Consider the following 1,153,433-nt stretch of genomic DNA (forward strand, 5'->3'; position numbering starts at 1 on the left):
TGAAAGTTCTTTGTACGTCTCTGTACTTACCAGCTTCTCACTTCCACCCTTCTGTTATCTTTCTCTCCTTGTATTTCCAGAGTCATATTTTTCTGGTTCTCATAGATTTTCTTTTTTTTTTTTTCTGATTCTTCAAAACAAGACCATAAGAGACAGAGGTAAAAAGAAATACATGAAAAAGGTTTGCTGATTTTGGCCTTAGTCAATTGCCCTTGGGCATATCCTCTTTTAAGGTTTCTTTCTGAAGAAAACTTTTTAGATTTCAGATTCCTGATTGCGCTATATGTAAATATCAAAGAGACTGTTGACAAAGAGGACTGAGAAAACTTAATTTTTGTGAACAGAAAATTTGTGGATCAAATTGTCTTAAAAGCTTCTATTTTTGTTTACATTTACATTTCACTCAGAATAAATTTTAGAAATTAAAACTTATATTAAACCATTAAGAATTAAACTACAACTCTGAATGATTGTCATGGAAATTTATTTTCTTCATAATTACATTTGTTTCAGTAAGAGACACAAAAATAAAGGTTGAAAAAAAGCTTTCATTTGACAAAACAACACAGTTGCTGTGACTGCTGTAGGATAGTGGTCCTGACTGGTTAAATCTCTGGAATAGTGAGATAATTTCAAAAGTAAAATGCATATGCAAATTAGTTGATCAAATCAGTTCACTATTTTTCCTGGTGTTTGAAGTGAAAGAAGGAAAATGCAAGACAAACAACAGCAGGATGACATAATATATGTTATTTTTGTTAACATAGTGTCATAAATGTAAGAGACACAAGGAAAATGAAATCTCCAGCCCTCACGATGCTGTGGACAGCAGCAATTTCAGTGACAATCCAGTGAATAGCTGAGATTGCATCTGATGCACAAGCAGCTAGGGATGGCATTCATTCCATCTGACTTACATTATCTGCAGTGTTGTCATCTGGACTTCTACAGGCAACAGAGAGAAAATAGCTTGTACAGGACAACAGTGCTGGCTGCACATGGCAGGTTGGTCCTCACAACCCTCACTGGTTCTCAGTAGATTATTAGTAACTAGATTATTTCCAGCAACCTGGCAAATGTTAGGTGTTAATTATTATTTTTTTAGGCTTTCACACCTTTATATGTAATTTCCTGGAGGTTTTTCTGGATCTTACTATAAGGAAAACCTTCAATGAGCAGAAGGCCTATAGTCACATGGCATTTCTGTCTGCAATGAACAAGTCACTACTGAGAATAATTCCTGTTAGTTTTCATTTTGAAACAAATGCCTGCATTTTGTAGAAGAAAAAGCACATCTAGAGCCTAAAATTTGCTAAAATCAATAAATGTTTGACAATATACTAAGAAAATGAGATATTTGGTTTTATACTAGGTCAAAAAGGATGGCAGGTACTTATTGAAGTAGCTTTGGCTTGACTAGTATGTATGCTGAGGTATCTTATTGTGAAATTAAAATCGGTACTGGAGAGTGATCAATGGAGAACAATGAAAATGTCCATTTTGAGTAAGCCATGTTTGTTTGTTTGTTTGTTTTAATCTAGTGTCTGCTTTCCACACCAGAAGTGGAATATGGCAAGGGAATTTTTATCCTTTGTTTGAAGAGTTAACTAGCTACCAGGACATAATTAAATATAGTAACACTGTATTAATTAAAAAACCAGTAGACTTCCGGGTCTCCACACTGAAAAATGTAGTTGTTGCAATTTGCAATGACAGTCCTTCTGCTCCACTGTTTACTCAATGCATTGTATCAGCTGCTTAGAAAAAGCTCTTTGTAGTTGGATTTAAAATCTCTGGAAAGCGTTGAATCTGTATGGGATTCTATAAACAGGATAAGATAATTTCTCATGCTGTATACGTGCCAAACAAATTAGCATTACTGACCGAAACATTTTAACGGCAGAAAAGGATGAGGTTCAGTTCTCTCAAGAAAACCCAGGGAAGGAAGTGGCCATCAAGCCAGACTTCATCACAGAACGACTCTCATTAATTTTAAAAATCTGCTGACTTTTTGGAATGGTTACAGCAAATGACTTATGAAATGAAAAATCCTTTCCCAACCCAGTGAGCTTTTCAATCAATGTTCTCCATGATGTGCTGTTTGCTAGCTGTCTCAACTCAGCAGCCCTAAAAATATTTAGCAATATAAATGTACATTTTAATAGCTTGCTCTGATCTCTCTTTTGATATCTGGCTTTCATGATCTGCCTCCATTCATCCACAATCTCTGGTGCCATCAGCTGAAAAGTCACTTTCTCTCCAGGGTTCACCTGAAGGCATCAGCTCCCCCCAGCCCCCACCTCAGTACTACTCCATGTCCCCATCAGTTTCACCATTTTTTTTTTTCTCTCTCTCATGAAAAATATAATAACAGTTTCTTCCTGTGCATACTCCATGCCCTGAGGAGAAGATTAAATTAAATTAGAACTTAAAAGAGGCTTTACCGTTGGCTTAAATGTCTAGTTTAACTGCCTAAGCTACAAATAAGTTTTATGCAGGTTATTGTTCTTCACCTAAAGCACCATTACTGTAAGGCTTTGTAGCAGACAGACTAATCACTGCTGAGGAGTAGAGGTTTTATTTACTGACTGGCCACAATACTCTTTGCTGACCAACTTTTCCACCTTTGTTTGACTGTTTATCTTGTTTTTTTTTCTCAGTGGCCAAACAAGTAAGGTTTGGGAAGCCATCAAGCACTGTCACTGGTGAAGGAGGGCATTTTGCACCAGGAACGAAGCTATTTGAAACATATGCTTCACGCAGCTCACAGGAATCACCAGGATCAGGAAATGACGTTTCCTATGTGTTTGCTCTGTGTTTTAATTACAGTTGCTGTTGGAGAGGTGTTTGTCTCTCAGCCAAACAATACAGGTGTCTAAAACAGCCTAGTGTAAGCCCCAGCATCACAGCTGCTGGTCCAGAAGAGCAGCAGGGAAGACCAAAAGTCCGTGGAGATGCTTTGAACAAGTGTGTGCCGTGCTGTGCATGAGCTCTGTAGCAAAGGCAGCTGCTCCAGCAGGAATCTCTCTGCCCCCTGGATGGCACAGCTCCACATCCTGACAGCCCTGGTGCTGTTCGCTGAGAGAACACTCAGAGCAGAGGTGGGTACTTCAGATACAAAGGGATGTTAGTTAATTACTGCTTCGATTTCCTCTGGTATTCTCAATTGCTTTTTGAGTGTCTTGTGGGATAAGCTAAAGTTCCCCAAGGATGACGGTGTCAGAGCCAGTCCTGTTCAATGTCTTTGTTGATGATCTGGATGAAGGGATTGAGTTTACCCTTCAGTAAGTGGGAATGTTGATCTGCTGGAGAGTAGGATGGCCCTACAGAGGGATTTGGACATGCTGGATTGATGCACCAAGGCCAGTGGTATAAGGTTCAGCATGGCCAAATGCTGGGTCCTGCGCAAGGGTCACAACAACCCCAGGCAGCATTCCAGGCTTAGGGAAAAGTGGCTGGAAAACTGCCCAGCAGAAAAGGTCCTGGGATTGCTGGTTACAGTGGCTGAAGCTGAGCCAGCAGTGCCCAGGTGCCGAAGAAGGCCAATGGCACCTGGCCTGGATCAGCAGCGCTGTGGCAGCAGGACCAGGGCAGTGATTGTCCCCTGTGCTGGGCATTGGTGAGGGCAGACCTCAAATCCTGTGTTCACTTTTGGGCTCCTAAAGCATGTCCAGAGAAGGTAACAGAGCTGGGGAAGGGTGTGGAACACAAGTCTGGCAAGAAGCAGGTGAGGGAGCTGGAGGTGTTTAGCCTGGAGAAAAGGAGGATCAAGGAGAACCCTATTAGTCTCTACAACTCCCTGACAGAAGGGTGGAGCCAGGAGGGAGTCAGCCTCTTCTACCAGGTGATAAATGAAAGGATGGCCTCAAGCTGTGCTTGAGGAGGTTCAGGTCAGGCATCAGGAAAAAATTTCTACAAAGAAAGGGTTGAAAAGCACTGGAACAGGCTCTCTAAGGAGGTGGTAGAGTCACCATTTCTAAGGGTGTTCAAGAAATGATTGGATGTGGCACTCAGTGCCTTGGCCTGGTTGACAGTGTGGTGATAAGTCAAAGGTCAGACTCAATTATCTTGGAACTCTTTCCCAACAAAATGTTTCTGTGAAGGAAGACACTGGAGGATTATGTACCTTCAACACAGAAAAGGTGTGGGAACAAGTGATTTCTGTCTAACACAGACCAGTTTCTGGTGCTGAGTGTGTCTAAGAACTTTGCACTTGACTGCTGTGCACATGGATTTCTGTCAGTCACCTTGGCTCTGGATGGAATGGGAAGGCTACAGCCCTCCTTGTCTCACCAGCATCAAAGGTACTTCTACACTGATAAAATCGAAAGCACATAGAGTTATGTCCCTGTCCTGGTTTGGGACAAATTTGGGAGAAAACCCTTGTATAGGATCCCTCTAAGGAAGCAAACTCATGTGGCTCTTCCCTCTAACTGGTCTGGAAAACAAACTAAAACCTTCTTTGGAGAAAAGTGGAAAAAACTATTTTACTAAACAGATGAAGTGCATACAAGTATAAAGAATGAATAGTATGAAACAATAAAACCTCTCCTTCTGAAGTGAGATGGCAAACTGAGAAAGTCCTTGCCGTGGGTGTAGCTTGGCTCTCTCTCTCTCAGTCTCTCCTCAGTCCCAGTCCCTCCGGCGCTGCTGGAAAATGCCGAGGTCCAGGCCCCGGTGGGCCGCAGGTGCAGCCCCCAGTGCTCCCCTGGGTTTTCAGTCCAGAGCAGGTTTAAACAGTTCCAAGAAAAAGGAAAAAAAACAGTCTAGGGAAATTCTCTGCCCTAGCTAGCTGAAACTAACTAAAAGCAAAGAAAAAAAAAGATCTCTGTCCTGCAGTCTCTCCAAGCCTCCGCCGGACACGCTGTCTGCAGAAGAATGTGGAGGAGTCGGGCAGTTTTCTCAAAACAAACTCCGCGCTTCTCCTTGCTCTTAGAACCAGTCTTAAAGGCACAGGACTTAATATACAGCACAAACAGAACAGACGATTGGGGATACAGGCATCATAAAGTTACCCTAGGACATTCCACCCCTTGTATCCCCATATCGTCAATTTACTAAAACTAATATATATTCCAGCTCTACACACACATACATCTATATAAAAACAATATGCAATATACAGCTACATACAGTGGCAGTACCATTTAGCACACAGTGATAATTACACACAGTTCTCACCCAACAATCAAATCTCCCTGGGGTACACATCGTGTGGTTCCATCTTTCTGCATTACTCACCATGTGCAGCTTGGTCTCTGAGCAAAGACAATCCCACGGATGGGATCCTCTGTACTTGAAGCAGAATTGATCCAAACTCTCTTCCCTAACAAACCTCTTACATGTACTACTGGGACTTTCTCTCCATCTACTGTATGTAGGGACTTAGATTGGGCAGGGCCTGCTCTGTTGGTGGAACCTCGGGTGTTAACTAACCAGGTGGCCTTTGCTAGATGCTGCTCTCAGTTTTTGAATGATCCCCCACCCAGTGCTTTCAGGGTGGTTTTTAGCAGTCCATTATATCTTTCTATTTTCCCTGAAGCTGGTGCATGATAGGGGATATGGTACACCCACTCAATGCCATGTTCCCTAGCCCAGTTGTTGATGAGGCTGTTCTTGAAATGAGTTCCATTGTCTGACTCAATTCTCTCGGGGGTACCATGCCTCCAAAGAACTTGTTTTTCAAGGCCTAGAATGGTGTTACGGGCCGTAGCGTGAGGCACAGGGTAGGTCTCCAGCCATCCTGTGGTGGCTTCTACCATTGTGAGCACGTAGCGCTTGCCTTGGCGGGTTTGGGGAAGGGTGATGTAGTCAATCTGCCAGGCTTCCCCGTACTTATACTTGGACCATCGCCCGCCATACCACAGGGGCTTCACCCGCTTGGCCTGCTTGATGGCAGCACACGTCTCACAGTCATGGATAACTTGAGAAATACTGTCCATGGTTAGATCCACCCCTCGGTCTCGGGCCCACTTATAGGTGGCATCTCTGCCCTGATGGCCTGAGGCATCATGGGCCTATCGAGCTAGAAACAACTCTTCTTTGTGTTGCTAATCTAAGTCTATCTTTGACACCTTTATCTTAGCAGCCTGATCTACCTGCTCGTTGTTTCGGTGCTCCTCATTAGCCCGACTCTTGGGGACATGGGCATCGACATGACGGACTTTGACAGGTAGCTTCTCTACCCGAGTGGCAATGTCCTTCCACTCATCTGCAGCCCAGATTGGCTTTCCCCTACGCTGCCAGTTGGCCTTTTTCCACTTCTCCAGCTATCCCTACAGAGCATTGGCTACTATCCACGAATCAGTGTAGAGGTAGAGCTTTGGCCATTTCTCTCTTTCAGCAATGTCCAGAGCCAGTTGAACAGCTTTGAGCTCAGCAAGTTGGCTTGACCCACCTTCTCCTTTAGTGGCTTGTGCAACCTGTCTTGTGGGGCTCCATACAGCTGCTTTCTACTTCTGGTTCATCCCTACGATGCGGCAGGAACTGTCAGTGAAAAGAGCATAGCGTGTTTCTTCTGCTGGCAGTTGGTTGTAGGGTGGAGCTTCTTCAGCACGTGTCACTTGTTCTTGCTCTTCTTCATCCATGAGACTAAAGTTTTCACCTTCCGGCCAGTTTGTAATTATCTCCAAAATCCCAGGGCGATTTGGGTTTCTAATGCGGGCGCGCTGAGTGATGAGGGCAATCCATTTGCTCCATGTGGCATTGGTGGCATGGTGGGTAGAGGGAACTTCTGCTTTGAACATCTATCCCAGCACTGGTAGTCGAGGTGCCAGCAGGAGTTGTGTTTCAGTCCTTACTACTTCTGAGGCAGCTTGAACTCCTTCATAGGCAGCCAAGATTTCCTTCTCTGTTGGAGTGTAGTTGGCTTCGGACCTTTTGTAACTTCGGCTCTAGAATCCCAGTGGTCGGCCTCGAGTCTCCCCAGGCCCTTTCTGCCAAAGGCTCCAGGACAGGCCATTGTTCCCGGCTGCTGAGTAGAGCACGTTCTTCACATCTGGTCTCGTCCTCACTGGGCCAAGGGCTACTGCATGAGCAATCTCCTGCTTGATCTGGGCAAAGGCTTGTTGCTGTTCAGGGCCCCAGTGGAAATCGTTCTTCTTGCGGGTGACTAGGTAGAGAGGGCTCACAATCTGGCTGTACTCAGGAATGTGCATCCTCCAGAAACCTATGGCGCCTAGGAAAGCTTGTGTTTCCTTTTTGTTAGTTGGTGGGCACATTGCTGTGATCTTGTTGATGACTTCAGTGGGAATCTGACGCCTTCCATCGTGCCACTTTACTCTTAGAAACTGGATCTCTCGAGCAGGTCCCTTAACTTTGCTCTTCTTGATAGCAAAGCTAGCCTTCAGGAGAATCTGGATGATCTTCTCTCCTTTCTCAAACACTTCTGCTGCTGTGTTCCCCCACACAATGATGTCATCGATGTACTGTAGATGTTTCGGAGCCTCACCCTTTTCCAGTGCAGCCTGGATCAGTCCATGGCAGATGGTGGGGCTGTGTTTCCACCCCTGGGGCAGTCGGTTCCAGGTGTACTGCACGCCTCTCCAGGTGAAAGCAAACTGAGGCCTGCATTCTGCAGCCAGAGGAATGGAGAAAAATGCATTAGCAATGTCAATTGTGGCGTACCACTTTGCTGCCTTGGACTCCAGCTGGTACTGGAGTTCCAGCATGTCCGGCACAGCAGCGCTCAATGGTGGAGTCACTTCGTTCAAGGCACGGTAGTCCACAGTCAATCTCCATTCTCCGTCAGACTTGCGCACAGGCCAGATGGGGCTGTTGAAGGGTGAGTGGGTTTTGCTGACCACCCCTTGTGTTTCCAGCTCACGGATCATCTTGTGGATGGGGATCACAGCATTTCGAGTTGTTCTATACTGTCGGCGGTGCACTATTGAAGTGGCAATTGGCACTTGTTGCTCTTCCACCCTCAGAAGACCTACAGCAGATGGGTTCTCTGATAGTCCAGGCAAGGTATTCAACTGCTTAACACCCTCTGTCTCTACAGCTGCTATCCCAAATGCCCACCTAAATCCCTTTGGGTCTTTGAAATACCTATTTCGGAGGAAGTCTATGCCCAAAATGCATGGAGCTTCTGGGCCAGTCACAATAGGGTGTCTCTTCCACTCATTTCCAGTCAGGCTCACATCAGCCTCCACCAAAGTAAAATCTTGTGAACCCCTTGTCACCCCAGCAATGGAAACAGATTCTTCCCCTACATGTCTTGATGGAAGTAATGTGCACTGTGCACCAGTGTCAACTAAGGCCTCGTATTTTTGTGGTTCTGATGTGCCAGGCCAACGAATCCACACAGTCTAAAAAACACGGTTTTCCCTAGCCTCTACCTGGCTAGAGGCAGGGCCCCTCTAAGCCTGATTATCCTTATTTCCCTGGGTAACTGGAGCTGCTTCCTTCTTGCTGGAACTTCCTCTCATAGTCTTGCCATCCAACAATTCATGCAGCCGTTGTGTCATAGCATCAGTAGATTCTCCATCCTATCTTTTCATGTTTTCTCCACAATCACGCAGGAAGGACTACAGCTTAGCCCGTGGGATGCCTTTTCCCTCTCTATCTAGGGAACGTTTGCGTGTGGTGCCAGAGCCTCTAACTTGTACTGCAGAGATCTGGAGAATGTCTTGCTTGAGTTCTTTGTGATTCTCCTCTATCTTGTCTGCTAATCTCTGCACTTGTGTTTCCAGAGCTGCAATTCTTGCATGTGTTGGACCATGCACAGCATCTGCATATGTTCGTAGCTTCTTCGCCATATCAAGCACGGTCTCTTCTGTCTCATCCCGCTTCATTATTGCTAAAGCAGAGGAGTATTCTTGTGGCCCAAGTCGTACAAGTTTTCGCCACATCACAGGTGTACATGGTACCAAGTCGGGGTTCCTAGTGTTTATGTCCTCTGAGAAGACAATCTTCGCCACTGCCATTTCCCTCAAGCGCTGGATCCCTTGTTCAATGGTTTTCCACTGGGTTTGCTGCATATAGAGATCGTCGGCACACAGATATCTTTGTGCCACACTTCCCAGGACCCGTTCCCAGAGACTGCAAGGACTAGCCTCCCTCATCATTTCTTGGTCAATAACTGGATCATGTGACAGGGATCCCAGATGTCTCGCTTCAGTGCTATCTAGTATTGTAGCCTCGCCTGCAGCATCCTAAAGACGGACTAACTAACTAATTATAGATTCATCAGGTCGTCGAGTATAATCCTTTCTTAGGCCACGAAGATCTTTCAGGGAAAAGGACTTAATAGTATCTCCTGCTCTTGCAGCAGTTGGTCGGGCTCCTGCTCTTGCAGCAGTTGGTTGGGCTCCTGATGTTGTAGCAGCTGGTTGGGCTCCTGATCGTGTGCTAGTTGGTTGGACTCCCGATCTTGTGCTAGTTGATTTGGCTTCTGATTTTGTATCAGTTGGTTCGGCTTCTGACTGTGTATCATCAGTTGCTTCAGCTTCTGATTGTGTGTCAGGTGGTTTGACTCCTGACTGGGTGTCAGGAGGCATTGAGGATCCTTCACCTGAATCATCGTCTACTGGTCGATCGGTTTTGTCCGTGTGCTTCTTTCCCTTCTTTACTGCAGCAACTGCCGGTGTCTTAGCCTCACTGTCTGGTTTAGCTGCAGCCTGAATAGCTGTGGGGTTGGCTGCAGCCTGAGTGACTGATTTATCTCCTTGCTCCCTTGCCTCTATCTGCTGCCCTACAGTGTTTAGCAGTGCGTGACTCATTTTAGAAAAGCTATAAACCATATAGAGGAAAGTCACCAGGTGAAATACCAGGGAGGTGGGGTCTTTAACATTCAGGAGACGCTGAACCTTCTCCAAAAGTGATGTAACTGACTTAAAAGAGAAGAAGGAAAGAAGAGGCTGAAGAGCCTCATCCCCTACTCCTCCTCTAACAAACTGGGTGCAATTGTTGATAAATCCCTAAAACATGCTGCTGGAACTAGGACGCAGGGTAGGACGAAAAAACCATAAACTGAATATACCCAGAACAAACTCCAGTATCTTTATAAGCTTCTTGTAAACCATAATCACCGAACCCAGGAAAATAGCTATTCTAATTTGTGCATCCCTAATGTAAAAGCTGTATGTTAGGGACAATATTGGAGCTATTTCTGGGTAAGAAAACAAACTTAGGGACCAGAAAGGTATTAAAACTTCAAAAAAGCCTAGGGAACAGAAATGCAGAAAAGACTCCATTCTAAGAGACATTAGGAATTCAAGAAGCAACATGGCCACTGACTGTTTAATCTCCACCCAAAGGACAACCAAAAAAATGCAGTTAATAATAATCAATACAAGTTTTTTCCACTCTCTCGTGCCCCGCAGTGGGCGCCAGTTAGAAATATGTCCTGGTTTGGGACAAATTTGGGAGAAAACCCTTGTATAGGATCCCTCTAAGGAAGCAAACTCATGTGGCTCTTCCCTCTAACTGGTCTGGAAAACAAACTAAAACCTTCTTTAGAGAAAAGTGGAAAAAACTATTTTACTAAACAAACGAAGTGCATACAAGTATAAAGAATGAATAATATGAAACAATAAAACCTCTCCTTCTGAAGTGAGAGGGCAAATTGAGAAAGTCCTTGCCGTGGGTGGAGCTCAGCTCTCTCTCAGTCTCTCCTCAGTCCCAGTCCCTCCGGCGCTGCTGGAAAATGCCGAGGTCCAGGCCCCGGTGGGCCGCAGGTGCAGCCCCCAGTGCTCCCCTGGGTTTTCAGTCCAGAGCAGGTTTAAACAGTTCCAAGAAAAAGGAAAAAAAACAGTCTAGGGAAATTCTCTGCCCTAGCTAGCTGAAACTAACTAAAAGCAAAGAAAAAAAAAGATCTCTGTCCTGCAGTCTCTCCAAGCCTCCGCCGGACACGCTGTCTGCAGAAGAATGTGGAGGAGTCAGGCAGTTTTCTCAAAACAAACTCCGCGCTTCTCCTTGCTCTTAGAACCAGTCTTAAAGGCACAGGACTCAATGTACAGCACAAACAGAACAGACGATTGGGGATACAAGCATCATAAAGTTACCCTAGGACAGTCCCTAATGAATAATAGAAATGTGTTGCATTTGTGTATGTAATAAATATTACCTTTCTGTGCTAGGTAAATAACACTGATTTTCTTGCAAGGACTTATATCTTTTGTGTTCTTTCATAAAAGAACATGTTTCACTCTAATAAATATGAACTGAGAAAATCTGAAGCAATAGGGATTGCCAGATAACTTTCAACAAAGTGAGCAAGAAAGATGATTTTTAAAACCTGCCCTATTGTGTCAGCTATTTTGTGTATGAAAAATAAAATTTTGAACAATAGCTCCTTGATTGCATGTCCCTGTAAGACACATAGGATGGACAAAACAGCCACAGGAATCCAGTAATAAAAGAGCAGAGAGGTTTGCACCTTTACAATTTGTTGGCATGAAACTGAAGCGGCATCCTAAAAGTCTGCACTTGTTGGTCAGTGAGAAGAGTCTCTTTGGAAGTACAGCATGTGATAATATAATCCTTGCTATTAGTACAACATGAATGATATGGATTAAAGAGAGATGAGGAGAAACAGCAGGTTTCAGAGCTGCTGGCCATGGCACTATCAATTACCTGTCTTGCTTAGGTCCCAGGAGGTCTGGCATTTTCCCAGCTGTAATTCCTTTTAGGCAGCATCAGTGTTGGAGCTGAGAAGCATCACTGTTCTACCTGCCTGATGTGTGGCAAAGTCCTTGTGCAATAAGTTCAGATCAGTGTAAAATTATGTTGAAGACAGCAGGTGAGGCAGCACAAAATCATCTCAGTGAATTGGATTTTTTTTCTCTCTTTTTTTGACAGCAGTGGCTAGACATTTTATCAGCTAATAAAAAATGACAATCAATAGACTGAGCTAGAATTTAAGCCTCACAGAATGCTTTGAGATTAATTGATTCAAACAACCGGTCTTTTTTTCCTTTATCTTGTATATGAGCATATACAACTGCAAATACTAAATCCCCAGATTTGAACTGCAGGTTTAACCTTGTTGAAAAACAAGAGACTTGACCCTGGTTACCTTTCCCTTTTTTCACAAAGGTGTTCCCTTAAATAGGACACAACCCTAAAGTAAGAAAAAAGGATACCAGGTGTGGTTTGAAATGGCATCTTCACATTCTTCACAAAACTCTTTTGTTTTGAGGGATATCAAGTTCCAGGAAAAGAGGTGTAAATATTCCCCCTGATTTTAAATGGCAGATCACTTTCTGAGAAAAACATCAGAGTCTGTGCCAGAGTGATAGTTCTCTCCAGAAATGTCCACTTGGTGGCTTTTTTTTTTTTTTTTTCCCCTCTTCTTTAAGTATGGTGCTTCTTTTTTTTCTTTATTTTTTGTTTCCTTTCCTTTCTCTTTTATGAGCCCTGAACTCCATGTTTCAGTCCCGCCAGTCCTACATTATGCTTGCATATGTGCTGCAGTAAACACATGCACTGTTTTGTCCAAACTCTTCCAGATTCTTGCAGTCTCAGGAGAGGAACATGAAGATGGCCTCAGGAAAGGAATCATAAATAGGTGCATATATGCTCTTGTGACTGTATACTTTAATCTAATTGAGCATTCATGGAAAAAAAGTCTGCTTTATTACTTACCATAAATCCAAGATAATTCTATTTAATGTTCCTTTAACTGACAAAAAAAGGATAAACATAGCTAACTATAAACATGACATAAATAAAATCTGGCATTCCTCCCATTCCCCACCCATTGTCCCAGTTGGATATTTTATCATATCACTCATATAAAATTTAACAGTATGGTATATAAATGATCCCTTTTTAAAATCCTTTTGCATAATAATTGGGTGGTTTCCAGTAATAAAGAATAGTAAAGCTACAATTTATTCCAAATCATAAACATCTTTGTTTTATGCGGGCCTCTTTTCTTTCATTGTGGAGAAAACAATACAGCAGCCAACAGAGAGCTAGATCAGCAGAAAGCAATAGTTGTTTGAAAAGAACTAGAGCCACTTGAATTCTGTCTGAATTTAGCTGACTTGGCGTCTTACTCCGGCTCAGGGAAGTAGAGGAAATGCTAAAATAGTGACACAAATTGATGTTAATAAATTAGCACGCTCATAAAAGGAGACTCCCAATTTTAGTGCTAACAGCACACCATTATACGGAGCATAATGTAGTTTAAAAGGCACACTGATAAGTGGCTGTATTCAAATCCATTTCTGTGCCCTTTTGTGTTCTTATCTACCCTGGTCCAGCAGACAATCCAGCTTTTCACTAACCTTTGGCGCTCCACCATCAGCAGTAATCCGTGCTCTCCTTTATACCCCCGCAGCTCCCGTAATGAGCATCACCTGTGGTATGTGACATTTGGAGCTGCAGCAGCAGCAAGAGGAGCCTGCTCTGGTGCCTGCTGATGGAAGAGGCTCCAGCGCTCAGGGCCCGTGGGAACCTGTCTGTGTGCCCCAAAGCAATGCCAGGGAAATGGCTAAATACCGCTCATCTCCACCGAGCTGAGCCTCGGCCCCTAATCCTTGTAATTGCTGCTTGCTAAGAGGGAATCACCACACGGGGTCCTGAACTCACATAGGGTGCTTGGCCTGCCTCTAACAAAACTAGAGAATGCATTTGAGATAAATTCCTTATTTGAATCAAATAGATTACCATGGCAAAACCTCAGTTTTAAAGGAATTGATATCCTTTAAAATTAATTTTATGGGGTATTTTTTGCAATCATATGTATTTTTAACTTCCTCTTGTACATTTTTAAGCGTATTTATACTGAAATTTGAGGCTTTCTCCCTCTAGGAATTTATATATATTTCTCAACAAATATGAATATGAACATTCATACCTATGTAAACAACTTTGAATTGCAGCAGCTCTGTAAGAGAATAACTGGCCTAGTAATTTTTTTCAAAATAACAGCTGATAATGAACAGCACTTTGAAAAGAATAGGATTTCTAGAGCTATAAGACAAATACCACAACCTAAGAAAAAAATTAGCCAAATAAGAATGAGAAAGTAGAAGAATAGGAAGCTGAATAAGAAAATAAACAGAATACCAAAACCAGAAATACTTGCAGATATGTCATTCCAATAGTTTGAACAGCGTGCTTTTCAATCCTCTCAATTTTTGTTTGGTAGGTTGCTGCTTTGGTTGTGTTTTTTTGGTATTTGGTTGTTTTTTGTTTTGTTTTGTTTTGTTTTGTTTTGTTTTGTTTTGTTTTCCCAGGAGAAAAATCTAGCTGAGAATTTTAATAAATACATTTTCTTAAAGCAAAGATCAGTTTAGCACCAAGACTTACACTCAGTTGTAAACTTAGAGACATGTGGCAGGGTTTCCAATGTGGCAGCAAATATTCTTCCAAAACCAGGTATCTACCAAAATAAAAGGTTCTTGTTGCTGGACTGATATGTTGAAAGAACTAGAATTCAAGACAAGAAATGTCTGAGACTAAAAACAATTTCTCTAGTAGTAGAAATACGAGATTACCAACGCTATAGAACAAAACTATTCTGTCCCATAATACAATTTGCAATAAAGGAGGCAATATTATTTTCTCTTTCAGAAATTCACTGAGACAGACAACAAAGAAATAATGTATTTTGAACTGTCAGATATGCTTACCAGAGTTTAGCTTCTCATTTGTATATGTTTGATGTGATTTTGTTCTGGACTTCCCCAAAGAAATAGATGGATGGTCTCAAAATATTGCCTTTTAAAAAGAGAAAAATATGCAGTCATGTGACGAATCAGCAGGTAACACAGGCAGAATATTCTGACTCTTGAAATTGAGTGGCTGACTAGCAATACTCCATAAATTGTAACCCTGCTCTGCACATCCTTTATTTTTTTTATTGGGGGAAGTGCACAAGTAGTCATGTTAGAAGTATCACGTTAATTATTATCAATTTATTGGTTGTTTTTTTTGGCTTTAGGGGGGTTTTAAACCCATAGCAAGATATGTGTAGGGAGGTAAAAAAACATACCAGAAGGAACTCTGTGAACACAACAATCTAAAATCCTTTACTACCTGAAGGAACTTGCTACTCTAAAGCTCAGAGACCTGGACATTAGTCATCAGAGAACATAAACAATATAATACCAGGATTATAATGCCACCCACCAGTATTGGGGATTAGTATGGCAAAGGTTTGGTTCCCCCATACTGGTGCAAAATAATTCTGCCTAGCAGGAAAAAAACAGTCCTCTTCTAGCTAATGTGCTCATCTGCAAAACAATTTATATAATTTATGTGTCTTCAGACTTTGCCCCTGGCTTGTGAATACAGGAATTGGGGCTCCTAATTATTTTAGAGACATTAAAAAATAGGCTTTCAGTGAGATCACCTTGTTTTCTCATCTTTTACAACCACCTGACAGTTTTGAAAAGGTATAGGAGGGCTATAAAAACACCCATCAAATGCAGCTGTGCTGCATTTCAAGGCCAGCTATGTTGCTGCAGCACGGGGAGACATGCATATATCCCTTGAATCTCAGAAAAATTTCCTGAAACTGAGGAAAATGTGGGTTCTTAAGACAAGAAAGGTAACAACAAAGAGAATATGTAGAGACATGTCGAGAGTGTAATCCTGTTGTGAATTACTCTGGCTGTCCTGTGGTCAGCCAGATTCTTAGCCTGACCAAGTTTTTGACCAAAATTAGTGGAATACTTCAGATTTAGCTGATCAGAGGAATCAATCCAGATCACTATCAGTTGCTCATTCACTTCCACGTGAGCAAGTGCAGCCACAGAGAAGCCATGACGGGGTGAGAGTTGAAGCGAGATTCAGAGCCCCTTGACACTGGTTTCGATTTCTTGGTAAAAAATTCACGGTTACAGTTTTTGCATTAGCTCCTCTGTGCTTCAGAAAGAGGAGTGTTGGAGCTGCCCACACATACCAAGCATGCAGTCACAGTCAGTCACCAAATGGTGCCTGCAGGACACAAGCAGCAGGGCTGGGTGAAGCTGGATGACCTTGGAGCTCCCTGGAGAAGGAGACAACTGAGGTGGCTGTGAGAGCTTTGAGACATGGTCAGGAGGCTGATTCATAAGTTGCTACTGGAGCTTTCTTCTCTTGTTGGTAAACTGAACAGAAATTTGTTCCTTCACAAAGGTCTGCTTTCTTGGATCTTACGGAGTCATTAGGAGCCTCCTTCTTACGCATCTTTTGTGGAAGAAGAGGACAAGAGTAGAAGGAATGGGAAATTGTTGTGCAAGCTGGGGTTGTGCAGAAATTGCAGGGTTCCAGTGCTGTTGTTACTTTAATTATTCAAATAAACAAGAGACATAAATTATCTTGACAGTGCCTGCTGGCCACCTGCCTAACCAAATGTTGGAGAAAAATATGTATGATATTCAAAGAGTAAATACAGTTGAAAATGGCGTTGTACTCTTCCAGTAAGCTTTATCTGCTATTAGTGTTTAATTAGTAACTGTAAAGAGATTTCTTCCTTCATTATTGAGTGAGATTTTTCAATAGTGACTATACTAGGGGAGGATAATTAAGGGACTATTCTGAATATAATCTCAGCCTTAGTAAAGGTAGTGGGAATGTTTCTTTTTTTTCCCTCACTTGTGCTGAAAGAAACAAAATAAACAAAAAATCCTCAATGAGGATTTATTGGAAATACTTTTATCCTCAATAAATAAAATAATTTCACTAGTGAAACAAAGCTGTTCAGTCAAAAACTGAGCAATAGTCTTACATTAATAATTTTGTTATTGTTACATATTTAGATCTTTTCACCACTTCACTGTATATGTTGCCTCAAGATACTGAGGGGCTTCGTTAATTCCAGGAAGCCCCTACCCTCTGAACTCTTCTTTCTTGCTTACATCAACCTTTTAGGCTCACTGATGCCTTCATCCAGTATCCTTCAACAGACCAGGGAACAGGTCCCTTCTTGAAGTGCTGCTTCCTGCTTTCTGGTCCTGTCTCAGCTCACAAAGCTGGCTGCTCGTGCTGGAAAAAAAGGAGGATTTCTGTGGTGCAGCTGAAACAAAAGCCATACACAGTAAAACAATAACATGACCTGCAGCGGCAGTAGGCTTCTGTTGAGTTGAATAGCCTGACACACCGTGATGGTTTTCGGCCAAATTAGTAGTGGCATGTCTTCTGGAAAGGGAGAAATCCTGTATTTTTATGATGAATATCAATAAAGGACTTCTGCTTATCTTAACAATATTGCAATAATAATAAGAAGAAGGCCAGGGTGGAGTAGAGGAGAGAAGCTTTAAGCAGAAACACTTGAGAGGCTTAAATTATTTTCATATTCACTAAAAAGCAAAGATTTATAGAGTTCACTGTGAGCATATATTTGCTTATTAGAGATGCATGGGAACAAAAGGAAGCTGAGGTGGTTTTAGGATAAGCTGCCCAGAAGTAAATAGCTTTTGAATCTTCTTTTTAAATATTAAAACTCCTCTCAGTTGTATTTGAAGTGTTTAATGAGAGAGAGAAAAAATTGTAGCCTATTCCAATCTTTTCCCCAGCTGAGTTACAAATTTGCTTACAAACTTATTGTTATCGTGGAGTTAATAACCACAGCGACAGCAGAGAACAGTTGGAGTGTGTGAGGCTTCAGTTTCTGCTGGGTTCAGACTGCTGCTAATGACTCCGATTCGCTCTTCCCTTCCCTCCTCTTCTGGAGCCGTGTCAGGCGCCCACCACCTCGCAGAGCCCTTCAAGCCTAATGTGGGACTCGAGAGCTTGCAGAGTGCTGCCCAATGTCAGAGCTCTCTGGCAGAGGAGCTGCTGGAATTAAAATCACAATTAACTCTTTGGTGGAATTAAAATAAAAGAGGAAGAGCCTGACAGATTTCTTCTGGAGGGCTTTGCCAGCCGGTGTCTGCTCACAGCCGCTAGTCACGGCCGGTGCCTGATAGCAAGGGGAGCAGGAGAGAGCAGCAGTCTGGACTTCTGACTCTGAGATGTCTCTGATCACACTTGGTTCCACAACACATGGCCAAAACTATATCGTGGAAACCCATAAAGTGGAAAGGTAAAAAAAAAGCAGTCTGGAGCCAAGTTGACCTCCTTCAATCACCTAGCAAAATAGACATGACTTGTGTTCAAAAAGTTTCAGTCAAGCCTGTAGCTGCTAGACATTTCATATCACAAGAAAAGTGAGATGTTTTGGCCATGGAGAAAAATCTATGGCCTGTCATGTATGAAACAGAAATACTACATATTGAAATTAAAAAAAAAAACCAAAACAAAAACAACCATTCAACAAATAAAAACAACCCAAGGTGTTCATGAATAGAACAGATCTTTTCCTCAGGGAGAATTTTGTTGTAACATTCAAGTGAATGCATGCTTTGTCTCATTCAGGAGCCAGCTCAGCTGATAACATATTAAAATTAAAACATTTTTCCAGGATTATGACATAGTAAATATAAGAGTTCGGAGCAGACTAAAGGTGCTTCCAAACCAGTATCTGGCCTCTGACAGGGTCAAATTATGAGATCTTTGAGATCTTAAGAAAAGGAAAACATGGGATTTTTTTTCCTCCATTATAGTCTTCAAATTCTGTAATTTCTCATTCATTTGCAAGTAAACTGTTTGTGATTTGATGAACTAGAAGTTGTTACATCACTGTGTTTCACAGATATTCATGGAGATTCCTTCATTTTATTTCATTTCTTCTTTACTCATTTATATTCTAAGCAGATTCAAAAATGCTACTACCATGAGTAACATCATCTAATTATAGCATGAGTAATATTTTCTTTCACTGACTTCCCTCTCAGTCTTACGTTACAAATATGAATATTTTCTTCTTTACTTTCTAGAAGCCATTCATGATTTTGTGGCAGTTGTTTGATTATATTTCATTATTGTATCAGAGTTGTTTTTGTTTATATTATATTTTATTATCTCATGCAGGTTCTTTCATTTACCTCATTTTTAAACTGTGGAGTTCTAGCTGACCTCAGCTCCCCTGTAGAAAAGAAAGCACGACAGCCTCCCAGTGCCTTGCCTCCCACTCAAATGTAAACTCTAGAATGGCACGACCAGGTTTGCAGGCAGTCAGAACATGGCCAGTCTTTGCTAGAAGAGAGGTAATTTTACAGGGAGTCCAGTCTATTGCAGAGAATATATTCTCAATTATTCTGATTTGACTATGACAAATAAATTACAGAAGGAGGGGATGAAGCATCAGCTGAAGACAAATCCTTCAATTTTTTTGTTAAGATTGCTTGATTTTACAACCTTTGTAATAATATTCTAACGTCTACTTTCATACTTACCAGAAGGGGTTGTGACTTTTTCAAAATGTGATAATTCACCAGAAGGGTAATAAGTGGCTTAATGATCAGATTTTAAAAGCACTATTTCAGATCAAATCAACAAAAGCAAATATTCTGATTTAGAGGTTCAAAAAAATGCAAGATGAGTAGGCTCCAACTGGAAGACAATTTTCAGTTCTGCAGAACTTTAATTTGGAATTCTGATTATTCATGTTGAATATGAATGTTTATCTTGAATACATGCAAAACCAGAAAAACCTTGTCAGATCCACTATTCAGAAGGCAGGAAATGTAAAAGCCAAGATTGTGACTTGCTCCCTCTGCTATGTATTTGGTACTATACTAATCTGTAATTACATTAACATGTCGATTATGTCCATAGGATCCTTGCTTTATTCAGTGTGCAAAATTAACAGCATTCCCTTATGGATTCAATATTTTGTTTCATCTTCCATGGTCAATACAAGGCCATAGGCTTTACTTAACTGCAGTCCATTAAAAACTCTGCTCCAAGGCAAAAAATATTAATTCCTGATGAGCTTTTCTCTCCTATCACCATTTTAATGTCTTAGTGTTTTAGAGACATTAATGAATGTATCTTGCCTGTGCAGTCTCTGAGGGTTGTTGGGAGCTGGCTCACAGAGATAAAAGTTTAAAGTGTACACTCACTTTGGGGTTCAACTTCACACTTATGACTGGCTTTTCAGAGTACTAATGTTGTTTTGGATGTTAAAGCAAGAAAAACATTGCTCCCGTTGCAACTGTAGGTCTCAGACATTTTTCTCAGCTGGTTCCATCTCCAAGAAGAAACATCCTGCTGATCCTGGTCAACTGCTTGCCCAGAGCACGCAGGGAGTGGGAGGCATGTGCAGGCAGGGGATGCACATCTTGGACAGGGCATTCCTCTACACCCTGAACAGGAAATTCCCTCTGTCTCCCTTGAAAAGGGTTTATAGAGAAGTTGTTCATGCATTCTCAGAACAGGAATTGTCCTCTGAGAGCTTTTGTCTGCTCTGCAAGGCTCAGCTTTCAAGGCATTTTAGTTAACTGAAGTCACGCTTGCATTTAGAAGTTATTTATTTGTGTAAATTACTGTTGAATTGCAGAAGAAAAACAAAAAAGAAATCCAGTAAAAAGAGAAATCCAGTGATCAGTAGACCCCATTCCAGCTGTCATAAAATTGCTCTAAAAAACTGCGGATATCATTGCTGTTTAAAGAATGTTCACAGAGTACTTCAGGTGGGTGAAACATTATCTATCTTGCTGTAGAATGGTAGAGGTTCCTTCTATGAGAATTCAACTAGAATGGGAAAAAAACTCAATTTCATTGCTTAAAGTTCAGCAAAATTACATGCTAGTCTATAGGTTTTACCATGGAAGATGAGAGAAAGCTTGAGCAGTGAGCAGTATTAACATGCTCAGCAATGAAAAATCATTAGAGTTCCATAAGAGTTTCTCTGGATGATGAACTTGACTTCTTGTAACAAGTGTAAAAATGTCTTATTGTAGCATTTAATTCAAACAAAGAGCTTCAGTTATTTTCTACCCCCTCCAGGCATTAGAAAGTGTCCTTGAATTTTTGTGTTGTGTATTATGTAAATTTATTTGTTTATGGTTATATTTATCTCCTTATATTCTGTCTGAATCATCTAAATTACAAGCTGTAATTAATTCGCTATTACTGCATTATGTGCTGAAAACATACATAAATAATGAATATATTTTGGATGTGTCTTGTCGTTTTAAGCATTTCACCTAAGCCTTCAGAATTTCCTCAGGCCTTCACTTGTGCTTTTGCTTCTTGCCAAAAAGATGTAGTATTTAATAGTAGGATTCCTTTTCTGACTACATTTGTTGCTGAGTTTTATGTTAGGAACTATGATAGCTTTAGCACAGCAATTGTTGATTTATTAGATTTGAGTTTGAACACTGACTTACATGAAAATACAAATGCTTCAGTCAATTGCTCTAGAATTTCACAGGTAAATTTCAGAGTCACCTAACTTTCACAGAGATTAACCGTGAACGGACCCAACTCACTTTCAAATATTTTAAATTAAAAACATTGGCAGGAATTAGTCTTTGGCACAACTACTGTAGCCTTTACTTCCATAAAAACACTGGAACTCAAGGAGAGCAGATCTTCCCCCCCTGCAGTTGTTGGTCACCCCTCTTAATCAGGTTTCAACAAGCATGGCCACGAGGAGTGCAAACCCCCCATGCTGTGTTTTACGCTCTCCAGTGTAGGGCTGGCTGTTTTTCCACCAGCAGAGAATTCCCCTGGCTTTCCTGCCCACCACATTGTCCTGCGGCTTTGTTCGCTCTATTGTTTTTTCCTGCAGAGTGATGCATTGCTGTATCTTCTCTTGCTGCAGCTGAAGTAGAGCCATCCATCATCCCAATCACTGGAACTAAGGACCTTATGGACTGGGAGTAAATTATGTAGCTTTGGGGAGGGCGAGAGGAAAAGAGCAAGAGGTTTTTTGTGTGTTTGGGTTGTGTGTTTTGTTTATTTTCTCTCCCTGAACCTGCTTTTTTTTATTAGTGTTTCCTTTTGCATAATAATTCTGCCTTGTTTAGGATCATGATAAGGTAAATGCAGCAGAAGTAGCTTCATTATTTCCAGAATGTAAATTTAATCAATACAAATGCAGTTAGCAGCTCCATAGCTGACTCGACTGTTGCTTGGGTCTGAATTTGAGTTTCATTTGTATCTTTCCTTTCAACTTTAATGTAATGCAGATGCAGACTTCATTGAAATAAATAACCAGTAAACCATAAAACAATGCTGTATAGGTGTTGAGTCCAATTTAGTGTTACCGGCAAGATCTTCTTCCCATTCAGATAAAACAAAATCCAAGAGAGGCTCCTGCTTTTAATTTTAAAGACTACAAATTATTAAAACCTGAAATTTTGCCCTCAGTCTAGGTCATATCTTGGCACTTAAAATTAAGTCTTAAATTTAACTCATAAACTAAACCGGAGCCCAAAATCTCAGCAGTGACTAACTAGGACCACTAAAAACAAAGGAGATGATTAGACCTAATTTTCACTCCTGTTCCTGAGTATTCCCAAGTGTCTCTTCCTTCTGGAACCTTATAATATCTCTGGACTTTCACTCCAAACTTCTCGCTTCTCACACCTCTCTCTGCCTTGTCATCTCCCTGACAGGAGAAGTGAAAAATACTTCTTACCCTTCAAAATTTTTCAATGCCTTAAAGGGATTTTTTTTAATTTGAACTAAGCTTCAAGTTTATACCAATTAAATTGCCTATAAGGATCCAAGGGACAGAGCTACAAAGAACATTGTAAGGTTTTGGGTATTAAGGTGAGGATTTTTACTTCTAGCAAGGCCACACTAGGTTTGATATCCCAGATACTCTGCCGATTGTCTCTTGATGTTCAGTGCATGTCTGAAATAACAGAACAAAGGAAAAATGAAACTGCAGTTTAATGACAGAAACACCTTGTTTTTCATAGCCTTGTCATGGAAATTATATAAAAATAAATTTGGGCAAGCTTTATTGGTATAGTTAATGAAACAAGCAAAGATGTTCCTATGATCTCTTTCGTAATTACCAATGAGTCTTAATGTCACCACTGATTCAGAAGACAATTAAATATCCTTTTTATAGTTTACAATTAAAAATAATTTGCTCTGCATTTGGTAATCTTAGTTAGAATATCCGTTTCATAGTATGCTCAGAGAACTGTATAGTAATTCCATCAGCTTTCAGCTAACCTATTTGGGAGAGACAGTGCAAGGAGCTTCCCTCTGTCACAGGTGATTTAACCTTAGATCCATCTGGCAACACCTTGACCAAAATTCACTTTCTCTGTGTCTTATGGTCTACTTTGCTGGAGGATGAGGCTGAGGAACTGGACCCTGGTGGGCCACGAGTCAATCACACCCCTACACTGAAGCTTTATCATAAAGCGTGAGGAAACATCTGTGCATCTGGTTGCACACAAATACCGGCATAATTACCTGAGAATTTACCTTCTTTTTGTGGAAAGAAGTACAGTTCTCTGGGGGGTTGTACAACTTATAAAATGAACAGTACCATGAAATTTGCATTAGTTTCTTCTTTGCTAGATTATGAGTAAAAACTATGTGTACGATGTAGAGGGTTTTTAAAAATTCTACTATAAGACTAAGACTAAAATTCTACTATAAGACTACCACCTATAGGTGGGTAAAACCTTTTTTTTTTCCAGCTGCCATACTTCACACCTTTACTCAAATCCACCCTGGTTGATAGAACAAAATAAGCCATTTTTGCTCCAGCCAAGGAATGTTACAGATATACTCAAACCCGCAGAATGTGACCTGGTACCTCTCTGAAGTTTATAGCTCCAGGTCATGTATAAGGATAGAGTATTGCCACACTGAATAAAAACTAGTACATCTACTTTTGTGATGAGTGTCATGCCTGTTGCTGATCACTGAAAGAAGCTAGTATAATGAGATGGTGCCTCTCACTATGTGTGTAAGTTCTTGGCTAGATGCTTTGTGATGCCTACCATTGGAGAGATGGCAGGTATCTGTGGGGTTATAATGCAAGATGATGGAGAATTTCACACACTGGCCACCAATGTATGTTAATTATCCACCTGTGTATGGTAGACCAAATTATAGGCCATCAATTAATTTCTTATATTGAGAAAAAAATATTTACTCTAAACCAAATTATTTAGAGCTTCTTTTTGTTAAGGTGAATTCATGGGTGCAATTTCCAGACAGAAATCCCTGAAGTCATTTTACACCCCCCACTGAACAGTCTTCACACTGTTTTGCTGATATTTTGGGCTGGATTTGCTGGTATAAGGTGCCATGAAACACAGTTCATGTCACTCATTGTATTCACTAGTCATCACATTTCCCTTGTTGGCTTCTTCGGTTTGGTTTTTGGTTGTTTGTTTTTGTTGTTGTTTTTTCCTGACAATGTGTTTGTTTTGAATATTCATTTCTTTGCAGGATCTTGTAAATATACTTTTTACTGAAAACAGAATAATTACATCTATTTCTGTTCCAGTTCTGCTGTTCTTGGACTCATTCTGTTGCTGAATTGACCTGACATATTCATTAGCTATGTAAGGAATGTTATTAGCAATTCTAATGTGCTTCATTTGAAATCCACATGAAGAAGGAAAAAGTTTTACAAATATAAGAAAGAGTAAGATACTGATCTCTACAGGATAATCAGTTTCAAAACAGAGGGAACATCATTGTAGTTAGTAGTTTTCTTCTGGAAATCATTTTGCTTTGGAGAACAAAAGGATTGGGAGAAACAAGAGCTATTTAGCTTTATTTCTTTGTTTTTATACAGATTTCCCTCAATGTTCCAGTTCCATAATCAGTACTCAATTATTGTTCTTTCCAGATTGGATTTATGGTCTCTATGTTCTTACGTGCTTTACCGTAAGTTGTCCTGTGACACTCATTTTCCTTTTGAAGTGAAGGGTCCCTAGGGTCAGGTTAATGTTTAAAACATGCAAAACAGTTTTTTGCTTCCTTTTCCTTATTTTTTTTCCTCTTTTCTTTTTAAAGCAATTTTACCAGATCTCCCAGGTTGTTCTGAAAATCTTTAAAATTGTGAAGTTTCGTTCTCCCAAGACTAGAACTCAATGTTTTCAGATTTTAAGACCTAAACCATAATTTGGGGAGGTATGTATACCTTAAAATTTTTAAAACCTGGCATTTCTCTGTATGTGTCCTTTGCCCATGAATGGCTGAACAGTAGAAGTTGTCACCATCACCTTCAGTATCCAAATAAAGGGGTTATTATGCCACTTCTGATTGCAAGTGTAAACACAGAGGAGGGCTGGGGAACTTGAGGTACCCTCTTGAGTGAAGTTCTGTTGTCTTAGCTGGAAGTTCCTGCGAAAATTCAGGAAAATAATGTTTTTACCCACATCTAAAAAGACATTTTTAGGGTGTGAGTAACTACGTTGTCTTCAAACATCCTGTCTGGAATTTGGGCCAATGTGATGCCAAGTGAAGGGACAATCTTGCCTGTGTGCAGAAAAAGAAAAAAAAAAAAAAAAAGAGAGGAATATGTTTTATAAATTTTAAATATTTTTTATTATTATTTTAGATCTGCCACTGGTTCAAATGTTCATATTTTGCTTAGATGAAATTCTGACAAGACACTTTGTGACAGAAGTATTTAGGTATTGACTAGAATTTCTTGTTTGCATCTATTTTTCTGAATACAGAATAAAATTAACATTTTTAAGCCATAAATAGAAGGAAAGCACTCTGATGATGCTCAGCTAGAAGAAGTGAGGGAGTAGAACTGTTTTTATGAAAAAGTGTTCAGATAAATGAACACGTTGTGCTTCTCTGCTGTATTTAATGTCCAGAGAGCGAGAACATGACACTAGGTGTCTTTTATGGTTTTTTGTTTGTTTGTTTTTTCGCCTCTCCTAAAACATATAGGTTTATTTAGATCATGCAGATCTTTTTTTAATCTCTGTTGCCTACAGAAACCCCACTGATATAGTTTCTGGTTCCATCTTCAATGTCTTCATTTAATTTCCCCTTCCCTAAGCAAGACGGCGCTTATTTAGCCATTTTAAATATGGGGAGCTGAAGTTAGATTTTAACACCCTTGATTCCCAGAAACAAAAAGAACAGCCTTGAGGGAAGAATCCCAGCTTACATTATTTTTTCTTAAATACAAACAGAAGAAATTAATGGTATGGCACCTTTGGTCTGCCTCTTTCCATCCAGCAACTGTCTTCAATATGAGGAGCAACAATTTCAGCACTAGTTTACAGCTCCCAAAAATTCCCAAGAGTGAACACAAACTGACTTTTCTTGTAAGTCAAAGATAGGCACTGGGCTGCTGGACAAAAGTCCAGGGAAAGCTGATCTGGAATGAAAAGAGGAACATGGAGGGAGGAGAGGGGGCTCAGACACTGAGTCTTGCTGCTGTGTCACTGCTGTGGGACTAGGGGAGAGCCCTAGTGATCCAGTGCTCCAGCTGCTTTAGGGGGCTGCCTACCTGGAAGCACGGATTCTCTGTCCTCCAGCTGCTCTGGGTGACGGGGCAGTGCACATTGCACTTTTCCAGAGTAGTTACACTGGACTAAGCATTGCCTGTTTTGCCTTTCACACAGCTGGCTTGAACAGTTTAGTAGGGAAATTGTTTAGTGGATGCATCAGGATCACATGGAACAATTCCCATATTCACACAGCATCTCTGGGACAACTCCAGCCATTGTTTCAAGGCAGCTTCATATTAGGAGCTGCTTAATGTCTTTTAGCTCTTTTTAATGCGATTTGGCATGAGAACACAACTCAGATGGGGTGCCATCAGCCAATTCACTGCATGCCCGGGTTTGGAAATCTTGGCTATGTGCACCCTTTGTTTCACACACCCAGCTCCCAGCTTTGGTGAGCTCTGCCTGACCTGGCTCCTCTCACCCTCTGGACCATGCCACAGCTCCTACTTCCCGAGCTGACGTGGGCAATGGCGCTCCGGTGTATTGGCTGGTGGCCCTGGGACCCCTCGGGGCTGCAGCTGAGCTCAGACCATGCCTTTCCAGCTTTCCAGGCCCATGCCTCATTGTCCTCACTGGGACAGGGTAAGCATTCAATTGGCTCGGGTAGTTGCAGCGTGTTGTGCAGTCTACAGACTGCAATTTCTGTCTCTTTGTGCCTGGTGTGATGTCCAGCTCTGTCTAGCTGTTACTTTGCCTGCAATGACAGATCTAAAGAGGGCTCAAGAGCCGGGTGCTCAGCTGGGATAGATCAGCGTTGATGCGTTTTCATCAGTGAAATGTTACTGTTTTAACATAGCTGCAGCATTTCGCTTCCTCTAGGTAGTACCCGTGTGGGTGATGGCAGCATAGCTGCGCCTTGTTACTGACACAGGGTCTTGCTTGCATTTATTACAGCTTTTCCACGTCCCACACCCTGCTCCTGCTGCTTGGCTGTGCTTGTTTATACAGCTCGGGAAAGTTTTTCAACAAAACTTGTCTTTCCCAAACATTCATTTAGGCTTGCCTGAATTTTATGAGACTGACTTGGAAATGCTGAATAAAATTCTGACTTGCAATGCTGTCTGGACCTCTGCTAAACCTCCAGGGCAATGTGGATGAGAAGTGACAGCTTTTAAGATGAACTTTTTCTAAAGAAGGTGTTTAATCCTCCTAAGAAAGCCCTTATGAATCCGAAATGGTAATATATTTCCTTAAACGGTTTGAACTATAAGCTTTTCTGGGTTCTTGTTCTCTGCAGGAAAGGTTTTGCCTCACATGTATTTACATTTTCAATTTTTTGCTCACGTTTCCTTGAATTTTTCACAGTAATGCCTTTGAAATGTGTGAAGATAACTAACTGATCAGAGGTTTCAGGGACTTAAGTACATGTCATTTAAAAGTCTGCTTGTTTGTTGGAGAAGAGTGTTTTTATCTGACTTAATTAATTCTTTCAAGTAGCTGTGCAGGCAGGGTAGGAAGGCCTTTCCCTGACTGCACTGCAGTTTAGGCTTTTTAGTAATTTCAGCATGAGAGTACATGAGGTATAATTACCTCATTGGTTTGACTGCTCTGTCTGCTGTTTTATACCCAAAATAAGTTATCCAAAGTGTTTTTTCCCCCCTGAAAATTATGAATAGGCTGACCTGCAACACCCTGTCCTGTAAAAGGTGCAATGAGATGAGCTCACAACCAAGAGAAACTGCTAGTTCCAGCAAGGTAGTGCGCATCAGCTCAAGCTGGCCTGCTCTGCAGTGCCTGGGGTATTTCTGTGGGGGTCTCTGCTCGCCTTGATGAGAGGCAGAGACTCCCCAGGAGAAGCAGCAGGTTTCTGATGTTCAAAACAAAGCAGTGGTGGAATGGCATGGTGCTGCACAAAGGGCACCCACCTGAGCAGTGAAGAATGCTGTGATGATTTGCAGCTGCTGGGGGGGTGAGGCAGCTCCACAGTTGCTCTATATCAGCAACAATTTTACTATCACTGTATTATAGCCCTTCTCAGCTTTCCTTCTGAACCTGATAGGAAAAACCCCACTTCTTTATTCCCACCTCTCCCCCCAGATGAAATGTTTCTTTTCAAGCTTCCAGGAGCCCCTATGTTTTGAAGCAATACCCCGCTATGCCCAGGTTGCCCACCCTGTGTACACGCAGTAGAGGTTTCAGCTGGCAGAAATCTGTCAGGATTGCTTTTCCACTACACTTCCTTGAGATCCTCCCAGCTCATACATTTTCCAGACAGAAATAAATGCACATAAGAAGTGCACATGCATTGGGAATCTGAAGTTCTCAGGACGTGTCAGGACTTCTACACATGCTACATGGGTGACAAAAGCACGTGTAGCAAGGCATGGATGTTCTGGATAGACTGAATTTCCTGTGGATACACAAATTGTCTCCACAGCACACAGGAACTAGATGATCTGCCGCAGATGAGCCATTGTCACTACACTTGCACTGCTGTGTTGAGGTCTGGCTGGCTGTCAGCTCCCTCCGAGCTCGTGCTTCTGGGAACTGCTGGCCAGAATGGATGGATGGAGAGAGCTGCCACAGCAGCAGAGGCTCAGAGCATGGGCTCAGAGGACTCCCAGAGCCATAATAGGGACTAACACAAAAACTCTCAGCTTCCTGAATCCTGATTAAATAGCTTACCCACTGGATTGTCTTGTGGAGATACATGATTTCACAGCCTTTTGTTGAGTGTTCTAAAATATTCAGCGCAAAAGTTAATTATTTTGTACTGGGGAAAATACCACATGCTAAAGGCGTCATAAGAGAAATCAAGAGTCCTCAGCTCCCGTGATCTGTGGGATAGGGGTGATTAACCAGAGCAGATGCCTTCCTGAATCCTGCAAGGAACTATTATCACGCTGGGGAAAAAAAAAAAAAAAAAAAAAAAAAAAAAAAAAAAAAAAAAAAAAAAAAAAAAAAAAAGGGGGAAAGAGCTGAGAACCAGGTATACTTTTTAAAGAAAAAATTTTTATGCCTTTTTCTTTTGATACTATCAGGAAAGTCAATAAAGAATGACTATAATCAGCTATTTATGATATCCCTTCAGATATCACATCCCTACAGATGCAGACACTAAAAGGACTCACCCTGCTGCTGTAGGGCGAAATATCTAGGTTCTTCTCTGCATTTTGTGTATGCTCCACCATTCTATGGGTGGCACTGTGATGACTCTGTAAGTCTGTGTGTCTGTTTTTGGGGCCTCTGCTCCTTCTTGGTCAGTCACTTACAACTGAGGGATACTCCTTTGGGTAAATTGTACAATGAAAAGCCATCTGTCCAGAATTCACCAGTTTTTCAGAAAGGAGATTATCAACTCTGCACGTCAATACAAACAACAGAAATTGATATAGCAACCTCTGTTTAAATTACTTTTAAAACAGAAGTGTTGAGGGTATAAGGTGTAGATGGAAATAGGCCCCTGCCTCACAAACAGCCAACCCATCAGAATGCAGAATACTGAAAAGGTCATCCTGAAATGGCATAGGACTGTATTTTATAAAATATAGGCATTACATTTCTGGAACTTCATTTGTGTGACAAAAACTGTGACAAGAACAGAGGTTGGCACAAAATCAATATACTCTGGCAAGGATGTAATAAATAATAAAAGTGAAGAACAGCATAAATTTTAACCAGTTTTCATTACAAGTTAAAGCTGGTCTGATTTCCTATGTGATCTCTTGGAGCTACATAATTTCCAAAGAAACATCAGCAAAGGTATATTATTCATTTTGGATGAAAGGTGCTAAGACAAATATCAGAGAGAGAGAGGGATGTTTATTACCTTTACTTGCAACTTGAGTGTTACCAGCAGGACTGGAGGTGTGGAGGAAGGGGTAGGAGACAGGTGGGGGCTACCAAACCCCTTCACAATCACAGTCCTCAGGGTAACAAGGAACTTGGGCTATTTTGGTGTTCTTCAGCCCCAAGTAGTTTGTTTTACATAAGGCTGAGAAATTACTCACCCATGAGTGGCCGTGCCATAGCAAAAGCCCCAATTTCAGCCATCTCTTTACAGAGACAGCTCAGCATCTGCATCCTGATGCCTTCATTTTCCAGTCAAATGTACCAGAAATATCAATTAAGAAGCATAATCCTCTTGCGATAATCTGTTGCTATCCTCTAAAATTTCAGCACTGCTGCTGCTGCTGTGAAAGGATAAACACATTAGCTGCAATTGTGTCAGCCCAAACGGACAGGACAGGACAGCTCCTCCACTTGGCTCAGCCAAGGAGCCAATTGTCTCACTGAGTCCTCCTTGGGCAGAAGTGAGTCAGCTCCCGTGGTGTCCCTCCCTGGGGAAGGCTGGAAAAGCCAAGCCTGGTCCCTCCACAGTATGTCTCCATTTGGATTGACAACTTCCCCTGACTGCGGGTTAACCTTGTTATGACGGCACAGCTGCAGTTGCCATCTCTCCCCACTGCACAGGAGAGCTCAGCCTTCCCCGGGCAATAGCAGCTCTCAGAATCATGGATTACAGAGGGTGTTACATCTCTGGTGCTGTTAGTTAGCCCCAAATCACTCTGGCATCAGTTTCTGATGGGGCAGACGTGCTTTTCTCTGATTTCTCTTGAGCAAGTGGTTTAGCAGGGGACAGATCCTGTTATACTGGCTCTGTTTTGTTACTTTCTAGTGAAAAATATAAGCTAGTGTCCAATTCCATATGTCTATTCGACAGGTGCTTTGTTACTTGAACACCATTTCTACCTTGGCATCAATAGTAATAGTAATAGTAATAGTAATAGTAATAGTAATAGTAATTAATAGTAATAGTAATAAACAATGCTCAGTGTCATCTGTACATCACCATATATTACGTCTATTTCTGCCTGGAAAAATTGCATCCTTAATGCAAATTCTGTTTCAAAATTTTGTTTTTACTTGTCTTTCACAGTTTTAATGTGGGTTTTTTTAAGTAAAAAGTGGGTTTGTTTATATTTTTCATAGACAGATGATATGGCAGAAAGACTACTGGTACTGTGGACAGTGTAGTTTTTTCTTGTCAAAATATTTCAGATAGAGAGCATGTTTAATTATAATCCTCATTTTCAAAATTTCTCTTTAATGTTTTCCTTCCATCACATTACAACTCTTGTCAAACACAAGTCAGCTTTGCAAGATTTGATCTCTGACCATTGATCATTTTTTACAAATGTTAACAGACCCCTGTGTTCTCTCTTTACCTTCTGGACATGTCCCTAGATAAATTCACTTTCTGGATAAACATCACTCTACCTTCTGAGCAACTGCTGCATGATGTTCGTAACTGGCCAAATGTCTGTACAATGATTTTATGTGTAAAAAAATCTGATAATAACTGTGTGCCTTAGGACTGACTAATATTGGACAGAAATAACTTTTGTGAGTGGGTATTTTTAGTGTTGACAAATGTAGAGTGCAGCATTATTGAATTTGCTCAGTTGCCCTCTGTGTCTCAGGAATGTGCCAGACCCAGTATAGCTTTTAATTGCTTCACTCTCTGCACAGTAATTTTCCTTCTGTTACAAGTCCAGGCTGTTCAGCCATCACTTGGAGCCGAGACATTTGTAGGACATTTCCTTTGTGTAGCATCTGTGTCCTGCCTCTCAACACTCTGTAACGCAGTTCTGCACATGCATTTCTGCTCTACACCATAACTGGGTCCAACTGGCATTTCCAAGAACTTGGGGAAAACAGTTTGCTCCATGGAACAGGTCTTCTAGATGTAACTGAGCCATGTTTCTTAGATGAGTGTGCAGGAAGTGCTGAAAAGGTTTGGGAGATCTGCTAAAACACTGCAGACATATGGTGTTCAATCACATGGGGAGGGAAGAAAGCAGGAAGGGGAATAACACTGCCCTAGGCTGGAGTATCCTGGCCTGTAAAGTCCTATTCATTGTATAGGTCTATCTATCTATCTATCTATCTATCTGTCTATCTATCTGTCTATCTATCTGTCTCATGCAAACTTGTAATCTTTATAGCTATATTAAATGCAGAGGGGCATAAAATTCATCCAAATAAGGGCATATAATGAACTAGAATATTTTTATACAATATATCTTGGTTTCATCAAATTTCAGATGCAGTTTAATTATTGGAAGTTGCAAATATGTACAAGTCTCCTGACATAAACCCCTGTTGGAACATCATGATTAAGGCTGATTTGCAACAATATCCAAGCAATGGATGCAAGTGGTTGGGCCAAATAAAGTTTTTATTGTAAAAATCAATGTTAGAAAAAATGTGTCTACATACCAAGGGGTACTGACTTACCTGACAGTTATTGTTGTCATTGTTCTGGAGCTGGTATTGAATTCAGAGTGTGACAGCCTTTGAGTTGTGGTAAATTATTTTAGTAGAGGATGGACAATAGGCTGTGGAAGGACACAGTTTTGTGTCTCTGAAAAGCTGCCTCATATTGGGGGGGAGGAAACATTGGTTTCTTTCCTTGAGGCAACCAACACAAGTCAAAATGTAAATAAGAGAGCTTAGGCATTTTGGAGAGGTCCTTCAGAAATGCATATCATGATAGCAATGTCTTCTCTAATTGATTATGCAGTCTGAATCCTTGACATTAAGTGCTTGACAAAAGTATTACACTCTAGCTCTCCCTACTGGATTATTATCACACAATTTCTGTGTGTAATGGGTGCAGTGTACTGCTGTGTTAAACAATTAAACAGATAATACAAATATCTCACCACACCATATAGATGTTTCATATTTCACATGCATTTCAAGAAATACGGCTATGTCTTGTAACTTTACTTTGCTAATTTTTTTTTTTTTTTTTTTTTTTTTTTTTTTTTTTTTTTTTTTTTAAATACATCAGAGAGAATATGCTGGTGTCTCCTGCTGCACTTTATGAAAAATCATAAGAGAAGATGAGAATATTTCTTTTGGTTGTAGTTTTCAAAATTGCTCTGTGATTTTTAGGAACTTAAGGTAATTTTTAAAAAATATTTTAGGCTCTTAGAAGCCTGAACTTCAATGGCTTTCACTGAAGCTAAGTTGTCTGTCTGAAAAATCCTTTAGTTATGTTTAACTGTTCTATTTCAACTGATTTTTGAAAGTTAATAGAGAGACTAGTCTATGCAGATTTCATGTTTCTGCTATGTGCAGTTGTGGCTATCTACACTTTCCAAGGGAAAAAAACAAGCAGAAGCATTTTAAGGAAGTTAAAATATGCATAGGTCATATTTTACCTTTCTCTCCCAGTATGACATTTGACGTAGGACTAAGCTAAGGAAAGGTAAATTCTTCACTGATAAATATTTGATTGCAATATGTTTGCACACATACTGCAATAAATTGGTCTTTACTGGCAGCAAGACCTCTTTGACACTATATGCCAAAGAAAAAGTGTATATATACTTTTATCCATATGTTGAAATAACAATGGGCTTATAACATTAAGTTTTGTTGGGGTTTTTTGAGACATCACACCCACTGAAAAGGTTTACAAATAATGTAGTCATACTCTGTGGTTGCAAATGCAAAAAAATTGCTTTATAAAATAATTAAAGAGAAAAAAATTATTGCTGCTTCACTACAAAAATCTGTACAACAAAATAAAGCAGATTTTTTTTGGTGTGTGTAGCTATGGTCCATAGTAAATATCACTTGAAAAACTGAAGCCATTTTATTATCACTGTAAAATCCATAGGCATGAATTCACACAGACTAAATCAAATAAAACTAACTTGCTAAATTTTTGAAAAGGACCGGAGTACAAGCCCTATGTCTGAAAGTAACAGTCTAAAGTAATAAAGAATATGGTAGATGTGATCTGGGCAATTTGTTAGTGAGGGTTAAATCAAACTAAGGGAGTAAGAAAATTATGAAGCATGGGGAGATCAGGATACAAGTGTTCAGGTTTGCTCTTTAATCCTTTTTGGGTTTTTCAGGTGTGGTTTTACTTTTTGGTGCAGGGGTAGGAAAGCAACTGTTGTTTTACTTTGGTTCTGATTTGACACTGGGGTCTTTCTGTTACTGTTTGAGGGGTTTTGGTTTTGATTCAGTTTTAAAGCACGGTAGATATTCCAACATTCAATGTAGGCATGGACCTTTTACCCGAGAGAGACATGGTCCATCCTGTGTAAGATGGTCTCTCTGTGAATTTTGCAGTGGAGTGACTGCTTCCATGAGACAAGTTTAGCCACAGGAGATGCCAGGTACAAACTCTTATTTTAGGTGGGCTGAATTTCTGAGCAGTGTGTTTCTCCATGAACAGAACAAGGGCCCTCCTAGATAAGGTGCTTTAGTTTGCTACTGGGAGATACTGAATTTCCTGAATTTGAACTAGCGTGAAATTCAACTCATACACTAAAATTTCATTAACATTTTACCTGATATAACTGAGTTTTTACCTCAAAATATTTTAGCAGTAACGTTACTGAAAAATATCAGGACCTGCAAATAACTAGGTTTGTACAGATATTCTGGTCCATTCTCTCTTTTTTAAATTTGCCTGGCCACTTTAAATGTCTGTTGCATGTATTAACATTTTACTTATAGAGGAAGTTTATACAAAATAAATCAGTGTATTAGATAAATTTAAAAGATTTTATTTCAACTCAATATTTTTGAGAATTATTTGATAGTGATAAATGTTGGAGGACTGAGTTTTACCTTTGAAGAATTATTAACTTGGTTATCTACCATAGGTTTGTTGCACAAGGGCAAGGTATTATAAAGCTAGAGAAGACACAGAGAAAGGAGAGAAAATAAGCACTGAGAAAAAAAGAGAGAGACATCATAGAACACAACTTTTATTTGTGGGAAAGGAGTTTGAGAGATTACTCTGATTATATTGATAGTCTCTTCCACTTATTGATAGTGGAAAAATGCCTAAGCTGCTCTGTAGGGTAAAATGGTAAAGAAAAAAGAGACATATGTGCAAGCTATAGTTGCATGGATTAACCTGAGAGTCAAAGAATTTTGATGCAAAAGTGGTTAATGTGTGTAATAAGTCACATGTGTAAGTGATACATTTTCCTGTTGTCTTTACATTGTCTTCATGAAAGAACTACTTGGCTTAGAGCTATTCACCTTAGCAGAGCTCTGCATTAACAGGGCTCTGCTACCTCTGGGACAGCTCGTTTCACTCTCTGTTGGGCAGTATAGAAATGGATCCAAACCAAAAATGAGACTAGTTTTGAGCCATAGTCATATGTTCTAGAGAGAATTCATCCTGAAGAGAAAATATATAAAGACAGGGAGCTGAATTTGAAATGGATGTGTATATTTCTTGCTGTTCCCAGACAACAGTCTTTAGCACCTTCCAGCTGATCACATCCTTATAATATCAGGTGCATGAAGAGGAAGTATAGATATAGGACTATCACAAAAAAAAAAAATCTTATCTAGTACATGATGATGAGGCTGTACGCTTTTTTTTTTTTTTTTTTTTTTTAAGAATTTAAGAGTTTCAAGCCTTTTTTGTTGTTGTTGATTTTGTTTTTTGTTTGTTTGTTTGTTTTGTTTTGTTTCTCAAGAATACTTTCCTCTCTGGCATTCACAGATTAATATAACATTTATTCTGACCCAATTAGGATAAAGAGACAGAAAGCAAATGGGGCACAAATGTTGCCACCCTAAGTAGGAATTGTGTGTGTGCTTCTGAGTCTGAGTTTCCTTTCCTTTCCTTTGAGGGATCAGGGTAAGGGCGACAGGTGACGGGAAGGGAAGGGAAGGGAAGGGAAGTGAGGGTAAGGCGAAGGCAAGTGGTAATTTACCTGTCCTTTACTGTCCGGTTCCGTTGCATGTAGGACATTTCCTTTCCTTTTCCTTTCCTTTCCTTTCCTTTCCTTTCCTTTCCTTTCCTTTCCTTTCCTTTCCTTTCCTTTCCTTTCCTTTCCTTTCCTTTCCCTTCCTTTCCTTTCTGTAAAAAAATTATGACTATGATCTTCTAGATGAATATGAAAACAAGAACTATGTTGAGCTGAAAACAGTGAAGGCACCCCATCTTACAGTAATATAAAGAACCCCCTACAAAATTTATGGCTTATTGAGTAGACCCTATAAGCTTGTATACATCTCCTCTGTCATGGAATTATAGTGTTTAAAATCAAAACTGTACACCTGCAAGAAATTGATGAGTGGAAAGACAGGTCCATGGAGCACTTTATCAACTGCCTGCCACTTTCACTACAGCAACCAGTAAAATGTCACTCACTCTGACAAAGAAAGAATAATTAAAAATATATACATCTGTTGGAGAAACTGGGGTGAAGATGGCCTGCTAATGGCATCATATATCACTGCATGGCGTGGTATGGAAGAAGAATGACCTGGTGAAAACACCCCTTTAAGAATATTTATAGAAGCTAAATGAACTTCATTATATCATCAGATATGTCATAAACACATCTTAAAAACACTTTAGATAACCTGTTTAAGGGAAATAGTATTTGTAATGGTGTAATCTAAGAGAAAACAGTTCATGTGGACCTGAATTGAAAAAATATTCTACAAAATAAGCCTCATGACAAGTGGACAGCCACCTTGCTGTCAAAATCTGCTGTCACATTTTTATGATTAATATATTCTGCTATTTAATTGAGCCCATTTTATGATCCTTATATCTATTTTATATAAAACCCACCTGCATGATGCTTACACTTATTTTGTGGAAAGTCTGGTAAAATTACAATTTTTTTGGTCTTCTGTGTGCAAGATTAGGAAATGAACTATCTGTTGCCTGCTGGCTGATCTTTGATCCATGATCCTCAGTTGTAGTGCAGATTTGGACTTCAGTAAACAGAAATAGCACTCTGTGTGGGCTGTGATTAAACTCATTTCAGCACATTTGGAGGGTGCTAAACAAGTCAGTCCTCATTTGCCGAGTTTCTGACTGGAATCAGGAAAAGTGAGACAATGAGAAACAGGAACAAAATGTCCCTAAAACATATGCATGAGGCAATTTTTTCCCCTTTCTCCCACAGCTTATTGACAGAAGGGACAAATCAAATGTATTTCAAGCTATGATTTATTACCAGTGGTCATCCCTGTAAGTTCAAACAATATGTTTTTCACACAATGAAAAAAGAAAGCACATAAATACGTGAGTATTTGTTCTGAGTATCGACACAGATATACAATGAATATATTAATCCAAACTCATCATCTTTGAGAAGGAAAATGTGCTGTCAGCCAAGAACCATGTTGTCTTGGGTTGCAATACAAGGTGTAAGCAAAAGTATGTATTCTATTGCCATCTGTTGAAACCAGTTGGAGAGATGCTTTCTTTATGTCTTGTAGAATCCATTCCTCATAACTCTGGGGGAGAGTGGACAGGTGCCTTCTGATAATGGGCCAGGTGATAAAACCAGGTGGAGCAGTGTTCTTTATCTCTTCCACGATCCATCCTCCCTCCAGGGGGGTACCTTCTGTTAATGGGCCATTAAGGATCATTGCATGACTGATAAAATTACATCATCCCATTGGGAGATGCTCTACCCAGTGGGAGGAGCCAAGCATTCCTACCTGGATAAAACCTGAGATTCAGAACAACAGGAAAACCTGTTTCCACTTCATTCACAGAGGAAGAGTAGACCCTTCTCACCACCACTGGACTCTTCTACAGGATAATCTCTGCTCCAACAGGACCACATCTGTCACTCCAGGAGGACTTAATTGGACTGCTGCCAGCACCCTGACCAACAAGGTGTCAGGTTGTATTCTGACTCTGTCAATGTTTGTTTGCTTTTTTGTACTACTACATTTTGATTTTTAATATTCCTAGTAAAGAGCTGTTATTCCTATTCCCATATCTTAGCCTGAAAGCCTCCATAATTTCAAAATCATAATAATTTGGATGAAGAGGGTTTACATTCTCCTTTCCAAGGGAGGCTCTGGCTTTCCCTGGCAGACACCTGTCTTTCCAAACCAGGGCACATGTGCATTTTAGAGAGTTGCTCACAGGAGGGATGCTTCTAACACACCAGTCCAAGAGAATGGGACTCATTTGGCCCATTTTAAGCTACATTTTTTTTAGATGTGCTTATTTTCTTTTTTTCTTGTCTCCCTTTTAGCACATTGAAGATTGACAACAGGAACCATAGTGCTGCTCACTCTGTTTTACCACAAGTTTTGTAACAGTTTTGTTTCTCTTAAAGTTCTAACTAGCTGAAGGACTATAATTGTGACAAAATATCAGCATTTATTTTATAGAGAAAAAAGTTTTTAAGTCCTGTATCTGCAGAAAATGCTTCAGAATAAAATCCTTCTGGCTATAGAATGAATGAGAATAAAATGAAGCTCAGAAATTATAAATTTACAGGTTTACATTGGTCAAATGAATCTTAGAGGGGAAAAGTAAATAAAGATAATTTGATTTATCATTTTTAAACACTGGTGTATTTTAAGTCAGCAGAAAAAGAAGAGCCAGAAGAAAGCAAATCTGAAAAGATGCTGAAGAGGTAAAGACAAAGAAAAAAATGGGTGGCAGCCAGGGACTGATAGTGAACACAGGGTACAGAAACTGTTTGTATTCATGTCCCAGTCCATTTCTCTGATCATATTTCTTGACTTTACCATCCTTGAAATAAAGCAGAAGACTTATTAATGTCCCCAATAAAGCCTTGAAAGAAATGGTGAAATAGAACAAGGTAAAGGATGAAATTATTGTTGAGAGGCTTTTTGTCAAGTATCTACTCTGGCACAGGAAAAAGAAAAAAAAAAAAAGCTTTTAAATTGTTCTGGGATGAAAAGCAAGGTACCTTAACTCTGTGTATTTTCCCCTATAGCAGAATAATAGAGGAAGCGTAGGTTAAGAAGAGGAATCACATTCTTATGCCACTCAGTGCAATATTAGACCAAGACAAACTTGTTGTGTTTTCCAGGCTTTCAAATGCCTTTCTTACTGATGTGCAGGCATAGGTCTGAGGAATGATACTTTCCAGATATTAATTTCTCCTTTGTGCATCCTGAAGTTTCAAGTCTTCCTTGGACAGGCAGAAAACTTCCTTTTAAAATCCACTGTCCAGAATATTGTTCTGATATTTTATAGGGAAAGAAAATTCATTTTTCATGAATGAGAAGAAGAAATTTCTGATTTTGATACATATTTTTATTTATCTATCTTTTAAGGTACACTAGTATTCGTGCATGAGGACTGGTCATATTGTGGAATATATAGCACAAAGAAATAGAAATTTCTGGCCTATGGCATATGAGGGAAGCAGTAAGGCAGTTCTTCTCACTGGCAGCCAAGTAATCAGAACACACCCATGATTTTCTTTGCCACTATTAAGTTTAGAGAAAGGATGTGAAAAACTGGCTTCCTGGCCGTGGTGCACCCTTTAAGACACAAAATGAAGTGTAGATTGGACACAGATAATTGACTTTCCTATTTTTTAGCCTGGGATGATAAAAAAAGAAGTTTGTTTTTGCATGCTGTCCTGTTTCTCTGCTTTCCTTCTGTTTTCCATTAGCATCTGAACCCATGGGTCAGTTTTAACTAAATGGAAACACAGAGCTTTTCCAAGATTATTTCAATTCTACAAGTTCATGATAACTGACAACTGTTGGGGGAGAGATACTCAAATAAGTACTTCTAACCCAGGAAAACTTTGAATTACTTTTCTGTCTGTCCATAGCTGTGTATGAGCAAGTAATCAACAATGTGCTGATCCATATTCGCCCAGTCCACCTTCACAAGAATATGGGAAAAAAACAGAGGGGCGAGGAAGAGAGGAAAAGCAACAAAAGCAATTTTCATGACAGTGTGCAGATCGAATGGGAATCAGTCTCCAACATGGCAGCAGCTTACCAGCATTTTTATTCAATTTTATAGTCCCTTTATTATGTATATAGAAATGAATCTGCTACAGAGATTAGGGGTCTTAGAGTTTTAGAAGAAGCTCCTCTTCTGAAGCCCAAGATCTTTGCCCTGTTGGTTCTGGAGAAAGACAAGGTTTCATATTTTTTATTAAAACAACAAGAACTTTAAAATATTAACCTTAAATCAGTTCATAGAAAAAAACATATGGGCACATAAATTCTATAAAAGGTCTCAGTAGTCTTTACATTGACAATGGTTGTAAATATTTCTTTTTATTTTAATAATACTATTTACAAAACAGGGTCATGCCATGTCAATTCTTATTTGTGTAGTGTGTGCTGTCATGACGAGATTAGGAATTCAGAGGACACCCTTTGCATCAGAATATTTTGTGAGGAAAATTGGGAGAGGTGGCACTGTGAGTTAATAACTCCTTTCAGCTCATGATGAGGATTATTAAAAATGAAGGGGAATGCAGAAATTTGGACTCAGTTTAAATTGAAGTATTGAGGGGGAAGGAAAAAGTGTTTACCACCTGTGGTTCAGGGTAGGGAAGCACACTCGGAGATGTCTGAGAGTGTTAGATTAGTGACTGCAGTGATATCTAGGGAATTTTAATTTGTATAATTTATTCAATCATTAATAAGTAGGACTAGAGTTTCATGTAGAACTCATTTTTATATCAGTATGTGTTACAGGCAACTCAGCAAGGATAAACTCCAGGCTGAATTTTATTAAGTAAAATGGATATGGTAAGTGCCATGATCATTAGGGATGGATTTTGGATATAAATACAGGTGTATTAACATGTAAATGTTCCAATTTAATACAATCAAAAATGTATTAAATAAAATAGATTGGTAGTATTTATGAGCAAAGAACTCTTGAGGAGAAAAAAAAAAAAAAAAAAGAAGAAGAAAAATTTGCAAAAGGATGGAGAGGAGACACTGCAAAGCCAACCCTGAAATATAAATTATTTAAAGCCTCTGTGGATGGGTGATAAGTTGTTAAGCTAATTACAAGTAACAACAGAGAAGTAAAAAACCTCACAGACTCAAGAACTTTGGTACAGCTAAATTGTTGTTAGAAGAAACAGAGGAAGTGTAGAAAAGAGCATTTGAAGCATGAGATGGAAAAATGACTTTCTCTTGCCTGCTCTGGAGGGATGACCAGAGGGTGAAATATCCCTGTGATACAGCTGCCTCTGGTTAGTGGAGGATGAGGCAAGAAAAATAAGTAAAATGTGTAATAAAATAGAAAATGCAAGATAAATATAACCTTTTCCATAACCTTGGTTACAACATTGCTTTTGAATCTCTGTCTTCCCTATAAAACCACAAACTACCTCAGGGAAGGACCGATTCCTTAAAGCATCACATCTCTACTGTGTCTGTCCCAGTCAGGGATCTGCACCTCTGGGCGACCCTTTGAACTGAGCTTCTTAGACACCTGGAGATGAAAAACGGAAAACAGTGTTTCATGTGATAAAGATAGCTTTCTCCCCCAAAAAGGGGAGGAGAAGTTGATCCAAATATTGCTGGGAACAAACACAAGATAGGAAACATTAGAGGTCTATGTATTTTCCAATATATTCTTAAAAAACCCAACCCCACTCAGTAGCTGGAATGCATTTAGGGAAATATTAAATATCAAGCTGCTGGAAGGACATTGAGCATAATCTCTAGTGCTTGACAGTTTTGCATGAGTCTTCTTTTCTTTTTCCTATGATTAAAAATAAGATGTTAAGCATCTATAAAAATGGATTTTCCAGAGAAGATGATAAATAAAATTGTCGAACTATAGCAGAGAACATAGGCTCTTCTCATTTCTTTGCCACATCTAAGTTGGTTTACTAGTGCTGGACACAAAGTGGAAAAGAACAGCAACATTTTCTGACAGTTTATTTTTTAATTTTTTTTTCCTCTCTTTTGAAGCAGCATGCAGGATACATCCAGAGGCAAAACGTGGGATGTGGAGGAATTGGTACAATTCCTATTTCTTTCCAAAATAGGGTTGAAGGGCATTCCTGACAGGAGCACAAGCTCTTCCTCCCTGCTCTCCAGCTTCTGTGACCTGGAGTGTGCTGCTTGGGAAGAATCTTGCTGTTATCTCTGCTTTTTTCTTAGCCAACTTCTTGGACAGCACCTTATGGTTACTGGAAATGAGGTATTAATTAATGAAACATGGTCTATGTTGAAAAGAAATAAATAATAAAAAATAGTAAATTGGAAGAGTGTGTACTACATTGGATAATTGTGCTAATATCTTGGCAGATGTCTTGCTAATGCTCAAATCAAGTCATACCTAGGAGGGATTTTCCTTTAATCTTAGGAAAAGCATTTCAGCTGCAGCCTTGTAAGAGAAGAGTGAGCTGTGTCTGTTCTGGCAGTAAGCATCCTCATATTTAATACAAAAGTATTAGGGGGAAAAAAGTATTTTTAGAAGGAAATAAGTAGGAAATATAGGCAATGTATAAGGTCTTTACAACTGGAAGGAAGGCGGGAGAGCCAGAGAAAGTTCTCATTTGAAAGGGGAGGGTGAGGGTGGTGTTTTAATCTGATATTCCAGATGAAAATTGTGAAAGCTCAATTTGCCTATTGTAAACTAAGTTTTAGCTGTGCAATACACCTTGGGATCGCTATGCTATGACCAAGAAATGAGGAAAATACCATATCCCTCTAATGTGAATTTTCCAAGGTTTTAGTATCCCAATGACAAGCCAGTGCTTTTCACAGAATTATTCAAGCCTCCCTCACAGCATCTTTTATCACATTTGTCTGCTTCACTGACGCTTTTGCTCACTCTGTCATTCAGCCCATGTGTGTGCTGCAGGTGATCAGCGGGCAGCGACCCGAGCCTGCCCCGGCTGCATCCTCCTCCCAGGCTGGAGCCTTCCCTGCAGCACAGCCAGCGGGGCCGTGGCCACGAGGGAGGCATGGTGACCTCCACCAGAGAGCTGGGAGCCCTTGTGTCCTCACAGGAGAGGTCTCCACAGCAGGCTGTGGCTTCACAGTCACCAGGAGGTGGATTCCTATGGGGAAAAATAATAGTGATGTGGCTTGCAGTGCCCCAAATAAATGGTTGTGACAGCCTTCCATGCTTCAGGCAGAAAATGGCAACTTGCTGCCGCTCTGGAATCGTGCTGTCAGCTAGGCACACTGCTCCCTTGGGCCCATTCATGCCTTGCAAAGGTGGCAGGAATCCTGGATAGCAGACAAGATCCTGACATAACTCAAACATAAAAGATGTGTGAGGCATGGAAGCAGGGGCAGGTGACCTGGGGTGAATATGGAGTCACTGCCCAGGTGTGCAGAGACAGGGCTGGGACAGCCAAAGCTCACCAGGAGTTTGACATGAAGGGGGATCTGAATGGTCACAGAAAGGATGTCTATAGACAATTCATCATGAAAAGAATGACCATGGAACATGTGGGTCTGTTGCAAAAATGGTGCAGGGGACCGGCTGACAAGACACATGGAAGATAGTCAGGTTCTCAGTGCCTTCTTCACCTTGGTCTTTATTGATAAGTTTTGCTTACTGGAATCCCAGGCCCCTGAGACCTGAGAAAAAGTTTGGAGCAAGGCAGACTTGCCCTTGTTGGAGTAGGAACAGGTAAAGGAATATCAAAATGACATAGACATACACAAATCCCTGGAACCTGTTAGGATACAGCCAGGAGGTGCTGAGGGTGCTGTCCCATGTCACTGTCAGTTCTCATTCTATTATTTGTGAAAGGCTGGGCTGATGAATAAGACTTCTGAGAACTGGAAGAAAGCAAATGTCACCTCTGTCTTCAAGAAGGAACATTCAGGGAACAAGAAGCCACTCAGCCTCGCTTCAGTCTTTCAGAAATCATTTCCAAACAAGGTGATTTGGAGTAGCCAGCAGGGATTCATGAAGGGGGAACCATATCTGACCAACCTGAGAACCTTTCATGATGAAGTGATGGGCTCAGTGAACCAGGGCGAGCAGTAGGTGTTGTTTATCTTGACTTCGGCAGGGGTTTTACCAATGTACGTTGCTTTAAATATATATATATATGTACATATATAATGTATGTAAATACCTGGTTGAGGAAGTGAAGAAGGAAGAGTCAGACTGTTCTCGGTGTCTCCTACTAACAGGTCGAGAGGCAACAGGCATCAACTGAAATACAGCAAATCACGTGTAGTCAGAAGAAAACACTTTATTTTGTGAGGGTGGTGGTTGAGCTGTGTCACAGGTTGCCCACAGAGGCTATGGAATCTCCATCCTTGGAGATATTAAGAAGCCAGCTTAATATCTGAGGACCAGACATGGTCCTCATCAACTTCTGTGGGTGGTTTTTTGCTGAGCAGGGCTTTGGAGGTGCCTTCCAATCCCGCAGAAATTCTGTGGTTCTCTAATATAACAAAGACATACACTCGTTCAAGTAACTTTTATTTCTACCTTTGGGAGGCTTATAAACTCTTAAAGGGCATGTATAAAAAATAGATGAATGAAACATTTTCATAATTGATTTTAATCATGGAAATATTGTTTGGTATAAATGGAATAAGCTGTCCACAGTCAAACAAAGCATGTATGTTTTTAAGAGCTGAAAATAAGACTGAAAATTCCTGTGTTTAAAAGTTTCCATGCTGTCATTGCAATAAATTAAGTTTCTAATTAAACACATGCTCACATAGACACTCTTGGATGAGAATGCAATGCTTGATCAATAGCCCCAGGCTACACAGTAGCAGGCAGAATTATAGCAAATGGAACTGGATGAATGGGTTTACTTAATGACCACAATATGATTTATTTCATTGGTGGGAAAGGGGGTAGGAAGACATCAAATTTCTAAAAATATTACCTGAGCAAATTAAGATATGATCTTACAGGAGATAGATTCCCCAGGGATGCCGTGTGAGTACAGTAGATCAGAGCTCAGATCACTGAAAAGAATCATACTTGATGAAAGTGTGCCAGCTAATCTGCATTCAGCTTGTTTGCCATTTAAAATTAAGAAGGCTTTTTTGTTATGTTTTAATGTAGATGGCTTAACCATGGACAATTGCTGACTTAATCTGCACATTTTCACAGTGTCATGATTTTAGCTGTCGGAGGAGTCTTGGTAAAAGAAACAAAATTAATGCAGAAAATTCCCCATACAGTCAGGCAGATGAAAAATACATCTTTGAACAAAGCTTCATGAAATATAATTTTTTGACCACAACCCCTTTTTATTTGGCACTGGCATTCAGAGTTGAAGCAACAGCCTGTGAAAGGTGTGTGAGTGCAGGAACGTGCTGGAAGCTTCTGGTGGTGAATCTGGGACTGGCAGCTACATTCTGGTCTTTGCCTCTGGGGATCTGGCCCCTCTGACCAGTTATTTGCCTTGCCAGTGAAGTGAATAAACCCAACCAGAGCTGAGACAGAGAGGGAGGCAAGGCAGTTTTCTGAGTTTTGACTTTGCTGTAAATAAAGGTTTGTGTCATATGGCTTATGACCTAAAGTGAGCCAAAATTGAAAGAGCTGACAAAACTAGCAGCAGAAGGGGTCTTCTTCAGTCCCCTAAAATACACTCACATAGATATAATAATTTTGGTTCTGGCTATTTTCAGATGTTCCTTCAGTTTTTCTTTCTCCCTTACTTATTTATCTGTGAGAAATGCAGAAACTGAATATATATCAGGTTTTGACTTTTTCTATAATTGTGCTTTTCAAAGGAGATAATTAAATTTCTGCCTCTTTGGGAAAAGGTCAGCATGTTGGGGTAACAAATATTCGTATCTCTAGGGCATTTGCCCTTATTAGCCATGAATCACTGTTTCATAAGCTTGGAGCCTTGGCCAGAATCCATCTAGCCTAAAATACTTTGAAAACCAATGAATTAACTGAGATCCACTTTAATAGTTCAACTTTATTACTAATTAACCTGTATATGCCCCTGTTTGTTATGCTGTAATTCAGAAACTAACACTATGGCTATTGTCTAGACATACATTAAATGTACGGTGCTGCTCCTCCATTTACTTTAAGGATTTGCTGCTGTGCTGATCACTGGTTTTGTACACAAGTTTAGGCTGTAGACAGTCTAAAGAGGTTAGTAAAGAAGCCTTTGAAAGGCTGATGTTTGACTTTATGTTGACCTCCAAATCAACTGGCTCATCTGCAGCCTGCATTTTTGGTGCTGGAGAGCTTAGTCACAAGCTGACAAACAGAGCAAGTGGGGGAAAACACAGGGATTGTGTCTTTTTTTATCTTATACAATTTTATTTTCTTTTTAATATTTGAGCTCATAATTCCAGTTCCTGTTAGATTTCCAGCATCTTTCAATCTTTTGGAATGCCAGAGTTGTGGGGTTTTTGGTTTTTTTTTTTGTCACCTGCAATTTCAGACTGAGGTATTGTGACTCATCTCTATGTTCTTGTGACTTCAACCAGATTCATAAAACCTCTCAGGCCTTCTGATGTCTGCTGAGATGGAGCTGGAGCTGAGACCAAACTGGGAATTACATAGCACATCCATGTTGTTGGAAAACAGCTGGCACTACCACACCCTGTGGGCAGTGTGAGCAGGCTGAGGCTGAGAGCCAAGAGCATTGTGCTGGCCCAGCTTGAAGCACGGTAACATAAGCATGGCTTTGGTCTTTGCCAGCAGGCTCTTGCTTACCTGTTGTGCTTAGACCTATTGTTACCTAAAGTAAAGTTTAGAGAGTCAAGTGACCCCGCTCAACTGCATCCTCAGCATCAAGAGGTCACTAGTTTTCACAGTTCTGCTAAAGGACTCTTGAGACTTGTAACTATCTGACTGCTTATCCAAATTTAGAGCCCAGTGGAACTGAGCCACTGAGTTGTCCTCACTCCTCTCACTGGTTGTGGCTCATCCTTAGAAGATACTTTTATATTGTGTTTGTGCAAAGCAGGGAAAAAAAATCTCCTCTTATTCTGACCCTCGTTTCCTCTGTGGATTAGCCATTAGTATATGCTTCCATTAGTAAGAGGTTTAGGTGTTTGAATCTTTCCTTCTTTCTTGTATATGTTGAATTAATTGCTCCATGTAAGACTTTAAACCTGGTCTTTATTGTACTTTGTATTGTCTTCATCCTTCCTGCTGAAACAGTCTCATGTGGTGTGAACAAGAGATGAAGGGCTGTAAGCACAGCTTGTGCCTTGTTATGAGAGCGTTTTCTAAGAAGTCGAGGTTCCTCTTGAAATGCCGGCACAAATTTAAGCATTTTAAGTTTGGATTTTAGCAGGAAGAGTAAGAAGATGTCTTTTTCTTTCTAGGCAAGTACCCTAAGAGCGAACATATTGGGCCATGTTTCTGTTCAGGTGCTGGTTCACCTCCTTCTGCTCTACTGAATACGGAATGTTAATATTATATTTAATATTAAAATGGAACAATCACAATAAGAGGGCATGAGAGCATCTGCTCTCACATAAGTCTGTCTTATACTGATTCAAACCTTCACCTGTAAGGCAAGAGAAGAGTTCATAGTCCTTCAGACGAAGGAATGGAAGCTGGAAGCTGGAAGCTTCTTACATGTGTGAGAGCTCTTTCATGCAGGGTTTCTGTATTAAATGTGACAGCAACACAGAGTTCATACAAAGAACCGAAAATGTTGGTAATAGAGAACAAATAGAAATGTGAGTGTGCCTAGTCATGCAAAGGAAGCAGATGTTAGCAATACATTAAATTACAACTCCAGCACAGGCATAGTCTGTCTTTTTTTTTTTTTTTTTTTTTTTTTTTTTTTTTAATTTGCTATCGATCTTCAGACCACAAAAAGCAAAAGCTTTCTCTTAGTAATTTAGTATTTTATCAAGTTCTGCCAAAGATCTGACAAAATGCAATGAGTCTCTGATAATAGGAAAGTGTGACTTTATCCAAACACTTAAAATTATCTGAATGTATAGCATTAAAGGTGCCATAGAACTTGCCTAAAATAATGCTCAAGGGGAGCAGAGGAGAATTTAAGTAAATTTAGGGGAAAATGTTGTGCGCATGACCTCATAGGAACAAAGCCTACATCAGCTGGTTTAGAAAAGACCAAAAGAAATCAAAAGTTGGGGCAAACCAGCAGGTTTATGGAACCTGATGCCCTGTATGGAAAAGTGTCCAGATGAAATTGCTTCAGAGAAGGGAGTAAAAAGTCTTGCAATAGGAAGCTGTATAGACACAAGGCTTAGTCACCTTTTCTAACCATACCAATAATTTCACTATTTCAATTCCATTTTCAGTAGCTGTGGCTTCTCTATGTAAGAAAAAGGTGAATAGAAGTCTTGATGTATACTCTACACAATTTACTATTTTGTTTGTTTTTATTACTTCTCCTATAATTCATCTTTGCTCAAAGATTAATGCTCTGCAGCCATCTTTCCCAGAAGGAAAATAGAAATGGATTTTTCAATTTAAAGAAGCAAACAAACCCAAATTTTCCTCTCTGAAGACAACATTGAAAGTATACATAACTGATGCCAAGTAAACGGAATTGAAGAAATAATCTCAGCTACACTTCTATGGCTGGAAGGTCTTCAGTATATATGAGCATCTATATGTGTTTATATTTATGTATTTTAAAGAGAAGTTGGAGGGGGAATTGTTCTGGTTTGCTTTGGTTTGGTTTGGTTTGGTTTGTTTGGAGTATAACCTGAAGATTTTTCATAAACCCATAAAAACTTTTTACATTCAAACATTGCATAGTGAAGCCAATAAAATGAAAGAATTCTTTCTAATGGAAGTCTTGCTATACAGATGAAAAAGGAAGGATCAGAAAAGTGTTTTTCTCTTTAAAGACGTCCCTAGCTGTCTTCCATGGTGCTAATTTAATATTTGGAATGCTCTGATACTCAACTGCTCTCATTCAAAGGTGTAGCAACTCACTGAACTTGATGTCATGTGATTTTTTCCTCATGCTCCCTTGTGATTGGACTCCCCCTTACACTGCTGGAAAAAGGGGGGAATAGTGCCACAGTATTTTGGAGGATTTAAGGAAATTAGGCAAGTAAAGACAACAGCCCATCAGAGTTTGAAGGAGGTGTTTTCAAATATTCCCATGGTCTTTGTATCTTTGTAGACCAAGGCAGACTCAGAAATGTGTGGCAAGTTAACGATCTGTTAGAAGAAAAGAAGAATAAACATCGACAGTCATTTGATGGTTTTTTTCCCCTACTTTTTTTTTTTTTTTTTTTTTTTTTTTTTTTTTTTTTTTTTTTTTTTTTTTTTTTTTTTTTTTCCTTACTATTTGGATGTTAATTCCTTGTGGGGAAAAAAAAAAAAAAAAAAAAAAAAAAAAAAAAAAAGCTACATTTTTTTGGCATTTAGGTGTGGGAAAACATTCTCTAACAGTGATGTTTTTCCACCCCAATTTTTTCATAATATTTTCTTTTAAAGACTTACATATATAATTTAAGTTTGGCTTTTATAACTTCCTCTGTCCACCCAACTCTGTTCCTATCAACACTAGAGGGGCTGAATCACTTCATAAAGTAGAAGCCATAATTTTCCATTTTGACTTTTCAAGTAGCTCTCTGATGGTTACCTTGATGAAATTATTCAATCTAGGATATTTTTCCAAACCCATGTCTGCTTTTTGGATTATCCTTCAGGGCTCCATTGTGCTGAAGTAGCTAGTGTTCTCTAACAGCTTTCTGTAACACCTCTAGGGAAATGAAATGGCTTTTTCATGTCTGAAAAAAAGTCCCAGTTCCTTGTCCTATTGCCCTTGCCATGAGACAGGGATTTGCAATGCCTGTCAAAGCAGCCTTCTCTATGATCAGAAATGTCAGTGCAAAAGCTGCCAATTTTTGATCCTGTTGGCTATAGGCATTTATATTACCTTGTGGGGGTGTATATTTTTTCAGTGTGTCCTTCATCTTAATGGAGTGTGATAGCTTTTGAAAGCCAGCTTGACATTCATTACCACACAGATTTTTTTTTCGTTTTGTCCACCAATAATATCTTTGTCATGGCAGCAGAAACTACTTGCATCAGAAAAGAATAGGAAAATATTCATGATTTTGTAGGTACTAAGGGCAGTAAGTCCTTTTATTCATTGGAAGCAGGCATGGCTCTGTAAAAGTTCATACTTCTGCCACGTTAGGCTAACAAACTAACAGTTCTTTTGTCCTGCATAATTCCGTCATTTAACTTGTATATGGCACAGGGCTGAAGCTTAAAAAGTGAAATGTTCATCAGTGGCCTACGTACTGAGTGTTTAAATCCAACCCTCTGGGATCAAACATGGGTAAAGAGATGGCTTCCCCTGTCAATCTAACGATAAAAACATTTGTTCTGAATTCAGGAAATACAGGAACACAGGTTTTTAACATCATCAAATGTGTATGTAACCTATTGGGCCATAAAACATTCCTTCAAGTGTTTGCTACTCTGTTTCAGTACACATTGGAGCACCAGTCTTGACTACTTCTTTACCATTCCTCTGCACTTTTCTAATGATCTCTTACTCTGTCTTGTGGGGATTCAATTATTTCATGCACGTTGTAACAATTTCTGCAGGGGAACTGCCTCACATGCGATCTCCAGAGCCAGGCCACATCAGAACAGGGCTTGTAAAATCTGACAGCCTTGTTACTTGAGGTTGCCAACAGGTTCAAGAGGAGCTCCTGGAGTGACTGGTTGTTGAGTGTGTTTATCCACATTTTTCTGATTTTTCCCCTTAGCTTTCAAAGACAATGCACAGGGCCTGGGTTTTATGTATTCTAAAATGGTGGGTCACTATAAAGGTAGTAATGGCATGCTGACACCTTTGTGTCACAGAGGAAAAACATATTTAAATGGTTTAAAAGTGTTCAAATAGGTGGGTGGAGAACACTTAATCCAAGTGTCCTAGATCATGGATAGATGCTCTGTTGCCATGTTGTTGGGCAAAAGCTTGCGCTGCCACACATCAGCAAGCCTTGCTATGGTGGGACACAAGCAGTCAATGCATTTTTTCTCTTAGTTGCTTTTCCACTACCAATACTTCAGGAATAGGGTTTAGGAGTTTTTGGAATCCTAGCTTTGAGCTTTGTAGCTTTCTTGGGGTTTTTTTCCCCCCAGACGCTGCTGTGGATTTAGGCTTTAGTGAACAACAGAAGTGAGCAACAGTCCCACTGAAGCAAGAGAGCTGAGCCTGTATTTAGGGGAACAATTCCTTGGCTTTGTTATCCCATTCTGTGTATCAGGGAAGCCAGTGTTTTTAAACTGATTTGTCAAAAGACCAAGGAACAGAATAGGGCTCAGAACCTGCTGCTTCAAATGTATCTCTCTCTGATACCTTCCTTAGACATTTTAATTAACATTCATAAATGCTTAAAGATAAATGAAAGTAATCATGTCCTTTTAAAGTAAATAAATAAATACAGTATGAGAATTTCCAATTCTTTCCATTAAGAGCAAGCAGCTGGCTCATTGCAACATTTTATTTTGTTATTTACAGAACAGCTAGCTTGTACTACAGTATCTCTTCATCTCCAGAATTCCTCTTCCAAGGTTATGTATAGGCTCTGTCTTACTAGTAATATTTTAATTCATCACCATATATTTAGCAAACTCTTCTTTTATCACTTGATGACAGAAGGGATTTTTTTTCTCTGACATTTATTGCTTTTTAAACTGTATTTCTGGTACAGTGCCAGGTTTCTCCCAAAATATTGTAAATAAATGTGAGTAATACAGATTTGGATTTATGAAGCATAATGGTTGGATGCTTTAGCTATGAAGAGATGCTTTATCATAGTCCACCAATGTGTGGGGAAACTTTTAAAACTTGCTTTCCTGTTTTATTTTACTACAGTCCTTATAGGTTTCAAACCAAGTCGCTCTGAGACTTGAATGCAATTACAGTAACCAATCTGACATACACACAATGTGAATAAAATGCTCAATTATATACAGGCATTTTAACACTGATACATTCTACACACATAAAATAAAGGCACCTTGAAATAAAACTCTTATCTACCTCACCTCACTTATCTACTAATTACATATAAACTCACACAATTAAAAAAAATAATATCCTGTATGTATATCATTAAGGAATATAAAAGAAAGGCCTGTTATCTTCCTTCAAGCTTATCTGTAAAGCTCAGTAATGTTCCTATCTGTTACAGTATATATTCTCTCTATATGTGTATGTTCGTATATAGCTTATATATACAAATATAGCTCCCTTCAGACTCTGAATGATTAATACACTGGCTGGGGAACCCTTCTGTAGTCACACTTTCTGCAATCAGAAATTCTTTAGATGGAAAGCCCCCATTTCTTCCTTTTGCAGGCACTACATTATGGAACCATGAAATCAATCCTGCCACCCTTTTGGTTAAGTTTGGATTCAAAATGAAAAATTGCCTCTCCTCTAATATCCTTATTCTATTTTAGTCATTATTTCACAACCTGGATCATTTATTTTTTATTGTATGGTGGATTAAATGTGCTGGTAACAAATTTTTTGAAAACATGGTGGCTAAGCAAAACCACCACTCCTTTGCATCACATGCCTTACATTTTTTGCATGATGATACATTGTGTGGTTTACCTTCAGGAACATGAAGAATCTTTAGTCCTGAAAAGAAAGCATGTGCCTGGGTAAAAAAAAAAAAAAAAAAAAAAAAAAGGAAATTTGTAATCTGTAGAAAATAAAGCCCCTGCCCAGAATAATGTGTGATATTCCTGTCCCTCTCATGATGTAGGGCTAGTTAACCTCTGAGCTCAGTGTGCTGCAGCTGAAGATGAATATTATCAGCTTGAGCTGTGGTGGGTTCTGATGGATCCAGTCCAGGAATCTGGATTTCCTGCAGGCACTCCAGCCCCAGGGGAGAATAAAGGGCCTCTCGTGCCTCTTGTGCCTCCTGCTGCAGCAGCAGGGGCTGGCATCACTTTTCAAGCACTTAGAGGCCACATGCCACACGTCAGACACGATGCAGGAATGCAGGCAGCACATCCCTTATCTGCTTTTCACTCTGATATTTAATGATTTCTCAGTGCATCCAAACGTTGCATAAGATTTCCAAGTAGAGGAATGACTCAGATCAGAGAGATACCACCCGAGAACATTTCCCAAGTGCCTGTTTCATGGGGATGGGAAAGGAAGCAGATGTTTTCCATCAACAACTAATGCTGAAGAGCTACTATTACTCCCTCCCTAACCACAAGCTCTGTGCCATAATCATCTCCTCCCTTCTTCTGCTTCTATAGTTGTAACAGCAGCATGTAATAATTCAAATTCTGTCTTGTTGACACAGCCTGCTTCAGCTGTACAGAAAGAAAGTTTTTTGTTCACCAAGTCTGTGGACACATCAGCACCTTGCAGAGAGCCTAAGAGGAGTTGCTGCTTTCTTGATGGTAATTGCCTGCCGTCGTCCGAGCCTCCCAGAAATCTGAGGCAGCACACTGGAATATCCGCACACAGTAGATTTCTGACAATGTGGCATGATTATTTTTGATAGACAGGATCACAATTTTCCCCTGAAATATTCCTTGGAATAGTACCTATTAAGAAAACCCCAACTTTTCTTTTCCTCTTAATTCAGGACGCTGATCTCAAATAATGCTTTTTATTTGCCTTGAGTAATTCTGCTGGTATGAATTTGTAGGGCAATTGTAGGAATTGCTTCAGTTGAGTCTGTGTTGCTGATGGGAAATGATCTGTCATACACATCTGACTTTGTAGAGAGTGAGAATAACAGGTATTCTGATGTACCAAGTTGGAAACTAACTGAATAAATAAATATGAGGCCTAACGGATTATATTGTACTTCAAATACAGGCATGGGTGCAAGAATGTTCCGTAGAGAATATTAAAACCCAATAAAGTGGGGAAAAAAAAGTTAGAGAGCATTAGTATAATCAAAAGGGACTAGCTCACCTGTTGAACCGAAAAAGGTGAGTTGAGGGACTAAACAATTTATGTTTGGATATAAACATGGTCAAGGTGTCTATTCTGTGAGGATGAGCACTTTAATATTCTGTTTGGACAATTTAGGTAATATGGTAGCTGTTACACATTTCCTTGCCTACTGCACAGCTGCAGATGTTCCAAACTAGAAAGCAAAATCCTTAAAACCTCTCCCTGTGCAAGCTCATAGAGACCTGCTATTCCCAGAATCATATGGAATCATGGACTCAAAGAAGAGCCCGGGGACCTTGGGTGTGACCTTGAAAGGTCCTCTTGTCCAATCTTTCCTAGGAAAGGGACCATAGATCAGATTATCAAGTCCTGTCCAACCACACCTCAAAGACCTCCAGTGATGGGTAGTCCATCTCTGGGGAGGTTGTGGCAGTGACTGATAATTCTCACTAAGAAAATTCTCCCTTACAACAAGACAACAAGAAGAAAACTTGGAAATGTTCCACAGTACAAAGTTTTACCTTTTTTTTTTTTTTTTTTTTTTTTTTTTAAAATTCCCTATCTAAAGGCTGCATGGACACAGCTATGGCCTAGGCTCTGTTTAAAGTCAGTGAGCCAAAGCTGACCCTAAATTCCTAGTCTACAGTGTAGGCAAGTAAGGACAATCCTGAGGTCACTTATAGAGGGTGACCCTATTCCTTCTGTAGTGTGAGTTCTGGAGAAGACTGAACTCAGTGTGAAAGCCACTATAAATATGAATAATGTGAGATGGAGGAATGCCATGGGCCTGCAAAACCTTCACAAAAATGGAGGATCCTCTTCACTACAACTGTATTATGTGTCTTGGATACCAATCTTGAAGGACAAGGAAGGAGGATTCATACTTTTACATTTTTAGAACAAATCTAAAACCCGCATTTCATAAAAGAGTGAAGCAAAAGATGTTGAGAAAGAAGGATAGGAGGGGAAGTTTTACCACAGATAAAAGGAAAAGAATACACAGATGCTCCCTGAAGCAAAGCAGATGGAGTGAAGAAGGCTAAGCCACCAGCTTCCTATGTTCATTTTAAAGGTCACTTTGAAAAGGTAGGAGTCAAGTATGGAGGACTTTTTTTTCCTCCCAAGACATACCATCAAGAAATCTTAGAAGACAGGAAGGAAAAGTGACTGATGATAGGGTTTGGGGATTTTTTTTTTTTTTTTTTTTTTTTGCACCTTTGTTTTTTTTTTAATATAAATATATTTTTCCCCTGTATTTAACCATTGCTTTGTCAGAATAAATCTTCTAAGTTTTAGCTTTATTCAGGGGCGACAAATCTATAAAGTTCTTTTCTCTTGGGGGTAAAACTCCACCGATGTTTTGCAGGAAACTCTTGTAGGAACAATGCTTATGGAGGAAGCTTCCCTCAAAACTATGAAGAACTGGGCATCTTTAGGATCCATTGCTAGGGCTCAGGATCAGTTCTCCCCGAGCACACACAACCCAGTACCTTCCTTGTAAAAGATAGGAAAGAGGAGGCAGCTTCGAGGCTGAATACTCCTAAATTGCTACAGCTGATCAGTGCAAATTTCCTTTGGTGGAAAGATATGACAAGTGACAAGAGGGAGTGGAATGTTGCTTTGTTATTCTGATTTTTCACTGACAAATGCAGATCAGCCACTGCGTGCAAGGAACCTCAGAGTCTATGAAACAAGAGAGAGCTCAAGATATGATGTATAGACTTTTTTCTGTGCTTCATGGGGCTGCTGGGATATGAAAATGCCATTTTGGGGAAAGCTAATTGCCTGTTCAGCAACTAAAAGCAAGATACCTTTGTTCAGTGAGTTACAATTCCCTGAAGTACACTGCAGTAGCAAAGCAGTAATTACAATGCAGCATGTCTTAAAAGAGCACCATTACACATTTCACGAAGAAAAGGGTAACTTAAGCATTGCTGCTCCCTGGTTAAAGGAAAAGATTTAAAACATCTTGAGCATGATCTTGTATGTTTTATGAATATAAATTTGTCTTCATACCTATTTCTAAGGTGAAGACTGTGCTTGAAGCTTACTTACCCTTTTCAGACTGCTACCAGGCCAGGTTATAAGCTGTTTTGTGCAGCTGGAAACAGTCCAATAATAAAAAACACATTTTTAATTTTCTTCCTTTACCGCGCCCCCCCACACACACACACCTTTTCATGTTGTTTTTTTGTGTGTGTGTTTCTTTTGTCTCCAGCAAAAAGATATTGTCTCACCAGAATGGAATGACTTGTGGCTAAGGCAGCCAGTATAAATTAAAGCGGGGTCTTTGGCTAAAGAAACACAATGAATGTTCAGAAAAGGATGGTGAAAAAGAGAAGTGTGAGCAGACAAAGGAAACCAGGCAAAAGAAAAAAAAAATAAAAAGAGAAGAATATGGGTTTAATATATTTTTGATATCCAAAACAGAATGAGCATGGTTGCAGAATTCTGGAAATCATAAACACCTTAGGGAGTTAAGACTACCTCATAAATGGGAATAGGTAATTTCTTGGGGATTATTTATAAATCAGACTGTAATTAAAATGTTAGGAGAAGAAGAACATATGTTTTAATAAATAGTTCATTACTAAATTTTAAATAATCACTTATTGATAACTACAAGCACATTATAGTTATTTATTAACCACTATTTATTTACTAACCTTTGACAAATGGAACACTTTCTATGCAGAATGAAATTGCCGAAAGAAGCTGGAAAGAAACAAGATATGAATTAGGATTTTGACAGAAATCAGTAAGGAAGGTAACTTGCACACCAATTTTGTTGCGTTACATTGTAGGTTCCATACTCTCTCCTAACAACTATGTAATTTTCTCACGTCTCCATGGCACATATTTTGTGATTTTTCATTTAAAAAGCCAACACAAACCCAATAATCTTTTGCCATATAATACATTATTAGTAGAATCATAAGGAGGGAGGATAAAGGAGCAAGTTTAATAAATGCTGCAAAGCATACTACTGCTCCTGAATGTTTGTGTTGGATTTCATATGATTTATTAGGAGCTGACATGTCCTATGGGGGCTAGTTTACATTTTTTTTTAATGAAAGGTTACAGTACTCTGGACCTCTAGTTTATTTAGTTTTGCACTAGAGATGTAAATATTTATTAAGGCTTTGACTCATTACATTTTGTGCAAACCTTGCACTCCAAATCTGTGTGATTCACAATATACTGAAAATAGAAATAATACCCCTAAATCACACCTGTCTGTGAAGAGAAAATCTGCCAGTTCTTTCACTCCCAACTCATCACCTTGCGACAGGCAAGGGAAAAAAAAAGCCAGAAAGAAAACTAGCTGCTACTTAGAAATGAATTCACTGGAAAAATGTTCCTTTGTTAAGAAGTGCTTGGCTGGGATGGCTGGGAAAATGCAGAGCTTAAAAAAGTCAGCGTGGTCTCAGCTCTTAGATCATCTATCCCCTTATTTTGAAAAATACATGTATCTCTCCATTTGTTTAACTATTTTATATTTATTTTGGGGGAGTTTTGGAGGCTTGCTTGTTTGCTTGTTTGTTTTGAGAGATGAGTTAAAATTCTTTTATGTTAGGGAGATGTAAAGCATGGCCTTATACCTTTTACTACATCCATCTTTTAAACCAGTGTGTCTTCCACTGTATTTTGTGATGAGCTTGACCCTGTCATAATCTAAAACTACTTTGATGAGCCTCTCCCTAAATAAAAAATTACAGCCTTTGTGGAGTTCAAGTGGTCTCAAGGTTATGCAGTGCTAATCAGTTTTGTGGTTCTTAATTCTGTTTTCAAATTGGTCATAGTAGTCTTTCAATTCACTTTTGTGGCACTTGATTGATTTTGTTATTAATGTTACAAGTCAGGGGATCAGATAGCAGTATGTTGAACAGACATGCACCAACACCGGTCTACTGAAACATATATTGATTTGCATCAGTATTTTTAGTCTAGGAAAGTGTTTACATTTTGGGGTTAAAATTGCTCTCTATGTATTTAACAAAGATGACGGTATTACAAATATTAATGTGACCAGAATAAGTAAAAATATGTATTGATATATCTTTCAGTTAAATTACATCTACTTATAGATCTGCACTGTTACCTTATGCCTCAAGATAAAACTGTAAGGCTGCTTTTCCCAAGTACAAGAAAATCCATCTTGAAACTTTAATTAAAGAATAATCTATCAATGACAAATTACCAGAGGATGGATATGTCACTCACAGTGTTGGCATGTCATTTCAAAGAACACAACAGAAATCACAGGAGAATAACAGATCTGGGTATTTGTTTGCACTTAACAGACAAGGGGAACATAACTGATATAAAGCAATTTCTAGAGAGTTTCTATATTAAGAAATTAGTCAGAATTTCCTTCACTCTAAAAGAAAAAGCAGCACTAGAGCAAATCTGCACCTTCTCTAAAGTCTGTAAAGCCTCTACTAAAATAAGTAATCCCTTGATATGTTTAAAACTATTAGTTTGGGTTTTTAAAATTGTGCTCATGAAGTCTCAACACTGGGTGAAACCCTGAGTATCTTTTATTTGACTTTCTAGAAACAGGTCTTGTAACCTTACTTTCCTTTTAAAACAGTGTGAGGAGAGGCAGCTGTGAGGGTGTGAGAATTAGGAGGTTTTTTCCTTCAGTTCTGTAATTTAATTAAATTAATCTTTATATCTTCTCCCTGGTCAGCTGCATGTGAATTTCTTCTCATCTAGCTATTTACAAAATAGAGGGTCTATGTAGAGTTCCTATGTAAATGATAGTAAAAGCTCTTTAAAAAACCCTAAGTGATTGCAATTACTCAATTTCCCATGAAACTGGGAGGGTTTTTGTCCATGAGTTGTTATTACTATAAGGCCTGGAACAAGATAGATTTCAAATGAGAGGTGTATGACCTCAGAATGAATAACCCTAATTTTAGCTTCTCCTGCTTAAGAGAAAACACTGGCATAGTAAAAATCACAGTGAACAATGTATTTCATGCCTTGCACACAAAGTACAGTTTTACCTTTATCTCATCCAGAAGAACCTTGTAAATCAGGTGGAACAATATTTCCATCACAATCATATGGGAATTTCATATAGCCTGAAAGCAACTTATGTCTTACCAAAGACATAAACCTATTATCTGAGGCTATCTACCAGTCCCTGATCACCTCATGCACAAGTATCCCTTGGCTATAATCCTAGATATTTTCTGGTCACCATTATCTATTTTTAACTTTCTGTTGGGTTGATTGGTTTCTCTTTTTGATTGTCAGATACAAACTTTTTGCTTATTTTTGACCCCTGAAACATATCCAACCCACTCTACCCTTGCAAGGATGTTAACTCTAAAATAAAAGCATAGAAATTCACATCTAAAGGTCAGAGCTGCAATTCTATCTTTAGATTCAGTTGGACTACATTTCTTTCAGGAACTACTTTGAAGTCTCAACCCAAAGGAATCCATTTAGTCTCTATCATGTCCTTTGGTAGTTGTATTATGTTTCTCCCATAATCTATTCATGTTTTCTACATGAAGTGGATATTGGAATAAAAAAACTGAAAGGTGATAAATCTGATGAATTTAGCTTTCTTAATTAACAGCACTGTTGATTAGATTGTTGATTTGACTATTATTGACCAGAACCTCCCAGTAAAAGCACTGACATTCCAGCCACTGCTTACACAACATTTCCATTTCCATTTCCATTTCCATCATTTTGGCCTCAAGCCCATTGTGGAATTCAAGTCACACCTTTTTTTTTTTTTTTTTTTTTTTTTTTTTTTTTTTTTTTGTGGGATCAAAAGCACTCCGCAAGTTAAACACTGGAGGTGGTCAGAGTTGGTATTATTCTGCTGATTGCGTCCCTTGTTAGGTATTTTATCACACATTTTGGTACTTCCTGTACTGCTTTAACTGAATGGTGCATAACTTCATGCTATTTTTCAAATAAGAATTGTTTCTTTCAGCAGAGGAAACCATAGGTATTGTTCTGGAAATATCAGTCCTTCAAACCTCTACTCTTCTAATGGTGGCCTCTTCCCTGCAGTTTTGAAGATCCTTTCCAATTTATGGCTTTCAATGCAGAGGATGTTTAACCCTTTGCAACAAATACCATGTTTCAGACACCTGAGAGGACAACAGCTTGGCTTTCTAAATCTTCTCTAACTGGAAATTGAATGGCTTATTTGCAAGAATTTGCATTTTTTTGTCTTGTTGATTCTTCTTAATTTCTTGATTACAGATTTCACTTCTGAAAGTAAATATATGTCTTTCCACACAAGACCTCATATTTCTCCATATATTTGGAGAAAATAGCCAAACCTGAGCAATTCTAAATGGACTTTTTGTTCCTGAATAATCTTTTATTTTCTAAATCCTCTTGAAAAATTTGTTTCAGTGTGAGAGTCACTTTTTAATTAAATTATTTTAATAGTAGTATCTTTATTTACTCATGGCAATATAAAACCTCTTCAATAACAATCCCATAGTGCTTAAATAAGTAATTAATTATATGGGAAAGAGCTTCCTAATGGTGACATTTTTCCCTTGTATGATGAACATAGCGGACCACAATTCTAGCAGACTGGGCAACTATTAACAGCAAGCTTTGCTATGATCACTGGCTTTTATTATTAGGAATTTTAATTTAACTATAAATAATAGTGTCAACACACTTATTGAGAAGGATAAAATTAGACTTTTACATGCATATAAAAAAATCTCAGAGCAGTTATATAGCATTGAGTATAAATGTTAAAGCAAGATTTGAACTGGTAACATTTTGCTTCCAGGACTAAAATGTCTTAGCAGGATATATCTGTTTCTGTTAAGGATATAGAAGAACTTTGTATGTGAAAATCAATACAAAACAAATAAGAAATACTGGTGGCCCTTCACTATGCAAAAAAGGCATCTATTTTCAGCTAAAAGCATTCTCACAGCTTATGATGTGACAGTACATAATATTATTTTTTCTTGGAATCAAGATGAGAGGCGGAGGCTCAGGAGTTTTCATAGATCTTTTGTTATGTGGGCAAAAAATTTTTAAGTTCACCCATGCATTCAGAGATGTTTGTCTTCATTAAAAATGCGGGGGTGATAAAGAGAGGGATAGAGATAATGGAAATCCCATATTGTGTTTAGTGGCACACGCTGTCCACCATGAACATGTAGCATACAGGGTCGCACCTGAATACATTTTGTTACCTCCCTCTGCAGGACAGGCTGACGCAGGCCCTAGGGCTGGCCAGCTTGCTTTCATGAAATATCTATCTTGAAGCTGACACAGTGGTATCTTTTAGATACCACTCATAGATTATCTTATCTAGTTGTCTCTGTGCAGCCCAAATTGCATGAAAACTCAGGGGCTGTTCCTTCTTTGGGGCCATTTTTTTCTCTAGATGGATGAACTGTTTTCTTTTCCTGGGAACTATTTCCAAAGAGTCGCTTACTTGTTACATGAAAACATTTCCTCTCAAGTCTGCCTGATTCCTTCTGGTGAACTGCCTGGTTCCTTCTGTGTTTGCCTGTTGAAGTGAAGAGTTTTGTAGGGTCTCAAGTCTGTCCATCTAAACAATGTTTTATCTTGGAGAAACATGAGCTGCTCTTTACACATTTGCCCAGTTCCCTTCTGCACAGTTCCCTTCTGTTGTCTGGGTTTTTTTTTTCTGTATGAAGGGAACAGAATCAGCATAAAATATGTATCTGGATTGTTTGAATCTGAGCAGAAGATTCTTTGGATACTCCCTGGGTGTCTTCCTGTATTGATCTCCAACAATTCATTTTTACAGCTAAGATGGTCAGTTACCAAATTTGAGTATTTATGGCATGATTATAAAATGTACAGGAGGTTTACTTTTCCCTCTAGCTTCCATGAGGAATAAAGAAGTTTTGGAAATTCCAGCTCTAGATTGCCTAAACTGGACAGATAAAATTAATGCGCGAGGGAGCTCTGTTTCTTTGTTTGGGTTTTATGGTGGGGTCTTCGCCACAAGTGGTTTGCCCAAAGTTAGGAAGGGAAATGATGTTTGAGTCAGTCAGTATTCAAAGATTGTCTTTAGAAAGATCTCAGAGTTTGAGATCCTGACATCTGGTCATCATTAAGCACCGCTGTTCACACATGATATTTTACTTAGACTGAACCAGGGGGCAGACAGTAATTTATACCCCGCAGCCAGTGGGAAAAAGTCTGGTAAAATGTATAAGTGATCATGAATAGAAGTCTCTAGAAGGTTCAGCTGTGGGTTAAGGTATGTGAGGAAACAGATTTAAAAAAGGAAGTCACACTTTGGTGATTTTCCTGGCTTAGAATAAGGAGGCTCCACCTTAGCTCATCAGATGAGAAGTGGTGTAAAGGTACCTTTCCCTCAGAATGTTGGGCTGTATGCAAAGAAATTTTGCAATACAAATGCTGACCTTCTTTGGAGTTGTGGGTTTTTTTGTGGTGTGGGGTTTTTTTTTGGTTTTTTTTTTTGTGGGTTTTTTTTTGGTTTTTTTTTAATGTTATAAAATTTTCTGGGGGAAAAAACTTATAGCATTATTTCATTCAATTTCAGTTGACATTGTGAAATGTTAGATTAATAGCTGTCAGGCAGTCAGTCAAATATCCCAAAAGTTTTCCTGCGTATTTCCTTAATTTTGCCAAAGATTAAAATGTCATCACAGCCACTAGGGACATTGGGCATGCTCTAATTTATTCTGTGGATTATGCATCTTAAAGTCTCAGCAGCTACCTATATTTCAAACATTCATTTCTTGTACTCAGTATTTCAAAACTTTGTGAATTTTCTTCCTGAACTCAGGTTAATAACTGATCAAAGACCACTAATTTCACAGATCTCCACTTCAGAAATCCTGTTTTAAACTTTAATTCCTTGTATCCATACCTTTATAGTTTTTCATACGTTTACAGTCTTCAAGAGCTTTCTAAATCTGTAGAAAGTTCAGGAAAGTCTCTGGTACTGAAGCAGACTTGGGGAGAAGGATTAAACAGTGAGACTTATAAAGTGATTTTTTGGGATCAAAGAAGAGGTGGATGACATTAAAACTGAAAATGTTTCAAAACAGGGAAAAGGGAAAAGGGAAAAGGGAAAAAGGAGAAGGGAAAAAGGAGAAGGGAAAAGGGAGAAGGGAAAAGGGAAAAGGGAGAAAGAAGAAGGGAGAAGGGAGAAAGGAGAAGGGAGAGGGGAGAAGGGAGAAGGGAGAAGGGAGAAGGGAGAAGGGAGAGGGGAGAAGGGAGAAGGGAGAAGGGAGAAGGGAGAAGGGGAGAAGGGAGAAGGAGAAGGGAGAAGGAGAAGGGAGAAGGGAGAAGGGAGAAGGGAGAAGGGAGAAGGGAGAAGGGAGAAGGGAGAAGGGAGAAGGGAGAAGGGAGAAGGAGAAGGGAGAGGGGAGAAGGGGAAGGGAGAAGGGAGAAGGGAGAAGGGAGAAGGGAAGGGAAGGGAAGGGAAGGGAAGGGAAGGGAAGGGAAGGGAAGGGAAGGGAAGGGAAGGGAAGGGAAGGGATCCTTCCCACTGTTATTTTTCATTATGAAGATAGATATGGAAGTATAACAAGTAGGATAATATGTCTTGGAGGTTGTGGACATAGGGACAGTCCTCCAGCTGTGACACATATATGAAGCAATTCTCTTTCCAGTGATCATTTCTGAGTGCACAGACACAGCTGATGCAGACAGCTACAACAGTTGTGGATCACTTGCAAAATAACCCAAGAAAATAAAGATCTTTCTGGACACTGCTACTGAAAATCTACCACTAAAGAACACCAAAAATACCCAACGTAACAAAGAAAAACAAACAAACAATGTAAGCTCTGGTGAGATTTCTGCATTGAAGAAAGACAGGGGCTTACTGTGTTTTTCCAAAATAATCTTAATTATTGTCATTAAAATTACATTCTAACAGGAACAGCAACAGCTAGAAGAACACCAAACATTGACAAACCGCTCATACGTAAACAACCAAAGGACATTCATATTATAGACCTTTTTATTTCTATGGTACTGGGCAATTTTATTTTTGTTTTAACTTTTTAGTTTATTCAGTGTTCAAAAGTAGCACATTTTGAGTTGAGGAAACCAATACACTTCATAACAAAAATGCTGTTAAGAAAACCACCTTAATAGTTAACAGTTGAAATTTTACTTGGAGCATAGGGTTGCTTCTGAAACTGAAATTATTAATGTGAGTTATTCAAAATAAAATCAAACTCTGATAAAAAATATTATGTAATTATGGATTTTTAAACTTTTGTTTTCATTTTGAAATAGTTTTCTTCTAATCTATATTCAAAATCACTACATGACTGTCAGAGCTCTTCATGTGTCTTCATCCTGTATATCCCTTCCTCATCTAAGCATGAATATTTACAAGGTTAATCTTCAGTACAAAGAACACGCAAAAATTTTCTTTTCAAGTATATGGTACTCCAGCAAAAACTATTAACTTTCAGCATCCTTAACACTGATTAGCTCTAAGGTAATTGAGATCAGTTAATGTCTCACTGGGACAAGAACCTTATTTTTTTCAAAGACTATCATCAAAACTTCTGTCTGCAGTGAGAACTCCAGGAACAGAATGGGATTCCATCTCACCTTCTGCATGCTGCTGAACATATTCCTTATAATTTTAAATGTAAACCTCTCTGGGATAGTTTCATTAAAATAGAGCATTTCATTGGCTGCGTGAGGGAGTAACAAAGCTGTTACCTCTTTCTGGTCAATTATATCGATTGCAATTCTGACATTTTCAAATGTATTTCTCCATTTACTTCAATTATACTAAGCAGATTGTTAAGAAGATTGTCTTGGACTTCGAAAGACCTGCAATGAGCCAGCTCACTTGTACTTGTGTCAAAGTTAATTAATTTTTCTAAATCTAAAATGACCAGGGATGCATTCTGCTTTCTGTTTTGAATTAAAATCACTTTTTCACTGCTGTGTTATTCAGAGTTTGTATTGATTTTAGGTTCAAAGAGCATTAACTTCAATTCTAAATTTTCTTTTAACCTGTAGAGAACATGGAGCATCAGAAGCTTTGCTTAGAAATTTCCCCAAGGGGCTCATCCAAAGCTTAACAAAATATTTTCAGTAACTTAATTTCACTTGATGTCTTTGAAGAACCTTCTCTTTCAACCATCAGGGTCAATTCTTTGGGAATGCTTTTATTCAAATGCAGAACATCCCACACTAAGAGTAGTCTTCTTTTAGCTGGAATTAGTTGAATATTTGTAAATGCCTCAAAGCAACAACAACAACAACAACAAACCCCAAAGTAGGTATTTTAGAGTACTTTCATTTAAAATAAAATAAATCTGTAGTGGGTTACCCTTGGCTGTCAGCCAGAGTCCCACCCAGCTGCTCAGCAAATCACCTCTCAGTGGGATGAGGGGAAGAAAATAGGAAAAAAAGAGTAAGTTCATATGTTCCAATAAGAACAGGGACATCAATTACCTTTGTGGAGAGACACAAACCATGGAATTTATTGTCAATTAAAGTAAGTATTTAATTGTCGATTCAGGTACTAGTAAACAAAAATAATATATATACAAACTTGAAAACAACATTTCCCTTCCTTTTCCCAGGGTCAGTTTCACATGCTCTCCCCAGACTCCACCACCTGAGCAGTGCAGGCAGGTCAGGGGGTCACAGTCCAAAATCAGCTGTTTCTCTCTGAGGTCTTCTCCTTCTCACATCTTTCCTGTGCTTCAGCTTGGGCTCTCCAGGGTGCCAGCTCCCATGGGAATGGCCATCTGCATGGGCTGAAGTGGGTGCCTTGTCTGGGGCCAGGCAGAACCTTCTCCTCTTCTTCCTCCTCCTGCCACTCCTCTGACCTCGCCTCTTCTGTTTCTGACCTTTTTTGTCCTCTGTCTCCATTTGGCACTTTCAACCCCTTCTCCCATATGTGGCTGCCAAACTGGGTCTGTTGGAGTTGTCTGGAATGAGCTGCGCTGGGCGTGGAGCAGCTCCAGCCAGTCCTCACTGAGACCCCTCCTCGACACCTGCACCCAGCACAAACTCGAAGGAAATATTTAAATCAAACCTTACCACTGGGCTGGTTCTCCAGGATTTGGCTCCTATGGTGTTTTTTAATTCCAGCCAAAGGGACCTGCAGCTGAAGGGATGGGGAGGAGCCAGGACAGTCAGCTTTTCCAACTTGCACCAGGAGCATGTCTTTTAGGGAGCAAATTTAAGGATCACCCTAATGTACTGGGCCATGGATCACACTGTGGTGCAGTCTCAGAGTACCCAGTCCTGGTAATCCTGGCCCAGAACAAGGCCAGGCACAGATCTGGAGCAGGGCTGAGCTGGTCTGAGCAGCTGCACGCACGAGCAGGGCACGGGCACAGCATGAGCATGGACACAGTCAGGGACATGGGCATGGGTATGGGCAGGCACAGGCACAGGATGTCTGTCCACACCAACTGCTTTGCTGCTGTGCTGCACCTCTGGCCATGCACAGATGTTTCTTACTCTTCTGAGAGCAAGAAACATGCCAGCATTTGATCTGGGATCTGTCAGCTCCCCAGAGAACTCTGGCCAGTGTGATAGGATGCCTGCTTGCTGGACAAGATGCAGCGAGCTCGACAGCATCAATCTAAAACCCAGTGAGGCAGAAGCCATGTAACCAAAAAAAGATCAAAAATACGAGTAGGTTTGACGCAGTAATTACCTCCGTGATAGCTCTTTCTAGGTAAGCTGAATTGATGATGACAATGTAGGGAAATTTGCCTTTCTAGTACTGTTTTCTGAAAAAAATTCACCACCACTGTCAATCAGGTCATTTTCCCCTCGCACTAAATTAGCACCATTTATTTTAACAGTGTTTTTTGTACGATGCTGAAAGGTGAGCTATATTTTAATTCAACCTTGAGAATATTTGGGTGTGTTAAAAGTTCTTATATTTGTGTAATCTTTATTTCTTAAAAAAAGGTGTTGGACATATGAGCTTTCTTTTCTCAACCTGATCCTGGTCTGAAGACGATAACCTAGCAAGTATTTTTTACTCTTTTTACTTTACAATTTTAAGTGAATTAAATTTTTCCTGGTCAAAGTTACACAGACTTCATTTTCATTTTTCTGTGTAGCTGTAAGATGCTGTCTGCTTCATATAGCACTTTCCATACTCGGATATTTTGTTTTATTAGAACAGCAAATGCCTTTTGAAATGACACTTATGTCTCTCTTGCACTGTCAGTAAAATGCTGTAAGACTGGCTGATTCATGGGACCTTGCATAGACTTGTTACCACTACAGGCAGTTTTGTAAAGAAGCTATGACAACATAAAGCTGGGTATTTCAAAGGTAGTTCTCAGGAAAATTACTTTTCTTCTCGAAATAGAAGCTACAGAATACAATGCACTAAACCAGGGTATGCTAGGAAGTGGTCACTGGGTTCAAGGATGATTTTAAAGTCCAATTCATCACGAAAATTTAAATATTTTCATGGAAAGAGTGAAAGCTTGGATTTTAATTCCTATTCCAAAGACTTATTTTATCTAATAATATTCATAGTTACTGCTTCAGGCAAAGACTGTACCCTGTGTTTCACCTTTCAGTGCCATGATCCCTTGGCTGAAGACTCATGCTCCCTAAAGAGCAAGGAGAAGCTTTTTCAGGAAGCATGCTGTGCCCACTGCTCTCCTCCTGCGTGTCCCACAGCCCATAAGCTGTGTTTGACACAAAATCACGAAAGCTGGCAAAGTTCCTGTGTCACAAGTGAGGCCCTCTCACCCTTGCCTATAACCTACCCTGGAGGATGCCCTGAAATGTATGTGGGGTCCAGACCTGGAGATGCAGCATAGGCTTCCTGACTCCTTCAGTTTAGAAAGGCACAGCTTTGGGAAAGTGAAAACAGAAAGTAAGCCCTTACATTACTAGGTTTATAATAGATTAATAGCCTTGAAATTTTTTTCTTTATTATTATTATTATTATTATTATTATTATTATTATTATTATTATTATTATTATTTTAAACACTTAAGGCTGTCTCAGGTCTGTTTGTTTGTTTGTTTGGTTGGTTGGTTTTTGTTTGTTTGTTTGTTTGTTTTTTTTGTTTTTTTTTTTTTGTTGTTGTTCTACTGATATCAGGTGATCAGGTCCCACGAAACAAACTCAGCCATTGTGGTGAGGTTTGGCACACAATATGTTTAACCAAGTTCTCAAGTCTTCTGTATCTGCCACATTCTTCCAGAGCCATCCAGATTCATAGATGATGGGTTTTATAAGCTTAAGAGCAAATCAAAGCCTGAGATTCCCTTGTCTTCATGCACAGATGAAGTCATCTGTGACTCACTGGAGCTGTGTGGTCAGCCCAGGCAGAATTCAGCAGTAACACTCTATTTCCTCCAGGTTCACACCTGGAGCCCGCTCAGCACGTCACAAAGTGGTTTGAATTCAGGGTTTGAAACGGTGATGGCGTCATCACTACCTGCTAGTGAAGGATAAAAAAGACACCCATAGGTCAAAAATGGTCTACAAGTTGCTCCATGTGGCCGCTGCCTTCTCTGAGACAGGAAGAAGAGCAGCTGCAGAGCTTTCCCTGTGCTCACTGCAGCTGCACACACAGGCAGGATCCATGCTGGGTGCAGCTGGGAAGCAGGAGCATCTGCTGGCACGGGGACAAGCAAATCAGATAGTAGCTGATGGAAGAGAGGGGTGAGGCAGCTTGCTACCATGGTGCAGGTGATGCCCTAAGGTCTAGCTTTCATGCTTTTCAGATTCTGTGCTGCCTAGGGGTGTAGTTCTGAGCCTCACATTCAGGGTCAGTCAGCTCTCTGCACAGACTAGGTAGACAAAACCAATCCTTTCCATGCTGAAGACCAAGGACAGCTTTCAGTCCAAAAGCACAAACAACTGTGGACTGAAGGGAGGAACAAGAAGGATGGGACCTCACAACCTTCTGAAGCTGTAACTGGACAATTAAACCCCAATATGCAAATGGACCAAAACTTATAAAAATGTAAGACCTCGTGACCGGCCCGCCATTTTTGTGACCATCCTAAATCTACCTTGGGTGTAGCCCTGGCCAGGCTCTCGTCCTGCCCAAGGTATACCCTTAAAGGCCTTTCAATAAATACCTACTTTATTCTCTAGCTCTGTCCAGTCTCTGTTTCAGGTCAGCCTTCCCAAGGCATCACAGGGACAGGGATCTCCTTCCGGGACAGATGTTTGAGGGTGTGCAGGGGGCCAGGAGGAGCAGCTGTTTGCCCCACATGGTCAAGTGAGTGTCTGTGTTTCTGTGAACAGGGGAAGGATCAGGCATCCTTGTGGGAATGAAGGGAAGAAAAGCCGCTGGTCGGGAGGTGAGGCAGGGGCTGCTCTGCAGGCAGCAATAGGAAGAAGTCCCATGGGCACACTTGGCACCAGCTGCAAGCTGGACCACCCAGGACCCTATAAACTGCTGGTTTACTGAACTGCACAGCCTCCATCCTCAAGGGTCTGAGCTCTTCACTGAACCTCAGCTTAACCACTCTGGCCTCATCTGAGCTTTACAGAACTGCTTGGAGACAGGCTTGTGTGATTAAAGAAATTTGGTGGAGTCTCAGAGGTATCAAATAAACCCGAAAGTATTTAAATTTGTAACTTAAGAAGGCTCTTCTTTCTGGTCTCTTGGTTGGAAAAAAATAATGTATAAAAAATTTCATTTGGTTGTTTATTTTTTTTCCTTTGTGAAGAGTCAGATTTCATTCCACACCACTTTATCCACCATTTAATGAAACCTTTCATCAGACATACAAATTGGATAATGTCAGACCTCCCTTTAAAAACTGAAATAAATGAGTGAGCCTTTGCTAGTGAGCAAACCTATTCAATCAGCTTCTGTATAGAAGCAGTTTTCAACATTAGGAACTGGATACCTCCCATTAACATGACTTAACGCAGCTGTGAAATGCTGCCAAACTTATGTAATGCAATTATTATGTGGCGGCATTGCATAAAATAAACCAGGGCTGCCACTGTGAGCTCTCATTTGTAACAATTCTAGATTTAAAAGCTGATGGTGAACATCAGGCGATTCTGTGGTAAAAGGTAGATCTGGGAAAGCTCAAAGAGTCCCATGAGGATAAATAAAAAATTGCAGTACAAGACATCTTATCAAATTTACAGCCTGCCGCATTTCTGTGTTGGTTCTTGCTTTCCTAGAGAAAAATGGCAAAACATTCTTTTCTCTGCAATTAAATAAACATGAATTCTCAATATCTGTGTGTCAGAAATCAGGCTACAGAAACTTACTGAAGTGACTTGACAGCTATTCTGATTAAAATATTGTACAAAAGCTTGTTGATTTAAATAAGGTAAACTTTCTATTAGTCTAATCCTCTGTGCAAGGAGGGAAAAACCAGAGAGGGTGTTTTTTCAAATTATGGTGGGGTTTTTGTACAAAACCCAGGAGTCCAGAGACTGCATGTGCAAACAGATGATTCAGAACTAACTCACCTGACTATGATTTTAAACAAACACATGTGAATCCAGCCAGGACTTCAGAAATTATGTTTTAGAATTTACGTGTTAATCCACAGGATCTTTACAATGCAGGTCATTCCAAAGTCATTGACTAAGCTATGCGATGTTAAAATTTAAAGATATTAATTTATTTCCCCCAACTATAAAGTAATAACAAAAGATACACTCCTTCCCCATCCATTAGCTCATTTAAGGCTTTATGCTTTGTGGTTAAATTTTGGAAACATTGCTTAGGGCCAACCCTTACTGCTAGAAACAAATTTTAATCTGTTTTTAGCAGCTTTGTTACTCCTTTCATTATTTTCTGAGTCTTTCCTTGTAGACATCGTGTCTATCACCATTCACTTAACTACCAAATGTCAGTTGAAAAGACAGATGAACTAATAAAAAAGTTCATTCAGTATGGTTTGAGACTGATAATTTGAAACTGATCAAGTCACATTTATATATATATATTTTCCTTTCTTCTTTTTTTGATCCCTGCTAAATAACACTGCTAGATTAAGAATGTATCAGTTCATGCTGTGATTTTATCACTCATTATTAAGGTATTTAGAGAATTCTTCTTTCAAGACAGCATCTTCTCTTACTGAAACTTTTCACTCCTTTTCTGGAGAAGTTCTTCACAGCACACTGTTTTCACTACCTTCATGCATTAAGAGCCAGAGATGTCAGTAAGAGTCATCTTGCACTGAAGTGTCACATCTTGGAACTTAATATTTCGCTCTTTTTCTACCCCCACTGTAGGATGAGCAGGATCATTTTGCTGTTAAACCTTGAAAATTCTTACATGACCCACTTAATTTTCAGGGCACAATACAGGGATCTCCAGGGGTCAAAACCTGGTTAGCTCCTTTGTTAGACGCAGATTGTTTCTGGAGCACTGCTGCATTCTTCCTAAAAGGACCACACAACTTTTAGCTGAAAAGCAAAGGTGCTGGCTGCGGAGCTCTTTCTGCAGTCAGTTTGTCAAAAAAGGCTCTTTGTGCAAACCCTTGTGATTGAGCAGATGGGATCTCACGGTTTGCTGCCAGGTCCTTTTCCACCACCCCCTGAGGCTGTACAGTCTTGCCAGTCAACTTTTGCCATTTACAGGCCACTGTGTGAGTCACTTTTACTCACTAAATAACTGGAACAGGATGCAGATTGATTTCTGCTGCATTATTGAGCTCCAACAAGGAATGAAGCACAGCAACCTGGGCAGGGGCAGGGATTATTCAAAGGATAAGTGAAAGACAGGAACTGGACTTGAAGCCAGCTCACATCAGCATGGGATCTTCCACAATTGTTTGTGAAAGAATTTAGGTGCTAATTTTCTCCTTGATCTGCTAAATAAATAAATAAATGAATGAAATCACAACCACCCCTCCAATAAAAAAAACAAACCCTAAAAAACACTTCACTATAAAAAAAAAAAAAAAAAAACCACAAAAAACCCCCAATATGACTAAAAGACCTAAAATGAGGATTTCGAGCTTCAATTATCTGTAAGGGCTCTTGAAGCACAAAGTCTGTTATGTGTTTGGACAGAATTTAGAATGAGATGCAGAAAAACGGAGTGTTATCGTGGAATTATATTTGCTGTTTCATCACCTGGTTGCACTTATTTTCCCATTTGAAGTCCATACTCTATGGGTTCTGTAAAGGTCAGTGGCTATGATAATTTCTCTATTTTAATTAGCTTTGGTTTACATATTTGCATTCTGGGGAAATTTTACTATAATTTTTTCCTGCAATCTGGCAACTTCTCACCACTCCAGCAGCACAGTTGCTGAAGAGTCAAACTTGACAGGAAACCTGCCAGTTAATTTTGTCTATAGGGTGTCCCAAGTTGCCATAGAAATGGTGAGAGTTCTGGCCCTTAATATTTCATGGAAAAATCCCCAGGATTATGCTCTGAGCACAAGGAAGTGTGTTGTTTCTATGATCCCTAAAAGCTGGGATACTCCCACAGGCCAAGGGCAGCCAGGTGCATCTTAGAATTTGTCAGGAAGCACCGGTAGAAGGTGTTGACTCAACAAGTTTTGATGGCCTCAGTTTCTGGTATTTGTAAGAGTGTTGAAAAGTCAGCTGGTCTTTAGACACTAGACGTTTCTAGCCATAGAGGAAACGTGGTGTAATTAAATCTCAGGAGAAACAAATTTTAGAAACCCTTTTAAAAACTGGAATAAACCTCTGAAATTATGAACTAGGGATGTTTAATTAGAAGATGCAGTAATTCGTACTCCTTCTTTAGAATACTTTTTTATTACTTTCCAAATTTTAATTCACAGAACACATTTCTGGTCATACATGTTGCTCTGCATTTGTGTTCATCAAAATAAAATAGTGCATATATGCTGCAGTTGAAGAAAAATCAAAAATTGTAACTGAATACTGAGAATTTGGACCCTCAGAACAACTATTCTGCAGAGTTTTGAAAAAAAGACCTTTATATAGTCTGTATATATTCTACTTACTATTTAGAGGTAAATTTGGCAACAGAAAATATATAATTTTAAATATTTTTCGGGGAAAATCTATGGTATTTATAATGTTACATTTGACTTAAATTTTGTTTTGGCACACAACATGGGAAATACCTCAGTTTTCAAACTGCTCTCCAAGGTGAACACATTTGGGACATTCTTTAGCCTAACAATCTCTTGGTTCACGTCCATGGACAAAACTTAATTTTAAAAATTTAGGTTAATGGTCTACCATATGGTCTGGCAGACCATACCAGACCAAGCTACTGCAGTGATGTTTCCATTTGCTCTTAGGCTGTTTGATTATCTAAGTGAACTTTAGAAATTACACCTGGTTTCTCCCATCTCCTTGTCTAGCACTTCTTAAATGGTGACTTCACACTTAGTCCTTGGGAGACCTTCTAGGCTCTAATGCTTTATAACAGCTGTGGACTCAACCTTGAGAAACTTGATGTTGAACTACAAGTTTGATGTAATGATCACACATGGGCAAATACAAACTATTGGCAGAAATCAATAGGCCAAACAATGTTTTTTCATGTAAGTCTTCCAGCTCAAAACACACACTTTGAAATCAATATATTTATTATGAATTTACTGCTTGTTCCATGGCTAGCCTGATGCGAAGATTTAGGACTGGGATTTCATAGGGTTTATATGTTGTACCGTTTGCCGCACAATAAAGTTTAGGCACCACTTCTTAAGCAGAGTAAAAAATCAGAACAGGTAGATCAAACCTTTAAATATTTAAAACTAAAGCTTATCTTTAAATACTCTAAGTAACTAGATTGAGAAGGAAACATTGGCATAACTACAGAAAGAATGGTATCCACAACCAATTCTTTCAATAACTGCAGAAAGAATGTTATTCACAGTTAATTCTTTAAAGCTCCTTTGCAATACATACTTTTATTATTATTATTATTATTGTTAGGATAATTTAAGAGAATAAAATAGATATTTATCTATTCAACAAAAGAAATATCAGACTTGAGACCTCATCCTTTTGTAATACATACTAAATTGCTTCTGCAAATGTTCTCATACAATACTATCAGAAACCAAATTAAGAAAAATTGAATTCTAGATCAATATAAATTGTATTTGAGAGATATTATTTAACAGATTAGAAATGCAGTTAAAACACGGTTACAGAACAATGATAAATCCAGGAGGACAAAACCCAGTCTCCATTAAATGCAAAATCGCTGCATGAGGTAGATAAAGATTTGGAAGTTAAAATCCTGTATCAATAAATGAACAGGCCTTGGACTTGTCAATGTTTGGGTAGAGGAGCTCTATGAAAAGCCCATTTGCTGCAGGAAATTTGAGTCACTGACCCTCTGAGACACCACTAGAACAAAGTCACACCACTGGGTTAGGGAGGATGCCATGGAGCTGTGATCTGTCAGCATTCACAGACGTTATTGAAAATACTATTGATTTGTGTGCTGGGTTCATTTTTTCTTCAGCAGCCAAGTGTGCTAATTCTGGTTTCCTGCAAAATTTCAAACAGCTAGTTACATTGAAGGCTATATAGAATAAAAGATGAGACTCATTTTATCCTGAGATAGACTTTTTTCTGCCTTATTTCAAAATAGATATTGTAAAGTCAAATCAAGTTAGGAAAACTGATCCTTTCACTCATTTAAGAAAACTTTTTCTTACCTTTTCTGCCCAAACTAAAGCTAAGATGTTCTAAAGCCAGCCAAGTTTTATTTTATAAAAAGAAAATAGATTATTTTAAAAAACTCTAGCATTCTCATAATTTGGAATTAGAAAGTAGATAGAAAGATAGAGAGGCCTTCATCAGAGATTTGCCTTACCTGTAAAAGTCTACTCAGACTCGATACATCTTTGGGAAATCACAGTGCATTCTTGGCAGGGACACTGGCTGTGCTCCTGCTGGGGATAAGAATGACTTTGGATTGTCCTCTAAGACACTTCAGTCACGCCCAGGGCAGCAGATGTCTGAAATCTGAGTCTGTTCTGTTGGTCTCAGTGACATCCTGGTAAGGACTCAAGGAAACCTCCCAGGCCGAAATGCAGGGAAGATAAAGTCTAGCAGTAGGATGAGAAGAAGGATCCCAGGGTCAAATAGGGAGAGACAGTGATGGCAATGGACATCCTGTGTGGAAAGAACTGTGATTTAAAGGGAGCAATGTGAGAAGATTATGGGCCTGCAAGGCTGCTGATGATGGAACAAAGCCTGAGACATGAGCACAGTGAGATGAGATAAAGGTCCCAAAGGGGAAGTCTGGGACTGGAGGCTGCAAAGAGCATGGGGAAGGGGAGCGCAAGAGAGAAAGTGAATGAGAAAGCAGAGATGGAAAGTGTGTATGTCTTATAAAACAAGCTTATTGTGTGACCTTGAGGTCAGGAAACCTCCACACACTGAATCAGTTCCTGCAGCTTTAATGAACTCAATACTGGAGGGGACACCATAAGCACCAAACCTAATCTTAGCCTCTTTGTTTCTGAGCCTGGCACTCTAATCCCATTGGGATATCTGCACCATCATTTAGACAGATCTGCCCTTTCCCTAAGACCTCCTCTCAGAGGTTGACGTACCTCTTTCCTGGCCTTGAATGATTCATCCTCCCCAGGATTTTTTCTACTTTTTGTCCATAAATCTCCTAGCAGACCTGGCTCCAAGTCAGATGTTCCATCTCACAACCTTTACGCTCATTCTCTTTATTAGTGAAAACACTGCTGGTGCTGGAACCGGCAACCCTTGGATACCCATACAACTCCTGGTGGCTTTATATTCAAATCAGTCTATTTTGCTGGGGACCAGAAAACTCTAAACACACAAAGATCTATCAAAAAATGACCACTAGCAAGTGCATCCAAACTCTCCTTCAAGGCAACACAAAAAACCCCCTTCCTTTAAAGGCAGAGGAAGTAACTATAGTCTACTCAAAACAACTTGCAGAATTTAAGCATACAATTACTACTTACTGTAAATTCTTACTCAAGTATCATATTCACTTCCAAAAGCCAGATAGATGGAACAAACTGATGACAATTTTCTTTTCTTTCTTTTTTTTTTTTTTTTTTTTTTTTTTTCCCTTTTCTTTTTTCATGCCTGAGGAGAAGGCAAAACACACAGAAAAAAAGGCAAAATCTCTAGACAGGTCGGTTAGGCAAGAAGTACGAATAATAAGACACAGAACAGGAATTCCATTCCTCAATTTTGAGCACAATTGTAAGAAAAACCACTGACTTCTCTACACTTTTTTCCTCCATCAACATTGCTCTTTCTTCCTTTATTTAGCTGTGTGGAAAGCAGAGGTGTACTTGGGGGATGTGTTGAGAGGCATTTGTAAGTAGATAACTTGCATATGACTGAAACAAAGCTCGCTCTCAGCCTGTGGTGCCAACCTCTCCCTGCTTGTATTGCCTGAGATTTGAGAAGGAATTCAGCAGCAAACTTTGAAAACATTTACAGCATCTACGTGGAAGTGAATAAAAAATCACTTCTGATAATCTTCCAGAAGAGGTGAGGACTGATGGCACGAAAAAAAAAAAAATTACTGCAGGAGCTACTTTACTTGGCAAATGGGTACCCTTCAATCAAAACGTGTTTCATTCTGTCTCACCAAATGTCAGATAACAGACTGAGAAGTACAAGTGAAGCCTAGAGAATGGAGCAGTGTGCCTTGGAAAACAGTGACTCTGAAAGGAATTTAGGGGTCACAGTGGATATATGACTCCAAAAGGCCTTTTGCAGAGTGTGGGAAAAGGGCTAATGCCATCCATGGGTGTATAAACACAGGAGGAGAGGGAGGTGAGCTTACCTCTGTGTGGTTGTTTTTGCAATGCTCTGTGCTGCTCTGGTCTCCATATTTTTAAAGGATGTTGGCGAGGGTGTTAAAAAGAGCCATAAAAAGTATTTAATGGCTGGAGATGTAATGACTTACAGTGAGAAATTTAAAGCTCTCATTTTGTTAAGCTTATAAAAAGAAAGATTGAAAGGTGATTTGATAATGGTTTATAACCATATGCATAGGAAAAAAAACACTAGGGAACAAAGGATTCTTTAATCTACTGGGGAAAAAAAAGAAATGTAGAAGGAATTCATGACTGAAAGCTGAAACTGAAAGTAAATAAAAAAAACCCTCTATATATTTTTAGCTGGAAAGGTAAAAATTAATGAAAATTAGCAGTGAAAATAAGGAGCATTCTACCTCCTGCTGATTTTATAACAAGACTGGAATCTCCTTCAGAAGATGACTGTAACTGAAGAAAATATTTTTAATTGTGGTATTGAAAAGAGAAAATAGAAAAAAGTAAGGTCTTCATCAACCGCCAGTTGTTTTTTTGTTGTTGGGTTTTTTGTTTTTTTTTTTTAAATCAGCTTAGTAGCTTGCTTGAGCCTCAGGATCATGTGAATAGACAATGCTGAGGGTTAACATCCAAATCAACTGGCTACAGACTGGAATTTAGCTCTGCAGAACAAACTGGGTGAGAAAATTATTTGTACAGAACAGAATAGCAGCAAATGTTTGTCACCACATTTATAAAACTTGTCGTAAGATATGCAGCAAATAACATCTCCCTCCCCAAAATTTAGCTGGAAAGAGTTTGACCCCAGCTGTCCAAAAAGCAAGAAGCAAAATTATATTTAGACTGAGCATTCCCTTATATGGCGTTCATTAAGTTAAAAGACACTAAACTAAAATATCAGGGGGGAATTTCATAAAAGAAAATTCCTTAATATTTGAAAATAATTCCACGGGCACTTTGGTCTGATTTTGAACTTTACTTGTTTTCACCTTTCCCCTTTGGATTCCTTTCTCCCCCATTTTCCTGGGTATTTCTCTATGTCCCAAGCAGGGAAACCAGGCTGAAATAGGTCCCTTACAGAACCTGCTCGTGTTACAGCTCCTGTTCCCCAGGCTGTCTGTGCTGGCTGACTGCATCTCACCTTGCTGTTGAGACTGGAGGAAAACCTTGGTGCTTGTTATTCCCCTTTAAGAGCAAGCAAACAATTCAGAATGAATTTCTGATTGGGTTAATTTCACTCCCTCCTCCCTTTTTGTGAGTTATTTATGACCCTCATAAATACACTCGTTGAATAGTTCCTATTAACTATCCTGGCCTCTATCTCGTTTCAGAGCAAGGCTTCGACGTGTGACATTTGAGCTGTGTTATCTGGTTTAAATAGGGATTTCTAGTATCCTTTTCCATCAGATGACTGAATTCCTGAGGCTCGCTTTCCTTAACAGCTCAGGATAGTCTGTCAAAGGAAAGCAAGACTCCTCCTGCCACATACACTGTGATCTCTGACAACTATTGTCACCTTCCCCTGTCCTAGGTGTAAATTGGAGACAACACTTTCCTACTCAACTTTCAAGCACATTTTTTTTGTTATAAAGAAATGTTCTGTTTATAAGCAGTGTGTTAAATGAAGCCTTTTTTGCTTCAGAAAATGACATCAGCATTTTATATTTTTTTTCATCCTGAACTCTTCCGTACATTCCTGGTGTTTCCTTGGATGTCCAGGTCCTTTTTCACCTGGCACCAGAGGAGGTGCTGCCGCCTTGCCTATTCCTTTACTGTAGTCACAATTGCTTTCCAGTGCCGGAAAACAGGCTCAGACTCTAACCAAATGACATGAAATTGTGCCCATAACACGTTCCTCCAACAAGGAACAGAATACCTCGGTGGTTTCTGAACCCTGGGCCAGTTTTTACCCTGAGGCTGACTGTGTAGTGCATTTATAGTGACCACAGTGTCACTGCTCATGTATCTCTGATACTCAGGGCACCTGAGAGCCCAAGGAACCAGAGCTGTGATACTTCCTCTGATGAAATTGGTGAATAGACCACCACCATTCTTCTTCCCTGTTCTTCAGCCTGCAAGGAAAATGTGGGCCTGGCAAAAAAAAAGTACAGGAAGAGGTTTTATTCTCATAGGTTTGTCCTTCAGATTCATTGCAGTAAAGACATGGTCCATTCTTACCACAATTTGTGCTTTGTATGATATCCTACATTTCCTTCTTTTATTCTTAAACATCACCTGCTAACTGTGGTGGTGGAGGGGAAGACAAATATGTGTCAGACTCAAGGTGATACATGGGGGTTGTACAGAGGTGGAAAAGAGCAAGGAAAATAATTACTTATTTATTGGCTTTAAACATCAAGGTAATAAGAACAAAGAACTGGAAATTCTCCTTGTAGAGAGGTGACCTGCTCTAATTTGCTATGCTGAAAGCCAGTGAGAAGGGTTGTATAGTTGTAATGGGAAAGAAACAAAAACAAACAAACAAACAATCAAACAAACTATATATATATATATATATATATATATATACACACACACACACACACACACACACTGTCCATGATGTTTTTAGGAAAGACAAGGCAGAGAGAATCTTCTTTGTTCGGAAACTAGTTCTCATTCAGAACTGGAGGGGCAGGAACACGCATAAATCAGTGCACAGTCTAGAAAGGTGAAGGGTGCCTGCTTGTTACAGATAAAAACTAAACTATCAAAAAAAAAAACAAACTAAAGATTCAGCAGTTGTACGAAGAGAACCAAGTGGTGTTACAAATTAAATGGCTGTAGGATGAACATGAATAATTATTTCAGATAATTTAAGATAGTTTCCTTTAATAAAACTACTACATTAAGATTAACTCTACTCCTGTTAATCATGACAACGGACAAAGGTGAATTGATCCTCACACTGAAATTACAGTAGTGGCCCCAAACCTGCCAAGTTCTACCCTGATAGCATTCAATAAACATGAAGAGAGGCCTTATTTTTTAACTTTCATACTTAATTTGACAACAGAATTATCCAAATTTTAAGAATGTCATATTGTAAGGGTTGGGAGGAAAAAGAAAGAAGAAAACCTCAGCAAATGAAAGAAAGGAATAAATATTTGCCAGTAGTTAGAAAGTAGCTTCTCTGCAAAGATATGGGCCTACACTAAAGAATGCTTGTATTTAAATGATAATTTAACCATTTGTTATTCTTCATATATTTATTAAAGTTACTGTTTGCAGAATAAGTAGTCAGTCATAAGTAAATTATAAGGACCTTCCTATTAAAGTCATTTAGTTATCATCACTTTTTATACCAACTTTTGTCTTTCAATAACTCAGATAATAATTTGCATACTATTATATTATATTGCTATTCTCCCTGGTTTTCTCTATTAATAAGTATTTTGAACCATGACAAATATTGCTGGGCTGTTTCCAGAGAACAGGAAATCTAATAAAAATAATAATCTCTCTAAATGTACTGTCTGAGCACATTCAGTAGAGTCACATGTGATTTTATCTGCTAAAGTATCCTAGGCCTAATATAAATAGGGTGAAATAACTTTTGGAGGATTCTCTCATTTGTTACCTCTCCCTCTTTGTTGATTGCAAGATTTGGCTTGCTCAAACTCACCTAAAACTCGGTGTCTGAAAGATGGTTTTGTCAATTCTCCCCCACCCCCCCCAATAAACAATTGCAATAAAAACAATTTTAACACATTATTAAGGTCTTCGTATGAAGTGTTTAAAGTTTAAAGTAATAATAGAAAGTTCTGCTGAAAATTTCTGGTATTCTGACATAAATTATTTGACACAGTCTAAATTGCATGGTCATATTTTCCTTTTTCCTCTATGAGTTCTGTGTGCTGCAGCATTCAAATAATGAGCAATTATTCAAGATCTCTTTTATCCTTAGTGTCCAATACCTGTCTCTAGGATTTATTTATTGTACTCTGACAAATCCTTTTTTGAAATCAGAAATGTTAATTTCCCCGTGTAGTTTTCCTGATCTGATCTTTAGCTTACCATCCAAGTGCTTTGTAAACCATACCACAACACGTCTTTGCAGCTGGGAATAGCATCAGAATTCAGGGATTAAGAACAAAAGTATTCTCTAATTTTAGAATAGACTAATTATACCCTATTCTGTGGGTGGTGTTGTGTTATCTACAACATCAGTTGTGGCACGCACAGATATGCCTGAGTCCTCTCAGTACTATCAGTGGTGCTTATATACCTCTGTTCTGTCACCTTCCAAGAGAAATCCCTCCGTATCAGATTCAGGTCAGTTTGATGCTACTGAGAAATACTTGCACTCTCACACTGCTAAGAAAATGAAGTTTTATGCAAATGAATGGGAACCAGATTGCAGTGAAAGCCTTCAGACAAAATTTATTAGTCTCTGGCGCATCAATCAATGACTGTGCATAAAAGATATGTATCAGACTGAACCTTTCATAAAGCATGAAATTTACAGTACCTATAACACCCTTGTGCATAAACTTAAATGTGAATTGTGAGTGTTTGCAATTATCTAGGAAATGGCCTGCTCTTACAATTATTAAAGCAAATGTATAAGCCCCACACGAGAGAAAACACGGTTTTACTGCTATTAACAGACAATTTAATGTACAAAATCACATCAGCATGCTCAAAAGATGGCTTTCAATCATTCACATGAACATTACAAGCCCTCTGTATGAAACTTCAGAAAGGGGATAGGTGATTTATCAGGGTAAGCCTTAATGAGTACATCACTTGCACATTGCAGGTAGAGCAGAACAGCTATCTGCTGTCCTGAGAAACTACCAACTGTACAAACTTCTGCCATATATCAAGGAGTGAAGCTACTTCTATAAAGCTGATGCAAAAAAATTTGTTTGACAAATAATGCCAATTTCCAAATCTCATTACTTCATTTTGCTCAGATGTTTCTCTCCCATTTAGGGAACTGGAAGTCTGGGAAGAATGGGAGGGGAAGGAGTTTTGTTCCTGGGGCCTCTCACACACTCTGCAACAGAATCAGAGGTGACTAGGACTCCCAGTTTCCTCTGCCTGGGAAAACTCAAACCAGTGGTCAGGGTGGTACCCAGACCACTGGATACTGGATACATGGAGGGAAGAGTGCAAACATATAGAGTACAGTCCTGTCTGGAAGTGTCGGGGTTTATGTGCCTGTATTTCTTCAGATGCCTCTACCACAACCACAGTCATTTTCCTTCAGTTTAATCAAGATGACTTCATCCTCTCTTTGGGGGTGTATACTTTGAATTTTTCTCACATTTCATCCGCAAAGAGAAGTTTAGAAAACTTCCCAGAGCTATTTCCTCTTTCCATGTGACCTCCGGCCATACAGCTCCATGACTATTCCAACTGGTACAATTGTTACGTTTTTTACCATAACACTAAGGCTGATACCTGCTTTTTGGCAATGTACTTCCAAGCCCAGAAATAGCAACAGCAGGAAAATCTACTTCCAGTAGCATAGATCTGATCCTGAATTTTGAGGATTAGCTGGCTGTTTGTGTATTTTCACTAGAATCTTGCTTCTGTAAAAGTGACACATTTTCTTGGTTCGAGAGAGCCTGCATCAAATTTATAGGAGGGTATCCAGAAGGTAAATGTGGAAAACCAGAGACCTCCTATAATTGAACATATTTCATATTGTCTTTTCTGTAAATACTTTGCCTTTTCATTATGGATTATTTAATGTCTGTCAAAAGTCAAGAGCCAGTTGTGCTGTAGCTGTATTTCTGACTGCCTGATAAATATGAAATCCAGTTTAATTTATGAGAAGACAGGTAAGTGCAAGACCTTCATATAGAAGATACATGAATGACCAAGGTCAAAACCAGTAATAGACTTTTGTGTTTAGAGCTTAAATAATAACTCATAATCAGTAGAGATAGGAGAGGAAATGGAGGTCAAATACTGGTAGAAAGACTGAAGCAGCAAGTGCAGATGTTATTCAAACTGACAAAGTAAATATTATTTCAGTGAATGGTATTCACCTTTTTTGTTCCCAGTTCCCATTTGTGATATGCAATAAAATGTTACCAGCCTGAACTAGAACTGCTTATCTGCTAAGAAAATTGAGGGAAAAGTGTTCATTTAAGACTCATACAGATACAACCTGAAAGGGAAAACTTATTTGTGTAGACAGGTTCCACCACTGGAAAATAACACCCAAGCTCAGTTTTCATAGTTGAATAAACATGGATAGATTTCAACTTCCATTTTATACTTGAATTATCATCTATATCTCCACCTATAAAAAAATTGAAATTATTTCCAAATCATTAAAAACAAATTCTGTCTTTCTGTGCTAGGGGACTTCCATACTTTCATATTCTCTAAACATTGATTAATAAGTCTCTATTTGAAAGATATTTTTTTTATTAGGAGCAAACCCCAGAGACTACATTCCTCTGAAATTTTCTAGTGGTGTGAGATGGTATAGTTTAGATTCAATTATGTTCATGAAAGAAGAGGTACATGTCTTACAAAAGAAAATAGAATTATTTGTTCAAATTGTTTTCTTGACCAATACATTGAATAAAGAAATTCAAATCTTTAGGAAGCCATTCTCAACCAGGAATTGATGTCTGTATCAAGCTGGACATTTATGATCCATGGCACAAGACAAGATCTCAGGAGAAAGACAAAACCTCAAACCAAAGTCTAAGTGTAATAGGCTATGAAAAGAGCAAGGTGGAGCAACATAGAGCAAGCTCTCTCTTTAGCCAGAAAAAAATATGGAAAGATGAAGGGTTTCTGAAGTCCTGGCTGAGCTGCATACAGATATGCACAAGGCTGAAGGGGTGCTTGAACTGGTGCTCTGTTACTTAAAGCAGGGTAGAGGCAAGAGAGGAGTATGAACAAAAGTAGAATTTATACACTCACCTGGACACATTCCATAGGGACTGCAAATATCGGAAGATCATTGAAAAATGTAGAACAAATACCCCAAGAAAATTACAAGAACAGAGAACAGAGCAATAGCACTCACTAACCATCCACATGTCATCTATATTCCCATACAGAATGTGCTCAAAAAAATGTTTATGAAGGGAGCTTGGTCATTTATGCTTAAATAGCATAGGAAGAGAGAAAGATTTCGAATGGATATAAGGTCAAAATGCTTTTTCCTCGTATATTGCCTTTTACTTTTTGCTCGAGATCTAGTACAAAAGTTAATTTCAAACACATAAATTGTATGTGGTAAGTTCCAACAACAGAAGGAAAAGTTGTGACGCCTGATGAATGGCAGCCTACTCTCTTCAGACACTTGGTCACACAATGCAAAGAAACCCAACCCAAATCAACACTTTACTGACCTGAATTACAATGAAAATAATCTCTTCACTATGCAACTCTATCTACATGAAACATAGTATCCCTTAACCGAAGATCAAAATAAGTCACTTAAATATTAATTGAGAAGGATGTGAATTATTTTGCCACCACTCAGTGCTTTAAAAGCAGATACAAACTGTATATCACCCATATGGAAGACTGATAGAATCGAATTTAGCATTCCTTCTCTTGTATCCAACAAGTTGACAAGGTAAGATAAAAATCTGACCCAAATCTATTCGAATTAATATCCTTACTTGAGCTTAGAATGTGGAGTGCATTGTGGACCAGTGTGACATCTGGGATCACTCTACTGCTGATGCTCTTTTAAATAAGGAAAATCAGAGAACACTAGAACTTGGACAAAAAGGAGCCCAGCTTGGCAAAGCACAGAACACCAATCCAACAAGCTGTGGCAGGACAGCTGACATCCAAAGGAAATGCTTTTCTTCATTTTGATGTCATCAGCTCTCCAAGCTGTCCTGGAGTTTGTAAAAAGCAGCTTGTATAATCAGTGAATTTATACTGATTAATAATGGATTAAAGTGTACAGAAATGTGCAGGGTACCAACTGTACCCATTAAAAATTAATGATAAGATATACAGAAGTGCACAAAATTATTTGAGTGATGACTTGTGTGGAGAAGGGAACCATGATGATGTTTGAAATGCATGTGTACTTTCTTTTGACTGTTTTCCAAAGCATCCAAAACATCTTCAGGATACTTGCCAGCAGAAAACTATTGTGCTATTTTTGACTGGCATATTTAAACAGTAAGTTTCTCTCCAAAATCACAGAAATTTAGAAGGTTAAGATATGATACAGAATGGAGGCAATCATCAATAGGAAGACCACAACCCCTACTCTCAGTGAAGTTAGATCAAAACAGAATAATCCAATAACACAGTCATATTCATAAGTCTTCAGGTCCTGCTCCACCACTTGAGGCAAAGTCATTTTCAATAAATAATTGATTACATTTTCAGAGATAAGATCTTCCTAAGACAACTCTGTGTTCAATGGTAGGAAAAAGAGAGTGAGAGTGCAAAACAGACAGGAGTCTCCTTTCTGTCAAAATACGGATTTTTTTCATTTATTCCCACCTGTCTCTAGAAGGTCTATTGCAAATTAGAGTTTAGTCACTTAATGGCTAAAAATAATCTTTATAAATACTTCCTCACATTCCTAACATATCAAGTATTTCAGAAAAATGTAATTTTCAAGCTATTCATTGTTCTCATTTAACAAAACCAAACAAAAATCCACAAAAACCCACAAAACCCCTTATTCTGAATTTTTTTTTTTTTGGTTTTTAATAAACTAATTTCATGACTAATTTCATGCCTCCAAGCTTCAAATTGAAGAATATTCTAATATTCAAGTGAAGGCAATTAAAGGAATTTTGTGGCCTTAATTCTTTGTGAGACTGAACTGCACGGAGGTTCCAAGTACCAGGAATTCCAGAGAAGATATGTCAAGTGGGGAAAACAAACTAGTATGGATATTATAGGCTAAGATGTTGATGACAGGTACAGTTAAATCATTTCCAGTGGGATTTATGGTAGTAGTAATCCAGAAGCTGTAAAAATTCTTACGGGATATTAATGGAAATCACACAGCTGGTTCCTTCCAAAGGGAGAAACTCAGAAAACATAACCCTAAGAGTGGATTCAATTACTGCTTTTAAGATATCTCTTATTGCTACGTATTTTTTCACATCTCTGGACAGCAATATTAATGTTGTTCCCCCTGAGCCACACTTAGTGGAGCACCATTAACCTTCTTGCATCCTGGGAATCCGATCCCTGGCTCGCTGGCAGAGAGCAGAGCACACATCCATGCACGTGTGCACACAGACACTGTTCACAGGCACACACACTCTTACAAGACTGTTCAAACAATGTGGGCAAAGTTTAAAATTTTTATCAGAGGCAGATATTGTGCTCAGATGGAAGCCAATAGATCTAATGCTGCCATCAAGTATGCAATGTGCATTTAATAAATCTTCGGTTTTCAAATTAATTTCAGGCTGTGCTGCACACTCTTGCATCTACTACTCTCATGTACCTGGGTTTTAATTGTTTCTTTCTTTGACATAATGAATGCCAGAAAGTAACCCTGAAGCACTCATTTTGCATCATAAATCACAGTATCTTTTTAAAAGGGAAAGATAATTACAATAAAATAACACTTCAAAACTTGGAATTTACTTCTTACCTTTGACAAATAGCAGAGAAAATAATTGCCTAAAGACAATGTCTAACATTGATTTAAATGACTTGTTATGCACACATAGTGCATTCTGTGAAAACAACCTTCTTTCCAAAGGAAAATACCAAAAGCAACAACAACAAAAAAACCCCCACCAAACATGAGAACTCTTCAAGCTCCTGACAAATTAATTTGTTGAGGGCACAACACTGTGCATTTGTTATTCCTTGTCTATTTCTTAAAAGCCTATGTGTCACATCTCTTCTACCCTCTGTATATATATATCTGTGCTGCAGTTTATTTTAAAGAATGCTTCATTTTTTTTTCAGCCTGCTTTCTTACTGCTGCTCTTATTTTTCATAAGACTTGTCTTTCCTTGGCTTTTTTCCTCTGTAGCTCTTATAGTTTTGATGAAAATGCAAGAAGATGCCATGGTTATATGAATCATTGTGTTCTGGTACTGTTTTGTTTGTTTATTCTCTTTCTGGTGTGGAATTTGTCTTTACAGATTCTGCTGCTTTTGCTGAAAGCTGTTTGAGGTCATGTAAAGTTAAACTCGAAGATACAATGACTTCTTACAATTGCTGTCCCAGACAATGCAGTATTATTTGAATCATATAATAGCCCTCGGATGGTACAAGATTTCCCACTATGAATAGCCAAGAAGTATTGTCTTGTTCTTTTTTAAAAGAAATGTGAGGGAAACAGAGGCAAAGTTATCACTTCCAAGATTTCTAGCTTGAAGATTGTTCAGGTTCGTTTCTGTAAGTTGCTGTTACTTTTGTAATTACTTCTGCTGTTAATTTTAGACAGCTATGAAGATATACCCTGAGTTATACAGACAACTTGTTTTGCCTTTTTTTCTACTGTTCTTCATCCCCAGCCCTTTCTTTCCACTTTTCAGATCCTATGTACAGTGTCTGAAGCCTGGTCCTCTAGGCTAGAAGCTCCATTAAAATCACCGAGGTTTGCACCTCCAAGGAGTCTGGGGAAACCCTCTGCAACTTCATCTGAAGGTCTCCAGATACTCCTGAAGTAGAAATTACATAAAGGATGGAAAGGGCATACACAAAATAGGTAAGAGGGTTCATCTGCTACTTCCCTGAAGAGGTATATGGTCTGAGGGATCTCTTTGCTTTTTTCCCCACCATAAACCTCTCCTTGAGCTCCTTCGTGGATTTGGTCCTTAGCTGCATCCAACCCCGTTCATGCACATACCAAGCTACCCACATCTTCTTCCTTTTCCACCCTTCAGAACAGTGAATTTCCCATGGCAGATCGACCATACTCAGGAAACCTTACTCAAGCTGCAAAATAAATAACATCCAGTGTTCTTTAGCATGTCGAGGTTTCACAAAATACTCTCAGCAGAGATTTAATTGTAGTATTTTTTCTTTTTTTTCATCAAGGAAAACTATACGTGCCAATTAATAAGACAAGAGGCAACGGGCAGAAAAGGATACACAGGAAATTCCACCTGAACATGAGGAAGAACCTCTTCACTGTGCAGTGACCAAACACTGGAACAGGTCACCCAAAGAGGGTTGGAGCCTCCTTCACTGGAGACATTCCAGAACTATCTGGACACAATCCTGTGCCTGGGGATGACCCTGCTTGAACGGGGAGGTGGGACCTGATGACCAATTGTGATCCCTTCCAACCTGACCCACTCTGTGATTCTGAGATATCTGAGCAACACAATAAAATACCTCTAAGAGCTACACTTAGGTTTATGACTTATTAACCTAGTAGATTTACTTAATGAATTTACGACTGGTCTATAAATTCAATAAACCACTGAGTAACTATTAATTTAACAGCGATTAAAAAATTGTCTCTTAAAATGTACACTGCTGTTCCTTTTAAACTTTACATGTGGTATTAAAAAATTATTGCCCCTTCCAATTGGGAAAAAAAGACATTTAGAATTTATTATCATAAGAGCTACCTGAAGTAAATTTTGATTATGCAAATACCTCTGGTTGGAGCAACAGAAGATCAGAAATATCAGATTCTGCTAAACAGTTTGGGCTTTGATGAAGAAAAGCATCAAGCTGGGCTTTATTTCCTGGACTGGAAATCACAGGGGCAGGAAGGTACTACCACAGGCATCAGTGAGAGAAGGAACTAATTTTTTTTTTTCTTTTGGGTTCATTGGACAAAAGGAAAAGGAAAAAAAAATAAAAATAAAGGGTACCCTTAGGCAAATAGACAAAATTGGGTAATTTACTGCTGGGGATGAGGATTGGTTTGAAGCCAAATGTTCACTGGAAGAGAATGCAGAGGGGAGGAAGACAAGTTGATTAACCACCTAGGGACAGTATTAAACAAAACAAATGTTGCAAAGAAAATCCAACTGACAATCTTTTTTTTGATAAAGTTTCATTAAATTATTTTGAATCTGTCCTGCCATAGTAATGCTCTCAACATCCTACTGTTCTGTCAATGCACAGAAATCCAGCTTCTGTTATTAAAAAAAAAAAAAAACCACCACCACCAACAACAACAAAAACCCCACAAAAATGGTTCATTGTCATTATGCTCACAAGAGAAGAACGTTTCACTTTTAATGAAACGCAGTTGAAATAAGGCCCATTTTAACGACTTTTTTTTTTTTTTTTTTTAACAAAACAGCAATAATCAAACAGAAGTGACAACAGTCGGAATACTGAAGTCACAATGGAAATGAGATCTTCCAAATAATCTGCAAATGTTGAAAGCAAAATTTATGTCCTTGGACATGGTACTACAAAATTCATCATTGTTGAGGCATCATTTTAGTAACATTTTGTACCACAGTTTTCATTAACAAAATGTTTCCTTTGCTTCGCTTACTTTTTAGCTGTGTGGTTTAGAAACAACTATTGTTAAAAAGTTCTCCAGAACAAAGTATCATACATTTTCTATCTTATTTATTTATTTATTTATTTATTTATTTATTTAGTATTAGAAACAAACATAAATGAGGGTCTTTCTCTTTAGCTGTGCATCTAACATTCAGAATAAGAAATTAACTGGCATATCAATGGCCTCTCTTGGACTGGATCCCAGGGAACCCCTCTTTAACATTTGCCAGTTTCTCAGACTAAAACTCAGCAACAAAATGACTTGCCTTAGACAAAGCTTACTCCAGCCTGTGTTCTGTGTTTTATGCCTGGAAGCACAGGAGGGTTTTATTTCCACCCCCCCCCAAAAAAAAAAAAAAAACCAAAACAAAACAAAAAAATCCAAACGAACCAAACCAATCAACCAAACAAAAAAGACAACGACAAAACAAATATACAATGCCACAAGATGCCTTTGTGACCACCCTCAAAAACACCATAAAATATCTAATTTTGTCTCACAAAGCTCTCTGGCCTTACTGTCATCACGACAACACATTTTGACTGACTCTTCAGTCAGTGTAAATGCATCACTCATCTAATAATTATGTTTGTAGAAACAATTTCCAGAAAACAAGTTAGGTGAAGTTAGGTGACATCAGAATTTTAAGTCAGTATGGTGAGAAATGGACACCAACCAAATTAAAAAAAGAAAAAAAAAAAAAAAAAGGATCCAAACATGTCTGAACTGTACATGGAGTTTAATTTCTGCACTTGAGTACAAATACTAACTCCACTTCTATAAATGACTGAAGAAGCATTCAAAGTGAATATTCTCAGACCTTGGAGTTCAAATTTGAAATACATGCATATAGGATTTAAACTGTGGCTCCTACAAGGTTAAGCGAACACACTTCAAGTGACTTTCAGGCAGGCACTACTTTATTGAACATTGCTGAAGTGATTTGAACATCAATAACAAAGAGAACATTCATGCTTCACCGAAAACATTTTAAGATTTACATGAATGATGTGCAAAAATGGTTGAATAGAGAAAAACACTTGAACCAAATATATCTAAATCCTGATCTGACAATAGACAGGCACCTTTGGCTTATACCGGAATGATATTGAAAGGAATATATTGTAGGATGTCCCCTCCTTTTCATATTGTAGAATGTTCTTTGGCATTCCAAAGTGTTACTGTTAACTTCTTGGTCTCAAGTAGGTTAGGAATGTGTTTTTAACATATTGTTTGCATTTGTTGTATTTTAACACATATACAAGAGTAGAATTATGTCAGTAGCCATGTTACATAAAATACAGGCCACCCCTTGGTACAAGTTTGGCTAAGTAGTTCTGACAGTGAACAAAGCAGCAGGAAAACCATCAGAAGTGGCAGAAAAAGTACAGCTTTCTAGAAGAGCAAATAGCAATATGAACTGTTCTTCAAACCATATATATATTTGTTTGCCTTATTTATCTTCACCTGAAGACCACCTGAAATACTTGGCTCTTGAGTTAATGCTGGTTGTTTCTACCTAGCAAACCATACCCATGCAAAACAAACAAAACATTTTGTTTCATCACGACTTTATGTACCATAGCAAACAAATGGCTGCCCAATTAATGCCACCTTTTTCCTCCTAAAAATGAAATGCAAAATATGGTTGTCATTCTCCCCCAAACTCTGCTAGCCTAAACCCCAAATTTACTATTCAAAGGATCCTTAACAAAACCACTTTTTCTTAATCAGTTGATTTCAAATCAGATTTCTCTATCACGTTCTAGACAACCCATTCTGACCCCAAATAAAATGCTCTGTTCCCAGAATTCAGCCAGTTCAGTCTGTCAGTTCTTCCAGCTCCCCATACGTCCTCACACAATTATATCCAAGGCCACCTGTTACCAAAAGAATCAGCATCCAAAACTCCCACCTATGAAAATTTCACTCATATAAGTAGTTCTATTCAGTGAGATAAAACTAGAATACCAGGCATCAAGAAGGAAGTGAAACTGAAACAAACTCTAAAAATACAAATACTCTCGAACTACATAAGATTTAAATAGCATTTAGCTTCTTAAAATCATGGCAAAATTAATCAGCTAGAAGAAACAGGTCTCTATTAACTACCAGGCAGTGTAAAAGAAACTTTTCAGACCTAGACATAAATGATAGAAAGGCTGCTATCTTGAAGGAAATAAAACCACAGACTCCCTACTGTTTAAGAACAAAGTATGACAATCATGAGCAGCAGAGAAAATGTCAGTGAAGTTCTATGTGGGAAAAGCCCTGAGTGTGTATCAATCAAGACAGCATCAGTGGGAAAATGGCTTCAAACCACTGGTGGCTAAAACTGACAAGGTATACTTAGAAACAAATGCTCACCTTGAAAATCTAATGCAGAAAGGGAAAAAAAAAAGGTTTAAATAATCAGCTTGCATGCTTAGTGATTCCCAGAAAGCTTTTCAGTCCATCCTGTGTGAAAGTGTATGCTGGGACATAGCTATGGCTCTTGCTGCCAGGGTGCATTCTCATGGAAATTTCCCACTGAATCACTCAGTGGGCACATTTACATGGCAAAAAGCTGTAGAAAAATCTCCCAAAGCCAGAGGAAAGTTATACTGCCAAAAGTGTTAAGCCCTAAGTGGGTTTCCAAATAAAATTCAGTTGCTCTATTGGGTACCATTTGAATGAGTCAACAATAAAATAAGACTCTAGTTAAGAAAAAGGCTTTTTAATATGGAAAAGTATCTTTCAGTTTCTGAAACAGCAATCCCCTTGGGAATAAACTGAAAGGTGAGACTTTTGAAAGGCTTTGTCCAGTTTCAGCCCAGTGCCTTTCTTATATTTAGAGATGCATTCTACTGTTGCTGCATATCAAGTTTGTGGCTTTAGTGTCTTTTTCATCAGTTGCACAGAGAAAAAGAAACATTTCTTTGGACTTTAGACAGCTTTTTAACATTTTCCGTATTGTGAGTAACCTTGTAGCATACAGGCCCATTCATGGGCCACATTCGCTCCCTCTCTTTTTTAACCTCATCTCACGCCTTTTCCCTCGAAGTTCGTGTGTTTGAGTACATGAAAAGTTTGCAGCAGGTAAGTTTAAAATTAACTTACTTCAGTGAAGAGTTGTTGTGGAGACTGCAATTAATTTCTTGCAGGAACAAGTCTTTGGAGGCTCACTGCTGTTTCATAATGATCTTCATCATTGGTTTTGATCTGTAAGACTTTATGTAAATAACGTTAAAAAGACCTTCTTTCTCCTAAGACTGGAACATCTGGGCCTCTGGTTGATATACTATTGATAGTAACTTTATTAAAAAAAAAAAAAAAAATCAAATCATGTGTGCACAACCTCGTTGCTTGCAATGAATGCTAGAACACATTGGAGTTCAAAATACTGGGCTAAATTATTTTTTAAAAATACCAGTAAAATGCCAGATATGAATCGCGAGTCTTAAGGAATACACTTTTGTGATCTCATCAAAATATTCCAGAATATGATTTCAACATTATTGAACAGTTGTTAAAGAATTGGCCTTCCTACCCTTACCTCTAATAAATATGCTATGTAAGAATATTTTCTCTTTGGTAATCTGAATAATAAGAGTATTTAATATCTTAACAAGAACTTCCAACAGCTGCAGCCTAACATGAACAACTCCCTTGGTCTGCTGACATTTGTCCTTAAGTACAGCAAACATAGACTTCCATGGAGAGTTCACCCATATGACTCTGTGCTTCTCTCTGATATTTCATGTGCACTGTGACATTATTTCAAATGTGTTAACCAGGTTGCCTACTTGTCATGTTTTACTAAGTTAGCAAAGCTGTAATCGGAGGGATGGCTCCTAAGAAATGCAAGATGTGGCCACATTTGAGGCCTAGTCTGGTGTTTGAGAAGAAGGCAATATTTGTGATGAATGCATGTTTCAACCTCCCACAACATGATAAGTGTTAAAATCTCTAATTGCCCTTTAAATGGAAAGGTTCATATGCAATATTACCCTATTTTATACTTAAATATATACGTATAGAAATATTTATTTACAACCTTTTCTTTCCATATAGGGAAGAATATTTTTCATCAGTTACAGTTGTGCAACTGCCCCAAAATTCTGCCTCATATTCCATTTGATTACAACTTGGTTCTTTATAATCCTTTGTTTTCTGTTTAAATGTTTTATTTCTATTTAAGTATTCCAATTACCAAACATAAAGTCTGGCTAACAACAGCAAGAATTAACATATATAAAAGATATGAATAGAGCTGTATATATCATCTTTTCAAGCACAAATAAAATCCACTGCCAAGTCTTCTTGACACTCACAGCAGTAGCTCAAAAAAACCCACCCATCTGCCATGAAAGGAATTTCTCATGTTGATTATTTCCCAGTCAAACGGGATAGATGGATAATACCACTGAAAACAGGGAGTGAAAAAGGGACCAAGTTTTAAATAGCATAAATGATAGCAGCAGAGAGACAAGGTAGCTTTAATCAGTCAGCCAGCACTAGGCAATTTTAAAACCTGGCAGCTTGCAGTGGTTTTCTTAGCTTGTGGTATTTGAAGGACATTGATGTACACATCAAACAGAATTTAGGACATGCATTGTGGAGGTGCCAGTTGAAGCTAAAGTTGGAATTCAATCCTTTTATCATACACAAGACATACAAACTATCTCCTATCAACTTTCCACTCATTTTGAATGAAGACCAATTTTTGTTGGAAGATTTACAGGTAAAAGTGTTCATTAAAATCTATTCTCTACACCAAAAATTGTTACATACCCTACACCAAAGATTTTGCATGGCTTAAATTACAGACCAAGCTTGCAATGCTTGTTGTTTCATTATTAATAAAATTTAGCATTAAAATAAAAAATGTTAAAGTGACCCTGCTAAAAACCCAACCCTTTTTCCAGAGGTGGAGGGCATGAACAAATAAAAATCCCTAAATCTTTTCTTCATTTTCCTTGTCTGGTTTAACCTTTCCATTGCTTTCTCCATGTTCCTTCCACTCTGCAGCACAGTGCATGTTTGTGCACACATATGCCCAAACGCTCTGCTTTTAGTGGTCACATTACCTCACTGGAAAATATTTCAACCCAAATTCTTCTGTCTTCCTGCAGTGTGACCCTTATTTGAAACAATAATTTTTTGCCATAATTTTTAATAGCTAAAAGTCAGTAGTGGTTGCATAATCTCTTCCCCAGGAGATTATCCCAAAGGCTGTCCCCCAGCAGTCTAAGGAAAACAACAAATTTTCCTGTCCTTCTAAAACAACCTCCAGAAAGCTAGTTGGTAACATCACTTGTATAGGTGAAAATGGAAGACAGCAACCATTTTGAAAGATATATCTTTGTGTACAATCTGTAAGACAGCATAAGTTTCCAAAAAAACCCTACAGTTTAGGGGATGACAGGGAAAGACGGAACACATGTGTTCAGGTGGCTTTGTTATCCCATTTTCACATGCTTGTGAAGAAATAGCATATTTTTCCTTGCATGGGAATTGAAGGATGCCTTCCTGAAGTGATAACACATTAATGAGAAACAAATGGAAATCCCTGAAAATGAAGAAAGGCTCCAGCCCAAGCACCTATTTACCCAATCTGCAAACTCCACTCTTAAATCGTCATATGCAGTATTTATAAAAAAGTTGTGGTGTACCAAAAAATTATAAGCTAAACCTAGTTGTTTCAGATTTTTTATATTTTGCATTTGAAATACCAGGATTTTTTAAAAAATTTGTTTTTAATGCTATCTGAGGGGAAAGAGTGGGTAAAAAATTGAATGGAACACACTTCAGGAAGAAAGGTAAGAATGATTTGGAAACAGGCAGAATGAATGTTTGAAAGATAAAAGATAACTATTTTCAGCAAAGTTCTGAATGCTTCACCTGCCATAAAATGGAACAATAAACCTCTGGCACATATGCTTGAGAAGATGTGACGAAGTGAAAGGGATTGCCTCTAGAAATAAATTTAGGATGTTGAAGCCCTTTGAAGATAAGAAATGCTATCATAGTTGCAGGTACAGTTGATCCCTGGGGGGGACTGGCAGCCCGGGATGTGGAGGGGGAACAGCGTCTCATGCCAAGGTGTGTAGAGAGGGTGGAGGTTGGTCCTGCTGGTACCAGGCTCTGGGATGGAATTCCCCTCCACAGGCAGAGACCAGCAACCACCTGCAAGGGCAACTGGCAGCCAACACCCACTTTTCCAGCACACTAAATCTCTTTTTTCTTCAGTAAGTTTAATGAGTCCTCCATGGTTGTTGCAAGCAGCCACAGGATTTCAGACAGGACTGGAGAGCTGTGGTTTCATATGCCCTGGGGACAGCTGCTGCCCTTGTGGTCAACAGGAGCCACAGGTACTTCAACAACAAACGCAAAACTCTAGTCTTTTGAAAAAAAGGTATAAATGCCTGAGTTTATTTCTGGCCTTTACATTAGGCAGCTGTTTCTCTAGATATTTCTACATGTTTCTATCATGCAGTATAAAACTAGTGAAAACTAAGGAATCATTTGGGTGGCCGGCATGATACAATTGTAAGAAATTGTTTCCTTTGTTCTCCAAATGTCACATAATCAATAACGGTAAAGCGTTTCTGTGAGAAATATTACTGCTTCTAAAAGATCGACACTGATGAAAGAGAATAGTCAAACAACAGCACAACTATTCTAAATATTTTTTAGCTTCCTGAGATCATGATTTTTAAACCTACACTAAGAATACATTTGCTTATATATATCAGCAGCACAGATTCGAAGAGAAGAGAAGAGAAGAGAAGAGAAGAGAAGAGAAGAGAAGAGAAGAGAAGAGAAGAGAAGAGAAGAGAAGAGATCAGTTCATTCCTTGTATCAAAACAAAACATTCTATACTGTCTGCAGTTCTTGGAAAACCAACGAGTGTTAAAATAAAAAATGAAATTTCCTGTTTAGTTCAAGACACTAGTTACTGTGCAGTAAACTAGACTAGCATAGCTGGTAAGCATTCACGATGTGTTAGCTACTCCATTAAAATTTCTCAAGTTTTCAGTTTGCAAATGTTTATCTTAAAAAAAAAAATCTGAGGAGTAAGTTACCTGACTTACTTGCTTTGCATAGTAACAGGCACACAGTTATTTCAAAGTCATTGAATCTGTAACTTGTTTTTCCTTGGTGGTGACTTGCTCAGCATAGTTTAGACTAGAACAGTTTTGCTGCTTTACCTGGTGGAGATCACTCAAAAAGGTCGATCTAAAGAAATTAAATACCTTTACTGTGGCTTTGATAAAGTATTAAGTATTCACTGTTAACTTAAATCATTCATTTTAACCGAGTTTCATTTAGTTCTGTTCACTTCCAAGATAAAATCAGATTTAAAGCTATATAGAAATTTTATTCACTAACATAAACCGAGACAAAGATCAGTTGAAGTAATACTTCTAAGACAGAACACTTTACAAGTATATAATTTTTTGTCTCTTTAATTCTCAGAAATCTTTAAGATTTCTCCTAAAGTATCCTTACCTTTAGAGAACTAGGACATTTATTTGACTACTATAACTAACAATAGTAAATAGTGCTGGATAAAATCTAACTGGACAATAACCCCCGTGCTTCTCCCATCCTTCAAAGGAATGACTTCTCTTTAGGAGAGTCAAAGTTAACATTCACCAACAACACAGTCAATATTTGAAAATTTACCATTTTTTAAAATATTAGATTTGCTTAAGACAAAGCAGAAACATCCAGAGTCTGCAGCAGAAATGTGTGTCTAGTCCTCTAGCCTTTAAACACTCTGTTTTGTTAACTACCTTAGGTCACTCAGTGATCATTTAATTGATTTTAGAAAGGTCTCACAAAAAAATCCTCATCATGACACATCTGAAATATTTGCTCCTAGAACCATTTTCTCTGCAAAATTCATAGGTTTAAGTTTCACTGAAGAAAATAAAGAATAAATAAAAATCAGATAAAGATTGACTTTGGAACACAGCAAAATAATACTGTGGTGGATAGGTGGCAAGACATTAGCAGAGGTTCTCAATGTGAGCTGCTGTTATCCAGCACAAGTAGCTGCAGGGACAGAGCCCAAGTTTTGGAAAACACAGAGAGATACATGCACAAACCCAGGCAGACATGCAGAGTCATAGACGAAAGCACACACACGTGCACACATGCATGACCAAAAATGCACAGAGACTCATGCACACAGATGCACAAACACTTATCCCACCCAAAAAGGCAGCAGATGTTCTGGATCTACCACAGAAGAATTCTGAACAATATCTAGTTGGCCTAAAATCTCAGAACAGTTGTTCTAAATATGATTTCTTTTGCCCCAAGAAATAAAACCAATGTTATAAAATAAGTAAGACACGTTTTTTTCCCCATTTTTATTCTATTTCTAGTGGCTGTCCCAAGAGAATTTTCTTTTTAGTGATCTCTGTGTATTTGTCAGCATATGCAATTCCTTCCCTTAGTATTCTTCATTTTAGTATGAAAAATAATTACTTGCTTTGCCTTTGGCTGTGGTTTCTCCTCTTGTTGCTAGAGGACACGAAAAGAATGATACTTACATAGTTAAGTTAGGGTAAAAAGAAGGGAAGTTTATTTTCTTGACTTTGCTCATATGGATTTTGGACAATGATCAGGGATTGGAGAATAAGGTTGATACTTTTCTACCCTACTGGTCACATTAGAAGTCTATCAATTGTCCTTTCTGAGAGAGGAAAGCAAAACCAATGACTTTGTTTATGTTCCAATCTGTGAGAAGACTCTACTACAAAAATGCAAACAATCAGAAGGCTAAAAGAATATGGCAGCAACACCTCCTCAGAAGAAAACTAAATCTCATACCAAATCTACTGGTCAACACACAGATCAGTAAAGGTGATTTGGCCAGTGACATCACCTTTGCAGGTGCAGATGGGGTTTGAGGAGCCCTTCTGCTGCGCTGCTGAGCCCAGGAGCCCAGCAAGAGCTGAAGCAGAAATGGCAGAAATGGGGAAACCATGGCAGAAACGGGGAAGCTCACAGAAATGGGAAAATATAACAGGACACAGTAGGCAGCACATGGTGAATTTCAGTGCTTGGGCAGATGTCACTGCTCTTCCAATCAATCCTGATCTTTCCTAGGGAAAAGGCAGAGCACCAGAATGAAGTGGCTCCTGGGTCTGATCCGTGACTATCTACCTTGACCTAGACCATCCAGCTTTCACAAAAACAGCAGACAAGATTAAACACTAGAGAAAATTAATAAAATCCCTAGTTTAATTGGCAGCTACTACTGTTATTAAATAGATCCTCTTAAAGAATAGTGTTTCTGAATCAGTAAGATTGAAATGTAATTGAGAATCTGCTTATGAGAAACATTTTTTGCAAAGCCTGTGAAACTGTGAGGATTAGGCTGAAGTATCCCATGTGATCAATATCTTGCAATCACGTTAAGGCCTCGGGCAACAGGGGCCTTCATTCCTTTCCTTTTCCGATATTCTGTTTTCTGTTCCTAGGCACCATCATGGGCAACCAGACACGAACAGAAAATACATTTGTTACAAGCTAGTAGCATTGTAAGTGGCTTTGATATAAGTGGAACAAGGGTCGGTAACTTCTAAGCCCCGGTAGCCTGATAAGAATATTAAGTCTAGCATTTATCCCCGATGAGTGCTTGATTATCCATACAGTGCTCTGCTGACAGAGTTCACTAAAGATACATTATGCTAATTACACCCAAGTGCCAGGAAAACTGGGGAAGCCCAAGACTCAGCATAAAGAATGAGTCGTTATGATATTTACCTGGCAGACACAGTTAGAGGCAAAAATGTGGGCAAAAGAATGACATATCAGTCCTGTTTGCAGAGGCACAAACAGAAATAGAGGTGACCTCCCAAAGAATATTAGGATTATAATAGAAAAAAAGAAATACCCTTGTCACCCTGGTTTTTCTGAGTTTTTTAAAGCCTTTTGATTGTTCATAAAATGGAGTCAGACCTTTTAGCTACTGTACAATATTAGGAGCAGTTTCTACCTTTTTCTCACACATGTAACATAAACAAATCCTTTGTTTTTCATTCTCTGTCCTTTGTTTGCATATTTCTAACCTGAAAACAATTGTAACTGACAGCTGGTCTGGCCATTCCTCTGGGAGGTGGTAACTCCAAAAGCCAATCTTCAGCCAGACCCACAAATGTATAAAAAGTAAGAAATAAACAAGCAGAGGGCTCTCCGCCTTGTTCTCCGCCTTGGCTCAACTTGAGCTGGCTCGGAGGAACCCTCTGCCCTGCGAAATCTCTCGTCTCTCGTGTGATTGCTTTGCATATCCCAGTCACATGCCTTGTATTGTATCTCATAATAAAGATGTTTAGTTTTTCAGAGCAGTCAGATGCAGATAAGTCACTTCTACATATTTATCTTTGTCTAAACTCTGTCATATTATGGCTCTTCAGTGGTGTATCTTTCTGCCTGGTTTAACACGGAGCGTGTTTCCTCCTTGCTGTGTGCTTGGACCACAGTCTGGGATTCCCACTGCACTGCCACAGCTTCCTCCTGTTCCCCAGCCTGCTGCCGCTGCCCCAGCACAGCGTTTGCTCTCTTCCCAGGGAAGAATTTGTAGGCTTTCCTCCTAAGCATCAGCTACAGGTGTCACACATCCCGGCAACAATCCAGTCTATACTGCAAATACAGAAGATGAGGGCATGGTTCAAATTAACTCACTGAATCTGCTTTTTGGAAGCGCGGAACACCCCCGTCCTCCTCCCGGTTCTCCTGCCCTCTGCCAGCCTGCAATTAGCTCCCTGCCTCGCAGGGCTCTGGGCTCCTCCACACAGCCACCCTGCAGCCAGCCTGGCTGCCAGCTCCTGCGCTGGCAAATTGGTGCACAGCGCTCGGCCATGACTCACAGCAAGGGCAAGCAATCATTTCACAGACATACAACTGAGAGCTTTGCAAAAAAGGGATCAAGCTTGGAAAGAAAGAAGGCGCGATTAATCTGGCCATTAGAGCTGGTCATTTCTTTTATTTTCCTCTACAAATCTCTTACTAGCCAAAAATACTTTTTAAGTCCAGCCAAAATTAAGTTGAATTTGCCATACAGTTTCGAAGAACAAAGAAGACTTCAAAAGACAGTAGAACATCTCCTCAATTTTAAAAATATTCAAATTTTTATGTATTTCGGAGGTGCTGTAACAACGTTTTTAAGAGTTGATAAAAGTTAAAACCAAAGAATTATCTTTAGAATGTGTAAAAAAAATATGCTTTGGTGTACCTGAAACGTACCTGAAACCTACCTTTATTGTTAGTGCTTCATTTGCCCAGAGAATGGAAGAACAAAAAACAGCTTGGGACTAAACCAACTTTGAGAAATGCTGATGGTGAGCCAAAACCCTCAGCTCCTCACAGTCAACTCTTACAAGCCACCAAACAGTTTAAATGCAAAAGTACTAAAGAGCTAAGTAATCTGATCTATCGTAGCTGCTTGTGCATGAAGCAGAAATGTGAGAAAGGTGCAGGCAATGGAGAAAAGCAGGCACTTCCACAACCATAATTTGTCTCCTGCTGATGTAAATGCCTTAAATAGGTCAGATGAATCATGCCTTAAAAATGCCCATTTCTCTTCACTGACTAGCAGGGAAAGAGGTGACTGGTGCTGGAGCTAGCCTTCTGCCTTCCCAGTGTCATCAGTGGGGTGAGATGAATTTCTGTATTTCAATAATTAAAAAAAAAACATTAAAATTTTGATGTGAAAGCCCTAAAACCTGGGTCCAGAAGCTGGAAAGATGGACCAGTGGAGAGGATATAAATTCTTTTTGCTTACTCTGGCATTCAACATTTCATGATCTACTTATTTTCCTGTGTTTGTCCTTGGGTTTTATCTTTTCTTTCATTTAATGCTCTTATCTCCTTGTTTTATCCATCCATCTTCTCTCTCTCTTCAAACCACACAGCTTTAGTATCTACTGCTGACAGTGTCCACCTGCTTCTGTCATCTGCTGGCTGTCTTTCATCACCATTGGAAAAGGAAAGGCAACACTTTAAAGACCATGAGCACTTATGCATAGTAGGATATGGGAATTCTCCCAAGCTGGCAAATTGTACCCTCAGTAGGAAATTGCATTGGATGTGGCTCCAAGCAAGGATTGCTGGTTTTTTCAGACTTTAACCCTGAAATTCTACTTTCATAATCCTCCAGTTTTGAATTTATTTTCTGGACCCAGACCTCCCTTTGAAGTATTGAAATCAAGTATTCCAGGAACCCTAACCTCATTTTATTTGTGTCTTGCCCTTCAAGGGCCTCCTCTGAGTTCCATACGCAATATTTTAAGTTTTAAATTCATCTAGCTTCCTTGCAAGCAAGATAACAAACTCCTTAATGGGGCCTTAGAATTATTTTAGTTGGTCCAAATCTGGCAAATGATTCCACCACTGGCTTTCATGTTAACTGGACAGTGAGCAAATTAGAAAAAAAAAAAAAAAAACAAAAAAACTGCTATAATTGAATGAAAATGAAATAAAATGAAGAGAATAGTGTGTAGAACTATTCACAATACTATAGTGTTCGTTCATTTTTTATGCATATGTATGTTTGCATTTAAATATGCAAACACTGCATCTCTATCTTAAATTTCACTTCACTTTTAGCTGAGGGTGCCAACTGTACCCTACAAAAATAAAGGATCATAGCAAAAAATTAAAGGTAATCTGTATTATTTCTAGTTGTAAATAATCATGTACAGCTCTGAGGAAAGAGAGAAAAGCCATAAATGCAGTTTACAGGCACCAGAAAACTAGAAAGAAAATATAATTCTGAAGGAACACCCTGTACTCCTGGACGACTGAACAGTTGATTGCTTTGTCTGGATGTATGAAAAGTTAAAGCAAGCTGAAAGTTTTCGATTTATAGTGAACACTGTACTTAAGCAGCAGAAAATTATATACTTACTGTTCCACTCCAGCTGTGTGTGATATGTAAAGTACAGTGAGCTCCAGTAAAAAAAGAAATGAAACCAGGTGGTAAATAATCAAACCATACTCTTCATTAGCCTTCGTATTTATTCCGTCATCTTGAAAACAATATGAAGCCACATCCAATATTAGTGCCTTTTATTTTCTACTTTCCTTTATTTTTTTCCATTTCTATTACTAATATCACTAATAATTACTTATGTTTTGCATACTGTTCCTTTTTTTTTTCCCCCTTCTGAGATTATTATGGCATTGTTATTCACCAAATTCACTTTCATGTTAAAGTTTGCTTTGGTTTATAAAGGTAATTATCCATCACTACAAGCATCACTACTACATCATTGTGAGTTCTATAGTGAATCATATGAAAGTCTATCCTGTTAACCAGACAGATTCTCAGTTATTTCCAGGAGTATAGAACAGGGCAGGAATTTTTGCTGAGCACATCTGAACCTGATTTTGGCAGTGGAAGGATCCTTTTGGCCACATGCAAACTACATATGAGACATAATAGTTGTGATCAGGTAAAATCCTGGCACAGATACCTCATAATTTCATCAGAGCGAATCTGCAGTGACTTCAGTAGGTACTGATGATGAATGAAATTAAAGACCCTGCAGGATGAGCTTTCATGATAGCAAACCAGCATGCTTCTTTCAGCTAAACGTGTAAAATGACTTTTATGAAAATTTGTGACTTTGGCCCCTTTTCTTGATTATTTAATTATTTAAAATCTCCTGTCATCTGTCTTTTTCATAATTCTGTGCTGTCCTCTTGGCAAAAGCAGTGAGCATGTTACACTCAGAAACCGTAATTAGTATCTGTTCGTACAAATGTTCCGGCCTGTTTTTTCTCATTACTCAAACTCCTTACACAAGACATGTTTAGAAGCATAAATTGTTTCCCTACTGCGCTTCTAATTAACACTTCCATTAAGACCTAGGCAGAGAGCATGGAACATACTGAAAGAAACTGCTGTTTACAGAAACGGTGATAAAATGTATACAAATATGTCCTGCAAAGTGCAATTGAGCCAGCTTGCGTGACATGTGGATGTGTTTCTCTGTATGTAGGCACAAACAGATGTGCCACACTCACATGCAAGACTAATTTGTTCATTAACATTAAAAAAAAAACCCTAGATGAATAACAGGCCATTAATTTTTATAATTACTTCTTGCATGCCCATATCATTGCTCAATTTAGTTTCTGAAGCCCTTGGTAGCTTCAGATTCACTTGGCATGATCACACTGGATACTTACTTCCACTGGTTAGTAGATTGGATTTACTTGGATTTTTACATATTTATACTTGATAATCCTCCATCCCTCTTATTCTATGAGAAATCTGAATAACCTTAAATTAAGATAAAAATGAATAATTTCGTTTTTGTCTTTATTTATTTTGAAAGGCCAAATAAATCTATCTAATGGCTTGCTAAGCATCATAAATAGTTCTGGGTTTCTAGAAGGTTTTCTTTAAGCCTTTGAATAGAAACATACATAATCTTTTCAATTTTGCATATGTTCAGTAGAAGACCAGGAGGAAAAAAAACCCTGGCAGCTGTAACTGAATTTCACCTGCAGAAATCCCATTGTGAGACTCAGGAGAGTCAATCCACAAGGAAATAGATTAAACAAATAGTCTTGTGACCTAAAGTGCAATAAGCTTTGCACTGTGAGAGTAAGTTGGAAAGCCTGACAATTAACTGCAACTCAAGGCTGGTGATAGGGAGATGTTGTTTTTGTTTTTAATTACATTTTATTGAACAACCAAGTGATAAACATCAAAAGACAAGATTGTCTTGGGTCATCAAAGATGGGGTGGGGGAGGTTGTTTGTTTTGTGAATTCAGGCAAGCTAAAATAGCTTTTTCTATGTTTACCTGGGTAATTAATGAAAGACCAAATTGCTTTTGAGCCAGCAGGCTGCAGTTAATTGGAGTTATGTGCATTCAGTGAACTTAGTGATTTGGCTTAAAAAGGATTTACAGTGTAGGTGACAACCCTTTTTAGGAAAATACAGCAGCAAAGGCTGAATATTAGAAGACAGCTTCCAGATGATGTGATTTATGTGGAGAGCTTTCTCTTTCAGCTAAACTTTGAAAGTGGAAAAAGTCCTGGTTTATATAAGCAAAATGCTTAGAAAATGTTTAATTGATAATAAATTTAAAAACTGGGATACAAACATTCAGGCTATTACTATAATTTTTTAACTGGCAAGATCAGTGAATCCAGAGAGGTTTGCCAAAATTATGTTTGTAGGAACAGACATGCTCTAATTTCTGAAGTTCTCTACCATGACTCTTTTTCTAATATATCTCACTAAGGACTAGAGACATACTGTGATGCTCTTTATCAGATGTAGCTGTGCCTAATTACCAAATCAGATCAGATGTAGCAGTACCACTATTACCAAATAATAAGGAGACAATTTACTTTTAAGTGTACCACTCAAAGTGTGAAGAACTATCAGCCTTTGTAATTCTGTCAGTTGTTTATTTTCTTTTCCAGACCTGGTGGAATGGGTTCCCTGAAGTGTTCTTAGATATACCTTTGGACAGGTGGTCACATACTGCCCAATGGATAATCCTGCTGGGCTAAAGGACGAAGAGAAAGGATGTTCCTTTTTATCCTCATGAATTCCGTTAAAAGAAAGTTCCTCTTGCTCTTTGCTTGCACTAGTAAACTAAAACGTGTTTTCTATTCTTTCTCTTAATCTAAGAATTTTTCACTTTATGCAAGAACAAATTTAAAGTAAAAAGGAGGAAGTGTTCTGCCCATCTCCCTGAAGAAGGGAACTTTAAGGAATATACACACTTTCTTGGATTCAGTTCTCATCAAAAAGCCAAAAGCTGATCAGACCTCAGTCTCAGTACTCCTCATGAATTTGTGCACTAAATATTTACATTATTAATCTGGATATCAAATTTAAGTTTTTCTCCTTCACTCCCTTCTTAACCGTCAAGTTTCAGAACAACCTGAGTTCTTTTGCCCAATAATTCCATTATATATTGTTGTAGGAGAAATAAATTCCCAGTTCTTATCCCAGTCTTATCCAGACTTCTTGGAGTTCAGGGTACTGCTAAATGGTGTCTCTTTCCATATAATTTTAATAATAAAAAATGTGAAATGTCATATTTTGTTCAATTTCAGATGACTTTAAATGGACTTTTTTGCTTTATATTTTATCCTTCCTAAATAAGAGAAAATAAAATATAGTCACTGCTCTCTGCTTTTAAAATTCATAATTTTCCTCAGTCTTCCAGCAATGATTTTTTAGAGGCAGTTTCAGAATTCTTTGTTCAAAGACAATAATTGTAGTTCTCCCTCCCTATCTCACTTCCTTCTCTGTCTTCCTTGTCCTTTCCCAGTAGAAATGTTGATGAGCTCTACCGGTATTTCCACACACTTTCAAGCACAAAGTGTAATCAAAACAACATGTGAAATCTCGTTGTCATCACTAGGTTGGGGATCAGGCCTGAATGCCTTTACTCTGAGCCCTGCTACTAAAATATCTGCAGCACTTTGTGGGAGGCACTAAGATATTTCAAGTTTTATTTTTAGACTCTCTGTTGGGACTAAAATTGTGCAGTGCATTAGAAATCTTCTCTCAGCCTCAACTGCTGTGGCTGTGTGCAGAGCCTGCACTGAAATCTGTGTTTAAGTTGGTATGGACTAGATTTCTGGTTGTTTCCTTTTTAATTTAGTAAACCTAAGAGGTCTGTTACATTTTAATGCACATTTCATGATTTAATAGAAAAACATGGCATTTTCATAGAATTGTAACTGTATCACTACTTTTATCATATAATTATGTCAGTTTTAGAGCCCACAATAATATTATTACAAAGAAAGTTCACAAATGACATTTTTTATACCAAGGAATTCAGAAGTAGTAGATACAGGTGAATACTGAATATTTAAGCACCCAGAAAAGCCAGACGTACTCTGAACAGCCAAATGGCTTTTGCAAGTCAGTGTTGTCACAGATGCAGGGAAAATAGGTTTCATTGAATAATTTATTGTAGGGTTTTTTTACACAGAACTAATATTTGATATTATTAATCCTGTGAATATATTATTTCCAACGTAACACTTCTGTAGAATCTATTGAACATGTGTTTCTGAACTCATTAAAAAAAAAAAAAAATACACAAAGGAATTTTGCACTTTTCATGATCCAAAATCAGTATAAAAAGCAGCAGTTTTCATTCCCTGTCATCTACAGACAAGAAATATCAGATACTTCCTCTCCTGAATCTATAATGGTATGTGAAATTAGCTGACAAAGTAAATTGTAACTTTAAGAAATTGTTATTTTGTTATTATTTTGTCATTATTTTGTCATGATAACATTAATTATATGTAATGATTGTGATCGGGATACGCAAAGCAACCACACGGAGATGAGAAATTTCACAGGGCAGAGTTCCTCTCAGAGAGCTCAGGGCTGAGCCAAGGCTGAGAGCCCCTCTGCCTGTTTATTTCTTGCTTTTTATACATTTGTGGGTCTGGCTGTGGATTGGCTCCTGGAGTTATCACCCCTTAGCCGAATGGCCAGACCAACTGTCAGTTACAATTGTTTTCAGGTTAGAAATATGTAAACAAAGGACAGAGAATGAAAAACAAAGGATTTGTTTATGTTACATATGTGGGAAAAGGTAGAAACTGCTCCTAATATTGTACAGTAGCTAAAAAGTCTGACTCCATTTTATGAACAATCAAAAGGCTTTAAAAAACTCAGAAAAACCTGGGTGACAAATGATTTTGCAATCATTATATTCTTCCCTCTTGTTCTACATAGAATTATATTTCCCATGCCACATGTTGAAGGTATCTACACAGGACAGCAAGGATGAATCCAAAGAAATGGAAACAGTTCAATTCAAAATGTGAACTGAGGGACCAAAATCCTAATTCTGACATCCTAGGATGATAAACCCACAGACCAAATGACCTGATAGGCAACTGGGCTCACCACAAACACATCCCAAAGGGGAAAGTAAGACTGCTAACCTTTACCCAATGGAACCTTCAGTGATTTGCAAGCCCATTCCTTGCCCATTCTGCTGCAAAACACAGGAATTGGGCTCTGGAGAGATGTCTTGGTGCTACAAGCTTCCTTGCGCAGAGGGGGGTGGGTGGATGGATGGATGGAGGGATGGATGGATGGATGGATGGATGGATGGATGGATGGATGGATGGATGGATGGAGGGATGGATGGATGGATGGATGGATGGATGGATGGATGGATGGATGGATGGATGGATGGATGGATGGATGGACCAAGGCATGCTTACATGTAAGTGCCCCCAGGTCTTCCTCCCTCCAATCACCTACAAACATGAGAGGAGAGGAGAGGAGAGGAGAGGAGAGGAGAGGAGAGGAGAGGAGAGGAGAGGAGAGGAGAGGAGAGGAGAGGAGAGGAGAGGAGAGGAGAGGAGAGGAGAGGAGAGGAGAGGAGAGGAGAGGAGAGGAGAGGAGAGGAGAGGAGAGGAGAGGAGAGGAGAGGAGAGGAGAGGAGAGGATGGAAGATTAAATTCAGGCACATAATCCATCGAGAAGGCTCATTTTCTTGCATGGCTTGTATAGGCCTGTGCAGATGATTTAGATATCATACTGCCAAGACACATAATAAATAAAGCCCCAATTATACTCATCACCTCATATTTTGGTCAATGCAACATTTGGTCTCATTCCATCCTATGGGATAATTTACATGTAAAACAGGCCAGAAAGGAGAAGCTGTTCCTAGGATCAAAGATATGCAGAGTCCCAGAATTCCTTTAAAGGCCTGACAATATGAGAAGCTACTCAAAGTGATTTGGGGTGAATATATTTGTGGCTGCCTGATTTGTAGTGTAGAAAGAAATAAGAGAAATGAGTTTCTCTCACACACACCTACAGATCACAGCACATAATTTTGCTCCATACCTTTGTAGGAAGCAAATGATGCTCCACAACTATATTTAGAATGGGAAAACACATGAAAAAGAACTTTTAAGTTCACCAAACAGTACAATTGTGAAGAATTCTGTAAATTTTCTGTACATTTAAAAAGGAACCAGGAAATACAATCCTTTTAAAGTTGTTCTGTCCTCCAAATAATGAAATATTGAGAGAGAAGGAGAAAATGCAAGAATGAAAGCTATATATTTATTAATGTTATGAATATATTTATAGCATTGTTGTCACAGTAGAATTCAAGTTTCTGCCCCATCAAAGATAGTTTTTATAAAATGTTCAAAGGGTTCAGCAAGACAAATTTCAAGAGCCTTGTATCAGAATATGCTGCAATATGGCGATCAGAAAACACCAACCAGTGTAAAAGAAAATGAGCTGAAGTAACTGCAACATAATTTAACAGGTAAGTTCTATAATCAGTGAACTGATGGCTGAAAGGATGAGACTATGCTCACCTCATCTTTGCTTTCTGCAGATTTGAAATTGTTTGGACACTGTTTACTGGATTAATTCCCCAAGTGGTCCACACAAAGAACCATCTACATTTGCAACTCTTGAGCTAGAAAGGGATCAGTCTTGCCCTCTGTTTCCTTTTACACTTGCAGGAATATGTCTCCAATATCCCGATGACAAAAGCTGTTTCTAAACCCTTCACTTTAAGACTATCCAATTTTTATTCTAATTTTTTTGTCCATATAAATGAGTTTCCTGAAATCTAATGGAATGTAAAGGAAGAAGCTGTTCTTTTTCAGAAGTAAATTCTCGAATAATTTTCAATGTGTTATTATAGCACTCTACATGCAAGCTTGTAACAAACCAAATATTTAAGAAGTCTTAAAATTAAATCAATGCCTTCAACTGAGGCTGTCAGGAGAGGAAAGCAGCCTGAAGCTTAAAGCTAGGAATCTACTAATTAAGATATGCAATAAAAATGTTAATCAAGTAAACTTAGGGAGGATGGGGGAAAGAGATTACATAATCCTCTTGGCACCGTGTAATGTCTCACTGCTCTCGCATAGGAAAATGATGAGTAGGTAAACAAGAGAGAAAAAAACAACAGGTCCTTTGACTGTGGGCCAAGGAAGAAACTGTTCCAAATGGCCTCTCTAACCAACATTAGCTGTTCAAGTAGAAAACATTCAGATCTAAGAGCTCTCTCTAGTGTGCCAGACTGCGGACGGCTGACAGAAACAAACAAAGGAGCCTGAGAAACTGGAGTATTTAAGATAATTCTTGGTAAGTGTGGCCAGAGCAATGTCTTTTGTTGTCCTATTTCTTTACAGCTGCATTCCACACTTCAGATCTGTAAGTAAACAGGACACTTGACTCTGTGCTCTGTGTTATGGACGTTTCCCTGCTAACCAACGAGTAGGCACTTCCTTCTGACTTGCATGGATCCTTGAAGTGAGGGCTTTGGGGTTAGGGCAGTCTGGACAACAACACAACTCAGCACCCATCAGGCTCTGGCTGGACTTCCTTTGGCCTAGCTGGAGCCGTGTTCAGTCTTGTTTAGCAGGAACAACAACGATGTAATAATACGGTCACTATTAGTAACTTAGTTTTAGTTTGCGAACAGCTGTATGGGGTAACAGCGAGAGCAGGTACTCGGAGGAGAATGAGCTGCTTATGACTTCTGAACAAAAACAAGAAAAAGAATACTGGCAGGGGGTGATTGCAGGGGTGGTGAAACTATGGGCACAGGATGACACCGGGGCCACAGGGCTATAAACATGCCACCAGTGGTCCGTTAACCCTAATTAAAGGAATGCAGCCATGGGAGCAGGGTAAAGAGAGCTTTAAGGATAACAAAGAGGATAATGATCACGTCTCCAACATAAAAGTTAAATGTACTACACACAGTAATGTGGAAATGTGAACCAGTGATGATTTAGCAGGACAAAGATCACATAAAACACATAAAGTTTCTCCAGCCAGACACAAATGTGAGGAGGAATGAAACCCTACATGGATACTCCTCCCAAAACCAGGATTGTGGTGTTGATTTTTCTCTCCTTAATCCTTCTCTTGCCATGAATCAATGCTTGAATCTTGGGACCCACAAACACAATGGAAGGATGACAGTAATTCCAGAGAAACATGGAGACTGTTTATGTATACCAGCCTTAACTGCAATTTGAACCATGAGTGTCAATGCAGTTGTATGTGGACTAATGACAGGTGTTTCAAAAAGATAAAAAGACACATCTCCACCAAGTTGCTGTGGCATTTTAGGAGATAAAAACAACATAAATTCCATACATAGAGAGAAAGCATCTTTCCAAATGACCCGAGAATCCCCTTCATTTGGAAGTAGGATAATAATGAAAAGCAAAGTTGAAAGTTGTCCATATTTCATTATAGATGTGCAACTGCTGCCATTGACATCTGCAGCTCAAAGCACAATGCTGGACTGAGAAGTGCTTAGCACCATCCATTTGTCTGTCACAAATTCATACACTCATAAAATGCTTACCAAATTGTACAAGCAGATATTTCAGAACACTTATAATTTTTAACATAATTTATTTTAGTGTTAGGAAGAAAAAACAGCTAATCACAGCAACAGGCTAATTTCTGGCAGAAAATAAACTCATTGGTACTAATTTTGATAAATTTCTCTTGTTATATTACTAATACTGTAGCTTTAAACCTCCTGACCTGTTTTGTTTTGTTTTTTTTTTTTTTTTTTTCATTATACTTACGCTGAATTCTTTTTTCCAATAGAAAGAACTTTATGAATTAGGCTTAAATATTACTCAGATTGGGTGTAAACCACTCTGTAAAGCTCACACAGTGTGTTAATTCATTACCTGGCTAAAGGTGCCTGCTGTTATGGATTCTGTATGCTGATTTCAGAGTGTTTTTGAATCATCCTAACAAACCTTCCAATTCTATTACTTATTTATCAAAATGGTAATAATGACTCGCAATGTGCAATTTTGATTGCATTGGTGAAACCAGTGAAACCAATAAACATAATTATTAGCATGTTACCTCTTACCTGGAAAACCCCCAAAAGTAGATGCAGTTTGACGAGATGAAACAAATTCGTGTGGGACCTGGTTTTTTTTGTTTTAAATTAGGAAACTATTCATATTTATATGAAAAGAATCCTTTTGGTAAAGTGTGGCAATATAGTATTAGAATAATGAACAAAGAATTATATGAATTAAACATGACTGTCTAATACCTATGTGGAGATCACTCCTCATCACTTTTTTTAATCAACATATTTAAAGAAAAATATTGAACTAGGGAAAGAAAAATTAAATCTACACACTACATATATTGTAAAAAGAGTAGGAAAGCCATGATTTATGTTTCTAGGATAGTGAAATATGTATCTCTTCTGCTAACATTTAAAGGGGTATGTCATGAAATCTACAGAAGTAGGGAAAATAAATAAATTAAAATATTTATCAAATTTTCCCTGGGTATTAAAGTTAACTATAGTTATTGGCATTTTATAAAGAAGGTACCCTAGGAAGAGAAGAGGCATCTGAATTACTTGTTTACAGGCTTTTGATGCCCATTCATCCTGGTGCACAAAAGCAGTTTGGAAAGACCATCTGAGACATTGCACAATCTTAGTTTTGATTTCAGTATCTTGGCCTTGTTTTTATTGGCAAAATGTAACGTTTTCTTTACACAGGGCATGTTTTTCATGCAGTCTTCAAGCAGATATGGATTTCAACCCAACGCAAAATTTTCCAAAGGTGAAATATAGCCCCCATAGCATGAGGCTGGAAACAAATCATGTGTATCAAGGAGAAGTCTAGAGAATTAGGCTATAAATACAAAGAAACAATGACAAACCTCTAACCCTTAACTGTGTAGCCCAATACAATAATTTATGATGTCAATAAAACTGGATGGAACATCAGCTAAAAATACTTGTAAGAAGGAAAAAATTCTCTTCCCAAAAATATCAATGACAAAGAAAAGGTTAAACTGCAATGAAATGCCTTTTTTTCCTTTTCAATCTGGAGTTCTGAAGAAAGAAAAAAAAAAATTTACTCCACTACCTAGTCAGTGGTGTATATAATTAAATAGAAAGGTTTTGGAGGATGTGATTTTATGGTTACCGTAGCAACTAGCACCTAGATGGTCCATATTCCTGTGCTCTTCTACCATGAAAAAAAAAGAAATCCATCTATGGCCTACTTGAAAACAAATAGGTTTGTACTGCTCAAAGCCCCATTGTTCTTTGCAGACATCTATTTTTCACTCAGAATCAGAGGTAATCATACTCTGGAAATATTCCAGTGGTTTTACCAAACAGTAATATGCATGTGGCTTGACCTATAGCCTCGCCATGGAAATCCTGTGCACGGTCACATGCAGCTCAGTTGGCCATGCATCTAATCCTGTATAAGGGAGAAAAAAGGAAGGATTTAAATGGATGATGAATTTCATAGCTTAAACTACTTATATTTAGAAAAAAAAAATTGTTTTGTCACCAGTGCACTCAACCACTTGATCCCATCCCTTTAAGAACAAGAAACCTTTGAATCCTTATTTATAGTGAGCAGAGGGAGAAGTTTTCCTCCAAGCTCATCTTGGTGTTCTAATATGAACTGAAGATGAACTAAAGCAGAAGTGCTGGTATTGCCAGAGAGAATTTTCTGACGTTCCTGTTGCAGAGAAAATCTCCCTGCTCTCATGTTGCACCTGAGAACTTAAGCAAAAAGGGTCAGCAGAGGTGTGGCAAAGTTATTCTCTGTTGTGGAGACTATTTGAGCTATTTGTGTAGGGCTTAGAAGGTCTCTAATTTCAAATCTTTCTCAAGTGAGTTTTTTAAAGGATGCAATATCATTCAAGCATAAGAACAGAAATTCAGCCCAACAAATTACCATTCTATTACTCTGACCGTCTTTTCTTCCAAAGGCCTCACAAGTGGTACTCTTAATTTTAAATTTTAAAATATCTTTGTCTCCCTCTTTTAAATAAGCATGTATTTCTGCAGTATCAGCAGCAGACCAAAAACCAACATAGAACACCTCTTTTAGCACAGGTTGGTTTTAGGTCTTCTAATAACTGATGATAGAACATATCCAAATGTTCTATCGTCATTGTTATTTATTTATCTATCGTCGATTGTTATTTATTTATTTATTTATTTATTTATTAGCTACTTATTTCTTGTTAGAATGACAGCCTTCCTTTTCACATTCCTTCACTGTTTTCCCTGTGGGTCTGCCAATTCTCACTTCTAGACATCTTAACTTTAAATCATAATAACTTCCACTCTGTGATAAGCATATAAATTTTCTGTACTGCCAAATAGGCATACAAGAAACTACCTTGTCCTCTTCAATCAGTTCATCCTTCATCCTTTTGGAATAGCAGTGCGAAAAGGACCAGTTTTATAAACAGGACTGGAGTGAGGTTTTACACAGTGAATATTCTGCAAACTTCACCATGAACCCTCATGTACTCCAAGCCTTCGTTGTACCTGCCAATCCGTATGCAGGAGACAGGTGTTCGTCTTTCCACTCTGTTAACTACCTTGTCACAACACATCACCATTTATGTATTATTTTGTGGAGGTTTGGTTTGCACAATTTAGTCTGCATTTCCACCTGTATTTGGGCAGGATTGGAGAAGGGCCTGTTAAAGCTACTGTATTACCTTATGTTTGCATAGCTGGTTTTAATCATTCATATTACATATCAAATCATTAATATTCATATTACATATCAAATATAAGCCTCTTCTGTTCTCACTGCAGGTAGCAAGTTTGCAGCTCTAAAACAAGGACCTGGCTGCTTGCAGGGTTTAGGCAATGTTTGCATTATATTTTCACTTGGGTAGACAACTGGGATGGGTTACCTGTAAGCATGGAAAGATAACCAAGCCACTGGCAGCTTTTTGGCCTCACTTGGCTGCACTCAGCTGTTCCATGCATATGCTCACCTGTGAATTTAAGGGAGACCACTGAGTCCCTGCACAGGCATTTGGAGAGACGTCATATGTTGAAAACTCTACACCAGGATCAGTGGGCAGCATTTGATCCAGAGTGCTAGCAAAGACAAAAACAAGTCCAGTGTAAAATATCACAGAATCATGGAATAATTTATGTTGGAGGTCCCACCTGCCATGGACAAGGACAGCTCCCACTAGGCCAGGTTGCTCAGAGCCACATCCAACCTGGCCTTGAACATTTCCAGGGATGGGGTAGCCACAATTTCTCTGGGCAGCTTGTGCCAGGGCCTCACCACCACCACAAATTTCTTCCTAGATATCCAATCTAGACCTGCTCTCTTTCAGTTTGAAGCCATTCTCCCATGTCCTGCCACTCCAGGCTCTTGTAAATAATCTCTCCATCTTTCTTGGATGGAGATCCAAGATCTTCTTCAGGTGGATCTCCTTCAGGTACTGAAAAGGTTGTTTTTTTTTTTTTTTTTTCCCCCTCAGGCTGATCAATCCCAGTTCTCTCAGCCTTTCCTCAGGGCAGAGCTGCTCCATCCCTCTGATCACCTTGGTGCCTCCTCTGGCCAGGCTCCAGCAGCTCCCTGTCCTTCCTGTGCTGGAGCCCAGAGCTGGATGCAGCCCTGCAGGTGGGGTCTCAGCAGGGCGGGGCAGAGGGGCAGAATCCCCTCCCTGCCCTGCTGCCCACGGGGCTTTGGATGAGCCCAGCACACGGGGGTTTCTGAGCTGCAAATGCAGTTTGCTGGCTCATGTCCAGCCTCTCAGCCATCAGCACCCCCAAGCCTGTCTCAGTGGCTGCTTTTGATCTGCTCATCATCAGCCTGTGTTGAGACTCCAGATAACTGAGTGAGGTGATATTGAGCACTCTTGTGATAGTGATCAGCACAACACATGAGAGCACAACACACGCACCGGCACCAGGCATCAACTGACCAGCTCCAGAACAAAAACTTTATGTTTTTCACATGCTCTACAGAACTCCTAAGCAGCGGTAGAAAGCTTTGGTCTCACTGTAATACAAATGTTATCGCTTTCCACTGTACCAAATAAAAATGCAAAACAAACAATTCACATGGTTAATAAACAAGGACAAATTTTCTAATACAGTCTGTTATTTGTCCTAGGCAAACTGCTTCTTATATTTGACAAATGTCCAGCACTACAGAAATGTGAAACACGCTCCACCTCCTGACTTGTGCCTCTATGACTGAAAGTGGAATTGGAATTATGTGAAGGGAGTTTAAGATGCTTCACCTCCATTAAAACATACCCTGCCCTTTTTCTTCTCAACATCATGTAGAACTGCAAATATCAGGCTATTCAGCCTATGGACTCATAAAACACAGGCATAAATCACAGATAGATGAAGAAATGACAGAATTTCTGAAGCATGTCAACACTCCCTAAAGTATTCCTAACATAACCCTGCGCACTGTCAGATTCCAACCAAAATAAGAAAGGGGAAGTTGGGAGGGCTGATGTTCACACGCCATCAGTCCAAAGTTATTTAACACAATTGTTTCTGTAACTGCAGCTCCCTGAAATGTTCAGTGTTCAATGGTCCTCAAAAATCAGACTTCCAATTGGCTGATGACGGGTTTTGTTAGATGCACATGCTGAGTTGGGAAATTCAGCTGCACATGTCAAGACCAGAGATTTTTCAGCAGTGTCACAGGTTTTGGGGTGAAGAGGGTCTTAACAGGACCAAAGGTATTTTTCTTCACACAAAGATACATATCTCTTTTACACTGGGGTGAGAGAAAAATTACAATGGCAATAGGAAATGCATTTTCTAAGAACAGTCTTAGGGAACCTAAAATTAGCCATTTATATACCATTAGCCTTGATGAGATAGTTAAGACTAACTGGATATCACAGACATTACAAAACTGGGGTTTTAGGGAAAAACTTTGCAGATAGTTTCTTTTTATTTTTAATCAGCAACATTTAAAAGTCATCCCTCAATTCCTAATCAAGTGAAAGTGAGTTGACTACAGGCTTTATCAACAAGAGTGGTGACATCCTCACAACTGAGGTACCAGAGAAACTTTAAAGCATTTTCTGCTGCAGGGATGTCAGAGTCCTTGCTTTGAGGGGGCAGGGGGGAGACAGTGTCTTGGGACTGTAGAAATGGAGAAGCACATATCCCTTTCCAGGACCACAGATTATCTCCATGTCTGATGCATGGAGAAATCTCAGCAGGGACAAAGGAAAAAGTAGCGGACTGGTTGCAAAGCTCCTTGGGGTTCTTCTGCATCCTGCAGCCCATTCTAAATACCTGAAGACACAAAAAAGACAAAGCAGGGTAGCAATTAAAGGTTATTTTCCAGAGGCTTCCTTTCTGCAGCAACATAAACTATTGCAGTCAATAACTTTGTTGCCTCAGGAAATATTGTGCTGGGTAAAATCATATCCTCGGGAGAACGAAACTCTGTGTTCAAACACTAGATCTTATTTATAAATGAGGCAGTTCTGTGGCAGCAAAGAAAATTACAGCCCCTGTGTAGGAGCTCTTTGAAAGAGCGTGTTATGAATCTCAGGCTGGGGCTGAGGAGCTCTGCTGACCCTGGCAAGCAGCCTGTTAGAGGTAACTGAGATCTCTGTGGGTTCAGAGCTTCTGCTTTTGGCTTGGTGATAATAGTCTGGAATGTCAACCCTGCAGGGTGAGGATGCTGATTCAACCTCCTTGTCAGGTGGAACAATGGCAGCCATAGGGGCCAAAGCATCTGCTCTGGGAACGAGATGCCCAGTGGTGCCAGTGCTGTGATCTGTCAGCAGACACAGCCTGGGAGAGGCAACACCAACACGTGCACTCTCCAACAAGAGAGTTCCAAAGAGGCCATGATGTGCACTTTGTTGGGCTAGTGCTCTAATAGCAGTTATTCTTCCCAAAACAGATCACATCTGTATGAGGTACATCACAGAGATGTACCAGAACAACAAACTGTCAGAAGGGGTCAAGCTCATAAGCGCTCCATAAACAATCTCTCCTGTTGCCTCCACAGTGAGACTGGCTGCTCTGGCAGATAATCACAACAGCCAGGATATCCTTTCCTATGTCCCATCAGTTAAAACCTTCAGTTGTAGTAAAAGCCATAGTAAAGACACCAGAAAATCTAATCCATTACTGATTGGTATATAAAGTTTAACCAAGGCAACTTTGCAAAGTAATGAGCTGTGCAAACAAAGCTTTGTCTATCACCACCCCTGCACGCTGCCTGTGTAATCTGCATATTTAACGAAGCTTCCTAGTATTCATGCCTGAAAGTACATACCGAGGGAGACTGGAGCCAGATGGTTAGATGTCACGGTGACTAAAAAACTGCTTTTAAACAGGTAGGCTTCCAATAATTAATAGTCCGGATCTTCAGATAATGTAAATCACTGAAGTGAATTACACAGTTCTGATTTACACTTCCACATAATATATTTGTGTGTATTCAACCTTTATTCTCAAAAACACTTGGCACAGATTGCTTGGATAATTCATTTTTGGGCTGGGGAGGGGGAAAGCAAACATCCATTTGCCAAAAGCCTTTAAGGATATGACATATTCAGAAGCACTCTAAAACACAACTGCATGATAATTAAAACTTCATATTTTTTAAATAATATAGCAGGGAAGAGGTGTAAATCCAGCTGGAATGAGCATCCCACTCCACAGTGCAGATAGGGCAGAGTTTCCAAAGGCACAGATGAGAACTGCTGACACCAGGTCAAGTCAGACATTCTGCACTCCCTCCATATACTAACGGAAAGATTTCAGAAAGCATCTGGAGACAAAATGACTGTCATGATTGTTTGCTGATCAAAAGAAAAATTTACAGTTTAAGTTTCAGCCTAATTCTTAGCACTCATGGAGTAGTTAAAAGATATTGTACTTCTTCCCACCTGCTGGGCTCTTGTGTTACACCATGCATGGCAGTAATGAAGACAGATTAATGCTATTTATTTGCTGACACTGACAAGAGTAGCATGTCTTTCTTTCCTGTATTTTATCATTAAAGTCTTGTTTTTCATCCTCAAATAGCCCCAAGACAATGCACTGTACTAATTAAGTAGGAACAACATAAAGAAAAAACAAAAAACCCAATCAAGAAAAGCCTAGCAAAAAATATTAATAGGCTGGATGAAATCAACAAAAGGCAACAAATTCTATTCAGTGTTGACAATCCAGCCTTAACATACTTCTGAGGTAGAGAACAATAGAAGAAGATGGGTCTGTTTTTTTATAAAGGTTTCACTCCTTTGAATTAATTTTCAGGCATCCCTGGACACCAAGCACTACAGGTAAATAAATAAATAAAATAAAGTAAATAAATAAATAAATACCCAACAGCAAAGCTGTGTGGGTCATGCAGCACAGGAGAACATTGCACAGGGAGGTTGTCAAATCTGCAAATTAGTTTTTCACAGCGCAGCTAGACTAAGACGGAGCTGACCTGATCCCACAGTGGCTACAGTCCCACTTTGTGCTGGGACTTTGACTAAAAAGCCTTAAATGCTTCCTTTCCAGTGGTGTTTTGGTGATTTGATGAGTCTATGAAAACAGCTGCAATACGCTGTCCTAACACAGGATGTATTTGGGCAGCCCAAACCTTGACAAGACAACAATGCCACTGTGCCTATTATCTATGTGCAGCCTGAGACTTTCCCTGACTGCCAGTGGTGGAATAACTCCTACTGAAACAGGCAGGCAAAACATCCCACAATGAAAATAGTCACACTTTTAAGTACAGTTTTAATTGCAATGACAAAAATCATTGATTTTCACACATGGAAATAAATTTACTCTGATGCTTGTGCTTACAAGATCCAGACCCTAAGTATGAAATTCTTGGCTTTGTTCTAAGTTCTTGAGCTGGTTGCTTTCATCTGTTTTATTTTTATTTTTTTTATTATTAAGAATTAATTAAAGCTATCAAGCTCATCTTTCTGACTAAAGTCAAGCTTATCTGCTTAGGTAAGTATCGGCAGTGCTGACAGCTGCAACAATATATAAGTCTATTTTAAGACTGGTTTTGATTTTAAAGAATCACTGCCAAAGTGATTAACATGAAATCTAAATGAGCTTTCAACACCCCTGCTTCAGTCTGATGCTGATTTAACCACTAAAATCTGGCCAGCAATACCAGTTTTAAACCCCAGCCTTTGAAGCCATGACATGGCAAAAGGCTTCTTGAAGTCCAAGGAGATTATGTCTGCTGTGGCACTCCTGTCAGCTGTCATTGTCCCTCCCTAGGAGAAGTTAATCAAATTTGTTCAGCCTGACCTCTGCTTCAGCCAGCCTGGACCTGTCTAAGGCTACACCTGCCCAGTGCTCCCCGTCGAGCTCCTGCTCACCGCTGCAGCCAGGCTTGGCTCCCTCCCAAACAGGGGTGCCAGGTCAGCTCCCCTCCCTGCCCAGCCTCTCATCTGCCTCCTCCAGCTGGCAGGGAGTCCAGCCTTCCTGCCTCTTCTGTCCCTCTCCCTCCTCATCTCACTTAGAGATGATGGGAATTTCTGCTCTATTCTTTCCTCTGTGTAACAGGGTGGATATGTATATCCTTCCCAAATGCAGTGTTTTCATGATTATCCACCACCACTAGCCAAAATGGGGCTGCAGGATCTATGGGGAGGGATGAAGACCTCCCCCAGCACTAGGTTGTAAAATCTTCCTTTTATTTCAAATGTTTATTCACCATTAACTTCATTTTCTTTCACTCAGATCAAGTGCATTTATCATATGGAGAGCTGGTAGTGATGTTTTTAATTAAGGTTGTCTAATAATTTCCTTCTTAGCATTTGGTTTCCAGTATAGTTTATAAGCCCAGGAATGTTAATCATTCTGGGCTATATTTTGCATGCTTTTTTTTTGCCTAAAGTGGAATTGAATATGAGATCATCAGTTACCCTGCTCCTGCATCCTATTTTTCTTCCCCAAAATATTCTGTTTTAATACAGTGCAATAGTCTGGGATCCAGATGATCATAAATTGCACTTTCATAATTTCTACTCCATAATGCTAATAATTCTGTGCAATTGTATCTCCAATCAAGCAAGGTGTTATGCATTTTTTGCATAGAAAGCAGAAAACCATCAGTCCATCAACTTAATCAGTGAAGCAGTAGAGGTTTTCAAAGACTGTGCAAGGTCACCAGCGCAAAACTGGGATTAAAACTTCATGGAAGAAATGTGATGTTGTCTGCCATACACAGTTAGCTATAGACTGCTTGCTTTTGCAAAAATATCAAGCAGAAGAAGCCAAGACATGAAAAGATCTTGTGTAGCCATCAGACTTTTACACTGACAGCAGAGGATGTTGTGCATCCCATATAACACATCAGAGGCTCCTAGTTGAGGTGGGGCCCCTGGGCCTTTCCTAGCAGTTGTGATAGCTAGCTGAAAGCCTACGAGCAACTCTGCCAGATCAGCATGGGGAGTAGCACATAATTTCTAAATGTTAAAATAGATTATTGTGGTTATTAAAAAAAAAAAAAAAAAATCTAAATTTACATTCTGTTGGAAATTTCAGCAATGCTGAGCTGAGCCTTGACAACATTTCCTTTTTCCCTTTCCATTCCCCTCCTCCCTTTGTCTCTTTCCTTTCTTTACAAGGCTAAGATTACAAGCAAAATGGAAATTCAGGATTTCATATAAATTCTCACTCTTTTTTTCTTCTTCACCATGCCCCTTTTGGGAAGAAGACTGCCCCCAAAAACTCTCCATAACCTGTAAGTTTGCCTGCACTCTGGAGCGGTGCAGCGCCTAGGGCTGCTCAGCACCAGTAATTTGGGTGTGAGCTCCAGCAAGAACTCTTCCATTCTCAGAACTCCAACAGTGAGGCTGCTCCCTTTTATTCTATTTACTTCTAATGTCTTCGGCAAATTGGCAGAAAGGCTTTCAAGCCTAGCCTATGCTCTCCCAGCACTCACCAGTTCAAAGCAGGTACCTCACACCTTTTCTCCTCCAGGATTTGGGTGCTCAGAGGTCTGAAGCTGCACGGGCAGTTCAGCTGATGCTGGACACTTCTGCCCTCCGTGGTCAGGCAGAAGCGTGTGCAGCTGTGGCCCAACCCCGTTTGCCTCAGCCGTGAGGCAGTTTCATTGAAGTTACTCTTAAAGCACACAGGCTTTGCCCATTGTGAGGAAAGCTGCCTTCTCACCTTTGGCACTGAATTCGAGATCACTCGCTCTGCTGCTTCTCCTGTAATACTGAGGTCCAACGGATAAGGGAGATAGCCTGACTTTAAAATTCTCCCCTTCTGTGGGGTTAACCTTCACTTTCATCCTCATACTTTCCATTCATTTTTGTGAGTGTGATTTCTTGAATATATCAGGTCACAATTTCTGGCAGCAGAAAGAGAGGGGATGAAAACCATTGTTAGCCGAGAATGCTAATTCTGAGAGTGAGCATCGAAAGGTTGAGTCAGCCTGTGCCACACTGTGAGCGTTCAGCAATGCTCCATCCATTTGTGTGACAAGCCTCATTATGTGGAAGTTTTTTAAAAGCAATTCACTCTGAGGAAGCTTTGGATACAGTTCCAAAAGCAGAAAATAAAACCTAGGAGAACAGGGGAAAGCAAAAAGAGCAGGCAGAAGAAACAGGCAGGAAGGCATACAAAAATCAGCTCTTTTGCAAGTTCATTTTTTCATTATGTTTGACATTCTCTGGGAGACAGAACTGCTCTGCACACTTGTGGCCTCAGGCAGCGAAACTGGAAGAAGATATTTCAAGAGCTGCGGAACACACACATAGCTGTGTAGCACAGAAAAGATATAAAACTGAATTGACAAGATCGTGACGCTAACTTGAGCCTGAATTACATCAGCCAATGTAGCCTGTTTTGAAGTAGAAAATTGCACATAGTTCTAGCTATTTTGCCACTTATTTGGACCTTTGGGTAGTGATGAAAAGATGTTGTATCTAAAGTTCAGCTGAAAAATAAAAGTCAAACCCAATATAAAGAGATCAGACAGATTTCCCGATGAAAACAAGCAGTACCTGCAAGTTGTGCGTGATTTTCTGGGAGATGAGCGATACCATCAGCAACAGTTCTGATCAGACAATTACAAAAATATATAACTTGATGAAGACCTATGGGTTCTAGCAACCTTTGTGACAGTCATTTTTAAGTTAATCTCACCATCACCAAGAAATTAAAAGGAAACAAAGTGTTTTGTGCTCCCTCTGCTGTTCTGGAGCAGCAGGTAGCTGATAAATGCTATATCCAGAGCTATGGTATTTGACAAAATTCAGTGCTGAAGAAGCAGAAATAACAAACTGACTTTCAGCACGGATTTTTATGTAGCTGGTTTCGGCGTTATTAAACAGGTGAACTAGAAAGGCAATATGTATCTTAGTTCCCTTTTGGAAGAAAAGTCCATTTCTCTTTTTTGAGATTGATAGAAAAATAATTTCTAATGATTGTTGAAGTACAGGGAACCTTGGAAAAATCCCCTCCCGGACAATACCTGGGGCAAGGCTGTGAGACTGAGTGGCAAATTGAATTGGCAAATTCTCTCCAAATAGAGATTTCGGTCTCAGTCTAAGCTAATGATTGATTGGCCCTCAGCAAGAATTATTAGCCAAATAGAACAGAGGATTTAACTCAGATGCTCAGGGAATGAAATATAAAATACTTCCTATTAAAAAGAATTTGAAAGATAAAAGAAATAAAATAGTGTTTCCATATGAAGGAAATTTGTACTCATTGGGTTTGCAGGAAAATACAAATAACTTTGTGGTAGGTTGAAGTGTTGAAGACGAGGTCAAATAGGGGCCTGAACAGCCTGGTTTAGTCCAGGGCAATGGGCTTGGAACTAAATGGTCTGTAAGGTCCCTGCCAACCCAAGTCATTCTATGATTCTCTGGTGTTCTGGCTTCGGTGCCAAAAAAGATTTTTCTGCCCTTCACCGCAACCACAGGTACTATATTGAGGGAAAATTCCTTTCACACAGCAATTGTATTTCTGCTGTAGGTCCTGCTGGAAGAGGAAAGAGTGATGTCGGAGTAGAGGGTGACCTCATTAGGCTTTTTGGTAAAAAATGAAAAGAGATCAGAAGTCCAAAGGGACTTCTGAGATGAGAAAGATTTGATTTATACAGAAGGAAGCATCTCTTAACTTTCAGAAGAACAGAAGCTAACCTTTCTCACATAAAAATTGTATCGGTAGATTTTTTATATCTGATTAAAAATGGGTTTTGGTTCCAGCAATAACTCAAGGGAAAACATGCATTGTAAATACAAAGAGGAATAAGGAAAGTACATGCATAAACATCAGTGACATCTATAACCCCAACTTCCTCACTGAGAACTTGTAATGTTCTAAAGCACCAAAGTAACAACAAGCTGGATGTTTGAATACATTCTTATGGTCCTAGAGCTATAAAATAATATTCCTCTTAAAAATAATATGCATACCAGAATATGCATAATTGTATTGCTTTTTCCTTTTTTTTCTACCTTGTTACTATTTCTGCTCTGGAACTGCATCCATGCAATCCTTCTACACGGGCCACAGCTGCAGATATCAGCTGGGGAGTTCTCCTTTGGTGGCACAACTGAAAACCAGCCTTGTCCCAAGGCAGACTCAAAGCCCCCAAGGAGAACAGGATCACATTAGCAGAGCACCTGTGTAAACAACTGGAGAACCAGGCCACCTTCTTGCTGCATCCCACAGCTCTGACCTTATCACGCTCTTCACCACTAATAGAATCGCTCTTAAAAGCAATTTCAGAGGGATATAAAAGATATTCCTTCAGCAAAGAAACTTTCATAAAAAGACATGAGAAAATTCCACTGGCTTTTTCATTAACTCCAAGGAGCAGAACTTGCTAACGTAATGAAGCATGACACAATCGTCAGAACATTGTATTTATCTGCAGGAGTGTCAAATAGCACAGTTTCATGAAGCATGAACAGTGTGCGTTAGAGAAATAGAAAAAGATTTAAATTTTATTTCAACCTCAGCTACCAACCTATCACCCCTAGGGTAGAGATACTTCCATATCCAAGATTGCATAGTTTAGAAAGCCACATAAAATATTATGGTAGGAATAACAATGAAAGCATCAAACCTAGACTTCTTGTTGTTGGAAATAATAGGTAAATTCCATCTTTTCTATGATAATAATTTTCTTTCTTTAAGGGTACCCTAAGAAAAAATAATTCTTCTTTTAAAATAAAATGGACAATGAATAACACAAAAATTTAACTACTTACATTATTAATTTGATTCCATTTTATAAGAGAAAGGTAGGTTCAGGGAAAAATTTCCTTGTGATTTGCTGAAAAATGTGTTTTTAATGGGAAGTATATGCTTAAGTGTTCTGAGAGTTCAGGGTGATGATGTACAGCTGCGTCCTATTTCCCTCTGTGAAAATTACAACATCTATGAATTATGTTTATAACATCCCAAAGCCGGAGAGAGAGATCAGATCTGGCAGCATTAGGTTCTAATTTTAGAATGCACCCAGTTGCCTGATAATCATTTACACCAGAGATACTACTATGCTTCCTTATGAACTGCAGCTTATTATTGGTAATATATTACAGAAAATAAACCCTGTCCTCATTTCTGCAGTGACTTTTGAATGGCTAGAGCTATGAGGAAGAAGCCTCATCTTCTGGAAAAACAGCTTTAATTCCAGGACTAAGATTCAGGTCAGGTCATAACCCAGGTGATGGAAGTCACCTCACAAACTCTGGGCCAGCTGCAAGCCTATTCTCCCCAAGAGATTGCAGAGGCTGTGACCTTCACGGCCACTTTTGGGCCATCCTCCCCTTCCTTCAGTACCACTTTCAGTCCGGTTTGGAAACCTGCTCATGGCTTTTTTTTTTTTCCTTCTATACAATGTCATATTTAAAAATTATCTGGTTCCACACTTGTCAGGTTTTTTTTTCCTAGTCCCTTTTGACTGATCAGACATCATCACTATTTCTGATGAAAATGTTCTTTGCTGTCTTAAAGACTAGACTCTGTATTTGGCCTCAGCACCACCCCAAAATTATGCAAAGATCTATTTTAATGAAAAAAGTCTCTTCCAAATAAGAAACAGAGCTGCTAATATCCCATCCTTAATATTGTCACAATATTTATCAGGGCTATGTAAAGGTTTGGAATTTATTATTTCAAAGAGGTTTTTCTTCTGGAATTTTAAGGTGTCTTCTTTGAGGTTTGAGTAAAATATTACCTAAATTTCATCTTCTTAGAAACAAAAATTGCACAACTGTAATAATAATAATAATAATAATAATAATAATAATAATAAACAGGAGGAAAAAACCCAAGCAACATAAACCAGAACTTTATACAGAGCACTAAGACTCTTTTTCTCCTGAAATAATCAGACCAATTTCATTCCTTTTGTACCTAATCTAAAACAAGTGGAAAGAAAACATAAACACCACCTGAAATGCTGCAGAAGAATTACGAGGGCAGTGATACTTGATCACGGTGCCCAGTTATTTTCTGAATATCAAATCCTGCACAGCCTGGTCTGCTTGAGAGGTGTGAAAGATCAACAGCTGTAAAAACAGAGCAATAGCTGCACTGAAGTTTCACACCTGCGTGCAGAGACTCCTTCATCAACTGCATGAACTTTGTCCTTTAACTATAAGGCAAAGGGTTTTTTTAAGTGTCATGCTGCTGTTTCCTCAGTAAACAATGGGCATAATTAAAGCTATTAAGTATCCTTCAGGAAAAAATGTACCAATATTAAGGTGGAAAAAATACGGCTAAACTGGCTGGATATGTAATTATTCTATTGGAGATGGTAAACCACTACCAAATATATATATATATATATTAAAAAAAAAAAAAAAAGCTACTGTAAATTTCTGTTATTGCATGGAAAATGGCTTACAATACGCAGCTATAAATGCAGTTTATAGTGAAATGTTATGAAAAAATAGGCTTTTGACAAGAAAAGTTTAGTTTAGTACAGCACAATGTTTCACTGGACTGCACTGCACTTAGTAAACAGAGCTACCTACAGACCTGAAATAGCGTAGCTGGAGAAAAGTATGTGAGTTAGCAGAAACACTTTGAAACTGTGACTTTAAAACTAAAACTCCATGATATAGTAATCACTTGCTGCTCTCAAAGGAGACTAAGAAGCAGAAGAAAAAGAAGTGTAATTTATCATTCTCTGAGCATTCCTTTTAGTAGAAAAATGATGCTGACTGGAAAAATTTAGTTTGGGTTTTTATTTTTTTTCCAAAGCCATCAGCTATGTAAATGATACAGACCATATTGATAAATGGTTAAAATGGAATGGAACAAACCCCAGAATAGGAATCTGTGACAACAGCTGTCCAAAACCGAATATCTTCATCTTTCATTTAGAAACCTCCAGCAGGTTGAGTGAGTTTTTCCAGGCTGCAGAAATGCCTCTGGGATGTGCTCCTACTGGCATCCTTGTACCACCTGCTTGGGAAGTACTGTGCCATGGGCCTTAGCATTTGCACAGACTTGCGCGAGAGGAAAATGTCAGCTTCCATCTGATATCTCAGTTTGCAGCTACAGAAGCCCTGCCTGCACAAGCCGTGCCCGGGTTTACAGAGGCAAGACGCACACACGCAGAGAGGGCTCTGTAGCTCTTATTTCAGGGAGGCTGGAATCTGCAGCATCCTGACTTTTCCACCTAACAAAGCCATGATGTGGTGAATGAAGAGTAGATTTCATGCATGCAAAATGAGACTTACTCTATGCTAGCTGCTAAATGGGGCTACAGAAACATTGGCCCCTCAACTTCAGGCTTAAGACTTTAAAAGTTTCCTATTAGGAACACTCCCCCCCTTCCCCCCCAAATCTATTCACTTATTTGTATGTCTTCCTTTTAAAAAATATTTCCCATGTCATGGCTGAAATTATTTATACGATGATAGACCTTATGTTCTCCCCCTGCACTTTTTATAAACAATATTTTTACATCTCAGGGGAAGTTGTCTGAAAAAAGTTTTATGTACAGTGGTAAGGCTGGGGAATGACTTGAGATAAGATATCTGGAGAATAAAACTAACTGCACCCTACAGGTCGTAAAATAACAAGAATATATTTAAAAGTAAACACTGAAAATTGGAGAAGCCAACAGAACTGAAATTGGAACTTAATTCTTTAGGTAGAAAAAATAAGTACAACAAACCTGTCTTATGAGGGAACCACACTAAACTCCTATGGTGAATACATTTCTTGGAAGCAGGTGGCTGGTGATGTAAATAGTTTTCCATTTTTGTTTTTGCATTCTCTTTGATCTTTAAAAAAATCACTTCTGTTTAACACAGAATATCTTGTAAGGATGGCCACCAAAGCTGGTATATACCAGTGTTTTACTGACATGGGACTGGTTCTTTCACCTCCAGAAATATTTTACCTATATAACAGTAACATTTGGCCTGCTTACTCTTTGATGCATCCGCACCTATTCTTATTCAGGGGAGCTACTGGTGTGTACCCCATGATATTGAGTGCTGTAGCCAATTGCATTTCTGTCACTAAACAAAAATTACTTCCTTCTCAGAACAGGACACAATAACAACTGAGAGTTTAAGAATCAGTATTTGAACTGAATCAGTATTTCAGAAATCTTACAATCTCCTTTGAGTACCCCTGACAGGATTCAAAGTTCAGTATTCAGGGAATCAGTCAGGCACTCCTCTGAAAAATTATTGTTTGCTGAGTATGGAATCACAGAATCATTTAGGTTGGGAAAGACCTGAAAGATCATCGAGTCTAGCTATAAGTGTAACAGTGTCAAGTCCAACACTAAACCATGTCCCCCAGTGCCACATCTACACTTCTTTTAGACACCTCCAGGGATGGTGACTCTACCACTTCCCTGGGCAGGCTCTTCCAATGCTTGACAACTCTTTTTATGAAGCAATTTTCCATAAAATCTGACTTAAATCTCCCCTGGCACAACCTGAGGTGATTCCCTCTTCTCTTATTGCTGGGAGAGGGGACCAATCCCCACCTAACTCTGTCACCGAGACACACAAAGAAATCACACGCAGACAGGAGATTTTTGCAGAGGTTCTTCTGATCCAGCTCCCAGCTGAAAGAGCGGAGAGAAGAGACCCCTTTGTTTATTCTTTTACTTTTTATACATTTCTGGGTCTAGCAGAAGATTGGCTTTTTGGGGTTTCCACCCTTCAGCCTCAGTGGCCAGACGAATTGTCAGTTACAATTGTTTTCAGGTTAGAAATATGCAAACAAAAGACAGAGAATGAAAAACAAAGGATTTGTTTATGTTACTTCTGTGGGAAAGGTAGAAAAACTGCTCTAATATTCTACAGTAACTAAAAGATCTGACTCCATTTATGAAAATCAAAAGGCTAATAAAGAAACTCAGAAAAACCAGGGTAACATAACTCCACGCTCCTTTCGGGAGATTGTAGAGAACAATAAGGTTCCCCTTGAGCCTCCTTTTCTCCAGGCTCAGCCCCACCAGTTCCCTCAAGTTGCCCCTCACAGGATTTGTGCTCCAGACCCTTCCACAGCTTCATTCCCCTCCTCTGGACCTTCAAGTCATCCCTCACTTCAAGGTTTTTCCTGTAGTGAGGAATCCAGAATAAAACAAAGGATTCAAGTTGCTGCCTCACCAGTGCCCAGTACAGGGGACAAATGAGCAAAGAATAAACGACACAAAGGGAGGCCTGAACATCTCTGAATACCCCAGACATTGAGAAACCCCAAACAACGAAACACAAGTCCTCCTAGGAAGACATAAGCTACTACAGTAAAAGATGTTTTCTATACTTGATACTTTATTGCAGAGAGAGCATGGGAGCAGATCCATCCTAGTAAGTAGTCATTTTTTATGTTTTCTTGCTGTTCATTCCAATGCATTTGAAACAACTCACTTAAACTACACTCACTCTGAAAAATTAAGCCCGGGTGCTGCATTTCAATATTAAGAATTTATTTCATTGCCAGATGTTAGAAGGAGACAGGAAATAAACACTTGAAAGTAGTCAGAAGCTGTTTGTGCCTGGCTTACTTTACAGCTCTAAGCTTTTCTTTTTGTACATACCATAAGCCTGCAAATCCCATATTCCAAGATTACTACAAATAATTTCCCAATACCTGAGTATTTTGCTAAGATTTTGTTTGCTTCTATGTAGCCAGCAGCTCTGGTTTACTGCATTTAAGAAATAAACAAAGCCATTTTAAACAACATCATTTTAAAGACAGATCACCTTTCTGAGTCTCCAAAGAAGCAATCTCAGTCAGACACAGGAAGATCTATTGTCCTCTCATCCCTAGGCACAACTTCCATTAAAGCAGATCAAGGAGGGAATACATTTTCTCTTATTTGGATTTTTAGAACTATCTCAGATAAGACCCATGCAGGCTGTTCTAATGGACAAAGCCATTAAAAAAGAAAGCAAAGCACATACATTTTATTGAGCAGCAACAGCAATATCTGGCACAGGGGTTGCTACACTGGCACAACCCCATTTTACTGGCTTCAGTGTGTCACCCTTGTCCAAGCACACTGAGGTGAAAAACAAAAATCAAGAAAAAGAAAAAAAAAATTAAAAAATCAGAGTGTGAGACTGGGGCCCACAGCAGAAGGCCAGCAGGGACTCATTGCAGGGTCTCTGCAGTTGACCAGAAAAATCATGGGATGAAAAAAGAGGCATAGAGATGTCAGGAGCAACGTCCCAGTCTCCTTGTAGATAACCTTCATCTAAATTCCACTAACCTGCTTCTGCCTCAGAATCCAGAAAACAGAATTTTTAACTTCAGTGGTACAGTAACCATGAATATTGAGCTAATATAGAAATTTTTCTCCTTCCACCATGGAAGCCACAGATGTTACTTTGTGTTTCTCTATGCAACAGCTTCACAATCAGTTTCAGACAGAATCTGAACAGGTGGGAACTTCAAAAATGTTTGACCACCAATTTCTACCCCAGGAAATGCTGATTTAATTTAGAAATGTACAGTGGAAAATAAGATAATGTCATGTTCTGCTTTTCTCACTTTTTAAAGTGCTCCTGGAACAATCAGCAGTGAATATACACAAAAGCCATACAAATATATCCTACATACCCTGTATAATCCCTCTGCACTATTTCTTCTAAGAGGTGAACAAAGACCATTCAGTACTCTAAGCCTGACAGATATTCTCAGCACCCCAGAGTAACTGCCCTCCATGTGCTCCGTTTGTTTTGGAGTGGAGCCAGATAAAACACTCAAAACTTAAGTTCATTTTTCCCCCCCCAAATGCTTCTGTATTCTTTAACACTGCTATAAAGAAGAAAACACATTGTGTAGTGTCCTATTAATACTATGGGTTCATTGTTCACAGACAGATTGAAAGCTGTCTGGGAATAAATCAAAATAAAGATTTTATACCCAGTCACAGAAATCTAAACATTTTTTTGTTGCAACTTTATACTTGACATATAGAGCATTTATTTTATATAATATCAGTGTTAAAGCTCTTTTATCCCTTCCTTCTGTTACCATGTTTGAGAAAGGGCAACAAAGCCCAATGTGTTCTAAGTTTTGACCAGCTTTCTTTGTGTTTATAGTGTTTCATGCCACACCTTTTGGGTCTGAATATGCTTTTCAGGAGGAAAATTTTGTTCCATCCTACTGATACTTCTGTCCTTTGGTTCATCCAGTTAAACATTATCTTCTGTGGTGGATGCACTCAGCTCCTTAACCAAACTAGGAGCAGCTTGGTACAAGTCCAAAGGAGGCAAAGGGTTGAGCTGTAACCAGACCAAGAACTTCTCCAGTTCCAATCTGTTGTCCGAAAACCCTCTCAGAAGCAGAGTGACGCGGGGAGCATCTATACAGATGAGCTTGGAACAGGATCACTCGATTAGCACATAAATAGTGGGTGGCTTTTCCCAGACTCATTGATACAAGGAGTTTCATGCATACCTTTTCCACCCCATGTAATCTGACTACAAGCCAAGCACTTTATCCCATAATTATGACAGTCTAAGCAAGCCGCCTTAGAGTTCTCCCTGCTAAGCAGCCTGGCTGCACCAGTGATCTCTCCGGGAGCTGGGACACCTCTCAAGGTTCTCCTTGAAGCAGTGTTGGGGTTTAGGTTTGGTTTTGTTGTTTTGGGGTTTTTTTCCTACAGAATTTTTCCCCCATAAATTGCTAAGAGACTAAATACTGATGCTTAGAGGGTGCTTGACCCACACAAAAGAAGTGGCTGAGGGAGGAGGAAGATCACATAAATTTGGGGGAGGGAAAAGGGAAGGGGGGGGCGGGGGGAGAGCTGAATGTTCTCTTCCTGCTCTGGGCACTGGAGAAGACAGTCAGACTGCTGCTTGCCATGGGAGGAATCACTGTCAACAGAAAGTCCAGTCCTGGGAATTCTACCATCGTCAACCATCATCCATCATCTGCTCATGTGCCCAGGAATTCGGAGCCCTCCTTTGCCTGCCCTGCTGGAGCTGGGCCAGCCCTGTCCAGCCATAGAGGCTTCTTCAGCACTGCTCACTTTGCTGGGACACCCCCACCCTGCCTGCCGGGACATTCCCCTGCCTGGTGGGGACCCTCGCCGTTCCATCCACCAGCCTGGGAGTTTCCACTGTTCCAGCTTGATGCTCTCAGGGTCCCGAGAGATCAGACTGCCCCAGGCTTTGTGAAACAAAGCCTCTCGAGGTTCCTGGTTCTGTTTATTATTATTGCTGTAGTTGTTGTTTGTTTGTTTGTCCTGATATACTTACTAGTAAAGAACTGTTATTCCTTTCCCCATAGCTCTGCCTGAAAAGCCCCTTTAATTTTCTAAATTATAATAACTTGGAGGGAAGGGGTGGGAATTCCTGACTCCTAGAGAGGCCTCGCCCCTCCCCAGCAGATACCTGTCTTTCAAACCAAGACAGGCAGAAAGACCTTTTACCAACACCAAAACTTTGGTAAGTGACCAAAACAATCAGTAACCTCGTACTGTAGCGCACTATGATTTTTTCTTTGTCTAATTTTGATTTTTGTCCTGTTCAAATGATTGTGCAATACAGTAATGGTTCATTGAACTTTGTTAAACCATGCTTTAATCACTTATTTCAATTTTAAAAAAAAGTTTGTGACTCTGTAACTTAACTGCTGAGAAGAATTACATACAAAGTATGTAAGTTTGTTATTTCTTAGGTGAAATGTTAGCCATTTAAAAAAGAAAATGCACAAAAATAATTATATATTTATTTATTTATAATAATTATTTCCCCAGAAAATAAATGGCAAGAAGGAAAACAATCAATTTCCAAGGCTGCTTCTTAGAAGCTTCTGTGTTAGAGAACAATCCTCTTTCTCCATCTACAGCAACAACAGTCTCTTTCATATGAGAATTTTCTTCTCTACAACCCACGACCCACAAACAGGGCAGATTTATCTCTCTGTCTTCTGACTCTCTACCTCTGTAATGTGATGTACAAAGTAAAGCAAAAAATTACTTAAGTTGATCAAAGCCATTCCTGTTTTGCTCCCAATTCAGCACAGCAGTGGGATTAGTAGCTATTCCCATGTTGCCACTCAAAAATGGTAGAGTATATATATAATGCCAATAGTGATTTTTTTGTCCAGTCTCTAGTCCAGTCAGTGGTTGGTATGTAGGAGTGTGTGTATTTGCTGTAGGCTCTGAAGTGCAAAGAACTTGTGATAACTTATTTTCAGAGCCTCACTGTGTCAATCTGATTTTGTAGTAACTCTGTGGAGTAAGTTGCTTCGGTAAAACTCTCCCCAAGGATAGAAAAATATGAGCAACTGTACCATTTGATACAATTCTTTATCTGAATCAGTCCTATTAACATATCATAAAATATTCCCCTACTTTATCACATGCATTATATTCTTCATTGCACCATTCAAGAAAAGAGTATCTACATATGAACAGCAAAATTATGGACCTAATGTTTGTTTAACTTTCTTTCTGGTAACTTCTGTGCATTTGTCTTTTTCTGTGCTGTTTGTCTTTTCTTTTTCTCCTAGGATATGGAGCAGAAAAGACAGGCAAGAAATTGAAATGAGAATGGATTGCAATAAGTAAAATATTACCCTCACATTTGGAGAGTACTGGCTTTTCTGCAGTGCTGGTGCCTTCTTCAGATAAAAACAGTAGAGTTTTAATACCAAATCATAAAGCTAAAAATATATTATTCATAAATATGCCTAAACTGCTTTGAAATTTAACATATATTTTAACATTTTGCCTCCTAAATAATTTAAGTGTTTTGAAAAACTTAATAGATATTTGGTATAAGGACAAATGCTGGTTAGGTGAAGTCTCCTCATTACTTAAGTCAGGCATCTACTGTTATAGATACCCAAACAGAACATTCTGCTGCTCTCACAACTCCTGTTGACAGCAACCAACTTCTCTTAACATTGTTTATAAGTTTCTCAAAAATGCCCCAGTGGCTTCAGCATGAAGGTTTTCACTGTTAGAGAAGCATTGTGAAGAAATGTGTGTTCAAGTGATCAAACCACAAACCTTTCTGTGTTAGACACATCCATAAGAAAACATTTTCATCACCCTTGGTCATACAGAAGAATACAAGACAGTTGGTGACACAGGAGTTGGTGCTCTTGCCTACTGCCGTTGAAAGAGTGGCTGTTTTGCTAATGTGCTAAAGATTTTGCCTTTGTGTTCCATGAGTTGCCTTTAATAGTAGTGGGATTTACAAAGTCCAAACACATACTGAAGGACTGTCCTTTTGCCCTGGATGGGGAAGGTCTTAGCTTCAGCAGTGACCCTGTTTCCAGTACAAGGGAGCAGAACCACTCTACCTTCACCAGAAGAAAGAAATTATAGATCACCTTGACTAGTACTGCTGCCTAATACAAATATCCAGAAACTCATTATTTAAACCACACTAACCATACATATTTTCCTCTCCTTTGCATTATACACACTGTGCTAAACTGAATCCATTTCTTTTTTCAGTGTGTAGTCACATTTTCTGACTTGAGTTCTCTGACCATTTTTTTCTTTGTTGCAGTATGATCCCTCCCAGTAAAGAAGGCTTCAGCCTTTTTTAAAGAAAGTGAAATGCTAGGTACTTTCATAAATAGAAATACTTCAATTATTCTTTTATACTTTTGCACCTATATAACATGCTGGAATTTCATTTTGAAGACCATCTCCACATAAAAACCTATCATTTGGCAACCTTGATGCAGACTTTTCTTCTGTTTATGTGAAATATGCAGCTATTTCACCTATGTATTTTAACCCAGACTACATTCTTTACCATCATTCTTTGGTTCACAAGCTTAAAAAAACCCCTCTTTAGATCTATTTCCCTGCTGTCATATTTTCCTTTAGATATATTCTGAAGAAAGCTTCTTTTTGTGAATTGAAAAATGTCATTGCATGCTTTGTACTGTCTAATTTTTTTATCTTATTAATACCAATAGTAAAATGTATTTGAACACTGCAATATTTTCATAAGATTCATTGGGGGTCTACCTTTTTCCAGCGCTACTCTAATGTTCAGACAATGAAGCGTGGGGGCTGAAATAGATAGCCTGCTGACCACCTGAACCCAGAAAGATTAAAATGTATGATTCAAAGCTGTTTGAGGGCTATACCTTCTGGAAGAAAGATTCCTGTAGTGCTCTATCATTAACATCTAGACACTCCGTACTGGAAAACTCTGATGAAAGCAGAAATTCAATTGCTTCACCTAGCCAAAAATACACATTCAGGCAAAATGCTAGGGGCAGGAATAAGGGTTATTGAGATACACTTATACTATCAATTAAGCTGTTTGAAGAAATTCCTTTTTCTTCTGTAAAGATTAAACATTTAGGTAGCTCAAAAATGAACAAGTAACTGAGCAAAATACTACCTCTGGTATTCTCGTAAAAGAAAATGGCAGAAAATGGCATCAACAAATATAAAACAGGAGAATGAATGCTATATGCTGATAATAACACTTCCTATGAAACTCTAACCTCCAGAAACTAAGTGTCAAGAAAAAGGAATAATTAATGAATTGGAATACAGGCAGTAGTAACATCAACTATAGTAAATACACTGTTATCAGAAATTATTTTTTGCAAACATACTGGTGGTTGGCAGGGAACTTCAGGGGATTTTCAGTATTTCAAATTGCAGGTTTTATGAGAGCTATGAAGTAGGTGGAAAGCACAAAAGATTCAACAACAGTAATTTTCATCAAAATTGGCTTTAATAATGAAAGCTGTCAAAAACCTTAAAAGAAAATTTCGTGCATGTCTAATTACTTTGAAATAGGTGTAGTCAATGAATTTAGAGGCAATACTTGGTCTTTGGTTTTTCAAGACTCTTAGAAGTTAAAGACTGTGTCCTGTATCATAGCCTAGGTATTTTCGGCAGACTACCGGAAGAGAACCCCTCTCTCTTCCAACACGCAAAGCCAAAAAACTCTTGTCTCCCTGTCAGACCACTTATCGGGTTCACTGAGGTTGAGGCTTTAGTGAATTTTCAAAATAAAATTTACAGACAGCTGAACAAGAGTATAACCTGTACTACTTTAAAGGACATTTGATTATCAAAACACAACAACATTAATAAATGCAATTTTATTCTGAATGTGACTGCCCTTTGTTATCTTAAATATGTTTTGTATCCCCTTGTCTTCTCACATCAAACACACATTGTGATTGTAAAGTGCAATCTTTCTGGCTTGCTTCCTCAATGCTACGTCCAGATGTATTGCACAAACTCTCTGATGAGGACCATTTATTGTACCTGGGAGCCCTGAGAATTTGCTTCTGTATGGAATACTGCTGCCAAGTCAGAGTCATCTGCACTTCAGAAGAATATAAAGTGGTAAAAATCAAATTCTGTTTGACACCTTGATCATGCCTCGAGGCTACAAATCTGATGGTTTTTGATTAGTGAAAAACATTGTGGTTGTGAGAACAGGTGGAATATGACAATTCAAGATGTTCCTAAAATGTAGTAAAAGATAAATAGACTTCAGTGTCTTTGACAGGTACTTCTAAGAGATTAACTACAACCACTTCAGTCTCGAAGGCTTTTTGGCCAGGAATGAAACTTTTGGTAATCCATAGGCATTGTGACAAATCATCAGCTCTCCTGACTTATTTTTAGGCACACTGGAGTTCAACCTACCCTCTCTGCTCTCCAGGCTATAGGGAGACTTCTCTGGCAGTTGCAAAGTTGGATGGGTTGCTATTTATCTTGCTGTGAAGTGGATTTTTCTCACATAGCAAATCATCTTACAAGGTGTTAACATTTCCCGTTCCCACTCATCAAAACACTTACCACGAAACAGATGCACCAAAGACGAATCAAGTTTGAACTCATAGTTTAGTTACCAGGCTTCCCTTTCAACAGATCTATGTAGATCTGTGTAGACACAATTCAGATAAGAAGGTAAAGCTGAGCAGACCAAGGAATAGCAATCTGCAGTCCTCTAAGTGCAGCTAAAGAAAAGTTTACTTCCTCTCATGTATACTGAAACTATATGGTATTTTGCCCTGGCCAATAAAAAGATGAGGATACCAAGATTTGCTCTATTTTTACTATCTGTTCATGGCCCCATGAGTTATTTCCTCCTACAGCATCACTGCAGAATTTAAATGTCCTGTATGTGGGAGGGTTTTCACTACTTCTCTGCCCTGCATCAGAGTAGGAACTCTCTGTTGCGTGCAGAACCACCAAATAAAGACTGTTCTAAAAGTTGCGGAGGAAGTGCAAACAGCACAAAAGCACACAGTTGGATAGGTTTTCAAGGCAAAAAATGTGCTTATGGATCAAAGAAAATCAAAACTAGCATTCAAGTTTGGTATCACCACCGAATATTTTCCTATTTGTAATAACTCATCTTAAAAGAGGAAAAAGTCTTTTGAAGCTTTTGTCCTGTTAATCCTCCTAAACTCTTAACAGTCCAAAATGATCATCATTGCCAGGTACATTAGTACATTATTACCAGGATGAAATCTTACAGTTGTGAGTCCTCCAGGAATTTTAGCAAAAAATGTTTGCCAAGGAAAGATCACAAGTTGAAGCACCTGCTTTCCACTAATAAATTCACTAAGAATGTCTTTCTTCAAAGCATAATGAGTAGTCATGAGCTTTCATCACTAGGAGACTAAAGAGAACTAATTTGACAGTTCTGCCTTCAGTCCTCTACACACTCATTTTGTATCAAAATAACTCATCTGACTTTGCTGAGATTGCTTCTGCTTTGTACCAGGTTTCGAAAAGAACCTTATCCAAATTGTTTTATTTCAACCATGTCCTCACTTACGCATTTTAGGAAATCCTGAAGGAACTGTAACTGGGACCACCCTTGGTTTGTGGGTGCTCCTTTGAATGGGAAAGCTAAGTTACACGCTGTGCAAACTCCCTCCATGGCTTGACAAGAAGGGTTACAATTTAGGGCTGCTTTGTGGAAGATGTCTCTCTAACTTGTTTAAGGCCTCTCATTGGTACTAAGTAATCCTTTAATCAGTTCCTTCTGTCCTCTCATATAAGAAAAACCTCATCCGAGGAGCTGGCTGAGGACAGATATGGTCAGATCTTGCCAGCTCTGCAGTTACATGCCTGCATAATTTCTCTGTTTTGCTGCTGTGTACATATGCACCTGAAGAGGAAAAAAAATGTACCCATAGGAGGTACTGCAGCCAGTGCCACACCCAAAATACACCCTGGCACCTCAAGTGCCAGCACAGAGAAAGAGAACTTTTTAGACTGTATTCAGGGCTGCATACAAGGGCTTGCTACCCACAGTCATGCTTGATTAGTACATGTATAGGGTACTATTGATATTGATCAAACTGTAACAGGGCTGGATATTAATGCCAAAGCATTTAATATAAAGAGAAAAGGCTTGCCTGGGAACTCTTTGTGCAAAAAAAAAACATGTCGAGAAACAGGCTGCAGTCCCTGCAGTCCCCATATTTGAGAGAGCACATGGATACCTCTGTGCCTGGCCATGACATGGGGGCTCCCAAAGGAGTTTTGCTGAGATCCCCTTGTGAATTCACGCAGGTGCTGCTGCAGACTTCCCTTGCTTAAAAAGAAGACTGTTTTGGTTTTTTTTAGGCAAATCCTCACTCTGTCTCTTCTTATTAAATTGTACCAAGCATTTGGGCCTAACACATAATACAGATGAAATTAGGAGAAAACCCCGTAATTTGCCTATCTTTTGTGGGGGCTGCTTACAATAATTTCATGCCTAACATAATTTGATAATTATTTTCTTTCCAATGCTTTATGAAAAGACTCTCAAACAAAGCAGAGCTGGTGAAATTTCTTGTCTACAATCATTTCAGATAAATCAAATAAATTACATGGCCAAAAGGTTACACAAATTATTTAAACATGTGAGTTAAATCTTATGGGACCTATAAACATTTCTCAATGATGAAACATAACAATAAGAGTTTTCTTTGTGGAGGTTATGCTGAGGTTCTCTTGGATTCTTTCTATATAAAACCATAAAAAGTGATTCCTGTGATATATATATTAAATGAGGTTCTCTCCACTCCTTACTCGTAGCTAATATTTCACTAAAATCTAATAGCATTATAGCTATAAACAATACAATATTCTCCATATAGGGATATGTTGAATGCTTACTAAAGCACTGAAAAAATAGTATCTGGTTATTTGACACAAACACACACACACAGAGACACAAAAAAAAAAAAAAAAAAAAAAAAAAAAAAAAAAAAAAAAAAAAAAAACCAAACAACAACAAACCTCCTACATATCATCATTTCTTTAAAATATTTTCTGTCTATTTTTCAGTGTCTGAGTAGTGTGCAACACAAAAGGATTGTTGAATGGTAAAATACAATGGGAAATTCAAAAATTGTGATTTAATCTGTTGCAGAACAGTTAATTTAAATTTTTATTCCTGTCTTAAAAAGATCCCAGTCCCTTATTCTGATTGCTATTTCAATGTTCCCAAGCATTGCATCACTTCTCTTTGTAAACGCAGTTTTCTCAGTAAGTACGAGCTAACACCCATCAAACATCATATGATGAACAAATAGATTTAAACCACCTTTCCCTTACTTCCAGGCTAAATACTTCTGTGGCTTATGAAATAAGATTAACAACACAAATACATTAAAAATGTTCTGCAACATCTGAATACTGGATTTGGATGTACAATAGGTATATGCAGAAATAGAGGTGAATGTTCAGATTATTACCTCCCAGAACCTGATGTTGCACATTTGAAGAAAATAAGACTTAAATCACCACAATTCTTGCAGAAAATGCCTGTCTTGTAAGGTCTTTATACAGGGTTAGTTGTTTTGTAGTCTTGTAAGGGGTGATGAGGTTTGTATCTGCAGCCACTGTCAACATATATATCCAGAGGTTTTTATTCCAAAACATAGAACTGCTCACTTGCTTAGGAAAACATTACTACAGATTCCAATATGTAAATGTTACACTATCAATTATTTATGGAAGGAAATATTGAGAATTAATAACAAAACACAAACAACCATGGAAAGACGTATGGAATGAACAACATCACTAGATGTTTTCTTGTTGTCTTCGTAACAAAAATTGCAAATAGAAAATAGTCACAAAATTATAGATTTAAAACCACTAAAATTCAAGCCCTCGTAAATGAAACTCCTTTTTCTTGTCACCCCTCAGGACCATAATGTTATTACATAAGGGAAACAGAGGAATAAGACATATTGTTTCTACAACTAATTCTCAGAAACTACTTATGTATTTTATAAAAAACAGATCACCTAGGGGTTGTTTTTCTCTGGATAGTATCGTTAAATTTATTCACTCTAAATATATGTTTCCAATATTTCTGCTTTGAAGAGAATACAACATCTCAGAAAAAAATGTTTGAATATCAGCTATTTTGAGTCCTCCTGTTAATAATTTGCCACTTTCACTGTTGCACTTTCACACACAAATCATTTCTATTGTTTATTTCTTGTCTAATGGCAAATAATCTTTTGTGAAAGAAAGAAAATTTTTTCAGCAGGGTAAAATCTAGCAGGAGCTATATTCTCACTAAATCATTCAGAAGTATTACATGCAAAGGTTATTTATTGACAGAATATGTGCGGTGCTGTATGAGAGTTTGAGTTGGTTTGTTTGTTTGTTCTTTTTTACTATTTTATTGTCTATAGGATTCTAAAAATGAGCTATTAGCTTCATCTAGCTCATTTAAAACCTTCAATGTTACTGTAGCTGATGCACACTCCCTTTCAGGTGGCCATGCCTTTACGTGCTCTGTTCATCATGCTAAAATCCACACATTGGATTCTCTTTCAGACAAGCAATTTGCTGAGCAGATACTAACATTAAATTTCTTTGAAAGAGCATTAAATAGAGAAAGCATAAAAATCCCCACACTTAGTATTTCAAATATAGAGATATTTTTAGTTCAAATCTAAAATGAAATCCTATTCCTCAAATCTTATTGCCAAAATCTGGAAATCTGGCTCAGAAGCATAATTTTTTTTTTTTTTTTTTTTTTTTTTTTTTTTTTTTTTGATCAGAGATATTTTGTGCCTGGTTCCTTAATGTGGCCATGACCCTACAGATCCTAATAACAAACTTTGCCTGATTTTTAGATCAGGGTGAACTCATTTCTAATTTCCCCATAGTTGTTAAGCAAGAATTTACATTGGTTTCTGCTCTCTGACTCCTTGAAGCCCTTCACGTCCTGAACCTACAACTGTCATCCTTCACATAGTTCTCATTTTTGGAACTGGCAATCTGTCAGTCGACAAGTCCCCACCCTGGGATCAGTGTAGGGATTCAGTGAGAGTTTTCTCCCATTCATCCAGGTGACAGCAATCCTGGCTTTATTTTACCCTACATCTTAAATTCTGACCATCCATGTATAACAATGCCTGGGAAAAAAAACCCAAACTGACACACCCACAGGTAGCTCTATCTGGTTTTTCTGAGGGGGGAGTTGCAGCAGGCAGTTGCAGTTGTTGCAGAGTTGTTTTGTTTGTCTGTCATTTATTTGTCATCATTTGGTTTTGTTTGTCCAGCCTTGATTCTAGCCAAGTGTTTTACATGAAGACAGGAATCTCACCCTTGTTTGATGGCAAGCACAGCTATTGCAAATATAACCAGTCTTAGCTTAAGCCTACCTGTAAATTTCCCTGTTAACATTATCAGATTTGTGTAAAGGATTTAACTGTAAATAGAAAAAGCTCAGCTCATTTACAACAAAATATGTGTCTAGTCAGTGGAGATGTAGGATTTCCAAGCAGATTTCTCTCTTTGCTTCTTGGGAGGGACTCACTCAACCTTTGTCCCATCTGCCTTTAGCTTTCCAACCGTGGCAGTAATTTTTCTGTCACTCCTACTCTTTGCAAACAATGCTGGGATGAACTGTTCCACTCATATTTGAACAACGAGAATGAAAAAGACTTTTTCTTTTAATAACAGCCAGTGAAAACCTCCAAAAATCTTAGATCCAGCTGCCAGTCTTACCAACTCTCTTGTCCTTAGGTCTGTTGATTCGTAGAGAAGAAGCATGTTGATGTTTTTCTGTAGCTAACGTCCCCACGTACAATGAAAGCTGATGAATTTACTATGTTGTCAAACAAAACTATTTTAATAAGTTGCATATAAGTGTTTTACTTAAACAAAATATTTACCAGGTTTTAGAGTTTTCGTGAATATTGAAAATGTGTACAATAAAAGGCAAGAACAAATAAACAAATCATGCAGGGGTTTTTCCAAAGAGGTCTCCTGAAACAGAACAAAGGAGCCACAGTCACCCTCAGGAGCTCACCTTTTATGGATACATGCCTTATGGTGCATGCATACCTTCCGTGGGAAACAAAAAAGCCTGGAAAAATTAATCTGGAGACCACCAATACAGTCATAGCCATCTTAGAATGGCTACGACTTTTGTTTCTTATTGTCAAAATGTTTGCTTCTCATTGTCAAAATGTTTATGATAGTGTATCTCTTAAGCTAAAAATAATCCTGTTGTTTCAGTAATGTTCTTAGGAGAAAAGCAGGACGAAAGCCAAGCATGCTGCTTCCTTGAAGAATTTGACCCCACCAAAGGATTTCCAGTTTCTTAAAAATTATTATTTTGGCTTGCCAGATTTAACATGGGATGCAACCTGACTACAAGTGTTACTACACTGGGTCAATACTTGGTATTCAGTATCTCGGTATGTTGTGAGAAAACTGTACCACGGTCACCCAAATAAGGGAAGCTTATAGCCCCAGCAAGAAGAAACTGTTCCAGTGCATCATTGCCTTGAGGTGATGATAATGGTTTTCCCATGGAATCAAGAACTCTCTGACAGCAGCATAAAGTGAAATGGGCTCAAAACACAAATTGTCCTGTGGTTCACTTGGTTTCCTGATGACACAGGCAGCCCTGTGCCACAAAAAAACCCCTGTCTGCACATACACTGCAAACTCTTCTATTTATTTAGCTATGGACAAATTATTTTCCTGTGGGCAGATTTTGAATATAATTTGAGGTCCAGATCCAGCATTCTTTGACATGAGTAATCGGCACTGAGGCCAGTTGTAGCTTCCTAGTAGGACTAAAACAGCAGTACACAACCAGCATCCTTAGCATCTGGGAGCTTTACCTTTACAAAGTAGAAATGAATAGTGACAAGCTGCCACAGCTTGAGGAGCACCACAAAGGAAAATGGGAGGTGAATGTCTCTGCGCTTCTCCTGAAGTCAGAGAGCCAATATCACTCTGCATACAATGATTATACTGCCTTCAAATCCATACTGTGCCTAACCCTACACTAGTACTGCCATCAATAGAAAAAAGAGTCCCTAGTGGATAGAACAGCAGCTTTATGGTCCTGTTTTGTACCTTTGTATGTGGGTAGAGAGAGCATGGCACAGGATCAAAGAATAGTTGGGGCTGGAAGGGACCTCTTGAAATCAGCTACTTCAAACCCTTGATAAAGCAAGGTCAGCTTGGGAATTTTCATTGTGTTAGGGATTTTTGTGTGCTTTTTTTTCTTTTTTTTTAAAAAAAAAAACAAGTAATGCAGGATACTTTCATGAGAAAAAAACTGAAATACCTAAGTGTAGATTCTGCAAGGTTGGTATTGGAAGCTTGAGGAGAGGATGAAACCTCATCTGTATTATCCAGTAAAGAAATGCTCAGGAAGAGTAACTTGTCACCAGAACAAACCTGGATTCCTTCAAGAGCCGTTCTGGAATGAACTGGTGTATCTGGAGCAGAAAACAGGGGCTTCAAATTCCAGGGGTGATGACAGAGCTCCATGATTTTACCCCACAGACCCGTGGGGGTGCATGACAGTGTCCTGCTAATGCACCAGCCCCCACTTCCCTCTGCAAAAAGGACTTTTCTCACTCTGACTGAGCTCTCTGAGAGCTTGATGCTTCCTGAGCATTTGTTACCCTCCGTGTGTGCTCACACAAGATGCCAGGGGCCTCAGTGCCAGAACAAGTGTCTTGCTTGTTCTTCTGTCACCACAGCTTTGCCTTCACACTCCTGACTGAAATAGCTGTGCTGGCAGAATTCAGGGTAGTTCTGTGCTTAGTTCCTGGAAACAAAGGAAAAGCACTTAAGGGAAAAGAATGTTTGAATAAATTTGAAATGTGCTGAAGACTGAAACACAGCATAAAATTTAGTTCTCTATTGTTGTTACATAGCTTGACATCTGAATTCTTGCTATTCAATTCAGGTGAAAATCCCCCACCTCACTGTGATCTCTGAGTGCTTGTTGGCACAGGTTGAGATTTTCAAAGGACTCTAAGGGAGGATGAATTTCAGTGGGATTTGGGCAGCTGATTCTCCCATGATACCTTGATAATGCCAGTACACAAAATAAATTTTTATTATGTATAAATTTTTATTATGTTTTAATTAACTCCTATTTTATTCCTTTTTTTTTTTTTTTTTTTTTTTTTTTTTTTTTTTTTTTTTTTTTTTTTAAGTAGTTAGAGTTCAAACACCAGAAATCAGTCCATGGCGTTGAGAAATTAATTGTTGATGTTAGATCCCTTTCTAAGATTAACAATTGCATCACCAAACACATGAGCACACACAGGACATACTGCTCTTATGAAAATCACAGTCCGTCTGAGTGTAAGGAGAGATAGTCTTAAATAAACAGAAAAGTCCACTTTGAACAATTTGTCCCCAGACTGAAATGGAGGACTAACTTTGAAAAAAAATAATATTGCAGATGGCAAGGCTCTGGCTAAAGAAAATCTAGTTATAGCAGAGGAGGAAAACATATGTTCCAGATACATCCTATAAATAGACTAGGTACTCTTATGGGATATATCAGCATTCAAAACAGCAGCAGTAGAAAAGGCCAGAATAAATGTGCAGATTTTGGGGGGTTTTGAGTCTCACTGGTCTCCTGAATGCATCTAGTGGCATTACAGAAGAGGGTTTTATTTCATCGTATGTTTTAAATTCTAGTGTTTTATTCAAAATAAAGCTAATTTGCATTGGCATAGTGACTTAACTCACTGGTGTATTATTACTGTGTAAGCAGGTGTACCAGCAACTGCAAATAAATGCTTGCTGATGGAATCCCAGCAGGGTTTCTGATGAGTTTTCATTTTGTTGAACCTCACCCAGGAAATTATTGTGTAAAAAGCTTTGCTCTTAGTTCTTTGCCTGAAACATTATTTAGCTACACCTGGCCAAATTTATGGCAATTATAGTAACTGCCCATAGAGGACACAGGAAAAATCCCATCCCTTTTTAAATCATTGTCTCAAAACCCACACATGAGCAGTGAAAATATCCCCCTCAGATTAATATGCACAATGAGACTTCTGATCCAAGTGCTCTTCATTCTATAACCTACATAGAGAAAGTTAAAATTAAAGATTTAAGGTGGAATCTGCACCACTGGAATATTCTAAGTGAAAGTATTTTAGAGTGAAATATGTCATTCAAAGCAAAAATATTTCTTATTATAATGGTTTTGGCAAGACATTTGATCACGTTGTTAGATAGAGTTCATTTTCATTTTATTATTTGGGCTAAGAGCCTCTGATTATTTTGAAAATTTGTTATTTTTATATTATTATTTGATTCAATTCAGAATACCTAAGAAATGCTGCAATGGGCACTGCATGTCCCACATTCTACAATCTCCCATGAAGGAGTTATTTAGGTCAGTCTTTCATACCTACAGAAAAAAGGAGAAAAAAAGTTTGCAGTAAAAAGCTGAAGAATAGCTATTGATGTTTTCATATAGAACCTCAAGGTTAAGCACCAAAAGAACATACAAAATCCACTGCTAATATTACATAAAGATTTGCATGTCACCTTCAAATATTACCAGGGTGATTATCTGAAAGCCAACAGACAAGATTAAAATAAATATTTCTCTTTCATACGCTAACAAGTGACCATTTACGAAAGAGGGGGAATTGAAATGAGTTTTCCTATTGATTGTCATGTATGTTTATGAATTCTTCTAAGTGACAACAATGAAAATTGCCATCCAATGTAAAAAAACAATTGAAAATGTTCCTTAAAAAAGGCTACTATGAAAGGTTCTATAGAGGAACTGCACCAATATTTGCAAAGAATACTGACCTACTTTTTAAAATCCCACTCTAAAAAAAAATCTATACACTTAAGGCAATATGATTTTTTTTCCAGCTTAAAGCTAAATTTACCTTCCTGCTTAATTCCAAAATGACATTCTATTGCACAAAATTATTTACCAGCGATGTAAATAATTTTACCAAAAATTTTAACTCTTACCATCACTGGGCAGAGCTCCTGCAGCATTAAGAAGGGACCAACCAAACCACTGCACCAGCACTAAGTGTCACCTGACAGCAGGTGATTTATAAAGGCACCATTCCAAGCTCCATTCAACTCAGCATATCAGATAAAACAAAAAAATGCAAAACATCCATCCTGTGAACAGTCTCTGCTTCACAGAACAGCTTTTAGTACTTCCAGCTTTCAATACTATGGCAAGATTTGCAGAACTGTCTCACCCTGTTGAGAAACCCTGATTTGGAAGGACAACCTACCTGAATCAGAGATCATCACAAATGTCAAGCTTCTGGATACCACTTCAAAATGCTTTTCAGCTGTGGAAATACTTAGGCATGGCCAAAGGAAGAGAGAGAGGATAGCACAGTCACTTCAATATCTGCATAGAGAGCTAAACTCCTTTTAAAGTCTGTATGGAACACTATGAGGATGTTCCTATGCGTATAAAAAAAGTCACCATTTAATTTGGAAATGTAAATCTCTCACACCACTTAACTCTTTTTTCATGGTCTATCATTAACTTGCCTTTCATTTTAAACAAGAGGCATTGCGTGTGAAGCAGAGTATAGAGCACAAAGTGTTTTTAGGAAGCCATGATGTGGGTACTGCCTTATCTAAGATGTGAATCAGGGTTTTTATTCACAGTGTCACCACTCATTTGGATAACAGTGCTACAGGTGCTTTGGATGGGCCTCTCCTGGGAGTCAGCTGTGATTGCAGTCTCTCATCTCTCTAAAAAGTACCTGCTTCTGTTTTTCAGCTCCTGATGGCCTCAGCACTCAGCTAAATGTCCTATTCCCTGCAGGGGCTAGAATCCTGTTTTCCCCACAAAAGTAGGCTCCTGATACCTTCTGACTGTTGACTTGGCTCTGTGGGAAGTTCTCTCCCGGCTCTGTGATCCCACTCGCCAACAAGCAGAGCAGGGGCAGGAACTGCTACCTCTCCTCCAAACATAATTTCCGTCTATTTTCAGAGCTGTGATTCACAAATCATGAGAATTCCAAATTCAGCAGAGCAAATAACAGAAAAACACAAGTCCTGCTCCTTCTTCCCACTTGGCCTCAGGTCTCAAGAGAAGCCCAAGCTTCAGCAGAAGCAAAAACCCACCAACCCACCAGAAGCCATGTGCAGACCGGGGAAACCTTGATTTAGAAGAAAATCTGATTGTTCGAGGGAGGTGTGGTTTTGCCTTTTTTTTTTTTTTAAATTTAATTAGTAAAGTAATGAGAAAGCAAGCATGTGAAACATACAGTTCATTTAGGAAGAAACGTGTAAACAGAATTTTTATCAGGCCATCCTGGAGCAGATATGATTGTTACCTGGACAAAAATGCTTTATCTCCCTTACTGAGATCTGCACGATAGACTGACTGGCAGAGCTGTTAATTGATTCTTTGTATTTCTGATCTCACTAGGGCCAGCAAGCATTCCTAATGGTTTCTAATTCCTCATCATGACATCCATTATGTTCACCTCTGAGATGTCTAAATGAATTCCGTGTATAATGGCAATGTTATGTAAAATGCAACATGACAGGAATACTTAGAATTGTTCAAAGCTGTGCTGTGGAAACCAACCTTATTTGTGCTAGCCTTCCAATATGGGAATTGCATGTTTTGGTTTTCTACAGGCACACTGAGAAACTCGTAAGGGTTTATGTAAGGGTTTAGACATTGCAGGTGGGATAGTGATATATCCCTTGTGGCTCCACAGAAAACCAAACACAAACTAAAATAATCTATACAGGAAGAACAGGCATGCTGACAGAGATTGTTTGACATTAGAAAGGCACAGCTACAGCTGCCTATTCTTTGTTAAAATGTCTACAGTAAATCTGGGCTAATGCTCACACGCAAAACAAAGAACTACCACAGGATGCTCAGATGGGAGAAATAGATTCTGAAAGGTGTCAATTTGAGTAATTTAACTATGGCAAAGGAAAAATAAAACAGTTCTCTAAAATCTGAGCCTTTCAATTACAGAAAGCAGCTGTGAGAAAATCTAGCCTTTCTTTGAAGCAGAAAGAAGAGACAATTGTATGATATAGGCAAGAAACTGTATTCCTAAAATATATTCTTTGCTTATATACTAAAGTGTCAATAAAAGAGTCAAATCTATTCTTCCTTATATTGAACTCTCAAGAGAGCAGGGTTGGACTAGATAATTTTAAAAGTCTCTTCCAGCCTAAGTCAAGGTTCCATGAATCTGTGTTGTAGTTTCCAGCATGGGAAAATGACCTGTGTTCATGGAAATGTGTACAACTCATTGCTTCACTGGTGTTATTTTTCATCTGGTGCCAAATGGGAGCTCCCTCATGGGGCTCACCCAGCCTGGGAAGGTAGAAGAACCACCCACCATGTGAGAAAACTAAAATCCAGAGAGCCTCTTCAGGTCATGGCTACGTAGGAAAATTGTCCAAACACTGTCTCAGGACTTGCAGGATGTGTAACTCAAAAGATGTGCAAAACAACACTGAAAGGAAACTTAATGTATTCTTCTCCACTGAGAGGAGGGAATCCAAGTTTCCCTTGGGTTTACCTAATGTCTGAGAACTGCTTGGGCTGAAAAATGCAATAGGAAGAACAATATGAACACAAAATGAGTAGCTGTGATGCAACTTTTTCCAACACATCTGAGAAAGAGACCCACAACATTGTTGACACTCCATTCACAAATAAACTACTAGGATATGAACATAGAGGTTGTAGTGGTTTCACGTTCACTAAATTCTGGTCTTAGTACTCACTCTTTTTCTGTGGGAGAGAGACTAGGAGAAAAACAAAGCAGGCTCAACCTTAAAAATTAGCAAATAATTTTATTAACACACACTAAAAGGAAATTAAGGGGTTTTATATGGTACTTCCTAAAGTTGTAGCCAACATTTTTCAGTGGTTAAAACAGAAGCCAATATTCCAACTAACCCTCTGATAGGTCCCTGTCCTTTCTACAGCAATTCCCAGGTCCTGACCCAGAAAATCATTCCACAATCTTCTATGACTAAAAAACTACAACTGTACCCCATGACAAGAAGCATTCCTTTTTTCTCTTTTTTTTGTCAGACTAACTGCTAGTAAAAGACTCCTTATAATGAAGAATTGAGAAAGAAATATTATATTAAACCTATGCATCTTTAAGAGCACCTAGATGATCAGTTCCTTCATACCATCAGAAAAACAATAGAACCTTTCCTAAAACATATCAAAGCAGAAATCTGTGAAGAAGGTCTGGGGGCCAGAACTGGCAAAATATAAGGTAAGAGCAGAAGGATTAAATGATTTTTTCTGCCTTTTTTTTTTTTTTTTTAATTATAAATTTTGGAATTTGGATCTCACTCTTTCTCAGCAGAAGCTCTGAATCAAATCAAAGTGCAGACAGAATAGGTTGTGGGACGAATACACTAAATGAACATCAGCAAATTGTCAGGGTCTTATTATGCTTACGCAGCATTTTAGATGGAACTTTAAGAATAAAATACCCTTGCTACTGATAGTATTGTAAAATTTCTTTGCATCCCCATTGGTTTATTGGGATGTGGCCAAATATCAGAAGGATTTGAGCATCTGACATCTATGAAACTTCAAACTGATAAACCTACCAGGAAAAGGAGTAGAAGCATTATCAAGGAACAGATGGACTGCTGCACAAACAGGAAAAGAAAAATTAAAACACCCTCTGAAGGGGAAGTCCAGACTCACAGATTTTTTTAAGGATTGAAAAGCATATGGATAAAAGAGGTCTTGTTAATATTAATCCTGATGGCTCCCAGAAAAGCTCTCACCATTGGCTCTAAAGGAAAATATACAATCACGAAATAGGAGAAAAAGATCTTCCATAGATAAATAATTGTTCAAAAGAAAGGAAAAATGTAAGAGTAAATGGGAAGTTTTCATAGCAAAGAAAAACACCACAGGGTTCTACTTTTTGTTTTCCAGCATATTCATCAGTGATCTGGGAAAAGACCATGACAAAATTTGCTGATGATACCAAATTATTAAAGATGGCCATATATATTAAGTTCTTAACTGAATACTTGCAGGTGTGTGGGGGAAAAAAAAGAAAAAAAAAAAAAAAAAGAAAAGAGAGCATAGTTGTATAAATCTGTAATACACACATCTTCAGAAATTATGTAAAGTTACGACCATCTGCAGCCTGGAAAGTGTAACATGAAAGAGAGAAAGATTCAAGAAGGAGTAAAAAGGGGTGCAAAAGGAATTTAATCATCTAGGACTGCTGAGTTTGAAATATTACACTTGATAGAAGATGCAACCAATAAAATCATGAGTGGCATTAATAAAATTCTGAAGAAACTATTATATCTCCTTGCGTAAGAACTAGGAAAGTAGGTTTTATGTGAAAAATGCAAACCAAGAAATCCTCTCCCCATTAAGGTGTGGGACTTACTGGAACAGGATAATGTGAATGTTGAAAATTCAGATGCCTCCTACATGTTAAATTCTTGAGAGAAAGAAATCCTCTCACCTTATATGAAAAGAAATAGCCTCTGACACAGGTAGTCCTTCAGCCACAAACTTTCAGAGTTTGAGAAGAGATTCTGTATATAATGTAATTATTATGCCCTTCAATTCACATATAATGGCCAGTGTCAAATGTTACCTCATTGAACTGAAATATTACACACTATGACTATTCTTATGTTCTTATCCTAAACATTTCTCAGGTAAATGAGGAAAATGCATCCAAGAAAAGGTAGCAAATTAACCAGACACTACAGAGTTGAAGTGAAACTTGGAAGATAAGTGTAAGAATATTTTAATGTACAAGACATACTTCCCAGTTCATTTGTACTGGATGTTTAATGACACTTGAATACTTCTATTTTCAATAGTTCTTAGCTGTCTGCAGGAAGAAGTTGAATCTGAAGGTGAAGATGCTAAGGAAGGTCAGGTAAAGATCACAATGAGAAACAGTAAAGAAGATTTCCAGAACAAAGAACAGCTAGCTTATTCTGAGTTTAAAATACTCACAAATGTGTGAAATGTAAAAAAGAAAAGAATAGCAGAATGGTACAAATGCACAGCAGAGATATATAAACAGAAAGGGTGAAGAATTGTAAAAAATAACCCTTTTTATCATTCTTCAGAATTGTGAATCTGACACTACTTACACAAGAAAGAACAGACTAAACCTCTTCTTGCTTTTACTCTTCTCTTAAAAGCTTCAAAAAGATGCCTACAAAATTACTTAGGTAAATGGTTTCAAGAGCTTTCAGAGAAATCAAATTAAACCCTCAAATTTTAGTGTATCCACTATTCCAACGTTTGAGAGAAAGAAACAAGTAAATCTGGCTTAGCAAAGCCAGGCTTTATTCTTCCTTCCAGCTACAACATTCTGTTTGTCAAAGACTTTTTAAAAATAGATTTCTGCAAGATTCTCTGCATAATCACATCACTGAAAATCCTGCTGGGAAGATGTTCAAGATAGTCACTTAAACTATCCTGCACAGGCACTGTGGGGTATGTGGCATTTTCTGCAGTAAATTCTTATAAAAATAATTTTTTATAGTCATTAAAGGTTTAATTGGTGACAACAAAAACATTTAGTTTCTACTAAGTGAAGAATTATTGCCTATGTAATTGTAAACACTAAAATCCTGTATATTTCATTAAAGCTGAAAAGGCAGAATGAGAAAAAGTACACTGGAAATGTAAGGCTTTGAATACAAAATTTTTATTTTTTTTTTCAAAATGCAAAGTCCTTGAAGTAGGGGGAAAAAAACAGGAGAAACTTCTCAGTTGTTACCTTGGCAAACTCCCTCTTACAGAATCAAAAAGAGATAAACCTACACAGAAGGAGGAAAATGGAAGACAATTGTCATAGCAACCAGTAAAGGACATATTTAACACAAGAAACAATCTCATTAATCTTTTTTAAAGAACCACAGGACATACAGAACCGCCCAATTAAGTAGCATGACTTTTTTTAAAATGATAGTATACTAAATCTCACTTTAAAATTTGTAGTTTAGTTGCAGAGTTTTTGATTTATTCACTGCTTATACAGCCTATGGGGCCATAAACAAAAATAAAAATAGCCACGTCTTCTGTTTTTTTAAAATTCCCTAGGTCATGATTAAGCCAAATAATTTTGTCAGGCGACAAAGAAAAGGTGATAATATTTTTAAAATCAGGAGTAGATATTTTGCACTGAAAATAAGGGTAATTATAAAATTAAACATGTCCAGGTGTAGAGACTAAAAATATAACCCAAATTTTCCTTTCCCACGTTCTTGCAAGCCAACCTACTATGCTTCAAAACTGTTGGTAGCTTGGAGTAATACCTCCAATTCATAAAACCATGCTTTTGTTTTAATATTGACACCGGCCATTCCCTTAGTTCCAGTCTCAGTTTTACCACGTGCATTAATCAAACACCGTTTGAGGTTTAAGATAAAACACAGACCCTTATTTGCCTTCCCTTTGGGTACAGTCTTGCTACAAGTAACACTTTATGGGCTGTGTTTCTGAAGGACGGGCTTTCAGTCACTACGCGTTGAAAGACCCATTAGCAGGTCTGGATGGAGAACGTTGTTGCTCATTAGTGAAGGTTTATTGCAGCCAGAAGAGCAGGAGACAGCAAACATATAATAAACTTTTCCACCCTTCTTAAAGAAAGCCAAAGTGTTTACTATTTATTATAGAGGAAGCCTGATCTTCTGAGAGAAAGCTAAAAGACTTGCAAAAAGGGGAACACTTTCTTCTGCTAGTAATTAGTTTTGATATTTTTCGTATGTTTTCAGCATGGGAGAATTTGCTCCAATAATAGACTCTTTGCTGTTCTTCATGTTTTCAAAAACAAACTGCATTTCCTACAAATCTTTTCCACTGTGTAGCTATTAATACCAAAAAAATCAAGCAAAAATACTGCATGAGCTAAATAAAAAGTGTGTTTGTTACATAATTGAAGGCTGCAATTACTTTCTAGTAAGTTAAATGCATCTATTTCAAATCCTTCAGGAAAAAAGCCTATTATTGCAACTATTAAACTCTGCATATTTCTGAAGCTTAAATTTTTACCCTTAGGACTTTCTTCTTCAGCTGCAAGAAATCAAAAATGCATAAACTTATTCCAGTAGAAAGGATGGGCTATAAATTTGATGTCACTCATTCATTTGCTTTAAAATGCATTAACAGATCCTAAATTTTAAACTCCATTCCCAAATTCAACTGCAGGGCAGAGCCAGAGTGTTTACTGAAGCAGGAGGTTACAGCCACTCATCTTCCCTCTCCTATACGAACCTCCGATTTCCTCTTTCTCCCCATCCCTTCTATACTTGTAATCATCTTCCACATCTTTGTTCTTGGCTGGCCCTGGAAGAAAATGAGCAACATTTTGGGAACTACCTAATGGTCAGTTTTGAACTGAACCTTACAGCTAACATGAAAAACTACTAGTGATGGCAGCAGCTGAAACATGCATTATAAAAAAGGAAAAGCTTTGCCTTCCACTCTTTCCTGATGTACTTCATCACGCTTTTCTGCAAGTGGGCAAGGTGCTGACCTAAAAGTAGCAGGGCAGGTCCGGGAGAATCCATGGAAAAATGCATGAGTGCATGTGCTGGGAGTGGAATGGCCATCTCCATGGCAAAGGAAGTCCTTAAGAAACCACTGTGAATTCCACCAAAAATCCTAGCAACCTCATTCCCCAAAAACACACAGAGAAAAGGGAACAGGTTTCTGGGCCTAGAGTTTGTCCATCACATGGTATGAATGTGAAGACTTAGAAAGATTCATGGCTCATATTCTAAACTGTCAGATGCATAAGACTCCTTCTGGTGTTTTATATTCCTGACCAGCATAGTTTTTACTTAATATGTTTAGCCTTTCATCTTGGAATAACTAATTCATAAGTCAAATGCTCACTTATTGGATTTCAGTTTCATTGTTTGTTGTTTCATGTCTTCTGAGGATTTCGTCAAAGCTCTTGATAAAAAGATCATGCTATTTTCCTTTTGATACTTAATTGCATTTAATGAAGTTGCAACAAAGAATGTGTTGAAAGAACACACATCTTCAGCTATTGTTGCTTTGTGTTTTCCTTACCTTTCACTTAGGATAAAATGCTATTTTTTATATTCTATATAAACACATTGATTTATTATAGCTTTATATTGTGCTTATACAAAATCAGGAATAGCTGAAAATACTAGCACAGAGGAAAGGAATTAAATAGTGCAAGTGACAAAATTTCAAATGTTTACTGGGGGAAAAAAAAAAAAAAAGCTTTAAAAAACCCCAAAAGTAATAATATTTTTCTGCTTATTTACCACAGTGGGAACTGTGTATTATATACCAACACATAAGTTTAGATGAATCTTCAACCTGGAAACTCACAGGAATTTGAACTTATTTTACAAAACCCTCAAAAGTATTTTTTTTAAAAACTTTTTAAATTCTGTTATTTTTTTAGACTACAATACAGTAACTATTCTCCTTATCTCTTGTTAGCCTCAAAATTATTGTAAACAAAAGCATCAGCAGAAATCTGTAATCAGCTCCAGAAGAATCCACATGAATTTATCTCCTGAAACTCTAAACAGAGGTTAATGAATGAACAATCCTTGAACCTACATTGTATCTGGAGCATACTTGCAAATGAGGGAGATCTGCAAAACAGCAGAACACAAGGAAACAACTTCCAAAGGGACTCAGAGAATTCCTGTGCCAAACCAACAATCCTTGGGACCAAAAGTTACACAAAGTCCAGCTGTAATGAGTGTGGCCTCTTTAAAGTGGTCACTAATGACAAACTTCTTCCTACAGAGATTTTTGTGGGGACTTGGAACACTTTGGGCCTATGATTTGAGCAATGAATGGGTTATGAACTTGTGCATTATCACAGCAATGATCACTTGTAAGAACAAATCAGACACTATTCACTGGCAAAACAATTTTTTGACAAAGCATGACTAACGAGATGACCGATGCAGAATTCTGCCTTTATAGCTAAAAACTAAGTTCCATGTATATGCCCTTTCCTTCAGTGCCATTATCTCAAATTTGTCCTTTATTTTTAAAATGGTTAGCCATTTATACTCTCAGAAATAACATAGAGATACAGTAAAAGAATCAATAAAAGGTGTTATCTTTTATCCCTCTGAGATTTCTATATATTCTACAACTTAGATCTTGTTAATATTTTTTTTTCACTGATAACATTGTAATCCATTAATTTAGCTTTCCGTAGCAATCTTCTCTCTAAACCAGATTTTTTTTAATTTTTTTTTTTTTTTTTTTTTTTTTTTTTTTTTTTTTTTTTTTTTTTTTTTTTTTTTTTTTTTAATGGCAAACTAACTTAATCATCACCAGAGCAGTGAAATTACAGTGTTATACAACTGGGAGAAATAACATTTGAAACAAAACAGACAATGGAAACTTACTATGTCATTATCTCTATGAGATAAGTAAGAATACATTATATGTTCAAATGAGCAGTGAAAGAATTCATATTACTTAAAAGAAATTACCAAAAAACTTGATTAAATGCTTATAATATGATATATGAAAACTTTCTTAACAGTGAACCAAAATGTAGCATAAGGAGATGATCTCAGTACTTGCTTTAAAATCACACTGCTGTTACAACCCCCCAAAAAGCCTAATGGAGATGAAACCTATTTAACCTATCTTGTACACAGCCCCTAGAGATATATGTTTTTACATATCTGTATATATATATGCAAGAACGCATCTAATAGCAACACATGACAAAATACTGGTTACCTTTAATATAAAAAAAGTAAATTATCACTCAAAATTCAGCACCAAAAGAGTTTCAAAGCCAGCCCATTTTTCTGTGTCATATAACCTTGCTCAGAGCAGGGTTTACTAATTGAGGTGAAGAGAGAGATAAAAATCAGTATATTATCATGAACAGTGGTAGTACATGCTACAAAATAGAATGAGATTATTTTTGAAAAGTCAGTAGGAACAGAACACAGTGGCACCATGGACTGAATATTTAAAAAAGACTGCTTTCTTACTGTACCTTGTAGTACAAGGATGGGAAGACAACAAAGGAACTTGGGAGATAACAGATTCAAAACAGTGAAAAGGGAGACGGTGCTCATATAACGTGGGAAAGCACTGCAGCATCTTTTTCCAGAGTGCTATGGGTGCTTAAGGTTCAGCTGAATTCAAAGGACAACTGAATAAATTATTAGATGACATAGTGGTTGATGGGGCATTAAATATAGAAAAAAAAAAAAAAAAAAGAAAAAAATCACTGGTTTTGGAAATCTCCACCCCATAATGGAAAAATTCTTTGCTGAAGTATCATTAAATGAAACCTCTGGGGATTTTCTACCTGGGGACCAAATCAACCTGCTTCAAGAGGGGTGTAGGAGACATAGCTCCAAATCCAACACAATATGACTTCAAATAATCTGGTTTAGAATAATACTGTAAGCAAGTCTCATTTCATAAGCATTTTTTAAAGTTTTAAAACAGAGGAGTGCACTGTTCCTCATTTCTTTTCAGTACAAATGAATGTGAAGTCACGTTTTCTGAGTTAAATCAAAACCAAAAGAACAAAAGCAGCTTATTTTGTTTGGAGGCTTTGGTTGCTTGGAAGCACTGGAAAGCTGAGATACTTGACTAAGTCAGACAGTACAATTCATGGTTTATTCTATCTCCTGTGTGCCACTGTGACAGCTCAGTCATATGTCTTCAAATCTGCAAGCAAGAAAAGTAAGTAGTTTTGTGAGTAGTAAAATTTAAAAAGCTCACCTTCCTGTGTCTTCTTGTTTTATTTCTAAATCTTCCCAATCTGACAGTTTGTTGGAGGGTTTTTTTCTTTTTTTCTTTTCTTTTCTTTTTTTTTTTCAGTGGGGCATTCACACTTCCAGTGTAGAATCTGGTGTCTGATAAGGCAGTTGAGCTGGTGTGATAGTCTTTATCAGAACATATGGGTTCACAAAACTGTTTCAGAAAGATCCTCCAGAATTTAAGGTGAAGGAAACAAACAGGTTTATACAGGAAAAATTCTGAGATTCAGTCTATTTATCTGTTGTGCTTTTTTGTGGGACTTTGATTGTTTGTTGGTTGGTTCGTTGGTTGGTTTGTTTGGGGTTTTTTATCCATGATAGCTGGTAGAAGATCCTGCGTCGCAGTGTCCCCCATGCCTAGCAGTTGTTGACCACAGGCTAGCTCAGTCCTGCACTGCGGCAAACGCGGATCGGTCGGGGTTACAGACAGGGAGAGTAACCTCCTCCCTGTGGGCCTTTGGTTCCCCACACCAGCAGCTGGACCTGATGGCGTCATGACTGCGGCGACGGACAAAGGGCCGACTCTCTTCTGAGCAGGGTAAAAGGTGGTTTGTTAAAGGGGAGTCTGGCAAGGAGCTCCGCCTCCGATCCTTGCTGCCCAGAGAGAGCCCAGATCAAAGCTGAGCAGAGACTCATAAACAGGGGAGGATCCAGGGGTGGCGACAACGGGTCAGCCAACCAGGGAACACAGGGATGTAACAGTGGGTGTTAACGTCTGAACAATGAACGAATCACAAGAGGGGAGAAGGGGATTCCCCAGGCACCAGCCTATCACTCAACACCTCTCCTGGATCTTTCCAGAAGCCAGGGAAGGGTCTCGAAGTGACAGACAGGGCGCCCAAAAGGAGAGAGAGGGGATTGACAGGGACAGGGTGGGGGAGAGGAATGATTGACATAAATCAACCGGTTATATAACCAACTCATGGGGGAAGAACTATTACAGAAAATGGGGGGCACACTGGAATGAACCATTACAAAAGACTTCTTATAAAACTTACAAAAATAACTTAATGAAACAACTCTTGCACCACCACAATCCTGGGTCTAATTTCCCAGGACTAGACACATGATGTCATCGGCCAAAACGAAAAGCTGTGATTAAGTTGTGCATAGGTCAGAGAACAGGGATAAAATCTGTGAGAAACAAAGGCTTTACTAAGGTCCAGGTAGACAATATCCACAGCCTTTCCACCATCCACTAAGTGGGTCACCCTGTTGTAGGAGGAAATCAGAGGGGAAAAGATTTTACACAGCTATATTTTTAATATATTCATATTTACAGACATATGAACATTATAGAATGAAGTCATACGAACCTTGCTTACCTAGAGTGAGAATACACACACATACATACCTTTAAATCAGGAGCTCCAAGACAAATTTCCGTTTATGGATAAGCTCATAGGCTGTATGTCCCATTACTGGTATGTAATGTCCTACCCCAGACTAACTAATCAATAGAAGCAGAAAAGTAAATAATAAAATCTCTGTGTGTGGGAGTGTTTGAAAATCATTCTGTATTTAGGCATGTTGGGGATACTGGGCACTGATTTGATTTCACAACACAAGACAGGCTGACAGCAGCGAACTCATTTATCCTTAACACTGAGCATAAAGTAAATATTCTGCCTCGTTGTTTGAATGTTCTGTCTGGACACACTGCTCACATACTACATCTGACTATAATGCTTTGACCAAGCTCAGCTACAACTACCAACAAACCTTTCTGATTTAAATTCCTCAGTCATTTTTCTCTTTATATCTTCCCCCATCCCCCTTGACATGGTGATGGTGGGGTCTGCAGCCCCCTGAAGTGAGGGGGATGAGGCTGGGGACGGGATCAGCTCCTCCTCCAGTCTCAATCCTGTGTGACGGCAGTGCTGCAGAGCAGTTTGTTCACACCTAGCTGGGGACACACCATGAAGCCACCATGAGCAGGCTCAGTTTGCTGAAGATTTAACAAGTTTTGTGGAAGGGCCTGAATACCCTGGCGTGGTTGGAACACCAGAGACTCCCTCAACCCTCTGGTCACCTCTGATTCTTTCATGTTGGCACAACTCTAGGTGGGACCCCCTGTAGTAGCCCCAGCTGGGCCTGGGATCTGCTGGTCCAGCAGGACTGCAGGCTCCCTCCTCCCTCCCTCCCAGCCTCCCCCCACAGACTGGTAATTAGTTTGAGTATAGGACTGTATTAATTGCAGCAATTGTCATGTTTAGATTCATGGGCTAATTGGTAATATCTGGTGTAACATTTTTCCCTCAGGGTATTTTTGATCACAGTAATTAACCTCCACCATCCTGGAGAGCAGATGCTCATAGCTTCGTGCTCCAGCAGCTCCCAGCAAGGGTCCTATGGGGCTCCCTCTCCATGAGTGCCATGGTGGGCTCTGTACTGCAGGTGAGGATGCCCTGTGGCATATCCCATTCGTAGATTTACCTGACATTTTCTCAGGAAGCTCAGAAAAGCAGCAGCCATGATCTCTTGTCCTTGATCCATCAGCTGTAAAGTCAGTGCCAGTGATGCACACTTTTAGGAAGAAGTTGGATTGTTATGACCCTGCTCTGCTTTTCTATTATTTCTTTCATGACAAATGGAAGTGGAGATGGGACCAGGAGCACTTTTGGCTTCCCTTCTTGCAGTATTGAAGGTAAATGATGATGAACGTCCTTCTCTGGCTGTAGCTGGGATTGGAAGGCAGGAGATGGGGGAAAAATCAGGTTTGAAAAGGTCAACTCAGTGTTCCAGCATGGCTTGCTGTCTACCCTGTGATGGGATTTGTAAAGAGAGATTTGCTCTTTTCACATTTCCAAACCTATTCCCTCTTCCCAGTGTGGGGTACATCTTTGTACAGCACATGCTCAGTGGCTGGAGAGCCAACTCTTCAGCCAGCAGATCTACCTGGGTGATCTTTCTATACTCCTAACAAGGATTTGGATTTTATTAAATTTCCTCCCACTGGGCACAACCCAGGAACTGTACTATGGCAGGAGAATGGATAAGCCAGGCTTACAGCCCTGGGAGTAAAACCATCCTTTGGCATTCCTTGTGTTTCTAACCTCAGTCTGGGTGGAAGGTTGAGGTTCTCAAAGGTGTTAAACAGGGACTACTGCAGGGCGTTATTGCTCTTCAGTTCCAATAGAATAAGGGAAGATATTTTGAAAGCCCCAACTCAATCTGAGAAAAGCACAGCTTGCTTCACTTTCTAACTGCAGCTTTATCCATTTTCTGTTGTAAATTGGGGGTGAAGTGAAAAATCAGAGGAGCAGCTGCAATGGTACGGGCTGGGTATCCATCAGTGGGAGCTACGGTTCACAAAATTCTAGAAAATTCCATCAAAATAGCCCCAAATGCCATCAGAATGGTCCCAAAATCCCATCAAAAATAGCCAAAAAAATCATCATAAATGCCACCAAATCCATGCAAATTCATACCAAAACATCCTAAAGTATCCCCAAATTCCTCAACATTCCATCAAACATAACAAAATTCCACCAAAATACCCAAAATTCACACCAAAATGCCCCTACATATACAAAAAAACACATCCAAAATGTCCCAGCATCCATGTCAATTCACATAAACTCTTGCAAAATATCCTAAATATACCAAGAATCCCATGAAATTCTTCCAAATTCCTCCCAAAATCCCATCAAATTCCCACCAAAATTCCCCTAAATCACCCCAAATGTACACAAAGTATCTGAAGAATAACACAAATTCCCACAAATCTATCTTAAATATCCCCATATTCACATAAAAAATCCCCAGTTCACTCCAAAATCCCACAAAATCCTGAATTCCATCAAAATCCACTCAAAATACCATCAAATCCATCTAAAATTAACAAAAGTAATGCAAAATTTACCCAGGTCTTCCAAAAATATCCCAAAATTCATTCAAAGTATTTGAAAATTCCAAAAAACTCCCTACAAGTTCACCTAAGATACCCCAAAATTCACAACAAATCTACACATAATTCCCCTAAATCATGAAAATTTCAACCAACTCCCCAAACACCACCCAAATATCTCAAAATCCCATGAAAAACCACCCAAATAACCTAAAGTCACTAAGATTTGCCCCAATACCCCCAAATTCACCCCATTTCCCCCCCACCCCCAAATAGGGGCTCTAAAAATCAGGACTTCAGCCTTTAAACTGATTTGATCCAGTTTGAAACAGATGAGTGAGTCAAATTCAGTTTGAACTGGCTGGAACTGGTTTGATCAGTTTAATCTGGTTTGATTGTGATTGGATTCCGTTTTAACCAGTTTGGAACCGGATGGGTGAAGCTTGAACCTGTTGGATTAGGTTTGTACTGGTGGGATCTGGTTATATGCTGTCTGATCCAGTTTGATACTGTTCAGACTGGTTTTATCTGGTTTGAGCCAGTGAGATCTGATTAGAACTGGATTGAGCTGGTTGGAATAGGTTGGAACCAGAAATAAAAATTAATGTGCCTGGAGCAAACAAAAAGCACTCTTAATAAGATTGAGCTATAAATGCATTTAAATGATTGATTTTCACTATGTGTTTACCATCTAATCATAGAGGCTGCTCATTAAAAAATGCTTGTCCCAAGAGTCCAGGTCTCCATCTGAAATGCCAACAAACACACCTTGGCACAAATGCCGAGTGACAAATAAAAAAAGAAATTAGCCATCTAAGCAGCATTTAATGATGTTTAAATGACAAAAAAGAAACAAAGTAGTAGTGGGAGAAGGTCAGGAAAAAAAGTTGGGTAAATCACCATCTGGCTTTAGTACACAAAAGAAAAATAACAGGTAAGCAGATATTCAGCAGTGAAAATTGGAGTATCAGTGAGTTGGAGGACAGAAGCTGGTTGGACAGCGGGAAATATCTGAGCTGTTTGTGTATGGTGTAAATGAAACAGAAAAAAAAAAAAAAATCCAGAAAAATTAATTACCATCATAAGATGGAAAAGTAGATACTAAAGAAACAGAATTATAATCAAGCTCTCTAGGATTTGGTCTTAATTGGTTAACATCAGGAAACATTGGATTTTTGCTGGGCTTGACTATTTCTGGGGATACGCTTTTCATTACTATAATTTCTGGACAATACCGCACTGAGTGTAGACTTCTAGAGAGAAAGTTCTGAGTCTCCAAAGCAGTCCAAGTAAAGAAAGGCTAAAATCACACAGAAACTACAGTCACCAATAAGCATCAGACATCAAAGCTTGGCTTACATATAATTCTAAAGAAAAAATACAAAATTTAATCCTGAATAGCATAATTATAACACAAATGCCAAAGCTTATGTGCACTTGAAAGTAAAATGTGTAAGTAACAGAAACAGAGCAGGTAGCACGGACTGACTAATTAATGCTAAGTACAATTATAAAGTGCAAGCATTTCAGGATGCAATAGTAAACAGACCACCAAATACCTCCTGAGTCAGCAAGAGACGATTCTGTGCTATTTTTAGATGAGGTTTTGATAAGTGGCAAGGATAGAAAAGGAAAGCTGATTTCACAAAATAACCTTGATCATGAGTGAATTCAGTTTAAATGGAGATGAATAAACTATGGTTTTCTATTTCAAAGAGATAATTTCGGATAGCAGAGTCATCTGGGCTGCACTGATGACTGAATGCAGGAAGTTCAGAATTCCTCTTAGGCAAAAGGTGAAAGAAAAAATGTGGGATTCATGCCCTAAGGACAAAGTAAAACTCCCAACACAAAGGGTCTTCTCTCATCTGCACTGATTTGAGTAGCGGCAAATTACATGAGGATCGAAGAGGTAATGTACCCACAACAGTTTTGTGTTTGCAGTGCTCTCTGTTAATTTGTGTTCATTCGTCTTAGAATGGCAAGATTTGTTCTCACAAAGCCCAAGATCTCTGTACTCTATAAATAGACTGTTCTTTTCTTAATATTAAAAAGTCTGATTTGGGCAGATGTGTTGATGAGGCAGAGTGCCAGTCTTTGAAGAACACTTGCTATTCATCATTACCCAGATTATTGTGTCCTTGCATAGTCACAAAGTAGTGGACGTCAAAAATACTCTCATGACTGACCACAAAGAAAGGTTTTTTCCACTTCAATATATGAGACAGAAACAAAATGTCTGGCTGCACAGATTTTCCCGTGTTCCAGCTGTTGCCATGAGACCTCTGGAATAACTGACCACATGCCAAAAATTCTCAAAACCCACTAATAGGCTAAAGATGAATGGAAAAACTTGCTCTAAACAAATACATTATTAGCAGATGGAACATCACAAATCAGTAACAGAAGAGGATGGTAACTTCTAAATGAACTCATTTATATTGTGTCAGTTTGCCCTGGGCTGTCAGGAGAAATTCTGTCATGTACCTGCCTGTCCTGTGAGGACCTAAATGTGTAAGAAATACCATTTGTGCCTACCTGGCACAAATGCATACACAGCTAAAAAGTGAAATTATAGTAAAGTCCTTGATTACTTTTTTTTTTTTTTTTTTTTTTAATCAGAGACTATAAAGGTAAAAAACCTAAATTACTGGACAATTACTAGGCTGAATTAAAGTAGAACAGAAAGCAGAAGAAAATATTTAGCCATTATCAGAGAAGTAGCAAAAAAACATTAGTTTGAAAAAACCATTAGTCTGAAACCAGGCACAAATTGATGTTATGATTTTTCAATAAATTCTCATTCATTGTTGCTGTTGTTTTGAGGAAGTACTCTTTTGGGTCATGAAATTCTTGTCATTACCAAAGAAAAGACAAGTGTGTTCATGTGAAGGTGGACAAACCGTGTGTCAAAAATGATATCCAAAACAAGGGAGTTTGTTTATCTGCACATAAAAAGAGGGACATTTCAGTACAGTTTTGTATTTTCTCCTAGATGACCAAAATGTTAAATTCTGTATAAAATTGTTAAAACATTTCAAAGCCCAGGTACCAGTTCAGAATCAAACAGAATGACTGTCCTCTGAAAATCTCAAAATTAAAACACAATTACTTTTTCTCTTATTACATTATGCTGATGTAACATCGATAAGAGTAAATGTGAAGCTAAATACATGAATACAGCTGATACATCTTACTGTTACATCAATAAGTGACTGTGTCTCAACTTCAATATATCAGATTCATCAAACATCAGTGACTAAACCATCACCGTAACCACCTTCTCTTGTAACTTCAAACCTGTATTTGAACTGAATCCTTCTCACAATTCACTGACATCTCCCAGCATTAAATATATATATTAAAACAAACAAACAAACAAACAAACAAAAGATAAAAGATAAATAAATAAATGCTACAGAGTTTCATACCATCTATTTAATTCCATACTAAGGTTGCATGCCAAGCAGCCTGGATTTTTGTTTTACTGTAGACATATTTACAGGTCTTGTTATATAGTTTACCATAATTTTAATAAATTATGCTAAAATATCATGTTACTTGCTTTCAAAATTGTCAGCTTTGATATTAGCAGTAATGGCACGATTCCCACAGATTTAATAGATAGCCCAAAGCTCAGTCCAATCTGTCATTAATTTTAACAGGTAGTATGTCAGACTTCTGGTGATGTAAACGCTATATATGAAAACATTTTATTTCATAACCTACAAATATAAAATAACTAAATAGGATCCTGTCTTTTTTTTTTTTTTTTTTAATTATTATTATTATTTTACTTTGATCTTGAAACAGGAGTCTTGTGTTTTCCTGTTTATGATCATCTTTTCAAGCTAAGGCACTGAACAAAGTCAGTACATGATCTTGTATTCTAAAAACCTTTTCCCCCATGTGTAGATAGGTACCAAACATGTATCATATGTGTCTTTCAGAAATAAATATGTAACAATGTTTCAAAACTACATCAATGTTACCTGGTTTTCATTTCTTTGCACTGCTTATTGCAATGTATTTAGGAGAATTACAGATGCAGGAGAGGAAGGCAAGCAGCTCTGAGAACATAAGGAAAGGAGTGAGAGAGTACTAAGCAGCCCTGAGAAAGAAGTAAATTAGTTTGGGAACTAATAAGGAGAAACAAGGTGATTTGTTTCCATATGCTGGGGTGATATCTTCTCTCATTTCGTACAAATCCATCGCAAGAGACTGCAAGCAGGACTAATCTTTCATTTTTGGCCGTCAATGAGAGGAGGGGGAACTGGTCTGGAAGATGTTCAAGTAGACGCCCATGGATAATAGCCCACAGGTCCCATTAATGGAGGATTATTATTTCCTAATGAAAATCAGAATTTTTCGTTTCTCGATGTGATTTTACACAGCCAGAAAGGGTCCCAACAGCAGTTTGTCCTTACTCATCAGCTCTCCTTGATAGGGAAGACGGAGGCCAGGAGGTCCTCAAGAGCGTGAAGAGGGAAAATACGCGCTCTGTTAGACAGGTGAATGCAGTGCTACAGAGCTAGCCATGGCCTGTGAGCCCAGCCCCTCTGCTGTAACCTCGTCAGCACTCTGAGACAGGGGATGAATTCCACCTGGGAAAAGCAGAGTGTGTCACAGAGGAGCCGTGCTTGGCTCCCCTGGGAATGCCTCTGCTGTCCCTGGCCAGTGGGAAACCTCCCAGGGAAAAAGAGGGAAGGAATTCCTGCTCCTTGCTGAGCACAGGGGTGGTAACTGCTCACACAGGTGGAAGAAATCCCTCCAGGCACTCTTTGCATTCTCTTTCCCTTCTGACATTTTGCATCAATAAAAAGTCTACAAAAAATGAGGCTCTTAAAAATGAAGCCGAGGATTTAAAATGAAGCAGTTACTATTACAGTCACGTTCCCACAGCTTCTGTCCTCACCCAGTAGCAGTTCTTTGGAAAAGAACTTTGTGATACCTTGCTTGTAAATTGTGTGATATAAAATTAAGTTCTTTGCCCTTCATTGGCAAAAGGAAATATAAAAATCACAACTATAAATACTGCATCCATAATTTTAAAAATGTATAGCTTTTAAGACTGTATCACACATGGTGAAAACAGATCAGGAAAACAGATTGAGGCTTTTTAAACCATTGGTTTTATCCTGCCAGCTGCACTTATTCCCACTGTCATTTACTATCAGCATTTTAGTGTTTAAAAAAAAAAAAAAAAAAAAAAAAAGTGTAAAGGCTCAAACATATTCTTGAAAAATAGTATAAGCTGCATGCTAATGAAGCTACTCTTCCTGAGGGTCTGTCTCCTGCTATTTGTCAATAAAGACATTTAAGTTTCTATAGTAAATAACGTCTGCTCCTGAGAACATATTGCAAAGCAGCAATAAGGAACCGGAGGATAACAAGTACCAGGCATTGTTACTTTGTTAAGAGAAATGCTAGTGACTCCCTCCATCAATCACCACCTCTGCCCCTCCCAATCCCCTGAAATTAGCATCCAATTAATTGATGCATCATTCCAAAACTTGAATTCCAGAATATGACAACACAAACATTATATAGAGGACAGATCATTAAAACAGCAGAAATATTTGTGAACTGTAAATAATGAAACAGAGAATAGGATTTTGCCATCATTCTCAGCAGCACATAGAGCAATTTTAAGAAGCTGAAGCTGACATCTGACTGACTCCTTAGCAAATATTACCCCTGGCTGCACTGGCAGATTCTACTGGAATATCTGAGACTGAAACACTAACTGACTGCTGCCAAGCCAGGATTCAGCCTTGGCTTTTATATTGCTGCTTACTTTGTTTTCTCCTGGTTTTGTTTGTTGCTAGGCTGTTTTTCTTTGAAACTTATTAATTTGTGAATGTATTTGCATTTCTGCTTTACATTATCTCAAAACATAGTAACTAAGAAAAAAAAAAAAAGTATGCAAATACTTTTGTGTGGCCTAAAGATTTATATACTCTTATCTCTCAGCATTGTTGTTCTGTGCAATAAAAGCCATGAGAAATATGTGAGGGTAGGAAGGAAGGGATAGCCAAGAGGATATGCAAGTAATTTAGTTTTTATCCCAAAAATAAACAGCGTCATTGCAGTGTGCATAGATAAGCACTGCTCCAGTTCCATCAGGGGGTTATGCTGCTCTCTATATGGCATGATATTTATCATTCATTCAATGACCTTCAACCATTTACTTTGCTACACTACCTGGGTTCCTTCCTAGAATAAAGGCCAAGTTTTACAGAATTAGAAAATATTAGGTTTATTCTATAGTAGCTTTACAGAAGTCTACATTTGCCCTGTAAAGCAGGGCAACACACTTTCACTGCGATGTATTCACATAGATCACCCAGCAAATTTTTCTTTAGTAATCACAAACCTAAATGCAATCTTTAAAGTAGATTGGAAATTTGTGTTACTCTGGGAAGGAGGCACACACTTCCAGGATGTTTGAGTTGTACAAGACTGGAAATAGCGAATATTCAGCCTGGTTCAAATGAATATATGGACATAGCCAAGTGCATTTTAAACCCTTGGACAGCATTTTCCTGCTGAAGATCTCTGGAACTGTCCCAGAAGGAGAAGTTGGCTTGCAGGAAGGTCCAGCCTCTCCTTGGGTAGCAGTAGGACATTTCTGTAAGTCGAGGACATCACCTGGCTGAAGGCAGGTCTGTGAGTCATTCCTATAGAAATGACTCGTGTCAGCTGGGCTTGTGTACGAAGGGAAAGATGAAGCAATACGTGCTGGGATTTGAACAGAAGAATGTGAGGTTACCCTCAGCAGACTGCGTGAAGGTGTTTTTCTGAGATTAAAAGGAAGGGGAAAGGAAGAATAGGCACACCAAACCACTTGGAACATATGAAGAAGTACAGCCTTTGCAGTCTCACTAGGTAGAATAACACTTATAAGGGCTATTAGCCTACATACTACAGATCAGCAGAAGAGGTCAGGGACATATTTCAGCAAAGGAGTATATCTCAGCTCAGCAGAAGGAAGCATTTTAATCTTCTTTGGGCTATTCACTGGGCTAAATCAAATGATATAAGCAATCATTACAGAGTTTAGGGAACGGGGCTGCACTTTAAGTCCCTGGATTTCTGCGGCTGCTGCCAGAAGTAAATCAAAATGAGGGGGCATCCCCAGTGCTATAGAGAACTTCCTTGAGAAAGACTGAGGGATCACTTAGGATATTGGAAGTCAAAGAAAGAAGTCTGATTCTGCAATAGTTGAACAGATCTGCACTGGGGCTGAAAAGACAAAGAAGTATTTAGAGAGGTTGCTTGCACACTTTTTTTAGTGATAGTGGTAAAATGATGGAAGAGCATTCTTGTCTGTTTTTATAAACATTAAATTTACAAACAAATATAAGACTCAGGGAAGAGTTAAAAACAGACAGTGAGGATATGTAAAGTATTTTGTATTCCTTTAACATTTCATTTAAGTTTTAAATTAAAAAATTGCAAGGTTCAAAGTCAAATGACTGGTTTCAACACAATCTATTTTTATGCAATTTAAATCATTATACGGCTGCAAATTCCAGCAGCCCTCTCCAAACCATAGGTGAGGGCAGGTAAGAGGGAAGGAAGATTTTAGGTAAGGAGGACAATCTAGCTAAACTATCCCACTGATTGGGTGGTGGTGGGGGAAGGGGAATATCCTCTCTGCAATGTCAGGAAAAGGCAGAAATCAAAATTACAATATTAAAAATAAATGTGACTCATACATTTTGAGCGGAATGATTTTGTCCTAGAGAAATGCAATAATATGAACTCCTGGTCAGTCTGGGATTTTTATAAAGGTGTCTGTGTTTTTGTTTTCCTTTATGCATACTCATTGCCTGTTAGGAACATTTATTCAATTTCACAATAAACATTTCATGCCTCTGTGTCCTGCAAGGTCATCTCAGCTTATGAAAACCAAGCTGCTGTCTGTCTCCCTTACCTCATCACTAAAATTCCCAGACAGAGCAGAAACTCCAAAACTCATCAAAACACTATCAGTTAGACTGGAGAGAATTAGAGCTGAATACTAATTTTAATGCCTCCATTATGTATGCACAAGATAACTATACTTGAGGTAGAAATAAGCAATACATCTTGAAGGACTCTTGTTTATTCACTTTTCCCCAAAAGAAAAAAAGGAGCGATTCCATCTAATGAAGTGAGAAGGTGAAGGTAGTTTTACTTTGCGAGTGAGACACTTAATGAGGCAATATCCTCTTGAATCTTTGAGATAAGCTCGAGGTCAAAAGTAGACAAATTAGCATAACATTCATATTAATATATTTCAGAATCAGATACAGAAACAACCTGCACTCTGAAACCTGCCTAATCACAGACAGCTAATTTTCAAAGGAGTTTTGGCACTCATTATGGTGATGGATGACAGAACTAAAAACATCAACATTTCCTTGAGATCTGCCATGCTTTGTAGACACTTCTCTTATGTACCTCATGAATTGTATTTTATATTTTTCATAATTTATTTAGATACTCAGAGAAGTAAAATGGGGTTCCTTGAGGAAGGTATTTTAGCATGATGCAACACTGCCACTGCGTACTTGCCTCACAGATAATTCAGTGTGGTACTGTTTCTAGTACCCAGAAATTGCATTGCTGATATTCTAAAGCTCCTATTATCTTACATACAGACATTTCTACAAACACACTCACATGTAAAATACTCTGTACAAGAAAGAAGCTGCTATTATTTATGAGATTTCTCATGCACACAAATGCAGATGCCCACATACAAGCACCCCTCTGTTCTCATAGATGTGTACACAGACTGTAGCCTCTAAATGTAAATTATTTAATTACATTCCTTTCTTCTAAAAGGAATTTAAACATTGGTATGCCCCAAAACATTGACAACTCCGGGTTAGCACCACTGATGCTGTCCAGTAAAAAGCAAAGAGGAGGGAAAGGATGTCTGGAAGATGCTATTAAGAAAATACCCAGATAATAAAATCCAGGAGTGAAAACAAAAGGCTCTTATAATTGTTTCCTTAAGTTTTCTTGAGGAATGAATTCTGTTGACGAGACTGCTTCAGGCTGCCTGCAGTTCTGTGGGGCTCATCTGGACTAGTCAACATAGTGATCTTGATTCTAGGACACCAGCGCATTCCTTACAGCCTCAACATTTGCTGCTGCTGGAGAAAATCAGTTTTAAAATATAGTATTAATCCTCAATAGAAGTAAAATGCAGCCCTTTGCACTGCGAGCTCTGGGTTTTGATGAAAATATATTCAGGGCTTCATCTTAGGAGAGTGTTAAACATCTTTGGAGTCAATGAACACGCTCAGCTTACAATGCCTACAAGGGAAACTGATGTCTTTTGGCATCTTCTGTGCTCGGGCTCTTTTTGATTACAGTGAAAAGGAACACAAAGGGCTCGTGCCTCAGGCAGCACAGATTAGCCAAAAGCACATATGCCTAAAAATAAGAGATGACTGGAGAGGGCAAGGCAACAGCAGGGACGATGGGAAGATTTATCCCGCAACTTACTGGAAGACAAGCTGGCCATGGGCCTACAAGCGGCAGAAGCCAAGCCAGGGAAAGGGAGCACGTCTTATCAGACATGAGAGCAGACAGCATGCTGGCAGCTGAGGACACAAATGTGACAGCCGTGAGTCAGGTCACAGCTTCCCCTCTCCTGCTCCAGGCCCTCAGCTCCGCATCTCACTGGGTGCCGCAGCGATGGGTTTTTGTTACAGCGGGCACCGCTGGAAATGGCATTAGCACCCCAGTGCTATTTCTGCACAGTTTCACAACATTGCTCCTCTTGCCTGACCTTAAAACTCCTTTTCTTGCTGGCTGTTTTCTGGACAAGTCCTAGCTGTGGTCATCACAACACAGTGGATGAGACATCTCTACGCCCCTTGGAGCACCAGTGAAACCACTGCACATTGCCAAGAGCTCACCTCTGCTGGTTCCTTCCTAATCTCTCATTGCTGTACTGGGTTTACAGGACAAGGCTGTGATAGTGGGGAAGCTACAGGGCAGGCCCACATTGGGGAAAAAAAAACAACTAACGAACCAAACCCCCAAAACCACCCCAACAACAAAAAAAGCATCGGCAAACCAGAAAAAATAAATACAAGAAATCCTCCCTCCTGCAAAATTTTTCTGTGGCTGAGAAAATTACTCATGAAAACCTTTTGTTCTCAGAATGTAAATATTCACCCTTAGTATAGGCAAACAGAAGTTTCCTATAGGTTATCTAGAAATCTTATAACACAACGAAAAGAAATACTCAGTTAATGGTTTAGGGGTGGGTGGTATCTTTTTCCTCACTGTCTTTACAGTGTGTTCCATCTTGTATCTTTAAGCATTATAGATTCACAAGCATTATGCAAAACATTATGAGGATAATCGGCGCAATGGGGGTTCACTATATAATGAAAGTAACTCTCTTGTTTTTAATTATAGCATTTAAGATCATCTTATTGTCAACTGAAATACAGCCTCGCCTTTTTGTGATTTGCCTAGGATTTAGGAACTATCCCACCACCTTCTTCTTTCACAATAAGGACCATCTCCCACATTATCAGGTAACTGTATATACATTACAGTTAAATACTTTGTTTGGGAGCTTTCCAAAGCCAGGACTGAAAAACAAAAAAATCAAAGGCCTTGTATGAACTTCCTACAGGAAAATGTTTTACTAAGTTCAAAATATTGTAAAATAAGCAGGGCAGAAGTTCAGTTTTAAGTATCTCACTCCAAGATGTTTTTAATTTCTGGAATACCTTATTCCTCACTTTTTGCAATTTCTTCCTCCTAAAAAGCAAATCCCATGAATAAAACAGCCCCAGTACTAGACTATTTGGAGCAGACATTTCAGCAGCAGGTAATTAGATTTCACACATTTTATATTTTCAATTATTTCATTTACACTATAATCAATGTTTTTCACATGTAAGGAACGGTATATTAGAGATTTCTATCTTGAAAGAAAAAACCAGCAAATAAAAGAACAAAAGCTATTATTAACAAAATGTTTCAAATCCTGTTTGCATAGAGATATGCACCATACCTCAGCACCAGAGGAAGGGAATTGTATCCAGACACGCACACGTTTCAAGACCAAAAAAGAAAGCCATAATTGCTGTGTTTAATGTTTGTATCTTTTGTGTACATTTTAACCATATTTGCAATTTGCAGAGCTATTTGCCTGATGGCATTATTATAAATCTATTAAATCCATCCTTTGAACAGATGGTGCTATAAAATACTATTGTATCTGGGAAGAGGTGTTTGAAGACTTAGTGTGTATGTGTAGGCATACATGTGATGACACCTAGAAGGCCAAAAAAGCTATTTAAAACAGGTAAGTACACTAACTGGGAGGGCCAGTTTCCCAGCATGGCTGATCACTGTGTCTTTTTCATAATATCAAATGCCATCTTTTCAGTGCTTGTAAAGTAATACCTATTGGGTTTTGGAATGAAGATCTCCACTGGTACCTCAGCAGTATCTTTTTCCTTGAAAGCTCTGTGTTCTCAATGGATTATCTATTCCACCAACAAAGAGATTAACAATGTGTCATGTTATTTAGTTTCTCAGTATTTTCAGGTGGATTTCCTGAAAGAAGAAAAGAAAAGAAAAGAAAAGAAAAGAAAAGAAAAGAAAAGAAAAGAAAAGAAAAGAAAAGAAAAGAAAAGAAAAGAAAAGAAAAGAAAAGAAAAGAAAAGAAAAGAAAAGAAAAGAAAAGAAAAGAAAAGAAAAGGAAAAAACTGTTATTGTTATAAAAACCCAGCAAAAGTTTAAGTATTTCTTTTCATCATACCAGTAGCAGTAACAATATTTATTCATTGTCTTTGACACTATTTTTTTTTGGTGCAAATATGTAACAGAAATAATAAAAAACCAATAGTATGTTATTTGATTTGATGTATATAGGAAGCTGGCTCCAAGTGCTGAAATTTGTACAACATGTTGGCATAGTTCAAGGAGAGCAAATTTGCAATGAATGATGATAATTTGCACTGAAAGAAATTAGTGCCTATTTTGATTAGGAATTAGCCTTCTGTTCAAATTTCAGCAGAGTAATGTATTCATTCCTGGTTAGAGCATTAGCTGGGTTGAAAGGGTGAGAAAAAAGCTTGTGGACAAAGGGAAAATTAGAAAGTAAAAAGATCAAAGAGCTATTTCTCTAGTGCAGTAATAAAGTGACTTATCTGGTTCAAAAAAATCCCTACTAGTGTGTAACACTGAAATGCACCATGGTACCCCATTTTTCTGAGGCAGGAAATACTATTGTTCAGTTTTTAGGATTATATTTTTCAGGTTTTGGGATTACATTGTTCAGTTTTTGGGATTACATTGTTCATCATGCATTGCACCTAATCCCACCCAAATTGCTCAGTTTGAGAGGGAGGTAGAAGAGCTGCCATAGGACAGCATGCAGTAGTTGAGGATGTGTTATACACTTCATGATTACATACATACAAAGACTGTACAGCTAAAATCCTTCTTCCTTCCCACTAGCCCTGGTATGGAAAAACAATTCATCAATCATCTTAAAGCAATACATGTTAAACCTACAGAAATATGCTTCAGAGCTGCTGAAAACTTCAGCTGCCTTGCTACTGTTCCAACCCAGGGAGCCATGCTGGACAGGGCTACATTTCTTTCAATTTCTCTGGGAAAAACACATTTCCAGACAGAATTGGCTATAAAATCAGCTTTATGCATTAAAAACGGAGCAGAGAACAAATGAATCCTGAGCAATCTCTCCTCAGCAAAAGTCAAAGTGTTGACTGTGATGAAGTGGAATCTGGAAGGGTCTGCCACTCAAGTGTGCAAACTCTTTGAGGAGTTAATCTATGAGAGAAGCATATAAAAACGCCAGCATTTCTGTTGTGGTGCCAGCTGTCAGGGCTCTGACAGTTTACCTCAGCACTGAATCTTCAGAACAAAGGAACTAGGTCATGAAACAGAAAATTTAAGTATATTCCCCATGAAACTCACTTTAAAAGATGAGCATTCAGGTTACTAAGTCAAGGACTGAAAAGTCAGAAAGTGACAAATTTACGGCTGCATGTTCAACTTTCACTCTTCTTCTTTGTATATCTGCACTGTTGAGCTACTAATTATATGACTGTAGAAATAATTGTATGTAAAGACCATACTTCAAAAGGACTATTGTTGTTTGATTTTAAATGATTAATCAAAATCAAGGGGTTTAAAACATCTCATTGAATACAGTGCTTGCGCGCTGGTGTTTGTGTATCCTCCCCCACAGCCCTGACAAGGCGCTACCACCCACAAGCTCCTTGCTGTAGTCACCTACCTGTCCTCTTTTACTGCCTCAGTTTCCCCACCGTCTCTGATCACAGTTCACCGCTTTGAACATCAAGACACTCTAACTCCAGCCTTCAGCAGCACCTCTAAACCTATGTGTTACTTTTTTATTCTCTGTCCTGCTCATTCTTCATCACTCCCACATACATAAGATAGAGGAAGGGGCAGCAGCAGAGGAAGGGGAGTGCTGCTTCTGGATGGAGCTGAGCTGATAGGCCTGCTTTCCGTTGTCTCCCTTGGAAAACAAGTTCAGGAAAACCAAGGCAAGGACTTTGTCAACAGGGAAACATCCTGGAGCTGATGAACCCTTTTCCAGAAGACAGAGTCATCAATTGCTCATAGCCAAAGGCTTTGACACATATCTCTTTCATTCACTGTGAGCCAACTTCATATTTCTTATGCAGATACTCTTCAATGGAGAGCTCCCAGTGTAATCAAGAAGTTTATAGCCAAGAAAGTACAAGTTTCTAAATGCTGATGCTCTCCACAAGAGTAGCAGTACTCCTGGTTTCCTTCTGTCATGCTCCAGATGGCAAAGGAAAGGCACAGTCTGTGTTTTGCCTTGTGTCCCAAAGTTAACACAATGCATTTGCCTTGTCCCACTTTCTACTCTGCCGCAAAATGCATGTACTTGGCAAACACGCCTAAGTTTTGCAAAGTTCTTTCTTCTTTGGGAAGAAATAAGACAATGCTCCAATAAATCAAACCTCATCCTTTAATGAATGGGCTATTTCAAAAGGACAGACAAAATCTTTCATGAGGATAACAAAGCTGGGGTAAAAAACCCAAACATGGAAGCCTTCAGGAGTATATTCTTCATACCACGGTTTCTCCAGGTCATGGATTTATGGGTCAAGTCTATTTAAAAATACCAGCAATGAGTGTATGGTACCACGTACAAGGCACATAGAAATAAGAAAGATTGCATCTACTGTGTATTTACAAAGCCATCACTCATAAACTGTTCAGAGAATAAATGTTTCCTAAAGCCATTTTAAGCTCACTGAAATATGGTCGCTGACAAACACATCCTTTACAACCTCTTCCAAGTCAGAAATGCTTTTCAATTTAAAAGTAGGAGGTACAGTTTTCTAAACCAGTACAGATGTGGTATATCCTTCTGCATAAAGTGCTTGCTTAGTGAAGATAATTGAGGATGGAATATACATTATTTTTCTGTTCTATCTACCATAGCAATTAAAAACAACAATTAATTGTGTCAAGGTGCAAAATGATGATTTTAATTACACTACCAGAGTAACATAAGAGGTTCACATGCAGTGACTACACCCTTGATTGGTCTACTACAGAGGAAAAGATAGGATTGCTTCCCTAGGACAATGTTCTCCACCTCATTCGTGTTGATTTTCTTCACAAATAACCTCAGTGACTTGTTTTATTGACCTCCCTAGTAGCAGGTTTTTGAAAGTAAAACCAAGATATTTTTTCTTTTAATGGAATTATTTTATTGTTGAATTCTATTTTTAAACATTACTGAGAAAAGTACATGTCATATAAAGCATCCTATTTTACAGTCTGTCATGTAATTTAAAATTGCTTATGAACGTAGCAGAAATAATTCTAAAAGAATGAAAAAGCTGATTTTCAACAACATTCACAGTACCATTCAGGGCTCACAAAATCCAGACATCTTGCTCCCACTGCTGTCACACTGGAGCACACTCAGAAAGCAGAACACCAAAAAGACCTTCCTTCCTTTAATTATGCCTTCACCTCTCCCGTCGTAGAAATAGCATGCCCTAAGGCAAAGCAGGAAGAAACAGCAAACTCTTTCCTGAAAAGTTCATAAAGCAAACATGATCCATATATCTAAGACTCTATTCCCCTTGTACCTTCAGGGAGAGAGGAATATTATTGAAATTATTAAGTTCATTTTACTGTCTAGTGCCTTTGAATAGTATTGTTAAATTGGAAAAAGAATATCACTGCACTGTTGAAGCCCGGGACTCTAATCCAGTGCTAGAGGCACAGGGACCTGTACTCACATGCTGCAGAAGATAGATATATTCAGATTTATATTAGACATTTCAAGCTGAAGAGGGCAGTTTCACGCTAATGCAATATCCTAGCTTAAATAGCTCTGTCAAAACAAGATTACTTCTGGTTTCTGACCTTTATTTGGTTGAACAAAAAAACATAAGTACAGAGACTGTCTTAATCCCTCTTGTTTTTATTCAAACACCTGTGCTGGGCCATATTCATAAAGATGTCTCGTATCCCATCACGCATCTTCCAGATGGTTTTTATTACAGATCTTCAGGAAGATTTTCCTCTAGCGCCCTTCCTTACTTCCTCAGAACAGTTAATTAAAATACTTCCATGGAGATGCACAACATGGACCCACTAACTAGTGTCAGTCATTGTGCAAAAAATGAGCCTATTTGTTGGGTAACTGGTTATTGCAACAATTTTTTTTTGTCACAGCAGCCTTTGTTCTTTTTGTGATTCAGCAGAACTACTGAGACACCAATTAGTGTGGTTTCTAAAAGCTTTTATAACTCATGTTTAAAATGCCAGCCTCAACCACAAAGCACAGTAGTCCCATGATCTACAAAATAAGATTTGGGGCTCAGTTTCCATTTACCTAAATTCTGCAATAATAAAAATGTGTCTGCTGAAGACATCTGTTAGAACCCCGTAACATCTAATTTTTATGGCAAATAATAGAGTTCAGATCCGTAAGATTAGGGGTTATAGGCTAGGCCTTTTGGCTGGCTTGGCATTCCTGTTGAAATGTTCTGCCAGCCAACCTAATATATGCATTAAAAAATCCCAATGACTTTCCTCCTCCTCCTAAGACTCAAAATAAAGCAATAGTTTTGTCTCTTAATGCTTTGCTCCATGGCATTGTTGAGCCTATGGCAGTGTCTGTTTGATGGGACTGACAATAATATTATTTCTTTTCACTAAAAATAAAGGCTTAATGAGGTGAAATTCAGAGTTAATTATATGTTGGAAACATACACTCTGCTGGAAAGGAGGTGGAGTTGCAAAAATCACTGTATTTCAGGCCAGCCCTGCTTGTATTCTGGATTTCAGGTATTGAACTTTGTCAACCCAAAGCTTGAGATTCAGTTTCTTTACAGATCAAATTCAAGTCTTCTAGCACATGTAAATTGCAGAATAGCGCACAGCTATTGTAGAGGATGTTTCTGGAAAACAAATATAACATTACCATTCATAACAACCAAACCACCTGTGACTTTTAACCAAAGTCTTGCATTCCCTTTTAATCCAAAACCCTGTGAGAGATACATATGATTCCCCTGGGCAATACATACTAGTAAAAAAATCAGATTTTAAATGTCTGTGAAAATCATGAGCAGAAAAATGACAGTCACTTCATCTAGCTTCTAGCAGAGAATTCAGTGAATCACTAAGCAGAACTGCTCGCTGGGACATGCTTGCACAAGGCTGCAGAGAGTCATTCACCAAAGACTCCAATACTACTAAATAGGTCTCTGAAAACCCAAAAGGATCTGGGAAGATTGTGCTATCAATATTAACATAACCTCTATGAAGGCTGAGTATCAGAAACATAAGACCGGAAAGAAAAATGGCCAGCCAGCCTACAGATGTACTGACAGCATTGCAGAGGTCTAAATGGCCTGCTGGGCGTATTGAAAGAGAGGAGAGCATGGGACAGGTCATGTTTTGGGTTTTACTACCCCTCTGTACTCACCTTTCACTCAGGGAATGAGCAATCCCTCCAACTATCCCTTTCCTATCTCAGCAGCTTTCACTCCTTCTCCCTCCTTTCTAGGATGACTTACTGCTCTGCTGTTTCTAAGACATTATGCCTGCACAGACAGTGCTAAGGGGTGGAAGAATTATCAAATCTGTCACTTGCATGATTCATGAGATTAAAAAATATTGCAATCTAGGAATGGGAGAGTGCCTGGAATAACTTCATAGGCCTACTCCCCATCTATTGCCATCCTGTCCTCAGCTATCACTCATTTTAATATGCTGTGGCCCTGGTCCTCATTTATCTCTTCTGGTACAGTCATATGCAGCTCTACAAATCAAGTGACAACTCAGTGGCAGGTATTTTTTATTTAATTTTAACAGTACTTTATGAACAAACCTATAATACACTGTTTGGAAGTAAGCAGACGAGTTTTGACCAAAACAGCCCAAAATGCCTTTTTTAAAAATTAGAATTTAAATCTGTAAAACAGTCACAGACCTCTCCAGAGTCTTTTGCTCCTTCCTGTCTTGTCCTCTGTATTAGGACAAGTGCTAGCCATGGGCACCCATGTCATCATGCCGACGCAAGTGACTGTGTGACCACAGGCACGAAAGAGGCCAGGGGACTGCAAGCAAGGAGGAAAGGATCCACAGCAGCAGCATTTAGAAGCTCTGTAGGTTTAGTTTCAGACCTATAACAGAACCAAATGAATGCTCACCTCCACAGAAAGGACTTTCACCACCCAGCCACGCTACATACCTGCTTTTACTAGATCTGACTTTCACCCAGTCTTGAGCTACAAGAGTTGTTGAGTATGCTCCTCTCTTTTAGGAAGAGTTACTGTACATTCACCCGAGTGCCAAACATGCTAAAGAGAAACAGCAGGAGCGTGAGCCTGTCAGGGAAGAGATGGACATGAGGAAGGGAGGGACCCCTTTCCAGAGAGCACAGCCAACTACATCAGCTTGTGCCATGTCACAAAAACACATCTCCAGAGCCGGGGGAATAATCCTGCAGATTTAGCTGAACAGTCAGGAGGATAAACAATACTTACCTGCTATTGCTTCTTCCCAGTGCATGGCTAGCAAGCAGAAGAGGAGGAAAAGACAAGTGGGAGAAGCTCTGGTAATCTCTCTCTCTAGTCCTTATCTAGAAGCTGAAAACAATGTTTACCAAATGGGCTAAAGCACTTGCTCAGCACGCCAGAGAGGGGAAGGCTAAGAGGATGTTGAAGTCACAGCCACGGTCCATTCTCTCCTCTGCCCAAGGGTTAATTACCTACCTTCCTCTTGTTTAGGATATGTTGTAAAACAACAGGCTAATTTTTTACAAGTGGAGGATTATTTTTACCATTGTGGCTTTTAAATGAACTAATATTAGAAATACTGTTGTTTTCTTAGTACTCCTCTGCTGTCTTTAATGAAAATCTCTGTGTGCTGGATACACCTGCAAAGCTCTTTAAGAACAGAGGATTGGTCATCATCAAGCAAATCTTTCCTCACCTCTCATGACTCTATTTATGATATACTGATTAATCAATCATCAGAGAGATTAAAGTTCATCTTTATAAAATAAATGGCTTATGGCTACAGCAAATAATGGCTTTGAAATTTATTGGAAAAGGCTGTAAATTGTCAGTCATATTATTACACAAATAAATCAGATAGTTACCACAAATTGATTAACTGATTCCAATTTTTTTAGGGACAAATTGTTGCTCAAACCTATTTTTCTCTCTTCTTGGACAAAATGATTGCTTTGTAGTCTGTGTGAATGATTGCCTGTGTGTCCAAGGCCACAGTTATTGCTTTAATTTGCTTCGCACACATTAATGTTCTTTTGAGTGTCGTTCACCACTATTTGTTTTCACATGAGCACCACTCTATATCTGAAAACAGTGAATGGTACAACGGCTCTTCAAGATGTCGAAAATAACACTGCAATAGCATAATCAGCATTATATTTGTACATGGAACAACCACACAATTAATATAGATAGACTTTTTCAAGTTTCACAGTGAAAGGAGAAGACCAAAGTTAATTTCCTACACTGAGAGAGAAATATTTAAGATTCTCTCACTATATATTGTTTGCTGTATCCGTGCTGTGGGGTAAGGAGGTGAAAGGGAAGCAGTGGAATATGTCAGTAATGGAAAACTAAGTTGTCTGAAATTCAGGACTTTCATTGCTGAGATTACAATGAATTTTGTTAGTGAAAATGATTACGTAGAGTTACATGAAATTAGAGATTAAGAGACAATCAAGCACATTTACCTTACTCTTATTCTCACTGCGTTTGTACCATCTTCATGTTGCTAATAAATCCCCTTGGATCATGTCAGTGGAATTTCCACTCTCAATTCAGATGACTGTTTTATTTCAGCGCCTTCTTGCTGTGACCAACCCCTCTGCATGCCTGCAGGATCCCTTCTGGGAAAAACAGGTAAATTCTTCTCATCAGATAAAACCCAGGCCTGTTTCCGTGTCTGGATCAGCGCAGGCATTGCTCAGACATACAGACAGGTCTGCACCAGGTTTTCCTCCTGCTGCAGAGAGCTGTCCTATGCCTCTAACAGGTCCTGTATCCTCACAAATTCTCTTGGCACATCCTGCTGCAGGCACAACCTGAATTGTCACCTTATCAGAACACAAATGCAAAAGGTTGCCATCTCTGGCTCGCTGCAAGAAGTATCAACTATTAAAATTTGTTAAAACAGATAAAACATCTCAAGATCAGAGAACGCTTTGCAGGGTTATGAGGTTTCTGCTTCAAAACAGCCCAGAACTGGGCAGGAGGAAGAGGCATTCATAAATGCAAGAGTGCTAATGGCTACTCAGGGGAGGATGTATCAGCTCAGCTTATTGCTGTAAATTTTAGAACAGTGCCACTGGAATATCAAAAACCATAGGGATCCCATTTGAAGGTACATCCTGAGAAGTAGCACGGAAAAAGGACAGAACAGACAAGTTTTCTACACAGATTCTATGACAGCCAGAGGAGCCCATGAGTGAGATACAGAAACTTGTGTCATAAGTGTGAGCCTGGGATCATTCCATGTGCCATCCTCCAGGATTAGCCAGGTCTCTCTAAAAGATTAATAAGGAGATACACTTGTGTCACATCTTCAATTAAATGGGCTTCATCTTCTTGAACGCATTCACTTTGCTGGTCATTGTGTATGTGATTGCAGTCATAAGGTTGGATTTCTCAGATTAACAATGAAAGATGCTATTCTTCTGTCAGGAAATGTTTTGACCATTTAAGACACAGGCTATCAGTGCCACTGGAACAGCATGTTTCTGAAACTTCGTGAGGGTACAGGGAGGTGTGCTGCCATTTCCTGCTCTCGGTGAGCACTGTTCTTTAAAACAGTGATAGAACGCAGACTTCAGCAAATAAAGATGAAGCAGTTAAAGGAGGAAGAGGACCTTGAACAAAAATGTGGGGGCGGAATTTTTTATGCTATCATGAAGCAGCAGCTCTGGCAATGTGGACAGCAGACCTGATTAGAAAGTCTGATTCGCCCCACAACCTCATTAGAGTCTTGCCTCTTTGCATATACAATAGCACAATAGCTCCTAAGCATCCACTCTGCCAACTTAAAAAAGCAGCTGAAAGGGAGATGTTGTTTGGTCTCCTGCATACTGGAGCTCCTGGTCTCTTGACAGCCTCAGCAGCTATGGGTTGTTGGTCATAAACCAGACAAGCATGAGGTTAAGTATTTTATGGCAAAGGTTTAACTGGCACCTGGCAGGTCCTGAAAGAAGAAGCAGAAACATAACAGAAATGTCACATTTCCCCTTCTGAGCCTGCACAATGCACAGTTCAGGCAAACCAGAGAACCTGGGCCAGACATTTAAAAAGTCTGGTCACCTCCAGCCTAGGAAGGAAGGCAAGGCAGGGTACCAGGCATGATGGTGTCACCAACAACTGTTCATCTGCTTAGAAACTCTTGTTTTCAAGGAGCCACAATGGGGAATTTGCTGCTGATTTTTCTGTCAACAAGATTATCTAAGGCCCAATTATTAATTATTAAATAATCTAAGGCCAATAATTATTAACTGTTGTTTATTATGCAGGGGCTCATATCTCTTAAGGGGGCTAAAAATGCCCCCCAAAATACTACATGCTTGTTAACATACTTAAAATCCAAGAGACCATAAGGCTATCCGTAATGTTGAAAAGATTAATCTGGTTAGGAGTTCATGCCATAAACACTAACGATTAAAAAAAGTAAGTCAAAATTTACTGGCCTAAAAGGGTCAATAATACCTAGCAATTACATTTAGGAATTTTTTAGGTCTCTTCTTCATGTGTACTGTCTCATATGCATCCTATATCCTTTACATGGATATTTATTAATATATTTACCTGTTGTAAATGAGTGTTATCACATGAAATCAAAAAAATCTGCCATTAGTTGGAACTAGGTTTGTGCTACCACGATGAACTCCTTCCTGCTGATGCCTGCAATACCAGACAGCCAGTTTAAGGTTAGTGAATTCAATGGAGCAAGGCTGATTATCACCAGCTGAAAGCCCAATCCTTCCTCTAAGTATGACCAGTTATTTTGAGTAATTTTTTTAAACTATATCCTGAATAATACCTTCACAAAATTTGACAAAAGTTTTTTGCTTTTTTCAACAGATTCTAAAGCATTAAAAATATCTATAAATGTTTTAATGATTTAACAAAGCCAAATGAAATAAAAAACAAAATCTCTGCAGGTTGATTTTTCCTATTCTGAAGTTCTCTGTGGGCACCTTGCTTCATAGGAACTCTTTTCCCAATGTAACTGAATATGCTTTTAATGCAGAAAGCTGTGTTGTTATTCTTAACTCTTAACTTAACCAAACCAATATTTGCTTTAGTTACATCGTAATGAAACCCTTTCTATAGAAGCCAGCGGAACAAAAAAGTCCCTATGGAACTGTGACAAACAGAACGTGCCACCTAGCTCACTATTTGAAAGATCACAGTTATTTTTTTCTGATAAATCTAGTATGATGCCAGTAATACACTTTCAAGCAGCACCAAACACAGCTGCCGAACTTTGCTTTTCAACTCTCTTCTTTTCTTTTCTTTTTCCTGTTTTGCCCTGAGGTCTCTGAACTTTGGCAAGTATATTAAAGTCCTCAGAATCCCCATGATTTTCTCTCTCTTTTTTTCTGTTACAGACCATTTTCTGGGTTACCACTAAAAAAAGCCACACAGTTGTAAGCCAGCTGTGCTCCACTGTCTCTTGACAATCAGTGACCCAAAGAGCTGAGCAAACAACTGCTACTGAGTTCCATTTAAGGTGTCCAAATAGGGAAACATCCCTCAAAAAAACCAGCAATAGAAAAATCACAATATTGTATTTAAAGAGAGGCTTCATTAAGTTATTGCTCTGAATATTTAAAGTATAGGGAATTTGCAAAACCACAATATATTGTCTTCCTTATATTGCTTAAGCAGCCCAGAGTCCAGTGGACCCATAAAACCCACCCACAGGTATGGACAGAGAAGGGGATCTTTGGATGCATTACCTGAAGTTAAAAATTCAAATAACATGTTGTACAGTTATGACGCTGTGATTTGATAATCCGAGTGAGAGATTCACGTGTTGCTCTGACACATTCCAGGTTGAAAACTAAGAGTGCAGAAATAAATCCTGAGGCTTTTGGAGCCAATGGAAAAAATTCCATTGTTTTCCAAAAGGATGAAGGATAAAGCTAACTAGGATCTAACACACTGCAGAAACAACTGTAGAGAAACATGTAACAAAAGCTACTTTTCATTTGGCTTCAGAGCACTGCACAATGACATCCCATTTTCGTATTCCTTTGTTTAGCAAATGCATATCCTATTATTTTAAAATAAGCTCCAGACTATCTTTAATATATCTCACTACTCCATGAAAGAGTTTGTCAGTTTAAAGAAAAATATTGTCCTTCTTTTGTACAATTGGTTTTAATACTGTGTTAAGCTGTTAAAAAAAAATTCATAATAGCCTTCCTTAGGGTCTCTTCTTGGTGGCATTGCCACCACTGAGTTATTATGTAAATTATTGCAATCTGGTTAGCTCCTTCCATCTCTTTTCTTAACAAAAGGGGTCTGCAAGTGCTAATCAAAATGTTGTAATTTACATATTAATGAAGTTTTCATAATGGCATTTGCTTCATATGTAATATGAATGGTATGGAGACTTTTCACTCTTCTTTTGAGCAACTACTACATTTTGATTTCCTGAAGTAGCTTATATACATATGAAAATAAACTGTAAGTGCATCACAGTATATCTCTTTTTTTATTATTTATTTATTTATTTATTTATTTATATTTATATTTTTATATATGAAAATAATTCTACATATCTTTGATATCAGAATGATACACTCCAGTGTCTGAATCTTAAATGTAGCTTCACTTGTGGCTGTGAACTATTATTTACTAGGATTTTTTTGAACACTTTTGTTGCAATCATTCTGAAAATGCTAAAGGCACATTTTTCTGCGGAGAATGTGGAGCCCAAATAAGTAGTGAATCATTTATTTTGTGGTTTAAAATAAGAGAATAAAGAGGAAGAGTGGGAGGGATGGATGGATGGATGGATGGATGGATGGATGGATGGATGGATGGATGGATGGATGGAGACAGAGAGAGATAAAGTTTTAAAGATACCACAACCTACTCCTATGGAAAGTTGAAAGGTAAAAAAAATTACCATGCTGTGAGAAATGTCATATTAAAAAACAGCTGGAAAGGGAAGAACACTGAGTTTCTGTTTTCCATTCTACTTTCTACTTTGCTGTTATTTTAAAATATGGCTTACACAAAAACTCTGTTTAGCATTATGTCTTTAAAACTTTCTAACTAAAGAGTGGGATCACATCTATCTGTGAATCAGTACAGAGAACTGTATCAATTTCTACTTTCACCTGAATAATGAGTGAGAACAGTCCCTTAAATTTAGGATGTAAATTATTAGGAAATCTCAAAAAATACGTGGTATTCCAAGTGGGAAAAAAAAAAAAAAAAAAAAAAAAAAAAAAAAAAAAAAAAAAAAGACATCCACAGTCAAATTCAATGTCCAGTTGGTTCTTGCTATAGCTTGCAATTATGGGACCTTTTCTTTAACAAATCCCATTGAAAAATGGAGATGAGGTAAAATGTCTACTTGCTAAACTAATGGATCATGTAGAATCTCGCAGAATGATCCATTTTATGTAGCTTTTTTTAAATTATTATTCTTAGTTGAACCTTTTCCAAAATCTAACTGTTTCCTTCAGGAGTGGACCGTAAACTTCATCATTCCAGAAATGTTTATTTTTGGTGAGACAACAATCATTATTGGCATCTGTTTCCCATGTTTCTGCTCTAAAACAATCCAATTTTTTGGTTATGATTTCATCTGGGAGTTCAATTTCATTGGCACAGAGAATAACTTAGCTTCCTGAATTTGCGGTTCTATGAGACTGTTTTTTAAAGGTGTTCTCAACACTCCAAGATAAAGAACTCTTTGTCATTATGAGGTGTGATATTGGATTAGTTCCATACTGGATGTAAAGTACTTCGAGCTTTAAATATTACTTAGATTTAAGCCTCCATCAAAACAGAGATTTACATGGTTTTTAATAAAGCAGTTTAGTGTAATTGATAGGTGTTCACAATTCTTAACCACCATCCCCAGTTGTAACTTTATTTGAGAATGCTGACACAGGAGCTTACAAGGAATTTCTGTCCAAATTTTCAGGGAAAAAAAAAAAAAAAAAAAAAAAAAAGAGGAATACATTTTTTTACAGAATTTGATTCATTGTTTCCACTCACTCAATCCACATTTTTTTTCTTTTAAGGTCCGATCCAAAGCAAACAGATCCAACATTAGGCATAGTCTAATGGAAGATCTGATTTAAATGGAAGATGTTTTCTATCATTAAGAAAGAGACCCTAGTAATGGTTGCATCTAAAGCTTCATGACAAACACTTCAAAAGCACATTAAAAACATGTGGGAGGTATGGAATGATATTTAAAAAAAGATAATTTACACTGAATCTCAGGAAAGCACTTGAGAATAAGATTGATTCAGTTACAGGGAATATTCCCAGGGGTGTTGATAAGTGTTTCATTGCTTTGAGTATTTAGAACTGGTGCTAGAGAAAAATTATATATTTTTTTTTTTCAAAGCATTTGAAATTAAGGTCATGTTCACTTTTATTGTTTGTTCCTCTTTTTTGAAACTGACATATGATCAATATTTTTAATTTACTGAAATAGCTCCTGTTTGAAAAATTATATATTTCAATAACTGTTGCAATCACATTTTCACTAAGCAGATTGGAGTTAATTCAGAAAGGGCACAGAAATTGCCCGTCAAAATTTAATAGTAAGATTTTAATTCCATAGTTTTAAAAGTTTATTTTTCAACCAGAAAACCCAACACATGAAAATGTAGAGCATCTGCATTTTGAATGAAGTTAAGCAATGCTTTGGAGATCATGCCTGGTCTTTACATCTCCTATTCTCTTCTCAATATTTTGTTCCCTGAAGAGAGAGGCAGGGACAATTTACAATGACAGTCACCATGTCCCTGTCTCATAATGTTGTGCAAGGAAAAGAGGGAATGTTTTCTGTGTACTTGTTCTCCTTAAAAAGAGATACAATTTATGACCCAGTCAGAGACAGGCACTCCTTTTAGCCATGTGAACCCCTTATTAAAAGCAACTAAAAACTCAAAAGCTGCAAGCTGGCCATCCTGATCTAACTCTGCAGGGAAAACCTAAACCTAAAGCAGGGAATAACTCAACCAGCATAATCTAGCACACATATTGCACAGAGTGTCTGACAACAGATAAGGACAAAAACACTGAAAATCCTGCTCTGAAACCTGTTTTTCTTTACTCCATAAACCTGGTTGAGATTCTTTCCAACCTTGTATAATTTCTATGAAGACTTTCGGCAAGATGTTAATGCATCCTCATGTTATGGTCAGTTTATTTTTCTTTAGATACAGAAAAATTACTAAATTCTCTCTTTTAATGAAGAAAATGCTCTCCCCTGTAAAGAGAGGAGTTCTGGTGTTTCAGTGATAGGTGAAGAACAGCATTGACTTTCTTTGCTATTCAGAACCAGAGGGTACACACACACACACACACACACACACACACACACACACATATATATATATATATATGTGGCGTCCATGCCTAGGAGCCCACCTGATCACAACCAGTTTACTAGCACAGATAAAAGCATGTAGATACCCAAGGAAGAGAAGGAAATTGGATGGTTTGTTTTCATAAAACCTAGTGGTGTTTGTTCCCTAGGATTTTTTTTATTTAGGATGGATATGCCATCTTTTTTCTAAGATTCACCCAAAGGGGACTTTGTGTGCTTTTACCTGTCTGCAATGTACTCTTGAATATGGGGGTCTTTTTATTTTTATTTACTTTAATTTTTTTCTCCTTTACTTTTTACACATTTGGTGGCTTTTTCAAACATAACCCAACCAGAACAAGGAGTTGCATGAATGTTGTAAAACAAATAATTAACCCGAGAAAGCAGATATCACTCTGAATCTATAAGAGTGGTGGTAGTATTCTTCTCAAAATGGAAAGGCTCAGTTTTAAGGAACATCAATAATTTTTTGCACTTGTTCTTTGTTCCAGAGCACAGGAAACATATTCTAAATTCTGGAAAACAAATTTAAAAGTCACCTTTTGCTGTGATTACAGGGAAACATCAAACACAACTGTGTATAGGTACCCAGAGAAACAAAACAGTGCTTTGAGAAAAGTTCTCAATCAAGCATTCCTAAAGGAAAAAAATTCACTGATCCATACAGTCTCTGTTACTTCTTATCCCAGATCAAATGGCCCACCAGAATTCTTTGTACAGATACTCAAAAAGACTTCACAGACAAAATGATTTTGAACCCAGCGGAACTGCCTTACAGAATTTTCTATTTTCGTACGGATATGTACTACATTCTGCCTCTCAGAAAACTCCAACAGAGTTCTTTCTGTAACATCAGCTATCTATCAGATTTGATCTGCTTAGAACAGATTTAGAAAGAAGTGTAGAGGGACAATGAAAGGTTTAAAAGCGTTCCCTGGGAAATACACTCTACAGGGCAGCAGCGTGAAATTACAGGGGAGGAAGGCAATGGGAGAGAAGCACATTTTTAGGAAGGTGTTGCCTCTATGACATGCATTGCTGAGGTGTGGGAGGGGACAACAAAGGTTCACACTGGCCAGTCTTTACCCAAGAAAGGCTCAAATAATTTAATCACTCCATTTGAGTGAGTACTGTAAAGATTAAAGGGTGTATGGTACAGAAGGGGTAGAAGTGGCAGGGAAGAGACAAAAGAGTGGGGCATGGTGGGGAACCTGGATCTGTAGTGGTGAGAGGAACCCAGCTGGTAAAAGCAAAAACCCTTGTTAGGAATTAATGAACCTCTCTGCACTTAGGAATTACAGGATATTAAGGTAAACGTAACTATTTCTGTGAAGATCTGCTAGGGGAGAGAACATAAACCTGGACCACCTGTGTTGACAATTTTTCTCACCATGGGAAATTTATTCCCCACAAAGTGTTGAAACATATCTAGTACCAAATCCACCTCTGAAATAGGAATTTAAAAGTTCCCAGTAAACATATTTCTCACTTCCCTTACCCACCCTTCACATTTCACAAAGATAAATAAGTGATTTGAAATTAGATGCCAGGGATTGGAAGTGAGTCCTACGTTCCTCTCCACTTTTACATGTAATGAAACACAACTCCATGTTTCAATAAAATTAAGTTTGGAGTCCAGCCAAAAACTTTTTCTGTGCTGTAATTTCATTTAATTTAAGAGAGAGGTGCTTCTAGTTATAGCTTTCCAGCTATGGCCAGGAACACAAGGAGGGAAGCGTATAGTTGACTGACACTTAAAACTGATGGATATCACAAGGACACACGCTTGAGCAGGAAGATTGGATCAGATGACCCACTGTGGTCACTTCCAAACCTGACCCATTCTGTGGTTCTGTGACTTGGGGTGAGCAGCAGTGGCGATCTGTTAATGCAGTCTCCTTGTAACTCAGCAGAATTTCTCGTGTTTTCACATTTTAAAAATTTGTGCGTCTAATTTGTGAGCAATGAGGACTTATGGAAGAAAATGTCAGTGAGCAAAAGGTGATATTTGGAATTTATGATAAAGATTTTGAGAAAGAGAATTTACCTGGAATTCTGAATGAATAGATTTCCTTTGAAGTGTTTGTCAATCCTCCAGGTCTAGCTGGGAAATGCAGCCCTCTGACTTGGCTATACATTCAAATATATAAGCAAACAGAAAAGCACTTCGGACCTGTGTGTTTGGAGATGAGTTGCTGTCCAAAACAACTACTTTCTCCCCTTTCTCTAATACTTCCCAAGTAAAGCTAAAAAGCCTGTTTCAAGTCACCTCCCACCAGCTAACAGAAATTTCTTGCCTTTCTAACCTATTTCTGTTGGAAACAATTGCCAAAATGTCCGGACTGTTGACTCACAGGGAAGTTGAGATTTAACCTTGGCATGAGGCCATGTGATTGACATTTCCATTGCCAGAGTTTGTCCAAGTGATTTTGAGAGCCAAGCAGATTTCATTTTGCCATATCTGTGGGTTATCATTCTTACAAGAATCGTCTCATTCCAGCAGGATCTTGATTTAAGGCTTTAAAAGTCAGCTAGGCTCAAACTGATTTTGCAAGGTCACAAACACTGCAGGTTCTCTCCATAATATGGAATTAGAAGATTGAGTGTCAGTCCTTTCAAGGTCCTAGCAACAGTTAGATGTGCCTCACAGTCTCATTCTCAATTACGGCAATTTTTAAGGGTGTCAGCAGCTCACAATTTTATCCCATGGTTCTCACCTCCATATTTTTTCCAGGTACACAGTCCTGACAAAAACTTACTTCCATATTCCAGCTCGTTGGAGTGCCTTCCTTTGTGTTTCATTTAGATATGTACATACTCCCAATTTTCATCTCATCAAATAAAATTTCCTCTTTCCAAAAAGTATCTGCTGCTATAATTGCCTCTCTCACCCACAGGGGCACAAAAGATGGAATGCCTTCTTTCACCACACTTGTTTATGAAGGATCAGCCATGTAAAATTGTTACCATGTTGGTTTTAATTGCCATTTGTTTTATTAATTGACAATAATTAGCTATTGTCAAATATATTGCTGCTTTTTACACCAAGACTTTCCCTAGGGAAACAAAATAAGCACTGAACTGTTGGTAAGTTATTGTGGGACATGGCTGTAATGAGCTTACTACGAAAACACTGTGAGTTAACATGTAGATACTGCTATTCAATGGCAAATGATTAGCCCCTTTGGCTAATAATTTTTTAATTAATTTCTTTGAAAAGATAGTCACTCACACTAGACCCTAGGCATCATACGTGTGAGAACTGGCTCTGAAATGGAGGAGTCCCACTGCGAGTCCAGCTCAGAGCTGATGCAGACTGCATGAATATGAGCCCTAGGTGTGATGAGGGGGTCCTGGACTGAACTTATTGCAGGCTAATGTGTCTCTGTTGCTGCAATTCTGTGGAGCAGGTACTGCATGGTTAATCTGTCCTGGACATGTTGAACATTGCTAATTGTCATGCTAGGCGAACACACTTCTCTGCTAGAAAACTGAGACAAAAATCAGAGAGTTTTTTACTCAATAGACTTATTTTTTTTTTTTTTTTTTTAAATTTCAAACATTGGATAACTCACTTTAGTTGGGCATTTCATGCTGACGTACAGGACTGTATGCATGAGATGTGTTATGTGAGGCAATGACATTTACAGGGATAGGGAAAAGCTCAATCTTATCAGATCTTAACTTTTGAGGTTAGCAGTTATTTGTAAATCCCTTTGTTTATATTTAACATTACTAATTTTTACTGCTTGATCTCTACCGTTTTAGTTGTCCTGCTAATTGGTACTTCCGGGATGCTCATTAAGACCAAAGGAGAAAAAAATGCAGGGAAATGGTTTATTAACATTGCTTCAGAACCTTGGAAGAACAAGGCAAATCTATATAACCTAAAGTACCAAAAAGATGCTTTTTAACCAAAGCAGTCAACAAGCTACATAAAGTTTTATTTTGGTAATGACCGTGAAACAGCACAATAATTACTACTACTTACTATTTGCATGGCAGTAAAAGCAACAACAGAAAGTTGTAAAACAACAACAGAAACAAATCCATACCCACAGAGCTTTGGTCCCAGTCCAGACATGCACTTAAATAAATATACAATTTCAGGTAAACCTACAGAATTCAAAATGCATCTCACAGGCTTCATGTTAAACATGTATTTAACGACTTTGCTCAGGAGCTTAAAACGTTATAAATCTTCTTTTGAGCTTAGCAATAATCAGCTATGAGTCTAATGAAGAATAAAAAATGAATCTTCATTTATATATTTCCTTCAGTCCTTTCCAGTAAGAGTAACTTCCATTTAGGTAAAAAATTGCTTCCTCCAAAAAAATACCCCACAAACATATATGTCAGGGACATCTACGGGATCATAAATATAACTATCCACAATACAGCCAGGCATAGTCTTGTTATTTATTATATACCATAAAGAACATCTTCTTCCCATCAGTTTGAATTATACTTGATGTCATGCTCTGTACTTTCAGCAGGGCACTAGTCTTTGCTAGAAAAAGTCACAGAAACCAAATACAGTGAGAAAACTGAAGCTTGGCCAGGAGCTTGTATTCCAAACAATACCATTCAATTCCAGTATTTCGATGGAGGTGCCTCTATAGTTCACTTATCTTTTCCAGTGCCATTACATGCAGTCAGAAATTCAAGGACTGTTAGACAGTAGAACTCCTTGTTTTGCCTCTTTTGTCTTCAGTTTCCTATAGCTGTTATTATTTGTCATCCATTTCCTCTCACACACAAGCAAGGACTTCAGCCTGCTTGGGGCAGCTTCAGAAACTGAGGGCAAAAGGTGCTATCAAGGGCAAATTCACCTTTTTTTTTTTAACTGAAGACAAAAATGTCGACAATTAAAAATAATATTTTTGGTGTTCTAACTCGATAGGTTAGACAATGTTTTCACCTGTTAGGACCAGTAACATGATATCTTTTGATCCTCTTGTCAACCATTCCTTAAAATTTGCTTTGTTTATGGATTTGTTACCAGCAGTAAACTGTGCTGGAATAACCAGCACTGGAACAGGCCAGTGTTCATCAGTCACATGGAAGAAGAGTTAGTCCATACTAGCAGTACCCAGAGGTGTTACTGGTTCAAGCTAGAGACACTGCATGGAAAAACTCCACCCCAGCCAAAACCTGCACATTATTCCCCGCCTTATTCCGTACCACTTACATCACACTCAGGTCTCACACTTTTCAATACAATCTCAATAACCATCCCCCCACTTCCCATCCTTTCGTATCACATATGTCATTCCCTTAGTTGATGGACTACACCTGCGGAGTGCCCATGAAGTATCCATAGGGTTCATTTAGTCCATGACTTTGGGCTCCCTTTGTTCTGGTGGTCACTCAGGAGAGATGGAATTACTGGGCACCAAAACTAGCTCAGGCTGGGTCACTGCTCACTTGCACTGTTTCAGGCTTGTTATCCATGGGTTAGAATTGTTCCTACTACAACAATTCCTGTAATGTTCAACTCAGATCATGAGTTAGAACAATTCAAAGGCTGATCCATTATAATCTCCACACCTTGTCCTTTTGGGCCAAGTGTTAGATATTGCAATGAATGTTTTCCCTTTTTCCCAGCCTGGCTTCCACAAAGGGTTCCTGCTGCAGCAGTTGCAGTCTCCAGTGTTAGTCCCCATGGACTGCGGGGGGACAGCCTGCTTCACCTCATGCATCTGGAAGCTTCACCTCATCAAATGAGAACATGCTCAGTCTTCAAAGGAGCAGGGTAAGAATATCTTTGCTTTCTTCACCAAGATAATTCCTGCGTGAAATTAATCACTGTCAAGGTGAAAATCGTATACATTAAAAAATATAATTGTGCCAGTTCTTTCTATATTGAATGCAGACAAAACTATGTAGTAAAAATAGTGGGGGAATGACAATTGAATTAAGCCATGTCAAACTCTTATAAATTTATGTTACTTGTCTCTAAAGAAATTAAGTACCACAGCATGCTCCATCACTGACCCCACACATTTTTGCTAATATTTTTCCATAATTGATGTCACAGACCTATCTCTGACTAATGACATTATGTTTGCAAGTTTCTAGTGCTGTGCTCTCATCAAGGAACTTGGAAAGTAATTTCTAAAAGACTTCATCTGTTTCTGTCTTCCTTTTCTTGAACTCTCATAACTATGAATTATTTGCATTCTAGTAATTCTCTTTCCTCAAGAGTTTTCCTTTTTGATCAGGTTTGAATTATGAGGACTACGATCCTGAACCACTTAAGAACACAAACTTTTTCTCAAAATCAAGAAGATGACTTGTCTTTTTGATGCTGCTAGAAAAATTCATTGGAAAAAATTTACAATTTTAACTGATAGATGTATTTTACAAACTGGAGCCTGTTTTTTTTTTTTTCTTTTGGACTGTACAAGTCAGCCAGGAGGAGCACAGAAAGGAGGGTGGAAGAACAGAAGGAAGGATGAATGGAGCCTGCTTGCAGCCCAGGCACACAGGTTGGGCTCTGTATGACATCAGCATGCACATTGCCTCTCCTCTAGTGAGTGTGACCAGGTTCACCTACTCAGATACCCCAAAATAATTCACATGTTCCTGGTTCCTGCAGGAACCCGAGATCCCCTCCCTTCAAGCTACTCCAGTTAGGTGGGAACTGCCCAATACGTCCCACGACTGAGGCTTTGAAAGCTGTCTGCCAGCGTGGAAAGAAATTTGCAAGAAATGGAGAATTACCCATTCAATGCTACTTTAAGTGTTCATAATTGCTTTAATTAGGAAATGTAATCCTGACTCTGAGCAGCTTGCCATCTCCTGTCTCTTCTCAAAACCTGTTATTTTTTTGTAATTTATTTTCGGTTCTCCAGTCTCCTTTTTAAGTAGATCACTTTCCCATTTTCTTTTTCATTTATTGTAAATACAACAGCAGAATTCTTTGCTTGTTGAAATACCCTTTACAATTTGATGTTCAGTACAGCTAATTATGTTCTTGACTTACTCTTATTTTTAGAGATTTCCCAATCCACCTCTCACTACTTTTTCTATATATTTTTAAAGAAACCTTCTGTTTATAATTATTTTTACATTGCCACTTAAACAAACTTGCATCTGTTGCGTTTTTTCCCTCTAGACTGATCCAGGATGGATTTTAATTGCATCACCAACTGTATCTAAAATACTTCCTAGAGTCTCCACTAGACTCCCTCTGCAAAATACAATCTTGACCAACAAAATAATAACCAAAACCTGTTGGGGCATTTCATGTTTTCTCAAAGTCAACTTTCTTGTGGGCCAGAATGTTCACCTTGCTTCTACCAGTTCCCAAGAATAATTTGAACCAATTATATTGCAATGTCTGGGTGTTTCCTTGCTTCAGTCCTATTAATCATACTTGGTATATATCCTAGGACTTGGTCCAAATTAGCCTCTAACCATCTGAATGCTTCAATAAGCTGTGGAAGAAAACAACCTTAAAATGCCTCTTTAAATGCGTTCCTCCTCTTCATTTTTTTAAATTGAGTGGCATCCAAGTCAACATCTGAGTAATTAAAATTCTGCCAATATCAAACATCCTGCCTTTTTATAGAAATCTCCAATGTATAAAAACATTTGCTGATCCTGTGTTATTTTATTTTAACTACCCTAGAGACGTAAACTCTCTCTGTAGCATCCTAGAATCAACTTACCATTTCATGGCTCTAATTCCTATACAGATTTCTATGTCAGCCATAATATTTCTTTTCACAAATCAATGTTCTGCCTAACCAGTTCACTTACCTACTGCTTTAATTTACTTAATCCTTTGGCAGGTTCTGTAGTCTTCATATTATATTTCTTTGTAGAAATATTTTAAAATGTATCCTACTTTTAAAAATGTACATAAAAATGTCTACAAAATATAAAAGCATAAGTGTATAGAAAAATATTGGCAAGATGCATACGGACAACAGAAAAGAATTTGAATAACAGCTTCAGAATTTAATTTGATGGCCATGCTTAAGTCTCCCTGACTTTCTTCGTTGAATTACAGGGTTTGTAGTTACAGACTTATGATTCTTCCTTGCTTTTGGTGGAGATGGATATCTGTTTACCCTTTCAAGTGGAAAATGGGTGTTGATAGATCAGACAGACAGAGAAACAGAGATCAGAAGACAGTTTAATTAGATTTTAGATCACAGAGTCACTGAAAAATGGGGGTGCATCTCTCAGGGTGCAACGCACCAGTGAGGGAGTCAGAGTATGGAGAGAGAAAAATATCCCAATCACTGAAGTAAAGCAGTAACTGAGAGATGTCTCAGGCCATGGAAGAGTACAAAGACAGCTGGAACTGGAAGGAAGTTACCTGTATGGGTAAGATAAAAAGCCTGCATAAAATCATGGGAGTTTTTACAGGATTCAACACAAAATGAAATAAATTTCATTATAAAAATGCTTGAAATTGTGAACCTTGTGACCCCTGATCATACTCATGATTCTTCATGATATGTTAATGCTATTTTCTTTGTTTTTTGCCTACCGTCAGCAAATAGGAATTTCTTAACTATTTCTATTTGCATATTTCCCATGTGCTGTTCATTTCAGGAGTCAAAAGGGGCTGCAGGTTCATCCTTCTCATTTCTTTCAACTCACTAATCAACCTTCTCATTATCTTCACTAGCATTTGGCCTGTGCTGAATAATCATTTTCCAATTAGGTTTATGTTTCTTAACTTGCTATTCAAGCACTAATCAGATAATTCTCTTCTGGCAGAACTTCCACATACCCATCTTGGCTTGTGACATAACCCTGTCCTTTTCTTCCTTCACTGCAAGCATCCCCTTCCTCTGAGTTACCTACAAATGGCTACAATCTCTTCAGCCACTCAGACAATTAAGCTTTTTACATCATTTTTCTAACCAGTGTCTCAGAAAACAGCAATAGAAATGGAATTGGAAAAAAAGCTTCAGATGAGTTCTGAATTTCAGAGAAATATCAGATAATTTTCATTCAGATCCAGATGTTCCAAAAGGATGGCACCACCTTGCATTTTAAAGCTTTGAAATTCCCACGTGTTTAATGGGATAAGAACAGCTTAGAAATACACTTGGAGAATTTCAGCTTTGGGAATCCTCTACTTGGGCCGGGTAACTTTTTTTTTTTTTTTTCCTGTTCTGGAGTTGATCATCCATACTCTACCACTGTTCTTCCATCGCACATTTTCATTCTGGTTTTACTAACCAGAATGCTGATAGTAGTTTCAAATACACTGAAAGAAAAAAGATCCTAATAAATATCTCAAATACAAACATTCTCCCTGGAGCTTCGTTCACTTCCTCCAAAAAAAAAGAAAAAAATAAACACCAAAAAACACCCCCAACCCCCCCCATACTGAAATAAAAGCATAAAAACCACTGAACTTTGCCTTTAATCTAATCTAGTTAAATCAACTACATTTACTAGGTGTTAAAACAAAGAAACAAACAAACAAAAAAAGCTAAGTGGCAAGAGTCATCAAAACTCTTTTTCTGTTTTTTGTCACTGGCCTTCGTTCATATCAGGGTCATGGTGTAGACATGACCATGGAGCTCTCAGTCTGCAGATGCCCTGAAAATGACATTAGTGGTCCACATTGTTAATTTATCTATGCTAGCACATTATCCGCATTGAGTAGATAAATAGTTATAAGACCAAACTTTTACTGCCTTTGAAACTCTTATTTTCATTGTGATTTTAATTCAGTGTATACACTGGGGTTAAGAATAAAGGGAAGGGGGTGGTGTTCTTCTTTGATATTAATTAAAACTACTGCATCTATTTTTCTGTTACTGTTCAGGCTACCTGACATTTACAACAGCTTTTACCTTGACTTTTTATTTTTTAATAATCCAGCAGGGAAAAAAAAACCCAAAAAGTCTATTTTGCCTTTTGACTCCGGTTTTTTTTTTTTTTTTGCCATATGTAGGGGAAAAAAAAAAAAAAAAAAAAAGGAGGAAAAACATTTCCCACATTTTGCCCCCTCTAATTGTTGTAGCTATATTATAGCAAAACACTTGTCTTCCTTTGATGAAAAAAAAGGAAGGAGTAAAAAGGGAAGAAAGACATCTGGATTACCTTCACATTTAACAGTATCATTGTTGGAAAGCCTTGTTATTTCAGCAAAGCTTATTTTAGCTAATTCTCTTTTTTTTTTTCCAGAACAGGACAACAGAGTCCAGAGAAGTGGCACAGATGCAGGAGGTCCCTCCTCATTTTCAGCACTCTTAGCGCAAGGGCTTAGCAAAGGTCTTTCTGAGATGATTAATGGCAGGTTTGACTCTGGGAGGTAATTATAGGTTTTGACAAGAAGTTTGAGACTTTGGGGATGAAAGTGTCTGTGAAGGTTTCACTGAGGAAACCAACCCCTGTCAGGCACAACATGCTCATTACAGAAATTTTGAAAAAGCACAGATACTATAAAATAAGCTAGATACAGAAGAACACATTTTTATTAACCCCACTGCTGCTGATGGCATATGCATCCTCCTTGTTGTTTGAGGACTAATATGATTTGTAACCCCAGCAACTGTAGTCTTTCGAAGATAGAGAGGTTAATTTGCTTATGAACTCCTTCTCATTCTCCCTCCCTCACCCTTTTTTCCTTTAAGGGTTAGGTGGGGGGAAGGAGGGAATATCAATAAATAGTGTCATGAAAAATAAATTATGAGTGCTCAGAAGGTTCTTCCCATAATTCTGCAAGTTTATTTGCTATACATTATTATTATTACTATTATTATTTTTAATTGTTTGGGTTTCAGCAGTTCCTTGAAAAAAAGAAAATATTGAAGTGACATACGCACTTCTGATTGTCAGAATATTAATTTTCAGTATTCTGAAATGTAATGTCTGTGACCTGGAGCAAAGCCTAATTAAAAGGGCTTCCTCCAAGAAAAAGGTCCTTAAAGATAGCAGGGCTTCTGGTAGGAGCTCTTAGTGTCTGTAAGTGGTTTAAACCCTTCAGAACAGCATCCCTCAGCTGCCTCAAGCTGCTGCAGGGACTGACCATCAAATTACACAACTCAAAAATACACTGACCAGGGTTTAACTACAGACTCTCTGACTTCCAACTCCTTCAGGGGAGGAGTGGGATCAGTCTGCATCACACAGCAGAGAGCAGAGCTCTGTGTCAATTCAGCACAGAACTTTTCCCCAGAGAAATGGCTCTTTTTAAACTCCAGTGAACATGAGCATCTAGCTCTAGGAAAGGGCCGTGAGAAGACTTATTGTCAAAACTAAATGTATTTACAATTCATACACTACTTTATACATCTTGCCACTATGAGCTACAGACCTCGTTTCAGTGGTACTGTCTGGCTCCTTTGTGCCTTTTTGTCAGCATAAAGCAGCTGTAAACCTGCCTGCTCTGGCCAATTAAGTTGTTTTGTATTTCTGGAGTGGCACAAAGGAAAGCTACCCCTCCTTCTCAGTGTGGCTTAATAAAACAGGATTATATGGGGCACGCAGGAATCACAAAAGTCAGAGTGGAGCAGGAGTCCTGGGCCAGATTCTCGAGCTGCAATAAAACAGTGGCAATCCAAGGGAGGGATGGCAAATTATGCTAGCTGGGAGTCTGCCTCTGAGAGTCCACAAATGCCTTCTGTCACAAAATAAAATTACATTACTAGGGTACTTGTTACCAACAATCCCAAAAATATGTCTTCTTAAACCATTTGTGGGAGTCTATGCAAAAGGGACATACCTCCAAATTAATTTTATGAGATCATTTTTATTACTTTGTACTAATTGTGAACAAATGCCCTCTGGCAGCAGGGGCATATCAAGAGAGCCTGGGAACCGTCAAGTACCAAGAGGATACTCCCTATATTAGGGAGTCAGCATGGGGTCATTTTAGGAGGTTTTGAGTTAAAAACAAATCAGAAATTTGGCCTGGACTTCAGACCAGGACTTTGTCTTACCTGCAAGTGCAATTAAAACTCTCATAAGCAGGAATGAGGTAAGTAGCAAAGCTGACCCAGTGAGGCAACATTAATTTTGCTTCTCCAGGCAGAGTTGGGTCCTTATTTTTATTACCCAAACTCACATATTTTGCATTAAAAAAAAAAAAAAAATCTGTAATATAAATTACCTTGCTGCATTTATTCACTTAACTTATATTCAGATATCAGCAATGTAGAAATTCCCCCTTGAGCTGTGATGCTTTGGGATAAAAAATATCATTGTCTAGAGATGCCTGATCTACTGGGTCTTCTACATTTCAGTTATAGAAATCCTGGATTTGGCCTCCTGGTCTTCACCTGTAATAAGCAATGAGAGCAAGCAAGGAGATCTAAAGAGTAACCCAGACTATTTGTGATCCAAATAGTTCCTGTGTGGTTCTCATCTCTCTCTGTACTGAAAAGGAAACAAAAATTTGTGGTTATCATGAAAAAAACATTTTGAGAGGGAGGCTTACCTCTTGAGGCTCACGAAAAATTCTCAGTTAGGTGTCTGGAATTGGGTGGAAGGCATCAGTACCTTTCTGTCCAGTAGGGATTCATGGACTATATTATTTGTACACGTTAATTTAATGATCTGTCTTTATAGAAAGCCCGTGAAGAACAAGAACAGTTGAAGTACTGCAGCAACTAATTGTTTTTTGTGGTTCACCTGAGACCTTTAGTTTCACCTTCACTCCAGAGTGAAAACAGCAGGTACTGGAAGATCATCATCTCAGGACTGGACTTGTGAACACGAGGAAAAGGCAGATCACGATATACAGAGTAGGGAAAATTATGCAAGCCATGAAGCCTGCATGGTGAACTAAGTTAAAAACCTGCAAGGAAAATATGTCTGAAATTTTTGAGAAAGTGATTTCATTCTGTATCTACAGTAGATTTTCACAGTTGACCAATATATTCTTTGGAAGCAGCTTCAAAGTTATGCAATTTAATGGCAGAAAGAGACTTTTATGCTTGCACGTAGAATGCTCACATAAGAATTGGTTATATTCTCATGCAGGCAGGGAACAAAGCACCATGGGATTCATGAGGCCAATTGCAGCTAATCAAGGATCAGATAAAAAGCATCCCATTTATTTCAGTGGAATTACAGTACATAGCTGCATTTTCAAATAGTCACTGTCAAGACATAAAATAAAAACTCAAAAAGACATCTGTCAAATAAAATTTTAATAACATATGAATCTGAATAAGTTGTGGCCTATTGTTTGAATATTCCAGCAGTAGAAAAGGAGGTTAAATTCAAATAAATTATTCATTGAGACTAGTTGCATATCCCTAGTATGCGTCTGTATAATTTAAACAAAAACAAAAGTGTGCCACAGAATAAAATGAGATTTTATAGAAATACTTCCTTGAATAGAGGTGATGCAATTCCCTATCTCATTCCAAAATAATTATTAAACATATGGAAAACTACTAATAGAGCATAAAGAATATATTCAATTGGCAGAAGACAAATGCATTATTTATTACTTCAAGTTATTGATGAGCTTTCATACCAACTCGTCATTCTGTTTTGCTCTGTCACTCATGAACTATAAGATCATCCGTACCTCATAATAAATAATTTATCCATAGCCAGTCTGTACCTTTGAGTAGCTGCCCTTATTTATCAGGATATGTGCACACGGATATGTCCTTTCTCACCAAGAGAAATGGTCAGCACATTAAACAACGCTGATTTGCAGAGGTTTCAAACTTACAAGAAGAGAATGCAAAAAAGGGATTGAGCTTATTAAAGGGATTTTTTGTCTGTGTGGGTTTTTTCATGTTAAGAATGCATTGCTGAATGGTATGCAAATGAGGAAGGTTATAAAGAATCTGTTTAAAGCATATGTATGGTAATTCAAAATCGTAATGAAACTCTATTTTAACAGATTTGATATAAGCAAAGGGGGTAAAATTATTACAGAGATTGGTGTGAGTATTGCACCACTGAGCTGTATACCTTCGAGTTTATGAATAATATTTGGTAAAGGTTAAGATGGAAAATAGATTCAAGACATTAAGTAATTCTTACAAAAATGACAATTACACACATTATTGAATTGAACAGATGATACTAGCAAGAATAGATGGATTCTGCAACAATAACATAATTTATAAGTAAATCTCTAGTACCTTTTCACTTATAGCACAAGTATTTTTGAACATTTGCTCTGAAACACTGACACAGAGTGATCACTGATGAAAATGCCCTTTGTTTTGACCTGCACAATATTTCAAAATTATATACAATGCAGTTATTAACTCTTTTCCCAACTAATGAAGTAAGAATTAGGTTGGATCCCGTCAACTATACAATAGTATTCAAAACGGGTAACCTGCTAAACTGAATCACAATTTGCATTTTCAAAAAGCAGCTGGAAGAGACATTTTCTACATGCTTTGTCTTTTGAGAAAAAAATTGCTGGGGCCGGGTGCTAGAGTCTCCAACTCTATATACTCTGTGCTGGATTACACATTTTTCTATTGTTCATCTACACTGTTTTATAACTTACTGTGCACAATCAGTGTTTCTAAATGACTGAGAAGAAAATGTGGGTATATTAGTTACACAAACTAGATGAATTGATTAAATGTATAAGTGGAATGACCATGAACCATTTCTTATTTTAAAAAGGCTAACATGATTGAATAACAATGTAAACCAAATATTTCCATAGGGAGAGGCAATAGTAAGCCTATTGTATAAGGTTTTGACAGCAATTTATGTGGAATATTGTAGAGATACTTTGCATAGTTCCAGTCATGTACATTCAAGGAAGACAGCTTCATACTGGAACAGAAAGAGGGATTTCTAGGCTTATAGAAAGGCTAAAAAAAATCTTATTTTGTTCTGTTTAGAGAACACAATTAGTGCTCATGTAAGTAGATATGTATATATTGCAAATGTGTGTGTGTGGGTGTGCATGTGTTAGGGGAAGAGAAGGATGAACATCTAAAAGAAAAGCTATTTACACCAAAGACAGTCTTTGGCGCATGAACAAAGAGGAGCAAAGCACGGTCAGGAATAAGCTTGCTCTGAAAATGAGGAGAATTCCAGAAGAGTGAAGTTTTAAAGCAAATTTCTAGCATAAGTAATAAGCAGCACAAGGAGTCTGACTGGAAAGGGAATTCAGCAAACCTGTGAATGTCATTAGATAGCACAAGGCAGGCTGTGTCTGCCCCTGACAGCCCCAGGAGCCTTTCCTGTGCTCTTACAGACCACCATATGGTTTCTCCTGAATAAAGGCTAACACAATTACATACAGAACCACAAGGTCTCACCTCTAAGCGGCCACAAGGAAAAAAAGAAAAGGAAATAATTAAGAGAATTGTCTAATAAAAACAAATCAACCAAACAAACTCAGCAAACCTCTCGGCTGTCAGCTGCTTTCTCCGTGCCCAGCACTGAGCCATATGGCTGGTGACTTATCTTAGCAAGGCACAAAGAGCTGCACTACCAATTTATTCTTTTTGTATAGCACCTTTCACCACAACTGAGAGGTGAGAGGCTGCTCAACGAGAAGAAACAAATACATATGGCTTTTGCATATTAACAGAGGTGCTTACGGAAACAACCGTGGCTCACACCCACTGAAGTCAGTCAGCATAGTAGCTGAATACACAGAAATAAAGACTGCCATGCCAAAACCCCTCAGTGCTTCCCACTGACTTCAAAGACTAGTGCTAGGAGAAGGTCCAAATTAATTTTGTACGTGTTATTAAAGTTTTCCATCATCCAGAGCAGAGATAGTTGAGGCCTCAGGGCTGCAGTGAGCTCTACGCAGAATGTGTTTGCAGACTTGCTGAAGCTGGGAGGGGTCTGAGCACCCCGATCCAGCCATTCCTGATGGAAGCCTTGGCTTGTAAAGGCTCAGGGGCCATGACACACTGGAAATCAGAAATCAGCCTGTGCTTTAGCAAAGAGGAGCAGCACAGCCCCCACGTACAGGCTCACCTCACACGGCGAGCATAAAGCAACCCATTACGGCAGCAAGGCAGCTAAGCGTCTACACTTCTTCTTCATAAGAATGAAACGAGCTACTTCAGTCCCCCACAGAATCTCATTCTTCTCCTTTTTAAATCTGACATCTGCTGTCATATCCAAAATTTTACACTAGAAAGCAGCAGCCTGGAATTTCTCAAATGTGTAAATTTTTCATCTTGCACTGAGACTGCAGCAGCCTTACCTAACCAGCTGGATCTATCTGTCAGCTGCCAAGCAGCACTTGCAATTTGTTTACAGTCAACTGCAAGGAGATATATAAACTCCCTCAGATGAGGAAGATGTTGAATTTCCAGAGACAAGTGACAAATGAGCTCAAAGTGAGAATGCATATAAGAATAGCCTACATTGTGCCATTATATCATGACATAAATATATGACAACTACTCCAATCAATGCCCACGGCAAATGTTTCTGAATGTTACTGCCACTAGAGTAATTTCTTTGTGTTTCAGGATTTTTTCCCTTTTTTCTTTTTTTTGCTTGAATGAGACATTCATTCTAAACTAATAACAAGTAAAAGAGGAATCTATTACAATGAAGAGATCATGCTGTACTGAATGGGGTTTGGGACTACAGTCTGATTAGTGCAATAGTTGCACCTCATTTCTCATGGGTCAGTGTCCAGATACCAGTAACAGGTTCCACCAGAAATACATATATACCCTGTGACATGTTATAAGAAGATATAAATTATAATCTCACTATCTCTATCATTACATCTAGGCTCAAGTTATAATGAACAGAATAGCCCATCTTAATACAAACCAAAGCTTTCAGCACACATGGACAGCAGTCTTTTGTGAAAGGAGTGGATTCTGCACAAGTGTTAGCACAGCATTCAGGCTTCCTTCTGGCAAGTGGCATTCACAGTTCTTTCGAGGCTTGAGAATCATGCCTCTGTAAAGAAACAAAACATAAATCCTCTGAGCAGAAGTGAAATCCTCCTGATCCCTCCGTATGAAGCTTACATTGCAGGAGAAGTTTCACAGACCTTGGGCTAATCGGCTGGAAGCGTAGAACCATCTTTGAACACAAGGGAAAAATGGCACCAACCATGGCAGCTTTACCAGTCTCTACAGTTTTTGGAGGTTAGACAGATTCTTGTTCCAACCTCTGACACATTTAAGAAGAGTCATTCTTCTTTAGAAGGGTAAAGTGTAACCAATAAAATCTCCTATCCAAGACACACCACAAAGGAGTTTCAAAGTAAGGGTCTTACGTTTTCTGATTGAAGCCCATCCTGGCATTGACTATTCATCCTCCTACCCTGTTCTACTGAGAACATAGACTTTAGCAGAAGGTGGTTGGAAAAGCAACAGACCTTTGTTCAGAACAAACATATAAACCAAATTTCTCTGCCAAAGAGAGCTCTAGCAGGAGTCACTGCCCAAATGCAGGCCAGCAAGTACTGGCTGAAATCTAATTAGTCATGAGTGAATGAGTTTGTTTGTTTTTGATGTCAGAAAAATCTTAAAACTCACATCAGGAAATGAAAAAGGCAGCAAGAAAATAATCTGTTTCTCAAAAACACAAGTGGTAAAACCTAAAGAGTGAGAGCTCTAGATTAGATACTTGTAGGAAATAATTGTAAGCAGGAGAACGAAACCTAGATTTGAATCCTAACGAATTCTGAATGTATTACAGAGAACATTGCTACTTTTGGTGTAAAAGAACTACTGTTTTCTTCCCTGTCAGTAGGCATGTCATTGATTTTTGATGTTTCATACAACTGTCTACTAAAGACAAAGGAATAAGAGACCTGGAATTGTCCCTGACAAGACACCTCTGTGCCAAACATATCACCACCTGCTGCTTGGTGTTTCTACTCATGCTACAGAAAAATAATCTGGGAAGGCAACTGGGAAGGTGACATGGCACATTTGGACCAAGTTCTTACTGTGGTTAGCCAGAGGGCTGGGGTTTTATATTCAGCCTTGTTGTTTATTTTCCGTCCAGTAAAGGTCTGACCGAGGTTTGAGACACATGCTATGCATTGTTGCTTGCTTGCACTAACAGCTATGGTCTAAACATGCAAATAAGGCAACAAAATCATCATTTCTGCACCCCCCACCCCCCAAAAAAAACCCTCAAAAAAACTAGAAGATGGACAAGAGTGTACTGAATTTACTCTGTTAAAAAATGGGAGTTGCACTGGGAAAGAATCTTCATCATGCCCGTTGACAAGTCATTGCATGGAGCAATTTTCAGCTCCAAGAAGAATATAACTTCCATTTAGCCCTTCATAGCCCAGAAGAGCTGTCCTGTCACCGAGACACACAAAGAAATCACACGCAGACAAGAGATTTTCACAGAGGTTCCTCTGATCCTGCTCCCAGCTGAAAGAGCGGAGAGAAGAGACCCCTTTGTTTATTCTTTTACTTTTTATACATTTGTGGGTCTAGCAGAAGATTGGCTTTTTGGGGTTTCCACCCCTCAGCCTCAGTGGCCAGACCAATTGTCAGTTACAATTGTTTTCAGGTTAGAAATATGCAAACAAAAGACAGAGAATGAAAAACAAAGGATTTATTTATATTACTTCTGTGGGAAATGTAGAAAAACTGTTCTAATATTCTACAGTAACTAAAAGATCAGACTCCATTTATGAAAATCAAAAGGCTAATAAAGAAACTCAGAAAAACCAGGGTAACACTGTCCCTGTCGCCAGGCAAAACCAGGGTGACTCAGGCACCCACTGTGCTATCTTAGATACCCTTGAGTAGCACCTCCAGCCTTGCCTCCAGCTGCCATGGACCTTCCCCAGTCCTATGCCACGTTCTCTGCCCTTGTGAAGGGGTCTCAGGTACATGAGGGCTTCTGTCTAAAATGGTCTACATACTTATGTCCAGTTACATTGTATTTTGTTGGAGTTGTATCCTGGCAGGAGAATCCCACCCATTATGTTTTCCCTGTTTTTATGCTGGGTCAGGAAACAAGAATATAGTCTATGCTTCTAGACAGCCCTGGGATGTGTTCTATACAAAAAAATAAACAGTTGCTAAACCGTTACAACTCCTCTGTGCAAAAAACATCATAAAGAGGTCATATCAGAGCTGAAAATTGGGCCAAAGAGAGTAAATTCTCCTCTGGATGCTATTCAGACTATTCCTCTGGATTCCTCTGAATAGCAACAGTTATAATTGCTATTATGTTTAGGGAATTGGTCTTGATCACTGAATGGAAAACACTTTGCAATTAAGAGGGTTGAAAGCATAACTAGATTTGAATAATTGATGTTAATTTCCATTTGCAGAGAAGACTATCACAATGTTGAATCCAAATGCCATGCAATCTTCTGGCCCATTCCCTCATTTCTTGTTTCCATAAAATGCAAGGTGATACTAACTGGAGGGCCTTGTACAGAATTGCTCTACGGATCACATCCCATTACACCTCTGAAATCAGCAAGAATCCATGCTTGCATCACTCATGCTCACAAAGCAAGTTCTTTCCTTATTTGGCCATACAATTAACTTGAATGAAACTGAATGTAATGCCTTGAAAACAATACTAAATTAAATGGTAATGCAGTAATCCATCAATTACAACACGGCAACTAATGGCTCGAAATAGCTTTGTACAAGAGTTTCTAGTTGGATTATTAATATAATTAATGCTATGTACTCACCATTAAAGTAGGAAATAAAATATTGTTTTAGTTAATCTCTTCTTGTCATTGATGGGGAAGTGCAATGTAACCAAAATTAATATTCATCATAATGTAGTGCCTAAGTGCGCCAATATCTATTAAAAATCCCCTCAAAACATCAAAATTTGAAAACTATTAAAACATAGTTCTTACTAGGATTGCTGTAAGTATCAGAAATGGTGAGCACATTTTTAATAACCTTTGTTTTTCCTGAATGCAATAATAGTCACAATAGCTTTGTAGAGGTTAGAGAGAGAAAGCAAGATCTGAATGAGGCTAAGGGCTTGTAACCTCAGCATTCAGTAGGTTCAAGTCTTTCAAGGACACTCCCAGAAGCACGGAAAGTGGAAAAAAGATAGATGCAAATTATCTGGCCAGCTGTAGTGAGAAGGAACAGAACAGAATCTATATTTGGAGGACTGGAGTGAAGCTCGCTCCTCTGCTTTCTGATGTTATACATGCAGATGATCTGTTACTTTAGATTTTTACACTTCCTACTGGCATCGAACAAAGCCTGAGAACTCTGAGAATCCAAAAGCACGTGTGAATGTTTAGAGCTCTTTCCATGAGATTCACAAAAAGGGATGCATGACAGGCATCACCCTTTCTCCTTTTCTCCATCAGAACTTGGATCTGGGTTATGCCCATCAGCCTCCTGGTTTATTTAACTTACCAAGCAATCTGTTCAGTGCTGGCAGATGTGAAACATCCACCAGTGCCACGGCACAGAGCAGAGTATCCAGAGTTACTCAGCAGATCCTGCAGCTTGACCTCCACTGCCATCAGCCAAAGGAGGGTCCTGGGAGTGGGAGGAGGGTCAGGAGTGTAGAGGGAGGATGAATACTCGCTCCTACCTGGATCCCACCACAGGGACATGCTTGCTGGCTTTCAGGGACGGGAGGGAGGATTTTTCTCCCTTTCCCTTGTCTCTCTTGCATTTTGTGCCACCATGCAGAGAGGCTGACTGATGGCCAAAGCCAAGGGTATAGGGCTGCACTCCAAGTGCTCCTGGCAGGGCACAGGGGAGGGGGCCAAAGCCAGAGGGGCAGCAGATGAGCCCACCCCATGATCTACTGCTAAAGCCATCCTGTTCAAGTGATCCACAGATGGCAGAACTCCTAATGTTCAGAGGGAAAGCCATTCTGAAGTGTGATGTGCATGTGCACACAGGGACTTTAATGCCTTGCAGCCCACTCCTTTGAATACCTTTAGATCACAAAGCTCTGCACATAAGGCTGTATTTCAACAGTTGTTTAACACTTCCTTTGCATCTAAAACATAGCAAGAAAAAGGAATTCAAAGCTCTGATCTTATGCTTTTTATGGAAAATTTACCCAAAACCTGTTAGTATATGATGTGAGCTGAGGGCTCGAAGGTTTAAATGCTATATCTATAAATAGAAGTAGGACCAAATATACATGCAGAGACATTACAATTCACCATTTTGTGTTTACAGTGGCCTTTGAAGCAGACATTAAAAATCTCCATTGCAATAGGAATTGCTCAGAGGCTCCCCAGGAGAAATTACTTGCTCCTATATGGGTTTGCATCGATGAACTGGAAAGCAAAGATAAGGGTACTGGCTCCTCCTTCTTTCACCTTTCCTTCTCTCAGGTTTTGTCTGGCCCAGTAGTTGAATAGAAACAGTTGTTTTAGGGCTATGTAAAAGCAAGGGAATGGCAGATCAGCTTTGCTTTCCTAATGGTTTCCCCCGACTGCAGCAAAACACCCTGCGGGCAAATATATTCAAATAGATGGTTAGCACATGCTACAGAGGTCACTTACAGAGTAAAAAGCTATCTTGTATTATTTACAAGAAGTATTAGATAACATTTTTGGCCACAGAGACACAAAGAAGCACCGTGATCTCATTAAAGCTCTAAAGTGCATGTAAAGCAGAAGGGTGTCTTTTTAAGAGGTTATCAAAGGATCCCACATGTGTATCAAGTCGACTCCAATGGAAGCAAAAAGAAATAAGCCTGTTAACATTAATGGGAACTGCAGAGTAAGGAGAAAGGCATTCAATCCTAGTGTCTCTGAAAGCCAGAGAATGAGTATTTCAGTAATGCTGAGAGTTTGTGATCTAAAGGAATCTATACATTTAAGACAGAAAGCATACCTATTAGACATCATGCCTAACAATTTGCAAGCATTTAACATATCCATACAGATAGACTGGTTTTGTTGTTTGCTATTTAGAAGGGGGAAGAGGGGTGAGAAAAATCAGCCTTTCTTGCTGTATTTATTTTATGCTTGTTAGGGAAGTGGAAGAAAACAACACAGGACACCATAAAACCCAAGGGGCCAGTAGGAAAAAAAGGTTAAAATAACTGTATGGGACAGAGTCTTCATTGACCCTGTGCATTCTGTCCTTTAAATGTAAACACTGCCTTTCAAATCAACAGTATTTTGTATTTTATTAATGCCTGAGGAAAAATAATAAAAATGCAGAAAGTGTAAAAATCAGGCGTCTGCAAGAGAGCTTGAATAAGCTAAAATTAAGAGCATAACCTAGCCAATTAAGGGTTTCTTTTGTTTCATAGTCATGCTTAAGCATTTTCAAATATTGGAGGAGATGATTATGGATATTTATGGCTATACTTCTGTGTCACTCACAAAGAAAATCTGCATGAGAAGCTTGGATTTGTGGGGGAATCAGCACAGAAAAGGAGGTGTAATGAAAGAAAAGTGGGGTGGTAAGTAGTAGGAGAAAATACTTCAAGAGGCAGAAATAAAGTAATTTTGAAGTCATTTGGGTTTGAGGAAGGATGAGGGAATTGCTTAAGGTTTCTTTTCTTTTTTTTTTTTTTTTTAATTGTCTGACTGCCTACAACAATCCTAGGTGTCTTAATGTCTGGAAAAGATTTGAATTATTAAGGCATGAATAACTAGCAAAACAAACCCTCATTAAATTATAAAGGAATATGTTTTTATGCGCCTTAGCAGAAATACACTCATTCTAGGAGAAATCTGTTCAAGTGTAGAAGAGTGCCACTCAGAAAACACCGTTCTCCCGCACTGCTTGAGATCTGTGGACAGTGGGATTCAGGGATGGGAAGCTGGGAACAGTCCTGTGTGACCAGCTTCTACTGTAATTTATTGAGTGCTGTCATGGCATGTGGTACTGTGCAAACACGGCCCTAGGGTGTTTATCCCCTAAATCAGACACAGATAATAGAAGTCAGACACAAAATACCAAGGGAGAGTCCAAACCAGATGGAGACAATCCATTTTACATCAGATGTGGCTGCGACTTTCTCTTGCGCTGATTACTTCCCCTTAGAAGAGCTCCTTGCTCAAGCATTTAATTGAAAAGTGGCCGTCGGTCCTGTCCAGACAGAGAGCTCCCTTGCAGGAGGGGCAGAGTGAGCCCAGCAAGGTAAATCAGGCACAGGGAGGCTGCTCAGGGACCAACCCCAGGGCCAAAGACAGGCTGTGGTTCTGGGTGCAGCAAGGCCACATCGCGCGGTGCCACCCTTGAGTAATTGCTGCATTACTGAGTGGCTGCTTTTCATCTGCACGGCGCAGAAAACATTCCACACCGACCTGCTGCCTTGCTCAGAGCCAGCTTTAGTTTCTGTGCCTGTTTTAACACTGCACAGGCTGTATTTTACTCAGGAGAGAAGAAGGAAACTGAGTTATACTAGCGCAGTATTTGCCTGCCTCAGCCATTTAGACTGCAAGCTCTTCATGGGTCTGACCATGTTTATGTATAGGAGGAGGGTGTCACAATCTGACATGTGCTGAATAATTCCAGACTATAAATTTTGGCAAACTTGCTGACACACCTTTAAAATAATCACAGTAAATGTCCCCCAAACAGAGACATCAGGCATCCAAGGTCTGACAAGTGCATCTCCCAGTGTGCCAAAAGCCTTCACCAAGACAGTAACACACTCAAATGAACTCCTGGGAAGATTATTAAGGTACAGAGAGCCCAAGTGACTCAAATGAGAGTATTTTCCACAGAGCAACCACTCTCTCAGTGAACTCCCAGCCATGATCTCAAGAGAAATGTGTAATACATTTCCAGACGTGAACTTGGAAACTAAAGTTTTGTGAATCTGTTGAAAATTTCATAACCCATACAGTTATAAGTCTAAAATTTTTTCCAGCCTCATGCTTACATGCACTTGTACAAATCTCTTTAAATTCTGGAGGGTATGAACAATCTTTTTATTTTTCCTTTACGTTATCATCCCTCCCCAGTAGTGACATACCCACCCTCTACTTCCAGCAGACCTAATTATTTTTTATCTCCTGTTCTAACTGAGAATCAGCTAGTTTAACTCATCTTTTATTTGAAGTTTTCTGTTTCTATTTTGAATCTGAAAGGTGTGCTAGAAAGCTCACCTCCTCTGATAACTGTATTATCAGTATTAGTCTACAGATGTTATCTGTCTCTGACTAAAAACTCACAGGGCAGAAAACTAAGCTCCTCAAGAATTTCTAGAGGGGAGACTTCCAATTTACCCAGTTTTTCCATATATAGACCTTCATTAAAAGCAAAATAAATACAATTTTAAATATTTTCACTCTAAAAATGATTCCTGTCACTGAACAAAGACAATACATTAAGTTGCATTTACCACATGAAGGAATTTCAACTCCAGCATCATAAGATCTCATCCTCTCTGATCAGCTCAGCTTTTTTTGCCAAATCACATATTTTCTGGCCTACAGCCCTTCTTATTCAAGAGCCCAGTGACTCCACAGAGGACTCACATCCAGCCATTATGAACTAGAGGAGAAGTCACCAAAACAAAATGTATTTATTTGCTTCAATAATTACTACAAACTGGATTCTTTGAATCCTCATTCACATTTGGCCTATTTTGCTCTGCAATTAGTTTCGCTGGGAAGAATGGGACACTTGAAATCTAATGCATGCCTCAGTGGGGGTAAGTATAGTGGAATCAGGCCACAATGATGGATAAAGTAAACACATTCTTTTGTTGCCATCCATCCTGTTCTTAAAAACCCTCTTTAAAACAGCCATCAGACAAAGAAGATGATGAAAAGACACAAAATGAGGCCATGAATAACAACATAATTCAGATTAAGAATCCTAACCCGAATGGCCTTCAGAATTAATAGGCTATTCAAGGAAACAGAATGCTCTCAATAAAAACAACTATTTGTGTGAAATCCTCCCTGTATACCTCTAATTTAGGCAGAGTTTTTCCTCCTGAGATTCTGTTTTACATGAATCAATGTGCTGCAGTTCACATCCCGAAGGAAGGACAAAATGTATGTTGTACATACTAGAAGATACAAAATGAGTAGGAAACATTGCTGCAAATACAGGATACTAAACCCCAGTTATTAAAATTGCCTGGTGCATTTTGATTAGTTGCATATTAATACCTGGATAATCACAATATTTAGAAAATACGGACATTTGTTTTGGAAGTCACTGGTAGCAAGTGTGAGTGTATGTTATGTACAAAGGAAACATTCAGGCATCTGTAAAGCGTCATTTTACTTTGTACTTACATATAGAAATCATTTCAATGCACTTTTTTCCCCTTTACAATGCAGGGTAATTATAAAGTTTGCAAAATTATGCCATAATACTCTGGAAAACTGTGTGACTCAGGCTTTGCTGCAGGGCAACTCTTGGTGGTGACATTTTCCTGGAAAAGACTTTCACCAGCTGCTCACAACTCTGTAATGATTGACAGTGTCCACTCCACAGACTCCTGAGCAACTGGCTACTAAAATATATTTTCTAAAAATTTGCTGTTTTATCCCCACAGTGTCTTATTCTTTATCTTTGAAAAGCTTCTCAACCCATATAAGTCTGTACAGCCTTGCTGTTAGCAGGATTTTGTTCAAGTTGCAGTCTTTTATCTGAGGAATGACTGATATTATTTCTGGTAACAGCTATGATTTTTCTGACATACTTGAATCTCCTTAAATTTTTCTAGTTAATACAGGCAAAAGGCACTAAACATGAAAATCACTTATTAAAAAACCCCTAAAAATAAATACTTTCTTAGTATAAAGAAAAATAAGTCTTGTTTTGACTTGGTTTACCCCACTATATTGTTTCTCTTGATTAAAAGCACTTGAATGTCTGAATATCTGAAAAACCATTGCAGAACTGGGAAAAAAATAGAGAAATGAGAAACCATACTGAACCTGTAACTACAATTTCATCCAAAGAAATGGCCCAACTTGACAAAGCAGGAAGTCTTTCTGAACGAATCAACCAGGAACAGCTGATAGAATGAGCTCAGAAATCAAATAATTCATTTAAAATGCTACAAGGTGAGGCATCTGATGAAAAGAGTCTCATATGCTGTACAAAAGTGGAGTCTGCAAAAGATTGCACATCCTGCTGCAAAAGGAACATGCCAAGTCAATACCCCTCGGTGAAAAGAAAAAGCTGCATAATTTTTTTCAACACAGCAGGAATTTGTTAAATATACCAAGGCCAGAGTTCATGACCATTAAAGCAGATTATGCATGGCATTCCTGAAAAGGAATAAGAAAAGATAAAACTCAGAATAATCTCAAAGGAGAAAACCCGTTTTTGTGGGTTAAGAACATGTCAGCCCTTGATCCACTAGAATTTGCAAGGTGTAATAAAGCCATTGGAGAAATTATCAGAAAGGCATAGAAATCATGTCAACAAATTGTTGAAGGGAATGTGAAAATCAATGGGCAAATTCCCCTTTTTCTTGAAGCTTCAAGAAACAGAAAATAAAGACAAGGATCAAGAGAATCAGTACCCTCCATGATCACTAAAATGTGGGGAATTAATAAAATAAAGTATAAAGTACATACATAAGAACTGGTTTATTATATATATTGATAAATATCCTAAATCATATAACTGAAGCAGATTTTTTCCCGACACCTTGAGTGTCAGGAAGCACAAAGGATGAGACCATGAAATATGAAATTAATTTGCTTGAAGAGGACAAGTCAGATGATCCTAAGGAGTTGGAACAAAAGATGTCGACAAGAAATTCTGAAGTCTATTTGGGACTGAAACAAATGCAAACCATGGGAAGGAGGCCACAAGGTTCTATGTTCATTTCAAATATTCAAAAGATATTTTACAGCCAAAAATGAATCTTGAATGTAGCTCTTTTTTTTTTTTTTTTTTTTAAGAAAAATAGAAGGTAGCGGTTGGTTTTATATTGACTGTGAGCATATGTCCTTGTCCAAGAGTACTTAGACTCACTTCTTTTAGTCAGCCTTACTAGGCAATACTTCAATTCAAGTTATTTTTGCTACCCACTATCCCTGAAATAGTGGGTATGACTATGCAATTTTCAGCAAATTACATGTTCTGACAGAAGCTACTGAAAATCTAAATACAAAACTTGGAAAACCACTCTAAAGCCAGACTTTTCTCCATATTTAGCAGCAGTAGATTAAAGTTTGGGACTGGCAAAATATAGGTTGCAAGCTGATAACATCTGGTTTCACAGAAACCATAAAATAAGAATGTCTGCAGTTATGTGAGAAGCACTAGAGACTTCTGGATGTACAAGACAAAACTCTCACTGTCGTTTAGAGGGGAGGAAGCTTTCGTTATTTCCCCAAAAAAAGACAGTGAGTATTTCTAAGGTCATGCACAGCAGTGACACTCGGGAATTAACACCAGAGGCCCATGGATTGCTGTTCCAGTCTCACAGCTACTCTTGCAAAAAGCGAATATCCCTTTCCACAGTGGGACACAGCGGGGAAGACCAGCAGAGTTGCTCCTGCCATTCTGTCAGGCACAACAGATAGACTCTGCTTGCCCTTGGAGAGACCAGGAAAATAACACCAGAAAAACAGCCAACACATGGACTCCAGTGAGTCCACGGAGAAACAGAAGTGCCTGTGGAGCAACATGTGGCACTTCAGAGGCTGCGAGAAGGTTCTTGGTTTATGGGGGGAACGTGTCTGTGCAATCCCAGCCTCCTTTTGGCTGTTGCCAGTGACTCTCACAGTGTTTGCCTGCAGAAAGCAGGAGTGGGAAGCTGCACCTGCAGAAAGCCATAGCTGGAGCTGAACCCCTGGAGCTATTACGCTGTTTGGAGCGTTGGATTCCACGGGAGGCAGCAGGCAGACTCTGCACAAAGCACAGGCATCCCCACCCCCTGATTCAGAGGGACTATTGGCCAGATGTGCCATTAGCCGGGGCTGCAGCTCCAGGGACAGCTTAGCTCATCCAAAGCATATTGCTCCCGTGAGGGGAAGGGCCCGTCCTGCCCTCGCTCCTCCCCTTCCCCAGGGAACCACCCGGGTTTTTGTGGGGATTGCTCACCATCCCTTACCCCCTTAAGAAAGATACGTGGCTGGGGGTTTCTGAGGAAACCACGGGGTTAATTCCCCAGACAAGTTAAGGAGAGGAACCCAGGCCCAGGGTTACCAGGGGGAATGGGAAAGGTGGGAATGAGGCCCCCCCCCCCTTTCAGTAGCAAGGAGCTATTAATTTGCCTCAGCCGTGTCTGGTGGAACAACAGCCTGCAATCAATCTCTGCTCGGCATTAACCGCAGCAGCCGAGCGTTTCTGACACACTAAACGCGCACAGCGAATGGCAGGGAGCGATAGCAGGCCCTTTTGCCGTACAGTTCTCCAACCTCCGAGCTCTGGAAATGGAAAAAACCAAGCGTTTGCCCCACCCTGTTTCTGGAAAAAGGCCTCACATTCCTCTGACAAATGCAAACCTACAGAACGCTGACATTTTTCTCTGGCCCAGAGGCAGCAGACAGTAATTATTGAGCATTACTGAGTAGGGTTGCTGGCTGAACACATCCCTTCAGCAGAGGACTTGCTGCATTTGTGTGTGGGAGGCAGACATTGCTCTGCCACGGGACTGAACCGAGTGTCGAGCAAGGCATGCTCTTGTTACAGCTTCTGAACAGATGTCATTTTGTCATAGCTGCTGACATAATTTTGAAGATAAGAAGATTTTGAGATTTAGCCCATGATGTTTTAAAGCTGGACACAGACAGGATTAAAGCTTTAAGTTTAAACATAAGCTAGATATGGCCTTGCAACACAGGGTTATATCAAACCTATCTCAAAACACATCTAGAAAAAAAAAAAAATCATCGTACAATTTTAAATTTATTATAATTTTGGTACTAATGTTACTTCAATTATTATTTTACCATCTCATGCATTATTAACCACTCTTTTCACAGAATAATGTAGCCAGAAAATCTGACCTCAGATTGCTGTTCTGGAAATAAAATAAAGTAGAACTAATGAGGTTTGGTTTCCTTGGATTAAGTTTTATCGACTTTCACGTCTAGGATGATGTAAACTCCAATGCAAGCTTTTCTCTGGGAGTGGAACTGCTTAAATGAACATCTCCTGTGTGGATTCTCTGGTGTCTGGTGGGGTATGAGCTCATGCTCTAGTTTGGTTTTTTTTTTTTTCAATCAAGGATATTATGGAGTTTCTCATTTCCACGCGCCCCAGATTTGTAATTCCAAACAGCTATGAAACATTAACAACTTTCAAATTTATGAATTGTGTTCAGTTTTGTCTGGGTTAGCCCAACAGGTCTGAATCTATTTGGTGTGAGAAAAGTGACACAGGCCCATACCTGAAGACAAAATGGTCACTGAAACAGTTTTGACTAGACAATTTTAGTGGGTTTATATTAAAAGGAGAAATACTATATAAGAAAAAGAGATGCAGTAGGAACTTTTTCAGAAATCTCCAACTCACCTTTAAGATAACCATCTTAGGTAAGATTATGGTTAGAGATAAAATGTGGAATTAATTGCACAGACCATGAAAACCAGAGGAAGGTTAGCCTGTTCTGCGCTCTGGCTTACTACAATTTGCATATTGGCATTCAGACCATTTTAGGCCCGTTCAAAGGTTAAGTGTATGTTCTTTTCCAAGTAAGCTGCACTGACACTTTTGACAACGGTAGAGTTTGTACACACAAACCTATATCCCATTGTAGTCTCAATATGTATCAGTATAAATGTAAGTAAAAAAAATTCAATAAAAAGAAATAATCTTCACTTCAGGGAAATGAGAATTTAAACTCATATTTTTAAATAGCTCTGTTTTGTGGTTCTCTGTCCAAGGAAAAGGAAATACTAAATGCAGTTGTGACAAGTTTTGAAACACTGTGTGAAAATTTTCTTTACTCATTAAATAAACTTAGCAGAGAACTCCAAGGCTGTCTAGTTATCTAGACCCTACAGCAGACCAGCATTAGCTTTCTATTGAGATCTGGTCATGCCCACATATGCTATGATAGATTTCAAATACATCAAACCATGCCCCAGACAAGAACTTCAGAACTAAATCAAAGTTTCACAATTGAAAGACTAAAAGAAGGAGTCCTATTGCTTTTGACAGTGTCTGAACAGGTCTTATGGGAGCTTTCAGATAATTTATTGATATCTACTCAAACCTCTTCTTTGAGACACAGAATCACTATTCAAAAAAATACTGCAAATTATTGTCAGTGTCCACTTTTGATTTCTTTAACAAGATTTTCAAACCAAGAACTCACACAATCACGCCAATGGCTCAAGCTGGTAAAAATAGTTTTACAAAACCTACAGTGAATAAGCTGAACCCTCTGATTATCCTGCTTGTCATTAGACATTTTAGTAACTTGACCACAATCTCCTGACTGCAGAGATCTTCATCGTTCATGATTATTTCTAAGGTGGAAAACATGTCCTTCATGTTGCTTCCTGTCTGCACCATTGCAACTGCAGTTCAGACAGTTTTACAACTTTCAGAAATACTAAGGGTAGACTTCTTAAGGTGTAAAAGGAATTTTCTTTGGGGAGCTTCCAGGCCCTGGGGTGAAGAGGAGAACATGCCATTCCTGTGAACTGCAAGGTGGAAGAAACAGTTATGTTGTCCTGCAGAACTATTAATCCCTCAGGTGACTATCACCTTCCTAAGTTCAATACACAAGTAAAGGCTTGTATGCTGAATCTTAATTCATGTACTTGTTCCTATCTATCGATTTCTTGCTATTGAATTTTCAGAAACGTGTGAATTAAAAGAAGCCTGCAGCTGTCGTTTTAGACTCAGGCAGCTAAATGGTTAAAAATGAAACCATGACATGGTGAAAACCTCATAATCTTCAGAAATGGTTGTAAACTAAAATGGCTTTGACCTTAATTTGATTTTTCAGGGTTTTCTATATCACTTTATACAGAGATGTTCCTTTCAGCAAAACAGATGAAGGTCTGAAAAAATAGGCTCTACAGTCTTGTTACCCTGCTTAAGATATGAAAAGTGTTTATTGGTATAAAAAGGATGAACCAGTGTTTCCAAATCTAAAATAAATCAGAACTTTTGCACTGGGGTTGTCACTCTCCTGTGTCCCAGCTGTAGCGGGAGAAGCATCAGTTTTATTTGCTGCAGGTACCTCCATGGGGGGGTAGAATGTGCCTGGCCAAAAGGCAGGTTGGGGTTATGTACACTGGTCCCTGGATGGATCCTCACCTGCGTGTGCCTGTGGCATCTGTGCAGCTCCAAGAATTCCTTTCTTCTCCAAGTGGGCTGGCAGGGAGGAGAAAGGATGTACATCCCCTGCAGGGATTTGGGGCAGAGACTGAGGAATTCAAGAAATGGCAACAGCAGGTGCACATCCAGACCTTTAAAAGACAGCAGAGAACCTCCCACAGAGGACCCAGATGTTAACCTCCCACATGGGGAGATTTTCTGTATGAAGAAGTCTAGAAAACCTTTCTGGACTGAGAACAAAGGTGGCCTTCTTAGCAAGTGTACAATGGGTGGGATCTTATCCTGCAGATCCCACATAAAATGCAAACCTTTTAGGTTGTCCTCCAGAAAAGCTTTGGTTTTTGGTTTTTGATCATTATCCCATGATATGAAAACATTTTTTTTCTTGATGACAGATTGACAAGCTTAGCTTGCATTTGGCTTTTAAATGTTGTCCATCTATAAAAGCAATGGAGACAAATCACTGGATTATTGGGTTTGGGGGTTTTATTTGTTTGTTTGTTTGCTTTTTGTTTTGTTTTCTTTCTGAATGGCTTATAATTTTTGTATTTTCCCCTTAATTTAGGAAATAGTACATACTTACTAATATTTTATGACCAAAAAAAGACCATTTCTTTGGAATCATGACCATTAGCATTGCATCACATACATTGTTGGACTCCAGTCCTTTTTAACAGACAAACATGATGCAAAATTATCTAAACTGCAAAGGTCAAAATATTCCTTGACAGAAAATCTTACAGGAAGCAACCTGCTGTTCTCATGAACCTCTCATAAAGGACAGACCTGGGTGAGGGCAGCAGACCACTGTCAGTGACAACATTGATTATACCAAGCATGGTAGTTTTGTTTCCAATGTTAGTTGTCTACTGGAAGTACTTAGCTTGGAAAGTGGATTCAAACATGCTGATGGCTGCAAGCTTTCTATCTTTGTTATCCTGTGGGATACTGAACAATTCCTTTTTTTTTTTTTTTTTTTTAAACCATAATTATTAAATAGGAATCCCACCCACAACAACGCAGTGAAAGAATTCTTTTTCTAGGAAAGGGACAGAGTGTTTTTAAAACAAAAATCTCTTAATAACCAATAAATGCGATCAAGTGCTTCCACAAATTGCAAAACTGAAAATATTGTGCTTTCCATAGAGAAAAACTTCTATGTTTTTTCATCATGTGCCTCTGAACCTTCCTGTCTACGCACACTGATTTACATGTGCCAATGTACTTAGCTCTGTACACATACACAGAGACCACATTTTCAAGACTCAGCACAACAGGCTCTTATTTCCCATGACTTCCTATTGCCCAAGAGCAGACTGAGTACAGGTGGCTTCATAATAGCAAGCATAAAAATGACAACCAATTTTTTATTGTAGAATAACACACTGTCAGATGTACCACCATCTGTGTTATTCAGGACTACTGCTCACTGCCTGCTGCCACCAGCACTGGCCCATTATTGAAAAAATTACAGGAGGAGATGCCTGGCTTTATGAGAGAGCTTGAAACTGATTCCAGAGTCAAGTGTGACATAAACCCCAAAGCTGGACTTGTGTGTGTATTCAAATTATGTGCCCCCTCTTACACAACCACAGGCACAGCCCAAGGGGATGCTCTCTGCTATTTCCTTGTCAGAGATCAATGAGTTAAAATAATCGAGGCCACAAAAAGATTTGCATGGCTGTGAGAGAGGAATGAAAGATCCCAGTGACTCGATCTTACTTTCAACATTTGTCTCTGCAGATGTCATCACTGCAAAACTGCAGAAAAACTCCTCACACCAAGCAAGAATCAGATGTCAAACTGCACCAGCTCCCACAGCACTGCCAGACTCCTTGGAAGTGGAGTGGTTATTATTGGGTGAATCCTCACAACACCAAAACCTTTGTCACAATTTGGGGACTGTCCTCTTCATTGTCCATTACCAAGTTGTTTTACAGTCATGCACTAATTAATGCTGGACAAGAACAATGTTAAAATAAACATACTCAGTGCATAATAATAACTAAGAGGATGTTTAGACCTTCTATTTCTGTGTTCAGCCCTTTGTTTTCTTCTCTTTTCCCCCACAGCTCCATTGCAAACAAAGAATGCTTTCGGAAATGACAAATACTGTGGGTACCAGTTTCATTTCTAGCAGACGAGTATCTGATTTTATTTTATTGCAGCAACTTCTGTTTTTAGAATGAAAAGGTTATACAACCCATTATAAATTTAAAACACTGCAAGACTGAGGGATATTTCCATAATCATAACATTTTAAATACCCAGGAAAATGATCTTTCCAAACAATTACCTTCAGAGAAAATACAGTGTAGTCAACAAATATTTTGTAAGCCTTTGTTTGGCCTCTTTGTACATATGTATCCGTAATTAAACCCATCTACTGCATAAAAAAAAAATAAAACCTGCCAGATGGACTAAAGATTTGAGGTAATAATTACAGATTGCACATGGACTAGGTATGGTCCCAGCTGTCCCATTCCACCTATGAAGGGCCTGACAAAACGTAAGCGTTGCTCCTACACAAACAGTGTTTCCAGGTTGTAAAAAAATTGTTCACAGCCATAATATTTTGACATGGTTTTATCAGTGAAGCCATAGCAAAAAACTCAGGAATTCTTTAGGAATGAGAGATACTATGAAATCTCCATGGACTATATAATTTACACATTGCTTCCAAACAGTGCTGTGGTATTAGTCTTCATCCATTCCCACATACTCCTCATCTGTGACAAGCTGTATACTTTTTCTTGTCATCCAGGTCTGAGTCCTCAAAAATTCTGAAATCAACTGGCCTATGATATCCATCCACCAGCAGTTTATCTAATGGGACTCTTCATGATTTATGATAATAATAATTTAATGCAATATGCTAATGCAGTTTGATGCATTCTTCATCTTTGCTCTGAGTGAAGGCTGAAGTTTGATTCCAAAGTTACATTGTTCAAAGCTGACTTCTCTCTTTTACTGTCTCCATCCAGCCTTGACATACCTCGATAAAGTAGGGTAGTGTAGCTGGAGAGTGCTGTTTATATTCTTCCTTACAAGTTGTAATAATCTGAAAATAATTACATCAGTTTCAGTGACCATTCTCATATTCAGAGCAAATTTTAATTTCTTCAGATTGCTATGAAATCTTCCATATATTTGACAGAATCACAATAATATATCAACACCTCTTAGAACTGGGAAAAAAAATAGAAATGAAAATAAAAGTCTGAGCATGCAGTAAGCACCATAAGCCATGTCTGAAATGACAAAACTGCAATCGATGTGGATAGTAACCCTAAAAGAAGGCCGAGTCAAGAACATAAGTAACCATAAAAAATCATGACTGTTCTGAAAATGTTTTCAATAGATATAAAATGTCCATTATTATATTGAAACATATATATTTGATTGCTTTGTCTTTCACTTTCTTGTTTCTACTGCTATAGATAAAAAAGAAATGGTTTTAAAAAGAGAAATCAAGAAAGCATAAAGCAGAAGATTAAATTACCCTTTTTTAGCTTAATCTTGCACGAAATACATAAAATTAAAAATATTAAAAGCTTTGTTAAATTTTCTTGGAAAAAGGTAAGTAACTTTTGGTTAAAAAAAAAAAAGGCTAGCTAAGTGAACTTAAACCCGGTATTTCTCACTGACATTTTAAAAGGAGAGTCCAGGAATTTGAACCCCCAAAACAGAGTTCCTTTAGGTTGTACATTGTTATGCTGTAGCTATTCCATTTCCTTTCCTTTGTTTAAAAGGTGCTTCTTCATCTATATTCCTATTAGTAGAAAAGCATATGCAAACAACTGTACTTCCACATTCTTAAAAATTAATGTATTTATTAAAAATGAAGTCCTAGTAAATCCGGAATATATTTAAAATTAATTTAGCTGTAAGAAAGGCAAAACAATACTAAGAACTTCACAGAGCATGAAAATTAACTATGTGATGTTAATTGAAGCTGGATTTCAAACAGAACACGGACTCTTGTGGAGCTTCAATTATGAAAATGGTACATTCAGTTCAGCATAATAACAGTGCTCAGTCTACCCCTCACTGAAGGGTCTTTGAACTCAAAAGTGAAGAATTGTCAAGAAATGTGAGCATCACATCACACACAGTGTCTGCTGAGTATGGGTGTTTTCCAAACACTGATAGGAGCAGGGTATTTTGTCAGTAGGAAGAGGCTCTGTGAGCACCTTGCCACAGGAATCCATCTATTGCAGACTGCAAACATTGCCACATTTAGAGCAAATATTTGTCAAGGTTACTTCTACCAGCAGGTGTCTTTCAGGGCTGGATTGACAGTTTGACTAAGTCCATAATTTTCACAGCTGGAGTTTCATGATTTGTCATGCAACGCTGGCCAGCCTGGCACAGTGGGAAAGCCCATGATCCTGCAAATGCCCCAGAGTATGTACCAGGATTTACCATGGATGTGTTGATCTGCTGGGACGAGGTCCAAGACACAAATCATTCTTTTCACAGGCAGGAGAATATTGCTGCTCAATAACGGTACAAGGATACCATTCTGATCTGGAGGCTTACTTCTTCTTGTGCTGCAGTTTTTCTGGTTTTTTTATATGTGTGCATATACAGATACGTGCTTGCATAACTTATTGTGAGGCAATGCAGGTACAGACTAGAAAACATTTAGCTCTGGAGTGAAAATATCTCTTTGCATGCTCTTTGGTATATAATCTCAGCTATTGTTAATTCTGTGGGCTTTTAAGCGACGCCATCTCTACCAAGATAAATAGGAGAATAGTGGTTGGCACCTGGCAGGTCTGGGATCGAAACGACTTGTAAAAGCTCAGTAGCTGCTTCTCAAATTCAGAATAATTTGTATGGAATATGATTTTATAGATGAAAAGGATTTACTGGGCTCATTATAAAAACAAAAAACTGGACTGTAATGAGGATTGGCAAGGAAAGTAAGGAGGAAGAGCATAGTATAATGGAAAATAAAATGGAAAAAGTGAAATATATAAAAGAGTAAGATTGGCAGAGGGAAAAAATAATTCCTGTTTCCTTTAAAAATGTCTTCTAGCAGGTCTTCCTTATGCCAGCTACAACATACTCATACAGCATCCCAAAAACCTTTGTCATAGCAACATCCAGTGAAAGTTGTTGTTAACAGTGTAGTGATGACTAAAAGTCCAACATTCTCTGGAGGCTGATTAGCTTCCCAGCCTTACAGCTATTATTTCATCTTTCATGGTTACTCTGCTCATTTATGTGTGCTTCTTTATTTTTCTTCTGGCAACATATTCCTCTGCTGTAGGTTCAGTTCAGTTCATGGGCCAAGGAATCCTACATCATCTCCTTAAGAGGAGTTCAGAGTAGTAGCTGAGACTACCAATTTACTTTTTTCAAAGAGATATTTTTGCTGGCCCACGAGCCAACTGGAGCAAATTGCAGTGCAAAGGGGAGAGAAAGCAGAGTGAAGACAAAAAGTCAGGGAAATAAATAGTTGATGAACAAGTGCAACCCAAAGGTGAAACGAGTCTGTGGGTAGCTGTTGCTCGATTAATGGAAGAAATAAAGTTAAAGTAACAGCTCCAAGACAGCTCACTGTCACAGTGTCAGAGCTCAGGAAAGGCTTTTTCCAGACAGAACATAAAATAACTTCCTCTTTCATAAGGGGGACATCTTTGCGAGCTTTGTGTTAAAAAGGAAATCTGTTCCTTTAGGAGAAGAACAACATGCTTTTGTGACACAAAGACAACACTGGAAGCTCTGGGGTAGGGAAAAGGCATGGTGACTCCAACACTCCTGACTTTTTATTTTCCCCAAACTGCATCTGACCAACTGCTCAGCATCCTACTCTGCCTATGGAGGAGCACTGCATTTTGGACTGAAAATTTGCTGAGAGCCAAACTTAGAGTTAACTACTGAAAACATTATTCTTTCTTTCATCTCTGCATTGCTTATTGAATATTTATGTGGCTCTGACTTTCTGCCACCAGCATAATTCCCCAGCCATATCCTGGCAACAAACATCTGCTTCAGGATTTTTAACCTCATTTCTGCTCTGACAATTTCCTGTTGTCTTTTTACCCAATACATCACTTCACCCTTTTTTTTTTTTTCTTTTTGTGGGAATGGGTTAAGTGCCCTCCTGTTCCATTATAGAGCTCCAGCATACTACTACTCTTCCATAATTAAATACCAGCAAAAGAAGTGGACAGGCACGATGATGGATGCAGTAGAGCAAGGAGTAGTGATGGTGGGGTGGGCACAAGCGAGCAGCCAGTAGCAGTGGGAGCAGCCTCATGTGGAAAAAACTGAGTGAGGAGAGATGCAGAAGTACTGTGGTTTGGCAGAAATGACTGCGCAGACATTATTCAGATGAGATCTCCCCAGCCAAACAGAGTGTTAGAAACTACATAGCTGTGAAATAAGTATACGGTTATGGGTCATTAAGCCAACAGTATCTCCGTTCTCTCCCTGATGGGGGCAATAACATCTGACTGATTTTTAGATTGTCTCTGGTCACAGGAAGGTTAGATTTCTATTTGTCAGATCAATTGTTTGTTAATTTCTTTCTTTGTTTTGGCTACGAAGACCAAAGTGTAAAATACTCCTGACCCAAAGATAGATAGCTGAAGTAGAGGTCAGAAGTTTTCTTCAGCATCAAATACTATTGTGTGTGTATGCTTTACTGAGGTTCATCTGAGAAAAGGTGGGACAACAGAACCCACCCGTTTCCTGCAGGTCAATAATGTATTATTGACTGCAACTTTTGTTCAAGTACTACCTCTACCAAAAAAAGTTGTTTCTTGATCTAAGCAAAACCTAGAGATGCTCATGGTTGGGAACTTCTAATGATAGTAACTTCTCAGGGTATGTCAGCTTTCTCTCTCTCCCTCTCTTTTTTTTTTTTTTTTTTTTTTTTAATTAGGTGTATCTAAATGTGATAGACTCTTCTTCATCACGATCTCACTTCTAAGTACTGCACAGCCAAATACATGATTTAGAGTATTAAAATGTAGATCCAAAGCACTTGCAAAGAGACAGAGATCTCTTCTGATGTCTTTATCACTTCAGAATCACAGTGCATATCTCATGCTGTAGTAGTTTAGTCTGTCAAGGTTTGTGCCCTCATGGCACTGTATCCTCATTACTTGCTGCAAATATGGCAAAGAGCACCCCACCCCTCCAGCTCTCTATTTGGGATTCAAAGTGTTAAGCTCATCAGTCTTGAAAACCCAAAGAGGCAAATCGCCTTAAAATTTCCATGGTACATAAATTTGCACTAAGCTTCCAGTTCTTATAGGGAAATTTTTAGCTTTACAAAGCATTAATTTCTTCTTTGGATAATGAGTCACACAAACATTTTCAACTCCCTTATCTTGTCTGCCCCTCAGAGGAAGGAAACCTCTTTCAGCTCTAGATGCAGGGCAGTACCACTAAGGGATTTCAATATTGTGATAGCTCCCCAAAGCCCACCCATCAGTGAAGCAATGAAACAAAAATCTTTGCATTATTAGTAATTCAAAATAACAATCAGCATGACCAGTTTAATGGCTCCTACAGCTCTCAATTGGAACTTTGCTTGCCATCCATTCCTGTCAATCAGCATGGAAAAGCTTCGCCTGAAAGCAGAACTGATTCTGCTCAGCATGGAGGCTGAAAAATTCAGCTACAAGGCAGTTAGTGGTAATATGCTTCTAGAAATGTCATTAAGACAGTGAAAAGTTCTGATAAATAAGAGTAAACAAATTAAAAGCCGTGACAAAAGCATGCTCATACATATACTTACAGTGGCTTAATAGACTGAGTAATGTGTGACTTTTGGAAACACAGGGAAAACTGGTCTGCTTTTAAAGACATACAGAAAAATGTTTCAAAGTAAAAAATCCTGGGCCCTTCTGCAAGCCTTGTTTCACAGTTTTCAGGCAGTTCAGTCCTCATTTGTTCCGTAAGATACACCTTAAAAAGCAATTTCCAGGATAAAGGATTGGATCTTTAATATAAACAAAGTCTTAAACAGATCTTTATTCCTATTTTCTTGTTCCTGTGCTTAATATCCACCAGCTCATCTCAGACTGCAGTGATTATCAATTAGTTACACCCTGCACTAGACTGCACATAAGAAGCAAAAGAAAACTCTTCCCCTCAAGAAAAGGAGCAGAAACCCTTTTTGTCCCACTCTTTGGAAGTAGCAAACACAGCTTCCCTCTTAGCTCAGGAGAAGAAGAAACAGTGAGAATTGCCCCTGCAATTTGCTGCTGCAGTACTGGGATTGTTTCATTCTTCCCTTCAGAGGACCTGAGGGAGCAGGGCTGGAGGGCAGGGAGGCCATGGAGGTGCACAAGGCGCAGCAACCCTTCGGGACATTTTCTGTAATTGCCTCTTAAATGAAGAATCCAGGAGTGACAGGGTCTCTGCTAACTGGGTTAGACCTTGCCTCCTCCAGTACATTGCAGTGATGTCTTTAAACCTTATGGATAGAAAAATTCATTCCTTTCCTTTGCTCTTGCTCCTTTGCTCACACTTTTTCTCTTTCCCTTCTGTCTTCCCTTCTCCCTTTCTCATCCTTTTTTTTTCCGCATCCAGATTCTCTTTCTGTTCCCTTCTCTTCTTTCAGCAGAGAAGAAGTCAACACCGTGAGTGCAAAGAGATTCTTTGATGTTGCTGCTAAGATGTTCAAGGGTGCAGAAATATTTTGCTAAGTTTGTATCAGCTCTTTCCCTAGAAGGAGTTAAAGGAACTGGGATGAAAAATGCACTGGAGATCCCTGCAGTTCATGCAGTGTTCTGGAAATTCACTTGTAGTGGCTTATCTCACATTTGTGTCTAAGTTGCAGGTAAGCTGGAAAAAGTAAGAAGATATGTGAACCTCCTCTGTCTCCCTCACTACCCACTAGACAAATGTTTATCCATCTATGGAAAACTTCCAGTTCATCTTCTTTTTTGCAGAAAAAATAAAACTATTAGTTTGTACAATACAGCAAACCTGTGCCTGGAACAAAATTTACAGCTGGGTTACTGCCTTGAAAGGCAGAATCCATAAAGAAAATTATGACAGTGCCATTATCCTGCTAATAGTGTAGTAATTTCAATGACTTAAAATAATACTGTGGCACAAAGAACCATAGAACTGCACCACCAGACAGCAAGAGTGAGCGAGCAGAAGTCGGGACAATCATATCATCAGACTCAATTGCTCGCTGTAGGGTAAATATTTGAAATAAAATAGAGGGGATTCAGCCACATGATGCTGACATTAATGGGACCCCACACAGCTAAATCCCCCCCATACATCTACCCCCCTATTTCTGATATGACAATTAAGCCATGGGTTGTGTGCTCTGCTGCCTTCATTTCTGCCTACCCTGTGCCCCTCAGAACAGAAGCCAAGGCCCCCCAGTACAGCCAGGCTTAGGGCACCAATACACAAACCTCGTGCTCCTGCACCCTACTTCTGTTGGAAAGGGAAAGCTGGAAACATCTACAGAGCTACCTGGGCACTGATCTTCTAGGCTGTGGCTGTACTCAGCTCCATTCTCTCCAGGCAAGTTCAGTGGCACGGGTGGAGCTGGTTGCTCATGGTTTGTAAGGCTTCCAGGCTCTCAGGTGACACAAGAGCTCATGAGCATTTTATAATTGTGCAACAGAGCATAAATAAAGCTTTCACCATAAATCTAATATGTACTGTTCCGATTTTCCTTACTTTATGCAGCTAACCATCCACCAACATTCCCACCTGGAATACTTTATTCAATACTACCTGAGATGAAAAATTTGGGTCAAATTCCCCAGACTTATAAAGATATATTTTACTTCAATTTTATTTCTGTGCTATTTGCTGTGTATTATTGAGGGTATCAGGCCTTCACAGAACAGCTAGAAATAATTCTGTATTTAAAAATGCCCAAATCTATTTGTTTTGAAACAATCTTTATTAATGTTATTAGATGCTATCTTAGCTTCAGAACAGTGTATAGGCTATAGAAGTTTCCCTGTGTTAATACAGAAGTGTCTTAAGCCTAGAAAGTAAAAGTAGCATAGGCATTCTTCAAGTACTCACTAGGGATGAAATATGTTTTTTTTCCATGATCACTAGATTAAAAAAAAAAAACAACAAAAAAAAAAACAGTCAAAAGGTCAAAATGTAACAGTAATCATCACCACCAGTAATTAGTGATAATCCACAGGAGCTCAAGTTCTGCTGAAACTAAGCAGAGGATTTTCTGCTAAGACTGCCTTGGTATCTCTGCTAGGTGACTCACACAAGTGAGAAAGTACACGGGATAACAGGTCTAATAGTTTAAAATCGTTTGGGAGGGAAACATTTTTCCTGAACTATGTGATAATGCTATTAGCTCCAGTAACTTGAGCCTCAGGGTGAACCCCCACCAAAGCAGATAGACCATATCTGAGCAGCAGAGTCTCTGACCCCCAAGAGATTTGCAGACAAGAGACAGACCTAGACAAGACCAAAAAAATTCTGAGATCAAAGAGGAGTAGAGAAGCTAGAAGCTTGTCCTGCTTGCATAGCTTGACATTAATACATAATATTTATTCATCACTCGGTACAAATCTGAATGATTCTCGGTAAGCTTAACAGCAAGAGATTACTTGTCATTTAGCCATGTATCTGACTCAAAAGGATTATTTTAATACTGATATCAATATTACTTGGTTTGCACAGGCTGAGTGTTTGCCACGCTGTGACTGGAATTGGGGACTACAGAGTGCATCTCGCTCTCCTAATGCCAGTTCTGTGGCTTGTTTCTGTCAAAGCGAAGTTGTCACTGCAAATCCTTGCTGTGATTGCAACGTGAGCCACTATTATGAAGGCATGAGGGCAGAAGAGCACTTCTGTGCACTACTTGGAATCCAAATTGAGATCTGTTCGGTGAGAACTATTCTACTGGTAAACAGGGTTTTTCCATTAGTTTTTATGGCCTGAACATAGGAAATTATTAAGATAAGATGCACACAACTAGGGAATGTCACCTAGTTACCAAACTGAGTTGTGATACAAGAATCATGGGGTAGAGTGAGAAACAGAAAATGTGAGCTTTCTACCCAGAGCAGAAAACACCAAAGCAACGTTCACTGTATGCTATAAAAGATAATAATGTCTGTACTTCTTAGAATGCATGCAAACAATAAATCAAATAACCAAAATGATCAGCAGGGACAATATCAATAAGAAAATAACCAACTTAGAAAGCAATTAAAGGTAGAAAAAAAATCAAATTCTTAAAACCAGAAAAGCCAAATATTTGTGAAATAAAGGTATAATAAATATCCAGGTAGCAAAGAGAACCTATTAAGTGCTGTCATATATATACATATCTCTCTCAAGATTTTTCTTCATTCTTTCTTGCTTGTGCAGCTTTCAGCCGCGGATATTTTGTCAATGCATTTAGCAGATATGCTTATGACAGGAAATGTCTTAAAAATAAATAAAGAAAACTGTAAAAGTGACTAATGAATGTCAGCAGATCTGTAAATATCACTGATTTTCTATTTTTTAGAAAATCCACACACCACAGCTAACAGATTAAATGCCTATGTGATACTGAAATACATTAACAAATATTTTGCTTTCCTATTGTCATGATGTCCAAAGTCATTTTGTGTTCAAGTGCTGTGACTCTCTATCAAAGACCTCTACTGGTAATTTGGAAGGAAATAATCTATGTTTTAGTTTTGACAAAGCATTAATTTTTACATTCAAGTAAAGGTCAGCTACCACAGCCAGATAGAGCTGCAATGAAAACGTGTTCTGCTGAACAATGAAATAGTTTTTCATATTCCATGTCAAACACCTCTTTAAATGAGCTGTGTTAAAACTGTACAGAAAAAAAAAAAAAAAAAAGAAACAAACAAACAAAAAAAAGGCAGCCACTTCAACTGTCAGGTATGATAAGGAATTAGTGAGATGTGAATTGCAGGGCTCAAACAGGAAAACAGCCCCAAAAAGAAAACACTTGAAAAGTCTGATTTGTAGTGAAGGTTGGGACTGCTTAAAAATAGCAAGGACTAAATTGCTATGGATAGCATTTTTTTAGGTTTATGTACCAGATTTATAGGTATTTATAGGGTTTATAGAATTTCAGCTGCCTTTTTAGAACAGAAGGGTAAAATATTATGAACAGTTTGGTAACAGTGAAGAATTGGGAGAAATCTGAGATTAAAATACCAGAGAATTTGCAATGTCCTGGATGTAAAGCGTGCTCTAATTTTTCTGTACGTTTGATGACCTCTTCATGAACTACCCTCACATAATCAGTTTGATGTGATACTAAGCATTGGGACCAAATTATTTATGAACATGATTCAAATTTAGTAACATTAGGATCTCATTTTCCAGCTCTAAGTGAAAACATATTCTGAGCACTTAAAAAACATTTAAAAAGTTATGGTCTAAGACACTAAGTGCTATCTATAATTGACAAATGTGTGACTTATAATTGCCAAGTTCATACCGACTTTTAACAAAGTCATACTTAAGTAGTTCCACAAGGAAATAAAAAATGTGTTAAAATTTGAACTCTTGCTTAAGAGACTAAAAAATTACCTGATATAGTGTTTTGCTTCCGAAATAAACCTACTGAATTTCTACAGATTTGCTGTTAGAAACGACTGTCTCTCTATTGTCCTTGATGCCTCATTGCAGATTATGATTCAGTTAAATTGGAAGGGTTGCCTAAAAGACAGAGATATGGATCCAAGCAGCCCTCACATCATTAGAGTCTGGGAGCTATGCAGACCTAGACTTTGAATGAAAACTCTGCTTAGAGGCCGCCAACCAAGATCATGATTTCAATTGTATTTGCATTTGTATAAAGCCAGAAGGGTTTGGCTGAAATTGTAGACTGTCCTAAGCCAGCATTTTTAAGCTTCAATGTCTCAAGAAATTCATAGCTAGACAAGAAATGGAATTATTTTGGGTTTGTTTTAGCTCCCTGTAAGAACCAAGGGTTAGTTCGCAATGTTTTTCCACTGACAGGATTTTAAAAAAACCTCTGTAATAACCCAGAGAGTGTTGAAATCTTTCAAACCAATAATGTTTTGTTTTTGCTATGTTAACATGTAGTGACAAACCAGAATTGATACAAATGAAAAATTCAAAAAAACTTATTTCAGCATTTTCAAAAAATAAAAAGGAAAAAAGAAGAAGAAACACAGCTCCATAAAACTTTCACCTTTCAGTAAATGAATGCCTCTGTTGTATTTCTTTAGAATAGCAATTCTTTTTATCCTAAGAAGAATGAAGGCAAAATGAGCAGCTCCAAAACAGAAAGTAAAATCAAAGTTCTTTCAAAGGAACTTCTCTAGGTGCTCAAATGGGAGTGTTTTGAAGAGCAATGGTAAAAAGAAAGTTTGTACCTTAACACTGGAGCTTTCTTTACTAAGTAAAGATGAGGAGAACGGAATGAACTACCTCCAGGTTCAGTCATCAGGAGTGCAGATCCTAAAATCTGAGCTGGTGCTCCTGGGCCCCTGGCATAGACCATCAGCCAAGAGGAAAACCCAGAGGCAGAGCATTGGTTTTCTGACTTGCTTTAGATGCGTATCTTAGGACGAAAAGGGTCACACCAGGAAGGGAACATTTTCTCTCCCGTACACGCAGCCAGAACCTGGTCCCTGTTCAGGTGCAGACTGCTGTGGTCATGCCAGAATACTCTGACCCATGAGGTATAGACTACAACAACAAGAAAAAAAGAGGCAGGTATCCTCCCTGTAAAGCATGGATTTAATCCTGACAACTAAAATAGAGAAAGATGAGTCATCCACACACGAATATGCCCAATTTACATGAGATTGTTGCCTCAACAGAGCAGCTGGAATGAAAAAATTCTTTTAGACAAGTTTGCCTTCTCCCTTGCTTTTTTCTGTCTCCTGAAGGACAACATAAGATGTAGCTCTGCAATTTAATTAAATGTGACATGTGTTGCTATAAGCCACATACTTGCAAGTACAGTATTTATGCCAAGTATGAGCAATCCTAGAGTAATTATGGTTTATGTTTTACAGAGGGCATGTCACTCAGCAGACAAGTTTCATGAAAGGACTGAGAAAAAGAAATGCCAAAAAAAGAAAAGGAAATTATGGGCCAGAGGGTTTAAAGCTCCCAGATGAATAAAGTGAAACTGGAAAGTCTCTTAATGACAGAGGACCAGATATGACAATAATGATAATAAAAAACTAGAGGTTAGAGTTTAAGGTCAGACTGCCAAACCAGACACTGTGCTCAGGCTGCTGAGAGGCAATTACTCCAAGACTTGCCAGGAGAAGTACTTTTTCCAAAGATCTGCTCCAGAGCCCTTGGGGTGTAATTCCTTTCAGTGCTACAAGCTGGATACGAAAGCCAATTTCAGGGGGTGGAGAAAGAGAAGCAGTGTCTGCCAGGGGGGTGCCTGCAAGTGTTCATAGGTAGACTTTTGTGTGCTGGTGTGCAACATCACTGGCCAAAGACAGTGAGGGATGGTGACAGTCAAGAAAATACATATAGATATTTTAGTAGCAAAAATTTTTTTCAAAAACACTTAAATGCAAACCACTTTTTTTTTTTTTTTTTTTTTTTTTTTTTTTAAATGATCACAGAATGGGTATTCAGTTTAAACTGGTTAGTAAAGTGTTTTATAAATTACTGTGGTTACAATTGCACAGGCATTTAATTATCATGACACTGTACAATACTCCAAAACGAATATAAACTATAAACTATTTTAAATCTTCCCCTTTCTATGTGACATTCAGCTATGCAGGTAGTGATATTGCTACACTAAAATATTTGGGGTGGAGATTGATTACACTGAGACAGTAAAAATTGCACAACCATTGTGTGAAGGGGCCTAAAACATGTGAATGCAGTAAAATGTGCTCAGGGGCTAAATCCTAGGCTTCTAAATAATTTAAGTATATTTGACAATTGGTTTTTTTCACACTTAACACCTCGGGTGAAAAAGATGTGCTCTCAGACACTGAATCACCTCAGCAGTCTCACAGAAAGAAATCAGAGCAACGCATAACCACACAAAAACACAACCAGAGAACCAGAGTACAAAACTGCAGGTGGAGCCCAGGTGTCTCGATTAACTACATTAAACTAACATGAGAGGGAACTTGTTTTCTGCTCTCCAGTTTGCGTATGGCAGTCACTTACATGATATTTATTCTCCCAGATTCCTGAGGGCTTCCATAATCTCAGAGTTGTCTTCTTTTTCCTTCTGGTCCATGCCATTGAGTGGGATTTTTTCAGCTTTACTTTTGGACGGCTCATTTTCTCCCTTCTCCTACTCTCATTTTTACTTACACTTTTTCTCTGAGCTATCTCAGACGTTCAGATGGTCCCAGCTGTCATCTTTGGAAACAGACTGAAATATCTCGAGTTTACATTCAATTTAGGGCAAAACATTCCACTTTGGATCCATCTCCAAAAGATCAGTTACAACAGGAATGAAGTTCATTATTTTCTATCTATCCATTTAATTGTCTGATAGTGAAACCAAGTGGACCACCATAGTTTATCTCAAGATATTGGTACTCTGCCATTTCTCTAAAACCACTAAGATAACTGTTCAGTTTTCTCTATCTTTAGATTAAGGTTTAGATGGAAAAGCCCAGCTGAAGTATTAACCTTAATGCCTCACTCAGAAAATGAATGTGATAATCACTTCAGCCAGTTTCAGAAGCAGAGTTTCAGAGTCAGGGGAAAAGTTGCATCCTGCGCTTCCCTGACTTTCCTGATGAGCCCAGCCATCAACAGATTGCTACTGAAGAGTGAGTTTTCACTGAAATTTTAGACCAATTACACAGAAACCAAAGAGAAATTATCCTGGATTTTTCACACATAAACACATCAAAGAGCTGTTTTTTCACGTATTTATAACAGCTCCTACTAAAAAGTTGCACCATGTTATGGATGAAAGTCACTCTACTACCATACCTCTGTTTACAAGGAACAGGTCTGATTATAGAGTGCAGATACTTGTAATTTTCTATCATTTCCCTGCAGCATCAGCTCCACAAACAACTAGATTTGGGCAAGACATCACATCTGTGTTTTTGTACATGCTAAGAAATTTCTCTCTACTGGAAATATATTTTATTGGATATCTCAGGTTTGCATTTATTTTGCTTTGTTTTTATTGGCATCATCTCACTGGGAGCATCTAGAATTTTCAGTCATCAACAAATTTAAGTCAGGCTTTTTCTTCCTCACTGTTGTTTACAACTGACGAATTTCCAGCATATAATGGACATTTGTATTAATCCCTAAGAGCATGACTTTGCATAGTGAACTGGTAATTTCATGGGGATTTTTTGATACTCCAGCCCTCAAGGTGACCCACTGCTCCTCCACAATGACAACTGCTCACAACTTCTGTGATCAGCACATTTCATTATCGGACTCCTGCTTTTGAGCTAAGTACTTTAATGAAAATATTAAATAAAACTGTCCCAAAATTGATCCTCAAGGGGCTCCACTGATAGTCTCAGAATATCATTAGGCCTTACATTTGAATACTAATTGTATTGTAGTATTTGCATCAGGGCAGCAATGCTCCTGCAGCACTGCTCCCATACGGACAGAGAGCCCCTGTCCAGAGCAGCCAACCACCCGAACTGGCCAGATAAATGAAGACAGGCTGGAAGCAGCGTTATGCTACTTTGAGAGGCCAGAATCTGTAATGCTGTAGCTGTAATGAAGACTATCTGGTAATATAAAATCGTTTCAAATTTTGATATCTGCCACTTGCACACTAAAAGAGGGAGAAAATATCCTGTCAGATCTTATTGAACTGCAAGAATGTTGATTGAAAGTTCATAGAAACATGAAGTTTCTAAGCAGCTGATTAGAAAAGAGAAAGGGATAAAGATACTTTGCTGCCCATTATACTTGAAGAAATATTCAGAGTATTTCTTGTATGTTCTTCACAAATCTGTCACACAAGGCTTCCTTGGATGTTTGGAATGAGATTCCTAATTAATCCTAATTCCTAGTAGAAATAGTTTTCAACATTATTCTCTATATTTCTGAGAAAAAATTAACATTCTGTCTTTCACCAACACAAAATTGGTTTGATGACAATAATCAGAGACCCATGAAGAACAGTTATCTTCTGACTGTTGGAGTACTGCAACCAGCATACACTTAAAGGAAAGTTCCATTTATATTTTTCAACTCAGTTTTTCTTTTATCCTTTCTATAAATTGATGTTAATACAGAGATTAATATATTTTAAAAATTGATGAATTGAATAATACATTTTGTTAAGAACTTTGTCTGTGTATCACTGATAGCAGCACAATTTTCCCATTGTTAGCTGGACTAACGTACTCCACAGTCTGCCATCAACAGGAAGTATAAAGCAACTGAAATTAGTACCTATGTGTTTTCCTGGCATTTGGAATCTGCATTTCCCCAGTGTGGGCATGATGTCAAAACAGTGACAGTGTGCATGCATCCAAGAAAGCAAGCCTACAAACAGTGAGCATGGAACAAAAATGGGAATCCACATAAAATCTATTTTTTGTTTTCTGCTGTTTTTTTTTTTTTTTTTTTTTTTTTTTTTTTTTTTTTTAAGTGTATATTTATTGTACTTCAGTGGACTGGTTAACTAACTCAATAAAAGCTCTCCAAAAGTTATTGAGAAAACAGCCTGATTGATTGCAAAGCAAAGCTGACAGAAGTGCTCCTACTACTTATGGCTTATACGGAAATGTTCATATTGAGAGTGCTTGACAGACATTAGATTAATCCCACTGTATCATAATCCAAATTGCCACAGGGATTCAGACTGTTCTGAGGCATATCTGCTGCGGAATTGTCTGTAGCACCCTCCTGGATGAAATATAGTTAAGCTCATTTGTTATTTCAGTGAGAATTTTGCTCCAATATTCCTTCCTTCTTTTCCTATATACATTTTAACGTGGGGCTCAGAGGTGCCCATTGGTATCCTGTCAGCACAGCCTTTTCAATCTGTTAGCTCTGTAAAAAATGGATGTGGCTGTAATGTCTCATTTGAGAATTTTATGATGGTTACTGTGGTAGCCAAAAATGGCAATCTCACCAGTTACTTGGTTTTTATGTTACTCCTGAGCATTCATACAAAATAAAGTAGGAACGTAACAGTCTTTACTTGATCTTCTTCCAGGGGAGAAAAATCCACCAAAACAAACCACAAAACACATGTAAGCTCAGTTTTAACCCCCATCTTCACCTCCTTCATTCAAATTCTAGATGTAGTACATGTAACATTTCTGACCAACTCCTTTCCAAGATCTTGGCACACTCAATCGGCTCATGGCAGGAGGATCAAACGTTTCTGGGTTTGACAACCTGATTTTCCTCATGGTTCAAGACTAATATACTGGAAATAAGTTTCTTCAGCCCCTGTCACCTTAAACTGAGCTTCATGTTGCTGCCCCACCTAACCTCCTCCTCCGAGCACAGTGGGCAAAGCCCCGTGACAGCCAGAGAATTACAAATGTACATATGGACGGAAGAAAGAACTGTACCAGGTGCTGCATTCCCAAAGCACCAGTGGACCGAGCTTGTATTTGTGGCATTTACTAATGTGGAAAAAAGGAAAACACCGCAGTCCTTCAGAAACTGACATCAGCCCCCTGCTAGCCTTCGTGATTTTGATAAATTCTCAGAGGAGCTGCCTAGGTGGGATAGGGTGTCTGTAGTGTGTGTTCTGGATTTACTGCCTGCCCTCATTTTAGCCAAAGTGAGCTCACAAGCATTAGGTTCTCAGTGAAGATGTGGTTTTGGTTTCCTAGTCGTATGAAGAGCTTTAATGGAAAAAATTAAAATATCCCCTGAAGAGAAGCATTTGCAAAATACTCACCAAAATGACAGCTGCTCAACAAACAGAAAGGGTTTTAGCAAACCAGACAGTCACAGCCTGTGACCTGGGTTTTGTAGGGAAAAAAAGTAAAGTGCGAGTAAAGAATGTCAAAATGCAAGCATAGAAGGGCAGAAAAATTTAGGTTGATGAACAAATATACAGTCTTTTCCTTTACACCCTCTGCACATAAAGCTGACAAAGGTTCTTGGAAAGTCCTGCCAAAGAATTCAACCTACAGCACCAGAAGCATAAAAATATACATGTCCCTTCTAAAGGAATCATGTAAAAATGAAATTAGCTCCAGGAATATACAGAAAATTCTATGCAGCCATTTGGCAATCATGAATTGTTTCCATGTGCCTAAATGGATTTTGTTTCCTATAAGACTGGAGTCCATTGGCACCTTGCATGGTTACACTATTTCAGGTAGCAGTATCCCAAAAATGCAGACTTTGGGATTATGATGGTTTGTAAATTTTAAGCTGCCTAAACCATCAAATGCTGCCACCTTTGTAGTGTGATTAACAAAGGCTATGGGAACTAATACTTTATTACTATTTTAATTAGTATGAGCAAGGTGAGTGATCAGGGGGTTAAAGACTTGGCATGCTGCTGACAACATTGTGGTCAGCTTCACTTTTTTCAGGCTTTTACTAGGTATGAGGAACTGCATAGCCCTGCACTCAGCTCAGAAGAATGCAATTTCTTGTACAAACATAATTTTCAGGAATATAATCAAGTCTTTGATACTGTGATAATTAACATAGCAGAAACAAAGGGTTTTGGCCATTATTTTCTTACTATCCAAACAACAATTAGAAGATAGAGATCAGAAATATCCTATTAGTTACCATTTACTGAAAGAAGGGGTGGAGGGTTTTTCTTTTATTTATTTATTTTGCTTTTGTCCTTCTATGGATCACAGCCCATGAGGTCTCCTTTACTATTATCCCTTGCTGCTGACTTTGAACCACATCTGTGCTTTAAGACTGGTGGGAAGCCACAGAACAGAAGTCGATACTAAGTAGTTTTATTCTACACTTCCTGATGCTGCTTTTGCTAAAAATATCTTAGGCTTGGGGGAAAAAAAAAAAAAAAATCAATCAATAAGCACCATTTTTATCCTCATGGCTTTGATTGTCATGCTCCAAGAAAAATCTGAAAAGCAATTGGCTCCACTTTATGGCAGATGCAGAGACTAGAACTGAGTAGGTCCCATTCTCATCATCTCATGCCACAAGGTGAAAACCATGGTGAATTAAAAACTCATTTTTTTCTTCTAGTAGCTTAAAATGAGGCCATTTGGTGTATATTTAACAAGGACTCCAAACAAAATAAGCATGCAGCAAGGATTTCGCTTTTCCTCCAGTGTTCATTGCACTGTGATGGTTGTTCTCTGCCATTCCATAAGTAGGTAATTCACTTCCAGAACAGTTTAATTCAACATTATTTTTGCCATTAGTGTCAATGAGACTTGAGTTCCTCAATGCCTCCTTTTTATTTCTTTTTTTTTTTCTTCTTCTTTTTTTTTTTTTTTTTTTTTTTTCTCTCTTATATCCCTTGACTCATCTCCTCCAGCCTGCCTTCCTGCTTTGTAGCTTTCATGGCGACTGGATTCCAGTTTCATCAGTTCCTCTTCCTTTTCTGAATAGGATGAAATTTTTTCACATTCTCAATTTGGACAGCAGATGTAAAATGATCCTCATTTCCACGGTGTCATCTCAAAATGCCTGAATGTTTCTGTGATCCAATATTCAGCAGCTTGCTAAAAAGAAAGCAGCAGTTAAAAAAATAATAATTCTAATCTTCAGATATTTCACTGGCACAGACAGAACTGGTTTTTATGAAGAATATATTTCTAGGCAACAGAAAAATCATCATAGAGAATCATCAAGGCAAAAAAAACCCTGAAGAAAATCAGATCTGGGTAAGCAGTTCACACTGAGATCCACAGTTGCCAGTTTTAAAGATTCATTGTGTGACCCAAATTCTCAAATTTTCACTCGGTCCAATACAAAATGTAGCTGTTGAAGGACATGTTCAGTGAGGATGATGTCCATGGCAACACTGGGAGTTACTCATGTGTGGGCAAACCTCAAACACCCATAAACAAGTTTGCCATTCATCTGAGTGTTTGGAATAGACTCTCATTTCCCAGCCTTAATCTCAGCAAATACAAAATTCCGTACACATGAAAATCTGCATTTGCAAATCACAGAATCTTCCTATGCACACACTAAACATATTATAATATACATAAGCAGTAAGATTTCAGTTTGCAAAGACTTTTCATCTGTAATATAAGCAAAAACAAGGTATAAAATAATTTTCTCCACCTGTAAGTAGATCTTTTAATTAATTTGTAAGCTTCACTTAGGGGATACAGCATTTTAAATTTTTAGTACAAGGTTCTGTTGCTGACAGAAAATCTTTTAGGAGTCATGAACACAGAAGTGGGATGTTAACTTTCAAAAAAGCATATTGCACAACAGATGCTATGTTGGGCAGATCCTCCAGTTTTCCCATGGAAGCTCTTCCTTCCTTAAGTTTACTGAAGGAAGATAATAGATTAAAGAAAAATAAAGCAGTGAATGTTAGAAGCAAAACATTGTGCAAAATTTACATGCTGACTAAAGCTATAGGTTAACCAGGTTGTTATTTGAAGAAATAGCTGATTCTGGAATACAAGTGAGGCAATAGATACTTTATATTTACAAGAGTTGAAGCAAATTCCATTGCTTAGGTTTCATGATCAGCTGCAACTAACCTACTTCCGTATAAGCTTTCCAAATACAGATCTAGGGAATATTTGCCCTATCCTAAAATAAAAGCACTTTTTCATTTATACATCAGAATAATTACTCATTGGAAAATAAACTCATTGGATAAAAAATGCTAAAATATATGCAAGGCATTTTATAAAATGTTATAAATATTATTTTAAACCTCTTTCATAGTATATTAGCAGGTATTATTTTACTTCAAGTAAAATCAGATTTAACAGGAACTCATACAGGATTTCACGGGAAACACTACAAGAGAAATATAAAATGTCTACATCCATTACGTTAACTCAGCGCACAAAAGTATGGATTTTCCAGTAGAGTATTTGCTTTCTCAGGTGTGCAGCATAATCAAAACCCCTGAACACTGCTTTGGTTGTGTCAGCTTTCCAATTACTTCATAATTCCTTAGGAAATGTAGCTTTATGTAAATTACCTCATTTTACTGTACCTCTTTGGCAAAGACTAAAGCAGGCGTGTCTCAACAACAGGAGTCATAATTTCAAGATCAACTTTGTGCATATTTTCTCTTAATGACACTGGTTTTGATAAAACCAGAGTGCAGCAAGAACCAAGTGTAGGTGCAAGAACCCTTGACAACTCTGTGACATGTTGCTCAAGACACTACCAGACACAGTGAATCCAATCACAAAACAATCAAAAAAACTTCTAAGGGAACACCATCAACAAATTTATAACAACTTAAAAAAACTCATAGGGCAACACTTCCCACCTACTGCTGGCTGAGGTCAGAACTTCCGCTGGAGCCTGACTTCCAGTGAACTACACAGATGGATATTGCTGGTTTCCAGTTTGTCACGGTGCCAGGAGAGAATGAAGGGAGTACCTGCTATTTTGGGCAAGCAGCACCAGTGCTTCTGGGCAGATACATCTTACAGAGGTCTGCACACCACAGCTGCAATTAGATCCCGGTTTTGAGATGCTACACAACACCTGTGGCAGTGGGTTAAGCTTTTGTGCTAAGGGGCTGACATGCTCAGGGACGCTTCTTTGAGCTCCCCTTGTTCCCTACACCCTGCTGTGGGAAGGGCTTCACCCCAAACCAAAAAGCTCTTTCTGGTGCCAGGAAAGCCTTCCAGCTGTGCCCGTGAAACCTCTCCTGCCCCCTCCAAAGGAAAGGTGAAGGCCTGATGGATATCTCCTGTGGCACATCCCGCGCTGTCTGAGGGCTCCTGCCGGGATAATGCTGGCTCTAACACATGCTGATCTGAGGCAGGAGGACTGAAGACATCCCCAAAAAAACAACACAGATAGGCTACACATCTAACTTAATTCAGCCTAATCTTTACATGTGCTTCAAATCTGCAGTTTTCAAAAAAAATAACTGCACCTGAGACTTGAGCCTGTTAAGGCTCTAGCAGCAGTCCATGGCAAGACAGTGGAGAAGTGTGTGAGTCAAAATCAGCAATTTTTAACTGGGATGAAGGGCAGAGAATAAGGAAAGGGTGATCAGTATGATTACTGCCTTATGAAAATACAAGAGTGGAAAAGGAGTTGTCACCTGCTCCACCATGATCCACAGCAGGGCTCTGCCAACCACAGAATGGCTACAACACAGGACAGCAGGCAGGTAAGGAAACCTGCATTTGTGCAGGTCCCAACAAACATCGACTCATAACACTCATTCTCTTCACTTACTTGGATCTTCCTTTGAGGCTAATGTGTCTGACCCCCGAGGTGAATGCTTTTGTTGGTACAGATTTTCTTCATCAGCTCACTCTGGAAATTGGCAAGCTGAAAGAAGTTTTCATTATCACAGTCCATGAAGCACCCAAAAATCAGATCTTTAAGGCAATCAACTGTAATTATGTAAAATCCTAGGCTGCATCCAGCTCTCCCTCTCCCACTCTGCTCACGCTACTGTAGCTGCATGATTTCATTGGAACTGATCCTGGCTCTTGCCAATAGAAATAAGATCAGAGTTGCCCCTAAAATTATGCTTCAGGGAACACAAGAAACTACGCAGGAAAGATAATGTATTTGAGAACATTTTTAATAAATAATGTGACAAAAATTACTTTTCTGATTATTGAATCCTCAGTATGCAAAATTATGGCTAAAATATGAGGTTTCTTACATGAACATAATGAAAACATTAATCACATGGATTTTTCCTTTAGTACTGCACACCCTTTCTATGGAACCTTTCTTTAAAAATTAGCTAAATGAAAATTTTCAGTCCTCGGTAAACACCAAAACTTTTTTTTTTTTTCTTTTTTTTTTTTTATTTTTTTTTTTTTTTCCATTGGGGCTAGTCCTGATAGCTGTCAATAAACAAACACACAATTTTCCATTAGCACCAATGACAGAGAAATTTTATAATTACAAAAAAGATCAGAAAATCTACAGACAGAGGACATCATTTGGCAAATTCAATGCAACTAATGCCTCTATTTCAGCTTTAATGATAATCCAATATTGAGAGAGGCCACAGAAAAATTGGTCATTTTCTGTAAGTCCAGGAAAAGTGAGAAGCGTTTTGATTACGGCCCACATTTACTTTTGTTACTTTACCATCTGTCATCATTCAAATATTCCAAATACAAACATAGAGCATTAACAAAAAGATGAAAAATATCCCAAACAAAGGCTTAACATTTTCAATAAGACAAAAAAAGGTTAATAGTTACAATGGTTTACAAACAAAGTTTAGTGATTGTGCTTTTAAAACCAAAAAAAAAAAAAAAAAAAAAGCAGTGCATTGCAAAAAAAATTCATTTCCAAGATCAAACAAAACTTCTTTAAGTGGCACTTCTTCTTTAAGGTGAATGGACACAAGTAGAGGTCTGAGATTTGGGCCAGTAGCAGTTGATGATATTATCTAATCATTATTAAAAATGTCCATTGATTTTCTTTGCATAAGCAGTGTTGAAGCTGAAAATTAGAAAAAAGTTTCAGATAAACTTGCTCATGCTACGATTAGGCAAATAGCAATCACATTGGCTTACCCCCTGCCTATCCCAAAGGACATTTTTAATAAGAATGTATTTAATGTAGTGATGAAAATGGAAAGACAAATCAAAGTACCACAGGGGTTTAAAATGAGTACATATTTACAATAAGAGCCATCTTATCCCAAATTAATTTTACTTTAATTTGTCAAACTGTATCATCTTGCAAAAGGTTAGCAGGAGACTGGCAGAACACAAGACACACAGTCTGTGTTAAAACTGCAAGGTACCATTTGCACTGGCTGCAGACCACAGTGAAACCCCGAGAACCCGAGAATGTTCTGCACCACGTTCACTTTGGGGACCTCTTTGACCACTTGAGGTGTTATTGACCGGCTCACTGGTGAACTGGCAGAACACTGAGCACCGCCTCGCTGGGGAGGAACCCGGGAATCCCAGGCCCTGGAATTCCCTTCTGTTCTAATCCTGGAGCAGCAGCTGGCCCAAGCACCTCCAAGAGCAGCTTCCCTGCCTCCTCGGGCAGCGAAGGCGATGCACTCAGCGTTACGGAATAGGCAAGGGCCGTTCCTAGTCAGGAGGGTTTACAAAGAAAGAGTAAAATAAAAACTAGTATTTTGATGGCATGAGGAAAAAGGAAAAATTGTACACTCTGATTGCACTGAACATTATTTCTGGCGTCAAACATCATCAGACTTGAGGCATCTTAAGTGATTTATTTTTTTTTCTGATTAGATTTTAAAAGCCTGTTACAGTACATGTCGTTGTCTTCAGCTTTCTGTTTCCTGTATTAAAAAAAAGAGGATATAAATTACTACATGTTAACCTCTATTATTTAAAATTTGTGTTACATACTTCTTTGAGATTTGCTACCTTTAATTGATAATTACTACTTTAAATTATGCACAGCAGTGCAACTGTATGTTGGCCACCCTTTCTATAATCAGTATTTAAATTGAATCAATATCAATTGGCAGAAAAAGTAAAGAAAAAAGTTTGTATCTTAATATCTAATAGAATCTAGAATGATAAACTGTCAAAAGATGTGAAAGGCAATGTCATGGTGTTCTTAGATACTCCAGTTCTTTATCTTCAGTTTTGTAAGAATCTGGGTAATGTAAAGTGCTCTTCAAAATATTGTATTTCTGCAAGTTCTGTTACATAAATTTTAGGGTGATGACAATTTCATTTTATTATATATGACTTGTTTTTTATGTTTTGACATATTCCTAGTTTGTTTACTTGGATTGGGCATAACATTAATGGACAGACAAATGCACTAATTTTCCTGAACAGAAATATTTCTAGTTCAATAGCGTTTTTTTTCCTGGCATCTGTCTAAAACCAAAAACAGCTTTATTGTAGTCATCTTCAGTATTACAACTGCAGTTACCTCCATCTCTTCTTCTTCCTCTTCTCCTTGTTCATAGGCTCCCAGTACTTGCATTTCTGCAACATTCCTTCGAGCTAGATTTGCTTGATCTGCCCTCTGTCTGCCTCCCGACCCTCTTGATGACATGGAGCTAGAGGAGCTGGGATCTCTAGGATTATTTGATGTTGGAAACGTTGGTCTGGAATATGGCAGGATGTCCTCTGTATAATTAAATGCATATGTTAGTATGTTTAAAAGCCCAGAGATAATGTGAACCTAAAATTTCTGCATGTAGTTGATTTACTTTTTATGATTCTCAGGAGGTTTAAAGTGATGCCTGACAAGAACATGAAATATGCTGCTTCTATTGCAGCATTATTGAATCTTTCTCAAGGAAATTTACAGTCTTTACGTGGCAATGTTCACTACAGCAAAACAAATTCACGATTAGTGTCCATTTCAATTTCAATTTAGGATCCTTGGTCTATGTTCTACAGGAAAATGAAGAACACCCTACCCCTTTTAGTACATATTCGATATGACAGAGTAGGAGGAAATGAGAATACACATACGATAGATACAAAGAACTCATTCCATCTAAATACTGGACCCTGAATTTCTCAGGCTGAATTTGAGACACAATCAGTGGCCAAGCTTTAATATTTCACCACCATCCTCTATGGCAGCATTCTAATAACTTTTCTCTACAGCAATCCACTGTAATCAAATTTTTATTCACGTGCCCACTAAATCAGCTTAATACCCAAACATCCCTGACATTATCCCTAAATACCTGTAGGCAGAAAGGACCAGGCATTTGTATCAGTCCGTGCTGTTGGTGAACTCTTGGCATGTTTCATTAATTAGTAAACTTACTACTTTCTGTATAGAAGAGATTTCTTCGATCAGGTCTGGTTCATATAATGCTATGTGATTTAGTATATATAATTAATCCACAACTACTAGGGCTTTCTTACCCTTGAAATGGGACCAGGTATCATTCTGGCCTTTTTGTGCTCTACAAATTGGCAAAATGGGCCAAATGCTGATCCTTTGGTTGGAAAGTTAAGTTTCTGATTTACAGATCTACTATCTGACTTCAATCAGTCTCCTTATAAACCAGATTATATTTAGCTGCATTAAATATAACTAGACTACAAGTGTATGGTATACATCCTTATAACTCTTAAAGAATATTTATTTTTGATTTCCTCAGCATTAGCTTTAATACACGACGGGTCTAAAGGCAACAAAACAGAAAAATAATGTTTTGTAAGCTTGTAATAAGCTTGTTTTACCCTAACAAGATCCTGCAGTGTGTCTCGGGTTGCTATATGTAACCAAAAGTATGTATTCTATTTGCCATCTGTTGAAACCGGTTGGAGAGGTGTTTTTCTTTATTTCTTGTATAACCCATTCCTCCTAACTCCATGGTGGATGGGGCGGGTGCCTTCTGATAATGGGGCAGCTGTTGAAACCAGGTGGGACAGTGTTCCTTATCTCTTCCAAAACCCATCCTCCCTTCAGGGGGGGATAACTTCTGTTAATGGGTCATTAAGGCTCACCACATGACTGATAAAATTGCATCATCCCATTGGGAGACGCTCCACCCAGCAGGAAGAGCCAAGCATTCCTACCTGGATAAAACCTGGGATTCAGAACACTGGGACAGCCTGGTCTCCACTGGATTCCCAGAGGAAGATTGGACCAATCTCGCCACCACTGGACCCTTCTATAGGATCATCTCTGCTTCAGCAGATCCACACTTGTCACTCCAGGAGGACTTATTTGGACTGCTACCAACACCCTGACCAAAAGGGTGTCAGGTTGTATCCCTGACTCTGTCAGTGTTTCTAGCGTTTTTTTGTTTGCTTGATGTATTTTTTTTTTGGTACTACATTTATTTTTTTTAATATTCCTAGTAAAGAACTGTTATTCCTGTTCCCATATCTTTGCCTGAAAGCCCTTTAATTGTAAAATTTTAATAATTTGGAGGGAGGGAGTGAGTTTACATTCTCCATTCCAAGAGAAGCTCCAGCTTTCCCTGGCAGACACCTCTCTTTCCAAACCAAGACACAGGTGCCCCATATCAACACTACAGTTATGATAAAAGGTGCCAATTTGGCAGCTCTAATTTAACATCACCAGCCTGCAGAGTTCCCAGTGCCCAACACCCAGCACTCCAGCAAGCCCCGAGCAGGCAGAATGACCTTGGAGAAGATGACTTTTTGCTGGTGCGCCGTCTCGTTTTGGTGCTTTGCTCGCTCGCGGTTTGCCATCGTTTTGCTGCTCCAGGGGCTCTCTGCGCTCCCCCGAGCCCGTCCGCACATCGGGATGCTGCCTGCCCTCCGCCCCGTCCCTGCCCTTGTAGCTCACGCCCTTCCTGTCTGCGGATCTGTCCGTCCTGGTGTCCATGGAGGCGAGTTTGGGCAGCATCACCGGCCGCACCTCCAGCTGTGACTTGGACTGTGCCGTCGGGGACTTAATGGCTGGAGGGGGCACAGGAGGGGGGGGCAGATCTGTGGGGTTGAGAGAGAAGAGTAATTACCATGACATCATGTGCTGGTGAAATGAAGAAATAATATTTGACTTGAACTGAAGAAACAGACACTCTTGTTTACCTTCCGCCCCCCCTCTGCCCTTCTCTCTCCACCCCAAAAAGTATTATCTTACTGTTAAAACGGCTGATGGGTATTTTTCCAAAAGCTTGAGCTTTAAAAACACAAAGGACGACCTCTCCCTGCCTTCTCAAATCACAATATTTTCTTAAAAACCATTGCCAAAAACAACAATAAACTTCAGGCACTTGGATATTATCACATCAATTAGGGATATCAACAAAGACTTAAGGATAATAACATATCCTTCCTGATATTTGTAATTGTTTGCTAAGTCCGTTCAAGAACAGAGCAGCTTGTGCTGCAATCGCTCAAGCTCTTCAGTGTAGTGAGCATTAAAGCAGACAGGCTGGGATGTAAGAACATAGATGCAGTGCTGACATACTATAAGAGAAACTATATGCATGATTGCAGTCTTCTTTTAAAACAGAAGGTTAAAATAACACATATATTCTTGATGTCTGATGGCTATGTCATGACATATTAAAAAAAAAAAGCACAATCAGTCAATGAAGTAATAAGTTATCAGAAAAAAAAAAACCACAATAAAAGAAGAAAAGACACACAAAGCCTTCTGAATTTGTCTCTTTAAATTAGCACAGCTTAAGGGGTTCTAAAATTCTGAGTATTTTAAAATAATATTTTTAAAGCACACACATAATTTACTTCATTTTATTTTTCTATTCTTGCATTAGGACATAAAACTTGAATCTGTAAAATGTTCATCAGGATACAACAGTGCTCTGTGGAATATAAATATGAGGAAAAAAATATAGGAGTCAACCAAGGAAGTAGCAATACAAAAGCAGTTCACCATAAAGCTATAGGCACAGTGAATATAATTCAGATGGATATAAGAGAACAACAGGTTAAAAAAGAAGTGAGATGAGGTTAATATTCTCAAGTGAAATTGCTAGGAAAAAACCCTGCACTATTAAAAATTGTAACTTCAGCATGCTGTAATAGTATGCATTTCTGGAGCAGCTGTGTTTTTCAAACACTATCACTATATATACCGCTAATTCTCAGAATGTTTCAACTGAAATTTACCTAAATTGTGGCAAAAATAAAGGTAGTACTCGTGAGTAAGAAAAGGTAGGTATCTAATATTTACATATAAGTTCAGATATGGCAGATGCCAGACATTTTTGAGAGGTTTTTCAGTGACACAAAACACAATTGACTTGATCCAGCCCTGTGGAAATATGAAGCAATGCAGAATTCAGTGGTTTGTGTAAACTTACTGGGAACCATCCACCACATTCACTTGGTGACATATCTTGGAATTTTTCTCAATCTGTCTAAAACAAGACTGCAAATTTTATCAATTGGCTGGACTGGAATGATGAGGAAGGAGAAAGATATCAAAAAGCATGGTTCATAAAGTCGGACATACTTCAGCAAATTATATCCTGTTGTAATAACTCCTGTTGTTGTTTTATTTGGGTTTATATTGTATTTCATTTTTATATTGGGTTTTGTAATGGTTTCTTCTGTACCCCCCTGTTCCCCTGGAAAATGTATCATCCTGAGGTTTGTCCCTGCCCCTTTTCCCTGCCCATTCTCCCACACTGGAACGTAATCCAACTCTGTTCCACTCCCACCTTATCCCTGATTGGTAGATTGTCCTCACCTCTAGCCCGTCCCCTGGATAAACGCCAGAAAAGCACATGGATCGCTCTCCTGGCTGGGGGACAGGGACCGGGCTCCTGACCCTGCAGGGGCAGAGCCACTGGAGAAAGAGTGAATAAAGCCCTGATTCCCCCCGGTTCAAGTGCAGACCCTTCCTTTGTCATCAGCGGGTGCCTGCTCTCTCCAAAGGAAAAAGTTCACAGCAGCTCTGGGATCTTTGGGTCCCTGAGGAGAAATCCTTGCAGCTGTGGTTTGTCTCTCAAGCTAGCCAAGGCAAAAATGGAGCCAGGGCTCTGAGAGAGAGACTGCCACAAACTCCACTGTCTTGGTGAAAAAAAAACCCCACAACAAACATACAAAGCAAACAAACAAAACATCACGTCAGGGTAGTTTGTTTGTTGAATTTTAGCAGTTTTGGAGAACAGCTGAAGGTAACCAATTGATTATTGAGACTTAATTTTGAGTATCTGCTTAACACTCACTGTTTACAGGTATCTTTTAAGAAAAAGGACTGTAATTTTCAAAGCCTAAAATGGCATAATGTAAGCTTGGATAAAGTAAGTGGCTGAATCAAAATGAAGAGGAGGTTTCGATTGGATATCAGGAAAAAGTTCTTTGCCCAGAGAGTGGCTGCACACTGGAACAGCCACGCAGGGAAGTGGTCACAGCACCAAGCCTTACAACATACTGGGCAAGAAAGCACAGAATCACTTATGTTGCATTAACATGGTTTAAAGAGGTAACCTCTGTTCAGTACTCAGCCTCAGCAGGGAAAGTCTGTAATTCCAGCCGTCAGAGTAGCACTCAGACTACCTCTTCTAAAAATGTTCCGTGAGGTCCTGCTACCAAAGAGCACACCAAACCACTTTCACAGGGCTGCCCAGCCCTGGAGATGCAAATTTGAATTTCTGGATCATGAAGATCCACAGCCATGTGATCATAAGAGTCAATACTTGCTGCAGAAAGTGCTATTCTGAAGAAGCATATAACCTCTTACAACTCAGTAATTGTGAAAATTATTGTGAAGTCTGCCTGAGACCTCAGAGTAGTGTGTAGTATGTTCCTTGAAAGCCCAATGCATAAGACCATGTCAATCCAGACTAAAGCTTATTAAGCACATGAACTCTTCTTCCAAAGGAAGGCTGAAGATGTACCCCATCCCTCACAGAACAGTTAGCAATTACAGATCTTGGACAAGGTTTAAAAAATAAGACAAACTCCAAATTAGCCTTTGGAGATTTCAACAATACTTTTCTTCTTGAGGAAAACTTCCCTTGGAAGAAGATACTGATTCAGAAGTGGATGAAAATACTCAAACTCAGAATTGTAGGCTTCTGGAGCCACAGATGCTTTTCTTTTAACACACTCTGGTTGGATTTGTCCTTATCTCAACCCTTTGGAGTGCGTTTTGAGCAACAAAAAGCACTCTCTCAACCTTCCACTTCTCTTCTCTCACCCCAGTGGAATAGGGAGGAGAATAAAAGTAAAACTTGTATGTTGAGCTAAGAACAGTTAAAAAATTGAAAATAAAAGTAAAATAATACTAGTAAAATACTAGTAAAAGTAAAATAATGGTAATAACAATAATAATAACATAATAATAATAATAATAATAATAATAATAATGGAAAAAACAAGTGATGCACAATGAGATTGCTCACCACTCACTGGTCAACTAATTTGGTCATCACCCACTGACCAATGCCAGACCCCCTTCCTGAACAGAGATGGGCCCTTTTGGGTAAATTCCCAGTTTATATACTGGACATGATGTTCCAAGGTGTGGCATGTCCCTTGGGTCAGTCTGGTCTCAGCTATGCTCCCTCCCAGTTTCTTCTGTGCACCTCCTCACTCAGCAGAGCATAAGACAAGAAAAAAAATGAAGTCTTTGACTTAGGATAAACACGACTTAGTAAAAAAACATCATCAACACCATTCTCATTCTGATCTGAAACAAAGAACTGTAACAGCTCCTGAGAAGAAAATAACTCTACCCAAGCTGAAACCAGGAGAATGCAATATTTTGTGCCTCACATGCTCCACTTACTTCCTCTATAATAAAGCACTGAATAGCTCTTTATTGAGCCTGCTGATGTAAAGGGAGTGTAGATATCCAACATCAGCCTTTTCAGCCCCCCTTGGAGCCAGTGTCCAGCAGATGTGGCATGGCAATGCACTGGCTGGCTGAATGAATACTGAAGGGAAGGAACATTCCTGTAGGCTATAAAATACAGTTTGGAACAAACTACTTTGTTCAAGAATCCTATTCAGCTACACAGAACAATGAACACAGTGATGTTGAATCTTGACTATGGAAAGGGAAGATGCATTGATTATAAAAGTTTCATAAACTGGCAGCAGCTCTATGGTACAGTAATAACTAAAGAGAAGTGATATTCACTTTCAAGAACATTTTTGCAACCTGCAGGGAAACTATAAAAATCTTCATTATAACACAGTACTTCTGACTGAGAAGAATCCTTAACAGAGGGGAAAAAAAAAAATCCCTTTCAGAGGTCAACACTATTACACCCCTGTGGTATTTATTTTAACAGCTCAGATCACAGAAAAAAATCCAGATTCAATCTGCCTCCTCGAGCACAAACTGGCACACTTCTTATTAAAAGCAAAATGGAAGCTTCCATTGTAAGGAATAAAAAATAAATCACAAAGCAACATCAAACCAATAGAAAGAACTCAGAAGTATTTGTTAAAGGTCAGCTGTGCTCACATGTTTCATTCATGTCTATATATTACTGTTACCCTGCTTCCCATGTAACTCAAACAATTAATGGATACCATTTCATAGCCCAGCCTATAGGAGAAAACTTCAATAGGTGTCTTTGGAAAGGAGAAATAATAATTTTCTAAATGAGAACACACAGAGGAACCACGGCATAAGCAAAGCAGTATTGAGGAAAAACAATCTCTGCTAAATCAGTTTAACACTACAGTGGAGAAACCACAAAAAAGAACAAAAAGATGAAATCTAAGTAGTGACCAATGAGGGAATTAGACATCATTAGGCAACTTTCTCTTTTAAACTATATCAAGCTACAGATTCTTCAGTCATACCCTGAAGAAAACAGCAGAGTTATAGATTTGATGCAATACTGAAGAAGACCCCTGGAAGTGTTCAAGGCAAGGCTGGATGGGGCTCTGAGCAACCTGGTCTAGTGCTCATGTCCCTGGCCATGGCAGGGGGGTTTGAACCAGGTAATCTTTGAGGTTCCTTCCAACCTAGGCCATTCCATCATTCTCTAAGATACAAAGTGAATTTTTAGTCTTTTGCACGTTCATGCTGGTATGCAAAACTCAAGATTGTTCCTGACTTGAAAAAAAAAACCTTAGACAGCATTTAAGATTTCCAGACACACCAAAATCTGAGCTAATATTAATGTACTGAAGTTGTTTTTAGGCTTTGTCTCTCAAGAAACATGGCTCACACTGTACACAATAATTGGATGGACAAATTAATACAGCAGTACCCAATGTGATGCATAAAAGCTGTGGCCTGTTGGTTTGTTTTTTTGGTTTTTTTTTTGTTTTGTTTATTTTCTCTTTGTTTTTATGTACATTTGCACAATTTTCAAAACAATTTTAACTCCACAAAACCTCCCTCAAGTAAAGAATTCAGTATTTACAAAATATCTCATAATGGACTCAGAAGTAAGGACTGAGAAGAGGGCAAGCATCTGAAAATTATTCTAATTCAATAGCAAGCTGATTTTTAGCAGAGTGAGAAATGCATTCCTGCTTATTTTGTACCTTGCTAAAATTTGCTTCATACAGAGTAGATTTTTTTGTGCTGCACAGGCAGAGGGAGACAAAATTACAAATGGCGTTGGCATGCATAAAGGCTTAACATTTCCAAGTGAAAATTCGAGGAATATTTGGCAGACGTTCAACTGCCTTTTGTGAGAAATTCAGCTGCCCTGACATCATGTCATTGGTAACACAGCTAAATAACTCAGTTACAGTCTCAGCCAGTTAGTTGCAAAACTGTTTAGTATTTTCTCTCAGAGATTTAAAGAAGAATCAGGATTTAAAATCTCATGTGAACTGTGACAGGCATAATTTCTACTTTAAGACCTACCAAATCAGAACAATGGCAAATTGCTTTTATCCTTTTTATCTAGATGCTTACAATTCTGGGGTTTATAACAACTGATAAATCAATTCAAGACAGTTCAGAAGAGAGTCTCCCACATATATTTTTAGAAAAGACAAACATACTCTTTTAAGGTTTAGTTTTTCTAAATTAAATATGTAAGTAGGTCAGTCAAGGTTGAGAAGGAGGGTGCATCTGCTAGTTGGTTCTTGTAATGCATTCTTAGTAAACTCTCCTAAAAGGCTAGATGAAGAGCAATTAAAAATTCATACATTTTAATCCTTACCACCTACTGAGCAGAGATTTTTAGCCACAAATATGAAGAACATTTCACTGCCTGGATGACTGTCAAAGAACAAAACAAGTGAGCTGAAATCCCATCCCACATCAAGCAGCAAGTGACTTAACTAATGCTCACAGAAAATACAAAATTTTTACTACTTGGACAATGCAGAGTAGATCAGAGAGCACTCTATTTAAAAATAGCAAATTTATTGCTACATTAGTGACAAACATACCTTCAGAAATACCAACCTGTTTCACAGATTTGTCTGTATGAAGAAAATAAAATAGAGATTTTTTTAAAGAGGTATATATTGCTGTTGATAACACTCCTGGCATTTTCAGCTATTCATGAAAATCTTTATTTATATATCCTTCCTGTCAACTAATCATTTAAATTCTTCATTACACTTGTACTTCATATGAGTATCAGCAAGTACTAATTCAATCTGGAAACAGTAGAAAATTCTTTATATACAATTCTTTAAAATTCCATTTTAGAGGCTGAAAAAGTAATGAAGGACTATCTTTTTCTCTTTTTAGTATTTATTGAATGCTTCTGCTTTTTATTCCTCTACTACTAAAACATATATATGTTCACTCATTATGAGGAAAAAAACCCACCAACTCTGTATCAGGCACTCCTTTATAAAAAAATATAAATAATAGTCATCAAGCCAGTATAAAAACCTAAGTATATCTTAGAAAGGTCAGTTGTGCTTAAATGTTTCATTCATGCATCCATAACACTTTTGTCCACCTAAGGAAAACAATTTCTATGTGTTATTTTATAGCTAATAATTCTAAAAGATCACAATATACTAGATGTGGCTATTAAAGTGAATAGTGTTAGAATCTACAGTAAGGTTCCAAATACGCTTATGCAAATAGACTGAGGGGAAAAAATAATAATTTAAAAAAATATCAAAACCAAACAAGTCCTTCAACCTTTGAACTGGATTTTATTAGATCTGTAGGATCTAAAGCCATAATTTGCTATTCCCTGAATGACCACACTGTATTGCCCTATGAAGAGGTTAGTGGAAATTCTTACCTAATTAGAAAATATGCTGAAGCAAGCAGGTGCTATATAACACAAAACAAATATTGATCATGATTGTCAAATCTATATTGCAATATGTGATGACAATGGCTCTATGATTTAACTGTGTATAACTGCTTTCACAAAAATCTGTCATCAAACACAGGCCCATCTCTTATTTATCCCCATGTTAGAAGCAAATAGCCACATAAAACACCTTTATTTATTTATTTTTGATGTCCTAGCTACTGTGTTTGTATTGTGGCTTGATGCTCTGCCAATTACTCAGTTAAGAACATTCTCTTCAAGAGAATAAAAGCTGATAAAATGTCAATAAAATCCTGTGAAACGGCATTACAAGAGTCTCATAAACGTTTCTGGTACAGTTTTGGGATTTACACCTTGTGTTGTCCTTTCACAGAAGCAAACATGCACAGAACCACTGTAATAACCTCTTGAAATCAGAAAATATTCCAACAGCTCAGTTTTGCTGACAGAAGAAGCCTGGGCACCAGCCAAGAGGCCCAGGTGCACTGTGTCATGCCAGCATTTAACGCAGCCTAATATCAGATAGATGCTACTGAGAGAAAATACTTGGAATAAAGTACAGATAATAGCACGGACAACCACTCATTGCTAAATTACTTCTGCTCATCGTGCTTTGAGCTTTGTATTAAATTTTTTCGTCAAGTGGCAGGAATCACAGGGAGAAGTGGTTCAAAACTCCCTTCTTGTAACCCTGGATAAGGATCTATAATATTAGCCTTTCATATGATAATGGAAAATGATGCCCCTCTTTGAAAAATTTCAGGCTGATAATGAAAGTCTTAATCAGATTGTTGTTGCAGAGAAGCAGGAGGTGGGGAGCTCTGCCCTTCTTTCCTTTTCCCTTCCCTTCCCTTCCCTCCCCTCCCCTTCCCCCACATCTCCCTCCTGTTAGCAAATTCAGCAAACTTGACAAGATGGGTTAAGTCTTGGGGAATTTATCTTACATGAATTTCCAACAAAGCCCATGGATTGTTTTATACAACTGGAAGGCAGTGCTTTAATAAAAGCTGCACCACCTGAGGCATTTTCATTAAAGGCTCTCTCTAGACAACATCACAATGTTTGCATTATCATCCTACACCCCCAAGAGAATACAAGCACTACCTTTTCAGCAAGAGTTGATATTGTGTGTGAAGGCACGAGAGAAGATGATTAGATTTTGCTTTCACTCACAAAGTAACCGCTTGCAACAATGCTGTGGTCAGGATTTGTGCTGTCCACCATTTGAATGGTGAATTGTTTTTTTGTTTTTGTTCTTTTTTTTCAGGAAAAGACAGATTCTGAAGGTTTGAACAGTCAGTCACGTGAACGAAGGTTTTAATCCTAACCACGCATTATTCTCAATGACTGTACTATTTAAGCTATCTGGGCTCTTAAATAATGACAGTAATTAGCCGATTAGGACACTATAGAAAACAGGTGCAAGGCTCGGGAGTGGAAGCATCGATGTACAGTATTAAGGAACTCTGGCATTTAAAATGATTAAGCTGTTCAGCGTATTTAGCAACAGGAAACACAAATCGCTGAATTCTGAAACACGGCATTATCTCTGCAGAAAAATTTCACGCACACGCACTGAATGCACATTTAGAAAGGTTCACTGAGGCTTTCACCCGTTTCAGTGGACTCACCATCTGTGTAGACTTCTCTGCGCAGATGTCCTGGCTGGTGCTTTTGCTTTTTGGCAGGTCGGACCTTCTGTATCACAACAGCGCTCATGTTGCTGTCGGTGGATACAGGGCTGGTGGGTCTGGGACAGTGTGATGCATGAAAATGTCTGCGGCCTGCAAATGGTTACAGAATAATAGCAATTATTTTTATTACCTAAAATGAGACTTTTCATACTTTCTATTTTCACATCAGAACGCTCTAGCTTTGCAAAACCTAAAAATACACTGTTGGAACAATAGTTAAGCTCATCCAGTTTTAGAACGAGCTGTAGCTAAATTGAAGCATTTGCTATCCTATCATTAGGCAAGGCTGGCTTGGTTGCACAGAAATTATCCAGCTGCTTGGTAGCTGGTAGCTCCTGCTCCAGGAGCGCGAAATCCATCAGCAGGCAAACACAAGCAGGATTCCCACCCAGCCAGTTTCTGGAAAGAGCAGAAAGTTTCCCTTTCAGGTTTCCCCTCCCCCAGCTTGGGCCACACGATGTTTATCCCTGCCATAAGCAGAGCAAGTGACCAGCAGGTCTCGGGTACAGAAGTCCCCTCTGCCACTTTGAGTAAATTTTCAGGAATGCATCAAGGCTGGATGGCTGGCATTTTATCACAGGCTATTTGCAGATAAGAAGTGTCATATTTTTATACCAATATATAAAAATCATTGCATAACATGAACCTAACTGTTGCAAAAATATTAGCAACTGGATGGAAAAAGACCTGTTCTAAATATATAAATCTCTACACATATTTATAGGAATTTATTTGTACAAAATGGATAAAATCCTGGCCCCGTGGGTACAAATGGGAGTTTTGCCACCTACTTCAATCGGTCAGGATTTCATCCAGAATTACTAAATTATCTCCCCTCTCATTCCTCATGATGAACAGCTGTGTTGAAATGAAACAAAGGACTGTTAACTGGGAGAGGATGTCAGAAGTGGGAGGAAGGTTGAAAATCTGTGGAGTCAGGGTGGACACAGTTATGACAGAGTACCTCTTCTCCAGGTCTGGCAGTTTAAGAGGACTGATTGTCAAAACATTCTTGGAACTGCCTGAAACCTGCATCCCTGAAACCGGCCTGCTGTATTCTTATTTTTAGATGAAATATAACAATATCTGTTTGGCCAAGTAAGGTTATTGATTACCTGTATACATCCAGTGCTACTAGTATCCAGTATGTTGTAAAAAATGAAATATTTCAAATATCATGTTTTATATGTTTGATGGTGTTCCAGGAGAAAGGGAAAGTGAAAACACAAACATATGCATAGGGCCCTGCTGCATATGCATGATCTATAATTTAAAATGCAACTCATAACAGCTATCAAAATATGAAACCAACACAGAGCCAGTTTATCCCAATAATATAACAGTAAAAGCCTGAACAGAATTCCTCCAAACAAAAAAAAACCAACAAAACAAAACAAAACAAAACAAAACAAAACAAAACAAAACAAAACAAAAAAAAAAAACCCACAACAAAAAAAACAAAAAAAAAATCCAGGGAAAATACGACTGTTAAGGTCTACTATTTATTTGGATATTTCAATAGAGAGGGATTAAATATTCTCTTGAAGAGTGACTGAAGAGACTGGGAGCCTTATACTGGGAAAAGACAGACTTTTATAATCTTTTTTTTCTCCCCTCTCCTTCAGTTCTGAGTGTAAATCCACTTGCAGGGTTGATGTCTGTCCATGATCAGTGAGACCAAGGAACTAGGAACCACTTCTGGACAAAACTGTAGAAAAGCAATTTATTTGGACTGTTTCTCCAAAATTCCTTTTCTGCCTCTTCCTGACTTCTAAACACCCCAAGAACAGGAGTTCAGACAGCGCCTGTGGACGGATTCATTTCACAGTGGCCACTTTTTTGTTTCTCCCACGGAGCAGAGGACAACTCACCTCCCGCTGCCTCGTGCATTTGCCGTCTGGCCACCTTGAGCCCGGCGTACTCCGCAGCTGCTGCGACAGCCTGTGCAAAATCGGCGTCGGTGAAAAACGATCCGTCAGAGGAGCTCACGCTGGAGCGCCCGCTGGAGATGTTGTCTTCTTCAGAGGCTGAGCCCCAGCCATTGATCATGGACCCTGTCACAGAGCTCTCCAAATCCCCAACGCTGGAGGCAGGGGTCTGCTCCAGGCCACGCAAAAGGAGCCTCCTGTTCTGCATCTTGGCAACCTCCATATCTGCCTCATCCTCCTCCTCTTCCGGGGCGTCAGTATCCATGTCAGAGACCAAGGGCCCTGAGATGTATCCGTAGGTGTGTGGTGGGGAGATGGGCCTTGGAGGGGGTGGAGGACTCACAGGTTGACGTCTGCGTAAAAACACAAGGGTGAGAAGAATTGAAATCACATAACGAAGTCAAGGGAAACAGCAGATTGATGAAAATAGTTTTTTTTATTTCCCAGCAAGCTTGGCCTGCCTTTTTAAATCAACCTAATTTATATCTGAAAGGCTCAGGTTTGTTTTTTTAGTTTATACTTTTCCTGTAAATCAGAACTGACAGCTACATAGCCTGAAATCTATCACAAAGAAATCTGATTTTTTTAATACGGTTCCTGTATCACTGAGTTTAATGATAAAGCTGTTCCTTTTCCCTAAATAACACACGTAGAGCTAAGCAAAGAGTTGGTTACAGATCATGTGGCTACTGAAAAAATTATTTGTGCACCCTTGAGAGTATAAGCAAAAGAAATAACTGTAAACATATAACTTAGAACTATCAATGCTAACAGATGCATCTATCCAAATAGATTGCTCCGTTAACGTTACCTTCCCTCCACCCACCCCGGTGATTCAGAAAGATATGAAAAGAGAGACTGCAATCTTATTATTTCTAAAATTGATCTAGGTGATGAAATAAAAGAATTTTCTACCATAATGTTAGTTCTAAGCCTTAGGGGTACCAAGATGTATAGGTTATTATATATATTATATATAAGATAATTTTGATCTTAATTTGTCAGTAATGGTATCTAAGGAGGCAAAGTATACAATCAATGTTCAAGATTAGTTAATACTTCACTCAGAAGTTCCAGGTAGCAACAGCTTTTCACGGGACCACAGACACGCTCAAACTGCCATTTGTCTGGCAGGAAAGCACACTCTCTGCAGTAATGGTTCTCCTGTTGGCTGTGCTCACCAGGAATTTCTACTGCAGTCTGCTTTGAAAAAATCTCAAAGTAATTTTCCTTTGTCAACTTTGCCCTCTTACTATCTCATTGAGAAATGATGACTCTCATGGTTAAATTGAGTCTTTTGTGTGAGTGATATGAAATTTTGGTTGCTTTTTTTTTTTTTTTTTCTTTTTTGCTTTTTTGCTGTTTTTTTTTATTTTCCCTGTTGTTTTTTATTTTATTTTAATAAATGGGAATAAATAAATACTTTAATTTTGGAAAGAAATCCTAGCAAGGAAAGACCTAATGCTCTATAGCAAGAGCAAATTGGATCCTCCTTGGACTACATCATCACTGTTTTTCACTTGCTGTGAATGAATGAAGAATGAATGAAGAATAGTTAGGGATAAATATCCAATAATCATTTTATGACAGCATGCCCAAATCCCAGAAGCTGTTGCTGCCTGGAGTCTGTACTTGCTTTGACCAGAGACCTTGCCCAATAAAGTCTTACTCCCTTCATTTAAAGCTCTTGTGACAAATGTCCCTGTGATATATTTGTCTATTCTCTAGGTTTTGGTATTAGAAGACAGGTAACTGATTACAAAATATGTTAGGGTTCTTGAAAACATAGTTTGGCTGCCAACCTTTAGGGATTTAGGCTAATTGAGAGCAGCTGGTTCACGGGCATACAGAATCAACAATACTTCTTTCCCTTTATCTGATACAGGTTCTCACTTTAACAGTGACATTGTCTCCTATCTCAGCTCTGGGTTTAACACTGAGATCACCTGCTGTCCCACTAAATCTTTAGTTTTTTTCTCTCCTTTTTGACTCTTCCAGAGCACAGGTTTTTATTTCAGTTTAGTGTATTTCCAGCAAGCTCACCAGACAGAGAAAAATTACAGTACACCATCACCACCAGAATCCTATTCTAGATGCCTGGTTCTCACCAGCAAACAAAATAATACTCAGCAGAATTATGAGTAAAGCTAACAAAAACTATGACAAAGAGCATTTCAGGCATTATTTTTACTATATACCCACCATTTACAAAACACCCCAAATCAATGTGGAAAGGCACCACTTGGAATGTATTCTTAGTTTGGAAGTGTTGCCACACCACATTTGAAACAGGACCCCGGGTTTCAGCTGTTGAGCACAGGACACCCAATTCCTCAACAGCAGCCCTGGGTCATACTGACACCAGAGGATGGAACAGGTACCCAGCCAAGCCTTACAAGTCAAATAAATAGAATTGTATGACTATTTTTAAACTGATGGGATGGATGCAGCAAAAAGAAAATAAACAACTTTTCTGAAAAAGTAAGATGGAAAATACGGAATTAGTAACAAATTCTAAGACTTTCAGCAAAGCTAGACATCACTATTGTAGGAGGGACAAAATATATATACATTTTATTTTTTCAGTCCACAAAAAGAGCAAGTTGTATGCCCTAGGAGCTTAAATTGGAGCATCCTTCCAGCTCCTTCTGCCACTATTTTTTGATGGCATTGATGGTGACCAGCCAGGAATCTTTGTGTTGAGCAAACTTTCTACTTTCCAGGCAGTTGCTGGCTGGTTTTGCATATTTGTATACATCTGTTTCTGTGTCTGCTCCATTCTGTATGCCAGAACACATGTCCCAATCTCCAGAAAACCAAAGAGATTCTGGAAAGTCACTCATGACGATTGGTCACGTCAAAGCTTTTCCCCTTTTCATCTGTGTCCACCTAGTTTTACCTCTGAAATAACCCAGAAAATGTAAGTGATTAAAATGAACACTTCTGTGGACCAGCACACCAGGGCCAATGGAAATTAGCCATCCATTAATGAAAAAAAAGTGATTTTAAACACACGGGAAGATAAGGAAGAGGAAAGGAAAAATGAGGAAAGGTGGAAAAGATACACAGTACAAGTGTTAATTAACATAAAGACTAAAGGAAACAAAACCAAGGCAGAAAAGGCAGGGGGGAAGCTAAAGTAAAAGAAGATATAGGTCCCTCTAAAAAAAGATGCATAACTATTGCCTGCTTTAAAAATGGGAAGCATAAGGATGACCTAACTTTTAAAAAACATTCTGGAAAATACATGTATAAATATCCAGTAAGTTATGTTGAAAAATCAAGGTTCTACAGTCTACTCAGAAAAATCATATAAATATCATTGTAAAAGGCTTGCATTTTGCTAAAGGTAGAAATTCTACACAGAATGCTGCAGGTAAGTTTATATATTTGTGGCAATAAACAATATGTGCAAACCACTGGAGGAAAAAGATAATAAAAGCCCATCATTTGGGATAGAAAAGCTAAGCCTTCTTAACAAAAGCCAAGAGATGTAAGCGTCATACATAAAAGGGTTCATTCAGAATTCACTGTTTTATGGCAGAGAAGCTGTGAGAGTTCATATGCAAAACAGTTGTAAAAGCAACTCAGAGAAGAAACAAAATTTCCCTGTAGCAAATATCTGTCTTTATTAATGTTGGTCATTCCTTTAAATAAGGTTAGATAGAAACGGTAAGAAAATGTTGCAAGCAGTAATTTCCTGTATTAGGATTTACGAGAGGAGGAAAATCTATAGGTTATATAAATTATATATTTATATATATTCATACATATTGGTGACAAGTTAATTGCACAGTTACTGTGAAATAATGCATGCTATTTTATGGTAATAATGCAGTAAATCTATTGGAAACAATGGAACTGTAATTATATGGTAAGCTGTGTTAACGATACCACTTTAATAACCTGATGACTGTGAATTTAACTTATGTCAGCATCGCACGTACCCTAAAGTGATATACTGCATTTCTTCCCACGGTACAATAATAAAGCAACTTAATTACCTATTTCTTAGGTTAAAATAGTTCTAGCATCCTGGATTAGAAGTTAAATAGCAACAGAATAATGGGGAAATTGTTGGCCTCACTAAATTCAACAGGAATTTTCAGCGGGGCTCGCTCGGATGACTGCTGTCACATCTCTCTCGCTACATTTGCATTCACACACCTCCGGTCAGGTTGGTGTTGTGTGTGTCCCAGATCCTCCTGACAGTCCTGTAACATGGGCTGGAGTTCTTCCTGGGGAGAGGGGGTGAGAGTGGCAGTTGACTGATGGCTATAGGAGACAGCGGCTGGAGAGGAAGCTGCTCCTCGGACAGGTGGAGTAGGACCTCGCTCATCTTCTTCCTCTTCCTCTAGCTCATCCTGCTGCAGATACATCCTTGCAGGTGGCACGGGACAAGGAATTTCTTGGTCATAGCTAAAATTAATTTTTTAAGAAAATAAGGACTTAAATTTGTACTGTGTAATTAGCATATCTGATACATGTATTAATAGCCCAGAAACAAACCATTGTTCTCCGTGCTCTCGAGAACAGCTCAGTAAGGATGTGCTGAGTGGATGCACAGCACCGACACTAAGTGCTCTCCAAATTGCCACGCTACAGCTCGAGGAGCAGCACCAGAACAGTGCTGGAGGAAGGTCTCACTGCCAGCTCGGAGGGCAAATCACACTTCAATTATCTAGTGATTAAAGCGGGAGGTGGACAATGTCTTCCTCTTTCTTACCTTTCATCCACTGAAAGACTGTAATCTTCGCTGTTGCTGTGGGGAGGTGGATGTGCTGGAGGGGGTGGGAGAAGATCTGCCCAGTTCATGCCAGCTTGCTTGGGAGCCTTTGGGGTCCGAGCACCCTTCTTGTGCCCTTGACTCCCTGGGAATAAAAAGCAGCACATATTTGTAATGCTTCGAAGTCTCTCCTTGGCACTAGCTATGAAAACCAAAACAATTATAGTCCCTTCCCTGATGATCTTGCATTCTTTGAGAATTTACTGTTTTGCTCAGTTTGGAGCAAATTGGCATTCCTCCTTTATACACTAGTTTGTGCTTATAGCTTCTTTGTAGAATTGATCTGCATTTTAAGTGACTGAATTTAAACAGAAAACAGCATAGGAAAAAAACACATGGGATTTAAATCTTTAATTTTTTTAATAAACAGTCAAAATGCGATAAAACCGTAAATGAATTTTACAAGCGATGTCATTAAGACTGAGCTTCCTACTTCTGTTAATTACATTAAAGATTATCATCTAAAACAAATGAGCTGTAGACATATTTTCTGAAGTGCCTTTATCCTATTTAATTGCCAGAACCTAAAATACAATATGATACAGATATGATCTATTAAAGTTCTACTGTTGCATTAAGTCACTGAATATAGGTAATTTGTACTTGTCCACGGAAACATTTTAGGCACAATGAAATTACTACTTTTAGTCTAAATGGCAGGTGCAGTTGAAAATAATTGCTGGAAGAACTAAAATAACAGAAAAAAAAATAAAGATCGATGAAGTACTTCACAAATGTTTTCAACTACTATTACTGGAAAATTACAGCTCATAACAAAGCAATGCAGCTTTAACTGTTCAAATAACTTTGAATAAGACCAATTATTTGGCTGGTCTAAAATTTCAAGTTTGGACATGGCTATGATGAGAACTTGCTCAACCATTGTTCCTTGGTATAGATACATTTTAATCCTTCTTTGCTATTGTTATGCCTTTATTATAGATAAACTCCTTTTATGTAAACAAAGTCACTGAAGTTTTGAGTATGTTTTAGAATCCTTCACATTTCTCTCTTCAACTGAGGCACAACTTTACATTATCACAGTAAAGCGTTATATACATAATTAAACATATTGTAGTGAGATTTAGGAAGGTTGTTTTTTTCGCTTCTGCTGTCTCAGATTTTCCACTCTTAGTGACAGTAGTTCTGATTATTATTGTCCCACGTTAGCTGCCAGATACACCTGTTTTTGCTATGTACAGCTGTTTCTGTGGTATCTCAGTATGTCAAGCAAGACACTAACTATCCCAAGGCGACCTGCATTCTGTATCTGAAGCACCATGATATATACATGGTTCAACACAACTAATTTATTACTTTGGTCACCTTTCTTCATTCCTGCTGGAGTCCTTGGCATAGGACTATAAATTTTTAGAGTTATGAATAAACTTAATAGGTATGGGCATGGAGAACACCACCCTCTCATTTTTAATTTGCATGGTTCATACCCCGGAGATGTTTCATGCTGAATGTCAAGTCTAAACATCACTGAGCACAGGCTCAGCACCACATCCTGATCTTTTAGACCTGGGAATGGGCAAAAGGCTGTCTCCCAGAATAACACTGTGGAGCAGCTGGGCGAATTGGGAGCTGTGCTTATCTCATCCCAGTCACTGAGAATTCAGGTCATCCAGAGGCACAGCAGGGCTCACCAACATATTTATGTCTCTGCTGCACCTCGGTCAGAACAAAGCACAGGCTGGGATTAAGGCAACTGGACAATCAAAGGCAACAGCAGAAGAGAATGGGAGAATTTTGCATCTTGATTAGTAGAAGTAAAATTCAGGGCATTCATGACTGTGACCATAACCTGGAATTGGTTTGATGTAAATAAACACAGCCTGATGGCATTGTTTATTACATTTATTATGCCCTTACAGTAAAGACCCAAACCAAGCCAATGTGTAGTTTCTGGTTTAACTCATATACCTCTACCAGAAATCAAACCTGGAAGTGAACAGGTTATACTACAATGACTTTTAAACATAACTTTTGAAATAAAACATATTCCGTAGTCCCGAAGTACAGAGTGAAAATTCAGTGCTCTGGTCAATACAAAAAGCTGTTTTGTTTCAAGATTTTTACAAAGGATTTTTAGACTGTTTTTACTGGAGATGCCAATGAGAATCAAAATTTAATTATCTACCATCTATATCTAAATCATGTACAAAAATAATTTTGACATATAGTGACTGAAACTGACAAAAATTTTATGTATGCCTGAATGTTTTTTACTCAATGAAATACAAGGGTTTAATTTACAAATGAAAAACTTTTTAAAGCAGCTCTGTTGGGTATCACTTAACGCTGTGGAATCTTGAGCTGGTTCATGAATTGGATAAGCAGACCCAAGAGATGAGAAAAAAAAAAGTCACTAAAGTACCGGAAAGGTAACACATAAATTAAAATCAGTTTTGGTTTTTTTTGTTTGGGGTTTTTTTTTTTTGTGACAGTTGGAAAGAAATTGCTATGACTTGCCCATCTGGAAAACATAACATTACCCAGAATGCCATTAGCATTAGGAAATCCAACCCCTATTCCAGTTCATGACTTTCACAATTTCAGAAAATCAGTTACTTAACTGACATTTAGATGACACTAAGCAATCATGAGAATGCAACAGAAATACCTACTGGGACAGTTTTTGTGCTGTTCAGTGCCTGCTGTTGGTGAATTCCCCCTCATCACTCCTCTAAGCTCAGTAAATACTACTAACCACAGCTGTAACATACAAACACCTCAAAGCATAGGGCCTGGAAAACACTGCAGGTACTCACCAGAGGTACTGCTGCCTCTGTCTGAGCTGTTGTAGGATCCACCTGTATTCTGGTCATATGACTGGTTGTAGGGAATAGTTGGAGCAATGTTGTCATTTACTCGGTAATCTGCAAGTTTAATGGTATGGTTAATGCTACCCTTCAGGAACACATCTACTTTTATATGCTTGCTGTATAACACAGAGTAAGATCTCCTGAAATTAGCAAACTAGAAACAAATTTGTCCCGTGGAAGAAAAATCATCCTGCAATCATGTTTTACTTTTATCTTGCCTCTTATTGTAGGCTGTGGGGAAATCATGGGAACTTAGTATCTGCACAGCTAAAATGGAATTCTATGTACAGGTTTTTCACAAAGCCTCTGCAATGACCAAGTCTTAATGAATCTATCTATCTATCTAATCACCTGTCTGAGAATTTCACATACAAATACTGTCACCTTGATTGATTTTCCATAGTACCTGCCTAATTTATGCCTGCAGGGCAACCAATGGACTGCCATAGCTACTTTTTGGTATTTCAAAGGTGACACACCCACTTATGAGTCAGATTTGTATGACAAAGGCTGAGTGATCTGCTGGAGCAACAATGCAGCTCCCATTGAATTTGGTTTACAACAGAAGAAGTCTTTGTTTCTGCTGGCTCCAAGAATATTTTTATTTACACTGGATCATGCAGATTCTACAGGCCTTTTATGCTAATAGCTGTTACCATAACTTTGCTCTCCAGTTCCAAAGCACTTGGTATACACTTATTACTTCTAAATCTAGATCTGGCAACCAGATCTGTAAAACTTCATCAGAAGTAAAATATTAATCTGGCAGAACAATACTCCTGTGCTAAAAAAAAATTACAATTTACAGAGAACAGAAAGGAGGTAGGTTACTCTTCATACAGCAAATAAAACTGTGTCATAAACAGAACCACTGGACATAAAGTAGTGACAATGAAGCACAGCATGTAACTCATCAAAGTAGTTACTTCCCGTCACAAAAGCTATAGGTATAATCAGCAGCAAGATGGCTTTGACTTAGGGAATGAGAAAACCAAGATCAGAATATTGACTCATAAAATAGCAAATCAAAACAAAAATAAACAAAACTAAGAATTCAGTCCCCATCTGCTGCAGAAATGTTTGCAATAATGTAAGCATGGGAAAAAGAGCAAAATGATAAATTCCACACCAGAGTGTATTCTGTAATAGTTTCTCAGCCTAGTTGCATTCCACAGACCACGCTGAAGCCCTACATACCGCATATGTTTACACAGAGGATAAACAGTAAATCAGCACTCTGAAATATGTATATATGACTGTCAGCAGACAATGCTTTAAGGGGGCCTTTCCACACTACAATATGCTAGAGAATATGCAGCTGCAATATACACAGTTTGAAAGATGCCGTATCTTCCAGCACATAAAAACCAAACATGTTTTAATTCCCGAAGAGGTACGTAATACACAGTTCGTGAAAGAGAACAATTACAAAAAAATACAGCTTTCACCCTCTAGTAAGGAGCCAAACCCCTTGAATTTTCTTTTGGCATGTTTATGTCAAGGGAAGGTGTGACATTTTATATTGCCCTTTGAACTCCTCTGTGAGTAGATGGGTCCGGTAGAGAAATCAACATTCCTGTAATGAAATGTTTCTTTTTTACTGGATCACTTATCACTATGCGATCACTTGAGTCACAACAATCCATGCAAAAAGTTCCAAGTTAGAATGGGTCCAGCTCCTAGGGATACTGTTTTGCAAATCAGGTTATTAAAAGAGGTTGCATGGTAGCCTGGAGGACTAGAAAGAAGAAATCACATACCTATTTCTTCCAGCTCCCACACAGTATATTAAAGGAATATGCCTGCAAGGCCTCCAAAGCACATTCTGATGCTTCCCGTTAACACTGAAATCAATTTATTTTTAGCTTCTGGATCCACAGACTTCAGTCAGGGTAACACAGGAATTTAGTTTCCAAAATTGTGTGCGGTAGCATTGCCTCTCAATATGAGAATTGAAGGCTTGCTAGGAACAAGTCTAAAATGAATTGGATCACTCCATTTGTGTCCCCAGTGTACAACACAATACAATTTTACAGAGTTTGATATGCAAAATTTCATTCTTTTACACGAATATGTAGATTTAATGAGTCTCCATCCACGACTGGGAAGAGTGGGTTGACCTATTTAAAATTTAAGGTACAGTATAATGTGACTACCATGCATCTGGCTCATGAATAAAATATCTGGCCTCTGTCCTAACCAATCCCTTAACTACTATTAAATTTAAATTAATCTCATATCCACAGGAAATGTATTTTATTTAACTCTTTTCTAAAGATACAGCTTGTTAGTTTTTACAATAAGTTCAACATCAGAAAAGTTATCATGGTGCTAATTAACTTTCTGACACTGCTAATGGTGCATTTCCGAATCTAAAGAGGCAGAAGTCTAAAAGCACCACAGAAGCCTGTAATTGCTGAACCTGAAAGCTTTAGACTCCCAGAACCAGAAGGTCAAAACTCCTCTGATGCCTAAAGAGGAGAAACAAGCTAAAAGCTCTTCACCTTTGTTTAATTTGTTTTGCTCCATAATGTTGTACTGTATGGGTGGAACCTCTTGCTTTTGCTGAACAGAGGGTTTCCAGTGTTTCTCATTCGTGTCCCCGCTGCCATTGTTAACATTATTGCTGATACTGGACTGGATGAGCTGAGTGGTGGCATAAGGAGTGGGCTGCCCAGGCTGGCTGACAAATCTTCCGTCCTTTAGATTTGGACTATTGAAGGTTTTCATCTCATTGATTTTGTTGCTGAGGTCCACGTCCCCATACACAGTTGACTCAGGCAACATCAGGTTTGTCTGCTTGTTGTCCAGCTGATTGTTGTAATTTGCTATACAATCGGCTAACCACAGAGGAGAGAAAAGAGAAAAGGTCATTCTGTTCGCTCACACCAGACTTTCCATGAAACCCCCTCTAACGTTTCCTTACTGCACAACTACATGGCTTGAACCCATGTCGAAGACACACTGAGGCAGAGACACTGCCCTTAACTATGGAATTTACAGAATATACCTTACACACTACCACTCCGAAAGTAGGGTTCACGATTCTGATTCACTGTAAATTCAGACCTGCTGAATTATATCTACAATGACTTACCTTGCTGGGCTTTTCCATAGCGGCCGTACAAACATCCTGGCTTTTAGACATTATTCTCATAGCAGTACATATATATTCAATTGGTAATTGTGATTAAAATCACTTGCATTGCAAGGAAAATTCAACCAAAACTGAATAGCGGGAGTAACTAAATAACACCGTCATCTCAGGCCACCTCAACAGTATCTAGACACCCCTGGATTTGTGATAAGAAATAGACATACAACGGGTTTTCATAAAACAGACTTTAAAATGATTACATGTAAGAGAATTAAAGAAAAACAGTACAATCTGTAAAAGGTAACTCAGTACCCAGTAGCAAGTCTTTATTTGAACATTGTTTGCTTGTACAATCTTGTATTTTAACTTGAAACAAAAAAAGGCAGAAAAGCAATCTGGAATTTTTTGATGGTTTTCAATTGCCTTGGATATTGCAAAACAGGAAATAGCACAGTAATACATTGTCCTGTATGCTAAAGATGTATCATATAGACAGCATGAATTCATTCTTCTGACATTTACTGCATCCTGAGACCACCACTTATTGCAGACAGTAAAGTGACATGTGCTGATGCTCTGGCCACTACTGCACAAAACAGCGTCCCTGCCTTGCCATGTTCTCTTGCCACTGCATGACAGGAAGCCCACACATTTTTTCCTCTCCACATCCAGTCCACTGGGAGAATACTGAATGAAGTGAAGTAGTCTGTGGGTCAGCAGTTAGAAGGCTTAGTGGAACTAGCATTCAATGATCCTTAAGCAAAAATTCTCATTTTCCAGTTGATTAATGCATCAATAATTACATAACGCTCACCAGGAATATAGTTTTCCTCTTTTAAAAGAAGTGGTATTTATGCTAATGAATTTGATTCAGAAGTCCATTACCTGTGTCCACAATGAATTTACTGGAGAGGATGCCAAGACAAACTACATACAGAATTCAAGATTTTACCATTACTCTAAATGAAATAACTAGCAAACATAGAGGATTTTCAATTTCAAAAACATTCCCTAACACATACATATTTTTAGAGATATATTACCCGAGAAAGGGGAATAAAATAATGCTTGTGTAAGAAAACCACCAATCCACATTTTCAGTGACTAAGGAACAGTATCAGAACATGCCACATAGAACTTATCACTACACATTTCATGCCCCCCAGCCTGCGGGTTTTTTTGAAGGTTTTACTGTTTGATATATTTTTCCTTCTTATGTGAGGTGTTATTTACTGCCTCTGTTATTTATTGCTTCACAACCTTCAACTTCTTGATTTCTAGAGTTGAAATGCTTTCATTTCTCTCACCTACTGAAACCATACTAGTCTTTCCTCCTTTCCAAGTCTATTTTACTGGGCAATTATATATACAGTATATTCCTCACCCCTGTTACCTCAGGCTTGGCTAAGATATCCTTGCAGAGTCACTTATATATTTTTACTTCCTTTCATTTGCAGCTCCATCTGATTTGTGTCTAAGGCAATATAATCAATACAGCATATGCAGTAAGTACATTTTTTACATAGACACATTAGAATTCCTCGTAACAAGTACTTAAAACTGGTTTACCTATATAACAGAAGATTTATCTAGCTAGATTTTTTATGGCATCTACTTTTGGAACAATTGGTTCCTGTTCTGTAGAATTGGAAGACAGTGCTTTATTTAAAAGCAATTAAAAATGCAGCTACTTTGCAAATTCACAACTACTGAGGGGATATCCATTGCCGCTGCTTCAGAGCATAAAGCAGCCCACGATGACAGAATTAAGAATATTTGGGAGAATTTCCAGGAAAGACAAGACCACTCTGAGCACACTGTCTGACCCAGAAGCTCCCAAGTTCTACTTGAAAGGAAGGAAACACTTAGTGACAGAACCAAGCCTAATACAAAAGCTAAAATGAGGGAGAATCCACTGCAGTTCAATGCAAGATATAACAGGTTGCAACCATCAAAAATGTGCCTTCTCTTCCTTTTTGAATTTGTCAATTACCAGAACTTGCTATGTTTGTCCTTGCCACAGTAAACTACCTCTGAATCACAAACCTTTTTATACAGGTACTGGAGGATGTGATACCCTCAGCCAGAGTGAGAGACAAGTCTCTAATGCCAAAATCTCTCACCTTGCCCTGAAGCAGCTGGCACTGGTCACTGTCAGACAGCATTACTGCTGGAGATGAATTGCCATTACCACCACTCATGAATTACCAGCCATTTTAGCTGGTTTCACGTTAATTACAGGAGGTAATGCTGCTTGGCACTTAAGCCACTTCACATACTCCCCCTGTGGATTGCAGGGACATGCTACTAGCCAAACCCAGCAAAATCCAGTAGAGATACGTGCAGTGGAGAAGACTTATTTCATTCCTCACCAGTGACACGAGGTTAAACCAAAAGGAACCCAAGGTCTGTTTAAAACAAAATGTGGAGCAATTAGCACTCTGAGATGTACTTCTTCAAATACATTCCACAGAACTCATGAAGTTTTCTCCCAGAGCTGAGTTATGCTCAAGCTTCCAGGAACTGCCTCTTAACCTAACATTTTGTGATTGCTTTAAGTGTGTGAAGTTAACTTATTTACTCACACACACTAAACAGAACTCCAGCTATTCAATCTTGTTCAGAAAGAAACTCAAAGTGAAGCTCTGAGTGTGCCAAAACAGACTGGCTTTGTAGCAACCACTGTAGCAATATTTAATTTCTTGCTTCCCATCACACCCAAACCAGAAGAAAAACCACATTAGCATCATTTTGGTATTTCTCCTTCTCCATCCGAGCACCAAGGATGTACAGAACAACCCAAAAATTACTTTATCTGCTCTATAGGCTTCAGAACCCTAAAGGTATAAGTTCAGTGTGAGTTTTGGCAGCATTGAACTTTGCAGGGACTCCTTAAGCCTGCTACAACTATCCAAAGAGGACCAAGAAAGGATCCAAAAAGGAAGCAAAAGCATAATCACAACACAGAGGAGACAGTACATTAAGCCTAAAAGCACTGGAAATAAAAACCCCAACAAACCTGTACGCTCTGTCAGGTATTAGAAGCACATAGTCTGTAAAGAAGATTCCTTAGCAAGGTAGAAACATATCTAACCTGGTCGACTGTACGTTGTAAGGTTGCTATCGCTGTTGCCATTGCCGGAGGTGCAGCAGTTGATGGAGCAGTCATTGTGATTGTTCCCTGTGTTAGGCCAGGTATCTGCTAACCATGGCTGAGTGGCCGGTTCACTGATGTTTAGGAGTCCAGGCCTTTAAAAACAAAGCTTGGTCATTTCAAAGATTAAACAAAAGTGTTTTCACATTGCAGTGACACTCTTCCCAAACGGTGAGATATTACAAAATAATACCATGTAACAAAAATTTTGAGCACCAAAAAACCCTTGATTCAATCATTTAGCATTTTCAAGTCTCCTGTCTAACCTGTTCCTTGCTAAATCACTCAGGAGTGAGCAGGCAAGGGCAGCAACAGTTCATTTTGCTGGACTACACTGCATGCTGGTGTGCAACAATTACCTGTCACACTGGTTTTCATCTTTTAATTTTTTATTTTTTTTTCTCATAGGAGGTTGCACTTTGGTTTTCCTGCCCCTTCACCCTTTCTTAAAGAAAGAAAGGTAGAAGAGAGGAAATTGGCAAGTCAGATAAACAAAAAATTCACACATGGAAGCGGGATGGATATGCATAAGTAAGAGCCAAATTTAAGTGTGAATATTCCCAAATTCTTGGTTATTTATGGAACAAGTTCTCCTCACCATCAGATAGTACTACTGTGGTGCATCCAAGGTAACAGCAGGTAACAAAAACCTCTGTGTCTTGGGAGCATTTGGCTCTCACTACCCACGCTGAATGGGTGACACACACTTGTTCATGAAAAAGCCACTCAGCTCCTAAGAGAGTTTGAGGTATTTGAGAATACTGACCACCTGCAAAACATCCAGATATGAATGCGGCATCCCAGCTGCATTTGGAATAAAGTGTACTCCTGTCATCAGCAGAAAGAAACAGCATTCCTTGTTTTCCAAGTTGCTGGATTTTTGTAGTGAGCGTGATGAATGTTCTGCAGAATCTTGGGTGGCTCTTCAGTCTCCACTCTAACAATGCAGTAGCATGTTTACAGCCTCACACAATTTAAAATTGCCTCTGATAAATAAGGTGCTTTAAAAAAATTGATAATTTTAGCTATTGTCACATATACACATGTGAACAAAGTCCCCTTCTCTTGGGATTTAACAGGCAACTTTCCATTTGAAATAGTGCAGGAACTATTTTCCATAATATTATATGTGATGATTTTCAAGAATAAAATATGCAAATCCTCTTAAACTGCAAGTTGAAAATACAAGCTGCATGCACTTATTTGTGGGGGATAGAGTCTGTCAGTGCTGCAGGCTTAAGTCATAGACTTAGAATGACATTTAAAAGAACCATACATATATGAGTACATATATATATATATATATATATATATATATATATATGTACTGCATATGTCATCTGACAATTTAACATAGGAGGTGATGAGGCTTGACTTGCAGTCAGGCTTACAGACCAGCCAATATGCATTCAGTAAAGAAGTATTTTTTTAAAAAAAATCTGAAATAAATATACAGCTGTGTAGGCCCATGAGCATGCCAGCTGATTTGATATTCCCTGCTTTTTTCCCCTACACTCTGCTCCTCAAGGAGGAGCACCTCAAGGCGTTTAGAGGAGACAAAGCACCTCAGAATGTTTCAGCACCTTAAAGATCTGTGTACTGGATTTTTGCACAGAGAATCAAAGACCCTTTTTTTCTAAAATTTACTTTGCATTCACACCTGCTGTCACGTAAGAAATGTGGTGTGATGTATATAAGCAGACGAGAATTCTCCTAATTGGAGCCATTTAGGCAGAACTGCAGGCAAGAGATGCTTGCATTACAGCTCCATAGCCTGGTGATGACTTGAGATTTCCAAAGATCTTTAACCTTGGCAACAAATTTCTTGACTCCCTGAATTATTGGATGAGGTCTGAGGCAGGGGTGGACAGAGCCAAGTGGCTGTGTGGGTGCTAGCTGGAGTCAATCCAGCACCATTACCATTACTCAAATCCTGTCTAGCAAAGGGATTGACACAGAAATGGGTATTTTTCAGCATCACACAAATAGGGATTACGTTGAAATATATCACTGTGACATTTCGAAATCTGAAAAATGCTTTAACGTGCTCACAAAACTGCACTTGGTAAAAATGCTAAACCTTTCCAAAACACTGCATGATATCAAGTAAGCAAAAGAAAACCTTAGGTTTGGATATCAGAGGACGGTTTAATATGCAAAAATATCTTTTTTTTTTTTCCCCACATTGCAGAACTATGTTTCATATTCTACCAAATAAGTTACATCACACATGCTGTCAATGCTGTATGTGCAAACGAACAAAACCAGCACAGATGTTTGCACCTTGAATCAATTACATTGTTAGATTCTGGCACTGCTGCTGAACACTAAGACAGTAAAATTGAAGTTGATTCTCTAGAAGCACCAAAATTACTGTGCACGATGTAGACACTTGTGGGTTCATTTCTGTCCTCTGTGTGAGAGTGCCTCACCTGGCCTGCGCTAAGGGAAGAGTGAGAAAGCATAGTGGGACAAAGAATACAAAGGACGTTAGCTGAGTATCTTTTTGAACAACTCTCAGGGAAAGAGAGGGCTCATCTCTCTCCTCGCCTATTTTCTCACTATCCTGGAGTCAGGGCAGCAACCAAGTGATTTACAGATTTTTCCATTCAAAAATCACATGGTAACTGTTCTAGAAGCTTCTCTCCACGCTCCTACGGCCAGGAGAACACAGCAGCACACAGTGCTGGGCAGAGGTATCTGCAATTCCTCATAATATGCCATGTCCAGCGGCAGCAGGAGCTGAATAGCCTTACCTCTGCACAGCACTCATGTAGACTGGGAATGCTTTATTTTATGCCTAATCTTAACAATTACCAAATTTTTGCATGGTCTTGCAAGTTAGGAATCACAAGATGCCACTTGTGAACGGGAATTGTTACAGGACTGTGTTGCCCAGCTGTTCTCTGAAATTTTAGCATTATTTCAGCATCATGCCAAATCTTTGAATTTGAAAAAAATTCGTGTGCTACTAAAGCACCACTGCTCTGACCTGCCTTTTTGCTAAAACCATTATTTTTCTGCCCGAAGAAAACTTCACCCCTACAGAGGAAATGTAAATTACAGTTTTCTCCATGGCCATTCATTAAGTAATAATGTAAACCCAGCGAACACGCCTTAGTTAAATCCTCAGTCTGGAATGGTTCTCAGAGTGGGTGGTTGGAAATTTACAACCTGCTTCCCTCTCCTTCAGTGGCCCATCTATTTTAAGCAATGCTTTAACTGTTTTGCATTCACAAAAAGATTTTTTTCTTAAAATGCCATCTTTTAAGCCATTTATGTCTCCAACAATTTTTTCCAATAAAAATTTTCTTTCTTTGCAGTATTTGTGAAGTAGCTATATTTCTTCATCTTCATAAAGGGCATGACTTAATTACTTTTACTCCCTTAATCAGGTGGTAAGCAAGGTCTTTATTTTGAAGTTAAAGCACTCCCTCTGCTGCTCATTTTTTGAGATGCAGTTCTCACAGGTTAACAAAGCTGAAAATATTTCAAATAATGTTTTGGACATCAACCTAAAAATTCAAACCATACACCCTCCTTCGAAACAGAAAATATATGGCCAAAATGTATACATTAATATAATGAACTAAAACATATCTCTGCAAGTGATTATTCCACCATCACTTTACAAGGACAACTGAACTTCCAGAATTCTTAAATTTATTTGTACACAATTTATGTCTATAAGAATAAAGCACATCATTACCTGCCTCCACTGCTTACGGCCTCTCCTCCTCTCTGATATGTTACTGAAATAGTTGAAGATAAAAAGAAGGAAAAAAAATTAAAAATCATACAAGACTCCTTCAATAACAGTATTTATTTCACCTTTGTTTCATTTTAGTGAAGACGATAATTGTGCCTTGTTTATACATTAATTCTGCAACTCGCTCTGCAAGCAACTCCCTCAAATCCAAGTTTAGACATAATACTTGTGTTGCTTGATAACTGCTAGTCCTAGCCCCAAGAGGGTTTTATATTTCAGTTCTGTTCTGAACACACTCACAGACACACACACACACACACACGTAGCGCTTAAGAAAGCAGGAAACCATACATCAGGTTGAACTTATTCTTAACATAACTCTGCTGACTTCAGTGGCGTTACTCTGTGGAAGAATTTAGGTCATATATTTATTTCATGAATGGCTGTATGTTAAAGCTTTGCTCTACCTTATTATTTTGGCAAGATTAAAGAGGTATCATGATTCTAAAACAGAGCGTACTTCCAATGTAAATAATGGCTCATTGAAGCTGAAGCTACTGCAAAAACAAATGCACTTTCTGAATGTTACTGCAATACACTCAGGGAACAAGCACACTCTAGAAGTCCACAGAAGCTCCACATTTTATAACATTTTACAACTGGATTTATAAATTACACTAAATAATCAAAAATTTTAAATATATAAATCCTGGTTTAAAAACAGTTTGGCAGGAAGAACACTTTCTAAATTAGAAGCAATAGTCCTTCTAGCATTTCAGAAGTATTCTCCATTAACAAAGTGGATGTCCACGTGCATTTGTTTGTTGGCGTGGAGTGCATACCCTTCACAGGAAGCAAGATGTTTGAGGAGTTAGCTTTTAGGATGCAAACATCCAAGAAGAAACAGTGCTATAAATCTTGCAGGTTTGCATTGGGTTTGGCAAAGGGTTAAGGAGACTGCCTCCCTGCAGATGCTGACAGACTCTACACTTTCCAGCTAGGAATGTGCTGAAAACAAGCAGCCAATTTCTGCTCTTTAGAAGAACTCCAAACTGGGAGTCTGCAAGAGAGAGATAAATGCTGGCAGTGATTACAGTAACGGGATTAAAATGTAAGATGCATTCCTACAGTTAAGTCTTTTACTGCAGGTAATGCTGCAGAGGGGAACCTGGTTCCATTCAAAGTCAAAGCATGACTGAGATTCTGGATTGGAAAACAAGGATTTTTTTCTTTTAAGTGTTTTACATGCCTTATGTTTTTCCCAATTTCTTCTTTAAAAATCTCAAGAGCTATTTATTTTCCAGCTCTGACATATCTTAAGAAACCCTGATATTTTCTTTTAATGTTAAGAATCCAACGGAGAGAAGATATGATAGCTTCCAACCTCTGCAGGATTTCAGTGGCGTGCTACCACGGAGATTACAAGAGAAGCTCTCTGTTTAGCCAATTCAAGTAACAGCAAAAACAATGAAGAGTTTGAATCATCCTCCACCGAGGCACTCAAAGGCCTACAGAAACATCGAGAGCCACTCTGGCTCATGCTGAACAGGAAGCAACTCCTCTGAGCAGAGCGGGCTGACTCTGAGAGCGGGCGCTCCTCAGCTGGATTCGAAGCACGTGGGTGCGACTCTAACCCAGCCCGGTGTGTGTGGATGAGCACAGGCACACGGGCTTTGCTTCCTCTGTGGTCCAGCTCCAAGGATGTAACTCAGCTGCTGCACAGAGGCCACCTTAGCAGAGTGCTGATTAGGAGCTAATATTCCCTGGGAAACTGCGCGTGCAGAGGAGGGGGTGAGTGGGTTTCACCCTGCCTGGATGTACACGTCCTACAAGTCTCATAGGTCTCTTGTGAAAAAGGAGGCTTTAGAACAAAGGAGGAAGAAACAACCTGTCTGTTCACTCAGGCTGTAGCTAAAAGGAAAGCAGACTACTGATGGGTACAGAATGCGTTGGATTTTATCTGCTGCAGAGGATGAGCTGCTCAGCTGCCAGACTGTAGGGGAAAGGCTCTCGTGGGCTTTGGTGGGCTATGGTTCAGATTATGTCATATTTTGCACATTTCGAAACAAAACCAAACAGAAGGTGAATTAAACTCTGACACCGATTTTGAAATGCACCTCTTTATAAGCTGAATGGGATAATTATTTCAAAATTTCATAGCAAAATACCATTTAAGGCAGCAAGCAGAGAAACCTAACTGCTGTAACACTTTGATTTTCTGTATCTTCCAAAGCAGACAACTCTGAGGTCACTGGATAAATGCAGATTCAGAGGAAAGAAAAGGAACAAATATTTCACCAACTATAATCTCACTGAATCTCTTTCAAGTCAGCATCCGGGCTCTGCTAAGTCATTCCTCCTCCATCAGAAGCACCTTTTGCTCTCACTAGATGTGGGAGGCCACACTACTCCCTTGGAATATGTGGGAAGAGAGCCCAGGTTGTACAAACTGATAGGATCATGCTACAAAATGGCATGCTGGTGTGGAATGGTGTGCTATGAGACAGTACACACAAACAGAAAATATTGTCAGCCACAAAGCAACTACTCAGAGAACAAATAATGATACCTGTCATTAATGACATTGTTTAAAAAAACCCTTCAGGACAGCTGGGCTGGTTGGTTATGTCAGAGAAAGAGAAATAGTACCACAAACACATGCTTAAGTAACAAAGAAGGGGGGAAAAGTGCAAATATATACCTGTTGGTGTGAAGGTAAAAGACGGGACTGAAAAATCAAAACAAAATACAAACTGGTTATTAAGCTGAAGAGAGAAAGGGAAACATACCACATTAGTATAAATCTAGTAGACAGCTGAACATAAAACAAATATATATATAACTAACCCACTAGTACAGTCACATTGATATAAAAATAAAACTAAAATTGAAATTTAGTAAGAAGATTGCCTCTGCAGGTACTATTCTGGGGGAAAAATAAACAAAAACAAACAAACAAACAAACTCCACCCCCCCCCCCCCCAAAAAAAAAACCAAAAACCAAAAAACAAACAAACAAAAACAGACAAAAAAGCAAAAAGCTTGACAGTCTATTGTGCTCCTGAGAGGATGGGACTGTGGTTTAGCCTTTCAAATCCCTTTCAGTTTGGTATTTTAAGTTTCTTTCTGGAAATGCGAGCACAAACAAAACCCCCACGCTGTTAATCATTCTAGAATGCAGAATGACAAATTCCTTAACAAAGCCTTATCAAGGTCCTATTGAATCTTATCTGCAGTTCAGTAAGTAAATGCTCATTACACTGAACTAATAGGCACACTTAAGTATTCAGTAAGGAAATAATAATCATAAAAAGGAACAAAGAGAACTGCTGTTTTACTGCCTCTGAATCAAGAATGGCACCAACCCTCACTGTAATAAAGGCACTAAAATCTACTGCAGCAATTAATTTTTGTTTTCAGAGATGAGACCGTGAAACAGAGTTATTATCTTGCTTTCTTAAATAATCACCACCACCACCAAAAAAATCCCCCTAGACATAACACCTTTCTACCTTCCAGCCCTTGGCTTTAAGAGGGAAAGGTTAACAACAGAACAATGACACTGCTTGACAATCTTCTCTCTCCCAGCTACTATAAATCCTCTTTGGATCAATAGGATCTCTAATCCAAATACAGAGCATCAGCATCTGCTCTTCCTATTAGCACATGCTCCCCCTCCTGTTGACAAGACAGTATGGTTTTCCTCTCACTGATGGCAGAACAAGGCTAACATTGCCCTTTCTGATCTAACGACAGCAAAAGCTAAGAGAAACAATCAAATATTCACCAAAACAGCCTGGAGACAGAAGGTGCCCAGCAAAGCCAGCACGGAAAGAAAAGGTTCTGGCTAAGAGAGCAATTTCTTAATCTTATTTTTCTTAAGAACTCTAAAGTTTGTGGGGAGTGCAGCGTGTCTTGTCATAATTTAGGATATGCTGTAGGTTTGCCCCCTTTTACCCCAAGCCAATTTGTTTCCAGGGATATGACACTAAGCAAAGAAAGAAAAATGGAGCATTTGCCCATTTCAGGCTGCATTGGCAGCAAAGTTCTTTATCCTGGGAATACCATTGTATTTGCTTTGAGCTAGCCTTTTCACATAGTCAAATTTAATTTAGTTACAGTCAAAATATAGAACCACAGTAACAAGCTTTCATTAAAATAGAACGGGCGTTTAAACCTGAGCTATTCCAAAGAAAATCAAGAATCGCAAAATTAATTTGCAATCACAGGGACATGAAAAATAATCTTAGGCTGCTGTCTCGTCGCTCTTCCGTGAGCTAAGTACTTAACCTAGTTTAGTTTCTTAAGAACTGAGGAGGTTCAGCTGAAAGAAATCTTATTGCTACCACATGAAAGAATGACTTAATTCTTAGAGCTTCTATTAATAAACTCTTCCGAGTGTGTAAGACTGCTAGTACAGTATGTATGTGTGGGAGTAGCGAAGTATTTTAACAGATGACAGGCCTGAAGCTAAATATAAAAATAAATAAATGCAAGACTGAAGAACGTTTGGGCTTGCAGTGATGACTTGATGAACTGCAGAATGGCAAACGACTTTGCAATTCATTTTTCACTAAAGATAGGTTTTATTCTTTGAAGAATGCTCGATACCAGAGACACATATCCTACTTTTCTGTACGCTTTCATTTTAACTCCCTCCAAGTTACACAAAAGATACTTCTACAGATATTGAAAAACACAGCTGTTTTGAACAATAGCTGATGTCACCGAAGTAACCATTTTTAAGGATAAATTGTATGTTTTTTGCTTAATCATAGGTACTGGTGAAAGCAGAGTGATGTTAGTGTGATAGAGCTGTAGAAAGGCAGTGTGGCAGCATGCTATTAGTAAAGCAAAACAGCACAGACCAGTGCAGCACTACGTGGGGGGCTGTCCTGCCTAAGAAAGCCCAGCAGAACACAGTCAAGGGTGCAATTCCTTCCCGATTCCCTTGGCTGCAGCTCCCCTACAACCACTGTGCCTGGAGTCCACAGTGAGCACTGGTACTTTAATAGCACGGAGGACATCTCACCTCTGCAACACTCCGGAGGTATTTCCGTGTTTCCACTCACTCATTTGCTATTTTTAGCACTGCTTCTTTTACATAGCAACGTCTTGCTGCTGTTTAAAACCATTTGTGTTTGACTTGCCTGTCTAGCCCATAACACATCCATTCTTGAGGACTAAAGAAAGTAATCTCTGATGACTCTTTCACACACGAAGATGTGTCCACCTTTTAAACCTAAGCCTGCCTTCTGATTGCCAAACGTCAAATATAATCTTTCTTCGAAAACAGGATCTCCCATTTTCTGTTTCATTCCAAAATTTATGGTTCTCACTCTATGTGTGCCTATGAGGTCCTGCTTTGAGATGTAATCAACTGTAACTCATTGAATTCGGCTTTAATTTCCAGGCTTAACCTGGAAATTATTTGATCTGGAGGAGTCAAGTTTTTATTCCAGAAGGTTTTCCAGGTACAGATTCTAGTTTTGTTTGTCAGAGAGTATACAGCAAAGCACTGCTTGACCACTGACAATGCGACATATAAGAAGTACCCATAACATGAAATAACATGAAAATGAGGAGTGCTTTAAGTTAGCCCCACTGCTGCCATTCTAACTAAACACAGATGCAGAACGGGAAAGCCCCAGAACTCAGTCCCAGCCCAGGGTCTCACAACAGCATTTACGGAAAGAGTCTTGGAAAGCAGACTGACCGCTGTGCTTTTGCAAACAGCCGCACGTCCCCAGAACAGGAGAAGTTCCAGTACCCGCACCCCAAGTGTTACTGCAATGTACACCACTGTTAGCACTCCCAGCAGCAGGCAAAGCACTGAACGGGGGGACAAGGAGCTACCACCCACTTCAGGAGGCTCCTCTTCAGATGAGACAGCGTCAGGGAGCAAGGGCAGATTGGAAGCTCCTGGCCTTAAACCCGTCTTTACGCTTCTCATTTGTAGGAGTGTCTTTATAAAAAGCTACACCTGGTTTTCAGCTCAAGACTTGTGCTCTAAAGCCAGACTTAGCACGTCATGTAAATAATTGCTGCTCTCTGCACTGGCTCCTGACCCACACGCTTCATGGAAGGAAGCTGCTAATTCCTTATTTGAGCCTGAGAAGAACAAGAGACTGATGACAAAATAAATAGGCAGCAAACAGGCATTCAGCAGCCAGCAGACTGAAATAGGTAATTTGGCACCTTTTCTGATACCAGCGTAAGTACTCGTGAGTCCGTTCCTCTTCTTCCTGTGGCGATACAACCAGATGCTGAAGACCATGAGGATGATCCAACAGGCTGCACCAATTCCAGCAATAAAGGCGGGCTGCTTTACTACGTCAGAAATCTGCTGGGCTAAACTGACTTGATCTTCTGAAGACACAGGGTTTCCATGAGAATCTGAAACAGAGACACCCGTAAAAGCCAATTAATTTGAATGAACAGCTGGAAAAGGCAGCATGAAAAGAGCTGACATGATTGCAGTCCACTTTCTCAAGACAAAATCCTTAAGACTGCTCTTCAAAATCTCACTCTTACAGGTCCAGACAGAGGTGATTTGTTTTCTGTACCAGACAGGTGCCTCCAATATCACTGACTTTTGTTTGCTTACGAAAGCTGCTAAAATCAGGCCACCAGGTATACAAATAGAAAGGCTCCTAAATTACAAACCTGTGGTCTGCTATTTTTTACTTTTCTTTCACTTTAAAAAAGCAACATCAGCTTCAGAAAATTATTCAGAAAATCAGCAAAAAACACACCAAGCGAAAAGAAGCTCTAGTATGAAACATGAGTAGCAATGTGAATGGGTACAAGTCAGGTCCCCAAACATCCACTGTCAGAACTACAGTTGCAGTTACCAATTAAAACTGCATTCGCATGAGGTTGGTACTGAGGGAGATATTTTAATCTAGCAGTTCTTGACAGATTACTTAAATCTTGTATTACACAGTCTAATGTACTGCTTGCAGTCTCTCAGTCTCTCACTTTGACCTCAATTTAAAAAAGACTGAATATTTAAAAGGATGTAGAAAAGTAAAACTACAAAATAACCAATCCTGCCCCCCTTAAATACGGATGAAAAAGCTAAAGGATAACTAAAAAATGATTTATAAATTGCTAAAAACAGCCAAAGAGTCTCATCAGTCATGAAAAAGCAGTGCTTTTCAAAACCAGTTTAGCCTTAAATAACCCACGTCAAAAAAAAGAACATGCATTTTTCCACAGATTGTTATTTTTTTTTATAGACAGCACCTTCAAGAATTGGTCATTTCTGCTCTTTCTGTACCGAACTTTTACAGGAACCTTCTAGAACAGCAGTAAGAAGACCCAGTTAGAGACAAAGCTTTCTGACTGCAGTGAAGCAACTCAAAGCCAAAATACTGCTTTCCCGATGTTTTACCACCACAGTGAGTGCTCACTGGAAATTTCATTACTGCACAGGGCGAGGGCAAGAATTCAAAGCCTTTACTCAGAGCGGATATTGCTTTACACATTCCACAGCTCGGTCTTTGAAATACCCAGTTTTACTCGTGTATAAATCCAAGAGATAGTTGCTTTATACTATTGGTAGTGACATCAAATTCACTCGACAAGAGATTAGTGTTTAAGGAGAAAGGTGCTGTTATTAATTCTATTTATATGAACTAAATAAGAAATGAAAACCTATTTGCTTAAAACCAGTATCTTTTCCCTATGAACTAAATAAGCAGTGAGTAGATCTTTTCTTTTTATGATGATCTTGCATTATGCCAAAATAAGGCTACATAAAATATAAGAAACTGCAATACAAGCAAGAGATAGAATGACAACAAATTGCTTCCTCTGGAAACGGATACCTTTTTTGAATGGAAAATGTTAAATTAATAACAGATTCTTCCAGTGAAGGATTCCAGATTCCAGTTTTTCTGACCTTGAAGTCAAATATCTATTTTGCTGAGAAATCACCCCTGCCTTTGACTGCTACCTTATTGGAAATTTTATTTCGTATTTCAGCTCTCTTTATCGTGTGTGATCCTAAGTGCACTGCCTTGCCTGAAAGTTCACCAGGCAGACTCATTCTTTTCTTACTAATACACTCTTTGTGTCTGCTGGGTTTATGGATTTCACGCCTATTTGTGCAAGGTTAAGATGGGTTGCTTCAGATTTTATGGAGACAGCCAAGTGAAGTTCCACACAAGTGGCCAGATGGGCTTAAATGTATAAAGTACACTGTGACCAATGGATTAAAGCTGTCATCTCATCCTTTGTCTCTCTGCAGCTGAGGCCATATTAAGATATGAAAACTTGCATCATCAGTCTCCTTTTCAAAATGAGTAATTTCTGTGTTTTTAAACAGCTACAGTCCCTTATACAACTTAATAGGACAGAATAAAACATTTATGGAGAGCCTCTGGTCCTGAATAAATAAGAGTAATAAATATTTTTTGTCTCATCTTTAAAATATATATTTTAAAACAATAAATCTAGGTAAAAAAAATAATCACAAACTCAAAATCCAAATAAGAATGTTTTCTAAATACGTCAACAATTCAGTCATAGAGAAAGACAGTACTTCTATACACAAACAGTTTGCGTTGCTCAGTCAACACGTGTCTGAATATTTTAAAATCCTGAAGAATCTTTACTGTCCTAATTTTTAATTAATTTCATGCTATTATTTTACCTGCCATTGCAAGGGTAAGAACAGCCTAATAAGAAACTTCCTTTTAAGAAATTAGGCTTCTGGCACATTGAATATGGGTGGACTGTTAGAGCCATTACAAAAGCTGGTATAGATCTATGCAGATGGGAGAGAGAAAAATGCATCTATGTGTTCACATAGAGTCAGATAAACAGCATAGGAGAAGAGGAGATGGAAGGGCTTTTAAGGGGTCACATTTGACTACATCCTACTCTTCTTACAATTCAAAAATAGAAAGCAAGCTAAATACAAAGAGAATGAAATTTAGTGACCTCCTCATCACTAAAAACTTCCAGGAACATAATCTAGGAAGCATTTCCTTGAGAAGGGCATCTTCCCTCTCCCTAATAGCCCTGTGAGATCCTCAATGATCAGTCTTGGAAATAACTCTCAAACGACAAAAAAAAAAGAAAATCTACTTTTTCTTCATCCCAGGAAATTTCTGGAGCTTTGACTGATATATGAAATGGTTCGTAATGAACATTCCTGTCCCTGCTTGCACTCTTCAGGGAGATGTGCCAAAACAAAAAGTGAGCATAAGCATTCTATGGCAAAGTGCATCCTGCTGCCAGAGCAGCAGCCACAGCATTTAATGTACTTGGAAACGCCTCAGAGATGTTGGAGCCGGCTGATCCCGCAGCTCCCTGAAACCAGCATGTTATCACAGTGACTCATCCCTTCTCCTACCCCAAGATAAGAGCTTTCTTTTTAATCACAGATAATGTTGCTATGGATTTTGCTCACAAGCTACTCGATTTGAATGTCTTGAAGCTCCAAGTTTCAAACTTCAATGGAAATGGAATTTGGATTGTAATTAGAATTTACATGGCGAAGAACTGGAACCTCTAATCCTCTAATGTTAAATATTCTTAATAATAATAATAATAATAATAATAATAATAATAATAATAATAATAATGTTGTAAAAGGTAACATTTAAGTTGCTAAATTATAAAGATTAATATCCATTTAAGACTGGAATGCCAAAGATTCAAAAAAGACAGGAAATTCCAGATTCACAGGTGTGCAAGCACCTTAACTTTGCCTTGGACACGCACAGTCTTTGGAATGGTACTTCCCCACATGTGTGTCTCATTCAGTATACAAAATGTACAGTGGGTAGGAATATCTAAATGGTGTTGACACTGATAATTCTGGCAATTAAAAACTTGTAAGACACCTGAAACCTGTAACATATTGTTTTAGTGTTTTCTCAAATATTTGTGCATGATGCAATATAAAAGTTATTTGGTGAAATATTACCAGGGTAAGAATATGCTACTTTGTCTCCTTTCCAGATGTATGTTTCCTAAACTGATAAAATATCAGTTGTGCACTTCAGTCTTATAACATACGCCTTGAGGTGACAGCACCAAACTCATTTGAAAAGGTTTGCTGTGAGGGGTGAAAATAAAGATTACTTTCTTAAGTTGTTTGCAGGCCAAAAAAAAAAAAAAAAAAAAAAAAATCAACAAAAAACCCTTTACAACTATCACACTCAAAGTACCTTAAGAGCTGAGTTATATCCTGGAGGCATGCTCGCTAGTTCACAAATCACATCTCCTAAATGAAGCAATTAGAATAATATTCAATGAGACTTTCTTGTGTTTTGTACACTTGAGACATCCACTGGTTGAGTAATACACTCAACACTTACAGTAATTGTGCAGACATCTCTTAATAAATAACAGCATACTATATATTCACACAAATTATGCATTTAAGAGTAACATTAACTGCAATTGTAGGGCTTCTCAGAGCTGGTACTAGAAATAAAATACATCACAACATGTTCCAAAGTCACTACTTATCTGTCAACAAGCATAGGTAATACTGCCAAGCTACCACAGCCTGTATCTCATCACTCTACAAAAGCTAGGCTAGAGATCAGCAAGAAATTGTTTGCTAATTCTCATCTTTCTGTACAGAGCATTTTTGTAAACAATGTCTTTAAGTAACACGTGACAAGAGAAAAAAAAAAAGGTTCTATTGAAATCCTGTGATTTTGTTTCTCCACAGCACATTGTTATAGGCATAATATAGTGAGCTGTGGCTAGATCTCATGATTTTTTTTTTTCCTTAACACCAAAGCTTTTGCAGTCTTTCTTTATGTAAAATCTCTATTGTTTTAAAACAGACAAATAAGTAAACGAACTTTTTTTCAGTCCTTGGAATTGCACAGAAAGCTTTAAAAGGTCATTCAAAAGCCAAGAGGCAAATTCAGAAGCTTCACGCAGAGTGTTTTAAGGAGACACCTAATTTTTCAGTTGATCTCATGATTTTATGAATAACAAGCAAGTTATTTCACTGGCTTGTCCCTGGTGGCATGGGGAGTCTGGGGGACCACAGCTCAGTGAGCCGCTTCATGTCAGCAGAGACGTGGAAAATGAAAGAGCCTCGAGATTACAATTTGTACCTGTCTTTGTAACAGGTTAAGTGTGTGCACAAGGTCATTTATCACAGCTCAGCTGATGCATGGGACTGCGATTGCACGCCTCAGCTCCCGGGGAATCCAATGCCTCCTGTCCTCCCCTCTCGCTCTGGAAGGCAGCTCCCGAACGGTGAAGCCTCTTCCTGTCACACACCGGGCTGAGACTCTGCCCAGGCATGTCCCAGAGTCACAAACCTGGGAGCATCCCACGCAGGCTCAAAGAGGAGACCCAGAGCCAGACACTGCCCAGCCTCACGTTTTTGTAGGAAAAACACATTATAATGACATAGGTGCTGGATTTTAATGACAAGTTCTTATTTAAAAAGTGAACCTCAGAGTCACACAGTATATTCTGTTTTCACAGGTGGAATTCCTATTTTTTGGTTTTTATTTTTTTTTTTTAGATGAAGGATTGCATTAATTCAGGTATCAGGAAAAGATTTCCTGAAGGAATAGTTGGGAGCAGTGGGAGAAATGTAGTCGCTTGAAGCTGTCACACAGTTCTTAGAGTATATACTGTTTCAAAACTTCTACAAGGAGCATCCTTGGTCCCCTTTCCTCCCCCTCCCTGGCCTCCCTTCCCTCTCTCTGTAACAATGTAATTTATCGCTGGTGAAAAGTGCCAATTGATGACATCAACGAATTAATTTCCTTTCTTCAGAAAGCTACCCAGAAAACTCTGCTCCACCCTCATGCTGGGAGCACTTCTAAGAACTAGGAATTCGACTCCTTGAGGGGGCTGGAGGACAACTTGCATCACAGTTGGATAACCTGTAGCCATTCTTCTACCTGGATGATTTAGGCTGATCTGTGCTACCGAAGAGCGCTATCCCTTAAATTTTCAGCAGCCCCCTGCAGTTGCTGAGAGGGTTGTGGCACCATGTAGATATTTCATCGTTCTGCTTCTTGTGGCATGGATCTCCACAAGACTCCTGTCTCACATCTTTGCCATATAACAACCAATCCATGGAATTTACTAGAGTACACCTAGACTTGGCCATGCCACTTAATTAGAGGCAAGAAGTGAAAGCAAACTCCAACCACGAGGAAATACATGTACTCTACCAGACTTGCACATCTGAAGGTGTGGGATCACTTCTTGTTTTCTTGTATAGTGCCAATAAAGGTCAGGAACCCAGAAGTGGGCCAAAATCTTACCCTGACAGTCTCATTTCTTTCTTTTTCCACTTAAAAAAAACTCAGAGTGATTAAGTTCCATTACAAAATTCACCTTCATTTAGAATTTGCTTATCATCAGATAAAAGGGAAAAAAAGAAGTGGTTATGGAGCCTTTGGCTTTGAATGTTTGAGGTTATCCTCATAAACCTCACTAATGCAGAATTTTCAAAACCTTAGCCACATAGAATGAGCGTGATTTCGACTGGCTGTAGAAAGCTGTGAATGGTAGCTGGCTGTGGGGAGGAACAATCCAACAAATAACTACAGGGTTTTCCTGTAATAATTCCATATTAATGGAATATCATACAAGCTGGGAGCAATTTTATTGTAAAATCTCCATCAATGTAATTTGGAACCATATACCTGTCTAATTTAAGTAAGCTAAACATGGCCTTCTTTTTAATACCTAAGTAAATGTACAAGTAATTTGCTATATTACTTTCTCTGTCTTGTTTTCACATGCTCCTAATTATAGATTTTTAAATACAAGTGAAATAAGAAGGTAGATCTACTAATGATACCAGACAGGACATAAAGTCCAAAGCAACATGCTGAGCTTGCTTTCATAATTATAGACTGTAATGATAAGGTATTTTGCTCCAGGCATACTATAAAGCATCATATAACTATCCTTAAAGCTATTTTAAATAATCTTCAGCTAACCAACAGCAAAGATGCATTTTTCCCAGCAACATCCAGGAGCAATGTCCCCAGTCAACATTTATGACAGCGATGTTTGGTGTAAATGAGATTAGAAGGTCAAATTACGGTAAATCATTTGTGTACATCTTTTTTCCTGCACTCAGATTATTTACTAGCTTTCTCACATAGTCGATATTTATTGTGCCTAATTTTAGGATGCTTGTTTCTTTGCTTGAATAATGATAAAATCTGGTCCAGACAAATTACATCCCTAAAGTGAATCAACACCTAGTGATTCATACTCCCCTACAAGTTTTATTACACCACTCTCAAGGGGGAAAATTCACTTTGAAAAGTCAACTATTAAAAAGCACTGCTGAACCGGGAGATAAAAAACCACAACACCCTGTGATGTTTAAATCCCACCTTCAGAATGCAAGTTTAAAACCAGAAATGCCAAATCCTGCTATTCCAGGGATCAAGTAACACTATCTATTTCACTCATCCTGAAAGTCTTCCTGGTGCCGTAAAAGGCGAAAGCAAACAAACAGAAATCACCCAAAGCAACAGGCAGGATCACCAGGAAGCTTACCTAACTGGATAAACTGGGGATCACTTTTCACGCCAGGTCCTGCCCCGGTGCTTGCAGCCACTTCCACACTGTATCGGATGCCGGGAACCAGGGAGGGGATGACTACGGAGAAGGTGGTTCCATCCACTGTCTTGTTTATGTGGTATCGGCTTTCATTGCCAAGGCACCAAACCTGCAGGGAGGCAAACGCACGGCACACGTAAGCGCTCAGAATTCAGCGCTGAAGGGTAAGAAGAAGGAAAGGTGACACATTCTTTTCTTCGGGATGAAGAAACTTAGATTTTGTCACTATTCTAACATCTGTGGTCGTGGATTGCTGTCCAAGGCCCTCTATGAATACTGAAAAGATACTTCTTGTTCCAAAGAGCTGCTCCAACTACTACCATTATTGATGAGCTTACCACAATTCATTTAGAGTTCAACACGTGCTAATGAAACTACAAGCACAGAAGAAATGAGGTAAGCCCCACAGCCGAGAACTGTTCACATAAACAACAAAGTAAGAGCATTCAGTTAAATGCATTTGCAATTCTCTTCTTCAGGAATTATGTGTCACTCAAGTGCATGATATCCTAAAAGAACTTATGTAATGCTGGGATCCAAAAGGTTTTGTGTCTTCTTTTTTCTCAGATGGTAGCAAGGGGCAAATAATGAGTGATATGCTGCCTTCTAATTGAGGCAACAGCGTGACATCAGATCTCATTTTTCGGTTGAGACCGAGATACAGCTCTAGTGACTTCAACTCACAACTTCACATATTACATCAGTGGCATTAAATGTCTGGAAGAAACAGTAGGATGAGATACCTTTATCTCTTTAGGCCTGTACAACTGATGTGCCAAACGCTTTTAGAAGGATGGTTGAACTCCCAACTGCTATTCAAGGTGAAGCAGCAGCTAATCCACATCTGCTAAAAAAATCATGAAGCTGTGCCTATTTCCTTTTTGTTCCCTTTTCACAAATGTATTGCTCTACAAAGAACATTTATCCAGAGAGCTGAATTAGTTAAATTCAATACTTTATCTGTAAAGAAGCAAACTTGGCTGAGAAAAGCAGCATATCAGAACCTGGGCTGATTGTACCTGGGAGGGAAGATTTTGCTTTCAACATATGGAGCTCCTAAAAGATTTAGTACCCAGATAGCTGCTTTAAATCCCTCGTGCAATTCTGCTGCTGGGGAGATTGCCAGGTGAGGGGGATAGACTTTCACTTGTAGAACAATTGGTACAGCCCCCTCTGCACAGCCCTTCCTGCCCGGACACTGGAAATTTTATCTCACCTTCAGGACATTGTAAAGACCCTTTTTCCATCTATGGATGCCATGGACTGAAACAAGGCTAGTGGGACACTGTGAGGATGTGAAATGCATTTTAAGTTCCTTTGAAATTGAATCCTAGCACAGGATATACATAAGTGCTGCTGCAGAGCAGGTCAGATCACATGAAGAGAATCTCCTTTTTGTATTCTGATACTACATAGAGACTGTTTCAATCAGTGCTGGGAGTAAAACTACTACTAATATTGCACTTGAATCCTAAGGAATGGTCACAAAAATACTCTTATATAAATAAGAACTCAATTAAGCAAGGAACAAAAGGCTGAATTCTACATTTTGACTTAGGTACTTTTCACAGAAATTATCACTGCTACCTGGTAAAATCGTGCATGTGCAATGATAAACTGAAACCCATTTATTGTGTACTTGTAGTCATTAACTGCTAATTCAGAAAAAAAAAAAGTTTTTGCTATTAGATGATCAATTATTTGGAGAAATGAATGAAACAAGAATGTCAGGTCAAACATCAAGTTGTTCAGTACTACATTCGACTGTATACATAAATAGGCAAGTGAAAATGAACTTTCAGAGTGTTATAAAAGAAGAATGAATTCACATTATAACAGAAATGTAAGTGAAGAGAGAATTAGTATAACAAGAGAATTTCCACCTCTGTGTTAGGGAAGGAGAAAATTACTCAAGGTGTGAATTTGAATTTCTGGGGTTTTGTGTGTCCTACTGACAAATCTTCAATTAAGATAGTATTCTTCTTCCTATTTTTTTTATCCTTTAATTAAAGTAGGTACACTCTTGCCTTTGATCTGAGTTGCTGAGAAAATGAACTGCCCCACATATGCATACCTTTTTTTTTTTTTTTTAATTTTCTGAGAGAAAACAGAAGATAGAAAAACAAAAGGGGAAGAAAAAAGAGAAAATTTCACAAGACTTCTATTGGATTTTTTTTCTTGTTATTAGTTCTCAAGCTAAAATCAGCAGTTTTGCATTTCTTTAGTTTTTTTGACAAAACCAGTAATTACATATAGCAACTTAAGTAGGAACGGCATATATATTTTCTTTTTTTTTTTTTTTTTTAATGTCTGTTTTCTGTCCATAAGGAAAATAATGGCATCGGTGCAACAAATACAGATGCAAAACATGCCACTGTGCCATCTACTGCTACATAAGCAGTACAGTGTGCTTGCTCTAGCACCTGATAGCCTGTCACCTCAAAATCCTGGGAGGTGGGGTAGGGATTATATCCACTCAGAAATGTGAATTTCCTGACTTTTATCGTTGTGTCATTGGTAACCTTAACATTCCTCCGATGCAGTTTCTTGTTGGAAATAATTCCATCTCTCCAGCTCAAGATCTGTCTTTAAATGAAATTACTTCACAAGTATTTTTTCCAATTACATTATATTATATATCTGAAACTAGGCCAGAAACATTTTTTTTTACCAGTTGACCAGGTTCTGAAAAGGGTTTTATTATTCTAAATTGACCATGAAGCTTAGCAATCTCTTCCCTTTCCCATTTTTACTAAGAGGAAAAAAAAAAAAATCAGAATGAGTTTTGATGGCTGGGAATATATGTTTATAGCACTGTGTTTAAATCTAAGAAACAGCCAAGACATTCTGATTTAAAAGATTTTCTCAATAATGTGCATTTGCAGGGGGCTAAACCCAAACTTCCTGCCCTTCCATGACTACAAAGCTTACTTGATATCTACATTTAAAACATCTCTAGCTTGCTTAGGAAAAAAATTAACTTTATTTGCTTTGCTATGTAAACTATCACCAAAAAATTCAAACTGCAAATACAGTCTGTGTTCACAAATGAATAACAAACAAACAATAAATATTTTTAATGTACTTTCAATTTGTTAAAAATTAAATAACATAATGAGAACTGTGTTTGGAGGAAAAGAAAAAAATTCTATGCACTAATAGAGTTATTATCATAGAAGCACAATCTTTCCTTGAAAGTTTTCCATTTGTTTTAAGTACCCAGTTATGCATAATTCACGCAGATCTTAACACTGTTAATTATTATCCCTGAGCTTTTCAACTCATTAAGCCTGTTTATATTTACCACCTTGGCCAGTGTCTTAGAGTCACAAAGCAGTTCTCAAACATGTTCGGTTCCCCCTCTCCTCGTGCGCGCATTTCCCGAGTCATAATGAAGGCAAGGCAGGAGCTGTTTTAATTAAGTGTTGACCCTTTGCTTTGATTTACGAAGGCTGTTTTAATTGCCTTCCACCACCTAGGCACAATCACTAAACACGGAGTTCGATGCCAAGCAGTGACTTTCTCTCTCATTTTCCCCGAGTACCAGGAGATGGAGCCAGGCATCCACGAACATCCCTTCCCTCACTGCTTGGCCGCGCTCCCCCTGCCACCGGACCAAGCCCTGCCGGCTGTACCTTGTATTCTTGAACCATCCCGTTCTGGTTGTCCTCAGGGGGGGGCTGCCAGGTGACCACGATTGCTGTCCCGTTCCCATCGTTCTTAGTGACTGAAACACTCTGAGGTGGAGCACTAGGAGCTGTTTGTTTGGAAAGAAGGATTGAACGGTTACGCTTGCCGAACCCACAAGCCAGTTTGTTTAAGTGGAAGATGGTTTCTGGGCTCTACAAATGCAATCTTTTGCGCCCCACCCTTCGCTGAGGGCAGTTTGTGTCCACAAGATGAAATGATACAGAAGGAAAATGCATAACCCAACAACCAGGCTCTGAGTTCTGCGTTAGTTTTGCTGCGCTGGCCGGGGAAAGTAGCACTCCAAATTGTACTCTCAGATATCCATTACCTGTCACAGTTCTGGGCACTGAGTTCCTCACCGGTCTCAAATCATCTCACCCAGGATCAACAGTTTTGAAATATAAATCCTATATGGTCCCCAGTCTAAATCTCCGTTCCTCTAATGTGCGAAAAATAATGAGTACACAAAACTTATCAAAATCATGACAGAATGTATTAGCATTAACACACTTATAGTAATAATTTGTGTTTTGAATTTGAAATAATCCTTCTAAGAAGTGGATGCTTAGCTGATGCTTAGGGTGAATGCAGCAATGCACACCTTTTAAACCATGTGCAGCAATAAACTGGAGCTACACAGCATTTCTGATGGAGCAGGAAGATGGAAAAGGAAAGGCTGCACATCCTAGCACAAGCACCAAAATCCCTACTTCAGAGGCACCGGCCACCTTGCATACTTATCATGCCTGTGCAGCAACAAAAGGAAGAGCTTTATGAACCTTGTCTTTTTAGTACGTGTATGAGATGGAAATACATAATTTAGTCCACTCTATCTGTTGCCCTCATTCATCTTTCTATTTTGTCTCACTGATTGATCCATATATAAAAGCCTTCTAAAAACCATGGTTTCCAAGTCCCCAGCTACACTGCTTTGATGATTTCTGTGGTGTCTGCTATCTACTCAAGATAGTGATTAGCAAGTGCTTGAATCTGACAGAAGTCACTTGTGACCAGCCCATGAACTCAGCAGGGAGGAGCGCACACACCGCAGGGAAGATAAAAAAGCGCATTTCGCATTGTGTGTTGGAGGGGATTTTTGCACATCGCTCCCTCTCTGTCTCTCATGCCTGGCTCAGAATATTTACTTCTGTGTCACCAAACAATTCACATAATGATCAGTCTCCTCTGCCGCAGAGATTGCTGCTCTCAAACAGCACGCACTTCAAACAAGATCAAATAATGAACATATCAGAGGAAAGCTGGCCAGGCTGCTACTTCAAAAAGGAAAAACGAAGACAGTCTAGCTCCTACTTGCCTTCTTCCAGGGTCTTTGCAAATTTCACTTCACTATCTGCCCCCTGAAACTCATTAAAGAAAGGGCGGGCCTTGATTTCGTAGTTTACACCTTTCTTCAGCTCCGGAATGATAACGCTGTTTTTGGTTGGAGTCCTCACTTCAAAGATTAACCACTCTGACTCTCCATAAGATGCTGGTGTAGGCCGGTACAGAATTTTATACCCTTGAATGTACTGGGATTGCTGGTCCACCTGGCAAGACAGCAGAACACAGAACACATCCATAAACAGACAGGAACCAGGGGTGATGCCCATGACGCGGCCCCTGGACTATCCCTCACGTTATTCAAAGTAAACGTCACTGCCAAAGCAGATAAAGCTTGCATTACAGCAAATTACAGGCCTGATTCACAAGTGCATTATTCTCTCTGATGCTGGTAGAACTGTGCTGGTTTCCCTGGATTTAGGAAGGCGTTAAAGGGGGACAACAAAGTTGTGTAATATGCCCCAGCTCTATGAAATGCAGTCTTTGCATCCGTGGAGCAAAAAGGCTTGGCATGGGTCAGACTGCTGCCCACCTGAATCTGCAGAGCAGGACTGGGCACGTGGGGAAAGGGAGATTTACAGTGCCACAGCTCAGGGTGATCAAAGAGAGAGCCTGTCAACTCTCCCGAGGTGTGGAAACTTCCCAAAACCCCTGAAATGAGCACCGCTTCCTGCCTGCTTCTTTTTGGAGAAAGCAAATTGAGAGGGTGGCCAGCTGGCACTGCCTCCATTGCTGTGGCTGGGCTCTGTCAGAGGGCAAATCTCTCCAAAGACTTCCCCCATGTCCACCCACTCAGTTGGGAGGCCCTCTGCGAGAAGGAAAGGGCCAGGTTCCAAGAGGGAACATAAAACTCAGTATGGTAACATGGATGAGAATCAGCTTGGAAAAGCAAATCAAGCTGATGCTCAACAGTCCTGAGTGCTTTTCAAGCTAAGACAATTTTATACCAAAAGTATGGAGAAAGAGATCTGAGTGTAACTGAGGGCAGATCCAATATGTTTGGCTATAGCTGAAACAGAAAGCCACCTTATACAACTGATCTGTTGTGGAGCATTCACTGTCTTTTTAACTACTGGTTTCAATTTCTGATGAATAAGGAAGTCCAGTAACAACTACACCACAACAAAATTTTTAAAGTGTATCAGATTTTCCTGTTTTCAAAAATCTCATACAGTGATATAATAAAACTATCTGCTTGCAATTTTACTCCGAAGAGCAACACATTTCATTTTTAATAATCACATAAAGAATGCATGTGTTAGCTGAAACTGAGGCAATGCTTATTTTTGCAATTGCAGAGAAGCCACAGGCCACCCAAGAGATTGACAAAAGCTGCCTTTCTGGAAAATGTTGTTCTGTAAATAAAGGTCAAACAAAATTTTCTAGGAACCTCAAAGAGGTTTAATGTATTAGTTAAAACAGGAGATTGCCTGCTGCAGGTGGCTGTACTGCAGGTGAGAGTACAATTACTGTGCAACACAGCAGGTATTATTGCAGCATCACGGAGCCCTGGGCGTCCATCAGGACTTCTTTAGGCTACAGCTCTTCTACAAAGTCAAAATGCCTTTAGTTCCTGTTCAAAATACTCTGCTATGGCATGGCAGGAGCTACAGCCCATGCTGTCCCACCCTATCCCTGCCAATATACTGGAATGTTCAGCTGGAACTCCTACAAAGACCTCAAAGCTCACTTCTTACGGTTTTATTTCTGTACATGGTATAATTATATCCCCAATTTTTTCTTAATTCTGCATTCCATTTTAAAACTGGTCTTTGAGCTACATTCCTCACTCTCTCAGTTCCTCTGCTATGTCCTCCACGTGCCAACTTCCCGCTTTCCTGCTGCCAGAGCAACATCAATACGACATTGCCTTTTTTACCTCTTCTCCCTGCACCGTGTGTACTCAGCACACCACAGTAAAGGACAGGTTCAGGCGAGGCTGCCTGATTTGGGTGTGTTTGTCAGTGTGTCTCTAGCGTGGAGGTAACACTTTCAAACAGAACTGTGCAGTATTTCTCTCTGCAGGTGATTGACAGACAGGGAATTGCCCACGTTATCTCATTAAGGGACCGATACAAGTCCTACTGAAAGCAGTGCAAAGGCTTCAAATTATATGGCTTAGGAGGGCTTTGATCAATCCTTTAGCTTCCAGAGGAGGACTCTGAAACCCTCACTCTATTGTAAACAGCACTCTCTATGAAGACAAAGATGGAGAAAACGGGTAAAATTTAATGAAGTAGAAAAGCAGAGCACAGGTAGAACTCTTCCCAGAGAAAAAAACATTTGCAAGTACACAAAGTACTCAGCTCCTTAAAATGTGACCCCAGTGCAGCTGAAGCAGGACATCTCAGCAGTACATGTAAGCACCAGCAGGGCACAGGTTTGTACTCACAGTCCAATGAACCTCAATGGAGGAGGAGGAAAGGATAGTAGGGTTGTGCAGATGTAGCACCACATCACCCAGCTCTCTCTGGACCTGCTTGTGATCCACACCTTGACTTGTTGGCGGAACATCTGCAATGATTTAAGATTTCATTCGCACAAGTACACATGACTGTTGAAATAAGTACATGTAAATACAAATGAATATGTCAGAAAGCATATGATGCTATCACTAGTGAAGTTGACCCTAAGTACTTCCTAACCATGTAAGAAAAAACTACATGAAGCATTTTATTGAGCAATCACCAACAGTTAGGCAGCACCAGCTCAAGACACTGCACTTCCTTTGACAGAAATATGAGGGTAATGCTGCACAAAAAGACACACCACACTCAAGGATGGCTTTTGTAAATGTCTACAGCAGCACCTCTTTATTCTTTTTTGATGGAAAGAGAAAACATTCTACCATTCACTGCCAATTCAAAGAGATCAGGAGTCCTATAAAGAATAGCAAAAGCAGAGGCTCTATCTTTAGATAAATTCATGACAAACTTGGTGTTACCACAAAATAATGTTAACAGCCAGAGAAAAGATAAAGTAGTCATTTGGCTGTAGCTTCTCTAAGAGGCTTCTGTAAACGGGAGGCAGAGCCCAGTTGAGGGCTGTCTGGATTGCCTGATATTTGGTCTATCCTATAGCTGGAAGAATTATTCATATGCATGAAGGGACAAATTCCTCTCAAAACACGCAACAGTACGATGAAACCACATATTTTTTGCATATTGAGGCCTTGGAAAGCACATTTAACTGAAATGGAATGACTGTCAGACGTGTAAAATTTACAGGGTAATCACTAAGAGGGTATGTAAAACATGTGCTATGGAAAGGAGAGTAACAGTTTCTGTTCTAGGTTCACATCTCACTCCTGATCACCTCATTTTAAACAAATACCATGCTGACTATGGGTAAAATGCTATGACTAGAAATTCATGAAAAGTACTTGCAGGGATTACTACTGAAATTAATGCGTAGTCAGTGAGTGACAAATCTGGATTCTTAGCAAGCAACATCGGTAATAACGAAAGAACAAAACCAAAAAAATCCTCCACGGAGTCACTGCTATATCCCCATGCAGTATGTACTGCAAACAGCCCATTATCACAGTATTTCCCTCCTCCCAAAGTCTGAAAGCATTAAAGATAAAAGCTTCTGTTTGGGAGCATTGCCTAAATATCACCCTGCTCAGAATGTAACAGGAAAACCAGTGGAATAATTAGTTCTAGCTCTGCTAGTCAAAAGAGATGAGTCATCCACAATATGGACCAAACTATTCACAGGCTCATCCATTCGCACATCTGTGCTATAAAATTTTGTGTGTGCTCTCTTGTTTCGGCTCTAAGCTTCCAAGACAGGGACTGTCAGCGAAAACACCCAAGAACGTGGTTGTTAATGTTTGTAAAGTGCAAAGATGAAGGTAGTACTGAAGAGATGAAGGAACTGAAGGTAGTAATCTACCTTCACCTTGGTTTGTGGACTGAACAAGCAGTTAGGAGCTGACTATACCACCCTCTAGACAAAAGCCAACTGGAAATTTTAGAACCTGCTTAGCTAGACCACAATTCTAACAAAAATGAAATTATATTGGAAGAAGAGCAGAACTGCTCTAAATTACTTGATGCTTGATTAAATTTCTTAAAAATTGAGAAAATTTTATGTGTTACTTGTTATTTTCACTGAGGTATTGTGTGGCTCTTGGGTTTTCAGCTCCATTAGGTGCCCAGAGAACAGTGAAGCTTTTCCATGTCACTCAACCATTCAGTTGAGTGAATAGAACATTTTCAGGATCAGGTCAGTAAGCAGTTAGTTTGGGACAAACACAATACCTCTTCTCATCTCCAGAAATGAAACTACACTACATGAAAAACAGGCTCGTGCAGCTCTATTCCCAGAAACCAGGAGTCACTAAAAATTTATTAGATCTCTTCTTGGTAACAGACTTGGGAACCTGTGCAATCCTGGTTTTCCATGGGGCTGTGACTCTGCTGTCCATACATATCCACTGAAATTGTCACCCATCAGGAGAAATGCTTAATACCAAAAGACAGCAATGTGAAACTGGTCACTCCCCAGGGGAGATGAGACAGACTTGCTTTCAGACCAGCTACACAAAGCATGAGAAGTCACCAAAAAACCCCCCTTTGTTTCCTTTAGAGAACTTCCTTTCAAAAACTAACATGTACTTACTTACGCAAACAAAGAAACAAACATACAACACAGACACTCTTAATAAACCAGTGGCTCAATTTCTCCAGTAAGTAGGAAGATCAGAAAAACAAACAAACAAAAAATACGATCTTTATCACTTTTTCTTTGAAAAAGAGTGTGTCTAGTTTTCCCCTTCTTAAGACGCTAAGCTTTTCTACTGGAAAAATGCAGGCTTCAGAGCTGCAATGCCTGTACACCATCCTCAGTGTCATTTATTGGCCACAGTGAACACAAAGATAGTTTTAATTTTACATAGCTGGACTTCAGTCACAGCTGGAGTCAGTGGATGACTCCTTCATTCACTTCTACCCAGACTTTTCCTCCACTTGGCTATGTGTAAGCACTGCTTTCTACCCTGTTTTACTTCCAACAGTTGTACTATGGAAACACTTGTAACATACTGCCAAAACCTCTTTGCTGGTTCATGATGCCAAATTCCTTCAAATTTTCAACTTTTCTCTTTCCTATTGAAGCAGAAATCAACTTAGCTTACATGCTGTTTCTCTCCCTGTCTCAGTCGTAAGCCTTATTTGATTCACTGGACATAGTAATAACATTTCCATGGAATTTGAGGATTTGTGTGGGAACTCAAAAAAACCCAGGGATTACTTTGCTTGCTATAGCAAGAGCTATTCTGCAAGTTGTAACTACCTTTGGATAAGAGATACTAGGGTTCCCTTAGGCAATGCAACATGCTGTCAGGGTCTGTGTTACAGAGAAATGCAAGTTAAATGCTGTATTTTACTGTACTGTATATTATACCCAGGATAGGTCGACAGTCCAAAGCTACCAGAATTCCTGCATCTGGTATTGCTTAGTCAACTCGTGACAGCTGCTGTGGACACCCAAAATGTTCAGTATCAAAAGCTTACCTTGAGTTTTCACTGGATCAGATATTTGGCTTGGGTCGCTCAGCCCATATGCATTAGCTGCTCTCACAAGGAAGAGATAAATTGCATTAGGTTTTAGCCCTTTAACTGCAAAACTCTCGGTTTTCACATTTTCAGCTACAGTTTGCCAGCTGCTCCCTGATGCATGGCTAAGGATAAAACAAACAACAGCAGGTTAGCAGGTGGCTCTTTAGCAACACTTTACACGTAAACATACAGACAGCAAGATCACACGAGGCTCACGTACCTGAAGGCCTCAATTATGTAAGAGGTTGGTGTTGCACCTGAATTCAAATTAGGTTGCCATGACAATGTTACTGTATTTCTGCCGACATCTGTAACCTCAGGCTTTGATGGAGCACTAGGAATCAAGTTTGGGTCAGTGGGTCTTGGTGGCTGCACTGGGACTCCAAACTCTGACAAAAGGAGAGAGAAACCCTCAGTATGGACAGGCAGCGGCTGAAAGCTAAGTGCTGCTCACATCTGCTCTGGCAATTTATGACAGAGTCAGATAACTTCTGCATTTCAGTTTCTGGTCTTCCTTCATGCAATTTCTCCACACAGAGGAGCCCTAATGGATTTACCTTGGACCTCTATGAACGCGCTCCACGTCGCTTCGCCGCTCGGGGTTGAGGCAATGCAGGTGTACCGCCCGGTGTCGCCCAGCTGAATGGCAGAAGAGAAGAATAAATATTTGAAACAATCAGGCACTCAGTGGGCTAGAAAAGGCATTGCAGCTCTCTACGTTCCCCCATGAATATGGATAAACGTGTTAGCCCGCAAAACCTTCGCACCAGAAACTCCTTCCATAAGAAGTTATGATTTTGACGAAACAAAAATGGGTATTTACTTCTGAGCAGTCACAAAATAATCTGAAATGCTGCAGATTCTAATTTAATGCTAACAAATCTGTAATAAGGAAACTGAAGGCCATTTCCTGTAGCATTTATTCCTCACTCTGCAGAGGTCCTAACAAATAAATTGAGAGGGAACTCAGATGACAAGACCCCATGCAACTGTCAACCTTCTACATAAATAATGCCCAGGGATTTATCAGGACTGGAGCACTGGTGAACATGTCATCCTTAAAGCGAAGCTTAAATATTGCACAGGGTACATATGGGGCTCCCTGTGTTAGTATAAATTTCACTCTACAGCAGACCCAAAAAAGAATCTCCATATGCTATCCTCATCCAGTCCTGAATGTTGGATTATTTGTCCATATGTGACTTAATCACATTTCAAAAGTGTTTCTTTTTTTTTTTTCCCCCCAAAAGAAATGCTATCCTCCTCAGATCCCAGCCTCAGCAGATGAACTGAACGGAAGTGATCGAAAATCAGAGATTCAAGCTCTAAGCCAGTCTAACTTGCAATTGGCAGCAGGGCAACTCTAGGGAATATGGTAAAGTGATGTATTCAGACTAATCTAAAAAAAAAAAAAAAAAATTTACTCAATTTCAAACAACAGAAAAGATAGCAGAGAACATTCAGTATGCTACAACTTCACATTTTAGAACATTTTAAAGTGTGCAATGCATGATCTGCAGCAATACTGGCCAGGTACTATAACTCCCTGAGGAAGCCAGGTATTTGACAGGTGGTAAACCATTTCAAGCTATGTTATGCTGATGAGTGAGCACGTTTAAACATTAACAACTCTTTTGAAGAAGCTGTGTACATGGCTCTATTACTGAATATGCTAAACAAAATTTTTCTTTATAAATATTCGAATTAGCTAGATCATTTTAATCTATTAGTGCTAAAGCCCAAATAATTTAATGATTTGTCTTACTGAAATACATTCCCCTTCATGTTTTAAGTACCAAATAATTCCCTTAATTAATACCTCTTTACAGCATTTTTCATTATGAAATCTGAAATAATGTGCCCTAGGCTGGTGTTAAGCATAAAAAAATGTACTATCTGAAAACATGAAGTATCAAATATTTTAGTACATTTATGTAACCTTTCATTAATTCTAAACAGAGGGTTTACTGCATCAAAAATGCCTGGAGCTGAAAGCACAAAAGGAAACAGAACAAGAAAACCTATTTGCCAGTTCAGGCTACCTTGGCGTATCTGATCTGCAGCGCTCCTGTCTCCAGCTGCTTGATGCGAGAGTCTTGGGTGGAAATGAGGATCCCATCCTTTTTCCAGAGGATAGTGGGCATTAAAGTGCCTGTGGCCACACAGTTCAGTACCAAAGTACCATCCACAGCTACAGTCTGATTCACAGGACCCTGCCGAATGACAGGGGGAGGCCGGTCTGCAATCACTGCCAGGAGAAACAACAGGAAAGACATTTCTGCAACTGGAAGCAATTTTCTAATCATCTATGCAACAGCACTTGCTTGAGGCTTTGAAACAAACTAAAAATAATTAAACAAGTAATTAAAGTTGGAGGCATGCATTATTCAGGGCAGGGTGCATTATAATGAGACGTACAGCTATGGATGCTTAAAATGATACACAAAGCAGTATTTTCAGAACAGAGAAGGTATTGCATATTACACACTGCTATCCTCGCAGGCATTCTCCAAGTCCAATATCTTTATGAAGTGATAATGGAAAAAGAAAGGACTTCCCAGATTCTTTGGCAAGGCACAGATTTCACCTTTTCCATCTTTCACCACTGCCAGGCACGTGTAACAGAGCTCATACTTCCAGCATTGAAAGACTGAGAAAGAGGAGGTAGGCAATCAAGGGACAACCTCACAAATACCTACTGCTTAAATAACCATTTTTCATGTGCCACCAACTCATCTTGGTGCTGTGTCCTAATTGTTAGATGCCCAGCAGTAGGGTAAAGCAAACGTAAATGGATAGAACCATTTTGGAAAGATTTCTCCTATGAAGTATTTTTCCAGTAGTTTCTGATTTTATGATGAATTCAGAACCACAAAGAAAATCCCACAATCTCATTGTCTATGTAAAATTTAATGCATCTTCCACACAATGGAAATTAAATGCTACTGAAGGGTTATTTAATTATAGTACACAGAAAAATATGAATCAGTCTCAGTATTCACAGAAAAAAGAATGGATAGTCTTCCATTATACAAAAAAGAGGTAGAAGTTATCTTGCTGTGTTTCGGGGATTTACTTCACCTGCACCATCCAAGATGACACGGACTGATGATGTGAAAATAGCCATAATTTTAAATGTCATAAATCTGTTCAGCAGTGGTATGGGGCTCACCTAACTTAAAAACTGGTTTTGTAGCTGAAATATAAACCTGAAGTTCTGATAATTTGTGAACAGCTGATATTTCTAAATTACTTTTCATAACAACAGACAGGATGTTAGCACTGTTTTTTTTGGCTAAATTCCAACTCCCATAATTTCATTTGCATGTTCAAATGACACTCTGTTTTCAACTGCATTATTTATCCTTTGGTTCTTGTCCCGTCTTGTTGCTACACACTTTAAGACCATTACAGTCATTCTTTGCAGAGACAGACAAAATAAGCCCACTTATAATTTGACTTTGACAAGTTTGTAAAGAACTTTGCAGCCGACAGAGGTAAGGAGTTGACTGATCTGTGCTTTATAGGAGAGATCTAATGACACTGAAATTCATGGCTGATTTAAATCCACTGAAGTTGACGGCAACTCCTCCTGCCTTTAGGAAAACCATTCATGAAGGTACTCTAATACCTTCACAAATACTCAGCATATTCTGCCTTCACTTTTATGAAAGTACCAAAAAATGTCCCAAGATATTACAAAAAAACATCTACCCATCAGATCAATCCAGAGAATATAGTAAAGAAAATGCATTTAAATTGATTATTTCCAAGTTCAGACGGCATAGGTCATTAGCAGAAGACTGTTGTAAATTTATTTCTCACCCGGCCATGGCCTTCTCCCCAGTGAAAAATATGGAAAAAAGAGGATTAGGAAATGTGGGTTACAATTTGTGAGGAACCAGAAGGGATGTAGTCCTATTCCTTCTATGTCAATCCAGGGGGATGGGGAGATAAAGAAACAATTTTATCCTACAGGTTCACTGCATGTTTCTAGTACTTTATTATTTCTGTGTTTTCTATACAGCAAAGGGCTATTTTATGGAAACTTCTCAGACAACAGCTTCCCTCTGCTCAAATTCTCTCACCTATCCTTTTCCTCTGCAAATGCTAAGATTAGTATTTTCCCCGTGTATCTCTGCTGTTAAAAGTAAGTATTTCTGAGAATTGGCAAACTGGCCTCACACCAGCATGCATTACTGCTTGTAGTCATGCTCCCGTTTTCATCTTGTATTTTTTCCTAACTACTCCTAAAAAGGGATGTATAATTTCTATGCTAATCTGCTGATCTCCATACAGGCTGATATTCTTTTTCCTTGCTAAAACACAATATTAAGAAATAGGTTAAAAAACAGGTAAATGGAAGTGCTAAGCAAATGGCCACAGAATAAAAGAGATAAAGAACCAGGCAGCAAGCAATCTGAAAGTAAATTAGATCCAGTGGCGGAAGCTAAAAAGGAGTCAGATAAAAATTAATAGATCTGACAAATATCCGTACACTGAATATACTTACCAAATACAAAATGGAAATATAGTGTTACACATCATTCAGAATTGTAAGCCCCTCACAGAGATGGCCAAAACAGGAATTTTATGTTCAAAGAAACATGCAATCCACATTTATGCAAAACAGATTTCAAAGTAGTGTCACATCACCGCACTGCTGTCTTCAAATAAAAAAAAAGCCAAAAAACCCACTTGGAAATGATAAAATGAATCTATGATTACCATCTGTAACTTCCAAGTAGGCTTTTGTTATGATACTTCCTGCAACATTTAAAGTCTGGCAGATGTAGTATCCAACATCAGATCTCTGCACATTGGTGATGGTGAGGTCTCCTGTCTGGGACACTGAAAATCGGCTAGATGACTGAGGGGGCTGGTATGAGAAAAGCAGATTCTAAAAGATGTACAGGAAAGAAAGTGGGGGAAAAGTAGGTTAAATAAATTCAAACATCAGTAAGCATAACTTTAATATAGCTAAACAAATTAATCTTTTCATATTACATAGAAAACACTCAGCTCTTCATGTCTTAAGCATGTCTGTATCACAGCATGAATAGCTTCTGTAGGATTTCTTAAATGATGAAATAGGCGCAGATATGCACATAGAATTGTATAAGGCTTTCAGGATTGCTCTAACACTCTCTAGGATCAATACTGGACTTCGCACCAAGAGTAACAGAGTCTAGAGAAGATGTGAAATGCACAGATACCGCAACGGTGCAAGCAACTGTGGTGAACCTCAGTAATTTGCTTTAATGTTCTTTTTTAGAACTTGCTCCAGGGCATTTGTTTGCTTTCATTTAAATGCAGAAGGTGGTTTACTTATCTGTATTGCCTTCCTACAAATGGAGCAGTTTTAAAAAAAGAGATGCTATGTAGGTCTCTCTGAACAGAGTGTTAGCATTTTATAAAAAGTCTTATAACATTGAATTAAATCCTATAGCTGTTGAGATAGTTTGGGTATGAAATACATAGTATTTACCAAAAATCAGTTGGGGGTTGAATTTCTACCTCTGGTTGAACAACTTGTAAATAAGAATATTTTAGGATCACAGAGGGTTTATTTACCTATTTTTCTTGGCTAACTGCATTTTGCATTTCCAAAAATTGTCCAAAGGAATGGGACGCTATGTTCTCCAGCACTAGAAAACCCTATTTTTTGACATCCTCTTTAACTTCTCTCCATCATCACAAGTGTCACCACTCAGCAGAGTCAAGTGAGGGAGAAAAATGTACTAGACAATATGCGGCTAAATAAATAAATAAAAGTGTAATTATACTGCCATATATATACCGCTGAAGATTATCATCTAAATTTGGTCAGCAGCCTAGCAGTACTTAGGTATTCAGACAGAAATGTTGCAAATGGAGTAAAGAAGCCCATCTCCAAGTGTTCTCAATTTCTCTGCCCTATTGTTTTGTAACACAAAGAACCCTGTCATATACTCTTGCACCATTCATTCATTCATTCACAGGAAAACCAGAATCCCATATTCCTTCTTTCCTTCCAATAAAGAATACTTTGTGTCACATCCCTCCTTCAAAAGATGACTCTGAAAGGAAACTGCAATTCTCTTGCTGTGCTATATTGTGTTTCACCCACTGGCTTTCAAGATCCTTTACAAAGAAGATGAAATAATTTTCCCTCCCATTCAAATAAGGAACTTGGGAGAAAAAGTGACCTATTCAGGTATGGTCTGTCACTCAACTGATGGAGTGGGAAAGCAGTTCTCCTCAGCCCAGAACTAGAGTTCTACCCAGGCAGTGATGCAGATCAATGCAGCAAGTAGTTTCATCTGCCAGAAACTCAAAAACACATGGCAAACCAACAGCTGCACCATAAACCCAGAGTCAAACTTTCTGAAAATCTGGGAGTGTTTGGGGGTTCGACCAAATTTCAGTATAAGTCATCTCTCCATCTCTTAGAAATTCTCCCTGTTAGGTGAAATAGATTATCAGAGTAGTGAAACATGGAATGTTTCTTGCTGATTTATTGTTACATTCATGGAGAAAACAGGAGACAGAAAAACACAGATCTGTTCTAGTAAGACTGACATCACTTAGCATGCACATGCCTTAGAAGTAAAGAGTAAGGATACAGCATCTCCAAGCTCTAAAACTCTTTCCCACGTCTTTAAAACAACAATTGAAATACTTTTCTCTCATGTGAAATCATTTCTTGAAGAAACTGCCAGTAAGGGGGACAGAAAGGCTGTTTCACCTGACTCCCTTCTCTCCTCCAGAAGATGGCTGGCTGAGGGTTTCCAGTTGCTTCGCACTGGAAAGTCACCGTTCTCCCCAGTGCAGCCACCTGGTCTCGAGGCTTTACAACAAACTGTGGAGGCTCTGAAAGGAAAACACCAAAAATAAGTAAATCACGCTGCCATAAGCTGATTTGAAAGAACAATTTGCCAGCTGAGTTTTAATGGCATAAACCAGAGCAGTTAAGTGTCTTTAATAAGGAGAGGCAGCACAAAGACAGCTTCAGCATCATTCAGATCGTCTTTTCTGCGTCTGGACCTCCCAATTAAAACTCTCACTGTGCTTTTAGTGCTGACCCAGTGCACAAGGAAATAAGTCCCACCAGCTTGATGAGACAACTTGCAGAGCAACAGTCACCAACACAAACAAATCTGCTACAATTTGGTTTTTAAAGGAGGATCAGGGCTGCAAGCCAGAATGGAGAAATCTTTGAGGGACAGCTGGCCCAGAGGTCACACTTTGTTAAGGGCTGCAAGACACACTGCTGAGTAACTATGAGTTCAGGCTTACACACACAAAACTCATCATCGCTGACTTAGGAAAGCTGAGGATAGAAAAAGCCCTTAAGTGCTTGTATAAGACACTTCTGATGTAGCTCGGATCTTAAAAAATCTAGAAGTCAAAAGCCCAAGAAACACTACGCAAATTATATCCACTTAAAATCTCCAGTTCAAACTGAGAAGGAATGAATTTAAAGGAACAGCAGAGCTAAGTGTCTTCCTCATTTACATATGCAAGAGCATGTTCAAACAAAATATATATGCAAATGAAGGCAAATTTGAAACATCTGCTCAGCCTAACATTATAAATACTGCCAGCATTGTTTGATTTATACTGACTTCAACAACCCCTTCATCCAGTGGTAAGTAGAATGTCAAAAAATCATGACAGTCACATTAAAAAAAAAAAAAAAGCAGAGATGGCATTAGATATCTTGGTGATGCACAGAAAAAAAATCTGACATGTTCTATAGGCTGTTAGCTCTTGCTTCTTGAAAAATGTGCATTAAATCAAAGCCCATTTATTTATTAGTTTCCAATTCTTTCTGATCATCTGCCTTAAACTAATTATGTGCTCCCTCTTTTTTGGATTGAGAATAAAGGGGATATTTTGTACCTGACTTTAAGAAATCAAATTATTTTAATATTTGTTTTTTCCCTTGTGAACACTGATGTTTCCACAAGATTTTCCTTTAAAACCAGTGTAAAATATGTAGTGCAAAGATGTGTTCTCTAAACATCAAGTAGTAGCGGCTTTATCTAGAATAAATTCAGCAACACTTAAGTCCTTTTTTTAAAAAAACCAATTGCTTTGAGTGTTCCTGTGGGCCAATCCTTGCAGTTATCAGCTCCCCATGCCTTGTGTCTGGTATGGTGAGCTCATACCAGAATATATTCTTCCTACACCCCTCCTGCTTTGAGAGGAATTTTTGGAGCATAACACTATTGTCTATATTTGGATGCAAATGCTACCTTTCCAGCATTTCCTTAGATAAGAAACTACTTCAAAGCAAAGCAAAGACTGGCCTACTGTAATTAGCAGACTTCAAAACATGTAGCTCTGAAACGTTCAGCCAGTACCTTGGAGGATGTGGGAAGACTCTGACATGACAGCACGTTTCATTTGGAAGGGAGGGAGAACTGGCTGGGGGTTTGCCATGGGGTTGTGAGGGGACATGGCGGGGGAAATGGAGAAAATGGGAAAATGGAGATGAGGGTGAAGCACCTCTGTTATGCTGCTAGATTCCAGTAACAAGAATAAATTTAGCATAGAGTTAAATTTGGGGCTTGGCTGGTTCTGTATTAGCCTGTGACACAATGCCACAGTATGGAACTGAGGGTTTTTAAACCCTGTGCTAGTGCAGAGGATTTATGAGGTTTCAGATTTCGAGGACAGGTACAACTATAAAGAAAATAAAATGGTTCTGACCACTGGAGGAATAGCTGGATGGTTGTGATTACAGTATCTCAAGATGACCATTCAGGGACTACTTAACACAAAAAGGAAGGGGGAATTTAGCCTTATAGGCAGCCATTGGAGAATTTATAAAATATAAATAGGTACATATTTCTCTAGGTATTATTCTAAATACACATTTCATATGGATACTACTCTGAAGATGTATGCATATTGCCCATATGTCTGTCTATTGTTCTAAATCTATTGCCATTAAGGTAAACAATAAAAATCTTATTAGCTTCAATGTTAGATGACTTAAACAGGCTTAAGTGAAACTATTATTAAATTCCATTCCATGTTAATTGTACTGGAAGCTTTCTTCACTGCCCTTTTTTAAATATCAGTTTGATTCCACACCTTGTGGAATCACACCATACATGTGATAGGTAATGCTGAGACTGTAAAAGACGGCAAAATAATAAATCCCCACGAGAAAAACATAACTTTTATCCTAGAAACATTTTAACCAGACATGATTTTTTTTAGTACACTTTCAAGTTCAACCCATGCAGTCAGTGAAGAAAGGAGACATTAGGATTTAACTCACTACATCATATAAAAACAGACAGAAAATTTGCAACCCATTACCTTTCTCTTTGCCATTAAGTTACCCATACTTCATGCAGAATTTATTCTGTTCGATGTGTCTTGCCAATAACAAGTGAAAGATGGGAGCTGAGTGGTTGGTGGACATGGAAGGGGATGGATGGGAAGGGGAGGAGAAGTTCCCGTCACAGTGATACGATGACTAGAAGATGGCCAATAAAATTTCAACTTACCAGACACAACTAAAAACAAAAACAAAACAAAAAAAGAAAACATGGAATAAATAAAATTGAACACACATGAAACAAAGCAAAGAATAAAGCAAAATGAAAAAAAAAAAAAAAAAAAAAAAAGAAAAATAAAGGATCCTTGGTAAGGTCCATAGAAATCAAACACATATTCTGATATATGAAAAATAGGTTTATAATGTTGAACAACATTGTTTTATTTTGAATTTTAGGCAGCAGTCTCTATCAAATACTGAAAGTAGGTGATAGAGAAAAACAGGTAACAGACTGAAACACTGGCCAGGTACTCTGGTTCTACTCCAAGCCTTTCTAATGAACTGATGTGCACATTGAGTAAATTATTTTTTTTTTTCACATTATCATTATTCATCTGCATCAAGATCTTTCCATGGTAAAATCAACTTAAAATCTCCAGTGAATATCAATCTGCAACACTGCTAAAATGAACAGTAACATCTACAGCTTTTTTAAAGCATCCAAACATTTACAAATGAAATATATTTTTCTGAACCTAATATGTATTAAAAAAGAAAGTTTATTTAAAAAAAAAAATAATATGCTAAGTTATTTAGGCCACACACAAATCTCTTTAGTCTAGGATTGCTGTGTCAAGGTCATAAGGCTCACTATTAAACTGTAAATGCAAAGTAAACCACAATTAAAAATAGTTTGAAAATATGCTTAACCCTTTTCTTTGTCCCCCAAACCTGGATTTCATTAAAATACTCAAAACCAAGCAGTTATTACAAAACATGAGATTTTTCAACAGAAATGATCACTGGTAAATTATCGATTATTAAATTATCCTTAATTTTAATAAACTTTGAAATGGCTCAGATCCTGGCAAGGCAACTTTGCTTATAAAAGAAAGGCATGTTAGAAAGTAGTCCAACCTCGTATCAGTGATGGAAAGAACAGACTGAAAATAAAACCCAGAAGTAATGCATTTAGAAAATATACACAGATACTGACCAAAAAAAAAAAAAAGATAAAAAAGGTAATTAAAAAAAAGGTTAATTGGTAATAATTACAGTAAAGGTCCAAAAATATGTAATTTTTTTAATGCATGCTACACTTTGGTCTTATCACTTTATGTTGAGAGTAAATCAGCCCTTGTTTAGCATGGACACGTTTTCATATTGAGTATCTAAGCACTCTTAATTCACCATCCTCTGATGAACACACGCAGGAAACCAACAATACCCACTTTGCCAACATTCATTAGGCATGAGAAATCCTGGCCTTGTGTTCTAATAAATACTGGAGGACTCCAGGTGTATTACGAAAACTAAGCAGAAAGAGAATCAGATAGAATATCGGAATTTGGAACGTGTTGAAGACAAGAAGATGCAACTGCATATGCCAAACCCAGATCAACCAGATTTGAGTTTTGTAAGAGACTTTTTTTTTTAAGGAAATAATCTCAAAGAGAGGAAGTTTAAATTACCATTTTTCAAAGATATGAATTTTAAATAATTACTCTGGATGTGCACTAGCCTTCTTTAACTGGTGTTCCTCAAAAAGAAAATCAGTGTGAATTATTCTGCTCAGATTATCTGTAAATCTGCAGCTCCTAAGAGAAGTGGCCAAGAAATGCTATATACGAATTCCTGAGAGAAATCTGCTCTTCCCCAAGATTCAGCTCCCAGGTACTCCTGTTCATGAGAAACTCTGTATTTCCCAGTAACCGTTGCTTTTTAACTGCAAACCCCTTTACTAAACTTGCAATTGCAATCTGACGTGCTCTGGAATTAAAAGTTATTCTCCACAAAACACAACTCAGTGTACACGAAACAGCCTGATAAGAGACTTAATGGAATGCAATTCTAATTTTTTTTTTTTTTTTTTCATTTGTTGAGTAGTGCCAAGAAGAGGAAAGTTCAACTTCCTCAGTAGCAATGCACAGCTGCTCAAGTCCTCTACTGTAGACTCACTGGAAAACCCCTAACAGATAGAAACCTTACTTGGGTGCTCAAGTATATTTCTGCAAATTAAATTAACTTCTAAGTGCTGAATTTCCCCTTTTCTTTTTATTAGAAATTTCTAACTGTAGGTCAAAAATAACCCTGTCAAGCAAATATGGTTTTTTGCCCACCTGTGAAAACAGAGGGGATACTGATACATGAAAATAAATCCCTGTAGAAACAGGGCATCACATTGGTGCAAATCTGTGGAAAGGGCAAAGGGTGAAGTTTCATAGAAAAATTTGAACAATTCTGTCAGAGGGATATCATGTGGTCTAAAAGAACAACAATAATAGCAACATCTACAACAAAGACCACATTCTCAGTCTGATTTGCAGGCTATTGATATCTAAGGTTACTAAAACTGAGAAGCAAATAGTTTTTCCTCTATTATTGCACATTTTACTTGACACCACTTTCAATTAAAAAGTAAAATAATTTTCCCCATGTTAATCATGGCTTTTCACATGGCAATTAAGTGGAATAACCCGTTTGTAAAGACAGGAAGTTAGCATGCAAAACCGCAACTACCAAAGGAATAATATTTTTGCCTTTCATATAATTTCCTTGACATGCAAGGCTTTTCAGGGAAGATGTGTCCAATCACTGAACAAAAACCAAAAGAAAAGTGTTTTCCAGTCTAGTGACGTGATCTTTTAATGCCTTATTCTTTCCAGCAATCCTATCAACCTCACTGGGACTATTGGTATTATTAAATCCACTCAGAGGAGTAGGAATTTGCAGTTTTAGGACTTAAACTACAGCCTAGTACAGTTGCCAGATGTTAATGGAGCAACTATTACATTTGACAGATGTAATTTTGTAGGTTCACACGATAATCAGGTTGGAAGCAACCTCAGAGGTCTCCATTCCAACCTCCTGCTCAAGAGGGTCAGGTACAGGGTCAGTCAGGGATTGATCCAGTCAGGGCCTGAAAAATTTCAGGGAATAACAATGCACAGTCTCTGGCAGCCCACTCTGCTGCTTGGCTGTCCAGCCAGTGAAGGAATGCCTTCTGATATCCAGCCTAAATCTGCCTTGTTTCAACTTAAATCCATTATCTCTTGTGCTCCCTCCATGCACTGCTGGGATGAGCCTGGGTCTGCCTCACCCTGGGCTCTCATATGAGACCTTCAACACGCTGTGTACAATGCCTACATCTCAAAAAGACACATTCTGTAGCTCTCCTCACAGAGGTGAATGCAAATGTTGATCTAATGTTTCTCTAGAACCCACTGGTGTCCTCATATTTAGAGTAAAATATCACAGCGTTGCATCCATTTCTTAGTCTGCCATTAGACAAATTAGAAGCTTCAAGTTTCCCATTCTTGATAGCTTGGTAGTAATTATCTATTTCAGAAGGAGTAAAATTATAGAAATTTTCATTTATGCATAGTAATAAGATGCTTTCGAAATCTTGAACTCCAAGGTAGTACTTAACTACTAAAGAGTATTTTTTTCAGCCTGTTTAATACTCATAATTATTGTTCTCACTATTACTATTTACAAATATCTTCCAGGTGTTTGGAAGATATCCTGTTATTTAACTGACACAAGTTGAATACTTTTGATTGAAGTCCAATGTGTTTCACTTTTGGTTATTAAAAAAAAAAAAAATCATGTCTTCAAGGACTGCTGGACACTAAGAGAGGTAATTATAAAAGAAGCAAGAAAGTGTAACTCTACACAGGAGAAATTAATCAATCCCAGTTTTCAGGACAATAATAACACACAACAATCAAGCTCCTATCCAAACTTTAGTCTTCTGTATACTTCGCCATTATGACCAATCTAGAAAATGGCAGCCACAATGAAATTCGGATTCCTTTCAACCATTAATCCCAGTCACGTTAACTACAATTAATCCCAGTTCAAGTGAAATAGATCTGAGATTACATGTGCCTGTAGAAATGAGGTGGTAGGAGACAGGACAGGAGTATGAGCAGATGTGCTAGAGTAGACAGTGGAGTGAGAAGGCGGAATTTCCATTGGGATTGGCCGGGTACAGACTAGACAGTGAGAGGGGAGAAACTGCAGAGCTAGCAACGGAGATAGCACAGAGATTGCTGTGTTATTTATCTGTCAGGGAGCTGACACTCAGCTGTTTGGCATCTTCATATGAAGTGAATGGGTGAGAAACCCACAGTTTATGACCTCCATCTGAAACACGTGGGTACAGAAAATTTGGGTACTACAGTCACATGCAGAGGAAATGTAAGAGTCTGATTATGTTTAGCAAACTGGTGAAACTCTGACTTTTCATGCCTTAAAAACAAACGAACAAGAAACCCTGAAGAATTCCAAACAAAAACTCTGCAAAAAGCTGCCAACATCTTTTATTCAAAAATGTGTTTAATTTCTAATCCTGCTAAACTCTGAAATCTAATGAAATACTTTTAATGTTCAAATATCTGAATGAATATCTCCCTGCAACCTGACTACCAAATATTTATGTTGGTGTTTTGCAAAAGCTATTATTAACAGAGATAGTTTAAGACAATGTGCCATGTTCCATTTCCTATCTGGTGATTTGTAGGCTATTTGTTCTTATCAAAGCAATCTGAAACTCTCAATATCCTTGATATGCACATCTCTCTGCAGTCATTTGTGGGAAGTATCACTTTCCACAGAGAAAAAACCAAAAGCCTGAATCTCTTGTCCTGAAAAAAATACAAATGCTGCCATTCAGCTGCCTCCTGGCTTCAGCCTGTGAAAAATACGAGAAAATAACACCAGGTACAGTATAAAAGAACCGGGGTATATCACTTTTCATCCTCCCTGGACTCTCTATCTTCAGCTGTCACTTCTTGAGGTCTAAACACATATACACACAACTCACATTTTCCCGGATTTTCTGCTAAAGTTCACATTCATGTGAGACCAGCCTGGGCCACCCTTACTCACCATGAATGCTTTCACAGTTTGTGGTCCCAGAGCACCAAGTTTGACACAGTGCAGCACAAACGTCCGAGGAAAGGTCTCACAGTCTGGCGCCAAGCACGCCGCAGCCACAGAGCTGAGGTAAAATGTTTACATGATATTTTTGATGTCTCAAATCAGAAGTGATGACTTGTAACTCCAAACCCCCAGCAAGGGAGTGACTGTGGTTTACTGTATTTATGATCAGTGGAAAAATTCTGTTTCAGATTGCTGCTGATTTGTCAGATAAGCACTTCTTAAGTTTAAAAGAACAAGTGACTACAGTACCTTCAAATTTACCTAACCCAAGAAAATAAAAATCTGATTGGAAAAAAAAAAAAAAAGAGATTCATTATTTTCTCTAATTGTAACGTGAAGAATGAAATTAAGACAGAAACAGATTACTTACTCGTTGGAAAAATAGTTATGATATTAAGATCACCTTTAGAATTAGTAAAACACATAAAAATGTTTCAGGTTCACAGACAGAAAAGTTAACACAGGGAAAACCTCAGTATCAATTAGATGCTGCTTTCCTCATCATACTTTCAAACAGATAGTTTTGTCAATTTTTAAAATTTGCATTTATTTATTTTTGTTTACAACTGATTCACATTCCTTTTCTGTCTGAACACTGAAAACCAGTCAGGTTGTCCTGGTTTCGGCAGAGATAAAGTTAATTTTTCTTCTTAGTAGCTGGCGCAGTGCTGAGTTTTGGATGCAGAATGAGAACAATGTTGATAAGACACTGATGTTTTGGTTGTTGCTGAGCAGTGCTTATCCCAAGTCAAGGACTTCCCATGCTGTGCCAAGTGAGGAGGGATACAAGGAGCTGGGAGGGAGCATGGCTGGGATAGCTGACCCGAACTGGCCAAAGGGATGTTGTATGCCATGGAACATGATGCTCTGTATTTAAACTGGTGATAACTGGGTGGGAGCCGCTGATCACTCTTCAGGGGGAAGTTTGTCATCCTTCAGCAGCTGGTGAGCAATGGTACTGTGCATCGATTGTTTCCCTTGGATTTTATTTTCTTCTCTCTCTTCATTACCATTACCGCTTTTCTCATCATTAGTATTATTAGCATATTTTACTTTGTTTCAATTATTAAAGTGTTCTTATCTCAACCCACAAATTTCTGGGTTTTGTTTGTTTGCTTACTTGCTATTTTCTTCTGATTCCTCTCATCCCACTGGGTGGACAGGCACTGAGGGACTGTGTAATACTTAGTTATCAGCTGGGGTCAAACCACAACACGCTGGGCAGTAACACAGAAACAGACTGGCTGGGGTTTATGCCCTGCACAAAAAGTGCCACTCTCAGGGTACCAAGGGGCTGCCACCTGCACTTGTCACTGTGCACTTCCTCCAGAAGCCTCAAGAGAGCTGCAGTCTGGAAACTTGGAAGTCACATCATCCTGACATCGCCCCGACCGTGCAGGGCAGGAGCCGTGCTTTCACTCTCAGCACATGGCACGTGCCCGGCAGGCTGGATTTAGCCCGCGCCTCTGGAGTTGAAACCCAAAGGAAAAGGGCCGGCGCCTGTGTGCGCTCAGGAGAGCTGATGTGCTCCAGGGGAAAGTGGTCTGAGCAGGAAAAAAGGCATGTGTCGCTCCTGGGTGCTGACAGGACGGACAAAGCCTTGAGAAATATAAGTGCTTCTGGAGCTGCTGCACATACCAGGGGGAAAGACAGGCCAGGGAAAGGCTTTGGAACACCACCTAAACATGGATGTCATAACACATGCAGCCTGGCAGCTCAACATCACCAACTCCAGAAACAATTTTAGAGATGAGCTTCAAGCACCATGGATTCAAAGATCAGTGATTCTCCTTCCTGCAGCAAGCAGGGATGTGCCTTCTCCCAGCTCTGCAGTGGGAGCAACAAGCAATTTGTTTCAAGAGCTTCTTGTTTCCCCTATTGGCATTAAAATGTGTCAAGGCTTCTTTCTCTCCTTAGTGGTTTAAACTCCACCCTCTGCTGATAAACACAAGATCTGTACATTAACCAAACCTCCTGCTTGGCTCCTATTCTCATTCCAAGAGCAATCAAATGGCATTGCCTCCTTATGGATTTCTGGCCATTCTGAGATTTAGTTTAGGCTGAAAGGTATTTCCTTCCTCAACTGATTCAAGAGACTGGACAGCAAAATCTGGCTCTGTTTCAGCTGTGTCTCAGTCATGTATTATTTTTCACTACATTATTTTAAAGTCTGTCAGGAGGTAATGATTTTTCCCTCCAAAAAATGAAGATGGAAAGAGTTACACAAGTGTGCATGTTTGTCTGTATGTGTGAGGAACCCACCACAAAAATTTGTGGGAAGATAACAGTGTGTGAAATGTACTAATGTGACTTTTTCTTTGCAACTGATACTAGTGAAAAATTGAGATAGACCATAATCTGTCCTGCAGGATTCAATGAAGATTTCTACAACATAAAACCAAAAATGTGGGAAAAGGCTTTAAAGGTAGCACTTCTCAGGTTAATACACGTAGTAGTACACAGCTTAAAATGTGTATAGATCCTGTAGTCACTGCTTTGAGGTGATAAAGAGAAATCTGAAATATGGAGGGTAGAAGACAGAGAAGGAGAGAGGGGGATTTAAGATTTTCCAGAAGTTCCTCTCCTAGTCTACCTTCCCCTTTCCTTGCTCTGGATGCTCCTAAACCACTCTATAAACCAAAGGTAATTTAGAGAGCACTCTTATGACGAGTCTAACTCCATCTATTTAAAAGCTAGAGTAATGTGGCACACAGTGAAGTCCTGTTTCCCAGGCTTCTCTTTTCAGAGAAGAGCTGTCTTCCCCCGCGTCTTAAATGAACTGAGGTAATTTTAGGCACTGCTGCAATCTAAGTAGTTGTGGACACAAATATTTATACTAAAGCCTTTTAAAAGACTGAGAAAAGATGAATTTTAAATAAACTGTGCAGAAGTACAGAAAGATTATGATCGATAGATACCATTTGAGGAATTCTTAGGAGCTTCCTACTGCATTTTTTTGCCTTGTAGTTGAAGATAGTAGAGCTGAAAAGGAAACCGAGTGGGATTTTTTTCCTCAGCTGTTTATGATAGCACAGAGTACTTCTTGGAAAGGAGAACTTGAAATCCATAGCAACCTTCTTATAACAAGTTAAAGCTATTTGTGAAAAGTGGCCAAGGCCCATGATCGACGGATACCAACACACACTAAAAATGGAAGGACAATAAATCTCTACAGTGCACTGACTTGTGATCATTAAAAAACGTTGGTTTGGGCATGCAGTACTCAGCAAGGAATACTCTCAACAGAAACATATTATTTCACAGGAATCCTGGATTTCTTCTCATGGGGATGCCATACCTCCCACATAGAGACAACCCAAGTCTACACTAGCACCCCAACTTACTTTTCAATAATGTTAACAGGAAGCTAACTGTGACATATTAACAAAATTTAATTATAGGTAGAAAATTCATTTAATTATAGATAGGAAAAAAACAAAAACAAACTACATGTAAGAATTCTATGCAAGCCAGACCATCCACCATGCAACCAAGAATTTTTACTGTCATGGAGGCAGAAATGGGAACAAGATGTTTTAGGAAATAAGGATGATGTGCAAAAGTAAAATAAAACTAAAGAATTCCGGGACACTTAGCCTGGTTTTCATACAGTTCTCTGTCAAAAGATGACAACGCTATCACAAAAGTTGCTGGTAGAATGAAAGGGCCATCAGACCTTGCTGGTGGATGACTGGACAAAACCAGAACTCTCAGGTGACCGTACTGAGACCCAATGTGTGACCTTAACTATGTCAAAAGAGAGAGCAGCTGTCCAATATGAGAAGGTGCAAGTCCTAAGTGGGCTCACAAAAGCCAGAGGGAAGACAAAAAGAGAACAGAATCCCCCTGATCTGTTCAGTGAGCATGGAGCATTTATGAGAACAAAACAAGAAATCTGGTCCATCCAGACAGCTGTTTTTATTTCTCTGTCCTGTCATCCTACTTCATACTTGAAGGGATAAATAAAGTCATCCCAAACTTTGGGAATTAGTGTGTGGTCACAGGGACAAGAGGAGAACGCAAATACCTCCTGCAGAAAATGGAAATTTATATATAACAAGTCAGCCTGAACAAGGGATTTTTTTTCTTACACTGGAAGATTCTGATATTGAGCCTACAATGCCATCAAGTCCAAATATAAAAACAGCAAAAATCTTTATTACCAGTTCTTGAGTGTTATTCAGCACCTAGCAACAAAGCATTTCAGTGTTTAAAAAATCCTCATCGTAATAAATGGTATTTAAAACAGCTTATCAAAATAATGTTTTTCATTCAAACTGTTATACAGCATTTTTAAATTCTTTGTCTTGAGACCAATTCAGAGACTACTGATGCAAGGAAACTAATAGAAGTAAAGAACTGTACGGCAACCACTGTATTACAGGCTATGAACTAGGCAAAAATAAATTACCTTTATTACAAATGTTTAGCATCATTTAACAAAGCCGATGTTTATTTCAGAATGAATGCATAGTAGAAGTACTGTTTGCTGAACAACCGATTAAAATTATTATTCCTTGCACTCCAATTTTATTCATACACCCAAAAATCTTCACACTCAACAGCTTGTAGTAAAATTCTACTTCTTCTATTCCAAAGAAAGAATTATTGAAATGTTACCTTTAGAACAGCAGTCACAGTAAGTCTGCAGCAGTGAAACCTGATACAAAAACAATTGCTTTTTTCCACAGCAATGGGATTTAGGAAATTTCAGGCACTAGAAAAGAGCCTCCAGATTTTCTTTGCAACTTTTTTTTTTTAATTGAATGCTGAAGTATGCTACACAAACCTACTTGCTTCAATCCTCTGCACCGAGTGATTAAAATGCACAATTTTTGAGAACTATACAGTAAATAAACCCCTTCCAGCAGTAAAAGACTCTAGCTTCAACTTATTTTTGTAATAACATTTCTCCAAATTATTTGGATGCCTGTTCTGCACAATAAAAACACCTCTCTCAAGTCCTTGTTTCAAAGTACCAAACTGGAGGACAGAATCTCAAAAGTTTTTATGTGTTATTTTCCTGTAAAATAATGTTGTCACTGTTGCGACATTCTATGTAAAAAAACAAACCAAAACAAGCCAACACCCATTTAGCACTTGAAAATCATGGAAGCAGTTATTTATTAAAATACTTACAGATTCCTTTTATCCATATTTTAGAAATGCTTCAGGAATCTTAGTGTTCATCACTTGCATCAGTAAGACAAGAACCTTCAGGGCTCTAATCTCATCTTCAAACAGTTTTCTCATTTCCTGCTGATTAACTTTTAAGATTTCTATTCTTCCACCAGAAATTGGTGGCAGTCAAACTCCTCAGAACCTTGATAGAAATCTGATGTGCTATCAGAGTTTACTGCAGTCATTAAAGGGGAAATGGGCTCTTTAAGCTATAGAAATCACAGGAGATGGTCTCCTTCATCCATCCTCCCAGAAGTTTACTAATTAAAAAAATCCTGAAGTTCATTGGACAATCATTATTCTTCATTCCTTTTTCAAGGGACTGAAGAAAGAATATGGCATCAAATCAGTTCTTTCAAAGCAAGAAACACTGATTTAAAGAGCGAAAATGAAGACAAGTTCAGACTTAAATCCTAATCCTTGTTTTAAAATTCCAGTGGTTAATTTCACCCCTGAGACTGTGAAGGGTTCACTGCAATGCATAATTGCTGCACACCTCGACAGCATTTCTGTAATCCCATAAAATTCTGAATTTTGTCTTTGTTGTTTTAATGCTTAATGCAGTTACATTTACAGCCAACTTATAATGTGCACCAGCAGCCTGACACAGTGGAAACGTTTATATGGTATCAAACAGATGAAAGAGCAAATCCTATTCCTTTATATTCCAGGTGGTATTCTCAGCCCTTCCCAGAAGCCTTATCAAGTAGATGTCTTTAACTGTGTGCCTTGAAGCTACTTTGCACAAAGAGAAGGTGGTAGGAGGAGGAAATTCCAGACCTGAAGCATGTGCCACTTTTTCAGATAAAAATTCCTTGTCAGTTGACTTGTACAGCAAAATCACAGCCAGGAGTCACTTATCTGGAGTTCCTCTCTTTATCTACCTTGCAGACAAGCTCTGTTAACCCTAAAATTAAAGACACCATAATCTAAAAGAAGGCTTGGCATCGGAGATTGCCACTGTAAAATATGAACTGGCCAGTACAATTTCCATAGGAATTCTTCTTTTTTCCTGCCAAACAGATAACACTGAATGTGTTTAGTGCCTTTGAATAGCAAAATTCACATTTTACAGTTCAGTCACTGCTGCAGCAGGTTTAGGTGTAGGTTAGGCAGGGCCCTGTACCAAGTATTGCACACTCCTGCAGAGCCACTGCTTGAGTAGGGAGAGCTAAGAGGAATTCAAAAGATTCCTGCTCACTCCCAATCTGCTGCTGACTGACCACAGTCACCTACAGCCAGTGCTGGTGTCACTCTTGTGAAGTCCTGAAGTCAACTGAGCCACTTGAGCTGCTGCTCCTAAGTCTTGCTGAGTCTCATCTACACTGTCACTGCTACGACAGTTCCTGGCCAGCTGCAGAGTAGGGCTGCCACTGGAGCCATAACTTACACTTGTGTGCTTCAGAGGGAACAGCTCGTTTCACCAGAAATTATGAACTTATTACAAAATTAGATGTCCAAAAAGCCAAATTAAGTACTGCAAATGGGAGAAAAGCAAATGGAAGTAGGTGAGAATATGTAAAACCTTTGCTGCTTAGATTTGCTTGAGTGCATATTCATGGTTAAATGTGGAGTGTGCAGATTCTTGAAGATGCCCTACTTCCATTTGCATTAATGGAAAAATTAATTCTCTTCTAGTACTGAAATTCTGAAGTGTGCGTTCTCGGTAATTTTATGTGTCTTAGGAACACTGTTTCCAATGATATACGTGGTAATGAAATATATAATGTTATATTTCCTACAGTCCTGCTCTGAGGCATAAAACTAAGCAAGTCACCTAATAGAAACCTACACAAAACATGAAATGCATCTTGCATATATATCAAAGATAATGTAACATAAACACAATAAAAATATCCAGCTTGCTTGGTGCTAGAGCAAGAGAGAAATTCCACTGGTTCCAGTGATGACCTTTTTTATTTTTCCCTTTTTTTTTTTTTTTTCCTTTATTTTCTTTTTTCTTTTTTTCTGAAGTACATCAGCTACTTGGTGAAATATAATGTGTTGGCAAAATATAGTGTATTGTACTCCGGGCTGCTTCCTGGCATTATGTATTGACTGAGGTATTTATTTAATAATTAATCATCTCCTGAATGAAATGCTTCCACATGTATTTAGCAATGTCTCTGGATGCCTTACAGATGCAGTACACATTGCTGCAAAATGAAAACAGAGGGCTGAACTCTCCCATTTTAGGTATATGGAAACAACATCAGGATTACATTTCCTTAACTATTTAATTTTCCAAGGAGACAATAAGATAACTTGACAGTTTTAGGGATGCAAATGCTTCTAAGCTGCAGGAGTAAAACACTAAAGGAAGAGTTCAAACTTCACTACGTCAATACAGAACTACAAGTTTGGTTTATGAATATGGCTGAAGTCACAGTAAGAGCACAACATCTGTATGTAGGAAACACTTACGATCCCCAAAGTTAGGAGCCTGTGCAGAGGAAAACAGTGATTCCAATAACCATCATCTGTGACGCCAGTGCCATGAGCAGGAAGAACATAAAAGTGGAACTGATATTCCCTCCCCTCTCTTGTGTTTTCTACAGTTAACAGTTTATTACACACAGAGAGAAGGAGAGTTGAACTGTCTGAGCTGACAGTTCCTAGTCCAGGGACATGGCCCGGGCCAGCTCTCAGCTCAGAGGCAGCGCTGTTCCTGAGAGCATTCCCAAAACTGGGAGCCCTGCAGGGCATGCATCATGCAGGGTCTGCTCCATGGAGCAGGGGAAGAGCTGAGCAGGAGGAAAGGGTCCTGTGGGATCCAGGGCAGCTCCCTGTGAGACCCAGGATAGCTGTTCATCACGTTCCATCCACACCTCCCTGACAGCTGCCTATCTCAATTGCCTGGTGCTGCACGCTCCACCTTTTAGTGCCCCAGATAACCCTCCACAGGAGGGTCAGCCACAGTGTGAGTGGAAATGATGAGTAGAGAGGAAGATAAATCCTTTTCTCAGTGCTGCCAGCCCTGAGGAGCACTGCTTGCAGCCCTGTCTGCTGTGTGCCACGTTTCACTCCCTGCCACAGCCCCACTGTGCAGACACTTGACAGACGGGGACCGTCCCTTTCCTGACATGGACACACGTCTTGGGTCACCACTGACAGCTCTCATATTCCTTCTCTGGCACAGAGTTTGGCACAGAAATACCACAGCCTGTTGCTGAGATACTGAAGAGGAAAAAACCCAAACCAAAGCTCCACAAATAACCCTAACCCACTCAAACCCATGCCAAACCTCCTCCTTGCCCTTTGCTGAATTTAACATGCCTGCACAGTGGCAGCTGAAAAGTCTGAGGCTGTGACTGGCAAGGAAGCCCTCTATTTACAAATAGGCAACAAAAATAACTCAGTTTGGCACAGCAAAACCCACATTTACTAAGCTCTACTCAATAGGTCACATGACGGTAACGAAAAGTACTGAAAAGAGTTGACAGTTGCATTCCTTACATCACCCGGTAAAAAAACCCATAAAATCATAAAAAAGCGATGAACCAACCAAAAAAATTCAAAGAGCTGCGTGTCCACAAACAGTCAGAGCAATCTCATTTTAGTACTGAACCATCACAAGATCAGTCTAGTTTTCTACATAGTCAAAAAGCTGATCCTTTAGGAAAAATAGAAGTGTTTTAACAAGGGGAGAGGAGGGAAAAAACAAGGAAGAAAAAGGAGGAAAAATGTGAAAAAATCAGAATGGAAAATGCATTTTCTAGAGGAGTGGTTTTTTTCCCTCCCATAAAACTTGGTCTCTTGGATACACTAATAAATGGATTTTGGTCATAATTTATTTCATTACCAACTACAAATTGTCCCTACACATTACAGTTTCTCACATCAATCCCTCCTACAATGACATTAGCGCAGACAAATGGCTCAGGAGGTAATCTATTCTCACTGGGAAACAAATTATCCCATAACAATAACCTCAGAGCAAAGCTGCCACAGTGTAAATATCTACTGTGTAATACAAGCACTTAAAAATTAGGATCCTGATGAATCAGGACTTAGGCTATGATCTTGTTTCTTAAAAATATCAGTTTATTATCAAAAAGATCTCACTCAATTTCTAACATTTACATACTTAAGTAATTTTATATCTATTAACAGCAATAAGCTAAATGGGATTTCAAGTATTGTTTTGTTTGTTATTTTGAATAGGACTATGAGAGATTAGGACTACCAAGAGTTAATTTCCAGAAATGTAACTGCTCAACCAGTCATTAAACCAAACTTTCTTAATAGTAACATTTTATAGGATTAACAGCTGATTTAAGGTGTGCTCTTCTGAATAAATCACCGTTTAGGAAATAATTCAGTCTTTTCTCTTTGAATAAACTGTGCTTACTGCTCTCAAGTTCATCCCTTATTCTACACCACTGAGTGTGAGAGCTGGTTAATATACAAACATAAGGTATGAGTTTTGATGTATAAACATCGTGGTGATGAACAAAACAGAACATCTCAAAATTCTTGGGTTTTATGAGAGCTTCAACAAAAGAATTCAATACTTTCCTAACAGAGGGACACCAAATGTTTCTGGTGGAAAAAGGAGAGCAGGTTAAGGACAAAGACCTTTCCTGTTACAGTAAATGTGTCAAAACAGAGGTCTGTTACCAAATAAAATACTTTTAAGCCTATACTTCCCCAGAACTCCATAATGACTAATTCCCACTGAACAGAGAAAAGGACAGAAGGACCATCAGTGGCCAGAAAAAAGCATCAGGATGACATCATTGCCTGTCTGCTAGCCAGGAAAGGAAGAGAGGGATTATGTGAATAGTGAACATCTGGATTGTGTATATAAAGGCAGTGAAGGATTTTTATACATATTAGTTCACTGAGTTCCACTGAATTTTTATCTTCCAAAGAAACAGTAGTGCTACGATATGCTTTTAAAATGAGAAAGCAACAGGAATTCCAGCGGTCTGGGTTAGTGTATTAAAAGATACACAAACAGATTTATCATTTACTGCTTCTTTACTATATTTAATTGAAAAAGCTTGGCAGATACTTGAACGTGCAACTCTTTCTTTTTGAATTTAAACAATGCAGCTCAATAACACTGACTTACTTCTTTCTGTGTTTCAGATACAAAGATTGCAAGTGACTTGATTCTGAACTTGAAGAACTGAAATTCAAAACATACTCAGCTCCCCATCCCAGTATTGTAAAGACTGCTTAAAAAATCTTACACATGAAGGGTTTCCATTTCCTCATAATACAACTCAAGACAAATTTGTATTTTCAGATATTTTCGTCTCTAGAGTTGTAGTAAAAAACAACAAAATCAACTTTATTCTAGTACAACTTTATTCAACTTTTTTCTTTGCAAAAAAAAAGTTTCTTACCTTGAACTGTTAAAGTTGCTGATGCCTCAGCTTTTCCAACCATATTTTCTGCAACACAAGTGTATGATCCCATGTCTCCTGCCGTAACTTTCCTGATTTTCAAGGTATGATCATCACGGATTTCGTATCTTTAAATATGAATAGTAGTTAACAATGAATAGGAATAACAGAACTGTACAATTTCTGTAAAGGGTAAAAACATGGGGGATTTGCTCTCAAATATTCTTATTTCTGTATTTTCCATATGGGAAAGAAGTATAAATGCTTACAAATTGATAATATAAAATAAAGTTTTAAAACCAAAACATATATAAGTATTTGAAAACCTCATTCTAATATTATTTGCACACAATCCCAAAGCCCTAATGCAGAACATCTTAAGTGTTAGAATTATTTTAATAATGTAATAATATTTATTATTCTCCATCTGAATGACAGATTTTAATACGGTTGAAAATATTGTTCCCGAGAAGATCAGAATTGCTTGAAAGTCAAGATAAATCACAATTAATTATTATTTTTTTTTCCTAAAGAACAATGTGACCTTTTACCAATTTCTTTCATTTCATCACCTTTCTCTCTTTTTTGTATAATGCAGTCAATGTGTTTCTATTTATGGCAAGTAGATTTTTCTCCTAAAATGATAGTTTTTATTAAAGCTATAGACATTATCAAGAAGCTGGATTTGTTGGCCACAGCCAACTGTTGTTGGGGTTTTTTCTTTCAGTTCACTCCCCTGAAAGTTTCTTAAAATGATAGTTAGGATTGCAAAGTAAGTAAATAAGTATTTAATCTATCTCTATGGCAGGATATCTCTATTTTTAATAAGATGCTTTAATTTTTGGCCTGAATTACAGCAATGACAAAAAATTTAAGATCACTGGAAACCTAGTAACAAAAACATGTGTAACCAAAGCAGCTTCCTACATAACCAGACTACATTTTATATCCATTGCAAGTCCCAATACATACTTCTTGACATTCTAATCTCTTTTACTATTTGTTATACATTCTCCAAAATTTTAGTAATCACAAAAGACTCTTCAGATGAAGAATTAATCTCTATCTGATATTGCTGGCTGAACTTGGTTATTTTATGTTATATTTGCCATGTGTTATCACAACAAAAACTTGAAAACAGGCCATTCTTAAGTTTCAGCATAAATTGCAAGTTCAACTAGAGCACAGTGCTAATTAGAAACATTTTATTGGATCAAACCAGGCCTTTTGCATTCAAGACAAAGAAATGCTAGCTGTCAATCACTGAATGGCCCCATCATACCCCAAACCAGATGTCATAAAAAGGGTAACTCCAAGTACTGCACCTTGCTTTTGGTAGCTCCCCATCATCTTTCCTCCATCTCACTGTAGGGACTGGGTCACCCCTTGCCTCACACTTAAACTCTGCACTGTCATCCACAGTTACTGCCAAATTGCTCGGCCTCTTCACAAAAGATGGTCTCTCTAAAGGGAAAGGAAAGGAAAATGAGGATTAATGCAGCAGTTCTGTGTCCAGATTGCAGAGGATTTCTGTGAGGTTGCTCACTGGTGTCAGTAGCAGCAAGCATTCCATGCAATAACTTCCAGTGCTGCATTTGAAAGGCAACATTTTCTTTCACCAGCACACATGGAGGAAAACAAACCAAAAAAAATCCCAGAATGTACTCTCTGGAGCTTTTGTTCATCAAAACTGCTGCTATCCATGACTCAAATTGCAGGATACGGATGACCCAAATCCTGGCTCACCCCGAGTCAGATTAACTGCAGCACTCTTGTGCTCAGACCTTCTGGAATAAAAGGTGACCTCAGTACAGGCTGTGTTACCTTGGTAAACCCTGCAAATGTCAGGAAAGACATTGATACACTTTTCTATCTGCAACAGGATTCAAAACTGCAGGTTGCTGGGCGATTCATACTTCCATAGTTCCACACCAGCTGCACTGCAGTGAGGTTTCCACACTCCCAAGGATGAAAGGGGTTTTAAACAATTTCTGGAATATCCCAGGAATGACCCATCTAGAAGAGCAGCACCAGATGACAACAGCATGTCCATAAAAGAAATGAGAAGGTTTAACAGGAGAATGTTTGGCAGGTTCCTTTGCCCAAGGCAGATGAACTTTTTGTCTATAAACCTGTGAAAGCTCCGAGGGAGTTGAGAAGGCAGTTGCATGTTTTGACTTGTACGTACTAAAGATATAAATATCATCCCCCTGGAACTGCAAGAGTCTGAAGCCATCGGCACCAACAGGAAGTGTGAATGCCCAAAAATACACCACAAATTTCTCACAGGAGTACAAAACGACCAGACAGAAGGATAAAAAGACAATCCCATGCTCTTCGTGGCTCACATTTGTGTTTGAAAAAAGCAGTTCTAAATATTACTCTGGCTTTACTGACAGAGAGGTTCAATATTACAAAAACTTAATGGATCAAAAAGCAAATGTTAACTGAACAAAACCTTATTTAAAAAAAAGCTTCTTTTAGTCCCGAGGATGTCCAGACCAGCTGGACACTTGTGCTGCAGAAAACTTAACTTTGCTGGCAATGGTAGGAAATGATGTTAAATGAAATAGCAAGTTGATCTCTAAGCTGTCAGTTCTAGCCTGAGTTCATATACAAGAAGTGAGAAATAAAACAGAGATCTACAGACATAAATCTAGCTGTGAATTAAAAAGATACAAATATAGACGAACCCCTACCCCGGCCCCTTTCTTGTAGCTGCCAAAATAACAAAACCTGAATGTAAGAGAAGAATATTCAGATTAAACCTCAGAGTAAGAACAGTTTGGGAAAGAGTATTTAACTCCTTAAATATTTATTATTGAATATTTAATGCAAGAGCAAAAGGACTGATCCGGTAAATCCAGGACTGCTGCTCAACTGCAAAACCCACAAGAGGCACATTGTTCTCCAGATCAGTTTCCTAAAGGAAGAGTAATGGACTTCCACGAGTTTTTGTCTGCCCATTTATAATACTCTTATTCAAATGCAGAAATGGATAAGGGAAATCAGCACTGATTTAGGAATCTATCTTTGTCACATGATTATTTGGTACATACAAGGAAAGCTTAGCAAGGATCACTTTGAAACTTTCTAATATTACAGTTTCTGGCATGCAGTCCTCCCTCTGATCTAAAGCAGAAACCTAGAAGCAAAAGTTCAACTTCTAAAAAACCAAACCTCATAAATAGAAGATTGATGTAGAAACATTTTAATACATGAAGTTAGCATATTTTGCGTGCTTTTTCACGCATATCCAAGTCTGAGTTGAAAGAATAAGGTGCATTAAAGATTTCTAGACACGGGCTGGTAAGACATACAAAGCTTTAGCGCTCCTGTTTGAAAACACACTCTTGCTAGTTTCCCCAGACTGAAAATCTGAAATATGTCTGAAAGGAACAAGAGATGAAGAAAAAGCCAGACAGAGCTCTGCCTGCAATACACCCCTGTTGACAGGTGTTTAGCAAGGATAGTATTTTTTCTGCCTAAGTTACCAAACAGTCCAGCCCATCATTCCCTGGTTGGCAGACTAGTGATGAGCTATTAAATGGTACAGTTACATAGGAGACTGGTGCCAAGACCTTACTCATGTAATTAAAACTTACTTTCAAGTTTAGATTTTTGCTTGAAAGTTCTGAAAGTCTATTTGACAATAAACTTCCTCCCCTAGTGCTTCAAAAGTGTTTATACAAAACCAAAATAAAACAGTACAGGGGATCACAAAGTCTTCCTCAGCTTCTAAAGGGTTACCCACCATTTTCTTCCTGGATATTCAGCCTGAACAATTTTAAGATGGCATAAAACCTTGTTTCATTAAGGAAACCCCTGTTTCACATGAAACTCTGAACAGGTCTTCCTAGCTCAACAATGCAGGGAAGTAAGATAAAAGTGCCAAAGAGAAGACAGCTCTTAAACACGAATTTAACAAAAAAAAAAAAGCAACAACACCAACTACTAGTACTGCAGCAGCATTGTGATGGAAACCAGTGTGCTGTGAACCAGGGCTTAGATGGTCTCATCCTGTAAAGACAAAACACCTATTTCTTTTGCACAAACAGTCAAGCTCTCTCAAGCCTCCTCTACTTTAAAGTAAAATGAGACATGTTTTGAAGGAAAACCATCTAAATTTTCCTATGTTGAAGGAATACTGAGACTGCACTTGGACTGACAGCTTCCCTTCTGATGTGGCAATAAAACATGTAATTTTCAGCTAAGGTCAGCTATCTTAAATGAAAATGGGTTTTTTGATGCTCAGAGGGACTAACAATAGGATCACTTGAACAAGCAGATCTCTTGTAGCTTTACAACACTCTTCATATACTCCTATAAATGAAAGCATAATTATTCCAAATAGAAATTTAGAGTAATTCTGAGTCCCTCCAGTAAGATGGAAAAAGTAAACCTCTGCTTCTTAAATTTGTTAATTTTTGTTTTGCTGTTATTTCACAATACTGATCCAGTCATGGACACTGGAATTATTTTCAGTTTGAGAATTAAATACAAAAGCATCTTCTAATAAGAAAAAACTGTCCCAGGTGGGCGGCAGAGCCATTACCTTCCTTCTATTTGCTAGATTACAACCATAAGAAAAATGTTTTCAGCACTGAAAAGGAAAGGGATGAGAAATCTTTAGAGAAAGGCTTACTAGAAAAAACAAGATGAACACTTTCATCAATAGAGCTAAAAGGAATTCTTACCTAAAACAGTGAGCTCTGCAACTTCACTTTCACGTTCTCCAACCATATTTGTTCCAACACAAACGTATTTCCCAGCATCATTCTTTCTCGTGTATGTGATCATAAGCTTTCCTCCTCTGATCTAGAACAAACCAAGGATAACAAAAATACTTTAGTATGAATTATCAATTTAATAAAAATAGCTCAAAAAATATTTTGTTACAGATAAAAGAACAAGACACCAGAGGTTTTCCATATCGCATAAAAAAGTGGAAAAAATACTATTACCATAATTTCCTTATCTTATACAAAAAGCTTGTGTTTTAGTTTTACATCAGTATTTTAAAATCTCAGAGATTTGGACTCTTGTTAGTTTTTTCCTCATTCTGTGTAATGTAATGCTGGCTCCTCACCAGCCTGTTTAATGCTTGTCAGCCAGAAGTACTACAGTTCCTTCCCATGTACTGATACAATCAGGCAGAGAGTAAAAATTAGCACGAGACATAAATCTCATTTTCACATCAAGTGCTGCAATTACTTTTTCTTGACAAGAAATATGCGCATGCTATCCTGCTGCTGGTCGTGCTCATTATTATTCATGAATTTTGTGTTTATTTTGGTTTTAATTTCTTAAGAAGGTGAAGGAAATTCTTTATTCTTTACTTCTTCACCTTTAAATAAGTAAGTATAAAGACTGATAAGCAGCTGAGCAGAAGAAATTATATTCTTACTGGGAAATGAATAACATTCTGCTCTTAATTTTGAATTCAGCTTTTGGGAGATAATGGAATTCCAATACCCCAAAACTAGAAAACACACTTACCTTTGTTATTCCAAATCTTATGATGTTATATAAAAATGTACAATGAATGCATGTGAAAATATCTGATCTTCCTTTAAAAGGACTTATTCCCCCATTTTATTGACCAAATGGTTGAACAAGTTTCAAAGTTCACCAAGATGCAGCAAAATTTGTGCAGGCAGCTGCATATGCACCATTTTTACTTTGATATACAAAGAAAGTTCCTTAATTACAGAAAATACGTTTTGAAGAGCACATATCCTTACGAGCCCCATCACTTCTGAAAACCACTGCAGTCCAAGGCATGGGTGGAAGTAGACAATAAATAAAAGCCACATATGAAGCTACATGAAAGGCTCTAATGTGGTCAGTGACAAGGAGGAGAGTGTTCTCAATATGAGGTATTTAGCTGGAGTTGCCTGCAGCTAGAAATCTATCCCTGGAAATTTGACATCTTGAGCAGTGTTGGGCCCTGATTGTCATTGTAGGATGTAGAGGCACAAAGATGACAGTCAGTTATTGAGATAAATGGACACGCACGTGGAGCGTAGATAGTGTTGCATACAAATTTCATTCTGTTGCCTTTGGCACTCATTGCTTGAGAGCACAAGAGATATGTCCTTTATCATTCAGAAAGCTGGTAATGCTGAAATTTCAGCGGAGATTTGAGGCATGAGGAATGAAAAGTAAAGGTGACCTGCAAACACACATTTTTTCAGGAATTTATATGCATTTTTAGATTGCTGACTGCCTGAACCGGTAAGCAGGAGAATGTAAAATATAACAAGAAGTCTATCTATATTTATTCCTATTTTACATCTCCCTAAATCACAGAAAGCAACTGATCTTCCAAATAATGGATGCAAAGAATTTTTTAAAAATCCCAAGTTTTGAACAACTTTCACTTGCATTTTGGGGTATTTATATGTCCAGATACACATGCAGAAGTACGTATCTTTTATGTATATAAATATCACACTGAACAGAACAAAGAAATGTATTTATACATCAGAAGAATTTGCCAACTCATCTGATGATTTCAAACCCATGTAAACTGAAATCAGTGATTTTCATGCATGTCTTCACAGTCTAAATCCTAGTGACATTCAGTAGCATTTGTGCTCCTCTGTTATTTTATCACTTAAAATCCCATTCAAATCCACCACAATATGACACAACCGCATATCTTGCCCAAACTGTAACCTTAAGCAAAAACAATCCTAGGAATTTCTTGTAAGAATCACTTCAAAACTCCCTTCAAAGCATAGATGGAGAGAAGCATTAAAGCAGAAACATATGAAAACCTAAAAAGTCATTGAGAGCTGCTTTTCTTGCAAGTTATTTGAGATTTAGAGAAAGAAGGAGGCACAGAGGAAACATTCCCTTATGGATGTTGAAGCAGACTTCCTAAGATGTGACACGAATGCTGCAGGAGGCTGTGCTTACAACATGGAATTCTGAATGCATGTGCAAAGGGGTTTCTTTTGTTTGTTTGGTTGGTTTCCTTAAAACATGAGAAGGGTTTAGAATTTTAGCTACAATGACGGTTATTCCACATGGAATTGTGATAAATTACACAGCTACAATAACATGTGCCACCACTGAATGTGGAATTACACATGTCTGTAACTGGAGCAGTCACAGATGGCTAGAAGGAAGTGAACTGCCCCTGGTGGGCAACTACCAAAATTCTTCATTGCATTTTAAACAATTAGGTACCCACCATCTCAGTAAGACTGGCCAATCCCTTCAGTTTAATATGAAATTGCAAATTAGAACTGCAGATATGAACAGCTTATGTTGTCTATGAGCAGTGTTTCTTCTCAACAGGCAATCCCAGAAATACCTAAGGACCACGGACCAATGGCTTTAAATAAAAAAGCACAAAAAGGAAGACATGCATGTGAAATTTGGTAGGAACACATAAAGAATCACTGCTGAATTTGTCTTACTAAGTTCACATCCAGTATTTAGAGCCGTAAGCAGTCAAATCACCTTTGGAGACAACACATGAAATCTTGCAAATTACAACTATTCACAGTCTGCGTATACGTTACAGTTAATGAAGGCATTTTAATTTGAGTGCTCTGGCTCTTCTCATATTTTTGCCCTTGCCACTGGATACACCAGCTGAACTTTATAGCAGCAAATGATATAATGGTTTGCAAAAGTGACAGGCAGTGAGTGTACCATTACATCCCAAACCTCTTGAAGAGTTGTGACCATGCTGAATACCAGGAGAAGTCCTTTCTTCCTAGTAAACAAGACACAGAAAACAGTTTTATTCTACTGCTCTAGTAGATATAGTTGCATCGTGGGAAAATAATGCCTTTGCTAACTTGCCAAAGCTTAAAGTCCAATTCTGAAAGTCAGTGTCATGTTTCATTTATACCAAAGTGAAGCCGAGGCACCTTTTTGTCTTTTCATGCCTCTTCAGAATTTTGTTCTGTTCCTACCAGCAAATCTATCAGGGATTTGCAAGTAGGATCATACAAGAATAGCATTGAATTCTAATAAGAGAAAAAGACCGTGATCAGCATTTCACAGATGATCTTCAGCTGCCTGTGAGATGTATGGATTATTGTATGTATGCTAAGAAAATATATGATGGTATGATGACTTACAAAGATTTTTGAAAGCTATTTTCTATGACCTGCCTGCCTGACCACATTTTGCTCCTCATCAGTAAATTGCTCATTCAAGCAAGTCCACTTCATTTATTTCTTTAAACAATAGTTGGAGATGTTCACACAGAAAACTCTAGGCACCCACAGAGTTAACTAGGTCCAGAATTGCAAATTATGGCCACCCAGCAGCAAAAAAATCATATACAAATAATGAATCAACTCAGTCAGCCAATAAATCAAATCCATAAAAACTTACCCAAGGGTTCTACAACATACCACCAAGAATTCAGTATAGCTGTACACACATATATTCTTATTCTGAGACCATATTTTATATACCTATGTGTGTTGTGTATATGTGTGTAAATTTCTGCACGTATAAATCCATACCCATCTGTCTGTGTTATGAAATATTTTTATATATGTGGGTGATTCATTTACTTTTCACAGAAATGTGGTATGAAATATGAGACAGAATGAAGCCATAAGAGAAATGCTTGGGGAATCCAAATATAAATGTGAGTGACATTTTTTTTGTTAACTTTCTTTCAGTTCCTAGTTTATTTAATAAATGAAATCTGTTGCAAAATAATTCTAAAGCAAACTAATTCACAGGAAAATTAAATTTAAGACTGCAGAATGAAATACGGACTTCTGTTTGTATAGCCAGGGTTTCTGCATACGCGATATCCCAAATTTCATTTATTTCAGTCTTCTACAGTCTTCGCACACACAACAACCCATTTTCTTTCATTTTCTAAATTAAAAGTGGTGGGCATGTAATATTAACCTGTCAGACACTGCCTTTACTTTAAAAGTATACCATCTAATTATGAATAACGATATAACAGCCGAAGTACAAGGTGAGTCCAGGCAATTGTAATTAAATAGTGTCACTAATGGTCCATCCAAGTAAAATGGAGCTTTTATTTCTTAGTTAAGAAACACAGAGTTTGTTCATTTCCCTCTGTTAGGTCTAGCATCCCAAAATATCCGTATCACAACTCATCATTGGTGGAGAGACTGTAAGGCATGGAATGTCAGCAATAGAAGGCAGCTTTGCGGTTTGAACAAAGCTGAACAAAAAAGAGCACAAATGGCTATCTATCTTAATTTTTATTTAAAAATTTGTATCTCGTTCCAAGCCTGGTGAATCCCATGTATTCTTCCCTACCTATTATAACATGCTTAAATATCAGACACTAGACATCAAAATGTGTTTGGAGCAGGTCTTCAGCAATGATTAAAGTTTGTTCTTGTTTAACTTCAAAGTTCAGATGGACGAGTCTGTCCTGCTTTCCGTTCCATTCTCTGGGACCCCAGGAAGGTACATGCTGCCTCCTCCAGATCAAACACACAAAAAATTCTATTTGAAAGTAGCCTGAAACATTCTTTCAAGTGGTCTTCCTGTGCTGTAAATCTGTCATGACAAAGTGCAAGCCAATTGTTCCCCCCTACCACACAGACCAACAAAATAGCTTTGCAATACAGACAGGCCTGAAGGCAGCCTAAAGGAAGGTGCAAAATGCATAGGAAGGTGGCTTTAGGTAAAAAGAAGGTATTGAAGGTAGATAAAATGACAATAGATTCAAGCCGCTGCTACTGGCACCCCTGCCAATCTGATACATCAGAGGCAGAATCAGATTCAAGTCCGTCCATAAGACTCCTTTTCCCACTTTTCTGGCCTCATTATTAATGGCTGTAACGACAAGAAGGTGGATTTCTACAAAGGCTTAAGGGTTATCTGTGTCCTGAATTGCTTGGTGAATATCAGAGGCAGCTGAGGGTTTTTCAGCCCTTGACATTATCACAAATATCTTGTGATAATGTCAATGCCTTGACATTAGCCAAATATCAGAATTACTTTATGTGTTGGATGCTTCACCCAACGGGACTGTAAAAACAGCTAAGACATATTCAGAATTTCATGAATCAAATTCAGAAAAGAAAAATCCATGCCTCAGCACATGTGATTTTCAGAAATTTTAAACTGTATCAATTCCAAGTTAAATTTCTGTAAACATTTGGCTTTTGTTAATCACAAAGGAAGATTTAATTCACAATAATCCATATTGGCTCACATTAGTCAGAACTAATTTCTGAACAGACAGCTATGTTTATATTGCAGTATTTGAACCAGTAAAATACTTCTCTGAAATGCTTTCCCAGCTACAGTACAAAGCTACAGTACAAAACATTCTCTACGCAATACTTCCTTTCTTATTATAAGTCAAGATTAATATCTTACAACAAAAGCATGTCGCAACTATCGTCATGGTCTTAAATCTATCCTACAAAGATCACAAAAAGAAAAAAAAGTGAAAAAGAAACAGCAAATGCTTCATAAACTGTTGTTCCCACTGTTATTTATTAAGTACAGAAAACATACTAAACTCAACTAATGGACAACACTTAGGTACATCCTATGGGTCACTAAAATTATACCTGGAATTATCAATCTTTCTGCAACATCCAAAGAAGGCCCTGCATGGGAATGATGTTTTTACAATGACAACTGTGAAATTTCTGTGAAACTGTAAATTTAACCCTACGCATAAATCTCCCCTGGATGCACTGGTGGACATACAGCTTTCACTACAATCAGTGATTGAAATCAGAAGTAAAAGTGAACTTGAACTGAACTCGATGTCTGGTATGTCTTCATTTCTCTTCCCTTAAGCAAGTCAGAGGATTTGAAGTATCAGTTACACATGAATTTTCTTTAAAGCATCACCACTACTGTGTTATTTACACACCTCCAAGGATAAAATCTCAGACCAGCCAAGGTTAATTTTCCACAAAAAATCTCTCAGTTTTTAAATACGTTACCTAAAGAATCACAAACGTAATAAGGAAAAATAATACTAACAAACCACAAATTTTAAAACGTATAAAAACATCCTACCTGGTAACCATAAAAGAAACTACATAACCCAAATATCCAGAGGAATTTAGCAGCCTGTTTCCCACTGTAAAAGAAAGACCAAGGTCACTCTGAGGGGCTGTGCTAAAGTCACCAAGGATGAAGCCAAAGGCACACCTGCATCACCAGACCTGACTCTGCACATGGCACATCACACCTAAACCCTGCAGACACCACCAGGGGTGGAGGGAGGTGACTACAACCACCACGACTTTCCAAAGGGGCCCAGACTCTGCTCCTGATTCCAAGGGGATTTCAGTTCCTGACTGTCATTGAAGGTATTGACAATATTGTCTTGCTTTTCTAAGTCTGGAGCTAATGTTGGCAGGATGACAACATGGATTTAAGATAACAGTATATTATTGTGGGGTGTGTTTTCAGCAGACAATTTCCTACTTTTCCCTCAGAAAAGAGCAGCTGTGCACAGACAACATTCAGTTTCAAGCTTTAGAAGGATGGGTAGGTAAAACTTCACCAAGACTTGTAATCTGATGAAAGACATTTCTCAGAGTGCAGATTTCTCACGGGCATCGTGCTAAAATATGGGGTTTTTCAAGGTTTTTATGTGGGGTCATCTAAAGGGAACTGCTCTGGCAGGACTCAAATTATCAAGAGATCTGAAGTAGGAGTTCATGGGTCTTCTTCTGCCATGAGCTCCCACAAGAAAATTAAAGGCCTTCAACATGCAAAACCAAGAATTTCCTAGACTTACAAGTACAATTGTGAAGCAGCAACAAAATCCTCACAGTCTGAGAGGAGGGAATAGAAATGAATTATCCGCATTTTTCTCTTGGCTGGTCTGCGCAGCAGGTCATTATTTTCAGTCACTCCGTGACCTTCTAAGATGAAGCAGTTTTGGCTCAGACTCCCACTTGTCTCGAAGAGAAGGCACATCCCCTCAGCCTGGCTGCCCACTGCTGGCTCCTCGCTCAAGGGATGCAAATCTCAGGCTCCCGGATCCTTCCCGTGACCGCTGCACTTCCTGCACTAAATTGCCTGTGAAAGCTTTCCTCCCTGGAGCTGGCACAGCAGCTTCCCAAGGGAAGAAGGATTTTCTTAGTTCCTCTGGGGGTAAACCTGAGCTCTTTATGGCAGAGAACACGAACTGAGAACCAAACTAAGCAAATAAAATTAGTCACAGGTGACTAAAATGCAGCGGATTCTTTCATACATTTCCAAATTTGTATTTTGACAGTTTTAAATTTTGAGACAGGTTTGACTTCTCATTCAAAACATTTTCTGTAAAAACTTTATGATCAAATTAACTCACAAAGAAGTTTTGGCCCTGCCAGCTAAACACTACAAATAAACAAGTATTTTCCAAATACTTAAAAGAATATAAAATGTTTTTCTAACATAACTAAAAACCTACTGATTCTCTGTCTTTTGACCAAGATGACATGCCATGGAAATGAGACCACACTTCAGAAGAAGGATATAAACCCATGTTAAGCTCCTGGTGCATTTATCTCTGAGTGAGCCTAAGGTTAGTAGAACTCTTTTATAGTAAATGCTGGACACACAAAGTTGTGAAAACATTAAACCTTTCCCATCATTTGTGGAGCACTGTCAAAAAGAGCAGCATATGCACTGCAATGCTGATTTTTCATGAACAGTTAAACACAAAAGTCATATATTAATCTGTCACATTTCACTCTTCCATCACCGTTCACTACAGCTCTCGTGACTGTAGCACATGCAAATCATAAATCACAGATTTCCTTCTATTTTTTGTGGTCTGCACACAAGCCTCGTGTTACAGGACTGAGGCAAAAACCTACAGTCGTAGGCAACCACAAGCAAATCTTGAGTGTCACTTTCATTATTACAGAAGGGCTGCTGAAAAACCACTGGGCTAGACATTGCAGCTACAAAAGGGCCTGTGCTTGGAAGATGCTAAAATTTAAACTTACAAAGAATAAGGAGGAGAACGTACGCACAGAGAGGCAAAGAGCAAATCCCCCAATTTCCCCAGCTCACAGAGCAGCCCAGAATCATTATTTTTCTGTGCTCAACTTCAGCTCCTCCAGAGAGACCCCAGAGGCAGGGAATGACCTGCAGATCTCGGCCCGTTCACAAACGCTCTCTGTTGCTCCACAGCACAGGCTGATCCTCAGCAACACACGGGGCAGCCAGGAGATACTCGGGGTTTCTTTCTCTTGTGAAATAAGCCAGCCCAGGTTGCAAGCAAGCAGAACAAAGCACACACTGTTCCCATTCTCTCCATGCACGGCGAGCAGCCCTCCCTGATGCTCACATGTTTCCCAGTGCCATCCTTTAACTGTGATAAAGGATGCTGATAACCGAGCGCTGCTGCTTGTGGGCTGCAGCCCGGCTGGGCACTGAGGAACGCGCTGCCCTCTGGTCGGGCTCTTCCCACTCAGCCTTTGGAGCAGCAAACCCTCATTGCTCAGGGTATAAATGGAAGTGGATACCCTGTGGAAAAGGCAGAGAGCACGGAGAGAGCGAAGCCCCAAGAGCAGTGCCTCTGGCCTCGCCTGCTCACGGCTGGAGGCTGCCCCAGCTATTCAGGCGGGCTCTGGAGCCCTGCTGGGATAATCGCTTCCTTTGCAGCAGTCCCTTGCTATTCCTCGCAGATGCCACAGTGGGTTTAAACTTCTGGCACAGTTCTTGACGTTGTTAAAAGGTTATTGTAAACTGCACCGATGGAAAAGGCTGAGAGAGAAATGTTGCTGCGAGGGAGGGAGGAACTGTTCTGGACACTGAAAATACTAGCTGCTCAACTTTTCACATTGGTATTTACAAAGCAAAGTAGCTGGCCAGGTTCTGTATGGAAATCAGTCTCCTGTTTGCTGATGTTTGCTGTTATTGGAACGGGCTTGTAAAAATGGCAGAGAAATTGCAATTACCCTGCATTTCATTTTCCTGTTTTATCTTGCGCCCGTGTGCACGCCTTTTTTAGATTTAGTACTGTCCTCTCATAAATGAGAAACTTTGACGTCTTCTGTATGAGCAGCGTAAAAAGAACATAATGAATATGAAGTAATCTTTGCAGAAAACTGTTACTTGATCAGATTTAAGTTCACTTGGTGCAAATTACCTTTTTATGACAGTGACAAGAAGTTAAAAACTGCATATGCACTCCCACAGTATACTTTCTTCCCAAAAAACAGAAAAAGCCCACACTGTGCTTCCAAAACATACAAATACAGAGTCCGAAGTGAACGCTTAGATTTTAAAGACATTACTATTTCTTTCCCAGCTACTGAGCATGACAAACAGAAAAAAAAAAAAAAAAAAAAAAAAAAAAAAAAAAAAAAAAAAAAAGAGTTATATTTTTGCATTTTAAAGATTAATCTATGTCACATTCTGGCAGAATTTTTCAAAAACAGATGGCAAAATTTAGGAGCCCATGGCTGCTGGAGAAGGTGTGTAGTTGTCAGCATTTCTGTCTGTTAGATGGACATACTGACATGTCCAGGTAGTTGAATTTGCAATTCCACTTTCCAGACCTGATCCTGGATGCTGATCACCAGAAGGTGCCGCCTGCAGCCCCTGGCATGCGATGCACCCAGCGCCACCATGGCCCACGGGGGACAATTTACAAATGGGAGCTGCCCTCCACAGAAGGTCTGAACTCACCTCTTCTGAGGCAATGTGCCATTGTGAATGTCCAATCAGTGCCCCAAATATGTAAAAATATTTATAGTGAAAATATTTTAGAGTGGCATTTCTTTGTGTAAGGGCCATGATGCAAAAACTTACACTAAAGAGCGCCAGGGAAAGCTGACCCATGCAAAGAGGCAAGAAAGACAGTATTTAAAGGACTGTCTTGGTAACATCCATGCAAACAAGAGACCTTATCAGTAAGCTTCCCTGGTCTTCTTGTCTCCTTTTCTAACACACACATTAACAGGATCAACCCCTACTGCAATACATAAACAAATTACAGTATGCCACATCAGTACCCTGATGCCTGCACCAAGGTATAAGCTTACAGAAGTTTTGGACAATAAAGACCACCCTTGTTTATCTTCGAGGACACAGATTCACTGTTTGCACTTACTTACCAGGAAAAGCTATATAATTGATGTTTGCTACTCTTGCAAAATAATTTTTAATAGAAGATTCACAATATGGTTTTCAAATGCTGAATAAACATTTAGCATTAAGAAGGAAAGATCTAGGAATTCTCAAGTATGATAAATATAAAAAAGAAATACCCAGAGAATCTAAGAAATCATCAAGTGTTCATTGTATTTTGCGTTGTGCTATTAGTGACTATCCTTCACGTGTTTCACCCGGACTTTTTCTAAGACAGCCATATTGTTCACTTTGGAAGACAAAAGAAAGCAACGTTCTATGGAAAGTGGAAGTCAACCATGACCAGAAAGGCAATAATTTCAGAGAATGTTTGATAAAGGGTGAAAACAAGTTCTGATGATTCTCTTCTCCTTTCCAACAGTTCCATGTGTCATTGCACATTTGACCAAAGTAGCATGAAATCTTAAATAGTTTTGTCATTTGATGAGATTCACTTTCAGTGGATTGCAGTGAAATATTGCATGTTTTTCCAGACCTAAAGTTCTGCAAGAAATGTTTGGTAGAATATAACATAAATATTTTTAGTGTATTTCAGAAGAATCCTTAAATATTCTTAGGTGTCTGAAAACAGGAATTCTGGACAATACTACTAGATTCAAAAGTTTGTTCAAGATCTGGCAGGCCTAAAGCATAAATGCTGTATTACAGATTATTACTGGCACTTGCAAACATGCATGCCAAGAACAATCTGATATGCAGGCCATTCTATGCATGGAATATTAAAATATTAAAATATTTGCTGTATTTAGAGTTGCCTTTAATAATGTGTTAGATTTGGATCTTGGCTCATTTTACAAATTAATTTCATAGTGGGAAGAGGGATTTAATGAGATGCACACTTCAGGAGGAGCAAAAAAACCCCAGAAGCTCATTAAATGTGGACTTGGAAGAAAGAAGGTATACATACAGGATTCCATTGGAATGAAATTTTAGACCCCAAATTAGTAAGGTAGGCATATAGATATCAGAGTGGCTTCAAGTGTTTCTTTTTCTGTACAATCATGTGGTAAAATGAACAATACTTTTGCCTCTTTCTTGGAACTGCCAACTACTCTTCAAACACTCCCAACGGGAAAAACCATGGGATCACACCTAACTGAAGTAAGTTAATGGAGAGCACAGAGAGGGATACACCCCTGTCCCAGTATCATCTCGACTCTCTCGGCTGAATGTAAAGGGGACAGAGATAACTTTGTATATCATTTGAATGCTGCAGATCGGTACCTAGGTGTAACGTTTGTAGACTTAAAGACTGCGTTTTGTAGCAGGTATGAAGCAAAGAATACGAAGGTAAAAAACTAGTGCACTATGGGCTGCTTGGGGCTAAAAGTAATCTCCTCCACAAGCAGAAACAAAAAGTCTCTTCACATTCTCCACACCACCTGAATAAATACATCATCTTTACCTTATAAAACTTGTCAACACTAGTAGTATCAGTTCTCCAATGAGAATTTGTGGAAATCTTTTGAAATATTCAGAGAGATAATTAATCTATTTTGGGGTCTCTTGGTTTCATTATTTCATGAACACAAACCTGATGGCTATTACCAGCATCCAGAAGTGGGTCTGGCCATTCAAATGGCCTACGTGTTTTATCAGAGGACAGTCTTGGGGAAAAAAAAAAAAAAACAAAAAAACCCACCAAAACAAAAAACCAACTCTGTTAAGCGTGCATTTAGAATCATAGATCTGTTAAAGTTGGAAAAGGTCTTCAAGATCAGTGAATCCAACTGTTAACATACAATATATTAAAACAATATTGTAATACAACTTGGACAATCTATGTCAACAGGCTTCTCTTATAAAAGACTTCTCTAGGCTAGTTATCAGTGCCACAGACAAGTATTTGTAGACACCATTTTCTGGATTAACAAAACAAATCCCATTTAAATTATAATCAGCTTATTATCCAACATGGTACCTTAGCAAGAAAATTACAAATAAATAAAGGGTCCTTAACCTGTCAGTAACTAGAACTCATCCCACAGAACCAATACTTAATGCTGACATTTTGTCTGTCACCACACACTTTTTTGCACTGTGCAGCAAGTATGAACGTACCCATTTTCAAATTTAAACGGAAAATGCTCCTTCATCTTTTTATTTTTGTTTGTAGTCATATGGTTGCTGTTTTAATAATTAAGGAAAAGCAGAGATAAAGCTGGAAGTTTTAAGATTTCATGTCTATTTTAACACAAAATTAGGAAGAAAAACAATTCACTCTCAAAAAGCAACAAGAAATATTCCTATGAAAAAGCAGTGGAGGACTGAGACTTCAGTGTAAATTGTGTGAAATGGTGTAGGTTGATAAAGGCTCCAAAAGCACAGGTATCCCTAACATTACAAGCTGTAATGATGTGTTAACCTTGGTGACAGTCAGAAGAGAAGGGTCAAAGGTTCAGCTGGCATCCCTGGGGGTATCCCACAAGGTGAATTTGAGGCTCATTTTCAGGGCAGAACAGTAAAACTGACACTGCAGTCTGAGAAATGTCCATGTTGGAAAGACGAAGAACTGCATTTTCCTTGAATTTGCTATTCATAGCAGTAGAAAAAAAGGTCTTTGTTGAGATGGTTAAAGCAGGAAGAACACAGTTGGCTACCACATGAGATAGTAAAGGAACATTTTTAAAGATCACATCTCTTTTTGAATTGAAAATAATTATCAGAGCAGGCTTGCAGTTTATTTCATTCTGGTTGCTCCAGCTACTCGTAATTTTGTGTATTTTACAAGTTATTTCCCCATGTCCTACTTAAAAGGTTCAGATTGCTAAAGTTAAGGTTTCTCCTCCTACTGAAACTACAACTACCCACCTTTACTAACTTCAAGAATAAGAGATACAACAGATGACCTCTTACAACACCAAAGCCTTGGATTATTGATGACAAAAGCAGAGTAGCATTTGTCATCACCAGTTGCGTATTTTATAATATTTAAAAATGACAATGCAAAAGATAGAGGCAAAAGATGGGAATCTTCTTAGCAGAAAGTCTCATTAGAACAAAAACTGAGAATCAACGTGTAGTACGTCCACAAAACTCCTGCTAGGATACCTTAAGTACCTTAATTACAAACCAACCGATAAAACAAAGTGAAGCAGTAACAACATTAGCAACAAAAAAAGTGAAGAACATCAACTCATTCAGCACTTCAAGAAAAGGCTTCTCTCCTGCACTAAATTATAATGTCCTGGAAAGTATTAGTCTCAGGAACGACAGTGCTAAAACTCACACTGATTTCGGTAATCCCAGAATGCCACCCTAAGTTCAGGATGTGTGCAAAGTGTATTTTAGTGAAACATGCTAATCATGCAGATTTCTCAGGAGTTATAATCCTGCAAAGTACCTGCTCTGTAGACATTCTTAAATTGTTACAACCCCCTGAGATCCTTGAATACAAGTGACAATAATCTCAAAACCACTCTAATGCTTCAGCACATAGCTTGAACTATAGAGATGCTTTCTTTATAATCACAGAAAATCTCTAAGTATTTGTAGCTGGGCTAGATCCTGCAAGTATTATACAATCACAAACACCTGGAGTGGAGCATGGCCTGAATATGAAAATGAGGATATGATTCCACTGTTTTGTCTACCAAAAAAAAGAGCCTATTTATGATTTAGGATGCAATAACACCTTGAACTTTGCAAGGTGGCACAACACAGCTTTGTTGCAAGTGTCAGGCTGCTTTACATGTATGAATGAATTCAGGCCCACAATGAAATGCTGAACTAGAAGAACTGAACAACTTCAAGGCTTGCCCAAAATCACACAGGAAGATTGCAGCAGCCCAGCAATCTGTTCTGCTTAGCTTGCAGACTCTCTACCTCAAGGCAATCTTTCGTTTACTGCATAGTAATTTTCTCTGTAAGAAAATGTTTTGCAGCACGCTTTTAGAAATCATGTTGCAATGACTATATAGTCCCATGGCAAAACCAGATCTTCTGCGATTCTATCCAGTGTGCAGGACTGCCAGAGAGCACAAACACTCATTTCTGGAATACCTATAATGCAGCATGAAATTGCTTCAGTGAGGTACCTGCAGCTTCTGTGGTAACACTTTACAGTGAACAAACAAATTCTTGATTTTCATTAGGTCTTACTCCAAGAGAAATGCTTGAACTGAACACCACGGTTCAAGTGAGTCCTAAGAGACAAATGATTTCATATGAATGGGGAGAGCAAGATGTGCAGAGTTTGAAATGAGAGGCGTGCTGGAGGGAAGTCTGAGTCATCATGCCAACATCTTTCACTTTCAATAACTTGACATTCTGAATAGCATAAACACTTCGGAAAACAACGATGCAAAACCCCCACAAACTTACACTTAAATGATCTTGATTCATCATCCTTTTTTTTCAAGGAACCAAATTTCCTATTTTGTGAGGGAGGGCAAATTACTTAAGCATAGATATCTCTATGGCTAGTTTCAAAATTCAGTATATTCCATGTGGCAGTAGAAATATTTTGAGATATGCACCAGGAAAGCTTTTTGCTTTCTCATGCTTTACTTTTTTTTAACAGCATTATTTTCCCTGACAAAATTTGTGGGGTTTATTTACTCTCAAGCTTACTCACTCTTCTCTCTGTGTAATTTATTCTCCCCTGTGCAGCCAGAACCAGGAGGCCGAGCAGAGGCGAGTAGACAACTGACAACAGCAGCAGAGAGAAGCAAAAGCAAAGCTGCTGAGTTAGAAGAAACAAGAGGAGTATAAATAGATCCAAGTGTAACTAACCACCCACACTTCCACGTTAAACAAAGGAACAATCTTCATGTGACCACGTGCCAAATAGATTCTTGTTAGATAATGATTTTAAAAAGGGGGAAAAAAAATCAATTAATTGCTCAGTGCAGCATGAATATTAGCAGGAATTATCCTACAGCTAGATAAAGAAAGAAAGTAAGTAGGTTTGGTTTTTTGGTTTTTGGTTTTTTTTTTTTTCCTTCTCCCTTTTAAGGAGGACAACCTCAAGCAGGCAGACTTGGCCCTGCATAATATTACAAAGGAGTCTGGAATAACACCCTGCAATGTGTGTGTGAATCCCACCCTACTGCACGTGGTGAATATCTGAACTTGGCAGTAAGTAATTGTGAGTATATTATTACCTGGAGAGAGAGAAGTACTCTGTTGGATTGAGGAAACCCAAGAACTGAAAAATTATTATTTTTGAAGTGCTGTGATTTGGACTAGACTTTTCATATAACCAGAAGCATCACAGGAAACTCAGTAAGGCAAAACTATCCAAACAAAGTGAAATAAGCAAAAGTGAAGTTGACAGAACTTTCAAAAAGTAGACCAAAAAATCAAAGCAAACCAAACAAGAAGCTCTAATCACTTACAGCTGTTCAAGGCTCCAAAAACGGGCACTGTTCTTCTCTACTATTTTTATTCTACATTTTTCTTTTGATTATGAGAACATAATATGTGCAAACTCAGCACATAGATTGTTGAGGTTTTATTAAACATGCTTTTAGAGTTAGTGTCATTTTTACTTTACAAAAGTAATTCCTAAAATAAGCATGATACACAATAAAGTCTCAGTTAGCAGTTATCCGATATTTAGATTTTAAGTGACAACATGTGGCTGCTGTGGTGTGCAAGCAAGCAGGAATATCAAAAATGCCAAGTACAATCAAATTTATAAGGTTCACTAGAGACTTTCAAGAACAAAAATGTACCTTTTTTTTTTCTCTCACTCCCATCCCCCGAAATGGAGATGGTTTCAGTGTTTGGAAAAGAGCAAACACAGTGAGGAGCTGGGTTCCTTCACTTCACGGTACGGACTGGCCACAAGTAATACACTTATTTCTGAAGGATATCTGTTTATTAAAAGGTTTTTCATGCTTTAAAAATGGAACTATCTCTGTATAAGGGCACAAAATAAACTTAAATGCAGTAAAAATAAAGGCTGACAGGTCCAGGAGGCTGCGTGAAAGAACCTTGGAAGGCAGAAAATTCCTAGTGCTGTTTTGACCATTTGATCCATAGGGATCCTAAATGCCATGCCCAATGGAATCTACTCCAAACACCTTTTCTGCCTGTACACAGGTTTCTCACTTCCCACTGTGAGTCCTAATGTGAGCCAGACTCATAAAAGCCTAATTTTTTTCAATATTACTTTGCCACTCATTGTTTTTGCTCCTGAGGATGAATGAGGGAAGGCACAGCAGTCACTAAGGGGCCAGGGAAAACAGTATTTCCAGAAGTGGACTTTTAACTCAGAGAAGGATGGCCACACTCTATATGTAAGATTTCCCTGCAGCTGATGAAGGGAGGGGAAGGGAAGAACTAAGCCCAGTCTTCATCTTTATTGTCGGTAATATAAGCAAAGGCTCCTTTCCTGACTCCTTAGAAAAACTAACCAAACAAAAATGTTTCTTTTTCATTAGCAGAATAAAATGAATGAAGAAATAATTTCCCTCCCACATCCTTTTTTCATTTCTCTTCTTCATCCAAAAAACCCCCAACAACGAGACTGTCAGCCAAACAAAACAAAGAATTTACTTTCTCAGCATAATAAATCACCTTTGCTCTTAACCAACCAAATCATAAAGTCCTACACACCCTGGATAGCTCAAGTAACCTTGCCTGAGATAACAACCACCTGGCTTTTTATTATTTTTTAGGGAGAAGCTTCCCAGACACCATTTCTATAATTTCACATGGTCCCAGAGGTTCAAAACTCTCAATAAGCCATTTTAACAAGAAAATCCTCATAGTCTAATATCTAGGCCTGTAAACGTCCCAAAACTCAGATATCTAACACATACTCTATTTGCTGCAGGCATTGATTTTCTTTTACTATCTAGGTCATCAGTTCATGACTAGGGACAAAAGAAATCTGTAGAGAATTTTGACTCAATGAGAAATTTCCAAATTCCTCTAAGTCCACTGAGTATCTGTAAAAGAGGCCCATTATTCTTTGCTTTACTTTCACAACGGAAAGTAGAAATCAGTCTAAAATAAAGCTGACTGTAGAAAAACACATCCTTATTTCACATTAAAGAAGACTTTTCACTGCTGCTGGGTGAAACAATACTGAGAAACCGTAGTTATGCATGTCTAAGGCTGAACTTTTGAAGTGGTGAGAAGACAAAAAATAGCAGGAGCAAAGGACATCGCGGATGCAAAAGAACATTTTTGAAAGTTGTGAGAAAAAATAACAGAAGGAACTCGTACAACTGTAGGGTCAAATATGATCAGCAATAACTTGGTTTAAAATGCCAGCAGACGAATGACCATAGGGAACCTTTTAATCTAACACTGAATTATGATGAGTTTTAATTCCAGTAGTTTTGGTTAGTGTGAATACAGTCTATAAATCTGATAACCTCACACAGTGGATGACACTACTACCAGGCACGCCCTGGGGAACACGGGAGGTCAGTTTGGTTCCACATGCAAAATCTAGTCACTGTGAGCCAGCACAAGCCTACAGAGCCTGGTGTTCTACTCAGCCCACAGCTGTTTGACACTGGGCCACCTTTTGCCCTGCACCATGACGCTCCTTCCCTTTCCCCTAATTCCAGAGACCAACATTACCCTTCAGGGATGTCTGCTGGGAAGATATATCAGCAAGTGCCAACCTATGCATGGTTTACCCTATCCACCACAGAAGATTCAGGGTTAATAACGACCCATTTAAACCAATTAGAACAATGCTGGGCATTGAGCACGATCCAAACACTTGAGACTGGTGGGCTTTTTCCTCACCATCTTCTTACAGCAAATGGAGAAAGCACCTCAAAGCAGTATTTGGGACAGTTGATGCATCCAGCAGAGGCAACAAGGGTGGTGAGGGGCTTGGAACACAAGCCCTATGAGGAGTGACTGAGAGAGCTGGGGCTGTTCAGCCTGGAGAAAAGGAGACTCAGAGGCGACCTTATCACTCTCTACAACCTCCTGAAAGGTGGTTGTGGTCAGGTGGGGGTTGGTCTCTCTCTCCAGGCGGCAGCTGACATAACGAGAGGACACAGTGTAAGTTGTGCCAAGGGAAATTTAGGCTGGACATTTGGAAAAAAAAAAATTACTGAAAGAGTGATAAAGAACTGGGATTGTCAGCCCAGGGAGGTGGTGGAGTCACCATCCCTGGATGCTTTAAAAAAATGACTGGATGTGGCACTCAGTGCCATGGTTTAGTTGAGGTGGTGTTAGGGCATGGGTTGGACTTGCAGATCTTAAAGGTCTCTTCCAACCTAGCGATTCTGTGATTCTGCAAGAGCTGCAGAGAAGAAGGGATCATCCACGTGCCACAAGGGCATTTTCAGGCCATTTTCTTTGTTTTGGCACACGGATGGAGACGTCAAGCTCCTCATGCCCGCAGTGCCACGGGAGCTGTGTGGCCGTGTCAGCCCCGCGCGGTGCCGGCGCGCTCGAGCCTGTCTCACAACGGGGCTCGTTATCCTGGGCTCGGCGCCACGATAACCGCTGCCAGATGGCTGCCGGGCGAGGCACAGCCAGCCCAGAGCTCACATCTGCCTGACAACATCTGCACAGCCACGCTCCTCCAAATGGCAAACCCGAAACGCAAGCTGCGAGGCGAGAATCTCGTAAGAGGTTAGGATTTCCAATCCACACCAACGTGTACAATTCGAGCTCTCGCTCTTGGCAGCTGCGGTCAGGGCTGCAAACTGCTTGTGGATGTGTTAGAGATGAGAAGTTTTGTTTCAAAGGGCTGAGTCTGAAAAATGAAGTGAGGATGGTCAGACTCCAAGTAGGATGGAAGAAGCAAAAGAGGGAAATGGATACAAAAATAAAAGCCTGGGTAATATTTCTCCACTTCATGTTAGCCCAGGTTGCTCATCAGATTTTTTACAACCTTTAAAGGTGAGTTTGGTGCTCTGCAGAAGGTAACATTTTTTATGGCTTACCCAAAACCCTGACAAACAACACACAGAATGATGCAACAAATGATAATCGAAGACTAATGGACCACTGAAAAGAGCTGGGATATGCCTATGATAATTTAAAAAATAATTACATGGGACGTAGCAGCATAGCAGAAGATACCCCAAGAGCCCTTTGTCTTAACAGAGAGTGGTTGTGCAGATGTGGAAACCTGAGTGGCTTAGACACAGCAGGGGAAGAGGCAAGCATGCAGACAGAATTGAGGAGAAAAATGGGAAAGGTGTCCTCATGATAAGACAGGAGACAGCACAAGCACTTGGCACGGAAAAGAAGGGAGAGGTGATCCAGAAGACACATTTTGAAAGATTTGTGGAATCTGGAGAGCAAAAAGATTTCAGCAGGAGCAAAAGGGACCCTGAAACAGAGCTTTAAGTGTGAACACAGAACAACAGTGTAAGATTTTGGAAAAAAAACAAGGAGAAGAAATAGTAGGACTTAGAGGAATTTTCACTATCCTCTGGGACAGCTGTGTGGTAACAAATTGTTTTTCACAATTTTTTTTTCCCTCCTGGGGTGCCAAGTTAACTCACTGCAGCTCCAGCTGTGTCACCTGGGGAAATAATATTAAGAGCAGAAGAAATATAAATCATTAACAAAAAACTACTCTTGATCCTTGAGGAAGCCACCATTGTAGGGATCAGCAAATGAAGTAGAAGGAGAGGTAGAGCAGGAAGCCAATGCTCCCAGGGAGCAAGAAAAAGGACTTGGAAGAAAGGAAATTGCTGGGAGGCAGCACATATAGGGAATCAGAAGAAAAAATACACTTCTCTTTCTAACCCTCTTGGGGCCTATAGGAAATTGCTGCTTGCCCTTTAATCTCCCCCAAAAAAGAAAAACAATTAAAATGAAATAAAACCCTGAACTGTAAGTCCTTGCTCCCTGCCTTCCCCTCACCCCCATTGCTTTGTGCACTGTGCACCCAGGCCATGATCTCTCATACAGCTCTCCACAGCAGAGACAATATTACCACTAGAATTACAGCTTCTACAGAAGCGTGCATTCTTTTGCTGTGTATCTAAAATACATAGTTTGGGGAAACAAAGGTGTTAAGAGATTAACGATCAATAAATCAATGAAAAAGAGAGGTGGACAGAAAAAAAACCCCAAAAAACAAAGAGAAATGGAGAAGAAAGAAGTTAGATAAACATCTTGAATTCATTTGGGGTGGCACCGCAACAGCATGGTTTCCGTCAGGAACATTGCTATAGTAATGGGTTAAGACTGTTACTCCACACAAAATGCCCCAACAAATTCAATCTTTTTTTTTTTTTTTTTTTTCATTTCTCTTGATTCATTTCCCCCTTGCAAATTTTCCCTGAAATTTAACTTTAAAAAGAAAGACTCTTTCCTAAAGAGGGAATTATTTTCTGCTTTTTCCACTGTTACCTCCAGTACTAACAACAATTTCTCTTTTCTTTTTTAACTGATAGTCATAGCAATTTCTCCCCCTTCTTTTTTTTTATGATCAAGGTCGTGCTGGGATCCACCTCTGCAGTTTGAAACTTGCCAAAGCACAATGAGGCTCTGACTGGTCTCCACCAAGAAGAATGGACGTAGCTCTCTGTGCCAACTCATGAAGAAAAAAATTGGGGAAAGCACATGAAATATCTTCCCATCGATGGTACTGTTAAAGGAAGTTTTCCTGTCACAACAGAAGATCAGAACGTTTTGCTTTCACATTTTGAAAAACATTTTTATCATTCACTCATGTAAAAATAGCATTGCGTAAGATGCAATAAATGCTCCACACTTGTGATGTACTATTTAACGGCCAGGAAAGGAGATGGGAATTGAAAATTTAAGTTGCAGCTCATCTAAAATAAGAGTGTAAGTCATTCAAAACTGTTGATGTCACAAGACAGCCACACAAAAAAGGAATGAAAACCTGTATGCATTATTCATCTTGTAACTTTGATCTTTAAACCTAAGAAACTTGAACAAGGAAAGATAAATGGCTTCTCAAGCTTTTTCTTTTAAAAATCAAATGAGGATGATTCAGGATAAATGAGAGATAAGAGTTAATACGAAAGAGGGGGAAATTGCAATCACAGTGCTGTATGGAAGTTTCAATGCAAAGGCTTTGCTTTTTGTATTCAATTACAAAGGACTTCTTTCTAAGGTACCAGCATCCTTTTTCATGTATATGTAAAAGATTTTACCTATTAAAATTTCATGTTCAGTATGCATAGCTTTTTCCTTCTACCACCTATACCATAACTTGATGTGAACAATTAGGAAGCTTTCTGAAGCAGAGGCTACTAGTGGTCATGGGGCAGGAAACAGACTTAGCTGTGAAATCCTGACCTCCAAACCAGGCTCAAACATCAGCTTGGTCTGGACCTTATGCAAGGTATGTCCACTTTCCCTCACTGGGAAAGCACTGATAATTACAGGCACTCTTGACTACATCCCGATTTTACTGAGGCTTAGTCAATTATGCAGGCATTGCTGCTAAAACATAAGACAAATTGATAGATCCAAAAGCACAAGGAGGTTGCCCTGTCTAGATGGGAAAGCCACAAAATTCTCTTTGAACACTGCGTTCCTGAGAGTTTGTAACTATTGTCAATTTTTGCCTAAAGATATGCTCAAAGGCCCCACCACCTTGGTTAGATTACTGGTGTCAGCATCTCATAGAGAGACAGTCACATTTCGGATTCACAAAGAAGACAGAGCAGGAACGCAGCTCCTCGAGGGAGGCTCTGAGCAAACCTGACACAGGCAGACACTGCCACAGCCATCAGAAACCACAGCTCACCAGCCATTCCCAGCAACCGCAACGCCCAGGGAAGAATGCCTTGGAGAATGCCTTGGCTTCATAGCATGCTGCAGGAGGGTTTGCTTATCTGAACTTCCAAATTGTTACCTCCTCACAAGCAGATATCACTAATCAGGTGATAGAGCCAGACTGGCTGGGTAGATATGAGCACACGTTGTGAGATGGAGGAAGTGGCTGGGGAATGAGGTGGAAATTTCACGGTGGGGTGCGTTAGGAAGGCAGTGGGAACACCATTTGGAAAAGTAGTGGGATGTTTCTGGGGTACAGCAGGAAGATGGGTGAGAAGTGAATGGAGGCACACTGAATCAGCAGGCTTACAAGCAACCAGAACTCACTGTGATTACTGTGAGAGCCTGAGCAAGTCATTGCTAATGGCACTTGCAGCCACTGACACTCTGCCAACGGCATCCAGACAAAATACATTTGGAAAGACCAAACCCAGTGATTACAGCAGTCAGCAGAAATTACACTGACTGCACTTCCTCCTCAGCCCGAGGGAATGCAAACTCACAGCTTTTGGCACCAAGGTGACACACGTGGCTATGTCCTAATGACGCTGTGCTGCCATGCAAAAAAGATGGCTAGACTGATGGGGCAGGGAGCAGGGCTGTTCCTAGGGAGGATACCTGGAAGCCTGGAGCCCTGCTCCAAGCAATGGGCAAGCATGAACTTCACCAGTGCCAAATGTGTAAACACCAGGAATGGCTGGAAACAGAACCAGGAACTTCCCCACCCTGGTGCGCTCCCTTCTCTCTCTCTCACAGCAACACCTTGCACCTTCTTTCTCCACCAAGTCTCAGCTCCAAGAGGAGAGTCACACAGCCTCTCCTAGTGCAGATGGAACATATAAGAAACTGGAAAAATACATTTGAGCTTTAAGCTGCTTGCAGTGAGAAATTAGAACTACTCATGGGACTGAGCTGAGCTTTTCAACTATATATGTATATATATGTATTGCAGGGGGGATTCCTGATTCCACAGTAGTCCCAGAAGAAAAATTAACTAGATGAGCATGGAATCATACTAGCTCTGCTCTGTCCTCATGATAACTGTTTCCTAATTCAATAAATTAAAAGTAAGTGTTTGCTTCTCAGGCAAGACTGGTCCAGCTTCATTTGTAATATTCAGAGAGGGATTATTCACATCAAGCATTTGCTTTCATACCGTGGTGTACAGAACACACAAGAGCAAAATCATGTCAAGCCTCAATGCACTGAGAAAACTGTTTATAGGCAACACACTTAAGAGTAGAGAGGAAAAATATTTTGGTGACGATTCTTCATCAGGTGCACCCAACAGACATTTGTACACTGAAGAGCCTACACCAAGTCTCTAAAACCGGGCACTACTGGGAGAGCTGTGCTCAAATAAAATGTCTGCTTCTATAAACCCCTTCACAGATAGCTCTGCCCTCACCCTTACTTTCATTTCCTATTTGTTCCATTCCCTAGTTTATAACCTGAACGATATATACTTTTTTTTTTTCTCTTCAAAGCACATTTATTTGCCTTAAAAATGGACCAAAAATATGAAAAGACTGATTTTTATTATCTCACCTACATAAACACATTGATTTCCTAAACTCCACCCAGGAGAAAATAATATTTTCTTTTTATTGCATTCCTGAGGAAGTAGTACCTTGACTTGAATCTTATTTATCTGCTATTTATCTGCATCTTTTGCTTCAAACTCTCAGTCAGGAATGGAGCTTCCAGCTCTGTCCCTCCGGCACTCTTAGTACTCATTCTGAAAAGTCCAGTTTTTCTGACTCACAGATGACACTGTCATTGCAGAGGAGAAAAAATGCTTCCACATATATTAAAAATAAGGTTGCTTCATGGAGATACCATCTCCTTGAAGAAAGTATAGATATGAATCAAAACAGATGTCAAGCATCATTGCTTATCCAGAAAAAGTACAGTCTCAATGTTTATTTTAAATCTCTTGTCAGAAAGGAAAGCATTATAACGAAATGCTTTAGCCAGCCTTTGACACTCACAGAACTCTTAAAATTGTAATGAGCCAAAGATCAACAAACCTACAAGAATGAAAACAATTGGAAATGCTTTAGAAGTGGAGCCACCAAAGCTTTTTCTTTTACTAAATACCCACTGGTATTACATATGCATTGAACACCAAGACATATAGTTTGACGTTTCCTGATCTGCTAATTTCACGGCTTAAAAAGAGGACAGTCACACTTGTAATATCAAAATTTACTGCCACTGAGTCAATCAAAATTTTGCCATCACATGAAGGTAGGTGCTAATTTTAAATACAGATACTAATTAAAAAGAAAAAAAAGAAACTTGTCACTTAAACCCCATCGATTTCATCCTTATTTCAGCTTTTGTACTCTTCTGGATTTTTTTCATTCCTGTTGCTAAACTGAAATAGCAATGTCTTTAAGGAGATAAATGAACAGAAAGGGAATTATTCTAAGGTTTCACAAATAGCATTTCATTCCCATCTGCCATTCAGCAAGTTGTCCACTCCAGGTCCCAATCCCCCCTCCCCTCCCAGCCACTAGCAAGACCATACAGATGGCTGCAAAGCTGCAAAGAGGTACATCTGAATGCACATTTATCCGCTTGGCAAGATCCTCCTGCAGCTGTAAGAGGATGCAAGTCTGCATTACAATGTTTCTTCAAGCTCTCTGGCCTGTGTGAGGAAGCACCCACAATATCCACAGTGCTGCTGGGGACAATGCCAGGCACATCTGACAGGGATGGACGGGGCTAAGCTGGGCTGTGGCAGCTCTGTTAACTTACACCTCTGGAAACAAACCCTCATTTTGGTACCTGAAACAAGGGTGCATCTTACACCTACATCAAAACTTGCTTTCATTTGTTCGTTTTTGGGAGGCAACATTGATAACACTCAACAACTCTGCCAGATGACACAGTGAAAAAATACTGTGTGGGTGAGCACTTGATACAACCGCCAGGAAATAAAACCAAACTGAGGAGCTTTATTTCATCCTAAGAAAAGCTTTAATAAATGACTCCAGGTGACACTGCCAGTCAGTGATAGCTACTCGTATTCTGGGTATGTCTTTGTTCTGGCAGCTGGAAGAGTTTTCATGTATAACAAAAGAAATGTACTTAATAGATAACACCTGAAAATCCTTCGAGAGAATAAAATGTAGCAATAAAAAATACAAGTTTAGAAAGCGCTTCCTGGAGAAAAGGAAAAACATAGGTAGCACTGGAATCTTCTCTTTATCTCAGGTCAATTGACTTGTCACGGTTGGAAGGAGATTTGAAAAGGAAATTGCAAGTTCTTAGCAAGTATGATTGGAGGAATAGAGTTAATAGCCAGCAATCAGTGTAGGTTGGGTAGGGTACTTAAAAATTTAAATGTATGCACATGCCACAACTGCAGAATGCCTGGGCTTTGTCTTGTTTGTAAAAAATAAATGGAATAACAGGCAATTTCAATCTCAAACCAAAATGTGAATTTTATACTTAGGTTACTGGGGTCTAAGAGTACTTCCATTAAACATCTCCCTCATTTCAGTATGTGATTGAGGCATGTAAATGGCATGTGCCTCTAATCCTGCTTTACACCAGAAATCTTTCCAGTACCAACAGGAGAGTAAGTACTTTCATACAGTTTCTCTCATGTTGAAAGATGTTTCTCCTACCACCATGCTGGCAGCAAATAAATGATTTTTGAACTCCATTTTTCACTGCCATTTCTGCAAGATGTTTAGGCTCAGCAGCTTCCTTCAAAAGGACAGTTTTATGATTTGAGAAGCTGCTTTATCCATGCTCTTGAATGGTCGTGCACTGTATTCAGTAAGCTACAGATACAGATGAGTATGACAACACCTCTAATGAAAGAACAGATTTCTTTAAGATGGTGGGATAAGCCATTATCACTGTAAGGAAATGTGTCTATACCCCCAAACCCTTTTTATCCTTTCTAATACAACACACAACTTTTCTGCGTGTGTTACTTTCAACAGAATTACAAAAGATCTCACTGAGACTACTTGTAGTTTCTCTTTCCAACCAAAGGCAGGTATTAAAGGTTGCAGAAATCTGTAGGTGGATAAAAGGTAAGAAAATTATAGGACAGTGACAAATATAATCAATTTCATTTCCACAAGCTTCTAATTCTTCTGAGGAAGAGAAGATCATAGGTTTTGCATAGGCCTCTTTAACAAACAAATGCATACCCTGCAGTGAAGCACTAGGAGATTAGAGGTTACATTCCAAGCTAAATGCAAACTAGCCCTTGCCTGTGAGGCAAGGAAAGGACACATCCTAGAAAGGACAGCACAACCAGAGGTGCCCACATGCTCAAGAGACAAGAAATTTTGGACTAGTTGACCCTTGTGTTGTTTCGAAAAACTTTTTACACTTACTGTAATTCTCTCATCTTTGTCATCTAGAGGGGTCCCATCTTTCTTCCATGATATAGTGGGTTCTGGGTGACCTCTCGGGGGCTGGCATTCCATCACTGCAGGTTCCCCCACAGCTACCATGACATCTGATGGATTTTGTCTGAAGTCATCCCGCAGAACTGAAAGAATAAAGGCAATGAAGCAAAAAATTACTCAATAATATACTAATAGAGCAGCAAAGTGTTTTGTATTTGCCTTTAATTGTGCCTGTTGTCACTGTATTCTACATTAACAAACAGATCAGTTAACCAACAGAGCTGGAGAGGGATTTTTTACAAGAGCATGCTGTGAGAGAAGTAGAGGTAATGGCTTTGGACTGAAAGAGGGCAGGTTTAGATTAGATATTAGGAAGAAATTCTTTCCTGTGTGGGTGGCAAGGCCCTTGCATGGACTGGCCAGAGGAGCTGTGGCTGCCCCACCCCTGGAAGTATTCAAGGCCAGGCTGGATGGGGCTCTGAGCAACCTGGTCTGTGGAAGGTGTCCATGTCCATCCATGGCAGGGGGGTGGAACAAGATCTCTTTAAGGTCCTTTCCAACACAAAGCATTCTGTGATTCCTGTCAGAGATGAAGCTGGCACAGTATTTTCTGCTCAGGTAGAACGTGACCTGGGGGGAAGTACTGCAGAGGTTGCTTTCTGTCCCTTTTTTCCTGAGACACAAGGTCAGCCTGCCAGTAACTCAGAGGTTTATGGTTAAAGACCGGCCACTGGCCATACAGATTGTACCCATCCCTGATTTTAGGGCAAAAATTAATGAACTAAATAAATTTCCCAATTCTTTGATGATGTTACAAATCACTAAACATCTGCCCAGCCTTAGCCAAAGCCATCTTTGCAATTTGGCTTGTGTCTTTTTAAAGAAAAAAAATCAAAAATCCTTCCTAATCTCTGTTAGTTGTTACTTAGTCTAAACCAGGATCACGTCCTTTATTTAGAAGTCAATTTTACCACCTTTGCACACAAAGAAACATGTTTATTGAAGCCTCATTACTAAAATTTGTTCTTTCTCATCAATTGGCCAAGCCCAGGCCTAGGAAACTCTAATTTCCTAGAAACTCTAATCCAGTCATCCACTAGGGATTTTATCAATAGCTGTGTGATTATTTTTCTTTCTGGGAAAGGACAGACATCACCCTGTGCTCAACAGACCACTACAGAGGGACACAGTTTAACAGAGTAATGGCATTCCAAAGCCTTGCAAGCAAATGGCATTAGGTTTAATCTAAAAATAAATAACTCAAATGATAACAGACATAACATCTTAGTCCTCTACACTGCTGTTCCTCCATCCACACTGAACAAAGGATAGGGTAATGGAAAAGCACACTACACCCAAAGGACTCTCAGGATTCTTACAGAGCTGTATGTCACTCTTGCTACCTGCAATAATCTTGTGTCAACACTAAATAATGCCAAGAACTTGCAGGGGAAAAAAAATAAAAAATATATATACACACACACACACATATACATACATACATACATACACACACACACACACACACACATATATATATATATATATGTCCCCGAAGCCATGGACCCCAGATACATGGGCATTCACTACTGAGCAGGGGTTTGGCTGTTAATGCTGCTTCAAGGGGAGGTGAGATTTACTGTCAGCTGTTAAGGAACGTGGTCGTTCTTACAGATTGGCAGGTACAGTGCTACCACCAAGCCATGCCTCTCTGTAAGGTTTTTCATGCTGGTGAGACCTTCCAAAATGGTCTGAGGACAAATAGGTCACCTGCTTTGGGACAGAGAGACGTACACCTTCCTCACACCTGCTTTTATTACAACGTAATACACAACCGGGTAAGTTCCACATTGATACAGAAGTGTAGGCAGGGATGAAAACCAATAAACAAAGAATATTTTGCCACTATTCTAGATAAAGGACATAAATTACAGAAATAACAAAGGATAACTGTGTGTCAAAAATACTCAAATATAGTACAGATCTCACCAAACATTTGAATATACTAATCCCCTTCTACACTGAAGCACTGGCATTTCTAGTATTTCAGTTCAATTACTGAAATTTCTGGATGTCCTGGGAAAACAGGATATACTGATGCTCTGAAAGACGCTAGTCAAGGATAAAATGTCTCTATGATATTAACAATACAAACTAATTGAACAGAATTATAGGACTTAAAGAAGATAGTATAGAATAATTTAGATTGGAAGGAGTCCCTGGAGGTTATCTACAACGATAAAATGCTTTTGAATGACCATGTTGTCTTGCACAGATTAGGTCTCTTCAACAGACCTCATGTCCAGAGTTTATTTAAAAAAAACAATCCAAAAACCAACACAACAAATAAAACATGTACCTATTTCTTAGTGTACAAAAGCCTGAGAAAGCATGCTCCACCTAAGATCAAAGTATTTCTCTCCCTAAAAGGCAAAACTCATGGATATTTTCCTTCTATGATCTTGGGAAAAATTGAAAATATTTTCAGCTATAATGTCATGTTTTTAAAAAGGGGAATGATGTAATTTTTAGTTATTCAGAAAGGTAAGTCAAAAGTCCAGTCCTTTAAATTTCCTTCTGCTTTCAACAAAACTTTATTAAGTTCAACTCGCATTCTCTTACATCTTCCTTACTATACTCCCTTATATACTGATTCACCAAAATTGCACTTCAAATTAATTTTTGGTTATGGAAGTGTTACACTAGTAACATACACTGAAAACATTACATATCCTTGTTCTACTTATACTGAATTTGGTGTTAACAGCCAAAGACAATTTCTTGTGCTCCCAAGAAACCCTCAAGCCATCCAGACACACGGATCACTATAAATCATGTAGTGCAAACAGATAGCTGGACACTGCTTCTACTGAAGTCCAAGATTTTTTTTTCTATTTAAATACTTTAGAGAGTTAATCTGGCTTGGAGCCACTGATCATATCATTACTTGTCTTTTTTTTTTTTTCCCCCCTACTTCTTCAAATTAAAGAACATTAAGGAAGAAGACACAGAAGTTGCCCTAAGTTACTAACCCCTTCCACCCACAGATCGAGTTCCCAGTGCCAACAGCACATGAAAGTGCAGAAGAGTTTATTTGTTACACCGCAGTTCTATTGCAACACAAAAAAGGGGTGCTTTGACCATGAGTAAGAAGCCTCTTATTACTGCTGAAGATTCTATCACTTGGATAAATTCAAGAGACATATAAAAAAAAGCAGCCTGAAGTTTAAAAAAAATTAAATCATGAAATCTTAATAAAGCATAAGTGCTTTTCACATCTGAAAGACCTCATAAATCTAAGAGAAAGGACTATCAGATAGCACCTCAGATGGCTTTAACACCTTTGAAGCAACAAAGAAGTCCAGTACTTACACAATAAAACCAAATTACTTCTGTAATTTCTACACTCCTTAGTCTTGGAATAGCTTGACAAGCATAGCACCTTGCCTGCAAAACAAGACCTTTCACAAATTAACCAGTTCTTAATAGAATGCCTAGGAGGACATCAAAGGTCCAGGCCACAGATACTTCAAAACAAGTATTTTTTTCCTCATTTACTATGAATTATTTTGGCTCTACAATCAGTTAATGAAATGCTAACAAAATGTAATCCATTAGAGATTACTCCACAGATAGTCATCGTAATTATTTTTGCAGCTGTAAAGTAGATACATGCTCTGTTTTGTTTGCCTCAGGCCCTGGCAATCTTGTATGAAGTTATAAATCTGAAATTTTCATCCCTTACTGAAAAAAAAAAAAAAAACTTTTTCTTTGCTGTTCTTCATAGTCAAGGCTTACTGTAAATTGAGAAAACATTTCCTGACGTTATATTAGAAGTATACATTGCAATCCACTGCAGCAAATACTTTTTGTCAACAAACAGTGAATTTTCACCTCTTTCTACATATATGCAGCTGGAATGAAAAAAAAGATACATTAAGAGGACATTAGATTTTTTTTTTTCCATTTTTAAAAGAATCGTCATAGATATAACACTCTCTTCCCCATTTCTGCCAGGCCTTGCTTATGGTTTTCTAGCATTTTACCTAGTATTTTCTGAAATCCTGCGAAGGATGACTGTAACCGTCATCACATCACAGCTGGGACAACTCCATGATCTTGCTGCGTGAACGTGCTGAACTCTTCAGGTTCAAATGCAACTTTTGTAGCTGCACTTAAAAAGTCAACTGCTCACACAACTACTTTATATTGTGTACTCTTCAATCCACTCAAGAGTTTTACTTTCCCAAGGGAATATTTTTCAGGGGAGAATGGAACTGGCAACCACTTGAGGATAATTTTTTATTGATAATCAACATTTTTTTGATAAGCAGAGATGGCACCAAAATAGTGCTTTGCAAAATGCAGCACCCAGTGCTTTCATCTTAAATTCTTCGTTGCCTGCTACAAAAAAGAGTAGGGAGACACTACTGGGTCAAACGGGAGGAAGATAGGCAAGATTCTTTTGCCTACATAAATTGTAGATAATTCAGAAAGACTGCTTTGCAGTTTATCTTTAAATAACTGTGATTTGGAAAGGATATATAAAACGCAAGATAAAATAAACCAACCAGAAAGTTCTAGTCAATACTTGAAAACATGAATTTGTAAGGAACACACTAATTACCACCAGACACTGAGGATATCATGCCTTAACAGGTGGTATCATTTAAGATCTGGAAATCAGAAAATTTCCTGAAATTTTTGATTACAGGCCTGTTCTAGTCCAGACACTTTATGCTGGATCAGTTCAAAGCAGTGCACCAAAGTGTATCTGGGATCCCTACTCAACCAAGATCTTACAGCCATGGTCATCCAGTGAACAGAGGAAGAGGGAAATGATGATGCTTGTGCTACAAGTTTCTGAATCAGACCAAGGTAATTTTAACCCATTTTAATTCTTATAAAAAGGCATCACTCAGACTTGCTTCCCATTATCTCTCTTGCAGCACCCTACACAAAACACAGTATTTTGCAAGTCTGCTTCATAGAAAGAGACTGGTGAGCCAAAGTATAGCACAATTATCTAACAGAAGACACCCCAACAAGCTCCATACTTTCAGCATGAATATAATTCAAATCTTTCTTTGACTATTAGCATGTGCCTCAAAAGTGATGGAAAAAGAAAGTGAAATAAACAGAAGAAATGATCATCACATTTCTTTGGAAAACAACTAGACCTCAGCTAATGAGCAAGTTTCCAACAGGAAACAAAACCCTCCTGACATCAGACAAACTAAACACAACTTTAGTGGCCCACTGCCATGCCTTTTGGCCAATTTTGTTAAAAGTTGCAATAGATTTTAAATATTTTTTAATATCCACCAATTCTATTATTTTCATTCCTTTAAATATATAAAAAGTATATATTCCATGTTTCCCTTTTTCTCCCCAACAAAAGAGCAGTATTTACAAATTAAGTTTCCACCTAATACTTAATTTGACTAATAATGTTTGATGAACTAAACAACAAAAATGAGAGCTTGCTTTAAAAGCTTGTAAGATAAGGAAAACAAAAATAGGATTCAGGAGGTTATATAAATCTTCTAATCCCATGAAGCTGTAATCAAAGAGAAACTAATTGTTGCTTAGTCAGGATTGAGCTGTTATTCAAAAGCAGAACTCTTCCTGTAATTTAGGATCAGCAGTGATCCCTTTTCCCCACTACTCACTGAACTTGTAATTCAAATTAACTGAGACACACCAGACATTTTTGGCATTCAAACATAAGATGGTTGTCAGTTGGAACAGTGCTTCAAACCAGGTGCTTAATTTTAATTACAACTAACTTAAGCGTCAGCCAAAATTATGGTACCTTGCTTAAAGACTTTGCTGGCATGAAATTTATACAGATGTGAGGATATAGTTTTTAATACATGCATGCCACTAACAGGAAAGTGTTAGAGCACCTAATTAAGCAAAAAAGAAACAAACAAAGGTATGCATTATCAAATTTAAGTCAAGCCATGTGTTACCATATTATACTTTAGACCTCATTAAACTGTTACCTGTTTTGACCAAAAACTTGATCATTTACAAATGAGAAATGTTCTTTTTGAAGAGACCTCCCTTAAAGTCTCCATACAGTCATAAAAAGTTAAAGGAAAAACTTGTTACTTGAAAAAAATGCTTTATTTTCCTTCCTGAAGGTGTTAAAACCAGGTCAACATTGGTGTTAACTAAAATAAATAGTCATTAAAACGGAACAGAAGGAGTAGGGTATAAATAGTCAGAAATTACTGTTGTGATCATCTAAACAAGACCACTCATGCAATGCAGGCAATAATTTCGTGCAGTGACCAAATCCAGCAGCACCGTATGGAATGCTTCAAAAGATGTCTACACTCCTACAAGGCTCCAAGAGGCTGGAAGCCACAGCCAGCAGGCCAAGGGGTCCTTACTTCCATCCTTTCCCGTTCTCTTATGTTTCCTGCCTTGCAGCACTCTGACCTCTTGCTACGCTCAGTCAGACTGAAAGTCTCCTACAGGCAGGCAGATGCCAATCAGTTCAGTATCCACATCTCCAATATTCCCTCAGCCTTCTTTTTGTAGCGTCAAAAACTACATGAGCACTGGACACGAGGCCACTGCTCCGACCACAGCCCCTGTGACTGCAGAGTCTGAGAACTCACAGGAAACAGGTTCCCAGAGAAAGCTGCCCACTGCAAAGAGGCTGATTCTGAAGCAATGACCACCTCTTGGCACCATCACACCAGAGACCTCTTTTTAATCCTCAGCTGTACATTTATGACAATGCATTCAACATCATCTCTTCATACGGTGCTGTCCTGCTCTGCTTTAAACTCTGCCCATTAGCAAACCTTAACACCTCGAAGTCTGAAGGAACAAAAGCACTTTAAAATCAAATGTCTCTTTGCTTAGTAGTCACATGTATTTGTATGAATTAGTTCAGACTTTTACCCGAGTCTACGTAACTAAGATCACATTATACATATTTCTATTTCAAGATCTCCTTCAGCGAAAGGAAATGACCATTAAAACTCCTCAGTAAAACAACTGTGTTTTTTCTGCTTTATTACCACTGAGATCAACTAATTTAGTTTAAACAGCTGGTTCATAAATAGCTCCTCCATTATATCACTATGGAAAAAACTGAAGGATTAATGAATGCAAGAAAAGATTTCAAAAGGTCTTTCTTTTAGACATTGAAACAGTTTAAGAACTGTCTTTTATTATTACGCTTGTTCTCATATTGCCAATGATTTATTTTTAAATTTGAAATGACACCACTTTTAAGATTTTGGTAGACACCGTAAGAGGCATATAGAAATTTTAACAGTAATTTAAATTTGGAAGAGTTAAGAGTTCTGAAGAATAGCATTTAACTTGCATGAAAAAGAATTACTCCAAGAATTAATTAAAGAGTGAATGGTATATACAGAATGCTTTAATTCAGAAAACTTGCATCCCTACTACCCAGCAGAGTAATGCAGAATTTCCAGCAACGGGAAATTGCCTCTCAAACATGCAAATCTGCTAAAGATTTTACTGAATCTCGCACCACATTCTGCTGTAAGAACATTAACAGATTAAAGGTGTCAGACAGCAGCGTTCAGTTCATGTTACTAGCCTATCTAATTTAGTACTAGCATTATTAGTACCACCTCGCTGATGACACCAGTGGAGCACAGACAGTCAAAGCCACAAAGAAACACGGCTTTGTTTTAGCACTGACAAACAGAACCAAGACAACACAGTTAAATATTAGTGACAGATGTATAAAACAGCAGCAGTGAAATTAGACCACACTTCAGAAATGTTAATAAAATTACTACATTACTATAACCTTTAAGTTGTTCTGAAATAGATTCTCCCCCCAAAAAATTATAGTTTTGGTTGACTGCTTTTTCTCTGCCCATCGAAAAAGGACCTGGGGGTGCTGGCTGCCCCCTGAACATGAGCCAGGTTGTGCTCAGGTGGCCGAGAAGTCCAATGGCACCTGATTAAGGAACAGAGTGACCAGCAGAACCAAGGGAGTGATTCTTCCCTTGAACATGGCAATGATGAAGCTACACCTTGAATCCTAGGTCCAATCTTGGGCCCCTTACTGCATGAAGGACCCTGAGGTGCTGAAGAGTGTCCAGAGAAGGGCAGAGGAGCACAAGGCTGATGAGGAGCAGCTGAGGGAGCTGGGGGTGTTTAAGTGGAGAACAGGAGGCTCAAGGGACACCAGATCACGTTCTACAGCTCCCTGGTAGGAGGTTTCAGCCGGGTGGGGGGTGGCTTCTGCTCCCAGGTAACAACTGATAGGACAAGAGAGGAAAGGAAATGGCCTCAAGTTGCACCAGGGGAGGTTTAGGTTTGGTATTATTCTTCACTGAAATGATGTTCAGACATTGGAATAAGCCGCACAGGGCAGTGATGGAGTCACCATGACTGGAGGGATATAAAAGACATGCACATGTGGCAATGGGGACATAGTTTAGTGGTGAACTTGTCAGTGCTGAGTTAGAAGCTGGATTCTGTCACTAGAGAACACGAAGAGAAATGATATTCACACTCCAACTCCAAGGCAAAAGAAGGCTAACTTTATTTCAATTACTTAATTTATATAGATTCTGGACGGTGATCAGGGATTGAAGAACAAGGTTACAATCTCTCCATCCCATTGGCCAGGTTAGAAATCAATCAGTTGTCCCTCATCAGAGAGGAATGTGAAAAACAACTCTTGTTTATGCTACAAGTGTGAGAAGACTCCACTACAAAATGTAAACATTCAGAGAAAGCCAATAGAATATGGCAACAGGATTCAGTGAGCTTAAAGGTCTTTTCCAACCTAAACCATTTGATGATTCAATACAGCACCATCAAATTAGGATCTTTGTATCTATTGAAGGTTAATAATTACCATCTCTGGAAATGTGTCATTCCCTAAGACACTCAGCGTTACATGTCAGCAAATAAAAGACCAGCCTGCTTCTAATCCATTGCAGTAGGAGGAAATCAAGGACTGCTGCATCAACTGGATCACATTTTTAAAAGGAGCTGATGGCAAATACATGTCATATGCTTGAAGCAAGCAATATGTTACACTGCAAAAGCAACTAAATATTTAGGCATTTGGCATTACACTTATGACTGCATAGAAAGACTTTAAAATAAATATATTTATTGTCATTCATTACTGTAACTAAGAAAGTCACAATTGTTAACAGAAAGAAAGGCATGCTTAAGAAGAAGGATAAAAAAAAAAGAAAAAAATCAACAACAAATAGAACCACAAAACCTGCCCCCTGCCCACCCCCCCCTCCCCAAACTTCTGTAAAATGTAAAAACCATTGCAAAAAATTATGGAAACTCGAAGTGTCTGAATTTATTTCACTCATTTAAGATTTGGGCTTTAAGTACTGCCTGGAATCTTGCTGGGTAACATATCTGTCCTCCTACAACAATATCTCCATGTGTGGAAAGGAAATTGTAAATGGATTAGATGATGAATTGAGAATCAATTAAGTGACCAAATCTGATAAGTCATATAAAGAGTAATTTTAACTCCTGTGAGAAAGGGTAACTGACAGGCCTCAAAGAGCATGCTGCAGCACTGGGAAACCTAATTAAATCCTGAAGGATCTGTGGTGCCTCAGGCACGCAGCTCTGAGAGTATCCCTCGGTTGACTGAAAATGGAAAATAGATAAGGAGAAGGCACCTAATTATTAATTTGACTGACTGTGTAGGAAGAGCAATCCCTCTCAATGTCTTCCACATATTATGCTCCAGGATAAGGCGTCTACTAACTGTAAATAAGAATTTACCTCCTGGAAGAACAGATTAATTTCTACAGACCGCAAAGATTATTTCCTTTCACTTGTCATAAATATTAAATATTTTCAGGTATTTTCTGGTAGTAGTAGCAGTAGTATTAGTACATTTTAAATTTTGTTTTGGGGTTATTTGAACTGTGCTGGATTACAGACAACATTTTCAGCATGACTAACACACCATATTTCCAAAATTATGGACACAAAGCAAGGGGTTTTAGACACAGCTCAGCCAAGAAGTGCCCTTCAGACATCACAAGCTAGTTTTCATAAGGCAAAGAAGGGTGTGCATCTTTTTACCCATGGACTTGTCTGCAGTCTGTGAATAAAGATTTTTCTCTCTACACTTCAAGCAAAGATTCTGATGTTTAGTTTGCAAGGAGCTGCTGGCTGCACTGACCTTCCATCAGATCAGATTATAATGGAGAAAAAGAAGCAGATCAAGAGGCTGCATGTCTTGGCCATCAAATTACATCATAAAGAGAACTGAAATTAAAGAAAATATATAAGGACAAAACAAGGGAAGAGAAAAGGTGAGAAGACACTTCACCAGAACTCCAGTGTTTTCCTTAACTACTCACCAAACTTATTTCATGAGCAGAAGAGTTCCTTTTCAAGAAAGAATACAAGAACCAACCCAGAAACACCTCTGTCATCTAACTCAGGATACAGGAATACAGGTAGAAGAGGCAAAGGCAAACATTTAGCCAGTTTTCAATGAAAGATCAGAGTTAGCAAATGAAGCTAGATTGCAATTGATTTAAAAGGCATTTCTCTCAAATAGCAAGCTACGCTGGTTTGTGTTGTGAAAAAAGAACTCTCTCTCCATAGCTCCTAAGATGGAAGCTCCCTCATTAGGCCAAATTTGAAGGAACCTTGTTAACTGTAACCTGTGCTGGTAAGGAGACACTGTTCCAGAGTTTTGCCAATGGAGCTGGCAGCAGTTTTCCAGTAGTACGGGAAAGACTTAAATGTTGCCCATACTTATATGTTGGCTTATAACCATCCTTTCACTCTGAAGAAGTCAAAAACTTATCAGAGGAGATATGTGCAAAGAAATAAGTATTTCCATGCCCTTGATAAGAATTTTTCTGCAGTAGTTCTAAATCTGCATATGCCCTATGTTAGTGTTCTGCTAAAGGTGCTGCCTCCACACAACTATTGTAGCCCTGTTCTTCTCTTACCATGCAAATTCTAGGGTGTTATAACTGTACCACTACCATCAACATTTTTTGAAAGGACCCTATTTCCATGAAAAAAAAATCCCCATTATGCTCTTAAAGTGGTTGAAAAAAATGACATTTTAATATCAGAGAATATACAGTATCATTATCACACTCAAACAGCCAAGTCACTTCTTTAATATTCCGGAAAATTATATTCCCCCATTACACGTGAGGTCAAGCCTGAAACATCAGTCAGAGGGGGCAAGATGCAGGCACTTCATATGGCTGAGTGGCTCATTCTAAATAACAGCAGAGCTAAGAACAGCATTTGTTGGCACCATGCACTACAGCACGGCCACAGCTCAGAAATGCTGCTGAACTATTACATACGCTTTTATTCTGTTCTGTTGTTCTTTTATTGTATAACATTTTATTGCCTTGGCGGATTCTGCAGACCACAGAGCTCCACTGTCTTTGTTTAGCTCTCCAGACTGCTATACAGCAGGACATACCTCAGATAGATAGTAGATGTTTCATCAATTATCCCCTGCATTCCCCAGTGTGTGAATGTATCATCCTTGTGATAATGCTGTCTTGTTTTTTAAAATCCTAAAACATTCAAGATGTAATTTGACAAGAGATTGCCACGGCAGAAATGGATAAACCATTTCAAAATTACATTTATGCCAAATATCATATACTTTCCAAATTACTTTTGCTGGTTTTAGAAAACAATGCAGGGCATCACCTCAGGGGGAAATGGCAGACAGCCTTACACAGAGGTCATAGAGAAATATGGTCTTCATCTAATTCAATTAACTGCTTTCAGTTAGATCCCAAATGGTACAGGCAAACATTTGTTCTATTTCAGGCATATTCTAAGAAATGAATCATTCTGCTTTCCCACTACACAAAGCCACGGCAAAATATCACTCACTCAATTATTTTATTGTTCAGAATTTGAAAAATCTCAAGACAGACATCTTTATGATTTACAGTGTCATCTCATAATTTAGGAAACCATCTGAAGGCTTCGAATATTGTAAAATTCTACGAAGAGCATTACAGAAAGTAGCAAAGTTAATAGCTAAAACAATGAAATATGGTTTTGAAAGCAAACAGACACACCAAATTCACCAACTGGAACTCTGAATTGCAGCTCTTGGAGATTTATATGCTATCATAAATGGCAAAAGACAGTAAAATCATACAGAAAAGAACTTCTGCATTTGGACTTTCGCTGGCTTCCGTCCCTATGAGATATTTGAAGGCAAAGTGCCAATTGATCAATATGTTAGTATTTAATCTGCAGTAAGTGCTACTGAGGAAAAATCAGAGCAACATTGCCTGTTAGTAGAGTCTGCTGCACCGCTGGCAGGAAGGAGTGCATGGAGCTGTGGATCCCCCCATGCGGTAAGACAGCAGCCAGAAGTCTGATTCAGAATTAACAAAAGGAAACAGAGGGCGACGCTCAGCATGAACACAAACGCGCATAAAGCCAGGCAGATCTCATTACTGAAGATTTTAATTTTGATTAAATGCTTCCTTCTATATCGGGTCACGTTCATAGTTTTCTACCCTGTGCTCTCATTAATACTTTAATACACAGGGAACATTAAGTTGCATAACTTCAGTGTTGCAGCTAAAGATAGCATCTTCAGTAACAGCTATAACAGAGATGTTGGCATCCACCAGTGTCCAACTTTGGGATGCTCTGAGGCACAGTGGGCTGGCAGGGGTTTTGTGGCATGCAGGACAACACATCAACACTCACCACCAAAACAAAAGGAAAGTGGATCACTGCCAGGTGAGCTTAGACTGTTTGAAATGGGAACTTATAAATGCATCCAAGGCAAAGCAAATCAACACAATGGAAACAGCCTTGGAAGGCAGAAGGTATCAAGGTGGCGAGTACTTAGGGGGGAAATACTGCATTTCCCTTTCTTTCCCAGCCTGGGAGAAACTGCAGTACAATGCAACTCCCCCAAAACTTCCAAGGAAACTACAGCAGTAACATAAAATTTCAGCAATTCATCTTTCTTCCCCTTGCTTTTGGTGTTTCTACCTACAAACAATGAAACTTAAGTCTGGACAAAACACAACAAGACCACGCTTTTCCTTGATTCCATATGACCATGGGTACCCTTAGCAGAAGTACCAACGCTAAATTTCCCTTGCCCTTACAAACCTGAACTGTGGAGTGTATGGAACCCTCCACAACGACCTACCAACTCTGTTAATTCTATTTCTACCCGTGCTGAGCAGCCCCTCCAGGTTAATTTCCTAGTTTTTCATTAGGAATTTATTATAAAGAGAAAAAGCAAATGTGGTATTGTGCGAGACCAGGATCCTTTCATTTCTGCATGAACTCTGAATCAATTTTCAAGTCAGTTCAATGGCCTGGTTCTTTTCTGTATGTTTAAGAAAAAAAAAGTAAGCTTGAAAACTTTATGAGATTTGGTCTAGATTATCAGTAGATGGTGAAATATGAATGCCATATCAGTTTTATAAAAGTAAATTCATTGCTATTAATTTTGTTGAACAGGATACTTAGAAGCTACTGAACTTGCAAGATAAAACTACTGGCATATTCTAATAATTCTCTCAGAAACAACGGATTTAAGAGGGAGCGGGGGAGGGGGGAAGCAACCCTCCAAAAGTATCTGGATAGCCAAAATCCTTGCACTTGTTTTTCTGATATACAATGTGACAGCATGTTTTTGTTGTTACAGGACTTACTGATAAATGAAAACTCCAATGGATAAAACTAGACCTGAAGATGAACACCAGGTTCCGAGAGACCCAAGTGGATTCTTCCTGAAATGTGCACAGTGTAGACATTTCCCTTCAGGATAAAATGTTTCCCTCTATAAATACAACTCTTTTGGGTTGCACGATTTTGAAACTTCTTTCTGCCACACACAGTGAACATACAGCAGAACTAAAACCACTTGATATCATAAAAATTCCTTAATAAGATCCACTCTCAGAAATGTAGCAATCTCAGAAATGTAAGCTTTAAGTTCACACTACAGTGTATTTATTGCTTAGACTTTGGGTAGTGATTACAAAACCACTGGGAGCAAGAGGACTAAGCAGGCAATATAAGTCTCATCTTGTCAGGAAACAAGAAAACAAAAACCAGCAAATAAGAACCCTCAAAGTCACCACGCTCATTTATATATGAGAATCTAAAGCAAAAAGAGATACCGTCTTTTCTGAAAAAAAGTGCTTTGCTGCTGTTTGTGTGCTCGAATGCATTTGACTGGCAGCTTTCAGATTAACAGAAGTCATTACTCAAAAGCTTTCCTGAAGTTTCAGACTGAGGCACTACAGTTACTTCAGGCAGAAAATGCTTTTAAATAGAGGACACCCCTAGTGTTTACACAAACTGTAAGGTGCATACAAGTACTTAGTCTTTGTTATATTTCTTGCTGGCTTTACAGCAATGAGATACTTGTCTCAGAACTTAAATACTTTGAGTATTACGTAGTACCAATATTTGTGCACTACTGCTACCAGTTAAAACCTATTTGTATATTTTGTATTTTTGGGGGGGAAGAAGAATATCTGTTGTGTCCTTACTAAAGCCACAGAAGCAGTATTATATAACCACAATTCCACTAAATTTATGGACCTGGACTAAAATGGGAACCCTTAAGAGCGTAACTGTAAGCAGGGGAAATAAAGGGAGTTACAAAGAGTTTATGAAAGTTACACTGGCTATCAGAAGTAAGAAGTGTCACTAGGTTTTATTCCCATTATTGTGTCAAACTTATCCCTATATCTGTACACATAATGCCTGGGTAGCCTTTGCTATTTTAACATGTAAAACAGTATGACAGACAACACTAACTAATCTCTCAGAGGAAAACAATTTAAAGACGAAGGGGGTAACTCTATACATATTCCTCTAAAAAACCCAGTAACAAATACCTCAATAAACTCTGCCAAGGTTCATGGAAACAATTGGGATTTGTATATACATCATTTGGATATGGGCCATTATCAAACTATCTAGAGAGTTAATCAACAGAGGACAGCAAAACAAGACTGATGCTACATAATCAGAAACACCAGAGCTGTAAACAATGGGAATGCACATTATTCCCAAGCAGTATAAATAATTTAGGACTTCCAGAACTGAAATAAATCTACATACCATTTGAAGCACACAGAACCACCAATTCAGACAGAATAATGAAAGGTAAGGGGAAAACAGATGGATAATTAAAAAGATAATTTTCAAGTGGGAATAGTCTTAGCTTTGCACTGCTGGTAACAAGAAATAAATATCAAGAAAATCCTATTACATGCATGTATATTTTATATAGATATATTTTAAATTTTTTTCCCAGAAGGGATTGGTTTTTGTTTTTGTTTTTTTGGGGTTTTTGTTTGTTTGTTTGTTTTTTTCCTTTTCCTCCAGCCTGACTGGACAGTGAACCTGCTATATCCATCAACATCTACCTGATTAACTCTTCATCTCTTTGAAGCATCATTGTTTTATAGGGCACTGTTGGTAGAGAGATGGAAACAATCTCAATTGCCCATATTTGAGAGGAGCATTCTTCCTTTAAGCCCCCACTGGCCTAGAAGTCAGCACCCTTTCAATCCCCAGATGAAGTCTCCACAGCACACTTCAAAGGAAAAAGATACTTATGGTGTCTTAACCTTTCCTTTGAAATGGAATCTGTGGATCCACTATCATCTAGCAAGGCTAATTGCGTAGTATGCAAGGGAATTACTATTATTTCAATATAACCCACCATAGAGAGATGATGAAAGCCGAGGCACTGTAGTTAACAGGCTTTACATAAAGACAGCACCACAAACACTCTATCAAAGGCAAGTATCTTGCACAAGTACAACAGGAAAATGTCACAAATTATCTGTATAATCTGAAAAATTGCATTCAAATATCAGCCAGCTTAGCCTGCACAGAAAGCCTTGGGAGGAGAGAAGATATAGTGAAAAAAAACAAAAGAGAAAGAGAGGGGGTGTGTGATCTCATGGTTAGATGTTACCGTACTTCTTTCATCTTATTAACTTGCTGCACTCCATATTTTATGTTCTCATTTCCTCACCCTCTGAGAGTTTTACGTTGTCATATAACACAGATCTAAATTAATTCAAAAGCTGATTTAAGGTAAAGTAGAAAAACATGAAAATCCAACAGAGCAACTAAGATGAATATTTCATCATTAAAAAAAAAAAATACCAAAACAAAAAAACATTTCTCCTGCAGGAAACAAAAGTGCTTAAAAAGAGAGGCATGTGCACAAGTAGAAGTAAGACCTAAACAGTTTGGGAAACTCTTACTGCATTAAATAGCTTCTACTCTAAGAATGCAAAGGGAATGTAACTAATTTAGAAACAAATATAATTTTTAATTTAAAAGAACAGTAACCTTCTATGCCTGATCATGAAAATTTGAAATATTGACCGTTAAATTAGAAAAGTGCTTATGTCACAGTGTTTCTGGAGCAATCGTAAGTTTAGACATGCTTAAAAGTTTTCTTCAATCAGAGAGAGATCAGACAGTTCTCCCTCTGAATGCCAAGAGCAGGGAAAAGGTGTTGAAACTGGTAAAAGTGCATGTTCAGGTAAACACCCAAACCAAGCCAAAAGCCCACCAAAAGCAAAGCACAACAGAAAAGAAACCAAAAAAAAAAAACCACACCAAAACCTTAAATAACACTAACAATCATATTTTTTACAGAATAGGAGCTGCTATTTTTATTACTTCCTTACCAAAGAGGCGAGGGGTGCAATTACATGACCTACATTCAGCACTGCTTTGTGTCACCTGTGATTTTACACCAGGGACCATCTCAGTCAGAATGAAGCAGTTGAGCCCCAACTCACCACAGCCTAGCAAGCAGTAAGAGGATCCAGCCCCACATGTGGTACCAGCAATTGAAAACAGCTTTGTCCATTTATGAAAAACATCATATGGTATTTATTTTTGTTGTTACATTTACCATATGAGGTTGGAAAATAGCACATGGATACTTTTTACACTCAGATATATATACATACTCTATCAGAACACCTTTTGTTTCTCATGTTCCCAAATAAATGTGGAGTATTAAGGCGTGCATGTGCTGTTTATCAATAAATAAAATGCATCTAGAATTTATACATGTTTACTACAGGCTACATGGTCAGTCAATAATAATCAATCATGTTTTTAAAGGCAGCCAAATTCTTCAGAAATGAGCTGGACGTTACTTGGTTACTTCAATTATTTTTCCATGTGAGTCTATTAGCAACACCTACACTTAGCAAGCACTGAAATCATCATCCAGTATTTTTTAAGATATTTAATGTCATATATAAAAGTCTCAGAGGAAACAGCTATGAAAAAGAGCACAGAAAATAAGGTTACTTTTAATTATACACAGAAATTCATATCTAGCACAGAATAACACATTATTGATGCAGTAATTAAAATATTGTATTCTGAAAGATAAATATATTAGCAAGCCAGAAGGACCTGGCCTTATTTTATTATACTTTAATAGAGAGGAAATAGAGTTAAACAGATGGCACTCAGTATTTCTCAATGAATTCAGCATCTGTGAGTACATGTTGCATAAATGCCAATTAAAATGTGTCCGAGTAAATGTAATTCCCTTGCTGATAGAATGTAAGCCAACCTAGCTGGCTAAAGATCAAGGTTAACCTTAATCGTCTGCTCAACTTGTAGCAAGTTGCTCTCAAATTGTACAGAAATTCCCAGTGAAATCATAAAACAGCGTTCCTATTGATTTGTATTCATTTACATTCATAATTCTCTTCTCAAGTGTTGGGTCAAAGCACAAAGGGGAAAAAAATATAGTACTGTGTGAATCGTTTGACAAATCTAAACTGAAGAAATATTTCTTTGATTTAAAAAGCTTCTGCAGAAATGTTCAGCAGACCTTCTCCTTTGGGTAGTTTTATGAAGCAATTTTTTTAGAAGTGACCTGATAATTTTTATGAGCCACACAAGACACTTTTTAATTTCCTCTACTCAATTATGGACAAACTACCATTACCTTATATTAGGCTGTCATCTAAATTTTTCATAGAATGCAAAGTGAATTTTGATTATTATAGGATTAAATACAAATAAAAAAAAAGGCTATATTGAAAATTTAAAGCAAAACCTTTATGTAACCTTATAGCAGTTCTAATTTAATTTGGCATTTTGCTGTCTTGTAATAATGCGGCGGACAGAAGAAACACCTTTGGTATAAAAAATAAAAAAAAAACCCAAACACCATTCAAAGGCAAAATTCTGAAAACTTTGGGATTTCACCCCATATTTCAAGAATCACAAAGTGCAGCCTGGTGTGTTCGTACCCAGGAAAACTGAGCATCCACCCCCATGGCAGAAGAGAAGGCAATTTTGCAATGTGCTGAACTATCCTTAAAAATGTGGTATCATTGACTAAACTGGGGCAAACGTTAAGCTTGGATCTTTTGCAAAGCTAATCAATTAAGTACCTTTATACATAATCCATGTGTGCAGTCTTTTCCCATACCAATTATTTCACGCTGGCAGCGTTTTGTTGAGGGAAAAGCCAGTCAGAAACTATAAAACATACAGCCCAACAGCAAATGAAATTAAATTCCAGAAGTGCAAATTACTATCTAGGAAATGAAATCTGAACTATTCATGCATGTATATATACTAGCAATAAATTAAATTATGGCAGTCAGGTAAAAGACCTAAATGTCATTAGAAAGAGTGAAATGGAAACAGTGGAGCCACAATCAGAAAATATAAAATAAAAGGTTTCCTTGAAAGCGGGAAAACAGAAGGGTTACCACTGTTCTTTACAATAGCAGGAATAAAATTACTTACCGAGGCCTCAGTGCATTTTTAGATTACAGAAATCATACAGGATTTTGAACAGTTCACTAACTCAGCAAAATCCACTTCTTGGGCAGTTCTGCAAGGCTGGCTGGGGAAGACATCATTGTGTCTTTTATAGGAGGTCACTGATCAACAAAATGCACACAAGAAGCCTCATTTTCAGACCTATTAATGGGTGAACTATTGAAGCTCTGGCTGAGGAGCCCCTTGGAAAATCAGGTCCCTAAGCATTTTAATAACCATAGACAGTGGTACTGGAGAAGAAATAAAATAAAAACACCGAACACAAAGCCAGGGTCAACAATAGACATGCTTCTTAAATTAAATTATGAATTGGGTGATGTCAGTAGAATTTTCAAATATGAATTTAAGTAAGTAGTGATGGTGCACTTCTTGACTGCCTTGTGACTTGTACTGCTTTACTGGAATAGAGACCACAGGAGGAACAGTAAAATACTAAAATCTTAAGGTAGTCAGAGGTTCTGTAGTACAACATGACTGACTATATGTGAACTGGGGAAAGACTCACACGGTCCAAAAATAAGAAAACTTCTCATTCAAAATAACACTACTAGATAAAATAATTTCTGAGCACAGCCAGGAAGGCTGGTGGAAAGATAGATGGACAGGGCAATTTAAGGGTGAGCAAACAATGGTGTCCACTTGAGCCCTTCCTGGTCTCCACCTTCACCTTTTGGGGGAAGCATTTTCACTTGATTTATCTGAAAAGAGGATTTGTGAGGAAATGTAAATTTCAAGGGACAAATGAACAGCCCCTAAACATCAGATTTGTTTAATCCCCTGCACCAGCAGAAGAAGGTCTGTGTGCTGTATCCTTCTTTTGTACTTCTTTGGCTATGCAGTTATTACTCCTGATTGAACCCGTGCTTGATTTCTGCACCTGGCTAAGCTTCCAGCCCTTTTCAGAGGCTTCGTATCCTTGCACTTAAACATTTCACTGAAGTCAGGATGGGTACATTCCCCCAATCAGTTGATAACAGCTGGATGCCACGTACATCACAGAAAACTACAAGACTTGTGAGAGTGGATTCTCAGCTTTTGATGGCAGAAGCATCTCCAGATTCACAAACAGGATTCACTGCTGAAGATTCAGACACATTTTTCACAAAGCTCTTGGAAAACAAAAGGCAGAGCACCTAAAAGGGTGGATCAGGCCCTACCAAGCAATAATGCTCACAATGATTGTAATACTACTTGGATTTGACTCTTTACTCCATCTTGCAATGTGCAAAATAATACAATTCAACAACTGCTGTAATTCTTTGCAGTTGCACAAAGAATAAGCACTTAAAGATTAAACTGAGCAGCTTTCATTGTCTTCTGCTGTAACTATTGCTCTATTTATGCAGAAGAGGTGACCTTCTAGTAACCTTGTACAGTGGCTAGAAATGAATGGAAATTTGACCTAACTTTAAGACCTCCATAAAAAGAATTATACTACAATGATTTTGCATCTTTATGTCAGCATGTCAGATAAATATTTTATTTAGTTGCTAACTGGATAATGCATTTTCAAAACAACTCACAATGCTGAATGCATTTTTTAAATATATTGCTAAATGAAGCACAAATTCAACTAATTTTTAAATATTTAAATATAGTTGACATTTAAGAAATATTGGACATATTTTCCTTAATGCAAATGCATTAAAAAGTTTTAGCTGCCATTAGGAAGCAGTACCTATGAATAATACATATTTTTCTGATGTCTTTTTATGTACACAAAAACATCAATTTGTAACTAGCTTAAAAGAAATCTAAATTACAGGTAAGCCATCTAATGTGCCCCTTACTACCTTTTGGCAAGATTAGTCTAATCAGAGTTTTTCCACTAAATTACCCAGATCAACAGAAACCCTGCACAATTATATCCTGCTTGCTAAAATAGCACATGATCTTTCCTCATGTGAGTAATTGCCAGGGTGGAAAATTGCAGTGAGGATGATGGTACAGATGTTCTTTTTCAGTTGACCAAACAAAATGAAAGAAAACAAGGAATTCCTGTTTCATAATGAATTCTGTTTAAATCCACTGTTTTATACACATTTGCACACACATAAACAAATATAACGGGAATTTTCAACAGATTTTGCTAGCGGAAGATTGCATTCTTCTCTTGATGGTACAGGAAAAGATTAGGTTTTAAGGATCAGAAAGTATTAAGAAAGCATCAACATGTGAAAAACAAATGTTCTATGTTTGCAACCTGTAAGAACACACACTGGGATACTTCTTAAATTAAAGTTCTTGAGGGGGATTTCAAAGCAGGATAGTTACACTGGAGCCAGGCTTTTTCTTTTATGTGCATGGACAAAAAACAAGCAATCTTAGCACAGAAAGAATTAAAAAAAAAAAAAAAAAAAATTGCCTGCACCCATTGTTACTGCTGCATTTACAGATCCCCACGGCTGAAACCAGCAATTGCACTTTAGAGGGATGAAGGGAGGTGACTGTGAGTGATGTTCTCTGTGTTCACCAGAGACTGCTGCAGAGCCACGCTCACAGAAGGGACAGCTCACAAAATCTGTTTTCCAGATCTCTCATCCCCTTGCCCTCTTCCTGTCTTGCTCTTCTCTCCCCACAGGCACTTACCTCCATGCCTTTGAGAGCTGTTCTCCACTAGATGCTTGTTCAGTGAGATTTTACCAAATTGTGGGCTTTTTTTTTTTTTTTTTTCCCTCTCCTTACCATTAACTATTTTAAATTGTAACCATCATTAAGCAACACTGCTGTCAGAGTTGAGGATTTTTAACATTTAGGTTATTTCCAGAAATTCCCTGCCTATTCTCAAATAACAAGCAAACAAACAAGGCCTAGCAATTACTTTGCACTGGCTAATATCAGTCTTCAATCATGGCAATACAGAGTGATGGAGTTTGTTCTACGCTACAGGGACACCCAGCAACAAAAAGAAGGAGACATGGAACCAGGCAATGGTGGTGGAGAGCTTAGAAGAGCACCTGTTTGAAGCCAGAGCTCCACAGAATTCCTTCACATAAGCAACATTATTTTGCAACATTATATGCAGTGTTATGTATGCATATCCTGTATAATCTCTAACTAGGAGCAGGGATGGAACTGTTCTTCCTATCAACCTCAAGAATGTGTTTTATTTACCCTCTGCTGGAATAAAGTAATTGAAAACATCTGACAAGTGTTTTAACAGTAACAAATAAATAATTACTGGGAGTTACAGATGGAAAGTGTAAATACACTATTTTTTTAACACTTCCTAGTGTTACCTGTTGGGAGGAGGGTCAATTCCCATTTGTTTACTCTACAGAGCACATAGCCAAAATTACAGGCTGGACTCACCCTTGTTTTGCAGTTCAGTTTATTGGGCAACTGAGACAAAAATACAGCATCTTTTTGGCTACATTTGTCTCTAAATCATTCTGTCAAGGATCTGTCACACTGGGCAGGTTCCTGAGATGCTGACCATCTCTCAGAAAAGCAGATGACAAAGAGTCAGAAATTCCATTTAATTTCTATGTAAAAGCGTAACACCCACAGACTTAGTTGGTGATTACAGGATCTATCATCCTCTTTCAAATATTTCCTGCAGGAGAAAGGAAGAGAGAAGGACAATGTAGAGAGCAGTTTATTCACTGCCTCATAATGAAAGAAAGTAATTTGGGTTATGTTCCCCTCTTCCCTAATCCAAACCCCGGTCTGCGGTGCAGGATTTTAGCCACTTGTGTCTGGTTAAGCTAAGCACTGAACAACGTATTTCTCTTTGCCTCACCCTGGATTGAATCACTGAGTAACTTCAACAAATGTATGTTTAAATTTTAAGACTGCCATAATAATAATAATACTTAAGCTGCCTCCCATACAAAACTGAGAAGGAATGAATACTAGCACTGACACCCACAATATACATGTTGGTGGCACACACAGGTTACCTCTCACACCCAAGAGGTCAGCAATTAAGTTTATTTCTTTTTGTGATTCATGGAGAAACTTTTAATGCTGTCTTCCTGAACAATGTCTCAAACACTAAGCATTTGGTTTATGTAAGCAATAAAATTGGCAGCTCCCATCCTATGCTTATTTGTGAGTTGTGTTCTCCACAAAAAGTCAGGCATTCTACCAGAGTAATTTACTCGGCAGCAGATTTAGGCTTCAAGCTGCTTTAAGTATTTGGTGTTGAAAATCATCTTGTTTTACAGAGATACTGTCAAAATTCTTTCCCTTACCAAACATGTCAGCATTTAATTTACTAAGTAGTACTTGTAGCTTACAATAAAACTATCACATTTTTGATGCCATGTTCACAGAAACAGCTGGATGCGCACACTACAGAATTTACCAGTATCCACACAATGCTCCATGACACAAAGATGGACTAAAATTTTGGGTCTTCCAAGAAAAGTGAAGTTTACTCAAGAAGTATATAATTATCTGTACCAAAAGGAGAATACTACCCCTTGGGTTAATTTACTGACGCTTCATGGTTTTGTCTAAAAGATGACAAAAATTCAGCAGTGTTAGAAAGGGATTGTGTGGGATTGTTGTCCAGCCCCAAAATCGGTGACACCACACAACCCAGCACCTGAAGTGACAAAATCACTCATCAGCATTTACAAATCTAGGAGCAGAACCACGCTGATTGACTGTACTGTGCACACCTGCCTTTGCTTCCTCTAGTCCCAGGTTCTTGGCTGAAAAAAACCACATGGCTACCCACACAGCCAAAGGTCACAGAACATTAGAAACATGAAGCCTGTATGAAAACCTCAATTCCATGTAGAGCGTGACCTAGATCTCGATGTAAATACTGAAATGTAGATAAATACTGAGAGGATTTAGACCACTGAGCCCTTCAGAAACTAAAATGGGTTTATGTTAATGAAAATCTTTCCATCCTCCTTGTACTGCCACAAGTCTACTCACATATGTTAAGAAATTTGACCTGTTCCTAGTTTTCTGTTCTTAGCATCCTGTGTTTGACACATCTTCCTTGACCACACTATCAATATGTTAATCTGACAAAATATTAACAAGACACTTCCAATATATTTTTATACCCACATTAAATATGAAATAAAAGTCTGCAAACCAACCATTAAATAGATTTAAATGGTACTGAAATTGTGCAACAGAGATTTTTCTATGGCCTGTTTATAACATGAAAAGCATTTATTCTGATATGGCTCTGATCATTTCCATTCACCTGTTCTAATGGGAGCATGAGATTAATAAAATATGCAGATATAAAGAAGAAACACCATCATTGGAACCTCTCCTTTACATTTGCCCTCATACGATCAAATCCTGCAGAGAAAATGTCTGTCAGATTCCTGGGGCAAAATATATGAAGACTTCACATCACTGGCTTTTATTGGATAATGAGGCTGCTGCCATACCGGGGTCTGGACGACCATTTTACGTGTGCTCAAATTAAATTTATATTCTTTAACAAGCTACTTGAAGTCCTGTTGACATTAGGGGTAGTCTAATTACTGCTGGACTTGAAAGTTTTAAGTAATCGTGTTAACTTGATTCAGACTGTTAAAGTTCAGGAACAACTACAAAAGATGACAGGAAGAAAGAGGACTGCAGTCCAAAATATTCACAGAGATGTACTACACACAAGCAATGTGCTCTTCCACAGGTTTTCAAACTGCTTAAATATTAATAATTTTCAGTAACAAGACAAAGATCTTAAATCATCTCAGAATCTGCACCTACTACTCAATTCCAACCATGGGCTGAAGAAATCATTTTATTGTCTTCTGTCCCTTCCTCATAGACAAAATCCCCAAAGAATCAATAGTTCCACATACTTAAGAATCACATATTTATACATACATATACAAAAAAATAGGCACATCCTCACTACTTATTTGTCAGTAGTCCTAAAAAATCAGGAGATCCACTGAAAGTCCTGGCACCCCCCAAGATTGTGACAGTGGCTGTGCGTCCTTCTAACTTCAAATGATGCCTTGGGGTAGTAACAACTACTCAAGGACCAACATAGGTATCTGATTTTAAGCAAACCTGCTTGCAAGCATATTATTGTGGGATTTTTTTGTTTGTTTGTTTTTTTAAATCCTGGTGGTTTGCTGTTGATTAAAAAAAAAATAAAAAAAATTTAAAAGCCTCATTCATGGGCCGTCTCCTATGTAATTTACCTGAGAGCATTTTTCAGGTAAATCATGGCTGCTCCTGTGGTTGTGGGTGCTATTCTGTAATACTGCTGCAAACTGACTGGTTGCAAGACACTGGGATGTAGGATTTTTATTTAAAGGAAGGTATGGAGAAGAAAAGATGAACTGCTAAAGTAATGCCAACCACCAAACTTATGCCAATAAAGCAAATTCAAAGTTGAAGATGAAATATAATTCCTTGTTTACTGCATTGAATAATTATCTACAGTTTTATATTTGGGTACACTCATAGACGGAATCAAGTTTAAAAGCATTGTATGAAACCATCTCCACAAAAAAGACAACTGTCCTTTACAACTGTTGGTTTTGTTTCCTTTAGTGGAACTGGTTAGCCTGTTATGATTTTGAAGTGGGTAAAAACTGTTTCTTTAAACAAACTTGTAGCCCAAGGACAAACGCATGCTTATGTGTAGTTGAGTGCAACATGTTTCCAACAAAACCAATAGAGTTTTGTGCTGAAGTGCTTTATCACCACTAACAGATGATTCCTATATTGTATGAAGTAGTTAATTTTACTTATTGCAGTAAATATCCTTATTTAAAAGATCAGATTTTTAAAAACTCCAACTCTGGTCTACATTTTGTTTTGCATCAGTGATCAAATAATGTTCTGAACTAAAATTAAGCTCACATCTAGATAAAATGAATTTGTGGCAGCAGAATCTCCACAGAAAGAGAGACAAACCACTAATTTATAAAACTCAACTCCATTTCAGTGACATTAATATAACAGATGGATTTATGAATAGTTTCTCTCCTTGCTACACCCAGATAACTGTGTCATCTGGGTAAGGCCAAAGACTTCAGAGTATTTCACCTAAACTAATAAAGCTATTTACTGAATCTGAACTAAGTGCTGAAGTTTACTTCTAATGAGTGTTGACTGATCTTGGCTTAAGAAAGTAAATAAGAATATACATAGCTGAGCCAGACAAGTCATCACTAGTCAGCAGGTCCCCCGGGACAGAATGAAGAAAAATTGTCTCTCAGCTTATTTTTTTTCCTGAAGGATCACCACAAACGCTCATGCTGATAGTAGCACTATCTTGACATCCTTTCAGAGCTGTTCTTAGCACTGGCAATATCTTGCCCTGCTGAGATTTTTTTTTTTTTTTTTCCCCCAAGTTAAAAAATGAAGCCACTTTAACAGTTCATTTTGTTTTTATCTACCCAAACACTTGTAAGGCACTCATCACCCCCATGTTGGCATGCCTAAGATCCAAGTGTTGTCACACAAAGGATTAGTGTGCAAACCCCTCAGGGCCTGGAGTGCTCCACGTCCGACTGGTGTCCAGTGCAGCAGCTCTGCTCCAAGGGCTGCTGGATTGGTGGTCTGAGGATCCAGCTGGATTGACTCTGCTCTTCCCGACACCCTGAACAACTCAGGTCACGTCTCTCCACCTCAGTCTCCAAACAGAACAGAAGCAGCCATTTCTCTCAATGCCTGTATCTAGAAAGCCTTAACAAAAACTCTGCCTCCATGAGCACTCCCAACAAAAACAAACTAAATATCACTAAAAGGTTCAAGGTGTTATCATATATAATTGCCTCTACCAAAAAGCAATGCTGTAAGGATTTTATGAATGTCACCCGCACTGTCCCTCTCATGAATGAAAATGGGAAAAATAGTCCAACCTTAACGTGCATAAAGTACCATTCAGTTGAAAGTTTTCCTGCTTTCACTCAGTTAAAGCTCACAAAGCTCACAAAGAACAGCAAGGCAGAGGGACAACACGCTGAAGTTTTAACTTGATTCAGTTTCATGTGTGCTTTACATTTGCGCTGCTTCAATTTGGTTTTGGTAAATTTTACAGCCACTCTCACCCCGTAATTTTCTCCACAGCTTAGCTGCCTTTAAAATAAAGACGATTCATATAATGTGGTCTAGAGAAGTACTGCTAGAGCCAGATAAATCAGGCCTTCTATAAAACCTTTCAGGTGTGAAATCAGAATGAAAACAAGCCAAATTCTTCCAAAACAATATTTAAAGGTTGAATCTTGTATTTCATTTGTGTCAGTTGCAAGCTCCAATGACATTTGGCTAGAATAAACACAAACAAAAAAAACCATAACCACCAAAACAAACAACAGCAAAAAAACCCCCCAAACCCTCAAACCCATACCCTCTATTTGGCAATGACAGGCATTAGAGGCAGATGATTTGGAATACAGCACTGCTGGGACCACATTATTCTACTGACCATACCACCACACAGGATGCTGGAACTCCTCAAAGGCTATTTTAGAGACATCAAAAACATTTTCAGCCCAATATTATGACCATAAGAACAGTAATAAAACCAGCATCTCCCTTAAAGTAAAAGTGCATCTGCTAAGCCTCTGTGCGATGGACACAGCTCCTGTGCTCCCAGAAGATTTTCAGCTGAGCCATGTAGTTGCTTGAATACTCATAAAAATAAGCAAGTATCACCTGCCATGATTTTTATTTTTTTAATACATTGTGAGATGGTACTGGTTCTTTCTAACTATGCTTTTTGTTACCTCTCTGTTTCCCAGATGAGGATCCAAGACCAAAAAACTTTGGTTAAAAATAAAAAGCTCAATGCTCGTGAAGTGTTGGAGGAGGTAATTAGTGTGCCCTTTGCATACAAGCTTCAGAGAACCTGGAAAAAGTGGAAGGATTTGGGTTTTCCTCTAATTGAAACCTAGTATCCAGATAAACTTGCATACATCTAACCTTTGTTCTCTTACTACAAAGCTGCTCAATTACACATGGAAAACGGGGCACAATAAAAGCTATGGCATCTATTCACACCACAGGAATCCATTTTAATTATTCCCACTAGCAGATATGAAGTGTTTCCTAATGCAAATAACTGGCCTCTCGGAATGCTGACATCAAGGAGCTGCACTTCACAGGGATGAAGTATAAAAAGGGTTGCATTTTACACCCAGTTTAAGCACAGCATATTCTGATGATTCTGCAATGGAACTGAAAAGGCACAGTTTTCAGTAATCTAAGTTTTCAGCAAAGTCACTGCAGATTTTCTAACGTGAATATGAATATGCATATCAGATTACAGCAAAATATCGCTATTTCTGTAAACAGCCCAGGAACATAAAACAGTACACTCTGCATTCATTCATGGATCTGCCATTGAGATACAAGGACCTTTCTGTAGGCCTCAAGCATTTTAGTGCTTTAACGAGGGTTTAAACAAGAGAGCAAATTGATCTGCTAACAGTTGCATCAACAAGACAAAAGATCTTCATGGCATAAAATTCAGAACTGAAGATTCAACCTAAGTCAAATTCTTATCTTTAAAGTCCCTTCCAACCCCAACCATTCTATGACTTTGATTTATGACAAACACTCAACGAAACCCGAGTTTCATCCCCGCCCTCTGCCAGTGCTCCCTGTTTGACCTTGCCCATGGGCACCTCCACGTCCCCTCTCATCAGCTGCTCTCACAGCCGTCCTTTTCCACTCTCAAGTTATCTCCAGTGTCTTCTCAGGGGAGTAAAAAAAGACGCAGTCTCCAAGGAGTAGTTATAGGATGGTAACCTCAAGTACTGCAGAAATACAAATTTATTATTGTCTGTGTATTAAAATAAACAGATAAAAATAAATATGAGGGGAATAAGGTTCTGAATTTACAGACTGCCATACAGAGAGTACCTTGAATCTTCTCAAAGTCTGAATTCGATGTGAAGTCCCTTGAAGCAGTGACTGAGTGCCAAAGCCTCATGACACCTGTCATGAGCAAAAGTTTTTATTCCAGTGACAGAACAGAAAATAGATTTTAGGAAGTATCTATGTGTTTTCATTAAAAGTATCTACCATATGATCCTGGGAGAAAAAAGGATCATGATTAGCTTATACTAAAAAAAAAAAAAGTCTCAAAGGACTTTTCAGAGGAAAAGTGGGATTTACACAGTCCTCCATTCTGTGCTAGCAATCCAAAACATTTTCACTTATACCAGAAATCGTTTGGTTGCAGATCACACTTATAAAAGTAAATTGATTCTCAGTGTCTGTGGTGAATGAAATTCAAGCATATGAAAATTATATATATGCATATACATTTCTTCATCCAAAATCCTAGAGCTAATGCAAGGTTGTTGTTGAGCACTCTCTTCAAAGGTACACTTAATACACCCCCCCCTTTAAATATTACATTTTTAACTTGATATATAATTCAAAAAGATGTTGGCTAAATGAATGTTTTAAACAAATGTGGCAGATTCACCAGTCCAACTTCTGTGCAGACATATACAGTTCTTTGCCATACACACAACTCAAAATTATTACCATGTGCCAAATCAACTTCCACAGATGTTCAGCAGCAGAGTTCAAAGAAACTGCATTGTGTCTTCCTTGATACATACTAGCCAAGTATATAAAAACAAAGAGATGTCAAGATATCAAATGAAGTGTCCATCTGCTGATGTTCCAATAAATGAGAGATGCACGGCTGCTAATATTCTTTCTTTCCCATTACTTGAATTACATTCAAATGATACTTTGCAGTTATTTTGAGCTTCCATCATGAAGCATTCCAGCTAATCTATGGCATGCTTTAAAGTGACTTTTCCCTGTGGCTTTTTTCTACAAAAAACCTGGGTATTTCTACATCACAGTACATGTGTGAAATCCTCCCCTGGGAAACTTTTGTGTGCACACATAGAAACTGTCTCTCTCTCAGCATTGTATGTATTATTGAGAGAAAAACACACTCTTTTTGGGGTGGGGTCACTTCTTGAAATTTGATCACAAAGAAAATTACGGTTTTTGCTTGGTAAAACCAGTAATATCCTAGAAAAGCTAAGCCTTAATAAGGCATCACCTCTGCTTTTATTTTTTACTGCTTTGAAAGCAATTACACTGCAAATCTGTGTAATAAATCTAAAAATCTTCTAATTAAGCCTGTAACTGTACATAAAATTTAATTCTTCATGTCCTGTTGACCACTCACATGTCCCATACTTGTGTTCCCATTAATGCATTTTCCCTAAGGTCATTTCTAACATTCCTGCCTTTTGAACATTTGAACATCTCTAATTACTTCTTAAAAATAATATTTAAAAAAAACCTCAACAAACAAACAAAATAAAACAGAACAAAACACAAAACTTTCAGCCTTCACCAGGAAATGTTTCCTTTCTTTCACTTCACTGTGGATTTCCCACTTACCTCTGTATCCCTAAAATACCCCCATGCACACCCTCCCAAATTACACTTCCCTGAGGTACAGGACAAGAAAGATTCAGTTCCAGAATAGTGACAGGATTAAAGTATAATATTTCACAGCCTGTCAGGGCTGGAAAGAAAGGCTTTTTAGCGTTTAGTGAGCTACAAATGTCCTTTCTAATAAGAAAGATCCTTCTCCTACTCTGTTATTCACTCTCTCACTATACCCATGTATAGATATAGATATGCACCCAATCTAATACATCTCTCTTTGTATACATCAATCACAGGTAGATTAGACAACTTTTAAAGATTTCTGAAGTTTATTGCTTACAATTCTCCTTTATTTTCTAGTATCACACAGGTGGGTCTGTTCCACAGGAGGGAAAAGGTGAGAAACACCACCAATGCAACTGAGAAATAATTCAAGGGAGTTTTCTGCAGCTAGATATTTCTTCCATGCAAGTTTTGTGTCACATAGCAAATTCATGTAGCATAAAAGATGTAACCTAATGGTTTAATTCTCTTTTCCTTAGGACAAACTGCAGAGGTAATTTACAGCTTTCACACCCAATAACATCCAAAGCTTTTGCCAATAAAAACTAACACTAATGCTTCACGCTTTCTTGCTCTCTTAAATCTAAAATTTCCTCCCCTAAAACAGAGACTACGGTTATTACTACTACTACTACTACCACCACCACTACAAAAAAAAAAAAAAAAAAAAAAAAAAAAAAAAAAGAGAACATTTTTTCTAGGTTCTTTTTGTTTGTGGTTTTTTAATAAAATAAGAATTCATTAGGGAATGAGAATTTTGGGAGCAATGAAATTAATGAAGTCACATTTCTTGCAGATCTCTCTTTCACAACCAGTTACTCCAGCACCTAACAAGGTAGCTTTCCATTAGTTAGGTCATCTCCAATGTCTCTGTTCCCTGGTGCCTCACAAGGGCTGAACTCATGCACGCTACTTCCTCCAAAGTCTCTCATTCTCCAGCTGTCTTTCTTAGGTGCCTGCATTTCAGGAACTTTGTAGGAATGGACTGTCTTCAGAAATGAGGCCCTGTCTGAAACCTGCTTGAAATCGGCCAGTGAGTCAAAAACTCTGTCGCGGTGGGAAAGGCTCACATCCGTGTGGCTGCACGTGTGCACGCACACCCAGGCACACACAGTGTAATCACATAAAACTCATTTCCTTCGGAAACCAGGCTCACAACGATTTAGCAACAGCAGATGTGAACGCTATTATGAAAAGCAGCTGCATGAGTTTTCGGTGAAACAAACAAACATAAGGTCAACACACATGCAGGTTCCTTTAACAAAGCTCAACTGGCAAGCCTTTGAAATATTTACATAAATATTTTAAATATCCTCTTTCTTTGGGGCAGAGGACATACATCTTGACATCAGTTCATGTAAGGCATGTTTCTCATTTTCCCTGGGTCGAATTCTTCCCAACTGAAGTCAACAGAAGCTTTATCTTTGACTTTTAGATCTACAGTCAGGATTTCTTTCTCTGAGTATATTGATATGATTTGTCTGGGTATGTTCATACTCCTCGTTCTCTGACTGCACTTATATAAATAATGTTTTCATCTATATTTCATGCAACCAATATATTTGAGCTATTCCAAAATCTATCACTGACAAAATACGCAAGGAAATCTTTGTAACAAAATGAATTTGAACCCAGAGACATTTGGAAACAAGTATCCCCACGAAACAGCCCTATGGTTTTAACTAGGGAGACTGGCTTTTCACTGCTTCTGACAATGGAACACAGTCTGGGCTCTCTTCTGAGAGCCATTTAGCAAATACTTTGTGTTACATCCAACTTCAAAAGCCATCTGGAAATTATACTGGGGCATGTGTCATCCTGGTAACAAAGAAACAGAAAACTCTGAGGGATCCTGAGGGGCAACAGAATCCAGCCCTACTGTCTCCTCTTTCACTCCAGAGAAGTCCACAGAACACCCACCTTTAATCCAGAGAAGTCCACAGAACACCCACCTTTTATACTCCTCAGGTCTCTGCTTCAGAAAACTCAAGAAGGACCCAAAGCAAGGCTCTAATGAACCATCCCCCTCAAGACATCTCATGCTCAACAATCTGTATAAACTAACACAATCTGTATAAACTGATACATGGTCTGACAATATTGGGTCCCAGTACATCACAGGAACTACATTTCCTTATCAAGTGCTCCTCAAGGAAAGCTTCCTGCACTGAACTTCCACAGTTTGAGTATTTCAGCTACCAACAGTACCACTTGCTGGATTTATATCACTTCCAGAGGTAAAAAGGGCTATCTTAATCTATGAAAAATGCAGTAAAAGATAAAAAATTGCAACTACATTTTGTAATACTTTATACTAAGGGCTCAGTTTTGCAAGTGTACTGTAGTTTTAGCTCTGTGGCTGATCTCTTGATGGATAAAATACCTTCCCCTCTCTCCCAGCGGGATCCAGAAATAATAACAATTTTCAAAAAACATACAGTCAGAATTTTAACAGCTACCTCAGTTATGGGCTGCTTTCCCAAATCTCCTTTCTGTATAAAGTGAGACTCAAAAGCCAAATAACCTCTGCAATACAGATCTGGGTAAATTCAAAAGAGACGAAGAGAGAAATGCAGCCACTGCTGAGTGCACTGTCAATCACACCTCCTCATTCTACAACCTGAAAATAAAGACCATTATTAGGATTTACAGTGAAGCACAGATACCCTCCAGTACCACAACTTCTCAATATCAGAAAACAAATATGAAGTTCAGTACAGCCTTGGTGATTACCAGCCATAGTTAACTGGGATCAGTTATATAAACTGAAATATATTCAGCCCACTCTAAAGCTTCCAAACACTGGTTTGCTCTTTTAAAAAGAAAAAAAGTGTCATGTACTTTTACTCACCCAATTTCTATTTGGTAGGACAGAGACTATTTTCCCAGATTTGAATGAATAAACCAGTTGTTGAGACAAAGCCTCTTAAACTGTGGGCAACTCTGAAGGTGCCTGGATGTATCCTGTATCCCTGTTTGAAACACCATTCTCAGTTTTATACCTTTTTTCCATTCTGTCACATTTGACCTTTAGCTAAGGGGCTCAACTGGATTATTATTAAGATTTGAATAGTAAACATTTCTTAACAACATGAGAGATTTAAAGTACTTCAGTAGAGATGACAATGCAGTAGGAGCTTTGTCTAGAAAAATGCATGCCACCTGCAAGGTGAGCACTTGCTCTTCCCCTTACTTAAGGAGGGGAGGGAAAGGCAAGTTCAAACCATAAAATGAAGACACAAAATGTTAACATCAGAATTAACTCCATCTAGGATAACCTACCAACATTTTAATTGCATTTTCATCAAAACACAACTGATAATTAATGAGGCCACCAAATTTGCAGAGACACAAGTAGAATGCCCAGATTAATTCTGAAGGCTTGTTTACTGCCAGTGTTCATCTGATGTATTGGGAATATTATTAGAAGCCAGTAATCACGGAACGAAGTTGATCTGAGAAGCTGGTCAGCAGTGTTCATGCTTGAGAAATGTTATCAGTGCTCCTGGTTGAGAAAGACTACTGGTACCCAATCTTCTTTAGTGTTTGGGATTAGAATGGTGCTCTAATGACATCTTCTTGTGTTCTTTTGTTGTTTTTTTTTTTTTTTTTTCAATTCAAAATCTGATTTTGTAAGCACATTTTTTTTTTTTTTTTTTTTTTTTTACTTTGCTAGAAGAATACACTTCTTTGTGTCTACAGTATCGTAAGATAAGAGAAACACTAACATGATCTGACAGTCATCAAACACATTTCCTAGAAAGATAACCCTACCACACCTTGAAATATATTATCTGGTGATTTTTGTCATCCCAGATGTGTTCTGGATTCTTGGAACCAGGGTGTGGTTTTTAGCTTGAGGCTGCTGTCAGAGCAATGAAATGCCACCTCCACTGCAGCTCACAAACTGACACACAGCTGCATATGCTGGAGAACACAAAGCCAGATCACAAAACCAGCAGCACCACCTTGACCTTGCAAGACAGTTATTTATCCCACTGTAAAGTTTAGCAATACTTCCCACAGTTTATCTGAAAGAAGATGAAAAAACCTGCCCCCACCTGTTCTTCCTGGTTTCATTCTGTACTCTCACGCATACAGAAACTATTAAAAATTGTCCTAGTATGCATTTCTCTGCAGTAAAACTCACACTTTTTTTTTTTTTTCTTTTTTTCTTTTCCCCCCCCCCCCCCCCCATCAAAATGTTAGTGCAGCCCCTATCTAAAGAAGAGGAAGTAATGACTACAAATTTCTCCTGGTTTGCAAAACCAAAAGCAACCCAAAATCGAAAATAAAGGAGAAGTTCTGTGTCCTTAAGTGAATCCTTAAAGTAAAGCAGATACAACTGATTTGTTCTCCTTTTTTTTCAATTTTTTTACATCTCCCTCCGGACTGGCGCATTCTGAAACAGCTTGCCAGTGCTTGGCTACTTAGTTCACTAGAAGAAAAAGTTAAATAATAATAATAATAATAATAATAATATTTTTAAAAAGTAATCTAAAATACCCTCTTTGGTTCTAGCAGAGGTGGTTTTTCCCTCCTGGAAGCCTTCCCAATTAGTTTTGAATCCTGATGCCTTTCTGTATGGACCACTCAGACATCTCTGGACTAGACCAGCTTCTTCAGTCCGCTCAGTTTCTTTGCTCTGCTTCTTGGATCAAGTTCCCAAACTTTTACACTCCTAAGCATTCTCACACCTCCTGCCTCTTGCGTAGCTGCTGGGCTGATTCCGGCACCGTTTTTTTTCTTCTCAGTTCCTTTCCAGCAATGAGTCAATCTGTGGTGCAGCACAAGTCTCAGCACAGCAGCTGCCTTCATCTTCCTCCTACTTTAACGAGCAATACTCTGCTTAGCATCTCACACCAGGCCAAGCTTTAAAATGAGATGTAGAGGTCAGCAGCAGCGCTGCTGCCTTGTGTCCGGATTTCATGATTCCTTCAAGGCTTGTTCCTTCTCTCACAAGTAGTGCTCCAACACAGATAGATTTTCTTTACCCTTCCAGCAAGTTTTTAGATGTAGGTGCCTACTTAGATGGCAAAGCCACCAGCTGAGAAGATGTTGGCAGTCTGATATGAAAATATGGCACAGCATACTTGAAACATGGGAGGTTGTTTTAGATTTCATCTACCGAAAAAACCCAATCACCTGCACATTTCTCATGTACATTTCTCTCTCTATTTTTTTTAACTCCAAAAGTCCAATGTGGCCATGGAATACTGAAATGGATCTAACTTTGTATCCTAATATTTGTATCCATAATTTAAAACTGATTTCATTCTGATTTGCATCTGCTCAACCTTAACGAATTTAAGGAAGCCAAGAGTTCTTCTGTGAAACCTATGCTGTTAGTAGGATACAGAAACTGGGGGAAAAATTAACTTTATAGGAGTCAGAAAAAAAATTGCTGTACTGACAAAATACCTTAGAAATACAGAAATATTTTTATAAAATACTTTTGCTTGCTGCTTTTACAGAACAACCTCTTAAAGATCTTAAAGACCTCTTAAAGGTAGCTCTTCCATTTAATTTAGAAGAGAACCCTGTATTTTCCTGTACCATCAAATATCCATTCACTTTGGAATTCAGCAATAGTCACAAAGCCCTGAGACAACAAGGACCATCATGCACCAAATTTCAAGAATGCAAGCAGCCCATTTATCTTAATGTGGAGCACAGGTGTCATTGGCACATGTTACCAGTTCAGAGTTATTTTATGCTTTCAAATACTGAAGACAGAACTACCACCATGAAGATGGGAACAAGCCTTCCTTTACAGTTCCTTACACAGCTTTTTCCTTTTTTGTGCATTACAATGCAAAGTTCATATCCTATCAATCCCGCTTTCAGGTCTTCCCTATTAAAATACCTTTTCCTGAATAAAACTTTTTTTTTTTTAATTAGTCATTCTTTTCTGTTGCCCTGAATTGTCCTATCACAAGAAGATGTGTACGAGATTAGGAGTTGACATGGACTGCAACATAGGATTCTGGCACTTGAAGGTTATTTGTCAGAAGATATTCACGCCGTATCAGCCATTTCATACACGGCTACAAGGGAAACATCTGCGAGGTCTAAGAGTGATAAGGAGTAACCTGCACTGCTACTAAAAAAAGGAAGGCTGCATTCAATTCAAAGGCTGCAGATAAGACTTAATGAACTAAGATTTCATAATCAAGAAATGATGGATAATGTAGACCTAATATATTCCACATCCACAAACGCATCAAGAAAGAATGTTAAAAAGAGAATGTTAAGGTTTTTTTGGTTTTTTGGTGTGGTTTTTTGTTGTTGGGTTTTTTTTTTTTTTTTTTTTTTTTTTTTTTTTTTTTTTTTTTCTCCCCTCAGAGGTATTTGCAGCCCTGAATAAAAATATGGCTAAAACAATTTTAAACAATTCTCAAAATGAACTTTTCAAGAGATGCTATTTTTAAATTCTGGTCTTGTGATTCCACTCCCTCTCCTACACATGCTTTTGCAAGCATTAATAAAACGCTATTGGAAACCACGATGGAGAATGAAGAGAGGGCCTCAAAATATTAGCTTTGCTGGCCATTTTTACAGAGAAGAGGTTAAGCTACATTAAATTTTAATTGTACTCTTGCTGGTCATTTCAGAGAGAAACAAAGCTGGTTGGTGGCATAGAAAAGAAGGATGGTATTGGAAGTTAAAGGAGGAGAAAACAGAAAAACCTTTTCACTGACAAATAAACAAGCTTGACCTTTTGGAGAAGAGTACTCCTTCCTAACACTGCATCTCAAATGAGCTGAAAAGGAGATCCGAGCAGCACAGAATGATTTATAAAATGACAAATCCTGCAGTAGGAGAGGACAATGGACAAAGGAATTAATCCCCATGACTGGGGGCAGTGTTTCACTTTGAGTGAAGCCTGCAACCAAAAGCATTTGCATCTGCATCCTGATTGAACTCCTTTGCCATTCTGTTCAGCAAAGGCCTCACTTTGCATCTGCACTGGAATGAAATGAAACCCACATATTGCTAAGTAAGTCCCTGACACTTCATCTGGCTACAACCAGTACTACGTAGGCTGGTTTTACTTTTGGAGGTATTGAGACGTATGACTTTCAAAGGCAACAGGAATCTCAGAAACAAACAGAGCTTCCATTCCTGATCAAGCCGGTCGCACCACAGCCCTCCAAAATACTTGCAGCCTTGTCAACAGTTTTCCTTTCAAAATATATTGCTGAATCCAAAAGTTAATTTAAAACATTTTCGTTGGCCGGGAACTGCTACTGCTCAACCCAACCCTAATTGAGCCAGCACTTTTTTTTCTTGTCTCAGTAACTTCGAGTTGTATTCTTGAAAAGACTGTTAAACTATGTTATAAGACTTGTCCTTCACAGCAGTGATATCAGAGTAGTAAGCAAAGAGGCTTTCATCATGTAACAACTCCTAGCTGCCAGCTTGCTTTACTGCATGTTACTGAATAAAATGGGATAACCACGTGTTGTACAAGAATAATTGGCTGAAGTGATCAATATGATTGGCTTCCACTCGTGCGGTTTTCGTAGCCACACAAATCAGTCTGCATCTGCCTAATCTCTCAGTCAGCGTTAAATAACCAAATGTGTAATTTGGGACTGGCATTTAAAAAAAAAACATTAAAACCAATTAAGGGCAATTAATGCTCCCAGGAATGCCAAAGGAAAGGCTTGATACCAAGATTTCAAAATTGCATAAAGACATTAGGGGAGGAGAAAAAAAAAAAAAAATCTATGTAAGCAAATGTATCTGGTGAAAAAATTCTTCTGTAAAATGCATTGGAAAAGTTACTTTGTTTTGTAACTACTTTCATAATTCAGCTCTTATGTTACCCGTAATGCTCCCAGGTCTGTGTAGGACAAAGGGAACTCTGCCTCCAAAAAAGTGATACATATGGTTTTAATTGCTTTTTGCAGGAAAGTCAGGGTCCAATGTAAAGAAAAGTTATTCCAAACTCCAGCTTGCAAACCAGGTTTTCATGTGAAAATTTCCAGTAAAAAGCAGCAACAGATGTAGCTGAGGCTATAAACTGGCTTGGGACAATTTTTTCAGTCTGTCCACTCCAAATCAACTACCATCCACTTCTGCCTAATCAACACTGGTTTTACTTAGTGCAAGAAAGGCTTCCCTCACAAAATCTCTTCCCAGAAAGAATCAGCTGTACTCCCAGCAAAGTCCAATACCTTTCTTCTCCTTCTGTTCTCTTTTTTAAAAGTCATATGTGCCTCATTCTGTTTCCCTTTCATTTCTGTAATCGTAGATTTGATATGCAGTATCATTTTAAAATAAGGTTGTGAAATACAGAAATACAGAAAGCTACTGCACAGCAAGGAAGCTGTCTCTTCTAAGAATAGCAAAAGAAATCAATTTTGAATGTCTATAAGATATAACCAGTGTTTTACCAATTTGGTTCCTTGGTCTTGGCTACAGTCAGGGCATTAGGCACCGAGTAAACCTTCACTTACAGAAATTGTATGCAATTACAGAGTGCAGCTTTACTGCTCTCAGAATAAATGCCACCTTTCTTAAATAAATTAATCTAAGAATTTCCATAGGTGAGGAGTATCTGCTGCTATGTCCTCTATCTTCCAACTACCTGTAACATGTTTAATTCTGCAAGGGAACCACTCTTTTGTGAGAGGAAAGCAGGGGAATGTAGACTGTGAAAAGCTAAATGTTGGGGCCAATGTAAAGGTTAGCAGAGGATATGGGAAGAAACATTTCAAACTGCAAGAAAGAAAAAAGATTTCTTGAGAGATAATGAAAATATTAGCATAAAAAAAGTTAAATATCTTATTATGAGGGAAAGTCAAGATTTATTAGGTCTAATAAATAAATAGACTAAGCACATCAGAATGAAATAAAAATAGTAAAATATAAATAATAAAACCAACCATTAAAAACCTGCTTAGCTTGTTGAAATTTTTCCAAGTGCTGACAACTAAATTTACAGAAGATAGTTCCTATTTCTTAAAAAATTTCCTGTCAAACTATAAATATAAATATTTTGTTTCATCATGATTCACAGAGGTCTGAATTGTTAGCATCTGTGATGGATTCAGGATAAGGAACTATAACATAAATTAAAATGCTAATACTTTTTGTGGTTGCAAGCAGCCACTACAAAAAGGCATGTGAATGAACTCCTTCCAGAACACATCTCCACTTGTATTTTCAATAAAAGTATGAATGTGATGGTTAAAGTATGGAGTGAAGGAAAAAAAAAAAAATTACAAATGTGCATTTATTCAGGCTTTTGTTTTTCTGTGAAATGTATTCTTTAACTGCTACATGCTTGGGTCTGGGATCATACAGTTTTCAGATCTTTTATATCTGTTTTTCTGATATATTAATAAATATGCTCAGAATTTAGACCTTCAAGACAACATTCCATTTATAATCAAGGAATTAAAACAAAACAAAAAAAAGCCTGAAGAAAAGAAGAAGAAAAGAAGAAAACCAAACAGAAATGAAAACATTGTAAACACTGACTTAATACGCAATCCCCTGAAGATGCAGAAAAGGGGTTCATTTTAACTTATAGCCAACTTAATGCAATTTAGGTATCTTGCATTGAATGAAAGAGCATTTACCAGTAACATCCAAGTGAACTGGATGAAATTCCCTGAAAAGCAACAAGCCTTTCCTTGCCTGCATATTCTTAGTACACCACTGTGCGGGTCCTTGGCTCAGCACGAGAGCTTTTCACATGAGAACACCTAAACAGAACCTTTAGTTCAACAATGTTTCTTTCTGTGATCAAAATACTTGGTAGTCGTCTCATTAACAAAAGGACATAATTTGTCAGTTTGAAATGGAACTCAGAGAGTATTTTATGTGAAAAGATAGCCCAGAATTGATCTGATGGGTTGTACAGTCTAGCAAGCTGAATCAATAGCAGTGATATGTTTAAAGGCCATCTGAGAAATGGCTTTTGCTGTTCTTAAGTAAGTTTGCACTCTGTTCTCTTAAAGCTTAGAATAAAAAGCAAGAAAAGAAAGGAAAAGACAAAATCCCTAAGGTTTTCAGATATTTTCACTTTATCATTTCGAGTTCCTTAAGGGTCATTCACAGTCTATGTATGATTCTACTACAATTCAATGACTTCAAATTGTGAATCCTATGACTATATCTTCAATCTGAGAGAAAAAAGTCTGAGTTGCTAATACTTACATTGTTAACTATGTATTTTCAAGCACAGGTAATCAAATTAATAGATGTTGGCATGAAAAAACCAAAGCAGTCCAGCAACAGCTGTCTTTAAAGTTGTTCGAGAAACATTACCAGTAAATTTAACATACATTAAAAAGGAAATTCCTGGATGTAACTGGTGATATCCAGCTCTTTGGAGACTGCAGAAACACATATCCTCTTGAGCATAAATTTGGCTGGGGGTTGGAAATATCAACAGTTTATGGACTAAACCACGAGAACAAGAAAAAAGAAATCTTGTTTATACGAACACAGCAGCCTCAGACTTTTGTTAATGTTCTATAAAGGGCTCCCAAAGTTCATTAAAAAGTATATTAGCCTTTCTGCTCCCTTTTTAAGAAAAGGCATGTTGGCCTCTGTATGTGATGTCTGGAAGGGTTTTTCAGTATCTACAAATTGCTCCACGATGAGCAGCAGCATTGGCTCAATCGTGCCCTCAAAGAGAGGTCGCTTATCACTTGACTCCTGGGATCTGAGTAATAAATGCCAACACTAAACTTCTGCAGTACATCCCTGATGCTACTTCCATTTTCTGTGCCTCTGTTTCTCCTCTTTGTCTGCCTCTGCTGTAACATTTAAATGCCCATTCTCCTAGTAGGAAAGCGTCACACAGGGGAGGACTTTGGATCTGAAAATAAAATAGGTCTGTGGGCAAGTGTCCTATCCTTGTGCTTTACAGTCATCAGGGCCAAACATACAAAATTATGTAATAATTTTATGTCATGCAGGGTCTTCAACTACCCCACATCCCCTGTGGGGCTGGTGGTTTATTCTTCACAGCGCTTGTCTAGAGGATTTCTCGGGGCATACAGCAGCAGAAGCCAGACAAGATACTTTTATAGCAGGAAGCTTTGCAGGGTCTAAATTTGGGGAAGAGAACTAGGCAATCTTCTGTCCATGGGAATCTCTACTGACTGCCAGTCAAACAAGAAATCTTGCTCCAATAACTACACATTTTATTTTAAGACAATTCCTCAACTCAATGCTTCTTATTTTTATCTGACTACAGATGAATATCAGCATCTTCCTTAATCTGAGATGAAAATAAATACCTGAAAAGAGATAATAATGTCCTATGGTCTAGAGGAAAGTCAAAGACTCGACCTTCACTTGTGAGGAAGGTTTACGTTGAAGAACCTCTATGCAAATAAGTCAAGTGTAAAAATACATATGTTTTCAACTCTTCCTTTTATGCAAATTGGATATCTAGACATCTAAAGTGTGTGTAACTTCACCATGTGAGATTTTCTATGTGAATGTTCCTGAAGTCAGCATCATGCCTAAAAAATTCTCTGAAACCCACTGTTAATAAAAGCCATGAACTGAAGTATACTAAGAAAGTGCTTAATTTCTCTCATAAATGATTGAAAACAATTTATTGAACAAAGGAACAGAAGCAGCTCAGATAATTACCACCAAAATAATTACAAAACATTGATGTTACCATGGGGCAATAACAGAGTGGCTGAAATGATGACAAATTTGCATTTGTTCCACTGAAATAAAGAATTCAAAATCCTGATTCTGCTACTGTGAACACTGGGTTGTGGAGTCTGGCTGCTTTCTGTAAGTATGTATCAGGACATCTGTGGGATGACCATTTCCCAATTATTTGCATTCTTCTAAAAAGGAATCGCCGTATTTTTTTCTTTCAATATAGGTTTTCCTATGTCCATTTATTCACAATGATTTTATACATTAACTATTTTATTTACTTCCAGAGCATATTTCAATTATTCAAGCTTGATTTTTTCCTTCTTATTTTTGAAATTCATTATATCCATTACTACATGTACATCAACATTCAAGAATTTACTTTGTTCTTTTGTTATAAAATAAAAATTTTACAATTCTGTCCTTATTGGTTTTGTTTTCTTTTTAGTTAACATTCTCGATTCTAACAGCATCTTTTTTCTTCCCTTAATTTTCTTTCTTATCTGAAAAAACTAATAACCACAAAATAACCTAATTCTATATTTCTTTTGTGGCTGTAACAAAATACAGTGGGAAATACTTAATTTTATACCTTCATAATTAAGGTAAGTGAAGATGAACGAAGAAATGGTCCTATAAAACTAAAGAAAACCAAAGAAAGATTTGTAATTACTATGGACTCATAAAGATGCTATAGAGAAAAAGCACATTTTTGTAAATTATAAAACATCCTTCCAAGGCCAATGCAAATTAATATTTACAAATTGTCCTGAATCTTTTTTTTCTAAGTATACAATAGCTCACTTGTTAACACTGACATATTTATCTGGCCTCTCCCAGTTGTAGGAAAAAATTATGTCAATTTTCCCTCAGACTGCCTCCCTATTCTGTCACACACATTATTTCATGAAACATGAATCCAAATGTTCTGTTTCTTTTCAATTTCCTTTCACCACAAATTCCAGAGTCCCCTTCTTCATGGCTTTTAGTAACAATTCAGCCTTTCTAGTCTAATGGCAAAAACTCAATACTGCTGTCTTTAATCAGGCTACTTTTCACTTCAATGTCTTCAATAGCGAAGATTCAACCCTTTGTTAGAAGTACTTTTTTTCCGGGTCAGATGTTATGTCTGTGATTCCACATTAAGGGTCTGCTCTCATAACAAACAGCAAGCCTTGACAAGATGTCTGAAAGACACAGACACAGAAGGGAAGGAAAAAAAAAAAAAGTAATAGAGTTTTCTTAAAGAACATATTTTAAAAGTTGAAATAATAAAGTAGTCAAGCACTTCTAAAAGACTCAGGTGATTTTATATCTGAATATGGTCCATTACAATTATAGTAATTATAATGCAAAGCTAACCCGTATTACTTGGGAAAACAAAAATTAGTTATGTTTAACTAATTAGAGGGAGTAGAATATGTTTGGCTCTTTCCTTTCCAAATCAAAGATCCATTGGCTAGTTGGTTCAAACCACCTATGACCACGAGTTTATGTCAGACTTGTGACAGGTGAACAGATGAAGGTCCAAAGATGCTGTGTTCAAATTATGATCACCAAAAATTGACATGATCCTGATACTTCCTATCTTAATGAGCTCACTAATAGAAGATGTGACAGACTGTGCAAATAAGGGGACACCATTTACTCATGCACTGAGGACAAAAACAAGTATGTGGATTTTCTTATTTCATGAGCTGCGGCTTTTGAATGGCTCATCCTGTGGGCAACATGCTGCAAAGTGTAACCTCGGTGTGACCACAGGAGCCACAGCACACAGGCAAATCCCTCTGAAAGTAAAGAACAGAAAATCATTCGATGAGAAGAAATAGCTGCCTTTCACACACTGCAGAAAGGCAAGCCCCCAGCCTGCGACAGATTTTGATATAGGCTGAATAGGCAGCTTTTACTGTCTGTCTAACTCATCTAAGAGCATCCTTGACTGCGAAGAACAACTTCCCTTGATCAGCCACGTCTCTTGATCCCAAGGAATGAAATAGTCCAAAGAAATATCATATATCTCCAGAAACTCCACTTATGAATAGAACATAGCAGAAACCAGTTTGTAAGAGACATAAAAAAGCCTATACTACAAACTGAAAATAGTTTAGGTAGTGGACCTCATGATAACTCCACATAAAACAGGGACATTGTCTGTTCTATTGGATTGTGCACATTATGGGATTCTGCTCCAGAAGAACCAGATGTTTGGTATTAATACAGATACATTAAACTCAAAATTGGTTACATAATGAACAGCAGTGCCGATTCAAATGTGTTTATAAACACAGAAGTTATGCTGAAAGATACACAGGCATTTAGAAATGCTATGTATATTTGTGTATGATTCTCTGCATGTAAACTAGCCTCAAGTGTTATGCTTTGATTAATCCCTATAAATCTGACTTTCAAAACTAAGGATAATTTACAGTAAGAGCAACCACTGAAATGACACAGAAAAAAAACCCAAGAAATTTTTACCTATGGAAAATACTTGTTTCTTTAAAACTGGGGATTCAGCTCAGACATCCTCCTTTCTGCAACACCATGCCTTTCTAAGGACACAGGTGGCAGGAACAGATTTGCTTCAACAGTGTCAATACTAGCAGAAGATTAGGAAAATCATGATAAATATGGCTCTTCAGTATTCAGAATGTGTAGCACCTCACAGAGCCACTAGCAAACAGAAACACAGTTTTTACCTTAAATGGATAGGGCTACATATTGGTTGGAAATCACCTAAACTCCTCTGGGTTTTATCTAGCCTGGAAATCTGTACATATCAGACTACTACTTCATGGGATATAAGCAATATTATTTAAAACTGCAGCACATTAAGCAACATAAATATTTACCATACTCATCCTGTCCCAAGGGATCATCAGGCAAACCAAGAAAACAGCTGAAAACATTATAGGATAACTCACCATGGAGAAACACATACCAGTTTCTTAAGGGGGTACACAAATTACAACTCTCAGTCACTGGTGTGCAAATAGGCTTGATTTTCAGTGGTTTAAAAATCTGTGCCCTATGATGGTAATTGGTTGCTTTAGCATTGAGTTGTAAAATCAGATATATCATCCTAGTGCATCATCATAGCTCCTTTTTATGTATGGATCATTATTGGCCCAGTTTATTTGTTAATAAAGTTGTAGTTTTGGAACAGCAAAAATGAAAGGTTCCACTTTCCCATGTTCTCCAACGCCAAAGATATTTTCGTATATTTAAGATGAAGGAAGAAAAAAATAAATACGGAACTCTGGAAGCTGTCTTGGACTGAAAGAAGATCTTGAAGTCAGTGCTATATCAGAAACATGACTCTCCTGAATCAAAGAATTAAGGCAAAGTAAGTGACATATTTTAGGTAATTGCACTTAGATCTGATCCTAAGGATGAGGGGAAAAAAAAAAAATCAATTACCTTGAAGATAGATATTAAAAGGTATAGAATTTGCACAGAATCATATAAGAAGGCTATACCATGGAAATACCATGATTCCTTATTTCCTATTAAAAGGTAAAGGGATATTTGAAAAGACCAAGCACCTTTTGTTGCAATGTTTAAGCAGATTCATACATTTCCAATCCCCTGTTAGAAATTTAAGTGCCAAAGCTCCTGGTAAATCTTCATCAGACCATGCAATTGGATTCATCTCCAGGTGAACAAATGGGAAGGAAATATTTATATCACAGTGAACAAATGGGAACAGAAAGGAAGAGAAATACTATGCTAGGAGTGGTACTCGGTCCTTAGAGCTTCCCAGAAGACTGATGTCTGAGTACTGTAGTTTGAGCCAAGAAGAGTTTTCACAACATCCATCCAGGGGGTGCAAAACTCAGTGTGTGACAGGACAAGTCCATTGCTCTGATCTTCCTTGTCACATACTTGGAGGTTTCAAAATAATACTGTGGCTAAGAAAACAGTTTTGCATGTTTTCTACAGACAGATCTGAAGCACATGTGATCCAACATGTTCACAGTCACACATATTGTTAATGAATAGGCAAATCAGGACAACCAAACATCAGGTGAGCCTTCCAACACTCCTGCTTTGGAGACCATGGAAGAGTTGCTCAGCACTCACAGAGAATCAAGTCTGGAGAGTACCCACTGTGCTATTTTAATTCCTTTTACCGTAAGTTTTGTACTATCCTAATCTGTAGCTAAACTAGCTGTAAAAGTGATGTTAAGCACTCTGTCTGGAGTAAGACTGAACAGATTTTTTCACAGGGTCAAGTTCCATGTTCTGTTGATCATACAAAACCCAAATAAAATTTCAACCAGAGTTTTGAGCACAGTCAGCCACAGTAAGTTTCAAGGCAGATTTGTTTAAAAGAACCTGTTTTGTCTCTCTAGCTCTCTGGCATCATATGTACGTACAGTACACCTTGTGCATCAAGATCTGTGTACGACTCAAAATTGTACATTGTCTAACAAGTATGGACAGGGGCAGAGCTTCCTATTGACCTCGATCCAGAAAGCTACAGACAGCCCCACCTTATTTACATATGCACAGCTGAACTGAAATCAGCACAGCTCCCTCTATTTGCTAGAATAGAGGCTAAGATTTATACTATAATAAGCCTTCAAGTACCTCACCTCAGCTGTGCAAACCCACTTTTACCAGATACACCGATCATTGATTCCTTTTCCAAGAGTTAGGCTGTGACAAATGACCGGATTCTGCTTCCTTGTTTTTACTTGGAGTATACCACTAGCAACCCAAAACTCCCTCTCACCTTCTTTTACTCATGTTTCTGGTACCAGGACTCCCAGACCCACTCTATAAAACTCGACCCATGTCAAAGACCTACTCTGAGCGTTCTGCCTTGGCTTTAAGCCAATAAGATTATTTTACAGGAAACAGACAAAACTGGAACGTATTTTCTATTTGCACTGATAAAGTCAGTCAGATGGAATATATTAAAGAATTCGCTGGTGTTAAATTTAATTTTCTAGTAACTGCATCACCTGAATGGAAGTAACAGAATTTCTCAATTATAGTGGTTTTATCTGTAGACCTGTTTCTTACTGATTTTATGACCAAAACAATGAGACAACTTCAACCCCGCTTGATACTGCACAGCTCAAAAATCAAGCTTATGCTCTACTGTGGCTCAGAATGAAATTGCACTCAATTTTAAATTATCTCTGATAAGAAGTATTTGCTAGTATTTGTCAACATTGCTGTTTATAGCAAGAGTGAAAGATGGCTTTTTTCAATAATTAATTCATCTTTACAGATGCTGAGTTTTAATTTTCATATACATCGATAATTAGAAAAAGTGAAATGTAATAAATTTAATAGAAGATTGGATTTTTTAAGAAATAAATCATAGTCCCTAGGAAAAAGATGGAGCTGCTGAGACAAAATGTAGTGATGCTTTGTAACTTATTTTAGACGTGATACTGAATAAAGAATTCTAAATTTTCCAGATTAATTTCTAACTTTTCTGTCTACCTGTGTAGATAAAGGTAATTTAAAATATTGAAAGACATACACTAGTGAAAAAAACCAAAAAAAAACCCAAAAGCAAACAAACAAAAAAAGGCAGGAAAAAGAAAAGCCAAGAAAATAATATTAAGCAGTAAAAACCCAAATACTCAAACCTTGGAAACTACAAACAAGTAAAGTATATTCATTGTTCTAAGAATAAGTACTCAGTGTCTACAAATAGCAATAATGTCAGCCAGCAAGACTAGCAACCACTCTATTATATTTTTGTGGTGGTGTTTGTTAGTGGTCTCTGTTGTGTTGATATCTTAGATTTTCATTTCCAGCTTAATAGCCGAACTTGAATTTATTAAATACTTGCATTATATGTTTTATTTTTTATGACTTTTTAGCTCACAAAGAATAAAATGAAGTGCTTTAAGGTCCGTAGCGACCTGTTCTTAGTACACTGCTATTTCCAACTGGTTTGGTTGTGGGTTTGACTTGTTGGGTTCGACTTGTTGGGTTCATTGTTGAGGGCTTGCTTTAATTTTTTTTTTTTGTTGGAAACAATGATCTAAACATAAAATCTCTATTGCAAGCATGCAGATGACAGAGAGCTTAGTAAGTACATAAATAATTAAAGACTTAAAGCAACTTGGCTACTGCTACAGTATAATCTACCAGGTTAAACAACTGCAGCTCAGCAGAATTTATTTTATACTGACAAATAAAAAAATAACGCCTTTGAGATTAAAATATAACTCTTGTAATAAGAGAATAAAAACTAAAGCTTGGAAGGTCTTCACAGAGTACAGCTAAAACAATATAGACTGCAAGCCCCCAAATAAACTCCTGTTGGACGGAGAAGAAGCCCGGCCACGGCAGAGCGGCTCCGTGCCAGAGCCAGACTAACCCTGGCACAGAACTGCTGGGAGAGACAATCTGGTCACCAGCAAGTGAGACTAATCCAACATTACACCACCACCATAAAAGGGATACTAATTTCTCCACCTCTGGCCGGGGGGCAGCTGCAAGTGCTCCTGTGGGGACTTGGATCAGCTCGGTGATTCCGATGGAGACAAGGGCGGTTTTATTGTTTCCCGCGGTAGATTTGGTCAGACGAGGGGACTTGATTCACCATGAGAGAGTGCAAGAGCCAAGGCAGACGGAGAAAAGGGAACGTCTGGCCGTGGCTGAGGCAAGAACAGCCCGTTCCCTTCAGCAGCAGCACAGGCGCTGAGCAGCTTCTAAGCCAATAAATAGCTACACAGCTTCCAGAACCACATCAAGACAAACACGCCGTGCAGCAGTGACTGCTTGGAGACCACTGCCACAGCATGTGTTTCTGATGTAAAACTGTGACCAAAAGAGAAGGAGGAAAAAAAATAAAGTGAAGCAGTACAGTAATCACTGGTTATATACAGAAAGAAATTGCAAATACAAGAGAAGAACTGGCTATACCTTTACACAGTGGTAGAAGACAACCCATCAGTTTTGGCTCCCTGAGAGGAGGCTCCTCTCAAAACCCATCAGTTTTACCTCCTCAAACCAGAGAGGCAGTCTTCACATTAAAGTCTTAAGAGAGAATCTATTTTTCCAAGCTAGACCAAGGAGTTTAAGGAAATCCCATTTGATTCCCAGAAAATCTATGTAAAAGTGATGGTACGCATTCTGGTCTAATTGATAAAATTCTGCACGTTTTATTATTCCTTTTAATTTCTGAAAGGTGGAAAGAAGGAATAAAAGGAAAAAACCTTAATTCCCTTATAATTTTATATATTGGTCACCAAAAACTGAAGAATTACCACTCCTAGATAGCTGCCTGTGTTCATTGGTTTCCCATGGGGAGTCATGGTGATCCCCCCATGTATAATCAGATGGGACACATACCACAGGTCTGACTGACAGGAAGGAAGGGAGGAAACAAATCATCTCCCCTTTCAGCATGCATGATGGCACACCTGCTGAGATCATCCTAGCAAACTAATCACCTGGCACAGAATCTGCTAATGTTCTACTCTCTGCTGTCTTCGTCTGCTGTAAAAAAAAATGATTTTATTTATATAAAGTTGCCAGTCTCAGCATGCAGAGATGGGTGAAATTTCACTGGGTGAAATTTAACAGATGTGACATGCAAGGTTCCAATGAGACTAAATGGTTTATTGATCCTTTCCAGTCTTAAACATTATGAAAGCCAGACCCTGTGCGCACGGCAGACAGATCTGAATTATGATGAATCCCCAGGTGAAAACAACAATTGTGGCTAATGACAACTGGGGGGTGGAGGTGGAGTGGAAAAAAAAAAAAAATCAATGCAATATAAAATAATTTCCACTTTAAGTAATTTCATTTGCCTGAGCATGCAGCCAGATGGATCCCAAAGAGTTTGAGAAGCTGTTTGCTGCCTGTACACTTAGAGGAGTACATGGAGATATGTGTACCATCAGGGGGAATTCATAAACCACTGAGTGTCCCTCGCTTCCTCTAATGACAGTCATCAAATTAAAAGCTGAGTCACAGCCAGAGGCACGGGGGACAGCAAAAGACTGAATATACGCCAGTCTGGTTTGGTTCAACACGCATTAATTAAGGAGAAAAAAAAAAAAAATAAACCAAAAAAGGACAATTTCCATAAGCATTTTCCTTGCTCCTGTTTTGCCTTCACGCAGCCCATGGACTGCTCTTGCTGCATTTGTACAGGATTGAGCATAACGATGTCCTGGCCATACAGAAATCCCTAGGGCCTGCTGTAATATATGTAATGAGTGGTAATGCAGTCTCCTGCTGTTTCCTGAGTCTCGAGCTGCTGCGCTGACCTTCTTCTCTTGATACTGCACATGTCAGCTGGCTCCATTTGCTTCTGGAATTAGCATCAAAATGGCAATCCTTAGAGATTATGCTACAGCCACAGACAATGGAGATTTTAAAATATTTTCTAGGGGCTTTTAGCTGCGTATTTTTAAAATATGACACTTGTCCTATGAACATAGGAAGCAAAGCTAAACTACACTGTTTTCTTTAAAGATAATGAAAGATACTTTTAGAAATTTGTGTCAGGAGATATATTTCTCCATCTCCATCTCTTGTTGCCAAGACAGCCTGTGGATGTATTTCTCAGAGCAATCCATTAACGAGATTTTATTGCGAGTTTATCTTAATTAAAAGAATGGATGATTTTTCCTTTCTAAAATAACTGCCACAGACATGAAAATTCCTGCAATTTTTCATCAGATATTAAAATAAAATACTAGATTAGTTTAAAAATCTAATCACTACTCCTAAGGCAGGTGGAAGGAACATAATACTTGATTAAAAAAAAGTAATAATAAATCAGGTACTGAAGTGATTAGCCAAGAAAATTTTGCATGGGCATCGCATCTTGGAGGATTCCTGTCATGCTGTATGTCAAAGTTGTTATATATTAAATCTAATTCCTTCTATTGAACTAACTGCATTTCCTACATTTTTATCGCCTGCCCTTTACCTGAAACTTAGTAGGAAATATTGTCACAACAGATTTATAAGACCATATGAAAGTTCAGGGAGAAATAAGATTAGGAAATAGCACACAGCAAAGCCGGTAAAATAAAATCTTTTTTGTTTCCAGATAAACCTTATCGTTTAAAACTCTGAAATCAATCTTAATCTGTATGTTTATATTTATTTTCTCTTGTGATTATATATTTTTGGTTTTTTTCATATATTTATGATGTATGGAAAAATAAAGCAAACACACTGAATTTGCTCCACAAGATAACAACAATTCAAAGAAATACAGGATGCAGTTCAGTACTGCACTTTCTGAATTTTTTAAATATAATCATCATTACGTTTGCAGCATGTCAACCCTAAACCGCTATTTCCTAGCTGAGTACCAGAAAATAGGAATATTCCTAGTTAAAAAAAGAAAGTATAATCTGGCAAACAGATAAAGAAACTCCAGTCACTGAAAGTTCTAATTGGACAAATTCTGTCCAGAAAATAGAGAACACTCCACAGCCAAGGAATGTAGTAGATTCTTCCTCATTTTAAATCTTTTAATTAAGATTGGATGTCTGTCTTTAAGATATGCCCCAGCTCAACCACAAATTGCAGGTTGGATGTTGAAATTACTGAGTGACATTCTAAAGCCTGTGTTATTCAGGAGGTCCATTTCTGGTCTGCATTTCCACTGAGATGAAAGGCACTCTAAAACTAAGTAGCACTTAATTTGATTTCTGTGAATTTTGAAGTCAATGCATGTTCTCAGGGGTCAGAAGGAGAGAAAGAATACAGGCACACAAACTGCAGTCTCTCCTAAACGAACAGGGCATTTTACCTTTCTTTAACGACAACATTATTCTGATTCTAGCAGCGGCAGTACCTATGCTTTAGGAAACATGTCAGTTCATGAAAAAAACTAATTTACAGCATTTTAAAAATAGGAACATATGTTACTTTTCTGATTTGTCATTGTATCATTCAGACACCATCTCAGCTAACTACTCTTCCATCCTGTGGAACAGCTTAGAGCAATATTGCCACTTTAAAGACCATGGGACTACCACTTTAAATACTTACTTGTATGGTATGCATTTTCTTTTCTATTAACAGTAAACAGAATTAAACTGGATTTCTAATAAATGCATGCAAAATACAAAGATTATAATCACCTTCTATATTGCGCTGAGAATATAATCTATTTCTATATAGTGATGAGTGTGCTACGGAGAGAATATTCCAGTAGCTCAAAAGCATCTCAACAAACTGATGAGAATTTGACGGTGAAAATAAAGATGCATTTAAAGACTTAAGAGGAACCATTATGCAGAAGTATGCACACACCCCAACCTTTTCCTTCTCTAAGACAACGGGAAATGGAACTACCAGGAAAACTCTCTGGGGGGTGTCAAGGGCAGAAAGGAGAGGGTTTGCTCAGACTGCACACGTCCAGTGGCCTTATTTACATCCATAGACACGCTGAGCTTTGAGCTTGAGGCAGCAGCCCAGAAATTCCATCCATTATTAAAGGCTCGTGGAACCCCCAGAGGCGGATCCCGGCTGGGCTGACTCAGCTCTGCGCGCTGTGCTGATGGCTGCCCTCGGCCCCACGGGGTACAGCGCCCTGCCCTCCCCTCCACTCCTGTCCTCCGGCTGTGGGCTGGCACCAGGCTGGCAGCTGCAGGCGGCTCATCCCTGTTCAGCCGTCAGAAGGATGCGGAGCCAGGATAAACAACAGCAGCCTCGCAGGGAAAGGCAGGAGGCCTTGCCCATGTAATCAGCAGTACTCCAGAAACAAGCAGCTCGGGATAACCTGTTCTCCCAGGTTAACTTCCCATGCTGCTCGCCAGCCCCTGTAGCTCATCTCTGTCTGAACCACTGCAGCCCAAAAGCCCTCCTTTCCATCCTATTCACCCAGAATTTGTTTGTTTATTTTTCCCTGCTGCCTTCCATCTCTGGCCTCTGATTATTCTGATTCTGAAATACCCACTGTTGGGCCAGAGAGAAAAGGTGCCCAGACAAAAGGATCGTAAAGAGGAAGAACAAGGTTTAGGGTTGACTGCGTGTGCAAGTGCTCAGCCCTGGCCCAGCCTGCGCGGACGTGCCAGCAGTAAAAGCCTGGCTGCAGCCGCTGTCTTATCAACAACTCCTGTGCCAGCACTGTCCCAGGGCTGCCCTGGCTGGCCCTACCCTACCCACCTGGCTGCACCAGCAGCCCCTGCCAAGCACACGGACCCACGGGCCCCGGCCTGCCGGGAGCCAGGGGCCGTGCGGAGCGCCTCGCTCCTGAGGGCAGGGCACAGGAACCCTCACACCGTGCGCAATCAGCCCGCGAAAGCCGCTCCGCTGATGTGGAAGACGCACCGATGTTTAAGTAATTTAAACATCAATTTAATTACTCTCCTTCGGGAGGTAACTGCTCTGGTGATGGGATGATCTAACAAGTTTCTCTCTCCTCTATGAGCCTTTGGAAGGAAAAGCACTTTATTTTAAAATGCTTACTTGCCAGTGGTATGATATTATCACCTCTGATCATTCTTAAGTTTACCAGCACCATTTCCCTATTCCTACTCAACTTTCAACTAAGATGTCAAAACTGTAATTTTCACCTACAAATAAAAATGCGGTGCATTTTAAAATGGCAGAATTACTCATTAACTTCACAGACTCCCTTATCTACCACTTAAATGGCCATCCCTGAGCTGTCTAACTGAGATCGCCTTAGGGAGTTGCTCCACTATCAGCTGAAGTCACCGAGTCTTTGAAGTCCTCCTCTTGTAACATCAAGTTAAAAAGAAAACACTGCCTCCAAGGAATTCTAATTACAGTATTTCATTTCCAGGAACATAGTTTTATACTGACCCAAACGGTTCAAGGTACACACATCTTTTTCTTGTCACTATGATAAATTAATAAAGCAAAATATATTTAAAATATTTCCCAGGCAGGAAGGTTTAAAATATGTGGTTAAAAAAATCAAGGTCAGAAATCATCTCCAATAAAAGAAATTAAACTGTAATGAGGATTAAAAATGAGGTCATTCATCCGCTTTGTAGTTCTATTTACAGTGTGTCTAGGTAGACTATTTACTAAAGTGGGTGTACAAACAGATTAATGAGAATGGAAAAGAATACAATAAAATCAGTAATATGGAGAATGTCAAAAGTTTGGGTTATGGTTTTTGTTGCTATAGCTAAATACAAAACAGTTAAACAGGTTGTATAAGGTTTTACTTCTTTATGAAAGGCTACTTTACCTTTTTTTTTTTTTTTTTAAACTACAGTTGGATAATGGAAATAGGTCTCACTAGAATGTACATTCTTTAATTTGGTAGTTTGGAAATAATTTCTAGGATTTTGCCTTTCTGAAGAACTCAAAGAAAAACATTTCATTAGACCTTCAGCAATGACTTTGTATGGACAGGTTCTAGAGAACAGAAGTAAAAGTTCCCTGAGAAAACATTATTCCTCTTTGTAAAATTTTGCCCTCTGACTTTAAAAGAAGTGATTCACAATCAGTTCTCTGAATGTGCCAGAAACACAAAGAAGACTGAACTAACCCTATACACCAATAATCTATATTGTTTACGTTACAAGACAGCACTCTAATTTTTCTACGGGGAGCACTTAAATTATAAAGCAATATTTTTTTTTACATAAAAGTTCTACTGGGAAATTATATGAGCTGTGTATTACAGAGGTAGTATGTCTAATGGATTAATTGTACCAACTTAAGAATTCCAAGTTGCCTGTATTTAACCAACTGGGAAATGCACATTTTACTGTATTTTTAATGCTGTATTAATCTCCAGTATTTCCATTTACCCAGGCAGTCAAATTAAACATTTTGGAACAGAGCAGTGACAGATATATCTTAAAATTGCATTAAAGATATTCCCTGCTGTGAAAGCTTTAGTATTTATTAGGAATTCAGGTGTAATAGAAATAAACAATTAATTAAAAGACAAAAGGTCTTTGGTTTGACTACTTTTTGGAAAGAAAAAAAAAAGAAAGCAACAGGAGACAATGGGATGTGCTTATAGTTAGATTCCACTCATATGACAAGTTCTGCTGAGCAAGCCCAGCTCCTGTCTCACTCCCACTATTCTTCTGGCCTTAAAACCTGCATCAGCCTGGGCATAACAAGAAGTCTTTTGTGTTTCACAAAATTTAGGAACAAAACTTCTCTTTACTGCCCTGCTGCCTCAAATGGGCTTGGATATCAGCAGGTGTTCTTTTCAGAGAACAAGACATGCAGAAGAACTGTGGGACAGCCCTGCAGAACCCAAATCACAAAGAGAACAATGTTAAAAGTAGACAAAAAAGTTTAGCAATCTCCGGTTTTGGAGACATTTTCCTACATGAATGTTCATGAACCCAGGTGTAAATGTCCCATTAATAATAAATTCTCCCCAAATTCTGACTTAAGCAGGTGGCAATGTTTACCAGCTGTAATATTATTCATATTATTTAGATATACTCCTGTGCATTTAGGAACCTACTGACCAACGAAACATGTTTGAAGAGTAATATTTCACAAAAGAATAGCAGAAAGTAAATCAACAAACCCAGGAAATTTCCATCAGCTTTGTAAAAGCAATAGTCCTTTTCATCTCTCCCCTCCACACTGTTCTCTCAACTAAAGAATTCAGTAAATATATCCACATTTCATCCAACTTTGTCATAAATTCAGAAACTCTGGTTGTCTCCTGAAACACGTTAAATGCTTTAATCAATTTGTCTGGCAGGATTCTATCTGGAAATTGAGCTTTGCCATCATACTTCAGAAAATATTTCAGTTAAATATGGAGCTTAAAAGAGAGTAGGAAAGGGTAACTTAAAAGTCTAGATGTGTCTTAAGAGGAAAAGAAGCGATGGTGTTTGAAAGAATGGGTAAGACTGAAAGGGAGACATGATAAGCCCTTGTTTATGCAAAAATTCCATTCCTGCAACTTGGTAATTTATCAGGGACGTTTCAGTTTGTTAAACACTGCTGGGAAGTTTTACTTGGACACAGTTATCTGTTGTGAGATTTGGGAGCAGACCTGATGGAAAGGGTAGAAGACAAGTTATCTCACACCTCCTGCATCTAATTACAAAGCATGCCTCATCCAACTAGCATGCTAAACGTGAAGAGCAAAATTACTGTACAGCCAAACTTATTTTGGATGGCATCCTTGGGTGTAAAAACTTCTGCTTTTGATTTGCTTATTTTTAATTCTTCAAGTTCAAATCTTCTATCAGAATGACCACTTGAGGCAAATTCTTTTTGGAGGTATGGATTAGAAGAATGATCCAAAAATGCTGCCATAGAATGAATTAAACCTTGAAATAGTGTAAATCAGAAAATGTGGCTACTGTGGTATTTTTTAATATCACAGTATTTAAGTGGTTTTCACTTTAGCTTTACTTTGAATCCCAAACTAAAAAAAAACCAGAAAACCTAAAGCCATATTTGTTTTCATAAACAAGTCCTTGATAGAGTCAGTCTCAGCTTCCATGAACTACATCCCATAATGTTTTGCAATGACTCCAAGTAAACTCAGTTTTGTCTGTCATGACAGTATCTGGAGACAGGAGACTGATTTTTATTTTTTTTTTTAAACTCATTTCTTTAATTTATTCTGGATGAACCTGAAGATATGTCAGCAAGTTAACAGATGTTGAATGCTAATTTCAGATGTTTCACAACAGTTTGAAAAATCACTATACTGAAAGGTTTAACAAGTTTTATGCAGAGAGATACGTAATGCAACAGACCTGACAAGGATGAGAATTCCAAAGACTTTCTTCATAGATATTACAAGTCATTATGGCAGAGAATAAATCTTTTCATTTCAGATTTGCATGTGCACGTATGGGTGTGAGAGTGATTAAAAAGTCCTAAAATATCAGTAATATGATGATAGAAAACCACAGGTCCAGACAAATATGCCTAAATGAACAATATTGATGTCAATGGTTAGAGCCAAAATTACCTGAAGAAGTGAATTTTTTCCAAGCATAGGACTTTTCCGTCAAGGAAACGTGTTTTCACTGGGCATTTTCCTATTTACTGCTAATATGTGATAAAAACTAATTAATAATAAACAGGTCATACATGATTTGCTACCTCATTCTTTCAGTAAGGGCCTACAAGAAACACATTTTGTGATTGTGCCTAATGCAAAACTCCGAGACACTTCAATGTTAAAGGCACTCCAAAAACATACACAGGGAAGAGCTTTCCATAATGAAGACTTAAAATATCGCCATTGCTACAGGGGATATTCCCACCCTACAGGATGCTGTCTGTAAGAACAAGTTCCTACACAGTTCCTACCTACTATAGCTGCAGGACATAATGAGATTTCAAAGACTTGGTCTTGTGTGAGTGATGCCTTCAAACAAAAGCAGCTTTCCTAAAGCAGCAAGGTTTTATATGGATAGATTGCCAATCTGTCTCTTTACCTGTCTCCTTCTAATAACTTTGTGGCATACAGTCAGCTTCAAACCAAATTTAACATCAAGCCATGGTCTCCAAGTTAATTATACTGCTACAAGTTCTGTGAAAATGAGCAGCGAGAGCCAGAAAATTCTAAATCAGTGTTTCCAGCAAGAAGAGAGCAATTAGAGCTCTCAGGCAGTGGTTGGCTTAAATTAGCACGTACATACATCCATCACAACAGCCCCATGGCTCACCTGGGCATCACGACACACAGCATTAAAGTGGGGTCACAAGTCCACCTATCCACACAGTGAGAAAGAATCAGCCAACAACCATCAGGATTTTTTTTTTTTTTTTCTCCCCTTTAAACAGTATTTTTGCCTGTGATGGCCTGTAGATTTGGGTTTTTAAAGCAGAACTCTGGATACCAGGACAGACCGCCCCAGTGAGTAACTCTAATGTTGGAAAGTTTTCCATGATGCTTTCCTACAGTAACCAGGAGAGGCAGAAAATGTCTCCGACTCACTTCTCTCTTCCCAATCCCTTTCTCTGTTGCTGTAAGAAGCTCAGCTCCATTCAGAGTAACAGAGTCTACAGCAAATGCAAGACAAAATTAAATAGACATAAGCTACTATTGGTATTTCAAAAAAATCTAACCAATAGAATAGTAAGAATGTTTTGGGTTTAATGGATTAACTACTCCGTGTTACTGTGCTGTACCAAGTTTCAGTGAGCACGTGAAATGAGAGAAGGACTGGACAACAAGGAAACCATGAGTCCCTTCCAATGCAATTACACATACAACAGTTCACGTCTACCTAGCCCAGCTTTCCATTTCTCTTAATTAAAAGAAGTAAATTAGGACGGCCAATCAGCAGTTTGTTGGAGACATTTTCCAAAGAAGAATGTTTTGTCTTACTAGCTTGACACGTTCAACATCAGTTACTGGACCTCAAAAGGGCATTTTCTGCTATGAAGTTCAATTTCAGATCCCTTCCAAAGCCTAATAACAAAAGCCTGTGGACTGAAACCTTGCTTATATTCAAAATGTAAAGAAATAAGACTCATAGAGATGACTAATTTTATCAGAAAAGGACTGGGAAATAACTATTTTTTTTTTACTTGGTTTTTAGCATGTCAGGCTCTGTCTTTCCAAAAGACTATGTAGGAAATACCCATAAACTATTCCTGAATCAAATTATCCTGTCAAACTCACAGCATAAAACATGAGAGATCCCACTTTATGTCTTGAAAGTAAGAGTCTCAGCACTGCAGCACTGTGCCCACAAGGATAATTATATCTTCTCCATGACAATACAGATTATTTTAAGGCCATACAATACAACTATTGCTGTACTGTGCCCCATCATGCAGATACTATTCAAGGCTTTTCTTTTTCTTAACCTAGATTTCATTTTAACCATAATTAAGCAATTTACATTAATAGTAGAAAATAGGAATAGGAAAATACTCTTTCAGTCAAGTTCAATACTTGTAATATTAATATCCTCTTAAGATCACAAATACAGTTTCATTCAACTGTTGAACTAAACCACTGCTTTACATCCCATGAAAAACTATCAGTTTAAAAATATGTCAGTATCACTGATTGCCTTTTTCTCCTTTCTATCTACATGCAGATAATCGTATCAGGATCTTGTGCTACATTTTAGTTAACTTTTAAATTACTTTTAAATATGCACTCTCTACCACAGTCATGACTTGGAAACTTCTATTATTAAATAATACAATGAAGTTAGATTAAAGCAGTAAAATTACTTCATATCTCAGTGATACAGCATCCGAAAAAAGCCTGTTTCAAGAACTTTCAATTTTACCATGCCTGATAAGCCTTTGCAGAAAAAAATCAGATTAAAAATCAGGCAGAGCACAGTAAGTAGCCAAAAGAAGTGTATTTGCTCAAGGTGCGAAAAGATCTATGCTACTCATTTGAGCAAACAGAGCGCTCATTTAACAAGTCCCTTAATGAGTAAGTGTTCAAAGAACTGAAAATAGTTTTAGTTATTTGACTCTGGTTACAGTCAAGCAGAGTCTTGTTGCTAAAACCTCAATTACCACTTGGAGAATTGAAGTGTTGATGGAGGCTTTGTTTATGCCGTGTGCCTTCTGAAGGCTGTCTGCAGCAAGGCACTTTCTTCCTTATGGAGCAAACAACCTGGATCCAAACTGCAGGACAATGACCATGGTACTTTCCCTGATCCTGTTGGTGACAGCTTTACCTGCTCAATGCTCGATATTGAGAAAAATTCTAAACCTGGATATGGGAATATGACATTATGAAACTGCATTATTGAGTTGAAATGCCCTTTTTGCTTCTGGTCTGTCTTGAATAGAAAGATTTAGTAGTGACAGTGGTCTAATCACCTGGGAAACCCCTCCCTGCTGAATTTAATAGGGAATATATACAAGTGAAGAAGTGACCCAAAACATGTACTTTACACAGCTCCAAACCCAAAATATTTGAGTATGAAGGCTGAAATAGGCAATAACTACAGTATTTAACTACTTATCAATTTAGCAAATATTTCTACAGCAGTATAACAAAATTAAGCATTTAGCTTTTTATCCTAGTTCTCAAATAAACCAATTAGGATTATCCCAAAAGGCAAAACTTCTTTCACACAATTTTTTTATGCCACACAGATAATTTCAGTCCTGCTGTAACATGTATTCTCTTATTCAGCTGTAGTAGAGCAATAAAGACAAATAGACATGGACAATAGCTAAAAATACCTGAGCTACGTCTAACAGATACACAAAAATGTATGTATAGACAAAGACAGCAAGATAGCTTTATGCAGTTCAGTGATCCTACTTACTGCTGTAATAAAAATAAAACATCCAAACATTACACTTGTTTAGTCAGAAAGGAATTTTGCTTTACCAACATACACCACAACCCCCAAGTATCTATCCTTTACGTACTTGACTACACACATAGAACTTGCTTGCAAACCTGCTTGATCTGAGATTGCTAGTGACTGGATATAGCATAACTACATTACTGAAGATAAAAGAATATCAAGAAAATAATAATTTAAAAAAAAAATCTACACATCATCAGGTACATGTTACAATTCTAAGATAGAAAAAAAGGTAAAATTACAAAGGACAGGGGGAACCTAAATTGATGCCCTGTTATTTTTAACTCCTCTTTGACATCTACTGTTTGTAGAGTCAGAGTATTTACTACCAAATTAGGATGGGGTTTTCAAAAGCTCTCTATGTTGGTTAAATCTGCTACCACTGAAGTTAATGGGGGCCAGATTCACAGATGGTGTAAATCGGCTTAATCCTATAAAATCCAGCTTTGAGTATTTTATCACTAACTTCACTGAGTACAGATGAGGCCACTGCTGAGTCTTTTGAAAATCCCACTCCTTAATTCTTCTGCACACAGTAAATTTAAAGCCCAGTAATTTAAATATATATATATATATATATATATTCTAGGCAAAATTAGGCTACTAGCTCCAGAGGACTCCACACGTCCTCTCAACAAACATCTTAGCTGAGACCTGTAATCCCAGTTTTTAAATACATACACCTATATATATATCATCAATAAATAGAATCCTGACTTTTTCTAAGGGAAGTAGAAATATGCTGAGAAATTCACAATCAGCTACATATTTGTGAACTAAACATTCTCAAAGCTATTTGATAAAATCAAGGGTATAACAACAGGTACAGTAACTAGTTTTTATACTCTGTTCATCTAAGTCAAATTGAGACTGTAATTACAATGTACTCATCTCATGATGAAACTGCATTACTGAAAATATTGGTTCAGTTCATTTACCATCAACTTTAAGAAGGTGTAAATTCCTTTATAAATAATAAATAAAAAGCAAAGGAAGGGTCTGTTTGTCATAAGAGCAAGAGGGATGATGTCTTCTGTGAGGGTATCAACTTTTTGGGGGAATAAATTTCACAGTGCAGAAGGAGAAGTGAACATTGCATGTGTAATGTTAATTTTCACTTCAACAGTGGAATAGCAAATCCAGTAACTTCAACTATGCCAAAACACTTTCATTTATCAGAAAGTTTTTTGCACAAAGAACTGGAGAGACTGAACTCCCAAAGCACTGAAATGTCAAAGAACTGATTAGGTAACACGATCAGGACTCTATTAGGCATAGTTTATATTTCACACTGTTTGGAAAAGCAAAACCCTTTTTGCAGTTCCTTCCCACCTTATTTGCTAACCCTTACTCTGCATGTGATAATCATTTTCAGCTTAAGTATTAGATTACAGGGTACCACCTAGATTTGAATAAAGTGTGGGTTTGGTCCCATCACATTTAGTGATTTAGGTTTCCCAGGCCTGTCTCTCTCGGGAAAAGCATAATGTCAAAATTGTAAGCATTGCTAATTGATGTGTTTTATTGCAGTTGGGAGGACACCATTCCTGCTCTGTACACACACAACATTCTTACACTTCTGTGACATTTTCTCCATGCTAAATGTCTCCAAGATAAGTGAGAAAGTTGGAGGTTTTCATGCTATAAAGACATGGAACATGATAGGAAAATTGATCCTGAGGTTTTCACTATAATTTAGTTAAATGCTGTCAGATGGAGTATCATCATCATCTATGAAATGACAAGTTCAACCTCATCAGTCTTTGAGACTGAAACCTGTCCTACAACCTGTTTCACAACTGGAGTCAGATAATCTAGACTCTCCCTCTTTATCCCCTCTTGAGTTTAGTCACTCAAATTGAAGGGTGCATGTGTCATTTTTGCAGTTTTATTATGACAACAGCTCAAGTGTTATTCTCCATCATAAGTTTTGAGGCCTCTTAACATCCTACCCCTCCATCTGTCGTCTGCTTAATCAATAGTTCCTCTACTCTATTTTTCCCCATAGACAACTTAACTCTGTGATTTCTAAATAGCATCCCTGTTAACGTAATGCCTCCCACAATACGCTCAAAGTCACAAAGCGTTGTTATTACACAGAAGTCAAAAAATTGCTGGGCTGCTGATGGGCTGACATCATCATGTACCATTTACTCCTTTCATTATTAGCTTGTATTCTCCCTGGCTGCTTTTTCTTTACCCATCTACTACCACCTGACATTGTCTGTACTCTGCATGGCTTCATGTACAGCACACACTGAGTGAAGTTTCTTCCCGTCTTCCTTCTCTATTTAGCAATTTAAACAACTAAACTACAGCAACTGTTCTAATAAATTATAGCAGAGAAAGTACTCCTCCCAAAATCAAGAACCATCTTTAATACCTGCATTCAAATTGTATTGTCTAACCTTTCAGCAAGTTGAAACTTCTAAAATTTACCACACAAGGAGGTCACACAAAACTAGAGCAGGAAGAGGTGTTTGGTTTTTATTTGTAGGTGTATCTTTGCACTTAACTCCAGTGAGTAACAGACTCCTTGATTTCAGTGCTTTCAGATCTCGTGGTCTGCAGCAATCCATAGTAATGAACATTCAATTTCCTTCTTTTCCTTCCAGGGAAATAATGAAAAGGGGCCAAATCTGGTTCCAAAGTAATCAAACAAGATCTCTACCATGATGTACTCCTTGATAACTACATGTGTTCCAAAGTCGCTTACAAAAGAAGAGATTTCAGAACTCTCTTGAATGTTGGTCTCCATAGGAAGATGTAAGTACAGTAAACACCACTATAGTGTTCAAGGGGATTTACATACAAAATCCAGAGCAGAAATTAAAACAAAAAAACAACAACAACAAAAAATCCCTCTCAGGCGTTAAATCTTTAATCCTTGATTATTTGTCCAGCAAGGTGACAGATGGCAAATCTACTGCTATTATTAAAGCTCTTCCTCTGCATTGGCATCTGTTTTCCCTGGGGTGAATAGGATGAGGGAGTTTGCCTGCCTAACCAGATCAGCCAAGGCTAGATATGACTTCTTCAGTATATTAATACTGCACAGAGCTACATATCCTCACACTGTCTTCTACCACTGTGCCTTCTAGTTATACACTGGGTTGTCATGATAGTCTGTTCCAGTCACCGCAAAAAGGAGGCTCCAAACTCATATTAATTTACACCTATCTGTTCATTTCTAGTACATGAATTGATGACATAAGAAGGCATCAAATTCACCAGTCTCAGAGACCTGCAACTGTAGTCATGGAAACAAGATCCAAGCATCCATTTGAATTTGGAATTCAAAAGGAATGATCATTAAAAGAAGGTTAGAATTGACAAACTCTTTGATACAGCCGTGTGTTCCTGCAAGCATATCTAATCCCCTGTCTCACAGACCTAGACTGAGTCCTACATAAAAATGAAGCTGCAAGGATTCATCCATTGATGAATCTATGGATGGGGCAATCTGAAGTGGGGGTAAAGGGGTGCCGAGGTTTTAGAACACTGCATTAATAACATCTTCAATAAATACAGTATTCCTGAAGGTATTAGAAGAGCTACCTGTGCTTTAACCAGAATTACCATACAGCTTTAAAGGAAACAAGAGAACACTGGTTTCTTCATGCAAGCTATGTAAAAAAAAGAGGGAACAGAACAAACTTGGTGAGCTTTTCCTTCCAATCTTTTTACTTCTGTTGAGGACATGCAAACTCTGGGTGGTGTCTGGCAGGAATGTGGGATAGCTCTGTTTTCTATTGTTTCAGAAGAAGAAAATACAATCTAGGTCAGAACTTTGCCAGTTAAAGTTTTTGTCCTCTCTAAAATCCAGTTACATTCTTCCCTTCAAAACATAAAAGTTAAATTTTGCTCTACATGATGTATAGCAATGACGGAAATTTTGTCTACATTATAATGAAAGTATTTTTCACTCCTAAATGTGGAATGTTAGGAAAAAACCTCATAAACTAGAAGATACTAAGCTTTGAGATGCTGATGATTATTACATGCATAATGCTACATTTCCATACAACCCCAATTATAATACTGTAACCCACTTTCTAGAAATAAACTACTGGTATTCAATGTAAAAAAAATTATCTTTCTTTTTTTTCTTTTGTGGCGGGGAAGAGAGGGGAGAGAAGAGAGCGAAGACTGTAATTCATTCCCATTAGTTCCATTAACAGCCTTTTACAAACAATTTCAAACAAACCAAATAGAGACAAAGCAAAGCAAAGAAGCCATCTGCACAATTAAATGGTCAGTCAGCACATTTAACTTTATAAGCCATATTACTGCACAATGTAAACACTATCTCCCTAGGCCGACATCCTGGCAAAAAAAATATGCATCTTTCATGTGCTGGAGGTTAAAGCTGCTGTGAAGTGGTCTACCTTGCTCTAGAGAAGAGGGCAAAAATTACTTTATCTGTGAAGAAGAAATGGGAAGGAAACAGATCCTCTCAGTGGTGTTCTGTTTGTGAGCAAGATTAAAAAGGGAGAAGCTTAAAACACGAAAAATGCAGAAATCAGGATCTTGTCTACCTTTTATTTTTTTCCCCTCACTTGGCACAGACGTGACATAAAAGACAAGTAAGAAGGAAAAAAAATGCATGAGGCAACAGAAGGCAGCTACCCATTGTGAAACACGCACATTTACTGTCTCCTGAAAGAAACTCATTGCTCAATTCCGAGAAACACTTTTGGCAGTCAGGTTTTCTGAACTTAATTATGGACAATTTGCTTTCTCCTGACACTTAGATTATTAAAGCGGCTGATTTACTTAGAATGAGTCTTTTGGCCTTTTGCATATTGAAAAAAGACCTATTAAACAGTAGGACTCAAGCACGTGCCATAATTTTTCCAGCAACAAAACAAAAGGTCAAAGGCTGAGCTTAGAATTGACAGGTTAGCTGTGCTGTAAATCAATACTAGCCTTTGTTGACCACAGCGATCACTTTATGGATAAAGGTCAAATCATTTAGAAGGTTCAAAGAATAGTAATGAAACCCTGTGCTTCAATCCATACATTTTTCTACATTCCCAAAATATATTTTTCCTTTATTGGTCCTTTGCCAAATGGAAATATGATATGATATGATCAGTGATAAATCACTCTGCTATCAGTCATAAATGGGAGAGAAGCAAAATCATCATCCATAAACTCCAAAAGTTCCCCTGACACCAGAAATTAAGAGGACGATGCCTTTCCCTGCAGGCCTAAGAGAGCGATCACTAGCACTGTGCTAGTGCTGTAAAATGCCACTTAATTTGAAATCCACCACGAGACTACTAATTGGGTCAATGGCCAGAGAGTGAAAGTCGGCAGTGACAGTCTGTCACTCAAGCATGCTTTTGCTGTGTGCTCAGAGACATTTTATGCATCTGAAAGAAGCCACCAGCAACGGGATGCAGCTGCAATGACGGGAGGAGAAGCAGCGGCCGGAGCAATACCGGCAGAACCTGCACGGAGGATTTGGGGTCTGTACCCTGCAAACCTCCTGGTACCCAGCTGATGCTTTCTACAGCACTGCCCCCCTGACCATCCCAGCGCAAAGCAGCGCTCTGTGCCAAGCAGGAGAAAGTTCAGGGCTAGGCTAGAAGAAAATTTACTCTGAAAATAGAAGGGCTCAGTGAATCCAGAGTGGCTCTTACTGTCCTTTGTGAGACAGAAACACCTTCATTGTCTAAAATGAAAAGACAGAGCTAGTTCACACAGATCTTTTCAAGCAGACTCATCCTATCCTGAGATAAAATGTTGTAAATAATTAGATAAAATTAAATCCTAAAACATTTAATTATATAACCTTCAGAATTATATAATTAAACCATCACTGCTTCCTCCATCAGTACAAATGCTGTTTCTGCCGTTTCCAGTGTTTACTTTGCAAATGTATTCAGAAAGGCAGCACCTTGCCTGATCATTTCTTTTGATCTATTAAAGTTTGATAAGTTTCAACAATTGTTTGCTACTGGCTTAGCATCCTGATTAGTTACCACTCAGCCACTACTACCCCATTGACAGATTCCTATTAGCAAGAGTTTAAGCCACTTTGTCACTACCCTGCAGGGGAGGGAGAGGCTTTCTCCTGTATTTCATCAGCTTGGCAATCACAGATTTAGGATACAGAAGAAAAGACAGATACTTTTCTCTGTTTTGATGAAGGTCAGCAGCAGGAATTTGTCCCTTCTTGAAAAGTCTGGTACTTCTACGATTTTACACTTCACTGGAGTCAGTCAAGAAAGGTTAAAAAGTCTGAGGTTCCCTCTAAGGTCAGAAACATGAAGAAGCAAGTAAAGCACATGGTCTTACCATGAGGTCTCAAAAGCTCTCCTCCCACTGCTTTACTTTTGTTAATGCTTTTCTGCCCATCCTGTCAATGCAACTTCCAAATGTTTGCATGCCTTTAGGAAGGTTTTCTTCTCTTCATAGCAAAACTGTGTCTGAAATACAATTCTTCGTGCAACCCGACTCAAAGGTCATACCCTTATATACAACTATCAAAAAGATTTAAACAAACCTCTTGAGCTTAGTCTTTACATGCCATCTGCCCTGCTGGAACCACTGCCCTTTCTTCCTCATTTAAATAAGAGCACCAAAATTCCTAACCTGGCTGTAGGATGGGTCTGGCAGTTCCCAACAGGCATTGTGCACAGATTACCTTAAAATGGAAGCATTCGTTTCAAACAGACAACACTACTTAAAAATTAATAATATGAAAAAAAAAAAAAAAAAAGCCAACAAACCTACAAACCAATCTTCCTGCGGTTTTCCAAAAGCATTCCAATGAGGTTACTTACACTGCTTTGAAATTGGTTTGAGTTATGGGAAGGCCACAGCCTGAGACCAGCAGCTGAGACAGCAACAGAGATGAAAGTTTTTTAGCTTCCAGATCCAAGGGGGAACACAGCTGCTCCAGCTGCTCCCCTCAGATCTCAACACTTACTAGAGCGATCGAGAAAGCAATAAAGTTTTATGTCTCGGTTTGAAGAATGCATTAATAAAAACAGTCCTGAAACAGAATGAAAAAACCCTCCAAAATAATTAATCAAGCCCTAAGCTTTCAGCTCTGGAAATTGTGGCAGGCTGATTTTAGGGAAGCTTGGTTCTTTTACATACAGAATTACCACCTCTGCATGAAACTCCAATTAGGGTGAGTCAGCACTAATTTTTTTTTATTATTATTTTTTTAATGACAGTCATCTGTTTATGTTAACCCCACAGATGAATTTATCTGAAATAGAGCAGCAGCATGTATGTGAAATAATTATAGAAGTTTTTTATAGAATACAAGGGGAAAAAATGAAAATTGATGCCATTAGATGTGGACCAAGGCAGATTTAATAAGAAAGTGTGGTATGAAGCACACTTTCAAAGAAAACCACCAGTAATAATTTAAGTGGAAAGAACTAGAGATCTTAAAGATCAACAGTGATTCTGTGATATTTGTACAATCTCCTCTGAGAATTTTATGAGAAAGCTGGAAGATGAGGGAGAGAAAATACACAAATTTGGGAAAAAAGAAGCACCGTATTTCCTATGTATAATTTCAAAAATACTGCTAATTTCAGAATTTGCCTACAAAAACCACCTGTTTTAAAACAAAACGGCATCATGGTTATGGCTGTTATTAAAGCATTCAGGTCTATTTAAACTCAATTTATCCAGATTCCAGAACAGAAAACAACTTTGTTAAAGCACAGAGGAAAGTAGGAAGCCAGAAACTCAAATTCAAATTTTCGGGTTTCTTGATTTACAAAAAGGCTTGTGCTCCCAACTGAGGGCAATGCAAACCACTGAATTTAAAGTAATAATGATAATGATACTAATTCAATTTAGGAGTTTAAATACAAACAGAGCATCTTTGGGAATTTGCTTTCTATAGTGCTGTGCTCTTGGTCAGTGGTTTTGGCTGGGACAGAGCTCATTTTCCTCACTGCACCCAGTAAGGGGCTGTGTTTTGGATTTCTGACCAAAAGAGTGCTGCTTGCACGGGGACGTTCCAGCTGAGCTGTGCTTACACAACACCAAGGCACTTCCTGCTCCTCCTCTGCCCCACCAGCGACTGGGCTGGGGGTGCACAAGGTCTAGGAAGGGTTCAGGTGACCCCACCTGACCCCAGGGATATCCCAGGCCAAATGGCAGTGTGCTCAGCAGAGAAAGCCAGGGGAAGAAGGACAGGGGAAGAAGGAGAACACAGGGACATGGCGAGCGATGCTGTTTGTCTTCCCAAGTCCCTGTGACGCGTGATGGAGCCCGCTCTCCTGGGGATGGCTGAACACCTGCCCAGCCATGGGAAGGGGGAATTAAGTCCTTGTGTGGTTTCACTTGCCCACGCCCTCTCTGCTTTACTTATTGAGCTGCCTTTATCTCAACCCACAAGTTTTGTCACTTTTACCCTTCCAAATCTCTCCCCCATCCCTCTGAGGGGAATGAACCAGCAGCTGGGTGCCTGCTGGGATTAACCCACAACAGTCAGGAACAGAGCTCCTTTAATGAAATAAACACTGTCTTCAAAAACTCAATACTGCTAGGATTATTTCATACTGTATGTTAGACAACTTTACGAAGGAGAATGTATTTCAAATGTGGCATCCTTTTTTAAAACAAGAAAATATTATTTTAAAGGAGATTAAAAAATAGTTTTGTATGGAAGTTTTTCTCCACGAATACTATCTAGCCAAAATTCTAGAAAACCTTGAGGACTGAAATTCAATAGCTGCACTTTAAGGATGATATGATGACATTGCATCAGGTCTATCAGAAAACTGTCTTTTCTTCCTTCAGTCATATGTCATGTAATACTTAAGAAGATGAAGATTCCTGTGCCATTATCCAAACTAACAACATTTTGTTGCATCTTAAATTACCCCTAAAGAATTTTAAGTACCCCTTTTTTTTTTTTTCTAAACTCCTCAGAGGCTATGAGAGAAGGTATCCTTCAAGACTTTACTCAGAAATTCTCTTTCCAAAGGCAGAAAAGCTGAAAGCAAATGACCATTTGTATCAAAGTGTTTTGGGTTCTATTGAGTTAGCTAAACCACACAGGCAGCTGGAAATCAATAGGAACTAAGAGCTGCAAGTCAGGATGCAGGAAAGTGCGCATTCAGCCAGTTGAGACTCCAAAACTATTTACTGATAATTTGCTTGTTAACTGTAATATGATCAGTGTTGCTTTACGTCATGGATAATGGAATTGTACAAAATCATCACTCTTGCTTCACGATGATTAATTAACACAGTAAACAAATGAAAAGTCCCTCTCCGCAGTAAGCCTCATTTAAGACCCACCAAGCAACAGGTATGGCATAAAGTACCTCTCTAACGCAAACAAACCTGATATGTTTAATTATGTACCCTACACATAAATCTTGGGCTGCTTTGTTTGAATATCCTGTAATCTGTCTTGTCTGAAATGAATCCGATCATGTTTTTTTCCCCTCCATAAAGCAAGCATTAAGATAAACAGAAATTAGCCTTTTTTCCCCTTTTCTGTTACAAAATTACATACTCTTTATTTTTTTTAAGTAGAATCTTTGTGTCTGCAAAAGGATTTTGTACATTTTATTGTAGATGCTCAAGAAATTAAGTTCACAAGGAAGTTAGTGATAATTATTATATACTTTCAAATGCAGGTGCAAAGTCTTGAAGCTTTTGTTTCAGCATTGTGGGAAGTGATTAATTTTGTGCTGCTGGTTTTAATCAGCCTATATTTGGAAAACGGATTTCAGAGCTTTCATATACAACCTCCAATTTTAAGAGGTAGTCAAGAAAAAAAAATCCACAAACTTCCTGAGTAAAGTGGGCATAGGAAATAAATATTAATTCATTTACAGTAGTATTCTGGATGTCATTAAGTCAACAATTGGCTATTGTGGGCCTAGAATTTCTTTCTAACCTTCAAAAGTATATTTCTTTCTAAGCTCTGGATCCCGTATTTTGGACTCTCTTATTTCAGACTTTAGAATCCTCCTGTATCAACATGGCAACACTGCTGGTATTCCACTGCGAAAGACAAAGCATCCACAGAAGAGGACTTATCCCATCCAGCTCTCTGTAGAGAAGTAAAGTACTGCTTATTTTTTATCTCTAACAAACCATGCCAGTACCTAAGCAAAGGTCACGAAGCACCAGCCAGCCAGAAACAGGAGAGTGTCACAGAAGAGCTGGGCAGGTCCTACGGAGCAGAGAGCATCTGGCTCCGACAGGGAAAAACCTGGGGAAGGATGCGAAAGTTTGATTTCCCGTGGGATGCGTGTGCAGCTCACACTGCTCATGTCCTAACTCCCCTGGGGTCAGACTAGACTTCAGAAATAAAAATCTGGCAACAGACCATCTTGCAAAGTGCAGGTCACACCCAACAGCTCTTAAGCCTTCCATAAGACTGCTGCTCTACCTAAATTTTCACTCAGTTCTCTTCACTTGTGATCCTGGCCAGCCAATGATCCCATCATAGAACAATATTATGGTGACAGATACTCATGAAAATTAAAAAAAACAAAAAACAAAAAACCCAAACTGAAAACATTTTTCTATCTCATACATTGAGCTGTACATCCAGGCACAGCTTCAAATCTCATCTGAGGAATAAATATCAGAAAAAGTATTTGAATTCAGAGGGCCAGAATATTAACATGTCATAACCTTAATAATTCCTTTGAACATCTGACATTAAAATACTATTCATTAAATGTACAGCAGCTGAACTGTTTTGAAAAAATTACCAATCTGCATTACCAAAAATAACTATTACATGGATTTTGTAATCAAGGGTGGCAGCAGCAGGTAATTCCATTTGGCTACAGAACATTTTTCAGTAAGGAAATTTTCAGTTAGGAATGCTTCAAGACAATTACATTGCCTCCTTCAGAACTCACATTTGGGATATATCCAAGAGTTCACTACCACAACTACAGTAAGACTACTTAGAAACAAAACAAAATCCCCACCACTTCAATGTAAGAACTGGTAAATAAAATAAAATAGTAAGAAATACTCTTTTATTTTCTCAATCCTTAATTAGTTCTGTTTATATTAATGTAATATATTATTATTAGATCACTTATTTTTAACAACAGGTTAAATTTCCAAAATAGAGTAGCTAATCTCCCTAATCTTAATATAACTGAAAACAATGTGGTTATTGTATATGACAGTGAAATTGATTTGTTGGATTGTCAAACATGCTAGAAAAATGGTAACTTCAGAAAATTTGGTAAAACTACCCATGAAACTTATGAAATAATGGAAAGAACTAGTCTAAAATTATGCCACTTAATTTACTCAATTATCCAACAGAATTCAGCAATTACTATCAGGATATTTTTAGGAAAAATATCCTATTAATTACACATTTGCTGGAATTTAGGTCAGAATTACATATTACATGAGGCACTATTAACAAAAATACTAAGCTTGTACCATTTATATAAAGAACAAAAGCACATCTCTACTTGAGAGTTCGTAAACTAGAACACAGACATTTTTTTAAATGGATTTATACTTTCCTACTTAAAACATACAGCTAGCTCTCTTAAATAAGGCCTTTTCAAGTGGAGCATTTGCTCAAGAAGTATTAGACTTACTTTCAATAGACCTTTGGGATTCACAGGGGACTGAAACTCATCTCTCCTACATCTTACATTCTTCCTGAGCAAGTATTCTAGCACACCAATGAAAACTGGCTTTTAAAGCCATCACCATTCTAAAATAAGGGTCATTATGGAAAAAAGTCCCATGCTTTAGGACCCATCCCACATAAAGGAGATAACCCCAAACACCAAGTTTTTCAGACAGCAGCATTCAGCTTGCTTTTCCCAAGCAGTTGTAGACATGAATTCAAAACTAGACAGCTGATAAAAAAAACATGGGTTACCAGAAGCTTGACAGAGCTTTTTAAGAAATATTTATATGAGTTAAGAACAAATCTCTGGTGAAATCTTATAGATTTAGCTCTCAGATATCACCAGTACAATTTAAGTAATTGTTTAAAAATATTTGTATTACTTTCCCTTTTGGTAAATACAAGCACGCTGATAATTAAAGCTGCACATTACCATCAGCTACAGCACAAAGTTTGCCAGCATTTTTTCTATGAACTTAAGACATATCTTCAAGCTTTGCTATTGCTTGTACAGCATCTTGTGGGCAGCAGCAAAACTGTCCCTAATTAAACCAATGCCACACCACTGCTGAGTCAAATGTCTGAAAATAAATCCAAACATTAAGAAAGTCAGGAAATCCCCATTATTTGTGGAGAAATATGACCTCAAATCTGGTGTTATTCTGGGCAACCATGACCAAAAACTCGAAACTGGGGGAAAGAAGTCATGCACTGGGAGATGGAGATGAACAGCAGGGACAGAACTTTTGTCTTCCTTCCTTAGTTTCTCAGGAGGCTTTGCCATGGGAAAGCATTTGAAATCTCCTTCTCATCTCACCCTCAGCATCAAAAGGCAATTACTGGCTAAACCTAAATCCATGAAGGACTGAAGAAGGATCTGATCCGTGCTAAATGCCAAACCTAACAATTGGTATCACAAGGACACTGGGCTCTGCATGAGATTACAGCCTCCAGATTTTTGCCTACCATGTTTTGAAGATCTTCCCATAAAATTCACCTTTTAGTCGGACAAAGAAGACAGTTCTCCAAATAGATGATACCAATATTTCTTTTCTAGGATAATTCATTAAAATAACAGCTTCTGTAATAAACTGATAGAAAGTGAAGTTTGACAAACTAATGAAAAACTGAAGTCAATGCTAAAGTCAGATTTTTGCCTGTGTTCATACAGAATCTGCAATCCAAACAGATTCCAAAAGCAAGTGAATGGGATAAGCCAATCTGTCACAGACCCTATAACCAACCACCCTCCAAAGAGGTACATGAGAGACAGAAAAACAAAATGTGTCAATCAAATGGTAGGAGAAAGGTAGAATTATAGTCAGAACAATTTCTTCATTAAGTAATCTTAATTTACTTTTTCCCTTCTCTGAAAAGTCTAAAATACTGAGATATTCCAAGTGCCCCAGCATCATTTCCAGGCAGCATAGAATCCATCTGAAATACCACACATTTTAAAAAGTCAGCTGTAAAAGAAAGCCATATAACGAACTACATGCATGAGAATCTTACTGGTTAACATCAGTAACTAAATTTTTTTCCCCAAGTTCTTCCCACAAACCTATAACATTAAACAGGTCTATTTCTTCCATAACTAAGAATTTCTTGTAAATATTACAACTAACTCACAAATGTTCTGCATTATATATAATATGATCCTAAAACCTATTGCTATGGTTAAAATTGCCTTTCTGCAAATCAGTAATGGATTTTAATCTGGTGCAAGAAGCTGGCAAAGACACTCCTGGCAGGCAGTCCAACCTTTTAATACTTTTTACCAATTTGCAGCCACCCTTGAAGCCATTTCAGATTCTTATTTAGAAATGTGCCGTATTTATATTTAAGGTAAGTGGTTTAGTATGTTTTATGGAAGGCTGAAAATATAATTTATCAAAACACTCTTTTCCTCTCAAAATATATTTGCCTGATTCATTCATTTCCAATTAAATCACACTGATTACCACCCTGAAGGTCCCTTTTTTTTTTTAGCTGTTACATTCATTTTTATTGTGTGAAGAATATTTTTAAAGTATTATTAAGACTGTAAAGGATACAGTAAATATTTTTAACATACTAACAACGGAACAACCTAAGTATGTTTTCAAGGAAAACAAAGTCTGAGAGAAGAATATATCTACGAGTGATCCAAAAGTCATGAAAATGAATAGCAATACTATGGCTCAGGTCTCTGACTTCAACCCTGCAAAATACAAATATTTAAAGCCTTAAAAGTAATTTTATTTGCGCTCCTTTCAACAATTCTCTGACAATAACTGCAGCTATTCGATGAAAGCCTGGAAATGGAATTTTCTATTTACCCATTTACATCCAAAAGTTTATCATCATCTAAATAAATAAACTGCAGGCTTTCACTAGAGATAATAAAACTATCATTAATTTCAATCAGCAATGAATTTTAATCATGCAGACCTGTAGTTGTTTCACAACTTGTCTGCAATTTCAAAAGCATTCATCACTGTCATCATTTGTATATATTTTTAGACTTCAGTCCTGTAAAGATTTATGCATGAGAAACTTTTTCCAGTGCTGATTTTTAATTCCCTTTGAAAAAAGTCATGGTCTGTACTTAAAGTTTGCAGTATGTACTTAAAACTCCAAAATATAATTAAATTATAATGGAGTTGTTCCAGTTTTCTAAAGCAAACTAAAGTAAAAGCAGTGAAAACACTATTTGTAGTGTTTTCTTGGTTTAAAACATTTAAAAGATCTATTATCCTTTTTCATGGTTTCATATGGCAAGAATGTAGATATGGAGACCATGTCATCTTTTGGCTACATACAGAAGTGATGACCAATGGTTTAATGCAGCCATCTCTTCCTTCCTGGGAGGAAATCAGCTCACAGCCAGCTCTTGAGAAACAAAGTGCACCCCTTTGTTATTTACAGGAAGGCTTTTTCCATCCAGGTACTCTCTAGCGATAGCCAAGGACTCCTGATTTCATGTAGCCACCTGTTAAGTGACAACATTGCCTTATCAAGGCGAACATGGCAATTCATAGTGCACCAACCCAGAAAAAGTTATATACATCATATACTTCATATACTGTAAACTAATTTAAATTAGGATTTATGTGCAGTCTATTATAGCATTCATAAGACATCAGTGATAACTGTGTTATCAAAATAAACATTCCTTTTAAATTAACAAAAGATCAGCATTCATACAGCACCATCATAGATATTTAAAGATATAGTTAAAACTCAACCAAACTCCTTTGAAGTTCTGAGTACTGTTCTGCTAGTAAGTAAAAAGAAAAAGCAGAAACAAAAGGGAATTTGGACATGCTGTTTCTTCTGAACTATTTTATACCTCATCTGAAATTCAGCCCTGTGAAGAAGCACTGTGGTGCCGACAAGTGAACATAATCATACTGGAATAACCACTAAAAGCAAACACTGAAAGTCAAGAGAAATATTACATGACTCATAAAACAAGTCTGACCATCTCTCATAATTACCTGTACAAATCAAGCAGATAAGAAGATAGAAACTGCATTGTTTAGCAAAGGTATTATACTCTGTGCTACATACTTCTGAAATAAACCAACACAGAAATTTTAATTTAATTAAAAATTATGTGTAGCATTAGCCTAAGGTACTTAAGCGCTTTGTATTTAAAATGATTTTGTAAAGCATTAAAACAAAAAACACATGTAATTTAAATTAAACATAATTTATAAATAATCATATAGCAGAAATTATATTCAAAAGAAGGAGCAATCCAAGTCCTTAACGTGAACACATGAGCAGTGTGTCTTATTGCTTTTTACTTTTTAAAATAAAGCATTTGTAGACTGTGGGGCAAAGATTTCAAGGGTAAAAATGAAGAGGAAGACTTGGCAAAATGGAGAGGGGTTCATTGGAACACAAGGAGCTAAGAGGGAAAGTAAACCATGCCATGGAAATGGGATGGCCACTAAGAAGATGCAGAGAAAATGGCAGTAAATGTGTTTAGAAATGAGGTTAAACGACTTGGAAAAACAGCGTGAGCCTACAACATCACCTGTTTCCTCCCAGGAGAAAAAGGGTAGAAGAGTGCAGAAGTGCTATCTGTTCTTGATAAAAGACTGAATACTAATTATTTCTTTGGTCATGAGACAATCACTGATAAATTACAAGTAATGTCTCTTCCCTTCTTAAGAGGACACTCATGTCATTAATCTGTAAAATGTTAAAACCAATCCAAATGAAACCAAACATTGTCAAAATAACTCAGATATTTGAGCACTCTCCTACATGAGAATAATAAATTTTCATTTTTTAGACTTTGTAGCTTGGAGTGATAGCGATTGAGCTGTAAGGCTTACATTTTTCATGTGCAGAAGAGCAAGTGCTTGTGCTGATTTGAGGAGACCGCTAAGCAAAAGCTGTAGCATTTTCATTAAAGTGTGTCATGGCTATTGTCCAAAAGGACTTGAGCAGCGCTCTTATCTCTAATTAAAATGTAACAATTTATTCGCTGTATCTGTCAGTTCAGAAAGGATAGGACTGGTGAAGCATCAAAGGACACCGCAACTAGAAAACGCATTAGAGTTCAGAACGAGCAACAACTGCCAAAGAGCCACCCTGCAGTTCATCATCTCTCAGCTAATACCTTGTCTTTGCAGCAGCAGCAGAGTATGGGGAGCAAGCTTGCAAAAAATAAACTGGGCAAAACCTACTTCAGGAAACAAATGACAGTTGACAACATACTTTTCTTCCATATGTATATGAGAGGGCGGGCAGGAGAGATGGGAGACATGACATCCTAGGAGGAATGGGAATGTGAATATTTTGCTTAACACTCACGATAATGTTTTCTAGAGAAGGCTGTCTCAGTCCTACAACTCATTCATGGAATTTCGTCAGTGACTAATGAGGCAAAACTTTCACCCATTGGGATACCATTCTTTTTGGGTTGAAAAGAAACAAAACACTGCAAAGTGGCTGAAACCCTCTTGATCCTCCAGCCAGTCTTCCACAACGTCTCCACTGCACGACACATCAGGGTGGACTTTGCCATAAGATGTAATAATTGTGTGTGCAGAGTACTACATGACTACAAAGTATTAGGCTGTATCTTTAATTACTGGTAATTACTTTCTGTAAAAACATATTTCTTAATATTATAATGTTGCACAAGAATATTTTATAATGATGAAAATAACTGAACCTGAAGGTGCCTTTATATTGCACAAAAGTACAATGGAATTGCTACAAAAGCACCGTGGTCTACCAGCAGGAAGCGGGCCTCTCTCTCCAGGCAAGACCTACCAAGCTCTAAGGTTCAAAATGAGTAAACACTACATATCCCACTAACAAAAGGTTCAGCTAATTTACAGATCAGCAACTTCACACAAAATATTAGAAGTCAAATCACACACCATTACGGACGTGCAGAGACATTTGAAGACTTACTCCATGGTTGCCTGGAGGACTCCTCCATCATCCAGGAATTGGTTAAAAAGAAATGCTACAATATTTACATTTGCTGAGATGATGAAAGAGCAGTGAGGCGTGATGGAGTGTATGACTTCGGAATTCAGGCTTTGATTTAGTGGATTTTGCATGAGCGAAGCATTCTGAAATCAGCGCCTGCCACATGGATCAGTGATGATTCAGAAAATATTTCAGTGGAAATGATACATACAGGCCCTTGTTAACATTTTGGCATCAGACCATTGCACTTTTTCTGCCAGACATGCAGAAGCTGAACTGGCACAACATCATGCTACACCCCGTACATCCTGCACGTATCCTTCAGCTGTGATTGCTCTGCTATAACAAGTGGCATCTGAGAGCCCATAAATATCAGTAAACAGTTCCAGCCTATTAATAGCTTGTCTCCCTCTTAAATTTGGCATTTCATACAAATAACACCAGGCCATTTCTGCTGTTCTGAATAGAGGGTATTTACTTTTGGGAAAGACAGACAGAAAGACATTAAAAAAATATATAAAATCCACAAATAAAAGAAACAAACATGCACAGCTTTCTTTTTCTAATATCACTGAACATGTGCAGGATTTAACTCCTGTGTCATAGCTTTACATATGTAACTTAGTGATTGAGTGAAACTAGGATGAAACAAACACCTAAATTTTTGCCACTGCTTCCAGACGGGAAACACTAAAGCCATATGCATTCCATAGGCTACGAGGTAATCTGGTCAAGACATGTGGCAAAGCCGCTACTTTATCACACACTTTCATTTTTGTCTGCACTGCTGTTGCAAACCCAGTAGCAAGTGTACAAGAAGTCTAAATCTCCTTCCATCCAGTGCTCAAGCTCATTAAATGTCATAAAATGTTTCCAAACGGAGAAAGCAGAAAGGGCAAGGTTCATAATAGGATTTACAGAACAAAACATCCCTTTCATTCACTGTAACTTGGGAGAACACTTGTACCAAAAAAAGAAGCAAGCCCACCACCAAACAAGCCCCTAAATGATCAGTGGAAGAAGTTCTGTCATCTGACTGCCCTAAACGCTCTTAAACAAACCCCATAAAGCCAACCTATTAATCCTCCAGCAGGGCTACTGTAGAAATAATAATTTATGCAAGCCCCCTGGTTACTCTGATGTCTTTATCTGTGGAAGTGCAGTGACCCCTAAACGTCGTTGACCTGTTAAGTGCTAACAAATCAAACACTCAACAGCTTTTAATATATTTTCAGGCTAGAGTCCTTCTAATCAGATGCTGACTCTTGAGTTCTCCAGCAATGAATATTTCATAATATTCAGCCAAATAGTGTTAGAGTCAGAAAGTATCAGCACCTGTGGATTATAGGCAATCTATTCTCTGCATACAATTATAATAATTTTGTTTCCTAACTTCTTATCATTCTGCAATATGATGTGAATGGAAAAAGTGAGACTAGGAATGGCAATAATACTTAAATAATAAATCACTAAGAAAAATACATGGAAATTTTTGGTCTGTAGAATTACATAAAGCTATTTCATGAGCAATTTTTCTTTATACCTGAAAGGTACATTTGATATATTACATTCAGAACTTTATACTGACAGGAAGTATGAAGTGAAAGCAGTAAACTTTTTTCCGCTGAAATTCCATGTCCGTGCATTTATCATATTGGCAAGAAAATACACTATTCTTAAGACAGATCCAAATGTGATATCGTTTTCCAAAAATAAACACATTTGATAATAAATTTACCAACTCTACTTTATCAAAATGTAAAAAAAGATAGAAATGCAATAAATTTTTTTAAAAAAGCTGGGTGGAAATTAATGATGAAAGATTATCCAGCGCAAAAAGCTAATGACTGTAACCAAGATTATTTTCTTAGGTTGTCTTCAATTGCCAAAGCCAAAGTAATCAATTTAACTAGTCCTAATCATTACAAGTTTTGTTAATACTTATTCAGTTCTGCTGATTTCCTTTATCTTATGACTCAGAGTATAAAAAGGGCTTCATAAGAAAGAATATAGAAAAGCTCAGGATAAAAGTTCATTGGAAGCTACTTAAATGTGTACTGAAGAGTAAGATTCCCAGTCACCATATTAAACACAACCCAGCAGATCATCCTTCCTTTGGTCCACTTCTACTGTCATGGGAACTACCATGTTTTTTCAAGTTTGTTTCTACCTAGCAGAAATTAAATGCTAATAATGTTTAATAACTCATTTTCCAGTTAATCTACTACTTGAATGCAAAAAATACTATGCTAAGTAAAATCCTTCCAAACGTGCATATTAAATAAATCCATGGCATACAAAATGGGATTGAGAAGGCAAACACAATTTGCAATGTGTGCCAGTAAGTAGCTTACCTTCTCATGAACTCAGATTTGATGACTGTTTCATTGGGTTCTCAAGCCAAAAATGACTTGTACTTTAGTAGTTTGCCAGAGGGAAAACAAACTACAGTGTCTTGTGAAGTGCAACAACAGAAGAACAAGCAAGTGCTAATTTGAACAGTCACTGAGTTATCAATAAATAATCAATCCTCTCTAAAAGATGCCTTATTGTTCTCTCATTTTAATAGGGGAAGTATATTACTTTTTGAACAACCTCTTACTTTATTAGTTTTGTCCATTCAAATTCTAACAATGCAGCTTAAAACGGAAAAAAATGAGCTTGAACTTTGGGCTTTGTTTCCTCTTCCACACACACTGGGAGGACTATAAAAAATTCACAGCCTGACTTATCCCTATTGTCCCGCTGAAACCTAAATGCCCACATTCACTCACAACATCTGTCCAAAAGCAAAGCTGATGCAACCTTCAACGCATGATTTGCCACTCACACCTCACTATGAATTGCACTGAACAGCCTTGCAGGCTCTGCTGAGCCTCCTTCCCCCTAAGAGTAGAAATACGGTCCCAAGAAAAGGAACAGGCAGCAGTAGCCATATTCTCTCTTCCCAATGCACAGAATAAGAATTTCTTAGAGGCCAGAAGGGGAACTCAAGTTTTGATCTCTAGCTGAAGGATCCCTTTTTTGGAACAAGGATTTGTAGCTATTTTCAAACCATTAAAGCTGTCCCAGCTTGCTCTAGATGAAGTGGTACTTTCTACTTTCTATGACAGTAGCATCTCCTGCATCTCTGGAATTTATGGGGAGTGAGAAAATAGCAGGAAGCACAAATAAGAATGTTCTTTGAGATGTACATGCGAACAACAGTCACAAGTAACTAAATAATATTTACAGTTATTGTAATAAAACTAACAATGTAAAAAGTAGCCCATAAAAATGACTGGGATTTTCACAGCTAACTCAACACTTCACATTGTCTATGTTCAAAATCTAAACTTACTCTTCATTGTCAGTGTTTAATTAAAAGAAATATTTCCCAGTTTATGGGAAAATTTTCTAAGGCATAAGGGGAACTTTTATTTAAACCAGGAGGTAGATAAATACAGCCCCCGTTTATGCATATGAAAGTATCACTCCTGTAAAGCTTTGATAAAAACAAACGTGAAATACTTCTGAACACTGCTGAACTTCTGAACTGCTGAGAAGGGAAATCATGTATTTCACTAATGCTGCAAATGCAATGATTCTCATCCTGAACCTAAACTAAGGTTGGTGGAGTAGACTTGTCTCAGGAAAAGTATAATAGCTACTAAGCCCAGGCACTCTGATTGTTCTCCTATGAGTACCACCCTCCACTAAGTCCAAATTCGTAAACTTCTGACTGGTAGGAAGCTGTGTTTTTCTGGCTCATTTGAGACAAGCCTGCAGGGCTCTTTTGCAGCTGGCAGGAGACTAAACTGAAGCCTCTCCAAATATTTTAATTCAGAAAATATTTGTTTGGACTTGAAAATATGTACTTTCCAAATCATGGGGAAAAAAATGGCTTTTCCTCTAGGTGAAAGAAGCAAAGCTTAGAATAGAGCAATAGGCTTGAAATATTTGGCTTTTCTGTCTAGCTGGTAGATGTTTTCTGAAGTATTGCTAGAGTGTAAAAGACAGTCTGGCGAGTACCAGCACCACAAGCAAGTGGTTGAACCTGTGACCTTAGCCAAACATAGCAAGTCCTAGAAGTCAGTATGACAGACTTCCAGAGCACAATCCATGGATTTCCATGAATTTCCATGAATCTAAACAGGTTTTATCTTCCATTTAAAAGCCATCAGAAAAACAAAGAATACCCACCATTTATAACACCTCTACTCAGCAAAGTCTTAATTACGTTTTTGCTACCTTAGCATGAAGACTGATAGTGAAATAAGATGCACCACAAAGCTTGCTAGCACTGCATGTGAAGCAGTGCCTTTTGCTCAAAAGCATAAAATGTCTAATACCATAAATACACAGTAACCACATTTCTTTTGTGCTGTTTTTGATTACCCCTCATGATGTGGAAATAAAATCATGTCTATGTGCTAATACCAGTTTCTGGCAGAAGTACGTTGAGATGTACCTTGTTCAGATTCAGAAGTACCTTGTTAACCTTTAGGTAACAGAGTCAGAGTTTAATTTGTAGTAGAAGGTATTAATTCACTGGTATACAAACAAGCACAAACTATCTCTTTGAAATAAATAAGACAGAATTGTACCAATACTACTTGTAATAGTCTCCATGCAGAAACACTTTTGAAAAAGGCTTTGAATAATTTAAATACCACAGAAAACCATTAGAAAAAAAAAAAGAAAAAAGTAATCTATGGCACTAAACAAGATTTATGTTTAATAAACCCAAATTATTTAACTGTATTAAATGCTATTTCAAACATCTGATTCAACATTTTAGAGATACCTTTCAAGAAAGACCCATAGCAAAGACTTGGATAGGTTCAGTGTTCTCTTAGTTATTTCAATTTTTCAGCATACACCAAAGAGTTACTCTTTAGTCATTTCATAAGAAATAAAAACCATATATATTTCAGAATAATAGTCTGTAAAAGTGATCCAAACTATCACGTGCTCTAGTTTCCCTATCGTTTTTCAATTTTCAAAGAAGCACAGAACAGAACACCATGTTGGAAGGGAACTCAAGGATCATCTTGTCCAAATCTTCTTGAAACAAAAAATAATACTACAGTTTTAAAAATCATACTATCATTTTCTACTCCCACTGTAAAATAAACATGAAATGCCTTTATGTGGTATTCAGCATAAGTGAAACCCTTCAGATGTGAATCAATACTGTTGAGATTTTCCTCTCCACTACAGCAGGTGATGGCAAGTCAGGCAGAAGAAAAATTGCAGTTGCAATTCCACACGCGTTGGAATTGCAACCAATGTACTTCAGGGCCTGCGGGATTTATACCATACCATCAACTTTATTATTATAATATCATTATCAAAATTCAAAACATAACCCTGAGGTCCTTCAGACAAAGATTCTTAATGTAAATAGTAACACCTTGTGGTAAGCTGTATATTTTTATAACAAACTTAAGCACTAAAAACATAGTAAAATCTTGAGGTAACTTTTTTATTCTTGTCAAAGGCAGAGATATTCCCCTCTTGGATGAGACCAACAAACCCCGAAAGAAGCAGCTTAAAGGCCATAAATTTAGCAAAGGTGAAGAGTGGTTATTCTGAGTTTGAAAGTATATGCACAGGTGCACAGGCACACACACACATACACAAAAGATCTTCTCTTTATCAGACTCATCCTTTATTCTCCAGCCTCAAAGAAGGTGCCTCGCTAACCAACAGAGTGACAAGCCATCACATCAAGACACAATGCCTCCAGCTTGCCCTACCAAATATTGCGCACACTTGGAATTTCCAGAAAATGGTTTCTGCAAAGATGAAAGACTGTCTCAAATTGCTAGCTGAAAATTCCATCTCGCGCTCAGTGAGCAGACTAAAAATACTGAACGTGCTGGAAAATTAGCACATTCAGCTGCATCTTCCTTGCATTACTCTACATAAATATTGGATTTGGGGGGTTGACAGCGATTTTGCAGGTGGTTTTGCCGGGGGGGCGGGGGGGGGTGGCGTTGTGGGGTGAAGTCCTTAGGTTGAGAGGAGGATAGGAGAGAGAGAGATGGACCAAACCATACATGTGTTCTTATGAGCTAGAATCCACTCCTGGAATGCAAAGAATTAGCCGGGAAAGGGAGGCATCCTCTGGTTCTCATTGGATTATTTCATATCACATAGCATCTTCCAAGCTTTACTCCTTGCTAGGCAAGTTTTTACACTTCAATAATGAGAAAGAGTCTATCTAGTTGGTCCAAGATGAGCGCCAGTCATGTGCTGGCTGAGAGCCTTAGGAAGAGAGGGACAAAGACCTGAATATTTCTACAGGTTGAATTAGATTAGCTGGCAACACACTTTTAGAAGTGTTTTTGGCTAACTTAGGTAATTATACACTCGTCTAAATGCCCACTAAGAATTTTTGAAGTCACACATGACATCTACCCATGTACAACAGGAGGCCTCTAAGTGTCTTTAAATACTCCAAAATTCCACATTAAAGTACAGTTCTGTGTAAAGCATTTGTCAAAAGCCATGATTACTCCTTCAGAAATTTAATTACCAAAAATTCAATTACAAGGATACATGCAATCCAATCAACCAACCTAAGTGGTGGAGCTACAAAGTCAAAACCAGGATCTGACATGAAAGCACTAGATTCTTCACCTTGCATACACTACGACAAGTTTTATAACTTACGGAGTTTTTTTCACCTCATTGATAACTGTGTAGTTCTGCTGTCCACAAAGGGTCACCCTTGTGATGATGGGAGTAACATCCTTGGTATCAGTGAAGTCAACTACCAAAAATTCATGTTAATCTTGCAGGCCAAACCCAACACATCTGTGACACATCAGCTCCAAATCTACAAATTAGATTTGAAAAGAGAAGTACACATTTCTGAGATAACAGATCTACACGTACTGTGATGTATTTAGGCTAAAAACTCTGAGAGGTTCATAAAAGCAGTATATAGAAGAAGAAAGTAAGAAAAAAAGGCAACACAGGCAGTAAAATTTAAATTTAGGAAGACTTCAAAATGCAAGTCTAACAGAACAAGGGTACCTTACTATGTATGAAAGTACTATGCATGTTGAAATTGTGAGCAGCCTAAAATTATTACTTGAAAGATAAAAGAGCAAAATCTGCGAATATAACCTGCATGAATTATGTAAATAACTACTGTGATGTTAAGTTCTATCTGTAATTTTAATTATCTTATTGTGCAAGTTCTTACTTTTCTTAATAACCAATCATGTATTCTGAAAAGAACAAAGGAAAACATTCACAATCCACTTTGTAAAAAAGATGTGAAATGCAGTAGTGCAAATAAGATTCTTCTATCTATACGTATGTATATAAATATATACAGACACACACATATATGAAAGCTTCTTCATATGTTTTCTATCTTAAAACTTTTATCTTCTTTAGACTGAACGTCTACATTACTCCCACCCTTTAAGGAGAGAACAGAAAGTGGGAGGAAAGAAGGGAAAATAGGGGGGAAGTAAGGAAAGACTGAAGGAGGGAACTAAGCAAAAATTCCCGTTTTTGTAGACTTTTCACCTCAATGGGAAGAGGAAGGAACGTTTTGGCTTTGTTTTTCCCCTTCAATAGGGACTGATTGAGCTACAAAGAGAACAACTGCACGTGCCTGTACATATTGCATGGTTTATATCTCAACAGGCATACACCTCGATGCTTAGGGATGTATTCATCACTCCCAGATGTCTTCTATTATAATTGCTGCTCATAAACATATCCCACTGATTTTAGCATCCATATCAGTAGCTGTAACAAAAGGCCTGGATCTCATGAAGATTTCTTTTCTTTTCTAAACCCTCACAGCATAATCCTCCCGGCAACGAGCTATTCAACAAAACAGTTCTCCCTCCCTCTAGAAAGATATCAGTCAGGAAGTCAGATATTGCATCAGGCAGCCCCTAAACCAGACCACCCTCCTAGCCACCGCGTTAGATACCCGTCCTTTGGAAGCCACTACTAAAATGCTAGAAGCCCAATCTGCAAAAAATTGGTTCCAGGAGACAAGGAATGGAAACATCTGAATCTTGCTGTGGTGCACAGAACTGAGATTTTCCCTGTCATCTCAGCCGAGTCCATGCTGCGCTGGCAGACAATGGGACTATTCTGAGAATGCCTCTATCGAGCTGTGTAATTACAGCAAACTGCCAAGTGAAAAACAGATTTGTTTATGTGCAAGCCTAAACATTATTTATCAATCAGATCGGAAGTGTCCTGCAGTTAAGTTTCCTCTCTAACTAGGTTTCCTCTTTGCAGAAGAGTTTCTAAATGCTCCAGTTAACACAATCAAAATACAGCATTTCTTTTTTTCTGTCCTTAAACTCTGCTTGTGCTTTTTAAGGCAGCTAAATCAGCTTAACAGCACTACCCTCAGCTCTGGCTTTGCCTTCTTCACAAGTGCAAGACAAAACCCAAGTAAGCTGCTCTTTCAGCTGTAATAAACATGTCACTCTGCTACCACCAAAGGCTTTGGCTCTGAGATGTTTTGCTATGTTCCTTCACACCAGTAACAGTTGGGATCTTGCTGGGATCATCCACGAGCTGTTCTCTCCACCTCCGCACATTTCTTTCAATGTGGCTCTCAAGAAATGAGCTCACACGAGTTCAGCTCACCAAACCAACTTTCTTTGTTCATTTAATGCCTTAATAAAACATTTTTTTTCATGGCATTCAGTAAAGTGAATTCCTAGGCATAGACTACTCTTTTTAGTAGAGAGAAAAGCAAGTTTTTGAAAACTTACTTAAGGTCAGCTTAATTCTTTTCTGTATCTCCCTGTAACGTTTGTCTTGTTTAGATTTTCATCTCCACAGGTCAAAGATATTCTAGTGGCCGGGTTTCAGCCAGGCACACCAGCAAACACTGCGAACAATCATTAAATAATCAACAATATAAGCTGGTCCTCTTCAGAAGTGACCAGTTATGGCCACAAGATAGTGTACAACCTCAAGATATAAAGCATTAGGACTACAAGCAGCAGAAACTCAGGTAATCCCATAGAAAGTGCTGCATCTCTAGGCCCAGCCAAAGGAGTCATAGAATCAGTAAAAAGAAAAGAGGTTTAAGAGTGCAATTTCAGTTAAACAACTGCATTTAAAAATTCCTATTACACTTTGAAAAATACTCAGTGGGACAGAATTAGTAATAAAAGGACAGACTTCTGAAGAAAGTTTTCTGCTCAGGTATGTTCTCTACCACTTATTTCTGCTTCTGAAGTTTCAATTTTGACATATAATTAATCAAGCAAAGGCCCAGAGTAAATATAAAGTATGAGTGAATGGCACTTGTAAGGTGAAAAGTGTAAATACAAACACAAAGGGACAGTTTCAGCACTAAGTGAAGCTATTTATCATTACCACTCGGACATACTAGACTATCCTGATATGCAGAGAGAGCAACAGCTTTCCTGTATTTAACACAAAACTTTAGCTGAATTTGTGAGTTCTCAAAAAAACCCCACCAAAAATAAATAAAAAAGGACTAAACAAAAAACCCCAACAAAACAAAACCAAACCACTGAAAGCTTGATGCATATGGATTTTTCATCAAAAAATCCTAAACAAAATAAAACCCAAGTACCAGACCTATCCCTGTGAAAAAAATTCCTCATTTTTATCTCCTCATCCTAAAAAATGGTTCCCTCCTCCTCCTAAAAAAAGTAAGGAAACCATCACAACTGAACTACATTTCCTGACATGAACAGCTGAGTGCAATTGTGAATTTAGCAGTGTGCTTCCCCCTGATTAGGATAAAATAGGATTGGAATACTTGCATATTTTTTTCCATTTCAGTTCTTGTGCATGATCTGAAAGCTGCAGAAGATACAGAATTACTTCTAGAGTAAAAGACCCTCTCAGCTAGAAAATGCTGCATGTAGGAAAACAATCAGGATACAATCATTAAAACTCTCAATAGAGTTTTAAACTGAACTATAAAGAATAGCAACTGAAAAGAATCCAGCAACCATACTAAACTAGTTATAATTGAGAGATAGATAGGAATAATTAGCTCAAATTTTACCTGCATAATTTTCGTTGAGGTTTTAACACCCAAAACAGGTGTTTGTTGGATTGTATCTATTTTAGCAAACTCTCTCCTGCCAGAGAACCTATTAAATCACAATAATGTGAGTTAATCTATTAGCGAAGACTCATGTGCTTCCGCAGTAGAGTCAGATATTACCATCCACGGTAAACTCACAGTTGGGTAAGAAAGAATAAATAAATTCTTCTGTAAATGGATCATCTTTTTACAAACACAGAAAATTAAAAGCACCTGGAATCTGCAGGATGGCTCTGTACATAAGGCAATCTTACTACAAGTTCCATCAGTGCAGGAAGAATTTATCTTGCACTTTATTTGACAGAGGTGACTAAACTTTCTGACTGAGGTGACCAGGTTACTCAAACAATTACCCAGACTTCCATTAGCATGAAACAAAAGAAATACTGGGCCCCTGAAATCTCTGGGGCTTTTTCGAAGGATGGACACCAAAGTTTGACTAGACATACAGAGCAGATAAATACATGATAAGCAGAAGCAAATGTTTTACCTATCTTGAAAAAAATTGTTGGATTTATTTACTTGACAATATGCAACATAAAACATCTGAGAGCTACTCAACAAAACAGGCATATCAGGACTATGACAGTGCCAAAGACAGTGCTGTCTTCTCTCAAGATGAAATGCTTCCATTAACAAACAAACAAACAAAAAAAAAAAAAAAAAAAAAAAAAAAAAAAAAAGAAAGACCCTGTACGTGTGGGGTCTCAGAGAACACAACTCCAAAATTTTAAAGTGCGCTATTTAAAGACAAAGAAAAAAAACCAAACAAACTTTTTAAATGCAGCAGAAGAAAAATAAGAAGAAAATATCAGGCTTACAATGGAATTTTTATTGTAACTTTAACTATAGCTCTTACATTCAGACAGAAGATAAAAGGGATGCTGGGTACATCACTGCTGCCTTCCATTACCTGTAATTAACCATGTTCAGACCACACAGGGAAAAAGAAACATACATGGGACAACCATTAGGCTTTCCAACACATGGTGCTCACTTACCCCTGAAAATCACTAAGTATCTCAAAGGAGAGAATATTTTGCTTTACATTGTGGATGTTGTAACTAAATGTAAGGTAAATAAGTTTTAAAATATCTATTATTTTGAGATATGTCCCTTGTTATATTTTATTCAAGGATGTATCCTTACAATCATGTACTTCATAACAATTGCCAGTTAGTACAGATGTTCTGAATTAATGAGGCTAGACCTCAGTTTCAAAGCAAACTATGCCAATTTTCTAATATAATTATTGAGATATGTTTTAGAAAGCAACACTTTTACCCTCAGTACTCTAGGCAAAAAAGTCTGCTTCAAAATGCTTACATTTCTTATAATTAAACCTCCTTTCTAAAATTCCAGTCAGGTTTTATTTAGGATCATTTTCTATTCATTTGCTTTTAGGTAAAATCTGGGGGTTTCTAACTGTAAGGAAATACCTTCCACTTCTACATCAGTCATACAATATAGATTTTTTTAGCTCTCAATTTCACTAGGCCAAGCAAAGCTGCTCTTACAGTATTTACTAATTCATTATTCTTCCAGCCATTCTTGTAGCTTTCCTTAGTGATACTTCTATACACAATTAATGTTTCTGGCACATGTGAGATAAAAGTTGTACACAGTATTTCAGATGAGGTCTCACCCAGTCTTTCTACCATGGCACAAACATGTCCTTATCTACTTAACAATAACATTTTAAGCTGATTTTCAACAGATGATGTCATCTTCTGATACCCTCACAGACCTAATTTTCAGTCACTTTTGCTTCGTAAGATCATTGATTGCATTTGACAATACTGTTATTCCCCTTAAATGAACAAATTTCTGTTCATCGTTCTAGCACAGGGCTACAAGCTCCAGACAACACTGAATTTAATCTGTTTTCACCCAATCTGCTGGAAGAAGTCCTAATCTGTAGATTCATGTTCTCATGTAAAACCAAACCTGAAAATTATTTTAAGCTAAATTTAGGGGGTAAACTGCATTTAATGACAGACTATTATGTCTCTTCTTTAAAATATACTGTCATTAAGAGGGAGAGGTAATAAAGTATGATCAAATAGCCATCTAGGGGGTTTTTTTTGTTTGGGTCTTTGTTTGTTTGTTTGTTTTAACCCTTACATTTTCCAAAACTAAAAGTGTGTGACCTTTTACACCCACTTCCCCTCTCAGCTCTGTACTATTTGATAGTTCCACACTACCATACTCAGTATTGAAGCAAAACCCCAAAGACAAGGGTTATGACAACCTCGACATCTTCAACTCTGGGTCAATCCCTTTCCCTTAAACCAAAATGCAGCCGTTTCCACCAGACACTACCCACAGAGTAAAAACATCTTCGTAGTAGGATGCCAAAAAGTTCCCTGTCACTAAGTAACAGAAATGCTGAGGAAAACAATCTTAAGCCCCTCAACTAAAGCAGGCACTTTGGATTCTCCTTTTGTAAGGAAGATCCTGGCCAGCAGCTTACAAAGACTCAAATTCATCATAGTAACTCATTACTACAAACCAAAGACTAATTTAAAGACAGACTGGTCTTTTGGGGTTTGCTTCACTCTTGAGAACATAAAACTCACATTTTTCATGCTATCGCTGCTGTAGAGCAGAGGAGGATTTGTATGCAACATCATCTCTTTTCAAGATACAATTGCAAGACATCCTTTCCATAAAATTCCAACCTACTTAGTGGTTTCAAACTTGGCCTTTCCACTTGTAGAACTATGTCCCAGTTTCTCCTCTGGCAAATCAAACATATTCAATGTCTAGAATACTGAGAGAATGTGAGAAAATGGGCTCAAGATAACTATTCCTTCTCACATTTAAAGTAGATTTTAAAGTTTTTCTACCAGGAACTACTTCTGCTGATGCTGTACACTTTTCAAACTCTGCTTTTAAAAAACAGTTTCTTTGTAGCTTTCCTTGCTGTTGCATAGGGCTGAAAATACTTCTCTTCCTAATTCACACAGCAACAGCCAATAAAGTTTCCTTTTTCTGTAGATGATTTTATAAGTTAGCCATCTAATTTTACTTCAGACTTTCAATTTTAATGTAATATCCTACAGTACTGGAGGAAAAAGGACAAAGAGCTAAAATATTTAGCCATAGTCCCCTTCTCACTTCATCTTTCTTCAAAAATTCTTTAAACATTAAATTACTCGTAAAATCATCACATTCAACCATCAGACTCAATTAAAAATACCTTCCCTCTTCTCATTTTCTTCCATGTGAATGTTCTCCTTCCTTTACAAAAGATAAACCTCAGGAGAAAAAGTGTTATTCTTACAAGTCTGATTTATTTTATTCACCTTCCAAGAGAACTGAGGTAACTGTGACTTTCAGAAGGATTTATTGTCTCGTTTGCACTATTATCTCCCCCTGGAGAGATCAGATTTTGCTGTCTCTCTTCCGCCAAAATAGAAATAGATGGGGTAGCTGAACTGCTAGATCTGATTTCTGGCTTGTCCCTATTCCTTTGTCCATCGACTGAAGCTCTGCAGAAGCAAGCCTGCACCAGGTCTCCTTTTTCCAGGCCACTGTATAAATATTTGAATACCACTGGGATCACTGAACAGTTGCCTGAAAACTTTTATCAGTTTCAAGGTTTCTTTGATAGTTCTTTTCTTAGATTAAAAATCAGACACCCAAATAGTGAAGGCCTTGTCAACAATCCTCTAAACCAGCAGCATGTGATCTCTAACACAGTGTAGAGATCTCCCTCTCGCCCAGCATGACAACATTCAAATGTCTTAAATCACCTTCATTCAATGTGCTCATTACATAAAGCAAGTGTTTTACCCCTCAGTCAATGATTCTGCAAGGCCCATGCTTGTTCCTGTGCCACAAGTTTTGCTACTTTTTCGCTTCCACTGTTTCCAAACACTTGTCTATCTCTTAAAAGTGAGCTAACAAAATGTTCGCAGTTCCACTCACCAACTCACTATACTGAGATCCTTTTAACAAAAATGACTGGAATGACTTTAGTAGTGGCATATTAGACAAGCAGAATATTCTGGAGGGATATTGAATGGCAGTACTATGGAAGAGAGTGCTCAATCCCTCTTTTGCTTCACCAAAACCCCATTGTTATTCCCATCTTCCCAGATGGTCACAATTACAAACCAGAGTTGTGCTTTCAAAAGTTTACTTAGCTATGCAAAAAATGTGTTCATGCTTTTGCTATTGTGATCACTATGCAAGACTTGTGAAATCAGATTTATTCAAATGATATTAATCTTTCAAAATGTCTCAGTAGCTGGGAGAAAAGCAATGTAGGGCCATGACAGCAGTTTTCAAATATGCAAAAGTTGCTGCAAAGAGAATGATGACAATTCAGTTAAAGCATTTAAATTACAGTAAAGATAATTCAGATGAGATGCAAGGGAATGGAATAATGAAACAATAGAATGTGTTGCACTTGGGAAACAGTGGAGTCCCCAACAGCGCCAGTTTTGCAGAACAGACAATAACTCCTGCTTGCACTTTCTCCCAGGCTTACCCTTCAGCTAGGAATAAAACATGGCATTTCTGGAGGTACTTAAAAGACAAACAGATGAGGCACTTAGGGACATGGTTTAGTGGTGGACTTGGCAGTGCTGGGTTAATGACTGAACTCTTGAAGGATCTTTTCCAACATAAATGATTCTAAAATATATTCTTATGATTATAAATGATATAATGGCAACCATGAACACTCTATTTGTGAATCTGATAATTTAAAGAACAGTTTACTTATTTCTTTTCATATATCCTAACTGCAGGTCTACAGAGATTTTAAAAAGTTTATAACATCATTGTATTACACATTCTCATGAGATCCCTTTATAGCCTTCAACTTTTTTGCCTTTTTTTTATTATTATTATGTAAATTTTACAGGGGAAAGGAAAGAAAATATAGACTGGCGTCCACATTCCTTTTTCCCTGACTCCTACACTATGACAGTTTTCTCTGCCTCACTGTTAAGTATAATAATATTCATCTTTCTTACCTGGAGCAGGAAATCTGTTAATGTTACTCTCTTTCTCCACATGCATCATTACTTCCCTGTTCATCCTGAAGCTCCACCCTCTATTGTTAAAAAATACCAGAACTCAAATAATTTTCTCAAATTCTGCTAGCATTGGATTCAGGACATTTTGTTATAACTGTTATTTCTTGGATTCTCTTTACCTCTCCCTTACATTCTGCTTCTGCCCTCTGAATGTTCCTTGCATGTAATTTTTTTTTTCCCTTTTATTTGTTCCTTTGAAGTTCTTATGAGAATCTCTCTTACACTTCAAATATGTTCAGTAACAGTCACAAAACATGGTAAATCAGTATTTTATCAAAACAATGTGGAAAAATCCGATTTCATTTACTGCAAGTCCATCTTGGATGATTTAAAGGCTGCAATTTTATTCCAACTGCACCCAATAAACGCCAGACAGAACAAGGAACTGTCACTATAATTGGCAAGTTCGATAGAAGATATAAACACAGCAAGTCTCTGTTTTTATAATGGCTCACTTCTTTGTTATCTGGGTGATGCAAAAGAAAATGCAAAACACTGCCACCAGGGAAGTAATTTTTAAGCCAAGTATGCAATTTTTCTTATATTTTATAAGAAATATTAAGGCCATTTATGTGATAAGATTACCAAAAATTCTCTGCCAATGACTTCCCAATGCAAGTGCTTTACACAGACATCTACATTACATAATCCCTTTGTCCAAAATGCTTAAATCAGTCAAGAGGAAATTAACCTACTATATACTTTAAAGCTGAAAACTCAGTATGTCTTTTATCAGCATTTATTATTCAAAACAAAAGCAAAACACAGCTTCTTATATATGTAACTCTTGAACAAACCATTGGGATGAGTGCAACAATGCGAGTTTTACTGATTTTCCTCTTTGGGGTCAATGGCTGAGATAACAAAAGGACTTGTTGCATTGTCACAAATACCACTATTTGTGCTATGCATTTACTGATTTATTGCATGCTGCAAAATGATTTGTTAAGAAGTCCACTGTGTACTTAGGTTCAATTTCACATTTGTTTCCATCCAGTGGCCTGGCCCAAATGCAAGATTAAGAAATATGCAAGCAAAACCTACATAGCATGTTTGATCTTATAAAAAATTAATGAATATTGTTACCACATGCTTTCTTCATGCAGAAAAAGGAATCTAAATACCATCTGTGCAAGACAGTCTAATTAGAGGATTAGGACCACAGAAGTTCTGCTTGCTCACGTGTTCCAGTGCCTGCTCCCTCAGCCACTGAGGCAAAAATGTAAAAGAAGAGGAAAGGGACAGCAGCATCCTTCTGGCTCCAGTGCAGACAGGAGTTAACTACCCTCCCAGAATTAAGTTGTGCAGCTCTACCCACGGGAGTTCGCATTTTTTTCCCTTGATGTAAAATGCCTGGCCCAGCACAAGGCCTGTGAATAAACTTGGCACAAGATGAATCACATTTTAATAAGTTCAAATGATATTCTGCAACCAACTGGTATTTAATGGCTGCGGCATACCACTGGGACCAATTTTTCAGGATTTGGCAACAACAATAGAAAACTAAATGATAAAAGCACATAAGTAGTTCTTAAACAAAATAAATGAGGTATAAACATAAGTAAAGGCTGTACTGAATATATAAAAAGTCTGACTACACACGAAACCAAAGATCCATTTGGAACCACACAATTTTAGAAATAGAAGCGATAAACTTACAAAGCAATGTTCTATTACAATAGTCCCTAACATTCTTCCCCATCCATTTAAAACTGTTTGTTTCCCACATCATTTTTCTTAATCACAGGACAACTTATGAATGCTAGTAACAACACGCAACCAAAACCCTTAAAGGAAAATCAGATCCTTTTATTCTGAACATGAATTCTGACAAGTTTCAACAGCTTATATCATATTCAACAATTTGACAGAAATTTGTAGACCTAAGCAATGAACTCCCTCAAAAATTACACATTTGAAACTTTTTTTTTCTCTTTGGCTCACCAAGCTCTCACAAACAGATGGATTCTATTTGTTTAACATATTTAATACTTCTATTTTCTTGTTTATTTTCTACAATTTCTGTAGTTACTGCTGATAGTTCACTTAGACTAAAGAAAAATCAAAATGTGAGGCTGGTCATGAATCACAATATGCAACTAGTCTGCTTTTTGACTGAATGCACATGTGTATCTCATGTATCACCAACTAAAATTTGTATTCTGAAAACATTTTCCAATTTGAAGCTAAATCAGAATATCTTTGTGAAGTAGTGTTTTTTTCCAAACTCTGGAAGTATTAGATGTCATGCCCACTGCTGGGCTGATCTTAAGAGTTAGAAGAACCCTATGAAAAATCAAAGTGATACCGCAACACTGAGCAGGATAAACAATGGGTGAGGGAACACCAGGTCTCCAGGACCTTGCAGTAGCACTGCTCAAATAAAGCACAAATTAAGAGCACAGCCTAATAGTAAAGATGATCGGTGTTATGCAATAATTAAGTTGGAGAAGGAAATTACTCAAGTCAGTAAGTGTTGAGGTATTTAACACAATTATGTCACTGATCCTAATTTTAATTTTCTATGTTCTCCCTTGTTTAGTCTAGCACAGCTGTGGAAAAGCAAAGACTGATTACAAGGAACAATATCTTAAAGTGATTTGCCAAGATCCAGCTGGCCATCCAGAAGAAAAGCAAATCCCCAAATGTAATTTATTTAATTACTTAAGCTAGATTTTAAAGTAGCTCTGAAATATCAGGATTCTACTAACTTTCCTGGACAGATTTGCTTTGATTAGAAATTCATTAAATTCACTAAAACAAACAAAAAAAAAACCAACCCAATTCTTTAATCAAGTACATATTCAGAAATCGGCCAAGCCGGAACAGACCGCCTTCTCCCAGCACAACGACCTTAGGTTTTCCAGCTGAGTTCCACAAGTACAGGAGAACCAGAGGGCAGCTAATACCACATCCATGCTCTACCATGTGAGCAGTTGACTCAAAGTGCTCACATCCAGAGCCGTCACTTGCCAGTGACTGACATTCCCGCTCCCATTCCGGGACGGTCTGGCGTCTCCCCAGACGCTGCGTTCCGCCCCGAGCTCACGCTGCCAGCAGATGTGAGGGTGCTGCTTACTCAGCTTATGAGCTCTTGCCAGAGCTGCTTTGCTGCTTCAGGCTGCACTAAATTAACCCCAGAAAAGGCAAGGTTTATTTGCTTCTCCAGTAGTTTCAACAAAGTACCGATGGCACCGTTCTGAGCAAGGCTAAGGGTAAGTGAGCGCTGGAGACAGCCTTGGAAAAGCCAGAGCTCGGCTGGAATGCTCTTTCAAGTCCGCATTACCTACAGGGTATTCACCTCAGAAAATCCACTTACCCTTTACAAGATACTGCTGTTTGCTTTTCAAATGTTTACACTGAGAAAACTGTTAGTAACAGTGCATATATGCATTTAAGTCAAGGACACAGAGGTAGCCAGTGAGGGTAATAAAATAAAACAAAGGGCAAGCTACAGAACTTCTCTCCCAAAGCTCTAAACTAGAAGGAAGACAACCTTCTTTTTCAGCAGAAATCCTTTTCAAGATGCCTGCCATTCTCACGAATTCAACTTTTGCACAGTTGATTTTGGTTTAGGTTTTTATGATCATAAAATCAAACCTAAAATAACAAAGGGAGACCAACTTTGCTTCCATTTCTAATACCTCACCTAGAAGAAATGTCTTGTTCTGCATTGGGAAAGTGAAGTTTTTCTGTCTGTTCTGAAAGCCAGACCCATGGTATTACTAAGCTCATTCTTTTTCCCCTCTTACCTGCCCGATGAGTCAAAAAACTACTACAAACCGAGCTTTACATACTGCTTTCCTGTCTTTTGCCTACCAGATTGCATATGCTACAATACCTTACATATCCATACCACAGCAAAATTCCAACAGGTACATTAAAAAGCCAGCAAAGCAGTAAGTTGAATATTTTTAATCTAATAAAATTTAATTAATTAAAACACGATTTTAGTTGAACAGCCAGAATCAGAAACACAGGAAAGAAATATGAAGAACTTAAAAAGAAACTCTACATAACTGCAAATGCTCCGAAATAACTCATGTATTAAGAAGGCTGAAACCTGATATTTCAAACTGCAGGTATCACATGTGAGAAGGAACTTCTCTCCAGCAATATTTATTCCACATATGCCGATAAAAGCATTACTGCCAGTGGGAGCACTCAGATGCTGAATTGTAGGGTAGACAATACAAAAAAGTTTCGCTGCTCCTGATGAAGGAAGGAAAGAAGGGAGGGAGGAAGGGAGGAAGGGAGGAAGGGAGGAAGGGAGGAAGGGAGGAAGGGAGGAAGGGAGGAAGGGAGGAAGGGAGGAAGGGAGGAAGGGAGGAAGGGAGGAAGGGAGGAAGGAAGGAAGGAAGGAAGGAAGGAAGGAAGGAAGGAAGGAAGGAAGGAAGGAAGGAAGGAAGGAAGGAAGGAAGGAAGGAAGGAAGGAAGGAAGGAAGGAAGGAAGGAAGGAAATTTCTATACTCAACTTTTAATTTATGTACACATGGATTTCCTACACCAAAGCTACACAAAATATGTATTTGAACAATATCTAACAGTGCAATATAAAACTTGCACAATATTTTGGGTTTCAGGAAGTTTTCAGCTTCCTGAGTAGTACTTATGTTTTTCTGGTTCAGCCTTGACCTGCATTTGCAGTTTTTCCATGGCCATTTATAAAAAAATTATTCTCATGGAGCAAAAATTTCTGAAGGGCATTCTGAGAGCTGAAATGTGGGAGGAAATAGAACTCTAAGTTCTGTCTGCAAGATAACTGAAGGACAAATCTTTTCAATCTTTTAAATAATGACCTTCAGTGATGAAGATACAAAATAATGTCATGTTTATCCGTAAATAAAGAATTTTTCAGTGAGCAGTTTTTGGACCTTATATAAAAAAACCCCCTATCTTAACTGGCCTTGAAATATCCACTAATTGAAACCAGCAGATTATTCAGATGCCTGTTGGATGTCATTACTTTTAAATTATTTAAGTTTCAACAGAAAGAAGTATTCTAAAGGTGAGCTGGAACTTAACTGTTTCTTTTTTTTTTTTTTTTCCTCATTCTGCAAGCATGCTTTTTAACACACTCAGCTTTACACTCATCCTCAAGGAACTGCTCATTACAATCTTTGCCAGCCTGAGCTTCCGCATATTTACGACTTTGTATCATTATTTTCTCAGAAATACAGCAGTAAAAAAGTTTTTAAGCTACATAAATGAACTATTTACAGCTGGAACAAATCTGACAGATTCTGCTTCCTCCACTTAACACTGTTAGAGTCCCACAGTCATGACTTTTTCTCAGAGGGCCTCAGCAGGGTTTAATGGGAATGTCAAGTGTTGGTCCTCAAGCCTTGTGGCAGAAGCAGTGAGAGTGAATGGAGGACAAAGCAACAAGACAGTGTTGCTTTATTTTCCCTTCTCCCAAAGGCAAATTAGTATAAGGAATCTTCCTTAGTTAGGCTTAAGTTATCAAGCCACAGGAAATGAAATTCATGAGTGGCAACAGAAACACAGGATAATTTCATAATTTCTCCCTGTAGATCGCCTCTAGAAGTCACCAACTCCTGAATTTTAATAACGTACCCCATCTCTTTTCAACCACGTTTCTGAAATATTAGATCTGAACTTTCTCTAAAAAAATGCTATTGTGTTCAGTTCAGTAGCTGGGAGAGCTGTATGGAGGCTCCTGGGATTCTCCACCCTTGGGAAAGCTGGCACAGCATTGGACCCAGCAGGAGATCTCAGGAATGAAACAGAGCCCAAGGCAACAGAGGGTCAGAAACCTCAAAGACCTTCTAAAGCCACTTCACTTTGACTCCAGGCTCTTCATGCCCCTTTCTGAACTCTCTTGAACATTTAAAAAAATGCCACATACTATAATTACATTTTTTCTTTCTCTTCCACAGAAAAACACCTCTAACAACAAAACATCATACCATAACATATTTCTTTCCTTGCAGGACTAGGCTCAAATTCTGCTTCCCCCCAGCAGTGCATCCCCACACAGTGGTGAGTTGAGATTTCATAGAATTATTATTTTCCTAATACATAGAGTTAGGGTTCTGGCAGCCAGAAACTCTGGTTTTCAAGAGTTTGCATCTAGACTTACGTAATTAGTAGACATTGACAGACCTGTTCTTCAGTTACTTATTTTCTTTAGGGAATAGTTTGTACCAGTATACTACACCATCTCATCATGACAGACGGGGGGGAAAAAAAAAAAAAAAAAAAAAAATAGACTGATATTTTCCAATTCAGTAAGCTGGCAATTTTTTTCAGAGTTTCTCCAGAACAATGCCTCAATTAAGCAAAATGATAAATCATCCTCCATTTAATGGGAGTGAGAGAATAGACACAAAAATCATATTCTGACAGTCATCTCAGAAAACATGCAATCTTTAAACATTACATTCCAATTAGAAATGATAACTAAAAAGGAGCAATGGAATTTTTCTTAATTTTTACATGCTGGTTGTCAAAACACAAGAAAAGCTTAGAAAATATGCTTTCGATTTCTACACCCATACTGAACCCTTAAGCCTTTTGCTTCTTAAACAGCTTAATCTGGCCAAACAAAAAAAAAAAAATTTGTTTTCCAAAGCATTTCCAAGAGGGAAATTACACAAGCTCCTCCTTGAATAGAGCTTTTTGAAAAATGTTACCATGGTTGTTATTCCAGTGAAAAGGAATATTATCAATTTACCAGGAAGCAGACACTTAATCAATCATTCATCATGTTGCTTTGCAACAGCCATTTCATATATTAAAACTTTAGGGTTTATGAGGCAATCTCTAATACAGCAGAGGGTGAGCAGATAATGAAGAAAATAAGGTCTTCATCGTAGTTCTACAGCTGTTCTCCCACTTTCTTTAAAAGCAAATTTACAGAGGAAAAAAAAAAAAAAAAAAAAAAAAAAAAAAAAAAAAAAAAAAAAAAACAAAAAACCAAACCCAAATAAAACTATCCCAGCTATGAGGCATAACAAGCTAATGAATGCTTCACACAGTAGAATCATCCAAAATATTCCCAGTAGTCTTTCAGAAGAGGAAACAAAGTAAAGAAAACAAAATTTTATCAAAAGCTTAAGAAAAACTGATGACATCTTCCACTTAAAAAATCTCATTTCTCTCAATTGAATAACTGATAAGAATGTGGGTTTTTTTACTGAAGAGATGTCATTCAAATATATGCACTTATTATTGGCTGGCTTAACTGCCAGTATGCCTGGCAAGGGGACAGGGCTACCAAAAATCCTTCACCTCATAGTAGCCTAGAATTTTGATAACTAGAGTTGATAGAATTACTACAAAGAAAACACCTCTGTAAAATCCCCTCAGCTCCAGAGTTAATTTGGAATAATAATTGTCACTATTCTTCCATGCCAGAACCTTTTCCCCTGTTCCTTTCTAGTACACCCTATTCATTTTCTTACTGCTTTTGCATCAACAATACAGCTGTTTCCATCCTCATCTTCTTTGTGATGTAGATGAGTAGCAGTCTCAAAACCAATATGCTTCACAGATACTCCTTAGAACAGGTGCAATTAATTTTCATAAACTCTTGACAAATCCTGAATTGAGTTCCTTAGAAGACACTAGTTAATTTAAAAGAAAAGAAAACCCTTCCCACACCTTCTCAGGGTTTACTTCCTTAAAATACCCTTGCTTTTTCTTTTCAAATCTAGTGCAAGCAAAAAAGAAAGGAGGACAGCTCATCAGCTGCCTTCCTGGACACATAAAGAGTTATTTGAAAGCTTTATCAACATTTTGCAAGAGACTTCTCTTTAAAAGCCGAGTTCCCACCACTTCCTTTGTGGTTCCACTCAAACTCTGGGCAATAGCATTAATTAAAACCAGTCAGCCAGATTCCGAGTATGCGCTCTGTTTGTTGTTTTAAATTGTTGAATATCAATTACCTTATTATTTTGTGATTAGCATGAAACATATGCATCTATGTCTTGTGGCTTTTGGCAGTGATTTAAAAAAAAAAAAAAAAAAATTCAGCAACTTTGCATAAGGCTGTAAACCAGCATGTTTCCAGGCATTTTTAGCGCTGACTAGAGCCATTCTCAATCTGCTCACCAGCATGAAGTTAATTAGGAGAGGCATGAAGCTTATGGCCGGGTGCAGAAATCAGCAATGGAGCAAAATTAGTCTTTTTTTGGCATCAGCCAGTAACTGCCACTGTGTCTACAAGATTTTTTTTTTTAAAACGCTTTTACTGTTAAGTATCAGCTTAAGCTTTAACTTTGTATCTTATCCAATTTTCTAAATCCCTCAATGAATGTAAATTGATGAACATATGAAAACAGAGGGAGCTAATTATGTGGAGCTCAGGGAGGTACAATAATGTACTAATTTCCAGAAAATCCAGTTTCAGACGAGGCCTTGGGATTCCTTTATCGGCAGTTCATTTTTGACCAGGGTGCAACTGGTCATTTTATTCATAGAATGCCAAGACAAGCTTGTGCTTAGCAGAATATCCTTGTAAAAGGGAAACTCCCTGAATGCATCATTACAGTCCACAAAGGGAAAAAAAATATCACGGCAGCCTTGGATAAGTGGATTTCATCAAGGCCCCATCTATTTTTCTTGTTACAAGATCACAGTGAAAGCAGAGGAAAATGATGAAAGAGATGTAGATAGGAAAATCTTCCTACAAGTGACCCTAGTAATATATTTTTCTCCTTATATCATATTAGATAAGGGATTTATTAGGAAAGAGGGTGCATGAAACAAACAAACAAACTAGGATTAGATGACATTTAAACTCCTTTGTTTTAATTAATTTTGCAAACTAAGGATGGATTCCCTTGGTTGGGTCACCTTTTGCAGTAAAAGGACCTCTTAGCTGCATAGTAAAGAATTCATTACCCCAGCTATGCCTCAAAATGTGCGCATACATTAGTTTTTCAGTTTAGTCAGTCTGCTTTTGAAATTACTCCCAAGCATCCCTCTATGTAGTGTATTTTAGTTTGTAGTGTGTGAAAGTCCTGCAGCATGTGAACTGGATTCCCTTCAGAAGCCAAGACAGAAAACAGGGTCCTGGAGAGGAGCTAAGGTCATTCAGACGAAACACCTGGACCCGACCTCGTTTAAAGTAGAACCCCAAAAAAACACAAACAGCTGATGCTGGGCCCTTACCCCAACCCTTTCACTACTATTGTGACGAGTGTTTGTCAACGTTAATATAAAGTGAGTCTTGTCAGGTGTCCTCTGCTTTATGCTAGCCGAGTTGCACCAGGGAAAGCTGAATCTCATATCCAACAAAGTTCTCATACACCAAGGAGACAACTTTAGCTGGGTGCACGAGGGCACATGGGAGGATGGAGCAACAAGAGTTCACATGTTTTCAACAGAAGGAAGACTGGGATATTCCAAGTCATCCCCTTTGCTCTCTTCTTTAGAAAATAAATATTATAATGGCTCTTTTTCAGAAACTGCTATTGTCGCTTCCAACACTGACATACGTTTCTATTCAGAGTACTTCTTCAGGAAGTGCCATGAATTATCACATTCGAAAAAGGCCCATTTTGTTAAGTGAGCCTTTCTCTGACTGTTTAACCCTCAGAACAGTTCTATGAAAGAGGACCCACAATCTCTGGAACACTGATTCCAAATGAAACGGAGTACTAAATAACAAAAGCCAGGAGATTTAAGATGAGTCCCAGTCTCACAAAGCAAAATGTATTCAGCACACTGACATCTCTTGCATCAACCACTACCTGTGCACTTCAAAGCACAAAGCAGGACTTGGACTTTGAAACTAGGTACAAGTTCAGACAGAACCACCAGGTTATTTCAAAACTTTGTAATTAAAGCATTCCATCATGTCAAATTCACATTAAAATATAATTAGAACATTAACATTTTGCTAGATAAATACAAAAGAAGAATTTTATAATGGGCACATCAATCAAATATTGGTATGTCTGACCTTAAATTTTTCTCTACTTTGAAGAAGATTTAAAGACACAGTCAAGATAACCCCAAATATTACCCACAAGTGGGAACTAAGAGAGTCCTACAAAATGTGTAGGTTTCCAAAAGGAAATAAATGTTACCAATAAAATAGATGAATACTGAAGAGTAGAGATGGCAAAAGGAATCAGAATTTAGATTAACAAATTATATTAAATGAGATTATTTTTACTGTGTCTTGCTTGTGGCAAAAATATGCTTATCTCTGATAAACTTTTGAAAAATAAAAAAAGTAGTTTTCCCTCTTTTACTAATTATTCAAACAAGAGATCATTGAAGAATTCTGAATTTGGGGACAAGATGAACACACAGAGGAAGCTGCTGCATTTTTCTAAATTCAGAATTAACATTAGAATAACTTTGAAGAAGAACAAATCAAATAGTGAAAGCACATCCCTGAAACAATGAGAACTCTGGAATCCAGTGAAACTTTGGGTTCTAATGAAAACACCTTGATATTGCTACTTCTTCTGAAGGTAGAAATGAAAAAAAATCATGCATACTCAAGACAATAAAATAAATATATGACTCATAAGTGACTAAATAGAAAGCAAACACCGTATTTACCACCATAGTTACCTACTCCATCAGCAATGTTTGCTTATAAACATGATAGAAATTCAAAAATTAACATATTTTGAGTACTGCACAAATACGGCATCAAGTACATTATAAGTACACCCAAAATACAAACAAGCATGCACATTACTGATCACAGAAGAATCACATTAGACTACTAACATTTCTGTGCATATGAGGGGTTTTTAAAAATACTTTCCCCTTATTTATTCTTTTGTTTTGAAACAATTTTTTTACAGTGGTCAAGCAAAAGGAAGAGTTTAAGCTGCTTGCAGGTAATGTAAAAAGTTTTTATACTACATTCTCAGCATTTTGAAGAACAGCTTTCTCTACCCTGATTCTAGCATAAAACAGTGTGAGATTAGCAGATTTTACTAGGTAGTCACTACTTTGTAGCAATCATTTCATGTTCAGGAAGGAGCTGTCATTCTATAGCTATTTTTACGGAAGTCTAAATTCTACATGAAGACAATTACAAATAAGGTAGTGGAAAGCATGGACGGGTTTTAAAAAGAGTAACAATACTCTTCTGTTCTGTGTTGGCTTTGCTCCACTAATTGGCCAAATTGTGCGGGATTGCTGGGAAGATTAATTGAGGCTAATGAACTGAGGTGCCTGCAAAGGGCAGGAAAGGCCCAAGTCTCCAAGGCTGGTCACAGGGGCTGCCTTCAAAGCACCAAGTACATACAAATAACCCCAAGTTAGGAACAGGAACTCGTCACAAGGCGCGAGCACAACCAAGTTCACGTAACCCCATTCCTTACCTCTACATGCTCTTCCAAACCTAAAACAAAAGTTGGCCAAAAAACCAAAAAAAACCTAAGCAAAACCAACCAACTTGCTCTAAATTTAGTCATTTAGTCACCTGTCAGCTGAAGCTGTTCATCCATTTAGACCTATGAGGTGTCCCCAGACGATGTATTAAACGCTGCTTGGGAGTCCTGGCTGCAGGTGGCCTGGTGGCTGTGAGGACCACGGCTGGAACATTTGCCACCTCTCCAGAGCAGAGCGCCAGGCTTCCCGAAGGCTGAGGCTAAACAGCCTGCCTGAGGTTCTGCTGATCAATTAGCCCAGCTCCAGGCCAGCCCAGAAAGGGAATGGTTCAAATGGAAGGGTGGGGAGCAGCAGGACAAAGCTATCTCTTGCACTAGAAGAGCTTTTCATGTGCCTGTGCCTTGAGCATTGTTGCGCCACTGAAGATCCCCCTTAATCAATGCTCAGGGCTGCTTTAAATACAGAAATACAGAGCTGGCTATTCACTGGTGATTTACTACCTGGCCCAACACTCAGGGGACACGACACAAGTTGGTCTTTGGAAGCTGCCACCAAGGGACAGGAGAAGGGGGATGTGGCACCTCCAAGTGACAGCCACACAAGGGGCGCGCGGCATCGACCACTGCCCCGCAGAGCGTCCCCAAGGAGCGAGGGCCTCGTTTGGATTAGCGGAATTGTATAATTGCTAAGAATCCGGAAAATTAAAGCTCACGCACTCATGAATGCTGCCATTATACACACATAATGTCCTAAGTGTCATTTAGAAGTGCCTGCAACTGAGGCTATAAATTAAGAGATCCACACCTCCCTCTGAAGGCTGTGGATGTTTTAGAGCAGTGGGTCCTTACACAGGGGAAAATAAAACCAGTTTTCCATGTTTCTATGGCTCTTGACATATTCTATACGCTCTTTTAATTTAACCCTGAGAGAGAAGTTTCAAAATCACCTTTAATTGACAAGGGAATTTCTATTTAAAACTTTAACCAAAATTATCTCAGTTGTCTCTGAAACTTTCTCTGGTCATATGCTTATATCCCAGAGCACATATGACAATGTAGTATCTTCTCAACAAATCCAGTCCTCTTAAAGATTACTCAAGAAGAGGGAGAAAAAGCACTCTGACCTCAACGACTGAAGTTCTAATTTCTTATTTTTCCTCATGAATGCTAGTAATAATAATTGCATGTTTCTATTATTACAGGGCAGTTAGTACTTAAATTTTATGCTGAGATATACAGAATTTTTTAAAGCAAAAAACACAACTCAGCGCACCACATGTTTAGAGTGTTCTTGCATAAGATACAAATTATTATCATGCAAACAAAAAGAGCACAAATGACATGGCAGAATTCTTAACACACATTCATTGCTCAAAGAAGAAACAATGAGAAGCTGTTTCAGGAAGAAGAAGGAAATCACTGAAACTCAAAATACAAAGACCATGACAGCAGCCAAAGGTCAAAAGTTTAAAAGTGTGCCAAAAAAGCTCTGACACTAGCCCAAAATAGGCGTGCTGCAAAGTGCCATCTGTGCAATGTATGTAAATGTTTTTGTGATCTGTCTGAAGACTCAAAGGAAGTATAACCACAGCCTGTGGACAATTAGACTTCGCTGTTTCTAGGAAATTCAGGTGTGGGATCTCTATTCAAGGAGTGAGTCTTCACACTGGCATGTATTTTGCTTTAAAGGATACAACCCCTCTGATAATTCTGCTTTGAATACAATACACACAAAATCTTCAGTGCCTTTGCTGGCTGTTGGGAAAAACATTGCAAAACCAGATGTAGCATTTGGCTGTACAGCATTAAACCTACTAATATTACACTAACTGGATCTGCCTCAGTGTCTACTGAGTGTCCTTAAAATAGATTTAAATTTTTTGAAAAGTACTCTTCTTCCCAAATTCCACATCATTTGAGCCAGTGTTTTCATCAAATAAAGTACTCTGTGGTTTTGTATTTAGTCCTCACAATACATTTGTTTTTACAAAGCTTTAGGGGAATACTTCATTATATATTCTAAATAAAAAATGGCTTAAAAAAAAAATCTGAAAACTTTTCTTAAAGCAACAGCAACAAATTTCAGATCCTAAAGAATTCATTCATGAAATTCTCTTTAAAGACATTTTACCAAAAAAAAACCAAAACCCTCCTCCATGCTTTTTATTAAGTTTTACTTGAAAAATCATTGTACAGACACATAAGCGTACATACAGCACAATACACTGATTTTATTTTTTTTAATTGCACTGCAACTCTATTGACTAAGAGTTCTACAATCACAACATTAACCTAAGCACTACATTTCAGTGCAAATGGCTGGTTAGTGTAATATTGTACTTTAACTGACCTGAAGGTTTAAAATATTCCCCAAAGAAGTGACATAGCTCAGAATTAAAGACCAAAGCAACTTAAATTTTATGGCATTTTTCTAAAATTACCCATATTAAATATGAGAAAGTGTAAAAGTACGTCAAGGATTTGGCTACGAAATTTCCATCACAATTTATCAGTAAATCTTAATATATACACCCACATATACATAGGCTTTAAAATACCTTAACCTACTTGTCAGGGGAAGCATAAAACAAGGAACAGCAATTAAAAAATAATAATAAACATGAGTTACAGAAACTAGAAAAAAAATCATTTCTCTGGGGAACAGCAAATTTAGGTCTTACAAAGCCCTGGAAGAAAGGAGGACTGTAATCATTATATTTGCAAATGATGTGGAATCATGGAAAGTAAAAGCATTGAAGAACAGAAGCAGAGAAGCATCAACTCTGAAAACATGTATGAACAAAATCAGGCATGTGGGTGGAATATATTCTGCATTGAGGTTAAAAAAACATATTCACTTTAACTATGAACTATAGGGGGAAAACTGGAATGAGCCTGGAAAATGTTCAACATATTCACAAGAAAAACTTGCAGGAAGAAAAGAAGATTGGTGATTCCAGGAGGATTACAGGCTTCAGGCAGCCATTAGTAAAATTATGAAGTATTCTAGATGAGGAATCATTAGCTACCATAGTCTTTACTTAGTTCAGAGACAAACTGGAAAGGACACCCTGAGTGTAAGATTCTCTACTACAACTGCATGTACAAATTAGAATCATAATGAGACAAAATGCAGAGTATTATTTGGGTCAATTTGCAGTTGATGAAAATCTGGATGGAGTTACTTACTATGGTGTTTATTTAAATAATCTTGTTTCTGAATAATGGAAACAAAAAGGGAAGAAAACCAGACTAAGTCTCAGGCCTATCATGTGTAAAGTGCTCAGACTTTGAAATCAGCCATGAAGAATGAATATTAGTTACTCCAGTGACAGTAGTCTGACGGGGGGGAGGGGGAAGGCAAGAAGGAAAAGGATTATAAAGAGCCAAGAATCCCTTTTTTTAGCTAACTATGAAGCAATTTAAAAATAAGTGTCCTTTTCAAAACCAGATTACAGGATGAAGTATGAAAACAGAGGACAAAATTTACTAAATCTCTTGTAATGCTTAGAAATCAAAGCTCCAGCCATAGGAAATCATGATAATTCAATTTAAGTTCTTCAAATAAAAAGATGTTTTCCGCACTTATCTAGTTAAGTTAGTCTACAGCTGGTTCTGTAGCTCCCTGCTGGAAATAAGGGTGCAGGACAAGAAACTCAAGGCTGAAGCTTTGCATGCACACACTCTTTACTGATTCACTAGAAAAAGAGCCTTTGCATCAATATCGCAAAGATACTTGAACAGGTGTGGTCTGGCTCAGTTTTAGACCAAGCAGACCGTGCCCACTGCATGGATCCCAGGTAGAAATAGGGCAGTGAGGCAGTTCCAAGCTCACGGTCTCTTTAACAACAGTTTAATTAAAAACTTAAATTGATCAGTGGGACTACTGGTCCTTGAGAAATCTGGATGGTTCATTATTGGCCATCACCCTAACTGGGAGTCTCTTTACTATTCTGAAACTTTAAAGAACCGCGATTGCAGCCTCCCAGTTTCAGGACCATTATTAGTTCTTGAATCAATGTCAGTAATTCATAAAAGCTGCAACTCAGTCTTTATTACCTGGGCTGTCACGGGAGAAGCATTACAAAAGCTCTCACCGCAGGCACATGCTTCGGTCACAAAACAGTTCAGATGATTTTACTGATACTGCTCAGAGGAGTAAGAGTCACAGGAAGACTGCTAACCCTGCCTGTAAATCAAGACTACCATAACATTTCTATCGGCAAGAAACACAGAAATAAATTAAGTAATAAAAAATAATCTTTCAAAAACAGAACAAGAGCAGCTACTGGCCTTCCCTCATATCCTGCCAGCGCAAAGAACTTCTGCTCACAAGAAAAACAGTCCATGTTGGAAGCAGGCAGAGAGGCCTGTGGGAATTTGAAAAGTGTAAGGCTATTATTTCTAGGCTTTCATTGCCAGAAATGTGATCGGAGCTCCAGGAAAATGCAGAAACCAGAAGACAAGGCAATTTCAATGTTAACCACAAGAACGCTGAAAGTCCAGTTATGCACAGCTGTGGCTCTTGAAATTATATCAGTATTACCACACAAGCCTTCATAAAACAGATAGATACTTAATTTTAGTCCAAGAAAGGTCCTTTTGGCAAAGTAGCCAGTTCTTCACAATGCACAGAATGAACTCAGGTATGTATCCAGAAAAAAAACAAACCCAACTAATTTATTTGCTGTTAATAAATGGATGACTTTTTTATTTTAATTATTTTCCTACCTGAACCTTAGGACAAAAATACCTTGAAAAGTAAATATTTGAATTCATTATTGCATTCTCAGTTCTGGTACTACCCACAAAGATTCGGAGGGTGAGGAGGCAGACAGGTGGTACAGGGGGGAGTTGTCCAAAGAATATCCTTAAAGAAAATAGCAGTCTGGTGGTCCACATACAGAGTTGGACTGTTTTAATAAATCAGTTCAACTTCACATGTTAACACTTTTTAATGGCTCTACCACTGACTTGTATATTTTAACACGTGTCTGTAAATACACAGAAATAAGCCAAGCTGACACAGGTAGTTTGAAACCAGTACAAATATTCAGCTGGGATACTAAACTTACTCAGTTAAGTCAGCCTCAAAACCTACTTTGAAAAGTAAACAAAGCTTAGCAAGTGCATATGCGTGACTGTAAAACACTTATAAGCTCCCTATGAGTCCAAATCCTAAATGTGCAAGAAGTCTAGCTAGGGTGCAGCTTCTACAAAAAGGAAAACAAAACAAAACAAAACCAAACAAAAAAAAACCCAAACAAAACCAAAACAAACAAACAAACAAAAAAAAAAAAGGGAAAAAAGAAAAAAAAAAAGGATTTTTGGTCTTAAGTGTGTTTCAAATATATTTGAATAGAAAAAAAAACCAATATGTGACATCGTTGTTTCTTTAATTTGCTGTTAAATGGCTACCAAAAAAAAAAAAAAAAAAATCACTTTATCATTAAAGCAACCGTGCTAACAAGGCTTTGACAAGGTATCATTCCTAAATACACACAGAATAATTATGCCAAGTGACATTAACAGTAGGCCCCTGCATCTCCTGAACACTGCCCTCCTTCATTGAATTCCCCTCTAACATCCATGGTACTGGTATATATTTCTCATTATGTCTCCTGACTTTGCGTATTGTCATGCCTTTTTTTTTTAATCTCAGAAGACCGACAATGTTTCCTTCTCTTATCAGCTGGCTTTCAAAACAAAATAATAAATAATTAAAAGCACACACAAAAAATCAAACAAGAACTAACAAAAAAACTTTATATGGATGTTTCCTAAGATTGAAAATGTAATTTGCGAGACCAAGCAAACCAAAAACCTAGGACTGACTGACCAAAGGAGAAATCCATTCACCTAATGTAAATAAAGAGAAAACTATTTCCTTATCAGTTTTCACAATTGCAAAGGATATTTTTAAACTATAAAAGTCTAGGTCAAAATTAAATTTTATATTATTAAATTAAAACAACAGTTGAAATCTATTACCCACAACCTCAGAACAAATGTTTATATTTTCTACGCAATCTAACCAAATAGAAGACAGAAATAAATTGAAATAGGGACCTTCATAAATATTTGCTTTGTTGTCTCACTTTTTTTCTTTCTTTTGCAATATTCTCCCCTCCAATTATTGTTATACCACTGGAGTGGAAATTGCTTCCTATATAAATCAGTATTTAAGGTATTGTCATAGATGTATCTTTTAGGTTAATTGCTGCTCTGAAAACATAATACTGTAGATATTGTAGTGCAGATATTGCAGCAGGATCCCCAGGACCCAGAGGCATCAAGTCAGCATGGAATCTCAGAAGTTCCCTCTGACAGGAGCTCGCAGCCAGAGCTGTGTCAGGACTTGATGGGCATGAGAAGTGACAGTCATTTCTGCACGTCATGGAGAGCTGATCAACCAGCTCCACTTCATTACAGCACAACCTTGCAGTGGCATTCATTATCAGAAGAGAAGGGAAACCCTGCCTTGTGCTAAACACAGTACTTTGAGAAAGAAGAAATTTTAAGCAGATTGCAATAAAGACAAAAAAAGTCTTTTGTTGAAGGACTCAAATTTGAAAAGTCATTTTCCAACTGATGGAATAGCAGCATCTAGAAACTTAAAATTCAACACAAAACAAAATTCTTGTTGAGATGGAGGAAAACATTCTTGCACAAAAATTCTTTAAATCTGTAAAACATTAGCCCGACAGGCATGAATTGGCTCCTGTCTTCTTATATGTGGGAAACACACGAGCCATCATTTCTTCACCCATACCTTTGGTAAATTAGACCACATCAAGTGTCTCCTGTAATAACTTTTGCGATAGCCCAATTTCCCCTCTGTGATGGCCATTTTCATGCTTGTTTCATTTCCCTCATTATGTCAGTTTTTCCCTTGTCTGCACTGGGTCCTCCCCCAGTACTGGTCTAATAATAAATAAAGAAATAAAGAAAGGAATTCAGTAGTTAGTGGCCATGTCCAAAGGAAAATGAATATGTTATTTGATTTCCTTATCAACATTTAAAAAATAGAACACAGAAAATACTTACTTTTTTTCTAGTCACTAGGCCAACTTTTATAGACTAAACACTTTTCCTATTAATTCATCTTTCACTTGAAGATCTACCAAGCCCAGGAAGAAAAAGTAAATCAAGTTTCCAGAAAATGTTCAAAGCATCAAAAAAGAATCATTAAAAATTAAACACACCTACTAACTCTACCATGCTATAAATATTATATTGGTCTAAATATAACATATTTATTGACCAGAATTTTTAGAGCTGGATTTTTTTTAAAAAAAAAAAGCTAGTGAGAGTGCACATACTAGAACAGGATGTACTTAGTATTAAGCAACCCTATATCAGATCAAAGGATTTCAGAGCCATTTCTAGCCAGAGAATGACATTATTTATACTACTGTCTCCACAGAGGATAAATCCATTTCTTGTTTGAAAAGGTTAGGCAATAAAGGGAGATTTATAAAACTAGTACAAATAATTGGTTTCCTTTTCCTTATCCCCTGTTGGCTGCAGTACTCGCTGGATAACCTTAAACCTCCACCCAGTCTGAAGCAAAATATTTTTACTGAGATTTTACTGTACTGTTTTCCTAAAAGATCTACATAATTATCAATATGTTTCTACTGAATCAAGCCCCTATTTTAAAGGGAGGTACATCTACATCCATTTTTTCACATTGTCCCAAAGTTCTCATTATATAAAAAAGATTTTCAAAAGGTCACCTGTATTATTTCACTCCTCTATGGAAAAAAACAGCTACAAATATTCAGGAGACAAAAGATATTTCTAGTTTATAAACACTAATATTAAGAATTTTTATAAAAGAGAGTGAAATGCTGCAAAAAATAAGAAGGTAAACAGTGACCTTAATAATATCTGAAATCTGTAAACTGATACTAGGTTTTATTATGGTTTACTTTTTAGTTTAGTTCTTGCTTAAAATCAGTGTTAAGTCAATTACAAAAAGACAATGACCATATTTAATTTGCTAGCTAGAGGTAGCCCATTGGGAAGAAAAAAAAAACAAAAAAACAAAAAAAAAAAACACGTGGCAGTCATTAAGAAAATTTCCAAATAACATTTGTAAATCAAGAGTTTCAAGACTTTATTGCATTTCACACAATGTCATTGATATTATCACCAACAAGTATAACCTATTTTTAAAAGCATGTCAGACTTGCTGATGACTATCACCAAGTACACTACATGAATAAATCACTGAAAAATTCTTTAAAATAAATATGAAGAGATGAGACTCTGAATGAAATCTTAGGTATTTTATGTTCTAGTTATCCATAACAGAAGCAGAACAATGCCAGCAAAGAACAAGAATTCTTTTTCTGTGTAATTAAAAATGAAATCCAACTAAACCATAATCGTGCAGAAGGAATTTCTCAGCAAAATGGTTCCGTGCTGCTTTTCATGATCTCATTTAGCAATTTGATCCTGTTCAGCAGAAGACTTGGATACCTACTTATTAGGAAATTTCCCAAGCTTAAAAACTCCTTGATTTCCAAATGACAGAAGAATGAGCTTCAAGATTTTGCCAAATTACTCCCTAAATATTTGGTGTTTCACTGATGACAGGCTGCAAATTAATGCAAATTACTATAGGACTTAATGCACAATTTTAACACCTGGGCACCAGAAATTAGGGAATATTTACTTGAATTCATTTCACACAGGCCTTGAAGCAATAAATCAGGCACAATGGCTAGAGTGCGACTTCTTACCCAAAATGGACAAATTAAATAGAACAAAAAAACATTTAACTTGCCTACAAATAAAGGCAGCTTTTGAAGATTTATTACTGTCAATTGGAAATACTCAATGAATATCCAGCCAAAAGAATGATGTAAAAACCACAGATGTGAGGAGGAAGACTGTCCCTTTGGTTTTCTCCACTAAACCTGTGAATAGCCAGTTGCCCTTTACAATACATACAACAAACTGCAACAAGCTAACTATTGGTTAATATCTAGTTCAGCACAGTTGACATTAGGCTCAGAATCCTGAAAGAAAACCGTATTCTTCTAAAAAACGTTAAGAAGAAACTGTTGAGTTGGTCAAAAGCACAAAAGAATCTTTGAAGAAGAACTACTTACTACAGTAACCATAACAAAATACATTTAACATGCAAGGGGAGGGGGAAATGAACAAGAATAAAGAGGCATACTACAGAAATCAAAAAGTGTATTTTTGCAAAAAGAACATCAGGAGAGAATTTAGGTAAAATGCTCATGCCTGACACAGAACTGTTCAAAGATCCCATGAGAGAATCCTCATTATTTTGGAACTCTTAACCAAATAACTGGATATGCCAACAAGAATACCAGAGAGGACACTTGTTTTTTTCTCTTTCAGTCAGTTTGGCAGGTTTGCTTTGTTTCTAATCACATTACATTCTGTAAACAGGTCCACAATGCCAACAGTCACTGAGGGTGGAAGGGACTTCTCAAATCGTCCAGTCCAACCTTCCTGCTCAAGCACAGGCAGCTAGTACAGCATGCTCAGGACAACCAAGTCCCGTCAGGTTTGGAGTATCGCCACAGACAGACTTCACAACCTCTCCAGGCATCCTGTTTCTCCCGCTCAGTGGAGGAGTTCTTCTGTTTGCACAGAATTTTGTGTGGTTTTCTTTGAACCCATTGTCTCTTCTCCTGCCACTGGGCTCTACTGGGAAGAGTTTGGCTTCCTCTTACTCAACCCCCTCCATCAGGTATACTCAGACATGGATAAAGACCCTCCTGAGCCTCCAGACCTAACCTCTTCTGAAACAGAACAGCTGTCCCTCATTTTTAGCGATAACATTCCGACCTGATCTCCCCTTTCCCGTTGTCTCTCTGTAATAACTCCTACTGCCCCTACCATTTGTCTGAACTGCCGAAGCCTATTCTCACTCATTCAGCTCTTCAATACTGGAAAATACCTGCAGCAGCTTTCCAGTGCTATACAGTTCTATTCCAATCCACTTTCTCCAAAGCAATATTAAGTCATCACAACTGAACAAAACCTTGGAAACTGTAACCAGGGACAACATATTACACAGTACCTGCCGTATATTGCACATGGGACCTGTTTCTGATATTGCCTCTCCCTTGAAGTACTCCACCATTCAGACAGAAGCATGCAGCACAGTTTCTAGCTGTTTGTTTAGTTTTGCTCAAATGTACACTGATGAAATGAACCATTTTTAAAGTCAGAATCAAAACCATCAATCTTGACAGTAAAGCTTTTTTTCTGAGCAAGATTACTAAACCAAAAAAAAAAAAAAAAAAAAAAGGGAAAAAAAAAAATAAAAAAAAAAAAAAATAAATTCCCTTTTTTCCTCTTTAATCCCATTTTAATTATCTTCCAGCTAATGGAATTCTACTCCAAATGCAATTCTCTTCTATTTTGTTTCCTTTCGGTTATACTGCAGTGCTCATCCTGGCTAATAGATGTCTGCAAATCAACAGGGCTGTCTGTGTCTCCCAGTATCTACTGACCAGAAGGTATAGCCCAAAAGCTAATGAGCTGCTAAACACTGCCGCCATTGAAGAGAGATGCATTGTGAATTTGCAATCTTGCCAAACACCACGCACATAACCGATGAATCCTGTCAGTAGCTGCAGTGCAAGATCACGATTGACTCCAAGATAACAATTAAAATGGAATACATTAAGGAACTCGTTATGGATAGGAGCAGCATAAAGCTTGTCACTGACTATGGCTTCATTTCTCTGATGCAGACACGGCATGAAAGCCTTCATGATTTTCTAGGTATTGTGGAAGATCAGCCCATGTATAAAACTCATTTGGAATAGTCTATAGCTTGGTTTACTGCAGGGAAATCACAAATTTCATTTATTTTGCAATATAAATCTCTTACATGCCCGGACAGAATAATGGGTAAATTATTCAGAAGTAAAGTCATTTCAATCATACAATCAAAGATCTGATTTACACAGGAGCCTGATTTACACAGGATTCCACATTGAACTTCACTCCCATCCGCCTTAGTTCCCATTTTAGTGCAGAAGAGGAAAAGTCAGCTCAGAACTAGATTCACACCAAAGGTTTTGATAAATGCACTTCTGGACTTGGTACACAAATCCTTGGCAGAATTCCCTTTAAACACCAAAGCCCTTTCACAAATCTACATGTTCACCAAAACTTTTACAGCAGAAGAAGCTACACAGGGAGAAGATGAAACTTCATCATTTTAGAGACGTGTTTTATCACTGTATTCATAAAACATAACTGTCTAGTTTTAGATGCTAAAAATGCATCTTTCCCAAGAAAAAGGGAGCTATTCTTTCCAAATATAGCAACATTTGAAAGTGTCCTTAATTTACATTCAGTAACTCAGTGGTCAAAGCTCTTGCCATATGTCATCACATCCTCAGGGACCATCCCCCTAATCATCCGGACTGTCACAAGAAAGGGTCAGAGATGTTTATTTTGGTTTATTAATTACAAAAAAAAAAAAAAAAAAAAAAAAAAAAAAAAAAAAAAATCAGTTCACTCATGACTACTTCAAAATCACATTCACATTTACTTTACTCTCTTCCAGTGAACCTGTCCAGAATGTCAGACTGCAGATTTCAGTATGTTCTTCCAATTATAACTTTTTGTGCCACTTGAGTCCTGAAGTGCAGTGAATTTTACATAATGAAAAGAAAGCTACAACAGCACAAAGCTCAGGCTTCTTTGGAAGGCTGCTAGTTTAAATGAGAAGTGAAAACAAGGCAGCAACAAAACCAGACACATTTCAAATCAGAAGTAAAAACAAAGCAATACACCAAGCCAACTTTAGAACTTTTCTATTTATAATGTATTTTAACTCCTCACACCAGAGCTGATTGATCTGGCGGTCTTAAAATTGTAATTTTTTTATTACTATTATTATTTTTACTAGTTTGCTGCACTTCATTTGATAAATTCCAAGCTTGACTTTTTGCACCTAACAAAGCATAAAAGACTAAATCTATGAACCACTGCTTTCATTACACTCTCCCTTTTTAGGCCAAAACCCAGCTTTCAAGCAGCACTGAACATTATCTAAGTGCAGTGGCTCATGAAATATTGGACATTAAAATCAATCAGAGTTTATCCTGGGAGTCTAGACATAAAATGAGATGTTTCTCATGTAACTTTTAGAAATGAAATAGGAGAATTTTCATCACGGTAGCTGATCATCACTGTATGGGTGAAAAACACATGGACAGAAGAATACAGACATTTTTCTCCTGAGGGAATACCTGTTAAGTGAATCTGTGAGCAGTAATCAGGGGAAAAAAAAAAAAAAAAAAGGCCTTCTCCAAGGACACATACAATTAACAAGCTGGAACCAATTAAAATCAAGTGAAATCCATTAGAATATAAGTTCCCCAAAGTTCTGTTTGTACCTCTCTGGGTGGCCATGTGCTGCCTAGGCATCTACATGCAAAAAACCTAATATTTCAAACAACTAGTAATCTAAGAGCAACACTATAAAGCCACCCTAGATAACACTCTAAGATGGAACTCTAATTTGAGCATGTTTGAAAAGCAAAGATCACTCTGGCGACATGAATTGAAAAAGAAAAAAAGCCACCCACAAACCCCAGTATTTTTTCTTAATAGACATTCTTTTTTTTCAAGACAATTTGTAATAAAGATATTTAAAAATAAAAATCTGTCTTTGGTAATATCTTTAAAAGGTTAACTTGAAAAATCAGAAATCCATACTGAAACTTGAAAATAATGCTGACATTTTCTAACTTAAATTATTTAGGAGAAAATCGTATCTACAGTGGTCTTTTACACTGAAGGTTAGTTGCATTAGTTCCTTTATCTGATGTTTCTTCTATCCTTAGTTTAAAAGAAAAAAAAAAAGTTTTACCAAATGACAATTAATCAGCCAAAATACTGCTAAATTTTTAACAAATTTTGCAAAAAAAATACAAAAAAAAACCCCAAAAAATTTACAAAAGCAATTTCATTTCATGTCCTCTGCCACAGACTCTCTAGGTAAATTAAGCCTCAACAGCACTCTACTAGAGTACAACTACACAAAGCTCAGGCTCCTCTTCTGGACAGAACCTTTCTGTTACTGCTTCAAATCTGGGGTGGTTTTTTCCCTCCAAGTTTATTGCATTAATTTTTATTAGCAGTTAAAAAAAAATTTAAAAAAATTAAAATACAATGTCCAAGCATAAACATGGTTTCTAAAACAACAAGCACCACCACTAGTGGTGTATCTTAATGTTATCCATTCAGATAAAAGACATGAAATATTTTTTTAGCTGGGTATAAAAAAATAAAGTGCCTGAACACCAGCAGTAGCTGCATTCCCCTCACATCACCCTGTCTCATCCATCCATCCTTTAGTAGGTGTTCCTTCCTTCCACCAGGTCAGCACCTCTGTGATGGCAGTTCCTAGAGCTTCCTGCTGCTCCGTACCCATCCACACACCCGTGCCCCTCACAGCAGCTCAGCGTTACCCCAGCTCGTCTGGGGCTCCAACCACAACATGGGGTGTGATGAAATAATCTGAGCATGGCTCATTTTATCAATTAGCTGAACACAGCCACATCTCCAGACAGGCAAATGTGGCTCCCACTGGCAGCGCCCCAGAAGCAGAGGCAGAGTCCCATGGAAGCTGTGCCCGCTGCCTTTCATGGAGTATCAGTACCTGGTTACCCCAGAGCCTAGACAGTTGTTAAATATTTAAGAGAAAAAACAGCTGTCAGTAATAAAGCTGTCCTCAGAGGGGGGGAAAAAAAAAAAAATACAACATACTCATGCTGGGAACCAAATTAGTGTGTTCAGAAAGAAGTTACACATAGCTGAATGTTAAGCAATGTGGTTGGAAGTAAATACAAGTGATGTTACAAAACAATTTTATCTCTTTTCCATATGACCTTTCAGACTCTCCTGAACTAAAACTTTATCAGACATTTACAACAAAAAAACCCCACATAAACTTAAGATTTTTACCTACCATCTGCTGATAAATATCACAGCAATGCATGTAAAGAGGTCAGAAAGCCAAGACAAACACAGCTCTATTACTAGAAATATTAAATCACCAAGCTTAGGCACAGGTAGCCTGACACTCTCCCCCTTTGGTACTCAAACAGAAGTAGATCAAAGGGTTAATACACACTTGGTATTGTTGTAACAAGCAGGCTATCAGCTGGTAGGTGAGAGCATACAGAAAGGCAGCACTGACGCCCAAGGAAAATACCAGCTGTCTCTGCTCAGAGAAGACAGATTACCACCTGTCCCCGTTATCTTCCACACACAATACACGGCACGCTGGCCATTTTAACAGGGATAACTCTACCCATATGCTGTTTAATTTTGAACTGCACTCTCCCTCCTTGTAAATATTCGTGATGGATCAGTCTAAATGGTAGATTAGCTCAGTGGTGATGTTTAGCTAGCGGCTGAACTTCACACTTTAGCTCCCCGAAGCCTTAATGTACAGTGTGCTGCGTTAGCATCACCACTTCAGGCAAACAGCAGAAAGCAAACACACATGCACGTGTTTGTGCACACTCATACACACAAAAGAGGGGAAAAGAATTCTAAAAATTATTAAGATTTTAAAAGTACTCTGTTGAAGAACTGCTTTAAGCTTCATCCTGGCGAAAGAGCTTTGGTTTATATGCTGTGAGAAGCCCTGCTTACCTTTTAAGCAATACATGAAATAGCGGTGTTACAAAATCATGAATACTGCTGTAGATTTCAAAATAAAGGTAAAAACGACGAAAAAGAAACAATCTTCCCACAATCTACACAATTTGGAAAAAAATACAACTGTTCCACTAAGTTTTACAATAGCATTTTTGACAGAAACGCATAAACAACACTTTTTTTTTTTTTTTTTTTTTTTTTTTTTTTTTTTTTTTTAAAGAGCAAATAACTAGAATCTCAGCAAAAACTTCCTGTTAGTTTGGACACTTGATTCTCGCAAGTTAACTGGGTGTTTTTATGTTTGAAATGTGGCTCTGAATAATACCTTCAATGACACAATCTGAATTTACAAAGAAATAAGAAAAAGAACAAAAATAAATCATCTGCAGTGTAATGCTGCCACCTTCACAATCACAGCTCTGCCAAAAAAAACACCAGACTCAACCCAAATCCTCAGATCCCACAGGAGCAGCAAACTTCAGTAGACTGTTCTGGCTCTTTTTATTCTCTTTCAGCCATTCTGTGTGTTGAAGCCACACAAAAAAGACCCAACCAAACAAACAAAAACCACACCAAAAAACCCCCAAACAAACAAATTAAAAAAAAAAAAAAATCCAAGAAAAAATGCACTTCAGAACTGCTGGCATGGAACACAGCTGGCTGCTGTCCATCAACCAGATGTCAGTGGCTAAAAGCTGCATCACTTGCAGGGAATAGCAAGGGTGTCTGACCAGGAGGCAGAAATACATCAACGAGCAGCGGGATGAAGGACCTCGAATTCTGAGTGCCTCTGAAGCTTCAGAGATTTGCAGAGCTCTCTAGTCTTGCTCAATCCCTGTGAATACTTCACCCTAGCAGCTGTTCAGATGTTTGTTCAAATAAATTTTTGTAAAAAATGTTGAAATAATTATTTTGTATAAAGCTCTTGCATCATGGTCTAGGCTGCTAGTTATTGCAGGGCTCTGAGACAATGCACTGTGGTTTTGATCCAGAATCAAGTATTCACTTACGCTGCTTGTAGTTTTAGAGAAATTCAAAGACTCAAAGACATGAAAGCTTCGCACTGAATGCAAAGGCTCACAGATTTCCTCTGGTCACTCACTCCTTCAACTCACTCTGTTCCATCAGGCATGACATTCGTGATAGTTGTAATGAAACTTAACACCATATCCATCTCCATGTTTTTTGCTAAGAAACCAACACACATCAAAAGTCCACCACTAGTCTTTTCAGCATTTCAGAGCTCTCAATTTTTCAAACTAAAATTTCGCCACATTATGTTAATTCATAACAAATATTTTAACTCCTTCCATTTCAGCACTTGGTATTAAGTTGCTGAGCAAACACACACACACACACAAACACACACACCAAAAAAAAACCCCAAAACAAACAACAACAACAACAAAAAACCAACCAAAAAAACCCAAGCCAAAAATCAAAAAATTTACAGAATAATATGATTTTCAACAGTGATATATGCTTTCTTATTAGAAATTCACAGACTAGAAAGCATACAACTTTCATAAAATTAAAACAAGGAAACTTTTAATTTTAAAACATGATACAAGAGTTGCACAATTTATCAGCAAATTGTCTAAAGAGATCTACGCATTTAATTAGCTCCCACTTCACTGAAGTTGGTAATTTTTTTTTTTTTTACTCTCAGCTGAAGCAAGGCAAGGCTTTTCTTGTGCTGTTGCTCTACAGAGCAACTATATTGTCTTTAATGAAGACTCAAATGCTCTGAAGATGTGTCATTAAACATAAATGAATTTACCTTCTTAAATTTGTTCCCCTGTCTCATAAGAAGTATACAACACTTCAATTTGAAAATAAAACTTGTACATCTACTAAAAGAGCATGCATATCAGAACTTCAGACACATCTTTCATTTCCATTCTATGTCCACAAAAACTAAGTTGACCATTAAAAAATTTATATTATTTCACAGGTTTCATGCATAAGTGTTTATTCCCAATAGAATTTTCCTATTAATTTTACCTAAACCCCTGCAGTGGGCTGCAACAACATTATACTAAACAGTAAGTATTGTAAACACAGATTTATTCAGATAGCTACTACACTAAGTATGTTTTCCTACAGTTGGTCCAAGCAAACTTGTTCTACATGGTTTTATGAACTGACTAATTCTTTTTCGTTTATGAACATTAAAGGAATAAATCTTTCATGCAGTGAAAATTTGATTGTTTCAGCTTGATTAGACTTTTGTTTCAAGTAACCAAACACAGTAGTGTAATCCAGCCAAGGAACATTGGTCCCTATGAAATGTAATTTACTTAAGGTTATTAAAACAGGTGAAAATAAGGAATATCAGCAGGTGGAATTCTAAAAGTTCAGTTAATCATTAGGCTAAAGTCAAAGAAGAAAATGCACCCATAGGCATAAATATTGTATAGAGAGAAGTCACCAAAAAGATGACAATATCTGAAGGAATATTATTTTTTTCATACCTTTACCAAATAACACACTTATAGTCTGGCAGCAATATGCCACAATCCTCCCTGCTTGTATCAGTATTTTTTCTGCGAGAAATGCAGTCTCACAGACTGGAATCCAATGGATTCCAATCCCTATATTACACTGGCAATGAAGGAAGAATACTGCATGCAAATCCTTATTTAAGAAAGAATGCTGAAGAAGTACTGCAAAATAAACCCTAAAAAATCAATCAAGTCCCCACAAAAGTCACCCTTGCCAGAAGTCAGAATTTCATTCAGTCTCCTCAGAAAGATGACTGAGGGGGCACTGACCTAGTTCCAGTCATGAAGAAATGCTGGGTATCAAATGGTTCTTTTGACTTGGAGAAAGCATAACAGTAAAATGTTCACTAGCCTGGAATTGAAATCTGAGAAAGATATACAGGAGGCCAATTTATAATTTTTACATGGAAAGAGATTAATCTAAGGGAAGTGACAGAATATAAATGAGTCCTGGTTGTCTCAGGTACATGTGTTGTTTTGTGGTTTTTTTTTTCTTTCTCAAACTGTTTGAATACAGTGCAAGTTATTAAATTGAATAGAGTACATGGTGTGATTCTTGGGGGGTCCTGTGCAGGGCCAGGAACTGGTCTTCATGATCCTGTGGGTCCCTTTCAGCTCAGGATATCCTGTGATTCTATGCAACCCTTGACAGCAAGATGAGATTCCCACTTTCATCTGCTCATTCACGTTCCTTTACCAGGAGCTCTCCTCCCTGAAAAATACCTATTAAAAACATTAGCCTAAATATAGCCTAAATATCAGCTAGCACATAGATTTTTCCTAACCATGTTGTGTCAAAACAATTCTGCACAGTTTACATAGCATAATTCAGCTCAGATATTCTCAAAATAGGGTGCCTTGACAGGGGCTGCACATGCAGTCAGCCTTCCTTCAAGCAGGGATGTAATAATGGTAGGGAGGAATAGAGGCAAAGACCTGGGACCAAAACCTCTTAACTTGGCTAAGCAGTAGCCATAAGAGCACACCTGACCTAATTTGACAAAAAAACCCAGTCACATCAGCCAGCTCCCCACCTCTGTGGGGCTGCACACACAGAGGGAAAGGGAGGAGGTTATCCTGCACTCCCCCTTCCTGAGCCACACAGTAACAAGAGCAATTGCAGGATGGGGATAATGCAGCCTAATACTTCAGCAGCTGCAATCCAGAGAAGTGAACTCCACAGTACTGGAATTGCTCTTGCACTCAAAATAGCCTGTGCTGGCTGTGCATTTCTGCATGTAAGAAATCCCTTCTCATTTTTTTATTCTTTAAGATTTATAAATAAAGAGTAAGCATCTGAAAAGGAACAGTCTGCTTCTGCTGCTGTTGTTTTTTGGGCCTGTATCAACTCACAAATATTTAATTACCTATTATATTTTGCAGCCATTAGATAGATTACACCAGGTTTGAGTTTATGCGTTGTGATTTAGATAGAGCCAGCCAGAGCAGCTACACCCAGTCCCTTTACTGGTAGGTTTTCTCTGAAGGCTTAACAGGGTACACAGACATCCAGGCTGAGCTCTCTCACATAAAATTGATAATAAAATAAACTACAGTCAGGTTAGTTATTTTAGCTAGAGACAAAATCATTCCCATAAACATCTCCTCTATCTTCTTCTGATTCGTGACAATGTCCATGTGCACAAACTGCACAAAGAATTGCTGATCTTGCCGCCCACGAAGCGAGCTGTGGCACAGCCCCACAAGACCAGCAACAGAAGGGTGGTTCAGTCTGCATCTGAATTGAAAAATCCTGGAGACCCAAGCAGAAAACCAGCTCTGGACCATGTCTGGGACTCACTTCAGGCGGCCAGCTCAGGTGGGAAGCACAACTGGCTGCAGACTGGTAGGAAGATGTCATAGGGCCAAGCCCAAGTTCAATATCAACATGGAACTTGCTACCTCTGCCTGGGAAAGTGTCTACAACAGCACTTTGAAAGTACAGCCCTGCCACTCCCTGCCCTCTCTTTCAGCATGTTCACTCCTAGTCTAGGCTGTAAGTATAAATAAGCCAACGAAAGACACTACAGCCAGAATAGAGGCAGTGGTTTTTTTCCTTGTAATATGTGACTTCTGAAACTTTGGGTTATATGCCGTGTTTTTGCAAAACTTCAGAGGAAACAGGTATTTTCTCCTGTTGCTCAGTGTAACATGGGCTGAACAAAAATGTATTTGTGTTTTATACTTCTGTCTACTTCATTTCTTTGAAACAATCATAATAAATTTTTAACCAAACAGAAGTAATTTTTTAAAGAATCTTGTTTAATTGGCAGGAAAGATAAGCTAATCTCACACTGCATTTACCAGAATTTTCATTTTCTCACACATAACTGTGTGCACCAAATAAGTAAGTAAGTAAGTAAGTAAATAAATAAATAAATAAATAAATAATCCACTAAGAAAAGTTTGAAAGAGTACAACTGCTGGACCAATATTGACTTTCATTGGTGCATCTCTTGATTTCTCCCCTAAGAAAGTGCTGAAGTTACAAGGAACAGCTAAGAGAGTCACTTTAGTGCATCAGATTTATGACAACCTGAAATCTATTACTTTGTCTTACAAACTCAGGTATATTTTGGCAGTGACATTATATTGAACTCTTTCCACATGATTAAAAGCTGACAGGCTTTGAGGAAGGCGGCCTGGACAACACATTCTCCAGAGAAACCCTCCAAGCATGGTGACTCCGTAAAGATACATCTTTAAACACGTTATTAAAAGTACTTCTAGGTTTATTTTCAACTACTATTCTTAATAAATGAGCCTTGCTGCAAAAGACCTTCATGCACACTAGAAAACACATTATTCAACAATATTCAAAGGCTATAAACATGCAAAGCCACATCACACCAACTCGGATCAATCATCTTCTCCAGTTGTCTGCAGAAAGAGGCAATGCACAGCCAACCTCGGTAAACATCTCAGTGAGAGCACTTGCTTGTCTCAAATATGAAACAAAACAAACTGAGATTTGTACTAATGGTGCACAAATCAAAGGGCAGACCAGTGCTGACCACTCTGAAAACACAGACTGCAAAGCACCTAGGATGTTTGTTTAGATAACCCTCTAAAATGGAAAATATCTCCATTACTTAGCTTGTTAAATGCTGACTGATGCGATCAAAAATTACACTGAGCTTGCCAAAGTCAAGTAAACAAGGCAAGTACCTGAGCATTGTCCTTCCAGCAGGTGTTAGCTGCTGCTTCAGGAAATTGTCAACGTGCCACCTAATAGAGATGGTTACAGCCCACTTGGAGTAACAAACAGCCCGGAGATGTGAGACAACACTGCCTCTGTAACCAGTATTATCCTAATGATGCAGCCTATGAATGTGCAGAAGTTGGACTGAACTTTGCTGTAGACACAGCCTTCCTCCTCCAGTAATTTATTTTTCTTTTGCAAATATTCCATATCAAACCAAGATACACTTTGTAGACTTTGTACCAGTCTATTTATACGGACTAATTTAATGTAGATCACTTCATGGAGAGATAAACCCCAGCTGGGGGAACAAAAATACGTAAAGAATGAAAAAGAGCAAATAAATGTTAACTTTAAGGACAGACAAGTTATCTCGAGATAACTAGGTCTTCAAAAGATAAATGAAAAATAGTAGTAATAATAGAGATTAACAGCTCCTTTACTGGAAGTATGCCCAAGGCTGAGGTAAATGCTAAGTACAAGATTCCATGAATAAAAGCCAAATATTCTCCCCATCATTAAAATAAATTAAAATCTGTTCACATTAGAATTTCCCGTTTTTAACTAAAGGGGAAAAAACCCCAGGCTATTTCTGTATCCTGCTTACCAGAAAACGATTAAATAAATTGAAAGTTACTGGATTTAAAATTAACTTTCCTTCCACTCACTAACAGAAGAGCACGTTTGTATCACCTAACGACTAAACACAAATCAGTTTTGTCCTCACGTCCAGCCTTTTTCTACTCTATCTTGAACCGGAATCCAGGTAATTTCAACAGCAAGATTCCCTGCCCCCTTAAATTTATCATACCATCTATGTTGAAATGGCAGCCAAAGGAGAATTCACATTACACTCCCTCCAAAATCTTCCTCTGCATTGCAAGCACTCGAGGCAGAACTGCAGGGATTTGGCCCCTGCTGCACTAATGAACAAGTTCAGGTGCCCACAGTCACACCATAAAGCCAACTTTCCCCAGGACATACACAGCACGTCCCACAGAGACTTTTATTGGCTTACAAGTCTTATTTCACACCACTGCTAATCCTTTCCCCAGAACAAAGCTGCAAGAGAAACAGTAATTCTCTACCCAGGAGCCTTTTACTATGAATTAGCTCCAAATTATCATGACTGCTATTTTTCTAAACAAAATGGCAAAGCATGCTCCAAAAGCATTTGTGTAACTTGACCATCCCAACAACCACCACTGAAATTGCACGCTAAACAATATTTAGAAAAAAAATGACTACATTACTAAAAGAAACCAACCTACCTTATATTCCATGACTGTCACAAAGAAACAATTACCTTCCCATCACCATAAAACTGCTTCTCCCCACTGTAACAAAGCACAGCATCTGCCAGCACTAACTTTATTTCATCCCATAAAAAGGGGGAGGGCTTTCAGACAGTAATTTCCAACATATTTTGAATAAAATCCTCTTTCATAAAGAGTGCTTCTCTCCCTCTAATGAGCCCTAGTGTAGCACTATTCCTTCCCAAGTCTTGTTGCAGAGCCTCTCTTATTTCCACACACACCTTGAAGTTCCTCAAGAAGGTGAAATCTGCGCCATTTCCCAATCAGTGCCTTAAAAATAAAGCTGCAAAGCCCGCCATAACTTTTTATAGAGGCCATATTACTTCTTTTATAGATGATACAGTAAATCTAAGATACAAAAATAAAATGCACAGGCCCATAAAAGAACTTTATTGTGTGCAGTAATTGAAAGTGTATTTTGTATTTTATTTTTTAAGGTAGAATTACTCTGTGTATTAAATTAACAGAGTTTTGAACGATATGCCTGAATAAATATCTGCAGAATTTTTATTTTGAGTAAGATATGCTCACATGTATGCTTAATTAAATAACTAAAATCATAATGCTAGTATAAATTTAATTTAGAAGATCAATGGTATGTAATATAAAAAGTTAAAATGTTTATTAGTGCAAGCAATTGAATCTATATGAACACTGACGTACCTTAATGGTCTATTCAGTTTTTTCCCTTGTAATTTAAAAAAAAAAACAAAAACAAAAAGCAATGCCATATGTTCCAAAGTTTGATACTCTGCTAGGGTTACAGAAGAGCCTACCTGTGATTTTTCATTCCCCCCATGCACATATATTTCAGATTCAGTTTCAACTCATCTACGAGAAGAATCTCCCATACATCTACAGTGGGGACAATTACATGCAAATAATCATTAGGCATTAGGCACACTAAGCCATATATCTCAACAAATCTTATTAGCTAAACTAATACCCTCCAAGGGAAGTAATTATTATCACTCAAAAACATTTAAATAGAAAGACAGAAGCTCAAATAATTAAAAGTCAAGAATAAAGAGATCATCACTCTTAACATGCCTTCCTGTGCTTTAGGTCTTAGCCACAACCCAGCGCTGAACTTGGAGCCAACACCACACATCATCAGGAACACTTTTATAGGAGCAGAAGTTACCTAATTCCAGAGGGGCTGTCAACACAGTTTCAAAAAATATAAATCCTTGGAAATAACAGACGCACAAAATTTTACCGAGCTTGGGCAGATCCATTAAAGGAGTTTCCTTGGTTTCTTGTAGGTAATGATCCTATTTCCAGGCCTGCCCTGTTAGTGGCCTTCCCTTCCCTCCCTGAATCCCCTGGACAGCTTCAGGAGCCTTTGCTCCCAAGTTAAGCCCCTGCAGCTGCCCCAGCTCTACACTCCAAAGAATACCAAAACCTCTGAGATCCAGAGGAGAAGACATAAGGTGGCCCGTTAAGGACTAAAACTGCAGGTATAACAAACAGCATTGTCATAAAACAGTTAAAATTTTAAGAGTCCCCAGAAAAAGGGGAAGAGGGGAGGAAAGTGAGCAGGCATGAAGCCTTGAGGGACTGGCACCTTCTGCCACTGGGCAAGACTCTTCATTTTCTTACACAATCCCAGCTGGCAGATCTGATGAAGCCGAGTGCCACAGGCTGAGGAATATAAAAAAATCTTTACCTGCTTCGTGCTGTGCGCACATCAAGACACTTTTAAACAAAATCTGCTGAGCAAGACTAGTGCGTAACCAGCTCCTTTCAACTGTTTCCTGCTCTTTTGGTGGTCTATGGCTTTTACAAGATGCCATCAAGATGAATTACAGACAGAGACAGTAACTAAAGTCTGGTGAATAGTTAATGCCTTTGGATGTAGACCACAGACCAATTCAAACTTTCTGCTCTCCTCTTTAAAGATACCACACAGAGCTTCACGCAGTCTTGTGTATCAGCTCATTTCAATATAGTAATACTTCAAGCAAAGGTTTAAAAAACAAGACAAACACAAACCCAAAAACTTTAAAAATACACATTCCCTCTTTTCAGTATGATATGACCAGAGGAAATTACTTTTCCCATGAAAGGAAAGCTTATTAAAAGGACACTGCGACAAGCTACCACTTTTCCAACAATGCTTTTCAAGTTCTCTTCTGCCCCTTCTGCTTTGCCTGGATTTACTAAAGAATAACAGTATTTCTTCAAGACACTAATGTTTCTTAGGAAGCCTGAATAGTCTGAACAGCAAACTTTACACTTACTTTCTCATCCTCTGACTTCCCTTACTGTATTCTTAATTGAAGAATAAATAACAGCAGTGAAACAAACTCCACTGCTGATTTAAATTCCCAGAGCAGTATGAAAGCTTAAGTACAGCAAAATAAGCAGTGTTTTAACTACTGATTTACGTTGTAGGCACAGAATTGTTTATACCTTCTTCAAGCTGTAGCTGTGGTCAGGGTAGTGCACATATATATAGTTTAACAGAGACAGAATCCCTGCATGTACGGTCATGGAATTACAGTCCTCATTGGCATTTCCATACTGTATGAGTTGACTTTTAGCCACAGGTTAACTCTGAATATTTTCTTTAATGAAACTACACTAGGCTGAGCAGAAGTCTCAAGTTTTCCAACCTTTTGAAATTTGGAATAATCTGTGCAACTTTTCAGAGCCCATTCCAACGTTCCAATGTCCTTTTTTGTGCAGCATTCCAGTAATTGTCTCACTGATGAGTCACCTGTACCTTATCTCTTTACTTGTATTTCAAGCTCAATTAAAAATCTTCTTAAGGACTACATAATGTGATTCCAGGTCCTGTTAAGCATCTCCCCCTTAACAGAGTATGGTCCCATAATGCAAAACTTCTGAACATGTACCTTTCACGTTCAGATACATGATGTGGCATTTCAGTGCAAGCATACACTTGCCAAGCTATTCAAGTTCAGACATGGAGAGTGGACTTAGCTTTACCACTACTGGTTTATCTGGGGTTTTTTATCTTGTTTATCTTACTTGTCTTATGTGCAAATCCTGCAAATTGTGACTGATGATTATTGGGTAAATGTATTTTGAACTACGCACATCTACTCTTCCCACCTCTATCTGCTAACCCAGAGGGTCTGTTGTATGTGTGTTTAGAGGAAAGGGTCACTGCTTGACTCTTTCCAAAGTAGTCAGATAATTTGAAGAAAAGTAAATCAGTTTTTTCCCATTAGTTTGCAGCACTCTTCCACAGACAAACTCTACTCACGCTCATCTAATCCTCCAGGAAGACTGGTTTAAATCAGGTTTCTTTTTTGTCATAATTGAAATCAGGAAAAAATTAAGCTTACTTTCTTCTTTCCAGTAACAAAATATTTAAATGATGACAGCACACTGGAGGAGCAAAACCAGGGACTGTAACTGCTAATTACTGCTCCCATTTTTTACCCTCCTAACTTTGAAGCTCTGCATCTATTCCATGACATAGAGCAGAAATATGCATGAGTTGCAATTCGCTCTCTACAACAGGGATAACTAATTGACAGCCTGAAGGCTGAATCCAGCTCTGCAAGATGGTTTTACTTGGATGCCACGATGGCCTAGAGCAAAGACTGCACGTCGTGTACTGAGCTAAACAATTTGCTTAGCCCACAGGAGAGCGGGAAAGAGAGAAAGGGAGTGAGGAGAAGTAGGGAGTGGAAGGAACAAAATGAACGTGGGTGACGGCTGAGGGGCTAGGATGGAAGTGTAACAGTTCCAGCACTTCCCCACCTTCCCAGGTTGCCTGTCCAGAGAGCAGCTTGTGTGGGGTAGAGCTGGAGCAAGCTGGGTCCGTCAGAGCGTCTGCCCCAAACTGGGCTAAGCCAGAGGAGGGAACACAACCACACCGGGCTCTCGAGCCCACACACCTTCTGTGATGAGCTTTTCAGAGAGAGTTTTGCCAGATCTACTGCATAATCAGGGAGAATTGTGAGTAAACTGGTGCCCCAAGAACCCCTACAACAAACAGAGCGTGGAAGGCAGCACCAGTCCAGCTTGGGAACTACAATCTCTCCAACAGGAGGTCACACGGCCAGAAAAGATAGTCTGGAGGTTCCTGGCCTACACACAAAATCTTCACATCCTCTATCACAGAACCACAGAATAAACTAGGTTGGAAAAGACCTCTGAGATCATTTAAGTCCATTTAAGTGACCTAACATCACCTTATCAGTACCTTATTAAACCGTGGCACTGAGGGCCTCATCGAGTCCATTGTAATAAAGCAAATTTGAATTTAGACACTGTCCCTGAACATGAGTGAAATTAAAATCAATGACTGTCATCTGCTTCTGCAGGAGCAGTCCAAAGCCCAGCAGGAACACAGTAAACTGAAGGAAGAAAAACAAGTGTCCCTGTTTACAGCATCTTCTACAACACCTACATATTTCGCTTTCTTGGCCTTCGCTCTCTGGGCAGCAGAGGGTTAAAGACTCAATCATCTTGATATACTCATCTGAGCCATGAGCAGCTGGCAGGGAGAAAACAAAAAAATATAATAATGAGGCCCATAACCATAGGGAATCAGCAATACAGGCTCTAGAGGAATAAATCCAGGAAAATGGAAAATTACAAGTTAGAGAACTCATTTTTCATCCCAGCACCACCCAAAAGGGGTAATTTTTGGAACATTTCAAAGGGTTTCCAAAGTTATTTGTAATTAGTGCTAAAAATTGCTATAAAACATTTCAATTAGTCCTTAAAACATAGCAATGAAGAGCAGTCTTGTGAGGAACAGAACTGCAAGACAGATCCCAATCTCTCCAGAAATGACAGATTTTTTGTGACCACCCGAGGTCAAGATTTAATTTCTTCTTGCCTCAGTTTTTCCTGTCTCAAAAACAGCAAGACCACCTTCATTCCCAAATATGGGTATATTTATATTTTATAAAATGCCTTTAAAAACTTCTTTTGAAACACCTACTTATAAATAGGAGAGAGGACTTTTCATGGTATTCTTGCAAAAGGAAAACAATGCTAAAGTGCTCAAATAGGAGTATCCCTTGATTCTCTTTCCTCTGTATAAGAGACAAAATTTACTAAAGTGAGCTGACCTTTATGACTTTGGTTTTTACTTTGTGAAAATATTGTGACTATTTTTGGGTATAAAAACCTAATTACTTCAGTTACCATGTTAAAGTGAAATAATTTGCAATGCTTACAATTACAACCTTTTATTAATAGCAAAGGATGGGTTCATCCCATTCAGAGTGAAAGAGCTACATATTGAGATTATTATATTTTATTAGCTAATTCTGTGATGGCAGTCTTGAATATTTCAGTGTCCATTTCTTCAGTAATTATTACTACAAGTCTAATACATTTTATTTTATAAAGAAACTTTGCTATCATACAAAGTATCTTGCCAAAAATGCTGCTTGATGCCCACTTATGAAAGGACAGACTTTTACATTGGATTTTAGTTTATTCAGAAAGTGAAACATAGGTAGGTTTTCATATATTTTAATGAAAACTTGATCTATTAATAAACCGAAATCATAGGTATTACAAAGAGCAGTCTAGAAGACACCACTTTAAAAAAATCTCAGTAAAGTCACTTTATCAGTGGAGCCTTTCCTGTTTTAAAACCACACCGCACACTACACCAAAGAACTAAGTCCACTAATAAAACTGGAGCCATACAAATTCTCTTCAGATAAAGATGTCTACAAGAGAGACTTGCTGGTGTCTGACGAAAAATTTAAGAACAGCATGGCATTCAAGGAATCTACTTAATTATTGACATCTTACTCTTGCAGAATTTTTAGTCTACGTATTCTATATACTTTCAGGTGAAAAGAAATCATTAATTTCTTTTACCATCAGAGAAAAGCCTGCAGGATTTCTACAAAACAGCATATCAGAAGAATTACTGTTGAGTAAGGATAAGGCATTGAGCTGAAAACCAGACTTTTAACACTAACAGTTTCTGCCAGGAAAGCATTTGCTAAAAGGAATTGAGGAACAAAAGCAACCAAAAATGCTTTTGCATCTGGAAATGGTTACCAAAATGGCAACTACGTATAAAGTAGCCCAATCACGTAACCCTAAGACTCTTTTTAATTTTTCTTTTAAAAGCAAGTGTTACAAAAAATATTTGACACGTCCCTCTTCTTTTTTTTTTTTTTTTTTTTCCCTTAAACTAAAATACTTTAAAGCTATAAATTAATTAAAAACTAACAAACAAGCTTTTTTTGTGTGTGTGTGTTTTTTTTCCCCTCTGCCTCACTGTGACCTTTTGGAACTGAATTATACAGCACGTATATAGGTAAAAAAATTAGATCTCAGACTAGCCAGCTCTAACACACAGCTCCTCTCCTCAATCAATTTTGATAGCATAGAAGCACAAAGAAACCCAGTTTAGAGAGTCCACATGTGCTTAATCTTTGATTAATTGAACAAAAACTAAGCGCCTCCAGACATATTTCTTTTAATCACAGGAAAGATATCTTTTCAGTTGCTCTGCTAGTAGGAGAGAGTCAGCAGATGTCTGCCTGGTCTAAAGGGAATTTCTGTTTCTCTGGAGAAAACTGTTTAAATGGAGAGGAACAGACATATGCTGACTATGCACTGCTTAACAGATGACGTAGAGAAGCATCTACTACCTCAGGGAGTGGAACGGGGCAGTTTTCAAATTAAATTTCTTTCAAATTCAAAACAATCAGCTGAAATCAATTTACATACAGGATGCAAGTCAAGTCAGACAGCTCTCATCCAAAGAGCTCACAGACAGAAAGATGCAAATCCATCTTTGTCAGCAGCAAGATCTCAAAGAAACGTTTTAACCTGATGACAGTAAAAAGGAAAAATAAAAATGAATTTATTTAAAATTTTAACACAGCTGATACTTTTGTTTTGTGGGGAATGATAATTCAAAGTAATATTTCATTAATATGGAGTATTTGACAAATATTCTCAATATATTGAGAATATATTTGACAAACATCTCAATATATATAATACAAAATGTATTGGCACAAAGCAAACTTATTTTCAAATATTAACTCAGCAGCAGGTCTTTTAAAAAGTTTTTTCTGAAGTTATGAAAGTATCATGCTGGGAAAAAAAAAATATCAGAAAAACCAAATGCATGAGGATTACTAGTCAACATTTTACTTGTCTGACTTTATACTTCTGCCTACAGGCGTATGTCCTGTATCAACAGCTAGGAAATGGAAACATTTATAAAAATAGGAATGATCTTCATCTAGTTCTACCAGGATGTCTGGGGGAGGGAGGAGGAGGAGGGGTGGAGGTGGGGGAAGAAAGATCAAGAGTCTAAAGGAGAAACTGGGAGAAAACGTACTAGAAACCTCTTAGATGAAAACACCATGTAAAGACTCCCTTGGACCAGAGGAAGGTAACAACCAGGAAAAAAGAGGAGACTGCCAGCGGTCTCAGTTAATTTGATAACTTGCACTAAGGAGTTCCCTCTGAACTCTGCTTGAGGCTCAATCCTTCCCAGTCCACAGGCACACACACACAGGCTGGAGAACTATTCAACAGCACACCGCTTAATGCCGTGGAAAAGGGAGGAAAAACAAGCACCAGACACTTAAAACAAACTGTGGTATCAAAATGTCCTTTTCCTTCTTCATGCAATTAGGATATCTGTCTTTATTCACATTTACACTCGATGTTATCAAGTAAAAATAGTCTTCCAATGGCTTCTGAATAGCAAAACTAAGATGATCTTTGGTATCAATTCACTATGTTGGCTGGATTTAGGAAAAGCACTTAAATACTTGTCTAGGGCGATGCTTGATACAGTAAGGCCCTTCAACCTCAATAATTTTGATTCAGTTTTTTTTCTTTGAAACTAACAACTTGATGATGAAATGTACAAAGTAAAGTTTTCACCTCATTTGAAGAGCCAAATTCCCCAGTTTTGGTTCGAGGTTTCATCTAATATTTTACCCATCGGAGCTGCCATTCCACAAAAAGACTGCCACCATGTTGTTTGATTTATGAATTCACTGAGCTGCACAGCAATTTCTGGCAAGACTATAAAATATCTAATTTTCTTAATCATCCATCCCAGCACGGCCACCGTAACATCCCAAATCACTCATCAGCTTATGAATAATCTGTTTATTCACAGTATCAAAACCCATCAAGAACTGTACTCCTAAACAGTTTCTGGGAAAACGCAGACATGTAAGAACACTTTTCAGACAAAGTGTGCATTATTTTGTCCTGATCTTGGCAGGAGTAAATAATTGCATTGAAGAGGAATCTTTTATTTATGTGCTCTGTTTCCACAGTGGTTGAAAGTCTCATCCATGAAAAATTTTCATTTATTATCATTGTTATCGTTGTTTTAAGTATCACCTGTGAACTGTTTTGACACAGAATTAGCTACAATGCTCAAATATGTTGACACACGTCCACAATGAAAGTCCTCTTAGTCTGGTTCCAACATCTACTGAATCCTAGCACTTCAGGTGTAGTACGGAAGAGGCTTCCAAACATCCTCACAGAACAACCAAAACCCTAAAATACAATTCTCATGATTTTTAAGACTTTTAAGAACTAATATTACAAATTTCCAAATACATACAAGTTACATTTTAGATAAACATTAAAATTTCCTTTAATAATAGACTTAGACATAACTGTAGAATGAAGTTCTGCCATACCAAACTTACAAGCAGAAGTATATTTAAGTTATGGCATTTCCAGTCAAGCCTCACTGCTTTAGTTTTCTCTAGGTTGTTTTTTTATTGTTGTTTATTATTAAATCTTTAGGGTTTTGTCTTTCTCAAATCTGTACATAAGTTTATTCCTTAATGCATACATTAACCTTGTAACCCCCTCTACAGCATGCAAAGCCAGTAACTATTGTTTTATCCATTTATTTCATGAGGGCAAGCAAAAGACTCAAAAAAGACAGACCTTTTGTGATACCTTAAAACCAACCATTTACTTGAAACAAAGCCCTGACTTTTGTGAGACTTTGCCAAATAAAATTGTAACAACACAAACAGCACATGCTTGCTACGCACATGGGTGCCTCAAACGATGGAAGTTCTGATATGTATCCAGAATGTTTTATTCGTTGTCATGCAGCTGAAGAAAGGAGCTGTCACACTCTCTTAATGTGCCAATGATTACACATAAGGTCCATTTATACAAATTTAATTGTTTGAATTTTGACAATATTGCATAACTTGCAGGTAATAATACAATCAATAACTCAGGAAGACTGTATATTTCCTAAAATTAATGCAAAATGAAAAAAAAATTGCAGCTAATTGAGCAGCTCATATTATGCATAACCAGAAAATGAACTACAGGAAACTCATCACTGATTTTCAGATTCTATAATCTTAAAACTGTAACAAAGCATTTTCAGAACTACAGCCATCATCTAGTATGCACTGGAAGTTACGTTACGATGGTGACAAAGCTACACATGAAAGAGTCATGCCAAATACCTTGGTCATAAATATACCCCTACCCTAAAAACTCACTCTGAGAAGGCCAGGGGTGAGGGGAAAGAACTTCTGTGTCAAAAGAGAAATAAGTTTGTCTCAGAGAAATATGATTTGAAAAACAGATTTGCGTAGTCCCTAACTAGCAAACATAACCAACTTTACTGGCATTGGATATTTTTCTTAACAGCCTGAAAAATCTTTACAGTGGAGAAAGGATTATGAATATATACCACTGCAGCTATTGTTGCCACTCTCAAGATGAGCAGGCTTCTACTAAATTGTTACTTATCAGACATCCACAAGATCCAGAGATACAATTTTCCTCAAAAAGGAGTAACAGGGAAAAAAAAATTAAATATTTGAATCAAACTATCACACATCAGTAACTGAATTTGGTCTTAATCAGGTGGATCCATTCAAATCCTGAGAGATTCAAACATGTGAAGCAGCTTGCAGCCACTTCCCAGTCTGCTAATGCACTTTTTCAAAACTGCTTCTATTTCTCTACTCTGAAAAACGTCTTTGTTTTCCAACAGTTTATGTGATAGCCAAAACAGTCTTCAGCCTTTACTCTGAGGATGAAGCATGATTCTACTTTCTTCTCCCACCTGTAAAAGCTGACATTTATAGAGAGAATTACCCAGCTTCGTTTTGACAGGGACATGCCCTTTCCACATTCTTTAGGACCTTTCACCACCGGAGAACGTGTCACTGGTAGGCAGTAATCCAAAACCAGTTACATTCCTCCAAAACAAAACATGGAGCTAATTTAAGTAGGTCTCCGGTGATCAAAAGGCTGAGTTCAGGAAGTCAGGACGAGGGAGGGAAGCGGGCTTGGAGCGGCCTCAGTGTGGAGGATGCCTCCAGCCTGTGACCTGATTATCCCACGGCTCACCCCTTCTGGGCTACACTGCAGAAACTGCCTGCTCCTGCAAATCAACTCCGAACACATGCAGCCAGTCTGCATTTCAAAAAGGTCTGGAAATGGGATTTCAAATACAGATGAAACCAGTCAACTTAAAATATAAATCCCCCAGTTAATCAGGAGTTACATCACTTATCTGACTTGTGATTTGCATTTGAGTTCCAGTTTATGCAAATTTATCTCCTTCCCATTCAGGAAGATATGACAGATCTAAATTACAAAGAAAATGTCAAGTAATACTAAATTGCAAAGCTTCTTTCCACAGAGCTGTGTAACAGAGAGTAGTTTTACTAGTCTCCAAAGTGTCTGAAAGCTGTTAATTCTTGAAATATCAAGTGGCTTGTTAAAGAACACGTTTGGCACATTTAGGATACCATTCTCCACCAGCCAGAAGATCATCTTGTTCTTAAGGATTTTTAGGGGATGAGGCATGGTTTCAATGTAATAACCGCAGAAACTTAAGCAAATACAGCTCCACAAATATTTGTATATAAAATGCAATAGGACTATGGAGGAGATATATCAAATCCTTAATGCTGTGAGTAGACACACTGCTTCTTCAAACATTCTGGAAGGGTCACAGGAGCCACAGATTGAATAAGAGACTTATTTAATTCAATTTGCTGATAATAAATGTTACTTAGGTCATGTTCAATGGTGTTAATTGAGGACTAACACTATCAACTCCTAGATATATATCAGTGGAAGAAAATGCAGCACCCTCTGGATTAAATGGCATGCAAATGTCAGTCAAGTTACCAAGGAGAGGCTGATGACCAGAAAGTGACAAAGCAGAGGGAAAACCATCTTCAGTTCTGATTTAAGTCACTACTCCCCTGTAGAAATCGAATCTAAAGCTGTTTTGAAAGTACTTAAAATACACAGGTATTTAAAAAAGATAAAACAGCTTTTAATACAGTGCAACCTTCTGAAATCTTTGTAGCTTTGAAATCCCATTACATTTCCTTCTTTGCAAGTGTGGAATCTAAGCATAGTGTGCTTAAGGAAGACGTCCATCTGATTACATAGACAACAAAATTCTCTGTATGGATTAATCGCAAAAGATGACCATGGGAAGCACTTAAAAAGTTGAAAACTAATTGCATAAAGGCATAACAGACGTGAAAATTTACTTCAGTATTAACCCGAATCTGAAGTCAAGTGCACAACATCCACTGAAAAGAGAAGGAACTTCATCTAACTGAAGGTGTTACCAGGAGATGATGGAAGGAAAGTGATCAATTTCTTATTGCATTGTGAAACAAACTGGTGCAGACGTGAGCTGCCTCTTCCAGTCACAGCCAGCAGGTAAACTGCAAAACATGATGCTGTTTCCTGTTTCACAAAAGGTCTGTGGCAAAATTTGTAGCATCAAAGCATATAATGAGTACTCTTACTCATCTTCTGTACTTTGTGGAAACTAGAAACTAAACAAAGGCAATTTGACTGTAAACATACAAAAATTAAACTGTAACATAAAGATTTCTAACCCAGCAAGTGCTTATGACTACAGGCATACAAATGTAAATGCTCTGGTGCTCAGCACAGGTGTACTGAGAACTAAACAGAGCAGGTTGCTGATTTGCAGCAATCTGCTGTGAACATAGCTCCAGTTTATAATGACGATAACATTACCCCTATAATGCAAAGCTTTTTAATTTAATGCAGATTTATTCCACCAGCCTTCAACTCTTTCCTTGTTCCTCACCTCTTCTGTACTATTTAAAGTGTTTTGGTGCTATTGCACTGTCACATCACTACCTTTCTACTAAAATAATAACCTTTACTGTTAAAATTCTTTGTCTACGATGTCCTGGTATGCAACTAAAACTGTATATCATTATACCTAGAAATCTGATTTCCAAATACATATTATGATTTTTTTTTTTTTTCCCTTTACAGCATTGGTGGTGGTTATTTTTTGATAAAAGCCCATGAAACCAGGGCTACTGAGATCCACATTGAGGAAGATCAACAATTTAATGCTACATTATTGTTAAACGGTGTACATTTACACACTTTAAAGAAGCTTTGTTTTGGGGTTTGTTTGTTTGTTTTTGTTTTGTTTTGTCTCAAGTGTTGGCAGAAGCTCTTAAAAAAATTGTGGCAATATCAATATTTTGCATTCAGTCCCTGTTGGTAAGACTCTCTACTATAATCACATGAAAATTAGTTGAGCCAAACACATTTAATAACTATGTACCAGTTGAATTGATGCATGCCACAGTGCATCACTGAAGTCCACCTCATGTTTCTGGATTCTGATGAGTGGTGGTGAAAGTCACAGAAACACCAAGTGCATTTCACACATCGCCTCAAGGTACATCACAAACCAGAAGAAGGCAAAATAAGCACAGAACATTAAAACCCCTCCTAAGAGCCAAGGTGAAGTGCTATAAATGAAACAGCAATTAGATAAAAATCAAGATCTGAATCATTAATGTCCACTCAAAATTACACTTCCGAGATACCATTTATAGCATTTGGGAGTAACGAGTCAGAGTATGATTCAAACAGGCTACACATTTACTGGATAAGCATACTTCCAGCTACACTGATTACCTTTATCACTAGAAGTGGTTAACAAGGAAACAGCATGATCTTAATCAGGTATATCTAGGCTGTTATACGTGAAGCTTGAGGTCTTTCTGGTGTAGTTATGAAAGTCCTTAGGATTGTCTTGAATGTGAGAGACTAGACAGAGGGCACAAGCAAATGCACAAATTTATAGTCTATTTCCTTGGCCATCTGTGAGACTTATGAAAATCCAACCCCTCTTCTAAAATTATACACCAACGGTGGCACTTAACTTATCTAAGAGATAGGAGCCTCTTCAGAGGTCATTAACAACATGAATCATTCAGTCAACAGAGATCAGTGTTTTCGGAGTGACTCACCCATTCTGTGCTGCTCTTCAACAGGACACCAGGTGAATTGCTACATGTTACAAAGGAAGCCTATAAAAGCCACTTCAAAACAGATACCTAACTTCGAGTTGCAAGGCTTTCTCTGACTTTAGTACCCCCAAAATGGATTTTTTTGACCTACACTTGGCCCTCCATACAAATGCTTAAACCACTTTAATGTACGCTCTCTTCCTCTACAAGTAAGAGTTTAAAGGATATACAGGAAGAGATAAGCATTACAAAGTGATGTGAACATACTTGACTGCTCCTTCCGTTGGCCAAATACTTAAGACCAGAGAGATAATTTTGTGGGCCAGTTCTTTTAGAGAAAAAAAATAATTAATTTTGTGTTTCTAAATCTGCCATTCTCCTTTCTAGTGTTTATTTGTACAACAACAATTACTGTTAGATCAAATCCTGGCTCCTATTACACACTAAATTGCACGGTTATCCGGAGAGGAAAAGAAACCACGTGTAAATTGAAACTAAGTGTACAAAATCTTACAAACATAAAGCAATCATAAGTTCACGGAAGCATAAAAGTAGCGAGAATGAACAAAATCATCTGAATTTCTCCAGTGATACATCTTCTGACTCTCCTTCCATTTTCCTATCTCTGTGTAAATAATAATTAACCGTGTAATTCCTTCATTGCTTTTAAGTCACTGCCTCAGAGGCAGCTCACACTTATTTTTATCTTCAAATAACATCAAAGCAAGCAGCTGTTACCAAAAGAGGGGGGAGGAGGGAAATGTACTTACTTGCCACCTCCAGCGATGCATTGTGACTTACAGCCTCCCCGAGGTAATTCCTTGCCACACACACATAGACCCCTTCGTCCGGCCGGCTCTTGCGCCCGTGCACGATGCGCAGGAAAAATAAAGATCCGCTGGGCAGCAGCATCCGGTGGGAGCGCGGGTCATCCTTGTCCGTTTCCACCCTTTCCCCCCCCTTGTACCACTCGATGGTGGGGGTCGGCCTTCCCTCTGCTTTGCAGTTCAAAGTGGCTGGTTCTCCTTTGGAAACAATCAAATCGGAGGGGTGTTCCACGATTCGAGGCGGGAAATCCTCCTGTCGAAGACGGGAACCTGCGAGGTGAAAACAAAGTTTTCTTAGGAAACCACTGCCAGGTACAGTCACGGTGTTTTGCAAAACAACTACTTAACCATCACCTCCTAGCACAGCATTTAATAAGAGCAACTATTAGAGTCCTAAAGTCCTAAAGAAAACCTTAGTGCGCTTCATCGTGTGCAAGTTTCTCCCAAGTGAGCATTCACTTATTCAAAAGCATTTTTTCAACAGGGGACCTTGTATTCGTGAATGGCCATATTCCTAAATCACATCAATCTTGGATCTATTCACATACATAAATTTATACATATGTGCATATGCATATCTAGAACTACAAAAACTAGTCCTACAGATACTCCACAGAGATCACACAACCTCGACCAGCAGAACTGGTACTTCTAATCCATAACCCAAAGCCAACCTCAAGCAACCTTCTGGAAAGGCCATTAATCCATGCAATGTCTACAGAGTAACTCCAACATTTCCAATGCCCACAGAGTTGCTTTATTTCACTTGTACTATCATCTCTTAAGTTCCTTGTTAAGGAGTGCCATAGAAGTATAAATGCATGAAGGGCCTGAGTGCTGCTTATGCCTCGTGCATCAGGGAAAATTTTTACTTTATAAAATTCTAGATGTCTCCAGTCCAGAAAAAAAACCATGAGGCAAGAGTATCCAGCTTAAAAGAAAGGTTAAAAGCAAATAAGATACTCTTCTAGACAAGGTGCTTTTAAACAAGATGGTCTTCTAGAAAAGCATTCAGTTTCAGACTATTTCAAAATCCGAGCTGATTACTTACATAAAGAAGAAAAACACCCAAACCAAATAAAAAAAAACCACAAACAAAAGAACCCCAAACAAACAAAAGAAAACACAAAACAAAGGGGAGAAAAAACCAAAAAGCCCCCAAGACCCCAACAAACATACAACCCCAGTAATAGTCTGCATAGATATATATATATCACAGGCAACTATGACAACCTACTGGGTACCCAAGAGTTCCAGACTGAGAATAAACAGCTATGAAAACTTTCAGGGTTTCAAAACGTTGACTAAAATTCAAATTACTGTTTTCTTCACTTCTCTCTTTCTTGAAGCACAACTTTGCCATGGATAAAAATTAGTCTCTTGGGTCAGTAATTCCTGATTATTAAAATCTCAGATGCCAAGATTCTTTATTAACATTAATAACATGGGGTTTGAACAGCTGCGAAGCACCAGAAAGAAACACAACATCTATTCACTGCAAGTTAATAGACCATAAACTAATATGGAAACAGGGAAAGGAGACAAGAAGAGGAGAGGTCCAGGGAATATTGCTTTAAATATATGCTAAATATGTCCCTTATATATTTTTAATATACATATATTTATTTATATATATATATATATATATATGTATGTCTGTAAAATAAAAAGTTTTCTAAAATGTACAATTTTCATTTTATTTCACACTTTCTTCACGTCAAGATAATTAAATGTTCAACTAACCAGCCAGCACTACCACACACTCAAAAATCCCTGTCAGTATGGCCGGACTACTACATCGAAATATATTTGCATACTGTATGTAGTAAAACAGGGTAGTTTTACATGAACATTACTTGATCATTAAATACAAAACATTTCAAACAGCAAATAAGCCTACTCTTCAGATAAGGTTTGGGTAGACAGAACAGAAGTCAAGGAGCTTCCAAACCCCTCTGCTGGCTACACACCCCTGCACAGCCCAAGCCTGCATATCACACCAAAGCCAAATTTTAAGCAGCACCTCCAAGACATTTGGCACAGGCCAAACCCAGTGAAAGGAGAGCTAAGAGCACAAGTAAAGAAAATTGTGCCAATCAGCACTGGTCTTCTGCAGCAGCTAAAAACGTCTCTAATAGACTTCTGAGTTCCCTGAGAACACACGTCAGTTACTGCAAAGCTGCATTTGTGTCAACTCATCCCGAACTTTTACACAGCTTTTTGTGAATAGCCCTTCATTCACTATTTCTGCCCTCACAAGTGGGCTGACCAATTTCAATCCCTCTTTCCCAGATAAAAATGCCTTGAGAGTGATAAAAAAACTTTTTTTCTTTTTAATATTTTTACTCACTTCCTATGTAATTCCCAAGGAAAGACATTGAAACAAAGGATTACAGAGCTAAAATCAATTGCTCTAAGACACACTGGAAAAATAAAAAAGCCTATTTCAATGCAAGATGTTTAAAAGGCAGTTAAGAAGTCTTTTAAAAACCAAAGTTTTGACATATGCTAGTATGTACCATGTTTGTATTTTCACGGGCCATGCTAGCCCGCCAGCACACAACACAGTACAAACCTCCTATTGTTCCTGTCAGCCTGGCCCAGACCACAAATAAATGAAATACCATTTTCAGATATATTGAATGCAAGCTTTCCACACTGGCATTTAACTGGCTGTACATGTACTTCAAGCACTGTACAGAATGAAAGCATAAAGACTGACCTCTAAACTTTCGTGAAAACTGAGACTCAAAACCCTAAGCAGGGAAAAGAAAAATCCTTCAGGATCATCCAGGAATGCTCATATATATTTTTATGTTTGCTGGATAATATTGGAGAAGATAAATGACAGAAATACTCTTTTCTTTTTTTCTTTTTTTTTTTTTTTTTTTTAGTCTTATTATTTTATAAAGTAACATTTCTCTAGCAAATTTCACAACATTGCTTAAATCAGAAAGGGACTAAAGTTGCATATTAGTTGACTGGCACAGAGTGAGCACTAACCACAGATTTAGTGATAACTGCCTGAGGGGTATAATGGCCTTGACAACCAAGTTATAATCTTTCTACATATCTACACTTTTTTTTTTTTTTTTTTAAATCTTCCTTTTATCTAGTTATTTAAGCTGCATTTACATTTTATTGAGAAGCAGCAGCTTCAATTATCAACATAAATTTTAGAGTGGGCACCAATCCTATAATTTTCTTGTCAAAAATCCTTCCAAGAAGATACCCGTTTAAAAAAAAAAAAAAAAAAACCAAAAAAAAAAAAAAAAAAAAAACCACACCCACACCACCACCAAAACCTCCAAAAGCTGAGCACCTTATACGTACTGCATCTGCCATTAAATATGCAACAGAGCTGCTGTTTCTTTTCCCCAAAGATGACAACACTGGGTTATAGGAACTAACCAACTTGTGTTTTCTGCTTTTATTACAATTCAAGTCTTTCATAAAAAGTCAATTGGATGCCACCAATTAAAGTACACCATACTAATTATTTCATGCTGCTGCCTAAAAGAACAATTATATGAAATCATGTTTCTAGTTTCTTGGACTGTGCCACAACAATTTTTACAAGAATTCAAGCAATGACATAAACACATGTGAAACTTCAAAGAAAACTTGCATTAGATAAATGACAAATTCATAGAAGCTAAGACTTACTTTTATTCCCACCTTAAAACATCCTGTTGGTAGCATATTCAAACAAAATTTACTGATGAACAGCAGGGAGTGTATTTAAATATGAAAGCTGATGATATCAGGAGTTCAAACACTGTGTACCCCCTGCGTACAAACACGTTCTCCTTTGGGACAAAACAGAAAAGTTCTGTGCTATTGAAAAAAATTGCATCAGTTGATCTAAACCTGAAACCAGATGGATATGGAAAACCTCATTTCCCAAGATCTATATATCTAAATAATAATTTATCAGAAGTATTATAAAATACTGCGTGACAGACTGCATCCTTAGCCAAATTCCTAAGGGCCAGTACACTCTTGGCCCTGGTTTTTTTTCCCATTCCACAAATACTGCATTTAACAGTGATTTTCTGAGCTCAAGAACCTTGCTCTTTTTTCCCTCATTATTGAAACCCTATGTAAGAGCTGAGTAACTGGCCTAATTGCTATCAAAGTTATTAGCAAAATGCTAACAAACAAAACCACAAGTTGAAAAGCAGTGTTAGGTGATCCTTGCAAGCAGTTATACTTAATCAGAACATAAGAGCTCCGCCAATTCCCCAGTGCTTCCTGTAATAACTTAACCTCTTTCAGAAACTTTTCAGAAAGTGGAGGGGAGTATCTTTGTGGTTTTATGTAAGTTGACTGGAAAGATGCTCCATAAGTCTCTCAATCTAGCAGTGAGAAATCTTTCCCTAATTCTCAGGTTAAACATACCTCCAAACAGTAAATACCTCATTCTTCCTATGTTGGAAGTGACCTATAATTCAGATCTCACCACAAACTTCTTAGAATTTTATGCCTTTGACGTGCAAATTGCAACTATTTCCTTTTTTACCAGCCTCTTGGATTCTGTGTTGTTGCTGCTCTTAGAAGTCACAAAGCTAATTTCATCTGGTTTCCCCCCTCATAAGATTTTCTCACCTTTCCCTTGTCTTAAATTCTAGTTTATCCTTTTTGAAGATGAAGATCTAAACCATGCACACTCCAGAGGCAAGCAGAATTTAAGTACTATTTCAAGCACACGCTGCAAAACTATATCACATCATGCTACAGGGCAAAAATAACTAAAGGATAAATCAAAGTATTTTTCTGCAAGTGGCTTTTCTGCCCCTATACCTCGAGCTAACCTAATCTACTGAGTTTGCTCTGTTGCACAGACAACAAATAATTTTCAAGGAAAAACAACAGAACTAGGAAGATCCACTGAGATTTTGTCCCATTCATTTTCTTTCTCTCAACTTCTTCCTTCTTTTAATATTCCTACTCTTTGTATACTACCCTTGTGCAGCTTCAATAAAACACCTGATTTCTGAGCTTTGTAGACTACAGGAACTGCATATTAAAAAACAGCTACTTGTGACATTTCCTTTTCAGGGTTTGCAGTTGTCCTTTCATACCCAAAGACATGAAATAATTAATAAAGATAGTGATGCTGTGCCTATTTGGATTTTCCCAAAATAGTTATATCAGAACAGGAGTTTCATTGTCTAATTCTACTTTGCTATAAAGCAAAAGAGTAAGCACTGCATTTAATTGCTATTTCTGTAACACTGACTGGAGAACAGCACTGGTATCACTTTGGACTGAGGAAGCAGGCATTTGACACAGTTTTATTTACAACACCTGTCCATTTCTAGCACCTGAGCATTAAACAAATATCCTAGATAAACAAAGTTACACTTTTTACCTAAATCCTGCCATTACTTTGCACAGTCATAACTCCTTTAAAAGGATGCCACCTTTCTGAACAAAAATGTTCCCCTGCAAGTGAGAGAGTATTTGCACACCAAGGAGGAAAACCCACAGTGGAAATGTAACAGCACCGTCAGCTGATTAATGCCCACCTGGGACTACAGCTTTATTGAAATGCATTTCAAGACATGGTAAATGGTTCTAACTGGAATAGGTCCAGTTCTTTTCAATAGATACCATAAAATGTGACAAGCAAGGCTCTCACTTTGGATCAGGAGAACCTGCAATTATCCTATGTCTTCCCAATGAAGAGAAATGCTCCTTTTCTTCTTCTGAGCACACAGTGGAAAATAGGTGAGCAAGATGTAAATGAAAAGAAAAGCCCTGAACACTACCTGATCTATTCCACCATGAAACCACACTGATGTTCCCTGAAAAAGTTCTTATTTCAGTTTATATCACCATGTCAAGGAATCCTTTTGCTTCCCTCCTCTAATCACTACTAAAATCTCATTGATAGATGAAATTATTAACATATTTTTCTTTTAATTATTTCTCCTACTAAGGGATATCTGGGGATAAAGCAAAATAGTTTGCTTTAAAAACAAAATCTGATTACAAAATGTGGGCCATGGCCTTAAAAATAAATCTGTAGACACCCACAAAACATTTTTCCCCACTCAAAAGACAGCAACAAAAAATACTTCAAGGTTAAGACACCATGAATTACAATTGCATTTCTGTCATAGCTACCACACTATCAGGAGATGTCAGAAACCAGTAATTTACTGTACACTTATAGGGGAAAAAAAAAAAACAACAAAACAGGGTAATGACAGAGAGCCTGGAGTTTTAAGCCACGTCTGTCTGTCTCTTTGAAATAAGAGATTAAATGGGAGCTGTACTAAAAATGCCTCAAATCCAGACTGATCTCGTGCCTGGCTCTTACACTGAGAGATGTAACCCAAACATTGGAAGCTACAGACATTCAATTTACACAATACTCATGACCTGGTCAACTGAACGGGAGTTAGCTGAAGTACTGTAGCAATAAGCTAAATAAATAAAGGAGAAAAATAAATTTTAAAAGGTTTATGTATCATTGGTGTAAATGGCTTGTTTCTGTGCCTTATTCAGCAGTAATTCCGGACATATGCAATTAGGTCAGAAAAAGCCATGAGTTGTAAGCAAAAACAATCTTCTGGAAAACTGTACATTATCTTATAGTAATTTAAATACTCTGCCTGGTGGGAATGGGGAAAAAAATTTGGTAAATACTGCATTGGTCAGATATTAACACTGAGTCTCCATTTTAGTTTCCTAAAGACATTTCCCAGGAGATGCTAAGAGAGACTTGCTCGCTGAAATAATCACTTTTAACAAAGAAAACCAAAGTGGTAATAGTACAAGTCATGCTTAGTTTCTTAATCCAAAATTAAATTCAACTCCTCCAAATTGCTCTTGAACAAACCACTTATTTTCAAGAGACTCAGCTTTACACTCAATCTTTGTTACATGAACACATGCTACTGGTTTGTGCAGCAGTTAGCATAAATAAGTCCTGACCTGGTTATTCATTAAATTAGCTAGAATATAAATTTAAAATAATAATATTTATATTGCGCCATGTAAGAGGCTGACATTTACATAAAACCCCAGGCAATAGTTAATGTTCCCAGGGTAAAAAAACAGTCAGTTTTATTTTTTTCTTTCCCTCGGTTGTGCTTCCTGGTAAGATACGTATCTCATCTGACTTTGGTGGATACTGGAATAATCTGAGATGTCAGTATCTAGAGCAATGACTTTTGAAACTAAAACTCCCTCAATAAAAACAACAACATCCCACACCAAACTGGTATGCTAGGAATAGTATTTTCCCTTAAGGGAAACATTAATGAAATTACAGAAATACTTTCATTAATAATGCAAAATTAACTATGACCAAGTGAGCCACTCCACTATATTGAAAAACAAAAACAAGCACAATGGCAATAAAGTCTATTTCATTACATTAAAAAAAAAAAAAATTACAATTTCTTTTTTTATTTGAAAGGGCTGGAGTAATGCTGGGAGGTATTTTCTGTGCTGGGATGAAACAGAGAAGTACCCTACAACAAGACTGAGACTGGCTGAGCTGCGTCTGAAGGCTCAAGCTCCTCTTTGGAGATTTGGATGTGACAAGCTGGCAGTGACCACACCAAAGTGCAGGATGAGTGAAGCAGGGGGGTCAGGCAGCTGCACAAAGAGCGTGACACGGTGGGAGCTGCACAGGCCCTGGAATGGCTGTCAAGAGCACGAGGGAAAAGAAGGGGCAAAGGATTACGGCAAGGATGCAAATGGTAAGTGGAGCTGAAGTGAAGAGCAACTAGAAGAACACTAGGGAAACAGATACTTGAACCATATTAAGGTAACAGGGTTTGATGGAAATTGGGTAGTTCTGCAGACAACAGAGCTGGAAAAGTACCGAAAATGACCACTGGTTAAACATGGGAGTGGGGACACAGTGGGAAGATCTGAGACAGCTCAGAGCAATCACTTCTGCCCTGTCCTCTTCCTTCCCTGGCAGATGCCATTCCCTACAAAGGCAGGCCTGACAGCTCTGATCTGCTGTCAGCAGCTTGAGAAGCAAAGACAGAGTAAAGGGGAAAGTGTGGGGAGTGAGGCTGCTGCGAGCCACCTCAGAATTGCCAGTTCCAGGGCTTGGCTTTCCATTGAGCAGGGAGGGAGGGAGGGCTAGGAAACAAAGAAAAGGCAAGTCAGGCTCTCCTCTCTGATCATGTTTCATCCCAGACTGGAAGAGCGTCTTGCTGGCTGTGAACCACTGGTTTGCCATTTGGGAGAGGAAAACAGAACTTGGAGAAAAACAACAAGAGTGCACCAAAACCAAAGGAGGACTCTTAGCTGCACTGAAGGGACCAAATGAACTTCCAATTGACTGACAATGCCTAGGACTCACAATTATGTAGATACATTATATAAACCCTACTAACACTAACGTGGTTACATATTTTATGTACTTTCTTCACATATGTGTTGAAAAATCACATTAGACATACTGATGCACATAATTTTTACCTCTCCTGTAGGTTTGTCTGTAATCAGCATCAAAGACTTCACCTATCGTGGCACGATTACAGCACATTAGGCTATTTTATTCCAAAACTTAATCTGTCTAGACAAACAAAATATGAAATATCCCTTTGGATGATCATACTCATTCACAAAAATAGATCTAAAGATATTTGTCGCTTTGGGGTTATTCTTTTTTTTAATCACAAAAACAAACACAATGATTTCTCTTTATAATGTTTCAGATGGGTTGCCGCCACATTCTTCCAGACTTTTCAAAGTCACCTGCTACCATGCTTCTAAACTAATTTCCGCTTCCAGATTTCAGAGTGAGATTGAATCTGATATCGATCGACTGCATGTTCAGATGTCTGAGATGCTGAGAGAAGGGAAAAAGGATCCTCATTTCTGCAGAAGAGGAAGCCAGAGAAAAAGCAATTCTCAACAGGACCAGGGGTGTTCTCAGCTGTGCCACAGAACATTCCTCAGCTCTGAGACAACACAAGTATTATAACACCACAGTCAATAGCTGTGCCTGGGACCATTTTGGTACATCTCATGCAACTGATATTGCCATTTTTTTTCTTGTTCCCAAACTGGAGTTAAAGAGAAATATGATGATTCAAAACACCTGTCTGAAATGGTGCTTTTTAAGATGAATGTAAATCTCTTTCAGATGCACGGGGGAATAAATAGAAACATCAAAACTGCCCTCATTAATCCAAATGTTAGATGTTTACAGGAGATGTATGCCAGCTCAAAAATAAGTTTGCATTTAAATATTTAGCCATTAATTAATTTAGAAATTATTAACAAGGAAACAAAAAAATATTATTCAGCAGTTTAGTTTCCCTATTCTTATTTTAATGGGCACAAAATTTGAATTAAAACATTTAATACATTTGACTTCTTGGATGGCATTAAGTTTGGACAATTACAAGAAGTCCAGCCACTCTGAATTACAAGTTGTTACTGACGTAACATTGGCATGCTTTTGTTGCATAAGGAATCAATGGAAGTTTAAATCCAAATTTAAAAAAAAAAAAAAAAAAAGTTGTGTACAGTTACATAAAAGCACAGATCATACAAATTAAAATATTTTATTATAGTGTAAAAAATTTAAATCAAATAACCCCTTACTGAAAACTTGTCTATCCCTACTCTTTTTTCAATACATACTTTCATTCAAATATAAAGCCAAGTAAAGAACACAAAAAGCATGAAAGATACCATGCTTTCAGGGAAAAGCAATAATTGCCTCCTTCCGAGTTACTCTGCATAGCAATCAACATGATATTCACTGCAGGATGACTGAAGATATTTTTTATTCCTACTTTTCCCCAATACAAAGTTTTGTCGAAACAGCAAGATTTCACCTAAAGTAAACTTCTATCAATGCCATCAAAATAATAGTTTGCTGAGAAATACTGTAAAGTTTTCCCTTTAACTGTGTTTGAAATTCTTGTCCTTTAAGAGGCCAGAAAATGAATCACAGAATGCTCTGGGTTGGAAAAAAACCTCTGAGATCATCAAGTCCAACTTATGACTGACCTCCACCTTGTCCCATAGACCATGGCACTGAGTGCCATGTCTACTCTTCCCCTAAACACTTCTGGGGACAGTGACTCCCCCACCTCCCTGGGCAGCCCATGCCAATGTTTAACAGACCTTTCAGTGATGAAATTCCCCCTGATGTCCTACATGGGTGCAGCATAAGGTCTCTCCTGTGCTCCTTTTCTACAGGGTGAACATCCCCAGCTCCCTCAGTTGCTCCTTCTCAGACTTGTGCTCCAGACCCCTTCTCCAGCTCCGCTCGCCTCTCTGTACTCGTTCCTGCACGTTGACTTCCTTCGTGTTTAGGGGGGTCCAAAACTGAACACAGCACTCAAGGTGTGACCTCACCGACACCGAGTACAGGGGGAGACCACTGGGTTTGGTTTTTGCTCCTTCAAAGGTTTCTTTGGTTCCAAAATCAAACTGAGAAATCTGAAATCTTCCACATGGCCAATCCTTTTACCATTGTTCCTACTCACTCCTTTGCACAAAGCGTAATTTTGCAATGCTAAGTTGAATCCAACTGCAGGGGAATGGCAAGACACAGAGAAAGCCACATTCTAGGACTTCCTTAAAAGGGCATACAGCAAAAGTATGGGCCCAGAAGTTTTCCTGCACTGAGTTCTCTTCTCATGAACATGCATTATCATCTTGAGTTCTGAATTCCTACCTCACAGCATGACTGCTGAAAATCTAGTGAAAAATTATCAAAAATGTCAACCAACATCTCTGCCACCCTTATACCTTTCCAGCTGGATTTTAGTTCCGGTTGTGTAACAAGCACCTGAATACACCACAGGGAAGACTTCATTCAGTGGCTAGAAACAGGGTCTCTACATCAAATTGATGGGGAAAAAAAAAGCATATTTATCAAGTTGTTTCTGATTAAAGAAATGACAAAAAAAAAAATATGATCAGATTATTCTCCTGAATATTCGTAGTGAATTCTTCAGAAAACTTGGGGCTAATAACTGTTCAGCAATCTGAAGTGTGTTTAAACATGTAAAACAAAGCTTTTGAGATGTTCTATATGATAGGCACACTCAAGAAAGATATTTAAATAACACCAGATTTCAGCAAGTTATTGACTTTTTCAAGACAAAGTACTGAACTACAATTTCAGGGATAGTTGTCTGAAGTCATTCATACTTTAAAGAAAACAAAATATCTGAAATGTCCTTTTAAAGGATTAGTAACAAATCCCTAAAGGAATGCAGCCCACCTCAGTCAATTTCAATTTTCAACCTTGAAAGCAAATTCTGACATATCCAGAACATTAATGAATGCAATGTTTATGCCTTAAATAGCATGCTAAGTGTGAGAACTCTACAGATAAACAAAAATGCTGTCAAATGTCTACTGAAGCTCATAATGGAATGTAAAAGAAGTTGAAAAATAACAGTAGCTTATCCTTGTTGATGTTAAGATTTAAAGAAATGAAGAACCTAATTAAAAGTAAGAGAAAAAGTAAAAAAATGCAATTATTTTATTAAAACAACAAGTCCAGGATCTATTTTCCATTGTTTTAATTATTTTATAATTATTTTTTAATAGCTAGCTTAACAACTAGCTTTTGAATAACTATTATATGGGGTTCTGGTGAAAGGATCAGTACTGAGAAACACAGATCAATGTTCAGTGGTCATAAATGGAAAAAGGAAGGAGAAGGGAAAGGTAAGAGAAAAATAGTGCTACACAACCATGAGGCTGAGTCAAAAGCAGAGAGGAATATTTAAGCATGGGAAAAGACACAGACCTCAAGAGATCCGTAGAGCTGTGCAAGAAAGATAAAAAAACAGTAAGTGAAAATGAGAAGAATGGAGTTGTATGATTTGAGAAGATTTTAATGCAGAACATAACATCAACATGAGCAAGCAGGCAGAGGTTTGCATGGTTTAACATATAAATGCAAATGCTGACAAAGCCTTCAAAAATTTAATGGAGAATAGCTGCTTGAAAACAAGGGAAAAGAATCATTATTTTTATTATTATTTCAAGGAGCAATCACCGTGACAGGGGCAAGGGTTCAACCAGCAAAGAAAAATAGGTTATAGCCAGAAATTAATAAACTTTAGAGGAATCTGAGCACCCAGAAATATGATCTTTCTTTTTTTCAACTTTATCAATAGTTTTGGTAGAAGAGATTACTTCTCTGCATCAGGTTTGTTTCACTAGTTAAGACAGCCCCACACAGAGAGGCAAGTGGAAAAACAGGCGGCTAGATTAAAAGAATTCAACTAAGTATGCTCCATCAGCTGAGAAAAGCCATTATTCTCCAGTCTGCAAGACTCCATGTATGATAATATATTGGAGTTTCCCTTCCAACAAATTAAACTGCATTTTACAAGGATGTAGAAATGCTGACTAAAAAAAAAAAAAAAAAAGCTACTAATATTCATATAAAGAAATAAATTTCATCTTATGTACAAGTATCTCTGCTTAGGATTAAGTTAATTCTTACTATGCAGTTAATTCTACTATGCAGGGAAGTTACCAGTTCACAAAATTTGTAATAAACTGGAGATGAGAATGCGAAGTGGACTACTTTTAACTACCACCTCCATGCCCGGCTTCTGTCTCTCTCCCATGGTTACTCCATGGATTTGGTCAGTGCCTCCTGAGAGGGGGAAGTTGGCTGGGACATTTACTGCCAACATATAACAAGTATCACGACAAACTCTCACTGCTCAAGCAGCTACACCCATCTCTGCTACAGCACTGTCCAACACAGATGGGTAGGTGGGTGCAAGGAACTAGAGGATTTGTTTGGTTTTATCCTTTTAAAGCATGATCCAAGGGTTTTAAGCATCCTTTGTTTGTTTGTTTTTTATTTTAGTAGGATTTTCAAGGCTAAACTACTTTTTTTTTTTTTTTTGTATCATGATTATAATTACAACAGTTTCCAAATGCTAAAAGGCGACCAGTATACAGACTTTTCCACTTTGTGTAAAGAGCTATTCGAAACAAAACCCTAAATTAAGGCTTCCTGAAAGGCTGAAAGCCTTCAGTGGGACTAATTAGACAGAACCACTAGGCCTTGAGGCTCACAGCTGCTCACCAATACCCTCTGCAAAGACTGAGAATTAAACACATGGTTAGGGGTTTAAATTGATTAACGGCCATCAGTTGTTCCTCCTCTACAGGTAATGCCCTAATATCAATCTTTTTCTTTTCTAATATACCATTATATGACTAATTAATAGGCATTATGGCACGTCTATTAGTTTAAGTGAATTTTTAATGACAATTAATCCGCTCTTTTCTGAAATTCTTACTTTAAATAAATGGGAAATTCTCCCCTAGTGTTTTCATTAAAAACGAAAGCTAAGCAGCGCTAAAAAAAAAAGTCAATTAAAAATGAATGGATCTTTTAGTGGGAGATTGTACCGCAAATTGTCAGTCCTCTCCATGTAACACAGGAATTCTACTCTTAATTTGTTCTGTAATTTTGTGGTTGCTGCAAGTATTTATAAGCCGGTATATCTGCATTAGGAACACCACACTGGAATAGCTACAGGACTTTACAAACAGAAGTGAATTGTAAGTAATCAAGATACACAGGACAGATTAGACAGCATTTGATTCTTCACAAGGACTGTGGTAAACCACTCACTATCAAGACTATCAGGCAGGAAACACCAGGAAAGGACTTGGAAATCCTTATTTCCATCAACTGCATCAATCTGCCAACAGAGCACACCATCACTGAGAAGCATTTTCATCAAGGGAGCAAGTCAGTTAATTCATCAACTTTGAAAATAATGATCTAACAAAACATAAATTAAGAAGAAATCAGTGCATAAGACTTAGAAGGGAATAAAAAGGTCTCTAAAATACATCAGCCCAAACCCCATATTTTATCACTAGGCTTGAGAATAGCTCAAAGCTCTCACAAAAGACTGTGTGCCACTCAACCCCACATTCTTCTCTCAGCTCGAGTGATGTGGTAAAAAGTAACTCCATGTCCTCTCATGATAATACCCCTAAGAGAAATCACTTTATGCAAAATCAGGTGCATGGCCTTGACAATTTTTTTAAAAGTATCTATATATGAATAAATAAAAATTGAGATTTTTCTATTAGGTACATATAACGCCTACAGAGTGCAGAGGAAAGACAAAATGACTCATTATAAAATATTATTTTAACACTCTAAGCAAAAAATTATGCAGAATTAGCCTGCTTGGTGTGAAACTGCCTAACCAAGCCAAAAATCAAATCTCTCGTTTCTTCATGCCTTGCCACTTCAGTAATGGTAAATTAGTCACTTCCTTCCATCTGCAATGAGCAGTCCACAGACTTCAGGTGTCCCAGGGTGTTTAAGCCCTTTCTTTCAAAACCAGATAAGGATATTTATTCCCAAGAAGGATCTGAGAAAGGTGATTAGGGGGCTGTTTGTGTCAACAATTAAAGAAGTCCAGCAAATGGAAAAGTTTCTGCTCCAAGGGTATTGATCAATTTTACATAAGGCAAATAAAAGACCGATCCTAGAAGAAAGCAGTTGTGACTTGATTACAGAACCCAATCTGGTAGGTCTGAGACAGTTACAGAACGCATTAGTGGATGGAATGAATGTCCTCAAGGCCATTAGAAACGTAGCAGGCATCTGGGGAATGGGAAGCTCAAGGGCAGCCTGGGCTGCAGTGACCATGAAATTGTGAAGTTTGAGACCCTTGGGGCAGCAAGGAGGGTGAGAAGTGCACTCGCTACCCTGGACTTCAGGACAACTGAGGGTCTCTCCAAGAATCTCCTTGGTGGAATGCCAGGGGATAGAGTCTTGGTGGGAAGAGAGAGAGCTGGAGGATACTCAAGGATTGCCTCCTCCAGGCTCAAGAACAATGCACCCCTACAAAAAGGAAGCCAGGGAAGATTGCCAGGAGGTCTCCCTGGATGAACAAGGAGCTCTTAGACAAACACAAACACGTAGCTCAATAAGGGTGAAAGAAGGGAAAGTAGCCTGGGAGGAACACAGTGTGCTCTGAACAGGCAAGGAGATCATTACGAAAGTTAAAGCACTGGCAGAAGCAAATCTGGCCCAGGAGACCAAGAGTTACAAAAACCCTCCACTTTTTAAGTATATCAGCAATAAAAGAAATTCTAGGGAAGATGTTCAGCCCCCTCAGGAAGAATACGGGACACCTGGTTACCCAGGAAATGGAGAAGGCTCAGGAACTCAACAACGTTTTTCCCCAGTCTTCACCAGCAAGTTTTCCAGCCACACTGCCCAAGTTGAAGAATGTGAAAGCATGGATTGGGATAATGAAGTCCCCCCCACTGTAGGGGACAACCAGTTTTGAGAATGTCAGCGAAACTCGAAGGTGCACACGTCCATGGGACCTGATAAGATCCATCCACAGGTCCTGAGGGAACTGGTGGATGAAGCGGCTGAGCCACTATCCATCATATTTGAGAACACAGAAGTCCACTAAGTTCCCACTGACTGGAAAAGGGGAAACATAATCCTCATTTTTAAAAAGAGAAATAGGCAAGAGCCAAGGAAATTCAAGCCAGTCAGTCTCATGTTAAGTGTCTGGCAAGACTGTGGAGCAGATCCTTCTGGAAACTGTGCTAAGGCACAGGGAGAATAACAAGGTGATTGGTGGTAACCAACATGGCTTCACTAAAGGCAAATCATTCCTGACAAACTTCTTGACTTTCTACAGTGGGGTTACAGCAGTGATGGGCAAAGAAAGGGCAAGAGGTGTCATCTTCCTGACTTGAGCAAAGTACTTGACACTGCGCCACATGACAGCCTTGTCTCTGAGCTGGAGAGCCATGGATTTGACAGATGGATCACCTGGTGGATAAGGAATTGTCTGGATGATCACACTCAGAAAGTAGTGATGGTAATGTTCCTCAGGGGTTGATACTGAGACCTGTGCTGGTTAAAATTTTTGTTGGTGACAGTCAGTAGGATTAATAGGCAGCCATTAATCCAACTTTACAGCAAAACACAAACTTAAGCATTATTCTAAAGTAAAGCAACAGATCCCAAAAACATCCTCCATCCTAGTTAAAATAAATGTCTTCAATGCTTAAAAGCAAAAGGAACACTCATATAAACACATAGCACCAAGCCATAGTAGAGATCATTCCTGACCTTGAAAAAAGCCTTTCTTGGTATACTTCAGTAGGAAAAAAAAAAAAAGGCCATTTTCCTGTTAATGCTGTCATAAAGCCTACAGTGAATCACTAAAAATCATTACTTTTATGTTAAAAGCTCTCACAATGACAAGAATGAATTAGCAGGGGATGGGAAGTAAAAAGACAAGTAATGCTGAAAGAGGCCCATCTCCACAAAACACTGCTGGGAATGCAAATGCCTAAAGCTTTGTGTGCTTATTAATGTTGCTCATTGTAGTCCCGTCTCTTTGCAACAATTTACCTGCTCTCCTCTGCTAATGTACAATCTCCCTCCCCCCACACCCATTAAGAAGATTCCCTTCCTTATAAATACCTGTCACTCACCCCACAGTATGCTGGGCTCTCTACTGACACAGAACTCTGCTAATAATGCTATTAATAGCTGCTGGTGAAAAAAACCTGCAGGGGCAGACGAAATTGTAGTGGCAAATAATGCATTGTTTCCAGTATAGATGAGACAGTACCCTACTAGGGACAATCAGCCAGAGGAACTGAAGTTTCAGTCCTAGATAAAGAAATCTACTCCTAAGAATTACTTCATGTAAGGGGGAGAAAGAAAAAGCAAATCTCAGCAAGTGAATGTAAGAAATGTTCAAAATTTGAAGTAATTAGTATCCCTCCTTCATTGAACATTAAAAAAACAAACTGTCTTAAGAAATTCTGCAAACAGTCCATACATGTTCACCAGAAACTACAATTGAATAGCAATCCATACAATTTAAGAGATTTCTACAAATCATAAAAGGTAAACATTACTAAAAATAAAACATACCCTAGTAACAGTAAAGCTGGCTGGCCCATTTCCTCAAAGTAAATAGGTTTTTAAGTTGCTCTTTCAATCAAAATATGATAGATGGCATTATAACTAGGTACTGTTCTCAGGAGAAAAGATTTCTTCACACAGCTAAAAGAGAAAATTCACAACAGGGAATCCTTTAAAAAAAAAAAAACCTAACATGTTCTTTATATTTGTTCCATTTTATTTTTAAGGTCAACAAACTGCTGCATTCTGACGACAGATTTGCAAGGTATCTGTGAAAAAGATTTTTATTCGTTGCACCAAATTTTTACAATTTAAAAACCCACTGTTCTTCTTGTCCTCCTCAAAGGCATTCCCAAAATAATCGTTTTACGACCTTTTCATGTCTGCAGTGCCAACTGCACAGAAAGATCAGACCAATTCTTTTTTTTTCCATAAAAACATCCAAAATAACGGGGTTTTTTCATAAAAAGTCCCCAAACAAACAAGGGGAAAAGATGTAAGATGGAGCTACAAAGACATCTATTATGTCTTCATATTGCTCCCATGATCATGCCCAATAGTTAATTTTAGTGCTATAAATGCATAAATGTAGCTGAGTGCAGTTGCATTCCAAGTCTAGCAGGATGAAGAGATCCCACAAACTCCTACAGAAACAGCAGGGCAGCCCATTCTCTGGGACACGGGAACAAGAATCTAGTGATATTATAACACTGTCATGAGGAAGATCAGTACAGGAACCCTGGAAAGAATTTATAGTTTATTTTTTTCTCTATGATCCTTGAAGAAACTCAATAGAAACAAACAACAGGTATTTTCAAGTAATTTACTGCAGATGACATTCATAGGGTTAGAACGCACCTGTGGAATAGAGCTGTGCACAGTAGTAATAAATTCCTGTTATCCTTGTATTTTTGTTAACGAAAAAGTACAGTCTTGCAGAACTTATCAGCAGATGAACTTAGATTTCTCATTACCATTGCATTACATGGGTCAGGTGGCTCATTTCAATCGAAAAAGTATTTACATGCATCAGCATTACAGACTTCCTAACTGAAAGACTCAGATTGTCTAATATTAACCCAAGTTAAACATTGTAAAAGAATCACACAACAGCCAAACACAAGAAACTTGCTCATAATGAACAATTAAATCCCAACTCATTACCTGAGAGGAGTTGTCTCCCCTTCCCATAACCTCTAGCACTCACAATGGCATCACCACCTCACTGCTCATAGCTGGCACAAGTTGTACCTTTATTTAACTTGAGTTTTTTCTGCCTTATCCACACCCCACCTTTTTTTTTTTTTTTTTTTTTTAACAAAAATCCTTTAACTCCTTTAAACCTCCTTAAATTCACGACAGAACTATTGTGCCTTTATTTTCCTGCCTTGACTAGACCCTCATTTACAAAGCACAATTTTTGCCTGGACTCCCCACCAGTTTCAGCAAACAGAAGTGATCATTATTGCTCTGGAGACTGACCTTGTATTACTTTCATTTCATAGATATTGCTAAATGCCTCAGTGAGTCACAAATAAAAGCACCACCATGTTTCAGCACATCCTCTTCACACAAGTATACATTTTAATAAAGATGTATACAAATGTCACACTAAATCATCACCATTAACAACATAATTTGCTTAGAGCATAAGGCTGTTTTCTGCCAGACACAAATAGCAAGACTGAGCAGTGTTGGTTACTACTACTGGAATACATCATCTCGAACTATGTGCACTTTCTTCCTCTCCAACACCCTTATATTCAACCAGAATAATTTTTGAATAAGTGGATATTCGAACTCCCACTGGCAGAAAAAAGTCTGACACTGAAGAATTTCACTATTAAATCTGGTTAATTCACCATCAGTCCAGTTGTAAAAACTTTATCTACATACATCAAATAGTTTCCAAAAGAACAAAACAATTTAAAATAATGATCTGCAAAATTAGCTATTTATGTTTTATTTCTGTCCAGATTGCCCTACAGCTTCTATACTGTGATATAACTTGCCAACATATCATACAATATTGGACAATCAACAGAGAAATTCACTGGATGTACAAAAGTAAAAGGAAGTTGAGGGAAATTCCAGTGTGAATCACCACTGAGGATCCTTGGGAGGGGAAGGGGAACAGAAGGGAAAAGAGGAACAGAAATAGCTCCTCCTATAAAGAATGCTTTTCCATTAGAGTTGGAAAGAGCGGCCCTGGATTCCTCAGACAGATGGTGTCAATAGATCTGTCTATTAGTCACTCTGGCAGCAGCAGTATGGTGATGGGGCTCACAAAAAGCCACATAAAGACTCCATACAAACAAAAAAGAAGTACATTAAGAAGTTGACTCAACAGTACAAAGTACTGTTTCCCACATATCGCATAAACCCCGCTACCGTTCATTCCAGTTTGCAGTTTCTCCTGCAGTTTTACAGACTGGCAGATGTGGATCCAAAGCAAATCCCCAGGTGGGACAGCTCAGCTTCCCAGGTGAAAAGCCCAGACCTGAGGGCTTTCTTAAGTCCTTCTGCACCTATGCTTTTGTGCAGGAACTGACAACACCCAGGGCTCTTTTCCTCAGCAACGTGAAACTTAAAATTGGAAATCATGGTGGCCAATGCTTTTCCCTCTGGTACTGCAGGACCTTAGCTCCTACTAAAGCGATCACAGAATCATTTAAGTTGAAAAAGACCTTTAAGAACATTGAATCCAACCAGCACTCCCAAGTCCCCCACTAAGCTATGTCCCTTAGTGCCACATCTAAATATCTTCTAAATACCTCCAGGGATGGTGACTCCACCGCCTCCCCAGACAGCCTGTTCCACCCTTCCTGTGAAGAAATTTTTCCTACTAGCCAATCTAAACCTTCTCTGGCCTAGTTAGGGGCCATTTCATCTTGTCCTATTATTTTTGAGCTGGGAGAAGAGCCCCACCCATACCTGGCTACACCCTCCTTTCAGGGAGCTGCAGAGAGCCATAAGGTCACCCCCGAGCCTCCTTTTCTGCAGGGAAAGAAACCACCCCCGGCTCCCCCCCATCAGACTTGTGCTCCAGACCCTTCCCTAGCTCTGCTGCCCTTCTCTGGACATGCTCCAGCCCCTCAGTGTCCTTGCTGGAGTGAGGAGCCCAAAACCAAAGCCATCATTTGAGGTGAGGCCTCATCAGCGCCCAGCACAAGGGACAATCCCTGCCCTGGTCCTGCTGCCACACCACTGCTGATCCAGGCCAGGTGCCACTGGCTTCTTGGTCATACCTCCTTACATTTTAGGTAATCGAGTCTTAATTCTTAAATGCTTTAATTTTAAATCTACCTGGTTTAATTCTCTGAATTGACATTTCAGATGTGTGTAAAGCCAACAGATGTAAATATGACATTCTTAAGTAAAAACACTTGAATATAAAATCTTCCACAAACCCTATCAACTTGGTTAGTTTCTACTGAGAAGAAGTCTAGCAGGGGAAAATAATAATAATAATAAAAAGAATTACAATATTACTACTGAAAAAAACAATTTGTTTTCATAGAACATGATAGGTATAAAATAGCTAAATTTGACGAAGTAGCTAAATGCAATAGAAACAAAGTCAACTTTATATTATGCATTAGCTGGCATTAATTAAATAATACGCATTAATTGGCATCAATTTGTTTAAGTTCAACAAGCACATTTTACTCCATCAGAAATTAAACATACTTTAAAATACATATTCTCAGGATTACTCTCTTCTTTTCTGTTGTTCCACTGATTAAAATAATCCGTAGCAATAATGTTAAACAGTCCTTTTGGTGGCAAGGAACTCAAAAAAGGATTTTAAATTCTCAGAAATATTTAGAACATTCATGAAGTCACAGTCCATCCCACTGTCCTACTTTATCCCTCCAATGAGAAATTTAACTGAGAGCAGCAGTAGTTGAATCCTGTTGTTTTGGGTGTTTCTTTTTGGTTTGGTTGTTTTTGGTTTTTTTTTTAACAGAGGCAGATGTTCAATACAGATCACCCACCCTCAGAGAGGACAGACATCTAGTTCCAACAATCTTGGTTTCCAGGCACGTAGAAAGGAATGCCTAAGTAAAACAAAGACAAGGTTGGTCTTATCACAGGTGATGCATATGGTCAGAAAACTCCTCGGAAAATGATCAAGAACTAAGAGCCGAAGAAAAATAATTTAATTACCCACAACAAAGCATCCCACCTGCCTAGCACAAAATCTGAGTCATGCAGTTGCTGCTTTAATTACAGAAGATTCACCGGTTGTAACTCTGCCTGCACTAGCATGGCGAATGTATCTTCAAGAACATCTTCCCTCTCTGTTTCTGTGCTGGAAGGGGAAGCTCCTCTGGGAGAACCCACGGGACTCACCTGAAGACAGGCCACAGCTCCTGGAGGTGAGTAGAGAGTCACACCCAGGCAGCAAGTTGGAAGGCAGCAAGACCTCAGTCTGGTTGTAAGATCTAAGTCTGACCAAACCATACACACATACGGAGAAAAGACAGTGTGTAAAATATCAGTGACACAAGTCTCCAAAAGTCCTTTCTGCCACTCTCTGTCATTAAAATTCATCTTTAATCTTTCCTTGAAGTTGGATCCTGAACTGCAAGCCTCACATGAGGCTATTCTTAGAGGATCAGTCTGATAATGGGGAACCATCATTATCTTTACAGTGTCTTCCATTAAAAGCAATTATATTGGGAAGATATAGCTATGTAAAAGGATTTGTTTGCATTTGCAAAGGATCTTAATTCAAGAAAGGTAAAAAAAGCTTTCTATTCTTTAAGACCATTGCTATAAACAATCTGTAAAATACAATACTGCTGCTTTCAATCATCTCATAAAACTTGACTCCAGTTTTGTGTTTTGAAGCCAACTATGTTTACCTGAAAAATAATTTGGTTTCTACTGAACCACAACCTGACAGACACACACACGCACACACACAAAAGGCAGCTCCTGGCATTTCCTGCTGTTTACACAAAAGGTAAGAGCAACACTGCTCTGTAACCAGCGTTATGCTCTATTTTAATTCACTCAGTTTTATGCTGTTGGACATGCACTTCCTTTAGGGAAAGGGAAGGAATAGGAGAAGTGTAGCCTTATGTTCACACAGCAGAATCAAACCAGGTACAGCAATAAGAGAAGAAGATGTGGATGCAGGGGGAAGAGTGGCATTTCCTAAGGAAACTGCAGCACTACCATAGCAATGCTCCAATTAGTGTGTCAAACAGATGTAGAAGGAATCAAACAAAAAATGCTTAGCAATGTGGATGGGAGGGACAATGAAGCACTAGTCATTATATATATGTATTTTTAATGGCACTTTCTATTCTAATGGAGCAGAAAATTCACTTCATAAACAACACTCTCCTGTCCAAAATTTCCCAAACTGTTACAAGCTGTTTAAATATACATATTCAAGCTACACCTTTTTTTCCTAAATAAACATAAGCTTCATTATTTTAATAACACTCTTCATTTTTTCTTTAAGGCTGAATATTTTCTTGGAAAAAACATTCCACCCCCCCTCTCCAGCATGCCTAGACCTGTGTTTGGAATGAAGGAGACAGGCAGCAATAGAGGATTAAAGGCTTGTCTAAAAGGAGTTGCTGAAAATTGTCAAAACTATTGGCTATTCATGGGAAGGATGAATGTGCTAGGGGGGGGAAAATAATCACAACCAACTTTTATTTGTACGGTATGCAAGGATGAATCTATTTCACACTAAATAACTGGGTATCATGAACATAGAATATGGCACTTTGTGCTCTGGAAGAACAAATAGAACCTCACACCTATCTCAGAGAAAGAATTTGAAGCAAGACAAGGATTTTGGAAGGAAAATAAAGAAACTTTAACCTCAAGATAATGGATTTGTATTTGGGATTAAAGGACCCAATAAATAATTTAGCTCCATAGCTAGAACACTAATTCACCAAAGAAGTCAGAAACATAATTACCTGTTATCTTTAAGAAACATTCCTTATCATATAGTAAATTCTGCTATTTAAGTGTATTATGAAGAATGCATTTGTATGTATAGGATATACTTAAATAAACAAGCAAAATTTATTTCCTTTCTATAAAAGCATTTGGAGAAAAGTGAAGAAAGCTGACCAAGACACAGCCATGAGCATCTGCACTCACCAATTAAAAAAATAAAAAAAAAGTAAGAAAGATAAAACTTATGAAGAATATAAAATAGGCAATAGACCAATAACTGCCTATTTATGTACCTGTTCAGAAATACTATAAAGCTTCAGCTATCTACCCTGAAATATGTTGGACCTGAAAATGCATATTAGATTAGTCATGTTAGCAATTCCCCAAAGCAGATCTCCCTCCATTCTGACACACACTGAAACATGAGTGCATCAAAACAAATTGCCATATGGAGCCTCAGATTTGATTGTTCTAACAAGTGTTTAATGATTTTTGCATCATTTTATTTATCAAAATTACTAACTGAACTTTGAAGTCTATTCCCATGACAAATTGTTTTCATTTCATAGAAGGAAAGTAAGGAGAGAAAGAGTATATCTTTAGAAATAAATATATTTTTTGCTTACAAGGTTTACTCCTTAAGACTGTTCAAAGTGAAAAAATAAAATGAAAAAAAAAGAATCAAAATAGTTCATATTTTATCACTCTGGTGAGGATATCTTAATACAATTAGAGGAAATATATTACTAAACATAACCTAGAGAATTTGACTTCTTCATGCTCTTGAAATTGAAAAACGCTCTTTTTTAATTATGTTGAGAAAATGTGTATTTTTGTAGACTTCAATCTCAAATATTATACTAAAAGTCACATAATTAATAACAATACTTTCCAAGAAGATGTAACACTTCCTACACAGCTCCAAAATAAGGTAGTAACAAATATTACCACGTAAAAGCTAGATTTTTTTTCCTGTTGGTAGCAGTTCTAACTATTGTAAACCTAACATCATGTCAGCACTCCTATAATGGACAAATAAATCAAATCCATATTTCCAGCTGTATCTGAAAGTATCCAAACCTCATCACAGGAAGAGCACTTGCAAGACTTAACAATCCAATGTCATGTTTCCTGTAATACACATCAGCAGGGAAGATAAAGTGAATATCCAATACTTCTCAATTACCCCTAATAGAAGATAAATGCAGTGAGGATAGAGAAAGAATTCTGAGGGTTTTTTTTGTTGTTTTGGGATGGGATTTTTGTGTTGTTTTTAAATATTTAAAAGCACACACATATACAGAACAACAAATGGAACTAGTGCTTCATTGTTAAAGGATATACAAAATATTTATTCTTAACATAACATTCCTTGAACTGTGAGACTGAAACCACTTCCTTCTGATGGCAAGATAATATTAGCTACACTCTAATTTTCCATTCATGCTGTTGAATGGAGTTTTTGTTTTGCTGGGTTCTTTTTTTTCCAGGACTACACCCAAAAAAAGTAAAATTATTTCAAAAGTCAGTATGCAGCTATTTTAATAAATCTTGTTTTTCATACTCTCTATCAAGTTCCTTCATGCAAGAAGTATTTCCTTCAAAATCAAATACAGCTAGAGAAGCACCTCCTTTTTAAGTGAATGCACGTAATTAAAAGCGGCCAATGTATCAGAGAGGCGTAACACAGAGGAATTAATTAGCTCAAGTGCTGAATACTTCCCAGATTGCTATTGCTTCTGATGGGTGCTGTGATCTTCTTCCCTGGCTTTCATGGAATTCTAATTGGTGATTTCTTAAGCCCATTAAAACAAACAAACACACACAATAGCCGCAAAGGAAACCCCCCCAAAAACAACAATCATCAAACCACAACACAACCACAAAAAACAACACAAAAACAACCTGAACCTTAGGTTAAATGGGTGGCTATTTACACTGGGTAAAACCAAAAGAGTCCATAAAAGCATTTTTATTCAGTCAATGAAAATCAAAAGTGAAGAAAAATCCTGAATGATCAATCTTTCTAGAATCCAGCTAATTAAAACACACACTCCTTAAATTACAGCTCTGTTGATATCACACACACAACACACTAGCAAGCAGAGGTGAAAACATGACATAAACAGCTGTTTAAATGCACAGTTTGCAAAAGAATCTGTTTGAAAATTCTGATGGTCTATATCAGGTTCCAATTCAGAAATAAACTTCAATTCAGTCTTCACCTTTTTCCCCAAATTTCTTTTCATTTATGAGCAGAATGTTTTTAAGTTTCATGGGTTCTAAGTCTACATGCTTACAAACCAGACATACTCTCCGAAACAGAACTGTATCTATGAAAACTAAGAAAGTTCCTGTGCAATCTTTCGGGTGCGTGGGCACACTAGCACACACCTTTTGACACTTCTCACAACCAAACTGTGGAAACATTCATAGAATGGCCGGGGTTGGAAGGGACCTTCAAGATCATCCTGTTACAAGCCCCTGCCATGGGCAGGGACACCTTCCACTAGACCAGGTTGCCCAGAGCCCCATCCAGCCTGGTCTTTAACATTGCTTCCTTTAGTTTAACTCACCCCAAGAACAAACTGATTCTCTTACTTGTGCACAAATACATAGAAAACAAAGTTTAGGAGGAAAAGTGTTTGGCTTGATAGCTTCCCTGAAACTGGGTATCAGCCCTCAGGCCTGACAAGTCATTTCACTGGCTACAAATATTAGCAAAATTGCTATATTAACACTGACAATATTTAACCCAACTTCTTAAATAGAAATGGCTTTTGATCCCACTTTCTCCCCAAGGGTATAACTTCATATTTAAAAAAAAAAAAAAACACCAAACTTGGTATGTAACTTCAGACCAAAATAATAATTTCTTACACTACAATATACATAAAAAGGCATAATTTTGCTTAACAGTTGCCAGGGAACTATGCACGTTCCAAAACATACCAGATATATTATATAATATCTGACTTTCAAAACAAAATACATATGTATTTCAGAGACATACCTTAACATGTTCAAAGAAAAGTTAACTCAAGCTGTAATTAAAATAAGTAGGGCAGGGCAAGCAAGACGTCTGGAATAGACTGCTTAAAAGGAAAAAAAAAAAAACCAACATAAAAAACTAAGTGAAGTACTAAATGACAGAGCAACCACACAACCAACAAGCCAAACCAAGAAATTTTCTACTGTTATCTCCCACAGTACTATCCATGCTAAGGAATGTCAGATCAGGAAGGAAGTAACTGCTGAGGAAGCCCTGCATCCAAGGCTTGGTTCTGATTAATTAGTGGAGACCACGTGTCGCTGAGGTCCTCTCCGTGTCTAACCCTCCATCACCCCTCTATCACACTCGCTGCGTTCAACACTGCTCCACAATCTGCTGACATCCAAGCGCTTTCAGATCCCCACTGATCTGGAGGTAGAAAATGACTTCCTAACCCGCAGGCACTCAGCTCAGGGCAGACCTTTGGACCACCACTGCTGCTGCTGTCCAGCGGATGTACAGAAGGCAAGAGCATTCCCATGCTGTGAAGAAGACACCAAACAAAACAGGTAGCTGTGCTGGAGGATGTGCCCTCATTACAGACAAATGTGACAGAGACCTGATTTAGCCCTGATTGCAGCCCTTGAGAATTAAAGGCCATGCTTAGGTTACCCTAAACACAAAACCACAGAGAATCCTGCTTCCTTATATATACAAAGCACATTACAGAGTTGGGAAAAAAAGAAATATTGAGGAGTCTCTCTTTGCATTTGGTTGCCTTTCTTTACAACCCTGAATTCCTACAGCCAGAAGATTAAATGTCTTATGACTCAGAGAGGAGTCCCAGATACAAATGGCAACTAGTCTTACTCAGGGTGTAACCTGGGACAGTCATTCTCAAAAAAAAAAAAAAAAAAAAAAAAAAAAACAACCAAAAAAGACCCCAAACAAAACAAAAAAACAAAACTCCCACAATGTACAGTGTGATGATACTTGATACCGTTTTGAATTATCCAAAAAGAATTCAGCCTAAACATTTCGTTTTGAAGTGCCTGTGGGTGGGGAAAGCAGCAAAGCTCCTAATCATGTGTTTATGAATGTTTAAAAAGTAAAATGCAGCCATATTCCTGGAGCTGTTTGATCACAAAAAATAGGAAACACACATGGAAGAGAAAACATTTTGCATAGTTGCAACTAGTGTAAACACAGAGCAACTGGTATGCAAAGCACCTCATATAAGAAACTTCAATGTATCTGCTTACAGAAAGAACCAAAGTACTGGGCAGTGAAGAGCTGCAATTCAAACTGAACAAAGTAAAACAAAACAAAAACAAATTTTCCAGGCCTGCAGACACCTAGAACAACATTAAAACCAGGTAACCAAATAATCTCATCAGCTGGAAGAGTTTAGTCTTAAGAGTCCCAGGCTAGAACTCAATTGTTAAGGACAACAACAAAACTGAGTCAGTTGGCATCTTCTTATTTAATGCACACTCTTCCAATAGGTGTGTATGCAGCACAATATGGAATTGAGCTTTTTCTCTTTTTATTTGTACCTTTTTAATGAGTGCACAGTCTAGTCACTAAAAACAGCTGACCCTTCCCAAAGATTTAAAACCAGCATTACTTGGTGACATTAGATAAGGAAACTTTAATGGCTTAGTTGCTCTGACATGGCTTTTGCAGTCACCAGATTTATCATCTAGCTTGCCAAAACGGCCACAGTTCTCACTTGATCCGTAAAGTTATTATTTTCTGAACAACAGAAAATTGTAAGTGTTACCAACCCTGCAATTTCCCGTGACACACATTTGCATCTACAAGGACCAGGCTGACCCAAGCCTGCCTTTGATGAAGTAGTTTCGAATGCACAAAGCATACAGTCTCATGAGCCTCATCAAAGGTGTAACCAGTCCATATCCTGTTCTTTTACTAGTTCAGAGCATCAGGTAAACACCAACCACAACACAGCCAAATAAGTTTTTTGGGGTAAAACATGGTGTTTATTTCATTTTCACTTGACATATTAAAGCCCCTGGGATCCATGATGCCTCTGTTCTGTGAGCACGGCAAGGCAAGTGCTGGCAGTCTCCACCAAAAGCAATATTCAGCCTCCTCCAGCTAGAAGCTGCTAATTATGTCAGTCATGCTGAATGCTGACTGACAGCTTTGTGCTGTGAAGTGATACCCATCATTTTATTAGCAAAGAGAGGACCTGGAGTGAGAAGCTGAAACACCTATTATCCCTTTATTTCCAAAACAGCAGCAGTTTACAAACTTTCTCTTGGTGAATGAAATTCTACTTTCACTAAACACCATTGGGATGTAGGAATGTTAACTTCTTCCTCAGAGGAGAGGGAGAAGAAAACAAATACAAAACACCTCACAGGTTTTGAAGTTCTCTTGCTGGATAAGCACTTCCCTTTGAGTTCTCTAGCTGCTCATCTACTGGGGCAGATTCCCAAGTGTGGTAAATTACCAGCGGCTCATTGACTTCACTAGAACTACACTCATTTACAACAGTTAAAGCTGACCTACATTAAAGCAGCATTTCACACCAAGGAAGAGCTGCCTGGAGCCAGTTGGAGCCAGGAACTGCTGGGTGTTTCTTCCTCATACTTAATCATTATATTGGACACCCATCTTCCTCTTCTGCGAGAGCCTGCGGCCCTCTTCAGTGACAGCTCACACAACCAGACATTCCGAATTGGGCAGCCACAGCCAGCTCACAGCTGGGGAATGGCTGCACAACTGCCCTGGAAACTTCTGAGAGGGAGCGGTGCCTGTGCTTGCCAGACTAAGTTCCAGAACTCCATTTCCAATGTAAGTCTTACGGGCTTTGCCAGCCCTCCTTCTTTAACCAGCCTGTCTGTCCTTAACCACATTCTGTCTGGAGATGCTCTCGTTGAGTTCTGACTGGTGATGCACTACAATGAAAGGAGGCTCAGCACAAGGAGTTAGAGATGAGGTGGGGAAAAAGAAGCAAAATTCCTGTCATTCAGAAGGGAGTACTGTCAGGATACCCCTACATCCTTGAATTTTTTCTCTATCATGCATAAATGCAACTCCGAATACTTAATCCAAACCACTAACAAAGAAAACAATCAAACCCCACAACTCTGAAACTAAATAAAGACTTATTATAGCTGGGGAGGTATATAGCAACATTCGATGTCAGGTTAGAGCTCTGAGCGACCTGATTAAGTTGAAGACGTCCCTGCTCACTGCAGGGGGAGTTAGACGAGTGACCTCTTCAGGTGGTCCTTTCCAACTCAAACTACTCTACAAGTTCTACAAGTCCTGAGTGCAAGCAACATAAGCACTTGAACTCCCCAGCAGAAAAAGAAGAGTTTTCAGTGGACGTAACTAGAAATACAGAATTTTTTGGAGAGGTCTCAATTTGAACCAGAGGCAAAACCAAACAACTGCCTACCTGCATATTTTAAGGAATAAGCTCAGGGAAAGCTAGAAAGATATTACTGCAGAAAGTCAACCATCACAGAATCACTCAGCAGCAACAGACATCCCCAACAGAAGCCATTCCTTCACACTTCTCACCTTTCCCCATCAACTGATTAGAAGAAGATATGGAGGCTGCACTCAAATTTTGATATCAAATGAATACACCTTTGTCCTGGATTTGTTTTCTCCTAGGTTTTTTGTTTGTTTGTTTTTTTTTTTTTTTTTTTTTTTTTTTTTTTTTTTTTTTTTGGTTGGTTGGTTGGTTGTTTTTTTATTGAGGGCTTTTGTTCCTTAGTTGGGGGGTTTTTTTTAATTATCTTAACCTAGTTAAATCAATTCTTATACTTACCAAGGCATGACATTGTTTGCATAAGACTAAGTGCAAAACCCTGACCTCTGTATTTCCACCATGACCTCAGAGAACAGAGCCTACTCACCCTACCCCAGTTCTTACAACTCTAATTATGTTCGACAAGGCTGCTGTGCTTTAAAGGTATCATTTACCGAGACTAAAAGATGTTTATTTTTATTCCCGCTAATCACTTCCCTTTTGTTTCGTTCCATTTATATGCCCTGGCTTTTGCACTCAGAATGGCTATCAGGTTAGATCACTTCAGATGCAGCTGAACAGCTTCTTAGGCTACTATGTAGTCCTATAAAAATCCACATTATTTAACTTCTAGCCAATGTAAATAGAATTGATCACAGAAGTTCAAAAAAGCCTCCCAATTGCTAGGCTGTTTAAGAGAGCTTTAGGAGTGAGGGAGGGCAATACACGACAGAGGACACAGCAGACCCTACCTGTCTCATTACTTACAATTTTAACATCATAAAGCAGGCTGATACCTTAAAAACAAAAAACATTCCACCCTTTGGATACAACTTCCCTGCCATTTAAAAATTGGTCCTTCTTTTCCCACATGCTGTGGAACTTACAGTTTCAGGAATACAGCTAAGTCAGAGAACTGAGTGAAAATCCAAGTTATCAATGCTACTTTAGAACTATCTAGAAGTAAGCTTAAACACAGTATGAGCGTTTTATGTGTTACTTCAGCAGGTTCTTCTAAGTATTTAATGACATTATGAGGAAATCTACAAAAATACATTAATGATAAAAGTTAAGCTATAATAGTTTAAAGCCATTATCATTTAGTTTATCATTATCACTTAGTTTAAAGCCATTATCCTTTCACTTTACATTTAGATGATGAAGAGCCTAAAAAAAAGTTATTAGATTCAGTCTATTTAATGGAACTTCTAAATTGAAGTAAAAAGTACGTTGTTTTAACTTTATGGCAAATTGCACAATATTCCCATTTTCTTTTCCATACCACAAGCTACTTGCTCATTAGACACAAATGGGTAGAAAACAAGAGTTTCTTTGTTTGCTTACACTAACTTAAAGCTGTAAAACTCATTCAGCCAAACTTTCACCTTTAAACCTTAACCTGATTTGTAACAACATTTGTAGCCTCTAAAATTACACTGCATGCACCCAGACAGAGTTAATCACCCTTCACTTTTGATGCGTAGAATAATGATCTACCACTTAAACTTGAGCCCTTAAAAGCCTGATAAAAACTATGCACATATCTGTGTCTTAAATCAGTAGTGAAATAACAAAACTCTACCTAGCAGTGACCAGTTGAAAAGAAAAACAAAAAGAAACATACAACTTCTAGCTCATGGAAGTTGTAAGTAAGTATTTCAAGACCCCTCAGATGAAATTCTTGCTTCCCAGCACAGGCTATTGATCAGACACCTGGTACAGCTAAGAAAAAGGACAAATCACAAGGAAAGGTCTGGTTTTATTTTTTGTGTAATTTAAAACTTCGTAGGGAAATTAAAAAAAAAAAAAAACAAATTTAGTTGAGATATGAAAATAACACATTCTAAAACATGATGAGCATACTGCCATTTTAAATTTAGAATATATTATGGCTCCCTTCAAATACTGTCTAGAAGGAATCAGAATGTATTAGTTTTCAAAACTGACAGTTGAGTATTTTTGCTATCTAAAAAACCCCAACTATGGAAAACAAACTCTCGGATTTATGTATTATACTTCCCTAAATGAAAAAAAAAAAAAAAAAAAAAAAAATTAAGAAAGAAAACAAAAAAATCAGGAAAAATAGAGAAGCTACAACGAAACCAGTTAGGCTGGGTTCAGGGAGCAAGGGAAAGATTGGCTACCACATAAAAGACACCAACAGAACCAACAACATACAAGAAATTCAGTCTTACAATCAATGGAAAAAGAGAACCTAAATCACAGAATTTTATAAGCCTTTAAATGCATCTCATTTTTTTAAGCTGAAAAGAACAATTAGTAATCATCTCTTTTTTTCCCCCACTAGTAAGGTTTCTATGTAACATCATGTAGAGTAAGTGACACACAGCTTGAGCTTCTGCAAAGAAAGATAGAAACTGACATCAATAGTTAAATCTCTTTAGACATTAAGGGGCCGAGAACTCATCCAGATTTTATTTTCTCTGATCACAAAAGGAATGAGTTGCTGCTACTCTTTCATTTACACTAATATAGAAGAGGGAACTATTTTTATTTTCTTTTTATTACTGCTTTAAAAAAAAAAAAAAAAAAAAAAAAGGAGTCCTCAATTTGAAACAAGTTTTAACGAGTACGATAAAGTCTGCACACATAATGCACTGGGTGGAGTAAAAGCCCTCAGCAACACTGCACAGAGCCAATAATGGACTTGTCGCCAACACCCTGTGATTTCATGACTGCCAGAACAAAAACAAATGCCACGTTCAGCTCATTGCAAAGAAAGGGACTCATTAACTTGATGTGGCTTTCTACTTGACCTTAGTAAGGTGAGTAAAATAAAATTTCATTTTATGAGATCCAAAATGATCAGCTGCGTGCCTACAGGAATTGTGACGAAATGACTGAGTGAAATTACTAACTCTGCTTAATTCTGATTATTACTAGACTGTAGGTCACTGCTTATTTCTAGCTGAGAGGCTGCTGCTTTCCCTACTGTAATAAAGTAACAGAAAAACAAAACAAACTCTAAATGTCTTTCTGGAAACTGATGTAAAATAAAATGTAAATTTATTTCAAAGACATAACTATCAATTCTGAAGACACAATCTCAATGCAGACTTTAGTCCAATCTTTTTAGAAAAAAAAAAGTCATAGTTATTATTAAAACAAAAAATCAAACAAACATTCACACTCTATCAATAAGCCTTATAGCCAGAGAATTAGAAACAAACAAACAAAAAAAAACAAACAAGAAAGCCCCCACAAAACAAACAAAAAACCCAAACAAAACAAACAAACAAACAAACAAACAAACAAAAAAAAAAAAAAAAAAAAAAAAACACAGAAAAGATTCCTGTGAAAATAACCTTCACTCCTTCTGGTCACAGCATTAAGGTCACCTGCCCTATCTTATCTGTCCCAGCAAATGCAGGGGGAAAACAAAAAACGCCCCATCTAATATGAAGCACTGGAGCATGGATGAGGATTAAAAAGTCTCTTTCCACATTATGATCATGGGAACCACATTAGAGGATAAATGAGAAAGATGCAAACCTTTTGCTTTAAAAAAATAAATAAATAAATCATCCTTCTATTCTGTTGAATACACCACCATCCCCTCCCCAAATAAAAGCAAGATAGCCACTAAAGAAGTTAAAAAAGAAAAGCAATACAGAAGCCAGAACTGTTGTGAGCAGAGATTTTTCAGCGGTGCATTTCAAGGAACTTCATCTCCTAGCAGGTAGAAATAAAAGTGGAACCCTTTTGTAGCTACAGTGCAATAATACCTTATTCTAGCTCCCTTTTATTTTCTACCTATATGAACTTGCTGTCAATCATTCTAAGCAATAGCTCCATTAATGATGCCACTATGTGTTTCTTTTCGCAACTCTGAAGGAAAAAAATCTAAGACTCAAACATGCACTTCACTGGTTTCTGTATTTGCTCCACTAAAACTCCAAAGTAAACAGGAGTGTGTTCATATCAGTACTCTAATCCTCCTACAGAGTAACAGCCTTTGAACATTTTGAATATTTATTCCTGATATGACACCAAGCTACATCACCATTCAGCTCAGCAATTGCCAGAATCCCACTCAAGGAAAGTTTAAATGCTTACTACGTCTCTAAGCTTCTTTCACTTTATGCGTTTCAATATTTGCTTTCCCTACAGGTAACACAGATTAACATTCATGAGAGAGAGAGAAAACAGAAATCACTATTTTCTGAAGTTTTCTAAAAAGCTTCACCAGCAGCAAAATCCCACCCTTCACACTCCTTCCCATTTCGAGGTCTGCATTGCTGCACACGCATTTGAAAAGTCACAAAATGCTCCTCAAAGCAATTATTCAGAAGTTCATCTCTTAGCTCCTAAGCCTAACAGCAGCACTTAACAGATCTCTCCTTGTATCAAAAGGTAGGGAAGACTTCATTCTGCCCTCTGTATTAAAGAGATAAATAAAGCAATGGCTCCTTCTTTCTGCTCTGCATCTACTTTTAAATTTCTCCTTTCGATTTTCAAAGGCTGTATAACCTGAGCAATGAGCCTCATTAATCACTACTGAACGATTTAACGCAGCCATTCAGTTCCAGATGCCACTCGGTGCTAGAGATATGCTAATTCCTTCCAAGCTTCACCTCCTTTCGCAGTTGAAACCATAATTTTCCACAGTGGTGAAGACAGGATTTCACTCCATGCATGGGGCCTCCTGCCAATCACTTTTACGACTAGCAAGTTCCATTCCACAGTTACATCAGACCTTTTTGTTCAACCTGTTCATTATAAACACCCTCTCTCCTGCTGCTACAGCACCACAGTCCCAAACTCTACCCTGTGCCAACTCCTGTTTCGGGAAGCAAAAAGTAAAGCAGCTTGTTACTATCCCTACTTATCTTGTTTCTTCACACTACTTTTTTTTTTTCCCCCTTTATCACCTCCTACCATTAAACACTTTGATTATGAAGCATCTGTCAGCTGCAGTACCTAGGGCCTCAGATACATTCCAAAACCAGCAAGTTGGACTGACAAGAGTTGTTTGGCGAGTGGGAGGCGAGGGGAGAAGCATTCAGAATTTCCAGATCCCAGTTCTGAACCTGCTTGGAAACCAAGAGATCTCCTAGCACAAAGCCAAACCAGGTGCCAAGACGTTTTGATAGAAGAAAAAAGCTTGGTGACATTGCTGAGCACTTGATCCAAAAATCGTATTTGAGGACCTTGTATTATGCTTTCAACACACAAATACAGAGCCACCTGTGGATCTGGGGGCTGCTATCCTCATCTCGGGCTTACATGCTCAAGCCTATTTGGCCAACAGGAGATGTCTGGGTTGAAAAGTCTGCTTCTGACCAGTGTTAGGAAAGTGCACTACAAAAGTGGCAAGATGAGAAGTTTCTAAAAGAATACATACTCAAATACCTTTCTGACTGGCTTCTCACCCTTCACGGAGCTAGTGAGGCCCATGCAAATCTAAAGTTATACAGCTTTTTTCAGTTAATTGGCTCTTAAGTCGATGTTCACTACAATCTCAATCTTCAGACCAGCTGAAAACTCACAATGATCCACAAACATTTGCAACTGAAGATAAAGTCAAACACTTTAGGCAATTTAATTTAAACACTCGAATCAAGATTTTCAACGGGCACTACTGATTTTAAGTGGCTCAAAATTTAGATTGTAAGTTTCCAACTTCAACAACTCACAGAGCTCAGGATTCCAAAAGTCTGAGGTCTAGTGTCTACTAAAAAATCCAGCCACTCTCCCAAGCGTATCCATCTGGTCAGCATCAAACCTGGTCACCATTTCTTTCTCCCTTCACCTGCTTCCAGAATTAAGTAGAGCCAATGCATATCTTTAGGCCGATACTCAATCCTTGGCTATGTATTAAAACTTAATTTCTAGGATAAAAAACCCTGTTAATGTCTATTATGCTACTGTAGAAGCAAATAGTAAAACTAAAGTCTTCTATACTTGAATTTACAGCCATGAACCGCTCTATGTATCTATTCTTCAACATAAAGGCATTTAAGCAGTTAGATAAGAGGCAACATAACTAACCAACAATCTAAAATAAATACATTGCCTGAGGACATGCAAATTGCAGAAGACACAAAAAATGCCAGCCAAGCAAGTTTTAATGCAATGCTAGCATGAAACAGTTTAACAGTACTAAAGAAATCACAATTCTGATTTATGTACAGGCCAGGCAAAGGAGCAGAAGATAAAGATTACAAAATTGAACAACATGAAGAGCACACAGACTCTACAGTTCTCTCAGACAGCTGTCAAGGATGACTCCAGCCTGCACGCTGATCCTTGCCCTACCCTGCACTGCATGTCTGAAGACATAGGCTGCTCCAAAACTGAGCTTACTCCACTGCTAATCCACTATGCAAGATGAAGAAAATAAAATATCAAGTCTAAGATTTTAAATCCAGAGCTCAGCACAGGCTTGTCAGACTTACAGATCTTTAATCTCCAGTCAGGGGTGTTCATATTATTTTAATAATTCACCATATTAGCATTAGACTTAAGGTAATGCAATACCATACTGAGTAAATACTTCCCAACAGAAAAGGGCAGCTTGAATAATTTTGCATATCTGACTATTCATTTCTTCAAAGAAAGTATATGTGTTTCAAGATGGCAGCAGTCCAGAAAACATGCTTGCTTTCTGATTAAGAATATTCATAGCACTTCAATAATAATGTATTCAACTACCCATTTTGGTCTAAGCTGAATTTACAGTAAGTTGTACTAAAATTAAATGCTCTAATTATTTAATTTACAATTATTTACTTAAATGCAAATAAATATAAGCATTTAACATAACAGAAAAAGCTCTATGCCTCTCTAGAGGCGTAAAGTCTGGTGGCAGAAAACAAGACTAAAATAGGAGAACCTTGTGGAATTTATCTCTACCACCAGTGAGCAAACCCATAGAAGTTGTCTCCTGTTGTTTAGATATGAAATCTAGTAATTTTTTAATGAAATTTCTTTGAATGCTAAGGAAGAAATCTTCAGTGACACATTTACTATTATGTGAAAGTACAGATGCTAATACAAGCATTCTATACATGACAGCTTTCTGAATGAGAAGGTAAATACCTAAGATGCCTTTATTAAAAAAAAAATGGTTTTATGCACCAGCCACATAGAGTTCATACATATATATATAAGAAATCCCATAAGAGAAAACAAAAATGTGTTAAAAATTAGATGACATTTAGCTACTGTTTTTACCAAAATCCATGTACTGAACATTTACATCTGAAGGTGAAGCATGTGCCCAAGTCGCGCCATGAAGACTCCACTCCCCTGACATCTTATCTTTTTCACTAAAACCTAGATGGGAAAGTGCTCAGGTTCTGTGTAGATCTTCGGGTAGCGGTGCTGAAAGAAACTATGAGTAAACTTGAGGACCTGAAATGCAGTTTTCACAAAGACACAAAATTGCTTTACAAACTCGTAAAACAAACGGATCTTTTCTTTAAATCCACAAGTGCATCTTCTGCCTATTAACAGTAGACTCTCCTTTCTAATTTTCCAAGTTTCTGCTTCCAGAAAACACAATTAACATTACTTCCCACTAAAAGACAAGACAGAATGTTTTCTACTCCCCTTCTCAGCATGGTTTGCCTCCTTTTGGTAAGTCCACCTTAAGGTTACACCATTCCATAAACCATTCTGTCCTCAGCAAAGGTGAAATGACTTGGCTGCTCACGGGTGTGCGAAGAGCACTCCGCACCTTGGCTGCAGTTGCTCAGATGGCAAGCAGGCTCTAATTAAAAAGACTGGCCTGATGCCATTCACAAATCTCATTACTGTCAATTTATCAATTTTGTTTTAATCAGTCATACACAGACACACATACAGACGAGTCTTAGTCAGAAATTTCCCTAATCTTCAGAACAAGAGAGGCATGGAAAATACCTACAAGTCTGAGAATAGTTCTCAGCATTTGACAGTATTTAACTTCATTGGTTGTTCATATACTCCTTCACTTTCTCACAAAAAATAGTTTCCTCACTTTGTTTTCAAAAGATATGAGAAGAAACAATCTATTTTCCCTAAGTCTCTAATCATTGTTTTATTTGAGAGTAGGACATTTCCCCTACTCTTTACACCTGAAATGGACAATCCCACATAAACAAACATCTCTCCCTGTGTGCTGTTGTTTTAACACCAATTATGTCATATACATTCCTGGTCTGATGTTCCAGAACTGTATTTTATCATTTTTGGATAAATGCATCATTTTGCCCTAATGAACAGTGAAGCAACAAAGAATTTCTGAAATCCAAAATTAAATTCACACACTTCTTATTTCAATAATGCCTATTATCAGCTTCAGGGTAAGGTAATTCACAGTACTGGCTTACATTAATAATCAGGATACCAAAGGTTTTAGCTCTTTAAAAGCCAGAACTCAAGACCAACAACAGAATAACACAGCTCTGCATACCTGATTGAAAACTGAAGTCATTATTAGCTTCCCAGGTGTTTCACCTTTTCCCCTGCTGAGATTTTCTTTAGTGCCAAGTCTCAGCTGTGAAGAGTCCAACATAACTGGCTGCATCTATGTCAGCAGTACAAAATATTTGTGCTCATAAGACATTTTCTTTCTTCACATAAAATGTCCTTCTACCCACAACAGTTTAGTGCTGATGCTAAGGCTGACACAGTAGGCCAATAGACATCAGTCTATGATTGAAATATACATGTATGTGTATAAAAAAAGATATAAACTAGCAAATTATCTGCCCTTAAAAGAATCTCTAGCTTTCGAGACACTAAAGAATATTTCTTTGTTGCTCTTCTCTCACCTTTTGGTCAAGCTTCTTACCACTAACTGAAAAACACTCTGATTTCCCCTGTTTACACAATTTATTGGACTTAAAATACACCTCAGTTGCCACTTCAGCTACGTCACTATTTACCTTACAGCTTTATGAAGAAGCACTGGGTGAAAAGCTAAAGAAGGTTATCACCACCAAATGAGATTATATAACAGAGCACACAAATAAAATGTGTCTGGACCACAGGATATGAAATTGTTAAGTGCCATTTTGTTTGCATGGAAAGAACAAGGTTTCTACGAATTTCCTGGTCACAAAATAACATCAAAATATGAACAACTGTCGAAACAAACTGACTCATTCCAAGCTGTTCAAATACACAAACCCCACAACAAATTCACAACAGTAACTCAAACACTGACTATGGGAATGTTCCCTCTGAAAGGCAAATTTCTGAAGAATCCAAGCCAGCTACCAGGACAGCGAGCCAAGTGCCCGTTAATCCACACAGCGCATTTAACAACAACAGAAATATTACACCGAGAATTGCAGCAAGCGACCGGACTTGCCAGGCCCAGCAAATTACTATTATATTCATTAGAGAAAGCTATCCCATAATGAGACATAATATTACAGTTGGTTGGGATTGTGAAACAAAACTCTTCCAGTTATTTAGGAAAATTAAGTGCCAACCAAAACCAATGTTATTTGAAATTAGGGAACAGGTTCCCAGATATTTTAAGTACAACCATAGATTTTTCTATCTTGAATTTCTAAGTATTTTCTCTTTCCACCTTCTAATGAAAACTAAATTGGTTTTGATTCATCACAAAATCTCTTTGACCATCACTTCCAAAGCATTTTATGTTAAACTATTGTTTGGCAAAGGTATTTGATGTCTAATATTAACGTGATAACACCGTAAGCATCACTAGTTTCTGGTAATATTTGTAATGGCCCATCTCACTAAACCTTTATCATGTAGACTCAGGAGTATTCTTCACATAAATTCATGTTTTCCAATAAAATTTTATTGACAGTACACATGATTCCCCAAAAATTCAGTATCCTGAACATTACAGATGATCCCTGCTAGTGAAGTTAGTCTGTAACTTCAACAAAAAAAAAAATCTGACAGCCAAAACTGACTGCAGCGAGCAAAAATCAGATGGAGTGTTCTTCTGGTTTAAACTAAGTTAATTTCCAGGCAATAGGGAAGGAAAAAAAAAAAAACCAAAAGTCTCTTTCTAGCTGAAAGATAACAAAATTCACACTTATACAAATTGAAAAAAAAACATTTTTGCTCTCCACAGATACTGTCACTACTCATAAGGATAAGTGGCTTTGAATCAAACATTCCCTAACTCTGGATACTTAGAGAATATTTCATCACAAGTAAGGAACTATCAATTTTATAGCATGTGGTTATTTTTTTGCTAGCTTGAAGTCTTCAAACAATACAAGTGGGGTCAGCTTCTTCAGCTCTAAGCAGCTGGCTCAATCTTTCTAAATAGTCTTCCAGGAAAATTACTTAGAACAGCACACAATGCATTAGAGATAGGTGAAAAATGCACATTTTTTAGTTTTCTTGGGTGACTTATTTGCTTTACAGATCAGGCACTTAATACTTTCATAATCCTTTGAATTATTGTGTAATTTTTTTCTTAAATCTCTAGTAATTTGTTATTATTAGACAGAGAATACATAAAAGGAGTAGAACCATTTGCAGAAATGCTCTAGCACTTCAATGAGGGAGCTCTTAAGTACAAACTTCTGAGACAAACAAACAAAATGTACCAAGGAAGTGGCTGATTTATTTACTCCAATAGGTAGGTTAGCCAGCTGGGAAGGACTTCAGGGACACTCCATGGACACCCTTAAACTATTAACCATCAGCAGATAGCTCTCCCATGAAGGAATACAAGAGACAATTTTGCCCTCCACTGGTTAGAACTATCACTGAAAAACACGCCTGCCTCGCTGTGTCAGCCCTGCCTGCTCCACACAGCACGGAAAAACCTCTGGAGCAAACATGCAGTAATTAGTAAGGGATAACACTGACAGGAAAGGGGGCAAAAGTGGGTGTTGAGCAGATGGGAATCAGGGCAATGAAACAGCTCGTCAAAATGTGAAGATTTCCATGGAGGGAAACAGAAAAATCACACAGTAACATATTTAGCCTTGAGAATGGCTAGAGTAGCGAACACCCATGTGCAAAACCAGAACCTTGACGCTCGTTCCCAACAAAAAATGTTCTGCACATTGCCCTTCAGATAAGAGAAAGCTTTTACTTTCCAAACATACTCATTTGATGCTGCTGCTTCCTGGGGAGTAGAGAGATGAAAAATCCATGGATTTGGAAGCAAAGTCTGCCTCAGAATGAAGGAAAGCGGGCAGCGAGCAGATAAATACTCAAGAAAACAAGGATACCAGAGAAGTATCCCTTAAAGCAATTCTTATTCTGTATGCAAAGCAGCATTGAAATTACTCTGGGAGAATAAGGGAGGAAAGCTACTATATTCCAATTTTCAACACTATTCAAATTTAAATTTATTCAACATTTATTAACCACAGGCTTACATGAAAGAAGGTATTTCACAGGATTCCACAGAGACAACACCAAGGTAAAAATTAGGGGTTTAAAATTCTAGTGGTTTACCAATTACTGTTTTAACAAGCACTAACCAAATTACTTTTCTATTATTTTTTTTTTCTCTTTTCCATCCCCCAACTATTTCCCACCTCTCAGCAGAAGTTTCTAACATCCCGTTTAGAGTGTGGCCACACAAACCATGGATTCAGTAGTGGGTGTAACTGAGGGAAGTGAGAACCTTCAGTGGAAGAGGGAGGAAAGGATCAATCAACTTGCAAGATCAGCTGTCAGCAGAAGTCAAAGGATTTCAGTGTGGAAACTGCTGTAGATGACTCCCATCCTTCCTTCTGCACTGCAGCCATCTGCCCTCAAACTTCATCCTGCCAAACGTTTCTGGCATCTCCATTGTTCCAGACACAAGACTAGCTATTTGACCATACATTTAGTTGAGGGGAAAAATAAATTCCTCCTGGTGAAGGAGCTGAAACAGTGTTATTATCTGGCGTTCGTCTCTAATCTTTGCAACTGAGCTTGCTTACATGACAAAATTAAAAACCTTCATAAAAATTCATGGCTTTTTTCCTTTTTTTTTCCTCCCCCCCTCCCTCCAGGTCAGCTGGAATCAACATTATTAGAGAGTGCATCCCCATCCTGGTGGGGGGGGAAAGAAAAAAATTGAAAAAAACCCCCTTGCATGCAACTTTATTGAGCATTTATATGATAAACAGATGAGGGGATTGAAAAATAAATAAAATTGTTTCTTAACTTGGAGTTTAAAACATCCCAATACGTGGTCAAGTTACAGAGTACACTATCTATGAAGTCAACTTTTCTAAGGTGGGGATGATTGCCATGAAAGATTCAGAAAGAGCAAATGGATGCAAAGGCTCTTGCCCATTCCATTTGTTTCTTCTACCACAGGAAGGAGACAATACAGAGAAAAATCAAATTAAAGATGGCATGACTGACAGGGTCAAAAGCAAACAGGGCGAGAGCTACTCAGGGATGCAAAGTTTGCCACATCCAATGCCACAAGGAGCAAAGTAATACCAAAGAGCAAAACTTTAGTAGTTAAATTTATGATATAATCTAGAAATAGACATAAGTTACTACATTTAGTGACATAATTAAGACTTAAAGCTTCAGGCAGTGTACTTAAGCCTTTCAAAAACTTCATTCATTCATTCGCTGACCAGATGTCTCATGCTACCATAACTTTAATGACTCAAAGGAGTCCTCTACAAACTCACAAGAACCAGTTAAGGTAGAAAAGTTAGCGCCCAAAGCAACCTTCACTATGGCACAGGTCACTCACTTAGCGTGTAACAAAAGGCGTTCCTAAGGACGAGAGGCAATACTGCAGGGAGGCAAACCCGTCCTCCTGAGAGAAGCAGGGTCCTTGCGCAGAGGCAAGCCCCGAAAACCTCCCAAGCCCCCACACCCACCGCGGCCACATGGGCGCCCCGGCAGAGCCGCGCCCGCTGCGAGCCAAAGCTGCCCTCCACAATGCCCTTAGTGCCGCCCTATCTGTAACCACAGGCGCGTAATGACCATTAATCCCCCCTATCTCCTCGGCCATCTCTCCCCCGCTCACACGCAGCACGCCGGCGCTTCACTTCACACACGTGGGTAAACTTCAATCGCCAAGGTGAAGCAAAACCCATCCCCAAGCCCTCCCTTCCCCCCGGTGGCGGCTGCGCGGGGTTAACCCGGCCCGGGGGCCGGGAGGAGGGGATGCTACGGGGCGGAGGGTGCGCGGTACCCGCGGGCAGCCGCCCCGAGCGGCGGGCACGGGCACCGGCACCGCCCGTCGGACCACCGGGTCCCGGCCCGCCGCCCCCTCCACATCAGCCGTGCTTCCATCAATCGACCCTCGGGAGCTGCCCGCGGCGGGAGCCCTGGGACCGGGACAGGACCCGGCGCCGAGCATCCCCCCGCTCCCGGCCCCGGGCAGCCCTCCACGGCCGGCGGCAGCTCCCGGGGCAAAGGCGGTCCAGGCGCCCGCAGGGTGGAAGCCGAGCTTCGTTTCCGAGCAGAGGAGGGGGCCGAGAGGCGCGGAGGGGCCAAACCGGGGGAGGGAGAGATGGGGGGAAGGAGGAGAGCGGCCGCGGGAGCGCTGCCACCGCCGCGGCCGCGTAGCTGACCCGCCTGCGCGAGGTGGTTACCTGAGGTGACACATATGAATCCAAAGAGGTAAAAGTGAGCAAACTCCGCGATCATTGTCCTCGGGTGGCGCCTGCAAGCAGTCTCATGCCAGAAGAGCGGGGGGAGAAACGAAGAGCCCCCAGTTGTAATTCCACAGAGAGCTTAACGCAAGCGAGGTTCTCTAATCCCGCCGGACTCCCGGGGCGAGCCCCCTCCGGGCACGGCGCTGTCAGGTCCGCGGGGCTCCGGCCGGACTCCCCTCTCCCGGCCCGGGCTTCCCTCAGCGGTGCCTTGACACTTCCCAGGACTATCCAAAGCGATAGGAGAAAACAAAAGATCCTCGAGTTCCCGCAGCCGAGGTCCGCCGCCTCCCGAGCACAAGTTGCTGCCCCGGCCCCAGACTCCGCTCTGGGCGCCCGGGACGAGGCGGTAACGGAGCGCAGCCGGGACGGGCACGGAGCGGCGAGGGGCGGGCGGCGAGCTCCGCGAAGTGTCCCCGCCGAGTCACTGCGCGCCCGGCGAGCGGCGGGCAGAGCGCGGCGGCGGAGCGGCGGCAGCGCCCGCTCCCATGGCGGGGGAAGGAGGCGGGCGCGTCGGGGGCCGCGGCGGAGCCCGGCCGCGGTCAGGAGGGGCGGCGGGCAGGGGAGCCCCGGCGGCAGCCCCCAGCCCAGCCCAGCATCGCCGCCGCCCCCGCCCCTGCACGCGGGAATCCCGCACTCGCCCCCGCCCCAGCGCCGGAGGAGGGCACGAGAGGGGCGATGGAAGGAAAGAAGAAAGGAAAGGGAGAGAGAGGGCGAGCAAAACTTCCCCGGGCCAACGCCCCCGAGCCACCCGCCCCAACCGCCCGCCCTCGGTGCGGCGGCTGCGGGAGGAGGAGAGGGAGGAGGAGGAGGAGCGGCTCCTCGCCTTGCCCCGCCGCCGGGGCAGGCAGGGGCGCACGAGTCAGGCGGGGCCGAGCCCGCCGCGCCTGAACTTTCTGGTGTCACGTCGAGCCGCTCGCCTCCGCCACGGGTTTCCCCTTCCCCCTCCCGGCCGCCTCCGCCTCCTGCCCGCGCTGCCGCCGCCGCGGCAGGTCTGGTGCCGCCTCGGGACACCTTAAAGGAGCCGCACCTACACGGCCCCCGCACGCCCCGAGCGGCGCTGCCCGGCCCGGCGCATCCCGCCCCGCCCCGCCCCGCGCAGGGCCGGCGCCGCCTCCCGCCCCTTCCCCGCCGAAGGTAACGCGCGGGGCGGCTGCCGGAGGCGACCGTGCCCCGGGCACGGCTCAGCCAGGAGCAGGGGGAGGGGATGGGGGTAGCCTCGGGAGCAGGAGAAGTTCAGATTTCCCCCTGCCCACCCCCGCCGAAAACAAGCAAACGCACAAAAAACCCCGGCGAAGCGAGGAGACTGCGCTTCCCCGGGTGATTCCCAACGCCTGGGGTCTGGCGTGCTCCAGGCTTGGACCAAATCTCTAGGAGAAGCATCCTCAGATCGTCACTCCCGCGGCTGAGTGCACGGACAAGTGTGACAGGAGAGGCTCCTCAGGGCCATGTCACACCACAGAAGTAATGGTGAGGGAACAAGGGGGAGAACACTGCAGGGGAAAAGGGACGGTGGACTTGGAAGAAGTAGCACCTACCACCTCACAGGAAAGCTCCAGCTATTCCTAGATTTGAATCATTAAGTTGTGAGGATTGAATGAGGCAGAAGAGGAAATTTCATTTCCAAGCAGCCTGTTGAAAATATGAACCCCATTGCAAGCAAGTCTGCGGTGGGATAATAAAACTATATAGAAAGACTCCTGATGTACTTCCTGCCACAGGATTTATACAGACCCCACGCTGTTATCAGCCAAACAGGTTTGGGTGCTCACAGCCGCCATCAGTCAAACCACGAGGAATGTCACTGGGTTTGGCCCATGTTGCATCCCTCAGGGCAAACTGACCAAAAGTCCAACAACAGAAAGGTCCTGTGCATTGCACTGAATCAGTTTCAGTACACTTTTATGTGTTTGAGATCCATAAAGACAAATTTTCAGTACTGTAAAGCAAAACTTTGGTTTACATTGGGAAAGGAAGCTCCTGCTTATATGTACACAGTGTTTCTGTATCAGCAGCAATCAAACTGGCAAGCCTGTCTTCTAAAACTGATGAGAACTGATTGACAAACATCCAAAAGTTAGCAAAACAATCTAGTGTTTTAACACCAATTAGAGATTAATTGTCACAGAGAAAAATGAGTTAGCATCCTACTTCAAACACATTTAGAAAGCAATCACAACTGTGGAATCGGTAACAGTGAATACTTTTGAATATGAGCAGATTTCTTCAAGCTGTACATAGCCAACTATTTATCTTCCTGTTGTGACCTCATGCATCATTCTGCACTTCATGAAAGAAAAGTGCATTAGCATCTCCGGAGTTACAACCACACCGCAAAAACAGTGAAGAGGCCTGAGATAATCCTTGAATCTCAGCGAGAAGTTTGAGATTTCAATAGATTCGATTTGGGGTTGTTCTTTCATAATTGATTAAATAAGCATGCAGAGCTGAAAATGGGCCTCAAGAATACATTTGTTTCACCTCTGTTCTCACAGAGGGTCAGATATAAGTAAGACCCTAACTAGCAGGTATTTTGTAATCCTTCTTCTATCCATTTCTCATGACTGGAATTTCATACTGTATTTAGGTAACCTGTCCCAGTTACTATATAGTCTGATTTCTTTTAAGCCTAGACTAAACAGTTTCTGAAGAAAACACACTTCCATCACCAGCAACAACATTTTGAAAACCTTTTCTTTTTATTCATTCTGTAGCATCAATACGTGAGAGACTCACATTGTACCAAATTTTGTTAAGTTACCGCGTCTCTTTAAAAAGCAAATCCACACATCTGCCAGTAGGCCACTCTAAAAGGAATAAATGGGTTCACTTACTTTTGTGAATGTACATTCGCACCTATATTTTATGTGTACATGTATTTGTTTACATGTAAAGTGTCATTCTTTTGTATCCCTCTGTTTATTAGGGGTATATAATATTGCCCTAGTCTTTAATTATAAAACATATTTTTAATGCATTTCTATGGCAGATGTATTATCTAGCAACATAAATTAATCCATTTACTTTGTAACTGACAACAAAGATATACAATGTGTTCAGAAGGTAAATAAAGCATTTTCCTAGTTCCGACAGAGTTTTCTCAACTGAAGATGAATCTGCTTCCTGTTCATTTGTGCAATAGTAGGTTTCTAGATTCACTCACACTTTTGCTTAGGTAATTAAAAGAAAAAAAAAAAAAAGGACCAGTAAAATTTTATGCCATGTCAAAGTCTTGTGTATGCTGGCTGCTAATTTGAAGTTCACTTGCAGAGAAATTCCCCATACAGCAGTGGATTAAAGCTCTGAAGCTTGAATGACCTTACCATGTGATCATGAGACGAGCCTACGTAAAACAGTTTAAAGCTTTTGTGCCACAGTTAGCCCATCTTTAATGAGCCTCTAAGACTGTTTCAATCACTATAAACAATTTTTTATCCTTTGAGAAGAACAGAGTCATTCTAACTTTAGGTACCTATAGTGAAAGTACAGTAGAGCTTCAAAGGCTTGTTCAATTTGTACTGTCTCAGATACTTCATAACATAATGTTTAGCTGTCGGTGCTTTCTTACTTCAGAAAAATTGCTGGGAGTGAATGTATACTGCTCTAATTATCTTTCTTAAAATTCATTTAGATTCTAATAATATATAACAGCTGCACAGCTGAGTGAATCTCTTCAAATTGTAAGCCTACGGAATTTCATCAGAATGTCTTGTAAGTAATTGACATTGTCTTTAGTTCTGCAGATGTTCTTACAAAATGTGTGCTATTAAAGCACCCTTATTGTCCTTGATACTGAGACATACAGACATTCATGTGAGACACACACGTATATGTGTGTTTGTCAGAAATGTTTCTAGGAAAAGAAATACTGCTTTAACCTCCTCAGATGTGGGAAACAGTACATCTACGAGTGTTATAGAGCAGATGTACTAGCTGTGTTTATTCTGTAATACGTAACACCCTTTTTAAGGCTTACACAAACATGTAATTTCTGGGAGAACAGAACTACTTCGAAGCACAAAAATTACACATGCTGCCTGAGATCGAGGCACAGGACTTGGTCATGAAGCCTCCAACAAAATAGAAAAGGTTCTCCAGAACGGATAGTTGTGATTCAGCAGATGGCACTCTTCCCTCGAAGTGACTAAAATCAGTTCTGCCTCTGACAGAAGGGACGATGGGCTTTGAGAGATTATTCAGAAGAACTTCATCTTCTGTAGGTACTGAAGATCCCAGGCACTTCTCTCCAAGGGCAGAAACACACACATGACGTCTTGGATGTGTTGTGAGGGCAAACACACTCTCTCCAGAAACCTTTTTGAACTTCAAATGACTCTCCCCCTTCCTGATCTCCAAACTACCACGTAGCCTTCCGGTTATCTGCGGAGCTGGCTGCCAGGAATATCTCTGTGTGCGCGTTACACGGTCACACACGCTCGTGTCTGCAGAAGCTCACGGAGTTTATCGTTCCGAGGCTGGCAGCCAGGATTACTGAATCGGTACCTTTATTCTATAGGCTACAACTAAGCCCCCATTGACATCATAGGGATTATATAGATATGACTGAGTTTCAAAAACTCATTCTTCCAGACTGTTCAGGACGCTGTGGAAGTGCTGGGCTGTATTATTTAGTGAACTGCCTTAAAAAAAACCCTATTCTAAATATTCTTTCTAAGTGTAAGCTGAAATTAAGTGGAAAAATACGAGGAATTATATATACATCTCCTTTTGTGTATATGACACTGAGTATATTATGGACCTTAACCATGGTAGGAATCCCATCTGAAGTCAATAAACATACCTGATTGCAGAACAGTACATTATTTCAGTGGTATTTCCATTAAGAAAAAAATAAAATGGGTTTTTCTACATTAGATCTAAACAAGCACTGAAATGTTAAAAGGAGCACTGTGAAGGACAGCTGAATATAAAAAGTGCATGAATAGCAGAAGCTTGAAAACATACAGTTGTCATATAATTAATTGAGATAATTATTATGAGCAAACATGAAATGTTATGATTTCCATGCCCATATATGTAAGTTTCTGTCTCTTTCTTGACCTGTCTGGTTACTGTTTAAACATGCTGTTCAAAGGCATTGTTTTTTTGTGTTTGATTGCTAAGGCCTTACCATGATTTTGCTTTTATTTACATTAATTTTGTGATGTAATTCCTATTTTCTTTGATGTTACTCTTAATTACACCACTAGTGAATTCAGTCTTCCAGTGTCTTTCACTACATACAACATGTAGAATAGTACTCAAGTCATTGCAGAGCAAGGACTAATAGCAATAAAATATAATATTTTATTTGCTATGATGAATTCACAGACACCCTAAAGAAGCTCAAGCCTCATTATGCTAGGTGTATAAAAACACCACGAAAAAAGATTTTTTTTCCAAAGGATTTATAAAGCATCATTATCAACATAAAGAGCTTAAAGAAAAAATCACCACTGGCACAAACACGCAAATTTTCATTGATTTTTATCCTTTAATATTTCTTTATATTATGAGTGAATGGATCTTTTCCTTTCTGTTCAAAGGTGCTATAGCACATCTCCACTGGGGGAAAAAAAACCACCGAAGATATATTCCTTCAGTTGCCCCAGTAGAAAACGCTAAAGGCATATTTGCTATTCAGTCTACTCAGCAGACTAGCTCAAGCGCTTTAAAAATTATTATAATTATAGGAAATATTGCATACAACTCCCGCTTTGTGGTTTTGCTGTTGTTAGTGACAAAAATGCTAATCTGCTTAATATGTAATTTATGTACAAACAACACGGTATTTATGACAAAACCAGTGTTATCTCTGATATTGCCAAACAAAGAGAGACCTGTCCCTGAAATCTCAGTGTTTGCTTTAAATGTTTAACAAATGAGCCATTCAGTCCTCGCTGTCGCCTTGCCTCAGTACGAGGAGTATGAGGGTGTCACCTAGTGGATTGTTCTGGCTGCCTGGAAGAGAGCTCACGAGCCAAATCACCCAAATGGCATTGAATGAGCTAACAAAACGAAAGGGAAAGGCTTCTTTCTTCTTTATTTAATTACTCCTGGAATTATGAGAGCTTCAACACAGCATTATTGTTCTGTAATATCTGCCTTTGGGTTCCCATTCATGCCACAGACTCTGTTGGCACTGAAAAGGGCTGTGAGAGTGATGTAAGCAAAATTTTGAAGAGAAAATTACCTATGTTCCTGGATCAGAGGAAAGGTTTAATATTACCAGAGACAATAATTTAAAATGCGTTGCACAAAACTTTTGTTTGAGATTACATATAATAAGTGGAAGAAATGATATACTGTGCCTGTAAGTTTCATCAGTTGTATTTTTAAAGAAGGAGCTATTCCATGGTTTTCAGCAGGCCATCAAAAAACAGGGGGGGTTGCATGTATTAATTTGAGCTTGCCATATGCATTTATAATTCATGAATAGTTAAGGTTAACCTTAGCAATCTGGAGATGAAAAGGATTACATAAACTATCCATCTTATTTCTTTGATTGAATTACTGCACATATTTAAAGCAGACGCCACTTAAGGACTGAATACCTGCAGTGAATTAACTCAGTCAAATGCAAAGCAGATACCCAGCCAGCTCACCCAGTACCATTGCAATTGCATGTTGAAATTTAAAATAACCAGCATACAATTTATAATTGCATGATGAAAGCCTATCTGATCCCATATATTTAACCTCTTTTAATTAAAAAAATGCTTACTGTAGTTTTAATATTGCATTCTGCCCTTGAGTGGAGGAAGGGAAGAAAGCAAGGATGGAACTGCAGATGATAAAGACATCCTATTTTGGTGCCTGGAGCGTGCATTTGAATTACACCCCCTGAAATTCTTGAGTGTGTGCTGTGTGACCAGCATGGGAAGAGGAGAAAATCTTTGCCTCATGATGGTATGCTTATTTTTTTGTGTCACAAGTACATCCTGCCCGTCAGCAGACACAGTATGCTCCTGGAAGCAGCAGCAAAAATCGTACACTTGCAGTACGCTATCCTGGCCTTGCTGTTGGTGCCCTGTAATAATATCTCTGCTTTAATGAACAAGTGGATTTGCCTTCCTCTGTCTATGATGGCATCCTTAGCTTTTTCTGCATATACAAAACACACATGGTCAACCTAAAATTCCTTGCAAAATACCCCTGGAGAAAAGGTGTGAAGACCCCAACAACCCTTATCCATATTAAAAGCTCTCAATACCACACTTCAAGGTGGTGAAAATGAATATTACTTAATTTAACTAGGAAAAGGAAATGTATAAAGATGTTTCAATTGTTTGACGACAAACTACCTCTACTTTTCGAGGCAGGAAATGAAGAAAAAACTGAAAAAAGGATTAGTTAAGTCCCTCACCCTCAAAACAGAGAACAGAGTTCTGCTGATCAGAAGCATCTTATTCTGCTAGGAATTAAATATTTTCTGGCCTTTAGAAGCATTCCTCATTTGGGACAGAATCATTCGGGAATTTTCTTTTTTTTTAGTGTTTTGTCTTGTCAACACTGTTGGCCTAGGTCCTAATGGATTCTGCTGTGAAGTGCCCAGGTGACGTACATTGTGGAGTTCAGTAGGAGACACTGAAAAAGTACTAAAACTGCAGGGCAAGTAAGGATTACTGCTGAGGGAGAGAATACTGTCAATGAGCCTTGTATACCCATTCATACAGCAGGCTATTTTGTTTTAAAACTGCTCCTTCCAGCAGCAGTACCAGGCTTCCATACCCCATACATCTCCTTTTGCACAGAAGGTCAGACTGCCTTCAGAAACGGGGGGGGGGGGGGAAAGGAAAGCAAACTAGAGGGCAGGCCTTGGGCCCCAGCTAAATATTTCACTAAAGAGAAAACTGGTCTTGCATGTGTTCTCTTTAAAACCTCCCAAAGGACAAATCTGTCAGGGTACGTCTCCGTAGTTAGGAGCATCCAGTAACACAACTATTCCTCCCACTCTCCGAGACGGCCTGACACGAGCCAGCTCCGAAGGCAGAAGCTGAGTAAATATCCTCTGCTGGTGCCAAGCCTGAGCTAACACAGGCCGTGTCTCAACAGGCCTTATTAGCTCAGGCTCATTACTGTAATGACCGGGCTCCGCGGCCGCTGCGCTCCGGGATCCGCTGCTGGCGGCGCAGACATGCCGTCAGCCTGTTCCTCCTCTTCTTCCCGGCCTTCTGGCCTTTCATTGAAAGCCAGCAGCTGCTCCTCTCCAGAGGCTGTCCTGGCATACCCAGGCCCTTTCAAAACCAGAGCGGTGGTGGAAGGTTGTGAGGTGCTGGCAGGTCGGGGGATCACCCCGGCTACGCTCTAATGGCGTTTTCCCCATGGCGTTTTCCCAAGGACAAAGCAGGACCTTAGGCAGGGATCACGCAGGTACGAAGCTTCTGCTTTCCTCTTCTACCGCCTCTTAACAGGGAAAAATGTGAGAGTGAGTTACACTGAGCACTGGAGGAGGCCTTAAAAGCGCAGCAATCTGCTTTGAAATAGAAAGTTGAGGACTCGCCCTTTTCTTCTGTATAAATGGGTAAGTTTTGTACTGTCCTAGTTTTTACTCAGTAAACACAATTTATCTGCTTTTACCCTCAGCTGCACTGCTGGACAGACAGCCTGGTGTTTAGCTGGAGTGCACAGTCAGAGCTTCATGGGCTCACAAAACCCACTTCAAAGAACAGCACGAGAACAGAAAAATTGCTTTTTAGATCTTACTGCTGTATGGGCACAGGACCAGCATGGCAGTTCAGATAGCAGTATCAGACTAAATAAATACTAAGGCTGAAGAAAGTCTCAGGCAAAGTTCCTACAGACCACAATAGGAGAGGATATTATCTGGGATCTGCGCCTTCCAAATATGATCCCTTTAGCTGTAGTTCTTAGGTGAGTAAGAGAGCAGCAGCGAGACACAAACATTATGTGTCAAAACCATAATTTGAAATTTACACCTACACACAAAGATGAAGAAAATTATTCCAACTTATTTTGCATAATTTATTTATTAAATTATTTCAGGTTTTATTTCAACTGGCATTTTTAGGTGTTGCTTTGTGATGATGGAGCTGAGAAACCATCTGCTTTTGCATGTGCAAAACAGATAGTCTCACATGGAGCTAATAACCTTAGGCCAGGGGAGGTTTCCTTGGCGCTCAGAGGGTTTTTAATACTGAAATTATGCATATTGCCATGGAAAGTTTCAACTAACCAAGAGGGAACTCTTTTTAAGTGGTAGTGTAAACAATTCGCCTGAGTAGAAGTTGGAGAGATTTCATCCAAGCATATTCAGTTGGTTCTCATTATGAACAATTTTTAGAATTTTAATTGTAAAATTTTGTATTTGCTTCTCAGCTTTTAAGAAAATATACACACTTACTTTTTGAGACACATTTTGGTATGCAATATTACTTGTGCTGCAAGATTTGCATTTTGATTTATTGAAGCAAACGAGGTTTAAAAACCCTGGGTTTTCTTATTATAATGGGGAAATCCTCTCAATCAATTCAATGTGATGATAAATACATGTCTTTCAGTAAAGCACTTATCTAACCTCCAATGTACTTTGTTCTTATCTGGATTTATTCCAAAATATAACAGTTTTAAGTGCAGTATGCTGTAATGCCCTCTGCTGGTACTGAGCTGGTAAAAACACTCTAAATTTCCTTTGTAGCTCATTTGAAAAGGTACAAAAATGTTATGAAGACCTTGGGCTCAAACCATCATAAACTTCTACCAGTACCCTAGGCTGATTATGGACTCTTATAAGATATTTTTTTTAAATAAAACCAGCCAAAGTGTTCATAAAAAGTTTGACTAACTTTTTACAAAGTTGACAAGATTTTCAAGGTTTCTCAAGAAAGAGTATTTGCTGAATTCTCAACATTCAATGAAAAATTCCATAGCCAAAGTAAAAAACTTTTAAAGAGTGTCAACTGGCATTTGTTTAACTTCAAGAACTTGATACTACATTAGGAAATCAAGACTGAAAGTCTTACCAGAGTGGTAATGTTAGATATCAGAATTTCAAAGCTCTTGGCTTATATTGTATCAATCCAACACATGGCAATATCCATAGGCTGAAGCCACTGTTTAAGTAAGGAACTGAACATATGCACTAGGAATTACATTGTAACTTTGTTTGATATTTTAAATAGCGTATTCAAAAAAAAAAAAAACAAAAAAAACAAAAAACACTGGAATGACATCTCAGACACTTAAGTACAACTATATGAGAGTATCCTGCTTCAATACTTTTTATGGCATAAATACATGGAGAAAAGGAAATAATGAAAAATCAACTTGAGTTTTTCCCTGCTTGACTTATTACTGCCTGACAGAAGGCTTAGTGAGAAGCTACCCATTCCCAAGGAGTTAATTAGTACCTTCTGTGAATAAATACAAAACACACCAACATCTTATATGCAGCAAGATTAAACAAGTAATATTTTTTTAAAGTTCCATATCCTTTGAAGTATGCTTGGTTAAAATTACCTGAATTAGATAGCATAATGCTAAAAATAAGGTTAGGGTATTTTTGGTTTTGTCTTCCTTTTCTCTCTGAATGCAGAGTAAAAATTATAAACCTGCCCCAAATTTGGCATCGTGGAAACATGAACGAGATTTTCAAAGGTGCTTTGCGGAGGGGGATGTTCAACTGCCACTGAAAGAACTCCCCTTGGTATTTCTGAAAATCCCACCCTTAACCCTTTATTAAGAATCCCTTGAAAGAGATTTTTGCTTTAAGCCATAATCTGCCCATTAGATATGCAGGAAGAATCACCAATTAACAGGAGACATGAAGGATTTTCTTGATTACAGTTTGGACAAGCATTTCTCTTGAGAGCTGCTGCTTTTGTTCAAAATCAGCCTGTCTCCTCCACATTTGAGCATGCTGTATGCCACAAAATCAGAACCCAGAGAATTTCAGTGCAACAGAAACATGGGCTTGAATGGCCCAAAATGTTTATGTTATAGAGTAGGCAAAATTTTATTGTTGTGTCACATCATTTCAGATGGCAAAAGCTGGCATCTGAAATTATGCTCTGTTTTCGTGGGACATCAATGGCATTGGGCAAAAATGATGAATACATGCAACATGGTAATAAACACGTTAAAGGCAAACATTCCCACTCAAGACTTGTGTAGATTCAGCCTAATACTTGGGGATTTCGAGTTCTTGGATCTGCCATGTCCTAAGCTGGCAGTAGCTTGAGGTGACAACCCACTGCCTGAGAGCAGGTGTGGGAGGCACGCCTGCCACTTTCCAGATACGTAGGAAAAGCTGGAGTCCATCTGTTTCCTTCCCCTACATTTTTTAATGATTTGCCATATCTCTGATTAACTGTGTTGTATAAGTCACAGTGAAGACAAGAGTAGAGACAAGCTTTAAATAAAATAATGTAGTTATCTTTGAAATCTGCTTTATTATTATAAAGATTGTAGTGACTTTTATTTCATCTGTTTGAGCTTATGCTTGAAACTTAACTTACTAACTCCAGGAAACAGTTACATCAGTGATCAGATTTCCTATCAATGAAATAATGTGATTCCTAGCTAGCCTGTGAAAAAATTTGCTTTATTGCTACTCTGGAAGATATTGCCAAATGTAGTCTAGAAAAGTAACATTTATGAATTTTCTCTTATCACCACTCTTCTCTGTAAAATACTGTATTACAGGTAACCCTAGTCCCAATTATATGTAATCATTTCCTGCATAAGAGGTTTCTGCAGTGGTTAAAAGAAGACCTGCTGAAGAAACAGCCTATTCTTTTAGTACCCACCGGATTCAGGAGAAATTATTTATTTGACACTGAATTCTCACTTAAATGGCAGAGAGACTGAGGTCCACTGTGAAAAAACCCTGCTACAGAGAGAAGACTTATTTCTAGAATCTTGCTTCACAAACAGATTGGTGCAGAATTTTACCCATATAAATAAACATCCTCCTCAGATGCTCCCATGCTCGTCATAACACTACACAGAGCGCAAGTCTAGTTCTGAATAACAATAAAAGAAATGTCTTGGAGTGAAGTTTGCTGTTCCAGGGGTAGCAGCTATTCCCATGGTACAGCAATATTCCCAGTTTCTCACAAACAAACACACACCAACAGCAACAGGCAGAGGGGAGGACAGAAAGGTCTTGACCCCCTCAGTGCTCGATTGCTAAGGAGGTGACAACTCTGTAAGTCTGACTGAGATTCTAGAAAATCCATAAGATCCAAAATCCTTGTGTTCTGTCCGCTCATCCTTGCCATCAGAAACGCTGCCATAACCAAATAAGAACACAACAGTTCTACCTCATGAGGCCTGAGGTCATGAGTTGTGGGATAATGTCAAAGGCTTATTTCTGTCATATCCTGGAAAACCAGCACCAATGTATTTGTACCCACAGGGAAAAAAAAAAAAAAAATAACAACAGATAAATAGCTTTTGGGGCACATTTATGCCTATCTGTTTACAACTTTAGTAAGACATGAAATAGATCTCTCCTTTTGAAGAGATGCAGCAGGTTCTGGAAGTGTTATTTACAAATAAATTATTAGTACAAACAACCTCTAATAACACAGTACTGAAGAGTCAAGGGAAGAAGTGGAATTTTCATTTCTCGATCCCTTCAAATTAAGACAAGGTGCTTTTTTGGAAGCCTTAAGCAAATACCTTTTTTCTAATGGAGCCCAGCAGAGGGGTTAAATGGGTGAAAATTAAATGTTTTTTAGCTAAAATTTTCAAGTGGTCCTTTTTTTTTTTTTTATCACAGATGTCACAAATCAAATTATATTAGTCAATATATTATTTATGAGAAGAACATCAGTATTTTATATATATATATATATATATATATATATATATATATATATATAACAATGGATTTAAACAGTTTTATCTTTGTAAGTATAACCATGCCACACCTTGCAAGTGATTCTTTTCTACTGTATTCTATTCTATTGACAAAAATGATCATAGATCCAAAACATGATAGCCCATACCCACAAAATGGGAATGAATTACTCCTTTGTCACCCCTTCAGTTTGTGATTTATAGACTACAACACAAGCTGATGATATTAATGTTCCTAATTATGAAAGTTAGGGGAATTTTACTATCTTTCACTGAAGTAATGTCTTCAGTTGATTACAAGTAAGATTGGAAAACGAATCTCTTAATGAAATACGCAACACAGAGTTGTACTAAATACAATCACACATTGCTCAGCAAAGCTGCCAATAAAGTGAAACAAATACAACTCCTCAAATATTTCAATAATTAACACTTCTCTAGTATGGAGCTTCATGTAGTACAAAGAATTAATCTCATAAAATAAAGACAAGACACTAACAACCCAATTTCATAGAGAATTCCAGCTCCTGAAAGGTCTGAAGCCTCAGGCGCTTAGAATTTACTGTTCTCATTCACAGAGATGATTTGCAGACCTAAATGAATATTTTAGGGTTTTTTCTTTGAGTCAAATGATCCATCTGTTTACTAAAACAATTCACTGCAAAGCCAAAGAGGTCATTCCAGGGTAAAACCTCCATCTTAGCAAAGGGTAAACCAAACAGGGTGTCAAGTTGAACTATTTGAAGTATAAAGTAACATCAGATAACGTTTGATGATGGTTAGATTGTATGATCTTTCTGCTCCAGCATTTTTAGGACAGAGATACAAAGAATCATTTACTTGGAAGGCATTAAACTAACAAAGATTTATATTTCTATGGTATTATCCCAGTTTTACACTGCTGAGTAGTGTTGATAATGAACATTATTTGTAAAAATTCATATACTCTCCAGCTCCCAGCCGCAGCACCTCACAAGGGAGTGTTTTCAGTAGGATATGCATTTGTAAGCTGAATCAAGGTAAGAGGTGTAAGCCACACAACGTTTTCATCTTATTCCATAAGAGAAGATGAATGGGAGAAAATGAACAGAAGAATGAGAGATACTATTTATTTAAAATTGTTAATTTGCAGCAAAAATTGCCATGTTTTATATAGGACTTGGTGGCAAGGGGAAAAGAATAAAATAAATTCAGTACTAATATATTTGTCTGAACTGAAACGATACCATATCTCCTAATTTTAGAATTACTAAAGATTTCAGTGGTGTTAGATTTACAATGCAGCTTCTACTATAAAAGGAGAAATTCCCTTCAAATGGCTATATTCTCAAAATTAGAATCAATTTTTGCTTCCTAAAATATAAAAGATAATAGAGTACTTGCCATGATTCTTCAAATACAATCATCATTACCAAGAATTACCAGAATTTAAAGAAAATCAAATCTGTTCTCAGTGAGTGGATTCCCTCCAGTTGTCGTGCTTTTTTTTTTTTTTTTGCTAATCCTTGCACTGTAAATGCTGTATTAGATCACAATGTCCTGAGTTGGAAGAGACCCACCAGCATCATCAAGTCCAACTCTTAAGTGAATGGCCCATATGGAGACCAACAGCAGTACAGAGTCTAGTGGAGGAAAATAAATTAAACACGAAAACATGCATTGACAGTATTGTGTGTAATCTTCCAATTTAGAATCTTATCTAATGGGTAGAAGTACAGCTCTGGGTCCCAGTCAGAGTTTATTGATGCATTTGCATCATCACACACAGTACAGCTCCATGGACCCCAGGGCCTGTTCTGGTTAACCCAGATTTCCTTTCCATGAACAAATATCAGTCATAATCTCCATAATAAAATTCCAGGATGATTTATTTTGCTCCTATGTTTTTCAAAAGGTTTTTTTCTAAAGCCACAGTGGAGATTTGTAGTTGTGGTGTGGTTTTGTTGTGTTGTTTTGTTTTGTTGGTTTTTTCTGTGTGTCCTTTCCTTTCCTTTCCTTTCCTTTCCTTTCCTTTCCTTTCCTTTCCTTTCCTTTCCTTTCCTTTCCTTTCCTTTCCTTTCCTTTCCTTTCCTTTCCTTTCCTTTCCTTTCCTTTCCTTTCCTTTCCTTTCCTTTCCTTTCCTTTCCTTTCCTTTCCTTTCCTTTCCTTTCCTTTCCTTTCCTTTCCTTTCCCTTCCTTTCCTTTCCCTTCTCCATGTGCCAGTGTCTCAGAGGTCAGCTTTCTGTAAGCAAGATCTCTACTGGTTCCATCTGCAGCCAACACAAGAAATGGGCTACTCCAGAGGCTCTCTAATGAATGATCTCAACATTTGTTTTAGATCTGGTGATTCATCTTCTGCAAGTGCCTTTTTCTGTCCTCTTACTGCCAGACTGGTTTAGACTTTTCATACTCCTTTAGTTAGGCAAGATATGTCCAATTTTTACATGTAATTGTTGAGTGCAGGATTTTGATCTGCTTGGAAAAGGTTTCCACAAAAGCTGTCTTCAATATCTTGTTCTACGTTTATTTAACACAGGCCTTTGAGTTAGCAGTCTTTGCTGCAATCTCTGTAAAGAAGCAGTGAAACTTTTAAGAGTTCTAACTTGAGTGGTTTGGCTGAGTCATGGATCATCTGATTGGACAATCTGAAACAAGCAGCTCAGCTTCCTTGATTGTTTTCACAGAAAATCCTACAACTGTGGTTTGCACACAATTAATTAGAAACTGAAGTGGCTATAAGAAAGGGGTGGACTAATTACTCTGCAGTTTCCTGTAACACTGTAACAATTCTCCCACCATTATGCAAAGGACGAACTATTTCTTCTCTTATCCAGAAGGTTTGCAGTACAAGAGGAAATTGCTCCAGCCGCAGCAAATGACTTCTATTAAGTCTTACATGTACAAAATGTGTGCACTTCTCTCTTTGCCTCTTTTGTCTTTTACCCATTCTGTTATTTCAGAAGGAAATCATGAGCTCTCTGTGCAATTAAGACCTTGTCCTAATGTCTGTATTAGAGGTCTCAACTCCTGCTTAACTTATCTTTGAAAAAAATGCTGTATTAAACTTGCTTTACAGTACCTGGCTACCTGATGTTCGACATCATAACAGTCTATCAACAGGAAAATTCTTTGCATGTTTTTATATGAGGTTACCCCTCTTTTTGGCTTATAGAAATTGTATTATCAATGAACAAAAATTGCATCAACAGTCTAATAAATCAAGCAAGGCACATAATGGTACTATTCATTCTTCCAGTAAAAATTTCTAAGATGACTATTTTGTTGCCACAACCCTGGAATTGCAGGAGATCTTTTATCAGGGTGATGTTGGGGGTTTTTTGTGCCTAATCTGGGAAATGCATTTTCCTTTGAAATTAGTGAAGATTACAAGAAATTGTAGTGACTCCATGTAAAATATCAGCATCGAAATCAAGTCTTACTCTCCAAACATGCTACATGTAGAAGGAGGGAAGGAAAAGGAAAAGGAAAAGGAAAAGGAAAAGGAAAAGGAAAAGGAAAAGGAAAAGGAAAAGGAAAAGGAAAAGGAAAAGGAAAAGGAAAAGGAAAAGGAAAAGGAAAAGGAAAAGGAAAAGGAAAAGGAAAGAAAGAAAGAAAAGAAAGAAAGCTGTCTATGAAAACCACTAGAGTTCCTTGTCTTTTGCCAGGTTCTGTACAGTACATATGAAGTGTGATGACAATGATGATGGTAAGGACTTGATTCTTGCTTTAATCTGTTTTCAAATCCCTCTTGAGTTTTAACACCCAGACAAGTGTTTAATCCTTAAGTCTTGCTTTCATTCCACAGATAGATTCCCACAAAGGTCTTTAGATAAACAGTGAAAGTGCTGAATGTTGTGAAAACATACGTGTTTCTTCTTTCAGATCTATTCCTTTGTACACTTCTTTTTATTAGTTTTGAGATTATTAGACACACCGTCTAGAGATAAAATACTGATATTACATAGATTTTATCTCATAAGAAAACAGATGCCATCTTTAAAATGATTTAAACAGTACAGGTGCTTTATATTAATCAAATTCTTTTTTTGCTTTGAGTATAACTATGTCAATTGAGGTGCTTATCTGTTCATGTTCTGTTCAAATAAATTACTGCTAATCGTGTTTGAGGGCATGTTTAAGAGTTTTTAGACTGGTAATAGTTATTACACCTTTTCAAAACTATCATAAATATTATACTCTAACAGCTATAGTGCATCTGGATAGCATTCACTGAATTGAATTGATTTACAATCTTTGCCACCTACTGTGCTGCAGTAACCAACCCTAAAAGAATGTTGTTATTAGACCGTGCAGAGTACACTTGAACTATACAGTAAATATTTTTGAGGTGAGCACCACAGCCTCATTCATTTGACAATCATTGTATATTCCCATATTACAGTTGTTAAGTATTTATTACAATATTGTGACCCGTGCTATATATTCACACTTGTTGTAGGAGTAGGCTGTTTGCAGGAGAAGCAAAAGAACCAAAGATATGATTTTCATTTCTCATTGGGAAACAGTTTTAAACTGGGGGAGGACACCAGGATTCAAATATATTCAGGTGAAAAAAAAAAAAATTTTTTTTTTTTGACTGAAAACACAGAAGTTCACGTGAGGTACTTCCACTGAGATGTAACCCTGCTGTTTTAAGTATGACTGAATAAATTATTTTCGAAATGGGAAGATAATCAAGTTGAGACTAATAAAAGCGTTGGAAAGTGTCAAAGAACACAATGGAAGAGATACAGTGTGACTTGGTTGATGTCCCAAGGTAAGGCCATACAAAATGCTCACTAGGAGAAGGGAATAAGAGAGGGAAAAAGGATTCAGAAAACTTAGTCATGAATTTCATGTGATGATATTATGCTACCAGAAGGTGATAAGGGGAAAAGTGAGGGAGGGAAAATGGAAGAACTAATACTGACAAGAGTTAAATTAGAATATATTGAAAGAAACCAGGGAACAGGCAGATGCAGAAGTTGAGAAAAAGTGACAGCCATGCTCTAATGAGAAGTGGAAAGGATTAGAATGGCTTCAGTAAGTCTAGCAGAATAGCATTAACCCTGAGAAACCTAATGACATTTGGGAACTTACACAAGGCCTCATATCTAGCCTGGATTCTGTCAAGGCAAATGAAAATCTTTAGCAGCAGCACCACTTGAGTTCTTATTCCAATGTTATGACAGTTACTGTTCATCAAAAGGCTGCACTGTTGAGAGGAGGACTGGCTTATGCATTAAATATCTGAATAGAAAAAAAACCTCCTCTTCTGAGCATGCAGGAGTTCCCATCCCTTTCTAAATAATACTCCCCTCCTTATTTTCTTTGACAGGAGTCAAAACGTTCAGCGTTTGACAGGGACTGAGCCTTAAAAATTGTCTCAAATCATCACTGTCTTTCTACTTTCCTCTTGGCTGCCTACCTCGTGAAAGATGATTTCCCAAACCCAGTGCCAGCCACCAGTGTTCTTCAATCAAATTCTTCGTAAAGGCTCACAAGTGTCACATCAACCAGTCCAGCACCTCATTATAAAACAGAGGGTGAAACATTGGGAAAAGAAAGCAAACAGAAAAGAAAAATGTAAATAGCATCACTTCTTGGTTACCAGGTGTATTTTATCTTATCTCTCTCTGTCTCCCAGGCTGTAAATTCCTTAGGGATAAGGGCTGTTTTAACAAGTGCCTTTTCCAGTGTTTATCACAGCATCATGCATGTGTTCTAGCACAGTGACAAATCTGTCACAGAGATACTTTTCAGCTATTGTGTGCTATCTTACACAATACTACCTTGGGATTATTAATTATTTTGTTACATGATTTCTGTTTTGCCATGGAAAAACAAAAATCAAGAAATTTTGATTTCATTGTCCTCTTTCCAGGAGATTTGTGCCAAGCCTAACCTCTCACTAGCCTGAAATGTGAGGCAATGCATGAATAAAAATAAGTATTCCATTTCTCACCTTCTTTATGCTGAAATTTGCTGCTGCTTTGTTAAATTTCACCATGGTGGTGAGATTAAATGAAATTTAGCAAACTGAACTTTCTTTATACCAAATTGCAGACCATTTCTAAAAGCCGCCCTAAAATCAGGACTTGCCATGGAGCCCTGCATTCTGAGTAATACTGTTCACGTTTTAGTCTACAGCAGACATTCAAAGCACCTGCACTTTTATGTCTCCATACAGTTTCTTCTTGGTTGTACTCCTGCATAAGATTTTCACTTTAATTCTGCTGATTTCAGGTGAAGTTTTTGTAATTTAATTCCAAATTCATGGCATATTGGCCTTTTTTAACAAAGCCTTGTCCACTACTTATCCTTGGGGCAAAGGTGTGTGGGTGAGCACTTTCCTTGTGCTGTTTATAGCCCAAATTTGCATTTTTTCCTCCACATATAAGGAATTGAAGCTAAAGGAGGAATTTGCCATTTTTGTTTCTTTTTGGTACAGTGATTCTTTACACTTTCTATTCATATTCCAAAATTTCAGTAGTGTTACTTCTCATTTAATTAATTTATTTTCTGCAGTTTCATAATCTGCCTTTTTGACTATCTCAGTGAAGTGTGTAGGTTGTATAAGGAAAAAGACTTTTTCCTGGTGGCTTAATACATTGTGTCAAATGGTAAAAAAGGATGGTTTATGGTCTGGTATTAGCCCTGAGAGATCACAGTTTAAGAAGGTAAAACTCCAATCAAATTTTACATCAGCATCTACATATACAAGGTGGAATTGCAATTTGCATGCAAGCCTAACAGTCCACTCAGAAAACTATGTGTTAATACATGTTTGATTCCTTCAGGTAGAACACTGGATGTTCACATTAGGACAGTGACAACAGGTCATATGGCTTATACTCAGTGAATGAGAGCAATATTTCACATTTGAGCTAACAAGACACAGGAGAGCTGTTCAGCAGCTCTTGGCCTCTTATTTCTCATGTATAGACTCGTACTAGCTGTTGTTACAGCAGAGCTAACCCCAAAGTTTCAGTGAGCTGACAAGCAATGTCACTTGTGTCACTCCATTTCCTTGGAGAGGAAATGGCCGTGCTGTTGCATAACTTCCCACTGCATCCATGTGGAACCGAGTTACATATTTGTACCACCGTTTTTTGACCAGTCCTAGAAAGAAAATACACACCCTCTTATGTGTGCCAGAACACATCCATGCATTTTCAAGTGATAAAAACCAGCAGGGAAACTGGAGCTATGTGTTTTTTGGGTTTTTTTTTCCCTTCCTAAACCTCAGATTTTAGAGTCCTCATTCTTCTAAAGCTCCTTTAAATGAAAAGTGACACTGTTAAGCAGGACTTCTGAGCCCTACTGCTCACCAAAGTAGGAGGTCTCAAAAGAACCAATTTGGCACCAGATGCAGGCTATTGAGAAATAGTGCAAATGCAACCAATGGCTTATTTTGTCAGAGTTTGGTTGGTTATTTTCTTAGATGCTGCGTATGAAAGGTTTAGGCAGCTGTAAAGGAGGAAGCTGAGATTTCCTCTCATCTGGTGTGGGGAAACCCAGCCAGGGAGTTAGTGTGGGATAAAACAGGCTCTCCAGTCAGGTTTTCCCCAGTAATTGCCATGAGGAAGTAAGGACTCACTAGAATCTACATTGTGCTGTACATCCCCAGTGCGGAAGGGGTAAAGCAAAGGTAACGCTTATTTAACAGGGATCCATGCCTATGAATAACATTTTCTTCCTTGGACTGAATTCCAGGTTTCAACATACGTAACAGAAATACATCCATTTACTACAGGATGAAACGCTACACCTAACCTATAATTACTGGAAGGCTTATTTTTTAAAACTCTCCATTTAGTATTGATATAAGACATTTTCCCTTTAAAATGAAAGAACACTAAAGACATCATGCTGAGGAAATTATGCAAATTTAACAAAGTCCATACAAACCAATCAGTTTCAAGATCAGAGGTGATATATTTTCTAATTAATACCAATTTAAGCTTCTATTTATGAGCCTATAAATAAATACACCCTGACAGGAACAAAAGAAGACAGAGTATCTACAGAAGAGGACCAGGTTAATTTTTGTACTACTATGTTATACTAATAAATAATAGCCCCTGAAGAACAGCTTATAGATACTTTACAGAATTTCTATTAGGGCCGTGTATTTATGAGTTTACACAGGAGTTACAGACTCAAAATTTGTTAAGACCACGGACATAATATCTAGATCCTTGGGGAGCCTTACAACAGAGCCTTTGATTCAGGATATACTACAGCAAGCATTCATTTGGGGGCTTTCCTTGTGTCCACAGTAACACCACCTGCCTTAAAATGGCTGCTTTGAGCCAGTCCTCCCCCAGAGCAGGCAGTCAACTACTGCTCTCCAGTGCATTGGTGCCTCTTAATAGCCATGCACTACTTCTTCCCAAATTCCACAGCATCTATTCATTTGGGAATCTGTGGCAAGCTGGACCGAGGCCAGAGAGTAGTCCCCCTGCTCTGCCTGCTTCTGGCAGAATGGCCATCCACAAACCTGCTGGTTTGAGCAGGATTAGTAGAGGTGTGTGGAAGTTTCTCTCATGGCTTCAAAAGGAACTTGCAACTCTCTATTTTTTACTGTTCAGGACAATAATAAAAAGAATACACAAAGCCTGAAGTATTTGGTGGCTGAAGAGGATGTTTTTTAAATTTTCCCTTTACTGCTGAAGTGCATAATCAATGAGAAGCATCTAAAAAAGGAAAACTTAAATATCTCAATCCTGCTCCTACTAAATCACTGTATTTTGATTTTCTCTTTTTACTCTCTTTAGATTTTTTTTTTTTTTTTTCCACTCATCCGGTATGTTTCAATTTTGATAAATCACCATTTCAAAGGAAAAGTTGTTTTATTAAACATTAATTCCCATTTCACACATTAACTTTCCTGCCAAAGAATTTGATTTTGCACCAGCTATCCCTGTAGGAAGAATTTTACCAGAATTTGTGCCAGAATTTTACTCCTCCTATGTAGAAATGCATTTTTTAATTTATAAATCTATTTTTAGCCATTCTTAAGATTGTGCCAACATCGTCTTTATGTTTGATCATTACCTTCTCTTTCTCTGATGTATGCTTTTGTGAATAAACCTTCTCCATCAACTTTGTTTCTGTATCACTGTTTAACAGTTGTCATTTTGTGATTGATATGTACACTCAGGTGTTTTTTTCCTTTATCGTTTCACGATCATGGAGTCTCAAATTTGTGGTAGATAATCTAAGTCCTCTAGTTTATGACCTTATTCTTCACATACTCAGTCTCACTTCAGTTTTGGTAGTCCTTGTGGTCAATACAAATTTCTCTAAATGTTGCTCTGATATTCTTCTCTATGATATCTCCAAATTTTGCCATACATCATATTCTTATACAAGGATATTTAGGGAAAAAGTAACCTAGGACAGAGCAAAGACAAGTTTTTGAAAGGTAACTATGCTGCTACTTTACTTCAGCTCCAATATTTCTATAGTTCACCCTTCAGCGTCACCCTTTGGTTTTCTTACTCAACTTACTGATATTTATACTAATTTCAGTCTTCTGCAGTGCGCTTTAATTTTGCTTATGTTGAACTAAAAAAAAAAAAAAAAAATAGTACCCAAGTCCAGGTATGTAGAGTTTCTGCTTTTCTTTCATCACAAGGGATCCATTATCAAAGAAAAATATGGCATCTCATAATTTGTGATCACAGTCATTGAGTATATAAAATCCTATCGCACTTTCCTTTTCCTCCCCTCCCTTTGTCAGTCATAATTATGAATCTCATTTAGCAAGACAGTGATCACAGTGTTTTTCACAGTAAAAACCTATGTTTCTGTCAACACAATTTTTTTTTTTTCCATACACCACTGTCTAAACACAAGCCATGCAAACCCACAGTTTCTCTTTAGTTTAGACCCAATGCTACCAGTGCAAAGATTTGAATGCGTCAGGCAAGTGTGGGGAACTGAAAGGATTCTCCCACCTTGAGTTCCAGTTTCCTGCCAAACCTTCCACACAGTCCCTGGGTCTTCTATCACGATGTCCTTTCTACTCTCGTGTTTTACCTCCCTCAGAGAACTTCAAGCCGATGTCCACTCCCTCTGCTTCCATCAGAATTCCTACTGTTCACCTCTCCTCCCAGGAACCATACTCTGCACCCTCTGCATTTTACTACCTTGAGGGAAAACTCACGCCACTTGCAAAAACTTTGCTTCTAAACATACTTTTACTCAGAATGAGCCTCTTTCATTTTCCAGGCATCCCTGCTAACATTTGTGGAGTCTGGCAAAAAACAAAACAAAACAAACAAACAAACACAAAAAACCACCAAAAAACCCCACAAACCGCGCCCCCCCCCCCCCAAAAAAAAAACCACCCACCCAAACTGTTAAGTCTTTTTTTAATATAAAAGAAGCTGAAAAAAAATGTAAGATTCAGCTGAAGTATTCTTTCCAAATTTGGTCTTTCCAGGAAGTTTGCTTTTCTTGCACCAGGTCCTTTTCAAGTCTTCAATTAAAGCCAGCATATCCATGAGCTGTAACACCAGATGAGATCTCTTATTGAGCCTTATTTAAATGAAATAAAAATAAATCTGAAAAATTTCAGCACAAAAGAAAATAGAAATAAAAAGAGTAGGTAAGAAATCCTTCTCATGACTGCTATAACTAATCAACAAGATTTTTTCTCCCCAGCCCAAAAGATTTTTATAACATCCCCCCAAAATTCTACAAGTATTCCAAGGCACCTTGTGGTCTTTGCAACGGTAGATTCTGTAGGACGGTGGAACAGCTAAAGCTTCTGAAAAGGCCTGATCCTTTGGGAAACAAATAATCCATGTTTGCTTTGCCTGCCTGATTTTGTATTCTTGTGAAAGATGAGACTCCAAGAAAACTGCAGAGTAACAACCCCCTCCATACACACACACACGCACTAAAACACTGCCACTGGCTTAGGGACCAAGAGAATAGGCCCGTGATTTTGGGGGCATCCCTTCCCTTAGAGCAGTTCCCACACTCAGATGCCTGTCAATGGTGGTGCCAGCGAAGCGTTTCGCAAAGTCCCCCAAACACTTTGTGAACCGGGATCCGGCGGGACAATGGCAAAGTTCAGTCCTGGAAAGAGATAGTGCGCTGAATGCACAATGCCAAGCTTTGTCCGCGGGGGCTTCTGTCGAGGGAGAGGGCTACTTAATCTCCCCACTTGCCCTGGGGATTCTGGCTGTTTTAATGTGTCCTTTTTGAGAGCCTGTGAACTGTAGAATATAGGCTGGTAACAACTTTCTTTAGGACTGCCTCGGCAGAACCAAAAGCTGCCAACGCAGAATACCAGCACAGTGGTGTTAATGAGCACAAAGAGGACCTTTAACTGTTTTTACAGCTACCATGGCTAGAGTTTCATGTCATTCCTTGGTGAAGGAACTAATTCTTTGGCTTGTTTTATATGAGCCTAGCTTCTATCATGCTGCAGAGGATGGCCTCTTCACCCATTTTTCTTTTTCTTTCCCTCTCTTTTGAATGATAATAAAGCCTGATGCATCTTTAATGAACTGTGGGGCCTTCAGAGCTTTACCCCCAACTTCTTACTATAAGGTGCAGATGCACAGTGCATATTTACTGAATGATAGTAAAAAGAAAAAAATTACAATTATTGATTTGTCGAAGGACGAGTAGCAAATGCGAATCAAAATCACTGACATACTTAAACAATCAAGGGCAAACTCCTGAAATCACTGAAATTCCTGAAGTCAGAATAAAATAAACAAATAATCTTTATGTCTTTCAGGCATTTTCTAGTATTTTTTTATTTTTAGAAAATAGTAATGGTTCATTCTATGTAATTTGGTCCTTTGGGTGTTTATTATCTATTACAAATAAAACTGTGCTATGACTGAGAAAGATATTGCAAAAATGATGTTATATATTAGAATGGAAGCACAGTGCAAGCACAAAGATCCTGAAACCATAGAACAAGATCAAAGACACCTTTTAGGGGAATGAATGACCTGAGGCCACTGAAGGAGTCCTATGTAGAAACATACCAACCCAAGGGCTTTCCACTGTCCAACCAAAAATGCTTTGTTTATTAGCTGCATACCACATTACCTATATGTGGACATAAAAAGTATAAGTAATTTTCACTTTAGGCTCTGTGAATGGTTCCCTCTGCATCAATCTATTGACTTCACTTGTCAATTCACCCACAATAGTCTACGTGAACATTTGTGTTTGACTGCTCCCTCCTTCCCTCCAGGTATCCAGGAACCGTATGAAACCTCCACGGCTATATATCCATCTCTGAATATCCTTCTACTTCCTTTTCATCTTCCTTCACTTTCCTTTTCCTTTCTACTTCACTCTGAATTTTTGCATTAAAAATTAAATAGATACAGCACAACTAAGGTTGAAGTGTTAATGAGATACCCAGGGCAAAGGACACGTTCAAAAGCCACAGTAAGTACCTTTTTGCAGCAGTAGCATAAGACAAAAGAAGTACAGTTGTTCTTTGTATGTATATTAGCAGTTCATCTCAAATAATAAATGGTCCATAAGCAAGGGATTCTTGCATATGCAAGCTCAAAATGCAGCTGGGCGTTTTTAAGCTCACTAGTCTGCTGCTGCGTCTTTGTGAATGAACACGCTTTGTGGTCTCATGAGAAATCACAGATACTTGCTCATCTAACCAAATCAAAACCAGGCTGATTAGACTGACTCTATGAGAAATGCAAGTTACAGTTAATCTGGAAGCATTAAATTAACTTTACTTTTAGTACCTTTGGGCTTTCTCTATCTAGAATCATTTACACACAACTAACTTTTTTTATGTGGAAAGCTCAGCTGTGAAGCAAACCTACTTTAACATATCCTGATGCCTCCTGAGACTCACCAGCAAGGCGAGAACTCATGCTGAGACACTGGCTTTACACCTGTGTGTCACGAGCCAGATTCACAACCTATTTTAGTAAATCGTTGCAAACTTCGCACATAACGGTGCAAGATGGTCAATGAGGTCAGTTAAATAATGTGGTATAAGAAGAAAAGCTGTCATTAATAGAAAACCATAAAAATTTCCTTCTAGCTTATATTAGAATCATGGGATACAGATTTAGGTATTTAGAAAAAAAATAAACTATGCATGGGATTTTACAGGCAACAGAGTTTTGATTGGCAGCAAACATTTACTGAGAACCAGAAGGTTGTACAAAACCAGCAACTCAGTCCTGTTGCAGAAACTCAGATAAACTCTTTTGCTCAAGAATTTCTGGGGAACTAAACCAAGTTCTACAGGGCCAGCACTCAAAGATGTCTTTATGCAGCTAGTCTGACAGGTTAAATTTTCCCTAGAAATTATTGTCTCAAGTCAAGCACAAGCCAGTTGCTCTCATTTGCTTTTTCTTAATGATATTTTGAACCAAACATATTCCTATGGAATGTTACTGTTTCAAGGATGACTCCAAAATACATAGCTAAGATAGCAATAATGTTGGTGATGCCAGCATTTAATTAGTCACAACCCCAAACAAAACAAAACAGAACAAAGCAAACCAGAGTGTGTTTGGTTTTTGAAGACAAGAGGAAACATGCAAACATATTCTAATGTAATAAACTACTAATGAAAAACATGACATTTATTATTCATCTTTGCAGGTAGGTGTAGGTTATCTAATCCATGCAAAAGCTGTTGGATGAACCTGAAGAACAGGGAGGAAACACCTACTGTTTGACTTCCGCATGGTATAAAAGTCACAAATTATAAATGCAGTTAAGTCTGAAGTGCCATTATGCCACTGGGTTAGCTTATATTTATCTGGAGAAAACGAACACGGAAAGATGTGATAGGTGTAGAAATCATTAGTGGCATGACATTTCTACAGGCAGGTCTTCTGTCACTTGCACTCACAGGCCCTGGGGTAGTCGAACAGAAATAAATATTTGGTGAAAGGAGAACGAATGTGGCTGGAGCGAGGTCACGTCCATCGGCTGCCAGGACATCAAGTGAGCGGGTTGATATATGTCATCATGTTTGACTACCTTGTGGAGGAGAGGCTGCTTTGGATAGCAAAGGCTAAAGGAAAAATCTATTTTCCAGGCTTCGACAGTAAAAATTAATCTTTATATTAGCAGTTTAATTTCTGACCTAAAAAGAGAAGTTAGTTGGCCACAAGAGATTGAGTCTGGATTCTCATGAAACAAGCAAAAAAATGAAGAGGCAGAGAAAGGGAAATTAATTATATGAAAGCAACATCCACACTTCCCTCTCTGAAGCTGAAGTCCAAACAGAAAAGTTTCTGTGGCTCTGCTTTCCATGGAGCCAATGCCTGTGACACTCTGTGGATACAAGGAACCCCCATGTGACTATAAATTGCAGATACCTGCATGAACCCAAATACAGCTACATTCACACATCTGTGTTTTATTAGATCAGTGTTGGTTGCCAAAATAAATATTATTATTTCCACTAATAAATAAATAGCATTCTTAGGACTAGTCAAATTCAAACTCAATTTCAAGACAACCCTGCTTCCATAGAGAAAAGCTAAGGCCTTGTACCCATTATTTTTATGTACAGAAAGTTATTTGATAGTGGAGTAATACAGTTTCCAGAAATTAACTGCAGCAGAATCTTATTAATTCATCCTAATAAACAGCATTGTTATTTGCGATTTATATCTTGTCTATATGAGGAAATGAATGCACTGAGAGCTAGCATGCAAATTAAAAGTATACTTGCTACTCAACAACAAGTCCTTGTATGGATATGCTAAGATCTAGATTAATCCACCTAATTTTGGGCATGTAACTAAGAATCCAATTTAGGAGTTTAATCATCTTGCAGGTTTTTTTCTATTGCCAGTGAAGAATCCCTTTAAAATTTCAATTTTGCTCTAGAAGGATCTCTCTTTAGCTATTACCTGCAGAGAATAAATTAAGAGGTTGCCTCAATTGCCTCAGTTTGCCTCAATTAAATACCAAAAGTTAGGTGAGATGTATCCTGGTGGGAGGGTGCTCGGAAATAGTGAGCCAAATGCATGCGCAAAGAGTCACCTCGTGTAGGTGTTGGGCTGGCTCGGGAATTGTTCCTTTTGTCTCCAGCCCAGCAGTGAACAGTGGTTTGTTACTGTCACTGCTTATGTTGTGTTGGCTCTCTACATGAAAAGAAGAGTTCTGTCTTTGGGGCTGCCAACTCAATACTTCTTTTACAAGCTTCAGAAGTTTACAGATTTCTATGGAAAGGGTATAAATAAAGAAAATAAAATCCTCAGGCCCTTCCCCTCTTTCACTCTCACTCCAGAGAACATTAGAATGTTCTGTCTGGTCTCTCTCAGCTTTAACATTTCCTACTACACTCAGTGAAATTTAAACAAAATCACTTTTACAAACATTTAAATGGAAAAGTATGGAGTTTTGTCATTTCCCTCCTTGTGTAGCACTAATTAACAAAGCCCTTTTGTGAGAGCAAAAAGCTTTCCTTTTTTAGAGCTGGCATGCTCCTCCTTGCTGATTCCCAACTGTGGTGGCACAATCCAGTATTTTTGAACAATGATGAGAACAGAAATAGATGGAATTCAATAGAAGCATGAATAATGGCAACCAGAAACTGAGTGGTGACATAATCTGTCTTCCAAACTGTCTTGAGATACAGTCAAGAAAACACTACATTGTATCTTGTATGTTGTGATCATCTCTGATAGGTATCAGCAAATAGTTTTCGGGACAGATTTATCCACTCCAGTTATCCATTAAAACATTTTTAATGAAAGCTAGCTTACACACTTATGTCATATATGCCTTCAGTTCCCACTTCCTAATGATTATCAGCTGTTTATTTTCCTTCTTGTGCTTGAAAAAAAGTGGAGGTTCTACAGTGTTTTCCATGTAGTGGTTTCTGAAAACACACTCGGGAGGGATAAGCCGCATAAACCCCATATTGAACAAACATGTTCAAGGGGGCAAAAGAGACATAATGCTCAGGAAGTACAAAGATGCATGAATATACAGCAGAATACAAGGGAGCAACCAGGATGTGGTAGGAGGCTGTTAAGATTTCAAAACTGAAGGAGGTGGATGAATTCATTTTCAAGAGAATAAGCCTGTTTCCAGCTGATGCTATGTTTTTGTTCCAGCAACATGATTTAAGCATGTTTTCTAAATACTGTTTTAGGGTATCAGAAAAATGAAAATATTTTTAAAAGTAATATTTTTGCAGGACTTTTTTTTTTTTTTTTTTTTTTTTGTAATAAAAAGCCACTCTAATCCATTACTAGTAAAATAACACAGTGAAGATGCAAAGTATTTAAATACTGATTGAATTTGCAGTCCTCAGAGGGATAGGAACTCCTACAATTTCCCTATTATTATAGCTTTTAGGGGGAAAAGAGATGCATGGCTGTTAAAACTGTACTACAATTTATCAGTCTCTTGTTTTCATTTGTTTGGGACTTTCTGAAAGAGTCTTTTTTTGTGCTGAGACCTCTATAATTGGTCTCAGCACAATGGAACTCCTCCTCACTCATCCCTCTTCCTTTCCCATCCCCCTGTCTTCAATCTGTTCAGCATTTTTGTGTTAGTGGTGAGTGGAAAAAAATAGTGCTTATTAGAGACTTTTCTTAGGGCTTCACTGTGATTCAAAAGCTGTCTAAAAAGAAACCAAGAGAATTTTTTATTTGGCACAGAGAATAGTGCAAGCTGCCCAGTTTAAAGGTGCAGTTGAAATACACTGGCACAGTGCCCTAGGAGATGCTTTAGTTATCTTTGCCATAGGCAGGTAAAATCCTTTCAGTTCCTTCCTGCTCGCTGACATAACACCATGCCCACAACTCCAGAACCTTTCTTATTGCAATTGCCAAAATCATCCCAAACTACTGGGAGCACACAGAAGTCAATGAAGCAGCAAGATCAAATAGAGCACAGTGAAAGGAAAGGTGTTTTTGGAGTAACTGGAAAGGTTTGCCAGCTCTTTAAGTAAAGACCTCTCTCCCTTTTTTCAGATGGATTTGTACACGATTTTCATCTCCATGTCCTTGACATGCAGCAAGTGCTGCAGTTGACCTGTCCTCCATCTTTTTTCCTTCTTCCCATCATTTCTTTCTGATCTTTCTCCTCTCCCCTCGTGAGATTTGCTCCTTGGGCTTTGTTCTTTTTCACTTGCAAAGCTCTTCCATTTGGTTTTGTTCTACTGCCAGTGTTAGTTCATGAGGGTTTACCTGCAGCCCATAATAACACATCCTACAAAAACTGCAGGGCTCCATCACAATGATAAAAAGGCAACTCTGAAAGAGAGTTCAACCACATAGATCTAACCCAGGACTGCACCAGAGGACTGTCTATCAGAATCATAGAATTGTTCAGGTTGGAAAAGGCCTCTAAGATCCTCAAGTCCACTGTTAGCCCAGAACCACCACGTTCACCACTAAACTATGACCTCAGGTGCCACATCCAGAAGGGTTTTTTTTAACACTTCCAGGGATAGAAATTCTACCACCTCCCTGGGCACCTTGTTCCAATGCCTGGCCATCTTTCAGTGAAGAAAACTTTCCTAATATCCAATATAAACCATCCCTGGTGCAACTTGAGGCCATTTCCTCTTCCGTCAGTAGCTACCTGGGAGAAGAGCCTAGTCCCCACTCCTTTTCAGGGAGTTGTAGAAAGTAATCAGGTTCTTCCCTGAGCCCCCTTTTCTCCAGTTAGACATCCCCAGCTCCCTCAGCTGTTCCTCACCATACTTGTACTCCTGACCCTTCCCCGGATGCTCCAGTTCTTCAACACCTTTCTTGTAGTGAGGAGCCCTAAACTGAACACGGGTTTTGAAGTTCAGCCTCACCAATGCCGAGTACTACGGGGAAGTATATGTCCAGATTGATGGATTGGTAACTTGTTTTTCACCCTGAAGCACACCCTAACCTTTGTCGGTAATAACTGGCAACTCTATGGAATGGTTTCTCAGTATACGGAAGTGAGAAGTTTGAAACAGGAAGACACTGCTTTTATCTGGGATCCAGAGGTATGATTTCTTTGCCTGTAATTAATCACTGTTTGATATGGGCTCAAACTTAAGTCTTGCTTTTCTTTTTCATCTGTCTCGAGTTTTGAGAAGTCATTTGGGCAAAGACGGGCCCTGGAGTCTCCATTCATGCCAGGTCTGCACGAGTGGAATGGCACAGATTTCACTCACATTCCTCCTCAGCTGGGTGAGGTCAAGGGGAGAAATACTCGCAGTGCTGTGCTGCTTGCACTTGATTAAATACACTGACACCATCATTAATCAAAGTTATGTTTTAATGGTAACTTCACTGTGAAATATATGATTAATGTTGTTGATATCAGAAGAATAACCTTCTGTTATCTTGCAACCACTTTGTCTTCTTTAGAATGATTGGCAATTCGCATTTGAGGGTATACACGAGTGAATGAATGCACATGTGTATTTATTAACAGCTCTTATGTATTTATCTACTGTATCTGTAATGCAGATTTGCTGCTCTGCATCTCAGGCTGCCACATGTGACATGTGCAGAAGCAATTTTGTTATTTACACATGTGAATCACCAGTGGATGCTTGCAGAGCAGCTCACCACACCATTCCCTGGCACCCAAGGAAAGCCCGGGGCAGCTGAGTCCCAGCACCCTGCAGCAGGAGCTGGGGGATGTTCTGCTGCAGGGAACTGCATTTCTCTGAAGGCACGAAACAGGGGTGTAAAGGAAAGAGCATATTTGGCATGACATTGATTTATGGGGTGCAATGTACTCCTTCTGCATACCAAACATAGAGTGCAGGCTGGTGTGGAGATTAGGGGAGGTGAGGCCATCCTATACTTCCTGTCCCCTTGAGAGTCTGCTGGGCCAGTAAGGATGAGGGATAAAGAGCCCTCTGTAAACACCTGTTTCTCCACTTTTCCCTTTGCCTTCTGCGCTGTTGTCATAACCACAAGCAATCTAGCCCATATATTAACACAATTCATTAAAAAAAAACTAAAATGGCAATCCATAAGGAACAGGTTTAGCAAGCAAACAAATTCCATTCCTAGCAGTTCTCTAATGGGCCTGCTTCAAGGCTTTGTAATTCCAGTCCCTGTGTTCACTATATACGCTGCTTTTCCCTGAAGGAACTGACAGATTTTGTCTTGATTATTGAAAACAGATGTTTGTAGCATCATGTGTTACAGCTCTGTTGCATGAAAAACTATGGAGATAAAATTCATGTTTCGTCTCATGCAGAGTTATAGGATTCCACTAGAGGGAGATCAGTAGATAGCAGAAAAAAAACTTGTCTATCCAGAAAGAATGATAACAGCGTGATCCTATTTTTCCCTAAATTGGCAGCTTTCGGTACGTTGCTCTTTCTATATTCTTGAGCAACTAAAATCCTCCTGGATGTACTTTTCAAGGTGTTTTCATATGTATGCCAGAATTTATGGATTTCAGCTATTTCAGAATTATCTTCTCTATGAAACTAAACTATGAAACTAAAATATCTGCAATGAGGATCTCATGTTTAGCGTTTTGTGTTGAAATTTTGGGGTATATATGTCTTGTAATTGAAAAATAAATATCAATACTCAAGAAATACAGCTACTGGATCACACTGATATTTTGCTTTTGTCTGACTTCCTTAACTTTTATTGCATATATTGTAATTTGAGATTTCAGGAAATAAACATGTAAAATACTCTCTATTTATATATTTTAGATTATCTTCCTTATGAAAAGAAGATGATAATTCTCTGAAGGAGAAGAAATCACTTCAATTCTTTTAGCATTTAGAATATATAAACAGCAATAAGAATTTGAAATTTTGCTTAATAACAACATATCATACAGTTGACAAAGGGAAACCAAAACAACACAGACGTGGTGTGGGAAACTAAAGAATGCTGTATAATCATGTCCTGGAATTGGCAATATTCATTCCTTGTTACCATTCAGTTATAGTCACATTATGGTTGTGCTGCCCTCTGTGTGTATTCACATGCTTTTCTAATATCCATACAAGAGTAAACTCCACTCTTGAAAGCAGTGACACAGACCTCACTGTAATGACTCTTGGCTGTTATTTCTGACTATTTTAGGCAGTAGTTTGAATCTGGCCTGGGTTGCACCCAGAGCAGCTACAATTTCTAAGGTAAAGTAACTGGAAAAAGGAACAATACTTTCATGGGCATTTTCAAGCTAGGTCCTTTGACCACAAACAGGAAATAATTTCTGGTTCTGTAAAAATATAAAAGCCTTTTCTTATTCTTATCAAACATAGGCTATCTAGTCTAGGAGCTGGTCTCTGGGACTAATGAGTAACAGGGAAAAAAACCTAATGTCACTTCATAGCAGACAATTCTTAATGCTACAGAAGAAAATATGGGCAGTTAGTCCATCTTGGGAAATATGGTCTAATATTTTCAAGACATTGTTTCTTCTATATCTGTTATCCAAAGTTGTTTGTGTATTTTTACATTCCATCCTACAATAAGCAATTTTTAATGTAGTTATGCTGATTTAATCTTTATTTCATCCAACTTCAATTGTTCTACCAGAACTAACATCAAGCTTTTGATTATTGTCTTATTGACAATGTCTGTTTTACTTGAAATACACATATTATCACAAAAATAGAAATAATACAGCAATCCAGTAAATCTATCTACAGTTGTGTGACTTCCTGTAGGCATAAAACAGAATATTTCATTTGGAAAGGACCTCTGGCAATCCTCTGGGCCAGCTGCCTGACCAAGTCAAGGCTGAGCAAAAGTTAAACCTTGTTGTTAAGGGCACTGCCCAAATACCTCTCTAACACTGACAGGCTGGGAGCATTGGCCGCCTCTCCAGTGTCCAACCTCTTGGTAAAGAAATGCTTCCTAATGTCCAGTCTGAACCTCCTACAGCTTCAAATCACTCCCATACATCTTATCTCTGGATCCCAGGGAGAAGAGATCAGTGCCTCCTTCCCCACTCTCCTTCCTCAGAAACCTGTAGAGGGCAACAAGGGCATCCCTCAGGCTCCTTTTATCCCAACCTGATGAACCCAAAGTCCTCAGCAGCTCCTCACAGGACATTCCTTCCAGACCTTTCACAGCTTTGTTGCCATACTCTGGACGCATTCCAGGACTTCCACATCCTGCTTAAACTGTGAGCTCAGAACTGCACACAACACTCAGGCGAGGCCCCAGCCATAGTGAATACAGTGGGATAATCACCTGTCTTGACTGGCTGGTCATACTGTGTTTGATGCACTCCAGGATGTGGGGTTTTGACCAGCACTGCCACATCTCTTTCTGCAGAGCTGCTTTCCAGCCACCTCTCTCCCAATTTATATTTTTCATCTGGTGTTACCCCACCATGGGTGAAGAATCCAGCATCTGGTCTTGTCAAATTTCATCCTATTAAATATTGTCTCTTGCTCCATCTATCCTGACCTCTCTGCAATGTTTTTTGTCCCTCAAAAGAGTCCACAGCACCTCCCTGAATGATCGGTGAACTGTTTTGCTCCTCACATTTCTGTGAGTTCCAGTACGGATAAGGGACTCACTTCCCTGCACTTTGGACCACACCTTACTGAGGATCTCCAAATAATTTTTCCCCTCCTTCCAATATGCTTAGTAGAAGCACCATTCTTTTTTTAGTAAATAATATAATAATGAGGGGAATGAAAAAGAGGTTGTGAAATGTGAGGGTGTGAAATTCCTCCTTTGACAGGCAGGTTGCCTCAAAAGCACAGTCAGTCAGGTAATTAATGGCAAGGTGCCCTTGGACGTGTTGGTGTCCCACTCAAAATTACTTGGGAACTCAGTGACTGCCCTTGTAATATCATAGGTACAAGACTCCAAGCTGCTCCCGCGGCAGGCAGTGACTCCAGCCTGTCCCAGCAGCAAACACCAGTGCCACCAGTAGCACCAGGGCACTAATGATGACACATTTAGAAGTGTCCCCACTCCTACTGTGCCTCCCAGCAGCTACAGCTGCGTGACAGGCGATGGATGCTCTTCATTGTCAATTCTTCAGAAGAGCACAGCAACTGAGTCAGCAAGAGAAAATTCACAGTTTGTATTGAAGCGCACTGGGGACAATGAGTTCTGGAAGGCAGATGGCTAAAGTTTTGTTAAACAAAGCTATGTGAGATCAACTGGGTTCACTCACTGGTAAACAGATGTATTTTTCAAAAGCTGAGATCTCTGCCTGGCTGTCTTTCCTTGTCTCACTCAAGCAATAACACACACGTGGCTAGCAGTAGATTTTGCTAATATATATGCTACTTAGATCTGGGACAGCTGATGCTCAAGTGGTATCCTAAATCTTGATTTCTGGGAGTATAAACTTGTGTTTCCTAAAAGCTCTTATTCAAAAAACTCTGGTTTGCATTTTTAGTTGCAAATTTTATTTTATGAATTCAGACTAAGATACTTCTTAGAACTTCGTTAAAACTCAGAAATACTAGTCTCATTGTAAGTTTAAGCTAAACAAATCTCTTAAAGACAATTTCTTCTGTGAGATTCTCTTTTCTGGGATACAAAAAGGCAAGCTTTAAAAAGAATTCCAAGGAGAGGAATCAAACAATTTTCCCATCTAAAAGGTGACAGAGGTAGACTGGAAAAATTAGCATGCACAGCACAATGTTTTTTATTTTTATATGTACACACACATATATATATGTATTACATAATATACAGTGCAAATTCATTTTTGCTTCTACTTGTATTCACATTCAGATAGACAATTCATCAGTTTCATTCTATGTATGTTGGGAAAGTTGATATTAAAATAACCAAAGTACAGCTGAAAAAATGTGTTGTTTTTGTGCTACCTGCCTGTGGTGACAGATTTTTTTTTTTTTTTTTTCTTATCCCTTGGGAACTACTGTCTTCAGAAGCATGAGACATGCAAGTTCTCCACTTGGCTGATTCCTGAACATATTTATTCATAAATATGGGTATATAAATATACTATATCTTCACAGAAGTGTCTTATTATTTACAGCACTGTATATGTAGTATTTGTGGTACTGTATCTTACAGACTTCATGATGCACAAAATGTCTACAAGCGGTCACTGCAAAATATAGGAGTAAGAATAAAATTTGCACTAATTTGCTTTAGGAGAGACAGTATTAAGTCACTTTAACTTACACAGTGATTTTCATCCAGCTTACAGTAGGTGCTTACAACACAAATCTTTCAGCTGAAGATTTACCCATGACTCACTGCCTAACACTTCCCAGCTGGAAGTCAGGTTCCTACCCAGTTGCCCCCTAACTTGTTCAGGGGAAATGAATGATGTGAGCTAAGCAGTGTCTCCTTTGCTCATTGATTTTGGAGCATTTGCAGGAGCAGCTGAACCAGAAGCTTGCTGGGGGCTGTGCCCTCCATAATCTCCAGCAAGGTGAACCATGGAAAAGAGAGGGAAGAACAAAGGTGTTAGCTGAAGATGTACGAGCAAGGCCAAGCAGTTCAGGTAGGTTCAGCTGTCACCACCAGCAGACTGTGAGGCTGATATAAAGGTTTAGGAGCTGATGCTGAGTGAATATCCCTGTCTCTTCCACAGTAAGACTGCATGGCATCCTGCAGGAAAACACTGGCCGTGGAACAGGCTGGCATGGTCTAGGTCACTGAAACTTAACAAGAGCACAGGAGCACTGGCTGCTATTTAATCCTAAAGACAGTGAAACCCTCTAAGTTATTAACATAGAATCACAGAATCATTTCTATTGGAAAATATCTCCAATACTGTCCAGCCCAACCTCTGAGCCATTGCCACCTTGTGTGCTAGACCATGGCCTGAAGTGCCATGTCCAGTCATTTCTAGAAACTTCCAGGGATGGTGACTCCAGCACCTCCCTGGGCAGCTTGTTCCAAAGCTTAACAATCCTTCCCATGAAGACATTCCTTCCTGATGTCCAGCTGAACCTCAGCAGCTTGAGGCTGTTCTTACATTGTCCTGTCACTAGCTGCCTGGGAGAAGACGCTCACACAAATAAACCCCCACATAAATAAAACAGCTTTTTTTTTTTTTTTTTTTTTTTTCTGAAACCTTCTCTTAATAACCTGCATCACAGAATGAACTGCACCTCACATTTTAAGCGCTGAAATGTGGAGTGATGAGGGATTCAGTGCGTATTTGGTCATTATGTTAAAATGTCTTGCTTTTTTCTCAATCCAATGTCTGTTTTTAACCATCATTCACTGTTCTGCTCTGTGCTGCCACATTACACATCAAGAGCTGTTTAGTGAGGATGGTGACGCACACTGACCAAATTTCTCCTTGATCTTACTTTAACAACTTAGCTAAATAAACTAGGATTATTTGTCTTCCAGCAGGAAACACAGAACAGACTGGCACCCTCCTGCATTCATTTCTTCAATATCTTCTGATAACAAATATTGAAAATCCCCAAAATATAGGACTTCTTTCATCAAGTGGATTTGCATGCAAAATCCCAAACTACATAAATTGTATCACGGACAAAGTGGGTGGACACAAAATGAGAGCTTTGCAGGCTTTTTATCTATTTCATATTCTGAAATAGTATTTTCAGGCTGGAGACGCTTGTTTCACTCATCTGCTTTCTAAAGCTGCAAGTGGGAGAGTGTGTAGTATATCAGCTATAGTGATAGGCATTTTGTGGATGTATAATTATATTGTTTGATATAAAATTATAATAATCAAGAATAAGGGGTGGATCATTCTGTAGTTTGAATACACAAGTGCTGTTTAGAATTAAGAGTGAGATCCTAGACTCACTGATACAAATGGAAAAGTCCTGTTGACTTCAGTGGGATAAATAATAAGCATTTCTATTTCCAGAGGAGTATTAACAGCAAAATAATACTTTCTTTTGATTTTTTTTTTTTGTGTGTGTTCTTACTGTACTACATAAGAATGTTCTCAGACTAGTCAAAAAAGGTAGAAATTGAATACTGATGAAGTATACTCACCATGCACACACAAGCCCTTATCATTTTACCTGCAGACCTTCCAAAGAAAATTTGGAATGTTAGGTGTTGCTAATAGAGAAAGCTGTTCTAGCCACAGAGGTGCTATGAAGGCTGCAGCACTGGGAATTTTATTTTATTTATTTTATCTTCTTATGAACTCTATTTGTATTTAGGACAAAATTAATTCAGCATAACACTTCTCTTCTTAGCTCTTTAAAGACTGTCCTACCAAATTTTCCCATATACATTGATTTGATAATATAAAAACTGCCAACAGGAATAAGCTGAGCCACAAAGGTTATTTGAAATTCTTCCCTATCAATTCTGAACCAAGCTCTAGAAACACAACTTTTTTTTTTTTTCCCCCATTAAGTCAATTTATATCCTATAAGGCAATTGACCCAAATATTTTATTTTCCTTTAATAATGGTATAGTCCTGTTCTAATCTCTTAACTACACACAACATTTCATAAAGCTGTGAAAACTCAAGACCAATAATTATATGATGGGTCTCTTGTTCCCACAACAACAAGAAAAAATGAACACCTGTATGACTTTTAAGCCATAAGTCTGAATCATTTGGCAAGAGATCAAACAGAGCAGCATTGTTTCCAATTGCTATTCATTTATGTGCTGCCAAAACACATTATTCTGCTTTAAAAGTGTCGTGCTGATTACCACTTCCAAAGGAGATTGCATTTCTACAGGTGAGGAGCTCTGCTTCACTGACTCTCTCAAAAATGAACACTTGCATTGTTAATGCTCTCTCACGCAGGTTCTAAAGCACATGAAAGGGCTTACAAAGTTTGTCAGAGACATGACTAAGATTACTTAAGTGGTAGTTTTTGTTGGTGTGAGATCTAGGAAGTTTAACCCAAATAGCACCTAGGCAGGTGTTGATGGTGTAATTTTGTAGTTTTCTAAGAGATTGGGTTTGAGACAAAGTTGGCTGACATCAACAGATAATTTGACGGTGCATTTTCAGTCAAGCCCAGAAAACTCTTTCCAAATGAGCAATATACTAAAATGTATGATTGGATTGATTTTATTTGCATGGTTGAAATTGTACACAGGAATTTGTATTATGGTGAACTACTCCTTCAGCTTTCAATTTTTCTCACTAGTCACATCTTCAGAACTTCAGCATGCCTATAAGTAAATTAAGATTATTCAGACACTCATAGCTATGCACCTACATGACGTGCAATTACTATGTGCCTATGATTTTTGGACTTGTTAGTGTTGAATTGCCATCACCCTCCCAAATTGCAGGGCATCTGCCTCTTGACTACAGGGTTACTGGTAAGAAGTGTCAATTGAATAAAAGTAGAATACAGCATTCCAACATTAATTTACACACTGTGTCTAAGTAACTTTCACGAGTAGCATTTATTGTGTCTTACAAAGCAGGCGGAGCTTTCATGGCTAGATTGTGTCTTCTGGATCAAATTGAAGGAAGAATATGTCAGTGAACAAAATGCTCCAACATACAGAGTGTCAGGAAGGATTTGTGATGAAGCATAAAATAGGTGAGTTACAGAAATTTACAAGGTCCATCTTTTCAGAGTGGACCTTCTGTTACTTACTTTACAATAGAATTTAAAAAAAAAAAAAATCAAAACAAGACTGCAACAAAACAACCTTCTTCCATGGATTTATGACATATCTTTATAATATATGAAAGGGAACAGAAAAAAATATTTAGTTTCTCAGGAGTCTACAGCCAACCAAAATTGTTAACAAGACTTCCAAAGTGTAAAGAGGACATTATAAAATGACTGTCATAAAAAGGTGTCTTAGGTGTTCTAAAAAATGAATAGTTATGATTCTTTCTCTACAGAGTTCCTAATCTTTGAGGCAACTAAGGATGAAGAGTAGTAGAGGAAGAGAAAATTATTTCAAAAAGATCTGTTTGCCACAATAATTTCTGGTTGCCTGAACCACATTGTTTAATATGTGAAATTCTTATATTTTTCAACTGGGTTTTTCATAAGAGCCAAAAGTTTAATGTTCACACAAAGCTGCTAAAGCAAAGCAATCACTTAACGAAGATTACTTCAGTTTGATCAATCTCTTTTTTTTTCTCCCCTACTACAGTTACATGCCTGCACACTTAGATCTGATTTGCTTTCATTTTCACACCAAGTGAAAGCTACATATAGTAGAGAAGCAATTGAACAAAAGAGCTTCAACATAGTCAAAATATATTTTCTACTAAAATTTACATGTTTTCAATATAAGACAAAGACATCTTCCAGAGACTGAGAGTTTCTATGAAAAATATCTGAAAACACGATCTTGTTTAAAATAGTATTGCAAGAAAATTTCAGTCTGATAATAAGAGCCTAACTGTATTCATCAAAAATAGATATGTCTAAATGAGGAGCACATATTTCAGAAAATAATCTGATTTTGGATAAATCAAAGTTGCAAAAAACTCCAACTGCTATATTTCCAAAATCTAGAGTTATCTATTACATTCTGCAGCAAACTCACGCACATATAGGGACAACTACTACCATTTACCCCCCACAAAATTAATGAATTATTGTGGGGAAACTACTTTTTGTTAACTGTTCTAATCTAGAAATTCTATCACATCACACTATTTCAGATCTAATTTCCCTAGAACACAGCATGTATCCAGTTGTACTCATGGGAAATGTTACTATCAGAATCTGCCCTAAGGATTTTTTTGGGGATCCACCCAAATAGGGACACAGACTCTTCTCCTGATCTGTTTTGACCAGCTGTTTTCAGAGCTTTTAGACTAAGATAAAAGAAAACTCAAAGGAATAAATGACCTCATGGGATTTCCACTCCTCAGGGTAGAAGCCAACTAAGAGCAGTTTATGATATTTCCCAGCTGTTAAAGTCATAAGAAAAGCCTTGCATTAACTAATTTAATATAAACAACAATCTCCAGACTCCATTGACTTGGCTAACATCAAGTTTACATGTAAAGATGTTGCAAAATATAAAAAACCTGAGTTCATTTTCCACAGGTATATGTGTCATGGTCAAGATGACCACAGCACTTAAGAGTGCTCCTTTAAAAACTTCAGAGGGCTCCGAGCATCAGGACCTTGTTATCTCAAAGTCTTTCATACCTTTTCTATATTGCAGTCCCATGAGTAGCTCCACACAGCTCTGGCTCTTTCTCTCCTTCTCCTGCCTTCCTTCTGCATTTCCAGCTCACTCCTTCCCATCCCTAGCATGGCCACCTAACCCTGTCTGTCCCTTGTAGGATGTCTTACCCGTTCTGTCCCTCACACAACCTCCTGTCCCTTCCTCCTCACGGCAATGCCAGCAGACTCCAACTGACCACTCTACTACCTAATTCACTCTTTTATCACACCCATAGCTGTGAGGGCAAGGCTGTTCCCGCTCTTTGGTAATTAACACAGCTGCAACATCGGGCCAAGAGTGCCCCCAACACCATCTCTGCCTGTTCTCCCATATATATGTGCAGTGATTCTACAAAACATAAGCTTTACAGAAAACATTTGACATTTCTTTCCATAATTGAAATGTGAATGTGATATGCTGAATGTGATAATGGAACTGTGTCAGTTTTCAGGTTTCTAGCAATTAAACCAAAGATTTTAGTTCACAAGGATGGGAGCTGCTCAGTGGGGTACTTCTGTGGCAGGTGGCAGCCTGTTTTCTTTCAACACACACCATGTACGCATTCATTTAAAAAAAAAAAAAAAAAAAAAAGGCACTGAATAAATTCCAATTTGGCATGATTATGTGATATGTGGCGTTGTGTTCATGGAAACTCTCACCTATTGGCACTTGCAATTTTAGTATCGTGTAATTAAATTGATTTTTTTGTCAAGTCAGTTTTAAACTATGTCTTTGAGGTAAAAGGCCAGTGCATTAATCCACTGTGGTATTTATTATTTAAATACTAATCAAGAGGTCAATTAATGTTTTCATTGCTTTTGCAAATGAGTAATGGAGTACTGTTCAGAGCTCTTGGGAAAGTCTACTGTTAAATAGGAATCCAATTTCATTCCTTCTTTTCAAATGGCCCTAAATGTATTTATTATGCAGCTCTTACCTTTTTTGCAAATGACTGGAGTGTTTCACTTGAGCTCTAATGCCTACACTGCACATCCAAGAGCTTCTCAAATATTCTAGGATTCTGTATTTCCTCTTTGTAAGTCCATATCTATTTTCCTATAAAAGGGTGTGATGAAAATACAGCTGATTTAAATGCATGAATGAAAGTACATCTCTGTGCCAGACATGAACTAGGAAGTTTCTATTTGATCCATATTATCTACAATATTGAACAGAAGGGAAATTAGGTCAGCAAGGAATGATTAGCCCCTTTGCTAGAACTGATTTATGTGTTTGAAAAAAGAGGTTTTTATATACAATCTCCCGTGTTTACTAAACATCTATATAAGCTCTATTTCCACTACTCATTGGTGATAACATTATTTAATGTATTTTGGGTTAAAGCCCGAATTTCCTTTCCTTTACCCTACAGGAGTCAAGCTTGCACAGATACTTTGTCACATAATGGAACTCCACACTGCTATAAAGTGATTTTGGTGCAATGTTCTTCTCCTCATGGTTGTCTGTTTCATGATAAATTGTAAAAAACTTTTGTCCCCAAAGGGTGCTGGTTATCCCAACTTGGGTCAGAGATGCCAGATGTCAGCACAGGAGAGGAACAGATTCAAGATCTTCATCCTAGCACAGTCTTCCTCACAGTCTCTATGGCATCTGTTACTTTTTGCTCTATTTCCTTTGTTCTCATGTGCAAAGTAGAAAAATCAGATGGACAACCACTAATACCACCTTCTGTGAAGAATATATAGAACTTTTGAGGAAGTGATGCCTAACTGCTTCCTGCTGCTGCATTTGGGAACAAGGTTGATTGACCAGCTAAAATCTCATTTCACTACTGCCCCTAAATCATACAAGCAAAGAAAATCTATAGAAATATCCTAGAATTTTTAAATAGTTCAAATGCATTCTGGGTGTTAGGTCTTTTATGTGATTTTGATAAACTGGGCAGTTAGACTAGATTTTTTTTTTCTTTTTTACTCTAAATGAATAATGACAAGCAAAATTTGCTTCTCTGTAACACTGTAGTGATTAAAATTATTTTTTTAAAATCCAGTGAAACACAGTTTAGAAGCCATCACTACTGCACTGATAAATAAATCAAACCCAGAAATATATACCTAGAAGTGAGAGTTTGGGGAAAAATTTAAGTTTTAGCCCCTCGGAAGATAAGCTTTACCTCAGTAGAGAAGAGAGTAGGATGCAAGCATGACCACCACAAAAAGAAATGAGAAAAACCCCACGAACACTGCAGAACAGGAAACATGACTGAGCTCTGCACTTATACTGAAAGAAGACAGAAAATTTCCTCCATGTACTTTGTGTAAAACAAGCCCTTTTTCCTAAGTCGAGTTGCAGACTGTCTGCCTCTTTTTTGACCTTGCTCATCCAGCCCTCATCCCTGATGTATGAGGTGCGAGGTGAGGCGCTGAAATGCAAATGGGGCTCCAAATGAGGGTCACGTCTGCGCTTGGGACGCTGGGACCTTCAAAGAGAGCAAATCCACCACAGAAATCCCGCATTACTGCTACTCATCAGGACAGGCATGCTCTCAAGGCAATCAAGGAGGTTGTCTATCACTTAGCAGAGGTAGTTAATTGGCAGTTCTCCACATCCACTTGAAGAAGGGTGCTCAATAATAGGATTTTCTGTCTTTGTGGAAGGGATGAAGCTTCGTCACTGTGCAACAGACTTTTTTTTCCATTGGATTTTTATCTGGGACTGATGCTTCGAAGTCTAGGGTCCCACTGTCAGGCTTCTTTCTTTTCTTTTATTGGCTCTTACTCCCTTTCAGACTAAAGCAATGCAAAAAATTGAATCAAAACGTTTTATTTTTTATTACCCATGTATTTTTCAGATTTTTAACTCCATATTCAAAGATTTGTTCTCACAGGAAAAGAATATCATGTTCAATCTATATCACAGTAAGACCCAAAAGCTTGCTTTCAGCCAAGTGCAATATGATGCTCTTAAAAAGACAATTTCGCAATATTTCCAACAGTTCTATTTCTGAGTGTGCTGAATGCTTGGCCAAGACACAATCTGACAAATGAGGTTCAGAATATGACTACTGCTAACTAGAGGCTGTTAACAGCTGAAGAGGAGCATGTGGTACCAATGTTTCAATGCCAACGGAGGGAAGGGCTTCCTACGTGGTGCGAGGTTACGCACAGGGTTGCACTGGTTCCCCGAGCAAGCCTATCGTGGTTGGCACCCATGCTGGAGGGACAGAGATCTCACGGGCTGAGTGCAGGCACAAAGCCATCCCCACAGATGGCTTCTGCTGTGGGTACAGCGTGTGTGTTTTGTGCAATATGTCAGGGCAGTGATGCCCACTTATGACAAGTGAAGTGTCTGCTTCACTTTGATTTTCCACCACTGCCATTAACTTGGGTCTCAAGCCAATGCATTTTAAAAACCTGTTCACAGAGAGATTTGTAGTATTCCTGGTCTCAGCACAGAGCTCCAGAGGAAAGAAGGATAACAATGACAATCCCATCACCACATTTCAGCCTTCAGCTAAAAGAATCCAGTGGTATAAGCCAAAAAATTTTTGGTAGGCCTGCCAAGGTTTGTAAATATGTCAAGGAGGGGAGGAAACTGTGACAGACCCTGTGCTTGAATGAAAATCACATGTGGACAATTGACTCTCTGGTGCTTTAAAGGGGGAGAGCTTTCTGAATAAGTGAGGCTGCACTGTGGCAAAGCAATTCTAGACACTGGAAGTATTTTAGCTAGATGTGATTACTCACCAGTAAGAAAAAATATTATACTGAAAGAATTATTCCTGATGCTTTGTCTATTTACCTGCTTCATAGAGAGAGTAATATAATGCTCCTGGGAAAAAAAATTAGAAGTCCCTAAAACTGAGAATGGATGAATTATTTTCCTTAATATGATGATAACTTCAGCTTTCTTTCCAATTATGTAGTAATTGCCCAGTGCTATTCACCATGAATAATACATGACAGCTCACGGTATAAGAACAAATGGCTTCCTGAACCACCAGATCAATGAGGACTAAGAATTTGCCTCTTGCCTTCTTCTCCAAGCATTCATGTTGCCACAATTTGGTGCTGGCTCCTGTTGTGCTTTCTACTCTGTGTACGGTGTAACGCACCCTCACCATTCTCCCACAATGTTCCTTGCACATCAAAACACTAAGCTCCCTCCTGTGCCTCCCTTTTACCATTTTGGAGATGCTGGCTGGCCAAGAGTCATCCTGTGCTTGAAGGCAGCCTTCACGTCCAGATCTCTTCCTTTGTCAAGCAGTCCAAACAGAGTGGACCTGCCTTCTGGAGAGAAAACCAGGATCTTCCTCCTCTGTCAAATTTAGTTCACATTCAAATGTGAAAAGCAGGACTGCAATCACGGAAGTTTTGTTCATGTAAAAATGAAGACAAATAAAGACTGTGTTTGGCCCTAAATCTAAAATATTTCTATTTCTACTTTTTCTTTTTTTTTTTTTTTTTTAATGTATTATTCTACCTTTGAAGCAAGTCAACATTCCCTTTATTCTTTGTTACTTAACATGCCATCATAAACATTTTATTGACTGAAAAATGCTTGATTATTATGGGTAATTTTCTGTACAGAAGCAGTCCCTGACTCCTTTCCTTTGCTTTTCAAGAGAGATTTACCAGAAAAGGCTGAAGAGCAGTGTTAGGGAGGCCTTGGGATATACAGTATATCATGATTCCGAGCACTTATTCCATTTTCATTACTTAACTCTGCTCTGTAAACAAACTCTCTGTCACATAACAAAATGTAATGTACCTTTAATAAATATTTTCCCTTCATTTAGACTGTATTTGCTCTGACAACGTGCAACAATTGCAACCATCATTTAAAATGAGGTTTTCCTTTGGAAGGAGGAATATAAGAGTCTCTTTCCTATTCAGCTGGAATTACACAGATCATAAAGTCAAGAAAAAAAATGGAAATCGAATTAAATTGGGAAACACAACCTTCTTATGAACCCTTGTAATTCATTGCTTGTGAAGATCATTCTTATTTAACCAGGACCCAAGAGAGAGTACTCCAGAGACAGAGTGTAAAGCTCCTTTCTGCACACCCTGCTATATGTGATGCTGTATAAAACTTATCATTAGATTGCCAATAGCTTGTTGAAGTCTGAAGGGACAGAAGATGTTTCCTGATGTTTGTTCCACTTGAGAAGTTTATTCTTGGTTTCTGCTGATTCTGTCTGATGTAGGGCAGCTGCATCAGGAAATGTTCTGTTCTCTGAGTTCTAAACAAAGGTTACTAGGGAAAGGTCATGCATTTGTCTGACCATTTTATGTGATTATTGATGAAAATCATGCTTAATGTTTTTAATATAAATAGCCAGGCATTTCTCCATCCACTGTAACACTTTCAATGCTCAAACCAAATATAAATCCATTCATTCTGACATACAAAGGAACAATATCCATTTCATCATTGATTTCTCTTTATGTTTACTGTTCATCAATGGAAATGTATTTCTGTAATGCAGTCATCTGTGAAATTCTACATGGTTTAGTCCACAGCTTCATTTGTTTAGTGTTCTGGACCAATAATACCTGTCTTATAATAAAGTGGATGTGTGAAAATTAACTACTCTGAAACCTTATTCACCTTGCACAAAGGTTATTTACCTAGGTCTTTCTAATTTGCCTTCCTTATTTTTATCCTTTTTCTTGACCAATGCCCATATTTTAAGAGGAGAAACCTTATTTATTCTAAGACAAAAAATGTTACAGTTTACTACTTGAACAGATTCATTCCTCTCTCCCCTCAGAGGCTGCTAAAAGAGTAGAGAAGTGTTAGCTGCAGAGTAAATGAGATGTTCACCTCTTCAGTCAGACAACTCATTACTCTCATACTTGCACACCTATCTTGGTAAAATTCCTATTGATTTAATAACTAGATCTATTTCTGTTGGTTTTGTTATTGAATATATTTGAGGATGAGGTGTGGAGTTTGCAGAGGTTGGATGCATAGTTAGATGGGATTTTAGGCGTGGATCCGTATAAATCTTTCTGAGGTTTAACCCTTCTTTTGAGCAGTACTGAAATCAAAAGCAATACCCCTTGAATTTCTGGCCACTTGGAACTGAACCACGTCTCCATAAACAATTGTAAATTCATTTGTAACTCTATAGGTTAGAATAATCAATATAAATAGGACCATGGCATTTGGTAACACATGTGCAGAATTTTAGTGTGGAATAATTCAAGACAGCACTTGGCAGAGATCAACAGGCCCAATCTAACTAAATTTACCCATGTCAAAGGGGTTCTTTAATGAGATTTGGATGCTACTTTTGCCAAAATAATGCTTCATCTACTGGCATTTCATAGAAATCATAACGATTTCCCAAAGATGTAATATATATATATATATATATATCCATCCTTGTGTTCAGCATTCTACTTTTTTCAACTGCTTGATAAAAAAAGAACCCCCTAGGATTTTATGGAGAAATCCATGTATTCTTACTTTTTAAGTGGCAGCTAATAATACCAACCCTTCAATACTCCACTCACTTGAACACAATGAAAACCTCTGGGGAGATCATTTAAGAAAATTAATGATATGGAGCTACCACGTAAAATTCTGAATATCCTGAAGAGGTTTTTGAAAGAGATTTTTGATATATATCAAGCATTACAGTACAATCTCTTTAGTGAATTAGAATTTTCCATCCTATCACGCTGCGAGCCATGCAATGTGTAACAAAAAGGTATTATGCTTGATTTGGTAGCCATGAGGAACTTGCATCTATCAATCACAGATGGACTGAATACAACACACACAACAGGCACCTTTTGGGAGCATAAAGCTGTGAAATGTAGTTAGAGTGTAGCAGTACAGTTAATTTCTACTATTTCAGTGTTATATTCCCAGGCTGTCTTTACACAATCATTCTTTAAAGGAAATTTAATTGTTTCAAATCCCTTATGATTCTTGCCCATACTTGAAAGGACACATTGAAAATAAAAAACAATTTCAGAATGACACAAAGCTGCTGCTGCTTTTATTCTGTGACACTATTCTTAGCTTCTTATTTGAATATTATGTATTTAACTATTTAGTTTCTCTGCCGGAGGAGGTACTCGTGTTCCCCACAGGTAATTTAAATTAGAAAAACACACATAGAAAATAATTCTCAGATTATATAAGCACTGAAGGCACACTGGCCAAATTTTTTTCATCCTTAAGTTTTGCTAAAAGATGAGTTAAAAGACCTTTCAGTGTTAAAACACTGAAGGATGAGCTTCAGTGGAACAATTTTAAAGAACATTTGTGTAGTAGGTCTGTTTATTGCATTTAAAATGAAGACAAAAATCTTCATATTTTATTTACTAAATTATATTAAATTGTTTTTTATATATGTATGTTATATGTTCATAAATAGTATTTTACCCTTTCACTTAAAAACCTTGATAATTAAATGTATAAATTGTTATAATCCATCATAGGTAACATCTTATTCTTCACTCAGATTATTTTCTGAATGCTCCTAATCAAGGAATTCATTGATTTGGAAAGGAAAATAAGGTGTGTTATTGTTTTCATTAAGTAGTTAATATGATAGACTAATAAACTCCATTTTAAAGAAAATGCATCTGCTGTGGAGAATTGTTTTTCCATTTCTGTCTCAGGGAAGGAGAGTTTATTGTGCTAATGGCAGCATATTTGATATGTGTCTATTAATCTAATATCCATGCACAGATAAAGGAGTAATTTGTTTAAAAAAAAAAAAAAAAAAAAATAGAGAAGATCTACTACTAGATGAATCAGAGTAAGATTTCATTTCCCAAAAGAAGGTGATCATTTCTAATTCCCTGAAAAACTATTTAAATGAGGTCTCATTAGCCTCAGTGATTGGTGCTCAAGGTGTGCTTCTAGGTTTGTCAACCTTTTGATGAAATCCCTGGAGGTCCCTGACCTAGTTCTTCTGTGGTGACCATCTAAAATATGTTCTGATGCTTGCTGTTGCTAAGGTAGTCCCAGCACCAGTATAATTAGTGAGCCTTAAGCTATTTAGAGGTTGAAAAGACAAGAAACTATTCATATGGAAACTCACACCCTTGGTGGTGTCTCTCCGAATGGAATCAGCAATCATCGGGTGCAACCCTGGGAGCTTTTAGCATACCTTAGAAGATTAATTTCCTATTTAACTCTCTTACTTAAAAAAATATTGGTGTTTATAAATACAAAATATTATGTAGACAAAGCAGAGTTAGACCTTCTTAATAATGGTGCAAAGAAAGAACATGAAAATAGTAATTGACAACATTTTTACAGATACAATTGCTATATTACTCTGTTGGGAACAAAATATATTCAAATACTATGAAGGTGTTTGAATTCTGGTAGGCTTTATGTATATTGGAAAGAAGTAATCATCTCCAGCTAAATAAAAAAATAAGTCCCTCTGGGCTTTGTTCTGAGCAATGTCACTGAATGTTACAGAAAATTCAAGTCAAGTTGTGGCTTGTTTATATATATCAACTTGATATATATAAACAAACAGTCATAGAAGGGTTTGGGTTTGAAGACACCTTAAAGATTGTCATCATAAAATTCCAATCCCCTGCCATGGGCAGGGACAACTTCCACTGGACCAGGTTACTCAAAACTGCCAACCTGCCTTGCCTTGAACACTTCCAGGGCTGGGGTATCCACAACTCCTGTTTGTTATAGACCAGTGTGTTCTGAAAACATAGGTAAAGAAACCTGTAAATCAGAGACTGCATACAATATTTGTCATGCCATGAGTCTTAATAGCTTCTCTATTTGCGCTTTTCTGGAATACAAAAAAAGTACGGAAAACATCCAAAATGTTCTGGCCCTCTACAGTTTCACCCCCAGGCTCTCATTTTCCTTCTATCTCTGTAGCGGCACTGAGAAGCCAAACTCACTAACTCAGAAGGAAATGCTGACTAATTAATTTGTAAGGAAGACACCAGCTAATCACGCAAGCTCTTCTCCACTGCTGCTCCATTGCAGTAGAAGAGGCAAGTGGCTAGTGGACATTTGCAGTGCTTCACGCACTGATTCCTGTGTAAGATGAAAATAAACATAAGATTCCACTTATATGGAATATTTCACGCTTTATTCTAAACTACTGGTAATTTTGCAAGAGTTATTTACAAGTTCTTGTCCTGACTGTTTGAGTACTAATACAGCCCTGCATGTTCTTTATCCCTACTGGAAAAGACAAATAAATAAGCAAACCAAAAATTCTAATTAAGAAATACTCCCTACCTCATAGGACAGGGCTTTCCACTATCATGGTAAAAAAAAGAAGGAAACTGTATTTGAGAAGCTGCTAGCAACTTAAGGCCCTGTGTTGTTGTAGTTGAACTTATTCTCTTAACTCAGTTTAAGTAATTTTTTTTTTTTTTTTTTAATCTTCCCATAGATAATATTTACTGAATCCACTGCTTGCTGAAATAATTCAACTGTAGCTGGATGGGTATTGGATCAGTCTTACCATGAACAGATGTGTTATGGCTAGAGGGAAATTAATATAAGCAGCAAGAGGTTGTAGTGAATCATAATTTCTCACCATATTCGGCTCAAGCTGTGTCCTGACGGATGTACAACACTTCCTAGCACTGTGTGCTCTGCCAGCAGCACTGCAGAGCATATCACAGGGACACAGTTTTGGGAATGCTAACTCAGCCTTTTCAAACTGCATCCCTTTGATACACTTGTCTGCCTAAATACAGCCGTCCTGCTTTGATCAGGCTGCCAAAATAACTGTGTCGTGACGCTTTTTCTTTATCTCAGTTCAGCTTCTGGACAGCAGATTTTAAGAGCATCTGCAGCTACAAAAAGACCTTAACCTTAATACAAGTGCATTTCCCAACAAAGTAAGTAGAAAATTCATAAAGAGGCCATATGGGTATTACAAAAGAATTAATTATTCAGATTTGAAAAGTAGACCCATTCTCTCTTCAGAGAACTTTTGTAGACCCAGATAAGGAGATCTCAACAGGTATAATCTTTCTAGGTATTATATTTACAGTCACGTGGGTTTAAAATAGAAGTAAATAATTTTTCCTCTCTATTCTGTTCTCCTCTGAGACCCAACTCTCTTAATATTTGTAGCTGCCTTGGTTTGGATCAATATTCAGCATGTAGAAACACAGATACACGCTATCCTGAAACACTTGTGTGTATACAGGTGGATAAGTCTATAAGTGACATACTGAGTCTATATATAAATTAATTCGTTTGTAAAGCACATGAACTATAAAGGCATATTTTAACATACTAGCATGGCAAAAGCACATCCATCTCAATAATAGGGCTCTATAACCCTAGCTTATGCTCCTGGAAAAAAGAGCAAACAGCTCCTAATCTTGGTGATGTTCTCCATCTTTTCCTGGAAAGAAAATGCCTCTGCATTCTGGACTTTAGGAGCAGATAAGCGATCTTGCTGTTCCTCACCTCTTATAAGTTTTAGTTTTCAAGGGACATTTTTGGCCAAGAAAACAGTTATCTTCAGGTAGCTTAAGATCTACAAAGGTTCTTTTTTGTGAAAGTTTTTATATTATAGGATCACAGACTGCTTGAGCTTCGTAGGGACCTGCAGAGCTGATCTTGTCCAGCCTCTCTTCTCAAGCAGTGCCTCCTCTAGCTGGGTGCCCAGGACCATGCCCATGTGGCTTGGTCGATTATTTCCAAGAGTGTTGATTCCATCTCTCTGCCAGGGCTCAGCCATACTCACATGAAAAACTGAAAAATCAAAACATTGTGGTAACTGAGAATTTTATATTTTCCTCCAAATCATCAGGTCTTGCAAAGCCCTCCAAATACATGTGTGTGTATCAAATGCTGAGTATGATTTCTGTATCTGCTGTCTTTTAAAATTTCATTTGTTTTGTTTTTGTTTTGTTTTTGCAGGGTGTTTATTTCATTACTTGTTTCATAATATCTGGTTTGTTTTGTTTTGCTTTGTTTTTGTTTTTTTTGTATTCTGTTCTGGATATAATTTTATTAATTCTTAATAAAGACAGAAATAGAAGCATTTATGCATCTAAATTTTGCATAAAAACCCGGTCAACTTATGGGTGATGCTGTGTGCTCAAGAACTGAAAATAATTTGAGTACATATTGCACAACAGTGTTCACAGTATTCCCACAGATTCCTACAGTATATATTACAGATAAATTTCCTATTTGATCCATCTGATAATGGTCTGGATGTTATAATTAAGCAGCTGGAATTTTGAAGGAAAATAACCCTAACGCAATTTTCAGCCTCTTGTGATGTACTTACTATCCACTAAAAATGGTCTATAAATTCTCTGCAATACTTGAACACTGCATGGTTGTTTTTCCAAGTGAAACAGGCATCTTCCTTCCCACCAGACTTTTATGCCAAATTTGTCTTTTGAGGCTTTGGAAGAAATCCAGAAGACTAACTTTGTAATCATTTGATCAATAAGTTCCTTTTACCTTCTTTTTCCTTTAACTTGAGCTTCCTGTCAAAGCTTATAATTTCCATTGATGGAAAGACTTCAATAATATCCACTTGTTTTTAATCAAAAAATAAAGTAATCTACATATGAAATGATGAAAGGCCTCATTACACACCAGAGCACAAGTAAACTAGCCTGCTGAAATGGAAGAAATTATACTTTGTTATCAAAAGTTTAAATCTACTGAAAAGTGATTTAGTCTCCCTTGGGAAGTATTTAGTCCTAACAGAAAAAAACAAAAATTTTATATTTGGTTTTGCACTACTCCAGAAACAAGACAGAGAAATTTGTTCTGCTAAAGATTATACAGAAATAAATAGAAGCAAGTGGGTTTTTTTCTGGGTTTTTTTGAGGGGTTAAGTTATGAATGTGTGAGTGGGCTGGTTACCCTATTCCAAGTTTAGCTGAAATGCAACCCTTCTTTTCCTGATGGTTATTCAGAAACAAACCATGAAATTAGGGAAATAAAATAAAGGAAAAAGGAAGGAGGATGAAGCAGGAGGATCTTATTACCTCACAAGGACCATCTGATGGGAAGAAAAAGAAGAGTCAAAGCAGAGGCAGAGAATCTAATAAAAAAGCCAGTGGTTTGGAAGAGATTATTTTAAAATACTCACACTTAAAACAAACAAACAAGCAAACAAACAAACCCCCCCAGAGTTCTGTTTATATTTAGGAGTGAACAATAATTTTGTATTTTCTTCAATAAAGAAAGCAGCAGTGAGTTTTAGTAGTAGTTTTTTCACTGCCTTTTAGGAAGTATTAGACAAAAGCCCTATAAATAATATGTTCTCCAGTAAATTGGGAAAATTTGTTGAATTTCTCCACATTGTGAAGAAAATTGTGGAAACATTTCCCTCCCTATATGAGGGTGACTGAAAATCAACACAGTTCCTTCTAAAACGCTCTCTGCAGTCTTTTAACACTAGCAGGTGATGGTTCAACTTGTTACAGTTTATGGATAAGCAACACACGAGAATCACATACACACACAAAACACTGAAAAGAAATAGCTGGCAGCACTTCCAGGGAGATCTGACAAAAATCACTGCAGATCTTCTGGTAGATGTTAGTGTATTAACTCAGGGACTAGAGCTGCAGTTAAAAACTGTGCAAACAGGGGAGAATGGTTTTGATAGGAAATCCTAAATCAATAGGCTGTTTGTGTTTTTAGACTCCCATGTATTGGGTTCAACACAATCTCCCACAAAATAAATTCCTGTATCCAAGCAGGGATGTTATGGTCCGGAGGGGTGAAGCACCAGATGAGGAAAAACTTGCTGATACACCCCATCAAAATTAATGGTTGATGGGCTGCAGCCTAACTGGAGAACTGTAACAAAAGAGGGGACTCCATGTCTTTCCTGGGACCTGGCCTGCTTAAGGTCCTTGTCAGTCACCTGGAGGAGGGGAGTGACTGCTTACTTAGCAAGCTGGACTTGAGACCTCCAATCACTGCTTCCAACCTCAGTTAGCCTACCTAGTAATTATTATGATAAATGAACAACAATCCTAAATTATAGAAAATACCTTTCAACATTTTTTTCTTTTCCTGTACTACTCATGAAAGTGCATCATTGTAGGCACAATAAATGAATGTTCTCATCTATGCAGGGCATTTTGCTGCTATGCATTTAATGTAATCATCTGCATTACAAACTTCCTGGTTCTTTAAATAAAGCAATTTGCCCCGCTAAAATCAAAGACTAACTTGTCTAACATCCTGATGAAGATGGGGAATGATGTCCTCTTACCTTGCTCATCCTGTGATAATTCATACTCTTTTGACCTAGTGGCAGAAATTTGCACTTCAGAACATCTTCACAAATTGCCTTGCATACTTAATTCGCTGAACTGACAGCAGTGTCTGAGGGTAATTTGCTCTGTCTTTGCTCTTGCTAGGAGGCCCTCAGCAGAAAGCCTCTCATCAGCTCCAGGGGTTCCTGTCTGTGACAGCCCAAATGGAAAAGAGAAACTATAATATGCTGTGAATGCATTTTATTTTGATTTTACTTGTCATATAATTAATTAGGAACACATGAACTCAAGATTAAAATGCTCATCCTGGGAAATCAAATCGAGTGTGCACAGCCTCTCACAGCATATCACAAATTTAAATATTTGGAAAGGAGATTTCAAACTCCTGGCTGAGAAATACTCTAGAATCAGCTCCTGTATCACATCCTAAATTTCCATCCCAAATTAACTAAGACCCATTTTTTAACTGCTTCATCTTTTGTCAAGGAGTAACATGAATAAAAGCTTAGAATCCTCTATTATAAAGCCCAGATTTTGAATACTGTTTGAAGATAAGCTATTAATCAGGATTAAATTAAACAGGATTTCTCCAAGTTGAATAAGCAACATGCTTTTTTTTTGATTTGTTCTCTAAAATCACAAGCCTGGCAACAAATGCAGTCACATCTCCCTTTCATTAAGGCCTCCATCAAAATAAACTTTTATTCCCTAACTATTTTAATAGCTCTTTCCTGCACCTTCTCAAGCTCAAATTCATCTGCCTGGGATATGGTTGTTTAGAAAAATTCCTAGCCCATCAACTATATAGAGGCATTTACTGCTGCTGAAGTCAGTATTACACAAATCCTTCAAGCAATATTTTGGCTCTCACTGGTTGAGAAACATTGGACATTGCCACTCTTTCTGTTTTAATAAAAACTCTGCCTTGAAATATAACACAATATTTGGAGAAGGAGATTTCCTATTAACATTTTCATAAAAATTGACAGTGCAAGATTTATGTAAGTGGGAGTACTTTTGCTCCAATATTGCTAATATGAGTTTCGATTAAATAGTTATTGCTTTCATATCAGTGTTGCCCGCTCTCTTTGGCAGGCAATGCTGTTGATTGGTGTGATATTAACATCTATATTTTAATACATATGAAAACAAATCCTCAGTATCTGTGTCAAAAGACTGCCTACAAAGAGAAGAATAAAGCTCAAAGAACTTTTCTGACAGTTTAGATTGACAGAGAGCTTTGCTGATAGACAAGAGCAAGGGGAATTTATTCCTTCTTTTTTTCTTTTTTTCTTTTTTTTTTTTTTTTTAATAGGCATAACAGTACCCATCTGTTCCTGGATTTAGAGTGCAGATGTACTCTAAGAAGTAACTTTGGAAAATTGGAAAATTGTTATCATGGGGCTTTGTGTTCATTCTCCCAGTGACTCAAGAGCACACTTGCTCAGTTAGCAAGTTTTAAAAGAAGAGAAAGTCTGGGAAAAAGTTTTAACTGCAAGCTTTGTACATCTCCTAAGAGTAAACATCCAGCTGAAGTCTACTGTGTATTACCACTAGCAATAAGGATCCTGTAACTGCAAAAAAATGAACGTTGCTGCTATCTGATCTGGTGGTTCATTCAGCCCTGCCAGATGTCTGTTGGTCCTGCAGTGCAAACAAGGGTTTGTTTTTCTCTAAAGGTGGTGGCCATGATGAACACAGTGCAAAATGAGATGTGCCAACAACCCACTTGGAATTCTTCCATGGAAATAGGATTTTTGTTTAGGTCAGGTATCCCTAGCTCCTGCTTCCTATCTGAAATTACAGCCTCCTCCAAATCAAAAATATCCACACTCTGCAATCTACACCTTCATCTGTCACTTTTTGCAACCCATTAGCCAAACTGCTTTTGCCATGCGTTTTTTCCCCCCCAATATTGACTTACACAAGAGATGATAATTTAGAAGGAATATCAAATAGTAAATATTTCTTTCCAACATTTTTATTTCTCATCCTGTTGCATATTACAGCTTTTTCTCCTCTCCCCTCCTCCTCTCAGCCACAAAATCAGTATGTACATTTACTGCCTCTACTAATCTTAAAAAAAGGGTAAAACATACTCACATTTTGCACAGGGTATTCCTGTAGATTTCCACCTTTGATGTCAAAGAAATGTTTTCTGAACTACCACTTTTCAAAAGAAGCACCCTATAATACATAGCATAACCTATGCAAAATTACTGGACTAGAGGAAGAAATGTCTCAGACGTGGCCATGGAATGAAGAGAGATTTCCCCTTCATTTCTTGAAATGCTCTCCAAGGCCACCCTGTCCTATTTCACAAGCAGTGGGACAAACTGTGATCCACTTAGAACAAGTCTCCTGATGACATAACAACATAGTAGTAAAGAAGAAAGTCAATGTGAGAAAAAAAGAAATCTTTTGTTATACAAAAGAATACCACCACAAAATTCTCATGATTAAAAACAGGGGGAAAACAATTGAAGACTAATTTCAGGTCTCAATTGGGAACCACAGGGTTTCTTTGCGTACTGGAAGAGTTGTCTAAGAAAACTAGGAATAAAGTGTTTGGAAATATCCCTTTAAAAAGTTATGGAGCTACTTAATGAGGAGTGGTGATCCTTGCCTGCAAATGTTTGACTCAATAGTGTTAATTTAACAAGCCATCCTTCTGGTCTCTGTAACACAAGCCATACTCTGTGATCTGTTAAATGATCCCCAATATTTATGTCACAGTTGATTTAACAGGAAATGTGCTACTTCCTGGGATATCCTGCATGCACACACTTCAACAGCACAGCACAATGCAATCTCAGAGATTACTCTGCAGCCACTGATTATGTGGAAAATAACTGAGGTTCACTCTTGACACCTACTGCCTTTGCACTATTTTGGGGGAGGAAAAAAGAAGCCTATGAGCCAAGAGGAAACATTTTCTTTTACTATTCAGGCTGGCACGCCACATATGTGATATCCGATGTGGAAATATTAGTTAGTTTAGTCTTTTCTTGAAAATCTGCTCTAACAGTAAATATTAAATGGAGAAGTATGTTTAGTAGCTTTAGTCAAGATGGTTTATCCTATGCTCTGCAGGTAACTCTACTCCCTGCTGCAAAGTTGTGGTTCTCAAAGCTTCTCCAAGACATCACTCAGCAAATCATCTGCTCCATTTAGTGACTAAATATAAGCCTTTCTCTTAGAAACCCTGATGTTTTTAAAGATATTTCCTTCTGTGACTTTGTTTTTTCCTAAATTCTCCATTCCCTGAGTTCCTCAATTACCTTATTCACATGATTTTCCATATTCTTCCTCGGATGTTCAGTGGGAACTCTGCTAGATCTTTCTCCTTGCTTCCCTTCCTCTTTTGTTTGTCCTTATTATTTCCTCTAAGATTTAAATTTAAAAAAATAACAAACTAACAAAACACCAAAAAGCCAGAATGACTTAAGGGTTTCTTTCCCCTCTAAAGTAACTGTCTAAACAATAGCTTGGTCTGACATCTTCACAGCCTAAACCTGACAAAGAACTGAATTCCTACTTGCATCATCCATTCCCCTCTCTTTCTTGAGTGATCAAATTAAATTTCATTATATACTTTCACACCTATCACCTGGTTCTCCTTTCTGAACTTAGATCAAGCTGATGGGGATGTGAAATTATTTGCAGTCAATTTTTAGTATATACATCACTACATCTGAAGACCCCTTAAATTCTGTAGAAAGAGGAACAAGTGTGCTCATGCAGCATTTCAGAAAGAATACTTTGGATTTCTTCCTTAGGACAAATTAAATACAACACAAAGATGTATTTAACTCACACTCTTTTATCCTATTGAATCTCACTGATCTGGCCTGTCCTCTATGCATATTATTTGAATAGCTATTTAGATTTTTGCTGCTACGCACCTTAACTATGCAATTATTTTCCAGTCTGGCCTTGTCACTGTAGAACTGATCTTTCCTGAAGATGCAGACAAGGCAATCATCCAGCCTCATTTCTTTAAACTAACAGAGTTGCAGTTAAAAGTTCTTAACTTTTTTAACCCCAAATTCTTTGCTGAATCAATCCAGTTACGTCTAGCATCATTGATGCTTATGGGGTCACATCAGTTTTTAGAGGGTTTTTTATTCTTTAGTGGTGTTAAGGAGGCAAGGAAAAAAACCCTTCTTATAGAACCCTTTGGTCTAATACCATGTCGTATGGAACAATCCTTAGTGGCTGAATTTATCTTCTTGATTCTGTGGTTTATTCAGCCCCTATCCCTGCACATTAAAAATGCTTTTTAAAAACGATTATCTTTAACATATGTGCAGATAAAGCTTCTCCAGTTGTGTCTACAGTTAATAACTATTAATAATTGTTTTGATTATAAAACCCTGATCTGTAAAAAGTGTAACATCTGTTGGGTATCACTTTACCATAATGATAAAAAAAAAATAAATTCCAGAGTTCAGTCCTATAACATACTGAGAATCATGAGAAATCAAATAGAAGACAACAAAACCTAAATGGATAGGAAAAAATCTCCAGATTTAGGAGAAGAAATAATAGTGATAAAGGGGTCTTTGGGACAGCACACTGAAACCCTCCCTATGAGTTATGTACATCCACTTAAAAACAACACAAAACAGCTGCATATATTCACCAAAAAAAAAAACCAAAAAAACAAACAAAAAAAAAAACAACAAAAAAAAAAACAAAAAAAAACAACCCAAAAACACCCCAAAAAAAAAAAAAAAAAAAAAAAAAAAAAAAAAAAAAAAAAAAAACAAAAAAAAACCACCACCACCCACCAAACATCTAGGGAAAGAAAAAGATGTAAGAAAAAGTTATAATCTTTACTCCTGGAACTTCCCATACAAACAAATTCTTTGCTTCTATACATTGCAGCTAATCTTATATGGAATGGGAGGAAGATGTCTCCTGCAGATGTGTCAGTGCTCTCAGCATGAGCAAAAATGTACAATCCTGTGGTATGACAGCAGTTACCCACTGCTGGGTTTTGTTCATTCAGGCACCACCTGAAGATAGATACATGACTGAAAAATAAACTGCTCTTTATTTCACCCCTGGGTCCAGGCATCCTGGACTTAATCCAAGTGATTTTAGGAAAGAGTCAGAGATTTTTGAGTACAAACAAGTTTCTGGAATGTTTTTCCTTTTGGAGAATAGAATTCTAAAGGTAAGAGAGCCTGTAAAATCTATGCACTCCATATTAGGTCCATACAAATGAGCCCACAATTAGTAGGAAAAAAAAAGGCAACTTTACCTATAAGGTTGCATTCCAATGCGTATTATTTTTTAAATCTCTTACTGATTACTACAGAAACCTGTTGGACTAATTTTAGTAAATACCTCAGGGCTTTTCCATATAAACCAAGGTATACAAACATAGTGGAGAAAAAATTCTGGATCATTAAATCTTTAAATGTGAAAAGCTTGGTCTTTCTTTCAGCTGGTGCTCATTCAAATAGAGGCTCAAAATGTCTGATTAAACAAGACCTGTCATCCTCTGGGTGTTAATTTTTGCTCAGCTTGTGTTTGCCTCTAACTCGATCCTGACTTTCATGCCTATTTCGGAAACACCTATTAAAATATGGCCTGGAGTTAAGAACTGGAGCCTCTGGGGAGCTCCTAGACCAGAGGTTGACTTTGTCAGTGTTCTCAAATGCCCCCATCAGTCCCAAAGAGGCAGGTTAAACAGCTGCAATGCTCCACAGACGCCTTTCCTGGGGTGCAGTGTCCAGCTGCACCGTGGAACAGGACAAAGATCCTCAGGGCTGGACAGATGTAGAAAGGTCCATGCTCTATGTGGGACGTTGTCGCAAGCCCCCAGGCTCAGAGTGGAGGTATTGTCTTAAACACTTCCTTATTTGCCTTAAATACTGGAGCAGGACTGCCTGCAGCCTTTGCACCCTCTGCCTGCCATCACCCAGCCAGTGCACTCGTCATGGGAGGGTCTGCCTCAAGCCTCCAGCCCCTCTCCAGTGGAAAAAATTATGGGATCCCCCTCTAAATTCTCACCCCTGTTGCTCTCGTGCTGAAGGTGGTTTTTGGGTTGTATACAGGGTCACTCTCCCACCTCGTGGACAGGTGTGAGGCTGTCACATGCAGGAATCTGCCTGTAGAGCCCCAGCCCAGGGATTGGGGAGGAGGCTGGAGGGTTGCTCATCTCCAGGTAAAACTAAGCCAGTTTATTATTAAAAGAGTCTGACTCGCTGTTCCAAGTAAATCAGTGGCTGTTTAAACACAAGGACCAGGGATCGTGATTCCCATGCCTGTTTTCTGAAAGGAGAAGTCTAACTTACAGTGAAGAAAAAAAAATTATTTAAGCTATATTTTGTCGATATGGTGATCCCATGTACATGTGACAAACTTGGAACATACAGTGGGAAGAATTTAGAACAAAATTAATAGGAATATTCAGAATGTAAAAAAGTCTAAATAATCCACATGCAGTAGGATTCATGTGAGATTTTCCTAAAAAGGCATCTATCTTGACTGAGGGGAAATTTGTACTGCTTTACTTTTTGGGGGGTTTTGCCCTTTTTTTTTTTTTTTTTTTAAACTTTTTAGGAAAAAAAAAGAAGTACTTTAAACTGAAATAAAATTATGTATCAAGGTTTTAAACCACATGCAGAGATGATTGTGAGGGGCAGGTGATGAAAGCTGCAATCACTGTAAGTGGCGTATAACAGGACCTGAAGTTTTATGAATAGACGAGAAATAGATGAGTGATTGCTCTCTCTTCCATTACCTGCCTATGCTACACTTGTATCCTGCAAGACTGTCTTAGGAATATCTGAGTCACACTGGACCACCAGTAGTTCATGAAAACCCGTGACGGCAGCTGAGACTGGGCTGTGGTCAGTGGCTCCTGGAGCTGCGTAACATTTCAGGCTGCAGAGGAGTTACAGGGTTGGGTTCCTCAGAGATCACTGCTGTATGGTGCTGCTTATTCTGTGGCTTTTCTTATTTGGCCTAGAGACACATTTCTGTAGTTTATGCAAAGCAGAAGTCAATGAAACACACTCTTCTCCAATCACAGTTTAGTCTCATTTGGGTTTTCTTCCCTGCTGTAATGTATTTTACTTTTGTTTATACCAGAAACAAAGCAAAAAAAAATCCCCAAATAAACATATGGAAAAATCCCCTCAGTCTTTGTAAAATTTTCTTTGAGATGATACATTGCCTCATGCACTAATATATACAGTTCAAAGAAAAATAATGGGTGCATTGTCTCAACAAGGCAAATTTAAACATTTAAATCATTGACATGTACCAACACACACACAAGGACAGTCATCTCGGTTAGTTAAAAGACACAGTAATATTTACTAACAAAGCTGAACTTCTAAAGTTGATGGTGAAAGAGAGCCAGCGAGCAAAGGTGATTAAAGGAGCGTGTACAGGTGGCAATGGCAGATGCAGGTGGAAAGTGTCAGAAGGAGGCAGTCAGGAATATTTTGGAAAGGTGCACTCTACCTGTGTAGCCCAGCGAATTGTCGCCGTTATCAGAGGTGGGGAGTGGTGTCCCGCTGTCGTTCCCCCTCTCTAGGTCTTCGGAGTCTGTCGGAAACAACACCAGAGCTGCTGATGGGGTCACAGGACTAACAGGAGTTGCCATTTTGATCACAACACGTCCAGACACAATTAAATCCACACATGACAGCAAGAGCCACAGTGCCAGCGCACGGCACACCTCGTTCTTTCCCTGCCTGTGCTGCGGAGCCCGGAGAGACGTGGCTGGGAGCATTGCCCAGGGTCCCCAAAAAGCAGCCCACTGTCCCCCTCTGCCCACTCCCAGTGTCGCTCTGCAGCCAGCCCGGCACAGTGGCCACCCTGCTAACCAGCCAGCGCGGGCTGCGGGGAGCATATGGGGACGGGGAGGCAGGGGAGCTGAATGCTAGCATTGCTAATTTTCCACCTTATTGTTAATCAAAGCTATTGACTGTGATCACTCCCCATCATCGCTTCATCTCCTGGCAATTACAGACCCAGGGGACTTCACCTCTTTGTGGGGAGGAGGCGGGGGGCGGCTGGGGCTTGGCGAGTGCAGAGGGGGCTGCTCTACCTCTGCTGGGAGATGGGGCAGGGGAAAGGGGTAGAGCCCTCTTGGAAAAGGCAACAGTTTAGCATCACACGGAGTAAGATGCGTTTTCCGCTAAAAGATCCTCGAGAGGAACCGCTTCATTTTAATGTCACGTAAGAAAAAGAGAAAAAGGGAAGGCAGCTGGTCAGCTAAACACATAAACGAACACACGTTTTAAGACCCCAAGACAAATTGCTGGTGAAAACACCACAAAGCACCATGAATACAACTCATAATGATGAACTACATAATTTGAAACAAAAAAATAAAATAAAATCCCAGTCGCTCTGTGAAACAAAACAGCACAACCCAAAGGAATTTGTTGACAATATCCCGGCACTTTTTTACTCTCAATCTAAAATTGTTTATTAAACATCAATCCTGTTTTAGTTTACTCTTGACAGTGCGCTGTCCAACATATAATACCTAAAAAGAAACATTAGTATTTTGTTCAGAAGAAAACTTCAAGCTAATGTCTTTGCAAACTTAACACTGCCACAACAATAGGCTGCTTTTTTTTTTCCTTTTTTCTCTGTTGACAGGTGTCAGATAATTTATTAATTTTTGCAAAGACATATTTTGCTCTCTCAGACATATTCTGAACTTCTGTAATGACTGAAAATAACTGCTCATTTTCAACAAAATCCACACTGCTAAAAATTAATCTGAACTTTCACAAAACACTTAAAACAACTGTATAAGAAACAAAACTAGAAAAACAACCATAAGTGCATTTCTTTTTTCTGGATGCTTAATTTTACTAGCTCAATCACTCTCATTTTTAAAATGCAATACCAAACATTCATTTCTCCATTTGTTTTCTAAACAATCTTAGAGACAATATCTTTAAAAACCAAAATCTTTTTAATGAGTTACAAAGGAAAAAGATATTAAGAAAACCAAAAAAATCCTCAAGACCGACCCACTCAAGGGGACTTATTGGAAGAAAATATTCCTTTAGAAAAGTCAGTTAAAGGATTGATAGCATGCCTTTCAAAATACTGTTGTGCAAATTAAGAAAATAAAAGACCAAACAACAAAAAGCAGCCGAGCACCAAGATGATGTTTCATCTTGGCAGATGAAAGAAGTGAAATATGTTCGTTTATTGGCCCATTCATCTTTGCTGGCTCACTAATGGCCAATGTCACGTACATCTTTAAAATCTGCCCAGAAAATGGCTGTAGATTGACTGGATCAACACTCTGTTTCTCCAGATTGCTCACTCATTTGCATTCAGGGGTTGATTGGGTCAAAGTTTTAAATTACTGCAGTAAAGGACAGAAGGACAGGACTTTTTATTAATTTAAGTGGCAGAGGCTGTGCCTACCTTTTTTAGTGCAAAGGTTTATAATCTACTACAGGGACCTCAGACCAAATTTAACCAATGAACCTTCTGATCATTGTTCTGAGAGACTGATTGCATTCGAGGAGATTTAACCACACACTACTCAAAATGATTAAGGAGGAAGAAGATGCACTGAAAGCTACTGGAAGTGTTCTGCGTGTCACTGTAACTTTTGGTGTCATGTACAAAATATAATTGCAGAACAAATCGGATTTTTTACCCAAGATATCCCCTCAGATATGGTATTCCAAGCAGTGGGCCATCTTCCTCATGGCACCTCACAACCAACCAATGCTAATGCGTCGCTTAGCAGTTTTAACAGGATCAGTCTCCAGTCCAGAAATGCTGTCAGCTCAGTAAAGCTAACAGACTAGGAGAGCAGCAGCTTTAAAATCCAAGCTATGACTACTTGTAGCTCTTTAGGCTTGCAAATCTTGGCTCCAATCACTCAATAAAAATAAATGAGGGAGGGAATTAGTCTCTTTTTGACACTATGGCTACTTACATGATGTCTGTTAGTGACTGCATTTATTATTTACAATCTAAAACTAAAGAGACATTGTTCACTCTCATTCTTTGAGAAGTGCTACTTTTCCACCTGATATTGAAAATTATATTCAAGTAGTGTTAAATTATGGTCTCTGGCTAGAAATTACTCACTAATGATGAATTCTACCCATTTCACTGAACAATAAGTGTTACATTTTGGGCTGCTGCCCTCTGTGCTGGGCTGAATTTAATTTCAGCTCTGTCAGAAGTTCCAGCTTTGCTTGGGAATCTCAGTAAAAACTTAACAGAGTTAAGTAGTGTTGACTTAAATAACACATTTCACTGCAGGACTGCTGTGAAGGCACTCTGTTGAATGGCTAGTAAAAGTCCTGAATGTTAAGACATGATTCATTTCTTTTGACTACCATGCTGTAGGATCAGGCAATTTTCAGCTTGGCTCTCTTAAACATAATAAACAATTTTACATCATTACTTTTTTTTAACTTGTTACAATGCCAGAAAATGTGAAGCAAATAAATTATAAACCCAGGAACAATTCACCTGATTATGAAGAATTTACAGTTCAGTCTGAATCAAAGTAGAGGCCGAACCTGGTGTGTCATTTCTCGAAGAAATGCCATAATCAGTCCTAAAGAGTTTTCACAGAAGTGACTGAGAGAGACGTCCCTTAAATAAACCTCTCCAGCATGGTTGGACGTTTTGGTTGAATTTCTGTATCAGACAAGAAATATTTAAACCAAGGTTCTATTCTTTCTTAGCTAATTAAAAAAAAAAAAAAAAAAAAAAGCCTATTTTCACTGAAATAAAATGTAAGTTTTAACAAGGTGCCCAGGCGATTTAATTAGTTGACACATTATGTAAAAAAAAAACAACAAAACAACCCAAAAAAGTAAAAGCAACCAAACAAGCCCAAAAAACCAACACTGCAGACCCCTTCCCCCCAAAAAAAATTCAGCAAAAAAATACTTTTATCTATAAGTATGCAAAACTTCAGGAAGAAGTCAAAAGGAGTTCCCCTCCTTTTTTTTTTTTTTTTTGTGTGTGTGTGTCCTTTTTTATATAAAACCAAATGAGTTTATTTGGGAAGAGGAAGTTGAAAAGTGAAGCCTTGAGTAACAAAAAAGAAGGATCAAGCCACCCCTTAGCAATTCCTACTACACTTTTCTTTCACAGGAGTACTTGAGACACTCTTCATTTGAGAGGGGGAATGTCGGGGGCTTTCCCCAACATTCAGGTGGTTTCAGGGTCCTTTGCTCCCCTGCACAGCTCTGAGCCAAGCCGAAGGAAGAGACAGATTTAGATTTTTCAATGTTGCATACTTCGTTTATTTTCTCTTATCTTACAATTTTCTCGGAGTCCGACAAGATGTTCGCAGCTGCATGGATTCCTCAAGTCTCCTCCCAAACTGGGTTGTCCTTATCTTTTATACTAATTACTATGTATTTCTTGTTTACTATTTCTTACCAATGTCTATCACTATTACTAAAAAGGTCATCTTTACTTTGACCCAATCCTCACTAACTACTTTGTGCCACGTCAATGCAGCAATGGAGTGAGGGAAGGAGAAGGAGAAGAAGAAGGAGACAACGCCCCAGATTCTCCATCTTGTCCCCATTCACTTCAATGCTAGGAACCTAAAATTACTATTTTCTCACCCTGTGATAAGCTACACTACTATTTTTTCACATTCTTGTGGCCTGTAAACCTTCTCTCAGTGTAGGAAGTTTTTCCCATGGACTGAAATCAAAGCCAGTGTCTCTCTGAGCTCTGGGCTGGGGTCCCTGACCCTCCAGGGCAACCAAAGGAATGCCCTGGACTCCAACAGGGGAAACCTTCATTGTGATGAAAAAATCTCATTCCCTCTTTCCACAGAAATTTCCAGAGCAACCATTCATTATGATGGTAAGATATTAAACCTCGCCCCCCTTCCCCCCTAGACCCCCCCCCCCCCAAAAAAAAAAAAACAAACCAAAAAACAAACAACAAAAGAACCAATAAACATCTACTTGGACTTGAGAGTGTTACGTTTACCAGCACTGAGTGTTCCAGCTTTTTGGTGGTATGTTTTCAGGCTTAGTCAACCCAAGCACGCACGACCTCTTCAAGGAATAAAGAGGAGTTTTGCATAACCATACAGGTTCAGAACAATTTTAGGTGCCAATGGCAGTTGGAGGGCACAGAAGATTTACATGAATGTGAGGAGCCTTTCCAATGAAATTTCTACTGAAATCTCTAAGTTATTCCATTTTATTGGATGGCCACACCATTCATGCTTTAATTTGTGTATCTTTAGCTCTTCAAAATTTTCAGAAAATCCAACAGTAAATATTTACTATTTGTATTCATTCCTTTGGTTTCCGGAGCACCTCAAACCAGAGAGACACACTTATTTCCACAGCTATTTATATTCAAGTACATTTTACGATCCTAACTTCAAAAATTATATTAGACATATTTTTAACCATGGCTCTGCTCTTCATAGAAAAGTCACTAGTGACTTTTTTCCCCACTGGTAAGAGAAAGTGATGCCATCAGTTATTGCTTCTTTTGAACTAGGAGATATATCTAGATGACATATTTTATTGATGATGCATCCTTAAAAATCCCCAGATGATTCAGTATTGATGCCCTGGTCCAGCCTCCTTGTGGACATAAAGAAAAATTGAAAAGACCTAAACAGACACAACTTCTTAGTTCTGTAAGAATTTCATGTGTCTGACTTTCTACACTGGTCTTTGTTTATCTGAAATTAATGTCTCCTACTGAAAATCGTCTGACTCCAAAAAATAGTAACTGTTACCATATTTAATTACAAAATTTATAACTTCATTATTTCTTGTTATGTTTCTATAAATTTCATTATCATCAGCAGCTTGGGGGTACAAAACTGGAAGGAAACAGCATGAACAGCATTTTGCAAATGAGCATTAATAAAAGATTAGGGTGAAGCAAATGAATATAAACTACTATCAATATTAGAATTGTGTTCTACAAATTGGATCAATTCCCATTGATTCCTTTCTAGTGATCTAGATGAATTCAGGAAGAGACATTAGGAAAAAAAAAAGCCCAGCTGGGGCTGCAACAAACCACAGCCTAAGATGAGGAACTAAATTAGTGAATTAGTAGCCAAGTTTTTTCCGAGTATTTTTTATTCTAGGTTTTCTTTGGAGTTATAGTAGTAGTTATAGTTATAGTAGAAATACACTATAATATGTCACAAAGAATACTTAATTCATTCTTATTTCTTCGCTTGGTTGTAAACAATGACAAAACAGTTAAGTGTCTCAGAGTATAAGTAAAGAAAGTACCTAAAGGAGAATTATTGATAAAAGTCAAATCATTAAATCTGCAAGAAGCAAATTTTGCACAGAGAAAGTACTATCTAATATTATATGTTTGTTTAGAAAACTGCAGACAAGCTTTGAAGGATGTAGACTTACTCTTCAGATCTGGAACAGAAAGGAAAAACTTCAGGCTATGTGCAGAGTTAGGAATAATTAGGCCACCTTTAGACTATCACAGCTTGGTGAACACTCACATGTCCATATCAGAAACCTGTTAATCTGATGAATATCCTTACCAATATTTCATAATAGCTCAAAGGAAGTATTCTGTTTCATAAGATTTAATACAGAATCTTTCTAGTGACCTGCACATTCAGCCAGCTAACTTGTTTAAGTTGGATAATTTAAGGAGTTATGACCACTTTCATCAGCTTAGAGTCTCCACAAGTAATAAGTAGTTCTTCATTAAAAATTTACACTGCTCAGCTGCCTCATTTCAGAAGTTAAGATTCAGGCTAAGGGGGAAAGGCAAGAATTCGCTCTCCCATAATGTCCTTAATGTGAGGATCTGGCTCAAGTGAATTACAAATAAATCCACAAGGATTTTTTTTTTTTTTTTTAAATTAATAACCTGTCCAAGTGCATTCTAAAAATTCAATAAGTAGTCTAAAAATAAAATGCACACTTACACACAGGTACAAAAACGTTGTTCATAACACTCAAAATACATTCTTTTGATGAGAAAATAACACTTTGTAGTGTGAAAGAAATCCCTTAGAAATGGATTTTTTCTAAAACAAGGAACAATAAAACATCTATTTAATGGTTGGAGGTGTGGTGGTTTGTTTTTTTTTTTTGCTTGTCCCTGAAAGAACAGGGTATGACCAAAATCCTGACAAAACCTCAGTTAGGATGCTACATAAAAACCTTTCCTCCCCTTAATTTTCAAAACTCATTCAATAACAGCCTTTAACTAAGAAATAAAAGTAAATGAGTGAGGACATTATGCGTAAACATGAAATAACCTTGTTTCATCTTTGCAATTAATTTATTTATGCAGTCAGTAATAAACAAAGGTGTTGAGGAACTTCAACACAGATCCAGCAAATATATTTTACTGGGTAGCAGAACCATTAGATGAAGTCTTATGCAGGATCAGTCACTGTATGAATCCAATTACACAGAAACATTTCTGACTGAACACACAAATTCCCAAAACTTGGCATTTGGCAGAGAGAACAACAAACTTGCACCGCAAGACTTTGACGCTGCCAAACCTGTCTGTTGTCCTCTCTCCACTTCCCTTGCTCCTTGACTTTTTCTGGCCCTTCCTTGCACTTCTTGGGCTGTGCCTTGTAGCACTCCCTCCCGTTTGGCATCTGCTCCTGTTTCTTTCCCTGCCAGACAAACCCGAAGGTAACAGCCACTCAGGCTAATTAAATGGTGCTGGAAGTGAGTTAACAGGTGGTGGCCCCAGCTGCTTTACTTCCAGGGGTAGATAAGAGACCCATCAGTAGCCTGTGCGAGGCACTATGATTAATTAGGGAAACAAGCCATTTTCTAGGGAGGGAGAACCAGATTTATAGCAGAATTTTCTACTCCAAGGTAACAAGTAATTTTTCTTCAGAAGATGCAGGAATAAGTGACTTTTTTGAAGTGCTCACCCGTCATCTTGACTGTGTTCAGCATGGCACATTCATAAGACCTACCTGACATACATTTCTTCATACGAGTATTTTCTCCATGCAAGTATTTTCTCTTTACTGCAAACTATGAGTTTTAACTTGCTTCAGGAAATGTTCTCTCCCTCAGAAGGCCTCTTGTTTTGTTTTCTTCAAGGTAAACTTAACATGTTTGTTGAGAAAGCTCTGACTGCTGTGGGAACTACTATCAAGACATTTACATAATAGCAACTAATACCATGTAGAGCTGAAGAACAGGTTATGCAAGCTTCCCATGCAATCCTCTAGCTCTACTAGACTTCTTGCAGTAATCCCCTAACTATTGAATTAAACTCTCTGAGACTACAGCCAGTCCTCCAGGCATCAACTCCTGAAGCTGCTCTTCCATGACTTCAGCGCTGCAAGGATGTTCTGAGGCTGAATTTTGCAGCTGCTTTACAAGAAGCTGCCCCCAAAATAGCAGCAGAGAACTGGGTTCCCTTGCTGTTTGCTGTAGAGCTGGAATACGGCAAGCATCCCAACATGCTTAATTACCCCTTATATTTTTCAGCTGAGTGGTGAACTTTGAGAAGGTGATGAATTTCCCTCATTAATGACAATTACAGACAAACAAGGAAAATGCAGGAACTAATTCAGTATACCAGCAGCCTTGCAGTGACACGATTTGAAATTAAAATTACCATAAAAATGAATATTGAAAGGGATGTACACAATCCAAGAGCTGAGAAAGCCCTTTCTCATTCCCTTGCTTTTCTGAATATGCAAAGTCATCTTCTGAGCTGTCAAAGATGTATCTGCAGCACAGCTGTGCCATTTGCATTTTACCAGTCTATCTGCAGAGCTCAGCACAAAGAATAATATTAAATCAATGTATGTCAATGCTTGCTTAAAGAAAGAACAGACCTGCTTGCACTAATACACTGTCCGGCAAGGCAGCTCACTGGCACATTAACTCAGCCTATTAACGCAGATATTTAAGCAAGAAAATCTCCCTGATATCACAAGAAACACAAGTTATTTGCCTTCAGAAGACACTCCTAGATAGTCCGGTTTGGTTTTACTCTCCCTCCTTTTAAAAGGGCTACATTTTGAACAATTTTGCTGTTTCCACCATGTTTTTTTGCTGTTCCCAACAGTGACTTCAGCCACATTGCGGTTACTGATACCTTTAGCATATGGATTTCTTAGAGAATATATGTCCTGTTGTTGCTCTTCTGTGCTTTCCCTTACTTTTTGTCTCTCACATCCCAGCCCTTTGGTTATGACAAAAAAGCCAGCAGACAGGACAGTCTGTAAAAGTCCCTGTCCTTCCATACTTAAAGCCAGTCACATTCTATTTGCCTTCTACAAAGCAAGAGTATACTATAGCCTACGGAGTGAATCAAGCATTAAATAAATGAAAGCTTAACCCTGCTGTAGTTGGCAATTAAAGTCACTGTGGCCTACCAGGAAAGTATTTGGTAGGTAACGTACAGGGATGATTTTGAAGTGAAAAGGTGACCTGCAAGGTAAACAGACATTCAGACTGACTTGTAGAAAGGCATGGAGTCGAAAAACGTGCACAGTCAATCAGTATTTCCCTACAAGTATAAGTTTACAGCAAGCTACAAGCAACGTCAAACCACACATACATACCCATACAACATGGTAGTTAGTCAAGCTGTCCAGAATTCCCTTTCCTATTCGCCTTCTGAATGTATTAAATGAAACTCACTTGCAACAATACCTTTTTTTTTTTTAATCGAAAGATTAAAAAAAAGTTTACTTCTTTTATTCATGCTAAATGGAGGTAAGGGCTTCAGGGAAGTGTTTTGGGTTTTTTATGTTTTTGGGGGGGTTTTGGGTGTTTTTTTTTTCTTTCTTTTTTTCCTTTTGTTATTTGATCACAGGAATTCTTTTTGTAAAGCTCTTCTGAAGAACTTCTGCTTTTTGCAGCTTAATGAAATGTGTTTTACAAAGAAGGTTTTTGAGTTTGTGCCTTGGAGAGAAGCTGTACAACAGGTGTTCCTGCTTGCTTTGTTTACCTGAGCTGACTACTCACTGCTCAAAATTGTATCCTTAAGAAAACAAATGATGGAGCATGTAAGCATTTGCCTGGAAAATTTGATATTAGGCTTGAAACCCTTTCTTGTTAAAGCAGCAAAATGCTCCCATTGACTGGATGCAGGGTTCTGTTAGCACAGCTGTGAATACTTCAGGAAAGTAGGAGAAAGAGCTACAAATGAAGAATTAGCAATTATTATCTAGCTCATAAGGAAACATACAGATATGTCCCAATCAACTTAATAATTCTCGGCCTGAACCGGGAGAGATAAAATAGTGGTAAATTAATGCAATAGTTCCTGATAGTTCTTTAGCATCTTTCAGCTGGGAATCTCATTTCTCAGTGTGATTAATGTCAGCCTCAAAAGAAAGCACAAGGTCAAAAATTACTCCAGGTTTATGAACTTAAACTCCAGACAAAATAGAACAATGATGAAATGAAATAGCTGAGGAGGAGAGCAATCAATAACTCTTCTATTTTGTCAGAATTCAACTCTGCAAAATTAATACCAGATAAGAAATCATACAACACAGCAAGGGGTACTTGGGTTTACAAGGACCTACAGATTTCTCTAAATATTGTTAATTTGTAATACTGTGTACACTGAGTATAGGAATTTCTAGCTAGAGGCAGTAATTTTGAAACAAAAGGGGACCTTCAATAAATCCACAGGAATCCCAGAATTAGGGCTGTAACTAGAAACACAAAGCCCAAAGCAATCAAGTACGAACATCGAAGGATAAGTTTTAAACTACACAAATATCATGACAACAATGCCAGTGTAAATAACAAAAGCAGCCACATCAAAATTTTGGTGGATAAGGCTATCAAGATGGTAAAGATTAACCAAATTACACATCTATGTATGAAAACCAACCAGACCTTTGAGATAAACAGACAGAAAAGCAAAATCTTGTCAGAAGCTTCAGACTGTGCATTGATAGATACAGAGCAACAACTAAATAGCAAATGGATGGAAATATTTGTATTTTGTATTTTTGCATTTTGTATCAGCTATGTTCCCCTTAAAAAGCAAAACCAAAATCCTCATAGTGCTATTAGGCTTCTCACAATAAGGGACTCATTTATCACCAGTAATGAACTGAAAATTGAAGTACAGATCACTAAGAATTCATTGTGTCAGATTTACATGTAGAAAGTTTCCTAAGTATATCATTGCTGACTGGGTCACAGCTTTAATACCATTGACCGAAAGTACAACGCTGTAAGAGTGACAGCTTGAAAAGAGAAAAATTTCTTTATCAAGCCCTGTTTGTTTGTCCTACCTTCATTTAATGTGTTGGTGCAGCTGCTTTGGGCAGGAAATAAAAAAAAAAATACTTCTGAAGCAACATTATACATCTCATGTGTTTCCAGCGTGATTGGTTCCATATTGTTGGGGCCCTCAAGCGCCTCTAGCAGAGATCCTCAGCAACTTTAAACAGGTCAGAGTGGATAGAATCAGAAATAGATGCTTCATCCCTACGGGCCAGGATGACTGCTGCCCAGCACTGAAATTCCAACAGGGAAGACGATGCCCTGGCTTCGATCTGAGCGCCGCATGCTGCCGTGGGGTGCCGAAATGAGCGCAGGACCTGAGCCCTGAGGGGGCTGTCAGCAGCCCCTGCCAGGCTCCTGCGAGCCCTGGCGCCTGTGGGGTTCTTCCCCTCTGGTCCTGGCTGACGGCTCAACCCAGGGGTGCCCAGCTGTGACACCGCTGACACAGCAGCCCCCAACCCTTTCTGGTACCACAGATGGGCAGCAGGCTTAGAGCGCTGCAGATGTGACACTGGGCCAAGGAAATGTCCTTCAGCAGCGTTTTTACTGTCTGGTCAATGGGAAAGCTTAGAAGCTTGTTGGGCCGTGAGTGGAAAACTTTAGTTCACTGCAAAAGAGCCTTTAAAGCTAAATAGGTGGAGCAGAGTTTAAGTATCTCCCATAACAGAATTTCAGAAGATCTAGGCACCGATAATCACAGAGCCATAGATCCAGGCCTGTACAAATAACCTATCAATCACAAACAAGTGGTGAGGCGGCTCAGATCTCAGTTATGCACCATCTACTGAATTTAAACAACTGCATGCTGTATCTAAGGGTTTGCTAGTTTGAAACTTCAGCATATTACAATACTCAAGATTTTTAGGTATATCCAAGATTATTCCAGCTCCTGTACTAAACTTTTACCATAAAGCAGAACAATATGAAAAGGAATTTAATATTTTTACTGGCTTCGAGTTTATTTGTTTTGGTGTGAATATAGGTATGAAAATTATGGAAAAAGGCTACAGGAGAACAATACAAATGTACTAGAACCTTAGGAAAAGGAAAGCATATTTAGTGTATTGAAGGCAATTAATCATATTTCCTTTTAGGAGGCCAGTCTACAGAAGATTCCTGGAAAAGCACTGTAATTTCAGAAGGCGCTGGATATGAAAAAAAGAAAGTAACACATTGGATCAAATAACACATCCAGCTAGAGACCAATTTGATATTGAACACTAGTTAGAAAGTAAAACAACAAAGAATGCTATTATTTTATATTTTAAATAGGAAAAAGTCTCAGAAAATACCAACAAAATTTAAACTTTAAGCCAAAAGAAACTACTGAGTTTACCCCATCATTCCTTTTACTCAAGCTGTACAGCTGTACTTTCACTCAACTCTATCAAAACTTGTGTTGTTGTTCTACAACTGTAGAGTGACAAAGGAGATGGGATGTAATCTTGAAATCTTAACACTGGAGATAAATAAGTTCTAAGTGCACATAAATACTCAAAACTGAGCAAAACTAAAGCATTAAACAACTCAGTGTGAAAGACTTCAAACCTGAAGTGAAGACTATTTCAAAAGCCATTCAGGAGAAACTTCTAAAAGTGTTAAATGTTATAGAACTTTTGCCTTAGCTACAAAAAAATGAGCAATAAAAACAGAAACATGTTTTATTAAAATTAATATAATTAAACTCAATCTAAGATGTTTTCCTTATGGTTTTTATTTTTCTAAATGGCTATGATCTTGAAAATGCATTTAGTCTTAGAAAAATAACACATATAAAGTTATGTTCAACAATGAAGGAAAACTTGGTAAAAAAGTTGCAATAAGTAAATACAATCACCTATAAGCACTGACTGAAATGTTAACTAGTTTTATACTGATTAGCACTCAAGCCTGAGAAGCCTCCCCAGGTGCGTTCCTATTTAAGCTTTTCTCCTCACCTTGAAACTTGAACATAATTATGTTTGACTAGATTCAGGCTGAGGGTCTCAGGGTCCTGTCCCACCAGTCATCTCAGTCAAAGTCCTGGACAAAACCTTTCCTACTTTCCTTGAAGTCTCCCACCACAGGTGTCATTCTCAAGACAACCAAAAGGGAGAAGTTGGTGCATAGAGAAATCTTGTCTAACATGCAGACAAAATGAAGCTGCACCTCACATCCAGTGACTCAGGTATAGCTTTGAGACTCCTTCCATCTTTATTTAATACGTTAATTAAGATTAGCAAGTGAATTCAGAAAAGACTAGAGCAGGAGATCCAGCAGATGCTGACTCTGTGATAGCACAATCCCTATTTGGTAAAAGTCAGTCTACAGTAAAACACTTCTAAGCCCTACCTCATCTCATTCAGCTTATTTTATCAATACATATTTAATAATCTGAACTTATGAGATTAATATAAATGTCATATTTCATATATCTCAAATATGCATGATTCATTAATTCTACTATTTGGATTCTTACAATTGAAAACAAAGGCCATTCATAACTAGGAAAAAAAAAAAACATTTGATGAAAAATACTATAGGTACATGAAGATTTTTCTGATGATGTACTATCAAGGAAAATTTAGTTGAATTTAAACTGGTCCCTCATTTATCATATCCTGTGGGCAATTCAGTTAATGGCTATATTGATTCTATTCTGTGTTCATTCCTATATACATCATCCAGCCAAGGTGAAAACAACTATGAGATATTAATTTTAGAGAAAAATATTTAAATGATTAATATTTGAAATTGCAGTTTAGGAATGATTATTATCCAATGGATTTGCTGTTCTTAAATTGTAGGATGTATGGATATAATCACACCAGGAAATATCACATTAATAAATACTAAGTGATCTCTGGAAGTACTGTGCTGCTAGGAACTGAAAGAGACTTGAACAGAATTGTATCAGCTGAGCATCACTTTCACACAAAACTTGGGTACTGCATTGCCTGGGAACTTTTTCTCTGTCAAATTTCAAAATTAAATAAATATCTGAAGCCATGGTTTGTTTGGCCTGCCAGTATCTGAAGATTAGAAGATGGAAAAATACTCTATTTCCCATTTCTGTGCACATCTGATTTCACAGGCAACTTAAAAGGTGTTTGGTTTTTTGAGCAGAGCACACAACTCCCACCCTAATGTTTGTCTGTTTTGAAGAAAACAATGATCAATGAAAGAAAGGAAAATTATCTTCTTCAAAGGGCAGAAAGGATGCACTGCACTTTGTGCAAATGGCTAATTTTCTTTTTTTTTTTTAAGGTATGGAGCAGACCAAACTAATACACAAGCAAAACACAGCTCAAAAAAGTGAATACTAGCCATTACTATCAACACAAAGTGTCTTTTAAAAATTCTAGAGGCCGTGTAATTTTTTTCTTTGGCCTCTTCCTTACAAAATGTAAATATTCTTGTGCAACTGGTTTTCATTTTTTAACTTAACAGTTCAACTAATGATCAATCCTTCTTTCCTTCCATTCAATCAGCTATTATTTTATTCAATGTATATTTGGAAAGTTGAAACTCTGCAAGGATCATTCTGATATTTTCTTGGTTTAAAAACTTCTTTCTCAACAGCAAACATTTTTTTCCCAATCAAGCCTGAAGACTCCTGGCATTTTTTTCAATGCTTCAGGTTGTTCAGTGTTACAAGTTTTGTTAGCAGAAAATATGACAAAGTTTAGGACACAATTGCGTAAAAATTGTGTTCACAAAGGCTTCCCTCAGCTGCTTCAAGGTCAAGGGGAGCTGCAAGGTGGGAGGTAAAGTTTGCCTTACAATCTTATTTAATCTCTCTGGAGGAAAGAAAAAGGGAGCAGAGAGAGCACACATTTGGTCCAGCCTGCAGCTCCTTTTAAGAAAACAATTGATTTATTTTGTATTTTTTTCTTACTGGAAAGAATGAAAACAGATATCTGAGGGAAAAAGAACCAGATCTCCTGCCGCAAGGACACTTGGTGAAATCCGGCTGGTGTCTCGTGCAGTGCTCAGGCACAGGGAAAGCCTGGGCTTGGGAAGAGCCCCGACTGCTGCAGCTGAGGCTGGAGCCCCAGCGGGGTCAGGGAGGTGCCTCTGGGGAGAGCTTCCAGAGGCCCTTTGGAGCTGAGCTACAGCTGCTGCTGCTGGGAGGGGAGGAGATGAAATTATAGCGTGGAAAGGGGAGAAAAGCAGAAAGTCTGGAGGGATGAAAACACTGAGTTTCGCTTTCATCCCTCTAATATTCTCAGGAATCCCTTTAAAGGGATGAAAGCCATCCCTTGTAAGTCTGATTCCTCTGCCTTTATGTTTTGCAGGCATCTACAGACAACAGAAATAAGTGATAATGAATAAGAATTGGAAACAGTACAGACTGCTGCCTGAGTCTCGTTGAAATGAGTGTAGCAAGACGCAGGCTCTTTCAACAAACTTTGTGACCAGTTATTTTAGTGAACAGCAACAACTAATATGCAGTTATGTTACAACACCCTCCACAACTCCCAGCCAAAAACTTCTGCAAGTAAAAAAAGTCCTGTATACTCTTATGGTCACAAAGCCGCAAACTTGAAATTTAAGAAATTGTGGAAGGCAAGCTGCATGACTGACCTTACTACAACTTCCCAAGGCACCTCTTAACCATTAATTTCATTACCTTTTCAGAGTGTTGTCTCAGTGCAGAGAATAGATAACAGGAAAGCGAAGTACAAAATGTTTGAGGTGTATGGCCATTGAATGACCAGGAATCAGACGTTTTTAAAGCCATTTAATCCACAGACACCACTGCTGAATGCTCTCAAAAGGTGAACTAATGCATTTTTCTGAGAAGTCTGCGAGATGGAGAAGGTAGTATTATCATCTCATTTTAGTTGGACATCTGAGGTACCATTGTGGCTAGAGACAAGTTTTCTGAAGGAAGTTGCTCTCCAGATTTCCACAACCAAGGCTTCCAGCCCCATGTTTAGAAGCCTGTGGTGTTAGAACGAATACAAGCAGAGAAAAAGACACTGGTGAATGTCTCAAAAACCTTGATGATTTTTTGGAGCTTCCTCTCTGCTGTCTGTACAAGGTTGACCAGTTTCAAAGTTTAACCTTGCTAGCCCAAGGCATCAAGCAACATAAAGGTATTATTAAAGCTTTAATGGGGTCATCTCCTGACTTCATGAGAACTCCAAGGCCAATAAATAACTAGCTGATTAGCATAAAAAGGAGCATTTCAAATTCTTATGAAAGGATCAGTAATAAATTTTTCCCCTTCCACTGACTGTATTTAATATAATAGTTCGTCTGTAATATGCTGAATAAGACACAAGTTTAATGTCTGCTTTTTCAAAACACATTTAAATATTATATTCATTTTTTAAAAATCTAGGTTTATATTTATATGACTAACATGAAATCAGATATAAAATGCAGGCTTTGATTGCTCTCTTCTATTTTTCTCTCTTCCTCCTAGTCCTTTTCCTAGCAATGCAAAATGTAAAACCTATTGCCATTTTTTTTGTGAAAGAAAACTGATTGCCCAGGCAAAGTTCTGTGTGTGCTGCAGAAAATAAGGTTATGCTTACAAAAGTTTTTTAATTTACAGGAAACAGTTTGTGACTGATTGCTGGGGAAGAAAACAAAGGAAAAAATACTTTAGAGAATGCTCTTGTTCCTAGAATCAAGACAGCTTAAAGCAGAAGAAATCTTAAGGAGTGACAGACATTTTGAAAGAAAGACTGCTAGACTGGACACCATCTCAGCTGCTTTCTTTTGAAATCAAATATCTTAATCTGTCAGTTTCTCGCTGAGTTACCATGATCAGATCAAAAGTACTCAAATTCAGGCAGGTACTAAGATGGCAGAGACCTCTCTCGCTCTATTCCTGAGCCTCTCTGTATCCCTTCTATCAAATGGGAATAAAAGACTAATGAATTATACAACTTCCACGTCCATAGCAAATTGAAATGTCTTCACGTCTTTGCTGTTACAATAAATTAAATATATACAATGGTTTGGTAGAAAGCTAGAAGTTTGTCACGTTATGAAACATTTATCTGAGGCATTTCTTAACTACTGAAACTTTCAATACTTAAGAAGGTTAAAAAATGTGTAAGCACAATTCTTGTCTTACTACTCTTATACTTTAATTGTATTTATACTTCATTGTATTTACATTATAATTACACCTTCAGAAACATCAGCTTCTTTGCCCTAAAAAAGAAATAGGTTTTGTGAGCCTAAATTTGCCACTACTCCTGAAACTCAGCATTTTTATCAGCCTGTATAGGTATTCAATATTTTGTAAAATAATGATTTATCTCACATAACACCATTCACATTTAGAAACAGCAACCAGAATTTCCTTTAGCAAAAAGAGAAATATTAATATGTTAAACATTCAAAATATTTTTTCTGCAATTCTCTTAAATGATTACCAACAACTTAGTCTTACAAATTCAACTTTCCTAGTATGAAAGAAAGAAAATAGAACTTTGCCTACCAAATATGAACACCAAATCTTAACAGATTAAATTTTGTCATTACTATAAAATAGACACAAAATTGTTTCTGGTATTTCTATGGTATTATAGCCCCCAGAAGCCCCCAGAAGCATTTAAACATGATGTTTCACAACAGAACCATGATCCTGAAATGATGCAAACTAGATATTATTTTCATTCTTCCCAGTGTGTCACTGCACACAAACCCCACATTTGCAGAAACCTCATAAGCATCTTCTAAGACTCTTGGCTCAGGTTCTGCTAATTATGAAATGACCTGCAAAATGAGGTTTGGGTTTTCTTCTTGTTGTTGTTGTTTTGTTTCTGGTTTTTTGTTTTTTTTTTTGGGGGGGGGGTGGTGTTTTGTTGTTTTGGTTTTTTTTTCCTTGTTTGTTTGTTTGGTTGGTTGTTTTTTTTTTTTTTAATTGTTTTCTATAATACAGAAGAAGCCATTGTCACCCACCAAACTGATTTATGAGATCATGTCTAGGTGAAGAAGTTACGACAGCTTGTTCTTTTGTCGTTTAAGAAGTTAGTGACATTTTAGATATAGAAAAAAGTCTAATTTGGAAACAATAAAAAATGTGGTCTAAATATTTTTACCTCATGAAGCTGGGCTAGCTGCAGCACACCCAGGTTATTCTCAAGACAAAGAAGTCCAGACAAAAAAAATCTTGGCATCTACCACTGCCATATGGAGGGTCCATGTGTCATTGTTGTGGTAAAATTATCTTCCAATTTTTTTTCCCAAGTTATTTATAATGTATTGACATTTTCCCAGCTCTTTTTCTTTCAAATCTGAGAGAAGAACGCATTGTTTTTCAGTCCAGAAGCAGATAAAAATAAATTTAGCTTGAAAAACTCCAGCTCAACTATGACATGGCTTTTATGGGCATAAAACCCAACGTCTCTTTAAGGCTTAGTGTTGTGGGGCTGTCCATGGCTTGAGGCTAATGCTCTCCCCAGGCAGAGCTGAAGGTCCATCCTTTCTCATGGTTTGATGCTCCTGTTTCTAACCTTCATGGTTTGTTAGCCAGGTGACCTTCAACCTTTGATCCTGGGAAGACTATTAGTGGTGACACCAGATTTGCCTCAGGAGCCCGGCTGCAGGGGAGAAGTCCCAGGTGCACTATAAAAGCACCTTACCACATCATTCTACAAGTAATCACTGGGATATCAAAATACACTCAGAACGTGCATATATAAATACATTATAAATAAATGTATGTGAATATAAATAAAAATTGGCATTTAGGAGAGATAAGTCAAGCTGCAGCCATTATACTGTTGTGACCCAGTTTTATGCATGTGTTCCCCACTTATCCCAATCCAAAATAGGATTTATGTGCGTACTTTGCTTCAAGCAAAATCTTAGTGCCGAGACTGGGGAGTGTTCTTTAAACAAAGCCGTAGAAATCAATGACACAAACTTCTAGAGAAATTATCTATGTGTTTCAGGGGCTTTTGTCGGATTGGGGTGTAATGCCAGCTCTTTTGAATACAAACTAACATTTCAAAACTTAGGACAGGTTTGACTACATGTCAGGGAAACAATTCAACACCTGCCATATTTGGGGGCATTATTGTAATAGCAATAATAAATGACATCCCAGAGCCTAGAGCTGTTTTAAAAAATTTCCATTGAGAAATAAACAAACAAAAATGTACATGTCCTTTTCATTGTAATTCTCTCTGTTTCTTTCCTTCAAGATTTGCCTGGGTGTCCTCTAAAATATTTCTTTCAGGATAAAAGAACAAAAGGAAGTTTTCTGTGGTGAAAATGGTTCACAAGTTAAAATCTACTGTGTTATATGCAGCTGTAAAAGGAAGAGATTCTTGACGTAGGAATGTTGTATCTAGATACTAATTTGGAAACAATACTAGAATCACGCCTTTTTTTTTCTTCCTTCTTTTTAAACCAGAATAAAAACCAAAGTCTATGACCAAGACAGGAAGAATAATAGCTATGACAATAAAAGGTCCAAAGAACCTACCAAAATACTGCGACTCTCAAAGCAAGACAAACAACATTGTTTTACCAAGCTTATGGAATTTGAAATATACATTTCACACACAACACACCATGATTCAAAACAGCTCACCTATTCTGAAAGAGAGTCAAGAAAATATTTTATTGAAAATTGCAATTTAAAATGTCTCCATGGACAAAACTGTAACGTGAACCAAAAGCCCCATCTTACAAAGTCTTTTGTCCTTTTTATAATGCGCTGTGGGAAGTCCCATTGACCTCATGGCTCTGCAGGTTAAGCAGGCAGCTACATCATCTCCTCTTTATAGCTGAGTTTGCCTGTGATCCAGTACATTAAGAACCACCAAGCTCAAAACTCCGCATTTTTATTTTGGGGCCAATAATTATGTGGACTCAAAGGAAGGAAATAATAGATAAAGAGAGGAGGGTCACAAGGAGATAAGAGGGAAGAAAAAAATTTGGCTGAGAAATGAGCTCCAGCTGCTGACTCACAGAAACATTTCTCAATGAAGTTCATGAGGATGTTGCATAGAGATTCAGTATGCGTATGTGACAGCTGAATAATCCATGGATTAAGAGTCATAGACAGTTTACATCCTTCCTGAGCTTTTAAACTGTAATGATTAGCAAGCATGAAAGTTTCCCTCGGTTTTGTTTTGTTTTGTTTTTTTAAGCAAGAAAATTTATGGATTGTATTATATACGTTTAGAGTCTCTAGGGACTTCCCATACCTATTTTAGCTGTATGTATTACCTTTTGGTCATATTTTCATATAAATAATCATAAAGAAAGAGGAAAAGAACCCCAAACAAACTTTTTCTAGAATATTTTTGTGAACTTAAGTAGTTAGAAATAAATATTAGGTCTACGTAACAGATACCTTTCTCAGTACTGAGGGAAAGATAAACTGTAGAGAAGTATAAAAACATCCTCCAGATTTCTGCTCCTCGTATTCCACTGTTCCCAGCAACACAGGCAAAACCTTTCTTAGAATTTCTCCATCATCTTTCCTAATAGGGCTGCATCCCTGATAACACCACAGTTTAACAGAACCAGGAACATCATCAACATCCTTTGATATTGTCTTCATTTGCATCCAGTCATATGATAAGATGCATAAAATACTACAACTTCAACAGAATATTGGGTTTTATGCCTTAAAACAACAGTTAAGCAGATACTTTTTTCATTTCAATAGGCCTTACCCTTGCTAAACAAGGAGGAAACTGATGAGAAATTAAAGTTAGTTCTATGTTTGCATTTCCTGGTGTCTCCATCAAGACAGGATTTGGAAAAAGTACGTAAATACATTCATTTATTATTACGTATTCACTAATAGACTTGTTCTGGGGAGTCCTATAATAGTGCAGATTCCTCAGATTATTCAAAAAAATCAAAATACCTATTATATGCAGTGTCTCTCATATAAAATGATATGCCAACTTCCATAATCATTTCCTATTCTCTCTTTAGAAAATTTTGATATCTTTTAAACCTCCTAATTATAATAACAAATAAAAGACCTTTTTAGTAATAAGGAAGGAAACTGGCACAGAATCATAATAAAGAAAAGCCAGCTGAGGAGCCTGCTAGAAAACAATACTATGTATAATTGGTGTTTAATTATGCAGAATTAACAAATGGCAGCAGCACTGGTTGTATTACTTGACCAGGGCTCTTTGCCAAGTCAACAAGCTGGTTTTAATGTAGGAAGTAACCCATTCAGTTATCTGTGCCTTTGAGCAGGGCCCCGACTGCTGTGTTCCCCGTCTGCGCTGCCAAAAGCATTTAGCAGAAGAAAGAAATCTGTTGATTTGCTAAAGCAAGATAAATTTTGGTCATTGATATGGCTGAATGCACCAATAAGATCATAAAAAAGTTTTCTAAACATTTTATTCATCTGCTGCCAATGGTTTAGCAACACCATGAAAGCTCAAAATACTAATTAATATGAATTTGCAGGGTTGATATATTATACAATACAATATCGAACATGTTTATTTGAATGTATTGCCTCCACTGACCCCTCCCCTCTCCATGCACACATATTTGAATATATTTAAAAACATGGTTAAATATTTATGTTCTCTATAACCTCATTACATAATTTTCTCCAATGGTAAGCAATTAATTTCCATTTTGGAATGAGCACAACTACAATGGTATGTAGGAGAAACACGCGGAAAGAATCTGCCAATGTGCCCACACTCACAACTGACCTCTGTGATAAACCTGAGCACTGCCTCACCACCAGCATTTACTGCTAAATGCAGATGAGAAAAACCTTTGGGGGAAGGAGAAGGCACCAGAAACTCTTGGAGATCCTCAAAAACACGTAGCAGTCTGCCCTTCCTGCTCAAGTTCTCACTCATGTGTAGGTTTCTTTGGGGGTTGTCACCTTGATAACTGTAGCAGTAGCAGATATACTGGGAAATGAATGAGAACCTTCAAACAGAATTGCACTGACACATGTACTTATGCTGCATATTTATGCTGTTTGCAGGAAGGCAAAAAACCTACTGAAAGCCATGGAGAGAGAAGCAGAATTTAGGGTCTGATAGAACGGAGAATGAAGATTTAAACTAAACATCGGGGAAAATCTCTGTCACCCAAACTGCTCTGCAGATTTGCAAAGATTCAGGTTCACCTGGAGTTGGTAGAGTAAAATCCTAACTGATTTTCTCTGAGGGCAGACCAGGATTTAGCTTACTGCAAGATATGATAAGCTACTCTCATCTGAAACTCTGGGAGAAAGGTTAATTTTGCCTGATCTTTCTCATGAAGAGTCATTGTCGCAGAAATCTGGTTGCAGCTGAAGAAAAATGAAGAACAGAAGACTGGTCTTTGCATTCAGTGTTTCTCAGGATGAGAGAGTGCATACAAATCAAGGACAGAAACCTGTGGAGCACCAAATGTGATGCAGGACTAAATGGGGTCCTCTTTTACATCTTTAAAAATAATGGGCTTCAGCACTCAAGACTCGTTTTAACACCCACCTTTACTGGCAAAGAACAGTGGTTTTCTCTCTTTTTGCCGTACTTTTTCAATGACATTCACCATCATAAAAAATAAATTCTTAAATCCACAGCATGTTATGTTTGGAAAGAGTATGTTAAATAAAAATGCTCCTCCGTGTGTGCACATACATCAGTGCACAACTTTACAAAGCTGAGCTATTTCCAATGCAAACACAAGTAAATCTGGACATCCTCATATATTCACTGTTTTATAGGCCTAGTAAAACCTGATCAAAATCCACTTAAACTTGTGGGGTGTGTGACTTAACCTTGAGGGTAGATTAATTAGATTAACAGACCACATACTGTAGATTCCAGTACTTCCTCAATGGCTATTAAATTACACAGAAGGAATTATGTTTTAAAGTCCTGCTTCCTTAAATCAAATTCCAACCGTCACCTTTCTCTCATTTATTAGACTGCAAAGCTCTTGTTCTTTTCTTAATAAAAAACTGAACCTCTGTTAAATTCCATCCTTAGTACTTGACGTTATTCGTCATTTCTGCGCCACGGATCAGATAACTACGGAACCTGATCTACAGATTGAGAACCTGAGAATCTACTGAGAATCTGGGTCTACCCTGAGAAAATACACTTTGTAACAGCTATTCTACCAAAGGAGTGAAAAAAGCGGCACTTAATTTGTAGAGACATAGAGTAGCAGAATGCTCTTACTTTTAAGGAAGCAGTTTCAAAATGTTGTCCAGACAGTAAATGAAAATTCTATACACTTTCCTAATATTCTGAGACACCAGGGAGCCTGGAGATGCCCACAAACAAGGGCAGAACAACGGTACTTCTCAAAAAGCACCAGAGAAACTGTACTCACAGCACAACAAGGTGAAGAAAAGAGAAACAGTTTTGAGCTTTCTTGCACTAGCATCTACCTATAGACTGTTGCCAAGGCGCTACAAACAGCACAACAATTAACAAAATATGCCAAGCATTAAAAACTAACATCTGAGCTCTCTGTTTGGAAAATTCTCTACAGCTGTGAGGAGTATAATAATGACAGTGCCAAGGAATGATCAGCCCTCTGCACTCCTTTGATGCAAGAAGGGAGAAGAAGGCGGAATCTAAAGATCTGTGATGCGAGGACATTGCTATGGGTACAGAATCTACTGCACACCTCTGGATGCACACCCACATGTCAGCATGCTCCTGCTTCCAGTATTCCTAGAAACACTGAGAAAGTACGCAAGAGTCTGCCCCAGGGTATTTTTTAAGCTTTCAGGGTGCCGATGCCGGCTTTGAAGACGTGCCACACAGGCCACCACTAAACACAGTTGTGTGTGCCCAACCTTGATAGCCATTAGCGCTCCGGGCACCCAGGACTGTTCCATACGGACATCAGAAATGCTTGTCATTGATGCTTTGGGAAGGCTGACCTGAAACAGAGACTGGACAGAGGTAGAGAATAAAGTAGATATTTATTGAAAGGTGTTTAAGGGTACACCTTGGGCAGCACAGGAGCCTGACCACGGCTACACCCATGGTGGGCTTAGAAAGGTCTCAAAATGACTGACCGGTCACAAGGTCTTACGCTTTTATAAGTTTTGGTCATTTGCATATTGGGATTTAATTGTCCAATTACAGCTTCAGAAGGCTGTGAGGTCCCATCCTTCTTGTTCCTCCCTTCATTCCACCGTTGTTTGTGCTTTTGAGCCTGAAAGATGTCCTTGATCTTCAGCAGGAAAAGGATTTGTTTTGTCTACCTACTTTGTGAAGAGAGCGTACTAGCACTTAATATAAGACTCAGATCTACACCCCTAGGCAGCACAGAATCTGAAAAACATGAAAGCTAGAACATAAGGCATCATCATCATCCTCATCAGGACACTGCAGTCTTGTTCTTTTTCTGTAGCTGCTGTCTGGCTTGTGATTAATTTCACAGCACACTCCTCGCTTTCTCACTGCATTTGCTGCTGGTGGAGCTCTTTCTGTGTCCCTCATGTTGCTGGAAGTGGGTGCTGGCAAGTGCCTTCACAGACAGTACAGTTGCTTTAGCAGCAAGGCCAATCCATGGATCCCAAGGTCAGACCAATCATCTTTCAGGGTAACACCTTACCACAGTATTTCTCAAAATCTATGCAATTAGTGGGCAGTAAATTCTGTTCTTCAGTAAATAGCAAAGCTGTCTTGGAGAAAAAGCTTGATGAATAAGGACAAAGAGTTTTTCTTTCTTTACAATGTACTAAAAGCCACCCACCTGTATATATTTTTAAGACAGAAATTTCATTTCATTCCTACCAGGCAGTCAGAGTCTCTAAGCAGCGTTTGACAAAGAGGGTTTGGAACAGTGGATGAAAAAGCAAATCCTGACAACCCTGCACTTGTGTGATCAGGCAGCAGAGCCCAGGAAGGGACCCTGCTAAGGCAATTAAGAGCAGGTGACACTTGCCAAGAGAGACTTCAGTCTTCAGGCAATTCATGTTACAAGAAACTTTGACAGATCCTACAGAGCAACCCAAAGCTGCCCCAAAATCCTCAGAACCTCTTCAGGATAAGAGCAGAGTCCCATGTCTGGCACAAAGTGTGACAAGCTGTGAAGCACTCTTACCACAGTCATGGCAGTGCATGAAAACATACTTTAAATAGTGTTATTTTATTCTATTGGACTTTTGTGCCCTGCTGATGCTGACATCTTTGTGCTTTGCACAGCAGGAAAAGGAAGTGTGCATATTTTAGACTATCTATCCCTGCCATCCTAATTTTGATGCCGTTTCCATAGTGGTCTGAAACACTTGAAGAAAAACTACGACTGGAAGAGCCTGTCCTCACTTATTACTAGTCAGCTAGAGATAAGAGCTAAAATTGCATGTTTAAAATAGGTGACATAATTTTGCAGGGTAAATAATGCTAGAGGGTTTCTGCCCCCAAATGCTTAGGGACCTAAAACAGAAAAGAAGCAAAATAAGCTTAATTCGCTGTATTAAACAAGTTAGTATCAGAGAGGGAAATAGTACCCAAAGCCTAATCTCCAGCCACTAGACTTCATTCGCACAGCCAAAGGTCTTTGGAGAATCACCTTTTGAAGTTTAGCAAAAAAATCCCTTTCTAAAGAGAATTTTACCATGAATATTAAGAAAAAAATATCCCAAGAAAACATCCTTGACTTTTCCTTGCGTCCATGCAAAATAAAATTCTCTAATGCCTTCATCTTCTCACTTAATATAGAAATCTGCATTCTGGACTCCATTTTTCTCCTGTCTGATTACCATATTGGGTCTGGGGTGGGGGGAAGGCACACAGTGAAAGATACATTCTTTGAATGAAAAAGGGAAAAATTCTTAGTGTCACAGATGGCTGTCAGGATGAAACGAAGCTTGTGTCTGCTGAGGGAATCAGACCTTAGTGTGAAATCTGAATAGAAAGGAACATAGCAGAAGGCAACATTTCAAAAGGAGTTCAGCACCAACTGGCATTGTGAGGGTTAATTTACTGCCAGGAACTGCTGGGTTTTTCATTCTCAGTAGAGACACAATAGACAGCTCCCAAAAGTACCCATCATAATCACAGATGCTGGGGATTAATGCTAAAATGAAAGCTTCATGAATATTAAAAATATCAAAACTGCTAATGATGTAGCAGAGTTTGGAATAACAACCAATCTGAAAATCTAAGAGTGTGCCATGCAGACATACTGAGACACTGTCTTTTTAAAACTGATTAAACCTACTCAATTTGTAACAGAAAGAGGCTTATGCATATTAGGAGCTGAATTGAGTGCCAAACTTTACAAATTGCATGGGCTAATTACCATAATTAAGCTTTGGATTGAAGAAGAGAATTCCATTTATCTCAGAATGACTCAGTGGAACTTCAACAAAGAAGGCAAAGTACATCAGATGGTTTGGCCCTCTTTTTTTTTTTTTTTTTTTTTTTTTTTACCTAAGTGGTGTTTCAAAGGCAGTTGAGAAAAAAAAATAGTGACAGCATAAAAACACTTTTTCTTGAAAAATTTTTTTTAAAAAATCACTTTTTAGGAATTTGATTTGAGAATTTGTTGTAAATGCCCCTCTACAAACTAGTACAGTAAAATTTGTCCGTTTTTTCAAAGATAAAAGCCAAAGAGAAGACACTGGGGAGGTGTTTGACACACCGGACTCTCCTGCTGCTTTGCTGATCTCCTCTTTGCCTTCATGCCAATGCAGAGAAGTTATCTTGAAGGATGAAATATCAGCTACATTTTGTGATAGAGATTACATGTTATTGTATTACTCTGAGCTGGATCCAAGGACTTCCACTAATCTCAGATGGGATTTGGATCTTTTCCGTAGGGAATGTTTAGTCTGCAAGCAATCATAGCACAGCTGTGAAAACTTTATTATAGGGTACAGAAAAATGTCATGCTTGATTTCCTTTCCTAGACAAATTTAGGAAAAAAACCCGAGCATGCAGGTCTTCCTTAAATTCACCTAGATTTTTAAGTCAAACTTGTGAAAGTATATGTGTGAAGCATAATGAAAATGAGAACGCTGAGATACTGAGGGAGGATTAATCCTCCCACATACAATGTGACTGACTTTTCACTCATCAGTTACTTCAGTTTTGTTTGCCATTATCTAACTTTTGCTTCTGTGATGATGTCTATGCATTTTCAGCTCTCTTTAGAGTTTGACTGCCTTGGAAAAAATTATCCTGAAAAACTGAATGTAGAGGTTCATTTTTAGAAAAGAAGCTCTAAATTTGTTAAGAAAACAAAAAAACAAAACCAAACCAAACAAAGCAAATGAGCCAGAATTGCATTTCATTCGCTGTAGAATTCAGGATAGATGTAATAGATCTACTATTCTGGACATGGTGTAAATACCTATAAAGATAATTATGGATTGAAAGCATAGGTAAGCATATGACAGATAACCAGGCAAAATTAAAGCAATCTCCTTGTTTTAAACATAATTTTATGCATCTAGTTCAGAAGTATCCTGGGGCCATCAGAACAGAACTCTGCAAAGGGAGACCAGAAACAATTTCAAATGCAGATAAAAGTGAGATGTGTGACACAAATGGAGAAGGAACTTGTGATGCTTGGGTATCAGTTGAGATGCTTGCTATAACACATTTTTATGAAAGAATCAGTAAAATTACAAAATAGCATATTTATATATAAGTAAGAAGCAACTACCAGCAAATTCTAGTTCAGTACTTGCATCCATCAAGGCCAATTCAAAATTTGAATGTGGTATTACTCATCTCATTTATGAAAACCACACAAAGCTTACAAAGTCTAATCTCGTGTAACAGCTAAGACACAGAAATTGCTACCACATTGATTTATTGTGGAATCAACAGATATTATATTAAACCACCAGATCGTGGCTTCCTACAAAAAAGCCTTCCATCGATGTATGCCATGCCTGTCCCTCTTTTATGTGGTCCAACCAGCTCTGAGATAGCCATCAGCTGAAATTCCCCACTATGCAAACTCATCGCCCTGGCAGAAACACGACTCTGCATTCCGAATAATGAGAATGCGCTCACTTCACGTGCTCAAAATTAGGCTTGTGTTACTTTGTGTGGTGCCAGAAGAAGTAAAGACAAGTTGTGGAGACCCTCTCATCAGGAGGAATTTCCAGAACTGGGATATGCAAGTGATTATGCTGAAGATGCACGTGTGAGACGTTTGGTCTGTTACCAATTTTGTATGAAGAAATGTATCACACTCCTTGTATAAACTGGCAATGTCTGATGTAGGAGAAATGCAAGTAGTAAAGGCATAAGAGTCACAGATTTACACCACTCTCATAACTTAAAAAGGAGGACACCAACATTAATTACTAATGTAAATCACAAGAAAGATTATTCTTTTTTACATCATTATAAGAATTGTTCTTGTATGGAGCTATTCCAGAAACAAAGGCAACTCTTGCCAGATGGAGTAGTAACACAAAATTCACACTTTAAACTGTCCTAATATGATTATTTCTGATTCTTTTTATATTAATCTGTTATCAGAGGCTCTTTTCTCATTTTTTCTCACCAGCCCTGCATCCAGTAGGGATCTCGGTGGACTAAAACACCACCAGCAGTTTGTGTCAGGCAAACCACTGAAATGCCCAAGTCCTGATTTTTAAGTCTTCCTCTGGCATGAGAGTTTTCTCCGCAATAGAATAAATTACTAAATGACTTCTAGAGACAAAAAGATACTATTTCATTATTCAGACAGCAAGACACTTGTTGACTGAATTGAAAATCACCAGAAGTTCAATAACTTGGATATAAAATGCCAGCACCTAAGATGTGACCCTGCTTTACCTGATCTGTATTTTTTGTTTTTAATTGGACCATTCCTTGAGTACTTGTGAGTGGAATGAACTGCATATTGATAACATGGTACTTAATAAAGCAATTTCTCTGCTTCCTCAGAAATTTTTTTGCTGCACGCACTTTAGGGCCAAGGAAAAATCTTTTTATTCATAGATGTGTAAACAAGCTCTTTAAACACATCTTACTGGATGTTCACAGCCTTTCAACAAAAATACCCATATACAAGATGCCCTGCTTTAGGTGCTCCCTATTGTTTCTTCTGCAGATAAGAACAGGGAAGACAAATTCTAAATTTTAAGGTTTGAATGACTGATTGCTCAGTTAATGATTCAAGTTTTCTCATAGTCTGTTTCTTTACACGTCTCCTTGTTTGCATTTTGTTGTCTAAACTAGCAAAGCCACTTAAAATACCTTAAGACAATCTATAATCTTGACGAAGAGGCACAGGAAAGAACAGCTACAGTTCCACCACTGTTACCAGCAGGGAAAAAAAAGTCTTCAAAATATTTAAAATTAATAAGGATAAAAGAACTGCACCTTGTTGAAAGGACATTATTAAAGTAACTTAATTCAAATAGTTGTTCTATATTTTGCACTTCTAGAACTAAAATAAAAGTGTATGTACATGTTTCTTAGAAACTGCAAAGTTAAAAAAGAAATTATCAAAACAGCCAGAAACACAGTGGAGTGTTAAATATTAATGTTTCACCAGCTTAAAAAAATTAAGGAACTTTAGAGTCTGATATAGTATTACTCAAGAATTATTACAGTTTATAAAATGTCTGAAATTTTTTAGAATCACTCAGGATTTTCTTTCGTTTTCTTTGTATGTAAACATGTCTGGTGATGGTGGGCTAAAATCTTCAGGCCTTGCTTTGGTGTTCAGAAGAAAGGTGCTGAAGAACCAAACCTTGCTTCTTCAAAGGGCTCAAAGAACCTGAAATTTGCCTTCCTTAAAAATTCTCATTCTCGTGCTGGCCTCAAAGGAACATGGCAATTCTACCACCTGATGCTAAAGAGGCTCTGGAAGTCTTCCAAAAATTATACTGTAGAATTGAATGCTTGGATGTTAACCTGTCAGCACAGTAGAGCACAGACACAGAAGGTTTAAAATTCTTACTTATTTTTAAAGTATTTCCAGACATAGAATAGAAAAAAGTCACTCAAGTCACCTTGAACCTTTAGTATGAAAAAGTGTAGACATGATCTAAAGGATATATGTAATGATTTAAGAGGGAGAAATTTGGGAAATACCCTCAAAGAGTAGAATAAAATTTGGAAGAGAACATGTCTTGATATTGAACTGTGGACTACAAATATGGGGAAATGTCATTTATTCTTAATCTTGAATTATGAACAGAATAGTGGCAGGATCCAAATACTGCAAGAATTAAAGAATATATTGCCTATCACCTATAGGTTACTGGTTCAAATTCTGTCAGTTAAACAGTGACAGAAAGTCAATATAAGGCAGTGGCTGTTCCATGAACTACATGTGAATCAGGTAAAAAGTCCAAGAGCAGATCCCAGTACTGTACAATTCCTGATGAGTAACAGCTGGTGCTTGTACAAAAATGGTGAAACTGAGCTCTCTAACAAAGACTCATGTTATGAAAATATGCATTTGGAAGCAAGGTTTGCACATCCTTTATGCTGTAGGTTCCAAAATCCATTTACCTTCAGCTGCTGTTAATGTGGCATGAACACATATACAAAATCAGTATCACCAGGCATCATATTCCAGAATTCTGCAGAGACAGCTTTTGCTGCCCAGAGAAATGCATTAACTTCACAAGAATGTTCACTTCAATGAGTGGTATTCACCAAGGCTCTTTCTTGCAAAGCAGTTAATGAAAATGATAATTTCAGAAAGGCTACATTGGTGCTAGATGGCTATTATAATGATGACAATATAAGAACAATGCAAAGATACCACTATTAGAACTTTTCATTCTAATACAACTCTAATTTCTTCTAATAGGGATTTTAAAGCTTAAATTAAAAGATTTAATTTAGTGTCTTTTTTTTGTGGATTTTTTTTTTGGTTCGTCGGTTGGTTTTTTGGGTTTTTTTTTTGAAAATTTAGAAAAATGGAGGAAAGAGAAGGCAGGAAGATAGATGAAGTTTTGACTATTTTATTTATTTATTTATTTAAGATATTATTATTAGCAGCAATTTTATGATTTTAAGTTACAATTTGTCTTTCTAGAAGTTAATTTCTGGTATATTTCAATGAGCTACAAGTTTCAAGTTATTTTCTATCCCAGGAACCTCAAAGTAAAGATATTTTGGTGCCAATGGGGCCAGAGCCTTGGGGAATATGTCACGGAAACAAATTCACTGGTGCTGTAAATCAAGCTGCCCTCTAAATTCAATTTCCCATGCTGGCCAGAGTTTTTTAAAAATTAGGGAAGCCAGATATTTACCACCTACGCTGCAGATAATGCAAAAGATTCTTCTGATACCATCTGGAAGCACAGTAAAAAACTTAAATTATTTAAGTCACCAGAATTTAAAGGACATGGTTTTGGTACAGATTTAAGTTGCTCCCAAAGGGAAAAAAAAAATTAAAATTGATAACTGCTAAATAAAAAAATAACAATTCAGAAAAACCAATGATATCAATGCTTTTATTCATACTGCACACATCATTGTTTCCTAATGACATATTTTCACTTTTAATTTCTCTCAAATTTTTATAAAATATTATTTAGTTCAGATCCTCAGTCACATGGCTAAAATAACACTGCTTTCCACTAATTTCAAGGCAACAGCTTTCTTGATATGCATTTTAAAAAGAACATCAGTTATTTACTCAGGGAAAATCCTTGGATTTTTAAGATCCAACTGCTTCTATGCAAATTTTCTACCTCTTCCACAAGTTATATTTTCTATTAGTTCAAAGACAAAGAAAAAAACCTCTGCTATAATTTTATCATTGAACTTCTTCCATTTGGACTGAGCTGCAGTTTTACCTAAACAACTTTTTTTACTACAAAGAGAAGCTAAGCAGCTTTATCTTGGTTATAACATAGGAGAAATGCTTTGAAGGAGCTAAGGAGTACTTACAATGCATTTAAAAAGATAATGCAAAATACCCGGAATGTTTAGGAAAAACCTCAAAAAACAAATCAAACAATGTGCCCCTTCCAAAACCACTTTGTTTTGTGGGAAAGAACAACTTAATTTGTGATACCCTGTGAATTTGGTGTGTATATTCTTAGCAAAACATTTTTTCAAACCACAAAAAAGTTGCAGATATCTGTGCCAAGGGCTTCTATTCTCCAAGAGTGGACAATAATATTAAACACCTGCTTTTACAGCCTTCTGGATGAATATGGCTGCTTCTGACAGACAAGTACTAGAACTAAACCATCGAATTACAAACCAAATTAATCTCGGGAGGAACAGAAGAGAGGGAGACAGTGGAAAAGGATGCAACTGTCTATCTGTGTGTAAGCAAGTGATAAATCATGGAGCACAACATTACTTCCTGGCATCTTTTGATAATGTGGCTAGAGACTGATGAAATACAGAGCCAGCCGTAGTAAATCTGAAAACTGGTTCTATCAAGCCCAGATTTCTGTCTTTGCTGGCTGTTCAGAGAGCTAAAACATGCCTAATCTATTTGACAGTATTAGAGATGCAAGAATTCTTATAATCCATTTGTGGCTGGAAGAATGAGTTAACTTTTTTTTTTTAAGTGAAAAGCCTAAAAAGAAAAGAAGTTATAAAGAAACTAAATACACTGCACATGAGAGAGACACTGAACATTTCAGCAACTGTTGGTGATAGGAGTCCCAAACAGCACACTTGGAGTGGAAATCACTGCCACATGTTAAATGTATTTAGGATGTGATGCAGAAGGGTAAGATTAGTACCAAAATTCTAAATATGTGTGGGGAAGGAGATAACCCCTACGGAATTCCAGCTCCACATAATAAAGGTGAAACTGCTCTGCTCAGGTTTCTCCAGGCTGGCTGCAGCTACATCTGTGTTGCTATTCCCACCGCTGGCTTCATGTGCAGCTGCACCAAAACCTAAATGTGAGGAGAACCCAAGAACCCATCTGTGTTGAGCACAATAACGCCACAGGCACTGGAGTGGCAAACATGCAAATGAGATGATTAATCAGGAGCTAATTATGCCTGGGTTACTCTTTCTGTTACAGGGCTGCTTTGATAGCAAGATTAGGTATTATACATAGGAACAGCATGTAGGGGAAATTGTTACAGTACCCCGTGAGACAGTTTAAAACCCTTAGCAAGCTCCTTTTCTATAATATTTAGTTGAATGCTTTGTTTATGAGAATAGGCTTATATGGACTAAGTGTATCTTGACTTGACTGAGTGAGAAACAAGTCTATAAAATACAGATTTCCAAAATAAAACATTAACATGGCACCTTCCATCTGAGGTAATTCCCTGCCAGGTAGTACAATCTATTTACTAACGTCCTGTGGGGAGATTTTTCTCAAATCTTTCCGGCTTTTAGGACTCTGCTGCGGCAAAACAAAGTAGGAGTCACTGAAGGAAGAATTAACAAAAAACAACAACAACAACCAAACAAACAAACAAACAAAAAAACACCGGAATGGCCATCTTCACTAACTATGCAAAACACCTTGGTTATGAATTCCAATGGGTAAGTCAAAAAGCAATAAATCTGTAGCAGTTCAACTGAAGAGTAATAAGTAAAATTTTTGTACCCAGAACATAGGTATAAGGCACAGGAGGATTTTTATCTCTGATTTTGAGAAAAATTGCTCAAGACCTCCACTGATATCCCTGGTTGTGACTCATGATAAGCAACTCTGTTATTGAGTGCCCTAACTCCCTGGTGGCTCCTCTGCAAGCAGCAGGAGTTGCTGCACTTTGGGATTGGATGTTACTCTGCTGTGCTGTACTCTACTGAATCTAAGTACATTCTCAAGATATGTAATCCTTATATTACACAGCATTCAGAGCTCAGCTGACATTTAACATTCATTTCTGTAAACTTTTTAATTCCCTGCATGTTACACATACACATTTCCTACTTTTGAACTTTTATAGGGTCTGAGCATAGACTTCAAGAATCAGCGGAGCAACTTACATGTGAGAGCTAATTCACAAGGCAAAGACTTCAGTGCTTAGTTGCACTGAGGACAGAAAATCTTTATGGACTCCAGCCTCTGTTGTCTCTATCATTTGAAATCATTTTCCCTGCTGAGAAGATTTAGTTCTTTTTGCTTCGAGGGCAGCGTGCCCGAGGAGGAGGAAGACTTTCACAGATGTCAAGCACAATAGCCCGTTCACAGGTGAGAGTTACACCATGATTAGGATCACAACAGCAGAGGTCCCCACTTCTGGAGGGACTATTGAATGCCCCAGGATCCATTATTTATATCAAAAATAATTATACATGCACAGGTATCATGTTCAGCTTTGCCCTCCTGGAGGGCCTGGCTTTGCAGAGCAAACTGAGCTGAGGCATGGGGACCTCAGCACAGTCAGGGGCAGCACAGCACGGCCAGGCACCTGCAACATTTAGTTGGGGGGAAATCTTGAAAGATTTGCACCCAATATTAAATACTGTAAGAAAATGAGGAGGAGATGGATACACCTAAAATATATTTTTTTCCTCTGCAGGGACCTTCTGTGACTTGACTCTGTCATGCGATGTCTGCGAAGAGCATTTAAGGAGGGATGTGTGATTATTGCGCTCTGGCACTCATACAAAGGCAGCCTGTGCAGGTTAACTACAGCATTCCTCTAAAACACTTTGGTGTGCCCCCTTTCCTGTTGCCTGGCCTGCTCACTGATGCGGCCGATTACACCTCTGCTGAAAAGCTCTGCCAGCGATTTTCCACTGGGCTTGTTCAGAGACTGGATGCTGGTTGCAAACATGAGTCAGTTTGGAACCTAGCTGATTCCCACTGGGCTTTGGAAGTCCACATTCACCTTGGATCACACTTTATTTAAAAGAAAATATAAAAGCTAAAATGGGCACGGCAGCAGGGACAGCCTTTCTTTTGAAGTCTCATGGCAGCTGTCCGGGTTTAGGAGTTGTCCAGTGCCTGGAATTGCTGGATCAGCCTCCCCTGTGCCTGGAGTAAGGCTGGTGATCCACTGGATCCTTGCATGTTAAATAAGCTCCTTTGAACTCATCAACTCTTCAGCCCTTTCACCTCAGCACCTGGGCATCAGCCTGTTCCTAGAGAATGTCACATGAATTAGGGAGCTGAAGAAACACTGGAATCAATGTAAAATTCAGAGCTTTTGTTAAGGAGGAGGCTCTCACAGCTCCCAGGTGCTCACTGGCCCCTTTGAAACAATACTAACTTCTGTATAAACCAATAGAAAAAGAAAAGTAGTAACAAAAGATAAAAATATTGCTTCTCAAAAATATTGTTCAGTGCTTTGTTATCACTGTGGCATCTTAAGTTTATTAAACACTTACATAATTTCCCATAAATACTGAGTAACTTGAACCAAATCACGGGATTAAGATAAATGAATATAAACTCACATGAAGCAACTAATATTGGACAACTACTTTAATACCCCTGCTAAGGAGACAGGCCAGATTGTCTTAGAGAAACTCAAACAACTTCATTTTGTGGAAAGATGAAAAAGCAATAAATTTGAAGTTGTTGTGTTGCTTTACTTGAGCTTATCTTACACTTCTTACAAGGTGAGATGGGACAGACCCCTAGAGCGAATATGTCTGCAACCTTCCCTTACACTGAATTCCCAAAGTGGACCAGAGGATGAAAAAAATTGGTTTTATTCAAATAAAACCTTCAGTATTTAAGAGAGAAAACTCCATGGACAGAAAAGAAATGCAAAAAGTGACAGATAATTCACACTGCTTTCTTTGCTGTGGCATATTTCCTTTGCCCTTTGTTTCACACACTTTTTCATAAGACCACCTCTGATCAGTCTGTGGTGTTCCTCAGAAAATTCTTTCTATTCCTGTCATTGGCAGTAATTGATTTTTTATATTTTATTTTTTTTATATGAGCTCCCAGTTGTATCTGTGCTGTGACTATCTCCTTTTTCTGTAATTCACCCACATTTGTGAGACTCCTTTTCCTTAGGAGAATGACAATCTATTGACAAAGCAAGTAACCTTTTGTTCATCTTGGCTGTAATTCTGAAAGAAAAAGTGTTCTCTGTTAAGACATTTGTATAATTTGAAATCTTAGAAAAGGTTTCACACAAGATGTGTTAAAACTCAACTGAAAAAAAAAAAGACTAATTAAAGAATGACAGTTAAATGATCCTTCTAAGTGAGGCTTTACAAGCACAAGTTTTGCCAAGAGTGGATGATGCATAATGGATTTGTGTGGGGAAAACACAGTAGAACACTGTATTCTATTTTATATTTTAACTTCTTAAAATTGTTTTACAGAAAACAAGACTCCCACCACATTTAGACCAAAACTAGGTGATTGTGCTAGAGCTCTACACAGATGAAGCCAGGGCGGTTTGTTTTTCACCAACGTAAATCAATAGGATATTTCAAAAGATTTGGCTCAATTTGTCTGCCTAAATTCAGTAAAGGTGAGTTCAGATCTTTTCAAAGTTCCAAATCAGCCAAAAGGATAAGAGCTATTATAGTCATAAGTAATCCCAGAAAATACAAGGCTTAAAATTTACCTTTCTTCTCACTGACTCTGTATAAATTATACTACTTTTAAAATGCAGTGGATTACACATATTCTTCCTTATCCAGAAATCTTTTCAGATTAACTCTGAATAGAGTAATTCACAGCACATACATTAGGATTTCTGTTCAGCTAAAGAATAATAATGATGTGATTAAAATGACTGTAAAATAATATAATTAAAGCTTTTAGGTGATCTCTAGAAGCTGCACTAAAGCAGTGCACTCAAGCCACAAATATGTTTCTGAAAAGCATACTAAGAATATTCTATTTTAATTTAATTTCTTGGCTATTAAAGAAAACAGCATAAACCTCTGCACATTATTTATGCTTAGTTTGCTTCCAAATGTAGCTTTCATCAGATATATATGAAGCTGATACAAGTATATTATAGAAATACCATAGAAATAACAAATATTACCAAATGCCTGGTAATATTTTCCTGTAAGTTGGTTACAACAAAATGTGGGTAGATTTCGTTAAATGAAAACAGTTTAATTTTATCAGTATTGTTACCTTAAATAGTGAAATAGTTACCAGACTGTAGAGAGTTGTTAAAGAAGTGGTAATGAGGGAACTCCCTGAACAACTGACTGCCACAATATTTGTTATTTACTCTTAACAGGCTGAAATGATGTAGAAATAAAACTGAAACCACACCAATATAACAGCCCAGGGAAGGCTGCCTTCAAGAGATTAAAAAAAAAAATAAAATGTATATAGTTAGTGTTATAAGCAGCTTCTGATACTTTAACTAAAGCATGCTGTTGATTTACCTGCAAATTTTAGCCAACTGCACAGAATGCTCCTTCATGCTATTGATGTCAGAGGTCCCAAAGGAAAAACTGGCATTTTTTCACCTTTTTACATGGATTAGAGCTTAGGTCTTCCCAGAAAAACTTGTTATGTACCATTTACAATGTGCAAATCACAAGCAGAAATCTGTGAAGCACTTGCGGGTGCTTTTCTCATCTTGGGCAGCATCTGATGCTCAGCCATGTCATTCACCCCCCTTCATGCAATTCCGTCTGCTCCAGAAACTCAGCGTTATGTGGCTGAGCAGCAGCCAATGCACTGTGCATAGAATGTAGTGCATCATTGATCACAGTTTTGTTTTCTCTCTTACAACTGGATTTTAATAAAAGAAAATGGAGATCATCAAGTACAGCCCCCTGCTATTACAGGCAACCACTTTTTGTAAACCCTTATGTAAACTGATCAAGCTCCCTGAAATCCGTAATATTTTTATGACCTTCAGAGATGGCAGAAGTGTATTTATTTATTTCCTTTTTTTTAAAACACTGCGTGAACTCTTCCTATCCTTGTCTATTGCCAAAGACTTAGCTCCCCCGACAACAACCACAACAGAATTTAAGAAAAAAAATAACAAATGTGCTAAAAAATAACTGTCTCAATGTTAACCAAATACGTTTGCGTGCTGAAAAAAAAAAAATCTAATACCATGATATACTAATATTTCTGGTAAAGTATAAAATATACACAACTATAATTACAAGCTCATACTGAAATATGAATTTTTGACAAGAACTGTGCCATTCCAAGGTTCAGTTACCAATACAATTAGGAATGGGGCTGAACAGTCAAAATTAATTCAAAGCATTTGCAAAGTTGAAGTAGCCCAAAGATTCCAAGATTTGCCAAAAATCCAGTTTAATTTTATTTTATCTAATATGTGGAATCATTCCTACTGAAACCAGGAGAAAAAAGATAAACACTACATTGCACAGCAGAGTGATTCAGCATCAGAAGAAGAGACTAATGAGACACTGTTATAAGTTACATCTGGAAAATCCATCCCTCATGTAGAATTTAAATTTGAACGTATTGATGTCATCTTTCAAGACAAATCTAAAAACTTGTTTAAGACCTGGGAACAGGAGTGGCAGAAATATTTCTGAACAAAAGCTAAATAAGAACATTGGTGGGCGGGAAGGAAGGACGACTGAAAGAGTACATATAATTTTTCTATGGGCAGCGAAGAACTGACAATTATTGGCAGTAGCACATCAGACATTCTTTAAACACATTGAATAGAACATTGTTATATTTTCAGATCACACTTTTGTGTTGTTTAGAAAGCTGTCTGAAGAAAAGCAAACACCTGCTGTACTTGTGTCTGCAGAACAACAGCTTTATTTGTGGTCTCATGAAATACCTCATAGCTTGCCGATGATGGAAAAACGCCCGAACCTCTTGCTCAAAGGCAAGCTGAAAAATCAGGACTTTGGACCAGAAAATGTGTAATGTAATGGTTAGGTTCAAATTATGACTTTAGCAAGCACATGCTCAGTTTTCAATAAGGTTTTTTCTTTGCTATCAGGTAATGAGTTACATATTTTATCCTTCTCCAAACTGACTGACCTGAGGAGTGAAAGGGTCCCAGACGTGGCACCTGACAGCAGGGGAAGGGGTGGTGCAGTGTGGGGAGCAACATCTGGGCTGTGTGTGCTTAGCAAGACCAGCCTCAGAGGCAAATCCAGAGGAACGAGCTCCATTTGTTGGCAAAGATTGTGATGCTATACTGGGAAGACGTTTGACCCGGTGGCTGTTACTGTCAATGTCTGGGCCTGGAAAAAACACAGCGTGGCAGCAGTAGCTGCAGCATCCTTTCCTTTGTTCTGAGTTTTTTGTTGCACTGCACCTCAGTCATTCACGTGCCTGGAACTGTGGTAACATTTGCAGCCACCTTTACCTTGTGCCCTTGATCCCTCCAAAAGCAGTAGTCAGGAGTACAAGAGAGCGTGCTGAGCCATCTCATACGAGCTCCATTTCTATCACTAATATCAAGCACTCCAGACATATTTAATAATTAAGCTATAATAACCTTACTTCTACAGTTCTAAAGCTGTGGAAACCACATTAAAAAAAAAAAAAAAAAAAAGTGTGAAAACAAGGACCAACAGCCAGATCCTGGCCATTGCAGCTCTTGAAATACCAGCTTCAGCTTTTATTGAGAAACACAGATATCTCACCCAGCGATCGGACTGTATTTGTTTTGCAATTTGAGTGAGTCAGGCACATAAATATTTAAGTTTTAATTCAATTGCTTCTCCTGCGGTCGATGAGTCACTACTACTCTGATATCTGAGGAGTCTCACTAGGGGAGGTCCTGGAAATGTGTTATGACTCCCAAGTGGGTTCCAGCCGGAAAGTCTGTGAGCTGTACTTTTAAAATGTATAAACTTATTTTCCTTTCAAGCACTCAAAATATATGTAATGAAGTAGAATGTGTTTGCTTCCTGGACAGCAAACAATCCTGCAGCCAGAAAAAATGTTTACTTTGTAAACACTGTTTTCTTTTCAGAAAACTGTTTTAGCAAGAGGTTCCATGATGAAAAACAGTTTAGGTCATAAAAGACCTAAAAGAAATAGAAAGTGTAACACTTTTCCTTCTCTCTAAACTCCTAAAATTAGCTTAGAAGAACTTACAGTCACTCTACCATGCTAAAAATATAGAACATACTTTATACAAATGGATGATGCAAGATGATTTCAAAAAGCCTTTGCACAAATAGGGATATTATGAATATTTCCATACACAAGCTGCAAAGGAAGACTAATTACGAACTAAAAAGCTACAACCCATTGGCATACACTTTACAAATCAAGTGGGGAAGTCAGCTGCGACTGTGAAATAAAAATAATTAGTGGAAAGGTTTAAGAGGTGCACTCCATTTTCTATACAACACTGTAATATTCCTGTAACCTTCTTGAGCCACCTTACCACTACTTTGCGAGGAGTGGGCCATCGTTTACTCACTTCTCACAGTGCCTGTCTTGACTAATACTGGATATCATTTGGGGTCTGTACCAAAGAAGCAGGTAAACACTGAATTCAGTTTCTGCTCTGAATTCAGGAGAATTAATTTGTTTCATCCATGACGGTACAGGTGAGAGAAGAATAACCACGATGGAGTTCAACAGGTCCAAAACAGTGACAATGGCTAAACAAAAAAAAAAAAAAAAAAAATTCATGGCCTTCCTGGCCTTGTGAGCCTTGCAGTCCCTGAGACTCCTGACCCTAGCTGTGTACCAAGCAGATATTTTGCAGATAAAAAGTAAACCTGCTGCAGATGTCCTGACACAGACCGAACCCCTCAGGCCTCCAGCTGCGAGTTATGGAGCCCGTGCAAACGAGCTCCCTGTGGTCTACATTTGACAACTCCCAGTCCCCAGAAATAGGTTCTTCACACACCTCGTGGGGACGAGGCCTGAAGTAGCATAACCGTGCTGCACATCTGTTAGCATGGAAATATTAGGTGTGAGAGCAGGATTATTAAATCTTCCCCCACCAATAACCATCTGTTGTTATACCCACTAACCAAACTCCGTATTTGTACATGAAATTAAAGGACGTGCACATGCTCTATGTATTTTGCCCCTAAAGAAGGGACAAAGCCCTTTGGTTCCCTCTTCGCTAACGTTTTGAAACTAGGATCGGTGTTTGCACAAAATCCAGGCTGTCACGGGTTGGTTGGTAGGTGTCAAAATCTAATGCCACATATTTATGGAAGCACTGCTTTCATTGCTCAGAAATAATAACCTAGGAAACACCCAAACGTCCCCTGTTTTTACAGAATGCAAAAGCCCATTTTACTATACATGTAGCAAGCCTCATACATTCTTCTTCATTTTTCTTTTCCTCCTGCCAACCTGTATTAATGAGGTGGTAGATATAGGAAGGAAATTACATACTGCCTACACATGTTATTTCAGTATAAGGATTCCAAGAAGAACTTGGAATAAAATGTCTCCCACATGCTTTAGTTTAAACCCATCTCTCTTCTCTAATGGCTGTTAGATTGGCTTCTATTTTCATTTTGCAATAGGCATAGCAATTTTCTGGATGCTACAGTACTTTTATATCATGTTTTGTTCCTAACCATTGCATCCACCTTCCATCAATTGCATTTTTCTGAGGTACTGACAGGGAGCAGCCACTTTCCTGAACACAAGGAGAGGGAAATACATGCCATGGGTAATTTCATGGACATGGAACAACATCATGCCACTGGTGCCTGAAATTTAGCAGTTATTTTGGGTGTTGCAGGGCTGCTTTTTATCATGGGTGTCAAATTTACAAGAATTTTACCACAGAATGCCTTTAATGTTGGCTAGAGTTTTCAGTTCTGGAAAGTATCAGAGGGATGCAGGGCAATGTATCCCTCCCCATGTACAGGGATTTATCTTTCAAAGCTGGAGCTATTAGGGATGATGGGCTGTAGTTCACCAACAATCAAGTCGTCACGAACTACAAAGCATTTCTTTCCTTGCATGTCACATAAGTAAGATAAAATTGAATTTTAAGCTAAATAATTAGTTTATTTTTTTTCTTCTACTAATTTAATGTTCAGATCTTGATGGTAGCTTCTAACTCCACAGAATAAAGAAATTAAGTGACATCATTTCATCACTTGGGACCTATACAATCTTGTCATCCATGCGCTCATACAAGAAAACCCAAACCATTTGAATTCAGAGAATCATAACTATGCTAAAATTGCAAATAAAAATGTACTTTTATTCATCAGAAACACAGATCTAGAGGATTATCATGCATAAATTAAAGCTTTCCCAACAATAACTGGAGACATTGTCCAACTTAAAATAACAAAGTAACTAGTTTATTAACTAAATATCCAAAGTAAAATGGTAAGAAAAAAGTATTTGAGTATGACTTATTACCACTGTAGCAAGAGTGGGGATTTTACATGCATTAATTTTGCAAGATTTGACATACAGTAGTTGTATTTTCCCAAAGGGAGAGCCAAAATCTGGCCAGATCTGCCATGGTTTTGTAAGTGTGCCAGATACGACACAGAATAGATGTGATTAATTATCTGAAGAATTATACGTGTGTGTATTTCCATGAAACAGCCATAATCCCCCTTATACAAATTCTACCAACAGTCATCTTGCTGGGCAATCAGAGAAACCTCACAGAAGCAGTAAAGTTCTACCATATACTAAACCCCAAAAAAGCTGAAAAACATTGAAACTCAAATAAAAACCAAAAATTATTAACACTATTAAAAGAAAGACCAAAATTTACTTCCATTTATTTCTCAGTATAGAGTGAATTTTAACTTGCTTCCTCATTCTGTTTTTCCTTATTTTCCAATATAAAACGTATAAGAAGCAACTTGAATATTAGAAATCCAAGCAAAAAATGTGTATTTCAACAATTTATTAAGAAAGAAAAATTTTAATTGGGAACTCCTTTTTAAATGCTGTTTTTTAATTCTCCCCTTTCATTACCAACAACTAGAATTGAAAATACTTTTTTTCCCCTATTTTTTGTCACTACGAAAGGAATACAATAGTTTTCCAAACTGAGCTACATAAATAATTATCATAATAAGTCCTAAAGATTACAACAAAGAATTAAATAAGTTTAAAGATTGTATTTTTAGTAAATTTGACACCTAAACACTCTCTGTGTGTTTATATATTTATATAAACATGCTCTATATTGTTAGATTATCATTTCAAATTAAACTTGAGTCACAGGAAAACAGTATTTTAGACATGTTATCATGCAGCCTCAATGTTACTGTGACTATAAAGGAATTCCAGAAATCCTTAGGCACAGTTCTGATTTTTGTGCCTTGGGGAAGACATAAAACAATTGTTTTATGGTCAATCAGTGAAGTCTTTAGAAGGCCCTGCTGGGGAAACTGCTACTGCCATCTGTAGTGAAACTGTATAGGCATAACTAAAATGGAGCACAAGATATTCTTCCTTCATAAACTCAGACCTGCTGGAGTAATTCCTGTGAGCAGCCACCTGCTCCTACAAGCCATTTGTTCAATTTGTAAAATAGATGTTAGCTCCATTTTAACTTCTAAGTGAGAAACTCGTGACATTGGCTGACCATTCACACAGCATTTCATTGTGAAAGTCACGACTGTTCCTACCTACACTTCAAAATAATAACACATCATTCAGTGGCCATCCATCTTAGATACGACCATAGAAGCATTCAAACTGCAAAACACGGGAATGTAAGACAAAAGGATATTAGAAAGACACATTTTGTTGATATTTTTTGACCCACACACTGTATGGTAGCCCATATCCAACCTCCCTGGTCATCTCACGACCTTTGAAACACTAAGAACATCCTGCAACCACAACAGACATGAGGTTTATCCTTAGCTATTCCAGACGGATCAACTGCTCTAAAGTTCAGCATTTTCCCCCCAGGGAATGACATCATTAAACTGCCTTGAGGTACCACCAGTTGTTTCCATCAGGCAGTGTTAGGCCACTTTGGACCCACACTTCAGCTGTCTCTGCGCTGAGCTGCATCCCTACGGCTCCTCTCAAATAGTGCTGAAGTTGTGCTCCCAAGTGGAAAAGCAAAACACACTTGCAGCAGGTAAACTGCATTAGTTACATTTAGTTTTGCATCCTTCTGGCTATGAAACTAATGTCAGAGAACGTCTGGGAATGCTAAGAGGGAATTTTTTGGCTAAGTCATCATGTAGAGTAAATCTACATTGGGATGGGGGAATTATGCAGGAAAAAGGAGTAGGATAAGGTGTAGTTCATATCTGCAATGGCCGTCCTCATTTGCCGTGGAGTTCTTCTGGGATTGTGGGCCAAAAGTGAAGTCTAGCACTTCCAACCAGTCCCAAATACATCACAAGACCTGGAAACATCGCTGGGCTTGAGAGTGCCAAGTCCTGACACTGACTCTTCAGGCCAATGTGCCAATGGTACTTCAGTGCCAGCATGGAAACAAAGATGATGACCCTTTTTGTGTCTAGTCAAATGAAAGTGAAATTCCACATCACGTGATAGCTAAACCCAATAAATAAACTCTTAACCAAGGGGCAAGTGTAAATACAAAACTGTTCCCTCACTTCATTCAGACTCTAAGATACAAATGTCCTTTTTTCTCCAGTTTCTGCACATTTACATTCCTCTAATGCCTAGAATTAACACTAAAATCACTGTTCACCTTGCAATATGTTGCCAGGAGTTGATCCTAAACAAAAGACTAAAGATCTCTTCTGAAGGATGAAGGATGTCCAGGTATTTTGTATTCATATGACACTGCTTTCTAATAGTGGTATAACTAAAAAAGATGGAAGGTGAAAATCAATTTTAAAACTTTTTCTCACCAAAACACACTTACTAAATCATAGCTATTAATTTAACATTTTTGAGAATGTGATCTGATGCAATTGATGGATTTGGTGCTAGAAATATGTCATGTGTGTTTGATGTCCATTATGTGAAATGTTCTGTTGGCTATGCTCTTCCTGCTACCCAAACAGGAAAAGACCATTTCAAATCCTTTTTCCACTTTTGTTATATTTATTCTACTCTCAGCAAGGAGGTATACACTCGAGTCCCGTCTGGTTACCAAATTACATTCATCAGATTATTTTTAAAGTAGTAACCATGTCACTTTTTTTTTTTTTTTTTTTTTTTTTAAATTAAATGGTAAAACCATTACAATAGTATATACCTTCAGAATCAGCTTTTTAAACACTGAAATATTGTTCTTGTTTCAGTGCTTAGATATCTGGAATTATTTCTAGGCACTGGTCTGAATACTTGAAAAAGCAACAGAGGTGAATTAGCAGACCATATTTAGCCAACAAGTAATGACTTGTATAAAGATCTTTCTATATTAAGACTACCTATAGTGAACAGCCTTATCACTGTTGTGAAAGACAAAATCATGCCCTTTTGGGGTTTGGATCATTTGTGCATGTAAAAAACGTCACACATACTTTCATGTATGATAGCACAAGTGGGAAATTTGGTACAGCTCCTTCTACCTTGGGAAGAGCTGGCAAGCAGCACCCCAGTGGAGCTGAGTAGCTGCAGTTGCCAAGACTAAAGCAGTTTTCTAAACTTCTTCTTCTCCCTCCCCTTTAATGAATACCTCTGTTTTTCTCTATTAAAACACTCTGCAATTGAAGAAAATTTGAATGTAGAAAGGATGAGCAGCAATTGAGGAGAAACTCTAAGGCCACCTTGTCTGCAAAATAAAAGAGTAAAACTGCCAGGATTAGGGCCTTAGACTGGGGAAATTCAGAATTAAGACACAGACTTCCTGTCTGACCTTGAAAAAAATCACTTTGCTTCTGAATCAGGTCTTAAAGTGAGAGTATTGACACATTCTCCTTCATTATCAATATGGCTTGAAAGTCTGCCAGATACCCTGGGAACAGAAACTGTTAAAGTACATTAACCATCAGTGTGACTTCTCTGAAACGGATTACTTCAAATGGATCCCCACTTTACTCACTGGGGCTTTACCTTTAAATAAATATATAAGTACATACATGCATCTCTTTATTAAAAAAAACAAACACTTTCCTCAGGTTTATGTTTCTCTATTTCCCTGAAACTCTCTCTGAATTTTATTGTTGCAGATCAAAGTAATAATTGTCTCCTGTATTTTTTTCCTCTCTTACCTTCTGAGCGGTCACATTAACTGTCACTTACACGCACAATTCTAGTTATGTTTTGTTTATGGCTTTTCAGCAGCTCTGTAATCCTAGAGGATGAAAATATTTTCCATTTGCCACAGTGACACGTGCTGCAGAGAAGAAATAGGAACAGCTGCAGACTTCCCTAATGGTGGGATCAGATAACACACTCCTCAGGATTTCGGTTATCTCTTTTCCCTTAAAGGAAAAACCAGGTTGTCTGGTTCAGGCATCTCCATGTGTGACTACATTAGGAATATCACCCTCTGGATCAGGAGCAAGGGCTCAGTGATACAGACTCAGCCTATTTTAACCATCTTTTCCTGGCCCAAACTTGCTGGCTTTAAATTAGCCACATGTGCTGTATGTGCGTACTCAAGACTTCTATCCTTTGCAGTTAAACAAACCCTTCAGAAGAAAAAGCAGCCTGCAGGTCAGTGAAACTAAGGTGGTGAGTAACCATTCCCTTACTGGAGAGCTTTCAGTATTTGTCAGTGATATATTAGGTTCATAAAAAATAAAATATCATTATTTAGGATGTTTACTTTAGCTTGGCTCCAAGAGGCATTTGTGACCTTACAGAAGTACTTCATTGGAGGTCATTATTTAGACTAAATTCCAGATACAGAAAACAAAGAGCTCTATTCATAACAACTAAGACAGCAAAGTATTCACAAGAGAAATAAGCAAGAATTTCAAAATGTAGACTAAATAAAGGTCTCAATCTAGGAAAGTAACCTTGTAAAGCTAACTCTTTAAGCATATAATTATTTTCATTATAGGCAGCAGTTTATTCCACACAACTTTAAAAATACCTTAAAATAAATTTTTCAGTTGAAGACTAGAATTCCTCTCAGGTTCCTTGATTACACATAGGATGCATTATTTTAGAAAACAAAAATCCCCAATACAGTATCAGTCACCACTGCAGCTATCAAGAGCATCTTATTCATGGCTCAGACTTACAGTTATTCTTACCCTATGGATAGAAGCCCACAGGTCAGAAAGGATGCATCTTGCAGACAGGCAACAGGAATACATTGAATCAACAATAAATGAGTGAGCCAAAAGAGGGAAGTTTGTATTCCCAGGATATGCTGTAGCAGGATAGTCTGTAAAACCTTGAAATTTGAATGAGCGGATCAGTTTTTAATGAAAAATTCATCTTTTCAGCAATCAGCCCTTCTGAAAATATCGAGTAAAAAAGAACAAACATTACTGGGCAAGGACACTGTTCCTTTTCGTCATGAAAGATACACTGGTATTTTCTGAGGAATACATAAGCACCAATTACCTCAGATGATCTCAGAAATATTAATATATTTCAAGGCACCTGCAAACAGTCTCCAGACTACTGAAACAGGTGGAACAAAAGAAAAATTGAGAAGGGAATTGCTAAAGGCCAGAAACTGTATAAAGACAATGAATTTTTGACTGACTTCCCTTTATGGAGGCTGTGAAGTGTGGGTCAGTGGCTGGAGAGGTCCTGGAGACTGGTTTGTCAGTGAATATTAAGTCTAAGAACAGCTGTGTATGGGATCTTTTCTGAGAGTCACCTCAAGTAAATACTCACTGATCATCCTTAGCTTCCTCTTCTATGAAATGGGAATCCCTATTAAGGCTGTGTAGTCTTATGCAAACTGATCTGGTCATGAAAAAAATGAATCTGTAAATTTCACATTTGTCCTTGAGGACATAAAAGAATAACAAAAGTTCTCACTGAGAGCCAAGTTAGCTTTGGATTGAACAAACTTTGTTGTTAAAATATTACCCTGAAAGACCTTCAACAAATACAATTTTAGTAAACACCAGTGATTTATAAATGGAATATTTTAGCTTCTTCTGAAGTTGCTTCCTTTTACATTCCTTCCAATTTTGTGTGCCTTTGTAATGTGAAGGTTTTGTGGGGAGATGGTTATTAAACGGTTGTTATACATCCTGCACCAAAGGACTTACAAAGCCTTGGAGATATTTGTGGTATTGTGCTAATAATTGGTGAGACATGATAGCAGGAATAAATGACTTTCTAAAGGACATCCTTGGAAACCCAACCCTCTTTCCATCCTTGTTGAATGCAGGGGTCAAAAAGCATTACAAAGAGAGAGGAAATAGTTTTTGCTTTTACAGACCTGGCAAAATGAAACCTATGTAACTCTTATGTGGCACATATTTCTGCATCTTTATTTATTTTTTTTAAGCCTTCACACTATATAAAGTCCATTGCTTTAACAATGTAATTTAGTCCTTCTTCCTTCCAGATTAAGGAACAAAGTTGAATCAATTCAAATGAGGTTAATTTTGCTTAAAATCACTGATATTATTTTTTCTATCACAGCAGCTTTAAAGGGAAGAAGGACTTTATTCTCTTAAATTATACTAATATATTTTACTATATTATTTGTAGTCATTATAGCAGATCTCCTGATCCTGATGGATTTTTGTATGATCACCATTTTTTACACCATTTTTTACACTGGTGTGATGTTGATCCTGTAAAGAAGGAAAGATCTCATTTCCCAGAAGGAGTGTTACCAGAAAATTGAAAAACCTATCTTTCTTTGAAGGGAAAGAGGAAAAATCTTTGCAACAACTGCATGGAGCTAAGAATGTACTTTGCCCTATATGTTCTCCACCTAATACAGAGTTGTTTTGTTGTTAACAAGTCCATTTGCTATTGTTTTGGGGACTCAATTTTCACATTTATCAACTGGCTTGGTCTCAGCAGAGGAAACCCTACTTCACTTATAAGTATTTACAAAACGGTAAATCTTCATTCCGTGCAATCATCACAATAAACACATATATAAATATATATAAAAAAAAAATCTCAAAATTCTTCAGGAAAAAAAAGTACTTACAGTCGTTAATAACATATATGCTTGCAGTGCAATATACTGGAGTACAAGTAATAAGGAATTTAATATGTTTGCAACAGAATATTTATATATTAAAATTCCATTTGAAACTTTCTGAGATACCATTAACTTTTGGACTGCTTTTGCACTGTATGGGCATTTTCTGAGAGTATACGATTCAGCATTCTTAAAATGAAGGAATCTTTTTCCAGCTTCTTGAACAAATAGAAGAATTCAAACAAAGCCTTAGCAATTACACTGTTCTGATTTATGAAAACATCAAATTCAGAAGGAAAATTACATTAAAGAAATAGACTCTTATGCATAAGGAACACGAGAAGCTTAAAAGCACAGTTTCACTCTACAGCTAAAGCGTATTACAAGTACCTTAAAAAAACTTTAATCCTAGCTGCAGTTAATCCTCTGCCCTGTGGAGTATGCATTATCAAAGCACATGACATTAATTTTAATAATGTTTTACTCTCTTATCCAAGGAGCCACAAAGATTTGAATTTGCTGGTGCGTAGAACTACTGACTGTAGACCAAAATTTCTGAATACAGGTCCCAAATTCCAGATCCCACTGTGTCTGTGGTACAAGCTAACAGGATTTGCCAGCATTAACCCAGCATCCACAGGAAGCGTGATGCACAGTAAGACCTAAGGAATTCTCTAGGGAGGCAAAAGGTCCAGGTTGAAGCATGCATGATTTCAGAGCAAATCTTGGCACAATTAACTACCTGACCTGCAAGATGAACAAGTATCATTTGATTTATTGCCCACCTTTTTGGAGCCACACAGTTAATTTTTTTTTTTTTTTTTTTTTTTTTTTTTTTTTTTTTTTTTTTTTTTTTAATAAGTGTAAGCTAATATACTACTGCCAGTTTTTATGGAAACAATCAAAGAAATCACACATTAAATTGCCTGGTGATGAATTAGGGCTGCGTTACCCATTGCCCTCAGTCTCTCTCATCAACTCAGCTGATGTGAGGTAAATATTTATGTAACTTAATACTGCTGCAAAAAATGAAGCAACTCTAATACTCTAATAATATAGAAGTACTTCTAATTCTTACAGTGGTTCCTTTTTTTTTTTTTTTTTTTAATCTCCTTGAAAATAAGGATAGAAAAATATACTGAGAAGGAAAAGATTTTAAAACCCTTGATTAGGCAAGGTGTGAAATACCCAAATAATTCTCTTCTATAAATAGTTTGTCACTTTTGGACTCCAGCAAATATAGTCTAGGCTGATGTCTGTACAGTCTAGAGCCTGCAAGTCAGAACATGAAACAAGCCTTTTTCTCCCTTTACAAGTAAATTAAAGGATCTTTTTTCTATAGATACACACATGTTTCTAATAATTTCTTTAACTGGTAACTGCTTAGAAGCAGAATTTTTTTTCTTTGGGTTAGTGGCACACTGCATTTGACAATCTATTCTTTAACTTGCAATATGCAAAAGGAAGCACATGCTTTGATAATTTTAGATAGTAGCTTATAAAATGATGGCCAAGGAACATAAGAAAAACCTTACGGAAAATGACAATTTCTTGTCCAATTTCTTGTTCCTTCATGCAGTAAGCTTACAAACAGAAGACCTTCTTTACTAAGCCCTTATGATTTTTATTTTTACAAAATAAGTGGATATTTTGTTAGCCTACTGGACAATTTTAGAGGGCTTCATGGCTTTGCCCTGCCCAGGTGATATTCCACCTGGTGTCTCGCTCGAGTTCACCTGGTGTCTAGCCTGACTTCTCAGAGCAAGACAGACATAGACATGTTGGGGCAGGTCCAGATAGGGCCACAAAAATTATCAGAGGGGTGAAGCAGCTCTCCTGTGATGAAAGACAGAGACCATTTGGGCTCTTCACCCTGGAGAACCGAAGGCTACAAGGAGACTAGACAGTGGCCCTCCAATTTACAGCCATTTCCTTGTCCTTTTGAAAAGTCCTCCTCCAGCCTCTTGCAAGCCCCCTTTACTGGAAGGATGCAATAAAGTCTCCCCACATCCTTTTCTTATCCAGGCTGAACAACCCCTGCCTCTTCAGTCTGTCTTCATGACAGAGCTGCTCCATCCCTCTGATCACCTTGGTGCCTCCTCTGGCCTGGCTCCAGCAGCTCCCTGTCCTTCCTGTGCTGGAGCCCAGAGCTGGATGCAGCCCTGCAGGTGGGGTCTCAGCAGGGCGGGGCAGAGGGGCAGAATCCCCTCCCTGCCCTGCTGCCCACGGGGCTTTGGATGAGCCCAGGATATGGAGGTTATGATTGCCCTTTGGGCTGCAAATTCACATTGTCAAATCACGTTGAGCTTTTCATTCCCAAACATGCCCGAATCCTTCTACCCCCAAAAACAGGTACAGACTTTTCAGTAAGGACTGTAGTGAGGGAATGAGTCAGATGGCAATGGTTTTAACCTAAAAGAGTTCAGACTAGACATGAGCAATTAACTTTTCATGAGGAGAGTGGTGAAACACTAGAACAGATAATTATCTCTTCACTGGAAATATTCAAAGTCAGTTTGGATGGGACTTTGAGCAACCTGGTTTACTCAAGGACTGCCTGGCGCATTGCAGGAAAGGGCTGGACTTTATGACCTTTGAAGATCCCTTCCAACCCAAACATTCTGTGATACTATGACTTAAACAAAATATCCCAAAAAATCTACTCTACTGGCAGCTTGGAAGATCTAGGAAAATGGTTCTGTATTATTTAAAAGAGGAAGTTTGTAGCGGTTGAAATTCTTCCTTGGAGTCTCTTTAGTTATGTCAGAAGTTCTTGGCAGCCCTATAGTGCACACATTTACACTTTGTCAGGCTCTTATACATTGCCTGTAGTTTTATCAGTCAAATTATCTTAAAAAAGTGAGTAGAGTCACCAACAACTGCTTTTTAATTTCCGGGATTTCTTTTAATTTTTTGGGGGCTATATTGTTTTATTGCAGTTCTTTCTCCTCATCCCCAACCAATAAATATATAAAATTCCTAGTTCACACCATCTATATGAAGCTCATTATAAATATATCATGAATGAAACAGTATTTAAACAACTACTTTAACTAATGCCTTTACATGACAAAATTTAGCAAATAAAAAATTATGGCTGCTTGATGTTTCCTTCCCTAATTCTCCTAAAAGACAAAGCAGAGACTCATCTGTATTCTTTTTACATTCAGTCATTTAGAAGAGGCTACACTTTTTTAGTGGGTTCATTTTTGTTGGGTTTTTTGTTTTGTTTTGTTTTGGTTTTTTTTTTTAGTAACCATATCTTTAATAACCACAACATAGATAGTAAGTGATGAAATAGTTGTGGGGTTTTTTTGTAGAAATATGTGTATTTATAGAACTGTAGAAGAAAACAGAACACTCCCAAGAAGCCTCTAGCAATAATATTTTTTTTCTAACACCAGCTTTTTAACTTAAATAATCTCTCTTTGATCAAACAGCATCCATATGTTGCAAAACGTGTTGCTTTTAGGATCTAGTGAAAGCATAACAAATTTTCAGCATGGCTTAAGAGTTTACTAAGAAATATATGAAGATCATGAAAATAGCACTTTAGATTATAGATAAGTAGACTTTAATAAAAAATATAGTGGAAATTGGGCAGGGAGATAAGCTGCAGGATGAAAGGGAGGGCATATGTCTTTAGAGACTGAGGAAGCCAGCCTTTGGTATCTCTTTTGGTCTCAGAACTATTCTTCCTGACAGCAAGAGATTTGCTATTAAAAGCATTTCACTCTTCTCAGTACTTATCATTTACAAAGCATTAAAGATTTTTTATGACCTTATCAAGTCTCCACTCACTCACATTCACCTCTGCTCTAAAAAGTACCAACAAGAGTTTTCTTTTTAATTCCCTAATATAATTAACTTAAGCTTGAAGCAACTCTTCTCTTCTGTGATTAGCTTAAAGTTTGCTGTTTCAGTCCTTGGTGCCTGAGAGCCAAGGAATTTGTAGTTTCCAACTGTGTCACCTAGCCTAACAAAGAACTAAAGAATCCCCAACAAGCCTTGTCCCTGGAGCTAAAACTCTCACCCAATTCAAACTGATTTATAAATGTACGTTATTTCTTAAAGTGAAGCCTTTAAAACATTCTGATGCTTTGAAACTAGTAGATTGACGATCTGAAGAACAGCCCTTCCACAGTTAAATTATCATGGAAACCCAGAGACATCGAGATCCCAGTTAACTATATCAGGAACACAAAAACAACACCAGGCAACACGTGGCAGGAAGATTCCCATAAAATAAAGCAGTTTTCTGCACAAGTACGTTTGAAAGAGGTAAAAAGAACACCTCCAAAAACAGAGCCTTTTTCTCTGATGTGTAATTTTTTTCCTCCTCTACCCCTCTTTGTTCACGTATACCTAACCACAAGACCTACTGATGTCAGAGGGGATCAGAAATTATCAGTCTGCGCCACCACTCCTCTTAGCTTACAAGCCTAAAGGAGTCACGAGTCAGACAAAAAGAAAGTGTGAGACAGAAAAGCAGCCCTGGGCTGCCTCCTGTTCTCTGATTGTTGGTGTCTTGTGGTCAAGAATATTCATTAGTAGCACAGAGAAGCCCACTAATGGCATGCAACCCATCCATACCCCCCCTGTCAAATACTGGAAAGGCAGCCCATTGATTTGTACAGGTCACTGATCCACTGCTTTAGCAATGCAACATCACACAAAGAAGGACAAGCAGGAACTCTGATAAATGAGCCTTGTATTCTGTGAAATTTGTAGAAAAGGAAGTAATAAAATTTTTCTACTTCCTAGCTGTCCAATAGCTTCATCTTCCAGTGCTTGAACTTAGTGTTAGCAGGTACAAATATCAGCATAACTGACATATGTTTTGTTTAATATGAGATTTTTACATTCATTTCAACTAGGTGCAAATAAGACAAAAGATGATATTTACTACTTGGAAATCCTCTGTGCACATGAAATACCTTTTGAGTATTCCTATAAGTTTTTTGCCTGTCCTTTGGTCAATGACTGAAATTCCTGCTCCAGAATGTCCACCAAGTCCACCACTGTCCCTATATCAAGAGTCCAAATCATAAGCTATGAAAATCCACAGGGAATCATGTGGCAAATGCTGAACAAAACAGAAACCTGTTTGTTTCTTATTACGGGAAATAAAAGAAAGGAAAACATTTAGTTAACATTAGTTAGGGTACGGAAATTTCCTAAAGAGCACAAATATATCCGTCTGCTATGTGATGTTCATTGCATCCTCACAGAAATGAACAATACACCTCTACACTTTTGTCCCCCCAAAATTTGGCAGAAAATAATAGCAACTTTTTTTCAAAGTCTTTTATGCTTTTAAATTTTAAGTGGAACTATGGACATTTTGTGCCCAGTGCAGATGCCTAGACTCTGGGCTTCTTTCTAGTCAGACAAGATTTTGTATGTGGTGGAAAATATGCCCACACTGTAGAAATAAGTGTGCAGCTGGGAAAGTACCAAGTTTGCAGACCAAAGGAGAAAGATGTGTTGGATTATTTCCAGTAGTGGTTCATTCTGCCTTTAGAGAGATCCCAGTGGCTTGTGACATCACATGCTCACAAAAATGTCAGGTAAAATTCTGAAAATGTACAAAGGGACACGTATCTTGTGAAACTGTGTGTAGCTCTCAGACAGAACTGGTGAAGTTTTTCACCTGAATTCAATCTACAATATCTGGGGAAGGCTAACACAACAGTATTTACAACAACCAGTAGCAAGAATAGAGATTATTTTAAGTAAATAATTATGAATCCTGAAGAAATCCTCTTCATCCCCAGACATAATCAAAACCTGATGGAATATGGCCCTGAGCAACATGCTCTGGCTGACCCTGTTCTCCACAGGAGGTTGGACCAGGTATAATCTCCAAAGGTGCCTTCCTGCCTTGACTGCTTTGTGACTGCCAGTGGAATTCACACCACCAAGGAATCTTCAGGAAGCTGTGCTGGAGTTGGAAATCGACATCCCACAGCCATAGAAGTTTGGGGGTTCCTATTACTTTCATTCAAAAAAATACTTTCTATCTGATAAAAATGCTTTTAAAGAAATTGTCAAGAATTTTATTTTCTTAGGGGTGAATGTACCAGTCTATTTCCAGTAGCAATATTTTAACTTTATTTAGAATACTGCTACAACATGTAAACTGATTAGGAATAGAAAACAAACAAACAAACAAACAAAACACCAACAACCCAAAGTTATTTTCATCTTAACAGGTATCAAACAAACCAACCAAAAAAAACACCTAACCTAATGAATTTTTAAATAAGACTGAAAACTTTCTGGCTATATATTCTTTCTCATAAAGGTGCAACGACTTACTGTTTTCATGAAACTTTTTAGTACAACTTCAGTCTGAAAAGAATGCTATTTTATATTCAGTACTACTTCTTGCAGTCCTTTATACTACTGTTTCTCTGACTTACAGAGCTATCAGTCACTGTTTAAAAGTCCTCAATAAACTAAATCGACTGCCCTGAAAGAAATCCATCAATCATATTGACTAGCACTGAGAAAGGCCAACACCACATTAATTGCATCCAAAAATAACAGGAATTTGCAAGTGATTCTCTCAAGCAGAATCCCTCCTCTGTTTTGCATGTCTTGAATTACTAAGTATTCTTACCATAAGAAGAAGCTCAGGAAATCACTTAATATTATCAAAACACACACACACACACACACACACACACGCACACACACACACACACACAACAAACAAACAAACAAACAAACCACCACCAACAAAAAACCAACCAAACAAAAAAAAAACCCAAAAAACTGAGATGTTGTTTTTCTTTAAAAGCTTTGACTGCATAAAATAATAGCTACCACACTTCTCTGAGGTTTTAGATCAGGGCTGCTTGCATTGTCTGTGCACCTTCCAACATCCCAACAGCTGTTGCAATCTCAGATATGAGGCCCACAGAAAACCTCAGCCAGCTGAGTGTCAGTGTTCAAAATGCAAGTAGCAGTACTATCACATACTTAAACAAGGCCGAGGTGTTCAAAGTTGCTGGGAAAAGCCCCTACCCCCACCACTGCTATTGCTGTATTTCTAAATTCCAGAAATGTCCACTTGGGTGAACACACGATTCATTTTGTTGAAGCCTTAGCGTAATTCCTTATGAACAGCATTAAAATTGTACACACAGCTGTATCCATTTTAGTCTGACAAGTCTTTGTTCTTAGTTTCAACCCTCTACTTTTTCCACATTATAACTTGGGGGGATATTCTCATATTGATGAGTTCAATGTTTCTTCTATAACTCACTGTGCAGGGAAGATAATTATCCTCTGAGCAAGGTCTGACACCTTTCTCCCCCTCCACCCCTTTTTTCTTTTTTTAAAGGAGTGGGTAGATGAAAGCATGCTTTTTTGAATTTTATATTGTATGTAAAATAATCATATTTCTTTCCCATTTGATCTATATAATCTTTATCTAGCATCAGTCACATAAGCTTAAAAAACAACAGGGGCAGATCACATGAAAGCATTCTAGAGGGGCAGATGTGGAGATTAACAGCTATGAGAAGGATACATTTTCACCAGCCTTCCAGACAGATCATGATGTCTTTTAAGACAGATTTTTAATCCTGCAAGTAACAGACTGATGACCTGAAACATACTCAAAGTGTAGTATTTTGTACGATATCTACACATGTTGGGGGAGTTTAAATCCAAAAACATACAAAATCAAGTGTGAGTTTTGGGTGGTTTGGACTTTTGTTTGTTTTAAAAGCAGCCTGTCATCACTTCACGGTCTGTTAAGAGAGTAATTTTGCTTTCTAGCTCAAATTCTATTTCTTCCTGGAGACTTTTCTCAATAACAAGATGGGCCAGACTGTGTCACACTCACTACACTGCATGTCTGTGTTGGCATAAAAAGGCTGTAAAACTCAGCCTAAAACTTGGCAGGCAAGAGAGCTCAGCTGGCCTAAAAGGCTACTGTAAGTGACAGTCCACCTACTCCTTCACTGTCTCCTGATTATCGCTCTTATACTCCCAGACATGTTCTTGTGCCTCTCTCTGTATCACACTGACTGTGGTACTGATCTGAATTCACATCAAGCTGATATCGCTTGCTTTGACTCATCACTAGTTCCTCCAATGGTTATTACTCTTCTGTTGCCTCTGAACTGCTTTGGTTTACCAAGGGGTCAACCAAGCGTCAGCTTGATCAGCTACACCCTTGTTTTCCAGTTGCATCCTAATTCACCCTATTTCAAAAGCTGAGAACCAAATGGCAAATGGAATATGCTGGTAAAGTGAGGCTCTCTAGAGAGCATTGCTGGGTGCAGTCACGGGCTCACAGAATCATTTGGGTTGAAAAAAAGAGCTTTAAAAGTCATTCAGTTCCAACTCCCTGCAGCGATCAGGGACATCTTCAGCTAGATCAGGTTGCTCAGCTGGAATCCACCCTGGTAATGACTCTTAGACAGAAGAATGTGTCTCACTGATTGCTCTCCCAAAATGGGGTTGCCAGGTGTGCCGGTGTCCTTTAGAGTCAGAGGAAACGGGTCACGGACAGGAAAGCTACATGCCAAGAGAAGGTATGTGCCAACTGTGCCCTGAAGACCGCTTTAAACTAACTTTCAGGAAAAGAGAACCCATTTAAACAATTCAAATCTTTGAAATTGAGTCTAAAGGTAGGCCTCAATACCTAGAAATCAAGCAATGATTAATCTTGCATTCTATTAGCTCAGCCTATCTGGACCCAGCAATGTGAAGTTCTGCTCAATCTATAGCAAGATGTATTGATAATATTACTAAAAGATACATCCAATTAACAAGTACCAAGAATTCATCAGAGGACAAGGAAATGAAATATAATCCTTAATAGTGAAGATCAAAGTAAGAAAAGTAATGCTCTTTGAAAAATTACAACAGTCCTTGAGAGACCAAGCAGAAGACGCGGTCTATTCAAGAATCCAGGTGAAATCAAGTACATTCAGGAGGACTTAGATCTAAATACCGTATTTTTTTTTATAAATGAATTAAAAATGAGCCTCCTGAGAAGCAACTCTTCTACTCTTCCAGGTAATTTGATGATTTTCCCTCTACAAAGTTACACCACTTACAAAGATCACTCTGGTACTGGCCCTCCTGGGGAGCAGAGTGGGAGCAGCTGAATGCACTGATAATATCAAAGTATTGATTTGTTGGTGTAAACAAACTCACTAGCTACCAATACCTTTCACAAAGTAGTTTCATGGGCAGAAATTCTGCCTGAAAGCAACTTTCAAACCTGTTTGCCAGTCAGCAGCAGCAGTGTTGACTAAAAACCTCTCTGCTCCCAGGCTGTGTGTCAGGCCAGGCCAGGTGCTGGCTCCATGAGAACCACACTTGATAGTGGACTCAGGGCACCAGTAATGGTTTTGTGCATGCCTTCTTTCTTCCTTTGGATAAATTCTCCTAGTAAATTACTCAATCCTGCAGGATATAACTTCTCTAATGTGGTCTAACTAGACTAGATTTTTCTGACAGGAAAATGCTGCTGGATCATTCCCTGTCCAAGCCCCTACCCACAGTCCTTTTGAAAAGAAAAAAAGCAACAATTTGGTTTGATTACTGCATCACTAACTACATGTGCCCTATGCACTAAGAGCTCAGAGAAGTAAATTGAACCTCAATGAAGGATTTTATTAAGTATCCTCTTTAACTTGTTGCATTTGTATTTTAACCATAGCGCTGACTACATAAGACTGCCAGTTTCAGCAACACTGAAGTCTCCTTGAAAATACTGACACCTTCAGTGAAGTACTGGAAATTAAATAAATACAATATACTACAGTGAGACTTTCTCTGTTTTAATCCATATATGCCTGCAGTAGAGCAAGCACAGTCTCAGAACAGCAGCCTACTGTTTTAAGATCACTAAAGGATAAAGAGATGTTAAGAAAACAGGAGGAAATCTAAAAGCTGAAATCACAAGAAAGATGAATGGATTAAGTACAGTTTGTTAAGCTAAAATGTCACAGCAGGACTCGAAACTCTCCAGATTAAATTGGCATACTCCATGCACAAAATTAAGAAAAGATCCACATTAACCATTAATGCACTAAACATGTGAACCTCTCCATGTGTGCAGTCTTGTTGCAGCCATTGGAAGTGTCCAACCCACTCTGCTGGATCACTTGTTCCCCCTGTAGTATTTGTCACTAAGTGCTGCCATTCTCTGGCACCCATCCTAGGTTCTCCGAGGGGAATCTCCTGCTACAGACATGGGGATATGGCACAGAAACTTCAGGGATCCAGTAATCCCAGGAGAGCCTTTCCTACAGCAAGCAGGAGAGCTCAGTTTTGGGGAGCCCAATACAGGACTACTTAAATAAATTAGAAAACTTTTTCAACTGCCTCTGTCATGTAGGAATTCAATGAAAAATGCACTAGGTTACTTATTGAAGTTTTCCTCCTTTAGGATAACGCCCCTCAGGCTTGCTTTTGCAATAGCAAGAAATTTGAGCTAGATGAAGGGCAGAGCTGGCTGCAGTCAAATGGAATCCACATGCTGGTGCAACATGAAAAGGCAGAATAATAGAAAGAAGTTACTACATGTCATGACTGTAGAGTTTCCAGCCCAACTTCCTCCCAATTTTCCTTACTGTCTGTCTCATTCTCATTCACATCACAACTCTCTAAAAAATAAATAAAACCAGCTGGGCTTCTTTCTGCAGCATTATATCCTGGAAAGTATAGCTAAACCCAGTGTTCAAGTTACACAAATTTAGATCAGCTCAGGATGAGGTCCATAAAACTTCTGAAGTAACTCACCAGTATCATAAAAGCTCAAAACCACTGGCCAAGCCAAAGGTCTTAAAGCACTGGGAAGCAGCTGAAGCTGGCAAGATTATATGCAATTGAAAACAGACGTGGTAACAGAAAGTGTTAAGAAACTTTAGCTATAGACATTGCTGCCAACTCCAGCTATAAATCAGACAAGTAAAATGGGAGGGAAACCTTCAGCAGTCTGTTCAGAGCTTTTTAGAGTAAGAGTGTGTCTGTTTATACACTTTTGTACGGTGCTAGAAAAACATGGTAATTCAAATGGAAATACTACATTTTGCTTTAGACTCAGGAAATTAGAGATCTTCAGAATTTACAGTAAAAGACAAAATCACGGAGCTGCAGATTTCCTTTCATTTTTTCCATGTTCTCTAAGGCTGTGTTAAAGTTCCAAAGTTTGAAAAAAACCTATATCTCCCATCCAGGTTTGTTGAAAGTGTCAGCAAGACATACTCACCTTGGTCCAGCAACAATTTTCTTTATGAATTTAATTCAAATTATCAAGCCTACTCCTTCAAGAATAGGTTGGTATTTTGTACAGAACTAATGAACAGCTTCTGAGTATCGCATGGTTAAGAGTGAGGTGAATGAGCAAGGCCCCTCCTAATTCTGGTCCTTGTGGTCAACCTTCCTCAGATCAGGTCCAGAATTTTCTTCTTTCTGTCTTAAAACACCTGACAAAATCATACTGCTTGTCTTGTTCAGTGTTTTATATCTGAGATACATTCACTCATCACAGAAATGCTGTCATTCCTCACCTTGCAGATGAGGAACAAAAGAGATTTGCCCTGCTCCCTCAGCAGCCTCAATAGTTGGAGTGAGCAGGTGGACCAAAATAATCCGATCAAGGGACCCACAAATGCCCTCCCCTCTGCTGAGCTCTGCAGCTCCCCCACACGTGAGTGGCACCACTCCCTGCTCCATTCCCAAAGCATCCTGGCCTTTACAGGATTGCCTTCATATTATTCCTACTGTTGCTGGCAGCCCACCCAACTCGTAGACTTTTTATGACTTCACATAATGCCAGTCCTAGATAACCACTGGGAATGACACTTCGGCAACGACAAGCTTTGATCCACAGCCAGCACCCTCGAGCTTCAACAAGCCAGAGGCAGGCAGAAAAAAGCTGTGATGAGGATGACAAGAGAGAAGGGAAAGAAAGGGAAAGAAAGGGAAAGAAAGAGGAAGAAGAGGGCAGAAGCCTTGTAGCTCACCTCTTAGTAATGGTGATTCAATGATTAAAAATTATGTACCAACTTTGTTATATGAAAATAAGAGTTTTTTTCTAAATTTTAATTTACTTTCAGCCAGGACTTCTACCATTAAGGCCTTTATTGAAAATATAAAAAGAAAGGGGCTGCAGAAAAACATATACAGTCCAGTTTTTATGAACTGCTTTACTCATTTTCATTCATGACTTAATAATAATAATATTTATTCTCCCCCAGATGGCTTGATAATAAAATGCAGTATTAGTTTTAAATAATTCCAGATTATCCTAAAGGTTGTTTCTGTAAAGGCTAAAATAAATCTTTCACTGACCTTGACAGAATATTTAAGTCAACTAAGTTTTTTATTATTTTTTTCAAATTCTTTTCAAATAAATGCAAAGTAGAGCTCTACAGTGTATTTATTTCAGCCACCTTCTCCCACACACCTGTTACTTAGAAAGATTCTTGCATATGTTTTTAAGAATTCAAGTATTTCTTGCTCAAAACTGCTGGAAATGCAAAACACTTGAGCAACTCTTGTTCACTGTAGTATGCAGCCAGGATAATAAATAAGTGATGGTTCAATGCTTCTTGGACCTGTATGAGTTTCTATTGGATGTGTTTCAGTGAATTCAAAAATACACTGATATACAGACACTAATTTTGCGTTTGCTCATAAGATATGTACAAAAATTCTCTTACATGAAAAGCTCTCCTATAAGGAATACTTTCATTTAATCAGAAATATAGGATTTTTCTGTGGGCCTAAAAAAACTAAAATTAGTCCCATTCACTTTGAAGTAAATCAGATAAACTGTAGATGGCACAGTATAGAAGCATTTAATCCAGAAAACTAGTTTTAAAAAAATTATTATGTATATTAGAACACGTGGGATTAACTAGAATGGATATATTCAGTAATGAAGCGTGAGATTAAATTACAATAAGAACAGCAGAAACATTGCAAAAAGTGCACACTAATTTTATATTACACTGTTTAACAGTCAGTGTAGAATAAAACTTTCCATGCTTTGATTGACAGTAAAAGATGTGAATTCAGTATTCAGGAGTGAGAATATGTAGAGTAAAAGGGTACTGATTTTTTATTTTTTTTTTTTTCCCCTGCCAGTGATACAAATTAGGCAGTTAAATGAGAAAAATAACAGTGCAATAACAAACTATTGTTTTCTTTAATTTCGAGCTTGGCAATGTTTTTAGCAAGAAGGAAAGGAGAGCCACTGGACTAGCATGTCTTTAAACATTCAACTTGATCAAGGTCAGTGTGCTCAGCTTTTGCCAGGACTGAAAGGAATTCAAATACTAAATAACACAACTTTCCTTCCTAAATTATACTCCTCAGCCACAGTAGTAGGAAAACAAAAGGCATGGTATTACTAAACATGAATTAATGGACCATAATTTATTAATTTACCTCCTAATACTGATTAGAGGGGCAGTTGGCTCTGACCCAGTAGTGTCATATGTGTGCTTTAGATATTCATGCCTACCTCCTGTATTTCCTTATACATCCCAGCTCCAGCTCTGTGGGACAGCCACTCTCTCCTGGTACATGAATCCAGGCTCACACTTAAGAAAGGGTGGAAGGTAATAAAAAGGAGGAGTAGGGGGAAAAAAAGGGGTGTAAAAACTATGCTTTTTTAATATATATTAGTATGTTTTGCTTTTCTTTCTTAGAAAAACCAGCTGCTTATGCTTCTCCAGCATGTGTTATCAAACATGCTTTTGACTTGGTTAAATATCCTCCTTCTGTGCTAGAATGATTAGACTAATAGAATCCCATTATAGTTATTATTTACAGAGCACATGGGAACGGCTTAGCAGAAGTTCAGGTTGAACAAAGCTCAAAAGATGAGTATTTTTGGCACTTTTCTTGTTTGCAGAAGAAACAATATCTAAGGAAGTGAAGTTAATGAAAGGAGTCTGTTTAATCAGCATAAAATAAACAGCTAAAAGCACAGGGAGAAGCAATAAAAGAATAAGTGACATGATATGGTATCGTTTTCTTTTCAAGCTCTGCTCACAGCAGAAGGTTTTCAACAACTGTGCTTAAATGCCTTGGTTTCAACACTGAATTCCATAAGGAAGGAGAGAAAAGCTTTCAGTCCTTTTTACTACAGTGCTCACAAGCCACTCTGGATCTTCCGTAAGCCTCATGGCATGCTCATCTAGTGAAAGGTAAAAAGGACAAAATTGATAAAAAAGAACATAATTTGTACACCAGATGCAAGTAAAAACACTAATGAAACATAAAGACTGCATTTTAACTGAAGAGCTGTGTCCTCTGAAGAAATAACTTCTCTCAACACTGCGTTTGTAAGTTGAAGGGTACACCTTGAATTTGGGAACGTGCTGCTGTGCTGGAAATTTTTATATGTTTGAATCCTCTAACCTCAGTGAGACTTACAAAATGAAATCTTAGATTTTCTTCAAATAGTAAACAGTTATGATGCTATTTTGGTCTTAAGCTAGAACCAAACACAAATAATGCATATAACTGTCTTTGAAATAATAAATACAAACCCCCAAACCAAAAAAAATCCCAGCAAAGTCAAACTCCTTTTCTCTTTCAGCAGCCTTTCATTTTAGAAGAGATAAAAATAATCTAAGATTTTACTAAGACACCAGAAGCAGAGAACTGTAAAATTCTGGTTTTAAACAGAACTTTCTTTGGCAAATATCGTTATTAAAATATCAAGGCTTCAAACGTAACTCATCTTAGGAAATTAGATTGGATTATATTTCCATCATTAAAAGAAGTGTGCATCATAAAAAAGCCTATTTTTTAAATCTGCTGAGCTCTCTCTGGGAAATCACATGCAGCAGTCAGCAGAATCAGCTGAAATATCCAACTGAGCTGTAACAATGTGGTACACGTGAGTTTGTTCTCTTACTGCTATAATAACAAAATAATCTCAATAACCCCTGGTTCTGTGATCTGGATCAACAGTTTCATAATACAAATATGTGTCTAGAGTGTGTTTCATCATACAAGAAGATATACTTCTTCAGAATGACTTGGTTTTCAACCACTGTTTAAGTTTTTAAGCACAGCGAAAGTAGTTTCACTTGCAGTTTGTCAGATAGACAAGTAGAAAATGTTGGTAAAGGTTTTTCCTTAAAAACTGTCCAGTAAGGTTTTGAGTAAGAAGTAAGGCCAAGGGTGAAGACCATGCTGATCTTCAAGAGAGATGAATAAAAGGAGTCACATGTCACCCAACACCACAAGGGAAAACAGTCCAGGTAAAACCTCAGAGCTTGTCAGCTCATTGTATCTCACACAAGACAGGAACAGGAGAGCAAAATGGGAAGCTGAGAGCAGGTGAAAGAGAACTTCCTCACCATGCAAAGAGACCAAGAAAATCACTGCCCAAACTGAGAATTCAGTAGGAGACTCAGAGACAAAGTTTTCTCCTTTTCCTACTAGTTAAGATGATCACATCCATTGCTGGTGGTCTGTGATGCTGGAGATGATTCTTTTCCTGAGGCCCACCTTGAAATCATTTACGCTTTCATTATTCAGGCAAAGGTTGTTATGCTAGATATAGCTGCAGAATGAAAGCTTTTCAGGTTTATAGTAACCTTGAAGATTGTCAATGTAATTCTATAACCTGGAGTCTAAAGTTTCTGAATTTTGTTTTCAGTTCCTTTCCTTAATAAAAATCAAGCAGCCACACAAGAAAAACAATAACAAAAAAAAAATCCTTACAATTTTTCCCTACAATTTTAGCCTGAAGAGCTCGGAAGGAAGAAAAATGGTAAATATCCTACATCCACAAGCACAGCACAGAAGAAAGGAGAAAACTGTGATGTTAAAAGAGCCACTGCTTCAAAGCACATACGTGCTCCGATGAAGCAAGGGAGGGCAACATGTGGTGACTTTTTCCTGTAACTAAACACAGGAGAAGTAAAACTGACTGTAATTGTAGTGCTGGGTACTGACTGAACAGCTGCACACTCAGAGAGCCTGGGCTGGGGCTTGTACAGGAACTCAGGAGTTCATGGAGCAGTTGCTGTTATGTGCAACATCTGGATTTAGAGCATAGCTTGAAATAAAACTGTGTCACAGATAAAAGTTGTTCAGTGTTCTTTGGTTCAAAATAACCACAATACCTCTTATAACAGAAGGCATTAATGCTATGGTAGCATACTGATGCAGTTCCAATATGTCTTTGGATTTGTTTCCATTAGGAGATGGGTTTCTAATTAAAACCTGAGATCTTTGATTTAGAGGTATTTTTATGTGCTGAGCTACTTCTAAGTTGTTCCCTTAGGGAACAACTGAGGGATGGATGGATGGATGGATGGATGGAAGGAAGGAAGGAAGGAAGGAAGGAAGGAAGGAAGGAAGGAAGGAAGGAAGGAAGGAAGGAAGGAAGGAAGGAAGGAAGGAAGGAAGGAAGGAAGGAAGGAAGGAAGGAAGGAAGGAAGGAAGGAAGGAATTTTGTTTAAAGCAAGAGTTTTAGGAGAACAGATCACTGTGGAAGAAAATTCCCATGGGTAAATGTATCTTAATTTTAAGGTTTTGCTTTAGGAAGCGAAGGTTTTGAGAAATTTGTATTGCATTTTACCCCATTTTGACAGTTAAAAATGTGTTACCTTACATTTATTTTTGATCATGCTGAATGTGTTTACATTCTAAATGTATATACATATCAACATAAAGTTCTGCCAATTTGTTTTCAGAGCAAGAGACATTTCAGAGAAAAAAGTGGGAATATTTTATTCAGTAGCAGCTGCCTACAATTATTTCAAAAATATATTAAAATAGAAACAAAAATGAGAACAATTTGTGAAATTATGACATGGTAGCAATAGCAGTGATAGTAGTATACGTTTATCCTATGGCTATACATAAATAAATAGAAAAAATGTGACATATATAGAGTGAAATGATATTTCAAAAACATCTAGAAAAATTACACCTTTTTAAGGGGCTCTTTTCTGTCATTTCCTTTTTATGAAAAATATAAGCCTCTTTAAGTATGAGGGGAAATTAAAATAGTGACAACCAAAGGATTTCTAGCAGCTGAAACTACACCAGGTATTATAAGCCACCTTTAAATTTATGCATATTTAGAGGTTTACCAAAAATCCTTATTGCCTTGCTTTAGAAATAAAGCTGTGACATACAGAAATATATATTATCAATTCAGTAACCAATTAAACCTGAAGTGATAAGCAACAAACTCCTCCATAACTAACTCAGGACTAATGCAGACCAATTTGGTAGCCGCATCCTTGGAAAGAGGATCCGTAGGCTGTCCCTACTCTTGCAGCTTTGTGCTGAAGAGAGCAAGTCAAGGAGCTAGAAGTCTACTTCCACACCAGTGTTTTGTCTTACCAGCTTCAAACTCTCTCAAAACCAATGGGAAGGATGCCTGCTTCCAACATTGACTTTTGCCTTTTGCTGTTAACACAAGAATTGTTGGCATCCCTAATTTTAAAGCTTATCCTCATATACCTCTAGCTTGTCAGCCTTGACCTCCAAGATATGTTACAGTAGAAGAAATTAAACAATATATTCATTACACTTAAAATATCCAGTATGAGGAGGTCTACAGAAAGGCAAATGTGTACAGAGGGCTTTGGTCTAGATGACCTTTAAAACGTCCTTCCCAACTCAGACTATTCTATAATTCTATATAAGGAAACAAGCTTAAAAATACTTGCATTTACAGCTAATTCCCAAGAAGCTTCATTCCTGATTTTTTATCCAACTAATCAGCTGCTATAACAAATGATCAGAGACTCACAGCTGGCTACCCAACCTTCACCTGGAGACATTTCTCCAGTACATCTTTGCTAAGATACACATAAACCTTTATCTTCAAAGCCTCCCCAGGATGCTCCTCAAATGCAGGCCTTCCACCCACAAATACTTCACAATTCATGACTTAATCAGGTCAATTTTATCACTTTTCTAACAAAACTATCAACTGTCTAGGCCTAATTTAAGAAATATGTGTTCCTGTTGGAAATGGCAAGTTGGAACCAATAAATCTGTATGATGCTAAAAGATGTGACCTCTTTTTAAATTGAAATCGATATCATACTAACATATGAATATAATATACTGTACAGTCCTATGCAGGGAAAAAAAAAAAATAGACTTAATTCTTTTTTATTTTCAAAGTTAAAAGCACTTACTAATAACCTCTTACATGAATTTTTATTTATACTACATCCTTGTGATGTTTTGGCTAAGAGAGATACAAAATTTTCTTTCCACAGAAAATATCCATATAATGGATTTTGTAGATTAATACAATTTTAGGCAATGTCAGAATTCATTGCATAATTCTTTATAACTTTTTCAATTATAAAAGCTGTTTAAAATAGAGTCTGTAGAAGGAACAAAACGGTTAAAAATCTCAGGCTGTAATTCATAGCATAGAAGGCGACCATAAATGCAAAAAAGACTCATAATTTCATGCTGTTTTGTAGAAAGAATAACTTAGGAAATAAGGTGCTAGGGGAATTCACTGGAAATAAAAGAATATCTTTGCCTTGTAGCCATGCTTAATGAAGGTATTAAATTTTTCTCTTCTGAGGCTGTCAACTTACCTTGCTGAGGTTCACAAATTCTCCCTTAAGAGACATTTGTGTAGCATGCATATCAAGAAAATGAGCTGGAAGACTGATATGAAGAGGGTGTCTTGTGAACAGCATGCAGGGAAGCTGAATAAAATTAGATTTGGCTGCTGCAGTGTTGTTTTCTCCCCTTACTTTCGTTAAGGCACCACCACTGCTCTTGCACAGACTTAAAAGAAAAGACCAGATGAAAGTTAGGGAAGGCTGAATATGCCAGTGGGTAAACATGAAACATGGATACAGATACAAAAAAACCCTGGGAATTAATATAAGAGAAAAATGAAAATAGACATGAAAACATAAGAAGACTGCGTAGCAAAAAAAGTGGTAAGGGAGAGAGGAAAGACCTAGACAAAACTGGAAATATTAAAAAAGGCAAAATTTTAAAGAATACAGAAGTGAGTTTGGAATGTAAATCACTTGATGGGATTAGCTTATTTAGTTCAATGATCCTCCAAGTGAAAAGGCTTCTGAATAATTACAATTTCTGAATATGGCACTTGAGCTACTTTGGAAATTATATTCAAGGACAGAAATTATCCTGAGGAAAGGGAAGGGGTTTTTGGCGAGAATAAGCTTTAAACAACATGTATAGCTACAGAAAGGTTAAAATGGGGAAAATGAACTAAAGAAGATCAAAGAGAAATTAAGATAAGAAAGTCAGCGAGAATAAGGGACTTTTTTAGCTTTTACACAAATGCAGAATGAAGAAGGGGAACAAGAGATGAGTACAAATCAGGGACTTTCTTGACACAACAAACTTGAACATTAAAGTCAAGTCTGTCATCTCGTGTGCTTGCACTGAGTTTTGGTACTTAATTTTTTATACATGACATTAAAATAGAGAATTCTCTTCAAATTACTGACTTTAAGCAAAACACATCTCTTAATTCAGCATGTTACTGGGGCAAAATTTTACTTCTACGTAGCCTGATACATGTGCCAGCATGTATCATTGCCGCGAAAAGCAGTCCATGAACAGGACAGTGGCTCAGATGTATAAACCTTTCCTATTTTCTAGTTGGCACACAGGACAAGCAACTACCATTGGCTATTAAAGGAAAGAAAAAAAAAAAAAAAAAAAAAAAAAAAAAAAAAAAAAAAAAAGAAAGAAAAAAAAATTCAAATTCATTTTGTAGGAATACACAAATTCAAGTTCAGATAGCCTTAACCTGCAATGGAGCAGAATAAATGCATTGCTTATTGTCCTCAGCTTTCTTCAGCAGTTTCCAGAACACCAGGTAAATAAGAGAGAAGCGCCAGCCAGTGAAAGCTGACTCCTCCCTCTCCTAACTTCAGGGCATGCAAAAAAAAAAAAAAAGACTGAAGTCAGTGACCTTTCTAATTTCCAGCACAAGGCTGCAAGACGTAAGTCTTGAAAGTATTTGTTGAAGTACCCTAAGTAAAATATTTCAAAATGCCAAGATATATCAGTGTAAGTGTTTTGTACCAGAAAATATTTCAAACCACTTCTTTCACACTACCTTAAAACTGATTTTAAAAAATTGGCTTTCATAAGGATGTTTTGTTCCTCTACAACAAAGTAAAGGATTTAAGTCAGGGACCATAATCAGTGATAACAATCTTGGTTGTAATTTGTAGGAAAATAGTCTAGAGGCACAGAATAAAAAAAAAAGATGAGCAGAGGCAGCCTAAAGAACAAAGAGGAGAAACCATGACCTGTGGAGGCAATGCCAACTTAGCAACCTCCCAGCTCAGCAAAAGACTTCCATAAGTGAAAGTGATGCAGGCTCAGCGGGGTCCATAGAGCCATGGTGCACAAACCCCATCTGTATTTAGGGATGGTGATTAGATAACCCACCACCAGGACTTCTGCTCTCCTATCAGTCAGGGCTAGGAAATGATACAGCAGTGTAGGCAAATCTTTTAAGTACAGTACAGATTCAGTCCCTCCCACCCCTCCTTTTTTTTTTTTTTTTTTTAACCATCTTGCATTATTTTGATAATAATTTCCATCTGTCTTAAAACTGCTCGAAATATAATGTTGCAACTGCAAGAGTCCTGTATCTGCAATTACATTTTCATCATAGCTGAAACCAGAAGCAAAATCTTGATGACAGAATTCACAGAGTAAAATCTTAGTTTAACCTTGGGAAGATGAAAATGCCTTCATTTAATATTCATTGACCCACCATCCTAGTTTTGATCAATATTAATTTCTGATGCTAATAAATCTTTACACTCTGCCAAGGACAGGGGAGTCAATAATTGCTTATTATAACTAGAAATGAAAATATAATCTGTCTTTTTGTTTTTCATTTCACACACAGCAATTATCAGGCAGTATTAAAGTTTATAAAAACATCTATCTCAAGATCCACCAGGCAAAAACAACTTGAACCCTCCTAGACAACCATGGTTGATTTAAACACTATGGAAAATTGGAATTTTTTGCTCAATGACCAACCAAGTACCGCCTCATTTAATACCTGTTATGTTGCAAGGAGATTATTTCATATGGACAATCCATAGACACATCTCCCAAAAAACTTCTCACAGAGAAACTGTTTAATAGACTCATCACTGAACACCATTCTTAAATTCTTAGGCTAAATATTTCTTTTCAAGGTTTCATTCCCTGCATCCACTTAAGCATCAGGCATTGAAAGGGAGCTCCTGACTATTGTTAAGGCAGTACCAAAACTCTATTGATTTCAACTTTGACAGGGTACCTCTTTTGGGAAATGACGATGACTGTCAGCAATATTGCCAGAGAAGCCAAAAGGCTCAAGTAGCCGATGGTGGATAATTGTATTTAATTTCAAAAGTATCCTGGTTTTGCCTCTAAAAACTGATGCCTGCTCTATCAGTGTCACTTCTGGCCAGCACTAGAGAATGAATATGTTTTAATGGGATGGTGGTGTCATGATAGCAGGTCATGCAGATGAGAAGGCAATATATAATGACTTGACACATTGATGGCTTGGTTTCTCTAATTTCACTCCTAAAAGAAATTTTTAAGTCCACACGTAAGGTTGTACACAAATCTTACCACACAATTAACTTTAGCTGGCAAGTCCACGTTTTCAGTTAGGTTCCACATAAGTTAGTGACTTTTGACTTTGATAATTAAGCTTTTTAATGGAATGCCACACATTCACAGGGGCAAACAATCAATCAGTGCAATATTCAAACCGTTTCATCAATGACTGCAGCAATTGCTTTTTATCACACAGTCAGCAATCTGCTGCTTTTAGCCATCAGCCACACGTAGTGTGTCATTTGTATTTAACTAGGAAAGGGGCAGTTTTGGATTCTCAGTTTTCTGATACTTGTCTTTTGGTAGAATCTTTGTCTTTTCACAAAAAAAATGAAATTGTCATCCAGTTTTACTGAAATCTAATTTATACTTATGTTAATTATATAGCCAACGAGCCTCAAGGGAATTATGTGGTACATTCTTTATCACCATAAATATTGCATTACTTCAAATGCACTTTGGAAATTCCATTCTCAGCATTTCTTAATGATATTCAGAATTCCAGGAGAGAGCACCGTCTTATCTTCTGATTTTACATCAAGTTCTACTGCTTGTGTATTATTTTTCAATAAGTACAATATAAATCTTCTTTTATATTTCAATAATCCAGTAAAAATTAATATTGTTCTTGCTAATCAAAGAGTTGCTGAAATTTCTATTAAAATGCTTTTGATCAAAAAAATGTTAACAGTTGCAAAGATGTCACCATTGGAAGAAAAAGCCTCTACATATTTTAATAAAGGAAATCTGTTGGTTGTGGAGGAAGATTTTATATCATACCTGTAAAATTGGTACACAATGTTACTTAAGTGCAATAATTATTTTATATAGAAGGGATTTTTAATGGACTTCTAATCACAATTCCATTTATTATCTTTCTCAAGTTCATTCCTTCAATTTTAGAGATATGTTTGCTCCTGAAACTGAGAGGCTTCTCAACTACTGAAATGCTTCGTTGTTAAATTATTGCTGAGCACTGACGTTAAAAAAAAAAACCAAAAACAAAACACATCTTCATGCAAACACCTGATGTGCATTCCTTTTCCTGTATGGCCATTAATCAGTAAATGCAAAAATGGAACTTGTGTCTACTATAAAGCAAATAATGCAAGTACTCTAAAAGGTAAGAGCAGTGCAAATCACCTAGCTCCAGGCAGAGGAGAGAAATCACCTGTGAGTTGTATTTTCTGTTTAAACTCACTGCTGTTCATTATGAGGGCTCAAAATAGAAAATGTGAGCTGAGAAAATAATGAAAAAAGACACTGTGAGAATACCATATAGAATTCTACCTGAGTGTTCGGTGATGGACTGCATAGAGAACACGTGAAGCTGTGCTGTGGAAGGGTCACAGACTTGCTGTGCTCTGTAGATTACTTTCATACTCTACAGTTTACGTACCTCTCGCTTATATGAGTGTTGGTTTGCTGTGCCATAAACCACATTAAAACCCTGACCCACAGCTGTGGCTTCCTCCCTGGCTCTTCAGGGACTGGACGAGGGTTGGGAGCGGAACTGGACTTTGCCTTCGTGGCTTCCCTCTGACCCCCTCAGCACATACGTGTGGTTTCCTCTCAGCTGCACACAGGTCTGATAAGCACAACTAGTGGGACTAATCACATCCCAAAAGCCGTGTGGAAACAGTGCTGAAAGCTTCTTAAAATTCAGATACCTCCCCTCACATTTCAGAAACAGTGTGGGGAAGAGATCTTTTAATAAAGAACATCTTTTTATATGGGTTGAAAGAGATATGTTTGTTCCTCCAAACCAACACAGAACAACGTGGCCATTCCAAATCCAGCAGGGCATTAGAATGACAGCATCTAGAAATCTTTAAGATATTGTGTCCCTCCATAACTCGAGCCGCAAAAGTCACGTGTCTCGAAGAGTGGATGGAAAGAATGCAGTGTTTCTGAAATCAATTTAAGACAGAGTTCCAAATGGAGTGAGTTCTCAAGTCTCACTTGCTTATCAATTCTTACACCCACTCCCTTTATATCAGCACATTTCAGATTTCAATGTGAACTTAATTGTATTTCATCTAAAGCAATTTCATCTGTGGTAACTAATATTATTCAGGTAATTTAAAGTGCATGTTTAAGGTTTAGTTGTGCAATAGGAGATAATAAGCAAGTAATAAGAAAGTGAAAGTGCAATGATAAAAGCAAATGCATTATACAAAAAGATGAAGATTCTTTTTCACATACCAAGTTTGGACGTTGGTTGGTTAAAAAAGAATTTATTTTTTTTTTTCTGCACTTGAACAGAGAAAGTTCTATTTAGTTTTTCCCTGTATTTTCAGATCGGGAAACTTCTTTAAAGATTTTTATTAATCATAAAAGAACCACATTTTGATATTGGTCAAATGGAGACTTTCATGACAGAGTTGAGAGATTGTTCTCTCAGGTAGAAAGAATATTTTCTTTTTTGAACAAAAAATGGCTCCAGGTTTGGAAGGTTCTTGTAGTGTTCTTCAGTTTTCAGGGATACCATATCACATTTCTTCATATCCAGGAACCCTAAATCTCTTCATCTGAGGGTACTGTCTGTCTGCACAATATGGTCATCTGTTACTCTCAGGATCTAGAGCAGTTATTTGGGATTTTCCTTCCTAATTTATTATTTATTCTTTATTAGATATGTTTTTTCTAAATTGGTATGATTTTGGTGTGATGGCTATTTTGGCAAGGAAAGATGCAAATAACCTGGGGTTTTGGTTTGTGTTGTTTTTTTGTGTGGGTTTTTTTTTTTTTTTTTTCCTTGTCAATCAGGATTGAAATTCCTAAAAATCACAGAAGACGACCCAAATCTTAGCTATGCATTTGAAAGCAGCTAAGAAATCATCAAAAACTTAGAAGATTGAGATGGGGAACCATTCACTGTCTTCACAGTGCTCACAGTGCTCCATCCTGGCTTTGTGCTTCACTGGATTTTAGCCTGTTACTTAAAACATGGATTTATCTTTGGGAAGGGGCGGCTTTCCAGTTTAGCTAACTCCCACATTTAGCTTGATCTCAAGCTCCTTTCCTCCCTTCCCACAAAAACATCAGTGCAGCTCCAGTCTGTACACTGAAATGATCTGCTCACACAGCACTCATAGTCCCAGCACCTGAAAAAACCCAAGTGTTTTCATTAAGTGAACTTACTCAAAGTCAAAATTCAAGCAGGAGGTTTGACCAAAGCTGCAGCAATTCTGCTCTTTCCTGCCTCAGTCTGCACCCCTGGTGCCTGCTGGCCACGCTGCCCTGAGCTAAGGGCTAAGGAGCTGCTCCCCTTCACATCCAACTGCTTTGAGCTCATGCCAGACCTCGTGTCACAGCACCTCACACCTGCCCAGCCTCCATGGAAAATACAGCTGGAGAGGTTTCTGTCATGCGCCTAAGCCTCACCAGCTCGGGCTGGTGTTACATATGTGACACATAGGTGTCACCCATGGTGACACATAACACTAACCTCACTCACTGCTAACCTAATGGCACTTCTAAATCAAAAATTAGGCTCAAATTTGCTGATATGAGAAGGTACTGCTACCCACTCATTGTGTAGTATTAGAGCTTGTTAATGAAATACCAGAGCTTTACATAGTCCTTTTCAAACGTGTCTTTCTAAAACCTTGCAAGAGTTGTATGACCACAATGTCAGCTACTTATCTGTCACAGAATTGCTGATTCAACATCCTGAAGCTATCCATAAGTTCTCACAGTCTTTTCTGACTTGTGCTGATGTTGCACTTTTTATACGGCATAACTCTCCCTTTATTATATATTGATTTTTATTCCTATTAACTATACAATTGTTGTCATCTTTTTTATTTTCCTTTATAAGGTGCTTATGCCACATTAATTCATCTGCCATAGTTGCAGGCAGTTGACTTCAATAAAATATGATTGACTTCTAATACGTAAAAATGGTGGGTTTGTGCAAGATTCAAGTTTTATGAAAAAACAGCAGAAGTTAAAGACATTAGTGTTTTCATACAAATGAAGATAGTTTCAAACACTTATTTTTTACAGTTTAAGTGTTCAATCAAGATACTTCAAAACAGAATAGCTACTATTACAGTCTTCAATTCACAGAATGAACAGTTCAAGTCCTACTCTTTATAGGCAGCAAGACATGTTGATTTGAATTCTGCAATTAACACCATGACTTTATTGTGCTGAGCATAAGACATGTTTTTTTAAAAAATACATAAATAACTGGTGTGTAAATCACATCAAATTACTGATTGCCAAGATCTTGAACACCTTAAAAATGCAATGCTATAGGTTTGTCTCTGGCAGGCATAAATTAAAAGCAAGATGGGATGGACAGTAAAAAAGCACAATTTTTATCTCTGATAATAATTCTATTTTGAGAGCATTATCAGGGCGCAGCTAAGGAAAATGATGGTCACAAGGGAAGGGGCCTGTAAGGCAGCACATGAAGAGAAAGCCATGAGGAAGAGGTATCAGTGAATGACCAACTCTCATCCAACACTTTTTGCAGTAAATCCTCCCCACAGATTTCAAAATCAGCCCGGCCTTCTCAACTGCAATTTGAACTTTGGACCCTCAGCGTACACAATATACATTTCTTTAAAAAACTGGATATGAAAAACCTTGATTAACATTCATGAATGAGGAAACAGAATAATACCTATTCTAAAAAAATGCTCTATTTCACTTTGTGCTGTGGGGTATTATTGAAAAGTGAGACAATGAAATTACCTTAAATGTCTCTGATCAGCTTTGGGGTGAACACACCCAATATGATCTTTGCACATTTGTGATTATTTTTTCCTCTGTACTCTCTGAACCTGCACCAAACTGAAAACCCTGAGGGCGAGATTGTGTCTTACTGGTTTGGGTAAGCAGGTTTTCCTCTCTCCCTTTCATGCAAGATATGCACTATTTCCACACCCCTTACAAAGCCAAGCTGGAGAAAGTGTGACTTGTGTCCTGCTCCTTTAGAGGCCAGAAGACAATCTTCCTCTCTGGACAAGGAAAGTGAGTGTTCCCTCTCTTGGGCTCAACACATTGACTTTTTGGCTTCAACTGTTCAAGATCACTAATCACCAAAAGAGCAGTGTCCCAGGGTGTCCTCTAAGCTTATAATAATCCTATTTTGATAAGAACCCTAATTTTGCTTTAAATAAATTATTTAGTGTTTCTAGGGTAATAATAAAATCTCACAAGAAAAGAGATAGACTTTTAAAAATACTGAATTGCCTGACTGGGCATATTTTATCAGCTATTTATATAATTTCACAAATCACCCAGACTAATGCAGCTTAGTTAATAATATTGCAGGAAATTAGACTTTGGCATCTAATATTCCAGAAGAGAAGATTTTTGAATAAAAGTAATATCTTTTTTTGAAAACTGTTTTGTACAGTAGATTGTAGCAAATGATTTCTCCTATCTGAGAATCTTCCTGTTACAATATTCACAAGAAGATATTCTAGCAGTACTAAACACCACTCTTAAGTACCTTTGAGGACACAGCTCCAAGTTAATGAAAACAACAAGGAAGGCATAAAAAAAATCCCCAAATAACCTACTAACCAGAAATCCTGCTGGGCAAATACTGAAACATTCAGAGACCCTGTCTGCTTGCAGGGCTACTATAGATAGGCACTATCCAAAACTATTATTTCCCTCTAAGAAATAAAAATGGAGACCCAGCTATTTTCAAGTTTAGTGTCAGGCGAAAGAAACTGCAGAACTGGAAATGAATGGCAGAGTTTGAAATGCTGTGTTTTATTAGGTTTTTAATTTTTTTTTTTTTTTTTCACACTGCTCCCCCCCACCCCAGCATCCTGGAGAGGAAATGTAGCACATTTGGGAACTCTGCTTGCTGTGAGTCAGAGGTGGGAGAAGAACAAGGCTAGAGCCTGACTGGAGGTTCACTTCCCTGCTATGCTCTTTGAAATTGTAGGTGAACATGTAACAAAACCAAAAAAAAAACCAAATTCAATTTTTCTTTTGAAGCCTAAAGGACCATCTACGTTCTACTGGTACCTCAGGTCTGACCGACCCGCCTTTAAGATTAAGGCAATTTTCGCTGGAAGTTTTCTCATTACCTGTGGTCAGGAGCTCAGATCTTGCCACTTGGATTTTGTCTTGGGTTCTTGAGTAGTATAACGCAAACATTTGGATTAAAATCAGTAGTCATGCAGAACTTATTTACAAATGAAATGCCAGATGTACATTCCACACAGATATATCCCGCTAATTGAAGATATTACATTGATGAATGCATCATCAGGAATTTCACCTAATAATTACACTCCAAATTGTTTTGTTTTGTTTTAAAAAGACACCCTAGGAGATACAACCATTGACTGCATCTACATAAAAACCATTTATTTAATGTTTGGTATTTGAAAAGTATCTTAAGTCCACTGTAACAAAAAAAAAATAAATTACTTTAATCCAACGTCCTCCTTCTACTAATTATGTTGCTAAGATATTAACAGGAAAGAATTTGGTTCTGTGGCTCTTGAAAGCTTGATTGTTAAATTCATAATAATATGAGACCTGTCTTTCACTGAGCAGAGAAAAATGAAAACCAACAAAAACCAGATCCCTGAATGAATATGTCTAGTTGGAGAGCCCAGTTTACTGTCACTGAATTTTATTCTCCTTTTCATTTTCAGTAATTGCAGCAAAATAGCTGCTCTTCAGGGACATATTAGGAAAAGAATAGTAATTAAGCTTAGGAAGGTATAATCTGTATAAAAATGAATTACAACTGACTCAGTCTAAAACTAATGTATTACAGATTCAAATGAAAACCTAACTGTACCCTGTGAATAGCTTATTCAAAAACACTTCCAGATTTCTAGATGTCAGCTCTGTCACTTTGGGCACATTTATTATCCTCTTCAAAATGTGTAACCCTTCAATGTGAAAAATTACATCACTGAGGAGTCAACACTTTTCCTTCCCTAAGGAGCCATGCCTGGGAATACAAGCAAAATTCCCCAAAACAGATAAATAGAAGCTTTCTTTATGAACGAGCCTGCATGGTTTATCAAGAGAACCATTTAAATGGCCCACATTATTTTAGCAAAACACATAACCCAGCCAAAAGGAGAGAAACAAACATCCCAAGGGGTTTTAAAAGTTAATTTTCCAGCACTAGATTTTGAATTGAAGCTTTTTATTAAAAATAAATAAATTCCCTGATGAATTGTTCCTCTACTTGGTTTCCAGAGAGTGAACAGCAAAAGGAGGACAAACAATCCATAAACAGTCATGAGATTTTCCAAAAAATGTTCTTGACAAAACAAAGCATGTTGTTAGATGCATATTATGGGAACATCTCTCCTGCTGCAAAGGAACTGAACAAAAATATTTGTGGATTATTAGAATACACTTTACCTACCAAAATTTCCTAAAATGACACAAACATCATAAAAAATACCATTAAGTCCATGAGCCTGTACATTCCTATGAAGTCAGAAGTGGTGCACTTCCAGCTTCATATGACATTAGGAGAAAGAAAAGCAACATTTTTTCAACTTCAGTTTTAGGCCTTCCCTTTTTTATGGGATTAGAAACCCACAGCTTATTCTGTCAAGTCTACCTACTAGATTTATCATTAAAATTATTTTAGTCAATATTTGCTCAGAAGAAAATAAAAGGGCTTTAAACAAACCTCTTGGATGCCTCTGCTATAAATTATAAAACCAGAAATCAAATTAAACAGAAAGCAAAATAAAGCATGACCCTCCCTAACCACTAAATCATCTGTGGCAACCTGTACAGATGGATGTATTTTGGAATGTTCCCAAAGCCAAACTGTTGAAGTTAGCTTTAAAACAAGATATGAATTAGCTTGGCATACTCCACCTTTGACTTAACCCTCAAGGACGTGGTCAAAAATTGACTAGATGAGCAGTGAGGGAGGCAAGAGAGGTATCACCATGAATAACTAGTACAACTTCTCCCCTAGAATTTTGCAAAGCCCTGCCCTCTGTGTAGAAAATTTAAGAAACAGAGCACATGAAATGCTCTATTACCCCCAGAAAAGGAACCCGTGAGATGATATTACAGCTTAATTTTAATTGAAAGTTATATTTTGATGATTACTGTGCTACTTTGCTTTTATGGGCATCATGCACTATTTTCAACTTCCATCTTTGAATAACATATGAAAATCCTGTGTATGAAAATTGGTAAACCAGTAGAGAAAACACTCAAGAGTACAGGCCTTAGGATACAAGCCTAAGACATAAAAAATATATAATATTGTGTATGAAATTATTTCAAGCAAGGAGGGTTTGTAAAGATTTACTATCCAACTAGAAATACTGGTTTAAATTACTCTAAAGGCATTTGCAGCAGAATTGTCTAAAACCAAGGAGATCTGAAACACTGCAGTAACATTTCTGGTTTATGGATACACACAGAGATCAACTCTGGGTCCCTTAATGCTGATGGATATGGCCCTGGCACAGTTCCAACCTGACACACATGGACATCCATTACAGCACGTCCTGGAAAACAGGCAGTTGGTTTGGAGAATTCAGGGCTAGAGAAGATCTACCTTCTGTAGAATGCAAGACAGTAAAATAGGTTTAAAATATAAAATAACAAGGAGTCCAAAAGTAGTCTTAGTTTTATTTATTAAACATTTGGAAGTGGATATCAAATGCTGGAGTATATCACAAGTGGTTTGACTGCATCATTTATTTGTAGTGCAATACAAAATGAGAAACATGCCCCAGCTCCTTATTGTATGTTAATATTAAATCATTACACATGGCAGCTGTTTTGTGTTCCATGTGGTTTTCAGTTTCTTGCTGACAGGTGTCCAAATCACAGAAACTATCCCACATGTAGTGGCAGCTGGCCACACTGTCATCTCTGAGATACCAGAAGTGAATAAAGAAGCAGTTTGTATACAGGAATGATTAATACAACCATTAGCTGACTCTGTTTGGTTTGAAAACCAGGCAGAATTTGGAATAGTGTCTTTTTCAGTATTCAAGAAAACTCATCTTTCTGGAAGTATAAGCAGGATCTTGGCTTTTTATGGGGAAAAAAAATCCCAAAAAACCAACAACCCCCTGATAATCACTTGAAATATTTGACAAAAGATGATGTATAATTTGCAAGTTTTCTTTTAGCTTAGTAACCTTTCCATAGCACAACTGTGCTCAAGTTGAGTAATCCTATCATTGTAAGAGGTCATTATGGTACAAAAACACATCATGTAATTCCTATATATCCAATTGCAGATTGTTGGGTACCTTTTGAGGTTGTAGTAATTTTTCTGATAGTAACTGAGAAGAGTCAGAACAAGAAAGAGGTTTAAATTACAGAGTAGCATTAGGTCAAACATGTATTCTCATGTTTTTACTTCACTTGCACCGGGCACACAAATTGTTATTACTTTCAGCTGCCTTTTGTAGCAACAGCCTATTACACAAGGACTGCTGATATGCCCCAAAAGATGTTGCAGCAACACTTGCAACTCCCCACAAGGCAGAAGGTGAGCCCTGGGTGTTGGTGGAATCCCCACAAGATGCTGTCCTTGGGACAAAGTGGTGAGATGCCATTGCAGTGACAAAAGGGACAGACCTCGATTGGCCTTAGAGAAACAGATCTCAGTGAAGGAGCAGGGGCTGAAGAGAAAACCTCAGACTGCTTCACTGGCAGCCCTTCCCAAACGTGATGTTGGCCCAACATGCCACAGTCCAAGCTTTTCCAAAGCTTAAAATTAGAAATGCGGAGTTGAAGGCCAAATGGGCTTCAAGTCATACAGACACTCCATTTTCTCTGTTAACTTCCAGGCTTTAGAGGGTTTAGCAAACTGTTAAACATCTTGGTTGCAGTCGCAGTCCCTTAAGAAATTCTAAACCTGATATTGCAGAAAGCCATGGATATTTCATCCTCACACCTGCTAACCCTGGAGGGAAATATCTTTAAAACAATCTTCTGGGAATGCTTAAAAAAAAAAAAAAAAAAAAAAAAAAAAAAAAAAAAACTTTAGAGCACATTCCCAAGAAATTTTAGCAATCTTCAAGCAACACACTGTGTCTTTGAAAAGAAAAGGAAGGAAAAACCCTCAACAACAACAACAAAAGGCGCAAGTTAATTCAAAGCATATTTGGAAGTATCAGATGTGCTTACCTATAGTAACTTTTGCTTCTATCACATTAAGTTACAGTTGACCAGTGCCATTGACATGTACATTAAAAAAAAAAAAATCTAAGCAAGAAAAATAGCTTACTTTTTATTTTAAATGGTTACAAGAGAAATAAGGAGGTTCTTTTTAAACACCAGTTCTAATTTTGCTAATTGGCATATGTATAAGAATTAATGAATTCTAATTATCTCTAGTGTACTGTGAAAATTACTTTTCAAAACGTACAGAAAACTCTACAACTGTAGTTCACAAAATAACCTACTTTTTACTCAGCGTTATATTTAGAAATTATTACTATGGGGAAGTTTTTAATTAAAAGGTACCTACATTTATAACAGAAATTGAGGAATCTACTAAATATGGAAAAAGCCCAAAACTGCATAGATGGTGCTCAGTAGCATATTATTTACAGACCATTTCTAGTCAGAGAAGGGAGAAGCAGGTCTCCCTTTCCTTCCTGAGTAGCTGCAGGCAGATGGATGCCACATGCACAAAGCTCCTCAGTGGCATTATGCTCCTTCTCTCAATCCAGTGTCAGCTATAGCTGCATCAGGAATCATTCCTCAACATGCTAGCAGCAATTTAGCACAGAAACCAGCATTTCTGCTACAAACACACGCTGTCTGACCTGATGAAGTCACAGTCCCACAGTGCTTGCTGTGTCTGTGCCTTATAAAGAGATAAATCATGTACCTACATAAGACAGAAAGAAACAAGCTCGGATGGGAATTGCTTCTCAGTAGTCAAAGTCACGTGCTGATCAGCAATCCAAAACTCCGGTTTTGGATCCATATGAAACCAAAGAGAACAGATGCAGAATCCACTGGTCTGGCAATAAATCTCCCCTGCCCCCCAGCCCTGTGGTTTGCTCTATTGAACTGGCTTCCCTTAGAAGTTCACAGCTGCCCCCCGAGCCTGACCTTCAACCTTCTGCCCAAGTTGGTGTTGCAAGTATATTAACATTTGCACCCTTAGTGCAGTTCTTATATTTTATTTTTAGGAACTTACTCTTTTCTCTTTCAAGCGGAAACATATCTGTTGAGCAGGCCATAAACATTCGAGCAATTATTGCTGCCCAACTCATCATGAGTATGTTCTGAGAAGGGGCACTGATGCTTGACATGTTTAATATCATAGATCAGATTAGTGCAGTGAGAACAGCCAGATATGTGGTTGCATGAAGCCCATTCCTAAGGGCCACTGAGAACAAGATGTGCAAATGCAAATCAGAATTATAAAATATGCACATCAAAATAGAAAAAAAGAGTTCTATTTATTTATTTATTTTAATTACTAAAAGAACATTCAGAATACATTGCTGACTCTCCCCAGTGCCCCCACCCTTGACAATGAGAACAAATGCACAGGAAATAAGAGCACATGTTATATCCTCACTGCTGATACAGAATCCTCACAGATACAGAATCTGAGGCAGAGCAGTGAATCTTGCAATCACTAGTCTCAAACAGTCTGGGCAGGTTCCAGACTACCTGACCACATTCTATATATGATGATGTTTCAATTTTTTTTTTTTTTTTTTTTTTTCCAGTAGGGCAACTCAGATTTACCTAACAAAGGTGGAGAAGCTCACAGTACTACTTACTGAGGAGAGACTCCCATCTTTGCTATTACAAAGTTATCTTTGTGCTTTCATAACAGTAGTAAACTCATCTGTACATATCATTAGCTGCCTTTTAAAAGTATTAAAGAAAATTATATATGAGTAAATAATCTATTTTACATAAATCTATGGTTCTGTTTTTTTAAACTGATTGGCAATATGATCTGATTCTGAATTATAAAGATTTTTTCCCATTCCAAGCATAAAACTCCCTCTAATTTTGTTTGCAATGTAACAGTTGTCCCTCTCTATCCCACTACATGCTTTAAAGCACGTTTTTTCTCGATATGTGAAAATAGCTACTTAAATTTCTACTTTCCATGAATGCATAAGTCAAATTTGTTTACTAGATGTTTTATACTGGTTCTCTGTGACCAGGAGAGATTTAAGTAGCAGATCAAGGAAATTAATCTTTAGACTCAGCTTGCCATTATAAAATACCCCAATATATCTCTATTAAGCCAACGTCAAAAGTCAACAGAAGTGCAGTCTGCCTAACCTCCTTATTCCTACATTAATCATATCTCATCCCACTTAATTTTCTTTTTGGAATAAGAAAAAAGTGAAATAAGAGAGGAGCTAAAGAAAAAAGGAAAAGAGATGATTACACAAACATACACTTCAAGGAGTTAGATCCTCTGTAGCTACACTATTGAAAAATATTCAATAAAATGAGGTAGGATAATGTTTTCTTTATGTAAAGGAAAGATCAGTCACATTAATGAAATAGCCAAATGGAACCTTCAGGCCCAACATAGTAAATCTCCAGTAAATTCCAATTAGTATTGAAGTAATGAGTCTGGAAATTATTTTTCTCCCTTTCAAGTAATCCATGTACTTAGAGGAAACAAAACCAAAACCCAGAAATCAACAAAACCCAAAAACCCCAAACAAACAAAAACAACAACAAAAACCCAAACAGACAAAAAACCAACAACAACAACAAAAAACTAAACAAACAAACAAAAAAAAAACCACAAAAAAAACCCCACAACAACTTCAACAACAATAAAAAAGCTTGGATGACTTGGATGCTATCAAAGACCAAGTCTTTAGTTAGCTAAATTCGTCATTTGTACATACTGCAGATAAACCCAAAAACTAAAACCCAACCAAGCCTACAACAAACCCACAGAACAGTAAATCAGGACCATAATGTTGGCCCTTTGGAATGGTGCCATTGGATGGCCACATTCAAGCTGGCAGTGTCTTTCACTGACAAATAAAACATTCTGTATCCAGCAGCAGAGAAGTCACTGATGTAAATGGAAGTCTTCAAAAAGACAAAATAATAATAATGAAAAAAAAGAAAACCAACCAACCAACAACAAAAAAACCCACATCCCCCCAAAAAAACTGCCAAAAGACCCTGAACCAAAACTGAAATCAGCAGCCATGTTGAACTAGTGCTTTGTGAAACAGTGAATAAATATACTAAAATTATCTCTGCTAAAGAGAGGGCTTTAAAAAAATATATTTTGTGGTCCTGACATTTCTCAGTCTGAAGGGATTTTAGCCTCCTAGCAGTGCTAACTGTTTCCCAAGGGAAAAGTTCTTAATAAATACTTCGTGCAAAACTAATTTTTGAAAACTTTGTTCATTAAGAGTATTTTTAAATATCAAAATCTCTGACCAAATGATGCTCACACTCTAGTAGGAAAGTACTGCAGACTTTTGACAAATACTATACTGAATACTCTTTACCACAAGTGAATCTAAGATCTGATTCCATCTGCATCAAGTGATGATGAAACTGGAAGACAGATGATTACCACTTTTTGTCACATATTCCTACTCCATTCTCATATGTGTAACACAAACGTGGAGAGAAATCCTAGGTTAACCTGGGTTGGAGACAAAATCTTATGGAATTCACGAAAATCAGGACTTCACCCCCAGGTCTGGGCATATTCAAATGAATACAACTCAATACACGAGTGTCTTTTTTAACTAACTGTTCTGCTCTGCACAATTTTGCACAACACAGAACACACCCACACAGCAAACAACCCAATGAATCACCTAACACCCTTGATCAGTAAAATAAATAATAAAGGTTCCTTCCCTCACCTTTGCTTTCATTCCAGTAAATCAGAGCTAATGCGAAGAAAAGTCTGCCCAAGAAAATCTGCCCCCAAAATGGACAGAAGTCTATACATCCTTCCCAAGACATTTCTCTAGCAGGCTTTTCACCTTTCCATGCGTTTTGTCATACAAACAGTCCAGTCACAGATGAGAAAAATAAAGCTGTAGCTGTTTACTTCTTCCCAGCTGTTCTAATTTATTTTTTTTTAGATAGTATAGTCTGAAACCCACTCATTGTGCTCCTTTATCTGCTTCTATAGACATATTTAACACAGAAAGGAAGATGAGTTTAACTCTTGCTGTTCCTTGGCTCCTCATGTTTATGCCAGCCCACTACTGTGTTCCTCCAAAGACCTGGACACTCACAGATTGCATTTTTATGTCACTGTGATTTACAAAGTGCAAGGGGGGCAATTACATAACTGTTTACTTAAACTCACAATTTCTCGGAAGCCCTACACAATCCTTTTGCTATCATAATCTCCAACAGGCATAAGTACCATGGATATATCATGGCATGAAACTGGATATAGCTGACTTTGCCTGTCTGACTGCTGACTTACAGAGTCTTGCATATCTGAACTTCTGGGAAACAGCTGCTGGTCCCACACTGAAATTAGAACATTTGAGCTCGTCTGATTTATGTTAATTCCCGTGGGAACAATGACATGAAAAATGAACACCACTTGTAAATAAAGTACCAGTTCTCTCGGCAGTGAAAAAAAAGATATGAAACAATCTATTTCAGTGCACACTGATCTATTTACCACCTTGCTACACTGAAACATAGCCAGTCTAATGGTCATCATAAAAAGATGGAGCCTTGAGTATACAGCTATTCAAAGGTTATCTGTCTCTATCTCGCTATTATTTAAAGAATTAGTTTGCAACAGTTATTGGGCTGTTTTTTGTTGAGGAAGAAATATTTTTATGTTGTCAAGCATGAGGGAGATAAACAGAAATGAAGTTTGTGTAGAAAAAGGCAAGATACAGGATATATGTACATGTGACCCAATTGTCAAGGAATGTATATTCTCCAAAAACTAGAAGCCATTAGAGTTTATCTAGTTCTGATTGTTCACCCTGCCAGGTCAAACATTTGAAATCTGCTTTTTTAACATACTGGGCTCTCAGGAGATACTCCACAGAACATTATATTGTCCACAGATCAAAGCCAGTATTCGTAAGACCAAAACCAAGGCGGCTGGAAACAACTCCTTAAGGATTTAATAGTTTTCCTGTAGATGGGAAGAGTAATCCCACCAAATGTTTAGTGTACTCACAAAAAGCAGTTTAAGAAAAGTAATCATTTGTCTCTCAGACCAGACTGGGTCATCTGGTAGCATAGCTGAGATACTGCTCAGACATGCACATATAACAGTGGTGACGTCTTAATGTTTGTTGACCTTTTATTATTCAGGATTTGTTACTTCTGAAGCACTAGCAAGCAAAGCTCAAGCAAAAAGTCAAAGTTTTACCTTACAAGCACAGACAGCCTTTAATTGTCTCTAGAGACCCTGCTGTTTGAGCTACATGAGGTAGCAGAGCACAGGCAGGATTGCTTAACAAGAAATTACTCTTAATTTAAGGAACTTTCTTTCATGACAAAGTCCTTTGCTAGGCTAGCTTGGAAAAGGGGGCTCAGGAGAGGAAAGAGGAGCCCTCAATGCGTTTGCAGCTACAGGGAGAGTAATTTCAAAGGACGGAGCACTAAGACTGTTACTACGTTTTTTTTTTCCTTTTGAGTTTTCCACGACAGGCAAAAACTTCTTCCCATCCCCCAGGTTTGCTGTTGTCAAAATTTCATTTCATTTGTCACCTTCATGTTTGAAAAGGTTTAAGATATACAGAAGAGACCTACAATGATACATTTATGAAAATTGCAGATTGTTTACTTAAGGACCTCCAGGAGAAGTTGTTAGTTTTCATGTCTAAAATTCGAAAGTGACAGATGACAGTTTTACTGTGCTGTGAAAATGTTAATATGGATATGGACACCAAAGCCAAAAAGCAGGATGGTAACTTCAGAAAATATACTATAATGCTTAAAAAACACTGTTCTCCCCACAACAACAACAACAAAAAACACCCAAACAAAAACCGCCAAACAAACAAACAAAAACCACAAGAATGACTACCTCCTCATTCTGTAGCTCTTTGGATGAGATTTTGTTGCAGGCACTGCAACGAAGTGACCTGAATTTAAATTTTGATGTGGTCTGGCACAGTAGTATTTGAAAACCTAGCTGATTAATCTGCAACGACAGAACTGCAAACAGCTCTGAAAAGGAAAGGAGGCTTTGCCAGAGGAGTAGGGAAACCTACAAATATCGAAGGACTGAAGCAAGGGCAAGGGAACAAGATACAGCACTTCAAACAGATGTTTCATTAATGACTGCCAATCCGATTGTGTCCCTCCTCAACATGCTAAAAGAGATTAAAGACTTTACAACAGTCTTCAGGGTTTGGAGGTAAATTAATATGAAATAGGACTTATTGGAACTGGGAATTGGACTAAAACAAAGCATAAACAGAGGGAAACTGGTACCAATAGAGACTATTAATAACAACCAAAATTTGGATTTTTAATTTTGGTCTTAATTCTTTTTTGCAATAATTGCACCGAGGAAAAAAAGGAATAGAACTCATGCTGGAAAGAAACCTAAACAGAAACCAGAAAAATCTACTATCATTTAAAGTCTTGGTGCCCCATTTTTTCTCAAAAATATAGGAATGGCAAGATGTACCACAACTACTTAGTTATTTCAGGATGTAAACCATGGGGGAAATCAATTGAGGTACTGTATTATTTTGAAAGATGCAATAACAATTTGTAACCTTACTTTAATATTTAGGTGCTTTCCTTTTCAAAATTTCCAGCAAAAGAAAGGGGAGAATGTGGGAGGCAAAACAGACACAAATAACCCATAGGAACTTTTCATTCAACTCTGTTTCACTACCCTCACACTGCTTCTTATAATTTCCCTGAAATTACATTTCATACTTCATGATGACGGCTTTCCAAACTTTAAAAACCATATAAAAGGGTATTTTGCCTTCTGAATTTTGAAAACTCTTAAAAGAATATTTCTCATACCACCAGTACAAATTCTTATTCCTTTTTTCTGGGTGCATCCATTAGAGAACGACATAAAGGTTAAAGTACCTCACAGTCATCACGATGCTGTTCCCAGGCACAGATGGTTTCCTTACTTCTACCCATAGAAAAATTCCTCAAGAACTCAGAATCACAGAATTATGAGAAAAATCCTTCCAAAAGCTTTATTTTGAGCCTTTGTGTCAGCACTGATTTTGAGGGAATGCATTTTGTGCTTGGCTGTCACACATGGCATCCTCTCACTTATGAAGCATTCCAGTCAGCGACAAAGGAATATTGATACTTTATACATACATTACCTGTTAAGCTTCAAGTTATCTACTTTTTTTGGTAAGTATCATAACAATTCTCCTTCTAGTAACTAACACAGAAGAACAGCAATAAGAGTTTATGCTCTAATTAGTGCTTATGCACTTCATCAAGGAAGTTGGAGTCCATTTGATCATTGAAAGTGCAATAGCTACAAATCTGAGCAGTGAAGATCAGATTTGTTTTTCTTGTGTCCTAGTGCTTTGTCTCCTCCAGGAACAACGTTCAAAAAGCAAAATTCATGGAAATTCACACCACCACTTCATCAAATTTTGGAGGAGGCACAAGAGAAACAATTACAGTCCAGAATTCTGTCAGTTCTTATTCCTGTTGTTTCACAGGGCAGACACATCAGGGAAATAGTTATTTTTGAGAAGAGAACAATGGGACATTAAAATTTTATGTCCATAAGTTGACTTAAACCTCAGAAATAGAAATATTCAAACCCATCTATTTCATGGCCAATGCATCCATGAGTGCTCCATTACATGAGTACTCATGCAGACAAATCCTGTTGCTGGTGCACGGGAGCAACATGCTGTTTTTCTAGATTTACTTGAACTACCGGAACAACTAAATAGAGGAAGGGATTAGCAAAATAAAAATAACCAGAGAAAGCCATCCTTGTGCCTAGCAGATAATGTCATCATAAGACATTCACTTTCAGAAACTGATTATAGATTCCTGCATTGCAATGTAAAAGTTGAAGACGTGTTTACAAAAATCAACCATAGAAGTAGAGAATGGGAAAAAACCAAAAACAAACAAACAAACAAACAAACCCACAAAAAAATAAACCCTCAAATATTTTACTAAACAAAAAGACCAAACTGAAGAAATAACCTGAAATATTCCGTCTTGTACAAAGGTGTGGTAACACCCTTATCTGGGTAACACTACACAGCAACTGCACAAAGTGCTCTCCTCTCTTTTTTTCCATTTATATTCTAGAGGATGTATTTCCTGAAATGGTTCAGAAAAGAAAGTTAATAGTCTATGTTCCTTTTTGGGGTTTTATTATGTATTGAGGACAAATTCTAAGATCAAAATACTGACAGGAGCAATTTTAAAAATAGTTATCCAAGTATTAGTGATTAGATTACTCAATCATTTTTTAATTATAAGCTGACAGTATGTGTGCTTCCATTGTGCTTGCTTTCAAGGATTACAAGGCATGTAAGTTACTAAGAATTTAACTGATTTTTTTTTTAATACTTATTTATTTGCTAATAAATCTTGAGACAAGATTTACTGTCTTTTGTTTTCAGTTGTTAAGGCTAGGGTTAGTATTGAGAAGTTGGGGGATTTTTCTTTTTTTTTTTTCAAATAACTTATTTTCTTCAGCTTAGATAAGAACATTGAAGTCTTCAGTGTGCTGCTTTGCTTTAAGAAATAGCATAAGAGCTTTTACACAAGACTCCTTTACACTAGGGATGTTTTATCTGTTAAGATGAAACAGGTAGCCATAGTGGTGGAGCTGCATGTCACACAATCCTCCTTTCTCTCCTCTCTGCTTGGAAAACCGTTGTTCCCATGAGATGCACCTTCCCCAAGCTCATGGGAAGCCACTCTATCATCTAACAATGGAACCAACATTCAGTATTTCACTTTTTCTTCAAGAAAGCCTTTTTTTTTTTTTTTAATTTTTTAACATTTCTGTTTTGTAAATCTATACTAGTCTTCACTTGAGGGCTGACAACACTTCTAAGGAGCTATGATTAACCATATTTTTCCTGTGTCTTCTATGTCTTAAAAGTGCTCCTGGAGCAAAAAAAGAAATGGAAAGATGCATGCCTATAACTAACACATCAATATTCCTGCTTTGCCTTGATTCATTATCCCACTATGGCTGCTGTAATTCCTGACATTTATGATGCAATTATAATCCAGTTGCTCCCAGCAGAATAACCTTTTGTTTCTACCATGTCCTCATAAATAGAGTTACTTGGATGCAGCAGTAAGTAATCCAGAAATACAGTGAGAGGGAAAAAGGACCCTGGGCTGAAATACCAATAATATAACTTTCACAAGTCCTGGTGAAAGAAACTTCAAAGTGGAATGCATAGGATTCATCCTTTCTTCTCTTTGATTCTCAGAGTATTGAGTTTTGACCAAACCTGACAGTTTTTCTACAAATTAAGACCACTAAACAACTTCCTGCTTGTACATCAAACAACATTCCAGGTACTGACTTGAGAGGGAAATGATAAATAAAGTATATCCTTAACTTGATGTGTAGTTTTTGCACACAGTGCTACTCAGCTGATCCTCAGAGCCTTTCCCTTTCAAAAAGACATTCATCTTGCTGCCACAGAGCTAACATTCAATATTTTGCACACTGTCTTCTTTTCAGAGTGCCCAGGAAAACAAACAAACAAACAAACAAACAGGAATACAGTTCGTCCTTGAACAGAGACTTAGTCTTCAAAAAAAGAAAAAACACACACACACACACACATATATATATATAAATCAAAGAGGGAAAAAAAAAACCTAAACGCCACAAAACAAACATATCAGTGAAGAACTAACACCCAGAAGTCTCCCAGATCAGCTGAAGTCCTTCACACATATTAAGTATTTTTTCCCCACTGTAATTTGCTGAGGAAAAATAAAGTCCTGTTGAAAGAAAACAGAAGGGCCTATGCTATGTCCTGCCATCCCACATGAAATATTGATCATAACTCACATGGAAAAGACCATAATGTTGAAGTTTATCAGCACTTGACATATGATACATTCTAAATAATTAGGAATTACTGTAGGTGATAAATAGACCAGACCACAATGTCAATAAGAAGGGTCAGTGTCACAGAAGCTTTAATCTGTGCAGGCACAGACACAAAGAAATATGTTACCAATGTGAATTTCCCATTGAAAAGAAAAAAAGAAAAAAAAAAGAAAAAAAAAAAGAAAAAATACTACCCACCCCCCCCCACTCAGTTTTTCTTTCCAAGTGAGACTTGTTTCACACAAGATAGCAAAGACAACAGGAAGATGCACAAAGCTGCAAATGCCTTTACACAGAGATCAAGGTTTCAGTGACTGCAGCGTCAAATTAATTAGAACTAATTTTAAGAAAATATATGGGACTGGCAAAATCTCTTAAAATCCTTTCAGCTGTGGAATCAAAGAGTATCTTCTTACCCTCTTGTATCATTATCTAACCTCTTTCCTAACCTCTCCTGTCTTTATAGGAGGGCTAGGAAATTAGAGCAATTCATAGACAGGTTGATAATTTTAGAATGCCAAGTTCTGTAGAAAATATTTTTTAAATCATATTAAATATACACCTTTGATATTGTTGTGCACAAAAATTAACAATAGCTTGGAAGGTGCAGAGGTACAAAGGAGCTTAAAGCTTCATTTCTGTAATTTTGAAGTGGAATATTATCTGAAAAAATACATATTAAAAAAAAATAGTTGCTCTTTATGATACTTGACAAAATAGGCTGTTATAAGAATTTCTAAAAGATTGTTTAAATAGAACATGGAAACCTCTGCCCGTGTATTTTTCACTGTGCCTTTAAAAGGAATGTTGACTCTAAAAATAGCTTACGGTGAAATGTCCTTGTGTTTTTTTTACAGAAATACGTGTTCTCAATGAAAGCTACTCTTTCCCATCACTTATTATATGGCACTGACTCCCATCATTATCTGTTCCCTTCTCCAAAGACTTTTGGAATAGTTCATTCTCCAAAACGGATTTGATCACTGTATCATATTTATAATTTTGGGGCAAGAGAGGGAAAGAACAAATTCTTGGAGATCTTTCCTCAGAACAAAAGTTGCTGAAAGTTGTTTGACAACAATCAAGCTATAGGCCCACACCTTTTACTTTAAACAATATTATTTACAGCATGTATTGAGTCACCAGCACAAAGAGTGTCAGGGATCCTTTTCAAACCTGCTGAACAAACAAGTTAGGCTTTCTTCAAAAAGCCTCAGCTTGGAGTCCCTTGACTGTGATTATAAAAGAATAACAAAAGAAGGACAGAGCACACACAGAACTGGCACAAAGACCTGGCAGAGCGCTCAGCAGATGGAAGTGAACACATGTCCTGCAGGTGTGGACACAGCTCCCACTTGGACAGGGAGATGGGAACAGCCACACGCTGCCTAACTTGGCCCTGCTCTGGCTCCCCCCTCAGCCTCCTGTATCTGCTGTGGGGCTGACAGAGACTTGCACAGACCATGCAAGGCTGCAAGTCAGAGCAAAGGGCCTGGTGACTAACCCCAAACAGCTGCCACTCCTAACACCGCCCCAGCTCCCGCTTCCCGCGCGCTCCAGCTCCCGCTGTACGGATGGGTGGGGATGGCTGTGCTGTTGTGGGACAGCCAGAGATATAAATAGCCACATTCTTGTTGTCTGGTCAGACATTCAAATGTCAGCCACTCAGTATTTTGAAATTTAAACCAAAACCTCCAGAAAGATGTATGGGATCAATGTAGTTGTGAGCAATTCAGAGGTGGGGTGTTTTGTATTTTTTTTTTGTTTGTTTGTTTGTTTGAATTTTCATTTCTCAGGCAGTTACAGCTATTGCTAAGTCAGCAGAAGAGAGGTTCCACATAATTATTTGCCACCTCTCAGGCTGTCTAATCCCCCAAGTGAGGGGGCAAGCCTGTTCTGCAGCCCTAGGAAGATAGGGAAGTGAGAGCCTTCTGGCAGCAGATCAAAGTTACCCTGCTAGCTTGAAATGCGTAAAAGTCAGAAGCATCCAGGGCTTTCATTTAAAGCAGTGAAGGATTTTCCTGTTCTGCCTCTTAGCTGGCCATTGAGTTGACTCTGCTGATCACCTGAGGGAGGCACAAGTCAGGAGACAAGGAGGGTATACACAAAGAAACCTGTCTTTCCATCCATCAGAGAAGAAACATCCAGCCAGCGCTGGTTTCGCAAACCAGCCATTGATTGACACGAAGTTTGCACAACTCTGCATTTATTTGGATACTGCTACAAAAGCAAGTCACAGCAATTTGTGTTTCTTTTTTTGAAGTATGCAGAGGGTGCAGATGCCCAGGGGCTGACACAGGACAGGCTGCCAGGTTGCCTCTGTGAGAAGGGGCTGGGATCACCCTATGCTGGACAAGGATGGTTCCAGACAGCCCAGCGCAGGGCACAGCTGAGCCCACAGCTCAGCTTTTCCCACAGGGAAAGCCTGGGTAAGGAAAGGCAGAACACAGCTCATAGCCCAGGGTGGGGGAAAAAAATGTGACAAACAGAAGAGGCAACACACACCAAAGTCAGCGAAGAAGGAGATATTCCATATGGTGCCCAAGCAGAGGATTCACTCTAGGCTGTAAGAAGCCCACATACGTAGAGGGGAAATCTACAAAAGGGAAGAAGTTTCAGGCAAATCTCTGTGCTAACTACCCTCCCTACAACCCCTTGCAGGCTGCTCAGGACTGAATGCAGAGAATCTGGGAGCCAAGGACTGGTACTGAACCTGGGCAGAAGAGGTAGCATGGAGAGAATCTGGTTTTGCTTTTGTCTTTTTTTCTCAACCTCTATTTTTTCATTATCATTATACATTTTTTCTATTTTCCCAAGCCAAGGTTATTCTGCCTGTGAGGGTACCTGGTAAGACACCTTGCTGTCTTTCTCCTCCTGTGTTCTCCCTGTCTTGCTCATAATCAGGAGAAATGGTGGGCATTTGACTGCTAGCCAAGGCTGATCCAATGCTACACAGATGTTACGGCCACATTGCTCTGCACAACAAAAAGGCTTCACAGAGCTTACACAGGCTTTTCAAATTCCATTTGGGTAAAGAGCAGAATTAGGGAACTCTTCAGGAATGTTTTTGAAAAATGTATGGAAAAATCTAGATGAAAAGGATGTTGCAATATTGGAATTCCCTGTAGATTGGGAAAAAGTTAGAGATCTTCACTGCTAACACGTGCTAAGCAGTGCAGTTTTACCCTCAAAACCTCTCTTATTTGTGCTATGTGCAAGAGCCCACTGGATTCAGAGTGGCACCCTCCACAATGGTAGCACTTTTCAATACACTTTGTGTGTATTAATGACTTTTCAAGGTAGAGTGAGAACTCCGGTTTTGTAACAAAGAATCACATAGAAGAGATGGTATTATAAAAAGAAATTCATGAATTCAGATCCATAAATTCAGCACCAGAGAAAAAGGGAGATCAGAACTGTGGAAACTGGGCATGACACAAGCCATGGTAATTTATGGTAATTTGTAGGACCATATGTCAAGTCATACTTAGAAATGAAGGTACCACAGTCTCTAGAATGAAAAAGCTACTGCACAGCACACTGCTTACTCGGTAGCAATAGATGAAAGGTAGAAAACACAGCCACCACGTTTCATATATCGTACTGCAGACTGATGTATGCATATACTGCACTTTGGAAAACATCCACAGTATTTTTGCCTCATGATAAAATAATCTAGAAGCCTTTTGCCTTGCTGTATAACAAGATAAGGCTATGACAAGTAAAGATAACATCAAACCAACAAATGGCTTATTTCTATATATTTAACAAATCTCCATGAATGGGATCCACTAAGATATTGAAAATTCATATAGGTTTTCTTTGAGCCATGTGCAACTGCTGCATGCCTTTTTTTTCTGCTTTAAATGCACAGCTGTCTAATTGAGCATTAACAATCTAATAAGGTACACAACAGGACCTGAAATGCAACTTTTCTTTCAGGCCCAGCAGTGCACAGGTTCTGTATCGCTCCCAGCTTTTCAATTAGATCATAATTATAACATGCCTCATTTAGAGCTACAGGAACCCTGACCTTGTCAACAGTACTGGACCATAACGTGTCTGTCTTAATTAGAGCTGATTAGTTCTGGGCCCAGATTTCATTGTGAAGCTCAGCTCCGTTAAAAACTGCTCATCTGTCTGGCAGCTGCGGGTGTTGCTGAGCCTTTTCCACCACCCTGCATGGGTGTGCTTGGCTCTTCCCGACTCCCCTGGGACAGCAGGACACTTTTGCTGGGCCCTCAGAATAAGGCAAATTATGGAAAGTAAGGAAAAAGAGGTAAAACAGAAGTCTTTCCTTTATGGACATTTTCATACCTTATCACATAGGGCAATTGCTGCTTAAAAAAGACTTAAAATCTGTAGCAGCAAGTTTTATACTAGGGAAAAAAGGAACGGTTTTTATAAGAAGTAATCACAGATACACTGAGATTGAAGAGAATTGAAAATAAAAGATCACATACATCATCTATGAGTGACAGAAAAGTGACATAAGTAATATTGCATTTTGGTGTTTTGTTATTGTTTGGGGAGCTGTTGGTCTGTGGGTTTGATTTTTGGTTTTTTTTTTTCAACATCAAAGGCAATAAAAGTTACAGCATTACAATTCTGAGGTTATTTCTCTACTGCCGTGTTTTGAGCATATTTTAAATCTTAGAATTTATTAAACCCTTTCTTTTCTACAATGATTTAATCTAACCTTGAGTTTTTACAACACACAATTGATATTGACAGGAGAAATCACATCCTCCTTAAAACCTTTTCTCCTCTTTTAGATTGTAATGGTTGATTTTTCTGCTGTATCACATTTTTGGGTGATACTGAAAGACCTGTGTGATTTTTCCTCTTATTGAGACAGTTATAACAGTCATTTCCTCAGAATTAGTTAGGACTCTATACCAAAAGCCTTATCTCCATAATTAACTTTCATAGCCATGTGCACCAATGAAAAACTAACCAATTTCAAAAACTTAGTTTACAAAAAATCCTGCTGCAATCTCGTGCTGTTAAAATTTATTCCACATCCAACCACGATGACTGCAAATCCCCCCTTCTTAACTCCCACAGTGGTTCTCATGTACTGGCTGTAATTGCAGTGGAAAGCTGAAAAGTCCTCAGCATTATAAATACAGACTTCAAAAGCTGTCACTGTCTACAATACGCCTACAAATGCATTGGCTAGGAAAGGCATTTCCTAGCTTCCACTGTTGTCAAAAATACAGACTTTTATTTAAATAAAGAGACAGCTTGGGCCCCTCACAGAAGGATTGTCTGTACTACAGACAGGCAGCATCGTTTCCAGACAAGAGCCGTGTTTTCCAAACCTCACTCTCTGCACATCTTGTCTTAGGAAATGAAGAGATACGTCCTATGTACTAATGGATTGTTTTACATGCATTCTGTATCATAGCAAGAGTAATTTGCATCTATCCAAAGGCAGCTAATTTGGTATGAGTTCCCAAGGTTTGCAAAAGTTAGGAGTATCTGAATAACTTCACCTATGAAATCATGGTATCAGAAAGCTTACTGTTCTTAATTAAAGTTTAAGAATGAATAAATGTTGCAGTGAGACATCTTTCAGAGCTAATCAATACCTAAGCCAGCATAAGAGATTAGATCAGAGTAAAACCAAATTGTTTTAAAAAACCCACAAATGGGTACATGATTCATTATCAAGGCCACACGTGGCTGAATTCAAAAGTCTGAATTTTCTTAATTCTGTTTTCCTCATAAAACTACTCTCTCTGCTGTTGGGGGGGGGGGGGGTTGTCCTCTATACATCACGATAGGTGCTGGAGGAAGTACAAAACCCCACAATTAAAAAACTTCCATTGCTATAGCTCCCAGAAGTTGATCTTGTGTTGAATATGAAAATATTGAGCAGGAGGTAAGGAAGAGAAATATTTAACTATTACCATATTATCTATGTAAAAAGAATTAAAACAAAGCACATGAACTACAGGGGTTGTAGACATATTAAACAGTAATTACAGTTTTGCTACTGACCCTAGTGTGTTGCAGGTACTAGTTTAGGGGAAAATTAAATCTTAGTTGCATTAAAGGGGTCACCATTAAAATCTCTACAAATTATTTTACAAGAAATTATACAAACATAATATTTATTAGGTATAAAATACACAGAATGCCATGGTAATGTTTTAATGCTTACCCCAGTGAATAAATATGAATCATTGTACATCTGTGCGGATTTCTGCCTGCTCTCTATTAAGAGTGTCATAATGTTTGCAGAAATATTTACCAGATTCCATCCATGGAACTTCCTATAAATTAACACAAATCTATTTTGAATAATGAGATCACCAATTTTGCAAAAATTGCTGTAAACCTTAAAAGTTAAATAACTCGCTATTTCAAGATCGCCACAGGAAGTATCATAAAAATACAGAGACTTCCCAAGTTTTATGAGATACTTTTTTCCATTAATCATAGGAAAAAAAAAATTGCATGGAGAGATCCATGTGTTTTGTTTAATAAACTGTAAATAAAAATGATCATTATAAATCACAGGGAATTATTTTCATAAATTTATATTAACTTACAAAGTACAGTACAAGTTTATACTCAAGCAATAGAACCCAGAACTCATGTTGTATTGTTAATTTATTTATCTACATTGTATTTGGTTCTGTTGAAACCTCAGCAGTATTGTTTTCTATGCATTCTTAATTTCAGCTTAATTTCAGTGCTCAAGCACTTAATGCTCCAACAGTAGCTCACAATCACAGAATGGTGGAGGTTGGAAGGGATCTCTGGAGATGATCTAACCCAACCTTCCTGCAGATTCACCTGCAGCAGACTGCACAGCAGAGTTTCCAAATGGGTTTTGAATCTCTCCAGAGCAAACTTCACAATATCTCTGGGCAGCCTTTCTTAGTGCTCTGTCACTCTCAAACAAACAAACAAAAACAACAAAACGCCACCACCACCACCAAAAAAATTCTTTTATTCAGAGGACACTCCCTGTATTTCAGTTTGTGCCAGTTGCCCCCTTGTCTCATCCTTTCCTCTTGGCAGCCACCTTACAGAGACTGGCACACATTGATGAGACCCAGGCTAAACAGCTCCAGCTCCCTCAGTTTCTCCTCAGAAGAGATGCGCCTGTTCCCTAAACTCTTTCCACTGAACCACCTCCAGTGTTCTTCCTGCAGTTCTCCTTGTAATTCTTGTTCTGAGGAGCCCAGAACTGGACACAGCATTCCAGGGGCCCCACCAGGGCAGATTAGAGAGGAAGAATCACCTCCCTGACCTGCTGGCACTGCTCTTCCTAACACACATCATGATATCTTTGGACTTCTTGACCACCAGGATGCCCTGCTGGCACATGGACAGCTTGGTGTCCACCAGGACCATCATGTCCTTCTCCACAGTGTTGTTTTCTAGCAGGTCATCCCCCAACCTGTACTGGTGTCTGGGGTTATTCTTCCTCAGGTTCAGGACCCTGAATTTGCTGAATTCCATGAGGTTCCTTTCTGCCCACAGTCCAGCCTATCCAGGTACCCCACTGGCAGCATGGCCTCATGGTGGATCAGCCAGCTCTTCCCAGTTTTGTAGCATCAGCAAACCTGGTGCAGGTACTCTCTGTCCCTTCATCCAGGTCTGTCCCTTCATCCAGCCCACTGAGGAATCAGTTGAAGAGGACTGGACCCAGAAATGCCCCCCAGGGAGCACTGCTAATGCCAACACGACTCTGTGCTGCTGTTTACAAGCCTCTGAGCTCATAAAAAACCCAAGTTTGCCAACTAAGTTTGTAAGAGCACAGGGTTTTTTCAATAAAAAATTTCAGAACTATCTTTGAAGGCAGTACACTGGACATATGCATGCTAAACCCAAACTGAAGAAAGTGAATTTGGAAGTATGAATGCCTTATTCATTCAGGTGAGAGTTTTTGAGAGTATGATTACTGGGGTGAATATCCAGCCATTCCATCACCTATTCCTACAATAGCTTGTCTGCAGGTTTGGCACTGACCAGGAAAGGAGGGTGGATGCCAGAAGCCAGAACAGCAGCAAATAATTTAGTCCTGCAGAGTCTACCATCCCTTTTGACAGTGTAATTTAATTTTAATTTGCATAAAATTTTGACTTGATGGAGAAAATGAATAATTACAAAATGTGTTCTTTTTGTCCCCAGTGATACAAACATTTGGTATGATAGTAGGCAGGGATATGGGGGAAGAAATGTGGAGATCAAATATACAGACTTTTTTTTTTCCTTAAAGGTAAGCCAAAACCACAATGTTTAAGTCAATAAGCTATTAAAATTGCCTATGAATTACTGAAGCAAGAAAACATCTTGATGATAAAATAAATTAAAACAGTACTGTCAATTTCTCTCCACAGTTAGCTTAAAATATTCCAAGGATTGCCATTAGGAAATGCCGAGCCTCTTTCCCTTATTACTGTTGTCATCATCTCTTCCATTCCCCCAGCATTCTCTCTCCCTTTCTTCCCTGCCCACACAAAACCAAAAATGCAAAACTAAAGAAGCCATCTTAAGCCAAAAGCACAAACCCATACTGGCTACATCTAAATATACTCATAAATGAAAAAATACCTGCAATGTAGGAGAGGGATGGCACATGGGGGTTTTCTTTATTTGTTTATTTTGTGGGTTTTCTGCTCTTTCCTTTGTGTTTCTGTTTAGTTTTTGTTGGTTTGGGTTTTTATTTTGAAACACAAAGGTGATCATGGAAACATGTTTTAATCCATAGCATGGTGCATAAAATAAATTCATATGTGTTTTAAATGTTAATGACTTGTTATATTTATATATTGCCACTCAATGTTATCCCCCGAAAATGTATGCCAGGCTTCATCTATGTAAATATAGAGCAAAAATAAAACTGATCTATCATAGGGGGAAATAAATGGCCCCTAAAATATAAAGACTTCTGGAAATGATGAGGAAGAGAGAGTTCTGACAGACAGATAGATTAATAGTGCGATAATAAATTAAACATAAACCTCCAATCCCAGCTGCCCATGATCTAATGGTCACTCAGGGACATTGCAGAGCTTTAACATCTGGTGCAAAGAGGGCAAAATTACCACTAAACTGGCCTTTCACCTTCTAAAGACACTGGGATTGCATATGGCACAGTTGCATGTGTGCCAGATGCTCACTCAAAATGTGCAACAAACCCTTCCTAGCAAGCCCACACAGTTTAAGAGACTTTAGGTCCAGAGTAAATCAGAATGATTTTTTTAAAGAAAACAAAACCAGAATACTACTTTTCCCATACAATATTTCCTACTTTGGAGATCTACACTCAGATAAGAGAGGCACTCGCTTTCCTCCAAGTCAAATGAGAGGGCTGGCCCTTAAATCCTGGGAAAAAGCTTTGAAAAGCACTGTATAGCAGTCAGGTCTCTTTAGCGCATTTTCAGTATATCCCTTTCAAATGAAAATGGCTATGCTTGAAAGCACAAAGTTGCAATTTAAAAAACTTATGCCACAGCATGCAAAAATAATGACGTTGAAACCAATAAAAATGTAAATCCAAATATAATGGGAGATTAAATACATTGGGAAATTAACATTAAAGCAACAATTTTGTCTTGCATACAATATATTATGTTTCACTCTTTCTTAACATTTGGGAGAAGAAACGTGTGTAAAAGATTGACTGACAATACAACTTAACATATCATTGTGCTCAGTAGTTCTGCAGCATTTAATCCTTATGTAATGGCTTATTTCTGTTCACTACCCAAATTATAACTTGTATCAACATGACACTACTATATCAGACTGCAAGTATTTGTTTTGAATCAGTCTGACTTTCATCAATAATCATGGGACTACTACAAGCATTTGTATTTTTGTGGTTTCCTTTTTCCTTCCTTTCTTAAAACAGTGCATTTTTTGGAATATCTTATTACTCAAGTCCTCCTTTATTATTTAGCCAACAATTAACTGCCTTTCTAAGTATTAATACTAATAACTAACTGATCCAACTCAGGAAGTAGAAATTAGCTGGACAAAATAGTAAATTCTTAAGGAATTGCCAAGCTGAACAAACAGATCCCACCCCTGCAAGTCCAGGAGCGTTCTGTACTACATGGCAATAGGACTTCATTTCAAACATGCTTCTGGACAGGCACGACTCCTGTGAGAACTTCATGCACAATTGACTTCATGGAAAAGGTAGTTTAAGTCTATTTAAATCTTTCCAGAAATCACATAAAAGCTCAATTTGTTTTCTCATGATGAGTTTTCTTCTCATCATTTATTGCAGTATTTGTACAGCACCTTACATAATGAAAATACATCAGGCCTAGGTAACCACCTGTAATACCACATTATAAAAAGAAATCCAAACATTTTCTGTTGGTGAAGAACCACAGACAATCATGGAACTGTTTGCTTCCATGCCACAGCAGGTGTTAAGACAGGCATTTTGTTAATCATGTCAAATATCAAGCTTCTAAGCTTGCAAGATTGTGAAATCACCAGAACTTAGTTGACTCCATCAAAAGGAGAGATGGGTAACACCATTTTTTACTCTTCCTCCTTTTAGATGGGGGGATGATGAGGGGAAGGGATGTGCATTTTGTGGCGGAGAAAAAAGGGCTTACAAAGCAGTAATTGTTGAATTAGGGATCCTTTTAGGACACAGTGCCCTACATTATTAATCTGTTGGGTGTTGGTTTTTTTATTTTTTTCTCTTTTAACCCATACTGCTCAGTTTTTTATATGTTTATCACTGTGGGCCACCACTTCCTCAAAATCAAAGATGCAGTTTTCAGTATTGACAAGATCAGTGATCAAATCACGATTCTATAATTACCATGCATAACCCTCTGAGATCTTGCAGCACTGTCTAAAGTAGGTTTTGCATTTAGTATTTTAAATTTTGTATGTTCAAAAGCAAGTGTCATGCAACTGAAGGTAAAAATTTTGGTAATGAACAGGGACACACTTAAACCGACTCCCAAGTTTACTCCCCATTATTTGAAATTACTCAAGTAAAATCCCATCATACTAGTTGGGTTTTCTCAGCAAAAACATATCCTGACCTGAACCACAAAAGAAAAGAATTTTGTATTGAAAATAGGAAGGGAAGGAGCTATCACGACAATTAAAACCAAACAAGTTTTTAGCATCTCTTGTTGGGTTTTATTTTATTCTCATTTTATGGTTTCTTGTAGAATCACATTACTAAGGGAATGCTTTGCACGTGAGCTAAACGTATGAGACAACATCTGGATGTTACATTCCAACTAATAGCATTTTCAGAAATGGGCTGCTGGGTTGGATCTCCCTCATGGTGACATTGTCCATTTTATTTTACTACTGGGCTCCTGTATAAAAATGCCTGGTCAAACATCCACATATGAGTTGAAGGATATTGAAGAAGGTAGCAAGTTTTCACCTTTTATATGTTTGTGTTATATTAGGAAAAAATAGGTCTACTCCACATTTGGTGTACTGTAGAGCATCTCAGGAGAGGTGACAAATGTTAGTGAATTTCTAGTATCAAGGACTTTTGCTTAGCCCTTTGACTTCCATGTGACTCTCCAACAGCAGACCATTTAAAAAAAAAAAAAAATTGAATGCTTCTAGATTACATACCCTACACAACACAATCCTAATGAGACGTGCAGTTAATTACAGTTTCTCACTCAGACTGCTGCAAATACTTAGTCAATTTTTATGCCATTATGGCTGTTCCACCAGAAAACAATGACAACTTTATGACTTCCTAAAAAATAGCTACCCCTTAAGCTTTCAGGTATACAATGCGTTTCCAAAAATTACTCTCACATCAAAACTTACAGTCCCTTTTTAGAGATTTTTTTTGGTACAAATACTAGAAGTAATATAAAGTTTTAATGGGTTACTAACACTCATTTGTTTGGATTTTTTTAATTATTATTGAGTTAACTTTAACCTTCATACACAGACAGTTCCATGATGAAAACCCAGCTATTTCAGAAAAATAAATCAGGGAGCGGGGAGTACAAATGCTACAATAGAGAAAACAGAAATAATATAATTTGGGCTTGACGGCAGCTTCCTCCCTTACAGACATCAAGGCACTTGATTTGGATGCTCCTGTTGGAACATAACCAAGTGACTAACCAGCACCTTTTCAGCCACAGTCTGAAAAAGACTGGGGGATCTAGGATCACAAGGAAACCAAACACAAACCCACAGAGCATTATAAATTAATTTCTCTCAGTCATCTGAATACAGAAGGATAACATGGAAATATGGAGAGGTTAAGGATACAATATGTGAACTAGGCTATCTATATGTCCTTATATCTAGCTGCAGTAGGATTTTCAAATCCATCACTCCAAGCTTTCCTTTTTATTGCTGCTTATATTGCCATTGGGGGTCCAAATTTGTACAACAGTCAATGTGGCACAACTGAACAGAAAAACATAACATTTTTCAAAGCTTGGGGGGAAAAAAAAAAGAAAAAAGAAATAAAAAGGAAGGTGCTGTGCTAGCTGAGACGCATGTAAGAACTTGCATAAGAATTTTATGTACGTGTGTGAAGAGCAATTACTACACTTAGGTACAAACAGGTGATCAGAGCAAAGAGCCACCATGGCTTCACAAGCTATTGTTTGTGAGGTGAGCAATAATACCTGAGCACACACAAACTCCCAGCCTGCTCCAAGTACAAAGGCTGGTGTTCCCACCACGGGACGTGCACCAGCAGGCCTGCATTCAGCCTGACACAAAGCTCACTTCTGACCTCTCAGCCAGGAATGATCTGTCATTGACACGGAAACATCGTGTTAGAGCTTGTGCATTCCAGTGGGCACACTTAAGTACCTCCCCTTGATCTTTGAGGAACCTAACTGATTTCTGCAAGAAAAAGCAAAGCAACATCACATCAGAAGTGTCTCAACCCTGCCATTTGCCAACACAGGGGTCAGTTTGCCCTGAACACAGAGTTACCAATACATTTCCCTCAAGTTACAAATTGTCCCCCTCAAGATAAAGAAAACAAGAACTTAACTCTCAGCTGCATGAATACTAAAATCACAAGGAAGAAGAGAGATGTTGAAAACAAGTTATTTTGTTTTGGGTGCTCCTGACTTATTTATAACCATAAGAAAGTAAGATATTTCAAAGTTAAAACTATTTCATGTAGGAAAGATGGTGTTCAGTTATTGCTGTTATTTCAGTAAACAAAAAATTGATGATCTATCTTTCTTTTCTTACTTGCCCTCAGATTAACTGCTGAGAGTTCAGTTGCAAATAGTACACATAAATTTGGGAACTTCTGACGCAGATTAAGTCATTTTTTTGAAGAAACTAAAGAGCATTGATAAAATTCACTTACACATTCCACTCATATAGAGTAATGCCATCAATAACACATGCCCAGAGACTTTTGGGTTCCTATTTTGTGCAGTGTGATTAACCACTTCTTGTATATTTATTGTAATCAGGATATTTTAAAACAGAAACTTGTCATAGCTCCATTGTCATTGACATAGTAAAAAAAAAAAAATTCTTGAGGGGGTGGTGGGGAATTCCAGTATTGGACAAAGCAATCACTTCGCCCTAGTGAAACAAAATGTAAGGTGTTAATTATTAAAAATGGCTATCAAGGTTTTGCTAGGTAAGAGCAACATCAGTCTAGTCTGTATGAAAAACCTTTTTTTCTCCTTTGCATTTGACCTTTTTTGTATTTCTTCTCAGAGGTCTTCAGCTTATGCTGGTACAGATTGTTCACAGGGCCCAGCCCATCCCTGCTCCTCCCACAAAAAAATACAGCATCATGAAAATTTAGACGTAGTCTTCAACAAAAAAATAAACGGCATTAAAAACAACACCTGGCCTTCTCAGAGGTGAAGCTACTTGGAGGTCTGTGCCTTCCAGCTCTGCAGCAGCTCTTGAGCAGCACAGACCTGTTCTGGCCAGTACTTTGGTACGAGCTGAGCCCCGTCTGAGCAACAGCTCCTGGAAACAGATCTGTCTTTCATTGCAGAGCTGGCAGGGTGGGGAGACTTCCACCTCTCCCACACAGAGAGGGGAAATGCCATCATACATCAGGAATAAATACATGCATTTGGAATGTAAAGCTGTTCACCACACTGGCTGTTGGGATTGTACCTGTCCAACAGTCTTTTCTTGGCGTAAACAGAAAACAAGTTAAGCTGGATCCTAGGCTTGGCCTTAGTAGTTTTGCACATCTTACGACAGCCACACCGCTTCATTTGAGTTTCTAACTTCATATAGCTCATTAGCACTAATATTTATTTAAAATAATTTATTGAAAACAGGTTTACTTAAGGTTGCTTACAGTCTAGTTTATTTTCAATGCATGTTATTAACTTATTGTCAATTACTCAGATGTTACTCACAACATTTGTCCTAAGCCCCTCAATTCCTGGACAACTGTCTAAAGTTTGAGGTAAATGGAGAATCTGAAAGTTTCAACAAGTTTGCCTGGGGAGAAGAGCATGGAGAAATTATTTCTAGAAAATAGACCATGCAGAAATTATTTCTAGTGCATGGGCCATATGATATAGTTAAAGTATCCATAAATAATGCCTTGAAGTACTTTAATTCTCATTTATGATTCTTAATATTACTGATTTCCTAATGCCTTCTTCAATCTTCTCCTTTGTAAGACAAGTACCACTTCTTCTAGTCTAAACCCTGCTTACTAGCACCGGGACCAATATTTGGCCATTAAGTTCTAAAAGATTAGAAATACTTTATGTGAGTGAATTGCCCTTCAAGAAAGAAAGAACCTTCAATCAGTAACAAACCTGGAAGGAGTTATGGAGCAGGCCTGTGTGTTAACCAGAAACAGACATCAGAAGTCTTACAGCTGCTTGTATACATGGGATTACTTTATGAGCAGCAGTAATTTTTATTCACAGAGGTTACTTCCCAATAGACAAATGAATTAAAGTAAATTTCATTCTATTCACTACTCTTCTTCCACTATTGAATTCAAGAAATTCCATCTTTATCTGCTGAAGTACTTAAAAAAAAAAAATTTAAAAAACCACCACCCAAGAAAACCCATCCTCAAACAGTATTAACATCCAAACTTCCAGAATTTTCCATTTCTTAATGTTCTGACCCCATAAGGAGTCTGATTTAATGTAAACTAAATACATAAGTAATAAGTAGAATAAGTCTTCAACCATCAAGTAATGTTAAAAAAAATATATATAAAAATCAGGAATTAAATAATTCCATTTGATTGTTTTCATGAGAACCTAACATTTGTATCATGGGAAAACCAAACCACAAATGTGCACAGTGGGAAGTATTTCCAAAGTCAGTGACAGTATAAACTAAACAGCAGTGCACAATTATTCAGGGCTGTCTTTAAGCCCCAAGAGTGAAGTTATCTTAAAAAAAATATCCTCAGTGCACCTTCTGGATCTTTTACTCATTTAAAAAAAGTTCTTATAACCTGTTTGTTCCTACATTACTCACGTTCTTTACAAACAATTGATTTTGGATACATTGACTAGGATTTTTAATGTTGCTAAAGTCTTGGACATTTGGGGGAGGGGTATTTATTAAAATCAGAGTAAATTTTGTGAGTTTTAAAATTTATATGTTGTTAAAAAAAAGGGCAGGAAATTTTTATAATGAAGATTTTTTTCAGTCAACAATATAGTTTCACTTTCAAAATCTATATCTGATAAGAATCAAATAACAAAAACCTTGTCTTTTTAGAACTTTTTTTGTATGTCTCCTTTAACAAACAACCACAGTCAGGTACATATTGACTAGGTTTTAGCACAGCCTTTATCATGAAATAACTCTTTCTACAGACGTAAAAAAATATTTTATACATATCTTATCATGTTCCAATTTCCTATACAGAAAAATAAAACCAGTACAAACATTCCTAAATAATATAATTTTCTCAAGTTTAAAATGTCCTCCATCACAGACAGAAGGTGATGACCAGCAACAGACTAACAGAGATAAGGATGGAGCATTTCTACATTTGACAAGCAGCAAGAATATTCTGTCTCTAGGCGTTTCATTACTAGTGTCCATAAAATCTGAGGAGAACATGAAAGGCAGGACTGACAAAACACAAGAAAAGCAAGACAAAAGATTCTTACTATGATCACTAATCTTTGCTACTTTTCTACACATCAGAAGCTATACAAGCAAATGAGTACCAGAAAGGGAAGAAAGGAAAAAAAATATATCAGGCATAGGTCTGTGGGAGATGAGCACTCTCAGTACTGTACAGCTCTAGGCTGTACAAGACACTTCAGCTTGGCAGCGCCTCTCCTCCCTGGGATGTTGAAAGTCCATGATCACCTCTAGAGCCATAGATAATTATTTGAATACATAGATGAGTTGCATCCTACAGATATTTCCTCCTGGAGAACTACCACAGCCAGCTAGAGTATGTTAACCTGGTGCTCAAAATGGCCAGACACCCTGGAAATGTCCTATTTGGTTTCTCAAAGGGAACACATTTTTGGAATGTTTCAAGAGTCTCATCCAAACTCTGGCCTCAGTCCTAGTCCCAAAGTCCATTTTCCACTCATAAGCCATTTCTAACATGAAGAACATTTCCCCACAGGTTAACAGAATTTCTCTTCTCACAAGCTGTATACACAGGCCAAATAAAATAAAGACTTTTTTGCATAACGCCTAATCGAAAACATACTTTTTCATCATTGAGCTCTGTGCTACCTGTACTTTCTAAAGTCAAATTATAAACCACTTTCTGCAGCTATATTCCATGTCACTTGGCATGAGGCTGCAACCAAGAAACTTTCCTGATCCTTTCCTGCAAAGCAAGACTCGTTAATGAACTGATATCTCATCATCTGTAAATGGGGCTATCAGAACCTGTCTTAAGCTCTGTCTTCTTGACCATGAGACTGCTTTTTAAGCTTGAAAACTTGGCTTCATTAGGTATAGTCCAACACTGTTTTAACTTCCTGCCTAGTTCCTTTAAGAGATTTCTATGAAAATAAGTTGATAGACAAAGAAACAACTTGCAGCAAAACTTACACAATTAATACAAAAATTTCCCTTTGTGTACAACTTCACAGGGGAAGCCCTTACTTATATATATTTTTGCAAAGAAATTCAAATTGAAAAATTTCCCCTGTGGGGGCTAATTGATTATTTGAGCAACACATGACAGGAATAGGCTGCTTTATTTAAAATCAGTAGGCTTAACCAAGATACTTCAAATACCATGAGTGTGTTTCTAACAGAAGCACAAAAATAATTTTAGTTTTAGACTCTCCCTTGTCTAGGCTCAGTTGTAGTAAGCAGTCATCAATAAAATGTATTGCAGAGCCCATTGTTTTCTACAGTTTAGGTTTATTTTCCATGGAGAAAATGAGCTGTCATAATGGGCACAAACAAGATCTCCTACAAAGCAGAAACCCAGGCATTAGGCATGGAGCTGTTCAGTAAAAATCATTAAATCCAGAGGCTTATATCAAACACCTCTCAACTACAAGTGCAGGAAACAGTCAGTTAAAGTTAAAAAACAAACAAACAACACCACCCACACCCCAAATAACTCTGGCAAAGTACAGTAAAAACTGTTTCACTCATTGTACGTGATGAGAAAAGCCTAGTCCACTTGAGATTCAGGCTGAAAATCTGGTGGACATGAATCGGAGTTCTTTGCAAAAGCTTATGAAAATGGTGCTCCTGGGTTCCCCTCTGTAATCAGGAGAGAAACAACCCTAATCACGTCCTAGAGAGCTTCTCTCCAACTGCTTTGAAAGAGGTGAATCCTGCCCTTAGTGGCCATTAAGCACCAGCACTTCCTCCAGGGGAATGACCTCCTGAACCAGGAGCAGCCTGGCCTCCTGTCGTGAGCTGCAGGACCAGCACCACGTGGGGCATAAAGAACACACTAAACTCCTAACTCTCCTCCAAAAACAAAAGCAAGGCTGAGGTTAAGGGTTAAAGCCAAGGGTGATGCATGAGGAGGAGTCAGCACCTCAGGTTTCTGGTCGTAGTTACCACAGTTATATAAAATTGCAGCAGTGTCTCATATATACTACTGTAGTCCTGCAAATAATTTTCCCTGCTAGAAACAAGGAATTCAGGCACATTAAACCTGCTCTGCAATATTAAAAAAAATCTTCCTTATTATGCAATATTTGAATGGAAAGGCAGGAATGTAACATACAATCCCACATTATATGATTTACTGTCCTGACATGCAAAAATCTCTATTACCAGCACCACATGGAAGACTTTCAGAGTAGTTTCTTAATTTTATTTATTTATTTTATTTTATTTTGTACATCAGCCATCACACCATGGGCTGATGTGGACTTCCAAGACAGGTTCTCAATCCCAGTCTCTCGCTGTTGGAGTTATTTCTGTGAGGACAAATGGCAATACAAAACTGCATTTTGCCCTCTTTTCTACTATGTGTATATAGACTACCTCCATCTGGTACAGAAATCAGAGTATAAATGTTATTAACTGAAGTGCAGCAAGGTGACTGTGAACAAGACTCCAGTGGTTTAAGTATCAAAGTCTGCCACTGCTGAATGTGATCTGACCCTATGATAAAAGAGGCCTTGGTTCCTTCTGGGGTATGGAGTTCAGCAGTTTTTCATATCACAGTTTCTACTCTTTCCCAGAGCACTGATTTTAAACAAAGGAAACATTACAATCTGATATTGTGCTTATCACTCAGTAACATCCCTTTGATAAGCACACTGTCCTTGAAGAGAATAGCACCAAGTAAAAAGTTGAATACTATAGAATTTATAATATTGTCTGGTTATAACGCAAAATTTTAAACCATAGAACTACAGTTTCAAAAACATGAAGGAATTTTATTTAGTCAAAGACCATAACTGCTTCATTTCCTTAAAATATACAACGTTCAAGTAAATTGAATTGAAAGCTATAAGGGAGCTCTCAGTGAAAACCAGCAAGAGACAAACAAAAATGGGAAAATTTCTGTGCACATTCCAGCTTCTTGTTGTACAGATGCCCATGAAAAAAAAACCTTTTAAGGCAGTTGTTACATAAAAGTAGTGCTACTTCAAGATGTCACAATTGGTTTTGCTGGAGCACACTCCTGCACTTTGGAAAATGCATATCAAGACAATGCATCAGTATGTTCTCCTATATTCCACTGTTCTAACAAAGTCTTCAGCATTTCGACTGAAAGAAACAGCAGGAATGAAAAATAAAAAAAATTAAAAAGAAAAAAATCACCACTGCATATAAATCAATCAAAAAACATATAGGTATAATTTGTGGGAAAATACAATAAAAAGATATTCTAGAGTGATTCAGACATTCCGAGTCACATGTTAAAACTCTGCAGCCACCCAATCTGGGTGTAATTGAGCTTATCCAAATCAGCTTTGGAGAAAAACTAAAAGTCAAACAGGACTCCAAAAAAGCCTGTTTAAAAAAGAAATGCCTCCTGCATACATTATGTTAATCCTTCACACAATGTGTGATCTTCTATTCTCCTATCAGGTGCAGAGGATAATTATTTATTCAGACAAGGAACAATGCACAATTGCAAAAAAGGACAAATATTTAAGTTCTCAGCCCCTGACATATAAACCTCCCTACTCTTGATTTAGAACAAGATCTACTTGCTTTAGGTTCTGCTCAACCCACGCTAAAATTACTTGATAATAAGGCAGTAATTTGTTTGCCTGTTCAGCATTTTAAGAGAGATTAATCTGCTAGTGACATTTAATGGAAATTAAATCACAGGCATATTACAGGATAAATGGGAAGCATCAAAGGAATTGCTCAACTAAAGTCATGCACATCCTGTTCAAAATCACAGTACCAGAGACTTGTCAGAGTTTCTTTAAATTTCTCTGTGAGGAGAATGTAGTAGAATTTAATGCCTAAAGGTTATAACAGTGAGTGACTATTGAAGACCAAAATAGAGAACACAGCTTGCAGCTGGCTGCTTCAGGAAACAGCAGGACATCTGCTGAGGGAAGTGGGCAGTGTGTCCATCCTCCTGCTGGACCGGGGTGGGGAGTGCAGCCAACTCCCAGCAGAGACAAGGCCAGGCACATTCTGCACGGACACCACACTGTTGTTTGAGCCCTTGGTGTTTTCATGGTGTCTCACTAAGGACATTCCAGGTTTTTGAGTGTTTAAATGGTTAAATGGTTTAGTTTGTGTTGTAATAAAACTTGATCTGGTAGTGTTTGAAAGCATTTTGGTCAACCTCAGGGCTGCTTGACTAAAAAAGTCTAACACAGGCTTCTGCACAGCTGTTAACTCTTTCATAACAAGAAGTCTCCTATGCAAACCTAAAATCTATGCAATATAGACTACTGATACTTTTATCTCCTTCACATCTTCAGATAAACAGACCCTTCTGAAATTTCAGTTGAAAGAGACACAAAAGACTACGTATTTAATTACCCACCTCCTTAAAATGATTTGCAGTCTTCTCAAAACACAGAAACTTGATACAGCCCTCTTTGATATCCTTGATTATTAACAGAGAACAGTTTTCAGTCCTGATTAAATAATTAAACAAATCTGCAATGAATGCGAGACAAACTTAAAAACATAGAGAATATCAGGTAAAGGAAAACTTTCAACAGTTGTTTTGGCCCAATGTTACCCTCACACAACATTGTTTTAATACCTCTAAAAAAAAAAAAAAAAAAAAAAAAAAAAAAAAATTGAAGTAGGACTAGCCGACTTGTAGTCAAGAGAGAATGATAATAGCCTGAAGGGAGAATGATGGTAAGCTGCACAAAATAAGGAATATTGTAAACTTTTTCATGCAAGTTTAATACTTGGGAGGAGAGGTGAGACAGAAGGCAGGACTACTCTTCTGCATGTGTGAGGCCTGACGGAAGGCAGAAACAGCTGCTGTTTGGGTAGAGCCTTCTTTGACGGTGGTACCCAAGCAAGCCAGACTTGTGACTCTTAGATAAGATGGATAAAACACAGATGAGTCTGCACAGCCTGGTTAGAACAGGTGGGCACAGTTTCTTGCAAGGTGCTCTAAGATTAGCAGTGCCTTTATGGCTCAGTGTCTTTAGTTGTTATCCTGCTGTAAAGAACAACTTGTCCCCCAAAATACACACCCAGGCAAAATCTGAACTTCAGTAAGAGTAACAAAAAAATGCAACTGAGAAAATACCCAGAGGTATCAATCCATTTAATTTGCAACAGAATGAGATTCGGAAGTTGCCTTCCATTCGTTTGCCTTTTAGCAGCATAACAGCACCTACAAACTGGGGAAAACACAGCAAGTCTTGCTTGGACCTCACCTCAACGCAAGCAGCACGCGCACGGATGGTCATCAGGTTGCACACCGTATACAAAGGAGAGTAGTTACACATCAGGAATGCTGCGCATTGGTAAGGTTGTGTGGGAAAACGCACATGGCACCTGCTGACACCCTACAGGCACTTTCCGATACCTTACTCCTTCAAGAGCACCACATAAACGAGTGAAATTCCTCACTTTGAGATTTACAACGTAGGGGTGGGCAGATTGCCGTGCCCACATGGTGCCGCGCTGAAGCCAGCGCGGCTCCGTGCAGGTGCAGCTGTCCATATGCATGCAGTAAACTGCAGGCTCAGAGCTCATACCTCTCCTTATAAAACAGAAATAAAATCAAAGACAGGAGAGGGAAAAAAAGCAACTGGTTTACACTTTCCCTGCACTCTAAATAAATGAATTTTCTGGAGAGAAATAACAGAACTGATGCTGGTTCAATTTCTCTTTCTCTCTGAATAGATGCCTGAGGAAATGTATCCCCAGAGTAGCTTGAAAAAGGCAGCAGCACATATTTTTCCTTGCAAACCAAGGATATTGGAGTAATGGTAATCTAGTCAGAGTAAACTATAAAGAAGTATGATTCACTACTGCTGAATCTATTTTGACTTCTTTATGTATACATGGATCCTTACAAAGAAAAGATCTTGGCTGCAATATGCTTCACTCTGTCAGGTCCTCGAGTTTGGCTCAGGGAATGCGTGGGAGTGGCACAAAGCAGACAGCTGTTCCTGTAATCTTCACTAACCTCCTGTTTTGTAACTGCTAGGCCGTGCTATACAGAAAGCACATTGTGAGTATTACCTTTCAAAGCAGCTCTGCCTATACAGTTGTTGCCATAAGGATACTCTGCAGGCATACAGCACACAAAGCAGAGCTTCTGCAGTCTGAGGAAGAAAGAAAATGGGTCAGAACCTCTGTCTCCTCTCACACTCTTAGAAAATACAAGTCCCATTTTAGCCACCTGAATCCTCTGTCCTGAGGCTGGGAGTCACAGACTGTAGACTCATTAAAACAAAGTGTTTCAGTGTGCTGTTCACTTTGAATGATGCCAGTTCGTCACCTTAGCATTGATTCAGAAGCCCCTTCCCATGAGCCAGCAAAGACTTGCAGAACTTATTTCATCAGTTTTCGCATTTAATTACCTAGTCTCATTTGCTGCTTTGGTGTTTGAGAAACCTCAGGAGACAGCAAAGCTTAGTGTCATGACAGAAGCCATTTTCAAAGCAAGATTATCTCTCCCCCTTTTTTTCCAATTGCATATAATTTCCAGTTTTTAAAAAGGGAAAAAAAGAAAAAAGAAACCAACAAAAAGCAACCTAGCCGGCAGCCAGGCACATGTCACCCTGATATTAGGGATGCAGCATCATTGTTCTCATACATCCCCTCAGCATTCTTATGTGGGTTTCCAATGCAGGCAGATCTTCAAAGCAGTTTTCCTCAAACAACAGCTATCTTTTGACAGAAATAACAAGGCTCTTAGATGGCAAAGTTAAGCAGCAAACTTTGCAGCCACTTCCATATTTCATCTTTGTAGCAGATATGAAACCAGACACTTTTCCATCACACTTGAAGTTAATATACTGGGGAATTTATTCTTTTCACACTCTAACACATACACGACAGATAAGGCAGAGAATGCCAGGGCAGACCATGACTCCACTCTGTCATGGTTTCACAGCACCAGGGCAGCTCAGAAAGACCATACACCATTCTCTTGCCACTTAGTATATTACATATATCTTGCACAAATGACTTACATTTAGGAGTTTTTGCTTCACTGGGTATTTTAACAGCCAGAATAACACTTGTGGATTAGAAGACAGTTCAGACAGGCTTAGCTGCAGCAGCAGGGCAGAGCACAGACCACAGACCTGTGTGCGGCCTCCGCAAGCATTCCTTTCTCCTTGCCTGAAGAGTAATCCGTCACGAAAGCTTGTTTGATTTCCATAATAGAAAGCAGTTCAAGAATATAACAACATATTTTTCCAGTCCCTCGGTTGAAACTGAGTATTTTCTAGTTTTAAAAAAAAGTTTTCAGAGGGTTTTGTGAGAAGGTCTGTTGAGCCCATTGTTTGGGGACTACTTTTAAGCCCCTGTTCTTCAATTTCCTGAGTCGTGCCTTAAGCGGCAGGTTGTAATCACTTCCATACTTCACAATATTTTAAATATGCCTATTTCAATCTACAGTCAAAAAAAAAAAAAAAAGAAGACAAAAGCAGTGAAGTACAGCAAGTTTGATTTTTCTAGCCATTAGCCACTTTACAAACAATATGGAAAGGTTGTGACCTGCAACATCTTTTTTTTATTTCAACTCATTTTTAATAATGTTTTATATAACAAATACAAAACACTTGAAAGATTACAGTGTTTAAGATGTCTTTTCTGTTAGATATTCACTGAACAAGAAGACTGGTAAAAGCCACATTTTCTTATTTTTTACCCTCCCAATAACTTCTTTTTCTCCAAGTGAAGGAAAAGGCTTGCTGCTATTTTGTTTCCCCTTATGGAATTAATGCCTTTATGAGCTAAAGATGCAAAAGAGTATCAAATCATCCACTAAAGCTCAGTGCTTAAGAGAAAGAGAAACAAAAGCTTTACTGTCTCTATGATTCTTCCTCCCTTGCAGACCAAAAACTTCTGAAGGAATTTTTGTTTTATATTAAATGATCAAAAAAAGTCAACCATAAGTTTTAACTGTTGGTGTCTTCGACAGGAAAAAAGCTAATCTAGATTTATATAAAAATGTTTAACGTGTCAGCAAAAACTATTGCAACATTCTTAAGAAAGCAGAGTAATTTGGAGACACGAATTACATAGAGGCAAAACTGAGTGCCTTACACACTCATTTTGAGAATTTGGAATCAATTATCAAAATCTTTAGGTTAGTCCAATAACACTTAAAACAATTCTGGTTAAGAGCTCTTAGACTGAATTTTGAACAGAGTTTACAGCACAAAGCAAAAGACTGAACATATTCTGAAGTAGCTCAAATGCAAAACCGATTTCATTTTATAGTGATCCAAAACTTCTTTCTCTGTGAAAACCTGCATAAGTAAGGTGGAATGTGTTTCTAGTATTCAGAGAAACGAGCTTCAAGCATATCACTCATCTGTTATATTGGTCTGCCATCTATAGGCCACTGAGAAAATTCTATCCTCCTGGCATTTCAGACCAGTTTGCTCTTTACTCTGCATTCTTAAGTAGATAGTGATCAGAAGCATTACCATCCATAGTAACCTGTACACATCATAAAGAGCTGATTTGCAAATCATTCCAGATACTTGATCATCAGTAGGCACTTAACACTCCCCACCCAAGAAATTCCAAGATGCTCAGTTAGTCTGTTAGCCTCAGCTCTAAGGGTACACCAGGGTTATTAAGGAGTGGACTCGAGCCTCAGGAACGGCCATTTATATCTTCTCAGCACCATGTCTTTAAGCATCTAATCCTTGCTGAATTGTACTTTCATTATATATTTGTGTGCATATATATATATATATATATGAAAACACATTCTTGCATCCCTGTTTCCATCCTATGATTTCCCTGTGGATTCCTTCCTAGTGTCACACAGAATGCGTTTGAGAGATGCCACATAAATAAAAGAAAAATCCAACAGCCTTATGATGCAAAATACCCTCTTTCATTTGAATGTCCTCAGTCAACCTCAGCTGCAGTTAGATGTGAGAGCTCAGATTCTGCAGGAAACAGGAACTGCTGCGTCTGCATATCATGCTCACAGATGTCACTTAGACTGCTTGGTAGGAACAAGTGTTCCCTTGGAGATCATTCCTTTTCTATCTGTAAGGAGAGAAAATGATAAAAAACAAAACCCTCCAGAAAAGTTGAGACAAGGCACAGGTAGAAGGCTCAGTGCCAGAATCTCCCAGATTTTGGGCCGGTTGTCTAGCACATTCCAGGGTGTAAATTAAGTTATGTTCCACTGGGATTGCTGTGTATCACACCAGCACAGACACACAAAAATTCTCCTTAGACTCACGTGTGCCGCACTGCAGTGACAAACTGTTTAAGAATAAATTACTTGGAGGAACTTTTCTTCCTCATTTCACAGCCCTTCTGGAATGGAAGGCAAAGGACTCTTTAGGTTTACAAATTGGTGAATAGTTTCATGCAATATGCATCAGTGATAATCAGCAATTGTAATGATCACAGCTCCAGCGCTGAAGTATGGAAGAAACTGGATACAGATTTCTAATCTGTAAAATCGGAAACTCTTAACAAGCCTGTGGTACCGATGAAGCAAGAGATGATCTTTTTGCTCAGACATTTCAGACCACTAAAATCTACTCCACACAGTCTTGCCAAGTTTCATACAGCAAAGAACATCTGCACTGCACCATATCTTATTGATCTGTGTGCAGAAATGTCTTGGCTAGTGCTGAACAGCTGAAGCACTGGGATTATAGAAGTAGCTGAGAAGTCCCTGCTCAGACCAGTTCCAGTGGGATTAGGCTCCTTCCACGGCTCTGGCCACTTCTGCTGTCTAAAGCTGTGCTTCACACCACTGACGCATAAACATTCACTTGGAGCAGCTTATATTTCCAACATTCAGACTTTTTTTTTTCCATATATCGTGCTTTTACTGTCTCCTTGTGTGCATCAACAGCTGGTGGATGTGGTCAGCACAGCAGGAATTTGTGCCGAAGTCTGAGAAGTCAACTATTACAAAGGAACAAGGAAGATAAAAATCTCTACACAAAAACCTTCCAAAAATTACAGTCTACTCTGTGATCCCCCACACAATAGACTGTATTTTTCAGAAACATAGCTGTGTGTTGCTGAAAATGCAGACCATCATCTTTTATTCCAGCCTTTACTCCTTAAAATTTTAAAGGTGAAATATTTACTCAAACCACCTACTTCAAAGCACACTATATAACCTTTTCTTCCTGAAAGCTGCATTGAACTCATCATCCAGAAATGCACTTTAAACACAAGGCATAGAAAAGATAGGCCACACTACTAATTTATTAAAAACAAAAACAAAAAACCCAAACAAACAAACAACAACAAAAAAAACCAGCAGAAAACCCTACCAAACTTAATGTCATGGCTATTTTCTGCTCAGTTCTGCCTTGGATGGCAGAAGCTGGATTTTTACCTCACTTTTAAAAGAGCACAAGAGGAGTTTTCCCATACTTCCAACAATCAAAGCAGTGCTGCAGAGGAAGGAAAAAGGGGGTCAAAATTCTCACAGCACATCCTAAAGTGTAATTTCTTGGGATTATCGCCATCATCAGAAGGAGCAAGTACAGACAGCCTGCATTTATATTTATCAATTGGGCTTCCTCATCCTTCAGGACACTTTGTGCTCATTATTTATCAAGAAAAAAACAATACCTATAACATCCCAATCCCATCTGAGCACCTTAGCAGCAAGATGGATCTAATCCCACATTAATTTAGAAAATTCTACTATATTGGTACGGTCTCAAAAAAAGACAAGTAAATATTATAATGAGGATTCACCAGTAGATCAGATCAAAGAGTCAAGTACCCTCTTTCAGACAGGTGTCCAAAACACTTTCTGCACTTCAATACAGAACTGATACTTCCCTTGAATTATCAGTACCCCATACATGGTGATCAGCTCTAGAGGTACTTATTCAGACAGGATCATTTTTTATTAAATATTCTCAGATTCTCAGAGATTCAAAGATTCTCTCTTTGTTTCTTTCCCTCCTTCTGAACAGTCCTAAAGATATTGTTTTCAGAACTTGTTTGGACTCTTGCTATTTTCCAGCCTCCAAAATCTCCTTCGGAAGGGAATTCTACAGTCCAACTGCTTCTGATAGACACAGAAGCATACACTTTCATGCATAAAATGAATACATAAATAAATTAATAAGCTAAAAAAAAAAAAAAAAAATCCTTCTCTCTCCCTCCTGCTCCTACCACCTAATTTCTTCTGAACCTTGAGCTGCAGGATTGCACTGTGCAGACAACAGAGCACTTTGGCTCAGACTGCCAGACAAGTTTTTTAATCTAATTCTAAATTACCTCAGGAACAAAGAGTGTTTCAAAATACAGACTGCCATAGCCACAACACAAATTTAGCCCTAATGTGGAGAAATTTTAAATCCAGAGGAGGATTTTCTATTGTGCAGAGCACAGCTGTGCGCTGAAATGTCCCACAGCATGCGTGCAGTCCACAGCTCCAGCATGACTGTGGCTCATGTCCTGGCTAGTGACAAAAAATTCCTAGTGACTGCCACATGATTTTATCTGTCACAAACCCCAAGCTGAACAGGAGAAAATCTGGGTCTGGAAATTTGAACTGTCATTCAGAACTGGAGACAATGGGATATACTTCTAATCATTCCACTTCTCAAACAAACTTGCTTTCCTGTAGAAGCCTGCCTGTGGCAAATAAATTGGAAACAAATCTGAAAGTTATATCATTGCACACCTGTGAGCTAAGTGAGCCTCTGCAAGTCTATTCTCACAGCTTGAAATCTGAGAGCACATAAACCTGCCATGATCTCAGGTGAGATGAGGTGATCTCTGATGAAGGACCAATTGGATTATTATAAACAACTACCATTTGAGATTAGGCTTTTTGCTAAAACACCACTATAAGTACCAGTTATGGGGGGCTATCTGGGCAACTACTCCGTGGTTTGTAGCCCAGTGCAAGTTAGGCTGCATTTTCTGACTACTTTTTGGAAGTAACAACCTTTCTAAAATTACTTCTGTATTTAAATATATATACATACACAGACTTGCTGAACAACACAGGTGTCTTGTGGCCTAAATAAAAACCGCTTCTTGATTAGATGGAAGACAAGAGCAATATTAACTTTGTGAAGACAACAAACAAAATTTTCCAATTTTCCACAATTTTTCTTGCCTTAAAATTGGCAGACCCCAATATATTCCAATCCTTGACTGTTCCAGCTGTGAAAACAAACTTTTCAAAGTTCTCAAACAGCAGGCTTTCACATTTCTGGGAAATGAAACACTACTAGTTGTTTTATTTATGGTATCTTTGCTTTATGACAGTTAATGAGCTGTAATTTTATAAAAGAGAACAAAAACAATACTTCATGCCATCACAAATAGCCATCAGCATTATTTATTGCAGATGTTTTAATCTATTGTGGTAATAATGAAACATTCATTGTTTTGCTACCCTGAGCTATCTGTGAGAAATTTAAAATGACAAAAGCTCACCCTCCCTTTCTCCCCCCTGAAGCTTTTGCTCCTTTCCAGAAGGTTCTGTTGCGGAAAGGATAATGACGCGCTTGGTAAAAAGCAGCTCAGTGGAGGAAACAGACAATGTACAAAAATAGCTTCCCGATGAAGTCTAACCAATGCCTTCTGCAGAGTGCAACTGTTCGGTAGACCAGCAGGACATTACGTTTGTGATTAATATGTATTAAGTCCTCAGCTCCAGGATATTAATGTAAAAGAAAGTTTCACAGTGTTTAGTCAGTGGTTTTAGTATTGTAACTTGAAGACTTCAAAGAGCAAGTTGAAAACCATCAATTCAGGTTCATCCAGTCTCTGTTCTGATTAGGAACTCCCATGGCTCTTCAGTGATCTTATCAGAGCCAAGGACACAGGTTCAAGCATGCCAGAAAACACTTGCCAGAGGTGGCCACGCTAACAGAGAGCAGTACATTGATCCAGTGCTCCCAAACTTAGCCAGCAGCTCTGCACTCTAACCTGCTTTGACTCAGCAAAGAGCGGTGCTGGAACCTGCAAAAAGGCAGCTCCTTCACCATGAATCTTTGGCTTCCTATCTACTAAGCAATCATAGAAATCTGGGGTGATTTTACCCCTTGAGCTTCATCTACTTTCACTCAAAATCATCAAGGGCAAATAAAACCCAACCAAAACCAACCAAGTCCCTGAAGGCTTACAAGACCAAGTCTTTGGATTGTCTTTGGAATGTGAACATTCCACATCATTCCCCCTATTTCTCAGTTAGCTCAAATATTGACTAATGCAGCCCCACTTGCCTGGTAAGACAAGTAGACAGCTTAATTTATAGCAGGTTTAACATCTGTCAGGCAAGTAACAAGACAATCATTCACAAGACTCTCTACCTAAGAGCCCGGGTGATTACTCAGCCGTCTGGAAAAGACAAAAGAAAAACTGAGAAATTTCGTGTGGTGAGCTCATGTTCCAGTGGTTGATTTTCTGCAATAACATTAAGGAGCAGGGAGCCCAATTTCCATGGCTCTTCAGTGTTTGCCAGCATTGTAATTTCACTTGAAGTCAAGTTTAATCACAGAGGAGAGAGTGAGCAGCAGAAAATGGAGCTGTGTTGGGGAAGAAGACCTATATCCTAGTTAAAGCTGTATAGATATCTTCATTACATTCTTATTGCTATAATTCAGGCATAAGGAAATGAATAATTTGTTTATATCATGGTAAAACTTAACTCTTCAAAGATTATTGTGTGAATTACTTATTCCAGTTTCTCTGAACATTACCCCTATGTTCCATCTGCGAGGATGCAAAACTCATCCTCACAAGATGCAAAAGCTCACATCCAGCTCCTTGCTCAAAGGAGTTCCCAGCAAGGAGAAGCTCCTTGACAGCCTGCCCCAGACCTGTTTTGTGCTTATGAACCCTAGCCAGAGTGGCTGAAGGTGCAGGTTGAAGAATGCCTGCATTCCTACCCTAATCCTTCATTTCCACCGCTCGTACCAACCAGGCAGTGCAAGGTGAGCACTATGAACCGCAGATCGTGCTCTTCATCACAGCTCATCAGAAAGGGTCTTAAACACAAAGAATTCACTTGGCATTCATCATGGAAAGAAAAAATCTAGTCCTGTGAAAGAAGGCTGCAGCATCAAAAGATCATGTTACCTTAAAAAGAGATGTGGGGGTTTTTTTCTCTCTTAACAGCTTCTGCAGCAACTATAGATAGAATTTAACTGTGAATCCTGCTCATATAAAATGACAATTAAGCTCAGTATTGTTATAGTTGGACTACATTACCTCACTTAAAGAATTTCCAAGGGTTTCAGATAGTATTTCACCTGCTTTCACCCTAGCCATTAAGCAGGTAACATCTCAGAATAGCCTGGCCTATTTTTCCAAGTCGATTAAAGGCCACGATCACCTAGCAACTTCCATTGCTCTATTTCCCTCATTCAAGCCAAGTCTCAGGTATGTCCTCACTGTCATTATCTACCTCTACAACAGCCCTATTGCCACAGCTCTCAGCTTCCCCTCTGAATGGCTCAGTGATGCTATCTGCTGCAGAAATACCTGGCCTCTTTAGTTTCAGGTTCCACAAAACCAACTTAAAAACCCAGTGATATTCATGTTGCAGCAGAGATCTGGGCCTTGATGTTTGATTTACAGCTTCCTAGAGTTTGTTTGCCTGAGACAAGAGATCTTTAAACAGGTGATTTGCATAGAGGTCCCTCACAGACTCTTTGCAATAGGGATGCTTTCAAATGGAAAGCAAGGTAAACCTACTGACTTTTATCATCAGTGGAAGTAGACTCCTTCCCTGAGCCAGATTAAGCTCTTCAAGAGAGTTAATTGCATTGCTAATGGGGTAAAAAGACAAATTAACATTCAACAATGACCTTAGAGCAACCACCTGTGATGGAGAATATGCAAAGAGCACTCACCACTCTTTTTACTTGAGGCAAACTACCCACGTTTCTTAGTGTTAGGAAGAGCAACTCTAACTTGGTTTATTTAAGCCAAAGAACCTGTTCTCCCACAGGTGAGCTAATGCCAGAGAGCAAGAACACCAAATATTTAGGTTCAATAAAGACTTTTCATACCTGTGAATACTCAACAGAGAATGTTGGTACATTAAAGGTAGAGATTTAGAGATAGCCTGGGAGAAGGTTCTGACAATGTTGAAGATATGTCGCAATTAAAGGGCATTGTTTCCTGTAGGTATAACCATGTCCTGTAGGTATACTGTGATTTTCTTTGCAAGATAGAAATACTATTTAAGAGTTGTACTTTTGAATTCCAGTGCCCAAGCCCTCAGCTAAAGATGTGCACTGCAATCATTGCATGCAAAAAGACTAACACAGCACTAGGGAAAAAAAAAAAAACCAAACAAAAAAAAAAAAAAAAAAAAAAAAAAAAAAAAAAAAAAAAAAAAAAAAACAACCACCACCCACAAAACTAAACTAAAAAAACAATCAGTAAGAGGTGGTCACTCTGCTGCATGACTTGCAGAACAACCTGGATTCCAAACATAAGACTACAGTGGCTTCAGTATTCATCACAAGCAGAAAATGATGAAGGCTTAGTCACGAGCAAGTGCCCCTCAGAAGCAGGAGGGTCAATCTCATGCTTCACAAAACTCTGATGACTATTTGGAGATGCTTGTCAAGACAGCAAAGAATACAAACCAAAGAATACAAAATAGAGCACACCATCAGGTAATCCTAAATTGCTCTTAGAAGAGGTAATTGCTGAAGAGATCCTTAGGCATCTTCATGTCATCTTTCACACCCAGGCCAATTACCTGCAAATGTGCTTTTTTCAGCTGGAAAGCAGCAAACCTGAAAAAACAGCAGTTTTGTGCAACCAATCCCTTGAACTTTTAGAAGTGTTTTTGTAGGAAAGATAATGGAGAATTTTCCAATACAGCAAAGACTGCTGTTCCCATACCTTCACAATACGAGCAACATAATATACCGTGTATTATCCTCTAAGAACTTTTAGCACAACGACTCATAGCATTTATATAGCATGTAAAAATGATTAGGAAGACACTACAGTCAAAGAAGTAGAATGCAATTATGATTTACCCACCCTAAGATTAAAAACAAGATCCAACTTTGGCTGTTCTTCGCTGAACTGTAAATCTCTTATTGAGCTGACAGGGCCCCAGTTTTATCTGTTAAGTGTTACAATCATCAAGTGCACCTTAATCTCTTGTAATGAAAAGGGTTGTTTTCCTTTTCAACAATCTTAATCACTTCAATGAGATCAACAAGCCTCAAAGTCTGTTAGATACCTTTTTTGTAAAGTTCAGTGGGGAAAGCTTTGTAAAGACTCACTTTGATATTCTGGACTCAGTAATAACAAACGTTTCGGCTCTAGATTGACAAGATCAGAATTATATGCCATGTGCTCTGTTAGGTCTCACCATACCTATAGCCCTACAATCAAAGTAAGACAGCTGTAAAAAAATCCCAGAAAAACCAAGCAACCAACTAAAACCAGTCCACAAGGTAAGCTTTAACCACAGAAGTTTGAGCAACACAGAGAAAAGGATTAAAGACCAATAATGAATAAAAAAATTATTTTAGCTTTTTCTGCCCATGACAATTCAAGGCTAAAACAACGCTATTATTTCCTCAGAGAAAGCTACCTGGGCAACCTGTTCTCACTTCAGTGTTTTCATCTCCCTGTCCCTGCAAGGGGCCACACACTAAGATTTCCTCCTTCTCAGATCATTTCATCTGTCTCCCAGCACAGTTCAGCAGTAATCTCTCCAGACTGGGTTACAAATATCCACCAGCTAATCATCACCACTAGGGTTACGGTATTTAAAAAACCCCACAACCTGCTCCAGACCAAACCAAGCTCAATTTAAATTAATAGTGAAAGCCAGCAAGCCAAAAAACAGCACATGGTATTTTCATAATAAAATGTAAGATATCCCTCTGTTTTACCACATAGTTCTGTAACATGTAGCTTCAGCTCCCACGTCACTCTAAAGTCATTCATTCTGCGTGGCCAGGCTACTGATGGGCTGTTGTCTCTACTGCCACTCTTCTCTCACAGAGAGAAGAGATAGCTCCACAGCTGGTATAAATCAATCTCATCATTAAATTTATTCCTGCCAGCTGAGGAAGGGGCCTCTTTCTACTCTATAGCTTGGAGTACACTTCATCTACTGTGCCATTTGTCATCTCTCATGCAGCAGCCTTAGCCCAGAAATGGTTATGTTTCTGATAGACAGCCACTCTCCTTACTTTAAAAGGCACCTGACAACACATTTGCCTGTCAAACTCTTGACAGTAGAAGTAATTTAAAGATCTGCGATGATATATATTATAGTTATTGAAATCAGATGCAAGACTTGAGTGAGACAAGTAGGGGTTTATTACTTCAGAGCGAGAGTATTCTTACATTTACTTCTCTCCATAGATGGACTGGAGATAATTCATAGCTGTGGATCAAAACACTTGTCCAATTTGACAGCAATCTTCTTTTCTCATTCATAAAGTGTGCACAAACCCTCTACTCATTTAGAGCCCAGAACCCTTATAAACAGCTGACTACCCCAAAGTCTGAAAATTCCTGAACCATTCCTTTGCCCATCTCCTCCCTTTTTTGGTTTGATGATCATATGAATCCTGTTGCTTATACAACACATTTAAAAAGGGCAAGTGGTGGTTTAAGATAAATACCTTTTGATACTCATCATATTAAATGTACTAGGGGCATTTGCATGAGATGAGAACACAGTGAGCTGTTTACTGCAGCAGGAACCTGGAGGGTTTTTTCTCTCAGATGTTAAAATACAACTGTCTAAATAAGTATTCTGTACAAAGAAAGATTTACACTGTAACTTTATACTACACGTGAATAACAACATTATAAAGGATTATTGCATGAATGGAGCTCTCCTACATTTTGATCATTCTTCTGAAATTCAAACTTATAACCTATGCATGCATTTTTGGCAAAGTAAGAAAAATTTCTTTGTACCTGTGAGTTGATTTCGGCTCACCAGAATAACAACTGCAGCTGACAGTTATGTAGATGGAATGGCTAAGATCCTAGATGAAATGTTTTCTTACTTGCTATTTGAGATTTTTTTTTTTTTTTTACTTTTCTATATGCACTTTACTATGAACTTAAACTACTGAGGCTGAGGACAAAAATAAAAACAAACTTTCTCACAATAATCAAAGTACTTAATTGAAATAAAAGTGCCTTACATTCAACAGCATATTATCCCAACAATCTTAGCCTTGTCAACAAATATTCTTTAAGTAGTTTATAATTCCCCTTTCAGTCTCATCTCTGCACTTTCCAACTCTCAAATGAATTTGTTAGTTGTCCAAAACATATGAATACTGTTGATAACAACCAAAGTTGCAGCCTGGCAAAATTGAACAACTATTCCTTTTTAATGCCTTTCTTCCCAAGAACTGACAACTTTTTTAGAACTTTCAGCACTGGGATCTTGATATTTTTTCCATGATGCCATCCCACATGAAAATGAGTGGTGTTAATTAAGCAAAACTGGTCTTATTCATTTCTAATGAAAGAACTACTTTTCTGTGCTAGTAAGCACACAAGGGTGTTTCCTTTGGATAATTGGAGCAGGTGTAGTCTGGAAGATAAAATCTCCCATAGCCATATATTTCAGCCACCTTGTGGCCACCTAGCTCTGGAAGCTACTGGTTCTGTTACTGTATGAAAATATGGAAACTGTGCACTAAATACACAAAGTACAGTTAGACTCAATGGTCTTCGGGATCCTTTCCAAACTAAATATTTCTATTATTCTGTGAAAATGTGATTCTTTCTCTGAACTTGGCAATTGTATCCTAAGAATATGCTGAGTGAGGGTGCAGGGATAACTTGACTGCACAAGTGTACGGTTAATATTAGCTATTTGCATTTTTCTGAATGGGTAAAAACACTTGAGTAAACATAGACTTCTTTCAGATGCTGGAGCACAAGGTAAGAAAGGATTGAAGAAATGCAAAAAATTGGAAAAAGCTTTTAAAAAGCATAGAAATAGTATAGGGTGAGCCACAGCAATTTTTTCAGGCATTGGCACTGACGAAAAGGATTGAGAAAAGAGTACATTTTAATGAAATCCAATTAAAACTTATTTTATGTATACTTCCCCTTTTCAGGACAGCAGCCTGACTCTGTAACTGCTGAGCTGAAGCTTGGTAGTCACACACAGTGGCAAGGAAAGAGCTTGAACATGTCTTTATGAATATTCACAGAGCAGAAAAGGAGTTGTATGGATATGAAATCACATTCGATGTACTTGGCAGCTTTGGTGTGTTCTTTAGTAATTTACAGTTTTTCTCCAAACGCTATCCTTCTGAAAAAGGTGTAACTCAGCTGCAAGGCACTGACACTTGGATTTGAAATACCATACCTGTAGGGATACACCATATTTTCCAAAAGCTCTACAAATAATCAGGAACACACTGCCAGGCTGGTGCATTGAGTAATTAATGGTAGCATTAAGTGTCACATCAGGCAAAGCTGGGCTCAGACTGGCTAAACTGGAGAGTTTAAGGAGGTAGTCTTTGCTAAATGGAACTAAAGATGTTCTTGCAAGCTGTTGCTTAAAGCAACTTTAACACTTTTCTGCTGAATCTCATTTGAAAACAATTTAAAAAAAATCAAGTACACTTTGAAAGTTGCTGAGAAAAACAGATGCACATATCATATCTGATATCACATCTCAAAATTTCACGCAGATGCGTTATTACTTTAATGATATTTGTCTAAATCTTGAAAAAACAGAGGTTTAATCCTGACTGTTACCATAACATGTTTGGAAACATACATATTCAGATCTCCCCTAACCAACTAATGAGAAGCTGCTGCTTTTTATTCCAGAGCCTCATTTTATCATACTGAGTTTATAGCTTACGCTTTTTCTCTGGAGAAAGCAACAATTATCCAAGTACTGACTAAATGCTTCTGGTATATGTGAGAGACATGTATGCTGCTGTGCATGCTTTACAAGTACCATAAATTTGTTTTCCGGCTCTGTCACAAAAGAATTCATTCCTGTTGGTATTTAATTACTCAACCATTTGGCAGGCTACTCACCATCAGAATCTATTTTTTAAAATATTTACTTCTCTATATAAGTGATGGAGACTGCTGTGCGTAATCTTAAGCTTGATTTATTGTTTGGTAATACCTTATTCTTGCTTAGTGAGTAATATCACTTAAATGCAAACCAGGACTTTTTATAAGAGCACAGAGACTCTGGTTTTCTAAGGTGGGTTCAGTATACTGTGGTGTAACTGCATTCTTCAAGGTCACATGTCAATGAGATTGATCTGACTGGAAGCATTCAGTGGTTCCCTAAGAAGCATTATTGCATGTTTTCCCTGTGTCTGAGAACCCTTTTCCTGGCTGCTTTGGATTTATGTCTTCCTGGGTACGTTCTTGGCTCTTAGGACGTTTTCTGTTCCATTGAGGACCCCAGGTCCATAGCAAGGATATGATGTAAATAAATGTTGTTGCATGTTGAGTGCTCCAAAGGCAAACTTTACCCTAATGAGCTTAATTTCCCTAGGCTCCCCTTACTGGCTCCTCAGCAGAAACTCTCTGCTGAGAAGCTTTGGAGAGCGAGGCTAAATTCAGCCATTACAGAAACACCACCCTTATTTAGTTACTACCTTAATTGACTTATACATCTGGTCTCTTGGACTCCAAACAAAATGTTAAATCATTTGATTCTTCTGTAACCCAGAGAAAACACATTTTCCTCCAGCTGAAAAAGCTGCTGTAGGTTTTGCAAAGCTACATAAGTCCTGAAACCATGACTTAAATTTTTATTTTCGTAGTTATTTGTTCCTAGTGAATTGCTATCATTGCGAGAGCTAGGTACTGGAAAGCATTCTTGCACAATAGGAACAACATGCTGCTGTATATAGAAACACAATTATGTAGCACTATCACCAGAAGCAGTGCCAAAGAAGTTTTATCAATAAAGAAATGCTTGCACTAATCCAGAGTTGCATTTGCTTTCTACCTCTGCTGCAATGTCCTCAAAAGCCCACGTATGCCCAGATATTTATGGATTGCCCCTATTTCCCTAGCTGCTCATAACATATGGCAACACTGTCAGTAATCATCATAAAATACACCGAGAGCCAAGAACACGTATGAGGGATACCCATATATAGACTTTGTACTCTATACTGACGTATCAATTTATCTTTTTTTTTTTTTAGCAACATCATGTTCTCATGGGCAAGTATCTCATGACAAGAATCTGTAAGGCTACTAATTTTCTGTGTGGCTTTTGCAAATTGTCACACACATTTTTTCTATCATGCAATTAATCCGTGAAGTAAAGACAACAAACACAGAAGTATTTATAGCACCTTGCAGTGACATGAAGAAAATTGTTCAGTTAATGTCTTTAGACACTACAGTTCCTGTGAGGTTGCTATATTATATTTCTTGGGCTGGAGCCACTTCAGAAACAAAATGCTTTTGATAAAACACTGTCACAAAAGGAGGCTGAATTCCAGGATAAACCAACTCTTCAAATTGCCTTTTGAGGAAGTACTATTAGGTGACCATTGATGATTCATACAGTTAAATTAAAAAGTAACAATAAGTAAGAAAAGGAAACTTGGTTCGTTCTGATGGAACACCTTTTCACAGAGCAGAAGGTGCTGCAGCTGCAGAGGGAGAGAGGGAGAATTTCTCAAAGAATGTGTCAGGAAACAAATCAAGTGCATTTGCTGTTCTCTAGATACAGGATGAATCTCTCAAAAGTAAATATGATATAGACCCAGGCATCCACAGCAACAGAATGATGGACAGCATTTTACACAATATGATGATATATTGAATATACATCAAAATTCACAGATCTAACCTTACCTGACTCACAGTTCCAGATTTTATTATTTAAGATTAAAAAAGAAGAGGTGTGAAGTTTCTTATCTGAGCGGGATAAAATACATGTCAAAGACTTGCTTTGGCACCTGCCTCATCATTTTCATATTTCTCTAACAGTTCATATGAAAAGGGTTTCTGAAATACAGCAGACACCCCTGGGAGACAATCTGACAAAACAGGCTCAAGTCTGCATCCCCCAGCACAATAGCATCATTGCTTCTCAGTCTGCAGTTTCCACATTATCTGGGAGGTGCTTATGTACACAGACTATCAGATGTCCAATTAAAGCTTAAAGGTGCTGCATATAAAATGCAAACTAAAATGTTTACAGTCATTAAAAAGAAGACATTAATGTCGTAGTGTTATATGAAACTAAGCAGGCTTTGCTAAAAAAAAACAAACACTGCCATTCAGGGCATGTGACTTTTAAATCAAATGTTGGATATAAACCCATCAGAAGCTGGCATGTAAAACTGTTATATTCCCAGTGATCTCAAGAAAAAAGAAAAGTTAAGTCAGTGAGAGTTTATTTTCAATGAAACAAGTCGTTAAATTCTTATGTTGCTGAACACACACAAATGGAAAACAGAAAAAAATCTTTATTGGCACCTGGACATTAACAAATCACACCAACATATGTTAAAGCAACCAGAAATCGATTGTGAGAAAAATATTGTCTTTGGATACTGTCAGAAAGGCACAACTGCTGTTAAGAAAGAAAAGGATTATATTTGTAAAATTTTATTGAAAGAACTAGAAACAGCAAAAATAATTGGAATAATTATTTATTAGTTTCTTTGGTTTTGGGGGGTTTGTTTTCTTAAGGAAGACCTACATAAAGACTGTATATTGGAGAGAGTAAGTTAAAAACTCATTTTAAGTATTATCTTAAACACCAAGCATAAAATTAACATCTTGTTACAATGTCCCGTAACCTACTCTGTTTTTATTCCTAACGTTATGTGTTGGTTTCTCTTTACACAAAACAGTAGTCTTTTTCCATTAACGATACACAGGCCCCATCTGTTTCTCATTAAATACCCTGTTTTTTCTCTAGTGTGCTGTGTTTCTGTTCCTGAAATCTCTTTGAGAGTAAAAGGGTTCCATAACTAAGGATTTAGGTAGATTCTCAAAGCCTCCTCAGCTCTAATTCACACAGAAAAAGAAGGGGTGGCAGCTGGGACGCATTTCCCTCTCACTGACTCTAAAGAATCCCCAGGTGTCTCCTCACCTGCGCCAGCCAAACGTGCCCAAAGCAGCCCCAAAACATGAAGTGATTTCTCTGTGCACTGTGGGAGAGTCAAGATTTTCTCTGGGAGAGTAGGGAGGAAGGGAACAAAGAGAGCGAGACCTCCACAAGGTAACTCCTTTCAGCAAAGCCTGTTATGGAGAAAATGCTAATAAAAACGGAGGGAATAAAAACAAGCCCGTTTTTGGGACTGCAATATATCAGAGAAAACATTCCACAAGGGTAATTTCCCAGTTTGACAACTCAGGCCATTGGGCAGGCTGAAACATATAAAAACCTTGATGAAAAGCAATATAATTGAGAGTAGCAAACTGATTGATTCTGAACACATGCAAAAGAATAGCAAATAAATGTAAATGTAACAGTACAGTCTTCTCAGCTCAAGTCATCACAGGCAGAGGTTTCACACTAAGATTTACTAGACAGCATACCCAGGATTTAATGTTTGTGATTCATGTATTTTTCACACTTACTACTCAAATATAGACTTTTAGTATGTTGTGATTGCTCATTGCCTATCTCCACCAAAGCATGCAGTTTTATTTTTATCATACCCAGTCTTGAATAAAAAGAGACTGACTCACCAAAGACTCTGTAGGACAAAAAAACATGTTACAAAGGATCACAGAAATAACATATGATGCAGTATCACAGTGCCAAGTAAAACTACTGATAGCAAATAAATGATCTCATCCACTCCTCATTATCTAAGAAGCAATCCTGATTTTTATAAATATATTGCTTGTAAAAAGAGACAATACACTTCCGGAGGTTATACATATGCGTTGTAAAATCCATATTCATTCATATCTGTATAAAGTTTCTTTAGGTAGCATACAAGTCCCTGAGCTAATATACTATAGGTTTTTGGAGCCTATTTGGATTGCAAACTTTTAAAGATCATGAGAACGGTTGAAATATTTGTCATTTATTGCTCGCAAGAATGCAAATATAGGTAATTACACAAATAACAGCCATTCCTTAATTGTTTGTGGAGAAGCCCAGTTTAAATGAGTATTTGCAAAAAAACCCAAAAACTAAGCAAGTCACATAACTGATGGAGCCACTGAACAAATATTTAGCAAATAAACTTCAGGTCACAAACTCTTCTTCAGCATTTGTACTAACAGTTGCCTTGACCTTGCTCTCCTGTAGTTTTGGAATAGTGAAAGAAAGAAATGCAGCATTATCAACCATTTCCACTTTTGGAAGAGTCTGATTTGATTATTTTACAGTCTAACACAAAAAATTCAAAGTTTTCCGGGGAGACATAAAGTACATATTACCCTGGACATCCTCTGTATAGATTAAGCTTCGTGTTAATTTTTTCATTTCACTATTTTTTCTATGTGCATTCTTTCGCAACGCAGAAACACCTCCTGGTTGACACTGAGTTCTGTTTCTGGAAAGATGCATACACAATATCTAGACTTGATTGTGCGTCTTCATTAATCCCTCCCATAAAAATAAATAATTCTATGAGTATTCCTATATCGCCATAAGATTCTTTTTTTCTTTCATCTATTACAGCAGAGACACATTTATAACATCGGTAGTCCAACATTGTGTCATTAAAAAGCAATAATTTCACTGGAGGGCAGACCTGAAGTAGGACAGTGATGAATCAGGCAACTGTTTATTTTAGGGATGTACAAATGGCACATCAGAAAAATATTTATTACCTATAAAAATAAAAAGAATTAACAACTAACTCTATACTTGTTTTCTGGAAGAGTATGCTTAGGTAAATAAAATAAGCAAAAAAAAAGGACTTTGTCTCAAGAATGTGCCAATGTATTCTGATCTCTGTCTCACTCTCGAAGCTTTGAGACAGATATGGGCTACAGAATTAGTGTAAACAAAATAACCCCCCTTAGATGCACTTATGGTCAACTCATGATATGAGAATCAAGACTTTTGTAAAAAAAAATCCCCTAAAATCATAAGGAAAGACTTTTTTCTTTGATAAAACATCTCTCTTAGCCAATACAAGTAGCCCTAAACCCCTGCTGTGTTCTGACTTGAGTTTTTTCAGGGGGCCAGATTTCCTGATACTTCTACCTCCAACCAAAAGATTCCATTTTGCTGAAATTCAATAGGAACTTTGGAGAATCCCACACAGTAACTTTGATGTTACAGTCAAGACCCCAGTCCTTCAAAAGGCAGGAAGCAGAATCCCAAGCATTGATGAGAATCTTGATCACAGCAGGTTCCTTGTTTTCATGGGAATTCTGGATACCTCAGGGCTCTCCACCACACAAAATACTGGAAGAGATGCAATAGATTGGAAAAGTTTGAAAAAGCTTTTAAAACTTTAAAAAATGACAGCTGAGGCACCAGAAAATGATGTGGCGAAGAGGAGGTCACGAGGGAGAGGCAGAAGGGAAACTAATGCATGAGGTCAAGGGATAAAGATACTCCCAAGTACATGTCCAGGCAATACAGCATTGCTCGAGCCCCAGCTGCTGTTCTCTTGGTGGATTTGGAGCCATGAGGAGTCTCCTTTCCTTTTGCTTGGTATGGGAAAGTAGACTGACTTTTTGTGGGATTCCAGATTCACAGGAAGAGAGGAAAGGCAATCAAAAGGAAAGCGTTCCTTGTTGAAGAGAAAAAGGGAACAGATAAAGTACTGTGATCCCAAAACATTTTGCCCCTGCTGGTAAGCAGTGCACCTGTGACTCCCATCACAGGCCATGTCCTGGGCTTTCAGCAGCAGTGGGACACAAAAAGTGTCCCAGTTACGCCTCTCAGCCCTGGTGGTGAGCAGGGACTCTTCTCATCTTGCTTGAGTTGGGAAAGAGCCTGAAAATGGAGGAGCTGAATGTACAAGGCTTTAAGATTACCCTAAGAGGAATGAGAGGGAACTGATCCTTTCTATTTCTTGAGACTTCTTAATCATGGATTTAGATGTTAGGAGTTAATAATGGTGCTCTTGGCAGGAAAGCCAAGAATTGGAGCACCATAATCTGCTTATCTAGGTACTGGGTGGTCCTCATGTTCCTCTTTGAATGCTTGTGCCTCATGATTCTATATATCTCCAAGCAGAGAGGCAGAGAGAGAGATGAATTATTGGTGAGCCTGGCTATCTACGATAAGAATAAAAACCGGAATGCAGTCCTGAGGATTTTAGTAGTTCATGTAGAGAATTGTGTTAACTCTTCCATTGTCCTTAGACCATAGATAAAATAAGGTGCTAAGAATAAAAAAAAAAAGGCTAAAGTTACTCTTGCAGTTGTTAGGAGATACATATGAAGTTTTATGAGTTGTGTACAGAGAGATTTAAAAAAATTATCAAGGAGACTATACACAGATTGACTTTAAAAATGTCACAAGAAGGTCCACAAAGGGAAATGGGCAATTATCTCTCACTATAACTAAGTCATAAAAAAGAACATCTTTTTTGCTCTTATTCAGAAAGAAGAAATGAAAAATCAAATTTCTGAAAATTTATAATCAAATAGTTTTGGACAAAAATATACTAAATAGGAGGAAAAAATCTATACTTTCTTCTCTTCAAGTAAGTACTTCAAAATCATTTAAGAAACCTCTTGACTTTGTGGAGTGCATTAGAGAAATATAATCTCAGAGCAGATTCACTGCTTATCTATCGTATGCTAAACTACACACTGAGATTCAATTCAATTCCATTCAAATTTATTAAAGGTCAAAAGTTCTGGGGCACAAAATGTTACAAATTTTAATTACTCGAAAATCTTCATGCTTTTATGAATCAATGTCATCCACTTCGGTTTCAACTGTAAAATCTTACTGAAGCAATTCTAAAATAAAATAGTTCATTTTATCCTTATAACTTAGACAAATTAAAGTTCTAAATAAATATATTTCTTGACATAAGAGGTCATTTCCCAGATGCTACAAATCTGCTACAAGTCTATGACGGAAGTGGGACACTCAATACAAAAGACTAACTAGTTTGTATGAGAAACTGCAAATTAGTTAAATGTTAACTGCAGAAATAGTTTGTTTTATGCTCTTTCAAGATTCTCTTCTTTTCTCCTTATCTTTCTTTTCCCTTTTCTTTACTTTCCTTCAGCCTTCAGCTATCTAACTGTCACCTTTTTGTTTGCTTCCAATTCTAGCTTCTTTTTCTCCCATTAAAAATATCTCTCCTTTTCTTAATGTCTCTTTTCTCCATCCCTCTAAGTTACTTATCAGGCACATCTATTTAAGGAGAAAAAAAGGCTCCAGCATCTAAGGGCAACTCTGTCTTTCCTGTTCATAGTTCTTGTTAGATACTGAGTTACTTGACTTAAAATGTCTGCGATAAAACACTTTCCTCTGCCATATGAAGTAAGATTTCTTGTGAGAAATACAACTACCTGGAAGGGGGCTAAAAAAAGTACTTTGAACACAGCTTCAAGGTCAGGAAAGGCTGTGTTAAACCTTTCTGGTTACGTTTTGACCACCAAAGATCACTAAATGGTGTTGATTTGCTGTTCTGTTTAAAACTTAAAAAAAAGAAGTCTCTAGTGCAAGAGGATAATATTAATATGCAAACCGCAGTTAAATTATTTGGCACATGTCAGGGTTAAATACTGTAATAAAAAAGGAAATTTGAACATCAAAGACCGCTCTGAAGCTCTTCAAGAAGAAAAAATGTTTTACTCCCTTCTTTAAGATAAGGAACTTGCTGGTTTATTTAAAAGAATGTTAATTTTTAACTATATACCTGATGATTTTTTTCATCAAATCAAGATAGTTCATCTGAGCAGAGAAATTAATCTCCTGTTGGTAATGTGCTTCCAGCAGCTATTTGTCTGTGGGTCCCAGTGGTCACTGCCATGTGGGGAGATGGGCACACAGGCAGTGATGTCCTTGGGCAAGGTCACCTGAGACCTCCTAATGTCTTTCAGTACTGGTTTGACCCTTTTCTTTTTGAGCATATTTTTATTTGGGGCAACAACATTCCTGTTAAATCTTTTTTTTTTTTTTTTTTTTTTTTTTAAATTAAAGGATCCATACAGGTAAAGCCACGTATTCGATTCCCTTTCCTTTTTACCAAAACTACTTGAAAAATATATTTATTTGATAGTCAAATATAAAGCATGGAATAACTTTCAAGATTTATCCCCAATGCACAATTCAACTTGTCTAAATTACAATCAGTCTGAGGAAACTTGGAAAGAAACAGATAGATTTTGCTTTATAACAAAATTAGGACTCTGTTTCTTTATCCATGGAAGACAGATAAAAATTATGAGTACTAAATAATCATCAGAAATGCACAACCTATATATATATATATATATGATATTTTTAGGGGGAAAAAAAAAAAAAAGTTAACAAGTTCAGCTACCTAGAAAACACAGGTCTAGGACTGACTGAGAAATGACTGACATGTTACTGCCAGGGTTTTAGCACCACAACAGAAGACTGTAGAAGCTTTTAACAAAGTAGCTCTGTATGTGCCCACATTTACTTATGTATGTATGCGTACATACCTGTGTATATAGATATATATATTTCAACACACAAAGAATCAGTAAGAGCAAGTACCATTTTTCTTTGTTACTTCTATATTAGCGCCCCTAATAATAATAATGGTTAAACAAAGACCATGGTATTTGATATTTCTAGTGCAAACTACAGCAGATAAACCAGTTATGCTGATCCTAAGCACTTTACCTGGAATGCAAAATGAATTGAACAACAGAAAAAATAGTTCTATATGCCTTGTAAAATTTTAAAATGTCATAATTCTATTAGTTCATACATTCATATTTCTACCGGAAATATAAAAGACACAGATCCATTCACCCTAGGAGAACTTTAAATTCTGACCTTTACTACCAAAACCTGAAGAACAAAATTATGATTTTATTCCCTATAAAATGAAATTTATTCACAGATTAAACAATTTTGATTAAGTTTTCCTAAAAAAGAAAATTACACATAGTGCAACAAAAAATACACAAAATTATAAATGTCAAAAAATATGCTTGCACAGTTCTTCAGTGTAAACATGGTATGAGGCATATAGCAGTTAATAATAACCAGGATATTTCTCTATAATACAGTTTTCTGAGAGAAAGTAAGACAGTCTTAATACATTGCCATTTTGGTATCAAGCCTTGAGATTTCTTTGTATAATTTCCAGCTATCATTGGCATGTAAATCATAAAGGACAGGTATTCAAACAACTGTTGGATTTCTTAAACATGAAGTGAATACATAAAAGTAATAATGTGCCAGAAGAAGACTTCATTACATAAACAATTAAGCAAAGCTATTTTTTACATATTTAAATAGTTTAATATTGCCTCAAAGATATGTGTTGCTACCCCCCCCCCAAATGCTGCTATAATGAAAACTACAGATTCCTATAGGACTAAATCCCCTTATTTTCCTTCCATGCTATTTTTGTTGCAGTTTTATTTGTCAGAAAATAACACTTATCTCCCTTCTCCTGACTTCACTCATTTGAACTGCAATGGAGCAGAACCAGGCTACAGATTTCCTAGTTCTAAGATCCCTTATGGAAAAGTAAAGAAGAAAACTTCATCCGATGAGGAGTAAGCTCAGATAAAACAGATGCCAGCCACAGAAATTAAAGTTTTGTTGTGGTCCCTGCTGGACCTTGTGAAGAATGACTAAAATTGGATCATGACAACTTTTCTGGACATTTTCTTATGCCCCTTAATATACCATGATCTTTTTTGGAGAAGAATCACAAAGAACCTAAAGAAAGGTTGTTCTCTCTTCTAAAAGACTACTTGGAGCAAAACTATTTTGAAATCTCTTTATATTGTGAATATAAATTACTTTTAAAGCATTGCTAAACTGCTACATCTGAATGCCTTAGTGAAAATTTCAGTTAAGAGATGCAGAAACCAGCCATGGCCCCTGTCAAGCAATGTCACACTTTCTGGTTTTAGTTATGGAATTTAAGTGCAACTCAGTTAAATAAAAACATATATCACAAAATCACAAGCCTTTTCAGAATATTTTTTCCTTAGAATTTTTAGCTATGTTGTGCAAAAATGAACCAGCAAGAGAACATCTTCAAGTGCAATGTCAACTGACAGGTATTAATAGCAATCAACAAGTAATCCATCAACCATGATTACAGAACATATTTTCACTCAGAAATGAGCTCTCTACTGCTCCGAGTATCCAGCTCTGCATGATAATCCGTACCCCCACTACCAGAGAAATTTTGACATCATGGATAGCAAAGCCAAATTGTATAAAATGAATGACATTCCTGTAAAATGTTCTTGTTTGTAGTGAGTCTGCTGCTAAAATTTAAATTAAAAAAATGTTAAAGTATACTCTAAATATCTTCACTTCATTTCAAGGAGAATTAGTTCAGATGTATAACCTTTAACACATTCAACAACTGATCTCTCTAAGCAATCGAGTAACATAATATCAAGGTACAATAACAACTAATTTACAGCCTACTTTTCCTTTAACCAAATATAGCAATGTGCTAATGAATTGGCTTGAGAGCACCCTGTCCTGAGAGAAAAAAGAAAGCCTTTTGAACGAATAAGGTCTAATAGTTTACACAGGTGACATTAAATGAACTATTTTAGTTGCAAAACAATTTTCAAACAGGTGGTGGTCTTAAACTTCTGAATATTTGCATAATTTACTTATCATGGATAAATGCCATCCCAAGCTGATTAACTTTATTCATGCTTTTGTGAGACAATAATATCTCAATTCTTCATAGGAAAAGAAAAAAAAAAAAACAACCAACAAAACAGACTGAATACTCAAAATCAGAATTTTTCAAACACCTGCAAGTCAATTAATCAAAACTGAAGGCACAGGATTTTTTACTCTAGGATCTGGCTTTTTTCATAACAGATATACAGACACTCATTTCAGAAGGCCTTTTTACCGAGAAAGAAACATACTGTGGAAAAAAATTAATTCAACATACTTCAGTCATGCCTCAGTTTCCACAACAATTAAAATAAAGAGCTCTTTTAGTCGTAACTGTTTCATATGTTCAAATATTTATAAGCTGTGGGTTGATTTTTTTTTTTTTTTTTTTTTTTTTTTTTTTTTTTTTTTTTTTTTTTTCATCCCTTATGCACTCATTCATGCCCTGTTAGTTTGGGCAGTGCGGGCTTTAGATGTAAAATACCTGTGAGTGGGCAAGGCAGAACTCATTCCACTGAGTTCATCACCTCTTTCCCTAATGCTACTGATACGGGGACTGACAGAAACAGCAGATTTATTGCTATTATGTTCATGCTTTAGAGAAAAAAAAAAAAAAAAAAAAAAAATTCTCAAGCTGCAGATCAGCTTCTAGGTAAGAGGACTGAAAAAATAGTACCCATTCCAAAGATACCAACAGCCAGCCCTGCAAGTTCTGGTTATTTTAGGGACTTACACCACATACGGTTTTTAGGCAACCACATCACATTTACCTGAATTAAACAGAAAACTTTCATTCCATTTTCGACATTCCTTCTCTCTCTTATTAATTTAAGTGTTCCGAAAAAAAAACCCCAAAAAATCCCAAAACAAAACGACAGCAAACATATTAACAGGCATAATGATAACATTATGCTGTCCATCATGGGCATTCTTGTTTATAAATAGCTGGACAGGAATAAGGAATAATGTCAGCGAGAACTGAATTGTCCTTTAAATGGAAATAATCATCTGGTTATTTCAGTCCAGCAGCTGTGTATGCAGCAGGAAGTCTCACTCAAATATTATGATGACTCATCTAGTTTCCTTTTCTAATAGTAAATGCTCTTTTCTCTTTTTAAGTGCAGCATTGATAAACCCTTCCAAGCTGCAGTTCTACCTTACATTCCCTCACCTAAATCTGCAGATTTTAAAGTGCAGCTATGCACTTATATCCATACAATTAGCTATTATAATCAAGTGGGCTATAAGGTTCTTTCACGCAAACAGCAGACCTGTGAGATTTGCTCCCTTTATCAAAGCTAGCCTCTGAAATAGCATGCAAAATGCTAAGACTTTAAATAGAAAAGGTGGACTTCTCCCAAGCCCCTGGAAAGAGAGGAGTTAATCAGCACAGGCAGCTCGGAGAGCTTGCAGCGAGACACAGGAGTGTACTGCAGATGTGTGGAGCTCAGGAAGGTGTGGCCCGTGCCTTCCACATGCATATTTAAATACTTAAATTACACGGCCTTAAGGCTGCTATCAGAGAACAGCCTCACAGAGAGGAAGAATTACACGGAGAAATGAGGCCTAACACATTTCTTCAGAGAGCTGAGAAGAAGAGAAGGAAAAGCCCGGGTTACTCACGATTCTTTTCACCTCTCCACCTTGACCCCGGTTTTATTCTAGGCGCGACGTCCGCGGCAGCAGTTATGTCTATTAGCCCAAGCAGCAGCAGCAGTGACAGCACAGCCATGCCAGGTAACAAAAAAAAAAAAAAAATCACCTCTACCTGGAGTACTGCTAGAGATGAATTAGAGAAGACTTTCCTTAGTAGTGAACAACTGGAGCTAACAGCACTTACTCAGCAGAGGCAGCCAGAGATGTAAAATATTATTCTTACTAGAAATGTTTATTAAAAAAATTCCATTGCATCGCTTATTTCCTCGATCCAGGGAATGAAAAAACAGAAGAGTTGTAAAAGCTTCCCCTAACTAGGAGCCTCTGGCACTCAGATGCAGGAGGAGATGCAGTGGCAGCTCTCTGTGGTCCCTCAGAAGCCACCGGCTCCTCACCTGCCTCTGCCACCTCTCAGCCCTTCCCAGTGTTTATCAACATTCCCCACAGCACCCTAGCAGGGGACACCGCCAGGCTGAAAACAGAGTTTTTTCTCCCTTGCTTCCATATTTCACTGCAGTTTCACAGAGCTGATGACACGGAACATTTTAATGTTGACACTCAAATCTCATTACGTTTTTCAATGGGCACAAAAACGCAGTTTGTCAAGCTTCCCCCTCCTTACCCACAGAGGGGGGCAAGGGCAAAAAAAATAACATATCCAAGATGGAAAAGAAATGCTTAAAAAAAGAACTTTTTTTTTTTTTTTTTTTTTTAAGCTGTGCAGTAACTCTGCCTCTTATTCAGCACAAGTATCTTCTATTTCTAGGGAAAATAACACAAACGATACCACCTCCCACTCAGGTTTCTGCCAGCAGATGCTGCATAAATGGAGCAGTGTATCGGCAGTAAGAGAAGCTCTGAGAAATTGTGTATAGAATCTGTGTTACCTAACAAACCTTCCCCCTGCAGCCCAGCAGCCTCAGGGCGCCCAACACCCAGTGCAGGCAGATTCCAGCGCTTGCAGCAGCACTGTTGGAAGTAATTTAACCCTGGATCCATCAGTACCAGGGAGCCGGATCACCAACATGACCCTGGTCATCGAAACAGTTACAGGGAAGAGCTGGAACACAAATTATCAGCTACCCTTTTCACCACAATTATGAAATCGTTCCATGTGAGTCGTGAAGACCCAGAAGAGCTTCATCCTGAGAGCTGAAAATCACTATAATAAGACCAGAGGGCTTTTCATTTGTGGTGACAGAGGGCTTTAGTCTGCACAAAGTCTACTTCATAACTGCAAAATTATCACCGTAAGTATCAGCCTCAAGAATGCTTAAAATTGTTACTTACACAAGAGTAAAACTTACTTTCTTCACAGAACAGCAATGAAATACCATTTTCCAAGCTGACCTTCTGCCTCACATATTGCATGCTTTCTGTTGTGTATGGATGTAGCTGAGCTGCAGAATTTAGGGCATTTTCTGAATAAAGTACTGGGGTAAATTTCTAGAAACAATTTCAATACTCAAGAAAGTAAGTTATTTTCAATTTAATAATGCATCTCTTAATTTATAATGGTCACAACCACTGCTCTTTATGAAATTTGAGCTCAAAATTATTAGTGCAATTGAAATACTGCACAAGAACCTGTTGGAGATGACCGGCTGAAGACACCAATTTCTAAACCTTCTCATGTCAGGGACAGGAACTTTCCAAAAGAGGGCAGGAAGAATTTTCTCACCTAGAGCTGGTAGACCACAGATGATCACAAGAAAGTTTCAATGCATTAAATTAGTTATCCACAAACCCTTTAAAGGGATGTTCTTTTTCTTTGGACCAGTTGGAGAAAGCAGGATGAATGTGTGCTCTTATGTCAATTTGGGAAAACTTCATTCAATACAAAGAGCGAATTATTTATGGAACAGGATGTAAAGAACTTGTGATCTGCCAAATCTCCTGCTTCTTACACGTTACAAGCAGCCTTCAGTTTTGCTCTGACCCCAGCAGCCCCTGGTGGCTATTCCCCCTTGGAGAGGTGACCAGGAGGGAGTGGATTCCACCCAGTACTGTGTCTGGGCAGGGAGAGAGTCATCACATCTTTGTCTCAGTGGGATTTCCTTACGAAAATCTTCGGGTTTTTGTGATCATTTTATTTGACAGGAGTCACATCTATGTGCAGAAGAGCAATGGAGATCACTCCCACTTATGTTGTTGGGCCTTTTCCCTAAAGCAAAAATTACTCCTATGGTAACATATAGCATGAAAATAAATGGTTGGGGGGGTTTCAGATTGTCTTTTTAAAAGCATTTTCTAACTGCACATTTTTCACCATATGAACTCATGCCAGTTCAGTCAATAAACACTCTCGAAAGATGACTCATCGTGTTGCTGGTTATGTAAGATACCTGAATGTACAAAATTGTTCACTGCACTAAAATACAGAAAAGGAAAAAACCGAAACCCCTCAATTAATATAAGGCAGCCCTTTGGGAACACATGAGCAGTAACGTGGAACGGTGTAGTTTTTTACTGTGAATGCAGAAATATTGACTGTTCAAAGGACAACTGCAGTTTTGAGTATCGAAACCAATAGGCTTTGCAATCTCACAGTTGACGGTGAACTGTTTGAAGGACAGAAGATAAAGATTTTCAAAGAAAAAAAAAAAAAAAAAAGCCAAAGCAAAGCATGAAATTCCAGACTGAAAGAAATTAATCTGAGCTAAAAATTCGAGCTGCCTCATAGAGGAATCTCCTGCCTTGCAGTTAATACTTGTTATCCTATATCTGGTCCCAGATCCAAACTTCATTGAGCCTTGTGCTGTGGAAAAGTAAACTGGTGCATCAAACTGGTATTTCAGCAGATGTTGGCTGAGCTCTCAAGCCCCACAGCTGTTCTGTCTAACAGGGTATCCTACACAGAGTTGATGGAAAGTTTCAGAACTGTAGGCCAGACAGCTTTTTATCTTACAAGATTAATTGAACGCTACTTTTATAGACACAAACCACTGCATGGACACTTTTGCAGAGGTTGCACCCATTTATCCTATCACAGCAGAAGGAGCTGTTGCCTTCCCTTCAAAAAAGCTACCCCGTATCCTGAGGAGTGTGAAGGGATGCCCAAAGCAGCATCTCACGAGTGACATTCGCACAAAGAAACGCAATCAGATATTGAAAACATCACCAAAAGAGCTTTTACATCACTCTGTCTAACAGAGTGACTCCTGCACAGTGTTGCTGGTTAGCAGGGCACTGGGCAATTACAGCCATCAAAGAATTGCCCTCCCCACTGGACTAATAGCAAGTAAAACCAAACCAATTAAGCATTCAGAGGTGTGAAGCCAAATAAAAGGTGGCCTGCTCCTATGCGATTCAGTATTTTATAGCTCATTTAACTAGTTTCAGTTTCTGCTGTATAACCTCTGCTCATGTGTGTTCCTCAGCTATTTGAAAGCTTACTCAAAAGCAATATAATTAATTCTGGAATTAGCCATGTGGAGAAATTTTTCAGAGATGCAGTGTACCACTTGAAGATATTACACTAAGACTGGATGACTTCCTGACTTATATGTTACAGTTCAGTCAAAAGGACTTGAAGATAAAATTACATAATGAATTTATGATCTGTGTTACACTAGTTCTATCTAGCTTTAATATACATAATTTTCTCACGTCTTCAGAAATATTTAATTTCTTTTCTCCTCAGCTTTCATTATGTCCCAAATTTTTAACTTCTGGTTTAGTATGCCATAGATAAAAGTCATTTGCAATTTACTGCACAGACCTTTCCTTGGATCAAGTAGCTTCCAAAGAGCTTTTTATCCATAACAAGCAGGACTTTTTTTCTAAAGTTCTCTCTCCCTTCATTAGAGACTTCACCTTCTTTTAACTGGTTACAGAGCTCTCTACGGCATCTTGGCAAGGGCTTCCAAGGAGGGTTTGAAATAAATTTCCTCTGCATTCATTCACAAAGACAAGATGAAAGCTACAGCCTCTCCCACTGGAAGAGCAGATATCCTTTGAAAAGTCAGCTCCTCTTATGCACAGAGATCCTTCCCCACACCTCAAAGCCAAAGCCACTTCCTTTACACAGCGACATCTCTGTCACTTCTGAAGACCTTGACGCTGACTTTGTTGGAAATTAATGACCTGGGAGAGCGTTTTTACCACAGAAGTCAGGCGCTCAGGAGGACAAACTGACAAGTAAGAGCCTGGCTGGGCACCAAGTCACGGGTTCATGAGTCATCCCCTCCTCAAAGTCCAAAAGGACTGGCTCAACTCATGAGTAAGGGCAGCTCTCACTCCCTCCCTTCCTTTATTGTGCAGGGTAATGAGCTGCCCTTTCAAGACCTTGATTTGAATGCATCTTTATCAAATTTGCAAAACAAAACAGGTCTCTATTTCTGCAGCATGAGCTCTGCTTAAATAGCCGCCACATACAGGTCTTACTCTGCCTTTGATGCACTTCTGCAACAGTCTCCTTTTTTAAAAGAAAGACTAAATTTGGTGGCTATCAAGGAGCCTCTGCGAGGCAGCTGTACAGAGACCTTGGGGCATGACAGGACAGTTACAGAACTCATTAAAGCTAAACGTTACCAAAGTTTTATTTTACAACCCTTATAACTCTAAAAACTCCGGGGAGATCAACTCAGATGTAGCAATGTTTGCCATGAAAACACTGTAGTGCTGTGAAGGGAAGGGCGCACACACACTACTCAGCAGTGTGTGTGTGGAACAGACCCACACACCATTGTACCTGCAGTTTTGGGGAAACACTCAAGTTCCAAATCAGCTTGACTGCATTATTTTTTGTTTTGGTTGTAATACAGATCTAATTAATATATAAACTGAACAAAGATCCTGAGACTGACTGGAGGTTTTAATCATTCAAATGCATACATTTGAAAGAAACCTGACAAAATCACCATTCTATGTTTGTTTGGGGTTTTTTTTTCTGTTTTCTTATAGAACACCAACAGTGCACTCAGCACTGTATATTCATATAAATTAACATTACCTCTCCTCTAAAGACTTCATGGTCTTCATGGCACGACTGAGTCTTAAAAGTCATCACTTCTCTGAGGGCATATGTTTTTTTCTTAATTTCCTCACTTTAAAGCCTTTAAATTCTCAACCATAACGTTGTACATTTTGCTGGCACACTTTACATTTTTGGTGGTAGAAGAAAACAGATGAGATCTTCATGCAAAGAAACACACAAATCTTCAAGTAAATGTACAGCATCTATGTATACACGGTTCTGCTAATAAAAAACACGAACACAAAACCATAAATACAGCAGAATTTGCACAATTAGAAAGCAGGTCTGATACTTATTATTTAGTCTTGAGTGAAGCTACATTTAAGTAAACTGATCTTGGTTTGGGTCAATCAGCCTTACTTGTATTCTCATTAATTATATACAGTTAACAATAAATAAAATTCCTCTTGCTGAAACTGGAAAAGAGATGATCTGGTTCTTGAGCCAAAAAGCAGTTTTCTTACCCATGTACCTTATCTATTTGCCATCTATTCTCATGCCCTCAAGGCAACACAGATTTTGATTTATTTCAGAGACTTCAATTTTCCTGGATTTATTTTTTCCATGTGGCTGCAGAAGATTAAGCATTAGAAAAAGCCTGTAAAGTTCAGTCAGGAACTACTATGACTTTTACAAGAAATTCCCCATTACACGCCTAGCTTGTAATGCTATGAGAAAAAGCAAGTGTTAAGACTTTTTTTTTTTTCTTATTTCATAACACTTTCATAACACCTTTATTTTTTTTAATCTTTGTTTTTAAAAGATGCTTAAAGTCCACCAGGAAGTAAATGGAAAAACAAACAAACAAACAAACAAACAAACAAACAAACAAACAAATCCCTGATCGAAGAACATGTAATAAGGAAGATATTTTGTTCTTGCTGTTAAAAATGCAAAGTGAGTTCCTATGAGATACCTCCAAACTTGCTCTCAGGCAAAGGAATCATCCTTCTTAAACAATCTAGACATGTCAGACATTGTAACTGGCTAAAATCTACATGAAAGAACATCTCTTAAAGGCTGCTGTTTGAGCTGGAGGTGGCACCTTGTCCTTCATTCTAGGAGAGTTTATGCACTTAAAGTAATTATGGGAAAATAAATAAATAAATAAATAAATAAATAAATAAATAAATAAATAAAGTAAAATAGCCAAAAGACTGAGAACCAGAAGAGCAGAGCACTCCAGCTCCAGCTGATCCAGGGTACCTGAGTGATGCTGACACTACCACAGGCTAGCAAGTCGAGTTCTCTCTTGCACCACCTCCTCCTACAGCCACAAATTTCTTCTGCACAGAAGAGAACTAATTCCTCTTAAAAAGCAAGAAGTACCAACAGACTCTGGATCCCAGAGCACCATTTGCTGAGGAAGCACGGCTTTGGTGAAAGCATCTCATCTCAATATGTCTTCTTAGCTCTGGCATTAAATCAGCAAAACCCCGAAGTGCATCTCAAGGGTTCTCAGGACCCTCAACCACGGCACTCCAGGCTTTTAAAGGCTCTCTGTCTCCAGCCAGAATGTGCCTTCTTCTAATGATTATTTAGCATTTTTATGTGTGACTGCACAACTAGCAGTTCCTCACAGCTCTATGTGAGCTGATATTTCAACACAGCCAGTGTTTCATGTCAGCATAAATGAGAAGCCACATGAGACAACCGCAAGAATGCTTCCCAGATCATGTTGATAGTAAAATTTTATAAGATAATGTTGACGCTTTTAACATCAAGCTTATGGATTAAGTATCTCCCAAACACATTTGATGCATTCAAGTCATTTATCATTATCTGTTCTAACAAACTGGCAATATTTATCCTATTAATTCAGGAAAATGTAGGACTGTTAACTGAGTGATGGAGAATTGCAAGGATATGTTCAGACAAAAATAAACACAAGAAAACTAAAGTGAATATTGTTTAATGTAAAAATATGCCATCCTACTCAGCTCTCAAAATAAACTGCTAAACTGTCGTCAGCCTTCTGCTTTTCAAAAAAACCCCCTGATTGTTAAGCTAATCTGTCAGGCCTGATTTGCATTTCTATATTTACTTTTTCTCACACATTTAAAATATAATCTTAGTGGGTTTCAAGAAAGCATTCAGAGAAGGCCTGGGCATTTTATGTTTGCAAGATCAAATACACAGCTTGTTGCATTTTTTTCTTCTTATTTATGGTTTTAAACTGTATTTCTTTTTGGCTGATGGGTCTTTACTAAAATCTTATTTTCCTTTCCACTGATCTCTGACTTCTCCATACTCCATCTCAGTGTACTACTCCCTTTTCTTCCCCAGTATATAATTTTTTCAGCTTATCATTCCTCATCTCCTTCCTCTGTCTCCAGCTAACCAAGCCCTGCTCAGAAGTGAGGTATTGCCTGGAAGAGGTGCAAAGGAGAAGGTAGTTGAGCTGAGAACTCTGCCAACACTAGTGAATAACTGATGATGAGAAACCCAGGAGAGTGTGGCATTATCTCAGCAGGTGATTTTGAGTAGATAACATGAGATAAACATGTATTTTGTACACTGGCCCTGTGCTACAGTTCAGCTTAAAAAGCCAGAAGTTGAAGCCAGCCTACCAAGTATCTAAAACTCCATGAAACTTATCCCAGAAGACAGAGATATTCCTGGTATTCACTCCATCCATTTAAGAAAAGAAATTGCTTTCTACACATGTTTGCTGAACTGGGCATGTTGTTGGAATATAAAATCAGCTAATTTTTCCTGGGGTGGGTGGCACCAGAAACGTGGGAGACTATCTTGGCATATGGGCAGAGAAGAGGAACTATGACAAAATATCTAAAAGCAGGTATGAGTGTGGTTACACTTTTTATGTTCCTGCCAACCCAAATCGCAATGCAGTGAAGGCTTTATAATATCTTCATCCAAGCATGTGAGGACATTTCCTCTGCAGTATTTCCATGCTGATCTTCAGAACAAGAATCAAGGTCAATGTCCCACAACCTAATAACAAAAAAAATTCAGTTGGAGGACAATTTTACCAGGCAGTTGCATTGGTGTTAATGAATCAATCAGTTTTTTTCTAACTTTTTCCATTTTTCATTTTTTCAGGGAAAATTTAATTCTCTAACGTTGAATCTTGTTATGAGGAGACAAAGTAAATTATAGTAATTTTAACAGTGACATAGCTTGCTTCCCAAATAGTGCAAATAATTCACTGACTGTACTGGATCTATAGCAGACTTTGAGCATCTGGCCTCCTCTGCTTTGATCAACATTTTCAAAGCCTACTTGAGGAAGATGGATGCTCTGTCCTATTAAGAGAACAATGAGAACTGGGTTTCTCTGTATCCAGAGAGAAGGCAGTAATACAATTTTCAGCAGTGAATGGAAGTTAGTGGTCTGACTTCTATTTGTGCCTTTGAAAATCTCCCCAGTGAGATTCTTTGGGTGAATTAGAGCTGTGGGATAATCCCCTAAATTGGAACAGAATCAATAAACTAAATGAAAACATTTACCTCAAACTCTAATTTAAGCCCTGAGTTGATGGAATTAAAAATGTCGTATCTTTAATAGATGTACAGAAATAAAAGTGTCATCGTTATCTGATATGTCATAACAAGCACAGGACTAAAATTACCATCTGAAACCTCATACAAACTCTACATTCAAGTGAAATAAAACTCAAACACATTTAATATGCTTTTCTGTGGGTTGAAATACAGCAATAGTAGGAACACAGGCCACTGTTCCTGACTTTTGTTTATATTTCAAACTAAATAATACATTCTTAGATGACTTGGGACAGCATTTTACTTTATAATTCATGTTGTCCTACTGTATGTGTTAATGGAAATCAGCTGAAAAACAAAAGTGTGTTTTTAATGAGTTCCACACTTTCTAAACTAGAAAATCGCAACCATAATATATTGGTATTTAGAACAATTTCATAATAACTAAGACACGGGAAAATAAATATTCCTAAGTATATGAGCTGCTTGAAATTAATAACCTCTGCAATAAAATAATACTCTCCTTATAGTTCTTATTAATTTTTTCCAATATTGATTTTTTTTGGTAAGGCACTGCAAGGCTTGCTTATTATTTGGATTGCTGATATTGTTTTTATCTGTCATAAAGAGAAGCATTTTTCTGGAAAATAATTAAAAATGGATACGTGAAATAACCAAGGAACAACTGGGAACAGCCAAGTCACCATTTTAAAGATGAAAAAATTAATGTTTGGAGACATCTAATGTTGAATCATTTTCCTTCAAAAAATTTGCATAAAATGCAAATTTACCATTCAGTTACTGGCAGGAGTGTTTTATGGGAATAAAAAAAAAAGTACATTAAAGTGTAAGATGTGGGTTTTACAGAAACTGTGACTGTAATAACCAAAATCTCTTATCTAGTACCAGGATTAAACATAATAAATTACGATATATAAAAGATGAATTTCTGAGAAGCAGAGCTGTGTAGCAAAATTTTTACAGATAAGATTAGTATATTATGTATAACACAAAAATAAGTAATCATAATCAAAACAAAATTAAAAGAACCTTAGCTTCATTAAGGGCAGATCAGAGAGTGATGATGTACTTTCTCATTAGATTGGAGTGATGATTATCACCTTTCAGAATTATCGGAATAAACTCCTGTTTATTCAAATGAATACGGCTGGAATGCTTTAAAATGGTTTCAGTGACTTCAGGTGTAACTTCCCACTGATTTTTTTTTTCTTCTTTAATTTGTAAGTCTAGTCTATTCTTTTTTTCCTTTGTCGCAATTTTTGTTTTTTCCCTGTTAGTCAAGTTAAGACATTCACTTCTTACATGGGGACCAGTTGTCTGAGCCATTTCACTGATCTCTGCTCTGTTGCCAGCTACTCTAGCTGCATTCAGAGCTGTTTTAAAGGTGAAAGCTGTTAACATGACTTTCTCAAATGTGCCAGCTAAGACAATAGTTTAAAATTTTAAAGAGCCTGTTAAAACCTCCATAAAAAAAAAAAAACAACAAAAACACAAACAAACAAACAAATAATAAAAAGAAATTAAAAAAACAAACAGAAACAACTTTAAAGTAAAAAATAAAAATGTAATCAGATTTGAAAAATATTATCAGTCACAGAAATATTGGTAGCTTTTCAGATAAATTTTTGAAGTATAAAAACTAAACTGTTAATAAAGATTAGCATGAAATCAAAGTATATTTGGCTGCGATACGGTATAAAATGGAAAGTTTTTGCAAAAAATAAAAATTGCCCTCTGAAACCTACTGGGCTTGCACGTAGTGCATTTTTACAGCAGTGAATAAAGAGTCTGTAATCTGTAAAAAAATGAAGCCTGTAAAGTCTGCAGTATGACAGCCTGCCTGTGCCTCCCAAAGTAGGCACTCCTGTCTTTTCAGAGTGAAGCCTTGACATTAGTAAAAATAAAGACCAAAGGGGCCACGCAGGAGGTGAGTGAGTGCAAAGTGTGAGTGGCAGTCCTTGGGAAAGACGTGCACCTGCACAGGCTCCAGCCTGACACTCTGGCAGGGGACGAGAGCTCATACTGGAATCTGCCTGAATATGATTTTTTTGTGGGGCCCTTGAAGTAGGTGAAAGCATTCCTGGCTGACTCCCACTCCTCGTTTCTTTCTGTCCACTGCGGACTGCTGAGATTAGGCTCCAAATGTCTAATACAAACCCAGAGGGCTGGCTCAGAAGTGTTTTTTTTATTTTAGGTTTTATGTACACTCAGTGTCCTTTGCATAAAGGAATCTCAGCCTTGCTGTGCTAGGACACCTTCAACATTCCCACCGGTTTTGTAGTGAACAACTGCCTCTAAAAGTGGTTTTTCCCCTCCATCATATCCCAAGACTTATCATTAGCTTTTGCTATGCAACGGGACTTCATGAATTTGAGTTTTAAAAGAAAAAAATCATTCAAAGAGAAGCCACAGCCAACTCTAATGCAAACACACTCCATGGAAATTAAAAGCATTTGGTTCACAAACCTCAGGGTAGATTTCAATCCCACTTCACTATGACATCTGGAAAGAAGGAAAGAAGGGAGAGAAAACCCAGTAAGAACAGCACAAAGCTCTTCCCTTTGCTCCTCATTGTTTTTATTCCCTCATCTTCTTCCTCATTTTCTCCTTCTCTCCATCCACTACATTTCTTCACAGCACGCACACTAAACTGGGCAGCTAGGGCAAGTCACAGGGCAGAATATCATATATGCCATTTCAGTTTGTCTGAACAATTTATTCATTTAACATGAAGTCCACTGATTTATCAGACTACACATTTGGAGAATTTTTTTACAGAAAGATTTGTCCTCTATTGAAATAAAAAATTCTCTTCACTCAAATCCTCTTCACTCTATCTATGCAGAGATTTTTTAACAATTTGTTCTTTTCCTCTCTTTGTAGCAGTTCAGGTTTTTTTCTTGGAACATTGTGTCTCCTTATACATAAATATATGCAATATATACTAGGATTTTTAATTTATTTTTTTTTAATAATTGTTTATAGCAAGGAAATAGATGGAGAACAAAATGAAATACCCAACCTCTTGTTTTGTAACATGATAGCTTCTTCTCTAACTTGCTGCTCCACTCTGTGGCAGAAATTGCACGGCCACCTGTGGATCCATTCCCAGTTATCTGTAATTTAGCCTATTAGCCCTAACACTACATGACATAATTCTCTGCTTACAACATATGTTGGCAGTTTCACTCTGTGAGGTCCAGTTACTGAATCCGAAGTGCCAGCACAGCACAGCAGAGCAAAACTGGGCAGTGTACACACAGAAATCCCCAGAGTAACCTGACATTTGTAACCCATAACACTGCTTGATTTGTTTTCAATTAGATACATTTAAATCCATGATCCTGAGATTTTACGTAACTTTTTTTATACACTGCCATGCTCACTCTGCTCAATATGCAATACAAGGGAATGTAGAGCAGAAATTAGGAACCGCAACTTGCTATGTCACAGGTTAGAAAATGGCACAAAAGAAAACCCCAAACAAACAAAACACCCAGCTGAATTAGGAAGAGGAAACTCAGTATTTCTGGAACTCAGCAAGAATTATAACCAAAGTACTTAACAGATCAACAAAACAATTTAATTTGCAGCTGCTGGGAGATGTCTGAATTTTATTTTGTGACTAACTACAACTCATTGTACTGGCTTTTGGAAGTTAACTTCAAAGAAAGTTTGGAAAAAAACTGGTTTTGAAAACTGATTTCAAACTACTTTTATGTTTTATTCAATTTAAACTTTAATTTTAATAGATGTCACTGTATCCACTGTTGCCAAAGCCAATACTAATCATTATAAGTGGCACCAATACAGCCAGATTAATTTTAAACAACAGAATTTTAACAGGAAGAAATAATAAATTTAATTTGTATTGGCTTTAAATAATTAAGCAAATCTAAGAATATTTGGGTCCAAAGAATGCATCTAGTTTAAATGAAGGCTATGAGAGGTGGCTATAGACGTTATGAAGATTACTGAAAATTAAATGTTTTTAGACTACAATACAGAAATGTGTAAGGCTTTGGATGTACTTTCTAAATCTTTTGCTGTCAAACACTAACTTGGCTCTGATACTTCAAATTCCAAAGGTAAGCATTCAGCAGACTTATAAACACTCCTTTGGTGTACAGGAATATTTTTTTAGTTCTGCAGCACAGGAGAACTGACTGATTAGTATTTGCAGAAGTATTAAGGCCCCTGGATAAAATCTGTTCTAGGATAGAAGCATGTGGTTTTGAACTTGAACTACCCTACACAGATGAATCAGATATTTGGCCTGGTATTAACTTGTGAAGTTCTGCATCAGCATTTTACAATTGTAGCACATATTTAATTTCACTGGCAAACTACAACTCATTACAAGTCTAATTTATACATAGCCAAGTGGTATGGCTTGTCAAATAGGAACATATGAACTTGGAACTAGCCAATATTTTCCAGTAATTTCATAATTTTTCAGCCTTCTTGAAAGGGAGAGTTATCGGCTTTAAGATATTCTAGAGTATATCTGAATAGTTTCAGGAGCCAAATCTTTTATTCTGTGTTTCAGTGCCAGCACAAGGTTCCTTCAAAACCATCTTCCCAGTTTATATTCCTGAAATAGTACTCCATGCAAAACTTCTGGTTCTGGCAGCAGAACATCCTTATTTTCTTTTATTCTTCTTAGAATCTTAAGCATTTCTCCAACTCCCCGTAAAAAATGATAATGAGAACGTGCTATTTTCTCTCAAGCTCGCAGACAAGAACTGTAGACAGGAAAATCATAAGGTAGAATTTGAAAATGAAAGGGTAACAAGGATTAATGAAGAATGAAGAGAGTTATGATGCTCTAAATTAAAATGAAAATCAAAAAGAAAAAAAAAACAAACTGCAGAAAAAGAAGACTAATTTTTGATCAGATTTTTGTCAGGAACTTTTCTCAAGCTGTGAAGCTGATAAACTACTCCAAATGGTCTTTGGTAAGAACAAACAAACAAACAAACACAAAACCAAAAACAAAACAAAAACACAACCTCCCCCCAAAAAACCAAACCAGAACAACAACAACAAAAAACCAAACCAAAACCAAAACACAACCAAAACAAAACAAAACAAACAAACAACAACAACAACAACAACAAGTGAGGTTTGAGAGCCAAGAAACCAAAAATATAGTGATCAGTTACAGCATGCTCACCACTCCTGCCTGAACAACCCCTTTTAATCTATGGAAGTTAAAAACATTAAAGTGGCAAAAATATTATTTTCTCTTTACGACTGAAATATCTTAATTATCTTCTCAAAATCTTCTTATTTAGTGCACTTAGTTTGCCTGAAATGCACAGGCAAAAATTTAGTATTTAGGAATTCTTTTAAATAAAATTCTCCTAGACATTCTATACGTAAACTTATTTCTGAAACAGTCTGCATGGTTATAACAATCTATAATTAAACGAAATATAAATTTGAAGTAACTTACAGGAATCTATATACTGGTTGTAACTTTGTTTACCAAGATGTTCCCAAAAGCAATATTATTCCCTCAAACATGCCATAACTGCTTTGTCATGGCTCTTGGCAGGTAAAGCAGAATGCACAGGTTTATGTACTCTACTCACTAGACAGGAGCAAGGCTGCATTTAATTTGTTGCAGCCTTTGAAATATCTCTGTTGTGTGTCGCACAAATTCTCAGTCCAAAAGTTTCAGTGGAAGTCCAACTAAGTTTTTCATCACTCAGACTACGACCCCACTGTGCATTTTGTTCTGAGAAATGTGCACATTGTTTGCTTGTTCATTTGATTTTTTTTTAAAGTGAATCCAATATATCGAATGGGGTTTTATTCCTGATTCATCAATATTATCTTTACTATGAAATAGAATAATTACCAGCTAGGAATGATAAAACTGCAAATCTTGAACAAATCATTATTCTCATTGGAATTAGGTTCTAATTCTCAGTATGTATTGATCAAGGTATGTTGCTGCAGCTAGCTGTAATTAGTAGTAGTTTAAGCTCCAGTTTTAATTTGATTAGAGTGACACCTGTGCTAAATAATGTCACATTAGACATTTTTGTTGCAGCCACAGGGGAGTGCAGTTTGGGCCACTCCCCTCCTGGAGAAGAGGAGCTCTGCAGCGAGTCTCCCGTTAGCCGTGGGGGCTGCTCCCAGCCCCGCAAACACAAAACCAAAACCAGATGTCAGAGATCTACAGCTGGGATTTGAAGATATCTTGTGGCTCTCAGGCACAAAATAAAGCTCTAACAATTTTTTTTTCTTTTTTTTAATGAAGCAATAAGATTTAAATATCACAAAATGCTCACATAGAATATTGCAAGTTGTTTCTACCTCATTCAATGCCAAAGCCAATCCAAGCATCTTAAAATTGGATACTATATCAATTTTTTCCTCACTCTCCCTCATTATCTCTAAATATATGAAAATTTAAAGTTATACAGTACTAAAAGATTGACTTCCAAGATAATTATCCAAAATAAGATACTTCAAGCTTATATTATGGAACCAGGTTCAAGATATTTTTCTGTCAAATGAAATTCTCTTTGGCTTCAACTAACCTTCTCTTGTTTAAAAACTGTTACACAAACATTTTGAAAGCAGAGGCTCTGCAATAAAGATGGTGCTAAGCTGAGAAGCTCCACACATGTGAACTAATTTTGTAGCTGATGGTCTCAAAAATATTCTTAAGGAATACTTCACCCATAGAGATAATTTATCCTCGTGCATGTCAATGGAAGTTTTCCATTTTCTCATATAGAAGTTAGTCAAAAATTTTGACAAGAAAAAGTGTCTCAAAAAGACCTTTAAATAAGATGACCAGGGAAACACTGCCTTACTAAAAAAATTATAAATTCTAGAACATATACAAGCAATTAAAATCTCAACGCATGCTGAAACATTAATAAAAAATCCTAAAATATAGTATGTCTTTCCTCAAGGAAAAAGACCATAAACTTGCTTTGGCAAACTTTAGTCATGTACAAAAATGAGAAATATTTAAAGTTTTAGCCTGTTCCACCATTCTTTTAAGATAGACTTGGTGTGGTTAACGTAATTTCTACCCATTTTAGAAAAATTAGAAAAAAGAATCTCAAGCAGTTAAAGCTTGTGCGATGAAATTTATAACTTAATGTTTCATAATAAAATACTTTCTATAATTAATTAATTTTCTGTATTCTATAAGAATCTTAGCTGCATAATTATAAAAAGAATTATTAAAAGTACTGAAGAACTTTTCTCTTACTTTAAGTCGGACAGTCCTATAATGTTTTTTTCTCATTTGTGTGCATGCTAAGGAAAGAAGATGCTGTCTTCTGAATGTTACCCTGGGTTTTCTGAGCCTTTTGATTTTTTTAAATGGAGTCAGATCTTTTTAGTTATTGTACAATATTAGAGCAGTTTTCTACCTTTTCCTACAGCTGTAACATAAACAAATCCTTTGTTTTTCATTCTCTGTCTTTTGTTTGCACATTTTTAACCTGAAAACAATTGTAACTGACAATTGGTCTGGCCTCTGAGGCTGAGGGGTGGAAACCCCAAAAAACCAATCTTCTGCTAGACCCACAAATGTATAAAAAGTAAGAAATAAACAAAGGGGTCTCTTCTTCTCTCGGCTCTCTCAGCTGTGAGCTGGAATCGGAAGGACCTCTGCCTTGCGAAAATCTCTTGTCTGCGTGTGACTGCTTTGTGTGTCTCGGTGACATTCTGAATATAATTATAAGGCATATTTCACTAACTCATCCTTCTGAAATCTTCTATATGTTCCACCTACAATTACCAACAGTTTAATATTGAAGAAATTTACAATAATGCATCTGATGTTCACCAAGAAAATTTTCAAAGAAGTATTATTTACATAAATTTCAATCTGATTTGCTATTTTTTTCTAAATGAATTTTTTCAACAGAAACCTCATCCATGGTTCTTGTTACTGATGTCCTCCTCCTCCAACTAATTTAATACAGGAAAATGTGTTACAGTCTTCCTTGTTCCTAAAGCAATTCCTAATTCATATTTAGTGAGGTTTACAATGAACAATATACTAACAAAACACATTCCTATTTTAATTATATTAAATAGTAACTGATATTTATGTTCTTTTTCATGAAGAGTTTTAAAATTTAATTCTTATCAATGAAGATATTTAGATTCAAAACTTAAGTGGACTAATTCTTACAGGAAAACTTGCAGATACATAAATAAAAATGTTCTTTAACAATTTTTTGTGTATGTTCTGTAGTTAATAATTAAAAATATCTCTCCATAAGAAAGATGAAGGATAAGTCACATACATATGCTACAGTGAGTCCTCAATGGATTAAAAATGGAAGCTTCAGGTAAATTGATACTGTAAGTCCTGAAAAAAATCCCAGATCTCAAAAAGTGCTCTCTGTACAAGAATTTAATGTACAGAAAATTAAATAAAAAAATGAAAATAACCTGTAGATATAATTACCTTACAGAAGATTTCTGTTTTCCACATAACTTACAAAATACAGAAGATAAATGAGTAAAGATAGCATTAAACTAATAAAAGCACAATTGATAAAAGAGAGATGATGTCTCTTAAATTACAACTTACAATAAATTCAGGCAAGACAAATGAGGTTTTGAACTGATGCATCACAGAAGTCAGGGATGTCAAAACCATATTTTCTAAGAGTTCATTATGAAATATAACTAGCACTGAAATTAATCTTTGTGGTCTTTAGAAATTATGTTACAACACATAGCTCAGGGATGTAGGGAACTGGCTCATATCTGTCCACAGAAAGCAGAAGTGACTTTTTGGAGTCATTAGTCAGCCTTGGACAAGAAAAGGCCCAAGAACTGTGTTTATGAGTGAAGGTATGTTACTGCAGGGAAACTTAACTGTTTATTTCCCGTCAGCTTCATCCATCTCTCTCTTCTGGATGATGCCTAGACTAAAAATGCATCAGCTCACAGACGTCACAGCCTAAAGCACAGGGTTTCAGTGTGGAAGGGTACTGCACACAGGTCATAGCACCCTGACATGCAGCTTCATAGGACAGAAGGGAGAGAGTAACAACTGCTTTGCCACATCATTGTCATGTCTTTTGTTTCTATGTCAACACGGGGGAAACTCCACAGCTCACTTCTGTCCCTCAGTTTCAGTCAGCCACTTCCATCTGCCAGGTTCTGAGCTTTGCTCATCCTACCAACCCTGTGATCATACACACGCTGGAGGATCAGGAATTACGCTCCCTTAGCATCTTTGCAGGTCATCTCCTTCCCCCAGATCGAGCCTGGAAGGAGATCAGCACCACATACCCCTGTTTAAACATCCATAAGCCACTTGCACAGGCTTTGAGCTGCCACAGCAAACCAGTACAGACCAAAAGTTTATGACCAAAAGCTTCTGAGTCTGTGCACTTAACCTTGTTGCACAAAAAGCCTTTGACCTTGAAAATAGTTGAGTGCCATGGACACCTTCCTTCTCACTTCAGTAGAGACTCCCAGTAATTAAGAACCCAAGATCTTGCCAGAGTTACTCAGTTATAGGTACGGGCCACACCAGACAAATTCTGGAAAGTCCTGATGTAATAAATAAGAATAAGCAGAAAATTGTTCTAATGTCCATGCCCACTTGTTTTTGGAGTTCTGAATGTGTAATGCCACAGCAAACAGAAACCCAAATTCAACATTATATTCACACAGAGAGAAAAAAACCCATAAATAAATAAAGCAGTTTTAAGCCAGCAAAAGTATAACATCTGAAGCAGATAGCAACTGCCAGTAGGGATACAGCTCTTAATCTCCATCCTTCTGGGTATGTAGGAAAAAGAAATCATTACAGCAGTGAGAAAGGACAATACTCTTAAGGTCAGAGAGGCAACTCCTCTTTGTTGGCAAATAGACTCCTTAAAGCACGATGTGATCAAAGGGACGCTCCAGAAAAAAGCCAAGGCACAATTGCCTGGTTTTCTAACATCACACACACTGAAGTGAATGTGAGATTAAAAGAACGCAGTATTAGGCAGCACATAACCCCCAAATTTTGTACAAGTACAGTACCTTGCTAATAATATTAAAATATTACTGTTGCTCTTATGATGTGTGCTACTGGAAGGGTAAAACCTGCTTACAAAGACAACCCTGCCCATGCAGGGTCTTGTGTGCGTTGCACGTGTTGTACTAAAAATGGAATTCTGCAACAGCTGACAGGACAGAGAAATGAGAACTGTGGGGGGAAAAAAAAAAAAAAAAAGAGTCAGGGAAATGTAGACCCCCCAGGCACAAAGCAACAATTTATTCAACCTGCCTGCTAGCTGTCGGGGACTTCAAGCTCACTAGAATATGTTCCAGTACTGATAAAAGAAACGTGTCACATGGAGGTGGAGGAAAAATAGAAAAGGGTGTTGAAATTTGTGGTTAGAATTCATAATCCTTATTCAGAAATGCCTAGTAAATGAAAAAAAGAACAAGCAGCAGTAAATAGTTTTTACCTGACATTCAGCTAGGATTTTGTTACCCATTGTTGGTATTATTTGAGAGACTGGAGGAGATGAACGTTCATTGAACATTTGCATCTCACCTCCTCTTTTTGCTTTATAAATTCCTTACATTCTCAAAATATTTTTAGGCATTTAAATTAACAAATTTCAGCTGTATTTTTTAGTATTTACTGGCTTTGCTTGGTGTTGTTTCTGTGTCCTGGTTAAGCACTTAAAATATTATTTTTAAAAAAATGGAAATGCCAAAAAAATCTACATTTTTTGCACAAATTTTCTGTGCAACGTATGTTTGCACAAGCCCATCACATTTCCACTTTTTGAAACAATATTCTGGTAAGGAAAAATACCTAGAGGACCCCTAGGAAGAATTTGGATATGAATAAAACTTCTATCTATCTACAGCTTCATGCTTGTCAGTTATTAAGACACACAAATCTACAGTGTCTTTTTTTCTAGTTAGCTTACTTCCATTCCCTAGTCTATCATCCAAATCTCTGCCTGTAGCTAGTGTTTCCTAAAGGTGTTTCCCTGTGTTGCAAGCCAACAAAATTATAGCACAAGGAATTGTTGGCAGTTTGGTGTTTTTCCGTCCCTAGTGACAAGTAATACCTCAAAACAGATGCTATTCATTTCATCTGGGCAAGCTTGGTTCTTACTGGGCTTGCAGGGTAATACAGGGGATGGATTGATGAACAGTGTAAAAATAAATGAGTTTAGAAAAGTAATACTTTAGAAAAACAGAAATGGAGCTGGGGTGCGAAAACTGTGGTGGGGACAAAAGCATTTGTGGTTAATGAAGAAAATAATTGGAAAGGGTAAGTTTTACAGCCTGCCTTGGCTGTTCCTATTAGAAGATCCAATCTCCCATATCCATAGGATGAGAACTTAAAAGAGATCTTGGAGGCTGACAAAGCCCTCAGTGTTACACCACAATGCCACTTTCACCAAGAATTTATGAGGACATGGCAGTGAAAATCTGGAGTCCTTCCCTTCCTCTGACAGAGAGCAGGAAGATGAGAAAGACGAAAAGACACAGCACCAGTCACATAAATGACATAAATGACCCACATGCACAAAACCAAGTTAGTGTCCACACTACACTCCTGCAAACACACTTGAGCACCAGGTGCTGATAACTGTGTGTTTGAGCAAAACTGCTAAATTGTGGCTAAAGCACATAAAACAGGGTTTTCAGAGGCACTCAGTGTAGATTTAGTTGGTTTGCCAAGAGCAGCAGGGATTTTTTGATGCTGCTTCAACAGAAAACAGAGTTGAATCATGCTTTCCTTTTGAATACAGCTCTACTAATTGTTTGTCTTTGACAAACTGCCCAACTTTTCAGCAACATGAAATTAGCCACACAAATACTCGTGGCTTTGATACCTGAGTATTACATTGCCGTAAATCCCATGTTAGACAAGGCAGCACACTGAAAGCAAGGTAAAATTTAACCACTGCAACTTTCTGGGACCTTCTGGTGATAGTGGATTTCCACCTGGGCAGTTACATCAGTGCCTTGGGCAGTACCAAGGAATAGAGAGCTAGGATTCAACATGTTGGGTTTTATTAGAAAAGCCTCAAATGGTTTAAGGATATGCTTAAATGTGAATGTGCCTTTGTCTGGTAAATACCTGAAGCTATTTTAGGATGAGTAGTAGGACTCTGCTGGTTTGCATTCATTTGGTAGAAGTGCAGATGAAAAACGCAGGTGATGGCTCCAACCATGCCCTGACCATGCCCTTGCCTCTGTACTTTCCAAGGATGTGGGACAAGAGGCAGCTGACACTCAGAAAGAGCAGAGCCATTGTTTAGCTTTAGCATGACTATTGCTTTCTTCTATGCTGTTTGGTTTGCACTTGTAATAGTGGATTCCAAATTATGTTGATAATCCAGAATTTGGGGTAGGCATTTTCCCCGTGACTTCCACCACAACATTGAACTGATTCTACAAACACAGAATGACTGAAGTTAAAGCACATCAGAGAAGATTTCTTCAACAAAGAAGAATTTCCTTGCAGAAAATTCACTTTTTCTCAATCATATTTGGTTGTATTATTGGAGGATAAATATCTCTCACATGTACTAAATTTTGAGAGGGTAAAGGCATGTCAATAGATTTGATTACTCACCTTACTGTACCTGTTAACATATGATCAGAAAATACTTTTGGTTTAAAGTGTTATACCTTCAGTGAGATAAATGCATTGAAGTGCTAATCCTAAATTTAACAATAATTTTCTTCAAGCAGGTAATGTGTCATATTTTACATCAATCTTTTCTATTCTTCCAGAAAATTAACAGGGCTAATTGTAGATTTGATGACCTGAGTGCTTTGCCTTTTCTTTTGCAACTTTTATGAGACTTAATCTGTCAAAAAAATTTAAGGTAAAAATTCAAAGATGAAGAGGAAAGCACGCCTGCCAAAATGCCTCACTAGAAACCATTTTGAAAGGCAGTTATTAAATACAATTTGTTCTGCATTTCACATCAATGAAATATACTTGAATATTTTAAATCCTTTCTCCCCATTTTTCCTAATCACAACTTCCATGTTATCACAACTTGGGAATCCCTGTGAATTATTTTTGGATATGAAGACATTTTCATGTAAAGTGACTATTCTATTTATATCATCACTCCTATGCCCTAGCATTGTTCCCACTAGTGAAGAAAGAATTCGGTCAGTGTGATGATAAATGGCCTGGAATCAAAACCTTTATGAAGCTTATTCTCGTTTAAATGAGATAATGGAATTTGATTTTTCTTTTCAGAGATTTCTGAGTTTTAAAAACTCTTTTACAGTATGCAGAAACCAAGCTCTATGTTTCCTATGAAACATAGAAATTCTGCAATTCTGCAATTTTTGTATTATGCAAATACTTGTCATCCAAAAGAAATATAACGGATTATAATTATTCCACTAAAATATAGCTTTAAATAACAAGACCTCCTGAATAATAATAAATAAATAAATACAGTTCAGATTTTGTGTTCTAGTCTGTTTTCTGATTTCCTGATGATGACTTTAAAATGAATTCTCTTGAAGTTTTTAAGCATGCTTCTGAAAGCTTACTCTCTTAAAGACAGTTGAAAATGCTTCTCTAAAACAAGAATCAAATAGGGGTTTAAAATTCTGACATAATTAGAATGGGCTAGGAGTTGATGGGCATTTCAGCTTGAAACAGAAATTAAAGAGGTGGAGGTGTAGATTAACATGCACACATCTTTTTTCCTGGACACCAAAAAGGGGAACGAGTCCATTTGTGACAACTGCTTAAAAAGGCTAAGTGACTTTTCAGAGTCACACCGGGATGACTTTGCCTTCTGATTTCCATTCCTTTGCTCCATTAGATCTTCACAGCACTCCACACTCATCCTGACAGAGGGATGTGCATGAGCTCATTGTGACTGACAGTTTGCTGTACTGTCACCACTACACAAGGAATATTAAAAGGAAAAAAAGAACTGCAGTCCTTAAAGTAGGTGGCAGAAAACCTCAAAATACTACTTCCCAACATTATAAATATATCACAATGTCAGTCAAAGACAGAATTTTATCACTTGGAAACAGGTGGTTGCACATTTAGCTTTCTATTTTTTGTTCTAGTGGGAAGAGAAAATAAATAATGTCTTGCAGTATAACAGATCTCCTTGAAAATATTTCCCCAGGTGAAAAGGTGCATAGTTTTTGATTTTAATCTTTGGGTAATCCCACTGGGATGAATTTCATAGAAGAGAATATTATCTAGTAATGTGTCCAACTGAATACTCAAATTGGCCTGTATTGGTCAGAACATTTCCTTATGGCTGACCAGCCTGACTCAGATTCAACAGAAAACCTCCCTGTGCTGTGCTGTAGAAGAGATTTTATCTGTGGAGCATTATCCCATTCCTGGTGTAAAGAACCAGGACATCACAACACCTGTAGAAGTTGCATGGTGAGTATGGGAGGTCCTCCTGATTCAGGCAGTCAGCAAACGAGGCTGACTCTCTACAGCCTCTCAAGTTTGTAGGGTCAAGGGAATCCTTTGTAGAGTATCCAGGGAAAGAGAACACCCAAATCAGAGGCAAAAAGAGGGATTTTTCCTCCAAGAACTGAGAAGGATATTGGAGTAATATCTTTAGCCTCTGGCTAAAGATCCAGCAATGCTCACTTGAACATCACTCCAGACTCCTCTTGGCACAGCAGTCCTGGATGACCAAGCTATAAATGAGCATTTCCCAAAGGCCAGGCTGGGCACTGAGCTGTCTTTGCTCCTTAAAGTAAAGTAGGATCACTTGATAAGGCAAGGGATCAAAAGTGAGATCACTTGATAAGGCAAGGAGTACGAGGAGGCGCTACAGGGCACATAAGGGGTCTAACAGTGGGAATAAAACAGGAGAGCATTAAATGGATCCTTAAGAAATTAACACAGTGAATTTACTACTGAAAGGTACTGCTGGGATAGAACATTTGTGGATTTTTTTCCCAGGGCTAATGTGAATGGACATTTATTAATTCTTTCTTACCAAAGAACTGAAAGTGTTAAGTGCAGAAAAGAGCACTGACACTTGCGGTGCCAGAGGAGAAATATGAACTGATATCATACATCTTTATGAAATTAAGTAAAAGTAAAAAATAAGATACATAGTTGAAATGACTTTTCATTGCCTTTCAAAATGTCAGATTTTGTTTTTCAGTATCTGAAATTTATCTTATTATTTTTCTCTTAATTGCAGACTTCCTCTCCTTTGCATTCCTGCACTGAACAATTGAAAACTGCTGATGGTCCACCTGAATGGATGTTTGGAAAAATAGAAAATGCATGATTTGATTTTTCTGTGCTCAAATAAGTCGAAGCAAAAGCATGCTTTTCATGCTCATTGTATGGTTTGAGAGATGAGGCAGAGTTGAGAAAACATCATGTTTTGCACCTTGCTACACAATTCAATTAATCCTTCATACCACAACAAGTAAAATAATGCATAATCCAATAAGATTTTGCTGATAATTTATCATCAATTATTGTTCCTCTTTGTAGTGTTAAATAATACCAACCTCATTCAATGTGTGAAATGAGTCCCATTGATTCCTTTGTCTTTGTAATTGAAAGGGACAGTTCCATCAGTTTCATTAGAGGTTATTTGTCCTCTAACACATCAAGCAAGATTTAGAGCTCAAATATTGGGGAGGGAAAAAAAAAAATCTATTCCAAAACACAAATAAACCCAAAGGTAAAATTTATAAGATCAGTGAAATACTAATATTAGGTTCAGCTGCCCAAGCATCCCAGAGACAAATAACATATTAGCAGCTGGTACATGATTTCCCTGTGAAAATTTCAATAAAAAAAATGACTGTAACTTAAAATCAATGTTAATATACAGAAGTATGACAATGCACATAGCAGGACAGTGTGCATTTCTGAAAAATGGACTTTCATAACTGCAGTATCAGTCGCTTTGCCAGTCACACTTGTGTCACGCCCTGATTTAGGACCCAGAGAATGCTGGGACAGCAGAAGCATCACTATTCAATCGTATTGTTTTTGGCTTAGGGAGAGAATGTGCATTTTAAGGAAGCAATCCAAGCCACAGACACATATCAGTCCTCCTTAAATAAGTACTGAAATTGCCAAAGGATCTTAGAAATACGAGGCAACACATTTAGTGGTCAAGGCAGTTAACTGTTTTTATGCTGGAAAGGCATAGAAGTAATGTAATAACATCAGGACCTATGCAGATGCTCAAGAGCTGTAGTAGATTATAAATATATAAACAATTATTTATTTCATAACCAGAGGCTTGGCCAATTTTTATCCATTATTTCTAGAACATTTTAGTTGTGATCTTTAACAACATGATGCACTGTCTTGACCAGAAATGGCAAAGCAGAAAAGAAAAACAGCACTTAGCTGTCTTGGAGAAACCAATCACCAGCATGTTCATTGAGTTCAATATTACTGCTCATGCATGAAAGAGCTACTTGTGAAAAGCTGGTATGGATTAGAATTGATTCCTCACATTAAGTTTCCACAATGAGCCTTTGCCCTTAAAGTGTTATGCATTTCGCTGCTGCAAGAGCCCAGTTTTCTTCCTCCACTTTTTGGAGAGAAAAGAAAAAGAAAGCGAGGAAGAGCTGCATCTGTAACATCATGTTACCTTGGGATTCCAATCTCTCCTGCAGCTCAAACTCCCAGATTATCTTCACCCTACATACGTTCGTTCACTTCTGCCACTCCTGGCAAGAAAATACATTTACAGGGTAAGGACCAGTGCCACCTGAGCTTTGCTTTTAGGGGGAGGATGAGATGAAATGGTTCAAGCCCAGTTATCTCAAGCAATGCAGATATATTGCCTTCAGTTTGAGAAAGATGAGAAAAGAATGTTAAAAAGTATTTAGCAGTTAGCGTGTCACAACCAAAAAGATTAACTTCTACAAATGAATCTGGTTAATGAAACATACAAGAAAAAGAGAATAGCTTATAATTTTATAAGACATTTGTCCTGTTCGCCATCTGAAAGTATGTTTTAGTTACTGCACCAAGAATGCAACACCTTAGCAAGGTCTCCGTAATTAATTAGAACTCTTCTCCTCATGCAGTGGGCTTTGCATTGTATTTCTTTCTTGGAAGACCAATGTGCACTTAATATTTGTATGACCTAAGGCTTTAGCTTGAAAACTTTGTATCTGGATGCCATTTTTATCTTACCTGTGTTTTATTTTTCTCCATAAACATGCCGAATATATATTTCTGAAAGTATTGATTCTCCTTTCCTTAACTATCCTTAAAGGATGGATTTTAATTTTTTTAACACAAAATGCTAGTGAGCAAGTTTGCTGGACTATTTAATGCATACAATGAATAGCTGAGAATTATTTTTTTTTCTTTCTGAAGCAACAACTCAGCTTCATTCAATGACTCAAGCCAAATTAGCAGTAGCTAATGAGCCTTGGCATACAAAATAATGACACGTTTACTTCTACAGCTTTATCTGAGATAATGAAGATATTCTCTAGTTCATATTCTAGGTTCTCTCACCAACATTTCAATAGAATACACGTAGAACATCTTTAAAAATAAAGGACCAACAGGAAGGAAATAGCACAGACAAATTTTTTTCCCAGCCCTTGAATTCTGGAGGAAAAAAGGGAAGCAACTTTTTCTCCTACATAGACATCTACACAGCAGTCTTTCAGATTTTCCCACCTTCTGTGCAATACCGAATCCAGAGCTTTATGGGATAGTCAGTAATGTTCTCAGGCTACTTGAGGAAGAGTTTCAAACTGAGACTTCAGTATGAAACCTGAGTGATCCCTGGCACCATGACAGATTTTCCCCCTTCTCTGTAATGTCTCCAGCATGACCCAGACAAAAGGTCATCAGCTGTTTTAGCTGCCCCTCTGGCCAAGGAGCAGAAAGGAAACCTCAGGTAAAGGTCTTCAGGCATTTACACACAGCAACAGCTATAGTTACCATCTGGGAATTTGAAACAGAAAGTTGACTCCAAAATTCAGGACATAATCTATAAATCAAACAAGAGACCCAGCAGTAACATGAGAAGAAAAAGAAAAGCAAGAAAAAAATAGTGATTTAGGGCATTTTTTGAAAAAGAGAGCTAGTAAATAACAGCAGAACAGAGGATAAGAACAAAAAAAAAAAAAAAAAAAAAAACACAGGGTGAGGAGTGAGGTGACTAAAGGGAGTGCTGAATGCAAAGTACAGAAAATTAAAGAATTTTACCTCTGTCTGGTTTTTGATAGCACAGAAATGTTTACAATGTTTCTATCACACTTTGAACTTCATAACTTCCTAGTCTTTAAACATTTTTCTGAATATTAATTTCTAATTTTCATTTTGGTGACCATGCTATGCTCAAGGTATTGTCTTCAAATTTCTGCTACAATACTCTGGGACTAGTTTGAAACATTATTTCAACATTTATTTAATTACTTTATACATTCAGGAATCAGTCTTAATAGAGGTCTGCAGAAAATATAAGGAGCAAAACTTTCTTTATGCCTGTGATGTCCACTAATCTCAAAATAAGCACATTCTGTTGTCTTGAGTGTCACAGAATGGTCTGAATATTCATTGGATTAAAAATAGATGTTTTTGTTTCTCTGCTCAGTTTCCTACCTTCAAAAAATATTGAATCTATGCAAAAAACATCCCACATGTTGGATGAAATGATGGATTTATATTATACTACACCTTTTTCACTAATCCTTTTTCTGTTTGACAACCAAGCTGGACAAAGTAGAATGAAGCAAACTGTTGTGTGTAAATGCACTTTTAGTGGGCACCAGAACTAGATAGCTTGCTATTAATTAATATCCTGCATTATTGTGTAATATTTTCCCTGTGTTCCTTGAGAACAGAAGCAAATGGAAAGTGGTGGGTGTGTTGTACTTGGAATCTGAAGGAGACTTTATGTTTATGTTTGCTATTGTTCCTTTTAATGTCCCAGTAGGGTTTTTCTAGGATATGTAGTCAGCTCTCTGAATTTCATTAAGTCTGCTGGACTAGCTTATGAAATATGACACCATATAAGCAGAAATAAAAAACCCTTAACTCCTTTCTGTCAATTTCTTTCCGTTCAAAAAGAGTACACTGATGTCATCTCAGCATGTAGATATTATATCTATATCTTTGTATGTATTGAGTATGTTTTACTGTATTGCAAGGCCAACTTGTATAACACAAAAGAGGATTTACAAAAAGAATATTCAGCTGCATCCATCCTGAATCTGTAAGAAAATCCAGAATATGGAGTTTGAAACACTCCCTCAGCTAAAGGGTGATCCTCCCTCTTTGTAAAGATAACAAGTCATTCCTCATTTTCATCTCTTTTTTCTTTGAAAAGGGAGTATGCATTTTTAATTCAGAAAGAATGCAAAGGTCAATATCATTGTGCTCATGCATTTGCTCTGATGTAATAGAGAAACATAATAATCCTACCAAACTAAAAATAGAACATTTCTTGATTGACACAAATAAAATTTCAGTTTTGGTTACATAATTCAGTCCTTTTTGTGGCCCTTTAAAAGTTCCTAACTTCCTAAATATTATTTTAATTTTTCAGCAGCTTTTTATGCTCCACTGAATTTTGTGCTTCTATATAGAAAAATAGGAATACTGTTTTATTCCATTCTCCTGGTAATGACATCAGGAAAAGATGAGATGGCCTGATCTTTTTCATGCAAATCAAAACAAGTAGATTTTTTTTCTAAATTACAGAATTTTGAATCTTTTTTATTATTATTATTATTTCTATGTGATCCTACTTAAACCTATGTGAATCAAATTGAGAAGTAAGATTTTCACTTCTCATCAAAGGACACCGTAGTTTCAAGCCAATCCCAGACTTCATCATGATACACTCACATATTTATTAACCATGAATCCCATGGACCTCCACTAATATATAAAAGCTAATGATCTGCTTGACATTTCTCCAAAGATGCTTTTTCCAGCTTTGCAGAAAAGGATCTGAGGGTCCTGGTAAACAAGTTGAACATGAGCCAGCAACATTCCTTTGCTGAAAAGGCCAATGGCATCCTGGGCTGCGTTAGGAGGAGCGTTTACAGCAGACAGAGCAAAGTGATCCTGTCCCTTTCCCAGAGGTAAAAAACCACTGGCAAGGCTGCACTTGGAGAGCTGGGTCCTGTTCTGGCCTCCCCAGCCTGAGACAGAGCTGGACATGCTGGAGAGAGACCAGCCTGACCAATAACCAATCTAATGGAACCGCCATTCTTCCTTTTTACATATAAACAAGCAAAATATGTAAAAAAATTGTTACTAAACTTCAGCATTTCCATGGCCTTCAGGACTTCAAATTCCTCGGGCTCTTTAAACTGCTCAGCAGTATCTCAAATATAGTGCGCGTTCTTTGTAGTAAATACCTTATACAATCCCAAGGTTTATCTTCTTTAAATTAAGCTAGCCCTCAGAAGCTTAACGTTTAAATCAGGATTACTTCTCCACCAAACCAACACAGGCTGCACTTAAATATACTAAATCAATGCATGACTAACAGGATTTTTCCTCCCGCAGACTGACCAAATTCAAATATAATCTTAGCTTCTGCTTCCTTTCTACTGATTACAGTCAAGGATGCAGCAGCCTTTGCTGCTTGGGTGAACTCTTTCTGATATCTTAATGCAATTTACAGTACACCTTGGGATAATCCTTGTTCAGTATTGCTGAAGTGGATTTTTCACTGACCAGTGATTTAAGAAAAGCTCAAGACATTATTAGTGATTAATCATTAATTAAAACAGTTTATTTTAAAATCATTTTAGTACATATAGCTGAACAAATGGCTTTATATATGCAATTCTGTGAATATTCTTTTTTAAAAATTTATTTAAATAATTCATTTTATCCAAACTATCAGTTAAGTTAGATCCCAGTATTTTATTCAAAGGAAATTTGGTCAAATATGTATGCACATTTTTGTCCATGGAAGAACAGTATTTAAATACATTAATGGTAATGTATTTAATAATTTTAATAATATAATAATTATGTTAATAATTTCATAGTAAATGTCTGTTTCTGATATACACTGCTATCAGTGGAATTGACAGACAGCCCTGGAGTCCCCAAGGGCATGAACCTGTTTGAGTGAGTACAGAGGAGGCCACCAGGGTGAACACAGGGCTGGAACACCTTTCCTATGAGGAAAGGCTGAGAGAGTTGGGATCGTTCAGCCTGGAAAAGAGAAGGTTTTGAGGTGACCTAACTGTGGCCTTCCAGTATTTGAGAAGAGCTACAAGAAAGATGGAGAGAGACTATTTACAGTGGCCTGGACTGAGATGATGAGAGGGAATGGCATCAAACTGAAAGTGAATAGGGTTAGATAATGTATTAGGAAGAAATAATTCCCTGTGAGGGTGGTGAAGCCCTGGCACAGGTTGCCCAGAGAAGCTGTGGATGGGGTCTATTCCACCCTTCCCAGAACAGGCAGCTAACACAGGTAACAACTCATGTTTTTAACAACTGATATGAATGCTGTTCCCTTTTTTGTGATAACAATTTAAAAAAATGTTACTGGTAGATCTTATTATATTTATACATAATATCATATACACCATTCTGTCCCATTTACACCGAGCTGAATTCATTTGGGAGGCTGAATAATGACAACTCCCTCCTAGTCCCTGCACTAGGCAGCTAAAGACTTGTTGATGAAACAGCGTGCTTAGTCCCTTTTGTCTCTTTTCTGTACTCCACATGCCTTGGCCAAGTAAAACAATCTTTTTCATCCTCTCAAAGACTATTTTGCATGTGTACTCACAACTTTGCTTTCTGTGTTTGGGAACAATGCTTATTTACGAGAATGAATATGAGGCTGCTAAGGTTACAGCCTCTCTCCACCCTGGGCTCAGCTGTGTACCAAGGAATGAGAAGCTACATCTCGATCACTGTTGTGTAAGAGCAGATGGAAGGCATTCTTGGGACCATTCCTTCCACTTTCCTTCAAAATTCCTAGAATCTGACTTACCTACTTTCCTGACTTTCAAGACTCCCCTCACTAAAGTATCTAAGCATCATCTAAGCCACCAATTTATGACAGCCATGAGAAGGGAAATATTTTTATTCTCCTCAAACTTACCTGGACTTCAGGTATGGAAAGTCTAATGGTAAAAATCCCACATCTTTACAGGGGATTTCCCTGTCCTCAGCCAATCCTATAAGCACTTCAATGCATTAAGATAGGAAAGGAAATAAAATTATTCATTGTATCTATTATTCTCTTCCGGAAAAAAATCATGAGAACACCAGACTGATAGCACCATCCAGATGTGTTTCTGGATGAGAGACATTAGCTGCTAACAAACTGTGTAACAAACTGCATTAAGGTCAACATGTAGAACTTCTGAGCAGAAAACTGGAAGCTGAACTACGTTTACCATATTCTGAAATGCTGTGACTAGCTAATTCTATAAGCACAGTAAAATTATTTGTTTTCTGGGCAAAAAAAAAAAAAAGCTTCCACATTTTAGTTATGTAAGTAACTTGTTGGGTGACATTTTGGAGCAGAAGCTGCACAATAAAACACTCAGGAGAATATTTCTTGTATTTTCCAAAGCAGCTTAGCACAAAGTCATGCTCCAACTTTTTATTTTCTGTTTTACAAGTGGGAGTTTCCTTCCCCTTCTCTTGCAATGCAGCTGGGAAGGTCAGAAACTCCCAGGTGGCCATCTTTTCAAGGCAGCTTTCATTTTTGTTCCTCCAAGCTTTTTTTATATCAGCACACACCAATGTCAAATGTAATTACTGGAAATAAAAATTTCCTAATCAATGAGAAAGTCTAAACCAAAATAAATGGGTGGAACTAAGCCATTAACCAAGCATTGCTCAGCATAGGAAGTGCTCTGCAATATCTGTTGCAAGAGGGATTAACTTGAGATATTAGCAATGAGCAAACCCAAGATCATGTCTGCCAAATTATAAATTAATTTGTTCCAAAGCAGAAAAATTAGATGGAACAGATATTTCCATTGCAGTGAAATCTCAAGGTAGTTGTAAGAGGCTCCTTTTGCTACTATGGACATTTTTTGCACCAATTTCTAATTTAAAAGAAGATCAATTTAAGGTTATCTCCAAAGAGAGAAGAGCTCTTCTCACGGTACATTTTACATCCACGGAATTAAAAAAAAAAACAAACCCTGATGCTTCTATTTATTTCACTTCTTACCCATTACTAAAATGGAGAGTGGAATGGATTTTGGCAAATAATGGCACAGTCAGTCTACAGGTGGAAACAAGTACAGAGGGCTCCCTCAGCAGCTGTGATCAATGAACAAATATATCTGCTCTGCAGCAACCTGATTGGAAATACAGAATAAATCCATAAACCCACACTTTAATTAGAGACTTCACCCAGATGGTAGGCTTTGTACCACCTGAAAAACTTTGTAGTTCTTATAATCAGGACAGAAATTCAGAATACATTAAACGAAGGCCATCTGTAAAACTCAGTTTAGCCTGCAGTGAAGTATAAAGCAAGAACTGCTGGGCTGTGGATGTCCATCCAATTGTTTTCCCAGAAAGTATCTTGAAAAGCATAGTAGTCAGTAAAAACTGGTATTAAATTAAGCGCAAGTTCAATCCTTTTTTCAATCACAAAACTTCAAGCTGAGTCACATAATTGGGGGAAAACAGTTGTAGTTTTTCACTTTGTGTTTCTCATTTCCTTGTAACAGATATTTTTTGTAATGTTCAAAACTACCATATCTGTATCTGCAAGAAACATAAACTTACAACTGATTAAGTCATATTCCTTTCCATAAAAATTCATCTTGCTACTGAAATTAAGGGGAAAATTTATTGTGATGGACTTCCCACTTAAGTATCCCAAATGTTAAGGAAAGTACTGTAATACACTCCCACACTTAATTTTCATCTGCCAGTTAGATTGCTATGGCAAATATGTTGAAAAGTATCCCAAATGGGATACTTTTAAGGACTGATGGCATTTGCGCTACTGGCAGGAGTGATGATAAACATCTATCAGCAATAGAGAGGGATTGGACTGACCAGAGGCTATAAGGCTTTGCTTAAACTGTTTATATAAAATCTCTGCTCAGCTGCAGAGACAAGAAGGGAGAATTGCTCCTTCAGTGGTCCAGGTCAAAGAGACCACGCCAGTGAAAAATACAGATGCTATCATGCCGTATGAGGTTTTACTGAATTCTTTGTTTCTTCCGGAGAATTGAAGAAAGAAAGCCCCTTGGGGAAGAGCCGAGGGATTTTCTCAGGCATTGTCCTCAGAGCCTGACACTCCTTCTGAGTCACAGGACAAAGCCACATCTTAATATTGCTCCCTCAAAGACAGGGGTAAGGACAGTTTTGCCACAGTTATTGCCAACTAATAACCAGTAGTAATTATGTTTCCAGGTTGCTGACTGAAGTTTTATAAAGGTTTTCCCAACCACTGAAAGAGAAAGCCTACAAAATACAATCAGTATCTGCGCACGGTCTCTGCTCTGGCAGAAAACAAACCACTTGTGGAGCTTTTTGGTGCAGTGTGAGGGGGTGTTAGCCATGGCATCTGTTCAGCTGGGGCCCTGGGCTTGACTGTGGCTGTGCAAATCTGGGATAATCAATTAGGCAGGGTGTCAGTGTGCCAGCACAGATGTCCTCAGTCAATTGCAGATAATCATCACCCCCTTTGAAATTTCCAGAGGAGATTGCATTACTCTTGGGACACCCTTGACCTCCCATCAGGAAAGGTTTCCCAGATAAGAAAAATAAAAGGATCATATCTTTTTTCTAGTGCAGCAATATATATTGCAGGCTATTCATAACCTTGAAAGGGTTAGAGTGATGCACTGAGAGCTGCATGTATACTGCAGGGCACAGGAGCAGAGCTCTGCTCTCCCTCCCCTCCCCAGAATGAAATAAATATTACAGCACGTTATGAAATGCATCCAGGCACTTTCTACCAGATATTTCTCCATGAACTACCCATCGTAACAGCCCGTCAATGAGGAATAAACTGTGCCATCAGGGATCTCAGCAGACATTCTTTACCCAGGAAGGCCAGCAGCTTTCTGGGTGTGTAGCTTTTGCAAGGTCACACAAAGGGAGAGGGTTTTTAATTTCAGTCCATGCCTATTCAAGATGGCACCTGGAATATAAGGAGCTGTTTGTGGAAAAATGAGATGAAACTTCATCTCACAGGGACTAAAAGAAACAATTTATCAGTGCTTCAGATTTTACTAGTACTGACTTCAAAAACTTCCTAAGTATGGATAAAACAAACCTGATAATGTTCTTCCACATCATCCAGCTTCAAATATGCTGTTAGAAATTTTTTCGAGGTGATCAAGGTATCAATGGTACAAGCTTGGAAACAAAGCTCGGTTTCATCAGAGGCAGAGGACAATTTTTGAATGTGGAAGAACATCTTAGCGAGAAAGCACAAGTGGAGTTCATTTTGCTTAATCCATCGCTGCACAAAGGACAATTATTGCAGAAACAAAGGCTAAAAATGGTTTTGATACCTAGGAAAGGGAGGTGGATCCAGAGGACTATTCTGAACTCTGGTGACCGTATTCTGATTCTTAGTAAAATTACGTTGTATATTGAATTTTTTAAATATAATTATGGGATGTCTAATAGCAACAAGAACTTGCTCACATGGGAAAGAACATGCTAGCAGAAGAGTCTTTATTGAGCTGAGGTGCATCTGGAAGGCCTGAGGGTAGAAGAATCCTCATTTTACTTGAGAGGCCGTTTCAAAACCCAGGCAACTGCTGAGTGGACCAGGAGGCTGCAAAAGCAGGTATTTGCTGCTTGAGACCACCCTAATTTCCCTGATCCACACTACTTCAGCAGAAAGCAAAGGAAAAGTAATTCTTCAATAGAAAAAAAAAAAAAATAATCAAGGATCTTAGGCAACAATGATAAATAGAGAGAACCAGGTATGCTGGAGTTAGTCATGTCTACATTGTAGTCAGGGCTGTGTAGCTGAGAGATAAACCTGTCAGTCTTTATCTGGCTTGGGTTTCAGTAGTCAAAGTGTTGTGACAGCACACAGCTCATCAATTCATACACAAATAATGTCTGTGACTGTATTTTAAATATCTATGGGCTTACTTGGGAATGCACTGCATCTCCTCTGCTCTGAGTTTATTCACTCTTCACGCACTCTTTTATCACATGGTTGATCTAAAGCGGTGAGTTCCTACATTGAGTGGTGTATATTTTATTATTTCTGTTCTTTCAAGCATTACTTAAAGTGAAATAAAATAGAAAAAGCAGAATTCTTTGTCTGCTGTTCCTAGAGCCTTTGGGTAGGTAGCATTAACTTTTCCAGCAAATTTTTGCCCGTGTTAGTCAGACCACTATGAAAAAAGAAGAAGCCAATTTGAGTGCCCTGTAAAGACAATAATGGCTATCCTTATTTCTAAGTAATGATATAAAGGGTCAGACATTCCAGCTTATAAGAGAATGTTCATCACAGAGTCAGGCTGAAGAGAAAATACTGTAAAAAATGAAGTATTACACGTACATTAAAGAAATTATATTCCAGAATTTGAGCATCCTACTGCATTGGTCATTTTTTATGAGCATACTCTCTGACAGTACTGCCAGTTTTGACACTGAAATATCAATGCATCAATTTCTCTAAAGGCAGGACTATGTAAAAATGTTCACAGTAAAGAATGAAGAGTTTGACTTGCTCATTCATTGCAAGAGAAAAATAAAAATGTTCACCCCTTAGATGTGGGCCCTGAGAATGTGAAGAAACCTATGAAACACTGAGTTCTGCGCCAATGCCATTGATCAGATATCAGTGTCTTGCTGGACTGATTTAATTGTTTTGGATCAGGTTGGACCACCCTGATTCTATTAAGGGTGTAATTGATTTTACTGCGATGACTTACAGAGAAAAGTCCTATCTAGTGTGTGTAAGAAATTATGTCTCCTGACACAGGGAGAAAATGAGCTAATAAAAAAAAAAAAAAAAAAAAAAAAAAAAAGCACTTCCACCTTTACCATTTGGGGATTTTTTTGAGTAGTCTGAAGAGATTCCATCCTTTAGCTGTGTAAGATGGTGTTGTTGGGTGGTTTTTCCCTTCAACCCTCCCAATGTTGTCATAATCTAATCCAACATGAATATTAGCATATGCTCTGCTTAAGTGTGACCTTCTAGCATTCCATGCTTCCCTTAGCCCTGAAGGCATCCCCAATACGAGAATGCTCATGTTAAGACAGCCCAAGTGATAAATGAAATGCAGATTAAGGTTTAATTGTAATTAATTATAGGCACACATAACAACACCCATGTTCAGCACCATATAAAATTGCATTTTTTTTTTCTATGAACACCTACCAATGTGCAAGGTTTAGATAACAGCACAAACTCCTAGTGGAGAATGCTAAATACAATCCCAATGAACTTCATGCAAGTCTGTTGACTAATGAAAGGATTTTAGTAATACCTCTGCAGTTAAATGCCTGGTACATGTTGCCCTCCTGTGGAAGCTGTGATAAAGTACAACTCCCTTTGAATTAGGATTTTGCAGTGATATTTTAATGCCTGGAATGCAATGATTTATTGAATTCAGGATGTGAGTAGTTTGTCATGTTAAACACTGAGTATATTCTGTAAATGGTTGCACTTGACAAGCAAACCTAGGTAATTAAATCTACTAAATCAGGCTTATCCACTGCAGATTGCATGGCTGTAGCATAAGTTTCATTTGCTTACTTGGAAAGAAAAAAAATAAATATCATGTATAATTTTTGATCCTGGTCTAAGTTTTGGGTTTTTTTCCTAGCCATTAAATGATTTTTTGATTTTTTTAGCTGTTTCTTATTGAAAAACCCAGGCTCGCCTCACCTATGAATTCTTGTACCTGTATTACATAGTACATGAATAGAATGACTTGGATGCTTCACATCTCACTATCAAATCGCTCACATTCTTAAAATGTAGATTAATTAAAATAGTTTCAAAGAACAACACCTTTATTAATATTTTTAATATATATTTAAGATACAAATATATTCCTTATCAACTAAGATGAAAATCATTACGCCCAAATTAAAAATTTAAGCAAATATTAGAAAACTAGAAAACAGATTTTAGTGAAGCTAAAGAGAAGAATCAAGAAATTCAAAGGCAGTTTAACACACTAGCAGGATACTTTAACTGTTAAACATTGAATGGTACCTGGATTTTCCATGCTAAACACAAATATTTTGATTCCTTTTGAATGTCTGCTAACAGAAGATAAGTTATATTTGACACTCTTACATACAATTGTATTTAGGGCAACTTCAGATACTTCTAAGTGGTTGTCTTTGTTGTTTGTTTGGGGTTTGGGGGCGCTTTTTGCCATTTCAGTTTGATTTCAGAGATGAGACAGTCTAGTACAAACTTGATCAAAGATTTCCATCAGCTGTGGACAAAGGTCAGGCGTCCATGTTAATGTTATCAGTGGTCTGTGATACTGCTGACAGCTAAGTGTCACTGATATGTCTGCAGGATCTGATGGATTTGGTGTGATTGCTTTATTCTTCACCCACTGACTTTTTATTTAGTTTAGAAAAAGGGGCTGAAGGGAGGTTGTGATTAGCTAACACGTTTCAGCTCACCCTGTCCCGTGACCCTTTGCCTAGTGCTGGCACAAACTAAACATTTTACTTGATTTGCTTGGATGAAATCAATCTGAGAGGCAGAAGGCTTCAAAGTTTAACTGGTTGGAATCCCTGGATCGTAAAAAAAAAAAAAAAAAAAAAAAAAAAAAAAAAAAAAAAAAAAAAAAAAAAAAAATTATGGGATGTTTGAATTCTTTCAATAAATGGGATCATTTATGGAATCTGTAAAAGACTTGGGGCCACAGTTTCACCGATACATATTTGGGTGAATGAAAGTCTTCAAGTTTTGTTTTTTGCTAGCAATTCCCTCTTTTCTCCCATGTGAAATTTTAGGCTGTAGTTTGCACCTGCTCTAGGAAAACAATGATTAATGAGCATCCCATAAACTGATGCTATGTTGACTGATAAGGCCCATAGCCACTGGCTAACATCCTCAAATTATTACTATATATTTCTTCAAGACCAGTTTTCTATGAAGAGCTTTGTTTTTCTTGGACTTTTACCTCAGAATTTTATCTAAAATGTCCCTTAAGTCTGGCTTTGTGCTTTTACAGTATTAGGATGTGTAAGCTTCTGTTTAGAAATAGATATTATATGCCTTCTAACATATATTCATACATGCTTATTGGATGTCAATTACTTGAGCTACCCTTGCTACACAGAAGTGTGTTAAGGAAAATAGCTTCTGCAATTTTTAATGCATTATCATTTATCTATTGTCAAGATCATAAAATATAATCCCAATAATATTAATATAGACACAAAACTATTTCACAAGGCTTATGTTGATATGAAATACACTGATCTGAGAAGCAATTTATGTTTTTTTTAGTGTTTCTTTATCAGTGCTGGTCTGATCCATTCTTGGAGCTGACTGACCATGCAGCTCCACACACATTAATGCTGGCTCAAGGCAGGCGGAAGGGATGCCTGGAGAGCACCGGGGAGAACACAGCCATTGCTCCTGCCAACAGCATCAATTTACTTTGACTTGATTGAGATGTGAGGCAACACTACAGCTGGATGACCTAGGTAAATGGAGGTTTTAGCAGTTTGAGGTCAATAAGGCCCAGGCTCGAAACCCCAAAGCACCTGCACGTATCACGAAGCATTAGGCTGATGTGTTCACAGAGAACAGCAGCACTGACACAGCCCCTGCGCTTCCCACGAGCTCCTGGGACTTTATTCATGAAGGAGCATCCTGTAGCAGAGCTCACTTCCACACCAGAAAGTTATGGATCATGAAACTTGAGCAGCACTTACCATACCATCCAAACTGAGGACAAATGAAAACAATACATTAGGGCGACTGCTTTTATAGTGTTCAAAAGCAGACATAAATACAGCAACAGTAGCTCTAGTAATAGCCAGGGTGGCAACTGCTCTAATTTCAAATAACAAAACATAATTTCTTCTGGCTCCTCATCTAGCCAGTTACACCTCCATCTTATCTATATGTTTAATCATTTTGGAAAAGTACCATTTACCAGAGTCATGAAGGCACTGACAAGGTACTTGACATTCCTGTTGTTTCTAACAAATCATTCATAAAGAGAATAAAATAATCAGAAAAAAAAAAAAAGGTTTTATTCATGAAAAAAAAAAACAACTCTAGAGAAATGTGAAAAAAATATCAAAACTAGAGTCCTTCGCATGCAGCATATACACAGCTGCACACACACAGGAAACAAAGTGAAATTTATAAAATAGTTTTTGGGATCTATTCAATCCAGAGACAGGCAAATCCATGTCAGCAGTTTGAGTCTTGACCAGCCTGATAACTTGTTCAGTCCAAGCTTTCATAATTTTACTGCAATTAGAACTTCACAGTGGGGCTGCCCTGTGTTCAGGTTACTGCTGCAGAGGAGAATTAGAGAGCTGTAGCTTCAGAAAATCGAGGGTGAATTGTTTGGTGTGAAATGCTCCAAGCAAAAAAACATAGGCAATATCCAATATTGCTGTCATTGTGGGCAGAGGACCCTAAGCCTGAGCATCCCTGGCTTCTCCTCCATTTCCTCACCGCAGAAAAACAAGTTGTTGCTTGCAAGATGCTTTTACATTACTTAGCCCAAGGACTATCAGAAAACTCTGCTGAGTGTCCCTTTGAGGAGCAAATAAAAGTCGTTCTGTGTATACACATACTTTCTGTTGAATAAAACATTTCATGGCTCATGATCGATGTTTCATATCCTGATAAATTTAGATTAGCAGTCATATTCCTTTACAAAGGTGGGTGAAAAAAGCTGCTTCTTCAATAGACCTTCCAAAGGCTGGAGGTCTCAAAAATCTTCTAAAATAGCTTCTCTTTATTTTTTTTTTTTTTTCTCCACTCCAGAAATCGATATGCTTTAAAACATTTTACCTTTAGGAGTTATAGCACTTCAAAAAGAATGAATTAAAGGCAGAACTATTCCCCCAAGATATTTTTTTAATCTAGCTTCTCAATATACAATATTATTATATCCCAAAATTTGAACTCAACAACTAAGGTTCAAAACACATATTCTTCTGTCAGGGATAAATTTTTATTTTTGATGTCCAGAATTCAAATGAAATATCTTTATTTCATAAACTTCAGGGGAGGCAGGAAGGGGAGAGACGCCACGAGATTATCCTCACTGCATTGTTTTTTTGCTTCCCAGCTTGTATAAGATTTATGTGGTACTTCAGTCTTCTGCTGAATTCACTTCATAGTGAATGTGCGTGTATAGCAAGTTTACAGCCAAAATCAATGTAAAAACTTGCAGATCCTGTTTTCTTTGTTAGTCTGTTAACACAAAGCCCATCTTTGCAGTAACATCTTGGCAAAGCAAAATTTAATATATATTTTGTTATACTGTGATTTTAATTTTCTTAATACAAGGCCTGTATAAAGAATGAGTTAATGCAACATACTAAAGCAGTTCATCCTGTTTCTCTTCTAAAACCATGAGAACAATGATTTTGAAGCAAATCTGATCAGGAATACAACAAGGACAAGGAATATCATCAGCATGTGGCCCAAAGCCTCCAAAAAGTCATTAAAATCAGTAGGTTCTGAATTAATACCTCCAGCAACATCCAAGGATTAGAATGAACCCAAAGCTCAGTATCAAAAAGTTACGTCTCTTTAATCATGGGATTTATAGATTCTCTGTCATTTCTCATAGACATCTGCAGTTTCTGCATTTTCTGCTCTTCCCTATTGTCCCATTAACTCTTCCACATCCACTAAACACAGCTGGCGACAGGAGCCATGATCACAGTTTGAGGAACTCATGTCAGATCAGTTAAGAGGTACATGAACAATACTATGCAGAAGACATCCTGGGCAAAATGCAACAGGATTCACCACTACTGGACAGCTATTTACACACACCTTGGAATGTAAAATTTAAACTGACAAAATTATTTACATAAAGTATGGTTACTTTATTCAGTCATATCAAAAGATCATCAAAAGGGATGGGAAAAGCTTGCCCAGGCCAGCCCTGAAAAGAGCAGGTGTGGGACTGCTGAGTTGTTAGCCCATGCCACAGGCCTGGAAACCAGTCCAGGCGCTGGTCAAATGGAAAGGTCAGGGCCAGTGGTGGCAGCAGGCTCTGCTGGCAGACTGCATCTCTCTTTTTCAATTTTCAGCCACAGGAAGAGGGGGCACCCTTATATCCTCGTTGGCTATTAGCATGGCCAGCATAAAGCTGAGTATTTTCTCTTTGCTCTTCAGCCAGCGCTCTGTCAAAGCTCTACTCCACAGCAGCTGGGAGAGGAAAATTTATTTTTGCCTACATTGCTGAGAAGCCCTGAGTCAGCTCTGCTAGAATGATCCCTCATGATGAAAAATTTATGGGTTTTGCTTTGCCTCACTCCCTGCCTTTTAATATCCTTCCCTTTTCCCCACAGTATTTTTCCCAATTGGATTTGGCAACCTCCCTGATTCCTGTTTTACACTCTCCATCATCATTTTCAAAATAAATGTATCTAGCCTCGTGCCTCTATTTCAAGACCACTATCCTTTGTTTTAAGATTGATGGATTTTAAAGGGTGAGCCAAATCCCTAAATGTTCTAAATCAATATTGCTCTTTAAGAGTCTCTTTAATCACTTAGATGAGGCACCTATTTCTGGCAAACTTGTGGAAGGAGTGAGTTACACAAGACAACGCCATCAGATGTGAAATGCTGTCACCATCTAGAGATGCTGGAATGAGCACAAACATCTAAAAAACACCAGCTAAGCATAAAAAAAAAAAAAAAAAAAAAAAAAAAAGACTATGAAATAAGGAAGCAAATAAAGTAATACCCCTCTTTTCAGCTGCCTGCAAATTACCATTCTCTCCACCCACCACAGGACGCCAGCCCATTCGGGTTGATGACAATCAGCAGCCTGGATAAGAGGATGGAGCTTCCCATCAATGCCATCTGTACAGGAGTGAAATGGGAAGGGCCAGCCAACCAATCTTCTTGCCGGGACAGTAAATGAGCACTAAGAAAGTCAGGGTAAAACTACCACTGGGTTTTAACACAGAATTTTGTGGGTTTAATTTACAAGGAAATTTTCCATCTTGGAAGAAAGACGCAGCTCAGATAAGCACTTTAAATAAATTTGTTTGTGCCAGCATAGTGTTTTAGAAACAGCTTCATAAAAACCAGATACAAACATTTTCCTTTGCTTTGCCTGGGGATTTCTCTGGATCTCATTTTGATTGCTGTATTTTCCTTTGCATTGGTTTATAAAAATCTCTTTGTCTATGATCTCCAGGAGATCTTTCTGGCACTTCAACAAGCAAATGAGAAGAACTGACCTCGATGCTAACACACTTTTACGTATCATCATTCTTGTTCATTTTTATGTATATTACTCGTATATGAGTAGAGCAAAAGTAACTCCTGTTCACACTCCACCTCCCCATGCCTTTGGAACAAAGGAATGCTGCATCTGTGCTCAGAGGATGCCAGATTGCTGCCTGTGCCTGCCTAGATTCGGCTGGCAGGCAGCACACTGGGGTGGCACAGCAGCTGGTGGGAGCTGGGACAACCCTTCACGTTTATGTTTTCTTCTTAAAACTGCACCAGCCATTGTCAGGATGTAGCCAAAATATCTCAATGATCCTAAGTTACGCATTCACAGAAGCATGGAATATCCTGAGTTGGAAAGGACACACGAGAACCCGCAAATCCTGATCCGAGAATCCCAGTGTGTGCCTGAAATTGTTGTCCAAACCCTTCTTGAAACAAACCCTCCTTGAAAACTGTGAGGCTTTGTGCTGTGACCACTACCCTGGGAAGCCTGTCCCAGTGCTCAGCCATCCTCTGGGAGAAGAATCTTTTCCTGATATCCAACATAAACTTTCCATGGCATGGTTTCTTGCTGTTTCCCTGGGTCCCATCACAGGTTAACAGAGAAGAGATCAGCAGAGGTCTCCCCTCAGTAGTTACTGAGTAACATGCAGTTACTAAAAGCCCATGGAATGCTGATTCCAAAGGAATGTGTAGCATTCCAACGCTGCCTCTGGTGAAATTCCTGCTTTCTGTGTCTGCCGTTAATAGATTGTCTGTTTAGCAGAAGCATGACAAGGATTGATCAGTCCTTTTCTTTCGTCCTGAAAATAGGACCACTATCTTTAATGAAGAGCTAGTTCCAGTTCAGAGACAGAAGTTCCAAATAAGTCACAGACAGGTGGTGACACCAGGCAGCAGAGCTGCTTGTACACCTTCGGGGCACTGGGAGTCAGCTCCGGGGGCACTGTGTGGAGCTGGCTCCCAGCTGGAGCCTCCTAGGGAACAGGACCCAAGGCTTAGGACCCACCCATAAAGACACTGTGAACAGAGACAGCTTTACAGAACCTTCTTATTTTTATCTGATTTTACAACAACCTGAGTACTTCAAGAAAACCATCTTTAAATACATTACAACTTAATTCACTAATAAGAAAACCTGTTCTCCCGGCAGCTGCGGCCAGGTGAGAGCAGCACAGCGATGTCCCAAGCAGGAGAAAAGGAGACGCGCTGTGTTCTGCCCGCCCAGGTCGACACTGAGACAGCGTTCACCTCACCTTCACACAGAACAGGCAATGGCTGGCAGCAGTGCTAGGGCTGAACATCAAAAGAATCTCATTTCTGATTACTGATCTGTGGACAGCGGCAGAGTTTCAGAGAATGAATAATATCAAAAGAAATATCAACAAACTAAGATATTTAATGTAATTTTTTTTTTTTTTAATCTTTGCTGACTGATCCACGTATCTGCTGAGCTAGTATTTCAGAAAATACTGTTAACAACAGGAGAACATCCTTGTTTCTATCAAGAGGAGCATATTTTGACTTCATGCTTGTACTGATTAAGGCAAAAAACTTTCTAGGAAAATGAGTTGCAAGGTTTTTTATTATTTATGTAATTTCATGCTTTTAAAAGAAAGAACACCTCTTTAAATGAAAATGTTATCTATAAGCTGTGCATTTTGTCAAAATGTTGGGGTTCTTTTTTTTAATTAACACTGCAGATATTTCAGACAATTAAAAAAGGAGCCATTAACGCTGAAGTTGTGATAATGATAAAACTTTGGCTGTAGAATAATGGAGATTAAAACTGAGCAGATACCTTGCTGACAAGCTGGAGGGTCAAATAGAAAAGTGTATTTGTTTCATTCTGGAAATAAAATAGATTTATTGAATTTTCTTACTCACATATGAGAATGCAAAATAGAATCCAATGATGGCAAAGTTATTTTAAAAATACATTTTTACCAGTAGCCAAACAAGTGCGGCTTTGTAACTGTAACATGGAATTAACATTTTGTTTGAGTGTTTTGAATCAGCTAAAGAGTTTGTGAAGCTAAAATTGCAGAATACATTTGAAATATGATGATGAGCTCATTGCAAGTATTGAAATACGATAAAATTATTTGCACTTTGAATTTATATTTTTTAAAAAAACTAACATGCCGGGGAAAAATAAGACTTTAATTACTACTGACTAGAGCATGCTAGGAACTGATATGAATTTTTTAGCATTTTTTTCTAGTGTCTTGTCTTTTACCTTCTTGAAGAGCAATATGTACACCAGAAAGAAAGGGGAAAAAAAACCAACACATAACTTCTCTTTTTTTTTTTTTTTTTCCTTTTCATTTTCCTTCCCATCACACCTTCTTCTGGTGTGTTTTTCTGCTCTCCCCCTCATCCTTTTCATGTTCACTCCCATGCCCAATAAGAGCTGATACCTCTGGCTTGTGATTTTTCTCTTCTCTCCCTACTGGATTATCAGCATAATTTGATGCACTGAAGTGACAATGAGGACAGAGAAAATATGCAAAATTAAGTCAACATGCTCCCTCATCTGCAGTCACTTGAAGACAGGTGTTGGACAAGGAGGTAGCAAGAAATCTGAGCCAGACAAGCTTTGCTTGTTGGCATAGCTCCTTTTTTTGTTCACTGCTTCATGATAAATGACTGTGTTGTCCTGAACTGAAGGCAGAATATTCCCTCCCTTCTTTTATCTTGTACCCATTTAGAGTTACATCATGTTTGCTTCAGGTTTTCTGTAGAATACAGTTTGTATATTTGCTCAAACACAAATGCGCTCTCACTGAAGGGCCCTTGCCCTCTCCCACAGAGAAAATGTTCCCCTGCTCTGGACAGGTGCATGAAAGTCTGTTATTTTAGCATTTTTAAAATAGACATCAAAACACCTTTAAGCCTTTTGTAAGATGGAGATTGATTTTTTTTTGTCTTTTTTTTTTTTTTTTTTTTTTTTTTTTTTTTTTTTTTTTTTTTTTTTTTTTTTTTTGTCTTTTTCCTCTTCTCCATTAGTTGGAATTATGCAATCATTTTTCTTTTTTTTCTTTTTTTTTTTTTTTTTCTCTCCTTTTTGTGAATGTGGGCAATTATCAAGATACATACATTGAAAATTTTGATTCAAAATGGCAAAGCAATAGGATGTGCATAATGGTAGCCAAAAAGGATTTGAGATTACTGCATGGCAAACAAAGCAGCTCTTTTTGAGATGCAAATTTCCACATGAAATGTAAAAATTGTCTGTGGCCAACTAGAAAAATATCAGAGCTCTGTTGTGCCATTTCAATACACAGTTGAACAAACTTATCCATCAGAGGTTTTACTACTGTATAAGTAATGTATTCATACTCGACAGTTCCCAATAGGAGTGTGACTTTGACTTAAAAACCAAGTAATAGTGTTTATCTGTGTTGAACAGGAATATGACTGGATGCTGAGAAGTTATTTTGAAAGGAATGAAGACAAGACTGGATGCTGAGTGTTACAAAATTCAGACTGAATGGGATTTATTTTGACATCTGAACCATGATAAAATCCATTGACTGGTGGCAAGAACAGATTCACAAAGACCTGTCTTACAGGATAAGGGCCTTCTGTGGCAGCAAAATGCAATTTTCTTAGATAACTTGCAAACACACCAAACATGAGCATCCTGTCCCTGACTTTTATGTAGAAGTTTTTTTTGCTTTTTGGTCATAAGTTGCTTTATACCAGAAAATAAAGAGGAAAAAAGTAGAACATGGAAGGCTTTATAATAGAAATAAGTGTGACATTTGAAGCTGCAAATAGAACTAAAGACCCTGTTCTACAAACATAAAATGAGCTGTAAATTTCAGGAGCCACATCTGACAGAAAGCAAAACAAATAAGCTTCCTTTTTATTATTACTTCATAGATATACAACATATAAATAGCAGAAGGCAGGATTATATCTTGAAGAAAGCAGAAAAAAAAACGAAAACCAAACCACTTAAATGGATTACAATTCAGAGGGGAACTTCTTCAGAGCTTTTGTGTGCTCTAATGCTGTTGGGGTTAGAGCTGAAGTTTTTTGAGGATAAGCACTCCATGTACCAATGGAAAAGGAAGAAGGAATGCTTGAGGTGTGCTTGGACAAAAAAAAAAAAAAAGTGTGAAACATGAACTTACCGTTCAAAATCTTAAAAAATACTAAGAGAAGTAGGCAAATATTATTTTCTTTCATCTCTTCAAAATAAGACAGAAAAATCAAGTGCGTTTACTGACATTTTAAAGGTTCTGAGAAATTTGTTTACCTTTTGAAAGGGAAGGACATTAAAAAAAAAATTATGTCCCCAATTCTTCATGTTACCACAAAGATCAAAAAAGATTCAGATCTGAAGGAAAGGTGAAAGCTTGGTTTCACAGAAGAGATATGGTGTACAATTTCCTGATCCATCCTTCTCATGCAGACTTATGCTATACTGTGCTGCTCAACATGCCAACAGGATATTCTAATCCATATGTTTGTCAGAGTTATCAACAGATCTCTAGTAATAATAATAATAATGTTTTCTTTATCACCTTTCATCTTTCTTAGGTTTTTAGAGGACAGTGCCCAGAGACTGATCAGAGATAGTATTAAAATTGGACAAGGAAGACTAGGGGCACCTTGGAGCCTCCATCATGCATATCAAACTACAGAGTCTTTAGGCACTTTATGGGATTATTTTAAACATTCTTATTTTATCAGCAAATTTTGATCACATTGCAACATATGAAGAGAGAATTTCAGGAGATGAGTCTACTTAGGGCTGAAGAGGTCTTCTGCCAATTGCAAAGTAGTGTAAATAAAGATAAATCCACTGAAATTAAAGCACAGAATGGATTATGGAATCTGATCCTTATTAAGCATAAATGTTGAGATTGTTTATAGCTTTGTATCCCTTTTATTCTTCCCCTGGAATTTCCCTCTCTATCTCTTTAAAACCTCATTTTTCTCCCATCATTTTCTTTGCCTCTCAGCACCACTGAGACAGTACGACTCCCAAGTATTCCCGCTACTTCCATTCTTTCTGTCTAAAGTTTGACCATGATTCCTTACATGGGATTTACTTGTAGCCTGAAAATTATCTTTATTCCAGACTAAGAAAGGCACAGCACAGCTCAGTTTCCCAGACAAATCACTCTCTGGTTCCCAACAAGGTCAATGCCTTTCCTTCTCATTGCTGTGGCTAAACGTATTATTATTGCAAAAGTGAAGGCACCTTTCTTCTTCCCATCCTCCCCCTTTCCTCAGATATTTATCAAAATTATACAGGCTTGCTCTTCAAGAGCTATAATTCACATTTCTGAAAATGCTTATTTTGCTTTCTGTTTTCCTTACTCATAACTCTATTTATCAAAATTTGACTCATGTTTGTAAATAAGCAAATAGCCCTCTCCCTCCCCAATCCCCCCAAAAAAACCAGACCCACCCAATCTGAGAAAAAACAATACAGAAAAGCAACCAGCCAAATAAGTAGAACTTAGTAGTGGAAAATAGTGGCTGAGCAACATTTGAAGATGTCTTCAAGAATCCTTGCACTAACCAGAAGAATAAATTCATTGTAAACCAAATGCAATAAAAAAGATGCACTTAACTGATAGGTGTTTTGTTCCAGAGTTTAACAGGGATCCCATCAACACTGTTTTGTACTATAAATCCCAGTTAAATAAGTTTCCACACCATGCCTAGGAAAAGTATTTTGTCTGAAAGAGAACCAGTAATTTTCTACCTTTAAGAGTCCAAATAATCCACTAATAATTCAGACTTCAGTCAAAAATAAGTAGTCCAAACTACCCCCCTACGCCCCCAAAAATCTGAGCATTAATCATCCAAAGTGTCTGGTGACTATTTATGATAACAGATACATGGTAAGAAACAGCTGGATTCACTCTTAAAATTAGATTGCTGTTATCTAAACAAAGGAGAATCCAAAAATTGTGGGACTAATACAAACCTTTACAGTTCTGCCGGTGAAAAATGTTAGCCTAGACAATGACCAGGTCATTTTCTCACTACAAGAGCAATTCTGTTTAAAATGCAAACAATGCCATTTGTATTGAGCTTTTCCCCGTCTGTGTTTTATTTTTTCACATTAAGAAATGCGGCTTTTTCACCTTCTTTTAAAGTGTTTTCTTCTTCCCTAAAATATACTTCAAAATCACTTGGTTGACGTGAAACTGGCTGTGTTAAACGCTAGATGGCAGAACAAGGCTGGAGCTGCGCATCTGAAAAAGGCTCGTCTTCCACGGAGCTTCTCTGCATTTCCAGAAGTACCAGTTCAAACATTTCACCTGGTTTTTCCTATGAAAGTTGTCTGCGGTTACATAAAAATCATCTCCGTGTATAATAACCCTTGTGTGCACACACTGCTTTCCTTCCCTGGAATACAAAAGCCAGAGGTGTCACTTGAGCAGCTCCCTGGCACCTCCCTCCTGCGCCCACTTGCCCATGGCCAAGAGCATTCACTGTCCCGGGACCTCTGCAGCAACAGAGCTGCAAGGCCAGGAGGTCCTGAAGCCAAATCATCTCAACATATTTAGCTGCATGCCTAAGCTAAAAATGACCAAGAACTCAATGTAGAATTTAGGCTGGAGTACAGATCGGAGAAAGGGATTTACTTTTCCAGGCTTGTCAAGAAATCTAACAGTAAAGGCATGAAGAAACAATACAAGGTCATAAAATATTCAAACAAAGAAATGAACAGATGGACTAAAACTATCTGTTCTACACTCTTCTAAAATTTGAAATAGTTCTTTATAAACAATATAAAATTAATTAAGAGTTTAACAGAAATTAAATTTGGATGGCTTTTCAGTTGAAGAACGACCTGAAGGGGGCTGACAAGACAGGAGAGATTTTTTTTTTACAAGACAGGATGAGGGGGATTGGTTTCAAACTGAGAGTAAGTTTAGATGGGATGTTAAGAGGAAACTCTTTACTGTGAGCGTGGCAAAGCGCTGGCACAGGTTGCCCAGAGAAGATGCAGATGCCTCATCCCTGGAAGTGTTCAAGGCCAGGTTGGATGGGTGCAATCTGGTTGCATTGCCACTGAAAACTATTAAGATATCATTTTGTTCAAAATCAGGCTCACGGGCTCCTGTATCCCGCTGTGGCTACAACAAATCCCACTGCATCACTTCAGTGGCAGCACCTCACATTTTGGGTAATGTGTAAAGTGGAATAAAAGCCTGTGTTGGCTCTCTGGGAAGTTACATCCAGCTGAACCTGAGCAGCATCACATGTGACTTTCTGCTAACAGCAGTGGGTTGCAGATTTGACAGCAAATTTCACTGAGGCAGTACTGCAACTCTGCCTTTGATTCTTGTATGAAGGAGCCAACTGTGGCAGCCAAAGGTTTTGCAGACAAGTGACAATGCACTCATTAAAGCCCGACATATGTTGGGCAGCTTCACGAACCAAGAGATGTGTACACACACTATCCCCTGTTGTCAGCCTTCCCCACACCAAACTATTTTTCTCCCTGCTTCTAGAGTTATACTTTAGAAGCTTCAGTCTTCCATATTTTGGAAGAGCTCTGGTCTGCAGCCCCTCACAAGGTTTCTGAGTGTACACAGAAATATCCCAGACTAAGGCAGCAAATGGTCACGGGGGGCTGCTGAGCTGCTGCTCCAGGGAAGGCAGAGCAGCTGCTCAGAGCTTGCCTGTCTCACTCAGAGCTGCCTCTGGCACTGCCACTGAAGGAATGTGCACCAGGAATGGCTTGGGCAACAGCCTGGGTACCATTTGTAATCAAATATGCAATTCATGCTGCAATATCTCAGGCTTGTAATATCACATATATAATATTTCAGGCTCCATGCTGAATGATAGGCTGAGGATTGCTGCTTTGGGAGGATGAGATTGTATCACTGTACAAGAATGTAAACTACACATTAAAGACAGGTAAAGGGAGGGAGAAGGAGAGGGCAAGAGTGAGAGAGAAAAACTCACTCTGTATGCCACATGCCAGCTCTTTGTTACAGTTTTGCCTCACTCTTAGAATGATACATTTAACTAGAATTAAGCAGGCATTTCAGGCCAAATGGGCTGAAGTGAAATTATGTCTGGCCTGCCAACTCCCCTGTCCCATGGGCAGCTATGCCCATGGCACTGCAGCAGCGATTCCCCAGATTTCCCAGTGCCCTGTTCTTCCTACCATTCCTCCTTCCCCAGCTCCCCCTTTGCAGCCCAAACATCCAGAAATGGGAACAAGCTCCAAAACGATGAGAAAAGAACAGAGGGAAAATCAGATTACTGTACCCCAGATAATTCATAGTTGCTTTCCTCATCTCCACAGATCCCCTGGCACTGCATAAAGATATTTCAGCAAAAAAGATGCCATGGAAAGTTAATAGGAATTTCTTTTCATTATTGTTCACACCTGAGCTATGCAAGCCTTTATGCCTGGAGTTTGGTATTGCTGAAGTTAATGAGACACTGCAAGTTTCCCCTTCATATAATTTAAAAGCAGAACAAGAGGTGTTTTCCCATCTCTAGTCATAACTCTCAAAATGCCAAATTACAAATACATAATATAGATTAATTTCCTGCCTCTTTTTTTTTTCCCCCTCTGGGATTAATTACCAGTTTATCAATTGAAATCAGTCAAGCTAGCATAGAAGTACTACAAGGGGGAGGAGTCCCAAAAGCTTCACAATCAAGCAGGTCTTGGATGGATCAATTTTTGTACCATTTTTCTGCCTTCCTGTGTCTCATCTCATGTACAAACATCCTTACATAGATACTCAGAAATCCATCTCACTGCTCTCTTTCAACCCTTTCTTTACCATCCAGGATCACTGCACAAACCCTGCAGTGAGGGTAATTTCACAGCAGCTCACATTGTTCCCATCTGTTTCAGACCTTGGGCTTTTTCTCACCCCATGAGAACAAACCTATTCATTTTTCACTGCAGACTCCAGCCTCTTTGAAGCAGTTTCCAGGTTTTTTACTGCATCATGGTTACTTAGTTGGCATTAAAATAATGCATATATTTGTGTGTGTGTGTGTGTGTGTATATATATATATATATATATACACATAAAGACACAAACACATATATATGTATGTACATACACACACACACACACATATATACACACACATATATATTTGAAAAATACCAAGACTACTAGGTTTTCTCTTTTAGTGTGAGCATTATACAGACAAATTGAAATATGACCCTGACCATGCATCTTCAGTGCAAACTTCTGGGAGCTCATTGATGACCCCAGTTTTTATCTATATATCTTCTAAGTTCAAGAGCCTTCACACTGAGCACAACATCCTCTTTCACTGTCAGAAATATCAGCTTTCTAGCCTGTTGACTGGATTGAAAGTAGTAATACCTATGAAGAGTTTATAGAGGATAGAAAAACTTTTCTCTAAGTAGAGCAGAAGAGCCACAGAGCAGCAAAAGTAGGTGGCAGCAGGTGACAGATTTATACCCTCTGGAGGACTTCCTTCTCAAAAGCCAAAGAGGCCATTACGCTGTCTGACACAAAACAGAGATGATGCTAAAAATTTTCATATCAAAAATATTTAGACAAATTGATGGACAACACTCACTCCCACTAAAGACTATTAAAGACACTACCTTGGGCTGGGAAATCCCTTGCAGTGTTTTTGGGAGATTGGCTTTCCCTGAGCATATATTACACATGCATTTGCTCTTAGCAGTTTTGGATTTCAAGCATCAAAAGAGATGGAACCTGTGGTAGCTTTTTCCACCTTCTAGTTAAGCTTTAGTGTATTTTGATGAGTGAAATGTTAACCTACATCAATTGTTTCAATGATTACTATAGAATTCAGTTAAAGAAACATATTTTTACACTTGTTGGTTTTTGAGAAAATGCTTCATCAGTAGAGCTTGTGCATTATGCCGTCTCTGGTTACTCTGACAGCAAAGCAAAATCACTAGCTTTTCTTGGCTTTCTTATATTTTTGTGTATTTTCATTCAGATTAGGGGAAATTCCTGAGTAAACAGAATTACTGCTGAAAGCATCACTCTAATCATGGGGAAAAAACATGATATCCTTGCTAATAGTGAACATAAACAGAAACAGCTTTTAGTTTTATTAAACTGACACCTTGGACAGTAAAATGATATTTAAGCAGATTAAGCACAGCAGAGTGAGATAGTGTGTGAGCTAGTTCAAATTATTTTATATTGCCCTTCTGAACATGGAAATAAAAACTTCAGCTGCAATTTACCATTGAAAGCTGATAGCTGTTTCTGACTTAAAAGAAATAAATGATCCTGCAAGTCATTTACAGGAGGTTTGTTACTTTATTTTGAAAAGAAAAACCTTGTCACTTGCAGTAACAAAAATTGCCTACAGCCTTCCGTTTTGTAAAAAATTTCAGGCCCACTTAAAGTTCTAGAACAGTCCCTACAAATCATCACAATAAAAAATCAGCCCACCCCCCACCCCGGAAATCCTTGTACATTAGAGTCTGACAGGGGGATCCAAATGCTCATTTTTCTCCTGTGCTGCTCTCGATAAACAATGGTTTAAACTCACAAGCAGGGCCGGGGTTGGGGCAGGCACAAACACCAAAACAGAATGGGGGAAAAGCCAAATCTTTGCAGGCAGGGATGAGTGGCTCAGGTGGGAATGACAAGAGCAGATCACAGGGAATGCTGACCCACCTGGAGCACCAAGATATGGTTCCTTCTGCAACCCCTTTGAGGGACAAATTCCCACAAATGCCCATGCACTCAGTTATTTTGAACCCTAGCAACCAGAGGGGTGAAATTAGATGCACCCTGGGTTGAATCAATTTTCAGTAATGAAATTCTGAATGTCAGTGAGACTACTTCTGTGTATATTGATGTCCAAACACAAAGGGATATGCTTTAATCTTAATGGACAGGGTAGTCATATACATAACCCTGACAGCAGCACATATAGGGAAAATCTTCATGTACTAAGAACGTATTCTATTTTTGTTCATTAGGAATACTGTATTTTATCAGCGGTCTCACTACAATGAATCAATAAATAAACATGTCTGACAAAAAAAAAATTGTGAATTGCTTGTGAATGATACATAATCACATATTTAGCCCTTATTACAAATATAAGAAAGGATCATAACTCTTCTGAGATAGTCCAAACACTATTTTTTACCATCTAAATTGAGAAATTACAACAGCAGGTATGTTCATGAGCCATGGTCTTGGAAGCAAACCAGCTGAAAGTGGAAACACATTTTTGAGAATTGGAACTACTTAAAAAAAAAAAAAAAAAAAAAAAAAAAAAAAAAAAAAAAAAAACACCACCAAACATGAAAGTGTGGACTCTGCTAACATTTTTCTCACTTGGATTCTGAGCAGAGTTGGGATTCTAAGTGAAAAAAATCATGTAAAGTTAGGAAAAAAATTATGCTCCTTGCAAGGAAGAATTTTTACTGCTGAACTATTGAGTCCTGTTCCCAGATCTAGAGATTGGGTCTTCCAGCTCCATGTGTTTTTTAAACAGACTGCATGAATCTGTCCTGCTCTGAAGTGCAGCCCCACCACTCACACACTCAGCACCACCTCATTGCTTCCACAATTTCACTAAAATTAGTGAGACTATTCCAGCACTAGTTGAACATAAATAATGGCACTCAAAAGCAGAGAAGTCAGAGAAAGGTGGAGAAATACCAGTGCCTTTTTGCCAGTGCTGAACGGTGTTGCTGGGTGGTACATTCCCAACAGTTTGCAAGAAATTGCTGGCAGGAGCCAGAGCTTCTGCTGATCTCCTGAGCCTCAGTCCAGCGCCAGTAGCACCACACAAACACCACTAACGCACTGGAGGTACTCACGGCTTTGTTCTCCTGGAGAGGTCAGTGCACAACATTACTTCTTTCCCAACGAATGCTTCAAAAAGCAATCATCTCTCTCATTGACAGATACTTCTCTCTGTCAAACTGGTTTTTAATGGATCTCCGCATATTCTGGGTTACTTACACTTTCTCTACAGCCCAAGAAAACATGTTTTTAGAAGTGTGTGGTGCTATCCGACAGAGATAAGTCACAGCAGAGGTAAGGGAAATGAATATTTTGCTTGCCCATCTCCAGGGGAGATTACAGCCACTAGCCAAGGTGATTTATTGTCTTGGATTGTAAACAGCATGCTGTAGCCTGCAGTAAAGACTCCTTGTAAAACAGCAAAGCGTTCTGCTTTTATATTCTCTTACACATACTGCTGTCAGCTAGGACAAACTCACTGAAGTCAATCTTCACTGATATAAAACCATACAATAGAAAAGAGCAGAGCTCTAAATACTCTGGTAGTGTACCAAAGAATTAAAAAACAAAACAAAACAAAAAACTGCACAAGCATAATGATAAAAGTTTCATCAAATGAGAACATGATATTCTTTCCTTCCCCACTAGGAAGCAGTATAACCTTGTTTCTAACAATCTGGAAATAATAACTATTCAAGTCAGACTTCTGGAATATTTAAAGAGAAGATATTTAAACAGAAGACCATAAAACAACAACAAAAAAATCAGTCTGATGACTACATCAACTACTTGTGACACTGAATGCCCCTGCAGGAAGGTAAAACTGGAGAGAATTCTGAACATGACAGAAAAAGCTCCATGGAAGATCTTTTTCTTGTGATTCAAGGAGATAAACCTTTGCAACCTTTCTTGCATCTTTCCTGCACAGGTTTAGCAAGCAAAAAAAAAATAGACAAAAGGCACAGAGGGCTTGCTACTTTACTGTATTACACCAGGCAAGTTGGTCCGTTACAGCTTTTGAAATTTTCTGATGCCTTTGTAGAATGATTTTATAAAGAGAGGCATGATGCATTTATAAAAACACGGAAAAAAAAAAATCATCCTAAAAATCTATGGAACAAAGTTTACCAGATTGAATTTGAGGATAGATTAGTGTTTAGGAGAAGGAAATGGTAATAACTCTTCTTATATACATCACACTTTGTGATAATGAGTTTTGCATCTACCATTAGCAAGAAAAGGAGTGGAAAATACTTCATCTCTATCCGTAGGGTCAATGAGTCCATAATCCTCCCGACCCTTAAGTCCTAAAGACCTCCTAATTATTTCACTTATAAAATGTGATATTCTTAACTGAGATTGCATTAACAGGAAAAGTTTGAAGGTTTAGATTCTCTTGCAATTCAAATATCACAACAAGAATGCTTGTTGTGGGAAAGGCACTTAACATTTACATCCCCTCATTCATCAGCTACTTCACAAACATCAGCTAATAGGGCAGACTTGGAGGTGTTTATTTTCTTCACCTTTTAGACTAGAAACCCAATCCAGGGAAGTGATTCATTAGTCAAGAGCAAAGTGTGCTAAAGCCTGCAGTGTTACTTCCCCCAGCCTTTTTTTGGTACCTGAAACCACTGTTCCACTTCTTGGTATATATCATGTTTCAGGACACTGCTAAAGCGAATGCACTGCTTGAATTTCTAAGATGTTTAGGATTTTCCAGAGTATTATGTGCAGTTATCTTACATCTTAATATAAAGGGTTGGTTATTTTTGAAGTATTACCAAGTGAAAGTGTTAGTTTGATAAATACTTCATAATGTTCACCATTTGCAAATAAGCTGATACAAATAGTGTTTATCTCCCTTACATCTTTTCTAGGCAGAGTTTCAAAAACTGATGTTTTGTACAAAAAGGTGGATTTTTTTGCAATCCTGATTTGTACTCTCTAGAACCCGTACTCCAAGTGATAACTACAAACACTTCTCAGCTCTTCTGAATCTTTCATATTTCTCTTTCCTGCACATCAAGACATCTCCCCTGCTCTTTCTAATTTAATTCCATCCGTTTTGAAGACTGCTGACCAAGCCCTTGGCAAAACACCCTGTTGGTATTTATTCTAGCTTTAATGTAAAATGTCATTGGAATTCACACACACACAAAGGATCAGCATAGACATTGCCTAAGAGAGTTTACATGACCTCTGGACAGAAAGGTCATCACTAGAAGGCAGATTAGGTTGGGCTGGGTAAACAGTGAAGGCTGTACAAAAATTGCTAAAACTGCAGAGTGAGGACTTCATTCTGACTTAATACTTCACAGCTCTCCCCAGGCCTTCTGGTGAGACTTGCTCCGAGTCTTCTGAGGGCGGAAGGAGGGGAGAGTCCTCTGTACACTAAACCATTTTCAAATTTATGCTTCGTGGTAATAATAATACACACTCTCTAAAGCAGAAATACTGTGATTTCTCTCAGCACCCCCTCGCCATGAACTCATTTAAGTATAGGAAACAGGATGGAAATATAGTACCATGCATCACAGCCAGCAGTCTAAATGATACAGAAATGAAATGTAGCCCGGCTGGCAGCATTCCAGCCTTCTTGGCTACTTATCAACTCTCCGATGTGACGATATGCTGCATGAGATTTGCCTCCCCATCTTCTACACATAACCCTTATCTGACTGGGGCCTAAACAATGGTATTCAGAGGAAGCAGGTTACGAATGCAGCAGTTTGCATTTCAAGCTAAATTCCACAATTAAGTATAATTACGTGCCATATGTTTCCATCCTTTCAATTTTATGCTGTCTTAAAACTAAGTAAATGTGTAGGCCCATCAAATAATGGGCTGTGCCATTGCCCTGATGCAGCATCTGCAGTACACTGCAGCAATACTAAAATGAAAATACAGTCAATGTAATTATTCTAAACTAAGCTATCAGAATTATGAGGTGGTTGCCATACGTATGTGGAACATTTTTGAAAGTTTACCCGTTTTTATTGTACTATATTCAGGTCCCATTTCAAACCTCTGAAGTGTTGAAGATCACAAAGGAAAAAAAAAACAGTGCTACCTAAAGCCAGGACAACTTCCCCAGAAAACAAATGAAGGTACAACCTTTGGTCATATATTCACAATGAGCATTATTGACAACTATAATTTTCTTCTTTCTTATTCACCCATTCAACAACCTGAATATGAGGAGGAGCTTCTTTGCTGTGCAGTGACCGAGCACAGGAACAGGTTGCCCAGAGAGGGTGTGGAGTCTCCCTCGCTGGAGATTTTCGGGAACCATCTGGATGCAATCCCGTGCCTTGTGCTCTGGGAGCAAGGAGATGGGACCAGCTGTGGTCTCTTCCAGCCTGACCCATTCTGAGGTTATCCCTCCTCAAGGTCAGATTCAAAATAATCTAATTTCATAAAAACCCCCCAAAAATTAAGAATCAAAAGATATTATAGAAGCGCTTTTAATATAAGCCTCTAAATTCAAATATTTTTGCTTAATTTCTTTATTTGGACATGGGTTTGGGGGTGATTTTCAAGGCATTTGCTCAGTTAGAAAGAAACATAAGTTCAATTAATCAGTTGTCAGATACTTCAAGAAATGATGATGTTTTCTCCTTTAAAACAATGAATTTTTTAATACCATTACATTGCTAGCCCACTGAAACCCTAAGATTTGGAAAGCTGTTTCATTTATAGAAACTACGTCTCCAAGACTGAAAATAAGTATTCTAAAATAAGATAATTCCAGTAGAGCAGACATGTAAGCAATTAACTTACTTGACAATTCAGCAAAGAAATTGCCCTATTCTTCTAAACTTAATCTATTTTTATATATAAAATATGCAACTCTGTATTTTTAATGGAACATGAGAAAGTAACTAAGCCCTATACATGCACCATCTTGCCCTATTTCCAGAAAGGTAACTATTAAAACATGTCTTTATTTTAACTTTTAAAAATTGTGCAAAAAATGGACCCACAATGGAAATGCTACAGCAGCCAGAACAACACTATAGCATCAGTTGTGGCCCAAATTGGTCTGATGTATTTCCTTGTAAAACAACAAACAAAAACAAAAAACAAAACAAACAAACAAAAAACTCCTCACCAATCAACCAAACAACCAAAAACCAACCAACAAACAAAAAACCCTGACAACATTATAATTATTTTTATCTGATACTTTAAATAGCCCATTTAGATCTGGTGTTATAATAAAAAATAGGCAGAGAAATGCTTTGTCATAAGGAAGGTAGTTGAAGACTGCTAATTAAACATTAAAGAGCTCTCTGTCGTTAGTGCTTTCCACCCCTCAAATAATTTCCACAGAATTGACAATTACACAGCTATTATTAGCTGTTGCATTCTAGTTGCAATTAACATTTACTACGGTAGTTTGTGTACACTGTAACATATTAAAAGATATCCCTACCAATGGAATAAGATTACAGAACAAACCAACAATGCTCCGTTGTCTAAATCAGCAAAGAAAGACAAAAAAATACAGCTTTAAAGACATTTGGAAATCTTTCTTCCATAGTGTATATAGGTCCTGGAGTGTTGCTTTTTTGGTTATTAAAAATTCATGCTGGAAATAATTCTAGTAAAGAACCCAATAAACTATGAAGACAAATTCTCTATGGTGTCCTTGGAATCCTAACACAGATAACACTCTTGCTACAGATCAGCACCAGTAAAATACAATTTTAAATTAAGTCCACGAAGAAATACACCACAACAATGAATCAAAAATAATTTTTCATTCCTACTTAAGATACATTATAGCAGCCAGAAATCAGATACAGATGAGAAAAGCTCTTGTTTTCAGAGTTTGAACAACTAATACTCTTGGTCTATTGGAATGTCCAACTACTATCCCAAATTCCACTAATTCTTGGCCTCTACTCCAATAATAAGCTTCACAATCTGCTTTGAGCTTTTTATTATAGAACAGATCAATTGAAGATTATTATTATTATCACTGACTTTATTGAAGCACCGCACTTCCATTAAGCTTATTCTGCTGAATTTTTACAGTTAGTCTAAAATGCTGCACTTGTTTTATAGAGATAATACATCTCACCCTTCATCTTGCAAGATGAAACAAAGCTCAAGAGTGAATCTTCCAAATATATTCTAAAGACTTTTTTCCGATTTTGTACAAGTTGTTCCTTAAAAATGCAGTCAAGAGAGCATGTGAGTAGAGAAAAGGGGCAAGAGTAAATCAAAGAGATAAAAGAAATTTAAAATAATTTAGCAGTCACAAGAGAATGAATCAAGCAGAATGAGCCAAGGAAAATTTGGGGCTCAGCCAAGAATCAACAGATTCCTGCAGTGGGCATGCAGCTGTATATCTAATATGACAAAAAGAAAAAGTAGGACCTTAAGAAATCGTATGATTTCATATATGCAAGTGATTAGCCAGGTCCAACAGATCTGTTGACATTCTCAACATTTTCAGATACTACGTGGGCTGCACACCCCACAGCTGTCTCTAGAGAATTGTATATCTCCCTCCCACTCTTCCTCTAGCAGAGAGTCTGTGCTGTCCCAAAACAAGAACATGCCTGGTGGCCAGCAGCACAGTTGAAGAAGAATTTCATGGCTCAGAGCCCAACCTGAGAGCACCCAGTCAGCCTGGTCTCTCACTGGGAATTCTAAATCTCCACTCAGCGGCATGAATCTTTAACTGGCTTAAACTCTCTATTTCCATTGATCACTGACAAGGTATTTAACAAGTTTTATCCAGGGAAACATTCACTACATATGATTTCTTTAGACTATAAAGAGGAAAAAAAAAAAAGACAATGTGGTAAACACATACATTTATGATTACCTGGAGCAAGTTTCCTTAATTACTTGCAGACAACTTATGTCAGCTTCTGTACCATCTTATTTGTTTGCTTGTTTACACACAAAGACCATAAAGCCTCCACTTTCCTCTCTGCTTCATTATTTCTTTTTTAGGGTGCTAAAAGTGATCTGAGCTGCAAGGGCAAAGATTGTGTTACAGTGATATGGTAATTAAATTCTGTGGTCTTGGCTGGGCTATGGAGTGATGCACAGAAGATCAGAAGGCAGAACAAAGTATCACGAGATGTGCACAGTGACAGTTTGCTGCTTTTACAGCATTGCATGGATCAGCCGGGGAAGGATTTTGCACACAACATTGTGCTAGAGATCCCTCTTGGTTTTTCCTCTCTCAGTTCTCACTGGCAATGGAACAAAATACAGCAGGTGGCTTGGGCTCCATCTGGATCCAGTGTTTGGCTTTATTATGCCACGGTAGAAAACCACAGTGAGTCCACATCTTGTGTACTACGTACAAATCAAAGGTAGAGTATAGCACAAATAGAAATAATACTGGAAAGAGCAACAAAATTGATGGGAGACAGGCAGCAGAGTTTGCACGAGGAGGGATAAGGCAGCCTGGGATTTTTCATGTGGTTTTGATTCTGACACTTGACCATTTATTTGATGCTGTTGATTTATTTTGAAATAATTTCCCTGCATAGTTTCCTTTTTATCCCTTTCAACATTTTTTCCTAATAACCAATAAAATTAAACTCTTTTTCATAAACTCATTTCATTGCATAAATTACAAACCCTCCTTGCAACAAAATGCTAGGAACATCAAAAACAAACATTGTGACTTCAATTCGCTGCAGTGGAAGACAGTGCTGAGGAGGCAAACTTGGGCTTTATGTTCACGACGCTCATGATGGGATGTGGGAAGGGATTGCCCACTCCTGATGAATGAAAGCTGAGCTGCCCTCATCAGGAAGGGTCTGGAGGGCAGCTTTTAGGCTACACCAGCTGGTGAGGTGCAGGCTGACAGAGGAGCCCAACAGCGGCTATAGAATTGAACAGCTAGCAGAACCTAGAAGAGCAAAGGGCTTGTGATGGTTTGAGCCCATGATCTCCTTCCCAGCTGCTGCGAATATCCAGCCATTTTACTGGTATTTACGTTAGCTGTGCATGTCAATTGTGAAGTCTAGTTATATTTGATTACTAGTACTACTGCAGCACTGTACTAAATCAAAATCCAAGCCATCCCAGGTAATGTCAAATAAATAAATATGATACTGAATATCTAACTCTTCACATGGGAAAAAAGGTTCATATAAAAAAAAAAAGCTGGTCAGAGAGAAGTGGACTCTTGACACTAATTGCAGTCCACTGTGGTGTGATCACTCAGTGTAAGTAAAAGCCTTTAAGGACTATTAAACACCATTAAGTACAATCATTCACCTGAGATTCCTTGATCTGCATATGAGGTGAAATACCATTTTACAGCAGTTCCCCTCTAAGGTGCTGGTCATAAAAATCCCAAGTTGGCCCTTTAGCCTGATCTGGTACATTGTGTTTGCATGGGATATTTCAGAAGCTCTAAAATACATCTCTCTGTTTAGTTAGTGCGTTTGTTTATTGGGGATGCAGGGGGTCGACAGACAAATCTGGTCATTTGTTCTCAAATTTCATCTTCTGTATCTAAGTCAGTTTTTGTTGTGATCCAACACAACACTTACAGCTTGCATCCCATGACTATTCAATATTTTCGTTAAGTGTTGCAAGAGAGCTCTTCAAAGTCTCGGTGGAGTCTAAACACAATGTCAGTCATGATCTTAATATGCTCATTTATTAATGTGTTTGTAAAGACTCAACAGATCAAGAAGGGAGAGTTGTTCTTTTTCACACAGCCTTTTCTGCCGAGGATTGTTGTGGTTTGAAGTATTACATTCCATGGTTTGGAGGCCTGAAGCCCTTTGGTTCAAACACAGACCTCTGTAATATGTGGGTGCAATATCTGTCACTCTGAATCACTTCTCTGAATAAGAAAAACTCATATGTTTTTAATAGCCTCTTGATCATTTTATACTCCATTTTTTTAGCAGATTTGAATTTGTCATATTTGTTGGAGTTTTTAAAGCATAAATAGTCCCCCATAAGCTCTCCAAATCCTCAGTTTTTATTGCCAGAAAAGAGAAGTATTTCTCCACACCCATGTGTCAGCAAGTCATACATGCAATTCAATTAGCTGCTTATCACTTTCCATTGCTCCAATGATTTCCATTTATACATAACCAACATATTTCTTACTTAAACATCGCAGAAAGGTTTCCATATGAATTCTCTGTGTAAAACAATATCTCTTTTAATGTGTTTAAATGAATCTCTATTAGTCCTAAATGACAACATTAGGAATCTATTTTCTACTATCTTATAGTAGTTATCTAGATTGGCTTCACCACTGGTGCATACACTGATTCAACAATTCCAGCTAAAAGGATTTTATCTGTTATATTTATCTTTGGCAGAAAAGTTTTATATTATCACTGCTGAAGACATAAGGAAGTGTCAAACACCCTCTGACATTAGAATAACTATACTTCTGATTAAAAACTGAATTTAAAATTATTAAAAAAGAAACCACTCAAAGATTAAACTAGACAGAAAACAAATTAAATTCTACCTTATTTTCTGACAGTTAATAAATCAACTTTAAACAAATTAGTACATGTGCTCAGAACAGGCCTGTTTGAAAAATAAGCTTCTGAGCTCACGGGAAATGATGGTTTAGTGAACAAACCTAATTTCTGTGTTTTCGCAAAGCAGAATGAAACAAAATACTTCCTGCATACATCTATGGACTCACACCTTCAAGTTAAATCCTGCCATAATCAGCAAGCAGAGCATTTGACAAATGCCATTTTCCGGTTCTTCTTTTTTTTTTTTTTTTTTTTTTTTTTTTTTTTTTTTTTTTTAATCTCTTGCCACTCTGCAATTCATCATGCTAAAATCTTTGATCCCTAGCATTGAACAGACGTGAATTTCCTAAATGACTAAAACTTATGGGTGAGTGTTTCCTTTTAGAGCTGTATGTAAATGCAATGTTAAATTTTATTTTTGTAATCTTTTTAATCAGAAACAAGGGAATTAGCCAGCTGTTTGGAACTCATGTTAAGATCTAATTAAGCATCTGATTGGATTTCTGCGCATATCAAACAGCAAAGGCTGGTATTTGCACACAAGACCGATTGCTTTCATTAAAATAAAAATCCCACCAAATGACAACAGAGAGGGTTTACTCCAATGGTTTGTCTCAGTGATGTCCCTCCATGAGAAAGCACACATCGGGATGGCAAAAAAATTTGCTTTATGTGTCAATCATACCAACAGAATCCCTTACTGAGTGACACCTAGCTTTCCCCTACATCTGTACTGCATGCTCCTGCAATACGCCAAGGAATTACCTGTCTTGAAGGCTTCATGCAGGGGGAAAAAAAAAATTCCCACAAATTGTCAATTATTCCAGTGTGTAAAGAAGCTTTACTGCCACCTGTGCATGTTTCATTTTTATTTATTTGGTGGGGAATGCTTCTTGGTTTTTAATTGCTAGTGAAAGGCCTGTTTAAAAGTATTATTGGTGAAGTTTATGTAGTTATACCACATATTTCCAGGACTATTATATCTGGTAAAGTGAAAATCAAGTACTACCCTTTTCATGTGATAATGTCCAGAGATAATTACTAAGAAAGATGAAAATGTATCCTCTTCTTTAAAGCTAAAGCAGATAAGTACAATAATAAGCTAAATTTCAAACATGCTTTTATAGTGCAGAATGAAGCCTGGTAAACAAATTATTGGAGAAATCTGCTTCTTTAAGCAGTTTTACCTCAAGAAAAGCAGAAGCATCTCCTTCACTACTGCAATCAACTCTGATTTGGGGCATAACACCCATATTCGCTGAGTGCTAACTAGGAACAAATCAGGAAGGAGTGCCTGTAAAGTAGGGTAGTTAATCTGCTTTTGTCTCCTCAGTTTCCTAGAGTGGATTAGGGTTAAAGCACTGAGATCAGTTTAAAAATTCAAGGGATTGTACAAAGTTTTCCAAAGAGTAGTAGCCAAAGTGGTTCTCACTAGAAAAAAACCTGTTCTGTTCATAATAGAAAATGCTATCTGGTCTAGTTTTTATAATAAGGTATCTATTCCTAGACAGAATTACACTTGTTTCATCACATATTATCACAATATTGATGAGTTTGAACTTTAATTTTTTGAGTAACTATTATTGTTTATACCAAATATCTACATGGCCACTAGAAGGTATTATGGATGAAAGAAAGAGTTTCTTCCACATTACAAGCAGCCCATATGTAAGGTCCAACAAAGAATGTTGTACCCACTTCAAACACACTGAGTATTCTCCACCATAAAGCAGCAAGAGCAAAAATGTTTCCTAAGATAAAAAGCACTCGAGGTAGGATATTTGGGCTTTTTACAAAGTACCCCAAGCAAACACAACCTCCTCTGGAAGAGAAGATGCTGCAATTGGATGTGTGTAGAGAAACTAGATACCCTCATGTCTACCTATATACATATTAAAGTACATTAGACAAGTGCACACATTTGTTTATAATTAAAAATATTTTTCAACACTGGTTTTGTTCAAAAACCAAAGCAAAATATCAACATGGTTGTCTAAGAAGATGTCTGTCACTATGAAGACTCTTCCTCTCTTAGCACATCCAGCCATGGCAAACTGGATTCTACTCATAATATGTCTCCGATTGCAAAGAAGCTGTGACTAAATATGTGGTTATTCGTCTACGAGATCTTTGTGTAAATAACAGAACAGCCTTTCTACTTGCTCTGTTTTCTCATTAAAATTCCCTTCTTCTTGAGCATAGTGATCAGGAAATTATAGAGTTCTCAATATTTGGTGAAATGAGGAGGAACATCATAAGACTTTTACGTTGGACTTCCAGAGGGCATTGGAATGCCTGTTGGCATTGGCTTGTTTAGGAGGCTTATTCAGAGAGTTCCTGGGGAAGCAGTCCTTAAAAACAAAGGAGTTCAGGATAGGTGTGTGTGCTTCAAAACAGAGATCTTGAGGGCACAGGAACAGACTGTCCCTGTGTGCCGAAAGATGGGTTGACAAGGCAGATATCCGGCCTGGATGGGCAACAAAGTTTGAAGGAATTTAGGAATAAAAAGAGGATGTATCATTTCTGGAAGGGGGGTCAGGTCTCTCAGGAAGTATTTAAGGGAGTTGCTAGGGCATGTAGGAAAAAAATTAGGGAGACCAAAGCTCAGCTAGAACTTAATTTGGCAACTTTTGTGAAGGATAATAAAAAATGTTTTTACAAATATATCAATTACAGGTAAGGGTAAGACCAATCTTTGTTCTCTACTGGATGCAGGAGGAAACTTAGAAACTGCAGATAAGAAGAATGAGGAAGTGCTTAACGCCTGCTTTGCTTCAATCTTTAGTGGGAAGACGGCTTGTCCTCAGGACAACCATCCTCCTGGGCTGGTAGATGGTGTCAGGGAACAGAATGGTCCCCCTGTTATCCGGGAGGTGGCAGTCAGAGAGTTGCTGAGATGCTTGGATACTCATAAATCTATGGGCCCAGATGGGATCCATCCCAGGGTGATGAGGGAGCTGGCAGATGAGCTTGGGAAGCCACTCTCCATCATTTACCAACAGTCCTGGCTCACTGGCGAGGTTCCAGATGACTGGAAACTGGCCAGTGTGACACTCATTCACAAAAAGGGTGGGAGGGAGGATCCTAGTAATTATAGACCACTCAGCCTGACCTCAGTACCTGATAATGGAACAGTTTATACTGAGTGTCATCACACAGAATTTACAGGATGGCCATGGTCTCAGGCCCAGCCAGCACAGGGTTAGGAGAAGTGGGTCATGTTTGACCAATGTGATCTCCTTTTATGGCCTGGTGGATGCAGGAAAGGCTGTGGATGTTGTCTATTTGGACTTCAGCAAGGCCTTTGATACTGTGTCCTACAGAACACTCCCAGAAAAGCTGGCAGCCTGTGGCTTGGACAGGAGCACTCTGTGCTGGGTTAGGAACTGGCTGGATGGCCAGACCCAGAGAATGGTGCTGCATCCAGCTGGGGCCAGTCACCAGTGGTGTCCCTCAGGGGTCTGTGCTGGGGCCAGCTCTGTTCAATATCTTTAATGATGGCATGGAAGAGGGTTTTGAGTCTTTCATTAGTAAATCTGTAGGTGACATTAAGCTGGGAGCATGTGTCAATCTGTTGGAAGGTAGGATGGCTCTACAGAGAGACCTGGAATGGTTGGACGGATGGGCAGAGTCCAAAAAGATGAAGTTTAGTAAGTCCAAGTGCTGAGTCCTGCACTTTGGCCACAATAACCCCCTGCATGGGGTCCACAGGCTGGGGACAGTGTCACTGGACGGTGCCCAGGAGGAAAAGTACCAGTACCTGGGGGTACTGGTGAGAGCAGCTGAACATGAGCCAGGAGTGTGCCCAGGTGGCTAAGATGGCATCCTGGGCCTGGATCAGGAATGGTGTGGCCAGCAGGAGCAGGGAGGTCATTCTTCCTCTGCACTCGGCACTGGTGAGGCCACACCTTGAGTGCTGTGTCCAGTTCTGGGCCCCTCAGTTTAGGAAGGACACTGGGATGCTTGAGAACATCCAGAGGAGGCAACGAGGCTGGTGAGGGGCTTGGAACACAAACCCTGTGAGGAACAGCTGAGGGAGCTGGAGTGGTTTAGCCTGGAGAAAATGAGACTCAGAGGTGACCTTATCACTCTCTACAATTTCCTGAGGGGTAGCTGTAGTCAGCTGTGGGTTGGTCTCTTTCTCCAGGCAGCAACTGAGAGAACGAGAGGATGCAGTCTTAAGCTGCATCAAGGGAAATATAGGTTGGATATTAGGAAAAAGATTTTCATGTAAAGAGTGATAAAGCACTGGAATAGTTTATCTGGGGAGGTGGTGGAGTCACCATCCCTGGATGTGTTTAAAAAAAGACTGGATGTGGCACTCGATGCCATGATCTAGTTGAGGTGTTAGGGCTGGGTTGGACTCAATGATCTTGAAGGTCTCTTCCAACACAGACATACTGTGGTTCTTTCCAAGCTACTGAAGGGTTTAGAAATTAATATTCTAGATGATAACAAATGATGACTGAATTGATCATTTCATGACAAAATCAGTCCCAAACCAGTTCTGATTGTTACTTATCAATTATGGTTCATAAACTAATGTTGGTTGGAAATTCCTCCTGTCCTTTTTCCTTTCTGTAGAACAATCATTAAATAAATTATCTTACACAAAATAATCTACACACAAAATGAAAGTTGCTCTTTTATAGCTACTCTCTCTTGCTGAGTAGGGAAGACAGCTCTCCAAGTAAAATACATGTGGTAGATCAGATTTGCTTTCTTCCAGCTTTCCTCTTTAAATAATAGCCTAAAACAACAATTACTATCATAGGATAGACTTTACTCAGTGAATTTAGAGAAGAAAGTCTTCAAAAAGTTACTGCTTTTTCACATTGTAACTTTGACTAAAACACTTGCTAAGGTTTGATCTGTGTGAAGAGAGTTTAAAAGCCCACTTTACACGTAGAGCCATCCATCCCTAAATTTGATAAAACTCAATTTAAAAAAATTAGGGAGTCAGCAATTTTGCATGTGGTCATTGGCTTTTTCCTGAGATTTGAACAGGGTTCCATCAGTCTACATTTCTCTTCAATCTTTGCTCTAAGACTGATTCCACTACTCACCGTTTGTGAAACACTAACACCTGGATCTCTTGTGATGGAACAAGGTCCAGTCAAAATCTGTCTTCGTGAACAGCAAGACAAACACTGGCCCATTGCTATGAAGCTGGTAATTTAGCTGAAATGCCCAGCATTTTGTTAAAGCTTTAAATCCTCAGGTTCTGGAGTCACATGATTCTGTTAAGCTCTCAATTTATTTAATTTTTCTGAAGAGACTGAAAAAAATTTTTGAGGCTTATATAGAAAGAATTTAAGCAGTTGGAAAGGAAAATAAATATATTTTTTTCCTCAGCCCATATCATGATTTTTTAAAGCTCTGGGTAGGCAATATTGGATGAGAGTGATATTTTCAGTTTTAACAATAAATATTAATACAGTTTCCAAATGAAGAGGGGGAAAAAAAGAAACCAAACCCCAAATAGCTGCTGTGATGCCACCATGCTTCAGAATAGACAGGGAACCCTCACATAGCCCACACTGACTGTAAAAATGGTTCTGTAAATCAGTTATTAAGAACCATTGACTGCAGAAAAGAACCTTGTAGAGAGAAATCAGAAAAGATAACATTCAACTGGGAATCCTGATATTTTCATAGCCTATGGTTGGACACAATTATCTTAAATATCTAAAAACTGAAATGATTCTATGTTTCTAATTATTACTGAACAGAAAATCTACACACATTTCCTGAATTCTTAGTTCAGAGAAAATTTCCTTTTCTTAGCTATTATCGGTGTTTGTCCATAAATAGTTTCCACAAGCCAAAGCAAAACAGAAGAGGTGCTGTCTTTCTCGGAATACCTTAAAACTTAAATCAAACATTTGTCCGCAGATGAGCATAATATTTGCCACTATATCTGAAATCAATTCCTCTTTCCATGGTCTGCTGGCTGGAGACTAAACAGTCTTAATACTCACAGGTATTAGGAGCAGAGCTTTTAATTCAATTTAATTTTAAATGGAGTTGATTTTAGTTCTAAGTGTGGGAGACCACATATCCCTAATGCAATGGCATCATAGGCATTTCAGTCACACTTCACCTTGGAGGCTCAAGTACTTGTTGCCTTGGCAACACCATGCTTAATGTGTTTCATTTTGCCTCTCTTCTTCTTTGTGAGTATGAACTTGAAAATGGAGGAGAAAGTGATCACACTTTTTTTCTAACCAAAATTCCATTAAAGTAAATGCTAATAATAATAATACCACCGTAGGAGTGATCACTTCATCAGCAAACCATGAAAACCATATATATCACAGAAACAAGACAACCTATTCTCTTAGAACTGAACTCAGGTATTCAGGGTTTTAGGCACCGGATGCTGTTTCCTTCAGAGGATAAGAATGAAAAATATTTTTTTGCCCTTTGCTGTAGACATTTACTTATTATTTTTATTTAAATAAATAATTAAATATCTCATTAATTCATTTTTAATATTAATTTTATAATATTTTATAACTCTCTCCACCCATACATTTTTAAAAAAAAATAAATATTAAAATAATTTCTTAACATTTCAGATTTTACAGATTATGTCCATGCCTTCAGTGAGATCACTGACAACCTTCAGAACCCTGCAGCATCTTTGATGCTCTGGCAGCATCTTTTAGGAATGCATAGGCCAAAGGCACTGTATATCTACACGAGAAGATGCACGTACTCCTCTCCACTGCTCATACTGAGTTTTACACACCTATGTAACACCTGCAATCACAGCTGCAGCTGAACACAAAAGGGTTTCAGAGCTCTTAATCCTTCAGCTGGTACAAAAATTATCTCCAAGTGGAAGACACAAAGTAGGCACTTCTGATCTAATCTTCTCAGCATCTCAGTTCCTCATTTACAAATCAGGATAATGTCTCTCTTTTACCTTATTAGAGTCATCTGAATATAATTTCAGTGGTATTTTTGAATCACTCAGATACTTTTGGAATGAGCAGACTGGGAGAGACCACTGTAAAATTAATTGCCGTCTTCAAAGCTAAGCAGTGAATTCAGCCTGTATCCGTAAAACCATGAATATTTTGTACTACCAGTAGTTTTAATCACTCTTCAGATTTGCCATATTTCTGTCCTTTAGAAGATACTGGTTTTTACGAGTATTTCAGAAAGGATAGCTGGTCACATGGTTTGGCATACAGATTTTATGACTGTGCAGTTGGGATTGTCATTCATGGGTAGCTATGTCAAAAATTAATTGTATTGATGAGCCTGAACAAATGCAAACAAAGTGTTTCTGTTGCACCATTATGTCTTTTCTATGTAATGAACAGAGCACTATTTGAATGAGTGATTTGACAAGGACCTAAGAGGTTTCAGTAGTTTTTAATTTTAGCTGTTACACCCATCTCACTAGATGTTTTTTAATTTACTTCTGCAATACACACACAATGCTTACTTGAGTCTTCTTGATTTGGCCTAGCTGGAAGAAAAGGATCTAAGGGTTTTTCCTCTATTTAAAATACAGAAGAGAGAGTGTTATTACCTTATTTTCAAATACAATTAATGTTTTATTTGGTGACACTTCCAGGCTGCAGTGTTTCCCAACTACCATTACCATGAATGCTGCGTATGCTCTGCTGGAAATTGAAACCATATTTTAGCATTCAAGATATCTACCAATTCACATAATCTTTATTAAAATAATGATCAATTACTCCTTTCCTCCTAAAGCCCCATATTTTTCCCTGTTTCCGTTTCCTTGGTTTTATCTTACGGTTACAAGAAACCATATTAATTTCAGTAAAAACTTAACAAAGCTACGGTGGTATCTAATGCTCCTGCCTGTTTTCTTTTGGGGACAACATCTCTACTGCTCTTTGAGAAAGTTCTTAAGTTTATTCCCAAAATTAACACTCTGCCTGTCACCAGGTTCTCTGTCCCTATCGCACAGCCAGGCACACACACGTCTGTACACACACAAAAAAAACCCCACTTCTAGCATCAAGCAAGCAAAAAGATGAAGCTTTTTTGAAAAGCAATGCTATGTTTTAGCTCTGCAAGACTATATATATATTTAAGCAACTGGACCAAACCTAAGTTTATATAATAATATCTGTACACCCAACAACTAATAAAGCAGTGCTGATCTTTAACTGTGGATCACATCAACTATTACATCCTCGCCCTAAACCAGTAAGAACTGACACAAAAAAAGAAGTTCTAAGGTTTTATACACTATATACAATTAGGTAGTTTCTGCCTGTGTAGCCAACAACAACAGCTTTCTTCCATAAGCAAACTGGACATGGAGTGTCTTTAATGTTGACTTATGGGGACAGACAGTTAAGTATCCTGTTATTTGGGTTTGACCGTACACCCTTAAATGCATAAAATACAACTAAGATAGAAGATAAAGAACAGCACGTTTTTCCAGAAAGCATCCCACTGAAACATTTCATCTCTGCTATTAAAGGCATGATACAAGTGTCATAAAAAAGTTGCTCATCCATTTATGCTGTCACTAAATTGATTAATGATGAAGAGGAGGTGAAAAGTTCAGCAGAGTTAAGCCTGAATCTAATACATACCAAGGCATAAGCATTTGCTGAACAAAAACGATCTTGTTTTTATTAGTTAGGTTCAGATTTGATGGGATGAACCATTCACCCAGACACAGTCGTAACTCAAGAGAACTATAAGCAACAATAAAATGTCCCTTCTACTTTGGCATTTTATGACTAAATGTACAGACATAACATGGGTCAAATACTACCCTTTATAATTAAAATGCTTGATAATATACTATCAAAAATATTATTAAATGAATATACTCTCATCTGAGTAGAAGTACTTGCCTACCATAATGCTGCACAGTTTTTCCATTCAATAGTCTTAGGAAAAGAAGTAATTCAAATAAGGAGGGTTTTTGAAGTTAAGTAACGAAACAGGCAGCATTCATAACTACAAGAAGCCTACGAACAATCTGTATTATTAAATTTTACAATCCCCTTAGGTTTTTTTGCCCATGGAGCACTGGGCCAATGAGTTTGCCTCCTCATGTATTTTTGGGTGTTAGGAGGAAATTTCCTCTCTTTTTTCCACTTTTTTCCTCATTTCTCTCTCTCTCTCACTGAAGCACATTAAATACACAGAATCTGACAAATGAATGTTTGAAGGACTTTGAAAGGACAATTTAGAGGCATATTTGCAGTTCCTAAAAAGATGTTTTTAATCACTCATCATTAAGTACAGTTATCACATTAATCTGTGGCAGCGTGAACCAGCAAGGATATGGAGCATGGCCAAGTACACTGGCAGAGGAATTAAAGGGCCAATGAAAATTTAGAAGGAATACATTGCACAGAAAACAACTGAACTACGTTATATGATCAAAACCAACAGAAGTAAAATCTGACAGTTTAATTGTTTAAATATTCGGAAACTCTGTAAATTTTCAACTTAAATAGAAGGAAATAAAGAAAATATATTTCAAGGTATATTATCATAAACATGTTAATATATTTTTAGTTGTTAGTGATTTTATATGTACCATAAATTTAATGTTATTAATAGTTTGTGATAATTAATAATTAAAGCTGTTAATAATTTATTAGCTTATTTGGAAAGGATCAGTGCCTATTATGATCTATTTGAAACAGCAGTAATTGTCAGGATGCTATTGTCTCCTAAGACTAGTAAGTTGTATTCATTTCCTTATGTGATTATAATTATTTGTTTAAGGGCCGGTATTGTAGTTTTTAAGTATGATCATCATGACAGATACTATATAAACACACATATATCTGATGTGATCCTTGCCTGAAAACTTTGGCATTCCAACTGCAAGGAACAATAGAATGATTATAAAACAAACAAGTCAAAAATGAAGGCAGAGTTCAATAACAAACCTTTTGTTTGCAAAAACAAGCCATATGCATAAATAATAAATCTCTACCCTTTAATGTCTTTTATTTTCAAATGTGAGCTTCATCTTGATCTGCTTTTCCCTAGTTTCTCACTAATATCACTGCTGAAATAGAATCTGATGCAGACTAATGTTCTCAGTAAAAAGGGAACAGTCTCTATGTGTAATTTGGAAACTCTGAACTTCAGATTTCAGTAGACCTGTCTTATGAGGGAAGCGTGTGCACAGCAGTTACAATGCACAACATTGCGAAAAGTGACTCTCTGGTCATTAGAGTTAAGACTCTTACAAATAAAAATGTGCTTAACATTTGAGAACCAGGTCAGTCTACTAACCAGGACACACATACAGATGTGTATCCTGTGGTACATAAGAACATTAAATAAATCCCAATAACCAAGTTAGATTAACATGAGAAATTATGCATGAATATCTGAAACTACTTTAAACGTGATTAATGAAGTCTAGATCATAATTACATTAGGAAACCAGTAGCATTAAACAAAGATAATTCTGTGTAAAAGAACAAAATTCACCAAAAGTTTTAACAAATGGGTGAAAGATTCTAGACAAAAATCCAACTCAATTACAGTCTATGGCCCCAGTCCAGCAAACCACTTAGAGCTTAAGTTTAGTTTCATCAGAGTTAGCAAACCTCATCAGTCTAAAGATAAGCATCTGCCTCGGGCACTGTCTAAACTGGGGCCTATGGACTCTGCGCAACTGTACCAAAATACAACATATTTTCCTGGCAAAAGTTACATATCTGACTATTAATTAAAGTGCTATCCTTGTTCAAACAAAGTGTACTGTAAAAGGCTTTAGTGAAACAAGTGATTATGTTTCTAGCCCTGCTACATGTAGCATGATCTGGAAAAAATTCTAGAAAGATAAGAGGTCCCTGATCTCTAATTGCAGAAAGAGACAAATTTTGCAATTTTTTTTCCTATAGTTTATGCCTCTTAGAAGTGCATTTAACAATTAAAAAAAATATCTACGACGGCTGAGTAGAATTTAGGCATAGCCACTCTTCCAGCATTTAGCATTTGCTTCAGCTTTTTAGGATAAAGGAAATCTCCTAAGCAAAAGGCAAGGCCTTTTGGGGTGGTGATAACACCACTATCATTGGCTCTGAATATCTGTAGAGAGCCCTGCTGAAAATTAGGGAGTAAATCTTATTGGTAATTATGTTCTACATTGAAGATACTGCTTAGGGAACAAATATTGCCCTTGGGAGTAAGCCTTATCTGCATGTGAAATTTGATGATCTCTTCACCACTGAATCACCAGCTCCTGACACATTTTTAGACATGGCTTCAACATGAAGAATAAACAAACAGAACAAAGTAGTTTAAAAATAAACTCCATTAATTATATGTTGATTAATGGTAAGAACAGGTACATAAATTAAAGTGAAGCTGTAAACAAACGTTTAATCACAGTCAACTCAATACAGAGCAAAGTGCAACTGAAAAACTCGGAGATCAGACTGTGATATTCCCATGGAATGATCAAGACAAAGAAGAAAAACAAAACCAGAGACTGTTTTTTAGATACCATGTACCTCTATCAGAGAACGAGCAAAGGAAAGAGTAGTTGAACCAAAGCAGGAATATCTTCTTAGAATTGCTTTTTGAGGTCATAAAAATTGATAAAATCTGAGAAATTGTGACTACATTAAAATATATTTTTGTGGGTTTTAACAGTTCTTGACCATATAATATAATTTTACACTGAAATTTCACTTGATTTTTTTTTCCCCTTTGGCAGTTCTAACAGCAAACAAATAAAGGTTGACTTCACCCAGTGGCTTGGTCTCTAAGGATCTGATTCTCTAAGGAGAAAGCTGATGAAAGTTGTTGATGAAGTGCTGATGAGTCAAATGTGGTGTTGCTTGTCTTTTCTTATAAAAATCCAATATCAAGTACAGAAAATTCCCGATAAATTTCAGTTGCTTCTCTGTTTGAACAGTTTCAACACACAAGATCTTAGGGAGTGATAAACATTTGAAGTATTAATGATGAAGTACTAATGATGGATTGGACACATTCTCAACTCAATCCTTCTAAAAAGGAGCAAGGCTAAAGCAATAACGTTGGCAAAGATGTCCTAACCAGCAGATTAGACAAAAAGTGTCTTCTAAAACACAAACATTGTCACAAGAACACCAGAGCACAGAGATTTGTGATGGGTTGACCCTGGCTGAACATTGGGTGCCACCAAAGTGGCTCTATCGCTCCCTTCCTCACTGGAGAGAGGAGAGAAAATAAAACCAAAGGTTTGTGGGTCAAGGTAAGGACAAGGAGAGATCACTCAGCAGTTCCCATCATGGACAGAACAGACATGACTTGAGGAACTTCAATGAATTGATTCCAGATCAAAGTAGATTGTGATAATAAGAAATAAAACCATTCTTAAAACATCTACCTTCTATTCCTCTCGTCTTCCTGGTCTTGACTTCATTTATTCCTGACTTCTACCTCCTCCTTTCCAGTGTTGCAGGGGAATGGGGTTCATCATACACTAGCTCTGCCACTGCTTCCTCTGGTTATCACACATCACCTCTGCCACTTCTTTCTCTGCAGTGTAGGATACATCACAATTTCCCCCTAAACAGGATGGGGTCCTCCCAACAGGAGACGGTCCTCCTGTTCCAGCATGGGCTTCTCCATGGGATGTAGTTCCTCAGGAACAGATTGCTCCAGCTCAGGTTCCCTGTGAGGTCAGAAGTCCTGCCAGCAAATTTGCTCCAGCATGGGATCCTCTCTCTATGGGTCCATAGGTCCTACCCAGGAGCCAGCTCCAGTGCAGGTCTCCCTTGGGGTCAGAGCCTCCTTTGGGCATCCTCCTGCTCCTCTGTGGACCTCCATGGGTTTCAGGAGCACAGTTTCCTTACAAAGGTCTTCATGGGCTGCAGGGGAATATCAGCCACTTTCTCCCGCTCCTTCTCCACTGACCTTGGGGCCGTTCCTCTCCCATATCCTCAGTCTCCTCTCTGCTACTGTTTATATTGTGCAATTTCATCCTCCCCTTCTTAGATATATTATTCCAGAGGCACCAGGCTGTCACTGATGGGTTTGGCCCTGTCCACTGGCAGGTCCACCTTGGAGTCTCCTGTCATTGGCTCCATCAGACACAAGGGAAGCTTCTGGCAGCTTCTTACAGAAGCCACTCCTGGTGCCCACCCATCACCAAAACCTCACCAAGCAAACTCAGCATTTTCACTCATTTGCACACAGGAATTAATTTCAGGATGCAGTGGAGATTTTTCTGCTTTGAATAGTATCATGTATAGGTTTTACACAGTCATAATTTGAAAATATCTGGAAGTATTTCAGTTAATTAGAAGTTTTGTGTGCAAAGAAAATACACAAAAGGTTACTCACCATCCATATGAAAGAGAACTGTGTACATTACTTAAGTTAATTCGTTGGACATAGTTGAAGTAGCCAACCATCAAGTCTTTTTTTAAAAAAAACCCTATTCATCCTATTAAAAATTATTCTACTTTTCAACTAAATTTTTTGCTAATTCACAATTTATGTGCATATTAATTTCAGTAACTTGCATGGACAGGACCCAGGCAATGTGTTCAGTGGAACTTGGACGTAACAGTTTTCCTTTTTAAATGGTGGCAAGACAGAAAACAAAACTTCGTGATACAGTTTCAGGGGATATATATAACCCAGGACTGCCAATCCTGCACCACAAAAAACCCATTTCATAATATGCAACTTATTTGAGATCCAGTCTACACTGACAATGTTCAACTGATTACTTTAGAAAGCATCTGCATTAGGGTGTCACTCTTCAACAATACATGTTTCTTTCAACTCTAAAAGAATAGTCTCTCTAAGGAAATGCCAAGAAATAAATAGGTGGACTCACCATTAAATCAAGTATGTATCTTTTAGTCTTCAGGTACTCTAACAATTCTATAATGTAATGCATCAGATTTACTATGTTGAAGTATTTTCCTTTTTAAGAACTAGAACAACTTTAGTGTTTCAGTAAGTCCTTACTCATAGAGCATTTACATAGACGGCAATATATTTTTCAACAATAACTTATTTTTTTAATAGAACAAGGATAATTAAAAAAAAAAAAAATCCCAAAGTCACTCTGTCCTAAGTTCCCCCAGAAGGATTTTAATTTTTTTTAGCCTATTTAGTTATAATTGAGAAAAAAATGTGATGTCAAATAAACACATAGAAGTATGGCTTTTTAAGGTTTCATTCCTTTCTGTTGCAAGTCAGAGACTGTTAGTTCAGCAGGTGTGAAATTCCAGTTTAAGTACAAGCTACTCTAATTTCACAGTTGAATCACAGAGTTGCCACAGAGTCCCCATTGAGCAAATTCCACATTTGCATGCATTCAAGGTCATTACTGAAGGTGATTGAAATGAGACTCGACATCTCCATTTATTTATTGTCAGAGAATGGTTCTGAAATTTGCACTGGCTCTAATCATTCTGATTCCATGTCTAAGTCAAGGTTATTTCAGTCTTATCTTGCCTTGTCAAAGAAGAATTTCCACTTCTAAAACACTAGCTTTCAATAAGTCCCATCCTTGATCAGATTTCAAGCTCAATAACTCAGACACAGATACTGCACAGTCTTCTTGTACATTGCTTTAGCTATTCATAATATTACCTCTCATTGGATTAAACCAGCATCCTTTTCTTTCCTGTACTATATTCAATGAGGCACCTCAGCACCTTAAATAACACAGAATACAGTTTAAAATAGATGTATACTTGTCCCTGTGTTTAACAAGACAACCCGCTCTTTGCATAAATATATTTACATATATAGGCATATGGTCTATATAATATATATTCATAAAAATTCAAACATGCATCTAGAGAGAATCATATAGCGAGAGAATTTAGACTACACCCAGACAGAAAAGAAACAATGTGTAATGAGTAATAGTAATTTGAATCGTGGTTACAGTAGAAACTCTATAATGAGAATGAAAGTCATCCAAATAGTGAAGAGTACTGAAAATCTTATTAATTATTTAAAACAAAAAATAATCATGCCCAATAACTGTTTTTGAAAATGAAGTCCTGAAAAATGCGTTATTGAAAAAAACCCAGCATATTTAGTCTTATTTTCATTAGTCCTAAAATAAGAAAATTTCAAAGGTCTATGAGCAGTTCACATGAATGGGACTGTTTTACTTCTATTACGTAGATATATACACAGAAAAATTACAATATTTGTACAAAATGACACTTTAATCCAGAAGTGTTGAGAAGCCACCACAAACTGTACAATTCCTTGCTCTAAAAATTATATGATTATAACAATGTACTATTCCATTCAGAGCTTAGCTAAATCCCAGGAATCATCATTTTCTTTTCTTTAGCATCCTGATGCAGCTCCTGAAATCTACAGCTTTGTTGGTTTGCATATTTTTCAGGCTTTGAACTTGAACTTGGAACATGCATAATTTAGTCTATGATTGTTCATATGTAGTTATGATGAAATTAATTTATTATGTCAGACTAATTAATGAAGTCAAACCACCCTAATTTGAAAGGTCCAGCTATATTTTCTTGGATTAACTTCCATGGCTAGATAATCTCTAAACAGACTGGAGAGGCAACTGCTATCAATTGATTTCCTTTCACTCGTTAAAAAGCTTTCTGTTGAGCTGAAAAATAAGCAGTGAATTGATAAGTGTGAAATCAATTCCTTTTTACTCTTTGCAGGCCAAAGATAAATACTTGTAACAGACTTGGAAGTTACAGCATGTGGCTAACTTTTGATCCTTGTACTCCCTGTGCTGCACCATGTGTCAGAGTTATCAGAGTTTGTCTGATTCACAAACTCATTTCTCTAACCTAAAAAAATTAAGTTAAAATGTCACAATACGGAACTATAAGGAAGAATATCAATAAATGGTTAATTTGGTCACTAGATTAATATAAACTGATCTTCCACTGGGAATTTCGCTGAGCTATATGCAGAGTATTCTTCATGTTACATATTTAAGATCTTTTCTAGGTATACAGAAATAGATAATGACTTTAGTATCAGACTTTCTCAGTTACTTCTATGTTTATTCTCACATATATTTATCATTCAGGAGTATTACTAAAAAAAATATTTTTATTGCTGTTTAATTAATAGTTCCACTCTTGAAAAATTTAAAATAATGACTTAATTAAATAAATTTAGATATTGATTTTTTCTTGTTTCAATCCATTCTAAAGGAAAGATCAGATTTCTTAATCTTGTTTCAACTATTCTAAGGAAATCTATTTCTCCCAAATGTAGAGCTGCAGAAACAAATCTTATGCAGAAAGGCAATTCTGACTACAAAAAGGCAGAGAAACACCCCAACTATCCTCTAGTCCCTTTCCAGCTTCCCTTTAGTAATATTACTTCAACACTTTAAGAGATTCCATAGCTAAAACAATCACTAAAAGGTGCTATATGGTTTCCTGACAAATTTTAGGTATTTCTGATATTTAGACTTCTTCTTTAAAGAAACAGGTAACTATGAAAGTGTTTAAAAAGTCTTTCAAGGACTTGTGATTCTTGTGTGCCTACGATAGTCAATTAATCATTCCACTGAGATCCTTCCACGTGGTGCAAGCCCTGTATGTGCTACTCAACTGTTTCAGTCTCCAAGGGATGGAGAACTCCAGGAACTGTCCTCTGGACAAGGTTAATATCCAGTCATGATCCTTTTTCAGGATATCTAGTTTGTAAAACCCTAAACTGAGCTTTGACTTTCAGAAACTCAGCACATTCTCCCATTGATATATAATGTACTAAATGACTTCTCAAACTAGAATTCTGTTATCAGCCCTGAATATTGTACTTGAAACTATTAGGCAGCTAGTAGTATATGCTAATAATAAGCTAAGCATCGTAGGGAGTATCTGTAACTTTACATTAAGTAAAGAAGGCTTTTAAATCTTTATTTAAAAAGATATTTACAAAATTAAAAAGATATTACAAAAAGTTTAAATGCTCAACAAATTGCAGTAACTTAAGAAGACTTTGAATGACAACTGCCAGGTAGTTATTAGATTATATTATTATCTGATAGAAGTGTGACTAAGTAATATGATATATTGTCTTTTTCTATAATGCAAAACATAAGGAAAAAAAAGTGAAAAAATAAGAATTAAAGTACAATCCAAACAAAGTGCTAAAATGTGCTCATGTTTTAAAATTACTTTTCATGAAGAAACAGTGGAGAACCAGCTTCTGAATGATGTTTTTAAATTCTGAATGACAGACCGCTTTTTAAAAAGACAAAATTGTGGGTCACAAACATGACTCTTGCTAAAATACATTGCAGATAATGATAAACTAATTCTTGAAGTCCCGACAACTTATTTTCTGAGTCTAAAATGGATTTGTGTTCCTTGTCCATTGATTTTGTGACAGAAGTGAGAAATGTATCTGGGACGCATTGATATTTAATGATTTGAAGGAAAATACATCTTTTGAATACAAACCTCAAGTTTTATCTTGTCTACCTTGTTGCTCCAGGGGGTTTTTGCTACTTTGCTTTAGCAAAAGGAATAATTTCAACTTGAGTTCTAGGTGGCATTTTTGAAAAGTAGAAATGCAACATACAGAAATCTATCAGGGAAACACTTCTCAATATATTCAAGTTGTCTCAGCAAGCCAGAGAACAAATGGTACCTTTACAACTGGATTTACAGAAATCTGCCTAATTTATAGACTAATTTTTCTCACTTTGACATATAAAGCTAATGTCAACTTGTTTATCTTTCCTCTTTTGCCTTGGAGAAGATGCCACCAAGACATTCCCCAGGAACCCATTTCAGGGTAATGTAGAGCAGCCATAGCTCAGGATAAGCACTGTGACTAAAGCACCTTCCCTCTGCTTTATGTATTTATCTTCACAACACCCTTATCAGGAAGTACTGTACAGTTCTACCTTTCTGATAAGAAAGTCAGTCAAAGGTGCAATAAAACAAACAAACAAACAAACAAACTTAGGGATACATACTAAGCAGAACTGAGGTGACTGAAGAAGAAGAAATGGGAGGAAATGAAGCTGTTTATGCAATCAGTTTTGAAGTTCCTCTAGAGTCTGGAACCACACTTCTAAAAAAGCCTGGAGCAACCTCTAATGAAGAAGCCCATGAAGATCAGTTCCACACATACTCTACTCAGCCAGGATCAAGTCAACATGGATTTGTTTCATGGCAGAATATCTCCTATTCAGAGACCAGTACTCTTCCAACCTGTTTGAGAACCTTTCCTGCAGGCTCTTAAGCCTGGCTTAAGAATCACACCAGGGCAGGAGCTACCTGCAGAACCACCATCAACTTGTGATTTCAGCCCACACAGGAGGAGGGGAGGGGGAGGATTCAATGCATAAATATCTTTCAAGAAAGGAGTAATACTAAAAGATATACTCTATTATCTTCACTGTAAGGATGAAATAGCTACAAGAGACCATATGCTGCAAAACATTGCATAAAGGGGCTCTTCAGGTACATCCTGAGCAACTGCAGTGGATGGGCTCATGCTTCCTCTGGGCCATGCTATAGACCTCAGTAGAAATGGTTAGTCCTGTATGACCAGAATGAACACCTTGGATAGGGAAAAGGGCCCTTACTATGTGTCTTTCAGGTGGCAGAAACTACACAGGAGTTATAAAGATATCAGTTCATGTTGTTGCTCACATTTTGTTGCTCGTCTTAGTAGGCACACTATAAAGAAAACAAAATATATTTCTGCCACCCTGCAATCTTCTGGACAATTTTTTTTGGTTAGTCTGCTTCCAACCTCACTATTGTTTTCCCATAAAGATAACAATATGCTCTAACACATACATCTACTTGTCAAATGGCTACATACACTGTAAAACCACTAAGGCACAGACACAATAAAAGCATGTTGCTTCCCAGTTAAAGAGTGCATTACTAAAAAAGATATAGTACTCCTTCCCTAAAGTGTTTTCCCTATATTTAGCAATTACTAGGTCATGGACTTTTAGTGCTAGAGGTAGCATTTAATATGAAAGGGGTTTTTGTAATCCATTATTTTTTCCTGTTAATTTCTGACACATATTATGAAGAGAAGTCCTTCAGGTTAACTAAAGTTTACATGAAAGAAGAACAAGGTGATTTGCTTATTCATTTTCATTATGAGGGCTTTTTGATCAATGCTTGCTTAAAACATATTAAGTACAATTAAAAACAGAAACTAATAAACAGCTAACAAATTTTCCTTTTTTAGTTGTTTTAAATTTTGGGCACGTGGGGAAAAAAATGTACTGTCTTTATAATTCTGCTCTTCGAAGTCTCTCCTAGCTCAGAAAACTCCTTCAGCTATTAAGCTGCAAACTGCAGAGCTGCAGGTCCCACATTGGCAATCACAGTCTATGTAGCAGGTGAAGGAAATAATTGATTCCCAAGCTAAAAAGCAGATATTGTTGTGTTTGTTGCTTGTGGCTCATTTTTGCTTCGACTGAAATCAAAACTGAAATATCCATTGACTTCAGTTGAACTGGATCAAATGGAAGTGTGTGTGTTAATATAAATGCAAAATAGGGCTAGTACAGAAAGAGGATGCATGAACACAAGGAAGGGAAAACAAAGAAAATTGTGGAAAGAGGCCTGAAAAGGTAAAACTTTGGTAACTTCATGAACAAGTCTGAACAATCCAAAATATTCAAGAATATTGTGCTTCAAAAGAACAACAAAATAATTTTTGTGCCTTGGTTATAAGAACTTCTGATAATGTTTTTAATTTATTTTTTTTTAGCATTAAATTTTTCAGAGAAAATGGGGAAAAATTCAGGTAACCAACAAAGGCAGGTAACCAGCTCATCAATCTGCACAATTGCTGGTTTAGATATCGCTTTAATACAGTCTCTGGCAAATTTTATACATGTTCCTGGTATCAGAAAAGTAAAAAATAATTGTTATCATAAAACTGACACTTTTTAAAGTCTAAGCCCACTTAGCTGCACAGCCAATGGAAGAAATAGCTGTAACATAAATAAATAGGGAGGTGGTTTTATACAGTTCTTGCCTAAAACCCCATTTTGTATAAGGACAACTCACCAAGGTCTTATGTTCCTGCTTCCAACAGCAGACAGCGATCAATACATCTCTGGGCAAAGGAATAGTGCTTCCTCATTAATGTGCTTTGCATATGTTCAACAATTACCAGGTCATGGACTTCCACTGTTAAAACTAGTGTTTGCCGTGGAAGAGCAATTTTTCCTCCCTTAATTATTCCAGGCAATTTTTGATGTGATGTCTTGTGGTAATGAATCCTCCCAGCTGACTAAATGTTACATAAAAGAACAAGATGACTTGTTCACGAAGTCTTTCTTTTTATTTTTTCCACAATTTTTTCTCCTGTAAATATTATTGAATATTTCCAGTTCTTGAAGAAATTCTAGTGGACAACATCTCCAAAATCAGTTTCTCTGTTACAACCAGGTTTTCTAAATCTCCGTCCTTTCTACTTTTAACCATCTCTTTCAAAGGTAGACTAGTCCTAAACTGCTAAATGTGTCTTTCTATTCAGTCACAGTCATTGTTTTTCTCCATTTTCCAGCTCCACTACAGGCTTCAGAGATTATAGGACTAGACCCAACTTCAGACAGCATTCAAAATTTTAGCACACTAGAGATTTTTATACTTGCATATCAATATTATTTGCCTTATGTTAGATTCCTTTCCTAATAACACCTAACATTTGATTTGCCTTTTTCTCAACTGTTACTGAGCTCAAACCTGACATTTTCATAGAACTATCAATCATAACTCCAAAATCTCATTTGCTCATTTCCATGTGATAGTAATCAGATAGGAATCAATCATTACATATGTAAAGTTGGAATTGTTTATTTCCCATGTGCATCACTTCATATTTATCCAGATTTTCATCTGCTGTTTAACTGTAGTTATTTTGCATGGTAATATCTTTTTTCCCTTCATTGTAGTCAGCCTTTGTTCCTATTACCTCAAAACTTGGTGACATCAGTAAATTCTGTCTGTTCAAACCCCCTCACTTTTTCAGTACTAATGAAATTGTTGGATAACCCAGAAAGGTGTGACTCTGACCTCCCTCCTCTCTCAAGAGAAACCTTTTGTTTTTGACTTCTCATTCCTGACCGACTTGACTCTGCCTGGAGACTACAATTCTACTACAATTACCCCTGTTTTCATTCTTTTGCTAAAATCTCTTCAAATTCATCCTATAATATTCTACACTGGTGTCCAGATGCCTTCTACAACAATACCAACAACAGCTAAAATAGGTAACTTCTGGATAGGAGGGCTAGTACTGCTCAAGCAAGGATATGTATCAAACCTAACCCAATAGATTGTGTGTATTATTTGATAGCTATTATGGGGGTAATCAACAAAACCACCGCACATAAGTCTCCAAAATATTTTATAACCAACAGATTCATGCAAATAGAATCTCCATGTCAGACGTAATGAGCCTAAAATGACTGCTGCAAACTGCAATACATCACCATGTTGAACAACTGGGGTAATTCCTCAGTGAGGAGCCATGTGTTGTGCCACTTATTTCTCCTCTTTTAATGCCTTGCCAATTTCTTTAGAAGAGTTACAATCATTGTGAATCATATTTCATCTATATCCCTTTAGAATGTGAGCAACTCCAGCTTCAATATCTGGCTATTAAAAAACAGTTTGAATCATTCTGCGGCAGTTTTCAAGGGTATTTACATACTTATATATATTACGAATGACCCTTTCATTACGATACATTGACAATATTAATCTACCAGAAAATAGGTTTTGCTGTCTTAACTTTTATTTGGACAGTCATGATACTTTCAAATTATATCTATTTATAGTAAGTACTGGGATAAAAATGGAGATCCTTTTTTCCTGTTTCCCTGTTGATGCTGATTCTAACATAAAAATGAAGGTACCTGGAGCTTCACAGCCAATAATCTCTGCCTTCAGGCAAGTGCAGGGGTAGTAAGGAAGGTTTGCTTCATTGCAAAGTGGTCCATTTAATTAGCTCATATGTACTGCAGGTATTAAAACACCTCACATAAATATGTAAAGTTCTATACTACTAGTCTTATCTTCATGCTTTTCTTTTTTTGCCTGCCCATCCTTCTCAACTCTCTTGCAAGAAGAATCAGAAGAAAGAGTACATTTTATCTGCAGTGTAATTGCCTTTTTTACCTCTAAGATCAATAACGGTCTAGACTTGTACAATCTACCCTACTGTCCACTTATGTTAACTCTCGCACTAGCACATGACGTACCTCACACTGACATAAATAACCCATGGCCAGGATGGCACCTACCTTTCCTGTTCAGTGACTTAAAACAAAAACAAAAACAAAAACAAAAACACACACGCACACAAAAATCAAACCAAAACCAAACAACCAAAAACCCAAACAAAAACAAACTATTTTCATGTATTTTTAAAAAATGTAATAGGCACTTCCAAAATGCATTGAATCCATTGCTTTTTTTTTTCTCTGCATTGGGCACGTGAGGTTTTTTAGTCATCATAGGCTTTTTTGTATGTATATGAGGAGGCTTTGAATGTCATTTGTGAAAGACTTTCTATAATATTTTCTTTATTCCACTATTAGAGTCTCCTTTGCTTGGTATTCAAAATTCATTAAAATCATAAAGCACTGAACTAACTTGCATTTGACAGTTCATTTAAAATAATCTAGTATGACATCTTATATCACATTTGTAGAGAAAAACACAAATTATGCATCCCAGCAATTTTGTGAATTTTCCCAGGTGATTTATCCACACCAGTAATTTCATACACCTGAATGCATCCCCAAAAGAATACGTAAAACCATTTCAGCTTTTCAGACCTTTTCTTGCTAATCTTTTAAACAGATTTTTCTGGCACTCATTCATTGCTCCCTAAATATACAGGCATGAAGCTGGAGTCTGAATCACTACACACAGAGTACAGATAATGCAGATATTAAACACAGGTATTTCTATGGAATTCCAATTCTTCTCTGCTCATAAACTCTCACAGGAAATAGAACCAGTAGCAACATAACATGTATTAAACATAGCTACATAGAATCTCAAATAATTATTTAAATATTAACTTTTTAAAAAAGTTACTACAATTAAATTTGCAACATGGTGCACACACACCTGACAAGGCAGAAATTTCCTTTTCTAATCACAGACGCAACCTCAATCCTGTGAGTACAATTCATCTTTTGCTTGAAATCCCCTTTTAAGTCTAGAATTAAAAGGACCAGATGAAAGAGTCTATCCCATTAATCTTTCCCCACCCTGTACATTACATAGGCCACAGTAGGTAAACAGAAAGAGGTAGTATTTCACCCAATGAATTTCACAGCATGAATGTTGGAAAGCGGGTCACTGTAGCTGAGTAGTAATCCTGCATACTCTTAATTTTAATGAAAAAATAACAAGAATTGACACAGTTCGGTACTTCTCAATATGACTGGCATCTGAGCATATTGTACATGTCTTTCATTAAATGTATGGGTTAATTGCTAATAAAGTATCATTATCTTTCTGCTGTATGACAGTCCCACATTGGAAAGACTTTGTGACCACTAAGTATTGATAAGCCATATTAGAAGCTCTGTTAAAATATTATAAAGAATTATCAGTCAAGATATTCAGTTGATTCTTCTTGTTACTCTAAAAGATACAGAAAGTTGCTTCTGACATTACTGACCAACCTACATTACTGGGCTGGCGCACTAAAAAAAATCAGGATCCACTGAAAAGGAGGGAAGCAGTTTGCAGTGATGGAAAAATGAAGATAACAGGCACAAAACTGAAAAGAAATAGGTTTGGATTGGACAAGAAAAAGCTTTCCCCCATGAAATCAGTCAAATTTTGGAGAGGTTTTTTTCAGACAGGTTGTGCAAACTGAGTCTGGACATTCCCGAAAAGTGACTGGAAGGCTTCTCTAACCCGGTGGCTGACCTTGTTTTGAGCAGTGACCCCCCCAAGGCTGTTCCAGCCTGAACTATTCCACATTCCTGTCACTGTCCACTCTGTCTACAAGCTAGTGGTGTCACCAGGCTCCCATCTGGAGCATAATCTTGGTTCACAAACAGACACACACACCACACACTCTCTGCTTGAATGATGCAACACGAATTTCCTCAAAAACCCGGTGGTACTGGGTACCATGTTCTGATTTGTGTAACACGTGTATTAAAGCATCTAGGATTTAACTTGAACAGAAGGTCTGTCTATGATTGTCCTCTCACTTGTCTCTGTGTTGATATCTTCTAGGGTGGGGTGGAAAATTTAAATATTTGAGATAACATGAATAATGCATTAATGTATTTCGGAAGGAAATTTCCTTTCATATGGTGACTTCACACTGATCTGGTGGGCTGAAAGAATACAAGGATAAGACTTTTAAGCTGTATGATGGAGCATTTTAAACAATGCCGAATCTCCTCCACCTTTAACCAAAGTAACTAGGTAGCTTAGTCTGCAGACAGGAATTGCTTGCTTGACTGTGAAAAATGTGTGTCAGGGTAGTATTAATTAACAGGAATCATGATGAAACCAGTTCTGAAATGACAGATTAGCAATAAAATATTTTTTAAAAACACTATAGAATATGTACTAGTGACAACTTCAGAAATAGATATATAAATGTAATTGGTGGCCCGTTCTCAACATTTTTCACAGCTCACTTTTTCATATCCAAGTCCTTCCTGCTTTTGGCTTGAGTGATCAAGATTACTTTGTTACTATCTGGCACTTCACTGCTACCTTCTCTGAATCTGTATTTTTATACCTTTCCACTACACTGTGTTTCCACTTAGATAAAAGACCTTTCCCTGTTGTTTCCCCACTCTTCTTTATCCCTCACTGCATTTACAAGGAGAGAAAGCGCTTTCTCTGTTACAATTGCCAATTACGTCTGGCATCTCCCCAGTCTGAACTGATTTAGTTTCACTACTGTGTTCTATAAAAACAAAAAGCCTTCAGCCCACAGTCCAGTACCTTTTAGAATGAGCTCTTTACTGCAGTTTCCTCCTGGTTTCAGAGCCTACCAGGAAATTTCAGTTTATAAAGTTATGGTTTATTAAAAAAGCTCAGGAAACTTCTCTAACATGACTTGTTGAGAAAATCCTCCTGAGTCATGCTGTAAATTCTGAGCTTTCTAAGTAAAATCTGACCCTGGAAGTCAATCTTGGTATAAGCTTATGGAAACCTTGCTGGGCAAAAAAAAATCTCACATTTAGGGGAGGCTCTTCATTTCAGATCGTGGACTTCAGCATTCATTACTGTGTAATCAAAGAGCCGAACTCATGCTGGATTCTTATTTTACTCATTTTCTAATCCACAAGTCTTCTTCACTGCTAACTCTATCCCTTAAAAAAATATAACAAGGTGAAGGCTAGGAGAATATTTATTTGATTTGTAGATTAAAACACATTAGCTTGTTTATGAATTTTCAGCAGTTACTTTCCACATTGCAGATGTTCAGAAGATAAACTCAGCATGAAAATATTTTAATTTCAACATATTTCAATCTCCAGATGTAGAAAACACTACAAGACATTATCACCCTGTGATTCTTTTAGTGCCCTGAGAAACGTGGCTCAGAGTATCAGAGGAGTGAATCTGCATGTCTGAACAGTGCTCTTGATCAACTAATTTTATATTAATTCTGAGACTTGTAGTAAGAACTGATGTATAATTTTCTCTGTGCTCTCTGTTGAAAGTGATTTTTATGTGGCTAAAAAAGGACAATTTTTAGTATATTTAACATGCAGTTTTTCTATTCCTATCTCATGTTAATTTTTAAAATACTATACAGTATAATCAAAGAGCTTCTCAAACAAAAAATGAATAAACAAAAAAAGAATCATAAAGTACTATCACTGCATGTGAAAACAAAATCACAACATTAAAAAAATAAGTATTTTGAAATTATATCTGACCTTCTTGCAACCAATCTATTTATCTATTTGTTCTAAGTACCAAACCCTTGATTATGGGATAAGCTTCTCTGTGCCAGACCCTGGCACAAAACTCATAGATCTTCTTTTGCAGTGGTAAAATATAGCAAGATGCATTCATCATCTTGCTTCTCCTTGAGCTGGCCTTATACTACAGCTATGTAATTTCAGCAGTAAACATTAACTCCCAGCTTTTAAAAATATTTTTAAAAAATGTCTCTATTTTTTATTACTGCAGTAATTGAGACAGTGCACAATTTAGTATTCTGAATTCATATAAATTCTGATAAACCTCAGGAATAAAATAATTTTCTGAGGAATCCATTTAGAAGCACATTTCTTGCACACTTACCTGAAAACATAATAGTTGCCTGAGCTTCTGATGTGTTTTGATATAAAGGTATTAAAAAGGTAGAGTAGCTATAGTGACTTCTGAGAAAGACTCAGTGGCTGTCTGGCACGTTTGAATTGCACTGTGAGCGCTAAAAAATCTCCCTGAGTGGCACATGGGAGGTTAATTCATGTCACCAGACATGTCACCACACAGAGCTGAATCCTTTAGTCAAATGTTTGTGCTGGCTTGAAGGCAAAACCAGCGAGAGACTCCAAGTCAGAAAAAACAATTTAATAGGAGAGGAAAAAAAAAGTAAAATAAAATAAAACACATGCAATGGTACAAAAGATTACTGACAGAGTCAGAATACAACCTGAAACCGTGGTGGTGGCAGTCCAGATGAAGTGGTCTTGTTGAAGCAGTGTTCTTGCAGAAAGGTCTGGTAGCTCTTGTCCTCTGGGAATCCAGTGGGTAAGGCTGCCTGTGCTGTCCCAAGGCCCCGATTATATCCAGGTGGGAATGCTTGGCTCCTCCCCCTGGGCGGAGCATCTCACAATGGACTGATATCATTTTATCAGTTTTGCAATGGGTCCTTGATTGCCTATTAAACAGAGATAGCTCCTGGGGAGAGTTATCTATGAGTCATGCAGGGCGGTATTGATGGGCCATTAACAGAAGATAGTCTGGAGGGAGGGGGCACGGGAAACAGTGGTGCACAACAACATTTCATGTAGATGGTGATAGAATACATACTTTGGGCACATTTTACATTGTAACCTAGGACATAATCCACCCCTTATTCTATGACCATCTACATTATACCTAAATTAATACATTCTTACAGCTAGATAGATAAATATACACATATACAGAATGAAACCCTACACTCAGTTCTCACTTAAAATTAGGTCTCCCTGTGGTACACAACGGGTTTCCCCATCTTTCTGCATTACCCACCAAGTGGAACCAGGTCCTTGAGCAAAAACAATCCCACGGATGGGTCTGCCTTTGCTTGATGTGGGATTAATCCAAACAGTTTTTCCTAAGATGCCTTTCATGTGTACCACAGGGACTTTATCTCCATCCACTGTGTGCAAGGGTTCAGACTGGGCAGGACCAGCTCGATTGATTGACCCTCGAGTGTTGACCATCCAGGTGGCCTTTGCTAAGTTCAGTTCCCAATTTTTGAAAGTCCCCCCACCGAGCGCCTTCAGGGTAGTCTTAAGTAACCCATTGCACCGTTCAACTTTCCCGGCAGCTGGTGCATGATAAGGGATGTGATATATCCATTCAATGCCATGTTCTCTAGCCCAGGTGTTTATAAGGCCGTTCTTGAAATGGGTCCCATTGTCTGACTCGATTCTCTCAGGAGTGCCATGTCTCCACAAGACCTGCTTTTCAAGGCCTAAGATAGTATTCCGAGCAGTAGCATGAGGTACAGGGTAGGTCTCTAACCATCCAGTGGTGGCTTCCACCATAGTTAGCACATAGCGCTTGCCTTGGCGGGTTTGGGGAAGGGTGATGTAGTCAATCTGCCAGGCCTCCCCATACCTGTACTTCAACCATCGTCCACCGTACCACAGAGGCTTTACCCGCTTGGCCTGTTTGATTGCAGCGCAGGTCTCACAGTTGTGGATGACCTGTGAGATGTTGTCCATAGTAAGGTCCACCCCTCGGTCACGGGCCCATCGGTATGTTGCATCTCTCCCCTGATGACCAGACGCATCATGGGCCCAACGGGCTAAGAATACTTCTCCCTTGTGTTGCCAGTCTAGATCCACCTGTGATACTTTCACCTTGGCGGCTTTGTCCACCTGCTCGTTGTTGTGATGCTCTTCATTAGCCTGACTCTTGGACACATGTGCGTCCACGTGTCGAACCTTAACGGTCAGCTTCTCTACTCGGGCGGCGATGTCTTGCCAAATCTCAGCAGCCCAGATGGGTTTCCCTCTGCGCTGCCAATTGGCTTTTTTCCAGCGGTTCAGCCATCCCCACAGAGCATTAGCTACCATCCACGAGTCGGTGTAGAGATAGAGTCTTGGCCACTTCTCTCGTTCGGCAATATCTAAAGCTAACTGGATGGCTTTAAGTTCTGCAATTTGACTTGATCCACCTTGTCCTTCAGTAGCTTGTGCAACTCGTCGTGTGGGGCTCCATACTGCAGCCTTCCATTTCCGGTTAGCGCCTACAATTCGGCAGGAACCGTCAGTGAAAAGGGCATATTGTCTTTCAGTCTCCGGTAGCTCGTTATACGGTGGGGCTTCCTCGGCACGTGTCACTTGTTCTTCCTCTTCTTCAAAAGATAATCCAAAAGTCTCACCTTCAGGCCAGTTAGTTATAATTTCTAGAATTCCAGGGCGATTCGGGTTTCCAATACGGGCGCGCTGTGTGATGAGGGCAATCCATTTGCTCCATGTGGTGTCAGTGGCATGATGCGTGGAAGGAACCTTTCCCTTGAACATCCATCCCAGCACTGGTAGTCGAGGTGCCAAAAGCAGCTGCGTTTCAGTGCCAATTACTTCTGAGGCAGCTTGAAGTCCTTCATAGGCGGCTAAGATTTCCTTCTCTGTGGGAGTGTAGTTGGCTTCAGATCCTCTATAGCTTCGGCTCCAGAATCCCAGTGGTCGGCCCCGAGTCTCCCCAGGCACCTTCTGCCAAAGACTCCAGGACAGGCCATTGTTCCCGGCTGCTGAGTAGAGCACGTTCTTCACCTCTGGTCCCGTCCTCACTGGGCCAAGGGCTACCGCATGAGCGATCTCCTGCTTGATCTGGGCAAAGGCTTGTTGCTGTTCAGGGCCCCAGTGGAAATCGTTCTTCTTGCGGGTGACCAGGTAGAGAGGGCTCACAATCTGGCTGTACTCAGGAATGTGCATCCTCCAGAAACCTATGGCGCCTAGGAAAGCTTGTGTCTCCTTCTTGCTGGTCGGTGGGGACATGGCGATGATCTTATTGATGACCTCAGTGGGAATCTGCCGCCGTCCATCTTGCCACTTTACTCCCAGGAACTGGATTTCTTGGGCCGGTCCCTTCACTTTACTTCGCTTAATGGCAAAACCAGCTTTCAGCAGAATCTGGATGATCTTTTCTCCTTTCTCAAAAACTTCCCCTGCTGTGTTCCCCCATACAATGATGTCATCAATGTACTGTAAATGTTCAGGAGCCTCACCTTTTTCCAGTGCAGTCTGGATCAGTCCATGGCAGATGGTGGGGCTGTGTTTCCACCCCTGGGGCAGTCGGTTCCAGGTGTACTGTACGCCCTTCCAGGTGAAGGCAAACTGGGCCCTGCACTCTGCTGCCAAAGGAATGGAGAAGAAGGCATTGGCAATATCAATGGTCGCATACCACTTTGCTGCCTTGGACTCTAGCTCGTACTGAAGCTCCAACATGTCTGGCACAGCAGCACTTAGTGGTGGGGTGACTTCATTCAGAGCACGGTAATCCACAGTCAGTCTCCATTCTCCACTGGACTTACGCACTGGCCATATAGGGCTGTTGAAAGGTGAACGAGCCTTGCTGACCACCCCTTGGCTCTCCAGTTTCCGAATCATCTCATGGATAGGAGTCACAGAGTCTCTGTCGGTGCGGTATTGCCGTCGGTGTACTGTTGTTGTGGCGATTGGTACCTGTTGTTCTTCAACTCTTAGTAGTCCCACAGCACAGGAGTCATCTGAGAGACCAGGCAAGGTACTCAGTTGTCTGATGTCTTCTGTCTCTACAGCAGCTATCCCAAAAGCCCAGCGATATCCTTTTGGATCTTTGAAGTATCCATTTCTGAGGTAGTCTATGCCAAGGATGCATGGGGCCTCTGGGCCAGTCACGATGGGGTGTTTTTGCCACCCATTCCCGGTTAAACTCACTTCGGCCTCTAATACAGTCAGCTGCTGGGACCCTCCTGTCACTCCAGAAATAGAAATGGATTCTGTTCCTACATACCTTGATGGCATCAGGGTACATTGGGCACCAGTGTCAACCAAAGCCGTATATTTTTGTGGGTCAGATGTGCCAGGCCATCGGATCCACACAGTCCAATAGATCCGATTGTCCCTTTCCTCTACCTGGCTAGAGGCAGGGCCCCCCTATTCCTGGTCATGGTACACGTTGCTTTCTTCCTGTAAATATGTTCCTGAGGTCCCTTCAAGTGGATCAGTCATATCATTCTTCTTATACTGTCTGGGGTTCTGTGCCTTTGAGACTGGAGCAGTGTTGGCTCTAGATGAGCTCTTCATGGTAGGTGTCTCTCTCTTCAGTTCACGTACCCGGGCTGCTAAGGAGGAGGTGGGTTTTCCATCCCAATTCCTCATGTCTTCTCCATGTTCCCGAAGAAAAGACCAGAGGTTACCCCGTGGAGTGTATCCTCTCTCCCTGGCTGGTGGGTACCTGCTCCTAATGGCAGAGACTCTTGTTGGTTCTGGCGAGATGTGGTAAATTTCTTCCTTAAGTTCCTTTTTTAGTTTCTGATGGCCCTCTTCAATCAAGCTCCGGACTTGCTCAGCCAGCCTTGTTTCCACGGATGAGACATGGGTACGAAATGGGGCGGTGACAGTATCCTCGTAAATTCTTAGTTTATTGACCAAGACGCCCACCTTGTCCTCACCTTCCCTCCATTGCAGCGTTGCCAGGTAACGGGAGTACATCTCTGGTCCAAGCCGTGCAAATCTCAACCACATCTGCGATGTGCACTGGACATCATCTGGGCTTTTAGGAAATCTCTCGTCTTCTGAGAAAATGATCTCTAGCACAGCCAATTCCCTCAGGCATCGGGTACCTTGTTCCATTGTGCTCCATTTTCCTTGGTGCACCTGGAGGTCTTCTTTACAAAGGTATCTGTCCCTCACACTTGTTAGCAGTCGCCGCCAGAGGCTGAGAGTTTGTTGGGTTCTCCCGATCCCCTGGTCAATGACCACATCCCGAGACAGCGATCCCAGTTGCCTGGCCTCACTTCCATCCAGAATGGTGTCATTGGCTGCAGCGTCCCAGATGCGGAGCAGCCAGGTCAGGATGGACTCATTTGTCTGGCGGGTGAATTCCCTCCGCAGGTCACGCAGTTCACCCAGGGATAGAGAGCGGGTGATGATCTCTGGCTCTGTCTCTTCTGCTGAGTGTGAAGGTCCTGCCACATCCTCATCAGTCATTATGCGGACTGATTTGCTCTTTGATTTCTTCTTCTGAACAGGGGCAACTGCCACTGGTTTAGGTTGTTCTGCTTCAGTGACAGTTTGTGTGGAGATGCTGATGGCACCTTTGGTTTCTTTCTCCTCTGTGACAGCTTGTGTAGACACTGACACTGTTGCTTTGTTTTTGGTTCCTTTCTTCTCTGTGATGGTCTGAGTAGATGCAGAAACTGTTGCTTTGTTTTTGGTTCCTTTCTCTTCTGTGATGGTCTGAGTAGATGCAGAAACTGTTGCCTTGTTTTTGGTTCTTTTCTCTTCTGTGACAGTCTGCATAGATGCGGTTCCTGTTTCCTCTACGACAGTTTGTGTAGACACGGATGCCGTTGTTTTGCATTTGTTTCTTTTTCCCTCCTCCTCAAGGAGACGCTGCACCACCCCATGTAGTGTTTGATTTCTAAACATGGTGAGCATGGTGCAGGCCGTGCAGAGAAGGCAAAGCAGAACTAACAACAATATTATGCTGTCCTTGGCACCTAGAGAGAACTCAATACTTTTGAAAACTGCTGTGCCATACCTAAAAGACTGGAAAAAATCATTCTTTACCCCTCCCCACAGGGGCTGGGTGCGATTATTGAGAGCCCAGATGTAGCATTCTGGACCAGGACAAGAACACAAAATAGAGTATATACTCCGAATGATGCTCATTGCCTCAGAGGTTATCATACAATAAACATAATAGACCAATACAGCAATTCTGGTACCATACCCTGGTCTACACATGAGCATTAAGACCGGCAAATACTGCCCCATGTGTGGGAAAATGTAGAGAGCTAGGTATAAGATATATGAAAGCATGTTGAGCATCATAGCGGACAGCTGTTTCTTTTTTCCTCACTACAAAATTGTAATTCTGACTTCTCTCAGTACCTCGAGCCCCACGTTGGGCGCCAAAATATATGTGCTGGCTTGAAGGCAAAACCAGCGAGAGACTCCAAGTCAGAAAAAACAATTTAATAGGAGAGGAAAAAAAAAGTAAAATAAAATAAAACACATGCAATGGTACAAAAGATTACTGACAGAGTCAGAATACAACCTGAAACCGTGGTGGTGGCAGTCCAGATGAAGTGGTCTTGTTGAAGCAGTGTTCTTGCAGAAAGGTCTGGTAGCTCTTGTCCTCTGGGAATCCAGTGGGTAAGGCTGCCTGTGCTGTCCCAAGGCCCCGATTATATCCAGGTGGGAATGCTTGGCTCCTCCCCCTGGGCGGAGCATCTCACAATGGACTGATATCATTTTATCAGTTTTGCAATGGGTCCTTGATTGCCTATTAAACAGAGATAGCTCCTGGGGAGAGTTATCTATGAGTCATGCAGGGCGGTATTGATGGGCCATTAACAGAAGATAGTCTGGAGGGAGGGGGCACGGGAAACAGTGGTGCACAACAACATTTCATGTAGATGGTGATAGAATACATACTTTGGGCACATTTTACATTGTAACCTAGGACATGTTCTTTTTACTTTGCTTGCCTCTTAGTAAGAAAATGTATTATTCCTGGGGCTCCCTTCTCCTTTTTTCTTGCCTTTGGGCTACAGATCACATTAGTTCTCGAGTTCTCAGGCTGCTCCCTCTAAATTTTAACAGCTAGTGAGCATGTGCTTCAAATATTGCTGCAAGGATACAACTTGTAGGACTTCTACATTTTATTCTCTCTTCTCTCTGTTACTGCCTTTCTTTAATTTCTCAGATGTGTTTAGTAAAAGCCTCTCAGTTATTTATTTAGCAATTTCCTCCACCCTTAATGAGTAATCTCCCAAAGACATAGGTTTTCGCTGCTCCTTGCCCTCCGAGTTCAGCGATTAGGGCTCCACAGTAAGAGGAATCTGCTCTTCCTTTCAATGCACACTATGTCAAAGACTTGGACACAGCAAGAGCAAAAACTCTTCTCTCTCAAAATTTACTCGGCTCATATTAAAAATTAGATAATACTTGATGGATTTTATTTGGCTTTAAAAATTCCAGTCTTGCAAATCTATTAACAATAGCTCAGCAAAAACCATATTCAGTACTCCAAAAATAACACTCAGAACCCAAAAGCATTAGAGAAAAATAATATTTGAGTAATTAAAAAAAACAAATAGCAGGTTGTCTGGAGTGAAAATCATCCATCTCCTTTTCGTTATCAGCATGGAAACAGGGATCACTGCTCTGTTATTCACATGAGAGTTTAAAATTTGATGGTCCATTTGTGCAATATAATTTTAAGAAATCAGTAAGTAATTTCACATTTCTTATCCTTAGGTAAGGATGCTCACTGGTACAACAAACAACTACACAGAATTATAGCCATAACATGGAAATTACCTCTGAACCATGCTGGGGCAATGACTCCCGTATGTGCAAATTAAAGAGGCTTTTAATAATAGAGAAATAAAATCTTTCATGCAGAAGTCTGGGTAATAAACAGTATCAAAAGCACAGAAATAATACAATGTATATTTTTACTATGCCTGCAACATTGGATGATAACTACATCTATAATTCACAAAGTGTGTAAAAATGAAGGAGCAGTAGAACACTAATCAACACTGAGTCATTAATCAGAGGATAAGTTCAATTTATGAGAAGCAATTAATTCTAAAAGACTGTGATCTCTGTTGGTCCAACAATAATTCCAGGGTTAAGTCCCTGAATATTTTCAGACTCCAAAGAACTCCAAATATTTGTAAAGACAAGTATGGAAAACATTAAATTTCTACATTACATTTCACTTCAGTGAGCCAGTCTGGGGTTTATAAATATCACAGACCTTTGATAATTCATGTAAGAAATCATTGGGAACTATGAGTAGATCTAAACATTTTCAGGTGTGGCTTGGAGTATAGGGGAGATTAAAAAAGGATAACATCAAGAAATAAAGCACTGTTGTAGGAGAAAAATACCTACATGTAAAATTATACAAAAACTATCTGCATTGGAAATTGGGATGTGCCTGTAAAGTTGGAATGTGAAAGTTTACTTTCATGCTTGTGAAACAAATAGACTGACGTTTGAATTACAAGCAGCAGATGAAGGACTTTGTATGCATTTTTTCTCAATTTAAATTAGTTCAATTAAACAGTTTTAAATTAGTTACGTTAGTTCTAATTATTATAAAACCCATTTTTCCATGCCTTTTTTGTAGTCATTCCCTGAAGCAAGTCTTGATATGACCAGGTATGCCCAAACCTATTTTTGTGTACACTCTTTTAGAAATCTTAAAACACCAGTGTAATTAAAAATCTTCAGCATAAAACAAAATTTAAAATTACATTTGAAAACTAAATATTCTGTTTATCTTTTTTAACTTCCATACAGAAAAAAATTGCACCAAATTATTAACTTGGCAAATGCAGATATTCTAACAGGAAAGCTTGGTTCTTAGTTCTCAGTGGTCTGTTCCAATGTGCCACACCAAGGATTTAATAATTTTATTGCTATGGTATTTTGTAGCAGAAAAGGCCAAGCAACTTTCAAAATAGATTATTTCAATCTCAACATTAGTTTACTGGCCTTCTACGAAACTGCATTATCGTACATGGGTTTACGGTGCCGTTTTTTAATTTAAGGAGTAATTATAAAGTGAAATCCAACATTTGGAAAAGTCAGCAAACTAATTCTATGCAAAACATTAATTTCTTTTTAGTCTTTTCTTCTCTAAATATAAAGAGAATTCACGTGGTGAATTCCAGTGCAAAGGCTGAAGATTGGTTATGATATCTAGCTGCAATTCTTAATTTTGTTATCTTCTATAAATCTGTGAACTCATTTTATTTAAGGCAAAGCCTGGTAATAAATTACTTCCTCTGATCATCCCTATGTTGTCTTAAACTACATTCTTAAACAATTTATTATTATGATTATTTAATTCCTAGAAGAGGAGAAAAGCAGTTCCAAGAAGAAATAGCTTGCAATTTAATCTAGCACTCTTTCACTAGACACACATATTCCAGGACAAATATAGAATAAGGCAATTCAGAATTCTCCTCAGAGTCTGAGACCTGGAGAAGCTTGGGGATCTGAAGAAAGTGAAAAGAATTGGAGCATCCCATACTAGATCAAGAAATGTCAAGGCTCCTTCACGATGTGGGTACTATTTCCTATGGAGCATACGGGTTTTTTGGCTCAATAGAAAATGAGAACACAGGTTTTTAGCCTGGAGAGTTGTGGCTGGATTATTTCCTAAGAAGCCTCATGAGTATCTATATAAGAAAAACAAAGAATTCAATAAAGTTGATCCAAAATCAGATACTCACTCATATCATTACTGTTTCCTTCTATAGCCAATGGTGAGACAAAGGTAGTCAAGCAATAATTCAGCCCCCTTCCCCCTGGGCTGCAAGGGTGCTCTAACTCAGATGCCCCCACTTAACATAGGCTGGAATGAATTCAGCCCCTCAGAGCTATTCCCTAATTTATTTCCTTGAGCTTTACACAGCTGAGCTTTTGTCTCCTGAGTCTGGTTAACTTTCAGGCTCCCTGCCCAGAGTTAAAGCTTCAGGCATTACTCTCTTTCCTCTTCTGAGATCCAAGATGCTCTCACCTAGCTGCTGAAGCTTGTGACTCATGATTCAAGCTTTTCAGCAGACTCACTCGAGTCCCTTCCAAGAGGATGCAAGGGTGCTGAAGACTTCATAAAGGCTTTCAAATTTCCTCATTTCTTAGAGCATCATGTTCAAGAGATGCCATGGAAATATATCATGTGTTCCCACAGCCTTGCTTACTTTGGGAAATGCTAATGAATCCCTGATATTTCCACTCTCTGCACTAGTGCTACAAGCCTCCTGCATAATTTGGAGCTGCTACCAGAACAGGTTAGAGAAAGTACTTTTCTTATGATATATCATCTTTAGCTCTCTTATCAGCTTGACAATGGAACAGATCTCACATCTGAAATTTAAAGACTTCTATGCTACAACAAAATAAGGGGGTCTAGTAGTACATCTTCAGACTGACCCCAACTTCAGGCAAGCACCAAGGGCCTTTTTCCTACACTTTGTTTTTTTTCCTGGGAAGAAAACAAGAACATACAGACTACAGCACGGCCATATAACACTTTGCCTTCACCTTTCATTGGATAATTACAGGACAATTAGGTGCAAGATACACAACAGCATATCCACTGTTTAGTCTAGAGGCAGCCCAGCTGTCTGAAGAGAATTAACAGAGAATGAGGTTTATCTGACCAAAGGTAAACCCATAGTCTTTAGTTTAGTTGAGGGAGAAAACAGACAACTACAGAGGGCAACCCCCAACAGAGCACCTAGAATGCCTCAACTCTACTCTGAATTGCCTCACTTTATTGGGTTATAAATTATGTAGAGCCTCAGGGATCAGTTCAGATATGAGTATCTACACCATTACGTATACATGTCTGTGATGCTGGTTAGACAGATGAGGATCATCAAGTGTCAGCACAGAGATGGAAACCCTGCATATTGACAGGTCCAAACAATTTATTGCAACCTTGCATTGTGCTACAAAAGACAATGGAATGGCTTGGTTAGGATGTTGCTAAAAATTTTAATTCTTTTTTCCAAATATTTGGGTATTTGTTAAGTTTGTGGATAAAAGTTACAGTGATGTTAGGCCACTGGCTTTGAGCCATTACAGAGCTCTGCATACGGCAGTACAGAATCTTAATTATTGATGAAACCCTATTTTCTTCTCCTAAAATCTCTAAAAAAATTAATAAATATACAAAAATATAAAACTACCTAAGAGACCTTTCTGTTGTAATTTAACATTGCCACAGTACACTATACTCTCAAAGTGTGTGAACGTCATCATTTTCCCCATGTACAATATTATTTCTTCCTTTACACAGAAATGTAAAGTATAAGAAACTACCACCCATAACACCAAGAGTTTCCATCAATACTGCACAGATAAACTGAGACATGGAAGGTCTCATTTTTAAAGGATATTTCACACCTTAACAAGCTTATTTTGTGGTGAAAAATGTGATTTTATATAATTATAATGGCAAATGCCTAGACCTGATGGAAAATGTGCTCATGGGAATCAAGTTAGATAAGCCATGGAATGAGATGCGGACTACTAAAGTTTGTGAGTTGGCAATTTGTTTGAGATCTTTTGTGCAGCAGCACTTGGGAAACCTGTGGCAGATGCATGGATGGGCTCCAGTTTTCTGCGGCTGCACAGGACACAAGACAGGCATGGTAAAATCAGCAGCTCTTTTTATTATTACCCTGACTGCAGTTCAGGAGCACTGTGCACTCAAAGATGGGGGGATACTGTAGGAAAATATACCATTCCATAAGCCATAAATTCAAAAAAGCCTTCTCTCCTCTTACAATCTCCCAACATGATAGTCCCAGCTCTTCATGAAATACACTCTGAAATCCTTTCGGTGGTGACTCATTCCTGCTGCATTCTGTCTACACCCTCCTCTACACAGCCCAATTCTCATGTGAATGTCTCATTCCTTCAAATTCCCTGTTCCTGTTAAATCCAAAAAAAAAATTTAAAAAAATTGGTGAATAGATTCCAAGACTAGTGAAGGAAGTAGAATTAAAGAAAATGAGGGAAGAGTGGCAAAATTTATTAACCTGCAGATGTACATTACCTTCAGATAATCTAAATCACTCACAAAATACCAAAGTGCACAGTGACACGTCTGCAGCAGGAGTTCTGATACTATGGACACAGAGCTGATAGCATGAATTGCTGGCTCATGTCATACTAAACAGGATAATGGCATGAAGTAAACAGGCTTTGAGCACAGATGTACTCAACTGGCCCAGCATATTCTATTTTCCTAATCCTTTAATACAACCATCCTCTGACTTTTTCACATTGATTCCAACAAATTGGCTCTTCCATTCAGCACCTCCCTCCTGGAAATTTATTTGGCATCACCTTAAAAACACAAAAGATTGGGTAACCTGCCTGATCACTTTAGCCAAGTCCAACTCCTAGCAGCAATGATCATAGGATTGACAAGGTTTTCTTGTTCTAATCAAAGAACACAAAGACTTTTTTCAAATTCCACCAGTACATCAAATACAACATCAGCTACTGAATATAAGAATTCCTGGGAATATACAACTGAAGTTAAAGTAAATTTTCTAAGAACTGACAAGAAGATGTCAAGCAAGCCCCACGGCCAGTTTTAAGTTCTTGCTCCAAAGTGTTAAGGATGTTATAGTAAGGATAAAAGAGTTCTATTATCTGACCTTTTTTTTTTTTTTTGGAACACAAATAAACACAGTAAAAGCCACACAAAACCCAACAACCCTGAGCCGCCTCTCCCACATTAAATAAACATGAATTTGGTTCACCTGGAAACATAGAGGAAACATTGTAATCTAAATGATTAAGCTAGTCAAATGATAGGTCCTAATAAGTGGAACTATCGATATGGTGGATTTTGTTACTTTATCACTAATGAAGATTGAAATAAACTTTCCAAGTGATGGAGAACTTTACTGCACTGTTGGAACTGAATAGGAAAAAAAAAATAAAATATAAGATATTTGTACTTTATAAAAAATATCGTGCTGCTCCTGCATATTTTAGTGACAAACAGACTTAAAAAATAAAAACAAATATTTTGTAGATAAATGTGAGATTAAGCATACACAAGGATTCTGCAGTGAAAATGCAGCAAACTATTCTTTTCCAGCTAGGAAATGAAACAGGATGTGCCTCTATGAGGCTGAATGGAGACATTAAAATAGGAGGCAAGACAACTGAAGATGACTCAGACCACTTAATTCCTCGCTTTGGCTGAAGTCAATTCATTTATAAGTTTTAATTGGTGACTGTCAGTGTCCTATGGCCCTTCAGGGGAATTGTTTTACATTGTTAGCACAGTATTGAAATGTTGCTTATGCTTAGTTACTTACGTGAATGTTTCTGTCACCAACTATCAGAATAAGGATTTTACACAACTGGCCAGAATGGAGCAGTTTTACTTTAGACCTTCCTTCAGATTCAAAAAACATGGGAAAAATGTGCTTTTATGAATTTCAAACGCATTATTACTGTAGCCACATACATCATACAATCTTTTAGGTTTTTGTTTTAAGGGGGTAGACTAGTTGTGTTCATTTCTAGTTGTGTCTAGTTCAGTCTTTCTGAATTAGCCCAAAAGACTGCTCTGCAAGTGCTGATCAAGGGATTTCAGTTATTTCTTACAAGGTAACTGCAACACAGACTGATTGGAATTTCTGCAGTAACAGAAAGGTTAAATATTTTGAACTAAAGCTCAAAGTCAGACTTGACACTGACTGAATACCTTCATAAGCTACTACTGACCTCAGACCCTCCTTTTTCTCACTGTACTAAGTTTCTTTGAAATACTACAGGATGCAGACTTTCCTGCTAAAGCACACACAACTTAAAACGTTAAAACCCCCCTCTGCACAAGCTTTCAAAAGCAATGGGAGAAGAAATCCCTTAATAATAGAATATGGGGGCGGATCAGGAGCCAATTTCATTTACAGACTATATTATAACTTCTAAAATGTCTACAGTAGGACAAAACACCAGAGCCCGGCAAGAAAAGCAGCACTGCGAAATAAAGACAGCAGACAGTGAAAGAACAGAGGCTGTAATGTGTAGTCAAGGTGCCAGGCTAGCTTTAAATAAGCTCACTCAGGTCCCAGAAGTAATCTAGCCGTGACAGCAGGGAGCTCAATTTGGGAAAGCTGTCTGAATGCTGGAAAGAGCTGAACCTAGGTTAACATTTTGACCTCTCAATGTAGCAAGCACTTTCAAGGACAGAGAAATTTCATCGGGGGGGAGGAGGGAACAAAAAAAAGAGCTTTAAAGGGATGGAAAATAAACCAGGTAGGCAGTAATCATTGTCCTCTTCCCAGCTGTAAGCTTCATGCATCTTAGTTCATATTCAGAATTGTCTGTATTTTTTTGAAAAATTTTAATTAAATTCACACAGCAGTTGTGATCTGTATGTCAGATTGCCATGAATAACTTATGAGACCAATCCAAATAACCTTCTTCATCCAAGGCCTAAAACAAAGTTATTGCCTAAGAAGCTTTTACTACTGTAACAGTTCCAACTTAAATCCGGAAGCCCTCCACAAGTGCTATTTCAGAATTTCAGGCCATTAAAGAGCTGAAATTTAAAAACAGAGGTTACCTTCCTTGTGCAAGGAGGCTGAAGTAATCATGACATCTGCAGGAAAGCAAATCACAGCCATTTCAGACTGTAAATTGTAAACAAATCTAAAAATTTGCTTAGGCTATTAAGAAGGCTAATTTAAATGCCTAACATGTTTAAACTCCAGTTCTGAATCAGCACAATGCCCAGTCCTGATTTCAGAGACAGATAAAATCCAGCAGATCTGCTCCCATTCATGAGCAAAGGTGTGGCAAAAAGAGATGATGGAAACTGATGAACAGAAGGGGCACCACATCTTTCAAAAACATGATGCTACTTTGTGTGTTACAGGTCAAACAAGCAAAGAGGTCCAAAGGTGCATCGAATTTCAAAATTTAACCTGTCCCAGACATTTTAAGTAACATATCCTCAAAGACAGCACACCTACACGTTAAGTATTTTCAAAAAGCACAAGTGATCAGCTCTGTGCTAGGTCAGTGCCATGACCTTTAATGAGTCTTAGGGAATATAACAAAGCATATTTTCTGAAACGGCATTACACATTAACAGATTATTTAAATTTTAATCTCTATTTTTAAGTGCCAGATGGACATAAGGAGAACTGGAAACTGTTTAATTTTACTGTGAGTACTGCATGTGAATACAATCCTGAGGAGAATAGCTGATCTATTTTGCAAAAACAGAGAGAAAGGAAGAAAAATCCCTCAACAAGCATCCTTTTGTTGCTTACCCTAAACTACCTTTTTATTTTCATATTTTCGTATATTAAAAGTGTGACCTTGGTGGTCGCCTGTGTGTCAAAATAAAGTAGGTTTTAAACCTCAGTGGTTTATGATCTGATTTAAAAACCAAGTTCTACATAACATCATTAAATTTTACCTTTAGGGTAATACTGGGGAGAAAACTAAAAAAAACAAAACAAAACAAAACAAAAAAAACCACCAAGACCAAACACAAAGAAAAAACACACTCGAAATGTAATTAAAGCAAGGTCTAAACATGGGAACTTAACTGCAAATGGCTAACCAGATGTGCTTCCCAGCACTTTTAAGGGTTCTTTTATCTTTGTGGTAGCCTGTAACAATGCCTTGAGCAAAATACATTTATAAAGGATAGGTGTTTCTTTGTTTTCATATAACAGAAGAAAGGAGACTGACTGGTTTTGTAGTAGCTATTACACAGAAAACATATAATACTATTCTAATACTTGGAATATTTGACATTTTATTTTAACCATTCATATACAATAATGTAAGAAAAAGGTTTAATGTGTATTAAAAATAGAAACTCACTGAAACTCGCAGCACCTACAGCCTTATACTGCTAAATTTATCAAATTTATCAATACTTTTATCAAAGTATTTACTTCTCTGATTATGGGCCATATACAAGTATTCTTCTGGGTCAAAAAAAAAAAAAAAGTGGCAATTGTTAAACCTTTACTTTTAGAGAAAAGTAAAGGATTTTCATGAATGTTTATAAAATGCATTAAAAACGATTGGAATAAAGAAGATGCAGCAATAGTCAGTTGCACAATGCTGTACTGATAATACCATCGCAGTATAAATGCTTGGAATAAAGTTATTGTCAATCTAACTCAACAGTTAAGGTTGAGAAATGAGCTTAAAATAAGACTTGCTTCTTTCACCAATTTCACTTTGATTTAAAATTCAGATTAGATGAAAGGGAGTAATTTCCTGTTTCATTTATGCAAAAATAAGGTGGCAGACTGACAAAAGGATATTTTTTTCTGCATATGCAGATACAGGTGCATATAAATCACCCTTTGTCAGGTCAGGAATTCTGCAAATATGTTCAACACTTATTAAAATATCTAATAAAGCATCTCTAGACACTTTATTTCACAGCACTGAAAATAAATTAACAAGTGCAGATATGTCTACTGTAACCCCTTGAGTAGTCATAAGTGAAAACACCCTTGTAAATTGTTACATTCTTTTACTGATATAACTGAAATTAGTTTTATAATTGATGTTAAAGACATGAAATTGCTTCGAAGCATTAACAGATTGATCATCAAAATAAATATTAGAGTCAAGAGAGACTATGTCATATTGTGCTCTACTTTTCTAACTGAGGATTATTCTCAGGATAATTGAAAAACTATGTAAAGAAACATTTATTCTTGTTAATTTTAAGATGAGTAGAAAAACTCATTGGGAAAATTCTATTTATATTATCTCCAAATGTAGAGAAAGCATTTATATCAGTGTCTCCATTAACCATATGAAACACAATCTTTACAGAAGAATTTAAGCAAATGTATTTTTCTTAGATTCTAGTGTGCAAATGTCCGCACAGTAACCTTGCTATCAAACTGGGTGTGTCACAGGGCTCTGTAAACTAGGAAAGCTTTGCAACCTAAGTTTATAATGCATATAAATATACATTATAAAGGTATGCAAAGCCTGATTATGCCATTCTCGTAACTGGAATATTTTTGTCTCCAAGAGGCTAAGAGCTTTAAGTGAAATTATTCATGATATACAGAATGAGTATTTACTGAAAATTTTACCAATTAAAATTTCAGATTCTAGTCTACATATTTACAAAATCTTTAGCTGTGGCCAACCAAAAGCATCTAGAAAAACTAGTTACATCCTCACTATACATACCCAAACTTTTTATATCCCCTATTGTGATCAAAATCTCTTTCTTCCTAAAAAACCTTTAAATTTATCTAAGTGGGCAGCCTTCCCAAACCCGGATTTTGAGATCAGTTTTGGTGAATGCTCTGTCAGTGCATCCAAAACAAGTAGAATACCAGTGTATTTTGAGGAAAATCACAGGCATCAGCTTCTCAAAGGGGGAAAAAAAAAAAAAAAAAAAAAAAAAAAAAGGCATTAAATGCCTAGGAAATTACACCCTTGAAAAGTAAGAGAAGAGAAAGATGAACAAAGCAAAGAGTTCCTTCTAACACACACAGAAACAGCTTATAAAGGCGCCTACCTACAGACACAATGACAGCAGCTGTAGCATCTCACCTCTATCAGTCATAATCTAGAACAGTGCCACTTTCTATTAACCAAGCAATAGAGGAACTAAAATTACTTCTACTGCTCTACTCAAGCCACTCCGGTTGCTCCGGTGCATTTTGATGACTTAATTAGGAAGACGGTGCAGCACATGTGGTCTTCCCGCCAGGTTCATCACAAAGGCCACATCATCAAAGCACAAGAGTTGTGTCTTCTACAGCTAGATTAAAAATAGGGATTTCTTCATTAAGTGTCTCACAGCTGACTGTGCCTCTTGGTTTGTCTCCATCTATTCAGACAATTAAATAAAGTGTCATGCTTTATTTATTTCTTTTTAAAGGCTAATAAAGAAGCTGTGAATTGAAGTACAGCTGGCAATCTTTTTATTTATTAAGAACTCAGCGTACATAGTGACAATCTCTGGAAGGCAAGGCACGTGCTTGGGATATTTTTTTTCCCCTTCTTAATATACGTCCTCTTTCCAGGCACATTTCTCCTGACATGTATTAAAAACCTTTGTCATCCTCTCCAGCAGGGAGAGGAGTCAGAAAAAAAAAAAAAAAATTAAAAACCCAAAACAATTAAAAACCAAGACATAACTAAACCTACCACCCAACGGGGAAAACCTAAGGTCACACAAAAAAAGCCCACAATCTTTGTAAACAAATCTGAATCCTTTGAAAAAGATGGGAAAATGACATAACTGTGAAAACTAGCTGGCACATAATCAAGTCAGAAAATATTTCAAATTTCACAGTACTTCAAATTAATAAAAAACCAGCTATTTGCTTTTTCTTCTATCAGCAGGGATGGATGACTAAAAAAATTACATGATTGTTATGTAGGTATATTAACTGAAAATATTATACAAGATTTACTACACCCTTTTCATTTCTTGATAACAAGAAATTATTATCTCTTGTGTTATTAAATAATCTCATTTGTATAGCCATAATGGAAATTACGCATGGTAATATCATATCATAGAAACATTATAATATTTCCTTGATAACAAATATATTTTCTCACAACATAATGGGATCTAGCATTAGTCCATGAATATTAGGATATTTTAAAAATATTCTACAAGCAAGGATGACATATTACTCTGCACTTCAAAGAAAGCTTAATGCTCCATGCGGCAAGATGACTTTCCAGTCTTAAGAGTTACTAACTGATAATTGTATGTCATTATGCATATTTACAAAGGCATATGCACATGCATACAAAAAAAGCACCGGTGAAATGAGATTATCTCAGGTGGTAGTTCTTTCTTTCTTTCTGCAAGAGGTTTAAGGATAGCCTATGCACTTTGCAGGGATAGGAGAGAAGGAAGAAGCAGACGTGAACAAAAACATGGTCTTTACCAGAGCAGAGATTCCAGGGTTTTTTGTTTTGTTTTTTACTTTCTTTTTTATTTATTCAGCCTAAAAAAAGCCTCCTCTTTGGAGGATCTAGCCAAAATGGGAGGGTGTTTGATTTGCGTCTTGGATTGGTTTACCTTTTCAATTGTGAACTGACAACAATTTTCTGTTTCAAATTAATTGGATGTGCATGATAGAAGCATATCTTCCTACATATTCCTTGACCCCAGCAAGGCCTCAACTATCTACTCTCCCTGAATTTGACCTTGACTTCCACAACCTACAAACTTGGTGGCACTTACAAGTGGAAGCAATATATTAAATCATCATCCCTTGCTACACATCACTTACAGATGCATTTGTCACTGTTATATTAAATTAGGATCACAAAAATGTAATTTATGACCAAGAGAGACATTTCATAAAGCCTGTGAAAACAAAATTACCAGAGAATGTGCTCCAAAAAACATGGTATTTCTTGCCACTCCAGTCTGTCAACAGAACAGATCCTCCTCCATGATTATGCTCTCTACAGGAGAAGTTACGTGGTGAAAAGTTCAGAGCACGACAAGATGAATCTAGAAGCCTGGTCGGTGAGCTGGATTTGAGCTGACACTGTGCCCTTGACCTAGGAAAGGCTACCAAAATTGTGGGGTGCTCTAGTGAGAGCACTGCCAGCAGGGTAGGGGGGATGGACTCCGTCTTGTTGTCCTTCATGAGTGCACAGGGAATAAAAAGAAAAGCAAGAGTGCATCTGGTGCAGACTAAATGACTGCCATGTGCCTTCCAACCTAATGACTTTCCTGATTCCATGGGTTTTCCCACATCTGAGCTACTCTCTTCCACTCCTATCTATATGTCTGTATTGAATAAAGAATAGATAAATGTTATCTTCTTTTGGGCTCAGATTCAAGGACAGAAAAGGAAATTGCACAGAATTTGAGGACTTATTTTTAAAAATCTGACTCTCTTAAATCTTATCGTTCCTTCTTCAGAGTGAGCATTACTCTGGGATTTATAGCTCAGATAAAGTTGCACCTTCTCAAATAAAAAGTTTTGTTTGGAATTTTTTGCTTCTGTCCTCTGCCTTATTTTCACTGTAACTTAAAAATCGAGCTTTGGAAGGCTTACTGGCTCATCCTACAATAGTTACCAACAACATTTTACTTTGAAATAATAAAAGTTTACTATAAAAAAGCCACAAAACCTTTTTTTTTTTTTTTTAATATGAGCTTTGCTGTTAGATCACTTGCTCAGAAAAGGTGAAAACTATCCTCAAGTACCTCCCAATTGAAGGAATTTAAATCCATATCCACCACTCCTCAAGAAGGGCCAAGATCACTTAATTTTCTTAGCTCAATGAGTCTTCACTCTTCCTTTACATCTTCATGATCAGGGTCTTACATGAAATTTAAGCATTCAGTTCTTTTTGACTCTCAGCCTATGCAATAACACAGCCAATAAATAAACTTTGGGTTGGTTGAGTTTGGCTGAACATTCCCTTTTTTAAACATTATTCTCAGAAAAAGACCTGTGTGATCACAAAACTAGCTAAACTCTTCATCTGAACTATTCAATGACATGTTCAGTCATTGACAGATTTATTTTGAATATTTGACTGAAAACCATTCAGGCACTTAAAAAGTACAGAAGAATGCCTGAATACATGTTACAAGACCCTATTTTTTTTCTTTATGAAGCAGCAAATGAAGATCTGCCAATGCTAGGAAACTTTTATTCAATATACCTTCACAGGTTGCAGAGAAATTAGAAGAATGTGGAATTTCTTGTCAAAATGTATCAATCAGACATATAAATCCTAAGCATCATATTCTGAGAACGAGTTCAGTAACGTTACAAGTAGGTCAAACCACAAATCTTGTTTTCTCTAGACAGGTGACAAAGTTTTGAGTACTAAAAATTAACAGCGATTAGAAATAAATAAATAAATAAAAGATGATACCAAACAATTTAGTTACTTATGTTACTGAATTATGATTGACTTGACAAAAGCTCTAATGAGAGAGTATTCAGATTCCAAAACAATTGCCTCTTTTTCACTGCCTCTAAGATGCTATAGTAGGAAATCTGAATTTATGGGAGTTTCATTATAAACAACTGGCTCCTGTTGCAAACAAGGTAGGATGGCGAATTTACTTCCTGTAGTGCTTCAGTAATAAGCCAGGAAGCATTAGGGAAAAGGAAATTTAAAATATTACTTTCTGCCCCAGGAAAAGTCAAATCCTGAACTGATCCTCTTCACTAAGCTTCTATGACTGCCAAAGAGTTGGGTTTTTATGATTTTTTTTTTACACTTACTCCCATGAATAATTTCTCAAATTTATATTTCATGATGTATCGTTTATATATATTATGCTATATCTATATCTCTTAAAGGAAACCTATTTTTTGAGAAATAGTGCACAGTAATTGTAAACCACAGAGGTCTAGAATTTTCTCAAAAACCCGGGCTCCTTATCTTCCTCTCCCTAAGGCCTACAGAGAATTCTGTTGAAAAAAAACTATTATAACCTATCAGGAGCATTCAAATGTTTTCTCTGTTTTCGGCATTGCTGACAAATTTAACATGTTTTTACAAGGCTTTCTTTGTGCTGGTATTTCGGTTGAACTCAAGGACTGACGACACACAAGTGGCACCTTCTCCAGTTCAGAGGGAGAGACCTTCCACAACACCCACAGTTAAAGCATCATGTTGCAAACCCAGACAAATTCAGCAAGAAGGCTCCTGTTTTCTTTATTAGCAGTCCAAAAACTTGTAAGCTTGAAGCTATTGATGTTGGGGAAAAAAAAGAAAAATTCTTTGCCGTATATCAGATGTACAGTTTTGGGGGGTTTTTGACAATCTAGTAACTTGTAACTTTAAAATACTTTTAAGACTTAACTGAAAACACAGCTCAACATATGCATCTAAATATAATATGGCATTAGTTAATGCCATGTTTTCTTAGATCAGTGCACTTTAAAAGCCACTATCAAATTTTTCAGCCTTTAAATATGCAGAGCAACTGGCAAGGAAAAAAATCACATCTTTCCCAGATAATGTTCAATCCCTGATTAAATAAAGATGTGCCAAGGCAGAGATACTTTATGCCTCAGGAGACAGCCATAGTGGAATTGTGAGTGTATTTTATATGTGAATTAGAGGTAAGATGTAATGACATGAGATGAAAGGCTCAGCCATGATTTTAATAAAGGGGGGAGACAGTGCTTCCCTGTGGACCCCATATGCAAAATAGTGAGACCCAACAAGAATATATGAAAAGATGCAGCACAAACTACAGCAAATGCTTCCAAGTTATAAGACCACTATTAAAATTCATCACATGTTACTGAAACTGAGTATTCCAGATCTGAGGGTAAGCTCTAACACATTTCTGATAGCTGCCATATGACAACCTATGTCACCAGTAAGGCTGGAATATTTTCAATTTTTAGGTAAGAGAGAATTGGAGACTTTGAAACCATAACATTTCATTTTTTAAAAGTTTTTAATAACACAATCTAAAAATAATTCCATTTAATTTGTGATTTTAAGAGCATGTTTTTAATTGTAATAAAATACTATAATTTAGAAATACTATAGGTCAGATATTTCAGCTGCTTAGTGCCTTTAGCAATCCTCAGGAAAAGCTATTACCTATTGTTTTATTGATTTTTTTTTTTTTAATTTATGGCTACAGCAGAATTCTAAAGAATCATTATTTCATTTTCCCTCATTAAATGAAGGAAAAAGTTTGAGATTTTTCACAGTTCTCTTTCTCTACATTTTTTTTGAAAAAAAAAATTAAAAGAGACCTGCCTTTGTAAGGAATAGACATGAAAAGAGCAAAATGAATGGGATGAACTGCTTAAAGGAAAAAAAAAAATAATCCTGCTTTATTTGATCTTTTGTGATAATCACACTCCTGGCACCCTGCCAGCAAGGCTCAGCATGCTGATGTCTGGCCAAGTACAGTAATCTCTTGGTTCAAGTCTGAGGGCTGTGATGAAAATTACAAAGCAGGGACAAAAATCAAAATGCCACCTGTGATTTTATTCTGAAACTAATTTCACAGGAAAAGTAATATAATGAAAACAGTTATTTTAGTAAAGACTACAAAACTATGACTAAATTGAAACCAATGCAAGTGGATGGAGGTAGCTATCATGCAAATACATTTGGATCTGCGGGCAACCCTTTTAAAATGAGCAGTAGATGTCTTTGTGACAGGTAAATTGCTTTGAGATTATGTTTGAAGTCTGAGGTCAAACTTTTAAAATGATAATTTTAACGTACATCTTCTTTTATTTTGGAGTCTTTCTACACTTGAAACCAACAAAACCAGGAAAAAAATAGTCAATTTGCTTCCTTATTTTATTTTCTGTGAACCACCATTTAATACAGGTGAACAAATCCTTGAGGAAACCTTTTTCCTTTCTCTTTTCATTCAGTTGTCTATATTTGAGCTAGTTGCCCAGAGATATGGGGAAGAGAATTGTATAGCCATGAAATTCTGCACTCACAATGTATTCAAGTCAGAAATTCAGCCAATAAAGCCTTCTAAATTATTATTCAGATTGAAAGCAGAAAAAGCAACCAGTAAAAACCAGCATGACACATACAGAGATTAGTATACAGTTACTGTGTTTTCCTGAAAGGTTGTACATCATTAGCAGAACTAAGCAAAGTTTGTTTAGATTTTTCTTTATAAATATTGAAAAATTATTCAGAATTACTTGGAAGCTGTTTTTAGAGATTTATTCTTAAACAAAACCCCAATACAACAAAACATTTTGTTTACTTTGTGTTACTAGAACAAAACTTGCTGAAGTGATACATATTCCCTATTTTACCACCTCCTTCTTTATAAAGTTGGACAGTATCTTTTTATAGACACTACTCTTCTCTGCACTGGTAAGAATTACCATGTGCAAGCACCAGGACAATCACTGAAACACTGCATTTCATCATTCCCCATTTGCTATTTTGCTCTTTCTTCAGCAGGGTTCTCTATATATTTCCAATTCTCTTTGACATTCAAGTCTGTTTCTGCACTCTTTATCTTCCCCCCACCGACCATGTTAATCAAAGGAATGCCTTAACAGCCACCTTAACCTTGTCATACTTATATTTTCATGCCACTCCTTTTCTGTATTTTCAATTGCTGTAAAAAAACCCCAACCACTGCGGCACAGACAATACAATGAAATTATCAAATTCTGCGTGTTACGCATGTAGACGTGCTCACAACTTTCCTAACTCCACACATACACACATCTTAACACCCAGAGAGAACTTCAGGTGTATCCATGCACACACTCACATGGACAGCGAAAAAACACGAACACTTAGGTTTAAATAAGAGGTACCTACCTGGAATGAGCTGACCCAGTAACTGATGGCATCTGGAAAGGCTGAACACAGCTACTACAGCCAGAAAAGGATAATGTTTCCATTTCATGATGTGTCCCTCCTTGCATTACACCAGCTCGGCAGCACTAACGTAAACGTCACCTGCAATACACCATGGAAATAAGAACAGAAGAATTCATGATAAATTGAGGTGCTTCCAAATATTTTTGTTCAGAGTAATTCCATGAGGAAAGCTGGTTTCAGTACAGATTTAGCTATTAAAACAATGTTAAATTATCTAACAGTTAGGCAGCTGAAAACCACAAGCAGAATATTAGTCATCCTTGCAGAGCAGACAACCCCAAACCACATGTTTTAAAGGGAGACATGAGGATCACCATAGTGCACATATGTGTTTTAGAGGACTACATGTTGTTTGGTTAAGTTATTAAAGAAATTGCTCACTTCAGCAAGATAATTAAGTACATATTTAACCCATCTCAGTGCAAGAAAATACTTAAACTTCTGCATAAGTTGAAAACACTTATATTTAAGCTATTCAGCTTATGACGAAAGCAGGGTTAAAACTTCACTTTGGTCTTCTTATGAAATTATGTTTTATTGAAGGAAGATTAGGGATAATTTTACCCAGTAATAACTTAAACAGTTAAGACAATTTTATGGGGAGTTTCTAAGTTCTTAAGGGAAAAAAACTTTCATCTGATTGACAGGAAAATGTAATCTTATGAAGGAAAACAATACTTTGAATTTAAAAAAAAATCAAAAATCAAAATATTTTTAACCAAAATATGACTTTTAGACTTGTCTTTCTGACCACGACGTTTGGAGATTAAGAAGCATTCACCGCTCTACTGGTGCTTAAAAGTCATCTCTGCCCATCCTACACATTTGTTTACTTTTCACCTACATTAGTGTTTTACAGACTTGTCCAGAAATCATGAAATTGTAGGGGTTGGAAGGGACCCCCAGTCCAATCCCCTGCCATTGGAGGGTTAGGCCGCAGCCTCAGGCCTTGTTTTCGGCCTGTTCCTAATGCCTTTCCTCTAAAGCTGTCTAAAATACATACGGTGTTCTTCAGATTATTTCAGTAGATTTCTAAAAGCAGCAAGATGTTTTTTAGATAATAAAATACACATAATCTGAAATCTGATTTATTGTTTTGCTTTGGCTGGTTTATTTTGAGGGAGGTTCTTTGAGTGTTTTTCTTAAAGGGCTTTTCTTTCAGCACAAACCCAAATGCATGTGAATGTAACGTTCCATATACTCCATAGCATCTGGGGTTCATGTCAAGATCTTGATGGTGAGACATTGTTTTAAGTGCCTGTCAAGTTATGAGTTGTGTCAAATTGCCTGACCCTAACCAACAACAAGAGACCACCAAGCAACTGTAAATCTGATTCACGTTGACACATCAAAATCTACTCCAGCAATAAATAATTATGTTAGACCTTGATAACTTTACAACAATGCTTCTTATTTCACTCTCCTTATCCTACTGTAGTTAATGTATCCTCAGAGATGACCAGTTTGGAGGATGAATCCTATATTATCTAAACGCCGGCAGACGTAATTGTAAGAGTGAAGAAAACTACAGTGACACCAGCCATTTGTTCAGTCTGCTGGGACAGAGGAGTTTCACCTGTAAACCTAATACATATTTAATGCCTACAGACTGAAGAGTTGCATCACTACTGGGAGCATTCAGTGCCACCTGACAATTTTGGATGTTCAAAAATGCATAAATACGTTTAATATGAACAGATGCAATCTCCTACACATGTTGTATTTTAAATTTTCTTCTTGCATTGTACCTGTGCCCCTACTATCTTAGCAACTAGAAATAATAATAATCCATTTCCTATTACAATTACCTGTATCCTACAAAATATGATACTTCTTTGTTTTTTCTAATTTCAGCCGTTTTCTCACACGGCACACAAATACTCCCAAGTTCCTTCCATTCTCACATTTTAATTTCCCCTATCACTCATATGGCTGCTCTTCTGTTGCAAACAGCTCTTAATGGCAGTGTTAACAGCAATTAATGGCCAAGGTCCTATATGCTGCTCTAAATGTTATTCATGGTATGACTCCAAGACTGAAATGAGCATTTGCAGGCTCAGGCCCTTAGAGTAGCTATCTCTTTCTCTGTACAGTACTACAGATTTACTCAAAACTATTTACTACTGTGGTTTCAGACTCCCATTGTTTCTTCACCCTTACTTTCTGCTGTGAACACAAGACTGAATATCGCTTCCAACACAAAGCTGAGAAGGCAGCCCTTTGATTTTGCTTCTTCTAGCAAAACCATCAAAATAACACTTTCACTACAAGATTCACTTTGTCATTATAATGTGAGGTAGAGGAACACTGAGATAGAGGAGGAGACAGAAGAGGTGCTTCAGCTGCTTGAGCAGATTCTTCTGCATCCCATGGAGAGGACTATGCTGAAGAGTAGGTATCCATACTGCAGCCCATGGAGGGCACCAGATGAGTGTTCCCTGGAGAAAGCTGCAGTCCATCCAGGAGCAGGCTTATCCTGAATGACTACAACCCACAGGACTACTCTGGAGCAGAGGAACAGTGTGAGGAGGAGGAAGGAGGCATAGAGAAACTCTTATGGGTTGACCACAATCTCCAATTCCCCATCCCCCTGCACCACTCCAGGGAAAGTGGAGTAGCAGAGGTAGAAGAGTTGGGGATGAAGAGATGAAGTTGAGCCTAGGAAAAACAAGAAGAGCGGGAGAGGGACAGTTTTATTTTTTGTCCTTTTTTTTTTTTTTTTTCCTCATCACCCAACTCTATTTTAATTGAAAATAAATTTTGGGACGGTTGACCTTTTGCCAAGGTCAACTGACTCAAACCATAAAGTTGCAGGGAATAGACAAATCCCAAGAACATACTTCATGGCACTCACCTCCTCTGCGGAGGTACGCCACGCATGAATCAACACTTTGCCTCTCTCTTGCATTTACTTAACTGGTAGACTATGACTTCTTTTTAATCTCTGTATGTGACAGAGCTCCACAGGGAGCTCAGACCATGACGGCTTGGCTGTTTAGTTAAAAGCTCTTCCACTCTCTTTTTCTACTTGTAGGCTTATGTTTGAAATATAATAGTTCATTATATAACCTGAAATTATCTCAGTGTCATTAAAACATTATTCTTACAGAAAATTTCAGTGAAGACAGCTTTCATGAAGTCAGATAATTTTAATGTAAAAACAACATTTTTTTAGTCTACAGTTTAAAAACAAATCCTGTAGATATTCCTTGAAAACAATCCTGAATAGGAGGCTAATTCTCTTTCTTTAGGGTACAGAGCTTCTGAAAGAGTAGCCCTGATCACAGGAAAGATAAAGCAGAAAGAATTGTCATCAGAATGGTTTTCGGTCAGAAGCTGAGTCCAACAAAAGAGAAACAAGATCTTTCTTTTCACCATCTACTGCCACAATGCCACAATTCTTGCACTACACAACAATGGAAGAAACACCCAGAAATGTACTGCAGCCAAAGGGGCTCGACGCAATTCTCTGCAATTAGTTTTTCAGTGTCTGACCTACAAAACTAATACTGCAGGGTAAAGACTGGCACTAATTAGGTGTTGCCAGTGACAAGAGAAGGATGCACTCACCGCAGACACTTCAGCTGGCCTGAGATCTCACCTCACTCTGTATCAAATGGCCACAGACCTTCACTAGAATGTGGAAGAAAAGATTCAGATCCAATGCCCTGTCCAGAGTGCACAATGAAGATAAACACTGGCTTCTCTATGACATTATAATCATTAAAGAATCAATGGCAAATTAAACTGCAGGAGCCCAGAGGGGAAAGAAGTAGCATGGTAAATGCAAGCAAAAGGTCCAATCAATTATTTTCTTCCACTTCCAAAGTCTAGTGCTATTTATCACTACAGCCAGTGCAGAAGCAAAGATGCAGACAAGATCAAACAAATACTGGTTTTATTTTCATGTCTTTAGGGTACTTTTTTTTTTCCTTCCCCCAAAATTTGATAACTATTGAGGCCTCTCTAAGGTAACCAGCTTCCTAAGACTAGATTTTGATGGGGTCTTGAGTAGAAAGAATGGACACAAAAGTCAAGTAATTAAGATTCTAACTTTTAAGAAAGTTTTTAAAATAAATGTTGCCTTTATAAAATATATGAACTTTGGTAAATATTATGCTAAAGAAGATTTCTTCTCTACAGAATGAGACAGACTTTTGATTTGCTGTGTACCCAACCATTTAGAAGTGGACTAGCAAAACGCCACCAAAAGGAGGAAATTAAAAAAAAAAAAAAAAAATTCCTTTTGGAGCAAGGTTAACTCTTTTTGGGAGTGGAATTTTTTAAAGCTTGTCATGCATTGTTAGGCCTGCTGGTTGTGGATGGTCCCTCCCATACTTTCAATCCCCATGCCTATTAGTCAGATACCCAGTTATTTGGTCCTCTCTGTTTAGACTGACACTACTGACTTACTCATCCTGTGCCTTACCATCAGTACAGTTATAGATCACTGAAATTAAGAACTTCTCTCTACTATTTTAAACATCCTGTCTATATTAAACTAAGTTTATTTAAAGTTCCAGAAGGAAACTCTGCCCTACATTGTCTCAACTGTGTCCATTTAGGAGCAAAAATGACAGGGAGTTGATGAACTAGGGGAAAAAGTCACTTTAGCTCCTTTTTTTGCTATAAAGTAAATCTGCTGTACCAAGATCAAAGCAGTTCAAAAATATAAATCTACTCAAACCAGAGTAATTATCAATATAACACATCTATAGCTGTGGACTGTCATCTTTTCAGTGATAGTTTCAGAAGACATGAAGTTCACCTTATTTAATCTTTTAGTATTCCCAGGCATTTGCTTGTTTAGAACCAATTGTTAATGATTGATTTTAACAGTTATGATGCAAGATTTGCACTTTAATTATTTTAAGCCGTGGTTTCGTTGCTTTTTTAATGCAGTGAGAAACCCAAGAGTAAAATATTTATTGCTATTAATAATAGCAATGTATTGAATGTGATCAACTTACATTTCTAACCTGGCAGGTGACAAACCTATATGTAAGACAGTTTTACCCAGATTCTCTCTTGATTTCAGTATGGTGTTTTTATTACCTAAGTAGTACCATAGGAATAATTCACCTACTATAATTAAAATTTTAAAAAAAGCTGTGTCCATGTTCATCCCCTTGTAGTTAAGCTCAGTCTGAGGCTTCAGACATATGACAAAAAAAATCAGTTTTTCTGCCACCAGCCTCTGTCTCAAACAATTTCTCTATCAGAAGCTCTTCTAATCTCTAATGTTTCCTTCATGCCTGACCATACAAACTGAGGTTAATCTAGATTAAAGGACAACTTGAACAAAGAATCTTTCCTCAGGGAGGAGTACGTTAATGAGACAGTGAGCAACAGAACAGGATTTCTGTGTAAGAAGGCAATACATTTATAATGTAATATAAATGTCCAATGTAAAGGTATGGAGCATGAAGTTAAGGAGCGTAAATAAAATGAAAAATTAAACCATGAATTGTATCATCTGTGTCTAGGTTTTTAAAAAATGTTTCTTCAGGTACTTTAGAAACAATTTCATCTGTGGATTTTTTCTTTTTCAGAAACACACATAAGTATGTTACACAAAAGATTAAAAAAAGGATAGGTCAGGCAGGGCTCTCTCCTTGAAGGGACGGATGCTCACCGCTCAACAGAATCAGAATAAAAACAAACTTCCCAAGCAATCAATTCTAAGATATTCCCCAAGACTCCAAATTCTCCACTGTGTGTGTCACGTTCTTCCCCATGCCACTGCCATCCACACAGCGGCTGCCCTGCAGCAGTAAAGAGGAGTTGGCATCCATTCCTTATTGGGTGACACTTGGTAAAAAACAGCTCAATTAAAAGACTAAACACAAAGTAAAAAAGGCTGCCACATGGGGGGGTTTCCTTAGTCTTTGGGCAGGAACTGGGGACACTTGAGAAAAGTGACAGTGCTTTTCAGGCTCCTGCCCCTGCCTGACTCCCAGAGTGCTGGTCTCTCTCAAGAACTCAAATTAGGTTACCAAGTGCTTCCTGCTCTCTGTCTTTGCTGCCTGCTCTGTCAGGAGCAGTAGAGTCAGTGTCTGAGCATGCAGGGACAACAAAGCCCACCTGGAAGTCAATCTGACAAGGTATGTGAAGGGCAGCAAGAGAGGCTCTTACAAATATATAAACAGGAAGAGAAAGACCGGGGAGATGAGGTATTCCAACAAAACTGAGATAAAAGAAGGCATCAATTACCTCAGCCTTTTTCATGTCAATTGTCTTCATGGGGACATGAAAAAGGCTGAGGTAATTGATGCCTTCTTTTATCTCAGTTTTGTTGGAAAGACCAGCCTTTAGGAATCCCAGGATCCTAGAACCAGAGGAAAAGCCTGAAGTAAGGAATATTTGCTCTCAGTGGAGGTTCATCAGGTTAGGAAGGCCTTGAACCACCTGGACACACACAGCAGTTTCTTGGATCTTACTGATGCACAGGAGAGACTCCTGAGAACGGGAGGAAAGCAACTGTTGTCCCTATCCTCAGGATTAAGGATTCAGGGAAGAGTAGCCTTCTTAGCCTCATCTCAAACCCTAAGAACGTGAGGAATGAACCCATTCTGGAGACCATCTCCATATGCATGGAAGGACAAGAAAGTGATCAGTATTCAGCACAGTTTTATTATGAAAAAGATGTATTTAACAAACCTAAAACTTTCTGTGATGAGATGATTGGCCTGGTAGATAAGGGGAGACTCAGTGGGTATTGTTTCTTGACTATAAGAAGGTCTTTGACACTTTATTGCATAAGTTCCTCATAAAGAAGCTGAAGGGGTACAAACTACATCAGCAGAGCTTGAGGTGAACTGAAAAATGCCTGAACTGTCAGGTTTAAAGGATTGTTGTCAGTGTGACAAAGCCCAGCTGTACATCCAGTCCCTTGCAATACACCCCAGGGGCTGCTACTGGGTCCAACACTGTTTAATACACAGTAACACTGAGCACATCCTCAGCAAGTTTGAAGGTGACGTAAAACTGGGATGAGTGGAGGATGGTTGTACCACTATCCAGAGGGACCTCTGAAGGCTGGAAAAATTTCATGCAATTCAAAGGGTAATCCCAAATCCTTCACTGGGTGAGGAATAATCTAAGGCACCAGTATACCCTAGAGGGCAGCTGTCTGGAAAGCAGCTCTGCCAAGAAGGGCTCAGTGCTCCTCCTGGACACAAAGTTGAGCAGAAATGTGTTCTTGCAGAAAAGAAGGCCAAAGACATCCTGGAAAACACTGACAGCAGGTAGTAGGAAGGGCTCCTCCTTTTCCCTCTCCTAAACAGAGGCAAGGTCACACCTGGAGTGATTTGCCAGCATTGAGATCCCCTGTACAAGACTGACAGCAGAGCAAATTCAGCAGAGAGGCACAGAAATTATTTTGAGTTATGAACATCTGTCATTTGGAAAGAGGCTGGGACTGCTCAATCAGCAGAAGATCCAGGAATCTGATCCACGTGAATAAATCCTTGCTGTGATGGAACGACAAAGAAAGAGCCAAGCTCTTGGCAGTGGTGGCCATTGACAGGGTTAAAAGCACAAGCTGAAACACAGATATAAGAAAAAAATTTCCCTGCTGTAAGGGTGAATGCACAGTGGAATTAGGCAGCCCAGATGAATGTGATTACTCCATCCTCAGATGCAAAACCTGATAGAACACAGTCCCAAGCAATTAAATTATCCTCTCCCCACCTTGTCTTTGATTATCCTGCTTCAATTGCATCAAAACCAGCAACCCATATTCTGTTTTGGGAAACAGAATATTATAGAGTGTCCAGCACAGAATGAAGAAAGGCTTTTTCACTGAAAATTGGTCACAAAAAGCTTAGAAGCAGTGGTGCAGGGTGACTAGAAAAGCTGTCAGCATCAAATGTCATGTCCTGGAGCAGGGGCAGACTGAATGAAGATAGCATGTTGGGGACGTTCTTTAGGGCTTAAAAGAAAAAAAAAAATTAAAAAGATAATGCGAATACAAAAATCACTTATTCTGTGAAAAGTCCTCAAGTCACGATCAATAAATAGAAAGTGGAGGAGGTTTGTGATGACATTTTTAGGGGTATAACCTTATGATCCCACAGGGAAACAGAACAAGCAGATAGATGAACATTTAAATATGCTATGCAGCACTGTAAGCTATGGCCTGTCATCACTCTGATGGTTGTGTTCAGGTTGATTATTCCCCTGGAATGCAAAAATCAATTCTAACTTGCAGACTATTATTTTGCACAGACCCTCGGTATTGCAGATTTTGTTCTCTATTTTATATTCAGTCACTCTCAGGGGAGCAATCAGAGGCCAAAAGGTAATTGGTAACAGTCACCAGTGAATTCACCGAACAAAACTTTCCTCAAATCCAGAAAGTGATTTCATTCTGCTAATTAGCCTTTTTTCTTTTTTTCTGGAAACTGCTGATATAGCTAAAAGCTAGAGAGGGGAGAAGCAAAGATTATATGTGTCAGCACTCTCAATAAGGTATTCAAGAGAGGGAGAGGGAAAGATGTCAAGGTCTTATCTGAGTGTTTTACAGCACAGGGCAGCTTCTGTGTGGACACAAAAGTTCCTGAGAGAGAGGAAGAGGTGATGTGGCTTTAGAGATATTCAATCTGATAAAATTTACTTCAGACCTAGAGGAAGGTGACACTTTGGGTTATTCTTCCCAATAGCAACCAGGCAGCCTCACACAATTCATGCTCAGAGAACACAGAATTTCTCTATAATTAAAATAAGTCTGCCAAAGGAATAGAACTAGCACCAACAGCAGCTTCATCTGACTTGCTCCATGCAACTCTAAAACACAAGACTTTTGAAAAAGCTGTTTGAGGTTGTTTTAATGTATATTTTTCAACATTTTATCCCCTGTAATCAGCCTGTGTCTCCCTTTTTGCATAATGAGGCACCATCTATTAATAAGAACAAGCAAGCAGATGAGAAACAAATCCTGTAGTAACTCACAGCACTACAGAAAACCCTATGAGAAAATGAATGGAATTCAGATTTGGATGTGGTATAATATTCAAAATACAAAGGAGGGAGGAGAAAGTAAAAACCAACAAATCTTGGTTAGTAGCTGGATCACTGAGGCAAGTTATCTGCAGAGAAATTTCAGACAGTAATGAGAATAAAAATGATGACAAAATTAATACATTTTCTATAAGGTTGATATATTTAAAATTCTTCTCCTTGTTATTGTGAGAATTTTCCTTTTCTGTGATTCAACAACCAGGAAATAAAACTTCAACATGTTTTGAACCCAGATTGCAAGACTGTTTGGCAAACACCGACCACCTGTTTACACCTACTCAGGAGAAAGCAACATGTATGATATGAAAAAATTTTCTCATCATTTAGCAAGCCTACAAGTTTCTGAATTCAGGAGTCTCCTACTGAATGTCAGGAAGGAAGAAAGTAGTGCTTTACTCCTATTAGATAATTCCACCTTTCCATTCTACAAATTTCGTTTGCACATAAGTGGTGCAAGAATTAAGTACCTCCAGTTCAAACTTAAACAGGTTCCTTCAAGGACTTCTGAACTTCTTGGAAGAATTGTTATCTTTTGAAAATAATCTAAATGTATGAGAAATTCAGTAACAGTGTAATGAGGCCTGTGTTTTCCAACAGAAAAAAAATTTAAAATCCGACAAAATGTTTAAAAATGTTATACGCAACCAAGGATTGAGCTAAATAAAGCAAAACCTCTCATACCTTGCATTCCTGATGCACTATCTCCTTTTGTCCTTGGGCAAATTAAACAAAAGACTCATTTCTCAGCTACCAAGACATTCAATAGAATGTTTGGGAACTATGTTCTCCAGAACTATACCCTCATCACTTTTTAACAGGAAAAAAATTTAGTAATGCCTTGATGTAATTAGTAGTGTCTTGATTTGTAAGAATTACTGACAGTTTTCAAACGCTATAAAGTAGTGGGCATCTGAAGAAATGGTTGTTGTCAAAAGGGCTTCCAAGTAGAGTCACGATGGAAAAGAAACATCTGACAGAAAGAAAATCCAGTGTCTGAAAGGCTAAAAAAAAAAAAAAAAAAAAAAAAAAAACCACCAAAAACCCACTCCCTTTAACTGCACTTTGACTCCTTTGTTGCACCAGATGTAAAAAAGCAAGGGTTTTGCAAAGGCATTAAGCTTTAAACATTCACAGTATCTTTGAATGTCCTCAGCAGCACCAGAAAAGAGGGATTCAATTTTCAAAGATAATTGTGTCAGATAACTGTCTCATCCCTTTTCAGAAACAATCTGATAAATACCTAATTACCAGCCAAGTGATTTCAGAGCCACACAGCTGGGCCTGAGAAAAGGCTACAGGGAATGACAAGGTCCCCTAAAGCCATCGAGAGCAAGAGGCATTTGATTTGTGAATTACTTCATTTATTCAGCTGATAAAATGTATAGAAAGTCCCCAGAGAAAACAAAATATTCATAAAATGCTGAAATAATAAATAGAACCAATATTTAACCAGAGAGGTAAAATATTTTCAAATAACACAGAATTGCATACTACTGAACAATTACATTCCAAAATCCATAATGATAATTAGAGTCCTTAAAACTCTCAGTTTTTCCAGAAAACATTTGTACACTACTACTCAGACTAACCTTGTCTTTTCTTGATACTGCTGTATCATAGGAAAATTGCTTTACAGTAAATTTATGTTGCAATTTTGTTGCAAACTGGAAAAACATTCTGATCTTAAACAATTATAGTCCTCTCTGTAAAACAAGAAAGAATTTATCAATTTTCACCACCGTTTAAGAACTCTCTCCTTCTTGAAAAAAGTGGTGATACAGTAATCCTTTCTGAAAATACCAAGTTGCTTCACTTTTAAGTTATCTCCACCAATTAAAATAACCCCACAGGTATTATTTCATGTAGCACCTCAGATTCCAGTGACTCTTTTGAAAATCTACGTTGTAGAAGCCAGTCCTGTAATCTTGCTGAATTCCTCGTGCTTGTAGAAGTGTTGGCCCTTATTACACATCCTAAATGTTAATGGATTGGAGAGCATGAAATATCAAAGTAATGATGTAGAGTTCAGAATCACCGATGAGAAGGAGGAGATTACTGCTAATGCTTCCACAATATTAAGCTGAACAAGTTACATATTCCTCAGGCTTTATGCGAAAATGCAACAGATCTGGGGTAGTGATCCCAGGAGCACCTATTCCTGACCTAACTCTGCTCGCAGACGGGAGCAAATCGATTGGAATTCTGCAAATGCAAGGAAACAAGGATGGATCAATGCAATTCTGGAAATCTTACTCACAAAATTTAAAAAGGAGGACACAAAAAAATCTTGCATGTCCATACCAGAGATGTGAGTCTGTGGCTGATGGGAAGGATCAGACTGCCCAGAAAAGTGATGGAGTCACTATCCCTAGAAGCACTTAAAAGACATGTTGATGTGGCACTTCCAGACATGATTTAGTGGTGACCTTGGCAGTGCTGAGTTGACAGTTGGACTCAAGTTTTAGGAGCCTTTTACAATCTAAACAATTCCACAATTCTACGACAAAGATTTAAACTGAGCTGGTTTGCCTTTCCTGTGCTCTCTCACAGTCATGACCACACAGTTAACAGCGTGACAGTCTTCAAACCTGCTCCTTTCTGATTCTCAGCTAGTAAGTTTGAGCATTTCTGCACATGTCATTATTCACCTTGCCCATAAACATGAAGTAAAGTTGTCTGGGAAGAGCTCTCACCACATTAGCATTTAAGTTCCAGCAGTCAGGCGAGCATATTCAGTGGGGCACGCAGCAAAAGGTCCTGGGGTTTTGCCTGTCCGAAAATTAAGAGGTGATCTTAGGTCATAGCTTTGCCATAACCACTGTTCTGAAACTTTTTAAATTATGGAAACAAAATTCCTGGATAAATTCTGTCCTGCAACTACATCTGAGGAAAGAGACCTGAGTGCAAATCAGACAGCACAAAGAAACACCCAGACTTCTCTTCAGTATACAGTGAAATCTTTGTGTTCATTTAGTTTCCAAAACTTCTAGGCTTCTATCTATCATGACAAGCAGGAACATTAAATGGCAAGACAGGGACTGCTTTCTACTGCAAAGCTATGAAACAATAAGTATTTTGGGACAGTAAGCCGCAGCTTCTGCAACAAAAGGCTTGCTGAAATTATTTTTCACCTGAGGTTCAACTATGAAGGAGCGAAAAATAGCTTGGCTTTTGCCCGTAGTAAGAACCAGGGCAATTAGAAAGGATTTCCACAACTGCCTCACCAAGAAGCCTTCTCAGACACAGAAATGTACATCAGGATTCAAAGAGTATTCAGCTCTCCCCTACAGCACACTCATTCTTTTGGGTCCCCAGTAAAGGCAAAGCTTAAACAATATGAGAACTTTCAACCTTGCCTGCTCCTTGGTTAAAGAGACTTCTGTGAAATGCTAACTCCTTGGGGGAAAGAAGAAGATGCCAGCTTTCATGAAGCTGCTGGAAGGAAGAGAGGCAGAATCCCTTTGAAAGTGAGACTGATCTGATAAGGTCGTTATGGTTGTTAATAGCAGCTCCTTCCTCTGCTTCCTGGGAAGAGACTGTGGCATTTAGTGGCACTTCAGGGCAGCCAGCAGCCCAGCTGTCATTGCAGGGCTGTGATTCTGAAAGCCCTATCCTGTTCATATCTAGCAGACAAAAGAGCTTCTCCCTGTAAGTGACGAGTATTAATGCCTTCTATTATTTCTGGAACAGAAATCAGTAATTTTTTTGTTATGCTTCGTACTTAAAGCAGATTTGGCCAGCTCACCGATTTTGCTCCTGCTGGCTTTTAAACCAGGAGTCCAGAGAAACAAAAAGATTTAAGGTAATTACATTTCTACAGCTCCTGAGACTGTATATCTTTGGGTCAAAGGTAAAAATCCTAAATGTCACCACTCTCAGCCGCAGGAGGAATGCAGGGAGGATGTAACCCTCACCTCCTCTGTCTGGCTAATGGGCTCATGCAAAATTCCACACTGTCTCCAGGGCAGAGAGATGCAGAGCAGTGCAGTGGTGGGCCTAAAGTACATGGGAGGGACTGAAAACAGATGTGTCATTGTTCCAAAGGGAAAGTTTGGTAGATGCAGGAATACTTCAGATCACTGTGGTCTTGCTATTTTTGTTTCAAGCTCCTATGAGAAGAGCCAAGTAGGCAGTGGGACCACAGACTACATGCAAGAAAACGCTCTTCTGTAAACCCCAATAACCCCTCCAGGGTGCTTTATGAAAGGGATTTGTTTACCATATGTGCTGTCAACAACTTATTAAAGGTTAAATTATCACCAGCAATCTTCTCCCAGGAATGGGTTTCCTGTAGGAAGAAGCAGGAAGAAAGAGAAACACCTGAAAACTCAATTTTAGTATGTCTGTGGAACCTCAAACAAAATATATTTAAAAGCTGCACTAAATTTGAGGAAGAACAGGACATGCAAAATAAGCTTCCTTCATAATCCAAACAATAATTTAAAAATGAAGATCACTCCTAAAAAAAATGTCACCCTCCTTTCCCCCACCCCATCCTTCTTACTCTTTAGGCTTTTTCCTTTTAAAAAAATCCTTTACAGCATATTTTTAGTCGTCTCAGGATCTATTGACTCATAAGCTCTGGTTTGTAATGTAAGGGTTGAAGTTATCTGTTACAGAGTTAACAGTAGAAAAAAATTCAAATGGATAGACTGAGTATTCTGACCCTGGACAAATTCCCTTGTGAAGATGCTCCCAGATAATTAATTCTGTCTGTTAGAAAGACAAAAGCTGTCAGTGTCCATCAGTATTTGAAATCCAGTAAACAACAGGGTGTTTAAGTTTTGGGTTTTTTTTTCTAAGTATAACTGTAAAAAAGTGAATGAAAATTATAAACTTAAAAATATCATGACCAAGAAAGCACAACAGATATGGAAGAGAGAATGAAGGACTTATGTCTTAAAAAGGCTACCCAATTTATAAATTCTGTGTAAAACTTGAAATAACCTTTATTGATACAAGGATAAACACCTGTATGCATCTCAATACCAAATTCTAGAGTTTCAACTATTCAAACAGCAAAGTAAACCAAAATTTTGTACTTGTTTTTCTCCAATCAATACAATGCACTTTTCTGAGAGAGAACAATCAAACAAAAGGGATTTTATCAGAGTCCATATAATGCACTAAAAGTTCAGATAAACTGGCTATTATTTTGACTATTCTGCAGCTCCTAGCATGGCTCCTCAGGCGTTTTGCATCCGTCAAATGCACAATCAGATACTCACACATGCATCACGCTCCCTGTAAGTACAAGGGACACCAGCTACAAACATATTTTAAAAGTTATGGATGTGCCTGACATAACTGGTGTGACCTTTCCTGATGGAAGAACTGCTGCATAATCAGTCTCATGTGGGCAAGAAAATACAGCAACATCTTGAATCACTGAATTCAGTCACAGCAGGAATTTGAAAACACAGGCCAAGCAACTAAACTATATCAGCTTCTAAACCTTCAGAGGCTAAATGAGTTGAAGCTCAAGGCTTCCCAAGCTTGACAGAAATAGACAACTGGAAACTTTCAGAGGTGGACAACTGAATTCCTAGTGGTAAACCATAATGATGGCACAAACCTTTAATGGATGACTAACTAGCAAGGGGTAGAGAAAACAACTGAATCCTCAGGAACTGTGTGCTCATGGCTTAATGAGCAGCTGTATTTGTAAATTTTTTTAAAAGGAACTTTTTTGTTTTTGTCTGGGACTACTAGAGGAATAGCTGAGATTGTAATTTTAAAAAGGCTAAGGGTGATTCAAGAGGAATATCACTGTCTTTGAAATTAGAAAAAGCTATATTTTCTTTCACTGAAGTGGCTAGCTCTTTGGAAATACTGGAAATAAAGTGCCTTTCATTTTCTAACAAGCCCTGTGCTATCAGAAATAGGATGCCAGTGGATCAAGAGAACAATATCATATACTTTATCTCTGAACTGGAAACTGAAATGAAGAATGTTAATTTGATATTAAAGAAAATTATATATGTGCTTATTAGTGCTACAGGCATTTTTGGAAGGCAATACTGTTTTTCTAGGACTCGAAGAAAAGCAACATTATCTTAAGTCAGCAAAAGAAAGTCGCTGTAAAAAAATTACTCAAGATATTTTTACCTCACTCACCCTTATTTAAAATAAGAATTTTATTCTAATATTTCCATTGGCTTGGCTTTCCAACACCCATCCATTCCCTCCTTTCCTTTCAGATAAGTCCATGCAGATGGGTGTTTTGCAGCACACTAATGCTGCCAGCAGTGAGAAGGATTAGATGTTCACATGGTTGCAGTGCAAATTTCCTCCCATTCTGAGCACACGAGTTACCATGCAGTCAGACAAACTAATTGGTATTGATGAAGAGGTTCATAAACACGCCTCCAAGTCACATCCCTAGCACACATTAAACTGATTCAGAGCTACCCTTCTCCAGTTATTTTCCTGTTAGCGAAAGGGAAATAAATTCATTTTAAATCCTTGCTCTCATCTGCACCAACCTGTATCACAACCACTCATTTCCTTTCATATCCTGATCAATGGATTTTTAATTGGTTTTCAGCCTGCCTTGGAGATGTCAGTATGTATCGAGAGACAAAAAGCAAATGTGTTGAATGTCAGAAAAAACACACTCTATAGGGTACAAAGCCTCCCTAAATTTTGTCACTAGAAAAAAATAAAGTTAATAAAGAGAAATTAGTATTCAATAGAACATGTGTATGTGCTTATAGAGTAAAACCGTATCTTGCACAGAAAGCACTAAAATTGAAACCTCTAATGATATATGATCACATTAATAAATTCATACCAGTAAAGCTTCTTTTAACCACAAGGCAATTCAAGAACTCTCATATCTGAAAAAATATTTTAATTATTCCCTGGTACTCTTCTCTTTTCTTCTATGTCACCCTGTGTCCATACTTCTACTTGTGTCTTTTTCACAGGTAGCAGCATCACAACTCTTGGTCAAACTTTGCTGACTGAGGTTTTACTGACATAATTTTCATGGAATGATCTTTTGTTTATAAACAGTCCCTCCTCCTCAATAACAACTTCAATAACTCAATTTTTCCCTCCCAGCTGGGGCATGAAAAACTGTTTCCCAGTTCCTCAATCTCTCCCAGTTCCACAAAAGCTCAGCTTATTCAGAGTATCCAAATAGCTCAAGAGCCATGACCTGAAGCACCAGTAGATGACAAATCAAAAACATCATTTTCATAAAATGAATACTACCTCTCCTGGCATTTAAAATTCTTGTGAAGATGGTCTTTGATGAAATAAGAAAGTTAAATTGAAGCCAGGGAGAAAAAGCATGCTAAAGTACATTGCTATGCTTGCTCCTGGACTAACAAAGATACACAGTGGGACACACCCTAATGAGTGTTTTTGAAGACACCTTCATCAGGACACTGGGAAAAATTTTGCACTCATTAATGCCTGCAAAAAATAAATCCCTCTGCTTCTCTCTAGAAAAATCACCTTAAAAGATACCCTCACAGATAAAACATAACCAAACACAAAATAATTCAGGACTGACAAGTTGTTGACATTCTTCAAAGCAATAGATGATGCTCTACTACTGCAAGCAAAGAAAGCTAAGATAAATAAAAATATAGGACATGAATAGAAATGACAGCAACTTTGACTACAATGAAAAATAAGAAATCCAAAACTCCTGGAAAGTCGTTTGAGTACCAACACTCTTTGGTAAGAAAAAAAAACACCACCAACCAAACACCACCAGTTTCTCAACTGTCATTCAGAAAATCAAATTTCCCTGCAAAAAAAAAGTTTTCCCTTTTAGAAACTCAGACTCCACTCTTCAAAAGTCAATATTTATGAGACTCCTGTTTAGCAATTTGCTGCACTAATCTAAAATAGCATTGCTCACATTTACATATAAATTAAGCCAACTACATCACATTCCTTAAGCAGCTTATTTACTGTGTACTTGGCAAAGCATCTGTTTTAGTTTCCCATAAAATAGAAAATATCATCTAGAAAAACATACATCTACTTTGAGTGGGGAAACGGAATAAACCAAGATGTATGCTCAGCGTCATACAGAAGGCTCAGAATACAACATCAGAGGAAAGGAAGCAGAAAAACAGAATGGCATTTTATTTTTACTTCCATTTAGTGCAACCTGTCATTCTAAACCACTAAACTCCATGTATGAAGGTCAATCTGATCTGTTAGGCAAACATTCTGGCAATTAATTTTAGTGGATCACTGTCTCCCTTCAAACGTGAATCAAACCCCTTGTTGTAAGTAACAGAACAAGAGCAACTTCTGGTAGCAGATCCAACTTTGGGTCATGAAACCGGCAGTAAATGCATTTTATTAAAATTATCTGGTCATTGTCAAGAGTTTCTGGTGGGGAAGTGAGTTGTGATTCTGGTACAGGATTAATAAAAATATTTACTAAGCAGAATATACAAGCAGCTGTATTGACAAATCCTAAATTAACCTCTCCACTCTTGACCTTTCCTGTCCTAATTCCCTGCCTCAGCTGACTCACCAATACCTCACCTAGCTGGCATGCCATCAGCTTAACATGGCCAAAATTGACCTCTTTGTCTTCCCACCAAAGCACTGCATCCCCCTGGCACTCAAGCCTGTAGTAAAAGTGCCATTTTTATTTCACCTTTCCCTAGCCTTCCTAATCCAGATCATAAATAAATCTTTCTGCGGCTTCTCCTACACATTAAAGATAATTTTCTTCCTTTGTGCCTCCACAGTTAAATGCTCACTTAAGCTCTTGGTTCTCATTTTGATTCATTTATTCTCAAGCTCCATTACATCGTATCAACCATTCCCTTTCAGCCCATTCTAAATGCAGGTTTTAGTTTTATCTCCATTTAGGCCTCATCACAATGGGTAAAAATTCCAAAAGCATAAAACAGTGTAAAACCCAAAGATCCTTTCATCCATTTAGGATTCTAAATGAGTATGGGTTATTTTTGTAAGCATTGATGCAGCTTGAGATGCAGATTATTGTTAGACACGTGAACATCTACAAAATCTTCTCCTCCTGACAATAGCACATAAGCCCCTAAGCATCTTGGAAATGGACAATTTTACACTCTCATCCACTCTTGTAATCCTTCTGCCACCTTCTTACATTTCACATATCCTTTTTTTTTTTGTATAATTTCTTAATTTTGTCCTTTTTTGCCTCATCTTCTCACTGGGCATTTTAAATTGTACTTCTTCTGTTACTATCTATTTTAAAGTCAGCTTTGCTACCTCATCCCATAAATATCTAAAATTCCATTTCATATCGTGCCTTTGGCATAAAGCATCTTCTGTGTACTTCCTCCTTAATGGCACCTCTAAGTAGCAGTTCACTAATGCCGACTCATCAAGATGCTTAAAGCTACAACAGTAACAAGGTAGCAAGGAATTATTCATATAAGGACTGTTGAAGCACATAAACAACATATATCTGATGGAATATTGGCACCCTGCTTACTTTACATTCTAATCCGTGTCTTTTTTGTGCTGTCACTGGGAACAATAAATTGTCTATCTATACACGTACTGAACCCCTAACTTCTAAAAATCCATGCACAGAGACTACATAGAAAATTATCAAATGCTTGACACTAAAATTTTGAAGCCAACCATACATAACTATAAATGAACAGTATTTAATTCTTTCCTGATTGTTTCTGCCTGGGAGTGCCCTCTCTCATATATTACAGTAAAAAATTGCTGAATTTACTATTAGAAATCAAAACTTTGGAGAGCAAATAATCAAAAAAAGAAAGTGTTAAAGTAGAGAGAAGCATTTTTATGTTGTTAGCCAGAGAACATGCATGAGGGTCCTGCAGTGTGCCCAGAGGCAGCAGCAGATTAACAACAGTGGTTCACAGCTGACTCCAAGAACAAAGTGAACCAGAGCCTGTTGATGGTCCAACAGCCTGATCTGAGTTCATGTGCTGAATGTCACAGAGGGATGTTTCTGGGCTGTGAGGGACACCAGGCCCCCTGTGTTGTGCTGAAGTGGCAAGTGGTGACAGGACTGGTGATCAGCGGGCTATGGCCCTCAGCCAGCATCCATCCAGTTCCATCCTGGAAGGGCGAGAGGACTGACTCCCCAGGATCAGTGTGGTTTAGAGGTTTTATTTAAAAATTTTTGTCCTTAGAATCCAAATAATTACAAATCACCCATGTCACCAAAAAATCCAACAGCAGTTTCTTCTCTTTGGCAGCCTGCCCTGTTAACCTCGGCCCCAAAGTAGCATCATTGCTGGGTTTTGTTTTCAATGTGTCAAAGTCTCTAGCCCTGTAAAAAAAGAACAATCCCACGTTGTCTGCTCAGTTCTGGTGAAGCTGTAATCCCTGCATGCACCCAGCCAGCCAGCCACTTCCTTTTTATTGGATAAAGATTCCACTCAATCTATGGTTTAGCTTCACAAATGCTACAGGGAGCATGAAGGGCATAATCAGAGTGGGCAGCCATGACTGTGGAAGAGGAAGGAAGGAATTGCTTCTGCTGGCATTTGTGCCAAACTAAATGACCATATGACTGTGGCTTTAAACCGTGACCATACCACAACCCTAACTTGTCAGATATTCTGAATAACAGATCTCTACCTTCTGGATTAATTTTTGAGGCATGCATATGCAAGTGAGCACTGCACAACAAGACAAAACCCCAGGGAGAAGGCATTCAACAGCCTTCTTGGGTAAGATTTATACATAACTAAATTACTAAGAAGAAATACAGAGTTCTTTTCTATCCACAACAGAAAATACATATGTTCTTCTATTTATACATTCATTTCACAGCTGTAAAATAAAGGTATATTTAATTATTCTAATCAAAACATCTGAGGTTCTTATTTAGTAAACTCTGCTGCATTTTTATGGATGTTGCTATTAGAATATTCTTGATAAACACTAAACATGATAGCAAAAACTATCATAGCTATTTTATAAAAATAATTCTGCCTTAAAGCCTATATAAATTCATCCCATAAAACACTTGGATTTTTTCCTTCAAAGAGGTACTAAAACTTCCCCCTTTAATTCATTAGTTTTCATTCAACTTTGACTGCTGCTATAAAACGCTATTCCTTTTTTTATGATACCATGATCAGGTTTTTTGGCTTTCCATAAAGTAAGAGAACATCAATCATTTGTATTATTCTATCTTGATCAGTGCTCAGGTGGGAATGCTCAAGTAATTTTATTAAATCATGCATTACCTACAGCATTCAGCTAAAGAAAAACAAACCACCTAATCCAAAACTATGGTTAGGAAAGAAATATGAATTGCCCTTTTCTATGTGTATTATTAAGAACCCTGTACAAACAAGGGCCTAACACTGAAGCCAAAAATTAATCGCATTAGATACGTTTAGGGATGAAGCACTAAGAAATTTCTGGCAGAAGTGTTTGCTCAGCTCATTTCAATGGTGGAACAAAATGGCCAGCTCAAGCATTAATCACCTGATATTATCTTTTGTACAACAGCACATACTCCTCTCCTGTTAATTGTTGCTAGCTGAAATGGCATTTGAGCTGAGGAGAGACGCGAGGATTAAGGTCATAATGATATACAACCAGAACTGCTTTGCCAGGTGCTCTGCTGAGTATATCTTAGCCGTGACTGTCAAGGTCCTGCTCCTGCTAAAAATTGTAATGGAGACACCCAGACAGTAAATGAAACAGGAATTACCCCCAGTCCAAAAAGAATGTTCTAGTTTCTCATGAAAAAGCATTTCTAATCAACAGATCAAGAATGGGTCTCATGGCAGAGAGAGTAACAGTGAGGACAAGACGCTTTTCCATATGGGAGCGATGCGACTAACAGCTCCCTCACAAAGGTGCTCCTCATGCTAGACTTAATCATCCTCTAGCTCTCAAAATTAAAGTGGAGACATGCAAGCATTTCTCTACATTCAAAATGTTCTTGAAAAGACAGAAAGGATTAAAGCCAGGGAGAAGGGCTGGTTCAGACTATATCTCTAGACAAGCAAAAACAATATAATTAAATGCATTTATCCTCTTGCCTGCAAAGACATTGTGTGCTAACAAATTTATAAAAATGCAAGAAACTCATGAGTAGAGTAAAATGGCCAATTAGTCGCTTGCATATTTAAAAGATGATAAGGGGGGAAACAACCTGACTTCAACCCCCTGGAGACATACAAAGAATCGGTGCATCTAAAAAATCCACGGTTGCCTGGGGGCTTGGGCTGGCAAAGTGCCAATCTCGTTGAAGTGGAAAAACACATCCCAAAATCATGCTACAGAACATTGAATCTACGGAGCACCTTCTAACAGGAAAGCCATGGCACTCTTCAGTTTTGGTATTACAGGAACATTTGGTATAGCAGCAGTCTTCCCTTATTTTTGTGGACTATGAATACTGAGCTGCTTTAACACATATTTCCTACGCCATTTGGCTCGGGGTGGCTCACATCCACACTGCTCTGTGCAACCACTCCCTGCTTTCAGCTACACCACATGGAGTTCCATGTAACCTCTGGACTGGTCCCTACAGCACAGATATTGGGGCACTGGCATCTTCAGCACATTTCCGTAAACCACGTCTCTAACTGCTCAACAGCCACTGGATTTTGTCTAGGGATGCTTGTGCAATATCACACAGGGGTCAGAGAGTGATGTGGCACCATGCAGTGAAGATAATCCAGGGCACAGGTGCCTAGAACAAAAGAGGGAGGGATGCCACCTGAATCACAAAAGCAGGAGGGGTAGTTAGGTACTGAATCCATTTATCAGACCTGGACAGAGGTGTAACATAGACTACAGTAGCAATGCAATGTGATTGATAGCCTGGCCCATCTTACAAGTCCTATTTGTTTTCCAAGAGACATGTCAAATACTGAAATAACCTCTAAAAGATATTATTCTTGTTCTGGACAGTCTAAACTGAAAAGGCATCTAGGTGTTGAGTTTTAACAAATGCAGTAAAAATAAAGACTTACGTGCAACATTTATCTTCTTAAAATTTTTAAACGCTTTCCACATGACGCAGGGCAAAATTCAAGTCCCAAGGTGGGGAGAGGCTACAGCAAATCACTCCAGGAAAAAGTTTTTTCAAGATCCCTAGAAAAAGTTGGCCTGTTTTACGAGCATGGTTGGCACTGACGATATTTCTTACAAATTCCATCAGGAATCCATAATTTTTTTTCTTCACAACTTGTTCATATATTCAGCTAGTGAAATGTTTAATCAAACTGAGACTGGGTGATTTCCTGGTCGTAAGGGTGACAAACGACACTCAAGTTACCGAAATACCTAGAGAGATGGTATAAGATTCTAACAGCTAGTCAGAGTAAGCAAAGCAGCATTTTGTAGATGCTAGTATGAGTAAAAAATCCTCTTATTTATTTCCCTATTTATATGTTAACTTTCCATAATTCGGTGGAGAAAAAGAAAAAGGAATAAATATTATAAACATCAGGAACTGGAAATTCTTACTACTTTTTTTTTTTTTTTTTTGTAACGCCCACTATTGAGCACCTGCAAGGAAACTTCCAAAGCATACCTTGCATATCATAGTCCCCATATTTTTTATTTACTTATGCAGTTTCACACACGAAGGAATAAGATTTCCAGATAGTTAGGAGCTGAGATAGTTAAGGATCAAGAGTTCAAGCACGCAACCCCAACCATGCCACACTTGGGGGCTGCCAGGGTTGTCTCTACTTGAGGAGACCCCCCGGCACAGGGGGCTGCATTTCCTCTTCCAGGCAGCACCAACCGCTTCCCTCTGCTGAGGAGTGCTTTGTGTTGGCACTTGCATCACTGTGCTTAGCACAGTAGGAAAATAAGACAAAAAAAAAACAAAAAAAAAAAAACAAACAAACAAAAAAAAAAAAATAGTTGTAGAGATCTGGACCTTTCTGCCCCCACAGAAAGATTTGGCTCACCTGGCACTTTTGGACACAATCCCTCACATGTTTTTCTTGGAAGAATTTGAGACAGGTGGATTGATTCTCTCTCCCCCTTCCTCTGTGACCCCCCTCAGGTCAGGGTAAAACTATCAGAGCCTCAATAGTACTGTGCTGGGCAGAAGAAGTAAGCAAAACTTTCTCACCTACTTACTTAATTCTAAAAATTTGCCTCAGGATTAAGCCAAGACCTTTATTTTAACACCCATGAAATAGAACAAAGTGTCAAAAACATTGAAGTTAGTCCTGGCTTGAGAAGGTGGTTGAACTGGCTGCCAAGTACTGAAGTACGAACATCATTTCATGTGCATATGTTCCAACTACAAAGACATAGGGAAACAATCTCCCTTTTCCTCATGGTTGCAGCTCATTAATCCCTATTGTCTTCTTGTCACCTGACCAAAAAGAAGATACTTGGCAGCTTTATTTTTCTAATTCTACTGTCTGAGAAACAAAAGGTAATCTGCATGTACTTTAGCGTGCCTGAAATAAAGATTATCTTCCTCAATAGACATTCTACACTGTAGTATTTATACATATAATTCTGATGTAAATCCATTTACATAATTTCATAATGCTTTACCTGAGCCTTTCTAAAGTTTTGGTACTGCATGTGCAATTGTTACCTGAGTTTGGAATATTTAAAGTGTTGAAATTTATTAGATTAGCTTATAATAAGAATAATTGGAATCTAAAATAGCTTATGGTTAAGTTGAAAGTACACAACCTATTGACCTAAGAAACTTACTAAAATAACTTTAAGAAATGTAATCATCTTATTTTGGTCTTCCTATTTTTACTGGGTTTAAACACACAGTAATTACTATTCTAGAACTGGGATAATATCTTGTATATGTGGAATCGTTGCTACTTAGGTCATGGGAAAAGAGCTCCTGAGTATAACAACTGTTTCATATTTCTTCCTGAAAGAATAAGGATACTAATGAGTTGAAAAATGGGTGTTTTACATAGAGAAGAGAGACAGCCCCAACAAAGGGTCTGAGACCCTAGAAAGCAGCAGACAGAGTAACTGAGGTCTCATCACATCCCATGTTTCTAAAAATATCTACTGTCAGAAATAAATTTTACTGCAATATCAGGAGATGTTGCTTTATAGTACTGCACTCCTGCTAGATGGGCCATAGGTCACACACACACCTAGGAATGTCTTTGCATCCACTTAGAAAACCTAAGTACATAAAGTTCACTTATCATGCCTTGGTAAAAAGCAGGATTTCCAGTCTGCTCTTATTCTCTCTTTAGTCATACTAACAAGAAAGGAACAAGAAGATCGCCACAAAAAAAAAAAAAAAAAAAAAAAAAAAAAAAAAAAAAAGCCCCAAACCACATCACAATCCTAAACCTGTATGGACTGGATACAACTGCATACAGAATCAGCTGAATCTCTCTCTTTAGCAGTCTTCATTTATGCAGTTCTCTACGCTTCCATTTACATATCTCTGTTCTCGGTAGTAACTTTGGCACTGGAGAGTTTTCTATTAAGGAAAGCAGTGCTGATTGATTGCTGCCAGCTCCCTGCCTGCTCTCCACCCTGAGCCCCTCACAATGGGCTCATTGCTTCCTTCCATCACCTTAGCCTGAATGCCTGAAGCAATGTATCCCTATCTAGGCTTCAGATCAGGTTTTTCAAGGAGCAAAGGACCTAATTAAATCAACTGGAAAAGGAGTTTAATCAATAGCAAGCTATAAACTCACACCTTTGTTTTATCTGTAAATACATAAATTGCGAAAGAAAAGTTGAATACAGCAAAAGAGATTGAGAGAAGCACTATCCAATCTACACTACTTAATGCTTCCATTAAATTAAGCCTCAAACTTAAAAAAGAATAGCTTGAATTTCAATCAGGAAATGCAAGATTCATTGTATGCTTTGATTGAGGCAGGTGAAAAACTATAATTTATTCCATTTTCAGCCTATTTCAGCTTGCAATTTCTGCTCTTTAACAATCCTTTCCTTCAGCTATTCAAGGTACAAAATTCTTTTCAATTTTCAGTAGTGTTAACAGTGCACTGCAATCTCTGTCTTTGCCCATTTGATTTGGAATGCAACATAATAGATACAAATACTGGTCAAATATATCTTCATTATTCACAGTTTTCTCAGGGCTTTTTTTTTTTTTTAAATACTGTGTGCAATGTGTTATATCCACAACACCTAGGCTTTTCTGTGCTGACGAAAGGGATTCCGGCCATCCAGATAGGCTTGATAACTAGAAGTACCACAGTGGTTTCCTCTCTGCATGAACACAGTCAGGTTTTCTGCTCTGTTCACATAGTTCTTACCTTTGTAAGCCACAGCCTCTTTCACTGTTTTCACGGTGTTGTGTTTGTAAGCTCCTGTCCTAGACTCCACGAAGCTGAAGCAGTGGTGAGCTCCATCACACCACCCCACCATGTACCACACTCAGACATGGCTGGTCTTCAGCAGTTTCTTAAAGAGAGAATTCTAAAAACTGCAGAATCCACTTTATACAGCAAGTATAATTCAATCCCCAATCTCCAGTCTATCCCACTCTCCCTGCATTGCTCGACTTCTTTGCAAAGTCCTAGGCAAATATTCTTCTCAAACTTGCCTTCTTTTATCTGCATGCTGATACCTTCATGTGCAAAATTAAAAGAAAGGATTCCATATTTCTAAAATACCACACATCATTTACCTCAAGAACCATCCCCCCATCCTAGATTTGCAGCTTGCTTTCCATAGATGTATATGGAGGTTCACTTGTAGCCAGAATTTCTCTCAAATCCCTTAGAAACAGATACATCCGAATGAAGTTTTCACTTATTTTTAAACCAAGCTCCAAAGTGGCATGGAAATGGCAGCAAAAATGTACCTGAATAGGAGAATGTAACCTGTATATAATAGCAACTTATATTTTTTTCCTGGTAACAGCTGCCTAAATTAAAATAAATAAACCTGACTCCCTTTTTCCCTCCTGGCATCCTTCAAAACAACAACATATGCAATCATATGCCATATACGCTGAATCCAAGATCATGGCAGGTGTTGAATCTGCTCATAAACTGCAACCAAGTTTGAGAGGTGGGGTCTCAGAGAGAACCTGCTCCTCGGTGCCCTTCAGTACAAGTGGCTCACGGACATCTGTCTTCAGGTGCCCATTTCCACCACATGGAAATGCAGCAGGGTCTCTCCTCACCAAACATTCCCCTTGGCCAGCTCAGCCAGTTAATAAACACATCTGATCTCTGGGCAAACCACCACCCCCTCATGCTGTCAAACTGCAGGTAGGGAAGGCTGGACCAGGCACCTGCCAGGTAACCCCTGCTTTGGAGGGATGAGGCTGCATTCAGACGTGGAGCTGTCAGGACTAGGTTGTGCCAGGAGAAACAAAAACTTGGAAGAACATTCTTGATTTCCCAACAAAAGGACTAAATCACATCCTTGTCAAATAAAAGAAAGCCAAATAACATTTCAAAGGAATGCTATTATGCTAGTGACAGACAAATTCACTTTTCCCATCATCCTGAATTCTGCAAGGAAGCTGCAATGATACAAATCAAAATCTGCAGCTATCATTACAGTAATTAAGTTTTTTTACAACAAAATCTTAGATAGTCAGTGGAGTCAGATATTGAGTTTAATAAAACAAATTATTCAAAAAAAACCTTTTGCTGCACAGCCTTGACTCAGTATTTTTTTCAAGTTGTTATTTATTTTCAAAAAAACCTTAGAAAACCCATTGTGGTATCTGACCTACAAATCACTTACTTAAATTAAGCCTGCAATAGTATTTTCTCCTCTTCCCATATTGCAGGGCTCATTTTATTACTGTCTATATTAAAAAAAAAAAAAAAAGTGTGGAGAAATATAACTTCATATTTTTATCCTTGCTTAATTAATTAAATGTAAAGGACTTTATATCTTCCCACAAAACCTACATCTTATTTATGGTTACAGCCATTCCATTTGGATATGTAATTTCAGAAAGAGAATGAGAAAGGCTTGCCCTTAGTTTCTAGGTTTTTTTTAACATCAGCAAAAAAAGTCTCTTAAAAAAAAAAAGATATAATTAATAATTCCGGGGAAAGGTATTTAAAATTTACTTTAAAACCAGCTTTACTTAGTAAACTCCCTTACTAATGTTTTTAGGCAAATAGAAGGATGAAATTACGTCAAGCTTACAACTGATGAAGAGAAGAAATAATTTAAATCTTCAGTATGTGGACCATTAGGCCCACGCCAAGAAATTTCCGCTTTGCAAGACAAACTGGAAAAAGGCACATCTGAAACACACCATCCAGCCCAAATTGGTGGCTATGAAACATAACTGATATATCTGCAAACTGCTTCACTTTGCACATAAAGAGTTGAAATTAATTCTTTTGTTTTGTTTTTTTTTTTTTTTTGACAAGTTTGAATCTCAAAGAAAATTCGTGCCTGTAATGCAAATGGCGACAAACTAAAAGGGTAAATTAATAAAATATGCAACATGTAGTCACTTGTGCAATTTTTCAAGGTACAGTAAACAACAAATCAGCAGTTCCATCAGGTGCCTGTGTATCAGACTGATCACATCATAAAGAGCTGAGGTTGCAACTTCAAAATTTAATCAACAGTAAAATCAGAGAGCCACTTGAAATAAGTAGACTTAGTGTTGGGTTTTCTTTGTTTTGTATCTCATCTTTAGGTAGAAAGAAACTCTTCTACTTACTGATAATCAGCTATTTTCGCTTTGGATCCTGTTTGCAACTAAACCTTGGGTCATTTACAAATTGTAAGAAAATAATTGTTACATGTCTACAGTGAAATTCTAGCTTGTATATTCAGTTTGAAAGCTGCAATAATTTGTAAGGAAGTAATTTTTTAGTCTTTTGATCCGAAGTCATTAACAGGTAAATCTTTCCAAGCATATATCCATAAAAAATAAATTTAACTAAATGGCAAAAACATTGAAGTCACATAAAAAAGGTATTTGAGGAGCAAAAAAAAAGCCTGAAATTCTCATTATATGCAGAAAAACATGCTACTTCAAAATCAACACTTCATTATGGTAGTTCAATAAAATGCCAAGAGACTACAACTGTTGACATTTATATAAAAAATTAAATGTGATTAATGAAAGGCAGCGTGGGTGAATCAAATCTAGTATATGATCACTAATTTGCAAGTCCTGATAATGTATTGGCAGCACCTTTTATTTTGACAAAGTAAGTTTTTAATATCTGTTGTTAACTCCTGTTAAATGCCCAGGTTCCTACCACATCTGGCTTCTAATTGCACGTAAAGAGCAGCTGCTAAGATGTGCTCACCATTTGAGACAAGAGATGCCATTTTCACTCACCAACAGATTGGTTCTTATGCATCATTTATGTTTTGTAACAGCCAAAACCTCTTCAAAATTACATTTCCTTATTCCTAGCAGCTGGAGTGGGCTTCTATTAATCTGAAGAGCCTTTACAAGATGCACCGAAGAGCAAAATGAACTTACATGGATCTGCTCCTCCAATAGTACCAGCCCGAACTTCCCAAAACACTGAGCACTTACAAGGCCCCTTGAAGTAACCAGGATGTACAGATGCTTGACAGTGCAAGAAAACTGATGAAATAAGCTAAGGTAAAAAAAATGTGAAGGCTTAAACCAAATTTTCATGCATTTAATAATGCTAAGGTTTGAGGAAAGGAATGGGGACACTCAAGTTCCCAAATCCTCCAAGACAGATCACAAAAATCACGTGGCAAGATGACAGTATTTTTAACTTTGTATTTTAAAAAAATAAACCTGTACAAAGAAATCTTCATCTTATGTTTCCAAACCAAACACCAGAAAACAGACCAGAACTATAACACTGATGATACGCGTGCAAGTGTTTCCTTGGTTTGTTTTGCCCCATTTCGGTAATACTTAACTTTTTTTTTTTTTTTTTTTCCCCACTTCCAACCCAGACTTATCTTCCTGGTGTTTTGGTTAGCTTTTTTTAAACCTTCCAGAAGCAAGTCCAGGAATTTTACTGCTTTCACATAAGTACTGAAATTTTCTGCCTAAGAAAATCAAAGCCTATAAATCCCAGTGTCATTGCTCTTCTTCAATCAGCTGATGGAACTTATAGACACGCATTTAACTTACTATTAAAACATTGCAAAGTAAAAAAACCAGTTATTTGTTGCTAAAATGAAAGTATTTATATAAACACTACACCTGTTTAAGCATGTTGTTCTTAATATTAACACAACGATGCAGTCTAGGAGTTTTGGAAGTTAGAGCTTTGAACTGACACCATAACATCAAGGTTATAATTTGAAAGGAAATATTAAAGCTGCTTGCCTTTCAAATTTTATTCTGTTTTATAAAATTAATGTGGGATTTTTACTCCGTATTTACTCCTTAAAAACATCCAGTAAAGTTTAGATACAGAAGGGTCTATGTTGTCTCTTTACTGTCCTTAACCAATTGCCAAGTAACTCGTCACTGCAACAGGCAGGGGAAGGTGATACCTCTCCCTGTCTCACAGTGGCTTTCAAATACCCTTCAACTTTGTCCACAGAGCAGTATTTAAAGAATGGGAAAGTTGAAGTGTTCTTTACATTTACATTTTAATACTCCCCTTCAGTGTCTGCAAAGGTAAAACAAATGGTGCAAATTTTGATTTGTCTGTAGGATGTTAACATTTGGATAGCTAGAGAAACTGGATTGTGACTATTTTCCCATTTCTCATGGATTATGGAACAGCTGTCAGATGGTAACAACTTACACTATCAAGCTAGTCTGCATTTGAACCGGTGACCTAGGAGTGAAATATTTCTCTCTCTCATGATCGTTCATTCTCTCATTAACAAGGCCCCTGAGCCTTTCACTTTCCACTGAATAGCTCTTTCTTTTTTCCTTCCTTTCTTTTTTTTTTCCTTTCCCAAGTCAAATGTGTTTTCCTGATTATCCAGTAGGATCACTCCAACTAGTGCATCTCTTACAGACACTCATGTTCAGAGACAGAACAATTGCTGGCTCCAAACTTAAAATGGGGAAGGCAAAAGACAATAAAGCATATGCACATTGTACCACATAGGTGAGATACAGGTTGTAAAGAATTTGAAGACGAAAATCCAAAATTAAGGCGAGGATGTAAAACATAATGCTACATATTTATAGATGTACATATCCACACAGCAGCACTGCCTACCTACACCATGTTTGCCAGCACTGAGACTGAACAAGAAAAGCAGAGTTCATCCTGATGGAAAAGCACTGAGTTCAAAGAAGCAATTTATCAATATACCTGCCAAAATGCCACAGTGGATGAACAACTCATCCTAGAAATATCACACGTTCTTGCTTTCCAAGTCCCATAACATTATTAACAAGCTGATACCTCTTAAAGACTCAACAAACTCCTGCAGGATTTTACTGAACATACCCTGAGGCAATGGATGTTGTAGAACAATAAAAATCACAGAGAGATATATTGGAGAGAAAAAAACCCCACAACCCCACTATCAAAAGACACAAAACTGTCAAAGTGACTATATATTTATTCACTAGAGATGCAGAAAACCAGAAGAAACGTAAAAGGGGAATAGGTAGCAACCACTCAATCCTCAAAGCAACGAAGAGTGGATGACAGCCAAACATAGAGGAACAAGAAGCATAAAAGTAAACTATCATTAAGAAAGGATAACAGGCATTTAGTTGTCCCAAACTACAGCTATGTTTTCACTCATCTTTCTTGACATAATGGACTAGTAGGAAAGTGGAATGGCAAAAAGGGGAGGAAGATTCATAACACTTACCCACATGTAAAGCACTTGGCAGAGCTAATTCTATGGATATGCAGGACCATACAGGATTTAGCCTTAGAACAACAACACAAAGTAGGCTACAAGATCTAAACCACATTTACATTTTTTGGGGTTTATTGCAAAAACAAATTTAAAAAAAATTCTTTGTTACTGGCTTCTCTTATTTTTTATAATCAGATTTTGTGAACGAGTATAATATTGAAGTTCCTAACCAATATATAACAACTACATATATAAATAAATACTTATGTCATTTAACAAAGGATCTGACCTGAGGCATATAAAACAGGCATCTTTTTCAGGCAGCTAGGCAATTAAAATTAAATCTGGACGCTCTTACAAGTGAAGGTGCCACTTTATGTTTCAACATTTAATTTTAACAGGGATTCTAACTGTGTTGGTGTTTCTGCAAGCTAGGGGTTAAAGTAGTTTCTCCTCTGTTTGAACCATAACCAAAAAGCATTTTATGAGTGCAATAATGCACTTCAAGAAACGGAGCTCACAATGGATACTCACTTTTCTCTGGGGAATGAAGAAAACTTGTGTTCTCTTTCTGCTTCACAACACATTGGCAGTCTAAGGTATCTGAAGGCACAGAGCCTGTTGTATATTACTGGATGTATTTCACTTACATAGGTGCAGGAAGAAGTTAAGTACAGCCCCCCACCTAGGGTCTAACTATTCTCATCTCTTCAACTGTTACCTTTCTTGTGCAGAAACTAACACATTATTTCTTAACTCCATCTGAGTTACCATTTTGGGAAAAGAAATTGTGAGGTAATCACAGAAAAGGGCCTTAAACCCTATATATTTAAACTCTCTTATTTATGCAACCATAGCCATTCTATTACCATAATAATAGGTATATGAATATAAATAATTGCTTCACTTCATTTCTGTCAGCATTTGCAGGAAATAATATGACAGAGAGCAGGACTCCAGGGACTCATGTGACATTATTGAACAACCTCTTTGCCTAGGATATGCCTGTAGCTGCCCTGCTACAGACAGATTACACAAAGGAAGATCTACTATTGGCTTTTCAATGGAAGTCCCAGACACTGATCCCTGCGACACAAAGAATTCACTAACGGGAATGAAAATATCATCACCTGTATAAAGCAAAACAAAAAACTCAAAGCAAGAAAATCCCAACAATTTAACACCCAGATAAATACTTTCTAAAGAATGCTTCCCTGAGGGGGTCCTTGTGAAAACTCTTCTTGTGTGCACCTCATGGAACAATGGCTAAGATTTCCCATATAAAAAATTATATTAAAACTTTATAATTCCATTTCAAAAACCATGAAATACAAGAGAGTTTTTTAGCTTCAGAAGCTTTAACATTTAACAATAATGTACCCTAACACGTAAGAGCATAGTATCAAGTACTATATTGCTGGATATAACTCACCAAACTAATTCCCGAAAATGTAGTAGCAACGTGCATGTGATAAAACTACCAAACTAATTTTAACCATTATTCTAAATGGAAGTGCACCATATATTTTAGACCAGTTTAAAACATAAGAAATTTTGTGATACTCTGCTAAAAAGGATTTCCAGTATTCCAGCTGAGGAATATCCTACTCCATCATGAGGAGCAATGCTCTAGGGAGGACCTTGTTACCACTTTAAACTGCAGAAGGAAAAGAAGGGGTGTGGGGGCAAATCAAGCCTCTCAGTGGGGCTCCTTTAAGGGCAGACTCCTGCTGATCCTGGGCATATTGGATAGCACCTCACACCCTGAGAAAAGCCAGGAAGGTCAGAGTCATTATTCATAGCAGAAGGCTACTAAAGTAAAGATTTAGAAGGTCATTAGAGATCATTTAAACAATAGCCTTTAGTTTATTCAGCAAAATATGGGGCACTCTCATTTCCACATGTAATCACTTGGAGACAGATACAGCCCTGCAGTCTACAAGCTAAAAATGGTTCTTAATTCTTTTTTTTTTTTTTTTAAAAAATGAAACACGACCAATTTCCTGCTTTTTATATTTTGCATTTCAAGCACACTTGTATGTCAAAAAACTGCAAATTTTCAGTTCTTATAAAGTCCCGTGGGGTGGGAAAAGGAAATTTTAATATCTACAGTATTAACAGCTTGACTCATAAATTAATTTAAAATTAACATGGGAGGAACAGTCTTCAAAAAACCTGTGGATGACATGGCACACCTGAGGTCATCTAGACAGAACTTCAAGACAAAGTTTCCATGAAAAATTTCCCTGAATGAATGAAGTTAAGGTAAAATCACAGCTCTGAAAAGAGTAGGGTTTTGGTTTTTTTTTTACTTTTCAAAAATTAGTAATTTGATGTGAAGAATTCATTTAAAGTCATAACGTCAGAGCTGAATTTTTACACTGTTCCACTGCTGATCTTTAATAGCTTTTTAGATGTGCATCATTTGAGGATAAATTTAGAAAGAAATAAAAAATCAAGTAGAAAGTTACATGGCTGTATAAAATGGCAATATAAGAAAGCCATTTGTGAATATATTAAGCCTGACCTTAAACAGTTGAAAATCCGCAAAGCTTCATTTTACATCTGCTGAGAATCTGACCTATTCAATTTAAGGTGACATTTCCCATCAATCTTTTATTTTTTTCACGCCCATTGACAGTTTTCTATGTATTGTATGAACCAATGTGAACTAAACATATTATCGGCTGCATTCAAGAGTCAGCATAATGGCTAGAAATAATAAGGACCAAGTTCACCTCCTTCTTTCCTTTTTTCCTCCTTTAGCACAATTTACAATTCTCTTTCAGAACTTGATAATTCTCCTTGGCACCATTCAGGCCACCTTATTTCAATAAATAAAACTACCTGAAAATTAAAGTGGAGCATGCGGAAAGAAAGTTAGAGATTAAGGATAAATTGAAGATGCTCTAAAGCAGTAAAAATAAATTGATGGTTATTGCAATGAAACCACCTGTAATAGGCTGTTTCAGCAATCTGGTACCAAGTGATAGAGGCCTGACCTGCCCACACATCAAAGCACAGAGGGTGAGGTTCACTCCAAAGTCGCTTCTCAGGTGAGGACCATCCTTAGCACAGGTGGGAGGAGAATGGAGAGAGGCCTGGCCCTTGCCTGCAGCATTCCTACTCACTCAGTAAGGCTGGTATAGAATTTGTACTCCCTTGGAAAAGCAAAAGAGAAATAGGACATTACCTGCATTTAGATTTTACTTTTATTTCCCAGGAGCATTGGAGATACTACCTTTTGTTTGGAGTGAATAATGGGACAAGCGTCACATGCAGATAAATCTCAGGTGTGGAATACAGAGGTATAAAAAATAGAGAGTAACAAGGAAAAGAAGGGGGTGAAAATTACATATGAAGTACTAATAAAGAACAGAATCAGCACAGGAAGAAAAACAGCCTTCTTCTGCAATGGGGTACAGCCAGTACCCATTTATTCTACAATAAAAAGTTCAGCCTAAAATGACTGGGCAGTCCGTGGCTTTGTAGCAGTAGAGTGCCACGTCTGGAAGGCTGAAGCTGAGGAGGTGCTTGAAATGGAAATCTTCTTTCTAACTAACAAACTGCAGCAAAAGAACCTGTAGTTAATCCTTGCATTGTGCCACTGGATATTACTCCATGCCATTAATTTGACAGTGCATCTACATTTTGGTGCACTCAAAGCCGCAAAATACTTTGAATGGATCACAGAATGTGGTAGAGGGAAGTAGGAGATTGTGGCAGCTGCAAAGGAAGCAGTTTGGACATAGCATTTGGGAGCAAATTAACAAATAATACAAAGTAGCTAATTGATCATTGAGAATGCACTCTCATGTCAAGAATCTCAGCTAGTAAGCAGAGCTGATGAGGGTATAAAACCAATCTCACTTGGCTATAGCTCTTGGCTTCCAACATCTGTTACAAATAAATTGACCCTGCTTTCTGATGAAGTTTGTCATCTTACCCTCAACAGCACTCAAAAATAGTCTTTGAACTTAGGAAAACAAAAAGTAAATGTTCTTTCACCTTCCACATCCCCATCCTAATCTGTGAGCTCCAGGTTCAACTCCTCAGATTGCTGAGATATTATAAATGTCTCATCCAAGTCCAATCTATACATATCCTCAGTAAACATTTAATTTCAATAAAGTGTCATGTTTATTGCACAAGTACTTTTGTTGAAGCAGATTCCGTTTCCTAAATACTTTAATTCATTTCACTGCTGTATTTAGTCTTGAAAAGAAACAACAACAAAAACACAAAACAAACAAAAAAAAAGCTTATCATTCTCCATATCTTAGAAAAATAACTCCACACACATAAAATTTTCAAGTAAGACAGTATACCCTGAAACCCCATCTTCTGGCCTTTCTTTGAGCACAGGGAAAACCTGCTTTTAACTAACCTTGAGTGTCTAACACCAATAAAGAAATACAGATGACTTCAGCTACATGACTCACCTTAAAAACAAATTTTAGGAGGAACCAACTCCCTGGATACAGTCATTGCTCCCCACTGACATTTTGGTCAAGCTGTTAGAGTGAAACAGTCCAAGCCTATCCTGAAGGTAACTGACTTGGGATAGCAGACTCCTTCCCACTGTGGACACTTGGTTAACGTCTCAGTATGATCTAAAACTGGAAGGAAATAAAGCTGTTCTTCTCAACACTTCCAGAAGACATCTGACAAGCAGCCTGCAAGGGAGTCCATCAGAAAACTGTTAAAACAGATGGTTTTCTCCCCCATCCTCTGCATATCGAAGGCTTTGCTCATTCCCAGTCAGTTCCTCATTGTCACTCATCTGTGACTTCGCTCTCCATCTGTATTGCAGTATGCTGAGTGACAAGGTCATATCAAAATCCTATCCATAACTTAAAAATAAACAACAAAAAAAAAAGAGCTTGCTATGTAGCAGCTTAGGCAAACAAGATAACATTTAACAGCAGTATTAAAAAATTCCCTTAACTCCTGTCTCAAATGAAAACACATCCACTCTACAAGTACATGAGTATAAAACTCCGGTTACATTCAAATTCTGCCTGTGTTCAAGCTCATGCCTCTCAAACATCAATACTCTGGATTGCTAGGGTGGTTTTTTCATCAATCTGATGAAGAGTTTTTTCTCTTTATCATACATTCCTGTACAAAGAAATAATAGACTATCAGATATTCTTTGCAGCAATCAATCTAGACAATAAAAGAAATCTGCAAAGTGTCTATTTCACAACAAAAGGGTTTCCTTTTTCTGTTGCATGTTACTGCCTCACCCTGGCATTCTAAAACACCCAAGAAAATGGTAGTGAAATTTATGTAGATACTCAGCCCTCCAATGTCCCTAAAACTGCTGACAATATCCCTCTCTCAGGATGCTACTTCTCATGGGTGATGAAGCAAAGAACACCTTAATCTGCACATGTCAAGATAAGTAAAATTCACGTCAGCCCTTGCAAAACAAAACTACTAGTGCAGAGGGTCACTGACCACTGCAGGCTGAACACTGAACTAAGGAACTCATCCTGCAAACTTTACCACGACAATGCAGAGTCAGTGGAGAGCATGACGAATATCTGAAAGCAAGTGAGGATAAAGCCTTGTTCAGGGCCGTTTGCAGGAAAAGGAAGTACTGTCCTGCAAATGTACTGTTGTTCTGGAATCCTGAAATTGTGTTACATATTAAAAGGGTGTTAGTTATTCCCCTCATAATCTAGGAAGAATTGTAGGTGTGAATATAGGCACTGGAATACTAGTTCAGCAAAGCATTTAACCTTGTGGTCTAAAGCTATCCCTACTCAGCAAACTCCTTTGGCTCAGATGAAAGTTTTAAATCCTCTAGATAATAAACAGCAGTGGAAAAAGCCACTAGATACTGAAATTATGAGCTCAAGGGAATAATTTTTTATGCCTATGCAAACTAATGGCAATACTTGAAATAACACTGGCCCACATAGTCAGCCAACAGCTACATAACTGCAAAAAGAAGGAAGAAACAGCTGAAGTAAAATATATATATATATATATATATACATCATAAACCCATTGGAATGCTTCAAATCAGAAGTTTTTCTAGCTTAGTACTGAGCACATCAGTCAATGGGGAAAAGGAAGGACAAGAACAGTTCAGGTACACAGAACTGCTTCTCTGGCATGACTGCCAACTTGTAGCAGTTCCTGGCTGTGGGGGTTCCTAAGTCAGAGGTCAATTCTGCATCTTTACTCATTATATTTTGTATAGATTTTTTTTTTCCTTAATTTATTCAATTGAAGTTTTAATCCATTTTGGCCACTGCAGCATTTGACAATGTGGTCCACATACCTCAGAAGTTATTTCTTTACATTTCATAAATGTGCTGTTTAAACAGAAACATCAGATTCCATGAATCAAGCCCGTATTGGGTTAGTCTGGGGCTCCTTGCAGAGAGAAAGCTCTTCAGCTGCTGAATTCAGTATGGATGGTGCAGGGTACACCAGCACAGGCTGCTCAGTGGGCCTTCAGTTATCACAATGCCATTCCTGACATTTTGTAAAGCTGTGTGAGAAGCAGAAAACTTCCACATTTGTGTCTTTTCAAGCTCTTTGTTGATCCGCTTCTAATGCAGTGTCTTCCCTTAGCAGGTGGGTCTAAAGGACAGTGGGTCAGGACCAGGTCATCTCCCTCCTACTGCGTTCAACGCAAAGGGAGATCTGGAGCACTTCCCACTGAGGCCACCTCACGTCTACAGATGGAAGCAGTAAAGCAGGTGTCCCTGCACTGCTCTGTCTCCACAGCTGCAGACAAGGAAGCAGGAAAGCATTGATATTGACTATGCTACTTTTGGGTTTCCCATAGGAAATAACTTTTCCCAAAAAAATACAAAAAACGTATTGTGCATGCCAGAGATCTTTTGTATTTGTTATCACAAGATATACTCTTCCAGTTAAAAAACAAAAAAGAAATTTCACCTTCAGTCTCTGTTTCTTCTCAGTATCCCTTGTGAGTTTCAACCCAAGATGCGCAGAAAGTTAGAGAAGAAAAAGCCCAAACTTCTCTATATTAAACAACAAAGTTAGCATAAAGAAATGGATTAAAAAAAAAACCCAAACAAAACAAACAAACAAAACCAAAACCACAGAAAGTGAAAGAAATTAAAGCCATAAATGTAAATTTAAGAAGACACTCAAGTCTTCATCTGCAGAGTCCAATAATTGCCAACAAACTAGCTACAGACTGCTCTGAAGTGGATGGCATTTCTATGTCAGGGTTTTCTCTTTCTTGATTTTTATGATTTCAGATATCAGGGCTGGCTAATAAAAAATCAAATCTTGATGAGGGCAGGCAGAGGAGGAAATCACATGAGTAGCACAAGCCAACAAATTGTGGAGTTTTGCAATCATAAAATAACACATCGCAATGCTCCAGGAAATTTTTCATGTAATCAGGGCTAACAAAGGTTTGGTAAGAAAAAAAACTCTCAAAGGCTATTCTCAGTGCTAATACTTAAACTGAGTTAGTTTCTGGTTTGAAGTCTTAAATTTCTATGAAGCATTTTATTACACTTCAGGTGTAGCTTAAAGATTTTCAGGAATGCTAAGCATGGATCTGTGAATGAATCTTATTTAGCTTCACAAAGAGCTTGTAATGAACAACAACCTGACTGTATCTTAAGATTTGATTAATATTAGTTACTTTCTTTAATTAGAACCCCAATACATCTTGCAATTTCAGGGTGATTGCATAGAGCTCCAATTTGAGATTTTCACAGAATTTGATGTTTTGTTCGTTGGAGAAGTAACATATTTCTGTAGGACACTGGGCAAATTTCAAAGGTAGTGAAAGGGGGTAGGATCCTCCACCTCTGAGGGATTTTCAGAAGCAGTTGGTCTAAATTCGCTCCAAAATCCCTCTGTATGCAAATTAACACCTCCTCATTTACATGAGAAAATCTTTCCCTCAAATCTCGCCATTGTCATGCACAGTAGCGACTCTGGGCCGTCGCTTTGATTACATTATAAATTAATATTTGTCCTTGCTTTCCAATCAATAGGAAAGAGTATTTTGTCAAAAGGCTGCGCTGCTGGCGGCACTCGAGCATATTGATGGCGGCTTAGCGGTGATTACGGTGCCCAGGCGCAGGCAGCAGCAGAGCTCCTCTCACCCGCGCTTTGTGAGCTCCGCATCTCGCATCCTTGCCGGAGATTTTCCATGGGCTCTAATAGCTCCCAGTTGGCCTCCCCACGGCAGACCTTTGCACAGCTGGGAAGCCAACGTTGCTATGGAGCACCACCACCATTACGGAACAAAGGTGCAAAGCAGTGCATTACGGCTGACGCGCAGCTCGGGAAGGCATTAAGTGTCTTTACGGAGCTGTCACTTACAGCCCTGTGGGAGACAGAGGCAAGTCACAGGTCCAGGAAAATAATATAGTGCATTAGCAATAACTGTGACAGAAAGCTGAAGGGGTTAGGCAGAATTAGGTGTACCACATATGGCCGTGCTTGGCAAAGGTTGACTGAACTAATATTGACTGTTTCAAAGCACACAGCTCTGCTCCAGCCTTTCTGAAACTCAAAGGTGCTGCTAGAATGATGATCTGACAAAGAGGTATTACCTATATTAAATATAGATATATATTAGATATTATATACATATATAAAATAGACACCTAAATATTTATCTAAATGAGAATCACACCCTCTTTTGAAAGATATACTTGCCAGCCTTACAGCCTTCACTGCCCTTTGAGTTGTGAATGCACATCCCTACACCACAGTTTATGCCTTATAAGAATATACAAGTAAGCCAAGAAGTGCTCCTCTCTATTTTTTTATTTCTGACACTCTCTTCTGTAACTTGGAAAAACTTCCGTACAGTCAAATGTAGTAAGTTAGACAACATTATGATCAAGTGTCCCTGATGCTGTCAACATCTTTAGGTCTTGGAGTCAATCTATAAAATATGCTTATTCATATACATTTTTAATCACAGGTTTACAAAAGAGAGAAAACACAAACTTGTTCTTTATCCTCCAATTTTTTTTCAGAGGAACACTATCAACAGGCAGGTGGCCATAAAAACTGATCAGTTGTTGCTTGATTAAAAAAAAACAACCAAAGCCTGCCCTTGCATTAAAACATAATTTACTTTGTGTAACCTTCCAGTTTAAGTCCTCATATGCCTTTTACCTAAGTCTGAAAGTCTCACTAAATAAAATGCTCCCCTGAGATGTAAGTATGCCTGCATCATACATAGACACACAGGAAATCCTGCTAGCCACATGACCTTGCGAATGTACTCACTATAAATTAGGGCCAGAGAATAAGTAATTTTAGAATTACCATTACAGCTGTGGTTAGGGCTTACCTTTACTTAACATGTTGGAGCCAGTGTTGTATGAGGTATGAATTCAGCTGACCAGTGACAATCTGGTAGAGTAGAAAACAGCTTCTAATCAAACCAAGACATTGCCCATCTACTAGAACGTCTGCAATCAACACTGCCCATATCAATCCATGAAGAATTACTATTATAGACCACCAGACAGGACAACATCAGGGTTTTGCTGCATTCTGGAAACACATGCTTCCTCTAGATCAGGACTTTTTCCAGAGTAATACATGCAGTGGGAGCAAAAAGATTTTCTCTTCCAAAGATTTCAAGACTTTTTCTTTCTCTACAAAGTCTTTTTGTTTATATTCATCACAGCTGAATACTATTTTTTATCATTATTCCAGACTGGGTTGTGTCTTTTTGTTGTTGTTTTTTTGTTGGGCTTTTTGGTTTGGGTTTTTTTTTTTTTGAAAACATAAAGTAAGTTTTTGCTACAGCTAATAAAAAGAATCAAGGGGTTGAGTGGCTTATTTTAAGCCTCAGAAAAGTGGGGAGATTTGCTTTGACAAGAAGTCACTTGCATTTTATGGGCCAGATGGATAAAGCTTTGCAGATCTGTGGATACATAAACGTGTTCCACATTTCTCAGTTAACAAAAAGACACACAACTGGGATTAAATTATATCTCCACTACGTAAACAGCAAATTAAACTAGACTGCTTTAAATCTATGACAAGCTTAATTCAATCTTGAATAAAGTTATTGCAAGTACAAGCATAGGCAGACTTTCAAAAAGAAAAAGTACTACTAAGTAAGCAAATTCAAACATACAAGTTATGCTAAATCAGTAAAAACTGGCTCAAATGGTAGCAGTGTCTGGGCTCTCACTCAGTTTAAATAAAAATACAATAGGGAGGGGAATCACATGGTGTTGTGTATTTAAGAGGGGATGAAGAAAGCAAGCTCTCCCTTCTCCAAGAACAGCTCCTTTCAGGGTTCCTACTGAGGATGCACAGGAGTCATTTCACACCTATGGCTGCCGGCACTTTATGAGATGCTTTGATGCACCCTGGCCAAGCTTTTTTCTGCTGTTTACTTTTTCCCATTATCTGACTTCACTGTCCACTATAAAAAGACCTGCCAAAAGAAAGTGCACACATCTTATTCATGGAGTGCTCTGTTCCAAAGGATGTAGAGAGACCTGGTCAACTGCTACCTAAAACCAGATAGCTTTGACTTTTAAATATCTAACAGAACAGCACTTCTGTGATATAAATGCTTACAACTATCCATATCAAATATGCTTACAAAAAAAAGAGAGTTTGAATTAATATTACCTGTGAAGGTGCCGTTGCTTGACACCACATTAATTCAGCTGTCTCCAGGGGAATCAGACACTGCAGTGGTGCAGTGAATAGGAATACTACAATAACTAGTTTTTTTAATAATTTCTGATAATTCATTAATTTCAAGACATGCTCTGAAGATGCTATGGCCATGAATAATGAATACTTTATATCAATTTTTAAGGGCTTTTTTTTTTTTTATTTCACATGGGATTGACATAAAACAAAGAATTTAAACTGAGGGTTCCTGAAACATTGGAAAGAAGCAAACAAGTTATAGAGTTGTCAACATTTCTCCTAAAGTAACATTGTCTTTCTGTTAATAATTCAATAATTCAAGTGCACTACTACTAGCCAAATGTAGGGGGTTTTTATTAAATTTGGGGGTTTAAGGGTATCATACCTTTATTTTAACATTTGCCCAAATAATTCAAACCAATGCTGGTAAAAAAAAAAAAAAAAAGACAGATGCCCATTAGCATAACTGACTGATCGAAAAATAACATTAATGCCTTATTTCTTATAACATATTCACCCAAATGTTTCATTAACTTCGTAATGCAATATTAATGAGAAAGATAACTAAAATTTTCTGGACCCAGCAAGTGCAAACTGCCAGCTAATCATTAAATCCCAGCTCCCCTTTCACTTAGTTTCATCTGCACAGGTTCCTCGAAAATTCCCATTCACAGATCACAAAAGAACAATTTGGGTTACTTCAAGAATTAATTAGACATTTGTATGAAAGCCACTAGAACAACTGCTCCTCCTGCGAGTTCATAAAGCTGTTTAATTTGCTCTTGTATTTTCATTCAGAGAAGCTGGCAACACCACAATAAAACGCAGCATGCGGAGATAGCAAGCCAAATTTCTTACTTAATTGTTCACTTTCATTTACTATGCTCATTTAAAAGAAGCAAGCGCTAACACCTTTTAACCTCAGCAGTGACACAGCTGGGGCACTCTTCACACATAATACGGAATGACTTGGAATAACGCGCCCCTTGTCAATCTGTAAAGAGCATTCAGGTTGAGATTTAAAGTCTGTGCTTGCATTAGCAAAAGGCTGAAAACCCTTCTCTTGTACAGTTTCGCTCTTCTTATGTTTGTGTCTTGGCAGCTAATTGCCTGAAGAAAGGAAAAGAAACACTGAACAGGAAGTATTGAAACGTGTATTAAATGCTGAAGAATAATGAGACAGTATAATTACTGATTTCTTTTCTTTTTCTTTTCTGGAACATCCCTTCTTCACTGAGGAGTTAAATAGCCATTTGAATGATGCTCTTTTGCAAAGCTCTCTTTATAAAGCTTCCATGGAGCAGAAGTAATAGACAGGCTCCTATACGGGACACAGGACAGATCGGATTTCTGCATTTAGGAAGGGGATTCTGCAAGAAACTTGGCTTCGCCATGGAAATAATGTCACTGAAAAGTCAGAGAGAGCCCTGCAGAGAGCTAATCGAGGGTGGAGATGAAGATAATCCTCCCTCTGAACAGCAGCCCTGGCTAACCATAGCTAATATCTGCTTCGTACTACTGCAATACGTTTTCCTAGTCACCCACCACGGAGCTGGAAAGCACTGGTGCAGCCTTTCTCCCTCAGTCTGAAAGCCCTTTTAGGATTTTCAAATTCGCTATCTGCAAAGGAAAATGTAGCCACTCAGACCCATGTGCAGTGTGAAAACTGGCTGGAGCATACCAGCACTGCTGCCCATCTGTCAGCATGGCACATAGCCCACAGACAAGGTGGGATGCCAGTTTCAGTAGGGCGTAGGTGCCAATTAAATACAAATTTAGAGTGATAGCCTGCAGAAGGCAGAAAATAGCATGGATTCTGCAAAGAGGGATTTCTGATGGTAAATACTGCCAAATGTTTTATTATAAGGGATCACTTGTGTTTATGATAGCGGGCATTAGAGTCAGATCCAAATCCCATGAAAGTCAAAGTGGCCTTCCAAACACTGCAGAAAGTATACACATGTAATATGTGTCACAGTCTGCTCTTACTAACGTGAATAGCAAGACTATTTAATTCATCAGAACAACTGAGGCCTTAGAGAACCTTTTTCCAATCAATCTGCATGACAGAGAAAACTCTCTGTGCACAGTAAGTACTAATTATGTGTGATTGACAAGGTAAAAAGAAAGACTGAAATGCTTACCCTAAAAAAAAAAAAAAAAAAAAAAAAGACAAAACAAAAAACCACAACACAAAAGTACACTAAACAAAAGCTTGGCTGATTGTATCTCTGTCTTCATCCTTCCCCATGGCAAACAGGTTGCAATAAAATAATAATAATTCCAGCTGCCGCCTAAATAATTTCTGAAACAAACGTGCTACCAAGATAAACTAAATGTGGAAACGTGCATTGGTTCTTCAGCAAATAGTTTTCAAAGAATACGTATAATGCATTAAGGTGTTGTTATTGTTCAATAACAGACTCATATTTCCTTCTCAATCCCCTCCTCTTTTGTTTCACTACCTACCTTCCAGCCTCTGCTACTCCAGCCTTCTCCTTCTCCAAAGACAAAGGAACATGGAAAAAAAGCCCAACACAAACCCCAACAGTTTCTGTGAACTGCAAGAGGTGAAAAGGGGAGAGCTGCAAAGACCAGATAAAGCAAGGAAGCAGTGGAGGACCAGCTGATATCAAACACGTCAAACCTCACAGGTGTGGACCCAAATTAAAAGCTACTGGAAGCAGCTGGGTGTGGGAGGAACTGAGAGGGTAGTGGCTCAGAGAGGTCAAACTATCAGCAGTTGTGGGTGGTCAGAGTTATGGACTGTGGTGCTGGACAGTGCTTTCCTTCAACCAAGAATCTGGAGCTCTGTGGTGCCAGACTTGGAAGACAGGCAAATGGAGAACAGAAGAATGTGGACATTTTCACACCAGGATTTCAGAAACAATCACCTTTCCAAATCCAAACAGCTCTTCCTCACTTACTTTCCCCCCCTTTCAACCTCTTACCTAACCCTGCTTCCCCCCATTCATATCTGTCATTTCTAGATGTTTGCAAACGCTGCCAATAAGTGCAGACAAACTGTTCTGGAAGTTTGCAAGAGATAACGCTGGGTTTTATGCAACACATAAACTCGTCCTGCCACTTTAAATGAAAATATGTTGCACAGGCACGCTCTTAGAGTAGGAGAGTTGAGTATCTTGGTATTAATATAGTTCTTATGGCTTGTTTCTGAGGTGTATCACTAAAACAACCTTCCCCTTCCCAAGCTTTACTTGAAACTCTCTGACCAGGGAAATAACACTTCAATTCCAATGCCTACTTTTGTTCTCCTGTTGAAATTACAGCATTTCAAAGTGTCAGATTCAGATATTGGGCAGTTTTTTGCCTCTACAAGAGATTTCTTTTTTCTGTCTTGTTGACATTTTATTACTCAGAGACAGAAAATTAAAAAAAAAAAAAAAAAAAAAAAAAAAAAAAAAAAAAACCTTCAACAGTCTAAATTAAAAAATAAAAATACAATCTCTTCAGAGCACATTTCATAAAATATTCAATATTAATTTTCATTAATTCATGTAGGAGGATTGCTAGTGTCAGCTTTACAAGGAACTGAACTTTATAGGGGCTTGTAAACACCTGTCCTGCAATAGAACAAGACATAAGAAAGCTTTTACAGAATCCTAAACATCAAGAGTTTGATATACATACTATCTTTAAGTGCCAGCTTGGACTGGGGTGCTTTTTCTATTCAAATCTTCCCTCAGAGAATCCTTAAAGGATGAATTTAGTTTTTGGGAGAAAAAAAATAAAGACAACTTAATAACTCTGCATTTGGTTTGCATTCCTTTTCTCTCCTAGAACAACCTCATCACTCTCCATCTCTCTCTTAAAAATATTAACTGCAGAAACTTTCTCTATACTGTGCAATGCAGTCTCATTTACTGAAAGTAGTCTGGGGGAGATGAGCTTCTGGAAGGTTTAGGGACGGAGAAATTGCAATCTGATTTCTAGTTCCTGCAAAAGACCCTGGTAAAATGAGTTTTTGCAGAATTCATCACTGAAAAGCACAGAACAAGTTATCTCTTTACAAATACACAGAACTTTAGGTAATTCTCCAGCACAGAACAAAATTAATTGCACTCTAAACCACATGAGAACTTCACAAAAGATAAATAAGAATCTGTCAAACACTGGAATACAAACAGATGATGAGTACCAGAAACAGCAACCAGTTTATAATAAAGGACTCTAAAGTACGATGCAGCCCTTCAGTGTGGCCTAAGCAGTGCACGTCTTCAAATTTGTCAGTGGATTGTAAAACCAAAGGCCTGTTATTGAAATTATCTTTCAAGTGGTCTCCTCTTGCATTCCTTGTAATGTATGACAGACATGGCTTAACACATTTAAACTTCCCAGACCTGAGATTGTAGATAAACTCTGCTCAAGTTTAACAGGATCCCAAATCATTAAAGCTTGTTACACTATAATGACAGAAAATTTTAGTTGAATCTACACTGTTAATTCACAGTTTAAAGCAGAGAATTTTGAGAGAGGATAATTTTCTGCCTGAGTCTGAGTAACAAATTTGAAGAATACACATAAATTTTATCATTCCATTGTACATACCCACCCTCTCCCAAAATCAAGGCCTGAAATTTTATGGAAGTCTTAATTCCTTATATTCCTTATTTCCCTATATTTCCTCATATCAGGAACCCTTAGCCTTGTGTGTGCTGTCTTTAGGACAGCAGGAAGTCTCTCCCTTCCAAGTGACAGGGTGTGAGCACAAATTTCCTGGTAGAGGCTCCCAGAGCCTTCCCTAGAGTTTAAAGAACATCTGCCGTGCTCTTCCATAAGTAGGCGAGTTAAGAGGGAAATATTAAATGGTATCAAATCAGAGTGCCTTAATTTGGCTGCCTGGAAAACAGACAAAGGGCGATCTCTCAGAGAACATATAAAGCATGGAGACAAATTATTATTAACACTAATTGTGATACTCAGTAATAACGAAGGATAATAATAATAATAATAATAATAATAATAATAATAATAATAATATCAATCCTATTACGTAATAAGGCAATTCAGCAACTTTTTGGCACAAATGAGTAAACTAGAATCTCTAAAATCTAATTTGGCCAGAAAATAATAAGTGCTGAGATGATCACCAGCCAGCATCTCCTGTGTCGATGTCAACTAAAATGGAGCCTTGGTACCTGAAGGGCTCCTGTTGGAGACAGATGTCACTGAAACAGCAGACAAATCCACAGATTTAAGGACACATTTAATGATCTCTCTGGATGCAAGACTCCTCGATGAATGGTGTTTCACAGATGGAGTTCAGGTAGTCTAAGCCCTAAGCCCACCCCTAGCTTTATAGAGCTGGATCATTCTCCCGGCATCCTCAGTTCTGACCACGCCAGATTGAAAATCTTTTCTCCATTGTTATGATCCACAGAAGCGTCAGAGAGCTACAAAATGAATGCATTAGCAATGGCATAATGACTTGCTTGTGCCTGTATGTCATAAGTCGAACAAAATCATGCCAGGCATTTGGAAAGATCTGCACTACCAGGGCATTTCTGAATGTCAGCTGTGGCCCAAGCCTTTAGAACCAAATCCCACACAGATTAAAATAAACACAGATTTTTGTCTCCTTAAACCTCCTCCTACTAAAATACTGCTTTTGCTCAGGATTTGCTGTTTTGAAGGAACCTAAAAATAGCACAGTCTTTCCAAAATCTCAGCCTCATTTCTTGTGACCTCCGCTGCACAGCCACCCTGATACAAAACAAGGTTTTATTTACATAAAGTCTCCCTAGTACTGGGCTACCACATAAAAAGTCTTTTTTTCTACCCAATTAACAATTCCTTAGGGAAAAGTGCCCAAGTAGCGGTCCTTCCTGACTAAGATGGGTCTGTTGCAATGGGTTCATGGTTCTTTTGATCCTCTCATGTCCTCTGGGCAGAATGTGCTGTATCACCAGTGCACCAAGCAGGGGCCGTTTCCGACATCCTGCCTGCTCTTTAACTCCGAGCCATAAGACACTCTCAAACCCAAGCAACTCCAAGCATGCCTGTGGTCATTGCCTTCACCCCACACTGCCAAAGAAAAGAGTTAACTGAGGATCAAGCACTTCACTCTTTGAAGGACAACAGTTGTCCTTCAAGCTGTAACTCCAGAAGGTGTTTTTGGTACTGGAGCTCAGGTAGGAGGAAGTTAATCAGCCCTTTCCTTCTTTGGGAGGTGTTGCATCCTTTTAGAAGAACACAGTGAGTGTGAGTGACTGTCAAAAAGAAAGTGCTAGCCTAGCTGAACCAGATCCAAACAGTGCCAGGGAAACTCCCATTGTTCCTTAAGCTACAAAGAGGAAAACATTCAGTCAGGTACTGAAAAGAAAATTAAAAAAAACAGGAATTGATATTTTGCAGTTAGAAGGAAAGAAGTATTACCAACAGGCCACATAACGGATCATTAACCAATATATCCATATTTAGAAGCCCAACAGATTTACAGGCACGGTACAGCTCATTAGCACTAGAGATAATAGCTGTTGATTAAAAACTGACACATTGATCATTTGTTCAGGTTTTTGATTTGCCTAAAGCTTCCACACAATTTCTTACAGTCTCTTGCAGCATTTTATCCCCTAGATCATAAAAGCTGTGGTTTCAGCTTCATGAACACACATCCTTAGTCCATCTATTTATGGTATTTATGCAGCATGTCCGTTGATAGGTTCCTGCCCATATAATTTAGTCATAAAATCTTGCCAGGTCCATGACATGATTTGCTTCAAATTATTAAACCACTTTGTTCATTATTTATTATAGCAATATTGTTTGCCCTGTAACGGTTAAGGTTATGTTAGCATTTCCATTATAAACACAGATACATCAAGGGATTTAAAACTTGACTGTAAAAATCTTGCTTTAGGCTGGGAATCTGCAGACAATGTTTCAGCTGACAAGAGTTTGTTTTTTTTTTTCTTAAACACTTTGTATTAAGAATGAAAACAAAATCCATCTCCTAACAATTTGGCTATAGCAATAAGGAAGAAAATAATTGCTATTTGCTATCAAATCGCTTTCACATAGATATTTTCTTAAATTAAGATTTTTATAACATGCCCTGGGTCATTTTGGTGTATTTCAAAATTATAAGGCAATTCAACTACGTAAAGCTGGCCACTGTATCGTTCTAATAGTTTCATATTTTATGTATGGAACTCAGAAACTGTACAAAACCATCATACTCTGCACATGTAAGTGTGACAAATTGCTATTTAAGGATACAACATGAGCATTTCTTTACCTGGCTATCCATACAGAGGCGTTTCCATATAACTTTGCAACCAAATTGAAAATCCCAAATTAATAACAACATTTTCTAACACTGAATAATTCATTGAATAATTCCATAAAGTGCTGATCCTATTGCCTATGCCTACCTCATCAGCATTTATGGGACTAGTGTATATATTTTAAAAGTGTGGCTATTATTTGTGCATAGATGCAAATGCCCAACACAGTATGAAATTATAGTTCTAACCAGCATTAAGATTAAAAGAAAGAAAGACTCCAATTTTTCCAGTGCATTTATTTGCTCATCATTTAGATGCACAGCACATCCTATTCTGATGGATTAGAGAAACAGACAATTTACCTTCAAAGAAGGTGGAAGTAATCTTAGCTTGAGGCACTGCAAATTCCAATACAGTTCACTTTTTCTATTAATGCATAAGCAGATATATGGTAAAGATTAGTAATAAGACCATATGGATTCCTGTACTGGGCTGCCTCAGAAATCTTGAGCAGAACTTCTCCATTTGCTTTTTTATACAGGTACCTATCCATAGGCAGCTCATGGGTTACCTAAATTTAATGTTTTGGAATATCATCTATTTTCAGTTGTAATGATTTAATGGATATATCCCTGAGATAGGAAGCTGGAATTTTAAGTAATCCTTTGTTTTAGACCTCCAAGCATTGTTACTCTATAATCAAAAGGATTCTGTATTGCACATGATTGCAGTTTGTGGAGTGTGAATTTGAGATTGAAATGGAGAAAGAGGAAGGAGTTCAGGCTCACTCTTGATCATGCTTCAGTATTCAATTTCATTTCTCTGACAGCTACCCGAACTAACCAGAAGATTACTATTTTAATAATGGAAAAATTACAGCAAAATTGTAAGTAAAATTTTGAACCCCATCTTTCAAAAAAATTTAAAAAATAAAATAAAAAAATTGGTAGATACAATGTTCCAGAGATATCTAGAACAATACATTTTCATCTTGCAACAGCAAAAAGAAACATGAACACTCTACATATTTAAGAAAAAAAGTAATTTGAGTCACATCTCAGAATTCTTGTTTCTATGATTTAACATATTATGTACATTGTCATCTAGAGCCAATTATGTGAACAAATCTAACTACAGTTTGAAGAGACTGGTTTTAGGGATAAGTACAGACATTTTGCAGTCACTACAGATACATTTGTGAACTGATCTTTTCTTTGTTCTCTGTGGTACCTTTATCAAATTTGGCATTTCCATATAAAATGTTATCGTTTGTCTCTGATCCACTTCTTCCCAAATCTTTTTCACACTCACTTCACTCTGACCTTCCTTTAGCCTTCACAGTCACAAATGAAAAGAAGCAGAGGACAAGACACCAGGAAATCATTCAGTGTAGTCCTCTGACTGAAGGCTGCAGCTAATACAGAATTGTAGAATCCCAGAAGGGTTTGTGTTGGAAGGTACCCAAATGATCATCTCATTCCAACCCCCCTGGCGTGGGCAGGGACACCTTCCACCAGACCAGGTTGCTCAGAGCACCATCCAACCCGGCTTTGGACATACCCAGGGATGGGGTATCCACAGCTTCTCTGAGGAACTTGATCAGTGCCTCATCACCCACATGGTAAGAAATAATTTCCTAAAGAAATTTATTCCTAGGTAATTTCTCCCTAATATACTTCACGGCATTCCCAACAGATGTGTTCCCAAGCTATCCTTGAGGGTTTTGTACCATGGATAATCCACAGTTTTCCCCAACTAATCTATTTCAGACTTTTGCCATATTCATTGCAAAGACTTGCCAGACATATAGAGGCGTCTTCCATGTTGTCATGGAGAATTTATTTTCATCTGTCTGCATATGCAAAGACTGGTGGGATGACTCTCAGTTTTCTCACCTCAGGAATTTACAGTCTACTACTTCCCTCTTTATTTCAAAATCGTGTTCGTGACTTCATCTGATTGCTTTCCTCCTCATAATTCCAATTCCTTGGAAATGCATTTCCATATGTACCTGTCCCAGCAGGTTCTCAGGCTCATTCTGAATAGTTAAATTTGATCCTGGAAGGATGAAAAGCCCTCCTCCCACAGAACTATCTCGCCTTTCCTTTCTAAGGCAGCCCAATGCCACGCAAGTCCCAAAGAAGGGAACTTCCTGACTGTCACTTGTGTGACTTTATTAAGATTCCTGCTAATCTTCTCCATGTCAACAGGCCATAAAAATTAGAGGACACATAATTAGGTTCATCAAGATGGGAAAAAAAAAAAACAACTGTTTTTATTTCCTTTTTATTTCCTGTGAAGTACAGTTCCGACCAAAAATCTTCTTAGTAATATTTAACGTATTTAAAAGTGAATGCTTTTCCAAAATTTGCCATTCAGTGGAAGACACTTAACCATTAGATTGCTTCATGGTCCAGCAGAGCTGATGTGATGTCAGCCCATGAGCTGAGGGCAGTGATCCAGGTGAGGCTGGATAATAATGTGCTGAAAGCTTGGCTATTACCGGGGGCACTGAGCGTGTACTTTCAAATTGATTTGCAGGTCACATTTCTGTAACCAGTGCACTCTAACACTGTTCTCCTACCTTTCTTAGTTAACTTCCTCTGCCAACTCTCTCTTAGAGTGGGGAGAGGCAGCAAACATCAAAGAGACATTAGTTCCTGTTTATCATGTAACTCCACAGAAGACAGTGAATTTTATCTGCTTGTTTTAGATGAGAAACACGTTCTTACTCTCCAGAAAAGACCTACAGTTAGTTTTCCACACCTTCCAATTTTATTTCCTTCCCCCCCCACCCTGTTTTGGCTTTAAAATAGTTTAAATATTTTAGCATTCCAAAGTTGTTAGAGGGGTGTACAATGACGTGCAAGAACAGCACGGATCACAGATATGGCTCAAAAAGAATCCAGCCCAGGTAGCTAAACCAGAGGAACTACAGTAACAAAATATTCTGATTTTTTCACCCTCTCTGCTGGTGCCTGTGCTCTTTCGTGTCTCTGAGTCAGCACAATGCTGACTGCACTCAGATGTTTCATAGTGCCAGGGCTCTTCCCTCTGAAGAGAGGAAGGGTTCACTGGTGCTCAGGGCACTTGTTTGCAGCCCTAGAAACCACGACACCCATGGTTTTCCTGCATCACCTTATGCAATTCACTCCTGTTCCTTAGGAAAAATCAGTCTGTGGATGTACATGTGCAATGCATGGTGGGGAAAAAAAATCCAAGATCGATTTTGACATCCAAACGTCATTAGAGCCAGAACAAGTAATCAGGTGCTTTAAAAACTCTCATTAAGTATCTTCAAGTATATTCAGTTTCAGGCACACTTCCTGCCACACAGTGGAGGTGACAGATACAAAACAGCAGCTATTGATCTGGAGAATTTAGTTTCTACTCCTTCTCTGGGCTTATCCCCTTTGACTGATTTACAGAAAGACATATCCAGTATTTTTCTTGTCAACAGGATACTATATTATTAAAGGAGAGGTTATTGATTGAAAGCCACGATAGCCTGGGCATCCCAGTAAATTTTCACTGAGAAGGTTTTAAATTACTTTGTGAATGTATTCCGATCTGGAAATCCAAAATAGTGTCTGAAATCATTAGGTAGATTTAAAATTAAGATTCTGTAACGTTTGTTGCCAGCAATAAAATTGAATGCCTACTAAGCTTTTTTCTTATTTTCTGTTTGCTTGTTTTAAGTTGTTTTTTTCTCAAAGTGTTGTCCGTGCCTGTTAGCTAAGCTGTGAAAGAACTGCCTGGAGACTTTGGGAGTAAAATTCAAACTTGTTTTGTGAGGCAGCATCCATTTCCTTGTCAGAAGGAACTACCACGGGACCTCCTTCATGCCTCCCAGCACAGACATGAGATTAAAGTTTTCTCTACAGCACCCAGGGGGAACACTCCAGAAAGCAGTTTAAAATTTAAACAGATAATTCAAAAGGAAGCCACAATGCAATGGCAAGGTCCACTGAGATGCTGAAGGGGAAGTAGGTTAACCAGGGGCTAGAAAACTCCTCTTTCCCACCGGACCTCTCTCTGCTATGCTGGGGGTGCAGGCATGTGTTTCAGGAAAGACCTTAATTGATCCCAGAGCTGGGTGGCCTCTTGGCCCAGAGGAGATAAGAACTGGGCTACAGGAGAGAGGCAGAGATAGGTACAGCATTAAAAATCGTTAGGTTTTAAGAATCACCAAAGTTGATATTACTTAGTGATATTGATTGGCTCTAAGGATCTAAAAATAATTTCACATTTAAAAAAAAACAAAACCAAAAAAAGACAACCCACTTAGGAAAGACACTTCTTGCAGAAGTTTAATTCTCCTCATAGTCTGTAATGCAGCAGCCTGAGAAATGTGTGTTTGACATAGAGTGGGCAGGTAGGTGGGAACGCTTTAGCTTGTATTGTCACTGACATTTGTGTCTCATCCAGACACAGCTTCAATGGTCACTCCTGAACCACATGAACACTAATCCAATCAAGTGGCTTTTGGATGGTTTAAAAGTAAGCTCCAATTTAACAATTAACATTTTCCCCGCTTATGATATGCTGCCAGTCCTGCACAGATCCAAACCAGAAATGGTCTAAGTCTACATAAATTTAATTAGCTTATCTGCAGTCACAGTGTTAAATGATATGAGCCTCTAGCTGATATTCTTAATTTCATTCAGATGAAGGTCATAGTGATTTACCTTGCATTGGTAAATTGACAGTCACAACCTATAACTGTTCAAAACCTGACACCTCAGTCATTCAGCTAAACTGGTGTTTAAATCTAGTTTAGGTCATCAATTGGTGAAAATTATCTTTTTATACTTTTTAGTTTGCTGATTTGAAACAGAAGAAATAGCTACATTCACAACAGAATCAGCTCTTTTCTTGAAACCCGTTTGTCTGCTCTTCATTCCCTTCCCATCTTTTCTTATCTAATACTGTTTTACGTATTCCTCCCTAAGGCATAAGAACATATCATATGTCATGTGTGAACTTATAAACTCTTCTGAAATACGGGGATAGTAAATTCTGAAGAGTATCATTTCTAATGTCTGAATAACTCCACTGAACAAACCACCTGTCAAACACACAAGAAAACATCCTCCACAAGGTAAGAATTGGAGGAAGAAATAACAATGTAAGACTTGTCTTGCCTCCCAAACAATCAGATCTTGTAAAAAATACACCTGTTCATTCATAGTAACGAGTAGTTTTTACATTCATATTTAATGCAGTGTCACAATCACCATGGTATAGAGCTAATCCATGTACCATATGAATGGATATACTACTGATTATTGCACCACAAAAATCAAACCCCAAAGGCCTACAGAAAATGTCTAAGTCATTCTCTCTCACTGTTATCCTTAAATCCAAGAACAGCACACTTATAAACAAATTTCAATTATTTCTATTAAAGATAAATTTTTCTTCTCAATTACACTAGGATGATAGAATTTCATAGAATGATAGAATGGTTTGATTGGAAGGGACCTTGAAGATCATCTAGTTCTAACCCCCAGTTAAGGAAACTTCCCAGTGCGACCATTCACGAGTCTCCCTGGCAGCCACAGTCCCAATGTCACAGACTGTCGCTGCTGGGACCAAGGCCCCTCCACAGGTTCAGCTCCAGTGACCCAGTGGGTCCCTGTTGGACTCCCTGCACACCCCACCCACAGTCAGAACAGGTATCCTCACCAGCTGAGTCCCCGGATTTCCATGGCAGAGTCTCAGACACCTCATTCCACAAAGCCATTTATCCACAGAGCAGTAACCCAGGAACAGCCTGAGCTGGTGCCTCCAAGAAGGGACCCTGAGCAAAGGAACCCCTGGGCTTTTGCCCCCTCACAGCCCAGGAGCGCCAAAGTCTCCCTGTTCTTCCTGAGCCATGGAGCCACGGGTTCCTCTCAAGTCCCTCATTGTCCCTGACTTGGCTGTGCCACAGGTCCCTGTGCCCTTCGCTGTGCAGAGGGCGGCAGCTCACGGCCTCTTATCTCAGGCTCCCACCCAGAGGTGAACCTGCAGCTCCATCTGCAGCTGCACCCCGAGCTCCTGGCACTGAATGTGTTCCTCAGCACCAAATGTGTGTTGTCAGTACCCCTTGCCATGAGCAGGGGCACCTTTGATGAGAGCAGGTTACTCAAGGCCCCACCAACCTGGCTCCAGGGGTGGGGCACCCACAGCTTCTCTGGGCAACTCGTTCTAGTGCCTCACCAAACTCACAGGAAGGAATTTCTTTCTAATATTTAATCTAAAGGTACTCTCTTTCAGTTTGAAGCTATTGCCCTTTGTTCCACCACTCCATGCCCTCGTAAAAAGGACATTCACGTTCCAGCTCCATTGTGGGCTGCCTTCAGATACTGAAAGGCTTCTCTAAGTTCTCCCTCAAACCTTCTCCTCTCCAGGCTGAAGAGACCAGCTGTCTCATCCTGTCTTCATAGGGAAGGCGCTCCAGCCCTCTCAGCACCTTTGTTACCCTCCTCTGGACTTTGTTCAACAGGTCCCTGTCCTTCTGATGTTGGGGGCTCAGAGCTGGCCCCAGCGCTCCAGGTGGGGACTCACAAGAGCAGATTCTATCACTTGGATGCAGTCAGAAAAACATATTCAAACTACTCCTACTGAACCACAGACAACACTTTAAAAGTGTCTAAAGATCTTAAAAAGGACTAATTATTAATTCATAATGGTGTGGACTAATTTGTCATGAACTTAGAAAGAAGCATCTTCAAACTATAAGAGGTTTATTGCATTTTGTATCAGTAAGGATGTCATGTACAACCATCATTTTGATTGGCAAACCAGCACACCAACGATGTCTATTGCATTCATTACTGTATATGAAAGTGGGATAGTAGTGTCTTTACAGATCATTACTTTCTAGATGTTTATTCAACTAATTATAATCATCCTTTAAGGAGATGTAATCCATCATTTTAATAGGTAAATCTTTTTTTTTTTTTTTTTTTTCCCTGCACTGCAAACAAGTTAGATGAAACATTAGGTTTCAATTTCACACAGAGATCTTTATTTTAAAATATGTAATGATGGCAGAAGCACTTGCCTATGAATATTTATTAGGTGTCAGCCGCAGAGATTCCTGTGATTAGCTGTGCATGGTGACTGCTTTGCCCTGTACGCATTGATAGACTTGACCACTTTGAATTTGGATGGGGGACTTGACTTTGGCTTGAGTCCCTGACAGCAGAGTTTCTAGAAAGTTCCAAGGCTGCTCTTTGTCATTGCTTGCTTGGATGAAGTGTCAGGCAGGGAGGGAATGTGGGCTTGAGCCCCGACAGGACAGGAAGGGTTGGGGAATGAAGAGGTCTTGTTCCAGCTTTGGCTTTCCCAGAGAAGGGACTTGATTGCCTAGGTTTGCTCCGGAGCTTGGTTATTTATCTTTGTTTTTCCTCCCCAATACCCAAATTGGTCTTTAGAACCTTTGTTAATTGGCAAGAAATTAAGTAAATTCTCCTGTGGCTAAGACCATTTTCCCTCCCCAATAAGTTAGATACTTTTGTAGCTAGTAATGTTAAGTATCAAAGGAGGGAGCGTTGTCACAAAAGACTCCTCTTTTCTAGACTTCATCTCATTATTGTTGGCCCTATTCATAGCCTGTATCCTAAAAAGGATGAATGAATTATGATCCGAGGTCTGACACCTCTCTGCAAGCTTTGCAACAGATTAAGTGGGAACATTGACTCAGAACACGCCAGAGCTCCTCTCTCAGCTCATCTCCCAGGAAAGGACGATGGAATTCGCACTCACGGGAGAACTAAAAACTGTATGGTAACACTGCAACATTTAAAAGGCTAAGCAGGATAGACAAAACTAATTCTAGAAGTATTTGATTTTGTTTTCCTTCTGTTTAGGTGTTGGTGGGGTTTTTTGGTTTGTTTTGGTTTGGTTTTTTTGTTTTTGTTTGTTTGTTTGTTTATTTGTTTGTTTGTTTTTAGTGCTCAACTAAAACCTGGAGTCTGTTTCAATTTTACAAATATGGATTCAAAAATATTTCCATTCTGTTTACTCACGTAAATTAACAAGAAGTGCACTTTCAGTTCTGAACAGTCCTGTCAGGTCGGTCAAAATCAGGTTTAGTGCAATTGATGTTAAAAGCAAAGACCAAAATACCCCAACATTTCAAAAAACAAACAAAATGCTCCATGACTCACATGGTTCCAGAGCATCAAACCCATGAATGTGTGATACCTCTTCTAAATGCCTTTAGGGGAGATTAAATAGTTAGAACATAATTTCATGTCAGTAAGTCCTTCACAAAAGCCATTTGAACATTCCAGAATCATGATAAAGCATAACAACTAGTAACAGAATCAAAATTCTTATGAAATAAGAAAGGACAAAGAACTAACATGTTAACTTCAGCACAAAAATGCATCCTCCATATTTCAATAGTCCACAGAGAATCACAAATTACAACACTGGTAATTTCCAAATTACATTGTAAGTTGACTATCCAGAAAATACTTAATAACTATACATTATATAATTCTCAGATCTCATTAACCCTACTGAGTTTAACAATCTAGTACCCCAAAAAATCCGTTCAGACACATGGTTCACCAACAGTGATGCTGAAAAACTTCAGACATGGATTATTAGAAATGCTAAGAGATTGTTTGTTTGTTTTATTCTGGCTATTATCCATGCTCAGAGCAGATGAGATCAATGGAAATATTTCCAAAGTTCCAAACCTTACAGAGGTTTCAATCAGACTCTTGAAAGAAAAGGATGATTCTACAGGTTTGTGATTCTCTTTCTTGTGGAAAAAAAGCCACAACAACAACAAGTGAAATTTGCTGTGCATGCAAGATTTATATGAATGATCAGACAAGACAACCTCCCCCACTAGCTTTTAATATTAACACCAGAAGTGTAAGCACAGTACGTTTAAGGCATTTGTTTAAATGTCAATATCCTGTCTGCTCCACCAGCGATGCAGGTTTTTGTGTCACTTCTCCTGACTGCTATTGATTAAACAATCATGATTGCTAATGAGGAAGCAAAAGGCACTATTTTTATTTCCACACTGATTTTTAACTCTAGTATTTCAAATGTGAAATTACCTTTGTTGTTTTGTAAATCAGTATGTTCTTCGTTATAGACTCTGAAAGCTATAAGCAGTACATTACAGTATCTCTCAAAAATTCACACTCACACCCAAAGGTTATTTTCCCCTCCCCTCAGAATTCAATTAGTCTTAATGAATTGCCCTACCACAACCTGTCAGTGAAGCAGAACATATAATCACTATGAATGAAGTTTTCAGGAAAGGCGAGGTCTAAATATTCAAGTGCAATCCATTCACCCTCACATAAGCAGGGGTAAGGAAAATGTACGTAGCTAAAACCCATCCAGTCTGTATACCGGAGGCACTGGAAAAGGACAGTGCAGTGTTCTTACTCCATATTTCTATGGAAGACTTTCATTCATCCTTTAATAGAGGTAATAGAGTCATTTACTCATTTTGTTTCCTGACAGAAGTAGGGTACATGAACAGATGACACCAAACTGATGTCCTGGGTTATGGAAGGAGAGCAACTGTTCTTTGCATTCAAGCACTATCTGTACACCCCAATGCAGTCTCGTTTCTAATGAATATTTTAAAAAGCATGAAAGCTATGAATCCTGGAGGTAATTAATTCAGAAACGGTATGATTTCTGGAGCTAGATAATCAAACTAGGCTTGGAAGTTGTAAAACATCTCCCTTTATTTCACTGAAGTTGGGGATTTTGGGGTTATTATGTTGGTAAATAAAGTGATAAATTTTCAAGTAAATGTTCCAAAGAATTTTATTGAGACGGAAGCATTTTTTGCTATTTTAGCAGGATCTTACTACTTGATTCTCTCCTCCCTTCTGGGAACTCCTTTCCAATGATTCAAGAGACTTTCAGACAGAACGTATCAAGCGGTTTATTTGCTCATGTTGGAGGATGATCTCTTAAGAGTTTATCTCAAGTACTGCTGTTGTACTGAGACCATACTCCAGTCTCAGACACCTGAAAAAGGCTTTGTAATACATGAAAAGCATATTTTGTGTTATGAATTGACATGGATGCTCAATAAAGTCAGTCAGACAGTGATTACTTGCTGCAGAGCCAACATGCTTTGGCCTACAAAGGATAAATAAATACAGTTCAACCTCTGACAGCAGCTTCGTGTAAGAAGTTGGAGGGAGAATAGCCACAAAGTAGAATTATCTGACTTTAACTTATTACCAGAAAATTCAGTCAAATATAAACCATACAGTATTAGACACAAAGACTAAAACACACATACCTTGAGCATCACTAACATTCAGTGTGGAAAAACAATTAAGATTAACTGGATAGTAAATTATTCCTTCCATAAACAACTCTCTCAAGAGCTCTGAAGGCAGCATTGGTGACACCTTCTATATTGTAAAATCCACACAGGTGGATTAAATTGTTATTCCAAAACACTTCTTTCGGTCAAAATGTGCCTCAAGACAGGCATAAAATCCATGCAGGGCTGTAGCACTAAACAGGTTGTAACGGTTTGTTATGGAGTTTACAGCGCTACACTTTACCATACCTGCTCTCACCTTTACTTCCCCATGTCTTGAATTCTCTAAAGTTACTAAAGCTGAGTTTCAGGTATGCACAGGTGCACCACACCTGCAGGGTGCTGTTTCTTTCAGATGGGGTCAGACAGCGCAGTGTGGAAGAGCTGCTGGAAGGAGAGTAAGAGATTCCTGCTAGTGCAGGGATACCAATACCACCTTGGGGCTACATCAGAAAAGCTTTTTGTTACAGCAAGTGGAACAAGAAGAAGCTATGCCAGAGCTTCTCAGCTTAGCAGAATTCCTGTCTCCTAGCTTGTCCTGACAAGGGAGATTGGCTCCTGGTATCCACAGCAGCCCTCTGCTAGACGTACTTCCCATCTGGAGCCAATATCTTTCATTGACCGGTTCTGCAGGACTCTTCCTGCCTCAGATGAGGACTCATGTTGTACTCAACCATCCCCTGCACCTCCCTGGCCTGCCATGGGGTATTTTCTGGAGAACACAGATGTCAAAATTATTTGACATGGTGTGTGGCATTCCACTTGAGTCGGGGACTAGAAGCACTTTGTACTATGAAAATGTGCCTCTTTAAACAAAACCCTTAGCATGCTATAATAAAAGAAAGTGCAGTGTCATGACCACCAAAGAAAAAGCTGGAAGACTGTTCATGGAGGGGCACACAATTCCTTTCTCCAGTTTTGCTGCTCTGCCCTGAAAAATCATTGGCAAAGACTCTTCTCCATTACCACTTCCGAGCTCTGACAGAGGACAGGTAAATCAAAGATCCATAAACACCCAGTCAGACCGATTACATTTCACTGAGGGCCTGATCCTTAAAACAACCCCTGTATTTATGACATGAATATAAAAAAAATTAATTAAAACCAGAACATTTTAAAGCGCTTAACATAACCACCATAAATTGTTACCAGGAATGCAGAAGCTTTTAGTTTTTCACCTATTGGAGTGTGGTCAATTTCCTCATCTATCATAGCATGTGATTAACTGGTTAAATTCCTACAGTCATAGTTTAAGCTTTGAAAAAGAAATAATTTATGAAAACCATTTACTCAGAAATGCTTGAGAGAAAACAGTGCAAAAAAGCCTTCACTAGAGTTTCATGTCTTATTCTAACAATTTTAATGCTTCAGAGAAAATGCACTCTTCTAAAGCTGCTTGAGAGAGGTAGTTTGGCTTATCTGTAAACCTCTGCACCATATTCCATGTAGAGATATACCATATTTGTGGTGAACTGCCTTTGCTCTCTGCTTGATTGAGTTACCTGTTACTCACACTGATAAGGCACTTGATGACAACATTCTGCTTGGTAATCATTTAATGTTGCCCACTAAATCACTTGCCATTACTTGTGCTACGACATTTGTGGTATAACTCGGATGAAAAATATATTTTCACATTTCTAGATTCTTATCTAGAAAATTTTATTCTATTATCAAGAATGTCAGCTGTTATTTACACTCCTGAAAGCTGCTATGTCTGATACTGCATTCAGATATATAAGCAGTAGATATAAAAGTTATATACATAGGATGAAACCAGTACTTTTCATGTCCTAATGATTCCATGTTGACAACTCTTTGTATAATGTGGGTTCCACTATGGGGAATGTGTTCAAGCAGACCATGTCTAGTGAGAGACTGCTGTTTGTGCAGAAACTTTGAACACAGAATTTGTGCACCAACTTTTCTATAAATAAGAAAGGAAAAGGAAGGGGTAGGATGGGGAACTGCAAGCCCAGTGCAAAATTTAAAATGTGGCAATCAAAATATAGGGTAAACACATGCTACTTATCCATCCAGCTTGGTGTGTCTTGAAGCATTCATGACAGAAGCGCCCATAGGAATGTGTGGCTGTTTGGCTCACTAGGGATCAAGGATAAACTCAGGAGGGCTCTGAGTAAGCAGCTCAAGTTGAAGCCCAGTCAATCACATTGTTGCCATGATCCACATTATCTGTGGATGCTGGCACACAAAATAAATGCTATAATCACAAGCATTTATTCTGCTCGACATAGTTTGTAATGTCATTAAAGACATTACAGAGAGCGGCAGAAACAGAAGTTACAGCTTAAATCTTCTTTAGAAAGCCAAACCAAGCAAAAAACCATGCTGCTTGAAGGCCCCCTATTACATGTGAACATTTTTCACTTTGTTATTTTTCTGTTTAAATTATCTTTACCAGTCGTGCAGACTCACCTTGTCGTGAAGACAGGAAAATAAATTTTATATTTCCTGGTTGTTTATGATCCATAATTTAGAGTTCTCAGTGGTTCTAATCAAAAAACTACAAATATATGGAGCTGTCTGGGGCATTTCCACAAGGTCCAAACCTGCACACAAAAGCCCAGCTTTGCATTCACAATGGGCTGCAGTGGAGGTATGAAATGCTGATACAGATCCTATACTTAGATTATTTTTTTCCTCAAGTGACTTTTCAAAGGTGGATGATTCTGGCCCTTCCATCTTTTGCTATGCTGACTAAACTTGCTGTGGGAGGGGTGATCTGCAGTGAAATTTGGTATTCCCTGTATAATATTGATTAGCGATTTGAATCTACTCATGTGTTGTTAAAAGAAATTTAATCAGAGGAAGAGATACAGACAGGCAACCCTGTCAGTTGTTAATTTGTAAAGAAAAGTGGTAGAATAGAGAAGTCTAACAAACTCCCCAACTTTCCAAATGTTATTAAATAAATACGTAAAGCTGGTCTATCTACAGTGCATGCAAGCCAGAGCTGGTCTTTAGGAGTGCTGCATTGTGCCTTAAGTGCATTAAAATGTCATTATCCATACTCACCAAAGTACCTTTCAGACTTTCTTTCTTTAAACCTTTTTGTAAGCTATAATTACAATTAAGCAAAGACGTGTTTATTGTCACAAAATGTATACCAACAGCTCACACTAATGCAATCCAAACATTAGTATGAAACATTTTTCCAATTACTGCACAGACTCCCTACAGTGTTTCAAGCTGCTTTATGACATTTTAAACTCCACATATAATACAGTCTTTTAGAAAGCTGCAAAATCTTTCTATTTCTTTCTTATGACCTAAGAAAACCTAAATCTATTAAAAGCACATTTTCATAGCAGCGGGATAAAAATGCTTTTACTACATTTATCTTCAAAATTGGTGGTGTTAAATAGTGCCAGGGGATAAATAACCATAAAATATCACATTAGTGTACAGGGTACTGCTCTAACTAGGCATGAGGGGATGTCTCTCTACCCTTTCATTTCTTCTTTCTATTTGTCCCATTAGAGCTATGCAATCATTCATCAGTCACTGTGGCAAGCAGTGCTGCTCCATCCTGCAAAGAGAGGCCCAAGAAATAAAGCCACAGAGAGGGAATTGAGCTCACAGCATTCCAGAGATGTCCACACCTACACTCATAACTGATTTTCTGCCATGGAGCTCTTGCTATTTATGGAAATAATATTTTAATAGCATCACATATGGAGCCTTAAAATTACATTAGAGAAACATTTAATGTTTTACACATTAAATAGAACTAGCGGAAAAGTCTGAATAGTTAAAAACCATGTCGAAAACCTCCAGTTTTCAGCTCTGATTTAAAACCCAGATGTTGCAATCAGCTTTTGCTAATCAATTCTGCTTTAGACTCCTGGCACTTCCAGCAAACTTATGATAACTTAACACAGATGAGCTGTCAAATTTTTTGAGCTTCAGGCAAATGATATTATTCTAATCAAAATATAAAAACAGTAGCAATGACTCCTAAAATAAACTTAATAAAAAATTGAACAAAGCATAATATTTATCCATGGTAAAGTCACTTTTTTTTTTTTTTTTTTTTTAAACTAAAAACATCAAGAAAAACAATACAGCTTGTGGAAAAGTATTGACATAGATTTTGATAAAAATGTATCTAGCAGTTCTTAATTTTTTATGAATCCCCCAACAAAACTAGAGTATTTGCTTTGTGTCTTACAGAAATCAATAAATAATAATCCCACCTTTCATACATGTTCTTTGCATTTCAGAAGGATAATATATATCCTTAAAATACTTTAAAATACTGGAATTGATATCCAGAAGATTAGGTTTCTCCAGGAAATCTTGCAAAGGAAGATTTCCTTGAAGGATTGTAAACTGCACATTCATTCTGTGTATTCTATCAGACACTCATTAAGCACATCCTCATTACTTCAAAATATGCCTCTAACAGATGTTTTTAAGAAAATAGACTTCTTAAGAAGGAAACTAAACAATAAAACCCCTGAACTATTAAGCCCTGAATAAAATGCTGAAAGAACTGAAAAAGTATATTTCTTGAACTTGTAGCTACTGGGAGCTCTAAACCATCTGGATTTTGTTAATCTAAATTATTTATGAAATCAAGGAAAAGAAGTATCATACTTCAAACCCACGACGTCTGAAGTAGAGAGGTGGGTAGACATGAATTTCTAAATCACTCTATCAAGACTGAGTCTGACTCATAAAATTACCATTTTATTTCACTGAAATTAAGGAGTGATCTCACTAAAATAAACAGCAGAAGGCTCATGTTGATGAAACTGCCCATTTTCATGTTAAGGCCAAAAGTCAACATACTTGTAGCCTTGATGACCTCATGGACACACTATGTGCTTTAGATTTTTTACTTGTTAAATACTTTTGAGTCAAAGCCTAAATCTACAAATGCAATGAGCCTAACAAAATTGGGGATTTTTTTAAAATTCAAAGTGGGGGGTTTTTCAGCTAATATAAGCCAGGAACCTTCATTTATCATGGAGACAAGTGGAACAGTCATAATGACAACGCTTCAGCATTCAGATCACTGGCGGTAAGGGATAAAAGAAACTCATGAACAAAACAGAAAAGACACTCTCATTTGAAATATCATTTCATCCACAAACATCTTGTATTGACACCGCATCTGTTGCTGCAGTGGATCTTATGGAGATAGCCTTTTTGTCGTAGGGAGTGCCTGATAAAACTAAGAGAACTGAAATTATGGACAGTCACTTTGCAGATAGAAAAACACACCTTCCTCATTTTCTCTCCAATCCTGACACTCATGCTTCACTGAAATTTGTGGCTGTGCAGCTGTAGGAGTTTACTGCATTCCACAGTTCAAATGTTTGGATGGAATGAAAAACAAAATATTTAACTGAACTTGTTTAAAAAGCAGCAGATCACTAGGAAGCTATGAAATATACAGTGTGTCAAACATGCAGAATTTAATACACTACATTCTTTGAGTACTCCATCCTAAAATAAGTGATAGAAAAAAAATTAAGTCCACATCAACCTCACAGTAGGGATGTTTCATTAATATTATCAGGAGACAGACTGTGTCACAAACTTTTGGGAGCAGTTATGCCAGTTCCTATGTTATCCAATAAAGCCATAGCAAAATCAGAAAGTGAAGGTCTTGGATTCGGTTGTGAACAATTGCCATTCCCTCAGAGCAGAACTCAGCCAATAAATTAACTTTGAATTTATATGTCGACAACTTCCAGCAGCAAAGCTTGGTTAGAAATAGAAACAGACCTGCATTTTTTACCTTCATCACTCAACTGCTAATTAAGCAATGCCTGGAAGCGGGGCCATCCCATCAGAATGGGAAACCAAGAGCCCAACCTGCTGGCAACATTGGAGAAGCACACAAGAGCTTCATGCCTTTGATAGAGCCTGCTCCAAAATTACAGTAACACTCTCTACTTGACATAAATAAACTCTTAGAGAAATAAATTTCAGCGCTAGCTATCTACAACCATAGCTGAATATGTGGTAAATCGCCATTCAGACTGGTTTCACTTTATCTTTATACTCTCCAGATCCAAATGCCGTTTGGCTCACAGAAAATGCTTCTATAGGCAGTTCAGATCTTTGGCTTGCCTCCAAGAGTTCTGCTGGTTTAGATTCTACACACCCAGGAGGAACTATTCGCGCCTCAGACATTTATATTAGCACTGTAAATATTCTGTACTGGAGAGAAAATGTCAGGGCACTTCACAGAAAACCATTTCAGAGTTTCACAGCCAAAAAGGACATCTCTGCTGCTCTCTTTTCCACATTACTTCATTTTTTATGAATGACAGTAAGGACATAAAATAATGTCTCCACATAAATATTCAGTAATGGATTTTTGACCAGCTGAACTAAGACACAGCACGTTTATTTCTTAATCGGAGCCCCATAATGATGGTAACCTTTAATCTTGGGAGAGGGGTCACCAGACCACAAATGCTCCACTAAGACAACAAAAGCCTTTCAACTGACTTCAATAAGGATTTAGAGATGGGGACAATTGATTTAAGGGATTATCCATATTAATATCAGATTTTGGTGGGGGGTATTGGAGTTGTATAGGTTTTTTGCTTCTCGGTATGGAGAATGATAAATGAAATATCATGCTGAAGTTTTTTGCAGAACCTTTCAAGTTTAAAACACCCCAAGATTTCTTTAAAAGAAGAATCTGACCTGACAGCCCCTGAATAAAGGCAAGATCAGCCCAATCTGCACACAGAAGTTGAAATCCAGTAATTACATGCGTGTTTTCTGACCATAAGTTCAAACGATAATTCAAATATTGTAGAGATAAAGTTTTTCCATAAATAGCAAAAAGTTTGTGGGACACAGGATGGGACTCTTGATGTAGAATTCTTTTTCATATAATTTGAGTTTATGTAGAGAAGATGATTCCCACGATACATGTAAAACTTACGCTTTGTCATTGAAATCACGTGATTTTAGTTCTTGGATAGGAAATATGTTCTAATACGAGCAGTAAAAGATGACATCAGCAAGCACACTGCTTATAAACCCTGTGAGGAGTTGTAACCTCCATTATACTGGGTGGGTGAAACTTCATATTGCTAATGCAAAATGGCTTGAATTTCTGAATATTAAAGTCTTTTTTTAATTCTTGAAAATTTTTCTCACAGAGATTTTTCTCTGTAAGGAACTGGACACTGACTCTACAATGAAAAAGAGCTGAAATCTATGGTTCTAGGACCCTCTTTTGTTCTCATTTAACCAGCAACAGTTTTCAACTACACAAGCATGATACAGAAAAATTATTTCTCTACCAAACATATAGGTCAGGAGTAGAGACCATTATCAGATGCTCTCTTGTGTTTGCAAATTTATAGAACAACTAATTTAGCTATAAAATTCTGTATTTTACTTTATTCATAGCTCATTCATGACCTTAAAGAGCAGCATCACAGCCTTGCTACTTATTGTCCAGGTCAAATACATTCTGAATGTAAAAAAAGTTAATTTCTTAGGCAAATTTTGTATCTACCTTGAAAATTTTCTAACACTTGTTGTCTCAGTCAACACTAATTGATATTTGTTTAGACTCAAAATTAAGACTTCTTTTTTCTTCCTACATCTGTTTACACGGATGACTCTTTGCAAGCACTTAAATCATCTTTAAAAAGTTTTAAAATTACAAAAAAAAAAAATCATTATTTTTCTATGTATTATGGCCACTAAAGATCAAAATCATTCTTCCTGAGAAACAAGATTATTTTGTGCAACTGTTATACAGATACACACGTTCTACATATAAAAAATACTAATTAAAAAAAAAAAATTTCTATTCCCTTATTGTTACCTCTCTCCCCCTGCTTCCCTCTTTAAGACACATGTAAAACTGTCAATGTGTTTCTATCAAATTGTCTTTGACAATGTTTATGTTTTTGCAGTCACCTGGAGCCCAAATTAAGAGAGGATTGATTTGTTCTTGAATAACGTCTGGTTTATGCCAGTCAGAAACAGGATCTGCACTATCTGATGTCATAGAGGTGTGGGTTATTCAGCCCATGACACAGTGCTGTGGGAAAAGACTGTGAATCATCCTCCTTCCCAAACCTGAAATTGCAAGAAACTCAGGCTCTGTTGATACTTTTTTTAATCATTATGTTTTAAATTTTAACCAGAATTCAATTTAGAAGAATAATTATTTAGTCTCTTCTACCTTTCAATATGTTAAACTCCCTACCTGGGGAATATTCCACTAAGCAAGCTTTTGTCTAGACGCTGGGGTTCAGAGAATAACATCTTAAACAAAAAGAATGCTGTATGAAACACGTAAGTTAGCAGAAGAATCTGAATGTTACATGGTCCCAAATGGTCTCCTCTATTAAGCAAATTATCAGTTTAGATTAATATGAAAAATAAGGAAAATAGAGGAGAAAAACATCTTTTGATGTATTATTATTTTTCAAAACAAAACAAAGAAGGTTGGATCCTATAGGTAAGGTAAATATATATATATATATATAGTTAAAAATCTGAAAAATCAAAGTTGAAGGATATTTTTTAAGGAATTTTCCCCCAATTTCATCTTAGTTGCATACTTGCTAGGAAGTTTTCCTTTCTAGATGAAAATTCTCTTTTTCAGTAAAAAAAAACACAGGTATTTGTGTTCTAGTACAAATAAGCCATTTCTAAGTACTTTTTGATATAGTTTGTGATTTTGTTTTTTCTTTTCCAGCACTGAACTGTTTTTCTGATATAAGTTACTGTCTAAAATGAAAATACTTTCTGGTTTGTTTCACAAATTGATATGAGAAGATGTATAGGGTTAACTGCAGTAAATATTTATTACAGCTATTCAGCAACTTATTTGTTTAGATTACTTCGTAGAAAAGTTCTGTAATCCTTGTGAACATCACAAAGACAAACAAACATCCTTGAGTTTCTGATGCAAGACAGGAATGCTGCACATTTAGAAAGGAAAACCTACTATGGAAAAGTTCCTGTAATACATGTGGCCACAAGTGGACTTAAAAAAAAAAAAAAAAAAAAAAAGAAAAAAAAGAAAAAAAAAATTAGTCACATTAACTTTTCTACCTTAACTGGGTTGGTTTGGTTTTTTTTTTTGTGGTTGGGTTTTCTTAATCTAGCAGTAGTTTTGTAGTTCCAGCAAACTAAGCCTCTGAGGCTGGTGGATGGATGGATGGATGGATGGATGGATGGATGGATGGATGGATGGATGGATGGATAGATGGCTATAAAAGATTTTCAGAAACCACAAATAATTTACCATTTTTTAAGGAAAACTTATTTCTCTCAATAAGTTCTGAACAACAATCTTAGCAATACATTATTGGAACACACAATGGCATATATCCACTATCACTTCCAGAAACTTCTCTGACAAAACCTAGTGCATTTTTATCTCGTGTTACCACCACTGAACATCTTGATTAAATTAAACATGAAATACAACACACATGTCCCTCATCTACATCACTCTAGTTCTGAGTCTTAGTTCCATAAACCACCTTTTCTCCTGAGATGTATCCACTTAGGTCATGACTAGATAGAGATTAAGTGGGGATTATTCTGAGGTTAATTCATTCAGAAGAAACCCCCAGATATTCAGCTGTATGATTCTGGCTTGCCAAAGTTTTCCTTTCTAAGTGGTTTAATAGAAGACAGAGACAGAAGTTTTCATGGCTCCATTTAAACTATTCAAAGTCACAGACTGAAGTTTGTAAGCAGAATACATCCTAGAAAGCTGTAACGAAGGAAACTGCTTTCATGCCATCCAAAGATCTATGATTTGGATAAGAGAATGGGAGATTAAAAAAAATCCTCCTATTGAAAAATCCTCCTCCTATTCAATCAGAGTAGTTTATTCCCATTAGGCTGCTTCTGGCTGCTGGTTCTTCTTGCCAATACATTGCAGGTTTACTCCATATTCCTTTTTAAGAGTATTTCATCCTTCTGGTCTGGTTTTCATTTACCATATTAACAGGAACAGGAAGAAAAACCCAAGGGAAAACCATGCCCTAAACCAGTATATCTATGCCTTGGCTCAGAAAATAAACCAAAACAAATTCCACATAGAAAGTCATAACATTTTACTATTCTACTACCCCATAATAACTATTACAAAATGAGACAGAATGGCATATAAGTCACCATAGTTGAATATATTTATGAACCTTGAGAAAATAAAATTGTTTAATAGTAGAGTCTTTTAGAAATCTTTTTTTGGAAAATATAGTGTAATTTCCATTTTAAATGGTTACTTTATCCTGAACTGGACATCTAAGACTAGAGGAATATGTAGTCCTGCAACTTTAATTAGAGAAACAGAAAAGGTAATGAGAAATAATTTTTCCTACTGCAGGGTTCAGCTAAGTTACCCTTTACACAGATCAAGTTAAGTACGCAATCAGGTTTTTTCAGAATATGAGAGAGGCTGAATAATTTCATTTTAAGGATATAAGCTACAGTATAATTTATTAAAAGTTCAAATTTCAGTGCTCCTGTGGCAGGCATTTGAAGGTTTGGTGTGGGAGCAGATGGAATGTTTTACAGCAAGACTTTAATTCTCCATCCAAAAGGCATTGCTTTTGCTTCTGGTCAAAGGTGAATTTATTCCCTCTGGTAGCTCTGTCCCGGGGCTCTCCCTAGGCAAAGTCTGTCAACTGTTCCATGCTTCTGCCAAATTACATGATGATTTTGTCATGTGGGCTAATATTCCCCAATGATTCCGTTTTAATCAAATGCATAAAAGTGAAGCGTTGTTGAACAGCGCAGTAACAAAACCGAGTGCCTTAGAGAGATATGAAAGAAGTAGAGTTGGGTTTTAAAACCTGTACATGCGCAAATGTGAGAACACTTCCCCACCTCAGAAAGGCTCTGCAAAGCAGTTACTACAGAGAGCAACACATATTTATAGGTAACTTTATAAATCTCCAATGTTTGTTGCCGTAATAATAGAAAATATAATTCATATTGGAATTTAATCTGTGGAGCAAGGGACTGAGCTCCATATGGGTGAATTTTAGGGCTGCTATTTCATACATACTGCAACAACATCCAGCTAGCTTTGTAGAATTGTACAGCAGCTTGAATAATAACCTGATTTAGTGTTGGGGTAAGGTTTTCAAAGACAGCGGCAGCAGCAAGAGATGGCTCCAACCACAGAAGTGAGCTTCTGCTGAAGGATACAGAACATGCAGGTTTTGCAACAGTCTAATATTGTACAGTAATGAAGCTGTTATGACTGGTCATCTCACTGAGTACATGTAAATACTAATTTTGTGCTGCACTGTAGCAGTGCCTGCTATGGTTGTGTAGGAACAATGCCTAATCCATCACATAGAATCACAAACACGCACGCACACACACACACACACACACAAAAAAAAAAAAAAAAAAAAAAAATTCAAAGGCCGTTTCTAGGTTAGCAGATGGTTTATAGATGGACAGCGGCAACCCTGTTGAGAGAAACAGTTGATGCTGACAACACGTGTCCATAATGTACACCTTTCAAGGCTTTTTATTTCAGATTAACTCTAGTCTGGCTCTCTGGACTGAATGCCCATTTGCAGCTGGAGTGCATTAGTTACACTCCTGGAGTGTGCTAAATCTTCCAAATCTGAATCCTAGCTTCATCTGAAAGGAATCAAGTTGAGGCACTGCAAAAGCTCCCCATGACATGAACCAAAGCTCAATAAGAAAGAAAGAAAAATATGCACTTCAAAAGTGTGTTCTTGATTCAAACTAACACACTAACAAAGATGTGCCCTGAAAATACATATGCATATCTCAGCCCACATGCATATGCATAGAAATATATGTTTTGCTTAAAAACAAAACAAAATGAAAACATTTCTAGCATAAATAAGTGGACATCATTCATCTGTTTTCCTTATGAGTTCATTTTCTTTACTACAAAACAGCATAGCTCTATCAGGATTAATTTGCCCAGTATTTTTTTTTTTTTTTTAACTTCCACCTAATTAAAATTTAAATATTTTAATGACCCTTATCATACAACTTTTTTCCTCCATTAAAATTTGATCCCAGAATAACGATCCAGTAATTTGAATCTAGTTAAAATTGTTCATTAACATGGAACTTTTAATACTGAATCTGATGTTGCACATACTCGTAAAACAAATGTTGCATGCTAAACAAGTTGGTGTTCTGTAATACCACACATCTTATCAGGGAAATATATCACATTTAGTTTACGGTCTTGCCAAGTACACCAGTTGAGTTGCCTTGGCATAAACATTCTATTTGAAAATAACAAGAGGGTTTTTTTTTTATTTCTAGGCGACAATGGGAAAAATAGCTTGGAGTTTGATTCTACAACAACAAACTCAAAGATGTACGTGTGAAAATACTCAGCTCGAAATAAGAAGGTACAGATGCACAAAACATTCAAGTACTACTGAAAAGACTGATAAACATAAATTCTTGTTTATAAGACTAGGGTAAGAAGGGCTTGTGTATTTAGTCACTCATACTCACACTACAACAGAGCTGGAAGACAGAATTTAGGGATATAAAGTGCCTGGTGTTCGAGACTTCTATGTTGGTTTAGAAAACCATTTGTTTAGTTACAACCAGCAAATATTTGGATTTTTTTTGTTTTTAATTGGGTCCATTGCTCATTTCCCAACAGTTTTTAATAAGCATATAGAGCACTTACTAATGGAAAAATGTTCTTTTTAAGCGTGCCATGTTGCTCAGAGTTTTCCATTGCACAGCTTGGGAATATATCTCCTTTGCTTTATACCTGTGCACACTGATCCGTGTATGCTCAGTACATGCACGACCGAACACTGGGAAAAAGAACAATATAATTCCACAGCAGGCACTCCAGAAAGCACCTTCTTCAGCACATTACCACTTCCTGTGGGAAGCAATTCTCTTTGTCCCTAAGGACCTCAGCTGGCTGATGCAGAGTAGAACCATGTCTTGTTAGGATGTCTTCATCGAGTACGTATCCCAGAAAAATCAGGACCTGGCCATAAATTCTCTGCTATTTTAAAATAGCTTGTGCTTCTGCCTGTTTGTACAGGGCGTGCACTCCACAATAGTATTCATGTATGCATTTATATTGCAGTAGCTGAATATTTTTAGACACCTGGATGCTCTGATATCTCAGATGCTCAGAATCATTTGATCTTTACAGCGGTCAATGACATGTGTGATATGGCGATAGGGTGAGAACCAGCTTTGAAAAGCTCCTGTCCACAGTACAAGTCCACAAGTGTCTTCAGCTGACAGCAATGTTGGGAATGAAGGCAGTTGCATTTAACATGAAAAATGTTTTCCATGAAGTTCTGAATGAAGAACTGTACTGAAAATGCATTTTTAATGTACACCACAGAAGCAGAGCAATGACAAAAGCTAACATTTAAAATGCAAAACAGCCAGTGTTGTGTGACACAGTGTGAGATGCATCTCAAAGTCTTAGGGCTGACTAATTGAATTGCCATTGATAAGATGTCACTTAAAGAGACATCTCTGCAGTGAAACATGGGTTTGCTGTAAATGACCTGTCATTAGAGCCATGGGTAACGTCCGTGTCCAGACTGAAAAATATTGTAGCTCCCAGCAATATGCTCAGTAGGAATTAAAACAGCAAGAATGCTAAGAAGTCAGCGTACATGAGCCACCAGAGAATTATGCCTCAGGTGCTACGTTAATTTACTTGTTGGCATACATTAATTGAAACCAATCAATAAGGCTGGTGGTACAACAGAGGCAATGCAAAAAAGGTAATCGATTGCCGCACTTACTCATTTTAAACTTGGAAAACAGGAATAATTTGGTCTAAGATTTTTCATTTCTGTCGATACAGATAATGACATTACTTATTTATTTTCTATTCTTTCAGTACTAATTATAATGACCGTGATGTCTTTCAGCAGCCCTTGTGCAAACCCCACTATTCTGATTAGCAGCTGTTAACTTGCATATAATGGGAGTGACTTCTTCCAGCTGAAAAGTTAGGAATTACATGTTTTTGCTATTATAAATACTGCTAATAATTTTGTCACAATGAAAGCAATTATATATTTTAATAGTCATAAACTTGAATTCAATTTGATTTTTCCATTTATGGCATACTACCTTTTAATTTTTTTCATTCCCAAAGATAAATATATTCAAATTGTGTAAGAAGAACAGAAAGAGCTGTGCTTCTGATTTTTTTTTGGGGGGGAGAGGTGTTCAATTTCCTCTAATACATTCATTCTATATGTCCAGTGTTAATGTAGGTTGCTGTGGCTTATTTTTTCCTTTTTTTTCGCTCTAGTTTTATTTTCTACAGTATTTCTGTGAGCTCCAGCAGTCAGTTCTCAAGGCCATGCTGCCTAAAAAACAAAATAAATAGGACCATTGCTTCCTCTGTTGCATTTCTCAGCCTCTTTTCACAGAAACTGCTCATCCTTACTATTCATCTGTTTGCAGAAAGATCAATGTAAATCAGCACACTGTTATTCATAACTGTTTTGCACAAGGAATGGGAATTTATTTTGTGGTAAAAGTGGTGCCAGACACTTTCATTATGCCTTTGGTGGCACTGAGTTTTCTCAAAATTTGTCCATAAATGAACAAAACCTAAAAATTTAGCCTCCTCCAAATCTGTAACAGCATTACTTTCCTCCTGATCATGCTGAAAGGTGCTAACTCCACATAACAGAGCTCAATTCAGCCTCCAGACAAAGAATGGATTTGCAACTGTTGTCCTTGTCTTCACTGAAGCCACGGATGCGCAGATTTGGATCAGGTTTGATGATGGCAAACTGATTCAGTAAACATTGTTTGCCATGGTTTTGGAGGGGTGCAGGCAAGACATGAAACATGCTTTTCAGAAAGAAAAAATGAACAAACAAAAACCCAAAAAACAAAGGAAAAACAAACAAACAAAAAAACCAAACAAAAAACAACAACAACAAAACCACAAACACCCACAAATTAACCCATGCTGACTGGTGGGCAGGATGTTTATTAAGGGGTTGCCTACACCTGGCAGGTTTTTCCCACACTGACACGTTCAGCTTCAAGTGAACTGAACCATCCAGCTGCAAGTTACATGTACATGTATTTGTCTCCAAACTCTTGCTTAATTTGGTTCAAAAACATCACTTCCACAGGATTATTTTCTAGTGTAGTCAAATTACTCCTTATTCTTGGAGGAATTAAAAAAAAAAAAAAAAAAAAAAGAACAAAACACCACCCACAACTACTACCTTTTTATTAGACTGAAGGTACCATAACCCTGCAGATGCTGTTTTTACCTGAGAATTGAAATATTGGTGAGTACTAGAAGTGTAGACAGTGAGGGTGGTGTTCCTGCTAGACAAGCCTGAAAGCAAAATAGCAATTAACATCCAACTGGAAAAACACTTTTCTGTGAACTCAGTTAAGTTTACTGCAGGCCTTTGAAATCACGTCTCAACTACTAATATGGCAAAGATTTGTGAAACACTGAGGAACAGAATCAAACTCGGGCCATTTTCCACGACAGTGCTGTACAACAGTGTGGAGCTATGGATTATACATTTTTCAACAGTTCTCCAGCCAAAGGTTAATTCAATTCCCAGAAAGGAGAAAGTCCTGTCTGCCAATTAGTGTGTAATGTGTGAGACTGAAACCAAGTACTGAATCCCAGGTTCGTGCTTCAGGAATTCAAAGTTAGGCTGAAGCTCATTTTCCATCTCATATTCTCTAAATCTTATTCAAGATTAAGAATTTCTACAGTTTGAAGCAATTTGAGCTTTTCATTTTGAAGCTTGAAAGTAAATACTGAAATCTCCTGTCATAAGAAGTCAGCATTTAAATATACAGACCATAATTTTAGAAGTTAAAGAAGATACTTCCATCTCAAACTTTATTTTTTTTTTAACACTGGTAAAAGAAAATAGTTTTGTAGCAGGAAAAGAAAAAGAGTGTTCTACATTAGACTGCTTAAAGTTTTTGCTTGTAGCTACAGTGTAGGATTTAGAGACAACTATTAAATAGGTCTATTAAAGAAAAAAAAAAAAACCTTTATGTAATTTACACTACTCATTTAAGATATTAACAATGTATGGATAAAAGCTAAAGACATACTAATTCTCGTTTCCTGTGGTGGTAAAGACTAAGTACATTGTATTTTCCACAGTTCCATATAGCTGGTCAAATCCAGACCTATAATTATGTCATATATTTTTCTGCTATTTGAAGGGAGAGATTTAATAACTGCAACTGTGAGGGACAGAGCAACAGCCAATTTATGGATTTGTTTCCTGACAGTGAATCTAGGGGATGTTCTCACCTTTTCAGGAGCTACTACTGATGGCAACTACACCCTATTTTCTCTCTGGTTTTTCTTCCTTCTCCTTTGCAAGTTGTGTCATTCAGCTTCTTCTGAAAAAATGCCATAGGTTGTCCCTGTGGATGCCTGCAATGAACTTCCTGAGCTGTGAAGGGTCCCTCCCTAAAGATTCAGGTCCTCAATCCCTTCTCCAGCTCTATTGCAAGAGTGCTAGTTAGAATTCATTTGCCTTCCTTACAGGAATATTGTGAACATCAGCAGGTCAACTCCACATTTCCCAATTCCCACCAACACATGCCTAAGTCATGCAGAGGGACAAAACAGGAAAAAATCTGGGACTGGTCTGGAGCAGCCTGCTTCTCTTCAGCCAGCCAAGAATAACACACTGCTCAGTCACCCAGTGAGACTCACAGAACAGATAAATGCTGTGGTCATGCGGACCTTAATTGGGGTCTCTCTCTTCTCCTCTGGTGTTTGCAGGAACTTAGATATCTTTGGGACCTCAGCCTCTCAAGCAAATTTAACTGCAGGGTCGGATAGCAGATTCCAAGATTAGCTATGAACTCAGAGTGGCTGTCATTGCAATTGTTCACGTGTTTTGTCTTTACCTGTTTGAAGCCTGTGAGAAGAGGACAATGTAGAATCATCCCAATTTCAGGTTCTAGATCTCAGCTGTTGGCCAACACCACTGTGAAAGCCAGCCTGACAACCAGTGTGACTGAGTCCCCACCTTTCAGACCAGTTTTATCTTAAAGTCTATGGCTTTATCAAGCATGTTTTAAATAGAATAAGTTTGCAAAGAAGTGAGCAGAATGTATCCTACCCTGAGCTTTTAAGTGTCCTAAGATAAACAACAGTGAAAGAACAAATTTCTTATCAAAAGGAGACAAAATGGACAAACAAGGGACAAAGGGATAATAATAATAATAATAATAGTATTTAAAGGCTTGTTGCAGCAGCACTTGTCTAAGTTAGGCTTGCTAAAAAATCCCAACAAGCTACTAGCATCTTTGTAAATAGATGACAAAGGCCAGGATTTATCCAGTGTGCTTCAGTTGACTTTTTTCTTTGTCTTTTCGTGTACAATAATTCACTGAAGTCTCACTTGGGGTGGAAAAGCATCCTATAAGCAAGTATAATACACTGTAAGGACAGATAATGCTTGCGTGTCCTCAACGCAGTGTCTCAAATTTACATTCAAAGACCCGCTTTTAAAGCATTGTATAAATGGCTTCACAATTTAATTAAAGGCTTATAAGCTTTATTGAATGAACTCTTCAGCATGCTCTGCTCACCAGCTTATGACTACAGAGACATTATTTAGGGAACATTAACCTCAATCTCTCATTTGAATCAAAACTTACAATTTTAAACTTTTAAAGGCAACTTATCTCGCACATAAAATTACAAACAAAAAGCAGATTTCAAACATGATATAAAATAACTGCCTATCAATCTTCCCTACCAGACCTTCCACGTTCATACTATCTTAGCCTGCAGATCCAATTATCCTCCAACATTTGCTGCTCAACCATGCTGAGATTATTCACCAGCCCTCCAGTTAGACTGTAATAAGAGGTCTGTGGGTGCATTTACACTCAGAGAAATAAGGTATAAATGCTGGAATTGCCGTCACATCTTTCTGAGTCACATGCACAGCCATAAACTGTACAGCATTGAATCAGACTATTTCCAGCTGCTTCATCCATTCATTTACATGAGATTTGGAATTGCTAATTAAAAAAAAAAAAAAAAAAAAAAAAATTCTAGGTACAGCATGCCTTTGAGATGATGCATCTCTTGACCTAAGGGGCTTACAAACAAAGTACTAATATCCCATGGAAGATATTTCCTCCTGTGCTCAGACAGCCAAAGCTCCAACATAGATATGCAATTACCCTCTGTGAAGGTAATCTCAGGCCCTTATTATTTTTATTCTTTTTTTTAAGCTTTACATCTTAAGAAAGTAATTGTACACACTGAAACGACATTGACTTCAAAGATTATGCACTGCACAAAATCTGGTAGACTTTCTGCTGCTCAACAAAAAAACATAACAGCAGATTAATGACAAAATGATTTCTGATACTCCAGCCTTCATGGTATTTTCTCACTGCAGTAGTTGTACATCGTGGCAAAACAAAAACCCTCTGCCACAGGACATCGGTATACATTGCCAAAAATGTCAGAAACTGTTTTCAGCGCAAAGCTGCAACTACTTGAACTGCAGGAGTCATTTCATTAGCTGACAGCTGCAATAAGCTGTTCTTTCTCTGTGTGGAGAAGCTACTGGTGGGAGGTACAATTCACACAGGCAGCCTCCATAAATCATATACCATTTTAAGAAAAATATACTTAAGGAAACAGTCACAATGTAATGTGCAGTACCTTTCCTATTTATTATCCTTGTGTTCTTAGTGCATTCATTCCTTAACATTCTGTATTTCAAAAGCTCTCAGCAGACTTTAAAGACATGGGCAAAGTTCAGGAAAACTCAAACATTTTGTTCTCATTTGTAATATTTTTTTGCTGATCTAGAGAATCTAGAGCCTTGGTGTTCCTTGGTGACCTATTTGTAGTCAATATGCTCCTACTGACCCAGGGAAAATAGAATTAGGTTCTTTAGTTACAGGTTGAAACCGTGATGCTGGTGTTTATTTACTATGTTGCTACTACATAAGGTAACGAGAAATTATAACTGGAAATTTAATCTGCCGAAAAAGCCACCAAGATATTTCAAAGCCATATGGCATTAATTAAATACAGTGTATCATTGAATAATTAACATACATAGACATTTTCAAGTATTTAATTCTATGATAACCTTTAGTCTCCTAAAAGTCTAAGGAAAGTAGTGGGTGGATTTGAGTCATGAAGGGGTTGGGAAGTGGCTTCAAAGTCACAAATGAGTTTTTGCCAGCCACTGCTGAACCAGGCAAGTAATCGGTCCTCAGATCCTCCTCTTCAAATAGTTCCTCTATTATTCAAACCCTTTTCATGGAAACCATTGAAAATTGCTGGCAGGTAATACTGCAGCTGAACATCCAGCTTTGTTTTGTTTCCACATTCTCCCAATGTTACATTCCCTACATGAACCCAAATCAGGTGTGTAGTCTCCATTCTCATAGCAAATCCCCTCCATTCTTCACCAGTAGCTTATTGTTACAGAAACAGAAATGCTATGTTTGAGCAAAAATAACATGGATAGAAAGATGGGTTGTGTAACATTTGATATTGCATTTACTGTCCCTTTATTTTTTTAAAATGACATAACATTATACAAGCAATCACACAGGTTGTAGCTTTGTTTTGGGGTTTGGGGTTTTTTAGTTTGTTTCTTTGGGGTTTTTTTGTGTTTTTTGTTTCATTTTGTTTTTTAATTTGAAAAGTATTGTTATGGGCCTTTTACTTCTGAACTACAGTCATTCTACTTTAGGTGATTAGTACCAGCCAATTAAAAAAACTACTGCAGTTTAAGCAGATACTTGGAGAGGGGTGTCACATCTCTGTGACAGACACATAATTGGCTGTCACATCCACCGGGTATTCCGGAGCAACAAGGAAAAACAACAAAGCAGAGCAAAAGAGGCACCTTCCTCCTGCACTCCAGCAATGGCTCTAACCAGCAGCTGGTCCAGGTGGAGCAGCATTTAAGTTGTCTTAGCTGCCTGTGGGAGCAGTTCTAATCCATTCAGTTTTCTGAGCCAGCTTAAGAAGTCATAGAGAAGAAGAATAATATGCTGTCGAGGTTATGTATTTCCATTCCTTTTCTCCAGAATTACTGATGAGAAGAGTGTGTGTTCCACTAGAGGGAGGAGCAGGCTCAGGAACTGAATTTCCAACTAATATTCCAGTGCCACCTACACTAACAGATTTACTCCTACACGAAGAATGGTCTGTTGTCAGAAAGTGTTGAAAGGGCACAAGCGGAATAGCAACTTTTGTTAACAAAAATAAAAGAAAAAAGCAAAAGGAAGAATCTCACTTGATATTCACATTTGGATTTCTTGTTTTGTTCCTGTTTATCCTGAAAAGGGGATGTGGTTTTAGTAAAAAATAATTTATTTCATAATATATATAGGTTTCTAGACCATGTTTTTCTTTGACATAAAGATAAAGCTATGATCTGGAGCAGAGCAGCAATTTGTAGCTTCTCTCCTTTCCTGTAAAGGGTTTCATGTAGATGTTTATTTTCATGTATGCTGTTGTATTGCATTCTTGTTGCTAAGATTTGGTAGCAAGGTATTATCTTCATCTGAAAACTGGTATATTTAAGAATTTTGTAGATTATCCTTACCTTTTAAGCATGAAGATATCAATATTTCTAATTCTAACTTCCTCTGAAATGTAGTTGACATAAAACAGGCCTAGAGATTTCAAAAGTTCCATTTTTCCCCCAAGAAAGCTCAAGAAATGCAAAGCCTCCATGTCAGAGCTTCTCTCTGTTCACCTGCATATAACTATACGGCAAATCACTGTCCTGAAAAGATTAAAGTCACTCACTACAGAAACTATTTTTAGCGACTTTGGTTGGGACAAGTCCCGTGACTCTTTAGTGCAGCACAAGGAGACAAAGGTACAGCTGTATCTTATGCAGACAACCAAGGCTACAGGGAGACATGGCTGTAGTCCAACCAATCCATCTTACCTGCCAGAGAATAGCTCTAGCAGAACAGGAGGACATTCAGGGAGGAGCTGGAACCTGCCACACATTCCTCTCCTCCTCCTTCCCCTCTGAAACAGCGCTCAGAGTGATGTACAATTTCTCCTCCGAGGCACTTTGTGATGCCACCCATACAGTATACACCATACTAAGCAGCTTTCTGTCTTCTGGGTGGGTTTGACCAGAAGCTGTCACATTTGACTCTCACTGATGACTGAGAGACAGTCTTAAACAAACAAAAAAACAAACAAACAAACAAACACACAAACCCCCTCTGTGTTGTGCAATCAATTTAGATGCCACTCCAACCTAGAGGAGTGCTGTTTTCCGAGAGGAGGGTGCAGTTAAATGTGTTCCTTAAGTCCCCAGGGAACAGGTTTCATAGTGCTTTAGCACACACCCCTAGAAGATCTTGTCCCTTGCAGAGGTTTTACTGTGTTTTACGTTCCAGCAGGCCAGAAGAGACGTAATCTACAGAGCTTAAAAAATTCTGTTTACCCTGGACCAAAAACATTAAACTCCCTGGATATTAAGACAGGAGCCTGTAACTTGATGGGATGCAACAAGTAGGGTCAACATGCTTCTGGCAGCCCCAGCAGGAAATGTGCTGCATGATTTTATATTGCCTAGTGTTTTCTAAATATTTAGTCTCTCATGCTTCTCATTGCTGTAGCTCAGCCAAGAATCAATGAAAATCTGAGTAACTGAGGTCAGCTGAAATTTTCCTGCCTTCCCAGAGATGTGTGAGGGTTTGAACCATTCTCCCAAGCAACATTATATTACAGTCAGAATAAAACCAGAAAGATCTTTAGAATCACCCATGATCATCTCAACAGAAAAGGGCAGAACTGTCTTGTACTAAACTGCAAGAAACCTCTAGTGGTTGTCTTATTACAGGTTATTTCTGACAGCAGGATAAGAAGACGTGTGTAGTCTGAGATTAGAAATGCATTGCAGAGTCATATAGAGGTCAGTGAGGAGAAATTAACGTTATTTTTCTATTCCCAAAGTATCCAGATTTCCCTTCTGACTGTCTCGATCCATGATGATAAGCAGATGAGCAGAAAAGCTGTAGGATTCACACTTAGTTCCTGTTGTCAGAAAGAAACATTCTGCATAACATCTTCCACCTCCGGTTGGGCTCTCCCCGGATCAATGCGAGGTTACGGCCACTGCCTCTTTTGATCCCTGCTGATTAGCACAGAACTTGTGTCTCATTAGTCAGAGTCGGGTGATGCTGGGCACACGGGGCATTTCAGCAACAGCAGATTATCAGCTATGCAGCCTTGCAAAAATTGTCACAGGAAAATGGATGCATTTGGCTTCACAGTATTCTGCATGCCTTGGCACAGATCAAGATGGGTTTCACCTGATTTCATCTTTTAAAGTGCTGCCTATTGCTGGGAGTTGCATAAAGTGAAATTGTTTCATTGGCATGAAACAAGGGGAATAGGTATTGTACTTGCACTTAAAGTTATTTATCAAGTGAAGCAAACACATACCCATTAAGAAATGCCCGAAAATAAGCAAGGAGGGTAACCATCAGCAAAAAAATCAGGGAGCCACTTTGAGCCTATAGGCATTTGTTGAGGGTTAAGTTTCCTGTAGAATTTTCCCCCCCCATAAGTTGCTAGGAGACTAAATACTGATAGTTAAAGGGTGCTCAACCCGGACAAAGGAAGTTGATCACTTAGTTTTGGGGGAGGGAAAAAGCTCCCGTGAGCTGAGGGTGGTGGACTCACTGCTCTCAGTTTGCCGGGGAGAACCGTCGGGCGACTGGTAGCTGCCTGGAGTCCACGGTTAACGGAGGAGTCTGGTCCTGGGAATTCTATCATCTGTTGGAGCGCCCAGGAATTCGGAGTTTCTTCGCTGCCCTGCTGGATTTTGGGTCAGCCCGGGTCCAGCCGCTGCGGGTTCTCCGGCACTGCCCACTTCATCTGCCAGGACAGCCCCCTGCCTGCCGAGGACAATCCACCGCTTCCAGCCATCAGCGCCGGAGCTTCCACCGTTTGCCCCGGGGTTCTTAGTTCTGTTTTACTATTATTATAATTGCTGTTGTTGTTTGTCTGTCCTGTTATATTTACTAGTAAAGGACTGTTATTCCTTTTCCCCATAGCTCTGACTGAAAAAGTTTTTTTAATCTTCCAAATCATAATAACACGGAGGGAAGGATTTGAATTCCTCATTCCTAGAGAGGCCTGCCTCTCCTTAGCAGACACCTGTCTTTTCAAACCAAGACAGCATTTTTTCCTTCCATATAAATATCTGTGACCTCAGATAATAAACCAGAGGTTTACCCTAATGACAGTAGAAATCTAAGATAACCTCTCCCAAAAAATCAGGCTGCAATATTTAAATAAACAATATTCAAAATGCACGTTTTTATAGAAATACAGTTGTGAGCTACATTGCCAGTGTGAATGGGCTATCACATATTTGCACACCGGCTCTGTCATACATGACATTAAAGGAATTATGTTGCGAGAGGATAAAGCAATCATTCAGATCACCTACTTCAAATTTCTCCTAGCAGAGATTTTGAGACTTAATTCTTATTTGAAAAAAAAGAAAAACAAAACAAACAAACAAAAAAAATCACAGTCAGGATGGTTGTTCATATTATGGCTATAATGTGAGAAATTAAAAAAAAAAAAAGCAATTGTAATTTACATGCAAATACAAGCAAAACACTTTAATTGCATTACTAGTTACTGATAGAAACACAACACCCCTCTGCAATCAAGTTTGAGCATGGCAAGACATGAAAATGCCCATCCTTCTCTTAGCCATTTATGCTTGCTACATTTTAATATTTGTTACCAGAACTTTTAAGATGAAAAAACCTCACTGTCTCAAAACATGTCCAAGAGCTAAACTTTGTACCTTATATTTTACATATGCATTTCAAGATTGAAAGCTTTGTACTTCTCAAGTTGAGCTCAGTGCATTTGATTAAAGTTTGGGTTTGATCTCTTTCAACTGAGATAACGTTTCAAGGTAGAGAAAGACCCCTTATCCTGCTCATTGTTGAGGAACTAGAAAATTAAAATTCCTGTTTGGGTAATGTGTTGAACACAAATTATGTCATAATCTTCATTCCACCATTGCTGTAAAATTATGGAAAATGTACTCTTTTCCTCTTAGAACAGAAGAAAACTACTTCTTGGTTTTTCTTGCCATCTAGTCATTATCACTATGTAGATATTTATTTGGTGGTCCTCTCCTTACTGTGGCTGTTTTCTGATATGAGGCTCACTAATACACACAGGCTCTGGTTTACTCCAAAACACCCTTCGGCAAACAGAGATAAATTTAACTCGCAGTGTCAAATCTCCATGCAAGATGTAGAATATTTGGACCTCATAATTCTTTCTGCCATACTTTCCATTCTCTCATTCCTCTCGTATTTCACCCAGAGGAAGTGTTCCTATCTTTGCATAACAGAATGGAGATAGTTCAAAAGAGTGCCTTGCTTTCATCCATGTACAGCACACCCAATCTGAAAGTTATTTGAAACATTTTCTTCAGTGCTTCATTTTTAAGCCATGGGCAGTTAAACTTGATAGCCATACCCTGATATGGGAAACAGTGATACTGCTTGAATTTCCTGAGACCTTATGGATGCAATGTTCTCAAGAACAGCTTTTTTCTTCTTTTGAAAAACATTCGGAAGGGTTATTAGCCAAAGATACTTAGCCTCATCAGGGACTGGCTTATCTGGGGACTGAAGTTGGCTTTATTATAATCAAATATTTCAGTTAGAATTGTCTGCAGTCCTGTCTGCCTGCAGACAATTTGTTTAATTTTCCTGTTCGATTTTTTAACACAGAAAGGACTTTTTTGTTTCAGTTGTCAGCTATAAAAACTCAAACATGGGTTCAAAGAGTCAAGCCATATCCTTAAATTCATTTATCACTAATAAAATTCTTTACACAGCTAGGGTGGATTTGAGACATAAACTTGCAGAGTAATTTATCTGAGTCACAGCTACCACTGGTGATAAAGGAGAGTGAAAGAAAAGCACTTGACTTTCACATATTATGTTAGGTGTGGCAGGAATTGCAGTTAGAAGAAGTTTAGCAAGTTGGAGAGTTTTATAAGGAATCAAAATGAGTTTACAACTCCTTTGTCCAGCTGTTCTTAGCAAAATCCCAAAGTATTTGCATTCTTGGAACAAAAGCAAGTTACAAAGACTGTTGCAATTCGTTTAGATTTCCATATTTGCTCCAGGCAGCACCATACGCAGTGAATCTCCTCCCATAGTTAGGTCATTTGTTCTTTTACCTATATTGGTTTGGAGGATCACTTTACCTTTCATCTTTAGGGTTGCTTTTGGGTTTTTGGGTTTGTTTTTTTTTTTATGCTTTCTACCACTAGTTTATTTTGAGTATTGAAATGTTAATGAAGACTTGAAAAAAGTTCCTTAAGCCTTGTTTTTTTGTTGTTTTTTTAGAATGTACTTTGGGACACTAAAAAGTGTGATTTAAGCAACATAACATATTTGCTCACAGCAAGTGTCTTACAATGACAAAATTTCTTCCCTTACCATTCTATAGTTACTTTTAGAAAGAAAAGAGCTAGAAGAACAACAACAACAATAACAAAAATTAAATAAAGCAAACCAAGTGCTTAATTGATAATCGTGTCTGAGGTCAAATAAAATAGAAGCATCAAGGAGTGTTGTATTAGATGACATAGACAGATATGGTTCTTGTTGAATATGTAGTCACCTTTACAGCCAACTTAGTGTGAAAAGTCATCATTGCTGGCAAGTGAATCCTATTTTAACAGATAAGTCAAATTCTTTCTTATCCCTCTCTAAGGAGAAGAACAGATTTAATTGTTATGGGGAATGACAAAGATGCACACTGAAGTTTATTTTTCATGCCTCCCCATTTCTTGTCTCACTCAGAGGCTCTGAGAGGGAAATCCAGCATTCATGCAGAATGATTTCCCCTAAACTGAGGAAAGAGATATACAAAAAGCCACTTTCTAATTGTTACTTAATATGTTTCTTTCCTCAACCTGAAAATGTCCCCAGAGGGATGGGGATGATGCAGAACTTCCTAAGATAGGGAACTTAGATCAACCTCACAACGATACAGAATCAGGATGAAAGGACTTTTGACTTCAATGCCACACCTTGGCTGAAGGAATCCCTGTGCTCTGAGCCAGGTGAAGATCCAGGCAGCAGGAGCTACAATACAAACCATGGCAGCTACTTTCCTTCAAAAGACTGAGGAGAAAGAGAAGGAATTATATATTGGGAAGGAATTGCTCCATGTGGAAGTAAGGTACCTCAATTCCAGCTCTTGCTCATGACTCTGTTTTAGGTCTCTGACACCTCCTCAGCCCTAACAAACTATTCAGTGTTATAGTTCAAGGGAGATTAAAGGAAGATGGACAAGGAACATCTTCCATCTCTATTGTCCCAGGCTGCAAGAAGAAAAAGATCACAGTTGGGGCCCAAATAGCACATAAGAAAAGTCTGTGGCTCAGAAACTCAAGCACTTGTCTGAAGACAAGTCTTTCTGGGCTCTGGCTCCTACTCTCCTTAGATTAATTTTAAACATTATAACCACAGAATATTTGTCTGAAACCAATTGTATTACAAAGTCAGATCAAAACTAGCAGTATTTCCCCTCAGCTGGGGACAGCCAGTAGGTTACCAATTCACATTGCTGTTGCCTGCAAACTCATTTTCTCCTGCCACATTCATATTGTCCATAAAAGGATCAAACCAACTTATTCCTCTTACTGAGGAGCAAGAGACAAGCTGAGTATGCAAAGAGGAAAAATACACTTGATGTGTTGACTACTGACAAAGGAAAACCTGGAGGAAACCCGAGAAATCAAATCTACTTTACAAGAACATGACTTGGCAGACGTGAAGAACAGATCTGACAATGGCCAAGAAAAGATGGATGATACAGCATGGGAAAGAAAAAAAAATGCCCTTATGGAAGTCACACAGAGATGGCCAGGGAAGGCAGGAGGATGGTCCACACTTGGTTCTCTCTATGGGCAAGGACATATTAATGAATGAAGTTTGGGGGACGGAGTTAATTGAAGCAAACAATTGATGGGTTCAAACTATAAATTGGCAATGGTGAGAGAGGACTGATGGGGCTGATGATTAGAAGAAGGATAGGGAATGAAAGATTTATGGACTGAGCAGTTTAGACAGATAGAGTATTACAGGTGAAATGGAAGATAGCTGTTAAATCTCCCGTAGATTGGAAGAAACATTTCATTGTAACTCCCTGCATGCCAGGTGAAGATTACTTGAGTCTCGTGAAATCTAATGTGCTGTTTAACCTACATGCTCATGTATAGATCCTTGTTTTACCATTCTTTCAAGAGCTTTAGGGTTATTCATTTCCCCTCTCTTTTCCTTTTTTTTTTTTTTTTAAGTCTATAATGTAATTGCTGGGGAGCACACACAATGATTGTCTTTGTATTTCCATTATGTGATGGATCATTTTGATGAATGTAGAAATTTGAAGATGTCTAAACTTTCCTTGAAGAGACTCCTTTCCCTATAATACAGGTGAATATGTGTGCAAATCCACTCAGATTTCTTGAGTTATCATGTTATGAATCATGGAATGAGGTGGAAGAAACATTAGGCCATAAAATCCTCTTGAACCTGGAATCAAGGGCTGAACTATTTTCACAGGGCTTGAGTAATACATCTTAAAATAAAACATTGACAAAAAGTATAACCCAGAAATTTAAGCAGTGATATGCAACTATTCCATTATTTACCTCAACAGAAGAAATGAAAATACACAAAGTTCCTGATCTTGTATGTTAACAAAGATATTGTTAAGGAAGTGACAAGGTTGTACAGAAATACATTAGTAACTATATATGTTTAAAAATATATAATTTGTATTTTATGACACAGAAAAGGGTATCTGGCAAAGACTTACAGATGGAAAAAGTAAAGTTCAAACCCACTATCTAAATCTCCATCTCTTTCTTTCTCAAGCACAGGTTTGCAGCCTCAGACGGATTCACACATTACACATAAAAACTTCTGTCACTTGCCACCAGAGAGTCCAGGTCTGGCTCTAAAGCAAAGCAACATGAGATTGCTACATGTTTCTGAGGACACAGAAGAAAGGGCACTCAAAAGGACAGGTGCAAAATATGGGCAAACAAAAATCACAATGTCCGAATAATTGTCATGTTTTTACCTAAAGACTCATTTGCTTGACAGATAATTCCACCACAGAAGCATTGCAGCCCATGGAATTGCTCTCAAATAAAAGGTCTAGAAAATGTAAATCCCTTTCTCCCATCATTCCTTTTTCTTTCTTTCTCCTTTGTTTACACACTTACCTGTTGACTCATATAAGTTTGCTAAATTATGCCACAGCAAACAAGTCAGGGAATCCCGGACAGAAGACAGACATGTTAAATGTCAGTAGTTCTACTTAATACTTTACACATGGGTAAAGCATATTGCACCTGCTTATCTGTATACATTGAAATTTCCTATGGTTTCCTAGAAAAAACTATAAAAATCTGAGCCTTCTATGAGTAACATATTTCCCTCTATTGCTTAGATTGAAGTTTGGTTGTGCACTTATGCCTTGAAAAGTTTCTGGAAGGAAATACTTTTTATGTGTAAGATCCATGTGGATTAGGTTGCTTATTGTGTTCCAAACCCAATTGTATCAGAGACAATATGAAAAGTCCACAAAGTGGGGGAACAGCAAAAAAGTCCCAAACAAAAGAAATAAAGAAAAGAAACAGAACACAAATAACCTTCCCTCTTTTTAAAAACCTATTTGGATGTCTTTGTCGTCTTGCAGATGCCTCATTGTAAAACTGGTTTAGTCCTCCCCATTTCTCCATTATTCAACTGGTCAATACTCAATATTGAGGATTCAATATTACCAAGGAAAATAAGAGGAAAGGATTTAAATTTCTTTTCACAGACTAAAAAGTCAATCAACAATCACCAAGCTAAGCTGTTCCATGCTTCCACAATGGCATCTTTCCTTCTTATGAGGGTTCTTATGGAAATCAGTGCAGCTTCCAGGCAAGTGTCAGCCATGGTACCAAAAATGCTTGCAGAAATCTATTATTGTAGAGGGTTGGGACAAAATTGTTATTCAATTTGCAGAAGTTTGGTTGTGTGGAAAACTGAAATCAACAAATTACTCTGAAAAGCATTAGAATCATTTTACTAGCTTTCTGCCTTCCCTCCTTGCCCCTAATCACCAAAAGCTGGGTCTCTTTCCTCACTCCTCTAGCCTCTTCATGCCAGTGTTATGGCCCTGGAATGTACAGCCATGCAAGATGTAAGTAGAAGGCACACATGAAGACAAATGAAAAATGAATTAAGAAAAACATCACGTAGTAAAAGTCAGCTGTGATTTTTGGAGATTAGCCTTACTACTCCGTAATACAACAGGACATTCTTAACCAGTTTTGTCTGCAAACTGCATACAACAAAGGCTGCTTTTTCCTTGAGTGAAGAGGGTGAACTTCAGCTCAATAAGAAACCTTCCAAATGCCACTTCTTGCCTATCAGTTGAACCTCAACATGTATCCACACACAATGTTCTACTATCAGAGAACTGTCCCTTCTACCCACAGGTCTGTGAAACACAGTTATGACACAAAACGTTTTTCCTTATTAAAAAAAAAAAAAAAAAAAAAAAAAAAGAAGCCTCTAAAGATCTTCAATGTACTCAGCACAACCAGAAAGTTAAAAATATTTATTTTTATAACTGAAATGTGAAATCGAAATGAAAAACATCTTAACTCAATTTAAATCCATGTTTGAGCCATCAATCGTTGATTAACCCCAACAGATCCCTATGAACATGAAGGAAAGAAACAACAACCAAACAAAAGTGGATTCTGATCTTGTTTTAGGTAGAGTTAATTGCATCCTGAATTTCGAGTGTGTTTTTGTGTTTTGCATTTCTCTCTCTCTCTCTCATTTTTTTTTTTTTTTTTTTTTTTTTTTTTTTTTTTTTTTTTTTTTTTTTTTTTAATTCTTTCACACTCAGGTGCGGCAACCCTCCTGCTGCCAGCCCTGCACCGAAGGAGCGGCTCTTGCTCCATCCCCCGCGTGGCAGAACAGCGCAGGGATCGAGGGGAGCCGGCCGAGAGCCCCCCCGGGCCCCCGGCCCGGGGTCCGGTTCTCTCCAGCGGCGGCGAGGGCGCGGTACCCTCCGCTGGCCGGGCCGGGCACCGCGCCGAGCATCCTCCGCCAGGGCGATGCCCCGCGGGGCGGGGGCGACGCGGGTCTGCGCCACTGCAGCGGCAGGAGCAGCTGCTGCAGCGGAGCCGGAGACGACCTCCCCTCCTTCTCCTCCTCCTCCTCCTTCTTCTCCTTCTCCTCCTCCCCCCGCCCCGCCGCGCCTCGCCGGGGGCCCTCCATTGTGCGGGGATGCGGCCGCACACCCGCGGGATGCGCATCCCCTCCGAGCGCCGCAGCGCCCTGCGCAGGGAGAGAGCCTGTCCCCCCGCCCACGGCTGGCGGGCGCGCTGTCACATCCCCCTCCGGTGCAGCGCTTTCCATTTCTAAAGAAACCCACGCACCTACACATATGTATAGACACAAGAACAAACATATACGCATCTCCCCGCTCCGGCGGAATTCCGCTCTCCGTCCCGCTGGGAATGGTCGGGGGTAGAGGAGCGCTGCTCCTCGGCGGCCGCGTCCCCATCAGAAGCGAAAAGGTTACTGCGAGCGCGGCGAAAACAAAGCCGGCGCCGCTCGCCCCGGCTGCGCGGAGCGACCCGCCAGAAGTTGCGGCGCGGATCCTCCGCCCCGCTCCGCCCTTCTCCGCGCCGGCGGGACGGCCGGAGAGGCGCCCCGAGGTCGCCCGGGGGCGGCGGGCACGGCGAGGGACGCCGGCCGCGCGGAGCTCAAACTTCTTTGTTAATCACGCCCGAGCCCGCCGGCGGCGAAAGGAGCCGGGTGATGCGATCCGCGGAGCCCCCGGCAACTTTTCCCGACACGGCGCACGCCGCCGGTATCCGCGCAGAAACTTGTTGGACCGCCATCCCTGCGCGCTCGGCGCCGCCGCATCCCCTCTCCCGCGGTGACCTCTCCCGGCGCCTCCGGGAAAGTGTCGCCTCCCTCGCTCGGTGCCCGTGCCCGGCAGCGGGGAGCGGCCACCCCGGCCCTGCGGCTGCCGCCCCGACCCCGGCACCGGCCGCTGCTTGGGGAGTTGGGGGACTCACCCTGCGGGATCAGGCGGCTCTCAGAAAAGTAGCGGTTCCATCACCCAGGCAGCCCTTCCCAACTTTCCTTGCATAGGGCGAGGACGGAGCTCCGTGTATTTATGTGGAGAGGGAGAGCGAGGGGAGAGAGAGAGAGAGAGGGAGAGAGAGAGAACGAGAGAGAGGAAGCGCGCTCAAGTCGACAAGCTGCTCAGCAGACTTTTAAATAAAAAGGGGGATGAAACCGGATTCTTCCCAGTATCAGGTCCCTGGAAAAATCAAATCCTTCTCCGGAAAGGGATTCTTTCGGCTCCGTTCGCCGCGTTACTCTCGGGGCGCGGTGCGGGAAGCATCGCATACAAATAGAGCCCGGCAGCGGCCGCGATTGGCGGCGGCGGAGCCCCCCGGGTCCTACAGCCCCGGCTGAGGGCAGCCACAAAGCCGAGCGGCGGCGGCTCCGGGGCGGGCACGGGCTGGGGGACGGCGGCGGGGGCGAGTCCCGCTTAATTGATTCGTTACCTCGCCCATTGTAGTGCGTGTGGCGGTGCTGGAGCGGGAGGAAGGCACGTTCCGAAAGGATGTCATGCCATCTCCCCTTCCCTAACCGCTCTTGCAGGGCTATTGTGCAGGGTGGTACCAGAAATGTGTCTGATTTTTTTTAAAAACAGGGCTTTATTTGTCTACAGCCTTTTTTTTTTTTTTTTTTTTTTTTTTTTTTCCTGCGCTGTCACAATTATCTGTCACGTTCCCTAATAATTATGTAGTTACTTCAGTAATCAATTATTCATTGAATTCCACTTACCTATGCTTTTTCTTTCTCAAGTTAAGGCTTTCCAAGGGCACATTTGCTCCTCTGTGCAGAGTAAGCAAACATTCTTTAAAATTAAGCAACTTATTCCTAATTAAAAGAGAATAAAAATATTTTAAAAAAAAAAAAAAAGCTATCAGGGTAAGTTTTCTCATTATAGAATACAAAGACGGTTAATGATATTTAAATTATGGTCCATTTTTGGAGGCAAGGAATCATTGGACTAGAGAAAATACCCCATTTGAAAATCCAGGCAGTGAAAAGACCAAAAAAAACCAGATGCAGCATTTACATATCAACTGCTATATGGAGGGTAAATGTGAGATAATGACAACATAGGTCAACATAATGAGAAATGAAAGCAACATAAGCACTTACATATGCAAGAGTATCACATGTAGCTAAACTTCTATTACTGCCCATAGATAATGAACTTTATGTTATAAGCATACATTTGGATAATATACATTAATAGGCTTAAAACTATGTATGTAATGGAGTCTTTTAAATAGTGTAAGAAGATTATCTGGGAGTAAAGCCTGCAATATATTGCAAAGCACAATGCAGTTGAAAGTCTAAATATGCCACTTGTCCTACACAGAAGAATGGAAATCAGAGACAAGGGGACAAAGGGTCCAGTGTGTAAGGTGTTGTTTATATGGCAAGGTCCTTACAGTCTAGTTAATATAGATATTACAAATATTATTGACAAGTCATACATAGAGCAAAAGGTTATTTGCCACTACTCCATCATTTCACCAGGTATACGCATAGAAAGAGACAAGAACAACACGGAGGAAAACCAAATGTTTAAACTACTCTTGGACTCTAAGGATCACTCTTTGAATGGAGTACGCTGTACACCTTGGAGCAGAGCAACAGAAAGTGCAGGAGGAAATCAGCATTTTGTGCATCGGTAGGCTCTGATGAGAGAAACGCTGAGGAGTATGGGATCAAAATCAGTTCTTCAGGGCTGCACTTCAGAACTACCTCACACCTTGCATCTTTAAGTACTTGCATCTTGTTGCAAGAAGCCTCTAACTCTCAGTTATTTGAATTCTGTTGCTGTTTCGGTTTGGCTACTTAATCTTTCGGATGAATGCTACGAACAAGTAGCATTTCTGCTGTCAGAGAAGGTATACTAGAACAATTAATAAACAACTTCTGTGAATACACATCTTCAGTTATCACTGTAGCTACACTTTTTTTTTTTTTTTTTCTTGTTAAATAGAGGAAATTTAAGTTTCTGTTCAGTTACTTTGAAAGCAGCTGCCTATTGCACCAGTAGATTTGAGTTGTGAAGGAAGATGTTGCGGTTGCTTGCAGTTTTGACCAAATACTGTTTCACTGTTTTGCTTCGGTTTCTCTTTAGCTCTACTTGGGACAAATTGTGTCTACCTGAGAGTTCAGGATAGCCTCTCATAGTTTATTACTTCTGATACACTTGTCATCATCACCTTAAGGAGACTTATGATTAACATCTGTTTAAAAGATAACGGGCTCTGGGCTATTGTATTTAACGAAGCAATGTAAAATCATAGGCAAATTTGGGAAAAAAAAAAAAAAAAAGAATGCATTAGTATAAGTGCAGATGAAGGAGGCGATAACCAACAGTTTCACAATTAAGAAATTGCCCTGTGAAGGAGAGAAATTACTATGCCCATTGTAGAGTCCACAGAGATTAATGGAATATGGCTGTGAAACTGTTTTAATAGATAAATTGGGTGGGTGGTTAAACATCTGAGCGAAGATGATTACTTTGTAGTGAAACAAAACAAAGAGGAATAAATCACAAACCTGCTCTATTACCACAATTAAAATGCAATTGCTTGATCAATTATCACACCAACTAATAGCTTCATGGAAGACAAGCAAATAAATAAAACATTATGCTAACCAAAGTCCTTTGAAACATTATGATAATACCTGTACACATACACGCTCCTTGTTTGCATTCATTTATGCCTAATACATGTGTAGTGCATTGCATGACATAAGCAAGGCTGTATATAATGTGTATTTAGGTATTCCCTTGTAGTTTAAGAGCAAACATCAATGATACACAATCATGATAATGTGTGCAGTGGGTAAATATATCCGACACGCATTTAGATAACTGCTACATTTCAGTATTTTCTAGATCCCTAAGAATCTTCTTGTTTTACGTATGGACCAGCCAAAGGAGAATTTCCCTTTGGAACAGTTTCCAAGGTCAGCACATGTGATGGCACGTGTTGGTTCCCAGCTTGCCCTTGGAAAATGCCTGGAGTTTATGTGGACGTGGGGAGGCAGTAAAGCAAAGTGTGGCTGTCGTATATCAGCATTACGTTTTTATATCCGGTAATCAGCAAAGCGTGCATTCCTCTACAGGGAGGTAAGTGGTAACACGTATGTTTGCATGAAATAAAACCCAGGGTATAAAGGCAAATAGCTCATACTAAATGAGCACCCTGCAATCCAAACCTGATCCAAAGCCAATGGCAATGACCAGATTTGTCCCCTTGACCCAAAGTCCTCTTTAAATACAATACCTGTTTTCTCCCTAGAAGCATTCATATAATATAGTTTAAATACATAGAGAACAAACATTTTGTAATGATTCTTTAGCATAGGGGGGAAAAAAAGAGTGTATATCTACTGACTAATAGCAACACAGATTGTGTCAGAAGTTAAGTAATACATGAGAAGATGCTTCTCAGGTATAAAACTGCAAGAAAACGGCAAGTAGTTCCTAGATACAGTTGTAGAGAGATATATCCGGGGTTTCTTTTTAACATTTTAATGCTTCTCCTTATGCAAAAAGGTTACACATATTTGGCAAACTTGTTTACCTTTTCCAGGGCAAGAATAATCAGAAAACATAAAAGGCATATTGATAATATATAGGTATTGGTGGAGTGTATTAATAAAAGAGCAGAATTTGTGCTCTCCCTAAAACCATAAGAGACTTCACCAGATCCCTTGTGCTCTGTTTTTGTCCCCAGTATAAGTGACACCCACATTAAATTCTTTCACTTCTGCTCTAGCAGTTAATTTTTATTCTCGTCTGTGTTCAGTAGTTTATTTGTATAAAAGTCCAAGAGATTCCAGCCATCTCATAACTTCTGGTTAAAACAGTTTGAGAAATGGGGACTCCTTCCTTTCAGCTTTCCCACTCATAAAGGCCTCCTGACTATCAAAAGGAATCTACTGATGAAGGCAGAAACTCAATGTAGGGAAAAATTGCAAGAAAAACAGTAGAATGGTCTCTGAAGAACAACATTTGAGCATGAAACTGGGATTTGAAGTTCTCCTGGAATTCTGGGCTGTACCTTCTTTAAGAACCCTGTATTACCCAGCATCAAGTACACCTAGTGATGAAAATGTAGGAAGGAAGGAAAGAGAATGGGGAAAAGAAAATTTAGAATGACTAAAATGAGATTTCAAAAAGGAATTGAATAGCATCAGAGAATCAGAGGATTAGAGAATGGTTTGGGTTGGAAGGGGTAATAAAAAATTATCTCTTTCCAACCCTCTGCTATGGTCAGGGACAACCTCCGCTGTCCCAGGTTGCTTAAAAAGCTATCCAATCTGGCCTCAAGCACTTCCAGGGATGAGGCATCCTCATCTTCTCTGGACAACATGTGCCAGTGCCTCACCACCCTCACAGGGAAGAATTTTTCCCTAATAGCAAATCAAAGTCTACTCTTTGCTTAAAACTATTCTCCCTTGTCGTTTCACTACATGTACAAACCTACATACATACAAAAATTGTACTGTATTGAACAGAAACAGTGGTCTACAGCTAAGAGTAGACAATAATAATAATAACAAGCTTTCCTACAGCAGAGGTGTAGGAACGAGCAGTAGGACTAAGAACTGATTTCATGAACTCAGGTTGGCAGTTTCCTTTGTTGCAGTGCATGAAGGATATAATTCAAGAGGAACATACATTTAGCACCTCAGCCCCTTACAGAGTCCCATATGTAGCCCCCCATACAATCCTTTTATTCCAAAGCCCAAAACACTTTCAGTCTTGCTGACATCTGTTATCAATAACGAGGAATGGTTGCAGATCACAACTCCATGTGCTTCCTAAATTTTGGGGGAGTGTGGGCTTTCTGTTTATATATATATATGTGTGTGTGTGTGTGTGTGTGTGAATAATAAATTAACACTTTGGATGTTTTCTGCTGTAGTTCTGTATTATTATCTATTGAGATACATTGTGAAATTGGATACCTGACCAGAGAAAGGTGACTCTATTTGCTACAAGCTTAGTATTTTTGTCAGAACTTAAAAACAAAAACAAAACCAACCAACCAACCAACCAACCTATATATATATATATAAAACAAAGACAAAGCCATGAGCTGCAGTGGTGCATAAAGTCTGAAGGTTAAAGTGAGCTTGAAGTAAATGTGAAAAATAGGAAAGCTACATATATATGCTTAGTGAGGGCTGCAGGGAAAAGATAGTGTCAGGAAAAAGTTAAATGAGTTAGTGAATTCTAAAAGCTGTAGGAGAGGGAAAAAAAAACCTTCAAAAGTGTTTATCAGAGGAAAGTGAAGTGTCAGGGAGAAACTAATTGTTGCTATTGCCAAATGAAGAGGAAAATAAAGACTGAAGAAAATTGATTCAGACACTGTTGTCTTTCATTTTCTATATTCTTTTCCCTGCTGATGAAGGAATCCAAAAGGTCATTCTGAAAATAGTTTTGATGGAGCTTCTGCCAAAAATTTAAAAAACATGCCTAAAAAAAATTAGATCTTTGGAAGATATCAGTTCTAGATTATATCACATTTCATTTTAAGAGAGTAAACATAGAAAGATGCAATAACTAAACTCACTGATGCATCTGGCAGTTTGTCTCATTCACATCCATAGACCATGACAGCTTCAGCAATATGAAAACTTGCGTTTCAGTTTGAAACACGAACTTGGAAAAATGCTTCCTCGGTCATCAATTCTTCCTTCCAACACTAGAGGAAACCTTGACAATTTTTTCTCCGATTTAAAAGATACCAAAGAAAGCTGAAACAGAAAACTCAAACAGTGCAATTCCTTTTTCTGTGATGTAGATAATGTTGGTTTCAATATAAACTGAAACATCAGTATAGAAAGCATATACAATATCCACTATAATAGCACAAAACTTCAGGGGTATATACAATTTTGAGCTATTGCAAACATTGGAAACTCAAGATTAGTGTCCCCTGAGGAGTGTGTGAGGCTGCTGGACATGGAGCAGTGGATTCCTGGATTCTAATCACTCCTTGATCCACAGGACTGCACAAATCTCCTGCTGCCACTGCTAACAAACGAATGGGGTCCTTCAACAAAACCTGGGATCTTTCTGAAGCAGCAAGAGATTTGAAAAGGGTGGCAACTCTCGATATTCTCTCTCTGTCATTTTTATACTTGCTTTTTTGCTTGCAGAGGGTAAGCAGGTTGTGCTGTTTGCACTCCTACATCCTGTGAATCAATGGTTTGTAAAACCTGACTCACCCCAGCCACACTTGATCCTGTTTGAAAGGCCTCTAAGTGTGTATGGCAGCAGAGATTTTTGTCAGGAGCTCAATACAACAGTTCAAAAAGTTGGTGAAGTGCTTTGTGTTTTTTGCGTGTGGATGTATCACGGGGCTGGAACACAAAGTAATTATGTCAGCAAGCTTAGTGCTGTGTATAAAATAAAGTCCTATCTTGTTTCAGATCCTTGTTGCTCAGAAGTAGAGAAAGAATGGGAAGATTTTCATTAAAACTATCGCAGTCCTTTCAATTCAATAATGCATGTGTTTAAATGTTGGGCAATAAAATGTTTTGTTAAGGCAATATTTTGGGGAGGAAATTGAGTATTTAACTAACAAAAAGGTAGATAATTTTTAGGGAAACACTAATTTCCCATCAAAAACACAAACTAGAAAAGCCAAAAAAGTTAGCTGGATCCTTAAATTCGGAAGCACTACTTTTGTAACTCCCTAGTGCAGCTGCAATGCTTCTGCATCGTTTTATTCTTGGTCACCCAGTCATGCTCCATCGTGGCTTGTACATTCCTTACGTACAGAAAAAAAAAGTGTTTGCAACGGAAAGTAAATTTCCAGGGTCTGTACATCAAAGAGGAGAAAGATTTTAGATTTTTTTTAAGAACTTTAGCAAGTAGGAGGAAATTATCCTAGTCAATAGGAAGACAAGTCTGGATGGAGGTTGTCATAGTTACCTTTAGTTGACACTATCTTTTTTTCCAAAACCTGAGATTTATTTTTAGCTGTGCCATATGACATATAGGAAGAATAAATCCAGAGCTAGAAGATAGTAAAGGGTCTTCCTGTTCTTAACCAACTTCCTGAGATGAATCACTGATGGGAAAACACTGATTAAGTCACTGATGATGTGTGCAGGTGTTTCCTTTTTATTTGGGAAACCTTAAGAGACACCCATGGGAGGGAAGGGGTAGGCTTGGAGAGTGCTTGTTGAGGGGGTGCTGTAGCTGAGAGCATGTGCAGGTAAGTATGTGGATGGTATAGGCTGTTTATGAGCCTTTTAAAATTTATGTTATTTTGGTATATAAGAGTTTGTTGAGTCTGTAAACTTTGAGGAGGGAATGATTTGCTACTTAGTGCAAGAAGGGAATAACTCATTCTGGTTGAGGTAAAGTTAACTTAGCTAAATCATTCAATCTAATGTTATGTTAGGAGTTTGATTAGAATAGCAAATGGATTTTGTTTTCTAAGGTCTTTCTGAAAACATTATGTAAAAAGTGGGAGGCAAGGATAAAAACTGGAAACAAAAAGGACAAAGAAACAAACCAAGATGTTCAGCTGGACTTTGGATATGTTTTAAAGGGTGAAAATGAGCAATAAAATATCTGGAAGGGTTCCCAAGAACTAGACATGTTAAATGATGAAATTAGAACTAAAAAACTAAACACCTGACAAGGGTTTCTTAATTTGACATATTTATTTTCTGCAGAAATCATTTAATAAGTGTTTGATAGAGAGCAATTCTATGTTTGTACAAAGTTTTTGTAAAGTGGCTATTAGAAAGCTATACCCTGTGTGACTCTAAGAATTACCCTGTGTGACTCTTAAGAATTTTTCCCTTTGCTTCTGTTTTGTTTTTTTTTTTTTTTCCCAAAATACTGTTGTTGGTTTTGGTTTTTTGTTTTTTGTTTTTTTTTTTTAAAGAGATTTTTTGGAGGGGGCTTTCCATTTATTGTGTAATGTTCTCTCCGTTTTCACCCTTGACTTGTACCTTGGAGAAATTGATGTTTTTTAGGAAACATTAAATCCAGTTTGCAATAAGACAATGAGGAAACGTAATAACTAAGAATTAATTCTTTCTTTTGTACAAGTTGCACTTTGGAGTTTTTCTGAAGATGATCTGAAGTGCCATGCCATAGCAGAACAAAACTTTTCTCTCAAAAGGACTAATTAAAGCACTTTTAAGGCAAATTGGCATGGTTTGGCCATCAGCCAAACCGTTTCTAAGCCATGACTTTAAACTTCATCCTCAAAAAATCTTACATTGCACCACTGAAAGGTGTTTTTTACTTTTTTATTTTTTTCTTTTGTGGTCTTAATTTTTTCCTTCTCGCTGGAATGTGTTTGCTGTGCTGCGGTTACGAGGTCACATGCTGTTTCTTCTAAACCTGGAATTGTATTTTTAGCAATGTTTTCTACAAATCAGCTTTTTATTAAAGCAGTCTCAAGAATACAGATGGAGGGGGTTTTGGGGTTTTTTTTTGGTTTTTCCTCCGTTGAGGTTATCAGAGAAGCATCAGAAATCGGTAAACAGTCTCTATATCTATGTCAGCTGATTGGATTAGATGAATTTATGTTCTCCTCTCCACATCTGTTTCTCTACTCTTTTGACATCGATACTCTCAAACGAGTATGAATGTTTGGGCTGTGTTTGGTGCACAAGGGTTGCTGAAACATTAGATGTTATTGGCTGCTGTATTAGATAATAATTAATTATTAGATTAATAATTATTTATTATTAATTAATTATTAATAATTAGATAATAATAATGCCTCTGGAAAGACATTCATTTGGTCTACATGGAGAAGCCAATGTTTATACAGCCCATGTTTATGTGTGTTCTTAAAGTTTTGTCTAATTTTAGGGATAAGTTTACCAGCTTGCTTAAATTTGAAGCTATTGTCAACAGTTGATTGTTGGTAGAAGGGTGATTATTGAAATTTCTTCTTAATCAGGGCTGTTTGGCTGATTTTTGAGGCTGGGCAGAACATGAATCACAAGAAATATTTTGAAGAAAATATGCCCTTTTCAACAAGGTACCGCTACATAGTCACTTATTCTGATGTCTTCTTTCCTCTCATAGGTGTCTCTAGAAAATTGATATAAATTTCCCTTTGCTCTTTTGCTCAGTTTGAATCTCATGTTTTTGCTTCTAGTGGGAATGAAAGACAAATAGCATGGAAATGAGACAGCTTAATCTGAGTGAAAAATCAATGATCAATTTTCTGTTGTCTTTCATTTACTGCCATTTTTATTGTTTTAAAAATTTAAAAAAAACCACATAGATTAATACAAAGGAAAAGAGATATAAGGCTTCTGGAAAACTGTATCATGGAAACTTGTCTGAAACTGAGAACTGTGACTGCGGAATTACTCCCATTCTCTGTTTTTGTAAAATGTGTGTTACCCATGCAGACCTTTCAGTACTGAGGATGTTCCCATCTGTTCCTGAGTCAGACAAATGCACAGCTCTTCCTTCAGTGAAGCTTTACAAGAGAACTCTCCAAGCCCTGACACCACCAAAAAATATGTGCTTTTCCTACTGGCAATTTGTACTGATGATGAGAGACTTGGCAGCTTGGGAAATCAAGAACTGAAACTCCAGCTTGCATATGAGGTGATTTTCAACATGGTTTTAAAAGTGACTGAAAGCAGCCCTTGGTTTTTTTTAGGAAAGGAATGGAGGCATCCCAAGCAGTGGGTGATAGCTGGAGGGTTAAAAAAAAAAAAAAAGGAAGAAAAAGTTTAGGGTCCAAAATCAGTCTGGAGAGAGATCTATGGTGGGCAGGGAGCCTGTTGAACTGCCTGCTCACAGAGGTCACACTACAGCAGAGAGAGAGCAGGCTGAGGAGATGAATAATGACTGTTGGGAGCCAAACATGATCTCTCTGGGCTTCAGCAGGAAAGCTGAACAGTGAGGAGCACTGACAAGCTGAATCCCAGAGCCTGAGGAGGTAGGGAATGATGATGTCCAGACCAAGGAAGGAAATGGAGCATAATGTGAAGCCCATGGTAATACCTGAGATACAAGTAAGTTTCCTTTTTAAAAACACAGATACAGCAAATGATGAAAACACTAATCCCAATGATGGCTTCTGCAGTGAGTATTTTGTATATAAGGAGAGAGGGGAAAAAAAAAAACAACACAATTTTCTGTGTTTTGAGACAGATCTCCAAGTTAGTAAATGGGGAATAATCACAGCATGCAGTGCCTTATGAGTAGGTTATATTCAAAACTGTGTTTTGTGTAGGAGAACCATGACTGAGGGCTCCAATTAGTAGAGCCTCCTCAGAGAAAAATGTTAATAGAAATATTTTGATCAATAAAGTCTATATTCATTTTGTTAGTAATGTAAGTACAGTTCCTACACACTTGCTGAATTTAAAGCTTCTGCCTGTAAAAATAAGATTCTTCCTATCTACTCAGTGAACAGTCAGTGAAAAGTTATTATCTCACTTCTCTCCTTCACCTGCACAAATCCAGTGAAGTTAAGTCAAATAAAATAAGGCACATATGTATGACTAATACTGCCCTTGATACTATAACACTTACGCCTGAAGTTAAACCTGTATGAAAGAATTTTGGCAGCTAAACCAAAATAATTTAAATTAAAAAGAAAAATTAGACATATAATGATTGGCATATCCACTATTACAAAAGAGGAATAGCAAAATTCTGATGTTTTAATTAGCAGAGCTTCTTTTTCAAAACTTTTCTAATTTGAATTTTTATTGGTGTTTTCTGTGTGGAGGTAAATGTGTTTTAATGAATACCATATCTGCCCATTTTAAAAGCTTCACAAAGACAGATTAAGTAGAGTCAATGTTGCTGGAGGTGATGAAATGATTGATGAATAAAGCAGCTGGAAAATCCTTGAAGTAACTCTTAAACAAAGTCTACAGTAGAACCTGAAATCTCCATTTGAATAGTTGTCAGAAGAGGGAAAACCTTTACGGAAAGTTGGGTTTTCACTGCTCTACAATGAGTTTTAAAGGAAGAGTTGTCCTATTTTGAATGTATAACTGGAGTTTACTCTTAATCAATGTTGATACTCCCATTGCTTGGTGAAACAGCACTAACACTTATTTTGCTGATTTTATGTCAGTTCTCAGGTTCTTGGAAATTGCTTTGCTTTTTGTTGTTGTTGTTGTTTTCTTTGTTTTTGTGCTAATTGGAAGCTAAAGCTTCATTTTACTCTATTAAATGAAATTTTAATGGAATGGAGCCAGGATTAAAAAAAAAAAAAATTTAAAAGGCTTCGAGGTTAAAATCTTGCCCCACATGTCAGCAATAGAGTCTGGAATGAGAAAGCAGCATCTTGACCCTCCTTTAGCAGGGAGATTGATCCATTGTGGTCCCTTCCAACCTGGTCCATTCTGTGATTTGTTTTCCATGCTGAAAGTGCTGCAGCAGAGCTGCCGTCAAGTCAGCTGAATCACAGCTGAGGTATAGCATCTTCTATACCCAGAATTTCATGGGAGCTCCTTGGAGGCCTCCGTAAGTATTTTTAATGTGGATTGCACATATTATTCTTTATGTAGCATTGCACAATAGCTGGATGTGGATAAAATTACCCCTTGGAGAGGCTGATGTTTTGAAAAGCTAGATTTATACATAAGATACAGAAGCATATTTGGTACAATGATTTCATTTCCCATCTAATCTTGCCTAGAACAGACTAATCTTTGTCATCCTCAGGCTTCAGTTGTTGAGTTTACAGACACCAGAAATAAACTTGCTAAGACTGAAACGTATTACAGTTTCAATTTGTACTTTGGTATACTTTAAATTTATACAGTGAAGTTTGTTTTGGTTTTTGGTTTGGTTTTTTTGTTTGTTTGTTTTTGTTTTGTAGAATTATCTTACATTAGCTGATTCCGTTTAAACTGAATTTACATCTTGAACCTTGTAGGACTTGCTCATTTTAGTGATTTGAACATTTTTCAATAAATAATTCTAAAGAAACTTAACAATGGATCTGGGAGTTATCTGAAATCTGCAGGCTTCTAGGCTGAAGCCTGTAGTGCTAAATGTTTTGCTTAAAGCCATTAAAATGCTTAATCACACAGTTTGTTTCTGAACACTAAGTAGTTTCAATTAATATACATTAAATGGAGTATTGCATTCCTTAATAACTTGGATGGCTCAGGAGTGCATGGCACATACCAGCCTCTAATCACCTAAGAATTTCTGGAACATGGAAGAATAACTGAAACAAAGCAACACAATGAGCAAGGCTTTGTTTTATTCAGTTCATTGTTATGACCAAACTTCTATTGGATTTTCATGTAGATTGCCACAGTCTGCATTTGCATTACAAATTCTTATTCTTATTGGTGTTAAATAGATATATAATACTCACATGGCTTAACAATGAGCTTACAGGCTCACTTATTTTATTTTATAATTCGGCATTGTAGTGGAACAAAAAGCAGATATTTTGCTGTAATGGTTATGCTAATTGACTTTTAATGTTGTTTTATTTTCCAGCTACTCATCAGCAGTCTCCCAAGTTTAATAAAGCTCAAACATTTAATTTTATTGCCTTGGAGTATTGATTATCTGTTTAACACTAAGAACAATGTGATCTGTTGTCTTTGCCTTGCTGATTGTCTGAATTATCTTGAAGAAAAGAGAGATGTGCATGAGGAGAATCTCATACAGTAAAAAAAGTCACTTGGTATGTATTACTCATGACTATTGTACCAAAACCACAAGTCTTTAATCTCAGACTCACAAGGGAAAGAAATTTTATTGTTTCACAACTGAACTCAATATTCCCTCAGGCATTACACCATCATTTAAGTTTCTTTTTTGATTTTTAGTGCCAACATAAGCTTATTTAAAAGAATGAATGTCATACTGTCTAGTTGGAGACAAACATTTAAATTTTACTTAAAAACCCTACTAGATTTATTAGAGAGTATTTTTTCAATCTTAGAGGTTAAATTGTTGGGGAAGACACCATCTGTTTCAAAGAAATAACAGAAATACAAGAACTGTAAGGCTGCAACCATTCCACTAGTATGAAACATTTTCACTTATCATAACATGCCTATGAAAACTTGAAGAGATAGGAGACTAAAACAAACTACTCACAAGAAATAACGAGTAACTCTTGAGCTATCATAATCAAAGGAAACCATGTTTTGCAACACTTTGGAGTGCAGCATTTCATGACAACCATCAAAATTTCTGTGGGTATATTTTCACTATATGTTAACCGTATGTTTGGAAAGATCTAGTCACTTGTGTCGAATGCATGGACTTTGTCTTATTGTGCAATTAATTCTTTTGAAAATTGCCACCGTGTTAACTGTGCTGCATCAGTTTGCTGTTTGTGAAGTAGAACAAATTCCAGGTGTTGTGGTAGCAGGTGTTTTACTCTCAGTGAGTTCATAGAAACCGCCATTCTAGTGAATCAGCAAGTGTGACCTTGTGCTTGGTCAGCTGGAACAAATCACAAGCGTTGGTGCCTTTATTTTAAGTGTATCACATGTTGGCTCTCCAATTTTTTTTTTGAGAAGTGTATAACAGGCACCCCTCATTTTTCTACCTATCTGCAACTTCAGTGATTAACACTGTTACTGGGAATATCCACTTGATTCATTGTAGAGAGGAAAACAAATGAGAGAACAAATCAGCTAGGATATTACTTTTGAGGAAGTAAATGAAGGTAGATGTGTACAGAGTGTGTTGGTTGTTATTGGAATCTCTATCTTGTTAAGAAAATCTGTGGGTTTTTTCATGTAACTTAGAATATTTATATATGCAGTTTAGCCAGAACAATATTGAAGAATGACTGAAAAGCAGTTTTAGTAATTGTTGATCTACAAGAGTTAAGAAATGGGAAGCGTTATCAATTCCATTTTAAAAATCCCCTCTCCTCTCAGTTAAATTTTACCTTTAAGGTTATACTGTCAAGAAAATGGAACACAGAGTCATGGAATTGGTTTGGGTTGGAAGGGACACTTACAGGTCACTTAGTCTAACTGCCCCTGTGATGAGCAGGGACTTCTTCAATTAGATCAGGTTGCTCTGGGCCGTCCAACCTGACCTTGATTGTGTCGAGGGATGGGGCATCTGCAGCCTGTTCCTGGATTTCACCAGATATAATGCACCAACTTATACATGAAAAAAACTATGTGGTCCAGATTTGGACTACTCTCACCCTGGTTATGATGATTTTTTTCTTATAACGAGAAAGAAAGTTTTCAACAAAACGCATTAGTAAAAACCATGGTGTTTTCCAAGTCTGAAATGGGCTGCACGGTTTAATTTTGTGATAATCTTTTGACCAAATCTAATAAAGGCTACTAGTGCCTGAAAAATATAGTTTTAAAAGGAATGTTGGGACCCTCCTTGCCAATAATTTGGCATTTGGTTTCTCTCTTATATTTGTGGAGAAATTATAAAAAAGACTTAGAACTCCATTTCTTATTGTTTAAATTCAGGGATAGGGGACCAATTTTCTTCCTCAGCCAAGTTTATTTTTTAGTTCCATCCCAGTTATGAGAGCCTTTGAATCATGCTACCTCCATAATCTTCCTTCAGAAATCATTCTTAACGAATCTTATGTGAACCAGAGTTTTGAATATGCATGGCATATTAGATCATTATTATAAAGACCATTTGATTATTTTAGAAATTTATCAGAGGCAATTTTTGCATAATCTTGTGACCTACATGCCAGTATTGTCCATGTTTCTTACTCCTTTCTACTTAACAATTACATCTAAAAAAAAATCAATAAATCATTACTTTATCTTGGAAGCTATATTTTTTTTTCTTTTTAAACATTATATTTAAACATGGAAATCATGCAATTTTGAAAGGGTTTTGTTTGTTTTGGTTTGTTTTATTTATTTTTTCTTTTCTGGAAAAAAATCTTTTATCGGTTCTTTCAAATTTTTTTTTATGTTGCTTAGATGTTAAATAGAGAACCAGCTGGTAACATCAGATCTTGATATCCAGGCATCTCTCTGCAAGTTTGTAAATGCTACTATTCTTAGTGAAACATGTAAAAATATTTCAGGAAATATTGTTCTCCATGTACATTACCTGTGGGCTTGGTAGGAGCCAAAATGCACTGAAGTGAATAGTTTCCTACTTTGGAAAACAGACAAATCAGTAAGACACTGACTGCAACTATTGATTTGAAATGTTTTCACTATGTTATTGTATTGTAATAGCCTAAATATATAAATGTTGCAGATAAACAAAGGAAAATTGGATTTTGGTCATATACAATTGCTTTTTGCCAGAAAAGTATCTTAGAAACTCGAGTAAAAATAAGTTGACATAAAATATATTTAACACGATTTCAAGACCTATTTTTTGCTGTGGCTTAATATTGATTATTATTTTCCTTTATTTTGAATGTAATAGTTATATACTTTCACATTAATTTTACATTTTTATAAGACAAAATAAAGACAAATGTATTTGGGTTGAAATTAAGAAGGAATATTTCAGTGTAAGGATACTTAGGCTGCTTTAGAAGTTAGGACTTGCAAATTTTAATGCAGTATCTAATGGGCCACCAAAAACATCTTTGTTTTCTCTGTGTCAGCTGCAGTTATGAGTTTATTTTTTTTTTTTTTTTTGAACTAATGTGTATAAATTATTTTAATGTGGCCCATAAGATTGAAGCAAAATAAGCTGTAGCACCGTGTGACAAAACTGTCCATCAAACACCTGCAAAACCAGAAAATTTGGCCTCAGAATTTGCATTTTGTACCCTGTGAAGTCTGGCTAATGGCAATCATCTCCTGGAGGAGATGGTGCTTTTAAGAAATCTTTCTGCCTGCCTGTTACGTGGGCTCAGCTGTCGATGTGAATCTGTGTTACTCCTGCAGCCCCTCCATCCGCCCACCCCGGTGGCAACCGTTCTCTCACATTTCTGCATCACGGGGAAGTGTTTGAGGGGAAGATGCAAGACACAGAGCAGAACTGCCAACAATCATCCTTATGGCCAGGGCATGAATGTCCAGCACCCACCCAGACAAGCATGTTGTGGCTGGTGTGGTGTTTCTCTGTCCTTTTTTAATCAGATGCCGCGGGGAGTTGAGGGGTGAAGGTGAGGCTAGGAAGAAGTGTGAGGTCCAGATCTCTTCTCCTTGTTGCTCCAAGGCAGAGAAATGCAAAAATTTATATAAAAAGGTCATGGACAAGGTGAAAAAAAACCTGAGTGATGGCTTAGAAGGAAAAAATTGTCTCCTTAATTTTCTGGGAACACAGTCAGGCACTGCAACAAATTCCCCTAAGCAGCTGGTGGATGTCCCATTGCCTGAAGTGCTCAAGGCCAGGACCAGTTTGACGGGGCTCTGAGCAACCTGGTCTAGTAGGAAGATCTCCTTGCCCATGGCAAGGGATTGGAATTAGATGATCTTGAAGGCCCCTTCCAACTCAAATAATTCCATGATTCCAAACGAGCAGCACAGTTATGAGTGTGCTCTGATGTGAGCATTGGGCATGGTCTTGTTCCTCATTCTGTGACCTCAAGGCAAGACTGGCACCACAAACCTTGGGGACATGGAGGCTGGTGCCTGCTTGAGGGACCTTCAGGGAGTCCAGGATATGGGTGTGGTGAGCTCATGCTTTGAAGAAGCTTTTGTGACCTCTCCTTGCTTTGAAAGCATCAGTGGTTTAGGACATTTCTGAAAAATCTTCTCTCTGAGTTGCCTTCTGGTTGTGGCCTGTCTGCTTCAAGAAGCTCAGGAATAGAAATCACCCCATATGTTGAGCTGGAAAGAAGAAGCAATTGCTTAAGTGTAAGGAAAGTGAAATTATGGAAATTTACTCTGGTTAAATTCCTTTAATGCAAGCTCTTGTCATTCCTGTGTTTGCAGTGTTAATTAGCAAATTTTAGCTAGCTTTTACCAGAAGTCTAAGAAAAAATTATAGAAATGGTATTATTGTATTATTTTATTCCACTGGAAATCTGAATAGAAGAGTGATTTTTTTTTTTTTTTTTTTTTTTTTTTTTTTTTTTTTTTTTTTTTTTTTAGTTCAAAGGCAGAGCCAGGTACAAACTCGTGTTTATGAGACCTTGACTTTTATTAGATCTCAGCACTATCAGGCATATAGTTAAATTCTGGGATGCAATTCCTACAACGTTAATTCAAATATTTCTATAAACTCTCTTGTTTACAGATACACTAGGAGAAGGAAATTAGTTAGAGTCCTCTGGTACTCTCTCATGTATAACCTACTAGTGATGTAGTCCTTTTGTTTTATCAGTTTTATTAGCAATTAACACAATTTGGGGGGGGGAATGTTTATTATAATGAGCTTTATTTATCTAGCTGGTAGAATATTTTTTTAAAAAAATAATTTTGTAATGATTTTGAATTGTAAATCACATCTTTAAACAGGTCAGATTTGTCTTGCAGTGTTTGAGTAGAGTCACAATTTGAATTCAGGGCTTATTTTCTTCTTGCTCTCTCTTTCACCCACTTTTTCTCTCTTCTCTCTGTTTTTTGAGAGAAAGTCTGAAAAAAACACAATTTCTTTGCAGATTAAAAAAGAAAATTGGTTACCTCATGAAATAGATAGAGAACCAAGATTGGCATTTTTATTCTTGGAAGGATAAGATTTGAATTGCTATTGATCAGGAAAAAAAAAAAAAGAATAAACTCAAACTTATTTGCTGAGGCTTTGTAAACAATTTAGATTTATAACAGACTCTTAAAAGAAAATCTATGTTTGCTGAAAGCCATTAGGCTTTGTTAAAATGTACTGCTCTCAACCTTTTAAACGACTATTGATAAATTTATAATTTTGAATCCAATTAAATGTTAAAATCATGGAAGAGGGAACTAAAGCCTTGCTGTGGTTTGACCCTAGCCAGCAATGAAATATCACACAGCCACTTCCTTCCTCCCTGCCTCTGTCCTGTTGTTGGGATCAGAAAGAGAAATCAGGGGAGAAACAACAACAACAAAAAAGTCCATCCAAAAAAGCATTTGTGGATTGAGATAAGAACGGTTACAGACAAATACTAATGATAATAATAGAAAGAAAAAGTAGAGGGGGAGAGAGACTAAGTGCAATAACGACAAGTGGTGCACAATACACGTGCTCACCACCCACTGGCTGATGCCCAGCCTGTCCTTGAGCAGTGATCAGCCCCTCAGAGACAATTCTCCCCAGTTTGTGTACTGGACATGACGTTCCCTGGTGGGGACTATCCCTTTGGCCAGTTCAGGCCAGCTGTCCTGACCCTGCTCCCTCCAAAATCCCTGTATCCCTCCTCACTGAACAGTTCTTGACTTAGGATAAGCACTGCTCGGCACCAGCCAAAACACCAGTGTGTCATTAACGTTATTCTCATACTGAATCCAAAACTCAGCACTGCACCAGCTAACAGGGAGAAAGTTAACTGTCCTAGGGTAACTTTATGATGCCTGTATCCCCAATCGTCTGTTCTGTTTGTGCTGTATATTGAGTCCTGTGCCTTTAAGACTGGTTCTAAGAGCAAGGAGAAGCGCGGAGTTTGTTTTGAGAAAACTGCCTGACTCCTCCACATTCTTCTGCGGACAGCGTGTTCGGCGGAGGCTTGGAGAGACTGCAGGACAGAGATCTTGTTTTGCTTTTAGTTAGTTTCAGCTAGCTAGGGCAGAGAAGTTCCCTGGACTGTTTTTTTTCCTTTTTCTTGGAACTGTTTAAACCTGCTCTGGACTGAAAACCCAGGGGAGCACTGGGGGCTGCACCTGGGGCCCACCGGGGCCTGGACCTCGGCATTTTCCAGCAGCGCCGGAGGGACTGGGACTGGAGACGCTGAGAGAGAGCCGAGCTACACCCACGGCAAGGACTTTCTCAGTTTGCCATCTCACTTCAGAAGGAGAGGTTTTATTGTTTCATACTATTCATTCTTTATACTTGTATGCACTTCATTTGTTTAGTAAAATAGTTTTTTCCACTTTTCTCCAAAGAGGGTTTTGGTTTTTTTTTTCCGGACCGGTTGGAGGGAGGGGCCACGTGGGTTTGCTTCCTTAGAGGGATCCTATACAGGGGTTTTCTCCCAAATTTGTCCCAAACCAGGACATATTTCTAACTGGCGCCCACTGCGGGGCACGAGAGAGTGGAAAAAACTTGTATTGATTATTATTAACTGCATTTTTTTGGTTGTCCTTTGGGTGGGGATTAAACAGTCAGTGGCCATGTTGCTTCTTGAATTCCTAATGTCTCTTAGAATGGAGTCTTTTCTGCATTTCTGTTCCCTAGGCTTTTTTGAGGTTTTAATACCTTTCTGGTCCCTAGGTTTGTTTTCTTACCCAGAAATAGCTCCAATATTGTCCCTAACATACAGCTTTTACATTAGGGATGCACAAATTAGAATAGCTATTTTGCTGGGTTCGGTGATTATGGTTTACAAGAAGCTTATAAAGATACTGGAGTTTGTTCTGGGTATGTTCAGTTTATGGTTTTTTCGTCCTACCCTGCGTCCTAGTTCCAGCAGCATGTTTTGGGGATTTATCAACAATTGCACCCAGTTTGTTAGAGGAGGAGTAGGGGATGAGGCTCTTCAGCCTCTTCTTTCCTTCTTCTCTTTTGAGTCAGTTACATCACTTTTGGAGAAGGTTCAGCGTCTCCTGAATGTTAAAGACCCCACCTCCCTGGTATTTCACCTGGTGACTTTCCTCTATATGGTTTATAGCTTTTCTAGAATGAGTCACGCACTGCTAAACACTGTAGGGCAGCAGATAGAGGCAAGGGAGCAGGGAGATAAATCAGTCACTCAGGCTGCAGCCAACCCCACAGCTATTCAGGCTGCAGCTAAACCAGACAGTGAGGCTAAGACACCGGCAGTTGCTGCAGTAAAGAAGGGAAAGAAGCACACGGACAAAACCGATCGACCAGTAGACGATGATTCAGGTGAAGGATCCTCAATGCCTCCTGACACCCAGTCAGGAGTCAAACCACCTGACACACAATCAGAAGCTGAAGCAACTGATGATACACAGTCAGAAGCCGAACCAACTGATACAAAATCGGAAGCCAAATCAACTGGCACAAGATCGGGAGTCCAACCAACTAGCACACGATCAGGAGCCCAACCAGCTGCTACAACATCAGGAGCCCAACCAACTGCTGCAAGAGCAGGAGCCCGACCAACTGCTGCAAGAGCAGGAGATACTATTGAGTCCTTTTCCCTGAAGGATCTTCGTGGCCTAAGAAAGGATTATACTCGACGACCTGATGAATCTATAATTAGTTGGTTAGTCCGTCTTTGGGATGCTGCAGGCGAGGCTACAATACTGGATGGCACTGAAGCGAGACATCTGGGATCCCTGTCACATGATCCAGTTATTGACCAAGAAATGATGAGGGAGGCTAGTCCTTGCAGTCTCTGGGAACGGGTCCTGGGAAGTGTGGCACAAAGATATCTGTGTGCCGACGATCTCTATATGCAGCAAACCCAGTGGAAAACCATTGAACAAGGGATCCAGCGCTTGAGGGAAATGGCAGTGGCGGAGATTGTCTTCTCAGAGGACATAAACACTAGGAACCCTGACTTGGTACCATGTACACCTGTGATGTGGCGAAAACTTGTACGACTTGGGCCACAAGAATACTCCTCTGCTTTAGCAATAATGAAGCGGGATGAGACAGAGGAGACCGTGCTTGATATGGCGAAGAAGCTACGAACATATGCAGATGCTGTGCATGGTCCAACACATGCAAGAATTGCAGCTCTGGAAACACAGGTGCGGGGATTAGCAGACAAGATGGAGGAGAATCACAAAGAACTCAAGCAGGACATTCTCCAGATCTCTGCAGTACAAGTTAGGGGCTCTGGCACCACACGCAAACGTTCCCTAGATAGAGAGGGAAAAGGCATCCCACGGGCTAAGCTGTGGTCCTTCCTGCGTGATTGTGGAGAAAACATGAAAAGATGGGATGGAGAATCTACTGATGCTATGACACAACGGCTGCATGAATTGTTGGATGGCAAGACTATGAGAGGAAGTTCCAGCAAGAAGGAAGCAGCTCCGGTTACCCAGGGAAATAAGGATAATCAGGCTTAGAGGGGCCCTGCCTCTAGCCAGGTAGAGGCTAGGGAAAACCGTGTTTTTTGGACTGTGTGGATTCGTTGGCCTGGCACATCAGAACCACAAAAATACGAGGCCTTAGTTGATACTGGTGCACAGTGCACATTACTTCCATCAAGACATGTGGGGGAAGAATCTGTTTCCATTGCTGGGGTGACAGGGGGTTCACAAGATTTTACTTTGGTGGAGGCTGATGTGAGCCTGACTGGAAATGAGTGGAAGAGACACCCTATTGTGACTGGCCCAGAAGCTCCATGCATTTTGGGCATAGACTTCCTCCGAAATGGGTATTTCAAAGACCCAAAGGGATTTAGGTGGGCATTTGGGATAGCAGCTGTAGAGACAGAGGGTGTTAAGCAGTTGAATACCTTGCCTGGACTATCAGAGAACCCATCTGCTGTAGGTCTTCTGAGGGTGGAAGAGCAACAAGTGCCAATTGCCACTTCAATAGTGCATCACCGACAGTATAGAACAACTCGAGATGCTGTGATCCCCATCCACAAGATGATCCGTGAGCTGGAGAGCCAAGGGGTGGTCAGCAAAACCCACTCACCCTTCAACAGCCCCATCTGGCCTGTGCGCAAGTCTGACGGAGAATGGAGATTGACTGTGGACTACCGTGCCTTGAACGAAGTGACTCCACCATTGAGTGCTGCTGTGCCGGACATGCTGGAACTCCAGTACGAGCTGGAGTCCAAGGCAGCAAAGTGGTACGCCACAATTGACATTGCTAATGCCTTTTTCTCCATTCCTCTGGCTGCAGAATGCAGGCCTCAGTTTGCTTTCACCTGGAGGGGCGTACAGTACACCTGGAACCGACTGCCCCAGGGGTGGAAGCACAGCCCCACCATCTGCCATGGACTGATCCAGGCTGCACTGGAAAAGGGTGAGGCTCCGGAACATCTACAGTACATCGATGATATCATTGTGTGGGGAAACACAGCAATGGAAGTGTTTGAGAAAGGAGAGAAGATCATCCAGATTCTCCTGAAGGCTGGCTTTGCTATCAAGAAGAGCAAAGTTAAGGGACCTGCTCGAGAGATCCAGTTTCTGGGAGTAAAGTGGCACGATGGAAGGCGTCAGATTCCCACTGAAGTCATCAACAAGATCACAGCAATGTGCCCACCAACTAACAAAAAGGAGACACAAGCTTTCCTAGGCGCCATAGGTTTCTGGAGGATGCACATTCCTGAGTACAGCCAGATTGTGAGCCCTCTCTACCTGGTCACCCGCAAGAAGAACGATTTCCACTGGGGCCCTGAACAGCAACAAGCCTTTGCCCAGATCAAGCAGGAGATCGCTCATGCCGTAGCCCTTGGCCCAGTCAGGACGGGACCAGAGGTGAAGAACGTGCTCTACTCAGCAGCCGGGAACAATGGCCTGTCCTGGAGCCTTTGGCAGAAGGTGCCTGGGGAGACTCGGGGCCGACCACTGGGATTCTGGAGCCGAAGTTACAGAGGGTCCGAAGCCAACTACACTCCAACAGAGAAGGAAATCTTGGCTGCCTATGAAGGAGTTCAAGCTGCCTCAGAAGTAGTAGGGACTGAAACACAACTCCTGCTGGCACCTCGACTACCAGTGCTGGGATGGATGTTCAAAGCAGAAGTTCCCTCTACCCACCATGCCACCAATGCCACATGGAGCAAATGGATTGCCCTCATCACTCAGCGCGCCCGCATTGGAAACCCAAATCGCCCTGGGATTTTGGAGATAATTACAAACTGGCCGGAAGGTGAAAACTTTGGTCTCATGGATGAAGAGGAGCAGGAACAAGTGACACGTGCTGAAGAAGCTCCACCCTACAACCAACTGCCAGCAGAAGAAACACGCTATGCTCTTTTCACTGACGGTTCCTGCCGCATCGTAGGGATGAACCGGAAGTGGAAAGCAGCTGTATGGAGCCCCACAAGACAGGTTGCACAAGCCACTGAAGGAGAAGGTGGGTCAAGCCAACTCGCTGAGCTCAAAGCTGTTCAACTGGCCCTGGACATTGCTGAAAGAGAGAAGTGGCCAAAGCTCTACCTCTACACTGATTCGTGGATGGTAGCCAATGCTCTGTGGGGATGGCTGGAGAAGTGGAAAAAGGCCAACTGGCAGCGTAGGGGAAAGCCAATCTGGGCTGCAGATGAGTGGAAGGACATTGCCACTCGGGTAGAGAAGCTACCTGTCAAAGTCCGTCATGTAGATGCCCATGTCCCCAAGAGTCGGGCTAATGAGGAGCACCGAAACAACGAGCAGGTAGATCAGGCTGCTAAGATAGAGGTGTCAAAGATAGACTTAGATTGGCAACACAAAGGAGAGTTGTTTCTAGCTCGATGGGCCCATGATGCCTCAGGCCATCAGGGCAGAGATGCCACCTATAAGTGGGCCCGAGACCGAGGGGTGGATCTAACCATGGACAGTATTTCTCAGGTTATCCATGACTGTGAGACGTGTGCTGCCATCAAGCAGGCCAAGCGGGTGAAGCCCCTATGGTATGGAGGGCGATGGTCCAAGTATAAGTACGGGGAAGCCTGGCAGATTGACTACATCACCCTTCCCCAAACCCGCCAAGGCAAGCGCTACGTGCTCACAATGGTAGAGGCCACCACAGGATGGCTGGAGACCTACCCTGTGCCTCACGCTACGGCCCGTAACACCATTCTAGGCCTTGAAAAACAAGTTCTTTGGAGGCATGGTACCCCCGAGAGAATTGAGTCAGACAATGGAACTCATTTCAAGAACAGCCTCATCAACAACTGGGCTAGGGAACATGGCATTGAGTGGGTGTACCATATCCCCTATCATGCACCAGCTTCAGGGAAAATAGAAAGATATAATGGACTGCTAAAAACCACCCTGAAAGCACTGGGTGGGGGATCATTCAAAAACTGGGAGCAGCATCTAGCAAAGGCCACCTGGTTAGTTAACACCCGAGGTTCCACCAACAGAGCAGGCCCTGCCCAATCTGAGTCCCTACATACAGTAGATGGAGAGAAAGTCCCAGTAGTACATGTAAGAGGTTTGTTAGGGAAGAGAGTTTGGATCAATTCTGCTTCAAGTACAGAGGATCCCATCCGTGGGATTGTCTTTGCTCAGGGACCAGGCTGCACATGGTGGGTAATGCAGAAAGATGGAACCACACGATGTGTACCCCAGGGAGATTTGATTGTTGGGTGAGAACCGTGTGTAATTATCACTGTGTGCTGAATGGTACTGCCACTGTATGTAGCTGTATATTGCATATTGTTTTTATATAGATGTATGTGTGTGTAGAGCTGGAATATATATTAGTTTTAGTAAATTGACGATATGGGGATACAAGGGGTGGAATGTCCTAGGGTAACTTTATGATGCCTGTATCCCCAATCGTCTGTTCTGTTTGTGCTGTATATTGAGTCCTGTGCCTTTAAGACTGGTTCTAAGAGCAAGGAGAAGCGCGGAGTTTGTTTTGAGAAAACTACCTGACTCCTCCACATTCTTCTGCGGACGGCGTGTTCGGCGGAGGCTTGGAGAGACTGCAGGACAGAGATTTTTTTTCTTTGCTTTTAGTTAATTTCAGCTAGCTAGGGCAGAGAATTTCCCTGGACTGTTTTTTTTCCTTTTTCTTGGAACTGTTTAAACCTGCTCTGGACTGAAAACCCAGGGGAGCACTGGGGGCTGCACCTGGGGCCCACCGGGGCCTGGACCTCGGCATTTTCCAGCAGCGCCGGAGGGACTGGGACTGGAGACGCTGAGAGAGAGCCGAGCTACACCCACGGCAAGGACTTTCTCAGTTTGCCATCTCACTTCAGAAGGAGAGGTTTTATTGTTTCATACTATTCATTCTTTATACTTGTATGCACTTCATTTGTTTAGTAAAATAGTTTTTTCCACTTTTCTCCAAAGAGGGTTTTGGTTTTTTTTTCCGGACCGGTTGGAGGGAGGGGCCACGTGGGTTTGCTTCCTTAGAGGGATCCTATACAGGGGTTTTCTCCCAAATTTGTCCCAAACCAGGACATTAACTCTATCCCAGTAGAAAACAGAGCATGCCCTAAAGCTTAATTTTGAAATATTTATTTCTGAAGTTAGGAATATGCAGTTGGGTAGGCAGCTCTTTTGGTTTTGTTTTGTTGTTCTTGTTTTTATTAAAAGGCTAAAACCTGGGAAAAAATTGTGATGTGCATTATCTTCCTGGAAGGTGAATGATTCTCCATATTCTCTGGAATAACTGGGTTTATTTCTGCTCTTCAACCTCTTGCCCTGCAGAACAGCAGGTGACCAGAATGCTCCAAAGCAGCTGCTGTCACTTTTGGAAGGTGTTAATGCCCTTTGCTGCTGAGCCATCACATGTTAGTGACACTTTCAGACTGTTAGCGAGTAGTCCTTTAAATATTTTTGTCCTGAAGGGTTATTGTGATATCAACCTCGTTGCATGTAAAAAAAAAAAGTCAAGACTTACAAACAAAAAATGTCTCACTCTTACAGGGAATCTGAAAGATCTGATATTTGTTTCACGTCTCTGTTGACTAAAAAGGCTCCCCACATTGCTTGGTTTTTGATGGTTCAATGATTCTGTTAGGGTAACTATAGAAGGTTTCTATTAGGTGGCTATGACTTTTTCTTTCCATTTTATTCTGCACTGGGGGATTTTTTAGATAAAAATTGAATGGCTTTCAATAATTTTAGAACATTTATAATAGTGCAGTTTTAGTCTGTATGAAAAGCAATCTTTCAACATTTCATTGTTTTGGTTGCAGCGTCTATTTTTATGCTAAATTGGTTTTCTGAAGTACTTGTAGAAAGGTATAAAGAAGTTCCCAGAAGGGACCTTTCAGTTCTAAAAAAGCTAGGAATTTCAGAGTACTTATCTTTGCTTTTAAAATCTGCCTCTCCATTTTTTTTTCTCTTTCATTTTTTTCCTCTATGTGATTCATTTCGCTGTTTATTTTTTTCATCCTGCCTCTACTTTTCTTTTTTTGCTGTGCTACTAATCTCCTATGTGTGTTAGGACTCCCTTTTCCTTCCTCTGAAGCATCTGGAGTAGATTAATGTGAAGGTCAGGCTGGTAAAGTGGGTGAATTTCTGCTCTGCCTAAAATACAGGCAGAGAATTAATTTTCATCAGTGATTCTCTTTGAAATATATAAAACTCAGTCTTTTTCAGCATGTCATTGCTCTATTTGTGCACAAGATTTTAGATACATACAACTTTATAAAAAAACAGGTGAGCACTCAAGGTGCCAGATATAGGGTGGTCTTTGCTTGAGTTTTAAGATTTAGGCTTTATAGCATAGAATTTTCCTGAAATAAGGAAGAACCAAGGGAAGAAGGAAAGGAGATGCAAAAAAAGAAGACATACTCGATTTGTCAGTTTTGAGTTGGGGGAGGGCTTAGATGAGTTATTTATGACTTTTCATTGTCAGTGATATGGAGGGATTTGTCCTGAGCCTGCTCTATGATTATTTATGCACAAAGGCAGATTGCTGGAGTTTGGAGACATTTTGCCCTTGTCCTTCTATTACATGTTTTTGTTTCCATGGATACAGACAGTTACCTGAAAGGTCCAGAAATATTATATAACCCAATTTGATGGACCCCAAAATTATAATTTTGAACCAAAATGACCTTGATTTAATCGAGTTCTCCTCAACAGGCACGGTGAAGTTTGAGCTGTTATTATTCATCTGAGGGCGTGAACTATACTATTGCAAAGATATACTGGTCCAAATGCACGGTGATGAGGATTTTATGACCCGCTCATTTCTTTAATATCTTAAGTAGGATGAGGCAATTGGCTGACTAATGAGATCTTAATGGGTGTAGTGGTCTGAGTGAGGGGAGTGTATAACTGTCTTCATTTAAGCTGAATCTGTCCTGCTCAGAAATTGACTGTCCTGAGAATTTTTCTTGTAATACTGCAGAACCGGTACTGACAAGATTACCGGTGTATGTAATGGTTAGAAAAGGAGCAAAGACAGCAATGGAGAATGTAATCTTAGCAAATGTAGCATTGCTGGTGAAGTTTTTCTGAGGGGACCAGTATAATTTCAGGAACCAGACAGAATTTTCTTTTGTTAAACCCCAGGACTTTAAATCTCTCTGGTCTAAGTGACAAACATAATAAATAATTTTCCTCGGATAAGGTAATAGCTCTCATGTTAATTTTGTAACAGAGATGCAACAAAATGTAGGAGACTAGTAAAATAAATCTCGGTTACATGGGCTTTCATTTGTGTCCTCTAGTTTTATCTTTTAATTCACTCCTATTTCTTCCTATCTTTTTTTTCCCCTAAATTCTGATAGAGCTTTTCACTTGAACAATTTATTTTTAGCTGATGTGTGGTTTCTACTTTAAAAATTTGGTTTTGCTCTCACTTTTCCCATCTCACTCATTTCCATCTCATTCTTCCAAGTCTCTTAGCACGCTAGTGTATCAGCTGTGACTCACAGTTTATGTTTACTTCCATTTCCCCTTCGGTTTAAAATTGCTTTCACGGATGTTTCTTTTACTGCCGTGTGTTTGGAAGTTTAACATCTTCAGGTCAATTAAGTTTCTGAAATTTTTGTAGCATTTTGGTCACAGAACCAGTACAATGGTATCTGTTATGTTCTACAAGATTTTGGCCGAAAGTCTCCTCTTAGACCGAACAGTGTAGTCTGGAAGGAAATCTGCATCTTGTAGGGATATGTGATCTTCCTGTCGGAAAGAGAAACAGCAATCATTGAAACCAAATATCAGTTGAAAACAATTATTCTAACTTAATTAGCTGAGTTACTTAGACCATGGTATAATAGATAATTGGCATCTATAAGGAGGTGTTAACCATGTCTTTGTCTTTTTTCCTGACTTAGAATGAAAAATTCACTGTCTCCCTATCATCTGGGGGACGCTGTTGGTTAACAGAGGGAAATTAGTGTTCCATACGGGCAGTGCTTCTATGGAGTTTCTAATTGCGAGTATCCTCTAGTGTTATGGATTCCAGTTTCTAGTTTTTGTGTGAATTAGTACATCTTTCCCAGGCTTTTGGGGAGCCTCCCTGGTGGGGAGGAGAAGGGAGTCAGAGTTGGCTCAGGATAAATGCCCTGCCCTGGATGGCTGTGCCCTTCATCCCCTGTCTTTGCAAGGTCACTGTGAGGCTGTTGTTCCATACAAACTGCACGTGGAGCACTGTTGGTGTTTTGGATGGTGTACCCTGCATTTTGGAAAGGATGTGGGCTGGATATGGGATGATTTTTTCCACTATGAATGACATCTCATGTGGGTATCTAGATTTGTGGGGTTTTTTGTCTTGGTGTGAACAGGTGACTTTTGATATAATGCATTTGGGGAGTTTAATGATAAAAAGGGCTGTTTGAAAGGTAGGACTTTCTGAGAAATATCTTTTAATACTGAAAATTCTTCTAGCACAGGGTGTAAGCTTTCAAATGCTGTATTTTTGTGAAAAAGAATTGTCCATAGGAAGTGTTTTCCAAGAATACTGCTCTAGTTGAGTTTAAAATCTTTTCAGGTATCAAAAAAGCTCTCCTCTGAAGATATGCTGGTGTTTAAAGGGGTGTTTCATATTATTATTTTTCTATCTGTATTCTTAAAAATCAATTTATGACTGACCGAGCAACTGCTACTTTTATAGTAATAGTATCAATGATTCTTGTTCACAATATGAGTCATTAAAAACCGATATAGTGACAAACAAAGACCCTCTAACTAATTAAAGTTAGAAAGTGGTACGTTTGGATATGTATGTATGGTACGACGGGAGTCATCTCCAAAAGGTGTGCCTGCCCTGAACAAGGTTCTTTTCCCTCTATTTCTTTTCCAAGATCTTACATACAATACATGTATGTACCTTACATACAATACACCTCCCATCCCCGCTCTGTATTAAAATGAGGCTATTAGTCCTTCACGTGTGCACAGTTCTCTCGAATTGGGTCGGTGGTCTTGAGTTGGGTCGGTGGTCTTGAATTGGGTCTGTGGTCTCCAAGGATGAAGTCAGGAGAGTCTTCATCAGGTCTCAGTGACCCTCTGGCATGATCCAAGGTCCCCTGCTTTGTGGTTGATTGGTCTGAAGTTCAGGTGCTGGCCATTGTTCTTACTGATTTCAATCTGTTCTTATGACAGTTCACTTACTCCACTTTCTTCTATAAACATACTCAAAATATAACAGCTCTAGCTTAGGCATCTAATAATCATTAACCTACCATTTACTTGTCTAACTTACATCTTGATCAATATAAATTGCTTCTAACCCTTAGTTAAAATCTTAACTCTTTAAAATCATGATTCAAATACCTGTTTTGAATTCTTTTTCATCTGGTTGGAAAGATTGCTGGAGGTAGAAATTAGTCAGGGAACACTCTTGACTATTCTCTGCTGGATCTCGACATTTAGAGGGGACAAGAATCCTAAAAGAGGTTTAAGACTCCTGTTTCCTCAGGGTTTTTTTAGTGTCTTTAGACAAAGAAACTAGAATGGCAGCTTGAGTATAGACCACTGGTACACAGGAGAGATAGAGATATAACCATTTCTAAAACTTTGTTGTAACAAATAAAATCTCGGAGCTGCTTGTCAGCCTCATTGATGCATTCTTTCCATTTCGTGATTACTATCTCCTTTCCTTTGTTTGCTGCTTTAATTATTTTTGGATGGTTACGGACAGTACAGATTTTCCCCTCTGAAAGACAACAGCCTTTTTCCCTTCTACAGCATTTTCTGCTCTCTAGTCAGAAAACATCTTTCAGATGGACTGACTAATATATGCAATTAAACTTAATTAATTGTTTGCAATTTGTATGCAGATTTGAAATTGCCTCCGTTTTAAATCCGAAGAGCTCATTTACCTGAAAATCTGTTTTCTTTTCCTGATAAAGGCTCTTTTTCTGTACATCTTGAGTGGGAATCTGCCTCTCAGGCAGCAGCACAGATGGAGGTGAGGTTGGTAGTATGCTTTCTGTGTGATTACATATTAACTGAAGTGCATAAACCAGTCTTTATAGTGAGTTTGCAATTAGAGTCCTCCTCTTTCAATAAGATGAATGTCTTAATGATGAAAATAAAGGGTTGTGGGTTGCTTTTTCTGCAGTAAGGTCAAGGTTTTCGTTGCTATGAGGGCATGATCACTACAACTGAAGTCCAGAGAACAGAGTAGGAGAATAAGGACCACAAGAACTATAATTATGTGTTTCGATAATTCTTTTCCCTACGAAAAATCACCAAGTCTTATAGTGTAAGTGCTAGCACACATCAGGACATCAGGAAGAACAGCAGCCATTTGAAGAAAACCAAGACAACAACACTAGTTTTCCTGGAGATAGCTGCAGATACTGCTGCTGATAGTAGTTTGCAGCAGAAAGAGGAAGTCCCACTCTGTTTTTGGAAGCGGGGAAAAAAACAGCAGTGAAAACAAGAACGAATTAAAGGAAATGGATTTACTGTAGCTGCCAAACTGGTGGGAATACAAGAGTTTCACAAGGGTTTGCTTTCATGTGGTCACAGGGTGATGTGCAGAGCAAGCAGTTCAGGACAGGTATCCACCAGGAGAGAGAATTGTCTTGTTTTTTGTGTATTTTAGTCCCCTTACAATAAGGGTGTGTGGTGTTTTATTTGCCTTCAAACCTTCCCAACAACCTGCAACAGAACCTCTTAGGGGCACACTGTAGATCCTTCTACTTTATGGTTGAGTTCAAAGCTGGAAGATATGTTCCTTTTTTCCTGGAATAGTAGGTTAAGAGATAGAAGGATTTTTTTTTATTATTTATTTATTTATTTATTTATTTATTAGGGACTTAATATTGTTTGTAGCTTTACCTCTAATTACATGTTTAAAATGATTTTATGTATCTCTAGGATATATGACTGTTCTGGTCCCACTCTTGCTAGTGAGATTGCTGTAATTTCCCAATCCATTTTTGTTTTGGCACTCAGTTAAGTAGCCCTACTTAACTTGTGAAACTTTTTGACAGCAACTCTAAGCATTTGCCAAGCTGGCTATCTTTAATTTGAGGGAGGAAACACTGATAGAGATGGTTTTCTCTACAAGTGTTGATGATTTTCTTTAGAGGGACAAGTTCCAGACAATGACTCATGCATGTCTTTGGGAAGCAGTCTATACATCTAATTACCAACAGGAGTTACTACATTATCTGGAACAGGATGAACTCTAATACTGCAAAACACTGTTTATAGATTTTTTTACTTTGACTTGAGTGAGCAATAATCTTAATTCTATGTGATAATACACATACTACTATAGTATGGCAAATTAAATGTGTTATCTTGCTAGAGATACATTTCTTCCATGTTAAGAGCCTTGACATAAGTGATGTAAACTGCTTTTTATTCAATGGAGTAAATTTATATTGGATCCAGATCTAGTTAATTATGTTCTGCTTATGTCACCCTGTAAGAGAAAAATAACAAGGACTAAATTCTTAACCTAGTGTCTCATTAAATAAAGCAACAAATATTAAAAAAGGTAATTAAATAATAATTCTATTTAACTAAGCACACTTGTTTCTTGTTGAAGATACAGGTAGAATGCATGCATAATTGACAAGAAATTACAAAGAGGGCAAGTTCAGCATAAACTCGAGAATGTGTTAGGTTTAATTCAAATGCACTGTTGGGTCTTATGGGGGAATGCCTTCATTTTTACCTCACTTGAGGAAATAGAGTGCACTAAGGCAACTAAGTCAAAGGAAAAAAAGCCTCAATTAACAAACAGACCTTCAAATAATCACATATAGCAACTTCTATCAATTTTTGGTGATGTGGTTACCCTTGTCACTCTTAATATGTCCATTTTGATGGACTGTTTAATATCTTTTAAAAGTAATGTCGACTGGAATGTGCCTTTTTTAGTCACAGATGATGAGAAAGTAATGCGGTATTAGAGATTTATCAGCATATAATTGTGATTGTTTGAGGTGTTTGGGATGAAAAATCTAAATGTTTTTGTGAATAAGACTAGGATTAGTGAAAAGTTGAAAATTGAGCATGTTATCAAATTTTATTGGGTTGTTGTTTTAATATAGGCAAATATGTAAACAATATTTTTTCCTCTACCTTTTAGAAAGATGCTCTATGGTTTTTGGATGGAGTTCCATCATTGTATTTCTCCTCTCTGCCTAATGTCAGTAATAAAAAACTAATATTTAATTAGAAATAGTTAATGGGAAACACAAATTAGCTAATTTTTAGAATTATAGCCTGGCTATTTTGTGGTTAGTGTTCTTCCTTGTAGATGTGAATTACGATCTCTTCCCAATTATCGTATTTGCACACATCACATTCTAGTTTATGTGGAACAGTATTTCTTCAGTACACTGCTCAATGTGTTGCCAGAGCTGGAATTTTGGGTAGACAAGGCTGCTGAAAATCAGCCTGAATCAGCCTAAATTTTGCTTTTTGCCCACTTGATTATATATGCAGGAAACAACATAATAGAGAATTAAATACATTTTCTAAGTTATTTAAAAGATTAGAGTTTGACTTAATAAAGTGACCAAGGTTTTCAAGACCATTTTCTTTGTGGGACAGATTTGCCTATATCCTGTATCTGCTAATATTCTCTATCTGTTTGCTAATTATGAAGTTAATTTATATTTCAGCTGCAGCGCCTAATCTTTTATCTTAATGGATACAGGGGTACACACTGTCCAAGTCAGTGTCCTTCACAGGTTGATCCCAAATCCTCTCTCCCTACCACCACTCTAAGTCTAAATGGTGAGTATTTATTCATTCCTGTACCTACTTTGCTCACTAGTTTGTTATCCTTTTTAGTATTTTTGTTCTCCCTTATTTCTTAATTAAAGGGATACTTTTTACTACTGCAGATGAAATTATCCAATAATATCTGTCTGCAGTGATCAGGATAATGAGCAAATGATATTTTAATATAGGTACCTTTGCTTTTGAGCTTGTATTAAAACTAAGTGGAGTATTAAATTAAACAATGATTGAATTTTGGGCAAAGCATTGTACCAGCTAAATTTTAAACTGGGCTTTAATAATATGTTTCTAGTAGAAGTTTCTAAGGGCGGTCTAATATTCTTCAGGCATGTTAAGATTTTTTGACTGACCATAGACACATAAAATGTCATTTTAGGCTGTTTATCCTGGTGGACTTTTCAATTTTTTTTTTAGATAAAATGTATACCCTTGATTTGAGTTTACTTTGCACAATCTTGTGCCATAATCTCTTCTGGAGTATGGATCAAAAGGCACTGACATATGCATAAGATTGTAATTTGGAGAAACCTGATATTTTATTTGTCTTTGTTCTTGACATTTTTCCTGTAGCCTTGTTTAAAGATTTTTCTATCCCTATAACTTGAAATCTTTTTCTTAGAAGCGTGGATTCCCTTTTTTTTAAATTTATTTTTTACCAGTGCACTAGCAGCTCCTGAAATAAATTCAAATGTTCTCATGACTAAAGGCTCTCACACCTTAGAGAAAAAGGAAGTTGTCTGAGGTCACAAGTTGTGTGTTACAACTTTGAATGGAAAATGTTTGTGGGGGAGTTGGTGTTTTGTAATTTTTTTGTTGTTGTTGTTGGTTGGTTGGTTGGTTTTGTGTTGTTTTGGTTTTGTTGTGGGATTTTTTCTGGGTTTTTTTTGTGGTTTTGTTTGTTTTGTTTTTGTTGTTTGGTTTGGGTTTTGTTTTTGTTTTTTTTCTAAGCAGCAATGGAAAAATTTCAAAGCAAGAATGTAGAGTTCAGCATTTTTCCATTTTCAGATGGGAAGACTGAGGCTTGAGGAAGCCTGGTGACTGGCCCACTGCCACCAGTCATGTCAGTCACTGGTAACAGCACTGACAGAGGTGTTGTACTCAGGACAAGGCTCTGCTTGGCCACAATGCCTTTGAGCTGAAAGGTGCTTGCAGCTTGAATGAAAGTTGACTCCTCTCATTCTTTGTTCAGAGAAGTTATTAATGATCTTATTCAGCCTGCTCTCTTGCTAATATCGAGGATCAATAAAAATGTATAGTCTTAGATACTCATCATCCTTCTTGAGAAAGAGACTATGTATGATAAAAGCAAGAAGGTTCACAGACAGCTGGAGTTTTGGGAAGGGGGGATAGGGTGCAATATAGACAGTTAGAGAAAAAAAAAGGTGAATAAGGGATTGTCAAAATACAGCAGCAGGAGAGGATGAAAACAGGTGGAAGTATGTAAGTCTGCCTGGAGTCAAATCCCCTGAAGTGTTTACTATGAACTGTTAATACAGCTGTAAATATTATCGATAAAACAAAGTGGACCTCTGGTAATCAGGATCGTGAAAATTTAAGGAGGTTAATGTCTAGAATATAAAAGTTAAAAATGTCCTTCTAAATTAAATAATGGAAAAGTGTCATGTTTGTCATTTAAGACTGAGACACTTTATTTTCACTCCCACTGGCGAGGACCAATGGATGGGAAAGATTAGCAGCAAGCAGCAAAATCTTGGGGGGAAAAATGACCAGTGTCACCTTTCAAGCCACAAAAGCTGCAGCAACTGAATTTTTACGTTGCTTCCCAGCTCCCCACAATGACTTACAGTTAACATTTGCAGCAGTGGCTGCAGAGAACTAAAGGCTTACTCAGCAGAAGTAACCTGAGGTGAACACGCGGTGCTGGCTCGTGTGGGGTCATTGTGAGATGAAAATGCTTCACACCCCACCATCATCAATATTGCCAGATAGGGAGAGCAGCCACATGATAACAGGGCTGGCTGTGACCTTGGTGGAAGTGACAAACACCCCACATTACAGCAGTTCACAAGTGGCAATAAGTAATGGGGCTCACAGAGGTGGCCATCAAATGTAAGTAATTAACTGGAGCAATGCAGAGAGAATGCATGAGCCTGGGAAATGGTCCAAGGGAGAAGGATAAAAAATACCCAGACACACTGGAGGAAAAAGACTTTTTTTTTTTTTTTTTTTTTTCTTTTTTTTTTTTTTTTAAAGACAAGAGACTTATGAAGGTTGCTGATAGTGTCCTGGACTGGCTGGTAGGCAGAGATAAGTTGGATGAATGCTATATAAAAAAATAAATATCTCTCATGCTTTGGATAGTATCACATTGGCAGAATTGGTATTTTTTCCCTGTTCACAAATGAAGCATATAGCAAACTATCATATATCTCATGGGAATGGGGAGGGAAGGGCATGTCTGGACTGCAGCTTAAAACATAAATACGTCCAGGGCCAACACCCTGGACTTACAATAAAAAAATGATCACTTTCATTTTAAATACTTTTTTTCCTTATTCTCACCAATGCGAAGGGAAAGAGATGAGACTTGAAAAACATCTCCAGCGTGTAATCGAAATAGTGGTGCCTTCCTGAGTCAGCAGCTGGGGGGTGTGGTGGGGAAAAATGGAATTAAAAGAGACTATTGCAGTGCATAGGTGTGTGTCAGAACTACAGGTCACACAGAAAGAATTCGTCCTGCAGAGACATTTCTAGCAATGAAGTGTGTCTTGCAGATTTTTCAAGCGTGTGCATCCTTATTAAAAGTATAAATTCAGAAGAAAGCCACTTCTCCTAGCATCTATCACTATCTATCACTTTCCAAAGCTTTGAAATCTTCTGTGGTGGAAGCTCAGCCTTCAAAATGCTTCAGTCTATCACTATGAGAAGAGAGTGCTATTTTACAAATATCAAGATCTTTCTTATTTTTTTACAGCAGGTCAAACTTTATTATCTGTCTTCACCATATTCTGCCCTCCACCTTTTCTAAAAACTGGATGTTTTTAAGTAGACAACATTTGAGGTTTCCGGCAGTACAGAAAAGCCACACACTATACAGCTCTAAAATCCAAGAATTTATACCTCCATTTTGTGTAACCTCTGGAGAACACTTGAGTTGAAAAAATGAAGAAAAATATATCTCTTTTTCTCCACCTTTGTGCTTTTCAGGTATGCTTGCAAAATGTACCACTTTGGGTAATCAAGATCTGGGGCAAATGATAAGAAAGTTCTAAGTAGAGCTATTCGTTTACAAATCTCTTTTCTTTTTGTCTTGTATTTGAATAATCTCATTTTTATAGTGGGTAGCAAGCTTTTTTGTGTGCAGAGAGAAATTACATTGAACTCTTACTCTGCTTTTCTAAGAATTCCATAACTGGGGAAGGAAGCAAGCAGTATTCCCTCCTTTGTTTTCCCCTTTCAATTTAATAAGCTGGGGTAGTCTTAAACAGGTGCCATGGAAAAGAAACTACAATTGTTTAAGATTGTTCTGTGGCTCGTATCAAAGGTGCTTCTGAAACTACATGACAAGCAGAGAGATTTGAGAGGGGGACAGAAATAGAAATTCTTCAGAGGCTGCGATTGGAGAGAGGTGACCCAGGGAACACTTGATCAGTTCAGGATCATAAAGAACTGGTTTCCTTAACTGGAATGGTGGGCTTTTTCTTTTATACCAGATTATATTTTTAATCTGACATGGGGGTTTGAAGGTGATCAACTTCTGCAAATTGGCCAGAATTTCTTAAGTGCTCAATATTCAATGTGCAAATCCTCTTTACAAATAGCTCTTTTCCCTGAAGATAAACCAGTTTAGTCCTCTTGAAAGTCAAGCCGAGACTCTTACAAAAAGTAAGGACAATTTTATCTTACATGAATTAACAGCACAATTACTTCAAATGTAACAAAAAAGTAGAATTAGTTTGGTGTCTTCAGCCTGGTATATTTCAGTTTCTTAAAAAATGAAGAATAATAGTAAGGAGGTTGCCCATGAATAGATCTGAGAACAATTGAGAAGTGGAAGTAATTATGATTGCCCTGGAAGTCTTCAATTTTGTTTTTTCTATGTGTCAGAAGTCTACCAGTTAGAAAAAAGAGTATGCATTGTTGAATAACTTTGAATACTGATTGTTTGAAGATGCTTTATCAACAAATCAGATGCTTTTCATGATATCAAAATCCTGCAGTGAAAGACAGATATCAAAATCACTAGAGGATTTAAAGACACTAAAGGGCTCTGGAGAATGAGTAGTCTATAGGTATTTTTATGCTTTTAAAAATATTCCCCTGAATACTACTGTTAGGAGATGTATAGAGCACCTAAATGAATAAATGATATGCAATGTGCCTCTTCCAATTTTAAGGTAAAGTCCATGAACATTTCTGGAGTGTTATCTATCAAATAATTATTGATTTATATATTTATTTGGAAGATTCTTCAGTAACCATAGACTCTTGTTCTCATGTTTTTTTCAGGCATGTATCATACTTGGCAATAACAAAGTTTCTCTGTTCTTGAACAGACTCCCATTGAAATCCCATTGAAAACAGTGACTTGACTTTGTTCACATCATCTATGGAATAATCCCTCTGCTTAGGTTTAGAAACTAAACCTGGTCATGTTGAATATTATTCTGGTAAAAATCTATGGGAAACATTGGAATTGTCATGGAAACATTTCTAGTAAGAGCAGGTAAGTTTTCACAGTTTTCATTGGCTACCTTTATTCCTGAGTCTTTCTTCATTTTATCCCTAAAATGCAAGTTTCCCTAAATGATTAGACTTTTGTGGATGTGTGCATATGGTTCTTCCCAAGACAGGCACCCTTTCAGAAGAGAGAAGACACTGTTTTGGGATGAAACCACTCAGAACAGTTGCTAGAACATATTTCCACCCCCAGCTGATGGCCAGCTGGCAATGGCTCCTTGCTGGCTGCAGATACTTGCCAGAGCTAAATGTGATTTTGTCCTCCCTGGTTTCCAATTTTGCTCTCTCTGTTTTAATTTTTCCTTTGTTTCTATTGTTTCAGAATCATCTACCCTGTGACCCTTTTGAAGGCAGCTATAAGGACATGCTTTTCCTAAATATATATTACTGGGGCCAACCAAGTATTCCTCAACTAGATTGGAAGATTAAAAAATCAATATTTTATACCCAAGGTTGCACTTCCTTTATATTCAATTCACAGTACATTTTGTGATGAAACTTCTACTGAAATGTTTATCAACTACTTCCCTGATATTCTGCTTATCTTAATGATAATTTTAGATTATATTATCTATTTCTTGACAGTTCTGGGGGGCATAGTATACAATCAATTTACAGAACTTGTGATATCTTTCAGGATGCTGAACATTGCCACTAACATTAGTTAGATAAAGAAGTATGAAACATTTTAGAAAACAATTCAAACAGGATTTATTTTGTTTCCCTACTGTAAAAAAAAAAAAAAAACAGGACTCTGACTATTGGTTTAATAGAGTAGAATAGAATTTTACATATTACAAGGGAAGTAAGAGTTAACATAGACTCACATTGGGTAACTTTTTTATTATTATTATTATTATTATTATTTCCCCAGTAATTAAATTTTTAAAAAGTTAATAGCAATGCTGGACTAAATAGAAATTCTTCATAATGCAAAAAAGTGCAATTGAACTTCAGATGCACATTATATTTCATATAAAAAGCAAAATTATTCAAGGTATTATGCATATTATTTTTGCAAATTGTGGAGTTTTTTGGTTGTTTTTTCAGTGTGCTAACTGTAGAAAATTTGAGTGGAAGATTTCTGTGTATTAGATATTATTTCACCTGATAATCTTTTTTTATCAATATAATTTATTTGCATTTTCTTTACAGTGTGGTTCCAAATTATCATAACTCTCTCTTCATAAAAGTTTCTCCATAAAAGTTGAAATACAACAGGAATTATAAAAAAAAAAAAAAACAAACAGATTCTAAAGAACCCCTCTAGAAAACTGTTGCCATCCATTTGCTCCATATAAAGATAACCTCTGTATTTGCTTGACCTTTTTTTTTTTTTTTTTTTTTTTTTTTTTTTTTTTTTTTTTTTTCCCCCTCTCTTCCCTTCCCTGTCTGGAATTTTCCTTTCCTATGCACTCTCAAATGTATACAATTGAAAATAACAGAAAAATGGAAAACAGTTTCTATGACAAATCTCACTGTATTTTCTATTAAAAAATCTCATTGTGCTCTCTTGCATTATAGTGCTCTTAAAAAGAGACATTTTAAATAGATATTATGAAGAGTTAACAAGTACTGCAGTGTGGTGAACCTTGTCTTTGAAACATGTTTCTTGTAACCTTTTAAGTCAGTAGGAACATCTTATTTTGGATAAATCCACTAAAATTCATTACAGAAAGCCAAACAGAAAATGGCAGCAAAGAACCATCTCATGCAAACCAGCAGTGCAAAGCTGTAATCTAAAAAATGTTTTCAATTTTGTATTAACTCCTTAGAAATTAATCATAAAATCAATGCAGTATTACCTCTGGAAATTTCTATGGCTGCTCACTGTTTATTATTTCTGAAACACTTTAAACTGTTTTTTGCTAAGTGCTCAGAGTGTTCAAAACCCTTTCTGTGTGGTACAATAATTTACGTACTCCAAATGTTATCTAGATTAGAATTACAGATATCAGGCATGGTATGGTTTACACTGAGTATCATTCACTGTCTAAATGTAAATCTGGGAAGTAGTTTTACAATAGATTAATTTTTTACAGAAGTTTTCTTTCCTTGCAGCTTTTTAAGTCTGAGACACATTAACGGTACAAGTTTTAAACTTTATTGTTATATAAAGTTTTATCCATGTCTCTCTAGGTGAGTTTTGAGATGTTTTACATACATAAAGAGAAGCTACAAGTCTAACTACAAGGTTAGACCTTTTTTTGGCCCCTGAAGTGAAAATAAGAGGCAAAAAGGGAATAATGAATCTGAAACTTGCATGCAGCAGGGCAGTGGGATTTCTTCTGAAGGGAATCAAGAAGGTAATGGTCCTAAAAAACCTCCTCTGTGCGTGAATAAGGAGGTATCTGAAAGTAGTAATGATGAGTGAGGAGAAAAAGGAGAGGAAGCAAGGTTATTAAAAAACTAATCATAAATTAGCAGTGAAGATTGATAATGATGTGCCACAACAAGGGAGAGGAAATAACTCAAAGTATGATGGTGAAGGAGGAAAGAAAGGTCAAGGTTTCCTACTCTCCTATGCTGCATCTCCCATTAGCCGTGATCTCTTTTCTGTCCTCTGCAGGTGTGTTGGGAGGTGCAGCCTTTTTTTGTCTTGGTCTGGGGGCTCCAGACAAAGATCCTTTCTGTCCCCATCCTTCTTCACCCTGTGTTTGCAGAGGTCTGGCACTGCAAGGCATAATAGACATATAACGGGCAAAAATTCCCGTTTTTTGGATTGGCTCTTTTTGGATTTTGCATTCTTAGTGGCTTATCTTATTATAAGAGATAATTATAAGAGATAATTATAAGAGATTATTTAATTATGAGATTATCTAATTATAAGAGATGTTATGGAACCAAATCAGTGTTCTTGCATGGTGGCCATGGAGCAATGACATGGGGGATGGCACAGAGAGAGGGAGAGGATTGAACTTGGTGTAGGCAGCTTCTGGACAGTTTGAAAGTGGCAGATAAGAGCAAAACAGGGACCAAATCAAAGTGGTGGTGTAAACACATGTAGGAACATTCCATGCTTCCTCTGTAGTGCAGCACAATGTCTAGCTCCAAATATTTCCTTGAGTTTTCCTACAGGCTTGTGAATTTTTTGGTGCTCATTGGTGAGGGTATGGAATAGGTGCCTTCTCAGAAAAGATGAAAACAATGATAAACATTTGAAATCTGAAAAACATGAAGTGTAAAGCATTTGCTTCAAAGACGTCGCACTCTTATTGAAATTAGCACTAAGGTTTATTCAGTTCTCACTCATTATATTTGTCTTGTGTTGAGTAGTGATGATTACATGACACTGATGCATGAACTAATATTCTAATAGATTTTTAATTGAACTGAGGAAAATACTTGGGGGGTCAAAGTTTTTAATGAATGAGCAGATTAAATGTCCCATGAAAGGTACCATATGTTTTTTTTAAATCTGAAAATTAGTTGCAAAGTCACAGTTAATTTAATTATATGGCCTCTCTGCCTTGGAATAATGAAGTAGACTGAGAGTTATGATAGAGAATGAAACCTTTGCTATTGAGAGACCTTTTAAAAAAGAAATGTTTGGTTAGCTTCTTTTAAATTACTCTACTCGTATTTATGAGGATATTAATTTAAAGATAATGTATTTAGGTCATAGCACGATAGTGATTGGTGGCATGTCGTCTTCTCTGCTGTACCTCCTTCCTGTGCCCGTATCACTCCTCATACACTCACATCTTGCTCAGAGTACAGAAATATACTCTTGTAAACACATGGGAAACAAATATTTGGCCCACCTACAGGGTTTCTTAAGTTTAAGTATGCTGACCAACCTTTTTGACCATTATAGACTGACTTTTATAGAACATCCTTGTAAGGAAATCTCTCCTTTCAATACCCCTGTAGCTGTCATTGAAATGGTTAAAACCCCCAAGCTTATGTATACTAAACCCCAGAATTTTTCACAGTCTTTCTTGACCAACAATGTACTCTGGTAGTCCTTCTGGATCTCTATTTGATTTATGCTCATAATTTTTTGAAATTTTCAATGTCTCTTCTTTCCAATGCTGTGGTATTTACCAGCTGTAATCACTACCAACTTTTTTTTTTTTTTTTTTTTTTTTCTTTTTTTTTCTTTTTTCTTTTTTTTCTTTTATGTAAATTCTTGACCTGCATCGGTTTTCTTCTTCCCAGGTGAATGGCAAATAAAGTCAAGTTTTGATCCATTAATTTGAATACCTATGAAGATCATGGACCAAAGTTTATATTGTGGTTAAAAGACAAGACAGAGCTTGTGTAAGGAATTAAATGAGATTATTCACAGAATCAGTTCTCTACACCAGTGAGTGTTCTGCTTTTAATGAAGCAGAGAAATCAGGAGCCTATTCAGCAGCAAAGTCAGTCACTGGTAAGAAATAAGGTTGGTTCTGATTTCATTTTTTTCAAATGTAGTGTGAAAAGCAGTACTTTAAATGTAGATTTCTTTTTATTCTGGTCAAGTAACTTCCTTGAATATGTACACTCAAGGTGCTAATATATTAAATCAACCTTCAGGTTCTTCTGAAACTGGTCAATTTATTTAAGGTGTCTGGAGAAAGTAGCCTCAAATCTTATTAATAATTGTTAAAGAAGTAAATACATGTGCTGGTTTTGCATGTAAACCACTACAATATATAATAATAGAAAATGAATGGGTTACACTTATTTAATGAGAAATCTATTTTAAAAATTTTTCATAAAAGTAGCTGGAGAAAAGGTAAAGTAAAATTTCACTGATCAGCAAGTTTTGTTGGGTTTTTTTTCCAGCAAGTTTTTTTGTTTGTTTGTTTTTTGTTTTTTTTACTAAGAGCTTGATGAAGTGTGTACCCTTTCAAACAGATTGATTGAAACCTTTAAGTATCCATTTTGACTTATACTAATATGAAACAATAGGAAAAGGCTGGAAGTTGTCATGCTTCAGCACTTCCTGAATAGAAAGAAACCCTGGTTTGAAATAGTGAATACCCAGAGGAAACTCAAATAGATAATCTGAGTCATTAAACTTCATTGTTAAAAGAGATTTAATTATTTTTCTTTTCCTTATCTCCTCTATTTTCAGGGGCAGAGGTGTTTCTATAGACCTGTGATATTGTCTTGTACTAGAAAACTTCCTCCTCAAACCTATTGGCCTTTCTTTTTCAAATGAGCAATTTTGAATACTTTCATTTGCAAGTGTTCATAGCAGGGTAATAAAGTAAATCTCATTCATCTTATTTGTGGTGAAATATTTCCTATTTCTTATCATATTATTAAATTATGCAGCACAGGACTTTTATGGCATAAAGGGAACTACATACACGAACAATTTTTGCTGATCTGAATGACCGTACTACTGAGTATTAAAAGTGCATTTATGGGAAATAAAGGAATTGGAGAGCTCTTTCCTCTATTGAAAATAGTTTTGTTAGCTAGGAAGCACTTCCTTTTTGACTCAAAAAACCTCATACTGAAGACAAGATTTGCAGACAGGTTGATTAGCATAGGAAAACAGTTCGGTTTTTATTTATGTGCCATAGTATGTAAGTCATTCTCAACTGCCTATTGCCTGAATCTCAGTTCCTTGAAACCTATACTTGAGAAAACATTAATACTAAGCACATGAAAAGGTGAGGTTAAGAACTTCAAAACTTTTTTTCATGGAGCTGGTTGGATGGAAACCTATTGAAAATACTTTAAAAAGTAATAGCTTAAAAATTAGAACTTTGACATGATTTATTGTCTGCAGAGTTAGGGAGAAAGGAACAGTAGTAGGCTTGTGTCCAGTGCCCTTGTGTGTCCAGCCCAGTTATGCCATGTAAGTGGAAAGCCCAAGTCTCCTCTGGCCTGTGAAGGCAGGAGAATATAAAAATCAGACCTCACTTCCTGAGCTGACTTTGACCTTAGTCTTGTGTTGGGGAACTGGGCTTCAAGACTGCAGTGCTTGGTCTGCAGTCTCCAGTGTCCAGTACCTCCATAAACACCTTTAACTTCAAAGCTGTGTTTCTTTTTAAATCAAAGGATTGGAATAAAAATAATTTGTAGACAGTGGCTCTTCAATTCTGCTCACCTTTGAATCTTGTGATTAATAATTGTGACGTTCTTATATTAATAGTTGAAGTGGGTGTTCTGGTGAAATTGCCGGGGTTGGAACAGTTTGTTTGCAGCCAATGATGAGGAAAGATGAGGGAAATTTATTCAAGCAGAACCTTCTTAGCTGAAAAACAAAATAAAGCAAGCTGAGAGAGAGAACAAGGGGGCAAGCTTTTACTCCTTAATAAAGGCACGTAATCTTGACTGAAGGACAAATAGTGGTGAGGAAAAAAAAAAAAACACAACTTAGGACAAAAGTCAGGTTCTGATTTCTGGACTTTTGCCTGTACAGTAGGTAAGGGAACTGGTCTCTAACCAGTTGCACATATGAAGGCAGCCTGGCAATGAGTGACCAATGGGGACAGCGCTGCTGTCTTCTACTCTATCACCCTCTCCAAACACCAGGGAGACTCTGTTGGACTGCTCATGCTGCAGCTCTGTTTGCCACCTTGAACCCTTCTGGTATCACAATGAGAATTTATTCAGACGCTCCTGCATTTTCAGTGCCTGATCCTGAAAATATGAACATGAAGAAATTTCTACATGAGGCCTGTCCCACTGGAATGCTATGTTTAAAGTGAATTACATGCCTAGAATTGTTCTTGTGAGCAAGGACTTGTGAGTAGAAAGGATGTGGTGTTTTCCAAAGGGATGTTCCACACCCTATGGTGTCATGTTCAGTATATAAAGCAGGGAGAGAAGGAGGAAGGGAAGGATGTTGGGAGTGATGTTCTTTGTACTCCCAAGTCACAGTTGTGTGATGGAACCCTGCTTTCCTATGGATGGCTGAAGAGCTGCCTGCCCATGGGAAGTGGTGAATGAATTCCTTGTTTCACTTTGCTTTCTTGCCTGGCTTTTGTCACACTTGTTTACTGTCTTTATCTCAGCGTGTGCCTGTTCTCACTTTTATTCTTCCAAGTCTTTCGCACATCCCAACATGGTGGGAGTGAGTGAGTAGCTGGATGGTGTTGGGTTGTTGGCTGGGATCAAACCACAACACTTATTAAAAAAAAAAAAAGAGAGAGAGACAAAACAGCTATGTTTTATGGAGAGGTTTCAATTTCATGATTCTATTAAAAAAACAAATGAAAATCAAGAAGTGACATTTCATAGGTCACCTGCATGGCTGGAACATGTTAAAGCCATTATAGGGATGTTTGCTACCAGACCTAACAGGGGAACTAATAAGAGGAGCAGCTTACCCTTTTTGTCTACGAACTGTTATTGGACTTACTCAGCCGGTGCATTTCATAAATATTTGCTGATAGCTTTAGGCAAATCCTAGAGTAAGCATCACTTTCAAGCTTTTTAAGTGGATGTTCTGGTGGCTGCACATCTCAAATCCTGTAATAAAGCCAAAAATGTATTGCACAGAAAATCGGCGTGTTCATAACTTTTATACTCTCCTTCCCTTCTGTGTAACTTTGCCTCTGCAGCTCCAGGTTCACAAGGAGCACATCAAAAGGTGCCTTTTTTTATGCTGTTCAGTTTCTTGTTCAGGTTCTTCATCTCAGTCTTTGTTTAAGATTTTTACAAAATCTCCTTGTCTTGATATTTCTTTTTACTTCCTTTTCTTTCCTGTCCTATGGCCTTGTTTAATTTTTGTTTAAACTTCAGACATGAACTTAATCTTATGCATAGTCAATTTCTTGTATTTACCAGATCCATGGATCTCTTCTTAATTAGCTTCCATTTTTCACACCAGCTACTTATCCTATTTTTCTTCTGATAGCTCCCACCCAAATCTCCTTTTTATTTATTGACAACAGCCATTTTTGTCTCTTTATCACCCGAAGGGCTGTGGGACATTTTGCAAAATTCACCTTTTCCAAATGAGGCTGTTATTCTCCCCTGTATTAGGATATTAATTTCTCAAATGTCTTGGAGATGCAGATAATTTAAGAAAATCCCCAGTGAGTATAATACTCTTTCCTTTTTTCCCCATTTGTCATATTTCTGCCAGGTGAAGTGATATTGCTTGTGGAGAAAGTAACAGCTTGGCAAGTTTGAAGCAACTGGTGTAAATGTATGGCTTGTTTCTGCTATTCTGTTTCATATCACGGTGTGTCAGCATCCAAAGGATTTTTTTTCCCCTTTTGCTAAATGTGGAAGACTGCCAGTAGCAGCTCCGTATTTGCTGGCATTAGGAGGACAGGCTCAGCAGTGCTAGGAGGCTGAGGCAGATTTCCTATGCATTTCCAATTGATCTCAGCAGGTTGTCTCTCTGTGGCAGGATGACACATAAAGTGCACCATGGGATTGTGGTGCTTTCTCTTCTAGAGATGCAAAAAGGAATACTTGTGTCTGATCCAGAGCTAGACAGAGATTGCCTGCAGTCTTTGATCCCCTCATATCTTGTGAACAATCTCGAGTGTACAACGCAATCTTGCGGGTGCTCTTTCCCAGCTGAAGATCCCGTGACTTATTTTGAAAATCAAAAAGAAAACCTGTGCACACACTGGCAAAAGAGTGAGATCCTGAGAGTCAAAGCAGATGAAATGACTACCTTCTAAAGTTACCATAGCAGGCTGGATTCTGTTTTGCTTGGCACATCTATTATTGATATGCTTGCTGTGCAGATGTTATTCATATAAATACGCAAATGAATTGTACTGAGGTATCAGAATTGCTGGTACCTGCCCCTTCTTTGATGATGAATAAGTGAAAGCACTGATTCCTGTTACTGCTAAAGAAGAGCTAAATCATGTACTCACATGTACAGTCTCCTATAATTTCTGTAAATTATTAACTACCATAATATGATTTTGCTTTTGCAGACAGAGGGGTTATTAATCAACGCTCCTAAACTATCAAAGTCATTAATGAATGATATTTTACTACAACAGATTGTATTTCTTAGAGAGTGATAGTGTTATGTAGGCATTTTGAATTTCAAATGAATAGCTGCACATCTTTGGGATCTGTTAATGCACACCAGCTCGGAGCCAAATAGACACCAGCTATTCAGCTAGAGTGTGATATTTCTGAGTTCTCTTGTTTTCTCCCACAATCCTATTTACAGAGGTGAAAACAGTTAGCACAGCAAACATTTTTTTCTTAATGATTTTGTCATCTGTATTGAAATCCCTTGTATTGAAAGGCATAAATGGTTTTCTTAGTCTTCATATGATGTTTAGAAAAATGTATATATTGCAGCTGTATAATGATCCAAAATTTAGGGGGGTTTATGTATTCTCCTGTATTAGATTTAACCCTTTTCTTAGCATTTATTTCCCTGTGATTTAGATTAAAAAAATCATGTTTCCTCCCCAAATCTGCTAATTTGCATAGAACATGTAGTTGTCTCCTGGGGAAGAAAAAAAAAAAAAAAAACAAAAACCTAAGCTAATTGATGTTTAACGTATTGTTGTTCTGACAGATTTTTAAAAAGTTATTATAAATTAAAAATATAATTCCAATTATAATTTAAAATAACTTAAACTTTTCTCTGCTATTAAAATATATGTACATACTGTCCATGGTTAGAGAACTATTATTTCTATGACTCACGGCACATTCATTACTGAAATGTGATCCTGAGGTCTCATTTTGCAGTGAAGGTGTACGGTAGGTGACTGAGCTTGAGAGGTGAGAGCAGGATATTCCATTCAATAAGTAAACTCAAGGCTTCAGCATGGTGAAAAAATAAATATTCTTGCTGGTAACAGCAGGAAATGCTCTTTGATGTGTTCTCGGGCAGTTTGATACAAATGGGCCTATCGTTGATGCTGATGGAATTGAAAACTAACTAGAGGAGTCAACCTTGAGAACAGAGCCCTTTAAAATCCTGTTTTGGCAATAGAAGTATAGTGTTTTATAAATAAGGAAATAAGTCAAACAATCCAAACTTATATTACTAGTGTATACAATGAATAATTTTCAGAAAATGCTATTAAGATCTCTAGGGAAGAAATACTTATCTTTAAAGGCGAAAGTCATTGAGGTTTTTGAATAGTGAAATTGTAATCTATCCAGAAACTAATTTTTCAAAAGGTGTATTGTTTTCAGAGGGGACAAAGAAATTAAGACTTATATTTCTCAGAAAAATCTCAAGATTTATTAAAACTATTAATGTTTCATTAGTATTCTTCTTGGGGTAGAGCATTTAAAATAAACAGATATAGATTTTTTTAATGTAAGTTTTGTGAAATGAGTTGAAAGAGTTCGGGTTTTTTTAATATTATAATATTGAACTTTTCTCTCCATGTACTTTCCTGGTATTTCACATGTGTTGAGAATCTTTGCATGCTATGCTCAATCCAAGTAGATTTCCCTACATATGTAATATATTGGGAAATATATTATTCCTCCCCTCACATAGGCCAAGGAATTTTCCCTGACATCATGATATATGTGCTTCAGCCAAGAGGAAGCTAAACATTTTTTTCTAAAAAATGCTATAGTAGATCAATGAAAAATTAAGTGTTTTCTAGCTGAAATTATTCTTCAACCTCCAAAACATTGTGGCCTTTAAATGTTTAAAGGGGATTTATAAAAAAGATGGGAATGGGTGTTTGAGCAGGGCCTCGTTGTAATAGGACAAATTGTAATATTTCAGACTAATAGAGGGTTGATTTTAGGCTAGGTATGAGGAAGAAATTTTTTACAGTGAGGGTGAAAAACTGGTACAGGTTGCCCAAGGAGGTAGGTGGTAGATGTTCCTGGAAAAATTCAAGGTCAGGCTGGATGTGGCTCTGAGGAAATGTCCCTGCTCATTTCTGGGTGTTGGATGAGGTGACCTTTAAAGGTCCCTTCCAACCCAAAATATTCTGTGATTCCATCCAAATACAAATGCAGGCTTGAGTGGGAGCAATACACTTTACATCCCATGGAGAATACATTATTTTTATTTATGTGTTTTCCTGACTGCGTAACCATACAAATGGAATGTCTTGGAATAATTTATTTGGAGGATAACATATATACTCTGTTTCTAATCTACAAATGACCACATTGTACAAATAGCAGAAACCAAGCCACTTGCAGTGAAAATTGAATCTGGAAATAAAATAGATGGACTCTTGTCCTTGGGGAGAAGTTTGGGTCCCATGAATGCTCTACTACTTGAGAATATTTTACTAAAGATAGAAATTATCCTTGCCAGGGAAGCATCACAAGATGACAGTTTTTAGTTTTATGGAATTCCATATTGTAGGGAGAGACAAGAAGATACTGATGTGAATTTCACGTATTCTTGATATAATCACTGCTTCTTAATGGAAGTATTTTAAAGAAGGTTGAGAGGCTACTTCTGGTTGCCAAATGTGAGGCATCCTGAAGTACAAATGCTAGGGACCTACACAGCAACAACAAGAAGCCTTGAGTTTAATGTTCGCTTGGGAAAGAGAATTGTCACAGGGGGAATATGGTTCTGGATTTCAAATTGACAAAGGTTGAAGACAAATTGCCTTCATCAGCTAGAGGAGTAATTTTGATTAATTTATTTTTGTTTTCCCACAGTTATGTGGATCATATTTCAGTTATAATGTACGATGGCTATTAGACAACAGAGCCTGTTCTACTTCACTACAGGATTTTTTGGTTTGGTATTTTGGCTGAGATGATCCAGGCTATTAAATAAATGCAGCCTACAACACATATTCTGAAGAAAAAGTATTGAAATGTGGAAAGCAGTGATAATAAAGGGGAAAAGATTTAGCAGTTCTTTTTACTTCAGTAAGGGTTTCAGAGCTGGTTACTCCATTTTTCATTGAATGAGTAGAATTGGCTGGAGGAGAGAATCAGCAAATAAAAGTTTAGAAACTTATCTAATAACGAACTCATGTATCAGCAGTTCAGAATGATGACAGTTTTACACAGATAGATATTTTAATTTAGCACTATTAATACAGCTAATGCTATCCTGACTATGGAGAAGTAAGAGGAAAAAGCTTTCCTCTATCAGTTTGTCACAGTGCTTCGCCAGCAGCAATCTACTTAATTATATCTTAATTTGTAGCTTTAATGAATGTCATGAAGTTGCCTTTTTTTTTTTTGTAAGAAAGTACTCAATATAGTCTTAAAAAAAAAAAAAAAAAAAAGAGAGTTGCACTATGTATGATACAAAATTTATTTTTTTTTTAAAAAAGATTATGTTGAAAAATAAAGAGTGATCCTAAATCCATGTTTTAAACAACTGCTCTAAAGAAAGTCTGAGGAGTTTGTGGTCTAAAGATTTGGTTTCATGTGCAAGTTAAAATTTGGTCACATGTCAATTGAAAAAAAATTCAGATTATCTTCAAAAAGTCAGGCAGAATAAACCCCAAATTGTTACATTTAAAGAAACAAAATAAAACCAATACATTTTTATATCACCAATAATTTTAGTTATATATGTATTTAATTGCACATCCTCATAAAAACAGTTTTATAATATTGTTTTGTAACTGTGTTCCTTCTATGGTTTTACATGATGTAAGTTGTTTTATGAAAATTTTTTAATATGTATTGATTCAGAAAATATTTCTCTTAGTGTTTTCTTATACTTTTTTTAGGGGAGTGTAATGCAACAAAGTCGAGGTAAGTTAATGCCACTGAAATCAGTCCATGATAAGAAGTTCCTCAGAATAAGAAAAACAGAAAGCATAAGCAAGACTAACTCAGAGCAGTCTGTTATTTTCATCTGTCAACATATACTCCAGAAAAAGGCATTGAGGCACCAGAATTTATTTGCAGGGAAGCTAAAATTATTCTTCGGATTAATGTTTGTAATTTCCTATTGCTGTCTGATGAAAGAAAATATAGTTCCTTGCTATACAAAATCTGTAATATTCATTCAGAGTATAAATGGCTCCCAAATGATTATTTAAGCCAAACAAGGTTTCATTGTCACCAGGGAGTGTCAAGCAAGGTCTTGGGATTTGCATAATAATTGGTTTGAAACAAGTGATATTCCATACAGAACTATGTATACAGAGAGTAATGAATATGGTAGCCACAGTCTGTGAGATCAGTATCAGCACCATAATGAAAACTGAATATTTTTCAGTCTTTGGAGGTTTTCAAACATCTATAAAGCTAATGAGCTAATTTAGATAAGTATTAAACATGAATTTAATCACATTACTGGTAATTATTATCAGACACACAATATGAAGGCCTTACATTTTCCTTCAAAATTATAATTAACCATAAAAAAAATAAATTGTTTGACCTAATGCACTGCATATAAATGATTCAACTAAAGACTTTTAGACTGAACAAAATGCCTAGCTTGGAGTCATTTTTCCTTATATATATTTTTAGCTAAAAGTTAAAGTGTGTTTTTTGCCACAGGTTAACTTAAGAGAAAAATCTCATATGTCTGCAAATGTTACTACTCACTTGAAATCCAAACCCATTTCCTAAACAAACACAGCATAACTTTATCTGATCTGTGGCCTCCTTCCTATGCTGGTCCTCAGCTAGCAGGTAAGAACCTGCTGCCAGTAATCTCCCCAACTCCTGGGAAATAATTAAAGCTAAGCATGTGAGCAAAAGTCTTGAGTTTTAGAATAAAAACTGCGATCAAATAAGATTTGGAGTTTTGCTTGGCAAACGTGGACAGGAACACCTGACCCAAAAGCCTTGGGAGAGACAAAAAAAATTTTCCTCCCTGGCTGCCTACAGCTACATTCCCAAAGTGTTTCAATGATAGAAAACAATCACTGGAGCATAAAAAGAAGTATATAATATTTTTTAAAGTATTTTGAAATAAAGTCTCCAGCCCTAGGAATGTGTGACCAGACAAATATTTTTTTAGCTTGCCCGTGTTAAAGTAAAAGTAGCTGTTTCACAAAGACTTAAAGCTGGAGTATATAGAGTCTCGTCCCTGAAGTTATGGTTCTGGAAAGAAATGCTTAATGATCTAATTTCAAATAATGGAAGAGAATTGTTTTTTGAAAGCTGGCAAATGACTGTGACTCCTCAATTTCTCTCAGGCAGAAGGAGAGGGCTTTTTTTATTTTACAGAGTGGTGAACTCGTCTACTTCTTCATTTTTCAATGGACCATTGCTCAATAACACATCTTCCGTGCCTTTACTCGTGTTACTCAGAAGTTACACTTTTTCAGCAATATTGAAAAATGGAGATTTATATCAAAAGAGATAAAAGGCCTTTTTTCCAATGGATTATCACTGATATAAAATTATTATCTTTTTAGAGGCTTGTAGAAATCCATATTTTTCACTGTAAAATTGGCAGAGAAACCATTTTCGGTATAATAAATTTTCAGTAAAAAATGTTCAGCCACCTCTCTGCCTAGTTATGCTAGCTGTGCTCTCTGCCTGTGATTAATCTGAAGCCTTCTTTGGGCTCTTGCAGGTCAGCTCACAACCTAGGCTGGACTGTGCTTTTGCACAAAATGCTGCAGGTAAAGGGGACTCAAGCCAACTTTTCCTGTCCAAGAAATGAACAAAATGGGCCATGCCTCAATTTCAGGTGGGCTTTTTATGAAAACTCCCTTCCAGCCCCCAAGCCCCACAATATTTGGCATAGGAACAAGCAGAATTCCTCAGATGGAGGAGTAGTTGATGAGCTGTAGGATTGCAGACATCAGCAATCACCAGGTGTAGGGTGCTTCTGTTGTGTGAAATTCTCTTGCTCCTTACAGATGTTCCTCCTTCCTGTCCTTCACCCAACTGCTCCTCACTCTGCTTGAGAACACTTTTATATTCTTCTACCTTTCCCGTCCCCTGATGTGGTCACTGTTTCTTCTTTTGTTGTTCTTCCAGCTGGGTAATCCTTGCTCAATAGAGCATTCCTGAAATATTGTGGAGCCATGACTTCTGCAATTGCATCCCTCCGTTTATTTATGTTACACATCCTTCTCCTATGCTATGTTTATGTAAGCAGTTACAATAGTGGAACATGCTATCTACAGACTAATTAGAATTTACTATAATAAACACAGCTATGAATCATGACTTTCATTATTTCCCTCTCTAATAAATTATTGATATAATCCAGGACAATGACAAGGAAATGATCATTAATAACAAATATTTAGTATTTACTAACTAATTAAAGCTGCTCATTAAATTATTTGAAAGATAAAGGTTAAAGAAACAGGTCATTCATGTAATTTACTGTAAATGAAACCAAAATATCTTCTCTTGGAATTAAAATTTTCGTGAAATTTTGCATATTGCATTAAGGGCCTTGCGGGTGGAAAGTTACAGCTGTTTAATGAATAAACTTCTTCACTGAGTTCTCAGAGCACTCAGAAGCTGTACAATAGATATGTAAAATTACATTAAGCAAATAAAAAATTACATTTTCTTTTGCCAACTGACTTCTTGGAGAGAATATTTCTTGTTATGTTTTTGTGCTTTGTCTACAGCAAATGGAGCTGCGACCTTATCTCCATGTCTCACCTTGATGTCTCTTGGTTCTGTTGTGTTTTGCTAATTTAACACAAAAATAGAAAATACCAACTTCTTGCAAGAATAGAAAATTGGGCTGAGAAAGGGATTTTAACTCTTTTTGTTGTTGCCTCAGGCACAGCTTGAGTTAAGTGACTCCCATGTCTATAAAACTGATTTCTGCAGCCAGTCTACTGGAATTACCTTACACAGCTACTCCTGTCTTCTTTTGTGGATGTCTTTCCCCGTCCATTTTTGCAATACTCTATTTGCACTTAAGCATTCTGCTCCTGTTGTTCCACTATGTCAAATCTGAGTATGAGAAATTTCTAGCTGTTAAAGGCTCGGGTTTAATTAAAATATGGTGCTGTCTTACCTCTTTCAGAGTCTTCATCAAGAGCCCAAAGCATTTAATGTTCTGTGTTAAAGTACAAAATTTTCTCTGATTTTCATGTATACTGGGAGAGCATGAAATGGAATGAGAACATGCGGCGATAACTCAAGAAAGAGGCTGTTAGAAAAACTACCTTTAATAAGAACTCTGGAGTTTTCTCTGGTTAAAACAGGGGTTGTCTCTCATGGTGTTGAGGGGCTGCTTGTTGGTGCTGAGGAGGTTGTGGAACTGCACAGCCACCTCCCAGGATTGTGGTGGAAAATGTGCTTTGGACAGAGTAGTTCTTAGTCAAACACTTGGACTCCACTGCCTGACTTATGTCTGGAAAACCTCATCTGGGCTTTGGAACCATGAAAACAAATTTGCTTAAGGTATATTAAATGTACTGATGCATTGAATCTGTATCTTTAATATAAGGGTTATTATTAAGGATTTTTCCCTCCAGTATATTAATTTATAGAAATATTATTAGTATTAAAATGACCTTAATATATAGTAATATTAATACTGGATAACAACATAATAGGATTATAACTTCAGTAATATTGTCCCAAACTAAGAAAACTATTTTTGAAACCAAAATAATAAAAACATAACCACAATGGGTGTCAGCAAAACAAAAACTGAATTCTGTTAGTGTTTCTTTTGTTGGAAATTATTCCACACCTATGATGTCACATTTCCAATCTTCCAGACCCAAAAGTCTGACTTTTGTAAAATGTGTTTAGAAGCTCATTTGTGTTTGGTCTCTCTGAATTCAAAATTATCTTTTCCAGTTGCAAAATTTAGGTGTGGATTCATTGAAGTAGTATAATTCCAATATGCTTTTAGAATGTGATTTATTTTTTTTTTTTAAGTCCTTCAGTGTGGGACTAAGGCATACTCTTAGATCAGGGCAGAGGAACCAGCGTGCTTCCAAAGGCATTTGAGATGTTTTTGGTAGAAATTACATATTAAATGTTATGACTTGTCACATTTAATCTTAGTCTTTTATAAACAAGGGACAGGCATATTCATCATTAATCTGTGACAGAGATACATTAATTTATATCTCATGATAGTCCAAAAACCTAAGGTAGCCTCTGTTTTTTTTCTCCTATAGGAAAGGTACTTTAGATATTATAGTAATTCTTGTCTCAGTGAATCAGAATGGGTTACAATAGATAGAACAAATATTCCTACACCATGCTTGCCATCCTCCTCTTCTTTATCTTTGCATTTTCCAATAAAGGAAAAAGGAAAAAAAAAAAAAAACAAAAAACCACCTTAACAGAAAAACCAAAACCAGAGTAATTTTGACCTATGTAGCTCCTTCAGTCAGTCAATTCTTTTTTAAAAAATCCCACTGAATGAGTAAAAAATGATGTGCCTCTATGCCTGTGGAATCAGAGGGTTCCAGTGGGATCTTGTTCATTCTGTGAGTTTTTGTGACCTCTGGATGAGCAGAACGCTGCACATGAATATGTACCAGCCAGGCAGATGTTACACTTACTGACCTTCACTCACTGAAACTGATAATCAGTTTGGCTGTCATTCATTGTCCTTTTGAGGCTCTCTGGCAGCAAATGAATGCCAAGGAGACATATTTGATCCTGTAGGTCCTGCCAGAAATTAGGTTTGGACTTGGATATTTTGAAATGAATCTGAGTAGAGTTTGACAACAAAGGGAAGGCTGCTGCAGTAACATGTGCAGGTGATGCACTTCTCAATCTGTTTGTATTCTCCAGACAGGGAGAGATCAGGGCCCTTTCCTGCCTTTCATTCAGCTGTGGATATCAAGGCCAAATACACAGTAATGTCAAAACATATAATTTATTTATTTATGCAGACAAACTGCACTTACGTAACCTAATGAATAGGACATCAGTGTTTGAGGTAATAACAGGCAAAGAATTAATTGCCAGCAGCAGAAGTCTTCAGCTTTGTAATTTGGAAATTAGAATGGGGTGAGGACACACATTAAATATTAAGATAAACTTTTTTTTTTTTTTTTAATTTTTTTTTTTACCTAGCTAACAGTGTCTCGCATACTGCAGTTGCCTGCTGAAAAAAAAGCGTTTGATTAAAAAGCAAAATTTCTATCTTTTAGGTAGGGGTGTTTTGTTTGTTTTAGTTTGGTTTTTGTTTTGTTTTTACCCCCCTGGTATTTCATTAATGGTTTTCAGAGGTTCTGCAGAAGTAGATAAGGATGAGCACTACTGCACTTGCACATGCTGGATGAAGGAATGTGGCAACAGAAGTATAATAATGTTTAAGAATGAGAATATATGGGAATTTGTAAGGCTTCAGAAGCTGCAGTGAGACACAGGCCTGTGCTTCACAACCACCCAGAAACTCAAAAGGTGGATACGCTGAGCGTGCTTTTAACCTGGAGTGAAAAAATATGGGGGGGAAGAATAAAGAAAATTAATTCGTAATAACCAACAAAGATAATGTTGTTACATACTGGAATTTAGGCTACAGAGCTGTAATTTCAGCTTTCAGCTGAGGAGCATCCAGGGCAGCTCCTCAGGAACATCAGCTTGGCCCTTTTTCAGTCTGCAGTTTTTGTGTGCTGATCTATTCTTCTGCCATAGCTGTACTTGTCCAGAGGGCTGTGATGAGCAGGAAAGAAACCCTGGACAAGCAACCCATTCTGTTTGCTCAAAGGAGAGGAACCAGAGACTGATATTCTCTTAGGAATACTAGGGTGATCCCTAGATTATTTTAACCTTCAACTGCCTTTCCATCAGCAGTCGTATTCCACTAAAGCACAGGCGTGAGGAAAAGTTGCACAATCCTGTTCCTAAAACCCTTCAGTGAGCTCCCACGTTAGTGGAAGTCCTTTATGGCTTGGCTGCCCAGCTGACCTCTCAGTGTTCCGGGGCCCTTGGGGCGTTGTTGGCCTCCTTGTGTGAGGATTACACCTCGGAGCTGGCAGTGACCTGGGCTCTTGGTAGCACAGATCACAATTTTCATGGGGGAGCTTGAGCTTTTCGAGCACTCTCCAGCCATGGAAGTTTCCACGCCATTCGTTAAGCCAGGCCATTCCTTTTTCCAGAGCTTTTAGCCTCTGTTTCCGTGTCACTGCCGATGTGATCCGCGCTGGTTAAAAAGGTGCTCGGAAAGATGAAAGGAAACGGCTTTTAGACAAGGGTGAAACAGAATCTCACTTATAGCCATGAATACACTTTTGACTTTGAGAATTTATATGATAATGAAAAAAAAAAAACAAACACCTCACTGGAGATTTTTATGATTTGTAAAGCTGTGTTGTTCATAATAAATGTATTTTCACTATAAAAACATATCTATAATTCCACATGGGGGTAACCAAGCCAATTTTCTTTTTAACCTAGCAATCCCATTTAAGAATTTCTATTTCCCCATTGACTTTTCTGCTTTTCCAGTTGTGAGTTCCAGCTGGAAAAATCTGCTGTCTTAATGGCAACTAAAATCTGATCAGCACCACAAAACCACCCCCGAGCGACACGCAGCCTCTGAATCCTTTGAATCCTGTCCTGTCTGAGACCTTAATCCTGGCTTCAGAAGGAACACTTTTTTAACTAAGGAAGGCAATTCAATCTCTGAAAAATTGTTATCCCAGGGATTTCTGCAATACAAGTTCTTGGTTCCAAAGGTAAAAACAGGAAAACATATCTGCCTCTGTGCAGCTGAAAATTAGGAAGCAGGTAGGGTGATTAGAGTAGAATCCAAATTTCAGCTTAGAGAATTCAAGAAAAAGATGCCATTGTTTCTTTTCCAGGTTATTTGGCCCAGGAGGAAAAAAAAAAAAAAAACAAAAAACAAACAAACAAACAAACAAAAACTGTGTATGTTTATTCTCCACATATTATCATTTTCAGGGTGACATTTAGTGTTGGTCATGATTGTGTGCAGATGTTTGCTTTGTTTGATTTATTTTGTCTGGAAAAAAGCACTAGTTGGCTTGTACTTTACCAAGAAACTGTTATGGTTTGGCTTACACATGCAAGTAAATAAGGTATAAATTGGCGTAATGGTATCTATTCAGCCAATTCCTGTTTATTTGTTGAACCAAACACAATTAGTGGCTGTGGATGAGTCTCATTTTGCTGGTGTCAATGAGGTTGTGCTTAGTCCTGTGAGCTTGAGAACAGCTGGTTATGGCACAGAAAAAAGCTAAATAATAGGACTTGAAACACTGTTCTGCAATTACCAAGGCACTGTCACTGGATATGTGTTTTACTCTGGAGAGAGGGACTTTGTGTCCAAGTAGAGATGCCAAGCAGAGATCCTGAAAATGAAAGTACAGGGTTTTCTGTATAGGGCAGTCTGAGTCTGGGAGATCTGTAGCCAGTTCTGTGGTGCTCTATGATGTGCTGTTTCCAAATTCATGGTTCTGAGTCTTCATTGGACTGCATGTTTTTAATATATATAGGTTTCTTGAATGTGAGTAACTCTTTTGTTTGTGCTTCCCTCCTTGCAAAGACCTTTAGGTCTGCCAAAGTGGTATGAATATGGCTAAGAAGAATAAGCCTCAGATCTTCTGGTGAGGAATTATGATTAGACAGACAGTACTTTTAGTTCAATTATTATTTATTAGATGGTCACAGAAATCACTGTCCAATAAACACATGGCATTAATGCAGTAGTGCCCAGCAGGCCCTTGGTGGATGAAAAGCTGTTTTCTCGCTGGGGCCTTAGGAAGTGATGGGAAGGAGGAATTAGTTCACTCAAGGCGCCGTAGACTGAGCCTCACAAGTCAAGCCATTCATCTTGCCTGGGCAGAAGGTGATCCTGGCCTTGGGTCTCTCAGCATTTCTTTGGTTTTCCCATGGCCTGGCTGTTCCCTTGGAGTAGATCAGGGCACAGGGAGGAGCTCAGAGCCTGCAGTTTTTTTGTCTGAGACTGTGCAGACAACGCAAGCAACCGCATTGGAAACAAGAGGGGTGGGATGGTCGGGAACTATACCCTGGAGTGCTTCTTCCTCTCTCTGCTGGACTGAAGAACATTGCTGGTATGTACATTTTCCTTTGTTATCACTGGTATGCTGGTCATAGCTAAATTTATCATAATCCACTGAAATAGGTTATTGGTTATAGGTTATTCACTACTAATCACGGGTGACAGGAAGCAGAGGACTCTTAGAGGGAATCTGGAAAGGATATCCCTTTCAAAAGACAAAGAGGAAGGCTACAGAAGGAAATGCAAACAGGGCTGGTTTACAGAATATATCACCTGGTGCTACTAATGAAAAATATCAGTACACTCGGAATGGTAATTTGCTACCTTGGTATGGGAACCAATGTCTTTTGTTTCGCACAAAACATGTTCTGGACAGAGCAGAAACCTGTGGGAAGGTGAAACAGCTCCTGTTTCCTGGCATCTTTAGGATTTAGTAGAAAATAGTGCTGAGGACAAGCTAGGAGTGCTGTCCGCACAACAGTATCACAACAACCTAGAAAAAGGCTAATTTCAGTACCTATGTGCTGGAAAAGACAGCACTGTTTAAGCAGAAGATTGTAGTCATGTGAACTTAAAGGGACCAATTATTTTTTGTCAGCTGTGTTGGTCTCTCAGCCTAAAGGCACCTGCTGAATTATTTCCACTCTCATTTCAATCCAGAAAATTCACAGGTGGTTCATGCTAGATTATGGGGACCCTCATGTTCACCATTTAGATGTTACTACTCTTCTGCTCACAATATTTCAGTGCTTTGATCAGGGACTGGTTTTCCTTATAGTCACAGATGGTTGCTGTTTGACAGGCAGACAAAGTAAATAGTCATGAAAGTGAAATATTCCTTTGTTTTGGTGAGTCAGGCCAATGTCTTGTGGGAAGGCACTGCTCTGTAATCCTTTTAATTGTGTGAGGATGGGGAGAGGACATCCTCATATACATGGTGCATAATGACACCAGGAATCTTGCAACTTTCTTTCCTGGACTGTCTCATTGAGGATTTGATCAACAAATCTGAGCTTACAGTGACATTTCACTGTTACCTTTTCAATTAAAGGTGGTAAGCACTGCCATCACAGAGCACAGTGAAATTTTGAGGGGTTAGTCTGGAAAAATCCCGTCTGGCAAAGATGTACCTGATCCTGCATATCGATAGGAGTTTTGAACAGAGATCAATAGTGCCATCAAATGCTACATAATTATTGTGTGTCTGTGCCTGTATCTACTTGCCTGCATTCACAATGCAAAAAGAAATAAAACACGCAGAAAAAAAAAATCCCCAACCAAACAAAACAACACTTCAGGTCACCAGAAATACAGTTCCTATTATAGCACTAAATTAGTTACCTAGGCAGTGTAAATGCTTTTATGAAATATTTCTATATTATGAAAAGAGAAATCTAATAAATCAATACTGATTTTGAAATTGATTAAATACTTTGGATTAAGGACCGTTGCGCAGCATTTGTGGCAACTCTTGACGTGACATCTGGTCGGTGAATTCTCCTGGGGTAATTTTGTGGGATAGGAAACCTGGTTTTCCATAAAGAAATTGTTACTGACCTATTGATGCAATGTGACATCGCTTCCTTCTTTGGCAGCTTAGGCAGCAGCAGAGAGAGTTGGTCCCATCAGCCCTTACACTGATCTGTTGCCAGGTAAACAAGAAAAAGAATCAGATAGGAAACAGGCTCTCTCTCCCCTCAAAACAAAACAAAGACAAATTCATGCTGTTGTCATATTTTTCTCTTTGTTTATCAATGAGAAAGAGGCTAAAGCTGCATTTTTTGTCACTACTTTTAGTTTTATTAAAAATAATGAAGCTACTAACAAAATGGACTTTGCTTTATTGATTCATTACCTAGTTAAAGACCAACTCTTAATATTTAGTATTTAAAATAAATTATTTGGTTATTGTAAATAGTTAAAAGAAAGCTCGATTACCAGAGACCTTTTTATACGGGTTTTTCTGTGTCTTGAACAGTTTGGCTTGATCAGGTTAACTGGTAAATTAAGATAAATAGTGGTTTGTTAAACACTTGTGTTGAAAAGGAAAAGAAAGCATGTTATTCCTAAGGGCATGGGGGAAAAAAAGGTGTTGATTTTTTTCTTTATTATTTCATCCATTTTGGAACCTAGTGATTTTTGAGCCATAGCTTCAGATCAGGGCCTTTAAGAGAGCTCCTGCTACAAAGACTGTATCTCTCATCAGCCCAGAATTAATAGGGTATAACACACTTTGGGGCTGGATTCAGATGCTCATCTTCCGCCCATGGAAAGCTTGATGGTGGGGCAGGCACCCAAGAATTTTCAAAACTTTGGTCACATAGGAGGTATCCTAGACCAGCCTGGAGTTCTGGCCACCAGTTCTGGAAGAGATCTTTTGGTTCTATTTGGTAGCTTGGATTTGTTAGTCTCCATTTACAAGGACAATTTGCATTAATTGTAGTTTCTCCAGCTACTGAAAACAATTGGTTTATTTTTAAGGAAAATATTTTAAACCATTCAATTTCTTAAAAATGGTAGATATTCTGATTTTAAAATAGAATTTGCTTTGTTCCATAGGCATAAAATTGCAACAGATTATACTATAGCAAGAAAAAGGGTTTGTGAAACTTTCAAACTTATGTTTTCAGATATTTTCCTAAAATTCCTACTATTCCTAAAGTACTAATTAACAATCTGTGCAAATCAATACTGTAAATTCATATCAATAACTTACCCTTGGTTGGGTAAATACAGTTGGGTAACTCTCAGTAATATGGTATGTGGAAACAAGCATAAATATAGGCATTAAAAGATGTTTTCACAGATAAAATTACTTGGTGGTTGCCTACTGATGCTTTCCCAGATTGAGATAAATTAAGGTCAGGAAAGACTGCATCTCAAAAAAAAATCAAAAACAAAACAAAAAAGGTCAGAAGAGAACACAGAAAATCTCATGAAGAAATAATCAGCAAAATATTGTAAAAGCATTCAAAGATACATATAGAATGCATGTATTGAGTTTTAAGGATAAGTTTCTGGATATTTGAAGTGGATGTTATTGATAAAATTATTTTTGATGATGAGTACTAAAAAAGTTAAAGACATTTCTGTGTAGCATTTGAGTGTCTGAAATAATGATTGATCGTTACTAAATCAGGTTGCACTGGAAATATATTTCTTCTTATTTGTGCCTGTGTTAGATTCTGCTGTTGCCATCAAGTTCTGTTGCTTCTCCCAGAATCTTCAAGAGGCAGATATTTATTTCTTCCAGCTCTTTGTTATGAACCAAAAGATGGATTGGAAAATAACTGAAAATGTTAATTGTTTTATCGTTGAATTTTTCTGCAGTATATGACACGTGAGGCTTTTTTGTGAGTGGTGTGAAGATCAAGGCACAGATACACAGTGATCCATGTAGGCTTAGGCTTAATTTCTGAGTCAGTCCCAAGCTTTGGTTGTTTTCCACACCATTGTGGTCTTTCTATTATGTATCTATAATGAGAGCTCCACAGTTTGCCTTCTGAAGGGTCCTACAAGATCTCTACACTGCAAATCTCACTTAGATCTGTAAGAGAAACTGGCTGATAGACATATTTGTTAAATTTGTTCAATGTATCCCATGGTATAATTTTTTTTATTGTTTCCAGCTCCAGAATTACTACAGTTAATTTTGTCTCCCTCGGTTTCCATAAAATTTATGTCATTTTTGAAAAAGGAAAATAAACCCAAATGCCTAAAACATTCTTATTAGTTAAGTTCAAATATTATGACTAGGCTGTTAACTTTGGTTACTGCTAGCGAGAGTAACATCATCCATCTACCCTTCCTCTGCATTGAATTAATGGCCAGGTTTTTTATTCATCTTAGTTGATTTTTTTTTCCCACTTTTCTCCATGTGTCTATCACTTCACGAAAATTAATGAGTCAACGTTGTACCAGTTCTAGAGAACTGATAAATGAGAAAAATCAGTCAGCTTGTTCAGCTTGTGTCTTTGCATTAAATCAATCTTGAAATAATTTATCCTTCCCATGAGCTGTGCAGATACACAGATCTCATTTATGCAGCTTCTGTGCAACTTTCTTCACAGCTTTCATTTGATTTGCTTATCCATGTGCTTCAGCTACTAACGTTGGATACTGGGCTTAATCGGATGGATGGCAAGTCTTCGTGGTGTTTCAAATACTCTGAGTAAATCAGATCATTAAAATACAGCTTAACCTAATGGATCGCCCTGGAGTGTAAAAAAAAAAATCCTTCTCTATATTAAAATGAACAGAATTGTGAGGTTTTAGCATCTTCCACAGAGTGGAAAATAACTAATAAAGTATGTGGGAAAATGGTATGAAAGACTATGTTTGACTTTTAATTCCCTAAATCTCAGGTTTTACTGCTCTGTCCACAACTCCCTTCGGGATTTCATTTGAGGGAGGGCACATTTCTTTGTGTTTTGTTTGCACAGGGCTGTGACACATGGTTGGGTGCTCCTTCTTGAACAAACAGGCTCAGTTTTTCATCAGAAACATCATTAAAAATGGTTTATTATGCAGTATTCCAGCCTAATCAAGTTTATACATGCCAAGACCTTGGTCATGGATCTGAATGCATTAAAGAATGAAACAGAAATTTCTGTGCTTCATAAGGCACAATATTATTGCTTTGTCTAACAGGTGAAATTGTCTCAAAGTCCATTTGTGCCTGGACAGCAAGCATCTCTCTGGGCACTGCAGAACTGCTCTGGCCCCAGAGCTCAGCACCCCTTACACCTTGTGGGAGGCTCCTGGTTTAGACACAAAACCTGTTTGCTCATGTGGCTGGTGACGTCCCTTGTCAGCCAGAGAAGACTTAAGTGTCACCTGTCCAGAGCAAAGGCAGTGCACACCTTCCTAATTTCTGGTGCAAAAAGGGCTGAAGGCTCACTTTGACCACCAAGGCTGAGTTTGGACTTGGATGTAAGAGCATGCAGAGGCATGTATTTAGGATTCTGTTTCTTCACTGTCTGGCCCAGGGTCTAGTCTTCCATTCAGTCTGTGCATGTTTTACTGGCTTCTGTCTTTATTTCATTTTGGTGTGTATATAGAGTGACTGGTGACAAATTGTCTCTCTGCCTGGCAGGGAACTGGGATGCAGCAGGGCCATGTCCCCAAACCTGGGAATGAAGAAGTGTCCCCAGGCTGACTTAAATGTCAAAGAGACTTGTTCTGGGGAGGACTGACTGGAAGAACAGAGGTAAGAATGTGGTCTGCCAACACCTCACTACATCAGAGATCTGGTAATTCTAAGGAAAAATGCCGTCATGGATGATTAGGACACTGCTAAACATGTTTTTCATGTATATAATTACTGAGTCCCTCTAAAGATTCTTTGCAAATCAACACCATCAGTAGGTATTTCAAACGAATTCTGTTGCCTGTCCCACTGCTCTTTGCCATTGGATGCAGTTCCTGTTCAGCCTCGCTCTGTTGCTGCCTTTGCCTTATCTCTTGTCAAGCCTTTAATCCCCTAATAGCAAACTGAGCTCATATCAGCACTCAAATGCTGCTGTGATGTGCAGCCACTTTATCAATGTGAGAAGTGCCTCACTCCCTGACCCTGGGGCCGGGCTCAGGAGCTGCACTACAGGGCTGTACACATGCCACCAACATGCAGGTCACACACTGCAGGCAGCACCAGGCACCACCCCTGAGATTTCCAGCAGAGCAAACAGGAGTGTCCACGTGAAGGAAAGAACAAGGGCTGGAGCTGCTGCTTCGCAGGTTTGAGCATTCTGCTTGAAAGATTATCCTGCATTTTATATACACTAAATGATTGGGCCAGCTGAAGAGTAATTTTAGCACAGAAAGAAAGGATAGCTTAAAAAAATAAAATCAAAAGATAAGCAGAAATTATGAATGCTCACAGTTTTATTAACCCTCAAACAACTAAATGTAAACATAAACATGTTTAAGAAGAATTAAGAAAAAACATTGGAAAAAACCCAGAGAGATACAAAGTCTGTACTTTGTTTACCACCATGGCTTCCTCCAGGTCTGTCAGCTTGACTTTAAACCAACATCAGGCCCCAAAAAGATTTATAAATTTAGGATGTGAATAATTGCTTTCTCTAAAAGCTGAAGAAAATATAAAATCAGAATAGAACTCAAAGGCTTAAATACTAAAGTAGTGAGACAAGACAAATCCAAACCTGAACAAACTCTCTGGGCGAGTACTTGATTTCTTTTTTAAAATTCTTTTTTGTAAAATGCAATACAAGGTTTTAAAAATACAGAAATGCTGATTGGAAGGTGTTGGCCAAGTTCCCTTTAGAAAGAATATTTCCAGAAGGAATTTCATGGTGCAATCCAATCAGCCTTTCTGTAGCTGCAAAACTCCTCACAAAACCAGCTCCCTAAGTTCATGTGCATTGAGCAGTTCAAGTGAAAATCTGTCAGTGGAACTGAATTAAAACCATAGAGCCAAGGTCACTACTCGTATAAATCATGTACATTGCTATAATAAAACAACACACAACAGAAGCAATTCTTCACACCACTGAGTTTTTGGCATGGGAGTTGGTCCCAGAATCCAAATCTCGCTGTTCCAGCTTCTGTATTTCATAATGTGTCAGAAAACCTAAACTACAATATGCTGTAATAATTTTGTGACATTTAAGAATAGAATAAATGTGACGTGGGATCTAAAGAAAGCTAAAATAAGTTGGGATTTATCTTATTTTTCTTTTTTAATGGTTTTGGTCATGCTATTAAACGGCATTTTCTCATGTGTAAAATGAAGTGGAGGTATTGTACCAGGTTCTGATTTTACCAGTTGAAGCCTCTTTCTTTTTCCAAAGTCATAAAGTATGTGTCAAGCACTCTGAGCAACTCCTTTATGCCTTGCTGGCAGTGCTGCAATTAGTATCACACTGTGTCATATTCGAAGCTCAGTGACTGTTAAATGTGCTATGCCTGCATCACACTAACTGCTATATCAGTCATTTCAGATGACCCCCTTGAAAATTGCTGCCGAAAGTTTATATGTCAGAAACCACTTTCAAAATGCTTATGAAGTGAAGAATTTTCACAGCTCTTTACCTACTTAAATACTAAAAACTGTCAGTCAACGAAATCGGCTCGACAGTGTATATTCCAAGACTACCTATTCAAAGATTTGCTTGAAAAATTATTCCTATCATCTGTCAGCAAGTGGCTTCTGTGTTTAGTCAGTTGCTCACTTCTATATTGTAATAACCACTGTAAGTTGCTACAAAAGACCTGCCAGAACCCTTGGTGTTGTTTTTATATGGGGTGAGCCAGGGACATCTACAATCAGCAGTGTCTTCAGTCCCACGTGATTTCAAAAAAATGCAATCCAGGTATTAAACACAAGAAATTCGTTTACAGAGCAGCTGATGACAGATAAAACTTTTAGAGAAAGGAGATGAGGAGTTTTTTACATTTTAAGAATTTGAAATGTAAACTTATCCCATACATCCACTGCCAAGGGTGAGCTTTGATTTATGGCTGAGTCTCTCTTTATGTCTTTCAATTTCCTGGAAAAATATACAAGTGGGACTTTAGTAATATGGCTGAGGTCCAAGCCTAAGCTCACAATATCCATAGGCTAGATTTTAGTCTTTATTTTATAAAATATGCCGTCAGCATAGTGCTAAGAGTCAATATCTACAGTAAACTCCTAGTAATTTAAAGTTACTCACACTTTTACTTGTAATTAAAAGACTATTACAATGAATGGCAAAAGTGCAACAGGACTTTGTGTGCCCTTGTTGCCAACCTGTACCACATCTTTTCAGTTCCTTTCCTCATAACACTGAGGAGTTTCCTCAGTGCCACTGGTCTTTTTGCTCAGCCTGAGCAGGTGGGGGATGTAGGCTTTGGGGATTATTCACAAAGCAGAATTATCAGTTCCGAAGGCTGCAAACAGGCCCTACCCAACAGACCTGCTCAAGGCATAATAAATGTCTGTCTCTGTGACTGGTTTTTTCACAAAACAAAGTCATGGAATAATTACACTACAGTCATCTGTCTTTTATATAGTAGAAGACAGGTTCAGTGCTCTCTTCATTCTCAAAGGATTTAATTTCCTTTGGTTTGCTTTCCATGAAATGGCTCTAGGTCAAGTGCAGAACTTCGTGTCCTGTCCCAGGAAGAGGGAAATTCAAACAGAAAAGTATACCCATGTCCTTATCTTTTGATTGCTGCTGTGTTTCACATGAAACTCTTATTAGATGGAAAAAAAATAATGATGGGACTGAAAAGTGACTGCAGCCTATCCTCTATGTGTAAACACATGTGTTTGACTATAGAGATTTTTATAGCTCTCTTATGGGTGCTGCCTCATTTTCCTACTAGGCCAACTGTCACTGAAAAAGAACTAAAATAGGGTTTTTTCCTCATTTAAATCTGTCTTTTTCTCTGGTGAAACGGGTTTTGTAGAGCCAGAAGAATTAGTCAGCCAGTAGGTCATTCTGTCTGGTGCTGCTGCCTTGCCTCCTGCAGGAGGGAGATGCAACTTCCAGAGATCCACCCCCACCAAACGCCCAGTGGCAAACAGGAATTTACATCAAAGGATAAACTGTATCACAGAGCTGCCTCTTGATAATGTATGTCTATATAGTCCTTATAAACATCTGTGTGTTTCCAAATGTATTTAGGTGTATAAATATTTGTGGCTATAACAACATAGGTATAAAAATACCCTACCATATGTTACGTTAAATGAATGCATAAACCATGTGTCAGTGGCAGCATCTTCACTGAATTTCACGGGCATTCAACCAGGCACTTCCCAAGAAAACGAGGTTTTGAGGTTCTCTGCTGGGTACAGAGGATTCTGGGAATCTGCCCTTGGACAGGAGCAGAAACAAAAGCATTTCCAACAGTTTGGTTTTTTTCTGTCTGGTCTAGCCTTCTGAAACACTAATCCTTTGGGGAGGGCTTAAGTTTTAACCTCTAACTTTGTCCTTATTTCCCTGGCCTGTCTCAGCCTGTTGCTATTAGAAATAATCTAAAGAAAAGGTAAATGATCTCTCTTGGAGAGATTCATCTACCCTGTAGAGGAATTTCTCTGGGAATGGAGCCACATTTTAATTGTATGATGTGAGATTGTCATTGTTGTTGTATCTAATATTCAGTTTAGCCACATATTCTTTGGTGTCATGGATGAGTGTGATCTACTATAACAGGCAAGTGAAAGTATGATCTAGTCAGGAACAAATAAGTTGCGAGGGTGTGGCAGCTTTCAAATCTCTTTTACCTGTTTAACATCAATCTAAAATAAAGGACTGCTAAATAAAGACTCTAAGGGAGTTGAGAGTAGGATCTCTTATTGATCTGTCGGGATAATACTACTTGGGATTTGGTCAAATTTATTGCTGAATCCAAAATCTTAGTTTGACTGTTATGAGTTCTGATCTTTTGTTTTGTGGAGTTTTTCTTTCCAAAGAATCCCAGAAACCGCCACGGAAGGCCTGTGACCATAGAATTTGTTACAAGGTTTTTGGGGTTTAGGTTGCCTGTCAAGAACATGAACCAAGTCAGATTAGAACATTGAATCTTAATAAAACTGGACTCCCTAAAGGCTTGTTGTGTTATCTGCCATTGCTGGAGTGATTAATCTGCTCAAGAACACAAGAATAATTTTGGACTTTGCTTTTCAAAGACTTGTGTTTCAAGTGCACAATAGAAATATGTGATACTTTGTGTACTGCCCAAAGTACATAAAATGATGATAACTTCAGCATGAAGAATACCACCCTAATACAGCATACAGCCCTAATCTTCAGGCTAAACCAAACTTTTTTGAGAAAATGTCTTACTAAGATGAAAAAAGAAGGTAAGGGGTGCTGAAGAATTTTGCTGTGAGTAGTGTAGGCTGACACGTAATTTTTTTTCTTGATGCAATTGAATAAGGTAAAAAAGCAAGCCTCAGATAGGCTGGGCTAGCATATGAATAGGGCCTGTAATATTATTAAAGGTGGTCCTTCATAAACAGAAGTATTATCTAAAGCGTATTCATTGTGTTGCATTTCTGGCTACGGGGCTACTCTTATCATTGTTTCTATTTTGATCATACCCCAGTGGGGACAAGGTCCGGGTTGTCACTGATCTTGACAGACACTGCAATTCCACTTGTAATTCCTATAGTCATTTGCCATGTCAAATTCCTGGATCAGTTTAAAATCCTCCTGCTGCTTTTGGAGTTCATGGCTGGTGGAGAAAATGATGACCAGACAGGTGTCTCAAATAATTGTTTCATGGTGGGAACAAAATCCACTGTCAATGGGTAGTTCCCACAACCAAAATATCTACATTTGTGATTTAACTTGGATCTGTCCACACCATGCTGTGGAATTCAGGAATTTGTTGGGGTTTTTTATAAACTGTAGGAGTGATGAGTGATCTTTATCTGAGTTCGATTTCTCAAAGAATTTCTTAACATTTGTTGTTGCCCAGAGAAGGATTTTCTTTTCAAAATGGTTTAAAATCCTTTGCCCTCTCCTTTTCTCAGTGCCCTTCCTCTTTGACAACCTGGTCGGGTGAGTTCAAGCAGGGGTCAGCCCTTGTGTTGCCTCTCAAGTGTTGTTGGATGGGAAGTCATCTGAAGACCTGTCATTCTTCTCCACTCACAGGAATCAACCCTTTGTTAGGTTAATGTCTTATATTCACTTACATTCAGCACTCATAATTCTTTTGCTTTATTGCAAAACACCTCTTGAACCAATGTTCAAACACTGTCAAACCCTGCTACTGCAGTTTAAGTTTTTAACTCCAGGTGTGCGTTCTGTCCCAAGAGCTTTCTGCCTCCCAGCAATGTTAACAGGAAAAAATGTGTTGTCTCACCTCAAATACTCTGTGGTTGAGAGTTTCCTCTGACTCTCTTGTAATACTGGTAATCTGTGGTGGAGTAGGAGGGTGCTAACTGCTACAGCATAGTTTGTTAGAATTATGTGTTGATCCCAAAATGTCAGAAGCCTTGTACAGATTTAAAAAAAAAAAAAAAAAAAATTCAGTGGTCTGTTTCAGATCTAAGTCAGGCTGAATTCTCTACTGAGTGCTATGCTATTCTTTCCTGTAAAGAGTCCTGGATTCTATTTCAAAATAAACAAACCAGCCTACTTTTAAAGTTTGCCTAGCTGTATTTTATCTAGGATCATCTCCTTTTGGCCATGTCTTATACCTGAGACAACATTCAGGATCTTTGTCCGTCAGAAAGCACATCTTTTGTCAGTGCTCCATTAATGCTGTAAGCCTTGCAAGGTACAACTAACCCAGCTGGGCTGGGGATGTGGACTGGAGGAGAAGGGAGAACATCCTTCTAGAAATCACTTTCCTATTGCTGGAGTCTCCAAACACAGCTTGTCTCTGTTTGATGTCACCCTTAGTTGTAGTGTTATCTTTTTGCCCCCTCAGATCTCTGTGGCTGCTAAAATTCCAGCCTTGCTAGTCTATTTCTTTTATGCATTGGCAAATGTTAAATCAATGTTTTGCTAAATATGTTTAAATTAAGTGAACAAATCTGTTATTGCGTGATTACTTCAGTCAGCAGTTTGTTTAGTTGCTGTTTTGTCACAGAAAAGGTTAAATATATTTGTGTGGAGCTGGGAGCTGGCAGTTTGGTTTCTGACTTACCTGGGTGCAGCATTTTTATTTCCCTTATCTGTAGTTCATGATCTCTTGATACCTCATGGAGAAAAAATTCTGGTGGGTTTTGTTTTGTGTTTTTCCCTTTTTTTCCTGTTATTTTGGGGTGTTCTTATTTTTTCCTCCCTATCTACCTCTCTCTCTGTTTTGTGGGGGTTTTTTTCCTTTCCTTTTATTTGTTCTTATTATTTTATTTATTTTGGTTATTATTCCTTTTTTTTTTTTTTCCTGCTCCAGAACTTGAGGGATGTCAGATTTTGTCAGAAGAAAATATAGAATGCTCTATGCTTGCTGGAGAAAAGTACTCTTTTACACTCTCCATCTTTGCAACAGGCAGAGCAATACCTGTAAGTTGCTTTTTTTTTTCTTTGAGCTTACCTTTATTAAAGCAATATCAGCTTAGTCCTCCCTGTGCTTCCCATAGAAACTAGATTTTTTTCATCTTTTGTCTTGAAGGAAGGTGCTTCTTCCCTAAGGAAAAAGGAAACAAGGCCACCTTGCTGGCGGGAGTGTTTGTGTATTGAAATCATCAGTAGCTGAGACCTGAATGAATTCAAATCCCTGAACACACAACCAGGTTAACTGATTTATGTGATGTTATTGCTCCATGTACTTCATAAGGCAGTGTAGTATTGTGCCCTCCCAAATGGAATGTTAAAAAAAAATATTGAAATTGATCATAAACCTGAGAGTTTTACTAAGTGCTTAGCCAGCTCAGGTATTGCTTGTGATCCTTGCTTCATGCTATAGCTCAAATTTCATTAGAAGCTGCTTTTCATTCAAGTTAAATAATCCCTTAAAATCCTTATAAAATGGGAAGAAACATGCTTGAACTGTTTTTCTTCTACTGAAGCACACATTGCACAAATGAAGCTGACTTTCAGATTATGATTTGCACAGCACTATATAATGTAAACGCATCTGAAATTTATAGCACACCGCAAACTGTTTAATACTCAACAGTTAAACTGCTGTGTTTCCACAGCAAGCTGTAATAACTAAGGATTTAATATAGAATCTGATATCTGGACAGTTATTAACATTGTTTTCCTAGTATTTTACTGCCTGCTTGTAAACACTAGTTTATTGAAATGTATCTACATGGTCATATAAAATGTGAAAAAGACCACGTTGTTTTCTTTGCCAGAGGTACTGCAGATGTAATGAAAAAGTCTGGACCATGAACTTAAACATCCATTCCTATATACACAAAAAAAGTAAATCCCTTCCTACCACACTATTTTGACCTCGAATAGCTGTTCAGGCTTTTGACAAACAGCCAGAGGAAGTTGCTGCTCTGGAGATCTGGTTTGTTTGAGTTAGGTTTTTAAACTCTGTAATTCCCTTAAAGAACTAAGGCTCCTTCCCTTCCCCCTTTATAAGCTGGAAAAAGGAGAAAGGACACCTCAATGTACAGTGTTATTTTTACTGCTGGATCTTGTGCCAACAGAAATGCAAGGTTTAATTTTATTAGACTTTAGAGATTAAAAATACCATAAGAACCTCAGTAAATGGTTATGAGTTGATATATTAATGTTTCAAAGTGAATATCTCCTCTGATCTTATTTAAGTGTATTTTAAAACTTGTCCTTTCACTCTTTGTCACCTTAGATAAAGGTTTTAGGCAAGGCTTTAGCAGCTGTCCAAGACAAAACCAAACCAAATTAAAAAAAAAAAAAAAAAAAAAAAAAAAAAAAAAAAAAAAAAAAAAAAAAAAAAAAAAAAAAAAGGGAAAACTGTTGCCTAGGTGTTGAAGCCAGTGAAGTGTAATACTAGCTGGCAGAAGAAACTACAGGTCATCCAATAGATTCAAAAATCAGGCTTACCTCCATTTTCCCAATTGAGCAAAGCCTAGCTGAATTGTCAGAGTCAATCCATATCAACCTCCACAATGCTGGGTTTTGGTTTTGGGGAATAAATCTACCTTGTTCATCAGGAAGGGGGAAAGCAAAAAAAATTAGCAGCTGTTTTTGTAGGGAGGATGTCATAACTTAAGTTGCCAGCTCAACAGGATTAAGTCCAGAATCTGTACAAATAAAAGTAACTTTCATGTGTTTTTTTTATACAGACCTTTGCTTCCTAAGGTTGTTCCTATATTTCGAGACCTAAATTCTGCAAGAGCTTCCTCTGTAATCCATGGCACGTGTCTCCCTGCTCTCTAGCCAGTATTCTTTGGCTAGATCAGATGCTCCAGAGCCCCTTTATGGAGGTTTTTCTCACTTTGTTCTCAAATGTAAGTACCTGGCAAATGGAATCAGGTTCTAAGTTGGTGAAAGATGCTTCCTTGTTGCTTATTTTCTATAAAAGTTGCTCGGATAGGAGAAGTTTCTAGTTAAATTAGGTCTCCAGCACACCTCAAAAACGGCAAACACTGCACAGAATATATATATATTCTGGTAGAATTTTAGATACCTGTCTATTACAGCTTATTTAATGAGGTTTTAGATCTAGACATCAATATATCGGAGATATGGCAGAGAAGGCATCATCCATCTCTGATCCCATCTGAAAAGTTCAGACACACATGGGCACTGTAAGTATTTTGGATAAATTGAATATTGGAGCTGAAAAAAAAGGAGCATAACAGAGGAGTAAAAAGTAGAACACTACTTTAATAAAGCAAAAAGTTAGAATACCTGCTAATCTTCTCACTATTTTCATAGATTCCTCATGCCAAACATCAAGTGGTCTGTGTTTGTTTGTTTGTTTGTGTGCATGTTGATGTTTTTTAGATAGAATGAAAATTCCAAACAATTCTTTCTAGTCCTACTTTTTTTTTTATTTAGTTCTTATACATTCTCAAAATACAATTTCCAATATTAGAAAATAAATACAAAAAAGAACAAAGAATTACCTGTGGAAGAAGAATGTCTTATTTTTAGCATTGTGGAACTTAACTATTCTTTAAAATGCCTTTTCTTTTCTTTTTTTTTTTTATTTTAGTATGAGTAGGTATTTTTTACATTTACAGGTAGAATAGATAGTTCCTTTTCTGTCTATCAGACATCAGTCCATTTTACTACTAGGCTTGATTCATCTGCTTGCACATAAAGAGTGAGCACGAAATGATTCTCTGATTCAGGCTGTGGCATTTTTTTTAAACCTGGTGAGTGTATCTGTCACTAATTCTGAGTTAATACTAAACACAGATACCAGAGGGACTGTAACTAAAAGACTAAAAATGATTCAACAAAGACACAGAGCAGTACATTCACTAGTCAATAACCCTGTTTGTCTTTTACCCTTTAGAATGACATTTTAAAAAACCTAACAAGGTCTAAAAGGGCTTCAGTAATTCTGTTTGGTTGGGGTTTTATTTCAAGTAAAGCACAGAAGTGTCAGATATCAAAGTTTAAATGAAACATGAGATGGCAGGATGTGATTCTTTTTAGTGAAGTTTTTCCCTTCAAGTTTCTCCTCCTTGGCTAAATAGATCAGCTGGTGTATATATATAAGTAAATGTGTGTGTGTATACATATATATATATATATATATATTTGTATTTATATTATGTGGCAGGAGATATGTTTTGCGAACCAGGTATTTCAGATATTTATTCACTGTATTCCAGCATGACGTGGGGTCTCCCATGCACGTATAAAATAACACAGAGAGGCTTTGAGCAAAATCCAAGTATTTTAGTACTCCTCAGTTGCTCTCCAGCACTGCAGCTCATTTCATTTCACCCTCAGATGTCCAATCTGTGAATGTACAGCCAAAATCGTGTTTGTTTGTTTGTTTTTGCAAAGGCTGGTCTTGCTCCAACAGAACTGTAAGAACAGTGGCCAGAGTTCTGATAGCTCTATAACATCTCTTAACACAGAGTTGAATTTTGCAAACCTTGGTTTTGCCAGCCTGAGGCATGGCTAAATGGCCATGCCGTTTAAAAATTACTGAACTAGGATTTAAATGAATGCAGCCTAAAACCTGAGATATGTTTTCTGATATCCTAGGGTTAGGGCAAGTAAATCCTGTGTTTTTAATAGACTGATTTGATGTCATCATCTGGCATAAATGGGCTAATCTGTACCTCTAAATTAAAATTCCAGGTATGCTGGTGTTTTATTCTGCACACATATATTGAAGATAAAAAAGCACTGGTAGGGATTTCATTAACGTAAGTGACAATGACACATGAAGAATTAGAGCCTGCTGTCAAGGTAAAGACAGTACTGCAGGGAGAAATCTTTTTCCAAACCTACCTGTAAAGGATTGATGTTTAAAAACCTATCATAATTATCTTCACTGTGAACTTGTTTTTCAGATCAGCATCTTATTTTAAAATATACAGGCATGGATAAAAAAGATAAATCCGAGTAAAATATGCAAAATACGTATTATTATGTCTCATTAGTGCTTGATGCTCATTCTAAATGCAGAAGTCGCCATCATCCGACTTCTGAGATCCAAAAGGAGTTTGGGCAGGAAAGAGAGAAAGTAGAAACAGAGTAGTTTGTGAAAGACTCAGCACCTCCTTGATCACTCCTGTGGACCCTCATTTACACTTCAAACCTGAGAGCCTAAAACTTTAACACATAAGGAAATCTGTGTTTGGAGCTGCTTCACCACGGATGGAGAATTTGCTCAACCCCCAAGAGAGTCGGGATCAGATCACAGCACTTGTTCCTGAGCTGTCCATTTGAAACACTCCAATCCTGTATGGAAATGGTGTATTCTTGCTCTGTGCGGTGTACATGACCGCCTTTGCTCACAAGAAATGGCAAAGTGGCCACAGCAGGTTCCCTTTTGTTCAAGCCCCAGCCCTTGTATCATTTCCTATGGCTGATTCTCAGCTTTAGCCTTCAGCCTTGCCATCAGGTACAAAGGAAACCAGCATATTCTTGACTGACAAGAATAGGCTGCTAGGGAGAAAAATGATGGTAACTAGCAAAAGAAGATATTTAAAACCACTGTAGCACATGTGCTGATACAAAAAAGTTACTAGTAGTTTTTTTTCTTTCTAGCCTAGTTATTTTCTTGAAAGCTCTTGTAATTATTAAAAATGGTATTACGCTAACCATTGTTGGTTTTTTTTTGTTTTAAGACCAAGACTTCTCTTGACTTTGCTATTGTGTCTAAAAGGAATGTTGGATCTTGCTGGCTGATGATTTCTTCACTGTCAAGAAAGTCTAGCCTTCAAGAGAGTAGGTTAAACTAAGCACAGGTACATATAAATAAATTTTGGGCGGAGGAATATGAACCTTGAACAGAGCACTCCTCAGTCTGCTAAAGAACAAATGTGCGAAAACAGACCCCCCCAAAAATAATGAAATCCTCATTCACCCATGCTAGCATGGATTTTGGAGTTATCTTGGAAACATATGATAGAATAAGTGGTCTTAAATTCCTTTTGTGTTTTATTTGCATTGAGCATAACCACATGAACTAATGTATAAAAGTAAAAAGGATACAGAAGTCCAGCCCAGTCAAGCCACAAAAGTAGACCTGAGTTTCATGCATCTGCACATTTTATTTTATTTTTCATGTTGCTCTTTTCAAGATGAAAAGAATGCTGTATGACATAAAATTAATTACCCCCATATACTTAGCTGCATTAGCACTCCTAAAGGTGCCTCTCTGAATAGAAATATAATAAATTATCAAGGCACCACAGTGTGCTTGAGCTACCTATTTTCTAATAATGTACAAAATAATTCAGTAAAATAAATATTATAAAGTATTTTGATTTCTCTAATATACTTATTACATTAGACATTTTTTCCAGACTGTTCTTGTTGTCTTTTGGCTTAATATTTTCTTGAAGGTTGAAAGGACAAGAAAAACCACACTGTAAATATGTTGGCTCTTACTTGATAAATTATAAAAAAACTTTTGATCTTTTGATCTTGAAACAACATAACCTAAAAGCCTTTTCCCTTTGGCTGGAATCCCAGACTCCAAATGTCATTCAAAGGATGCATTTTCGTGATAAACTATTTGATACTCTACATCCCTGTATAAATTTGTACTTTTTGTATTTTGTTATATTGATGCTTACCATGAGTTTTCTCACATTCAATTTCAATTGTTTAATTAGGGCTACACAAGACTGGATATTTTAAATAAAAATTGAAAGCTTTTTTTCCCAAAAAATGAATACCAGAACTTAGAGAAGGTGCAATTTAAAGTGGAGGCAAATTAATCTTTATCAATTTTTAGGTGAAACAAAATAATTTTGAATTAAACATGTGGTACTATACTGTATTTGAGGAGAGAGATAGACATTTGAGAGAAAGAAGGGAAGAACAGTAAGGAATTAGTATTAGAAAAGCAGTGGAGGCAAATTAATCTTTATCAATTTTTAGGTGAAACAAAATAATTTTGAATTAAACATGTGGTACTATACTGTATTTGAGGAGAGAGACAGACATTTGAGAGAAAGAAGGGAAGAACAGTAAGGAATTAGTATTAGAAAAGCTGTCTTGCTCAAGTTTACTTGGGTAGAGATACACAACCAAAAACCAGATTTTAATATTCTTTTCACTTTATGGCTTATAATCCATCTAATTATCTTTTTAAATGCAAATTTTACAGTTGAAGGTAAATAAAATTTCTTTTGCAATAGTGGAACACATACAGTAGATAAATAGTGAATATTCATGGTGGTGTATGTATTTATAAAAAATTATTAAATCCTTGTCATCCAGTATGTCATTACATGTAAGTCAAGAAAATATTTGGCTTCAGTCAGCTCTAAATTTAATGGGAACAATAGGAAATTGATTTACTATGAATTGTTTTAATATTACTGCATAACACAGTCTTGCAAAATTGTCATGAAAATTTACCAGTATGGATGCAATTATGTGTTTCTTTGTCTTTTTTTTCTTGGTAATCAATCATGGTGGGATTTTTTTTTTTTTTTTTCCCACTGCATTGCATAATATTATTAATTTCAGCAAGTTGATTGAGCAAAAAACTTGATAAACTGCTATACTTAAATACATATTTTCATATACTTGTCTTTTGTAAATAAATTGTTGTAACTCTGCAGCTTTCTTGTGTATTGGGGATGTAATTAAAATTGAAATTGAAATAGAATGTAGGAGGGTTATATAAAAATGACAATTGTAAATGGTACAAATTTTTTTTTGCTTTTTGTTTTTTTGTTTGTTTGTTTTGTTTTGTTTTGGGGTTTTTGTTGTTGTTTTTTGTTGTTTGTGGTTTTTTTTTCTTTTAGGGACCTTACGGGCATAAGATTAATATTAAATACATGGTAGGGCATGTAACGCTGCGTTTATATTGTAGAGAGATATCTTTAGTGCTTTGATGACTGATTTTTTGCATTTTTCTCATGAATTAAATGATGATATTTAAGCTCAGGTCCTATCAGTGGTGCAGCGCTAATGACTCAGTCGTCTCTCTCTATGGATACTTGTACAGGAGGTGTGGAACTAACAGGTGGGTCTGCATTTCGTCCAGAAGAGGACTGACAACAGTTCCTCCAGTCTAACAATTTGAATTGAGAAAATTAATCTATTTCTTTCCCCATTGTTTTATTTATTTGGATATTGGCCTCATGATTCAAATTGGGTGTCAAAGTAGTGGTGTTTCATGGACTATTTCGGGTTCTGTACCAAGTTCAGCACAATTTCAAATGGAGGAAGTGCCTGGTTATGAAGCTCAGCCCTCATCAAACACTTCTGTCCACTTGGATGGGTCAGCTCTGTGATGTCCTGGACCTGAAGTAGCACTGCAAAGAAGGAGACACCTAGAAAACTCATTTTCTATTCATGCCTTCTGTGTGTTTATCCAGTAATGATGGCATTACTACATTATTGAAAGAATTCTGTATATCACCAAAATTAACATGATAATCCAGTTTAATGCCAAACATTTATTTTTTTTTAATTAATTCCTCATTTGATGGTGTAGAGCTAGTTGAGATGCTGAAGAGGGATTCTGTTGTGGAAGTGGGAAGTTCTGCCAGTCACAGGGCATTGAGGTGAGTGAGAAACTCCTCATTTCTTAAGAGAGGGAAGACTGAAAGTAGGGAAACTGAGCTGGAGGAAACAGAGGGCAGCTCTCAACAAATACTAAGTGGTCCCGGAGTTCATGAGAATGTTCAGGGTTGTTGAAATTAATAATGAAAATCAAATCACTGTAAGTACTATAGTCTATAAGGCAACAAGTTAGTTTTACTATTAAAGAGGAGGGGAAAGAAAAGCAACAAAATCAACCTCTTATTTGCACAAGCAGAAAACGTTTTTGTTATGGAATAAAAGTCAATGACTGAGAAAATAATGAAGGCATCTGTATGAGAGTTTATGACAACAGTTGCGTCTGCCAAAGGGTGGAATATTTTTCCATGTTCAGGTGAGTGATGCCAGAACTGAATATTAATTTTTGACCTGGGATACATTGTATAATTTTCTTTTTGGCATCATTGATTTAAATATACGTACTGAGCTATGCAAGAGTGGGAAGCAGATAAACTATCATTAACGTCATTCTAGTAACACCAGCTGCAGTGAATGCCAAACAGGTTTATACTTAGCAAGGGAAAGTGAATATGGCTACACTGAGACTTGAACATCTATTAACAGCTTGTCCAGTGGCTGAGATTAGAGCAGCCTCCCGTCAGTTGATGTGTTTCACTCACAAAGCGTTCTGCTTAACATTAAGATAATCACTGTTTATGAAAAGACAAAAATCAAAAATATATACAATAAATCAGACTGCCCTATAGGACACTAGGTCTGTGCCTGGTCATATATAGAATTTATTACTTCCTTCCTCAATGCACAAGACTGAACTTTCAACAGATCCGGCATTTAAACGTAAAATTTAGAGTGTGCTGTTGCCAAATAGTCCTCTGCCGCCATGGAAAGGTTTTCAGCTTGTAATGCAAAAGATAAAACCTTTCCTAAATTTCCCACAAAACAAACAAAAATCTACATTTCCCAGAGTTTGCAGTCAGGGTAGAACACCTATGTATTTTCCAGCATGAATCAATGTACAGTAATGCATTGATTACTATGTCATTTCCACCATTCTAATATCATTTTTTTTATTGCATTTTGAGGCTTTTTGGGTTAGTTTCTTTTAGGGGGGCTACTTACAGCATTGAGTGGTTTGGATTCAGGGTAACATCTGTGTTTTACTGCGCCCATCTAGTGTGGGGCTGCAGTACAGTGTCGCTGTCCCTTCACTTATGAACAATTGTGTAGCTGACGGTGGAGCATGGTCTGGTTTTCATCCCAGCTTTATGAGTGAGAGTTACTCTGGACTAGAATATGGGTGAGTGCCACCAATTAGGAGCTGTATTGGGCAGTGCAAAACTGACTGTGAAATATTTGCAGGTCCTGACCTAATGAAAATCCGAGGCCAAGACGTGCAGAAATTAAGCATTCAGGATAATATTATATTATTATTATACAAAGGTATAAGCTTAAACACAAGTGATTTCTTTATGATTTAAATGTCTGCTTAGTGTGCTTCCCTTAATATCAGCTTTGAGTTTCACTGCTTAGAAAGAAGCTGAAGGTGTGAATTCCTTTGAGTGATTTTGCCAGTAATTATAGTGTTGGAGAATTTGTGGGTAATTTCTCACAGGAAAGCAAAAAACAATCTCCTTCCTGGATATTTCGTCAACTGCAATAGAAGTAGACTGAATTTGAGCTTTTCAGGGGTTATGATTAAACAGGTATTGTCATCCCTGATTCAGAGAGTGATATTTACTTATACGGCGGAAAAAAGATGGTTCCAGCTTTGACTCCATTGGATAGTGGAATGAGAAGTTACATATTGTCATGGCGGTAAAGAAATTCAAGTCACTGAGTTTGCTCAGATATCAGTCAATTCATTAGAAATCTGCTCTAAGAAATGTGTTCTAAGCCCTTATTTCACATGGATCAGCTGCAGTGGTTCTGCCAAATGCTGTGACGACTAAATCAGATTTAAGAATTCTAGTTGTCAAGCAAAACACCTTTTAAACACATAACAGAGATGGACATAAATCATCATCTCAGCTACTTCATAAGACTAGGATAATACATACTGTTGTCCATAAAGAATACATGTTTTCCATGAAGAAAACAATAGGATGCTTCTGTCACCGTAATCTTAGTAACTTTCTGGACCCTGTCCTTTGCTTAATCGATTGATTGCTATTATTGGAATGGCACACTAAATACATCATGTAGAATTTTCTACTTTGCTTCTCTAGAGGCCTATGGAAATTAAAAATTATTTAGTACAGAAATGTTATTATCTCTGAAAAGAACAAAGAAAATTCTATTTAAAAGTGAGTCTTCTCTATGCATTAGTTGTGGGTATTATCTTGAGAAATTTTATATGGCAAGAAGAGGAAAGTGGGAAGGATTTAGTGTAGAATTCAGATAAAACTGACTTTGGCTTCCTGTTTACATTATGTAGGTGAAATTGGAAAAGAAGATTGTTCAATTCCTGTTGCTCTTTCAGGACATAAATAGCTTGTCCCTGGCTTTTGAGAGTTTGAGGGGTTGTAAACTTCAGGCTTCATTTCCAAGCATGATGGAAACTCTGTCAGGTGTTCCAGCATATACACATCATCACACACACATCTGGGCTAGCAGAACATTTTTGAGAAGAGTTGATGTTTAATTGGAGTTGTTATGGAGCTGTTGAATCTTTGGATCACAAAAATTTCCTTTAAGCAGAGTGAGCTGGAAATTTTCATAGGAATAAAAAATGTTGCACTAACAGTGATTATGGTCCTTCTTGTATCTCTGAAAGACCAATAAGACAAATAAGTACTGTCTTCATCAAACCTCATTAGTTGACTATTAAAAGTGGTATAAATAAGAAATAATATATAAATTTGATATTTCTTGCCATGTCATATATTTCCCACCCTTCCAAGAAAATCTGGTACAGAGGAATAACAAGAGATAACTCTAAGTGTCATGCTCAATCTCTGATGGAGACAGAAATGTAGAAATCTTCTCATCTCTATAAAAGTGAGTGGTGTTCCTTGTTCTCCAGTGTTAAATTTAACATTGAAAACACTGATGAAACAAGTGTGTTGTGCCTTGAAAAAGGGCTCAGCCTTACCTAAAAGGAATTTTTTCATCTACTTCAGTCACCAGTTCACTTCTGTTTAGACACAGGATTAAGGCAGAAATATGAAAGTAAGGCTGTTGCTCTGATCATTCCTCAGCTGTTTTCTGTCTCATTTTCTGAGCATTTTGCACATTGGCTGGATGGATGCAGCCAGAGACCATGGTCAATGTGTCTGTGTCCAGGCTGAGGCTGGCGAGGAGTGATGTCCCCCAGGGTTCCTTGATGTCCTTGTCAATGACATAGTGACATCCAGTGCACCCTCAGCAAGTTTGCAGGTGACCCCAAGCTGAGAAGTGCAGTTGGCACAAGAGAGGGAAGGGATTTCATGATTTCCCATGTGCAGGGCCTTACCAGCTCCACAGCTCCATGTCCCCAGCCATGGCCAGTGACAAGGCTGAGCATTTATCACTGAATGAACATTTACCTGACCATCTGGATTGGAGAACCTGTACCACAGCAGTGAGTACCCACACAGTCAAAACCCAAAGATTTAGCTGTGCTTTGCAAAGCTAATTTTGGAAAAATTATTACGGGGTGCTAGAAATTGTTGCATGAATTATTTGAGCCGTGAATGCAGATCCCAACACTTTTCTGTTGCACCACTGAATCCGCAGAAATGAAAGCAAAAGGCTGTGTGAGGACGTGTTCCAGAGCTGACATTTATCATGATGCTCAGTTACAGGCTTCACCTCCATCACGTCTCAGAGTAGCCTCTCCTTGTTGTGCTCATCTAGAGATATTGAACAACATTAACATTCAGGAAGACAAATGTCATGAAATTGATTTTTAATGTGCAGATCTACAGATGATTTTCTGTACTGTGATTTTTTTGTTGTTGCTGTCTCATCACCTGAGAACTGTCTGGGGTGTATATGATAAGGCTGCACAGGCTTGCATTTTGGAAACAGAGTAGAAAGTCTCTATTAAGACTGTCAGTTGCAAGAAAAATCCCTGTAAAAACATCATTGAAAATGGCTAAGCTTTATGATATAAAATCATTATATTGATTTCTTCATTAAGAAAGGATAAAACAATTGACAAGAAAGATCTATCTGTCAAGGTTAGAACATAGTAAAGTAGGCTTTCCTCATTAAAATAAAATAACAACAACAAAAAATCCTGCAAATTAACCAGCATAAATGATTTCTGGAATCTCTTTTCTCTTCTGGCAGTGATAGTGGTTATACTAATTATAGTTATATTTTCTGCAGAAGTTTACGAATAATGCATGAAATTGAAATATTGTTTCAGGTTTTGTTTGTCAGATGTTAAAATTACAGAGACAAAGACTTTATGTGAACTTTTTGAGAGCAGTAATCTCAGGAAATGGGCAATCCAAGTTCAGCATTGTTTTGGCATGACATTCCCTTCGCACTAAAATGCTGAACAGATGTATCTGATAGCAGTTGTAACCTATTCAGAAGGAAGCCTGCCAGTGCTAACCTACCACTGGTAGAAAGCAATAAAATGTCTCTGGAACCTGTTCACTACATATGGTTTGCCCGAGGTAACTGTCTTGCCTTTCTTACAATGTTACTCAATAAATCACAGAAAATATGGATTCATTTTGAACTTAAATGAAATTAGACAGGGAAGGAAAAAAAAAAAAAAAAAGAGAGAACAAACAAAAAAAACCCCTCAAAGAGCAGACTTTGAAGACAGTTAGATATTTTCCTTTCAGACATGAAATCAGCTGTTTATAAGACTGAACTATTTAAAAAATCCCTAAAATAGTGCCACTGAAATGTTTCTATTCTTGCTTAATATACTCATTCTCTTTTCAGACAGAAATGCTATTGCAGCCTACACTTATGCAACATCTGCTGTGTTAATTATCAATACATTACTAAGCCCTCAATTTCCTTACTCAAACATAATTCTTTGAAACATTACAAGAAACAATGGATTTAGGAGTATATCACTTGGGGATTTGATGTACTGTTCAACTTAGATTCCTTCATTCTGGCCAGATGGAGTTCATAAGAAATTCTGGGGGAGGAAGTCTCTAAACTATTGCCAAAAAACCTTTACTGCACATGCAAGATTTGCAAAAATGGTGAAAGAGTAAGTTATCCAACCAACCAGCAGCCTGTAGGGAGAAAAAGCATAGGTTTCACATATAAATCAGTCATGACTTTAATGCAAAATCAAAGGTAACTCTGTTTTTCAGACTGGAGAAGGCCTGTTCTCATATACTGCAGCTCCTATTTGAAATGAGCCATTCGCTTAATCTGCACCCATATCAGTTTCCACAAAGGTAGAACTTAGACAAAGAGCTGGAGTCTTCCTATGATATGTATCAAAGAACACGACTTTGAAAGATAAAACCAGAAGAGAGAAACAGGCAAAAATTCTGCACGCTCAATTTTACATTACCTGCATTTAGAGGAGGCAGGAAAAAAAGTACGTTTTCAGTCACCTAAGGTGGGATTTGTATCATATGCATCTTAGCTTGGCACCTTGACCTGCCTTTAAGACAAAAGAGATGAGCTGCCACCTTTAGTAAGCCAGCTAACTTGTTTTGAAGATTCCTGTGCATGAGGAGTGCTGCTGATGTTTCTGTTTCTCCACTGATGCTCCAGGCAGCCTGAGAGGCAGGTTCAGTGTTTACACTGGCCAGTATCATCCTTCCCCCTTGGCCACGGGTCTGCCACAGCACAGAGTTTATGCTGCGAGCACAAACGAGCCCAGAGACAGCTCACTTCATTGTTTCCTAATTTATTTCTTCACTTACTCTGCTCCTGATCCTCTTCTGAGAGTGTGAAATGTCCTGGAATCCAGGAGCCAGGCCCAGGCCAAATGGCACGTATGTTCATTTGGCTAACGAGGTGATTTACAGAGACTCGTCTTTGGCTCTAGGTGTGCTTGGGGTAGCTGAACCCTGGACCACCTTGTTAAACTTGCCTCCTTATTAGACACACCTTGTGTGGAGGAGTCCTTTGGGTGCGCAGAGATTTGATATGAATGAATTTGCCTTAAGGTCAAAGAGTTTTTTGGGGTTTTTTTCCCCCCCCCCCTCAGGAAAGATATTAATTTATTGCACCCTATTGCATGTAGTAGGACAGTGTTTAAAATATGTATAACATTCTTTAGGCATTCAGAAAATGTTTATTTAAAAAGGATTGACTATATAAATAAATTTAGAGAAAATATGAATTTATCAAATGCTACAATTAAGGTTCCTTTGCTTTTCTTGGCAGTTCTTCCTGAGGAACAAAATTTTTGCTCTTTTGGAACAATGGGCCCCATTCCTAGGGCTCATAAATCAAATCAAAGAAGCCTGAGGGATTTATACCAGAGAATGATCTGCACCACCAGGTAAAATTATTCTCAAAGAAGATTCTTGGTGTAATTCCAATGAATTCACTGAATAAATGTGTCCCTTTAATCATATATGAAATAATCCTGCTTCCTCATATGCAATGCCACCAGCTTGCAGAAAGAGATTTCTAATATGCTATTTCCTATCTATTCACTGGCTGAATTGAAACTAATAACATCCCTTCAGCTGATTTCTTTCTCTTACACAGACAATATCACTGCTTTGTTACTTTATACTACTTTTAAAATGGAAAGTAAATTTTTTGACAGTAAATAAAGATTACGTTGCATCAGTATACTTAAAATTTTTATGAGATTTTTTTAGAAAATATATATACCTGTACAAAAGAGTTGTAAATGTAGTCTGTAGTGTAGCTCAACAAAGTTATGTTCCTTATCTTTAAATTATCATTTCTGTGTGTTAACCTGATATCTTCAAAGAGATGGGAAAATCTTAAGCCTTTGGAAAAAAATGGGATGTTAAAATATATGTTAGGAATTAATTTGATCTTGCTTTTTCTAGTTCTCTGAAGGAAATATAATATATTATCAACACATTCTTGAATTTTTGTAGGGCTTGAAACTCCTGATGTTTGGAAACGTGTTTCTTCTTCTGCAGCTTTGAATTGTTGCAACAGTAATAATTTTTGCTTGAAAGTTTGGATCTTATTTATACAAAGAAACTGAGGCCCAAGCAGAACATTTACAGTCATATTTTAAACTCCACAGAGGCATTTACCATCAGCTATTTGCCCTGCATCAAAAAATAAAACTATAATATGAGGTAGGGTAGATCTACAGATGCAATAAATAATGATGGTAAAGAAAAACAATTTCTCAGACAAAAATTGATTTTGCTGTTTTCTCCTAGAGATTCATTTTGATCATGTATAGTTTATAAATGAAATATCTGTTTGAAGACAGAAAATGTTTGCTTTCACAATTTAGTAGGAAATTAACATTTACTGCTATCTTTCATTTGAAGAAAACATGTGGTGAACATCAAATGCAAGACATGAACAACTTAAAACTCATGCAGGTTTTTTTTTCCAAAACTATTTTCAAAAGGTTCTGAGTTTATTGTTGATTCTCATTTCAATCAAAGGGTAATATACAATTAAACTCAGCCTATGTTTAAGGAACATGAAGGTTGTGAAATAAACTGACAACAGACAGGAAATTTAAAGTTAAGGCTATAACTCTGGTTTTAAGTCATGTCAAGGAAAAACAGAGAGCATTATAGATAGTGTCAGCCTTAGGTTTCAATTTCCTGGCTTTTGTCAGTTTATGTCACAACGTTAATTATGTTTAGCATAACTTTTGGATTTAATTTCCTTGTCTGTTTTTCTGTAACTTCTTGTTGCTGTTGTTGTTACAGGGGAAAATAAATTTCATTACAGTTAAGAAGATATGTGTTATTTACCAGAATAATTTTTCTTTTTCTAAGTTATGCTGGTTTTGACTGGGAATGAGTTATTTTTCCACACAGTGGCTGGTATGGGGCTGTGTGTTTTAATTTGAGCTGGAAGCAGTGTTGATAACACAGGGATGATTTATTTTTTGCTGAGCAGAGCTTGCACAGTCAAGGCCTTTTAAGCCATCCACCAGTGAATGGACTGGGGGTGCACAAAAGTTTGGAGGGACAGAATCAGGACAGCTGACCCCAACAGACCCAGGGAATATCCCGTACCATGCTCGGCAATAAAAGCTGGTGAAGAAGAAGAGGAGATGCTGGCAGTAATGACATCTGCCTTTCAAAATCACTGCTGTGTGTGATGGAGCCCCACTTTTCTGGGGATGACTGAACCCCTGCCTGCTGGTGAGAAGCAGTGAATAAATCCTTTGCTTTGCCTCACTTGTCTGTGCAGTTTTTTAACTATTTACCTGTCTTTGTATCACATTAGTTTTCTGACTTCTACACACCCCATCCCTCTGTGAGGAAGTGAGTTAGCATCTGCATGGGACTGAGCTGCCACAAAAAACCCACAACATTTTTCTGAAAGCCATGACAGGTAACTTGGAAAGCCTATCTTTATATATATCATTATTGCTAATTTAGAATTGCTATGATGATTTTGTTTTGCCCATTTATAGAAGATAGAGGTCTATGTATTTTTTACAAAATTTATTTGCATTTTTTTTTTTTTTAAAGGCCACTAAAACTATTTGAATAGTACACAAATTTGTAACCCAGCACAATTTTAAGGACATAATAAGTATCCTAGATCAAGAAAATTATAGTTCCTTAGGTGTTGTGAGGGTTTATAATGAGTGAGCCATGCTCTGCAACATAGAATTTAAGGGTTCCAGCCAACATAATCTCATTAGAAAACATAGAAAATTGTACCAAGAGAGGAGTCTGGCCTTGAAGTATGTGCTGCAGTCCCTGTGGATATCGATGTTGAATGTATTGAGGCAAATTTTTATCTTGTGAAGTGGCATTAGTAGGGGAAAATACTTCCACACTGCTACATAATGGCATCCTTGATAGTGTTTAATTTTGTTAGTTTGCATATTTCAATGGCAAAAGGAATCATTCATTTTAGAGTGCTTTTCATTACCAAAAAAATAGATGTACTTATTTATTCTTTATTAAAATTATGCAGTACATAAGGATATTTGATTAAGAACAATTGATTTTTACCTAAAGAGGAAGTCCCTAGGTGCTGGGTATAAATCTAATCTCACTCTTTGAAGTGTTTTATCTACCTTGGATCTGAAGTCTCATATCACAATATCCTTGGAAACCCGAATGCAACACATTGACTTTCAAAGCATTTATTCCCAGCTTGCAGGATCTTCATGAGCTTATGCTTGGTGTGACTGATGGGATGCCTTCAGATCTGAATTTTAACAGTGAAATTAGAATAGGAATCTTTTAGGTGTGTAAACAAATAAATTGCCAAGCAATTAAAAATGATAACAGACTTTTTTCTTTTCAGTTCAGTATTTTGTTGAAACTGAGTGGGACTTTTCTACCTTAGTTACTGAAGCTGGACAAGCTGAAGTTGCATTCCTTGAGGAACAACAGATCTTGGATCGTTGGAATTGTTTGGAGATTTCGCTTCCTGCTGAGTATTCATGCCTTTTTTTGCTCCCCCTGTTCAGCACGAAAATTCATCAAGTCTCAGTGGCTTGCAAATAAGTCAAACGTATATGACCAGCTTTTTCTCTGCTAATACAAGTTTTTAAAATAACAGAAAAATTCAGGTACAATCCGTATGCACTGCAAAACTTAAAACCTGTGGGTTTTTGTAGCTTGCAATCCCTTAAACAGAAAAAATATTCCTTCCAACTGTGTACACAGGTTTCTTAGAAAATCAGGAACAAATATGTAAAAACCAGTAAAAGCAAATTACTTAAATGACTTTAATTGGACCAAGTTTGAATTTTTCCTCACACAGCTGGCAAAAAAACCCCATGGAGTAAACTGTACTTGCTTTTTTCTTCCAATTCCAAGATATTGGAAACAATCTTTTTCCTAAAAGGGGTTAGCCAGCTTAATTGGTCTCTTTACTACTAAATACCTTTCAGCCTGTATGTTTTTAATGGCTAAAGAATTACAGTTTCAAAAAAGTTTTGTCAATCTTAAATTAGTGTTTACTTTTTGATAATGCCTTTTGATTTTACTCAACTTCCAGTTAGTGAAATAGTTTGGAATGATATACGCAGGTTAAGATCCCCATTATATTCACTGTTAGGATATGAATAAATGACCACTTAAGTCAAATGAAATCTTTCTGTAGAACACAGTGTGCTTTAGACCACATCCAAAATTAATTTTTTATGTGCTGTTTTTCCCTACTTTTTACATGCACTAATGTAACTTGATGTCATGGTTTTAGGTTGAGTTTTTTACTGGTTAATTGTTGTTTTACCTTCTCACATACACTGCCACTTAGATTAATTTCCTTGCCTCTCTAGCTTTTTTATTTCTGATTGTCTTTTCAGTGGTCCCAGGAATATAAGATATTCATAAGAAAATACATGAATTTATAGGGAATAAAAATCTGACTGTTAAGTTTATGTTAATGTATCATTACATTAAAAAAATAAAATTTTCTTTTTTTTTTTTTATAACTGGTAATAAAGCTCTCTGATGAGCTGTTAAAGTACTGGTGCAGAAAACTACTTCTTAGTCACCACTACGCTGTATTTTCTAGAGCGCTGTTCACTGAAACAGCCATTTCTATACTTTATCTGCTCATTTTGAATGTTGCTTTTTTTTTTTTTCAGTAACCTAGGACCCTTATGCTTAAAAATTAAACACTTCTCTATAAATGTTTTAGAATGTGATCTCACATGTTCTAGAATAAAATGCTTATTTTATTTTACAGTTTCTTTTTATTATCAAGATAGAACCATGGCTCAAAAGAGGAAGCTGAGCCAGTTGACTGTTATATTTTATGTCACCAGCCTTTCTCCTTATTAGTCTTTTAAAATTCCTTATTTATTTGCAGCAGGACTGAGCTCCTGCAGTAAAAGCTGCAGCTGTTTCTGCTTTTTCCTTTCTCCTTTTGCCTTCTGCTAACTGTGTCCCAAACACAGCCAACAATGGTCTGTCTACCCAGGGAACCAACATCAAAAGTCTCTTTTGTTTCAGTACATTCCTCCTTTGCTACCCCAAGAGCAGCAGCTTTTATGGCATTTGTGGCACGTCAGCAGCAGTTGTGAGGAAGACTGTGGGCCATAATCTCTCATTAATTCTTCTGACCAGAAGCTCTCTGGGGTTGCTCCAACCTCCAGTGCCAGCAGCAGCAGCTGGCCCAGCATCCCTGTGGGAGGGTGCCTGCCCTTTTTCCAATCCTTTTGTAGAGCTGCTGTTGGGCCAAGAGGTCCTGAGCAGTCCCAAGCTGTCCTGCTGCTGGAAGGAGAGAGAGGCGTTGGCTCACACTGGGCATTTAGGGGCACAGAACCTTGCAGAGGTTCGTGGCTGTGGCTGCACACCCCAAGGTGTGATTTGTCACTGGGAACACACCAGCCCTAGGAGTCTTGATGGTAGATGTGCTGCTGTTCATCAGGTTCTGGTCAGATTCCAAGAATCATTATGGCTGAAAAAAACCTCCAAGGTCACCAAGCCCAACCTTTGACCAAGCACCAACATATCAACTAAATAGCACCAACTACTACACTGAGTCATTTCTCCAGTACTTCTGGGGATAATGACTCCACCACCATCCTGGGCAGTCCATTATAAATCTTGACTTGGTGGACTGCAGGTAAAATCCTGAAAAAAATAATTTAAATTAATAAAATATAAATATAATATATATACATATAAACAAGAAACAGGCCTTGGTTCACTGCTCAGGAGAGGCCAGCCAGTGGTTGCTCTTCTTCTGTATAGCGTTACCTGTTTTATAGTGACAACAAAAAGGAACTTCTAAAGCCTGGCTTCCCTTTGACGACCTGAGAATGAATTATTAAAACAACACTTTGTGAACCATATATTCTGTCTCACACGTATATTGTCTCAAGATGATGAGCCTTTTGGTATTGTGACATGAGAAGGAGAAACTGCTTTGATTTCAGAGAAAATGCAAATTAAAAAAAAAAAAAAAAAAAAAAAAGGGAGAAGAAAAGAACAAGCTGGCACTCTCTTTGTTGTACAGACAGGAGTTCCAAGAGACAAATTAAGCTGTTTTCTACTGATGCAACCTTGATGTGGCCAATAAATGGGTTTGCCATGACACCCTCTGCTTGTGGTTTAACCCCAGACAACAATTGAGCACCATCCAACCACATGCTCTGCATTGGTTTGGGGAAAAAAAATCAAGAGGATAAAAGTGCAGAAGCCCCTGGGCTGTTATAGACAGTTTAATAGGGAAAGCAAAGGCTATGCAAAAGCAAAGCAAAACAAAGAATTCATTCACCAGTTCCCATGGGCGGACAGTAGCTCAGACATTCATCTTTGTATGCTGAGCATGATGCCACCTGTTATGGAATAACCTTTTGCTCAGTTTACATAATTAAATGTACTTCATCTCCTGAAATGTCTGGTTGTAGAGGGTAACTGAAACTAAGAAAATATTGCATTCTTAGTTTATGGAGAAATCAGTTGAAAACAAACTCCTGTTGGCTTCAAAAATATTTCTTATTACTTATTACTTATCATACCCCACTGGGACAAATCCAGGCTAAAAAATCTTGTCTTGGTTGCTCTGAAGCACTGTGGCCTACTCCAGGCTGAAAATTTAAATTTTAACAGATAGATATTAAACAAAACCAAATATTTGATACCTTTTGTACATGAAAATGAAGAAAATACTTTGCATACTCTTTGTTTGATTACTCATTTTGGTGGTGGTAGTATTGTTATATTTTCAGGACTCTTCTAATGAAAAACACTAATTATTTGCTTTAAGTAAAAATTCTGTGATATATTACTGGGGTTTGTTTTGCTTGTTTGTTTTTTGGTTTTTTTCTTTCTTTTTTTTTTTTTTTAAATATAAACCTGCATTTATGACATGTTGTAATTATGATATATTCTTTTGTTTATTCCAGATTTCAGAATATGCCAATACCTGTGAGGCATTTGTTATCTCATAATAATATCTCTCTTATCTGTCTTATTTATGTTTAATTGCACCATTGCCCAGCTGTATGACCTTGATCAACCTAAACTGATTGTGAAATTTCCCATATCCCTTATGGAGAGGGCTCCATAATATCCTTCTTTAAACTGAGGGATCTTTAGGTGGTGTGCTCATTATTCAGCCTTTACCAGAAGATTGGTACCTAGAAAACAATCATATGAACATGTGATGATTAATAAATTGGTAAAAAATTAATTAGATTCAAAAACTTTAGTCAGCTTACATAATAAAATGTATTTCATCTACTGAAATGTCCAATTCTAGATGGTAGAAATACAGCATTGTATGTTCATGCTCAGTAAGAAACTTGCACTTAAATATAGATGTAAATCAGTGCATAGAGAAACACTTGTAAGAGTTTATGTAGTATTTTCTTTCATAGAGCTTTTTTTTTTTTAAAAAAAAAAAGGTTCATTTCTTTGCAAGTGTTCTTAGATATGTATATGATTTTAATATGAGGAAAAAATGGATTAGTGTTTTCTAAGTAAAGGAAAAGGGTATGGGTAATATTTGATTATAAACACAGGGAGGGTTTACTTTGTAAGTTGCTCTTGCAATTTTATGACACATTTGAGGAAAAAATCTAGAATCTTTGCCAAAATAAACCAGCCAATCTTTAATTTCACTGAACTTGCTCCATTTCAGAAGATTCAGACTCACTGTGGAGAAGTCTGCATGATCTGTAGGAATAAAGCATCACAAATTCCCATTTGCCACCTAGGCTTGGGCTCTAATAAGTTTATAATGGGTCATGATTTTGCCTGCTAACTTTTACCACAAAAATAATGACTCAAAATATGATACAATATTAAAACTGGGTTACTTTGGTTTGTGATGGTATTTATTTTTTTATATTTTTACTGGTGATCATGTTAAACATTGCAAGTAAATTTAAAATTGTCTTTCCTGCAGGCTATAGTTTTCAGCATTGGCACTTTGATATCTTTTTCTTTGTGTATAAAATAGGTGTAATTGCAGTGAATCTCTCAGTAATTTTTTCCTAAATCATTATGCTTTTCCTTATGACACGGGATTAGTATGAGCCCACATTTTTCTTTAAAAATGAAAAAACTTGAAAAAAGTTATGTCGTGAAACCATGTAAGAATGCTTCTTTTTAGAATTATTTTTAAAAGTTACCTCCAGGCACCGCTATTTTCACAAGCACAAGCAGTATGATTGTCTTGTATGAGCTGATTGAAAACTGGTTTTCCAGTTTTCTAAGCAGGAAAGAACAGAGATTTGCAAAAGGGAAAGGGACTGCAGAGCAGTAATGTAATAAAGGATGGTAAGTAGCCCTACCACATAAAGATGAAAGGTGGGAAAGGATGTTAAAGTGGGAGCCTTGCTTTGGCAAGAGAATGCTTTGTGAGCGGTGATAAGAATTCATTGTTAATGCAATTAAAATCATAACAGATTGATCAAAAAATTTACAGTTACTTTCAGTCCAGTCGCAGTCATGTTAAGCCTGCTGCCAAATTATCTAATTAATGCAGAGAAACCTCTTAGATAAGAAAGTTTAGATTTTTATGCAAAAATTTGCTAATCCCCAACCTTTTCTTCGTCTCCTGTGACCACCCTGGAATTCTCCTTCTGTCCCCCAAGGTTCAGCTGGACAGGCCATGGGGGGTTTCAGCAAATGCCACAGCAACCTGGCAGTGGGGTGGGTGCCACCACAGCCCAGGCACATCTGGATGGGCCCTTGCAAGTCCTGTGGCCCTGTGCTGTTGGGAAATAAAATAAAAAAGCTGGGTGTTGAGTTTTATCTTCTTTTTACCAGGGTGGGGATTAAATGCTCAAGACGGTATTTCTTTTTCCGACACAGCTGTTTATTAATTCTTATCTACATAACAACCTCACAGGCCGTGAGTTCTACAGCACTTCAAGCTAACAAGCTAAAAATGGAGCCCTCTCTCTCTCTCTCTACAAGGCTTTTTAAGGATAAACTGTCCAATTAAGAAACGACATCTAAATTATTTTTACTCTTAACCCAATAACCAACCACCCTTGGCCCACAATGCAGACTTTTCTATCCAATTACAAAATACCACCCAGACCCACAGAGAAGGTGAAAAGGACTAGCCTCCACCCTAAAACCTCCACCTTGCTTTACATATATATTATGACTTTCTAAAACCTTAAACTCTAAGTTTTCCACCATGTGATATCACACACTTCTATTTTAACTACACATAATCCCAGTTCTATCATTCAATTTTGGAAGCTTTCTCCACGGTCTCAGTTCAAATGCAGTGTTTTCTTGGGGGGTCAGTGCTTGTCAGCACAGAAGGTCTAAAATTCTGAGTGACCAGTGTTATAGAGGATTCATAGCCAATTTAATATAAAGTAATTTTATTTCACCATTTTACGAACAATCAGAGACAGCCACAATGAAAGAGACAACCTCGATACCGGGTTATCGAAGCTGGGTGAACGCAGGGACATCCACAACTGGACCTATCCTCCCCTTCACGATCTCCCAGGTTCAGGGAGCAGGTTTTATACAGTTCTTCTTCCCTCTGGCAGTTTTATTGTTAGTTTGTGTCTGCTGCACATATTCACGTATTTTCTTTCTCTTGCCACTTGGCTTAGAATGCCTTTCCTGGCAGAATCGAGTGCTTGAATTGGGTTCCGAGAAATCAGCATTGGGATGCTGATAGTGACACCTCCGGGTTTCCCACTTCTAGATTGGTATCCTGTGTCAATCACCAGAGAAGGCAGCGGACCCTCCCTTGATGGATGGGACTTCTCCTGTTGGCCAGTCCTTTTCTGTTGTTAATTTGGACTTCACCCTGCAATTGTCTGGAATCTCTACAATTGCAAATTAGTTTCGGCAGCCAGAAATGTCCCCATGGTTTTTGGAAACCCCAGCTTGTAACACAGTTTTTAGGTTATAACATATAATACACTTGAAACAGGAATTTATTTCAAAACATATATCCCACGAGGGCTCCAACAGCTGGGTTCTTATATTAGGAAGTGCAAAACCTTGCAACTACTGGGCTACAAGAAGCCTTCAAATTCTCCCTTTTAGTATTGATGGGGTGGGGGTCAGATGGCAGGGACCTTTGGTGTGCCATTTCTAGAAGAGTTTCAATTTAGAGAAAAAGGGAATTGCAATGATTTTTTTTTTTTTTCTGATCCCTAATTGATATCCTTTCCCTATTTTGAAGGCTCCCATTGCATTCATGTATTTGTGTAATGGTTTTAATTTAATAAAACCAGGCAGAAATACTAATTAATGTAGGGGTTTTAGTATTTATTCTCTTTTTGTGGGAGGGAGAGATTAGGAGAAAAACAAACAAAGCAGGCTTAAGCTTAAAAATGAACAAAAATAGTTTTATTAACATACACTAAAAGAATGAAAGAAAAAAAAGAAAGTTGAGAAAAAGAAAACTTAAACTAAAACAGAATGACACTTTAAAACATGCTTCTCTCCTCTTACAAATTATGAACTTTCTTATTGGACAACACAGAAAGCCACAACTTGAGATTTTCAGTCAGTTCCACTATTTAGACATAACCACTTATTACTTTAGGAGAAGAGTCTTTCTAAGATCGTTTATGAAGATGTTTGCTACTAGACAAAATAGTCCAGTGCTCTCAATGTCACACATCTACTGACGCCCGGAGTTTTTGCAGACTGTGATGTTCTATCAGCAGAGCTTCTAAGTGCATCTGGGGTATTATTTACGAATACTTCTTCTAGTCTAAAACTGTCTTTGTCTCAAAGGCTGAGACCTCCTTTTAAATCAGGAGCGGGGGCTTTAAAGTTCCCAAATAAATCTTAATTACTTCTGTTCTCAATTTTGATTAGAATAGCATTCTACCCAACAACACTAAGATGCTGCAAAGAACAGTCAATTTCTTCATAATTTACCTTAGAAAAGTCCGGTTAAAAATGTCCACTTCTTCAATCCTATTCCAATATTATGAGTTCTTTCACTTCTAATCTAACTGACGTCATGCAGTGCCTGTTCCATGTACCTTCTGTTTTTTTCTTTCTTATTTCTCTCAAGGAAGAATTGTGCTTTAAAAGTTCCATGTTGCTAGGAAAGAGTTAAATCTGCCTGGGCCTGCCTGGGCCATGTGCACGCACCAGGCTGCAGGAGCTGAAGGAAATGCAAAGCTGTGCTGATGGAGGAAGCTGGTAGATGTCCTTTTTTTTCCACCCCTCGGTCTCATCCAGGGCAGCTCAGCTTAGAGTTGTTATGGAGCTGCAGGTTTTCTTTCTCTGCTGCCAGCAGTGATTAATCTGGGCCATGTTTTAGCCCTTTCTGCCGTGGTCCGAGCCCGTGGCCAGCACTGCCGAGCTGCAGCCGCCTCTCTTCCCTGCCGTGGCAGCAGGGGAAAGGGGCTCGGCCGGCCCAGGCCCTCCCTGTGCGGGCAGCGGCCCTCAGAGGCCCGGCTGGGCCCGGCCCGGCCGCACAGAGCCACAGCAGGGCCCGACCGGGACCCAGCCCGGCCGCTTCTGATGTCACCTCATGGCTGATTCCAAAGCGAGAGAGAGACCGATGTTTTAAATGTCCTTTCCAAAGTCGCATCGACATTTCCCATTGGTCAACTTAGCTGCCGATATCCCGGCCAGCTTTTTGATGGGTCCCTGTTCTCCCCCCACAAACCACTCCACGATCAGGGCAGGGGAAAACATCTCACATTTCTCTATAAGCAGAAAATAAAATTGTGCCAACCCATGATAATTTGGCACAAAAATCAATCTAGTAGAGTTGCAGCAAGGCTTCATATTCAGCTATTACAAAACAGATTGAGCCTGGCATCAGAGGAGAAGGGGAATGTCACAGTTGTATGCAATTTAACGGGAGACTCTAAGAGGTTCAAATATTACTTGCCCAGCTCTAGTGTCCCTTTTCTCTCATCCTTCCTGTATTGCACTCTAGCAGCCAATATGATGTCACACAATGGAAAAAATACCAACTTTATGATTTAACTCTTATTTCTGTCTACCTTTTTTTTTCTTTTTCTTTTTTTTTTTCCCACTTCTGGATTCTGATTAAACTAATGCAGAATTTAATGAGGACAAAGATGTCACCCATGTTTGCTTTTTCCCTCCCTCACATTAATTATAACATGTATATGTTTTAAATTTCATTAGCAAGGAATAGGCTTGATCTACAGCCTGGTAACAATTTTTAGAATCCACAAGTTAAGTAATTAAGAACCTGTGTTCTGTTTGAAAGGGTGTGTCACTCTTTCCAGCTTGACTACTGTAGCTGGAATTTCACCATAAGAACTTCCAAGCAGCAATGAGCACCAGCAATGATCCTAGACCAAAATTCTTTCTACTTATTGGTTCTTTGCATAAGGATGCAAAGATGAGAACTGATGGCCACAGTATAACAATGTGTGGTTTTGAAATTCTCAATTGTGTTTTGTACAACTGGCATCAATGTTTAAGTGAGGGAGGAATGTACAAATATTCTCATATATAACTTTGGAGCTGGAATAAAACCACACTGGCTCATTTAATTTGGTTGATGATCACATACAGAAAAATCTACCATAGCTTTTTGTTAGGAGAGCAGATTCATTTAATAATGGATAATATTGGTTATTGGATAGCCTGATGATGTTGAATGATTGAAATCTTGTAAGTATATGAGCACAATCTGGGAACAATTTCATGCATCTAATCCAAATGTGTAAGTCAAAAAATATGTGAAACAGGCCTGTGGAGTAAATTGTAGTGGTCCCAAGAAATAAGGTAATGGCCTCAATGGGGCAATCTTTACTTACTGTATCCTCACTATTGATGAGTCACCAAGGCTGGTATTTGGGGGGAAAAAAAAATAAAAAAAGGTTTTTCCTGACATTCTAGGCTCCAGAAAATTCAAGATAGTTTAATTGATGTATTATATAATTAGTGAAATCAAAGTGAGATTGGTGTTACCCTGATCTTGAGGTATTTTGTATTAGACGCACACTGGGGGAAGAGATCCGAGGTACAAATTATCTTATCCTGCATTTTCTGTTCACCACAAGAGGAAGTTTTTTGAAGCACTAGGAAGCTTGAAGACTTGCAAAATTTCTCTTGTACACAAACATTTTTAAAACCACTGTGGGGGGGGGGGGGGTTGTTAGTTTTGTATATATATTTTTGGTTGGTTTTTTGTTGATTGGTGTTTGGGGTGTTTTTCTTGGTGTTTTGTTTTAATTGATTTTAATTGGTTTGGTTTAGGTTTTTTGGTGGTTTTCTTTTTTTTGGGGGGAGGGGGGGAGCGTGTTTAAAGTGAGTAATTGTAGATTCCTGAAATATTTCATATAAACAAGACCTGAGCTGGGAATACCAGTGACACTTACAGAGCTGCTTCGGTAAGAGGTGATATTCATATGAGGGACCCAGTGTCTAGACCACAGAAAATTTCTGCAACAGCAGATGAGAGTCAAAGGCTCTCAGAAGTTACAAAGGAAAAGATAATTACGTCAAATGAATCTTTGTAATGAATCTAGTTCTTTTGCTTTTCTCTCTCTCTCTCTCATAAAAAAAAAAAAAAAAAAAAAAAAAAAAAAAAAAAAAAAAAAAAAAAAAAAAAAGCCAGCAGCTAAATACCTTTTCCAGGGACAGTTTTGGCACTATTGCATCTTCTCTTCGCCCCTTAGGAGAGCTTTTACCTTTAATTTTGGTGTATCCTGCTGTGACCGTGCTATTACTTAGCTATGACAAGAGTTTTAAAATTACAAATGTGGGGCTGGGGTTGTTGCATTTTGCTTTACCCTTTCAAAGTGGCTTGTTGATGTTAATGTACAGCACTCCTGCTGTGCTATTTTTTCTTATTCTGACTTTCTTTTTTTGTTGCATTTTGCATGTGGAGCCTGAGTGATTAATATTTCATCAGTTCTTTAGTGCAGAATGTCACAAGGATGTGTTGCATTTGGCTTTTCTGGAGCTCTGTTGCCACTGAATTGTGACTAATAGAGGGAACTGGACCTCTAATGGCTTCATGGGATCACCATCAAATAGAAACAAACAACTGTTTGCTACATCATTAATCTGTAAGAAGTTCATTAAGTATTTTCATCTGCATTTTAAATATTACCTTCTCTACAGTTTGTCTTAAATTATTCTGATAATGTATACCCCTGGATTAATTCAATGTTTAATGCCAAATTCAATTTACAATATCACAGTTTCATTAGTAAAGTGATCTGTTGCAAAAAAAAGGGGAACAAAATTTTATTAAAAACAATGTTTATTTGTATATTTTGACTAGAGAAGATATAAGGGAATGTATTTCAATTTTTTGCATTTTTAAAACTCTTAAATAAAAAATGTAGTTGTGTACACATATGTATACGCATAAATACCAGATGCTGGCAACACAACCATTTCATCTAGAAAATATATTTGTTTTCATAAATTAAATTGGATGTAATTTTTCATGTTTAGCTTGAAATCATCTTGTGTTTGTATTTAAAAAAAAAAAAAAAAATCAGGAAGATACAACATATTTTTCCCTGATGTCTTTTATTGCAAACAAAGGATGATTATATGATGGAGCAATTGCAAGTTTATTTCTTTCTAAAATGAATGCATGCTTTACAGCTGTTGGTGTGTGTTTCTCAACATCAGTTTTTCACGTGCACATCTGACTGCAGACTTGGGGTAGCCTTGCAAAATAGTGACAGTGGTGATGGTGGGTGGCAACCCAGAGAGAGACCAGAATGCCAGGATTACACGAGAAAAAACAGGACTTAAAAGTGGGGAGATATAATCAGCTTAGCTAAATCTGCAAGGAACTCAGGCTGGAGGGCTCTTTGGTTATATTTCTACCAGATAACCTGTCTGAGCTAGAGTATAAGTGGATAATCCACATAAGTGCTCTTATCAGAACGCTTTGACTCTATGGAGTGATCTCAGTAGGATACAATTCTTCTACCAAAACCTCAGTGATCACATTAACAACTAAAAAAACCCAGTTAACACTGGCTTTTTAAGTTACATGCAAAAATAATTAATTTTCTGATTTGACCCTGTTTTGGTTATTTTTTGAACAAGCAGAATTTGTGCCCAGGATTACTGGGGAAGACATACAGATAAATCAAACTATTCTATAAAGTATTGAACACAAATGTATGGAAGGGATGTAATGTGTCATGTAGAAAAATAAAGAACATTAAAAAATGAGGAGCAAAAGATACTATGAGTCTCATCTCTGAACTTTAACTTTATACTAGTACAAGGATAAGGAACCATTACAGTTTCTGTTCTGATCTATCAAGCAGAATGAAGTTGATTCTCTTGATTATTATTTCACTGAAGCCATTTCTAGTGTAGATAAATCTTGCTCAAAAATTCTTATAGGAAAATGTATTGTGGGGAATGAAGATCTTATTGTGTCATCGGCCTATTGGATCTGAAGGCAAACAGCCCCATCCCTGATGATTTGGGGTGATTATAACATGGTTGCCTGATGGTAAGGTCTCTTCTACTTCCCACTGCATCTACCTTTGACCGTGTATTGTGCTACTGGAGGGAAAACCTGGCATTCTGTGTTGACATTTGAATATTTTTCTTCTTTACAGGCTCTACAACATTTCTTAGTGTTTGGGGTTTTTTTTCTTTTTTTTTTTTTAATCTATCAAAGAAAATCAGGAAGTTGCCTGATGGTTTTAGCTTGCAAATGCAGTAATTGCGAAGTCTTTCACTCTTCTTGGGTGTGGCGCAAATTTTGAAAATGTAAACATTATTAAAAGAAACCAGAAAACCAGGGGAAGCGACGTGAGAACTGATATGCTGCTTAAGGAGAGGGGAACAGTTTGTGATTTTTAAATGTTTAAGAGCTGTGCTTTGCATTGTAACTTGGTGTCTTTGTTTCCATATTATCAGGGGTACATCTGCAGCCACAAAGCTGAAAGAAGGAGTACAGAAAGGAGTGCAAAACTCAAACCAGAAGTGCTCCAGCTGTCAGGCTGTTGGGTTTTCAGCAGTGTAGAAGTCTGTCTGTCCCTCAGGAGTCATCCCACCCCACAGCTGCAAGGGCATCAGCCTCAGTCTCTGAGGCATTGCTGAGTTAAGGGGCTATACAGTCATGATGATGAAAAGCCTTTTATTGTTTAAAAACAAAGAAAGAAAAGCTCCAAACAGGAAATCTCCAGAATGTCCATGGAGGAATAAACAAATCCTCTCAGCCAGGAGATGCTTCCATGAGGTGTAAGATTAAGGTTTAACTCATCTCTCCAAATCATATGCAGAGCAAGAATTGTTTGCAAAGCAGGTACTTTCTTGCCTTCCTGTGCAACAGTCTTGTCTTACTTCAGTGGTGAGGAAGAATATGCAAATTCTTTTTTTTTTTTTTTTTCTTTTTGTGGGATGCAGGGGAAATAAATAAATAAACAAATAAATAAATAAATAAATAAAGCAAAAAGCAAGACATGGATGGCAAGGCAATTTTTCCTGTAACTGTTTTGCCTTTTGGAGATGTAAATCTGTATGGAGCTAAGGAAACATAGCCAGCTTGTAGCCCCTTCCCTAGGGGAGGCTTGCTGTGAATAGGCAGATAATGCATTTCCCTGTGAAACTCCTTACCTGATAACTGCGCACTGACACGGATTTGAGCGTGCCAGAGGCCTGCCTCTGGCTCTTGGAATGATTGGTTTTTGCAGAGGAATGCAGTGCTACTAAAACTGGCTTTGGGACTGATGGCCACAGATACAGCCATGGCAGTTGTAAATTTTCTTTTCTCGTTTCAACTGGAAGTGTTTTACCCTTTTTCTGGCACAACCACAGCCATAAAATTCCATTTTCATTCAGCATTTGGCTGCAAGCATCAGCTAAAGTCAATCACAGTGGAGATTTTAGTTTGGGGAGCTACATGCAGCCACTGTATTGAAACAACTACTGCATTTCATTAGAGCAAGACAAATCTAATCTTGTGTGATGTACTCTGCCATCACTGTGCTGTGCTGCAGCTGAAGATGAAGCTTCAGATCTGTCTTGCTCCTGAGCTGGGCTTAATCTGAGTGTTCACTATAAATGTGTGTAAAACTCCATATCTCATTACTGGTCTCCTGGGCTTTCTCTAAACAAATACAGTGGATTAAAATGCAAGTTCATTAGGTTAAAGTGCTTAATTATCTTAAAATTCTTAGTGTTAGAGTCAGATGTCAAGATTTGATTAGCACTGCGGGAGGCTCTGTAAGAAGCAAAATGGAAATAGCCATTATCCTACTATAGTCAAAAATGCTATAAATATGTAAATAAGGACACAAATATAGGTCCAGCTACGTACGCAATATTTCTTAACTCTCAAATGAAATAATTAGCATAAATTATTTTGATGCATCCCTATCTCTGATCCTTAATTATATCAATGCTACATTATTTAATATTCTATGAGAAGTTGTCATAATCACATTCCCCTCGGTCTTGTTTATTGCCTTCTTTACTTATTTAAGTGCCCTTTAGTAGTGTGTAGAGGAAAAATTAATATAATTTATTATTGACCCCTAATGCACCAAGATTTAGAGTTTTGAGACTCTCCCACAAGGTGTGTTATAAGGATGAACTTTAGCTTGGGAAGATACTCTAAAATGATTAATGAGCCAGGGAAGAAAGGACAATACTGTGTCTTATCATAAGAAAACACAATTATGTTAAAGCAGTCAAGGGATCTATATTTTCACCTTCCTTGTTTCATGGGCTTTCTTTGTTCCTCAAAAACAGTTAGTGCATAGGAAAGAGAGCAGAAGCTGCTTTCCATGTGAGAAAGACCAGTAATCAGGGTCCTGTAAATGTTTAGCTACCGGGTGTGCATGGGAGGAAATGGGGTTTGATGGTTCTCAGTGCTCTAATTGCAATTCTGTTCTTCCAGCAAGAAAAAAGTGTGTTGCAACCTACCAAAATCCACATTCAGTTTCATTATTCTCTTAATGTTCTTGAAAAGGAGAAAAAGAACCCAGCTACTTAACAGCAGCAAACTTTCATTTCATTTCAGGAAATGAAATTGAAATTGATCATTGGATAACTAGAGCTTGCATCTCCATGAATGTCTTTTATCTGGCTCTTCTTAGCTTCAAAAGGCAGTTGTGTAAGCCAGTAGCTGTAATACTTATTTCTTAGGGCTTTTTTTTTTTTTTCCTGTTTTGTTTTGAGCTTTGTTTGTTTGTGGCTTTGTTTTGCTTGTTTTATGGTTTTGTTTATTCTGCATTTTTTTCATGCAGGGATTTTATTCTTACAGTGTGTTTATTTTCTCCCGAGAGCTTTCAATCTCTTTTTTAATCCAAGATGAAACCTGTCACATAACACTGCCCTGGCAGTTTCCTGAGAACGGGTGTAGTTCCAGGGGTGTGAGTGGTTGTGGTTTACAAAGGCTTGGGCAATGCTAACCAAGCATGCCTTTGGTAGATGTGGCCTGTTGCAAGCTTTAGTTTGTGCCAGGCTGTGCTGCATAAGAATTTGATGCATATTTGAGTTGAAACATCTCATCTCTTCTGCTTGGTTGCCCAGCATTACACAATATTCATGATGGGTCTGCTCCTCTGAGGCTGAGGTATTTAATCTGCAGCTTGCTGCAGGATTTAGAGACCTGTTAACAGGGTGAGGTTCAGGCAGGGAGCAGCTTTCCAGTCTATTCCAGTCCCGAGTGTGACAGCTTTGCTGTAGGAATATTTCACTTGCATCTCTCTCTCTCTCTCTTTTGTGACATGGTAATGAGATTTTTTACATGGCATCAAAATGGTTCTCTAAATAGCTAAGGCAAAAACCTGCCCCAGGGAAGTAAGTAGCAGTGCTGTTGGAGGGAATTGCAATCAAATGCAAGTATCTGGGCAGGTGGTCTCCAGGGGAAAAAAATCAGAAGGCAGAGATGGACTTGTTCAAGCCACCTGCATCCACACATGAGTTCCTCCAGAAAGGGAGAAGAGTCATCCATTGAACAATGGTTGTAACAGAGGGCATTTAATTCTTTGGATAATGACGGCTCTGCATAGAAATATATTGAAAGCAAAAATCCTCCTGGTATATTTCCTTTTTTTCCAACACTACAATATTAATATTTCTGTGACTAGGAAAAAAAAAAATCTCAAAACCTATGTCTGGAAAAATAGAAAATAAATCTAACTGGTAGCAGAGATTACAAGTTAAATAGTATCATCAACACCTTTATCTAGCACTTCCTCAAAGCATATTTGAATTACTTGGGAAGGTAATCTTGAAGATGTGAAATGACATCCTGTGTTGTTCTTGTCTTATTTATCCTCAACAGTTTTCAATGCTTGTAACTTGCGGCTACAGCTTCTGCTTTGAGACCCTGTATCCTCAAGTTCTGTCTTGCACTGCTGACTGCCTGAATTTTCTCACTAATCCTAAAGTGTGTTGATACCCTCGCACTGCTGCAAATGCATTAACCCTTGGGTTTCTGTGGATGTTTATAATTTTACTCTCCACTGCTCACGGGAGGAAAGTGGATACCAGAAATGTGCCAGGAGTGAGATGGTTAACTGGCTCCAGGACAGATGTTCATGTTGCTCTAATTTTGACAAAAGTACATTGGCTTCCTGTGAAGCAAAGGATTGATTTTTAAACATAGTATTTGCAGACCAAGCACTCTGTGGCTCAAGTCCAGCTCTCTTGAAAGACTTATTAACAGCCCCTCACATTCTCTTTGTTCTTTGGAAAATCATCAACTGCTTCAGACACCTACTGTAGCTTCCTGGGGTTCTTATACCAGCATTCTATTAATGGTTGCTTCTTTTATCTGTTGAACACTTATGCTTTATTTTTTCATGTTTTTAAAACATTTTTAAAATAAAATTAATTAGGTAATTGTAGAATTCATTATTTTTTTTTCTGTAAACATATTTACTTGCAATATCTTAGATTATGCTTTTCTATAATATAATCAATAGTTTTTGTCTTCTAGCTTCAAAACATTCTTTTAAGAAATCTTTTTCAGGCCAGGTTTTTAAAATGGGTATTATTATTATTATTATTATTATTATTATTATTATTATTGTTATTTTGGGTTTATGTTTTTATTTTTATTTTATTTATAATTACTAATTTATTTCTGAACAGGTTTATAGAATTATCAGACTTCGGCGTTAACATCTAACACACTGTTCTGTTACGTGCCATACTTTCACAAGTAATAATACAAGAAAAAACATCAGGAACCTGTTTTTATGGGTTACAGAAGCCCCTTACAAAGTGAGGCTTGGACCAGTGCAGGGTGGCTGATGCACACCTCAATTCCTCAAGGAATATTAAGGAAGTATTCTAGAGATAACACTGAAACCAGACTTGTTTCTAACAGGTTATTGAGTGCCATAGCAGTATCTGCCTCTATTTATGTATAAATTTCTATATAATATGCATGCAGAAGTATGTGAAAGGACCTAGAAGTTTATTTTCACCATGAACACTCTGGTGCGTTTACCCTTAAACCCTTAACAGTTTGTGAGCAAACTTTATTAGAGTGATGAATTTACAGACATGAAAGAATAGCTCTGAGCCTTAGAATCAAAAATTTCTCTGTATTTGCATATATGGCCATAATGCTTTTTTTTTCCCCCCGTAATTGCAAGTTTATTTATTTATGTAAAAGAAATTCCCCTTTGCCCTTAATCTTTTGTGTGCTCGATGTGTATATTTGTCATCAGCTGCAACAATGTAAACACAGAATAAGTCTGTTTAGCTTTCTATTTCCATTTCCAAACCATATATTTTTCCAGTAAATATTTAATACACTATTGTCCAGAGCAAAATCTGTAGCTGAGTAAATACATAATTAAAGGAGTTTCTGATCTCAGACAAAAACTATGGCAAAACCTAATGACAAAATGAAGCATTGAGTTTTCTGCCACTAATTTCTTGACTTTCTTTGTTTGCAGAATGACGTTCTAAAATTAATCTAATGTATAAATTGCATTCACTCCTTATTACTTTCAACATATTTTAAACAAATAGCCTGTAGTTCACAGATGCTGAGAATCAGTCTTGGTGAAGTGATCACCCATAGGGAAATGTAGGGAACATCATGTTTCCATTCTCTTTCAAACCCAGTGTTATTAACTACTGTCTTTTTAAAAGGCCCTCCAAGAGACAATTGTCCTTATCTTGAAGAAAGAAGCAATGGCAACATTTCAGAGCAACTTACCATTGTTTTCCAAACCGTTTTCCTAGGATATTTGCAGCTGGACAGTATTTTTATAGCATCCTTTTTCTTTTCTTTCTCTTTGATTTCCATATATAGAATTGTAGAATATGAAGAAAAAGTGCCTGTGAAAGTCAAACCCATCATTGACCATCCTTTAGATAGAGCTGCTTGTCTTTTTCCAAGATTCCAGTGATCATCTCAGAAAGGAAGAAATTCTCAGTGTGATTTCTTCTCTCTTTTTTTCTTCTCATTTTTGTAGCAGAAAGTTACTTTTCTCCTTTATAATCAGTGAAATTGATCCCATTTTATCACAATTTAGAACTTCTAATGCCCTGCAGCAGACTCAGTCTGCAGTGCGTTACTTTTGACGTCCTTGAGTCACAGCTTAAATTCAAACTTTTCTCCCTGTTTAAGAAGGCAGAAAAACCTGCTGACATAAATTGACTGAACCTTACTACCTGGATAAAAATGCCACTCCTGTAAAACTGAGTAACATCAGTGTGCAAAATTTCACCATGATGGACTGTAATTGAACAAAATGTTCCTAGGATGCCTGGCTTTCTTTTCAGCTTTATTGTTTTTCATCTCTTAGTGCATTATGAAATGCTGCATGTGATTCGGATCATTTATTCACACTGCCATGGGAACGGTCTTTCAAAGCAGGTTTTAAGATATTTAATCTTATTATTTTACAGTAAACATATAAAAGCTTGGAAATAAACAGTAAGAGAGGCACAGATGTTTGACACAGGTGTTTTACATATCAGAACCATTATGCTTACACTTAGACTGGAATGGGAATAGATGAGGAAAAGGCCAGGTATGGTTCAGCAAATAAGCAATTTTGGTTGTTAATCATTAGGAAAAATAGACAGCCATAATTTTCATACCACTGCTGTTATCCATCCTTCTCTCAGGGTAAATTACAAAGGAAATTTAAGTCTCCTCTAAAGTATGATGGGGTGTATGGCACTTTTTTTCCTACCATCTAATGAGGCTCTCTAAAAATCATAATTCTGGGGAATGCTAGATATATGGATAAAACACATTTAAATATGTATTTACAGTAAAATATAAAGAAGGCAAAAGAGAGATCGATTCATGCAGTAAAAAGCCCAAGCTTTGGCTGGGAAAATGTTTCTACTGCTCATGCAGTGGCCACAACTCAGCCAAAATGATCACCTGCAGAAAAGCACTCTTTGTAAGTTCTCAAAGAAGCAGAATATTTTGTGCCCTGCAGCTTTTTTCCTTTCATGAGAAAGAGCCTGTTTCATGGAGCATAGATCATTTTTGTGTGCGAAAACCTGTTAAAGGTAAGATATCCCCCAACACCTCCACCCCAGTGCTGGGCACTGAAAGATTCACACATGTGCTGGCTGAGTGCTGCTGCCCCTGACCTTAAAGGTATCTGAAGCTGAGGATTAAGCAGTTCAAGAGGTTTAGTCCAGACAGATCCATGATGGGTCAGTTTATCTGCAGGCCCTGGGCGCCACAGTCAGGTGGCACCTTCAGTAACATCTGCTGCTCACAGCTGGAAACAGGACTCCAAGGAGGGTAAATCCTTGGCCAGGGTCACTGTTCATGATCAGAGGTCTGGGTTTGGCCTAGCCCTACCGTCTCCATGAACTGACAAATTAAAATACAATTTTTCTTTCTTTTAAAATTGCTCAGTTTACCTTCTCTCATGGACACCAGAGCCAAAACTGATCCCAGCCTTCTGATCCCACAGCTATAACCACATATCACATTTCCCTTTAAAATGAGACCATGGCTAAGAAAATGTGGTGGCTGTGTTTATACCCACACAGAGTTCATATGTGTAAAGTAGTCTTTATCAGATTTCATGATATTTAGGCTATTTGCTCAGGAAGTGAAAAGTTTTCACTGTTCTAGCATTGCCCTGTCCTTTTTTCTCATTTCAAAGTATTCCAGCAAGCAGGGGACAAGTGAGGCTGGAGGAACGGGGCAGGAAGAGATCTATCAATTCCAACACATTTTCCAGCCAGTGCACAGCATACTTAGGGGGAAAGGAGTTTTGGAAGCCAGTGGCTATAAAACACCTGCTTTGCTCTGATTAATGGAATTTTCCTGCTGCCACCACCACATCATGGAACATCTTTTTGTCTTACAGAAGCTCAAGTCCAAGTGTTGCATACTGATTCCTTGGGGGGAAATATGATTTCCCCCAGTAAATATTTTCTAGTGAATGATTGTAGTGGATTGTGAAGAGTTCTGTAAGCTTTAGGTTTTACTTTTAATTAACTAGTGTGAGACAAATATGAATCCTTAGGCAGTTAATGGTATAACCCCTTTTGACACTCAAGATATAAATAAATATTATAAAATAAATTCAGTGTACCAAACAGAAAAGTCTCCCTGTATATAAATCAAGGAATATATGGATCCTTAGCTCATAACATTTTATATTAGCTCATATAAATTTCATGGTGTAATGTGTTCAGCTCAGAAGTCTTCGGTGTCTGCATACAGTGGAGACATTTGAAGGAACAGCAGTTCTTCAACATAATTTTTAGGAACAGAGTTCTTGAAGGTAACATCAACTTTTCTGATATTAAAACAGAAAGCTTTCAAGGTAAAGAGATGTTTTTAAAAATTACCCTAAAATAGGAGAAAATAAAATGCATTCTAATGTCCCATCAGATTTGTTGGTTTCATACTACAGTAGGAAGATATGGAGCGGCATCAGAGTATAGAAATAAATAAGAAATAAGAAAACAAGGTAAACTTTGGGAGAACAGATTTTAATCTGAATCTCTTGGGAGCATTATACATAGGAATTCATATGTAATTATAGGGATTAGCATGATATGAGACATATGGCATGAACAAGGCTTAGAAGTAGCACACAGACATTTTCCAAATTCAAGGAAGCTTCAGCAGCAGCTGAGTACAGAGCGGTAGGAAAAAAAAACCCTGTACTTAAAAGAACAGGATGAATGATTTTTTCTACAGTTTAAGAGGACAGAAAAAAAAGCTGAGAGGAAGAAAACAGCACAGGATTGAGGGGTTTGTCCCCAAAATCTTCTGAGGGCACTGGTATTTTTTTGCCCAGCATTTAGAGACCTTCATCAGAAATCCCAGACTGGATTGATGCCCCTGGCAGCAAGTGGAGGCTGTTTCCTCTGACAGTATTAATGTTTTGGAAGTTGTACTGAGTGAGCTATTTCCTGCATAAATAGAGCCTTTTTGCTCTTTTAGGCAGGAGACAAAAGAGATATTGCTAGTAACACCATGTGCAATTCTTATTGCTTGTGTTCTGGAAAATTCAGTGTAACAGAATGATTGAGGAAGTGGGAGCCTTGCTTACATAAGGACAAAGAGAGGGCCTGGCAAAATAAAAACAATGTTTAAATGCAGAAGAGACAAGCATGGAGCAGAAGGAAAATCCTCTCAGCTAACAGATAACACTTGTCAAAAGACAAACAGGGATAACCTCAGCATATATGAATTTATGAGGAAAATTAAAAGCAGCTTTCAAATTCTCAGAGGAATGGAAGAAGAACATATAAGTGCAGGGAATTTAGCTGGTTGCAATATTAGTTCTGCCACAGGACTTTAAAAGAAAATGTTTGATGACAGGAGAAGGTCAATTTCAGCCTGTTTCCCATTTTCTTGGCAGTTTGAACTTGTATTTCAGGTAAACACTTTGGAAATCAATCTTTCATCTTTCAGCAAAAGTGTCTGCGTTTGACTTCCCAAAAGCTGAAATGCATGTTTATGGTTATGGTTATGGTTATGTTTGTGTGTGTAGACTTCAACCACTTTCATGTACACAGATCAATACGCTAAACATAGTTAATGTGACACTTACAAATGTATTTTGTTTGCGTGGAACACAAGCAGGTTCTGTAATCAGATTTTCAAGGTATTTTCTGGGTGTTTAAAAGTTCAAAGGCTGTTTTAAATAGAATTATAATTCTTCAAAGCAACTTGTTCAAAAGTAGACTTTGGGTAAATCCTATTCTCATACCGTATTAGTAGTAAAAATTCAGATTGCTAAGGCATTTTTGTATAGTCACAGAGTTTCTTTCTGCAGACAAGCTAATTTAATAATGAGGATACTAACAAAACTGCTATGTCTTCCAAACTTGCTCATTCTGCCCAGTATATTTGTGGTTTCATTGAGATGCTAGTGATTGCAGTGGTTACAAATTAATTTATGCTTTGCAATGGATTTTATTCTCAGGAAATTGCAATGATAAATATATTACTGATGCACTGTCTTTCTGTAAGGCTCTTCATTCAACCTTTAATTATGTAGGCACATTCTTTAAATGGGCAAATGTATTTTCAATTATAAACATTAAAGTGATAGGTACGGGAGAAAAGGAATATTGCTATTGCATATTTGCTTATACAAGCAGAAGGTCAGGCCTTCATTATCACCATGTTCTCTTTGGGAATTTGACAGAGGTTATGTTACTAGTAAGATAATTAACATTACAAAAAGATTTATGTATTTTTAGGCTGATTTTTCTTCTGGCAATTTATTTTTATACCCATGGAAAATTACTTGTTGCTTAGGCCTAATTTATTATTATTATTATTATTTTTTAATGAGACTATAACAAGAATAAAAATTGAACAATAGTAAGTTTTACTGAAAACTGTGCAAAAATTGCAAGAAGTTGTTGCTGAAACTCAGATTTTGGAAGTCTTAAACATGTATTGGAGACAGAACAGAAAAATTGATTTTTCCCCACATCAGCCTTAGTTCTCCAGACTTACAGTCTTCTCCAGGTGTTGCTCTTCTTGCACAGCTTTATATTTCTGTTTACTTTGCATTCTTGGGCTGTATTTCCATGCTCTTTGTTATTTAACTGCTCAAGCTAGCAAACACCTGACAGCTGTACAGCAGGAACCGCAACCCTCTGCAGTGCCCGGAACAGATCTCGTGGTGCACATCCATCAAAGTGGCACCTGGAGAACCCTGGAAAGGACTCTGTGTCTTAATGAAACTCTGACAGCGCTGCAAGTGCCTTCAGAGACTTGTCCCTGAGTGGAACGTGGGAAAAGTTAACAGATTGGTTCCCTTCCTAATTTATCATTTGTCAGGCCTTCAGGTACCTAGACTTTAATCCTGAATTTTTCGTTGTTGGATATTCTGGACTTAATTTTCACACTATGTTGTGTCAAAAGAAGAATAAGTCATTGCTGGAAGTAGAAATATCTTTTTGCAGAAATAATGGAAAAGTGTGTGCCTTTTTCTTTTCTTCTTTTTTTTTTTTTTTTTTTTTTTTTTTTATTTGAACAGCTACAGCTATTTAATATCATACATTTTTTAGTTTTCTAAGTAAATGAGCTGTATTGAGTAAAATCAAGTAAATTGATTACTTGATCTAATTTTGGTCTTGCCACGATCTTTATAAATTTATGCTATCTGCAATTTCAGATTTGTTTGATTCTTTTAAAAAGGGGGGTTTTTATTACTTTTTATTTGATAATAAAGCACCTTAGAATGGTACAAAATTTCTGAGAAGAACTAATAAAATCTCTAGTCTAACAAAAGAACTTGCAAGTCTAACAAGTCTTGCAAGCTAAAAAGCAAAATCATTGTAACCCTTTCATTCCCCCCACCAATAAAGTATAAGAAATTTCTAAAAGAAAAATCTAAACCACGTTCTCATTGTCCATCCACGGACAACTGCAAAACTGATGGATATTGAGAATTGATGAATATTGAGAAACCATGTTCTCAATATCCATAATTTTCCAAAATGTAAGAATAACTGCCATTATTGAAGACAAAAGTTAAAAAGATATTAAGCTTTGATAACAAAAAAATCCCTAAGGTAATATATTTGTTTATACATGTAAAATTTATCAGTGCTCTTTTATCCTCACTACCAATCATTTTAAGTTTAAACCTGAATTTAGGACAAAGGGAAACAAACACCCCAAACAGGCCATGTGCTTTAGTTGAACATTTAAATAAACAAAATTTCAGAAATGCTGTTCCTGCTATCACTTCCTATTAGGTTCCTTTAAATGTCTGAAAATCTGGCCAGGTACCTACTGCTGGTTCAGTGTTTTAATCTCAGGCCCAGATTTTTCTTGTGTTTTGTTTTTTTTTTTTCCCTTGGTGATGAAACATCCATGAGCAAACTCAATAAAACTGAGAGACATGGGCAAATACTACATGAAAAATGGATGATCATTTCCCAGAAATAAAAAATGTGGTTCAATTTTGCAAGCTCCCCTTACTGCGTTAGTAATATTAGTGGACTTCGGAAAAAAATGACACTGTGAGATGCAATATTGCTTTGTTATTAATATTTTAAAAATAAAACATATCTGGGGTTTATACTTCAAATTATGGGATATGTAGCTGCTTCAGTGTCAGCTGGTTCTCCAAGTCCTCTTAAATCTGGGTGATTCCTCCTCTCTTTTCCTTCTCACTACCTCATTTGCCATCATTTTCTCCTAGGGATTTTCTCCTTGTTATCCTCATCTTTGCTTTTCCTCTTCCTGTTCACTTTCCTGTGCTGCTCATCATTTTTCTCTTTCCCATTTGAGTCTGTTTTCTATCACTTTTCTGTCATTAAGTTTCTTATCCACTACTGTCCCTTCAGCTGTTGTTTCTATTTCACTCACAATTTCTTCAGTTTCTCTCTTTTTTTATTTTTTTTTTTAATTACTCTCCTTTTCTCTTCTTTTACTCTTGCTATTTGCTTCTTTTCCATAAACTGCTTTTCCCCACCTCGTCCATTGCATCCTCAGCAGGGAGTCCTCGTGAAGGTTTTCTTTTGTTTCCTCTTTGCACCCTGCCTTGGAGTCAGTCACAGTAAACACTGCAGACACCATGAACAGTAATTTTCCAGGCAACCCCATCATCATTTCAGGAAGTGATCCCAGCCTGCTGGTTTCCCATGCATAGTTAGTGTGCCTTCATTCAGGATACACACATGATTATATGTATTTTTCTGTGGTGCTGGCCCATTTCTATGGTAACACTGCATATCTGCCATTTGTGTGTGATGGAGATTCTGGCAGGTGGATCCCTTTCCCAGATCAAAATACCTGTAATATATAGAATGTTTGAAGAGACTAAACGGCAACAACCCTTCTATTTAGTCCATAAACTGAGTGGAATTTAAACAGCATTTTTATAAACTTTTTTTTTTTTTAATCTGCTTAAATATGGTCAAAAAACAGCATAAACACATTTTATATTCATTCTCTCTACTTGAAATAATTTTTCCTGCCCCTCCCCTCAGGAAAGTTCTTGGATGACAGCACTTCTGTGCTTACTGGCAAAATCTTTTCTAAAGCCTTGTAATTTCTCTACCTTGCAACACAAGACCTCCCCTGGAAAGGGGAATGTGATGTTATCAGAGAATCATTAGGTTTGGAAGAGAGCTCTAAAACCATCACCCATCACCCTGGTAACAACTACTGCCAGAAGGAAAATTGCAGTCTGTGTTCCAGATTCTAAGACAGATTTTGAAACCTGCAACCTGTGCCTTGCACAGATACAATGATTCTTATAATTCTGCCTGAAAAATGCTGGAGTGTGCACCTCATAGCAGTGTTCTGTTTCACTCTGCAGTCAATGATGCTTTTTGGTTGCTGGGGCTCTTTGAGACCAGATTCTGAGACTCTTAAATTGGACAGTTCATTAACTCACATGAATAAAGGCTCAAATCACAAAAAAATGAAATAAAAAAAGAAAGCACTTATTTTTTTCCAGCAAATCAAAGTGTTAAACATGAAGTATGTTGTTACTTTTGAATATGTTTTATGTTTTATTATGATCTATAATGTTTGATTAGGGTTTTTTTTCTTTCCCATTCATCCTAATTAAGACAATTAGAAATGTTTAAATAGATGATGTGGAGTTAATAATGCTATCTCAAATACTCCACCTCTTTAAGTCTGAATCATAAATTTGACCACTTTTCTCTGAGTTAAAAAAGGATCTAAGAAAGATATTCTGAAGTGTAGGCTCTGAGAATACAAATTTTAGCTTTTCTGCTGATATCCCTTCAGGATCTCAGAACTCAATGTAACTTCTCTGCAGTTACCTTCTTGTTAAAAATTTCAATGTTGTTTTAGCCACTCTGTCTTTATAGATGCTGATAACCTGGCTCTTGCATTTCTTTTCTCCCTTGTCTATTTTTTAAAAATTATTATTTTAAAGCTACTTGTGGTTTTTTTTTTCCTCCCTTATGCTTTCATTGTAACTTTATTTTATCCCTGCCTACTTCTCCTGATGAGGCAGAAAAGTACTGCTTTTATTTTTTCACAGAGTGGAGTATTTTTTTGCTTGATGGTGGATAAATCCAAGAATGGTGTGGACCTGACCATAAATTTGCATAAATCTGAGTGTGCAGTCTTTGAACGTCTGCATGTCCTACTCCCACTGCCATTCCAAAGTTATCAAACTCCTCCAAGTCTAAAGGAAGCTAAAAGAAGGAATGTCTTATACAGGTACTCAGGCTACCCCACAGGTTATAGGTATTGAATTGTGTCAGCCTCTATTCTCTCAAGAAACATGGGTGAGAAGTCGAGCAATTCAGTCAAGTGTGGCAGAATACTCACGAGGGTCTGTTCAATATCCACAGAGATACCAAATAAAGCAGTAATGAAAATGGAGCTATGCACGGGACCTCTGATGACAGAATTAATGAATAAATGAGATTTACTGGCTTCTCTTGCAGGGCATCCAGTTTAGTGTAGAGGAAGGCTATTGATCTGTGAAAAAGGTTTACCAGTGCAATTAATGTATTGGTGGCTATCTCCAGGTTCCCTGTGGGTTAGCTGGACCGGCACTGTGCAGGTGGCAGAATAATTGTGCATTATTATTTTCAGCTGAAAGGGCAGTGCACTCAGGCAGCTGGAACACAGCTGCATTCCCACTCCAGGGGAAGGAACAACTTCACCAGCTTCTGGAGTGGTCTCTGCACCCGCCCTGTGCTCTGTAGATCATCCTGTCTGTCACTTAGGCGTGTGCCAGCTTGGAGTGGCTGATTTGGGCTGAAATAGAAATGACAACAAAGTAACTTTGGCTTAGATTCCGTGATGAGTGGATTTCTTCCAACGTGGAAGCAAAACTTGAAAATTACTCTACTCGTATTCAAAGGTAAGGAATTAATCTTAAACTGTGAAATGACCCTAAGCAAAGCACTTGCCTGTGAAGTAGATGCCACACAGCTGATATGTGAACAATTATGGGTGCCTTATTCCACCTAACAGACCTTGTAGTTTTCCCCACGAGATTAGACGGCCGCCGACGGCAAAAGTAAGAGTCTGCCTCTCTGGCACCGGGTGGGATATTACAGCTTTTATTCTCAAGTCCTGCTCTGCTTGCTGAACACCTCTGCCGATGACTCGCCGATGCCAGGGAAACTTGACCCCGCCCCTGCCATGGCTTTTTCCCCAGGGAGCAGGGCCCAGAGGCAGGGCCCGGAGGCACCACCCAATAAGGGAGAAGCGGGAGGGGAACAGAGTTAGGTTACATTTCAGATGGGCACTGCTGGGCAAGGACAGATCACATGATACATAGAAAAACATTACAAATCCGATTAAATATAAACCCAATAAATGCATTACAACAAAACCTACTGGGAAGGCTTCCACAAATCCTTTGCTGCTTGTCCATTAATGTGATAAATTGGCATTAATCTAAGTGCTATTGCCTTGAAGATGTGTTTTGATACATCCTAAAAATTCAGGCCTAACTTCTTGTTCAGGTAAACTCAGTGAAGTCATTGACATTTCATCATGTTACATGTTAATCTGGTGTTTTGTCTAGTAGGGTTTATAGTGAAAAAAGAGAGGACTCAATCTGAAGCTAGGTGGTCGCAGTCATGTTCTTAATACAGATTTTCTATAAACATGATGCCATTTATGCAAAGGTTTCAACGTGTCGCACAATGGTTTTACTACAAATAAATTATCAGTCCTCCAGAAATAAAAGAGGGACTTTGCCATGAAATCTGAGATGGCCAGGTTTCCATAAAGAATGAAAAAAGTATGACAACATTTTCCCAGTGTCAGTTTTCAATGTGAGCCTCAGCAAATGAGGATGCTGCTTCATCATTTTCCTGGTTTTTGTCACAGACTGGATTATATTCTGCTTTACCTCCAAGTATCAATTATAACTTCCTTCACAAAATCAAACAGTATGACTATCCCTTGTGAAACTAAAATTTGCAGTTCGAATTTGTTCTGCTATTATTGTCCTCTCTAGTTTACACAACAGCTCTCTTGATCCACAAATCCAGTCCTACAGAGGAGGAGGTGCTTCTGTCTCATGGAATGCAAAGAAATGATTAATCAATGAATCACAGAGTAAATAAATTAGATGGTGATATTCTGGCACTCATGCCATGGGCATTTTTTTACACACAAAGGGCAGCATCCTTCTTCCAGGAGGGATATGGAATTGCCCAAGCTCATCTCAATTCAGCCCCAGGCACCCATGCTCCCTGCTGGGAGTTGAGTATTTAATTTCTTGGAGCATTTCTATTACTAATTTGTCTAACAGAAAAAATCATCCTAAAATGATCAGGTTTGCTCTGGTAATCAGGATTACATTATTAATATCTGTAAAATCAATCAAAATTCTGATCTCTGCTAGGTGAGAATTTTAATCTGACAGTGAACAGAATAAAGGAAATATGCTTCTTTAAGGGCATGCATATGATGACTCTCTATGTGGATGCAAACCTTTGAATATAAAATATTGTAACTGGCCATGAGCTTTGCATGAACATGCTGCAGAAAAAGCATATTCTGTTACATGTGGCTGAAAAACTTGTTGCTGAAATCAGCTATAAAATGAGAAGGTTGTGGGTTTTGTTTTGGGGGGTTTGTTGTTGTTGTTTGTTGGTTTGTGGGTTTGTTTTTGTTTGGTTTTTTTGTTGTTTTGTTGTTTTGTTTTGTTGATTTTTTTCTTCTTTTTTTAATGATAAGAAAACATGGATTGAAATCTCTGGGGCTACACAGCAGAATCTACAATGGCAGCCCCTCCTCCCCCCCAAGCCAGATAAGAAAGCCTATTAGGCAGATGGTATCACACATGAAAAAAGTGATCAAGCTGTGAGCAAGAAAGCCAGATCTACTTAGTGTGATAATTAGAAAAGAAAGAGCCCCAAAGGAAGTAGAGAACAATAAAATATAATATCACAGCTGGAAAATGGGGTGGAGATTGTATTTTGGATCCAAGAATAGGTCAGATGAAGACAAAATGAGGGAAGGACAATGAAATTGGGGGGAAGAATTTGGGGAGAATGTGCCTATTGGATTTTGAGACTGTAGTTTACTGTGCCACTGAAAACAGGATTGTTCTGAACCCTGTCTGATGTCAGTAGCAGTTCAGGAATTTGGAGCACAGCACTACTAGTAACATATATTTTTTAATTCTGTGCTCTGCCCAGAAAGTAATTTTCTGTATTTGCTTGTCCTATGCATATGTGGATGCATGGTGAAGAAACCCATTTACAGCCACAAGCTTTAACTCTGTTCATAATTATACTATAAAGTGGTTTTGTAGATAAAAATTCAACATGGCTTAGTAGTCAAAAGATACCCATGAAGTTAGACCCATGTTGTTATCTCACTGAATAATTGTACTTCAGTGTATTAAAAAAAAAAAAAAAAAAAAAAAAACCCACACCACCTTACCATCATTATTAGTTGTTTGAAAATAGATAGGAAAAAAAATGAAACAAAAGGGGTTTTTTTCCTCTCCTCTTCTCAGCACCACAAATTCTCTTTTCAATAACTATAGAAAATGCATTTTCTCCTCACAGTGGTAAAACATTTTCTTTTTTCTCTCACTGCTGCAGAGGATTTTAAAATTTCCAAGTACTCCAAAAACCACTTTGGTATTTAGAAGGCATCAAAAGCAAGTGCTAGACTGCAGTGCACAGGACAACTCCATCAAAATGTACACAGGGATCAACTCTCCCAGAACTCAAGGCACACAGACCCATGCCGGCATTTTATGCTTTTGAACTTTTTTGTAGATTTAAATAACAAGCACCCTGCCTCCTCCGTGTCTTGCCATTAGGTTATGGTTTTATTGTAACTAAAAATAATTATTTTAAGTGTCTAGGCAGCTTAACTTACAAAAGCAAAGAATTGTTAGGTCATCAGTTTGACCTTTAGCTCCACTAATATTGCTATTCAAATAACCCTTATTTCAGTGTTACAATTCCAGACAGTCCTGGCTTCGGCCCTTAAAACAATTAAATGACTCTACTGACTCATCCTGCTTCTGAAGCTCACATAGCTCCAGAGTGAACATTCATGGCCGTTAAGAAAATCCATATTTAAACTCCTGTTCAACTCTAAATATACTTCCTGGTACGGTTTCCATTGGGTTTGGGAGGGAAGATTCTTTTTCACAAGGCTGTTTTTAGGATGGAGACATTTTTCAGCGAATTCACACTGGTTCAGGCCTATATTTTCATGGGTAGAAAGCAACATCACTGGTTTTCAAGGTTAATAGCAGAAGTCTCAAAGTGGACAATGATGATTATTCCCTGTGGAAACTCCCTTCAGCCATGTAAATCTTTTTATTTTGTCTAGGAAAGGAGACATGTTCATTCACAAAAAAAGACAGTAATGCTTCAGACCCTTTCTGTGCTGAGGTTTGAATTTATTTATTATTTTTGTGGAAAAGATGGAAGGAGGTGTGATAAATGAAAACCAATTATATATTGTACGATGAGGTACTTCCTGTCAGTTTTAAATTATTCCCTATTGTTTAACTTAATTTACTTTCCTTCTGTGGATGTTAGCAGAAAAAGTAAGTAACCTCTTCATGTTTATCTTGGCACCATATACTTTTATGAGTACTTCTGGTAACATTTCTTATTTATTTATAATATTTATACCCAAAATTTTATTTTATTTTATTTTATTTTATTTTATTTTATTTTATTTTATTTTATTTTATTTTATTTTTTAATCTTATTTTATTTTACTTTATTTTCTGGACCATTTTTCCTATCAGCTTTTGTTTCCCTCATGTTTGAATGTCCTGCTCAAATATTTCTGCTTTCTCTCATTATTGTTTCCTAGTAAAATAAAACAAATATTAAAGATAAGGTCTACTGGAATGCTGCCGTTTATTTTTCTCTTTATTTTTCTTTTGACTGGTTGTTTATAAAGAAAAGAGATTTGGGGAATTCTTAATGCAGTTATTCCTTTTTCATGTTTTGTTTTACTTTGTTTTGTTTTTCAAACAAATTTTTACTTGTTCCAGGCAGAATGTTTTACAGATTCATATCAAGAGCGAAGAGGGAGCCTTGAATTGCTTAAGAAAGCTATGGACAAAAGTTTGAACTTGCGCCCACATCTGTATAAAAATCTTTATTATTTGTCACAAACATAAACACATCAAAATGTTTTGTTGCTCCTGCTGGGCTCCTTCCAGCTCAGGATTTGATTCTTAGAGTGGGCGGAAACACATCACATGTAGCAATGCCAGAAATGACTTTAAAATTATGTAACAAACCCACTTAAAATGTTTGCTTATGACATTCAAAGGTTCTGGTTTTGCTTACACATGGGCAAATAGGAAAATTCATTCTAGGAATATTCTTATTCCACCCTAGAGAAATCTCCAAAAATTCTCATTTCAGCACGTAACTCCCCTTTCTGACTTTTTTTTCCCCCTCTTAACTTTATGAAATAGAGATATAAATTTGGCATAAAAATAAAGATTTCTTTGTATAGAGACAGATGCAGTTTTGCTTCCTGCTCAGTCCTTATGGATGGCCAGAAACACATGCTTCTGCTGAAGTTGAATAGGGCTTTAGGAAGGGTTTCTCTGAAGGCTGTGGCATCAGTCATCTGTATCACTCTGTGGGAACACAGAATTTTTTGCAACTTAGAAAAATTATTTTTGATGTGATGTGCTTATTTTGGTAATTGCTTAGTACTAGATAGTAATAAATACTTAGCAATAATTTAATACTAACAGTAAACTTGAAAAAGAAAGTTTTACCTTATTGTTCTATATAAATGGAACAGGAAAATCATTCACGTCTGAAAGGCACTACCTTTGATTGTACTTCATATTTTTATTCTAATGAAAAAATAAGCAATTTAATTAACTTCAGCCATATTTCTGTTAGATTTTCTTAATATTGATCAAACAGACTTTTAAATCCTAAGGAAATTACACCTTTATAAGTTTATTTGCATGATATTAGAAAAGCGTTGATCAGGGAGGGAGAACAAAGCTAAGTCTTGCTTATTGTCATGTGGGGTGTTGCCTGAGCAGAGAAACAACATGAAATAGATTTGTCTGCACCTGTTGGTAAGAGATTTTTATCTTATAAGTAAATCCTGTTCCTGTAAACTACAAGAAATAAATTATTTCCCTCTAATGGGAAAAGTTTGTGTGCCTTATTCATGTGAGAGCGATAATGCTGCTCCAAGTTGTAGACAGAAAGGCTGAATCACTCAGCTTTAGTCAAAATGCTTTTTGTTTAGGTGCTTTTACTGGAATAAAAATGGGCCTGATATTTATCCCCTTGCTAGTGTCTTCTAGAGTAATGAGAGCTTTCTACTTTGTCATTTTTGACACTCTGTGTGTTACCTGTATCCATCCACCTGACTGATTGTTTAATTCTCTGTAGCCAGCACTGTACTACACTACGCTACAGAAGCAAAGTGAAAATGCTGCAGAAAATGCATTTTTCTTGATGGTTTGCTTCTACAAGGTGTTGATTTCCATCCTGTCAGTAGTGCAAGCCTGAAAAGTTCAGAGCACTTGCAACTTGATAGAATGATATGGTTTCTTTCAATATTAATTTCCTGGTTAAGCCACAATAAATATCTAATTTCTCTATTCCCATTTTCTGGTTAGAATGTCTTCCCTTTATTAAATTTTTATTTAGTTAGGGTTTTTTCAGGCTCCTCTTCTTTACTTCACAGGTCCTGGTAAAATTGAGGTTAGACCAGTACCAAAATATCACTGGAAGTAATTTGACTCTGTTGGATAATTTAAACTGGACAATACTAAAATCCATTAAACCTCCTAATGAATGTTTTTAATATAAATTTCTCTGCCTGTTTCTCATGTCTATCACTCTGCTTCTCTATATGGTGTCAGAGAAACCTGCTGCTTTAAATTTTCATGCCTCTAGTGTGTAAATAATCCTCAAAAAATATTTTTTAGGTTTCTGGAATTGGTGACCCAAGGGATAAGATTTGCATTGGTTCTTTGAATTTGCATCAACTTTGATTACATCAGGATGAATGAAAATCCCTCCCTGCCAGTTAGGGAAATATCACTGTTGCTTAAGTGTGCTGAGGTCAGGAGACTCCTTCCCTTTCCAGATCCTTTTTCTCCTCGGTACCCATGTGTGGGATCACACTTTCACATCATTGTACATCTGGAAGGAAATGTTATCAAATAATATTTGGCTAGGTCTAGAGCAATTAGGAGCCAAAACATTTCTCAGCACCTTAGGGGCTGCTCCCAGGAGAACCAGCAGTGACACAAGCTGACATTCACTGCCCCTAAACTGCTCCTGTCTGGCTGCACAGGGATGGAAAAGAGGCAAGGGAGACTCTTGAGAAGATTTATAGTAAGAGCTACATCCTTTTGAGAAATTCCCTGAGTGCACTTCTAGCATTTCTGAGGGTTTCCTTTACCCTTAACCTCATTATATTCATATGTCTTGTCAGCAACATGCAATAACAGCTCCAGGTTCAGCCTTTAGAAGCCTCCATATATGAAGGCAACATAAAAGTTGTGCTTTCACTGACACGCTTTCATCTGCCAAAAATGGATGAAACCTTTTTATCTCAATCCTTCCTTCTCTTGCATCTAATGGAAACATTTTTCATTTCCTGATCTGGCCAACTCCAGGAGTAGTTTAATTTTATTTGGCGTGTGGCTCTAATGAAAAGCAAAAGCGATGTGTCTGCAAAGCTACTCATAAGTACATCTGGACATTAATGCCACTGCTCAGAGAAGTTACTGCTGGGGGTTTGGTGAAAACTTTCCTCTCTGTCCCCTGCTGTTTCTAACTTGGTGGTAAGGTTGTGTGTTACAGCTCAATTTCATAAATTTTGAATTTAGTGCTAAGAATAAAACCATTGGCAAATACATAATGTTTCTTTCCACATTGTAAATGAAGAGCAAAGTGTTCTGGTACGGTAAGTGAAGCTGTTATCATAAAAAAAAATAATTATATTCAGTCACAAAGCCAGATATTAACAACTTCTTTGCAAGCCAGTGGGTTTTTTTAAGTCCCCAAAAGAAACCCTCAATTGCCTTGCGTTAACATTTTCTTCTTAAAAGAGTTGAGTCATAGAGTTTAAAATTTCGATGAATGTCAATTAGTGATAATAATGTGTAGATATTAATAGACTCTCCATCTGTTTCTTGCTTTGGTGGGTTTTTTTTCATTTTGAGTAAAAACATTAATTCAAGTAGGTAACTTAAACCAAAGACTAACAAAATTTGGGTTAGTATCAGACACTTGTTCAGCAAATTAATTTCATACACTGCTCATAATATATATATATGTTTTAAGAGGAAAATGAATGTTTTCTGTAATGTACAAAAATGGATGGTGGGAAAGGCAAGAAAGGAGGGATTACATCTCTCTTCTGCTCCCACTCAAACCTTGCCTTTCACCACTGAAAATGTCCTACTTCACACTTACTCTCCATACATAATGGGCAAAAACTCCATTATTCTAGGTTTATGATGGTTCAAATCTGAGGAGTTTTCACTGGATATAGCTCCATGGAAATTCATTAATTTAATCCTAGAGTGATCAACTGAGGAATTATTTCCTTTATTTTTAATAAAACTCATATTGTTCACTGAGTACTTTTCTCTGTTGAAATCTCATTTCCAAATATAACTCTTGATTCTGAAAACCCATGCAAACACGCTTAGCACTGGAGCCAGACCTGAAGTTACTCATTTTGTCGAGGTTAACGTCTACCCTACGTCTTGGTGTGCTGGTACAGTGACAACAGGAGTCTTGTTTGCTGGGAGAAGGTGTCCAAGCCGTCTCACAGGTGCAGGGGATGCATTTTTGAGTGAGCTGCACATCTGCAGTGTCTGTCAGCATCTGCAGTCATGGGCAGACTCAGACCTGCTCACCTCTGATCACTCGTCTGGTTGCTGCAAAGTATCATTCACATCTGGCCCCTCAGAGACAAAGATGATATTTTGTCAGCTGTTAATGGGAGCTGCCCCCTCACTCAGGCAGCTTCAAGGCCATGTGATCAGTTCATAATTCAGGACTGTGAAATTGCTTCTTGCCAGTGTGAATCTTGGTATGACTCAAGGAGAATCTCATTCTCCATTTCTCCTCCTACGACTAATTGCCTGGCGGCAGAGTAGCAGAAAAGAAAGAAGACCCTTCAGGTTTCAAACACACCGTCCTTGAAATTGTAAGCTGTACTTCTTGTAAATAGATAGGGTGTTATATTTAATAAGAGAATCTAAACCAGGAGTGTAATAGACAGCACAGCATCCTTTGTTTGTAACTCTCCCAGTCATTTTAGACCATTTTATTTACTATGTGTGTTCTACATTTTTCTTCTAATACTACTAAGGAAGAAAACTTTGGATCAATTCACTTGGAAACTGTGAACTCAGCCAAGGTGAAATGTATAAAGCACTCAGTATTGCAGATCTGCTTGGCCTCTTTCCACCTCTGTGTGTATTTTACCCTTAAGGATATTTTTGTTTGTTCTGTTTGCATTTTTTGCAGTGTGTCTTTTCCTCATATATTTATAAGTGAGAAAAAGCCCACAAAATGTAGAACAGATTACAAAAGCAGAATGCTTGAAGAACAAAGAATATCAAGCCTCAGACTATGTGTTTTACTACTTATTTGTTTCCTTGTTACATATTGCATCCTTTGGTCTTTTGCCCTTTCAACTTTATATATTTCTTACCTACAGTCTCTCATTGCCTCTCCAATTGCTTGATGCCATTCCAAGAAATGTAAATGGATGTTGACCTGCTAATATTGATTGATTGATTTTTTTTTCCTTGTTGTTTGTCTAGTTTATTTTCCTTTCCCTTTGAAGATTTTATAATCCAGGATGGTTTGTAACACAGAGGGGTCATTAACTGCTGCCTGTGCTGCAGGCAACAAAACTTACAATATATAAAAGACTTTTACCAAGCTGTACATGATGGGAAAAAAATAAGATTTAAGTCATCAGCACTTACATGTAGCCCTTCTCACTTTTTGGCTGCATTTTATGAGTACCAGGCAGGTAATTTCAAAGTTAGTGACAATGTAAATTTAAATTTTTCTCATCTGAAAAGAAATAATTTTATTTTTACTAACCATTTAATTTATGTCACCTGTCTGTTTGACATGAGGCTGAATGAGAAATACAAGATTTAGCTTTTTAATATCAATCCAGATAATTTTTAAAAAATCATCAATGGACATTTCTTTTGCAGTAAGTGCTGACAATGGATCTTACAGGGGGATCAAAACCCAATGCTCTCTGATGAGGGAAAGTTATCTCATTACACGACTAACCTTGCTGCTACAGTTAAGATTTCCTGTGCATTGCACTGTTTCTAGATGAAGTGAGTAAAGAGAAATATGTAAAAATATTTTTTTATGTGGCCACATGAAAAGTCCAAAAAGCCATAATCCATGCTAGACCATTTTTCTTGGAAAAGAGAAAGGTCTACTTCCTCTTTTGTGTTTCTCCAAGCTCATTGTGGTCTGTGCTTAGGGTAAAGAAAAAACAAAAAACGGATCACATGAGACATTAGAAGTTTCCCTAGTCCAACACAACTGGTTCTGTGGATTAAGTGAGGCTGAAGGAATGCATTGACTATAAATTATTGTCAATGCATCCATTGCACTGAGGATCAGTATTGGATTTAAAGTAAAATATTGCATTGGGTTTAAGGCAACCGTAAACATCTTCATTAGTATCTCACCAGACTCTGTGATTATTTGAAATAACACAAGAGTACAGAGAGATTGCTAAAGGGCAAGACTGGTAGTGGGAATATTGTTTCCACATATCCATCAATCATTGTCTTACTTTAGGCTTGGGAGCAAATAAAGATGAAAAATCTCACACATAATGACATTCATATTTGTTACAAAATTCTTTTTATTTATGATGGTTTGAGCCGTAATAAGGAAAAGTTCTCTGAATTCTCTTTCATGTGAGTTGCATCTTTTTAGCAACACAAAATTGGGGGGTTTTTTTAAGCCTGAATAAATTTATTAGAATTCTCATTCTGAGCACACAAAAATATACAAGACAATTTAACTTTATAATGTTATTATCACAAGTATCTCACAATTCATAACCTCTACAGCCAAAACTATTCTTTGAAAGGTGACATTCAGAATTTTGAATTAAGAGCATAAATATTTTGTGGGGTCTATTCTTCCCTCCTACCTTTTTTTTTTTTTTGGAAAAACCTCTCCTCTGAACTGTTACTACTGGAGCTACTTTTTCAGCTCAGTATTTAAATGATTTAATGTGAAATATTTAAAAAACTGTTATAAGGCTGATCAAATGGAATGTATTTGTGAGTGTATGGGGTGACAATGACAATTGCTTAATTATTTTGGGCAATGAACAGAAACACTTTTAATGCAAACCTTAAATTAGGCAGAAGAACTTCTTGGGAGAGCCAAATGACTTCTGCTCCTCACAACTAAATAGAGGATTGAAAAAGGCTGTAGAAGAGAAGGTTGAATGATTAGGGGAGGAGGGGATCTGCAGCATACATGGAATTCTTCCACTGGAATTAAAAACTCCAGTTCAGCCAGGAGAGAGAGTTTTAAATGGATGACATTTTGGTTTGGCTTGTCTAACAGGAATTTAGTTTGGATCAAAGTGTTTCTTTGTGATGCTGAGAACTCTTGGTAGAGACAATTGCAGCAGCTGGGGTGCCATCCAGGTCATTCCAGCCCTGGAGGCTCAGCCAGGGAAGGTGAAGCATAAGGGAATATGAGAAATGTAATACTGAGATTAAAATGCAGATCTACAGACTATTAATCTTGTGAATGGTTAAAAGTTAAGTGAAAGTAACTAAAATTAAGTGAACAAAAAGGAATCTGAAGCTCAGAAGAACAGCACAACTTGAGGATGTTCTTAATTTTTAGTCACAAACAGGAGACTTATGCATACAATATATTATTAGTATGGCTGGAGAACCTAGTCCACATCAATATGGCAAAACAAAATTTGCATTTATGTGAGGCTTTATCATATTTTCAGAAGAACTGTAACTATAACTAACTATAACTATAACTAAGCAAAGATAAATGTGTAAATCAGACATTATGCTAAAAGATAGGTGACATTAATGGGTTTATGGATTAGGTATTGTTTTCTTCCTACTAGGGGATGTTTCTGGTGGAGAGCATGGATCACCCTTTTGGGTTACATTCTGTTTTTGGTGTTTACATGATTTTCTGCAGATATTGAAGACGGAATGTTACCCTAGAAAAAAGTGGGAGTGAAATTATAATAAGCCTTGCCTTTAATTTTTCAGATGTTTTTTCATGGTCTTTGACCTTTCACCATTTTTTGTCACTAGATTTTGTCTTTCCTAACCTTTCTATATGCTACTCAGTAAGTTTTGAGGGTTTGTTGCTTTTTAGTAAGAATTTAAGGGGATTTCTGCCTGTTTAAGTTCATAATCATGCTAGAGCAGATGAGGGAAGGTGAATAAAAAGTCCTACAAGCCGTGATATTGTCCAGGTATAAACAACACCAGGAAAACTGAGACTCCACTCGGCTCTAGAGTAGATCACTTTGACAGAGAGAGGTACACAAATTACCCAGTGAAACTTCTGAGTGGGGTTCAAGAACCATTTAAAAGCGCTCTGGGTTCTTGGTTTGTTTTGCGCCTGTCTTCTTTGCGCAGGATGAGAGGAAAGATGGATCTGCAGTCAGGGTCTCTTCACCTCTCTCACCAGTGTTTTCTACGTGGTAATGACTACTCTTCTTTCTGTCTTGCTAATATTTCTGTTTACATGTCAGACCTTTCTGTTTTAATAATGTAACTGTGGTAACTGTGATCTGATTATATTGTGTTCAATCTTTTCTTTACAAGGCACCTAAAAACCCAAGCTCATGATTTTCTGCTTCCATATACTCCAACAGAATCAAAAGTGACTTCCTTTTCTAATATCAATCATTCACTCTTTGTGTGGATGATTTGGCAGCCCAGCTGATATTGGCATATTGTTGTCATTTATGCCTTTTTTAAAGTCACTAAATTCAGATTTTGCATTTCAGAATACTCAGTGACACGCAGGAAAAATACAATACAGAAGTGTAACATAACTTCAATGGTATTTTAGAGAAAACCTCCCAAATTGCATCCTCCATATAAACTGGCAGGTTAATAAGATGTCTCAGCTTCAAAGTGTATTAGTTTGTTTCAGTAAGGCAAAGGTCACTCATGTTTTTGGAGAGGGTAACAAACAATTTGGAAAGATTTAGATAATTAGCAGAAACAAAAGTGAAAATCCAACCTATTAAATGCAAAAGCCATTAAGGAGACAGATGGATAAACAAAGCTGGTTTTTTTCTCTTTGGCTTTGGGTTCAGTTATTAAGGGTGGAAAACTCAGCACAATCCTTTCATATGCTCCAAATTCTAGGTCAATATTCAAGGCTGTGCATGAGCAGTGCAAGAGTTTTGAAAATGTAGCTTTTCTTTGTATATTCACACCATCTGAGTTCTTGATTACAGCTGCATGCAGAGGCCACCAGGACAGCTGTCAGGATAGGTAGTGTCTTGTGACTCCTTCTGCAATGCCTTTGCCTTTGTCCTGCCTCCTTCTCATGCCTTTCACACCCGACACCCCCAGCTCCAGGACGGAAGCAGAAATTGCAGCACTCTCCACTCTTACAGCCTCCTTGGCAGGAGGATCTGCTGTGGAGATTGATCACTGTGGGCTCATTTTTCACCCACTTTTTTCTCAACACATGCTCTTTGCACATAACCAGATCTTGTGCTGGTTTTCTGTTGTTTCTTGTAACCCCATCCAGAAACGCGTCTCTGTTGCTGTCACTCACCTTGAAATCCACTTCTTCAGAAATCACTGTATAATCCAAGCCTGCACTAATATCCATCTGCAAACCTCAGTTTTGAAAGTATTTTGGAAATGTTAGGGTGTGTTAGAAAAAGCTGGAAGAGGACATTTCAAACTTAGTCTTGTGCCTCAACAGAATACACTCCCTGCTTCCCATGCCTTATGTGTAGAACTGAGAGGCTGCAAGAATTAATTGTTCTGTTGCTTTGTTGGCCCCATAGAAAAGCTCTTTCCATTTTTAAAATTAAATTAATCCCTTAGCAGTAACTAAACACATTACGTGTTAAAAACATATATTAAAAAAATAATGTCTCTGTGCCTCATGTACAGTCCTCTAGATTGATTTATTTATGCATTAAATACTCAGCTTTGATATTACTATCGAGATGTTCATTTTATGCATGCTCAATGTTTCCTTAATTCCTTCAAAATTTCCATGAAATATTAATATGTGGATTGGGACAGTTTAGTTCGTTAACTATAAATTAAGAGCTGGCATCCATTATTTAGTAGTTAAATTCTGGCTTCCAGTTTTTGTGCTTTTTTCCTTCTCTAATTATTCTTTTCTTAATGGAGGTAATTATATAGTGCTACAACAACAGGTCAAAAAATATCTCTCCGTATTTAGAAAGAGTCTTAAGTGCGTTTATTTGGAAGTCAGAAGGTCATTCCAGCGTACAATGTTTTCTTAATCCTGTGAAGGTAAAAACAATCCAAAACTTTAAAAATTTTGTATCTTTACTCGCGTATTTTTTTAATTAGAGTGGATATTCATATTGACAGCTACAAAATACATGTGTGCTGTACTAAGTTCAGCTGAATGAAGTCCATAAACAATCTGTTCCTAAACTGTGACCTAACCTTGCTAATTTTTCTCGCTCTGTAAAGTCATGTATTTCTAGAGTAATTCTACCAGAGCTTGTGGGAGTACCTATGGATGAAGATTGTGCCTCATGGAGGGCATAAATTATTGCAGCTCCAATAAAACCAAGGGAATAACAGGGAAGAAATAGACCTATATAATACAAGGTAAGACCTATTAAAAAAATTTCTCCTTAATAGCAGTTTTTACCTGCTGAGGAGAACTGAAGTGGCCAGCTCAGTTACCTGTGCCTGCATTAGCAAATCCTAATCTCCTTGTTTTGATGGATCCCATGCTAGCTTCTGAAATTTCCAGGGTACAAAAGGAAAAAAACCCAACAACTAAAATAATTTTTAAAATAGATCAAGGATGCAGCAAGATACTTCTACAGCATTTATTGTTTGTGCAATATCACAACCAACAAGTCATGTACATGAAAGTAGAAGAAAGTGGAGTGAAAGAGGCAACAGATAACTTGTTCAAACAGATATCCTGATTACCCCTGCTTGCCCCATCCTCTCTTCCTCCTTGAGCTATAAGAAAATAAACTATGAGGAGAACAACCAATGTTTAACAGAAAATATCCTTAACATTGGCTTGGAAATTTCTCTAAGGTTTTGAAACACAAGCTGGTTGGGGCTTTGTCCCTGCCTTTTTTCCCTCCTCCTTTTAGATAACGTCTGGTTTGTACCAATTTTTTGAATCTGATCTGCTATGCATTTAATTGTCTCTGCTTTTCCTGAAGTTTCCCGGCACTGCAGTTTGGCTGGGAATTTAGTTATAAGACAAGGCACAAGAAGAATGAGGTTGTTTGTCTCCTGACTTTCTCACTACCTTGCCTGTCCTCCCCATATTTAAGAACTCATTTTTCAGGTATAGTGTTTTTTCCACAGCCATCCTTCTTTAGATCTAACTTGCTATTCGAACTTTCCCTTGCGTTTTTTTTTTATTCTATGAATGCATTCATAAAATAGAAGGGAATGTGCTGATAGCAACATAAAAGGTGAGATTTATCAATCATACTTCCCTCTTTAGCATCCCCACGGGCCGGATTGTTGTTATGTTTGCAAAGATGTTAAAAGGAAAAAATAAAACAACTGCCATAGAGAGATGAGGGGAGGGAAATGGATGCTGATGGCAGCTGTTCTTCCAGACACTGGCTTGGGAGCTCAGAGTACAAGAGCAGACGTTGCAGAATGTTTCTGGGGACACATCAGGCCATCTCTTATCACCTAAATGTTTCTTTTATTTGATACTAATAACGCTATGCTGTGGTCAAGGATATAATAAAAATCCCATCAGAAGCAGCAGAGTTACTCATTCATGACTGACTAATTCCTCCAGTGTCAACAAATGGAGTTTAAGCTACCCTGTAGCACCGAAGGTTATTTCTGCTGTCCTTCCATCAGCGGAAAGAAGCACAATTTTGTCTTTCTTAGATCCGTATGACCCAGCACCTGATAACTCCTATAAATCATAAACTGCAGATGTGTTATAATGTCAGTGTTAAATAGTATAAAAATAAGTTTTCAAAAGGCCCTTGGCTAAATCTTATTCACAAAAAGTGAGTAGAAATATTAAACTCAGTCTCGCATTTCTTGAAGAAATATATGACCACAATTTAAAAGCGTGCTTCTGAATTAGTTACTATTTCACAAATCTGAAAGGCAACCAGCTATTCAGATTCCTGCAGAGAGTCACCATCACAGCCATGGTGCACAACAAAACCAAAAATCTCTACAACCTAATGATTGTTAGGCTTTTTTTATACATACTTAAACTGCCTCATTTAAAACAATTATAAATTCACAACATTTTATGATTTGAAGGAGGATGATGGTAGTGATACATCTTTCAATTATATCTTTATGAGCATAGCAAGTGGACTGTGTGATTCACATCCACAAGCTATTAAGATGCCTTTGTTATAACCTCAGGCCTTTATCTTATCCTGGATGGACTTCATAAAATGATGGTTTCCACCTCTGGGATTCATTAAGCAGATATGTTGTCCTTCACAGTTCTGAAAAAGGTCAGCTTCAGAATGTTGCTGTTCCCAACAAGCAATCATCAGAAAATACTAGTATTGGAAATGCTTGATGTCTTAAACCTCGAGATAATGGTGTTGGGACTTTCCAGCTCCACAGCAGGCTGAATCTAAATTCTGTGCAGTTGACTCTGGAAATGTGTTGACTGGCTGCCATCTCTTTTAATACAATGAGAGTGGTCTATTTTTAACCATGGACTTAATTTAATCAGCGTAGTTGGGGTTTTGGCTATGGCCAGGGAAAGGACTGACATTATCTCATTTATTTAAGTTGCCTCATTTTTTCCAATGTGAATGCAATTGTTGAGCAGAAAAATCCTCAAAAAGATTGGCAAATCCTGTTACAGTTTTGGGTCCAGTCAGAAATCTGCTACACAGCACAATATTTGAAATATAAAGAATAAAGTGTGATCCACTCCAGTGACATAGCAGTAGTGAATTTAGAATTATTTAATTACAACATACTATATGCCACCTTACAACCCTGGGATCTGTGAATAACTGCAGTTATTCACAGAACTGAAGAGGAATAACAACACTATTGTTAATAAGGGAGATAGAAAAAACTCTAATCCACCAAAATACTGATACTGCTGTTGTATATTTGTTAATGAACTCTGATGAATGCTCTAGGTCTGGAAAACATTCAGAAATGTGAAACCCTGGCTTATATGAGTTACTGTCCTTAAGAATTAATGCACAGATCAAGGAAGGAATCCTCCCCTCTTCTGAATGGCATTAAAACAAACAAACATACAAACAAACAAACAACCCCAAAGCCTTAACTATTTTCTAACTTATTTTTTCCATGATTTCTGCCTGCAATTGATTGTCTTGCCTAAACCAAAGTAGCAGCTGACAAGTCTATATATTTCTCTAAAGGCTAAGGAAAACTGAAGGATGTCTGGGGGTCCTTCTCAATCTCTTACACTCCAGCCCACCTGTAGCCCTTTTTGCTATGCAATTTGGGTGAACTTACCTGGGATAGAGCAAAGTGTTGATCAGAAAGATGAAAAAAAAACCATCAGGCATGGGAATTTTGTTCTTTATTATACCACGTTCTCCAAATGGCCTTTAGGAACCACAGTGAGCTTGTAATGGTCATCAAGAAAAGTACAAAATTTAGGTCTTTATATCACTTCTTGCAAAAGCACCGACTTGGAATTGAAATAAGAAAATAGTTTGCTTAGGAACTAGGGACATTGATGCATCATTCTTTAGATACAGAAAGGCTGATGCCAAACTGGTGTGCAAGTAGTAAGAAAATTACAAGAATAATTGGAAAATATTAGTGCAATGTGTGCTGTATGGATAGACAGGAGCTTGTTGCAGAATGCAGCACGTATAATTATAGCTTCGTGTTTCTGCGAGCATTTTTCACGCATGAATTCTTTCTTACCACTGATGACATTTGGAAGCCATAGTGCATTTGAAATCTGATGAGCATCCCTTCCAAATTGCTTCCAGGGTGTGGTGTGAATCAATTAATATCTTCTGTTCTGACATAAATTCAAAGAGTACAGTTTTCAGGAGTGTATAATGGTATAATTGTGGAATATGCAATATTTATTGAGGAGCATTCTAAGAGGAATATAGAGATAATTATATGCAAACATACTTATGAAACAAAATCAATGTTATTTTCTACTGATTATTCACAGAGGCATAAAATAGATTCAATGTTAATAGTTCTGCTAATTGCACATATCCTTATGCATGTTTATGAATAAAAGACAACCAGAGTACCTCAGAATGCAAAGAAGCACAAATCCTAGGAAGCATTACTAACTAAAGACATTAAAGTAATAAAAGTCGGTTTATAAAGAAAGCAAGGACAGAATGTCAGAGAACCCTCAAGGTGAAAAAAAAACCTAGTCTCAATTTTAAGAGCAGGGTTTTTAAAAAATTCAAATGATGTCTTTGAATTGGTCTAAACCACTAATTTTCCTGTATTATCTTGAATTTTTGAGAAGGACACCTGTTTTTCTTCTTGTTATTTAAATTTCTTCATTTTCACAAAGACCTATTTTCATGTAGCAGTCAGGCCTTTATAAACTGGAGAAATCCAATGACATCCAACATGGTTTAAAACACTTTAGAAAGAGTCAGTATTTTCTGAATGCCGAGTGGGATTTGTACTTGGAGGTCTAAGCCTGCTTGAGGGCTGTCCTGGCAGCCCTGGGACATCGTGTCACTCGCTCTCACCTACTTTAATTTTTGATATAAAACATTATGGCTGCTACTACTTCAAATATAGTTATGGATCCTTGAATCCTTGTGTGGTAAGTTGCAAAGGGGAAGGGAATGTGTGCAGAATGAATGCTGCTGGATCAGACAGTGGGCTTGGAAGGCCTGTCTTGGAGAGGATGGGAAGACAAAGCTCTGAGAGCTGGTCCCTGGGGCAGCCTGACCTGGGGCAGCCTCACCGTGAGGAGCACCATTTCTGGAATGAGCACGCCGAAACAGCTGGGCTGAGAGGAAGCAGCCAGGCTCAGAGGGAGACTCCGTGTGTGGAAAGGAATCAGAGCTTTCACAGTACTGGCTCAGCCTTTGAGAGGAGGCCAGTAAGGGTGAGTAATGTTGCTTGAGTCAACAGAGCTTCTGTAAAGGGAAGCCATGAATCACACATCTGACCTGGTTCTTAGAAGGAGTCAACCAGCACTAGGATATCATATCAGTAGTCAGTATAATTGAGTTAGATGAAATTAAAGTTAAATTATGTCTTTTATGATTTAAAAAAAATATTCTGACATAGATAAGAAGTGAGGGTTTTCTTTTTTCCCCCTATTAATTAGTGGCTGTAAGAATAATAGAAACTTCATTAGGAACGCTGGGTTGAATGAAAGAAACCTCAACTGAATATTTATGTCACTGGAAATTATTGAGTGAAAACTAAAAATTGCCATAGCATACTGGTGAGTGCCTCAATGTTTATAGAAAATGGATAGTTGTTGGCAGAGTGGCAACAGAGGAAAATCAAAGCTGCGTGTAAAAGAGAAGTGGCTTATCTTTGCCAGTGGAGAATGCACTTAGCCCGATTAATGTAGACATTAAATCATATAGCTATGAAGTGCCAATGTTTAGGAATAGTCTGAGAGGCCAAGTTTGGTAACTTGGAAAATATTCTCAGAGATTTTACTTTTTTTCTCTGCTGAGTTACCTGAGTCTTCATTGAATGAAATCTGCTCCCCTGGCTCTAGCATCCCAGTCTTATGACACATTTCCTTAATTATTTCCTTAATGCACACTGTTGGGAACAGCTTGCACACGTAGAATATATATTTGAGGCTTATAGGATATATATTTCGGGCTTAAGTTTGACAGCATGGAAGAAAAATTTATATCCCATCCAATTTGATATTGCCCTGGATAGGAGTACATGATGCAGACCTTTTAAGGTACTGACAATTTCAATGTGATTTTTCAGCAGATTTCCAGCCTAATGATTTATGTAGCTAACTTTATAATCTGCAGCTTTATAGAAGTGCTAAATTAAGTCTCCATCACGTAAATTGATGGATTTTTTTTTCTGCCTTTATAAGTGAAACATTTGAAAGCAATACTGCAACTAAATGAAATTGTCATTTTATTAAATCTAGCTTATGATTCAATAATTCTGTTGAACTGCTCTTCTCATTTAGACATCAATCTTCTACATGCTTTTGAAGAAGCACACAAAGTCACAGGCTTTGTTGATGGCAACAGCATGCAGTGTGAAAATGAGGAGGAAACTCTGTTGCATAAAGTTCTGACTCGCACCAGGGCAGTGATTTAACCTAGAGAATGACAGTAAATGTACACAAACAGCCCTCTTTAGAAAATGGAATCAAAGCTGGCCCACAAAACAAGTACCTAAACAGATATGGAGCTGTGTTGGATTGATCATGTCTTGGTGCCAGCTGCTCTTCCAGCTGGACTCTCACTCTTCCTGAGCAGGCAAGGGAAGAAAATAAGAAGAAAAAGCTCAGGTCAAGATAAAGACAAGAAGGCCATTTACCAATTGTCATGGGCAAAACAGACTTTACTTGGGAAAAAAAAATTACTTCAATTTATTCTCTGTGGAAAGAGAATTAGATAATGTGAAACAAAGGAAGATTAAGCCAACACCTTCTCTCACTTCCCTTTTTTTCCAGGGTCAGATTCATTCCTTGGTTCCTTAGTTCCCCTTTCCTCTCCCCCTGTTATGACAGGCACAGGGGGATGCATTATGGAGTCTGTGATCAGTCCATAATATCATGTCTCTACTGCTCCTTCTTCCTCAAAATTTTCTCCTGCTCCCACGTGGACTGGACTGCTTATGGATGTCAATCCTTCAGGATAAACCTTCTCCTGCATGGGCACAGCTCCTTCAGGACTTGTCGTAGTACCATCTACCACTAGGTAGAAAAATGAAATATATCTTGCCAGGAAAGGAAAAAAAAAAATTTGAAGCATGGATTCATGGTGTTTTTCATATCACTGATACTCACAAGTAGTGTTTGACCTCTGGAGATTGGAAATTTGGGAGACAAAATACTCCCAAAGGCCAATTAAGAAAACCCCAAAGATCCAGATGTAGCACTTTTACAGAACAGGAATGAATTGTGGTTGCAAATCTTAAAAAGAAAAAAACAAAAAAAAAAAGGAAAAAAAAAAAAAAAGTGCAGCTCAGTAGAAATCATGCAAAATCTATGTATGATTTTTTCATACACAGGATTTTTATGTATGAAAAAAAATCTTTCTAGGGACAGAAATAAAAATCAACCCAAAGAAAACATTTTCCTAATAATATTCAGGAGATGAAGACTACTTTCCATTCAACTATTCAAGCCTCTGGAGTAAAAACATGGTGGAAAAAAATAATTTACCTTATGATATTTCACCAGTGTGCTCCTAATCCAGTGGATAGGATAGTAAATGTATCCACATATTTCACAGGGCAAGAACTTCAAGAATAGGTTTTACAATTCTTATTCCCTGATGGAACAGTAGTTAAAATAATTCTCTTCTTGCTTCCATAGAAACCCCAAGAAAGAGAAATATAGAGTTTTATACTGATAATCTAGAATTCAAAGGCAAGTGGATATTTGCCCAATGGAGGAAAGTAAAACCCAGTTCTGAAATCTTGAAGTCTTCACATAGGTGAAATTTCCAGTGAAGTGAACTTTGTTAACTGCTTACCAAATCATTCACATTTTAAAAGGCCTCAAACAATCTCCAGCAATTCAATTTTTTGGAAGAATTGACAAGTTGGCAAAACCATTTCTATGGGGAAAAATTATTTTAGAAATCAAAAATATGGGTGGTTTAAAGTGGAGTTTTGCTTAGATGAGGTTTTCAATGATGGTTCCCTTGTTTATGATAATAGCATGCAGTACACATCACCAGAGGAAATTAAGAGAAGTCAGAAGAATTTGACTAACTAAAAGGGGCCTCAGAAGCTCAAGAAGCAACAATTCCAGCTATTTATGTTACAGTTTCCTATATGTATTATAGAACTAGGTTTTGAAACAGAGAGTAAATCAGATCAAGTCCTGATTTCAAAAGTCAAAAATCCACTGTCAATATTATTTTTGATTTCTAAGGTATGTAGCTAATAGTTGAGTCCCTTATTTGTTTACTACTTAAATTCTTTGACAATCATTCTTGTTTTCCTATGTGTGGTTTTAGAAGACAAAGTTTAATCTGGGATTCCCAGCTAAAACCAGCCACTACCCACCCAAAAAATCCATATAATTTTTTAGAGTGGATGGTAATTTTCACTTTTGCTATGAAAAATGTTTTGGAGCAACACCAGGCTTGGTGTTAAAGAGTTGTTGGATTTTATTCTAGAAATTATGGCTTTCACATCTAATTAAAATAATTCCAGTACATGTATGGCTTATGTAAAATTCTTTGAGGACACAGAATGCAATATGCTGCCAGTGACTGAATAAGCAGCCAGTGTCCTTCATTTCTGTATTGAACCTGAACATTAAAAGTTTGAGGTATTTCAGGATTTGGGATCAATTTTAACAGCAGTTCTCTTAGGAGTGAGAGCAGTACCCCTGGCTGTTGCTTGAAGATTTGTCTGCTGCTATGACAAGCCTGACCGAGCTCAGAAATATAGCAGCTACTCAAGACACACAAGTCCACTATCTCTCCCTGATCTTCTCCCAAACTCTTGGATATTTGCTTTTAAAACTGAAGTTACACGACAATTTTAAGCTGGCAAAATTCTGTTAGGTTTGTATCTATTTGTGCTGAGTGAAATAATCTAGATTTTGTCAATTTAAAATAAGCAATTATAAGTTAACAATATTAGCCTTATAGAGTACTTAAAGCCTCAAATTATGATGTCTTTACAACTTGGTATTAACTTGGTCATCAACTTTTATTTCAGCATTTGAGACACTGGCTTTGTTGTAGCAGTTCAAAGAAAGGAAGAACAATAGTTACATTTTGCAAGCGCAATTCAGATGAATAGCAACACCTAAGGTGTTTCTAAAATCATTTTACTGATGAAATTTTGATTTTCTTAGGTGCATAGTATCGGTATTTTTAGTACAAAAATTACTTATCTTGAGAGGTTTGAAAATCACACTGTTCTACTGACATAGAGAAAGAGACAGCAGGGGAAAAATAAGTGTATTATGACAGCCTGTTAGGCTGTAGGGTATAGGGTAAAATAGGGAATTGAAAATCAGAAAGACGAGAAAAGAAGGAAAAGCACAGACAGGTGGGTGGAAAAAATTGCTAGAGGGAACAGGAATCGCTGCAAGCAAGATTTACCATAATCATTCATAGAAGGTTTACAAAAGGATATTACAGCTACCTGGGAGACCAGAGCCTAGGGCCATTTTGGCACACAGACTAGTGGGAAGCTGTGATGCAGTAATGCAGTGTTTTGGGATCCAATCATAACAGAGGTGTTCGAAAGGCAGAAGGTGGCAAAAATGGTCAACAGGTGAAAGTCAGCTAATTTTAAGTAAATAACACTGATGGAATGACATTGTCAGGGGTTTTTCTCCTGCACAGACAGTGGAATGACAGGCTGTCACATCCACCTGAAAAAGCAAATATCCTGCAGAATGGGGGTGTGCATTCTTTATGTTGGTTTAAGCCTGGAGATTTGCACTGGCTAAAAAAAAGAAGGCAAACATTGGCATCAGGAGCAATTCCTGTCAGACTAAGGACATCCCACTCTATGAGCTTTGACAGTAAAACAGCTTTGTGTAGCCACATTGCCTGGATTTTAACAACTCTCCACTACTGTGGGTTAGTAATGGAAAACATCTCTTCAGTGCTTTAATAACAGGAAAAGTATTTTTTCCCTCATCTGTTAAGAGTGACTTCTCTGTGGCTACTGCTAGTGGCTGCTGATGTGCCTTGGAAATTTTGTGACTTTGCTCAGGAGATTTTTCCATATGTGCCATTGCAGAACTCGGGATGCAAGGTCTCCTTTATAAAGCTACTACTTCATACCCTGCCTGAATGATGAAGTTGGGTGTTGTGTAAAGGGGTGGACCTGCCCATCTCCCCCTTCCTTCCCGGGAGGCATTCGGGGCTCACCTCTGTGTCAGCAGTAGTTATGCAGTGCGTTGGATCCCCCTGCCCGTCTGACAGTGCACTTGCTCTCCTTGGCTGTAATTTCCTATCAGATCAGGCCTCCAAACAAGCTTACCAGGCAGCCACTGAGTTGCAAGGGATGGAGGAGGAAATGTGCCTTCCACAGGAACAAAGGAGGGGATTCCAGCCTGGCTAAAACAACCTTGGAGACGCAGCCTCACCTGCACGACCCTGGCTATAGCAAGGGATTGAGGATACAGCAAGGGATGCCCTCAACAGTGAGAACTGGAACTACCTGTTAAACATGTGCCCAAGAACTCCTGATTCCTGGCATTTCAGCTCTGTTTGCTGGGTTTCTCCCTCTGTAAGCTGAGAAGGACCACACTCTCCTTTCCTTGTCCTTTGCATGGTTTCTGTATTTGGACAGCCAGCTTTTCAGGTGGATGGATGTCCTTCAGGAGTACCCGTGACAACAGCACTGTGACCTCAGACAAGCAAGGGAGAGGCAGAAGTCAGGGATATATCTCACTATTACAGTGATACAAATGGAAAATTGCAATCTGTTCATTGGGATTGAAATCTGTAAGCCTGACTAACAATAATTCATTCGAATTTCTGGTGGCTATCTATAAGTAAGTGTGGATCCTTGCTGTGGCCAATTAAATCTTTCATTTTATTGACTAGTACTATAAATAATTATATAAAAGATATGTAAATCCTCACAAATGAAATATAATTATCTCAACAATTATTCTGCATCTCAGTGGGTATGGGGGAAAATGAAACCTGTTCCTAGAGCATTCCTGGTTGCTAAGGAACAGTTACTTCAGTCGTAGAAATTGTCTCTCACACCAGATACATTATTCTGGCAAATTGGACTTTCAGATTGAGTACCAAGGGAAAGGGGAACAATCAGAAATGAGAAAATTGCTATTACAGAGCTCCATGGGGTCTAGTATGTGTATGTCAAAGATTCTGGGTTTATATCTGCATCTGTCTCTATTGTCATGAACTCTATTTTTTCTTTTTTTTTATTTTGTAATCCCCCTTCCAAAAAGAAAGAAAGAAAAAAAAAAAAAAAAAAAAAAAAAAAAAAAAAAAAAGACATTTGATAAGGCAACATAGCATAAAATCTGTTTTCTTACTGGTGGGGGAAGGGTAGTAAACACAATACTTATCACTTCCTACATCCCTCATCTTCTCAAAAAATAAAATCTGTATTGTGGGCTGTTTAAGACAGCTTTCAACAAAAGCAATTGGGACAAGGGGGAAAAGATATCCAAGAGTGTTTTATGTCTCTTGGTCTGTTAGGTGGCCCAAACTCTTCCTCCTCACCAAGCCCATGCTGTGCCCAGTCTGGCACTGGATGCCGGGGGAGGGCAGGATGTCTATGCTGCAGGTGACGATTCCCAGGCGGGACAGACCCCTGTCCCTGTGCAGGACTGAGCTTGTTGGACTGTGAGAAATGAGACCCATGCTAGGAGAATGAGGACATCGAATGTTTCTGAAGGGGCTGGACACTGAGAAGTCACCAAGTTCATTCACTAGGCCTGGGAGAACTTTCTGTTTGTGTGTGTGTCTTTACAGCTCACTGACTCTATACACGAGATATAAATTGTCCTGGGTCCTCTTCAGACTGATCTATCCTTAATTCTCTTTTCTTACAACTTTGTATTTTGTTGATTTCACATGCGCTTTGTTTTTTTTTTTTTAAAAATGGAATTATATTATGTTATCATTGAATAAAATAAACAAGACCCCAGCTAGCTTTCTGTCAAAAGCCATGAAAACTGAGAATCAGTCTTTCCTGAGCTCTACCCTTTCAGTTTGAAGCTGCTACACATTCTGAGCTATGTTACTCTGTTTTGTGCTTAAACATCGTGGCTAGTTAAATTCTGCCTGAGTTTCTCCTGCAGCTTGTTGCAAGATTTATAATGCTAAAGATCAGAAGGTTGAATCAAGGATTTAATAAAATGTGTTGTACAAAGAAAGAAGTTGTGTAGGTGCACAGAATAGTAAGTGCTCATTTTAGCATTCCTTGTGGTTGTAATGATAATTACTGCACTTCTCTTGAAACTAATTTAAATCTCAATTTTACTTTGAAGTTTAAAAATGTCATTAATTAATTACTTTATCTAAACAGATTTGAGATATTGCTGAAAGCCTTCTGGGAGAGAAAAAAAAAAAAAAAAAAAAGAGTTGCTCTTGTCATGTATAGCTTTCCCCTTCCATTTCTTTTTTGTGAGATACAGTGTTCATATATACACACAAGCCAACAAAGAGATTTATTTCAGTCATTCACAGATTTAACCACAAGCACACAAAGTGTTATCCTACTGCGTGCCACTCAAATCACATTATAGCTAATGGATTTGTGTTTCCTACATCTGAGACAACAAAACTTTTGGAAATTTTTTCTTGGGTTTCTCTTCCCACACTTCCCACACTTCCTGAGAGTGATGGGATGACACATTCAAGAGCTGTCTGTCTGCTACTGTAACATACAGATAAAGCAGCTTTAAAGAAAAGAGGCAAGAGAAAAATAAAATTCAAAACACACTGCTGATTCTCTAAATGTTATGTTGTATAGCAGAATATTAAAAAGTTGTTTCCGTTTGATATCAATCAAAGGGTTGTGTTGCTTGTTTGTTGTTGTTGTTTGTTTCCCTGTGTTCTGTTTAAAGTGTTTTTGGTTTGGGGCTTTTTTCATTTTTCTGAAATGTATGTGTTCTTTTGCATTGCTGGAAAATCAGAGTTATAATCTGACCCCCGAGGGAAGCTAGAGTTTGATGTTTTGTAATTCAGGGTCCAGAAGGTGTTAATTGGCTTCAATCCAAGTTTTTGTATTTAGAACATAACTGAGGCTTTAAAAAGTAACCTAAACAATGGGGTTATTAGCTTTCTGAGCTCAATGTACTTTGCATAAAACAACGGTTGAAGTTTTGCCACATGGTCTTTAAAAACACTTTCTTAAGCAAATATTCCTCAGGGTAAGGATCAACCCATATTTCCATAAATCCATGCTAAAAACTGATATTAGACTTACCTTTGAGAAAGGAGTGATTATTGCTGAACACTTGGGAACTGTACCCCAAAGGACTGGGGTGCACAACTCCTGTCTTTATAAATCTTATCCAGTCCATTTACAGCTGCTCCAGGGTGGACTTTATCAGAAGGCTTGGAAGTATATTCTAAGGTATTTTTGTACCTGTATCTACTTTCTTCTTAAAGTACTGACGTTTCAGTGCATCTGGTTTTCAGGGTCACAGCTTCCTTTTGAAGACAGTAGGATGTTAAAAGAGCCCCTAAAAATCCAACCACCGCTGCACACTGGCATTAACCTGCAACTCCCTAATCTCCATAGTCAGGAGGTCAGACTGGGATCTGAGCTTCAGATTCAGCACCACTGAGAAATAATGGGCCGGGGTAAACCTCTGAAGCTCTGTCCTCTTCTAAGTGTGCTTTGTTTCTGGGGAAAAACCAGGTGTCTTGGCATGTCAAAGCCAGGGAAAATTGCCAGCTTGACCTGCAGCTGCCTTCGTGGTGCGGGGCCAGCGTCTGGAACCCTCCTTCATCCTCGTTGCTAGAGAGGAGCTGTGGATGAAAGCCCCTCACCTTGGGCTGCTGACAGCTTTTGGGAGCTGATGTGGGGTTTGGAAATTGAGCTGAGACAGGGGAATGGGGTGTTCTGTCTCTCTCTGTGCTGCACGAGGCTCAGCTGCGTGGTGGATTGAACTTGGTGACTCTCCTGAGCAGAAGGATAGAGCACAAAGTTAATAAAGCATTCAGCAGCCGACATTGTTTGGCTGGAATTATTCCTCCCTGGTCAGATTCTAAAGCAAAAAATAGATAATCCAGCATGAGATTCCCTTTAAAACTGCAAGTGCCATTGTTGCACAAGGAATTTCATGTATTGATTAAGATCTCTTAACAGAAGAGAAGGGAAATGAGCTGATGACAGTTCAAAAAAATTTTTTTTCTATAGAGTATAGCTTAAAGCCATCAAAGGAAGGGAAGAAAAAACAAAATTGATGTGAAGGAGAAAAGGACAAATATGTTATCATCTGTTTGCTTAGATGAATAAAGCAAAAAGAAAGAAAAAATATAAATCATACAGATAGACTTTAAATATAACAACTGATATATCTGAAAATAGATGAAATGGAATTGCAAAACTTAGAAATGCATTTCATAATCATAAATTTTTATTTTTCAAAAATAACATTTCTTTTAGTCACTCGTCTTTTACAGAAATCGAACAAATGTAAAATATGAATATACAAAAATATACGTAAGTAAAATACAAAATTACATGTCTTTGATATAGTGTAAGTATTTTACCGTGATGAATATGTACTCTATACATAGGAATAAACCAGCACAGTCAATATCTCATTGTTAGCATGTAAATGGCAACTTGGGCACATCTATAAGCGTATTAGCCTCTATTAACATTTCTAAAGTTTTATTAAGGTGAATGCAAAAAGTATGCTGCAATACTGAAAACAAAAATTTAAACTTGTTATCACAAAGAAACGTCAGAAATAAATAAAATTCCGAAGTAATTATGCAAAGAAAACACCCACCAGCCTGGTAAAATCTTGTCAATATTCAATTTCTTTGGATATCGCTGTACCTTGGAGTATGGAAGCTGACTCTGGAAGGTACAAGTTCCTAAACCTCAGAATCCTCCAACACAAATGAACAATAGCCAACTTAGACTAAAACTGCCAGTGCTACCTAGAAACAAGATTCAGATCTAAATTTCCTTTAGCACGTGAAGGCAGTGGATGTGACATCTGGCTCACACTTATATATTTCACTTGTTTTCATTAGAGTTTCTTCCATGTGGTGAAATCAGAACTCCCTGACCATAGCAGAATGACACTTTTACCATTATGGACGTAATTTTCATGTGCCTGATAAACCAGGGCTATAGACACTTATTTTAAGAGGTTTACTTTTCTTCCTCCTTGCTCAGCATCAACCTTGATTGAAAAAATTTAATTTAACTCCTTCTCTTTAGATTTTTAAGAAAAATTAATCATTCCGGCTCAACTAAATGGTGAGAATGTCATGAGGAGTGAGCACAGTGAAGCAACAGGAAAAGCAAAAAAAAACAACTAAACATCTATAAAGCTTTTTGACATGGGGCTTTATTTTAAAAGGTGGCAAAGGCTTATTTTAACAATACCTAAAATATTTCACGTGAAGAAGATTTGATGTAGGCATTAAATAGAGCGGGAAAAATATCAATCCTCACAAACATTCTGGATTGTAACCTTACAAGCACAAATTTCCTTTTTGATTTTGTTGTCCCCTTTTAATGTTAACTTCCCAAAGATCTATAAACAACTAAGATTTAATTTAATGTTTCCAGCATCTCTGTGATGTTTCTAATGGAAATGTATCTTACATGGAAAAAGATCCTGTTCCAAGAAAGAAGGATCTAGGAGAGAAAGAATAAAAATTGAGCTATTTTTAGTGACTCAGTGATAATACAACATCATTGCACAAAGTTCGATTCAGAATGAGGAATAATAAATACATAATGTGTCACCTATGTGACACAGGAGGTCACACAATTTTCAAAAGGGACTTGAGCAGTTGAACCCTCTTTTTAAAAGTCAACGACATTTAAGCTTCTAAGTGCTAGAGACTGAAATTCAGACATTATATGGTTTGTTATTAGTGCACCTTTCTCTTTCACAGTTCCTAATTTTTAAACTAGATTATGTTTTGTTAGGTTTTTTTGTTTTGGGTTTTTTTTTATGCATGTTAGGAAAGAAGTTTGATGGTCACTACTGGGCAGTCCTTGTTTTTACGAAGAAAAGACAAGTCTCTGTGGTGATAAATTGGTCCGTATACACATGAACTCTCTGCCATGCCCTCAGCAAGATCATTACAGTCTATCTGCTGCGGACATGCCACTGAACAAATATTGGATTACATTATGCCTATAATCCTCAGGCATTGTGCACTTTTCTAAATTATTCGCACGTAATCACTCCAAGGGATTACACTTTAGCGTGATGGGAGGATGCCTAAAACCAGGCAACCACAAAGCACCTTCATTCTTCGGCACATTCTTGGAATACATTAATCTTGAAGCTTGAAATGCACAGTGGTGAGTTTACCTGTTTAGAAAAGATGAAGATGACTGCAGATCTGCCAGATAACAAGTTAATTCTTATGTTTAACTTGGTTATTGAGAATGAAAAGCAGGTGCTTTTTTTTTTTTCCCCACACCACCCCCCCCCCCCCAAAGGACACTTCTAATGACAATTCTTTCTTATATGTGGCTTGGCTAGTCATTTTCAGCAGCTAGAGCTGCTGCTCAAAAATCTTGCTGTCAGAAATAACAAGTGCTTTAAATTGGGTCTCTTCAAATAGTAATAGAAGATTACTGTTATTAATAAAAGTATTTGCTTCATGGAAAATCCAGTATGCCTAAGGAATTTTTAGAGTGTAAAACTACCAAAGGTGATGCTGCATCTGCTTTTCCCTACTCTGCTTGAATTTTTTCCTATTGTGTATAGAATACAGAATAATATTGGACCAAGAGAGAAATTTTGGAAATTTGTAGCTTCTAATGAAACTTCCTCACATAACTGTTCATGTTTTACAGGGATGTTTTAATAAATCAACACCTGCAAATGAGGCACAGAACAGAAATGGAATATACTGATATTCCTTCCTTATCTCTCAGCCTGACCGGGTCATCTCAGTAGAAAAGATTAAGCGTGGTGAACTCTGGAAAACAGCAGCAGAGGATATTCTTTATTTTTTTAAGATTAGGTGGAATATATTTTCATGACATCTAAACTGAATTCACGCCCCCTCTGCAGAACCTTAGTTTAAAAGTAAATTAAAATATTGCGAGGAAATTATTGCAGGGTAAACAATTTGAGACCAAAATGCACCGTTTTCAAGCACATTTTATTAGCTCATGAGAGGCTTACTTGTCACCCACCCTAGCTGTGACTGCTCCTGTTTTCTGTGGTAAAATGAAAGAGGCAATTTTTATTTTTTTTTTAACTGTCCCTTCCTCATTTTGCAATAATTACAAAACCACAGAATAAATGAGTTTGGAAGGTACCTCTGACGATGATCTGGTCCAAGCCCCTGCTCAGGCATCAGCCAGAGCAGATTTTTCAGAGTTGTGTCCACTTGAGTTTTGAATATCTCTAGAGATGGACACCCAAAAACTTCTCTGTTTCAGAGAGAAAAAACCTTCACAGCGGAAAATTATTTTCAGATGTTTAAGTCAAATTCCTTAGGTTCCAGGATTGCAAATCATGCCCATTGCCAGTTTTCCTGTCCTGGGCACCACTGGCAGCAGCCTGACTGCCTCTTCTTTACGTCCCCATCAGATATGTGTACACATAGATCACATTGTGAGTCTTCTCTGCCTCATGTATGAGCCCTCAACATTTAAATCTGGATTTTAAACTAATGATAACGCATTCACATATAAATATGGCAGAAATATTTATATATTTGGTGTAAAATATTACATTTTGCTACAGGAAATATATTTTTCTTAAGGAAGAAATATAAGAAAGAAAACTCCCAGTAATTCCCACACAGAATTTTAAATGTAGTTAGAAAGGTCCCCAGACTGAGAGACTTGAGTTTTATGGATCCTATTTATATACATATAATCAAATAAAGTTACTGGGAGTGTTTAAAAACTTTAAAAAATTTGGACAATAAAAAAATTGAGACTAGAGCACCAATTCAAATTCAGGGAAATCTGGACACTGGGGAATAGACCCTCTGAAGTAACACCATAAATTATGCAAATATTTTTAAATGTTTCTATTTTATAAGCAAACATGCTCCAAAAGTATGAGGAACTATCCGCTCGCAGAATTTTTGGAAAGGATTAATTTATAGTGTTATATTTAAAGTCTGTGTACGACTTTTGGGGGTTTTGGTTTGGTTTGTTTTGTTGGGGTTTTTTTGTTTGTTTGTTTTGTTTTGTTTTGTTTTGTTTAAATGGAGGAGTCACAAATCAGTGCAATTTGAGCTTGGGACCCTTATAGTCAATATTGATTTTGCATATATTGCAGCAAAATCTGGGGTAGGGAAATGGGAATCTATGGGTATATTGAGACCTCTCAAATATTTTTGAGAGCTCCCAGTGTTTGAAACACAGGGAATGAATTCCTCTGTGTTTTTTGTTTATGGTTCAAACATACAAACTTGAAAAGAAAATGTTACTAGAGTAAAAGTAATGAATCTGTTCTAAGAAGTAAAAATCGCTGTTGAGGAAATCTCCATGAGAAAGAAGATTTAGGATCAAAGAAAAATGTTAATTAGATTAAATCTCTTTATCCTGGTCTGGTTCAAAAGTGCAATCATTCTTCCTCTGAGGATGATGCAAAAAAAGCATTTTTTTACTCTGGGTGAATTGTGAGTGAGGTTATATACATATATTTATTCCTAAATTTCTGCATGAGTGATGAGTAGGATTGTGGATGTCTTTACTGCTACAAAAGTAGAAAAACAAATAGATCTTTGAGGTCTTCAGCTTCAGATGCTGCAGCCCTGCAGATGTTGTGTTAGCGTTCCATACAGCTGCCTTTTGTAATGAAGTTTCCCCATTTCCCTGGGAAATCCCATATGTGCAAGAGATGCAAACCTGGCTCATGTTCTTTGAAGTAATAATCCAATGGGAAAGGAATCAAGGTGCAGCAGATTTTTATAGAACAGAATGCAAAAGGCAGCACAACTCATAGCTTGTAGGATGCTTCTAATAGCCTATTTCAAACCCTTAGAGTGGAATTTTGTCTCTCACTTCTCAGAAGGCGCGGCTCACAGGGCGGCATAAAATGCACTTGGTATGTAAAGATTGCATTACACAGAAAATGGCTAATACGTCTTCCCATGATAGTTGCTAATAGTATATATAATGTTCACAAATAAGCTTTTCCTTCTTTGATTATTTTCCGTGTCAGTATTTTTTCCCTTTCACCACTGGAGTCCAGTACTGGATTTACCCTTTTTTCACAGCATGGGTATGACGTCTGCCACACACAACCACGTCCACCAGGTTGAATATCTTCATTAGGCTTTTTTATTACATGTCACAATGGATTAGAAGTGATCAACTTCCTGAAAAGACAGCAGAGCTTACTGTACATGTGAGATTAGAAAAAAATTTAAAAACCCAAAACAAGAATTGCATGTCAGTGCACCCAATAATTTTATGTGGAGATTCTCATAACCTCTGGGTTGAGTTTTGGGAGCATTACAATGAATGTGAAAGTCATAGAAAACAACAGCTACAATAAACAAACAAACAAATAAGCAAATATATAACATAAATAATACACATATATAAATATATAATTAAATAATATAAATAATATTTTACATTAATTCTTATAAACAGCACAACTTTCTGTTCATAGTCTTATAATCCTTTTACAAACCCATTAAGTAGTATAAACTGTTTCTGTTTTTATTTATTGTTCATGAGTATCAACAAAATATGTCATCATGACAACAATAGAAAGACAAGAAAGTTAAGGATATATTTTCAGAGTAATATTTTCACAGGAGATCTCAGTCTTTATATCTATATTAGTTTTGGGGTTTTTTTGGTTTTTTCATCTAAAAAATGGAACTTGCATTCCAAAAGGTACCATTCAATTCTCCTAGTAGTAACTTTTGGTGGAACACAGAAACAATAAGTTAGTCTTATAGAAAACTATATTTTTTTCAAGAATTTTAGATGCAATGTAAATTTGAAAGCTATTCTATACAGGAGAATTTCTTAAATCATCGTGTTTTTCAACAGTTTATTACAAACACTGCCATAAAAACAGGACAGAACCTATGCTTCAGGTTTAACTGAGTCCACTCACATAATCCAAAAAGGGTTTTTTTCAGATTTGGTGGTCGGAGTACATGGAAATGATTTAAAAATATATTGCTCAATGCACTTGAATGAGTGAGTACCAGTTGCTGCCTATCCCCAAATATTACCAGATGGTACAATATGTTTGAACTTGACACATTCCATAAGTGACTGTCATATATCAGCTTACAATGAAACCTACTGGTAGAGTGCTGGAGACATTGATGTTAGGTTTGAATTGTGGAAAATACATGGATGCTCAGATGCAAGTGATCTGGGTCTCCTACTGTCCCTGCCCTTTTGGCACCATGATGCTTGCAATTTTGGTGGAGTCAACTTTAAATAGCTTTTGCTTCAGCTGCTTTCTGTTTCGTCATAATTTTTCGTAAACAGTCCAGCTGTAATTTTCTAATTGATCAAAAAGGTGATAGAAAGCTGAATAAAAGGTGTCTTGGATTATGTAACCAGAAAAAATGTGTATTCTATTTCATCCGTTGAAAGCTGTTTTTTGGGAAATGTTTTATCCTTCTTAATCCAAGGGTGAAGGAGGAGGATGCCTTCTGATAATGGCCCAGCCATTAAAACCAGGTGGGGCAGTGTTTCTTATCTCTTTCACCACCCCTCCATCCTCCAGGGGGACATCTTCTGATAATGGGCCATTAGGGCCCACCAATGGCATGACACATTCCATCATCCCATTGGGAGATGCTCCACACAGTGGGGGAGGAGCCAACTGTTCCTAGCTGGATAAAAACTGGGACTGAAGGACACAAGGGATCCTCTTTTTCCATTGGATTCCCAGAGGAAGACTGAACCCATTTCATCACCACTGGACTTTCTACAAGACCATCTCTACTCCACAGAACCACATCTGTTACTCCAGGAGGACTTATTTGGACTGCTTCCAACAACCTGACCACCAGGGTGCCAGGTCGTATCCCTGACTCTGTCAGGGTTTTTTCCAAGATCTTTGTTTGCTTCCTTGCTTGCTATTTTGTACTACTTAATTTGTATTTTCCCTTTTTTGTTTGTTTGTTTGTTTGTTTTTAAATATTCCTAGTAAAGAACTGTTACTCCTGTTCCCGTATCTTTGCCTGAAAGTCCCTAATTGCAAAATTATAATAATTTGGAGGGAAGGGGGTTTACCTTCTCCATTCCAAGGGAGGTTCTATCATTCCCTGGTAGACAACTGCCTTTCAAAGCCAAGACAAAAGGTACCCGGAATTCAGCTTTCTTTGTAATTTTGGCTTGGGGAAGGCTTACTCCTTTAGGTGGTCCATACGTTACACTTCTTGGAGTGCATGGTGAACAATAATGAGGTGGCTGTGCTTAAAAACAGATGAACTATTCTGGTCCTTCAGGCCCAATATTCTGTCTGTAGTGGTGGGCAATTCCTGGAATTTAAGAATCAGGATTTAGGCACATTGATTCATACTCTTTGCAAATATTTAATGATTTCACTGAATAGTTTACAAGGCAGTTTATACTTAGGAGCAGATCACCTTGCATGTGAATACATTACGTTTTTGTTATTAATCATGTTAATGATATGTCAGTAATCTTGCATCAAAGGCACCCTGAGAACAACAAAAGGTACATAATCTGTACCTTATTCAACTTGAAGTACAGCTATCTATGACACATCATCTGATAAATGCTGAAATCTGAACACAATCAGTAAAAAGTGATTCCAGGATAAAAGTTTTCATCTGCCTGTGTAATATCACATTACTTTTCAGACATTTTGTTTCCCTCTTTTTTATTTTTGATATTTATACATATGCAGATGTATATAGAGGTTTTATTTTTCTCTTTTTTTTTTTTTTTTTGGAAGTTCATTTACATTTGGTGTAAAATTCTTTTGCATTTGATGTACATATACCAATCAGATTTATTTATTAATACATATAGAACATCAGAAGTTTATACTTTAGATCATACTTTAAAAATGTCAATAGTCTCATTTTCTCTCTGTGAAGTAAATTGAATTTATTGCTGTTTTTAATAAAATATTATAGTGCTGAAATTTATGACTATGTCTGTATATGTATATATCTATATATACACATATGGAGGTGAAAATACATATACTCACTTTTGTTTCTCTTTGGGACAAAATACTGTATTTGAAATGAAGTTGTGGATGTCCTCATCAGACCATAATATACAGAGTGTCTCTGAAAGGTCCTTATGTGTCATATTCTCTTCTGGTTTCTTAATTTAGATGTTGAAAATGCCAATTATAAAACAGAAGCTTATATATTTTTTTCTGAAAATCAACTCTGTATAATAAAGCAATGCTTCAAATCATAAATCACAACCAATATCATGCATATCTATAACAATATTTTACCAAAGCTACCTCTAACCTAAAGAAAACAGAATTCTGAGCTACCTCTAACCTAAAGAAAACAGAATTCTGAGGCTGATTTTAACATTTTTCTCTTTCAAGAAACATCAAGCTTCTCAGAGTTTTAAAAGATTATTAAGATTTCAAGTGAGTTGTTTTTACATATTAAGAGTTTAAATGCCATTGAATGAATTTACACATACCTTTCAAAATCTTTCTTCAAGTTTTCATTTACAAAAAGTGAGAGAAGAAAATGATGCTGGTAATTTTATCTGTTGCTTGTATTTTTGGAGTAAGTTATCCCATTTTATATGCCAAGGAGAAAGAATAGAAGCAGTCTCAAGTCTGACATTTTTAATGGTACAGAGAAGAAGATAAAATGGGATATGAAGGGACATGGTGGGATCACAGAAGGCTTGTGATCTCTGACATGAGAATAAATATCTTGAATAGACCAAACGAATCGTGTCTGAAAGCAGTCTTCGTTTCTCCATTTCCTTTAAAAGGGATCCTGTTCCTAAGCTAAGGTGGAGTTGTTCTACAAAGATGGCAGAAGATGTGTGAGATAAATCACATCCTTTGTGTGTTAGCAAATTGTATAGTATCCTGCCAAAGTGTTTTCTCAATCTATCCAGTGTGGGATTGCCTCTGACTGAGGGCAAAAATATTATTTAAGTGCTCATAGGTGTATTTAAGCTACCTCTGCTACATCTGTTTCCAGGTGGCAAGACACCCCTGAATTGTAAGGTATCCACAACCCCAGTTAACAGTTCTAAAATTCCCGTTTCAGTCTAGATGGTGGTGGAGCAATTCCTCACTCAGGAAATGCTCTATCAATGTGCCATTCTGTCTAATTCCATGAAGGGGGAAAGGGAAAGCATTTTACTTTTCTGTGCAGTGAAAAATATATTATCTAGGCTCTCTGAAAGGCCTCTCCTCTTTCTGTCTTTGTTCTTTGTTATGAGCAAGGGGATGGGTTGTTGTTGCTTGTTTTGGTTTTCTTTCTCCATAAAACTGACAGTTTTATGTGAATTGAAGATCAGTATATGTTATGGTCAAGACTATCCAGATACTTATAGCTTATGTCTAGGCACATTTAGATACCAATGTCAGTCAAGCATTTGGTCATGGTATAAGGCTCAGGAAATGCTGCAAAATACATTTTTACAGTGATTGAGAAACTATTATACTTCAAGCAAGTACAGTCCTTTGACCACCTGAGCAATATCCACAGAGTTGCAAGCACACCTTTTTTTCCTCTGGAATTTCTTTTTATGTGAAATTATGCCTTGTGTGGGTCATAAATCAGCTTTGAGACAATTCTGAAGCAAATATTTTGGGATTTGAAACTGCTAAGAAAATAGGAAACAGCTTGGTGACACTTGCTGCAGTGGGGGCATTATGAATGCTCTCAAGCAGATGCCATTTGTCACCAACCCATATTGAGGAGGCAAACTCAAAGCAAACTTAATCTACACTGCTTATATAATAGTGAAAAAACCATTCAAAAAAAATATTGGTCCAGCAAGGGAAAGCCTTTAAGTCCAGTGTAAAGTGAAATAGCTGGATCTGAGGAGACTTTATGTTATCGGAATTACTGATGTCTTAGTTTTAAAGGCAGTTGTCTGCCAAGGAAAGCTAGAGCCTCCCTTGGAATGGAGAATGTAAAGCCTCTTCCCTCCAAATTATTATAATTTTGCAATGAGGGACTTTCAGGCAAAGATAGGGGAATAAGAGTAACAGCTCTTTACTAGGAATGGGGGGGGCGGGGGGAAGGAAATACAAATGGAGTAGTACAAAAAAAACCAAGCAAGGAAGCAAACAAAGATCTTGGGAAAAACCCTGACAGAGTCAGGGATATGACCTGACACCCTGGTGGTCAGGGTGTTGGAAGCAGTCCAAATAAGTCCTCCTGGAGTAACAGATGTGGTTCTGTGGAATAGAGATGGTCCTGTAGAAAGTCCAGTGGTGATGAGATGGGTCCGGTCTTCCTCCAGGACTCCAGTGGAAAAAAACAGGATACCTTGTGTCCTTCAGTCCCAGTTTTTATCTAGCTAGGAACAGTTGGCTCCTCCCCCACTGTGTGGAGCAGCTCCCAATGGGATGATGGAATGTGTCATGTCACTGGTGGGCCCTAATGGCCCATTATCAGAAGATGTCCCCCCCTGGAAGATGGAGGGGTGGTGAAAGAGACAAGAAACACTGCCCCCATCTGGATTTAATGGCTGGGCCATCATCAGAAGGCATCCTCCTCCTTTCCCCTTGGATTAAGGAGGATAACACATCTCCCAAAAAACAGCTTTCAACAGATGAAATAGAATACATATTTTTAGGTTACATAATCCAAGCCACCCAACTCCTTTGAAATTCAGCATGTATCCCATGCCTGTGGAAAAGTACTGATTTTTTAAATTTCTAAAGTAACACTCAACCTAAATGTATTTGCAAAATCATCTTTTTTTTTTTTTTTTTTTTTTTTTTTTAAATCAGTTCAGATGAGGTTTATTTTGATTTGTAATAAGAAAATGTGTGCATTAGTATAATATCAATTCTGCAGTTCTAAGCAACTCAACTGGGGTCATGAGGCAAAGAATGAAATGCACCTTTGATAAGTAGAATTTATTATTATTAATATTAATATTGTTATTGTTGTTATTGCTGTTGTTATATATGCAAATTCCAATAAAGCTTCCTTGCACCATTTGGTTCCCCATCTCTGTGCATCCATTTCCAGCTGTGAAGGTCCTGTGAGCCTTTTTCTAATTCTGGCAAAGTGACAACTACTGTGTTACCTGTCAGGAAGAAAAGTATTTCCTTTACTCCCTTTTTCATTTACCTTCTTAAACTCTTCTTTAAAAACATGCAGATGTAAATGTGATTATAAAGAATGCATGATTTCTTATTTGTCTATTAGCAAATAGATATTTGATTAGGTGAAATAAAGGAACTTAATCAGCCAATTTTTTTACCCCACTATCATTATCTGATTTAATCAGAACAGCACAAGAGGAAAGAAAAATACTAAGTGTGACTGTAAAATCCTTCAGTGCTGATATTTTATAAATACACTAATGCAGCTGAACTAATTTAAGCCTGTGTTAACATTGCTCACGAAGCATATCGAGTGTTTAATTGCAATGCAAAAGGAACAAATAATGAGAATAAGTTACACAGATTATTTCATTATAAAATAATTAATGTGATGAGAAATTAAAATATGCATTAAAATGTACTCCTTACATTGTCATTCAAAATTACCTAAGCTAAGGTTAAAGGTGTTATTAAAAACATTAATTTAATTTGTTATATAAAAGGCAGATAATTATCATAAAATATTGCAAATGATAATGAGAAACACTTTAATGAAGTCTTGGTTTAATTAGCGGGGGTGTCATTATGATTTGCCTGTGGGTAAAATGGCTGACTGTTAATATATTTTCTTTTCATTATGATTAGAGTCTTAGAGAGTTATTTAACAACTTATATGAAGAAATATAGGCTTACATTTATATCTTTGGGATAGTATCTCGTTTTGTTTGACACAGATTTATGATATTATACAGACTTGATAAATCCAGTTTCTGATGATAGTGTTCCATGTGTTGTTTATTCTGCTTAACCTTTCTATCATGCAATATCCACTGTTGAGAGACTTGTATTTAAAAAAAAAAAAAAAAAAAAAAAAAAATCCCCTTATGAAACTTGGTAGAACCTCAGAACTTTTTCTTGGTGTTTTTTGACCTTTTCAGACCACCATGAAAAAATATTTGAAAATATTTTAAAATTGTGTCTATGTTATCCTAGGTTGTGTTCCTAAAACAAGACAGGCGTTGCTCTACAACATAAACTAACTCAAGATAACTTTCTTGGCATAAAATTTTAAGAGGAACAACCCCTGTTCTTAATTCCAAGAAGTCTATGAATGAGCAAAAATATTCAAGAAAAAGCTAGTTTCAAATCACTGAGTTTTAAAAAATATTTAAAATTAAATTCTTCTGTATTCTTTGTAGAAGAAAAATACTATAAACAGACTTTCAACCAGAGATTGTTCTGGCAGGGAGAAATGGTTGTGCTTGAGAACTTGTTTCCTTGTGATCATGGTTTTTTAATTGTCTTTCTGCTTTTCCGTCATCCACGCTTCTTTCGAGCTGGTAAATGCCATCAGAAGCTACCAGGTTGTCATTTATAACAATCAGAATAATCTGGGAAAATCCCTGTTGGCTGAGGCAGTTCTAGCTTCCTCATCTTTCCTGATTGCAGAAACAGCAGCCAGGTTTTTATCTTTAATAGCAAAAGGGCTGAATTTCAGGGACAGCATCTCACTGTGATGAACTTGTCTTGTCAAGGTGTTTTATTCAGTAATATACAGAGGCTGGGGGAGATTAAAACAGCTACTCTCATTTACCATCCTCTATTTCCCATCTCTTTTTTTCATCTTTCTGTTTTTCTTTATTTCTAACTTTCATATTTAATTCATGGCTAACACAGTAGCAACATAATGAATTCAATCCTCACTCCTTGCTCACTAATGCTTTCAGTCCAGTAGGCACATTTCACTTGATATAATCTTTTGTGTGCTTTATTATGCACATGAATTCGGGTTTAGATAGATATTGATTTTTATCAAAACTATGTGACTTGTGACATGCATGCTGTTACATGTACCCCTACAAAATGTATTATAGCACTTCTAGGTAAAAAAACATATCATAAAATTTTTCCAGGAATTGAGTTTATTTGCCTTGAGAAATGAAAATAACATGGGTGTCTTTTCTGATTTTTAGTAACAGCTACTCTTTTCCACCAAGAACTGCCCAAAAAGGAATTTTAGTTGCATTCTCATTTACCACTGAAATGAAACTCCTTTTAAGAATTCAATTATTTGACTTCAGTGAAACAGAGCTAAAATAGAGTATACGTACAAACTATATCTCAAGCACTAATTTTTGTTTGATTTCTCAAATCGCTTTCATAGATTTTACTAGGTTAACAAGAAAATAGGTACTCATGACAACCTGGTAACTCTGCCATGTCTACCCCTGAAGTGACAGACACTTTAAAAGTTAGAGTTGTCACTAGAGTTACACTTGCTCCAAGTGCCACTGTGATCATTTAAACCTAGCAAAAGTAATATAAATAACGCATTTATTTCACAAATGGATAGGTTACATTCATGCCAAAGCAAACATCCACATCTGTCTGATGAGAAAATAGGTCTGGAGGGTACAATTTCAATCTGAGTTAAAACTGTAATATTAGATGCAACTGGATATTTCAGAAGACTGTAGGATAAGAACCCAGTGACACAACCACAGCCACTGTAATTTTAGTAATTGGAATTGGTATATTTGACTGTTGTTTCCCATGCAAGCGAGATGTTTTAAGAAGGTGTTCAATCAAAATGCTGTTTTCTGAAGGAATAATATTCATGGCTTTTTCTAAATAGGAATTGATAAATATGTGCCTATAAGCCACAAGAAATGCTATATAGTGCTTGCTGCATGTTTTCATTAACTCCAGTATTGAATGAGTTCTCTGATGAGATATTCTTTTATGCTGAGACAAGGCAAGAAGCTCAATTTACCCCCCAAAATCAGTCTAGTCAGACACAAAAACAGGTGACAGAAGAAGGGCAAATAAAAATACATTTTCCATTAATCGACTAATACGAGTTTTGCTGAAATGTTGAATGTGAATGGGCTTCCTATGCTTTCCTGCAAATATTCACCTGCCTAACTTTCCCTCATGAGTCAATGCTGGCAATTCCTGCTGAGAATATCAAAGCCCTGAGTTAGTTTGTAATTATTTTTTCCCTGTTTTCTTCACACATGGGGATAAGAAGTCGTATTTATTTTGTTGTGCTGGATGAACTTCTTACAAAGGCTTCTGCTAGTGGTTTCTAATTTGTTTGCATATTTTTTACACTCCATTTTGTTCCCAAAGAACATAACTGTGTTTAAAGTAGAATTCAGGAAGAAAATAATATCCATTTAAATAATTTTTGCAATGGATGCCTTAAATTTGAGAGTTGTGTGAGGCATCTGGAACATGGACAGATAAGGGCACACACTTTCCAGAACAAAATGTCTTCAGTTTATTTTCAAGATCTTAGAATTTTAAGGTGTAGAGGTGATCCCTTTTTGTTACAGCAAAGGCAATTTACCTTAGTTACCTTTGTTAATGAGATATTGTTACTGGCACAGCTCTGTTAGGGCAGCAGGCTTTCAGGTTTTTTAGTAGTAGGTACAAAAATGTTTCTGGACTCTAAAAAATTATTTCATATCAGAAACTAGAACTAGAAAAAGTGCATGACCTGTTGCATGAGGCATAATTAAGTTAGGACCAGCTTGGCCATATCTGAAGCAATAGAAAGCAATTTTCTTGAGAAAGGTTGAAAAAATCCATATTGATCAGTACTAAGTAGTAAAAATTTATTGCAATGTTGTCAGTTGTCTTATTCCAAATCAATACAAATCTCACCAAAAGCTTCTTAAATGCAATAAGAATCTGACAAGGCCTTTTTGTCACAGATTAGTGTTAAAGCAATGAAAAGGCCCCCGAGGAAAACTGTCTTCAGCCAGAATGCCAGCTGTATCCCCATTTCAGCAGTACTCCTTCTGGTGTAGGACATCATTATTGGCATTTTGGAGCCCCGAAGAAAAGCTTAATGTTTTGTCAGTTAACTAACGCAAATGGTCAGAAATACCTAAAGACCTTGCGTTTCTGCCTGTTTTTATCAAACGATAAAAGTTGTTAGTTTTAAGGAGAAAAAGTCGATTGGCCACCTGAATAAAAATGAAAGGCAGGATTTAGAAGGATCTTTCTTCCTGTTCACAATTTAAAGGGAAAGCTTCCATAAAATGCTGTTTCAGTCAGAGGGCTAAGATCCCATGATAGAATATTGGAACCGGAAACTCACACCCATTGATGTGGGAGTAATACTTTCCCTAGGAAAGCATTCAGAACAATTTCAACTCATCTGTAACACAGATTTAGGTGTTGAGAAACTGCCTTCCCAGAGCAAAACAATCTAATTTCTATTACACTAGCTTTGATGAATTACTTTGCATTATCAGAGTAGTTTGGATGAAAAGAAATATTTTACTCATAAAGTTATCATGTATTCTTTATTTGTGCAGAAAATGTAGGCACATATTCATTAAAAATTAAAACGTCTAAAATTAGTGATAAGTACATACTTAACATTTCAAATCATGTCTTTTTCAAAGCTTGAAATGATCTTTTGATTTTATTTGGGACTGAATGCCTACGAAGGTGAAGCCCCAAAGAATGAAAATCATCTGAAAAGACAATGGGGTTTTTATTCTAAACGACTTATAACCTGCTAAATTTTGCAGTATTTTTATAATATAAGTATTTTTGCCCTTTGTGTAAGACAGTGCTTATGCAGTAATGTGATTTAACTCCTTATCTCTTTCAAAATGCACTTGCCAAGGCTCTGAGCGTGCACTACATAGGTGTATTCACCTGTGTTGTCAATCCACACTTTTAGGACCAGACATCCATCTCAATTGAAAGACAGCAAATAATAGGGAGAAATTACTTCCTAAACCATCTCTTGAGTGTTTCCAATTATATAAGAACTGCTTCTGTGAAGCTGCGATTCAACCAAAACTGAAGAGTTTGTCTTAAATACTTGCCCTCAACTGAGACAGAGAGGCCACTCCATTTCTTAGGTGGAGTCTAATAGAAACCAGCCACACACCAATAAGTGACAATTTGCTTTTTAGAGGAGTACAGAGTTTATACATGAAAATAGTTGAGAACCTAGAGGCAAGGTCTGCAGAACAGAAGACAAATTCTCTGGAATGCACAGTAGTTAGGAGGAGATGGGGTGAGGTGATGGAAGGATCCCTCCCAAAAGAAAGCCCTCACAAAAACAAGTGGAAATGGCATTAAGCAGGATGGAAATTAGCTTTTCTTTACCCTGGTGCTGATAAGTTGAGCCATTTGTCTGACAAGCCACAGTTGAAAGACAGAAACATTTTGGGAAGCCGGTGAATACCTGTAAGGAATGAAAACACAGAGACTTATCTGTTCCACATGCAAACTCAAACCTCTGAACTGCTAATTATGAACTTTTGAGGTGTGGAATTCCAGAACCTTTCTGAAAACTCTTCAGTGAGACTGCAGTCAAGAATGAACCAAAGCTGAGATTCCTGCTTACAATGTGAACTTAAATATAGAAAAGAGGGAGAACTTCTGCTTATAAATTTGGGGAAAAAAAAAAAAAAAAAAAAGACGACAGGTCTTATATTTTCATTGGCAAGGAAGACCATGGTAGAGGTGATCAGTATGATCAGTAATCCACAAGAAACACGGGAACAGACCCAACCCTGAAAAAACTCTAATCAGTGAGATGAAAATAGAGGTGTATGGGAGATGTGGAAGCAAACCAGATGGATGCAGTGGTTGGCATTTGGAAAGACATGCTGCATTTACAGGGGTAAAAGTAAGAGAACCAGCCAACCAAACAACCAACAAACCAAAGCAAAAATGAAAACAAAACAAAAAGAAAACAAACAAACAAACAAACAAACAAACAAACAAAATCCTAAAAAATTAAGAAAATAATAATAATAATAATAATACCACAATTTTAAAAAGCCATCCTGACTTCTACTGCACAAACCACCAGTGGCTTAAACTATTTAGTCCAACTTAGCATTAGAAAAAGTCAGCAGTTACCAGTGTTGCATCAGAGACAGGACCACTTTCATGTTGCCACTAGTTTGCAGTCTTTAGGTGTTTTTATCTTCCGCCTAAGTTGGCAGGATAAGCTATTTATTTAATTTTACACTGGGACAGAGGAGGAAGAATTTCAATTTAGATGGATGAAGGAAGTACAGTGGCTTCAAATTCAAATTCTGGTGCTAAAATGGCTTTGCTTAGCTTTGTGACAGACAGATTTATTACCTTGGCCTGTTATAGCTGAAAACACTGTAGAAAGCTGTTAAGTGACAACAAGAATTTAATGTCTGAAATTCTGAGAATTCATCAGGCTTATAGGCCTTTGAATGTCTACATATTCACATTAAAAGAGTCAGAACTCATTTTCTTTTTAAATTATATGAACAATTTACAAAGAGAAAAACAGTTAAAAGCAGTTTCTAACATTCAGGCTGATTGTCATGCTTTTTCTTCATCTTTTGTCATCTTTTCTTTCACAAGTGGGTAATACGTATATTTTACTAGAAAAATTCCCTTCCAGACTTAGTCCTTAAGTCAAACAGTTGGGGGAAAATGTAATGCAAATGCAGCACAAGAACTGTGGTTTTGTTTCATGCATAATTTTCCTTTGGCCTTCTGGAAGAGAATTCCTGAAGTCAATGGCAGAACCCTCTGCCGAGCTACTTAGTTGGATTTAAAATTTCTGTACCCAAGACATGATGAAGTCAATGGAGAGAGTGAGGCCTTGGTGTGACTTTGGGACAAGAGTGAGACACTGGTGGGACTTGGAGGGACTCCCCAGAGAGCACTGATTGGTGAGAACAAATTGTTCCCTGCATGACTTGGAATCTGGTTTCCAGTCCTTTTTTTTTTTTTTTTTTTTTTTTTTTAATCTATATCTTTCCAGTACATTTATGGGATGTTGCAGTTGTTTTTTGATGTTCTCAACGGTTTCTCTGTCACCACAAAAACAAACAAAAACAAACAAAAGACTTCATGTTAGTAGGTACTGTAGGTAGATACAGAGTAGAAATGAGTCCGAAAAAAAGTAATTTTAACATAAATACACCAGAACATGGGAAGAAATGAACAGCTAAGATGTGGTTTAGGAGACTCCTCTTACCTCTCAGCTAGTGGTTGTCAGTCCTTTGAAAAGCCCAGAAAGTGACTATAGGAATATTTATTCAACCTTTCTGGACCAGAGTAAGACTTGAAATATTTTCCTTGGTTTCCTAATGAGACACAGGGATTTCATTAACTGAATGCAAATTTTACATTCCTTTGCAAAATCAGTGTATAATGGCAGAATTTTATTAATGATAATGGCAGCTTCTCATTCTGCCTTGTACTGAGAGCACACATTACAACAAACCAGAGTACAACACAGTTCTTTCAAAGGTGATGAAGACAAAAATGCATTCAAAATGTTAATCCAGCCAATTTCATTATAGTCAATAGTGGATATGCAGAAATGGACTTGGGAGAATTATTTAGCAGGAGGATTGCAGACACAGCTCTTTTATTGACTGTTGCTCTCATGGAACAAAACACAGAAAAGAGGATTTTTCTAAGTCATTTGTAAGGCATGACTGTCCCTTTAGAAGCTTTATTTGTGTTAAAGGCTGGATTATGGAAGCATCCTTATGTTCTGTGATGAATTAAAGAAAAGATTTGCTGTCTTGGACAATGGGAAGTCATGCAGTCCAATACTAAGTAGCATCTGCTATGTGCTTTTGAGCTACTTGCAGACCGTAAAACACATAGTGGGAATCTGTTGGAAAAGAGGCAGATTTCAAGGTCCAAAATATAACAGGTAACAGCTGTTTTGGTCAGATGTTTAAGCTAAAATATACATTTCGTTCTGGTGTCTGAGACAGCAAACATGAGCAGAATTCATGACTTAATGAACTTCATATACAGTAATTTTCTTAAAAACTCCTCAACATGCAAAGAGACATTGTAAAGAAACCTCACATTCCTATTATCAAGTAATTCTATTTCAGGTGTCTGAGAGAATCTTGAATTTTAACTTGACTGACCCAAGCACTTCTGTCACATTTTCAGATTCTCCATGTATCCAGCAAATTAATTAAAATCACTTACAGATGGTTTTTATGGTTTTAATATGCATATTGTATTTTTATAAGCATCTTCTGCTATGTCTAGTACTTCAGTAGGGAAATTGGAACACAGCCTGTAGGAATGCTTTTCATATTGCTCAGATATTTTTATTTCTTCTCACCAAGCTACAACACTGCTTTTAGCTGTCTGGTAAGGCTTCATTTTGACCATTCTAATTTAGGCTGCTTGTCTTTAATTGACAAAACTGTGAACATGTTTTCCAGGGTTCTCTGAAATTTCAGAGAACTTGAGTATTTTACAGCGACTCTGTTAAGAGAGAGAGGCCGACTTCACTCAGTGGTGTTTAAGGTGTTGTCATTGTTTGTGAAGCCTTTGGATTTCCTCAACACTTCTGGGGGATACAAAAAGATGCTATAATTTCTACTGGGTTGTACTGGGACTTTCAAAATACCCTGGATTCATGGAAAACTTCAGGAATGGTTGCTTCCTGCCATGCAGTCTACCAAGCACCTTTGACTTAAAGGACATAAGGTCCAAGAACAGAAAGAAAATATGGATATTCACACAGCACCTTTGTTAGTTTATCCCCTTATGATTCATGAAACATAATTCAGTTGCTAAAGTATTACTATACCCTTAGAAAATGATTTCTCTGCCACATTTAATGTCTTTTTGCCTATCATTGACACTTTATTTCAATTGCTGCACTCAAGTTATCCCACCCTTGGCAGTGGGGAATCCGACCTCTCTCCAGCTTCCCGAAAGCACCTCCCCAAACTCTTCAATTTAAACTATCTTACAAAGTCATATCTGCTTTCTAGACTTGCCAAAAGTCAATTAGGTAGGTTATTTTTTATTATTACTATTATTTATTTCAAGTTCCTCTATTTAGTATTCTGAACTGGGTGAGACAAATATTTCTACAGTTTATTTTTCTTTTCTTAAATTCCAATTGGTTTGATTTATATATTTTCACATTTCAGATTCTTAAACTGACAGGGTACATAGAATTTTCCAAAATAAACAGAAAGGAGTGCTTATCAGGGCCCTGCAGGTTGATCTCTACCCTTTCCCATGGTAACACTATTTCAGCACAGTAGCAGCTAGCAGAGTAGATAATGGGGCACTTCTGAACCTGAAAATTAGATGCTCTCTGCCACGAATAAAAAAGAAAAATCTTAGAGTGGAAGAATATGAAAAAAGGGAAGTGAAGTTACCTTTTATTTGGTGGGGGTTTTTTGTTGTTGTTGTGTTTTGTTGGTTTGGGGTTTTTTTAATGGCATAAGGGAAAATAAAGGAATTCAGAACTTATTTGAGAGGTAGCTTAGGGGATACCACCAATAGACCTACAAACTTAGGGGTCACCACCAATAGACCTACCTATTCAATTGCCTGAAAAGAGTAGCACAGACTTTTACACTTATTTAATAGGTAGAAACCTTGGTTGGATTTGCTTATTGGATATTACTGATTGGCTAAAAGAGGCAGTTTCTTTTCTTCCTTTCATATATTTCCCAAACAAGGATTGTCTGAATAAGTAAGAAATTATTTTGTATATATATTGGCAAAGGTATTGCAGTGCCTGTGTTGCCACTTCCTTTTTGCAGTGAAAACATTTACAAATAACAATATGTCTTGAATACGTGAATTTTTCAAAGCAGACAACAACAACAACAAAGCTTATGGACAATTCTACAATGCAAATGAATAACAGTTATTTTATTAAAAAAAATTGGGAGGTTCTATTTTTTTTTCCCACTTCTTTAAATTTTCATTTGTGTGTATATCTGTTAACAAATCAACTGATAAAAGAGAAAAAAAAGAGGAGAAAGATCAAAGCCTGTATTTCAATATCAATTCAGAGATGTTTTCTGCCCGTAAAATAAAATTATGAATGAATTTTCTCATCTTTCTGAGAAATTTCTGAGTAGCGCCAGCCGAAGCTGTGCAGCAGCGCTCCTTTTCTGATTGACAGCTGGAGCACTCCAACTCTGTCTGTTATAATACAAACATCACGCTGAATCTTCCACGAATAGATGCAGTCTCCTTCCCTTTATTAGCTTTCTCATCCTATAAAGTGCAGTCAGGATAGGCATCATTCCTGTCCTTTAGAAAGCAGTAGATTAGTCCATTTCCTCATGGGGCTTTGCAAAGTCCTTCAATAGACGTGACTGGAAGAGGAAGAGGCTGAAGATGGTGGCCTAGGGGAATAAACTGCTGACTTGATAAATCTTTGGGTCTTAAGAGGTCATCTCTTGATGTCTGAAAGAAAGATTGACTCACCAGCAAATATGAGCATCAGTCTTGATGGGATTTTGAGGGTTTGGGTTTTTTAAGTATTATAGAAAACATTTGTATATGAAGTACTTATAAATTTTCTACAACTACAGATAACAGTGCTTTCCTTTCTCAGGTCTTATTCAATTCTCATAGATTTATTTATTCTTTTTTACACTGCCTACATGCAGTACATGAGATGTGCAGAGAATTTTAATGAGTTTTTGCTGTGACAAATGCAGCTATAAAATACAATATGAAAAATCTGAAACTCCACAAACTTTTGATATCTGTGACAACTCATAGACCCTAAAGAGTTTAAACATATTGTTAATAAAAATTACGATGCTTCATATCCATTGCCCCGAGATGAAGAATAAATTATAGCTAGGAGGAAATTAAATTTACCTAATTTTCTTTTTCCAGGATTATTTCCTAACTTATAAACTTAGTTTAATGTACTAAGGAAGTACTTAGTTTAATGCAAGAGAACCTATATATTTTTGACAGGGGATTTTTTCACAAGTGTGTAACACTTATAACTACTTGAAACTGGTAGGTTCTAAAAACTCAAAGCCGGACTCAGATTTGGAAATTAGTGGGAGGCATCACAAGTTAAAGGAACAATATGTGTTTGAAAAGAATTTATTTATTCTTTTTTCATCATTGTTGTTGTTTTAATACATAGATAGGACATGCAGATCAAAAAAGTGTAATTTTCTAATTTTTTAGACTGTAATTTAAGAAGGATTCCTTTCCAAGACAGCCAGACCATCCTGTTGCAGAGGTTGAGAGTAGGTGAGAACACTGAGTCTTGAAGGAGGGACACCTCAGTGGATCTGCTGTATTCATTCCTTAGCTGACGTTAAATCTCTGGGTAGGTTATGCTTTCTAGGTGTCTTTTGTTTCTGTAACCTCCTGCTGGCCAATTTCCTGCTGTTGCTCAGTACCCAGAGTCCACAAAAAGCTCTGGGTACTTCTGGGTATTTTATGAGTGCAGAAGGCTGTCTAGACTCTGAAAGGGATCTAAAGTAACCTACAATTTTTTAAGTTGATTTTGATTTCAATTTGAACAAATGTGGGAGAAACACAAATGTTGCATGTGTAGATTTTTTGAAAACTTAACAAATCTGTGAACAGAATCTGTGACCTACCTCTGTACAAAGATTTTTCTAAATTCCTTATAGTTAGGGTCTTGGATTTTGAAGTGGATTGATATATATATATATATATATATATATATATATATATTTCATAACCACTGGCACAAAAAGCAGTTCTATGCAGTTCTGCTTTAATTTGTTTTTGTTTTTTGTTTTTGTATTTTTTTAACATCTCTCTCCTGAGAGCTCTGTAAGTCCAGATTGCTGCTGTCCTCCTCTGACAGGCTGGGAGAGAAGTATTGATCTACCACGGGAGGATGGGATGAGGTGACAACAGCAGTGACTTTTATTTGCTCACCTCAGGAAGAAAGTACCAGAAGGCAGCATTAGCTTCTTGTGCTGTGCTTAAGTAGGAAGAAGATGCTTGAAGAACAAAAAATGTACTTCCTTATTCTTCCATTACAGCTTGTTGGCATTAAATTCATCTTGCTGAAACACTCTTAATTTATTACAGCTTATTATGCCACAGGATTGAGGGAAAGATTTGGTGCCTACTGCACAGTCAAACCCGTCAGTGACAGAGATGTTCTTTTCACCTTTCCCACCACCTGACAGAGGACACACAACATTGTCAATTTTTAAGGATAATGTACACAGTAAAAGAAAGGAAAGCATAACCATAGCTATAAGGAGTAAGGTGTTGCTTTTTTTGTCACAGGAAAAGGCAGAGATTTAAATAAAAAGAGAGAGGTGTGTTCAGGGGCATCAGTGGAAATCAGCATTGAATTATAACACTTGTTTCTACTAATTTTTTGTCAGAACGCAGACTCATGCTGGGGTTTTTTAGAGGCAAAGTAGAAAAATTAATTTTTAATTGGAATGTATATGATTCACAAGTACAATGTGTATTTTCCACTTAATAGTACATTGTGTTCTGCATAAATTGGCAAGGAAATTAAACAAGTATAACGTCCCCAAAGACCAGACTGCTACATTTAGGAGAGCAGAGGTACCTGAGGGAAATGAAAAACTGCTAGTATTCAGCAGGTATAGCTGAATTCTAGCCCTTACATGTGGAGAGCAGTTGCTCTGATGCATAGAGACATCGACTTCCACATTTTATTTTACACTGAGTTGTGCCATGCCCTGTTTGGCTCCAGCTCTGCAGTGCTCTGCATATGTCTGGATTGCTGCATTCATGCAGACTGCAGTGGAGACAGCCAGCTCAGAACAAATTCTAAAACTGGGGCAAAAGTGAAGAATAATAAATTGGAGAATAAGCATGATAACACGTTTTTTGTTGTTGTTTTGTTTTGTTTTTGTCAAAGGCAAATCCACAAAATGTTGCTGGCAGTAGCAGTACAGTCTGGGGTCAGGACATAAAAGCACAGTATGGTTTTCTAGATTTTTGTCCTGATCCCTTTACAAATATATCTTTGGCTGTAAAATATCTTGCTCTCTCTTACCTGGGGAACATTTCTGAAAGGCATGGAGAGATTCTTACCACAGCTTTATATTGTTTTTTACAGAGAAGTAACAAAGGATCCATTTTGCTAGACAGTGCAAACCATCACCAAATAATAACATACCTGATATCTTGTGAAAACTAGGGAATTTTGTGACTATATTCTGCTTAATCCCATTTAAATCCCTAATTATCATTTATTCTTTATTTGTAGGTTTGTTACCATATCCATGACTGATTTGTGTTGCTGGAGTCCAATCTTGAAGCTTTGTAGCCGCCTCTGATTTTTAAGTAAATTGAACTAAGCCTTTCACTATATAAAGGCACAACAAAGAAAGAGAAGAAATGAAAAAAAGATCATTCTCCAGAAACCTCTGAAGATTTTGTTCTCCATATTTCACATGTATAATTTTCTTCTTTTTTTTTTTTATTTTAATTTTTTTTAAATAACAGACTAGCTGTTCCATTAAAATTACATTGCTTTAGGTAGATGCACAAAACTACATGCTATGAATATTCTCAAATTGAAGAATATGATTTGAAAATTATGGTCTGAATTAAAGCATGATTAGTCATTCACTTGCCTGCTGACCTCTTAATGACTCTGCTGGTAACTATCAGGGCAGAGAGTCACTCCCTTCCTTGCAGCCTCTGGCTTTGACAGGAAAATGTGGAGGCTTTCAATTGACACACATAGGAGGAAAAATGAAATAAGAAAAAAAGAAAAAAAAAAAAAAAGGTGGGGGGGGGAAGAAAAAAGAAAAAGAGGAAAGGAAGGGTTGTATAAAAATGTGGGAACAATGAAGCAAATAGTTGTGTCTGATAATTCGGGTCACTAGTTTCCTAACGCGTATCCAAATTGAAAAGCAAGTGCTAATTCCTAACATCCACCAACAGATTTTAGTTAATATGGCTTAGGAGACTCTGAAAAATAAAAATCCATTAAGAAGTTTGTGGAGTTTTCTTTCAAATTCTAATTTTTCCTTACTTCTCTGAATAGCAGGAAAATGTAATCTCAATTTAGAAAAACCTGCAACAAGAGGTGAGAAAGGATGAAAAATAAGAGTATTCAACATCCTCAATTATAGAATGGTCTTGTATATGACTTCTTTACATCCTTTGTTTGAAAGGTGATAGAATTTAATTCTGTTCTTTCTTTCTGTGGAGAGTGTATGAAAAATTTATTTTAAGGGAGACCTTTAGGAAGCTTTACCTTAATGCTGTTAAAACTTTAACTTTGTATGAAACAGCCTGGCATGTTAATCTTGAAATTTGCTTCAGGACAGTGCGGCATTTTCTGAGAAAACTGGCCTGAAAGTAGGAAAAAATTGATTCTGCAATGATTCCCTTTTACTACTACTTTGTTCCTGATATACTAAATGGTTGATGTAATCATTCAGTCTGATGTTGTTGCAAGAGAATGAAAATTGATCAATATATCATTATTGATCAGTTGCTTTCTGATTGGCTTAGCAAATCTGTGTGTTATTTCTAGCCTCACACAGCCAATCTAGCCTATCCAGAGTTAATCAAAATGAATGTTTGCGTCTTCTCACTCATAAGGTTACAAAACAAGTAGATTATAGAAAAAGGAGCTGAACAACAGCCTAATTCCATATACACACATATGAAAGCATTTAATAAGTTCTCAGACTTAGGCATGAAATTAAAATCACACTTAAATCTCAACATGAAATAAGGGCACTTTGTTTAGTCAGTCACAGTAGTGCAATAACCTCTCTATTCAGCTCAGTTTATGCAAAGCTTTTTAAAATTACAGTTTCTAGGAACCATACACTATAACCCTGAGTATTTTGGTATTTTCCAATTAAATTCATGTAGGTGTTTTATTGATGAAGCTGTCTGACATAGATTGAAATACTTTACAGCATTATAAAAAGGCATGTTGCAACTGGTGCATTTTGCACAGTCTGATGGAATAATATTAGGCCCATAGTCCAGTGCTTTACCTAATTTTGATGTATTCTTTTCATACTTTGTGAATCACATTGAGTAAATGTTGGTGATTATGTGAGTGCATTCTGTTACCTCAGGACCCTTATTTGCTTTTTGCACATGAAACAGTCTGTTTTGGGGTTTTTTTGTTGCTTCCCCCCCCCTGCTGCCCCAATTTTAGTAAAATGGACTTTAATACACAGTTAATTAAGAAACTAACCAGCAAGCTGTTCTACATTCATCAGCTCAGAATGCTTTTAACATCCAACTTCAAACTCCTAGAGGTTAAAGTGCTGAAAATCTAGTTATGTTATCAATTGCATGTCTTTCCCAGCCTGGTTCTGTGTAGAATGACATCTGATCTGAAACTGTGTCACAGTACGACCCTGTTTCTCTTTGGGTTTTTTCAGCATAGATCCAGTGTGGGAAGAAGGGTCAGCAACATTTGTGTAGCTCAGCCTGAGAGGTCAGATTATGCCAGCCCAACTCAGGTATCATGTGTTTGAACTAATGTAATTACCACGTTATCCCATTATGTCAACAAAAAGAGGTGTCAGAAGCTTATTATCTTGCTGCTCCAGTGTTACTCTCCTTCATCTCATTTTCTTTCCCTCAGTGAAGTCTTTTAAAGAGAAATAAACTGATTAGCTTTTTTTTACTTGCATGCATCTTGGGTTTTAGTCAGTGTGAGCTGATTTTTATGCTAGAAATGACTTTGGAATGAGAATGGAGACATAAAGACTGTGTGCTAAGGACTGACCTTTTATGGCTTCAGGCACAGCTGAGCATTATTCTGTGCAGAGCAGACTGTAGAAAAACAAATTGTTTAGGCCAATCCAAAGAAGAAATTTATAGTCACTTTGCGAGTTTGTGGTCTCTTGATCACAGATATCATAACCTGCTGAGATACTTCAATATTTTCCTTTCAGAAAAGCCAGTGAAAGACGAAGTTATGCTTCAATTCATGCACCAGGAACTTCCCCAAACCTGGTTTCCTCAAACAGATGAATAACTGTTCTTGGAAACTTGATGACCTGAATCACACACATATTTTGAGGAGGGGAGATGAAATAATAGAATTAATCAGTGTTCAATACTCAATATTCAAAATCTTTAAGTGACAAACAGTTGTGTGAAGGAGGTGACAGCTGCTGTTTCAAACCTGAGGACTGATTCCTCTCCCAGATTCTTTCCGTCCAAATCCTCCCAACAACCTCTCACTTCATCTTCCTGCTGATGGGTGTTATTTCCTCTACCATATTCACTCACTTATTTTATGGAACATAAAGGTTTTATGAGTGCTCTGCCTTCTGGGGCCAGATGTTCTCCCTGGCTTTGGAACCTCATAGCTCTTGTTGGACTATGAAAAAGTGACCAGATGTTACCTAAGGACATTTCCATCTTTTCAGTACATATGTTCATAAGATGAACAGATGAGAGAGCTCACCCAATATTCCTTCTCCTGCTAGTTCAACTTCATGCATTCAGAGCGGTGTGAATGATGTACTATCCTCTGTATAGGTCACAGATTTGCTGGATTCTGTAGTAATAAACTCTGTCATGACCATGTCTGAACCCCAGGTGGGTTCAGAAAGAAACGTCCTCTACCGTTTCTTTCCTAGCAGAATGAAGGGCTGGGATTTGAGGGTCTGGCCAAATAGTGGTGAAAAGAGAAGACAAATTTTCATAAAAGTAAGTGAACACCTACCTCCCTGTTAAAATAAATTCTCCCCCCTTTCCCCTCTTTCTCTTTTAAATTTAGGGATTCATGTGTCATTGTGAGTGGCAAGAATAAAAGAGAGGGAAAATCACTGTAAATCAGACAGAAAAGAGTATAAAATATAGTTATAGAAAATCTAGCTAAGGGAAAAGGGAGTGGCATCTTTAATACATTTGTATATAATTAAAAAATATTCCAGCCATTTGAAACCCCAAGAAATTATAAAAAGCCTAGGATACACCTGTGCTTTGTGAACTAACATAAATGACAGCCTGTTCCCAGCTATTGTCTGCTTATTACTGGGCCTGAGGACAAAAAGAGGTTGCAACTTTCTAATCTTCTTTTTCCAGTATCAGGAATCTGGAATTCTGGACTTGAGCAGTGTAGCCAAGTGGGACTGGCCTGAAAGCTCAAATTATTAAATTTATTGATGATTATTTAAATTATTAATTAAATAGGTTTTGTTGCTTATTCTTTTTTCCCGATTCCTCGTTTTCTGGCATGTATTTATCTCATTTTTACAAAAGGAAAAAAACTCAAAACAAAATCCAAGACTTTTGCTGATTGCAAGCTCTGAATTTGTGAATCTTCATTAATAGTATAAAAAAATTGCTGTGAGATTCACAGTAAAATCAGAGAAGATTCCTCCTTATTCTTTATATACAGTTAAGAGGAAGAAGTGTCAGTCACAATGAAAACAAAGAGACGACCGGGTGAATTTGGAGCAAAACAGTTTTTTATCAGCTGAGTAGAAATTATTCCCCAAAGGACCACTGAGAACACAACTGGCCACCAGCTGCTATGAAACTCACAAGAGTTTCCTATTCAGCAGATCCTTCTCCATTCGTGGTCAGTATCTGCTGAAATAACAGTCTTAAAACATGAATTGTGAGGTTGATATATGTCATAATTGTCATAAACAATAAGCCAGTCATGTTTTACATGACACCATTTTTTGTAAGAAACATGTTCTTGGACATTTCCAGTTATTCCCTGGGAGGTGCTTATCATTATCTGTTCCTTCTGTCTTACCTCTTCTTCTTCAGCAGCACTTCCTTACCACGTGTAGAAGGCCAGATGAAAGGGCAACATCAGGACTGCAGAGGCTGCAGCTTTTTACAGGGGCTGCAGCTGGGGCCAGATGCTCACTGCCACAAGAAGTCTTCTTGATGCTGCCCATCCTGAGAAGTGGCCCAAGACTGGGAGCTGTTGTTTAAATCGCAATTTGAAGTAGACGCGACTAATGAGAACAAAATAGAATGGAAGGAAGTAAAGGAGGCAGACGGTTGGGTTGGATTTAGACTGGGTGATTTTGCTGGGCACCAGGCATTTCTGTGAGGGTCTGATCAATGGCAACAACAATAAAAATGAAAAATAACATAGAGTCTGCACTGGGAGCTGGGGGAGAAAGTTTACAGCATCCGTATTTTGTAGCAGGAAATGCTAGGCGCTAGGCATGACCAGACCTGAATGTATCTTCTTTGTAATTCTCATTTAAATAAAAATATTTTCCTTAGACCTAAAAATAAATAACAGAGCTATTTTATGTAACAACCATATGTTGAATTCAAGACCAGTTCTTCTCCAACTTGAATTATTGCAGCAATGTGGAATTAGCTTGTTTAAAACCACAACACTACACTGAGAACTATGTGAATGGGAATCTAATATGATGACTTAGGATCAAAGAAAAGAAAAAAAAAAATCTTAAGTTGATTTTAAAAAAAAGTCTATTTTTTGGCTTATACTTTATGTTAGATAAAATCTTTAGATTTTTTCATATTTCTTATACAAAAATTAGCCACATTGGATTTCAAAATATGAAATCAACTTCTTTCCTATATAGCTAAAATATTTTGGTTTCTGTACTAATTTTTTCTTATTATTTTTTTCTCTTTTGCAAAGGCTGTTTTCTAGATTGTCACTTAATTATGCCAAATATTTTTACTTAAATGCCAAGTGAGAACTAAAAATCTCCTACATTTCATCTGAATCGTTAATTTTTTGACTGCACAAATTCAAATTACTCTGGGTTTGGGTGAAACTCTGCAGATTGTAGAAGTCAACCACATCCTAAAAGTATCCTGAGTTTGGAAGTAGGTGGTGAAAATCAGAAATTCTTTGTACAAAACCACTTAAATGAATGTGTCTCTACATATCTCTTTCCCCAAGAGCCCAGATTTAACAGGATATTATCACTGAAGCAATGCAAATTCAGGAATACTCATCCATCACAGCAAACAATAGAAACACCTGCTGAAATCTGTCTCACAATCAGGGTATTTTTTTGTTTTGTTTGCTTGTTTTGGTTATTCTCTAAATGAATTTCTAAATCGATGCTTAGCTAATAACCCATCATTAAATCTACAAGCTTATCATTTCAGCTTGCGGGTGCTGTTTCATGATAAATGGGGGGTTTTTTTCCAATATTATAACAGTGATAGTGTGCAGCAGAACAGTCATTTAGCCAATAGCATCTGCAGAAATAGAATCCTGTACTTTCTGCAGTACATTTTTAATGCTCATTTTCCTGAAATCCTTGCCCCTGATGGTGAAAGCTGATTTACAGCAGAAACTCACCCTCTTCAGGATTATTGTCAATAAACGTGAAGGTGTAATTTGAGTGATAATGAAAGAACATTTTATTGCAAATCTCCAGAGAGTCTGTTTCACAAGATATAATTGGAGAGGGGCTAAGAGTCTCCAGCGCCAATTTCCAGATTTAGCATCTCAGCCATCAAGATGTGTATATCTTAAAACTGTCTAGGGGAAAAAAGCCAGTAATATGATCAATAACAGTATAAGATTAGAATACAGCTCTGCAGAAATGGGGACATGGAGGGGACTGGAGAAGAGCTCAAACATCTCAGTGTACAAACCATATCAATTTTGTCAATGTAGTCTTAATTTTCCTTTTCATCCATATGTCTGCAACTGCTGGGACAGACCTTCGTATTTTGCAAATTGTGCAGCTGTACTGACTAGCTTGGTTTATAGAGCTATAAGATGCTCCAATGCTGTTGGGGTTTTTTTAATTTTTATTTTGGTAGGAAAAGCTCCAACAGTTTGCTGGTAGAGTGGGAGTTTTGCTTTCTGACACTTATGTTTCAGGGAATACTGTGAATAACCTAAACCTTCCTCCCTCTTTTGTGGATCTAAGATCACATCTGGAAATAAATGTGTTTTGAGCAACTACTACAGCTTGCCAGTGTATTTTCAGACTTTATAATGGCGAAGTTGTAAATTTTTTCTCTGGTTGTGTTTGTTTCCTTGTGCCATTTAATTCCTTAACATTTTGGGCCTAAATGATTTGAGCCTTATTTGTCTCAGAGATGGCCTCATTTCCTTCTTCATGAATGCTTTAGTCCCAAAGGCTGAAGCTGGAGACCATCATAAAAGACCAGAGCTTACTGGCTTTTCACTGAATGGGAATTTTGTGGATGGAATCTCTTTTTCTCCCCTGCTCCAAAATAATTTGAATCAATGTACTCTTAGTCCCGTTTCTTTCTTTTAATCTAAGATTTTGTGGAAGAGTAGAAAGGGTGGTATTTGAGAGTGAGTCACTTAAATTCCGTTTGTCTGCTTCTTTTTTTTTTTTTGGGGGGGGGGGGGGGGGTGGGGGGGGGTGTTGATGAAAAACTCTTTTGATTCTTTTTCAAAATTACATCAAAGTACTGAGATTTTTTTATCCATTATCTTAATTTAATATATAAATAAAAAATATTTTTCAATGTTATCCTTGATCTTCACTTTACAAAATCTATGCTTCTTGAAACTCTTCCTCTAATGCAGATTCAAAGTAAATCCTCACATTGCAAGATCAGTGAAATTTAGAAATATCACCTACTTTTAAATGTTGGTATTTTTCTTGGATACATAAACCAGATTTTTCTATAGTGAGGAGTCTATTCTATCAGAATTTGAAATAGCTGTGATTTTTTACAGGGCTCATTAACATTATTAACAGGATCACCTTTTTCCTGGTTTAAAAAGAGCACAAGAACCTGTGAGGAGCAGTTTGCTTATGTAGTACAAAAATTGTATTATTTCACTTTTCTGTTCCGTTTATTCTATTATTTAAAAAAAAAAAATCCTTCTGGTTTTAGATACGCTATCTTCAGGCTTTTAGGATTAAAGTATTTTTTTATTATTATTATTTGTAAATACAAACTTTCACAAAAATAAAAAAAGTATTCTAAATTACTGTAGCTGATAACAGGGAAAGGATTTTGGAGTATTTTTTTTTTCAAAATAGGCTTACAATTCTGCTTTTCTTCAAAGGCTGAAAGGACCAAAAATTATTTGTTTTAAAGACCTTCAGACAGGTTTCTGGTTGGGTTTTTTTTTTTTTTTTCCATATGAAACTTTTCTTTTTTTTTTTCCTTTACTCTACTTATCTGTAGAAGGAAGTTAATGGTTAAAACTGATATTCCTAAATCACACTGGAGCAACCTGAACACTAAATCCAGATATAATGATAGTGATCTCTCAGAAATTCCATTTAGACATTGAGAAATAGCCCACAGTACAGGTGCTTGACACCCAACATCCCGAGAACAGATCTGCTACTGAGCAAACCCGTGTGAAATGTGCACAGCTCAGATAACCTCATTTTGTGCTGCCATTTTTACTCAACAGGCAAAGCCACCCTCGTGAATTTACACAAGCAGCCATTTTTCTTAGTGGCCTTTTAGCAATTTTTAGTCACGGGTACTGAGGGAGAGTTATTTTATTTCCCTGTAAGGATTCCCAGCAATGCCTCATAGTCATAGGTGGTTCAAAGCTGTTGGGAGTCCCTACAGTAGCCTTTCACTGTTGAGAATGTGTGCATGGCACAGTGTTGGGCTTTTCATTCAGTGGTAGTGCTGCTAGGGTTGTTGGTGGGCTTCTTTCCTCTTTCTTTATTAATCAAAACATTTAATGGCTGTGGAATACTAACATTGGCATAGAAATGACCAAAAGAAGTTTGCCAAATAAAAAGCTGGATGGAGAATCAATGTGTGTTGGCTTGATGGAACTGTGAAAAGTTGTCTGGACAGATCATCTGAGCTCGAGGGAAAGGGATTTTGGGTTGTAAATATGGGTTGTAAAGGACTCCGCTGTATAAGAGATGCAGCATTCACCAAATTCTTCGAGCAGAGCCTGTTGAGTTTCAGCAGGACTAGTTTGCTTTACCTTAGCCGTGATTTTATTTTAGACTTTATCTGTGTAGGAGCCACAATCCAGACAAATCAACTGCAGATTACTTGTCAGTGATTGTAATTTGATAACCATTGGTTTAAATCACTTTCTTAACAATAAAATAGTAAAATGTTACATTGATGTGAAACATCAATGACCAAACTTCAGTATGGGCAGAAAGTAAGAGAAATAAATCAGAGTTGTTTTAGCCTTTTCCTTACCTCTGCCATGCTAATGAGTATCTGGGAATATCTGGACATTCTTTCAGTTTTGGTATGACGAATATGGCAAAAGTCAAAAATATGTGGGTAGTGTTGATTGTTCTACAAAGAGCTTGGTTTTTAACTGGGTCAAGTTTTAGGAAGATGCTAGGCAATGTGAAAGAGGTTTTCATTTTCTAATGGTTCAAAATGTTAAGTGGATATGGGGAAAATGAGAGAGCAGGCAAATGCTCACCTACTTGAGCTGCTAAATGGAGAATTGACACACATGACCCTGGCAAAGCTTCACACACGAGAAAATTCTGGAATAATAATACTGCTCCTTAGAGGGGGAGCATCCTCCATTATTCAGCCATCCTACATTATGCACAAATTATCTATGCACCCTTTGGGTGATATTTATATCTGAGAGCAGCTTGAGGTGCTCCTGCCCTGTTGAAAAGAATGTGTGAGGGCATCCTGGACCTCCACAGCCCATTTTTATAATCAAAATATCATGGGAGGCATGAATTTTACACCTGAAATTTTGTGACAGGATCATGAAAGATGACTGCCTGGAACAACTGAAGGAAGTCACAATATTTTTTTCCAGTTACATCAAATCTTCCTGCCTCAACAAATTCACATACCTAGTTATACACACACAAACACACATATTCTTATATGATTTAGACATGAAACTATGTGCTATGTAATTGTTATTGTGGAGATAGAGCCACTATGATTGAAGCTAACTTTGCTTTTGACAACTGATTTTTTTTTCAGAATAGTTGGTATGCATGAATAATGTTTTGCTGTTTGCTTCTATATTATGCCTATATATATTATGAACCTATTTTGAATTTTTGTCATTTCAGGAGGAATGCTTAGGTTGTGTCACCAGGTAAGTGAAATAGCTGTCCAGTTTTCCTCAGCCTTCCTATGCTCAGTAAAGAAAGTCAAAACCTTCTCTGAACTCTCCTGCAGAGGATGTTGTGATGGTTTGGGGTATTTTCCCTCTCTTGATCAAGATTTTATGGAGACAAAATAATTAATGTGGTAAGCTGAAAAGGTAGATAATAGTGGTGGGAATATTACCCCCTTATTTTTCATCCCTTCCACTGATGGATTCCTCTGAAAGGTCAAATAATCTTCTGAATGTTTGGATTCTTTTCATATTATATGTTGTTACACACACACCCACATACACAAACACACACACACACACACACACACACACACACACATGCACTTATGTTTGTTCATTATTAATCTGTTCAAATATTTAAATGTTTGAGCTCTCTTATGAATCCAATATCAATTACTACAGACACACTTTATTTCCCTTCTATCCCACTCCTTACAAAGCTGTCCAGCGCAGTGACACTTTGTCAGGACAGTGTGACACATTATAGCACTGAGAGGCTATCTCCCAACTGCTAAGGAAACGTTAAGATTGACAAAAGATGAACAGAGAAATCTTTAAACCAAAAGAAAGAAAAAAATTCCAAAGCTGAATGGGACAGGAGGCCAAAGACAAGATGTGATTAGGATGTGATTGCTATAGCTTTTTTTCTATGCAAATTCCAGTGATCAATAGTACTCTTCAAAAGATGTCATTGGGGGATTTTTTTTTTTTTTTCCCCCCAAGAAAATGTTGATAAATAAGTTGCAGGTATGTTCTCAGAATGAAATGTCATTGTCGTTTTTTAATTATTAAAAACGTATACCATTATGCAATAACATGTTTCCACGTTGTATAGTGAATATTTTCCTTTTCAAGCCTCTCCCTTTAAAGACTTGGCAAGTAAGGTCAGATGCTTCTTAATGGAAATAGAAATGAAAAGCACTACCTCATTGATTTCTTCTCCTCATCCAAAAATGAGATTGGTTTTTTAAGCTCTCTGGCTCATCATGATGATTTCAGATAAGCACCTCCATAACACCAGACTAGTATGGAGAGGTATAATGCTTCATTTGAACTATATTCTACAGTAAGTTTATCATAGATTCAATTCACTGCCATGAGACTGGCTACAGTTGCTAAGAGGAACTCTCATTGAGAGAATTCATCAGTGCATGGAAGACAGTGAACCAAATTCGTCCCTGCTGTAAATCATCCAACTTTATTGGAACTGTCAAAGGAAAAAAAAAAAAAATTGCCCCACTCCATTTATCCATTACTGTATAGAAGGATGCCTTTCATAAAAGTTATTTTCCTCTTTGTTGCTCTCCTACTTACATATTTCAGTCGCTGAGTAGGTAAAGTGAATCGTAAAGATGAAGTTGAATATTTGACACCTACTTCATTTATGGAGAAGATCTTATGCAAAGGAATATAGCCCTGAGCATTTTGCTCTAATTGACTCAAGAGACAAAGTCTAAGCTTTCCCTTAGAGACTGTAAAATAAGGGAATGAAAGCAAAACTTTACAAAAACATTAGTTGAGGAAAGTGCTTCCACCCATTTAATAGAAACTATGTTTACGCAGCAGTTCTGTTATCCATGCGGCTGAAGCGCTCATAAATAACCTTCCTCAAAATGTCACTGTCAGTGAGGGAAAATTACTGTTCCTGTTGCAGTAATATGTTAACAGTTTGATGAACACTGCAAGCTGAGATAGTCATCTAGTCATCACACTCGAAAAGTATTTTTGACAAAATTATGCAGTTCTTGAATTATGTTTCTGATAGTTTGCTCATCATCTTGGAAAGGGCAAGTTACAAGAGAGTTTTTCACTCCTTGCAGAAACAAAGTTAGCCAGAAACTAAACTCAGGGAAAAATATTTGGTGGTGAGTAGAAGAAAGACACTTGGTCCTTATTTACCTCGTTCTTAATAATAACTCTGAAAAATAAAATGGACAGAGAGCAAAAGACTGTTATGAAATGCAAAATGAAGTGATAATAATCAAATTAGTCCTTCAGTAAACTTCATGTAGGTCTATGTCACATTTTGTAGTTCTTTTAAATTATGTGCATCTCTAAATTGAGCCTGCTTTTATCAATTATAAATACTTGCATGAGAAAGGTCTAAAGATTCAGATCTGGGGTTGTGTTACTCTGTCCCCCAAACTAATGGCAGTTAAGAACATTTTATTCCCTTTCAAATTCTATTTTTGCTTACTATTCCCCTTTGATACACAGCTTTATACTTACAGAAGTCTGTCAGTCATGAAGCACTTCAAAACTGTCAGAATAAGAGCAAAAAGACAGCGAGCCTTTTTAAAATACACTTGTCACTTGCACGCTATGTAAGGCAAAAGTGTAATTAGCATTTTGGAGTTTGGATTAGTGATGTATTGACAGCACACTGATTACATAGGAGGAAGAGCTCTCATTTTTGCTTCAGCACCCAGCCAGCCTGACTCCTGCTTACTGCACATCATAAAGCACAAATCCATTCATTCAGCAATATTTCAATCTGAAATTTTCTGTTCTCATGGAATGAACCTACTTTATTCTTTAAGAACTACATCATTGAAAATTAACTGCCTACAGCAGCAATTAGATTTTCAATTGCAGAAAACAATCTCTAATATCCATGTGAGATTTCCAATTTTCCCCCCTTCCCTCTGACATGGTGTGTGTTTCATCCTGTAGAGGGTGCAGTGCACAAGAGTTTAGGTAAATGTTCAAGAAAAAAGTGGACCTCAGCTCTGAGAAACCTGTGTGGGACATTAAATAATCAAATGGGATTAAGGCAGTGGTGACCTCCCTCCTGCACAGCCCTGCAACTGAACACTCTTTATCTTTCTGTGAATCTGGGTTCAGTTAGAGCTGCACCTGCTGCTGGAAAACCTTCTGGAAAACCTGTTACATGGAAGGAGAAGGTGGAGGACCCAGGATGACATAAGGCAAAGCCTTCCTCAATTAACTCAGCTTTACTCCATCAATATCAAATTGCTCCTTTTGGCTACTTTGTGTAAAATATATATTCAAATGCTTTGCTGAAACACAACCTTTTGACGGCAGGATTTACTGAAGACATATAAAAATCTGGCATCAGAAATTCAGATTTCATAAGATGTGATGATCCTCTCTTTTTCACTCGAAAAGAAAAGAAAAAAGAAAAGAAAAGAAAAGAAAAGAAAAGAAAAGAAAAGAAAAGAAAAGAAAAGAAAAGAAAAGAAAAGAAAAGAAAAGAAAAGAAAAAGAAAGAAAAAGAAAAAAGAAAAGAGAAAAGAAAAGAAAAGAAAAGAAAAGAAAAGAAAAGAAAAGAAAAGAAAAGAAAAGAAAAGAAAAGAAAAGAGAAAAGAAAAAAAAGCCATATAAGTTCAGCTCTTCAGAGAAAGACTCTACCACAAATGCACAAATGAACCTCATCCTGAAAGCTTAAGGGAATGGAAGAATGGAAGTGATAATTCCACCTTAAAAAAAAGTCCAAATAATTTTATCACCCAACTGGAGAGCAAAAGAAATATAGGAAAATTAGCTAAAGTGAACTGAGGGGAAGATTTATTTTGAGTGTTGATGCCATCTAGACAATACATATTTAGCTGCAGGAGTAGTTTCATCTGAAGTTCTCTCAAGAGAATTGGAAATCTCATGGTGATTAAAATAAACCTTAGATAAGACAACATTTGTGATTTGTTTTTCTCTGACAGGAGAAAATGTAAACAGTCCTACTGCAAATATTTTAACTGGCAGTAGTCCGGAGTGACAGAAGCGATTAAAAAAAGTAATTCTAGTACCATAATGTTTGCTGGAGTACTTAGTGATGTTTGAGTGCTGCATAAGAGAGTCATCATATTGCCTCAACTCATCCAAAGTATCGTTGGATGAGTAGGGTGGAATATATTGAAATGTTGATCATGTCACACATTAGCGAGCTGCCTATTGACAAGCAGCTTCCATATTCAAGGTGTTAATTTTGATTTCTTGTTAAGCCCTCCCAGTGATTTGTGACTAATCTATATCTAATTTAAAGTATTCAATAGAATCTCCCACATCTCTATTTTGAAGGCCATCTTCTTTGATAGGAATGCTTCTGAATTTTATTACCCCCTGATTACAGTTAAGCATGTTGTGCACAAGCCTTGAGAGAGCCTGTCTAACGACTCATAATTAGTTTGATAGCCAGTCCTATTAGCAAATCCACATTTTCTTCCCTACCTATTAGTTTTATGATCTGTGACCGCTTCATGGGAATTACAACATGAGAAATTGCAAAACAAGTGTTAAGATGAAATTGAATAACATTATTTACTTGTGATTGTAACTGTAATTGTTTAAATATTGGCAACGTGCAGCCTTCAAAAGCCTGACTCTCAGCTGCCTGTTTGATGTCTTGATTGCCTCACCTTGGGAGTGTAGTACCAATTTTAGTGTTCCTATTTCCCTCATTATTGAATGCAGCTTTGATTTAAGTGAATGGCATTGGCTAGGATGCAGGAATGCTCCTCTGAAATCCTACAAAAGCTTTGTTTGTAAGAAAAAAAAATTTAAAAGTTTTTTTTTACAAGACTAAATCTTATATAAACCATCATCAAATTAAAATTATAATAGCAAAGGCATTACAAATAAAATTTTGAGTGGAATAAGAACATTATAAAAAGTCTTTTCCCCACAATTTTTGGCAAGATGAGGAAAATATGAGGAAAAAGGCAAGAATCTTCCCTTCCCTTTTGTTTGGAATAAGGATTTGAATGACAAAAATTAGGGAAACCATGGAGATTGAGGAACAGTGGTCCCTCAAGTTGAATGGCGTGGCCAGCAATCATTATGTGAATGTCTGGGAGGGCCTCGATTCAGCATATAGGTCTGAACTTACATTCAGAAGGTGAACCTGTCTCTTCAGCAAGATGCATGTTGAATAGAGATGGATGAGAGCAGGGGCGGGGATCCCTTAATCTCTCACTTCTACCTGCTGAGAGCTACCAGGTCAGAGTCTGTCTTCCCCCAGCAAACAGCAATTGTTTTATACAAAGTGGAACAGATCCACAGAGCAACGCTGGCAGACACTCACCTGCTGGTTGGCCAAGTCCATCCCTCTAACTGGAAAGGGAAGAGAAAAATGAAAGCTGTCCCTTGAAGCTCTAAGCTTGAATGTCTTTTTTTCTGTTTCTTTTTGCTTTGATTTTTTTTTTTTACCACGTGGACTGGTAGGGGATTCATTTGGAAGCAAACCTTCAAGACTTGCTGAGGTTTAGATGTGAAGACAGCACCATGAGTCACCTAAGAAAACATTAAGTAATGAAAAATATTGGATGCTTAAAGGACTTAATAGAGATTTCTCCAACATAAAGCTGTGGATGGATTACAATTTGAGCATGTGCACTTAGGCAGCTGTAGGCAACAAAAGACTAAACTCCTTGCAAATCTTACACAGACTGTCTCTGAGCAAAATTTGATATACTAGATCCTGATGATAAACTGATGAGCAGGGGGATACAGATGGTAGATTTCTTCTCACTCACAAAACCAAGAGAGAAAAAAATTATCCCAAAACTTGGTTAGTCTTTTGTTCCTCAGCAGTATAAATAACATTTTATCCATTCAAAAATGTCTTAAATTTTCATATAGAGTGGTGGTTTTAATAAGGTGTTAGAACGTTGACTAAAGGAAGGCAAAGTATTTGTTAAAATGGTAATTGATTCCTTTGAGGTAAAAAAAAAATTAAACCAAACCAACAAACAAATACCAAAACCAAAACAAACAAAACAAACAAACAAAACACACACACACACACACACACACACACACACCAAAAAAAAAAAAAAAAAAAAAAAAAAAAAAACCACCAACGAAAAGCCAAAGCCACAACCAAGGAGTCAATGTATTTTAGGAGTATGTTTAGTATTTCTTGTGTGAACCACAGCAAGAAGATTCGCAGGAATTCACAGAGGAAGCTTTGAAGCTTTGTGTTCCAGGTGGCATTCCCTGGGGGCCTGCCAGTTCCTGCTGGAGAAGAGAGGATATATGAGTACAAGATCTACAATAACTTTACAGGCTGCCTTAAGTTTATGAGAACAAGATCTACAATAAACTTAGAGGCTGCCTTAAGTTAGCTGTGTAAAATAGTCTTCATAATGTATTTTGCAAACTCTTGCCAAAAGTAAGCAGAGGTTTTTGCTTTGCTGAATAAAATTACATTATTTATGTTTTGGGTTTTTTTCTTCCGAATAATTATTTTTGAGGAAAATACCCACGATGCCTTAGAGAAGGTAACACTGATTTCTTTGAAGAGAGGAAACAGAAAGCTCCCAGACTCCACAAAGGGCATATTAAATGTTGCAGTTAAACCTGTTCAATGCAAATTTTAGTGGGTTGACCCTGGCTGGATGCCAGACATCCACCAAAGCCTCTCCATCCCTCACTCCCCTCCACAGCTGGACAGGGGAGAGAAATTATAACAAAATGTTCACAGCTTGAGATTAGAACAAAGAAAGAGCATTCACGAAATACTGTCATGGCCAAATCAGACTCAAATTAGAGATATTAATTGAATTTATTCCTTGCAAAATCAGAGCAGGATACTAAGAAGTAAAATAAGACCTTAAAAACACTTTTGCTCCCAACTCCCCTCCCTTTCCTTCCTTGCTCTACCTCCTTCCCTCCAGCAGCACAAGGAGATGAGAAATGGGGGGTTATAACCCCATTACAGTTTAGAGTTGGTAAACTAAATACACAAATTTAAAAAAAAATAAATAAAATTTAAAAAAAAAAAAAAAAAAAAAAAAAAAAAAAAAAGCAGGCGGGGGGGGCGGGGAGGGGGAATTATTGCAGCAATTTCCTATATTAATGTATTCTCATTTTACTTCTCATGTTTCTTCCACTTACTGATTTACTGAATAAACAAACATCTACAGGGCTAAGAAAAAATAAAATAAGGTAAATAAAAGGAAAAATAAAATGGTTCTGTACTTTGGACAAGTAATGGTTACAGTACCCCTGGGTAAAGGAAGTTTTAAAGCCAGAAATTCCCAGGATTTCACGTCTCAGAGGGAACATGTAGAAGGTTTCACAAGGCAAAGACTGAACATTCAGGATCTGAAAGGGGCCCATCAGCTCACAGGAGACGCACTGTCCTTCATTCCCAGTGCCCACTGTCATGGGGGGCACGTCCAGGCACACACACACTGACTTGTTTGTCTCAGGAGAATCCTTCTGTGAAAGTGCTGATGTCCTCTGACAACCAGAGCCAGGTCACTCCACTTCAGGCAAGGCAAGGAGACAGTGCTCGTTGTGCTTGCTGTCCCGCTGGACCACGCAGCTCCAGAGAGGAAACTGCCGGGAACGCGAGGACACCGCGCTACGCAGTGACCTTACAGCCACAAAACATGAGGGCAGACGGTGCAGGAGAAATTAGGTTTTTATAAAAGGTTATATATCCTCTTCGTCTGCGTGTAGACATGTCTGCTAAAAAATTGCCTGCCCATAGTAGCTCGTGAATTTTCAGCAAATGTAACTATTCTGCACAGCTCTGACATTTATACTACGGCTTCAATTTAAAGCCAGACCAATTAGGACGTGTCTGGATTTGCCAGTGTCTTAACCTAACCCCATTGTTGTGCCTGGTTAAGACAGTGTTAAGGCTCTACATTTACTTAGAAGCAGTACTGGGTTGGGTAGCTTAGGAACAGAAAAGAATAGTTTCTCCATCTCTTCAGGATTTCTTGTGTCCCCATGTCCCTGTTGCAACTGAGCTGCTGGGTTAATGGAATTTCTCCTCTGCTGAGATGCAGAAGTCCTAGATATAAGAGCCCTGCCTCCAGTATTATCTATCCATTCATCCATCCATCCATCCATCCATCCATCCATCCATCCATCCATGAAACTACCTGAAATTTCAAAGATAGAAGTACAGAAGCCCAAACTTTGACCATATTGCAGGAAGTTAGAATATTATAAAGATTTTCCTGGTGTAAAAAATTAAGGGGGTGGTGGTAACGGATTTTCTTGTCTCTAGGAGTTGTATTAGGAAATAGTGAGATCTGGGATCTGCCTCGGGATCGTCCCAGTTTTGTAGCATGTTCATGGCATTGTGATGAGCATGTGTTCTGTGCATCATCTGGGGAAATATGAGAGACAGAGTGGCTGAGATGTTTAGGAACTGGAAAATTTCAAACGTTAACACAAATTTATTATGCACAGATTTAACCATTTTGCTGATTTTCCACCATTTTCCTCTTTTTTCTCTCTGTCTGTCTCCAAACATCTTCTTATAAAAATAGAAGTGTAGGTTTAGGTACTTTTCATGGTTTTGCTTGGATTTTACTGATAGATAAGTGTGTGCCGTGCTTCGGTCGGGCTCAGTGCCAGAGCAACAGTGATTTCCAATGCCAAACTGCAGCACCAGCCTGTTTTGAATGACAGACTAACGTGTGTGTAGGGATGTGAAAACAGGTGGTCTGAGATGTCTGATATCAACAGAGCATCTGGTCACAGGAGTGTGACTGCACCGTTCTTTGTACTCCTAATCCAGAGTGGTACCAGCAGCCAGTGAAGAAACTGGCATCCTTTCCAAACCCATCATTTTGTAACCTGTCCTGACAACCCAAATACATACCATGGCTAAAAATACTCCAGCCAGTCTGTAATTACTTTACATAACCTGTATTCCTTAAATGACTAGAAATCAGATTTTCTACAAGTATGCCAGAATATTTGCACCACATGGTTTTGCTTTCTTTTGTAAAGACACTGCTGTTGCAAAACATTTCAATAACCTTAATTTCTTTGTTCACTTATAACTGATTAGATAAATCTCTGCCTAATTCTGCCAGCTCTATTAAGTACTAAATCCATAAAACTCTTAAAATATCCTTTGAGGGTGGATATCCTTTCTCTCTTTGCAGTCAAATGCTTGTTAATAACAATTTATTGGCAGTTTTAAGAGGGTAAAGAGGTAAAGGCTTGGAAACACACTGAAAGATGATAAATAGGCCATGGTTTAAGCTAGCAATATTTTTCAGTCGGGTTTTCATTAATAATGTTTTCCTATAGAGTGTGACTCTTCTACCAACATCTGTATAAGCAAGGTTTTTGGTTTACTATAGAGGTGAGAAGGACAGGTGAGGAAGTCTATCATGTTCTCTGTGTATAAGATTCCAGAGTAACCCTACCCACGTTAAGTACAGACCTAAAAAATTTTAAAAAAACCACCCAAAAAAACAAGTCTCAAATAATTAATGAGACAAATTCTATTTTACATTCTTGTGTGTCTTCTGTTACTCTGAGGACAAAGTTAGTTTTGTTGTTTCTAATCATGACTTGCACAAGAATACAGCACCCATGAGGATTTTCCAAAAAAGAATAATGGGGCTAGCACTATTCATTTACCCTTGTAAGCAAATGATAGTAGTATCAGGGTGATATCTGATGAATATGTATCTTGTAAAAAAAAAAAAAAAAAAAAATCCTCCAAAAACAGCATAGACGCACCATTATCAGGAATTCCTTTCTGTTCATGGAAAGGAAAATTATTCTGTAAAATATAGCCACTGATTGTATAACCTCTGATTGCAGAGATCATTGCTTTTCATCAAGCAAAGCTGAAGACCTTTCCCTTAAATTTCAGAGGTTGTTAAAGGAGATCCTGTGCAGTTGTTTGCCTACAACCATATAACCTCTACAACCAGGGGATCAAATTCTCCTGTCTAGCATACATTGTCATTACCAAGCCACTGGTCCAAGTTGTTTAATATATAAAGAAACAATCAACAAAACTCAAAAAAAATCCCCAACCCTCCAAAAAAACCCCAAAATCCACAACCCCCCAAACGAGCCAACCAAAAAAACCCCAAAACCAAAAATAACACAAATATTTTTTGATATATGCTTACAGTATTGTAAGTTTATATTTGTCAGGTGTTGTAAATACCCAAGCGGAAAGAGGAGAAGAGAGATGCTAACCTCTCCTCAATAATGGGCAGGATAGAAATGAGAGCTCAATTCCAATCAGCTTAAAATACTACAGAGAAATAAGCAACATTTGGTTTCTGTTACAATTTGAGCTCCTGAAGCAAAGCAGAATGTGAGAAAGAGAGGGTTCCCCAGCAGACAGAAACCACATTTCTGTCTTTCATTCCAAAGTGCTCTTTGGCTGGATTTTAAAATACCATGTCTTGTTTTGTGAGATCTCACTAAGGAATACCTGTCAGCATTAAGAATTCAGCCTTTTAAGATGGTACAGCATGTAGGTGTGTGCTCTCCTTCCATCAAATAGCTTTGAAATACCAAAGGTCGTTACCTGCTCTAGTACCAGAACTCCTGTAACATGCTGGGGTGTCTCAGGTACTCTGTGTGCTCATGTTAGCTTTTTAATGGTGACAGCCTCATGGAGAAATGACTGTTGGACTGAGACTTGCCTTCTCTTTGAGAAAGATTGTCAGGCTTTTTACTTGGAAGTTTCAGCTATTTTTAAAATGAAGGGTGTCTTCTTATTAATGCAGTGCTATTGGCATGACAATTATAGAGCACGCAGGAAGGGCACCATCAGGACAGGGTAGCTACGGTGAAAATAAAGCCAAATGTGAGTCAATTTACAAAATATATCTCCATTTCTGAAAACCCACTGAAATCCAGTAATGCACTGGATTCAAAAATAACCTGTTCTGATAGAACTCTAAAAGAGTAGTTATTTCAGGTCAGTTTAAAGATTTCTTTTTTCCCCTTTTGCACTGTCTTAATGACAGCAGGAAGCAAGAAATGTGATTCAGGGATGGAGAACTGTGTGCAAGACAGGTCTGATGTGCTCCTTGCTACATGTAACTTTCAAGCTGTGAGTAGTAACAATAATTTTAAAATAAAAACAATTACTTGCTAAGTTCTCTCCAAAATTTAATCTGAAGTTCATTTTCTCTGCTTTAAGATAAACAATAGATTACTTACAATACCTAATTAACTAGCAACAGCATTTCATAGAAGGAATGAGGGAATAAAATTGTGAGCAGTTACTATAACAATTAACTGAAGCATTAGGGTGTTTTGAAAGGCTCATAAGAGGCCAGTGATGAGTGACATTTCTCAGGGGTCAGTATTGGGCCTTCAGCTGTTTCACATCTTCATCAAAGCTCTGTGGGCAGCAGGTCAACGGAGGTGATCCTGCCCTTCTACTCTGCTCTCATGAGACTCCACCTGGAATGCTGCATCCAGCTCTGGGGTCCCCAACATAAAACATGGATCCAGTAGAACGAGTCCAGAGGAGCCAAACCATTGCAGGATTCCAGTAAAACAAGACTGATGGATGATATATTTTAAATGTCTGAATTGGTCTGGGTTTATTGGGGGTGCTTTTGGTTGTTTTTGTTTTGTTTTGTTGTTGTTGTTGTTGTTTTTTAATGTATAACTACATTTCTTTACCTTTTTAAATAAGGATATCATCTCTAATACACTTCAGTGCTCAAGCCAAGATCTTACATTTTTTTTTAAATATTCTTCATTTTTTTTTTCTGAAGCTGTGTTATGAATTGCATCTTGCATAGAATTGTAACAGCCAGAGTAATAAGTCTGGAGTCATTTTACCTTCTAAATTAGACTTTTATAATAAATGGTAAATTGAAATGCCATTACAAAAAGGTTACCATCTTTTATTACATGAAGTTAAGAACTTAAATTTTACTAATGGTGCAATTTTCTCTGTAATTCATCTCCTACTTAATAGCATATAATTGTTTAAATAACATTTTAGTCCCTGTAAAAAGAAGGTATTGTTAGCAAGGAAAGCCTGACTTTTAGGCAGCTCAGGAAAAGCTCAGAGTCGTCTTTTTCAGATATTCAGATACATTACTTTTTATTTCACTAAGCCACAAGAGCATATTATTTTCTACACCAAAAACTGATTTTTATTCTGGCTGATGACCTCAATCTTTTCCCACCCTTATTTTTCAGCAAAACACTTGAGGTGGGTGCTTGTTTAAAATTCATTTTCAGTGTGGTGTGTGGGGCTTTTTTTACTAATCTTAATAAGGTGCTATGAATGCAATTTACTGGAATAGATTTGTACGTGAAAGAAAAATGTGCTCAGAATTGCAATTAAGCCTGATAAGTGCCTATAGACAAGAATGGGAAATTTTAAGCCTAAAACTTCCAAACCCTCAGGTCTACTCTATCCTCAAGGGACACAGTCCCTCAGTATGCATAAACTTTTTAGATCTAGATGGTTTTTAAAATGCCAGAAGGAACATCTTACCTAAATGTTAATCCACTTTAGATCCACAAAATACATTGGGCAGCTGCATTTCTCTCAGTGTGCACTGTTAAAGACATACCTTGCTAAAACTGTCTGGGGACTCATCACCTGCATGTTGCATTTTTAATTCTCCTGAAGAATGGCTGGGCTGCCCCAACACAATAAAATTCCCCACAAACCCAATCTTTTCCCTTTCAGTGCAGTGATGATTATGCTGCTACTCCTCTGCTGTACAGAGGTTCAGTGCTTGGGGTTAGGAGGTGGGGAGAAAGGAGAGCAAGTCCTGCCTAATTTGATTTTCTGTCTCATTCCTGTGAGTGAATGGCGCTGGCAGGGGCTGTGTCCTGAGCTGGGGTGCTCCCAACACCCATCAGGGACAAACCCTCTTCCCCTTGGTGCCAGCTGGGGGAACTCTGCATGGGAGAGGCTGCAACTATCGCAGGGACTCGAAGAAAACCAGCAGGACACTCTCCTGCAAGCAGAAAGCTGCTTCTCTCTGCTCTTCGTGCCCTTATGTATTATACCCAAAGACCTAATGCAAATGTATAAGCTGTCCTTGGAGCTGGGAAAAAAATCTATAATATTTCTATTGCTGTAATATCTATGCGCCAAGTGCAGACATTTGTTTGATTTGGCCTCAGGGGTTTTTATCTGGCATGCTCTCCATTTCATTTCTCCAGCACGGTATCAATCTCAAAGCTCCTTTGGTTAGGGAAAAAAAAAATAAAAAAAAGAAAAAAGAAAAGCCCCAATGACTCCTTCTGTACTGCTTTTTAGTTGAGATGCAAATTAAAAAAAAAAAAAAAAAAAAAAAAAAAAACACACCACCACACACTTGTCTACTGAAAAGCTGGAGGAGAGCTTTGGCCTGTTGTGATTTCCTGTGAAATACCCCTCCCAAGCTTGCTGTCATTCACCTCCTAAATAGTGGGTGTTCCAGCTGACACATGCTTCACTGAGCAGTGCAGCTTGGTGGCATCCCAATCCTGCCACGTCATGTCAGCTGAAATTGCTATGTTAGAATGTAAATTAACCCCAGAAATTGCAGGTACACATTTGATAACTGTATATATACGTTTCTTCACATTTAGGGGAGGAGGCCTGGATGAGGCTGTGTTGGACAGCAGCGGTGAGGCTAACTAGCATCTCACTGTATTAACTTGTATTTGTACATTTTAAATGGAAAGCAAAAAGCTTATTAGGCTTTTGGGTAACGACTGTATGTTATATGAGCAAAAAGGCAGTAGTTTGTTTTTAGGCTAAAATACTAACATATTTTTCCAGGCAATGATTCAGTCAAGATCTTACCACAAGTAGCCACAAAATGATGTAAAAATGTCCTAACAAAGTGTGGGGACTAGAGAAGTTCTCATGGTACAAGGAAAGAGAATTATTGCAGGTTGTCATGGTATCAGCAGTCAAAAGATTTACAGCAAGGTTATAAAATAGTTTTAAATATTGACCCAAATTAATTCAGTCCAAAGAGTCACCCCTGTTATTCACTGAGTGTCGGTTTGGCCACATGACAGACTTGGCACAGACACAAGATTCTGCACAGATTCTTGTCCATTAAAGTGGTAGAAACCCTGAAATTAACACACTACAGTGAAGGAAGAAGTGGGTTTATTGGTCTTGGTTTAATATTTTTCTCTCTTAGTAAACTCTCCCTCATGTTAGGTAAATCTAAAATATTATTGCAAGATCATTTTCCTCTACGTTATGCATTTTTTCATATTATCAGCTTCATATTTTATGGTAAGCATCTGATAGTCATTAATTTCAAATGGCTGAATAAACATTGCTTTCTTGACAGGCACTTATTTAAATGCATTATTTTTGGCATAAGATCTAAAGTCATGTTTGCAAGGGATGGCAACATTTTTTGGCTCTTTCCCTCCCCCCCGCCTCATCACAATCTGGCATCATTCTCCCAGTGTCTTGTTTTATCTTACCAAAGATTAATAGTCAAACTTTAAAGGGTCAAAATTACCCACACCTAGAAATATGAGGTAATAATTTGTTAGCTATTCTCTGATATTTAGCTGTGTCCCTTCATATGCAGTCTCCACAGAGTAGACTGAGCCAGTCAGAGAACATTTTTAAGCTCCTCCTCTCATCAACCTAAATATTGAAGAATGGTAATTTCGGCAACAGAGCCCCACACATTTCAATTTTCAGTAATAGATGTTAAATGAGCAGTAGAAAACTGTTTGAATGGGTCTGTAGTTATCTCATGCAGCTGTTCATTGCTCCTTAGTTTAAGTTTCTGATTATGTTCCTTTGTAGAGGCATTTCTGCAGATCTTCTGGCTCTCTTTCCCTGCTATTGTCTGAAATCTAATTGCAAATCTTCTCAATAGAGTTAGCTTGTGCTGAGGATTTGAAAAAAATATTCTCTGTAGGAAGGGTGTATTCAAAGATGGGAAAAAATTGTTATAAAGCATTGGTTTCTGGCATTCCTTGTGTCAGTTCTGAAAGACATAAAAGAGCGGTCTAAAAAAAGGAGTTAAAGGTAGAAAATACTCCCCCCACACCCCACTTTCCCTTGTAGTTGCCAGATCTGTGTTAGCACTTGCTGACAGATGTACTTACGGACTGTCTGCTGTCCTCTGCCAGTACCTGTGAGCAATGATCACAGGCAGGGCTTCATATGATATTTTATAAATCATTTGAATTATTTTAAATATTTAAATTAAAAGATAATGATTGTGATAATAAATGTATGGTTTCTATTTAAAGTCTTGATTAATTACCTTTAAAGACATGGAATTATGGGGAAGACATTATCTGGATCTGCAGTTAATGCGTCCATTTTGATATCCTTAAAAAAAAATTATTCCACCCATGGTCATGAATCATCATCATTAGGCTTCTTTATAAGCAATTAGAAAGGTCAAGCTGACAAACTGAACTTGATACAAGACAGTTCAAAGATTAAAAAACATTGGGAGGTGTATTGAGATGGATTTTTCTAGTTGAATGAATGGGTGTTGGAACAGCATACCACACCTCATGGGGCGTGCAGGGCTGGACAACTTTACACCGATGACACTCCTGTCTTAGGCCCCCTGATTTAAATTCTAAAGGTCAGTCAGATGAATTCAGGGCACATTTCAGTCAGCAGACAGGCCTAGTCAGGAGACAAAGATGTTGGACTTCACTTGTCACCTTCTTGGCTTTATAACTTCAGGATTTTCCACTTCAGTGGGAGAAACCAGTTGCCCTGCTATTGTACCCTGAATGTTATGCAGTGATATGTACCACAACAAAGTGAGTAAACCACCTGCTTAATTCAAATCTTCAGAGATATTCCCTGATTTTGGATCTATCCATTTTTATTTACTAAGTAGAGCTCAGCATGAAACATGTAAGACAGAAAGGAAGAAATGAGTACAGGTGAGTTGTCAGGACTAGATGATTTTTCTGTTTCCAGCCTGTGTGTCCATCAGCCCTTGCCTTCTCTCACATTCTCTTACATCCAAACGCAACATGGAGCTGCAAAGGAAGCGCTGCTGAAGAAGAGCAGGCACTGCCTCCATGATGGTGCCAAGGACAAGGACATGAAGATTCCATCTTACAGGGCAGCTTCAAGTATCAGGATATGAAGAGAGATGGGACCACTGGCAGATGTCTTAAAACATAATTTATTGTCCCAGTCTCAAGGAGTGAGAACATCTTCACCGCATATGCCAAGAGCTCGCCATCAGTTGTCACAGGACCACAGGTTACAGGGCTTTTTAAAGGTTTATTAGCCAATAATCTACTGCCACACACATTGTTTTAACTTTCACAGCAACAGCTAATTAAACTGTATCACACATCCTGCCGCAGTGCAGCTTCCCTTATCTAATCATATAGTGACTATACAACCCTACAAAACTACACCTTAAAACTTTTTACTGCTTCTGTAACTACTTCTGTACCCAAATGTTAAAATTTTAAAACTTTCCACTACCTTGCTTAATATATTTTTGTCTAAACTACAAACCCAAATCTTACTTATGATCTCTGAATTTGGAAGCCTTTACCAAGGTCTCAGGTCAAACCCTGTATTCTCTTCTGTATTTGGGCCTGCATGCACAAGATTTTGAGAATTTTCTGTGCCTTGATTTCCCATATTCAAGGGCATGCACAAATGATCAAATATCTGTCAGTCCCACCAGTACATCTTCCGGGGGTTTTGTCCACCAGAGGACGATTGCAGTGATGCTGAAGGGATCTTCGAATTGTGCTTTATTTGTGCTGGTTGAACATGCACATAGATTATTTTTAAATTGAAAAAAGAGACCAGAAACAGAGAAATTCCAGCCAGGGGTGTTTTGAGACTGTGATTTCTTGTCACATCTGAGAAACCTGAAGCGCTAGTAACTGATCTGCTTTATGTGTATGAGCACAAAGCTCCTAGTTTTTATTGCAGCAGAGTGCTTTCAGTTTAGAAAAAAATCAATCAACAGAAACAGTAAATGGCACCAAGCTCCACATTTCTCTTTGGGAGCAGCATTATAACATTTAGTCTTGCTCAACAAGAAGTTTTATATTGCTTTTGTTTATATACAGGATAATGTAATGGGGACACAGGGCTTCCGTTTAGAAAGGTTATTGACACTCTTGGTGCTGTGTTGGCATTTATTCTTTGGATTTTATTGCTTCTGATCTGTGGTATTTATGTCTCTGAGGTGAGGACTTTCATCTGTGATACATGCTCGTAATTCACAGGCTTCGTGGTGCCCTGATGTTGTCTGCAGAAACAGGAAATTAAACAATTAAACAGGAGGCAGATGTGAAGAGTAAAACAAGGTACTCCCCTCAGTACCTTTATTTTTCAATAATTTTCGGTTGGTCAGAAGAGGCTGAAAGCCACTGCCGGCTGAAAATCCAATGATTTTGGGAGAACCAGGATGGCTTTCCATAGATGGGTATGAGAAAACGGCAGAGCACTCCAGAAGGAGGATAAACCAGGCAGAATATGAATCCAGAATGTAATGGAAATTTCAGCTTCCATGTTTTTTCCTGTATCCAGCTCTCCTGAATCTGTGTTACGTGGCTGAAACCTTTTGTCACAGACATTCACCCCCCACTCCCCAAGCTGTCTGCAGTGGCCATTGCCAAGCTCCCTAGTGATTACTTTCACTGTAATAGCAAAGACAGATCACTTTATTAATTGCAAATTGCACTATCTGAAGATGGTGACAACAGATATGGAGAAAGGAACAGAATATCCTAATTTTTCATAGCATAATCAGCCTGTTTGGAGCCCCAGATAAAAATAAATTTCCTCAACCTTACAATGCACTTGACACGTATTTATTGCAACATTCTCTATCAGCAAATACCATACTTACATGAGCTAGCTTCTCTCACATTTCCCTAAAACGTGGAGGGGAGCATTAATGAGATAGAGCAATCAAAGCAGGACTGCCCTGGGAACTGGGCTTGGATTCCAGTTGTTGCACGCCACCACCTCTGGACAGTGCCTTCCTCAAGTGCAACATGCCCACCCAGGCCCAGAGAGGAGTTTGTGCTAAACATCCAGAGGGAAAATAGGCAACAGAAAAGGACTTTGCAATCCTTCAGTGTTAGAAATTGACTCAACAGATAATATTATCTGGGAATACCAAATAGTAAAAAAAAAGAAATTTCTCTTGACTTGCAGAAAGAAGGAGAAGGCTTCCAGTGACTTGAGAGGGAAAGCAGTCACCTCTCACTCAATTTGGAAAAATTGAGGGACATGCCTATAAACCCACTGTTCTTAGAGCCAAAGTTTACAAGACTCTTTCTAATGGAAGCAGACAATTCCTCAGTTCCTGTTTGTTGCAGCTGTTTTCACCATGTCCTGAATTGTTTGATACAAAGTCTAAATTAGTCTTGAGAAACAGGATTAACCTTTCCAATCACATTTAAGGTGAAATTGCTTAACTACAGCACACGATGTCATGCTACAGATAATCCATGTGCTTGATTAATGTTTTTATAATCAATTGCTGTCTGGAAGTGACTCCTTCCCATCACACTCTTCACAAAAAGAACAGATGGTATTTAAAAGGTTACGGCAAGAGGGCATTCCAGAGGTCAAATAGAACATCGATCAAGTGGGCAGAAAAATTGCTTTTTTCCTTCCCCTTCTTATCCTCACAATCCATGAGGGAATGTGGACTATGAATTATAGTTTGATCTATAGTTCGAGCACTAAAATGTTTTCTTGTTTCAAATTTCTGTGTTGTTTTGGGTAGTGAACCTGGAAATTGGATTCCCTTTGTGCCAATAAAAAATTGTGCCCAATACATGTACCTCAGCAACATAATTCTTAGACCCACAAAGATTTGCCTGCTACTACCTTGACCACAGTCCTAACTTAAGATTGGTGCTTAGTAAAATCTGTACTAATATCCACAATGTCAGATCAATTTTTAGTAATAATAGGGTTTCTGTGGAAAAAAGATGCTCTCCACTTCCATGATCTTTTACAGAAACCAATTTAAAAAATTATATTGTAGGACTTACTCTTACTAATTCCCATGTACATAGTTGGTTGCCATTCTTCATCAGAGTCCAAGGAGAGTTATTCTCACCTGGAGTGAAGGGGTCAGGGAGAGTCCACTTTTCATTGAGGTCTCCAAAACCAGAATTCAGGGGTTTGCCATTGTGGAACACATACAATATATCAGTACCCTTCTTCCTCCCCCTTCCATCTCCTGTCATGTTAACCACACAGAATGAGAATAATAGAACAGAAGAGTAAAATTGTTTATGCTTTCTAGTAATTTTTGAATTTTTTTGTTAATGAGAATGTAATTATTCTCCTATTGTTTTGGACTCGGATATTGTTGTCTTTGTTGCCTAAGTTGCCATCTCTTTCCCACCACTCATTTTTCCTTAATTCTTTTTGTGGTTGTACAGGTTACTGAGACAAGTGAACTGTTCATCCTGACTAGGTCTCTGAAGTAGATTTTAATCTGGGAAGTGAAGGTGCTATAATCCTGCTCTGTGATCAAAACCAGGATGGATTGGCTAAGATGTTTTTCAGCATTTTAACTCATATTTAAGATCCTGAGCTCAAATCTTTCTTATATTCATAATTCTCACTCACTTCCTGTAAGTAACCTAGGGAGCTATTAATGAGATGGATTTTTTATTTATTCAAGAGCAATTAATACTTACCATATATTGTATAAATAAAGCTGTTAAACATGAATTTTCAAAAGGTGAACAGAAGCAGAACTTGATGGAAACACACTAATTCTCTTAATGTGGCATCTGGCTGTCTTCCCATCCAGGAGTGCTATCACTGGAACTGTCAGTGTATTTTAAATAGTCCTAATACACACAGTCATCTATAACTGACAGATCTTTCAGTATCAGTTTTGTATTTTAATTTCCTTTGATTTATTTCCAGAGTGAATGTGCATTTTTAAAACAGCTGAAGTCTCTGAGACATTTCAACTAAGTTATGTCTTTCAACGCTGTATATGAGAAGCAACAAAGGTACAAATGTATATATTGTGTATGATTTTTTCATGATTTATTGTCCAACAGAGAGGAAAAAAATCTTCCATATGGGTGAGGTATTTCTGTTTCAGCATTTAACTTGAGGTTCTTAAAAGGTAGCATACAAAAAAAAAAAAAAGTTGCTCATTAATGTGAGCAACTACATTGGTATAAATGAGGAGTTAGGAGAGGTTTATTTCTAGCATTAAGTTAAACCACACAGATTTCCCAGAAAAAAATGACTCCTGGGGACTGGCTGCACTTCAAGCATTCTTCACAGGGTTTCTGAGTGGGAAGGCAGTATTGGCCCTTAGCAGAGAGTTTGTGTCAATTGTCTTGTTATAACTGGGACCCAAGCGATCAGAACTGCAATATTGAATGCAAATTGATAAATGAAAGCCTTTACTGCCAGTCCAAAGACAAAAACAGCTGTGAAAATGATGCCAGATATATTGACAGCACCGTAGTATTTTTCAGGGAGTTTAATATATGTATTTTATGACTAATCCTTTAGAAACTTCTGAAGTAAATCTTTTATCTTCTATTGTGTGTCCATATTGATCTGCTGTTGAAGTGTTGCTTGCAGCTGAGAGGTGTTATTCATTATGTTTGGAAGCTGTTTGATCAGGGAAGAAAAGAATACGGCATGGTTTCAAGAGAGTGAGAAAATTAAATGAACTTATATAGATGAAAAATAAATAGTGAGATGTGTTTCAGCTTTCTGTTATGTATTTTTCAAAGCTTTTTTCCCCTGAAGAGGCCTTTGGATAAATTGACAATGTCTTAAGGAACCTAATAAAAAGCCAAAGCCATCTGCCTTTTAACAACAGAGTTGTCTATAAGTATAAATGTGCAATTTCAGCCCTTTTCCCCCACGTTTAATTTCACACCTTTGTGTTTTAATTAGGAAAACCTGATTTTACAGAGACTTAAACGAGGGTCTGAATGAAGCAATGTAATAATATATATGACTGAGATCTGATTTTTTTAAATTTGTTCTAGGTGAATATTGACTATTTCTTTGGATGTTAAATGTGGCACAAGAACTTCATCTATACCGTCAATCATAAAAAGGGGAATATATAGAAACCATTAAAAGATTTTTTCTGTCTTTCCTCTAACTAAAGCTATTATACCTGCACAGGCTTCCCATCACTCTCCCTGCTCTGTCACTTTCCAAGCCACAGCTCCCTCTTACCTTTGATAACCATCCACAATCAATCCAAAACATATCTCTTTTCTTTACGGTGTGGCAGCACCCAAAGGTTTTCTTTTCTAGTGTCTCCTGTTCCTGATTTTAGGCACGGAATCAATCATCAGGGCCGTCACACGTATCTGCTGAGCAATCGCTCTTCTGCACCCTCGGAGTATTTCCTTGGCCCAATTATATTCCTGCCTGGGTTGTTTGCTCCTTTCTCAGAAATCCATAATACACTACCCATTGGAGAGGGGAGGGAGGAAATGCCCTGGGCTTTTTAGTAGTTGTAGGGGTTGTATAGTTTACTCAGTCCATAAATGTAATGCTGAAATGAACCTGCAGTGTCAGTGTTTGGATGACTATTAAGTGACAAAAGCAATGCAATATTCTTGTGCAATCAATAGCTTACATGTGAAACCAAAGGCAGCACTTTAAATTACACCAAAAAAAAAAAAAAAAAAAAAAAAAAAAAAAAAAAAAAAAAAAAAAGGATGTTACAATAGCGACAAAGTGATGTCTACATCTGCTCTTGCTTGCGTATTGCTGTCTTTTCATGGCAAAATGCTTCTTTCAGATCCTTTCTGCAGCCACCAGCATGTGCTAAAGAGTGACACTGATAAAGCAGGTGCTGTACACTCTCCACATTTGTCGGATATGCTTCATTGTGCCTACTGACAGAAGTCTTCTACTGTGCCTTTGTTTCTTTGAAAGCTTTTCTTCAATTTTCTTCTCATTTGTAGGAGTTGCAATTCTAATCAAGCTTGCTTTTTTGTGTTTCATCTGAGAAGGTGAGAAGGTAGCTGCTTAATTGCACAGAGAAAAATGTAGAGGAACAGGTAAAAAAAGGTTATTGGAAAGTCATCTTTTGGTCCTGGTGGTAAATTTAATAAAAATATCAATGTGAAACTGCTTCCACAGTGGAACAAAGCTAATAATACCTTAAATTGTTCTACCTGTTGTGGGATGTAATAACAGCAGTGACTATGATTATAATTTTGCAAACATTTAGATGCAAAAATTCTACACCTATCTATCGGCAATTTGAGTCACCTGAATTCCTTCACTAATTTGATTTTATGTTCCTAGAGCCTCAGAGAGAGAGACAGTAATCTGCACTAAAATCAATAAATAACAAATGAGCCCTGCTCATTGGAGTTGCCGGTTCAGACTTTTCTGTAAACTTTTCTCACAGACTGATGAAGGTTTGCTGTTTGCCTGAAGTTATCCACGGCAGGACAGCCACACTTCCTTCAGTTTGGGAAGACAAACTGGTGTGAGTGTTGCACACAGTGCCAGGGGCTGGGTCACAGCACACCTTGTAGGTCACTGCTCCTGCAAGTGCCAACTCCAGACACGTCCCCAAGTGTCCCCAGCCAGCTGGGTGTTCCTGGACTTTGTGTTCACAGGACCAGCTCCCCCCAGATCCTGCCTTGCTCAACACCTACCATGGTGACAGCTCTAATTTGCTGCCTTTCCATCAGGATTTTGTTTCACAGCAGCAAGAGAGCACCTCTAGGATAACTAGGATATAGGCCATCTTTAGCTTTCATCCAGCAGCCTCTTTACCATCCCACAATTAAGAATCAGCTAATCTATGAGCTGGAGTGAACTCATCTGACAGCTGGGGAAAGAAATGGACACTTTGGTTCGCTGGAAAATTGAGCACATTATGCTTTTTTATTTTTTTCCAGGATAAAACTATTTTGAACATAGAATTATTTTGTCTCTAATTATTGTTATTTTAAAGCACTACTGGATTCAAAATCTAAGTATTTTTGTGCAAACAATAATCCTCTTCAAGTAAATCTGACATCCCAGAGCTTTTTTTCTCTAAGGGAAATCTAATTCTCAAATTAAAGAAAATGTCTCAGCTTTTCAATTCAGATTTTCTAAAGGATGAGCAGAGATAAGTTGAAGTGTGGAATTCCTGAAGAGTTCTGACTGACAGTGAGATGAAATTCCCATCGCAAAGAGAAAGAGAGGAGAAAGAAAAGGTGTTACTTTTATGAAGTAAATGGGTGCTGTAGTGGAGACTTGCACGAGCCATGATGTTCCTGTTCAGTATGAGTCTGATCAGGCTGCCCTGCTCAGGGCAACAAAACACTGAGGGAGATGGAGATCCATACCTGTCATTAGAGTTTGACAAAAGCCATGGTGCTATTCATATTTACAAGGGTATAAACATGGAATGATTGCACTGAAACCAGTGTCATTCCTCCTGGTTCACAGCTGAACAACAGGGAAAAGCATTTTACCACCAAAACCTGATTTTGTTTTCTTTTTCTTCAAATATACAGCCCTTAAATCTGAGGACATTTAATATTTTTGCCTTTAACTTCATTTTGGTTCTGGTGCACTTCCTATTTTACTCAGAGTTAAGTGGATAACTTAGTATGTCAGCTCGGATTTACCAGGATGATCAGGTCTCTTTTTGTCCCTGAGGAAAAATATCATCAAGCTACCCACTTGAGAAAATGAAATGTATTAAAACACCCAACATGTATGGTGCCCTGTTAAAACAAAATAATCCTGTATGACACTCAACACTATTGCAGCTGAAACAACACTTATTTATTTGATGATCATCCGGTTGAAACAAAGTTAACGCATCACACTGACTGCTTCACTTTCTTTAGTCTCACTCTCATTCCTTAAACACTGACACAGGCTGGTGGACTCTGAAAGCAAATTCTGGCCTCAGAGATGTACTTTAAGGCAGTTTCTATCAACATATGAAAAGTGCAATGTGCCTGATCCAAAAGGGCTGCCAAAAGCTACTGGTGGAAACAAAGGCTTAATACCAAACCAGATAAAAGCAGAGGAAACAAAACCAGAAGTGCATGAGCTGGACTAAGTACTGACGATTTTAAGATGGCCTCTGTGTGACAGAGATTATAACATAAAAAATATGAGGCTATTTTAAGAGTCAAATGAAACAAGAATAAGGATACCATGAAAACATTTATCCCAGAATCCCATGACATCTAATTCATCTCTTTATTTATATTTTACTGTGTGAGTTTTGGGGAGTATCTCACAGGGAGAAAGTCCATAAAATGAAAAATGCAGCTTAGTTTAAGAATATTTCAACTGTTAACGTTCAATTAATTTTGACTGTGATAATTGAGGTTTTTTATTTATAGATGTGGCTATCAGGAGCGTTTTTTATACAACCAAAATATGTTCACATGTTAAAAACAAGCCAACAAACTTAACCAAAGCAAGAAATACACTGATATAGAAAATAGGAATTAACAAGGGATAAAGAACACTGGGGGAAAAAAAAAAAAAAAAAAAAAAAAAAAAAAAAAAAAAAAAAAAAAAAAAAAAAAAGCACAAACTCGTAGAAATTTGGATTTGAAGAGATTTTAAAAAGAAAGCTTCCACTCTAGAGACAAAACAAACAAAAAATAAAATTATTAAATCTTTATATTCTGGTACCATCTAGAGGCCAAATGGCACAGCATCCCATTTTGCTAGGAGCTGTACAAACATGTAAGTTATAGATGGTCCCTCTTCACCTCAAAGCAAGGGTATGGCAAACTCACAACTACTGGATGTTTCTGCTATTTCTTCTTGGTGCAATATTTTCTGTCTGTCTCCCTTACATATTGTCTGGATTATCTGTGTGCAAACCCTGGGTGCGCCATCCCTCCAGTCTGCCAACAGCTGTGCCATGAATACAGATCAGGAGTACTGAAGGCAGAATGCGCCTCTGCTGCAAGACCTCCAACAGCTGCCCCCACCAAAATGATATAAAGTCAAGAAATACAGCCAGGGTCAGGAATGAATTGTTCCTACCAACGTGGTGCTCAGGGATTGCAGTTTTCTTTATGGAATACCCACTAGATTTCTTTCCCAGCATTTGGGGTAGAACGTTGAAGGCCAAAACATATATACATCAAATCCTCCTGCTTTCCAGCTACAGAGTTTGTAAGGAAATATGTACATTTGGGTTTTGTTATCGTTACTTTGATTCTAAATTGTTGTGAATGAGGCAGTGAAAGAATTTTTGAGCTGCTGCTCCAAGAAAGAAACATTAAAATAGAAAGTTTCCATGCAAGCCAGAGCTACTGAAGTGACCTGTGGATAAGCCAGCCCAAAGGCTGGAAGGCATCAGGGCAGGATTACTTGAATCTTTGCCTGAGGAGGCAGAATTAGGTGGCCAGGGAAAAGAGATGTAATTATCTGGGGTGGAGCACTTCATTAATGAAACTGCACTGCTTCCAGCCAGCTGAGGACATCTCTGGCCAAGGAATTACTTATATGAGTCTGTTATTTGGGACCACTGGGTATCAGTGATCTCTATAAGGGTCTTTCACAGATTTCAAGGGGATTTGTACTAAGCCTTCTGACCATGAGCTTCACTTTTTGTCTGGGCTCTGGCACTTTGAACTTCCTGTTAAATTTTGCTTTACTAGTAAAATCCATGGAGCGAAATATAAAATACAGTAATACAGACTTGATCACATGTTTCAGTATTGTGCTCCATGGGTCGGCTGCAGTGGTCATGGTGGCTATACAGATGACACAAATAGTTTAATTTATTTTCCACATATTTAACTCACAGAAAACGTTCCCATTATATTTGCAGTGAAACTATAGGGATCTTGAAGATTTCCTAGATGTATTACAGGAGGATCATGGAAGCCAAAAAATAAATAAACTGGGCAATTTTCTCACAGAAAGTAGATAACCTTCTATCCTAGGAAGCATACTATTGTACTAGAATTAACTGAAAGAAAATGGATTATTTTTATCCTTCCAACTTCATTTTTCATTTTTTGCTTCACTTGTTAGGTGATAGGCATAAAGAAAATCTAGCTCATTTGACTATCTTTGGACTTAACCAAAAGCCAATAGTCAGCTTCCAAAAATAAACTACAATATTCCTTCTAATTTCAGTAACATCAGGTTCTTGATATAATTTGATTTCTAGGACTGTCAAATGCTTTATCCTGCCATTTTAAAAGCACGATCAGTGTTTCATTGTTATTTCTGATGCTTTGAAAAGGTTTACACCCTTTACCACATCTTGGGAATTCACCAGGACAGCTGGTAAAATTTGAACTTTTTTATCTGGCAAGTTATGTTTGTTTTTGGCTGGACTTTGCAGGTGTGAAAGGTAAAAGACAATGGTTTGTTTTAACAAACATTTTTCCATTCTTCACAAGCTAATCCCAAAAGCTGAGCTGCAGAGGGATCACAAGGGTCACAACTTTAATAGGAGCACACTGGAGAGGGAAATCCCACTCGTTTGACACTGACAATAATGCAGACATCTGATTTCTGCCTGGAAGTCAATAAAGTATAGCTAATATAAATAATAAATCAGACCCCAAAACAGTTTTATTTTTTTTGATGGTAGTACATAAGAAACAAATAAGTGGACAGGACAGGGAGTAGGTAAGGAGAAGCACTAGAACACCCCTAATTTCTTGAATGTAAGAAATATATTCCTGATAAATTTCAGTTCTTATAGGAGTAAAAAAAACCAGAGTTTGTAGTTTTTTCAGATGAAAACCTATTTTCAATGCTTCCCTGGTTTAGTATTTCCATGTTGTCAAAATGGAATTATGTGAAATCACTCTTCATTTTGCACCAGTTTTCTTCCAATTTTGAGTGCCCATACTTTTCACATATATATATATATTTAAATTAGTTCTTAAGAGGATTTATTGGAGCTCAACATCAACTGTTCAAGTGCTAAGAATGGTGTTAAAAGCTGCTTCCACTCTAGGTGTTGCATTAGTAAATCAGATAGATTATAAATCAGCACAATTTCATCAACCCCATTCCCTCTGTAAAGAATAATTTGAACTGAATTGTTTGATTCAACATTTTTTACAGAAGCGAGGCAATTTCTTATGGATAGAAGTTCAGAGTGACTTATTTGCTTTAGAGTAAAAAATATTTCTGGGGCTCCTACTCAACCAGATTCTGAACTCAGGGTGACTGCTGATGATCACAGCCATCCAGTCTGTCACAGATGTTGTGTTAAGAAAGCTAATGAACATCAGTGGGTAGTAAAATTTTTCTGCTCTCACTTTATTGCTGCCCCTGTTAAACCATCCTCTCAGGTCCTATATTTGTGTAACTGGTTCTGTCCCCTATGGCCTGGAGTCATTAGGCCATCCCTTAGTAGTGGACTATATAATGCTTTCTTAATTAACCCTGTGGATCTCGTTGCCCCAAATAACATTTAAATGGGAGCCTGTAGCAGTAATATCTTGATATAGATTTCCACTGGAATTGCCCTTATAGAATGTGTCATTTCAGAGATAAATGCTAAAAGGCCACAAGATACTTTTGAGATAATTACAACATAGTTTGTCATTTCATAGCAGAACGACTGGATTTATTGCCGACAGCATTCCTTTTGTGAATGCCATGACTATTCAGCTGCAAGTTATTTGAGTTTCTTCTAACCCAAATAAACTGAAAAGAGTAAGAGCACATTTATCAAAATATTATCCGATATATTAATTCACAATTCTACCACAGGCAGCATCTTTAATTGATCAGTATTTATTGCTTCTTGAATTAGGAAATAATTTTTGAGATATATTTTTCTCCTTGCCTTTTGAATCCTTTGTCTCCAGCACATCTTTTTGCACGTATCTCAGATTCAATCCAAGCTATTTGATCACAGAATGAAGCATTCCTATGTCAAGCCTGTCAAGTGTGTTTGGCATTAGATCAGTCTATAAGCATGAATTTGTTTGTGTATTCTACTTTAATTTCAATAAAAATATGAGTAGTCTACTGCTTCAGATCAATTACTTGCTTTTTGTTGCCATATTTTACTTTGTCCTTCAGCTGTCTTTTCTTTCTTAAATAGAAGTGATCTGCAGACTGAGATCTGGTGGGGATCTGCCCTTTTGGACCTTCTCTAAATGAAAGTCCAGACCACAGATCACAGGAGAAGTAATGAACCGCTTTGTGCAGACCAGATTTTAATGTCTATAGATGGTACAAAAGGTATCCTAACCATTTTATTCCTTTGTCATTTCATTTGAATTTCTTCCTTGTCCTCAAAATAGTCCAGCTTCAGTATATCATTCAAGGTTTTGCACTTACTGAGAAGTGCCAAATGCAACATTTGCAGTCAGAGAAGATAAACGTGGAAACCCTCACACCAGGAGACAAAGTGCCACGGAAGTACAAATTCTAGTCTTTATATGCAGGGTATTGAGGCACGGGAGAAAAAAAAAAAACAGTGTGTCAACTACCAGTGAAAGAAGCTAAGACAGCCTAGAACAGCAGAAATCCAAGAAATAATTGGCCAGGTATGCACATTTCAGGTCTCAAGCACACAGCTGGCCACTCTCTATATGACCCTGTCTGGAGGAATAGTTATAATCCGGCAAAACGATTTCTCTGGAATAATGCTTTCCTAACAACTTTTTCCATGTGTTTTGTTGACTGCACCACAATTCTTCTACTTCATACACAAGTTGCTGCTAAAATTACCAGTAACTCTAAATTCCAGGATTGGTGTTTGTTCTGCAGAGCCTCACAAGAGTCAAACCACACAAATGCTCCATGGTGGAGTTGGCTCACTGGGGAAGCATATGGGCCACTGCTGATATTTGGATAGGAAACGGGAGCAGACACTTGAAACTCTTTAAGGAATAAAAACTGAATATATTGTAGGGTTAACAGATCAATGTTCTTCTGAAATACAAAACATGGCTAATTTTTAAAAAATACTAATTTAATACCATGAAAAGTTAATTTTCTGTCCATTTTGAAAGAGGATGGAAGAGGTAAATGAAACATGTTGTTTCATTTACCAAGTGTAATATGATTGTATATTCTGGTCAAATGAGAGCTTCGGATGAAAAAATAATTAATTACAAAGTATTTGCCTTTTTTCCTGGACTGGGCAAGCCATCCTATTTGTAAATAAATTTCAGATTTTAATTATGGAGAGATTTGCACTTCTAACTAATTGTTCAATATGCCTCATAATTTTTATTTGAGAAAATCTGCTAATTAGAAATATAAACCAAATGTTTGTTGTTACTGTCTTTTTTAATAAATGAGATATTGAACAAAATTTTTGGCTTTTATTTATTGGAATAGATCCCTTTTGAAAGCTTCGCTTATGGAAAGAAGAGCTTTGCTTATTCTCTGTCTTTGACAAGCCTTACTTTTATCTTTTTGGGAATAAGAAAATTAGTCTTTTTTTACATCAGGAGAAAAAAGCAGAAGTTAGACACCTTTAACAGAGTCACATTATAGAGCAGGTGATCATAGTGATTTATTTAAAGGACCAAAAAGAAAAGAGAAGCAATTGTTTCATTTTTTAGAGAAGTGCTCCTTAAAACTCACTAGGGTTTTTAGCTAAACTCTGAGTTTTCAGATTGCTCATCTCAATAAATAAACAATGTGTCCCTTGTGTGTCCTCTCTATCACCTTTAGCCTCCAGCTTTTCTCAAAAATGCTGAGAGAAATATTGAGCACCTTGCCACCACTCATTATCTGCCTTAGCTATTATATGCTCAAAAGCAAAGTTATTATCATTCACTTTTTTTCCCCGTTAAAAAGGCAAGTGGCGAGGATCAAGGCAGCAGCAGGCACCTCTTCTCTTTCTGTGTCTACAATTTCTAAAACTGCAGTGCATTTGCATATTGAACGCTCACCACGAGCAGGAGATCAATGTTCCCACTGGATGTGATGAGGCACTGTAAAGCCTAAGTTTCTTTTTTATTAGTCCTAGATGCTATCATGAAACCAAACTCTGCCTCTACTGCATTTCTCACTGTCCTTGAGGAAATGGATGGATAACTTATAACCATAATTATGCCCACACACTGGTCTAATGGAGAGAATTAAGGAATGTGTAAACAATAGCTGTGCAGGCGAGAGTGTGCATAATTTGCAACTAATAATCTAATAGAGAGGGAGACGGGTGAGAATGATTAACACAGGACACACAGAATGATCATTTGTGATAAGGATGACTGGGAAGACATTGACATTGTTTAGCTTTCCCTGCTGGCAGGGAGAGCATGAATGGAAAGAGAATTATATGCAGGATGGTTCAGCCGGTGTGGTGTAGCAAGATTTCAGCACTCGCATTTTTCCTTCTCTTTGGAAATATTGCCCATGCTTTCCTTGCCATGCTATCAGTACCACAAATAGCACTGAATGGTGATGTAGAAGAGCAAATATTTTCCACTGTCTCATACAGAGATTCATTGTCCAAACTGCAATTTTCTGGGACAGTCAAGGGCATTATGAGCTATGGAAGGCTCTGGTTTAGGTTCCCGTTTGCATCTTTTGTCCTCTGAGTGGTCCTTTCCTTGTGGCAAGCAGGAAAGTTACTGCAGGATGATGGAGAGTGATTATTAAAAAGAAAAAAAAAAAAAAAAAAGGAGAGAGGAGGTAGATAGTTCACAGAAAGGAAGAAAATAGCAGTTAACTGGAAGTGAGAATGGAAAAGTCTGCAGGGTTTGTGAAAAGAAAGTGAGAGAAGGATGGCAAAGGATGACTGGGGCAGTCATGACCTGGTATTTATGGGGTGAGGAATTAAAAACTGTATTGGAGATTTTTCAGCTGTGAGGGTGAAGGCCTGTCACCAAGACACACAAAGCAGCCACACGCAGACAAGAGGTTTCGCAGAGCAGAGGTCCTTCTCCGATCCAGCTCAAAGCTGAGACAGGGTGGAGAGAGAGCCTCTTTGTTTTATTTCTTACTTTTTATACATTTGTGGGTCTAGCAGGAGATTGGCTTTTAGAGTTTTCACCTCTCAAGCCAACTGGCCAGACCAGCCGTCAGTTACAATTGTTTTCAGGTTAGAAATATGCAAACAAAGGACAGAGAATGAAAAACAAAGGATCTGTTTATGTTACATATGTGGGAAAAGTTAGAAAACTGCTCTTAATATCATGCAGTAACTAAAAATCTGACTCCATTTATGAAAATTCAAAAAGGCTATAAAAAACTCAGAAAAACCAGGGTAACATCGGCCCCTGACTGGGTAGGAACTGGACTCATTCTTCTGCTGTCAGCAAGGCACTAGACCACCATGCAGGGCCCCCAATCCCCAGCACAGGTTTGTCTGGTGTGCAGACATGGGGAAAAACAGGGAATAATAACTAAAAAACGCCTCTTAAAGCTCACAAAATGGCATAATGTGAGTTTGTTCTGGAAAAATCAAATCTAGTATTTTCTCAATTCTGAAATTTTTTTTGCTTACCTTTTCTTCAGCCTGATGCTGATTTTATGGATTTTTAGACACAGCTGCCATTGAGAAAGCATTCAGACTGCTGAAATTAGACGAAAGGACATAAAGAGAATAAACTCTACCTATTTGATCATTTTGTGTGAATGTTCTTGGTGCTTCTCAATAGTTGTTGCACAAAGTGGAAGGTCTTTGTACTAAAAAAGACTTTCTCCAAAGACAGGGTTGTTTGGCATTAAATTCTATATTTATTTTTTATTGCTAGAGCCCTCCAGATTATAACTGGGAGAAAGAATGAAGAAGATAACTGAGAAGGAAGCTTTGAGAAAGCATAATTGCCACAGCCTCACTCTCAATTTGTGTTTTTCAAAAGGACCATCTCAAAACTGCATCTATGCACATGAAAGAAATACAAAAGGAAATTATGAGATGGTCCTGTACTTCCCCAGTCATGTGTAGTTTCTTCTTCTGCATCCAGAAAATGCAAAGAAAATATTTGATTCAAGTGGGTAGAAGCATCTCATGGGTTAGCACAATTTTGTTTTCTAGATGTAGAGAAATGTAAAACGTTTTTCCCTGCCCTGACTGTAGCATGGTTTGTGGGGGGAGGACAGAGACCTATCAAGAAACAGGCTGGGATATTGGCAGCTGAGTTGACCAATGAGAAGTGTCAATGCGACTTTGGAAGGAACATTTAAAACTAATCTGCTGGGAGCGCCTCGCTCTCTCGCTTTGGAATCAGCCATGAGGTGACATCAGAAGCGGCCGGGCTGGGTCCCGGTCGGGCCCTGCTGCGGCTCTGTGCGGCCGGGCCGGGCCCAGCCGGGCCTCTGAGGGCCGCTGCCCGCACAGGGAGGGCCTGGGCCGGCCGAGCCCCTTTCCCCTGCCGCCACGGCAGGGAAGAGAGGCGGCTGCAGCTCGGCAGTGCTGGCCACGGGCTCAGGGCCTCGGCAGAAAGGGCTAAAACATGGCCCAGCTTAATCACTGCTGGCAGCAGAGAAAGAAATCCTGCAGCTCCATAACAACTCTGAGCTGAGCCACTCTGGATGAGACCAAGGGGTGGAAAAAAGGACATCTACCAGCTTCCTCCATCAGCACAGCTTTGCATTTCCTTCAGCTCCTGCAGCCTCGCGCAGTTTTTGCAAGCCCGAACAGATTTAACCCTTTTTCTAACAACATGGAACTTTTAAAGCACAATTCTTCCTTGAGAGAAAGAAGAGAGAAAACATAAGGGTACATAGAACAGACACCGAATGAAGTCAGTTAGATTAGAAGTGAAAGAACTAATAATATTGGAATAGGATTGAAGAAGTGGACATTTTTAACTGGACTTTTCTAAGGTAAATTATGAAGAAATTGACTGTTCTTTGCAGCATCTTAGTATTATTTGGGTAGAATGCTATTCTAATCAAAATTAAGGACTGATGTAATAGAGATTTATTTGGGAACTTTGAAACCCCAGCTTCTGGGTCAAAAGGAGGTCTTGACCTTTGAGACAAAGATTTTAGATCAGAAGAAGCATTTATTAATAATACCCCAGATACACTGAGAAGCTCTGCTAATAGAACATCACAGTCTTCGAAAACTCCAGGCGGCAGCAGATGTGTAACGTTGAGAGCACTGGACTATTTTGTCTTGTAGCAAACATCTTCATAAAAAGATCTTAGAGGGACTCTTCTCCTAGAATAATGAGTAGTTACGTCTAAGTGGTGAAACTGACTGAAAATCTAAATTGTGTCTTTCTATGTTGTTCAATAAGGAAGTTAATAGTTTGTGAGAGGAAAGAAGCATGTTTTAAGGTATCATTCTGTTTTAGTTTAAGTTTTTCTTGTTTCTCAACTTTTTTTTTTCTTTTCTCAGTCTTTTAATATATGTTAATAAAACTATTTTTGTTCATTTTTAAGCTTAAGCCTGCTTTGTTTGTTTTTCTCCTAATCTCTCCCTCCCACAAAAAATTAATACTAAAACCCCTACATTAATTGGTATTTCTGCCTGGTTTTATTAAATTAAAACCATTACAAATTAGAACTCCAAAACATTATGAAAAAAAAATGCCAATTATTGCCTCTCTGTGAAACAAAACAAAGGCCAACACCCCACTCAAAGACAAAACTAGAAACACTTAAAAAGGGACTCCCTGAAATCCCTGAAAACTGACACTTATCCAGTTCAAGTTTAATCAAAGACTACCCATCTGTTCTGGGGGTGTTGCAAAGGTTTTCTTTCTTCCCATGTGCTCCAGAGACAGAAAGCTTCCAAAAGCTGTCAGTGGAATGAAGCCTCTCCTCCTCCCCTCTGCTGTGGTTGCATTTGCTTGAATCAGATTCAAGTCCACAGCTTTTATTATAGATCTTTTTCTTTCATTTACTGAAGCATCATGTCTTATTTAAAGAATATATATTTACTTTACTAATGCATCACAGGCTATGTGTATCCACTGTAGACTGTGGAATTAAGAGCAACACTCTAGGCATGCTTTTCTTTCCCCATAGCAAGCCACCATCACCTTAATATTTAAATTTCTATGGGTTCAAAAACATTTTTTTTCCCACAATGATGGAAATCAAAGGAAAAAAGAATCTATGCTATCATTTTCCCCTCTTTTAAAGCCACCAGTTTTAAGATTTTTACCACTGAAATCCTTCACTTTTTAAATGTTTAATCCTGTGTCGGATTATTTCAAAGATCCTTGAAAATAGCTGGAAACTATTTTGAAAACTGAAACATTAAGCAAGGAGTGATTGAAATCAACAAAGCATCAACTAATCAAATTATCAAAGAAGCAATTTCTGAATGAGACAAGAACAATATTAAACTTTTGACTAAAAATTAAAAAGGCTGCAGAAATTTCTAAGAAAATCCGGTATGTATATAGATATACAAAAATGATCAGTATATGGAAATAACTTCTAAGTAACTCATGCCCAACACTTATCCTCTGGTTCCCAGGGCACAAAAATTAATGGATTAATGATTTAGTGATCTTCTTCCTGTATAACACAAGACGATATCCCCACCCTTTGTGAATGGCTGTTTCAGATCATTCCAAGAATTTTGGAAAGCCGGTGAACATTCAGCCACTGGTGTTGTTTCATCATCCAGGATGGTGGAGAGCTCTGCTGCTGGTATCCCCCAGCCTGCCTCAGCTCAGCAGGCACTGGTAAAGAGCTGTCACAACCTCCCCTGGGACGCTGGGGTTCTATCATGTCCCTGACTGCTCCCAGGCAGGGAGGATGAGCCCTTCCTGGATAAATGAAGGAACGGAAAGAAAATTGTTCCTACAATTCTTCATCATGATCAAAAGAAGAACTGTCTTTTCTCCTTTCTCCCATCTGCTATGGAGCAGCACAGAACAGACAAGAGTAGAATAGAAGACTATTTCATCTGGAAGTGACCTGCAATTGTCATCTAATGATCATCCAGTCCAGCTGCCTGACACTTCAAAGCTGACAAAGAGTTAAATCATGTTATTAAGGACATTGTCCAAATGCCTCTTAAAAACTGTCAGGCCTGGGGAATTCTTTTTAGCTCAAACATGTTTGGTTTTGGTTTTTTTTTTCCCATGTACCTTGTCTCTGAATTACCTCTGTAGATTCAGTCCCTTCTTCATGAATTTCATTTTATTTTACTGGTAATTTCCTGAGGGTTTTTTTTACATTCTTAATGTTGAAATTCTCTTCCCAAAGCATATGTGTCTCTAGTGTATCCTTGCAAAACAACTTTGCAATGCCAAAATGAGAACCTGCTCCTAAAGTCCTTCTCTGGGATCTGTCCCTGGGGTTTTGGCGTGGCTGAGCCAAAATTTAAACACTGACAAAGGCTGCCACAGTGTCCCATAAGCTCCACACATCTCTGACAAAGCTCAGAATAGAGAAAATTTTACTATTAAAAATCTGTTTCCTATTAGGGATACACATAGCATAAGCAGAATCATCCTTCAAATAATTTCAGAAACATCAGTTAAAACCAAGAAAACGACACCAAAAACATCCCAAACAAAACCAAAAACAGTCAAGCCCAAAAGATAATCAATAAATACTATGTTACAGAAACATCAAAATAGATAGCATAAAATAGATATTTTACACCAGAAAATATGCTGCAAATAATTTCTGTGATGGCCTCTCTGGCTTTCCAAGTCATCACTCATTTATGAAAATGAGCAGTTTCAGCATCAGGAGGAAGCCCACTGGCAGTGAGATGCCTACGGGATTTGCAACAGGGTTTGCAATGCTCAGGAAGCATAGTAGGATAGCAGGGAAGCTAGAGAATGAGTTTTAAGATCCAAGTGTATTAATTTGACACATAATGAGGTTAATATAAAACCACTCTCTCCCTCACTGCTCATTTCACAGGTATTCTACAGGCACAAAGGGCAATGATCTGCAAGAAGGCAACATCCATACAGTCCGAGGGAATTCAGGGTGTAATGTGGGAGACATTCCTGTGAAAGCCAAAAGGTCCAACCAAAAGGGCGTTTTTTTACCTCTGTGGATCTGCAATTTTACTGTTAATACATGCTGGAATCATGCCACCTCCTACAGCTCGCTTTCGTGGTGAGATGCTAAACTTTGGCTTTCTTTCATCCAGCAGGGCCTCCCATTGTTTTAAAGGAGAGGAGAAAGTTTTGCTGCTGTCAGTTTGGCCCAGTGGTGATAACTGGCTTTTAGTCTTTCAGAGCAGGCAATCAGTCAGATTCCCAGTGTTTGGGGAAAAACACCCCAGCTGAAATTCCATAGGGGCTGGAGGTTAGGGGCTGGAAGGATCTAGGGACAAAGAGCTACCAGTTATTTCCCAGTGATGCAGCATGAGACTTTCAGCCTCTCTCTCCATTGTGCATGTATTTGGCGCATTCCTTAATAGTTTTTGAAGGATTGCAGCTTAAGCCAAGCTTTGCTTGCTTTCAATATTAAAAAAAAAAAAAAAAAATCACCAAGAAACAAACCATAAAACCCCAAACACTATCCTACTAAAATGTTGTGGTAAAGTTTTAGCCTCCCTAATATGATGAAGAAAGAGGGAAGAACTTTAATTAACTCAGATTGCACTGAAAAAAAATATATATATTACAAATTACCAAAATATGTTTGCCTTTATTGTAAATAAACTAAATTTTTACTATGCTAAGAGAAAGAAAATTCCAAGGACCCCCTCCTTCTCTTTACAGAAGAAGCCCTGCAACCCTTCTGATTCTTTCCATGTTTCATGTTACTCAAAATTTTTTAAAAGCAAAGAAAAAGTTTCTTTTCTACATTGATGAGACCAGAAATGCAAACAGAATCATAAAACGTAGAATGTGCCTTCCTAAAAATTGTTTTCCACAGGTAAAGAAAGGAATTCATTGAGGCATTTAGCATTCTTTCCTCATCAATATTGTAGGAAAATGAAATTACTCCTAAAATTCCCATTATATGAAAAAGGTAGTGTAGGAGAACAGTGTGTGGCGAGGCAGGGAATGGCATAATGTCGTTAAATTAAAATTTATGTCAAAAAATTAAATGCATACAATGTGTGCATGGCATATGCCTTAGGCATCTTATACTTGAGACCATATTAAAATAATAATTTTTATAATAATGAAACTCTTTCGAGTAATAAGACAGTTATCAGGATACCTTTTGATAGTAGAGCATGAATCATTCTGAACTCAGGTGGCGCTAAAACAAATCATTCTCCTTACACAATTGTAAATAGAGCAGGGACGGAAAGTGATTTTCAAATGCAAATAAAAAAGACAGTAACTTTTGAGTTTTCAGTCCAGAATAATGCAAACACCTAGACAAAATCCCCACATCAACTACTTATATTTGAATTTTTTTGGAATGTAAAATATTCTCCCAAGAAAGGTATTAAGTCAGGTCAAGTAGAAAATAGCTGTATAGCTTTTCACAGATATATTGCGGATACTCGTGCTGTGAAGATGTAAACCAGAGCCTCAACAAGTGTTGAACTTTTGGAAAGAGAAACCTTTGCAACTGATGTACATCGGGCCTTTTGGAGCAAAAATTATTTTTATATAAAGCATAAAGCCACAGAGGTCTTCAGAACAGTCACACACTTCCCGTCCCTCCCTGTCAGGAACCATTTTCCATTCCCTTGAAAAACTTAACCAGAATAGATAGGTCTTAACATTAAAAAAAAAATATAGGTTCAGTTCAGCAGGACGCAGATGAGGCATCCCAAGTACTGTTCACCAGGACAAACTTATCTTTGGCAGTTAATTATTATATGACAGTACTATAAATACTGTGCAGAGCCTGGAGAAAGAATTTTCGAGTTAAAATTGTTTGCACAATGTCCATCAAGTCCAGGGCTCCTCCAGAGCTATTTCTGTAATTCATGGCTTTCAGGGATCACTGGGTAGTTTTTTCCCAATTTAATTATTGCTTGGTTACAATCACTGTCAGTTCAAGGTGTCATGAACTGTGCTTTTGGTGCAGATTAGACGAAATAAAATTATGCTCGAGCATGTTCTGGTTTTGCTTTCTTCCCTCAGCTGTCATAGAAGCAACAAACACTGTGAATTAGTAACCACATAAGTTTGTCTTTTCCATTGAAATCTGGCCATTTCCTGAAAAGGTTCTCACAGACTGGCACAGCATCGCAGGACGTAAAGATGACAGCAATTTCAGTATGCTAATGTCTCATTTGCATGCCTTAACCTGCAGTATTCCTTCTTGATTGGCATTCTCATTAACTTGACATTAGAAAAGACTGCCGGCTAAACAACATAAGCAGCATTTATACATAACTGCTATAAATTCCTCTGCTTCATGGGAAAGAGCATTTAATTTTTCAAAAGTGTACTAGAGATAAGTGTTTAACGTTAAACTGGTGATGCTGAGAGATAGGATGTTTTTTCTTTTTTTTTTCTTTACTCTGTGTCACTTTGGGTCAGACATGGTCTCCAGACATGAGGAGTCCACATACACTTTAACAGCTATAGAGGCCAATAGATTTTCAGCGTTTGTATATAAATGGATGGAGATAACAGAGTTTTATAATATCAGTCGGGAAAAGGTCAACTCCCTAATGAGAAGGACTGCTCTGCAGTATGTGGAAATTAGCATTGCCTCTCTGATGAAAAACAGGTGTTCTCTAAGTGCACAGAACTACAGATTACTCTTAAATTTTACAAGCCAGTGTTAAGACATTATTTTTGTTATCTCTTCTGAAACAGGCTTAGTGCAAGCTTCTCTTTGGTATTTCTAGTATTTCTATCTCTGGTATCAATACTTCTTGTAAATTACTGTGACAAGTAACTTTTTTTTTTTTTTTTAATATCAAAAATATAAGATCAAAATAGGCGGTTTATCAGAATATTTGCAGTTTGGTTCCTCAGATCATCATCAAATGCTTCCATAGGATCCCGTTGATGCCATGATGGCCTGACCAGATGAAGCCAGTAAAACTACACTAGTGAATAGGCGTGACCTGATGTGACTTCCTCATAAGTCTGAAAGCTGCTGGCTTCTCAAAAAGCTGAAATTCTGTAAAATCTTAACAGTGTACTGGTAGTACACATCCTCGGCATGGCTCAGCTTGGCACATAGCTAACATTTATAGCCCAGCTCTAGTTTGTGCCATGGAAAGTGAAAATATTTTAAGGGTTTGTTTTCTTGGAGCTTTTTTGTGGATTTTTGTTGTTTTGTTTTTGCTTTTGTTTTGGGGTGGGGTTTTTTGGGTTTTTTTTTTTTTGACACTCTGTCCCAAAGATTTTACTTCTTGGGCAGAAAAACTATTGTCTTACAGCCAGCTTTCAAAGAAAATATTTCTCACTTACTTGATTGTCAGATTGAATTTCTGTGTTCCTTAGGACCACTTAATATCTTCTTTGCTATAATTTAGAGTACCTTAAAATTATTTTCAGATGATAAAATCTCAAAACTTCCAAATACTTTTTTTTTTTTTACCAAATCAAAGAAAAAAATTACTTTGTCATAAGACATTTTTCCACATCTGTTTCAATATCCTGATGTGATAGAAAGAGA

At 38.0% G+C, this 1,153,433-nt stretch overlaps 1 protein-coding gene and 7 long non-coding RNA genes across 16 annotated transcripts; 5 read left to right on the top strand and 3 right to left on the bottom strand.

The window, feature by feature from the left end:
* Positions 1–240,955: 240,955 nt before the first annotated feature.
* ROBO1 (roundabout guidance receptor 1) lies at positions 240,956–939,505 on the bottom strand. Of its 7 annotated transcripts, none has more exons than XM_040054708.2 (31): positions 939,145–939,505; positions 849,005–849,145; positions 598,292–598,375; positions 493,810–494,136; positions 354,464–354,621; positions 328,010–328,130; positions 324,638–324,776; positions 323,313–323,440; positions 305,062–305,186; positions 303,063–303,234; positions 300,377–300,582; positions 298,892–298,973; positions 298,555–298,723; positions 298,290–298,456; positions 295,163–295,284; positions 292,745–292,976; positions 291,375–291,496; positions 287,677–287,848; positions 280,354–280,551; positions 276,857–276,883; positions 274,156–274,198; positions 270,387–270,541; positions 266,700–267,035; positions 264,142–264,249; positions 261,305–261,449; positions 260,746–260,997; positions 256,522–256,931; positions 254,588–254,740; positions 245,434–245,742; positions 243,245–243,444; positions 240,956–242,636 (listed from the first exon to the last, which is right to left on the bottom strand). In XM_040054708.2, the coding sequence occupies exons 2-31, from the start codon at positions 849,090–849,092 to the stop codon at positions 242,622–242,624; spliced, it is 4,965 nt and encodes a 1,654-aa protein (XP_039910642.1). In that variant the 5' UTR covers positions 849,093–849,145; positions 939,145–939,505; the 3' UTR covers positions 240,956–242,621. The 7 variants fall into 7 exon arrangements, with proteins under 7 accessions (XP_039910642.1, XP_058275133.1, XP_058275130.1 ...); XM_058419150.1 differs by lacking the exon at positions 598,292–598,375 and adding an exon at positions 736,708–736,776 and having other exon boundaries at positions 939,145–939,470; XM_058419147.1 differs by lacking the exon at positions 939,145–939,505 and adding an exon at positions 938,497–938,614.
* On the bottom strand, positions 707,338–710,490 carry LOC120748441 (uncharacterized). The gene is made up of 3 exons (XR_005699361.1): positions 710,409–710,490; positions 708,736–708,829; positions 707,338–707,489 (listed from the first exon to the last, which is right to left on the bottom strand). It is a non-coding gene; the product is annotated as an uncharacterized LOC120748441 (long non-coding RNA).
* Positions 711,174–721,345, bottom strand: LOC120748440 (uncharacterized). The gene is made up of 3 exons (XR_005699360.2): positions 721,241–721,345; positions 713,245–713,408; positions 711,174–711,788 (listed from the first exon to the last, which is right to left on the bottom strand). It is a non-coding gene; the product is annotated as an uncharacterized LOC120748440 (long non-coding RNA).
* Positions 939,506–946,348: 6,843 nt separating the features above from the next.
* Positions 946,349–951,698, top strand: LOC120749046 (uncharacterized). Of its 3 annotated transcripts, XR_005699504.1 has the most exons (5): positions 946,354–946,413; positions 948,127–948,207; positions 948,587–949,201; positions 950,575–950,669; positions 951,663–951,698. It is a non-coding gene; the product is annotated as an uncharacterized LOC120749046 (long non-coding RNA). The 3 variants fall into 3 exon arrangements; XR_009207565.1 differs by lacking the exon at positions 951,663–951,698 and having other exon boundaries at positions 950,506–950,595; XR_005699503.2 differs by lacking the exons at positions 950,575–950,669; positions 951,663–951,698 and having other exon boundaries at positions 946,349–946,413; positions 948,587–949,516.
* Positions 951,699–969,063: 17,365 nt separating this feature from the next.
* On the top strand, positions 969,064–977,015 carry LOC120749322 (uncharacterized). The gene is made up of 5 exons (XR_005699623.2): positions 969,064–969,119; positions 971,835–971,914; positions 974,856–975,088; positions 976,438–976,607; positions 976,944–977,015. It is a non-coding gene; the product is annotated as an uncharacterized LOC120749322 (long non-coding RNA).
* Positions 977,016–978,780: 1,765 nt separating this feature from the next.
* LOC120749323 (uncharacterized) lies at positions 978,781–989,216 on the top strand. The gene is made up of 3 exons (XR_005699624.1): positions 978,781–978,927; positions 980,783–981,008; positions 989,191–989,216. It is a non-coding gene; the product is annotated as an uncharacterized LOC120749323 (long non-coding RNA).
* Positions 989,217–1,009,215: 19,999 nt separating this feature from the next.
* LOC120749226 (uncharacterized) lies at positions 1,009,216–1,011,131 on the top strand. The gene is made up of 3 exons (XR_005699589.1): positions 1,009,216–1,009,327; positions 1,009,437–1,009,557; positions 1,011,049–1,011,131. It is a non-coding gene; the product is annotated as an uncharacterized LOC120749226 (long non-coding RNA).
* Positions 1,011,132–1,013,788: 2,657 nt separating this feature from the next.
* On the top strand, positions 1,013,789–1,025,356 carry LOC120749225 (uncharacterized). Its single transcript, XR_005699588.1, has 5 exons — positions 1,013,789–1,014,144; positions 1,016,299–1,016,381; positions 1,023,224–1,023,341; positions 1,024,916–1,025,163; positions 1,025,249–1,025,356. It is a non-coding gene; the product is annotated as an uncharacterized LOC120749225 (long non-coding RNA).
* The last annotated feature ends 128,077 nt before the right edge of the window (positions 1,025,357–1,153,433 follow it).

Source organism: Hirundo rustica, chromosome 2 (assembly GCF_015227805.2).
Source record: "Hirundo rustica isolate bHirRus1 chromosome 2, bHirRus1.pri.v3, whole genome shotgun sequence".
Taxonomy (NCBI): domain Eukaryota; kingdom Metazoa; phylum Chordata; class Aves; order Passeriformes; family Hirundinidae; genus Hirundo; species Hirundo rustica.

Excerpts from the sequence above, each read along its gene's own strand:
- ROBO1 (XM_040054708.2), bottom strand. The coding sequence starts at position 849,092 with ATGAAATGGAAACATTATCCTTTTCTGGCTGTAGTAGCTGTGTTCAGC. Across the intron at positions 298,974-300,376 it reads TGCAGATCAGATACGCCAAG|CTGGGCGACACCGGGCGGTA; the intron begins GTAGCCTGAACT and ends TCTGCCATTCAG. Across the intron at positions 254,741-256,521 it reads AATGCACGAGGCAGCGGGAG|GCCGCAGACATTTTCATGCA; the intron begins GTGAGTTGTCCT and ends AACCATTTGCAG.